Raw genomic sequence first — 1049584 nt, forward strand, 5'->3', positions numbered from 1 at the left:
CGATGAACACTGCTAGAGAAAACTGCAAACTCACCAGCGGACAGGAGACGATCAGAATAAATTGATACAATTATGTGTAGAGTAGGCTAAATGTACTTTCCCAGGACTTGAACAATGGAGCTACAGACTGAGAGCTAGGAGAAACAATTTTGTTACCTGAAGAACCGGATGATGTGCTCATCGACAAGAGGACCAATCATGTTAATGGAACTTGAATCTCAAAATAACGTAGACAAGTGGTAAACAAGAATTATAGGTCAGAGTCATAACCCCTGATAAGGTTGACCAATGGGTAAATTGTGGGACGGACTGAGAGACCCTAATAAAAAGTCATGACATGAGGGGAAAGAATCAGAACGGAGGGAGAACGGAGGGCGGAGAACGGAGAGGTGAAAGTTGATGATGTCAGGAGACGCTGTCCTAAGTGCTGAAACATGGGCTTGCTTCCTGTGAGCCCGACTCTACATTGATGACTGATGACCTGGGGACGAAGACTGACTTGTTGCTGATCTATCTTGGATAGGTAGCAATAACCTGACTGACTAATGAATGCTTTTTCTTTCTAGGTACCAACTGCGCTGTTTTAAAATGTTTTTCTCTTCTAGTTAGATTTTTTCCCCCAAATTAATGGTTTTGACTAAATTGTTTTCGCTTGAAGCCCCACATGCTGATGCCAATTCGAGGATAGGCAGGCTGACAAGGGTGACTTAGGGTGACTTAGAGTGACTGACTTGTATTGCTGAATTATTCGATTGCTCATAAATTGCTATGCTTTGTTTAACGTTGGTTGCATATTAATAGTGCAGAGAATGAGAAATGTCCTAGCTATCGTAAAGGAAAGTTTCAATTCTATTAAGGACACGGAGACGAGGATTATGCCTTATCTTTCTTCACTCTTTATTAACAGCAAGTTCAAAGTGCAACATAAAAAACTACAACACCCATGGTACACGTAGCCATGGCAACCAATGTCCAATCATAACAGTATCCGACAGTCCGTATACATATCCTTGCAAGCCGGTGTCCTTCCTCGGCTTCACTGCGACCGGAAGATGGTGTGTTCCTAGGTTGGTGCAGGTTCTGTACCTATGGAAAAAGAGAATAGTAAGATAGGGAGCCAAGACCTGCAAAGCATAGACAGGTACAGTAATTTATAATGGAGCGAAGTCCATTCTCCCCCTCAAGAATTCCCAATAGAATGTTTTTGTCAAACAATCCAGTTAGATTATGTGCACTGTAAACAATGATTTCACTTCAGTTTAATAAATGATGTATACCACCTCCAAACGTGCCCATTCGGTCTGGGTGGGTGACATGTCCATAATGTCGGGCGGGATAATCTTCGCCTCCGTGTCCCTAATAGAATTGAAACTTTCCTTTACGTTAGCTAGGAAATTTCTCATTCTATGTCAGGACCGGAGACGAGGATTATGCCTGTTCAAAGCTTACTCACCACCAGTGAGGCTGCCTTGTGGATCGGCTTAAAATAAAATCTTTTGAACGTAGACTCTGACGACCAGTCGGCCGCGTTCATGATGTCTTCCAGCCTTCCCCCTACCTGGACTGCTTTTGAGGCCATTGCCCCCCGAGTGGAGTGCGCTCCGAAGACCTGTACGTTGATGCCAGCTTTCACCAGAATCCATCTAACCCACCTAGCAATGGAGGGGGAAGAAACTGCTTTAAAGGGTTTCCTTAAGGAGATCAACAACTGACGTTCCCCCGGTGGTCGGAGTTCGGTCGTAATTTCCTCGTATGCCTTCAGACATCTTACTACACAGAGCTTGGGGGCCTGTCAAAAGCTGGATAAGTTACCAACCTTTTATTACATTTTGTTCTTCTGGAGACAGTGAACGTTACTCCTTCCGGAGAAAACACTCTGGCTGAAACATCCAGCGCCCTCACATCCGAGACTCGCTTGAGGCATAATAAAATAGCCAGTTTTGCTGACAACTCTTTGCGTGAAAGATATTTGTTATCCTGCCAAGTGGACAGCAGCCGCAATACCAGGTTAACGTCCCACAGTTCCGAATATCGGGGTTCAGGGGGACGGCTCAATCTGATACCCTTGAGTAACTTGCACACCCACGGGTGTTCCCCCACTGGACGATTGCCAATTGGGGGTGTCCCGCCGAAATCGCTGATCGTGCCGAGTTAATCGAGCAGTACGCTTGGCCGGCCTCCGCTAGTTCTGCCAAGAAATTTACAATGGGGGTCATTACAACATTGGCGGTAAAAGCCGCTTACCGCCGTGCAGAAGACCGTCAATGCACCGCCGTGGCCGCGGAAAACCGCCACAGCTATTATGACCCACATCTCAGAATCCGCCGAAATTCAGACACCCACACAAGTCCGCCACACCAAAGGTCAGTGATAAACTGGCGAAAACAAATCCTCCACCGTCACACCAACAGAAACACGCCCATGCTATTACGACCCACGAATCCACGCGGCGGTCTTTCAACCGCGGTATTCCATTGGCGGTACACACCGCCGCGCTCAAAATACACACACATCTCCAAAACACCGCCACATTGGACATTTCGAAATACACACAACTGATACACATACAAACACAATATAAAACACACACCCACATCACCCACAAACCCCTACGACCAAAAAATAGAGACGAAGGCGACAGAGAGAGCACAGCAATAGACAACCCCACCACACAGAGGCACACAACGCCATCACCCACACAACATCCACGCACAAAACACCACACACCACCACACTCATCACCACATACACCACCCCACACATCACCTACACCACCCCATGGCACGCCAAAGACACCCCAGGTTTTCGGAGGAGGAGCTCAGGGTCATGGTGGAGGAAATCGTACGGGTAGAGCCAAAGCTATTTGGCTCACAGGTGCAGCACACCTCTATAGCTAGGAAGATGGAGCTATGGCGAAGAATAGTCGACAGGGTGAACACAGTGGGACAGCACCCAAGAAATCGGTAGGACATCAGGAAGAGGTGGAACGACCTACGGGGGAAGGTGCGTTCTGTGGTCTCCAGGCACAACATCGCGGTACAGCGGACTGGCGGCGGACCCCCACCTCCTCCCCCACAACTAACAACATGGAAGGAGCAAGTCTTGACCATTAGGCATCCAGAGGGCCTCGGAGGAGTCGGTGGAGGAATGGACACTGGTAAGTCAAATCTTAACTATCATATCCACCACCCTACCTGCATGCTATCACACACCCCCACCCTCACCCCCTCCCCTATCACTCAAACTCCTCACTAATGTACTAATAACACAAACCACCCATCCCAACACCAAGCCCTGCATGCAACAACAAAGCATGGACACCCATCACTAAAGCATGCCCACTGCACATACCCATAACACCCCCTAACCATCATCACACAAGCCCACACACAGGAATGCTAGCACTGGGGTACACGCTCACCCACCCATTGCACACCATGAGACACACACATGCAATAATCATGCTTTTATACCCCTGCAGGACCACTACCTAATGTCACCAGACAGGAGGATCCAGACATCTCTACCCCACCCACAGAAGAGGCCCACAGTGATGACAGCAGCTCTGGCCAACTGGATCCAGATGACCAGCCCAGACCATTGTGGGCCTCGGGACAGTCGGTTCCCCTCGCACAGGCACAGCCCAACACTGACCTTCCACCCTCTGGTAACACCAGCACAGCACCCACCCAGCGGGCCCATACCTCCGTACCCAGGACACGTCAATCAGCTGTGTGTCCACCACTCCAGGGAACCCAGGATAACCCACCACCCCAACAACAACAGGGACCTGGGGGCAGTGGTAGTGGGCACACGGTCCAGGGGACGGAGGCACAGGAACACAGGGGAACTGGGAGGGCTGCTGTGCGACAGGGGGTGGACAGGCCTAGGGAGCCCACTATCCACGAGGCCCTCTCCTCCATCATGGGAGCATACCATCACTCCCAGGAGACGATGGCGACGGTCCTGGCCAAGTTTCAGGAGACCCAGCGCATGCAGGACGAACTGTATTGGGGGGTTCAGGGAGGAGCTCAGAACCATCAGCTCCGCCCTGGGCACCATCGTAGGGGTGCTGAAGGACATACAGAAGACCATGAGGGACACTGTGGCACTCCAAGGGGACCCTGACACTAGCCTGGACGATGAACTGCCCACCACCTCCGCCGGCGCTAGTGGACAGGACGCCCCGCCACAGGACCAGCACACCAGCACCCCTCCCCCTGCAGACGGACAACCACCCCGCAAGCGGTCCCTGAGATCCAGGAACAGGACAGAGCAAGATGGCAAGACCCCCACCAGGAAATGAGACCACCCTGATTGTCATCCCACTGTCCCACTTTGTTACCCTGTCCAGATTGGAACTGTTCCAGCTCCACTTCCTATGCCCATATGGGCAGTGCACCTGTGAGACTAATAGACTGGAGTCTGCCATGGACATTCCTCCACCATCACCCATCACCATTTTGCCACCCCCTCCAATAATTAGCACTTAAATAAACACCCTTGAACCACAAAACAATCTGGAGTCAGTCTGTGATTATGAAAATGTGTATTAACTATGACAATGGCCAAATCCGTTCAAAAATGTAATGTCAACATACCTATGTCACACATCACAAGTAATGGAAATGTACCACTCATGCTTCAAATTGACAGACAGGATAGAGGTAGAAGTGTGAAAGTAAATGTAATAGTCAAATAATTGTTCTCACCTGTGTGTCACTGGAAATATTGCTGTATGACAGAGTCCCTGTTATCAATGTCTTCTTCCTCTGCTTCCTCCTCATCACTGTCCACAGGCTCCACAGCTGCCACAACACCATCATCTAGACCATCCTCCTGCAGAAAAGGCACCTGGCGTCGCAAAGCAAGATTGTGAAGCATAGAGCAGGCGATGATGATCTGGCACACCTTCCTTGGTGAGTAGAATAGGGAACCACCTGTCATATGGAGGCACCTGAACCTTGCCTTCAGGAGGCCGAAGGTGCGTTCGATCACCCTCCTAGTCCGCCCATGGGCCTCATTGTAGCGTTCCTCTGCCCTGGTCCTGGGATTCCTCACTGGGGTCAATAGCCATGACAGGTTGGGGTAACCAGAGTCCCCTAATAGCCACACACGGTGCCTCTGGAGTTGAACCATCACATAAGGGATGCTGCTATTCCGCAGGATGTAGGCGTCATGCACTGAGCCAGGGAACATAGCATTTACCTGCGAGATGTACTGGTCTGCCAAACATACCATCTGTACATTCATCGAATGATAACTCTTCCGGTTCCTGTACACCTGTTCACTCCTGTGGGGGGGGACCAAAGCTACATGGGTCCCATCAATGGCACCTATGATGTTGGGGATGTCCCAAGGGCATAGAAGTCACCTTTCACTGTAGGCAAATCCTCCACCTGAGGGAAAACGATGTAGCTCCTCACGTGTTTCAGCAGGGCAGACAACACTCTGGACAATACGTTAGAAAACATAGGCTGGGACATCCCTGATGCCATGGCCACTGTTGTCTGAAATTACCCACTTGCTAGGAAATGGAGTACTGACAGCACCTGCACTTGAGGGGGGATACCTGTGGGATGGCGGATTGGTGACATCAGATCTGGCTCCAACTGGGTACACAGTTCCTGGATTGTGGCACGGTCAAACCTGTAGGTGATGATTAAATGTCGCTCCTCCATTGTCAACAGGTCCACCAGAGGTCGGTACACCGGAGGATTCCACCATCTCCTCACATGTCCCAGCTGACGGTGCTTAGGAAGGACAACAGCGACCACAGAGTCAACCAATTCTGAGGTATGTACCCACAGCTACACAGAACACAACACAAAATACACAAATCTTCCTGTATGTGTGTTGAGTCCAGGCCTAGGTATGTGTGACGCAGTTGTAAATGAAGCCATGTGGGTCCCTGAAATGGCGGATGCCTGACCTCTAAACTGGGACAACGGGATGTGAAGTAACTGCGCTGGCATTGTACACCGTCGCGGTAGGCGGTTGAAGACCGCAGCGCAATGCTGCATTGGTTAACATTGGACCCTATGGGCCCCAGGAGCCAATGACGAAGTGCGCCGGCGGTGATGATACGCACCGCCGCGGACGTGACCGCCGCGGACGTGACTGCCATTTTCTATCTGTTCAATCACTCGATACCTGATCTTCGACAGGAGAGGACCTACACTGCAAGTGCTGCTGTGACCTCGGTCTGGAAGAGACAATGGCACGTGCGTCTGGGGAAAGGGCCCCTGCCTTCACTGCACAGGAGTTGGAGAAGCTCGTGGACGGGGTCCACCCCCAGTACACGCTACTCTACGGTCCTCCAGACCAACAGGTGAGTACATAGGGTGCAAGTTGTATGGGCTATGCCTGGTTGGAGAGGGCTGGATGTAAGTAGGAAGGGGGCAGAGTAATGCGAGCATGAAGGACTGTGAATGCATGTGCCACATGGCAAGGGTAGGGATGTGGGCCACTCACTTCGACGGTGCAGTTGTTAATGACTTCTCTTCTTCCCCTGTACATTTCATGTAGGTCAGCACCCACCAGAAGAAGGATATTTGGCGTGCCATCGCCAAGGAAGTCCGGACCCTGGGGGTCCACCAGAGACGAAGCACCCACTGCCGTAAAAGATGGGAGGACATTCGCTGCTGGAGCAAGAAGACGGCGGAGGCTCAGCTGGGGATGGCCTCCCAACGTGGGAGGGGTACCCGTCGCACCATGACCCCCTGATGTTCCGGATCCTGGCGGTGGCCTACCCGGAGTTGGATGGGCGCATGAGGGCATCACAGCAGACACAAGGGGGTGAGTACACTCACAATTTCATGACTTTGCGCGCAGTGGAGGGGTCTGGGTGGGGGAGGAGGGCTGTGGGTTTCCCCAGGCCAGGGCGAGTTCCGTAGGCTAGGCCCCTCCGTAATGCAGGCAATGTGGCACTCCACCCCACCTCTGTAGAGTGCCAAAAACAGGTATACATGCCCCTGTGTCATCTATGTGGGCAGATGACACTCATAGGCAAGTAGGCCATATCCCAAGAACTGCATCTGTAGAGGCCAAGAGCACGGCGTAGTGCATGGGGCAGCTGTGTCTGTATTGTCTGCCAACGGTAGCGGTAAGCCATGCACTCAACCTGTCTTTCTTCTGTTTCCCCACCCCTTTTTGTGCTCTCCCTGTTCTTTTGTGCATCAGCATCATCAGGTGGAGGTACAGGGGCACCGGAGCACGAGGGGGCTGCGTCCCACATGGCCATGGAGGGCCACACCACGGACTCCGAATACACCAGTGGGACGGAGGGCGAGGGGAGCACCACGGCGGTCAGCGGATCAGCAAACAGCGACACGGACTCGTCCTCCGATGGGAGCTCCCTTGTGGTGGCGGCACCATCTGTGCCCCTCACTTCTACAGGTACAGCCGCCACCTCCCCTACCAGCACCGCCCTCCCAGCAGCCCCTCAGCCTCTGCCCCGTGCCCGCTCATTCAGTAGGGTGGGCATCACCTTCGCCCCAGGCTCCTCAGCCCCTGCCCCTGTCACCCCAGCTGCCCTCAGTGAGGAGGCCATTGACCTCCTCAGGTCACTCACTGTTGGGCAGTCTACCATTGTGAATGCCATCCAGGGTGTAGAAAGGGAGTTGCAACACACTAATGCATTCCTGGAGGACATTCATTCTGGTCAGGCTGCCCATCATCGAACCCTGCAATCTCTGGCCTCAGCACTGATGGCAGCCATTGTCCCTGTGTCTAGCCTCCACCTTCCAACTTCCTCCACCCAGACCCAATCCCCTGTACCCCAGCCTATCCCAGGCACACAATCAGACCAGCCTGCACACACCTCACCACACAAGGGCAGCTCAGGCAAACATAGGCACCACACATCCCACAGGCACTCACACAAGCATCACCCACATACAGACACAGCAACATCCACTGCCTCCACTGTGTCCCCCTCCTCCTCGTCTCCCTCCTCCCTCCCAGTCTCGTCTACACTCTCACCTGCATGCACTACCACAACAGCCACTAGGACTCGCACCAGAACACCCAGCACCACACCCCGCTCACCTGCACTCACCACCCCCACTACCATTTACACGCCCCCTGTGTCCTCACCCAGTGTGTCTGTGACGCCCCATCCCAAAGTACACAAACGCGGGCACACACACACCCAACATCCATCCACTTCACGGCAGCCTCCAGAACATGCACCTGCACCCAAATCACCAAAAGTTACACCTCCTACAACCACCTCCTCTTCCTCCACTCCCAGACCCCCTCCAGCTACCCGTCCCAGTGTTCGTCAGAAAATTTTCCTGAGCAACCTTGACCTCTGTCCCATCACCCCCCCCCTCCAATTCATAGGTCCCGTAGTAGCACCTCAGCCAAAAAGATTCCGGTACCAGTAGTGCCTGTTCGAGGTATGTGGAGTGCACCGGGCACCAGGGCAGCCAGTGTGACACGGAGCCAAAGCACTGCCAGTCCACCCCCTGTGAAGCACCAGAAGTTGGACAGTGCCCGACGGGAGAGGGGGAAGACACTTGCCGGCAAAGCCGCCCACAAGGGTCCCGGGCGGAGTGTCGAGTAAGCTGTGACTCCTCCCAAGGTGTTGAAGGGGCAGAAGAAGTCTCCAAAGTCTGGGAAGAGCAGCACGGCGGAGAAGGCCGCCATCCTCCCCGCTGCCCTAGACGACACCGCCAGCCCCATCGTCACTGGTCAGGAGACCACCGCCGGAGTCAGTGCCCATGACGGCAGCACTATCGTCACTGGTCAGGAGACCACCGCCAGAGTCAAGCCCAGGAGGGCAGCACTATCGTCACTGGTCAGGAGACCACCGCCAGAGTCAGTGCCCAGGAGGGCCCCGGCAGCCACAGCCCCACTGGGCAATGAGGGACCGCCATGGCACACACCGCAGCACAGGTCAGAGACAGCAAAGTCAAGCACCGCTGAACAGGGCAAAGACCGCCATGGCAAGCACCGCTGAACAGGTCAGAGACAGCAAAGGCAAGCACTGCTGAACAGGGCAAAGACCGCCATGGCAAGCACCGCTGAACAGGGCAAAGACCGCCAACTCAAGCACCGCTGAACAGGTCAGAGACAGCAAAGGCAAGCACCGCTGAACAGGGCAAAGACCGCCATGGCAAGCACCGCTGAACAGGGCAAAGACCGCCATGGCAAGCACCGCTGAACAGGTCAGAGACAGCAAAGGCAAGCACCGCTGAACAGGGCAAAGACCGCCATGGCAAGCACCGCTGAACAGGGCAAAGACCGCCAACTCAAGCACCGCTAGCACATGAGCGGCAGGGGCAGTGACGCAACAGGGACCGTCACGGGGTGAGTGATGCACTCTGGGCACCAGTCCCCCTCCAGAACAAGTGGAGACCTGCATCCACTCTGTCTGTCCTGCACAGGATGAGGCACTCTGGGCACCAGTCCCCCTCCAGAACCAGTGGAGACCTGCATCCACTCCATCTATCCTTGGCAGGATGAAGCACTCTGGGCACCAGTCCCCCTCCAGAACCAGTGGAGACCTGCATCCACTCCGTCTGTCCTGCACAGGATGAAGCACTCTGGGCACCAGTCCCCCTCCAGAACCAGTGGAGACTGTCATCCACTTGAGAGACTGTGGCTTTGCACTCCCCAGGATGGTACAGTGGGCAAACCACCCACTGTAGAGACTTGTGAGACTGTGCCTTTGCACTCCCCAGGATGATACAGTGGGGAAAACACCCACTGTAGAGACTTGTGAGACTGTGGCTTTGCACTCCCCAGGATACAGCAGTGGGCAAACCACCCACTGTAGAGACTTGTGAGACTGTGGCTTTGCACTCCCCAGGATACAGCAGTGGGCAAACCACCCACTGTAGAGACTTGTGAGACTGTGGCTTTGCACTCCCCAGGATGGTACAGTGGGCAAACCACCCACTGTAGAGACTTGTGAGACTGTGGCTTTGCACTCCCCAGGATACAGCAGTGGGCAAACCACCCACTGTAGAGACTTGTGAGACTGTGGCTTTGCACTCCCCAGGATACATCAATGGGCATGGAACCCCGTCGTGGATCTGGCGTGGTGCAGTCATCCGGCTGAGGTGCCCCCCCTTCCCTTCCCCCTGAGGTGCCTGTTGTATTTCTATCTGATGCCCCTGCAGTGTTCTCTCCGTTCCAGGACAGGTATTGTGTGTGGGCCTCGCCCATGCATTTGGGGCCCAGTGGTCCACGGACATTGAATTGTGCATACCTGTACTACTAATCGTGATGTATATATTTGGAATGTGTATATATTGATGTATATTTGAGCTAACTGTTTTTTGATGCATTACAATGGTTGAACTCATTTCCTTTTGTCTTGGCATTCTTCTGGGGGGTTTGGGAGTTGTTACTGTGATGTTCGAAAATGCATTGGTGTGTGTGTTGTAGTGGGTGAGGGTCGGGTTGGGGGTGTTCCATGTGTGTGTCCGTGACTTTTGCCTCCCTCCTCCCGTATGTCGTAGGTGCAGTACTCACCGTTGTCTTCGGCGACGCTGTTGCTGATGTTCGTAGAGGAGCAGGAAGACAAGTGCAGGGAGTATTTGGAGTCCCGGCTCCATGGTGCCCTCCTTCCTCCTTCAGGTGAGTGTTTTCCCATTGAAAAAGCTGTTTCCGCCGTGTTTTTATCCACGGTGAATCCGCCCAGAAAAGGTGGCGGATTGGCCTGTTGTAATACTGTGGGCAGTACTTTGTCTTCCGCCTGTCTGTTGGCGGTGACCGCCGCGCTGCTTGTCTGTACCGCCGTAGCGATCGGAGTTTTAAAGTGGCTGTCTATGTTGGCGGTTTCCGCCACGGTCATAATTCCCTTTTTTTTTCCACCGGCCTGTTTGCGGTATTACCGCCGCTTTAACACCGTCCGCCAGGGTTGTAATGACCCCCAATGTCTGTAATTTGGGCCCCCATGGGATCGATGTGTCTTCCCACACACCAACGAGCCCAGCGATTCCAGGACAATCTGTATCTTTTACAAGTGCTTGGGGCACAGGCCTGTTTGATAAACTTTTCAACCTGTTGCGAAAGTCTGTGCTCTGACCAACGAGACCTGAAATCCTCCAAGCCACCAGAGAGAGATGGCCCTGAAGGACCAGCGGATGAAAATGTCCCTCTGGATTCAAGAGTATGGACAGAAAGTTCGGTAGTAGAATCGGGAAGTCGCAAGAGAGCTCCAGAAGCACGGGAAACCACACCTGTGACCTCCAGAGGGGGGTGATAAGGATCACTGTCGTTCCCTGGCGACAAACCTGCGCAGTAACTCTCGGAATCAAGAGGAAGGGGGGAAACGTGTAACTCTGGTCCCGCCCCGAATCTTGAAGGAAAGCGTCCACCGCCGTCGCCCCGGGATCTGGGCGCCAACTGAAGTACTGCGGGAGATGGGAGTTCCATCTGGACGCAAAGAGATCCACTGCGCAGGGACCCCAGCGCTTCATGAGAGCGAGGAAAACCGCTCTGTCCAACCGCCAGTCGCTGGAATCCTCCAGGAATCTGGAGTTCCAGTCCACCATGGTGTTCTGGGATCCCGGAAGGTACTCCGGCGTCACCGATATCTGCCGCTGTAGGCAATAATGCCAGAAGTCCTTTGCCAACTCCGCTAGAGCCTTCGAGCGGGTGTCCCCCAAGCGGTTCACATATTGCACCGCCGAGATATTGTCCATCCGCAAAAGTATGCAGCATGAAACTCTGTCCCGCGTCAGGGACTTGATGGCGAATGAGTCCGCCAGGAGCTCTAGGCAGTTGATATGAAGATGGAGCTCCTGCTGGGTCCAACGTCCCCCAAAGGATACGTTCCCGCATCGAGCCCCCCAGCCATAGCGGCTGGCGGCCGACTCTATTACCAGGTCCGGCGAGGCCCCGAAGATCGCCCTGCCGTTCCAAGCCTCCATGTGATCCAACCACCATTGGATCTCCGTCCGCGCCTCCTAGGAGAGGGAGATCAGCTCGGAGTACGTGAGACCTCGTCGAAGGTGATGAGCCTTCAGACGCTGAAGGGCCCTGTAATGAAGTGGCCCTGGAAATATGGCCTGTACCGAGGAGGAGAGGAGACCCACTATCCTGGCCAATTGCCGGAGTGAGATCCTGTCGCGCCGTAAGACTTTCGACAGTTCCTTCTTGATTTTGGCTATTTTCGAGCCCAGGAGACTGAGAGTCGCCCGTCTGGGAATCGATGAGGAAACCCAGGAAGGTCATGGATTGGGCTGCCTGAAGGTCCGACTTCTGGGCGTTTATGACAAACCCCAAGTCCTGGAGGAGCTGCATAGTTATGTTCGCATTGGATACCAGTCGCGTGCGCGATTGGTCCATCAGCAGGATATCGTCAAGGTATATAATCAATCGGATCTCCCGCGATCAAAGGTACTCCACCACTGGTTTGAGCAGTTTCGTGAAGCACCAACGTGCTGACGACAGGCCGAACGGCAGGGGAGTGAACTCGAACATCCGATTCCTCCAGACGAATTGCAGAAATCGGCGATGAGGAGGGAAAATCGGAACCGTCAGGTAGGCGTCCTTGAGGTCGAGGCGAATCAGACAATCCCCTTGCAGTAGCAAGTCCCTGAGCATGTGGATGCCTTCCATTTTGAAGTGGCGGTAGACCACCCATTAGTTGAAGGCTCTGAGATTGATGATGGGCCGAAACCCTTTGTCCTTCTTCTCGACCAGAAGGAGGTTGCTCACAAACCCCCTGGGATGCCTGATAGATTCGCAAATAGCCTCCTTGCGCAGGAGATCCCACACCTCTGTGTCTATCAGTGCGGCATCTGGTTCCGAAAAGGCGAGTGGCCGAGGGAGAACTTCCTGCACAGGAGTCCCCCAGAACTCTATGTGGAACCCTGACACTGTCTGGAGAACCCAGGCGTCCGAAGTTAACTGGGCCCATTTGTGGGTGAACAGACGTAGCCTGCCCCTATCACCTGAGGGGAAGAAAGGATAACACTCACCGCTGGCACCTCCGGGGGCGTTCGCTCCACCGCGTGCACCTCTTCTGCCTTTGCCTCTACCCCGATTGGGGAAGAAGGCGCCTTGCCTTCCATCTCTCCAACCATTGTTTCTCGTTGGGTAGGAGTTGGGGCCTTGTTGAAACGAGCGGCCGGAGGAGCGACCCCTGCCTCTTCCGGCCCCTACAAAAACCTTCCCGGGAAAAATCTTTTTGATGGAGGTTTGCGCCTTATCCAGCGCTGAGAAAGTGGCAACAAACTTGGCCAATTCCTTTACAAAGGGTTCGCCGAATAGATTCCACTGGGCAATAGCCCTGCTTCTGAGCTGGAGAGTTCTCAGAGTTTAGGGTCGACCTTAATGAGAAGGGACCTTCTTCTCTCTGCAGAAAGTGCGCAATTCGCATTGCCCAATAAGCATACTGCCCTTTGGGCCCAACCCGCCACAATGTCTGTGGGTAGGGAAGAGTTGGTGCGTTTCGCGTGTTCAGCTAGTTGGATGATCTGGGTGAGGGGCCCTAGGACATCCAACAGCTTGTCCTGGCACCCTCGCCAGGAACGATCTATACCCTTTTTAGGGTCCTTTATGTATTTGGCAAAAAACTTGCACATTTTAGGGTCGATCTCCGGCGTAGCCGCCACCCTGTCAGGCAAGGTTGGGCATTCCGCTCTCAACCGGGCCCTGACCTCCTTATCAAGAGGCTGCCTGATCTTACTGGTGACGTAATCCGCCACCCGTTTCTCAGGACACCCCTCGGAGGACCTAGGATGGTAAATGTCCTCCGGTTGAAACATGTCCGTGTCGGTGCACTCAGCCTCCTGCGGGTCTGAAAGAGTAGAATTCGGACGCCACGGACGTCCTGAATCATGTTCCTCATCGGAGGAAGAGTCCTCTTCCGTGTCCCCGCCAACCCGCTTGGGTGACCCAAAGTCAGGGTCCGATATGTGGTGAGCCACCTCACCGGTCTCTCCGGGGTCAGAACACTCCCGGAAGGGTGGATGCTTGAGCGTGCGCGCACTCTTGTAGAAAACTTCAGTAAGGGTGTTGAGGCCTCCTTGGTTTCCCATGTCACGCTAGCGTACATTCTTGGGGCCAGCCGTACCCTTAAGGTCAGGCCCCGTCCCCCCACCGTACTCGTCCCCTTAAAAACATGATCTGAGAGTTTGGCCACGCTCTCCCTCAAGGGGCTCAAAGCCCTGGAAATGGCCTGCGTGAGGAGGACATCCACCTCAGGAGGCAGAGTCCGTTGAGAGGTTCCCTCCCCAGGGGACATGGTGGGGTACTTCTCGTGGTCCTGAGTGGACTGCATGGGGGTAGGCACAGAAGGGTCCAGACAGGAGGATTCTCCCTAAATTGTATAAATGGGAAGCCCCCCGCGCTCCTGTCAAGGAAAAAAGGGCAGAGACAAATGGCCCCGGGCGCGACGCGCTATCGCCGCATGTGCCCACTAATTATTTCAAAATCCACCGAAAACAGTTTCTGTGCGGGGGTTGGAGGGTTCTGGTGAGCAAAAGCCCACTGGAACCCTAGCGTGTCACTCAGCAGCGAAACGAGCGCAAACAGTGGCTCCAAACGATGTGAGAACGCGTAGGGTCCGGAGCGCGCGAAAGAGCGCCCTCTGGTGGACCCAACGTAGATTAAATGCAATCTGCGCTCAGGCGAAGAGAAAAACGCCTACCTCGCGATGTGGTTGCTAAGCAGCCACCAACAACACAGCGAAACGCTAAACACAGCAATCACAATGTTAACAAGCGAAAAAACGCAAGAACAACACTTTCTGAACTGAGAGCAGTAAGGGATAGCACTTAACTGACACGTGAGCATTGAAGAAAGAGAAAGGACACTGGCTTGCAAGGATATATATATGGACTGTCGGATAGTGTTATGATTGGACATTGGTTGCCTTGGCTACGTGTACCATGGGTGTTGTAGTTTTTATGTTGCACTTTGAACTTGCTGTTAATAAAGAGTGAAGAAAGATAAGGAATAATCCTCGCCTCCGGTCCTGACATAGAATTCATTACTTATGTTGCTAATAAAGATTGGTAATCGTGATCATTGTTGAATAATGGTTTTTCTGATTAGAATTGTAACGAATACGGAATAAAACAGAACTAACTTCTATGAGTGATGGTGGTTTCTTCTGATTAGATTGGTTCATAGATAATTATAGTTGATTTGGATTGAATTTTTGTAGCTCTCTTAACTCGCTATACTTGACTAGGATACCCTATGCGATCCAAAAGATTAATCGACCTATACGTGCCCCCTTGTAAGTTTACTTACTAAGGACAAGGCTCGCTAGCAACACTCAGTAGTAAAAAGTGACACAGTCCAATTATAGCCCACTCTGATCACCTGGGTCCTAAACACCGGGTTGCCCCCTAATAATGTTTGCAGTTTTATATAAAGCGAATTCCACCCGGAGGAACTGGGGGGCTTTACATGAGCACCAGTTATATTACAGAAAGTGTTATACATTTTAGGCCAGGGATAATTAAGGTATTGCCCGAGCAGCATAGGGTGTTTAGCCAACGCCGAGACTCGAGTGTGGTTCAACTCTTCCTCTTCTCCGGTCTTATCCTGAAAGATAAGCGGCATCACCCTAAATTGCAGGACACAAGAAAGGCAGTCACCACGTAATCCCACGATCGTACATCAGAGTAATAACGAAGCTCCCATTAACTCCCTAGTCCTTCACAGAAGGGCTGCGCCCTGAGACAAAAAGAGTTGGTTCGGACGACTGCAATGATGGACTCAGCAGCCAATCAGCACTTCCGAATTCTGACAGCCGCACTAGGATTGGTTAATATGCCACCAATAGTCCAATCCCATTTCAACTCAAATGTTAGCGGTACGGCGATACTGCCAGACTATATTAAACGTTGCGATTGGTTGTTTTGCAACCCGGAAGTACTAAAACTACATGTGAATGGTACCGCTTAAAAGATCAGCTACAGACGATGGACACGAGGCTTGATTCTCCGGCGGTCCGCGTAAGTAGCGGGCAGGTTGTTACTGTGCCATCTTTTTGGTTTCGAGTGCACTTACCACATTACCTCCCTTCCCCCCCCCCCCCCCCTTTACTGGCTTTCTTCTCGTCATGGGTTCTCATAACCATTCTAGTCCCGCCATCGTTACTGATAACGCACCCTATATCCAGTTGCCTCCAAACTTGCTATTTTTTCAGATTGCTTGTGTGTGACATTATAAAGCTTTAAATATACGTATGTGGCACTCTACTGCCAAGTTAGTGACATTTCAAGTAACGCTTTCTCGTGAGAAAAATCAAGCAGTGAACCCCTTGAAAAGAGAAACTTATCACCGTTACCTCTTTTGAGCAATGAAACTCTCTAAATAGGCATTGGAACTGCTGCAAAATCCCTGAAATGGAACGCCAGTAACTTACGTTAGGTTAGTAACGTTAACTTAGTTAATTGTCAGAGTGCAGCTCTTTCATCAGCATGAAATACTACCCATTTTCTTTACTCTCCATCTAGTTTCAGCAGCGGATGAATACAGGATATGTCTACATTAGCCCCACTGTTCACAGCATTTTTTATACTTTCGGTTTTGCACCAGCAAAGAAACTGGGGTCTTTTTTTGCAACTTTGTCACACAGGTTACCTTATGACCTGTCCTAAACACACATGTAATAAAGAACAAAAAGCATGTACCCAGCCTACCAAACTAAATCTGTCCTGTTAACAGCAATATGACATAACACTCCGCACTGGGATACCCTTGCAATGTTTAGAAGTCTGGGGCATTTATTTTGTGAGACGCAGATGGGTATTCAGATAATGCTGCGTGTTCAGATTTCCATTACAAGCACATTTTGAACGTTTGGACCAATCAGCTGAAATTACAATCTGAAACTAAATCAAACGATGTTGCAATAAGTTCGATTCTCCACCAGAAGAGCGTACTAAAGCAGCCAGGTAAACCAGCCTTGGGAATACTGTTTTTAGTACGCGTCATCAAAACACTGCACAGGTGCCTAACTTGGGGGTTTCAGCAGTTCGGCGTTTCCTGGAGCAAGAGGTAGAGATGAAGCTCGCAACCCCTAACAGGAGGGGCCATTTTGACCACCCATTTGATGGCGAGAAGAGTGAAGGCGCCTCGTGTGGATGCACTGAAGTGCTTATGGATCTGCACGAAGTGGGTCAGACTGTGTCCTGAATAATTAGGCCAGTCCCCAGTATCTTGCAAACATTACGATATGTCTTGTGCTACCATGGCAAATAACATGATTGGCACATTGAAATCATTTCAGTTCTTGGCATTTTATTGTAATAACACCAGCAGGGCCAGTGAGCGTTATCTGTTGTGCAAAGACAAATACTAAAGTAACTGAAGAAAGGCCTTGAGATTTAAGGTGGGAGAAAAGGGCACAAGGTTGGGGAATGCACGCTACAGGCAGAGGGAAAAGAATCCTCATTTTCGTGCAGCACAGAGAGTTTAAAATCAATGCACACATACCCATGTACCCTTGTGTTTTGCTTTCACTAATGACCGAGCTGACAAAAATCTCTGGAATGCACTTCTTAGTTTAAAGAAGACATTTATATTACTTCACCACGAGGTTCCTGAAAAAGGAGATTAGTAGGTCGGAGGCACATGTTTTAAAAATAGTCACAGCAATGAAAAGAAAATATATCAAAGTGATTCTCAACTGCAATTTACACAATAAATATAGCATAATTGCAAAGCAAAGAATAAAGGCAAAATTCATCACCGTAGGGCCTGCCAATGCTCTTCATCTTTCTCAAGCCAGCAAGTTGATGACCCCTGTTTAACTGCGAGAAAGAGATTTCCACCCTCACAGAAAATGTCAGGCATTTGACGTCCAATCCTCACTGAGGTCTCGGGAATTCTCCTCGCTGCTGCCCAGGGGCACCTTTTTATGGCTTAAATAATCATGGAAAAAAGACCCCTGAATGTCCTTCCCTCTCAGATGTAAATATTCAAAACATGCTGGCTACTGTAGGTTAGAGTTGGAAGAAACAACGTTGAAAATTGGCCAAGATTTCAAGGCCAACTTCTTCCCTGCATTAAGGAAAAAAACAAAATATGTGCTTCCTTATGCTATTGTGTTTGTTAAGAGAAAATACGAAAAACTCAAGCTTAGTTTACCATGTGGAAAAACACAGCTCATCTGCAATGTCTCAACTGCAATGTCTAATGCCACAATAAAGCCAATAGGCAGCTAAACTGAATACAAAACGTTATCTGCAACTGGTGAACATTGAACAACTAATATGCACAGTGGTGAAACAGTCAGTGGTCAAACCTACCTATTTTCACTACACCTTGGGAAGGAGAAAACATCAGTAACCAATCGTAGTCCTTTCTCCTGAAAGTAGTCCATCATCAATTTCAATGCCCCCTCTTTCTTCATGCATCAGGTGCCTCCAGCTCTGCTGTGTTCATCCTTCTTTAGAAGCTTCATTCCCTGCAAAGGAGAAACCCATATACCTCATCCGTTGAAGTACAAATGAAATCATCCAGTAGCAATAGAACCATACAAGAAAAAACATCATAATTATACCAGATAAGTAAATACCCCCTCCCCACTCCCAAGTAAATAAGCAGAAAATGTCATATGCCTTATGGATCTCACACTCTTAACGTCCATACCTTCAAGATAAGGGAGGGATAGAGAGCTCTCTAACTTGTGTGGGAATAATCCTCACCTCTGTCTCCTTAATAAAATTGAAACTTCCCATTACGAAAGCTAGGACATTTTATATCCTATGCCAGTACTGGAGGCGAGGATTATGCTAGTTCAAAGCTTACTTATGACCAGTGTAGCCATGTTAAATACAGATTTGAAGTAAAACGTCTTGAACAGAGTTGGCTGACCAGTTAGCAGCATTCAAAATATCTTCCAGCCTGGCACTCAAAGGAAAAGATCTGGAAGCCGTGGCTACTCTCGCTGAATGTGCACCAAAAACAGATGTGTCTATGTCAGTCTCCTCCATGACATACCACACCCACCTGGATATGGTGGGAGAAGACACCCCTTTAAATGGGTTACTTATTGAAATTAGAAGCCGACGTTCCCCAGCTGGGTGAGTATCATCCATCATGACCTCATTGGCCTTAATGCATCTGACCACACATAGTTTGAGCATTTTGTGAAGAACATGATAACAGACAACTCTGGAACTGCACTTTGCCCTTCTAGAAATGTGAAAAGTTACCCATTGCAGGGTGAATATCCTACCTGAAATATCCAGGGCTCTAGCATCGGACACCTGTTTACATGAGTAACGGGCATAACAACATGGCTAACTTACCTGATAATTGTTTCCTAGTATTGTATTTGTGTTGCGTTTAAAGAAAAAAGGTTGAAAACCTTGTTCTCATCCCAGAGTGTGGCATGTCTAGGTTCTGGTGGAAGAGACAACCTGATTCGCCTCATCAGTTTGCTGACTAGAGTAATGCTCTCCCGCTGGAGAACCGTCTGTGGGCAATGTCTCGCTGATATGGCAGTCCTAAAGGTGTTCACCGAGCTATAGGCTAACCCATCCGATGCCAAAGACGGTAGAAAATTCAAGATGTGAACCACATTGGACTCCACGAGATCCGTATCCCTTTGTACATGCCAACATAGCCATTGTGTTCAAGCGGATCTAAATCTTAGTTATTCCATTCACCAATGCCTTTGACAAAAGGTGCTCAGTTTCTACAGAGTCCTCTGATCATCCATAGACTCCTGTAATCCTCCCTGCCAGGAGTTGGAGTGATCCTTCCTGATTTATGTGATGGGGTTCCCCAGATTGTCCTGAAGAAGGTTCAGCCTGTGGGGTAGATGGATTGGAAAATCCCATGAAAGTTCCATCACTGGAAAACATACTTGAGATCTGCAGAACAGAGTTATGACCACCAGATCTTTCTTCTGTTGCCCGACTTGCGCAGACAGCCGCATTATTATGCTGAATGTGGGAAAGGCATATCCTTTCTCTACACTAGAGTCCTGAAGGAAGGCATCCGTAACCGCTGCTTGCACTTCCAGCCTCCAGCTGAAGTACTTGTCCACTTGGATTGTCCAGACAATAAGCAAACAAGTCCACTGTAAACAGCCCCTTGTGTTTCTCTATCACCCTGAGGTCCTCCAGATGCAGTTTCCTTGTGCTGAGATCCCGCAGGTACTGGGAATGTCAATCAGCCACATTGTTGGATTTCCCTGGGATGTGTTCCGCCATCACAGAAATGTGATGGTCCACACAATACTGCCAACACTTTCGCTAGCTCCACCAGCATATCAGATCAGGAACCTCCCAAGCGATTGATTTAGCGAACCACCAAGACGTTTTCCTGAGCATTTTTTATTTTAAATAAGCCAATTTTATTGATTTTGGGTTTAAGTAATCACAACAACCAACGTATTGCTGCCCAAATAGCTGCCTCCCCAATCAATCAATGTCTACATTGACTGTCTCCACTGTGAAGGACAAGCCGTCATAGTCCCACCACTTGACTCACACCTTGTCAAACTTCTCAGGACAGCCCCTGGAAACATATAGTGGCCCCTTCTGTTTGGCACCCCAGTCCATACCGGATCTCCAGAGCTCCAGGCTAAGTGCCTAGGGTAACTTCCAGTTCCTCCAGATGACCCTCTTGGTGGCCACCAGTGTTACCAAATCAACCAGCGTTCAGTCACCTCTCGTGCCAACAAGGTCCTGTAAAAGCCCCAAAAGAGTCAGCTTCGACGTAAGTGGTAACAGGTTTATCCAAAAATCTGGAGCGAATTCTACTAATATGTGCCCAATAAAGAGTAATCCAGGGGCAACTCCACGCCATGTGGAAGAAATCTGCCTCTGCGGCAGAGCATTCTAGGTTAGTTAGGGTCTGCTCGAAGGCCAACGTGCCAGTCGACACTGTCTTACATTCATGTGAATGTAAATATTGTAGTTGAGTAAGTCAGAGACGCACAGACATCACAAGCTCCTGAGGAGCCATAAATACCATCCGCCATTCCACAGCATCCAAGTCTCCATGCCAACTCTCCCACAGGAGCGAGTCCATAAGTTCAGGAGCATGTTAATCAAGGACCGATACAGCTGGGAAGTCCGCCCCTCTCCCCCTCTTTTTGTCCAAGCCGCTCATCAGTAGCTGAGCCTCCAGTGGGCTATATTCCAGTAAGTCCACAAGGTCTGTCATGTACCACCAAAGCGCATGTTTAACTGGAATTATGTATGGCACAGTCGGAAAAGGGCCTTCATGTCTTCAAAGGAGTGCATATCACCTGACCCAATATCGCCCAATGCTGTAATTCCAATCATATTCCACTGTCTTTTAACTGTGCTGTATGGTCTAGCTGACTCCCTCTCCACATCGTTGTCTGCTGTGTCAATTTGCTGTCCCACCCAGGGAATCTATTGTCAGCTCGTCTACAATAAAAATTGTCCTGGTGAGTTCGGAGATGTGTAGGAATGCGCCTCCCACACAAATAGTGCATCACCCCATTTAGACCAAGACTCTATAGTACAGGTTGCCATGTCAGGTTGCTTTACCCAGCAGTCATCCAGTCATTGACCACCAGGAACGGGGATGCCCAATAATACAGTTGAATATCCACTGCTCCTACACCACCGTTGTAAACTGATATGCGTCACTTGGCAAAAACAGTGAGCCGGGGTGGTCCCTCCCAGTGAAAGATCAAAGCTGAGTCATAACCTCCAGTGAACCATGTATTGGGAATATGGAGTGGGAAATTCTGCAGGGTGTATAAAAAGTATGGTAGTATCATATTTTTTTGAGTGCAATCCGGCCTAGGGCAATGAAAGGGAGGGTAGATCACGTAGCCAAGTGAGGTTTAGTCACCTGAAGAAGAGGGGAAAGGTTATGGGAATGTGTGAGCTTAGGCAGTATTGATATGTGAAATTCTACGTATTTAAACCTGAGGCGTTGGATCGGGATCTCTTGCCACCAACCCAGTATGGTGTTGCTGCCCAGTATAGGAACCAGAAGTGATTGCGTTCGATTCATCAGAAGCCCAGAGGCATCCCCAAAGAGGCCTATAATCTCCAACACAAGGGGGCCTGACACCTGATGGCAATTTAGAAACAGCAGGATGTTGTCGGTGTGTAAGGCAGTTCTGTCCTCCAGTGTGTCATTCCACCTCTAACCCTGCAGCAGGGCATCACAACAAATCACTTGAGCTAAGGTTTCAATAGCCATCGAGAAGAGGAAGGTAAACAGAGGACAACCCTGCCGAGTGCCACGTCTAATCTGGAATACCTGGGATAACACACCTTTAATAAGAACCTGCCCTGTGGGTTGTGTGTGTATAGTACACCGACCATGCGACAAAACCGTGCACCGAATCCCATGCCCAGTAACACCTCACTAAGGTAATCTCAATCTATGGTGTTGAATGCTTTTTCAAAGTCAACCAGCAAAAGAGTCATCTCCCCAACTATGTCACGGATGTGTACCAAAGCTGCATACCCTCAGTGCATACAGTTCCTCATGCTCCGGTTAGGCATGAAACCGCCCTGGTCAGATCAGTGCACTATGGACTGTAGAAAGTCTGTTTGCCAGAATCTTGGCATATATCTTTACATCTGCATTAATCAGGGAGATCGGGTGATAGGAGACGCCTTCCACAGTAGATTGATCGAGTTTAGGGATGACAATAGTGGCTAGATCAAGGTCTGGGGGAAGGAGCCTCTGTCCTCAGTCTCCCTAGAGCTACACCAAGTGAGGGACAAGGATGTCGTGGAGTTTGGAGTAGTACTCTAATGGAAAGCCATCTGATCCGGTGTCTTTCCAGACTTCAGATCACGAATGGCAACAAGGACTTCATCCTTCATACTGGGAGACTCCAAAGCTGCACTTTGGGTAGCATTGAGACAGGTAAGAGGGATATTGGACAAAATAGGTTGCAGTTTTGCAAAGGAGGACGCAGCCACTGGGCATACATGTCCTTGTAATAGTCTGAAACACATTTTGAAATGGCCATAGGGGTGGTCACCGGAGTTCTGGTCTTATGCTCAATTGAGGGAATGAGCCGAGAGGCGGTATCGCAGGTAACTAGCCTGTAAAGAAAGTGTTGCTTTTATCCCTACATTCATAAACCCTTTAAGTGGACGCACATCAACAATGTCAGACCTTATGGAAAGTCTGTTGTCGTAAGGACACCCAATCAATATCCAGCTGTCTACTTTGGGCTTTGGTGCATTGGCCGCTACTGCCATTTCCATGAATAGTATACAAAATTTGAGTTCCACCAGTTGGCAGTGGCAGTCCCTGTCTGCATGTTTAACATATGTTTTAGCCACCCCTCGGAGCATGGATTTAATTGCTGCCCATAGGGTGCTAGCTCTCTGGACCGTACCTACGTTGATATTAAGGCAGGTCTGTAGCTCCTTCTCCAGGTGGTCAAGAAAGCAGTCATTAGTAAGGAACCAGGCGTCAAGGTGCCATACAGGATGGTGACATTGCACCAGGACCCTCAGTTGGAGAAAAAAAGGAGGTCTCATATTCCCTGTGGTAATATCTGAATAGCAGCAGTAGTGGGAACATCTGTGGCAGGGAGGAATATGTGGTCAGTTCACGACAGGGCTTTTGTAGAGTCCTAGAAATGGGTATGTGCCCTTTTGTGGGGATGCCACAGCTGCTAAACATAGCATAGGCCCAAGGAGCTCATCCAAGAGCATCCCCTTTCCTGGGGATGCCACAGCTGCTAAACATTGCATAGGCCCAAGGAGCTCATCCAAGAAACTATCCTCCTTGACAGTCCAATGCACCTATGTGAGGGAGAACAGGAAACATCAACCGTGGTGGTGGAGGGGGGGCTGGAATGGTGTTAAAATACTCCCCGATCAGCAGTGTCCCATAGGGCAGCGCCGCAACCACTGTGGTGAGACCTTGAAAGGTCTGCCTTTTTAGGTGTGGAGGCGTGTACACACTCAAGATATTGTGAGGTTTTCCTTCCAGTGTGTCAACCACCCCAACATATCTGTCTTGGGTTTCATGGAGATCTTGGCCAATTACAAAGGGAAATGTTTGTGAAGTAAAATCACCACTCCTCTAGAACCATGTCCAAAACTAGAATGGTAAATGCAGTCGTACCCAAATCTGTGCAAGTAGGGACATTGAGTTCCCAAGTGGTGGGTCTCCTGTAATAGCGCCACACTTGGCTGGTGGCGTTTGAGGAACTTGCGGACCACGGTGATTCTTAATATGGTTTAGGAGATCATTGACGTTCCATACAAGGAGGCTAAAGGGAGCCATAGGTAGAGTATGTAGCATCTGATGTTAGTCAGTGAGCTAATTGCATAGGTTGTGACAATGCGAAAGGCATATACGGAAGCAATAAATACAAAAAATTAACTACATTAATAAAAACTATAAACTAAACCTCTCTCAGACACCTCCCCCCAACAGCAATCCCCCCTACCCACACTTCCACGTTAGAAGCATCTGCTGCCCAACACCCTTCAATAAAACGCTTCAAACACAGCACAGGGTGTTCGTAGTGGATTTACTCCTACGTAAGGATCTAAGCATCAGTAATTGGAGTATGCCCTGAGTCTTGGCAGAAGTGAAACAAGACAGATACAGGGACAGACAGTCATGTCCATTCTTCAATAGAGCCTCTGTTATCAGAAATCTGCCCCCCCTCTCCCCTCCCCCTTCCCGGATTGAGCCCGGGGCTGAGCTCGGCACCTAAGGAGCAGGGAGAATATTGTCATTGGTCTGCGAACGGCTCGGCTTCATAGCGGAGGAGTCTGGGAAGCGTCTCTGCAGGCCACGTTTCCCCTTAGATTTGTATTTCCTGCAGGTCTGGGAATGGGTAACGGCTGGAGCAGGCAGATATCAATTTGTCCCTGCTCCTCCATTTGGGGGGGGATAGATATCGTTGTAGGGACCTTTGCTCGGTGGCCAATTCCCACATGGTGTGTCAAAGAAATGGGAACAGGAGCCATGAAGAGCTTTGAGCAGTGCTGAGAAGAGTAACATGTATTGAAGAGGCATCACTCTAAGCTTCTGCTTAAGTGTCAAAGGACTTACATTGTTTCTGCATGGTTTTGGTGTAGTCCGGGAAAATCATAACCTGCTGGACTGAAAATGAATATTGCCTTGGCTGCCTGCCTATCGTAGGGCAGCATCTCGATTGCAGCATTTCAAAACTTTAGTAATGACTGGGTGAAGTGGTGCTGCAGGAGGGGGTTTCTGTGCCAGGGCCCAACACACCTGTTCAGCAATGAACCAAAGCGACAAGATCACCTCAGGGATCCAGGATTTGATCCATTTATCTGCCAGTGATTTTCAGTGTCCTTCGCCCTGGATTTAAGGGTCCGGACAGTAGATATGAGGGAGTTGACTTTAACCTTGTGGTCCGATGAACAGTCTTCGAGTCTGGATACTCGTCCATCCACCTCAGTGACCATTTCAGCCACATTGCAGAGCTTTTAACTTAGGAGCACAACATCAGATCCCCCCCCAGTGGGGCAGGTATTGTTATTGTCAGTCTTAAATTGGGCCACTGCACCAGAGATTTTCTCTTTCCCCATGATTATTGCGAGTAATCCGGTGCAGCCTTGGTTATCGACAATAGCGAGATCAGGTAGCCGCAGCGGGGCAGTACCGGAGCAAGCAGGCCGCAAGCATCCAGGCGCAGTGAGGGAGATTCACGGTGCTCAGCTCCCAGCTTGCTTGCATGGCAACTCCAGTCTGGGCAGCACGATCAGCCAAGGCGTCTGGGGGCAGTCACAGGGACGTGCCCCTCCGCCACAGTCCCCCCTCACCTCCACTAAGGCATTCAAGCACCTTCAAATCATTGGTCCAAGGGCTGGGTCAACGGTGATCTAATACTGTGGCCACATTGAAGCCAGTACAGTCCAGGAGAGATCAAGGGAGGCTGCTGCACCTCTCTGGCTCCCCAAGTGGCAGCCCACCACATGGCACGAGGGCAAGAGTAGTTGAAGTCTCCATTTGCCTGCAGACGCTGGCCTATGGCGTATGGGACCGCCAGCAAGGAGGAAGGAGAGAAGAAGGAAACACCAAGCCTCCTCTTCCTGTGGCCCAGCAGAGCTGCTGCGGTCAGCACCAGCAGCGCAGCAAGGATCTATTGCCTCAGCTTCTCAGTGTCCCGGAACTCGAACTAGGATAAAGTCCCTGCCATCATTCAGGGGCCCACCGTGGTGATGCAGCTGTATGGCGGAGGAGGTCTACGGAGGTTTTTCAAGACGCGTCCGCCACGTCTCACTTCCATCTTCAGCATTATGCAACAACTCACCTTTTTTCTTTCGTCCAGTAACAAACCCCGAATGAGCCTACCAGAAGCTCCAGGCAAATTATATATTTGCTAATTTCTTCGGATGGCCACTTTCCTTCTATGGACATATTTTCACATCTGGCTCCCCAGCCTGTTTTGCTGGCGTCTGATTCTGTTACGATGTCCGGGATGAAACTGAAGATTGTCCTCCCATTGGGAACCTCAATGTAGGTTGGCCACCATCTCCTCTCCTTCCGGGCGTCCTCTGACAAAGGAATGCACACTGAGTATTTCAGGCCTCTGTGCAGATGGAATGCCTTCAACCGTTGAAGTGCCCTGTGATGAAGAGGGCCTGGGAAAACTGCATGTGTCGACTATGCCAAAAAACCCACTAAGCTGGCCAGCTGTTAGAGGGTTGTGGTCTGGCGTGACAAAGTCTACCTGATTTTCGTGTCGAATCTTCACCAACTTTTTAAAAGGAAGTCTTTGAGTCTACTCTCTGACAAAACCCAGAAACTTTGTTCTTTGTGCGAGAACAAGTAAGGACTTCTCGTTGATCACGAAGCCCACCTGTCCCATCAAATTGACAGTCGTCTGAAGCTGACCTGATACCGCTCGCGGACACCAATTCATCAGCAGTGTCGTCCAGGGAAGCAATCCGACGAATGCCGCAGCTGTGGAGGAGCTCGACCTCCAGTTTGAGAACCTTGGTAAAGCACCAAGGTGCAGATGACGAACCAAATGGCAGTGTCTGAAATTCGAATGCCTGATGCTGCCACTGAAATTTCAGGAATCTGTGGTGCGGAGGAAAAATTAAGACCATCAGGTAAGCATCCTTGAGGTCCAATCTCACCAACCAGTCTCCTGGTCTCAATAAGTCTCTAGGTAGATGGATTACCTCCATCTTGAAGTGACTATACACTAGCCATTCGCTCAATTACCAGAGGTTTATGACCGGGTGATGCCCCCCCATCTTTTTTTTTTTTTTTTTTTTTTTTTTTTTTTAAAGAGGTTGCTCACAAAGCTGTTATGATGTTCGACCACAGGGACAATCGCCCCTTTGCTGAGCAGAGCTGATATCTCCTGATCGATGAGAACAGAGTCCTCTTGAGAGAATAAGAGAGGCTGAGGTCTGGATTGGCATCCCCAAGCGCTCTATATGAAACCCTTGGATCTTCTGAAGCACCCACGTGTCGGACATCGATTTTCTAGGAGCAGAGCCAATTGCCCTCCCACTCTTAGTTGGGAAGAAAGTAGAGTTCTCACTTTGAGAAGGTCCCTATGTGTCACGGTCGCCTCCTCTGGCCCCGCAGTTCCGCTGGAAGCATCTAAATGGAAAGAATCTGCCATACTTGGACTGATTTTGCCACTGTCCTGGGCAGGGAACCTCTCGGGGGCATTGGACCTGAAGCTGCTAGACAAGTGCCCCCTTGCACGACTGACCCCAACGAAAACCTTAGTTGAGAAAATCTTGTTGATAGAGCCCTGAGCCTTGTCCAGAGAATTAAGTGGCAACAAATTTGCCCAACTCCTTAATAAAGGGGTTGCCAAAAAGCCCACCTTATACTGTGGGTTCTAGCCTCCGACGTTGCCAACTCACCCAATTTCAGGTCAACTTTGAGCAGGGAGTTTGTATTGCCCACAAATATAACCGCTCTTTGCGCCCATCTGGAGAGGATTTCTGTGGATATTGGGCCTCCAGACTGCTTAGCCTCCTCTGCCATGGCCAGTCCCTGTGGCGCCAACAATATGTTTTAGCTAGCCCCAACAGTGCAGACCTGCTGAAGTGGGCGCCACGGTCACTGCACTAATAATATATAATAGGAAGGGAAAACCCTTCAATACAGACCAAGACACGAGTGTCAGGGCTCCAGGCTGCCTTCTGGGAGGACTTGTGAGGTTAAGGCTCCGCACGCTTGTGTTGGCTTTCCCACTGTGAAGGTAATTGAGAGCGTGGGGGCCGCAGAGTCGGAGAAGCATCCTAAACGCACTACTGCAATAGAATTATTGAAAGTCTGTGTCAGAATCACTGAAATGTGATCCAGCGGATGCCTGTAAGAGAAACGTTGGTTCACGGAATATGCCAAAAACACAATAAAGCATGTAGAAAAACCCAAACAGTAGGAAGAAAAGGAGCACTTAACGGAGTGAAGAAAGTGGGAGGGCGGTGAGGGGGGTAGTAACAGATGATGGACTATGTTCAGGAGAAAGGACTATGATTGGTTATTAATGTTTTCTTCTTTCAAAGGCTACATGGGAAAGGAAGTTTCTATTGTTGAACGTAAAAGCATTATCCTCGCCTCCCGTGCTGACAGAATTATCTGGCACCGAATGTTGCCTTGAAGTTAAGTTCAACTCCAAAGAAGCCAGTGAGACTTGGGCCACTCTAACAACCAGCAGAGTACCAGGCCGTAGATGCAGTACATGAGAAAAAGCAACACTGCCTGACTGCTACAACCAACAGCTTTATTTAGAGAGTACATTTCAAGGAATTAAACATTCAAAGGTAATCCTGTCTTTTTTTCCTCCAGAAGAGGGCGTGCTGTGCTGCCTATACAGAGGTTTTGGAGCCTTGTGTTCTAATTAGAAAGGCTCAGAGCAATAGGCACTGCTCTTTAGCATCTGTGTAGTAGTCCCCTCGACCCAGAGGACTAGTAAGCACCCACAAAGCTCTTGCTGAGCTAAAAATCAGCTCGCCATCTCGAGTGGGTGAGAGGAATTTTAGAGAACTGAGTTGTCATGTCGTTTTCTAGGGGAGAGGGCTTCAGTGCTTGCATCTGGGATGGATTCTCATTCTAAATAAAAATAAATGACTAAACTTCTGCTCCTTTGAAAGAAAGAATCGAGGATTTGCTCAAACCAGAGGGCTTTAAAAATATATCTTAATATCTGGTTCTGGAAATGGGTTCCCTCTATCACTGTTGATACTGCGGATGATACCCAATCACTGAATAAACTCTTGCAACAGTTTTTGTTTCTATGTTGGCATCTGCCCTAGCAACCGGTCAGGCCTCTGTATAGTCAAAAAATTAACAAAGTATTGCAGTTACATGTTCATGATTACAACATTGAGGCATCTGTATCAAATTCACCTGTATTTTTTTTTTAAATATTTTTTTATTAACATTTTATCATTCAGTAAACAGTATTATGTTTACAGCACCATCTTGTTTGCTTCGTGTTAGTGCATAACAGTGTTCATATCACTATCGTCTACATTGTTTGAATGTTCTACTTCATTAATTATTCAATAACCTTTATACTTTAAACGTATGCAAGAATAGAACATCAGTGGCGCTTCTTCTTGTATGGGTTGCCCAATTGGCCTAGTGTAGCAGTCATGTTTTTCTAGCTATTATACAACACCTTTAACTCGTTTCAAACATTAATTAACTTAAACTTAAACACGATGGCAAAGTAGGGTGTGGAGGCTGCTAATGCAGGGGGATGCCATTTCTTGGCTTTTCCAGTATGTATGGTGTCATTACTCATAGACTTGTCTGGTTTCAGGTGGGTGGGGCGTCTACCGGGTCCAGCCTGTCTGTTAATCAATGTCATGGGCTCTGTCCCCTGTTGCCCGCCTTTTGTTTAATCTCGGCCTTATCGTGTCTTCCCTTATCATGTCCTAGAGGGCGAGGCAACATTTCCTCCCTTCCTATGTTTATCCAGTCTCCACTCCTGTTGGAGTGTCTGCGTCCGCTGTTCTCAATATATTGTCCCAGCTTGTCATTGCTAATTCCCATTTCTGTGCTATAGGGTGGCGACGCAGTCCCCTCCCCTCCTCGCTCTTCAGGACCTGGAGTTCGGCTCTAGCCCATGTTGTAACGTCTTGTCTCCACCCAACCCTGGGGGGCCGAAACTGTGCCTTCCAGTTCTTTGTGATCTGTCTCCTATATAATACCAGTGCCAGATTCAGAAATCGGGTCTCCACTCTTCCCCACGGCAACCCATTCCCAAAGCCCATCAAACATCTGTCAGGGGTCGGAGTCAGGTTCATATTAAGGAGTCTCGATAGGTCGGACATCACCTCTTCCCACCCCAGTTGGATCTCTGGACAGGTCCATACCATGTGGTCAAAATTTGCGTCTACATTTTTACATCTGGGGCACACCCTAGGAACTCCCCCATAGATTACTGTTAGCCGATGTGGGGTGAGGTACGTTCTGTGGAGATAATTATATTGTATATATCTCAGGCGCGTACTGCGAGCGACGGACCGGGGGTAAGCCAAAGCTCTGTTCCATTCCGCATCTGACGGTTCCCTACCGACTGTCCTCCCCCATCTCTCTCTCAGTGGCCGCAGGGAATCTAGTGCATCCTCAACTTGAACTCGGTATAATTTAGATATCAGATGGGACTCCTCTCCTGATGTCAATAGGACTTCAACAAAGCCGACAACATCATCGCACCCCACCTCCGAGATGTCATCAACACATCTTTTTCCACCGCCACCTTCCCGGAGAACTGGAAGCACGCTGAACTGAACGCCCTCCTAAAGAAACCAACAGCAGACCCCACCGAACTCAAAAACTTCCGGCCCATCTCGCTCCTACCGTTCCCCGCCAAAGTGATCGAGAAAATCGTCAACGCTCAACTCACCACCGCCCTGGAAACCAACGACTCACTCGACCCCTCACAGTTCGGCTTCAGAGCTAACCACAGCACCGAGACCGCCCTCATCGCAGCCACGGACGACATCAGATCCCTGACCGACAAAGGAGAAACCGTGGCCCTCATACTCCTGGACCTCTCTGCAGCATTCGACACGGTCTGCCACCGCACCCTGATACGTCGCCTAAGCAACGCCGGCATCAGAGGCAAGGCCCTGGAATGGATCACCTCCTTCCTCTCCGGAAGAACTCAGAGAGTCCGCCTCCCCCCCTTCAGATCCACGGCTACGGAGATCATCTGCGGCGTCCCCCAGGGATCCTCCCTCAGCCCCACCCTCTTCAACATCTACATGACCCCCCTGGCGAACATCGCACGCAAACACGGACTCAACCTCATATCCTACGCAGACGACACCCAGCTCATCCTATCCCTCACCAACGACCCCACCTCAGCAAGAACCAGACTACACGAAGGCATGAAGGAAGTAGCGAACTGGATGACAGACAGCCGGCTTAAACTGAATACAGAGAAAACGGAGGTCCTCATCCTCGGCCCTACACCTACCGCCTGGGACGACTCCTGGTGGCCTCCTGCCCTAGGCAGCACTCCCCAACCCACCGACCACGCACGCAACCTCGGTTTCATCCTGGACTCTTCCCTCTCCATGACCAGACAGGTCAACTCGGTGACCTCAGCATGCTTCAACACCCTCCGCATGCTCCGCAAGATCTTCCGCTGGATCCCCACCGACACCAGGAAGACCGTCACCCACGCCCTCGTCACCAGTCGCTTGGACTATGGGAACGCTCTGTACGCCGGCATCACCATCAAGCTACAGAGGAAACTACAACGAATCCAGAACGCTGCTGCACGACTTATCCTGAACATACCCCGCCACAACCACTTCTCCGGACACCTGAGGAAACTCCACTGGCTCCCAGTCAACAAGAGGATAACCTTCAGACTCCTCACCCACGCACACAAAGCCCTGCACAACCGCGGACCAGAACTCCTCAACCACCGCATCTCCTTCTACACTCCTCCTCGCACCCTACGCTCGACCGGACAAGCCCTGGCAGCCGTACCACGCATTCGCAAAGCCACTGCCGGAGGCAGGTCCTTCTCTTACCTAGCAGCGAAGACCTGGAACTCCCTTCCCAGCCACCTTCGCGCCATACAAGACCACCTTCACTTCAGACGGCAGCTCAAGACCTGGCTCTTCGAGCATTGAACCCCCCCCCCCCCCCCCACAGCGCCTTGAGACCCTTACGGGTGAGTAGCGCGCTTTATAAATGCGACTGATTGATTGATTGATTGAGATGCAGCACCCTGTGGGTGGCTGGTTCCGCGTTGACCGTGATCCAGTGCGTTTTCAGCACATGTATCAGTTTATGATACATAAGGAACTGACCCGGGGAGACTCCACTGTCAACAAGATTAGTGAAAGATCTCAACACTCCCTCCTGAAACAGGTCTCCCACCGTTTCTATTCCTGCTCTCCTCCAGGTTCCGAGGCTCATGCCTCCCAGGTTCCTCTCACCAGCCTCGATCGTAAGTACCGCCAGGGGTAGGGCCGGAGAGTACGGGGGGGACAGTGCCATCCCTTTTCACGCACCTCTTCCAACATGCTGACGCCACTTTTGTCATCGGGCTGTGCATGTGGGGATTAAGCTTCCTATTTGTCATTCGAGCAGTGAACTGATTTATGTCCTCCACTACTCGGTCGGCGTACCTCTCCAGGTGACCCTTACCTGTGAGCCACCCGGCAACCCATTGCAGCTGGGATGCCAGGTAGTAGGCTTCAAAATCTGGTGCTCCTAGACCCCCCTTGTTAGTTGGCCTGCATAGTATCTGGAGCGAGGTGCGTCTACGGCCATCATCCCATATAAGTTCCCTGAGTAGGGTGTTAAGTTCACGAAACCACGCTGTTGGAATCAGAAGGGGCAGGTTAGCGAAGTAGTATAGAAGCCGGGGCAGCATTACCATTTTGGACAATGCTACTCTGGCCATTATCGTCAATTTCAGCGATCGCCAGAACCCCACCGAGGACTTCAGAGATCGTAGAGCTCTGCCCAGGTTACCCTCGCGCAAGTCTGCCCTGTCGTGAAACACCTGTATGCCCAAGTACTTAAAGGTTCGAGGGGCCCAAATCATATCCCCAGGGCATGTTGTCGGGCGTTCGCCGCCCGGAGCCATAGGGAACACGCATGTCTTGCTACGGTTGAGGCAAAGTCCAGATATGTTCCCATAGTTCTCCAGCACTCCCAGCGCCCATGGGAGATCCTTCTCTCCGTCCCTAAGGTAGACAAGTATATCGTCAGCATATAGCGAGATGATATGTTCTTGGTGTCCCCATTCCACTCCTCTACCCAAGCCCTCCCGCCGCATCTGGGACGCCAGCGGCTCGATGGCCAGGGCGAATAACAGAGGGGACAATGGGCAACCTTGTCTGGTTCCCCTGTGAATTGGGTAAGTTCCGGATACTGTTTTACCCGTTCTCACTCTTGCCAGCGGTGACGTGTACAACAAGTCCACCCATTTGACCCAATCTTCACCCATTCCCATACGGAGCATCACTGCTCTCAAGTAGTCCCATCTGATCGAGTCAAATGCCTTCTCAAAATCCACCGCGAGCAACACCCCTGCTGCAGGTTTCATGTCGCTAGGCATATTCAGGACCGCAAAGAGACGTCTCGGGTTTAAGGAGGTGCTGCGATTCAGGACGAAACCATTCTGGTCTACATGTACCAGAGTTGGTACAAGAGGGAGTAAACGGTTGGCCAAGATCTTGCTTAGTATTTTAAAATCACTGTTTAGCATTGACTGGGGGCGGAAGTCAGTCACCGAGGGTTGCCTAGATTTTGTCTTAGGGAGTGGGACTACCATTGCCTCTCTCATGGTGCACGGCATTATCCCATTCTGTAGCGATTCTGTATACATCTCTACCAACTGGGGGGTCAGTTGCTTCTCGAATTTTTTATAAAAGTCCATGGGGAGGCCGTCTGTTCCCGGGGTCTTCCCTGAGGCTAATTGAGCTATAGCTTCACTGACCTCCGCCACCGTCACTGGGCCCCCCAGCCTATCCCTGTCTCCGGCCATCAGGCTCGTTATAGGTATATGTTGCAGGTAATTATCAAAGACCTCCGTACTGATTTCCGCCGGTTTTCCATATAAAAAGGTGTAATATTCCTTGAATGCATCATTTACAGGGCCTGGTCTACTTCTGCATGACCCTTCCTTATCCAGCACATTTGAGATGGGCTCAGCATCTCCACCCGGCCTCACCAACCAGGCTAACATTTTCCCAGACCTACCCTCTTCAGATTGTAGGGAGGCAAAGTATTTTTGTGTGCTGTGGCATCTAAGTTGTTCTTCGATCTGGGAATGGTCTCTCTTTGCCTGAGTATATTTCTCATTTACTAGTGTGCCAGTCCCCTGAGTAAGTTCTCCCTCATGTATTATCTTCTCTAGCGTAGTCAGCTCCTTTTCAAGTGTGCGTCTCACTCCGGCCGATTGTCCAAGACAAAAACCCCTTGTCACCACCTTGAGGGCCTCCCATTCCGTAGATCTAGAGGTGGTGGATCCACTGTTAAATTGAATATGGTCAGTCAGATGCTGTCTCCGGGCGTCTCTATATGCTGGGTCCTCAAGTGCTGTAGGGGACAATCTCCAGGCCAGAATGGGGGGCCTAATCTCTGCTGCCCTCCATGTTACCAATAGGGGGCTGTGGTCGGACAGTGTACGGCCCAGATATTCTGAGTGAAACATCCCACGTGCAAGGTCTGCCGTACACGCCACCCTGTCGATTCTGGTGTGGAGTCGGTGAAGGCCCGAATAATATGAGTAATCCCTGTCGTGTAAGTGTTGTTCCCGCCATATATCCACTAGCCCCCAGTAGCTCATCCATTCACTAAGTTTCCCAGCTATCTTACTTGACATTGCACCCTGTAGTGGGGGGGAGGATCTATCCAAGTCTACATCTAATATACTATTGAAGTCCCCTCCAACCAAAAGCTCTCCTCTCCTCTGGCGGGTGAGGTGGCTCGATAATTTCGTCAAAAAGGGGATCTGGTCCTGATTTGGGGCATACATGCAGCACAGGACAATCGGTGTGCCGCATAGCTGTCCCTCCAGAATCACGAACCTCCCCTCACGATCTATGTTGGAAGCTTCTATCTCTAGGGGAACCCCTGCACGGATCCAGATCATTACTGCCCTTGCGTACACTGAGTACTCTGTTGCGAACACCCGCCCCCTCCACCTACGTCTCAATCTCTCAGGTTCACCAGCCGCCAGGTGGGTCTCCTGTAGCATTGCTACCTGTATATTCCTCCTTTTTAAATAAGCCAGTATTTTGTGTCGCTTGGCCGGTGACCCCATCCCTCTAACGTTCCACGTTAAGAAATTTTATTCTACCATGTTGGTGATTTTTAAATTTACATTGGCTACTCTTTGCTACTTTTACCGTCTGCTGTCCCCTGATCCTTAGTGAAGCACTGTTGTTACGCAACCATTCACCACCCCTTGCCATCCTAACTAGTAACTGCTTATCCCAACTCCCCCTCCCCAGGGCACCTCTCAAACAGTAGGCTGCCCAAAAACAGAAAAAACACCTGTGCAACAGTGCAGCATGTTTCATCTTTTAGTTGCAGTTCTCGCCAGTCCACCTGTACAGGCGAGATTCCAGTAGGGGGGTGGCCCTGCACGGAGGGGCCATTAGTGCACCATTTGCGCCCGCCCCGGGGTATCCGGTAAGCCTCTGGGCCTCAGAGGTCATCTGCAGTTTGTGGGGTCACTACCGGGGCCTGCACCGAGCTGCTCGAGCCCCCCGCCGATGACATCACAGTCTCGTCAGATTCACCGCCAGAGTCCTCCCGGGGGGTCCCCTCTCCGTTCACACGTGCCGCTGCCTCCAGTGCTGCTCTTCTGCCACTTTCTTTTTGGTTCCGGGATGGTGCCAAGCGTGGGCGACTTCGGGTCCGTCTTTCCCTGGGGGGCCGGCGCGGTCCACCCCCGGTCGGGCCCCCCCTCCCGAGCTGCTCTGTCTGGGTCCCATGAGTTTCCAGCCATTCCCATGCCTCCTCCGGGGATTGAAGAAATGTTGTTTTTCTGTCAAGCATTACTTTCAGCTTAGCCGGGTACAGCAACGAATATTGTATACTTTCGTCCCTTAGGGCCCTTTTGACTGCCATGTATGAGGCACGCTTACTCTGTACCTCTACTGTAAAGTCCGGGAACAGCGTGACTTCGCCATTTGCTACCTTAAATGGGCCCTCTTCTCGCGCCCTTTGTAGCAAGATGTCCCTGTCTCTATAGTGTAGTAATCTTGCGATCACCACTCGGGGGGCCTGCCCGGCGCCAGGGGCCTCGCAGGCACGCGGTGCGCTCTTTCCAGAGTGTTGAATGAAGTCTGCCAGCCAGGTGCCACCACTGTGCTCAACCATTTTTCCAGGAATTCTACCATATTTGATCCTTCTGCCCCCTCCGGGAGGCCCACCACTCATCAAATTCACCTGTAAATTGATGAAGGCCCCCTCAACACGGGATAGGATGCTTGTGCTGTGTTGGGTGCCTTACCCACATTGAGCCCGACATATGGCACAGATGATATATTTGTGCCACTGATGAAAAAATTGGAACATACCAGTCAATATTGTCAGTGGCAATCATCCCACCTTTTCCCAGATGTGTAGTTCTGTGACACACACTGGCAAGCTAAGAGTGAAAGACTTTAGTTGCTACTAGATGGCGGTCCTGGAAGTGCCATAAATTGTGAACTTATAATATACATCCTACTCTTCTCTATTGTACTCTTTACCCATCCCCCCCAGCCCCCGATGCCCATGTTGTTTGCACACTATGGGGTTGGTGGAAGAGGATTTCTGTGGTCTGGAGGGGGCAGTTGGAGAGGGTGGTGAAAGGGCAACCTCTTGGGCTACCACATCACCTGAGCATTTCCATATGTAACTTTGACATGAGCAGTTTGGCAGGCTGCACATTTAACAGCACTTTCGGTGAGTAATTAAAAATCTTCCCTCAGGTCTGCCACATAGGGCTATTCTTGATCTGCCCTTTCTTGAGGTTAGAAATACCAGTAGTTTCCAAGTTGTCCATAGTCATGGACTACTCCAATACATAGTGGGAATTATTTTAAATATTAACACTTGCAGATGGGAGCATGCTTGAGTAAAGGCCTCCAACTCAACTACTTGGACGCAACTGACATTGGTCAAGTGGACACCTGTGGTCTCATGTTAACATCCCTGCAAGGCTTTATAAGATATGCAGTAAAAGTAACACAATGGTGGGATTTACCTTCCTGGAGATGAGGTAAAAGGGACTCAAGTTTTAGAAGCGGGGTCCCATCCGGATCTAGAGAGAGAGATATGACCTGCTGACAGAAGTAGTGTTTTATGCTTGGTGATCCAGACATCTGACGTGTTTTTTTTAAATAAAACTTTTTTTTTTAATCGCAGGGATATTAAGGCATGTGGAACAGCTACACTGATATGGATCTAAATACAAAAGTGTCTAACTGTGCAGTTGCTGCTGTGGCCATGGCTCACACGGACGCAGCCCAGCGGCCACTGGATCAAAGGCAGTACTGTAATAAACCACCAGATGTTTTTTATTGTCATGGATTGGGATTATCACCACAAAGGTGACTTCCCCTTTTTCATGACAGAACAAAGGAAATGTTTTTTAATAATCTGGGAGACCGAAAGCAAGGGCTCGGGCCAGGGTTTCTTTTAACATAGTGAATGCTTGTTCTGCTTTGTTTCTGTCCGCATAGGCTCAGGCGTATGAAGTTTAGTAAGGTATTGAAAGGGTTTTGAGGTGTACTCTAAAATCCACTGTTGGCAGTACCTTGTTAGCCCTAGAACTGTTTGTATTTTGGCGACTATTGTATGGGCAAGGAACCCTGAGAATCACATCTATTCTAGATACTGACTAATGTTGCTGACCTCTCGACAGTCATGTGTTCCAGATAATGGACCTTTGGTAGACACACCTGTAACTTTTCTTGAGAACTAACAAATATTGTCTGTGTACTGGACTAATGCAGACTCGTCTCATGAACCTTATGCTATCAAAGTTCTTCTTGTGGACCAGATATAAGAGTGTGGCTCAGTATATCCCATAGGCTATCGTGTCCATGTGAATTGGGACTCCAAAATGCGAATGCAAAAACAAACTGGCTATCAGGATGCATAGGTGCATAAAAGAACACAGATCTACAGCAGTGAAATAGTTTACTGTAGTAGGATGCATATAAGAATTGTGGTAGGACTAGGGACAGTTTGGAAAGTGCAAAGAACTGCATTATCTGCTTTGAGATCTTGTGCAAAGCAATGATATCCATTTCCTGACTTTTTAACAGGTAAAATAGGAGTATTGCATTTACTGCTGGGGACGCTAATTCACTAGGCTATTTGGGGTGACATTAGAAGTCACATAGCCTCTCTGCTTCCCACTGAATTGGATTTTCAGAGTTCAACCAAATGTACACCAGTTGAGCAGATTGCATTTGTCCTACTTCATCTCGTGGGGGGTGGGCAAATGGAAGTTTATATCGGAAACAAAGTTACTTCCAATGCGTTGGGGGTCATTACAGGTGGAACTTGATCAGTTACATACATAAGGGCTAGAACTACACATCAATTTCCGCTGGGATATCAAGAAACTTCCCCTCTGCAGTACAGTGAGTAGTACACACAATTTAAAGAGGAGATCCCTTCATAATAGATTGGCAGAAGATTTCTGGTCAGAAATTTAGCATAAAGTGATTGTAACACGTTGGGTGAGGTGCATCATTATTTGCCATCCGTATTGCATTACTGAACTCTTAAGTAAGGGGCAGGACAAGGAAATCTGAGGCTTTCAGGTCAGAACAAATGACCTTCGTATTAACCAGGGCCCCACTGAGATGCACTGTTTTGTCCAAGACAAGGGTCTCTTCTAAAGGGAAGTGTTGGAGGGGGGGCATCCTTGTTATACCAATGACATTTACCCACATTTGTACAGAATCCTGTACCGTATATAACCTTTAAACCTATATATCAGTCCTGCCAAGCAACAGTGGTTACAGGCAGAGGTCTCCAAACTTTTTAATGCCGCGCCCCCCCAGTTGAAAAATAAAAATCATTGGGCCCCCCTCAGAATTTTTCACAATTATTTTATAAACATGGCAATGTTTAAATATGTCTAAACCTATTTAAACATTGCAGTTAAGTACTGTTACCTTTTTAAAACTGCAATAACATGCTTCTGCTTAAAACAAAGGCCTGTTATCTGTATAATATTTCTTTTGGCCAGAGTCTGGGGCCCCCCCTGGGATCACTTGAGGCCCCCCAGTTTGAAGACCCAGTTTGAAGACCTCTGGGTTAGACTAATGCATTTTAGTGCTGGTGTCCGCATTACTGCACTAAAAACATTAGTCACGCAGTTATAGTGCCCTCAACTACCCAAGATGCGCCCTCTGCGAGAGCTGCATTTATATAGCAGTTGCCCTGGCAGTGAGTTTGCTTTGCAAAGAGACATGGACTCACTTGTTTACTCCGGAGTGGCACCTGACTCGTAACACTTTCTACATATTTACATGATGGGACGAACTCTGGTGCTGCTGTGCATATGAGCGAGCGATTGGTATCGCCCAAAAGCCGAGCCTGAGTTTACACCACCTGTCTCTGACGATAAACAAATCCGGATGCGACGGAGAGCCACACATGGATCCGGAGCAGCGCCAGAGTCCGAGTGGGGACTGCAGTCCACGAACAGCCAAGCACACAAATGGCATCACGAATGATTGAGGAGCCTAGTGAGTGTGCTGTGCTCAGTGTGGCATGGAGTCTGCAGCCCCCAGCGCCATGACTGGCAGGCGTTCGTCACCATCACCGGATCATGTTTCTTTTCCCACCGACCTCTGCAGAACAATGTTTGTGTTCCACGCTGAGGCCGCTGAATGCAGGGACAGTCACTCAGGATGCAATAGCGCAGTCAAATGCCCAGTGCGAACAATCTCCCGTTGTGCTCAAAACTGCATTACAAACCAGGTGCAGATCGTGCAAAACATAGTAAAACCTGCCACGGATTGCTGGAGATAACTGAACAAAATGACAGTTTGTGGGTTGAATGATGCGCAGTTTCATTCTAGGCCTGTAACTGAGAGCAAACACGAATTGGCGCATTTTACTCTCAAGTTACTGGTGGTGAAAGGGTGGCTAGTGCTGCTGAGCATCTCATGTTTCCCACAACACAGAATACTTGAAACGCGGCACCATTTAGTCACTCTGTTTTTGAGTTTTCATAAAAGGCATAACATTATAATACTTCCTACCACAAGGGCAGATTCGTTTTTTCTTCTCTTTTAGGGACCGGGAAATTACCCGATTTGACCAGAATCTCAGTATTTTGAGCCACCGGCGGGACTCAGGATCTGGGGGAACCATAGCGAAGTTGGCATCCCTGACCATAACGCCAAGTCCTCTTCTCACAATTTCGTGTTACAAATACATCAGCAGTCACAGGGAGAGTAAAACAGAGAGAGAAAAAAAGCAGGGAGAAAAGTGGTGAGTAGGGATGAAAGCCACAAAGAGGAATGAGTGGGAAAAGCAGACAGATGAAGTGACAAGGTTGAGGAAAGCACTCGGGGCTCAATAAGGAGGGGGAAGAGCTAGAGGGAAGGAAGCAACGAATGCAGTAGGGTGAGATGGGAGGACACCGAGACAAAGGTGGAGGTGAAAGGGGAGGATATGTACACAAAAGGAAAGGGTGATATTGGCAGGGAGGGAGAGAGAGGAAAGCTAACAGAGGAAGGAGGAAAAGACAGCAGATGCCGAAAGATGAGGGAGCAATGAAGGAAAATGGGAGTAAAGACGAGTGAGAAGAGGGATCAAAGAGTGAGGGTAATGAAGCTGTGGGATAATATAAGATTGGGAAAGAGAGACAGTGAATGGAGAGTACTGGGCTTTAAAGTGAGTGAATGTGGGGACTTTATGCCTACACACAACTGTGACCCAAAGAATCCACGTTTTTCCACCCAACTTGTGATTTAGGATTGAGAGCCGCATTGAAGGGGTGTGTGTACTCCATCTCATCCTTGCCTATTCTGTACTTTGTTTCAGCACTTAAGGGAAGTGGCAGCTATTTTAAGGCTCTTTCTACATGTTTGACTCATGATAAATTGACAGTCAGTGTCACAAAAAAGGCATTCGAGGCACAATAAGAACATGGAAATGTTGTGCACTGGCAAAGTGAATACATGACTGCTCTGAATTTGTGATATTGATCTTTTTACATATTCATAGCTTGCTTTACTCATGTTAATTTGTGACTCAGTTTCACACATTTGGCAATGGAATGTCACTCATGCACACTGAATTCTGGAAATGTCACACGTTTGTGTATATATACTAATTCACACTGCATGGATGCACACAGCAAAACTCATTTAGAGGGATGAAAGGGTGGGTAGTGCTTTATTTTTTTTCCATGCTGTTCACTCACTACTAAAGACCTGTAACACTAGGGATAACTTTAGACTCAACTCAGTAATATTTCATTGAAGAAGGAAAAGAAAACAAGCATTTGCAATGAAATGGGTCTTGCTTTTGCTCAAGTTGGAGCTATTAGCGTTATAAACTCCTAACTGGACTTTTCTTGCCACTTAAATTGAAAGAAAAAAAAGCGTGATTGCGCTTCGCGGTAAATAAAAAGATAAAGTAGTGCAGAAACCAGCCTGAAAACATGGGGCCTCGTATGTTTTCAGTAGTTTACCAGTGCTGTGTAGGTGGGATAAACACCGGAAAAGGCATGACGTATGCATGCCTTTCACTAATGAAAGCAAGCGGATTCTAAAAGGCAAGCTCACAAGCCAAACAAACTGATAGGTGTGACATGGGCGTGGTTAAAAGCCCAAAGAGATATTGCAACAGGGATGTGTGCTCGATCCTAAAAAGGACAATACAGAAACAGGAGGAAAAATGCAGTGCACTCCATGAACTCATGATATTCCACAAGATTATTATTATTATTATTATTTTTAAACCAATGTGCTCTTGGTCTCGATTTAAGGCTGAAACGTGGTCCGCGATTATACCCTCCATTCATACCCATCACACGGAAGACAGTCAAAACGTAAAATTCTCACCATCCCCTTGTTATATGTGACTACTTTGTATCTATTGCTTACCTGTGTACTTAGTTGTGTTAAACGCATTCTCTGTATGGCTCCTTATTGTTTTCTGCTTTAGAGCTTTAGTATTTATGTATTCTAAGTTCCATGTGACATCGGTGCCCTCGGGTTCTGGAGCCTAGTGTGAAGGCATTTGGAGGTTGGCTCTGGACCTGTGAGGGTGTCTGTCTGTCGTGGATCCAACAATTAAACTTCAACTATTTAACTTACACAGGAGTGTGAGTGGAATCTCTTCCTTCCATTACTGCCCCTCTATACCACACCCCTTTAGTAATAAGCATTATTGAAATGTCCCTAATAGTCCATGTGCACCTGCTAAACCTGCCTTTTTCTTGTTTGAGTGGTGCTTAGCTCATACCAATATCAAATAGAGCATGACAGCCTACCCCGAATTCCCGATATAGAGGCTTAAAACAATCTTCTTTTTGTTTATCGTGGCACCTCCGATGTGGGAAGGAGAGTTACTGTTGCAGCCTTGCCCGTGCCAGCATAGCCATCCCAATGCTCAGCACCAGTCAGTCAAAGAATTTCACTGAACAGCAGCTCTGTCAGGAACCATCTTTATTGCCAAGTAGTTGCAAGGCAACGATTGTCCCCAGCGTCGAACAGTGTGCAAACAAGTTGGCTGGCAGGTCATTGCTTTTGAGGTGTATTTATGTACAAGTTCACGAAAACTTGACAATATGTCAGTCTACACCCCATTTAGAGTTAAAAATACAAGATTGAGTGTCTTAATCTGAGAAGGGCCGTCTCTGCATTTCTTTGGGTCAAACACTTACTTATCAGTAAAAGAGGCAGCCTGCCTTTCTTGAAATGCGTGGAAAGGGTCTGGACTGGGTTTGAGGAATGTTTTTCTTTCCAGTGCCTTACTTTCATTCGAGTTATCACGTATACGTTATTTCGGTAACTGTGCATAATCTGGTTTTGGACTTGCATATTTTCTCAACCTCAGCCCCTCCCATGCCCCCCACCCCCTCCCACACACACACCTGTTGGATTATACACTGCTCCCTTTAACCTCCTATTTCCAGGCACCCTCTCTCCAGATACCATCACCTGCCCTTACCCTTGCCGACACTATTTCCTGTAACCAGTTTCCATATGAACACACTTTAGGCCCATGTTTTTGGTTTCCACCGCACCAACCAATCTGCTCAGGCACCGCCCATGGATCCGCACCTTATTTCTGGGCTCTGATTTCATAACCATCTCTTCACAAAAACATATGACTAACCTCTGTTCACAGACACAGTTCAATAACAAACCGTTGTTTTAGACTTTGCTATCATAACTATCCCTCTCGCCATACTTTTGTAATATTGCACTCTTTGCTTGACTGTCCCATAACCAAGTCCTTCCCAGACAGGGGCTCAAAGCTTGATCCTGGTCACCAACCTCTAAGCCTTGTACATGGCCCTTATTGCCACACACAATCACCTTCACTTCACTTCATCTCACTTATAACCAAGACCGAATCAGAATGCAAATTCCGATAGTGCCATACGACATAATGACCCACTCTACAGACTCTGCTGCTAGGAACTGTTGTCATTCTCCATAGCGACTTTACTCCGCTTGAGTAAACCGGAGGTCTCTGACTACTTAACCCACGTACCACTCTTTTTCTGCAGTTGATTCCTGGAGTAAACTCCAAGAGGCGGCGTCTTGGTTTTGACTGGGGCCCTGGAGAGCTTCTGCTGTGTGAGACATGGTTTCCCAAGACAGGTGAGGTTGTGTGCAAGCACTTAATTCAAATTGTAGTCTGTATCTTAAAGGTCTTTCAAGTCACAATCCAGACCTGTCAAGAGAAATAAATGTAGAAGAAGCAAAATAGGATGAGCACATATTAAACTGTTAAGCTACAGGAACAATGGAATAAAACATAACACATTCTGAATCATCATAACTAATGGGTAGCAGGAAGACTGACATCCAGTTAATGAAACAAAATAAATTACTAAAAACACAGATGATTAGTTAAGCCTAAAACAGATGCTAGTTTAAAAACCAAGGGTTCCAGGGACGTTATAGTTGTGTTCTGAATTTACTCGCACAAAACCATAGAAATTCAGCAGTTATAGTATATTACTTCAAGTAACTATAACTCGCGCCCCAAGGTAACTATAACTCGCGCCCCCAGCCATGCAAAGTTTTTTCTAAAATACTTTGACTGCTAATGTTTCATTTATATATTTAATGATGTACTAGATGTAGTCATGAGTGCTGTAATATCTGGTGTAATTAGCAGTGCATGGTGAGGGTGCAAATTTATAGCTTCCTTAGAAGTATACTAGGTATTCCTAGTTAGGACCTAGTTGGTATATAAAAAGCATTTTTTTTTATTTTTTTTTTTTACTTGCCTACTATATCTTTGGCGTCGCTTGACGAACCTTCATGAAACCTTCCCAGAAAACTTGCCAGTTCGGTCAGCTGCTGCCTGGAAAGTTTCCAAGTGATCCATCCAAAGGGGCCGAGAAAAAGGAGGGATCCCAAGACAAGTTTTCCCTATTCATTTTTCCTAGGTTTTGAACAGCAATAGCACAAAAACTACTGAACGCAAATTACACCAAATTTAGCAGGAAGGTACGTCCTGGTCCAGAAAGTGAACTTTTTGGTGTTTTGATGTAAATCCGTTCAATATTTTTTAAGAAATTGAGGGGAAAACAATTGTATATTTAGGACATGAAGGATTCGCGACCCCCTCCCGATCTTGTGTAGAGATCTAATTGGCTGATAACAATTCAACACCAGAAGTTGTTGCAGTGTTGTCAGCCATCTTGGGCTCGGCATGCCCTGCTAATTACCCCAACAAATTACAGCACTCATGACATCTTTGATAACATCATTGATAAAGTCACTGTAATATCTGCAGTAAAATTATTGATCACATACCTGGTCATGGCAAGGGCACGAGTTATAGTTACCTTAGGGCCCAAGTTATAGTTACTTGAGGTAACTCTAACTATAACTGAATTTTTATGGTTTCGTACATTTAACATGTGAGTCCAACTAGAACGTCCCTGTAACCTTCTTTTTTTTTTTTTTTTTTTTGTGTGATTTTTTATATATATATATATATATTATTTTCATTCCACTAAAGTCAACTGTTGTACTACTTCATCGATCATAGACTGATCATTCCAGGCTAGCTGAAACTATAGCTAGTCAGGAGAGGATCTAGATAGGTGGCCCTAGCGTTTCTGCCCTACTTCTTTGTAAATAAGGCCTTTCAGAGTGCAACAACTTTCTCTCTTTACTTTAAAAATATTTTTTAAAATAAAAATTCAGGAGACAATGACAGTTTTACTAGATCAAATTCAGCACTAATGGGGGCTTGTGAAATTGATTTAGTCTGCTTAAAGCCAGTTAGATTGACTGAGAAAGCTAACACGTTTATCAAGTTTTATAATGGTACATTACCGAGCCGTATGTTAGTATGGGGCAAAGTTTTGCTTCTGTTTCTTTTAGCATTCGAATGTTGAGGGACTGGACACGTATTTACGCAATCTGGCCACTGCATTAGATTAAACCAATACTTATGTTTTCAGTTGGGATAAGTGACGTTTACTTCATAAAGACTCTGCTAACCTTACCCATAAATAATCCTATTTTCCTTGGTAGATATGTCATGACCCTTCCTAAAGCGCTTTATTCAGATTTTTTTCCGTCCCAAAAATAACTTTGTATTTTAGTGGTATTTACGATATGTTTTTGGGGGGGAATTTTAAATTGGCACTGGCTTCCAACAGGTAATGCAGCTTCACTGCAGTATGGTCAGGCTGAATGTGGCCATCCATAGAATTAAAAGCCCTATATGATTGTCTCAATTTTTGTGGCAATGAGCGTACCTTCTGCAGTGATGTCATATAGAGGTAGAAACCTGAGGAACCTAATAGGCACCCCTACTTCACACCCTGGTTAGGGAGAATTTTGGGAGGTACACATTTCCATTCTTACAAACAAATCATCATCAGTGTCCACGTATACATTTGTTGAACCCCTCTTAGATTGACTTACAAAAATATTGGCTCTGGTTGTCTTACAAACAATGAAAGGGGCTGCAGACCATTAGCAGGTTGTTTGTAGAGTAGCTCAAGTGACTAAGATATACATAATTAGAAAGCAATGTATGGGCAAACCCCCAAAAACCCTACAAACCCCATAACCTAAAAGGGATGGACATTATTTTGAAGGACGATCCAAAAATGTACCTTAACTTTGAACTCTTAAATGTAGCATGGAACTACACAATAGTGTTCTTCCCGTCTCATCTAGCAAAATCAAGCCATAGAAGGTGTTTTCAAATCAACAGTAACAGAACGTGCCTTGTATCACCAAGCTCTGTGTTTTAGGTTTTAAGCAAGTGGTAGACCTCAAAAATCCAGTTTTTTTATTTTTTTTTATTTTGTAATGTTCATAGTGTTTCAAATATTGAAGCACAATAGAAACTGGTGTAACAGTGGAGTTCAAATTGCAACCAAGTTTTTAGTGGCAACATAGGACAATGCAACAGATACGAATTGGCACTTTTCATTAGATAACGAGCAACAAAACAGACTGCACACGTCAAGTTCTGCGCACATAGATTTCAGGGGTGGATTTACTTATCACCAAGGTAATACAAATCCTATCACAGTAAGGTACTTGTTTTATGGCATATATTTTCGTAATGTTCCTTCTCTATGTGACTAGATTTTGTATTACAGAATGTATCCATAGTTGTTTGTATTCTGTGGAGCAAAAAGTTACTAGTATGTTGTACGTTTAATTATTTGAAAAATGTACTTACTCCTTGATATATGTCGGGTTTCTTTACTAAGTTTCTACATAGAATTCAGCGTACTTTTTTTTTTTTGTTTTTTTTTTGTAGTTCCATAATATACACATCATGGTGTTTATTGACTGTCTGTAACAGTTGATCATGGCAGTATTACTGTTTTGTTGACGTTGCAGTAGGAGCTCAAATAAGGACTTGGTGCACAATTGTACATTCTTCATTACACTTCCACCAGCATGCAAATAATCTCAATCATTATGGTTGGAGAATTTAGTTAAGTTTACCTGGTGGGGTCTTTTACTCCATTCGGTCCCTAATTGGATCAAAGGAGGCAAGATTGTATTTTTCTGTAATTCGTATAGCTTTTAATCACCTTACCCAGTCAGAGACTGTCCTCCTGCTCAGAGGAGACACAGTAGGTGCTGTTAGGCCGGTTGAATTATGTGACTGGGGTGGGTTCAAATGAGTGTTGGGATAATTGGCATCTGCTTATTTTCTTACACCTTTTTTAAAAACACATTTTTATTGTGTTTTTCAAACAGTACAAACACAGCCCTGACGGGTTCAACAGTGCAGTGAGGCACTGTTACAGGTGCATAGGAAGTAATGCAACTACCAAGTGCGGTAGACAACTTCAATTTTATCAAAGCAATGCAAAGCATATGAATTTTATAAAGACCTATCCAAATACGAACAATAAAGACCACACCTCCCATCACGTCACTGCACTTTTATGCCCCTGCCCCAATATTTCATAACAATGTGCCAGTCACATCCTAGCGTAATCAGATGGGTATACTCAGTCCGGTTGCACCCGGCCCTATATTATGTGAAAAGGAGAGGTCGTTATGGCTGTCCCTTGTCAGATACATCTCGCACTGGTGAACGAGAAGGGGTGTCCAATTCCGTTTTTTGAGACAATCGACTTAGTGGTCCCTAGCTTGGGCCCAGTATGTTGAACCATGACCACTTTTCACTTCTTGGAGTAACACTGCACTCTCAAATCCTGCCCACTGGATGAGTTCCTCCCTCCACTTTGTCAATCTAGGGCCCATAGCCGCTTTCCAATGCATAGTAATCTCCTGCTTTCCCAAAACCAGAGCTAAGTCTACAAACCTGGTGGTGATCTTAAGCCTAGTGGCACCACTTGCCTCCAGTTGTCAACCAGCAGGGGACAAGACCACACCATGTATAACATCTGTCCCATGTTCACCACACCTTGGGCAGGCTGCTTCAGTAGCTCAGAAGAGTCGGATGAGTTTACCGGGGGCGAGAAGTCCTGTGCAGGAAGTAAAAGCTAACAAATTTAAACCTGGCATTTCTGGACACCGTTTATGTACCCATAAGAATTTTGACCTAGTCCGCTTCAGTAATTGGGTGTGCAATGCCCTCTTCCATTTTTCACGCAGCTCTACCAAAGGTGTAGTAATGTCATGCCACCAGGCTCGGTATAAGGAAGTTACTGCCTTGAAACTGCCTGATGTGGTGCATAGTGCTTGGCAACACTGGTGATCAGCGATGGCTCCTCCGCTATGGTGGAGGAACGTCGCCCCCATGCGAGCCGCAGCAGCTGCAAGCCTTTAACAACGAAACAATAAAACTGTTTATTATTGTTTCATATGTTAAAAGGGCGTGGCCATTGGCGATGACAGACTCCCTTCAGTGCACATGTATGTTTGGCCAGCCAAACACACATGCGCACTGTTCTCTCTCCAGCCTGGTACTGTATTGCCAAGCTGGAAAGAGCTGCACAGGCTCTGTCTGCCTGGGAGCACCCTAGCTGGGCTCTACCAACCAATCCTAATGTTGCTCTGAGCAGCGTAAGGATTGGCTTCAGGGCAGACTGGGGGCCTGTTCCTGCAGTGACGAGGAAAAGAGGAGTGGTGCGGAGGGAGAACAGGTATGTGAGTGTTTTTTTTCTTCTTTTTTTTGTTCTCTTCCCCCCACCCCCAATGTGCACGCCACCTGCCCCTTCAAAGGGCAGCTAGCCACGACTGCTGGAGATGTGGGGTCTCCTCCGTGCCTGTACCCCAGTGGTTACCCACAGTAGCGACCACCACCCGATGTATTAAAAAGTTACCCCTCAATACATTAGAAGTGGTCAAGCAGTCATCATATGTTAATAACTCCCCATCTCTGTAGAGGTCTCCAACTCGGTTCACCCCATGGCACATCACTCTGATAGGCTCCTCAGTGCTTCTCCCTGAGCCTTATGCTCCAGTCCATGCAGTGGAAAGTCTGGAGCGGACGGCATGTTGACATGGGTGCGCTGAAGGGCCCATTGTCAGGAGTGTTTGACAACTTGCAGGTTTGTGGTATCCTCCGGCAGCGGTCACCTGGGAGTCAAGAGGATCTGGTATAGTACTTGGAGATTCAATAGTGTCCCCATTGCGTTGTCCCCAGGGTGCTGTTGCAAATAAATCCACTGGGTAAACCACTGGAGTTGGGCTGCCAGGTAGTAAACCTCAAATTCTGGGGTCGCCATTCCCCCCTCCACCATCTAACGTTGTAGCTTGGTCAGTGCTAATCTCTGTCTGCCTGTCCCTCGTATAAGTTCGATCTGCAGTGAGTTTTAATTCCCTTAAGGCCCGTCAGAGAATAATAGACGACCTAGAGAAGAAATGCAACAATTGGAGGAGCGCTACCATCTTTGCTACTGCAATTCCTCCTGCAACTGATAATGGCAAGATCTTCCAGAAATCTACATTAGTGCGGAACCCCGAACGGCAGCCCCTCCAGTAGGTCAACAGGATAATGGTATGCTCAGACCCCTAGGTATTTTAGATGTGTCCCTTCCCAAGTAAGTCCCCGCAGGTCACGAGGTGTCGGTGCCATCCAACTAAGCTGGAAGTGGTGAGATTTCTGCTGATTGTTGCACAAGTCAGAGGTTCTTCTAAAGCGCTCTAAAAGGGCAATTGCGCATGGTAGTCGTCATCTGCATCATGCAGAAACAGAAGCATGTAATCGGCATACAGGGCGGAGTAGTGCGAGATTCCCTTTACATCTAGTCCCTGATATGCCATACCAGATCATGCACAATTAGCCAGAGGCTCAACAGCATTTCCAAAATAATAGTAGGGAAAGTGGTCAGCCTTCCTGAGTTCCCTGTCCTACCTTATAAGCCTCTGTAATACACTTTCCACTTCGGACTTTGGCAGTTGGGGTTGAGTATAGGAGTCTTTGCTCCACTGGATAAAGCCAGGACCTACACCCATTTTCGCCAGTACTTGTCAAAGGAAGTCCCAGCAAAGACTATTGAATGTTTTTTCGATGTATATTCCCACAATGAACGCCCTGTGCTTATCTATTGTCTCTGTATTGAGAATTGCAAGGAGCTTACGAATGTTGTGCTCTGTGCTGTGCCCTGGAATGAATGCGGCCTGATCCACATGGATCAGTTCAGGCATCAAGGGGAGGAGACTGGTAGGTAGTTTTCTACTCAGAATTTTATAGTCTATATTGAGCAGGAACAAAGGGCGGTATGCCCTTACATCTTGAGGGGGGCGTCCCGGTTAAACAATGCGATCAGCAAGGCCTTGCTTGATAGTGGTGTTGGGCAACCACCTCATTTCCTGTGCCACAGCATATAGTTCAACCAGTTTTGATGCCAGGTATTCGATATAGGCTGCATAAAACTCGACCGGCAGGCTATCTGTCACTGGGACTTTGCCCAGTGCCATAGCCTTAACTACTGCCCTTACTTCCTGAAGCGTAATATGAACTCCAAGTGTCTCAATGTCTTCTGGTGTAACTGTCCGAAGCATCACAGGGTCTAAGAAGTCGGTTGAGGAGGTAGGGATGTATAGTGATGTTTATTATTCCTCAAATCTACTGTTTGTCCCCCAGTGTGTAGAGGCGTTTATCCAGTTCTGAGTCCACCTCTAGAATGATGGAGCCTCTGGCCGTGTGGTTGGTGAGCCAAGCCAGCGGGGGATGAGGGGGGTGGGAGGGGAGCTTCGGGTTTGTGCACCCCTTCAAGAATCCACCAATCCCAACCCCAACCCCCTGCCATCACAAGAATATCCAAGCAATTTGGTAGACTGGCGAATCCGCAAGCGGCGGGTGGGACCTCTCAAGGGCCGGATCTGCAATACAGTTATGATCATTCTCCCACCCACCCCTGTTTTTTTAATTTATTTTTTTTATACTTGTGTACGGTTCTAGAATACTGGACAGGTCTGCCAAAAATCCTCTCTGGAGTCAGTTAGGAGCATGTATTCCTGCTATCGCGTCAGGTCTCGGTACCCTAATCGTCCCAAAACTACTATGTATCTCCCGTTAGGGTCAAAATACTTTGCTTCTTTTTTGGAAGGGCACCCCAAGGTGGACTCGCAGTACGACCCCCCTAGCGGAGGCCGAGTGAGGTGGCATGCACCAGCTACAGCGCCGCCCTGCCTCATGCCACGCTACCTCACAGGGAACAAGGATAACTGATGCCAGTCTTGCCCCAGCGATATGTTAGCAACAGTTCAGGTATGGTATTCAGGTACAAATACAGATCAGTGGCATAGTTCTACAGTGACAGTGTCTGTTCTGGTAAATGATTTTTTTCCGAAGTGCCTGGGGTAGCCAAAGGCATAGAGTTCCCAGAGCTGCGGGAGGAGATTGAAGCGTGGTGAGAGTCCCCCCTCGGTGTCTTCCCCAAGCTCATTGAGGGTGGGGACGGGGGGTTTGGGTGGGGAGGGGGCAGTTGATGGGGGAGATCCAGTTATACTGTTAACCACCACCACTAGTTTTTGGCGTTCCTGCGGGCTTGGGAACGAGAAGAGGCTATCCTTGTCCGCCTATTCACTTTTTTCCTGGGAAACCTCCTATTGGGCTTGTGAGTGGTGGCCATAGAGCACTCTCCTTTTTGGATGAGACAGTCAGTCTATTCCCAGAGCATAGGAGGAGTGCTGAAAAAGTGCACCTCGCCTCCGTGGCTTATTTGTAGTCTGGCTGGAGACAGCATAGCATAGATTATGGCTAAGGATTTATGGATTTAGAGCATAAAGTTCTGGGTGAAGAAGTGACCAGGCAGCTGATTTTGCATAACAGTCTGGGGGGCAGTATTGGTGGTCCATGCAGGTTAGTAGATAGTTGAATAGTCCCACGGATCACCCGTTGGTTCAGGACCAGACCAGTTACTCCCTGCTTCTCAATACAGAGCGCTGTTTTTACAGGATTAGGTAGGTGCCTCATTTTGCCATTGTGGTGGGAAGATCAAGCCCTTCTCCAACCGTCTAGCATGTAGTGTGAAAGTAGGAACAGGGTATGGGGGGGGGGTGCCTCTCTGTAGGGAGAGGAGGCTACCCTGTGCTCTTACCTGGCTCTCTGTTACCTCCACAGCATCCAGTGGCAAAACTCACTACACCCAAATACACTTTAATAATAACTGTTTCCCCAAGCTCATCAATACACAGCCCTCATTATTACAAACTTCCTCTGGGCTCAGGACAAACAGCCAGGGCCCTGTGTATAACACTGTGTTTACATAAGTAAGGGGTTCACTGCTGTTCAAAATATCCTTCAAAACCCTCTATAAGATCACTAGTTCCCTAGTCGAAGGCTGGTTCAACACCTACTCTATCAACTTTGTAGAAATGCCAAACACCCACACACTGAAAGATCGGTGTGAAAGATCACCCACCACTTCACGTCGAAGACTGCCACCGTTGGACTTTGTCAAAGATGCCAGGAATCGCACCATCCACACTGGAGTCATTATTGACATCAGTAGAATTCCCATCTATGACGCTGAAGACTTAGCACCACTAAACTAAATATTCTTCTAGAGGCTCTGCAGCCAAGAAGTTCTGTTATTTTAGAAACTTTACAACCAAGAGCAGCTCTGAAAATCTTGCTGACTAGTGCCAGGTTTGCGTGACATCACAGAGGAAAAGATCATTACTCCTGTCAACTTCAAAAGTGTTAAACTGTTCTTGAAAAATACATGGCGCTGCAAGAAGATCCAGACTTCCTGAAAACTAAACCGGATTCAATCAGAGTAACCTGGATGAGAAGGTGGCCTGCTTTAACTCCGGAACATACACCTCCCCCAGAGTGGGAAATTACACGTCTAGATGTTACTGGAAGAAACGTGTGTGGTGCTGCACTTGCACAATTAAAAGTGTCAGCGAAACAGCATTCAAGGTACCAGAAAGATCTCAAAGGTATGCAGTGCTTTAATGATGACATGCCAAAACGTCGGCAACAGGACTTTATTAAATTGCTGCATGGAAGCTCACTAGTTTCTAACCATATTAATAGTGCTGCAGTTGTGTGGCTACTGGAAGCAGTCATTGCGTGTTTCTTTGCAGATCTTCCTAGCTTCATATTTCCACCTTAAAGCCATGAGGCACAGCTAAAATTATAATCTACCCTTTTCAGGGTCCACTTTGTTTGGGCAATACATGAAGGGAAAAATGTTAAAAATTAAAAACGAGGTGGAGACTTTGAAGACAGTGAGCCTTGATGAAAGAAAATAGTTCTTCAAACAGTTATTCAGGACAAAAAATAGTAGGTATTACCAAAGCAGGGTTCAGTCCCCTCTGGCCTTTACAACTCCAGTACCAACAGTACTCCCAAGTTCGGAGATACTCGCATCAGAGGAAATATTTGAAATAAAATTCATCATCTGGGAAGCTTTTCACCACAAGAGCAAGGCAGTGGTGGGGGATGTGGTCCCCTTCCAAATGTCATTTCTAGACTGCTCTCCAGAAGCAGCCTAGGTGTAAAGTGATGCCTCTCACAGAAGGTAGCAAAAATGACTGCTCCAAGCAAGGAGTACCCAAAACACTGGCACAATAATGTGTGAGATCTGTATCTGCCTTCTAAACCAATATTTAGGGCTGGCAAAAGGCAGATATCATGGAGCTTGTAGCAGACTAGTGCTAGCAAAATCATTGTTTAGATGACTTGAAACTTTCAAGAGCTCCGCAAAGTATAATGGCATGCTGGATATGGACCAAAGTGCAGACAGGCCAACTAAATGGAAACTGCAGATAAAATACGATCTGTTCTGTATGTGCTTAAACTAAAATAAAGAATCCTACAAGTGATTAAGATAAATAAAGTATTAGCATTGTGAAGGGAAGCACTCATACTGTTTTTGACATCCTTGGAATAACTTCTAAACTAAACAATCACTGAAAGTGTTTTTGCATGATCTTAGTCATGATAACTTAATGACACATTTACAGAATAGAACACATGCTAGAAATGTGCATATGACGCAAACACAGTTCACCTGTTGCATGTTCAATAATATGTTTTCAAATTGAAATAAAAGGGGTCTCCTCATTGGAAGATATGACTTTACGACGGGAAGATCCTCCGGTGAAAGAGGAGAGCCAACATGATGTAAGACACAGTGCTCAGAGTGAACTGTATGGTTGGAAACTGTTGTTATGTTTGTCACTGCAGGGTGCTTCAAGGATTCCCAAGCTACTTATTCTACCGAACCAACAAGCTGTTATGCGAGACAAGGAGTTACTATACATCAAATTGAAATCCATAATTTCCCTACAGGCTCACTAGAAATCCATTCACAAGCAGAAGCATTGTTAGCATGCAACCTATTAACAAGTCAGAGGACACCTAGGAGCCACATCTACATACTGGTGATAGGGGAGGAGGGGTGGTATATATATGACAGTGGATGTGTTTTTTTTGGAATCGTGCAGAAGGGGGGGTCAATTTGTGCAGCAGGGTTCATTAGATTGTGTCAAGAAAAGGGAGATTATGCAGCAAATGATGGATGTGGCAAATGCAGCAACTTCATAATTATGCTAAAAAAAATTTTTTAAAAAGCCACAGCCGCATAATCTCATAATTCCAGTGGCCATGCTTTGGGGTTAATTGTGTGATGCATGATGGTAAGTGTGTCTGAATATGCTATTAGTTTTGTGACATTATAAAAAAAAAAAAAGCGTTTGTCAACCTCGGTGGGAGATAATGGATAAGGCTAGGCACCATAGGTTTACCAAGCCATGCGCAGGATTTTCATTCCAATAGTGAGCCTGTCACCCCCTCATTGATTACACAGGCTGTACTACATTATGAAAAGTATGTTTTTTTGTCTTTCCCCAGCAGCCTGTATTGATATGACACCTAACGACTAGTGCCCCATGCTGAAGATTTCAGTCACAAAGCATTGAAAGGAGCAATATTATTTTAGCCACTGCAGACCGCAACCCTTACTAAACTGCAGACGTGGTATTTTCAGTTTTTGGGTCACATTTACGATTGATGTCTAGGGAGTATACTAAGTACTGAGCAATGTTGACTGAAAAAGAATCATTACTTTGCCTTTTACTGCTTCACCTGGCACCCGATAGTGATGCAAAGACACCAATTAAGAATACACTGGGTTTTCAGTCCTTTTTACCCTTTCTAACTCATGTAGTTTGAAAGTTTACTTTGTTTTTTTTCAACTGATAGATAAAAGGGAGGTGGAAACAAAGGGTACCGCAAAAGAAAAAGAGAAGTTATAGAAACACACTGGATGATGGGGAGGATGACAGCCACACTAAAAGCATCACAAGTCTTTTTGCGTTCCCCAAAACACTTGCTTTTATGCACATGTCCTGGTGCCAGCAAGCAGAAGCCAGTGTATCACTGTGAGAACTGTGATGGCCCTCAACTGTCCTACATCAAGACCCATCTGACGCTATAGCTAAAGGGGTTTAGACTTTCTTCTCAGCCTAAGAACTCTCATCGGTAAGGCACTGAGCAACAATTAGCAGCAAGTCCATATAGCCACTACTCCAGCACGGTTCTCCCACCTACCTAAACTGTATGCCACACAAGCTCTTCTTTTGAGCTATCTTCCAAATACATTGGTCAGGAGTTTAAGATTTAGCTATACAAAGGCTTACAAAAACATTATTAATAATGGAGCAAGACACACTGGCTTGGTTGATATGGGACAAAATGTAAGCAGAAATGACAACACGTTATGGCTTTCTGCGATAGTGAATTACAGCTTTTCGTTCCTATTCTTGCTTCTGTTCTCATCCAGTTTTTGCTGCTAATCTCATGCATAGTAAAGGGTTACTGCTTCTGTGCATCAAACTGAGAATAGCGGGAAATAAGTGTTGACAGAGGCCAGAAGACTAGCACTGGAGATTGAAGACAAGCACGAAGTTTCTACGCAAATTAGGTAGAAGTAGCCTCTTTTCGTGGTGTCTTTCAATGCAAGTGTCAAGCCACCTATATATTGTAGTTCAATTGGGTGCATGCAAAGCCCAAATATATGCACATCCAACCATGTTGATCTCAACAAAAACATAATGAGCCAGCAGTTGCCAACGTCTCCATAGTCCAAACCCTTTAGACTAGCTCTGAGTAAGTGATTCCGAATACAATAAATTGGAGTCAAACCATCAATAAATCCAACAATCTACACCACTCCTTTAAAAATAAATCTATATGTTCAATATTGATAAATATGGTGCTTGTAATAACACAAATACTGGAAGCCTCCAATTGAATAAAACACCCGGGACTCTAAAAGCCTTAATTCTGAAAAGGCAGACAGAGGCTACAGAATCAAACCGTGGTGGTTGAAGTAGTTTTCCCTGGGCTTCTGGTGTCTGCCCTACTATCTTTCTCAAGGTTGGAGGAAAAACAGTCACAGGCTTTTCGGAGAAGTAGAGTGGGGAACAAGAGCTCATAACTCAATCAACCAAAAGACACAATAACTTTATGCCCCGCCCTGATTGTCTTTTTATAAAGGCAAGTTCTTTCATCACACAACAAACCTAGGTATTAAACAAGCCAATTGGAGTAGTTCATACAAAGCTGTGACCCTAGTTGTGATCTCAGTATGCACTACACCTTTTCCAGTATTTCCTCCCCACCTGGGTAACCTTAGTAGCTGATGTAGTGGCGCAGCGTATTCGGCAGCTGTGGCTTTCCAGCAGAGTGCAGAAGGGTCCAACGGCAAGACAGTTGCAGCCTGTGAGTCAAATTATTGGTGTGGATGGTTATTCCGAAGTTGCGACCTCCCAGACCAGTGTTGGCAGTAGCAGCCCCATTCAGTCTCCAGAGCCGTCTGTTGAAACAATAACACTTGCAATGGTAACATGTTTGTGGCAGTACTTAGAAGGAAACACCCAGACCGGGACACCCACTCACAATACAGGCCACTGCTGGCTTCGCTCTCCTGCACTTTCTCTGGGTGTTCCTCATGCCGGAACACCTGTCTTCTCCTTCTAAACAGTATCTCTTCCCACAGGACCAGGCACACGTCCTCCCTCTCATCAGCAGGCAGGCTTCTATGTATGAGGCAGACCCACCGGTCCTTCAGCAGAAAGTGCAAACTTCAGGTGGTCTACCCTCACCTCTGGGAGAGTGGCTGTCTAGCAGACACTATGCCCTGGACATTCAGCAGTCCCTTGAGTAGTCTACAGAGCACTGACTCCTTTGATAGTGGTTTGGTTTGGATCCCACTATTCAACACATTATCCAGATGAGGGATGTGGATTTGGTACCCTTCCAAATGTAAATTCTGAAAGTTCAAAATAAACATCTAACTCGAGTTACCTTATTTAAAACATGCTGGTTTGTACCGGGTATGCTTTGATTAAATGGAATGTCCCCTAATGTAGGTTAAATCAGCACTATAAAAACCCCATGCATTGATCACTGAGTGAGAACATCTTGCCCCTGGACTCTGATCCAGATGGGCACAGCACCAGATTCCACTGCCTTCATTGAAGCTGCTACATTTCTGCAAAGCATTCTGTCTTCACTGACCGGTGCCAGGATTTTGTTCTCACAGAGACACAATTTCCTTTCTCATTTGCTCGAAATAGCTGGCAAGCTATTCCTTCATGCAACAAATCCTAACAAATAAGGTACACCCGGAGCATGCCAAAGTCTTTTAACAGTAAACCCCAAAATGTTGGTCCATTAATTGACGAAAATGATGAGATTCAGTAGTAAGGTGTGAAGTGTTTATTCCACAGATAAAAGGCAGCTGACACGTGTTTCGTCTATGACAACTTTTTCAAAGCTGCAAAATCAATATTGCAAACAAGCATTTCGTTCATAGATATAGCCAACACAACAGCAACATAAAATACCTGCACCCAAGTGTGCAATTGCTGGGAATAAGCACAAAATGGCATATAGAAGGCAAAAAGCCAACAGTTAGCTGGTTATTGTTAAATCAGGAGAGGTGCATGGTGAATGTACTACAAGGAATCGCCCATGTGAACAGCAAAAAAAGGTAAAAGGACGAACCAGTCCACAACGAAACACCAAAGGTGAATAGAGGCAAAAACACACGTTCTAGATGGTCCTAGAGAAATCAGTATTATATTGCCAAGGAGAAGACAAACCACACTAATTGGTATCTGTAGGGTCAAATGTAACCGCCAGGGGTAATGTGTGAAAATGTACCTCCACAAATGTGTTGTATGTGCATGGGTCCTAATTGGTAAACAGGAGCCCTTTCAGGCTGTAAACTGGACGTGATGACTAACTAGCTGGAGAGAGAAAAGGAGTCCTAAGTGAGAAGGTAGGTGAGGTATGCAGAAACAATAGGAATAACCTGAGAGTCAAGGGAGATGTGCGTACCTGATGAGTGTGGGAGATATAAGCTGCTTTGGGAAGCAGGCAATGTAGTATTGACACTGAAGCCGTAATACGTTACCGAGCTGTTCTATAAATAAAGTTAAAATTAGGTTAAATTTCCTTCCAAGTGATGCACCATGGATGGGGACAAGAATGATCATGCGTACTGTTGGCGGTGAAGGTCTAACAGGCACCACCTCTTCGGGATGCTCTAATAGCGTGCAGAATAGACAAGGAAATGGGACTAGTACAAAGAAGGTATCTAGTAAAGTAAAAGTTGTGCACTATATTTGAAGTGTATATCGTAGTGTATATTCGAAGTGTGTATTACCGATAAACATCCAGTCGTTAAAAGAGATGTGATGGGGGGGGGGGGGGAGGGGCTGAGAGGAGAGAAAAAAAGAATTAAAACAAAATGGTTATAAAATTAGAAATAAATGTAAAGTATGGAAAATGAAAGGCTCAGCTTACCCAAGTTGAAACTTATTATGGGTACAAGCCCAGAAAAAAAACAAAAAAGGGGGGGGGGGAGGAGAGAGAGGACCAAAACTAGTTCAATACGGGGTAGTAAAAAAAATGCATAGGTACCTCGAAGAGAGTAACTTAGAGAAAAAGGGGACATATGTAGTAAATGAGGAATACAGAGAAACATAGTGGAAACAAACAAGTGTGCCAAATTAATAGGAAATAACATTTCCAGAAGCATACAGAGAGGTCGATGTGAACTCAAGAGGTGGCATAAAAATGTGGGTACAGAAACTGAGAGTGATGCCAGTATGAAAGTAAATTAATTGTAAGTCAGTAAGTCAAAGTCCTTCTAAGCAACGTGGGAGAAGAGCAAAAATGTAAGAGTAGAACATCCATCCAGAGACAGACTGAAAGAAAGGCAAGAATAAGGTACGAAAAGGCATATATTGAATGAATCTTCAAAGGGGCATCCAATGTGTAAGATCATGAAGGTATATAATTTACCAGTATAGGTATGCTAGTAAAGATGTGAAAACCATTCCATGAGGGGAAAGCCCAAAGTAGTATGAATTCGCAAAACCGTAAATACACTTATGTGAAAGCTACACAACATCTCAAAAAGAGCCAATGGTAGCGACCACAATGCGCATGTTCATGAATCGTCAAAAAAACATGAAGCTCACAATCCAAATTTAGTCCCTACTCCCCAGCTCTAAGTTTGATGATCCAGTTGGTCTCTATTATGTGCAGTGCTCGAACTCGGTCACCTCCTCTTGGATGTTCTAACACCATTCCAGTTGCGTGAAACTTGAGTTGAGATAGCTTGTGCATTCTGTGTTCCATGTTGAAGTGAGTAGTGAGTGGATAGTTCGTTACTGTTCCTGATGGCATAGATGTGCTCTTGAATTCTTCCTTTAAGTGGTCTTATGGTACTTCCTATGTCTATACAGCGACAAATGAAGACAATGCAATAGACTGCAAATTTGGTCTTACAGTTAATGAAATAATTAATAGTATATTTAGTAGGACTGTTATACTGAAAGCATTTCAGTTTATCCAGGGCAGAAAGACACATATTGCAACACCCACATTTAAAAAAAAAACAAAAAAAAAAAACCTTAGGTTGTGGCAAAAGCCATCTCGATATGGTTTGTCTTCTATTCTGAGCCAAAAAACTAGGACATACTATATTACGTAGTATTCTGCCCCTGCTATATGTGATCAAGTGCTTGTTGGGAACAATATCTTTCAGAGATGGATCTACATGCCAATGTCTAAGAAGAAGTCAGTAGAGGACATGACTGGAACTGTGATATAGTGTGATAAGTGCCATCCTTGTTTTCCCCTTGGATGGTTTGGGCTTGTTCTTAACAAAGTGTGGTGTTGTACTCCAGAGATTCTCTGTTTAGCTTTGGTAATAAATGCGTCTGGGTAACCTCTAGGCAAAAGTCTTTCTTCCAGATTGTTGATTCCTCACTGCAGTTATGCTTTAGTTTAGTCATCTCACCATGGGGAATGCAGTGTACTTAGGACATAGAGTGTGAACTAGTAGTGTGAATGTGATTGCACACAGTGGGTTTTCTGAACAGTGTTGATAGAATCATGGGGTCCTTGCTGTAGAGGGTAAGGTCCAAGTATATTATCTGTTTCTGGATGAATTGATCTGTGAAAGAAATGGTATAGGAATTGTTCTTTGAAAAAGTGACAAATTCAGATAGTAATTTTATGCTACCCGTCCAGGTCAACAATATGTCTTCTGTTTCTCCCCCCCAGTACATCACATGGTTGAGTCTTGCCAGGCACTTAGACCAAATGTAAACTTTCTCTAACCACCCCATGTACAAGTTAGCAAAGGAAGGTGAAAATTTGGAACCCATTGCTAGGCCGTGGCGAAACCAGGTACCATTGTGAATGAAGACGTTATTGTCTAGTATCAACAAAATCATTTCAGTCATCATGTCAGTGTGTTCAAGTAGGGGCGCGTCTCTTAGGGAGAGAAAATAACGTATGGCTTTAATATCTGTAGTCTTGGGAATTGAAGTATAGTGTGAGACTATGTCTAGAGTCACAAACCAACAGTCCTGAGTTCAGGTGAATTCCATGAGTTGATTCAGTATGTTCTTAGTGTCCCAGACAAAAGAGGGAAGATTACATACATATGGCTGTAAGAATATATCAATGTATTCAGAGAGGCACTCAGTGGGGAACTGAAGCCAGAAATGATTGGCCTTCCTGGGGGAAAGGCTCCTTGTTTATGGATTTTGGTTAGAATAAAAATGCAAGGTGCCTTGGGTTGTGGAATGAACATGTATCTGAATTCTAGATCTGATAGGAGATGCATATCCCTCCATCCAGTGCTTCAAATGGGCCGGTACTGTCCGGTATTGAGTACCTGCACTTTTTTATTTTGAGAGGGTGAGTACCGGCACATCTCGAGAAAAATGTAATACTTTTAATTGGGGAGTACCGGCACTTCTCGAAAACAAGCAGGTACTCTGGCACAGAGTACCTGCACTTTAATATTTCCATTTCAAGCACTGCCTCCATCCCTTTAGTTTCTTTTCTAAAAGGCCAGTAATATCGTTCAAGTGGTTGTTGTTTAATCTAACCTATGCAGTTGTCAGAAAGTTGGCTGTCGATTTCCCCAATGTAATCATTCCTTTTCTTTATGACGATATTACCCCCTTTGTCTGCTTCTTTGACAATATCGGGGGCAGTGGACAGCTGATTTAGAGCCTTCCTTTCTTCGGAAGCGAAGTAGTCGTAGTGGTGACTGTTGCGAGACTTATCCATGTCCTCCCATGTATAAAAGTAATTTGTTACTAGTTTGTAGAATGTTTTGATGGCATAATCGGTTTGTGTTGGCAGGAAGAAAGGCGATTTGGGCTTTAAGCAGCTGTCAGAACTCAGATCGTTGGAAATACCCAAGTTAAGTAAGATTTATGTCGGGTGGGGTAGACAAGTCGACTATGTCCAAAGATAGTAGGATTTGAAGATCTTCTATATCCTTGATTGTTTTGTGACAAGAACCTGTCTGTGTAGTAGGTTGAGAAGTTAAGTATTGTTGTTTAGTAGCAAAGAATTGTTTAAATCTAAGTTTTAAGTATGAATTTAAATGTCAATATGCATCCGTGTAAAGTCTGGTTTAGACGTGGGACAAAACCCAAGTCCTTTAGAAAGTAGTTTTATTTTAGCTGAACTCGGATCAGAATCTGAAAGATTAACAATAGTGATGTCGTCAGACAAAATTTCCTTATTAGCATTCATGTAGTTACAGTAGACATCAAACAACTTGCATTGGTTGGTTTTTCTGGAACCTGGCACCTTATCTGGTAGTTATTTGCTCTCTTTTTGATGGGCCTGTTCCCCTCCTTTTCCTCTTCCGGTTCTCTTATAGGGGCTGGTTGTTTGTTGCAGTTTGCAATATTGTTCTACTTCCTTTAAAAAAGTTGAAGAAGAAGTGTGGTTAAGTAGGTCTGAGTTGCTGATGCTAGGGCCATCATCCTGATCACTTGTTATGCTGGAGACATCTGACTCTCTGTTAGAAATCAAGCTAGAGATCTGCTCAGTGTTGGTTACTGTCTGCTTAATTTGTATGTTGTCACATATATGTGCAAAAGTAAAGATCCTGCCGCTTCTGTAGTTATCATCCCTCTTTAATTTGTGTGACTTCTTATCTTTAAGATAAAGCTGGTGTTAAGCAAGAGCCTCCTGTAGTATTGGTTGTTTTGAGTGGCCTCTGCTAAATTCACGTTCTTAATCTCTTTCTCAAGTTTAGATATTTCCAGTAGGGTGGATTCCCTTTTTCTCTCAGCATGTCTAAAGATAATAGACATGCTTTAGATGAGTTATGTAATAACTGTTTGCATTCTAATCATCATTTCCAAGGTCATCAAAAATAGGAAAAATGATGATTCTAAGGCCTCTCGATACTTGTTTTATCTCTATATACTTTTTAAGAATAGTGGCATCTCGCCATTGTGACCACTCTTGTTTGTTTTAATCTCTCTAATATAGTGAATTTATGTTTTAATCCTTCATTTTTATTCATAGAAACCATATCAATATGAACAGTGGTTTTCCTGGAAAAGTTCCTCCAAAAGTTTCTCTGTCATCGTTGAAAGTAGTCATGATTGTCAGTATAAGTATACCCCTAATAGAAGGGAGTGCTAGTAAACCACAAAATATGCAATAAAACAAAGGTATGATGTTTCCTTGTGGACTGGTTCATCCTTTCAAGATTTTTGCTATCCACACAGGTGTCTCTTTGCACTCCATTCATGATGCACCTCTCATGATGTGACCGGAACCAGCTAACTTGGCTTTTTGCCTTTGTATATGCCGTTGTGTGTTTATTTTCACCAACTGCACATTTGAGTGCAGGTATTAAGTTGTTGTGTTGGATATGTTTGTTTGCAATATTGATTTTGCAGCCTAGAAAACGCTGTCATAGACGAAATATGTGTTGGCTGTCTTTTATCTGTGCAATAAATACTTGACACCTTACTACTGAATCTCATCGTTTTCATCAATTAATGAACCATCATTTTGGAGTTTACTGTTAAAAGACCGGCTTTGCTCTGTGAACATCTTGTATGTTACGGTTATTTGGGAGTCTCTCTCACATAAAATTGATACTATTGGGGTAGCATAGTGCCTGTTGAGCATACTGCATGTACCTTTCTGCATACTTTCCCTATCTTACGGGAAGTGCTGTAATTCCTATACCACTGATACCATTCAACAAATCCTGTTGTCCCAGGTATGTGCACCACCTTTAAAATGCAAGAAAATGCTTATTATTAATTCATCTGCTAAAACTAGCACAGCGCTTATAGATAGCACAGTGAGGACGTTAAGGGATGCAAATTGTAACAGCACGGGTTTTTACTTGCTGATTTCACTGTTCATGAAATGCTTAGCTGCTTCTGACTTTTCTTCTGTGATGTTACCAAACAATATTGTGGTGCTAAACTCAGTTTAAAAATAATTATTTTAAAATAAATGTTAAACTGCATATACCATTTCTAGTGATTCTTGAGTGTGCAACTCATTAATGACTGATCATATGGAGTGCCACTGAGGCCCTGTTTATACCCCAGAAAACACTGATCGACATCAGCAGATATGCTCAGTGGGTTATGTTGGGCTACAGTAACCTAAAATTCACTACTCGTGGTTAGTGCACAGAATGCAGTAATCCCTATCTACAGGCTCTTCACTCCTCCATCTCTCCTTGACTCATCCCAAACCTCACCTTACTACTATGATCTCCCAATTAACACTTCAGGATTCTTCCCTCTTGTATCCCTCCATTAGTCTATTCAATCGAGCTAACACTCACATGTCCACCGCTCAAATTAACCCCTATTTCTCTATACTAAAACTAATATTATACTTATATTTGGCTATACTAATCCACCACTAATTCTTTTGGGTTCCAGAGTAGCATTCTACTCACTGAAAAGCTCTTCGACGCCTCGTCAGGCGTAGTAAGAACTATATAAATACACTTACTTGGCCTCTTCAGCATCTAATGAGCGAAGAAAGACAGACATTACAGACTTAAGTCAGTAGCCAGAAACCAGTAAGGGCTGAAAGACCATGGTCCAGATGACTGTGCATTGGCGTATAATGATACTAACCCACCCAGTATGATCCGATTTTGATTCATTTTTCTAGTAAAGAACATTGTATGATTGTGACTCTAGCATGATTACTGGAATTGACTTAAACTTTGAAAGTTTATTTCAAACCCTTCATTCTGTCTTCCACTTATGTGCATTGTGGGCCTACATTTATGGGGCTTCCCTCTGTGCTCGTAGGTTTCTGCTTGAAAGCTCAGCACAGTACATATGTACAGTGTGAATGCGAATTTGGGGTCTTCCTCGAGCCTCTGCGGGTATGCTGTGCATAAACAGGTATGTTCCTAAATGTTAACTTGTAGGCTTCCCTGGGTGGCGTTGAATGCCCATCCTCATTGCAGGGACTATCCCTGCATTTACAGTTTGATTCTCTGCATATTTCCCTTCCAAATCCAAACCTGACTTTTCCACTAGTCATAGGTAGAAATGTTGCTCTACTGTTCTTTAGACTGAGCCTACCACAGCTTCTTTCTGTAACCCTCATCATTGATAAGTAGTTTATTTGTATGAATACTTGTGCAGGATATAATATCTTAGACGTTGCTATTACAGTCAACTGCTCTGTGTTCCAAACGAGTATAGCTATGCAGTGTTGTACCCTGGAAGCAGTGTTCTCCATGATGAATTCTCTTTTAAACACTTTGGACTTTGAGAGTGGGCCCATTGTTTTCTTTAATTTCTTGCTTCGCATTCACAGTGCTGGGTTAGGTGTTGAGGTGGGTGTATTGTAATCCTTAGCTTTCCAAATTAGGATTAATTGTTTTTTTGAGGAGCAAAAAAGTGCATTCCTTTCTCACTGAGGGCTTAAGTACATTTCGGTAAATAAGATAAATTATAAAATTGCTTCTTGATCTGAAACTGTTCTTCAAACAAGCAATTACTTGACAAAGCTGCTGGTTACTATATTTTTGTTGAATATCGTTATTTATTATTGGGAGCCTGAGTTTAAATATGCCTGTAGGGGATGTGGCCAGGAACCCGAGCAAGATGGCCGCACTCTAGCGCCTCTGCTGACCGGGAGTTAGTATGCTTCGACTATCTTTGCATTCTGCCCAAAGCAAGCGCCCTGAGCTATGTTGTCGAACAAGACATATATCACGAAGGCAAGTTCATTAACATATCAGGACTCCCAAATACAACGTGCAAGACCCCACTACTGGTATACACGTATTATCGTCAGCATGCAGCCTTGAAAGAGCATTACTCCTCCTTTTCGAGCGAACCGCTACGTGCCCTACAACTACTGCTAACAAGCCCCTTGCGAAAAGATCTAATAAGATTATACAATGACTCACAACATGATACTCACACAGTAGAAGACAAAGAACTGAATCAATGGAATGCCGTGCTAGACATTCCATTGACCAGGACTGTCAATTCTGTTGCACGTTAATAGCACAACTTACACCAAACTGTAATATGCGTAGCATTCATTTTAAGTATATACAGTAGATGTATTACACTCCCGTGAAATTAGCACACTATAGTTTGCCAGATGACACAGATTGCACTTGCTGCAAGACGCCTAATGCAGATTTTCCTCATCTGGGATGTGACCCCATTCAGCAATTCTGGTTCAGGTGGTGATGGCCTTGGAAGCCATGACTGCAGACACCTAGGCCCATATTTATACTTTTTAGTGCCGCATTTGCGTCAAAAAGCGGTGCAAATGCAGTGCTAAAAAAGTATAAATATGGGCACTAGTGTGTACACCCTAGTTCTGCTTACTCTGCAAGTCTCGACTACGCACCGCAAATCAGTGGCGAGTGCGATGATACTAGCTAAAAGACAAATAGCCATGCACTGGGGGAAAAGATCTGCACCACAATATAGGCATTCGTTGCTTGATATGTCCTATTGTAAAGAGCAACTAGAAACCTATGCTAAAGAAATCCCCAGGGTGACCAGATCTTGAGGAGCAAAAACCGGTACAGGACAGACCTAAAAGAAGGACTAAAGACTTTACTCTCACTTTTATATCTGGTCTGTCCCGTTTCTTCTTTTTTTTTTTTTGGCATAGCTTTGTGAATGTGTGCCTATACAGGTGTGTGTGTGTGTGTGTATATATATATATATATATACACACACCCACCCATTTAAAAGACTACGCATAAAATTAGCTATGGCTTGACCTCCCACCCTGCACCCCCAACCCGCCTCCACCCACCTCTCTCTGCTCCCCATTCCTCTCAAGGGACTGTGTTGCCTGACAGTAACAGATAATTTACTTTAATTATTTCATACTTTGTAGGCGTTTTTAACTTATGCTTCCCTAGGTGATCTGACCTTTGTCCCAAAAACCGGGACAATTATTTAAAGATCTGACCTTTGTCCCAAAAACCGGGACATTTGTTTAAAATTAAGAGAAGCGTCGGGACACCGGGACAGTTCTCTAAAAACCGGGACTGTCCGGGGAAATCCGGGACGTCTGGTCACCCTACCGATACCGTCACGCTCTAACGATATTTGGGATCTCCAGATGTCCTACTTAATGTCACAGTCCGTTGCGCCATAACCCTCTGAATCCCCCACGAGACTGACTTGTTTCACAGTTAGGATGGTTGTGTGGAACTGCTATTTTTTTTTTTTAACAGCTATCTATGATGAGTTACAATTTACACTGTACTACCTTTGTGTGGCAATTAATTACCAACTGACGTTGTATATTACTGTTGTCAAATAAAACCCAATTAAAAAAACTAAATGCCTGTAAACTGTTGAAGCCATTTTGCATGTATTTGGGTACTGCACGATTGTGGCTTCTATTGATTCATTGTTGCTCTGCTTTCTTAGTTTCTTTTTTACATTAACCTTCTATTGTCTTTCTTCTTTTTTACTTTTCAGAAATGGCTTCTCAGGGCCAAGGGTGCCCTTACCTTTATATCGTTCGAAAGGATGAGGACATATATTCCCCAATTCTGCGTAAACTCTTCAGTGAGTCACATGGGATCTTTGTTGCCCTTCAGAAGAACGAAGAAGAAACAGCTGGAAAGTCGCAGAAAAGCCAGTGAGTAGCTGGCGGATTCCGACATGTGCGTCGTAGCCTCTGCTGAACCGTGCCTTAACCTACCTTTTCTTGGCCCTGCATTGAAACCAGCAGTGCTTCACAAACATCAACAGCTAAGTCATGCAGTCACCCATTAGTTTTGCATCAGCAGTGAGTTTAGCACTGCATTACTACTTTTAGCATGGCTATGGACAGACTTTCCGTCTGTACCTCCTCTCTAAGCCCAACACTTCACATACATCCTTGGCACAGGTGTTCATTGACTTTAGCACTGCATTATCATCCTTTAATAGAGCGATGCAGTGTCTCCTCCACTACAACACTATCTTTAGCACAGTCTTGACTGGCTCCAGCTCAAGAGCTTTCTCACCATGCACAGCCTGTGTGCTATCCAGTAACTCCAGTACTGCTTCGCCTTAGTCATCTTTAGCATTGATCAGCCAGGTTGACTAGAGTGGGGGCGGGGAGGCGGAGGGGCGTCCTTTTTATTATCTGAGCCTGGTGGAGGGTATGCATAAGATAGCTCTTAAGTTAGGATCTTTTACCTTTTCATTGAACAATTAATTTCTTGATCTGTATGCAAACTGTGAGCACCTGCATTTTGTAGTTTTCAAAAGTACAAAATATTAATACCGTAAAGAAGGTGCAATGTGCGCCTACTACATTAATTTGTTAGACTGTTGATTTCTTAAATATTTCTAAACTAACAACAAGGTTGCTACCATGGCAATGAGACATGGAGTACCTGTCCTAGACATTTGTCAGGTGGCTGCGCATGCGTCCACTATATGTTCACAAAGGACTACTGTCTGGACAACTAGGATTGCCGAGGGGGGCACTCCGTCTGCTCAGTCCTGCAGGACTTTATGGTTTGAGCCAATACTCTGGCCCACCTCCGAATAGATATTGCATTAGTATCCATTCTAAAAGTGCGGGATCTGCGGTTCGATGGAGTTGCTACCAGAAAGTTTGATACCCAAGGTAAGTAACGTGTTCTTTCCATTGTTTTTGTGTCTCGGCAACCTGTGATTTAAAAAAAATATATATTTTTTTTGTTTCTTGGCAGATTAGTTCGAGTAAGTAAAAACTACCGTTCAGTCATCCGAGCCTGCATGGAAGAGATGTACAGCGTAGCTTGTAAGTACCCCAAATCTTTCATTGTACAATTGGCCACTTGAATAGTATCTGCATTCAACCTCTGAGTGACATGTATATTTGCATTTCCAATGCATGGCTTTTGTTCATGCAGAAATATTTAAGAAATCATTACTCCATTATTTGAAAAACAGCACAAATATGTAGCTGGTATACACACTGCCCAAACCTTCTTCTTCTTCTTTTTTTTTTTTTTTTTTTAAATTTTATTTTCTAGAATTATTTTTAAGCTCCTACTGGTGATTTTGGTCAACTTTTTAAAGTTCTCACATGTTCAGGGTAAACCACGGCCTGATTTGTGGACTCAGATGTTTGCTGATTTGGCTTAAAGTACTGTTTCACAGTCTTTTGGTGATCTCAACATTAGACTTTCAGTTTTTCTAAAATGAACTTTTTAAAACTGCTGTCTTCGAGTAGCATGTGATTCCCTGTCTTCTCTCCTTCTTGCACAAGAAGATAGACCTGTTGCCTTAAAGATTAATTCATACCTTAACTAAACCAACTCTCTGTCATAATGTTCCATCACAGAAACACCATATAAACAAACCTAAGTGCTGCCATAATATTTATATTAAGGTTTTTGGAAAAAAACAACTTTGTACTCCTCTGAAGGTTGAAGTCCATATCATATTTAAGGCCTGCAGCATTGGTCTGCAGCATTTTTAATAACCGTTTATGTTCTAAGGCCCTTCTGTGTTACTCATAAATCACACTGATATACTCTGTCTAGTCTAGCACCTGTTAATTTTGTCGCACTTACCAGCACTGGCTTCTGTTGTTCCTATGTTAGACGTTTTATATCTAACATAATGAAACTTACTCCTAATGGCCTTTAATTAACAAGATCACATTCTATATTTTTTTTTTTTTATAAGTTGACTGAAAAGTATTTCTATATTAGAGGAGCATATTTGTTTGCACTTTAAAATGTTTAAACTATTACAGTGCTATTGCTTAAGCACCAACAAGGTGGCAAATGTTTTTATTTCATACATATATTTTGTTTGCTAGGTTTAGTGAACAGCTTACACAAAGCTGACAATTTAACCAGGGACTTCTATGGCAATGTGTACTTTTTGACACTAAAAGCATATTTTGGTCAGTGTTTTATTTCTGTTTCAGCTTGATAAAAGATTTGCAAAACACCCCGAAAAAACTAAACGAGTTTTGATGGCACCAAAAGGGTTGTTGGCACACCAGACCCATTGACTTTGGTAAAGCTTGTTTATTTAGCAGATTAAGAATGTCCTTGATGGAACCTAGGAAGTCAGCAATAACTGACAGACGTCTCAAACACTAATTTGCTTTTAGTGTTTCAAATCAAATCAAATCATTAACATTTATAAAGCGCGCTACTCACCCGTGCGGGTCTCAAGGCGCTAGGGGAAAGGGGTTACTGCTGCTCGAAGAGCCAGGTCTTGAGGAGTCTCCTGAATACGGAGTGGTCCTGGGTGGTCCTGAGGATGGTGGGGAGGGAGTTCCAAGTCCTGGCCGCCAGGTAGGAGAAGGACCTCCCACCCGCCGTGGAGCGGCGGATGCGAGGGACGGCGGCGAGAGCGAGGCTGGTGGAGCGGAGACGACGGGTGGGAGCGTAGAAGCTGAGGCGGCGGTTGAGGTATTCTGGTCCCTTGTTGTGGAGGGCTTTGTGTGCGTGGGTGAGGAGACGGAAGGTGATCCTTCTGCTGACGGGAAGCCAGTGCAGGTGTCTCAGGTGGGCGGAGATGTGGCTGTTAAGGGGTATGTCGAGGATGAGACGGGCAGAGGCGTTTTGAATTCGTTGCAGACGTTTCTGGAGTTTTGCGGTGGTCCCAGCATAAAGGGTGTTGCTGTAGTCCATGCGGCTCGTGACGAGGGCGTGGGTCACGGTCTTCCTGGTGTCGGTGGGGATCCAGCGGAAGATCTTCCGGAGCATTCAGAGGGTGAGGAAGCAGGAGGAAGACACAGCGTTGACTTGTTTGGTCATGGTGAGAAGTGGGTCCAAGATGAAGCCGAGGTTGCGTGCGTGGTCTGAGGGGGTCGGTGCGGTGCCAAGGGCTGTGGCCCACCAGGAGTCGTCCCAGGCGGTCGGGGTGTTATAGAGGATGAGGACTTCCGTTTTGTCTGAGTTCAGTTTCAGACGGCTGAGTCTCATCCAATCTGCGACGTCCTTCATTCCATCTTGCAGGTTGGTCTTTGCGCTGGTGGGGTCCTTGGTGAGCGAGAGTATCAGTTGAGTGTCGTCGGCGTAGGAGGTGATGATGATGCTGTGCTTGCGTACGATGTCGGCGAGGGGGCTCATGTAGACATTGAAGAGTGTCGGGCTGAGTGAGGAGCCTTGTGGGACGCCGCAGATGATCTCGGTGGGGTCAGAGCGGAAAGGTGGGAGGTAGACTCTCTGAGAGCGGTTGGAGAGGAAGGAGGCGATCCAGTCCAGGGCCTGGCCTTGGATCCCGGTGGAGCGGAGGTGGGTTATTAGGGTGCGGTGACAGACTCTGTCGAAGGCAGCCGAGAGGTCGAGGAGGATGAGGGCGACTGTTTCACCGTTGTCCATCAGGGTTCTGATGTCGTCTGTGACTGAGATGATGGAGGTTTCAGTGCTGTGGTTGGCTCGGAATCCGGATTGAGAGGGGTTGAGAAGGTTGTTGTCTTCAAGGAAGTTGGTAAGCTGCTTGTTGACTGTCTTCTCTATGACTTTGGCAGGGAAGGGGAGGAGCGAGATGGGGCGGAAGTTCTTCAGGTCGCTTGGGTCAGCCGTAGGTTTCTTCAGTAGGGCGTTGACTTCAGCGTGTTTCCAGCTTTCGGGGAAGGTAGCAGACGAAAACGAGGAGTTGATGATGGCCTGGAGGTGCGGGGCGATGATGTCGTCAGCTTTATTGAAGATGAAGTGTGGGCAGGGGTCCGAGGGGGCACCTGAGTGGATTGAGTTCATGGTGGTTTTGGTCTCTTCTGTGTTGATGTGGGTCCAGGCGTTGAGGGTGATGGCTGGGGGTGTGGGTTCAGTGTTGGTCGGCTGGGTCTGGTGTCCGAAGCTGTCGTGTAGGTCGGTAATCTTACGATGGAAGAAGGTGGCGAGGGAGTTGCAAAGGTCTTGAGAGGGCGTGATGGCGTTGGGGTTGGAGAACTCTTTTACGATGCTGAAGAGTTCTCTGCTGTTGTGGCTGTTTTTGTCCAGTCTGTCTGTGAAGAAATTCCTTTTGGCTGCGCGGATCAGGTGGTGGTGTTCGCGGGTAGCGTTCTTAACGGCGGTCATGTTGTCTGCGGTGTGGTCCTTACGCCAGGCTTTTTCGAGGGCGCGACAGGTTTTCTTTGATTCCTTAAGGGTGTCAGAGAACCAGAGAGGTTTTTTGGTGTTGGACTGTCTTGGAAGGCGTCTGAGGGGAGCGAGGTTGTCAGCGCAGTTGGTGATCCAGTTCGTGAGGCTGAGGGCTGCGTCGTTGGGGTTGGCGGCGAAGGTGGGTTGGTTGTCGATAAGTGTGGAGAAAAGCTGTTCTTCGGGGATTTTGTTCCACTTTCGACGAGGGATGGGTTGAGTGCGGAGGTGGCGGGTCTCGCGTCGGAAGGTGAAGTGGACACAACTGTGGTCGGTCCAGTGTAGAGCGTAGGCGTGGCTGAAGGAAACATGTTTGCTGGCGGAGAAGATGGGGTCAAGCGTGTGTCCGGCGATGTGGGTGGGGGTGTTCACCAGTTGCTTGAGGCCGAGGTTGGCGAGGTTGTCGAGCAGGGCGGTGGTGTTGGGGTCGTTGTTCTGTTCCAGATGGAAGTTGAGGTCGCCGAGGAGGATGTAGTCTGGCGAGGGCGTGCGGGGAGATGAAGTCGGTGATGGAGTCGCTGAAGAGGGCGCGCGGTCCAGTGGGACGGTAGATGAGGGATCCTCTGAGGGTGGTCCTGGGGTCTGTGCGGATCTGGAAGTGCAGGTGCTCGGCGGCGAGGGGGGTGTCTTCGGTGGAGGTGGTGACGCTGATGGAGTCTTTGAAGACGATGGCGATTCCTCCTCCTACTTGGTTGGTGCGGTCTTTCCTGGAAATCTTGTAGCCTTCGGGGATGGTTATGGCGATGTCGGGGGCCGAGGAAGCGTTCATCCAGGTCTCAGTGATGAAGGCGACGTCTGGTGCGGTGGAGTCCAGGAGGTCCCAGAGTTCAACGGCGCGCTTGTGGATGGATCAAGCGTTGATCAGGATGCATTTGAGGTGGTTGATGGCGCGTGGGCTGGTGGTCGTGGTAGTTTCATGGTGGAAGGTAAGTTTGCAGGTGTGACATGCGAAGGGTCCGTGGGTCCGTTTCGGGTTAGCTTGGAAGCAGGTGTTGGAGCGTCCTGGGTTGAGGGCGTGGAGGGTGAAGGGGTCGTAGTGGTGCAGCGGGGTTTGGGAGTGCTGAGGACCAGGGGTCGTGGCGCTGGGCGCGGGCCAGGTGCGGACGGGCTTGCCTTTGGCGCGCCAGCGGCGCGGCCGCCATAAGAGTGTTTAGATTTTCTTGAAGTATTTAGTTTAGTTTAACAGATTTATAAAACGCATGGCTACCCTAAGGCCTCCTAGCGCTAAGAAGAGGTAACAACTCCGACACAGAAAATAAAATAATGTAAAAGCTATAAGAGAGTTAGGTAAAAAAAATAGGAAGGTCTTTAGCTTCTTTCGGAACAGTAGTTCCAAGGGTTCTTGCCGAAGTTCTAAGGGTAGGGAGTTCCAGAGGCGAGCTGCCTTGACGGAGAAGGAGTTACCTCCCCATGATGATCTTTTAAACCGTGATATATGAACTAGTTGGGTGGCGGGAGATCTCAGAGTTCTTGTAGGAATATAAGGTAAGATACTTTTTCTGAGAAAGTGGGGACCTATATTGTGAAGAGCTTTATGTATTATACATAGAGCCTTAAAGCAAATTCGCTGTTTTATTGGTAGCCAATGAAGGGAAGCTAAGGCTGATTGATGTTTAGGTATATTCAACAGTAGTCTTGCTGCCGTATTTTGTACAACTTGAAGTTTCTTCACTACATAATTAGGAGAGCTAAGGAAAAGGGAATTACCATAGTCCAGGTGAGGGAGTATCATAGCCTGGATAAGAATTCTTCTGGCTAAAGGGGGTAATAGATTGACAATTTTCCTTAGAGATCTAAGGAGGCCAAAACAGGATGAGGAGATCTTTTTAGCTTGCTGCTCCATTGTGAGGCGACTGTCTAGCCAAAAGCCTAGGCTCTTTATATGATCCTTAGGGGGCGGAAGGTTATTAAAAACTTCTGGATATAGTACTAAAATGTTCAAAGGAGCACCATTACGTACAATCATTACTTCGGATTTCCCGTCATTGAGTTTCAATTTAGACACATTCATCCATTTGCCAATCAAAGAGAAAGGTTAGTCAATCAAAGAGAAAGATTAGTCAAGGAAGAGTCTTTGGCATTAGAAAGGGATACTACTAATTGAGAATCGTCAGCATATGTGAAGATATTAAAGAGAGTAGGGCTCAAACAGGAGCCCTGTGGAACACTACAAGTGAGGGGAAGTATTTTAGACAAAAAAGAACGATCAGAGACTTGAAAGGTTCTACCTTTTAGAAATGAGGAAAGCCAAGTTAATGCTATGGCTTCTATCCCTATATTAGAGAGCCTATAAAGGAGGATATTGTGATCTACAGTATCAAAAGCGGCACTGAGTTCAAGTAAAATAATGGCTGCATGCCCTCCATGATCTAACAGTTGGCGGGTGGTTTCAGTGACTGCTAGTAGGGGCCGATTTTGTACTATATTGAGGTCTAAATCCCATTTGGGTGGAGTCCAAGAGTCTGTGATCCTCAAGAAAACATGTCAATGGCAATTTACTCTGGTCTGGCAGCACAGGAGTCTGCCATAAGATTCTTTCAGCAATAAATTTAGTTCCCATTTCATATGGCACTTTCTCTTAACTGTTCCTGTTCGCTTTTGGTCAGTTCGATACAATCGAGGTCCTGTTTGGGTGAGTTCTTAGTTTGGAGAGGGATAGGTGGGGTTTCGGGGGGAGAACTGTTTCCTGTATACTGAAATATTAATGTCCGTATTCCACCTCTCCCAGGCAATCCTGTGTTGCTCATTTGGAGTCAAGATCTTATGGTTGTAAACAAATGTCTGATTTCGGGGTAAGGAAGTGGATGTGGTTTCTTTGTTCACAAGCCTACTTTCTGTTACAATAAGAATGTTCTGCACATACTCTCACCGACTTCTCGCACAGACCTTTAAAGCTCACATTCTGGGTTTGGCTTAACCAAGATGGCTGACGGGACACACTCCTAAGAGGCTCCTACTGACCCTGATAAATCCTAAATAATCCTTGTCCTTGTCAGACCTTTTGTCACTCATCAGCCCCGCATGTATCACGCCACTCGTTTCCTGGCGAATCCTGAGTCCATGGACCCCGCCCCCGGTGACTGTGTACTAGGCTGGCGAAACTGGGCCTGCCTCCTGACGGGAGGGACTGCATAGGCCTGCATCATCAAGCCTGAGAGACACGTCTGGATGGGAGTTCCATGAGGACTCCTTGCTGGTCATTGCAGGAGTGGCGGCAGAAGAAAAGGTGAGAGGGGCAACTTTGCTGCCCCATCCTAGGGCCATGATCCTGTGGAACGATGGATTGGCAGAGATCCGGGCTGCGGTGCGGCTATGGACTGAGCCAAGGGTGTCTGACTGGACTCCTGTACGTCAACCCCGGGACCGCCTTGGGCTGCAGTCTGGGAAGAGACCTTTCTTTTTTTTTTGGCATGGGGGGGTGGCCGCTGGGAGGAGTTCTGTGGCAGTGCTCGCTCAACACACAGAACACCCACGCGGCACTGAGGATCAGGGAGGCTGCGGTGGGACGCTGGGCCTGATGGGCAGTGAGCGGCCTGACTGGCACCGTGCTCCTGGCCCTTCAGGCTCATGGAACGTGCGCACCTGGTACATGAAGTATAGTAGGTGAGCAGAATACGGCCCAGCGGGGGAGAGAAGGGTGCGGCTGCACCCTGTGAAAGAGCCTGGTGACTGGGGCAGGCCTCAGTTACTTCTCACCAGTGAAGCGCAGGGAGGGACACATAAAAGGATAGACAGAGCGGCCCTGAACTGCATCCACCTAGCAGGAGACTCCCTCCTCTCCTAATGACTTGGAGCAGAAAGATTAGACAGCATAGACTCAAGGGGTGAAAATCTGATGGCAGATTGTAAATAAATGCCCCCCCCCCCTTTTTGAGACTGACTTGGAGCAACGCTTGATGCTCTTTCTTTTTTAAGTGAGGACATACCTACTGCACACTACATAAACTTTACGCTTCCTGCCCAGTGGAGTTTGTCTTCTCCCTGTGCACCTGTAGGGCCTGGTGGTGCTATCTCAGAGTATTGGTCTGTGTACTCAGGGAGGTCAGTTAGTACAATACATGAAGGATACAAGCATGGGCAGACATAAGCAAGCATGCTCCTCCCAGGATGACATCTTGGACAATTATACAACCACAACACAGCACACCGTCAGACAGACATATGGCAGGACTACTCGAGGAGACTGAGGAGGAGCCTACAAGGGCAGAGCTGCTTGCTGCCATACATGGTTTGAGGGAAGCCTTAGAAGGAAAAATTGAACCCTTAGCAGTTGAAGTCAACCTATTGTGTACAGACATACGCAAGGTCTCTGAAAAAAGTAAGAGTAGCAGAAGATTCCATTGTGGAGTTGCAGACAGAGGTGACTGCTTTCCGGAAGCAGGTGGCAGCAACTATATCAAAGAATGGCAAACAGGAAGCGCTGGTGAAGGATGCGGAGGGGAGGTCCTACTGTAACATTGTGAGACTCCTGGGCTTCCCAGAAAGATCGGACGGGGGCATCCACTGAACAGTTTGTAGAGAACTCTATCTGCTCTACCCTGAAACCAACTGAATTGTCGCCCTTGTTCGCCATCAAAAAGGCCCACAGGGCATTAATGGCACCTTCCAGGCCTGGGGCTCTGCCGGCGAGCCATCATTGCCCGCCTACTGAATTATAAGGATAGAGATTGTATCTTGCGGGCAGCCAGAGAGACTGAACTGACTTTCTTCGAGAACCAGAAGATGTCCATACATCCTAATTACACCAACAAAGTACAGAACTTGCAGAAAGGCTGCCTCAAAGTGAAGGCCAAGCTAAGACCCATGGGTGTAAGATATATGCTGCTGTACCCTGCCAGGCTTCGTGTCATCTCTGGGGGTAAATCCCACTTTTTGTATACCCCCACAGGATGTCTTGTGCTGGCTGGAGAAATGGGGCAAAGTGCCCAGGGATGGGCCAATCCTTTGCGCTCGAGCCCTGGTGCCTCTGCTGGATCAAGCAACTCCAACTGGAGACGAGAGTGCAAGACTGCGACTCTGGATGATCTCCCTGCGACAGATGAGGAATCGCAAAGAGGGATGATGAGACAATGGAGATTGCTCCCTCCTCTCGAGTCTCATCGACGGATGAGGGTCGGATTTCCGAAAGGCATAAGGATATTTTTGAGACACTCATTTTGGTGGGTCTCTAGATGAACCGACCTAATTGGGGTTCCATGGCGTACACTATACATGGGAGGGCAGGCCTCGTTCCCCTGCTGGGGAAGCATGGACTTCTATTCTTAGAACAGATATGTCTGATTGCTCAATAGAATCACTTGAACTATATCCAAAACTTATGATCACTGACAATTGGGTGTAATGGTTTTGACATAAGATACCCTGTAGGGGTTTGGGAAGCGCCCTTCCACGTTTGTGGTAGGCAATGTTTGGGGTAACTGGGCTTAGGCTGGATGTCCTTACAGCGTACTATGTAATGGATTGGCACAGTTTTATTGGTTGTTTCACTGCATATCTGGGGGGAAGGAGGTGGGAGTTAGTTGCATTGGTTCTAAAACACTTGAAATTGCATTGTTGTGTGCCAATACAGTGTGTGTGGGGGTTTGAGAAGGTGAGGGTTTCCTACAAAATTTTTCCATCCTTCAAGGGGCTTTAGTTGAGGGAATAGACCCCCCTCTCTCTCGAGCAGAGTTATGAGCTTATGGTAGATCAACTAAAGGTTATAACTTGGAATGTGAGAGGGCTCAAACGGTACACTACGCGCTGTAAGATACTCATTTGCGAAGGCAAGGAGCACAGTTTGCATGCCTACAGGAGACACATCTGATGGAGGATGAAACCCAAAAGCTGGCCAGAAAAATGGCAGGGAAAACGGTTTACGCCCACATACTCCTCTTAAGCATGAGGAGCGACCATATGGGTGGCTCCTGGGGTACCATTCAGGCACACATATACAGTGAGGCCGATGTAGAGGGCCACTATCTACTTCTGCAGGTCACCCTGGATGGAATGCCTATAACGATCCTAAACACTTAAGTACCCAAAACTGATGATTACATGTTTTAGGACAGAATTTTGGACTTACTGGAGGTGGCAATGGGCACCTCTATACGTTTGGCTGGAGATTTTAACTGTATAATAGATGGCAATAGGGACTGATTTCCGCCTAAGCAGAGCACCACACCACTGATGGTAAGATCACTCAAGAGGGTAATGAGTTGTTTGAGGCTTCTAGACAGCTGGAGGGAGCTACATCCAGATGGGAAAGAATATACATGCCATTCCAAAACGCATGGAACATACAGCTGCTTAGATCGTTTTTTGTTGGGCAGATTGACACTTTCGCAAATGTCTGCAGTTAAGCACTTGGGCAGATTCGTATCCGGTCATGCTCCTCTTCTATTTGATCTGCAAAGGGGGCCCAGGAGAGATGAACGGCGCACCTCGCGCATGACACGGTTGTGTGTCGGAACAACGCAGGTCTTTAGCACGCCTGTCTTATGAACGCAGCCGAAACCATGAATATGTCTCTGCAACGCATTGTTTTACCACGCAAGTCATTACAACGACTTGCCTTGGGGAAAGCGCTGGACTTTGGAGTTGGAATAGTAAACTATACTATTCCAGTCAGCGCCACAGTAGGGAAAGTGTTGGATTTAAAGTCCAACATCAGTCCAACAACACTTTCCCTAAGGTCAATAGAACGACTTGAATGGTAAAGGAATGCGTTTTAAAGACGCATTCGAGGTTTAGGCCGCGTTGTAAAGGCACAACGTTACTCGAGCTGCATTGTTAAGGCTGTTTCCCGCATGACACTCCTTCCTTTTGGATCCTGCAGGCCGATCCTGCAGGCCGTGAGGCTCTGGCGTCGTCCCTACAGGAATACCTGTAGCTATATTGGGGCACTAGGCAGTTTAGAGAGGTGGAGTGGGAAGTGCTAAAGGCAGTAGTGAGGGGGACATGTATGGGGACAATCTGCAGAGTACGTCGCCAAATAGGAACTGAACTCAAAGCATTGGAAGAGAGACTGGGGACCCTGCAAAGAAAAGTAACACGTTCAGCCACTATGCACAAGGAAATATAACAGGCACATGTATGGGCTTTGCATATGCATGACAGGATGACTTTGAGGTCATATCAACAGACTACATAGGGAAGGGGACAAGTCTGGACATTTACTGGCGAGATAGAATCCCCACCTATCCTATACCCCAAAAACAAAGCAGGAGAAGACGTCACCAGAAGTGAGATCCTTGCTGTATTTGTTGCGCACCTCTGTTCAGTTTATTCAGCTGGTCCCCCTAACCCGGAACAAGAGTTGGAAGAATATTTGGGAGGTGTAGATCTCTCCACTCTGGGTTTCAAATGAATCAAGAATTTGAGGAGGAAGTAACGCTAGAGGAATTGAGGGAGGCCGTGAAAGCACTCAATAGGTAAAAAAATGTGGGGGGACAGTTTTCCTGTGGAGTTTTATCAGGCATATGGGGTGACACTCCTCCCCAAATGATTAGAAGTGTTTCAGGAAGCGAGGGAAAGAGGTATCCTACCTGCCACTATCTGCGAAGGGTTTGTAGGTTGCATCTTGCAACCGGGACGGGACAGGGCAGATCCTTCCTCCTAAAGGCCCCCCACCATGTTAAACACAGATGTTAAAATCCTTTGTAAGGTCCTAGCGTCCAGATTGAGAGGTGTGATTTGCGACTTGGTCTATGAAGACCAATGCAGATTTATACCTACTTGCAGCACTACATTCAATTTGAGACGAATCGCCCACATTTTGCATGAGACAATTGGTGAGGAGCAGGATTTGTCCCCAGTATCTTTAGACCTGGAGAAGGCTTTTGATACGACTGATTGGATTTAGTTGTTGAAAGTACTTAAGGGCACAGGATTTGGACCTAACTTTTGTGCTTGTGTATGCCTCCTTTATAACAAACCCTTCATACGCATAAGAGTAGGGGGCCAGCTCTCCGATGCATAGGGGGTGGGCAGGGAAACTAGACCGGGATGCCCCCAGTCACCACTCCTGTTCGCGATGGCAATTGAACCTCTAGCCCAATTGTTACGACGGGATATGGCATGCTATGGTATTCAGGATAGGACAAAAATTCATGTCTGGGCAGACGATGCCCTGGTTTGTCTGGGAACCCTGGAGGAGTTCCGATACTGATACAAGTGCTGGAAACATTTGGTAGATTCTCTAGGCTTAAAAGCAGTGCCCGGAAATTGCTATTCTTCCCCTCTTAGGGGCCCTGACTGGACAGTCTGCTGATCAGTTACCAGAGGTAGGGTTACACTGGGAAATTGAGGGCTTCCGCTACCTGGGTATATGGGTCACACACACCAGGGAGGCTACTACCGTCTTAAGGCAGAGAGGGTGGTGGGAGGTTTGAAGAACTCTGTCGGTTTTTGGAATAAACTCCTCCTTTCAATGATGGGCAGAGCAGCGGTGGCCATAATGTTCTTCCTGCCTCTGTGTCTGTATTTAGTTCAGAACACACTGTTTCCACTTGACTCTACTTTTTCACAGATTTGATGGGCTATTGAAGTCATTGATATGGGCAGGACGTCGCAAACAGGGTTTCCCTCCCCACAGTGTGGAGAAATCTGGAAGATGGGGGCTAGCTGTTCTGACAAGCAGCTTTATTGTTATGCAGCCCAATTACAGCATGCGGCTAGATGGCTGGCAAACACGGAAGAGTGGGAGAAAAGACTGTATGAGGGCCTACTGGGTGAGGATACCATACCACAGCTCCTGATGAAAGGGAGCAGAACACCATACCCAATGCCACATTCGATAAAAATCACAGCTGTGCTCTGGGAGTAGATGATCCGTAAGATTACAGGGAGTTGCCTTTGTAGGATCTGATGCCTTTTTGTGCCATCAATGACTGTATGTTGATGGAACAGTGGAGAAGCGGAGGTTGCCTATTAGCAGGAGAGAGATACTTGCCTGGGAGAACATTTCATATCCATCCAAGAGGCGCAGGAGACCTTTGAACTTGGGTCATGCCAGTTTCTGCATAATGCTGAATTAGAGAGTGCAGTGCAGGAAGTTTGGAGTTAACTTCTGAATGCCCCATGAGCCTCAGCGGTCCTGGGAGGGCTGGTAAGGTGGGGAGAGGGAAGGCACTTAATTTCACTGTTTTATACAGCGCTTAAAGATAACAGGCAGACTGCACCGTGTGTAGCATGTAGAGCGTGGGAGGAAGACTTAGGGAACAGCTCTGATTCTGGTTGGGGACAGGCCTTGGAACTGGTCCTCACCGTATCATGTAATAATAGGTTTAAACTCCTGCATTTTAACTATCTACGTTGCACCTATATCATATTACGTATGCTTAATAAGATAGACCCAGCTAGGAGGGCCAGATGCCAGCGATGTGGAGAAGGGGCTACTTTCCTGCACTTGGCGTGGGCATGTGATGATGTTCAGGCCTTCTGGAGAGAGATTGTCCCCAAACTAATGGCTGCTACAGAGCTAAAATTTACACCGTCTCCCGCGGTCTGCCTACTGGGAGTCCTACCTAGGCCTTAAGGGGTGGAAGTTACCTTATAAACTGACCCAACTGGCACTCTTGCTGGCTAAGAGAAGGATGGTCATTAGTTGGATGGGAACCAGGAGGCCACAGATGGAACACTGGATGAAATACTTGATGGAGTTGGGGGGTGGCAGAGGAACAGCAAATGCGATTAATGCACACAGATGACGGCGATACAACAGAAATGTTGGCTTGAGGTTTGCTGCACGAACGATTTACAGAAGGGTATGACTCCAGCTCAGGTCTCGTGGAGATGCAGAAGGGTGATGAATGCACATACCATTATTCGAATAATATTTGAGACGACCAAATGAGTAAGTGACTCCTCTTATCTATCAGGATCATCATTTTAGCCTGGCGATTTGGTTTATAGAATGATTTTCAAAAACTTCTATATGTTGTGTGCTGCGGAAGCGAAAAACTGACATTATTGTTGCAGTTGAATCCTGAAAGCTCAGAACTTTTAATACTTCACCCTCCTTTCTCACAGGAAACCTTGTCATGGCACTGTATTTTTTTTTTATTGCTTTGTAAGTGTTTTACATTTTGATATTTTGAGGTGAAAATCTGAAAATAAAATTGATGTTTAAAAAATAAAATAAAATAAAAAAGTCACATTCATTCAGAGACCTGCCGTTATCGTGAAAATGACGTAAGATAATTAGAGATTCAATGTTGTTATTGCCCTGAACACTCAAATGTTAGCTCTGACATGACAGTAATGTACTTGATGTTATCGCTTTGAAGAATAGAATAAAGTTGGTTATTAAAAAAAAATTCTTAGTTACGATAAAAAATTATTTGCAGTCCTACCATGCTTCATCTTGAAACTTGTCATTCATTTTTTTCATATATTATGGCCCACAAAAAAAAACACAGAGCAGGGAGATATATTCAAGCAATGGTTCGGGACTAAACTGCGTCCGAAGGCACCTATATGCCATTAAAGTTAGGTGTGTTGGTATATTCTTTAAGTTACCTGTAGGTACCAGTTCTTGTGGGTTTGAAGAAAGAATTGGCACCAAAAAATACCAATCACAGTGTTGCGTGGGACGTGCTGAACCTGTTTGGGGGACTCCATTTCCCAGACTGCTCTTGGCCCCTGGAGGCAGCCATTTTCCAGACCAGCTGCTCTCACGTGTGCCACTAACGAGCGCTATATAGCGCTATGAAGATCACCGCTGTGCTGGACACACCCGGGCAAAGCCCGTCCACGCCCAGAAGAGGCTGGGCTGGGCCACCCCTCTAAATTCTTATCTAGAAGTGTTTGAAGGCATTGGTTGTGGTAGCTTATTTTAGCAGGGGTAGCACTATTGGATAGATCACATAATTTGGGTTTACTCTCATACGATCTGCCCATGGGGAAAAAGAAGGCGGTTGAGGGTGGGCCAGGCATAGTGCAAAAGAAAACTCATAAGAACATGAAGAACGCAGGGGGTAATTGTGTGTTTGACAGGATTGACAACCTTTTGGTTGAGTGTGAGGAAATATTGACATCCCCTCCAGATAATGTTGCCTCGTGTGCACAGAGTGCACGTCCTCCAAACAAGAGAGCTACATGCAGGAAAATTCAGGATATGTTTAAAAAGCGGGAGTTGCAGGGTGTGGCACCTGAAGGAGAGACTGGGTCGGGCCTGGCCTCTGCTTGCATCGCGTCGCTCCAGCCTGATATGACGCGATCTGCTGATAGTGACATTGTGCTTTGCACTGTTACAGCCCTTTAAGTGCCTCCTTAGATCTGCATGATGATCCTGTAATAGAGATCCCAAAGGATGTTGGCAATACTGCTGCTTGTAATTTAACCAAGTCGCAGTGTGTCTCCCATATTCAAAATCTAAAAAAATGAGGTGGTGGAGCTACAGTCTGAAGGGAAGACCGTTCTGGAAAACGCTCATATTCCGGACTTTCGTTCCTCTGGTTTGCCTGCACCGCCTAGAACCTGCCTACCAACTCTTAATAAAAACCCTCTGTCTACTTGCTTTTCTGCTAACCCTAGTCCCGCCTCCTGTCCTGATTTGCGGCCAGCTATGGCCTGTCTGGGGGATTCGGGGTGGGGAAAGAAGCCAGAGTCAGTCCCCTCACGTTTTCCCATTTTCAACCCCCTTGGCATCTGGTGGGCGATACATCCAATTGTATAGCACACACAGCTGATAGAAGGCTTACAGCTGCTAATACTGTAATGATGGTTAATGTTGCTAAACTACACTCTGCTGCACGCTGGGAAGGAAGTGAATCTGTATTAAACAAGGCGATCCATTGGATGCAACATGTGAGAGGTTGCCATTCTAGATTCAAGATGATATAATCTGGGCAGCCAGGAGGACTGATCATGAGGCTCAGTAGGGCACGATTGAATTGACTCTCAGAGACCAGAGTATGGTGGACGAATTGGTGGCTCTAGACGCAAGAACTTACACTCCAAGGGTTTCTAACATCCAGTTTAAGTATCCCAGGCTTCTTTCCCACCCCAGCGTTCAACTTGCTTCTCGTCTGGGGAACAGCTCCTCTGGTTAAACAATGATTGACACAGCAAGTTTCTTGATCCTGAGTCAGACCCTTTTTCCCTCTGCAGCTGTTGTCTGCTTGTCCTCCTTCGGCTGGAGCCAGTTGAGATGGCTCTTTGACATGTTCTAGCATTCATGTCTTTAACACTTTGCCGGCATCTAGCTTCCATTCTACAACTGGTATGGTTTTTGTATCACACTTAACAAGCGGTTCTGCTTGCTCTAGTGTTCCAACTATTATTGATATTGATGCTACTAGTACATCGAGCAATGACCCTCCTCTGCAGGAAATCCAAAATGGTCAAGCTACCCAGGCCCTTAATTTATTTGTTTTACTATCAGCATATTATTCTGAGGGGGTGTGTCTTGTCACTTGGAATGTGGCATGTTCGAGGTCTAAGCGTTCTCTTCCTACCTGCACTCCATTTTTTTAATGGCTTTGACATCTACCTTTTCCGGGAGACTTGGGCCCTGGATCCGATTTTCTATTCTGGCTATTCAAACTTTTTTTTCTTCATTTCAGCACTCCCTAGTAAGAGGGGCAGACCCTCTGGGGGGTTTAGCCACCTGGGTCAAATTAACTTTCAATTGTAGAATTCAACCGCTTTCTATTGATTCTCCTGATATACTAGGCATTGTGCCGTGCTTTTGGCCAAATCAGGGAATAGTCATTATTAATGTCTATGCAAGAAGAGATTGGGGAGGGCTTGGCTTCTCGAACTCTTCTCACACTGGAAACATTTCTTAGGCAGTGTCTTTGGCATTACAACCTTATTGTGACAAAAGATTTTAACACCACCTTTGAATTTCTTGATTGGCACGACCTCCGCATCACCCATGAGGAAGACCAGGTGTGGTCTGTTCCCTCTCTGGATATTTCTCCTGTTAGCAAGTGGTTGCAGGCAGCTGTCCATCTAAAAGCCTTGACCATCGAATTCGGGGTTGGGGCCCTTAATGGAATGACTAGATCAGAAGTTGATGGTCATCATATGTATAATAGTCAATCACAAAAGCAGAATTGACTATTGTCTTGTTGATGTGAGATTGTATGCTCATGTTCTTGGATGTGAAGGTCCTCGAGAGAACAAAGTGACCACAACCCACTTTCATTCCAGATGCTTGCTCTTTGAAACCACTCACTTAAACCCAGTAAGTTTACCACTCTGCTGGGGGACCCTAGTATAACTAATTACAAACGCCACCTGAAATGGCACCAGATAGTAGGTCGCGGAGACATTTTACGTGCTGTGAATACTGTTTCTGATTCTCTGCTATCTGACATCAAGGCAGGAGCTGTAGTGAACAATAATCAGCTGGTATCATCTCATGTCGCTTGCTTCGAGAGTATTGCAGCACACATCTCTGTAAGTATCAAATCTGGAAGTGGAGGGGAGGAGCCAAAATGGCGGCCGAGAAGGACACCTAATTGAGCGCTCCGTCTCGGGCTCGCCGACATCATCCGAGGGGCACTCCCGGGGCGGTACCCTCCGCCCCCCTTCCCTTCTATCTGGGCCGGGAGAAGGCGGACGGCGCGGCCCCGGTCCCTGGGCGTGCCGCCCCGCTCCCTACTACACAGCGAGCCCCCAGTGCAGGCCTGGGGGCTACGCGCTGCACTCACCGGCCCCCAACTGAGGGACACCAACAGGAATGGTTCCTGCCTGAACGAAGGCGTGTGGTGCCGTTTTGAAGGAGGTGTGCCCGGCCGCGGTGGTGACATCAGGGGCAATCTGGGACCGGGGCCGTGGCCCCCCTGCCCGGCACATCTTGGAACCGGTGACGGGGGCGCAGTGCCTACGGGGGAGCCGGCGGGGGGAGTGAGGGAACAGTCCCCCCCCCCCCCCCCCCCCCCCCCTTTCTTGGTCCTACCTCTGGGGAGCTTTGCCTGCCTTCCACCTCCCCCTTACAAGCCTGTGGCTAAAACGGCACAAAGGGGGCAGACGCTTCGGACTACTGGGCGCCCTACAGTTGATGGCCGTCGGTGCACGCCGCTGCTGCCTGGCCTGTTCAGAGAGAACATAAGTGGCCACGTGAGCACGTGAAAGGCGAAGAGACACAAACGGTGAGGCGCGGGCGCACCATCAACGCAATCAGCCGCCCAGGTAACACTCAGCAGCGCTGCGCAGCACCTCAGAGGGTCCCCAAAAGTAAAGCAAGATGGCCGGGAAATTCAAATCTGCGAAAAGTCAAGACCGAAATGCACGTGGACCGGCACCTGGACCAACAGCTAATACCAACCTTACAGTCGCTGGAAAGCACACTCCAAGCCACGCTTAAACTCCCACTTGCTGAAAGTGTTTGAGGAGGCGTGGGCCAGCAAGACATTACCCCCAACACAGAGAGAGGCAATGATAGTGGTTCTTCCTAAACAAGGGCGCGACCCCACGGATGTTCAATCCTACAGACCACTCTCTCTGCTAAACCTAGATTGTAAAATATTAGGTAAAATATTGGCCAACAGGTTAGCCCCCTGCATGCACACTCTGATACATGAAGACCAAAACGGGTTCATCCCAAAACGTAACACCTTCCTAAATATCCGGAGGTTGCTGAGCGTCATGGGAGACACTCTCCCGAACGCATACGATGAAATGGTGCTCTCACTAGACATCGAGAAGGCATTTGACACACTAAAGTGGGACTTCTTATTCGCCACCATGCAGCAAATGGGTATCGGCCCTAATTACACACGCTGAGTACAGACACTATACACCAACCCACAGGCCAGGGTGAAGGCGGGCGGGGTTATATCAGGTAGTTTTCCGATCAACAGGGGCACACGGCAGGGCTGCCCCCTATCCCCCCCTGCTGTTCGCCATAGCAATGGAACCACTAGCTACGCAAATACGCACGATGAAGGAAAGGTGGGGGGGGATAATTAGAAACGGGCTTCACCATGCTATATCACTATACACAGACGACGCCTTAATATATGAACGGAGAGGAAAAGAGGTGCTGCCCTCAGTAATATCATTGCTGTCTGAGTACGGAGGGATATCGGGTCTAGTGGTAAACTGGGAAAAATCTTGCGTGTTCCCACTAACCAGTTGGCCCCTGCCGAAACAAGAAAATGCCCCAGCGGGACGCCTGAAGTGGTGCTTCGACACATTTAAATACCTAGGGGTCCATATATATATCATAAAACAGAGGACCTCAGGGACAGTAATCTGGGGAGAGCACTGGCCTCCATGAAGGGGTCGATGCGATTCTGGAATAAACTACCACTTTCACCTCTGGGCAAGGTGGCCATAGCAAACATGCTGATACTACCTAGGTTGCTATATTACTTTGCGGCACTGCCACTCATTGTCCCTAGGAGCTTCTTCCATAATTTGAATGCTGTCTTACTACAGCTCATATGTGGAGGGGGCAGGAAGCGGGTCGCACTCCCCATGTTGCAGCGCCCGGTTGACGTAGGTGGTCTGGGCCCCCCTAATTTTGAACTTTACTGTGCGGCCGCGCAGCTCCAGTGGATATTGAACTGGATCCACAGGCCTGAGTCGGTGGAGTCCGTCTGGCTGTCTGCTCGACTCCAGGGGGGCTCCCCTGCTCACATGGCTAACAAATAAAAAAACAAAAAGCGCAATCGACAACTCATTAATGGCAGTGGCTCACACATGCTGGGGGAGGTACGTTCAAAAAGGTCAAAAGGAACTCCCCTACCCGCCGCTCATCCCACTGGATCGGCTTCCCGGTTGGGCCGAGACTGGGTCGCACTCACCCGCAATCTGGTCGGAAGCGGGTATACACTCAGTGGGAGACTGCTTTGAGGAAGGCAAATTAATGTCGTTCGAATCTATGCAAGTCCTCACAGCAGTGAACCCGGGACAATTCTTGGCCTACCACGCCATATGCCACTCAATTAGAAAAACATGGGCGGCTGGAGAACTAGGGCCAGAGATCTCTCCCACACTACACCACATGTTGAATTACGACACCCAAGCAAAAGCAGTCTCGAACCTATCAAACTCCTGAGTAAGCCCCCTGAACCCAACTTGGAAAAGGCAAGGGAGAGGTGGAACGCCGTTTTACCGGACCCGATCTCACACGAAGAATGGTCAAAAGCCTTATACCACACCCGCGGGGTGTCAAGAAATCCCAGATTCCGCTACATGCAGTTCAACTACACACACCAATCATATTTAGCGCCAGCTAGGTTTAAACAAATGTTCCCTGGGTCGGACCCGGCCTTCCCTAGATGCAATGCCCCAGTGGCACAATTCTACCACATGATCTGGGACTGCCCTCTGGTACAAAAAGAATGGGCGGGGTGGTAAAAGTAATTGCAGAATTGACGGGACTTGAATTGGGAGTGGACCCCAAGTCCTGCCTGTTAGGTCTTAGGACGAGGGGATAAAAACACAAACGCCTACATAAGTTTGCAGACCTGGCCTATGTGATGTACAAAAGACTGATAGCCATGAACTGGAAAGCACCCAACGCGCCTGATCTGAAAGCTTGGCACACCCTCATGCTGTGTTGGTATCGGGTACTAAGGAAATTAGCGCGCGAGGGACAACAAGCAGGTTGTGAAGTATGGGGTACACTAGTATCTAAGCTGGAGGCAAGCAACGATGAGAAACCACCATGAGCCATGCAATAACACTAACACCCAGACAACTACTGTCATGCAGCTGGCCGTGACACAACACTTCAGCCGCGGACACAGCCAACTCCATTAACACCCCACATCCACCGACAATATATTAGCCACTGAACGCAGGAGAACCACACAGAACTCACACACTCGCACAACTACAACACACGTCACTAGCATCCCAACAGATCGGCACCCCCCTGACCACCACCAATAAGTTGCCCCCGGGAAGGACGTGGGGCCATTCTACACCAAGATATAACACCCACCAGCAAAAAGCAGCAGCCAAGAATACTGGATGTTGAAACTGGACCTAGATGTGTACAATTTGTTTAAGTTATGTGAAAGCAAAGGGTTTACTAGATCATCATCATCCTGTTAATGCAAATACATATGTGTAGTACAGTGATCTGTTTTGCAAAAGTCAATAAATTTTTTTTAAAAAAAATCAAATCTGGTAGTGGCAGACCCAAAGGCAAGAAACCTTGGTTAAATAAGGAACAACGGGTTTTAAGCAAATCATTGGTTAAAGCCATGAAATCAGGGAACATTCTTTCTATTTGTTTGATTAGGAAATCTTACAAGGGAGACATTTGCAAAGCCAAACGGGAACTAGATGAACGGTGGTGGGTATTATTAAAAGCTGCCTCGCTAGAGAAAGACAGTTTAAAGTTCTGGTCCTTGGTTGCATGTGGTTCCAACAAACGTCCATTGGAGATGGTAACAAATATTGCTGCAGCAAATTGGGAATAACACTTTAGACAACTGTATTTTGTTGACGCCTCCACTCCAGCGGGAGAGTACCATTGGGTTTCTCCTGTTCTTATGGGTCATTTGCAAAGTTCTGCCCCCTACTCAGTTGTTTACACTCTGATGTTGTGCACTCTCTTGACGCGGTAGGGCCCCTGGCCCTGATGGCGTTCCAGCTGACTTATTCATGACCCACATTGATATTTGGTCTGGCTATGTTCTTCTTATATCCAATGCAATTGCTGCCCGGGCTTCTATTCCGGGTTCGTGGAAAGGAGCCATTGTCCCGATCCAGCATGTAAAACCCACACTGAAAATCTCCCTTGTGTCCTGCTTATACAGTGCCTCACAGAAATTGGCTTACTCCTGCATGTAGGTTACTAGGTGTTTGTAGGCATTCCACTGCTCTTCGCATTCCCAAATCAGACTCCTGTCAGTTTTTAGCTGTTTCTGTCGCTAAATTCCGTGGAGCTATGTTGATCCTTACATTACAAATTTACTTACTGATACCAATACTGCCCCTTGATCGCATATCTGTATCTTCCTGTTGCAAATTATTTTATTGATGTATTTATTGTATGTGTTTCTGTGTTGTACTTTTATGGCCCTGGAGGCCGAAATAAAGTTTTTATGAAATATATTTCTAGTTTGCATTGATGGAGAGGATTTGCTTGTCATTGAATAGCATACCTCTTTTAGATTATTGATCTGTGAATGGGCATCGAATAGAAATACACGAGCTCAAAAACCTCTGGTGCTCTTTTAGTGTTCTTGTTGCCATGAGTGATTGACTTTTGTGGCTGACTGTGTGCCACGGTCCTTAGAACAACAAGTTTTGATTGTATTCGTAACCCAATTTAAGGTTACCAATCCAGAGAACATTTTCCGCACTTTATTTAGACTTGAGCGAACATAAAGTAGAAAACTCTACACCCAAAACCCGATAAGCAGAACATCCACCACATATGCCAATTTTTGCACAGTTATAAACTATTCCTGTGACAGAGTAGTGAGCACTTGTGCCGGATTGGGCAAGGCAAATGAGCTGAAATCCACCAGATATATAGCTTTGTGAGCATTCACAAAACGCGTGCGGATATGCCTTTTTTTTTCTTCTTGCATGTGCACTTCTAAACTAGCAGCTGATTTTACTACGGGTAAGCGCAGCAAGTAAATGTGAGGAAGTGCACAAGAACATCCTAGTTTCTTTCGGGTGTTTGAAGAGTAAGTTTTGCTCAAAAAATGTTCTTCTGTGTTGAGGAAAAATTAAAGCAAATCAGGTTTGTGAATTTTCGTAAGTATTTTCACCTAATTGAAAGATATGAAAATAGAAAATTGGCCTCACCTGAGCCTTTACTTCTGTAAATCAGGTAGGAATCTTTCAGTAGATGACAAGCAAACCCAAACGGGCATCCGATTGCTAAAAAATATGGTTTTATTTGGTATCTGATTTAACAAGAAATCTAAAGCATGTCTTAATATGGATTAGACAAACATATTGAATATATCAATCTGACAAATTTGCCTCTTGTACTCCTTATATGGTGTTTTTGTAGTCTGTAATATAAATCAGAATGTGCTCTAATTCATTTTGACAGTTTCTGTGATGTCAGTGTAGGAGATTTGCCCCTGCAGGATGGACTTACAAAATGGAAGTAGGAATGCATCACTGTCAGCCTTCTTTTAGGAGGGTGTGGCTTTCGGTATTTGTCAGTTGATTCATCTTCCTCTAACTATTTCTGTTTATGGACTTCGAGTTTACTTCATGCATCTGTTCTCCATGTAGCATACGCAGTTTATAATTGTGTGAATGTAAAATGTCTGGAGGGAGTCTGAAACTATCAAAACTTAAAACCTTGTACACTGTTGTGTGTTACAAGGCCCAACTCAAGCCAATTTTAAGCTCAGTATGTGTTGTTTTCTCAAGATATGCTAAAGTATTATCCCCTTTTCACTGAAACCGTAGGATTGGGACAATATTTTGGGGAACGAGGGAAAGTTTAAGTATCTTTGTTTTTTTTTCCTTTTTGTTCCAGTGTCGACCCGAGATCAAGCAATGAGCAGCCAGTACAGTAGCCAGGTAGGAAAGCTGAAACTTATTTCTGATAGAGACTTCTAGTCGCTGATCCTGTACCTTTTGAATATTCACCAGTTGTCAGACTGGATCCAGAAATGTTTCCATATTACTCTGCGCACTGGGAGGTTGTGCCATGCGGTTCTGCGCTGATACCATTCCACACTGGAAGGGACGTGAGGGGGCTATAGAGTCTCAGTTCTGTGCACTGATGTCAGTTCCTTTTTTACTGCACTACTAGCCCCTTCTGTACCCAGGACGTAATGGTTACGTCCTGAGGCAGAGTGCACGTGTGCCCAGGACGTAACCATTACGTCTTGGGCACAGAGCCCAGAGGGAGCGCTAGCGCGCCCTCTGTGGGATTCCCCACCCCCCCAAGGCAGGGATGGAAGGAGAAGACCTTCCCCTTCCACCCCTGCCCCCCAGCCCCCACTGTGACGTCAGCGCGCTGATTGTCACAGAAGGCCTCCTCCATCGCACTGGAAGCTTAGCTTCCAGCGCGATCGAAAGAGAAATGCAAAGCATTTCACTTCCGATCACGTGGAGGAGGCCCGGAGAGGCTTCAAAGGGAAGGAAATATATTTCCTTCCTTTTGAAGTCTCTCTGAGCATTTCAAACGCCGGATTGCAAAGCAATCCGGCTTTTGAAATGCCCACTAGACACCAGGGATGTTTTTTTAGAAAAAGGAAATTGACATAAGGGAGCGACCCCTTGGGCAAGGGTCGCTCGCAGGGGGGCTTTTTTTTTTAAAGGCCTTTTCTGCCCCCGCTGGGGGCAGAAACCTCTAGGCACCAGGGATAATTTTTCTTTTTTGTTTTGTTTTTGATTTTAGAGGTGGGGAGCGACCCCTTAGGCAAGGGTCGCTCCCATAGGGGGCAAATTATATTTGGGCCATTTCTGCCCCCCTCGGGGGTAGATTGGCCTATTTTTATGAGGCCAATCTGCCCCCAAGGGGGACAGAAACCACTAGACACCAGGGAGTTTTTTTTTTTCCCGTGAATTTCACGCAAGGGGCCCTACCCCTTAGGCAAGGGTCGTTCCCCTGGGGGGAAAATTAATTTTAGGCTATTTCTGCCCCCTTGGGGGGAAGATCAGCCTATTTTAATTAGGCCGATCTGCCCCCAAGGGGGGCAGAAACCACTAGGCACCGGGGATTTTTTTTTTTTTTTTTTTTTTTTTTTTTAGAGACGGGGAGCGACCCATTAGGCAAGGGTCGCTCCCCTGGGGGCCAAATTGCATTTAGACCATTTCTGCCCCCCTTGGGGGCAGATCGGCGGATTTTAGGTCAATCTGCCCCCAAGGGGGGCAGAAATAACTAGGCACCGGGGATTTATTTTTTTGCGCCAATGTCACACAAGGGGAACGACCCCGTAGGCAAGGGTCGCTCTCCAGGGGGTTTGGGGGGGGCAAATTTATTTTAGGCCATTTCTGCCGCCCCTGGGGGCAGAAACCTCTAGGCACCAGGGCAATTTTTTTTTGTTTTTATTTTTTCTTTGTTTGTTTTTTTAGAGATTGGGAGCGACCCATTAGGCAAGGGTCGCCCCCCTGGGGGGCAAATTGTATTTAGACCATTTCTGCCCCCCTTGGGTGCAGATCGGATTTTAGGTCAATCTGCCCCCAAGGGGGGGCAGACACAACTAGGCACCGGGGATCTTTTTTTTTTTTTTGCGCCAATGTCAAGCAGGGGGAACGACCCCGTAGGCAAGGGTTGCTCCCCAAGGGGGTTGGGGGGGCAAATTTATTTTAGGCCTTTTCTACCCCCCTTGGGGCCAGCTGAGCTAGAGGCCAAAATCCACAGGTAGGCACTTTGCAAAAAATACCTCTGTTTTCTGTGAAAAAATGTGATGTGTCCACGTTGTGTTTTGGGCCATTTCCTTTCGTGGGCGCTAGGCCTACCCACACAAGTGAGGTACCATTTTTATCGGGAGACTTGGGGGAGCGCTGGGTGGAAGGAAATTTGTGACTCCTCTCAGATTCCAGAACTTTCTCTTCACCGAAATGAGAGGAAAAAGTATTTTTTTGTCCTAATTTTGAGGTTTGCAAAGGATTCTGGGTAACAGAACCTGGTCAGAGCCCCACAAGTCGCCCCATCTTGGATTCCCCTAGGTTTCTAGTTTTAAAAAATGCGCTGGTTTGCTAGGTTTCCCCAGGTGCCGGCTGAGCTAGAGGCCAAAATCCACAGGTAGGTACTGTTTTCTGTGAAAAAATTTGATGTGTCCACGTTGTGTTTTGGGCCATTTCCTTTCGTGGGCGCTAGGCCTGTCCACACAAGTGAGGTACCATTTTTACCAGGAGACTTGGGGGAACGCTGGGTGGAAGGAAATTTGTGGCTCCTCTCAGATTCCAGAACTTTCTGTCACCGAAATGAGAGGAAAAAGTGTTTTTTTGGTCACATTTTGAGGTTTGCAAAAGATTCTGGGTAACAGAACCTGGTCAGAGCCCCACAAGTCACCCCATCTTGAATTCCCCTAGGTGTCTAGTTTTCAAGAATGCACTGGTTTGCTAGGTTTCCCCAGGTGCCGACTGAGCTAGAGGCCAAAATCCACAGGTAGGCACTTTGCAAAAAACACCTCAGTTTTCTGTGAAAAAATGTGATGTGTCCACGTTGTGTTTTGAGCCATTTCCTTTCGTGGGCGAAAGGCCTACCTACACAAGTGAGGTACCATTTTTATCGGGAGACTTGGGGGAATACAGAATAGCAAAACAAGTTTTATTGCCCCTTGTCTTTCTCTACATTTTTTCCTTCCAAATGTAAGGCAGTGTGTAAAAAAGACGTCTATTTGAGAAATGCCCTGTAATTCACATGCTAGTATGGGCACCCCGGAATTCAGAGATGTGCAAATAACCACTGCTTCTCAACACCTTATCTTGTGGCCATTTTGGAAATACAAAGGTTTTCTTGATACCTTTTTTTCACTTTTTATATTTCAGCAAATGAATTGCTGTATTCCCGGTATAGAATAAAAACCCATTGCAAGGTGCAGCTCATTTATTGGCTCTGGGTACCTAGAGTTCTTGATGAACCTACAAGCCCTATGTATCCCCGCAACAAGAAGAGTCCAGCTGATGTAACGGTATATTGCTTTAAAAAATCTGACATCGCAGGAAAAAGTTAGAGTAAAACGTGGAGAAAAATGGCTGTTTTTTTTCACCTCAATTTCAATATTTTTTTATTTCAGCTGTTATTTTCTGTAGGAAACACTTGTAGGATCTACACAAATGACACCTTGCTAAATTCAGAATTTTGTCTACCTTTCAGAAATGTTTAGTTTTCTGGGATCCAGCATTGGTTTCTCACCCATTTTGGTCACTAACTGGAAGGAGGCTGAAAGCACAATTTTTTTTACAAATGGGGTATGTCCCAGTAAAATGTCAAAATTGTATTGAAAAATTGGGTTTTCCAATTCACGTCTGCCTGTTCCTGAAAGCTGGTAAGATGGTGATCTTGCCACCACAAACCCTTTGTTAGTGCCATTTTCAGGGGAAAAAAACACAAGCTGCCTTCTGCAGCCCTTTTTTCCCATTTATTTGAAAAAAACAAAAATTTTCACTGTATTTTGGCTAATTTCTTGGTCGCCTTCAGGGGAATCCACAAAGTCTGGGTACCTCTAGAATCCCTAGGATGTTGGAAAAAAGGACGCAAATTTGGCGTGGGTAGCTTATGTGAACAAAAAGTTATGAGGGCCTAAGCGTGAACTGCCCTAAATAGCCAAAAAAAGGCTTGGCACAGGAGGGGGAAAAGGCCTGGCAGCGAAGGGGCTAGACGTGGGACTGGTGCTTTTTCTCATCTCTGAGACCCTTACCTCGATTTTTCCTTTCTCACATAATGTTTTTTTTCAAAGTGTAAGGTATGTCTCCCCCCTAATGCAACAGGTTTTAAACCCTATAAGGACAGTTAAAAGGAAATGTCTTTGTCAGATCCCACCAGGTATGCCTGGTGTCGAGCCATGACTTCAAGAGTTATGGAAACTGTGTGTTCACTAACATAAAGGTCATCAGGGAGCATGAGGTAAAAGTTACTCGCCGAGCACAAGATGTCGCATCGGGACCGTTCCAAGACTCGATCCTGGCCCGCTCCAGTTCCTGTGGTCGTCTGAGCTGCTGTAGAGGCCAGTTTTCATCACAGTTTATGTCCTGCGGCAAGCACAAAAAATACAAGAAATTGAAACGGAGTTCTGCTCCTTTGTGCCATTTTCACTCCCCTGACAAAGCATGTGGGCGGTGCCAACCATCTCGCTCCCACATTTGCGCTCACAGTCAGAAGACTTTGGAGCCAATTCCACAGCTTGTTTTGGCACCATCCGAGTTACCGGGGCCTTCTGCCACACCGCACGAGATTGAAGAGGTCCGTGCAGCTGTGCTCCAACTCCTTGGCTTTCTACTGACTCCCTCTGGTTTGCCTTCAGGCACCATGGAGCAGAGAGGCCTTTCAGGTGGGCTGCTGCCAGTGGGTTCGGCCTCAACTCCAGCTGGACCCTCTGTGCCACTTCTGTCCTCTGCGCCACTTCTGTCCTCTGCTTCAGTTCTGATGTCAGTCCATGGGTACGTCAACACTAACCTTGTCCCCCGAGGAGGCAGTTCGATTGCCCTCTCTGACGACGAAGCAATGGTGATCTGACTCAAACTTCAAAACGGCAGGCAACATTCATTGCAGTCCCTCTTCGGCATAGACTCTGATAAGGACGAAGATGATGAGTTTGCTCTGTTATATGCCCAAGGGCTAATGATATGAGGACCTGCAGGAAGTTGAGTGGTTAGATACCTTCTCAGAGACAGCTATTTTCTCTCCTCCTGGCCCAGCCATGGAAATATCTGTTTCTATGTTATGGTTATGCATAGGGCTGCTGAAGTCCGTGACCTCCAGCTTACCACCATAGAGGTGAAAACTAGAATGCTGCCAAAGGTCCTACAGCCTGGCCAGACTGCTTCTGAACCCCTCCTCCCTTTCACTGATGCCCTGAGAGATATGCTCCTAGGGACTTGGGCCAATCCATGTTCTGGCCCATATTTAACAGCCAAATAGACAAGTGCCATTGTCCTGTTCCAGGTGACCCAGCCTTTTTGTTGCAGAACCCTTCTCCTCGGAGCCTTTTGGTGCAGGGCTCCACCAGCCAGACACATGCTAACAATTTTCCTACCCCTCCCCCTGGTAGGAAGTCAAAGCAAGTGGAGACATTATGGAAACATCCCTTCTCATTGGCCAGGTTGGCCCTGCACATGATCAGTGCCTCCTGTTTGTTGGGCTGTTACACTCATGCCCTTTGGACTCTGTAGCACAAGTCCTCCTAGGTGTACTGGAAGACCTTAGCCCTGTCTTTCACAGGTGATTGAGGATGGTTCTGATGCGGCTAAGTTCACAATTTGTTGTTGCTTAGACACCATGGACGCCATTGGGCAAGCTAGAGGCACCAGTGTTGCATTTGTCTCCACACGTGTCTGCAATTGACAGGGTTCTTGGGCGACCATCAATCCTCCCTGTTGGACATGCCATTTGACGGCACTCACCTGTTTGGGGACAAGGCTGGCTCTGCTTTTGAGCAGTTTAAGAAGAGTAGGACTACTGCTTGCTCTCTGGGCCTCTCTGCTCAGTCTCGCCATCCACAACAATTGCACCATTCCTTTGGTGGTTTTGGCTAAGGCATCCCTTACTGCCAGCCGGTTGCCAAGTAGTTTTGCTGGAGAGGCTGATGTGCCACACAACACCTCCGGCTCAATCATCAGTTCACCCCCCCCCCCCCAAAAAAAAAGACTCCCCACCTGCCAAACCTCTTTAGTGTACCCATGCAAGGCCACAGCCACCTGGTGGGAGGCAGAATCTACTGATTCTACCCAGGTTGGAAGTCAAACACATTGAACAGATTGGTCCTGCAGATTGTTCACAAAGGTTATGCTTTACCCCTCTGTTTCCCTCCTGTGTCCTAACCTCGCACCTTTCATCATCCATCCAGCGACTGACGGAGCACCATCTCTTCATTGTGCAAAAGGACTTTAGGGAGGGTGCCAATGCCAGAAGTAGAACCTTCTGGTGCCCACGAAGGACAGAGGAGGTGTTGTTGATGTTGCTTTTGTCATCATCTTTGTCCATCCATTCATCCAGAAAACGTCAAGGATCATCAATATAAGTTTAAAAAAAAAAAAAAAAAAAAGCCAAACAGTTATAAAGTGACTAGTGCAACAGTCATGTAAGAATCACAATTCCTAAAACATCAGACTTACAAACATAAAAAGCCAAACAGTTATAAAGTGACTAGTGTAGCGGTCATGTAGATATAGTGCAAACAAGGAGACCACATATGGAAATCTAGTGCCAGCAATGCAAAATTCTATAAGATAAACTGAGCCTAAGATCTATCACTCAATGGACCTTAAGTGTGCTGTCATTTGCTAGATCAGTTTGCCCCTGTAGACTGTTTACACTGCCTGAGGGGTACCATCTGCATTCCTATCAACTACCGGTTTTGTATCAGTTCTTTAAAGATCCCACCTCATCTGAGGAACCTACTAAACAGACTTTGCTAGGTTTGATCAAGAGCCATATGGGTCGTAAACACATTTTATATGTAAATTGCACAAATCCCACAGGGTCTCATGCGCTTTGTAATTAAACTTCATCTGTGAGCAATGTTCTGGTGTAAGTTAACAATAAAACCTCCTGTAGAGGTCCACTGTGGCTCCCAACACAATCACGCAAGGCTAGGTAAGCCAGGGTTTATCTCCCCAGATAACGTGCACAGCAGATAGTTTAATGATAGGTATTTTTGGAGTCCTAATTTGTAGCCTCTAGACAGGATTGCAACGTAGACCTCGGTACAACACGTTACTTCACAGAACTAGATCTTAAATGGCAGACTCAATGTAAAATCCTTGATAGAGAGAAGCCAATCTGCTCTGCTATATCATATTTTAATAGACGTTAGGCCTCCGGATATTGCCTTACACCCAGGGACCTACCTAGAGGAGGAATCCACTTAGATCTTGGCTTGTTATAGCTAGATCAGAAAAATAAAAAATGTTCTTCTGTTTCCAAAATATTAGGACAGAAAGGGCGCTGCCCTAATGTGTCTCTATTCTTGTCCCACTTTGCTGTAAACACCTTATGTGGCAGCGTGTCATTTCTGAAACAAATGTAAAGGGTCATAGCCTTGATGAGAATTATTCTGTCAACCCCCTCAGGTTTCATGGGAATCCTGTTGGTCAGCTCTCCTTGGGCATTCCATTTGACTTGTGCATAGGTGCCTGTGTGTAGTTGAAGCAGCATTTGTGAAAGGTCTTCTGGTATGCCATACTGGTTTAGTATCTCCCATAGCAGTTACTAGGTACCAAATCGAAGGCATCCCTCGTATCCATGAAGGCTACATACAGATTATATTTTTTATTTTTTAGGGAAATGTACTTCCAAAGTTGTAAAATGAAACATCTGGCCAAGGATACTAATTTTTATCCCAGAAGAAAGCCTGATGTTCACTCATCCATCCCTGCAGCCGGGAGAGGGCTTGCCTGCAAAATATTTTCTAACTACTATCAATGAGACTAAAGGGCCTATAATTTGCAGGATTCTCTTTTGACCCCTTGTGAATTGAGACAATGATAGCCCCACACCACAACCTGGAGATTTCCTCACTGTTAGCTATGACATTGCTAAATGTGTCGAAATAAGGCTCTGAATGGAGTAAGTCTCCTGGGATGCCATCAGGGGCTGATGCTTTTTCTCTTTTCATATGTTTGAGAGTTGACTCATTTTCGTTAAGAGTAAAACCAATTGTAGACGTTTTGAGGCCAGTTGGTTGCATTCAGAGACGGATTAAGCTATGTTCATTGCCTAGGTGAGATCCTGTCTTAAAGTTGTCCTTAATATCATAGAGAGTAGAAAAATGTCATACCCATTGCTGTACCGGAACGTGAGAGTCAGTTTGAAATAGCCTCGACCTATTTCCGGTGGCAATTAATCTCCAAAAGCCTCTGAAATCCTTGGTTCACTCTGTGGTCAGATTTGTTACGCCCCTTTGCAGCTTTCAATCCATATTCCAAAGACAGGTGAAAAAGTTAACTAGCCACTTTTGACCATTTTTTTTTTTTAAATGACTTGGTTGAAAGTTCAGGTACTCCTTCCTCCTCGTCTTCTACGGGCAACAAAGATCAAAAGGGCTCGAAGAGTTCAAATTTCCGATTACAATTCCCAGCTATGATCACAGGCCGATTGTGATATATAACTTAAAGCAAAGTTTGTAAGGCATATACTGTAAGCGATTCGGTATTATGTGAGACTTTGCGTATGTATATATTTACCACAGCTGTAAGTCTGTACAGAGAGGTACTCTGAAGGTTTAGAATAACCTCCAATAAGTCAATCGATACAGAGTCTAAAACTTTAACCTTCTGCTGAATCGTAGTTTTTAACCAGATAAATAAACCCCCAAGGCTCTCACAGAGCTAGCATGGGTGGAATTAATGTGAAGTGAAAGATAGCCTGGTCTTTCCACTGGTTCAATGGACCAGGTTTCCTGTAGGAGGTAATATGATGATTATCCGTAATTTCCCCCCACTCTCAATCATTGCGCTTTGACTGGTGACCGGACAAGTTCAATGGCATTAGTTTAACTGGTACTCCCAACCTGACAATTGAAGTTTTAGACAAGGGAAGGTCTGTGCATTTGCCGTATGGGTTAACTGCCCTCTTTTGCGATCCCAGGGACCATCACCAGCTACACATGTACTTTACTGGTTATTTGAAACATTTAACTCCTCTGAAATTTAAGTTGGAGAATGGTTACCACCCGTTTTATGCCACAGGCCTGATAGACTATATCGGAAGCCGCTGATGAGCAGAATCTTTCTGCTCGAATCTCTCGAGCCTCATTAAACAGATCTGTGCCGTTCAGACTATCTGGGAGTGTATCGTAAGGTGCGTTCAGTTTTATGCAAATATTTGAACCATTAGTTACTGTTGTTCTGAGCATGAAGCCCATTCAGCCCTCAATTTTTTAATTGGCAACAAATCTTACACCAATATAGTCTGTACCGCTATACTATTTGTGTAACGTTTTACAGCAGTAGTGTCCTTCCGTATTACTGCTCTACATTTGCGAACATGCCGCAACTAGTGAATAATTTTGTTGGTTAATAATTCTCTACTTTCAAGACTTCTGGGCAACAAAACGCCCCTGGAGGCGCATAGAACTTTCTGGCAGACCGATACCGGACCCCTGATCCCGGAAAAGGGCCAAGGTGCCTGGGAATGCTAGGTATAATTAATCAGTTTCTATATCCTGCATAGACCTTACCTCTCTCCAGGCAGAATTAACAGCTTTTTTTGCTGTGACTGATGCCACTTGTTCTAGATGTAAAGGGCTGCCTTCTTTCATATTGTATGGGCTCATACTCCCCTTACATCTTACTGTGCAGGAGTTACCCGAGAGCTGAGGACACTAGTCAACATAGAGGTCCCTGTAGCACCAGCACACTAGTTTGCCACACACTTCCAAAACAAAAGTGTCTGTAAATTTCAAGATTTGGGCCTAATCCTGGCTAAGGGTGAGCTTACTCTGCACTGGAAAAACCCTCGAGGCCCGAGCCTCTTAGCATGGCACAGGGAATTGGGGAGATGGGCGGATGCAGAGGGCACCCTATCTCTACGGGAAGCACAGAGGGGAATAGGCCGGATGGAAACAGGCCAGGCCTGGGGAGTTATTATCAACAGTCTGAAGAACTCAGTCTTCTTCACAGCGAAGGTCACCAACAACCTTACCTGGCTGAGAAGATACACCCCAGATATCACCAACAGCTGATGCACGTGTAGTCACATGTAGCATCTAGAATTACTCTGTGCGGCCTTCCCTAGCCACTCAGACGACTAGTTGAGCTCGCAGTAGACTTCGCTGCTATAGGAGACATTAGACTCAATAAAAGCTACTAGTGGATTGAATGCTTCACTGGCTGAGGAAGGGAGTTGGGGGTTGAAGTTTGGCGGATGTTCTATAATCTGTTCATGAGTGGCATAACTATATGGAAGGGTGTCTTCCCATAGTTGATGCCGTTCCGCTGTGTTGATATATTAAAATCAATAAAGTCTATGTACAAAAGAAAGCTAGAGTTCTGAGCAGCAACTTTGGCACATTTATCATAAAGATTTCTTTGCCTAAATGCCACTAGCAACCTTCTCCCTATGTGCAAAGAACCGCGGAGCAATGTCTTTTCATTCAGGATCGACTGGTTGTCTGTTTTATCGGTCTTACAAAATTATCTGTGCTCATCTTAATTCCCTGGGAATACCTTGTGCTTCTGGGAAGTGGGGGCTTTTGTCCCATCTCTTATGATCACTGCCAGGTTGTTTAGTATTACCTCTGTTTACTATGGTATCCCAAGGGCGGTTCTCACTGCTGTGTTGGAAAAGTGATAACTTGTTCTAAGTATCACTAGCAAGGTGATTTTTGCTTCACGCTACTAGTAGGACTATTCCGTCCCTCCTTAGTAAGGTTAAATAATAATTTGCGCAGTTTATCTATTTTTCCAGTTAATATTTGTGCAAGCATGGTGATAGCATTTTTGTAACCCTACTATCTCTGCTTTCAGGTAATTTAGCTGTGCCTCGACCTCGCCACCCACCAGTTGTTGGTAATGGATAGCAAGTGCAGGGTCACTTTATACAGAAATAGCAGCGATCACAACACCCTCCGTTACTCCCAGGGGTTGGAATCTGTTCTTGCACTCCACATTAACCACTAAATTATTGTGCTAAATTATGAGGTCATTGGCCTTTCACCCTTCTTCCTGTCATGCATACTCAGTCAAACGTTTGCTTGTTATATCCTTAGCGCTGTCTTGGTGCACTTGTTGCACTAGACAATGAAACCTCACTTTTCCTTGTGAGTGATTTAGTTAAGTAAGTCTTAATATCCCCCTGTTTACCTTTTATTCTTTAGCATCTTACTCCCTTTCTCCTTAGTCCTTAACAGGACCTCCACTTCCTCAGTTAAGACCTCTATCTCATCTAATGTGCAATTTTCAGCTGCATGTTTGTCTTGCTTCTTGGGCTTTCCTAACTCAGCTGAGTTATCCTCTGCTTTTCACATCCCTGTATTTAATAGAGCTTCCCCTAATCCCCCATTCATCTACTATGAAAATTCTCGTTAGTCAGACTAATAGTTGCTTCGGGGATTAGATGAGCACTGCCAATAAATTACTCCTACATTAATCACTAGGCAAAAACCTTACTCTCCTTGTAAAGTCTAGTGGAGTTTGGCACAAAAAAAAGAATCACACATATAGGTGTATTGCCCGGCTCTTGACAGTCTTGGTTCTAAGAGGTTTATAGTTAATGTTTTGGTGTGTTCAACAGCATACAAAAAAGTTTTGCAGCGTGAATTGTTTTTGAATACACATGCTGTGCATTCTGACCTATTATAGGCACATTTCTAAAGCACATGGCTATCCTTAGGCATCCTAGCACTGGCCGCACACCATAGACTACACCACTTCACTCAGAGGGTTTTATTTGTCGAACAGTCAAGTTTTTAGAAGTTTCAGAAACTTCAGTTCATTTTCAATGAGTTGTATTTTATGGGAGATGTTGTTCCATAGCTTAGCCACATTGTAGCTGAAAGACCATACTCTACTTCTCGCTCTTCAAATAGATCCACCAACGCCCAATTTACTACGGTTCCAGCTAGAGGTTCTGCTTGGCGTGTAGAGTGAAATCATCAGTCGGAGAATTGAAGGGCCTTTATTTCTCCATGTGCTATGCATAGGGCTTTAAATTGAACCATCTGCTCGACAAGTAGCCAATGAAGGATGGCCAGGTCGTGTTTGGCAGAGTTGCGTCTGGGATCATCAAGCAAAACTCGGGCAACAGAGTTATGCACCACTAGCAGATTTTTTTATTACAGCTTTTGGTGCTCTCAGGCATAGCAAATTCTCGTATTCCAAGCGGGAAAGAATGAATGCCAAGACGACAAGCTTTCTAGAAAGGAGGGAGAGCAGGTGTAATATTTTGCAAACCATTCTGATAATGCTATAACAGCTGGCAGAGAGTTTGGTTGTCTGGACTTCCATACCTAATAATTTGTCCAGCCAAACTTCCCAGACTAGGGCGCAAGAGGTGTGCCCAAGCAATTCTGCCAACCTAAGTCCAGCTGGGGGGGTTATGTTGTTGCCTAGTATCATGAGCTCAGTTTTATCTCCATTCAGTTTGAGGCAGGGCTTTGCCATCCAATTTGCTATTCCCTCCAAACAAGGTCCCAATGAGGGAGGTGGGGGGGAGGGGGGATATCGCATCCAGGAATGAGGGAGAATACCAGTTGGGTGTCATCGGCATAAGGTACAGTAGAAATACTGTATTTCAGTACAATATCTGCCAAGGGGTACATGTGTATATTAAAAAGTCATACTCCATGACGAGCCCTGCCGTACTTGAAACACTTTAAAGGGAAAATATGCGATGAGCAGGATCTATCAAAGGCTTGAAAGGTCCTGACATTCAGGCATTCCACCATCTAGTGGTTGGGTCCGGAATTCTCCTGTAAAGTAGTAGTCCTTCTTCTCAGTTTGTTTATTTTTTTTGGGAGGGGGAGGGGGTATTGATTCTCCGACTAGTTGGCGTCTAATCCAGCCTCTCTTGATGTCATACTGTAGGAAGTTGGCTCTGTATGTGCTATTTCAAAGTAAGGAATAGCATGCACAGAGTCCAAGGGTTCCCCTTAGAGGTAAGATAGTGGCAAAAAGAGATAATACTAATGCTCTATTTTGTGGTAGTGTGGTCGAGCAGTAGGCTTATCCAAGGAGTAGTGTTAAGCATTTGTTGTACATACACATAGACAATAAATGAGGTACACACACTCAGAGACAAATCCAGCCAATAGGTTTTTATATAGAAAAATCTTTTCTTAGTTTATTTTAAGAACCACAGGTTCAAATTCTACATGTAATATCTCATTCGAAAGGTATTGCAGGTAAGTACTTTAGGAACTTCAAATCATCAAAATTGCATGTATACTTTTCAAGTTATTCACAAATAGCTGTTTTAAAAGTGGACACTTAGTGCAATTTTCACAGTTCCTAGGGGAGGTAAGTATTTGTTAGGTTAACCAGGTAAGTAAGACACTTACAGGGCTTAGTTCTTGGTCCAAGGTAGCCCACCGTTGGGGGTTCAGAGCAACCCCAAAGTCACCACACCAGCAGCTCAGGGCCGGTCAGGTGCAGAGTTCAAAGTGGTGCCCAAAACACATAGGCTAGAATGGAGAGAAGGGGGTGCCCCGGTTCCGGTCTGCTTGCAGGTAAGTACCCGCGTCTTCGGAGGGCAGACCAGGGGGGTTTTGTAGGGCACCGGGGGGGACACAAGCCCACACAGAAATTTCACCCTCAGCAGCGCGGGGGCGGCCGGGTGCAGTGTAGAAACAAGCGTCGGGTTTGTAATGGAAGTCAATGGGTGATCTAGGGATCTCTTCAGCGCTGCAGGCAGGCAAGGGGGGGGTTCCTCGGGGAAACCCCCACTTGGTCAAGGGAGAGGGACTCCTGGGGGTCACTCCTCCAGTGAAAGTCCGGTCCTTCAGGTCCTGGGGGCTGCGGGTGCAGGGTCTCTCCCAGGTGTCGGGACTTAGGATTCAAAGAGTCGCGGTCAGGGGAAGCCTCGGGATTCCCTCTGCAGGCGGCGCTGTGGGGGCTCAGGGGGGACAGGTTTTTGTACTCACAGTCTTAGAGTAGTCCTGGGGTCCCTCCTGAGGTGTTGGATCGCCCCCAGCCGAGTCGGGGTCGCCGGGTGCAGTGTTGCAAGTCTCACGCTTCTTGCGGGGAGCTTGCAGGGTTCTTTAAAGCTGCTGGAAACAAAGTTGCAGCTTTTCTTGGAGCAGGTCCGCTGTCCTCGGGAGTTTCTTGTCTTTTCGAAGCAGGGGCAGTCCTCAGAGGATGTCGAGGTCGCTGGTCCCTTTGGAAGGCGTCGCTGGAGCAGGATCTTTGGAAGGCAGGAGACAGGCCGGTGAGTTTCTGGAGCCAAGGCAGTTGTCGTCTTCTGGTCTTCCTCTGCAGGGGTTTTCAGCTAGGCAGTCCTTCTTCTTGTAGTTGCAGGAATCTAATTTTCTAGGGTTCAGGGTAGCCCTTAAATACTAAATTTAAGGGCGTGTTTAGGTCTGGGGGGTTAGTAGCCAATGGCTACTAGCCCTGAGGGTGGGTACACCCTCTTTGTGCCTCCTCCCAAGGGGAGGGGGTCACAATCCTAACCCTATTGGGGGAATCCTCCATCTGCAAGATGGAGGATTTCTAAAAGTTAGAGTCACTTCAGCTCAGGACACCTTAGGGGCTGTCCTGACTGGCCAGTGACTCCTCCTTGTTGCTTTCTTTGTTCCCTCCAGCCTTGCCGCCAAAAGTGGGGGCCGTGGCCGGAGGGGGCGGGCAACTCCACTAAGCTGGAGTGCCCTGCTGGGCTGTGACAAAGGGGTGAGCCTTTGAGGCTCACCGCCAGGTGTCACAGTTCCTGCCTGGGGGAGGTGTTAGCATCTCCACCCAGTGCAGGCTTTGTTACTGGCCTCAGAGTGACAAAGGCACTCTCCCCATGGGGCCAGCAACATGTCTCTGGTGTGGCAGGCTGCTGGAACTAGTCAGCCTACACAGACAGTCGGTTAAGTTTCGGGGGGCACCTCTAAGGTGCCCTCTGTGGTGTATTTTACAATAAAATGTACACTGGCATCAGTGTGCATTTATTGTGCTGAGAAGTTTGATACCAAACTTCCCAGTTTTCAGTGTAGCCATTATGGTGCTGTGGAGTTCGTGTTTGACAGACTCCCAGACCATATACTCTTATGGCTACCCTGCACTTACAATGTCTAAGGTTTTGTTTAGACACTGTAGGGGTACCATGCTCATGCACTGGTACCCTCACCTATGGTATAGTGCACCCTGCCTTAGGGCTGTAAGGCCTGCTAGAGGGGTGTCTTACCTATACTGCATAGGCAGTGAGAGGCTGGCATGGCACCCTGAGGGGAGTGCCATGTCGACTTACTCGTTTTGTCCTCACTAGCACACACAAGCTGGCAAGCAGTGTGTCTGTGCTGGGTGAGAGGTCTCCAGGGTGGCATAAGACATGCTGCAGCCCTTAGAGACCTTCCTTGGCATCAGGGCCCTTGGTACTAGAAGTACCAGTTACAAGGGACTTATCTGGATGCCAGGGTCTGCCAATTGTGGATACAAAAGTACAGGTTTAGGGAAAGAACACTGGTGCTGGGGCCTGGTTAGCAGGCCTCAGCACACTTTCAATTGTAAACATAGCATCAGCAAAGGCAAAAAGTCAGGGGGCAACCATGCCAAGGAGGCATTTCCTTACACATACTCTCTCCCTTGAAGCTTCTGCGCTTAGTCGCCATCTTCAGGTTCTCCCCCCCCAACCTCCCCCCATCCTTGGATCGGGTATCATCGCTGAAGGCTCTACTAGCATCAAAAAGAAGTAAGATTTAGTCTAGCGGTTATCTAGCGCTTGGCGTGAGGTTTAGGGTGGTGGCGTTGGGGTCATTGGTACTGGGAGGTGGAGCTTGTGCGAGGTTGGAGATCAGTTCTTTGGAGATCTTGTTCCATTTGCGGTAGGGGGTAGGATGTTGGTGGTGGTGGGTAGTGGGTTTCAGGAAGGAGAAATGGACGCAGTGGTGGTCAGTCCAGTGGAGTTCGGTGGTGTGAGTGCTGGGGGTGAAGATGGCGTCTGTATTGTAAACTAAAAATATATTAACAATACATTATTATTTAATAGTACACACTTTCAAAATGAAAATACTTTAAATATATTTTTTTTATAATTTTCAATGCCACCTTCGGCTGAGTGGGTGGGTGAGGTGACCAGCTGCTTGAGGCCGATGTTTGCAAGGTTGTCCAGCAGGGCTGTGGAGTTGCAGTCGTGGGTGCTTTCCAGGTGAAAGTTAAGGTCACCAAGGAGTAGGTAGTCTGTGGAGGTGAGGGCGTGGGAGCTGATAGTGTCGGCGATGATGTCAGAATGGGGGGGTGGTGGGGTCCTGGTGGTCTGTAGATGAGGGTTCCTCTTAGTGGTGTTGGCATTGATGTATACCTGAAAGTGTAGGTGCTCTGCGGTGTCTAGGGTGTCGTTGGTGTTGGTGGAGATTTTGATGGAGTTTCTGTGTATTATGTATTCTATTGTGGGATGGGGCGGATATACGCTGACAACTGTAAAGGGATTCTAGCTGACTTCTTATTGTGTTTTTTTTTGTTTTCTAAATGCCAATAAAAAGATAATTTAAAAAACAAAAGCACAATGTGGCATGCCCCTTTTCCAGAGCTAGATGTGGGCTGCTGGGAGATGTAGTCCCACTGAAGCGACAAAAGCAGCAGAGTCAGCTTCCTGCACTGTAGGTAGAACAAAGCGTTTAAATATGCAAGATGCGGCGTGTCCATCTACCTGGGCTAGATGTAAACTGCTGGGGGAACGTAGTCCCACCCTAAGGGCAAAGGTAGCAGGATTGGCGTACTGTGCCGCCGGTAGAACAAAGCGCCTAAAAGCATGCAATACTGCATGCCCCTCCTTCTGGGCTAGATGTGAGCAGCGGTCTTTGGTCTGGACTTTCAACGTCTTCCTCTGGAAGGAGAAATTCAGAATTCTCACCCTCGTCCTGGTCTTGTTTGCCTGTAATCCTGGAGACTGGATGGTGGCGTTAGACCTGCAGGGTTCATAAATTGACATACCTGTCGTGCCGGCCCATCAGCTTACCTGCAGTTCGTGGTAGGACAGAAGCATTTTCAATTCGCTCTGCTCCCCTTTGGATACATCACTCATCGGGTGTTCATTAATGTGATGGAGGTGGCAGCACATCTTCAACAATGAGGGATGTCAGTCTTCCCCTACTTTGATGCCTTGCTGTAGATGGTGGGCTCGCCCCAGGCAGTCATCAACCACCTCCATACCACGGCAAACCTGTCAATCCTGGGGTTCACTATCAACGAGTCAAATTCAAACCTGATTCTTTAGGCCCTCCCCTCCATCAGAGCCATTCTGGATATGGTTCTGTTTTATGCCCTTCCCCTGGGAAAGAGAGTCCAGAAAATTCAGGCTATGATCCAGATAGTCCATTCTCTGTCCTGGATTTCAGTGAGGTCTATTCTGAGGCTTCTGTGACTGATGACTTCCTCTGTCCTGCTAGTCGAGCATGCCAGGTGGCAGATGTTTGCACTGCAGTGGGATCTGAATCCCAGTGTGCCCAACATCAAGGAGTCCTCTCTGACCAAGTCCAGAATTCAGAGGCGATTGTGAAAGCTCTGCACTGGTGGATAGTGGACCACTATTGGGCAAACAGCAGACCCTTCTCCTTTCCCCACCCAGAGCTGACAGTGGTGACTGATATGTCACATCTGGGTTGGGTCTGCCACCTGGGATAGGTGTAGATCAGAGATCTCTGGCTCCATATCAGCCTTCTGGAGCAGAGGGCCATCCATGTGGTGCTGAAAGCCTTCCTTATGACCATCACACCACCAACATGTGGTACTGTAACAAACAGGGTGGAGTAACGGGCCCTGTGCCAGGAGCCTTTGCACCTCTGGAAATGGCTGGACAGTCAAGGATTCTTCCTGGTGGTGAATCACCTGACTGGCTCTTTGAACACCAGGGAGGACAAACTCCTCTATCTGGTCTAATGGATCACTAGTAGCAGTTACACCCTGAGGCTTTCGACCTCCCTCCGAAGGTAGTGGATGTCATCTTGGCAACCAGATGTGCCTTGACTAAGACAGTATACACCTGTCACTGGGAAAAGTTTATGGTTTTTGCAGCGCACACCAAATTGACCCTCTGCAGGCCCAATTTTCTGATGTCCTGTTTGACTTTTCCCTTGCCTTGCAAGGCATTGGGCATTGTTAAGATAATCTTTCGGCCATGCGATTGCCTGATCAGCCCTCTTTTTTTAAATAAACGGTTGTGATGAAGTACTTGAAAGTGCTGCAGCATCTGTTTCCCCCTTCTCTTTCTGTGATGCCTTAATGGAATCTCAATCTTGTCCTTATTTATTTTATGTGTACCCAATTCAAGCCTTTCGACAGCTGACCGATATGGCTCCTCACCTTCAAAACAGTGCTCCTAGTTGCCATCACCTCAGCACGGTGTATGAGGAGCTTCAGGCTCTGAGTGTTTATCCACCATTTGCGAACTAGGGCATTGGTTCTACTGAAAGTTGTGATGCTGTTCCACGTCTGTCAAACTATCGCCCTGCGGGCAGACTATACTCTGCCTCACCCCTCTAAAGAAGAGGAGGGACTCCATTACTTGGACCCCAAAAGAGCACTCGGCTTCTACATAGATCGTATCAGAGACCATTAGGTGGACAATCCCCTCTTTGTGGGGTTTTCCAGGGCTAAAAAATACACGGCTGCGCAGAAGCGTACAACTCCCATTGGCTCATGCTCTGCATTAAGATTTAATTACAACATAATAGGGCAACTCAATAATCCCACAGGAGACTGGGTACATACGTACAGAACACAAACTGTCTCCTGAAGGAGAAAATTCAACTTAGTTACATATTTAAGGGTATGTGGTAAAAGAAGCTGCTCCAAAATAAAGAATACTCAAAATGGTAAAACCGCATTAAATATATTGTGTAGAATACAGGAATGAAAGAAGGCGTATTTCTTTTTATAACATCACAAATTATTATTTATTGAATCATAATATATTCATATGAATGAGGTCAAGAAAAATTGCACTATCCCACTATCAAAACAAGATCACCAATGTTTTGCTATAGTCCAAATAGTGATCCGTGAGACCGAGGACCACCCAGCTGCTCTGTTCTCCTTTTGTGACAGTCCTTACAGGAATATTTTCTTGAGAAGAAATTTGAAAGTTCTCAGTAGAAATGATCAATTGTAAGGAAATGCCTCCTTGGCATGGTTACCCCCTGACTTTTTGCCTTTGCTGATGCTATGTTTTGAATTGAAAGTGTGCTGAGGCCTGCTAACCAGGCCCCAGCACCAGTGTTCTTTCCCTAACCTGTACTTTTGTTTTACACAATTGGCACACCCTGGCATCCAGGTAAGTCCCTTGTAACTGGTACCCCTGGTACCAAGGGCCCTGATGCCAGGGAAGGTCTCTAAGGGCTGCAGCATAGCTTATGCCACCCTGGGGACCCCTCACTCAGCACAGACACAATGCTTGCCAGCTTGTGTGTGCTGGTGAGAACAAAACGAGTAAGTCGACATGGCACTCCCCTCAGGGTGCCATGCCAACCTCACACTGCCTATGCAGTATAGATAAGTCACCCCTCTAGCAGGCCTTACAGCCCTAAGGCAGGGTGCGCTATACCATAGGTGAGGGGACCAGTGCATGAGCACTGTGCCCCTACAGTGTCTAAGCAAAACCTTAGACATTGTAAGTGCAGGGTAGCCATAAGAGTATATGGTCTGGGAGTCTGTCAAACACGAACTCCACAGCACCATAATGGCTACACTGAAAACTGGGGAGTTTGGTATTAAACTTCTCAGCACAATGAATGCACACTGATGCCAGTGTACATTTTATTGTAAACTACACCCCAGAGGGCACCTTAGAGGTGCCCCCTGAAACCTTAACCAACTACCTGTGTAGGCTGACTGGTTCTAGCAGCCTGCCACACTCGAGACATGTTGCTGGCCCCATGGGGAGACTGCCTTTGTCACTCTGAGGCCAGTAACAAAGCCTGCACTGGGTGGAGATGCTAACACCTCCCCCAGGCAGGAGCTGTAACACCTGGCGGTGAGCCTCAAAGGCTCACCCCCTTTGTTCCAGCACCGCAGGGCACTCCAGCTAGTGGAGTTGCCCGCCCCCTCCGGCCACGGCCCCACTTTTGGCAGCAAGGCCGGAGGAAATAATGAGAATAACAAGGAGGAGTCACTGGCTAGTCAGGACAGCCCCTAAGGTGTCCTGAGCTGAAGTGACTCTAACTTTTAGAAATCCTCCATCTTGCAGATGGAGGATTCCCCCAATAGGGATAGGAATGTGACCCCCCTCCCCTTGGGAGGAGGCACAAAGAGGGTGTACCCACCCTCAGGGCTAGTAGCCATTGGCTACTAACCGCCCAGACCTAAACATGCCCTTAAATTTAGTATTTAAGGGCTCCCCTGAACCTAAGAATTTAGATTCCTGCAACTTACCGAAGAAGACTGCTGAGCTGAAAACCCCTGCAGAAGAAGAAAGAAGACACCAACTGCATTGGCCCCAGTCCTACCGGCCTGTCTCCTGCCTTCTAAAGAAACCTGCTCCAGCGACGCTTTCTCAAGGACCAGCGACCTCTGAATCCTCAGAGGACTGCCCTGCTTCAAGAGGAACAAGAAACTCCAGAGGACAGCGGACCTGCTCCAAAAAGACTGCAACTTTGTTAGAGGAGCAGATTTAAAGACCCCTGCAATCCCCGCAAGAAGTGTGAGACTTGCAACACTGCACTCGGCGACCCCGACTCGACTGGTGGAGAACCAACACCTCAGGGAGGACCCTCCGGCGACTCCGAGACTGTGAGTAACCAAAGTTGTCCCCCCTGAACTCCCACAGCGACGCCTGCAGAGGGAATCCCCAGGCTCCCCCTGACCGCGACTGCCTGACTCTAAAATCCCGACGGCTGGAAAAGACCCTGCACCCTCAGCCCCCAGCACCTGAAGGATCGGAACTTCAGTGCAGGAGTGACCCCCAGGAGGCCCTCTCCCTTGCCCAGGGGGTGACTACCCCGAGGAGCCCCCCCCTTGCCTGCCTGCATCGCTGAAGAGACCCCTTGGTCTCCCATTGATTTACATTGGAAACCCGACGCTTGTTTCTACACTGCACCCAGCCGCCCCAGTGCTGCTGAGGGTGTACTTTTTGTGTGAACTTGTGTCCCCCCCGGTGCCCTACAAAACCCCCCTGGTCTGCCGTCCGAAGACGCGGGTACTTACCTGCTGGCAGACTGGAACCAGGGCACCCCCTTCTCTCCATTGAAGCCTATGCGTTTTGGGCACCGCTTTGAACTCTGCACCTGACCGGCCCTGAGCTGCTGGTGTGGTAACTTTGGGGTTGCTCTGAACCCCCAACGGTGGGCTACCTTGGACCCCAATCTTAACCCCGTAGGTGGTTTACTTACCTGCAAAACCTAACAATACTTTACCTCCCCCCAGGAACTGTGAAAATTGCACTGTGTCCACTTTTAAAACAGCCGATTGTGTTTTATGTGAAAAGTATATATGCTACTGTAATTATTCAAAGTTCCTAAAGTACTTACCTGCAATACCTTTCAAATGAGATATTACATGTAGAATTTGAACCTGTGGTTCTTAAAATAAACTAAGAAAATATATTTTCTATAACAAAACCTATTGACCTGGATTTGTCTCTGAGTGTGTGTTCCTCATTTATTGCCTGTGTGTATGTACAACAAATGCTTAACACTACTCCTTTGATAAGTCTACTGCTCGACCACACTACCACAAAATAGAGCATTAGTATTATCTCTTTTTGCCACTATCTTACCTCTAAGGGGAACCCTTGGACTCTGTGCATACTATTCCTTACTTTGAAATAGTGCATACAGAGCCAACTTCCTACATTGGTGGATCAGCGGTGGGGTACAAGACTTTGCATTTGCTGGACTACTCGGCCAATACCTGATCACACAACAAATTCCAAAAATTGTCATTAGAAATTGATTTTTGCAATTTGAGCTATTTTTCTAAATTCTTAAAAGACCTGCTAGGGCCTTGTGTTAGATCCTGTTTAGCATTTCTTTTAGAGTTTAAAAGTTTGTGAAAGTTTGAATTAGAACCTAGAACTAGTTTTAGATTCTTAAAAAGTATTCCAACTTTTAGAAGCATAATGTCTAGTACAGAGATGAATGTGGTGGAACTCGACACCACCCCTTACCTCCATCTTAAGATGAGGGAGCTAAGGTCACTCTGTAAAATAAAGAAAATAACAATGGGCCCCAGACCTTCCAAACTACAGCTCCAGGAGCTTTTTGCAGAATTTGAAAGAGCCAACCCCTCTGAGGATGACAACCCAGAGGATGATGATAGTGACTTGGAGGAGAATTCCCCCCTCCCAGTCCTAATTAGGGAGATCAGGGACCCTCAATCCCTGACTCCAAACATAATAGTCAGAGATGCTGCTTCCCTCACAGGAGGGGCCAGCACCTCTGGAATCACTGAGGATAGCCTCAGTGAAGATGACCTCCTGTTAGCCAGGATGGCCAAAAGATTGGCTTTGGAGAGACAGATCCTAGCCATAGAAAGGGAAAGAAAAGAGATGGGCCTAGGACCCATCAATGGTGGCAGCAACATAACTAGGGTCAGAGATTCTCCTGACATGTTGAAAATCCCTAAAGGGATTGTAACTAAATATGAAGATGGTGATGACATCACCAAGTGGTTCACAGCTTTTGAGAGGGCTTGTGTAACCAGAAAAGTGAACAAATCTCACTGGGGTGCTCTCCTTTGGGAAATGTTCACAGGAAAGTGTAGGGATAGACTCCTCACACTCTCTGGAAAAGATGCAGAATCTTATGACCTCATGAAGGGTACCCTGATTGAGGGCTTTGGATTCTCCACTGAGGAGTATAGGATTAGATTCAGGGGGGCTCAAATATCCTCGAGCCAGACCTGGGTTGACTTTGTAGACTACTCAGTAAAAACACTAGATGGTTGGATTCAAGGCAGTGGTGTAAGTAATTATGATGGGCTGTACAATTTATTTGTGAAAGAACACCTATTAAGTAATTGTTTCAATGATAAACTGCATCAGCATTTGGTAGACCTAGGACCAATTTCTCCCCAAGAATTGGGAAAGAAGGCGGACCATTGGGTCAAGACTAGGGTGTCCAAGACTTCCACAGGGGGTGACCAAAAGAAAGGGGTCACAAAACCTCCCCAGGGGAAGGGTGGTGAGACAGCCAAAAATAGTAAAGAGTCTTCTACAGGCCCCCAAAAACCTGCACAGGAGGGTGAGCCCAGAGCCTCTTCACAAAACAATTTTGGGTATAAGGGTAAAAACTTTGATCCCAAAAAGGCCTGGTGTCGTAGCTGTAATCAGCCTGGACACCAAACTGGAGACAAGGCCTGTCCCAAGAAAACAACCATTTCTAACTCCACTCCAGCTAACACTGGATTGGCTAGTCTCCAAGTGGGATCAACAGTGTGCCCAGAGCAAATCAGGTGTCACACTGAAGCTACATTAGTCTCTGAGGGTGGGGTGGATTTATTCACGCTGGCTGCCTGGCCTCCTAACATGCAAAAATACAGGCAGCAGCTCTTAATTAATGGGACAAGTGTAGAAGGCCTGAGGGATACAGGTGCCAGTGTCACCATGGTGACAGAGAAACTGGTTTCCCCTGGTCAATACCTGACTGGACAAACTTATCCAGTCACCAACGCTGACAATCAGACTAAAGTACATCCCATGGCTATGGTAACTTTAGAGTGGGGAGGGGTCAATGGCCTGAAACCGGTGGTGGTCTCCTCAAATATCCTAGTAGACTGTTTGCTTGGAAATGACCTGGAGTCCTCAGCATGGGCTGAGGTAGAACTCAAAACCCATGCAGCCATGCTGGGTATCCCTGAACTGGTGTGTGTCAAGACAAGGGCACAGTGCAAGGCACAGGGTGAAAAAGTAGAGCTGGAGTCTGGAAAAAGGGCCCAGCCTACCAAGAGAAAAGGAAAGTCAGCTGGGAAACCAGCTGCAACACAACAACAAAAAGAGAACCTCTCTTCTCAGGAAGAAGTTCTGCCCTCTGAGGGAACTGAGCCTATGGAGTTGGAACCTTATCAGGTTGAGCTCTTAGGCCCAGGGGGACCCTCAAGGGAGCAGTTGTGTAAGGGACAAGAAACCTGTCCCTCTCTTGAAGGCCTTAGGCATCAAGCTGCTGAAGAGTCCAATGGCAAGAAAACTGGAACACATAGGGTCTATTGGGAAGATGGACTCCTGTACACTGAGGCAAGAGATCCCAAACCTGGTGCCACTAGGAGAGTGGTAGTGCCTCAGGAGTTCAGAGAGTTTATTCTGACCTTAGCCCAGGATATTCCCCTTGCTGGGCATTTGGGACAAACCAAGACGTGGGAGAGGTTAGTCAACCACTTCTACTGGCCCAACATGTCCCAGAAAGTTAAGGAGTTTTGTGTCTCCTGTACCACCTGTCAAGCCAGTGGTAAGACAGGTGGACATCCAAAGGCCCCCCTCATTCCACTTCCAGTGGTGGGGGTCCCCTTTGAAAGAGTGGGTGTGGACATAGTGGGTCCACTTGAACCTCCCACAGCCTCAGGAAATATGTACATCCTAGTAGTAGTGGATCATGCTACTAGGTATCCTGAAGCTATTCCCCTTAGGTCGACTACTGCCCCTGCAGTAGCCAAGGCCCTCATTGGTATCTTTACCAGAGTGGGCTTCCCTAAGGAGGTGGTGTCTGACAGAGGTACCAACTTCATGTCAGCATACCTGAAACACATGTGGAATGAGTGTGAAGTGACTTATAAATTCACTACACCCTATCATCCACAAACTAATGGCCTTGTTGAGAAATTCAACAAGACATTAAAAGGCCTGATCATGGGGCTCCCAGAAAAACTCAAAAGGAGATGGGATGTCCTCCTGCCATGCCTGCTTTTCGCTTACAGAGAGGTGCCCCAGAAGGGAGTAGGGTTCTCACCCTTTGAACTTCTGTTTGGCCACCCTGCAAGGGGACTACTTGCTCTTGTTAAAGAAGGCTGGGAGAGACCTCTTCATGAGCCTAAACAAGACATAGTGGACTATGTACTTGGCCTTCGCTCAAGGATGGCAGAGTACATGGAAAAGGCAAGCAAAAACCTTGAGGCCAGCCAACAGCTCCAGAAGTTTTGGTATGACCAAAAGGCTGCAATGGTTGAATTTCAACCAGGGCAGAAAGTTTGGGTTTTGGAGCCTGTGGCTCCCAGGGCAGTTCAGGACAGATGGAGTGGCCCTTACCCAATCCTAGAGAAGAAGAATCAGGTCACCTACCTGGTGGACCTAGGCACTTGCAGGAGCCCCAAGAGGGTGATCCATGTGAACCGCCTAAAGCTCTTCCACGACAGGGCTGATGTGAATCTGTTGATGGTAACAGATGAGGACCAGGAAGCTGAGAGTGAGCCTCTCCCTGATCTCCTCTCATCAGACCCTAAAGATGGCTCAGTGGATGGAGTGATCTATTCAGACACCCTCTCTAGCCAACAGCAATCTGACTGTAGGAAGGTCCTGCAGCAGTTTGCTGAGCTCTTTTCCCTAACCCCTGGTCAGACACACCTGTGTACCCACGATGTGGACACAGGAGACAGCATGCCTGTCAAAAACAAAATATTCAGACAGTCTGACCAAGTTAAGGAAAGCATCAAGGTGGAAGTCCACAAGATGCTGGAATTGGGAGTAATTGAGCACTCTGACAGCCCCTGGGCTAGCCCAGTGGTCTTAGCCCCCAAACCTCACACCAAAGATGGAAAGAGAGAGATGAGGTTTTGTGTGGACTACAGAGGACTTAATTCTGTCACCAAGACAGATGCCCATCCCATTCCTAGAGCTGATGAGCTGATTGATAAATTAGGGGCTGCCAACTTCTTAAGTACCTTTGACTTAACAGCAGGGTACTGGCAAATCAAAATGGCCCCTGGAGCAAAAGAAAGGACCGCATTCTCCACACCTGATGGGCATTATCAGTTCACTGTTATGCCCTTTGGTTTAAAGAATGCCCCTGCCACCTTCCAAAGGTTGGTGAATCAAGTCCTTGCTGGCTTGGAGTCCTTCAGTGCAGCTTATCTTGACGATATTGCTGTCTTTAGCTCCAACTGGCAGGATCACCTGGTCCACCTGAAGAAGGTTTTGAAGGCTCTGCAATCAGCAGGCCTCTCTATCAAGGCATCCAAATGCCAGATAGGGCAGGGAACTGTGGTTTACTTGGGACACCTTGTAGGTGGAGGCCAAGTTCAGCCACTCCAGCCTAAGATCCAGACTATTCTGGACTGGGCAGCTCCAAAAACCCAGACTCAAGTCAGGGCATTCCTTGGCTTGACTGGGTACTATAGGAGGTTTGTGAAGGGATATGGATCCATTGTGACAGCCCTCACAGAACTCACCTCCAAGAAAATGCCCAAGAAGGTAAACTGGACTGTAGAATGCCAACAGGCCTTTGACACCCTGAAACAAGCAATGTGCACAGCACCAGTTCTAAAAGCTCCAGATTACTCCAAGCAGTTCATTGTGCAGACAGATGCCTCTGAACATGGGATAGGGGCTGTTTTGTCCCAAACAAATGAAGATGGCCTTGACCAGCCTGTTGCTTTCATTAGCAGGAGGTTACTCCCCAGGGAGCAGCGTTGGAGTGCCATTGAGAGGGGAGGCCTTTGCTGTGGTTTGGTCCCTGAAGAAGCTGAGACCATACCTCTTTGGTACTCACTTTGTAGTTCAAACTGACCACAGACCTCTCAGATGGCTGATGCAAATGAAAGGTGAAAATCCAAAACTGTTGAGGTGGTCCATCTCCCTACAGGGAATAGACTTTATAGTGGAACACAGACCTGGGACTGCCCATGCCAATGCAGATGGCCTTTCCAGGTTCTTCCACTTAGAAAATGAAGACTCTCTTGGGAAAGGTTAGTCTCATCCTCTTTCGTTTGGGGGGGGGGGGGGTTGTGTAAGGAAATGCCTCCTTGGCATGGTTACCCCCTGACATTTTGCCTTTGCTGATGCTATGTTTTGAATTGAAAGTGTGCTGAGGCCTGCTAACCAGGCCCCAGCACCAGTGTTCTTTCTCTAACCTGTACTTTTGTTTTACACAATTGGCACACCCTGGCATCCAGGTAAGTCCCTTGTAACTGGTACCCCTGGTACCAAGGGCCCTGATGCCAGGGAAGGTCTCTAAGGGCTGCAGCATAGCTTATGCCACCCTGGGGACCCCTCACTCAGCACAGACACACTGCTTGCCAGCTTGTGTGTGCTGGTGAGAACAAAACGAGTAAGTCGACATGGCACTCCCCTCAGGGTGCCATGCCAACCTCACACTGCCTATGCAGTATAGATAAGTCACCCCTCTAGCAGGCCTTACAGCCCTAAGGCAGGGTGCACTATACCATAGGTGAGGGGACCAGTGCATGAGCACTGTGCCCCTACAGTGTCTAAGCAAAACCTTAGACATTGTAAGTGCAGGGTAGCCATAAGAGTATATGGTCTGGGAGTCTGTCAAACACGAACTCCACAGCACCATAATGGCTACACTGAAAACTGGGGAGTTTGGTATCAAACTTCTCAGCACAATAAATGCACACTGATGCCAGTGTACATTTTATTGTAAACTACACCCCAGAGGGCACCTTAGAGGTGCCCCCTGAAACCTTAACCAACTACCTGTGTAGGCTGACTGGTTCTAGCAGCCTGCCACACTCGAGACATGTTGCTGGCCCCATGGGGAGAGTGCCTTTGTCACTCTGAGGCCAGTAACAAAGCTTGCACTGGGTGGAGATGCCAACACCTCCCCCAGGCAGGAGCTGTAACACCTGGCGGTGAGCCTCAAAGTCTCACCCCCTTTGTTCCAGCACCGCAGGGCACTCCAGCTAGTGGAGTTGCCCGCCCCCTCCGGCCACGGCCCCACTTTTGGCAGCAAGGCCGGAGGAAATAATGAGAATAACAAGGAGGAGTCACTGGCCAGTCAGGACAGCCCCTAAGGTGTTCTGAGCTGAAGTGACTCTAACTTTTAGAAATCCTCCATCTTGTAGATGGAGGATTCCCCCAATAGGGATAGGAATGTGACCCCCTCCCCTTGGGAGGAGGCACAAAGAGGGTGTACCCACCCTCAGGGCTAGTAGCCATTGGCTACTAACCCCCCAGACCTAAACACGCCCTTAAATTTAGTATTTAAGGGGTCCCCTGAACCTAAGAATTTAGATTCCTGCAACTTACCGAAGAAGAAGACTGCTGAGCTGAAAACCCCTGCAGAAGAAGAAAGAAGACACCAACTGCTTTGGCCCCAGTCCTACCGGCCTGTCTCCTGCCTTCTAAAGAAACCTGCTCCAGCGACGCTTTCTCAAGGACCAGCGACCTCTGAATCCTCAGAGGACTGCCCTGCTTCAAGAGGAACAAGAAACTCCCGAGGACAGCGGACCTGCTCCAAAAAGACTGCAACTTTGTTACAGAGGAGCAGATTTAAAGACCCCTGCAATCCCCGCAAGAAGCGTGAGACTTGCAACACTGCACCCGGCGACCCCGACTCGACTGGTGGAGAACCAACACCTCAGGGAGGACCCTCCGGCGACTCTGAGACTGTGAGTAACCAAAGTTGTCCCCCCTGAACCCCCACAGCGACGCCTGCAGAGGGAATCCCCAGGCTCCCCCTGACCGCGACTGCCCGACTCTAAAATCCCGACGGCTGGAAAAGACCCTGCACCCCCAGCACCTGAAGGATCGGAACTTCAGTGCTGGAGTGACCCCCCAGGAGGCCCTCTCCCTTGCCCAGGTGGTGGCTACCCCGAGGAGCCCCCCCCCCTTGCCTGCCTGCATCGCTGAAGAGACCCCTTGGTCTCCCATTGATTTACATTGGAAACCCGACGCTTGTTTCTACACTGCACCCGGCCGCCCCAGTGCCACTGAGGGTGTACTTTTTGTGTGAACTTGTGTCCCCCCCCCCCCACCGGTGCCCTACAAAACCCCCTGGTCTGCCCTCCGAAGACGCGGGTACTTACCTGCTGGCAGACTGGAACCGGGGCACCCCCTTCTCTCCATTGAAGCCTATGCGTTTTGGGCACCGCTTTGAACTCTGCACCTGACCGGCCCTGAGCTGCTGGTGTGGTAACTTTGGGGTTGCTCTGAACCCCCAACGGTGGGCTACCTTGGACCCCAATCTTAACCCTGTAGGTGGTTTACTTACCTGCAAAACCTAACAATACTTTACCTCCCCCAGGAACTGTGAAAATTGCACTGTGTCCACTTTTAAAACAGCCGATTGTGTTTTATGTGAAAAGTATATATGCTACTGTAATTATTCAAAGTTCCTAAAGTACGTACCTGCAATACCTTTCAAATGAGATATTACATGTAGAATTTGAACCTGTGGTTCTTAAAATAAACTAAGAAAAGATATTTTTCTATAACAAAACCTATTGGCCTGGATTTGTCTCTGAGTGTGTGTTCCTCATTTATTGCCTGTGTGTATGTACAACAAATGCTTAACACTACTCCTTTGATAAGTCTACTGCTCGACCACACTACCACAAAATAGAGCATTAGTATTATCTCTTTTTGCCACTATCTTACCTCTAAGGGGAACCCTTGGACTCTGTGCATACTATTCCTTACTTTGAAATAGTGCATATAGAGCCAACTTCCTACATCAATCCATCGACATATCGGTCTCCAGGCATCTAACAAGTACTTGAGACCATTCTCAGGACAGTGTTGAGCTTTTCATGTCTATAGAAGAGCCTTTGTTTACAGTGCAACAGTGAACAAATCCCAATGTAAGTAAGGGATTGGAACCCCTCTGTGTATTAGACTGCATTATAATCATTGCAAATAGGACCAGGGAGTAAGAATTCAAAGTTCACGTAGTCCACCAAATAGTTGATCCTCATGGGGATCAGACAACCGCCTGCAGTTTGGATTCACTCATGCAGGCAGTTGTCTGATCCCCACGTGAAGTAGCTACACTGGGGACTACCTGAACTTTGAACATTCATCTGTTGGTTCATTTGTAACTGAGGACTTTGTTTTACTCTTACTTCCTAGTACAAGAAATGTAAGTAACTTTTTCAATCAGTCTACATAGTCACTGTTGCACACATTTAATATATGTTTTTAGGAGACCTGAGAGCATATAGTGAGGCTGAGAATCTTACTAAAAGCATTTGCATAGGGATTACTCTGGGCTGAGGTTTCAGGATATGTTAGTCATGCTTTATTGTCTCATGTTTGTCAACAAGTACTGCTGCTATTTGCCTGACTGTGCATCTCGACTTTTGTGACTTGTCAGACTCTAAATAGTGTGGCATCAAAGGGGAAATCCCAGAATCATTAGGTGGGAGTGCTTGGAATGTTTAACAGGGCTGCTCTCAAATCTGCTTGCTTCTTAATGTCTCTGCCTTTTTCTCAGGTCTCCATTCTCTCGGCCATGGAATTGATCTGGAATTTGTGTGAGATTCTTTTCATCGAAGTAGCACCAGGTGAGAACTATGTAGAATTATGCAGCTAGAAAACCTTCAGGTATAACATTTTGTAAATCAGATGTATTTGGGATAACGGCCCACCTAGAGTAGTATTTGTAAGAATTGTTGAGGAGATTACCTCTTCTGTCCGGAGGTTACTCTTCCTCCTAAATTTAGAGTTGTCCTCTGTTGGATTTGACAGATGTACACCAAACCTTTCAAAATGTTTATTTTTTATTTTTATTAGTGGGATTGTTTCTTTATAGAGAAACATCAAAATAATGATTAACCACCACCACCATTATTATTATGATTATTATGAGTATGATGATTATTTATTATTATTATTACTACTACTATTACTATTATTATTATGATGATTGCTACTATTACTACTATTATGATGATTATGATTACTACTATTATTACTACTATTATTCCTATTACTGCTATTATTAATACTATGATTACTATTATGGTTATTACTAGGACTGTTATTATGATTACTATTATTGATGATTACTATTACGATTGTTTTTACGATTATTACTGTTACTACTATTATTATTAGTATTATTATTATTATTATTATGATTATGATTATGATTATGATTATTCTGTTCTGTCCCTCACAGCCAGGTAGTACCTGGTGGTGACACAGAAAAAGACGTTTTCCCTAAATAGGATGGATTGAACTCATCCAGACCAGTGCAATTTCATGCCGGGCCGTAGCACCCAACACTGTATCCAACACGTTAAGATGGTGCTTGCTCATTTAGGGGAACTCCGAGACCCGTGCATCCTCCTACTGTTGGGCTTTGAGAAAGCCTTTGATTCAATCAATTGGTCCTTCCTACATATGGTCCTTAAGGTTATGGATTTTGGTCCTCGATTCTTTAGATACACCCACCTCCTTTACTCAGAATCCTCAGCATGGGTGTTAGTAAAGTGAGTACTATGAGACACTTTTCCCATTCGTAGGCGAAACCGAGAGGGTTGCCCCTTATTCCCACTCCTTTTTGTTCTGGCCAATGAATGGCTTGCATGTTTGATGCGTTGTGATCCCTTGGGAGGGAGGAAGAAGGGAGGAGGTGGAGTGGCCCAACCTACCAAGCCAAACTTGCTCTCCTTGACAGCCTCCCGGGCCTTCATTAATGGGAACCCTGTTCCACATTCCGTCCCAGAAGTTACTAGATTAACACTTTTCTAAATGGGATTGGATTGGGATTACTACACTTGGAGACGTATGTCTAGGAGATCTAACTCAGACATGCCCTCTTTAAACATAAGTGCAAAATAGCGAATCTACCCAAATGGAATCCTCTGGAGGCTAAGCTCATGATAAGACACATGGGCAAAGGATGCATTTCGCAGATGTATCATAGTCTCAATATCAATGCCCTGGGCAAGTGTCTGTTTCTTAAACAGACTTGGGAGAAATGGGTTGGACTGCTTGACGATGTGGACTGTCACGAGGCCCGCATGGCCCCCAGTGAGCTGGCCATAGCCTCCTGATTCCGATTAATACAATTACACTACTTCCATGCCATCTCGCTGCCTATGGCTTGCTGGAAGACCTCTTACCAGACTTACTATTGCTGCATTTGTCCAGATGCAGATTTTTTACATATTGAGAATACCCTGATATTGCTAGATATTGGAAATGCATTTAAAGTGCATTAAAAAGAATATTGCGATATAATGTCGACCTGGCGACTAGGATGGCCGTTTCGGGTATCCTGGGGGAGATGAGGGGTGATCAAGCTCTGTTCGGCATGGCTTCCTTAGAGCCCAAGAGAGGCATTGCTCAAGGCTGGAGAAGACCCAAGCCCCTCTCTGTAAAGACATGGAGTAGGGGATGGACTGGTGCACATTAGGAGGAGTCCATATACTGAGCAAGGGACTGCCTCATTAAACATGGTAGAATTTTGGGGTAAATGGTTACACCACTATGGACTGGCCTCTGGATGGATTGATGGAGCTTGAGGGGGCAATACAATTCCACTCTGGTATGGTTCAGGCCCTGGGGGCTGTCATTGCTTTACCTTCATGGTTGTTTAATATCTTTGAAACTAATAAAAACGGTTTGTAAGGAAAGAAAAAAAAAAAGTAGGGTGGGCTATGTTATGTCATTCCTCTGACAGCCCCTACTCCGTTGGAGGAAGTAGTACGGGCTGTTGGAGGAAGATATCCATCAATAGAAATCTGGCAGTCCGTCCGACTCTAAATTAGGTGGGTGGGACCGATGGTTTGCAGAACAAGGTACTCTGTCAAATTTTCAATAAAGCACCAAGCTCTCCAAACTGTACATTGTAAATCAGGCCTTCTGTCATGTTTCTCATTTAGGTGGCCGGCAATATCCGGTCTCTTAAATTTGACCTGGTCCTATGTACAATAACAAGATCTATTTAGATAATACTTTAACTGTATTTTAGATGGTCTTACTTGGTTCTAGTACTGAATGCTGTCATTTTCTCTGTTATGCTTGAAGGTAACTGTTTCACTTCATGCTTACAGCTGGCTCACTTCTCCTACACCTTCTTGACTGGGTTCGCCTGCATGTGTGTGAAGTGGACAGTATGGCTCAAGAGGTTCTTAGTTCTGAAAGCCCGACGAAGCACGACAAATACTGGGATGTTGTAAGTTGTGTTCATTGGGAGCCAGTGGGAGCACAAGGCTGTTAATAGATCAATTAAAAAGCTCTCACTGCAGCCATTATTGACTTTAGCTGTGCTAGCTTCTTTCCTCTGTGAGAATGTCCTTTGTACCTTTTGGCAATAAGAATGTATTTAATGGCATCAATCCTGTACCCTCTTTTAGATTCTCTGATGGGCTTTCATGAAGCCCCTTGACTCTATAAAATGGTTTCTTGTTAATTTCAAGCATCTTCTTATGTGCTGATTCTCTGTAAGCATGGGGACCCCTAGAGGTGTATGATAGTCACATGTTTGTAAGCCTATACCTCCATCGCTGTGTTGGAAACCCATTTATAATTTGAGATACCCCTAAAGCTGGCCACCCATTTTGTAAGCCTTGAGATCCCTTTGTGTGTCCGCCACATATTTAAACCCTCAAAATCCATATAGTGAATGCTTTTCACCGTTCTGTAAACTTTGGTTCTCTGACTGGCTTGCAGCACACCTCTTTATGTGTTGGATTGCTCCAATATTTTACAGGTAACACATTTATAATTTTGAGCACCCCTTTCTGTTATGGTGGTCATACAGACAGTTTTCAGAGCCAGATTACTTTTTGTATCAATCACCTATAGTAGAACTCTTGACTACAATAGAGCTTAGCAAATCACCTGTTTGTAGGGATAGTTACCCACTGCGCTTGTGCCAGTCGCATATCCTTTAGGTGTAGACACCACAAAGCCTGGTGTTGGTCATGTGTTTGTAAGCAAAGCTACATTGTTAGCTGTATGATGGTCTTCTATTTGTAGGCCATACCATCTCCATTTCTGTGTGATTTTCATCCTTTTGTGATCCTGGCCAGTCCCTTAGCTGTATATCAGCCACTCATTTGTATTATAAGGATGTCCCCAGAGTGGCAAAATAGACCCCCCCGCTTCAGTGACTTTTTTTTCTTTTCTTATTACACAGGTAATCAGCTATGTGCTGCAGGGGCGGATGGATGAGGCACAGCAGATGCTGGCAAAGGAAGCTGCTGTTAATCTTTCCACCAGGGGCATGTGCCGTGTATTGGATGAACTGATGAAGAAGATGCCCATCTTTAATGTAAGCTGCAGCTATGAGCTAATGGAAATATGGTACCTTTTCTAAATGATTGTTGGCCTGCTTTCTGTCTGCTTATAAGCTGGAAGCCCATTTATAAAAGGAGATGTACTTCTGATGTTCCTCAGCCTGAAGGCTAAGGATAAGCTTTCAACTGCTGTAGCCGTTTGTGTAATAAACTCTTTTTTTCGTGTGATCGTGGAAGTGTGCTTTGTCCCCACTCTAAAATAGAATTAGAAGCCAAGTAAGTCCAAAGGTGTGACTGAAACCATGTGCAAAAGGGATATCCTTGCCCACATTTGTCCTCTTATCTACAGCAAAACTGTTACCTAGCATCTAACTTCAAGATTTTATATTTACCCCTTCTTGGTGATAATTATTTCACACTTTAACTCTGCTCTAAAGTCACCTATAAGTTTGCTGACCCGTTCTACTCTGTTTTATTCCCTATTTACTAAATTGTCAAGCTGATAAATCCCCTCTGTAACGTTCACACTATCTTGAAATGTACTCATCTATAGTATTTTTTTCCGTATCTACGATATCCGTAAACTAAAAACCCCGACTCCCTAGTGCTAGCTCATCTTTAGCCTACTATCAGACCTAAAATTCACTTCACTCTTCTGAATGTCTAGGTTTTTTTTTATTTTTTAACTGTTACTTATCTAGTTTCAGTCCTGTCCTCGGAATTTTGCAGTTAGTGGAAAACATTTTTTTACCCTCGATCCTTTGCCTATGTTGAAAATCTGTTTATCTTAATTTGTATCTAGTACAGTGCTCTACTGCCCTACACCTGAGGCTGGTCCACACAATAAATCTCCATCAGTTAACACCGAACGTGCTCAAAACCTTGCTGGACAAAGAAATCACTGCCAATGTTAACTGAAAGTCTCATATTGATTTTCTTTTTTGTTTTTTTTGTGTGTTTTTGGTTTTTTTTGTTTTTGTTTTTTTGGTAAACAGATTTTATTGGCATTTGCAATATTTCAACATAAAAATGCTTTGAGTCAACTTGCATGTAATCCTCTGTGCCACTGCTCCTTGCCTGAACTGTATCTTTGTCAAGTGCCATCGGTGTGTTTGCGTATTTATCTTCAGTTTTCCTAGCTGAGTACAAGGTTAACAGGCTTACTGATATATCTTTTCTGAAGTGCAATTTGTTTCTTGGTTCTTCTGAGTGGGGGGAGGGTTCACTGCTGGCTGGCAGCTACTGGCGAGGGCCCTGTGCGGCCATCCAGATTCGACCAATCCTTATCCTTCAGGTCATTCACCAAGCACTCCCAAGCTTGTGCTATGTCTGGTGACCCTCTACACTGCCTGGCTTCTCGTTTTAATACCATACTCTCATATTCCGCCCAGCACTCTAATTCCCTCTTCCAAAAAACCAGCCTAGGGCCAGCTGGGCATTTCCAGTTCCTCGTTATCTCCCTCTTTGCTAGTATGTATGCAAGGTCCGGTAGTCCACTAGAGGCTCTATTCTTGGGAGTGTGAGGGAACCAATGAAGAAGACAATGTCCAGGCGTGCAAGGGATATCCCGATGAAGAACCTTGGCCATGTGGGCTGTTACTTCCCTCCAATAGATGGTTAGGTTCGGACATGATCACATCATGTGTAGGAACTGTGTTGCTGCTTCTCTGGAACGTGGGCACTTGGCATTTACTACTTGAAAGTGTTCACAGAGCTGCCTAGGGGTAAGATAGGCCCTATGTAGCATGTAGAAGTTTATTAGTTTAAATCAGGCATTTCTAGATACCTTTGGCGCTCTCTCTAATATCTGCCCCCAGGACTTCTCTGGTGTCTGGATCCACAACTCTGTCTCCCATTTTATTCGCAGAGCCTCCAGGGAGTGCAATGCCCCTGCTCGGATTGCTACGTATATGCATGTTACTGCCCTGAAAGTACCCTTTGACGCTACTATGTAGTTGCTGACACCATGAGGCCATGGTTCCATTCACCCAGTGTGCCAATGCTTTTGAATGGTGAGGGTAATAGCACATTGTATCAGAAAATGGCCTTGTGGGAGGTCGTACTCCTGCTAGAACACCTCGAAGGGGAGAAGCTCCCCACCTCTGTACAAGTCCCCCAGTCATATAGCCCCAGCATCTACCCATTGGTATGTCAGTAGAGTAAAGGGATACCTCTTTCCGTTTTTTTTTTAGACATCTATTCCAGCATTTTCTTATGACTCGGACCTCAGAAGTGTCTATGTGAGTGTGTCCGGTGAATTTCAGTAGTGTCCCCACCAATTGAGGAAGATGTAGGACCGTTGAATTCAAATTACTGTTCAGTAGTCTACGCCCCGCTATCCACTGGGTCAGCCATTGCAGCTGAGCCGCCAGATAGTATGACTCAGTCTGGGACTGCCAGTCCCCCCCTCTGTCCTTTGTCTTTTCATGGTGGCAAGGGCCACTCGGCACCTCCCGGGCCTCCATGTGAATGCATTGATCAGGGAATCCAGCTCTCTGAAGATGCAGCAGGTATCCAAAGTGGTGGGACGGCAAAGTAGTATAGTAGCCTAGGTAGGGCCACCATCTTGAGCAATGCTATTCTCCCTGCCATTGACCAAGGAAGTGTGTTCCAGAAATCCAGACTAGTTTTCAGCGCTCTAGTGGCTTTGCCTATATTGCCCTCTATTGTGGTAGTTTTTGACTCCTAGGTAGGACCTGCAGCTAGGTTCCCAGGGTACATGTCCTAAGTCCTCAGGTAGGTCTCAGTCTGCTGTCGGTGAGGTAGAGTTGTGGTTTTTGCCAATTCACCCATAGCTCCGATAGCAAGTCAAAATTTTCTAGGAGTGTCCGGGCCCCCCTTAGGTCCGATGCTGTGTTTCGTAGGAACATGAGCAGATCATATACATATAGCGCTATGCGGTGGGAGGTATCACCGTACTGTAGTCCCTGATACCAATGAGCTGTCCGCGCTTGGGTGGCCAATGATTCCATTGCCAGTGCAAATAGCAAGGGCGAGAGGGGACACCCCTGGCGTGTGCTTCTCTCCACGCTATGTAATTCTGATATCTTGGTTCCAGTCTGTAGGCAGGCGCTGGGGTTTGTGTACAGTAGCTGCAACCATTTAATAAATACCTCCCCCAGTCCCATGTGCTTTAGTAGTACATACCGATATTTCCATACCAAGCTATCAAATGCCTTCTCTATATCAATGGCAAAGACAGCAGCAGTTTTTTTTTTCTGGGATGTCCTTGTCGAGGAGGTTGATAAATCAGTGGACATTCTGGGCTGTGTTACGTGTGGGGATAAACCATGCCTGCTCCATGTGGACTAGACGAGTCATGAAAGGCAGCAGTCTCATCACAAGGAACCGACTGAGGATTTTATAGTCCGTATTGAACATGGACAGCAACCTGTGGGCCATGCTGTTGTGCACCAGTTTGCCAGGTTCCAGCAGCTGGAGTATCCTCGCTTCTTTGGGCCTGTCCGGCAGGCACCCTTGGTCTCTCGCCGCTTTGTACAGTGTTGCAAGTTTGGGGGCCAGGTCGTCAGCGTATGTGGCAAAGAATTCTATGGGGAGTCCATCCGTGCCTGGGGTTTTCCCTCTTGCAAGGCCTTTTATGGCTGCTCGAATTTCCATAATTTCGATGTCCCCTCCCAATGTTTCCTTTTCCTCTCTGATGAGGCTCCAGTTTGGCAGTGGTTCTAGGAAGGCCCGTATGTCAGCCTCTCTGCTTTGTGTTAGGCTGGTGTATAGAGAGGTGTAGTATCTATACAAAATGTGGGTTGATCTCTTTCTGTTGGAATACCCTCTTCCCTGTTGAGGTGTTAATTTCCATGATGGGCGTCCCCCCTCTTCGAAGGGTTAGCCAGTCATGGCAGAAGTGTGCCTATTTTGTCCCTCTCGGCATACGCTCTTATCATATAGTTTTTGTGGTCAAAGAAACTGAGCCTTTCAGTGTGCTCTGCTACTCTCTCCCTAGCCACATATACCTCCCTTTACAGCTCAGGGTGACCTGGCTGCTGTTTTTCGAGTGTTCGTAACTCGCTCTCTGCAGCTTTGACTTCCCCTAGTAATGTCCTCCGGATTCCTACCGATTCAGCTATACAGCTACCTTGTATCACTACTTTGAAGGCATCCCATAAGATCTGGAGAGAAGATGCAGTGTCCTCATTCCCTGCAAAGTATTGTCTAATGTGTCTCCCTATCTGTTCCCGAAAGACAGGGTCTTCTAGTGATTCTGGCTTGAGCCGCCAAGTCGAAATATGTGGCTTGGCTCTCTCCCATGACAGCTGGAGAAGGACGGGATTGTGGTCAGATATTGTCCTCCCTATGTATTCCACTTCTGAACCTGGCCATGTACCTCCGGGGTGGAGAGAAATGCGTCTAATCGGATATGTAAGTCATGCATGTTTAAAAAGAAGGAATAGTCTCTGGTGTGTGGGTAGAGGCATCGCCACAAGTCCACCAAGCCCCACTCAGCCTGCCATGCTCGAAATGCATTGGCAGTTCTACAGACTAGGGAACTCCCAAACGGGGGATGTGATTTGTCCATGTCAGGATCGGCTACACTGTTGAAGTCACCTCCCATCAACACCGCGTGCATTAAGTGAGGGATCAGTGCTCCTGAGAAGTGCCCCAGGAATGCTCCCTGATCAGTATTTGATGTGTAAATGCTTATGAGAGCTATGTCCTGCCCCTCCAGGCGGCCGGTGATCACCATAAATCGGCCATTGGTATCTACGATTGCCCCTGTTTTCTGAAAGGGGTCTCCCGCCCTAACCCAGATGACCTCTCCACCTCCTCTGCAGATCCACTCCCTCAGAGGTAGTCGTGAGTTTCCTGCAACATTGCTGTGTTCCCCTCTCCTCTGTAGATAGAATACTTTGTACCGCTTAGTCATAGTGTGCATGCCTGTAATATTCCAGGACACAATCTTATAGTTCTGTGGTGCTCCTATCTTGGTCCACTTGTTATACAATTCCTGCTATACAGTGCCCTGCCGCATGTAGTTCGTATCTTTAATCTTCACTTGCCTGGTTTTTGTCTCTAGGGGTGTGGCGGCAGCATTCCCGTAACTGAACAACCCAATAACTTTCCAACTCCCATTCCCCAGGACAGGTGAAAAAAACAACCCTCCATCCAAACTAATACTTAATCGAATAACTCTCTTGTGATGTATGTGTGGTAAGGCCCAAGGCGGTGCAGGACCTCTCAGTCCCGGATCTCACCCATCCAGTCTCATGTGTCCTCTGAACCGCTTGTCTTGTCTCTTAAGGGCCACAAGGTGGCCTTCGCAGTCTCCATCTCTGCTTCACTAAGGAGCTTCAGATGATGTCCTCCGAGGTCCCCTGTGTTACCACTGGCAGTTCCACGCTCGGAGTCGTCAAGGATCCAGACTCCCCATTGGATTCTGAGTGTTGGACACCTTCCTCTGTTGCAGCAGACTGGGGGCTGGTCTCTCCTCCACTCAAGGATGCCACCGCTGTGGTGGCTCTCTGCCTCTCTTTGCATTTCCTCCAGCGATGGTGCTGCCTCTTTGCGGAGGGGTCCCCCAGGTCACCGTCAACGGTTCCGGGGTCTGCTCTCCTGGTGCCTCTGGTTGATGTCTGCCCTCTGTTGCCCATCCATCAATTCTCGCACCTCCTGCGGGGTCCAGAAGAAGAGTGCTTCCATTCCCTCCGCCACTCTTAGCGTGGCTGGGAAGATCATAGCGTAGGAGATGTTCAATGACCGCAGCTCTCTTTTTACCTCCAAGAAAATGGCCCGTTGTCTTTGCACCTCCTGTGAGAAATCCGGGAAGATACGGACCACACTGTTCTCCACCTTCAGCTCCCCCGAGCCTGCCTGAGGATATGGTCTCTCTAGTGTAGCAGTCTGGCCACAATCGGCTGCGGGAGGGCCCCCATAGGTGGCGTTCTGGTCAGCACCCTGTGAGCTCTCTCAAATGCATAGAAAGGGGATAGTCCCTCCAGCGCCACCTAGGTGCGGATCCAGTTCTCCAGATAGGAAGTCATGTCATTGCACTCAGCTTTTTCAGGCAGTTCGACTACCCAGGTATTGTTCCGGTGAGATCTGTTTTCTACATCTTCAGCGCAGACCGCACGGGCCTTCATTTGCTGTTCCAAGGTGGTTTGTCGGTCCCCAGCTGCAGAGAGTGCTGGCTTAATGTCTGTGAAGTCTCTCTCCGCCAGTCATCTTTGATCTTCACGTAGTATGCCCAGATCCATTGCCAGGGTGTCTATTTTGGAGTCTAGGGCCTCTCTGGAGGCCGTGATAGTTTGTAGAATGTTATGTAGAGACGGATTTGCAGTTGGTCCTTCTGTGGATACCGCATTTCCCGTCCCTTAGTTGTATTTCTCGCTGCTTCCCACCTGGAGCATGCTATCCGCAGTGTCCTTCCTGCTTGTTTTCCCCATGGTCATCAGTGGTTACAGGAGTCATCCAGGTCCAGTTCATGGCAGGAGGCAGCAAGGAGGGTCGTTTATCGTAGTAGCTCCACTCCCTCGTACCCCCATAGTCTTTATTCAGTGGTCTATATGTCTATGCTGAAGGCTTCTTCTGCCCTCAGCTGAAAAGCCCCAAAGTCACCCAGCGCTGTTCGATTGTAGCACAGACCGTAGGGGCTCCCACCCGCACTGCTGCCGCCCTGTCTCATGCAGGGTTATTAATCATTCTCAGCTCCAGGCAGCATCAGCCGGTTCAGTTGCATAGCTGGCTCCTGGTCCTTCACTGAACTTCCCTTTCCTAGTCTCAGAGTAAGGGCCAGCCACTCACTGGTCGGTGGCAGGTCTCGATCTCGTCCTCCTCTGGTTTCTGCCTGACCCGCTGGCTGGCTCCCCATCACCACCTCGAGGAATGTCAGCATGCGCTCCGGGTACCACAGCGAGGCTGGTCGCCACCCTCAGACCATGCCTCCAGCGCCGCATCCAGGGACCTGGGACAAGGCGGGAGATCTCTTCTGTTCACCAGCTCTCCTCTTTGCTCGGGCTCCTCACCTTGGCAATGGAAAAGGGGGAGGTAGAGGTCGCTGTCTCAGCCGCGAGCCGGCCTCAGTCCAGGCCCGCTCGTCACCTCTCTCTCAGGCCCGGTCTGCTTTGCCCCTCGCTCGTCCAGTTGGCGATCGGGGCAGCTGTGCCTCCTTCCACTGTGCTCCGTCGCAGGCACCGCTCCAGTGTGTCCGCGGCCGGGTCAGGCTCCGCGTCTGGTTGCAGTCGTCCAGATCAGGCTGCACCCGCCATCTTGGTTTCTACCGCGTCTGGCCCCTCGTTCTTGTCGGGTCTTCACTGCCAGTTCTCACGGCCCCCTGCTCCCTCACTTAGGGCCTTGTTGCCCCTGCTATCTTAAGGGGGTCAAAACTGCCCTGGCGGTAAGACATCAGGATGATCCCGGATGGGGGATTCTGGCGCCGGAGCTCTCTGCCTCTGCTCGCTACTCCACTGGCGCCAAGCCATGCCTCCAAAAGTCTCATATTGATGCTAGCTCGTGTAGCCAGCAACCATTTGCAGCAGAAGCTGCTGAAGTTCAAAATCAACATCTTCAAAGAGGTCAGTTTAAAGTCAAGAGATCTTCATCATGCAATCGCCATTGATGGCCATTAGTATTGGAATAATTTCTTCCTCTGTGTAGGGACCCTGAAACACTAATGTCCAAATGCAGATTTCTTTTACATATTACAGATCGAAGCCTAACATTACGACTGCTTATAATCTCTAAAGCCTTTCAAAAGTGAAGTGGCCCATTTTTGTTTTTTTTAATGCTCCAGAGTTTTTAAAACTTGTTTATTCCATTAATATTATTTATTAATAATCATTAAACTCAGAAAAGCTTAAAAAAACAAAAAAAAACAATTTGAAGTGTCCCTTTAAGACTCCAGTTTTCATCTGACGGGATGCCTAACGTTTTTTTTTTTTTTAGGTTTAAATCTGTTTGGTTGCAATGTAAGGCCAGCTACGTCTGCAGACCAGTTGACTGGTGTACAACATAGGGCAGAAACCGAAATAATACAACATAGGGCAGAAACAGAAATAAAGAAACCAAAGAACAGTGCCATGTGCTCAAGTGGAGCTCTCAAAAACCCCTTCCTTCCAAACAATCACCCACATCCTCAACAACACTCATATGTACCAATATCTGTCATGTTGTATTTCTAATGAGCTCAGCATTCAGAGTCTCATGTCCCCCCAAGAACGTGTGAAACATATAGGGAGTATAGGCTAAGTTGTTGTGTCTGGAGTTATAATACACAGCACTTGCAGGTATCTGGGGCATATGAGTTATTTAACCAAGTTGATGCATGAGCCCCAGGTTTTCTTAAAGAAGGCCCCTCTTGCCTCAAATATCAAAGAGATCTTATCCGAAACAGGGTCCAGAGTTGATGTTGTCTTGCTTCTTACTTCAGAACTTTCTCTTTGCCCCAAAGAGACAATCTGGCCTGTTGTGCTGTGACCCATACTATACTTCTGTGAGTGCAGCAGGAATGTAAGAGCATTGCGTAGTACCAGGATGCTGCATGCAGGGAACAGGGGAATATCTGTTTGGAATACTGTTATACTATGAAGTACAGTTGCCTGATATGGCTGGAGTTTTGAGCAGTGCCACAGGAAGTGTGTAAGGGTGCAAAGAGAGTTGCATTCCCTCCAACACACCAGGGACCTACTTGGGAGCCTGATGTGGATTTGGGCAGGTGTGTAGTAGAGAATGATTTTAATCATGGTCTCCTTACCGGCACACTAGTTGCTGCCATACGTGGAGGTGGAAAATATTCCCCCTACTGTTATCCCTTCCCCCCTCCCCATTCTTTATCTGAGAGTGTGCAGTCTAATTCCTTTTCCCATCATCTTTGGGCTGCTGTTCATGACAGCAGAATCGCTCTCATGAGTATCTTGTAGAGCTCAGAAGCCCAGAATTTGTCATTGGGCTTGGAGATGTGCCATTTCTCAAGTGGTGCAGCGGGCAGGCAGCAAAATATCGTATTGCTGGTTGTGCGCCCCAGTGGCATTTCTGCGTATAGCGCATGTGCCCTGTCTCCTGTAGGCCATAGTCCCCCTGCAATTGTTCAAATAACTATAGCCCCTGCTGGTCAAAGAGATCCCCTGCGTGCTTACAGTTCGTTTGCTGCCAAGTCAGGTAGTCATTGTCACCTCTAGCCTGGTGGTAGGTAGGGGTTTCCTATAATAGAGGTCATCCGAGAGGGTATTGTTTTCAGTCCTAATGAGAGCCAATCCATCCCAGGTGCCCATAGTGGCCTGCATTATTGGGGAGCTATATGCCCCCCATGGTTTGTCTCGGGTGCATTCAGCATACCTTGCACACATGAATGCCAGCTACTGACCGGTCTATAAAGCACCAATATTTCTCCAAATACTTATGGTGCCATTCCACCAAGTAGCGCAGTTTGAGTGGCTGTATAATAGTTTCCCAGCCCCCCACGTCTGTCAGGGCATGAGGTTGTCGTTTGGGCATTCTAGCTCCTCGGGTGACTGAAGAGTCAGCGCCAGGATCAGAGAATCTGTCAACGAAATGTTGAACAGACATGACTGGAATGCCCCCTGCTGCCCTTAGGCCTATGTGGTGTTAATATAATAAAACCTGTAGTGTGATAAGAACAGGCCTGAGGTGATGATATGTCTTTGAATTGGGGACTGACTCCTGAGCTCCTGGAGCGGCAATACGAGTTAGAATATCATGTACCAAATATGACCACCTCGAACAGGGCTCAAAGTGATAAGTGTAGAAGGGACTGATAAAAATATGCAGAACAGACAACTATGTCTTCTCAGAATGAAGCAGCTCATCGAAATATAAGAACGCCAAACTACAACTAAAAATAATATATATTAAATTAATAACGTGTCTGTGTAGAAGGCACAGGCTACAATCCTAATGCTAAAATAAGGGTGTGCAACTCAGGTGCTGAGGAGAATCCATAACACCCTTCCCTTGCTGGTACAGAAGTGTAGGGTCCAGGACCTAAAAGTAATAAAACATAAAACAGCAAGTGTAATGGAAAATACATACATACATAAGAGATAAAGTGCCCATGTTGACAAGCAGGCCAGGCAAAAGCATAATGCAGAATGAAAACAAGTCAATTTGAAGAAAAAAGTGCCGATTAGGAACCATTGGTATCCTGTATGAGATCATCAAACACATCAGTGGAGATGGAATCCAAGGGAAACCCCACTTCAGCAGGCGATAAAACTACCAAAGCCTCCTACAAAAGGTGGAAGGAGCACACATAACCTGTTGTCTCTGCCAAAGTCACGGGCAAGGGGGCAGTATTCCATTCTGTGCCAGATGTTGGGGCACCAGGAGCCCCTAGATCCACAAAGGGTGGCTCATAGAAGGCATCATGTAACAATTGCAATCTCATGGGACAACTCCGGCAGTTATCGAGAACGTCATCAGATTAATGTCCACTAAAAGTACATGTCGCAAAGCACATTCGAAAGGGTACCATAAGCAACAGAAGACAGGCTGCACATAGCAGAGAACAGGTCGAAATGACAATGATCAATTCTTGTCACGTTCCTCCAGTAGTGATGCTCGAAAGTACTGCATCATATGTTTACGACACGGTTGGGCTGATAGAAGCACCATCACTCCTCTTAGTTGAGATGAGGAACCCTTGCGAGATAACGCCAGTTAATGCTAAAACAATCGTGAAACCTCCGAAAACACTCAAAGTCCAGGAATGGCAGGAGGTATAACTCTAAACACGGTTTGTAAGGTGCTGACAATTCTAGAACCTCCAGTCTTAAAGTGTACAATCTTGGCGGTGTTATATGCATTAAGAATGTGACTGACCAATTCACCAAGAGTTTTTGAAAGTTTTTGTATTTAAAAGGGACTGTATCTTTGCAGACAACCTTGCCACTTGTAGTTCAGATGTTTCACAGACAGATGTGAGCGCCACTTGTTTTTTTAAACAAAAGTGGTTTTAGTCTGCTCAGCTTGTCGAAATTAACAGTGCAGTGGCAGTGTGAGGCCACAAATGTGCTACTTTTTTCTCTAATGCGTGGGAGGGAAAAGCACATATCTACAGCAGATCAGTGGAGATGGATTTGAGAAGCTGAAAGCGCATATGCAACATCTGCTCTCATCCCACAACAGCTTTGATCACTCCGCATCAAGTAACTCCCATTCGAAAGTAACAAACACTGGGCAAATCAAAGGGACAGGAACACTCTATAAGTATCAAGCTAAGTTCACCACAGACGCTTTGATGCGCAGTGTAATGCCGCCTGTTTGCAAATCATAGAATGGCTTACACAAATTTCACATTTGCTTCTGCTGAGAAAAACCTTCTTGTCGCCATTCAAGCATTTAAAATCAAAGGGAAACTCACACACCTCGTGGATGTAGCTGTTTCCTAACTGCTCAAAGCTGCCCACAGGAAAGTGTTTCAAACGTAAAGTGAATTGAAATGTCGATATTGGTAGGGAGATCACTCCATGTGTTAACACTCATGATGGTGTTTCAGCTACAGTAAAAGGCAATTTTTCTAATTTCTCAATATTAAGCATGATGTAACTAGCTGCCTTTCTAGCCATTATCTGTTGTTTATGTGTAAGGTTAAATGCGACAACTCCTTAGAGATAACGTGCTTCCAAGGCACGCAGACACTTTTCAGAACTTGTAAAGTACAACTCCACTGCATAATGGACCTAAACTATCTTTGTCAATGGTGTAAAAATTACACATCTTTTGTATAATTTGAATAGCCAAAGACACAATGTTTAGTGTGTAAGTGTGAGTGGACAATGTTCATTTCATTATTGTCAATGGCTAGAGCTTTTTCTAAATTTATCTTATCTATTTGCCTTAAATGTGCAGTAGCTTACATTTGTAAAAGCTTCCCGATTTCCAAAAATATTATAATAAATGCAAGTTCCCCCCCCCTCCAGATTTCATTATATATTGCATATAAGAAACTTTTAGTGTGTTTATCTGGGGCCACCTAACAAGAAATCTTACAAGTAAGTATCTCCAGAAAGGAATGAAAGTGGCTAATGGGGAGGACTGTAACCATTGTCGACATAATTTACCCACGCTGTATGTGGTGAAGGTACCCAAGTGCTGTGTGGTGATGTAACAACGGTCCGGTCTGTTCGCTCTTAAACCCCATGTAGAGTTGATAAAATGTGCATGACAACCTTTTGTGTCTACTGACCACAATAACCACCGTCTGGGACCTAAAAGTGATGAAATAAGGGTACCATTCTGAACCCAACCATTGAGCTGTTCCTCCGTGATGTTCAGTGTTTTGCCAACTTTCAAATTTCAACTACAGATGGAATACTGGGCACATTCCTTTCTTTTCCCTTTGCTAACCCAAGGCAAATTGTTTGCTGTACAGTGTCCTTTAGGAAAATAAGTTGCAACAGAATTAGGCAAGCTCTAAATAAAGCCTCCGTGCTTTGTACCCCAAACACTTTTTAGGTCAGTCAACCTTCTTCTAATATTCATAACCTTCTATAGCCAACTGGAAAACAAATTAATCTGAACAGATAAATTTAGTGTCAGTAATATTTCCTAGCTTTCAAATTCAATAATTTGAAATAATAGGACTCAGCATTTTTAACATGTCCAGAAAAATAAGTTAATTTCTCTTCATAAGTTTTCCAATGTTACCATTGGGGATAATTGAAAAGTACTAGCTTGGTGTAAATAATGTTGTCCATAATGATGGTAACTGAACATTTCTGCATAATTTGCTACATTTAATTATACAACTTGTATGATATTCAAGCTCAGAAAGCATACAATCAATTGTTTTTACATCCTAGTCATCAGAAAAAATCCCAGGTGTAATAATGTAATTCATATAAATTTTGAAAAAGTATGGAGTTTGAATCATTTAAGTAGGACCAAATATATAAAATGGGACTTTATCCGCAACAATTCCATCAGGAACTGGAACAGCATATATGGTCACAAGAGACAAAACTCTTCACACTTTTCACGAGGACAAGTAAGGCTTTAAACCCTCATCCACAAGTTTTAGAGTAGAGCGTTCAGGAAGATAGTAACCATGTATCAGCAAAATAAGACAATAACAAATCTAATCCATAGTAGAAAGTCAAACAGTGTTACTATGATCCACAGATGGTACCCTGGGCGAATCAAATAATTTAGTTTAAGCCGTTTAAAAATCTTGTGTATACCATGCGCTGGTGCTGAAGAATCTGAAGAGAAATCATCAATGTCGGCAAAGTAGCCAGGAGCAGTCTGTGATAAAACTAGAGCCAGTGCTGGTGAAAGATAACTGGTAAATGTATCCAAAGGTGGTTCATGATAAACAATGCCATCCGTTTGAGTTGCCTTTGAAAATTGCACATTAATATTTTGGACATTTCTTGTTGATGCAGTTGTGATAGGAATCAGCACAAGTTCATTCTCTGTCCTCCCCAACCTCTGAGAAACAGTTTCAGTGCTGCTCAAAGTTTGAAGAGGTAAAGGTAAGGTAATGAGAGGGGCAAGCAAACTACCCAGGAATACTCATGGTCTACTGTGTAGCATCTGCCACATAGTTCAATTTTACATGATGAATGAAGACAAAGCGGTTGTCTTTAGAATCGGGCAGCAATTGTATGATGACATATCTTGTACCGTGCATTCCAAGCCCAGAAACAGTGCTCGGTAGGATAGGACAAACTGTTTTTTTCACAGATATCTCTTCTCAAACTGGATCCTCAACTTTTAGAATTCAGCCTGTGGATGTTGTTTAATCCCTCATTCCCAAGGTGGTGGCATGTGCTGATGCATGCTCATCGTAGAACTGCAGTAATTCCTTCAAAACAGTGACACATCCATTTATGCCAAAAGATGTTTCTGCTGCCACCTCACCAGGACCATCAAGATCTGGGACATACATTGGGTTGCCGAACAGGATTTTGTAAGGGGTACGTCCTCCCAAAGACCTTCTAGGCAGATTATTTAATGCTCTTTGGACTCCGTACAACCTGAACCTAATACCCCAGCTGTATCAGTTTTCTCTCTCTCCACTGCTGAATGTCCCTCAGTATGGTAGGGTGAAGCATAATGCATCCCAACACCCATCGTTCCCATCATGTCTCCGTATGCCCTGGAGGCAAACATGTGCCCTGGTCCAAATGGAAGGCTGCGACTGCATAAGTCCCGATGAAGACTTGCAAATCTTTAATAACAATTCATGCATCAGCTGATCGTTCAGGCCACAACTGTAAGAATCTGGAGCAATAATCTACAGCAAGTAGAATGCATTTTTATGCACCTTCAGAACTTAAGGAACAGTGGTCCAGGTACACACACTACAAATGCTAACTTGATATTAAGAGTGGTGTCTGAAGCTGGTGTTAGATGGTGGAACCTTTAATTTGTTGAGATGTCACAGCTAAGGACATACTGCTTGGTCTGCTTGTATAGACCAGGCCACCAGAACGCTTTTGTAGCAAAGAGATGGTAGCTGCAACACCCTCATGAGCTGCTTTGATCAGTTCCGCTCTATGGTGTAGATTGGGGAATCACACAATCACCCAACCCTGGTATTGTTATGCAGGCAATGTTTTGGGCACTTAAATGGTAGGAATATTTGGTAGGATATTCTTTTGATAAGCATACCATCAGCCGAAGCATTCACGACAGCCAAGATGTTGTCATCCAACCTCGTATGAGAAGGAGTTATCACAGCAACAGAAGCCGTAGCACCTTCAGCTTTGGCCTCTTCATCAGCCAATGATTTTCCTACTACGTGATTTCCTACGCTTTGGTGGCCCAGTGCTTGTATTTTGTGAGACCGTGGCAGTTTATCTTTAAGACCTGCCACCTTCCCCTACAAAAATCCGTGTTTTTTTATGTTTCCTTTTGAATCTCTGAATCCATTAAGAAGCCAGTAGTATAAGTGTTCCTTAAAGGACTGGACACAATAATATGTATCTCACTTTATAAGTGTTGGTCATTCTGGATCTGTATGTTCCAGTGCCAAAATCAAAGCTTTAAGCTCTGCAAGTTGTGCTGTGCAGTCCCCTACGGACTGCGTGTAGGTCTTTTGGGGGATTGAACTCACCATCCTTCATTACTCCACAAATGGCTACGCAAGCCACAGAGTACTGGTGTTTAGTAAATACCTACAGCTGGTTCAGCAGAACCATTAGTATAAATGTAAATTCCGTACTGGTCAAGAGGCATTAGTGGGCATTGGGTACTCAATTTCTTACTGGAGAAATTGTTGGGTGTGTAGTTTCGGATCGAAAACATAATCATCATCAGTGGCAGTCAAAGAGGTAGCCCATTGTATCCAACATGGACGCAGTGCTTTTGCATTTGGAACATTAGCTTAGGTAACAGCCTCAAGGGCTGGTATTGGGGTAACTACAATAATGCGTTTTCCCTGGACTAGTGTTCTCTTCTTGATAACTGCCCTCTGAACTGTAGTCCGTATCATTTCTGTTGGTGCAAAACTAATTTCTGCATTGGAGTACAGGTGTGATATGTATGCTATGCGCACTGTGTCACCTTCATTGAATGTAACTTACCTGAATCTGATGGCATCCGGATGACCTGGATTACCCAGTTTGTTTAGTTTACACATGTTTGTAGATGTTTTGCTTCTAGCGGGTCAGTTTGTAGTGACCTGCAAATTTGTATATGTTGTGGTGTCCAGTGTTTACTTGAGCAATCAGGATGGATTAAGTCATAAAGTGGTTTGATGCGTTGTACATCATCTGGTATGTAAATTCTGCCAAAATTAAAGAAACCTAGCAAAAGATTGCAGTTTCTAGATGTTATTTGATGGTTGTAATTGGCCACATTTCTCTAGGAAATGTGGTGCCAATACTGATTAGGTGCCAGACTCTTCCCCTAATTTAAAAGCTCATATCCAAGGATCAATAGGCTGAGGAAAGCAATTTTAGTTTTCTTATAATTGAATTTGTAGCCATGGTTGGCAAATACCAAAACAATGCAGTCTATCCTGGCTAGGTGTGTGTTGAGGTCATCATCTGTGAGATAAATGTCATCTATGTAGGACAATGCCTGGCTTTCAGGCACTAGATTTTAGCAGAAAACCCTTTTGCAAATATCCAGGGTCATTTTGTATTTTTTTGCACACAATATATGGTTCATAACTGCTGTGCTATGTGAATTTTAAATGGTAAATGTGCATGTGTGACTATTTAAATGTCTGTAATCTAAGACTATTTTATTTGAACAGTCCGGCTTAGCTACGGGAATCAAAGGGTTATTCATTGGAGATAAGCAGGGTTTAATTACACCCTGGTACTCAAGTTGTGAGTATTTCCATCACTTCGGCTTTTGCATCATGTTTTATTGGATATTGAGGTTGTAACTGTGGATTGGACTGTATAGATAAGGTGAGTGCCTTTCACAACCCACATAGTTGTGGCACAGCGCTGGAGCCTGCCCAAGAGTCCAATCTGCATAATACTGAAAAGAGGAAACCCAATTACCCTACCTGACCTGGGTTATATAGCAAATGTCAACAAAAAAGTGGTCAGAAGGTAGGGATCAATTGCATCAATATTTTTAAATCACAGTGCTCAATAATTGTCTTTATGGATCAATTATTATCCAAAATTTATTGTAACTAATTATATGCAAGACAGACAATAACTTATTGGTGAATATCAACAGAATACAAATTTTTTTTTATAAAACATTACACACACAAAATCCAACACATGGAATTGAATTCACATTTTCATCTTAATTCAACTATGGTCAACATCTAGCTTCTCAAAGTCTTGTAGCTGACCATATCGTCAATAGAGGGTTATGCCCAATAACCTTTCTTTGTAACAAAATGGTGGTCACAATTTCAAAATTCCGATTGTAATCCACTCTGTTGCGATGATTGGAGGTTCATGCACAAGCAACTGGCAAATACCTCTATGTCTTTTAAGGTATTTTGTAGTGCAAATTGAGTGATTTTTTTTGCCAAGCTGACTCCAATTTAAGAACACAATCTCGCCAATATAAAAGTCCAATCTGCGGCATAGGCTTCTTTTACTGGATCAGGAACAAGAACTGAGAAAGAAAGCAAAATGGCATCTTCCCCTGATGGGAGCTTACGGACAAACTCTGGTGGGCAATTTCTTCTGGCAGTAAAATATCATAACTTAGTGTTAATCTTTCCCAGAAAATTACTTTGATTGTGCACTTCACGTCACCCTTAATTTGGATATTTCATTTGAACACCCTGTTGGGTAGGGTGACTCACCGGTCTGGTGTTCCAACTTCAAGATAGTTTTTAGTTGCTGTCACCTCCAGAAGCTCCTAAAGATTCTGGGGAATTGTCGTGACCTCTGGTGCACTGTCTAGCAGAGTCACTGTCCACGTCCTGTTCTTCGGTAGTGTACTCAATATATGTGGGCAAAAGAGCTGCAGTCTCCTTTTTAAATAGAGATTTTTGTTGAGAAAGTTTTTCTTCCTATTTTTATTGTGACGTCCGAAGAGCAATGCAAGTCCTTTTTCAGTTTTACATACTAGTTTCGGTTCTCTGATCGCTCACCTCTCTTGCTCCATTTGTTGGATGAGTCCTAAAAGGTACGAGAAGGGAGTGTATCAGTGTACTGATATGTCAGGAGGTTTTAAATTGTCACGATTTCTAAGATGGTTATCTTTTTAACGTTCAAGCTTGAACAAACTATGGACTAAGATAGGTACTACCTATTTAGCTGAGGAGGATTTTTCCCTAGCACCACGGATGTCTCTGGATAAGGTAGTTAGGGCACCTCTAGCATGCAAGAGTGAGGTACTCTGGCAATCTGTTAAAATGTGTGCCTGACCAACATTGGTAGCACCATGGCGTGCGGTTCATATTTTGGTAATAAGACTGCGTGTTTTAGGGTGGCACCACCACCAAGTGTAGGTGACTGAGTCGGTCCCACACCGTCTGGAAGCTATCTGCCTATTTCCTGCTAGCCTGCAATGCCTCTCCCAACCCTAGAAAGGAAAGGTGATTAGTGGCAACCTAAACATGACACTGACTTCTCAGGCAAGTCATGGTGCACAGATCATACCCCTTTAACTCAGTGACTCAGACTCGCACATGCTGTGGCAGAATAAAAGATGTGACATAGATTTTGTGCATTTATTGAAATAGTTGCATCTGATTATAAAAAGCATGAGCTGCAATAATTAGGCAGATGAACTATAATACAGTGATCATCATTATGATTAGTGTGAAGATAATAAACAACCCCACCACCTTTGGATGATCCTAAAAGCCTAATGGTTCTTACGTACACCCTATGTCTAAAATCTGAGAGCATAGTGGTAGTTAACCTTATGCCTATCCCATTCTAAGAGAAGGACACCCAACCCCATACCTGAAGTGGCTGCCAAGGGTCTGCCTGTTGTCTGAGTGGCAATCCTCTCAGGTGGCTGAAAATCAACGACAGGAACAGCAAAGCGGTCAATGAAATGATGTGCGTTGCAGGATGGTCATGATTGGAATGCCCTCTGCCCCCTTTAGGCCTATGTGGTGGTTATATAATAAAACCTTCACTGTTCTAAGAACATGCCTGATATGATAATATGTTTAGGAATTTGGGCCGGACTCCCGGCCTCATGGCGCGGCAATCAACAATGACAGCCTTGTGCAAGGCACAAAGTGAAATGTGTACAAGGGGCTGATAGAAATATGCAGCGCAACCAACTGTCTTTTCAGAATGAAGCAGCTGATTAAAATATAAAAACAAACTACAAGCTGGCTGTGCTAAAAATATAAAATAAATAAAAATGGGTCTATTTGTAAAAGTGACAGGCTACGGTCTAATGCTAAAATAAGGGTGTCTAACCCAGGCACTAAGGAGAATCCACAACAATGTGAAGGCCATGATTCATGAAGGGCCGCTTGGTACTTTCGGGAACATTGTCCCAGAACCTGCGATTTCTGCTTATTCACCCTCAATCCCGATATTTAACAAAATATGTCCAATTTGTGAAGTATGACTGGGAACAGGGTCAGTGAGTTAGTCACCACCAAAAGGACGTCCTCATCATAAGGTGCCATCTTATGCTCCATTTTCCCAAAAGTTATTCCTGTGAATTGGGCTTTTTTGCCTATTGTTTCAGTTAGGGGTTCCATATATAAGGTAAACAGAAGCTGGAACAGACAGCTGCACTGTTGTGCTCCCATCTGTATCTCAATGGGACCAGAGGTTGTTCTATTGGCTCTGACTCGGTCACTTGACTGATCTTAGCCGCTAAATACCCATTTCTGAAATGTGTGTCCTATTCCACTCCTCCTGAGGACTACCGGTGAAAGCCATTGTACCCTACTGTAAGAAAATGCCTCCTTGGCATGGTTACCCCCTGACTTTTTGCCTTTGCTGATGTGAAGTTTTGATTTGAAAGTGTGCTGAGGCCTGCTAACCAGGCCCCAGCACCAGTGTTCTTTCCCTAACCTGTACTTTTGTTTTCACAATTGGCACACCCTGGCATCCAGGTAAGTCCCTTGTAACTGGTACCCCTGGTACCAAGGGCCCTGATGCCAGGGAAGGTCTCTAAGGGCTGCAGCATGTCTTATTCCACCCTGGGGACCCCTCACTCAGCAAAGACACACTGCCTGCCAGCTTGTGTGTGCTGGTGAGGACAAAACGAGTAAGTTGACATGGCACTCCCCTCAGGGTGCCATGCCAACCTCACACTGCCTATGCAGTATAGATAAGTCACCCCTCTAGCAAGCCTTACAGCCCTAAGGCAAGGTGCACTATACCATAGGTGAGGGCACAAGTGCATGAGCACTGTGCCCCTACAGTGTCTAAGCAAAACCTTAGACATTGTAAGTGCAGGGTAGCCATAAGAGTATATGGTCTGGGAGTCTGTCTTGCACGAACTCCACAGCACCATAATGGCTACACTGAAAACTGTGAAGTTTGGTATCAAACTTCTCAGCACAATAAATGCACACTGATGCCAGTGTACATTTTATTGTAACATACACCCCAGAGGGCACCTTAGAGGTGCCCCCTGAAACCTTAACCGACTATCCGTGTAGGCTGACTGGTTTTAGCAGCCTGCCACACTAGAGACATGTTGCTGGCCACATGGGGAGAGTGCCTTTGTCACTCTGTGGCTAGTAACAAAGCCTGTACTGGGTGGAGGTGCTTCACACCTCCCCCTGCAGGAACTGTAACACCTGGCGGTGAGCCTCAAAGGCTCACCCCCTTTGTTACAGCACCCCAGGGCACTCCAGCTAGTGGAGTTGCCTGCCTCCTCCGGCCACGGCCCCACTTTTGGTGGCAAGGCCGGAGGAGATAATGAGAAAAACAAGGAGGGGTCACTGGCCAGTCAGGACAGCCCCTAAGGTGTCCTGAGCTGACTTTGACTTTTAGAAATCCTCCATCTTTCAGATGGAGGATTCCCCCAATAGGGATAGGAATGTGCCCCCCTCCCCTTGGGAGGAGGCACAAAGAGGGTGTACCCACCCTCAGGGCTAGTAGCCATTGGCTACTAACCCCCCAGACCTAAACACGCCCTTAAATTTAGTATTTAAGGGCTCCCCAGAACCTAGGAACTCAGATTCCTGCAACCTAAGAAGAAGAGGACTGCTGAGCTGAAAAACCCTGCAGAGAAGACGGAGACACCAACTCCTTGGGCCCCAGCTCTACCGGCCTGTCAAACTCCCCACCGCCCCCCCCCCCCCCCCCCCCCCCCCCCATGAAGACACTACTCCAGCGACGCTTTCCCCAGGGACCAGCGACCTCTGAATCCTCAGAGGACTGCCCTGCTCTAGAAGGACCAAGAACTCCCAAGGACAGCGGCTCTGTTCACCCAAGACTGCAACTTTGTTACAAAGGAGCAACTTTAAAACAACTTGCGTTTCCCACCAGAAGCGTGAGACTTGCTACTCTGCACCCGACGCCCCCGGCTCGACTTGTGGAGAACAATCACTTCAGGGAGGACTCCCCGGCGACTGCGAGACCGTGAGTAGCCAGAGTTGCCCCCCCTGAGCCCCCACAGCGACGCCTGCAGAGGGAATCCCGAGGCTCCCCCTGACCGCGACTGCTTGTTCCTCAGATCCCGATGCCTGGTAAAGACTCTGCACCCGCAGCCCCCAGGACCTGAAGGATCCGAACTCCAGTGCAGGAGTGACCCCCAGGAGGCCCTCTCCCTTGCCCAGGTAGTGGCTACCCCGAGGAGCCCCCCCCCCCCCCCCCCCCCTTGCCTGCCTGCATCGCTGAAGAGACCCCTTGGTCTCCCATTGATTCCTATTGAAAACCCGACGCATGTTTGCACGCTGCACCCGGCCGCCCCCGTGCTGCTGAGGGTGTACTTTCTGTGTGGACTTGTGTCCCCCCCCCAGTGCCCTACAAAACCCCCCTGGTCTGCCCTCTGAAGACGCGGGTACTTGCCTGCTGGCAGACTGGAACCGGGGCACCCCCTTCTCCATTGACGCCTATGCGTTTTGGGCACCACTTTGACCTCTGCACCTGACCGGCCCTGAGCTGCTGGTGTGGTAACTTTCGGGTTGCTCTGAACCCCCAACGGTGGGCTACCTTGGACCCAAACTTGAACCCCGTAGGTGGTTTACTTACCTACAAAAACTAACAAACTCTTACTCCCCCCAGGAACTGTTGAAAATTGCACTGTCTAGTTTTAAAATAGCTATATGTCATTTATGTGAAAACTGTATATGCTATTTTGCTAATTCAAAGTTCCTGCAATACCTTTCATTTGAAGTATTACATGTAAATCTTGAACCTGTGGTTTTTAAAATAAACTAAGAAAATATATTTTTCTATACAAAAACCTATTGGCCTGGAATTGTCTTAGAGTGTGTGTTCCTCATTTATTGCTTGTGTCTGCACAATAAATGCTTAACACTACTCCTTTGATAAGCCTACTGTTCGACCACACTACCACAAAATAGAGCATTAGTATTATCTCTTTTTGCCACTATCTTACCTTTAAGGGGAACCCTTGGACTCTGTGCATACTATTCCTTACTTTGAAATAGTGCATACAGAGCCAACTTCCTACACCTACTGAATGCCTTCTCTGAATTCAAGGGTAAGAGAAAGGCTGGTATTTGAGCTAGGGTCATTTTGGTCATAATTTGTAGTATGTGTTGTGTTGTCAGGGGCAACTTCTTTCAGGAGTTTACCTTGTCTGGCCAGGTCACACGAGGTCTTGCATTTAGGGGGCTAGTCGTTGGGCCAGGATGCTCATGAATAACTTTGTGTCGACAGTGAGGAGTGAAATTGTGTGGGCAGGCTGAAGGGTCCTTGACTGGTTTTGGGTATTGGTGTGATTACAGCTATGTGCACTGAGGGGGTTGGTGATCGAGTGTCTGCAAAGGAGTTGCAAACTTAGCCAGCATGGGAGCTAATAGGGGACAGGACATCTTGTAAAAGACCACTGTAAACCCATTGGGGGTCTGAGACCTTCCCAATATGGAGTTTGGAAATTCTAGTTATGACTTTCCCTACCATGATGTCTCTCACCAGTGTTGCAAATTGGTGGGGGTATGAGTATCTACATCGGTGCCTCATCCAAGTAAGTCCGTATACTCCCAGTGGAGGAAGGTTCTGTGGTGTAGAGAGTGGAATAATATACCTGGAAGGCCTAAGCTATCTCCTTAGAGATATGAACTGTGTCCCAGTGTGGGTGGTGATATGGATCATGTTGCCTCTGTTGTTTTTCCCTGCCTTTGCAAGCTAGCAGTTTACCTGCTTTGTCGCTCCTTGTGTAATAGCTGTGTTTAGTACGCAGTAGGTCATACTCTGTGGCCTCCAGTCTCAGGATTTATGCTGCTGCCTCGCTGAATTAAGCTGGCGCCAGACTCTCCAGCAGCCCGACTCTTTGGCGGGATTCCAGGCCACTCACGTTTCCTTCCAATTTCCTACGCTTTGCCTTCCTGTTTGTGTTCAGTGTAGGAGTCCCTCAACTGTTGCACACTGAAAGGGCAGAGGATTGACCCCTGGTCACATTTATGTCTTTGTTACAAATACTGTAAAAAGGAAAGATTTCATCCTTGCTTGATGATGGTTAGTTATGTTTACAGTACTTTAATGAACTTATATGGATAATTGTGTATATGTTTAGACAGCCACCATATTGGCTCTGATGTGTCTAACCCAATCTGAAATCTCTCCCTTTTTAGCCTGGTGGCACCCAAACCATAACCGAATTTGAGTTGAAGTGGCAACACTGGCATGAGGAGTGTGAACGGTATCTGCAGGATGGCACATTTGCCTCAAACAGTAACCTGGAGTCCATCTGCAAGGTGAGTGTCTTTTGCCCCAGCTCAGTGAGTGCAAGCACGGTACCAGTGGCATATGTTCTTGTCTTGTGCACATGAGGGGTAAGCACATGTCTTGTGACTTGTGGAGATGTCTGTATTTTCCTTTGTTTTATTTTAGTTTGTTACATTTTGTAGTTCTTTTTGTAGATCCTCTTGGGGAATGAGACAACTATACTGGAAAAGAAGGAGCTGTTAAGCACATGGTACCATTTATTGGTGTCACGGCTGTTGTATGCACATCCTACAGTGAAGCCCAGCGACCTACACTTCTATGCACAGGTATGCCCAGACGTTTAAGATCCTATTTGGAGAACTCCTGTTTCAACTCGTATGTAAGGTCAAACCTGTGTAGAACAGTGGCTCCGATGCTGCAGCGTTCCTTTCACTTTGAGCAATTTGACTCACATTCTCAACTTACTGTTTTCTGGTGTAGGTTCGTGTCCAGTTATTTACAGACTATTCTGGCTCCTGATCACATGCTTTGTGTGCTGTTGCTGCAGCTTCTTACTACTAAAGCTAAAGTGTTCATCACCTTGTGACCAACAACAATATTTCCTTTTTTGTACTACCTTTATTCTTCCCCTATTTTTTACTTTCATACTCATTATTATCTTCTGCAAAAAGTGCATTATTCCAATACTCTCTGAAACAGGGAAAATGTTTTATTTGAAAGTGCCAGAATTAAATTAATATATGCATTGTTCGTTTTATCTTCCCATTCATCTTTATCTTCCACAGTCCAGTCTGGATCTGTTTCTGGGGACTGACAGTGTGCCTGAGCCTCTCGACAGCATCCTTTTGGCCGCTTTTGAGTTTGACATCCACCAAATCATCAAAGAGTTCAGGTAGAGTTCTAATTTGCAGCTGGGATTGATGGGATACCATTGAGATGATGTAATAATGGGAAACATTGTGCCTCTTACCACAGCAGTTTGAATGCAGTTAGAGGTAAATACCTGAGATGCATCTGCAAGAAAATGTAAAGGACTACAGGTATAATGCATTAAACCATATTACAGATGTCTAGGAGATTGGCCTCTTTAGCTGAAGGACCTGATCTTGTACAGTTAAGAACGAATACCTCCTTCTTCAAAGTGTGCATGTATGATGGGATGTGCACAGACATGTGGCTAGTGCTCACTGTTTCAAGCCCACTGCCCACCTGAAATGAGAGGATAGGTCACGTGTGGCCGTTCAGTTGGAATTCCTCAAGTGCCTGGCATCTAACATAAGTGAGCAAAAGTAGGAAGCCACAAATGCCAGCGAAGCATTTCAAAATTTAAACGTATGATAAGGAGATCTTCATGATTTTAAACATTAGCATGTGTCCTCCCTCTTCATACCAATTCAGAGCTAAAGCATGTATTCGCCTCAGTTTTTCGCCCACCTCAGCAGAAAGGAACAGATGTCTCTGACAGCTCCCGGTCCTGGATCATTTTCCTCTTTGGCACTGATTGACGTGAAGAAAACTAGATGGGTGATTGTCTCCTCTCCAACCCCTGCTGCCAGTCCTACAACTCCTGCTCTGATACTAATCTTTCCCTCACCACTTGCACCTTCTCTCTTGGGCCCCAGTTTACCTCACTTTGATCAACCAGATATGGAAGGGTAGAAGTTGTAGGAGCATTAGTAGGCAATAGTTTCTGATGGAAAATTCAATTGCAGATTCCTCACTCCTTGAACTTTTGTGCTTATTTCATCACAATTCCATTTCTGCTCCAGAAATCTCCCCAGACATTTAACAGTTTCCTAATGTACTACCTTGACCCACCACGTGAGTTCCTTTTCCTAGGAACAGTTTCCAAAAAATGTTGATCTACAGTGTGAAATAGGGAAAAGTTGTGAGAATTTCAGTGGTGCCACTCTTGTGGCAAGCAGATGTCACACTCAGACTCGCACATGTTTTTGTGGTGCCTGGGCCCCAAGCATGACTCCAAGCCATGCAATAAATGCAGCCACATTCACACCAAGGTTATCAAAGAACGTGAGGAAAACCTTTCACGGTACAAGTCCAAGATGATCATTTAGATAATCTGGACAACCCTGGTCCAGCACCAAGTCCCACACCATCTTGCCTTTAATGGGAAAATCCTTGAGGCATGAGGCCCTCTAAGAGGGGGAACAAGGGACCTTTTGGGGCCTCTTGAAGATGTTCCATTCCAGGGTTAGATCGTATAGTTAGTGGCTACATTTTCAGACTCTGGCCTCAGCATCGACTTTGAAGATAGATTTAGTGGATGTCTGACCCCTACTCTGAATATGGAGGTTTCTAATGAGCACCCAGCCTTTCCAGCCCTTGGCACTGACCTTGGGCAGATTATGCCCTTTACGAGGTGATTCAGGTCTTCTTTCAGAGAAATTCCACGCCACCTCCCTCAGGTGTACTTCTGGGCCCTAAGTTGCCTTTAGGGCCCGAAACTGGGTGCCTGTCCAGCAGCTTCAACCCCAAGGATGGTTGTCCCCTTTGGGACTCCCCTTGATGCCGTCCTAATGCTGACCGAACCTGTCACTCTGCCAAAGGCTTTGCTAGTCACCATTTGTACCAGTGCCTCTTTTGGATCCATTGCGCACACTCTAATTTTCCAAAGACTAAGGCCATCCTAATCTGATCCACAATCAGAAAACAACAGTTGTTGGAGAATGTTTACAGACCTTTTCCTTCCGGCAATATTTAGCAGGCTTGTTGAGTTCTTTGGTGCAGACTCAAACCTTCTCAGATGTCAAATACTATCATGACAAAGATGACAGCAGTGAAGTGGTCTAAGCCCCACTGACTTTCAAACAACTGGCACAGATTCTGGCGATTATTTTGCTTTACAGGATGCTATTGGCTAGGACACTGCTCCTCTAGTGGATCTGCAGTTGTCTTCTGACCCCCACTCTGCTGGTTGCTTCATTCACCACAGTCCTGCACAAGGCCGCAGAGGTAGTTGAGCTAACATTGCTTGTAGAGGAGAGCAAGGCTATCTTGATCACTGACATTTTACAGCCTGCCTCGTTCACAATTAAACCGTTATTCTGTTTCAGGAAGGCATTGATAGACCTCATCTTTGTGATAAAGGCCAGTGTCTGCTCCGGTGGTGAACTGGCAGGATACAATTTGGCATCATCCAGCACCTGGTAACGCAAAGTTTTTGACACCTTACTATTATCTTGAGAGCTTTGTAGTCTTCTAATCAAAACTCAGACTTCTTCCCCCCTCCCCTTTCCAAAAAGGATTTGAAAAATATTAAAGCAATGAGAAAGAAGATCTTTACTTTATGGAGCCTTGCTCTTCACTGCACAAATGCATTTGACTCCTTGCCTATTATCCACATGGAAAATGGCACTGGTGGTCATACCAAACCTGCTTGAACAGACATCTGTGTAACCATTTTGTGGAGGTTCTGTTATGTGAAAAGGGTGCAGAGAAACAAATCTTGCTGACTGTATTGGATACATTTGACTCAGTGGAACGGCACATGGGCTCATCCATTGCCATATACCATTATGCTTTTATGTGCTCCATCTGAATCTCGAGTGGTTTCCAAGGAAATGTTATGGGTTTCACGGATGCTTGCCTTCAAAGCGACAAGTCTGACTCAGCTCTGGAACGTTTCAAGCAGAGCCTGGCTACAGCCATCTCCTTGGGTCTAGTGTTTAATGCACATCACTTCACTAGGAGTTATTCTGTGGTCTACCCTTTTGGAGGCATCAGCCCCTAGCAGGCTGTGTGGCAAAACTGGGGATGTTGTGGTGCCAGGTACCATTGTGGACAGCAGCAACAGTCCTCTTCCTCCAAGGCCTCCCCACAGAACTTTATTAACCTATCTTTTGAGGCACATGTGAGGTCTCTGGAAAAGAGTGTGGACCACCACTTGGCAAACGTGCAGTCCATCACAAAGAACCAATGGGTGCTGCTGATTGTAGAGCAGGACTATGCCCTTCCTTTTCAGGACTCGCTTCCTCCTTTTGCCTGCAGTCCCCTTGGAAGACCTTGATTGCATTTGCAGAAGTGGGATCTGGCTTCTCTTAGAAAAGGCACTGTGGAGTTGTTTACAATGAACAAGACCGGGTCTGCTTCCCATTCTTGAACTTTGCATAATGAATGCATTCCTGTGCAGTGAAAAGTGCAAATGGTGTGTGCTGAACATTCTGTTAGTTCCGAAGCTGCAAAACTAGATGGTTTTCCTAGACTTACAGGATACATATTTTCACATATTGATGCTTGAGTCACACAGTGAGGTACCTGCCCTTTGTAGTGGGGTCCTGTAGGAAGCTGTCTCTGTATATACAATCTCAAAGTGAGAGATAGTGTGCACAGAGTCCAGGGGTTCCCCTTAGAGGTTGATAGTGGCAATGGTAGATAATACTAATGCTCTATTTGTGGTAGTGTGGACGAGCAGTTAGACTTATCAGAGGGTATTGTTAAGCATTTGTTGTACACACCCAGGCAATAAATGAGAACACACACTCGGAGACTTAACTCCAGGCCAATAGGTTTTTTATATAGAAAAATATTATTTTCTTAATTTATTTTAGAACCACAAGATTCAGAATTCATGTAAGTAGATAAATTGTAAGGTACTTGGCATAGATAAATATAGAACTTTGAATGAAAACAGTAATGTACACAGTTTGGCATAAAATGGCAATAAGCTATTATAAAAGTGGACACAGTGCAAAATTCAACAGTTCCTGGGGGAGGTAAGTAATGGTTAGTTTGTCAGGTAATTAAAGCACTTACAAGTTCAGTCTCCGGGGCATAGGCAGCCCACCGTTGGGGGAGTTCAAGTCAACCCCAAACAGCCAGCACCAGCAGCACAGGGCCGGTCAGGTGGAGAGGCCAAAGAGGGGCCCAAATAACATAGGCACCTATGGAGACTAGGGGTGCTCCGGTTCCAGTCTGCTAGCAGGTAAGTACCTGCATCCTCAGGGAGCAGACCAGGGGGGTTTTAGAGAGCACTGGGGTGGTCCCAAAAAGGCACACAAAATACACCCTCAGCGGCACAGGGCGGCGGGTGCAGTGTGCAAACTAGGCGTCAGGTTTTGTGTTGAAATTAATGGAGGGACCCGGTGGGGTCACTCTGGCGATGCAGGCAGGGCACAGGGGGGCTTCTCGGGCCAGCCACCGACTGGGCAAGAAGGAGGGTTGCCTGCTGCTCACTCCTGCACTAGTAGTTGGTTCCTCTTGGGCCTGGGGGCTGCGGGTGCAGTGCTTCTTCCAGGCATCGGGTTCTTTATTACCGGGCAGTTGCGGTCAGGCGGATCCTCTGGATTCTGTCTGCAGGCGTCGCCATGGGGGTGCAGGGAGGTGGTCTCATGGTTGGCACGACGTGGTAGTCGGCTGGGGGTCCTCGCTGCAGTGTTGGTTTTTCTGGACACGGGCCGGGGGCGTCTGATGCAGAGTATTGGGGACTCACGCTTCAGGAGTGAGGTGGGAGTCCCTTTAAAGATGGTATCTGATCCAGACTTCAAGTTGCAGATTCCTTACCTTAGAATTTCCCCCAGGCGTCAGACTGGATCCGGAGATTTTTCTTTGAGCAATACCCTTGCGCGTCGGTAGGTGGCGTCTGTCAACTGCGTAGGCGTCGTGGTCACAGTGATGACGTCGGGAGTAGTACATAGATGCCGCCCTTGCGCAGTGACGTCAGTTCTTTTCTTTCCGCGCCGCGCGCTGATCCAGAGAGAGCTACCCTGGCTATTTTTGGGCCGAATTCGACCCTTTTGTCGAAGTTTTTTTGTGTACGACTTTGGTGTGTCGAGATGTACCCAAAGACCGGGTTCAAGCCCTGTGAGGACTGCCATCGGACGATGTCTGTGACGGATCCTCATCGCATTTGTCTGTGGTGCCACGAGCGTTACCACAACCCGAAGTTGTGCTCCGAGTGTCGGGCCATGCACCCGAAAGCTTTGAGGGAGCGGTCCCTAAAGCTAATGGCGGCCCGGCACTCGACTCCGCGTAGGTCCCAGTCTTGCTCGAGAGGAAGGTCTCGAGATCGGTCGCGGAGTCATCACCACTCCACTTCTTCGAAGTCCTCGGGTTAAGGTAAGAAGAAGAAGTCAAAGAAGTCCTGTCGCTCGGCCGACGCGTCGCGGAATGAGCGTCCACGCACTAGGCCTCCGTCCTCGGAGCCTGCGTCTGGGTCGACTCCGCGCTTCCCCGAGTTTCCCATAGCCGGAATGACCCCCGCCCAACTGAAAGAGTTTTACGAGGCAATGCGCCTCATCTTTGGGCGGGCCGACCCCGATACGGCGCCTTCGGGCCCAAAGGGTTCGGCTGAGGGTCCTTCGGGTTCCCACGCCTTCGGCCACCGAGGTCACCTCCGGATCCATGCGCGGATCCGTACCGACGCCGGTCGCACCTTCAAGACCTTTCCCGGTGCCGGGTCGTATGTCACCGCTCCCAACGTCGGTGGTGCCCACTATCGATGTCGACCCAATTCTTATCCCCGACGAGTCGGAGCGGCGTCGACCGACGCGCCATCCGCTTCGGTGGGCCCTATTCGCCCGAGGTTGAATTCGGACCCTGTAGGAAGTTGGCTCTGTATGTGCTATTTCAAAGTAAGGAATAGCATGCACAGAGTCCAAGGGTTCCCCTTAGAGATAAGATAGTGGCAAAAAGAGATAATACTAATGCTCTATTTTGTGGTAGTGTGGTCGAGCAGTAGGCTTATCAAAGGAGTAGTGTTAAGCATTTGTTGTACATACACACAGGCAATACATGAGGAACACACACTCAGAGACAAATCCAGCCAATAGGTTTTGTTATAGAAAAATATCTTTTCTTAGTTTATTTTAAGAACCACAGGTTCAAATTCTACATGGAATATCTCATTTGAAAGGTATTGCAGGTAAGTACTTTAGGAACTTTAAATCATTACATTAGCATGTATACTTTTTACATAAAACACAATAAGCTGTTTTAAAAGTGGACACAGTGCAATTTTCACAGTTCCTGGGGGAGGTAAAGTAATGTTAGTTTTAACAGGTAAGTAAGTCACTTACAGGTTTCAGTTTTTGGTCCAAGGTAGCCCACCGTTGGGGGTTCAGAGCAACCCCAAAGTTATCACACCAGCAGCTCAGGGCCGGTCAGATGCAAAGGTCAAAGAGGTGCCCAAAACACATAGGCTTCAATGGAGAGAAGGGGGTGCCCCGGTTCCAGTCTGCCAGCAGGTAAGTACCCGCGTCTTCGGAGGGCAGACCAGGGGGGTTTTGTAGGGCACCGGGGGGGACACAGGTCAGCACAAAAAGTACACCCTCAGCAGCGCGGGGGCGGCCGGGTGCAGTGTGCAAACACGCGTCGGGTTTATAATGGTTTCCTATGAGAGATCAAGGGATCTCTTCAGCGTTGTAGGCAGGCAAGGGGGGGGCTCCTCGGGGTAGCCACCACCCGGGCAAGGGAGAGGGCCTCCTGGGGGTCACTCCTGCACAGGAGTTCCGTTCCTTTAGGTGCTGGGGGCTGCGGGTGCAGGGTCTTTTCCAGCCGTCGGGAAATGGAGTTCAGGCAGTCGCGGTCAGGGGGAGCCTCGGGATTCCCTCTGCAGGCGTCGCTGTGGGGGCTCAGGGGGGACAACTTTGGTTACTCACAGTCTCGGAGTCGCCGGAGGGTCCTCCCTGAGGTGTTGGTTCTCCACCAGTCGAGTCTGGGTCGCCGGGTGCAGTGTTGCAAGTCTCACGCTTCTTGCGGGGAGTTGCAGGGGTCTTTAAATCTGCTCCTTGAAACAAAGTTGCAGTTCTTTTGGAGCAGTGCCGCTGTCCTCGGGAGTTTCTAGTCTTTCTTGAAGCGGGGCAGTCCTCAGAGGATTCAGAGGTCGCTGGTCCCTTGGAAAGCGTCGCTGGAGCAGGTTTCTTTGGAAGGCAGGAGACAGGCCGGTAAGTCTGGAGCCAAAGCAGTTGGTGTCTTCTGTTCTTACTCTGCAGGGGTTTTTCAGCTCAGCAGTCCTTCTTCTTCAGGTAAGTTGCAGGAATCTAAATTCTTAGGTTCAGGGAAGCCCTTAAATACTAAATTTAAGGGCGTGTTTAGGTCTGGGGGGTTAGTAGCCAATGGCTACTAGCCCTGAGGGTGGGTACACCCTCTTTGTGCCTCCTCCCAAGGGGAGGGGGTCACATCCCTAATCCTATTGGGGGAATCCTCCATCTGCAAGATGGAGGATTTCTAAAAGTTAGTCACCTCAGCTCAGGACACCTTAGGGGCTGTCCTGACTGGCCAGTGACTCCTCCTTGTTGTTTTCTTTGTTTCCTCCGGCCTTGCCGCCAAAAGTGGGGGCCGTGGCCGGAGGGGGCGGGCAACTCCACTAGCTGGAGTGTCCTGCGGTGCTGTGACAAAGGGGTGAGCCTTTGAGGCTCACCGCCAGGTGTTACAGCTCCTGCCTGGGGGAGGTGTTAGCATCTCCACCCAGTGCAGGCTTTGTTACTGGCCTCAGAGTGACAAAGGCACTCTCCCCATGGGGCCAGCAACATGTCTCTAGTGTGGCAGGCTGCTGGAACCAGTCAGCCTACACAGATAGTCGGTTAAGGGTTCAGGGGGCACCTCTAAGGTGCCCTCTGGGGTGTAGTTTACAATAAAATGTACACTGGCATCAGTGTGCATTTATTGTGCTGAGAAGTTTGATACCAAACTTCCCAGTTTTCAGTGTAGCCATTATGGTGCTGTGGAGTTCGTGTAAAACAGACTCCCAGACCATATACTCTTATGGCTACCCTGCACTTACAATGTCTAAGGTATTGTTTAGACACTGTAGGGGCACAGTGCTCATGCACTGGTGCCCTCACCTATGGTATAGTGCACCCTGCCTTAGGGTTGTAAGGCCTACTAGAGGGGTGACTTATCTATACCTGCATAGGCAGTGAGAGGCTGGCATGGCACCCTGAGGGGAGTGCCATGTCGACTTACTCGTTTTGTTCTCACCAGCACACACAAGCTGGCAAGCAGTGTGTCTGTGCTGAGTGAGGGGTCTCCAGGGTGGCATAAGACATGCTGCAGCCCTTAAAGACCTTCCTTGGCATCAGGGCCCTTGGTACCAGGGGTACCACTTACAAGGGACTTATCTGGATGCCAGGGTGTGCCAATTGTGGAATCAAAAGTACAGGTTAGGGAAAGAACACTGGTGCTGGGGCCTGGTTAGCAGGCCTCAGCACACTTTCAATTCAAAACATAGCATCAGCAAAGGCAAAAAGTCAGGGGGTAACCATGCCAAGGAGGCATTTCCTTACAGACCCTTTTTCATATGGGTACGAATACGGGGAGGAATTGGAGTGGTCCCTGGGCCCTTAAGAATACCAGGATGACCCTGCTATGGACTGGGCACAGGATTTGGGCAAAGCCAGTAGTCTGGATACTTCTCCTGATGCTGGCATGCTGCCTCCTCCTACCGTGGCTACGGCGGAGGGAGCTACTTACAGTATGGTGATCAGTAGGGCAGCTGAGGTCCTTGGCCTTGAGCTACCTACTGTGGAAGTCAGGTCTAATCTCCTGACAGAGGTGCTTCAGCCTGGGGCTTCTACTTCAGAACCCCTTCTCCCATTCAATGAGGCCCTCACTGATGTCCTTTTGGGTACGTGGTCCAAACCCAACACAGGGGCTCCTGTGAACAGGACTATCGCTCGCTGCCATCGGCCTGCGCCGAACCACCCAAAATTCCTGTCCCAACACCCTACGCCTGAGAGTCTTGTAATCCAGGCTTCCTCATCTTCTGGCGCGTTCCCTTCCTCACCCCCGAATAAGGAATCCAAAAGGCTGGAACAATTTGGCAAGAAGTTGTTTTCTTCCTCCAGCCTCGCACTGCGGTCTGTGAACACTGCATGTCTTTTGGGCGGTTATACCCACGCCCTGTGGCAGGTCCTGCCGCAGATACCGGAGGAGGCCCGTGCTATCATCTCACAAGCAGTGAAAGATAGGAGAGACGTGGCAAAGTTCACTATCTGTTGTGGGCTGGATACAACCGACTCTCTGGGCAGATCGGTTGCGACGACAGTGGCCTTACGGCGCCACGCCTGGTTACACACTTCTGGCTTCTCGGGGGATGTCCAACAGTCAATCATGGACATGCCCTTTGAAGGCACCCGTCTCTTTCCCTACCTAGACGACTGGCTGTTGAAGGCGCCATTGCCCCAGAAAGTTGTCTCCCACTTTCAGACTACGGCGAACCTCCTGCACCAGCTGGGGTTCACTATATACGTGCCGAAGTCACACCTGACTCCCTCTCAGATGCTCCCTTTCATCGAGCTGTTCTGGACACAGTGCAGTTTCGGGCTTATCCTCACGAAAACCGAGTCCAAGACATTCAGGCTATGATTCCGATCTTTCAGCCTCAGTCATGGGTTTCGGTGAGACTGACCCTGAGGCTGCTGGGCATCATGGCCTCCTGCATCCTGCTAGTAGCACATGCCAGATGGCCTATGTGGGCTCTGCAGTGGGACCTGAAGTTCCAGTGGGCGCAGCATCAGGGAAATCTCTCCAACATGGTCCAGATCTCGGAGGAGACTGCGAAAGACCTGCAGTGGTAGCTTTCGAATCCCGATTGGGTCAATGCCAAATCCCTCTCCCTTCCCCAACCAGATCTCTCTATAGTGACAGATGCGTCACTTCTGGGTTGGGGTGGCCACATGGGTGAGGCGGAGATCAGAGGCCTCTGGTCTCCAGCGGAGTCGGGACTCCACATAAATATGCTGGAGCTCTGGGCGATCAGGCTTGCGTTGCGTCCTACAGTGGGGGACTGCTATGTGGAAGGCTGGAGTTGTGGCTTCTATGGTCTAGTCAGGGATGAGAGCCTACCACCAACGGAATTCCTGACAAAGGCCAGACTACTTAAGTCAGTGGCCCTGGATTTAGCCAGTAACGACATTGCTTGACATTAGTGGTCCCAAGGATGGACTGCCCCAGAGTAGATGAAAGTCGGATGTTATGACCTTGGCCACGGCTGAGAGTACACCTATACGACCAGAGGAACTAAAGGGTATCCTCAGGAGGCCCATAGCAGATCGGAGGGGAAGATGTAAGTTCTCACTGCCTTTGCGAAGTTAGACAGCTAAACACCTTTACAGCACTTCTTACAGCGACTCGGATAGGAATACATGCTCCTGGCCATCTAGGGGCTCACTACACACCCGGGTGGATCACTGCTCAGATGGCAGTAACTCAATCACTGAATTGCACAAATGCTGAACCTGACAGTGTGCTTCAGGCGAGAGGGCAACTGTTAATTTCACTTATACTGTAATATATAGGCTAACAATGTAGTTGGGGTAAGATTATACTTGATTGTAAGATATATGCATGCTACATTTGTGCACCTTAATGCTTTGTATTCTGATGCGTCACATGAGCATATACATCCCAATACTCTTTACTCAACCAGGCTATTGCTTATTCTTTTATTAACCAAAAACTTCATAAAAATATTTTTTTAAACAAAAAACCTGGAGGTCTTTATCAAGAGCATGAGATTCCACAGTAGGTCAAGATCTTCCTGCTCTGCACAGTCTTCTTCTAGAAGTCTTGCCAGCAGATTATATCATGTTGCATGAGGTACTGGCAGAAGGAGCAGCAAAGCTTAATAAACCACTTGAGAAATCTGTCATTGGTGTCTGTCATGTTAGACACACTGTAGCTTAGAGCAGCACCAAACCCCCGTTGCCCTTAGTCCCAGGACTTTTAGAGGTAGGTTTTCATTCCAGCAGTGATTAAGGCAGTAACACTATGTCTACAAAAAAGCACAGACCACAGGAGAAAGATTCTGAATTTCTCAAGGTAGACCTAAAACCTGAATCGATCATTGTTAAGGCAGCGAGAAGTAAACGCCCTTCAGCCCTGAGTCAACTGCTCTTGAAACAAAAAATAAAAAATTCAACTCGACTCGGAAGAAGAGGTAAAGAACAGCACCAGCACATCTCAAGAATGCAAGTTCTGAAGCACCACTAGGAGTGTAACATGCAGAGATATGGAGTGGAATAAAGTCCTGCATGGCAGACCTACTGTGGAGCAAGACTTCCTAGAAATAGTTAAGTTCGATGGCATCTGTCGCTGTAGATACGCATGTTCTGCAATAGCTCGCCATCTGGTGTTGGGCCGGAGTGTTACAAGTTGTTTTTCTTCGAAGAAGTCTTTCGAGTCACGGGACCGAGTGACTCCTCCTTTTGTCTCCATTGCGCATGGGCGTCGACTCCATCTTCGATTGTTTTTTTTCCGCCATCGGGTTCGGACGTGTTCCTGTCGCTCCGAGTTTCGGAACGGACAAAATAGTTAATTTCGGAAGATTTTCGTCGGTATTGTTGCGTTCGGGATCGGCGTACTTAGATTCAACACCGCATCGAAGATCGAAGAGCTCCGGTGCCCTTCGGGGTAGTTTTTCGATCCTCCGTCGGGGCCTGGTCGGCCCGACCGCGTGCTGAGGAACGCCGATGGAACGGACCCCGTTCCGTTTCTGCCCCAAATGCCACAATAAATACCCCTACACAGACCAACACTTGGTCTGCAACCTGTGCCTGTCACCTGAGCACAGCGAAGACACCTGCGAGGCCTGTCGTGCGTTCCGGTCCCAAAAAACACTCCGAGACCGTCGAGCCAGAAGACTTCAAATGGCGTCCGCACCGACAGCCCGACGGGAGTTCGAGGAACAGGAGGAGGAAGGTACCTTCTCGATCCAAGACTCAGACTCCGAAGGATTCGACGATACACAAACCGTGAGTAAGACGTCGAAAAACACACAGAGAAACATTTACAAGGCCCAGGGGACGCCACTGCCACCAGGCCATGGCTCGACCCATAAATTCGGTGACCGACCGTCGGCACCGAAAAAGGCCAAAACAGTGCCGAGATCGTCCGACTCCGGTCGAGACACCGGCACGCAGACTTCTCGGGACCGAGAAAGTGCTGGAGACAAGCCTCGACACCGAGATACCGGTGTGGACACGGCTCGACGCCGAGACAGCGGCACCGAAACAGATCGACGCCGAGAGGTTTCGGCCCCGAAAAGGAAAAAAGTCACCTCGGAGCCGAAAAAACACGCAGACAAAGTTTCGACGCCGAAACAAACTGCAAGCGACCCAGCTTCAGGCTCTTATACAGAAGAGCACTCGCTAACCTCCCAAATGCAAAAGCATAGGTTTGAGGAAGAGCTACAAGCAACTGATGTGGACCATACGCAAAAGCGTATCTTCATTCAGCAGGGGACAGGAAAAATAAGCACCCTTCCCCCCATTAGGAGAAAGAGAAGGTTGGAGTTCCAGACGGAACAAGCACCACAACCAAAAGTGGTTAAAAGAATTACACCACCACCCTCTCCTCCGCCCGTGATTAACGTTTCACCAGCACAAACTCCATCTCACTCCCCAGCTCACACCACCATGAGCCAGGGTGACCAAGATCAGGACGCATGGGACCTATACGACGCCCCAGTGTCAGATAACAGCCCGGAGGCCTACCCTACAAAGCCATCTCCACCAGAAGACAGCACCGCGTACTCTCAGGTGGTGGCTAGAGCAGCACAATTTCATAACGTAAGCCTCCACTCAGAACAGGTCGAGGATGATTTCTTGTTCAACACAGTCTCCTCCACCCACAGCTCCTACCAAAGCCTGCCTATGCTCCCTGGTATGCTCCGGCACGCAAAAGACATATTTAAGGAGCCGGTCAAAAGTAGGGCAATCACACCACGGGTGGAAAAGAAGTATAAGCCGCCTCCTACGGACCCGGTTTTCATCACTACACAGCTGCCACCAGACTCTGTTGTTGTAGGAGCAGCTAGGAAAAGGGCCAACTCTCACACATCTGGAGATGCACCACCCCCAGATAAAGAAAGCCGCAAGTTCGATGCAGCTGGTAAAAGAGTCGCAGCACAAGCTGCAAACCAGTGGCGCATCGCGAACTCCCAGGCACTACTTGCGCGCTATGACAGAGCCCACTGGGACGAGATGCAACATCTCATTGAACATCTGCCCAAGGACTTCCAAAATAGGGCGAAACAAGTGGTTGAGGAGGGACAGACCATCTCCAACAACCAGATACGTTCCTCCATGGACGCTGCAGATACAGCTGCACGGACAATTAATACATCTGTAACTATCAGACGGCATGCATGGCTCCGAACGTCTGGATTTAAACCAGAGATTCAACAAGCAGTTCTCAATATGCCTTTTAATGAAAAAGAACTGTTCGGTCCAGAAGTGGACACAGCGATTGAGAAACTCAAAAAAGATACGGACACTGCCAAAGCCATGGGCGCACTCTACTCCCCGCAGAGCAGAGGGAATTACAGCACATTCCGTAAAACGCCCTTTCGAGGGGGGTTTCGGGGTCAAAGCACACAAGCCAGCACCTCACAAGCAACACCGTCCACTTACCAGGGACAGTATAGAGGAGGTTTTCGGGGACAATATAGAGGAGGGCAATTCCCTAGAAATAGAGGGAGATTTCAAAGCCCCAAAACCCCTACTACTAAACAATGACTCACATGTCACTCACCCCCTCCACACAACACCAGTGGGGGGAAGAATAGGTCATTATTACAAAGCATGGGAGGAAATCACTACAGACACTTGGGTTCTAGCAATTATCCAACATGGTTATTGCATAGAATTTCTACAATTCCCTCCAAACATACCACCAAAAGCACAAAATTTAACAACACACCATTCCAATCTCCTGGAGATAGAAGTGCAGGCACTATTGCAAAAGAATGCAATCGAATTAGTGCCAAACACACAAATAAACACAGGAGTTTACTCACTGTACTTTCTGATACCAAAGAAGGACAAAACGCTGAGACCAATCCTAGACCTCAGAGTAGTGAACACTTTCATCAAATCAGACCACTTCCACATGGTCACACTACAAGAAGTATTGCCATTGCTAAAACTACACAACTACATGGCAACTTTAGACCTCAAGGATGCTTATTTCCATATACCAATACACCCATCTCACAGGAAATACCTAAGGTTCGTATTCAAAGGAATACATTACCAATTCAAGGTACTGCCTTTCGGATTAACAACCGCACCAAGAGTCTTTACCAAATGTCTAGCGGTAGTCGCTGCACACATAAGAAGGCAGCAAATACATGTGTTCCCATATTTGGACGACTGGCTAATCAAGGCCCATTCGTTCATACAGTGCTCAAATCACACAAATCAGATCATACAAACCCTCTTCAAACTCGGGTTCACCGTCAATTTCACAAAATCCAAAATTCTGCCACGCAAGGTACAACAATACCTGGGAGCCATAATAGACACATCAAAGGGAGTAGCCACTCCAAGTCCACAAAGAATTCAAAATTTCAACACCATCATACAACGCATGTATCCAACACAAAAGATACAGGCAAAGATGGTATTACAACTCCTAGGCATGATGTCATCATGCATAGCCATTGTCCCAAACGCAAGACTGCACATGAGGCCCTTACAACAATGCCTAGCATCACAGTGGTCTCAAGCACAGGGTCACCTTCTAGATCTGGTGTTAATAGACCGCCAAACTTACCTCTCGCTTCTATGGTGGAACAACATAAATTTAAACAAGGGGCGGCCTTTCCAAGACCCAGTGCCACAATACGTAATAACAACAGATGCTTCCATGACAGGGTGGGGAGCACACCTCAATCAACACAGCATACAAGGACAATGGAACGTACATCAAACAAAACTGCATATCAATCACCTAGAACTGCTAGCAGTTTTTCAAGCACTAAAAGCTTTCCAACCAATAATAGTTCACAAATACATTCTCGTCAAAACAGACAACATGACAACAATGTATTATCTAAACAAGCAGGGAGGGACGCACTCCACGCAGTTAAGCCTGCTAGCACAAAAAATTTGGCATTGGGCAATTCACAACCAAATTCGCCTAATTGCACAGTTTATACCAGGGATACAAAATCAACTCGCAGACAATCTCTCTCGAGATCACCAACAGGTCCACGAATGGGAAATTCACCCCCAAATTCTGAACACTTATTTCAAACTCTGGGGAACACCTCAGATAGACTTGTTTGCGACAAGGGAGAACGCAAAATGCCAAAACTTCGCATCCAGGTACCCACACAAACAATCCCAAGGCAATGCCCTATGGATGAACTGGTCAGGGATATTTGCTTACGCTTTTCCTCCTCTCCCTCTCCTTCCTTACCTGGTAAACAAACTCAGTCAAAGCAAACTCAAACTCATATTGATAGCACCAACTTGGGCAAGGCAACCCTGGTACACAACGCTGCTAGACCTATCAGTGGTACCCTGCATCAAATTGCCCAACAGGCCAGATCTGTTGACACAGCACAACCAAAAGATCAGACACCCAGATCCAGCATCGCTGAATCTAGCAATCTGGCTCCTGAAATCCTAGAATTCGGGCACTTACAACTTACCCAAGAATGTATGGAAGTCATAAAACAAGCAAGAAGGCCATCCACCAGGCACTGCTATGCAAGTAAATGGAAGAGGTTTGTTTGCTACTGCCATATTAATCAAATACAACCATTACACACAACTCCAGAACATGTAGTGGGTTACTTGCTTCACTTACAAAAATCTAACCTGGCTTTCTCTTCCATTAAAATACACCTTGCAGCAATATCTGCATACCTGCAAACTACCTATTCAACTTCCCTATATAAAATACCAGTCATTAAAGCATTCATGGAGGGCCTTAGGAGAATTATACCACCAAGAACACCACCTGTTCCTTCATGGAACCTAAATGTTGTCCTAACTAGACTTATGGGTCCACCTTTTGAACCCATGCACTCCTGCGACATACAGTTCCTAACCTGGAAGGTGGCATTTCTCATCGCCATTACTTCCCTGAGAAGAGTAAGCGAGATTCAGGCGTTTACTATACAGGAACCTTTTATACAACTACACAAAAATAAAGTCGTCCTAAGGACCAATCCTAAATTTTTGCCAAAGGTTATTTCACCGTTCCATCTAAATCAAACAGTGGAACTTCCAGTGTTCTTTCCACAGCCAGATACCGTAGCTGAAAGGGCACTACATACATTAGATGTCAAAAGAGCATTAATGTATTACATTGACAGAACAAAAAACATCAGAAAGACTAAACAACTCTTTATTGCATTTCAAAAACCTCACGCAGGAAACCCAATTTCAAAACAAGGTATAGCCAGATGGATAGTTAAATGCATCCAAATCTGCTACCTTAAAGCTAAACGACAGCTGCCCATTACACCAAGGGCACACTCAACCAGAAAGAAAGGTGCTACCATGGCCTTTCTAGGAAACATCCCAATGCAAGAAATATGTAAGGCAGCCACATGGTCTACGCCTCACACATTCACCAAGCACTACTGTGTAGACGTGTTATCCGCACAACAAGCCACAGTAGGTCAAGCTGTATTAAGGACATTATTTCAGACTACTTCCACTCCTACAGGCTGATCCACCGCTTTTGGGGAAATAACTGCTTACTAGTCTATTGCAGAACATGCGTATCTACAGCGACAGATGCCATCGAACTGAAAATGTCACTTACCCAGTGTACATCTGTTCGTGGCATCAGTCGCAGTAGATTCGCATGTGCCCACCCGCCTCCCCGGGAGCCTGTAGCAGTTTGGAAGTTACCTTCAATTATTTATATATGTATCATCTCAACCTTAAATAGGTGCATACTTAGTCACTCCATTGCATGGGCACTATTACTACAATTCAACTCCTACCTCACCCTCTGCGGGGAAAAACAATCGAAGATGGAGTCGACGCCCATGCGCAATGGAGACAAAAGGAGGAGTCACTCGGTCCCGTGACTCGAAAGACTTCTTCGAAGAAAAACAACTTGTAACACTCCGGCCCAACACCAGATGGCGAGCTATTGCAGAACATGCGAATCTACTGCGACTGATGCCACGAACAGATGTACACTGGGTAAGTGACATTTTCATTACGGCTCTCTGGTATCGAATCGGGTAATCAGTGCAACAGTAGATTCAACTGAACTCTCTGCAACTGGATATTGCCATGACATCTTGCTTAGAGCAACTTTGTGGGTGAGACTTTCTCCTTGAAACCAGAAGCTCCGCTCTAGATAATCAACCTACCTTTCTCAGGTACAGCTGTCTTTGGTCAACAAAAGAAGAGAAATTGTTTTTTAAACAGTACAGACCAGAACAGTGCTTTTTGTTTCCAGAAGAGGATGTAACATACAAAAGGACCATACCAATAACAGTCAAAGACAACAGTACCAATGTAGATACCATGTCAAAAATGTGCAACCCTCTAAGGCTTCAAATTACGGAGGGAGGAATTTGTCATGAAACCTCAAGTGATATTTGTAGAAGAGTTGACGTCTATAACATCAGACAGATGGGTACTGAACATTATAAAAAGGGGCTACATCTGTTTTAAGACGGTTCCCCTGATGTCGGATTACCAGATTTGGACAAGAATCTCAAATTCTGTTGACCGAAAGGACATTTAAAAAGTCCCATCATAGCATGAAAACAAGCGTATACACCAGGTATTTTCTGGTCTCCAAGAGAGGTCAACCAATCCAATATCACCCAATATTAGACGTATGTTTTCTCAGAAAAATTCAGAATTCCGGCCCTTCACCAAATATTTCCTCCCATCAAAATTAATAATTGGCTATGTTCCACAGATCTACAAGATGCTAATTTTCCATTCCAGTTGCAAATCAACAAAGAGAATTCTTGAGATTCCTTGTAGTAAAAGATCAGTGCCAGGATGCTGTGCTTCCATTTGGACTAAAATAAACCCCAAGAACTTTCTCGAAGTGCAAGGCAGCTATTGCATTCCATCTCAGACAGAATATAATTTGCTTACCCATACTTCGATGACTGCCTCTAAAGGCAGATTTGTGAAAAGGGCAGCAAAAAAATTTGTCCTTGATTAAAAAGCTTAGAAAAACTAGCTTTAAATTTCAACCTAGAAAAATCAGTTCCATAACCATTCCAAAAACTAACATACTTGGGAGCAAAAATAGGCACAAAAAAGAGTGTATTCTTCATAAGAAAGCATCTCATCTATCCGCAATTCGTCAGGCTTCATCCTTTCCGAGTTCCATAGCATCTTGAACTTACATATCCTTGAATGTAAGATTGTTTGAGACCTCTCTTAACAGTGTCTTAGAGATCAGTGGTCTAAGAAGAGATATATATATATATATATAACACTGAAAGCCATACAGTCTTTTGCATGGTGGATAAAGGTCAGAATGTGTTAAAAAGAAGCATATTTTCTATGAAACACAGAAGCAAACCATAGTACGGGTGGAGGCCCCCATTCTTAATGACCTCACAATAAAAGGCCTTTGGACTGCCTAAGAGAAAACATTCTACATTCACCTTTTAGAGCCAAATGCAGTTTTTCTAGACCTCAATTTTCTGCCCTCTCTAGACTCAAATTTAGAATCAAACAATCCTTATACAAACCCAAGCAATATGGCTTTGGACATTAGCCACAGGATTCTCCCTAACAGCAATACACATCTCAGGAAGCCAAAACCTGCAGGTGCATTTTCTAAGCCAACACCACAAGAAACAAAATAAATGGTTCCTGAAAGCATCCTGAAATGGGTCACAGTAAACATCTTTTGATATTGGGGATTCCAAACATTCGACTTTTTCACAAGGGCAAAAAATGTCAATACTTCGTGTCCAGGGCACCAGAACACAACTCAGTGAGTAATGGCCTTTTAATCAACTTAATCAGGTGGTCAACACCATTCCACTTGATAAACACTATTTGGCTACGTTTTTTCTCAGGTCCAACTTATTCCAATAATAATTGTTAAACTGCGCAGATCCAACATCAAAATGATTGGTCAAGGGATTCATGGTATAGTTGGTTATAGTTTACTCCGCTAACTTTAACTTGCTCCCCATAGTACCTCACCCATGACATGTTAAATGACAGTATTGTTTAAGTAACTGATGACCTCTCAAGTGACCAAATTGATGCCCTCCGTGATAAGACTATTGTTGTATACAGCATAGAGTTACTGAGTGTACATGTGTGGGTTGATAGCATGCAACTAGTGTAAGCCATGAAGACAAATGTAATTGTGTGTTTTAAAATGTATATGATACACCATTTGCAAATCACTTAAGGCTGGAGTAGAAGTGCTCCATTTTAAGCAAGGTAAATGTTTGTACAACTGGTGTGAATGGCATTAGAATGTTTGAAAGTTGTTTGTGGCTTAAAGTCAAAGCCTTTTCTAAATCATGTCTGAAAAAGTTCAAAACTGCTGTTGAAAATAAATTAACCATTAGTGGATATCTAGATACTTGTCCCTGTTAAATAGCTGCAATACAGTGATATAGACAATTTCTGTACACTGTACTTGTTTATAAAACTTCATTAATGATTTTGAGTCATTGCAAATTATTGAATAATATGCAAGGTATAAGTGTCCCAGTTACAGGTGGTTACCTCATGCTATTGTTGTGAGCATCGCTTTAAGGTTGCATGCCATTATGCTCATCTCAGGAGTGTGTAGTTTACTAAACCACAGAGCCTCACAGAAGGTGTCTTCACAGTGGCAAATGTATACCTGTCATCCTCCTGACTTAAAATTGTGGGTCATGTGAACCTTTTAAGGGGATAATCCCATTAAGCTGTCCACTGATGTAGCGTGTTAAATTACTGCAAGTCCACAGCCCCTGCAGGGCAGTGTCACAGTGATAGAATTATGTCAGTGATGTAATCAATTATGTTATTTAACTTGTCATGAGTGATGTAATATGGAAGGTCGTATTGGGGTGAAAATTATCATTAGGGCTGTAAACTGATGATTTTCAGGATTTTTTATTTTTATAAGCTAGGATCGTATTAGCATATCCTCGCACACACATTCTCTCGCACTCTCTCCCTTCCCCCCCCTTTTTTTTATTTTTACAAAGTCAGTAGCTCTGCCTTAATTAAAATGGCACCCCTTATTCATCCATGTGTACCGACAGGAGTTTGGGCAGCAGGCTCTGCACCCAATGCGCCCCAGTTGCGCACAAGCCATGCACAGTGGGTGGGGGGGGGGGGGGCTTGTCTGCTTGCGGGGTTATATATGTGTTATAGTTAGGTGAAAATTTCACTGAGAATGTAACATTTTAAACAAAAAGTGAAATTCACTAGTTATAGTTAGCTCATGTAAGTATAACTCATGCCCTAATAGCTATAATGTGCGCTCCTGCCATGCACAGTGTTGTCAATAATGTAATTTCAAGTGTTGTAGTGATCTTATCTGTGACATCATAGATCATGTCATGAGTGATGTATTTTGTGGGGTAATGAGCAGTGCTTGACAATAGCATATCCAACCCCTCAGACAAGCCCCCACTGTGCATGGCTTGTGCGCAACCGGGGCTCATTGGGTGCAAGGTAAGGCAGAGCTACTGACTTTGTAAAGGAGCCAGAACACCAAAATATAAAAAGTGGGCTTACTGGTTTTATCAACGGGTCAGAATATAAACATATATAAAGCATATGTAATGTCTTTGACAGAAAATTACCAATATTTGTAATTAAATGTGTATTTCATTAATTCACACAGTGAAATGTTTAATAAAAGTGATTGTCGTTAAAATATTATAGTTTTATTTAAAACAGAATTTACATGTATTTAAGTCTTTAAAAGTTTCCAGATTACAAAATACAGCCATGGAACCAACCATAAGGGGGCTGTGCACTCCTACTGAAGAATATAGAACTCCAGCTAGGAGTGCTTTAAAAATAGTGTAAGCTCCCCTATGCTCAGGGATTTAATGACCCAGGAGACTGACATTTTCTTTTTAATTATTTTTTTTCTGTTGCCGGGCGGCTGTTTCACTCCCTGTAGCCCACCACAACATTAAACAAAAGGCTTAGTAGTGCCCCTCCCCATTCTAGGGGCACCACCAGGCTTAAAACATTAACAAATAAGCTCTCACAGGGCAATGTGGGGTGGTCCTTCAAGGAGCAGCAAATAATAAATGTGCTGCTGATTTATTATTCACGTGTCCCGTTTTTTTCCTTTTTTTTTTTTTCCCCCCCCCTCCTTTCCAGTTACCGGTTTGGTGGGGGGGGGGGGGGGGCAAGAGAAGTCCAGCCCCCACTCAGAGTCCGGGGACCCCATCCCCCTGGGGCTGTACTGTTTCATTAAGGGGAGCGGGGTACCTGACCAGGGTCCCCGAGCCTGTGAGGACCCCTCACCATGCACAGTTGTCCCATCAATAATTTTATTGCAAATGTTGCAGTGAGAATATGAAAGCTGGCATAAAACGTGTAATCAATGATATAATATGTGGCGTAATTAGCTGTGCAAGGGAAAGGCACGAGTTATAGTTACCTCTTAGTTACTTGAAAGAACTCTCGCTGCTGAATTTCTGGGGGTTTGTACAAGTAAATTCAGAACCTCACTAGAACATCACTGTAACCTTTGTTTTCTTCACTGAATTTCTATGTTTTTTTTTTTAACATATAGTAATTTTAATTGCCATGCAGTTTGGCCCCAAAGCCTGGCCTGCGACCCAGCCTGGAGGCCAACCCCCTATAAGCACCCAACCTTTCAGCGTGCACTGCCTTCTCACATGCGCAGTAGGGGTTGCCTGCAAGGGCTGGCATGCAGCCAGTCCCTGCGGCCAACCCAACCTAACTCACCGACCTGATGTTGTGCACGGCCCTATGCACGGTGGAAGTTAACCGCAACCTCTGTGGGTGTAAAAATAGGTGTGAGAGGCTGTATCTGGGGGTAAGAGTGGCTGTCAGAGTGTCTATCTGGGTGTGAGGGTGCGTACTTTAGTGGGTACGTCAGTATGTGTGCGGGTCTGTGAGTGAGTGCAGATCTGTGAGTCAGTGGGTGTGTGACAGTCTGAGTGTGTGTGTGCCCCCAACTGAGTGGGTGCATGAGGGTCTGACTGGGGCTATGAGTGAGTGCATGAGGGTCTGAGTGGGTGTGTAAGTGTCTGTCTGAGTCGGTGTGTGAGTGGGAGAATTGATAGAAAGAAAGTGAGGGAGAGATCGTTTTAGGCTTTGGTGTCTGATATACTTAGAATGAGTTATTTGTCTCCAATTTAAAAAAGTGTTGTTTTTTATTTTTGTTTTTTTAAATATAGTATATGTGTGTGTGTATATATATGTGTATATATATATATATATATATATATATATAATATATTTTAAATGGAAATGAGTCCTTGTGGACTCAAACCCCCGTAGCTTTGTGTGAAGGTCTGTGACCTTCACACTGAGCTACCGGGTTTTTTTTAATTTTCCTAGCCCTTTATGGACTTTCATTATTTTTTTAAACAAATAAAACTCCCTTTACGGGCTACCTGGCACTGCAGGGAAAGCCTTAAGGTTTCCCCGCAGTGCCAGGGCTTCAGCAAGTACGGAGCTGCTTTGACAGCAGCTCCATGCTTGCTGAAGCATTTCATCTATGTTCCCTGCACACGTGCAGAGGACAGACAAATCATCGGGTTTTGACAACTGGACCTTTAAAGCAATTCCCGCTGTCAGAATCCGAAGTGTTTGCTGTGGCTTGGCAGGAGCTGACCCTGGGGTTGGCAGTCCCCAGGGCCATCTGTGGCCACCGTCCAATGAGAATAGCCCCAGGGACCCCCCCCTTTTTTTTTTTTTTCTTTTCTTTTTTTTTACACTTTGTCCCGGGGGGTTGGTGGTCCCCGGGGCATGGGGGGGTACTTTCAACAATGCCCCAGGGGGGAGCGGGTCCCCGGGGTGAGAGGGCCGTGGACCCCCACATATTATAAATAGGGCCCCCCCTCCCCCAATATTATACAATAGAAGCCCGGGGGTTGATGGTCCCTGGGGCGTGTGGGCTTCCCCATATATAAAAATTGAAGCCCTGGGGAGGTGGCAGTCCCCAGGGCAGCGAGTGGTCGGTGGGCCCCCTGCATATAAAAAAATAAAAAGTGAAAGCTTTGTGGAGGTAGTGGTCTCGAACAAAATTTTTAATACCTCCGAAACCTGGCCGATCCGGGGGGCCTATTTAAAAAAAAAAAGGCGCAGGAGTCTGCGCTTTTTTTTTTCTTCTTTTTTTTTAAATTTGCAGCGAATATTGCAAACTCATGGTAAAAAAATAATTTAATAAGAGTTGTTTTCCTCTGGAGGGGGTCCCTCTGGGAGTCCCCCACCAGTGCTAAGGGGTCAGGGTGTCCTTTTATTTTATTTTTACTTTTTTTTCTGGGACTTGGCTCAAGTCGAGTCCCAAGATGGCTTCCAACACTTTCTGGTTTGAAGTGTTGGCAGCCAATCAGAGCTTTGCATTTCCCTGCACGAGCTTGTCTTTATTCACAAGTACCTCGCGGCCGGAGATATACAAATTAGAATTTTCCTACATTTCTCAATAACTACTGAACAGATTCACACCAAATAACCAAAAGCATGATCTGCGTACCAACAGCTAGCTTTCTGCCAAATTTGGTGTAATTCCGTCCAGTGGTTTGGCCTGTAGACAAGTCTAAAGAATCCTATGGAAATTAACATGGTAAACGCAACCTTTATTGAGTCCCTTTTTTATCTGCGGCTGCTTGACAGATCACCCCAAAACTTTCCATGCACAACAAGAATCACTGCAACACTTTAGTTGGGAAATTTTGTGAAGATTTGTCAAATGTTGCCAAAGATATAGGCAAGTCAAACGCTTTTCCTATCTGTCTATCTATGAGTGTGTATATGTATATATGTATGTGTATGTATATGTACAAAAGACTTTCTTTGATGTAGATTCCATAGAACCATCAGAACTAAAGAATTTCCGGCCCATCTCGCTGCTACCCTACCCCGCCAAAGTACCAGAGAAAGCAAGCAACGCACAACTACAGAATTTCATCGAGGCCAACAACTCCCTGGACAGTTCCCAGTCTGGCTTCCGCAGCACAGAGACAGCACTCCTGGCAGCCATCAATGACATCCAATTACTCCTAGACCATGGCCACACCGCAGCACTCATATTCCTCGACCTCCCAGCAGCTTTCGACGTGGTATCCCACAGCACTCTGTGCACCAGACTCCATGACACAGGAATCCGCAGAAGAGCCCTGGAATGGATCCACTCCTTCCTCTCCGGGAGGACGTAGAGGGTCAGACTCCTGCCCTACACCTCCAAACCCACAGGAGTCAACTGCGGAGTCCCCCAAGGATCCTCACTGAGTCCCACACTGTTCAATGTAAATATGGCTCCTCTTGCTGCCATCGTCAGAAGCCACGGTATGAACATTGTGTCATATGCCGATGACACACAACTCATCATTCCCCTCACTGAAGACCCGGACAAGGCCAATAGGAACTTTCACGCAGGAATGGAAGCCGTCGCTACTTGGACGACAGAAAGCTGCATTAAGCTCAACTCCGACAAGACGGAGCTCATCATCTTTGGAAACGCCACATCAGTTTGGGACGACTCATGGTGGCCTACACCCCCACGCCGACCGATCGCGCCCACAACTTAGAAATCACCGTCAACTCCTCCTTATCCATGACCTGCCAGGTAAACGGTCACCTCTTCCTGGCACACACTCTGCAAACTCCAGAAGATCTTCAGATGGATCCCAGCAGACTGTCGCAGGACAGTCACCCACACCTTAGTCACGAGCAAGCTCGACTACGGCAATGCCCTCTACACCAACACATCAACTAGGAACAACAAAAAACTTAAACTCATCCAAAACGCCGCCAGACTCACTGAGGACACATCTCCCAACACCTGAGGACCTTCCACTGGCTACCAGTCGAGAAGCGAATCACCTTCAAGCTTCTCACCCACACGTACATGCCATACACAACGCAGGATCAGCCTACCTGAACCACCGCGTCTCCTTCCACACCCCTGCCAGATCCCTCCGCTCTGCCCAGATGGCCTTGGCCACTGTCCCTCGCCTCTGAAAACAACTGCCGGAGGACGATCTTTTACTTCCACTGCAGCGAAGAGCTGGAACAACCTCCCCCTGCACCTCATACTAAACCCGTCACTCACCATCTTCAGGAAGAACCTCAAGACGTGGCTCTTTGGATAAAATTCCCCCCCCCCTAGTCCCCCACTCCCCCACGAGACCCTCATGGGTAAATAGCCGTACTTTACAAATACTGATTGATTGATTGATTGATTGATAGAAGAAAACTATACAACAAAGGTGTTTCGAGATCCACACACACAGCAGGGAATTATTCTAGTATTTATGACTTCAATGTAGAGCCAACTTTTCATACTTACTACAAAATGGGGAGGGGGGAGTTTAGGGAGTGTGAAGGAAGGGTTTATCCAAGGACATGCACCCACCCACAAAAGTGTAAGCATTTTTCATAAACTGCTCTTCTGAAGTTAATAGAGCCAAAAAGGACTGCAAACTGTGGTAAATGTACTCCAGCTCAGAACTTGAGTAAATCCAGCGCCACACATGGCCAACCACTAGTAATGGCATACCCTCATTGGAGGTAAGGACTTAAAATAGATCCCAATAGGAAATTATGTTGAAACTTTTATTTGTTTTGACTTATAAAAAAAAATATAGAGATAATAAGTAGTTATAATAGTTTAAATTATTTTCATAAATTTTTTTTACACGTCAAAAAAATGCATGCAACTTTATTACAAAAAAAAAATTACACTTTTTAAATGAATTTTGTACACAGGTTTTAGTAACTTTTAAGATATAACATTGTAACATGTAAATATTAACATAGGCATTAATTTTGTTCAATAAATTTAATGTTTAAAAGTACTAAAAAATAAGTTGAGTGCATTAACTTTTTTGTTCTACATTTAAAATTAATGTAAAAAATTAATTTACATTAAGATGTATCATAAAAACATTTGTAATGTTTTTTTAACGTAAAGATTTTTTTTCTCTGTACTTTACTATAGGGAGCTCTTTGCCCCAGTTTCAGAGACGTCCACCTGTGTGTGCAAAGTTACTAGTAATAACTTTTCACTCGTAAATTAGGCTCTGCACCTCAATTCGCTTTGTAGTAAATTTAAACTCTTAAATGGTGAGTAGCCAAAAGTGGTAAATTTACTACAAAGTGTAAAAGAAAATGTACACATATAGATTTACTTGCATGCATGCTTGCCTTGGTTAATAGATGCCTTGGTTAATAGACGCCTGTCCATCGAGGACAGGTGGAATGGTGGTTATATGTTTAGGGCGTAGGGCACAATTGTAGGGCAGACTTGCCTCCTAGACTGATATGGTGTAGGGCTGAGGTGACAGTGGAGTTATTTCTCACCCCTGAACTCCATCTGCACCCCTTTAACCTTGAAAAGTTGGTGTCTCTGACATATGTGCAGGTTTGAGTTGCCTAGAAGGTGTTAAGGGTGTACAGAAGGAGTATAATCAACTGTAGCAGAATTGTGTTTATATTTGGGAGACGGGCTGAGATAGCGGAGAACCCATTAATTTAATCTTCCAAAAGAAAGGAAATCCATGTCTTCCACTGAGGAAAGAACCTTGACATCATAAGCAGGAAAATGCTTCAGGCTTGGCATTCATATTCTGGAATAGACACCTTACAGCGTTATTATCTGTCCCCTCAGTCATTGAATCTAAAGTCAAGCTATACAGGTTCTTTATGGACAGCATTGGATATTTCTCAGAGAGACACAATGTTTGGGGAGTTCTTAAAGATGAGATGCTCCGTTTTTCAGCAAGTTTTGTAGTAAGACACAGTGTAGGGTTAGTTTTATTTAGAGCCATGGCATTGAGTGAGTTTTTACACACATGCTTTCTTAATGGCACTGTCTTGGATGAGTCACTGTTTTGGTTGACCTCTTTGAGAAGCATAGTTTTTAATTAATTTTTAGGTGATAGTATCTGATGAGCTGATAAGTTATTAAAGAGGATCAGCATTTAATACATTAGTTTTGTTAAATGTTGTTGGATATGTTTTTAGAGAAGCACCTTGTTTGATGTGTTCTTAGAAAATCAGTGTTGGACGATTTCTTAAAAAGGCATGGCGCTAGTTGAATGTGAGGAAGAGAGGAGTATTATGTGATATGGTTGTGCAACTGCACAGCGTAATACACTTGTCAACCCCTTTAGGACCCTTGGATTTCATCTGTCAAACCCTCAGCTTGACCCTGGGTAGCTGTGGCTCAGAGCAGTAAGGATTATACAGAGGAACAGGTGTAAACCATTTAAAAAGTGCCAAAACGAAGAAATTGACACACCACCCAAGAAATCCGGATCCAGTTTATAAAAATAAGCTTCATTTTATACAGATTGAGACACTAGAACAAAAAAGATCCACCAGAGGTTTCCAAAGATAGATTTTACAAGGAATTATAATGCAAACCAATTTCAATTGACTGTGACCAAGCAAATTGAACGAATTGGACACTTAGGAACTTTGCCAAGCACAACGTAGGTAAAGATCAATGCTGTCTGTTAAAAGTATTTGGGGCGACAAACTCCAACAGAGAACTAGTCAAGAGGACCAGCAAGATACTTAGAAACAGTTACCTCCACAGAAGGACTCCTCCAGCAGTTACAGACGTTGCAATGGATTCCTATGGATTGGTCCAGATGCAAGGAATGAAGGATGCTGAAGATACTCTAAAGATGCTGTGGCTGCTGCACGGTCGACTGATGTCTTCCTGTAGGGATTTCTGGGTCCACAAAGATTGTGAGGGGGGTCCAGTTTTCAGGGTCGATGTCCCACAAAGTCCTCTCTGGTCTGCCCGAAGTCCAAGTGCCACTGGACTACCAGTTGCCTGTTGTCACAGTCACAGGACAATCCTTCCTGGGTTGATACCTCGCCTGCTGAGGGTCTCAGCAACTGTGATACACTCTGGGGCTCAGCAAACGCGGTTGCAACTCTGTGCTTCGGGTCTTGGTCCTTGTTGCTGCACGGTGGTGGTGGTAGCGGCTTGAAGACTTTGGGCTACCAACTTGCCCCAGACTTAATCATCTGTTGTATCCCTGTGCTGTGAACAGGCGGCCAGTCGGCTGGCCTTTGGAGTCTCTTGGCATGATGGGGCTCTGGAGACAGGTCCTCCTGCAGCAGGACACAGCACCTCTTTTTGCTACCCAGCAGGTGCAGTCTTCAATGGTTCAGCCTCTCTTTACTGGTCCCTCTGTGCCACAGGGCAGTCCTTCAGTCCTTCTTCCAAGTCGGTCGAGATTTGAGGTCTGTGTGCCAAGGTGCCCTTTCTTTGTTCAGAGTGCCCTCAGCGGAGGATGTGGTTGGTAGCCATTTGCTACCCGGTCCTCTTCCACCTGGTGACCACTTCCTGTGGAGTTTGGCATCTAGCCATCACAGGGTGCCCTATTCTGCCCACTCCGAAGATGATCCGACCACTTTCTTGGTGTGGCTACCTAAGGGCTACACACCCCTGGGGAAACCAGTTTGGCAACCGATTTCCTCTCTGCACCCTGTGCAAGCCTGTCTACCTAAACGATGGGGCAGCCCTCCTCCCTAGTTTGACACTTCTGCCCTTCTATGGCGGCTTCCCCTTGAAGCCTGCCTTTTGGGGCTAATACCTAAGTGGCTTCCTGCAAGAGGGAGGGAACACCTCCCTGTTCTACAATCCATCATTGTTCTCCTTCCTGGGAGTCATGAGGGCAGAAAGTTGTCTTGTGGAACAGGCTCCATGTGTGCCCGGGATGGCACAAGATTTTTACAGGCAACAAAGTGGTAACTTTGTGAAAGCTGCCCACTGCAACAAGTTAAATAAATTTTGACTTGAGGTACAATTCCGGCTTAATGTAGTGAGTTGTTTGATACCTTGGAGTGACCACTTTGATTGCACCATTCAGGAGTTAGCACAGCTGAGGGGGTCAGCGTGGAATCTTGAACTCACCAATTGGACGACGAGTCTTTCCACAGTAAAAACTTTGATTTTGTGTGTTTACTGTCAGGACATGTATAATACATGTCCTGCCCCTGTCATACATAGCATCCTACCTTAGGACTTGGTAGGCCTGCCAGGTGGGTGACTTACAAAGATGTACAGGGGAAGTAGTGGCTTTGCCATCGTTTTAAATGGCACAGTCGAGCAAGCACTACAGTCAGCAGTGGTGGACTGGGGATCTAGTTTTACTTGTTGGGGGTGCCTCCAGTGTGGCACAACTAGTACTACAAGCCCTGGTGTACCAGTTTAACTTGCATGCCCTGGTTATCATATACTAAGGACACACAGGTAAGTTAGACATTTGCAATTGGGGTACAGCCAATTCAACATTCACTTTAGCATCAGGGCACTGGCACTGGGGCCTGATAAGCTGGCCTCAGTTCACTCTCAAAGTAAAAAAAAAAAAAAAAACTAGCAACATCTGTCGAAAAACGTGGGGATTACCATACAAAATGAGCAGTTTTTTTAGTCATTTCTAGCATCATATTTGAATGAGTTACTCGAAAGACAGAGTGTTCAGTGATTTCCTAGAGAGACACAGGTTGGGTGCGTTCTTTGAAAGCCATATGTTGATTTAGATATTGGGTACAGTGTTGGAGTTTTTACAGAGAAATTGTATTTTTTGGGGAGTCTTTAGCAAAGCAAAGCATTGGATAAGTACTTAGAAAGGTGGAGCCTTTAGAGTGTTTTAAAAAAGCACTGGGGTGGATGAGGTTTTAGCACAGTGTTGGATGGGTTCATTGAAATGTACAGGGACCAATCAGATGAGTTTGTCAATAGTGTTGGATGAGTTCTAAGAAAAGCACAGTATAGAGAAGTTATTGAAAGAACACAATGTTGCGTGAGGATTAATGTTTGTGTGCAGTATTGAAAAAATTCCTTAAAATGCATTGTTTTGGTTGATTTCTTAGGGTAGTGTTAAGTTGGTTCTTCAATAGGAACTGATTTCTCAAAATCATTTGAAATGCAGAGGCCTGGCAGCGATTTGCCTTTTCTTATTCACATTCTTTCTCTAGGCAACCCCACTGTTTTTAAAAAAGGGTTGCGTGTATAAAAGATGTGGCATTGTTAATAGAGAAAACATTAAGGTATTCAAGCCTTCTCTGACCAAGCAGAAAATGTGCAAATAATGTTAAAATGATGTGATAGAACATAAATGCTTCGGCCATTTAAGACGGAGCTATTCCAGAGGCTACTAGATGTGGTGTTGTATCTAAGCTGGTAACTTGGGTTTTAATCCCCATTACAACAAATGACTATAAATCATGTGATTCTGGACAAATCTCTTAATCTCCATGGGCCATATGTACGAACACGTTTTCCCATAGACAAAGAATGGGTAAAAACCTTTGCTACATCTGGCCCTAAATGCCTTATAAATGCAAAATATTTGTAAGTATTATAGCACTGGGAAATCTCCTAGTTGAAGTACAGCACTCTGTTCTTTTCTAGTTGTGTTTGCGCTGTATCAATCTTAAGAAACAGTAGTCCATCGCTATCACTGGGACATCACTTTCATGTTCCAGAGACCCTCACCCCTAAGGGTTGTGCTCCTCATGTTGTGGACGATACAATACCCACCAGGCCCCACCAGGGGGCACTTTGTGGGAGGTCCTTTCTCGTCTTTGGTCAGTCCAACCACAGACGTTTACCCTTGCCTTTTTAAACAGATGGATGGATGACCGATTGGGATGGGAAATAAAATTAACTTTGGATGTGCCAAGTAATTTTATTCCCAATGCTTTTTTCATATTAAGGTTAAAAAGAAGAAAGTGAACTCATGGAATATCAATGATCCCAGAGTTCTATAGTGTGGTCAACTTGTATTTTGATGTTAATGGCCAGGAGGGGTCAGTGGCAACTTTCAGGACCTTCAGTCACCCTAAGCTGCTTAGTCATCAAATGGGAGTAAAGGGTATTCCCACAGAACCTGAGCAAATGGGTTAGATTTATTTGTGCACTCTGTAGTTTCCTTTTTGGAACTGTTTGTAAATGCAACGTTAAAACAATTAAATAGCCATACAGACATGTAGGTATATATAAAAGAATCTTCTTTTCCCATATAGTGTTGATCGATAAGTGAACACCACCACCTAAAGCATGATACCATCGATCTGAGTAGTTTCTTGTGCTCTGGTTCGGAGAGGACCTGTCCTGCCAGTTTGGGCTGGATTGTTCTTACTGTAGCAGGGCAAGACTGATTTGCATATGTCTGGGTCCAAATTGAGGTGTCATGGTGAGAAAAAGGACGATGGATATTCTTCCCATCACATTTTCATCACACAGGGGTAGTGGTTAATTGTATCTCTTCTATCTTTCAAAGTGTAGCGTGTCTCCTTTATGCTATGTGTATTTGTAAAGCAAACTATTACCCGCAAGGGTATCTTTGTACTGAGTATGTGTGTGTACCAGGTCCTGCCTGTGGTAGGTTGGTTAATTGAAAAGCCAAGTCTTCAGGTTATTGTGGAATTCAAGAAGAGAGTAGGCTCAGGTGTGGAGTGGGTGTTCATTCCACACATTAGGAGTGATATAAGAGAACATCTGTCCTCTCTATCTGGCTCTGTGTATGTGTGAGGTGTGTGCGAGTAGGAGGCCTGTGGAGTGGAGGTGTGTAAGCAGCTGGTGGAAGGAGATGTGATTGTTCAGGTAGGTGGGGCCTGAGTTGTGTAGTGCCTTGAATGTGTGTAAGAAGTTAGAATTGAGCAGGGAACCAGTGTAGTTCCCGGAGTTCTACTCAGATAATCCTTAAAAGAAAAGGAGTTTACATGAATGGGAAACCCCTTGTAGCAGTTTTGAAGCTGGGGTATAAATGCGTAGAAATAGTTGCAGGAGGAGAATGTGTTTATTTCCTCATGGTTTTGGTTTAGCCCTTCATCTCTTGCTCAATCTGGAGTCTCCGCGATTAGCCTACACGCATCAATGCTCTCAGATATTACTGGCTGTGATACTCTGCCGGAGGTGTATAAGTCATACCCAGGCGTTCATACACTGAGACTTAATAGTACGCAGCCGCACTTTTGGATGAATTTTTACATGGAGTCGGGCAGTGATGGTCCATACATCTAATGCTGTCTGTTTCCTAGATTGTATAGATGCCATATTTGAGTGGCCAGGTGAGGAATCAAATGTTCATAATAATTCTCTGCAAACCGAATTAATATTTATGTATGTTTCTCCCCCACTGGTCACATCAAAAATGTATGTAAACACTGAATTAATAGGTGCCATCTTAGATGGGCAAATAATAATAATTTGAGCACCTTATCAAAATCACTATCTGTAAAGAAAAGCTGTATTTATGTACAAGTGTATGTTTTCAGGAATAAGTTGGCTCCAGCTTGAAGATGTCTGATATACAATCCTCTCAGTCTCCTCATTTTAAGGGGACAAGTAAAGAAATGTGGTTATAAGCCCTTTATTGAAGTAGTCTGTGTTATTTTGATGTTATCCCCTTATTGTGGATGATGTGTGGGCAGCAATATCTGTGATGCCTGGTATTTAGGGGTGCCATGTGTATTGATGGGCGCCAGTATTGTTTATTATCATGCAGGCCACTGCATGTGTAGACATCTTCGTGTAGTTGTTTTGTACAGGTAGGCAGGGTGTATTAATTAAGATTCGGATGGGTTGCCTAGTAAATTGGTATTACATTAATTATGGCCTGGATAGCAAAGACCATGGTATATTGTCGTTGAGGCCCTTCACACATTTTTATGGATCAATTCTATTTGTTATTGTAACACAGCTAGTTGCCTACAACCCATAGTGCAGGCAGAGATTGATAAGATAGCAGATGTTTAACACCGCTTTATGCCTACAACCAGAGGGCCTGCAGCATTGACAAATGTAATGAGAAAAAGAAAAACAAAGAATCTTAACACCCACCAATAGGTTCCCCCCTCCCCTATATTACAGCTATGTGGTCTAAGGTGAATCATATAGGTGTGTGAGCCTAATGAGAGAACTATAGGTCACCTGTAGCTATATGGTAGCATTATGGTGAGGTTACGTAGATGTGGGGCAGGAGGTGCAGTATCTTCGGTTAGGCAGGGCAGGTAAACTCACTAAATTCTAAACAGAGGACTTTGATAACTGGTGCCTATGTGCTAGAGTAATTGTGGCCCTGTTGGTCTGCCGATGTGGACAGCTTCTCCATCCCCTGTAGAAACCATAAGGGTGAGGGCCATCTGTTTCGTTATTTGGGAGCGGAGTGGTAAGGTTAAGGGGTTGCAGATGCCCAGGATGGTATATGTAGGGAATCTGGGAGTTTCGGTATTAAATGCTTGATCTGTGTCATCCAATATGTGTTCCCAGAACCGTTCTAGTTTTGAGCAGTGCCACATGAGGTGTAGCAGCGTGCCAGTATTCCTGCAGCCTCTCCAACATTCCTTGGATCTGGTCAGGATCCAAGATTGAAGCCAAGCAGGAGTAAAATACCAGTAAGAAGGTATTTTGTATGCCATTTCAATGCTACGAATAATGTGTCCTATAAAATATGTCTCCCCATTCTGTGTCAGTTCTCTGCACAATTCCGCCTCCCATCTAGATTAGTCTAATGTCTTAGCGGGGTGGGCCTATGTGCCCAAGAGTGCGTATATCTCAGAAATGTATGCGCTTGTTGTCCTTCTTAAGAAACCCCACGCCTCGAACGGTATGAGAGGTCTTGTGCATAAGTTTGAATGGTGGGCTCCAGCACCCAGAGGCGGAGCTGCAGGTATTGTAAACTATAAGCTTCTGCTAAGCCATACTCCATTTTGAGCTGGTCAAATGGTAGAATCCCTTGTGGGTCGAAGAGGCAGCCCACCCTTTTACCCCCACCCTCCTGCCAGCAGCAGAACTGGGCGGGACACATGCCTGGAGTGAAATCAGGATTGGCACAGATGGGGATCATCTGGGATGGAAAAGAGGTCAGCCCCAATTTGGTCGTTACTGCATCCTAGTCTCACAACACAAAGCTAAAGATGGTGGAGGAGTAGAGTCCCCATGGCCCGATGCCTGTGGGAAAGCTAAGGTTCCTTCCATATGTGGGACCCGGCAACTGTCTGGTCTGTGACCACCAGTGTTTCTCAGAGTGGCGGCTCCACTCCACCAGGAAGTGTAACTGGGCTGCTTGGAAGTATCGCCACAGGCATGGTACTGCCAGTCCCCTCTCCCATGTTGGGCGGTATATCAAATGTCTGGATAAGCAAGGTGGTCTCCCATCCCAGATGAATTTACAAATCATGTTTTGGAGGGTCTGCAGGATATTTTTCGGCAGAGTTAGGGGGAGCGTCTGAAAGAGGTATAAGATACGGGGGTAATCACTGTGATCTGGCTCATCCTAGAAAGGTGGAGGTGTTGCCATATATCTAAATCAGCTTAAACATAACATGTAAGGGAAGAGTAGTTCACTGTGAGAGTTTGTGGTATAGAGTGGGCCAGTCTGATCCCCAGTTAGGGAATATGGTCGGATGTCCACATAAATGGGATTCTAGATGGGAGACTGGCTTCATGAGAATGAGTCGGCGTAAGGTTTAGAATCTGGGATTTTTTCATGTTTACTTTGAGGCCTGAAATCAGCCCAAACCCATGAAGTCTGTTGAGACGGAAAGAGCGACCATTGGATTGGATCGGAGAGGGCCAGGATTACATCATCCGCATGTAAGCTAAAGAAATGTTGCCCAAAGTTTATCCCAGTGATTTTAGGTTTGGCTTGAATCTTTTGGGCTAACGGCTCCAATTACAGGGCGAAGAGGAGTGGGGCTAGGGGGCATCCCTGTCTTGTCCCGCGCCGTATTAGGAAGGGCTGTGAAGACACCCCTGTCCACTCGTACTGAAGCCCTAGGCGTACTGTATATGCTTTTGACCCAACTCCTGAATTTATTCCTAAAGCTTAAATGGGAAAGGGTCATGAAGAGGTAGGGCCAATGGACCCTGTCTAATGCCTTCTCTGCATCACTTGATAGCAGGAGCTCCTCTTTCTTGGATCTTATCTGATAAGTGTAAGATGTGCTTTGTGCTATCTCCACATGGTCGGGTGGCAATAAAGCCTACCTAGACTGGGTCAACTAAGCCGGGCATAGGAGGGGTTGAGACGATGGGCCAGAATGCAGGTGAAAAGTTTGGCTTCTCTGTTAAGTAAAGAGGTGGGTCTGTAAGACCCACAGGAGATCGGATCTTTGCCCTGTTTCGGGATCAAGGTAATGTTGGGCTCCCTGACTGACACCATGCTGGAAGCCATGTCGGCAAAGGAATTGAAGACTCTCATAAGGATGGGTGCCAGCTGAGGGCAAAAAGCCCTATAGAAGGGTGGGTAAAGGGCATCGGGCCTAGAGCTTTTCCGGTTTTTAATCCAGCTATGGCTGTCCAGAGCCTCTGCCTCAGAATGCGGCAGTGGGGTGAGATTGCACTCATCCAGATAAGTGGTAAAATCTATAGGATTATCTTCCGCAGCCCTATGAAAGGTATGGTAAAATTTCCGAAGGCAGCCACTATCTGAGAGTCTGTGTGTGCTTCTTTGGTCTGTGAAGACCGGATAACCGATATGGATGCAGCATGAGTAGTGCAGGAGCGTAATCTAAATGCCCTGTAAAGCGATTGCTCCCCAGGTAGAACTTATGCTTCAAGCGGGCCATGCCATGTTCAGCCCTGTCGAGATCGAGTCGCTTAAGTTGTAAGCACACACTCTCCAATTCCGTCCACACCCTGGGAGCCCCTGTGAGTTTGTGTATCTTTTCCCCATTCTAGAACTGTGTGTTCTAAGTGTTGTCTTTAATTTGTGTCCTACTCCGCAGCCCTCTTGGCCACACCCTCATATAGCTTTAATCTGTATCTCCATCTTTGTTTCTTGAAGAACAGGGGTGATTGTATGATCATTCCTCCTTGTAGTTTTTCAGAAACCAGCCATGTCCTATTGTTAGGTGTGTGTTTTTATTTTCTCCTCAAGATAGTCATCAATTTAGTTGTAGCGTGTTTACAAGGAATGGTTCTCCTGTGTTCATTGATTTGGACCTTTATAGGTCTTGTGGTCATGCTGATATATTTTAGTTGGCATAGGCATGTCATCAAGTAAATGCAGGTTCGATGGCATCTGTCGCTGTAGATACGCATGTTCTGCAATAGCTCGCCATCTGGTGTTGGGCCGGAGTGTTACAAGTTGTTTTTCTTCGAAGAAGTCTTTCGAGTCACGGGACCGAGTGACTCCTCCTTTTGTCTCCATTGCGCATGGGCGTCGACTCTATCCTCGATTGTTTTTTTTCCGCCATCGGGTTCGGACGTGTTCCTGTCGCTCCGAGTTTCGGAACGGAAAATTAGCTAATTTCGGAAGATTTTCGTCGGTATTGTTGCGTTCGGGATCGGCGTACTTACATTCAACACCGCATCGAAGATCGAACAGCTCCGGTGCCCTTCTGGGTAGTTTTTTCGATCCTCCGTCGGGGCCTGGTCGGCCCGACCGCGTGCTGAAGAACGCCGATGGAACGGACCCCGTTTCGTTTCTGCCCCAAATGCCACAATAAATACCCCTACACAGACCAACACTTGGTCTGCAACCTGTGCCTGTCACCTGAGCACAGCGAAGACACCTGCGAGGCCTGTCGTGCGTTCCGGTCCCGAAAAACACTCCGAGACCGTCGAGCCAGAAGACTTCAGATGGCGTCCGCACCGACAGCCCACCGGGAGTTCGAGGAACAGGAAGAGGAAGGTACCTTCTCGATCCAAGACTCCGACTCTGAAGGATTCGACGATACACAAACCGTGAGTAAGACGTCGAAAACCACACAGAGGAAGATTTACAAGGCCCAGGGGACGCCACTGCCACCAGGCCATGGCTCGACCCATAAATTCGGTGACCGACCGTCGGCACCGAAAAAGGCCCAAACAGTGCCGAGATCGTCCGACTCCGGTCGAGACACCGGCACGCAGCCTTCTCGGGACCGAGAAAGTGCTGGAGACAAGCCTCGACACCGAGATGCCGGTGTGGACACGGCTCGACGCCGAGACAGCGGCACAGAAACAGATCGACGCCGAGAGGTTTCGGCCCCGAAAAAGAAAAAAGTCACCCCGGAGCCGAAAAAACACGCAGACAAAGTTTCGATGCCGAAACAAACTGCAAGCGACCCAGCTTCAGGCTCTTATACAGAAGAGCACTCGCTAACCTCCCAAATGCAGAAGCATAGGTTTGAGGAAGAGCTACAAGCAACTGATGTGGACCATACGCAAAAGCGTATCTTCATTCAGCAGGGGACAGGAAAAATAAGCACCCTTCCCCCCATTAGGAGAAAGAGGAGGTTGGAGTTCCACACGGAACAAACACCACAACCAAAAGTGGTGAAAAGAGTTACACCACCACCCTCACCTCCGCCCGTGATTGACGTTTCACCAGCACAAACTCCATCACACTCCCCAGCTCACACCACCATGAGCCAGGGTGACCAAGATCAGGACGCATGGGACCTATACGACGCCCCAGTGTCAGATAACAGTCCGGAGGCATACCCTGCGAAGCCATCTCCACCAGAAGACAGCACCGCGTACTCTCAAGTGGTGGCTAGAGCAGCACAATTTCACCACGTAAGCCTCCACTCAGAACAGGTCGAGGATGATTTCTTATTCAACACACTCTCCTCCACCCACAGCTCATACCAAAGCCTGCCTATGCTCCCTGGTATGCTCCGCCACGCAAAAGACATCTTTAAGGAGCCGGTTAAAAGTAGGGCAATCACACCAAGGGTAGAAAAAAAGTATAAGCCGCCTCCTACGGACCCGGTTTTCATCACTACACAGCTGCCACCAGACTCTGTCGTTGTAGGAGCAGCTAGGAAAAGGGCCAACTCTCACACATCTGGAGATGCACCACCCCCAGATAAAGAAAGCCGCAAGTTTGATGCAGCTGGTAAAAGAGTCGCAGCACAAGCTGCAAACCAGTGGCGCATCGCGAACTCCCAGGCACTACTTGCGCGCTATGACAGAGCCCACTGGGACGAGATGCAACATCTCATTGAACATCTGCCCAAGGACTTACAAAATAGGGCAAAACAAGTGGTTGAGGAGGGACAGGCCATCTCCAACAACCAGATCCGCTCCTCCATGGACGCTGCAGATACAGCTGCACGGACAATTAATACATCTGTAACTATCAGAAGGCATGCATGGCTCCGAACGTCTGGATTTAAACCAGAGATTCAACAAGCAGTTCTCAATATGCCTTTTAATGAAAAAGAACTGTTCGGTCCAGAAGTGGACACAGCGATTGAGAAACTCAAAAAAGATACGGACACTGCCAAAGCCATGGGCGCACTCTACTCCCCGCAGAGCAGAGGGAATTACAGCTCATTCCGTAAAACGCCCTTTCGAGGGGGGTTTCGGGGTCAAAGCACACAAGCCAGCACCTCACAAGCCACACCGTCCAGTTACCAAGGACAGTATAGAGGAGGTTTTCGGGGACAATATAGAAGAGGGCAATTCCCTAGAAATAGAGGAAGATTCCAAAGCCCCAAAACCCCTACTACTAAACAGTGACTCACATGTCACTCACCCCCTCCACACAACACCAGTGGGGGGACGAATAGGTCATTATTACAGAGCATGGGAGAAAATCAGGTTCTAGCAATTATCCAACATGGTTATTGCATAGAATTTCTACAATTCCCTCCAAACATACCACCAAAAGCACAAAATTTAACAACACACCATTCCAATCTCCTGGAGATAGAAGTGCAGGCACTATTGCAAAAGAATGCAATCGAATTAGTGCCAAACACACAAATAAACACAGGAGTTTACTCACTGTACTTTCTGATACCAAAGAAGGACAAAACACTGAGACCAATCCTAGACCTCAGAGTAGTGAACACTTTCATCAAATCAGACCACTTCCACATGGTCACACTACAAGAAGTATTGCCATTGCTAAAGCTGCACGATTACATGGCAACTTTAGACCTCAAGGATGCTTATTTCCATATACCAATACACCCATCGCACAGGAAATACCTAAGGTTTGTATTCAAAGGAATACATTACCAATTCAAGGTACTGCCTTTCGGATTAACAACCGCACCAAGAGTCTTTACCAAATGTCTAGCGGTAGTCGCAGCACACATAAGAAGGCAGCAGATACATGTGTTCCCATATCTAGACGACTGGCTAATCAAGGCCCATTCGTTAATAGAGTGCTCAAATCACACAAATCATATCATACAAACCCTCTTCAAACTAGGGTTCACCGTCAATTTCACAAAATCCAAAATTCTGCCACGCAAGGTACAACAATACCTAGGAGCCATAATAGACACATCAAAAGGAGTAGCCACTCCAAGTCCACAAAGAATTCAAAATTTCAACACCATCATACAACGCATGTATCCAACACAAAAGATACAAGCAAAGATGGTATTACAACTCCTAGGCATAATGTCATCATGCATAGCCATTGTCCCAAACGCAAGACTGCACATGAGGCCCCTACAACAATGCCTAGCATCACAGTGGTCTCAAGCACAGGGTCACCTTCTAGATCTGGTGTTAATAGACCGCCAAACTTACCTCTCGCTTCTGTGGTGGAACAACATAAATTTAAACAAGGGGCGGCCTTTCCAAGACCCAGTGCCACAATACGTAATAACAACAGATGCTTCCATGACAGGGTGGGGAGCACACCTCGATCAACACAGCATACAAGGACAATGGAACGTACATCAAACAAAACTGCATATCAATCACCTAGAACTTCTAGCAGTTTTTCAAGCACTAAAAGCTTTCCAACCAATAATAGTTCACAAATACATTCTCGTCAAAACAGACAACATGACAACAATGTATTATCTAAACAAGCAGGGGGGGACGCACTCCACGCAGTTAAGCCTGCTAGCACAAAAAATTTGGCATTGGGCAATTCACAACCAAATTCGCCTAATTGCACAGTTTATACCAGGGATACAAAATCAACTCGCAGACAATCTCTCTCGAGATCACCAACAGGTCCACGAATGGGAAATTCACCCCCAAATTCTGAACACTTATTTCAAACTCTGGGGAACACCTCAGATAGACTTGTTTGCGACAAGGGAGAACGCAAAATGCCAAAACTTCGCATCCAGATACCCACACAAACAATCCCAAGGCAATGCCCTATGGATGAACTGGTCAGGGATATTTGCTTACGCTTTTCCTCCTCTCCCTCTCCTTCCTTACCTGGTAAACAAACTCAGTCAAAGCAAACTCAAACTCATATTGATAGCACCAACTTGGGCAAGGCAACGCTGGTACACAACGCTGCTAGACCTATTAGTGGTACCCTGCATCAAATTGCCCAACAGGCCAGATCTGTTGACACAGCACAACCAAAAGATCAGACACCCAGATCCAGCATCGCTGAATCTAGCAATCTGGCTCCTGAAATCCTAGAATTCGGGCACTTACAACTTACCCAAGAATGTATGGAAGTCATAAAACAAGCCAGAAGGCCATCCACCAGGCACTGCTATGCAAGTAAATGGAAGAGGTTTGTTTGCTACTGCCATATTAATCAAATACAACCATTACACACAACTCCAGAACAGGTAGTGGGTTACTTGCTTCACTTACAAAAATCTAACCTAGCTTTCTCTTCCATTAAGATTCACCTTGCAGCAATATCTGCATACCTGCAAACTACCTATTCAACTTCCCTATATAGGATACCAGTCATTAAAGCATTCATGGAGGGCCTTAGGAGAATTATACCACCAAGAACACCACCTGTTCCTTCATGGAACCTAAATGTTGTCCTAACTAGACTTATGGGTCCACCTTTTGAACCCATGCACTCCTGCGACATACAGTTCCTAACCTGGAAGGTGGCATTTCTCATCGCCATTACTTCCCTAAGAAGAGTAAGCGAGATTCAGGCGTTTACTATACAGGAACCTTGGATACAACTACACAAAAATAAAGTCGTCCTAAGAACCAATCCTAAATTTTTGCCAAAGGTTATTTCACCATTCCATCTAAATCAAACAGTGGAACTTCCAGTGTTCTTTCCACAGCCAGATACCGTAGCTGAAAGGGCACTACATACATTAGATGTCAAAAGAGCATTAATGTATTACATTGACAGAACAAAAAACATCAGAAAGACTAAACAACTCTTTATTGCATTTCAAAAACCTCACGCAGGAAACCCAATTTCAAAACAAGGTATAGCCAGATGGATAGTTAAATGCATCCAAATCTGCTACCTTAAAGCTAAACGACAGCTGCCCATTACACCAAGGGCACACTCAACCAGAAAGAAAGGTGCTACCATGGCCTTTCTAGGAAACATCCCAATGCAAGAAATATGTAAGGCAGCCACATGGTCTACGCCTCACACATTCACCAAGCACTACTGTGTAGACGTGTTATCCGCACAACAAGCCACAGTAGGTCAAGCCGTATTAAGGACATTATTTCAAAATACTTCCACTCCTACAGGCTGATCCACCGCTTTTGGGGAAATAACTGCTTACTAGTCTATGCAGAACATGCGTATCTACAGCGACAGATGCCATCGAACTGAAAATGTCACTTACCCAGTGTACATCTGTTCGTGGCATCAGTCGCAGTAGATTCGCATGTGCCCACCCGCCTCCCCGGGAGCCTGTAGCAGTTTAGAAGTTACCTTCAATTATTTATATATGTATCATCTCAACCTTAAATAGGTGCATACTTAGTCACTCCATTGCATGGGCACTATTACTCCAATTCAACTCCTACCTCACCCTCTGCGGGGAAAAACAATCGAGGATAGAGTCGACGCCCATGCGCAATGGAGACAAAAGGAGGAGTCACTCGGTCCCGTGACTCGAAAGACTTCTTCGAAGAAAAACAACTTGTAACACTCCGGCCCAACACCAGATGGCGAGCTATTGCAGAACATGCGAATCTACTGCGACTGATGCCACGAACAGATGTACACTGGGTAAGTGACATTTTCATTATTTGTGTCACAGTAAGGCATGGTTGAGCAAAATCAATTTTTTGCAAACCTAAACCATTCTTTGATTTGAATTTTCAGGCAGCAGATATTGCAACTACCGCTTGCAAAATGTCCTGTTATTTCCTGTAACCCCCCATCTGGTGGTAACTGATTCAGTTCTGATTTCTTATCTCATAGAGATTTCTAGCTGTAGATTCCTTACCTTACAATATTCTGCAGGCCTCAGGCTGAATCTGATAAATATTGATCAGTATCCTTGCACGCCATTAAGTAGTGTCAAACTGCTCCACGTTGGCGGAGTCCATGCTATATGTGACATGTGCAATGTTTTTATATAGGTGACACCCCAGCGTGCTTACATCACTTCTTTTCTTTCTGTGCCAACAGCGTGGCTCCGGAGAGCTACTAGGTCACATTTTGACCACTTTTTCAACATTTGTCCGCATTCTGTCACTAGTGTGCCAGGGATGCCCCCTAGAAGCCAGTCTGTTTTAAACCCTGTGGGACCTGTCACAGACAGACCATCTGGATTTCTGTGGTGCCCGAAGCCAGATCACAACACCAGGAGCTGTCCAGACTGCCGCACCATGTATCTGAAGGCGATTCAGAAGCAGGACATGAAGATCCTGACTCCTCGACATATGAAGACTCCACACCACTCCAGGTCCCAGTCACGTGGAAGGTCTTGAGCCCGCTATCGGAGTATTTCCCATCAGTTGTCGTTGCCATCGACGTTGTTGTCGGGTAAGTCTTGCATGCACAAAACTGTCTAAGGAGTCGAAGCACTCTTCAACCTCACTGCACTGGTACAGTGTCATCGGACGAGGTGCCGGAAGAATGCCAGAAGTAGGTTTCCACTTCTGCCCTCCACCAGCAGATCTGGAACCTGGGTCAGTTCTGCACCTTCCTTAAATTCCTGGAGCCTGGACGACCCCCGCCCAACATGAGGAGTTGTATGATTCTGTGCACCTCATATTTGGGCTTGCAGATACCTTTGGATCGCTTTCAGGCCCTACAGGTCTGAGAGATGCCCAGGCTGGCATTCTACTGGCTGGTTCACCCTAAGCACCAATGGGGCCCATGGTGCTGAGCCCATAGTCATTTCCAACAGAGAGCCAGGCCAGCTGCGTTCAATGTAGACCCTCGTGCCGCCCGCCTCCAAATGATTGGCAGATCTGAGAACTACCGCCTTTCTTTGACAGGGCCTTAGGGGATTCTAGCTGGGTTTTATCTAGGAACCTTACAGTTACCCTGGTCCTCATGAAGACCCTTAGGCCAAATTTGATGACAACTGGTATGAGGAGCTGGTGGATATCAGTGGCCTGGACACCTCGCCAGACATTGGCCTGGTCTCTTCTCCTAGTGTGGCTATGGAGAAAGGGGACTGCATTTTCTATGGTGTTAAGGAAGGCGGCTGACGTCCTCAATCTCCAGGTGCCCTCCATGGAGGTCAAAAACAATATCTTGATGGAGGTGCTTCAGGCTGGGGTATCACACACAGAACCTCTACTGACCGTCAATTAATCTTTCTCTGGTGTCCTGCTTGGGGCCAGCTCTCCGCTGCTATCGCTGCCTGAGGTCATCTGGTTTTTCGAGGGAGGTCCAGACATCCCTTATTGACCTGCCCTTCAGTGGCACTTGCCTGTTGGGCAACATAGCTGATTAAGCGCTTGAGTGCTTCAAGGATAGTAGGGTCACCATGGCCCATGCCAACTTCACTCCTTCTGTGGTTACCATAGCGGCTACCAGCCGCTTGCTTTCCAGCAGAGCCACCACTGCTCACAGGCTTCTCAGCCTTTTTGTGGCTACAAGTCCTGTGGGAACTAAGGCCAGAGCTCAACCCGGTCTGCCCCTCTCCTGCCCCAGCAGTCGCAGGCTCCAAAGCTCTTTAGTATGCCCTTGCAACTAAGTGGGCAACCTGTTGGAGGTAGGCTCCAGTCCCAGTGATAGACCATAACGTCAGACAAGTGGGCGCTCCAAATTGTCCGGTGGGGCTATGCCCTTCCACTCCTAGAAACCCCGCAGCCCCTGCGACCGTCCTCAGATTGGATGACTGAGTACCACCTCTCCTTGTTGTGCCAGGAAGTGCATATTCTTTCAGTCAAAGAAGCCAACAAGACGGTGTCAGCTGCTGAGGAAGGAGAAATTCAAGATGCTAACACTTTTTCAGGTCCTGGCTGTTGGACCTTGGAGGTTGGATGGTTATGTTGGACCTGCAAGACTCACATTTTCATATTCTCATGCTGCAAGCCCATCAGCATTACCTGTGGCCCATAGTGGCACAGGAGCATTTTCAGTTTACTGTGCTCCACTTTAGCCTCACCACTTCCCTTCAAGTGTTCACGAAAATGATGCCAGTAGTTGCAGAACATCTGTGTAAGCTAGTGGTCTCAGTCTTCCCCTACCTCGATGACTGGCTGCTGAAAGCAAGTCCACACCAGGGAATTGTTGCTTACTTCCATACTATGGTGAACCTTATGCACTCACTGGGGTTCACCATCAACATGCTGAAGTCACACCGGACTCCTTCTCAGACGCTCCTTTTCATCATAGGCATTCTGGACAGGGTGCAATTTTGCACCTCTCCTCCAGAGCGGAGAGTCCATGACTTTTGGGCTATGATCCCGATGTTTCAGCCTTCCTGGATTTTGTATACTGCTGGTAAAGCACACTCAATGGCATATGCAAACTCTGAAGTAACATCTAAAGTCCCAGTATGCAGAACACCACTAGAATCTCTGCAACCTGGTCCAGATTTCAAAAGAGACCGTGAAAGACCTATAATGGTGGCAAAAGGACCACAATTAGGTCAGCGGCAGTCCCCTCTTTCTTCCCAATCCAGAGCGGATAGTGTGATTGATGCATTGTATTTGGGATAGGGCAGCCATCTAGGAGAGGTGGAGATCAGCGACCTTTGGTCTCCGGTGGAGACTCAACTCCACATCAGGCTTCTGGAACTGAGGACAATTGACTTGGCATTGAAAGTTTTCCTGCCCTTCATCAAAGGGAAAGTGGTCCAGGTGTTCATGGACAACACCACTGCCATTTGGTACTACAACAAGCAGGGAGGACTAGGGTTGTGGGCCCTATGTATGCTAAGGTAAGGACCCTGCGGCTAGAAGTCTTTATCCAATGAACAAGTTCCATACCTCATGTAACGCCTTATTTGGAAGACCGTCTACCTGCAGATTCATTACTGATCCTCTCTGTTCTGTGAACTGGACTTTTCCAGCTAAAAAGGTCTTCTGCACACAGGTCGTGCAGCCTTCTTACGTGGATCTGTGCTTCTGAAGTAGAAATAGTTATGAAAAAAAATGATGTCTGCACTCTGGGATAATGTCTAGATAGGTATCGCGCATGTCACATCTGGCATTGACCCGTCGAAGTGAAGCTACAGTGCCACCTACCAGAGAGCAGGGGTTCTGTTCAAGATTTTCCATATCCAGTCTGATGCCTGGGGTATATTTTAAGGTAAGGAGTCTGTGGCTAGATAGTCTCCACCAGATAAGGCATTACCGAAGGTAAAAAGAATACTTGGTGGTCTTGGTCTGGTGTGTACCAGATAGTCTCTCAAGTTGCTTGAGTGTTTGAATGCAAAAATTGGTTTGGGTATTGCAAGGTTGCCAGTATTTAAGATATTACACTTCTTTATATTTATCTATTTGACACTGGTGTAAAGGTGGTAACAAAGGTGAATTTTTTTGATTGGGCCTTTGGGTTGGTTTCCAACAGTGATCCCCCATTATTTCTGTCTCTTTTCTTCGCTCTCTGAATGATTTTGTCTGGATTATCTTTTATCCTGAGGGTTAGATAAGCCTTATGCTTGATTATCTTTCTGAAATTTCACAGCAGGGCCCTCAGGCTTTCTTTTCGTAGTAGTCACTGAACATAATTACCGCTGCCCTACACTTGTCTGCACATTTTGATTGTGATAACTGTCGTCAGAAAGAGATCCTATAGCCTTTCTTTCTTCATTTACAATATTTTGATAGGCCCCTTTATTAGTAAGTTTGACTTTCTTTGGTAATGATTTTTCAAAAGTCTGTCTTTCACTGGAAATCATAGATAAGCGGGGTTGTTGAATGTAGATGGATTCCGTAGTCATGTGTGCATTCCTTGACTGTCAATGGGAATTTCCTTAAAAGAAAAGAGCATGCAGTCTTATTTTTCTGAACTAACAAGAGTTTGCACTGTAGCTTGAATGGGTCATCCTTGGGTTTGGTATCACCCACATTCCTCTGAGTACATTCTTTCTGTATCTGAAAGGGGTCTTTGGGAAGAAACATGTTGACCACTCCTTACAACTCCGGGTTCATTGGGGGTTCACTTTCCTGCTTTTAATCTTAACATGGATAACCATTAGAAATAAAATGATCCGGGACATCCTTAAGTTAATTTTGTTTCCTATCCCAATGTACACAGTATCCACCTGCTTAAAGGGCCAGGGGCAGACATCTGTGGTTGGACTGACCAATGACTTTGAGAAAGATCTGCAGCACAATGCCCCCTTATGGGGGCCCATTGGGTGTTGCACAACCTGATGATGAAGCATGCCACTTCAGTGGGTGAGAATGTGCTTCTTGAAAGGGATTACCTCAGTGAACTGGATAACCTACTAATGGAATCTTATTCAGTTAGGACCAACCCTTTCCTCTGAACTTCACAGCTATTTTCAAGTAAGGGAGGGCATGTGCTGACTGGAAATTCCTCTCACTCGCCTCTGTTTTCTGGCTCTGCACTATATAAATGCTAGCACATACATAGATGGTACATATTGCAGTATAAAATATATATGTTTGAAAAAAAATAAGTGGTGTCAATGTCTGAGCCTTGCAGTCATGCCAGATTTTTTGTAGTCTCGGGATATCGACTCTCCCCAGAGGCACTGCAACTGAGGTTTCCTAACAAACATTGTGTCAATTGAATTCTCTGGATCCTGTTTTTCTTTTCTAAGGTTTCCCCCACACAACTGGGACCTTTCTCTAGGTGGCCCAGCCTAGGGAAACCTGATAGTCTGTTCTAATGCATTTCATCTTCCTTTTCAGCCATGGCCGGTCTTAATTAGACCCTAAGGTCTCTCTTTAAACCCTGCAAAACATGCAGCCTTAAAAAGGTTAACACCTAAAGCAAGAAAAAACAATTCTTGTAAGTTAATATGTATTAAAGAAAGGAGAGCAAGGTGCAAAAACATCTAACTTCATTGACTTGCCTTCAAAGCTGAAATTTTAGAAAATTAAAATAATTCCTTGTGTTTCTGTAAGGGAAGGGTAAAATAATCTAGGATAAGAGAAGACAAATGTGAGTAAATATGAGAAAGAAATTAGGGTGGAACTAAATAAAAATAGACAAAAAAGAATATGACTCTGTCTTAATCTCCTTTTTCCCATAGTCTTTATACATTTCCCAGAGAAACTTGATCTCTAACCCTTCCAGGAGTTCACTTCTGTGTCTGCATAGCATATATCCTGGGATACAATGTTGTCCAAGTGTGTGGATGAATTGAACATGTCTTGCAATGTATAGTTAGTGTTGGCTTCACCGAGTGGTGTTGCTAAGACTGGAGTCATTTTCACAGTTTTTACTTTTATGAGCAAAGGTGGTGTCCACGCTGTATGGATGTGTTTCTTCTGCACGTTTGCCACTCTTCTCATAAGCTGTCATTGGTCACAACGGTAATCTTGTTGACTTTCACCACTTATACTAACCTAGAGAATTTATTGTTACATTTAATAGTCTTCCAGTCAATAGGCTTTTCACCCAATCCTCTTCATTTATCATATTCAATGTGTTTTTTCTCCACATTGTAGTATACTTTAGACCTGTGCTGTTAATTGACTACTGTGCTATGAATGTTGTCTTTGTTGGCTGCAGCATCCTTATTTGATTGGTTACTAATTTTATTACTCACCAAGGACAAACTTGAAGCAAATAATCTTCCCTTTAAAGTAACAAAGGCAGTTTCACTGGTTACATGTGCCATACCAATAGTTTTTCTAACTCCCGATTTGAGGATGTCCATGAGGGAATGGTTAATACATTGTACTAGCCCATTACATTGTAGATCACAGAGTATTGTGGTGATGTGGTTATAATTCTTTCATCCTTCATGTCATTTGAGCAAACTTGCACCCCATTATCGGTGACTGTTCCTGGGAAACCTAATCGGCTGAATACATATAACAAGAAATCCAAAACTTCCAGGATATTGGGATATTCAACAAACTTTACTTCATTAGTACACTCAAGTGTATACCCAATGTGTATGAAGTTGTGCTGAATTTTCGTAAATCAGGGCACTACACTATCCAACCAAAGAATAAAATAAAGTAATGCTCACTCAATTATTGATCCCATTTGGGGACAAGGGATATGTCCAGTATGATCTTGTTGAACTTTAAGAGACATATGAAGCAGTAAGCAATTTGACTATAGAATCTGGCACTTGGATTACTTTTGGCCTGGCCTGTATGTGAAATGTGGATGGATTGAGGAAGGTAGATAAAAACAGTCAGTTTTCACTGAAATACTTAAGATTTTCCTTCCATTACATTGACAGCATAGAAAAATAAATGTGGGTCCTATGAGGCCCAGATGTTAAATCCCTGGACGCGTGTGGAACAAATTAAGTATGTATTTATTTAATGGAGGTTTGATAAAGGGTGGATGAGATATTTTTCAAGCTATCACACATACTGCATACATATTTTTTTTACAGTGTAATTTCAAAGGACATGAATGAAATTAAATTGTGCTACTAAATATTGGGTTTTCTTTTCGTCATTTCATGACTGTTGCTAGGTCATTTGGCTAAAATGAATGAATGCATATTAATGAAAGGGATGAATTTGAAGAGAGATGACAAAGTATTTTCAGTGTAGGCAAGTCTTGTTGTAGCAATACTGTCTTTTCCACATGTCTGTCCACAGAGCAGGGTATGTCTGTAAATTAGCAGTCACTTAGTACAAACAGATACATAATTTGCTATGGTAGAATATTAAATAGAACCGCTTAGAGGAGAGTCTAGAGACAAACCTATTGCAGCAGCCCAATCTGCAGTCCGAGGGAGCTTCTAATATACCCGATATGACAGTCTCAGGGATTATCTCCTGGAATGTGGCAGGACTAAAATAAAAAAATGGGAAACTCTGACTGGCTAAGATTATTGACAGAAAACCTTTTTATTTGCGGTCAAGAGACCTGGCTTATAGAGCCTCCCCATATTAATGGTTAAACTACATATAGTGTTCCTGCAACTAAGTCCTCCGTGGGTAGAGCTAAGGGAGGTCTGGCTACTTTTGTATCAGTCATGGTAAAGGGGGTGGATGTGCGTGTTATAGACACATCCCCTTTTTTCTTGGTCCTATTCTTGAAACTAGCAGAGTTATTCGATGTGTTGTTGACTACTATAACAACACTTTTGACCTCTCAGATACTAGTGTGATCGATAACCTTGAGACGATGATACATAAGGGAATGAATACAAGCAAGAAGGATTTAAGAATAATATGGGTTGGTGATTTTAATGCTTATTTGTGTGAACCAGAGTTTTTAGACTGTTGTGGGCTTCTTGATAAATATGACTGTCCCATGCAGCACTTTAAACACTCTCCTTATGGGAACGCCCTTAATCTTGTGATAGCAGCCAATTCTTTGCTCTTTCCAACACCAGTAGTAGAGGGGGTACCGACGTTTATAAGGGGAGATGCCCATACCACAATTGATTTTATTATTTATTCTAGAGAACTCACCCCCTTTGGCTGGCAGTTTAGGGTGACGCTAACTGCCATAATCCTTTAACTATAGAAACAAGTCTGGGTTTGAACAGTGACTTAAGAGTAGAGGAACAACACCCAGATATGAGGTTTTCAGCTCGGAAAGGTCTGACCATTAAATGGGGAAAAGTAGATAGTAACAGGTTTTTTTAAAAGACTTAATGTTGAATAAATGGACAGATGTTATGGTAGCCCTGGGCGAAGATACGCCCCCCACGAAATCCTCTATGCCACCTCTTCCTTGACAAGGTACATGGCTGAAAAGCTGCAGTGTTCTAGTACCAATAAAGAAAGAGGACCTCAATGTTTTAATCATGCATGTACCTCCTCTCTAAAAAAATCTAAAGAAAATAACTAATCTCTTCCCCCAAGATTGACATGCCATCAAAATTGCAAGAAAGAGATATAAGGATGTACTTACTACTAGAAAGGCTGAACTGAGAGAGTCTGCCTGGGAGGAACTGATTGAAGCAAGTAAAAAACAGAGATACAACTGCCTTTTGGCGAGTGGTCCATTCCCCGCTACTGAATGATAAGGCCAAAATGACTATGGACACTGTCATTCCAGCACAAATTTGGGTGGATTATTTTTCAAAAACTTTTACTATAGAGAGTAATGTTTCTCAAGATGATATGAACTTTTTTATGACAATAAGAAATGCTTCGATTAGTGTGGCTTTTAGTAATACAATAAGTGTAGCTGATGTAAAACAGGCTATCCAAGATTGCCCCTCTTACAAAGCTCCTGGCCCAGACAGAATTCCAGCTGATTTATATAAAGTGCTTCCAGACTTTTGGGGGCCACTGCTCACTAATGTTTTAAGATCTGCCATGACAGGCCCATTAGTAGATACTTGGAGAGAGGCGATCATTGTCCCGATTTTTAAGAAGGGGGCTAGGGCAGACCCTCTATGCTATTGCCCAATCTCCCTTTTGGACAGCTCAGTTAAGATTCTAGGGTGAGTGATTTTAAATAAGCTGGAAAACTGGGCAATAGAGACAACGTGTTTGTCAGAGGTGCAATTCGGGTTTCGACCAGGGATGGGTACAGTCGAACAAACACTCAACTTGACTTTGGTAGTCCAAAAATACACAAAAGCTAAAAAGGGATGTGTACATTTAGCAATCATGGACTTGTCTTGTGCTTTCGACACAGTCAACAGAGCGAAATTGTGGACGGTTATGTTAAATATGGGGGTGGATAAAGACATAATTGTTTTACTCAGTAGACTCCACGCTTGCACCTCAGCGTGAGGTCGATATTCTCAGGAGGGGGATTTAACAGAGAAATTCCCTTCATTAAAGGGGGTCAGGCAGGGTTGTGTGCTGGCCCCCTTTCTTTTTCTTCTTTATATAAATGGGTTAGAGAAATTTCTTTGTGAAATGGGGAAGGATCTGCCAATTATCAATAACTCCCCAATTCCAGTACTTTTGTACGCGGATGACGCCGTACTTATCTCAAGGACAGCAAATGGTCTCCAAATTTTACTGAATGCTTTTAAAACATTTATGGGAAACCTCGGTCTTAAAATTAACAGATCAAAGTCATTTGTGATGAAGAGTGGGCCAAAGCTAGCAAAAAACAAAAAAAATATTTTGGAAGGGGAAGAAATACTTGAGGTACCATATTTTACGTATTTGGGGGTTCCCATTGATGTTGATTTTAATTGGATTTTTTTTTTGTAAATATAAGTCTAACACAATGCCAAAGATGCTGTTTTTAGATTTTCGAAAAAGTTGGAACATAAACCTGTAAAAGAGATGGTGACTGTTTTTATTAGTAAATGTGTCTCTATTGCGACATTTGGAGCAGGGGTCTTGGGTCATGCTGAATGCTCGAGCCTACAGGTTGCGGAAAATAAGTTCCTAAGGAGGTTATTAGCAGTTCCGCAATCGCCCTCAGTAACGTTTTATCACGAAGAAGTGGGCTTGAGAGGTATATCCGATCACATAAAGCTTCAACCTGTATTGTTATGGTTAAAAATCTGGTCAAAACCTGAAGCCCACTTATGTAGAATGGTAATTCAGGACTGCCTCTCATTATCACGATCGTTGGACATACCCTGGCTTAGATATGTCCATTCTTCTATTTTCTCCCTTGGAATAGGGGAGTTTTTCCTCAAGCCAGACCTTCTGACAAAGCTGGACATCAAGAGGGTAAAGGAAATATATTGGCAGCAAATATATGATTTAAAGCTAAACACAGGTATAGATAAAAATCAGGAGAGGAAGTAGTCACAGCAACTATATCCAATGTTATACTTGGTTACTACCTGTCTTGAGCGACAAAGGTTCTTACTCACCAGGCTACGCTTGAATATATTACATTACCTGGTAACATTTCCCACCCACGGAACTTGGTTCGAGAATCTTCCACCGTACTGCTGTGATGGAAAAACACCTCAAAGCACCTTGCATTTTATACTCTTCTGCACTTTTTATGATACCCCAAGAAAAAGGTTTTTACGCCCCATTTTTTTTGTCTAAAAGCATTAAAACTAGCCAGCTTGCCTTCTCGTATTTACACAATCTGGGAGACATAGAGACAACATAGGCTGTGCTAAATTATACATATGCTGCTTTTGGAATTCGAAATTTGTACTAATAATAGTATTTATTAATTTAATGCTAAGAAATTTGTATTTATTTATTGGATGTCTTTTATGGTCTATATGAACCAAATAAAGTATTAAAGAAGAAGAAGAATAGAACCGCTATGTCCAAAACTAGTTTTGCTTCACATTGAAGGCCAACTGACAGGTGACATTGGTAGAAAAGCATTTGGATTTGTCCAAATCAATACATACATCACACAATCTCACCCACTTGTCAGCTTCAAAATCCACGATGGACCATCGAGTACATTCTCAAGAGGGTTTATAATGCTTATGTACCCATATGTCAGGTGTCTGTTTTTCAATAACTTTTTTCTAACTTCTGCCGATGGTACAGGTTTGCCATTTATTATGACCAGATTACCTTAAATGCAAAGTTCATCAGCCCCGTTACAGAAAGCTCTTAGCCGACCTTGTACAGATTTGGAATGAGTGCATCATTGAACAAGATATTTTTTTACCACTTTCAAGATTTCGTCCTGATTGATCCATAATCTTTTTTGGTACAGTAGTAATGATGTCAGTTGCATTGTTTTCACTATTGGGAAGGTGACGCTGACTACCAACGGTTACATTTTTCTTTTCTGTTGTGAAATTAATTTCAAATCATTATTCCTGTAAGATATAGAATGGCTAAAATAGTTAATGGCTCAGACATGCAGTTCCTTTTCAATTCCTGCATACTTGCTTTCTGTTTGGCTCAATGTCCTGAAGGCAAAAGCAACTTCCACTCATTATCTTTGTGGCACTTTGGCAAGACTACACCCATGTCGCAGATATTTATGTCCATAGTAATAACACGTTTTGCCATGTCAAGCGGTTTAATGGGTTGTGGCATTAACAATGTCTCTCTATAAGATTCTAAAGCTTTTTGTTAGTGTTTACTCCATAAAAACTGTTTACACTGATTAATTCTCAGTGATTCTGTTATTTCTGCAAAGTTTTCTACAAACTTACTATAGTATTCACCCAAGCAGCAAAGAATAGCATTTTTTCTTTTGAGACTGGAGTAGGAGCATTCTTAATCACCTCTACAAAGTTCATATTAGGAACAGTGGCCTCTTTCCAAATAGTGTCCCAGGTAATTCCCCTGTTTTATTAACATTTTACATGTATGAGCGCAGTGTGTCAAGAACCTCAAAATAATAATTGTCACGTTCTTTGATGTCATTTTGGAAGCATAATTCTAAGTCTGAAAATCTGGAAGTTTGCCTTCTGGAAGAAGGGTGAGGCAGAAAGCACTTCAAATGGCATTTTCTTGAAGCAAAATATTTCAAAGGGTGTTTCTAAAGTGGTAATCTTGGAATCAGATGCAACTTTCATTATGTTTGAAGTGCAAAACTTGACATTGCTCATCTGCAAATTCAACAGTCTTGAAGACTGGGTAGGAGACAAAACCCAATTCTACAACCCCAAAGAGAAATGCTAGTTCGTTAGAATCTGCTGTGTGGTGCTGCAGCCAGAAAAACACATCAGTTGAATTTGGTGATGTACTGTGCCTACAAGAAACCCCCTTTTCAGATGAAATAAACGCTTCTGCTTACAGTAGGGTAATACGTTTGAGAACAGATCAGAAGGAGAACTGCAGACCCTGCCTTAAAAACTATTGGGAAGAGAGCAGCAAAGAGGATAGAACAGACTACACTTACATGTCTTATGCTGTTTTTTTTGTTGGTACTAGAGGGCCCATTTACAGAGTGTTGAATGCAGGAGAGAGGTGGTGATAAACTCTTCTGCATTATATAGGATGTGCTGCTGTCCTTTTTCACTACTTCAAGTTGTGATTATGGGGCTCAGATGTGAAAAGTGGGGTTGGGATGAGTGGCAGACATAGCTAATGTTTTCTTTTTCCTTTAGCATCACATCCAGCAATTGGTGGTTCGTGGCTCACCTAACTGACCTGCTGGATCACTGCCAGCTGCTCCAGTCCCACAACCTATAGTGAGTCTTCTTGATGTTTCTTGTTTTGACAGTGTTGGGTGTTTTTTCCTTGCTGCTAAACCCCTGTTATTTGGAGCTCTTGTGAGTACTGCATGTCTTTGAAAGAACTTGTGTGCCCTGACTCTCATATTCTCTCCTTGACACACACATATCGACCTCCCCTGAAGTAGAGTATTGCAAGACTATTGTAATCATGTCAAGAAAAGAGGACTGTACCAAGGCAATGTTTCTGTAACTACTCTTTACAAAAGTACAATTAAGAATATAGTCAGTGAACACATGAGTTCTACATTTTTGCCTCTAGCTAACACTGTTCTGTAATGAATCCTTTTATCCTGCATATCCACTTCAATTCAGGGTGTGTATTCCCTTTTCACCTCCAACCCATTGTTGAACTGCATGATTTGGCGATTGCCTGGGTTTGTGTTCTCTTTGTATCCCTACCTCTTCCCTTTGTCTAGCCTATCCTGATTTAGGTTGAAACCTATAATAACTGATAAAACTTCTCAGGAAGGAAAACAGTCTTTACCAGTGTAAACAAATAAAATCCAATAGACACAGCACAACTGTAAACCAACAACCATTCAAAGAAAGGAAAGTGAGAGAGAATTAGTTATTTTTATAATTTCTTTCTGGAGGGGTCAATACAATGTAACTTTGATGTAAAAGGTAGCAGTAAGAGACTAGTCTAAAGGTATTCTGCCTGAATTGTGTAGTTTCGGTTAACTGAAATATTATATCTTCTTCCTTTTTGTTTCCTCCAGTTTTGTGCGCTTGGATTAAAGATACGTGGTTTAGAAGTATGTTTCAGGTCTGATCTCATTATTGTATACGTTGTAGAAAGTCTTTGAATATTAATATCATACTTGATCTTTTGGCAGTACTTAATTCTTTCTCTGTTTGGTGAAATGGCTGGCTCATAAGTATATTGAGCAATATTCTCATTTACCCACAGATACAGAATGGGTAAAACCATTTGATACATCAGCCTCTCATTTTCTAATGAGTCAGTATTGATTGCGGGTTTGTTGTCAGATACCCCAGGCATTAAACATTAATTGCATGGTGTATTGACAGGTACCTGTGAGAAGAGTGCTTCACCATGCCATAGGATAGTGGTGAAAGCATGACACAAGACTTTCCATATACTAGCAAAATTCATAGCTGCATGATGTCCAATTGTTATGTGTCATACCTTCAGCTAATCCTGGATTTTTATCCAACTGTGCTTTACTGCTGGACATATTTAGAATGTTAATTGTAATATTGCAAGTCCCAGAATACAATGTAATGTCAGTTGAAAGGTCAGGATTGATGTATAGTGAGACACTTGCCTTTGGGCACTTGACAGCTATGAATGTCCACACAACAGCAGCACCACCTTCAAATAGTTGGGTAAAGAGTAAATAAAAGAAGTGGTGAGCTTGAGTAAAGTACTGAGATCCAGATGCGTTCGAGTGCAGGGCTACAACTTACTCTAGTGTAATTCAAAATATGAAAAGTTTTACAAGGTACTATGCAGTTGGCACGGTTGACCACACCTACATAGTCATAATATTCAAAATGGAGTAGGTGAGTGACCCTAAACTGTGTCCTGGAATTTGTTAATTAAGACATTTGAATATAGCTGTCTTACATTTTAATCCATGAATAGTCCTGTAAACTGAAGAGAGTCCTGACAGAGTGAGTGTGAGAGGTAAATAGAGGTGAGACATGGTAATGAGTTCAGTGTTTGTGAAAATGCAATTCATAAACTTTCTACGTTGAAACAGTCCGAAATAAATCCATTGAACCCACTGCCATTAGAAATGCACTATATACCATGCAATACTTCTCCTTTGAATTAAATATGTGCTTTATAACCATCACAGCAAGGAAACATATTTTGCAAACCTTGGAAAAACACAGTTTTTGCCTATATTGGAGGTTAGGCAGCTGAATGAACATTGATGAGCACTGATTTGAAAAGCTTTGGGAAACACTGAAAAAAAACACCATTGCATCCCACAAACCAAACGCTAAAAAATGAGATAGCCTGTCATTGTGGAGTTCTCCCTTTAATCAAGGTCTTTCTGTGTTACAGTTTTGGCTCCAACATGAGGGAGTTCCTGCTGCTGGAATACGCATCCGGTCTCTTCTCTCATCACAGGTAGTACCTCTCACTCAGCAAATGTTCCTCTCAGTTCTTTGTCCAGTTGCATGATGGAGTGAGTGCTTCTCTAACTACATCTTATGTCTCTCCACCTCATCCCCAATAGTTCTTAGGACATTTTGGTTCTGACGAGACTTGTGTAGAGTATGTCGGCAAGTATGCTATAGTGTCTACTGCTGATGCACCCTGCCTTCATTCCATAGCAGTTAATGATATAGCAGCACAGAAGGAGAAGTGTAGGATGCTGGACTTTGCTAAAAGGTCCCAAAAGAAAGTAGCTAGCATATGATGACTCTTCACAATCCTGGCACAAGAAGGGAGAGACTCTTCATTTCTGGTCTGTAACATTTACGCAGTACTTAGCCTATGTCAGAGAGCCACACATTCGAAGCACAGTCTACATCACATCAGCTTAAAACATTCTCATGCTTCGGTTGTGGCTCTGGAGCTGCCAGAGGACCAGTTTCATGGGATTGCACTTAGAGCACTAGTAAGCGTAGTCTTATCCTCATCCGAGTTTGTCTGCTGAACTCTGTTCAAGGTTTCAAGGATGTGTATGTGAGTAGGATGATTTCTACCACTCCTTCTCCCAGTATGAACAGAATGATTCCACTGCTGTTTTGGCCTGTGGGAAAGATGCTAGGCTTCAGTTTCTTTCTCCTGGATGGGGAAGTGTAGGCTGACCTTTACTATGGAGAATTGAGTAAGAAAGAGGTGCGTATTTCATTGTTCTTTAGCAGGCAGAGGAAGGTGGAATGGCGTCCTCTGCTCTCTGTGCCCGAACCCCATTAGAGCTCTCTTTTACCTGCTTGAGTGTGGCAGACGTTCAAAGAAAGGCAAGTTGTGTATCTTGCGGAAAACACTCCTGCATGCAGGAGTTACTGTAGTCCCTGCTTGCTTGGAAATTACAAATTTATTGGATCTGGTAGGTTGAATGACTCCCATCATTAACCTAAAGGATTGTTAGCAAGTTATTACTGGGAGTAAGGGGCACAGATGCAATAACGTCTGCAATACTTGCTGCACCAGCATCAAAAGAGAGCAGAGGAATTTATCAATGAAGGGCAGAATAATATGGCTAGCAATATTAGATTTTTTTTGTCAGACCTCAGTGAAGGTGTCCTTACAATGCCGGCTCTTAGTCGGTGCGGCTGGTAAAGGGCGTCCGTTTTACATCAGAGGTACAATTGCGAGTGCAAAATAGATCATTAGGTCAGTGGTTCCCAACCTGTGGTCCTGGGACCCCTGGAGGTCCGCGACCGCTTGGAAAATTCTGTAATATTAACAGATTAGGTCCCCAGCTTTCAATAATGACTCAGTTGGAGTCCCCGGATTTCATTATTGATTCAGTGGGGGGTCCCCGGGTTCCAGTATTGATAAAAGGGGTGGTCCAGAGAAGCCAGAAGGTTGGGAACCACTCCATTAGGTGACTCATCCCTTTTTAAGGGATGGGGTGACGAGCCTTCAGATGAAAAAACACGCTCCATGGCATCTTCGGGAACCTAGCTAAGGAGACGAAATTACTCATTTGAAAAACCTTTCATACAAAGTTACACAGAAAAGTGATTAGTATTTCAAATTTCAAGAACCTAGAGGCACTATAAAAAGAAACATATGTGGCTGCCTCACAAAACACAAATGGTGGTCCGCATACATATTATTCTGAGCGCTACTCTAAGTAGTGGTGGGGGTGAAGATGCCTTCTAGAAGGGAGGTAGGGGAGTGGACTTGCAAAAGGGATGTCAGAGCACAGAATGCTGAGCTTCTTTTCACACAGAGTGACAAAAAAATGTTAGATGGATAGTCGAACATACCGCCACATGGCACTCTATATGTTGTCAAAAAATACTCCATCAAAACGTAGTCAATCAGAAAGAAAGAAAACTTGCTTATATGTCAGGAAGAGGTGCAGACATTGTTGAGGCAGGGAGCCATAGAACAAATATGACAATGAGAAAGTTGGTAAGACTCCCTAATCGTATTGGTTCACAAAAAGAACAGACTACAGAGGCCAGTATAGTACATCAGATTGGAAAACAAGTGGATTTGAGCACTAAGGTTTTAGAAAAGGGTGTTAAAAGGTAGTATACCATTTATCATGCAAGGCAAATTAATTGCAAAGATTGACTTGAAGGGCGCTTATTGTCTTCAGAAATAGTGTTACTTACAAAAGCTGGTGTAATTCTTGCTTCACTTAGGATTTACTGTTAAAACGTAATCACATTTAGCATTAACCCAGATAAAATTGGTTGGTGGACCATTATAGCTACTTGAATGGTATAGGCAACCAGTACACAGGATAACTTTCTTGCTGCATACACCTGCCCTCTGCCTTACGTCACAATCTCTGAAAGTTGTTAGCAAGATGACAGAATTTCTAGGGGTCATGCCCTCATGCATCCAGCAAGTTACCAATGACCAATATGAAACCATGTCCATAGTGGTTATATAGTGGTTGCATAAGGAACATCCACAGGCTGATGGGTGACAAAGAAAGGCATAGGGAAACTGCCTTGTTGCTGGTAAATACCAGACTAGACTTGCTTGCAACTAGAGAAAACAAATGCCAAAACTATTAAAATGTATATTGTATTTGTTTAGCGCTTACTACCCCCCCACAGGGTGTTGAAGTGCCTTGCGATGAGCAGCACACTACCCAGGAACCCAGAGTTAGTGATCAGCCTATTAGTTATTGGGGTTAGTTTTGCATGCTCCAATGTATTCAATTCAGTTTCTTTGTGGTAGATTATTGACACAGATGTGATCATTAGAGGCTGCTATATAAAGAGTAATTGATTGCTTAAATTATAAGATAGTTATGGTTTCCAAAAAGAGTTTAAGACGATAGGCATTAAATAGTGGTGCACTTAAAAAAAAAAAAATAGGGGACTGGAGTAAGTAAAAGTTTGATAATATGTCATTTTTTTTCGTGCAGGATTTTTACCCAACTACTTCCCTGACAATCTGCTCCTTTCTACGCGTGCCTCTTAAGTGAAGGTGGTCACCTTCTTTCATATTGGCCCAATCCTCACTCTGCCTACTTTCTATGCTCTGCCTCAGCCTTCCAAGGAAGAGAGACCCCATTGTTTGTATTCTAAGAGAGCTGTCTCCTTCTATATTGATCGCACCAAAGACCATTGGGTGGATGATCAGTTCTTCATTGGGTTCACTGGAGTGAAGAACTGCAAGGCCATGCAGAAACGGACCATCTCCTGATGGATTATACTCTGCATAAAATTTGGCTATGCGCTGGTGACGGAGCAGTCCTCTGAGGGCTTGCAGGCTCACTCTACCAGGGCTGCCACTACTCTGCTAGTGCACAGGATATCAACCAAGCTGCCACGTGGCCAACCCTCCACATATTCACAAAGCACTACTGCTTGGACAGTCAGTTATATTGTGGTGGGTATTTCGCCTGTTTACCACAACTTTTTGGTCTAAGCCAGTTTCCAGCCCTGCTCCAGGGGACTGTTGCTTGGGTATCTATTCTAAACTGAGGAATATACAGCTAGAAGACTGTATCAGAAGAACAAGTTATTTACCTTCTGTAACCTTTTTTTATTTTTTTTATAGAGAATTCATCTAAGTGTAGATTCCTCACCAATCTTCCAAGCTCTGCGAATTGGCCTCCTCACCCAAAAGATCCCATTAGACACTACAAATTGATCAAAACATTAATATTGTTTTTTACGTGGCTCTGTGTTTTTGATGCAGAACTAGTTGAACGAAACTGATGTCAGCACACCAGGTTGGCACTATAAGGACACCACAATGTCACTTCTGACATGGAGCCAAGCGACCCCACCTACTGGCATAAACTAGTACTGTTAAAGATTTTCTAAAAATATTCTATGGTGATGAATCTGTAGTTGGATAGGTTAAACTGGAGAAATAGTTACTGGAGGTAAGTAACTTGTTCATTATTTGGGGGGTGGGGAGCTTGCCCGGCCCAAAGACGGCTGCCATTGAGGCAAGCTTCCCCGGCTGCACGATAACCCTGTACTGAATCTCCAATATTTGCAGCCCGTTCAACCCCCGGTGCTCCGTAAATGCAGCTCTGACATTGCAGCTGGAATTTCGCCAGACAGAGGTGATGGAAGCCTGATTGTCATACATCTATGCCTGCCTCTCCGCTTGAGTCGGTGGAGTGCTGTGGAGCTTGATTAAGCCCGACAAAGTTCTATGGAACCCAGGCGGGGCCTTGCCTTCATGTAACCGGGGCCTTGGGCACTGTGCGAGAGCCATGTGACAACGCAAACTTTGATGCAGGTTACGCCTCCTTCAGGCCCTGCTGGGCTGTCATCCACGATCTGCAGCGGCTGGGGCCTGGACCGCAGTGCTGGCACGGTGCGGTGTTGCAGGGACTGCCGCATGGTCGCTGCACCAGTGCGGACCTGAATGCTCTGCCGGGCATAGTGGTCTACCTGCTGGGTCGCCAGGGGTGACATAGGTGCCCTTCACTCTCCAGAAATGTATTGCTCCCACCATTGGGGCCTCCACAGCACATTTGGCTCCCTTGGTGTCAACCGTGGCTGCAGTGTTAGAGGCTGCTGGGTCCTTGTGCAGTTTTTATGTGGAGCTTGATCAGCTTTGAGGAGGGGAGCGTGAAGTACCCATTGCTTTGAGTATCACAGACATTTACTATTAGGCCCACTGGTGCTCCTAAGAACATTCTGGCCTGCTTTCACTGCATTAATTGAAACACAAAGTCCTGGGCACTAATGATAAGTGTGTGGTGCATCTGTGTCGGGTCATTCGAGGTACTGAAAAACTTTGCTGTGAATCTTCTTGGGCATGGAATACAGTGCGTAGCGCCATGTGACGCTGTTTCTCTCTCCCCCGACTGGTACTTTACGGCGACCGCAGTGCTTGTGTAGCCTGAGGGACAGCTGACCACAATGGGTAAAACAGAAAAAACACAGCCTAAGCTTCAATTTGAACAATGAAAGTCCCCCAGGCCTCATGAAAAGGGGCGCAGTGGCACTCGAGGCTGGTTCCAACACTCAGGGTTGGAGGTGAATCATGAGTTGCGTCAGATATTGACTGCCATGCAACACAGCCTCACTAAAATTGACTGCAAGATTGACGTCCTCCCCTTCTGGATGGATAGGATGTCAGAGCACTTGGACAAGCACATGGTCATGTTTGAACAGCATGTGTCATATGATAAAAAAAAAGTTACTGCATCAGTGTCCCAGAGGAAGATGGAGAACGTGCTCTCCTCCCTACGGTCCAAGGCGGACGATTTGGAAGCCAGATTACTTTGAAATAATCTCCGCATCGTAGACCTCACTGAATCTACAAACACCAGAAACATGGAAAGGGACATGGAACAACTACTCATTGTGTTTTTTTTTTTTTTTTTTTTTTTTTTTTTGGGGGGGCGTGAGACATTTTGGGGCATCTTTGTAGTGGCACGTGCCCACCACTTCCTCACGATTTACCAGGGTCAGTAAGACCTTTCCTGATCATCGCCAGACTGTTGAAATATAGGGATCAGGACACAGTGCTCCACTGGTCCCATGACCTACAGGTACACCGCCACGAGGGGGCTGAACTTTCCATTTTCCTGAATTTCAAGCAACAGGTACAGTAGTCAGAGAGGCAGCTTATTCAGACTAAGCACAAGGTACGAGAACTAAACTTGGAATATGCTATGCGTTACCTTGCTCGCGTGCGAGTGTCTATGGATGGGAAGGCCAAGACTTTCAGCGACTGTAAGCTTTTGCAACAGTTCATCAAGCAGCATGCAACCACGGCGGGTCAACTGCTTCAACTGAGATCTGAAGAAGGTAGACTGGAGACCCCATGGGACTTGGAAGAGCAGGACTAGTATCTCTACTGTCTCTTTGTGGTCCTGTGTTTCCTATTCTTTACTGCGATGTCTCTCCTCCGTAATGTTGGTTCATTATATTGTTTTGGCTTCGCAGGTGCAGGGAGAAAGTTTGTGTGATGTGTAGTCAGTTTGTGGTGATGGGCTTGGAGCCTGGCGGTTTCGTAGATATGCCGTTTGTAGAAAAGTACCCTCTTTTTGGCATGGTTAACCCCACATTTGCCATTTTGATCGTGCTCTCTCTCTCTCTCTCTAAATTTGGTTGCTTAGGACTTTGCACCCCCCCCCCACAATTGGCATACTGGGGACGCCATTTAGGTCCATAGCATATGATACCTAGGTACCCAGGGCATTTGGGCACCAGGGGTTCCCCATGGGCTGCAGCATGTATTGTGACACCATGCAAAATGTGTCTGTAGGCCTGCTGTTGCAGCCTGCGTGAAAAGGTTCTTGCACCCTTTCACTACAGGTCACTGCCCAGAGGGCAGGGTGCAGGTACCTGGGTGTGAGGGCACCCCTGCCTGAGCAAAGGTGCCGCTACGAACTCCAGCCCTATTACACTGGACTTCGTAAGTGAGGCGGGGGGAGCCATTTTACCCATGTACTGGACCTGTGTCCATGTACATAATGGTTACTCCGAACTTGGGCATGTTTGGTATCAAACATGTCAGAATCATACCCAAATACTGTTGCCAGTATTGATTTTATGATTCCATGCACTCTGGGCGCTCCTTAGAGGACCCCCAGCATTGCTCCTACCAGTCTTTTGGGCAGCCTGTGCTGCTGCCACCCCTCACAGGTTTCTGCCCTCCTGCTTCTTGGCCAGCTCAGGCAGAGGAAGGCAAAAAAACGGATTTCCTGTGTGAGAGGGAGGGATCACCCTCTCCCTTGGAAAATGGTGTTACATGGCTTGGGAGGGGTAGCCTCCCCAAGCCATTGGTATGCTTTGAAGGGCACATTTGGTACCCTCCTTTTATAAACTGTTTTGCACCAGTCCAGGGACCCCCGGTCCCTGCTCTGGTGCAAATCTGGGCACAGGAGAGGGGACTGACCACTCCCCTGTCTACTACCCCCCCCCCCCCCCACCAGGTGGTGCCCAAAACTTATCCAGGTGCCGACTTGATTCTGCCATTTTGAATCCAAGGTGAACAGAGGCCCCTGGGAGCATTGAGTTGCCAGGTCAGCTAGGTGACATCACACCTCCCCCCCCCCCTTGCTAGGTGACCAAACCCTCTTCCTGGGCAATGTAGGGTCTCCCTCTTGAGTGGGTCATCGACTTAATGTGCAAGATTTCAGCAGGACTCCTCTGCATCGTTTACTTCATCTTCTGGCAACTGGGACTGCAACTGAACCCTTCAGGAACTGACAGTCTGCAACAACTCCGCTCCGCAGCATTTTTTTTTCCGGTTCCTTCTAGCACCTGCAACATTTCCCCAGCTGTGCATCCTCTGAGGGCGACAAGTCTTCAGCCTGCACAGGAATTAAGAAGGAATCTCCCTTGGAGTGAAGGAGTCACTCCCCTGCATCTGCAGGCACCAACTGCAACAACGACCGGCTGCGTGTATCTTCTCTCCTCTGGAGCTGCGTGGATCCTGCATCACAGGTGGTGGTCTGGAGTGGTCCCCTTGGTCCTCTCTACCAGCTGTCCAATGTGGGAGACTGAAGCCCTTGCCTCTCCTTGCAGTACAGTACCCCTGTGCACTGTGACTCTTGCAGCTACCAGGGATTGTCCAAGGGATCTTCAGGCTCTGTGTAGCCTCAGCCCCCAGCACTTCTTCCTGCCTGTTGCTCCAGCGACGTGAGACACTTCTTCAGGTGTGATGAGTGGGCCTCACTGCGACTCCTTTGCCTGCTGCCCGTGGGTCGCCTTTGGGAGCTGTCTCCTCTTCTTGCGACTCTCCCAACAGCTGAGGGTCACCTCAGCGTCTCTTCTTTGGGTCGAGTCCCATGGACCTTGCTGGTCCTCTTCAGCCTTGCAAACCTTCTCGGACTCTTGCATTTGCTAAAGCTTGTTGGTGGTTTTCCAGCACAGCTTACAGACTGCATCTCGAGCGCTGACATGGGACATCAATTGCATCACTTCTGGAACTCGTCTTCGGCTCCTGTGCTGCACTGCTGACCTTCGTGCATTGTTGACCTGATCCTGCATCTACAGAAGGGTGAATAGTGGCTCCTGCCACAACCAGACACTCCAACTCAAACTGGTCCCCTTCCTTTGCAGGTCCTCCTCTGTCAAGATCCACCTTTGGGTTCTTCCAGTCTTGGTTGGGTCTTGCACAATCCTTTTCCAAAGTCCTCCTGTTGGTTTTGGGAGAAACCAGGTACTTACCTCTGTTTCTCTGATCGCTGTGGTATTCACCTGGTATTCACCTTTTTGTGGTTCCTAGTTCCTCCAGCTCCCTTCTACTGATTCCACTACCTTGGGTAGGGGAATGCCTTTCACATTCCACTTTTCTAGTATATGGTCTGGCCCTCCCCCAGAACCCTCACTATTTGTTATTGCTTTTACCAATGCTTATTGTTTTTAATGCTATTTACTGATTGCTAATGGGTGTATAATAGTATTTAATTGCCTTCAGTTTGGGGATTGACTCTTCAGTATTCTATTTTTGTTACCATAATGAAGTACCTTTTTTGCAACACCGTGTGGTTCTTTCATGTGTGTAAGTGCTGTGTGACTATAGTGGTATTGCATTAGCTTTGCATGTCTCCTAGATAAGTCTTGGCTGCTCATCCATAGCTACCTCTAGAGAGCCCTGGCTTCCTAGGCACTGCCTGCACTTCACTAATGGGGGAGACCTGGTATAAGGTGATAACACCGTAAGTGCTCACCACACAGCAGGCCATCTTCCTACACCAGTCTCCCCTGTGTTGGTCTGAACGATTGTCACTATGGCTGGGATATGGATCCTACTGCACTGTTCACACTGTTCAGAAACTTAATTGTATGATAAGTCATGTGCTGGTTGAACAGGCGAAGGTGAAATGCACTTTCAACCTGGAGTTGGCGTGTACTTTCAAACTGTAGTCTGGTTATAGCTGTTTCAGCAGACGCTATACTCACTCTGTAGTGAGTATAGCATCACACTTGTGTTGCAGGAGTGCTCGGTGGAACATCTGTCCTCGTGTGCACCACATGGTTTCTGTTGGGGATCTGTTTTTTGGGGCTGGGGTGGGTCGAGGGTGGGCAATGTGTCACTGTGCAGTTTGCAAGGGAGCACAGTGTAGGTGGGATTTCAGGTTTTTTCACAACCATTCATCATGCGCTGGTGAGTGCAGACCGTACTGAGTGATCCCCAATGTGCTTGGTCTGTGCAGTTTGAGAGGCAAGGTGCGACTGCTGTGGGCTTAGATATCCAGCACCCATTGCTGTTGAAATTTCTGATCACACAGAGGTGCATGTTTAGTGGCGAGCTTCATAGCGCATGCTTGCCGCTTGTTATTTTTGATCAGGCGCTACTCTGGTATTAGGATACAGGAAGTCTCTGTGTACCCTGGCGGTCACTTTATTATAGTGTGCTGTCACATGGGCCACTTTGCAACATTGCTAGAAGGGGGTTTATAGCCCAAATTATGAAGACTCAACTTTATCACGCTTTGCGCACTAAACTCCCCCAGTGTGGGTATTTGCCCCAGATCATGGGCAAAGGTTTCAGTTGCATTTTATGCCCCAATAGGGATCGCTCCCGGGGCCCGCCATGGAGGTCCTCAGCTATGGCCTGCGCTCCTAACGATATAGCTGACCAATGTGGGGTTGTAGATTTATGGTGGCATAGACTCAGCACAAGCATTCACACATGCCTAGATCACTGGCCTCTGGCATGGAGCCTAGTACCTTGCATCCACTGTGCTGCTGGTTCTAGAGCTGGACAGTTTGCGCCCCATGCGTTTACCTAGCAGTTTGCGCAGTACTCCCTTCTAATTTCTATATTTCGCGAGGAACTCTCATAAGCGATTGACAAATATTTCACTAACAACATGGTGTCATTCGAGAAGCTCCCCACTATCTTGGAAGCCTTTAAGGCCTATATCTGTGGGGTGGGGAGGGGTGGGGAGGTCATGATATTCAAGCATGCAGGAATCATCAGCTCAGTTTGTAGGCATCTGTTGCGGTTGGAGGCGGAACTTGCAAAATTAGGAAGATAGCATAGAGAGAAGCCTGTGCAGATATTTTGGGGATATCCAGGCCCAATTGGAGGAGTCTAATGAGGCAGCATTGAGCAAGGGTGCACATATGGGAAATATGCAATGGTGTATGGAGAGGGTGAGCGACCTAATGCGATGCTGGCAGCACTTGTTCGGCCAGGACATAAAGACAGTGCGGGATTGTCTGTCAATGATTAACACCTCGTGCTTCACAGTGAAGGATCGCTTTTGCTGCTATTATGAGATCCTATAGTCATTACGAGGGGCACTCAGCAGATTTGCCGCTGTTCTATGCTGTAGTGTTGGAGCCATTGACTTGTGAGCTGCATGAATATCACACACACTGTGGAAATTGCTTCCCACACTATAACATCATAGTGTCTACATACGCTGACGATATGCTTCTTCATATACAAAATCCAGAGCGTAACCATTCCTCAGTGCTCTGGGAGGTCGTGCTATTTGATGGGCACTCAGGGCTGTGGATCAATTGGGACAAATCCCTTATATTTCCTCTCACCCCCACCACAACACAAGTATCGCTGTAGTATCAACTGCAGTGGACAATGGACTCAGTGTGATTTCTGAGCATACAAGTCCATACAGACCCAGCTGTAGATCTGGTGGACAATTATGGTACGGCAGTGCAATGCCTCACAGAACCAGTTGAGCTTTGAATACGCTTACCCCGATCTCTGTGTGGCTGTATCGCCATCATGAAGATGGTAGTTCTACTGCGCTTCCTGTTCTTACTTGCTAATATCCCAATTAATTTGACAAGTATGGTTTTTCAGACCTTGCGGACACTTACGGTGCACTTGGCTTGGGACGGTGACCAGCCGCAAGTGTGCTGGAACATGCCTACCCTCCCCTATGCTGCGAGGGGCATGAATGCTCCAAACCTGGAGGCTTACTATAGAGCCACACAGTGCATGTTCAGCCATTACTGGATACATGGACCTGGAGATCTGCTCCACCTTTGGCTGGAACGCGATGCAGCTCTATTGCTCATTTTGCCCAGAAAGCTGTTTTATAGGCTAACGCACCGCTATCATACTGTTGGCCCTGTAAATACCGCACAATATTTGTGGAAGAAACTGGTGGAAATGCAGGGTGGGACTCTACTTTATTCCCCACAGATCCCACTGAAGTGGTGCACGTGGTTTTCCCTAGGGGATGAAAAGACAGCAGTAAAGGCACTTCAGAAGTTTAATTTGCACTGCATGTGCATTTCAGCAACACCCCCACCCCAGCCTCTCCGTAGTTGGGATCAGGTGAGCACACAGACTGATACGCCTACTGTCATAGCTCTGTTCCATTACTATAGGGCACTCCACATGATGTGAGGCTACTTAGAGAGACTTTGGCGGAACCACCAGAGTCGCCCACTTTGATGTATTTACTGAAGCATTGACGCTGCAGTGCGTAATAGCCAAGTTGTATACATGCTTACAGGAGGTGTACCAGCTGGGAGTCTGTCAGTATTGGCAGGAGGATTTAGACGTGACGGTTAGCTAGAAACAATGGACTTACTGCTGCTCTATTGTTCGGAATGTATCTCTGAACAGCCTACACTGGCTGATCCACTTCAGGTATCTTAATCGGGAGTACAGTACCCCAAATCAACTGCATCATTATAGACTGTGCGATGACTCCTGCTGCTCTCTTTGCAGGGTAGATGATGTAGCCTTCATGCATGTGGCCTGGTTTAGCTGTGGTGTGCAACACTTTTGGGCTGCAGTCTTGGTGTTTCTCTGCGATTTCACGGGCGAGACTATTGCATCAGCTCGCTTATTGGCAATGCTGGGTTATGAGAAAGGCATCTCAAAGACCTATAGACACCTAGTAGCCCTGAGCTTGTTTGTGAAGCACAGGATTGGGATGCACCGGGTGGAGGGTCTTCTTCCTACATTGCAGGAATGGCTGTTGGATATGACATATTGCAATGCTCAATCTGCCCTTTATCGTGATCTCATGCCGAACCGCAGCCGTCCTGAGGATATTTGGGAGACATACCAAATGTTTCCTACCGGACCTATTGATGAGGACGCATCTGAGGCAGGATCAAATGCAGTGGGGACATATGTTGTGTCACAGCCCTAACGATTGATGCCTTTTGACTGTATGGCTGTATGTGCTTCGTACCGTGTGTAGCTGCCCTGAGTGCCCTGAGTGATGTGATATTGCCATTTCGGTGTGTCTGCACGCTCTAAAGGAATCGGCTACTGTGAGCCCCCCTAGATTGGAGGATGCTGATGAGTTATCCATGTTTGAGCTGCTGTTGTATTTTGCTATGCGAAATGCCATGCACTATCGGACTTCACCCCGACTACTGAAATGCTACCAGAGCCTCTGTTAACATTTGTCAATGTTCTTTGCTAAAGATTACCATATCATGATGTGATGTATGGTTGTTGAAAATTAAAATAGAGTTTAAAAAAAATACTTGTTTGTTACCACCTAACTTCTCCACCAGGTCTTTAAATTACTACATCGTGTTGGAGCATTTTATAATGACAGCCCTGCACAATGTCATCCCTCTGCTCTGCACAGGAGACAATGTGGTAACCCTCAAACTCAGCAACCTATTTCCACATTCCCATTCATCTGGCAAGTCACTGATACCTCAGATTCTTGCTAAGTTGACAACACCACTCTTTTTAGATTCTACCCTTCAGAACACCGGCCCAATGGTGTTTACAAAATATCTAGCGGTGATCGCAGGACACCTTTGTTAGAGTGCCAGTTACATATTTCTTCATCTTGGCTAATAAAGAGCAGCAGCCGACAGTGCCTAGCGCACACACTCTGGTATCTGTGACATTCTTACCCAAGTTAGGGTTCAGAGTAAATCCCCAAAAGTCCCATCTTAATCTACAGCAGTTTCAGCCATTTCTCGGAGCAGTGCTAATCTCAGTTAAAGGCAGTCTACCCCAATAAACAGAGGGTGATTGCATTTCATATGCTGATGCCTCTTTTTTTAGGCAATACCCACATTAACTGTGGGAACAGTAATGAAACAGTTTGTGATGATGGTCACCTAAATAGTTACCATATGCACCTGCTTCAAGATTGTCTGGCCAGGCAATGGTCACAAGCGATTGGACAATCAGAAGTTCTAATATTGGAGGAGCCCAGAGCTCAGCGCAGACATTTATGTTGGAAAAATAAAAATTGTCATTGGGCAGGTCCTGTCTGGACCCACAGCTGCATGTGGCCATTACCACAGATGCATCACTCACATAATGGTGAGCACATTTGAACAACATGACTATTCAGGGTACCATAACCAAGAGCAGAGGAAAAACTGCATCAGTTTCTTGTAACTCACAACAATACAGTTGCCGCTCTAAGCATTTTACATGCTCATTCAAAAAAAACTGTTGTAGTCAAGATGGACAACATTGCCATGTATTATATCCAAAAAACAAGGAAATGCTCTTGTGAGCTGTCGCCCCTAGCCCAAAAGATCTGACAAGGGACCATTCTCAGTCAGTCAGCTCTTAGTAAAAATCTGCCGCAACTGGGCAACAAACTGCTAAGCTAGACACATCAATAAGTACATGAATGGGAGAGGAGTCTCCAGGTACTTCATCACTACTTCCAGTAATGGTGGAACGCCCGCATGGAACTGTTCAACACCGTAGAAAACACAAAAGGATGAAGCTTCGCCTCCAGGTATGCACCACCCAAAGTCCATGGAAAGTCCACTGTTGAGGTGGATATTTACTTGCAGCTTTTCTCCACTGCCTCTGTTCCCTTATGTAGTGAGGAAACTCCTGCAAATGTCTAACACTTCATTCTAGTGACACCAACATGCACAAGACCACCTGCTTTTCAGTTCCTCAAGAAATGCCAGTTCATCCTCACCAGAATCTTCCCATCAAGGTATATCTCCTAACACAACATCAGAGACAGCTGAGACATCCAACCTTCTAGGAACTAAACCTTGCAATTTGGCACCTGAGTTCATAGAGTTTGGGTATCTCGAACTTTGAGTGGTGTGTGCTAATCTTGCAGGAGGCATGCAAGCCTACTATCTGTTCGTGGTATGCAGCAAATTAGGAACACTTTGTACATTACTCTTGCCTGTGCTAAACCTCACTTGGAAATCCCATTTTAAAGTTCAATCAATCAGGATGTATATAGGGCAGCTAATCACCCAATAGGCTATCCAGGCACTTGCAACCCAACAGGCTCAGTCGATCATCCAGGCCTTTGAGGGGCCTCAGGAATTCCAGAAGTGAGGTGATGGTCTGGAGCTTTGGAGGGGAGGGGTTGTTACAGGCCTTTGCTGTGACGTCAGAGAAGTGTCCTTCACTTTTGCTTTGGTAGGTGCGGAGAGTGTGGGTGAGGGAAAGGGAGGCTGAGCATAATCTTCCCGACGGTTGGTTGAATTGCAGGCAGTGATTAATGCAAGAGGGTCCTTGGTTGTGTAGAGCCTTGTGGGTATGGGTCAACAGCTTGGCTTGGCATTTCTTCTGTGCGGGTATCCAGTGGAGTTTCCTGAGGTGGGATGTGATGTGGATACATTGCAGGAGGTCAAAGACTAGTATGGCAGTGGCTATTTGTATGGTTTGAAGTCTTTGTAGGACGTGTGCGGCAATTTCTGCTTACAGGGTGTTGCTTTAGTCCAGTCGGCTGGTGATGAGGGCATGTGTCGCTGTGCATCTCATATGCAGGGATAGCCATATAAAGATTTTTCGTAGCATGTGCAGGGTGAGGAAGCAGGCGGAGGAGTCACTGTTGATCTATGATTTTATGGTGAGTTTGTTCTCACTGATGATCCCGGGATTTCTGGCATGGTCAGTGGATGTGGGTCCAAGGTCGGATGTCCACCTGGAGTCATTTCATGGGTTCCATGGGTTGCTGTTGTTGCTGAATATCAGTACTTCCGTCTTATTTGTGTTCAGCTTCAAGCAGTTGTTTTTCATCCAGTCGGAGGCACTTGTCATGCATCTGTGGAGGTTGGTCCTGGTAGTGATTGGGTCATTGTTGAGAGGATAAGGTGGGTGTTGTCTGCATAGGATATTATGTTGAGAACCTGAGATGGAACGATGTAAGCATGTTAGGTTAGGTAGAAGTTGGGTATGTCAAGGTGCATATACACGTCTGCTATGCAGAGATAAAACTACTTTTGTACACAATGCTAAGAGTACATTCTACGTGAAAAGAAGCTACTGTGGCTTTTAGTGAACATACCACTGGCAGACATATGTAAAGTTAATACGTGGTCAATACCACGTATTTTTACCGATCTTTATTGTGTGATTTTTTTTAGGTCAACCAAGATGAGCAGTTTGGCCAAACGGTAATCTGAACTTGAATCCACACATCTGTCAGCCTCATATGCTCCCTTGCCACTGCTTTGGGGGTGTGCACTGCTTTGCAGAACACATCATCTACAGCAGTGGTTCCCAACCTGTGGTCCAGGAAGCCTCCCCAGGGGGTCCGCGACTGCTTAGAAAATTAAATATATTAAAGGATTAGGTCCCCAGCTTTCAGTAATGACTCTGTGGGGAGGGGGGGGGGGGCAGAATCCAATAAAGATTCAGTGGGGGTCCCCAGGCTCCAGTAATGATTAAGTGGGGGTCCACAGAAGTCAAAAGGTTGGGAACCACTGATCCTCAGCGTCACATGCTACAAGCAGAAAATTTTACTTACCCTGTAACTATTGGTTTGTAGCTTGTAGTGCTGAAAGTTCATATGCCTCGCCGGACTTGAGCAGATGCTTCAGATTATTATTTTCATTTGCACAGTGTACCTGTGTACTTGTACGGTAATCCATTAGAGGTGGGGCGGGGGGGCAGCAATCTGAGGTGTGGTCTTTGTAGTGGTGCATTGTGGGGTTTAGGGAAGAATCACAGCATAACTCAAAATTAAAAACTTCCTGAAAGAAAAACAGCTTGCATTGTGTGTGTCCTATGCTAGATAGCAGACGTGTGGAGAATGTGACTCTACAGCACAAAAACCTACAAACAGATATCTACACTGTACGTAACAGTTTCCTTTCGTTCCCATGACTGGGTGGCAGAGATCCAAACAATAGTAAGTAAGTCACAATAAGGTAATTTCATCCCCTACAGCTTTAGACAGGACATTCATGTTCCCCTTTGTTCTCTGCACTTTTTGGCATTGCAGTCAGTCTGTTTTCTGCAGTATTTGATGCTAGATTCACTTTTTTTTTTTCATTACAACCAATTACTGTACATGAATATTGTCCTTTCCCTTTCTTCTCTGTTTCACTGGTTGCTGTAGACAGACATCCTCCTTTTTTCTCACCAATCGTTGCAGTACATTTACATGCTCCTCTATTTTTCAGTCTGTGGCAGAATATTCAGGTTTGCCTTTTCTTGCAGTATGTGGCAGTTGGGGGTAGACTACTTTGATCACTGCCCAGAGTTGGGACGCGTGTGTCTGGAGTTGCACATTGAGCGAATCCCCCTGAATACTGAGAAGAAAGCACTGAAGGTGCTGAGAATCTGTGAACAGAGACAGATGATCGATCAAGGTAATTTTCCACTACTGATTTGTTTTGGGAGGGTAAGAAAATTGAAGTTTGAATTGCTGCCAGCATGCTGAGTGCAATGATGTAAAGCTAACCAGTTTTGCTCGCCCCCACAGTGCGAAGTATTTGTAAGATAATGGCCATGAGATCTGTCCGCAACAATCGCTTGGGATCTGCCCTGTCCTGGAGTATTCGTGCAAAGGATGCAGCCTTCGCAACTCTGATATCCGACAGGTAAGGGTATTGTTAACCTTCTGTTGTAGTGTAGGTGCGCCCCTTTGCTAGGCATCTTGTTATCACGTAGGAAAGGATGTTCGCTGCTTAGCATACGAGGACATTGGCAGGTGCCCCTATTTCAGTCCTTGTCTCTTTACATCCATCCTAGTATTAGATGGGATGACAATAGTTTCAGACAGATGACTCACTCACCCTTATGTTGTATAGGAAAAGCCTTGCTTTTAGCCACAGTAGGTGAGGTGGTGTGTTGATGTGAGTTAATAAAATTGTAGATCCCTATATACTATTCATGCTTTATTTGTTATCCTTTTTGCTACGGCTGCCATTTTAGAGTAGTGTGAATTACATGATCTGTCAATGATTGATCAGTAGAATCCAGGCAAGATTGTAAAACCACTTGGATCAAAACAGGTTTCATTTGATCTATGGGGACTGGTGAGGTATCACTTTCCTTACATATGATTTATTTATATTAAAGGGCTGCAGTGATTGTCATCAAGGCAATGGTATAGCTTACCATGATCTAACTGACGGTGGCAAATTATTTCACCACAGATTTAAATCTGCAGGATACCAGTCCTCAATCAGTCAACTTTTTTTATTACCCTGAGGGACTGTTTAGCCATTAAAGTGGGGACATAGCCCTTTTGATGCTGTATTTCGTTTACACAGAACTATGCCCTCCACTACAAAATTCTTTCCATAGAGGTTTGGCTTCTTTGAACATTTGAGTACCTTAATGTGTCTTCAAATTGGAATATACATTTTTTAAATTAAAAAAGAACATTTAAACTACGACTATGTTAATTTAAAGGTGACAAATGTGTGCAACAATTAGACATTATACTCATCACTAGTACAAAGTTACTTACAAACAGAATGTTTAAAAGCATTGTAGTGATCAGAACTCGCTCACTGCTGACATTAGCTAAGGTCATTGTAGGAAGCTGGCCTGGTGTGTGGTGGGTACCTATGGTACTAACACCTTATTCCAGGTATCCCCGCTTAGTGAGTGTAGGCAGCGTCTAGAAGCCAGGCTCTCTAGAGGTAGCTGTGGATGAGCAGCCAAGGCTTATCTAGGAGACATGCAAAGTATCTTGATGTCCTGGAGGACCAAAAGGCAAAAGTGCCCCTCAGGAAGGACCTGACTGCCAAGACAGTAGTGTGTGGTAACTGTGTGCCAAGATGCCCAAGTACTCCTCCTTCAGCTCTTCTCCTGGGCAGTGGTTCCTCTTGATTCCAGAAAGATTCTAACAGTCTGGGTTTTGGGTCTTCGTCTTATCTCCCGTTCTGCCTTTGAAGTTGTCAAACTTCAAAGCAAAGTCTCAAGTGTTTGCAAGATCCTTCCTTGGCCAGGCCCCAGACACACACCAGGGGGTTGGAGACTGCATTGTGTGAGGACAGGCACAGTCCTTTTAGGTGTAAGTGACCACTCCTTCCTCCACTCTAGCTCAGATGCCTCATCAAGATATGCAGGCTACACCCCAGCTCCCTTTGTGTCACTGTCTAGAGGAGAGATATGAACAGCCCAACTGTCAAACTGACCCAGACGGGGAATCCACAAACAGTCACAGAATAGTTTAAGTAAGAAAATACCTACTTTCAGAAAGTGGTGTTTTCAAACTCAATCTAAAAACCAACTTCACTAAAAGATTTATTTTTAAATTGTGAGTTCAGAGACCCCAAACTCCATATTTCTATCTGTTCTCAAGGGGAATCTGCGCTTTAAAGTTATTTAAAGGCAGCCCCTATGTTAACCTATGAGGAAGAAAGGCCTTGCAACAGTGAAACCCGAATTTAGCAGTATTTCACTGTTCGGACATCTAAAACACACCAGTACATGTCCTACCTTTTAAATACACTGCACCCTGCCTGCGGGGCTACCTAGGGCCTACCTTAGGGTGCCTTACATGTACCAAAACAGAAGGTTTGGACTTGGCAAGTGGGTACACTTTCCAGGTCAACTTAGCATTTTTAAAAATCGCTCCCTCTCTGTCTCTCTCTGTTTCTCTCTCTCCTTTCCCCCCTTCTTCCTCCAGTGGCAGGTCTGGGCCATGTTTACAGGGCTACTTATGTGGGTGGCACAATCGGTGTTGCAGGCCCTCTAGTATCATTTGATTTACAGGCCTTTGGCACCTCTGGTGCACTTGCACTTAAGCACTGATCAGCAGTAGTAAAGTGCGCAGAGGGTCCAGTAACCCATAAAAACAGGAGGTCAGCAAGCAAAAAGATAGGGAGACACGACACAAAGCTGCCAGGTCTAACACGTTACAATTCAGTTTGTTCTTTGGCCCTGGCCTAATACACCCACACTTGTTACAAGTTTGCACCAGTGGTTTGACCACATATGATTGAAGCAGGCACATGCAAACAGAATTAGTGCTGCTGACCTTTGGTCACAACCTGCCACCGGATTTTGCAACCAGAGCGATAGGCTCTGGGGACCGGCCTTATGGTCATTGCGTGGCCAGCGGCTATGCCATTCACACAGAGCTTGCTGGGTGCTACTGATGTCTGTGGGACACAGGGGTGAGCAGTATTTAGGAATTGGGTGGGTTATGGCTGTGTTGCCTTCCATTTGCAAATGTGAAAGCGTGTTTTAGTTTTAGGACCGTAAACATAAGTTTATATTGCAGAGGGGACAATCCCGCCTCTGTAGGTAAGGTCTACGTAATACATTGGAAAAGCCATTTTTGCATTGCTAATGATTTTTTCCCCGTTGACCAATCTGCATCAGGCTTTATAACACAAACCTACACAAGACCTTTTCAAAATGCTGATAAAGCAAAGGGGGCAAAGTTATAAGCGGGGGACAAAGTGATTTGACTAGAAGTTCCTTTGGGAAACATTCCCTGCAATAATGTAATAAAAAGGATGCATTTACCGCCGTTTTTGTATCCACTTTTACTCCCTATCAACGTTCATTAAGCCTCGACTGATGTTCATTTAGTATAAATCTAGGATGTATTTTGTCTGTACAACGTCCCAGGGCTACCCACAATAGCAGGTCATTTACCGTTCGTCTCTTCAGTGAAGATTCTATTTATGAAAAACTAGGATTAGAAGCAAGTAGCCTTTGCTTCTGCCTTCTTTCCTATTGCTCTTGAATGGACTGGGCTTGTAAATCGCCCGCACCTGTTTGCAGTGGTGAGACATGTAGTGTTCTGTGTGGCGAGTCTCGTTCGAATCAAGCTGCCGATTTTTCGTGGGACTTGATTTTGGCGTCTTAGAACAGGTGAAGCACAGTTAAACCTTTATAGGGAAAGTGTAGGGTCTGCTATGCTTCAGTCATGGTGCAGGCTGACACTCAAACTGCACTATGGCTAAGCATTGGCAAAACCAATATGTCTTGCCTGTGCAAGATCTAATGTTTGCCAATGTTTGTTAGCCATGTTACAAATGGCTGAAAGTAAAGATAAAAAGCTTTATGGCACACACATCACTGACTGCGTTATAGTATTTTTTTTTCTTTTTTCTTGCAGCTATGCTGCATTTAAGCCAGCACTGCTTTTATAACCTATGCTATAACATCCCTCCAGATGTATATTCTGGGGGCTGCAAGCGCATTCCTGACCTTTGCATGCGGCCCCCTGTTCAAAAGGTAATCATTTATTTACAAGTTAATCGGCGTGAAAGAAAGAAAGCAAGTAACTAGAGTGTCCTGCACAGTTAACGTTTAAAAAACGTTCTGCTACAAACAATTGAAATATGAAAAAGTCTTGTCACAAATTCCTAAAAAGTATTTTATTTACATGCAGAACTGTTTCATCTTAGTAGTACATCAGACTAAATCAGTGCAAGTATTGTTTTAAGGAATAGTTTTCAAACATGAATTTTGAAACGTTCATGTTTCCTCCCATCCTGACAAGGCCAATAGTGGACTAAGAGGCAAGTCCGTTATGGTGCAACCTTTGGATGGCCTGGGTTGCAATTCTACATAGATATCATTTTACTATAATCATATGTTGGAGAAGATTTCGTGCAGCGCACATCCTGAAATGTATGTATTGCAAGATCGTATTATATGTAATGATAAAGAACAACCATTGGCAAAGCCTATGGGATTTGCCTATGCGAAATCTGTTGTCTTTGTCAGTGTTCTTGTACATGTTGCATGCAGATGACTATAATGAAAATGTGAAGTACTGTAAAAAGCTGCAGACTTTGAGAATCAGGGTTGAATCTCAGTTGCGGCAGGGAAACGGGTCAGGGTGGCGCAATGGGGGGCTCTGAGTCAGAGTGAGTCTCTGCCTGCTCTCTCCCACCTGGCAATACAATGTCAGGTTGGAGAGAGCCTAGTGTGCATGTATGTTTGGCCAGTTCGAGACTGCTGGCCAAACATACATGCGCACTAAGGGGAAGTGCTGTGCACTCCCCCTCTTTCTGTCACGCCCCACCCCTTTTCAAGTAAAACCATAATAAACCTGGTTTATTATGGTTTTACTGTAAAAGTTTTGCAGCTTCTGGTGCTGGTGGTGGTGTGTGCGCGGGAGGAGGAGTTGGAGGGGTGGGGGGTGGTCTGATGCGACGCTTCTCCCCCATAGTGGAGGAGCCGCCCGTGTTGCTTCTTGCCATCGGCTCAACATCCTGTGATCCTGACCAAATCATATGATCTCCCCAGTGCCATAAAAAAATTTATTTGTGCAATATTACTGGTGCTCTTATAAAGCACTGAAATGCTTTAAAGAACTTTTAAGTGCTTTTATAAAAGCGGTTTGTACTGTGAATAAAGGTGATCCATACACTTTCAAGATGTGCCAGTGTCCCATCTGAGGAGAAGAGGAAGCCTGTGAGGGGAGAAAGGAAGGGTCAGGAAGCGTGGCAGTGAAGGATTCCTTGGTCGCACTGCGCCACAGCGAGCACTGGGACGGCAGAAGGTCGCTAGGGAGTGGGGAGATATCAACTATAGCTGGTTCCGAGTAGGGGTTGTAGTAAAATATAACTGTAATCAGTGTTCAGTGGGTTACCTAGAAGTTTTGGCCCTGTGCCACTGCACCTGTTGCACCATTTAAATCATGGTCCTAGTGCCTGCAAGGTAACTGCTCTCGTGACTGTTTGTTTACTAGTAAAAGATAGCAATGATCAGTGGATTTTCTAGAGCTTTTGTCCCCTTTACCTGCTGGACCACTCAAATCATGGCCTTAGTGACTGCAAGGTAACTGCACTTGTGACTGCTTGCTTAGCAGTAAAAGATACAAATAATCTGTGTTGAGTGGGTTTCCTAGAGCTTTTTGCTCCTGTGCCACTGCACCTGCTGCACCATTCAAGTCGTGGCCCTAATGCTTGCAAGTTAACTGCACCTGCGACTGCTTGTTTAGTAGGAAAATATAGGCACAGTTGCCGACGGAATACATAATTATTGTGTAGCTAAACAATCACAAAAACTTTCATAGAAGATGCAGTTAAACTTATCCAACTCTCCAAAACGAGTTGCCAGAGATGTCATAAATAGAGCACATGCTTTACACATCAAAGTGAAAACCAAACATTGTTAAATTGCGCAACAATGTGGCTGGCTCTTTCTTGTGAAAAGATCTTATCCTGTGCTTGACAGTGAATGGGCCATGAACCATGTAAATTTCCTAATAGTTCTCAAACATGATTTTAAAAACATACATGCTTCTACCCACCCTGACCCTGCCAATATCGAACTTCATGCCCCACAAATAAAAGGCAAATGTTTTGTGCAGCTGAAGAACAAGATACCTTTTGAGAATAGTTTTATCTAAAATAAAATAAAAAAGGTACAAGTAGGTCCCAAGGAGGAAGTGCACTGCCTTCCCTTTTCCTGGAAATACTGTCACTTTGAGATCAAGTAGCGGGTGATTAGCCGCGCTTTAGAAATCACTGATTGGTTGATTTGAAGTCCGTCAAGAGCAAAATAAACACCAGGCTCCCTCGAAGACCCAGCTTGACGTTTGACCTTGATCTTAGAATGCCAGCAAATGTGATGAGATTACAGGCCTGTTTATTACAGAAGAGGAAGTATACTGTAAACATGGTTTTAGCATGGGCAGGTACAAACTGAAGCTGGGGAGAATTAAGCAAATAAAGCCAGCAAATAGTAACCCAGAAGGACGTGAGTTATGAACCACAAAGCCAAGGGCGAGCAACAGGCATGATGTATTCCCATATAAACATTCTGAAACTCCCCAAGATGTTTTTAGCAAACCAGGCAGTTGTGCTGTCTGGTAGGCTGCGACCTAATAAAGGGCAGGCATCCCTTCCTGTTGATAATGAGGGTTGTACATGCATACATGCTGTTGCCGGGGTGGGGAGGTGGGAGACTAAGAAGGCAGAGTTTTTGGTTTCTCTTCAGATAGGCCTATATGATTTAAATTGCCAAGTTATACAGACTAAAGCTTGCCTGTGATCATAAACAGCTCAAAGCAGTGTGTGGACATTTTTTCACCTAATGAGATCAAAGAACTTCACACAGTTATTAGTACTGTTTCTGCATAAAGTTAAAGCTGCCTCTGATAGATTTCAATAGGTAATATAACAGGAATGCTTAATTGAGTGAAGAAAGTACAGAAACAGATTTGTAGGGAAAGGGAGGGAGATTGAGATATCGAGATTGATCATTGTATTCACCTCATGGTTCATGTGCGTGATTCATGGTTCGACTGCATGTTTAAGGACACTAGACTTGCAGATCTGGTAACATTTTCTGAGTTGTTTTTTATGTTTTTTTTGTTTCGTTGTGTTCAATTCAAATTCCGGTATATGCATTACGAATGAGTTTCTCCTAGTAGACTTTTTGTGGTCCGCTTGTTAGGATTATTTGTTTAAATTTTTTTATTTTTTAAACCACAGCTCGCGTCCATTTTATTGGTCTCGCCTACCAGACAGTGTTTGCTGTCTTTTGGCAAAAATATCTTTTGTTTGCTTAAAGTGGGGTTAGACCCAACCCATTGCCTACCATTGGTTGGCTTTTATTGTCACTGTAATTTGCTTGCTTTTATTCATTTGTGTGGCCTTATTTTCATTACTTGTGTTCTTCCACTGCTCACTTTTGAAGCAACTTTTTTTCTTTCTGGTTAAGCACTTCACAAGAGTGCAAGGGTTTTCCATGTTTCTTTCTCGTGTTCTGCTCTTAGCCCCCACAACGGCTGTGTTGCTCTGTCGCCTGTGTGCTATACCCCACCTCTCCATGTTGTTCTTCCCTGTGTTGCTTTCTCACCGATGCTTCCTCCTGACAGCTCCAGGTTCCTCGATCTACTCCATGTACTACTACTCCCCCTGCCCTCCAAGTTCCCTCTCTAACCTTTTTTTGCTTCCAACACCTGTGTCCACAGTGTTGCTCTGCCCCCAGTTTGCCTCATTTTTGATCTACGGCTTCCGTCTTACTTCCCCCACCGGTAACTCAAAAAAAAAAAAAAGCTTTTATGCTTTTTTTTTGTTTGTTTTTTTTGTTTTAAATATAACCGACCCAGCTCAGATTGATAATTCAAAAGAGAAAAAAGTACCAACATCATTTTGAAGTTGTATGCAAGTACCTTGTGTTCACTTTCAAAATGAGGTGGATGGATGCGTCATAGCACCTTTTTTGTTAAAAACATTGTTATAGCCAATATGTTCGAAAGCCGCACGACCTGTCAACTTTGCCAGTGCTTGTTTTGCATGTTTCCACTTCCCTTGGGTGCTCTGGAATGATTCTGCCTTTTTCATGTTTTTTTGCAGGTTTCTGAAAGATTACTGTGAGCGAGGAGTCTTCTCGGACCTTGACCTGATTGATAATCTGGGAGCAGCCATGCTGCTCAGTGACAGACTGACATTTCTTGGTGAGAAGCTTCTGAGAGGGAATGGCAAAAGTAAATAGACCTGGGGACCTAGTTTTGATTGAATTGTTTAACCCAAACCTCTTGATTCTTCAGGGAAGTACAGAGAGTTCCACCGCTTGTACAGTGATAAGCGTTTCCAGGAAGCTGCAAGACTGCTCTTGTCACTGATGACTGCTCGGATAGCCCCGTGTTCCTTTTGGGTGACCCTACTCTCAGATGCTCTCCCCCTCTTAGAACATAAGCAGGTGAGTGTGCAAATCTCGGCCACTCACCAATCAGTGTGTGTTGTATTTGCATTTGTAGTGGAAAAATATATGGTTCTTCCTGTCGATGCATGGGAAGGTTTTAAGATATCTTGTTACATCCGTGTTGTATCATGAGGACTAATGATGTAGTACTGATATTGAGTTTTGCAATAATTATCCTAACCATATTCTACACCAGGGGTCTTCAAACTGGGGGGCAGACCCCTATGTTTGGCACCATGTATTTGACTACATTTTTAAAACAGTACAGAACTTAACTGTAATGTTTAAATAAGTCTACACTTATTACCAATTTAATAGAATAATTGTGAAAAATTTGTAGGGGGCCCAATATGTTTTTTTTCATTGCGGAAGGGCGCAGCATTAAAATGTTTGAAGACCACTGTACTACACATCGACTTTTTTGCAAATGGTCTATCTATTTATTATAAGGACATAATTATTTAATGCTGTTTTTAAACTTGTTTCTATTAATAAAGGTAATCTTTTCAGTTGAACAAACGTATGAATTGATGCGATGTCTGGAGGACCTGACAGCGATGAAAAACAATGCAGCTGAACAGCCCCCTGAACTAAATCCCCAGGTAACAGGCATTTCACTGTGGTAAACCTTTCTTCGTTTGTAAGAGGAGTGGCCTGAGCCAAATAGGTGCTGTATGTATATTGGACACAGATTGTAAGGTTTTCTGAAAATTCTTTTTTTTCCTCTTGCAGGAGGACAACTATGAAACATCAAAAGTGGAAATGTTGAGACTGGCTCTTGCACGGAATCTTGCACGAGCGATTGTGAAGGAAGGGACTGTGGAGACTTGACATTAGAAGTGTACTCACTGTAAATAACTGATTGTTTTCTATTAAACATCTTGTTTTGCAAAAATGTTGGTGTTATGATTTGTGTTTCCCTCTTTCCGGCTCGAGTGTTAACTGGGCCTTTCATGTTTCTCATTTACTCTGTGATTAACACTTCTGGTACACTATTGGTTGCAGCATATGCTGCTGTATATAAACATACTCGGCTGCCTCTTGCTATCTGGTGTTGGGAGTGGACATTTGCAAGTTGTGTTCGAAGAAGTCTTTGGTCTCTATGTATCTTGTCTCATGTAGCCCACAGTGCACAGGACAAAGACTCAGATTTTCTTTCCCGCCATCAGTTTTGGATGTTTCAGCTCAAGCCTTGGGACTGTTGATGAGTTTTCCATTTTCAGCTCCAGTCGTCAAAGGGCACCTCTGCCTCAAAACAGTGACTTGTTATATATTTCCCTTGATCACTCAACACCTGTCATGTTAAGCCTTCAGAAGTGAAAGAAAATAACCTTCAGACAAGTGAGTGCTGTCCATTGTCCAGCAGGTATACTCCTTAAAGTACCACACCCCCAAATACAAAACTTGGACAGCGCACAGTCAGTCAAGACCTACAATCTACAGCTGTTGCAGGAGGTGGTACAAGCACTTCTAAGGCAAAGGTGCCATCAAAATAGTACAGCAATGACTGATTTTACTCTCAGGCCATTGAATTACTTTTTCAGAGTTTCAAGCCTGCAGGAGACCACATGGCAACTTTTGACCTCAAGAATTCCTACTTCCATACATCCAGTACATCACGACTACCTGCGCTTTGTAGTTGGTGAACAGCACTACCAGTACAGAATTCTGTCACAACAGCTCCAAGAGTGATTACAAAAGTGGCTAGTGGTGGTGCCTACACATCTCAGAAGAGATACCATTCAAGTCTTCACATCCTTGCACTACTGGCTGATAAAGAGCGGCAGCTGAGAGCAATGCCTAGCGCACACTCAGGTAGCAGTGTCTCTGTAAACAGACTAGGGTTCACGTCCATGCGAAAAAGTAAAATCTAGAGGCAAAGCAGCTAAAACTTTTAATACGAGCAGTGTTAAACTCTAATACAGGGACAGCCTACCCAAATAAAGAACGGGTAATGGCACCTCAAAGGGTTCTACCTCTTTTTCAAACATTGTGACCATTTATAGTGAGAATGGTAATTAAATTGTTGGAAATCATTGTAGGAAAGTACCATCTTTCTAGCATAGTTGCCCCTGCTTTTTTCCTGATGTCAGTATGTTTAGACTGTAGTTCACTGGGATCCTGCTTACCAGGACCACAGTGTCTGTGCTCTCTTTCCTTCTAAATGTGGCTCCCTGGTAACTTTCATGCCCCACAATTGGCATACAGGTGCACCCAGGTACGTCTCTACTATATAGTACTTTGGTACCCAGGGCATTGGTACACCAGAGGTCTCCCATAGGATGCAGTTTGTATTATGCCACCCATGGGAGCCCATGCAAACTGTCTGCAGGCCTTCCGTTGCAGCCTGTGTGAAATGATGCATGCACCCTTTCACCCCTGATCAAAGGCTTGCCTTACATCGGGGTCACTGCACTTCAGCACTGTAAGTTACCCCTTTGGTAGGCCCTTCAGCCCAGAGCAGGGTGCATGTCCCGAAGTGGTGAGAGTACTCCTGCATGACCAGAGTACCCCTACAAAAGCTAGACTCCATTCTCTGGGCTTCAGGGAAGCCATTTTAAGACATGTGGACACTAGTCAGTACGAGTAGTCCAGCTACGTAATGGTTTCTTCGAACCTAGGCATGTTTGGTATCAAACATGACGGAACCATGCAACAACACTGATTTCAGTGTTAGTTGCATGATACCATGTACTCTGAGAGTTACTTAGAAGATCCCCCAGATCTGCCTGTACAACCTTGCAGGGTCTGCTTGGCAGCCCAAGCGGCTGCAGAATCGCAGACACTGTACTGCCCTCCTACTGCTCATCCAGCTTGAGCATGTGAAGGCACAACAAAGAGTTTTCAGTGGGAGGGAGGTGTGACCTCCTCTCCTTTAGAACTAGGTGTCTGCACGGTGGTCAGGTGGGCTCTGCGTGCCACCAGACTGCTTTGAAGGGCACCCTTGGTCCTTGCTGTGGTGCAAAACCACACAAAGGACAGGGGCGTGTCCACCCTGCGGTCCAGGTCCTCCCCTAGGGAGGTGCAGGAACTCTACTAAGTGGCCGGTTGATTCTGCCATCTTGGAAACAAGATGTGCAGAGGCCCCTGGAGTAGATGACGTCCCTGACCCCCTCTGATAGGTGGGTCACTACAGAGAGTGGCCTACCCATTTTTAGGGTTACTTAAGGGCTCCCCCGTTGATGGGTCCTCATATTTGTCGAGCAAGACTCTACGAGGAACTCTCTGCAAAACATCCTCGTCTCCTGGCCTCTGGAACCACTGCTGGTCTGCTTTGGAACTGAAAGAAGTATACTTCTGGTGGTAGGGCTCCTATCGCAACATTGTTTCTCCCGATCTTGCAATAATTCTGCAACATCCAAGGCTGTGCATCCTCCAGGGTCACAAGGACTCTGCACCTGGAAGCACGAAGGAATCTCCCTTGGAGTGAAGGAGTCACTCCCCTACATCCACAGGCACCTTAAGACAATATCTACCACTGGCTGGTGGATCTGTGTCCTGCTTGTCTGCTGACCAACTTGGGTGAAGGTGGGCCCCTGCTACTGCCACAGGACTGTAACCCCTGAGCACTGCGACTGTTGCTCTTGCCAAGGCTTGTTGACTCTTCCTCTAGGAGATCTTCAAGCACAAGGAGGCCCAGCCTCCAGCACTCTCCAACTCAGAGATAATCCTCTGTTCTGTAGCTCCTGCAAAGTTGAACTTCTGTTTTGTTGTGCTGCTGAGGTCTCCTTGTGACTCCCTATATCAATTTCCTGTAAGTCACTTGTTGTGCTCCAACGGCTTCTGCTGGCCTCCCTCTGTCCGGCGACTGACATGGGGCAGATCTTAGGCAACTCCTAGGAGCTTCTGCAGCTCCTGGACTTCTTCCTTCACTAGCCTGCAGGAACTTCCACTCTAGGAGTGTGGGGCATTGCCACTTGCACCACCTGGGCACCTCTGAGTGTGCCGTACTCTGTCACCTTCCTTCTCAGGTCTTCCACAACCAGAATCCATCCTCTGGTTCCACAGGCCTGGTCCACGGGTCGTGACAGCAGCTGGACAACCGTGGCCTCCATTGACTTCAGCTAGGGTTTCTGGTGTCCGTTCACCCCTATGCACCTGGGCCCCTTGGTGTAGGTTCTCCGGGCTTCTATCCTATCCTTGGTTGGGGACACTCTCTAACCTTCCTCCTATTTTGGGGTTTCCTCAGGGTCCAGTGGCAAGGGTCCTGAAACTCATGATTTCCCACCGCAACTCCCCTGTGTTTGTCTATGGGACAACCTGGTAGGTAACCACTTTGCACCCGGTCGCTGGGGACGCTTGTTATACTTACCTCTGGTGTTTTCGTCCTTCCCCAGCCCCAAGCTACCTACCACACTTACCTTGGTTGGGTTCACTATTTCGCATTCCACTTAGTATATGGTTTGCCCCCCACCCTCATAGGGCCCCATACAATGTATGCTATATCTTCTAGTTATTTGGTGTATATACTGTGTGCAGATATCTCCCAATGGAGATATACCAATGCTAGTCTAGTAGTTAGTGCTGTAATAAAGAATCCTTTATTTTTGCAACACTTGTGTGGTTCTTTCTTTTGTGGGAATTACGGTCTAGCTACTGTAATATTGCAAGTGCTTTACATTCCTCCTGCTTTAGCTGCTCGCTCCAGCTACCCCTAGAGAGCTTTTGCTATCTGGACACCTAAACCCCATTACTAAGGGTTGCCTGGACTCAGTATAGGCTGCCACACCATAAGTGTACACCATAAACTGAACTAGCTTCCTACAATGATGGCTTCATAGAGAGCAGTACTGCTGCACGCAAGGCTGTACATGTTTCCATTATTAGCAGCCTCTCCGGGGGTGGAAAAATATGTAGCTTGGCAAACTATTTATGGATCCTCAACCATGGGTGACTATTACCATAGGAGCCTAACTCATGGGGTGGGGAGCATATCTTTTTTTCTTAAAATATTTTAATTTATTGGGTTTTTCCGAATATATAAACCGAAAAAACAAACACTGTGTCAAACATCACTTATACAGGACAATAAGTTATCACAGTATTGAGAAATCAATATTAACCACCCTGTTCATCTGCCATCTCCCTCATCCCACCCTCATTACCATGATCAAATTGGGAGCTGTGGACAGTTGTAAGCCATGAGTGGGCCCCATATACCCTTGGGCTGTGAGGACCATGACAACTCTCTAATTGGTCTCTACAGTACGTCAGATCTGTTAACCATTCTTTATACTTTGGTGCAGGGCATTTTCCCCAGTGAATGGCAACCTGATGTTTAGCTAATGAAAGTGCTGCCACCACAAATCAGTGGGAGGGCTGGAGCTGCTTGACCAAGCCCAATAGACACATTAGGAGGGTGCAATCTACTGGCTCTGGCACCATAGAGGATAGCGCAGTTGTTACAGGTACCCAGAATTGTTTAACCAGGCTGCATGCCCAAGCCAAAAGTAGAAAGTTTGCAGCTTGTACACTGCAGTGGGCATTGTCTCCTAGCCCATACCTAAAAAATCTTGTGGGGGTGTGGAAAATCTGTTGTAAGAATTTAAAATGGAAGATTTGTAAATTACAATTGTCAGTAGCCATATTCTCTTGTAGGGGATTTTCATGTATAGTCATAAGCACTGAATAGTCCCGCCCACATGTGGGGACCCTGGAGCAGTTCTTTAAAATATCTTCTAAAGTGGAGGTTTTCGCCTTTCTTTATTAAATGTCTTTACAAGCCTTCCTGAAGAGACAGGTAATGCAGCCTATAAATGTAGGCTACAATGGCCCAATTCTTCATCATGAAGTCAAAAAAGGGCTAATATGTAAAAAAAAAAAATTGTGCAATTTAAAATGTTTAGCAAACAGTATAAATCTCCTTCGCAAACCCCTTTTTTATGATGGAGATGAGGGAGGGCAGGGCAGAGTAGCCGTGTAACCTGCCATTATATGCTAAAATAGAAGCTGTCTTTAAGAACCTAGAGAGCACCAGTAACCCCTCAAGCTCAGCTGGTGGCAGTTGCGTCAGTTCTTTCATTTCTGACTCCTGCTGACAGAACCCTGACAGAAATAGGTGACAACATTAAAAAAAAAAAAGTAGTGAAAACGTGTGTTTCCTGGAGGAAAGCAATATGTATATGGTGTCTGTCCAGACATGCCAGTAGCTGGCGTACCTTACAAGGATTGTTATAGCCCCACACATTCCAGGGCACAAGGGAAATGCGTCTGGCTGGGTGCATCATATTAGTGTGTTGTAAGTAGTGTACAGATTGTTTGGCAGGTAGAATGGCAATGGCAGCCTGTGGCAGGCCCAACAGTCAATATGGTTGGCAACAGTAACATGACAGAAAACGGTACCCTCACCCACCTCCCACTTCAGCATTCCAGTCATGCTAAATGCTTTCCCATTCTGTGTAATCAAAATTAACCAAAGTATAAAAGAACAACCAACATAAGTCTTCATTAACAGGTAGGCCGTGCCCTGTAGTAAGTGGGGGCACCTTCTTTGGGGGCAGCTAGAGGACCAAGGTTCCACCCGATGGGCAGGGGTGGTCATGGGGCACGTTGAGTGCTGGCACTATAAACTTCTGAAATGTACGAGGCGTGCTGCCACACAAAGGCTTATTACAGGCTCAGGATTCTAATAATCAGTATAGTGCATAAACAATTTGGATTAGGGGTAACATATGGCAACGTTTCCACTAGTGTGGATCAAATCACTTTTACCTTTGTCCATAGATATCTGCATTCTACCCTAGTCTAGACAGTGGCATGTAAGAATAATACTTCACTTCCTGACAAAGTTAGCTATCATAAAGAAAGGAGATACTGAGTTTTTAGTAGTTGTATAGTTATTATTCACTTAATTCCTGTCATCGTCTCATTCAGAGTGTGGATTTTTTATGTTTGTGTGGAGAAAGTTTTAAGACGTCTACTGCTGCCTTGAGGTTGCAAAAGTCTTGGAGGTTCCTCGGTGATCAATCAGCAGCCTGGCTGGGTCGAGCATTGCATACGGTACCTCTGCTCTCTGCAGTTATTTTTTAATGGGAAGGAATTCTTTTCTGGCAGCCTGTAGGGTCGCACTGAAAACCGGGAAGAACGCAATGTTATGTCCTTGGTACTGGATGTCTCTCTTGTCCCGTGCAAGCCAAAGCACAGCATCGTGGTCACAGTAGTTCAATAGTTTATCAATGATCGGTCTTGGGGAGGGTGTTCTGGGGGTTGCCTACTCTACCACTAGTAAATGGGACAGGTGCTTGGCTCCAAAGATGTCTTTCAACATGGTATCCATGGCAGTTCTAGTTTGCCAGTATTCGTGGATTCCGGCACTCCCATTTATTCGTATGTTGGTTCAGCGTGAGTGTGCCTCCAAGTCTTTAGTTTTGGTTTCTCTGAACGCCAATACCCTCTCCATATCAAGACACTTCATGGTCAGAGAGGCAACCTCGTCCTCCGTTGTAGAAATATGTTGTTCCGTGGACGACAAATGTGCTGCTTGTTTGTCTAACTTTTCCTTTAGGCAGTCCACAGGAGTGTTGTTTCCAAGGCTGTTGCATTAGTGTGAGGGGTGTCTTGTTCTTGCTCTGCTGGAAGTTTGGGTGGATTTTTTTAGTTTTTCTGCACTTCAAAAGGTAATCATGCCTGTGCTTTATCTATCTTCCCCATTATGTGAGCCTCTGCCAGGAGCTATATCAAACAGGCCTGTTCTTCGTTAGTGGGCCTTGGCGTGAATGAAACAATGCTCTGTGTTACTGATAGGGATATAGGACATCAAACTGCAGGTAGTATGTATGGATGCCAGTATTTCATGGAGGGGGTTGAAGTAGATCAGGTACAAAAAAGCTTGTACTTAGGACTGGTACAGTACTGTCTATTGTGAATTTTGTTTCCCATGCATCATATGAAGGCTCGGGACAGCAGGGGCACATTTACAGGATACAGTTCTCCCACTTTTGGATTTATCTGGCTACAGAGGTAAGCTTGTCCCAGCACCTGATTACTGCTCGCCAACAGTAAATGTGCTGTAGTGGAGAGACGGTGGTTCAATACCGTAGTCATTCCTCGCTCCCACTTGTTCACTAGTTATCTGTGTGCAGCGAGAACAAGTGAAAAGCATCTCCCCGCTTAAAAGGTGGGTGCGTCCATAGAGCCCAGCCACCAGATCCCTTCTCGTTATCGCTCAGTGGTGCGACAATTCTCAGCAGACACACGGGGTTGGGTACAGTTCCTGCTGGCAGCGATGTTGTAGGCTGCTATATCTTGCCTCAGCTGTGGTTGCTCACGTGCTTCAGCCCACCCAGCTCGGGTACATGCCGCTACTGGTGTGCTCACCATGGTCTCTGGTGAGCCACCTTAATCGAAATCCTCTCCCCAAATACTACTATGCTGTGGGCCACCCAGGTCCAGGGGAGGTATTATTATGCAGCTGGGTGGGTGGCAGCGGAACTTAGTTGGCAGACTGCGGTGAACGACGTTTTGTTTCACCATGCCGCCATCTTGCTTTTTGCATGACACCTCACGATCTGCCACAGCACAGTCAGCCTCGCCGACAGCACAAAATCACCGCTTCAGAACAGCTCTGAGAAAAACCAACTATGTTACATATGAGGCACATTCAGAAATGGTGCACATCCTCAATATGTTTGCCACTTCAAAAAAAAAAAAAGGAAATGCACAAACTTTGCCTTCTGGTACCTATAGTCCATGGGCAATGTAAGGATGGATGAACTGGTTAGGGATATCTGCTTATGCTTTTCCCCCACTGCCTCTGATCCCATGCGTTGTAAGGAAACTGAGGCATTTATTCATGATGCTCATTCTTGTTGCACCAACTTGGGCAAGATAGCCATGCTATTTGATACTGCTGGCAATGTCTGGCCACCCACATGCAAAGCTACCACTCAGACACAACCTCCTTCCTCAGGAAGAGGGTCAGCTCAGACATCCAAACCTCAGGAAAATGAACCTAGCGATTTGGCACCTCAGATCCTGGTGTTTGGAAACCTCAAACTCACTAATAAGTGTATGCAGATCCTGCATGACTCGTGGAAGTCTACATGGACTTCCTGTGCGCAATGTAGAAACATTTTGTCAATTATGGTTTAGGAAACTGTTAGAACAGTTGCTCTATATCATATTTACGGTCCAACAAACACCTCAGAAACTGCTTCCACATCATCCAAACCTGGATGTCCAGCTCCTATTTAGATGTTGAGATTGGGTAACGTTTTACTCCCAGGAAGACAGCATTCCTGTTATTTCCCAAGAACAAGAAACACTACAACCCTGGCTCAGTGACATGAACCTTGATGGCTTCAAACGCAAACTTTGACCAGAAGGCAAGTCACTTGGTTTCACCTGAAATTCAAACTGTTCCAGAAACTACCTTCAGACCTGCTGTTCAAGCCCTCATACTCTTAATCTGGATAGTGGTAATAACATACTCCATGACCTCCCAGACTCCACCCCTTAAGAGCATCCTACTCACCGCATCACATTACATCCACCCGGGTGAAAGTCTATTGCCTGTCTATGGCCAGCCCGCACCATCTTCAAAAACAGCTACCGCCGTTTAAATGGCTATCACAATCAGCACCCCCACTTATCTTGGAGACAAGCTCACCATCTCTGGTGGTTCCCAGCAAGTGCAGCCAGGACATCACATGACTGCAGACTAAGAAGTGTGAAAAAGAAAAAAAACAAGACAGCAGGCCCTTTCCATCCAATCCGCAACAACATCCTCTTATCCATCAGGGCAGCCCCAGCTCTATTTCAGTTTAGGATAGAGTTACAAGTCTCTATAAAGAACATTACATCACATCACAGTGCATTAACCCCAACAACCCACCTTCCTCTCCTGTTTGTACATGGTCAAAGGTAAGCATACATTTAACTGTGTTCTGCTACTTTTCATAGAAATAGCATGCACATACATACTACTTTGACAGAACACACAACAGCTCTTTGTTGCTTCTGTAAAACTTCACTTAACTCTTTTTCAAATGGTGGCGTTGCCCGATGGAGTGGCAGGTGTATACAAACATGTTATGCTAAAGTTAAAGCTACACTGCTTGTAGTGGATAAGGTACAATTCATTTGAAAAAAGAGAACTACTATGGTCTTCTTAGAAAACCTTTCTCTAACAGTTGTAAAGCTCCTAAATGTTCAAAACCACATACATTCAGCAACACTTTTGCATAAGTATTCAAACCTGTCAAGAGGCTTTGGTTGGCCACTCTGTATTATGAACCGTGTTACAAAAATCTGCATCATCCTCTCGCTAGCTACTGCCTAGGAGAGAGACTGCTTTACAGTCTATGCAGAGCATGTGTATCTACAGTAGACAAGCTACAAATGAAGATGTTTTTTAGTCTACAACCAACTGTTTGTAGCTTGTAATTTATCTTCAAATAGCTTGTAGTGCTTTTAGCCCTCCCACTTCAACGAACTGTGATCCAAGATGTTGATCATTGCTTATTAGTCACAATGCACAGTAAATAATTTTATGTCTTGCTTGACTACTCACTTTCATTACGCAGCCACTGGAGAAAAACAGTCTGAGCAGTCTTTTTTTAATTGGGTCATTGTGGACTAAGAAAGGAGTCCAAAGATAGCTTGAGACTGAAGACTGAATAAAAACGTCTTGCAAACGTACTCAAGCTACTCATGCTATCAAATGTTTGGTGCAGAGTATGGAAATATTCAGCACTACAAGCTTACAGATGGTTACAGAGTAAGTAACATTTTCCTTCTTCTCCTTCAAGTGGTAAAGTTAACAATCCGAAATGGGAGACATTGGCGAGGTATGCGTCCATATGAAAGACTAGTCGTTCTGCTCTCAAATCCACACTATACACTCAAATTTCCCTTTTTCTCAATAATACACTGAATCAGGAGTCATTGACATAGACAGAATACCCAATTAAAACCTTGTCAGATCATAACCTGCTTAAATTAACATTCCGATTCAGAAAGTCCATTACTGGAGATGAGGCTAATAGCCTGCTGGCATGATGAGTCAAGTTAGATACCTTGCACAGCCCGATACCAGCAAGACAGGCCAATCAATGAAGAAAAACTAATAAGTGCAATGGCCACCCCCAATGATGATCTACAAGCTGGATTTCTGTGCTACATTCATACCTTTTGGAGTCACGAAAAAAGGCTTATTCCCTCTGTCCACTAAAGAAGCTTTAAAAATAGTGCTGTTACCAAAAAAGGCTCTGATGGAAATGGGCCCTTACTGCCTGTTATCCATTCTAAATCTGGATTACAAAATATTAGCAAACATCCTTGTGCTGAGGTTGGCAAATGTTTTACTTGACTTAATTCATCTTGGGCAATCTGGATTGGTACCTGGCTGAAACACTTCTCCAAACATTAGAAAGTTGTATTGTATAATAGATAATCCACTGTTGGGTAGGACTCTCTTAGTAATAGCCTCTATAAAAATGGAAAAGGCACTTGACTTTCTGAGGTGGGATTATGCATTCACAATATTAAGAGATGGGGTTTGGAGGCAAAATCACCCCATGGATAAAGTTGCTTTACGCCAGCCTACCTGCACAGGTTCAAAACTGCAAGATGATATCTGAGGCATGGAATGTACATAGTGTACCTAAGCAGGAGTGCCATCTCTTTCCCCTGCTATTCACACAGGCCATGGAAGGTCCAGTCAGGAGGCAATGGATGACGGGGGTATATTGTACTCCGATGACGTCTTTATCTCAAAGACTGAGGTGAGGACTTGCCCCGGCTTCTCAGGCAGCTAGATAGATTTGGAGCACTCTCTAAATCTCCAAACCTTCAACAGCTTCTCCCACCCCTTCCTAAAGCAACGTCTGCACAAAGCCAGCATCCAAAGTCGCACTTTGCTGGATTTGCCCCTTCCTGACAGACCACACCCAGTCGGTCTGCCTGGCCTCCTTCACCGATGAGGTTGATTGTGTCAGAGATGAAGTTCAACAGGGGATTCTCACTCATCCCCACTCTGTTCAACGCCTACATGACCCCTCTCGCTAGCATCACCTGCTCCCATGATTTCAGCATCATAACCCATGCTGAAGACACCCAGCTCCTTTACTCACAGATATTAAAACATCCTTTCACATCGTCTTCAATCATGCATCACACTTGACTGTCTTGCCACCCCTGCAGACTTTACTAAAATGTCCCATTCTCTCACATCTTTTACATACTTGGCTAGAAGCAGACAGTTGTGAGAGTTAAGTAGACCTGAAGGTGAGCCACTTGAAACATAAGATTTTTTTGGCCAACAGTTGTTTTTGCGTAGACCTAATATTTGAATTCAGGATTCTGTTTTTTGTTTAAAAGCAACTATTTTAGAGTGAGAGCATGCACACGGCGGGCACAGTAGTAGAGGAACATATACGTGAGAAGGACCTGTTCAATGAGATCTGCAGTTGCTTGGCATCGGATTGACCTTCTCATACTACTGCCAATGTCAAGTGCTTTTTTCAGAGATGGAATTTTACATGCCAATCAATGGTCTTGTGTGTGAGTGTGTGTGTGTATGTATATATATATATATATATATATATATATATATATATATATATATATATATATATATTTTGTTTACATTTTTTTTTTTTAAACATCTAATTGACTGGTCTTTTATTAGCTGTGGAATGAAAGTTTCTAAAGCAGTCTTTGGCCAGACTTTGTTTACAAACGTCTATTAGGATCTTGTGCATGTGTGAAGGAACTGTATTGGAAAACTACCAGATTATTTTCAAATTAAAACTATTTTCAGTTACCTTAATGAGAAGTTTGTAATGCATCAAATTCTTCCTCCTGGTCCCTATCAAGTGTTACATATGGAGTGAGATTGTTGAACACAATTTGACCCTCAACATCATAATACTGTAAATACATACATTAACTGCCTAAGTAAGCGTTGAATTTTCCAATTCAAACACTCCGTTTCATGGGTGGATGATCCCATTCTTGCAAAAGCAGTACTGGTAGTGCAGCACGTTTTGAGCTAGACATTGTGCACCAGAAAAAGATATGACACTCAATAATAATACAATTTGATGGCAAAATGCAAACTGGCAATTTGGATTCACGCTAAACCATGCGAATCACTTAATGTATCTAAAACTGGAGAAAACTGGTGGAGTACAACTGCTATGAATAGACAGGAAGTCTGCACAAGCGTATGAACCAGTGAAACAGATGAGGCCCCCGTGAATAAGCTTCAAAAAGTACGAGCATCAGGAAATCGGTTGTGCAAAAAATGTGATGAGCAAACACCAAATTGGCACAAGTATGTGAATCGCTTAAACCGATAAAGATGATGTAAACCAGCTACAAACGACCAAAGGGTGGTGCAGTGAAATGGGTATTTAGGTCGCAGTTCAGGATTTGGGTCGAGGTAGACGGGCTGTCCTGTGACCGCGTGCCAGCTGAAGGAAGGTGGGTGTGCCTCAGAGCTTCCGATGCGCGTAAGGGGACGGTGGGTGTTAAAAGCACACCAGGACTGAAAGCACGCGAGGAGCCACAGGTGTGGTAAAAGCATCGTAAATGGGGCGTGGATGTGGCATGAGGCTGAAGATGCTTACGTGCAAAGCGCGAAGACGATGGTTCATGCCGCCAGGGCTCAGACAATCTGAAGAGGACAGGCAACGAGAAAAATGAACAGTACAGTGAGGAATGTCCCCAGATGACGATGGAAAGCCACAGTGTCTCTTGAAGTGCGTACAGTACCTTAAGTAACTAGTAAAGGTGGCCTGAGTCGTACCTTCAGAAACGGGCATTGGCAAAGCAAATAGGTCTCGCCTGTGTGAGAACTCCTGGCTTTGATAATGTATTTTAGCCATGTGGCTAAACCAGTGTGGCTGCTGTTCAGCATGGCTAAAAGTTACTGCTTGTAAGTTTGTAGCAGCAAGGTTTACTGAACAGCTTAAAATACCGACTTGGTTGTATAGAGAAAGACTAAAACATACTGACAGCATGGAAGATTAGAACGCTTGAAGTGTTCTTGTATTGGGAAATGCCCTAGGACCAATAAATTAATAATGCTATCTGCACCGCCAATATTGATTATAGAACAATATCACCAAAGGACCTCTACTGCGTGGATGATGCTAAAATAAACATATATGTAACTGCCTGTTTTTTTTTTTTTTCTTGCTTTTCTTTCTTGCTTTTCCTAATCCAAGGCACATCCTGAAATGTTACTTCACAAGTAGCAAATGTATTAAAAATCAATTAAACGTGTTGATGATGGAAAGTAAACTAAGTGCACACATTGGACTAACTGTGTAGAAACTATTCTTGGCTGCCAATTTAAGAAAACTCAAACCGTAAGCTAACTATGTTCCTTTTTATACCAATTTTCCGATTTGTAACCACCTCCAGTCTATGTAAACTAGGCGAGCAAGTTCCTGCCATCCAACCAGAATGCTATACCCAACATCTATAAATTAACTGCTATTAATAACAATAATTCTAATAACAAAAATGACAATGGCCTGTTTCATACATATCGCTAAATAACAAAGTTATCCAAACCTCCACATCCGTGAGCGCATTCCTTTCTGCACCCCTGGATCAGCAATCCAAAAGGCTGAATCAACTTGGGAAGATGTTTTCTTCCTCCAGCCTGGCATTTTGGTCCATGAAAACCGCATGCCTTTTGGGCCATTACCCCCATACTTTATGGGAAACGGTTGCACAGGTGCTGCCACAGGTCCTGGAGGAGGCCCGGGCCATTCTCTCCCAAGCTGTTGCTGATAGGGAGAGATGCAGCGGAGTTCACAATACGATGTGGGCTGGATATGACCAACTCACTAAGCAGATCGGTTGTATCGTCGGGGGCTGGTGGAGGATGCCTGGCTTTTCGGGGGATGTCCAAGCCACCCTTATGGACATGCCCTTTGATGGCACCCGTCTCTTCGAAGACAAAGCAGACTCTGTGCTCAAGTGCTTTAAGGAGTCCCGGGCTACGGCCAGGTCCTTGGGCCTTTCTGCCCCCTCAGTCTGCTTTTCGCCCCTTTTGTCTCCCCTCCAACCGCCATGCCACGCATGCTGCCCAGCCTCTGCGTGGCTGGGGACATAGCATCCAATGTCCTCATGCATCAGGGAGCCAGCAGTCTAGCCAGTCCACCCCGCAGCGGCCTCCAAACCTTCCTACTTTGACGTTTCCCCACCAGGGACCTGTCGGAGGCAGGATTCGCCATCACCTGCCCCTTTAGCAGTCCATCACATCAGACAGGTGAGTTTTGCAAATAATCCAAAGGGGCTACTCTCTCCCCTTCAAGACTACCCCTACAGAGGATCACCTGCTTGTCTCCGCGAGGAGGTTACGGCGCTCTTGGCCAAAGGAGCCATAGAGAGGATCACTGTGCCAGAAGTAGGTTGTGGTTGTTATTCCTGCTACTTTCTGGTGCCCATAAAAGATAAGGCCTCCACCCTACCCTAGACCTCAATTTCTTCCTCAAGAAGAAGTTTGTGGCTGAAGTTTTATGTGCCCTGGACCCATGAGATTGGATGGTAGCGTTAGACTTGCAGGACGCCTGTTCCCGTCCTCCCTGCCCACAGATGTTACTTGCAGTTCATGGTAGGCCACAAGCATTTTCAGTTCACTGTGGTCCCCTTTGGCCTTACCAGTGACCATCAGCTGTTCACCAAGGTGATGGCGGTGGTCACAGCTCATCTGCGCAGGGTTTCAGTTTTCCCCTACCTCCATGACTGGCTGTTGAAGGCGGGTTCGCCCTAGGCTGTCGTCTCCCACCTCCAGACTATGGCAGACCTCCTGCATTCGCAAGGGTTCACTATAAATGTGCTGAAGGCACACCTGACTCCCTCTCAGATGCTCCCTTTCATGGGAGCTGTTCTGGACACATTGCAGTTTCAGGATTATCCTCCCGAGCGACGAGTCCAGGATATTCAGGTTTTGATACCAGTTTCAGTCTCTCTCCTGTATTTTAGTGAGAAAGACACTGAGGCTGCTGGGCCTCATGGCCTCCTGCATCCTGCTGGGGACAAGTGCCAGATGGCATATGTGGGCTCTGCAGTGGGGCCTGAAGTTCCAGTGGCCGCAGCAATAGGGGATATTTCTGACATGGTCCCTATATCTGAGGGGACTGCACAAGATCTGCAGTGGTGGCTCTTGAACTGCGATTGGGTCAGAGGCAGATCCTTCTCCAACCAGATCTGACAGTAGTGACAGATGCGTCGCTCCTGGGATGGGGCAGCCACATGGGCGAGGCGGAGATCATAGGTGCCTGGTCTTTAGCTGAGTCCGGCCTTCACATCAGTCTTTTGGAGCTCAGGGTGATCATACTGGCATTGAAAGCATTCCTTCTTTCTCTCAAAGGGAAAGTAGTGCAGGTGTTCGCAGACAACTCCACTGCAACAAGCAAGGTGGAGTGAGGTCGTGGACCCTCTGTCAGGAAGCTCTGCACCTCTGGACATGGCTGGAATTTCCCTGGTGGTTTGTAGGGAGCTAGGTTCTGGTTACAATCCCTCCCTCCCACTTTTTGCCTGGTTTTTAGATTCAATTAAGACTGAAGTGCTCTGGGTTTCTGCTAACCAGGTTCCCCAGTGCCATTGTTCCTTCCCTAAAACAATACACCTGGTCACTTGATCCCCAAATGACCAGGCATTTCAGCCCCCCTGTACGTTTCTAGTAAATGGTACCCCTGGTACCTAGGGCATGGGTACTGAAGAGGGCCCCTCAGAGCAGCAGCACAAGCTGTGCCATTCTGAGAGACCCAGCAATAACTTTATGCAGACTGCCATTGCAGGGTGTGTGACAAAGTGATCCCAAAATTGAAAACACGACATGGCACGCACTTGTGTGCCATGACCCCTAAAACACTGCTTCTAATATCTGTAAGTCACACCTACAGCAGGCCTTCAGCCCTAAGGCAGGGTGCATTATATTACAAGAGAGGCCATTATATGCATGAGTAATTATGCCCCTACTATGTCTTTGTTGATTCTTAGACATAGTAAGTGCACAGGGAAGCCATTTTAAATACATGTGCTGGACACTGGTCACTGCGAGTTCCCCAGATACATGATGGCTTCTTTGAACCTCAGGATGTTTGGCATCAAACATCTTATATTAATAAACCCTCACTGATTCCAGTGATAGATTTATTAACGCATGCACGCAGAGGGCACCTTAGAGGTGCCCCCTCAACAACCTACCAACTTCTGGCGAGCTCATTGATTGGTTCTGGCCATCCTGCCACCTACAGATGAGAATCTGACCTCCCAGGGGCAGAGTCCCCACTCCCGAGAGGTCAGAAACAAAAGCTGTGGTGTTACCAACCTCTCCCCACAAGATGACCTGCATTCCAAGGCAGGAGCTTCAAAGAAGATCACCACCTTTGGTATGCAGATCTGGCCTTCCTCAGAGGAAGATGCTTACCCCCCACTCCCACCCCAGGGCCTATCTGGCACCTGGACAGATGGGAAAATAAGGTATGCAGGAAGTATGGCAGACTTCCAGACTGGGAACACCCCTCGGGTCGCCAGCTTGAAATGGACACAACTTAGGAAATTCCGCCATCTTGCGTGTGGTGGAATTTAGAGACTCTGGACAGGGTGATGCCCACTCCCCACAGGAAGTGGTCATCTAGGGGGCATAGTGATCCCAAGGGTAAGTAGACCATTGGCTACTACCCTTCACTTCCCTTAACACCCCCTAAATTGAGTATTTAGGGGACCCCCTGATACCAGATCCTCAGATCTTCGCTGGACCCAAAAGAAGTGGGTAAGAAGCCTGCTAAACCTGAGAACCAAGGAGCACAATTCCCTTGGAGTAGAGGAGCTGTTCCCCTGCATTCGGCCCTGAGAGGACCGGGACTGCCAGACACCAAACGCCGGACATCACTACTGCACCTGAGTCATCCAGCCCACGTTGAAGTGGGCCAAATGTGTCAGAGTGATCCCCAGGCCCTTCAGAAAGGAAGCCCAACCTGTGCTCGCCCACTGTGAACTTCACAATGGTGTCTGCAAACTGTTCTGCAGACCGCCCCTGCTACCCATGTGAACAGGAGGCAAAGCCTTGGCACCCTAGGACACCTCTGCACCCATCCTCCCCAGACCTAGGAGAAGAGAACAAGGGTGTCCCCATGTCTCCCCACCTCATGAGACCTGAGATCACTTGTTTGCTTGGTCAGACTGGACCCCCACTCCACGCCTGCAGTGTCTCTGTGGGCCCCCTGCAACCATGAGGAACTCCAGTGCTGGAACCAATGCCAGAAAACACTACTGCACCCGCGCCCTACACCCCCAGGAGGAGTGGGCTGACAGTGTCCCCATGTGCCAGAGGACCTTAAAGGTTGAGCCCCCTTGTGGGTTTCCCTGGACGGTCAGTCCATCCCTGCATAGACTTTGTACCTGGACCAATCCACGTAGACTTGAATGGGACACCCAAAGCTGTAACCAAGGTGCACCAGAGCTCCCCAAGGTGACCTGTTGGTGTGGCCTTGGACCTTGCCCCAAACTCACCTTAAGTCCAGGAGATTGGTCCCATAAGTCGTTTGCCATCTTTGTTTTCCTCCATAGGATTGCATTGCAGCTTTCTGAAAAATGTAGTCTACTTTTGAAAACTATAAAAATTCATAACTCAAAAAGTACTCGCCTGATTCTGATGATCTTGGTTTCTAAATTTGTTAAAGTATGTGTTATTTTTTATAAATTGGTGTAGGATTTCTTTGTGTGTCTCCCTTACTGCATGCGTGTGTTTTACATGCTTAGCACTACCCTCTGATTTCCTAACTGCTCGAGCACACTACCCAAAAATAGAGCATTTGAGATGTAATTTGTGCCTCTGTTTAACCTCTGGGGATAGCTTGGACTCCTTGCACAGTATACCTCATTTTGGTCCACTGTATAAAGTACTTCCTACAGTTCAACACCTGGCGGGCTCTCTAAATGCCAGAGACGACAAACTCAGCCCACAATGCTTGGTCGATCATGATTGGCGTCTCCTTGCAGAAGGGGCACAGGGTCTCTTTCAGTAGTGGAGGAGAGCCTCGGTTAGATCTGTTTGTCTCTGCAGGAAATGTGCAATGTCAGCAGTTTTGCGTGTTGGAGTTTCGAAGATTGCACTCGCACGGCGATGCTTTTAGTTTCGAGTGGAGCGCAGGCCTCCTGTAACCTTTTGGCTATACTGCCTCTACCCAGAGTCCTCAAGAAAATCAAAAACCACCGGGCCCAAGTAATCTTTGTGGCCCCAGACTGGGCAGGAAGAGTTTGGTATCCCAAGCTATTGAACATAGCCATTGATCCTCCGATCAGACTGCCCCTTCTGGAGGATCTTCTGTCGCAGCTGCGGGAGGGTTCTCTACTCGAACCTGTCCTGTCTCCACCTTCTTGGGTGGAGATTGAGAGATGACAGTTGACATCTTTTGACTTTCCTCCCAAAGTATGTATTATCTTGGCAGCCAGGCATCCCTCCACCAAAATGGTGCACGCCTATTGTTGGCATACATTTGTGGCATGGCGCACGGACTACTCTTTTGACCTCCTCTCTGGCCCTCTTTACGAGGTCCTATTGTTTATACTTAATTTGGCCCAGTAGGGCTATGATTTGGACGAGACGAGCTCAAAGGTTATTTGTCTGCTATCTGCATTTCTGAGATTACCTGACCAACCCTCTTTGTTTAAGTATCCTATAGTTAGTAGGCTCCTTAAGGGTCTTACCCACATGTTTCCTTCATCACCATTCATCATGCCCAATTGGATTTGAATTTGGTTCTGAAATTTCTCATGTGTACTCCTTTTTAGGCTCTTCACAATTGTCCTCTCAGGCTTCTAACATTAAAAACAGCCTTCCTTGTGGCCACTACATCTGCCCACAAGGTGAGCGCGCTACAGGCATTGTCATCTAAGCCACCCTACCTTTCTGTCTATCCTGACAAATTGGTGCTTCGCACCAGGGCTTCCTTTTTGCCAAAAGTGGTCATGCCCTTTCATGTAGGCCAATCCATCACCTTCCTACTTTTTACGCACCCCACATCCTTCTAAGGAAGAGGAGAGACTTCACAGGAACTCATTGGTATGATCAAGGTAGAACACCAATGTTCTTTTTGGGTCCTGGCAGTGGAGTCGTCCCCCACACAACAAATGTGGCACAGGTTTAATCTCTTCCAGTAAGAACTCTCCAGTGAATGAATCACAAATGCAGATTATAGCCCACATAAGCACCAAGAGGCCCCACTAGTTGGCGACGTTTGTACTTTATAAATACACATGACAAGTCTTTGGTCCATACTCTCGGGAGTGGGCTAAAGACAAGGAGAGGCATGACCATGCATGCCAGGGACAAATGGTGACGAAGACTGTGGATAGACGATGTTGTTGGGAAACCTGTGGGCGAAATGAAGCCCACATATTAAACACATCACATTGGGACAGCGCAGTCGCTGTCTAGCAGAGACCTAAAATGTGGGCTACAATTTTAAAGCGTGTCCTTAGCTCTGTTGTGTCCGACAGCAGTGTGAAACTGAATGAACCAGGAGACAGGTTGCTCATGCAATGAATCCTTTAATAGAAGCACAACAGGTAACAGATCAGCGCAACTGGTCTTGTTACACTTTAAATTCACTTTAACATTCTCAGTGACATCGTAAGATTCCACGCTGGAAAAGGCCAGCCTGGAACCTTCCAGTCATCACAAATTGACTACCAAGGGTTCCCACGCTAACGTGCAGGTATAATTCATGTGAATGAATATATGAAAAATCTAATGTGTAATGACTTGCCACCTCGATTGTAGTGAGGCATGAACTTTATCCAAGCAGCAGACCCCAGCTCAAGTCATACAGGAAAAGGTCACCACTCTCTGCATGCCCATTCATCACTCTTATCACTCGTTGTAGGAAAGTACCTTCTTTTTGGCATGTTACCCCCAATTTCTGCCTGATGTCATTGTGTTTGACTGAGTTACTGGGATCCTGCTAACCAGGACCCCAGTGCTTATGCTCTCTCTCCTCTAAATTGTGTCACTGCATACTGGTAACCCAGTATTTCAGCACAAATTAGCATATTGGTCACCCCTTATAAGTCACTATTATATGGTACCTAGGTACCCAGGGCATTGGATTCCAGGGGATCCCTATGGGCTGCAGCATTTCTTTTGCCACCCATAGGGAGCCCATACAAAGGTTCTAAAGGACTGCCATTGCAGCCTGTGTAAAATGGTGCATGCACCCTTTCACAGCCATTTAAACTGCACCAGGTCACTTATAAGTCACCCATTTAACAAGCCTTCCAAACCTGAAAGCTGGGTGCAGAGTACCTGTGTGTGAGGGCACCCCTGCACTAGCAGAGGTGCCCCCAAGTCATCCAGGACCATTTTTCTGGACTTCGTGAGTGCAGGGACGCCATTTTATGCGTGCACTATACATAGGTCACTACCTATGTACAGCTTCACAATGGTAACTCCGAATGTGGCCATGTTTGGTCTCAAACATGTTGGAATCATACCCCAAGGCTTTTGCAAGCATTTGTTGTATGATGCCATGCACTCTGGGGGCTCCTTAAAGGACCCCCAGTACTGCCATTACAGCCTTCTGAGGTTTTCCAGGCAGGCCGAGCTGCTGCCACCTCACAGACAGGTTTCTGCCCTCCTGTTGCTTGAGCAGCTCAAGCCCAGGAAGGCAGAACAAAGGATTTCCTTTGGGAGAGGGATGTTACACCCTCTCCCCTTGGAAACAGGTGTTACAGGCATTGGAGGGTAGCCTCCCAGAGCCTCTGGAAATGCTTTAAAGGGCACAGATTGTGCCTTCCTTGCATAATCCAGTCTTCACCAGTTCAGGGACCCCCAGTCCCTACTCTGGCATGAAACTGGACAAAGGAAAGGGGAGTGACTACTCCCTTGTCCATCACCATCCCAGGGGTGGTACTCAGAGCTCCTCCAGAGTGTCCCTGGGTTTTGCCATCCATCTTGGATTCCAAGTTGGCAGGGCACCCAGGGAGCATCTGAGTGGCCAGTGCCAGCAGGTGACATCAGAGCCCTCCCCTGATAGGTGCTTACCTGTTAGCTGATCAATCCCCCTTCCAGGGCTATTTAGGGTCTCTCTCTTGTGTGGTTCTTCAGATTCGGATTGCAAGACTCCAGCAGGAATCCTCTGCATCCTTTACTTCACCTTCTTACCGATGGAACTGCATCTGGACCCTCCAGGAATTCTACAAACTGCAACAAAGAAGCAAAGACGACTTCTGCAACATTGTGTCTTCAGCTCCTGCCAGCAACTGCAACTGTTTCCAGGTCATGCATCCTCCGAGGGCTGCCTGTCTTCAGCCTGCACCAGGAGGACATAGGAATCTCCCTAGAAGTGAAGGAGTCACTTCCCTGCTTCAGCAGGCACCCCTCCGCAGCGACGACTGGTGGCTTGGGTCCCCTCTCCTGAAGAAGTGTGTGGAGGTGGACTGAAGTGGTCCTGATGGTCCAGATGTCCAACTGTCTAACTTTGTGGAGGTAAGAGCTTGCCTCCCCACGCAAGACAGTACCCCGTGCACCTCATGTTTTGCAGTTGCCAAGGCTTCCTTCCACAGTTCTTCGCACACCATGCAGCTCTGGCCCCACAGCACTCTATCCTGCGACGCACAGCTTCCTGCATGGTTCTCCAGTGGTGTGGAACCCTTTGATGTAGTGCTGTGTGGGCCTCCTTTTGCACCTCCTTTGTCACCGTGCTGTGGGACGTCTGTGCGCACTGCCTGGTCTTCTGAGGGCTCTCTGAATTGCTTAGAGCCCCCTGTGACTCCCACTCCTGGGTAGAGTCCACCAGGTCCCTCCTGGTCCCAGGCAGCGCCATTTTCCGCTAACCGTAAGCTTTGCGTGTGCCAAGGCTTGTTGGCAGAATCCAGTGACACAAACCAGACTGCAATCATCCATTCGGCATGGGACATCTTCTGCACCAACCAGGAATCTGCATCCGTCTTCTTGGGTGCAGTACTGACTGTTGTTCTTCACCGGTGGTTCTTCTTTTGCACCTTCATTTGGGTTAGCAGGGGCTGCTGTTCTTCCTGGACTCTTCTGTGCTTCTTGGACTTGGTCCCCTTCTTCCACAGGTCTTCAGGTCCAGGAATCCACTGTTGGTGTGTTGCAGTCTCTTCTGGTTCTTGCGTAATATTCTTTCTCGTGTTCTTGTGTGTTCTAGGGAAGTTACTGTGATTTACTCCTGCTTTCCTGGGCTCTGGGGTGGGTTCTATTACTTACCTTTGGTGTTTTCTAATACTCCCAGTGCCCCTCTACACACTACACTTGCCTAGGTGGGAAACTGACATTCGCATCTACTTTCTTAGTATATGGTTTGTGTGCTCCCAGGCCCATTTTTAACTATTGTGATTTTCACTATTTGCACTGTTGTCTAACTGTTTTTACAGCTATTTCTGCATACTAGTGTATATAATTTGTGTATCACTTACCTCCTAAGGGAGTATAGTCTCTATGGTATTTTTGGCATTTGTGTCACCAAAATAAAGTACCTTTATTTTTGTAACACTGAGTATTTTCTTTCATGTGTGTGAGTACTGTGTGACTACAGTGGTATTGCATGAGCTTTGCATGCCTCCTAGTTAGGCCTTGGCTGCTCATCCACACAACCCCTAGAGAGCCTGGCTTCTAGACACTGTCTACATTTCACTAATAAGGGATAACTGGACCTGGTATAAGGTGTTAAGTACCTTAGGTACCCAACACAAACCAGGCCAGCCCCCTACACTCGTCATCACGTTCCAGAGCGTGGCTGGAATGTGATGACGATGCATATAGTGGACACAATATATCCCCCCTGAACTAAAAAAACAAAAATACATACACCACCATGTTAATTTATAGCATACAAACAATACATAATATACTAAAGGGAAACAATGGCAAATTTGCAATTACAAATCAAAATTCATAACTTCATTAGATATGAAGAACCTCCATAGGAATTGAAGGTTCAAAGCTTAATTTTATTGAACTGTAAATATTTGAATAATTCAAAATAAGATTACCCAATGACATCCTTCCATGTGTGTGGAATACAAACAGGACAGCCCCCTCTCATTGAACAAACAACCTTTTCCCATCCGCCACTGGAGCTGGAACAATCCATTTCCTCCACTTCATCTTCCGACATCACAAACCTCTCTCCATCCACATCTATCAACCATTGTCTATGCTTTCTCTCACTTGATATACTCCTTAAATTCTTCTTTATCCCTACACACTTCTGACACTTAGAAGTTCTATTAAAATGCCATACCTTCCCATCACTCTATTTTGCAGGATTGTTAAACCACTCCAATACTTCAAAAGGATCCATGAATTTGGTGCAACCCCTTTTTCTCTTTTCATTGGATTCCTTACTTTGACAAAGTCCCAAGAACACAGCTTCAGCTCTTTTACTCTTTCATATCAGTGTTTTTAAACTAGATTTAGATGTATTTATGTTCTTTTTAACAACCTCCATTGAAAAAGTTCAGTCTCTCTTTCTCCTATCATGTTTGGCTATCTTTAGTAAACAGATCTCTTCCTTTCAAAATTTTAAAAGGTGAAAACCCTATCGCTGTAGGGTTGTGCAAGGAGCCCCCAACAGTTTTTTAACTTCCAATTTTGAAAACCCTTAACTGCCATCCGTATATTACTAATCAAAACTCTATTACAGTGTTTTACCACATCATTTCCTGCAGGATGATGAACAGAAATATGTGTCCATGCAGCGTTGTTCCTTGAGAAAAAATCTCTAAACAAACTTGAAAAAAACTGAGGACCATTATCAGTAAGAAGGGATTTGGGAATACCTTCCCTGAAGAACACTTCATCCATAAACCCTACAACTGCAGATGAATCAGCCCTCTCCATAACACTTACCTCAGGCCTTTTTGAAAACAAATCATATAACACAACCACATATTGAATAACACAATGCTGGTCCTGTACATTTCCCAAAGCCCATCAGGACATGATATAGGAGACAAAAGCAGTTTAAAGGTAACTAAACTCTTATCAGCATCAATGCACTCAACACACTTACATATAAATCTTTCCAATTCGGTGTCTACACCTGGCCACCAGTAATGCAACTTTACTCACTTCTTGCACTTAATGATGCCTAATTGCCCCTCATCACATTTCAAGAATCTTGTTCCTAAGAGACAAAGGTGGAATCACTCTAACTCCTCTTAATAGAAATTCATCATCTTCCATAACTCATCCTTTATGCATAGACATTTAATGCCCCAAATATGTAATTGAAGTCAGTGTAGATTTACTTTTATCTAAACTCAGCTGTAAGTAAGACCTTTGTCATTCAAGACTGATAACACCATCTTCGCCCTTTGTTCATGTTCATCGTGGTCTTATCCCACAATGGGGATATCATCTTGATTAAAAAAAAATAAAAAAAAATCCCCTTCCTGACTATAATTGGTACATTAAATGCTAGAACACAACTGAGCCGGATGCTGCACTACTTGGTGGTAGGCCAAAGTGAGATCTAGTGATGTAAACCGTTTGACACTCTTAGTTAATGTGAACATCTCACTAATTTTATGGAACAGAAATTTGTCAACAGTGATGTTCTGATTGAGATCACACAAATTAAAATATAGTCTGACATTGGCATGTCTCACTATGACTAAGGAGGCTAACAACCTTCTGCACACTTTGCTTTGTCTACTTTTCAGTTCATCCTTAACTTTATTACTGATGCAAAATGGAATATTCCTAACTTTGTGAGTGAATGGAATATAATTGTCATTTAAAGTTATTTTATGTTGGAACCCTTAAGGTTCACCCACTTCCCCAAAGAAAACATTGGGAAATTCTCTGCACATCCTTGTAAAAAAATAAATATATATATATATATATATATATATATATATATATTCATTTAACAGGATTCAATATAATTCCAAGATTCATCTGCTCTAGCCCACCCAAAACTGATAGTTCTTTCTAAGCAACATGAAGTTTCTCCTCAGTCTCTACCTCTAAATTCAAACTTAACCCTATACCCCACTATGGGTATTGGTTCTCCCATAAAGCTCTCGTGGTGCACATCCGTGGGAAGTATATGTTCTCCCAAAGTATCAATTCACTTATCTACCCACATAGATTTATAAGGGTAAAAAGAGAACCCGAATCAGCTGTGATGTCAACGAACACCCCGCCCAGTGTAATGGAACAAATCTGTTTAGACCTCCTAGGGCTTTATAATCCTAAAACATCAAACTCTAAGCTCAAAACACACCGTGAATCACTTCCATCCTCATTATTTGATAAAGAATCTGAATAATAATCAATAGATTTGACTGTAGTATCTGGTTTCTTCCTACGACAAACTTTGGCAAAATGTCCTGTAATGCCACAAAAGGAACATGTTTGTTTCCATGCTGGACAGCGTTTATCTTTAGCCAAATGTTCTTTGTTTGCACATCTATAACAACCCTTCCGATTGGACTACCAACTGCCTTCCTTTTTGTAGGTTCATGTCGAGCACCATCTCTGTTCGATCGTTCTCTTTGTACTAGGATTACCGGGCACAGCAACTTGGTCAATATGGAGAGAAAAGAACACATTTGCAAAGGCAGCTTTAGCACAATGCTTCAAAAGTTCAGCTTTTGTCGTAATGGCAGTGGGCTCTTTCAAAGTAGTGTCTCCATTGGCCCATAAGCTTTTCTGAACGTTACTCATTATTGTGCATTACGATTTCTTTCCTAATGAAGTCATCATGTAGACGGCCATACTCACAAAATACTGCAAGCATTTTAAGTTCGGCTACAAAATCCTCAATGGACCCTTGTTCTCCTTGCTTGTGTTGAAAGCAGTTGAAACAATCAAGATACAAACAGATGGGGTGAAGTGATTATCTCAATCTTAAATTGATTTTCAAAACACATCATTTTTACTCCCAGGTCTCAGTTTCTTTTCCATCTGTTCATATATTCTTAAACATTGCGGACCTAACGTTTGTAAAATAATCTTTTTCTTCCCCGAAGACGGTAATTCCTTCAACAGTAGAAATATAATTCAGGAAATGCGCCTTCCACTATGGCCATTTCACAATCGGTTCGCCTGGTGCTGATAGGAATGCTTGGGACGGTGTTGATGTGAAAGTTTGAACAAATATCGCCCTCCAGTGTATTACAAAGTGCTCACCTCAAGGTGCTAAAAAATGTACAAAATATAAATCGATTTTGTTGTGTATGTATCACAGCAGTCAGGGTAGAAATCTTTGAAGGTGAGCCACAAAGTATACAACGATGAAAGAATAGGGGTTTAGTCCATTCAATTATACATCTGTACATAAATAATGCGCAAAGATGGAGAGACGTAGGGCTCACGTAGATCCATTCTGTGACCTGTGATGCATAAATGATTCTGGACCGTGATCACGTCAAGCTTCCAAGTACATGCTGCCCTGTAAGGCTGCACATGTAACGGAAGGCTTGACATTGTTACATTTACGGTTGTCGCACACAGTGCTAAGGGTGCACAGGCGGGATGGGGTCTACATCGATATAAATCACACCCGTTCCGAGAGAGCGCCGACACACACGTTCTGCTTACAGTTAGTTTGTCAACAAAATTTGCTGCCTCCAAATGTTTTCAAAACTCAATAAACACGATGAATTGGACATTCTTAGCTCGATTGCTGTGCTCTGTAATGCTGGTACATTCCACTTGTTGCCACTCTGTAATTTGCCATGCTGATTGTAGAGAAGCATGAACTTCATTCAAGTAACAGATCCCACTTCCGGTCAGCAAGGAATACTGTCCCCACTCTGCTCACCCACTCATCATGCTATCACTCGTCACCACATTCCAGAGCGTGGCTGGAATGTGATGACGATACATATAATGGAATACAACATAATGCTGAAGAAATGTGGTTTTGCAAAAACAACTCTGGAGCCATGTAGCTTTACAAGTAACGCATAAAAACATTATAGTAAGAGGCAGAAAAACTATCAATTTCACACAGGAAATTTCAAGAACAAAAATCACTAGAGGAGAGGGAGGGGAGGGTGGTAAACGATACTAAAGGCAGCCCCCGACAGGGCTGTTATTTAGCTTCCTGTTCTCTTTGGTTTATTGATCTGAGGGGGGAATCCTATGACTGAGAAGGAAATGTTACCTAACTGTAATTTCTGTTCTTTTTCAAAGGAATTCTTCCTTCCACTTTCAAGTGTTTCGCAAGCATAGCCAAACAAGTAACTTGCATTCGGTAACACCATTTCTGGTGGATGCTCTATCTAACCATAGATTCCTCACCTTTCGAATACCCCCAGCCCCTAGATTGGATCTATATATTTTTCTCAGCAATTCCCTCACACAACAGTAGGTGGCATTTTGCAGTTCCACATCAATTCCATTCTGCCCAGCAAGTTACACTGGACCCACATACAACCACCATCCCTGCGCGGTGAACTCAGTACCTTTCTTGAGTCTGTTCACACTGTCGGACCTGGAGCAGATTGTGCATATCGCCAATCTGGGATTTTTTGGCAGAAAGAGTCCATTCCACAGAACAGGAGGTGGGTGTGTTGGAGGGCAATCTGTGGTTAGAGAAAGTTTTTTTTTTTTTTAAACAGATTTTATTGTTTTTTTAATTCAACAACATCCAACTATCAGGGATGGCCCAGTGTCTGTATACATACATCTTAAGTCACTGAGCATTTTTTTGCTAAGTTCTTCGGCGTGTGCTGTCATTATATAGTCACCAAGAATATGAATCATGTCGGAAGAAGCATATAACATTCTCTCTCATGCCCCTCTTAGTATGTCTAGTCTCAGTATACGTATGCATGAGGGAAACATTAATGGGTATATTTCTCGTATCAATGGACTAGGATACAATGATACTCCGTGCCATTCAACTACCCCTCGTGCCCTCGCCACCCACCTGCCCTCAACCCTGTACCATGGTTTCTTAATGCACCTAACCTTGTGTTGCATCATGGTGTCTCAGATTGCTCAAGTTTATAGGTCCCGTACAAGTTCTGATCTCGATTCTGCTTATTTCCTTCTTTTAGGAGAGTGTCGCTTCATGTTGTGAATGGTGTTGTATGTACAGTCTATTCTATGTGGGAAGTCCTAATTACTTCCTGCAATGTTGTGACAACTGCTCCCAAACATTTGTTAATTCTGGGATCCCCTTCCCCGATCAAGCTCCCTTTTAAGCACTAAGCTTTCATATTCTGCCCATCGCCTTAGTTCCCTCTTCCAGCTGTGGAAGTTGGGACCCGCCGAACTCGTCCAGTTTTTTGTCAGTTCTCTTTTGGCTAGTATGTTTGCAAGATCCTGGAATTTGCTAGTTGCCCTATTCTTGGGAGTGTGGGGGAACCAGTGCAGCAAACATTGGGCTGGTGTAAACACAGCTTTTTGCTTGATGATTTCGGCTACGTATGGGGTCACTGTGTTCCAGTAAGTGGTCAAGTGGGGGGCAGGACCACAGCATGTGTATAAATTCCGCCGCCTCTTCGCCACATCTGGGGCACTTCGCATCCATTACTTGTAAATGCTCACAGAGTCTTTTCAGGTTGATATGCCCTATGTATGACATTATGTATAAGTTGAAACCTAGCGTTTCTGGGGACCTTCAAGGCTCTCTCTAAGATCTGGTCCCAGGCCCCCTCTGGTATTGGGGTCCCCAGGTCCATCTCCCATTTATGTTGTAGGTCGTATAGTGGGCGCATCGCTCCTGTACGGATCACTCTATATAGGCCTGAAATGGCTTTTTGCGTGCCGCCGGAGGTCATTAGGTAGGTGCTGGGCCGGTGAGGGTGGGGCTTGACATTTTGCAAGTGCCAGTGGGCATCAATAGTGCGTATTAGTGCTCGATGCATCAGGAAGTGGCCCTGTGGCAGATCATGGTCCTGCCTAAAATCTTCAAACGGTAATAGGTTACCCTCACGATAAAGGCCCCCCTTCTGTAAGGCCCCTGCCTCCTCCCAGGTCGCCAGTCCCCTCCAGTCTCCTGCTCGAGGTAGCCACTGAAGCCATGTTATGGGTATCGAAGGTGTGTAAGGCGTAGTCGTATCTGTTCTATAGAGGCATCTTCTCCAACACCGGCGGAGGACCAGAGTCTCCGGAGCAAGTGCCTGCTCTGACCCAGTGAGATTAAAGAGCAGGCCCGCCAGTACTGAAACGGGGGCGATGTGTGCCCATCTACCGCTCTGGTCCTGCCCTCTGCCATCCACCGGGTCAGCCACTGCAGCTGGGCTGCTAGTTAGTAAGCCTCAAAGTTCGGGACCGCTAATCCCCCCCTCCGTTCGAGGTCGCCTCAAAGTGGTTAGGGCCACTCTGCGTCTCCCATCTCCCCATGTGAATGCCGGGGTACCAGTTACAAGGGACTTACCTGAGTGCCAGGGTTGTGCCAATGGTGGAGACAAAAGTACAGTTTAGGGAAAGAACACTGGTGCTGGGGCCTGGTTAGCAGGGTCCCAGCACACTTTCAAATCATAACTTGGCATCAGCAAAGGCAAAAAGATAGGGGGTAACCATGCCAAGGAGGCATTTCCTTACAGTAGTGCTAAGCATTTGTTGTACAAACACAATCAAATGAGGCACACGCTGAATGACTAACTCCAGGCCAATGTTTTTATGTATCAAAAATATACTTTGTTACTTTATTTCTAGAATGAAAAGGATCTTTGTTGCTGGTAAGTATAGTTTCAAAAATGTATTACTCTCAAGTATCAAATGCACTTTGTTTAGAATTCGCAAGTAAAACAGTTTACAGGTAAGTAATACTTTTCAATTTCAAAAGTGGACCCAGTGCAATTTCTCATATAAAGCAATGCAGTCCTAGGGGAGGAAAAGTAACAAAACAGTTTGCAGGTATGTACTTGACATACGATCCCAGTCTCCGGGGGTTAAGGCGTCCATAGGGCAAAGTTTAGAAAGACACAAAGGGGGCACCACCAGCAACACTGGGCCGGCCGGGTGCAGAGGTCAAAGTTGGTGTCGGACACCCAATGGAATCCTATGGAAAAAGGGGCGACTCAGAAACAAACACCTTGCAAGTAAGTATTTGCAACTTCAGGGCACAAATCTGGGGGGTTTAAATCAGCACTGGGGGGGCCACAGATCAGCACCAAACACACCCTTAGTGGCACAGGAGCGGCTGGGTGCAGAGTGCAAACACAGCGTCGGGCACCCAATGCTTTTCAATGATGGAACCCCGGGCGTCACAAAGATGCTGCAGGCTTGGTCCAGGGAGTTGACTGAAGAAAACCATCTGCTGGACAGGTAAGTAGAGAGCCCAGTGGATGTTGCTGGGCCGTCAGTTGGATTGCAGGGGTACCTTTGGGCATCAAGAAATCTTCAACGGATCTGGTCCCAGTCAGAGGGGTCCTCTGGATTTAGGCTGTAGGCATCGTCATGGTGGTCAGGAGGAGTAAACCCAGGGTGGACTCGAGGTCAGAATCACCTGGGAACTCTATCTGGTCTGATGGGTCACCAGGACTCAGGCTGTGGGTGTTTGGTGCAGAGTGTGCAGGAGTCCTATATCCGGGTCGGTTCTGGAGTCTTTCTTGGAAGTTTCTTTGTGGACAGGGCCGTTGTCCTCTGGAGATCTTGGTCCTTGGGTAGGCAAACAGTCCTCTGGGGGTTTGTAGAGGTTGCTGGCCCTGCAGGACGAGTTGTCTTCTTGTAGCATGAGCAGACAGGCCAGTAGGTCTGGGGCAAGTCATCTGTCGTCTGGAGGTTTCTTCTGCTGGTGTGGCTCTTCAGTCCATCTTTTTTTCAGTTGTCAGGAATCTGAAGAGCAGGGTTCAGGGGTGCCCCTAAATATATATTTAGGGGCATTACATGGGTCAGAGTGTAGTAGCTAATGGCTACTGTCCCTGGGGGTGGCTACACCCTTCATGTGCCCTCTCCCTTTGGGAGGGGGGCACACTCCTTACCCTATCGGTTCCCGTCCTCCAAACCAAGCTGGAGGATTCTGCCAGGAGAGGTTCACCTCTGCTCTGGGCACCCTAGGGGTGGTCATAGCTGGGGTGGGCATACCTCCTGATGTTTACTAATTTTCCCACTTAACCTGCCACCAAAAGTGGGGCTTGGTCCGGGGACCGGGCATCTCCGCTAGCTGGAGTGCCCTGGGGCAGTGTAAATGAGGCAGGAGCCTTTGAAGCTCACCGCCAAGTTTTGCAGTTCCTGCAGGGGGTAGAGCAGGCTTTGTTCCTGACCCCAGAGGCCCAAAGTCCTTCAACCATGGGGTCAGACACTTGACTCTTAGTAGCAGTCTGACAGACCGGTCAGCCTTACACTGAAGGGTTGGGTGAAATACAGAGGGCTTCTCTAAGATGCCCTCTGTGTGCATTTTTCAATAAATCCAACACTGGAATCAGTGTGGGTTTATTGAGTTGAGAAGTTTGATACCAGACTTCCCAGTCTTCCGCGAAGCTATCATGGAGCTGTGGAGTTCGTAATGACACACTCCAAGCCCATGTACTCAATATGGCCACATTGCAATGTCTAAGAATGGACTAAGACACTGTAGGGGCATATTGCTCATGCAGATATGCCCTCACCTGTGGTATAGTGCACCCTGCCGTAGGGCTGTAAGGCCTGCTAAAGGGGTGACTTACCTATGCCACAGTTGGTGGTGTGTGGGCATGGCACCCAGAGAGGGGTGCCATGTTGACATTACCTTTTTCTCCCCACCAGCATACACAAGCTGCAATGGCAGTGTGCATGTGTCTGGTGAGAGGTCCCTTAGGGTGGCATAATACCAGCTGAAGTCCTTGGGGACCCTCCCTGGCCACAGGGTCCTTGGTATCACTGGCACCTTTTACAAGGGCCTTAGCTGTGTGCCAGGGTTGTGCCAATTGTGGAAGCAAATGTACAATTTAGGGAAAGAACACAGGTGCTGGGGCCTGGTTAGCAGGATCCAGCACACACTCAGTCAAGTTAGCATCAGATATCAGGCAAAAAGTGTGTGGGGTAACCATGCCAAACACTACACTTGTCCCACAGACCTCTACAGAAGGCCAACAGGCATCCTCTCGGGCCTGCTCCTCATCCGCAGGCATCACAACAGCCCCGGATACCCCACATTTACGGCCCACAGTGGCACTGCGCTGCTTCAGCCTGTTCTAAGGTCTCCACAGAGCTAGAACCCTGGGTACCTGGCAGAGTCTGAAAAGACTCCTTAACTTAAGCTCCCTGCTTGGTCAGACTCAGAACTGGTTTCTCAATTTCCTGCTAGCCACTGACCAGGACCCATGCACGGCTGCAGCTCTTTTGCAGAGACAAAGGCTTTGTCTGATACACCGTGGCTGCCATCTTGGTCGCTTTGGTATGCCATAGTATTTCAGCTTACCTCTAGATCACCACCTTCCCTGGACCTCAGGGACACCAACAGATCTACTGCAGCCTCTCCGCCACCCTGTTCACTCGTTCTGAGGAGTGTGCCTCCTTACCCCTGTTGAAAAGATTCTTCCCTGATGTTTTCATGCACCCTTAAAATCACCTCACAGGTCCTTAGTGATGTCAAACTGCAGTAAGTTTTAATAATTGGATCACGTACGCCATCATCAACACTATGAGGGTTATTATGACCCCGGCGGTGAGTGGTAATGTGGCGGCAGTACTGCCAACAGGCTGGCGGTACATACCGGCACATTATGAGAATGGCGGGTTGGCTGCAGCCAACCCGCCACTTCTCCACTCAGTCCGCCAAGGCAGTAGCAGCCGCTGGAATAGAGATATCAATCTCCAGCCCAGCGGCTGCTATAGTACCGGTGGCGACATTTTGAGCCAGCCTACCACCATAGTTTTCGTGGCGTTAGCAACGCCACAAAAACCATGTCGGTAGGCTCTACCGTGATAGGGAATTCCTTCTGTGTCACTGATAGGTGGCTCACCCCCCCCAACACTCCCCTGACACCCACCACCCCCTTCCATCCATGCTCCCCCTCTTCTGATCCCCGCCTAAATGAACACACCCTCAGACACGCACACACCCATCCACTCACACTGGCATACACGCATTCATACATGCATACATCCAGTCATGCTCGCACACATTCGTGCACACATTCACACTGACATGCAGACACGCACTCACATTACCATTCTTACACGCATTCATACACCCATGCAAACAACACGACTCACACAGATGCATTCATGCACATACTCACACATCCATGCACACAACAGCCCCACCCCACCTCCCCTGTCGGAAGCCCAACTTACCTTCTTCCTGGTGGTCTTCTGGCAGGGAACGGGAAGGGGCGCTTCTACTGCCAGAAGCGTCCGCCAGGGCATATCACAGTTCATGATACGGCTGGCGGCGGTCTACTGGTGTGGCAGTGCTGGTTGCAACAGCGCCACCTTACCACCTTCAGCCAGTATGATCACTGCCAGATTTCCGCCCTTCTTGTGGCGGAAGTCCGCTTTGGTCATAATCTGGTGGACGGATGGTAGCTGCGGTGACGGTCGTTTGGTGGCCATGACTGCGGCGGTAGGCGGTTTTTACAGCCAAGGACATAATTAGGGCCTATATCCCCATTGAAATGTCATTGTTCCTAGTGGAAAAACTCCCTAAACCCCTCAATACACTGAGGTAAATTGCAACACAAGAAGTGAACGTAAAGCACTGGACCTTAAATGGACTCTCTTATGCTGCTGAAGACTGAGCTAATTATAGCGTTGCCATCAGGAATTAGAAGGGCCTTGTTCGCCCTACACTGCGCTCTTATTTCTGTAACAAAACTGACAATGCAGACAATTCAGCTCAATAAATCTTCAAGTGAAAATTTTCAAAGAACTTCATGCTTGTAGCAACTCAATAACTCACAGGAAACTTACACCAATAATTCTCTATTCTTTTCTGAGAAGATTGTGAAGGTTGTGAAATTCCACATTGATTTTGAGGCTCCGCCGTCACTTACATTCCTTGACTTTCTTTACTGCAGATCTGCCGATCCTAGCGGTGCTGCCTTACAGCTTTTAAACCATTAGCAGAATCGGACACTCTAGAATCTCTCCCCCTCTAATTTTATCGGACCCACCTTTGGACCCTCGCGCTCCCTGCTTTTTCCTGCTAATTTCTCATATTTTAGGTCCCCTCTTTATGACCCTAAGCAATAGCTAACTTTCGTTTCAACATCTGTATCTGAGGTTTGAAAGTATGCTTCAGTTCTACCTCTTCTAGAAAATCCTTCTGCAGGCAACAAAGATTCTTCCAACTATCACTCCATCTCTTTTACTCCTGCCTGCCAACCCCACTGAGAAAGAAGTTTACAGATAAATCTTGAACCACCTTAAATCCAACTCCGATTCTTTTCAGTCTGGCCAGCATACCTCTCTGCGGCTCTGTTCTCCACCACTGATGATCTTAGGATCAGTGCTTGAAATGGAAAAAATAAAGTGCAGGTACTCTGTGCCAGGGTACCTGCTTGTTTCTAAAAAGTGCAGGTAGTCCCCCATTCAAAGTATTATGTTTTTCTTGAGATACGCCGGTACTCTCCCTCTCAAAATAAAAAAGTGCTGGTACTCAGTACCGGCCCATTTAAAGCACTGCTTAGGAGGATTCTGCCCGAGGTGGCTCAGACGCCCTGGTCATACATGACCACTCTGCAGCATTCAGTGCTGTTTCTTGCTTCATCCTTGTCGCACAAAAATGCAGGACAGGCATCTGCAACCAAGACCTCAGATGGCTGTTTCTGTTAGTCTTCCGGACCCAAGTTGTTCCCCTCGCTCCCTTCTGCTCCTCTGATGTTCACATTTCTTGCGGAGCCCCGCACTGAGTACTCCTTAAGTCACACACCAAGTATGGCTACATCTCCCCTGTGCTATTGGGATTTTGAAGTCGTCTCTTTTAGGGACGGTCAAAGCATTGTCTCTACATCCAACGAGCTCGCCCACACCAAACGTTGCACATGTATGTTGTCCATTCTTACCTAGATCAAATATAACTGTCTGAAGTTTAATTACAATAAAACGGAAATTCTTATGTTTGGGAAACTTCCATATTTGGTAGCCATCTTATTCGGGGCCTGCCCGTGATCTGGCAATTTCGATATTCATGTAGGTTTTCTTATTGATCAAGATTTCTCAATGTTTCAGCTAGTTACCCCAGTTGCTGCCGCGATTTATCACGCTCGCAGTTCTGAGGGACGTTTTCAACGTCCTACAGCCCCCCAGAGGAAGGAGTGTTAAGTTCGGATCACTCCTTGGTTATGGAACTTCTTTTCCTACGTAGTGGCCAAAAACTGGAACCTTCTGCCACCTTCTCTTCTTCAGTTTACAAATCTTTCTCAGTCCAAAAATAAATGTAAAACATTGCCATCTCACCAGCCATTATTTGTCCATTCATTAGGGCCGGGATACCCTTGGGGTAGCAGTCACATTTTATGAAATCCTCTACACTGTGGTTTTAAAAAGTGCCTTCCAGAACCCCGCTTTCCTTTAATGTTTATCCTGTTTTCCAAATGAATACACGACAAGACGTGTAAGGGCTCCCGCACTTGCGCAGAGAGAGGCTACTGTGTGTCGATATCGACGAGAGTCCAGCACAGAGAACCTAGCTAGAGGCAAAGCCTGGCTCTCACTGGTGCGGTCTGTCACGGAAAGCAATACTTTTCTTTCTTTGAGGTCACTGCTGTGGGAGGCGGGCTTCGATGACATTTCATTCTGTGCTTTGGGAGGCTGTTCTCTGTCACTGGATGTTGAACAGTGGGAGGCGGGGTCACGCATCATTTGACAACAACAGGGGAGGCGGTGGTCCGTCACTGGCCGCACTAAGGGAGGTTGTGCTCTGTCACTGGAGGCACCTCTCAGCGATGCGGGATCTCGGTCATTGGATGCTATGCTACACAAGGAAAAGCTTGTTAGGCCGGTGTCCTGCTAAGGGAATTAGACTGTGAAGGGAGTTAGCGCTCTTTATCAAAAGATACCAGAGGGAGGCATGATTCCTGTCACTGGTCATACTACTATAGGAGGCATTGCTCTGTCACCGGACAAGGCTATGGACGGCAGTTCTCTGTGATTGGATTGGATACTTGTGAGAAAGACAGAGCTGTATATCACAGAGTCCAGTGTTAAGGGATTCAGGACTTGCTGTCAAAGGGGCGTTCTATTGCAGGAGCACTGCCTTGCCACTTGTACTCTGTAATTGGATTAAAAAAAAATATTTTTGTTGCCGTATATCACAGCTACAGAAACAGATTGAGAACATATATTCAACCCAAACCCTCCTGGGTGCTGGGGAGTACATTCACACGAACCCACTTTAATGAACATTTACAGACAGTGCAATAATCCTGCTAACAAAGGGGAAGAAATCCCCACATGAATCCCCATATAACTGCATTTTATTGTGCATCTGCACCGCTTTGTTTTTCCCACTATAGTAGACTGCGCCCTCTGAAACAAGATGGTGTGCGTCTAATCACTCCTCCCCACCCTCTGTCCATAGGGCCAACACCTTTGTGAACTTCTGAGGGCATCCCCTTGTCTGGCATATTGATTCCTCAGCTTGCCAACACCACTCAACTTTGAACATCCAGCTGTTCACTGACAGGACCATCAGGCCCTCGCCCCACCGTGTCGAGCAACAGCAAAAGCAGTGCTGCAAAGGAGGTGCTTGTTTCTGTCATGGGTTTCTTGTTCCCACATGCAGTGATCTCCCATCACCTCTGCAAGCTTCTGTTGAACGCCCATCCAGAAACCCTCCCCTTTTTGGTACTCCCAGATGGTGTGCAACAATGCGTACTTTTGGCCACACCCTCTCTGGCATCTGTCTTGCCTGTAGCCTCATGCAGGTGAATTACGCCTGGTTTAAAAAGCTTTTGCTGGATCAGCCGGAACCCCACTCTGATAGCCAAATCCCCAGGCTATCTACAAGCTGGTTCCCACACGTTATCCTAGATTCTAAGCAGGTCTCCTTCCTGTAGGAAGCTGACCTGATGTGTGCTGAGCACCTATGGTGTTATCAGCTTATAACTGGCCTAGGTATCCAAGGTAGCTGTGGATGAGCAGCCAATACATATCTAGGAGACATGCAAAGATTATGCAGTACTACTACAGCCACACAGCACTTACCCACCTGAAAGAGCCACACAGTGTTACAAAAAAAGGTACTATATTATGGTTATACAAATACTAAAATACTGTATAGGCAATACTCCAATAGGAGGTGAGTAAACACACTATTAGATACACGTTAGAAGTGAGGGATTAGCATAGAAAGTAATAGCAAATAGTAAAACCATAGAAAATAGTGAAGGCCCTGGGGGAACAAAACCATATACTTAATAAGTGGAATGTGAAAAGTCTGCCCCCCACCCAAGGTAGTGGAATCTGTAGAGGGAAGCTGGAGGAACTAGGAACCCCAACAGGTATGCACCAGAGTGCTCCCAGCGACCAGGAGAGAAGAGGTAAGCACCTGTTTTTTCCCCCAAATCCACAGGTAAAGTTTGGATAAGGACTGTGCAAGCCCCAAGCAAGACTGGAAGAAACCAAAGGTGGATCCTGACAGAAGAGGACCTGCAAAAGAAGGGGACTAAGTCCAGTTCAAGCTGGAGTGTCCGGTTGGGGCAGGAGCCACTACCCACCCTGCTGGAGATGCAGGACCAGGTCTATGGTGGAGACGAAGAGTCAGCTGTGCAGCACTGGAGCAGAAGAAAAGTTCCAATAGTGATACAGGCGATGTCCTACGATGGAAAAAAGAGTTTCAGTCAGCCAGTGGTGTTGGAGAACGACCAACCAGCCTTACCAAAGGGAAAAGTAACAGACGAAGAGTTGCAGAGCTGCCGGGGACAAGCAAGGTACAGGGGAACTCAACCCAAGGAGCAGAGTTCCAGGTGACCCTCAGCTGTTAGGAGACTCGGAAGACGAGGAGGCAGCCCCCACAGGCAACTTGCAGGCACAGGAGTCATAGTGAGGCCCACTCAGCACACCTGGAAAGGAGTCCCACGTCGCTGGAGCAGCGGGCTGGAGACTGTGCTTTGCAGGGAAGAGTACTGGAGGCTGCAGCTACATGGAGCCTGAAGATTCCTTGGAGGAGGAACAAACAAGCCTTTATTGATGTAAGAGTTGCGGTGCACAGGGGTAATGTCCTGCAAGGAGAGGCAAGGGCTCACTGTCTCCGAAGTTGGACAGCCGGTAAGGAGGACTGAGGGGCACCACTCCAGACCACCTGTGTTGCAGAATCTACACACTTTTGCAGGAGAGAAAATCCACGCAGCCGGACCTTGTTGCAGTTGGTGCCTGCGGATACAGGGGATTGACTCCTTCACTCCAAGGGAGATTCCTTCTTGCTTCTTGTGCAGACTGAAGACTCGTCACTCTCAGACCCAGGGAAATGTTGCAGTTGCTGGAAGGAGCTGAGAATGTTGCAAAGCAGAGTCGTCGCTGGAGTTGCAGATAGTAGGTTCCTGGAGGATCCTGTGGCAGTCTCCTTGGTCAGAAGACGAAGTAAAAAAATGCAGAGAGGTCCTGCTGGAAACTTGCATGTCAAATCTGGGGATCCACCCTGGAGGCAAAAAGTGGGGCTAACCATTCCAAAAAGAGGGTACATTCCTACACTTCCCATCCCTCCTTTAGCACTTGCAGTAGGCCCTGACTATTGGTGATAAGTGTAGACTATAACTAAGAGATGGGATGTCTGTGCAGGGGGGAGCCCACACCCTATATTCTAGCAGGCTTTTGTCCGCAATCTCATGAGATAAAGTGATCTTTTTACCCAGGATTGATTTAATTTGCAAATGTCAGGGGAATTGCCCCCAGCATGCTATATTGCCTCTGTAGGTCTTCAAAGGATGGCTACCCCCTGTGGCCTCTTAGGTCCTGTTGGAAGTAGGGTCGCTAGTTCGCAGAGGTATGCACCAAGTCCAAGTAGGGACCACAATCCTAGTCAGATACGCAGCCCTAAATTAACCTGTGCTCACTTTGGTAGTTGGGCACAGACCAGTCAGGCTTAATTTAAGAGGGAATGTGTGAAGTATTTGTACAACACTTAATTTCAGGGATGTGAAATTCCTATCTTCCGACGCCGGGACATATTGTTTGGGGTAAAGGGCAACAAGTTTTCAAGTTTATTTTGTCCTTGGGACAAGTAGGCCCAACCCCCTGCAGCACAAACCCTTTGGCTGCCAATATACAGCCAATATACAGAGAAGGGAACTGTCTGCAGTTGAGGTAATATGTTTTCAAAAGTTAATGCTGTTTTGTACTTGTATTTATGGTTCGTTAACAAAAAGCCTTCATTATAGGGTGAGTGCTGAAAATAAACGTTTTAAGTCACACTGCACTACTGACAGTGGATCCAGTAAAAAAAAAAAAAAGGTACACCCATGTGTGAAAAGTTTAACAATATGAGGATAAGTATAATGCTCCCAGAATGCTCTCTGGTTAGATGCAAATGTTTGCAGAAGGTTCTAAGCAAGAGTGATGATTATTTGCTTTCAAAATAAAATGTTCAGAAAAAAATGCAAGTAGGAAAAAAAAAGTTTTGTTGGGATAACAGGAGTTAGCTTAGCCTCTGGCTTGTAGACTCGTGCCCCCGTCACCTAGTGACTTTTAACCTACTTAGCTTGCTCTGTCTTAGCCCATTTCATTATTTATTTCTTCTAAGATGGCTGCCTTGTTTATAGTTAGGCCACTTGTTATGAGTTACATTATCAGTGTCACCGCGCCAAGGCGTCAAGATCAAGCACCAAAGACAAACAAACAGTAGGTGTTCACACTTAGGGATTTTCCCTCTCTATACTTTCGAGGGATTGTTGATATTAATTGCCGTCCCAAGCATGCCTGTTATCTATTGTTTAGGAATACACCTATGTCAGGGGACCTTGTAGATCTGAATAAATACATCACACTTTAGACAGATAATTAGAGGGATTCCGACCAGAGGGCATCGCCACCATCGCTGATACCGATGCTGCAGTCGTCTTGACGCTGACCCAGTCTTCGTGTCCCTGCGGAGTCTGAGATAGAGACCTCATTCCAAGGTAACGAGGGTTGGGGGCTCCTCTCATGGACATGGCATTGGCAGATTAGGTTTAACAAACCCAGCTCTCCTTTAGGTAAGAGGTTAGGCCTTTTTTACATTAGGGCATCTTACATCTCATATATCTTTTCTATGTATTGCAAAATGGTGGGGGTCTTCGTAACAATGACTCTCGTCTTCACAATACTGTTACTTGCTTTATTCATTATCCTAATCATTGCAGTCCATTCAACTTATCGCAAATTGCAGTTATGTTAAAAAAAAAGCTATTATAACTTTACTGCTTCTGTGTCATTGCCTGTGTTTGTATGAGACATAATATATCTGTGAGAAAAGGGTAATCTCAGTTTAACCACGACACTCCCTGAGATATCTTATTTTTGAGTCCATGCGTAAACGGCTGCCATAAATCAACTTTTACTATTGTGTTTCTGGTGAGGTGCTGCTAGTGAGCCGGTAAGGTTGGAATAACAGTTGCGACTTGTTGTAGGAAAGACGCAGTCGCCTACAAACAAAAGTACTGTCAACCTTAAACCAGCAGTTTTGCTCAGAGCAAGAGTCCAACTATGACACTTTGAACTTTAAGATGCTATTTCCTTGAGGCGTAATTTAGTAAAATGTGTTGATACACTAATGGAAAATCAGTGTAACCATTTTCAACAAGATTATAGGAAGCATGAAAATAAATAAGCTCTGGCAAAGCCAACTGACCCAACATTTTTTGTGAGCCTTTTGGTTTCGTCAATGTGTGTCTTGTATTGACATGGCTTTTGTAACACTTTCTTGTTGTGGGAGCTGCCAGGCCCTCACCATTGTAACAAAAACTGGCAAGACGAAAAAAACGTTTTGGGTCTCAAAAAGCACACATTGCCACTAGTGGCGTAATAAAGGCCCAGCAGCCCAGCTCTAGGGGGACCTCTTAGCAAGGCAACTGCCCTGAGTGAGTCTGGAGGGGGGTGGGGCCCTCCATGTTCTTTGCAGGGGAGGCCCCCTCCAGTTTCGTTACACCACTGGTTGCCACAGTAGTTCATGGCACTGAACAAAACTACTTTGTGTGCCAATATACTCCTTGTGGAAGAGCGGAATGCGATCAATCACAGTAAAGCCAGCCGATAGGGAAATAGAAGTTTAATAAAAACAAGATGTCTTTGTTAACGCTAGACCTAACTAGGGACCCAATTCTTAAAGAAAGTCACAAAAGCGTACCCCTGGTATATGTCTTTGAATCAGTGGCTTTCATGAATTCACAAGAACTTACAGAAGTAGACCAGGAAATCACACTCCTAAAAAATATTTGTGAACTATATTTTAGCACGAGCAAATAAGCATATGTAGATTTGCTCATGTGAAAATCTATTGAACATTTACAAGGTCACTTTCCCTCCAACTACTTTTTTCCCAACCCTGGAAGAACTTCTACTTCTGCTATTGTCAGGAGTAAATTTCCAACCTTTCTCATTATGGGGAAAAAATTAGAGAAGAGCTGGTGAAAATCCTTAAAACATGCAAGTTAGTAGGTTTGCAGACTCAAAGGCATTCCAGCCCTGGAACTATTGCTTACTGATTCCTCCAGCCCCAGTATGTAGATCTGTGGAAAGGTATCAAAATAAGGAATTTGTTATAATAGGGATTGAAAAGGCAAGTATTCAAGCCCTGCTACAGTAGTAGCCCTAGCATAATCAGAGAGGATATTATCAGAGCTCTTGCATAATGAGACTGCGGCCATAATTTGTCATCGCACTACATGGCACTAAAGGGACAAGTAGTTTTTTTTTTCAAAGACTGGTAGATTTAAGAAGCAACATGTCCCATGAACAAGTAGATATTTTATTAAATTCAACACCCCTGTAATTTACAGTAACACAGTGAACGGCACCACAAAAAGACTCCACACAAGTTTAGACAAATAGAGAATATTTATCTGAGTAAAACAAGACCAAAATGACAAAAATCCAATAAGTAGTTGAGATATGAATATTTAAAGATTAAATTTGGAAATGCTACTTAGAAGTCACTCACGGTCCAAAGGTTACTTGAGGTCACAAAGGACTGGTGCAAATCCACACTTCAGGCTGACTGCGATTGAGGGAAGGCCAGCTACAGAAACCATGCATGGTCCACTGAAACAGTACCTTTGATGGAGCAAAGCATTGACGTTGAGGGCACGATGCATCAGTATTTTTCACCAAGTTGAGTCACTGCGTTGCCATTTAATTCCACTAAAGTGAATGTGATGCATCGTCGTCGAGCAGCACAGACTGTGAATCCGCTGTCAGCGTGCAGCCTCTGTGTCGAGGGAGCGATGCGCCAGAATTTCTCCTGCGCTCAAGGTGATGCATCCTTTTTTGCAGAAATCAGCTCTAAAACCCACTTCTGAGGCCCAAGACTGGAGGGGACATCTCAGGCACGGGTAGGACTAACAGATGACACAGTCCAGCAGCAACAAGAGAGTTACAGGCAGCCTTTTATGTCCCTGAGACTGCGAAGAACGGGGGGAAAGCCAACAAGCCCTTGGAGAATCTTGGGTTTAAGGATGCAAAGAACAGGTCCAGTCCTTCTCACTTCAGGTAAGAAGCAGCAGACCAACACAGCAAAGCAAGTATCAAAGTAGCAGTCCCCCTTACAGCACAGCACATAGCAAGCAGTAGGCCAACACAGCAATGCAATTTCAGAGTGGCAGTCCTTCCTGGCAGTGTCTCCTTGGTTCCAGTAGAGTTCTGATTTGGTGGGGTTTGAGGTCCAGTTCTTATACCCAAATGTGCCTTTGAAGATCACAAGGTACCCTGACATTCCTTCTCTGGCTCCAAACACTACAGGGGGTTATGCAGCCCTATGTGCGGGAAGAGGCACTGCCCTATTTAAGTATAAGTAAGGAAGTGCTAAGCTCTGCCCCCTTCCCCATCAAGCCAGTTAATAGCCCATTAAGTCACACCTCCGCTTCCATTGTGTGTGATTGTTTGAGGGAATGCACAAAGCCCAGCTCGCATCAACCTCAGATGTGTATTCAGAGACTGGCAGAGGCACAGAATGGTTAAAGTAAGAAAATGTACACTTTCTAAAAGGGGATTTTTCAGACTTACAATTTAAAGTCCGACTTCACCATAAGTTGTGAGTCCAGAGACACCAACTCCAAATTTCTATCTTTTCTTAATTGGAAGTTACTCTTGGAACATGTTTTAAGGCAATCCCAATTGTAACCGAGGGGACAGATAGGCCTTGCAGCAGTGAAAAACAAATTTAGCAGTTTTTCATAACCACAACAAGTTAAATGTAAAAGTACACGTCCAACTTTCTCATCAGACTGTATCCTGTTCTTGGGGCTAACTAGAGCCTACCGTAGGGGTGACATATGTCATAAAAAGGATAGCTTGGGTTTGGCAAGTGGGTGCACTTGCCAGGTGGAAATGGCAGTTTAAAACTGCACCCACAGGCTCTGCAGTGGCAGGTCTGAGACATGTTTGAAAGGCTACTGTAGTGGGTGGCACAATCAGTGCTGCAAGCCAGTAGTAGCTTTTAATTTACAGGCTCTGGGCACATATGGCACACTTTAATAAGGACTTACAAGTAAATCAAATAAATATGCCAGCTGTGGACACACCAATATCACCTTGTTTTAAGCGGAGAGCACATGCACTTTAGCACTAGTTAGCAGTGGTAAAGTGGCTGGAACCCTAAAGCCAATAAAAACAAGGTCAGAAAACGAAGAGGAGGAAGGCAAAAAGTCTGCAGGATATGCTGCAGAAAGGACCATTACCAACATAACCCCCCTCCAGCATAAAGCCAGGGTAGACTAATCAATACCTTGATGGACTTCCCTGCTCAGGGCGAAGGAACATGGGATAATGGCCCACTACTACACAGGCAATTTTCAGTTCTATGACTCTGTGAACCCAGTTGGATCCCTCTGTTAGTACTCTCTGACCCATGGGGAACTTCTCTCCTCATCTGTGGACCCCATCTGTGCAGCACCTAACTTTAATTTGCTCACAGAGGTATCCTAGTAGGTAGACAGTACCACCAAGTCCAACAAAGTGATGTGGCCCAATCCACCCCTTGAGTCTGACTTCTGTACCCAGCCCAAGGAAAACTCTGCCCACAGGGACAGCAACTAACAGAGGCAACTGACAGATGTCTGTGTCAAGAGCCAGGCCACAAGCCATCCAGGTCTCTCTGACCTCTGAAGTTTCTCAGAATGGGTGGGAGGGGGGGCAGGTGCCTTGCATCATTTCGCTATTCTCCCTTCCACCAGTTCAGGGGTGAGTCCTTCCTCCACCGGCCCTCCATCTGGGAGTGGTGCCCTCAGAAAGCTGAACTGTCAGGGCACTTGTAGCAGCCACCCTGCCCAGTTCTCTCACCAGTTCAGGGCTGATATCCTGCAACCGATTCTCCAGCCCAGCGTCTCTACCTTTAGGCTGAGCATGTGCCTGGCAAGCTAGGACTTCCAGGGGAGTACACATAACCCAGACCCCTGCCCACCCCCAACCTCCAGCCCCACCACCCCAGGAAACACACTCTGCTTGTGTTGTGCAAGAGTCTGCCTGGCACATATCTCTCAACCCATGTCCATGTTACAGAGCATGGATCCCCCTCCAAAGCTAGATGTGGCCTCACCGGTGTCAGTCTTGGGCTACTCTGATCTCAGCGCTGGCAACCCCTGATCCTCGCACTGTGGACTGTTTCAACCTCTTACTCCTTCTTCTGGGCTTCTGTACCTTAGACTGTGGAGTGGTACTACCAGGAACCAGAACTGGTTGGACGCTTGTGACAGGCTGCTCTCCCCCAACCCCCCAAGTTCTCCTGACACTGGGATCCCTATCAGTGGATGGGCTCCTGGTACAGACCAGATCCCCCTGTTTGTGCCCATTCTGAGCGCAATACAAGCACTGGGGCTGGAAATAGGGAACCCTGGTCCTCTGCTCAACCTCACTCCTTTTCGTACTCTTGGAAATGACATGGCACCCTGTGCCCCCTCCAACAACACACACATACTACACTGGGACCTGCCTGGGTCACTGTGACCCTTCCTCTCACTCTGATGGAGAACACTGATGGAGAACACTTGAGCCACTCTCCTTAGGATCACTCCCCAATGCCATCGCACTCTGGTACTCACCCAGCGGTCTAACTCCTTTGCAATTTCTCTGGGGTAAGAGAACTTACAATCCACCAGGTGTTGGCATAGCTCTGGAAAACAGTGACTGAACATGTGCTCTCTAGCAATCAAATTCACCACACTATCCGTCCCCCAAGCATTCAGTCCCCTGCACAAATGACCCACAAAATCCTCCCACGACAGATGAGACCGTTTCTGACTGCCCCAGAGCCTCAACCTACACTCTTCAGGGGTGAGTCTATACTTATTTACCAGGAGTGCCTTCATGTGGGTATACCTCTTCCTGTAACTCCCTTCTAGGGCCGATACTGTATCCCTCCCACCCTCAGGAATAGGACTGTACATACCAGCTTCCCAATCATCCCCAGGGACCTTATGAACATCCAGAGCTACCTCATATACCTGGAACCACAGGTGTAGGTCATCGCCCTGCTTGAAGCTAGGCACCAAGGCCCATATTTATAATTTTTGATGATAATCAGCGCTAGGGCAGATTTGTGTCAAAAAGTTTACCGCCAGCTAACGCCATTCCAACGTGCCAACCAAGCGCCTTATTTATGGAATGACCTTAGCCGGCGCTGCGGCCTGGTTAGCGTAAAAATAAATGACGGTAACCAGGCAGCGGAGACGAAGGGAAGAATGGGGATTGTGCGCCAAAAAATGGTGCAAGTCAGGTTAAGAGTAAAAAATATTGGCTCTAACCTGACTAGCGCCATTTTTTGATGCACAACCTCCATGGAAATGCCCCCTGCCCAATGGCCATGCCCAGGGGACTTCTGGGCCATTGGGCACAGTAGCATGTAGGGGGGCCCAAGTTAGGCTCCCCTATGCCACTTAAAAAATATATATATATATATTTACCTGCACTCACCATGGATGGGTTCCTCCATCCATGGGTGTACTCCAGGGGTGGGTGAGGGTGGCAGGGGTTGTCCCTGGGTGCAGGGAAGGGCACCTGTGGACTGCTTCCATGGTCTCCCGCCATGGAAATGAGCCCACAGGTCCCTTAATGCCTGCCTTGACCCAGGCGTTAAAAAACGGCGCAAATCCAGCTGGGCGCCATGTTTTAAGGCCTGCCTCCTCCTGTGCATCATTTTGACGCCGGAGGATAAATAAGGCGCACATGCCTTAGAGTCATTTTTTGCATGGGAACGCCTACCTTGCATGTCATTAGCACAAGGTAGGTTTTCTTGTCCCAAAAATGCCTCAAACTCCATAACTTTGGTGCTAGACGGGTCTAGCGCCAAAGTATAAATATGGAGTTAAGTTTGTGCCGAATTTGCGTAAAATAAAAAAATGACGGAAATCTGGCGCAAAGAGAGTATAAATATGGGCCCAAGTGTCTGGGTTTGTGGACTATATCTTTAACACTGGACACAATAATTTTGCTGCCACCAATGGACTCTATTTGCTGTGCTTGTAAGTCCAGAACCTTCAAACTACGCTCATGGGCCAATTTCTTCTCCTCAAGAGCAAGTATTTCCCTGTTGAAGGCCCTCTCCACCTCCGTCATCCTCTCCCCAGCCAGGGTCCTGCCAGCCTCAGCTTTTTTCTCTTCTACGGCCAGCTGGAGCTGCAAGTCCCTGTCAGCCTGTCTGTCCTTGAACTCCCCAGGGGACAGGATTTGGGAGGTGACATTGCTCCCGACAACAGATCCAGCAATGGATTCCCTATCCATGGGATCCCCTCTCTACACTGGAGCCTCTGCCCAGTCATTTTTCTCTTCCTCCTTTTCAGGGCCACTGCCCTTTTGGGCCTCTGGTTTGGGATCCAGGAGAATACAGGGCGTCGGGTTCTTTAGGATTCTAAAGGGGTCCTCCTCCTCTTCAGAGTCCTCCCCACATTCCTCTGCTGTTGTCTTCCCCCAGATAACCGCCTCAAAAGCATCCAAGGCTCCCTGAAGATCCAGCCTTGTGGCTCACCTAGACATCTTCAGCCCCCTATGCAAAATTCTTTCAACTCACTCCTAATGTAATATGCCAGGAGATTGATATCCAGGACGGACCACATTCTGTTAAGGCACCGCTGATGCAACAAAAAGAGTCCCATTGCAAGATAAAGCAAGAATAAAATTTAGAAAAATGACCAATTCAGAGAAAAAGGAAAAAAAAAAACTCATAATGGTCTGAAATGTAGATAGTAGTGAACACCAAATTACTGCAAGGCACTGCACAAAGACAAGTCCTATCCTCACTGCTGATCACCACTGTTAAAAATCGGGTCCCTAATTAGCAGAGGTATGCACCCTGCCCCAGTAGGGACCACAATTCTAATAAGGATAAGTCAGATACACAACCTATATTAACCTGTGCTCACCCTCTGGTAGCTTGGCATAGAGCAGTCACGGATAACTTAAGAGGCAATGTGTAAAGTATTTGTGCAATACTTAATTTACAGTAACACAGTGAAAGACACCAGAAAACGACTCCACACCAGTTTAGAAAAATGAGAATATTTATCAGGGTATAACAAGACCAAAACAACAAAAACCCAATAAGTAGAAGTCAAGATATGAATTTTTAAAGACTAAGGCCCTCACTACGAACACAGCGGTCCATACCGCGCTGACGTTGGCGGTAAAAAGCGCCAACAGAGGAGCAGGCCGGACCGCCAAATAATGAACCAAACGAAAGACAGGCATCCAGAAAACCACCCACCGCCAGTAGAGGAGTCCCGACGACGACGGCAGAGTCCGCCCACAGGCCGACGGAAAGGCCCAACCCGCCCATCAAATAATGAACCACCAGTCCGCCGCCAGTTCCAGGGCGGGAACCACTGACACGCAAAGCCAGGCGGAAATGAACCAAATCCAATGAAACACTCACCGAGGCCCTCACAATGCGCAGAAGCAGACATGGATAGAGAGCTGCACATCATGCCAGCCCGGCTCCTTGCCATATACCTCCACGACGAGACCGCCGACGAAGACGACGACAGTAAGTACCGCAACCTACGAAACAAGGGAGGAAAGGGCACAGTTGCAAACCCACCCACTCCACCCACCCTGCAACGCCCCCCAACCCTTCAAAGCAGCACAAGTCATACACCCCACAGCAAGAGGTACTTACCCGACACAAGACAAATCCAACTTGACTATAGTACATACAAATGCCCCACACCCATAAACAATTAAACGAAAGACCAGGGTTCAACAGTGTGCCGCCAAAACACAGGCCACACAGAAATATTTTATTAAAGCTCACAGAGCCAAATACTCCAAACAGGGCCAATGGCCAGTCCGTACGGCTACAAGTGCCATGTGCCACAACGGACCCAACCTGACTCCCAAAAGCGCATGGTACTCTACCTAATGGGGCAACAAAGGGGCATCCAGGCAACTCACGGAACGGGGTAGGGGTGGTGGGGGTGGGCCTTGGACCTTCGTTTGGAAGGTGGAGGGGGGGTGGGCTTGTCCTTTGAAGGTGGGGGAGGAGGGTGTTTTGAGCGGGTGGAGCCAGATGGACTAGGCTCTGCCAGAGCCTTTTTTTTTCTCTGGGGAAGGGGTATGGGAATGTGAAGGGCGGACAGGGGTGGGCTGTGAAGTGGAAGGAGTAGAAAGGGCAAGGAGGTGAGCACGCTTAGGGACAAGACGGTGTGGGTCAGTGGGTTGGAAGAGGTCAGCACGGGAGAAGAAAAGTTTTTTCAGAGCAATTGGGGTGGTCCTGGATGAGGGCGTGGGAGTGGAGGCAGAGGCAGTGGATGTATGTGGTGTAGGAGTGCATGTAATGGGTGCAGGTGACTGGACAGTATGCTGTGGTGTGGTGGATGTGTGATGGGTGGGTGTCTTGCGTTTGTGTGTTTTTGGAGAGGGGTTGGACACAGTGGGAGAAGACAGGCAGCTAGTGTGGATATATGTTGTGTGGGTGTCTGCAAGTCTGGTGAGTGTGCTGCATGTGTCAACTACAGTAGTTGTGGTGAGTGCATGTGTGGTGTATGGGGTGCATGTATGGATGTCTGCTATTATGGTGAGTGCAGTAAGAGGAGCAGCAACAGTGACTGGAGGTGCAGTGCATGAGGGTGTGGATGTAGAGGGGACAGACAGGGAGGCGGAAGAGGTGGGAACACTGGGGGAAGTGGATATTGTGTGTGCATGTGGCTGGTGGCTGGTGGCTGTGTGAATGCTTGTGGTGGGAGGTGTGGTGCTTGTGTTTAGAAGTGTGCTTCTTGTGTGTTGATGTGCTTGACTAAATGTGTACTTTGGACGGGTGAAGGGAGTTGGGTGCTGGAAGGAGTAGAGGATGTTGGAGGGGGCACGGAATGGCCAGGGAACACCTGTAAATAGCTGAATGGCGGTACATAATGGCCAGACATACACCCACCCAGAAGACACACCCAACAGGCAGTACCGTTCATTATGCCCATGGCCATTCCCCTGACTACTGACCAGAACACTGCTCTACACCCATCCCCTAGACTACCTAAGAAGGCGACGTGTGGGAGACCTGACAAAGACACCCCTACACCCTTTGGGGACCATAATGTACATGGGCACAGTCAGAGTCCCTGCCTCTAAGCAGCATGAACCCTAATGCACACACAGACATCCTTCCAGACTGAAGTTTGTACATGAGTACTCACCTCCTTGTGACTGCTGTGCAGCTTTGAAGCACCCATCCAGGTCTGGGTACGCTACCGCCAGGATACGACGCATGAGGGGGGTCAGCGCCGGATGGGCACCCCTTCCACGTTGGGAGGACTTCCTCAGCTGGGCTTCACAGATCTTACGCGCCCAGCGCCGCAGGTCCTCCCACCTCTTTCTGCAGTGGGTGCTCTGCCGATTGTAGACCCCCAGGGTCCGCACCTCCTTGGCGATGGCATGCCAAAGTGCCCTCTTCTGGTGGGCGCTGACCTAAAAGGGTGACACAGATATGGAACACAGAGGTCAGGCACTTGCAGGATAGGTACAGCTGGCTAATTGTCCACTATGGGACGGACAGTACTCTCAGACTTACAGGCCATATGCACGTAGCATGCCATGCACCACTCCCCATACAGGCTCAGAGGTGCACACATATGTCCATTCAACACCATCCATTACACCCAAACAGTGCCCCCAAACCCAGACTCACCTGTATCTCTGGCCGTCCGTACAGTTTTGCGTACAGGGGCAGGACCCCGTCCACCAGCCTCTCCAGTTCCTCCTGGGTGAAGGCCGGGGCCCTTTCCCCTGCAACACGAGCCACATCCATTGCCAGAGGCAGGCCACAGCAGTACACACAGTGGAGTACCTGTCCGCACGAGATCAGAGAGTCAAGTGAATAATAGATGACGAAATTGCGTACGTACCGCGGCGGTGTGCACCGTCACCGCCGGCGGCATTCATGGTACGCCAGGATTCCCCATTGGCATCCATGTCAACCAATGATGGTGCGAATGGCGGTAAACACCGCCTTACACTGTGGCGTCAACGGCTAGCGGTATGAGGTCACGTCCACAACGAAAGGCCTGGATTACAGTGGGCAGACATTTTGGCAGTAACTACGCATCTATAAATAAAAACGAGCACAATGCAGGCCGTACTAGCCACACGAAGCACCTATGCATGTGACCATTCCGTAATATACCACACATGAAAAACACTGTTCCCTCATTGAGGTATAGATGTAGATCTGTCAAGAAGCAGTTAATGTTGAGTCACTACAATGAAATATGCAGTGCACAAATTCATGACAATGTGTGCCTATGTATGTGTGTTCATCGCACCTTTTTGAGACCCCTCGTAGGTACCGACCCTTGTGGCGGGGAAGGGCACCATAGGTGTACAGACCACTTGTGGATATGAGGACCATGGTGGAGCGTCAGATCATAATCAATTACAGACTCACACGTGCAACAATTCAGGAACTTTGTGCTTTACTGGATCCTGCACTAACTCCGGGAAATTGTAATCAGCATGCCATCCCTACTGAAGTGCAGGTCCTCTCTGCACTCCATTTCCTGGCCACGGGCTACTTTCAAGTGACAGTGGGCATGGGTGCTGGATTTTCACAACCAATGTTCAGCATGGTACTGACAAGATTTCTAAATGCATTTGTACGACACCTGCAGTCCTATGTGAGGTCTCCCCAAAGTACTGACCTCCCTGCCATCAAGTCTGAATTCTATGCCTTTGCCAACATACCCCATATGTGATAGGTGCCATTGATGGCACCCACATAACGATCATCCCCCCCAAGAGTAAGTGAACAGGTGTACAGAAACAGAAAGAACTTTCACTCCATGAACATCCAATTGGTATGTACTGCAGACCAGTACATCTCACATGTGAATGCCATGTTCCCAGGTTCAGTCCATGATTTCTTTGTGTTGAGGAACAGTAGTGTGCCACAGAGGATGGAACAACTCCAAGAGGACAGAGGGTGGATCATAGGTAAGTGTGTCTGTCACTAACTGACACAGCAGACAGACAGCCTGTCTGACTAAGGGGCTTCACAATGACTACTCTGTATTGTACCTTTTTCTAGGTGATTCTGGCTATCCAAACTTGCGTTGGCTCCTGACACCTGTGAGCAATCCTAGTACAGATGCAGAGAGGAATTACAATGAGGCCCATGGACATACTAGGAGGGTGATAGAGCACACAATAGGTCTCCTGAAGGCTCGGTGTCTACATATCTCTGGGGGTTCCCTTGCCTATGGGCCTGAAAAGGTGAGTAGAACAGTGGTGGCCTGCTGCATGCTGCACAACGTGGCAGTGAGACATTCTATCCTCCTCTTGGAAGTGGAGGGTGCTGTATGTCCTGACCAGTTACCTCAGAGAGGGGAGGAGAGTGATGGTGATGATGAGGAAGGGGAAGATGTCAATTCCAGGACTCAACTGATACAACTCTACTTCCAGTAACTGTGTGGGAATTTGGGCTGACATTGGGGTTTGTGACACATACTGTCAGTGTGCTCAGTCATATGGGGGGGGGGAGGGGGTTGATAATGATAGGTGAAACATGGTCCAGTTCTGCATGGTACAGATTGATATTTTCTGCATTTACTTAGGGCCCACATTTAGGCACACAGGACTCCCTTCATGCAAAGATTTGACAATAAAGTAGTTATCAGCCAGTTGCATCCATACTTCACTTTGTTCACAATTTAACACAGGGGACAGTGTTACAGGAGTGAAATGTGTTTTATTGGTTGCAGGGAGTGAATAGTGCTATTTACAGTGATGGCAAGTCGTAAGGGGTGGGTATCCTCAAAGCCAACATGGTGGCAGCCTTGTTGGTAGTATTGATGGGTCCATCTTTTCTTACATTAGTTCATATTGCCTCTTAGCAATGTGTGGTGGATGATTGAGTGGGATGGTTGCTGTACAAATTGTTGCTGAGTTACTTCTTGAAGGGGGCCTTGTTCTTTGCTGGGGTTCCAGTGCCATATCTTGGCCTGAGGGTCAGTTTGGGCGCCTGCTGTTGATCTTCAGGGGATGACATCGTAGGCCCTTGGGTTTCCTGTGAGAGAAGTTCCTGGGATGTTTCTGCTGATGGTGTAATTTCATGGTGGGTGTCCGGTGCTGTAGTGGGGGCCTCCTGTCCGGTGTGGGTCTCAGAGTGGGTTTGTACCAGCTGCAGCAGTGCTCCTGCTATGGTGGCCATTGTGGCGTTGTGCTGTTTCCACTGCTCCATGGCCTGTTGGTGGTGTTCCTGCTGCATCCTCTGACTGTGCTCCATGTCTGTTACAGCTGTATGAACGTTTGAGGTGAACAGAACTGGGCTATTTTGTGCTGGGGTTACTTTCAGTGGCCTTATAGGGTGCATTTGTGAGGTTGATGCTGCATTTAGCTTTGACTGTCGGGTTACATTGTGGTGGGGGGTGTCGTTCCATTGTGGGTACTTGCAGGGGTAGGTGGCTGTGCACAGGGGAAGGGATGTGGGCCTGTTAGTGGGTTTGTGGTCATGCGGGGTGGATTTAGTGGCTGTTGCCTGGGTGGGGTGTTGGTCCTGGTGGGTGGGGTGTGGTGGTGCATGCATTACAGGTATGGTGTATATGGGGTATATGTTGATGACTTACCTGAGTCCATTCCTCCAGTGAGTCCCTCAGGGTGCAGGATGGCCAGTACCTTTCCTCCCAGTCTGTGTATTCTAGTGGTGTTGATGGCAGTCCTCCCCCAGTCTTCTGGACTGCAATGTGGTGCCTTGATGCCATGCCCCTGACCTTCGCCCGCAGGTCGTTCCATCTCATCCGGATGTCATCCCGGGTGTGTGGATGGTGTCCCACTGCATTGACCCTGTTCACAATAGTCTGCCATAGCTTCATCTTCCTTGCGATGGGTGTGTGCTGTTCTGTGAAGCGTGGATGTTTGGGGGGTGACATGGTGAGTGTGGTGAATGGTGTTGGGGCTGGGAACGCGGTGAGGGTGCTCTTCTGTGGGTCGGTGTGCGTCTTGTGTATGGTGGCGTTCGGTGTCTGCCTCTGGTGCTCTCCGTCTTCTTGGCCTGGTTTCGTTGCAAAGGATTGTGGGGTATGTCTAGGGGTGTTTTATGGGGTTATGGATGTGTGTAAGGTGTGTGGGTTGCACGCTTATCCAATGTGTGTACTTCTTGCTGTTAAGTCCACTCGCCACCTGTGGTGGGCGGTACCGCCAATGGTCGTCTGGCCCCCACTGTCCACCAAGGTGATTTGTGCATCATTCTTTGGAGAGTGGGATGTGGGTTTGCTCGGCGGTGGCGAGGTGGGATTTCCGCCGACAGGGTCATGGCGGAAGTAGTGGTCTGGTGATTTTTGGCAGGGTTGGGATTTTCGTTCATTATATGGCGGGTTTCCATTCACCGCCAATGGCTGACTTCTGTTCACCGCCGCCACGGCCGTCGGCGGTGTTTCCCGCCGTGTTCATTATGATCGCCTAAATGTGAAAACGGTGCTTAGAAGTCATTAGCGGTCACGCTGACTGGGATGGAAGGTAGGCCAGCTACAGAACCCACACAGGATCTGCTGAAACAGTACCTTTGATGGAGCAAAGTGTCTATGTCGAGGGCACAATGCGTCAGTATTTTCCATGCAGTCGGGTCACTGCATTGTTGCCAGGCTCCACTGAAGTAAATGTGATGCATCGTCACTGGGGTCCAATACTTGTATTCAAATGTACCTTTGAAGATCACAAGGTCCCTGTTCATCCTTCCCTGGCTCCAGACACTCTACAGGGGGTTATGCAGCCTTTTGTGTGGGGTGAGGCACAGCCCTATTCAGATGTGAGGCAGTGCTAAGCTCCCCCCCCATCAAGCCAGTTAATGGGCCATTAGGGCCCATTAAGTCACATCTCAGGTACCATTGTGTGTGTGTGTGTCTAGAGGGAATGCACAAAGTATAGCTGTCAGTAACCCCAGATGTGTATTCAAAGACACAGAATGATTAACTTAAGAAAATGCCAACTTTCTAAAAGTCTCACTTAAAAATGCTCCTAGAGGAATTGTTTAGATATAATTTGTGTACATAAGACCCAGTCTTCAATTAATGAATAAGGCCACTCTGTACTGTTCAAATCCAATATATTAATCAATAGGATTCAGGAAGTTCAAAAAACGTACAACAAATTCAACAAATGTCCAGAGTTTATAATCATTTATGCTGAGCTATTCGTATTATGGGTCCCAAATTGCTTCTTTAGTGTTTTGCCCAATAACCTTTAAAATATTAATATGTTTTTGGTGATTGTTTGCAGTAGGCAGGAAGGGATTTTTTGTCGAGACATTTCTTTCCATTATGAACTTTTAGATTGATTCTAAGCATTATTACTATTTTAAATTTTAAATATAGCCCTTGTTGATGCAATATTATGTTCACGATTTTTTTGTGGAAAAACAGTAACAGCTTTCACTTTTTTATGTCTGTTTTTGTTTGTTTATTTTTTGGGAATTACAATATACCATGTTATGAATTCTTACTAGTTAAAGCACTTCCCCTTTACATCAGCGTGTAAAGGTGATTCCACACAGTCTTGGTTAATTGCTACAGAGGGTTTGCACAAAATATATTTGCAGAGATAACACTTGTATGCTCTGGTTGCAGGTATGTTCATTTTTCTAAAGACAGTTTCGAGAGGTCTGTAACATTGGCCTCCTCACTTTACGTAGGTTTACGGAAATATATGCAAACTGACTTTGCTCCAGCCCTACCATATTACAATGCACTCTAAGAACAGTAGTTTTGTTCTAAAATTATCGTACTTACCTTTATTTAAAAACAATTGTTAACAAATTACAGTAATAGCAGGCTTCCTAGGTATCTTTTTATATGTGCCCCAAACTTGCACGCATTTTAATAAAAGCATTCTACCTACTTAGTGAACTCCACCCAATAATGTCCGCTTTACAAAGCAATTAATTTACTGTCTACCAAAAGGGGCTCAGCCGATAATAGGTTTATTTGAAATATTGAATTATAATTACATTCAATCACAGATATAACGCAGTTATGCTGTGGTTGCAGGTACGAATAACGTACAGCCTTTTACACTGGCTGTTTTGCTATAAGTAGGTATGCAGAAGCAGAGAAATATTTCTTAAGTTACTTATTTAGATCCTGCCCTACTAGCCCTTTTATGGTAAAATTCAAACAAAGACGTTATTTAAATTTTATATGAAGGCTTTTATTAGCATTCTTTAGAAGCGTTTTAGAAATATTTACCAAAATTATATTTTCAGAAACCATCCTAGGCAGTATATAATAGCTTCCCAACACCTTACACTTTACAAAAATAACTATTTTCTGCGTTACGGACTCTACCCCAATATTAGTTTACTTTTAAAAATTACATTTCTTTACTTTCCATCTTAAACTGACAGGTTTATTTTAAAAACGGAATTGTACTTACCTTCATTTACTAACTTAGGGCCTGATTCTAACTTTGGAGGACGGTGTTAAACCGTCCCAAAAGTGGCGGATATACCACCTACCGTATTACGAGTTCTATAGGATATAATGGACTCGTAATACGGTAGGTGGTATATCCGTCACTTTTGGGACGGTTTAACACCGTCCTCCAAAGTTAGAATCAGGCCCTTAGTGTCTAAAAACTTTGAAAGTTAACAAAGAAGGATGCAGAATTCATATGGGATGAAACATGTGAAGAAAGCATGAAGAACATAAAAAAGGGACTTGAGTTGGCAACATCCTTGCAGTCCTTCAGTGAAAACCTATGAAGCCTAGTGACCACTGACGCTAGCCAGATTGGGTTGGGTGCAGTGCTCAGCCAGAGAGCAGTTAATGAGGTGGAAAGTGTTGCTTTTGCTTCATGGAAACTGAGAGGTGCAGAGTACCACAGCCTACCACGTCTGAAATGACAACATTCCTGAAGGAAGTGTTTTGTAGGGAGGGCTTTCCACATCAGCTGGTCTCAGACAATGGAGTGCAATTTCTGTCACAAGAAGTGACTACATTCCTGAAAGTAAATAACAGAGCACATATGGTCATCTTTATACCAGCCCCAAAGTAATTGACAGGTTGAGCGGGCCAATCGCTTAGTCAAAGAAACCATTCAGATGGCATTAAGGTCTTATATTCCCATTGAGGCAACCCTTAGATCTAGACTATGGTCGTATCGCACCACTCCATACAACACCACAGGTAGAACACCTTTCGAATTGCTCAGGCGCAATTACCAACACGCAATTACAACCATACTGGTTGGTGGCATGGAAGAAATGGGAAAAAGCAAACATGAAGGAAAAGGCGATCTAAATGAGAAAGTTAATAGACAAGCATCAAAAACGCATGCATAGCAACTATAATGCTAGAAATGCAGTCAAGGAGATGAATGTGCGTGCTGGTGATTTGGTGAGTGAGATATCGAAAGAAGAGAGTTAATATGAGCAAATACAGTGAACCAAGACAGGTTGTTACGACTAATGGCACAGCTGTCTTGTTGAATAATGGTCAATGGTGGAATGGATCAAATGTAGTTGGCATTAAATTACCAGAACAAGATAGGGGCCATGAAGTTGTTCATAATAGTTTGCCTGAATACAGCCAAAACCCTTCTAACATGTCTTCAACTACAGTTGTAACCAATTCAAAGGGTTCTGAAAAGGTTCAAGGATTACGTGTTGAACTAATTGTTGATAAAGGGGAATAGATGTAATGTCCTGTTAAAACACTGGAAAATTTATGTCATTGTTTAGCCCTATGTGTTTTCCCATTCCCTCTGTTCATCCTCGTGTGCCTGTGCACGTGGCATTCGCTGTGCGCGGTCATTGGAATGATGGGTCAAGGGGACCGTTGCAGAGGCATTCTGTGGAGAAAGAGGACAATAACTTTAAGCGATGGGACACTGCAGACAGACCCCCTGGGTTGTAATTGTTAGGTGGATGCTGTACAGGTTCTCTCTTTACAATTTTTAAAAACACTTGTTTTCTTCTATATTCCCACTAAGACCAGCTCCTTTAGTATAAGTGGTGATCCATATGCATCTACAGATTTCAACAGTAACTGATTCGGCTCCAGGCCTAACAGCTCTTTTACATTAACAGTTGCTTAGAGAACGGGAGATTTAAAAAAAAAAAATGTGGTCTTAAAATAATGTTTTTTAAAAAACAATTGTAGATGTAATATCATCTTTACTACTTTTTGGGGAAATATAGTAACAGTTTCCTTTCTTTTTTGTTGGTTTTTGTTTATTTTAATATAAATACGATTCATCATGTTTTCAATTCATAATTAAAGTGTTCTCCCTTAACACCAGCTTGCATAGGGGTTTTACGCAATGGTTGTTAATTTCAACAGAGAGTTTTCCCAAAATATATTTACACAGATAAGTCCTTTATGCTGAGGTTACAGGTATGACTATATTCAGGAAGACAGTAATGTGTGGCCTTTAATCTTGGATGCTTCACTATAGGTAGGTATAAGGTAGCAGAAACCTATTTCTTAATTTACTGCCTATGCCCCAGCCTTGCAAGCATTTTTACATTACAATGTATTTTAAAAACTGATGTTTTCTTGTAATACTAGTATTGTACTTTATTAATTATTAAAATTACTTTATTTAAAAGCAATATATATATTTTTTTGTAGTAGCACTTTTCTATGCAGGCTTTGTAGGTGTCTTCTTAGACGTGCCCCAACCCTGACAGCATTTAAAAATATAAAACAATTCCCACGTAATGAACTCCATCAAATATTACTGGCCTTTAAAAAGTAAGTTATTTACTGTCTATCTAAAACATACACAACACACGTGACGCACTATCCCCACCACAAAGGAAACACAACACCCAGTTATATAAAAATAAACTGTATTGCACAAAACATCATTAGATCAAACACAACATGTATTTTTAAAACCCTGCTACACAAGCAGTTGTCAGAACATTACTCAGGTACTATTACTCTGTGAAAACCAACAGTAGTCCTAATAAAACACATAGGTTACCGGTTGTCCTGCAACATAAATAGTAGTCAGGTTGACACTGTTACCAACAGTGCACTGAGCAAATGAGAAGTATTAGTATATATGTCGAGACATCATCAAGTAGGCACAATAAGAGAAAACACATAATGGGGGTTATTACAACTTTGGAGGAGGTGTTAATCCATCCCAAATGTGACGGATATACCACCAGCCGTATTACGAGTTCCATAGGATATAATGGACTCGTAATACGGCTGGTGGTATATCTGTCACTTTACCGTCACTTTTGGGACGGATTAACACCTCCTCCAAAGTTGTAATAACCCCCATAGTCTCCTAAAATGTTCCCTACATGGGTAAAATGTCATGGGAAGACAATTATGGAAAGACACATATCATCATCGGTGCCCCTAAAAGGGGCACTCTCATGGAGCACAGGTCAATAGACTCACCCAAAACCGGTAAGCCCGATCTGCTACCTACCCAGGCGCAAAACAAGAGAATGCTGGCAACACAGGGTCGTCCGTGCCCCAACTTGGGAGCTCTCACGCTCTGTTCCTGGCCCCTGGGGAGCGGTAGGTTAGTCGTTGGCAGGACTCTGGGGACTTCTGTCGAGGGTCGCTACCCCGGCCTGCTTATATGCCCCCAGCAATGAGTAGGGAATCCAGTGCAAACAGGGGACCTCCAATGAGGTTTCCTGCCCATCTGTGATCTGTGCTAATAGTAAGGGGGTGGGGGCCTCCGATGAGGCTTCTACCCTGCTGGCGATCTCCACAAACTACTTTGGGGGCAGTGAACAATAACTGGTAAAGGGTGGTCGGTGGCATGGGGGGCCCCCGATGAGGCTTTCGCCCCACCGGCGATGCCCACAGACTGGATGGGGAGCCTCCAATGAGCCTCTCGATGTGGTGCACGAGCCTCTCTGCAGCCCTCCGGGCAGCAGCAGTAAATTTGGTGAGGAACTGGCACCTGCTTGTACCCCGGGGGCACGCTGCTGTCCCCCGGGGTACCAACGACGAACACGCTTTGTGCTACTCATGATGTAACTTATCAGCCTGGGTCGCGGTGGTGAAGGTCGTTCTGCACACAACGAAGTGCTCAGGACGTGCTTCCAACTGAAAGGGGGCAAAGCGCTTCTTCCAATAAAAAGAATAAAGCGCTAAAAAGGCACTCCACACCACCGATCGGAAGCGCTCTGTCCAGCGTTGTGTAAAGTACTCAGAATGCGCTCTTTGCCACCATTAGTGAAGCGCTCTTTCTGCACTCCCTTCAGGGCACAAAAAGGTTGCAGGGGAACAGGGGGAACACATCTCAGCCCCTGGAGGGATTGCAGTCAGTGGCAGTTACTCTTAGTGCCCCAGCAGGTCACAGGTCAGCACAGCAGCAGCATCAGTCCAAGGCGGTTCTTGGTGAGTCCCTCCAGCAGCATTCGGTGTCCAATTTAGAAATCCAAAAATGTCTAAGGATGTGGGGGAAGCCCCCTGTATTTGTACTCATTTTGCACATCTGTTACAGTGGGGGGGGAGAGGAGGTTCCAACCAGTCCTAACTGGTTCTAGGAGTGTCTTCTCTCTCCTCCCGCTCAGGCTCCAGACATCAGTGGGGGTAAACGAGCCCTTTATGTGAGACCTGGGAACAGCCTTTACAAATGCAGGTGTTCCCCGCCTCTCCTTTTTTCAGCCCAGGAAGACCATTCAGTATGCAGATGCACCTCTGTGACACTTCCACTCTTCCTGTGTACAGGCTATCTGAAAGGTATGTACAAAGCCCAGCTGTCACTCTGCCCCAGACTTGGATTGGAGTCAAGCTGCAAAACACCAGTTATAAGCACAGAGAAATGCCCACTTTCTAAAAGTGGCATTTCTATAAGGGTAATAAAAAATACACCTACACCAGTAACCAGCATTTCTCACCACTATTACAACCATACCAAACATGCCTATGCTACCCCTAATAGATCAGACAATACCACCCCTATATAATGTAGGGCATTTCCAATGCAATCCTATGAAAGGCAGCACTCACAGCAGTGAGAAACCAAATAGGCTGTTGTCACTACTAGGACAGCCACACAATTAGGCACATGTTCTGCCTGCTACATCCATAGCACCCTGTCCATAGGGATAGCTAGGGCCTACCTTAGGGGTGACTTACATGTAGTAAAAGGGGAGTTCGAAGCCTGGCAAGTACATTTAGATGTCAGGTCCCTGTGGCAGTAAACTGCGCACGCAGGCCTGAGACAGGCTTGAAAGGCTACTTCTGTGGGTGGTGCAGGTGGTGCAAGCAGTGCTGCAGGCCCACTAGTAGCATTTAATTTACAGGCCCTTGGCATAGGGATATCAATGTACCAGGGACTTACAGGTAAACTAAAAATGGGTATAAGGAAGCTCATATTGTCCAACATCAATTGCTAAGCAAAACAATAAAGGCCATTTTAACCTTGCAAATGTGAGACCTATTGGCTTTCCCAATGGTTGTTTAAAGTTGATGATGGAATTCTCCGCTCTCTACAGGCACAGGTAACTTTAAATTCAATAGCAGTCTGCTGCCAGTAAGCAGCACTTCCTCAGTGCAAAAAAGAAAATGTGCACAAATATAAAGTGACTTATTCTAGAGCTCCATGTTGCATCAATGGGGATACTTTCTGATATGCATCTAAGTACAGGGATTTTTCTGTTTGTTTCTAATCATAATTAAATTTCACTCTAAGTGTCATACAAAAGGCAAAGAATATCACTCATAAGCACACAAACAGTAGTGATGTCACACACATGCAATCTGAATACTTCGCAGCTATACTGTCAATGCACCAATCCTTTGATTATATATAGTGATAATTTGATTACGTTCAAAAGAACGATCATCTCTGCTGGATTTTCTCCATTATGCCTAAATGCGCTTTCATCATCTTAACACTTGCTCCCCCACCCTTCTAATGCAAAAGGCACAAAAACAGCAATAGACAAAACACTTTATTTAACGTGCAGCAAAAACATATCCGACACATATTTACATTACAGCAACTTGTCACAAAGCAACAACCTAGAACTAAGTACATGTAACATTCATAAATATCAGACTAACGGATTTCTCAATTAAGAGGATTCAGCAGGTCAACAGGTTTGTCCTGTTTCCCCTGAACAGAAAAGAAGGACTAGAAAGCCCAGCTACAGTATCTCCAGCCAGTGTCTCCTCCTGTCTCCCACAGTGATGGCCGCTCAAGGCGCTTCTGACAATGCAAGCTGATCTATGAAAACCCCTCAGGGTCTCCATATCACACACTTCATCTGAGAAGTGAACTTAACTGCTAATTTCCCAACCCGAAATAGACCCCACCTTGCCTGCATCTATTTGCTGGAGAAGGAAGCATCACAACTCTGTACAAATGATGCTCTGGGTGAAAGTTTAATGGAAAGGTATGCCCAGGCAGTCTGCTTTCGGACAAAACTAGTGGTGTAAGGTGCATGTTTGGTTTGAAATCTGTCTGGCGTTTCAAGACCGGGTTATCTCTAAAATCTGCAGTCACGTCTCGTCCTCAGTCACGAGAGTTTCAAAATTCTGAAAAGTATTTGTGCAGTTGTTTGAACTGCTCTGTGTGAATAACCTTAACAGTTCAAAAACATTTGCATGCTGAACATGTGTGATCAGCCTTGAAAACAATGCTGTTGGGAGCAGAAACATGCCACGCCAATGGTAATACCTTGCATTCATAATATGGAGGTTACTTTTTCACACCTCCCATTCTTTTCGGGTTTTTTGTTTAGAGCATATGCCGTTTGGATTGTCAAGTCTATGCACACAGTATTCCAATAAAGGAAACTCCCTGACCACTAAGTGCTCTGGCTGTGAGAGTGGCAGAGAATCCCTTTTTAATAACTTAAAATGCTGATTGCCAGCATTTTTTCCAAGCCAACTGCAGCATGGTCGGTTTAGTGAGAAAAAGCCAGAACATTTTTGCGAATTGCTGGAGTACAGCTCAACAGAGCTCATACAGTGCATGTTGAGCTCCAATGGGAAGACGTTCTGAACTCCTTTATTTCAGTTTTCAATTGGCATAAACTAAAGATGAATATAGCATCTCCTCTCGCCTGGTCATCTGTCTACTTTCACTGTGCTTCCCATGATCCTTGACAGCTCGACAGCCCTAGCTGGGAGCTGCTGGGACTGGGATCCAATACACGAACAGCTTCACCAGAGGCTAGATTCTTGATAGCTATTAATTTCCTGGTATCACTAATCTGAATTTATGCACTAGAGAAGCTGAGCTCGATGGGGTTAATGAGCATTTTGTTTGGTCTTGGCAAGTCTTAAAATACTCTTAATACTAGTTCTTGTAGGTCCATGAAGAGTAATACAATTCACCGCAACGAGAGCCATTTCTACGTGCTAGACTGCCAACATTATTTGCAGGAGTATGGCAGAGCCAATGTATACATTTTTTTAGTTGTTGGAGCAAACCACAATATGTAGCTTACTCCTGAACATAACTGAATAAAATATCGTACAGGCCAAGATAAAGGATGATCTGGGCTGTTAATCACGGATGATGGATTAGATACCAGAACAAAGTAACTATGATGTTCACTCTGGAGTACAGAGGAAACGTCATCAATGTTCCTTGATTTAAACCTCGAGAATATTTGGAACAAATATCATCGCAGTAAACTGCATAAAACAATTTTCTACCTGACACTAGAGTTCGCCCCTAAAACGACAATAAGCACAACTCATAGCAACAGTACCTAGAGTGCACAGGCATGTTCATCAATGGAAGATTGTTAGAGGAAGAGTTAGCTTTAGCACAATCGAAACAGATTACAACATGGGGGTGGGAAGCGTGTGGGCAGTAAATAGTACGTGCAAAGAGTTTTGTACTCCTAAATGAAGAAAAACAAATTACAGTATCTGCAGCACATAATCCGAAGCGGCGGATTGGACCAATCTGTGGGAGGAGTGTACTGAAACACTGCCAGCATTCGTAAAGTGTGTTTGCACTTATACAGCTACACAGAGAAGGTTCACAGAATACCTGTGCCTCGGACAAGAATTTCAAACCGTACGTTTGCAATCAAGGAATCTATGACTTGTGACGCTTTTTAGGTACCCTATTAATTATGCGTCCCACAGCCGGAAGTTAATTGTTGGCACTGTCAATTAAAACAAGCTGGACACCAGTGCCACCCAGATTCGCACACTTTAAAAAGTGAGGAACGTTTGTTAACTTATTGGAGGAACACATTTTTTTTTACAGGTGAGATACATGGAGGATCGGGGCCTGGATGTGTTCCTCACAGTATTTATCTCCAGGTGTAATAATCCATGTTTTTGCAGTGTCTCAATAGATACGGATCAACTGTATTTCATCCTTTACTTGCTGAACACCACTCATTTATGTCACTAATTGATTTATTGATTTTTAGAGCACTCGTTCACCAACACGGGCATCCTGGCACTATAGAACAGGAAACGTGACGGTAGCCACACAATTAAGGACGGCCTTGCAGAAATAAATGTCGTAGATATCGTTTGCAGAATAGTGTCCTTCAGAGGAATTTGCAGTGGATGCCCTAATTAGAGCTGTGACACTTTAACTTGCCACTGATACTAAAACTGGGCAGTCAATCAATTGGGTTCATCTTTGTACAGAAATCTGTTGATGATTTAAATGATCAGTTTGTGTTGCAATCCACTCTTTGCATCATGCAAACTGGACAGACAATGCTAGTAGTTTACTTACATTTAATTAGTGAAAATATTTAGGGCACCAAAAAATGTAAGTGATTGTGATATGCAGACGATGAAGTGGTTAATTTGAAATATTACTCTTTTTGAAGCACAACGACAATCTTATTCTGAAACACAAATGTTCTGCCTGTTTCTTAAAATAAGTAAGGATTGAACTTAGTCACCGTCTTAAATGACCAATCACTCTTTTTGTAAATTAAAAACATGTCAATTTTAGGACCAGTGCATATTTTTCAATGAAAGGTAACGGAAATCTTGCTAAATAGCATAACAGATTAAACACTCACTGTCCCAGTTAACTGCATCAGACAACCACTGACAGTCTAAAAATGGTCAACTGTTATATCATCAATTAATGTAGAGCCACTCACTCACCATTCACTCCGGTACACTGGACCGTGAACAGGTTAGTTTTATATAGAAATAAATAAAATCTTGCCCTGAAAATACTGACATTGTGGATTTTCGAAGGAGACTTTGTTGGACGTTTACTTTAGCATGTAGGAACTCTTGCAATTTCAAGTGTAAGGACCAAGTGCATACTGCACCTTCCAATGAGTTTAAAATAATGAGTCTCTGCAACTGGCACATTGCATTCCAAACTAACACTAGGGGAAGCAATAGCAATGCCTGAGCCTGTATGTGACTCACCTGAATTTATGTTACATTTCTGTGAGAGACCCGTAGAGACTGTCGGGAGTCGTCTTCTATAAAACCACTCAAGTTCAGAACGTTTTGGCCACCTGAGTAAGTGTAAGAAGCAAAGGGCCTCATTACGAGTGTGGTGGTCTGAGGACAGCCACAATTGTGGTGACGGCTGGACCGCTGCACTCCAGGTAGTCCGACTGCCACATTACAACCCTGGGAGGCAGACCTGCCTAAAGACCGCCGACCCCGCCAGGAACATGGTTCCTGACGTGGTGATGGCGGCTGATTTGTACTCAGCCAGGATGGCGCTGAACATCACGCTGCCTGGCTGATTTTAACTCAGCTTTCCGCCAGTCTTTCCATGGAGAGGGCCCTGGCATGAAAAGGCTGGCGGAAAGGCTGTTTAGGGAGCCCGAGACCAATATCGTAGCACTGTTCCCGCCAGGCAGCCCGGCGGGAACCGCATACAGTGTTCCTGCCGGTCTACCCAGCAGGAACATTGTAATTTGTTGGCTGGCAGGGGGGACTTGGGGGTGGACAAGTCACCGGCATGACTGTGGCGCACTCCCCGTGAGATTGGCAGTCCCGCCTTGGGACTGTCAAACTCATAATGAGGCCATAAGTCAATACCAGTGGAGCGACGTAACTGTCCATACAAGACGGTTGGAAATTTAGAAGTAAAACATATCTTTGCATGAATACACCTGGTGTCCACTGCACATCTGAAAAAGCAAGACACCCCAAAACAATATATCAATATCATGGCATGGAATTTATAATGAAGTATATTCTGTAAAATAAGCTTTCATAGTTTAGACATTCCAAAATTATGGAAGAGAATAATAAACATTTCTTAGCAACATCCTATTGCGCTCAGGTCATGGGCTCGTTTTTCTTATCAAAGTCGTTTCCGTCTGCACTGAGAATTGTGGGGTTGATGTTTGCAGCGGTTACCACACCTAAAAGGGAAAGTATTACTCACACATATCAATCATATCTTACTGGCTTTTGCTCAGTGTGAGCGCACAAGTAATTGCTTTTAAATCAGTGGATTACTGATGTTTGTTAAGTACAGCAGTTCAAAGGTAGATTATTGGTTCTCAAATACTGAATCTTAAAACACGCTCAGCTCCTTTGCAATGAAGACGACTAGTCTATGAAATGCCATACTGGAATTCAACACCACCTTTCCCACTCTTCTTCGATGAACCATCCAAAGTAGTAAACGATCTTCAGTGACTGCTCTCAGAAACCTAGGCTCACTCCTGCCACACTGAACATGCATCACTGAGTCTGTCTGCTGCACCGGCATTGAAACTGGTCCTGGCTGCTAATACCACAGTAAGGGACAACATTATAATGGGCACTCAATGTTCATACTGTCACTTCTGTAGAATATCCACATAGGAAAGGTTACACTTGGTCTTATAAAAGAATTCAGCAAACCTCGCCTTAGTCAGAGTAACCCACTTCTAGCATATAACATGGTCTACAGTCTAGGAGTCCATCAAGACATTACATTTGCACAGGTGAAGCTCCTTTTTAAGAAGTGAAAGTTAAATGGGCTAAGCACATCTGTATCACTGCCAGACACTGCTGAGAACAATGAAAGACTGCATGAATGGGTGGACCGAAATGGGTGTCCTTGTGGGGTTTGGAGACCACATGGAAACCCAGATAAAGTGCTTAAAAAGTCACTATTGTGCTCTATACAAAGTTCACCCAGAGCATACTGGTCTTTGCTACAGCTACAAGCAAAGTGGTGAGGACATGTAAACAAAGCTACACAAGGCCCATTGCTTACAGCCTGGCGTGCTCTCCATTCTCAGTTTGTCACAGAGCTGCTGGGAACAGCTCAGACTTCCTTTCACTCCATAGACCCATTGCAGGACGAGCTTTTGTCTCAAAGTCTTTTCAGACTAGTGTTAGGTCAGAGCTTTCCCCATGTCTCTACAGGTGGAAACTGATCCACTTCCCCCACCTCGGTGTTGGGCTGATCTCCAAGAAAGAAGGTCAATTTGTATCGTAGTCTCACTTTCTCCTGCAGGGGGGAAGAAGAAACAGTGAAATCACACACTATAGGGCAGTGACACCTTGCATAGTATTTCAGCCTTCTCTGACCATGTGCACATGGCTCTGCACTCTAATTCACACTCAAAACTGATAACATACAGGCATATTTATGAGCCGCTTGCACCTCGATCGTGTCACTGTTTGTGATGCAATAGCAGCCCAAACCTTAAATTCATATCTGTGAGGCCACGTGTGGCTTTGAATGGCCTCATAGATATGGAGTAAGGCAGGGCAGCGCACATCGCTGCACTGCCTTACTCTGCACAAGGGAGGCATTCTATGGGAGCTGCAGTGGGTGTTCCCACGCAACACCCATGGATTTTGACGCATCCCCCATTTTACAAGAGCTTATAAACCTAGGGATGCGCCAAAACCTTATGCCTCCCCAGAGAAGGCACAGTGAGGAGAAATATCTTTATATCTCCACGTTTAAAGGCCTCTCAGGATTATGTTTGTGCAGGAAGGTGTTCCATGGTGCAAGGGTGCCTGCATTGGCACTAGGCTTCTAAAACAGCACCAGTGCAGTGGGAAATGACAGAAGAACGAGTTACTTACCTTCGGTAACGACTTTTCTGGTGGATACATTAGCTACCTGTGGATTCCTCACCTAATGAATACTCCCATGGCGCCAGCATTCGACGGAAATCTTCTTACTAGTCTCTGCACGTCGACGAGGACGTCACTCTAGCCCACGCGACGCCGTCTGACGTCATACAGGCAATAAGAGGTCCTCGACGACGTGCGGACGTCAGTACCAATCATTTTTTACGTGCATGAGAACAACCAGGCAATGCAATGAAAGAGCAAGGCAACATCCCATTATATTGTAAAAATACACAACATTGCATGAATAACTGTAAATCTTTTATATATATATATATATATATAAATAACTCTCTCTTTTAAAATATATACACACATCAAGTATATACACAAAGATATATACATATATACATATATATAAATATATTATATACACATCTATTGCACCCTCAAAGACCAAGAGGAGCGTACTCAAGGATTACTTGGTAAGACCAGAAAGGCAACGGGGAGGCGGGTGGGACCGTGAGGAATCCACAGGTAGCTAATGTATCCACCAGAAAAGTTGTTACCGAAGGTAAGTAACTCGTTCTTCTGATGGATACAACTACCTGTGGATTCCTCACCTAATGAATAGAGTCCCAAAGCAGTACCACGCCCGGCGGTGGGTGCCTAAATGGTCAAACCAAGAAATCCTGCAGCACTGACCGTGCAAAATGGCCGTCCCTTCTAACCTCAGAATCCAAACAGTAATGTTTTGCAAAAGTGTGAAGGGACGACCAAGTTGCGGCCTTGCAGATGTCGACCACAGGAACACCTCTGGCCAAGGCCGAAGTGGCCGACTTAGCTCTGGTGGAATGAGCTCTAATGCCCTCAGGAGGATCCTTCTTTGCCAAGGAGTAACATATTTTAATGCAAAGAACAACCCACCTGGATAGTGTTCTCTTGTGGACTGCCTTTCCTCTCCTCTTGCCCACGTATCCAATAAACAGCTGATCCTCCAGCCTGAAATCCTTTGTTCTATCAATAAAGAAGCTCAACGCTCTCTTTGGGTCCAGACGGTGCAGTCTTTCTTCCTCTTTGGAAGGATGAGGCTGAGGATAGAACGTGGACAAAGTAATTGCCTGAGCCAAATGGAAGGGTGAAACAACATTCGGGAGGAAAGCAGCTTTTGTCCTCAACACCACCTTATCCCCATAAAAAGTTGTATAAGGGGGCTTTACTGATAAGGCCTGCAACTCACTCACTCTCCTTGCTGATGTTATAGCTATCAGGAAGACTGTTTTTAAAACCAAATACCTTAAGGGGCAAGAATGCATAGGTTCAAAAGGGGACCCCATAAGGAAAGTCAGGACCAAGGACAAATCCCATTGCGGCATAACGAATGGCTTTGGAGGATATTTATTTAGAAGACCTTTCAAGAATCTGATAACAATAGGGGATTTAAATAAAGATGGTTGGTCTGGAAGACATATGAAGGCTGACAAGGCCGATAAATAACCCTTAATGGTAGCCACTGCACAACCTTTCTGCGCTAGAGACAGAGCAAAAGACAAAACGTCCGATAGATGAGCATGCAAAGGATCAATCTGCCTCTCTCCACACCACGCAACAAATTTAGACCATCTATTAGCGTAGATAGATTTAGTGGAGTGTCGCCTGGCCGCTAATATAACATCCACTACCTCAGGCGGGAGAGAGAAGGAACTCAGGTTGCCCCGTTCAATCTCCAGGCATGTAGGTGCAGACTCTGGAGGTTGGGGTGTAGAACCTGCCCCTGCGACTGCGAGAGGAGGTCTGCCCTGAAAGGGAGACGGAGCGGCGGGCACATTGAGAGTTGGAGAAGGTCGGAATACCATACCCTCCTTGGCCAATCCGGAGCTATTAGGATGACTAGAGCCCGGTCCTGGCGAATCTTCCTCAATACTCGAGGAATCAAGGGTATGGGAGGAAACGCGTAAAGCAACTGGCCGCACCAGGTTATTTGAAACGCGTCCCCCAACGCTCCCTGCATCGGATACTGAAGGCTGCAGAACAACGGACAATGCGCGTTCTCTCGAGTGGCGAACAGATCTACCCGAGGAAACCCCCACCTCTGGAAGATTAAACGGACTTGATCTGGATGGAGACGCCACTCGTGGTCTGCCGAGAAGTGGCGACTGAGACTGTCCGCACGCACGTTCAAAACTCCGGCCAGATGGTTTGCTATCAAGCAAATCTGATGGTCCTTTGCCCAGGACCATAGTCGAAGAGCTTCTCTGCAGAGAAGGTACGACCCCACTCCTCCCTGCTTGTTTATGTACCACATCGTGGTAGTATTGTCCGTTAGGACCTGTACCGACTGACCACGAAGGGAAGGGAGGAAGGCCTTGAGAGCCAGACGTACAGCCCGTAACTCTAACAGATTGATGTGAAACATCTGTTCCTCTGGAGACCAAAGACCTTTGATCTCCAGATCCCCCAGATGAGCTCCCCACCCTAGAGTGGAAGCATCCGTTATGACTGTGACCACTGGTGGCGACTGCTGGAACGGCTTTCCTTGTGAAAGATTGTTGCTTGCAATCCACCACTTCAAATCCACAGCAGCATCTCTGGAGATCTTGACAGTACCCTCTAGATCCCCTTTGTGTTGAGACCACTGCCTTCGGAGGCACCACTGAAGAGCCCTCATGTGCCAGCGAGCATGCGTGACCAACAGAATGCAGGAGGCAAAAAGACCGAGCAGACGAAGGACCTTGAGGACTGGAACTACCGCTCCATTTTGAAACATTGGAACCAAATCCTGAATATCTTGAATCCGCTGAGGCGGAGGAAAGGCCCGACCCAATGTTGTATCCAGTACTGCCCCTATGAACAGGAGGCGCTGAGAGGGCTCTAGGTGAGATTTGGGCTCGTTCACCGAAAAACCCAGGTCGAACAACAACTGGGTTGTTGACTGCAGATGATGCGACACAAGCTCCGGGGACTTGGCTTTGATCAACCAGTCGTCCAAGTAAGGGAATACTGCTATCCCCTTCCTTCTGAGTTCTGCCGCAACCACCGACATCACCTTCGTGAAGACTCGAGGTGCTGAAGTAAGACCAAACGGAAGGACCGCAAACTGATAGTGTTGCGATCCCACCACAAACCGGAGATACTTCCTGTGTGACTTGAGTATCGGGATATGAAAGTAAGCATCCTGCAAGTCGACAGACACCATCCAGTCTTCCATGTTCAACACCAAAAGCACCTGTGCTAGGGTCAGCATCTTGAACTTTTCCTGCTTGAGGAACCAATTCAAGATCCTCAGGTCCAGAATTGGTCTCAAACGACCATCCTTCTTGGGAATCAGGAAATACCTTGAGTAACATCCTCGACCCCTTTCCTGCTCCGGGACCAACTCCACCGCGCCCTTTGAAAGGAGGACTTGCACCTCCTGTTCTAGCAACAGGAGGTGTTCTTCTGAACAATAAGAAGGGCAGGGCGGGATGAGGGGCGGGAACTCCCGAAAGGGAAGGGTGTAGCCTTTTCCCACAACACTGAGAACCCAAGTGTCCGATGTAACAGTCTTCCATTTGGTGAGAAAATGCTGTAATCTTCCCCCTACAGGAGAGGAGTGAGTGGGAAATGGTGGAAGCCTAAGGCTGCTTCCCCTGCTGCACCCCGCCAGAGGATGAGGAAGAGGCAGAGTGCTGCTGAGAGGCTCCTCTGGTGCGGACCCTACCTCTCCCCCTGAAAGATCTATAGGGATGGGAAGAAGCAGGTTGCTGATATCTCCCCCGAAAGGAAGAGGAGGAAGAGCCACGCCCAAATCCACGAAACCTCCTGAAGAATCTGGAAGAGGCCGTGGAAGAAGGAGCTTGGAGCCCTAACGACTTAGCCGTGGCCCTGCTTTCCTTAAAGCGTTCCAAGGCCGAATCAGCCTTAGCTCCAAACAGTTTGTCCCCATCAAACGGGAGATCCAACAATGTGGACTGTACATCTGCAGAAAAGCCCGAGTTACAGAGCCAGGCCTGTCTCCTTGCCACCACAGTTGTGCCCATTGCCCTGGCTACCGAGTCGGTGGTATCCAGTCCCGTCTGGATAATTTGGGTCGCAGCAGCCTGGGCATTTGAGACAAGATCCAAAAGACCCTGGGGAAGCTCTGTAAACGAAGAGGAAATGTCATCCATCAGAGCATGAATATACCTCCCCAGGATACAGGTTGCATTGGTGGCTTTTAACGCCAGACTGCAGGACGAAAAAATCTTCTTCGACTGCGCCTCTAGCTTCTTTGAATCTCTGTCCCCAGGCACCGTCGGAAAAGAACCAGGCGCTGACTTGGACGAACAGGAGGCCTGCACCACCAAGCTCTCCGGCGTAGGGTGCCTAGATAGGAAACCAGGGTCAGTTGGAGCCGCCCGATACCTCCTGGCCACGGCTCTGTGAACTGCTGGGGAAGATGCCGGCCTCTTCCACACCTCTAACACCGGATCCAGCAGAGCATCATTAAATGGCAACAGAGGCTTCGCCGCGGCTGAGGCCGGATGTAGCACCTCTGTTAAAAGGTTTTGTTTTGCCTCCACCACCGGCAAAGGCAGGTCCAAAAAACTAGCTGCCTTCCGTACCACTGCATGAAAGGAAGCAGCCTCCTCAGTATATTCCCCCGGGGACGAAAGGTCCCACTCAGGGGAAGTGTCCAGCCCACTGGCCGACTCCAGTCCACGCAGCCCATCACCCGAGTCCTCTAGCTCTCCTTCCTCTAGGGCTCGTTGGTACTCCTGCTCTTCTAATACACGGAGAGCACGTCTCCTTGAATGAAGTCGTTGCTCAATACGCGGAGTCGACAATGCCTCCGCCGAAGTCGAAGATCGGCGCCGATCTTCAGAAGCCACCGACGCCGCGTCCGGCGCCACAGGTCACTTCGGCGCCGACGAAAGAGCAGCTGAAGCAGATGGACCCACCGGAGTCACAGGCCGAAATCCCGACGTCGACGGGATGGAAATCCCCGGGGTCAATCCTTCTGAAGCCACCGGAGCGGCCACCGGCGCCGAGACTGGCGCCGAGCCCACGTTCCCAAACGGGAGAAAGGGCATAAAGGGTGCCGGCCGAAGAGGCGCAGGATCACCCAAAGAAAAGGCCAAAGGCCCAGCCGGAGCACCCCCTGGAGCCATCTGTTGGAAGATGGCATACATCGCATTCAAGAATGCGGAACTATCGGCTCCAGGGGTGGGAAAAGCCGGATACTGAGGTGCCTGTCTCGGAGGCGACCCCGACGCCGGCCTCGGCGTCTGCGCCGGAGAAAACACTTGAGGCTCCAATACCTCAATCACCGACGCCTGTCCAGGTGAAGTTGGAGACGCCGGAGAGGGCAACGGCGTCGAAGGATGCGGCGTAACCGTGGGACTGATCTCCCATGTCCTTCGGCGCCGATCCGAAGACCTGGAACGAGTCTCCTTTGAATGACGCCGAGATTCTCTACGGCGCCGGGAGTCTCGATGACGCTGATGTCTTGGGGAAGAAGACTTCTTGTGATGTTTCTCCTTTGATTTTGCCATAAACAGCTTCGCCTCACGTTCCTTGAGGGCCTTTGGATTCATGTGCTGGCATGAATCACAAGTCGAGACGTCGTGGTCGGAGCTCAAACACCAAAGGCAATCGGAATGAGGATCCGTCACCGACATCTTGCCTCCACACTCACGACAAGGCTTAAATCCAGACTTTCTCTGCGACATTATTACCACAGAGAAAGACTACGCAGCAAGATATACACTGTAACCGCAAAAGTAACAGTTGCTCCCTCGAAGATAACCGTTTCTAATGCACGGAAAAAAGGGAACTGACGTCCACACGTCGTCGAGGACCTCTTATTGCCTGTATGACGTCAGACGGCGTCGCGTGGGCTAGAGTGACGTCCTCGTCGACGTGCAGAGACTAGTAAGAAGATTTCCGTCGAATGCTGGCGCCATGGGAGTATTCATTAGGTGAGGAATCCACAGGTAGTTGTATCCATCAGAAATGCGCTGTATGCCATAGAAACAGAGCATTACTGCTCTTTCCCTTTGACGCAGGGCAGCGCAGCAAGGGGTCTTGCTGTGTTGCCATGCGCCAAAAGTCCATAAATATGGGCCATTGTCTGGCACTCTGCAGTCAATGATAGTCTGAGAAACTATGTATCTGCATTATGTCATTATTAGTGTGTGTATGATATCTTGCAACACCAATGGTACCACTTAAGGCACAGTCCCTCCGGAGCTCAGTGAAGCATTCATTAATAAAAAATAAAAAAAAGTTACTTACAAGTACAGTGTGGTCCTCCAGTATTGATATCTTTAATAAATTCACATGCTTGAATCTTTTCTGTCATGGTGGGGGTCCCATGGTATTCAAAATATGCTATACAATATACATATATTAACAGAACAGAAAAAAACAATTAGCATCGTTAACCAATTCACTTTGTTATAATAGCCTCAAACCGCAGCCAATCAGAGGCTAGACCCTGAAACATTCTTCCCCTGCAGAGCTACTGCACCTCAGATTTTCAGCACAAGTGTAATAAGATATATCACTGCATCATAGAGGAAGTGAGCCAAAAAATGGGGAGGAGGGCGGAAGTATGTGAGTCTGAAAGATATCAATATTGGAGAACCACAGTGTACAGGTAACTAACTTGTTTTTTCTCCACTGTTGAATCTTTCATAGATTTATATGCTTGAATCAAAGTAGTGAGCAGTAAGTTTAGAACAAATGGTGGAGGATTAGGCGAGCCCACTCTCCAAAGAGGTACTAAGTAGATAAAAACTGAACCACCGGGGAAAATAGAGCAAAGTAAACCAAACAGTGGTGCTAGAGCAATAACAGTACATTATTTGAAAAAATATATCGCAATGAAATAATGAAAAACAATGTGTATCTTAATGAAAGAGGTAAAGCAAAACTGCCTGTGCAATCGCGGAATCTGCTTTCCAAGCCGCATCCAAACAATAGAGTTTGGCGAAAGTATATGGATTCGACCATGTTGCTGCCCTGCAAATGTGTGGAAGAGATACTCCTGCAAACAAGGCAGTGGATGTAGCCACCTTTCTGGTTGAATGTGCAGTGACTTTCATGGACATCGGTCTTCCTGCTTTTGCGTGGCTAAATGCAATTGCTGCTGACACCAAACAGGCTATGCTGCTTCTTGAGAGTGCATAACCCTTCCTGGGTGGAGTAAACGAGATGAGAAACTGACCTGATTTTCTGAAGACTTTTGTTCTGTGAATACGGAATTTAAAGCAACGTTTGATGTCCAGAGAATGAAGAGCCCTTTCTGCAGCAAAAGAAGGGTTCTTACAATTGGTAGAGAGAACAATAGGTTCATTTAAATGGAAAGAAGTTGGAACCTTAGGAATGATCTTAGGGTTTTATTCTTAACAACACCTTACAGGCTCATTGACTGTAAAGGCTTGGATTTCGCTGACTCTTCTGGCTGACGTGAGGTCTATAGTACTGCTGACTTCCATGAAACAAACTTCTTATCCGCTTTATGGATTGGCTCAAACAGTGCCTTCAAGTGCTGAACAAACCGTGTTCAGTTGCCAGGATGTTGCAGGAGGTCTTACCAGTTGAAAGGCTCTGACTAACCTCTTCATTAATTCTTCCGCAAGTCAAGCTGACCACAGCAATAATTCACCTGTTTTTCTGTGAAACTTGGAGATCGCTGCCAAATGAACTTTTATAGAGGAGTGCACCAAGCCTGACTTCCTAAAGTGATGAAGATATGGCAATAGGTGTTCTGGAGAAGAAAGAAACTGATGTGTATCATTTTTAATAAATCAGGAGTAGAATATCTTCCATTTCGCCACATAAGACATTTGTGGAAAAAGTCCTTCACTGTTCCAGGATCGACTTGCATTCTGGTGGTAGTCTCACAGTTCCAAATTCATTGTCGTGCAGTACCCAAATGAATTGAGAGATTGTATTTGGGGGTGCAAAACCTGGCTGTTGCTCATTGAAAGTAGGTTCTCCATTAGTGAAATTCGGATGTGTGAACACACAGACAGGACAAGGAGTTCAGTGTACCAATACTGTCTCAGCCATGTCAGGGCTATGAGAATGAGATGGCCTGGCTCCTTCTTCATCTTGCATATTAACCTGGGAATGAGAGGAAAGGGAGGAAACTCATAGGCAAACATTCTTGTTCATCGTATCTGAAGATAATTCTCCCAGGAGCCACTCTGAAGGAACCTGCTTGTGGACATTCTGCATTTTTTAGTTGAGTAGAGTTGTGAAAAGATCCAGACTTGGGGTACCCCACTTTTAGAATATGTGAGACAACTGTGTCTGATTTAGTTCCTATTTGTGGCATTGAGTTGTATTTCTGCTGAGGGAGTCTGCCCAGACGCCTGGTACATGTTCGACTTGCAGGGAGATGCCGTGAATCAGTAACCACTTCCACATAAGCTTGGCTTGTGAGGAGAGGCTTTTTGATCTTGTTTTCCTTTGTTTGGCTGCATCGAACATTGTGGTGGTATTGCCTATGCTGACCAGAACCGAGGAGCTGTGAATTCTGATCAGGAATGCTTGCAGACCCAGAAAAACAGCCCTGAGTTCTAGGAGACTGATGTGCATTTGAGCCTCTTGAACCAACCATTTTCCGCTGATCTACATCTCCTGAAGATGAGCCCCCTAACCTTCTAGGAACCATCCATTGTCATTATGAAGCATGTTTGAGTTGCCTCAAAAGAGAGACCCAAGGAAAGGTTTACATCCCTTTCCCACTATGACAAAGGTTTCTTCATTGGAGGGGTGCTGTCAATTATGTCGTCAAACGAACCACACACCTGTAGCCAATTTGCATCCATTTGTTCCTGCAATGGTCTCATGTGCAGAAGACAGTTTAGTAGCAATGAAGTGCATCACGATACCATTCCCAGCATTGATTTGAACACTCTTACTGAAACTGTCTTTCTTTTTCAAGGAAAGTGGCCATTTCCATTATCTTTTGAACTGGTTCTGCGATCCGGTATGCCTTGGCGATTGTGGTGTCCAGAATGGCTTCTAGAAAGACCAGAGAGCAGGATGGTGTCACAGAGGATTTTTCTGGGTTCAATTTCAGCTCCACAGACCGACAGAGCTGCTGACAAGCAAAGATGGAGTTTGTCGCAGAGAGAAATGTATTACCCTTGATCAACTAGTCGTCCAGGTAGGGGAATACCTGGTGTTCCGATCCTAGGAAGGCAGCCACTGCTGCCATGCACTTGGTGAAGACCCTGGGAGCTGATCTCAGGCCAAACGGAAGAACCTTGAATTGATAGTGGTACCATGCCACTTCGAACCTCAGAAATCGCTGATGCTTCACATAGATGGGAATGTGAATGTATGCGTCTAAGAGATCGATAGGCGTCATGAAATCTCCTTTGTTGACTAGCAATAGGATTTCTTGCAAAGACCGCATCATGAATAGTTGTTTCTTTATATATTTTTTCAGCTGTCACAGACCCTTGACTTGTCTCCATTTCCCAGACCTTTTGTTGATAGCTACGAAGTTCGAATAGAAACCCCTTGCAGTGTTGCTGCCAAAAGGGACTTCCTCTAGAGCTCTCTTTAAGAAAAGTAGAGCTGTCCCCTGCTTTAGGAGAGTGAGATATTGATGCTTTCTTTTGTGAGGGGGATGATTGGGAGTCTTTCGAATGAATTCCAGGGTGTGACTATGATGGACAATGTCCAACATCCATTTGTCTGAAGAGATGCTCTCCCATATATTGTAAAAGGCGGAGAGATAGTGGCTTAAGGGTTGATGTTGGAGTGGTGAGATGACATGAGCCTGAGAATTGTCACTGTCTTTTAGCGGTGCCCTGGGATTTTCCTGCAGCTGGGGATCGTCCTCGTGTTGGTTGTCTTGAGTATGCAGAAGTAGTGGAGGCTCTGTAAGATTGCTTTCCAGTGTATTGAGGTTGATATCCTGTAGGAAGCTGGCCTGGTGTGTGGTGAGCACCTATGGTGTTGTCACCTTATACCTAGTCCAGGTATCCCCTATGGAGGTGTAGACAGTGTCTAGGAAGCCAAAGCTCTCTATGGGTAGCTGTGGATGAGCACCTAAGACTTATTTAGGAGACATGCAAATCTTATGTAATACCACTACAGTCACACAGCACTTACACAAATGAGAAGAGTAGACATACTAATATATACACATTAGAAGTCAGTGTTTAGCATAGAAACCAATACCAAATAGTAAAAACAATAGCAAATAGTGAAGGCCCCGGGGAGACCAAACCACATACTAAGTTAGTGGAATGTTAAAGGCGGTCCCCCGCCCAAGGAAGTGGAATCTGTAGAGGGGAGCTGGAGGAACTAGGAACCCCAAAAGGTAAGTACCAGGGTGCCCCCAGCGTCAGGAAAGAAGAGGTAGGTACCTGATTTTTCTCCAGACCCACAGGAGAACTTTGGAAAATGACTGTGCAAGACCCAGACAAGACTGGAAGAAACCAAAGGTGGATCCTGGCAGAAGAGGACTTGCAAAAGAAGGGCACCAAATACAGTTCGAGTTGGAGTCTCCGGCTGTGGCAGGAGCCACTACCCACCCTTCTGTGGATGCAGGACCAGGTTGCCGGTGGATGAAGAAAGTCAGCAGTGCAACACAGAAGCAGAAGAGGAGTTCCAGAAGTGATGCAAGTGATGTCCAACGTCAGCGGTCGTGATGCAGTCAGTCAGTGGTGTTGTAAAACAACTAACAAGCTTCGGCAAATGCAAGAGTCGGAGAACATGGTTTTGCAAGGCTGAAGAGGGCCAACGCGGCCCAGGGGACTCGACCCAAGGGAGGGAGTCCGAGGCGATCCTCAGCAGCTGGGAGAGTCACAAGTAGAGGAGATAGCCTCCACAAGCAACCCACAGGCAGCAGGCACAGGAGTTGCAGTGAGGCCCACTCAGCACACCTGAAGAGGAGCCCCACGTCGCTGGAGTAGTAGGCAGGAGACTGTGCTTTGCAGGGAAGAGTGCTGGAGGCGGGGGCTATGCGGAGCCGGAAGATCCCTTGGAGGAGGAACAAACAAGCCTTGGTAGCTGCAAGAGTCGCTGTGCACAGGGGTATGTCCTGCAAGAAGAGGCGATGGCTTATGATCTCCCAGGTTGGAGAGCTGCTAGAAAGGACCAAGGGGACTACTCCAGACCAGCACCTGTGATAAAGGATCCATGCAGTTCCGGAGAAGAGAGGATCCACGCAGCTGGTTGTCGTTGCAGCTGGTGCCTGCGGATTCAAAGAAGTGACTCCTTCACTCCAAGAGAGATTCCTTCTTCCTAAAAGTGCAGGCTGAAGACTCGTCACCCTCAGAGGATGCACAGCCAGGGGAATGTTGCAGTTGCTGGAGGGAGCCAGAGAAACAATGTTGCAGAGCAGAGTTGTTGCTGGAGTTGCAGACTGTCAGTTCCTGGAGGGTCCAGTTGCAGTTCCGGTGGCCAGAAGATGAAGTAAATGATGCAGAGGAGTCCTGCTGGAATGTTGCATGTCGAATCTTAAGAGCCATCCAAGAGGGAGAACCTAAATAGCACAGGAAGGGGGGTTGGTCTGCTAGCAGGGTGACCACTGAACAGGAGGAGGCTGCCTGACCTGACCACTCAGATGCTCTCAGGGGCCTCTGCCCACCTTGGATTCAAGACGGCAGAATCAGGTGGCCATCTGGAGGATCTCTGAGCACCACCCCTGGGGGTGGTGATGGACAGGAGAGAGGTCACTTCCCTTTCCATTGTCCAGTTTTGCGCCAGAGCAGGGACCGATGGTCCCTGGACTGGTGTAAACCGGGTTATGCAAGGAGGGCACCAAATGTGCCCTTCAAGCATACCAGTGGCTGGGGGAGGCTATCCCTCCCAAGCCATTTAACACCTATTTCCAAGGGAGAGGGTGTTACCTAGCTCTCCCACATGAAATCCTTTGTTTTGCCTTCCTCTGCCAGAGCTGGTCAAGCAGCAGGAAGGGAGAAACTTGTATGAGGGTTGGCAGCGGCGCGGGCCGCTCGGAAAACCTCAGAAGTCTAGTAGGACCAATGCTGGGGTTCCTCTAAGGAGCTCCTAGAGTGCATGGAATCATGCAACCAATACTGACAACAGTGCTGGGGTATGATTCCGACATGTTTGATACCAAACATGCCCAGGTTTGGAGTTACCATTATGTAGCTGGACGACAGGTAGTAGTGACCTGTGTCCAGTACACGGGTAAAATGGCTTCCACGCACTCATGAAGTCCAGTGTAATGGGGCTGGAGCTCGTAGGGGCACCTCTGGTCATGCAGGGGTGCAGTCACACACATGTACCTGGGCCCTGCCCTCTGGACTAGGAGGGCCTGCCATAGGGGTGACTTACAGTGACCTGTAGTGAAAGGGTGCATGCATCTTTTCACGCAGGCTGCAATAGCAGGCCTGCAGACACATTTTGCACGGGCCCCCATGGGTGGCACAATACATGCTGCAGGCCATGGGGAACCCTGTTGGCGTAATACGACTGCACTTGCCATCTGCCTGAAAGCAGTTGATGAGGTGTCCATGGCAGTGTCTATAATTTCAGACTACACTCTAGCCCCTCCCTGCAAGATATCCCTTGCTTCCTTTTTCTTGTCATCTGGTAGAAACTCCAGTAGATGAGATAAATCAGATGATATTTGACAGTTGTGGCAACCAAGAATGGCCAGCGCATTTTATGCCCGGATGGAAGTAGCTTCCACTGCTGCAAACGTTAACCAATGTTGTCAAGTCTCCTGTCCTCCTTATCTGGTGGTGTTGAACAAGGGGTGAAAGGATTCCTGGATCTTCGCTCGGCATCTTGCACGACTACAGAAGCTAGTAGAAGATGACCTATTAAACAGACTGGTGCATCATCCGGAGCTTTATATTTTTTTTATCCAGCCCGGGAATAACTGCAGCGACGGATGTTGGGGTCTTCATAAGATTAAGCCCCTCTTCCTAAACATAGCTGATAATAGGAATACAGTGAATAGGTTTTTTGAGTCCCTGAAGTCATACAGAAAATGTTCTGCCTGCTTTGCCAGGAGAGGTTGATCAAGTCTTTCCAAAGCTCGTTCCAGTAATTTGTGAAAGCCTCCAAAGTCTACAGGAGGAAAGCTTTCTGGTGGAGGTGATGGTGATGGTGACGAAGGGACAATGTAATCATCCCATTCTTGATTTAGAGTAGCTGAGTCCTGAATGTGTCCCCTTTTTCAGGTTGAGCCTCAGCATCACTATCTATATAATCATCTCTGATGGTGATCGGAGGTTGTTGTGTTAATGCCCTCTGCTCTTGAGTGGGAACAGGTACTGGACTGCTGGATATGGGTGCCACGCTGGTAGCTCCTGCTGTGTATTTGCTTCAGGGAAGAGCTTATAGTAATCTTTAAGCATATGCCTCAAGTCTGTCACTAAAGAAATAAGCACTAAGATGGTGTCCTCTCCTGTGCCTCGGTGCACCTCATAAGGTTTATCATAAGGATAGTGTAGGGAGCTGGGTTCTGATTGCAGACCCCTCTGCCAACCACCTTCCCCCCCAGACACTTTTTGCCTGTTTTTTATATTCAACTTCGACTTAAGTGCACTGGGTTCCTGCTAACCAGTTCCCCAGTGCCCCTTCCCTAAAACAAAGACACTTGGTCACTTGATCCCCAAGTGATCAGGCCCTTCAGCCCCTAGTAAATGGTACCCCAAGTACCTACTGCATGGGTACTGAAGAGGGCCCCTCATAGCTGAAGCACACACCTTATGCAGACTGCCGTTGCATGCTGCGTGAGAAGGTGCTCCCAAAATTGAAAACACAACATGGCACACATCCTGTGTCCCATGTCCCCTAGCACCACATTAATTATATGTAAGTCACCCACTCTAGCAGGCCTTACAGCCCTAAGGCAGGGTGCATTATATTACAAGTGAGGGCATATATGCATGAGCAGATATGCCCCTACTATGCCTCTGTCGATTTTGAGACATAGTAAGTGCACAGGGAAGCCATTTTAAATGTATGTGCTGGGCACTGGTCACTACACGTTACCCAGCTACATTATGGCTTCTCTGAACCCTGGGATGTTTGGTATTAAACATCTCAGAATAATAAACCCTCAGTGATTCTAGTGATGAAATTATTAAGAAATGCACAACAGGGCATCTTAGAGGTGCCCCCTGAAAACCTACCAGCTACTAGTGTGTTGACTGACTGGTCGTGACCAGTTCAGCCACCACAGACACATTTCTGGACCCTCCAGTGCTCTCGAGGCCTGGAGACAAAATCCTGCCTTGGGCAGAGGTGTTACCTCCTCTCCCAGGCAGGATGGACATTCCAGGGTAGGGAGCTTCATAGGCCTTGCCGCCTTTGTAATGCAACCCAGGTCTCTCCAGATGGTGGAGATGACCAACCCCCTTGTCTTGACCCCACTTCTGGCGGCAGCACAGACAGAAAAATTAGTTGTTAGGAGGCGTGCCCAGTTCATGCCAGTCCCATCCCTAAGATGGACGAGCTGAAGTGGACACTACTTTTTAAATTCCTCCATTTTGTTTGGAAGGAATTAAGCCACTAGGGTTAGGGTTCTGCCCACTTCCCAGCAGAAGTTGTCATAAAAAGGGTGTAGTCACCCTGAAGGTGGTAAGCCTATTGCCTACCTCCTAGCACTTCCTGTAACGCCCCTAAATTGAGTATTTAGGTAGCATCCCTGAACCCTAGAACTCAGATTCCTCACGACCTAAGAAGAGCTGGACACTACAGCGTCGCACCAGCATAGAAGACTGCGGACACCAACTGACTCTGCCCCAGCCCTACGGGCTTGTCTTCAGCCCTCAACGATTCTGCATCCAAAGACGACCCGTCCTGCAGTCCAACGACCTCCAAAGCCCTGGGAGGGCTGCCTGTCTTCGACAAAGACCAAGATCTCTTGTGGACAGCAGACCTGTTCAGAAGAAACCAACTTTAAAGAAAAATAGTTCTACCATGAGGAACCACAAAACTGCACCCGGAACCACATCTGCACCCAATGCCCACAGCCAGAATGGCCTACTGGTCCTGTGAAGGTTCTCCAGCGATTCTAAGCCAGAGTCCACCGTTGGTTGGCCACTGCCGGACTCTGCCTCAAAGCCTGCAGCCTCAATCTCAAGACTTCCTCTGACCACGACCGCCCAGTAAGCGGTTTTCCAACTTCAGCCTCCGAGCCTGTAGCCTTTTTCCAAAACTGACCTCCTCCATTGACTTGCACTGGGTGCCCTACAGTGTTGGCACTCTGCACCCGGTGGCCCCCGTGCCACTGAGGGTGTAAGATTGGCACTGCCTTTTGCTCCCCGTGCTTGGCTTAACCCCAGGAGATCAACCTTTGACACCACTTTACTCACTTGAGAGCAACGCATCTTTGGTCAACCCCAGTCTCTATTGGTTAACATTGGGCACCCGATCCCGAATTTGACCTCTGCACCCGTCCACCCTTGTCCCACTGCGTGTGCACTCTTGGTCCTGATTTGAACCTGCCTGGTGTTGACCTAAAACCCCAGAGACTGGATTTGTAAGTCGAGTACTTCCCTGCAAAACTGCAATCCTATTTTCCTCCCATAGGTTAACATTGAAGAGAATGAAACCCGCACTCTTATTTAAAAACTGCTTAGCTTATAACTAAGTTCTTTGGTTCAAAGCATATATAAAAGCAAATGTTATTTTCCTAATTTGGTCTCAGATTTATTCTTTAAGTGTGTGTCAAATTTTTTGCCTCTGTGAGTATAACAAATGCTTAACACGACTTCTTGATAAGTCTAACTGCTTGCCCTCACTACCACAAATAGAGCATTAGACCTATCTATTTCTGCCTCTGCAGTGGGATCCACTCGACTCTCTGCACGGCGTACTTCATTTTAGTGCACCTTATAGAGAGCCAGCTTCCTAAAGACAGCTTTTTTGGAAGGTGTCATACCTGTGAGACTGAGCCTGCTGGCGAGCAGTGAACGAATAATCTTGTAGGTAGGTGGAAGTTTCTATATTAGGACCTTCCTCCTCATCTAACTCCTGGCACCTGTGACAGGCCATAGGCTGCACCGAAAAGTCCCTTGTCGCCTGCTTCCTCAGTGGCAAGAAGGCAGGATGGAGGAAATGAGGATCCTTTGCTTGGCAATGTCTGTTCTGGAACAAAAAACACAGTTCCTTTCTGCCTCGTCAACGACAAGTTGGGTGGTATGTATCTTATGGTAATTGTCACTGAACCTGGAATTGACACTGGGGACGTAAAAGTGTCTGTCGATGGGATGGCCGTCAACGAGGTGGTCGTCGTCACAGCCCTCGTCGTTGAAGCAGTTGTCGACGTTGTTGCAGTCGCCGTTGACACTGATGCTGGAAGTGAAAGAGACAGTACCAGCGATTATGTTTTCGTAGACGATGCTTTCGGGTGAACGGGTGAAATTTTCGCCGTCTGAGCTTTTTTGCAAGGAGTGATAGGCACCGAGAATGATGCAGAGGGTTTCTTGTGAGAAAAAACGGAGTCCTTAGAGACTGATTTTTCCCCTAATGTTTTAGCAGTTACCTTAGGTCTCTTGGGGGTCCTTATCACATAAGGTAGACTCATTTTTATGCTTATGCCCAGCTGGTGAGTGACTTGACACCTCTTCCTCATTAGAACCAGATTCTTATCCGGATTTCTTCTTTTGAAGCCATAAGAGGAGCCTGGCCTCTCTGTCTTTCAATGTTTTAGCAGAAAACTTTCTACAGTATTTGCAGTCCTTGTGTTTATGGTTTGCATAGAGTTCATTTTCATAAGGGTCCTCTGAAAAAAGTCTTGGCTTTTCACAAAATCTTCATGTTCTAAAAAGTCTTTTCTTGGATCCCTCTGACATGGTGCCCAAATACTGAAGTAAGAAAAACAGTACTTCAGAAGCTGTAGCATTAGAATGTTGAAGGCAAAGGTTAGGAGTTGAGAAATTGAAACAACTGAGCAGAACTCAGGGCGACTCCCTCATACGTTTGGTTAGAAAAAAAGAGGTATGGTGGCTCTGCAAGGGAAGAGTGGTCCAGGGTCTAGCCTCTGATTGGCTGGACTTTGGATCTATTTTAACAATGTGAATTATTTAACAACGTAAATGGCTTTTTAAAATTCTGCTAATGTTCTTACATTGTCCTGTTTATTTTGAATAATGTGAGACTGCCACCATGAAAACGGAGAAAATTCAAGCATGTGAATCCATGAAAGATTCAATACTGTAGAATATACAGTGGACGCCGGGGTACTCGCTGTCCTCAATGAAGAGGGCATCATAGGCAATGAACCAGCTGCCTAACAGAGAGCACATCACAGGCTGGGTCCTAGATGCTGAATACACATGGTATTGCATGCTGGGTGCCACTAGGCAGTCACATACGTCTTAAGGACATTGTAAGCTAGAAGCTACCTGCAGAACAGATAGAGAATTGAAGACTGGGTACTATCTACACAACACAAATATAGCATCCCAAGGGTGTGTACCAGCTGCATAACAGAGGACATCACAATCTTCATCAGCTACTGAATGCAGAGGGCATTACAGTTTGAAGTACAAAATAAGACATCACAGATTTTGCACTTGCTGCAGAACAAAGATGACAACACAGACTGGGCACAAAATGATAAACATAAAGGTCCTGTCAGAAATTATGTGCCAATAAAGGTACTCACCTTCAGTGGGTTTGCCAGCAGCATGACTTGGGTGATGGCTGCAGGAGGCTGGATGGGACTGAAAGCACACAATTGTGTTCCTGATGGCGGCTGAAGCTTCACCTTCATGGACTATGGAGTATGAATGAGTTAGTCAGATCCACGTCACATTTTATTAAATATACCTTTGAAACAATTCTTACCTGTAACCGTAGTGCTTAATCTATTCTCTCCCAGTTATAAATATTCTGCTTTGTCAAATTGATCGCTGAAACAAATTTATATTTTTCTGCAGTAATTCTAAAAGCAAAGAATGGCTGTGCTGCACGTGTAAAGCTGGATTCTACTGGATGAGTACCTCAGTTCAATTTTGTAGAGATGAGATAGAGATCCTAATTGCTTCTCCGTTATACACAGAATAATGGGTAAACTGAACATAAATCTGAAGAAAAAACTCAGGAATCTCAAATGGACTCATAGAGGCCATGCTCAACCAACAGACTGTGCTCCCCATGCGCCCTCAGGCTCTCCTTACCGTAACTGTTCCAGTCCAGACATATTGCAAAGCAGCACAGAGAGAGGAGAATGTTACTCAACATAGTAGCTCCTGTGTTCATAGTTCTTCCGACATTTACTTAGGAATCCTTCCATAGAACATTACCAGCATGTTACGATCCTCCCAGCTTACACTGCAGAAATCTGAGGCACTGAGTTGCTCCACCCACTCCCAAGCTCTGCTTTCCTTTCTCCCAGCTAGTTCCTGCATTCTTATCCTTCTCAGTACTATTTTAATGCCAAAATGGAGATTAAGGCTTGGGGTGGAAGCGCTGGAACACTACTGAAGAAATTAAGAACTAAGATAGCACCAGTTGCTTGGTAAGTAAAGAAAAAGTTACTTATCTACGGTAATGCTCTTCCTGGTGGCTACTCTATCAAACTGCAGTTTCCTCACTTTTAGAATCCCTCCAATTGACTAACTGGATCCAGAAGATTGTTCAGCATAGTCAAAAACAAATTGTTCATGTCAGTGTGCAGATCTCTATTTGGAACCTTTTAACATGGAAAAGGGTCCATTCCACAGAACAGGGAGACCAGAGAGTGGTGAGGAATCTGTGGTTATATAGAATATTCACCAGAAAGATTATTACCAAATGTAAGTAATTTGTTTTTCTGATGGCAGCTTCCTCTCCTTTAGCATGGAGAGTAATGAAGTACCTCCCAAGTGTTGGGTCTGTAGAACGGTTCAGAACAAAAATTCCTGCGAGAGTGAACAGCCAAAATGCCCTAGCTGTCAAGGCAGCATTGCTCTGTGAACATGTGCACTGATGCCTACATAGTAGCCTGACAAACATCCAGGATATGCTCTCCACATGCCAATGTGGTGGTAGCAGTCTTGGCCCTGGTGGAATGGAGGCTGCTTCTTTGCCATCGCCAAGCAGATCTTAATGCAAAGGACTATCTACCTGGACATCATCAGTTTCTGCACCTTTTGGCCTGTCTTTGCCATGGAGAGTCTCATAAAGAGCTGATTGTCGATCTGATTGTCTTTGGTATGAAGAATGTACAAGCGGAGTCCTCTCCTGGTGTCCAAATGATAGACTCTTTCCTCCTCTTTCAAGAGGTGAAGAACTTCGGAACAGTGATGTATTGCCCTACTTCAAAGGAAGTCATAACTTTTGGGTAAACGTCTGTTCTAGTCTTCAGCACCAGTTTGTCCAGAAAGTAGGTGGTGTAGGGCGGCTGGACTGAAAAGCTTAAAGCTCACTTACACGAGAGGCTAAGGACTGTGCCATGGCTCAAAAGGAGTAAACATAAGAAAAGTGAGGACCAAACTGAGGTCTGAATGTGGCATCACAAAAGGTTTAGGACAAAACGTGGACAAAAAATGTGTGGAAACACATCACAAAAGGTGATCTGAATAAAGGCAGTTGAGTCAGTAAACTCAAAAAGGTGGAAAATGACGACAACCTTCAACTGTACCCACGGTACTGCCTTGTTGTGCCAAAGACAGAACAAAAGTAACACTTCAAGCAATTTAGTTTGCAGCAAGTCCTTGCTACACCAAACCACAAATAGGTCCCAGCATTTAGTGCAAACAGAATTGTAGGACGTCTGGCTGCCAGGATGGCATCCACTTCAGGAGGTAGATTGAATGCACTCAACTGCCATTGTTTAATCTCCATGCATGGAGGTGTAAATTGTGCTGGGCCGGGTTTCCTGCTGCTATGACAGAAGGTCCTCCTGAAGTGGCAGAGGCTCATACTCAATTACCCCACACGCCTGATCCAATCTGGGGCCAATAGGAGGACTTGGACCGAGTCATTCTCCATCTTCTTCAGAACTCTGGCCAGGGGGGCGTACAGGAGTCCTGTTCTCCACACTAGGTGGAATGCGTCTTCGAAGGAAAGCCATCTTGGGAACTACAACACGCATATGTGTTGACAATGCACATTGTTAGCTGTGGCGAAGAGATCGAGCTTACTACTACAGGGGGTGATTGATAGCAACAAACTACTGCCTGAAGAACAGTAGTCCCCCATCTGGGAACAAGTAACGCAGGATGGGGCGAGGCAGAGAGATGACAGGATGTGGGATGAGGGCAGGATGGGCAAGCAGGAACAAACAGAGGGAGTAGGGAGAAAGTAACAGCATGGACAGCAGGAGGAGGAGAGAGGGGACGGGGTAAACAGCAATGGGAGGCAGGCGGTAGCAAGCCACATCACAGACAGCAGGAGGAGATAAACACATGCACTTTTACAGAGTGCAACAAACAAAATGAAAAACAAAAAGTACCTCCAGGAGCATGCGCCAGTGGCCGGACACTGTTTGCAGACAGAAAGCTGTACTTGGTCCATTCTCCATGGAATGGACGAACACACAACGAAAAGGGGAAAGCAGGAGGTGCTGACCAATGAGGGTGACATGGAAGCCAACCAATAATAAGTAATACTTAGGTTCTAAGCCCCTTTTAAGCTTTTTTTGTTTATTTACATGAGAATCTCAAGCGATAACGCACCTAAAGATCTTCTAGATCTAGTCTGGTGCCTGAGGATTTTGTAGTAGGTGGCATCAATTGGCTCTGCATCCGTCATCTGCGTTGTCCACACCAGTAAAGACACTGCAGGTCCTATATAGGTGCCACCCCGGAGTTGACGTCAGTTTCCTTTCACGACTTTCCACGCCAGAAGTGCAGAGCCAAGAAGAACATAGACCACTGGTGCGTCAAAATTAGGGCCCTGAAAGGGAGTCCCTGTACTAGAAATTATGTCACAGAGTGGTGAGGATGGGTGGGTCAGTAAGAAATCTGCAACTGGATATTGCCTCTACCAGATAAGGCATTACCAAAGGTAAGTAACTTGTCCATGTGATAAAAACATCTAGAGACAGATTCCTTACCTTAGAATAAATATCCAAGCAAACCCATCCCGGGGGGGGGGGGGTCTGTGAACCAAGATCACACTAGAAAGTCCTGCAGGACTGAACGGGCAAAGTACCTGTCTCTACGGACCAGACTGTCCAGACAGTAGTGATTGGTGAATATACGCAAGGACGCCCACGTTGCCGCCTGACAGATGTCGAGAGCTGGAACTCCGCGTGCTAACCTAGTGGTTGCAACTCTCTCTGGTAGAATGAGCACATAAACCTTTGGGTGGCTGCTTTTTGGCCAGTGCATAGCAGATTTAATACAGAGTAAGACTCCCATCAGGAAACCTGCAGAGCCCAACCTTTCTTCGCACCCACATAGCCGTCACGGAGTTGATCACCCACCCGGAACTCTTTTGTATGATCAAGGTGGAGCGTCAATGTTTTTATTGGGTCCTGGTGGTGGAGTCTCTCCTCTTCCTTTGGAGGATATGTGGGTGCGTAAAAAGTAGGCAAGGTAAGGGCGTGACCACTTTTGGCAAAAAGGAAGCCCTAGTTGTAGGAAAGTAGCATCATTATGACATAGTTATCCCCATGTTCTGCCTGGTGTCAGTGTGTTTAGACTGTAGTACACTGGGATCCTGCTAATCAGGATCCCAGTGTCTGTGCTCTCTCCTCTAAATTTGGTTGTTAGTAAACTTTTACACCCACAATTGGCATTCTGGTGCACCCATGTTAGTCCCTGGTATATGGTACTTAGGTACCAAGGGCATTGGTACACAGGGGTCTCTAATGGGCTACAGCATGTATTCTGCCACCTGTAGGAGCCCCTGCAAACTATGTCTGCAGTCCTGCCATTACAGCCTGCATAAAATGGTGCATGCACCATTCACTTCAGATGCCTTATATGGTGGTCACTGCATTTGGACACTGTAAGTCAACCCTCTAGTAGGTCCTCCAGCCCAAGGGCAGGGTGCATGTCCCTGAGTGTGCTCCTGCATGAGCAGGGGACTCCTACAAACCCCGGACTCCATTACCTGGACTTTTCAAGTGCAGAGAAGCCATCTTAAGTTAAGGTACGTATTAGACCCTCGTCAACACGAGTGGTCAAACTACATAATGGCTTCTCCGAACCTAGGCATGTTTGTATCAAGCATGTTGGAATCATGCAACTACACTGATTCCAATGCTAGTTGTATGATCCCATTTACTCTGGGGGTTTCCTAGAGGACCCTGCAGTTCTGCCTGTACAGTCTTGCGGGTTCTGGCTGCCAGCCCGCACTGCTGCTGACCCCAGACACTGTTCTGCCCTCCTGCTGATGAGCCTAACTCAAGCATGGGAAGGCAGAACAAAGGATTTCCTGCAAGAGAGAGGTGTGACCACCTCTCCCTTTGAAATAGGTGTCTCTGGGCTGGGGTGGCCTCTGACTGCCACCAGACTGCTTTGAAGGACACATCTGGTGCCCTCCTTGCATAATCTGGTTTACACCAGTTCCAAAATCACCCCCTGTCCAGTTCCTCCCCTAGAGAGGTGCACAGAGCTCTGCCAGGTGGCCCGGTTGATTCTGCCATCTTGGAAACAAGGTAGACAGAGGCCCCTGGGAGCACCTGACTGGTTAGGTCAGGTAAATGATGTTCCTAACCCCTTTTGATAGGTGGGTCTCTACAGAGAGTGACCAACCCCCTTTTAGGGTTACTTAAGGACTCCCCCAAGGGTGGGTCCTCAGATTAGTTGAGCAAGACACTACAAGGAACTCTCTGCAAGGCATCTTCTGCTCCTGCCCTCTGGAACTGCTGCTGGTCTGCTTTTGGAACTGGAACAGGACTGCATCCAGCTGGGAGGGCTCCCACTGCAGCATTGTTTCTCCAGCTCCTGCAAGATTTCTGCAACATCTGTGCATCCTCCAGGGTTACAAGGACTCTGTTTGCAACCAAGAAGCAAGAAGGAATCTCCTTTGTAGTGATGGACTCAATCCCCTGCATCCACAGGCACCTCAAGACGACAATGACCGGCTGGTGGATCCTGCTGTCCCATGGACAATGAAAAGTCTCTGGTCACAGGTGATGGTTCTGTGGTCCTCTTTGGGCCCTCCTTGTTTTCTGACCAACTTGGGAGATGGTGGGCCCTTGCTTCAGCCAGTGGAACAGAACCCCTATGGAATGCAACTGTTGTTATTGCCAAGGCTTGTTGGCTCTTTCTCCAGGAGATCTTCAAGGCTTGTTGGTGGTCCTGCTGGCCACTGACCCTCCTGCCATTCGGCGACCGACGTGGGACAGCTCGTGGGCGACTCCAAGGATCTCTTGCATCCCCTGGACTCTGCATCTGGACTTCTTCTTTCAGAGTTCTGCAGGACCTTCACCGCCAACAGGGTGGGCATTGCCTACCTGCACCTCCTGGACATCTCTGAGTGGTCTGGACACTGTCCCCTTCTTTTTCAGATTCTTCACGTCCGGAATCCACCTTTGGGTTCCACCGGCCTGGTCCATGGGTCGTGACAGCAGCTGGACAACCGAGGCTTCCACTGACTCCAGCAAGGGTTTCCTATGCCACTTAACCCCATGCACCTGGGCTCCCTGGTGTAGGTACTCCAGTCTCATGGGTATCCACGGGTGGGGGCACTTTTCAACCATTTTTGCTACCTGGTTTCTTTTGGGACACTGGGAAAGATCCTGAATCCATGAATCCATAAGGATTTCTGGTACTTATCACTGGTAATTACTTGCTCCCCCAGTCCCTGGGATTCTAACACACTTACCTTCATTGGGCATCTCTGTTCTTATACCTGTTCCTTAGTATACGGTTTGGCCCCCCCCATGGGGCCCCATTTATTCCTATGCTTTTGCTGCTTGTTACTAAGTGTATATTTTGTGAGTAGATATCTCCAAGTGGAGATATACCAACGTTAGAGTAGTCTTAGTGTTGTAATACAGAATACTTTACTTTTGCAACACCTGGTGTGGTTCTTTCTTGTGAACGGTTACTGTCTGACTATTGTGGTATTGCAAGCGCTTTCCACTCCTCCTGGATAAGCTTTAGCTGCTCACCACAGCTACCCCTACAGAGAGCTTTTGCTATCTGGACACCTAAACATTAACACTAAGGGTTGCCTGTACTCAGTGTAGGCTACAATACTATAGGTGTACACTGTAAACTGAGCCAGCCTCTTAAACTAGTGAAAAGCACCACTTTGTCAGGGTAGATGGAAAGGTAGGGTGGCTTAGATGACAACGCCTGCAGCTCACTCACCCTGCTTGAAGATGTAATGGCCACAAGGAAGGCTGTTTTTAAGGTGGGAAGCCTGAGAGGACACATCAGAAATGTCAAAACTAAATTCAAATCCAATTTAGGCATAATGATTGGAGATGGAAGAAACATATGAGTAAGGCCTTTAAGGACCTATTTACAATTAGAGACTTGTAAAAGGAAGGTTGATTAGGCAACTTTAAAAAGAAGAGATAGCAGATAAGTAACCTTTAAGAGTGCCCATAGCAGAGCCATGCTGGGCCAAAGAAGGTATAAACCAGAGAACCTCAGAAAGAGGGGCAGAAAGGGGGATAACAGAATTGTCTGTGCACCATGCTACTAATTTCTACCAGCGACAGGAGTATACCGTTTTGATGTAGGAACGCCTGGCTGACAAGATAACATTAAAACAGACGTAGGGCAGACTGTCAAAAGCTATCAACTGCTGCCGCTCAATCTCCATGGAGGAAGGTGGAGACTAGACAGGTTTGGGTGGAGAACCCTCCCCTGATGCCACGACAGAACATCCCCCTGAAGGGGCAGGCTGAACGGAAGATTGACGACCATGCTCAATAGCTCGGGATACTAGACTCTTCGTACCCAGTCCACAGCCACAAGAATTACTTGGGCCCGGTCGTTCTTGATCTTCTTGAGAACTCTGGGCTGCAATGTTATGGGAGGAAAAGCATACAGGAGGCCTGAGATCCACTCAAGACGAAAAGCATTGCCAAGCGATTGCTGCCTTGAAAACTCCAACATGCTATACTGCTGACATTACGCATTCTCTGCGGAGGCGAACAGATCTAACGAAGGCTCTTCCCACAGCTGAAAGAGATCTTGTGTCAACTCTGGATGGAAATGCCATTCATGATCGACTAAGTATTGTCGGCTGAGTTCTTCCGCTGTGAGGTTCAGAGAGCCGTCAGATGTTGAACCATCAGGGAAATTGCCTGATGTTCCAGCCACGTTCAGAGGCACAGAGCCTCTTGATAAAGGGTCCACCCCACTTCGCCCTGCTTGTTGCAGTACCACATGGGTGTGGTGTTGTCCATAAACACCTGCACAACCTTACTTTTGAGAGAGGGAAGAAATGCTTTCAATGCTAGTCTGATCGCCTTGGGCTCCAACAGTTTGATGAGGAATTTGGATTCTGCTGGAAACCAGAACCCTCTGATCTCCGCCTTTCCCAGGTGGCAGCCCCATCCCAGGAGTGACGCATCTGTAACTAGTGTCAGTTCTGGGTGGGGAAGAGAGAGGGACATGCCTCTGGTCCAATCACGGTTTGTTATCCACCACTGCAGATCTTGTGCTGTTCTCTCCGAAATGTGGACCATGTCAAAGAGATTCCCCTCATGCTGCCCTCACTGGAACTTCCGGTCCCACTGCTGACCGCATATGCCATCTGGCATGGGTCACCTGCAGGGAGCCATGAGGCCCAGCATCCTCAGACTCATTCTCACTGAAATCCAGGATACAAACTGAAACATTGGTATCACAGCCTGAATATCCTGGTCTCGCCGCTCAGGAGGTTAAGCCTGAAACTGCACTGTGTCCAGACAAGCTCAGATGAAAGGGAGCATCTTAGAGGGGGTCAGGTGTGACTTCAGCACATTTACTGTGAACTCCAGTGAATGCAGAAAGTCTGCTGTAGCCTGGAGGTGGGAGACTACAGCCTGGGGCGAGCCCACCTTTAACAGCCAGTCGTCAAGGTAAGGGAAGAATGAAACCCCTGATCTGCACAGAGGAGCTGCAACCACCACTATCACCTTGGTGAACACCCAAGGGGTGCTGGTAAGGGCACAAGGGAGCACAGTGAAGTGAATATGCTTGTGGCTCACCGTGAACCGCAAGTAATGTCTGTGGGCAGGCAAGATGGGGAAATGAGAGTCCTGCAAGTCCAATTCTACCATCCAGTCTCCTGGGTCAAGGGCAGATAAAACCTCAGCCAGTGCTTTCTGGGCACCAGAAAGTAGCGTAAATACCAACCACAACCTACGTCTGGCACAGGGACCCTCTCTATGACTCCCTTGGCCAAGAGCGCCATAACTACCTCTTGGAGAAGTGCCAAGTGATCCTCCATTGTGGCATGGATGGAGAGGCAGTCTCAAAGGGGAGGGAGTAGCCTCTTCGGACTATCTGCAAAACCCACCTGTGTGACGTGATTGACTGTCAGCAGAGGAGATGATGGCAGATCCTGCCTCCAACTAGTACCTAATGGGGAATCGTCAGACTAGGAAGGTTTGGAGGCAGGCTCCCTGATCCACGAGGATGGAGGATCCCACGTCCCCGCCACACAGAGGCTGGGCAGCATGCGTGCCACAGTGGCTGGATGGGAACGGACATGGCTGGGTGCCGCTTCCGTAACCACAAAAAGGGCAAAAAGAAGACTGAGGGGGACGAGGGGCTGCCACGAGGTCCAAGAACCTGGTCGTAGCACGAGAATCTTTGAAGCACTCGAACGCCAAGTCTGCCTTTTCTCAGAAGAGATGTGTGCCATCAAAGAGCATGTCCTTAAGATTGGTTTGGCCATTCCCAAAAAGCCAGAGATCCTGAACCAGGTGTGGCACCTCAAGGGCCACTGTTGATGAAACCGCTCCGCCCAGTGAGTCGATCGTGTCCAGTCCACATTGGACCATAAACTTTGCTATGTCTCTCCCATAAGCAACTGCTTCGGAAAGTACAGCTCGGCCACCTCCAGGATTTGTGGCAGCAATTGCGTAAACGTATCCCACAGTATGTGGACATAACAGCCCAAAACGCATGCAGTGTTCACAGATGGCAATGCCGGGCTAACAGAAGAAAACCTCCTCCCATGTGTTTCCAGTCTCTTGGATTCCGTAGCCTGGGGAGCAGAAGAGAATGCACCCTGGGAGGTGGAGGCTTGGAAAACCAAGCTCTCGGGGTGGGGTGTTGCGTCAGGAAACCTGGGTCACCTGGTACAGGGCGATGGCGGCGGGCAATAGTCCTATTCACAGGAGCCCCAGTGCTGGGTTTGGACCAAGTACCCAGTAGGACATCTGTAAGGGCTTCTTAAAGGGGAGAAGGGGGTCTCAGGAGGAAGCCCCTGGCTGAAGCACCTCTGTCAGGTGGTTAATCCTCACTACCACCAAAGGAAGTTCGAGGTACAGGACCTCGGCCGCTCTCCGCACCACCACAGAATATGAAGTTCCTCCTCTGTAGCCACAATAGGAGGAGAGAGCATGCCAGTATCTGGGGAGGTATCCAGTTCACTGGCTTTACCTAGGTCTGCATGCTAGTCCCTGAGGTCTTGGAGCTGGTATTCTAAAGGGTCCTGCACCCGTCTCATTCCTCGCTGTAACCTTGCCCATAGAAATAAGGTTCAGAATCTGCCATAGGGGGCAAGACACCTGCCGGCGCCGGAGTCAGCATTGTACGCCTCCCATCCGGCTCCGTGTCAGAGTAGGCAATGAGTATGTGAACGGCGCCACCCAGGGGCACAAGCGGCGCTGGGAGAGTCAACGTCGGAACCAGTGATGGGGCAGATGCAGTGGCATGACTGGCGCTGGTTCTGATCCAGGAATTGAACCATGGGAGACTCTCAGAGCCGAGGCCGAATTCACCGATGTGGAACCCGAAGGGGCCGCTTTTGACATCGCAGGGCCCAAGTACGAGTCAAAGGGGACGAACCACCCAAAAATTAGACGCATGCCTCATAAAACTCTTGGAGTTGGGAAGGGGCCACTCCGGCTCCCAGAAACTCAGGGAGATGCGGGGTCGACCCAGACACCTAAGATTGAGGCCTAGAGCAACGTCAGTTTCTTTCCCTTGTCTTGCCAGCCGACAGAGTGAAGTTGAAGAACCGTTGTTCTTCTTCGACGACTTCTTGTACCTCAACTTACCTGATTTTCCCAAGGACTTGGAGTGGGACATTGAAGAGCAGGGGCTCCGTGACCGATCCTGAGACATTCCTCTCGACCGAGACCAGGACTTATGCAGAGCTGAGTGCCAGGCCGCCAGTAGCTTTAGGAACAGCTCCCTCAAAGACTTTAGATTCATGGCCCACAGTTGGAGCATAACTTCGGGTCATGGTCATGCTCCAGATACCAAAGGCACACAGGGTGCGGATCCGTTACCGACATCACCCGATGACAGGGCCCACAGGGCTTGGACCTGGCCTGGGGGGACTGGTTTTATAGCAGAGCAGTAGCTTGGAAAGCACTGCCGGGTTCCTTGTAAATCCAACAGTTTTCAGACAACAATAAAAGTGACAAAATAATTCCGGTGATTAATGTACCTACTGGAGAGAGATCAGAGTTTTGTCCAGTGGCAGTTTTGACTCATCTAAGATAGCGCAGAGGGTTAATGTAGGAAGCTGGCCTGGTGTGTGGTGGGTACCTTATACCAGGTCCAGGTATCCCCTCTTAATGAAGTGTAGGCAGTGTCTAGAAGCCAGGCTCTCTACAGGTAGCTTTGGATGAGCAGCCAAGGCTTATCTAGGAGACATGCAAAGCTCATGCAATACCACTATAGTCGCACAGCACGTATACATATGAAAGAAAACACTTAGTTGTAGAAAAATAAAGATACTTTATTTTTGGAACACAATACCACAAAATACTAGAAGGGCAATCTTCCAATAGGAGGTAAGCAATACACTAAATATATACAGGAATATGCATTGAAAAGGTTAGAAAACAGTGCAAATAGCAATAACCAATAGAGACCCTGGAGGTAGCGCAAACCATATACTAAAAAAATGGAATGCGAACACAGGACCCCCAGCTAGGTAAATGGAATGTGTAGAGGGGAGCTGGGAGTTCTAGAAAACCACAGAGGTAAGCAACACAGTACCCCCCAAGCGACCAGGAAAGCAGGAGTAAATCACTGTTTTTTCCCCAAACCACCCAAAAGGAGAAAAGGAAGAAAAATAAGACACCCAGAGAAGACTGCAAGAAACCAGCAGTGGATTCCTGAAGAAGAGGACCTGTGGGGAGAGGGGACAAAGAGTGGAGTCCAGAAGGAGTAGGAGCTACTACCCACCCAGCTAAACTTGCAGGAGTTGGTCGACGGTGAGGAAGAACTGGTCAGCACTGCAGCCCTGGAGCCGGAGAAGAGTTCCTGATGGATGCAGAAGATGTCCCACACTGGAGTGAAGATTGCATATGGGTGTCTGTGCAGGAATTACACCAACAAGCCTTGGCAAAGGTAAACTTGCAGTTAGTGGAAAAGTGGTGCAACCTGGGACCAGCAAGGCCCAGGAGGACTCAACTCAGGAGGGGGAGTCACAGGGGACCCTCAGCATTGCAGAGAGTCCACAGGAGCAGAGGCAGCATCCACAGGAGTCCCACAGGACGGGGACACAGGAGTCGCAGAAGGAGCCCATGTAGCACTACAAAAGAGGAACCCACGCCGCCATGCAGAAGGCTGTGCTTTGCAGGAAGGAATGCTGGGGACTGGAGCTGCACATCAGCTGAAGATCCCCTAGAGGAGATGCCAACAAGCCTTGGCAGCTGCAAAAAAACACGGTGAACGAGGGTACTACCCTGCGTGGGAAGGCAAAGGCTTACCTCCACCAAAGTTGGATAGCTGGCAGAGAGGACCAAGAGCACTACTTCAGACCACCACCCATGATGCAGGATCCACGCAGCCGGTCGTCGTTTGCTGTGGGTGCCTGCGGTTGCAAGGGAGTGACTCCTTCACTCCAAGGGAGATTCCTTCTTCTTCTTGTACATGCTGAAGAGTTTCTGTCTTCTGAGGATGCACGGCTGGGGAAATGTTGCAAGGCTGGCAGGAGTTGTGGAAACAAAGTTGCAGAAGAGTCTTCTTCGTTGATTGCAGCGTTGTTGGTTCCTGGAGGGTCCAGTCGCAGTTCCAGTGGCCAGAGGTCGAACAGGAGGTTGCAGAGGAATCTTGCTGGAGTCTTGCAAGCCAAATCTGAGGACCCACCCAAGAGGGAGACCCTACATAGCCCTGAAAGGGGGATTGGTCACCTAACCAGGTAAGTAACTATCAAGAGGGGGCTCTGACGTCACCTGCCTGGACTGGCCACTCAGATGCTCTCAGAGTTCTCTGCCAACCTTGGAAACAAGATGGCAGAACCCAGTGACCATCTGGAGGAGCACTGAGCACCAACCCTGGTGTGGTGATGGACAGGGGAATGGTCACTCCCCTTTCCATTGTGCAGTTTTGTGCCAGAGCAGGGACTGGGGGCCCTTGAACCGTTGTGTACTGGTTTATGCACAGAGGGCACCTAATGTGCCCTTCAAAACGTACCAGTGGCTGGGGGAGTCTACCCCTCCCAAGCCAGTCACACCTATTTCCAAAGGGGGAGGGTGTTACCTCCCTCTCTCAAAGGAAATCATTTCTTCTGCCTTCCTGGGCTTGATCAGATCAAGCAGCACGAGGGCAGAAAGCTGTCTAAGGGGTGGCAGCAGCTTAGGCTGCCTGGAAAACCCCAGAAGACTGGTGGTAGCAATACCGGGGTCCGCTAACGAGCTCCCATAGTGCAAGGAATCATACTTCCAATACTTGCAACAGTATTTGGGTATGATTCCAACATGTTTGATACCAAACGTGCCCAGGTTTGGAGTTCCCATTATGTAGCTGGAAATAGGTAGTGACCTATGTCCAGTACATGTGTAAAATGGCAACCCCACACTCACAAAGTCCAGGAAAATGGATCTGGAGTTTGTGGGTGTACCTCTGCTAGTGCACGGGTGTCCTCACACACTGGTATCTGGCCCCTGCCCTTTGGGCTGAGAGCGACCTACTATAGGGGTGACTTACAGTGACCTGTAGTGAAAGTGGATGCATGCATCCTTTTCACGCAGACTGCAATGGCAGGCCTGCAGAACTCTTTGCATGGGCTCCCTATCGGTTGCAGAATAACTGCTGCAGCCCATAGGGATCCCCTGGTATCCCCAGTGCCCTGGGTACCTATGTACCATATACTAGGGACTTACATAGGTGGACCAGTATGCCAATTCTGGGATGAAAAAGGTACAGTTTACAGCAGAGAGCATTACTACTGGGGTGCTGGTTAGCAGGATCCCAGTAGACACAGTCAAACACACTGACAACAGAGAGAAAATGGGGGCAACCATGCCAATAAAGAGGGCACTTTCCTACAGTTAATGTGCCTACTGCAAAAACGTGAACTATGCAGATCACAAAATAGTATGTTATGTGCAATGCTCAGTGGGATATAGAGAGATTAGATGCAGTGTTAGAGGTTGATAGTGAGAGAATCACAGAAGAACACCAATTAGGACTGTTTTACCCTGGTGCACTACAAGGTCATCATTTACTATGCTTTAAAACATAATGAAGTTGACTATATAATGAAAAATGTGCTGTGGAATGCACAGTTTTTGCCATTTTTCCCAAATGGTCTTGGGGGTAGAACCCCCCAAGCCCAATTGTAGTGGTCAGGCTTGCTCGCTAATACAGGGTTTCCGGTGCTACGAAAAGGAAATTTCAACAGAAATCCTAAAATCCTAAAATAATCTTAAAATAGGCAGGTTTTCAACAATTTACGAAAATTCAAAAAGGAAGGGCACGTCTGGATTTTTAGAGGAGTTTTCCATATATGACCAAGGAATGAATCATCCGTCCGTAATTTATATTCCTTATTCTGTTTCCTCTGTGGTTTTATATATATATTTATATATAATGTCACTTACCCAGTGTACATCTGTTCGTGGCTTGTAGTGCCGCAGATTAACATGCTGTGCATATTCCGCCATCTAGTGTTGGGCTCGGAGTGTTACAAGTTGTTTTTCTTCGAAGAAATCTTTTTTCGAGTCACGGGATAGAGTGACTCCTCCTCCCGGTGATAGTGCGCATGGGCATCAACTCCTTTGTAAATGTACAACTAAATGTAATAAGTAAATAAGATGTCCATGCAAATGTAAATATATATACAGAAGTACAAATAAGTACTGCAACGACTACAGGCTTCCGGGGAGGAGGGAGGGTGCATGTGAATCTACAGCACAACATTCCACAAACAGATATACACTGGATAAGTGACATTTTCTGTTCGGTGGCATGTGTAGCTGCAGATACACATGCTGTGCAAAGACTAAAAAGCAGTCCTTCTCCCAATAAAGCGGTGGCTAGCCTGTAGGGGTTGAAGTGGTTTAAAATAATGTCTTAAGTACTGCTTGACCAACATTGGCCTGTTGCTTTGATAATACATCCACACAGTAATGTTTTGTGAATATATGTAGTGTGGACCATGTGGCAGCTTTGCATATGTTTGCCATTGGTTTGTTTCCTAAAAATGCTATGGAAGCACCTTTTTTCCTGGTGGAATGTGCTTTAGAAGTTATCAAAAGTTGCCTTTTTGCTTTAATGTAACATGTTTGAATACATCTCACAATCCATTTAGCTAATCCTTATTTTGAGATAGGATTACCTTTATGTGGTTGTTGGAAAGCAGCAAAAAACTGTTTAGCTTCTCTTGTTCTGTCAACGTAGTACATTAGAGCTCTTTTATGGTCAAGAGTGTTAAGAGCTCTTTTGGCAGTTGAGTCTGGCTGTGGAAAGAAGACTGAAGACTGGCAATTCCACTGATTGGTTAATGTGAAAAGGAAAAACTACCTTTGGCAAGAATTTTGGATTTGTCCTAAGTATAACTTTATGTTTGTGTATTTCGAAAAATGGTTCCTCTAGAGTAAATGCTTTTAGTTCACTCACTCTTCTCAATGAAGTAATTGCTACTAAGAAAGCAACTTTCTATGTGAGCAATTGAATATCACATGACTGCATGGGCTCGAATGGTGGTCCCATTAATCTTGTGAGTAGGAACTGGTGGCGTTCTTGGTGAAATAATGGGTTCAAGTCCTTCCATAAAGGCTTTTATGACAGGGACTCTGAAAAAAGAAGTATGCTGTATGGTTTGTAAGTACGCTGATATAGTCGTGAGATTAATCTTAATAGAGGAAAAAGCTAAATTTGCTTTTTGTAAACAAAGCAGGTAACATACAATATCTTGTATTGATGCTTTAAGTGGATTTATATTTTTGGGTTGACAGTATTTCCATACATTCTAATGGAAGTTGTAAATATCCAAACTCTATGACCTCAGGAGCCAAATCGCTAAGTTGAGTACTCTGGGATTGGGATGCCAGATTTGACCCTTGTTCTGTGTGTTAACAGATCTGGTCTGTTTGGAAGCTTGTGATGGGGCACTACTGACAGATCTAGAAGTGTTGTGTACCAGTGTTGGCGTGCTCACGTGGGAGCTATAAGTATCATGGTGAGACAGTTTGTTGACCAGAAATGGAATTCATGGTAGGGGGGAAAAGCGTAAGCAAATATCCCTGACCAGTTGATCCATAGAGCATTGCCCTTGGAGAGACGGCGTGGGTGTCTGGTTGCGAAGTTTTGGCATTTTGCATTTATGCTTGTTGTGGAAAGGTCTATGTCTGGTGTTCCCCACATTTGAAAGTACTGTTGAAGTACCTGTGAGTTAATTTCCCATTTGTGCATTTGTTGCTGCGTCCTGCTTAGCAGGTCTGATAAGTGGTTGTGTATCTCTGGGATGTATTCCGCTAGCAAGTATATCTGATTCTGAATTGCCCATTTCCATATTGTTTAGGCTAGAAGGGACAAATGGGATGAATGTGTTCCCCTCTGTTTCTTCAGATAATACATTGTTGTCATATTGTCTGTTTTTATTAAGACTGTTTTGTGCCTGATTTGAGGTTGAAAAGCTTTTAGGGTCAGGAGCACAGCTAACAATTCTACATGGTTTATGTGAGAAGTTAATTGCGTTGAGTTCCATTTGCCATGTATGGTAAGGTTATTGAGATGAGCTCCCCAACCTGTCATTGATGTATCTGTTATTATTATGGTCAGAGGCACTAGATTCTGAAATGACCGCCCTTTTATTAAGATGTTGAAATTCCACCATTGCAGAGATTTGTGAGTTTGGCGGTCTAACAACACTAGATCCTGTAATTGACTCTGCTTGAGACCACTGTTGTGAGAGACACTGTTGCAGTGTTCTCATGTTTAGTCTTGCATGCAGTACTATTGCTATGCATTATGCCATCATTCCCAATAGTTTCATGATACATCTTACTGTATAATTCTGATTGGGCTGTATTTATGATATGAGGAACTGAAAAGCCTGTATCCTTCGTGGATTTGGGTAGGCTAATGCTTTTTGAGTATTGAGAATTGCACCTGGGTAAGGTTGAACCTGTGCTGGTTGAAGATGAGATATTTGGTAAATGATCGTGAACCCTAATGTGTGTAGGGTATCTATTGTGCATTGAGTGTGTTGTTGACACTGTAGAATATTGCTTGATTTATTAGCCAATCGTCTCCCACAGGAGACGTGTGGGATTATGGGATGTTGTGGAAGTCATTGTTTTGGGGGAGTGGTGACACTCTTTGAGGTATTAAACTTTCCTCTGGCTCTAAAGTGTTGGCCTCAGTAAGAGCCTCTAAATGACCCTCTTGCATAATACTGCTGCGTTGGTTTGGGATGGGAAGTGGGTGCTTCTGTAGTTTGGGGTTTGAAACCTCCCCTAAACTGTTGTTTGCAAAAGGAACCCCGAAAAGGTGTGGTATACAGGGCTCCCTTGGCTTTTGCAGTGTCAGAATCCTTTCACAGTTTTTCTATAGTTGTATCTACTTCAGGTCCGAATAGATGTTCTTTATCGAAAGGCATGTTAAGCACTGCCTGCTGGATTTCTGGCTTAAACCCAGATGATCTGAGTCATGCATGTCTACGAATTGTTATGCTAGTGTTGATGCTTCTAGCTGCAGTATCCGCTGTGTCAAGGGCAGATCTAATTTGATTATTAGTGATTGCTTGTCCCTCTTCAACAATTTGTTGTGCTCTCTTCTGATGCTCTTTGGGTAAATATTGCAAGAAGTCTTGCACTTCATCCGAGTGTGCCCTGTCATACCTCGCTAACAGGGCTTGGGAATTGGCAATACACCATTGGTTAGCTGCTTGTGTAGCTACCCTTTTCCCCGCAGCATCGAACTTCCTACCTTACTTGTCAAGGAGGGCTGGGGGGGACGGGGGAGGTGACTACCAAGCAGCATTGGTAAACACTGGTAGTGTGGGTGGGTGGAGGATAATGTGTTAAAAGAAAACCCTCCTCTAGTGGTTCTGCATGCAACTGAACCCCATGGTATGCAGCTGCCCTAGATATGACCCGAGTGTAAACTGTACTATCCTCTGGTGATGAAGGTTTGGCAGGATAGAGATCTGGGTCATTTGACGGTACAGGATCTGGGTCATACAAATCCCAAGGGTCAACTGTATCGCCCTGTGAGTAGGTGTGGGACTGTGATGGTGAGGGTAGTGATGGTGAGGTAGTAGGTGGTGGAGAAAAAGAAAGCTGTGGCGAATGTGGTGGAGAGAGCTGTAGAGGCAATGCTTCTCTTTTCTCTTAAATATTTTTGCTGGGGGTGGAGCAGTGTCAAGAGTCTCTTGAAACACCAGCTTTCTTTTGGTCTGAGGAGGAGGTGAAGCAATAATTGTTCCTGTCTCCTTATGGATATGTGTCCTTCTCTGTCTACTGTCCATAACCTCCAAGACTGGCTGGATATCAGAGTCCTCAGATTGATATTCAGATGGTTTTAAGCCTTTAGAGGATTGTCAGTAATTGTTTTTGAAATGTGCTTTAGACAGCTCGAAAGTCCTGTCTCTTCTGTGTAGAAGGATTTTTTCGGTGCCGAAATGGCACTAAATATTTTTTGGGCCTGAAGACACCAGCTGGGATTTTGGCTTCGAAGTTGGACGTTGTATTTTCGACTCCAAAGAGTGTGGACGTCGGCTCGGCTCGCAGGTGGAGCTTTTTATCTGTTTGCTCGACTCTGGCACTGAAACAGGTGTGGCCTGTTGATAAGGTGACTTGGCCTTTTTCGGTGCCGAACCCGAGGGTCGGTCACCAACAGATTTCTTTCGGGTGGAACCATGGCTCTCCTGCAGTGGTGCACCCAAGGCCTTGGCAGTTTTCTTGGGAGTGGGCGTAGGGGCAGGTGTACTCACATGCTGAGCCGCTGTGATAGGTTGGCCGTCTTCATCTGATTCGACTTCGGAGTCGGTGTCCTAAATCGAAACAACCATCTGTGCTCACTCCTCCTCTAAGGTGTCGGTGGACTGTGTATATTTCGAAGCCATTTCGAGTCACGCAATGTCTTTTTCAACTTAAACGGCCGACAAGCCTCACAATCTTCCTCTCGATTTTCTGAAGAAGACATACCACGTGCTGATTAGTGTAAGGGAATTTCGCGTGGCATCAAGGCCAAAATCAGAATGTCATCCGGTCCATCAGGCTATGGCATGGTAGGCCTGAACAGGCCCAAGTAGGGCACAAGCGCCCGAAAGGGCGTTTTTTTGATCCCAACGGTATTATCAGATCGATTGCAGATGGAAACACAATCAAATTAATACCGACGGTAGAATAAAGTTAATATAAGGTTTCCGAATCGAAAGTCTTGGAGCGAGAGGAAAACACATCCGAACCCAATGGCAGAAAGAAAACAATCTAACAAAGGAGTCGCTGCCCATGCACACTATCACCGAGAGGAGGAGTCACTCGATCCTGTGACTCGAAAAAAGACTTCTTCGAAGAAAAATAACTTGTAACACTCCGAGCCCAACACTAGATGGTGGAATCTGCACAGCATGTGTATCTGCAGCTACACATGCCATCGAACATTCATATATATATTGGTTTAATTCTTTGTTATATATTGCTTAGCATCATATATACTATATAAATATCCTTTCTTATGCAGTGTTCTTTTAAGAGAGCGTTGACTACTGTCATTTTCCGAGTGGCTTACCTTTTCTCTCTCATTATGTCACCTAACACAATGCCTAAGCGTATCTAAAAAATGGGTAGTTATATGGGAAATACCACAATTGTTGACATGATATTAATGATATAGGCTGCTCCTTATCGAAGAGATAAGCTAATGTTACCCAGCAGGTTCAACCATTGCCTGAAGCCTTTGTCCTGTTGACCAAGTGGAAAATCCGGGTTATAGAGAATAGGGGTCTACGGTTATTGGTATGCAGCAACATCTAACCCTCCTGAGTATTGTGTTCCAGTATTGCAATGTGATGTGGTGAGGTATAGAAGGGACTCGCACAATATTTTCTTTCTACCTAGGTATAGAGTTTGTGACCTGAGAAAATGTAGCTAAATCTAATACCTCAGTTGTGCGGCTAGAATATAGCAATGCAAAAAACCCAAACCTCCACCATAGAGGAACAGTGTTTTCTTTTCACTCTGGGTACTTTGTTGCCTCAAGTGAAAAAGAGTAGTTGATTTTGGATCCCCTTAAGAGCTTTTGTGGGAAGTGCTAGAGGTAGTGTTGGTGCCAGATACCAGAGCCATGGAAGAAAATCCATTTTTATGTCTGATATGAGGCCGAACCAGGAGATTTATAGTTTGTCCCATTGATACAGGTCCTTAAAAAGGGTGTTAAATAGTGGGTGGATGTTGGCATTATAAAAATACTTATGTTCTAAGATCAAATTGACTCCTGAATTTTCCAGAGGTTCAGGTTACAAGGTGAAGCCATGGCTGAGCATCATTGCAGAGAGAGCAACAGATGCCACCAAGGCAGTGGAGCCCATAGAATTTGAGTAGTTACATTTGAAACCTGATGCTCTGGAGAGATGTTTGAAACCCTGGACCAAGAATAGCAATGTGTCTAGTGGGTCCACTATAAAGCTAATTATATTATTGGCAAAAAGGTGACAATTTATGCATTGCAGGTCCCACCTCCCTGATCTCTGGACTAGCATTGATCTTCTGGACAAAGGTTTGGCTAATGAGAGAAAATAAGGATGGGGACAAGGGTCATCCCTGTCTGTGACCCGGGTCAAAGTGACATATGGGGCATTGTTGTTAATTTTAATTTTTGTGAATGGGCTTCCAAAATTTGCTAAAATTGATTTTGTGATACTGGGACCCAATTTTATTTCTTATAATGTTTTATGCAGAAATCGCTAGTCCACCCAGTTGAAAGCCTTCTCTGTGTCAATTGAAAGAAGAATCATTTATTCCAAGCTTCCACTTCTCCATAATTCAAGGCAAAATGGATGTTGTACTTTGTCTATTTTTAATGAAGCTTGACTGTGTTGGAGAAAGTCCTTCGAAAAACGATTTTTGCATACATTTTGGCATCAGTATTGAGAAGAGCTACTTGTTGAGGTTATCAAGTAGTTTACAGAGCAACATAGGTTCTGATGCCATCTTTTGTGTCACTCCAAGGACTATCAAAAACTAAATGAAACCTTTTGACAGGGGCTCACTTCATTGTTTAACCAACTCTGCTACTTTAACTGGCATTACTGTTTTTTCCAATTGTTCCAATATATGTTGTTCTATCTTTTGGAATATTATACTTTCTAAATACTTGTCTTGTTGGCTCTTTTGTGATGCTTCTGCTCAGTACAGTTTGGAGTAAAAGTTAAATAATCATTGGCCCATATCTGCACTAGTGCTTATACCATCCTGTTTTATTTTAAGTGGCAGTATTTTCTGTTCTATCTTATTTAGACAGAACAAGGCATCTCTGTGTAGCATGGATTCCCATCTGATACCTGCTTTCTTAGTGTCCCAGGTGGCTGACCATGATGTATCCACCATCTATGGTGTCCTGGAAATAATGTTTCAGGGCTTCCCTTATGAAGCATCGTCGGGCTGGGACTCGGAATCCTATTTCATTCATACTCCTTTTTTGGATCGGTGTCTTAGATCTGTTGCTGCACATTCATATGACATTGTCACTTGGACATGACTGGATAATCCTGGCAGTCTCTATCCCATATGCAACTGCCTGGTAAAGAGCTGTATGTTGCATATGACAGAAATCTATTCTTCTGTTCCAATGCACGTTTGAATAGAATCTGAGATTTTCGTTGTTTATACAGCGTGCTTCCCAGACATCAGTAAGATCTAAGCTTTTTATTGTCCTTCACCAAAGAAGGAGGAGGTTGATTAGTTCTGTTTTCCTGGCCTGTGCAATCATGAACGGAGTCAAGTTTAGTATTAACATCTGTCCCCAGTACCTGGTTTTCCTCTAACAAGTATCACTCAGTCATCCCCGCCCCATTGGGTATCAGTGACTTTGAATTGAACTATCTTTTTGATTAGTATAGAGACCTCTTTCCTCTTAGTGGTGGCTTTGTGTTTGCTCGTAAACCATCTCTGTACTTAACAAACTAATGCAAAAAATAACTGTGAACAATGTTCACAATTGTTCTAGCCTCGTAACCAAATCTGTATAGGCTGAATTGCCATGTCATAGACACCTATGAACATGTGAGGGCAACTAGCCAGTAGTAGTCCTGAACCCAGAGTGTGGTATGTAGTTCACCCATAGCAAAGGTATTTTAATGTCAAATCTACGTTGTGTTATGAATTACTCAGTTTGCATTAGACTTGTTTATATAGCAATACTCTTAAGAACTAAAAGTCAGGAAGAACAACAATATGTGCTGGGTGTGGGATTTCAGCTAGGGCAAGAAGAGCTACAGAAGGGCAGAACACCCACGGTTATACATTTTTATATGGTGATCCGACTTCCTCTGAGGATGCTTTACATATCTCTTTGTCTCGGAGTTGCAGCACCTCTTTTCTATCATTTCTAGAATCTTGCCTCCACCATATCCCGCTTCTCACTGGGTCTTTGTCTGTGTCAACCTAAACAGGGCTTATTAGATTTAGAATTTGTATAGTATCTTCTTTTATCTGGACTGTGTGCTGTATTGCATTAGTGGTATAAATGAGGCATCGGTATGGGTTCTTCTCAATTCTAAGGTACGTTAGGACCTCTTTGAATCTACCTCCCCTACTGAGAGTTCACACTAAAATGTCCTAGAAAATAACTGTGTTGTTCCCCTCATATGGAATGCTGTCCATTCGTCTAGTGGTGGCACCATTTCTTCTTTTATGCAACAAAAAAAAGTGAACTCATTAATACATTCAGATGAAGGTCTTGCTGTTTCTGAAAGCGTGAACGAACAACTGAATGCACCTGTTAGAAAATGGGGCTACAAGTCTCAAATTATAACGGCAGTGGGTTGTTTCCTCTTCAGTGTATTTGAGGTTGGTTGTGCCTTGGTCGGTTGTAAAAAAACACATCCCTGACCTAAGATTTCTTGGTTGCTTTGTGCTTTTGAGATTTCATTTTCGTCTGCTTTATAACATGTTCCAGAGATCTTTGGTGTCGTATTTACTTTCTGCCTTAAAAATTTCCCCCAATTGTCACATATTTCTCACACAAATGCAGGCCCATGCCTTTTCAGGTGTAACTTTCCATTGCCCAGCTGCTCATCAAGGCCTGTAACTCATATTTGTCATTCGAAGATCCCTGCTCTGCCAGGACTGACTCTCAGCTCCTTCCAGCTGGTTCTCATCCTCCAAGTCAGCTGCCATGCCAAATTAGTTTTATGACCTGAACAGCTCCCAAGCCTCATATAAGTGCAAAACAAATCCCTATGTCCACATAATCTTCTAATTTTTGGTCTGGGTCTATCACGACCTCCACTTTAATTCCATCTACAAATCTCACTATATTGAAACCTTTTACTTTTGCTACATTCTCCACCCCACATAAGTCTCACTTGAAGCCTTTTCATCATACAAAAATTAGAAAAAGGAATGGGGTACACAGTAGCCACATTAGATGGACCCTGAAGTACTGCTGGAGACCTGGGTCAAACCACGGCTAAAGTATAGTCCCCCCTACATATTTCAACTGAAAGCTGAGTCTGTTCCCTTTACCTGATGACTGAATACAGGCCTCCTTTTCAGGTACAAGAGACAGGCACTTTTCGTGAAGATCCTCATCTCAAATTTGATCTTATATAACATAGGTGGTACAGGACTAGTTGTAACTACCTCTCTAGGGCCTGATTTAGACTTTGGCGGACTGATTACGTACCATCACTATGGCGGATTACTTTGATCCTGCAATGGCGTGGATACTTTGCCCACCAAATTTAGAGATGTCTGCTGGCCCAGAGGACATCTCTTCAGGCGGTTTGACCTATGGCTCCGTCAACATGATGGAGCTGTACATCAAACTTCAACTTCAACTTTATTTTTATTTTTAAAAACAAAATACAAAAGGGGGATTTTGTTTATCAAAAAAAAAAAGCAATGAACCTCTCGCCATGGGAATTTTCTCCCATGGCACGGGGGTCATTTTGCAGTTTTCACTGCCCCTTAGCACCAGATTTTACCTTCCAGTGACCAACAGGGAAAACCTGCCATTTGTCCACTCATTCAAAATAGGGCAGGTGGACAAATGAACAACCCTCCCACAGCCATTACTCTTTTGAGTTGGCAGAGGTGTGTGCTGGCGGCAGAGATGGAGTAGTCTCTGGTGTCTACATAATGAAGGTCCGCCTGGCTCTAAATGAGGAAGGAGGAACTTCAGTTTGGTCGACAGGGTACTCAGTCTCTGCCAAAGTCTAAATCGGGCCCTTTGTTCTGTAAGGCATCCCACTACAGTGAAGGGGCACAGATTGGGTTCCGTTTGTGAGATGTTTTGAATGTCCATTTTCTTGTGCCATTTGGAGTACTCTAAATGTGGAATCCTGAATTTTAAAGAGAAAAAGGAAGGCAAATGTTTCTAAAATTCTAATTGAATCCTGTTAAAAGGAAACTGTAATTGCTTTATACTATAGGGGAAAGGTCTAAAACTCATAAATGTTGAGAAAGATCCCATGATGAGAAATTAGCAACAAGCATATAAAACACCTATAACAATGGCAAAACACCCTACAAAAAGACCTGCACGGACATTTCAGAGCAAACAATCAAAGTAGCAGAGATTAATTAGGACAAAACTCTAAAACACATTAAGTCCCGATAATTGCTCGCTTGACTTAAAATCGCACAAGAGGCACCAACGCAAGCAGTAATGGTCAGTCACAACGTAGCTGTTATAAGGCAACTACACTGTCTAAAAATCAAATTAAGAGCCAAGTACAAACCTAAAGGAATAATATATGTAATTTTGAAAAACAAAGCTACACTTACTTCCACACTAAAATTAAATAAATGCCTGTTAACCCTGATGCTAAAAAGAAACAATGGAAGGGAGGCAAGTACTACATCGAACAGTCTGCAATGCACTCTGCCCCGTATGCAAATAAACACCACATTGGGTGTTATCTTTTATTCCTATGATGCCCGGAACTCCTGTTTCAGGCCCATAAGAATTGCAAGGTCTGTGATTTACCTAGGCACATGGTAGGTTTCATCCTAAAACCATGGTTGCTCAAATCGCCAAAATCTCTGGGGAGGAAATGAAGAATTACAAGGGGTATAAGACCAGAATGACCAATTTACCACAGTAATTCCTCATTTCTCAGAGGAACTTCAGGGTTCAACCAGTGATACCCAGTAATTCCATACTACCAGAGTCAGTAGTATAGGCACCTCTTGGGATAAGGAATTACTAACTCAAATCCAGGGCAAGGTAATGGGGCCCTAAGTATTAAGGTGTCTGTATGTCAACATGGTAAAATTCACAAGTAACAGAAGAAGAAAGAACTGATGGAACGCCTCATGTTTCAGTGCTCTTCAAATAACAAAATACAAATGCAACTTGCACTATTGTTTCTCTCTCACACACACACACACACACACACACACACTCACACTCACACTCACGTACACACACTTACTTTTGGCACTGCAGCTTGAAGAACAATGTTGGTAATCGGCAGAGGGGCTGTGTTCAGCATGGAAACCACCACCACCAGTACATCCGGCCGTCCCATGGGGCACTCACTGGCGAAGTGCAGCAAGATCCGTAAGCCGTTCTTGTCGTATGCTGTGACTGGAAGGGTGCTGCCTAGGATTGAGGAAAAGAAGAGAGGAGAAACACCTGTTCATCATGTACCCACAAACACCGTCCAGCAACATATAATGAAGAAGTCAGGATTAGCATCCAACACTATGTGTGAACAGTGGTGGTTATGGGTGTGAGCCTCACTCTTTGTAATGCATTGTCTACCTCACAGGAGAGGCAGAAAGGAAGAGCATATCTGACCGGTGGAACATAACTCAGCTCAAATACCTACTTGGTTTTATGGACTCCAGAGGGACATGGACGTTTCCCAGAGAAAAGTCACTGCCTTTCAAGGGACTATCCTGTTGTAAAGGTTGAAACAGGGGGCTCCCGGGTCCTTCTGGTCTTGATGTGCTAGCTGCACTGGGCATTGATGAGGTAATGTGTGTAACAGATGTCACTGAGCCTGGGGCAGCAAAGGTGGACAGAGGAACTCCTCCCTGGTACGTCGTCACCAAAGGCCTGGTTTGCAATGATGAGCTAAAAGAGAGGAAACTTCAATTAATAAGGATGTGTCTGTGAACACATGTGAATAAATACGTGCACCTACACACTGCCAAAGCTGTGCTGTCAGTAACAGAAAATTATTTCTTGGTATGGGGAAGATAATGTTCAAACAAATGTCAGTGAGATGAGCTAAAGCAAAATAACATGCAATTCACACCAGGGATCGTATTATGGTGGCTCTGCGCATAGCTGATGGCCGTTTTTTAGGTCATGCCTAGGGAGTGCATGCACTGTCTTTTCGAGACGTGCTGTGTTCAGTCTGTGGGCTTTGATCAAGTCCTTCTTTTGTAATTTGTAGTTTGTAGTGCTATTTGGAAATTCCTGCTTTTAATTGGTGACTTTTTTTTCTTTGGACCTCCTTTTGGTGATTGGTTTCCTCCCCTGCTCACTGCCCCTGTTACATGTCCTCTTCCACCTTTGTTTATTTAAGTTTTTGGGGCATTGTTTTTTTCTTATGGATCAGCTCATGTTTGAGTAGTAATGTTTTTAAAAAAAAAATATTTCGATTAAAACATGCTTGGATTACCTAGTTTCGGTAGTGTTGTTTTTTTTTCTTGTCATCCTCGTTTCGGTAATATGTTTTTTTTTTTTGCCTTCTGAGTCACACGCTTTTGCGATGGCATTTTGTCTTTTTTATTTTTGAGGCTTGTTTTGCCTTCCGACTAAAACGTACTTGGATTACCTCGTGTTTGAGTAGTTTTGCTTATTTAGGGTCTAGCCTGCGTTGCATGCGCTCACGTATCGCATCGAGACGCTTTAGGGTTTAGAAAAGGGCTCGGAGCCCTGTCGACGTCACGTCAATGTTTTTCATTGGTTCGTGGCCTTGCCTATTAAAATCTGCTTGCTTTCATTAGTCGAAGGCATACATACGTCAAGCCTTTTCTGGTGGCTAGCCCTCCTCGCATCGACCAAGTACAGAAAACATGCGAGTCTCGCTGTTTTCTGTCCGGCTCGTGGACTACTTTTTCTCTAATTTACTAGAGCGATTTCGCTTGGCAGAAGTCGAGCGCTTTACGTAGTTGATTGCACTTTTTCGGGTTACGTACATAAATGCACTTTTGCCGTTAGGTGAAAAGTCGGGTTAGGAGTTTACAACGCTATCAGCTCTAACATGAGCAAACGCGAGACCCGTTGCATTGCAAATGCTTGTTTGCCTCCCGACTAACACGCTTTTGCAATGGCATTTAGTTTTTGAGGCGTTGCTTGTCTGATTCATTTATGGATTGTTGTTGTTTTTCTCTTTCCTACTAAAGCACGCTTTAAGGAGGGCATTTCATTTTTGAGGCTTGGCCTGTTTTTTGATTTGAGTATTGTAGTGTTTTTCAAGCCTTCCAATTAAAAAGCAGTCATTTGCTGTTTTTTCCTCTGCAAACATTAGTAAATTATTTACAAACGGTGGTTCTTTGTTTATAGCTGTGTTTGAAAACTGATAAATTTTGTGCAGATATGTACGGTAAGTAATTACCTTACTTTAACAATTTTAAAATAAAACCCCTTTTCTTTGACTGTACTTTTGTTTAGAAAAGGCAGGTAGGATTTGGACTGTGTCAGTTATTTCTAAACTACTTTATCGAATGCACGCCCCTATAAGAGTAGCTGCTTCACAGTAACTAGTTGTTTTTAAGTTTGAAATGATTTTATGACTAACTGACTGAACCCCAGCCTTAGCAGCCTTCTAAAGAAAACACACTCAAATAAGGAAATTTACTTTTAACTTAAGTATGTAATTACCTAAGTTTGCTGAATGTAAAACCACACTCTTGTTGTTTGAGCATGCTTTGTTTAGAACATGGTGGTAGGGCTGGGATTGAGTCAGTTACTTCTAAAATACTTGTAGCTAATAAAATACCAGTTAGGTTGTGTTTAAGGATTGCCTTCCAATCAAAACAAGCTTTTGTGATGGCATTTTGTTTTTTAGACTGCCTCGGTTGACTGGATGACTGTTGTTATTTTTAGCCTTCCGATGAAAATGCAGTCATGTCATGTTTTTTTCTCTGCAAACAAACATTCTAAAGAACAAGTTACTTACCTTCGGTAACGTCTTATCTGGTAGAGACACTGACTAGCCGCAGAATTGTTACCTTAGGTCAACACCAGGCAGAAAATTGCCACAGGAGAAAACACCAACCATATAAAAGCCAAGATAATGGCAATGATTAGTCCAGCAGACTGAAAAAGTCGCTGAAAGAAAGGGCCCAAGGAAAAAAAGGGGTAATGTCACGGAGGGACAAAACCTATGTGAAAGAAAGCAGTCCAATATCATTCAATCAATCAGTGACTTCTAAAGTGCGGCTAATCACCCATAGGGTCTCAAGGTGCTGTTTGCGGGCGTGCTGCTCAATCAAAGAGCCAGGTCTTGAGGTCCTTCCTGAACTGCTTCAGTGATGTGGCCGGCCTGAGTTTGAGAGGTAGCGTGTTCCATGTCCAGGCTGCGAGGTAGGAGAAGGATCTTCCATCTGCTGTGCTTTTCAAGACCTTGGGAATGGCTGCAATGGTGAGCTAGGGAGTACGGATGTAGAAAAGTGGCATGGTTATCCCCCACGTTTTTCCAGATACTGAGTCTGACTTGACTGAAAGTGTGCTGGGATCCTGCTAACCAGGCCCTGGCACCAGTGTTCTTTCCAAACCCTGTACCATTGTTCCCATAATTGGCACACCCTGGCAAAGTTAAGCCCCTTGTAAAAGGTACCCATGGTACCAAGGGCCCAGTGGCCAGCGAAGGCCTCCAAGGGCTGCAGCATGTATTATGCCACCCTGGGGGAACCAAGCACACGCACACTGCCTTTGCAGCTTCTGTGTGCTGGTGTGGAGAAAAAGGTGAAGTCGACATTGTACCCCTCTCAGGGTGCCCTGCCCACAAACCACTGCCTGTGGCATAGGTATTTCACCCCTCTAAGAGGCCTTACAGCCTAAGGCAGGATACACTATACCACAGACAAGGGCATAGCTGCATGAGCAATATGCCCCTACAATGTTTAAGTCCATTCTTAGGTACTGTAAGTGCAGTGTGGCCATATAAAGTATATGGGCTGGGAGTTTGTCATTACAAACTCCAAAGCTCCATAATGGCTTCACTAAAGTCTGGGAAGTTTGGTATCCAACTTCCCAGCACAATAAACCCACACGTATGCCAGTTTATTGAGAAATGCACCCAGAGGTCATCTTAGAGATGCTCCCTGTATTTTAGACAAACTTCTAGTGCAGGACTGACCAGTCTGTGCCAGCCTGCCATTTCCATACAAGTTTATGACCACATGGGGTGAGAGCCCTTGTGCTCTCTGTGGTCAGAAACATATCCTGCACTGTGTGGAGGTGCTTCACACATCCCCTGCAGGAACTGTAACACCTGGCAGTGAGCCTCAAAAGCTCAGGCCTCTTTTTACAGTGCCCAAGGGCACTGCAGCTAGTGGAGATGCCCTCACCCGGCAAAGCCCTACTTTTGGCGGAAAGTCCGGTGGGAAAATTGGAGAAAACAAGGAGGAATGACCACTTCAGCTGGGACCCCCCCTAAGGTGTCCAGAGCTGAAGTGACTCCATCCTTGCAAAATCCTCCATCTTGGTTTGGAGGAAAGGGACCAATAGGGTTAGGTCTGTGTCCACCTCCCCAAAGAGAGTGAACACCGGAAGGGTGTAGTCACCCTCAGGGACAGTAGCCATTGGCCTCTGATCCCTGTAACGCCCCTAAATCCAGGATTTAAGGGCTCCCCTGAACCTAGCTCATCAGATTCCTGGCGACCTCAAGAAGAAGCAAGAAGAAAGGAATAAGGACTGCTAGGCCAACCCCCAGCAGAGAAGCCTGAGGACACCAACTGACTTGGACCCAGCCTCATAGGCCTGTCTCCAGCTTCTGAAGCCCTGTTAAAAGAAGGCGACACATCCTGCAGGACCAGCGACCTCTGAAAAGCCTCAAGAGGACTGCCTGAACCCCAGAGGGTCAAAACTCTATGACCTCAGGATGCGGGGCTACAGATAGATCAAATAGTGTTGTGTACCAGTGTTGACAATCCCACGTGGGAGTTATGAGTATCATAGTGAGGGGAGTGTGACAGATCTTGTTGACCAGAAATGGAATTAGTGGGAGAAGGGGGAAAAGTGTAAGCAAATATCCCTGACCAATTGATCCATAGAGCATTGCCTTTGGATCGAGGGTTTGGGTACCTGGATGCGAAGTTTGGGCATTTTGTGTTTTCGCTTGTTGCAAAAAGGTCTATGTTTGGCTTACCCCACATGTGAAAGTACTGTTGAATTACTTGTGGGTGAATCTCCCATTTGTGTATTTGTGGCTGCGTGCTGCTTAAGAAGTCCGCTAGCTGGTTGTGTATCCCTGGGATATACTCTGCTAATAGGTGAACGTGATTGTGAATTGCTCACTTCCAAATTATCTGTACTAGAAGGGACAATTGGGATGAGTGTGCCCCCCCCCACCCCCCTGTTTTTGCAGATAATACATTGTTGCATGTTGTCTGTCTTTATTAACACTGTTTTGTGTGTGATCTGTGGATGGAATGCTTTGAGTGCTAAGGACACTGCCAGCAATTCCAAGTGGTTTATGTGGTAAGTCTGCTAGATTGAGTCCCATTCTCCCTGTACAGTAAGATTGTTGGGATGGGCTCCCCAACCTGTCATTGATGCATCTGTGGTGATTATGGTCTGTGGCACAGGGTCCTGAAATGGCAGCCCTTTTGATAAGTTGGTGTGATTCCACCATTGCAGAGAATTGTAAGTCTGGTGGTCCAACAACACTAGATTGTGAAGTTGACCCTGTGCCTGAGACCATTGTTGTGAAATACACTGTTCTAGGAGTCTCATGTTTAGACGTGCATTGGGCACTATTCTTATGCACAATGCCATCATTCCCAATAGTTTCATAATAAACCTTACTGTGTAAGTTTGATTGTATTGTAGCTGAGATATGAGACTGTGGTACGCTTGAATCCTTTGTGGGTTTGGGTAAGCTAATGCTGACTAAGTGTTCAGAATTGCTCCCAGATATGGTTGTATTTGTGCTGGCTGAAGGTGAGACTTCTGGTAATTGATTGTGAACCCTAGACTGTGTAGGGTATCAATTGTGTATTGTGTGTGTTGCTGACAGGACTGAATGGTGCTGGCTTTTATGAGCCAGTCGTCCAGATAGAGAAAGACATATATATACTGTCTTCTGAGGTATGCTGCAACCACTGCTAGACATTTGGTAAATACCCTTGGTGCTGTTGTTACTCCAAAGGGTAGCACTTTGAATTGGTAGTGCTTGCCTGCTATCACAAACCTTAAGTAGTTGCGGTGTGCTGGATGTATGGGAATATGAAAGTAAGCACCTTTTAGATCTAAAGTTGTCATGTAGTCTTGTTTTTGTAGTAAAGGAATGACATCCTGAAGAATGACCATGTGAAAGTGCTCCGAGAGAATGTACTGGTTGAGGGGTCTGAGATCGAGGATTGGTCTGAGACTGCCATACTTTTTGGTTTGAGGAAGTATAGAGAATATACTCCTGTCCCTTGTTGAGTTATAGGTACTACCTCTATTGCACCTTTGAGAAGAAGTGATTGTACCTCTTGTTTTAACAGAACAAGGTGTTCTGGAGAAAGCCTGTGTGAGCGAGGGGGAATATTTGGTGGAGTGGAGATGAGTTCTAGGCAGTAACCATTGTGGATAATTGACAGTCCCCATTGATCTGATGTAATGTTGTGCCATTGATTGTAGAAATGTTGCAGTCTTCCTCCCACAGCACAGGAGATGTGTGCTGTGTGGGGATGCAGAGAAAGTCACTGCTTTGATGAGGTGGAGGCCTCTGATGTTTGGGGTTTAAAACCACCTCTGAATTGGGGCCTGTGAAAAGTACCCTGAACAGCACCCATCTATCTGTGTAGATTTATGTATATATATATATATGTATATATAGAGGTCTATATAAATATATATAGCGATCACTTTTGTCAACACGTGTGTGGTTTCCCTGGGGGCTGCGATAGGCCCCCAGGAAAACCACAACCACATATAAAAGTGATATATATATATATATATATATATATATATATATATATCTCTCTCTCTCTCTCTCTCTCTCTCTCTCTCTCTCTCTATATATATATATATATATATATATATATATAGTGTCACCCAGTGTACATCTGTTCGTGGCATGTGTAGCTGCAGATACACATGCTATGCATAGCTCTTCCGACATCTAGAGTTGGGCTCGGAGTGTTACAAGTTGTTTTTCTTCGAAGAAGTCTTTTCGGAGTCACAGGATCGAGTGACTCCTCCTCTCTGTTACAGTGCGCATGGGCATCGACTCCATTGTTAGATTGTTTTCCAGCAAAGGGTGAAGGAAAGAGTGATTGAGTATAAGAATATAAAGAGATGTCCATGCAAATGTAAATGTACCTACATATGTTCAAATGGTAAACTTTCAACTACTACAGGCTTCCGGGGAGAAGGGAGGGTGCATGTGAATCTGCAGCACTACATGCCACAAACAGATATACAACCACAAGAGTCCAGCAGACGTAACGGTATATTACTTTTGAAAATATGACATCGCAGGAAAAAGTTACTGAGTAAAACGTGGAGAAAAATTGCTGTTTTTTCACCTCAATTTCAATATTGTTTTATTTCAGCTGTTATTTTCTGTAGGAAAACCTTGTAGGATCTACAAAAATGACCCCTTGCTAAATTCTGAATTTTGTGTACTTTTCAGAATTTAGCTGTCCGGGATCTAGCATTGGTTTCACACCCATTTCTGTCACTAACTGGAAGGAGGCTAAAAGCACAAAAATAGTAAAAATGGGGTATGCCCCAGGAAAATGCCAAAATTGTGTTGAAAAATTTGGTTTTCTGATTCAAGTCAGCCTGTTCCTGAAAGCTGGTGATTTTAGCACTGCAAACACTTTGTTGATGCCATTTTCAGGGGGAAAAAACACATGCTTTCTTCTGCAGCCCTTTTTCACTTTTTTCTGAAAAAAACAAAATGTTAGCCGTATTTTGGCTAATTTCTTGGTCTCCTCCAGGGGAACCTACGAACTCTAGGTACCTTTAGAATCCCTAGGATGTTGGAAAAAAAGGCCCCAACTTGGTGTGGATAGCTTATGTGGACAAAAGGTTATGAAGGCTTAAGCGCAAACTACCCCAATTAGCCAAAAAAGGGCTCAGCATGGGGGGTGGGGAGTACAGCAGCTAAGGGGTTAAGGACCCCTTGCTGTATCTCAGGTTTAAATCCTGAGGACCGCAACCAAGCATGTCTCCTGATCATGACACTAGAATTTATACTCCTAGCTGCGGTGTCTGCTGCATCTAGGGCAGATCTAATTTGGTTGTTGGAAATAGTCTGTCCTACTGCAACTACCTGCTGTGCTCTTTTTTTGCTGTTTTGGTGGAATATATTGGAAGAACTCTTGCATCTCATCCCAATGGGCCCTGTTGTACCTGGCTAAAAGAGATTGAGAGTTGGCAATTCTCCACTGATTTGCAGCTTGAGTTGTCACTCTTTTGCCTGCTGCAGCCAATTTGCGGTTTTCTTTATCGGGTGAGGAGCATCTACGGTGGACTGACTATTTGCCCTCTTTCTTGCAGACAACAATGGAATCAGGTGGCATTTGTTGAGTTATCGAGAGTGGATCTGATGGTGCAGCTTTATATTTTTTGTCCACCCTTGGCGTGAGTACCCTCGCCTTTGCTGGTTCTCTAAAATTGTCATCAGCATGTTTTAGCATGCCTGGTAGCATTGGCAAACATTGGTACTGTTTTTGTGTAGAGGATAGTATGTTGAACAGAAAGTCATCCTCTTTGAGTTCAGAGTGCAGCTGCACATTGTGGTATGTGGCTGCTCTAGCAATAACCTGACAATAGGTCGGGGTGTCTTCAAGGAGATGGCCTAGTAGGTTACAGATTAGGGTCATTAGATGGGAAAGGGTCTGAATCATACACATTCCATGGACCTACAATATAAGTATTGTCACCCATATAATCCCCATGTGAAAAGACAGGAGACTGCATAGAATACTGTGTAGGTGAAGGTGGTGGTGGAGTATCAGGTGGTGGAGAAATGGGAAGCAAAGGAGAATGGGGTGAGATGGCTGATGTACTGCCTTTGGCTTCTCCTTGTGTTTAAATATTTTTGCAGGTGAAGGCCCAGCTTCCAAACTTTCTTGGAAAAACAGTTTCCTCTTGGTTATAGAAGAAGAGGCAATAATTTTCCTAGGATCCTTTAGGATTTGGAATTTCCGTTGTTTATGGTCCATCACCTCAAGAATGGGCCTAATGTCTGTTGACTCCTCTGCAGATGGAACATGTTTACTTCCCACAGTTATGTGCTCCGAAAGCTTGGTGGCTGACTGCTTTAATAGGGCCGAAATGTGGACTCTGAAACAGATGGGAGTTTTTTTCACCTCCGAAGAGGAGCTTGGATGCTTCGGCTCCAAGGTGGTATACAAACGGTTCAGTTCCGAAGTGGAAGTCTCCACTTTGCGACTCGATCCCAAAAGAGGTGTGGCAGTCTGTTCGGTTTAATACATTTTGGTCTTCTCCAACGCCGAACCCAAGGGCTGGTCGTCGAGATGTAACTTTCAGGTCCGACCATGGCCGGCAAGCAGTGGTGAACCCAAGACCATTTGTGCTGACTTTTTGGAATGTTTTTGTTGATGGGAAGTGGCTGGCATACTCACGTACTGTGCCGCAGAAATAACTTGGCTGTCCCCATCTGAGTCACGGTCAAAATCGGAGTCTGTGATGGAAAATGCAGTCTGCGCCTGTTCCTCAATAAAAAATGTCACACGTTTGTTTAGTCGACTTCGATGCCATCTCTAGCCGACGTGCTCTTCGATCTTGCAGAGTCTTCTTGGAGCAGAAGGATCGGCACACCTCTCAGGTTTCTTCCTTGTGATCCGGAGAGAGGGAGAGGTTACACACCGAGTGTTGGTCGATGTAGGAGAACTTGGCGTAGCACCGAGTGCAGAATCGAAACAGAGTCCGATCCATGAGCTTGTGATGCAGTAGACCCGAGAAGGGCGCGGGCGCCCGACAAGGCATTTAATCAATCCTAATGCTACAATCGGATCGAATGTACTATGGAAAACGCGTTTGAAACGATACCGACATTTGAAGGAAAGATAGAGAAGTTCAGATAGTACTGAACCGAGAACTACCAGAGCAAGAGGGAACACCTCCGAACCCGACGGCAGAAAGAAAACAATCTAACAAAGGACTCGAAGCCCATGCGCACTATCACTGAAAGGAGGAGTCACTTGATCTTGTGACTCCAAAAAGCTTCTTCGAAGAAAAACAACTTGTAACACTCTGAGCCCAACACTAGATGACGGACTTATGCAAAGCATGTGTATCTGCAGCTACACATGCCAATGAATATATATATATATATATATATATATATATATATATATATATATATATATATATATATATATATATAGATATATATTTATGTGTGTGTGAACCCCATCCAGGATCGGACAGAAAGGTCATAAGGATGACTACGTCCATGAAGACGTAAAAGACTGTGGCACATAGCCAGACAAAAAGCATGTGGGCCAGTGCACAAAGAGGATATAGCAGTTCATGAGGAAAGTAGAATATGGAATAGAAACTAGTGCCCTATAAGGGTGACATAATGTGCCCTCAGTAAGTAAGAAACTGAGTAAGGTCGTAATAATAAGAAGAGGGACACTTCACCGCTTTCCATCCAGTGAGAAAGGACATCCCTAAAAACATAGGTGGGTCCTATGAAAAAATGGGGGGAAACTGAATGTACTGGCAGAGACCTAACTTATACAAGGAACTATATAGTCGCAACTACCAAAAGAAGCGCCTAACATGGTCCCGGTAGGAAATAGTTAAAAATAAAAGTATGACTAAAAGCCTACACCAATTGCTCCGAAGAGCAGGGAAATGAAAACGACTCTCACAGAGGAAAGAACCCAGTAGAGTGCAAATGTCTACGGCGAAACACCCATAAGCAGAGACAAATGAAAATCCCCCTCTAAGAGGTATCAGACCCAAACAGGGACACAAAGAAATAATGGAACCTGTCCACGACAGGTGGAAACGCCGTGGAAACAGAACGCAACACCTGCAGGTGCAGGAAAACCATCTTGGGTGCTAGGCAGTTTGAACATAACAATAAGAAAAAGCACCTACAGCGAGCAGGAACAACACACCGAGTGTCATACTGGGAGGAAAGAAGCAATCTGCCCCTAGAGGCGGAGAGAAAAGCAACAGGGGAAGAAAAACTGACCCCAAACAAAGGAAGGAAACCAATACGGAGTGAGACCCTGTATCACCAGGAAGCTCTGACTGTGTGCCACCATGAGCATCTCTAAATTGGCGTAAAGCCGAGTCTGCATGCGCACCAAAAAGTGAGGTGCAATCAAAACGCATGTCGAGTAAAGTTGCCTGCATAGCCTCTGAAAAAATGAAGGGATGGAACCATGGCTGCCGACGCAGAGCCACTGAGGAGGCCATAACTATTCTAACAGAATCAGTGGTATCCATACCACATCAGACACTGGCCTTAGAAGCTCGCTGACCAAACCGTGCTAAGGGAACCAGAATATTTCGAGCCTCCTCAAGGTGAGAAGGCAAAATGTGATCAACAGAGTCCCACAAGACGTGGGAGAATCGAGCAAGGACACAAGAAGTGTTGATCGAACGCAGGGCAGAGCTAGAAGAAGCAAAAATATGCCTACCAGAAGCGTCAAGCTGCTTGGCCTCTTGTTTTGAAGGGACCTGAGTGAGACTCTGTGCCGCCAAAGCAGCTTGCATCACAAAGCTTTGAGTAGTCGGATACCGTCAGAGGCAAGAAGGATCCTCGGGGGCTGGTCTGTGTCTATGTGAAATACAGCGTTCCACCACGGGGGGAAGGGGCAGATACCTCCTGGGCCCAAATCCCCAAGAGGATATCGTAAAGAGTCTCACAATAAGGAAGGCTCTACTGGTCAGGATGTAGGACATCAATTAAAGGGTCCGTTGACAAGTCTACACTAGGAAGTGGTAAGTTCAACACCTCCGAAACACACTAACATATCTGCTAGAGCAGAACTTGCCTCTGTAGCCAACCCAGGGGGCTGGGGAGGAATCCAGGCCACTAATGTTGCCAAATTCAAATAACCAATCTGATTAAGTATTTGGAATGGTGTTGGAAGGGCAGGTCGATATTCCAAACCATGCCCCTCCGATGTGGGAACTGGAGGATGGGCTCCAGAAGACATAAGGTAAGAATCGAAGATAGCCAAATCCATTGGCGCCGCTCCTGGCGTCGGGATCGACTGACGTTTTGAGGGTGAGACCTCGATGTCGGAAGGTGCGTCGGTCGACTACGGTGAGACGACAATCGGAGCTTCAAGCGAGGTCGACAGCACCATCACCACTGGAGTCAGTAAAGCAGAACTCAACACAGACAATGGAGCCGGCAGAGAAGAGTCAGGGGCGTGAGGTGGAAGTCGTAAAAGGTGTGCACTGGTGCCAAACCAACTCCGAAGACAAAATCATGGGGCCCAAAGGGCACAGAGGGTGAATCCGCCAGTGAGGATACTGTCAGAGCACCCTCCACCTCCTTGGGGCAAGAAGACGCTCCGGGGAAGAGTCGCCCAGCTGGCCCTTTGGGCCCTGGTGCCAGGAAAGAACAGGAGACACACAGCAGACTCCTGCACGGACTCATCCTCAGAAGAACAAGAAGAGCGGCATGGAGTAGGTGAAAGCTGGAGAATGGTGTGACATCGATCGCGGACAACACTTACCTTGAGACGTTGATGGAGCCACATGCAAACGATTTCTGGAGCGTCTGCACAGACGGGTCTTGGATGAGAGGGACTACGAACGGGAGTCCTGGGAAGACTTCAACAACCACGCAGCTAGGAGCTGTATCTGCTGCTCCCTCAACGCTTTTGGCTTCAAATGTTGGAAGGCGTCGCAATCCTCAGAGTCGTGGTGGGTGCCTAAGCACTACATACAGACAGAATAGGGGTCCGTGATCGACATCTGTCGAGCACAGGACCCACAAGGCTTGAAGCCAGAAGGCATACACACTTTTCCAACTAATGGAAAACCGCCATAGAAAAAGAGGCCAAAAAATGGCCAGAGAAACCACTTCTACAGATCTGCATGGCAACACGGGGAAAAAAAAAACTGACGTCAGCGCATCGGAGGAGGGATTATATGGACTCTGACGACATTATATCCGGTGGACGATGCCGATACGGAGTCGCACGGCGTCCCCTACTGAAGCGCATCAGTACTGCTGAAAAGTTTTTTCGAATCCAGTCTGGCACCTGGGGAGAATTCTAAGGTAAGGAATGTTGGGGCTAGTTGTCGCTATCAGATATTATTTACAAAAGGTGGTCCTTTGTTAATAGCTGTGGTTATAGTGCCAAAAAAGTCCACAACATTCTATATCAGTACCTTTACTTTCTACTTACATGTATGCATAACCCCACTGACACCACTCATTATCCGTATTACATATCTCAATGTGTTTACTTGTGTCCATCACTGTGTAGATGTTTTCTACTTCAGTATAATATTTTATAATTTAATCTACAGTTTTAGTGGCGGTTTAAGTTAGAAGTTAACCATTCAATGCCTAAAGGAAAAGGCACCGCCAACACACCCAAAGAAAATCATAGCTGCCATGCTCTGGATAATATGCTGCATATCTAAACACTTATAAGGGCCAAAAGGCAAGACCTATTGACTATGCCATTGTTTTTAGCTGTGGGTGACTAAAGTTCAACATATAATTCAGAAATTGTCTGAGGTAATGTCTGAACAATCTACAAAACGCGTCAGAAACTGAAAGGTGAACCCTGCTCCAGACTTGTTCTGTTTAAAGGTTATGAATTAAGTAGGAGAATTTCAGAATTATATGTTTGAACTTTAGACACCACATATGATAGGCCATGAACCAGGCCCCCACATTTATTTAGGCCATTGGTACCACTCAGGGGGATGGGTTCTAACATGATTTTCTTTGCAAGGTATAAATGCCTAGAGATGGAAAATATGTGACAGCAAGTCATCACTCTTTGCCTTTTGTCTGACATTATTGGATAAGCAACCACAGCCAAAAACAAAAATATGGTTTTCATATTTTTGATAAACAGCATACACATTCATCATAACATGTGGAAAAATAAATCAAATTCCACCAGATTGGTTAAATTCAATATAATGTAAAAAGAATTATGATTATTAATTGTAATAATAATATAGTCCTTAAAATAATAACAATAAAACTTCATTGTATTCCTCATATATTGATATAGATTATATGCTTAATTTTCCCTTACAATTTCAAATAATAATAGTTGTCACATCTTACACAGGCAATTTAAGTCACACGTGAAAGTAAATACAATTTTATCATTAACATTTGTAGTCGTCATCTGCGTCTGTTTGATTTTCACAGGTAGGAAGCCTGCACTTGTCAGTGCACTAGAGGTCATTTTACACAGCAGACACATGTTGACAGTTTGCAGTTCCTAATGCAGTTACAAGCGAGTAGATCTAACACAACCTGAGGTGCTGGCTGCCCCTCCATCCAGTCCACTACCAGTTGCTCTGCTCCCTTGTGTTTTCCCAACTTCCACTCTATCCCAATTGGCCTAGGTGTCTGTGGTTCATTTAGAAGACATCTCTTGCTTTTAGCGGCATGATAATTCACATGTTCAACATGTTTCTTTAGACAAGGTGGAAGTTGATGACTGCTTATCTCACCCTCCTTTGCTCAGAATAGGTGATTTCTTAAGCATTCACGTGATGAACTCAAGATTTTGTTGCATGCAGCAAGCACGAGAATTGCTCCAATAAATCCATTAGTTCTTCAGAGAGCCCATTTGTCGGCAAGCTGCGAAAAATGTTTCCGATGTATGTCTGCTGGCAGGCAGGATTTTTAATGAACGTACTTTTCCTTTCCCGCAAATCCGCTTACTGTGTCATATCCAGTAAATGTATGGAGACCTATTATAGCTCGACAAACATTTTCACAAAGAGTTGAAGCCATTTTCCCAATGTCAAGGACTCACATGCGTATTTTAGTACAACATTTCAGAAACAATTCAGCCATGGTTCTGTCATGGAATCCCAAACACATAATAAACACATCAGTGTCATCCGATCTTATCATTACTCTCATAAGCAGCGTGTGCAGCATGCAGCAACAAACAACCATCTGCTTCTTTAGGTGTTCTGTTAAGGTCGGGCACTTCGTGGCTCCCTTCAGATGTGATTTTGTGGCATTTATCTTCACAGTGCACAAACAGTGGTTAATTCTAAAGTTTATCAAGTTTAGCAAAGTACTCTTGTTTCCTTCATTTGTTAACGAGAAATGCGATGAGAGTTGTTTTATTCCTTACGTGGCTTAGGAATTTTCTCCACTGCCTGACAATCTGGGAGGTGAGATACTCTGTAACTGATGCCCGAGTTCTTCCCCTCTGATTGTCCTTTTGATGTCCTTAATAGATGTCTCATTGTACATATCAAGCATAACATTGATTCTTTGACTCCTACTTCCTTCCAGCAAAGCCATGGAAAAGACAGACATAACCACCTCACCAAAGTTTGATTCCTCTCCCTTTTCTCTCTGAACAAGAACCATACCATCAATCAGCGTGGCTGAATTTCCAAGTATTTCCTCAGCAGGGGTAAAGATTTTTCTGCAAGTATGTAGCTAAAACAGCTCTGTTTGTCTTTCGCAACAGTCCTTCTGGAGTAGCTAAAGCCCATGGTAAAGGTCCTAAGGGATGAGAGAGTACATCCGCCATTTGAAGGTTCTGATTCTGTGCTGCCACAATGATTCGACCAAATAGTGCTTTGTCTGCTTTCATGATGATTGTCCTGCCACTGCTGTTCACTGCCTCCTTCTTGGACATGTTAATCAAGGTCTTTAGTTTGTTCATTTTCATTGGCTCATGAAACTTCTTAATAGATGGATTATTCTCAAGTCACTCAAGGTTGAAATCTGTATAGCAATGATCACCTATTTCATGTGCCTTTAATATGTCGGATACTATGTTCTGAGATGCCTTTTTTTTGCAGTGGAGAGATGAATAAGATCGTGTGGCCCAACAAATGGATTTATCCAGCTTTGAACCAGACTAACAGCTCTCATAACAGTATTTTCACCTTTTAAAAGTTGTGACTTATGTAGGTCTGCTGGAGTGACATCTGACCTGTTGTTATGAACCATTTCCCTTATCTGACCCAAAAATGCGCTTCTGTGTTCAGCCATCACATAATATCTTTTCACAGGGCCCACCTTGAGGTCAAACCTTGTTGTACCACCTGGAGTCTGTGTGTGTTTGTTGACTGTTACCTCTATCACTTGAGCGACCGGAATTTGTCCAAATGGATTAAGATCTGACAGTTGAACTGAAAAGCATCCGTTGATGAAGTTGTGGTGTATCTCTGGATGTTTCACTTCAAAGAGTGTCATTTCAGCATAGTATACAGGAAGATATCTAGCGTAGTTCATCTTGTCATACGCAAAACACCATGGGATCATAGAATCTATGGCGGTAAGATGTAAATGCCAATTTCCTTCTCAAGCAGCATACAGCAGAGCCAGCAAGACATTTTCAACAATATCCACATATGACATCCAAAATGCAGAGAGATCTCATGACGCAGATTTTCCAGGAATACATCCCAAAGCTGCCTTACTTCGGCAAAGGCATCATTCTGCAAGAGGTTGTCTAATCTCTGTTGGCATAGGTCTTTTGCAAAGTCATTAACATCCTCAATGAAGGAGTACACTACCTGAAAGTTCTCTTCGTAATTCTCCTCCACCCAGGGGATACATTCCAACCAAGCCAGTCTCAACATAGCTTCATACATGCACTTGTGTACTCGAACTACACAACTGTACATACAACCTTCTAGTACTGATGATATTGATCCTTCTGCTATCATGACTGCTTTAATGCAAAGGTCGCAAAGGTCAGCGTCTTGAAAGCGTTTTCCAAGAATGGACATGACATTGCAAATGGTGTGAAAGTTGCACATTCGAAGAATGATTCTGTTGTTCGTTGCTTCATGCTTCCACACAATTTCAGTTGCTTTTGCATAGAGAGCTATATCAATGACAACTACAATTTTCGCCAAATGCAGTGACCTTATCAGCTCTGACTGTTTCAAAATTTCAGAAACAGTTGTCAACTCAGTTGCAGGGGCATTAATGGTGGGCAAGTAGCCAATGGAATCCTGTGATACACTAATTAGGTCTCTAATACTGATGTTAAATCCTGTCCAACTTGTTATTATATGTGTGAGGTTTGCTTCTTGTATTAACTCAGATTATGTTCTTATTTTGTGCAAGCTTCAATTGGGGAGCATATTCAGACATGACTTTGGTACTAGTCATCAATGGCTGAGGACCAACTTGTTCACCAGAATACTGAACAATTCTTCAGTATTTGTGGTGGTCAATGTCCTTGGCTTTTGTTTCTCAATGCTTGGGAGAGGAGCTTTAAAAGGTTGTGGTCCAAACAACTTGGGCTGCACAGCTATACCGTCGATGAGTTGTTCCCTTACCAGTAACAGTCTCTTCCAGCCTATCAATGTTATCCTATGCTAAGTTAGTCAAGACATGAGGCTGAATGTCAGCTGGAAGAACAATTTGCTCCTTAAGGTAGCAGCAGGTTTCTGAAGACACAAGGCAGTATCATTTTCAGTTTTTTTTTTTGTTGTGAGTATGAAATCCCATGGCTAAATCTGTTTAGAGTGCGAATGATTTCAACATTGCCTGCTGGGTTTTTTATGGCGTATAGGAGCAACACTTGCTTGGGAGGGGGGGAGGGGAGGGGGGGGGGGGGGTCCTGTTGGCCATTTGTGACTGCATATATAATGTCCTGACTGAATGAGTGCATAAGTAAGGCGACCCTTTTGGATGGCTTTGTGTTTTCTGGATCTCCAGTCTGAAGTCCTAATTCGAACCGTTTAACATAATCAAGCACTGTAAATGATTTTTTATCAACGTTGGATGGATGATATGGCCATGGTGTTGATGTCAAGTTTGTTTTAATCATGGTTCTTATGTACAGTGATGTTTGTTTAATGATGTTATTCATGTCTGTTGCCTTAACCTTTAAAACTGATAATTCTTCATAGAAAACAGGCTCCTGCACTTCCTGTAGTAAAATACTTGGGGAACCGTGTTGCTTTCCACATGTCTCGCAACGTCTAACAATGGAATGTGATTCTTTACTTGAGCTGCCTCTAACACAAGTTTTCCATGATGAGAAGTCCTTCAGGCTTGTCAGTGTAACTGCATGTTATACATTTGACCATAAATGAATTATACACTGGGGATCAGAGGGACAGGATGTGCTTGTTTCAGTCTTCTTCATGATGCTGCATAGGTCATACACAACCAGTTCAGGAAAAATAAATTAATTAAATAATTTATACATTTTACTTGGTGTACTTAATATAATCATAATTACAATTATCAATATATATATAATCACATTTACTGTAATTGTTATTTTTGATAACATTCGGAAGAATAAAAATACAATTTATGAAACAAATTCCATTTACATCAAGGTATCTTAGGAGTGGAGTGGTAACTCACAAAAGGCAAAGAGTTATGACTTGCTATCACATTTTCTCTCTCTAGGCGTCCATACCTTGCCAATAAATCATATTAGAACCCATCCCCCCAAGTGGTACTCATAACATGGTTGGCTCAAGGCCTATGATAGAAAAAAATGCAAAAACAAGAAATGATGGACGGAATGCGGAACAAATCAAACATACCTCCAGTCACAGACCTGGGTTTAATCCATCAGTTTATTTGCCATGCCATTCCAGTTTGGACCCAGCCATATGCAAATCAGTCTGGACCCTGCTCCCCATGTAAAAAGTCCAGCCAGATACAAAAAAAGGTGCTCGTCTCCAGATAGAGCGGGTGCACACAATATCACAAAGGCACAGCAGAGCATATTACTTGTCACATGCATCTCACACACAGTTGCTCAAGCTCGCCGTACCTTTTGGCTTCTTCCAAGAGTTGCTGTCCCAGGACCTCGAGCTCATGCAGAGCACTTGTGACAGGGGCAGGTTTATGGGTTGTTTCTGTGGGTATGGCTCCAGTGGTGGATAAAATCTGAGCAGCTGGGAAGTTTGCGGGTGCTCCACACAGGTGCATTGACACTTGTGGAAGTGCTGGCTTTGGGCTTATGTTGCTGCTGCTTGCACTGAAGAAGCCCAGCTCACTTTGCTCATTCTGAGAGAAAAGGGGTTGAATAGGAAAAATGGGCTGAATTCCTTACACATGTCTGAACAAGACCAACACACTGCAATGACCACTAGAACCTACATACATAACAGATGTCAGACAGGTGGACTGGTGATAAGACAGAGGGATAGCCGTGTTTGCAACACTGAGCATCAAAATGCACAACTATAAATGACATCTGGATGTACCTGGAAGGCGGACCATTGGCTGCTTCCTGTGGGTTCCGTCACAGTCCCAGGTGCAGGGTCATTCAAACCTACAAACAGTGTAAGGATGAACATATAAGTTAGCTTGGAGAAGAACGAAGTTAACAATGTTTAAATACAGAAAAAGAGAGGCAGAGAGGCTTGCCTAAATATGTACAAGCAGCATAATGTAACAAGTGCGTTTATTCTTATCCATTTAGATCATTTCTAAGCAGACATTTCTTTATTACTGGAAGCTTTTGAATGGACTTTTTAAATCCAGTTAGTAGTAATAGTTTAATGTTAATTTTGGAGGACCCCCCATAAAACATACATAAAAATACATTTGATACAGTATTTCATCATTGCAATACAAAGGTTAAAACCAGGAAATAAAAGCAAGACTAATTCCATTAAATAAACAATGTAAAAACCTACAATTCTTCAATTAATCTACTTCTTACCCGCCAGGCAAGATACAGATATTTTGACTCAGCAAATACTATCAAGCTCAGTGCTATCAGCTCAGTAGTATCTGATCTTAAAATTCGGACACGTCAACATGGTGTCTCATGCCAACGAACGACAAAGTGGGATTTTCCAAGTCTTTCTTAAGTAATGGCAGGACGGGGAGAAGTGGTGAACATTTTATGGCCTTGAACTCTTCACATGTTAGGGGTGCCCTTCACCTCAGTGACTGCCTTGTTATTATTGTATATAATGTGCTATTGCATATGCAATGCCTCTGAAACGGTCTATATCCTATGTTCTGTCCACAAACATCAATAAATCTGTGTTATCAAAAAAGTAATGGCAGGACAGACAGAAGAACAGAAAGTGTGCTTCTGTCCTGATAAATGCCATAATTTGCAAGAGGGACACCGGTATGACCAATCAGTATGTGCTCACCGTTCACTGCAAAAGGTACTTACTGGTAAGACCCCATGTCACAAAAAATGATCTTGCTTGAGGGTGGTTCTATACAATCCAGAAACTGTACAAATCCTAGATTGTGTTTAAAATTAAGGAATCGTCCTGTCAGGCTTCACACTGATGACTTCACTAGCCACCTTTCATGCACAAACAAATAATATTCTGTTTATAACTGATAAAACATCACTGATCAACTCATGGTTATCCCAGGCTACATGCAGGTCCAACTTATACAAAAAAAGCACTTAACATGATAAAACCATAATATTTTAGGAGACGTATCTCAACTCTGAAAAATGATTCCTTATAGGATGAAAGTGATTTGTTGCACCAGAGTCTTAACCTATAGGTAACGGTTTAAGATTTACAACATGACTATATTTTAAAGGCCCAAACCCAAGCATAGGGGTGTAAGTAGGACGGTTGGGGGAATACTGAGAATTGATCTCATAAACCTATTTTCTACTTTTGCCAGATTTATGATATTATCCACACTTCAGATCTCGGCACCATATAGCATGGTGTCTAGCCCTCTTGCATGCTAAATCTCTAATACTGGTAATATCAGCCAAAATTTGATGTATTTATGTTTTTTCAAGACCACTGAGTCTCCGTGCTGCAATGTCATTTGGTTTTCAGTAATTTGGGGAAACTATGACAACTTAGTTGCTAAAAGCACCCCTAAACAAATCAAAATCCTAATGTGCTCCAATTCAGTGATCCCAGCTTCACCTTCCCTCTAACGGACCTATGTGGATGAAAAGCCATAAATTTGGATTTAGTAACATTTATTTCTAAACCATCCTGTTCACAGGAAAATATATTTATCAAATCTAGTAGACCCATAGGAGACTTAGAAATTAATAGTGTATCATCTGGAAAGAGTACAGCCATAACGTTCTGGCCAGTTAATTTGGGGGAACCATTACTGCAATCATGGAACATGTCAATCACCCCATTTATGTATAATTTACATAAAGAATAGACGAGTACACATCCCTGGCGGACCCCTTTCTCTATGTTAATACGGTCCGTCAGTTCTTTCATCCTGCCCCATCTAACTTGTTCGAAGTTATTACTATGAAGACGTATTATTAGGTCAAGTAAATAAGGCAGCATTTCCAAATCTTTAAGTACAGCCCATCTTTAAGTTCCACCTACGGTGTCAAATCAAAAGCTACCCTTAGCCAACAAACACTACACACAAGTGGCCCTTCCTGAGGGTAACTGTTTTCCACAGAATTAGACTAAAACTAAAGACCTAGTCGATAGTACAAATAGGTGTTCTGAATCCTGCTGGGAGGTTAAGACAGCACATGTTTTTACTCCATTCAATATTGGCCAGTACTTGCCTGCTAAGTATCTTTTGAGCATTATCAATCAGCCTTATAGGCCTATGATTGACAGGATTGTCCTTGTCCCACTTCTTCCAAATCGGTATGATTTCTGCACTTATTCATGATTCAGATATCTCAGCTCCCATAGTAATAGCATTGGATAAGGCATTCAAAAGGAACCCCCATACTACAAGCTCTGATCGATAAAAGTCACCTGGTATCCTATCTAATCCCAGAGCCTTCCCATCTTTCAAGGTCTTTATAGCTGCACAAGTCTCCGTCATAGCAAAAGAGACTTGAGAATTACGCCAAAACTTACTCAAAACATTCAAATGTGGTCCATACTCTCCTACACACACTATCCTGTTTTGAAAGGTATAAAGATCTTTCGAGCATTGTGTCCAGACATTTTGTGGGTTTTATGTGCAAGCAGGTGCCAAAAATATTTGCATGCATGGCCAGACTTGTTATAATAATAGGCCACTTAAGGCATCTTCTATTGTCAGAATAAAATACTGGAGAAGAACAGGGCATTATGGTCAGTATCGCTTCTATTTACTAAAAACCATACTGCATATTTGTCCACAGAGTAATATATAATCTATTTAACTTCCGGGGATTTTAAAAGTGTATGCAGCTCCCTGATCAGCTGTAGAACACATATTGCAAACCCAAAGGCCATGAGACAATGTTAAAGGTGCAATCTGAAGTGCTGCTTTTGCCCACTGTCTTAAAGGTGGTATTTGTTACACAGGAAGGCCCTGTCTCTAATCTTCTTCTCCAGTGAATGCTTAAATAATATACAGTGACTCAAAAGTTGCATTACAATCGCCTGCAAGGAGAAATGTGCAACCCACATTATTCTGCTCCATATAATCGGCCACAGCATGTATTGGTGACGACTCATGATTCTATTTTTTTATATGATTATATACATTAATTAATTTCACAGCAAATGGCCCGTTATGTGAATTAATATGTGATCCCAGTGGATCCGGGGATCGCGTATTTAAGCGCAGAAATTTACAAGCTAACATAGTTTTTACCCAAACTGCTAGGCCGCCAGAAGGGCGGCCAGACGCTGAGGGTCTGGTTTACATACTATAATTTATAAAACCTGATCTATGTATCAGTATCAGTATTACTTCCCATGTTTCTTGAGAAACAGAGATATGATAATAATTTATGAAGTCCTCACATTCAGCATCTCAACTTAGATTTCAGGACCGCCACATTCCAGGATACCAGTTGGATCCGAGCAAAAAATACCAGATGCCTGTCCAGTTAGATTAATGTCACCATGTAATCACCCCCTTCTGGATTAATATAGGAGTTAATTTCCAGACCCTGTACATGGTCGGCACCCAATCAAACTATCTGAGGTACATCTTCCATGGGTTGCAGAAGCATTTGCACGTCCCTGAAAAGCCACAGCCTCCCCATTTGTTAACTGGTGCCCTTTAAAACGTCAGTCTATCTAAATGAGATTCGAGCTCTGACTTCTGACCAATGAATTTTGAATATTAGCCCCCTTTATCTCAAGCCTGTAAATCACTATGCCTTCCATCAGACCTAGTAAGTGTTTGTCTTGCCTGAAGTGGATTCAATGTAAATTGGATCACTGAACCATATGGGGGTGTAGTACACTGATCCACGGCCACCAATGTCTTCACCAGTTCATCTTTAGGCAATGCAAGAACTATGTAATCATAACTCTCACTGGATGAGGAATCATGCTTAACAACTTAAAGGGCTGATTTTATCACTGAATTACAATGGTGTTATGTATTATCCAATGAATCCATTTATTCTTTAGCAATTCAATAGTCTCCCTAGCTCACTGGGATAATCTTGGGACACTGACCATACATAACTATTTGCAGTTATTTCTTGATATTGAGTCTTGCTTGCGCATGCTAACTATTTCCTCCTTTGGGTTGAGGTCATTCAGATTGGTCATATAATTGGTCTCCTTATATTTATAAAAGCTACCCACCAACGAGTGCTCTCACCTAAGCTTTCTTTGGCAAAGAAGTGCAAGTGATTGTTGTCTAAGCATCTCTTTGTGGGACTATGGGGCCTATACAAATCATTCTTTTCTACCTGACATCATCGTACTTAGCTATTACCATTCCCTGAATAGGGTGTAAATGCCTTTGGATAATCTATAAGTATCCCTTTTACCGCATTAACACCCTCTGTATCATTCCTGGGCCCATTTGAATGCATTTCCCAATTTTATTTTAAGGTGTTAAAAAGTGTTGAAAGTGTCAGAACACAACTGACCAATTTCCTCACTCATCTGATTAATTATTTCCACCACAGAATTCCCTTTGATGCGCTAGCAGGAGGATCTATGACTTCACCTTTGGTAGAAGCGCTCTTAGTCTGCTTGTCATTTATATGAGGGCCATATCTATTTGAACATATTATTTCAGTGTGTGCAGTACCCTACAGGCTGGATATAAGTGGATGATCCCTCATGTGCTGTTCGGCTGCGAAGGGCTGTGACTCTGCTTCCTTGCTCATTATTGGTCCTTGATTAGTGCCTAACTTGTTCCTCCTCATGAAAACTTTTGTAAACTTAGGGCTCGATGATAGACGTTTAAATGTTTTTACTTTTTCTAAAAAACGATTCTATCTCTTCAATAAGATTGTCTATTTCATCAATTGTACAATTCTCAGCAGCATGACAAGTTTTTTGTTATTTGCGCCTTCCCCTGGATTTTCTTGTGCTCTTCTTTTACCCATTAGAGACTCTCTCAGTAAACCATCTTAAAACAGCTTGCTCCCTCAGCAAATGTGCCGCTCTCACAATTGAGGAACGAATACCGGTAGTTAAAATCTCCTCAGCTGTTTGATATTGTTACATTTTGCCTCATACTTACCCTAGTAGTTTTAATCAATACACTTAATAAAACAACCACATGGGCAAGATTAGTGTTCAACTCGAAACTGCCTGCAGTTAATCTGAAAGCTAAACTGCGAGCTGTTAAGAGACTTAAAAATACTTCATTCAATATCCCAGAACAGAGCGACATTAGCATTAATGAAGTTTAAAAGACAAAGACCGTGTGCTTTAACAAATACCAGCACCGAGCCCAATAGACCAATAATTTAAAAATCCTGTTACTAAGCTGGTCTACACATTCTTAGCTCTTCAATAAGGGGCTAGGAGCAAGACATTAAATCCCACACCTAATTTAAAGATCTCTGACCTCAAGAATTGGTCAGATAACCAGTCTACATAAGGAATTAATCTTCATTCCCTAAGGACAGTAATGTCAGTAAGACTGAAGATTTATTTTCGAAAACCTTTCTGTTGAAGATCTGGAAAGCAGAATCTCTCAGTGCTTGTTTCCACGGGATCGGATCCCATCACTCAACTCTACCAATAGTAGCACACATTCCTATAACTTGGTTTATCTCCTTTACTGATAACTTTGCCAATTTTTTCACATGATTGGGCCTCTTTCCAGCAGATTTGGGAAGTCTTTGGGTATTCACTAGAAGACAGATGTTGAAAAAAATCATATTAAATGCAGACACTTGGGGCACAGTTTAGTATCTCTGCTCCAAACAGAGCAAAAGAGGGAATTTTACCTATGCAGGTGCACAGCAGTGGAGCCATAGAGTAGTTGCCATGCCCATACTCTTACTTAAATTTTGCTATAATCCCAGATGAGGTCATGATATCATCATCCAAGCTATCAAGATTTTCAGTCCAACTGAGATTCCCAGAGAAGGTTAAACCAAGATATTTATTTATATTAAGCTTCAGTCTCAACTTTATTTTTTTCCAGCAAGACACTATGAAAAATGTGGTTGTTTTTAACTAAATTCCAAGATTTTGTTTTTTCCACATTTATCATTAGATGATTAGGTCTATAAAAATCCTGAAGAGGTCCTAATTTTCTCTGCAGTCCAATCGCAAAGTAGTCCTTCTATAGTAGATTGTCGTTCAGTCGCAGTGTAGTCCATCAGTCGAAGCCAAAACACAACTGTGTCACAGGTGTTTATCAATATGCACACTTTTTTATAAGCAATCATTGTGGTCTCTCTCATCTATCTCAACTTGAGTCCATATAAGAGTTATTAATGCTTTAAAAACTAGCAACAGGCCTGGGAAAGTGTTCAAGCCAGTCAATTTCCTCCACAAACATAGTCTATCCACTACGTCAAAAAGATGCTCGGAAGTCGACAAAATTGTAGCAAAGTCTCTATTAAGTTCTTTTGACTTCTAAGCTAATGCAAAACAGTGGTCAGCAGTAGAATGACACAACAGAATCCACCTTGCACTATGTGAATTAAGTCATAATTTGATATCCAATCTTTTCAGATTTTGTAATATCATTTTTGAGTATACTTTGGTAATATATGTTAGTCTGATCAGCTTGTAGTTTGCTGGAATGTTGTCATCATCTTTCTTAAATTCCTGGATGTGGTGATGTCCTCTGCATTATCTCTGTAGTGTGGTGGAAGTCAACGATCCATCCACCAAAATTCCAGCGGAAAATGCTTCTAGTGCAAGTAGCATGCACAGAGTGCTGATGTCACAGTAAACAAAGTGAAAGGAGACAGCGTCCCAAATGTTGCTGCTCAAGTGGCATAACCTGGAAAGGGGACACTGAGACCACAATCCCTAAGCAGGGATCCACTGACACCAAAGATACATTTGCGGTACCATAGACATAACAGCCTTTCTGTCGTCTTGGGAAGCAGAAAGTGATTGTTTACACACATTCTGGTGGATGGGGCAGAAAGGCTGCAAGAAAGTCCACTAGACACTAGGGATCCAGGGGTTTATTGGCTGAAAATAAGGGGGTGGGGGCTGCCCACCCTGGCATTAGGCCATACCCCCAGCCTAAAAGGAGCAATACAATCTTTCTAGCAATCCAGGGGAGAGCAATTATTTTTGGCCTGCCAGACACTGGGCCCTGCCCTCACTTCATGATGGCCCCAGCAGTCTTTTTACCCTGCTCCAGGAGGGGGGAGGCAGAAAGGCTTCCTGACTCCAAGGGAAATAGTAAACAACGGTGAGGAGTGCCCTGCCCAGGCACCAGGCACCAGGCGGTGCTTTCACCCCACCCAGAACGATCCCAATAGTATTTCTGCCTCCTCCTTCCCCCCGGAATTAAGCCCAGCCACAGAAGCAGGGTATCATTTTTATCGGGAGAAGCATTGTAATGGTGTCTCTTAGGAATTTTGGGGATCCCTGCTGATACCAGAATTTTGGCTCACATAAATTAGAGAAAAATGCATTATTTAGCCAAAGTTTGAGGTTTACAGGGCATTCTAGCTAACAAAACAGTGGTATCCATGCAAGTAGTAGGTTTCCCAGGATGGCTGCTAAACCCAGGTCCGAATAGCGCTGCTGCTTACATAGCCATAATTGTTTGGGGCGATATTAATGACCAAAATTTGATTTCTCCATTTGGCGTTTTGTTTTGGGGCTTTCCCGTCACAGGTGCTAGACACACAAATTGGGTACCACTTTTATTGGGAGACGTGTGAGAACACAGAATAGTACAATATTTGTTACTGGAAACTGATTTTCCCTCCATTGTCGGCATCCATATGTAAACCAATGTGGAAGAAATAACATGTTTATCTTTATGCCCTTTCTATCACATGATAGTATGGGTAACAGCAAATTCAAAGTTGTACAAATCACCACTATTCCTAAACTCAGAATCCTGGACACATTTAAAATATGCATAGGTTTCCATCATGCACGTTTTCATTCATTAGATTTTGCCAAATTAGCTTATGTATAGTCAGTCCACAATGAACAATCATTACAAGCTGCAGCTCATTTGGTGGCTCTGACTACTGCATGTTATATGACAACCTACGAACACTAATTTTTGCCTGCAACTGGAAGGGTCTGACAAAAGCACCTGTACATTACTGTTGTGAATCAGCCATCATGGCAAAAAGTTTCATCTGAAAATATTTTCAGCTAATTTAAATTTTTCCTATTTTTTCATCATATTTGATATTAATGATTAGTTTCTTTGGGCAAACCAGAAGCACTCTGCACAAATGACACACTGCTGAATTCTGAATTTTGTCTCGTTTTCAGAAAACCATAGCTTTCCGGGATCAAACCTGTTTGCACTATAAACTGCAGGTGTGCTACAATCAGAAAAAATAGATATAATAGACTGTCACTTAGAAAAATGCAAAAACTGTGCAAACATTGTTTTCTTATATATCCACTAGCCCCAGAAAGCTGGGAAGATGGTGATAATAGCACAGCAAAAGTTCTATTGATGTCATTTAAACAAAATACGTATTCTTGCACATCATTTTTTCCCTATTTTTTCAAAGAAGCTCAACATTTTGCTATTGTTTGGGTATTTTATCGAGGACTAAACAGGCCCTGGGCATCTTTGGAAACCACAACATGTGGGGGAAAAAAGGATGCGTATTTGATCTGGGTACCTTTGGAGGAAATACAATTCTGACAGCTAAACACAAAGCAATGCAAAAATCAAATAAATGGATCAACACTGGGGTAGGAAAATCCTCAGCAGCCAAGGTGTTAAAGAGTGGACTTACAACAGTGTCCTTCAGTTACCCATTGAAAAATCGCCAATAATTGCCAACATCTCACTCCACAATTGATTTTATCACTACTGCAGGTGGATGGCCGGAGCCTGCTGCTCAGCTTAGTTTCACTGAAAGAATTGTGATCATTCATATTTTGAAGAGAATATATTAACTATAGCAGAGTCTATCATATATTTCAGGGTGGGTGCTTTGTTAGACAGTCAAAGTTTCATAGGGTGGGTACCCCAGGAATCCTATGAATTGTACAGTCCAATGATGCAGGATACACTCCATAGTTACAGTTGACTAGATTCTTGATCGAATACCTCTGACATTAAATCACAATTTTTACCAAACAACATGTGCTTTTCTCTTGGCTTGTCAGTTTGTAATAATTTTTGAGTTTTTTTTATTTGTCTCAGCTTATCTTTTCAGGATCATGTTTCACAATGCATTTTAAGTAGTTCACTTTTTAGGGACTGACGGACAAGTTACTTACCTTGCGTAACAAATTATCTGGTAGAGACATACTCTAGTTGCAGATGCCTTACCTTAGAATTTCCCCTAGGCGTCAGTTGGGATCCGAAGATTTTTATTCAAGCAGCACCCCAGCCTGTTGTTAGGTGCCGTTGGTTGACTCCACGCCTGTCGTTCGAGTCCTGGTCACCGGATATGACGTGGTAGATCGTATCTATAGGTCCACCCCTGAGCGCTGATGTCCGTTTCTTTTCACGACTTTCCATGCCAGAAGCGAAGAACCATGAAGAACACTGACCCTGGTGCACCAGAACTAGGGCCCTGAAAAAGATGTCCCTGTCCCTAGAAATAAGTTTGCAGAGTGGTGAAAATGGGTGGGTTGGTAAGGAATCCGCAACTAGAATATGTCTCTATCAGATAATTCTTGTTAATCTGATAGAGACTTCTAGTTGCAGATACCTTACTTTAGAATAGATATCCAAGCAATACCATCACCGGATGAGGGTCTGCGAACCAAGATCATACTACGAAGTCCTGAAAGACTGAAGGGGCAAAGCACCCGTCCCTTCAGATCTGACTGTCCAGGCAGTAGTGTTTGGTAAATGTGTGCAAGGACGCCCACGTTGCTTAAGAAATCTTCCAACAATGGGAGATTTAAACAAGGAGGGTTGGTCAGGCAATCTGAGGAAAGCCGAGATGGCAGACAAATAACCCTTAAGGGTGTCCAGAGCAGTGCCCTGCTGGCCCAGAGAAAGAACAAACAAAAGAACCTCAGAAAGAAGGGCGAGAGGGAGGGTCAACAGACTTTTCTGTACACCATGCCAGAAATGTATTCCATTGTATACAGTTTTGGTGGAGGGACGCCTGGCTGGCAAGATAACATTACAGACTTTGAGCGGAAGCTGTCAACCGCCGTTGCTCAATCTCCACGCAAGAAGGCGGAGACTGGACAGGTTCAGGTGGAGAACCATCCCCAGCTGCTGCAACAGAAGATCCTCCTGAAGGGGCAGTCTGATCAGAGGATCGATGGTCATGCTCAAGAGCTCGGGATAACATACCCTTTGTGTAGGAAGCTGGCCTGGTGTGTGGTCAACACCTATGCTGTTTACACCTTGTACTAGGTCCAGGCAACCCCTTAGTTAGTGAGACAGTATCTACGAAGCCAAGGCTCTCTAGTGGTAGCTGTGGTGAGCAGCCAAGACTTATCTAGGAGGAGTGTAAAGCACTTGCAATACCACAGCAGTCACACAGTAACTAATCACACATGAAAGGAACCACACAGTGTTAGAAAGCTAAAGGTACTTTATTACAGTAGCACTGAACTAGATTAATTATAGGCAGGCCCCCAACTGGAGGTAAGTACACACTATATTTATATTTACATAATAAGTATTAAGAATTAGCATGGAAAAACAACAAGCATTGGCAAGGAATAGTAGAAAAATAGCTAGGAGCCTACAGGGGTGTCAAACCATACACTAAAAGAGTGAAATATGAAGTTAGGTCCCCCACCTAAGGATGTGGAATAGTTGGAAGGGAGATGGGAGACCATGAGTCCCCCTTCCCCACCCTCCCATGAGTAACAAGGTAACCCCCAGTGACCAGGAGAGCAGAGGTAAGTTACCTGGTCTTCCCAAAGACTAACAAGGGGACTTGGAAAACAAAGATTGGAAGACCAGGATCGGTCCAGTGGAACCCAATGGTGTATGCCGGAAGAAGAGGACCTGCAAGAGAATGGGACAGAGTCCAGTCCACGAAGGAGTGTCCAGGTGGGGCAGGAGCCACTACCCACCCTGCTGTGGATAAAGATCCGGGTCGACGACGGAAGAGGAGCTCTTTAGAGTCATGCAGCTGATGTCCCATGCCGGTCGTCAGGTCGCGCATGATGAGTGGTCAGGAGGAGCACCAAAAAGCCTTGGCAAATGCAAATCTGGGCAGAAGAAGATTTGCAGTGAAGAAGAGGACCAGCAAGGTCCAGGGGACTCGACCCTCGGAGGGGAGTCCGTGCAGACCCTCAGCAGTCGGAAGAGCCAGCAGAAGCAGACCCAGCCCCCTCAGGTAACCTACTGGCAGCAGGCACAGTAAGTTGCAGCGAGGCGCAGCCAGCACACCTGGAAAGGAGTCCCTCATCGCTGGAGCAGCATAGGAGAGACTGTCCTTGCAAGGGTGAAGTGCTGGAGGCCAGGGCCACTAGGAGTCTGAAGATCCATTGGAGCAGGAGTCAACAAGTCTTGTTTGCTGCAAGAGTTGCGGTGCACAGGGGTACTGTCCTGCAAGGAGACACAAGGGCTCACCATCTCCCAAGATGGAGAGAGGGCAATGAGGACCAAGAGGACCACTCAGGACAATCACTTGTGTTGGAGGATCCAAGCAGTTCCTGTGGAGAGCAGATCCCAGCAGCTGGATGTTGCCTTAGGTGCCTGCGGATGAAGGGGAGTGACTCCTTCACTCCAAGTGAGATTCCTTTTTGCTTCTTTGGTGCAGCTGAAGTCTTGCCGGCCCCAGAAGATGCACAGCTGTGGAAATGTTGCAATTACTGGAATGAGCCGAAGAAACAATGTTGCAAGGCGAGGTCGTCTCGGGAGTTGCAGGCTTATTTGGTTACTGTGAAGTCCAGCAGCGGTTTTGGTGGCCAGGAGCAGAAGAGGTCGATGCAGAGGAGTCCTAGTGGAGTCTTGCATGCCGAATCTGGGGATCCACCCGCAAGGGAGTCCCTAAATAGCCCTAGCAGGGGGCTTGGTCACTTTGCAGGGTGACCACCTATCAGAGGGAGTCACTGACATCAGTCACCTGTCCTGACCAACCAGATGCTCCCAGGGGCCTCTGCATATCTTATTTCCAAGATAGCAGAATCAAGTGGCCCCCTGGAGGAGCTCTTGGCACCACCCCTGGGGTGGTGATGGGCAGAGGAGTAGCCAATCCCCTTTCCTTTGTGTAGTTTCGCACCAGAGCAGAGACCGGACGGTCCCTAGACTGGTGCGAACTGGATTATGCAAGGAGGGCACCAAATGTGACCTTCAGGGCAAGTCAGTGGTATGAGGAGGCTTCCCCTCTCGAGCCATATAACACCTATTTCCAAGGGAGAGGGTGTTGCCCCCTCTCCCACAGGAAATCCTTTGTTCCTTTGCTCGCAGACTCTGGACGACTAGTAGGAGCAATACTGGGGGGGTCCTCGAAGGACCCCCCAGAGTGCATGGATTCATGCCACCAATACTGGCATTAGTATTGGAGTATGATTCCGACATGTTTGATACCAAACATGCCTAGGTTCGGAGTTGCCATTATGTAGCTGGACCACCTATGGCCAGTACACGGGTAAAATGGCTTCCCCGCACTTACGAAGTCCAGTGCATTGGAACTGGAGTTCGTATGGGCACCTATGCTCATGCAGGAGTTGTCTCACACACGGGAACCTGCACCCTTCCCTCTGGGCTAGGAGAGCCTACCATAGGGGTGACTTACAGTTACCTGGTGAAGTGACCAGCAGTGAAAGGGTGCATGCACCTTTTGACACAGGCTGCAATGGCAGGCCTGCAGATACAGTTTTCATGGGCTCCCCTAGGTGGCATAATACATGCTGCAGCCCATGGGGCACCTCTGCGTACCTAAGTACCCCATACTAGGGACTTACAGGGGTACACCAGTATGCCAATTGTGGGGTGTAAAGGGTACCAAAGCAACCAAATTTAGAGGAGAGAGCACAAACAGTTTAAGCACACTGATAAACAGGCAAAAATTAACCATACCAAAAAGAGTGACTTTCCTACAAACACCTGCACCACTTTCCCTTTGAGAGAGGGAAGGAATGCTTTCAATGCAGGCCTGATCGCTTGGAGCTCCAAAAGATTGATGTGGAGTCCGGATTCCGCCAGAGACCAGAGATCTCTGATCTCCACCTCTCCCATGTGGCCGCCCCATCCTAGGAGTGACGAATCTGTCATGACAGTGAGATCTGGCTGGGGAAGGGAGAGGGATCTGCTGCTGTCACAATCCTGATTTGGAAGCCACCACTGCAGATTTTGCGCAGTTCCCTCCGAGATCTGGACCACGTTGGAGAGATTCCCCTAATGCTGCACCCACTGGAACCTCAGGTCCCACTGCAGAGCCCGCATATGCCATGCGGCATGTGTCACTAAAAGGATGCAGGAGGCCATGAGGTCCAACAGCCTCAGAGTCATTCTCACCGCAATCCAGGACAGAGGCTAAAACATCTGTATCATAGCCTGAATATCCTGGACTCGCTTTTCGGGAGGACAAGCCCAAAACTACACTGTGTCCAGAGCACCTCTGATGTAGGAGAGGGTCTGAGAGGGAGACAGGTGTGAATTTAGCACGTTTATAGGGAACCCCAGCGAATGCAGGAGGTTTGCAGTAGTCTGAAGGTGGGAGACAACAGTCTGGGGCGTGCTTGCCTTCAAGAGCCAGTCATCGAGGTAGGGGAAGAATGAAACCCCTAATCTGCGCAGATGAGCTGCAACCACTGCCATCACTTTTGCGGTGGTAAGGCCAAAAAGGAGCACGGTGAATTGAAAGTGCTCGTGAGCTACCACGAATTGCAAGTAATGTCTGTGGTCAGGCAGGGTGGGTATTTAGAAGAAGACGTCCTGCAAGTCCAACACTACCATCCAGTCTCCAGGGCCCAAGGCAGACAGGTCTTGAGCCAGGGGGAGCATTTTGAACTTCTCCTTCCTGAGAAAGAGATTGAGGGCCCTGAGGTCTGGGATAGGATGAAGGTCCTTGTCCTTCTCGGCACCAGAAAGTAGTGGGAATAACAACCACAACCTACTTCTGGCACAGGGATCATCTCTATGGCTCCCTTGGCCAAAAGAACAGCCAAATGATCCTCAGATAAACAGTTGTTAGACGGTGGCATGGTCTGTGGTGTAGTCTCGAAGGGGAGGGAGTAGCCCCTTTGGACTATTTGCACAACTGACCTACCCGTCGTACAGGATTCCCAGTGGGGTAGGTGATGGCTGATCCTGCCTCCTACTGGTCCGGGATGGGGCGGTTAACTAGGAGGGTTTGGAGGCTGTAGCAGGTGGGGAGGTGGACCAGGCAGACCTCTGGCTCCCTGACCCACGAGCCCGTGGGATTTCGCGCCCACAGCCAAGCAGTGGCTGAGTAGCATTCGGGGCTCGGTGGCTGGTAGGGAAGGGACGCAAGAGGGAGCTACTTCCATGGCTACAAAATGGGCAAAAAGTGGACTATGCTGGGCGAGGTGCTGCCACAAGGCCAAGGGACCGAACCATAGCCCGAGACTCCTTAGAACGGTCAAGCACCGAGTCCGCCTTATCTATGAAGAGACGGGTGCCATTGAAGGGCATGTCCATGAGAGACTGTTGGACATCCCCCAAAAAGCCAGACGTCCTGAACTAGGTGTGGCACTTTAAGGCCACCATCAATGCAACCAATCAACCCAGTGAGTCGGTTATTCCCAGTCCACAACGGACCGGGAACTTGGCCGCATCCCTCCGATCAGCAACAGCTTGGGAGATGATAGCCCGAGCCTCCTCCGGGACCTGCGGCAACACCTGTGCGACCGTATCCCATAGGGAATGGGTGTAGCGGCCCAAGAGGGATGTGGTGTTGGTGGACCGGAATGCCAGACTGGAGGAAAAAAACATCTTCTTCCCAAGCTGATCCAGTCTTTTTGATTCCCTATCCGGGGGTGCGGATGGGAATGCACCAGATGAGGAAGAAGCGTGGATGACAAGGCTCTCAGATGTAGGGTGTTGACACAGGAATTTAGGGTCGTTCAGCGCAGCTATGGCGGCAGCCGATTGTCCTTTTCATAAGAGCCCCTGTGCTAGGTCTGAACCAGATACCCAGAGGGACATCTGTGAGGGCTTCAATGAAAAGTATAAGGGGTTCCGGAGTGGAAGCCCCAGGCTGAAGCACCTCAGTCAGGAGGTTAGTCCTGACCGCTACAGAAGGAAGCTCGAGGCCGAGGACCTCAGCCACCCTGCTGATCACCATAGAATATGACACTGCCTCCGCCATAGCCACAGTAGGGGGAGAAAGCATGCCAGCGTCTGGAGACGTATCCAGACCACTAGCCTCACCCACTTCCTGTGCCCAGTTCAACTCAGGGTGGTCGAGCTGGCATTTCAGAGAGTCCAGCGACCCCTCTAAACCTTCCCCGTATTCATACCGTTAGTAAAAAAGGTCAGAATCCAACCTGGGGTGAGAAGACCCTATCGAAGACTGATCTGGCACCAAGTGATGCCGTTCCGGCTCCAGGTCATCAGGGAGATTCCTTCTTACTTCTTGTGCAGGCTGAAGTCTCGTCGCCCTCAGAGGGTGCACAGCCGGGGAAATGTTGCAGTTGCTGGAAGGAGCCGAAGAAACAATGTTGCAGAGCAGAGTCCTCACTGAAGTGGCAGATTGTTGGTTCCTGGAGGGTCCAGTTGCAGTCCCAGTGGCCAGAAGATGAAGTAAACAATGCTGAGGAACCCTGCTGGAATATTGCATGTCGAATCTGAGGACCCACCCAAAAGGGAGACCCTAAATAGCCCTGAAAGGATGTTTGGTCACCTGCACTGCACTGGAGCAAACCGGTTTATGCAAGTAGGCCACCAAATGTTCCCATCAAAGCAAAACGGTTGGCTTGGGGAGGCTACCCTTTTTCCAAAAGAGAGGGTGTTGCCTCCCGCTCCCACAGGAAATCCTTTGGTCTGCCTTCCCCTGCCTGAGCTAATCAGTCATGTAGCTGGGCACAGGTACAGTACACGGGTAAATTGGCTTCCCTGCACTTACAAAGTCCAGTGCAGTGGAACTGGAGTTCGTAAGGGCACCTCTGCTCATGCGAGGGTGCTCTCACACACAGGGACCTGCACCCTGCCCTCTGGGCTAGAAAGGCCTACCATAGGGATGACTTACAGTGACCTGTAGTGAAAGGGTGCATGCACCTTTTCACACATGCTCATGCAATACCACTACAGTCACACAGTACTTACACACAGGAAAGAAAACACTTGTTTGAACACAAATAAAGGTACCTTATTTTTGGAACACTGGTATCAGAAAATACAAGAGAGGCAACCGTCCAATAGGAGGTAAGTAAATATGCAATATATATACACTAATAAACAGTAAGAGGCATAAAAAGGTTAGAAAACAGTGTAAAATAGCAATATGCAATAGTGACCTTAGGGGGAGCCCAAACCATATACAAAGAAAGTAGAATGCGAACATAGTGCCACCACCTAGGTAAGTAAATTGTGTAGAGGGGAGCTAGGAGTGCTAGGAAACCACACAGGTAAGTAATGTAGTACCCCCCCCAGCAACCAGGAATGCAGGAGTAAAACACTTGATTTCCCCCAAACACACCCCAAAGGATGAAAAGAAGAAAAAAAGACACCCAGAACAGCCTGTAAGGAGCCAGCAGTGGAATACCGAAGATGGAGACCGGTCGAGAGAGGGGACCAAGTCCAGAAGTGTCTGTGGAGTCCAGGGGAGTAGGAGATACTACCCACCCAGAGGTACCTATTGGAGTTGGTCGACAAAGAAGGAAGACAGGTCAGCACTGCAGCACAATGCTGGAGAAGAGTTCCTGATGCGTGCAAAAAGTGTCCCACGCTGGAAGCTGGATTGCAGATCGGTGTCGGTAAAGGATTTCCACCAACAAGCCTTGGCAAAGGCAAAATCGCGGTTGGAGGAAAGGAGGTGCTGCTGGGGACCAGCAAGGTCCAGGAGGACTAGACCCAGGAAGGGGAGTCACAGGGGACCCTCTGCATCGTAGAAGGCCCACAGGAGCAGAGGCAGCACCCACAGATGTCCAATAGGACAAGGACACAGAAGTCACATAAGCAGCCCACGCAGCACCACAGAAGTTGCTCCCATGTCATCAGAAGACCACACAGAGGCCCAGGAGTTGCAGGAGTGCTGGGGGCTGGTGCTACACGTCGCCTGAAGTTCCCTTTGGAGGTGAAGCAAACAAGCCTTGGCAGCTGCAAAGGATGCGGTGCACGGGGGTACTGTTTTGCATGGAGTGTAAAGGAATTACCACCACCAAAGTGCGACAGTTGGTAGAGAGGACCAAGGTAGACTGTCCGGAGCACCACCCGTGATGCAGGACCCACGCAGCTCAGGATGAGGGGGGATCCACGCAGCCGGTGGTCGTTGCAGCTAGGTACCTGTAGTTACAGGGGAGTGATGCCTTCACCCCAAGGGAGATTCCTTCTTCTTCTTGTGCAGGCTGAAGAGTTGCAGTCTTCTGAGGATGCACAGCCGGGGAAATGTTGCAGAGCTGGCAGGAATGCTGGATATAATGTTGTAGAAGAGTCTTCCTCGTGGATCTGCAGCTTGTAGGTTCCTGGAGGGTCCAGTCGTGGTTCCGGAGGCCAGAAGTCAAAGCAGAGGTTGCAGAGGAGACCTGATAGAATCTCCCAAGCCGAATCTGAGGATCCACCCCAGAGGAAGACCCTATATAGCCCAAAGAGGGGGCTTAGTCACCTAACCAGGTAACTACCTATTATAGGGTGCCTCTGACGTCACCTGCCCGGCCTGGCCACTCAGATGATCCTAGAGTTCCCTGCCAACCTTGGAATCAAGATGGCAGAACCCAGGGACCGTCTGGAGGACCTCTGGGCACCCCCCCTGGAGTGGTGATGAACAGGGGAGTGGTCACTCCCCTTTCCATTGCTCAGTTTCATGTCAGAGCAGGGACTGGGGGTCCCTGAACCGGTGTGGACTGGTTTAGGCACAGAGGGCACCAAATGTGCCCTTCAAAGCAAAACCAGTTGCTTGGGGAGGCTACCCCTCCCAAGCCAGTCACACCTGTTTCCAAAGGGAGAGGGTGTTACCTCCCTCTCCCAAAGGAAATCTTTGTTCTGCCTTCCTGGGATTGATCAGATCAAGCAGCAGAAGGGCAGAAACCTGTCTGAAGGGTGACAGCAGTTGGGCTGCCCGTGAAAACCCTGTAAGACTGGTGGTAGCAATGCTGGGAGTCCTCTAAGGAGCCCCTAGAGTGCATGGGATAATACTTCCAATACTTGCAATAGTATTGGGGTATGATTCCGACATGTTTGATACCAAACATGACCAGGTTCGGAGTTACCATTATGTAGCTGGACATAGGTAGTGACCTATGTCCGGTACACATATAAAATGGTTTCCCCGCACTCACGAAGTCCAGTAAAATAGGGCTGGAGTTCGTGGGGGCACTTCTGCTAATGCAGGGGTGCCCTCACACACAGGTACCTACACCCAGCCCTCTGGGCTGAGAGGGTCTACCATAGGGGTGACTTGCAGTGGCCTGGAGTGAAACTGGGTGTGTGCACCCGATTCACGCAGAGTGCAATGGCAGGCCTGCAGAACCCTTTGCATGGGCTCTTTATGGTGGGCAGAATAACTGCTGCAGCCCATAGGGATCCCCTGGAACCCCAGTGCCCTGGGTACCTAGGCACCATATACTAGGGACTTTATATGGGGGCACCAGTATGCCAATTGTGGGAAGAAAAGGTTACCAGCAACCAAATTTAGAGGAGAGAGCACAGTCACTGGGGTTCTGGTTAGCAGGATCCCAGCAAACACACACACTGACAAGCAGGCCAAAAGTGGGTGTAACAAAGCTAGAAAGAGGTTACTTTCCTACAACCACACATCAGGCCAGATTCTTTCACCCCTTCCAGCCCAACAGCCCTCAGCCCATCATCTTTTCACAACACAACGCTTCCATGATAGACCAGGAGGTATCTGAACTCCTGAAGAAAAGGGCAGTTTTTTTCATGGCTCTACACTCTAAAGGCTTCCTCAGCAACTTATTTCTATTGGAGAAGTGAGATGAAGGTTGGAGCCAGGTCATCAAACTTCAAGAATTCAACAAGTGGCTTGTGTTCTGCCACTTCAAGATGGAGGGGATCCACCTCCTAAGGGACCTGCTGTGTCCACAGGACTGGATGACAGGCCTGGACCTAATGGATACCTATCTCCCGGTTCCCATCTACAATCCACACTGTAGCTTTCTTCAATTCCAGTGGCGGGCCAAGTGTTCGAATTCACAGCTCTCTCCTTTGGCCTGTCCTCCACACCATGGTGCTTCACCAAAATGGCCAAACCGAAACAACTGAGGGCAAAAGTCTATAGCCTTTCTTGACAACATCCTTTTGGTGAACCAATACCCCCAGAGGTTGTCAGACCACCTACAAACTGCAGTCTCTCTCCTAAAATCCCTAGTGTTCGTCATCAAGACAGAGAAATCCTACCCAGAGCTGACCCGGAGAATGATGCTCCTAGGAATCTCCTGTCGAGAAACCTTCTGACCAGCTGGTCTTCTTCCCGTGCAGGCCCTTAACAACTGTGAACTTTCTGAAGGTCCGTCACTGATTTTACTCCTGTAATTACAGCAGGGGGACCTTTACTGAGGGCTAGCTTCGTGTCTGTGGACCTACTGGATGCGATACTGGTGGGGATAAATCCTTCACGGCTAGCCTTTACAGCCCCGGCCTTGGTGACGCAAACATATTCAGGACATGCTTACTTTGTAAACTGTTTTCCCCAGAGGCCTCCTTTAGCGCGAGGTGATGAGTTATGGTTTTGTGGGGTGGGGCTGCTCTGGACGCCCTCCCTTGCCTATTTCTATACCCATCCAATTGTAGCCAGGTGGGACCCGCTTACACCTGTTTGGGTTTTGCCTTCCCTTGCAGCAGATCTCCCTACTGAGGCGGCCATGGTATCCCCCAGACCAGGAACTGGGCAGAGCTATTCAACGCTTATGTCTATACATAGAAATCCCCTATGAGAGAACGGGGAAGTGGGAGGACAGTGAGAAATCATTGCCCACCAGAAAGTAAGCAACGTGTCCCCCCTGATGGGTACTTCTAAATGCAGATTCCTCAGCATCAGAATAGATACTAAAGCAGTACCTCTCAAAGTGGAGGGTCTGTGGAGTGGGCTCAGACCAAAATGTTCCCCAGGACCAAAAGTGCGAAATGCCCTTCCTGTCAGACATGGATAATAAGGCAGCAGTGCGTCATCAAAGTATGCACAGATGCCCAGGCACCCCACATGTAAACATAGTCGTGGCAGATCTGGCCCTGGTTGCATGGGCCCTAAGTCCTTATGGAGGCTGCTTCTCGGCCAGTGCACAGCAAATCTTAAGGCAAAGGACTATCCACTTTGGCAGAGTCCTTTTCTGCACCTCTATACGTTTCTTTGCCCCAGACAATCAAACAGAGAGCTGACAGTCCATCAGATGGTCTTTGTTGTAATCAACATAAAAGCTTAATGCTCTTTTGGGTTCCAGACGAGATGAAGGAGCCTCTCTTCCTCTTTCCTGGGGTGAGGCAGGGTGAAGAACGTTGCAAGGGTGATAGATTGCCCAATGTGAAAAGGGGTCATGACTTTCCGCAAGAAGGGTGCCCTGGCCCTCAGCAGTTCTTATGGAAAAAGGTGGTGTAGGACAGTTGCCCTAAGGGAGCCTAGAGCTCATTCACACAATGAGCTGAAGTGACTGCAATGAGAAAGACAGTCTTTAATGTCAGAAAAAACTATGAGTAGCTGTGCATCGGCTCAAAGGGAGTACATATGAGAAATCCCATGACTAAATTAAGGTCCCACTGTGGCATTGCAAATGGTTTGGAACAAAGCATATGCATTAAACTTTTAAGAAAAAGAGGTGATTTAAACAAGGACAGATGGGTCCAGTAAACCCAGAAAAGACAAAAGGTCTGATAAATAACCTTTAATATTGCCCACTGCAATGCCTTTCTAGGCCAAAGACAAAACAAATTCCAAAATATCCGACAGCCTGGCTTGAAATGGTCTGTCCTGCAAACTCCCCACCAGGCCACAAATATGCCCAAGCCCCGTGGGAAGAAAGGCACCTGACAGCAAGGATGACATCTATAACTTAGGTTGGTAAATCAAACACTGTCAACTGCTGCCGTTCAATCTCCACACAAGAGGTGAAGGTTGCACATGTTTGTTTGAAGAACCTTGCCCTGCTTCTGCGACAGGGGATCCTCCAGAAGTAATAATCTGATCAGAGGGCAGACGCACATGCTCTGAGGACCATACGCTCCTGCCCTGTTTCCTAATTTTTGCCAGAAATCTGGGCAGAAGAGGCAGAGGCAAGAAGGCATACAGGAGTCCCATGTTTCACACCTGTCAAAATGCATTTCCCAAGGAGGACCTTCATGGGAAATCTAACGCAAACGTTTGGACACTGCCATTCTCATAGGCGGCAAAAAGATCTAGCCAGGGTTCTCCCCATTGTCAGAAGACAACCTGTGCCATCTCCGGATGTAGTCGCCATTTGTGATCAGCCAGGTAGGGCTCTCTGAGCTTGTCCGCCCTGGCGTTCAACAATGCTACCAGGTGGTTCACAATGAGGGAGATACTCTGACATTACAACAACTTTTAAAGGCATAGATCGTTTTGGCACAGGAGCCAGGACCCCACTCCGCTCTGCTTGTTGTAGTACCAAATGGCTGTGGTGTTTCCAAGAGAGCCCTTGATGGATGGTAATAAGGCCTTCAATGCCAGGTGAATGGCCTGCAACTCCAACAGATGGATATGAATATGGAATCAGATTTCCCCCGCAGACCAGAGCCATCTGATCGCCACGTCTCCCAGATGACCTCCCCAAACCAGCAGTGAAGCATCCGTCACCACTGTCAGCTCTAGAGGGAGCAGAGAGGAATCTGCTGCAGGTCAGGCTGTGGTAAAGCAGCCACCACTGCAGATCTTGTGCAGCCTCCTCACAAATGTGGATAACATATAATAGGTTTACTTGATGCTGAGTCCACTGATACTGCAGATACCACTGCAGAGCCAGAATATGCCACCTGCAAAGTTGATCGGCAGAATGCATGAGGTTAAGCCTCAGAGCTGCTCTCACCGAGATACAGGACGGAGGCTGAAACATCTGGATCATAGCCCGAATGTCTTTGACTCATTAAAATGGAGGAAAGGCCCTGAATTTCACGGTGTCAAAAACAGCTCCAAGAAATGGAAGTCTCTGCAAAGGAGTCAGGAGTGACTTTGGCTCGATGATCAAGAACCCCAAAAATATCAGGATGTTTGCGGTCGTCCAGAGGTGGTCTACGACTGACTGTAGCAAGCCCGCCTTCAACAGCTAGTTGTCATGGCATGGGGAAAAACTGGTATCCCCAACCTCTGAAAATTGGTGACATCCAACACTTTTCTGAACACCAGAGGGGCGCTGATAAAGCTGAAGGAGAGCACCGCAAAATAAAAATGTGCTTGCCCAACCTTGAACTACAGGTAACGTTAGTGGAACTGTAGGCAGGCACATGATAGTACATGTCCTGCAGGTACAAGGCTACCTTCTAGTCGCCCAGATCCAGGTCAGACACTGCCAGGGCCAGTGTCAACATTTCAGATTTGTCCTTCAGCAGGAAGGCATTCAGAGGGTGAAGATCTAAAATAGGACAAAGACCTCCGTCCATTTTCAACACGAAGAGACAGATGGTGTAACAACCCATTCCTATTTCTGAGTCAGGAACCATCTCAATTGCCCCTTTGAGCAGTACAGCTTGCATCTCCTACAGTAAGATGGACAGATGCTCCTCTGGGAGCTGCTCTGATGCTGGAGGAAGCTGCAGCGGGTCGGAAAAGAATGAAAGGGCATAGCCTTGGAGGACCCATATCTCGATGTGACGGATTGCTACTCTGGGAGAAAATGTTGCATCCTGCCACCCACAAAGCGGTTGGCGCCGCTAAGGGCCAAATAAGGCGATCTGAATGCTGATGCCAAAGGAGAAGGGAACTAGGAAGATCGATGTGCCCCTGCCTGCCTGATCCCTGATCCTACAAAAGGACTGGGATGTTTGCAATGGAGGCTTGCGCTGCCTTTAAACCAACCTTCTGGCGTAGCCTTGAAAAGACCGAACCTGGATGGGGCTGGACATCAGAGTCATCACCGGATCTCCCTCCAGTACCATCAGTACTGTTGTTGATGAAAGAGGGAATGACAAAATACTTGAAACCAGAATGGAAGTTGATACTGAAGTAGGTGGGGGCGTGGCCAAGCAAGCAATGGAGTCGGACACGTAGTCCGGAGCTCCTGCTGCAAAGTCCCGTACTGAGGGGCAAATATCCTGAATAGGGCGCTGACTCGGCCCCACAGGCGAGATCCTGAGCCCCCGGGGAACGCAGGGATCCTGAGGCACAGTCAGAGACGAGGGCGCACTTCAGAGAGGAGAGCACAAGAGGGCGGCACGGAGGTGCGAGGGAGGCCGCGCTGAGGTGGACGCGAGCCCAGGGCGGCAGCTCCCGTGACACTCGCCTTACCAGATAAAACAAGCTGAGCCTCCCAGATGGAGATCGGGGGGCCCACAAAGACCCAACAGAGGACCTTCAGGACCCTGGGACAGCGGTGAGTCCGGGAGCGGCTGTCATTTTGGAAACTTGGAAAGTGGTCGGAAGTAGATGTGCAAGCACCCGGGGGCCTGGAGGTGCCAGGGAAGAGCGGGACAGCCCTGAAGCAAGCAAGCACCAAGGACCACGGCTCCCGAAGATGCAGTGACGTGCTGGGAGGGGCACAGTACAGGAGGTTACACAGGCTTGCGTCGATAGCCAGAAGGTAACGGAGACAGAGGGGAGCCTGAAACTGGAAGGGAGGAGGATGCCGCCATTTTACACTGCAAGGCGCAAGCGGTAAAACAGACATGCAGTGTACCCTGGGGGTGCCAGAAAGAGGAGCGCCGCGACGAGCCACAGGCAAAGCTGCAAGGGATTTGAATTCTGGGAAACAGCCTAAAGCATACTACAGAAGTGGCGAAGAGAATGGTACCAGACAATGTGGGGGTAGCGGCGAGCTGGACAGCATGAGAAGCACATGCGGATGCCAACTCAGAGATGGCACCCAACACAGCGGAATACCCTACTGAATCACCGGGGGCACCAACGTGCTAGTGACAAGTTCACAGTCGTGGCTGATATCGCAGAAGAGAGGCCCGCTGAGGAGCTACTGGAGACTGTATACAGCGAGCTGGACCCGGAAGGAGAGCAAGAGAGCATGCTTGAAACACTGCGATTGAAACAGAACGAATAAACGGCGAGGTGGGGGAAGATTAATCCAGGCCACATTAGGGGCAAATCGAGCGGCTGGTCTTCCAGTGCGAGTCTGGGCAGCAGCAACTGGGCGGCCATGGAAGTGTAACATCTGGAACGGAGGCCCCGAAGGTGATCATCTACTCTTCCCCCTTCCAGGAGATCATGGGGAAACAACGGATTGGCAAGGACATGCCAACTGGGCCCCCCTCCAAGGGATGATATGAGGGAGACGGCTGAGGGGACGAGGCGCTAACGCAACACGCCACGGTGATTCTGGCGGCAATCAAAATGGAGGATGCCGAGAGTTGGTCTCGACGACACAACATCCATTTGGTGGGAGTCCCGGAGAAGACGGAAGGTCCATCACCAGAAACTTACATAGAGACATAGCTGAGCGATGTGGTGCTCTAGGGAACACCTCCCAAATTCTTCTCTGTAGAGCAGGCCCACAGGATCCCGGCGACTCCTACACCACCAGGGGCATACCCAAGACCGATAATAGTGCAATTAATGAGCTTCAGCAACAGAGATGTGATTCTCCAAGAGACAAGGAAAAGAGACCCCTGGAAAATTGAAGGAAAAGAGATAAACATCTACCCAGACTACACGAACATGGTGCAGAAACAAAGTGCAGCATTTACCGCAATCAAAAAGGTCCTCCGCCACAATGACATGAAATACGCACTGCTATATCCAGCAAAATTTCGGATCGAACACGAGAAAAAGACACATTTTCTAACATCGCCTCAGGAGGCCTGCGAATGGATAGAGACGCAGGGTCTTCGCCACGGAAATGGAGTCAGAGAGGAGAGCACCAAGACATGGACTACGAGTAAAAAGAAACGCAGGTGGTGAGGGCTTGGGCGGGGTCTGCCGCCGCCACCTCGACACAAGAACAAATCAAGGCTGCACAGATGAAGGCGCTCCAGGACCTCAGGCGGACAACCAGGATTCGGACGAGTGGCAGATGGAGGGAACTCGCTTCAGACGCCAGAGGAAGCGGTACAGAACAGTCAAGGCTGGGGACAGAATCGGAGGGGGAGCATCCCCCTAAGGTGACCCCAATGACAGCAGACCTGTTGGGCTAACAGATAACTCGAATCCTAATCAATGGTGCTAAAGGCATGGCTCAGCAGAATTGGGCGGAGAGGAGATGAGGAGGAGCGTCACTGCGGCCTCTCGTCCCTCTTTGGCTCCTTCCTTCCTCTACGCCCGACAGCAGACACTAAACAACGAACAGTGAAAGACAAACTATGATGATGGACTGGTCCATGCCTCAGAGAAACTTGCAACGGGGAACAAGCGCCCCCTTTCAGGGGTTCGGGCTAACACATGCCGTTAATTGGGGGGGGGGGGTTAGTTTTACAATCACAGCATGGTAAGGTAGGGAGCGGGGGAGTTAGGGGGTATGGTTAACAGTTCAGTTCAATCAAAGGGATGATGGGACATTAGACATCGCTACAAAGGTCACTGGGGATCTGAGGAGGGACAATCCTTTAGACAAGGACAGACTATTCTTGCTTAAACTATTACCATGGGCAACGAGAAACTGTCCCTCCTCACATGGAATGTGAATGGATTAGGGAATAAGCTCTAGGGGGGCTGGGTACACAAATCTCTCTCTAGATGTAAGTCAGATATAATATTCCTGCAAGAAACCCACCTCATGTATGCACAACATAAAGCCATGGAAAGGGGGAAATACAAGATAGTGGGACATACGCAGTTTACGTCTGGATCCAGGGGGACCATGGTGCTTATTTAAAAAGCTCTCCCATTTCACACCACCCGCACGTGGGTGGATCCATAAAGCTGTTACATAACAATACTAGGGAAGTACGTAAACATACCTATATTGTTAGTCAATGTATACTTACTCCCGGGACTACAGGGTGAGGTGCTCCAAACAATTGGCACCATACTTACAAACTCGCCATCTGCATTAATACTAATGGGAGGCGATTTCAATTTAGTGATGGATACAGGAGTAGATAAGTCTGAGAAAGGACGCCCAACCACGGAAAAACTGAGGGGTTAACACATGCAACGGGCCTGAGATTATATCTTTCTCACTGCAGATTTGCTGCTGAGAATCAAAGAGGCGGAGTATTTGGCCAGGGGGATTAGTGATCATGCCCCATTGCAGATGGCGGTATCTCAGGGACCCTAACCACCATGGAGTAGGTGGCAGATGCAAACATGGCGACTACAAAACGCGAAAGTGGTCAAAGACCTAGGGTACGCAACACAGCAATACTTCACTGAAAACAAGGGGTCGGTGCAAAGTCCGGTGACCCTGTGGGAAGCCTACAAAGCTACTATCAGAGGGGTGATCATAACGAAAGAAGTAGCGGAAAGACAGCAAAGCCAGAAAAGATTAGTAACACTAGAAAGCAAACTTATAACATTAGAGCAGAGATATGCAACACAACCGGTACAGGACATTAAAAAGGAGATGATACAAAAAAGGGAGGAATACAATATCGTGACCCGAGACGAAGTACAACAACAATACCTATAAAAGAGTAACCGTCTATATGAGGCTGGGAATAAAGCAGGTAAATTACAAGCATGGTTGGGCAAGAAGTAACTAAGGGCCAGATGTACGAAACGTTTTGCGACTCGCAAACGGCAAAATCTGCCGTTTGCGAGTCGCAAAACGCGTATCCCAATGCAGAAATGCATTTTGCGAGTTGTTACCGACTCGCAAAATGCATTTCAGACTCGCAAATAGGAAGGGGTGTTCCCTTCCTATTTGCGAGTCGCATTGGGATGCAATACCATTTGCGACTGCATATGCGGTCGCAAATGGCATCGCAGTTACCATCCACTTCAAGTGGATGGTAACCCAATCGCAAATTGGAAGGGGTCCCCATGGGACCCCTTCCAGTTTGGGACTGGACCCCAAAATATTTTTTCAGGGCAGGGAGTGGTCCAAGGGACCACTTCCTGCCCTGAAAAAACCCGAAACTAAAGGTTTCGGATTTTTTTGAAATGCAGCTCGTTTTCCCTTAGGGAAAACGGGCTACATTTCAAAAAAAAAAAAACTGCTTTATTGACAAGCAGGTCGCTAACATGGAGGCCTGCTGACGACAGCAGGCCTCCATGTTAGCGAGTGCCTATACTCGCAATGGGGCCGCAATTTGCGACCCACCTCATGAATATTCATGAGGTGGGTCATTGCGACCCCATTGCGAGTTGCAGTCGGTGTCTGAGACACCGTACTGCATAGCAATTTGCGACTTGCAAATTGTGAGTCGCAGGGACTCGCAATTTGCAAGTCGCAAATTGCTTTCTACGTACATCTGGCCCTAAGTGATTCCCTTATTAGAGAAATTCGGACAGCTCAAGGGGAATTAATAAATGTAAGGAAATGCCTTCCTTGGCATGGTTACCCCCTGACTTTTTGCCTTTTGGGGATGCCAGTTATGATTGAAAGTGTGCTGGGACCCTGCTAACCAGGCCCCAGCACCAGTGTTCTGTCCCTAAACTGTACCTTTGTTCCCACAATTGGCACAGCCCTGGCACACAGATAAGTCCCTTGTAAATGGTACCCCTGGTACCAAGGGTCCTGTGGCCAGGGAAGGTCTCTAAGGGCTGCAGCATGTCTTATGCCACCCTGGGGACCCCTCACTCAGCACATGCACACTGCCTCACAGCTTGTGTGTGTTGGTGGGGAGAAAATGACTAAGTCGACATGGCACTCCCCTCAGGGTGCCATGCCCACCTCTCACTGCCTGTGGCATAGGTAAGTCACCCCTCTAGCAGGCCTTACAGCCCTACGGCAGGGTGCACTATACTACAGGTGAGGGCATAAGTGCATGAGCACTATGCCCCTACAGTGTCTAAGCAAAACCTTAGACACTGTAAGTGCAGGGTAGCCATAAAGAGTATTTGGTCTGGAAGTCTGTCAATTACGAACTCCACAGTTCCATAATGGCTACACTGAAATCTGAGAAGTTTGGTATCAAACTTCTCAGCACAATAAATGCACACTGATTCCAGTGTGGGATTTACTGTAAAATACACCCAGAGGGCATCTTAGAGATGCCACCTGAATACCAGTCCGACTCCTAGTGCTAGGCTGACCAGTTTCTGCCAGACTGCCACAACCAGACGAGTTTCTGGCTACATGCCTTTTGTTACAACACCCCAGGGCATCCAAGCTAGTGGAGATGCCTGCCCCTTCAGCCACTGCCCCCACTTTTGGCGGCAATGCTGGAGGAGATAATAAGGAAAACAAGGAGGAGTCACCCACCAGTCAGGACAGCCCCTAAGGTGTCCTGAGCTGAGGTGACCCCTGCCTTTAGAAATCCTCCATCTTGAGATTGGAGGGTTCCCCAATAGGAATAGGAATGTGCCCCCCTTCCCTCAGGGAGGAGGCACAAAGAGGGCATAGCCACCCTCCAGGACAGTAGCCATTGGCTACTGCCCCCCAGACCTAAACACACCCCTAAATTTAGTATTTAGGGGCGACCCTGAACCCAGGAAATCAGATTCCTGCAACCTACAACAACAAGAAGGACTGCTGACCTGAAAGCCCTGCAGAGACGACGGAGACGACAACTGACTTGGCCCCAGCCCTACCGGCCTGTCTCCAGACTCAAAAAACCTGCACAGCGACACATCCGACAGGGACCAGTGACCTCTAAGGACTCCGAGGACTGCCCTGAACCTGAAGAACCAAGAAACCTCCGAGATCAACAGCACTGTTCAAAAACTGCAACAACTTTGCAACTTTAAAGCAACTTTTCCCGCTGGAAGCGTGAGACTTCACACTCTGCACCCGACGCCCCCTGCTTGAGCTCCAGAGAACCAACACCGCAGACAGGACTCCCAGGCAACTACGACGACTTGGGTACCCTGAGTCAACCCCCCCTGCCCCCTCACAGCGACGCCTGCAGAGAGGATCCAGAGGCACACCCTGACTGCGACAGCCTGGTAACAAGGAACCCGACCCCTGGACCAAGCACTGCACCTGCAGCCCCCAGGACCGAGAGGAACCACATTCCAGTGCAGAAGTGACCAGCAGGCGGCCCTCTTCCTAGCCCAGCAGTGGCTGGCCCGAGAAGCCCCCCTGTGCCCTGCCTGCATCGCTTAAGTGACCCCCGGGTCCCTCCATTGCTTTCAATGACAAACCAGACGCCTACTTTGTCCACTGCACCCGGCCGCCCCTGTGCTGCTGAGGTTGTGTTTTGTGGGCTTGTGTGTGTTTCCCCCAGTGGTCTACAAATGCCCCCTGGTCTGCTCCCCGAGGACGCAGGTACTTACCTGTAAGCAGACTACGACCTGAGCACCCCTGTTCTCCATAGGCGCCTATGTGTTTTGGGCCCTCCTTTGACCTCTGCACCTGACCGGCCCTGTGTTGCTGGTGCAGTGACTTTGGGGTTGCCTTGAACCCACAACGGTGGGCTGCCTATGCTGAGGAGACTGACAGTGTAAGTGCTTTACTTACCTGAAAAACCTAACCAAACTTACCTCCCTCAGGAACTGTTCATTTTTGCACTGGGTTCACTTTAAAAAAAGCTTATTGCCATTTTAACTAAAATTGTGTGTACTACTGCTTTGAATCAAAGTTCTATACTTACCTGTGTGAAGTACCTTGCATTTTATGTACTTACCTCAAATCTTGAATCTTGTGGTTCTAAAATAAATTAAGAAAATATATTTTTCTATATAAAAACTATTGACCTGGAGTTAAGTCTTTGAGTGTGTGTTCCTCATTTATTGCCTCTGTGTGTACAACAAATGCTTAACAGTACCCTCTGATAAGCCTACTGCTCGACCACACTACCACAAAATAGAGCATTAGTATTATCTAATTTTGTCACTATCAACCTCTAAGGGGAACCCTTGGACTCTGTGCACACTATATCTCACTTTGAGGTAGTATAAACAGAGCCAACTTCCTACAATAAGGGAACCCAAGGAAGTAATGGGAGAACTGGCAGCCCAAATGGAGGATTTTTACAAATCCCACGTAACCATCCCAGAAGCAGAAATAGATAGCTTTATAGCGGACTGCCCCATGACGCACTTATCCCCACAGCAAACTGCGGAATTAGAGGAGGAGGTTACAGAGGAAGAAATAATAGAAGCCATGGGACAATTACAGAGAGGGAAATCCCCAGGGCCCAATGGGTTCCCGTCAAGTTTTTTCAGAGGCTTGGTAGGGGGTTGATGCCACATTTGCATGCGGCCTTAAAATAAGCCTTTGAAACCGGAGAACTCCCTCTTGACATGAGAACAGCGACGATTATCCTTCTACCCAAGCCAAATAAGCCCAGAGACCGGGGAGACTCCTATCGCCCGATCTTGTTGTTAAATGTTCATGCTAAAATACTAGTAAAGACATTGGCGTTCAGACTTAGAACAGTAATGACGACCCTGGTCCACCCGGATCAAACTGTGTTTATACCCGGCCGCTTTACTGCCTTGAATCTCCGAAGGCTTCATAATAATCTGGCTTTGATAAAAAATTCGGCCAAAGGGAGAGCCATTCTCTCCCTAGATGCCAATAAGGCATTTGATTCAGTAGAATGGAGATACATGTTCGGCATATTGACTAAAATGGGATTCAGTCCGAAATTCCAGAGATGGATTGAGCTACTATATAATAGGCCCACCGCAAAAATGAAAGTAAACGGATACACCGCACCAGAATTTAGCCTCCATAGTGGGACCAGACAGGGATGTCCCTTATCGCCGATGCTTTTCACACTGGCGATTGAAGGCTTGGCCAATTGGATAAGAATGGACTCACTGATCAGAGGATGGCCCACTAATAGTGGCGAGGAAGAGCGGATATCGTTGTATGCAGACGACATCTTACTGTATTTGACTCGGACGCACTCCTCACGAGGCTGCCTGGGAGATATTTTTTGGGCCTTTGGGGAGGTATCAGGATTCACAATAAACTGGGGTAAATCATTACTATTCCCAGTGGATGCATGGGAGACACACTGAACAATGACACTGCCACTTAGGGTAGAGCTAGAAAAGTTCAAATATCTAGGCATCTGGGTCTCTGGCAGATGCCACCTCCACTACGATACCAATTTACACCCCTGCTGCAAAGGTTTGAAATAGAAGTCAGACGAGGCGGCACAACTAAGCATAGCGAATCACTGGCCTTTTGCTCCATGAGATGACCCAGCATTTCAAGGAGATAGGGAGCTGATGCACAAAAATAGTTACATGCATTGGCTATACGGAGGTTAGCTGAACCCTGCATTTAGCCCAGCAACAAAGACGGTTATACAAATATGGAAAGACTCACTAGAGAAATGGGATGGGCCACACGTTTGACCCCAAGGACACCTCTGTGGGAAGGATCTTGATTACCTGAGATAAATACCTTAACGGGATAAAGAGGCTGGAACAACAGTGGGATAACATATCTAGCTGACATATGGGATGCAAATAGGATGGCAACCTCTCCACAAATCAAAACAGAATATCAAATGTCAGACACACAATGGTTACATTATGCCCGCCTACAGGTAGCCCTGAAACACAGTATCTCCACAGAAGAGGAAACACAAGAAGCTGCCCCATTGAAATTAAGACTTCTGGAGGGCGAGATACAAAGGAAACTAATATCACAGACCTATGGCACAATTATGAGAAATACACAACCCTCACTATTCAATCTATGGGAGAGATGATAAGAGACTTTAAGGAGTTGGAGGAGGCAGACTGGGCAGAGGCGCTTATGTTCCCGGCCGAAGTAGCCATTCCAGCATCGCTCAAACTAATACAAATTAAAATACTACACATGGTATACTATACATGATGCTGAGTGTCTGCAGGGATGTGGGGGCATGGGCACATCCTACAACACTTTATGGAGTTGCCCCCGGATCACTAGATTCTGAAAGGACGTAGGGAAGACCCTGGAACGCGCAACAAGGACTAATATAGAAATGACACTGGAGACAGTGATTCTGGGGGTTGAGGCCAAACCGACCACACAAGGTATCAAAAACTACTGATCAATCTAGGCTGTATGATCGCAAAAAGGGACATAGACAGAAGGTGGGGTTCAGGGACGGCACCAGGTCATAACGAGTGGTGGGAGGGCATGGATAGATGTTGAATACTTGAAACGGAAATATACAGATAGGGGCAAAGAAAAGAAATATGAGAAGATATGGGGGAGGTGGGAGATGGGATAGGCCAACTCAGAACTTGAGGGACAACCACGGTCCTGGAATGTATTGTGACGGAAGGAGAGGTGACAGCCAGGACAACAAAGCAAAGATATACAGGGGTTCATGGAAAGAGGAGGGTGCAGGACTGGAACGCCATGTAATGTCAGACCACTACAGGACAGAGAGGGGGTAAATCTTATGATGAGAAATGTACCAAAGGGGGCTGGGGAGTTTTCCAGCTATTATTATAATTATGTAAGTCTATATGACTATTGTGTTATTTGAGGTGTAAGCAAAGTACTGTTACAGCCTGATGTATTGCACACAAAAATAACAAGATACTGAAGTTGGAGCGGAACCAAGGCAGGTGTTAGGGGCTTAGCTGATGCCGAGGACAGATTCGCCAACGGTAACCAAACTGGAGGCCCCTGCAGATCCTTGCAACCCAAAAGCATACAAGAGTGAGCTGGAAGATTGCTAAAACTATACAGCATGGCTTCCTCAAGGCCTCAATGTGCGGTGGTGTCACTGATTGACCTCAGAACTTGTATACATTGGGTTCAACTGAGGGATCGGCTCCTCAACCAGGAATTGGGAGCAAGACTGAGTGGCACCTTGACGCTCATGCGATTCTGTTTAGATAGGAAGCAACAGGTTGGGGGTCAGGGCTCACTTCAACATCCTACGTTTCATCTTCAATTTGTATTTTGACTTACTGGATGGCTTCAATCGCAAGCAAGGAAGACCTTTTGCAGGATTAGCCTTGAGCGCACAAGCCATAACTTCTTTCGATGTCTTACAACTTTGCTTCACGGTCCCGGATTTCTTTCAGGTGCATGAGAGCACACTGATCGCGCAACTTTGGATTGTACCCGACCCCAAGCACAGGTCTGTCAACGACATCAGTTTTCAACAGTAACAGTCTGGTTTGAACCTGTAATTTTAGGTGTGGGCAACATTCCCTTTAATAGGGAAATTTGATAAGAAAAATCATCAATACTGATGAAAGAGGGGAGAGTACCTCCAGTCCTAGATTTGAGGTGGGGAAAAGAGAAGAACTGACATCAGTATATTAAGCATGGTAAGGAAGACAAGATACTGTAAACTCTTCAAAGAAGCACATATGATGAGGAAGTACAATATACAATGGAAGATTCAGACAACGGAAAGGCCCAAATTAGATGGATAGTCTATTTATACAGTTATGCTGAAAATACATTGAGAATTCACAGTCTGACAATTGTACTATTATAACAATAGTTAAGAAACGGAGAAACAGATCATATTCTTTTCCTGAGTTCTTGTAAAGTGAACAGCTACCCAAAGGCATGCCATCGCTGCTCACGACAAAGGACGGAACCATAGAGTAAGGAGTTGGCAATTAGAGAGCCAGGTCTTCAAGACTTCGTGAAAAGAGAGATCATGCTCTAGAGGGTGCAAGCCCAGGGGCAGCGAATTCCAGAGACTAGGGGCCAGATGAAAGGTAGACTTGCCAGCCAACCAAGCCCTGTGGACCCTGGACACCTTCAGTAAATAGACAGAGGAAGAACAAAGAGTCCAAAACAGTGCCTTTGTTGTTAACAGCCCTGTGCATCATACAGAGGGACTTAAACATGAACATGGTGTGTCACTGGGAGCCAGTGTAAGTCTTGCAGGGCCTTGGAGGCAGACGTGTGTTTGGGGATATTCAGCAACATGCGTGCAACAGCATTTGCACCATCTGCAGCTTCCTGGCAAGATGGCACGGAGAACCAAGGAACAAAGCAGTCCCATAGTTGAGCCGAGCTAGTACCAGGGCATGCACAACTAACCATCTACCTGTGGCAGGAAGGAGATGGAAAACATTTTGCAGCATTTTTAGGGTACTCAAGAAGCTAGCCGCAAGCTTTGTGGCATGCTGATTCATAGTCAGCCCGACTTGAGCCATAAGCCAAGGCTCTTTACTGACTCTTTAGGACTAAGCAGACCACAGAAAAAGTCCCACAGAGGGCTTGAGATCGGGTAGCTGAAGTTGTTGCCCAGCAGCATAATCTCAGTTTTATCCTCGTTAAGCTTCAACTTGCATTTTGACATCCAGCAGATGACCTCCTGTAGACATGAAAATAGAGAAGATTGACCAGGAAGGGTGCCATGAGAGACTGACATGAACAGCTGCGTGTCATCCGCATGGGACACAAGCAACAGCACATAGTCCTGCACAATCTCAGACCGGGGGCGCATATAGATATTAAGTAAAGAGGGGCTCAAAGAAGGGCCCTGTGGCACCCCACAGCATGACAAGACGCTGGCAGAGAGGAAGGCCTGATCCTGGACCTGAATAAGGTGGTTCTGTAGAAAAGCCAGATAAAAGCTGTACCCATGATACCAACATCAGAGACCCTCTGTAAAATGATGGAATGGTCTACTGTGTCAAAGGCCGCACTAAGGTCAAGTAGGATAATAGCTGCTGAGGATTCCTGGTCTAGAATGGTTCTAAGCTTTTCTACCACAGCTAATAATGCTGTTTCTGTGCTGTGTAAAGGGAGGAAGCCCATCTGAGTAGGATGTAACAATGAATTAGATTCAAGAAAAGGCGAAAGGTGTTCGTTAACATGTTTCTCCAGAAGTTTGGAGACTCCAGGTAGAAAGGACATTGGACTAAAATTGGTCAGGTTGGGAGGATTTAAATTGGCCTTCTTAAGAAGCGGCTTGACTATTGCATGTTTCCAATGCTGGGGGGAACAAACCTTTGGGCTAGTGAGAAGGTAAGTACCTCAGTCAGAACGAGAACAATGGACACAACCCCTTGCCTCAGAATATGCATAGGTAAAGGGTCCAGTGGAGACTCACATTTTACTGCCCTTAGCAAGTCCTCAACCAGGTCAACAGAGAGGGGAGGAACGCCGGGAGGTGAACTCAGAGGGAGCCGCAGAAGAGTTCTCAAGGTCAGCCATTATAGTATTGGAATCATCTGGAAAAACTGAGTAGATATTCATAATTTTATCTTGAATAAAAGAGGCCAACTTGTTATAATGTTTGATGCCATTGAGTAGGGGGCGGGGTGGGGGCTGCAGAGGGCTCTATAATACTTTTCAAAATTCTCCAAACATGGAGAAAACATTTGACCCAAACAGAGAGACAACTCATTTATACAAGGCATATAAAGAGGCAAAATTAATTCAGACCCATCAGAAAAAGTAAAACAGCTCATACAAGTGAGACATTACCTAGTCAGTGAAAGATACACAGAGAGAGCAAGCTCATCCATACACAAACCACACAACATTACAGAGAGGCTAATCGTCTACTCAGAGAGAAGTAGACGTTTTATCCATACAGAAAGGGACAATTCATCCTACACAGTAGTTCATGAATGCACACAGAAAACATTCACATATAGAGAGAGACAACCCATCAACCCATCTATGCTGTACCAAACAACCCATCTATGCTGTTAAGCAGGCCATTCCTATAAAGAGAGACAGGAAACACCGTTCATCCACAGAGATACACAATTCAACACTACAAGGAGAAATATACAGTTTATTCATGGATAAACAGTACAGACTAAGGTAAGCAACATTACTCACAAATACACACAAAAGGATAAGGAGCTAATCCACACCAAGAAAAAGGCAGTCCTCCTCCATACACCCTAGATTAAGAGCTGCAACTCATGCAACCACAGCTGATTAAAGTACACTGCATCAAACCATTAGTCATCCATAAACAGCAGACAGGTACACAAACCTAACATATACATATCAGAGGAAGAAACCACTTACAAAGGCACAGCAGAGAGAGAGTAAAGGATAATTCAAAAACAAGAATGAATAATACACAGCTCAGCCACACACAAAAGGTAAAGTCATCACATGCGACCTGCAAGCAAGACGCTTCTAATTAATGCTCTGCAGTGACAGTCATATAGCTGATACATAAACATCCAGGACATAGCTCATCCACACTGAAAGACGCATGGCTCACCTGTAGATTAAAAACACACACACAGCCCACTTTTACAGAAAGAATGAAGCAAGGAAGAATTGACCATCTGTAGTGGAGCCATTTTTAATATAGCTTTATGCGCGTTTGCTTAATGTATTAGGCCTCTGTGCACTTTGCCCTAGATGCATTTTATTTAACTGCGCACTGTTATTTTATAATAACCAGTTTCACGGTCTTGTTTTATTTCATTCTATCACACTGTTTAGGTTACTTTAGCACTGTGTTCTCAAACAATACCTTCTTGCTCGCTCTGTGCTTCAGTCAAGGATACAGTCTGGTACATTGGCGATAGACGTGGTAGAAGTTTAGAGGGTCATTCCGACCCTGGCGGTACAAAACCAGGGTCGCGGATGACGGAAGCACCGTCAACAGGCTGGCGGTGCTTCCTGGGCCATTCTGACCGCGGCGGTAAAGCCGCGGTCAGAAAACCGGGGCCGGCGGTTTCCCGCCGGATTTCCCCCGGTTGCCCAAATCCGCCATGGCGGTTCTGACCCCCTTCCCGCCACCCTGTTTCTGGCAGTTTTTACCGCCAGGAACAGGATGGCGGGAACGGGTGTCCTGGGGCCCCTGCCATGCCTAACAGGGCCCCAGCCTGCTTTTCACTGTCTGCCTAGCAGACAGTGAAAAGCGTGACGGGTGCTACTGCACCCGTCGCACACCTGCAACACCGCCGGCTCCATTCGGAGCCGGCTTCAGTGTTGCATGCCCCTTTCCCGCTGGGCCGGCGGGCGCTAACTTGGCTAGTGCCCGCCGGCCCAGCGGGAAAGTTGAAATGGCCCCAGCGGTCTTTTGACCGCGGAGCGGCCATATGGCGGTTACCGCCACCCGCCGCGGTTAGAATGAGGGCCTTAGTCTCTAGGGTTCGTAGAAAGTACACATTCTTACGTAGGGACGTTTCTTAGAACATCGGCGTGTTAGTTATAAAAACACTTTCTAGTCCTAGTACACGTAAGAGGGAGATTCCGACCAGGAACCCACAACTAGATGCTGACTGCCCTGTTGCAGATGCTGATGCAGATTACAGGCCTTTGCTCAGGTGTGAGGGTTGATGTCCCCCCGGGGGAACCTGAAAGACAGGCTTAGAGCTTCATAGGCTGTGCTCAAAATATAACTTAGAGAGAACATAATTTAGTTGCACTAGGATAGCCTTATTCTTGTGTTTCACTCTCCTCGTTACTATTTCAATCCTACTTTGTTGTATAGTTCTGGTTATAGCAGCTCACGCTTTGTTATCTAAAATGCAGTTGTTTTATTAAACCAATCTTTAAAACTCAAACTGCCTCTGCCATTTATATATGAGACCGCACTGTGTATGAGAGAACCAGTTGTGACCTGAGTGACCACGACTTCCCTGGGAAGTACTAAGATGTCATGCGCTCGGCTGCCCAATCGTCTCATCCCTTCGGGAGAGATGAGGTACTGCTAGTTAGCTGGAGCAACAACTGGGTTTGGGGTGACAAGGGTCCTTCACCGTGGATCCGACTTAGTCCCCCACACTGCGAACGATCTTGCCGCCCAAAAATCCAGTATTCTCATTAGGATAATGAGAGCCTACGCGACATGCGCCGCCAACGTTTGGTCTGGCTCTAATTTTCGGGTCCACTGGATTATCTCGGTCTTATATAATATAATGATTCCTCAGTTCCTTTAAGCGGAGACGTCCGTGGCACTGAGGATTTCCACCACCGCCGTATAGGTAACCCTATTTACAGCGGGTGGTTGTTCAAGCTTGAACCTTAAAAGGATAAAAACTCTCATCTTGGTGTGCCTTCTCTGAACTCAGGACCATTTTTATAATGGCGAATCCCCAGGTTGTACAAATAGCTCTTAACATGAGACAACCACTCACAGCACATTTGCTAGCAAACGGGCTCACGGCCCAGGGTGGTCCAGTCACGTTTGTGGTGGACGCCCATGCAGCCTATAGAACAGAACTTTTTTACTCTTGGGTCATACTTCCAGCAGTTGATGGGAACACAAATACATTCCATACATACACAGTAGCGAACGCGCCTGGACAATACAGGGCGTACGCATACTTAGAGATACCTCTATCTTATCAAGAACATAATAATTGGCTTGATGGCGCTCTACCCCATACAATATTAGCAGTAAGATTAGGTCCACTAAGCAATGATGGTCCTACCTGGCCTTTATTAGCCACATATACACCACATCCTGCGGCTGCTAATATGGCAGTGGCTGAGGTTCGACGCTTATATACTGAACTTATAGCAATATATAGAGGATTAGTACAATTTGTGATGCAGACACTAAATACAAACCCAACGCGTGCTGCTCCAGCACAACCACATGCAGTAACACCAGGTATAAATCCGGTGACTGTACACTCTATCATGGGTAAAGTACCAGCAAAAAGAGATGAGACTCCATTTTGGTTGGTGCAGAACATTTATACATTGGAGGCAGTGTTTCCCCATACGGGACCTCAGGACAAACATAGAATACTAAATATGTGTTTACCTTTTGGGATGGTTCCCACAGTGGAACACTGTAATACATGGGGCACGGTATTTGCCGCTCTCTGTACAATGGCACACGGTACACCGACATTAGCAAACCTAACGAAAGTGCTTAAACAGATTCAGGATGAATATGTGGCTGCCCCGGCCTTACATTTACGAATGCTACTAATGGGCAATTTTGCCATGGTTTCTTCGATAATCCTAAGCAATCTTAAAGGGGAAGCAGTTGCACTTGCAGTGCGCATGCGTCTTCGTGACGTCCCGCAACAAGATCTGGAGCGGGAACTGCCTAAAATTATAGCGGAAACATATTCCAGTATCGGTCGAGATAGCCTGGGGGCTAGACCGCAAAAACCTGAGGGTAATAAGAAGCGCTGGGAGAAAAAGCAACAAACACCCATAAAAGAAAGGGGAGAATCTCCACGTACGGAGACCCCACAGAATAGGTATAATTTAAGAAATAGAGATAATATAAAAACGCCTGATAGATATCAATATACTGATACACGCCAATCTCGTTCCTTTCAGGACTCATCGGAAAAGAGAAATGAGAGAGGTGGGCGGTCAGAGCGGAGAACAGAGTACGTGAAACCGAGACAGGAATCACAACACTCTTTGGAGGTTTCTGCCAAGAAGGAAGAGAAACCGATACAACAAAAACAACAGTTTAAAAAGAAAAAGGTGGCGGCAGTTTCAGTCCGACATGCCACACAGGAAGAGGGTTCTCTTGAAGAACAAGACATGGGCACTAGCACTGCTAGACAGTGCGGCAGAGGTCACAATAGCTCGCCGGAATCTTCTAGAGCATCTGGAGGTGAAAGCAACTGATGCCTTCATACAAGTAGAAACAGCAGATATTCGTGTCTCCGAACCCGATAGGGTGTATACAGTGACTTTATAATTGGAAGGAGACATTGAGCGCACTATACACGCAATCTTTTGGGATCGTGTAGTTACGATATATGACATCTTGTTAGCCGAACAAGATTGCCCACCTGATTTTGTCCGCACCTGCCCAGTAGGGGAGGAGGTTATTAAACCTTCCTTCTCGCCACTTGTTCCAGGGGAACTCGCAGAGTCTTATTCGATTAAATGGGCTCTTGCACAAGCACTTGCCTTATATAGAAATCACGTAGGGTGGGATAGGGATTCTCCATATCAAGTAATTCCTATTAAAGGTGATCCTCAGCCACAACCGCAGTATCCAATAAAACATGAAGCAAGGGCACAGGTGAGGGAAATACTTACACAATTGGAATACCAGGGGGTAATTGAACCCTGTGTCTCACCGATGAATAATCCCCTATTGCCTGTAGCTAAACCAGACCATTCGTATAGAATAGTCTTAGACTACAGGCATTTGAACGGACATACCCGTACATATGCTATACAGAACTCGCATAGCGCTGCACTAATGAATAACATTGTGCGGAAAAAATATAAAACAACTTTTGATATCTCGAATGGATTCTTCTGCCAGAATATAGCTCCTGAAAGCCGAGATTTAACAAGCTTTAGCGCACTAGGCTCCCAGAAAAAATTCTGTAGTTTGCCTCAAGGGTATAAGAACAGCCCAGGACTGTTTGCGGCTCGTGTGACGGCTCTTCTACACGAGTTAGAACCTGAAGCGTTGTCATATGTGGATGATATATATCTCACGGATGACGAGTTGCTACAACATTTAAGACGGGTAGCCCGCATTGTTGTGGGGTTTGCCGAAATCGGCTACAAATTTAACTTAAAAAAATCTAAAATAGCCTTCCTCAGCGTCATATTCCTGGGATATGAGCTGTCGAATGAAGGTAAGAGCCTAGCGCCACAATTCTTAGAAAAGTGTGCACAATTGCAACCACCAAATACGATTAAGAAACTCCAATCATTGTTGGGCTTTCTAAATTTTGGCAGAACATACATTCCTGATTATGCTACACGCATAAAACCTTTATATGAATTGATATGTCCTGATTTTTCAAGCAAATTCTGGACAATTGAACATACACATACTCTTCGGGAGTTACAGGCAGATCTGTTAGCAGCGAAACATTTACACACACGGGACAATAAGACGCATTTGGTGATCAGGGTAATAGCTGGGGCCATTGGGTTTACTTATGTCACATTTAATGAGGGTGAGACAGTGCCGATATGATACAAGTCGCACTTGTATTCTGCTGCTGAACAACGATTTGCACCACTGAGAAAATTCTCACTGCTGTACAGATGGCTGTTATTAAAGAAAGACCTCTTGCCCAGGGGAAACGCATTATTGTCGTCTCTCCTATTCCGGCCCTCGAGGCTGTTACAAAAGCTAGCGTTCCGAACGCAAAAGCACTTCACCCGCGATGGATACAATGGGCTACGTCTTTAACAGCCACTGATGTAGACTACAACTTTGACCCAAAGTTACAAACTCAGGAATTTCTGCAATATGAAGTTGAATATCCAGTTCTAGCTGACAGGTTGCCTATTGATCAATATCAAGTAGTCATGTACACCGATGGCTCTGCGCAACCGGCGATTGGAACAAAACACCAATATTCTGCTGCATGTGCGGTAGGGAGCGGCTAAATGGAAGGGGAGAAATTCTGCCCCCAAAATACATATACGCAAACCTTAGGGGATTGTACAGCACAATTGGCTGAGCTAAAAGCTCCGCTGATGGCACTGGAACATACGGATCCGACGCGGTTCACACTGATTGTTTGTGATTTGTATTATTGCGTCCAGTCTTTTAATGAATACCTACATTACTGGTGCTTGAATGGGTTCAAAGATTCGAAAGGCAACACCATAAAACACAGACTACTCTGGGGGAAGGTAGCAGATCGGAAAGATACGCTACCCAATGTCCATGTTGTGCATACACTTGGACACCAGCGCGTTGGAATACACGTTGCTGGAAATACTTTAGCTGATGAAGCCGCAAAGTCGGCAGTGGCAGTTGCCACTGTAGCTGCAGTGACTCATTCGAGTTCCAAACCAGACACAGATATTATGGCTGCCAAAAAAGGTACGGTTGATGGCACGCCTTATCCTAAGGGATTTCCTAATAAATACCAATACTTTATGGGAGGTATGCTGAAGTTAAAATTCCAGGCGTAGGCGTACGTGACATCCCCAATAGAGATGTAAGACCACAATTGATTGAAGCTGCACATGAGGGAGTGGCATCTGTGCATGCTGGCATGGCAGCTACAATTTCGCTATTACAGGCCCGCTATTGATGGCCTGGTCTCTATAAAGAGTCCAAGCAGTATGTCCTTTGTTGTGACATCTGCCAACGAATTAAAGTTTCAACAGCTAAACACCTGCCGCAGACACCCCTCTTAATATCTAATAGACCATTACAATGTGTGTACTTGGATCATTGTGGTCCACTAACACCGGATAGTGCATATAAATATATCCTAGTTGCTGTTGATTCTTGCTCCAGATTTGTGTGGGTGTGGCCACAACGCTCGGCTGACGCTCGGACTGTTATTAAAGATTTGCGAGTCTTTGTCGGTACATATGCAGTTGCGGTGTTCCATTCGGACCAGGACCCTGCTTTTGCCTCAAGGGCATTCAGGGACACCATGGCTTCGTTAGGGGTCCAGCTACAGTACTTGTCTCCATTTCATCCCGAGGGAAATTCTGTCGTGGATCGATAAAACCACGAATTAAAGCAATCCTTAACAGCCAGAGTCTTAGGTACCGGTCGTAGTTGGCTAACGCACCTGTATGGAGTTCAGAGAGCACTAAATAAACTGACTAGAAGGTCCCTGGGGGGTCGTACTTCATATGAGTGCCTGTTCGGAACACGAATGTTTGTTCTGGATCTTGATGGTCCTGGTGTGGAGGCGGCGGAAACACCTTTTGACATAAATGATCGTGTCACTGTTTTACAGGAATTACAGCAGTTCCGTGAAGATAACTCTTCTAAAAGTGCCGCCTCCACAGGAATTAAGGATACGCCAGTAACACCTACCGGCTGGATTCCCAGGGTTGGGGATCTTGTGCGTGAAAAGGTTGCAGTGAAAAAAGAATTTGGCCCATCTTATCATGCACCAGTCCCTGTGTTGGGGATACACGGAACGAGAACTGTTATTCTACCACCGTTGCCAGGTGCCAAAGAAAATCGCTTTGTTTCTATTGACAATGTCAAGTTACAACATGTGGCCGATTCTGCACAGCAGACCAAGAGGAACGTCCAGTAGTTCCCGAATCCCACTCACTACTGGGGAAGACGTTCCGCTTCAAGTTATCTATACCAACACGGTTGCCTCTCCGAGCTTGGGGAGGGTGGATGATGATCTCGCATTAGTTTCACTGACAACAACCAACTTAGAAACATTTGATCAAGTCACCATGACTAATAACGTGACGGATGGTGCTATCTACAGTGTACCACCGCGAGAAAACACCAACTCCTCCATTGAATACGGCGACGCCTTTTGCTCAAACTGCTTCTGGTTACTTTGCCGAAAACAACAATGGTATATCTGACTCGTTTGCCTCTTCGACTCCTGAACTATCAGGTCCACGTAAGCTGATATGTTGGCTTAAGGATACGTATTTTGTTTTTCCATGGAACTATCTGTGGCTTTTATTGACTATGGTAGCATTTTTTCTTTGGGTTGGGTTTGTCATTACCTTTTTTCTGTTGATACATGGTCATTTTCTTCCTGAGAGATCAGCGGTTGAACAGGTGGAGGAGGTGTTGAAACCACATTTTTCATCACATAGGGTTCGAAGAGACTTGTCCTTTGTGAACATTTCTGCAGTGCCAATTCCGGATGGGATTGTGTGGGATAAAGTAATGTTTGATATATACGGTTCCACTGAAATAATTCAAATACCATATGTACTAAAGTTATCTATGAATGATATAGTAATACCAGGCATTGTATCTGATGATTGGGATGTGAAGACTGTTGATTCAATGATGACAGAATTACAATATTATACTGTCTATGAAAATGAAGACGTTTACCAGTTTAAAGAGAATTATGGTGACATGTTTTGCTATAATTATTATGGGCACCACTTCATTCACAAAGAAAGTAGTCCAAAAACAATATTTGACTATACGCAATGGGAACATTGCCCGACTCCCCCGCAAGGGAGTTCCAAAACTTATTTTGATAAATTTACGTATTTTTCTGGGCATCATCAAAAGAATGCTAAGTCATATTATTTTAGGTTAACACCGACTAAAGATAAACAAATGTTGTTGACCAACACGAAATTCATATATTCGGATTCCTTTGTTTTTCCGATTGTCAATTGAAAGTTATGAATATTGGTAAAAAAATGTTGATTTGAAAAGTGTTTGGGGAACAAAAAATTGGCAAACAAAGGGTAAAGAAACATGGTTTATAGCATGTCTCATTCCCGTTCAAATGATCTTTTAAAATGAAACAGTACAACAGACTAGCTGTTTAGGCTTAGCCACAATCAGAGAATTGAATATGCCTAGCATACCTGCCCCTGCAAAAATTAATAATTGGCAGAAATACACAAATGCCACTTTTAGTGAGCTTACTGAATGGGCCCAGAATGGTACATTTAACACTTCATTGACACGTCCAGACGGGTGGTTATTGTGGCCGATAGACACTAATGAGTGTCATCAACATTTTGTCACCTCCTCGGGGGGTTTCCGGACAAGTAGGTCAGACCCTTGCTATATATCACCAGAACATGCTGAAATAATTACTACATATAGTGTGGGAAAATTGTGCCAGCAATGGTTAAAGTCATCCTCGCTAGATGCAGTTAAGACACATCTCACTCTCCTGTCTAATAACACTGATTTACCAGATTTTTTGTCAGGCCCGAAGACGCCACGTAGGAAACGTTTTTTGTATGAGGTATACAATGAAATATGGAAACTTTGCCAACAAGAGGCTGCAGCCCAGTTAAGCCCAGTTAAGGCAGATAGATCAGGAAAATTTGAAAAAGGCATTAGCTGTTGTGGATAATGGAATTCACACCTTGTCCGACCGGATATATACAATTAACAACATTGTTTCTTCTGCTATAGACATTATACGATCTGATATGTCTTCTTTATATCATGGACAAAGTCAGACCAGGTCCATTATGCAGTTGGGTTGGACGCTTCAGACGTTGAAGGCGGGTCGCGTTCCGTGGCAGCATATCAGTGCCAGGGAAATATTTTTTTCCTTTAATTTAACGCGACAACAACAACTAATGGATAAGAAGGAGGCGACTTATGTCATGTTCAATATTGAAAAGTTACAAAGATTGCCTTTTACCGTGGCCGAGATCCCCTCTGCAGAGGGGTTAATATATGGGGTAATTAATCTGCCTATTTCTACGTTACAATTCACTTCTTGTTTGAAACATGTTCCGGTAGGCAGATATGAAAAGTTGTAAGATAGTTACATCCATGAGGTATGGGAGCTTCCCTTCTTGTACAAATGCGTAAACGGCATGAAAGAAGTATTTCTTAGCCGTAGTGAATGCGAGACTTCAGTCAGCCATTCGATGATTTGTAAGCAGCTGTCCTTGCATGGGGCGTGCAATGCCCTGTTGCGAACTTGGCTTGCTATCTGAAGGGAGTTCCAGTCCCCTTGATTAAACGCACATTCCAGGTGCTTTCAAACGGCAGCTACGTCCTCCTCAATAGTGATGACTGTTGCGGCATGCGGGCCGGAATAGTTTACGTTGTTTCGGTCACTAAAGTTGTTACTTACTGCAGGAGTGTTTCCCTCCCACTAAATTAATTTCGACAAGTTAAGTAGACTAAAGGCTTTATTGTTTCAGAAGCATGTGGCCCTTACTTCTGCACGCGAGACCTATGCGCTTCAGGTGGCAAGGTCATCGGCGGAAATACAGTCCCTGTTAAATACCAACTTTCCGAGCCACTTTGGTGAAATCGTGGGACGTATATTTAATACGTCCAGCACAGCTGGACTGGCAGATTTTTTCAAAGCAGTCGGTGTTGGTTTCGTTCACACCTTCTCTTCCATATTTGGTTTAATACCTTTGGCTATTCATTACATTTTCGGAAGCATTTTTGGGGGATTTCCGATAACTTTGACTTTGTTAGCCGGCATTTTACTATTGCTGTTGGTTTTTCGTAATGGCTGTCCCGCCGCAACAAGGAAAAATGAGGGCGCTCCCATCAGCGCAGCTGTGTCGTGAACGCATGATGCAGCACTTTAGAGCAACACTCCTGGAATATTTGGAGTGTGACTGGTCTCTGTCATTCCGACCGGTTTTGGATTGTGTGCAGCCCGTGTTTCGGTGCCATTGGTGCTCTTTTGAACATGCACTAGACGTCCGTCTCTCACAGCAACGCCCCCCAGTGGTTGATGCTGATCTGTTGATGTTCCTGATGAGGGCTCATTACCAGACATGCGTGCTGGGACTGCGTTTGCTTCAAGAGGCTACTTACGAGATACCCTTCCTGGAGGAAGTTGATATTGACTCGTTTACAGGCTCTACACTGGATGCCGCCTTGGTTGACACTGGGGCTTTGGAACACAACTGCTCCTTGGTAGTCTTTGGCGTGGATTTTCCGTTTTTTTCATCTGCCGAAGTGGAGACTCTCCTGCTTTCCATGACCACTGTTTGAATTGGATTTATTTTAAATTGACATTCTGATTTGAATTTGGCATTTTGCTACATGCTCATTTTTTTAATTTAGGATTAAGATGCTATGATGTCCTCTTGACTTGTTGAAATTTGTTAGGGTTTTAATTATATTTTAGCCTAGGGCATTTTTAGTTTAGACTTAAACCACTTTCTACAGACAAGGGGAGGGTGTAGTGTAGCCATTTTTAATATAGCTTTATGCACGTTTGCTTAATGTATTAGGCCTCTGTGCACTTTGCCCTAGATGCATTTTATTTAACCTCGCACTGTTATTTTATAATAACTAGTTTCACGGTCTTGTTTTATTTCATACTAACACTGTTTAGCTTACTTACTTTAGCACTGTGTTCTCAAACAATACATTCTTGCTCGCTCTGTGCTTCAATCAAGGATACAGTCTGGTACATTGTCGATAGACGTGGTAGAAGTTTAGTCTCTAGGGTTCGTAGAAAGTACACATTCTTAGAACATCGGCGTGTTAGTTATAAAAACACTTTCTAGTACGTAAGAGGAAGATTCTGACCAGGAACCCGCAACCAAATGCTGACTGCCCTGTTGCAGATGCTGATGCAGATTACAGGCCTTTGCTCAGGTATGAGGGTTGATGTCCTCCCGGGGGAACCTGAAAGGCAGGCTTAGAGCTTCATAGGCTGTGCTCAAAATATAACTTAGAGAGAACATAATTTAGTTGCACTATGATAGCCTTATTCTTGTGTTTCACTCTCCTCGTTACTATTTCAATTCTACTGTGTTGTATAGTTCTGGTTATAGCAGCTCACGCTTTGTTATCTAAAATGCAGTCGTTTTATTAAACCAATCTTTAAAACTCAAACTGCCTCTGTCATTTATATATGAGACCGCACTGTGTATGAGAGAACCGGTTGTGACCTGAGTGACCACGACTTCCCTGGGAAGTACTAAGATGTCATGCGCTCGGCTGCCCAATCGTCTCTTCCCTTCGGGAGAGATGAGGCACTGCTAGTTAGCCGGAGCAACAACTGGGTTTGGGGTGACAAGGGTTCTTCACCGTGGGTCAGACTTAGTCCCCCACACTGCGAACGATCTTGCCGCCCAACACTCCAGTAGTCTCATTAGGATAATGAGAGCCTATGCGACACATCCACATAGTACAAAACCACACTATCATTCATACAGGTCAGAAAAATAAACTGTTCATCCACAAAACGGAGAAACACACTGAACTCATGCATACGTGGAGAAAAAAACACATAGCTAATCTATACACAGAAGGGAAATATCCAGCTTACCCAACTCGCAAGAGGCACTGCTCATATAAGCAGGAAAGAGGCATTTTCCCCAGAAATACTAGAGAAAAAGGCAACTAATCTATAAAGCAGAAAAATATAGTCTGCTCACCGACACAGTAACAAAGACAGCCATCAATAGCAGGCAAACTAACATCGCATCCACACACAGCTCACCTTTACACGGAGTGTACCTAAGAGAAAGAACACATATCCCACACAAAGGCACACATATGTACGCGAACAAAAGTATGTACACACACACAAACACACAAAGATGGACTTACCTAAACACAGAAGTTCCTCATCCAGAAGTGATAAAGAGTTGCTTGCAGATCTACCCTGGCTGGCAGTACTCTCCTTCTGACTTGAGAGACTACTTCGAAGGTGCGCCGATGCAGCAGGAGGTGGTGGCAGGAAGGGGATCTCTGACTGAGGGGGTGCTGACAAGACCGACTGTTCTGGTGGAAGCACGGGCAAGGAAGAAACCTCCAATCCCACAAGGTCAATCAAAGCACTTGTTTGGTGGGAAGGCTGGCAATCTGTAGCACAAGAAGAAATACATGTAAACGGAATTCGTGCTCATTTGCACTCTGACCACAGAGGTTAAAAAACAGAGATAAGAGATTAAGAGAAAACGATTGTAAATTACCTGTAAAAACTTATTTCATACCGGGGTATCCGTCTCAGATTAAATATATCCCAGCCCTCGCCAAGGATAGCATAATAAAACATTCTACATCTTTTGAAAGTCTTCTGACTTTAGCAGGGCACTCCGACTATACTAGAGTTCACAGCCATGCTTATAACGAGGAGTTACATAATGGCTAGCAGCACGTGTGGCACCACAGTTACAATTTGCTGAAAACTGTGGGGCTAGGCAGGCTGGCTGTAAACCGATTAGATATTAATCTGAAAACAATACCAATACAGGAGAACTTGTGTTAAAGTTAAGTAGCATTTCTTTCTACACCATGGTATCCTTCTCAGATTCACACCCGTAAAATAGAAAAATAAAACATAACCTTCTTGGTTAACCCAGATATCCAACACAGTTCTCTTACACATCTATAACTGGTTTGGAGCCACACCTAAGTAGCCGGCCACGTTAGTAAGTACTCTTTTAAAACACTTTGTACATTTAAAAAATATAAAGGCCCCTGTAATCAGCTGCTCCTTGATCCCCCTAAGTGACTTACAACACTCACAAAGGTGTGGGGGGGGGGACAAGTCTCTTCCCAAGTAGGTAGAACCAAGACGATTGTACATGTATAAACAAACAGAAGATACCCGGGTCTGCAATTCATATTGCAGTGAATAGAATGTGTGTGCATATCACTTTAGCTCATGTCTCAATGAGAAAAAAATATAAGCCCAGTGACTCACCGTTGTGAGTTCTACAACAGTGTTTTTAAAGAAAGCAAACACCGGCCACAAACGTTACCTGATAGGGATGAGGTCTGGGGGAATAAGTGACTGGGAGTTTTCGCTGTTTGGAAACCACAGACGCTACGCAGCTGGATTGATGCTACGCTACCCCATTTCCACGCCGAGGAGCAACGCGCGGCAGCTGCAAATGCAGCAAATTGCGGCTCTTGCAAGCCGTGAAGAACTGCTGGTGACACTGGTGATGCCAGCAGGACAACGCGCGCCTTAAGCTGTAAGCGCGGCAAGCTGTGGGCAGAGCGAGCCGCAGCTCCCGGCACTCTCACCCCTGCTGGGGGTTGGTTCGCTGCCCTGCCGCAGGACCTACCTGCTCTCTACCTGCTCTACCAGCCCTCTGTCAGCCCCTTGATTCCCGCTTGCACACGCCGGTCTTTTCATCTTTGAAGGGTTGGGGCAGGCGCCCTTCCCCCGATCAGGCTGCCACGTTGTGCGCTGTGCTCCCGAGAGCTCCAGACACTTTTCCACCTGTGACTGACCGCCCTGGCCCGTTTGGCGAGAGTGGAGCTGCCAAACGCACAGGGAGGTCGCAAAGACGCTGCAGGAGCTGCAAAGAACAGAGAGAATGCCATTGGCGTGCCGGTAGTGGGCCGGCATGCCGTGCTGCAAGTCATGAGGCAGTCATCTAATCCACCTGGCTCATCATCCGGTTCCTGCATGGGTCGCGGGCCCCACAGCCGGCAGTAGGGATTGCGCAGGGAAGATAGCGTGTGGGCTATTCTAGCCCGGCAACCCATTTAAGTTCTGTTAGGTTTTGTTCATCTCCAGTTAGTTGCAGTGGGGAGCGGCGAGGAACTGCGTGAAGCCTTGCGCAGTGCAACGCCCCATGGTGCTGTGAGGAACCTCGGGGGGACATAGGACCCACACGGAGGCTTACGGTAACGCCATAGGCACTGGGAGAGCGTCATAGACTATCGTAGTGAAGGTCTCCACCTGATGCAAGTGGTAGAAACTCGCCTACCAGCAGCTTTCTCAGATCCTGTTTATCATCGCTACAAGGTACTGTTAGTTTTCTTAAACAGCATTCTAAATATTATTCCTTTCACCTGGCCATCCCCTTTGCCTTAATTATCTTCAGACGTCTTTACCATCTATTAGAACATTTTCTATTTCAAATACAATTGAAACATCCAACATAGCATCATGGGTTACAACGACTGCTAAAAAGCTGAGATCCGGCCGACTACTCCGGGGAGATCTTGTTCCAAAACAAAATCCAATCTTTTGCGCAATAAAGCCGCAGTCACTTCTGGCCTAAAATGCAGAAATCAATTCTTCTCTCTATAGGACAAAGAGAAGCCCCCCCTTATCCCCCAAAGCCTGGATCCCCAGACTGTAAGGTCACTTTGCCATCAGAAGAACCTTTTCCTTCTTGTCCTTGTCCCAAGGATCCAGTTTTCCCTCGCGTCTCGGCAGACCCAAACAGGAGCTCCCCCATGCCCTACACATCCTCCTTTCCTCCTTTATCCTCGAGACTCCGGCTTTTTGTTAAGCCTCTTCGCCTTCTTCAACTGTAACCCCTCCATTAATCCATGATTCCACCAGCCCAGCCCTTGTAAAGGAAATCTCATCTCCCGAATCTGGTATTGATGCTCTTTTTCCACGTGCTGGCCCGGAAAATCTCTTCGTGGATTTCACCCTCCCTGACCTGGATTTAGAACTCCTTAAAAGATGCGGGTCCTGCCAGGAAGCAAAATCACCCCCGCTTTTCCCTCCACCTCCATCCCCGGGTTTGCAGCTCTTCAGTAGCACACCCTCCTACCACTCTTCATTATGTTCTCATCTTTCAGCGACACCCAATCTGAGCCTTAAAGTTAATCCTTTAAATAGCAAACCTGACCAAAATGTTATGGTCTCTTCTTTGCTTTTAAGCTTGGAGCGTCTCTTGTCTTCTATTTTGAACCTTCTAGAAAAATTGGTTGGAGGATATGACTGCATTTTTGACTCCGTAACGGCCATACTAAAGGAAATGACTGTTGGCAATGGAGTTCCTGGATTATTCACGCTACATCATGATAACCATTCAGCACAGCTTAATACTCCTGCAAACAACGAAATACCCCTTGGTATTGACTTTTGCTCTCAGGCTGGTGCACCCCAGGTTGAACTACTTCCTATGAATCCCGCTCCCATTGAGAGCCCAGTCAACTCTATTAGATTTGTATTAAGTGACTTTTCATCAGAGAAAGGCCCGGATCCTGTCTGTCAAAACTCCGGGGCCGTCATGTTTCCAATCTTCAAAGCTCGACCAAAGCTAAACATCATGATCAGTGCTTTGAGTATTTTAGAGCACAATATACAAAAGGAAAAAAGCCAAAAGGTAAAAAAAAACAATCCGGAAATTTCTTTAAAAAGGTCAGAGAAAGATACGATTCTCCGAAGATCAATCTGGCTCGCAAGAACCTTTAAACCAGGAGATTCCAGTTCCATATCCCCATCCCACACCCAATGTCTCCAAACCAATGTCTGTACCTCATTGATCCATCAGCAACCCTGAAATGGTCGACGCAATTTTGGCCCATGATCAGACTATATCTCAACCAGTTAGGCCATCCTTAAATCCTTTTGTGCAATCATTTGGAGCTTCTTAAGGGCTCATGCCCGCTTAGGCTCAACCGCAACCCTCAAAAAGGGAACAGGAACGTCACACTGAGGACACCTTGACTTTAGACTTTATGCTCTTATTTGACAATGATCTTTTTTTAAACAGATCCCAACTATTAAAATGCTTTTCAGACATTGAACCACTTAGACTAATTGAAAGTAGTGATTTACACCTGGTCTCTCTGAAGGTCTCTGGTTTTGGTCCTAAGTCCAGAGTATCCTTTTTTCCAAATTGATTGTCAACAAAATTGTAAGCAACTTAGAGTCTCTCCCATGTAAAGGTATTGATGTGGTACCTGTCTTGAGCGAGACGGGTCTAAGGTTAACCAAGTGGGCTCCCCAGCTTCCCCATGGAGTGTGGAAACCTATCTCCCCAGCCATCCCCCTAGCTAATTCTGACACTAATTTCCATACTTATCAGGACGTAAAAATCTGCCTGGGGGTTCATGGCCGAGAAGTATTATTTAGGGATTTCCCAGTCTGTCCAACTCCCGATCCATTAATTAATCCCCACTCTTGGAACTGGTTACCAACATTGTTAAGTAATTCAGCCACAACTTCCCGGCTAACAGCTCCATCAATGTAGCAATGAGCTTACCCTTATATCTTGGAATGTGGCAGATGTAAAGGGGGAAAAATTTATGTTTTGGACTCCTTAAATCCTGACATAATTTGCCTCCAAGAAACTTGGTCCATTGGGGAGCTGCAGTCCAAAAATTACCATTCTTTCAGCTGCAAGGCCACCCTTCAAAGAGGGGTCACGCTAAGTGAGGGGTTGCATGTTTGTTGTCCAATAAGCTGCACTGGCAGTAGGAATGCTTTAAAGACCCCAGTAACCTGTTTTTAACCGTAACCTTACACAGCATTGGTGATGGAGTCAAGGTAAACTCCCTTGCATTGATAAACTCTTATGTCCCCTCTGGCGTCCCTTTCAATAATCTTTTAATTAAAATATTTCACTACATTAAGGAGCTCTGCGAAAGGGAGCCAGGAACCCATAACATTATGGTTGGGGATTTAAACTGTAAAATTTCTAACTTAGGGCTTTCATCCTTTCGGGATGAGGAAAAGGAGGAAGCATTCAGATTACCTCCCTGTATTCCCCCCATAAAATAAGGTCTGATAAGAGTGAGAAGCTCTTTCTTGAGCACCTGAAGAAGAATGATTGTATTGTTGTTAACAGTAGACTCCCATCTGATTCCCCAGCCCACCTTATGCATAAATAAATTGCCCTGGGGTGCTGCAATTTTGGATTACTTCGTATCAAGCTATCACTGTTTTTCCTTGTTAAAGGATATAGCAGTATTACAGACTACCCTCAGTGATCATAACATTTTGGTTGTCTCTCTTGACTTGAAGGTGCAATCTGCCGATCCATGGAGCCTAGCAGGGCAGCACCCCAGGCTTAATGTCAAAACGGGAAGAACACATTGGTCCCCCAGTAGTTTCAAGGGGCTTAACGGTATCCTAGAAAGTACCCCTGAATAATCTCAGTAGCTGGGCAGGAAAAGTAATGGAGAGGTTTACTGTTTTTATGCAACTGATTATTTTGATCCCCCACCAGAAGTCCCAGAGTAACCACATAGTAAAACCCTGCCCCTTACTTTTATTGAATACAGAAATGAATGCTCTCATTCGTAAACAGTATGGGGAATATACATCCACAAGGCAATCCCAGCTAGGCATTTTAAAAAGAAGGAGGGGGAGGTTAAGATGATGCCTAAAAAAGTATGCTACAGATAGATTCTGGGTTGCAGTAAGAGACACGGGGCCAGATGTAGGAAGCTGTTTGCATGGTGCAAACTGCGAAAATTGCAGTTTGCGCCATGCAAACAGCCTTCTGCGATGCACAGTCACAATTTGCGCATCGTTACCGACTCGCTAATTGTGAATGCGACTCGCAAATAGGAAGGGGTGTTCCCTTCCTATTTGCGACTCGCATCGGAATGCAGAATTGCTTTGTGACCGCGAATGCGGTCGCAAAGCAATTTGCAGTTACCACCAGTGTCACACTGGTGGTAACTCATTTGCAAAAGGGAAGGGGTCCCCATGGGACCCCTTCCCCTTTGTGAATGTTGCAGTTAATGTTTTTTCAGAGCAGGCAGTGGTCCAATGGACCACTGCCTACACTGAAAAAACGAAACCAAATGGTTTCGTTATTTTTTTTATTTTGCAACTCGTTTTCCTTTAAGGAAAACGGGCTGCAAAATAAAAATAAAAAACTGCTTTATTTAGTGCAGGGACTCGCTATGGGGTCGCAAAATGCGACCCATCTCATTAATATTTATGAGGTGGGTCTTTGCGACCCCATAGCGAGTCGCAGACGGTGTCTGAGACACCGTTCTGCATCAGGATTTGCGATTCTGAAATTGCGAGTCGCACCGACTCGCAATTTCAGAATCGCAAATCCTGACATTGCTACATCTGGCCCACAGTCTCTACCGGCCACACTAGGCGGTTTTGGTCATTGATCACAGTGGGGTGTGGTACGAGAACCAAGCACCTTTCAACGTCCATCAATAAATCGAGCTGGTTCGGCTTCCTATCTGACCCTTATGCCTTTAATGGGACCACTGTGGAATTCCCCCAAATCAGACTCAATTCCTCATATTCAAATCCCACTCTAAAAGAAATTGAGGCTGTTATAAGAGGAATGCGTAGCTCTGCCGAAATGGGTCCAGAGGAAGTACCTATACAGCTAATAAAACACAACATACCCCCGGTTGTAAAAAAAAAAATGTCCTGGTGTATCAATATTGCTACAAAGCCAGGAACGTCCATCCATTCTGGAAGGGTAGCATCATCGTCCTCCTGTATGAAAAAGGGAATTGAAGCTGCCCTGGGAATTACCGCCAGATTGCACTTTTGGATGCAGTCGGAATGTTTTTTGCCAAATGTTTGCTTTCACAGATTAATGATTGGGCAGAAAGGAATAAAATTATCCCCTTGGAACAGTCAGGCTTCAGGAGAAATCATGACACAATTGATAATATCTCAGTCCTACAAGTAATTAATGAGAAATATGTCTCTCTGAGAGGGGAAGTGATCCACGCAACCTTTGTAGACTTCTCCACAGTATTTGATAAGGTTTATCGTGTCTCGTTGTGGGAGAAGCTCTTAAGACTAGGCATGCCTGGTATTCTCCTTGACCTTGTGGTAGCCCTTCACTCTTCCACCTGGTGTAGAGTATTGCTAGGGGGTGAACGAGGCCTACTGCATGCCATTCCAACTAAAAACGGACTAAAACAAGGGTGTATGTTGGCCCCACTGCTATTTTCTCTGTGTATTTCAGACTTACCCACTCATTTAATTCAGTGTGAGGGTTTTGCCCCTAAATTAGGAGGTAGACCATTATGTTGTCTGCTCTATGCATAATCATATTAGATCGTACCCCAAAGAGGCTAAATAATAGTCTTCAAGCCCTCAAGCAATACACCAATGCCCACTTATTAAAGGTAAATTGCTCTAAAAGCAAAATCATATGCTTTCATGGGAATAAAAGATTTAAGTACAGCAATTTCTGCTGGACCTTGGGGGCCCAACAACTAGAAAGAGTAACCTCATACGTCTATTTGGGTAAAATTGTCTGTGGGAACCTTAAAGATGGAGAGCATATTGAGCACAACCAAAGGAAGGCTCAATCCCAAACTTATGGGCTGGACGCCATATATAGGGCAACGGGCAAAAGGCACTTTAAATATCTCCTAGAGGTTTATCAGGCAAAGATACCCCCGTCTTTACTCTACGGCATAGAGCACATTGAGGTTTCCAAATGGGTCTTTCTCGATAAACTCGAGGGACGTGTCTTGAGGAATCTCTTATCTGTAAACTCTGCCTTATCGGCACCAACATTAAGACTTGAGTTGGGCATGCGCAGTTCCTTCATTCAAGGTCTGGCCGCAGTAACTCGCTGGATGGTTAGCCTGATGACGTGCAGTGATGACTCTTTGCAGGCACTGCTAAAAAAATAAATATTAGCCGGCCATAGAGCAGAATATACCATCTGCAGGAATTTTCTATACGCCATAGATTTTCTGCAATTAGATACTTCTGTAACTTTTACTCTCTCTCCAGCATTGCTCAAATCCACACTCAGGAATGCAACTTGGGCGGCGAGTTTCCGTCAGGACAGCCAGGCTTGTGTACACAGGCAGAGTTTTCAGGTTATATCTGATACCTTAAGGGTTACACTGTCCTACCTCATCTTGAACATGCCCCATGCGGTGAGAAGATTCTGGCTCCTGCTGCGACAGGGGCTGCTTCCCATCAATACATTGCAGGCTAGATGGTTCGGTTCCTCTGTTAGTTGTAATCTTTGCCATAACGGCGCCCAAGACTTGAAACACGTTGTACTAATTTGTCCGGTCTTATCGCTTCATCGCCGCAGGTGTCTGCGCCTTATTTGTTTCACTTTTTCCTTTAATACCGCTTCTGAGTTATTACATTCCCTCCTTATTCCGCCAAATGAATTTACATAGCTGGCTTTGACAGTAACCCTACTTACCTACAGGATAGCTACACATTTGGCGGACCAACTACACAGTTCACTTGAAGCTCGCTTCCCAATCTACTTCTGTATCAGTGTTCAAAAAATCCAGAACACAACTTAGCATTCAGAGGAATTGGCACAGTGTTCTAGACTGTCACTGGGGCCTACCAACAACAACAGGGGCATTTAATAAGTCAAGACTCTTCCTGTCCTAGAAGAATGCATCATCAGCTGGCCAACCACAGACACTTAACATGCATATCGGCAAACATAGTGGGGGGGGGATCTATATCCCCACTGTTGATAAGGGATTCATATCTGCTATCCCACCTGCAGGCAACGTAACTGTGACAGTGCCACCTAAGGGGTCAGCTGTAAGTACAGAGATCACTCAGGGCACAATTTATATGTTGGCGGGAAGAGAACTAAATTGCAGCGGTGATGGAGTTCCCTCCCCGCCAACACAGTGGTCCACCCGCTCATATTAATTTTGGGCAGACCATCAGTTTGTCCAAAGTGGAGACTAATCTGTTTCTGCAGTGGACAAACTTCTCTGACGGCCCAGTGGAGTAAGATCCCTTGAAGCAATGGCCATATTACCACCTGTCCAATTTAGATGGGGGGACATGTAGCCATATTTTACAGTTTCTCACCGCTAGGCACAGCCTGGTGTGAGGGACAGTAGAATCATAATAATACACCCCCCCCCCCAAAAAAAAAACATAGGGGGAAGACTCCAATGGCAAGGGGAGTATTCTCTTTTTTCTGTACAAAAAGAAAATCCCCTTATAGAAAAAATAAATATTCTGTGCTACTGGCCTGTGTCCTGCTGACAAAGCCCCGTAGCAAAGAGTAAAATGCATTGGCAGGAACTGCTGTTGCAGCAGTTCCTGGCAATGCTTTAAAAATGATGGCCTGCTTGGTGGTCATTTATGAATTAGGCGGGCATCCCCTCCACTATGTGGACAGAGTAATTTATTTCCAACAGAATGCAAAAACTATTCATCTTCATCCTCTCACAGAACTTTATATATATAAGGATCAGCTGTATACTTCCTAATCTCTTTTTTGTCACCAATGTGAAACCACCAGTGTTCACACTACTGACATTGCAACATATCACTGAAAGTGGTGATATCTGGGATGATGTTGTAAAGAAGGGAAAGCAGGGATACAAAACTCACAATGAATCCCCCACCTTCACAAGTGATTGATACAGATTATAAAAAACTGCAGTACTGGGAGGAAGAGACAACACACGAATCACCAGATTTCAAGCATACAACCACAGAGAACCTCTTCGACAAATTAGGGAACACTCCTAAAAACTAAGGGGGTTATTACAACTTTGGAGGAGGTGTTAATCCGTCCAAAATGTGACGGATATACCACCAGCCGTATTACGAGTTCCATAGGATATAATGGACTCGTAATACGGCTGGTGGTATATCCATCACTTTACCGTCACTTTTGGGACGGATTAACACCTCCTCCAAAGTTGTAATAACCCCCTAAGTAAAGAATGATATCTGGTAAAGGTAGGAGGTATAAGCCAAAGCTTTCCAATACAATATAAAGCTATTGATACTGCCTTTGATCTGGGAAAATGAGCACAGTAAGACTGGAATTTCAGCGATTTAGTAAGAGAAGTACAAATACAATCCAGTGGTCAATAATATTTTCTGAGGTTTTGGTTTTGCTTGTAGTGAACCACGGTGTGTAAACAATACATAATCCTAAATGCAACTGTACTATGTAAACATCAAGGATTGTGCTACATCCAGATTATCTGATATTTCTCAGTAGGAGACACAGTCCTGGATGAAATACTAGAAGACAAGTACCCTACCGCAAATGAAACTGCAATAAAAGCTTCAGTTTAAAGTGAAGTACAATTCTGTACACCATCATATCTCTGCAAATCCTACTGCAATGCTTTTTTTGCATACAGACTATTTACCCATGGTATGTCATCAAACCAGATATTTGTCCAAGAAAAACTGTTCCAACTAAAAACAGCTCCAGAAGACTTGCAAACCAACAATGCTTAGGTGACAGAGAGAATATGGATGAATTCCTCTGTTCTCTAGGTGCTTCTGGGTCAGTATGTGAATGAAATTAGGTTATTAGTTGAGGAGGATAGGTAGCCATCTCAGCTAAAAACCACAATCCTTGTCAGGGTGAACCCTTAATGCCATCAAACTAATCTGAGCTCAATCCCCTGATAGCTATGACTTAAAGGCAATGTGTAAAGTATGTAGGCAGTACCAAAACAATAAGACTGTCAATGTGCAAAATAATAAAAATCCAAAAATGAATTCGAAAAATAGAGTACAATTTAATAAACAAAATGACACAAAATGACAAAAATCCAAAAGGGTAACCAGAGATATGATTTTTTTTAAAGTAAGTAGCTATAACACCAAGATGCACAAAGTGCCAATGATAGTCAAAGGCCATGGTAGAACAGAACCTATTTGATTAGACACTGACTGCGATGGTGCATCGGTCAGATACACTAACCAAGATTTAACTTTTGCCTTCAGTCATTTAAGTCCTAATCCACCCCAGAAGTACACTTCTAAAGCCTCCCCAGAGACTCACAGGGAGGCGGGCAAGCATCCAGGTCCAGTTGTCACTGCTCAGCTGGGCAGTTGCAGGAAATGCCTCTTAGAGCTTGTTGTATCCCTTCATCTTTAACAGGTCAGCCTTATGACCCTTGGAGTCCACTTCTTTGTCGTGGGTACGAGAGAGAGAGAGCAGGCTCATTCCTCCAAGGCTCTCCTCACTTTTCAGACAGCAGCTTCAGTCCTCTTCTGATCTTACTCAGGTACAGGCGTGTTCTGAAGTGGGTGCCTAGAGGTACTACATTTATGCTGGCCAGTGAATGGGAATGAACCTTGGTAATTCCCTAACCAATGAGGTAAATGTTCCTGGGGTTAACTCTTCCACTATGGGCATTTTCAAGATGGTCGAAGTCTTCGGCCACATTAAACATGGGCTCTGAGGGTTGGTGGCAAGCACTTGAGCGTACTAGGGTAACCCTAGTGTTCTACATCTAACAACAAAATCCAGTTTTAGGCAGGCCCTGTACCCACAACAACCTAAGAGACAAACGTCTGCTAGCACAAAGCTGAGTTTTCACCAACCAGACATGAAATACACAAGAACTGTTTTGGCCTCCGGCCTTCGGAATGCACCTCAAATGTTATATGTAAACGCAGCAGACCTGTCAAACTGACTGTGACAGATGGGCCATTCAGAGCAGCCTTATTAATGCCTACTAAAATGCTGATTACTGGCAGGCCAATGTGGGACAGCAAAATGCACATCACTTCACTGACCTTTTCTGGCCAGCATCCGTCCCTCCCTCCTGCGTGGCCACTGCTTCTGCTTCCTGACAGAGCCTGCCGGCTCTGTGTTCGAGGCCTGCCTCCACCCGCAGGCGCCCGCCTGAGCCTTATCCCTGGTGGCCATCTGTGTCTGTCAGGTCTGTCTGTCTTTTTCTCTTTTCATCTTTTTTCTGTATTTTGCAGTTTTCACTTTATCTGCTTTTTCTGTTTTTCTGCTAGTGCGCTTCAGTGCCACTGCTGCCCCCACAGCCCCACCCCCAAAGCGCTTTCCTGCCCTCCCCCCTCCCAGCGGACTAATCCCTACCCCCCCTTCCATTCTTAAGGGTGGCCGCTGCACAGTGAGGGGCGACTTCACTGACCTTTTCTGGCCAGCGTCCATCACTCTCTCCTGCATGACCACTGCTGCTGCTCTGGTCTTTCTATGGTAGGAATGCCAGAATTAGCTGTCTATAACACTTGAGTTATTAATAAAGTAGCATGTTTAATGGTCAAAAATATTAATCACACACCTATTGCTTTGGCAGAACTATTACTAGATATGTGAGGAACCAGAAAAGCTGCTTTACAAAATCGAGCTGCAATTGATTATTTGCTTCAAAAACACAAACATGGATGCTCAGAATTTGAAGGAATGTATTGTTTTAACCTATCAGATCATTCTAAGTCCATCCAGTCTCACATTGGAGCTTTGCATAACCTGGCCAAAGGAGTGAAACAAGATGTAGACAAAGGGTGGTGGGACTGGTTACCAGCATGGTTACCGGATTTTGGTCATCTTAGTTCTATTTTAAGTGAGATAATTAGGGTAATCTGTATTATAATAATTCTATGTTGCTGTGTACAATGCATTCCTAATCTAATATCCATGTTTTGATCCAAGAAAGATGATTTCAGACCAGTATGTTCTGAAAGTCAGAGGGTGGAGTGTGATGCTATTTAGATTTGTCCATCAACTTCATTTTGTGCAAGTGATTCCATTTTGTGCCCTGCTGATGATGCAGGGCTGCACGTGTTTTTCTTTACAAAACTTGTTTTTCTCTTCACCAGCGAAGAGTCAGACAGTGCTGGAATATATTATGTTGGATGCGAACTTGATAAGAGTTCACAAGGTTGAGACTGTTTTTATCAGAGGAATGTATGAATCTGACTCAGAACAAAAATTGGGAGCCTGGCCAGCATCTATAGGTGTTTTTGATGCAGATGAAGTACAGCAAGCGTTTAATTTCAGAACAGAGGGGAGGGGGTTTCGAGAAGCTTCTTCTTCTGGTGTTTTAAGGTATAAAAGACGGGGCGACTTGGCGTTCAGATAGGAGCTTGCCTATACAGCTGACACGCTACCCAGGATCTGATTTGTGGTCCGAATCGGGTCTCCTTCCTGTCTGATTTGTGGGCTCCCTCATTTGCGCTGGCGAGGATGATGACTTCAACTCAATTGGTGAAGTTTTTTAAATCTTGATTATTTAGCTCATGTATACATGCTCTGTTAATGTAGTGCACATTTCTTTTTTAAGTATTGACCACCTGATATATGCATTTGTCTTTGTATATACATATTCCGCTGCATTTGAGTTATATGCTTATTCTCATATTTATATGACTTTTATTTGATATTTGGGAAGTGTCTTAATATATTAATTATCTAGACTAAGAATGCTGCATTCTTTTGGCATTGTGGCCTCTTACTTTAAATGAAAGCAATACAAAGGGCTGGTGAGGGGGTTGTCAGGCTAGTTTTTTAGGCTTAGGGCTCAGGGTGTGGGGTCGGGGTGGTTTTAAGGGCCAGTAGGGATGTCGGGGTAGATTTAAGGCCAAGGGCAAGGTGCATTGCAGGGCAGGGGTGTCTGGTGTTAGTGCACAGGGAATTTACCACCCATATGTCTTTACTACATATGCTTTTACAACAAAATTTGTTGTAAAGGCATGCGTGATAAAGAAGCGGTTGTGGTTCCGACAATGTTGTTCAGGCATGTGTGGTTGTGTCATACAACCGTATATGGAAATATGTGCCCTGTAAGTCAGGAGAAACCATCCAGGATCGAGTGCCAGTAAAACGTGCACAAAGGTCGACATCTTGAACTTCTCCTTGCAGACAAAGAGGTTCAAGACCCTGAGGTACAAGGTGGGACAAAGATCACTATCCTTCTTTGGAACATGTCTCTCTAGATGGAAATGATCCAAGGGGCATACTGCTGAAAAGGTAGGGTAAATCCCTTTTCCATAATTTGAAAGATTTGAGTAACCATTATAATAGGGTCAATATATATTTCATGGACCGCCCTTACCAGGTTTCTTTGCCCTCTTTCTCACTATACAGGCTTACCATGGTCCTCTAGCCTCTTCTTACTCGACCTCCTTCTCAAAACATACGACATCAATTTGTCTCTGGTACTTTGGAATATTGAGCTATTTATCTGCATCATAGGTATGTTTTTTCGATTATCGGATCAGTTAATCCACCTTTTGTTCATTTTTCTGCACATAATACTAATGTTTCCAACGATGCATGTCTTCCCTTTCGTGGTTCAACATCTAGGACACACTTTTATCTCAACACATGGTTTTCCCTATACTTTATGGCATCACTAGAATACTGTAGGTGTGTGTGTTGTCTTTGTTTCCCTTTTAACTTTACTTGACTGTACTCTTCAAAAACAATAATTCTCATTCCCCAGCTCTGGTTTTTTCCCTTTGCACTCTATTTGTGATACACCTACTTCAGATCACATTTCTTTTTCTGACACTCTTTTGGTGACTTACATCCTAAATGAATATGGAGAGCAATAACGACATCTCTCTATTCGGGCCACGTTTTTTGGCTAACAATCGGGCTTCCCTACTTTTAATTTAATTCAAATAATTGTTTTCTTCATTGGTCACAAACACTTCTTTTCTCATTTAAATTGTTTTCCAGTAGTTGATATTCTATTTCCTTGTGTATATCCACAGCCTTGATAAAGTCTACCCAGACGAAACACGTGTCGGCTGTTGTCTATTTGGGCTGATGTTCATTTGAAAAGGATTTCTGTTGTCATCTCTTGACTCTGGCTCCAAGATGTTACCTTGGGCCACAGATTATTGTTTCATCTAAAGACATCACGAGGAATAAACTGGAACATTATAACCGCTTGGGATGTGCCGTGGTTTTTCTTCTTTTTAATTTGAAAGATTGACTGCTCTGAAAACTACTAGGTGTATGGAAAAAGGGAATACTGCACTCCCAAAAGTTTCAAAAGATTTGAAAAGGAAAAACTAGAGCTGCTTTCCTGCAGTGGCTGGTGGGGGATGTGAGAGAAGGAGGCAAAGGAGGAGGAGAATGAGTGTTTGGGTGGCTGGACATTATCTACCTTTTCTTCGGCCCCTGGTCTGACATAGGATGGGGTCATGGGTTTACTACTGAAAAAGAGCAGTTTGGCACTGGCAGAATTTAAGCCCTCTCAAAAAAGCCACATAGATACTGAAATTTTGGAAGTCTATCTTTTGGGGTTGCGGACTACGGGAACGAGTGATGGCAGAACCAGCCTTAAAACATTCTAAAGTTGACTTGACCTTCTTCCCAAATAGTTTGGTGCCTTCAAAGAAAAGGTCTATAACAGAGGATTGAAAATCAGAGAAAAACTGGGACGATGTCAGCCAGGCATGCCTGGCAAAAGTGATGGATGTTCCTGAAGACCTGCAAACAGACTTAGCCACATCGAGTCCTGGCTGGATTACTTGTCCAGACGCTGCCTAATGAGGTCTTGAAGGTGGACCTGAAGTTATTGGGGGGGAGTTAGGCATGAAAGTGCCCGCCATATCCCACAGTGTGTGCACACAACATCCTAGCAGGCATGTAGCATTCAGGGACTGGAGCACTAGACTTTCCCCGCAACAGTTTTCTTGGCACACTCATGTTTTTGATAACATATCCCTTAGGGCATTAGGGAAAGTGCCAAGGGACAGATCAGAGGACAATGAGGCTTGAATAACAAGGCTTTCTGAAGACGGGTGCTCGGATAAAAGTAAATGGCCACCTGAGACCAGTCTATACCACCTGGCAACTGACCTAATGATGGCTTGGGCCAAGAATGGCCTGGCCCATGTGGCTAATACAGGGTCTAGAAGATCAGCATTGAAGAGAAGAAGCAGTTCCAAGCTGTGGACCATGGGCTCTACTACTTCAGTCAAGGTGTTTGACTTAATTTCTACAATAAGCAGCAATAACTCCAGAATGTCTGTAGCCTTTCATATTATTGAATGGTACCAAGTTGCACGCAGGGAAGGGGCCCCACTGGTTCCAGGTTCAAAAAGCCTGGTTCTGGGGAGGTGTCAATGCCAGTGGCCTTGGCTAGGCCCTGAAACACCTGCAATGGCCCTTGGGAATCATCCTGATCTGAGTCTGTACCAAATAAATTGTACAGAGAGAGGTGCTCTCCGGTTTTCTTTTCCCTCCAGGAAGCGCTGTGCCTCCCTTCTGGACCTATGCACATGTTCCAGTGGCTGTGAGCCAGTAATGGGCTGCTCTGGAGTCAGTGTTGGCAGTAGGCATCATAATTACAGTGGCTTCAGTGGAACCACCACAGGATGAGATGGTCATGGAGAAACGGGCACTGCTATCAATTGTGGCTTCGTCTGGAGAGACAGAAAGGGGGCAAAAAGCAGCAGGTGAAATGCTGCTCTGAAGAGGAGCCTAAGGGTGGCCTTGGCAACTTACCTTGCTTATGCTTGCTGCTCTGACTCCTCTTCTATTTGTGTTCTTTTGTGGGAGGACCTTGTATCTGGAGACCTAAAGCAGGCCCTTGATCTAGGTCTGCCTTTGCTGTCCGTGACCTTGCCATAAAGAACTTCTCATCCCACTCTTTTATGGTCTTAAAGTGCATACACTGACACGACTTGCAGAACGTCTAGTTATGATCAGAGTCAAGGCACATGGCAAGTAGATATGTAATGGGCATTTGACCCTCATAATCCTGACAGGGTGTAAACCCTGACCACTCTGGAGGGGTCATAACAGCACTAAAGTTGTTTTAAAAGGTTTTTATGAGGAATAGTGAGCTCTGGAACTGCATCGAAAGGCATAGAAAAAAGGAAGCTGATGTTGGCACGGTGGGGGCACTATATAGCATCAGTGACGTCATAGGGATGTCTCTTCTGGCGTTGCAGGATCCTGGCGTCCCTTGCCTTTGGGGGAGAGCTATGTAGAAACTTTTACCGGACCAGTCTAGTGCATGGGGATATTAAAGAGGTGAGGATTCTGCAGCCAGAAGTATCCATCAGAAAGAACCTGTACTCAAATGAACTCAGGTGGTTCATCTGTAAGATGAACCACCCGAAATATGGTTAATTAAAAGGACAGAAGCCCTCACCCACCTCAGTAGCATGGTCCCTCATTTGATTGCTCTTTGCCAGGACTCCATTACTGCTAGTTTGGATGAACTACTTTACCTTCAAGCTCTTAATGAAAACCTTTTTGGGATCTATTTGTGCACAGTAGATGAGCTAGGTAGACAATGGGATCCAAAAGTGAAGAATTAAAATGACCTAGAGGTAAACCTAGAATACCTTTATTAGGTTCCTTATGGTAAGGTTAAAAACAAAGCTATTGGGGCATATAAAGCATAGTCAATGGTCCCCAAGCAGTGATGTCATAAATTATGTCATAAAACATGTCATGAGTGATGTCATATGTGAAGTCATAAGCAGTGCATGGTGGGGGCGCAAGTTATAGTTAGTGCACAACGTTACCAATGTCACAGAGAAATTTACCTAACTATAACATTGATCTAACCTTTGTTTTTTTTTCAGTGAGTTTCTAAGTTTTTTTTTTAATAATCGAAAACAGATATTTTTATTACAGCTGTTACATTAACCGTTGTTTTTTCAGCGAATATATATATATATATATATATATATATATATATATATATATATATATATATATATATGAACAAGTTACTTACCTTCTGTAACGCATTATCTGGTAAAGACTACATCTAGCTGCAGATTCCTTATTTTTAAATTTCCCCAGGCATCAGACTGGACCTGGAAGATTTTTGCATGAGCAGTACCCCTGTGCGCGGTTGGGTGGCTTTGTTTAGTTCCGCATGTCAGTGTCGATGCTGTGGGTTCCAGAAGTGAAACTGTAGTCACCTATCTAGACACCACCCAAGCACGTGGACGTTTGTTACTTTTTACGACTTTCCACACCAAGAGCCCAGAGCCATGAAGTACACTGACATAAGTATGTCCAAACTGGGGCCCTGAAAGGGATCATCTCTAACCCTAGAAATATGTCCGCAGAGCAGGGAGACAGGGGTGGCTCTGTAAGGAATCTGCAGCTAGATATAGGGTCTGATTTAGGTTTCTGCAGTCTAGTTATTCCGTCACAATGGTGATGGATATCCTGTCTGTCGAAATATAAATCCGATAGGAAATAATGGGATTTATATTTCGGTGGATGGGATATCCGTCACTGTAGTGATGGAGTAACCACACCACCTAAATCTAAACAAGGCCCACAGTCTCTACCAAATTATGCGAAGGTAAGTAACGTGTTAATCTCATAGAGACTTCAAGCTGCAAATTCCTTCCCTTTGAATACATACTTAAGCAATACCATCCCGGTGGTGGGCTGCGGACAAATTTACTAAACTTGGAAGTCCTGTAGGACCGAATGGGCAGAGTGCCCATCCCTGCAGACCGGACTGTCTAGGCAGTAGGTTTTGGAAATGCCACTCATGATCCGCTAGGCATCGACGGCTGAGTTAGACAGCCCTTGTGTTCAGAGAACCTGCCAGGTGTTGAACCACCAAGTTTGCCCTGCTGTTCAAGCTATATCCAGAGATGCAGGGCCTCTTGACAAAGTGTCCACGACCCCACTCCGCTTTGCTTGTTGAAGTACCACATGGGGGGGTGTTGTCTGTGAACACCTGCACTATCTTCCCCTTGACAGAAGGAAGAAATGCTTTCAGTGCTAGCCGGATGCCCTGAAGCTCTAGCAAGTTGATGTAGAGTCCGGATTCTGCTGAAGACCAGAGTCCTCTGATATGCACCTCTCTGAGATGGCCGCCCCATCACTGGATTGATGCATCTGTCACCACCGTGAAATCTGGTTGGGGTAGGGAGGACTCTGCCTTTGACCCAATCGCAGTTCGTTAGTCATCACTGAAGGTCTTTTGCAGTTCCCTCAGAGATCTGGACCATGTCGGAGAGATTCGCCTGATTCTGGCCATGTTGGAACTTCAGGTCCCACTGCAGAGCCTGCATTAGCCATCTGCCATGATTCACCAGCAGGATGCAAGAGGCCATAACACTCAGCAGCTTCAGAGTCATTCTCACCGAAATCCAGGACAGAGGCTGAAACATCAGTATCATAGCCTGAATATCCTGGCTTCACTGCTTAGGAGGATATGCCTGATACTGCACTGTATCCAGAACTGCTCTGATGAAAGAGCGTATCTGAGAGGGAGTCAGGTGTGAGTTTGGTACGTTTATAGTGATCCCTAGTGAATGCAGGAGGTCTGCGTAGTCTGGAGGTGGGAGAGTGAGGCAACCTTCAACAACCAGTAGTCAAGGTAGGGGAAGACTGACACCCCTAATCTCCGCAGATGAGCTACGACCACTTCCATCACCTTGGTGAACACCCGAGTGACACTGGTAAGGCCAAAGGGGAGCATGGTGAATTGAAAGTGCTCATGGCCTATCTTGAACCACAGGTAGCGTCTGTGGGCAGGGAGGATAGGGATGCATCCTGCAAGTCCAACGCTACCATCCAGTCTCTTTGGTCTACAGCAGATAAGACCTGAGCCAAAGTGAGCATCTTGAATTTCTCCTTTCTGAAGAAGAGATTGACGGGTCAGAGGCCTAGAATAGGTCATAGGCCCTTGTTCTTCTTGGGTCTCAGAAAGTAGCCACGAAAGGGGCGAATGGCAGACTGAGGACGGGGAGTCACTGCTTGGCTATAGCCCGTGAGTCCTTAAAGTGCTCCAGCGCCAAGTCTGCCTTCTCTCCAAAGAGAAACTAGATTCTGGAGAGGTATCCAGTCACTGGCAAATTCCAGCTCATCATACCAGTCCATACATGTTAGAGTGTCCAGCTGGCATTATAACGGGCCCAGTGACCCCTCTTATTCTTCCCCCTTGCCTGGCTATTCAGATAAATGCTCAGGGAACAACCTAGGATCAATGAGCCCTGTTGGTGCCAGGGTCAGCCATCAGCAACGCCGTTCCGACTCAGAGATTAGAATAGGGCTGCCACTTCAAATGGGTGCCAGGAGCATCAGGACCAGTGCTGGGGAAGGTCATGTTGGCATGACCAGCGTCAATGGGGATCGGAGATCGGATCATTGAACCTCATCAGAGCAGAGACTGGAGCAGTCGGTGTTGAACCCAGTGGGTCCTCCTTTGGCCTCGCAGGGCCCGAAGGCACTCAGGAAGGGTCGGCCCACGCAAATAAGCGGGACATAGCCTCGTAGAAATCCTTTCTCTGAGCTGGGGTCGCTCAGGATCCCAGAAAGGCAAGGAGGTGCAGAATCAGACCTGGCAGTGGCTCAGCTGAACCTTGCCTTGAACGCAGATGTTCTGAAGAAGTCGCGCAAGTCGATGCACGAGGAGAAGTCAAAATACTCTTTGACTTCTTGCGCTTTTTATGCCTGGAATTGGATGAAGAGAATTTGGGGCTCCTGGAGTGGTCCAGTGACCTTCTCCTTGATTGGGACCGAGACCCCTGAGGAGTCTCGCTAAACGTAGTTGACTGCTGGGCCACAAGCAGCTTTAGGGACCACTCCCCCAAAGCCTTCGGCGCCATGGCCCAGCAGTCCGAGCGTAACTGAGTGGTGGCTGGGCTCGAGACACCATAAACGGACCAGATGGGGGTCTGTAACCGACATAGCTCGTACAGGTGCCACATAGTTTGAAACCTGCCTTTCTAGAAGGGATATTGATGAATATGCAGTGCAATATGTGGTTGTTTTACTGTCTATCCAGGGAGTTGGGGACGTTGGACTGTTATGTATTCCCTTTTTTGGGGCGTGCACGTTTCTGGTTGCAGTGCAAATGAGGTACCAGGTCACTAGTTTCCATCAACTGGGATTTCTGGGATGGCTGACTGCAGGTGGGATGATGTGGCCTCCCTTAGGGATAGACCACAGTGCTTCATGGCTGAGTGTATAAAAGTTATAACGTGGAACGTCGGGATCAGAAGGGCTACTCCAAACGATAAAGAGTGCACTTGTTTCTAAAGCGTAACAAAGTGCAGATAGTCTGCCTACAGGAAACTCATCTAATGGATGGTGAATACCAGAAACTACAGGAGGAGTGGAGGGGCAACTGTTTTCTGCTACTTAGTCCTCCTGGGCTGGGGGGTGGCCATCTGGATTGTGCCAGAGGTCACATTTCGACATACTTACAGTGAGGCAGATGTAGATGGGTGCGCCCTCCTAACACAGGTACACTGGATGGGAAAGATATTATGATCCTGAATATGTACACCCCCAGTGTGGATGATAGGCATTTTTACGAAGAAAAAAACAAGACCTCCTGGAGGGCAGTATGGAGTCCCCCGTGATCTGGTCGGGGGATTTCAATTGCATTCTAGATGGATAGAAGGATTGTCACCCACTGAAACAGGGCACTAAGCCCCAGATGACTAGCTCCCTTGCCACAGTCATGCATGATCAGGGCCTCCTACATGGATGGCACATGCTGCACCCAGGGGGCGTGCGTACATATGCCATTCTCTGACACTCAATACTTATAGTCGCCTGGACCACGTGAGCGACTGGTCGCTGTGACGCATCTGGGGCTGTTCCTCTCAGACCATGCAGCTGTGCTCCTCCAATTGCGGTGGGGAGACGTTCTCCGCCGTGCCCAGAGTTGGCGCATGCCCCTTGAGCTCCTGATGGACATGGTGTGTCAGGACACGCTGTAACCTCCCTTACTGATTATCTAACTGCAAAATGGGGAACCATGGCTACTAGAGCTACTGAATGGGAGGCCCTCAAGGTGGTTATGAGAGTGGCATGTATTGGAACCTTACGTGGTGTACGGAGACAACTAGAGGCGGATCTCAAAGTACAGGAGAGGCACCTGGCAGACCTGCATGGGTTGGAGGCCTGCTCGGCGGAAACATATGCAGAGTTGCTGCAGGTGTGTTGGGCAGTGCAAAGGCTCTGGGACACAGTAGACAGGTGTACACATAAGGCGTATCAACAACGACTGCATAGGAAGGGGGGTAAATCCGGTGGGCTCCTGTCATGGATCCTCCTACGTTAACTGGAGCCTCCCCCATACTGACCTTCGAGCTCCCGATGTAGCCCTGATGACCAGCGCGTAGAACATATTGTATGCGCTTGTGGAGCATTTTAAGGTTGTGTATCAAGCCAGAGAGGTTGACCCAGCTGGGGTGATCGAGGAGTATCTTGCAAGGGTAGGGTTACCTCGCCTAGCGCCAGAATGTGTGCAAGAGTTGGTGGAGGAGATCTCCCTGGAGGAACTGGGTACGGCTATTGGTGCCCTGAATTGTCCAAAGCCCCCAGCAGGGATGGCTTCCCCAGGGGGTTCTATCAAGCGGATTCCACTGTGCTCAAGTAAAAACTGCTGGAGGTCCTGCTTGAGGCACGAACGAGGAGGATGGGATTGTATGCCTCATGTTGAAACCAGGGGGAGACCTGGCAGACCCGTCCTCGTATAGCCCACTCACAATGCTCAACTCAGATGTTAAAGGGGGGGGGGGGGGTCATTTGAGAGATGATGCATGAGGATCACAGCATAACATTTAATTTGCATAGACTCACACATGTGCTTGCACGAACCCATGGATAATGGCTGGGAGATGGCCCTTGTCGCCTTAGACCAAGAGAAAGCCTTTGATACGGTACAGTGGAGTTACCTGATGGCAGTACTGCACGGTATGGGGTTTGGGCCTATTTTTGTCATTCAATACAACTCCTGTACACTGGCCCCTTGGTCCGTATTAAGGTAGGCGGTGAACTCTTGGAGACATGATGGCCCGGCAGGGGGACCAGGCAGGGATTCTCTATCTCACCATTCCTTTTTGTGCTCACGACTGAACTCCTGGCCTTGCTGTTATGCAAGGTACTGGAGAATGGGGAATACAAATGGTTGGCTCCACACATCGTCTCATTGTATGCAGATGGCGTGCTGCTTTACGTTCACTCCCTCAGCAGGTCGGTACCAATATTGATGAGGCTACTGGTTGACTTTTGTGAGGTCTCCTGCCTCAGGGTCAATGTCCGAAAGTCACTGTTATTTCCCCTTGGAAGATTGGTGGGGGTACTGCATGACCAACTCTCAGATCTGGGACTCTGCTGAGAGACAGAAGGATTCCAATATCTCGGCATACAGGTCACACATACAGGTGCAGCTTATCGGCGTTTGAACATGGACAGAGGAGTAGGGGGTCTTGAAGGTTCAATTGGGTTTAGGAACAGATTCCTACTGTTGGTAATGTCAGGGTGACAGTAGCCAAGATACTCTTCCTCCCACGCTGTCTTCACCTAGTCCAGAATTCAATGCTTCCACTCGGGCCTTTGTTCTTTCGTAAATTAGTTTATTAATCTTGTTGTTCTGGGTCAGACGGCGCAGCAAGGTAACATTGTCAGTACTTAAGAGTGATATTGAGGACTAGCTCTCCTAGATATGCAATGTTATTATTTTGCTGTGCATCTACAGCATGATGCAAGGTGGCTCGTAGATCCTGATAAGTGGGAAAAAAGGTTGTTCAGGGATATGCTTGGGGATGACACCTTGGCGCACCTACTGATGCGAGGGAGTTGGTTGGAGCAACCCTTATTTGGTGAGGCATACAGCTGCGCTCTGGGAAATGGTGGTCAAAAAAGTACTTCCCAGGGCTCCCTTTGATAGGGAGTTGTGGCTCTGGGATCTTGCACCGTTTCGGGCAATCGATGCAGATATGTCTGTAGAACAATGGAGGGCAGGGGGCTGTCAGGTGGCAACTGACCTATATCCCAGTGAGGGTTTCCTTACCTTATCAGATGTGCAAGAGACCTTTGGTATAGGACCAGGTCATGTGTTTCATTACGCCAAGCTGGAAAGAATGGCAAAGGGGGTGTTGAGTGACTTCCTGGTGGCGCTGCAGCTCTCCCAGGTGCTTGGTGGTTTGCTCCAATAGAGGGGGGGGACAACACCTAATTACATTATTCTAAAATGCACTCAGGGGACATGCTGAAAAAACCCTATGTAGCACGACGAGGTTGAGAGACAGAGCAGGAAGAGCAAATAACAGATGATGATTGGGCACGTGCATGTGAGTTATTGAGAGCGGTATCCCGTAATAACAGATTCAACTTACCACAATTCAACTTCTCCCACCGCATTTATGTGACTCCCTGTCAACTGAATAGAATGGAACCCTTCAGGGCAGCCAGATGTATGCGATGTGGGGAAATGAGTGCCACCCTTTTCCATCTTCCCTGGACCTGCACTGAGGTTCAGAACTTTTGAAGGGAGGTGGTCCCCAGGATTGAGGAGGTCACCTGCGTAGTGATGCCCCTGACCCCAGCATCCTGCCTCTTGGGAGAGGTGGCAAGGCACAGGGGGTGTAAGATCCCTTATAAACGTACCTAGCTTGCATTCCTTCTAGCTCAGTGACATGTGGCCATTGGGAGGTTGGGAACCAGGGTACCGCTGGCCTTCTTATGGTTGGGGGACCTGCTTGAATGGGGTGTGGCTGAGGAACCCCATATGCACTTTTCCCGCACTGACGAGGAGGCTGCGGATGAGATAATGATGTGGGAGCTTCTGCTCAACATATTTAATGATATTGGGAACTCTGGCTTGGACACTGGTTCGGATAATGGAGTATGACTTCTACGTAATGTGTGTAATATTGTACAGGTGGTGTGGCAACCATTTGTGATATTGATGACCCTATATCTATAAAACCAGTTCAAGGGCTTGGATTATGCTATATTATGTCCACAGTGACGTCTCTTCTGTTACACAGTTTGACATGTAAGATGTTGCTCACCACTGAGAAATACTGCAATGTTGATATAGTGAATCTTCTTTCGTGTACTTGGGACTCGTGCACTGTGTGTTTTGTTGTGTCTAATGCGAAAACCAACAGAACAAAGATTTAAATGAAAAAATAGACCTGATGTTCCACTGCAGGGCCCATATATGCAATCTGAAGAATGGGACAAGGAGAATGCATCAGGCTAGAACCCCAAGATGCCGCAGAACAATCCTCATGGAAACAAGGGATGATCCTCAAACCTTAGGATCATAACTGGAATGCCATGGACTCGCTGCAGTAGTGAAAAGGCCTTGAATGCCACCGTATCCAGGATAGCACCTATGAAGGGTTGTCTCTGCATAGGGTTGAGGTGGGATTTCGATTTGCTTTTGGAAAACCCAGAATAAAGTCAGGATATTTTCCGTTGTTTGGTGGTAATCTGCGACTAACCGCTGCAAGCACGCCTTCAGTAACCAGTCATCGGGGCACAGAAATACACGTACCACTGACCTCCAAAGTTGAGATACGACCATCCCCTACTTGACCAATCAAGGAAGCCAAGGTAAGGCCTGAGAGCAGCATGGCAAGTTGAAAGTGTTCCAACTCCACTGTGAACTGCAGGTAGCATCTGTATGAACACAGGATGATAGTGCCAATAACACATACTATGCAAATGATGGTGACCATGCACAATTCATCTACTCTGGGGGCTACATCAAAATTCAATGAGCAGAGAGCCAGGCCAGCTGATAAAAACATTTTTGCCAAATGTGCAAATGTGTAAAAAAGCTCTGTCTCCCTGTCTGATGGGCTCGAGTGGAGGTAATTTGGATTCATCTTACTCATTGATGCCTGCACCATAAGACTTTCAGGCGTAAGGTGTTTTGTCAAACTATCAGAGTTGCCAAGGGCAGGTGAGTGTTGTCTGGCCACGGCTAGACTCAAAGGAGGACCCAAGCGTGGTTTTGGCTTAGTGACCATGAGGTGAGTGCTTCGTTAAATGGCAGTAGAGGGTCTGATGAAGAAGGCCTGGTTAGATTATTTCAGTCAGCAAATTGGCTTTGCTTTAAACCCCAGGCTTTTGTAAATCTAACACCTCTGCTTCTCTGCACCCTAAAACTGCAAAGGAGAAGCTTTCTTCTGTTGCTGGACCAGGTGATGAGTCCAGCTCGGTCTCAATGGAAAGGGAGGTCAGGGCTCGAAAAATCTACTCAACCACTCGCTATGGCGAGTCTTATTTGATCAGGTCGAGCTATTTTTAGGACTTACTCACCTCTTCTGGTAGTTGACAAAGAACAGGTGTTCTGCTCATTAGAAAAGTGGAGGGGCACTAAAAGATGCCTTTAAATCTTGTTCTTATGTCACATTTGCTTTGTGTTCACAGACAGATGTCAAAAGTCAGATTGTCCTACAATTAATTTTCCTTCTGACTGCAGAGTTCCAGGACTTTGTAAGATGAACTGTGTGACCTCCGTTTAGAATGTAAAATAAAAGGATATAGAATGTCAGGTTTTTCCTAACACACAATATTTAAATGACCAAGTCAACTGTGCAAACATTTCAAAATATATTTCAGTAGTTGTGAAAGCCCATTTTTTATACTTCTGTGTGATGAAAACATATTTTAATAGGATGAAAGCAAATAAGAATACTTTATGTGTTGATGTGCAAAGGATATGTTTTGTGAAACCCAATTTCCACAGATTGTGAATACACTATGTAGTTTTATCAGTAATGCTGAAAGTTAGTGGAGAGGTACTATGTGTAGATGACAATATGCTACCACATCATGGTTTAGTAATATATTTATTTAAATTGCGTGATAACAAACTGAGACACATTCCTGCCCTGATGGCAATGCTGTTAGTAAACTAAAATAAGTAATGTGTCCCCTATATGTGGGCTAGATTCTTGTGATGCACACAGCAAACTAAAGTCTATTTAATCAAACAAAAGAGTTCTTTTGTATTGCAGAAATGCTGAGCTCACATATTTGAAGTTGCAATCATGTGAGAATGAAGAAAAAGGCGACTCTGTAAACTATTTGTCTAGAATCACACAATTTCAGACCCGTTTACGGGTCAAGTACATTATAGTTAGGTCGAGTAGGTTATTTAAGTTACTTGACCTGCAGGTCTAGTAGCATTTTTATGATTTTTCGAGGCCTGGAGGCATCTAGCCCAGTGGCATTCTAAATACAGTCCTTCATCAGGATAACGATGGGGAGGAGACTATCCATCTCCTCCTCATCATCATCAGTTCATTGGGAATGTTTTATGGGCCCTGAACCGCATCAGATTCATAACCAAAAAGGACTCGCAAGCCTCTGGTAGTAGTAGCACCACAGAGGAAGCTGAAGAGCTGATTGAATGACCAGGAGGAGTGCAAAGAAAGAGAAAGGTGCAGCATGAAACAGGTCTGGTGCGGAGCTCTTATCAACTGTCAATAAAAAAATATAGCAATTGTTTGAAATCGCTATTATGTACCTCACTAAAATCTGGCAACAGGATAAGACGTCCATATTTTTTTATGGTCCTCAAATGTTCGAGGTTCCTTTTACCAACTGGAAATATAGTGAAGCCTACATATAGTAATGCTTCTTTGTTATTTTTTTCTTTGCCAGCAGTGTGAGAATGAAAATGTCACTTACCCAGTGTACATCTGTTCGTGGCATCAGTCGCAGTAGATTTGCATGTTCTGCAATAGCTCGCCATCTGGTGTTGGGCCGGAGTGTTACAAGTTGTTTTTCTTCGAAGAAGTCTTTCGAGTCACGGGACCGAGTGACTCCTCCTTTTGTCTCCATTGCGCATGGGCGTCGACTCCATCTTCGATTGTTTTTCCCCGCAGAGGGTGAGGTAGGAGTTGAATTGTAGTAATAGTGCCCATGCAATGGAGTGACTAAGTATGCACCTATTTAAGGTTGAGATGATACATATATAAATAATTGAAGGTAACTTCCAAACTGCTACAGGCTCCCGGGGAGGCGGGTGGGCACATGCGAATCTACTGCGACTGATGCCACGAACAGATGTACACTGGGTAAGTGACATTTTCAGTTCGATGGCATCTGTCGCTGTAGATACGCATGTTCTGCATAGACTAGTAAGCAGTTATTTCCCCAAAAGCGGTGGATCAGCCTGTAGGAGTGGAAGTAGTCTGAAATAATGTCCTTAATACAGCTTGACCTACTGTGGCTTGTTGTGCGGATAACACGTCTACACAGTAGTGCTTGGTGAATGTGTGAGGCGTAGACCATGTGGCTGCCTTACATATTTCTTGCATTGGGATGTTTCCTAGAAAGGCCATGGTAGCACCTTTCTTTCTGGTTGAGTGTGCCCTTGGTGTAATGGGCAGCTGTCGTTTAGCTTTAAGGTAGCAGATTTGGATGCATTTAACTATCCATCTGGCTATACCTTGTTTTGAAATTGGGTTTCCTGCATGAGGTTTTTGAAATGCAATAAAGAGTTGTTTAGTCTTTCTGATGTTCTTTGTTCTGTCAATGTAATACATCAATGCTCTTTTGACATCTAATGTATGTAGTGCCCTTTCAGCTACGGTATCTGGCTGTGGAAAGAACACTGGAAGTTCCACTGTTTGATTTAGATGGAACGGTGAAATAACCTTTGGCAAAAATTTAGGATTGGTCCTTAGGACGACTTTATTTTTGTGTAGTTGTATGAAAGGTTCCTGTATAGTAAACGCCTGAATCTCGCTTACTCTTCTCAGGGAAGTAATGGCGATGAGAAATGCCACCTTCCAGGTTAGGAACTGTATGTCGCAGGAGTGCATGGGTTCAAAAGGTGGACCCATAAGTCTAGTTAGGACAACATTTAGGTTCCATGAAGGAACAGGTAGTGTTCTTGGTGGTATAATTCTCCTAAGGCCCTCCATGAATGCTTTAATGACTGGTATTTTATATAGGGAAGTTGAATAGGTAGTCTGCAGGTATGCAGATATTGCTGCAAGGTGAATCTTAATGGAAGAGAAAGCTAGGTTAGATTTTTGTAAGTGAAGCAAGTAACCCACTACATGTTCTGGAGTTGTGTGTAATGGTTGTATTTGATTAATATGGCAGTAGCAAACAAACCTCTTCCATTTACTTGCATAGCAGTGCCTGGTGGATGGCCTTCTTGCTTGTTTTATGACTTCCATACATTCTTGGGTAAGTTGTAAGTGCCCGAACTCTAGGATTTCAGGAGCCAGATTGCTAGATTCAGCGATGCTGGATCTGGGTGTCTGATCTTTTGGTTGTGCTGTGTCAACAGATCTGGCCTGTTGGGCAATTTGATGCAGGGTACCACTGATAGGTCTAGCAGCGTTGTGTACCAGGGTTGCCTTGCCCAAGTTGGTGCTATCAATATGAGTTTGAGTTTGCTTTGACTGAGTTTGTTTACCAGGTAAGGAAGGAGAGGGAGAGGAGGAAAAGCGTAAGCAAATATCCCTGACCAGTTCATCCATAGGGCATTGCCTTGGGATTGTTTGTGTGGGTATCTGGATGCGAAGTTTTGGCATTTTGCGTTCTCCCTTGTCGCAAACAAGTCTATTTGAGGTGTTCCCCAGAGTTTGAAATAAGTGTTCAGAATTTGGGGGTGAATTTCCCATTCGTGGACCTGTTGGTGATCTCGAGAGAGATTGTCTGCGAGTTGATTTTGTATCCCTGGTATAAACTGTGCAATTAGGCGAATTTGGTTGTGAATTGCCCAATGCCAAATTTTTTGTGCTAGCAGGCTTAACTGCGTGGAGTGCGTCCCTCCCTGCTTGTTTAGATAATACATTGTTGTCATGTTGTCTGTTTTGACGAGAATGTATTTGTGAACTATTATTGGTTGGAAAGCTTTTAGTGCTTGAAAAACTGCTAGAAGTTCTAGGTGATTGATATGCAGTTTTGTTTGATGTACGTTCCATTGTCCTTGTATGCTGTGTTGATCGAGGTGTGCTCCCCACCCTGTCATGGAAGCATCTGTTGTCATTACGTATTGTGGCACTGGGTCTTGGAAAGGCCGCCCCTTGTTTAAATTTATGTTGTTCCACCACAGAAGCGAGAGGTAAGTTTGGCGGTCTATTAACACCAGATCTAGAAGGTGACCCTGTGCTTGAGACCACTGTGATGCTAGGCATTGTTGTAAGGGCCTCATGTGCAGTCTTGCGTTTGGGACAATGGCTATGCATGATGACATCATGCCTAGGAGTTGTAATACCATCTTTGCCTGTATCTTTTGTGTTGGATACATGCGTTGTATGATGGTGTTGAAATTTTGAATTCTTTGTGGACTTGGAGTGGCTACTCCTTTTGATGTGTCTATTATGGCTCCCAGGTATTGTTGTACCTTGCGTGGCAGAATTTTGGATTTTGTGAAATTGACGGTGAACCCTAGTTTGAAGAGGGTTTGTATGATATGATTTGTGTGATTTGAGCACTCTATTAACGAATGGGCCTTGATTAGCCAGTCGTCTAGATATGGGAACACATGTATTTGCTGCCTTCTTATGTGTGCTGCGACTACTGCTAGACATTTGGTAAAGACTCTTGGTGCGGTTGTTAATCCGAAAGGCAGTACCTTGAATTGGTAATGTATTCCTTTGAATACAAACCTTAGGTATTTCCTGTGCGATGGGTGTATTGGTATATGGAAATAAGCATCCTTGAGGTCTAAAGTTGCCATGTAGTCGTGCAGTTTTAGCAATGGCAATACTTCTTGTAGTGTGACCATGTGGAAGTGGTCTGATCTGATGAAAGTGTTCACTACTCTGAGGTCTAGGATTGGTCTCAGCGTTTTGTCCTTCTTTGGTATCAGAAAGTACAGTGAGTAAACTCCTGTGTTTATTTGTGTGTTTGGCACTAATTCGATTGCATTCTTTTGCAATAGTGCCTGCACTTCTATCTCCAGGAGATTGGAATGGTGTGTTGTTAAATTTTGTGCTTTTGGTGGTATGTTTGGAGGGAATTGTTGAAATTCTATGCAATAACCATGTTGGATAATTGCTAGAACCCAAGTGTCTGTAGTGATTTCCTCCCATGCTTTGTAATAATGACCTATTCTTCCCCCCACTGGTGTTGTGTGGAGGGGGTGAGTGACATGTGAGTCATTGTTTAGTAGTAGGGGTTTTGGGGCTTTGAAATCTCCCTCTATTTCTAGGGAATTGCCCTCCTCTATATTGTCCCCGAAAACCTCCTCTATACTGTCCCTGGTAAGTGGCCGGTGTTGCTTGTGAGGTGCTGGCTTGTGTGCTTTGACCCCGAAACCCCCCTCGAAAGGGCGTTTTACGGAATGTGCTGTAATTCCCTCTGCTCTGCGGGGAGTAGAGTGCGCCCATGGCTTTGGCAGTGTCCGTATCTTTTTTGAGTTTCTCAATCGCTGTGTCCACTTCTGGACCGAACAGTTCTTTTTCATTAAAAGGCATATTGAGAACTGCTTGTTGAATCTCTGGTTTAAATCCAGACGTTCGGAGCCATGCATGCCTTCTGATAGTTACAGATGTATTAATTGTCCGTGCAGCTGTATCTGCAGCGACCATGGAGGAACGTATCTGGTTGTTGGAGATGGTCTGTCCCTCCTCAACCACTTGTTTTGCCCTATTTTGGAAGTCCTTGGGCAGATGTTCAATGAGATGTTGCATCTCGTCCCAGTGGGCTCTGTCATAGCGCGCAAGTAGTGCCTGGGAGTTCGCGATGCGCCACTGGTTTGCAGCTTGTGCTGCGACTCTCTTACCAGCTGCATCGAACTTGCGGCTTTCCTTATCTGGGGGTGGTGCATCTCCAGATGTGTGAGAGTTGGCCCTTTTCCTAGCTGCTCCTACAACAACAGAGTCTGGTGGCAGCTGTGTAGTGATGAAAACCGGGTCCGTAGGAGGCGGCTTATACTTTTTTTCCACCCTTGGTGTGATTGCCCTACTTTTGACCGGCTCCTTAAATATGTCTTTTGCGTGCCGGAGCATACCAGGGAGCATAGGCAGGCTTTGGTAGGAGCTGTGGGTGGAGGAGAGTGTGTTGAACAAGAAATCATCCTCGACCTGTTCTGAGTGGAGGCTTACGTTGTGAAATTGTGCTGCTCTAGCCACCACCTGAGAGTACGCGGTGCTGTCTTCTGGTGGAGATGGCTTTGTAGGGTATGCCTCCGGGCTGTTATCTGACACTGGGGCGTCGTATAGGTCCCATGCGTCCTGATCTTGGTCACCCTGGCTCATGGTGGTGTGAGCTGGGGAGTGTGATGGAGTTTGTGCTGGTGAAACGTTAATCACGGGCGGAGGAGAGGGTGGTGGTGTAACTCTTTTCACCACTTTTGGTTGTGGTGCTTGTTCCGTCTGGAACTCCAACCTTCTCTTTCTCCTAATGGGGGGAAGGGTGCTTATTTTTCCTGTCCCCTGCTGAATGAAGATACGCTTTTGCGTATGGTCCACATCAGTTGCTTGTAGCTCTTCCTCAAACCTATGCTTTTGCATTTGGGAGGTTAGCGAGTGCTCTTCTGTATAAGAGCCTGAAGCTGGGTCGCTTGCAGTTTGTTTCGGCATCGAAACTTTGTCTGCGTGTTTTTTCGGCTCCGAGGTGACTTTTTTCCTTTTCGGGGCCGAAACCTCTCGGCGTCGATCTGTTTCGGTGCTGCTGTCTCGGCGTCGAGCCGTGTCCACACCGGCATCTCGGTGTCGAGGCTTGTTTCCAGCACTTTCTCGGTCCCGAGAAGGCTGCGTGCCGGTGTCTCGACCGGAGTCGGACGATCTCGGCACTGTTTGGGCCTTTTTCGGTGCCGACGGTCGGTCACCGAATTTATGGGTGGAGCCATGGCCTGGTGGCAGTGGCGTCCCCTGGGCCTTGTAAATGTTTCTTTGTGTGGTTTTCGACGTCTTACTCACGGTTTGTGTATCGTCGAATCCTTCGGAGTCTGAGTCTTGGATCGAGAAGGTACCTTCTTCTTCCTGTTCCTCGAACTCCCGTTGGGCTGTCGGTGCGGACACCATCTGAAGTCTTCTGGCTCGACGGTCTCGGAGTGTTTTTCGGGACCGGAACGCACAACAGGCCTCGCAGGTGTCTTCGCTGTGCTCAGGTGACAGGCACAGGTTGCAGACCAAGTGTTGGTCTGTGTAGGGGTATTTATTGTGGCATTTGGGGCAGAAACGGAACGGGGTCCGTTCCATCGGCGTTCTTCAGCACGTGGTCGGGCCGACCAGGCCCCGACGGAGGATCGAAAAACTACCCCGAAGGGCACCGGAGCTCTTCGATCTTCGATGCGGTGTGGAATCTAAGTACGCCGATCCCGAACGCAACAATACCGACGAAAATCTTCCGAAATTAGCTAATTTTCCGTTCCGAAACTCGGAGCGACAGGAACACGTCCGAACCCGATGGCGGAAAAAAAACAATCGAAGATGGAGTCGACGCCCATGCGCAATGGAGACAAAAGGAGGAGTCACTCGGTCCCGTGACTCGAAAGACTTCTTCGAAGAAAAACAACTTGTAACACTCCGGCCCAACACCAGATGGCGAGCTATTGCAGAACATGCGTATCTACAGCGACAGATGCCATCGAACATAGAGTTCGGATCTTTTTCCACATAGAAAACAAGTTTGGTATGGGTTACTTTTGGTAACGTGTTAGTTTGACCAGAGAGAGTGCATCCCATTCCATCTACATTCAAAAGTCTTTCATCAGTTTAGAAATGCCACATAAATAATTTCATAGCATTAGCAAACATTGCTTTCTACAAACTTCTTAAGTATACCGTTCCACATTCAAAGGTACAATACTGCCCCCACCCCCCCACCCCTTATCGTATTGTTTTATAGCAATTGCTACATCTTCTTTAAGTGTCTCAGTGGCTGCCCTCTGTTCTTTACTCAGGTTGCCAAGAGAAAAGTTAATATTGCTGTTTTCTAACGGCAGTAATTTCTTATCAACCATCTCACGGCACACATCTATACTGTCATGTGACATAACAGACATATACTTAGATTTAGGTGTTAACCGAATTCCACCAAGTGTGTCAATTTAAAAGCTTAAGATTCTAGAATTGAACAAATGCTACAACCCCATAGCTCTCTTCACTGAATTCATGTAGCATAATCAATCAATATCCCTTACTGAGGACATTTTTAGATTTATTTGATTTTTTCTTTTCTAAAGACAGCTGAATGCTTTTTCATTCGTTTTTAACTTTCTTATTAACAAAAACAAATCAATATCAAGTTTGGCATAATCAAAGCTAATCTCAGGACAAAAAGAAAAATCATAATAATTATTTTTCTGACACTGTAAGTCTATAGTTACTTACATAAATAAACGTTATACCAGATATTAGTCCTTCTTCCCTTGGCACTGTCCCTGACCAAATAGACTTTTGTACACCTTTTTGTTCCTGCTGCATCTTTCCCTACTTCATAGCTTTTTCATCCTTTTTCTTGTTTCAATTTTTATTGCTCTCTTTTTCGATCCATCTGTTCTCAGGAGGTAGAACGCATCTAACAAGTATCTTGTTTCTTGGACTCCACTGATATTCCAGGTTATTCCTCCATGTCCTGAGATCTGAACTGAATCTGGTTGTTAAGGCCACCTACCTGCAGTGCATGGCCATCTTCTTTTGGTCACTCCTCAATGAATAGTTTTTTCAAATGTCAGAACCCTGTCATTTTTATGATCTGTTCTGTTTCTCTTCTTCAGTTTTATTTCCTCCACATATTTGTCTTGTGTACTTTCTCATGTACATGGTATACTTAATCAGTAGCAATTTTCATGTCCATTTTAGGATATTTTTTCAAGATTTCCACAATGCTCTTCCATGTCTTTACCATAAATGAGAACCATTTTTCGAAAAGTGATTTTCGTAGTTTGGCACTATAGAAAAAAAATAAACCTTTTCAGCCCCTAATCACATTAATGTAATTTTGTAAGGCAGTAACTTCCCACTACTTGTTTACCTCCTCTTTGTTCAGTCTTTCTGTTTGTTGTAATTTCTGCCTCTTTGAATTTATTCCACATTGTGGTTGTGTTATTGGTATTTTAGATAGGTGGGAGTTAACCACTCTGACACCACCTTTCAGTTGGGCGGTAGTGTCACTCAACCAGCCCAAACCTCAGCCTTACTCCTTAAGTGCACAAAAAAGTGTATGCACACAAACACACACATATATATGTATATTTTTTACCCAGTGGCAGGCGCCATTGGGTACTTATAGTTAGGTCAGTGTTTCCCTGGCAAATTACATTTTTGTTTTAATAATAACTTTGGCACAGTTTGATAAATCTCCACAAAACTTTCTAAAAAGTTTCTCTTATTTGTTAGTTTGTCCACAGAAAGTTTAAAGGTGATCTGCCAAGCCGGGCCAGAGGAAAAAGGGGGTGTCACAAAACAAAACTTCTCGATGCATTTTCCACAGACATTTTTAGTCAGCGCTACCGGACAAACCGGACAAACTGAACAGAATTACATCAGATTTAGCAGGAAGCTATATCTTGGTGCAGAAAGCGTGCTTTGGTGTAAATCTGTTCTGTAGTTTGAGATTTAAGTTACAAAAATATTTGTATATCTAGAAGGCTGGATATGATGGGCTCTAGCGAAAGTCCCTTGAAACCAATTTTAAAAAATATAGCCTCTGATTGGCTCAGGTGTCTGTTTTGTTTACCCTTAGGCACTCCTGCTCCCACAGTAATAAAGCTCTGATTGGTTGCCTGCAGCATGAGGAAAAATGTTGCAGGCAGCCATTACAGGACTCTGGGACTTAGATGCCTGTCCTGAGTATAGTTTAAAAAAAAAAAAAAAAAGTGCAGGGTAGGGATATCCTGTCCACAGGCCCTTTGGAGAGGGCCCAAAATAACACATTTTTTTATACTCATGCCTTAAAATAATGACATGTGCCCCTGTCATGCACAGTGTTGTCATCAATGATGTAACTTCAGATATTGCAGTGATGTTATAAATGATGTCAACGAACATGTCATGAGTGATGTAATATGTGAAGTAATTAGCAGTGCATGGGAATGGCGCAAGTAATAGTTACTTTAGGACATGAGTTATGGTTACTTGAGATAACTATAACTGGTGAATGTCAGTGGTTTGTTAATTTAAAACTTCAACTGACAATTTCACTTAACTATAACCTCCCATTAGCCTTTTTTCAATGAATGTCAAAGATTTGTTTGAGTATCTACTATAACTGTCACTTTAACTTTTGTTCTTTTCAGTGAATTTCTAGAGATTTCCTTTAATGTAAGCCACTCTCACTATATAAAGAGAAGGCCTATAGATTTTGTTCAAGGAATCATTGCAATGTCTGTCTATAAACATTTAAATAAAGTATTTATAATCAAATCAACATTAAACAAGTGTCAGAGTCTTTCGTTTATACTCCTTAAGCCACATAATGAAACCATAAGACCAACCACAAAGGCTTCCTGCACTCCCAAGCTGAAGAGCAAAAGCTTCAGCTCTGGGAAGGCTTAAAAATTATCAACTTTTCCTGGGGTTCAGTTATACTGACCCCTGGAAAGATAGGGTTAATTATTTTTTGTTTACATATGTGTGGGGGTTGCTGCACTGCCTACAGAACCTCACATTATGGGACCCTCCTTGCTAGTAGTAGTCAATAATAAATGAGCAGCTCCGGCCACTCATTTATTATTCTATATTTTCTATTTTATTTATTTTTAACATTTTTGTGGGTGTCTCTGTCCCACCCAGGACACCCACAGTTCTTTTTTTTGTTGTGGGCTGTGTGGGTAGCTCCATTCAATGGGACCACTTTCCTTTTATTATTTTTCACTCAGGATGCCTACCTGGGGAACCCCACAGCATTTGTTTTAATTGGTGGCCATGGGCAGGGTCCCAGAGCCCCTGTAACCCTATGGCTCCCTACAAGTAGCCCAATTCAATGGGCCATGCAGTACCAGAACAACATTTTTCTTTAACAATGGGGTGCCCCAGTGCCCACCTGGAGCACCACACAACATTATCCACATTTGGGCTGCAGGGGAAGGCCTATGTCCCAGCAGCCCTATGGCTCTCCTGCCAGCACCCACCCCTGGTGTGGTGGGAGCCGACACTGGTCCCACCCATCAGGAGAATTTTTTTTACCCTCCTCCAGCCAGGCTGGAGCAATTATGTATTTCTCTGTGTGCTATGGTGCGAGCAGGGAGAAACATTTGTACTCCCAACAGCGGGAGCAGCTTTCTGCTCCCACTGGGTGAGACTACAGATAACTTCTACACCTGTGCTCTTGCGGACATGAAAAAGCAGGTTTCTGCTCCGACTGGGTGGACTACAGATAACCTCTATACCTGCACTCTTGAGGGAAAATGTCACAGAGTCAGTCCTAGTGGATGATATCCCTGGGACCAAAGCATAGCTCAGGGAGGTGGGCTGCATCTCCCTCCCCAATAAAGTGCACATGGCCCTGGGGGATGAGGTCTCTGTGGCATTCATAAGTCTCAAGGAGGGGAGCATGTTTACCCCCCTCCCCTTTGAAATGGGTCCCCAGGGCCTCAAAAATGGTTGGGGAGGGAGACAGCATGCCCCCTCCCCTTTAAAGTTGAAAGGCTCAGGAGGGTGGGGGCTGCACACTTACCTTCCTAACATTTTTAAATTTGGTGAGCCCCCAGGTTCAGCCCCCCCCACTAGGTCTAGGGTATTCTTACCCTGCCCCCTTATATGTTTATTTTTTCTGGGACAGGGGACTGAATCCGCGAGTTCCAAAATGGCTGACATCACATCTTTGTTGATGTAGTAGCAGCGAATCAGATCTCATCTTGAGATATATCAGGTCCACTGATCCTCCATGGCCTAAAATATCTATACATTTTGAACCTCCATTTCCAAAAACTACTGAAGGGATTTACTCCAATTCACAAAAGGGATGCTGTCCGAATGAAGATCTAGCTTTCTGATAAATTTGGAGGAATTCCATTCAGCAGTTTTAGCGTTACAGATGTTCAATTTTCATATGGGGAAAATGAGTTTTGGGAGTCCAACTTTTTCTCAGCCTCACTTGACAGGTCACCCCGAAACTTTCTAGAAAGGAGCTGAGGTGGATTAGACTTGCTTGAAAGGTTTGCTGGTGATTTATAAAACAGCAATAAAGTGATTTTTAAACAAAAATATACATTTTCAATGGAAACGTGGTCCTAACTAGGGATATATATCTCTTACCTAAATTTGCAATGCCACTGCTGATGCAGTACCTCCTGATGTTATCGTATATTATATGCAGAGTCAGCAATTTAAATGTACTGCAATGTAGTGGACTAGATGTAATGTTGCTAAAAGCAGCCTGATCAAATATAGACTAAAGAGGACAACAAGACATATCCTCGCCACTTAATGGAGAGAGAAAAAGATTATAAGATGAAATGTGCATGGCAAAATCACAGCAACCCTATCTCATGCATTGGGGCTACCAATCGGCTCTTATACTGTTAAATTGTTGTACATCTGAGTTGGAGCGGCACTGGGGCTATTAAACTGCCCTTGTATTGTCAAACTGTTGTACATCTGGGTTGGAGCAAATTTAAACTTTGACGGCTGAGTTCGGCAAAGTTTACATAGGTTCTCATAGACTTTAGATTTTCTAAACTTGCCAACATTTTGCATTAGCACAAACATTCTACCATGAATACTACTTTTGTAGAAAGAAGAATTTCCGGGCAAAATATTTTTGTAAAGGAAACCTACTACTAAAATGGATTTTGGTGTGATTTTATTCCAAAAGATTCTTCAATTTTCACATCACAGACTTTTCAACAATTGCAACCATTTGAAAACCTTTCACAAAGGATGTACAGAAAATATGTGCACAACTCTACTGGACATTCAATGTTCAGAACTGAACGAGCTTATGAATGTAAGCATGTGTAATGACCTGAACTTGGGAGAAAGCATATACTTCCTGGATAAAGAAAAGAATAAATAAAGAGAAGAGAGAAAATTAAGGGTGTGAGAATAGTGATGTCAAAGGGAAAAAGTAGTCAGGAATACTTGTAAAACAGAGGACAAATGAAAACAAAGGATATAGTACAAACCGTCAAGAACGTAATTAAAAGAATAAAAAAGTAATAACAGCAACAAGTAAATAGATTACGCACTGGGCATGAAATGGAGACAATAGAGAAAAAAAGAGACAAATTAATAGAAGACTTGAAAAAGGGACAGTACCTAAAGGTAAGTAGCTAGCTAATGGACCACAAAGGACGTCAATGGAAAGAAAATAGAGCAGGCAAAGAAGCCAGATGGAAGGGTGGAAAATCAAACAACATGTTAAAGAAAGCAAGCAGGAAGTAGAGAAAAGTGTCACCTTTCACAGGTCCTATGATTGGTGCTGGAATGTCAAACTCTCCGTTAATGACCTGGCCTTCTATCACTTTCTTGTACAAGTTGATGACACGAGACAAATTGTCGCTGGCTTGCAAAATATCCCCTAAAAACAGAAAATCAAGTAAAGATGGAGGCTTGATTTTCATCTGTCACACAACAATGGCTAATAAATTATGCATGCACACACAAACGACCTATCTGAGTTGCATGAAAGGAAGCAGGACATAATCATGTTGTTAGCATACTGTCCTTGGACAAGCAACCAGAGCTCTGGAAAGGGATCTCCATTTTACCTAAGCTGTCGTCGTTATCCTCTGTTTCACTGGCCATTTTGAATAATGTCAGTCTTTTGAGTTCACACCTTTCAAACAGCTCCTAAGGAGAAAATATAATGTCATTCTTATAAATTGCAGCGTACACGCCAAGGCAAAACAAACTGTAAATTACACAGTCAGAAAATTAAACACTTATTTTAAAATCCGTTGTAAGTAAAATCTGTAACTCTGAAATGAACCAGAAAGAAATTGGTGTCAACCAAGAAGCTAACAAAGAGATAAAAGTGGACTAAGAGACAAGGACATTTCTAGCAAGAAGCAGCTAATATTCCGTAAGCAAGGATCACATGACAAGTTATACAAACAATACAGTGCGCATTATACATCCTGAGATTTTAGCATGTCTGTTTATATTTTAGTGATACTGCCTCCATCCTCTCTTAATTGAAAAATGTCAGAAGAGCTGAAGAACCTTGTTGCTTTTACCGGATTTGTGCCACACAGAACTAAATACGCAGCAATCTCAAGAAGCTGAAATGTGACCACACAACTTTCATGTATGTCGCAATTCCACTATCCCATCAAGCTCTGCCCATACATTCATGTCAGGTAAAAGTGTGAATGAATCACAAATTGCTGCATTTGAAATACAGGTGTTTATTTTTATTCTCTATAACGCAAATACAAGTGTATTCACAGAGAACTGTCATCCAGCCTGTAGCTGTTTTGTACACAGGGATATTATCTTTCATGAGAAATATTAATTTACTCTACTAAATGTGCATATATTCTATTATATCATAATATATTCACTTACCCCCAATAATTTTCTTTTGTACAAATGCCGTCATTCTGCAACCAGGAAGGGGGGCAAATGATTCTTCATGTTATTTAGAAATCAAATTATCATATTTCATTGACTTCATTACCACAGTCCACTATTTGGCATTTCTCTGGAATTCCAATTTTATGATAAATTATTTTTGAGCTACACTATAACACCAGTTAACTATGATCATAACACTGAAAACTAGGTTTAAGTCTGCTAATAATAGGTTAGTTTGAGCTATTGTAATGCCTAGGCATCGTGTCAATGCAATTATGAAGACTGATTCAGGTTGAATTTTCTGGTTAATACGTGCATTCAACTTTGTCCAATATAAGTAGAGATGCTGGCATTCACAACCTAAATGAGTCTCAATGTTACCTACACCTGCTCACAATGAGTACAATGAGGACAAGCAGCTGTTGATTTCTAACCAGTTATCAGCATCTTATCAGGAGGCCACGGGCTCTTGGCCAAATCCATGGAGATGGAGACCTTTTACCTCTACTGTCCTGGGGCAGGCCCTACTAAGGCTCTGCAAATTGGGCCAAGCACAATTCTTTCTGCATCTGACCCTCAGCGGTATCGCAGGCGAGCAACCACAGGCTCCCCAGGAAGATTAGTGAAGGTGTTAGGCTCAAGAATCAATACCAATGCAGTGAAATAAAATCAACGTCTAGGCCAGTGTTTCTCTTTGTAGGAAAAGAAAAGTACTTTTATTACACAAAAACACAGAAGACCACTGCACTTTCAATTATGCACAAAGACCCGGTTCCTGGGTGCACAGCTTGGTGCTCTTAGGGGCCTCCACTGATTAGATTGTCACTTGGTTCTAGTGGGTCCCCCTCCTGTTCCTGTTACAGGGTCCATCCCTCCTATGAGACTCAGGGCACATCAGGTAAACTGGTGGCTGCAGCTCATACTTCACCCCACCCGTTGTATCTAGGTTAGCACACAGTTCCCCTCGGGCCTAGGCTAGATCAGTCTCTCACCAAGTTTGGGTTAACAGCTGCAGGCTGCACTCAGTACTCTTAGTACCTCACCAGTCCATGGTTGCAGTGCAGAGCCACGTTCAGTCTTCCGCAGCAGCAGGATCTTCACCAGCAGAGACCTGAGCTGCAGTAGTACGTGGCATTCCAGGAGAAGTGCAAGGCCATGTTCACTCTTCCTGCAGCAGTGCGATCTCACCAGTGGCAGGCAGGAGCCTCTTGGAAGTATGCTGCGGGCTTCTTCCGGTAGTACGGCGGCCACTCACCCATAGATGACTGTTCTTTGGTGCAGAATCACTAACCTCGGCACAAAGCACCTCGATGCAACAAACTTGAATCTTTGCAAGTCGCCCTCTACAGGTACCTCTATAGTCGCTCAGTTTTCGGCACTGGTTTCGACCCAATAACATACATCACAGTGTTGAAGTCACATAGTTCACTTACGGGGCACACGTCACAGCAGATGCCTATCCCTGCTTCAGTTGGGCCTACCACAAGGGCACACTATCCCAGGGGACTGGCAGCACCAAATGGGATATTTCATAATGATTGCATTACTTGACCTAGAAGTACTGCAAATTACTTTGGTGGTCTTGCTTCATGAGTCTCTACTGGACGGACCCTACATCTGTTCCTCCTGCAGGTTTGGTGCTTCCTTCCCTCACTCACAGGCAAGATATCTTGGCAACCAGGATAGTCAGAACCTCCTCCTTCCATCGGGCTCCAGAAAATGATCCCTCACTTCTGGGTGGTGGGGGTGACTGTCAGTGGGACACCAACCCCTGGCTGCTTCATAATCCCGAAATACCCTGGAGAGTACCCCCCCCTCCAAGTAGAAAAGACCACAATGATGATGGGTCTTCAGCTCCCATTTTTATACCGCTTTTGCAGACTGAGGATGTGTATTCCAGGTCTGCTTCTTGGAACCAGTTAGGGGCAGGTCCCCTTTCATGTGCCCTGGCCAGGCCACTTCAAAGGTCTGGCCTCTGTCTGCAAGGATGCTCTGCCCAGGAGAACAGTCTTCAGGTGGAGTACTCACCACAAAAATATTAAGAGATGGGAGCAGCCTGCACCTAGTTATTTATGACCCCCTTCACAGAGATCAGGAAGAGAGAAAAGAATCTGTGCCCCTTCATTGGACTCCTTTCCCTATAACCAGATACTGAACGCCTCACCCTATAGTCCCTCCAGCCACCAAATGGTAGCTGCAATCAGCGTCCTTTTCAGCCCAATGTACAAGGAAGCACAATGGCATTTCTACATAAAGTCTGTTTCCTCTTTCCTCACCAAAGTGAGCTACTCTCCTTCCCATCTAGGAGATGCCAGCAATGCACAAATGCTGTGTGGAGAAATGCAACCTCTCCCCCATCTTGTACTCTGGTACAGGTTGTCAGCTTCCAAAATAGAACTCACAGCACTTCTGCATGGCGCACTTCTGCATGGCAAACTACTGCTTCTAGCATACATGCATATGCACAATGCAGTGCATGGCATACCACTTATTCTAGCATACATCCACACGCACAATGCACTGCATGGCATACTAGTTTTTCTAGCATACATGCATGCTCAAAACACACAGAATATCACTTTTAGGATGCCAGGTTCATTGCAAACAGCACTACTTTAGATGAATGGGCCGGAAGGTGTGCATTGCTATCTAAAAGATAATAAACCTGCCAGTATTATTCACTAACATGGTATACTGCCGTCACTGCGCTCCGTGCATGAAAACCACGACAGGAATGGTAGTCCTCAATTCCTATGAGAGTGCTCAGAACTAGGTCAAGAACCTAGCATTGTCAATAGACAAGCCTAGGTCAATGCTGAAAACACAGACACAGAATTAGCGTGTGGCGTGCCCAAAATCAAAGGATGAGTATTACAGATGTGCAGCTCGGCACAGAGGGCAGAGGACACAAATGTACATCATGCAGGGGGCATTCCCGTCCCAAAGATGTTGCATGGTAAACTGCTGATTATGCTGTATTGATCTGGTTTTGTGACTCCTTCCATAATAAAGCAAACCTTTCTTTCATGTGTCACTGATATCTTGGGGGTTGATTTACAGTTTGGCAGACAAGGTACTCCGTCGCAAATGCAACAAAGTACCCTTGAACACGTACTGACGATCCGCCCGCCTCATTTAGAGGCAGGTGTATCATCAGCTTTCAGTGGACAGAGCTTCATCAAAAGAAGCATAGCTACAAAGGTCTGATAGAGTTGGGACCATCAGAGTAAAGCCATCACACTGACCCTCTACCAGTGTGATGGGTTTACTCTGATTTATTTTATTTCCTGTCCATTACTGCCTGGAAAAAAGCTGGCGGTGAGAGACTGGAAAATAATGACCCTCACACCTTGGAGAAAAAAACACCCATGGTGTGGGGTTTATTAGTTATTTGGTTCTGAAAAACTACAAGGGTAAATGTTGGTGGATAGCCATCAAAAACAATGGTGGTCACCCACCAAACTTTTTTTGTATTGCAAAGGAAATTGCTGTGATGTCAATGTAGAGAGATGACCATTGGGCCGCTGGTCATCTTTAAGTAGAACGTTCATCAGGGTAGCGACGTCAAGTCTTTCACCACCCTAGTGGACCGTACTCCGTCTACACCGGGCTAAATGTGGCCTACGGTTCCTTGCTGTTTCCATTTCTCTATTATAGTTGTCCGATACTCATGCTATTTCCTATTTCAAAAACATCTTTATAATATTGGGAAACATAATTTCTTAAAATAACGTTTTCCCAAGTCACTTTCCAATATCTATTTGAATTACTAATGACTGAAGTGAAACGATAAGTAAGGAATGAAAGCATCTAGAAAAATTGATAGTTTACGATACCTAAATGGTGCACATTATGACTATCGGATAAACAACAAAAGGGGGGGCAAAATGGGATATTTGGAGTGTAAACTCCTGGTCCAGTGCGTAAGGTTCCCAGTAATCAATAAATCAAAAAGGTTACGCACGGTTCCAAACGATATAGAGGGTTTCTTTCAAGAGGATGGTTCAATCAGTAGATGAAAACCGAAATTTTCGAAGCAAGAGCCCTCACTCACCTTTCGGTGACATGCTTCATCATTGGGCCCAGCTCCTCGTCAAGCCGGCGCTGCAATGCCTGACGGGCCCCACAAGGGGGCTCTTTGCCGGAGATCTTTTAAGAATCGTGTGAAGCCGGTCAGAAAAAACAAAGTGAAGGATTGGTATATGAAAAAAATATTAAAAATGACTAGAGGTACCTATTAATATTTTATTCTTCTGCTGATACCTCTGACATGGTTAAAAACCGATATGAGGGGAAATAGTGGAATAATGTCCACACACCTCATCAAAACCAGATAGGTATGGTTACTATGTCTCTTAATAAAGAATTTTCGAAAAAGAGACAGTGCCCACAGGATCCCCTGTGTCACTCAATGTAGTTGGTCAACATGTTTCTCGCTCTCTTCTCGTCAACAATCGATCTAATGCGATTCGTCAGGACCTAATTACATACCTAATCCTTATAAACCATGGATAATCCCAAAATTAAGGGAATCAAAACCCTCCAAAAACTAATGGTAGGGCCTCATCGGGGTAGTATCAGGCTTTAAAATCCACTCTGACTTTAAAAGACGACGGGCGCTACCGGGTCTCCTACGCCTGCTCCTTACCCCCGGGACTATTCATAACATGTGCTGGACAATAAGTATTCCTGTATACTTTACATTAGCTCCGTAGTTACTTTTTGGGAACATGTCCGACAGCAGTGTATCATTTTTTACCATGGTACCTGGATTAATTACTGTTTTCGTATTGTTAAGTGACCAGATTTTGGACATTTTCTCCACTATTTTCAAATGTATCTCCTTAAAGCAGAGGTGTGACAGAATTTCTACTTTCTTCGCGCTAATAGTTCATACTGCAAGATAGTTTTCATTGATGGCCTACCACAGTCTGAAGATCCAAAATAAAAATACTTAATATTCCCATTGGGGAAAGGGACAAGGGTATTATTATTTTTTTAACTAAAAACACTGTTCTCTTGCAACCTCTCTTCAAAATGTTTTGTCTCCCCCGCTACTAGCATGTCCTGACAAATTTTCCCTACTTGGTACCCTGCTCCTGGTTCAGGTCTTTCACTTCCAAACTCACCTCCTTTATATGGCCGGAGAGCGGCATCGCGTGGCTTTCAGCTCTGCACGGAAATCTCCTTATGAGGGCAGAATGGGGATACCAGACATTTACATTTACTATCTGGCGGCCCAGTTGGTACCAGTTAACGAGTGGTTCAATGGGGATGGGATGACCAGGCCTATCGCCTGGAACCCTGCCACCTGGGGCTCGATGGCCTACTGGGATGGCTACACAGTGGTCCAGCTCCCCAGGCCACCCCTGATTGTATGCCGGTGGCGGTGCGGTGTTGGAGGGCAGCTCTGCGGCTGACGGGCTAGGATCGGCGCTTTACTAGGATGACGCCCCTGTGGCAGGGCACATGGCTGCAGCAGGTGTCCCAGGTTGGTGGGCTTTAGACAATGGGATAACATTGGGATTATCTACCTGGGGATGTGTGCTGTGGCGACCGTTTGTTGTCCTTCCAGCAGCTGAAAGACCACTATGCTGTGGCCAATAACCAATTCTTTCGCTTCCTCCAGATGTGCCATGCCCTGCGGGTTTACCTGCCACATGGCTTGTCCCTTCCTGATCATAGCCCCCTCGAGGCAAAACTTCTCATGGGACGCCTGGGGAAGGATGCCATTACCCAAATCTATTGTTAGTTGCTTATCAATGCGCCGGATGGCCTCGTCAGGCTGCAGGTGAGATGGACAGCCTGGGTGGGAGATCTGGCGCCAGGCTGCAGGCGAGGTGGACAGCCTGGGTGGGAGATTTAGATGAGGATGATTGGAGGAAGGCGTACCTTGCACCTAGGGAACTGGCTATATCAGCAAGGTTGATGATGGTGCAGCTAAATTATTTACACATGACATCTCTCTCCACACTGCGCATGAGACTTGTGTGTTCGGCGACCCCTCCTGGCTGCCTGAGGTATGGTCATCTAGAGGCGCATCTACTGCACGTGGCCTGGGAGTGCCTCCCTTTTGGGTGGGCATGGAGCGGGAGATTTCTGAGGTTCTGGGGCACTGGATTGAGTTGACAGCCAGGGAGGCATTGTTTTGCCTTTTGGAAGAGTTGGGGGGCCAAGATCTGATCGAATATTTGTGGGGGTCGCGTACCTGGTGGCTGAAAGAGACATTGCACAGTTACGGAGTAGCCTGGTGGTGCCTTCGATCTCGAAATGGTGAGCAGGGGTTGATCGGTGCCCTCAACTACAAAAGCCGAATTATGAGGTACGTGGCTGCCCTAAGAAATATGAGACAATGTGGGGGAAATGGCGGGCCCACAATGGGTTGAATTTTTGAGCAGTGTAATTATGTTTTGCTTCAAGCAAAGGGGAGTGTTATCAATTGTCAACTGCAAGATTTGTACCTTAGTTAAAAGTGATACATAAGGGAGAGAGTATCCTGCGGTACCCATTACGAAAGCTTTTCTCTCTCCCCTTCCGCACCAAAAAAGTGTGATTCTTCATTTATTTTAGCCTACCACAGTCTCCCACAATCTAGGGTTCATTTATTTTCATGGCTGTCACTGTGGCTTGATTTATGCATTTTTCAGGGAATAACCTTTCTCACAGGAGTGACTGGCATCTGTATCGCCCCAAAAAGAAACGTTATATAACATTTTAATTTATCATAGTTTTTTGCGTTTGTATTGTGATTGACTACATAATAAACAATAGGTTGGACATTGTCACCATCACTTGATGAGGTGTATATGCTATGTTAAAGGCAGCATGAAATCACTTACACATCTCAGTACCTGGACTGTATTGACTAATTTGTTAACCAACACTGCTTTTGAATCCAATAGTGGAAAAAAGAATATAAAGAAAAATCGACCCACAATAGAGAGCCATTGTGGGTTGGCATTCGACGACTTAGGGGGTTGGCATAATTCCTCCTCTGGTCAATAACCAAAAGGAGAAAAAAATAGACAATGGACAAATTACAGACTCTGTCACTAGATGGCAGATTAAGGCACAGTGTGTTAACCAATAAAAGAGTCACGCTGAAAAATTTAACGTATATATCTGTTGCAAATTTGAAGAATCCTACGCTCCAAGGTATAGTCCACCTTTTTAAGAAAGACTCATATTCAATTTGACAATTGCCCGTAATGATTTTTGTTTCAATGTGGGTCATCTTATATCCTGATACATGCCCAAAATAGAAGTATAAGTCTCAAGTGAAGTACAATACCATTAAGTCATACAGGGCGATGTTAGATTGTCATTCTTTTATCTCTCGTCTGATGATGGCAGTGGTTTAGTGTATTTGCATGGCAATGGGCTTGATGTACATTGGAAAGGGTTCACGGTTCCACTTGTATTCTTGAAAGATGGCATAGTCTCATTACTATAACAGGTGTTTGGATTACAATAAAAAGATGACTATTGTTTAGAAACTATGGCGACAGCGCATTCATTCCAGTGTATTCCAGAAATCATCTTTTCAGCTTTTCAATGTCAATTATTACTGTTCAATAGAGAGGGCTTTACTCTGAATGGTACAGTCAGTACAATGAGATCAACAGTGTGTATGTCGCTGTGTTAGTACTTGCCATGTTCTTTTGCTGCTCTGTTCGTCTATCAGACTTCTATTTTCTTTTATTTTGACAGGAAAACAAACCTTTTCCTTAGCAGGTTTAACCTAATCAAATTCATGGATTAGTACATGGACGTATCCATCTTCTAGATCTATGGGACATCTTGAAGCCTTGCTTTTTCTTTTTTTTTTTAAACAAAGTTTTATTAAGTTTTCAATCAATACCATCAACTTTTGCTCGCCCTGAGCGGTACAACGGTCAGTAATTATTCACATATTATATTGTAGTTGTTGAGTAAAGGCAGACGGCACATAAATAGTGTCAATACAAGCGATGTAATGTAAGAATCACTACAGGCCTACCCATTATACACAGTCAACTGACCTGTCTCCTATGCCCACCTAGGCAGGGGTCATAGGCCCGCACATATGACCCCTTCGCAGTATAGCCCTCAATTGTGGATTCCCCACATATGGGTGCCCCAGGCATTCTGCTATGTGTAGTAGATAGGGAGGATTAGTTGGATTCAATTACTGGATCGTCTACGGGCAGAGGAGAGTGTTCAGGTGTAAATAGGTTAGATTCCTTTAGGCAGCCCACTAGATGATCCTAAGCTTTCGACAGCCCACCAGGTGATCCCAAGCTTTAATGACCATGTCCTAGGAGCCCGACGATAATCTCCTTAAGCTCCAGCACCATGCAGAAAGTGGTTGAGCATTATTCCTCATTTTACACTTTCCTTCTGTTTTTAATCTTGGTCCCGGTCTTATTCCATTGATTAATTAAATTGACTCGCTCCTATTAAGACTGGGAACCAATTTTAGCTTTCACTCTCCTGCCAGGATTAGCGCCTGACCGCAACACCAGGTCTTGTAGTGTCCGATACCACGGCTGCTACCTAAAAGATCTCCGGCAAAGAGCCCCCTTAAGGGGAGCCCGTCAGACATTGCAGCGCCGGTCTGACGAGGAGCTACCCGATGATGAAGCATGACATCCTCTCGGATGTGTGAGGGCTCTTGCTCCTGAACTTTAATGTTCCCCTAGTGATTATATTTTTCCATTTGGAACAGTGTACACCTTTTTTGTATGTTCAGTTATTTGGGAGACCGTACACTGGACCAACTAATCTCCCAGTCCCTCCCTTTGTTGATCCCAAGCTTTAGCCATCGACCCCCGAAACCCCTCTTTCCTCCTGGAAACTGGGTTCCTGGAACAGAACCTTGCTTTCAAATCCTGCCCATCGAAGAAGCTCTTCTTTCCATTTAATCAAACTTGGGCCTCTGGGCGCCATGGTGATTTCTCGCTTTGCCAGTATCATGGCGAGATCCACAAATCTGGTGGTATTTTTGAGGGAATCCCTCTAGTAGACATGCCAGTGAAGTGTGTGGGATGGACTTTAGGGTAACCATGTTACTGCATGCTACCACCTCCTCCACATACTCAGTTAATTCAGGGCCAGACCATACCATGTGGAGCATTTCAGCCCCTTGGGTTGTGCACCTGGGACAGGTCGCTATCGCAACTCGAAAGAGGCATGCGATCTTGCTGGGGGTGAGGTACTGTTGGTGTAAGAAATAAAAATGGATTAACTTAACACAAGTGTTCCTCAACACCTTGTTTGTATTGGTGAGTATCGAGGATGTCCAGTCTGTGCTGGAGATTGGAAATGCAATATCCTCTTCCCATTTTCTTGTTTTTCTCTCAAAGGTATGATTATATCAGTCTGTAAGGCTGGGGTGGGGGGTTCGGGGAGAGAGGGTGTTGGGCTAAGCCAATGCACCAATGGGTGCGCAGGGTTGCTGTCTGTAATGAGATTTGTGTTTTGACCGCTGACTTCACGTTGCACTTAGCCAAGCAGCACACCGTCACATTAGTGACCACCAACTTCGTTTTTGCCTATTGACTTTATTTTAGCATTAGCCACTGCCACGTTAGAGGTGCATATGTTAGAAATGCAGAGGCTGCAAGTATTTTTCCATGCTCATGTTATACAATGTGCTTTTTGCTCATGTTTTTATTCTGTGTGTCCTTTCTTACCAAGGGCTTAGGCTGAATGTACTAGGATGATGTTTATGGTACGGCAGGGAATGGTTTTGTTTTGAAAGAGGGCACCTTGGGATCTTGGCCAATTCCGATGTGTTATTTTCTTTTTCACAATTTCGACGTGTTCCTTTCAAAACTGACCGGAAGTAGCCAGCATTTTTGAATAACCAATTGCGGAGCGAGGTGGGGTTTTCTAGAAATCTCCTCTCTGGCTTGTTTAAGGTATATAAGAGACCCAGGATTGGCGGTGGGGAAATTCAGATACTTCAATCAGGATTGAGACGTCAATGCCTGACATCCCGTGAGGGCAGATCTCACTTTCTCCTTGCAGCCGATCTTAAGGGTATATGGCTTGAAGCTACTGAGAGAAAGATGAAGGAACAACTGTGCCCCATAGTGATACATTTTTACTAATTATTTGCTTTGCATTGTGTATGGATATATATAAAAACAGGTGTCTGTATCTTTGCATGTATATATTTGCTGTTTATAGATTGAAGATTCATGGAACATGTTTTCATCTTATTGCTGACCACATTTTAAACATTTTACTTTCGGTTGTACTGATCTTCCTTTACAAGCCTTGCAGAGTGATTTAATAAATGTCTTCTTTAGAGCCAGAGGTGCTTTCCAGAGATTCTTTTCAGTGTATGTGTATTTCAGCTCGATCAGCAGTAAAGCAAAACACTTTGGCATAGTCGGCAGGATAAAGGAAGGTTGGAGGTTGAGAGTGTACAATTTAAAAGTGAAAATATGTTTGGCAGCTGAAAATGCATGTGAAATTAAAATGCCTTATGATGTCTTGGCAAATGCGTTTTATTGTTTATCAGGACTTTTTGAATTTTGGGATGGGTGCCTGAGTAAAACAGAATTATTAAATGTTCTTGTATGTTTTATAAAGGTGCTTTTTTAACATTATGATGTCCCTTTTGTTCTTGACAGGAGGGGTCGGATACTCCTCTCTGCTTACAGGAAAATGAATGAGAGGTGTAAGCAGTTAGAATATGAAAATCAGAAATTAGAGAAACAACTTATTAACACAAAAAATACTGTAACTATGCTGTCTTGTCAGAATAAGTTATTACAAGATAAGGCTGATATCTACCAAGCCGTCGCAGGGACAGCTGATTTTTCAAACTCTAGTGATGCAAAGCATTAAAACAGTGGGGGCCAGGATGAGCCAGAGGAGCAGAACGTAGTTCGTGCTCAGCCAGTATATACAGAGATTAAAAAAAAGAGTAATCCACAGAATTTGGCAGGAGTTAAAATACATTCTTTAGAAGATTACACCCAGCAAGAAGTTAAGGATGTTAAAGATATATTGACAGAGCTTTTGCTCAGTAAAATGTGGATGATTAATTCAAACAAGTCACAGGGACCTCTCAAAATGTGACGTTTCTAGGGATTCAGTGGAATCAAGGAAATAGAGATGTGTAGCTACATGCGAAACAAAGGATTTTGCATTTTGTCACTCCCCACACTAAGCAAGAGACACAGTGATTCATGGGATTGTTTGATTTTTAGAGACAGTATGTCCCTCATTTGAGTCAAATCTTAACCCTTTGGTACAAAGTGACAAGAAAAAAACATGAGTTTGAATGGGGTGAACAGCAGCAGTGTGCGTGTGATTTGGCAAAAGAAGTAATTCAACAGGGTTTAGACTTGCGGCCAATGGAAGGAAGGAGACATTGAGTTGCATGTAACTGTCTAGGGACAATATGTAAATTGGAGCAGGTGGCAAAAGCAGGGACGAACAAGGGTGCCCCTGGAATTCCAGGCTAAAAAATTATCTGATGGGACTCTGAAAAACTGGAGAGAGCATTTAAATGAAGCCCTCCAGATTCTGAATAACAGATCATTAAAAATGCTGAAAAACTCCTGATACAACCACATGTGGTCACCAACACCATCATGTACTGGGAAATAAAACCTGGAGCTTCAGATCCTTACAGAGGCACACCAGAATCTGCATGGATCCATTTGGCGGAAGTTGTGTTTCACAGACCAAAGTCCTGCATGAGAATAATGCAGAGTACCATGGATGTTCTATCAACCTGTTTGATTGCAATTCTAATGGAACCAACTGCATGGCTTATTATCACCTGGTGACTGCTGCCAGTCACATTAAGCATGTTTAAATTGCCAGTTGGCTTTTCTCGTATGGGAACCTCACTTTCACCTACATTCCAGCAAACATTACATGATTAGCACTCATGATGTTTCCTTCTAACTCTACACATACTTGTCATCCTAGAGACACTATCCAATTAAGTGAAGACTGTGATTCAGACATTCAGTTATTATCCCAATCAGAATATATAAGTTTAAGTCTTTCTATTGTAGGTGTGTCTGGTTTAGCTGTTCATAATACCTGAATGATCAATATGTTAGCATGTCTAATGGTTAAAAAATATTATTTACATTTCTATTGCTTTCTATTGATTGCTCTTATTATTTCATTATGTTGCTGTGTACAACGCATACCTAATTTGTTTGTAATGTTTTAAAAGAATAAAATAAGTTGATTTTAGGACTATAGGGTACATGAGTCATTGGTCAAAAGGGTGGAGTGTAATGATATTTGTGTTTTGAAAAGTGACTCCACGTTGCACTTAGCCTATTAGCACACCGTCACATTAGTGACCACCAACTTAATTTTTGGCTATTGACTTTATTTTAGCATGAGCCACTGACAGGTTAGAGGTGCAGATGTTAGAAATGCAGAGGCCGCAAGTATTTTTCCATGCCCATGTTATACAATGTGCTTTTTGCTCATGCTTTTAATCTGCGTGTCTGCGTGTTCTTTCTCACCAAGGGCTTAGGCTGTTAAGAATGTACTAGAATTATGATTATGGTACGGCAGGGAACAGTTTTGTTTTGAGAGAGGGCACATTGGGATCTCGGGCAATTCCAAAATGTTCCTTTCAAAACTGATCTGAAGTAGCTGGCATTTTTTAATTACCAATTGCGGAGTGAGGTGGGGTTTTCTAGAAATCTCCTCTCTGGCTTGTTTAAGGTATATAAGAGACCAAGGATTGGTGGTGGGGAGATTCAGAGACCTCAATCAGGACTGAGACGTCAATGCCTGACCTCTCGTGAGGGCAGATCTCTCTTTCTCCTTGCAGCCGATCTTAGGGGTCTTCGGTTTGAAGCTACTGAGAGAAAGATGAAAAAGCAACTGTGCCACATGGTGATGAATTTTGACTAATTATTTGCTTTGCATTGTGTATGAATATATATATAAATAAATATAGCTATCAGTATCTTTGCATGTACATATTTGCTGTTTAGAGATTGAAGATTCTTGGTATATGTTTTCATCTTATTGTTCACCACATTTTAAACGTGCACTTTCGGTTGTACTGGCCTTCCTTTTCAAGCCTTGCAGAGTGATTTAATAAAGGTCTTCTTTCGACTAAGAGGTACATTCCAAAGATTTATTTAGTGTGTGTGTATTTCAGCTCGGTCAGCAGTAAAGAAAAACACTGTCACAGCACGATGTACAAGAAATTGGCCAATGGGTATGTCAAACCTATTAGAGAATTTGTCAAAGGACATAAGTTTCCCGTCTCGGTAGAGGTCTCCCACCCACATGACCCCATATTGGGATCAATCTGCAAGTCCTCCTAGCACAGTGCCAGCGGTTATTTGTTCTAGTCTTCTTAACAGGAGGTCTGGTGAGTAGAGCTCAGTCACCCAACTCATCATTGACCCCACCCAAAATGCAGGACACACCTAGACCAACCTGTAAAAACCGTCAACTCCTGGATTACCAACTGCGTCAATATCATTGCTCCCATCAAGACCAGTAGACACAGGAGATCCACCAAGCAGGCACAATGGTACACCCAAAAACTGAGAACAGCAAACGGCCACTGCAAGCAACTCGAAAGAAGATGGGACACAAGCAAGGACACCTCAGTCAGGACCACCCTCAAGACCTCCCTCAACCTCTACCACTGGCTTCAGAGAGAGAGAGAGAGAGAGAGAGAGAGAGAGAGAGAGAGAGAGAGAGAGAGAGAGAGACAAAGAGGAAAGCCCTAGCTGGCCTCATGGAGTCCTGTTCCAACCACAGCAAAAAACTCTTCAAAATTCTCAGAGTTTGCTAACCCCGCTGCCACGGAAAACAGCATCACTCCTTCCCATGAAATAGGCGACAGACTCACTGACCTTTTCCATAGCAAGCTCACCACCACCTATAAGAACTTCAAACCCCAACCTAAGCCCTCAGACTTCTTGACCTTCACGCACTCACTGAAATCAACACGGACCACTTATCACATATGACCAGCTCATCCTCCAGGACACCATCATGAACTCCGTTCACTCAGGAGCCCCCACGGATCCCTGCCCGCACCACATTTTCAACCTCGGAAGCCATAGGCTCAGCAGCAAATGCACCACCCTCTTCAACTCCTCAATTGCCACAGCCATTTCCCGAAGACTGGAAACATGCAGAAGTCAAACCACTTCTCAAGGAATCATCTGCTGACCTGAGTGAACTAAAAAAAATACTGCCCCATCTCCTTTCCCCACCAAAGTGTTGGAAAAAGCCATCAGCCGACAACTTACAAAATATCTAGAGCAGAACCTTCTACTAGACACCTCCCAATCTGGATTCCACGTCAACCACAGCACTGAGACTGCCTTGACTGCAGCCTCCCATGACATTAGAGCCCTCCTCGGCTGGGGAGAAACAGAGGCCCTGATACTCCTTGACTTCTCAGCAGCCTTAGACACCATACCTCATCACACCCTGATCAAAAGAGTGCATCACATCAGTATCCAACGAAACACCCTCAAGTAAATCGCCTCCTTCCTCACCGGAAGAACACAGAAAGTCCACCTACCTCCATTCACTTTGGAACCTAAGGGCATCATCTGCGGTGTCCCTCGAGGATCCTCCCTCAGCCCCACCCCCTTCAACACCTACAAGACCCCCTTGGCCACCATCAGCAGATCCCATGGACTTAACATCATATCCTAGGTGGACAACAGGCAGCTCACCCTCTTGTCTCCCAGACAATGGCGCTAACACCAGAAACAACTTCCAAAGGTGCCTGGGGAGTGTAGCCAACTGGATGAAGGACAAAACCCTGAAGCTCAAAACAGACAAAACAGAAGTGCTGATCTTCAGCAACAACACTATTGCTTGGAAAGACTCCTGGTGGCCCTCAGAACCAGGACCATCACCCAAACCGACATCCATGCCAGAAAGCTCAGCATAATCTTGGACAGCAAAGTGACCATGTTACAAGAAGCCTTCAAACGTCTCACCCTGAACACCAGACATACCATCACTCAAGAACTAATCACCAGCCAATTAGACTATAGCAACACACTACACGCTGGGATCACCACACACCTTCTGCAGAGACTCCAAGCCATACAGAACTCTGCTCCCAGACTCATCCTCTACCTCACCAGACAGACAGACCCAGGACACCCTGCTCTCAGAAAACTCCAGTGGCTCCCCATACAGATGAGATGCAAACTCAAGCTGATGATCCATGCCTACAAAGCACTCCACAACCAAGGACCAGCCTACATCAACCGTCGCTTGAACTTCCACCACCCTACCAGATATCTAAACTCTGCCACCCTCCCACTCGCCTGCACCCACTGAAGCAACAGCGGAGAATGCTCCTTCTATCTGGCGGTGAAATCCTTGAACGACATCCCTATCCATGTGTGGACGTCTACCTCTCTATTGGAATTCCAGAGGGCACTCAAGACTTGGCTGGTCGAATGAGTCGCCTAACCATCATGTCCCTCAATTGCCTGTATACCCTCTTGGGTGATTAGTTACACTATATAGATCCACTTGATTGATTGACTGGAGGAAAAATACTCTGAAAACTGCCCCCCATGGATTTCCAGACTACTAGAGTGGCTGCCCATTTTGCCATCAATAAGTGTCTACAATGCCATTGGTGCTCTGTGGCTTGGGACAGCTTTGACACAGAATTCTGTAGTAAGTCCACCATCTATCCCACTGGTGCTGAATAGGCTTTACATGCAAATAGACAACCTTATCATGGTCCCGTAGGAGGCAGAGATTCAAAACCTGATGGTGGTCCAATCACTGAAACTAACTATAATAGTTAAGGCAGAAATTATAAGTTGTGTTTTCATTTTCTTTCCCTCTACCTTGCACAAGTCATTTGAATACAACCTTATCCTGCGATTCCCGGTACAAGTTGGTTCCAAACTGTTCAGCAGACGCATGAGCTACTCATATATTGAAAGATGACATTATAGTGTCTCAGCTATAAAGTTTTCATCCTCTCTAGCTAAATGTTATTAGAGCACTAGAAGAAACTTCTGAACCCGATAGAGTGAAAAAACAATTCAAGGTGGAGTCTGTCCCGATGCATTGTGGGTTTCGACTAAGGCATTATGAGTCGCCTCAAAACTTCATCATCAAAGATGAAGGACTGGAAGGATGTGGACAAACAGCAGAAGTGTGCACAACATGTGGAGCTAGGGCAGCATATACTGCAAACCAAATTCTACTGAATGTTCATAAAGATTATAATTAGGACTCAGCGGCCTGAGGTGATGTTGCACCAAGCCAGAAGGCAAGCCAAAGGAGTCAAGGTCAGTGAAATTGTCCTTGTTTTTTTGCTAGATAATTGATTGTGCTTTCTATACTGTGAGTCACTTTGACTAAGTTCCTGTAGTACCCTTGTACGAGTGACAAAAATTCGACCAAAGTACTGCTGCCTGCTTTGGTAAACTGAATGCTTTTGCAAAGTGTCTGAATAATGGGCTGTGTTACTATCAGCTCGGGAAGCTTGTCCACATGTTTACCAAACAGGTACTCGTCATCACAGGGCATAGATAAAACGTTAGACTGTACTTCAGGTCTAACAGACATGCTGCAAAGCCATCTGTACCATCCCAGAATGCTCCCGTTGTCATGTGGTAAAAGGTACTGTTAGAAAATGAGCTATCAATAAGAATGCAAGCTGTCTTTCCTACAATAGCCTTTGCCTGGGCCCAGCAGTTATCTGGTAATCCTCGGGGGCAAAGTGATGGCCATCCTACTCCATTGAAGGCATGTCTACTGTTACTCATGTTACCTATCTGTGTCCACCACATGAGGAATGGCAGAAAAAATGATAAATGGCGCTTACGTGCATGGATAGAGCTCCCTTCATTTTGGGGTAATTTACTTTTTATAATGAAAAAACCAACTCCTGCTTTGAGAGTGTTTTTTTCACTGAACATAAACAAAAGTTGCAGTGAGCATCATTTGCTGTCAGGAAGCTGTGGAACACAAAAAATGGCAAAACAGTGCCAGACGTGCTGCAGGAATTGGGAGCCTACTGTGGACTTGATGGAAAACCTCATTATAATGGATGAAAAAAGCTTCTTTCCTGACAACAAACACTGGGATGTAGTATTGCCAGCATCACTGAAGACATTGTATACCCTAATAGCATCAATCCTCAGATACAAACTAATGGGTGCAAACAAAAAAGACAGGCTGACTTTTTTGCCTCAAGCCATTCACTAAGAATGGTAGATAAAGGAGCAGGGGGTTAGAGGGGTAACGCTGTGTCCCCTGCCTATGACACAGCCCTTAACCAGGTGAAAACACTATTTCTGACAGCACTATATTTAAAATATTACAGTGATGTAGTCTTATCCATTGACAAACACCTGGCAAAAATGGAGGGTGAAATACTGGGTCTGATAAAGGTTTCACACAGGGGTGTGCAATTCCCATAACCAGACGCCCAGGACATATTGTTTGGGGTCATGGATAATCTTTCATGTTTATTTTGTCTTTGGGACAGGTAGGCCCAATCCCCTGCAGCACAAACCCTTTGGCTGCCAGTTTACAGGGAAGGGAATGGTCTGCAGTTGATGTAACATCTGTGTCTATATGTTTATGCTGTTCAAACGTGTATTTGTGGTTTATTAATGCAAACCTTTTATTAAAAAAGGAAATCACTCTAAATAAACTTTGTAAGGTCACACTGCACTACTGACAATGGTTCCAGTAAACAAAAAGTGAGCACATGTTTGAAACGTTTAACAATATGAGGCTATGTATAATGCTCCCAGAATGCTCTCTGATTAGATACAAATGTTTGCAGAAGCTTGTAAGAAAGAGTTATGATTGTTTTCTTTCAAAATAACATGTTCCGAAAATAAATGCAAGTAGGAAGAAAACGCTTTGCTAAATTACTGTGAAATGTTAGGTACTATTCCTTTGAAGCATCATTTAATAAAATGTGTTGATGCAGGGCAGTATTTCCCAAAAATATTCATAATGGAAAACAGTGTAACCATTTTCAACAAGATTATGGGAATTATGAAAATAAACAAGCACTGGCAAAGCTAACAATCTGACACTAGTTGTTAGTCTTTTGGTTTTATCAATGCGTGTCTTGTTTCGACATTGATTTTGTAACACTTTATTGCTGTGGGACCCTCCAGGCCTTCACCATTATATCAAACATTGGCAAAAAGCAAAAAAGGTGTTTTGGTCTCAAAAAGCAGACATTGCTACAGTAGTTTCGAGCATTGAACAAAACTACTTTGTGTGCCAATATACTCCTTGTGGAAGAGCAGAAAGCTGTCACTCACAGTAAAGCCAGCAAGATAGATAGATAGAGAGGGAAATAGAATGTTAATAAAAACAAAAAGTCTTGCTTAACGCCAGACCTAATTAGGGGCTCAATTTTTAAAGAAAGTCACAGAAGTGCACCCATGGTATATGTCTTTGAATTAGTGGCTTTCATGAAACAAGAATTTACAGAAGTAGATCTGGAAATCAGACATCTAGAAAATATTTGTGATTTGTAATTTAGCAGAAGCAAATATGCATGTTTAGACTAGCTCATGTGAAAATCTACTGAGCGTTTACAAGTTCACTTTCCCTCCAACCACTTTTTTTTCCCAACCCTGGAACAAATTCTACTTCTGCCCTTGTCAGGAGTAAATTTCTAACTTTTCTCAGTATGGGAAAGGATTAGAGAAAGCTGGTGAAAATCCTTAAAATATGCAAGTTAGAGTAGGTTTGCACAAACTCAAAGGCATTCCATCCCCAGAACTATAGCTTACTGCTTCCTCCAGCCCCAGTATGTATATCTGCGGAAAGGTGGCAAAACAGGGAAATTGCTTTAGTAAGGCTTGAAATTGTTAGTATTCAAGCCCTACTATAGTATTAGCCCTGGCATAATCAAAAAGGCTGTTATCAGAGCCCTTACATAATTACATTGCTGCAGTAATTTGTTGCCGCACTACATAACACCAAAGGGACAAGTAGACTTCTTTTACAGGACAAGTAGATTTAAGAAGCAACGTGTCCCATAGACAAGTAGGAATCGCCAGTGGCAGGGCTAGCAAAAAGAAGGAAATAGTGAGTTTTTAAACTGTGTAGTGTCGGCACGGATGCATTTTAAGTGTCAGAGTGAATTTCAGGAAGTTAAGTGCAGACTGCATATATTCTCCAGTTAGGTGTCCCATTACATTCTTGAGGTAAAGACACGGTTTCCTGTGAGGGGAGATCCTACCAGCATGTTCCCCATTCCAAACTAAGGTGTGTATAACCTAGGCTGAAGACCTAGCTTGTGAAGAGGGTGCTGTGGCAGGATGCCCAGTTATAGTATTGCTATCCCTAGCTTTGGTAAGAATACAGACAATAATAATCATGCTATAAAGTGGCAACTTTAACCACTGACTGAAGCAACTTTTCTTGTGGGAAATATTTATCACAAGTTTACTGATTACACAGGTTTGGTTAAACTATGAGTGATCCAAGTGTATTTAATTAAAAATCTGATACCACTCCTTGGAAAGCATGAACTGTTCAATGGTAAGCAACATTTACCATTTACATTTTAAGTTCATGAAATGCAAAGGGACACCCTTTGCAACATTCTGATTTCAAATTCATCAAATGTAAACTTGTCCACCAATTGATTTAAAGTTCAAATAATGTAAATGGTTCCAACCTTTCCAAAATTTAGTTTAATAATAAAGCTTCTGACAAGGTGAAGCAAACTAAGGCCAACCTCCACAGTTGCTCAGGATTCCAAGTATCACTGTCACAAGGATATTGCCAGAGGGACACATTTCCTCCTCTGGCACGGAAGCAACACTATGTCACTGTCCCCTCTATTGTCACTTGTAGCACTATTTTCTGATACGTACATGGAGTCAGGAATGAGGGGTTTATGTGGAGATGGGGATTTGTTTCAAGGAAGGCACATAATGGAATCTACATTAAACAAATCGGTAAAGTTATGGAAGACAGTATAAAGTGGCCGGGCGTCAGAACTAATAACTATTAAATCAAGGGGTGAGACTTCCAGGTCATGAGTGGCAGCTTGGATTTATAAGCAATCCACTTCACAAGGGAAGGTGCCAGGCAATTTTATATGTTGTACTGGCTCCTTTGCTATCGGTATAGGTCATTCACTGTATTTCCATTCCTCACCTTGGTTGTTATGTTTCCCTTTTCGGTGTCCTGACCATTTTGCCTGAACTCTTACTCACCTTCAGATTACATTTGGTTTTGTGTGCTGACCGGTTGGCTGAAATCTGGCTTGCCACTGGATTACAATTTGGTATTGGTTGTTTTGTTTGTTCTTCCTCTTGCTCCATGATAGCAGCTTCATTATTTACCCAGCGTCTCACCATTGATGTTATCGGCTTCCTCTGACTTTGGCTTAGCCCTTCTTTTTGAAGCCAGTAAGCATTACCACTAATACCTTCTTTTCTAAGACAATTTCAATGTTTTTGACTCATAGTGACACTTCCTCTGTTTGTCCTACCTTCAGTGTACATGTAGCATTCACCTTTGAAAAAGCTATAGTGAATCCTCTGCAATGCAAGAGACATATGAGTGACAAGATTGCAGCAGTCTAGCTGTCTCTTTTCTCTCTCATTCCAATTCCCTCTCCCCTCCAGATTTTAATTCTGCTATTTATGTTCATTCACAAACGGCTGGAGTTACGAAGTTGGGGAGAACTTTAAACATGCTGTTTCTGCATTTTCACTTAAACGTCTGGCATTCTGTGTCGGGGAAGTCCTTTTATTCAAGGGATTGGATTGGTATAAAGATAGAGGGGTGAACTCTCTTTATAAACAAATCTCTTCTTCATATCACTGAGCCAGACATTACTATCGGTGGACTACTGGATAACCTTAAGGGATTATTTTTAGCTGGACAAAGTAAATATATTTTTAGGCCTTGCCCGTGACAGCGCATGCACTCTCCCTTGCAAGTGGCTTGCGTCCCGCCCACTGTTTACCATTAGCTAGCTTCTTTGTCACTCTTATTTGCTGCAGCGCAATCGATCACCGTGTGCTGGATTCACTTCCTCTTCATTTGTGTGGAGCATGAATCACATATTGATTTGTTTATCTTGATTACGGTCCTTTTGCTGCTGCCACTGTGATTCAGGTACTATTTTGTTTTTTTTGTTCTTGTAACTCTTGTGTTGCTTCTTCCCTCCCCCACCTTCCGTTGTCCGTGTTGCTTATTTCCTCCCACTCCCCACCCTTGCAATGACTGTGCTGCTTATTCCCTCTCTGCCCCCACCCACCCATTGTGCATGTTGCTTATTTCTGTCTCCTCCATCACCTTCGCATTGTCCGTGTTGCCACTCCCCACACACCCTAAGGAAAAACCAGCACTATGACATTGTCACAGCTGGCTGCAAGGGCACTTTTGTTTCTAACATTTAAACATTTAGTCATGCTGCTGTACAACATGGCTAAAAGACATTGGCAAAGCCAATAGCTCTTAAAGAGGTGAGACCTACTGGTTTTGCCAATGCTGGTCCTAAATGTAAATGTATGTCATCGAACGCCCCCTCCCCCAGATACTTGGGAATACAAGTGACCATGAACAGAGAGGTGTTTGTTCGCAAATAATTTATTAATACTAATTTGAAAGCTCTTAGAAAAGAGATATCATTAGAAGAATTTTGCATCATATCTTTTAGGCTGTGGTGAAATAATGAAAATGTCACTTACCCAGTGTACATCTGTTCGTGGCATCAGTCGCTGAGATTCACATGGTCTGCATAGCTCGCCATCTGGTGTTGGGTCGGAGTGTTACAAGTTGTTCTTCTTCGAAGAAGTGTTTTCGAGTCACTGTACCGAGTGACTCCTCCTTCTGTGCTCATTGCGCATGGGCGTCGACTCCATCTTCGATTGTTTTCCCCGCAGAGGGTGAGGTAGGAGTTGTACTATAGTAATAGTGCCCGCGCAATGAAATGTGTAAGTATGTACCTATTAAAGGTTTAAATAATATATATACAAATGTACAAAATTGAAGGTAACTTCTGAACTGCTACAGGCTTCCTGGGAGGTGGGTGGGCCCATGTGAATCTCAGCGACTGATGCCACGAACAGATGTACACTGGGTAAGTGACATTTTCAGTTCGATGGCATCTGTCGCTGTAGATACACATGGTCTGCATAGACTAGTAAGCAGTTATTTCCCCATAAGCGGTGGTTTAGCCTGTAGGAGTAGAAGTTGTCTGAAATAGAGTTCTTAATACAGCTTGACCTACTGCAGCTTGTTGTGCGGATAGCACATCTATACAGTAGTGTTTGGTGAATGTGTGAGGCGTAGACCATGTGGCTGCCTTACATATTTCATGCATTGGGATGTTTCCTAAAAAGGCCATTGAAGCACCTTTTTTCCTTGTTGAATGTGCCCTGGGAGTAATGGGCAGTTGTCTTTTTGCTTTAAGGTAGCAGATTTGGATGCTTTTAACAATCCATCTGGCTATACCTTGTTTTGATATTGGGTTACCTGCATGAGGTTTTTGGAATGCAATAAATAGCTGTTTAGTCTTTCTGATGTTCTTTGTTCTGTCAATGTAGTACATTAATGCTCTTTTGACATCTAATGTATGTAGTGCTCTTTCAGCCACAGAATCTGGCTGTGGGAAAACAACTGGTAGTTCTACCGTTTGATTTAGATGGAACGGTGAAATAACTTTTGGTAAAAATTTTGGATTAGGTCGTAGGACGACCTTATTTTTATGTATTTGTATAAAAGGTTCCTGTGTTGTGAACGCTTGAATTTCACTTACTCTTCTCAGAGATGTAATGGCGATGAGAAAGGCAACTTTCCAGGTTAGGAATTGTATTCCGCAAGAGTGCATGGGTTCGAAAGGTGGGCCCATGAGTCTTGTTAGGACCACGTTTAGGTTCCATGAAGGAACAGGTGGTGTTCTTGGTGGTATAATTCTTTTAAGACCTTCTATGAATGCTTTGATGACTGGTATCCTATACAAGGAAGTTGAATAGGTAGTCTGCAGGTATGCAGATATTGCTGCAAGGTGTATTTTAATAGAAGAGAAGGCTAGCTTTGCTTTTTGTAAATGGAGCAAGTAATTTACTATATGTTTTGGAGTTGCGTCTAGTGGTTGTATCTGATTATGATGGCAGTAACAAACAAATCTTTTCCACTTACTTGCGTAGCAGTGTCTAGTGGATGGCCTTCTGGCCTGCTTTATGACTTCCATACACTCTTGGCTAAGTTGTAAGTGTCCGAATTCTAGGATTTCAGGAGCCAGATTGCTAGATTCAGCGATGCTGGATCTGGGTGTCTGATCTGTTGGTTGTGTTGCGTTAACAGATCTGGTTTGTTCGGCAGTTTGATGTGGGGTACTACAGAAAGATCTAGCAGTGTTGTGTACCAGGGTTGTCTTGCCCACGTTGGTGCTATTAAAATGAGTTTGAGTTTGTTTTGACTCAATTTGTTTACTAGATACGGGAGGAGAGGGAGAGGAGGAAAAGCGTAAGCAAATATTCCTGACCAGTTCATCCATAGGGCATTGCCTTGGGATTGCTTGTGTGGGTATCTGGACGCGAAGTTTTGGCATTTTGCGTTCTCTTTTGTTGCAAATAAGTCTATTTGAGGTGTTCCCCAGAGTGTGAAGTAGGTGTTCAGAATTTGTGGGTGGATTTCCCATTCGTGGACTTGCTGGTGATCTCGAGAGAGATTGTCTGCCAGTTGATTCTGGATCCCTGGAATAAACTGTGCTATTAGGCGAATTTGATGGTGGATTGCCCACTTCCATATGTTTTGAGCTAATAAGCTTAACTGCGTTGAATGTGTTCCTCCTTGTTTGTTTAGATAATACATCGTTGTCATGTTGTCTGTTTTGACAAGGATGTATTTGTGGGTTATGATTGGTTAGAAAGCTTTTAGTGCTTGAAAAAACTGCTAATAATTCTAGATGATTTATATGCAGTTTCGTTTGATGTATGTTCCATTGTCCTCTTATGTTGTGTTGATTGAGATGTGCTCCCCACCCTGTCATGGAAGCATCTGTTGTTATTACGTACTGTGGCACTGGGTCTTGGAAAGGCCGCCCCTTGTTTAAATTTATGTTGTTCCACCACAGAAGCGAGAGGTAAGTTTGGCGGTCTATTAACACCAGATCTAGAAGGTGACCCTGTGCTTGAGACCACTGTGAGGCTAGGCACTGTTGTAAGGGCCTCATGTGCAGTCTTGCGTTTGGGACAATGGCTATGCATGAGGACATCATGCCTAGGAGCTGTAGTATTGTTCTTGCTTGTATGGTTTGATTTGGAGACATGTGTTGAATGACTCTGTTGAAATTGTGAATTCTTTGTGGAGTTGGCGTTGCTACTCCTTTCGTCGTGTCTATTATGGCTCCTAGATATTGCTGTACTTTGCTTGGCTGAATGTTGGATTTTGCAAAGTTGACGGTGAACCCTAGTTTGTAGAGGGTTTGTATGACTTGATTTGTGTGGTTTGAGCATTGTGTGAGCGAACTGGTTTTGATTAGCCAGTCGTCTAGATACGGGAATACATGTATTTGCTGCCTTCTGATGTGTGCAGCGACTACTGCTAGGCATTTTGTGAATACCCTTGGAGCGGTTGTTAAACCGAAAGGCAATACTTTGAATTGGTAATGTATTCCTTTGAATACAAACCTTAGATATTTTCTGTGAGATTGATGTATTGGTATATGGAAATATGCGTCCTTGAGGTCTAGGGTTGTCATGTAGTTGTGTTTTTTGAGCAATGGTAACACTTCTTGTAGTGTGACCATGTGAAAGTGGTCTGATTTGAAGAATGTGTTTACTACTCTGAGGTCTAGAATTGGTCTCAGTGTTTTGTCCTTTTTTTGGTATCAATAAGTACAGTGAATAAACTCCTGTGTTTATTTGTGTGCTTGGTACTAATTCTATTGCATTTTTTTGCAGTAGTGCTTGAACTTCTATCTCTAGAAGCTGTGAATGGTGTTTTGATATTGGTATGTCTGGAGGGAATTGCAGGAATTCTATGCAATAACCATGTTGGATAATTGCTAGGACCCATGTGTCTGTAGTTATTTCCTCCCATGCTTCGTAATATTGACCTATCCTTCCCCCCACTGGTGTTGTGTGGGGGGGGGTGAGTGACGTGTGAGTCACTGCTTGTTGGTAGTGGTTTTGGGGCTTTGAAATCTTCCTCTATTCCTAGGGAATTGCCCTCCTCTATACTGGCCCCGAAAGCCTCCCCTGTACTGTCCCTGGTAGGTGGACGGTGCGGACTGTGAGGTACTGGCTTGTGTGGCCTGACCCCGAAACCCTCCTCTAAAAGGTGTTTTGCGGAAGGTGGTATAAGATCCTCTGCTCTGCGGGGAGTAGAGTGCGCCCATGGCCTTGGCAGTGTCAGTGTCCTTTTTGAGCTTTTCTATGGCTGTGTCGACCTCCGGACCGAACAGAAGTTTTTCGTTTACTGGCATGTTAAGTACTGCCTGCTGAATTTCTGGCTTGAATCCAGACGTTCTGAGCCATGCGTGCCTACGGATGGTAACCGATGTATTAATGGTCCTTGCGGCTGTGTCTGCTGCATCCATAGAGGAGCGTATTTGATTGTTGGAAATGTTTTGACCCTCTTCAACAACCTGTTTTGCTCTCTTTTGTAGATCTTTTGGGAGATGTTCAATGAGATGCTGCATCTCATCCCAGTGGGCTCTGTCGTATCGCGCTAGCAGCGCTTGTGAGTTTGCGATGCGCCACTGGTTTGCTGCCTGGACAGCGACCCTATTCCCGGCTGCATCGAACTTTCTGCTTTCTTTATCTGGGGGAGGTGCATCCCCAGAAGTGTGTGAATTTGCCCGTTTTCTGGCAGCCCCTACCACCACAGAATCTGGTGGCAGCTGAGAGGTGATGAATACAGGGTCCGTAGGAGGCGCCTTATACTTTTTGTCCACTCTAGGCGTTACTGCCCTACTTTTAACTGGCTCCTTGAAGATCTCCTTTGCATGGCGTAGCATGCCTGGGAGCATAGGCAGGCTTTGGTAGGAGCTGTGGGTGGAGGAGAGGGTGTTAAATAAAAAGTCATCCTCTACTTGTTCAGAGTGTAGTTCCACATTATGGAACTGAGCTGCTCTAGCCACCACTTGTGAATAGGCTGTGCTGTCCTCAGGTGGTGATGGCCTAGTTGGGTATGTGTCTGGGCTGTTATCAGACACTGGTGCATCGTACAAGTCCCACGCGTCTTGATCTTGGTCGTCGTGGCTCATGGCGGTGTGAGCTGGCGAATGTGACGGGGTGTAAGTTGGCGAAGCCGGAGTTACATGTGGAGGCGAGGGAGGAGGTGTTACCGTCTTTGCTGTTTGTTGCTGAGGAGCCTCTCGTGCTACAAACTGAAGTGTTCTCTTTCTTTTGACAGGTGGAAGGGTACTGATCTTCCCTGTCCCCTGCTGAATAAAAATACGCTTTTGCGTGTGATCCACTTCAGTGGATTGCAGTTCTTGTTCGAATCTGTGTCTTTTCATTTGTGAAGACATAGAAAGTTCTTCAGTATAGGAGCCTGAAACTGGGTCTGTTGGTGCTTTTTTCGGCTCCGAAAACCCTGTTGTTTGTTTTTTCGGCTCCGAGGTAACCTTCCTTTTCTTTTGTGCTGAAAAATCTTGGCCTCTATGGTCTTCGGCGCCACTGTCTCGGCGTCGATCCGTGTCGACACCGAACTCTCGGTGTCGATGCTTCTCTTTAGCACTCTCTCGGTCCCGAGGAGGCTGCGTGCCGGTGTCTCGACCGGAGTTGGACGATCTCGACACTGAATGGGCCTTTTTCGGTGCCGATTGTTGGTCACCGTGAATTTGGGTTGAGCCATGGCCGGTTGGCAGTGGTGTCCCCTGGGCCTTTTTGCCTTTTTTAATTTCTGATCTCGACGTCTTACTCACAGTTTTTGTATTGTCGAGTTCGTCGGAGTCTGAATCCTGGATGGAAAAGGATTCCTCCTGTTCCTCTTCTGTCTCGAACTGTCGATGCTCCTTTGGCGTGGACGCCATCTGCAGTCTTCTCGCTCGACGGTCGCGCAGAGTTTTTCGGGACCGGAACGCCCGACAGGCCTCACAGGATTCTTCGCTGTGCTCGGGTGACAGGCACAGGTTACAGACCGAGTGTTGGTCCGTATAGGGATATTTGTTGTGGCATTCAGGGCAGAATCGAAACGGGGTCCGTTCCATCGGCGTTGTTCTCCACGCGGTCGGGCCGACTAGGCCCCGACGGTGTGCCGAAATCTACCCCGAAGGGCACCGAAGCGCTTCGATGTTCAATGCGTCGTCGTATGTGTTTATCTCGAACCGGATCGCAACGATACCGTCGAAAATCTTCCGTTTTCAGCTATCTTTCCGTTCCGAAACTCGGAGCGACAGGAACACGTCCGAACCCGATGGCGGAAAGAAAACAATCGAAGATGGAGTCGACGCCCATGCGCAATGAGCACAGAAGGAGGAGTCACTCGGTACAGTGACTCGAAAACACTTCTTCGAAGAAGAACAACTTGTAACACTCCGACCCAACACCAGATGGCGAGCTATGCAGACCATGTGTATCTACAGCGACAGATGCCATCGAACATATGATTTTGCTCCCAAATTTGTGTACATATACCCAAACATATCGTTTTGTGTCATCAAAATGTTTTGTACTAGTTTTGACTCAATACTTTGCACTCTGCTGTGTGATAGGAGTGCACCAAGGAGTGCAGTGTGGCTTCTCTACCAGACTGACAGAAGTAGTATTGTGCTTCACAACTAATTATAATAAACATGTGGCCCTCTGCACTACAGCATAAACCATCCCTCAGACTTGAATGGCATGCAGTGTGGTAAAAGGGATTTAGCAATATGTGGGTGGAGGTTAATAGCTAACATAAGAGTCTGTAAGGCTGTTGTAGCAATGACAACATGGAAGGGGATCTTTACCCTCCAGATACATCTGTGGACCAATGTACTATTGGATGACCTTAGGCATCTACACAAATTCAGAAAGTGGGACCTCACAGGCATCATGAAACTAGGATATATCGCCACAAGGCACTAAACTGTTTAAACAACTGTGTGAATATTTTAGCTGCATATGCGGTCTTTAAGTGCATGCAGGTCAGATACATCTTGCCAAATTATATATTCAGCAATGAGGAAATCCCCCTCCTTCTTAAAGCATATGATTCAAGTAGAGCCTCTGATCTAAAAGAAAAAAATGACCATGACATAATCAGTGGTCATTAAAAATGCAGTCACATTAGACAGGTAACACTCCACATGGGAAATGAACCTGGGCACAATGACTAACACAGATTGAGAGAAAGCCCTAATATACCAAAGAGAGGCTGCAAAAAAGGTTGGGGTTCTTCTTGTACAGTTTAAAAATCTGCAAATATACTACAAATGTACATCTTTATTAAAGATCGATTTACCATTTTCCACATCATTTTGCAATGTCCAAAAACATGGGTTGTCTTGAAGAAAGTGGCAGATCCGTTTTAATAGATTTTGGAAAGGCCACTAGCTAGATCACCCAAAGTTATTTATAAAACAAACACTGACAAAGGTCATATATGTACAGAAACTAAAACAAAGTTACTTGCCCTGTTTGCAAACAAACTAGAAACTGAAAGAAAAATGATAAACACTACATGCCTTATTTGGGAAGTTATCCATTTTTTTAAGCATTGTCAATCAGCATTATAATCAACCGAGTGAATTCAATGTGATAACCTCTTCTTATCCAGCTACCCTGGTATTCTGCCAAATATATATATATATATATATATATATATATATAAACAAAATTGTGATACAAGTGTATTGTTCAAAAATATTATCAACTATGGTGGGAGAGAATATAGAAATTAAGCATACCATTTTTTACATCTATAATACTGTTTTTGTTTTTAAGTATTGTTAGAACCTCTTTCAGAGAACCACAGGACATACAGGGACTATTGGGCCCAACTGCGGAGGTTGAGGCCGTTTACTTCTGATGTAATGGGGCCTGAACTATCTGGGTCAAGTATCTCTTCTGCACTTGACTCTCAAAATAGCGCAGTCTAAGCAGACCAAGGCTCTCAGGGGATGGAGGTGAATACAGATTAGTTGCCTCACATAAACGCTGCAGCCGCAATAAATCATTGTCCAGCCAAATACTCACTTTTATGAAAAACAAGAAGTATTTTATTTGTACCGCTATCCACACAAAGGAAACCTAGGACATTCACAATTACACAGTCCCTTCTGAGGTCGGCTCTAGCGTTTCTTTGGTGGTTTCCTTGGTTACTCCCCACTCACTTTTGGTAACATCCAGGGTAAGCCCCATTAATAATCGGAGTCTCAAAAGTCCACTTTGACTTTAATTTAAAATCAAAAGTGTGTCAGTACTAACTTAGCAGCAAGTTCCCTCATGGCCCAACAGGCTCAAAACTGGTCTCACCTACACCGACAGATAAGAAGCGTCTGGCGTTACTGAGTGTGGCCCATCTGTGGCCAGTCGCAGCAGCTGCAGCTGAGTTCAGGTGAGTCTGCCGCATGCGGCCCAGGTGGCTGCATTCAGAGGGTGAAGAGTCTCTCACTCGCAGTCCCAAAGCAGTTGGAGGTTCTCAGAGGCTCCTCCTAAGGTTTAAGTGTCCAGTTTGTCTCCCAGTGTGATTTGGCTGTAAACCTGTCTTGGGTTCCTCGCCTGGGAGTTGGTGCAGAGGTGCTCCCACCACATCCCCTGAAGGAGGTGGCAGATCAGGTCGTGGTTTTCGATGCTCCTGGTGACAACCACTGGTATATGGGGTTACCATATCTGATAGTACATGGGCTCCTGTCCAATCGGCATGGTGTAGTCCTTCCCGGCAGCCCCACTTGACACATGGGGTTGCCGCCCACTACTACACAAGGCTGCAGCCCTTACCGTAGGGCTGTCTTTTTCATGCTGAACCGTTCTGGCATACAGCACGTTGCTCAATTCACAACGGCCCTTCCTGGCATAGAGGGGTCGCCGACTCTGTCCTGCATACAGTCAACAATCTGATCGGTGCAGCAACCATTCCCGCACACCCCGCACACGGAGTCCACTCGAATGGGCACCTATTAGATCTTGCTCCCTCCAAAGACCTTCTCCTCCTCACATGGCACACTGGTCTTCAAAACCAGATAGGTGCTGGTGCTCCAAGGCAGGTGGGTCTTGATTTCCCTGGGTGATGTCCCTCAACTAGTTGGTAGACTAGCACTTGGCCCTCCATCTTGGTCACAGGCAGATGTCTTGAAGAGCTTCCATGCCTCACACAGCCCGTATGGCTGTTCAGCAGGTGACCATTTTTGGGATCTCAAACTCCTCCTTTTTATTGTCCATTTCCAGACACCAAATGTGAGTTAGAGTCTAAGGGCTTAATTTTGAGTGTGGCGGTCCAAGGACAGCCACACTGGCATTGATGGTCAGACCGCCACACTGCAGGTGGTCCGACTGCCCAATTACAACCCTGGCGGGCGGGACCAGCCACAGGACCACGTTCCCGTCTGGAACATGGTTTCCAACTGCATGACGGCGGTCAGTGTTGTACTCAGCCAGGGCGGTGCTTAACTCACTCCCGCCTGGCTGGTTACAACTCACAGCCAGCCTTTCCATGGCGGTCTGACCGGCATTGAAAGGCTGGCAGTAAGAGTGTGCTGGAGGGCCCCCTGCCCAGCACCATCAGAATGCGCACTGTCTGCTTTGCAGACAGTGTACACTCAGAGGGTGCCGGTCGGCCCCCTCTGTGGTACGAGATAGCACTCGGCTCCTTTAAGGGAGCCGAGTGCTATCTCATAGCACTGTCCCTGCCAGTCTGACTGGCAGTCCCAACCGACATCCTCCCTGCGAGTTTGGCGGTCCTACAGAGACTCCTAATGAGGCCCTTAGTCTTTGAAGTTTTATGTTGGATTCTGCTTCTTTTGAAGTGTCCACTCCCCTGCACGCTCTTCCTCTTGAAAAGCTGTCTGTCACAGCAGGAGTAAATCCAAAGCTGATGGTTCCACAGTACAGGCGATGGAAGTGACTAGAGTTCACACCTGGATGACAGCCAGGGTGATATGTGCATCAAAAGATTAGCCCAGAGCTCCCAGCCCTACTCTTTATGGCTCTCTTATTAACTCCATCTCCTTCCTGAGATGTGCCTCGGCCCCTTTGTTATGACCCCTCACTTACTAAATCAGAGCCCTTTCAAGTGTACAGGGGAAGCCTGTCTCTCCTTCCCCAGTGTTTGTTCCACCCAGCTAATAGGAATGTATCAATAAACCAATTTATCTAGGGGAATTACTATACCTCTTCATGTTTTCACCATGCTGGCCTGGGTCTCCCAGAATGGAACAGAGTCCTCCATGCAATGTACAATTTGCAGGCACACTTACACCTAGTGTATATATACAGCATACACACAATTCAAAGTGTTGTATCCTCTATGTACTTTACCACACGTAGGCACACATACATCCAGCACATACACTTACCATGCACGCACTGTGCAGCACTGTATCCTTTATGTATTGTGATATCTATAGGCCCACATACATTCAGCACACACATTTAACATGCACACACCACCTAGCACTATAGCCCTTGGGTACTGTACCACTCCGAGGTTCACACACAGCCAGCATATGCATTCAACATGAACACACTGCACAGCACTACATCCTTCCCGTATTGTACCATTCACAGGCACACAGACATCCATCATATGCATCCAGCATGCACACCCTGCACAGCTTTACATCCTTTGTGTATTTTAACATTCACAGGCACACATAAACCCAGCACATGCGTTTAACATGCATGCACTGCATAGTACTACATGATGCTTGTACTGTACCCTTCCCAGGCACACTTACACCCAGCACAGATACACAACTCATGCACTGCACAGCGAAACATGGCAAACTGATGCAGGGCAATCTGATGAGTTAAGCACACAGCAGCAGAACTTTAAAATGAGTGAGCCATTAGGCCTCACTCCAGTAACACAGGTTAAAAAAACATGTTTACTCCTACTGATCACTACACAATATGCTGCCACCACCGCACTTGTGATGCTTAACTCCTGGTGAAGGCAGAAGTCTCTCACCACTATGAAGGTAGCAGTTTGGGCACCCTCCCGGTCCAATAAGACCGCAATCCATCAGACAGGTCTATACCATGGCGCACAGGTAAGATCCGTGTTTGCCTATGACAACAAAAAACAACATTTGGGATCCAGACATTAGTACAGTTGGACAATCAGGGCAGGGGTGCACATCCAATACCATGCAGAGGATTTTTCCCTCCCAACAAATATCACTGTATATAATGTTGTTTTCTTTAATATAGTTGTAAATATATTGTTTTAAAAATGTATTTAATACATATTAGTCATATTATTCATACAAGATATTATATTTGTGTTTTATTTTATGCGGCATAGTTTCTAATACTTAATGTAATTTTTTTCTAAATTTCATTAGTAATTTTTACTTTAGTAGCAGGTTGTTGCGTTTGAGGGGATTAAGGAAGGAAGTTATGTAAAATGTACATTGTTTTGTATTCTTATATAATCTTTCATGTTCATTTAATTATTTCGACCTGACCTGATATGTGTGAAGGACACATAATTCGTTCCTATCACATTATATTTGTTTTTAAACATACCATATACCAGCCATAATAAAGTTGGATTGTAGCTGAGTAATAGAGGCGTTTTTAGATCACTTTCACTGCACTTTTTAGTATATTGTTCACGGATCCCTAATAGTTACCTGGACTTATGTGGAAACGACTCCCTTGGTTAGGGGAAGGAGGAGACTCCATGATGGTGCTATTAGCTACGAGCACACCGGAGTAATAATATACTTGTGGTTGAAAATAGCTGGTGAGGGTCTCCCAAAAGAAACTAGAGGGACTCCTTGGATAATACTGGGACAAGTGGTTACACTCCTGTTAATATTAAAAGATTGTTGGTTGGGACTCTGAGTGAAAACCTGATACTTCTACCTCTCCTGTATGATTCTGGCGTAACCTCAATGTGACATGAATGGGTATACAACTGAAAATTGTAATAAATGATTTAAGCGACCGAACTAAGTAAGGCTCCAAGATAAGGCTGCATTTGGAGCAGCAGTAAATGGGATTTTATTGCATTTACTGTAAATCCCAATTTGTGTAATAGGTTGATAGTGGTCTCTGTGTCCTGTAGACATTTCTGTTTGCTGGAACTCTTGATCAGCCAATCATCCAAGTTAGGGAAGACATGAATGTTTTCCCTTTTCAGACTTGGTGCCACTACAGCTAGACATTCGTTGAACACATTTGGGGCTGGTGTTACCCCAAATGGTAGCAGCTTGAACTGATGAAGTCCACTTACCAGAAACCGGAGGTACTGGCGATGTGGGGGGTGGATCAGTATATGAAAGTATGCGTCCTTTAGATCTAATGCTGTCATGAATTTGCCTTCCTGAAGTAGTTGTATTACATCCTGTAGTGTTACTATGTGGAGGTGTTCAGACAGAATGTGCAGATTGAGTGGGCTCAGGATTAATATAGGATGGAGCGTGCCATCCTTTTTGGGTTTTAGGAAGTATAGGGAGTGTACTCTTTCTTTGGTGTTTGAATAGGTCAGGTTCTAGGATCCTTTTTTGAGGTGTACCTTTACTTCTTCTTTCAGCAGGATAGGGTGATGAGGACTGAGGGTGTGTTTTGCATGGTCTGATATTTGGTGGCGGACTTTTCAGTTCTAGGCAATAGCCCTGACTAATAATGTCCAGCACTCACTGATCTGACGTTAACTCTGGCCACAACTGATGGAATTGTGGTAGCTTTCCCCCTGAAAGGTGTTGTGTGATCACGGGAATGGTTATAAGTCACTGTTTGGAGGTAGAGACTCACTTTGCGGGTGACCTGTACCAATTGTTGGTGGCATTGTTGCTGTTGACACTTCGGGGGTGTTGTTCTTTGAGACACCTCTTTCTTGGTATCTTCAAAAGGGCTGGTGTTTCTGTGATGTAGACTGCAAGGCTCCCATTGATTTTGAGGTCTCTGTGTCCTTCTTGATTTTCTTAAGTTGTGTAACGACGTTTGGACCAAAGAGGTGCTTGCCATCGAATGGGACATTTAAGATGTGTTTTTGCCCCTCTGGTTTAAATCATGAGATGCAAAGCCATGCATGTCTGCAAAGCATTACCCATCAATTAATCCATCTTGCAGCTGTGTCTGCGCTGTCTAGAGCACAGCAGATTGTTGTGTTGGATATTTGTATTCCCTTTGCAACTAAATATTCCCCTTTCTTTTTATATTGCTCAGGGAGGTGCTATAAGAGGTCTTCCATTTCATACCATTTAGCACTGTTGTAGCGTGATAACAGGCCCACTGAGTTTGTAATTCTCCAATGATTGGCATGACCTGTAGCAACCCTTCTGCCGGCTCTGTCAATACACTTACTTTCCTTGTCAGGCATGGTGCGTCCCCAGTGCTTTATAATGCAGCTCTTTTGTGCACTTTAGTTACCACCAGTGAGTAGGCAGTAGGGTGACCTCTGATGTAGAGATGGTCTGACTGTGAAGGTCTGTATTTCCTCTCGGATCTGAGTGTGAGTACCCTTGATTTCACTGGGTCGTTGAAAATTTTCTTGGAAACTTTCATCATTGAACCTATCGTTGGTATGTTCTGCACTGTGCGCTCTGTCCTGGATAGTGTTTCAATCAGGAAATCCGTCTCCTCTTTTGTACTATGCAGTAGTAATTTATGATACACTGCTGCCCGCTATATTACACTGTGATATGAAGAGGTGTCATCTGGTGGAGATGCCTTGGCTGGGATGTGTGGTTGTATGTTTGTATCTGGAAGTAGCATATCATAGTCATCCCCTGAGTCTGGGCTTTGTGGGGTTTGTCCCTTTGAATGTGAGTGGTAAGTCTCTCATGGTCAGGGCTGTCTACTTCCACGGCACCGTGAGTGGGTGAGGGCGACCTGGTGTGTGGTGACACTGGGCAGCTCTGTGACATGGGGTTTGTGGTTCTATGCTCAGTTGCCACCCTTTCTAGCAATTGCTGTGGAATATCAAATTCTTGACTTTGCCATCTGGAAACCTTCTCTTGCCTGCGGTCATCATAAGCCTGACAGTCGAAGTCCTGAAGGCCTTCAAAGACACTGCCTTCTTAGGGAAGCATTAAGCATATGTGATGTGTTTGCCTGCTTCTCAGTCGCCATTTTTGTTGCTGAGGAAGGTGCTTTTGTTTTCGGCATTTTAGGAACGGAGATCATAGATTAGATTTATGTGAATGTATACTTAGGCATTGAATATCATGATACTAGAATTTTTTAGGACATATCCTCAAGACCTGCAGGAATGTGGAAAGGTAGTTTTTAATCATTGGATGTATGTATGTATGAGAAGGAAGAAGTGTATGTAGTGAGTATGGAAGAGTGGGACGCTATTGTGGTTTAAAAAAACTGTAATCATGTTTACATTGTACTAAAAGTAGAGTTGTACCTATGAACTAATGTGAATATTAAGGAGAATAAATATAAATATTTGGACTCAATAATAAAGAGAATGAATCAAACAAAGTATATCATCTGAGCCTCGATGTGTATTCATGAGAGAAGTTTCCAGAATATTGAAAGAAAAAGGTAGACTGGGGTTCTTAATCCTCTTTGCAATGAGGTAGCCCTCTCCAGCTGCGGTGATGGCGCTTACATCGCCCTCAATGGTTTGGAGCTGTTGTGCTTCTTCTGGGGAGATCTTCGTGGTATGGGCCAGTCTGCAGTGCCACCTGCTTCAAATTCTTACGGTCCTTTTTATTCTTTCAATAGGTCGCATGCGGCGCAGTCTTGCTCTTCGTGCTCTACCGACTAACAGAGGTTGCACACGTTGTGGGCATTGGAGTAAGCGTATTCCGCCCCACACTGAGGGCACTTACGAAAAGGCTTGTCCTTTTTCCCCTAATTACCCAGAGAAGATCATTCTCGATGGGTTTTTGGAAGGCTATGGTGTCAAAGTCGGGTGAATTCTGTCCTTTCGATGGAATCTTATACGGTTCCAATGGCCGCGCAAGCTGTGTCTATGTTGTCACCAAGTTGCGATTCGTTTCAGCCTGTAGGCTTCCACAGGCCGCACGGACGATGAAGCTGCACAGAGCTAAGGTGCAGTCCTCCAGAGCCTGATGGCCGGAAAAACAAATCTAACGAAGGAGCTGCTGAACATGCGCATTACCTTGAGAAAGAGGAGAAATGGCAAACAGCCTTGACGGTAAAAGACTTCCTTGAGAAAAACAACTTGCAAAGTCCAGACCCAACACTAGAAGGCAGTAGTGGGTACAGCATGTATCTGCTAGCCAACTCATGCTACGAATACATAATCCTGGTCATCTGCTAATGTGTTCAAAATACACAATGAAGCTTTTACACTATGTTATTTCACCTACAACAAAGGATGTCATTTTACTATTCATTAAGTGCAGTGAGTCACACCTAATACAGAGAACTTCTGCTTTCTTTCCTACAAGTAGCGCATATTGACAATTACATTTCAAAACATAAACTCAGGATTTTAATATGTTGGAAATGTAGTCCTGTTTTACTATGTTACATGCTATGAGCTCTTCTCTCTTCATGTCGAATTAACCCATTTTCGTGACTCATTAACATGTAGGGAACTCTGACACCACATTTCCAGGGTATCAAGGTCGGATCAAACCAAAATATCAAAAAGAAATCAAAGACATACCAACAAACTGCTAAAGCTGTGTCCTCCAGCATAGATGGGTCAACCTGGTGTCTTAATGGAACATAGCAGCATCTCTCTACGTAAAATTGTTCTGCCTACTGTCCGTTCAGTATAACTCTTACTAAAAGAAGAAACATTACAGAAATCCAAAGTGTGGTCCTTCCAAACCAGCAACTTTTTAGTTTATGGTATATCCATTTTAAAAGGGAGGTCTTTAGATAACCATATTTAATTAAAAAGGCAATATTATTTCTCGTAAAGCGTTATGGGATCCTGTCACAGGCAGAGGTATTAATTCTTCCGGAATATCAATGACAATGCCTCAAGGGAGAAGAATGAATTTACACTGATGGTGGTAAAAGGTGACCGATTAGGAGATGGCAAATGAGAAACACTTGCTAAACAAAAGTGGCGCACATAAGTAGCACAGTGCTCACACTGAAAGGGAACACACTGACCGATCAGAGAAGGCGGCATTTACATTGGCGAAGATGAGAAGTTAAGGTTTAGCATATGAGACAATGTTGTTTAGTATGAGATATTGTGATTTAGTAAAGGTTTCTGCAAGAATGGAGGTCAGCTAAAGTGCTTACCGACACCCGCACTATACTCACCTTCATAAGCTCTTTGTCAGCCTCAGATGATTCCTCATTGTTATAATGAACAAGCATTTCCTGCAGAAGTTTGACATTGTTGGTCACTTCCTCCAGAGTGTGCATGCGCACTGTTACTTTCTGCATGCGGACCTCATCCTGCATTGCCCCAAGAAAAAAAGGAGGAAACAAGAATGAATATTGACAGTGTGGCGATACCCCACCACTCAGTGCATCAACCAGAGCAACCATTTATCAAACCAAAGTCATTTAATGAGCATGCAGAAACTGTAGTAAACAAGGAGCGATTTAGAATATGGCTGGCTAACTGCCAAATCACTAGGGTCGTGGTCGACCCACCATATTTAAAATCCCGCTGCTCTGGCACGACCTTCTAGGTGCAAACAATCCTCCTGACCTGGTGGGAGCATTGTCGACGAAAATATAACAGTAAGTGAATAGCCATGTCACGGCAGCACGTTCGGCCCTGTTTTAATTTTTAGAAACAAACTTCTGAAGTAGGGATTTTTTTCCTTAACAACAAAATGGAGAGCGAGATGTATGTTATGTTCCTGCCCGTGAATGTGTGGCTTGCCTGGTAGGCCAGGGTAACAATGTTCGTCAGAAGGCCTGCCCTAAAATTAGCACACTTTTGATGCACTGAAGCCAGCAGTGACCCTTAGATGGTTCCTCCGTCAGCAGATCTCCAAACTGTAAATGAGTGGCGAAAACCTGAAGTGGGGAGAATAGAACTTTACGGCAAATATCCCATTATCTCAAAATCACCCCCATCCCACCCATAATAACTCCAGGTGCATACTTTACTACCAGCTAATCAGGGCCGGCTTTAACATAATGTTGCCCGGTACACCAGTCCTTTTTGCCGCCCACCCCCATGATCTCCTTCCTCACCCCTCCATAGTCCATCTCTGACATACATTTCATTTTTTTGAAGAGCTACTCATAGTCCACTCACACTAAGTTTTGTGATCTGCGTGGTACATGTTCCTTGCAGAAGGCACATTGGCCCTCATTCGGACCTTGAGTCCCGCTCTCAAAATACCGGCGGGTATTTTGACTTTTCCCCTGGGCTGGCGGGCGGCCGCCGAAAGGCCGCCCGCCAGCCCAGGGGAAAACGACCTTCCCACCATGAAGCCGGCTCGTAATCGAGCCGGCGGAGTGGGAAGGTGCGACGGGTGCTACTGCACCCGTCGCGTATTTCACTGTCTGCTATGCAGACAGTGAAATACTAGCGGGGCCCTCTTACGGGGGCCCCTGCAGTGCCCATGCCATTGGCATGGGCACTGCAGGGGCCCCCAGGGGCCCAGCGACATCCCCTACCGCCATCCTGTTCCTGGCGGGCGAACCGCCAGGAACAGGATGGCGGTAGGGGGTGTCAGTGCGCCGCCATGGGGGATTCAAATGGGCAACGGAAAACCGGCGGGAGACCGCCGGTTTTCCATTTCTGACCGCGGCCAAAGCGCCGCGGTCAGAATGCCCAAGGGAGCACCGCCGGCCTGTCGGCGGTGCTCCCGCCCCCGTTGGCCCTGGCGGTGCAACACCGCCAGGGTCATAATGAGGGCCGTTGTCTCTCTGTCCTACTTTGTGATGAGTCAAAAGTGCCACTAGACACAATTCTGATCTCTCACCAGCAGAAAAATCAATCACCAGAATTATCTCAACATTTTTATTGCTGCCTGAAAATGATGGCCGAACAAGGAAAGTTAATTTGCTTCTAAACATATGTTATTTTTAAACACAGGGGCGGGGCTTGCCTGGCGTGATGATGGCCACCGCTTAGGTGAGCTCCTTCGGCCTCGCTTATAATCCTGCAGCATCCTGTGCCACAAGATCTCCTGACTCAGCCAAAAACACCGGCATGTGTAGGGCAGCCGGTTGAGTAACTGCTACTGCCACAATTTCACAACGAAAAGGTGCACGGAGCACTGCAAAAGTCCTGTGCCGCTCGTTGAGTGGATGGAGTTGGGGGGGGGCTAGCCGCGGGGCTCTCTGCAGTTTCTGGGGCCTGGACGGAGCCACACCTACACCCTTGAGTGATCCGTGATCCTGTGCCATATTGAAGGTGTGGGGTAGGAAGCTGGCTCTCTGTATAGTGCATTAAAACGAATTACACTGTGCAGAGAGTCCAGTGGATCCCCAATTGGTATTGCAGAGGCAAAAGAAGTTAGGACTAATGCTTTACTTGTGGTAGTGTGGGTGAGCAGTTAGGCTTATCAGAGGGTAGTGTTAAGCATTTGTTGTACTCACAGAGGCAATGAATGAGACACCACACACTCACATAATAAATTTGAGACCAATTTAGAAAAATGACGTTCCTTTTTAGGGTCGGGCGCGCAAAGCGTTTTGTCTCTGGTGTAATCTCTCTGTGGGCTTTTAACCACGCACATCAGTTTGGTTGGTTTGTGGGCTTGCATTTTAAATTCTGCTTGATTTAATTAGTGAAAAGCATGCATACGCCATGCTTTTTCCGGTGTTTAGCCCGCCTCGAGCACACCCGCCAACTACTGAAAACATACAAGGCTCCATGTTTTCAGTATGGTTTCTGGACTACTTTTTCTCTTTATTTCATAGGCAGCGCGATCTCGCTGGGCAGTCTTCAAGCGCTTTGCATGACATCGACCCTGTTACATGGGTATTTGCACTTTTGCCGGTTACATGGATAATTGCACTTTTGCTGGTTACATGGATAATTACACTTTTGCCGACACGTTTCACTACGAGCAAACTGTTTCCTTTTGTGTGTCTGCTTTGCACTCATTGCAGCCGTCGGCTTGCTTATGTGAAACTTTTACTTTTCATTTTCAGTTTATGTGGCAAGATAAGTTCAATTAGGAGTTTACAATGCTAATAGCTTTAACTCGAGCAAACACGAGACCCATAGCATTGCAAATGCTTGCTGTATATGTTTCAAACCCAAGAACTGCATCATCAGGTAAGCAGATTTACCAGCATAAATACTTTGCAGTTTCAAAAAACAAGACATTGCAATTAATCATTTTAGAAATGTTAACCTACGGGAGGAAAACAAAAATGCAGTTTTGCAGGTAAGTACAAGACTTAGATATCCAGTCTTCAGAGTTTTAGGTTGTCACCAGGCAAGGTTCAAATCAGTACCAAGAGTGCACCCACAAAAAAGCCTTGGGGGGGGGGGGGCGGGTGGAGAGATCAACTTTGGAGTCGGGTGCCCAATATTAACCAATGGAGACTGGTGGTAACCTAAGGTGCGCTGCTCAAGGTGATTAAAGCAATGTCAGGGATAGATCTCCTGGGGTTGAGGTAAGCACGGGGGGTCCCACAAGGCAGCACCAAACTCACACCCTCATTGGCAAAGTGGCGGCCGGGTGCAGAGTGCCAACACAGTGTTAGGTGTGCAATGCAAATCAATGGGGGAGATCAGTTTTGGGAAAAGGCTGCAGGCTCGGGCCAGGAAGCTGAACAAAGAAAACCCACAGCTGCCTAGGTAAGTTCTGATGCTAGGGGACATAGTGACACCGATGGTCCAGCTCCTCAAGGCCCAAGGGCTCCAGGTGCAAAAGTGTCCTTTGGCATTAGGATCAGCTTACCGGGCAGGTCGCAGTCAGGGGGAGTCTTTGGTATGAGACTGCAGGCTTTGAGGCAGAATCCGGTAGGGGTCAGCCCATGGTGGACTCAGTCTCAGAATTGCTGGGGAACCTTCACAGGACCGGTGGGCCACTTGGACTCGGGCTGTTGGCGGCAGGTTCAGAGATGGGTCCGGAGGCGGTTTTGCTGTTCCTCAGGGCAGAGTTCTTTTTCTTTTAAAGTTGGTTTCTTCTTGAACAGGTCCACTGTTCTCAGGAGATCATGATCTTTGTCAAAGGCAGACAGTCCTCCCAAAGCTTTGGATGTCACTGGGCTGCAGGACAGATTGTCTTTTGGCGCAGGATAGTCGCAGGCCACAGACAGGCCAGTAGGGCTGGGTCCAAGTCAGCTGGTCTTCGCAGCTGATGCGACTCTGTAGTGTCTGGCTCTTCTTAGGTCATCAGGAATCTGAGTTCTAGGGTTTAGGGTTGCCACCTAATACTGAATTTAGGGGTGTTAAAGGGGGTGCCAGGTGGTAGCCAGTGGGCTACTCACCTTTAAGGTGACTACACCCTTTTTCCGTTAGGAAGTGGGATTAACCGTAACCCTAGTGGTCTACATTCCTTCAAAACAAGATGGAGGAATTCAAAAGGTAGAATCCACTTCAGCTCGTCCACCATAGGGGTGGGACTGGCATAAAGTGGGCACATATATTAATCTGCCTAATTTTGTGGGGTCAGGAACTGGGTTCGGCCTTCTCTATCATTTGGAGAGGCCTGGGTCGCATTATAAAGGCGGCAAGGTCTTTGATGCTGTCTGCCCTGGAATGTCCATCCTGCCTGGACAAGGTGTTAGCACCTCTGCCCAAAGCAGGCCTTTGTTCTGAGCCCTCAAGAGTGTTGGCTCTCACCTCAGGAGGCCAGAACTCTGTCTAAGGTGGCTGCACTGATTTTGACCAGTCAGTGTCCATGCTAAGAGTTGGTAGGTTTTCAGGAGAAACCTCGAAGGTGCCCTCTGAGTACATGCATTAATAAATCCATTACTGGATTCAGTGTGAGTTTATTAATACAAGATGTTTGATACTAAACATCCCTGTCTTCAGTGAAGCCTTCATGAAGTTGGGGAATGACTAGTGTCGAGCAAATAAATAAAATGTCTTCCCTGTTCACTTACTCTGTCTGAGAATCGACAAAGACATAGCAGGGGCATGTCTGCTTGTGCAGGTAAGCCCTCACATGTAATATAATGCAAACTGCCTTTAGGGCTGCAAGGCCTGCTAGAGGGGTGACATATATATGGCATGCAGTGTAAAGAGGACAGGGTGCACAGACTGTGTGCCATATTGTGTTTTCATTTTAATTCTGCACTAAGACACGCAGCCTGTGAAGGCAGCACTGTGTGCACTTAGCGAGAGGGTCCCTGAGGGTGGCACAATTTGCACTGCAGCCCTTAGGGGCCTTCCTTTAGTACCCCATGCTCTAGGTACCCAGGGTAACATTTACTAGGAACTTACAGTGGTAGCTAAAGGTTTGCCAATTGGGAAAAAAGACTGAGCAGTTTTGGGGGGAAAAGATCTAGCACTGAGGACCTGTTTAGCAGGGAACCAGTGCACTCTCGGTCGAAATTGCACCAGAAACCAGGCAAAAAGTGTATGTGGGGAAGGGGGAGAGGGTGACCATGTTAAAAGAGGCCCTTTCCTACAAGGTGACAAGGGGGGAACTTTGTGCCAGGGCCACGGTCCCTGTGCGCTGCTCGTGCTCTTTCCCTTATTAAGCAGCAGGGCTTGTGGTGCAGCCCGGGGTCTGATTTCAACCCCTTCATAATGGTGGCATAGCGGTGCACTGGGAGTTCCCGGCGGCCGCACACTGGACTGGTGCATCAACCTTGGGTCTGTGCTACCTTCTGCGCCAGAGGGCAACTGCCCTCAGGATCTGTTGTCCTCATTACAAGTGTACCGACAGGCGCAGGGCCCACTGGAGGTGAAAGTGGACGCCATGATTGAGCACCGGTGATGCTGAAAGCTGCTAAGCCCCTGCGGGGAGTGATATCCTGTGCTGCCCATCTCGGAGGTGAGAGGTGTAGATTGCGAGTGACAGTCCTACGTGCTAATCGCTTAGTGTGGCTGTCAGCCTAATTGCAGATGTCGCACTACACTGGACTACTTCCCTTGGTCATTGCTGTGGTTGGGGGTCCTGGACTTTGTGTGGCCCGGCTAGGCCTTTGTTTGCTGCGCTACTCCTGGCATCTATTGCCTCCTGTTGGGGGCCCTTTTGTGATTGCTGACCCCCGGGCTTGCACTCTGTGTCCCCTGGTGTGTTGCCCCTGATGTGGGATGTGCTGCAACTCTACCTGCTACTGCTCTGCTTGGCCCTGTGCAGCGCCAATCCGGTCATCAATGCTCTCTACAGTGGTACCTGTGCAATTAACTACAATGGGCAAAATTCATAAGACACAGCCAAAGCTTCACTTCGACCTCCGTAAAAACCCTAAGCCTCGTGAGGAGGGTGCAGCAGCACCTAATATTGACGGTAAGATAGATGCCCTCAGCTTTCAGATGGACAGGATGTCAGAACGCATGGACAACATGCTGAGCCCCTGACATGTATCAGAGGCAGAGGATGATCAGGTCACTACATCTGCGCACCAGAAGCAACTGGAGAAGGCGCTCCTCACATTGCAGGCAAAAGCTAAGGATTTGGAGCCCTGCTCCCATAGAAATAACATCTGCATAACGGGCCTCGCAGAGTTCACAATTGAGGAGCAATTATTTATTGACCTACTGGGGCGGGAGACAGTCTCCAATTTCTTTGTAGTGGAGTGTGCCCACTGCTCCTTTGCAGCCCGCCCAGTTCCCTAGGCTAACCCTGCCGATCACTGCAAGACTGCTTAACTATAGAGATCTGGTTGCGGTGCTCCGCCGTTCCTGGGAATTGCAGGTGCTTCGTCATGAGGGAGACGAACTTTACATCTTCCCAGATTTCACACAGCAGGTTCAGAAGGTGCAAACGCAGTTCCTACCAGCTAATCGCAAATTGCTGGAACTGAACCTGGAGTATGGTATGCTTTATCCTGCACGGCTATGAGAGACGGTGGATGGGAAAGCTAAGATATTCAGTGATCCTAAGCTCTTGCAGAAATTCCTCAAGAAGCATGCTGCAAAAGGTGTCCACTGGTGCTCCCGAGGTCAGAAGAGTGTGAGCAGGAGGCCTCTCAGGACCTAGGGGCTGGACTAAGTCTTTTTATTCCTTGATTGTTTAATAATTGTAACATAGTTGCTTTTCTCTCTTCTTTCTGCAATGTTTTACAAAATGCCCTCTTTATCCTGCCTGATGGAGCTGGTTTGCTTGCTGTCTGGCTGGTCACAGATGGTGGTCTTGGAAGATTGTAGTTAAGTCAAGCTTTTGTGGGCCGTCCATGAGTGTGCATGATTTCTGTCCCAGTCGCTTGTTTATGGGCCCTGAGTGACTGTCATTGCACAGTCGGCAGTGTAGACCAGACGTGTGTTGCACGACTAGCTGAGTGATGGTGGAGTGTGCTGGAGTTTGGTTATTTTTAGTTTGGCACATGTTATACCTGTGATGTGGCCCCCTGCATATCTTCATAGTAGGGGTGCTCTGTGGGCACTCTCTGTCTCCATGTGTGCACCACATTGTTCCTCTTGGGGTTCTGTATTATTGGGTATTGAGCATGTATGAGGGGTACTCTTTTGCGGTGCTGTCTATTGGGGGCACAGAGTGGAAGGAGGGTGGCTGGGATCATAGCAACTGGTTATTTCACAATGGCGAGAGCTAATGGCATTGCATATTCCGTTGTGCGCTTGCTTGGCATGTGCAGTTTGCATGGGTAGGCTATGGCTGAAACTGCAACCAACATTGACACTAGCACTGGACACGCCTTGCTGCTGAATATTCTTGCTTGGAATTTCAGAGGATTGAAAGTTTGCAAGGTGGTAATGTACTTACAACAATATAACATTTATGTTGCAGTCTTAAAGGCAACATATTTGGTTCAGGGAAGCGGGCTACTCATGCAGTGTCCCATGAGGGGTGAATGCTACGCAGTGGGTTTCACTGTGCACGCGCGCTGGTTTGGGTCGGCCTAAATCTGGCATCAAGATTTGCATAGACCGGGGGTTTGGGACAGCTTTGTAGTTGTGCGTTGTTATAAAGAACATTTTGCTGTGCTCCTGGAGGGGGTATATGGCCCCAATTACGTCGGCCCGCAGTTCTATTACAATTTGCGCGCTAGGCTCAGCCAATGCAGTGATCTGCCTCAGTTATGGGTCGGTGACTTTAATTGTGTCCCATGCCCTAACCAGGATCGCTCCGGATTCCGCCCCAGAGGCCCTTGGCAGCGACCCTTGCTGTTATGGATATGGCTGAACAGTGCAGATTGCTCGATGTTTGGCGCTATAGGTTTCAACACAGACAAGGGGTATATCATTACTCCACGGTGCCTGACACACATATGCGCATTGACTATTGGCTCATATCTCTGAGCCTTGTGCCTCGGGTCCGGCGCTGTGAGCACCTGCCACAAACATACTCTGACCACTCTCCGGTGTTGCTGACTCTAGAACCGGACAGCACACAGTCCCCCCCCTACATTTGCCTAGCGGTTCCCGCACCACTCCTTACTAGATGCAACTTTCGTGAGGAACTTGCGCAAGCGATAGACAAGTACTTCTGCCTTAAAGTAGGGTCCGTCGACAAATTTGTCACCATCGAGGAGGCTTTTAAGTCCTGTATCGGGGGCGGGGGGAGGTCACCATCTTCAAAGATGCTGGTGTACAATGTCCAATCCGAGACAGCCGGTCACTGCTGGAGGCAGAACTAGCGGACCTGCAGCGTTCCCACAGGGAGGCTGGGGAGCAGCTTGTTGGGGGATACAAGAGCTAATTTGGATGAATATAACGATGTCGCTCAGAGCAAAGTCACCCACCTGGGTACATATGCGACGGCGCAGATTTAGGGTGAAGGCACGCGGTCGGGTGCGATGCGGGCGGTCCGTGTCCGGCCTTGCCATGAAGACAGTGCGGTGCTGGTTACTGGCGACGAGCAGGTGAAGCCACTCCATGCGACGAAACAGACGGCAGATCGGTTCAGCCGTCACTATACTGACATTTATACTTCGCGGATTGACCACGACAAGCAGGCCGTCATGGAATACCATAGCACCATGAAATGGTTAACAGTGGGACACAGGGAGCACCTCTTGGCGCCTCTTCAGCCTTCGGGCATGCCAAGCGGGAAAGCACCAGGAACTGGGGGCCGACAGCGGCCTTTTACAAGGCCTATCAGGATAGGCTCGTCCCGCTCTTAGTTACTCTGTTTGAGGAAATGGTGAAGGGTGGACACAGGCTCCCTACGATGCAGGAAGTGCTACTGGTCACCTTGCTTAAGCGGGCAAGCCAGCTGACTGCCTGTCATCTCATCGATCCCTGTCAATACTGAATACCAGTACTAAAATATTTGTGAACATTGTTGCGAACCGCCTGCCGCCTCTGCTCCCCGAGATCATCGGTCCCGAGCAGACTGGACTCATCCCGTGTACAATCTTAGACCTCTCTCAGCATTGACCCTGTCCTGCGCTGCCGCAGTTTTTTTGGATGCAAAAACCGCGTTCCACTCTGTTGCATGGGGCTTTATGTTTTCCGTGTTGCGTTGTGTGGGGGTTGTTTCCTGCACATGGTTTGGGTGTTCTGTATGGCGCCAAAGGCTCGCGTATGGGTCAATGCAGTAATATCAGGCACTAGTACCATTACGAGGGGCTACACATCAGGGTTGTCCCCGGTCCCCGCTCCTGTATGCGCTTGCTGTAGAGCCACTGGCTTGTGCCTACGAGAATACATGCTCGGCCAGGTGTGCGCTTCCAGCATTACAACCTGATTGTGTCCACCTCTGCAGATGCCATGCTTTTGTATGTCCGGGATCTGAACACAACCTCCCTCCGATACTTAGGAAGATAGTCTCAATCGGGGCCAATTCTGGGCTGGGCATTAACTGGAACAAATCCCGCGTTTTCCTCCTTACCCCAGCCATGGCGTGGGTGGAGATGGAGTACCCACGCCAGTGGATGGCAGACTCTCTGAGGTACCAGATGTGCCACTCCATGCGGACCCAGAGGTGGTAGGGAAGTACAGCGTTAAACTGAGGCTGCTGAATGTTGGATTTGTTTACCTCTTTCCCTTTGTGGTTGTGTCACCATCATGAAGATGGTGGTGCTACCCCGTTTTTGTTCCTGTGCACCAACATACTATTTTGTTACATTGTTCGTTCTTTTGGACTTTGCAAGCTCTTTTGGTGCATCTGGCATGGGCTTGGAATTGACAGCGGGTATGACGGGACACACTCACTCTCCCTCAGGCGAAGGGTGGGCTGAATGCCCCAGATTTGGAGGCTTAATACAGCACTGGATAATGCACGTTTGTGCATTACTGTCTGCATGGGCGGGGCATCTACTTTACCTTTTGGTTGGACCGGGATGCTGCCTACCCGCTGTCCTTACCCAGGACTTTACTTCATAGATGCCCTTGTTATCGCACTGTAGATCTTGGCACCACTCAAAGTTATGTTGAAGAAGTCTGCTGGTTCGCCAGCTGGGCCCCTGCTCTATTCCCATGAAATGCCGCTGGAGTGGTGTATGTAGTCCCCCGGGACAGGAGAGACGCGGTGGGTGCACTGCGGGGGCTCGGTATAAGCCGCTTGGGGGATTTTTTCGCAGATCGCCCCCTTCCGAGGTGGGAGAAGGTGAGTGATCAGTGTGAAGTGCCCTCTGTACTTGAGCAGTTTCACTATAATCGGGCCCGCCACACAAAGCGGGTCCTACTGGGTGAATCACTGGCAGAGCCTAAGGCGGTACCTGCCCTAACACTTGCTACAAGCGTTGTCCCTGCAGCTCGTGATCGCCAAGGTGTATGCATGCGCACAGGAGCCCTGGGGCCTGGAGTCAGGAAGGCGAGGCTGGACTGACAGGAAGAGTTTGACGAAGTAATCAGTGATAAACAATGGACTGCCTGCTTGAACAGCCGGCTTCAGCTGATGCACTTCAAATATTTGAACTGAGTCTATTACACTACGGCTCGGCTATTTCGATTTGGCCTGCGCACTAATTTCTGCTGCCCACGCAGGGGCGCTGCCAATGCTGGGTTCGTGCGTGTGGCTTGGCTCGGCACCGGTGTACAACGTTTGTGGCTCCAGGTGGCGGCGGCTCTGTGTGAGATTACAGGGAAAGCACTGTTGGGCTATGATAGGGATGTCCCGAGTTCCTGTCAGTGTCTTGTTGCCCTGGGGCTTTTACTAGCGGGCGCCCAATAGCGCTGAGCTGGATGAAGGGCCCGCTCCCAACTAATGCATATCATGAACTCTTGCCTATCGGAAGTCGCCTAGAGGTAATTGGGGACCGTACCGAGCATTTCTTGCGCGCACTGCACCTGGTGATGGCATAGGCATGGATGGCAGAGGAGCCGTGCCCTAACTATTGCAATGTGAAGCAGGAGAAATGCACCCGGGAGTGTGGCGTGCCCGATGCTGTGGTGTGCGATGCTACCTTGGGCCCAGGACCTGGTTGTTGTTTGCACCACTGTGTGGTGCTGATGGCGCTGCCAATATCTGCCTAGGCTTTTCAGTGTGGGGGTCGCGGTAGTTACAGTGACTACTGATTTTCTCATGTATGCTCTGCCTAACGCAGCCTGCTCTACCTTCACTCATGATGTGCACACTGCAACTTGTCTACTTACTTTACTCTTATGAGCTCGGTATCTCTCCAGTAAATGAATTCCTCTTGTTTTGCTGTCTGGTTGTTATAAAATGAAAATAAAGTAAAAACAAAAAGTTATTTTTAACTCCCCCCCCCTCACCAAAGACGCAGATGTATCGGTCTCCCCGCCCTAAGGCCGGCCTTTCTGCTAATTCGCACCCTGCCATGACTACACTTATTGCTGGCTCTCCTTGCTGTTTATATTACCCAAAATTGAAGTTATTTTTTTAACTTTAGAAGACTTCGACGGATTAGGCAACAGCAGACAACAGCAATATTTGCAAATGCTTCCCGTCTCTCCGTCCTCCTATCTGCTCCGAAAAAGACCGTCGATTGTGTTGAAGGAGAAAAGCCCTGTGAACTGATACTCCTATTTTGTTGTAGGAGTGGAAGTTCCTTTAGAGTCTTCGTTCTAGGGAGTAATTTAAGCAAGAACTCCCACTATCAGTGGCTCGGTCTGCCGAAGGATCTCGTGTCTGTTAAGTAGGCATTTTTCAAGTGGAGGAGTTCCAGCCTAAGGAGGAAAAGAACTAAGGAAAAATAGTAATAAAGGCAGAAAGCAGGAATGAAAAGGAACCTCAAAGAGTGAGAAAAAGAGCGAAGGAGTACCGGGTGTTGGATTAAAAATCATGAGGTGGAATCAAGACTAAGCAACCTCTGTATTCTGCACTCAGACTTTCTAAAGCGTAGACTGCAGGCTTCTAAACAACATTTTGGACACTGATATTTATTATATCACAAATTAGGCACAGCATATAGCTGCACCCTCAGGTCTTATGCCTGAAAACACCATACACAACCTCTGGCAGAACCTGAACCACTTCCTTTTGGAATAGGTTCTCCTAAGAGGATTTTCTAGCTTTTTCCTGAACTTCCAAGCTCTCTAGGCAAGGGATTTGAAACGTGAATTCTCTGGAACCACTTCTGTAATTTCAAGATGAGCAACGGAAGACAGGGATGGAGCACTCACACTTCCTTCCATGGATGTTAGGTCTCTTCTCTGGGAAATGGTCCCTTTGTAAGAGGTGTAGCAGAACTGGTGCGGCCAGGCTATACCCACAAGCATCACAGTGAACTCTGAGCTTAATCCTAGCCCAATGGAGAAATCTCACAATTATGGGAGCCGGAAACAAGGCCTACAGATATGCCCTTGTCAATCCGCTGCCAAGCTCTTCTTCAGCACAGTAAATTTCCTGCCACCCAAAACTTTAAATTATTGTGTTCAGTGTTTTGCCTAGTTGCAAAAAAATTATGAGGCAGCTACCTCAAGTGTCAAAGATGTGGTTCAGGAATTTTAGGTGGACCTCCTATTTCTGTACGAGTAGTAACACTTGTTTACACTGTTCTCTCTGATGTTTTTGATCCCTCAAAATGTGAGAGGTGATCAAGAACATGCCCTGTTGCAGAGCCAGTCACATAGAGCAGCAGCCAATAAGAAGAGGATGCTGACCATGAACACACTTGCCCTTAGCACCAAAAGAAAGGCCTTCAAAGCCTAGAACATGGCCTCAGTTCTAACATTTATCTGCACACCTAACTTCTACCACAAGGCACTGACAGAGAGTTCCATGCAAAGCGCCAAAGCAGAACAAACATGCTATCAGGAGTTAGCATGAGTGCTTCCACAACAACACAGAAGGTTCCTAGGATGATGAGAATAGGATAAATTTCAACTTTACTGCTCGACCACGCACAGATGCCTAGAATGAATGTACAGCTTGGCAATGGGGTACTAACCCAATGCAGCACACTTGCAGGACAAGTAAGCTCTTGACCCCCCCCCACATGCTCGCACTATTTTACTAGTTAAGAGGTGGTTGATCGCTTGACTGATGGCTGCATCTCCCACACAAACGAAAGCCCTACTGTGCAGGAGCCCAAAATTGATCCTATGTACCAAATATATCAGAAGAGGACCAGAGAAGATTATAGTTAATTCTCTGTGAACCAGTACTTGCAAAGGGTCTCCAAAGTCAGGTCTAGAGTACACTCTGCACCGCCCCTGGGCTCCACTCAAATGAGCCAGTGCAGTCCACCTTCTGCTGATGCAGAAAGACCATCTGTCCCTGCATCTTGGTCAAGATGCAAGGGATGGCATGGAGACCGAATGGAAGCATCCTGTACTGTTAGTTCTGGTTTCCCACCATGAACTGAAGATACTACCTATGCTTATGCAGGAAGGACATATAAAAGTAGGCCTCTTACAAGTTCGCTGAGCACATCCGGTAAACAGTCTGTCTAGCTGCCCAAACCCAGTCCAGAATTCAAATCTTAAACTTTTACAGAGGAAGGAAATGGTGGAGATTGTAAATATGTCAGAGAGAGTTGAGCAAGTCCCTTTTCTTTACACAGATGTTTCGGGCCTAGCATCCTTTCCTTCATGCTGGTGATGGCACTGGCTTAATTACTGTCAGAAGCGGCTTCGAGGGATCTCGTATCTGTTAAGTAGGCATTTTTCAAGTGAAGGAGTTCCAACCAAAGAGAAAAAGAACAACAGAAAAACAGAAGTGGTTTCAAGGCCTGGGCATACAGGAGCTACTGGCCCACAATCATGGTAGTAGGGTATGTTTACTGTAAGAAACTGGATTATTAACCCATTGGCAGCCAAGGACGTAACGGTTACGTCCTTGGTTGCGGCGCTGAGGCGCCAGGGACGTAACCGTTACGTCCTGGGACCGGCTCATGGGGGGAGCGCTAGCGCTCCCCCCATGAGCCTTGCCTCAACACCCCCACTGCAAGGATGGAAGGGGAATTGCTTATTTTTATAAGGCCAATCTGCCCCCAAGGGGGGCAGAAACCACTAGACACTAGAGATTTTTATTTTTTGGCACCAATTTCACGCAAGGGGAGCAACCCCTTAGGCAAGGGTCGTTCCCTATTTTAATTAGGCCGATCTGCCCCCAAGGGACACTGCCATGTAGAAAAATCCACAAGACCTAGACACATCTGAAAACTAAACATCTGGGTGATTCCAGGGTGGTGTGTTGTGGTGTGCTTCACATGCACCCGCACCATTTTTTTTTTAACTACAATGCCCTGCAAACCTCCAACTTTGCTGGAAATCACACATTTTTCGCACATTTTTGTGATGGAATCTTCCGGAATCTGCAGGAATCCACAAAATTCCTACCACCCAACAGGGGTTTTCTGCCCCCTGGCCGATCTGCCCCGAGGGGGGGCAGAAATGGCCAAAAACAATTTCGCTCCCCACACATAAATGAAAAAGAAAAATATATATATATATCCCCGGTGTCTAGGGGTTTTCTGCCCCCCCCACCCCTGGGGCAGATCGGCCTAATTATACTAGGGGCGGGCAGAAATGGCCTAAAAATTATTTGCCCCCTGGGGAGCGGCCCTTGCCCAAGGGGCTGCTCCCCTCGTGTCCATTTCACAAAAAAAAAAAAAAAAACCCTGGTGTTTAGTGGGCATTTCTGCTGCCCGATCGCACCATGATCGGGCAGCAGAAATGCTTGCAGAGACATGAAAGGAAAGGCCTTTCCTTACCTTTCATGGCTCTGCCGGCCCCCCTCCTCCCGAAAAGAAGAGAAATGCTTTTGCATTTCTCTTCCGCATCGCGCTGGAAGCATGGGAGGTGACATCTGATGAGGCCTGAGCAAAAACAGTTCTATGAATGTGGGAGTATTGAATTAAATTCTTTTTACCACTGGAAGTCAATGTAGGCTCTTTAGTTTAATTGAAATAGAAGGAACAGTTTCTTACCTGTAATTCCATTTTTCTTGTAGGGGAATTTCCATTGTAGTTATAAGCACTGAATAGTCCCACCTACGTGGCGGGGACCCCGGAGCACTTCTTCATAATATATATTCTTAAGTGGAGATGTTCACCTTTCTTTGAGAAGGCCTGCAGAGTCACTTACAAAAGATAATTACTGTGCATCCTATAGGGATAGGCTACAATAGCCCAAATCTTCATCTTTAATTAAAAAAGGGGCCTAGAGATTATATATGTTTATATAATTTGATGGTGGTTTACTAAAAACAGCATAAATGTCTTTCACCAACCCTTTTTTGGAGTAACAGAGATGAGGCAACCTAGAACAGTCTAGCCCCATAGGCTGCCATTATATGAGTGAAACTAGAGTCTGTGCCTTTGAGAACTCAGAGACCACCAGTATCCCATCATGCTGAGCAGGTGACAGTTGCTTCAGTTTTTTTTTTTTTTTTAAAGGCAGTGTGTGTGTGTGTGTGATGACACTTTAGAGAATCAGTGAAGTCTGTCCGATCCACCAGGAAGGAGGAAGGGTTGCTAATGACTATAATGGAAATTCCCCTACTAGAGAACTGGAGTTATAGGTAAGAAACTATTCCTTCTCTCGAAGGGGATTTCCAATTCTAGCCATAAGTACTGAATAGAGTAGACGCACATCCCTGCCTGAGGCAGTGAAGAGGACAAAAAACCAATGCAATTTCAAGCAAACAGACCTGTCCTACTTGAGCGCCTGCTTTACCATCTCAATCTAAGCAGCAGTGCTTGGTAAATGTGTGGACAGATCTCCAGGTGGCTGCTTTGCAAATCTCTGGGATAAGGATATTTCTTAATGAAGCAGCTGTGCTGCCTTACCCCTAGGAGTGTGCTTTAGGCTTATCCGATAGTGTTTTATCAATCTTTTGATAACATAAGAGGATGCAAGAAAAAATCCATTGAGAAATGGACTGTTTAGAAGAGACCAAACCAGTATGGACTGGAACATAGTTGATAAACAGTTTGTTCGACCTATGAATATCTTGGAATTTATCTAGGTAGAATTTTAAAACTCTTCTTACATCTAGGGATTGGAGAGATCTTTTCACCGGAGTAGACAAATTATGGAAAAATGTTGGAAGACATATAGTCTGATTATTGTGAAAATCCCAAATAACCTTTTGGGAGGAACTTTAGACGAGTTCTGATAACCACTTTGCTGGAGTGGAAGACTGTATATGGTTCGTAAGAACAGAGTGCCTGGATTTCGCTAACCCTGTGAGCCGATGTTTTTGCTACAAGGAAAGCTGTTTTCCAGGAAAGGTGTTGCAGGGATGCTTTGTGTAGATGTTCAAAAGGACCACACATTAGGCAAGAGAGTACAATATTAAGCTCCCATGGTGGCAACAGATGCCTAAATGGGAGGGAAAACCTTTTTCAAACCTTCTAGAAAATCCTTGATGACTGGGATTTAAAAAAAAGAGGTTTGTGAAGGACATTTTCCTGTAGGCAGTAAGGGTTGCTAGGTGAACCTTTATAGACGAGAATTGCAAGCCAGATTTTGCCAGATGAATTAAGTATGGCAGTATGATGTCTTCCTTGCAAGAAGTGGGGTCCACGTTCTTGGAGGAACACCAAATGCAGAAACTTTTCCATTTGAAGGAATATGCGGAATGGTTGGAAGGCCGCTTTGAGGATGTCCATGCATTCCTTTGGCAGATTCAAGTGTCCATACTGTACTACCTCAGGAGTCATGCTGCCAAATTCAAGGAGGAGAGATTGGAGTGTAGTATCTTGCCTCGGAACTTTGTCAGGTCTGTCCTGCATGGCAGCCTTGAGATGTGGATGGATAAACCGACAAAGAAGGTCCGTAGACCACCACTGACGTGGTCACTGCGGAGCAATTAAGATCATCTTGGCTCTCGAATAGGACAGCTGGATGAGAATTGCTGGTATTAGGGGAACCGGTGGAAAGGTGTAAAGAAATCTGCTGGGCCAATCGATTCATAGGGCATTCCCCTATGGATCCTGGAGGTGAAGCTTCTGCATTTTTTGTTTTCTGCAGTGCCAAACAGGTTAATGGAAGTTGTGCTGAGAGAGCTGCGGGAGCATTTTGCACACCTGGAAGATGCATAGCAGCGATTGTTAGATTCCTAGCTATGAGCCATTTCCATATTGCCACGGCTTCGTTTGATAGAGGTCTGGACCTTGTCCCTCCCTGTTGTTGAGGTTGTACATGTTGGTTGCATTGTCCGTCTGGACAAACACGGAGTTGGATTTGAACGACGGGTGAAACGCTTTCAGCACTAGATGGACTGCGAGTAATTCCAGAAGGTTGATATGGTATGTAGACTCCCTCTCTGACCACATGCCCTGAATTTGGAGGTGCTCCATGTAAGCCTCCCACAGCCTAGTAGTGGGTCATCCGTCACTATTGTTTGACGAAGAACCTCCTGATGAAAAGGCATCCCCCGAAGCAGGTTGTTTGGGGAGCATCACCATTTCTGTGACAGCTTTGAATGACAAGATAGTGTTATCCTGTCCTCTCAATTGGCCGGCTGCTGGTCCTACTGGTCCACTAGACATTCCTGTAAAGGTCGCATGTGGAGATGAGCATTCGGAGTGAGGAAGATGCAGGATGCCGTCGAGCTTAGGAGAGAGGATATTGTTCCCACTGTTGGACAGCAAGCCGTCATGAGAGTGACATTTCCGAAGGATCGATAAACGTCTCTCCTCCGAAGGATACACTCTTTCCTGTAATTTGTCGATGGCCGCTCTCAGGTCATGCAATGTCTGAACCGGGACCAAATATGACTTGAGGTTGACCCGGAGGCCTAATGTTTGAAGAAGACTGCAAGTCCAGTTGTAGTGAAGCTGAGCTTCTGGAGACGTGGATGCCTTGATCAGCCAATTGTCTTGGTAGGGGTAAACTAATATTTTGTATTTCCTCATGTGGGCAGACACCACTGCCATGAACTTCGAGAATTTTCTAGTTGCTAATTTGAGACTAAACGGAAGGACTTTGTACTGGTAGTGGTCTTGACCTACTACGAACCTCAAAAACTTGCAGTGCTTTCTGGCAATTGGAATGTGAAAGTATGCGTATTGAAGGTCGATGGAGCAGAGCCAATCCCCTTGGTGTAATTGGGGATACATTTTGTGTTAGGACAGCACCCGGAACTTTTCTCGCCAAATCGACTTGTTGGCTGATTTGAGGTCGAGAATGGGTCTGAATTTGTTCTTGTCTCTCTTTTTCACCAGGAAGTACCTGTACCTGTTCCTCATTGGTGGTGAGGGACAGGTTCCACCGCTTGTTTCTGTAAGAGTATGTTGACCTGTGACCATAATACAGGGAGTTGAAAACTGGACGGTCTTGGAGGGATGGACGGTGGAGGACTGGTGAATCTGAGACAATATCTATTTGATACAATATTCAGAACATAGATGTCTTTTGTTATTTTTTGCCACTCTGCCAAATGAGATGATATGCTGCCCCCCCACCGCAGTGGGTAACAGAAGAGGGGGAAGTAACGACTCGGAGTTTGAAAGCGGATTGTTGTTTTCCACCTTGAGTGGTCTACTGGGTGGATCTACCCATGGCTTGTTTCCTCTGCTACTGGTGGAAGGGGTGTTGATGCTGTTTTTGGGCGCCTCTTTGGTGTTGTCCTCACTCTGGGTAGAGTATCTTATGTGGTAAGGTCGGAAAGATTTACGTTGTTCTCTGGATCTTTCAAAGCTGACAGTTTTCAAGGTCTCCATCTCAGCCTTCATCCTCACCATCTCGTCATCGGTATGACTTCCGAAAAGAGTTGTGCCAGAGAATGGAAGATTTAAAATTGTCTGCTGAGCCTCTGGTTTCAGAGAGGTAAGAGGAAGCCATGCATGTCTTGGGAGAGCGACCCCATGGAACTATTCATGTGCTGCAAGGAGTGAGGAGTCAGCCGCTGCACTAATTATCAGGGCTGATACAAACAGCTCTCATTAAGTATTTCCTGGAAATCCTCTCTTTTATCACTTGGGAGATGGGCCACAAAATGTGCATTGGAGTCCCATTACACCGTGTCATACCTGCCTAACAGGGCATTAGAGCTTGCCACCTTCATTGAGGTTGCATCTGTAGTGCAGGCTTTTTGCCCAACTGAGTCAATTCTTCGTTTTTCTTTATCGAGAGGTACTGTGGAAGTAGCGGCATGATGTTTTTTGACCTCCACTACTATGACTGGGTCCAGTGTTGGATCTGTCCAAAGGATAGCCGGATCCTGTTCTGGAGGGCGGTACTTCTTCTGAAGCCTGGAATGGGGTAGCTTGACCGAGGCTGGCGTTAAAAACAATTCCATCTCTGGTTCTAACAAGCTGGTATTAAAGGTAACGGATGTCTGGATTGCTGACCTGAGTTGGAAGGTCTCAAAGATGACTGAAGTCAACAGTGTTGGGGTCGACATCGGGATATTTAATTTTGCAGCTCCTCTCACCAGGATGTCTTGAAATGTGGTAATGTTATCCACAGGTGATATACGTGGTGGTGGGGAGTCTGACAGTGTTGGAGAGTAACATCTGGTAGTGGAGGAAGAGGTGTCAAGGGTGTGTCTTCAACGAGATCTTCTGGAATTGTGGCGATGTTGTGAATGCCTAGTTGAAGGAGATGAGCGTCGAACTATGGTGATGGTTTCTAGAACAATGGCGTGATCTAAAGCGAGTTGTGGACCTCGGAACTACTCGTGCTGGAGGGAGAGGAAGTGATGGTGGTGGAGGTACAGTTTGAGGTGATGGAGGAGGTGGAGAAAGTTGAGGAGATGGTACTGGCAGCAGAGAGCCAGGTGCAGCTCTTCAGGGGAAGTATTTTCTCGAATACTCCGAGTTTAGAGAAGTATAGATGTGCCTTCTCTTCCATCTTGCCTCCTGGAGTCTTGAGGAGGTTGTAAAGCTCCTCGATGTCGACCGTTCTCTCTGCCTGGAAAGTCGACCTGCTTGTCGATGGTGATATCAGTATCGATCATGACGTGGATCTCATACAGAGTTTTGGCAGTGACCTGGTTGACAGTGAGTGTCGATGGCATCGGACTCTTCACCGTCGATAGATGTCTTGTTGCTCTCGACATCAGTGTCCCATGTCTTGATGGTGACCGACGGCATTTCCTCAACGGCTAGCCATGGATGAATGGCGAACACATAGAGGCCATACCTTTCCTCGAAGTTTAGGTCCTCAACGTCGATTGGGACCTTCACAGTTAGTTTTTCAGCTGTTTTTTGTCTGGGAGGCTCACCAGATACAGATGAAAGAGCTCTGATAGAGGTATGAGCCTCTCCTCGCTCTGAGGTCCCTCTTACAGACTGTGCCTCTTGCCTTCTCCTTTCCTCTGTTCCATGGAGGCAAATCTTTTCTCTGTCTTTGAGGATGCATCTGGAGAAGGTCCTGCAATGTTGACATGACCTGGAAGTGTGTCTGGTGGATAGAGGATGCCCACCTCATGAGGGTCTGTCTTGGCCTTCTTTCTTCCACAGGATGGACATTTATCAAAAAGAGAAGGCATTTTTCAGAGAAAACACCTTTAAGTTCTGTCAGGAAAAGAGAGAAAATGCTTGGTAAAGACCAAAAACGTTGAATAAAACAAATGTCACAAAATTACAGAAGTGAATTTTGAAGAAACAAGCCAAATTTTGGCCAAGCTCAATGCTCCAGGATCCTCTCAGCAGGAGCGGGAAAAAAGAACTGAAGCAACTGTCACCTGCTCAGCATGATGGGATATTGTTAATACCGTACAGAGAGTCTTTAGCAGACCAAAATGAGCAAAGGCAACATTTAAGAACCTGATGTCTAAACAAGAGCTTATTGTCAAATTTGACTCCTAGATTCTGGACTACGTCAGCTGGAGATAGATTCTTGACTACTTCAGCCAGAGATGGGCCGAGCTCCGAAGGCCACCAGGAATCGGTTCAGTGTTCTCTGTTTTTTCAAAATATCAGGAGTTCTGTTTTATCAGAGTTCAGCTTTAAATGCTTTTCATTCATCCATTCTGATATTAATAATTGACATCGCCTGAACAAAAGTGCAATAAAGTTCTGGTTGTTTGTAAAAGTGCTTATAAGTCGTATATCGTCCCGATAAGATATCCCTTTTGAAATCGAAGCCCTGAATCAGGGCTGCCAGAAGGGTCATATAGATTTTAAAGAACATAGGACTCAAAGATGACCCCTGTGGTATTCCACAGTCCAGTGAAGTCGGATCCAACGACACAAGGAACATGCACTAATTGAAACCTATTGGTGAAGAAACTGGAGATCTATGCAATGCCAGCCCGCCAATCCCTACATCTGCTAGCCTCTGTATTAGAATGGTGTGGGATATGGTATTGAATGCTGTTGACAGATCAAACAAAACAAGAGCAGCAGTTCCACAAAAAGCAACCTGCATTTCTCTCCTTACGAATTTAATTAACTATTGAGAAGCCATCTGGATTCGTCTCTGCGATGCTGGGGCCAGGGCAGGCTTTAAGACAGGTCTGAGTAAGAAAAAAAGGCATCAGAATTTAACTCTACAATGAGATAATAGATTTCATATTCGTGGATCTGGTGTTAATAAGGTAGAAGCTAAAAAGCTAATCTTACTTAGAGGCCAGCCACTTACGAACCCCTAGGGAACCTCTAGTAGCTGGGAAGAAAAATTAAGTGCAGTGAGGAAGCTCTTGTTCTGAGCAACAGAATTCAGCAAACTGGGTGGAGTGCGCTGGGCACAGTTCATGCATGGACGGGCTTGCCTTTGGCAAGTCCCCTGTATCCCTGTAGCTTGAACAGACGGCAGAATTATGGCCCTTGGATTCCATTTCTTTGTCCTGGGTATAAAACGGAGCAGGTCCAGAACTTCAGGGCTCCTCTCAGGTCACAGACAACATGTTCAGTCCTCTTCTGTTCTACCTCAGCTCCAGCAATATTCTAAAGTGTGTGCCTGGAGATGCTACATTCATGGCCAGCATGAGATAGTGGGTGTGAATGACTCCTGAGCATGCCCTAACAAATGGGTGTAAAAGTTCCAGTGGCCACCCCTACTCACTTTGGGCATTTTCAAGATGGTGAAAGTCTTCGGTCACACTAAACTAGCGTTCTAAGGGCTGAGTGTGTGAGTGGGGAATGTACTATGGTAATCCTAGTGTCCTCCCTCATCCCACACTCCAGTTTAAGGCAGCCAATGTACCCACAACAAAGCCAGAGACAGACATCTTGTAGGACAAAAGCAGGATTCTTCAGTAACCAGACAACGGCTCCACAAACATTTCTTTGGCATCCTCTTTCCTTCCTTTCAAGGGCATCCTACGTGTTACATTTTAAGCCCTGCAGACCTGTCAAGAAGCAGGGGTGTGGAATGTTATAAATTATCTACTTGTCAATGGGACAGGACACTTTATAAACCTACTTGTCCTGTAAAAAAAAAAAAACACTTGTCCCTTTGGTGCCATGCAGTGAGATGGCAAATTATGCCAGTGTTCTATTTATATCAGGGCTCTGATAATAGCCTCTCTGATGCTAGGAATCATATTATAGCAGGGGTTGGATTCTAGCAATGGCCTGATATTAGCACCGTTCCACAAATCTACATACTAGGGATGGAAGTAGCAGGAAGCTGTGCTTCCAGAGTTGGAAATCTCTTTGGAGTCTGTGCACACCTACAAACTTGCATGTTTAAGGGTTTTCACCAACTCTTCTCTAATCTTTTGCCACACTGTGAAAAGTTGACAATTTATTCCTGACAAGGGCAGAATTCAAACTTTTTTGAAGGTGGGGTAAAAAAAAGAGTTGCAGGGAAAGTAATCTTGGAATCGCTCAGGAGATTTTCACATGAGCAAATATACACATCCGTACTTGCTCCTGCTTGAATGCAGTTCAAACTTTTTCTAGGAGTATGGTTTCCAGACCTACTTCTATAAATTCTTGTGAATTAATGAAAGTCATAAATCTGCACTAATGCAAGGGTATATATACCATGAGAGCAACTGTGTGTCATTCTTTAAGAATTGGGCGCTTAATTAGGTCTGAAGTTATATGTAATTTTATTACAAACCTTTTGTCTTTATTAAAATTACATTTATCTTCATGTATGGTTAACTTCACTGTGACAGCATTCTGCTCTTTCACAAGGGGTGTAACAGCACACAAAATAGTTTCCGTAAGTGCCAAGGGCTACTATGGCACATGTGCTTTTTGTTGATGGCCTGCAGCTCCCGCAACAACAAAGTTTTACAGGCACCATTTCAAAACAAAACATTCATTGATAAATCCAAAAAGCTGGCAACCTACGCAAGACTATTGGTTTTTCCAATACTTATTTATTGTTGTGTTTTTCATAATCTTGCGGAAACTGGCTTTCCTTTAACACTATTTTTGGAAATACCAGCATGCATCAAACAAGTTTTACTAAATGACACTTTAAATAAATAGTACCTAATATTACACAATTTTTGTTTAGTTGCTCATTTCGTTGTGTATATTTTATTTTGAAAGCAAATAATCAATCTTGTTTTCAAGCTTCTGCAGTTATTTGCATCTAATCAAACAGCATTCTAGGAACATTATAAGTGGCCTCATAATGTTAAACTTTGCAGGCATGTCTACACATTTTTAAACTGGGACCACTGTCAGTGGGGCAAGCTGAGCTCGCAGAACTTCCTTGGAGCTCTCACCCAAATAATAAAAGCTTTGTATTAATAAACCATAAATACAAGTTGGAATAGGAAGAGTATATGGGTAAAAATCTTACTTTAACTACAGACAATGCTCATTCACACATTCATAATGTGGGACTGTGAACTGGCAGTCAAAGAGTTTGTGCTGCATGGGGATGGGCCAACTTGTCCTAAGGACAAAATAAACATGGAAGCTTGTTGCAGCTGACCTCAACAATATGTCCTCGTGGGCAATAGGAATTCCACATCCCTGAGCAGGATTTGACACTCGAGCAGGATTGGACACTGTAATGCCCAAAAGGATGCTTATAACTCTAATCCTTCTTCTCAGCTCAAAGGAGTCATCCCTACCCATTCAGGTCGACCTGTGAATTACAGTCACCTAGTGTAGTGGTTGGGAGGAATTTTACACCTTTGTCACACCATTTCAAAACTAATCTGGCTGGGGGAAGTTGGAAAGTAAATGCAAATTAGCTTCCATGAACTCTGGGCATGGAAAAGATACCTTTCTAAAGTTACTTATTAAAAGTTGTACTTCACAACTAAATTGGATTTTTAGTTACTACTAAAAACAGTTCTTTTCCTCACTAGTCCCATTCCTGAGATACAATATTAGGATTTTATTCTGTACTCTGGTTTTCTACATAGAACAGCTAGGCTGGCCACTGCTAAAAATAGCTGTTGGATACTAGTTACTATAAGAATAGGTTATTTTTACATTTCTATTTGTCCTACTTTTAAATACCATCCAAACTCCTTTATGGGCTCCAAGGCCTATATAAGGGTTATTTCGTATTTAAATGGGAAGTTTTGATATGTCAAAAGGGTTTATTTTGATAGGTTTACAGGGAGTGCAGAATTATTAGGCAAATTAGTATTTTGACCACATCATCCTCTTTATGCATGTTGTCTTACTCCAAGCTGTATAGGCTCGAAAGCCTACTACCAATTAAGCATATTAGGTGATGTGCATCTCTGTAATGAGAAGGGGTGTGGTCTAATGACATCAACACCCTATATCAGGTGTGCATAATTATTAGGCAACTTCCTTTCCTTTGGCAAAATGGGTCAAAAGAAGGACTTGACAGGCTCAGAAAAGTCAAAAATAGTGAGATATCTTGCAGAGGGATGCAGCACTCTTAAAATTGCAAAGCTTCTGAAGCGTGATCATCGAACAATCAAGCGTTTCATTCAAAATAGTCAACAGGGTCGCAAGAAGCGTGTGGAAAAACCAAGGCACAAAATAACTGCCCATGAACTGAGAAAAGTCAAGCGTGCAGCTGCCACGATGCCACTTGCCACCAGTTTGGCCATATTTCAGAGCTGCAACATCACTGGAGTGCCCAAAAGCACAAGGTGTGCAATACTCAGAGACATGGCCAAGGTAAGAAAGGCTGAAAGACGACCACCACTGAACAAGACACACAAGCTGAAACGTCAAGACTGGGCCAAGAAATATCTCAAGACTGATTTTTCTAAGGTTTTATGGACTGATGAAATGAGAGTGAGTCTTGATGGGCCAGATGGATGGGCCCGTGGCTGGATTGGTAAAAGGCAGAGAGCTCCAGTCCGACTCAGATGCCAGCAAGGTGGAGGTGGAGTACTGGTTTGGGCTGGTATCATCAAAGATGAGCTTGTGGGGCCTTTTCGGGTTGAGGATGGAGTCAAGCTCAACTCCCAGTCCTACTGCCAGTTCCTGGAAGACACCTTCTTCAAGCAGTGGTACAGGAAGAAGTCTGCATCCTTCAAGAAAAACATGATTTTCATGCAGGACAATGCTCCATCACACGCGTCCAAGTACTCCACAGCGTGGCTGGCAAGAAAGGGTATAAAAGAAGGAAATCTAATGACATGGCCTCCTTGTTCACCTGATCTGAACCCCATTGAGAACCTGTGGTCCATCATCAAATGTGAGATTTACAAGGAGGGAAAACAGTACACCTCTCTGAACAGTGTCTGGGAGGCTGTGGTTGCTGCTGCACGCAATGTTGATGGTGAACAGATCAAAACACTGACAGAATCCATGGATGGCAGGCTTTTGAGTGTCCTTGCAAAGAAAGGTGGCTATATTGGTCACTGATTTGTTTTTGTTTTGTTTTTGAATGTCAGAAATGTATATTTGTGAATGTTGAGATGTTATATTGGTTTCACTGGTAATAATAAATAATTGAAATGGGTATATATTTTTTTTTGTTAAGTTGCCTAATAATTATGCACAGTAATAGTCACCTGCACACACAGATATCCCCCTAACATAGCTAAAACTAAACACAAACTAAAAACTACTTCCAAATATATTCAGCTTTGATATTAATGAGTTTTTTGGGTTCATTGAGAACATGGTTGTTGTTCAATAATAAAATGAATCCTCAAAAATACAACTTGCCTAATAATTCTGCACTCCCTGTATTTGCAGCTTTTACACTGCTACAGTCAGGCTACAATGGTTGGCCAGAAGCCACATTTGCACTGTCACTGTAGTGGGTAGCACAATAGGTGCTGCAGTCCACTAGTTGCATTTAACTTCCAGGTCCTGGATCATTTGCACCATGCACTAGGGATTTATAAGCATATTAAATATACCAATTAGGAACATGACAATTCAACTATGTTGAAAGGGGGCAAAGAAACTTTAACACTGATTAGCAGGATTAAAGCCCACAGAGTTCTAAGGTCAGCCAAAGCATGGGATCCACGAAATGGCAAAAAAAATCCAGGGTGACCAACCAGAAAAGGTGTATTTTCTACATTTACTGCTGGTGTAATAGGGTTGTTTTACTAAGAGACCTGAAAACTGAGCGCCAAAATATTCCTTTAGCACTTGACTTGTTCAGCAGTTATTGAGGGAGGTGGCGCGGGGCTGAGAACTCAGTAAATACACATCATATAGCTCTTAAAAAATCATTGTTTCACCACAGGCTCTTTCAGCACCAATCTCTCCCTTGTTACCGCAGGGTCAATGTCGCTCGTGACTACTTGAAAACTCCCCTTCTTTGACAGTACTCCACTATGCAGTAGCCTCTGGGCTCTCTGTAGAAGCACCTCCATTTCACCATCGTGGTAGGGCTTACATCCAAGGCAAATCTGTAGTTCCTCCAGCAGAATGCTGCAGACTTCATAGGTGATGTCCCCTAACCTTGCTTGGAAGCTGGCTGTCAGATATCAGATACAAATCTGAGAAGCTTCTCTGTAATTCTGAGGAGCATCGCTTGGTACCAGCTTAGTAGTCAGCGTGGTATCCTGCAACAATGAGGTGGGGTTTCAGTCGTCCCCTTCTTATACTCTATTTCTAGACAGAGTTTGAGGATTCTTCAGGCATACTTTTTGTCTTCTCTTCTGTTGACAGCAGGGACAAGGGTTAGGGCTCAGAAATCCTGCTAATAGTGAACAAAAATACAGGCACAAAAGGAAGGGAAGCCTTTAATCTTTGCACCAGTCTGCCATTTGGAAGCAGTATCTCTTGGGGAATAAGGACATGGCAAAAGGCTATGCTTGCACTTGTAAGGAATTCTCGTTAGCCGGGCCTCCCACAGTACCAATCAATCTGACAGGGGTAATAACTGAGAGGAGCAAATGGGGAGGAAATGGCAAAATGCTATAATTGTTTCTAGTACTTTCAAACCCAACAGCCTGTCTCATCACAAAAAAGCTTCATGCATACTAGCAACATAGATCCTTGGTCTGGCAGGCAACTTCCAAACTCCATTTTGTACATCATCTTTACCGTGGAGACTACAAAAAGGATTTTACATGTCCAGGATATACACACTCCTAATACGTCATTCTATGCAAATACTGTGCCACACACATAATGTAGAATCATCACACGTGGGAATCTGTTTCCCCAAAGACTGAACCGACATGTTACATAGGTTAAGTCAGCAGACCACTCGCCCTCCGCTGGTAATAGGAAAATGCCTATCCCTTTCCTTATAGTTCAATGCTTCCACCTACTGTTAATGTATGGCAAACCTGCAAGCAGGCAGTTGTGATGCTCACTAATGAAGGTACGTAGGTCTGGGTCACAAATCATAACAGTGGACGTCAGTGCAAACACAGGATTATTGTGTGCGTAAAGGTAAAAAAAACAGGTTGTAAATAGCAAAAACTCATGGAAACCATGCAGGAGATTTTTTCATCCCAACAATTACACTTAAAAAGAGGAGCCTCTTCCGTTATACAAAGTTTCTTGGGATGGAGGCTGTGACGTGGTTGGAGGAGTATGTGGCAACTATGGAGATTAGGCAGGGTGTGGCCAAAATGATGGCCAGGGACGGTCGCTTGATAGCAAGCTCCGCCATACCACTTTTCTTCTGGCATCCTGTGGGGTATGGTACCCCCACCCCACCCCACCAGTTAAAATGATCCGGATACATTGCAGACACCTGATGGCGGTCTGTAGAGTCCGGGGGTCTGAGTGTGCACCTGATGCTCCTCCACTCTGGCCTGCAGCATTGGTGCAGCCCAGTGATGGCTCAGAGACTTGGGTCTCAATTGGATGGCATGCCTATCACTGTCTATGTGCCTTGGCAGGAGCGACTACACGGATCCACTGCGTCCCTCCTGCTCCTGAGCATGTAGAGAGGAGAGGCATGACACAAAGTTGGGGATTACAGCAACAAGTCTGCTCAACCCCGGAGGGCATATTTACTTATTGCAGTATGGAACCCGATTTGGGGGGGGGGTTGAGAAATTCCCTGTCTGCCCACTCATCTATATCCTGTGTGGCTATGGCCTCTCGACACCTCACGAGAAGACATGTTTTGTCCCCCTTTCTCCCACCCACACGGGCCTGTCAACATCTGGAACCTGCACTGGAGCTCCCCTTGGGACACATAACCTGGCAGGACTCTCTCTCCCCGATGTGCCATTCACTCATAACTGGCATTCTGGATCATACCCTCAGGTGAGAGGTTCCTGGCAGGTACAGACATGGATAGGTCCTTCCAACGCATGAGCTGATAGAGTCCTGCAAAGATAACCTGCCTGGAATACATGTCTACCCCTCCACCTAAGGTGCAGCTGGGTGGTAAATTACAGCACGCACAGGTGTGCAATATGATGAAACCGAAGGGTGGCATGGTACCTCCGGCAGCAGAGGAAGTGAGATGCAGGAGCCTGGCCAGCAAAGCATTGTAGTTTCACACTACTGTAGTAAAGAAACAACTCCAGGAACATTCTGTGACATTTGAAGAGATCCTTACAACTATTCTAGACACTGAATTATCTCTGGAATCTAAGCTAGAGGCCCTGACAATAGATCTTGGGCCTGTTGCAGGCAGATCAAAAAAAGTTAAAGTAGAGGTGTTGATTAAAATCAATCGACTGGCCACCCTATGTCTCACCGTGAAGCACATCCATTCACAAATACAGGTACTCCAGGACGAAGTTTGTTACCAGAAGCAGAAGGTTGATAATGCGGAGGGATGCTCATAACGCACTAATGTAACAATAGTAGACCCTTCCGGAGAGCACTGAGGTCCAGTGTATGGACAAGAAGTCCGCTGTGGGTGTCAAAAATCAACCTTTTTTCTCTCTGAAGCATGCCCACAGGGTCCCGAATAGGCCTCCCCGAAAACGCCTCCAAAGCCAGTTGTGGTACGTCTGTTTAATTACAGTGACAGAGACCACATTCTGCAAGTGGCCTGAGCGAAAGGCTCATAGCAGGTTGAGTACTGTAAAGTCAACATTCTTCAAGTTTGTACCTCTGAGGTCCAGAAGCAGACAGAATTTGTTTTTACAAAATCAAGAAGAGCCTTCAACAACTGAAATACTTTATGGTCCCTGCCAAGCTCAAGGTCATGCACAGGGATAGTACAATGTTTTTCATATGACCGGAGGAGGCTTGAACTTGGTTGGAGAGCAAGGGTAGCACAACATCCATGGAATCGAGGGGCAACAACAGCAACAACCACCATAGAAAGGGCGCTGGTGGTGGCAGAGGTGAAGTAGCGTATTTGCTTGACGTCTGCAAGCACAGAAGAGGAGTAAACTGACTATAATGACGCTGAACTTGCTGTGTCTGAATTGGTCCTTCGGGGTGGCCCTGAGTTGACTACGACAACTGCAGACTGTGTGCTCCTTAGTGGTTATTGATTTTCTAACTTTCTCCTGTCCACAGAGGGCAGAGGCACAGCATATAGGTTTTCTTCGCTGTACAGGAGTACTCGGGATGAACACTCCTACCCACTGTTGGAATTATGTTGCTGAAGAGCTACGCACCAGGCCCATCAATTATCCGGATCTCCAGGGCGACAGAGACCCGCTGCCAAGATCTTTACCGGCACGCGGAGGTCCCAGAGTGCCCCGGTAGGCGTTCACTGACTCCTGACCGCGCCGAGGGAGGGAGACGCTGCCGCTCTAGGGCCTGTGGTGTGGCTGGCAGAAGAGGTGCTGCCGTCTGTCCTGACGAAGGTGCATCGGACCTCCGAGACCTAGCTGGGGAGTGGAGCCTGATGACGTTGCACACTGAGGAGACCAGGGGCGACGAGTGGGGGGACCCTGGCTGCAGCGGGGCGCGACCAGTAGAGAGCGCGACGCTGCCTGCACCGACAAGGAGGCCCCGTGCCGCCTGAGAGGTGAGTCCGGCGGGGCTGCGCGAGCCGAGCAGGAGGGCCCCGCCTGCTGTAAGCCCTTGGTGCGCCCAGATGGGGTCTGGAGCCAGTGGCCAGGAGCTGATGGCCCCGCCAAGGGAACCCCAACATAGTGGGATCCGGCCGGGCTGGTGAGTGCAACTGAATTGGGGAGTCTAGATCACCACCTACGGGCTTTTCGGACCTTGGCCCAACTGAGTGGGACTATTGGTTCTGTCCCGTTGTTGTTCCTCTCTGGCACAGGATTGCTGGGGTAAGGCACCAATATTGGGCCTGCCCTTACCTCCACCCTCTGGTGCACTGTTGTGCCTGGTGGCCTGCCACCACTGTTACAGCCACTGAGATGGTCTGTCATGGGGAGTAGCGTCTAGAGGGGAGGTGAGGATTTCTGTCTTTTTCCTGGATCTGCTGTGGGCCACTACATTGATGACTTGAAGTATTGGTGAGCAGTGAGGAGCTGCTGTCCACACTGCTCTATGAACTTGTTGGCCAGTGTCCGCTGGGCGGCGCGGGGCCCCTGCACTAGATGGTACCCTTTTCTGTGACAAAAGTTGGGGTTTGAGGTTTCCTCGCGCCCGTGCTGGGACCCAGGTACCCTGTGGATTAGGCAATTGGGACAACACTATACTCTTTGTTTGCGACCTCATGGGGAAGGTGCGCCCTACAAAGACCGCACTAGATACGGCAGCGATGGGGGATGCCACTCGTCCATGCCGCCCTGGACTATGAACACTTTCTGCCATCTTGTATCCACACTTCATAAACATTCAGAACAGTTTGAGAAGATCCTCCATGCCATTCTTGACACCAAAACCTCCCTGGAGGCAAAAATTGATTCATTGTCTCTTGATGTGAGCATCTTCTGTGGGGACCACCGCAAACTGAAGCACAGGGTTGGTGAGACGGAATTAGCAATACTTGCCATTACCCCAATGGTCCACGACTTGCGATCTAAAATCTCGACCATGCAAGAAGAGATATACTCCCTGTACCGAAGGGTGGAGGCCACAGAGGGACGCTTGTGAAATAATATCCGGTTTAGCGGATTTCCTGAGAGATTGGAACTTCCTTGTGCTGAATTATTCCTGGAGGAATGGCTCATGAATGCTGTGCTGAAGGACAAAATACCTGCCCAGTTTTCAGTGGAAAGAGCACATCATGTACCGGGACGTCCTCCTAGGGCAGGAGCACCACCGCTCCCCCTCGGGATCTCATTCTTCAACTGTTTCGTACTAAGGGGCCCTGGAACTTTGAGAACGCCACCATTTCGGATTACCCGAATTTCACTACAGAGGTCCAGCGTAGGAGTGGCTCTTACAGGAAGGTCAAGCAACACTTACGAGAGCTCCAAATCAGGTATGCCCTCCTCTCCCTGCGAAGTTTAAAGTTATAGATGGCAAAAGCTCTCATATCTTCCACACCCTGGAGGATGTTTGGACCCGGCTGCATGCAGAGGGGTTTGCTGCCACCACCGGGACGGTGTAAGGAGAAGGAACATGGGTGACACCTAAACCCAGGCGCTTGAGACGTAGATCGCACGGCCAGACTGGGACCAGGTGGCAGCAGAGCAGGCAAGTGCAGTTGAGACGGTGGCGCTGCATCAGGCCAACTCTTTCACTGCCCTGCGGACTAACACTCCTGGCGACTCTGGCTCCGAAATTGGTGACTCTGAGTGCTGGGGTTCCCCATGTTACGCCCTGATCTGCTGATGACCTTATGTGATCCAACTTGATGCTGCTCGGATTTCTGCTGTGCCGCTCCATGTTACCGGACATGTGAACATCTGAGTAATACCCTGGCGCCTCTCCTATGTTTTTATGGCCCCATGCGAGGAGCCCTGATCTTTGTTATTATGCCACGCCCTACCACCATTCCTACTCAGACAGGCTCTTTTGCATATTTTTTCCTCCTGTTGTTGTGATATTGTTAATGTTCATTAGGCCGCCCATACTGGGGTTCCTGCCTGGGGGTGTCGGGGATGTTTTGGGCTGTTAGTTTGATTGTTATGTTTTGCTCTTGAACTTATTGCTGGATACAGTGCTATTACTCCATATACACAACTCATTTGCTCTTTGACACCTTTCTTTCGTATATAGGTTGCCAGATATGATGACCAACACAACTCTTATAGAGTGTGTCCCCACAATACCAAATTATAACATGGAATGTGTGAGGCATGGCATCCTCAACCAAACGCTATAGAGTTTATACATACCTTAGACGATGACATGTTCACGTGACCATGCTTCAGGAGACACACCTCACGGCTTCTGAACAGGACCATTTTCATGCTAGGTGGTGGGGTCAAACATATGGTACTACCACGTCAGCATACGCGTGGTGGGTGCTTATTTGGATAGACCCGGGTGTTCAATTTGCACTGACCACCAAGTGAGTGGTCACGGATGGCCGATATGTCAGCCTCTTAGATGGCGCTCCCCTCAGCCTGGTGGCGATATATGCATTGAATATCAATCAGGTGGGATTCTTCGATATCGTCACTCCTGCGCTCCTCAGAGATCCACTACATCCTGCACTATTGGGAGGGTGGTGAATAACTGTGTTCCAGACCTGCAACTTGATCGCTCTTATCCTCCTTCATCCACAGCCACGAGCACCCGTACAACTCGCCACTTAAGTCAATGGCGTACACGTATGCACCTACATGACGTATGGCGTATGAGTCATCCACACAATGGTGAGTACTCAATCCACTCGCCGGTTCACGACTTACATACCCGGATTGAACTCTTTTTATGTACCGATCAGATTGGCCCTTTCATGGTCAGATCGGAATATCTATCTTGATCATTTTCTGATCATTGTCCACTGCTCTTAACCTTGGATTGGGGCAAACAACGTCCCCCCCATACTTATCTGGCGACTCCAACCCGAGGCACTCTCCGATCCGCCCTTCTGTGATGCTCTGTCACAATGCCTTACTCATTATTTGGAAGCAAACGCTGGCTCTACCTCCTCCCATGCTCTGGAATGGGAAACTCACAAGGTAGTGGTTTGTGGCCATTGTATGGCAACCTCTTCGGGCATTCGACGGCAGTTGAGGAAGACCTTTTCACAATTGAACACAACTTACTGCAGTTAGAGACACGGGTTGCGAACCAGCTGGAGTCACTATCCCAACTTCATCAGCTATGTGAACGTCGTATTGAGGTGGACTCCACCTTGAGTCGCCATGATTTTTTGAAGCGGATGGCTATGCAACATGCCCACAGGGACCGCATGGGCAAACTACTTGCTTGGCTTCTCCTTGCGATTCGCCTTGCTGATGGCACTGTGGCTACTTCCCAATTAGCAATTAAGAATGCATTTCGCGATTATCAGAAATTATACGCGAAGCCTGTTCCTCACACCATAACTGCATTTTAGAGTTTTTGTCTTGGACATCTCTTCCCAGATTCTCTACCTCTCAACGAGATGCCCTTGAGGAGCCCCTCTAAGTAGATGAGATTTGTTTGGCCATATCCCAAATCACACGTAATAAAACCCTAGGCATGGGTGGTTTGCCGATTGTGTACTATGTTACCCTTTTCCTCTACCGTTACTCAGCACCTTTCTGAGGTGTTTCAGGAAGCACACGACCAAGGTTGACTCGACCAAGGCCCTGATAGTGGTCCGACCCAAACCTGGTCGCGATCCCACGGATGTCATGTCGTATCATCCCCTTTCACTATTGAATTTAGATTGTAAGATACTGGGTAAGATCTTGGTGAACCGCCTGCTTTCTGTCATTCATAAGCTAGTCCTCGCTGATCAATCGCACTTTATACCGGGCCATAGCACTTTCCTTAACATACGAAGCATGGTACGGCTCATTCTTAATATCCCAGCACATGCCTTTGCTCAGACAAGCCTTTGACACCCGAGGTTGGGACTTCCTCTTCTCGGCCCTCACGAACATGGGATTCGAGCCTCAGGTTCTGAGACTGGTTCGCACAATGTATGAGGAACCGCTGGCTAGGGTAAGAACAGGCCAGGTGATATTGGAAAGTTTTGCTATTCAAAGGGAAACCTATTGGGGTGTCCACTGTCGCAGCTTATTTTCACACTGGTTATGGAACCTCTTGCCTGCCATCTGCAAGACCGAGCCCTGGGGAGTTCTGGAATTGGGCTCTCATCATGTCATCTCCCTGTACGCAGATAATGTCCTAGTCTACCTTTGTGATGTGCAGGCTGCACTTCCTGACCTTATGCTACTCCTGGCGACGTTAAGTGACGCTTTGGGGCTATGGATCAACTGGACCAAATCATGCTTGTTTCCTCTGGTGCCGCACCCTTCCTCACATAGGGAGGTCATGACTAATATGTGCCTCCAATGGAGTTATGACTTCTTCAAGTATCTGGGAGTCAATATTTAACTGACAGGGTGGGACTTTCATAAAGGCATCCTGGATAAAGCGGTTGCTAGTATCCGCCGCTCCCTGCCAATTTGGCAGTTGTTGCCCTTGTCACCAATGGGTCATGTTGCAGTGTCCGAGATGCTGATACTACCCAGGTTGCTTCCATTCTTTGCGGCATTACCCGTAGTGATTCTGCAACCCTTCTTTCGGATGCTGGATGGTCTACTCCTTGAGCTTATATGGAGCGATGGCCACCGCGTAGTGGCTTTGACCAAACGTCAAAGATCAATGTCAGAGGGTGGGCTGGGAGTCCCCATTTTTTAACTTTATCACGCGGCAGCACAATTGCAGTGGCCAATGGCCTGGCTGTCCTCTGCCGCCTGCCCGGAATTGCCCTCAGTTTGGGCGACGCTGGAAGGTGTAAGTGTGTACACCTGGCTGTCGGATTTGGCCGGACCCTTTCAGCATGACTTACACCAGATGAGGGTGACTCACACATGCTGGCGTCGTTTTTTTCATCCTAAGGATCCCCGCACCCCATTCTCATTGGAAATTCCCATATGGGATTTACCTAAACTAAGGGGGACGGTCTGAGCTGTCGACCGACTTTGCTAAGAATGGCATACACTGCTTTAATATCCTAACGCGGAACATAAGGGGCATGGCCAATCATATTAAACAATATAAGGGTCACCTCTACCCAAGGCATGGCCGTACACACACTGCCTGACTGCAAGGGACAACCCTCACCCTGGGCAAATAGCAAAGCTCTGTAAGAGGTGAAGGGCCACAGTAGTGAGAACCACCTCTTCTAGATGTGCAGATCGCCCCTGGGGTTTCCTTCATGGTGCAACAATCCTCCATAGACCCATATGGCAGAAATGCAGTACTCAAGGGGTTATTAAGTGCTGTCTCTGGAGGTGCTTTGTGCCCCTAACATGAATCTATCTACCTTTCTGCACGTGCTCACATCCTCCCTTCTGACAAACACATTTGCCTAGTGCCTTGAGTTCCTGATACTGTCCTGGGCAGGTCCGCCCTATCTGTCTTGGAAACCTAAATGATTTCAACAACAAAACACCTGTAACAATGGGCGTCTCATGCTCAGGTATCCCACATATGGCGGACCATGCACCCAGTACTCAGGATTACACAACCTACACGCAAGAATAGATATTTTCTATTGTTGCTCAGAAGCAGGCACAAAGTTGGTGGAGGCCAAATAACTGGGACGTACGCCATTTGAACATAATTCCCTTTAGCAAACTCTTGGCTGTGGGGGTGGTGGGGTTGAAATGCCCAGCCATATCTATGCAGTGTCTCCCTAAAGAGGTGCTCCATGCCGCATTGTTTCATTCTTCATTGGCGCTAGATGTGGACAATTATTTCTGCAAGAATGTGGGTACAGCTTCTAAATTACTCCTCAAGGTGGAAGGCCTTCAAAGTGGTCCTTAGGTGGCTATGCATTTAATCAGTCTATTGGACAACCTACACTTACCGGCAATGATGCTGCTCCAACGCACAGAGCTGGATGCCCACTGGCAGTGGATGAGGTAAATTTAGCTATCCAAAAAGTAGCAAGGGGTAAGACCCCTGGTACAGGCAGATGTCCTGTGGAATTTTATGCCATATTAGGCCAACAATTAGCCCCTGGATTGTTACAGGTGTACGAGACTGCGCTAGCTGGTGGACGGCTTCCGGACACCATGAGGGAGGTAATACTCATGATTCTCCTTAAGCCTGGCAGGGACACATTGCTGGTAGGGTTTAATTGTCCATTATCTCTACTGAACCTCAGTTATAAGATTCTGGGGAAAATACTGGCTAATTGACTGGTTCCTAAAGCGCAAACACTAGTTGACCCTGACCAAAAGGTTTTTATTCCAGTGAGAAATACTTTCTTAAATTTGCATCGCCTGTTCATGATTATGGAATTGGTGTGCTCTTCTGCAACTCGCGAATCCATAGCATCATTGGATACAGAGAAAGTCTTTGACTTCCTGGGTGGATCTATCTTCTTACAGCACTCCGTAGGCTGGAGCTAGGACTGGTGATCTTATCTTGGATAAAACTCATTTATCCCACTCCGAAGGCAAGACTAAAAATGGGTAAAATGGTATTGAAAACCATACTGATAAACGAGGTAAATGCCAGGGATGCCCCTTATCTCCCATCATATTTGCCCTCACTATGGAGCCTTTGGCATACACGTTTGTCACTGAGGGCCCAGAGTGGGGAGTACAGGTGGAAGGGATATGGCAACACTGTGGCCCCTATATGCTGACAAAGACCTGATCTATCTCTATGAGCATGGAGACACTATAAGCCACCTGATCAACCTACCTGGGGAGTTTGGCAGTGTGTTCAGCCTTCAGATCAACTGGGACAAATCATGTCTGTTCCCCCTGTACGCCGTTACCCGAACACTGGCCATTGCCCCTCTCTCCTGGCAATTTGACACCCTTAAATACTTGGGGAACCATATATATCACAAAGAGGGCGAGTTGAGAACTGGTAACTTACAAAAGGCATTGACTGCCATGAGGACCTCAACCCCCTTCTGGTGAGGACTACCGTTATTTCCAATGAGGCAGATTGCGATTCCTAAGTTGCTAGTACTCCCCGTTTGCTATATTTTTTTTTGCCCAACCCAGTTGTAGAGAAGCTTTTTCAAGGAATTACAATCCCAACTGACTGTACTGATCTGAGGCACAAGTAGGTGCAGAACAGCCATCTCTAAATTGTATGCTTCCCTGGCATAGGGTGAATTGGGGGCATCCAATTATGAACATTACTCTATTGCTGCCAAGCTCCAGTGGCCAGCGTGTTGGTTGGATGTTGAGTGTGTCCAGGAACTAGGAAACTGTTTTCCTGACACACGGTTAAGAAACCTATTGGTGTGGTTACTGGAGTTGACTTAGACAGTACCCAACAACGAAGGGAATGCACTAATGTGGGTGGCTAGGCGGTGCTGGGCTTAAGATCTCAGTGCAATACATGCCCCAGGACAGAAGCTGTTTTGCTCATATGGGGACTGGTTTGCAGGCGGGATGCTCAAGACTGTTGAGGTTTTGATGGATGCCACCGGGCTGCCCCCTGGAAATTACCTCATATACTTTGCACTAACACATCAGCTTTATCTGACCTGGGGCAGGACTCAAGATGCACCTTTAACATCCCTCTAGCTGCAGACTCTACTCACAAAAGGACAGGCCAGAAGTGCAGTGAAGTGCCTTAGCAGTGCATTACAACAAAGCAGAGCGCCGCGTATCCATGCAGTGAAGAAACAATGGGAGGTAAATGTTGGACACGAATTGACTGATGTCCAAAGGGTGAAGTGCTAACTCACATTTAAGAGTATCTCACCCAATACACACCAAAAGTATTTGCAATTCAGCTATCTACAAAGCACCTATTTGACCCCTTAGCAGCTAGGTTGTACATTCCCTGGAGCAAACCACACTTGCCCGAGGTGTACCAGGGTGAACGCTGATTTTTACCAAATGGTGTGGCTCTGTCCAACTACAATAGGGAACTGGAAGACGGTGATGGCGCATATATCAGATGTTGTAGGTAGGCAGGTCTCCAGGAGTGGCAGCATATTGCTTGTTAGGACTGATGGAACGTATAAAAACTACCAAAAATATAATGAAAATGTCACTTACCCAGTGTACATCTGTTCGTGGCATCAGTCGCAGTAGATTCGCATGTTCTGCAATAGCTCGCCATCTGGTGTTGGGCCGGAGTGTTACAAGTTGTTTTTCTTCGAAGAAGTCTTTCGAGTCACGGGACCGAGTGACTCCTCCTTTTGTCTCCATTGCGCATGGGCGTCGACTCCATCTTCGATTGTTTTTCCCCCGCAGAGGGTGAGGTAGGAGTTGAATTGTAGTAATAGTGCCCATGCAATGGAGTGACTAAGTATGCACCTATTTAAGGTTGAGATGATACATATATAAATAATTGAAGGTAACTTCCAAACTGCTACAGGCTCCCGGGGAGGCGGGTGGGCACATGCGAATCTACTGCGACTGATGCCACGAACAGATGTACACTGGGTAAGTGACATTTTCAGCTCGATGGCATCTGTCGCTGTAGATACGCATGTTCTGCATAGACTAGTAAGCAGTTATCTCCCCAAAAGCGGTGGATCAGCCTGTAGGAGTGGAAGTAGTTTGAAATAATGTTCTTAATACGGCTTGACCTACTGTGGCTTGTTGTGCGGATAACACGTCTACACAGTAGTGCTTGGTGAATGTGTGAGGCGTAGACCATGTGGCTGCCTTACATATTTCTTGCATTGGGATGTTTCCTAGAAAGGCCATGGTAGCACCTTTCTTTCTGGTTGAGTGTGCCCTTGGTGTAATGGGCAGCTGTCGTTTAGCTTTAAGGTAGCAGATTTGGATGCATTTAACTATCCATCTGGCTATACCTTGTTTTGATATTGGGTTTCCTGCATGAGGTTTTTGAAATGCAATAAATAGTTGTTTAGTCTTTCTGATGTTTTTTGTTCTGTCAATGTAATACATCAATGCTCTTTTGACATCTAATGTATGTAGTGCCCTTTCAGCTACGGTATCTGGCTGTGGAAAGAACACTGGAAGTTCCACTGTTTGATTTAGATGGAACGGTGAAATAACCTTTGGCAAAAATTTAGGATTGGTCCTTAGGACGACCTTATTCTTGTGTAGTTGTATAAAAGGTTCCTGTATTGTAAACGCCTGAATCTCGCTTACTCTTCTTAGGGAAGTAATGGCGATGAGAAATGCCACCTTCCAGGTTAGGAACTGTATGTCGCAGGAGTGCATGGGTTCAAAAGGTGGACCCATAAGTCTAGTTAGGACAACATTTAGGTTCCATGAAGGAACAGGTGGTGTTCTTGGTGGTATAATTCTCCTAAGGCCCTCCATGAATGCTTTAATGACTGGTATGTTATATAGGGAAGTTGAATAGGTAGTCTGCAGGTATGCAGATATTGCTGCAAGGTGTATTTTAATGGAAGAGAAAGCCAGGTTAGATTTTTGTAAGTGAAGCAAGTAACCCACTACATGTTCTGTAGTTGTGTGTAATGGTTGTATTTGATTAATATGGCAGTAGCAAACAAACCTCTTCCATTTACTTGCATAGCAGTGCCTGGTGGATGGCCTTCTGGCTTGTTTTATGACTTCCATACATTCTTGGGTAAGTTGTAAGTGCCCGAATTCTAGGATTTCAGGAGCCAGATTGCTAGATTCAGCGATGCTGGATCTGGGTGTCTGATCTTTTGGTTGTGCTGTGTCAACAGATCTGGCCTGTTGGGCAATTTGATGCAGGGTACTACTGATAGGTCTAGTAGCGTTGTGTACCAGGGTTGCCTTGCCCAAGTTGGTGCTATCAATATGAGTTTGAGTTTGCTTTGACTGAGTTTGTTTACCAGGTAAGGAAGGAGAGGGAGAGGAGGAAAAGCGTAAGCAAATATCCCTGACCAGTTCATCCATAGGGCATTGCCTTGGGATTGTTCGTGTGGGTATCTGGATGCGAAGTTTTGGCATTTTGCGTTCTCCCTTGTCGCAAACAAGTCTATCTGAGGTGTTCCCCAGAGTTTGAAATAAGTGTTCAGAATTTGGGGGTGAATTTCCCATTCGTGGACCTGTTGGTGATCTCGAGAGAGATTGTCTGCGAGTTGATTTTGGATCCCTGGTATAAATTGTGCTATTAGGCGAATTTGGTTGTGAATTGCCCAACGCCAAATCTTTTGTGCTAGCAGGCTTAATTGCGTGGAGTGCGTCACCCCCTGCTTGTTTAGATAATACATTGTTGTCATGTTGTCTGTTTTGACGAGAATGTATTTGTGAACTATTATTGGTTGGAAAGCTTTTAGTGCTTGAAAAACTGCTAGAAGTTCTAGGTGATTTATATGCAGTTTTGTTTGATGTACGTTCCATTGTCCTTGTATGCTGTGTTGATTGAGGTGTGCTCCCCACCCTGTCATGGAAGCATCTGTTGTTATTACGTATTGTGGCACTGGGTCTTGGAAAGGCCGCCCTTTGTTTAAATTTATGTTGTTCCACCATAGAAGAGAGAGGTAAGTTTGGCGGTCTATTAACACCAGATCTAGAAGGTGACCCTGTGCTTGTGACCATTGTGATGCTAGGCACTGTTGTAAGGGCCTCATGTGCAGTCTTGCGTGAAGACATCATGCCTAGGAGTTGTAGTACCATCTTTGCGTGTATCCTTTGTGTTGGATACATGCGTTGTATGATGGTGTTGAAATTTCAAATTCTTTGTGGACTTGGAGTGGCTACTCCTTTTGATGTGTCTATTATGGCTCCCAGGTATTGTTGTACCTTGCGCGGCAGAATTTTGGATTTTGTGAAATTGACGGTGAACCCTAGTTTGAAGAGGGTTTGTATGATATGGTTTGTGTGATTTGAGCACTGTATTAACGAATGGGCCTTGATTAGCCAGTCGTCTAGATATGGGAACACATGTATTTGCTGCCTTCTTATGTGTGCAGCGACTACCGCTAGGCATTTGGTAAAGACTCTTGGTGCGGTTGTTAATCCGAAAGGCAGTACTTTGAATTGGTAATGTATTCCTTTGAATACAAACCTTAGGTATTTCCTGTGCGATGGGTGTATTGGTATATGGAAATAAGCATCCTTGAGGTCTAAAGTTGCCATGTAGTCGTGTAGTTTTAGCAATGGCAATACTTCTTGTAGTGTGACCATGTGAAAGTGGTCTGATTTGATGAAAGTGTTCACTACTCTGAGGTCTAGGATTGGTCTCAGCGTTTTGTCCTTCTTTGGTATCAGAAAGTACAGTGAGTAAACTCCTGTGTTTATTTGTGTGTTTGGCACTAATTCGATTGCATTCTTTTGCAATAGTGCCTGCACTTCTATCTCCAGGAGATTGGAATGGTGTGTTGTCAAATTTTGTGCTTTTGGTGGTATGTTTGGAGGGAATTGTAGAAATTCTATGCAATAACCATGTTGGATAATTGCTAGAACCCAAGTGTCTGTAGTGATTTCCTCCCATGCTTTGTAATAATGACTTATTCTTCCCCCCACTGGTGTTGTGTGGAGGGGGTGAGTGACATGTGAGTCACTGTTTAGTAGTAGTGGTTTTGGGGCTCTGAAATCTTCCTCTATTTCTAGGGAATTGCCCTCCTCTATATTGTCCCCGAAAACCTCCTCTATACTGTCCCTGGTAACTGGACGGTGTTGCTTGTGAGGTGCTGGCTTGTGTGCTTTGACCCCAAAACCCCCCTCGAAAGGGCGTTTTACGGAATGTGCTGTAATTCCCTCTGCTCTGCGGGGAGTAGAGTGCGCCCATGGCTTTGGCAGTGTCCGTATCTTTTTTGAGTTTCTCAATCGCTGTGTCCACTTCTGGACCGAACAGTTCTTTTTCATTAAAAGGCATATTGAGAACTGCTTGTTGAATCTCTGGTTTAAATCCAGACGTTCGGAGCCATGCATGCCTTCTGATAGTTACAGATGTAGTAATTGTCCGTGCAGCTGTATCTGCAGCGTCCATGGAGGAGCGGATCTGGTTGTTGGAAATGGTCTGTCCCTCCTCAACCACTTGTTTTGCCCTATTTTGTAAGTCCTTGGGCAGATGTTCAATGAGATGTTGCATCTCGTCCCAGTGGGCTCTGTCATAGCGCGCAAGTAGTGCCTGGGAGTTCGCGATGCGCCACTGGTTTGCAGCTTGTGCTGCGACTCTTTTACCAGCTGCATCGAACTTGCGGCTTTCTTTATCTGGGGGTGGTGCATCTCCAGATGTGTGGGAATTGGCCCTTTTCCTAGCTGCTCCTACAACGACAGAGTCTGGTGGCAGCTGTGTAGTGATGAAAACCGGGTCTGTAGGAGGCGCCTTATACTTTTTTTCCACCCTTGGTGTGATTGCCCTACTTTTGACCGGCTCCTTAAAGATTTCTTTCGCGTGCCGGAGCATACCAGGGAGCATAGGCAGGCTTTGGTATGAGCTGTGGGTGGAGGAGAGTGTGTTGAATAAAAAATCATCCTCGACCTGTTCTGAGTGGAGGCTTACGTTGTGAAATTGTGCTGCTCTAGCCACCACTTGAGAATACGCGGTGCTGTCTTCTGGTGGAGATGGCTTTGTAGGGTATGCCTCCGGACTGTTATCTGACACTGGGGCGTCGTATAGGTCCCATGCGTCTTGATCTTGGTCACCCTGGCTCATGGTGGTGTGAGCTGGGGAATGTGAAGGAGTTTGTGCTGGTGAGACGTTAATCACAGGTGGAGGAGAGGGTGGTGGGGTAACTCTTTTCACCACTTTTGGTTGTGGTGTTTGTTCAGTCTGGAACTCCAACCTTCTCTTTCTCCTAATGGGGGGAAGGGTGCTTATTTTTCCTGTCCCCTGCTGTATGAAGATACGCTTTTGCGTATGGTCCACATCAGTTGCTTGTAGCTCTTCCTCAAACCTATGCTTTTGCATCTGGGAGGTTAGCGAGTGCTCTTCTGTATAAGAGCCTGAAGCTGGGTCGCTTGCAGTTTGTTTCGGCATCGAAACCCTGTCTGCGTGTTTTTTCGGCTCCGAGGTGACTTTTTTCTTTTTCGGGGCCGAAACCTCTCGGCGTCGATCTTCTTCGGTGCCGCTGTCTCGGCGTCGAGCCGTGTCCACACCGGTATCTCGGTGTCGAGGCTTGTCTCCAGCACTTTCTCGGTCCCGAGAAGGCTGCGTGCCGGTGTCTCGACCGGAGTCGGACGACCTCGGCGCTGTTTGGGCCTTTTTCGGTGCCGACGGTCGGTCACCGAATTTATGGGTGGAGCCATGGCCGGATGGCAGTGGCGTCCCCTGGGCCTTGTAAATGTTTTTCTGTGTGGTTTTCGACGTCTTACTCACGGTTTGTGTATCGTCGAATCCTTCGGAGTCCGATTCTTGGATCGAGAAGGTACCTTCCTCTTCCTGCTCCTCGAACTCTCGGTGGGCTGTCGGCGCGGACGCCATCTGAAGTCTTCTGGCTCGACGGTCTCGGAGTGTCTTTCGGGACCGGAACGCACGACAGGCCTCACAGGTGTCTTCACTGTGCTCAGGTGACAGGCACAGGTTACAGACCAAGTGTTGGTCTGTATAGGGGTATTTATTGTGGCATTTGGGGCAGAAACGGAACGGGGTCCGTTCCATTGGCGTTCTTCAGCACGCGGTCGGGCCGACCAGGCCCCGACGGGGGATCGAAAAAACTACCCCGAAGGGCACCGGAGCTCTTCGATCTTCGATGCGGTGTGGAATCTAAGTACGCCGATCCCGAACGCAACAATACCGACGAAAATCTTCCGAAATTAACTAATTTTCCGTTCCGAAACTCGGAGCGACAGGAACACGTCCGAACCCGATGGCGGAAAAAAAACAAATCGAAGATGGAGTCGACGCCCATGCGCAATGGAGACAAAAGGAGGAGTCACTCGGTCCCGTGACTCGAAAGACTTCTTCGAAGAAAAACAACTTGTAACACTCCGGCCCAACACCAGATGGCGAGCTATTGCAGAACATGCGTATCTACAGCGACAGATGCCATCGAACATAGATTTATCGATCTACTCTTAATACATGCCAAATGGTGCATAGCCATGGCTTGGAAGTCCAACTTGGATCCTCCACTAGGGAGCTGGGTTAGACATCTGTGGAAGTAAAAGTACACTGAGATTGATGCACTGACAGGATACAGCTGTGTTAACACAAGATCTCCACAACCAGTAAATTGAGTAGGGTACCTGAGAAAGGAGGTAGCCACATCACACAAAAGGCCACCTTGAGCCACATATAGCGTGCTACAGAATCACTACCCAAGCAGGTTATACTTGCCGCAATACCATACTTAAATATTTTGGATTGTTGCTTGAGCCGATCCTATTGCACCACATGCGCCCCTTGCAAACTTATGCCTGACTGTGAGGGTAAGCTGTGCACTCCACACACCCTCACTCATTTATCAGGCCAGTGTTCCTTTCAGACTGTCAAATGTCGACATTCTTTACTAAGTTTGTGAAACCTCAGTGTTCTCATAGGCATTTGCCTAGATGTATTGCCTCACACCTTGTAATTAGATAATTGGCTGTTACATCTGTCCTGATCAGACATGTTGTAGTTTAATGACTGTCATGCATGTTAAAAAAATACTATGGGGGAAAAACTACGAATTATAGGCCTTCTTTATTGCTGAGAGGACACATGCATGTTTGGTAATTTAGGCCCAGTAATTTTAGTGGAGCAAATCTCCTCCCATCAATGATGTGGAGAAGGCTTCTTGATATGTGCCTAAGAGTAAGGCTGGTATATGATAAGACGGAGGCTAGTATATGAAGAGGCCACTAGGACTACTTAGCCTCGGATGAGGCAGCGGAAGCCAGGATTGTTTTTCCCCTAGAAGATTATCCTTTTCACCTGTATGAAGCAGTGATGCTTTAAGGGGTGCAGAATGAGCTAGAGTTCGAAAGGATGCCTAGGGCCTCTTAAGACTGGAAGGTTTTTCACTAGCAGGAAAAGCGAAGGACGTTTTAAAGGTAATCCTTGAAAGGCACTCAGCAATTCAGATATAATGGTGCCAGTCTTGTACAGTTAGAGGACCTAGTCCATAATGGAATTGAATACTTTCATTACATTGAATGGGAGGATGGTAACTTTGCCCTGGGCTTCTGGTTTCAGATCCAAGGACTATAACCTTTATGACCACCAGATGGACAGTCCTGATACTATTTCAATGAGGTGGGTGCGCATCATCAGTTTCTGTTCCTCTGCTTCCTTGCCCAGGCTGAGCAAGAATCGTTACTCTTTCTGGGTGCAGCATTCAAGGCAAAGCAGCTGAACCTGTGCTGAGATGTGGACCGTAGCTGCCCATGTTGATACTAGCATTGGCCAGCTGCAGGAGAGTCCACCCATCTGAAAGATCTTCTTCCAGTAAGTCTTCAGACACTTTGGGACTGATGTAGAGTTTGAAGGAGAGGGTATTCCATTACAACTGCAATGGAGTACCCTTTTTGCCAAACCCATGGTCCACTCGCCTGATTTACAGGTGGGTGGGCATTAAGTCCCTCATTATAACAATGGCAGTAAAAACTGCCTACCGCTGTGTTGAGGGCCGCAAACGTACCGTCACCGCGGCTACCATCCATCCGCCAAATTATGATCACTGCCGGACTTCCGCCAGAAGAAGGGTGGAAATCCAGCAGTGATCACACTGGCGGACGGTGGTAAGCTGGCGCTGCCACCACCAGCACCGCCATGCCAGTTGAACGCCGCCAGCCGTATCATTACCTGTGATACGGCCTGGCGGTGTTCTGCGTCAGCAGCGCTCCTCAACCAAGGTAAGTCGTGCTTCCAAAAGGGGGAGAGGGGTGGGAGGTGTTGTGTGGGTGTGTGTCTGGTTGTGTGCATGAATGTGTGTGTGTGAATGCGTCTGTGTGTGTTGTGTTGCTTCCGTGGTAGTATGCATCTGAGTGAATGCATGTAAGAATGGTGAAGTGAGTGCATGTCTGCATGTCAGTGTGATTCTGTGTAAGAATGTGTGCAAGCATGTCTGGAAGTATGCGCGTATGAATGCATGAATGCCAGTGTGAGTGACTAGGTGTATGCATGGTGCGTGTCTGCGGATGTGTGTGTATATGGGGTGTAAGGATCAGAGGGGTGGGGGGAGTTCGGATGGAGGGGGTTGGGAGGTGTCTGGTGAGTATTGCGGAGGGGGGGGAGCTGCGGCGATACTATGCCGGCCGTCGGGCTGGAGATTGACATCTCCGGCCCGGCAGCTGATACCGCCATGGCGGTATGAGTGAAGAAGTGGCTGGTTGGCTGCAGCCAACACGCCATTCTCATAATGTGGCAGAAGGTAATACCAGCCTGTTGGCTGTACTACCGCCACATTTCCACTCACCACTGGGGTCATAATGACCCCCTAAGTATATTAAGTATATCAGCACTAGAGCCTACTCCAGCTCTGACATACTCCTCCTATAGACTACAGGCCTTCGGAGGTTCACTCGACACCATCTGCCTGATTTAAAGTAGACGGTGCTAAATGTTTTTTTCTGCTGTTCAACTGGACGATGGACAGTGCAAAAAATAATGTCCCCCCTCCCAACACTATCTGAGTGACTTCCTGTGGTGTGGGGGGGGGGGGGGGGGACAGGGGGGGGTCTTTAGCTGTTGCTTTTTCTAAAAACAAAATCCAGTTTAAAAAAATGTTTGACAGGTGATCATCATGTTTGATGGAGTCGTCCGTCAAAATTTTAATACATTGACAGCAACCACTATAACTGCAGTTCCTGCCAATGACTAGGGATGTCCAAAAGGCGAGTGGACATCTCAGTGTGGAGCACGGGTACTTCATCAGGACGATGGAGTACTGTACTCCATCGTCCTGAAGAAGCTGATTGATATAGTACTCAGCACTCTAGAGCAGGCCCTTTGTTTCCTTGTCCATGTGGGAGGAAGTTGCTCATCCTCTAGGGAAACTGCCTTCATCACTAAAAACTGAGGAGTGACAGTCCCTGAAGAACAAGTTACTTACATTTGATTACTCTTTTTCTGAGGGATACAGTATCTATCTGTGGATTCCTCACCTTTTGAATATCCCCTCACCCCAGCTTTCGAAGGAAACATTTCTCCATAGCTCTCCACATCGTCGAGGGCATCACAATAGCACGGCTCCGCACGAGACTCCATCTGATGTCATCAGAGCCATAAGACGTCCTTGCCGGCATGCTGACATCAGTTTCACCCACTTTTTTTCATACCTTCGAGGCAGACAGGTGAACACCAACATCACAAGCACGACATGTGCGTTCTCAATTCAAAGATTTAAATACATTTACACATATAAATATATATTTATATACATCTCACATATATGCATATCAATTATATGCAAACAGATAATCTCTTGGCATATTCAGACAGGCAACTGGGAAGAGGGTGGGTGAAGAATCCACAGGTAGATACTGTATCCACAAGAAGAAGCGTTACCAAGATAAGTAACTTTATCTTCTGATGGATACATCTCCCTGTGGATTCCTCAACTTTTGAAAAGAGTCCTAAAACAGGCCCTCCCTCGGAGGAGGGTGCCTGTCTGCTATACCAAGAAATCCTGTAACACTGAATGGGCAAAATGACCATCCCATCTCACTTCTGAATCCAAATAGTAATGTTTTGCGAAAGTGTGGAGGAAAGCCCAAGTTGTTGCTTTGAAAATGTCAGTAACAGGTACACCTCTAGCCAAAGCAGAAGTAGAAGACTTAGCACTGGTGGAATGAGCTCTGATACCCTCAGGTGGCTCCTTCTTTGCCAATCTTTATGCAGAGGATGACCCACCTGGACAATGTGCTTTTGTGAACAGCTTTGCCCTTCATTTTGCCAACAAAGCGAATGAAAAGCTGATTGTCCACTCTCAGCTCCTGTGTTCTGTCCACATAGAAACTTAAAGCCCTTTTTGGGTCCAAGCGATGCAGCCTTTTCTTCTCCTTAGAAGGGTGAGGATGATAAAAAGTAGTAAGGGTGATAGACTGGCCTAGGTGAAAAGGAGTAACCACCTTTGGCAGGAAAGCCGCCCTGGTCCTGAGAACCACCTTGTCCGCATTTAACACAGTAAAAGGGGGTTTAACACTTAAGGCTTGTAACTCACTAACATGCCTAGCCGACGTGATAGCCACAAGAAAAACTGTCTTTATCGTAACGAGCCTCAACAGGCAACTATGTAAAGGTTCAAACGGTGTACCCATCAGGAACATTAGAACTAAATTAAGGTCACACTAGGCATAATGAACGGAGTGGGAGGGTACATATTAGTAAGCCCCTTAAGAAACCTTAACATTATAGGAGACTTAAACAGGAAAGGTTGATCTGGTAAACAAATAAAAGTTGACAGTGGAGACAAATAGCTTTTCGCTGTCACAACTGCACAACCTTGTTGGGCTGACGGGAGCAAACTTTAGAACATTCAATAACTGGTCTCTCAATGGGTCAATATGATGCTCTTCACATCATTTGGCAAACTTAGCCCACCTGCCAGCATAAACAGTTTTGGTGGAGTGTCGCCTGGCCGATAGAATAACATCCACCACATCAGCAGGAAGAGAGAAAGAACTCAGGTTGCCCTGTTCAATCTCCAGGCATGTAGGCGCAGGCTCTAGAGGTGGGCACAGTGAGAGTTGAAGAAGGTCTGTGTACACACCCTTTGTGGCCAATCGGGGATATTAATATGACTTGGGCCTGGTTGTGGTGAATCTTTCTCAGAACTCGAGGAATCAAGGGTATGGGGGGACGGGACGCGTAAAGTAAATGGCTGCTCCAGTCCAACTGAGACGCGACCCCAATGCTCCCTGCATCGGGTATTGGAGGCTGCAGAACAACGGGTAGTGCGCATTCTGCCGAGTGACAAACAGGTCTATCTGTGGGGGGCCCCCCATAACTGGAAGACTAGAAGTACCACCTCCAGATAGAGACGCCAATCATGGTCTGCTGGAAAGTGCCAACTGAGACTGTCACACGCATGTTCAAACCTCCAGCTAAATGGTTTACTACTATGCAAATCCGATGGTCCTGAGCCCAGGACCAGAGTCATAGAGCGTCTCTGCAGAGAAGATACAACCCTACTCCTCCCTGTTTGCTGATATACCACATTGCGGTAGTGTTGTCTGTCAAGACTTGTACCAACTGACCGCAAATGGAAGGAAGGCAGGCTTTGACAGCCAGACGTATCACCCGCAAGCCTAACAGATTGAATCATCTGTTACTCTGGAGACCAAAGCCCCTTTATCTCCAGGTCCTCCAGATGAGCTCCGCACCCTATAGTGGAGGCATCCGTGATCACTGTGGCCACCGGAGGTGGAGGGCAAAACAGCTTCCCTTGTGATAGATTGCAGTCGACATCCCATCACTGAAGATTGGCTGCAGTGTCTCTGGAGATCTTGACCGACTCCTTGAGATCTCTGTTGTGTTCAAACCTCTACTTGCAGAGGCATCAATGGAAGGCCCTTATGTGCCAGCGTGCATGGGTGACCAACAGGATACAGGAAGCGAACAGACCAAGCAGGTATAGGACCTTTAGGACTGGAATGACCGCTCCATCCTGGAACATCGGAATCAGAGCCTGAATGTCCTGGATCCTCTAAGGAGGAGGCTAGGCACGATTCACTGTGGGTCCAGTACTGCCCCTATGAACAAGACGCACTGAGAGGGCTTCAGGTGAGACTTGGGCACATTGATTGAAAAGCCCAGGCTGTACCACAGCTGAATTGTCAACTGCAAGTGATGTAGCACCATCTTTGGAGAAGTGGCTTTGAGCAGCCAGGTAAGGGAATACCGGTATTCCCCACCTTCTGAGATGTGCTGTGACCATTGCTATCATCTTTGTGAAGATACGAGGTGAGGAAGTCAGGCCAAATGGAAAGACAGCAAAACTGGTAGTGCTGTGAGCCGACTGAGAACTGGAGATCACTTCTGTGCGACTGCAAAATGGGGATGTGAAAATACGCATCCTGCAACTCGATGGAAACTATCCAGGTTTCTTTGTCCAGCGCAAGAAGAACCTGAGCTAGGGTCAACGTTTAATTTTTCCTGCCCGAGGAACAAATTCGAAATCCTTAGGTTTAAACGCCCATCCTCTTTGGGAATCAGAAAATATCTCGAATAACATCCCTGACCCCTTTGAAAGTAGGGTTTGGACTTCCTGCTGAAGCAAAAGCAGAAGTTCTTCTGAACAATAACTGTGTTGTGGTGGAAAGGGAGTGGGACACATCCATTTTCGACAATGCTCAACACCTAATTGTCCAGTGTTATGGACTTCCATTGTTGTTGAAAATGAATTAGCCTTCCTCCTACAGGTAAAGCATGCTCCAAGATGGTGTAACTTGGGCTGCTTTCCTGCGACACTGGCTGGGGAGGTGGAAGAGGACGAGGAGGAAGGCTGATGGGCTGCACCTTACTGTCTTGACCTGCCATTCCATCTGTAGGACCTATACAGGGGATTGGCTGACAGGGGATTGTTGCCTCCCACAAAAGGAGTAGCTCCATCCAAACCCCTGAAACCTTTGCAGCGGTCTGTAGCCTGAGGAGAGAGACTGTAGGCCCAACCGTTTAGCCGTCGCCTTGCTCTCTTAAATCGTTCCAGGGCTGAATCTGCTCTAGCCCCAAACAGCCTGGACCCATCAAAGTGCATAAAGGTATTCTGTACATCAGGGGAAAAACCAGAGCCCCTCAACCAGGCATTCCTTCTTGTGGCGACTGATGTTCACATCACCCTGGCTACAGAGTTGGCGGTATCCAGGCCCGACTGTATGACTTGCTTTGTTGCAGCCTGGCTGTCGTTTAACAGCTCAGAAAAATGCCCTTGCAAGTCCTCTGGCAGATTGGACAGGATTTATCTGGCTGAGTCCATTAGGGCATGGATATATCGACCCAGTAAACAAGTGGCATTCACTGACTTCAGCACCATACTACCAGACAAAAATGTATTCTTTGCAGCTTGTTCCATTCTCTTTGATTCCCTGCCAGCCAAAGACAATGGAAAAGATCCAGGGGCTGGCCTAGAAGAGCAGAAAACCTGCACCACCAAACTCTCTAGTGTTGGGTGGTGGCTCAAGAATGCAGGATCACCCGATGCAGTCTTATATCTCCTGGCGATCAATATCGACACTGCTGAGTCTACAATGGCTTCTACCAGATCTCCAACACTGATTCTGTCAAAGCTTTGTTAAACAGCAGTTAGGGCTCCAAGATGAAAACAGAAGAATGCAGAACCTCCATCAATAAATTGGATTTCATCTTGATGAAGGGAGAGATAAGTCCAACATATCTGGCGCCTTACGAATGACTGCATGGTACGTTGTCAGTTCAGGCGGAGGCAACCCCTGTGGGGACAATAACTCCCACTCTGGAGAAGTGTCTGAACTACTAGCCACCTCAATTCACTCAAAGTCCTGACTTGGGGAGATAACTTTGCCTTCTTCCAGGTCCGGATTCTGATGAAAGGCTAAATATTGTTCTTCCTCCAGCAGCCTCAGAGCTTCTCTCCTGGACCTGAGCCTCAACTCCAGTAATGGCGTTGGAAGAGCATAGACCGGCGTCACTGACTTGGATACTGGCGATACAGCACAAACTCGGACTGGAGTCAAGTGACGTGACGTCAGCTGAGACCTCTCCAATGTCTGTGCGGGTGCCACTGGCACTGATGATTCCTGCCGACGAGTTATCTTCCTCGTCGCTGGCAAAAGCCAGGGTAACTGGGCCATCAATAAGAAGAGCAGGAACGGCTGGTACGGCACCGGGAATCCTCCCAAGGAGAGAGACATTGGAACCCGAGGACCAGCCAGCGCACCTGAGGGAGTCATGGCCCCGCTGAAGATGCCATACATCGCATTCAAAAAATGGGGTTGGATCTGTCCCAGGAGCTCGGAAGGATGGAAATTCTCACTCCTGCTGTTGAGGCTGAGAAGGGCCTCACGTCAGTGGTATCACTTATGGCTCCGGATACAAAGGGGTCAATGACTGTGCTGGAGAACCTTCAGGTGACTTCAGAGAAAGCGAATGTTGCTGCAGAGTTGCATCTCTGGAGGATCAGCACCAAGGACTATGGCGCGGCCTCCTCTTATGTTCTTTCCTGGACGACCCCGAGCACCGAGATGGTGACTCCGAATGAGGCCGGGACCTATGACGACTCCTTTTTTATCTTTTCTTCGCTTTCGCCAAAAAGAACTATGCCTCTCTCTCTTTCAAGGCTTTGGGATTCATGCTCTGACACGACGAACACTCCCTGACGTCGTGGTCACAGCAAATAAAGTCCACATGCAGGTCAGCAACAGACATTTGACCTCCGCATTCTCTACATGGCTTAAAGACCGACTTCTTTGGAGGAGACATTGCTGCTAGCAGGACAATTTTTTTTTCCCCTTTGATACACTTTATAACCGACGGAGAAAAGAAGAACACTGTTACGTTTCAAAGGCACGGAAAAAGGGAACCGACGTCAGCATGCCGGAGTTACATGCGGAGCCGTGCTATTGTGACGTCCTTGTCGACGTGGAGAGCTATGGAGAAAAGTTTGTCGAAAGCTGGCGCATGGGGATACTCAAAAGGTAAGGAATCCACAGGCAGATGTATCCATCAGAAAATAATAATGGAAAGTCCGTAGGGACCCAACAGTTTGTGTCAAATGCTCTGAACATAGTAGGCTCGGAAGATGGCTTCAACCACACTTCCTGGGCTTATTTGAAGAAACAGGGCTCTTTGCCAAGAACTGGCATGGACTGGGTGTATTTGGCCAACGATCAAAAAATTCAATTTTTCTGCAATAGACCTATAATGCCTTGGCTATGACCATATAGTATCACATAGCTGAATATAGGTTCTCGTAATCTTGTGTACTAGTTGTGTCTTGTTCTCCCAGTTGGGACCTCTTGGGGTAAAGAATGTGGCATGTGGTTCCAGGGAGAAATTGTCTATACCACAAAAGAACACACAAAGGCAACAAAAAATGAAGGCACGACCAGTATCTGGCTGACAACTCATGGTGATGATGAGTCAGGGAAAATTGAGACAAAGATTAACCCTCCAACCTCCGAAGCTGCATTGTGGCTGCTCCAGGGAATGGGGGCACTGCACAGGAATCAGGGGTGCACAAGTGGGACTTTGGGCAGGGGAACTGTAAAGGGCTCCATCTGCAACTCTGCAGTCAGACAAGTAAGGTGTGTGAAGGAAGAATGGAGGACAGCAAGGCGGTGAATCTTTCAGCTGAATTAACCAGATGCCCTTTGGGGTTCAGCATGACCTCCAGCAGTGCCTGGTCCAAAGAACATAAAGAACTCGACCTCTCCAACAGAGAATCCTCTACCCTGTTATAGATGTTCAGTTGCTGGAGGCTGTGTCCTGACGAAATGGGCTGCTGGTGCCAGGCTGACTCTTGTGAGCCTAACTGCTATGCCAAAAAACCTGGTGCAAAGTCCTACACCTCCGGAAGTGAACCGGCAAGATAGGTAGTAGAGTCCACAACTCCTGAGTAAGCTGTAGCTCTGAAATCAGTCAGAACCTCCAACAAGACTGAGGCAGGTTTCCAGCAAAGCTACTTCAATAGGGTCCAGTTCACCTGCGTTTTTCAGTGTCCCTTTTGCTACAGGGTGGACTCTGTTCCTAAGCAATTGAGCAGGCCTGGGCCCTGCCATTTTGTTTACTTCTTGCACTTCTTTCTGCTTTCATTTCTAAACAGTGCTATCCTTCTCAAGTGTTACGTGCACATCACAAGAGCCAGTTCATCAGTGGAGAGCAGCGAAGACAGAGGAGAAGACATATACAGTTAATGCAGCTAAGACCATCCAAAGGGGAAGTTCTCTCATGTGCAAGTCTTTGGACTCTAAGAAGCAGAAGTAAAATATAGTCCTGAAATTGTGTCTAGAAAGGTAGAAGGGCTCAACCTAGCGATGCACAAGTCGGCAGCATCACGCCCTAAAAAAGAAATTGGCTTGACTCTTAGGGCCATATGTACGAAAGCTTTTTCCCATAGACACAGAATGGGTAAAATCCTTTGGTACATCTGGCCCTTAGTCCATTAATGGTCTGGGGTTCCTGCAACTGGACAATGGCATTGCTTAACTTGAAAGTTTCCACATAAGGGAAATAAGCACCTTCTCTTAAAATGCATTTAGATTACTCTTACCATGTTTTTCTTAATGTATTGCCCTTTACCCTTAACATATTTACATTACTTGATTTTAAACATATGATGTCCCTGGATGTGGTGGCAGCAATGTAGTGCCCCACGATATTGTGGACTAGATGCCCCAATTAATGTTCTGTTCCCGAGTGCTTCACAACCTTGCTTTTGACTGTAACAACAGGATCCAGCTGGAACAAATTGCCAGGAACGAAGAGGCAGATTGTCACAGGACCTGCTGCTTTAACTCTCTTGTAGATTATTAACACCACCTGCGTAGGTCTAGCGAGGCTCACCTCCACTTGGGCGGGCCACTAGGGGCTGCCATGCTACTTCACTGGCAGTGGTTGGTACCATGCCTGGCCGCTAAGACCCTGTATTTACCTATTACTAGTTCTTACTACTAATGTAATCCAGAAATGCATGTCAGGTAGTTCCTTTGGGATCTATTAGCGATGATAGCACACAGATTTCAAACAACCACTGGATCACTGTCTCCAAACATAAGACACTGGGGGTATGAGGGTCAGGTGTTGCAAATGCCCAATTACATGATATTCAAGAATAAAAACCAGTGTGTTTCATAAGCTACTCACACCAACAAAAAAAAAAACCCTCCTCAAGCTCAAAAGTATTGGGGAAAGGCCACTGGTTATGAATTCACTCAACAAGAGAAAATTCGTTTCTAATCCATATTGTTCAGCAGAAAAAAGGCAAATGGCAAGGACATAAATAAATGTAGGGATGAAGGAGTGTTGCATAAGATGCAGGTATGTATGCATGGCAATTGTGCACCTCCACTGTAACTGCTACAAAAGAGGTTTCTGATAGAGTCACTAGGTTGCAGGGTACCCACAAGATTAAGAATGGGAAATAGCCAGGGCATAAGAGTACCTGTTTAGGGGAAAACTTTGAAAGAAATGCTAGCTTCTTGAGATTGCCTGGACCACGGGTCTATGGAAGTACTGTCTGTTGACGGTATCCTAGGCTTCAATAGACTTGGAAGACCTTGGGAATACACATATTTAGTATGCACCTCTCTATGTAATCTGAAAAACTCCATCTTCTGATGTGCCTCTTACTGGAGATATCAGAGGGGTTTCTCTATGGTATTCAGTGAATGAGGGAAAGAACTCAAGGTCAAAACACTTGGCAGCATATCCTTCGAAATCAATGGTATTTCATACATTTCCGCCATTGTGTGCCTCAAAAGCAAATACTATGACTCATGGTATTCTTTTCTACAGCAATCTTCTTGACACCGAGTGTCTCTACATTGGCATTGACTTTGAGCTTTCGCTTGGCCTTGGGGGCTTTGACACCGACTGAAAATGGCATAAGCGACACAAACAGTTTTCAGGATCTCTCCTGAAACAGATCCAAGGTGAACACTCTGACAGCACTTAGTTGGAAACAGCAACTTCTCTACATTTCTCCTTCGGCAGAGAATTACCAGAATAGCACTCAGAGGTGGCTCTGCAAGTCTGCTAAATTGCAGGCAAATTACACATTTTTAATAGCCTTATTAAGTTCACTGGTGGATTAGGTACTCTATAGTTCATGGGTGCCACAGGCAATGGATGCAAGTGCATGCACTCACATCTTTTTCTGAATTTTTCTTGCACACAAAGGATCATACATTTCTTGCACACAAAGGATCATTTCAGATTGTAATGCATTTTGTGAAAGTATCAAAAAATAGAAAATCCCTCACAAATACAACAATACGATTGAATTGCCAGTGATAAAGCAGTTCCCACAGTAAAAGCAGGATTTGCCTGAAAAGTGAAGTGAACGTTTTTTTAATTGAAATATGTGCCACATATCTTCCACAATTTATTTTTTCAGTTTTTAGGAAAATTTAGAAGCTGACACCTCTGCTTTGACAATTTTAAAGTTTCTTGATTATCACAACATAAAAGAAAAGACAATTTGACTTTAAATAGCCATATGGCTATATGTGTGATCAAAAAAGAGAAGTTTTCTCTGCTGTATTATTTCCGGATTTCTCTTAAAGGTTGACACACTCAATGTTCACGGATATCAGTGAAGATAACATGATAGAGAATAATCAAACCACATCAAAGATGGAACATATGTCTCACTTTCACTCTACACAAGTATACAAGTCTCACAAAACCATGTTGAAAAAACACTGTTATTGGTATATTTCTTCAACTTGGTGAAAGATGAAGTGCAAAAACTGTACATAGGCTAAAGATACAAGACATTTTCTGAATGTTTATACAGGGAGTGCAGAATTATTAGGCAAGTTGTATTTTTGAGGATTAATTTTATTATTGAACAACAACCATGTTCTCAATGAACCCAAAAAACTCATTAATATCAAAACTGAATATTTTTGGAAGTAGTTTTTAGTTTGTTTTTAGTTTTAGCTATGTTAGGGGGATATCTGTGTGTGCAGGTGACTATCACTGTGCATAATTATTAGGCAACTTAACAAAAAAAAATATATACCCATTTCAATTATTTTTCATTACCAGTGAAACCAATATAACATCTCAACATTCACAAATATACATTTCTGACATTCAAAAACAAAACAAAAACAAATCAGTGACCAATATAGCCACCTTTCTTTGCAAGGACACTCAAAAGCCTGCCATCCATGGATTCTGTCAGTGTTTTGATCTGTTCACCATCAACATTGCGTGCAGCAGCAACCACAGCCTCCCAGACACTGTTCAGAGAGGTGTACTGTTTTCCCTCCTTGTAAATCTCACATTTGATGATGGACCACAGGTTCTCAATGGGGTTCAGATCAGGTGAACAAGGAGGCCATGTCATTAGATTTCCTTCTTTTATACCCTTTCTTGCCAGCCACGCTGTGGAGTACTTGGACGCGTGTGATGGAGCATTGTCCTGCATGAAAATCATGTTTTTCTTGAAGGATGCAGACTTCTTCCTGTACCACTGCTTGAAGAAGGTGTCTTCCAGGAACTGGCAGTAGGACTGGGAGTTGAGCTTGACTCCATCCTCAACCCGAAAAGGCCCCACAAGCTCATCTTTGATGATACCAGCCCAAACCAGTACTACACCTCCACCTTGCTGGCGTCTGAGTCGGACTGGAGCTCTCTGCCCTTTACCAATCCAGCCACGGGCCCATCCATCTGGCCCATCAAGACTCACTCTCATTTCATCAGTCCATAAAACCTTAGAAAAATCAGTCTTGAGATATTTCTTGGCCCAGTCTTGACGTTTCAGCTTGTGTGTCTTGTTCAGTGGTGGTCGTCTTTCAGCCTTTCTTACCTTGGCCATGTCTCTGAGTATTGCACACCTTGTGCTTTTGGGCACTCCAGTGATGTTGCAGCTCTGAAATATGGCCAAACTGGTGGCAAGTGGCATCGTGGCAGCTGCACGCTTGACTTTTCTCAGTTGATGGGCAGTTATTTTGCGCCTTGGTTTTTCCACACGCTTCTTGCGACCCTGTTGACTATTTTGAATGAAACGCTTGATTGTTCGATGATCACGCTTCAGAAGCTTTGCAATTTTAAGAGTGCTGCATCCCTCTGCAAGATATCTCACTATTTTTGACTTTTCTGAGCCTGTCAAGTCCTTCTTTTGACCCATTTTGCCAAAGGAAAGGAAGTTGCCTAATAATTATGCACACCTGATATAGGGTGTTGATGTCATTAGACCACACCCCTTCTCATTACAGAGATGCACATCACCTAATATGCTTAATTGGTAGTAGGCTTTCGAGCCTATACAGCTTGGAGTAAGACAACATGCATAAAGAGGATGATGTGGTCAAAATACTCATTTGCCTAATAATTCTGCACTCCCTGTAGACATAGCAGAGAAACAAGTTGTGTCAAAGACCCACATGTTGTATTAGGCATATTAAATCATGCAATCACCAAAGAATTACGTTATGATGGACTATAGGAATTCCCATTTTAGTGGGCTGCCCAGATTAGCTGTTATTGCTTCAACACATTCTGAACACTGTTGTCCCTGCACATTTTTGGGATACAGCGGTGCCACTGTATCTTGCGTTTTCAGGAAGGCTTTTCCACTGATTCAAGTGAAATCACAACTGGAGTTTAAGATATTGGCTTTGATCCATAAATGCAGCCTTGGGTTGCATCAGAGTAACTAACCGAGAAGATCACTTTGTTATCGCCGTAATTTCACACTCCGGTCGGGAGACCTTTTCCTGCTGATGGTTACACAAATTCATTATTAGTCTTATGGGAATCAGTGATTCTCCATGCTTCGTCCCAAATTGTGGAAGCAAAAACCTCTCTTTCTAAGAACAATTTTTTCATTACTGATCTTCAGGGAAAAAAATGAAATGATTGCTTTATTTAACACCTATTGCCACCTGCCCGGGCTCTGAGTTTCTTTCTTTTTTTTTTTTTTAGTTTCTTTATGACCAGGCATCTAGATACAGTTCAGTACTTGGCGTTTCATTTAGTTTATTTATTCACATAACACTTATATGTCGGAAACTTACGTTCCAAAGTGCCAATAGTAAACACATTGAATAAAAGCATGACACATTGAAGTAGTCATCTTAGATAAAATTCTAAAACAATAAAGAACTCAAGTATATGTATAGCAATCAATACAGCTTTAAATGGTGTAACATCAGAGATGTATTTCAATAAAATGAATAAAAATGAATTAAGAAGTAGATGAATGAAGACCGACCCTCTAGCAGGCCTTAGACACACAACTATGTTGACTAGCTACAACCTGGATTTACAGTACAAATCATTACCTAATGACTACATTTCAGAAGTGGATTAGCACTCCGCTTTTTTACTACTATCAGATTACTGTACTTGCTTCACCAAATCATGTCCTCAAAAGAGCACATTTTTCAGCCTGGATTAGTTTCAGTATGTTAATGAAGACGGGCACTATAAAGAATAGCCTGTAATGATACAGAATACCCAATCTCAATTCAAGATGATGTCATGGATCAAAGTTTGGAACTCGTTATACAAGAGGATTAGAAGACGTGTGTTCTCAAAGTGGATGTCTCCCTAAAATGACTACTGTCCGTCTGTCCATTCAAGAAGGAAGGATCTGTACAGCAGGCTGCTGGATGTTTGGATCTTGAAAGCAGAGGCCGTCTAATGAAACTAGCACTAAATGCCCTCACAGCACTGTGCCCCTGGGAGGTCAAGACTCTATTTTTAAGGATCATTAAACATAAGCATCTCTTGAGGCAAAGTCTTGCTTGTCAATGAAGCCAACCTGCGCCTTTGAAATTAACTGACAGTTCTCTTATTTGCCACTAAAGCCTGCATACCGTAAAGTCACCTGTTAAGCTACAATCTGGCAATGTTCTTTTCCCAGGGTCATCTGGTGCTCAATTTGTGCTAGGTTGCAGGATGTGCACCCACTGGGTTTGTTTGACTCATAGTACCCTGTAAGAGTAATATGTACTCAGTCTTGGGGTCTAAAGGAGTGTCCCCCACTTGAGGTTGGACTTTTTAAGGTCAATCAACTGTTACTTAGAGGGTCTCTTACCACTATGGTCCGAAAATTCTACTTGTGCATTCAAGAAAGTTGCAATTCACCAAGGTACTGAACGGCTGGTATGAAATATGTGTCTAGCAAGAATCTAGGGCAACCTAAATCCTGCAATACCTCCCCTCATAGTCCCTTTACTGAACTGGCCAAGTTCCACTAAGAGGATGCAACCCAAAACAAATATGAAGTGGCCTTCAATGAAAAAAAAAACAGCAATGGAAATCCATGGGTTTTTCTCAGTGGTCGCCAAACATAAAAAAAGACATTTCTTAACATCAAAAGCTCATGCAAAGGTCAATACGACAGAGAAAAGATAGTAACAGTAACACTGTCACATCAACAGGCAAACCACAGTCACAAAAAAAGGCTGTTAGCAGCTGTTTGAAAAGAGAAGTGAAGAACTTGCTTTAATGTGACAGCGTGAAATTCCACTTGAATTAAATTCCAGTTCTACTTTAATGAAATGTCAGCCTATGTGAAACTTCTCCTTTTAAAGAGGACATAATTATGAGATTTTTCAACATATCAGATAAAAAGATACGGAATAATAATCCCATTCTATTAGCAGACATATCCTGGTCACAAAAGGCCTTCAGTGTCTATTTCACAAGATAACATATACATAAATGAATACCATATCTAACCGATGTATCTTTAACCTAAAGCTCTGAACTCATAATTTTTAATGAAGCACAATCATGTTCAGGGAAAACAGATTAAGTGGTAGAGACCCCGAATTTAATATCACTGCTAAACAGAGGGGGGAAACAAATTGCATTATGGGATGTTGCTGTGGCTTGCAGCCTTATTGTGACTGTGTAAATTTTCTCTCTAATGAGGTTTTTACCTATTTAGCGCCATGTCTTCCTTTATTTCCTGGCTGGGATTAGCATGGAAGCAAAAAGCTAAACGCCGAATAGACCGATGGAAATTGATAAAGACCCTTAGTGGTTAGTGGCTGTCCATGGTATTGATCCTTCTCTTTAATGCTGTTTTTAAAGAATATTTTAGGCCAAATGAATGGAGAGGGAGTTTATTAGTACCAAATTCCAATAATGAGTACCCCAACAATTGTGGAGATTATGGATTTTATTACCCATGCTATGGCCCAGGCAAGCAATTTTTGAATAAATGCATGTTAATATTAGTGCTGCTAATATTTTCTACCATTAACTCATATGGGCTTTTGACAAAGTATGTCAAAAGTCCATATGGTTGAGTAATAGTAGGTCTCCTTGCCAGTTATGCTTTAGAAACAGGAGTCACACAACTTTCAAGTGCCTTTATTGACTTTGCTAAGGTGGTTGACTGCATTAAAAGTAGATTGCTTTGGCAAAAATTATGTCCCCTTAAAATTCCCACATAGATTAAAAAACATATTGGCAAAATTACATGTAAAATCTTGGGTGTAGATTACAAACAACTTTTTTCTCCTTTGTTCACTTGAAGACTTCAACCCATAAGGACATTAAACAAACTTGTGCTCTTGCTCTCCCTCTTTTTGCTATGTTTATCTGCACAATAAGTCTCCAGGTCGAGATGCAGGTGTATTCATAGCCCCCCTCCTATACAACCACCAGTGGTGAATGATTAGGCAGAAACTGGTGCATATATTGAGAGGTAGCAAATTTGTGCTGTATTCTCTCATAAAACAGATACAAGATCTAACCTGCTACATGTGTTATGTGTGTTTGAGCAGGAGTATGTATTCTTGGCAGGGTTAAATACTCTCCAAATATCAGGCAATCTCACATTTTCAATAAACTGTCAGGGCAGCCGTTATCCCTACTTTAAACCTCAAGTTTCGGGGGTACCTATCCAACGTTCCTTGTAATCATCAATACGCACGAGCATGTTTTACACACTCACATGACTGCCCCAAACAAGTTTTTGTCATCTGCATTTTGTGTTCATTTGGTGCACATATTTTTACAATACTCATTTCTTTACGTTCTGGTTTGCCATATATTAAGAGTTGCGTTATCTCCCTTCTACATCAGCCTTCATGCCCTGTGTTTTGAATGGGATTACGGGCGCTATCCATTTAGTCCCTCCCCTTGTATAAATTGAATAGGTAGGTGAGTACATTTGCCCCCTCATTTCATATGTACGCTCTCTGTGTCAGCTTCTGTAAAGTGTGTTTCTTAAAGGAAGGCTATGTTTATCCCATATTTCTTGAGTTACAAATGGACTTCATATTGTGTTGCTTAATTGTTCAAAACTGTGGCGTTCCACTTAGGTAACGTAACTTGGGGTCCATTGTGCAGTGTGGGTTACATTTCTCCGAGGTCTTTGATCTCGCGTCCATCGAGTCGCTAACCTGGATATGCTGGTGGTGTGACAGGCCAGCGACTCAATCTTACCCATAATCTCCAGAATGTGTGATGGATTTGATAGTTCCCACTACAAAATGCCCGCCAATCGCCTTCCAAAAAACAACATCTATCTGATGACCACCCACTAAATACACACCCATGGATGTGCACATAGTATTCCACCCACTTTGTCTCCAATGTTTTAAACTAGGAAATTCAACACATGTTCCAATATCATCAACTACTGTTCAATACGCTGAGGTATGGGAGCTCTCTCAGGGAAGACACACTCCCAAGCGATGTACTTTCTTCATCTGACCGAGGCATCCTTATGGTCAACTGACATCTGTCCTTGGGTTGCCACCACTTGCTCGAGATGCCAGTTAGCTTCCTTTAATCACCGTGCCTATCCCAACCCACACTTTTTGTGGGGTGCAGCAGAGGTGCGACTGTCCTTTTAAGATAACAAAGTTCGACCCGGTGCACTAGCATATATTTTATGTATATGGCTCAGATTTTTGATGCTCATTGGAAGGTTTTTAACTTCTGCACATTTCAAATGTAACCGAGGAGCATTCTTCTCACCTGTCCGTCTAATCGAGGGTCACAATGTTTTCTGGTATACTGCAGACCATCTCTGTCGCTGAAAACAAAATCCTAGCCCAGTGGGACCACCCGCAGCATCTGGTGGGTCCTTTCCACAGAGAAAGAGTTTGAAATTTCTAACAGTCCAAGCTCTTTCATACACCACTGATTCTGAAACAAGCCTGCAGTCAGGCCCTTTGCTCTTTCTTGAAAAAACAGAAAGTTTCTTCTGGACTTTCCCTATGAGTCTACCATTTTCTGTGACCTTTTATTGAATTTCTTCAAGTCTGTGCTGAGCTACTTGACCTCTATCGTGATGACACTGATTCTGTATTTCAATGTCAAACGGGACATATCAATGGCTTGCCATATTTGGGTAGAAATCACCTGTTACATCCATAGTGTTCCTCTCAACCAAATGATTTGCCACCACAGGGGCAGCACTTTAACCTTCGTATATTGCTCCATTTTGCTATGCTATGTCAATTTCACTTGAATATCTATTCCCATGATCTATTAGCATCATGCATTTCAGTGCTCAATATGCTGCAATGCAGTCTGTATTCTCCGGAGGGAGGGTGGAACTGTGCAGGGCAGCAAATTCAGTCAGGCGATATTTGTTCAGAGCACTCGTGCCTATCCCTGTCAGTACTGTGGGCATCAAACCCTAATTGTGGTCTTCATCAGTTCATAGTTATCCCTCCAGTTCACAAGATTTCCACCCGGTGCAGGTCCATCACACCCTCCTTGCCAAGGGGTCTCAGGTTCCTTTTTCAGCAGTTGCTTTTACTGGGACCAATGACCTGTGGTCCTTTCTGAAGTCTATCATTCAGGTCTCTAACCACTTATTTCCAACTTGAGGCCACTGGGTGGGAGGGAATGGGGTAAAGCAGTGCACTTACCCCTGTCACATTCTCCAGCAGGTGGTAATGTTCAGTCTAGTCTGTCCCCAGACCTTAGGTTCACAATCCTCTCTTTCCAGCCTCATCCATACCAAGTTCGTGGCCACAGTAGAGGATTCTGTCCCATAACATTCCTGCAGCATCAAGACCTTGGCACCAGGGCTGCTCGATCTACTGGGTCTCAGCCCCCACTGTGAAAGGGGCCTAGTCACAGTCCCTCTTCATATCTTCAGTCCAACTCAGGCGTCTGTCAGCCAGATTCAGTCCAGGTTGCCAGGGCTTGCAGATATTATCCTTGGTCCTCCAAGTCGACTCAACCTTGAGAGGCATCAGTTTCCAGTATGATCCTTGGCACTTCAGGCCAAACCGCAGATCCAGGTGAGGTGTTGGGGCCCACCACGACTTGCAATCCGCTGATCACAGTATCTTGAGTTGATGCTTTCAGGAATGTATAGCTGCCCATTGAGTTCCAGGATGTGTTTCTTCATTTCAGAGTATTGGGGATCAGTAGGTCCACATAGATCTGTTGTCTTATGTGGATTATTGGATAATATGCTGCAATGCCAAAACTCCTTTTTGCTCCTATCATGGAAATTTAACTTTATTCCTGGAGCACCTCCCATATACTCCTGCCCAAATAACTTGACCTCCCCCTTAGGCATCTTAGCAGATCCCTTTTCCATCATCTTATGCAATGCAACTAACTTCATAGTTTGCCCTTTGATGGAAACTTAACAACATTTGTTGTGCCTCCTTCTAAGATACCTCAACAGATCACTTCTATCTCTTTTACTGGCACCCCACCATTCCTCTTGCCCCTTACAAATCACATAGGAAGATGACCCACATTCTTAAGCTTCTTTCACAATCACTTCAGCAGGTCTTGCTTGTTCTCCTCATGTGACTGGCTGAATAGGTAATTTGATCAGCTTTATAGGGCACCTTACTAGGTCCACTTACCTCTTATGTGTAGCTGGCCAAGGTCGGACTGGGACAGAAAATAGGCCAGCGCATTAAAATAAAAGTGGCCCCTTTTTAGGGAATTAGAAAGCTAAAAAGCGGCCCATGTTTGCAAACTGGGGCAGTTTTTACTTTGTAAAGACACGCTGTATAAGTGTTTTGTAAAGTATGCAAGACTGCAAGGATTTGAGGTTGCTGCAGCTAATGATTGTTTTTAATATCAGGGAAATCAACAGTAAAAGGCGGATCAGCAGAGCAAAAAGGGTCCACAAACAGCCCAAAAACTGGCCCACACATTGACCTGTTAAACCAGCCCTTTGGGCCCGGCCCGACTGCCATAAAGGCCAGTCCGACCCCTTAGATGGACCACAACCTTCAAACGAACTTATCTTCACTTTGGCAGGTCCTTCCTGTCCTCTCAGATGGCTATGTGAATAAATTATTTATGCCACTTTAATGGCAACCTTCCTAAGTCCCTATTGCTTATCCAATAAACTCATCAGGCGAGTTTTTGTGTTCTTCATATGGCACATGCTCCAATTCCCTATGCACATGAATAGCTGACTCAGAGCCAGAAGCACGTACAATTTGCAACCATTATTTTTATGACCAGTGTGGTAATTTGCAAACCGAAATTAGTACTAATAGGCAGGTTCACAAATTAAAGATTTGTAGTAGTTCACAATTCGATCTACCATATGAATTTTACAAATGTAGGTTGCAAATTGCTTCAGCTTATCAATCACACCCTTCAAAGGGATAGAGGCTTGCTTGGGTCAGCAGACTACTACATCTACGATTGTTTTTTGATCAAAGCAATCTTTGTTTTGTGTGGTTTTTTTAATGCAGCCAATTACCCAGGGACTGCGTTTAAAAAGAAAAGTTTCCCATGGACTACTGCCTCCTCTTAAAAAAAATGTTTACATTCACAAAGAGGAAGCGGTCCGAAAGGGCTCATTTCCATTTATGAATGGGTTATCACTACATGTTTGTAGTCAGTGAAGTATTAATGTTCTATGACCAGAATTCAGCTATCGAATTGCAGTTTGGGTTCCATACATACAAAAATGCTTTTTTGCAGTCACAATAATGCCGATTATGCATACTGACCCATTTTGCGAATGTAAAAAAGCTTGGTACATCTGGCCCTAAAGTCTTTGTCTCTCAGGTGGACACTCAACCTGATCTCTTGTTTCCGTATATTTTGACCTTTATTGCAGGAATTATGTAACCTTTGATTCTACTTTGGGTAACTGAACTGCTTTAGCACAACCTGCATGTGATTCCATTGCACCTAGGTCAAATGGTGTATACATTGCTGGTTCTCACCTCCTTAACCATGGTTTTGATCAACTTGTTTGCCTCCAGCAGGTCATCAGGATTCTTGCTTTTCAACAGCATAGCTAAAAGCTGTAAAAACATAAGAGAAAGGACATTAGAAGAAGCTGCACAAGTCATATTAATGTTCACACATCTGGCGCTAGGTGTACCAAAAAGAAAATTAATCTAACTATAAAGGAAGTAAATGTTACTTATCTGTATACATTTTTCTATATTAGTGTCTCTCTCCCTCTCCATTCTCCAGGACTATTTTAAGGCATTAATTCCCACACTAAGCCAATATTGTATCCTCTGAGCAGATGTTTCATTGCTTCTATTTCCGCCATGGACAAAATTCACCAAGATCTGTAGGTCCAAGAACATGTTGTGCTCTGCCAATTGGAGCTGCTCAGCCAATCCTGCATGAATGACTTCTGCTAACGTAGCAGACTTTAGGTCACAGAGGGACAAGCAGGTATGCCTACGTTAATTTACCCAGATAGGTCAAACAGGCATTACAGTGGGAGAAAGGTCTCTTCTGCATGCCTTATGTATACTCTGGACACTTTTCACTATGCTGCAACATACACACCTGTTGGTCAGACCTTCACAACTTATCCACTGTGAAGACGTGAGTACTAATAGTTTTTACACCAGCAAGTTAAATTATCAATGCACATACTAACGTTTCACTAAAAGAGTTAATTTGAAATCAAGAGTTCATACGTGACCTGGCCCTGCCCTCTTGCCGTCCATTTTCCCCACTATCATGTGTTAGCTGACTTTCATACAGAGGGGCCTGTTTATGATGTGATGGGTGGTACTCCGTCCATCAAGGTGGCGGAGATCATTTCCTCCACCATCCTGACGGACTACTATCCTTCAGATTTATATATGACCACCAGTCCAGTGGTTTTCTCTGTACACTGATAGAACTGCCATTACGGCAGTTACTTTCACTGTCCAAAAAGTGGATGCTAACTGCCAGTTTTGAGAGCTGTTGACCAAACTTTTTAAAAGATTTTGCTTTTCAGAGGTTGTTGTCTTTCAGAAACAAACTCCCAAAGTGGAAGTATGTTTCTGAAAAACTAAAATTCTAATGGTGCCCCCCTACACCCTGAGACGTTTCTCCTGGTCCTTCCTCTGGTGGCCCCTACTCTGTCGGGCGATTGGAGGATATTTTCTGTCAACAAAGCTAATGGGTACTCTGTTTACAGAAAACTTAGGGTCCCCCATCTATAAATGAGGCGGGTGAACATACTGTATTCTGTAACATCTACTATGGAGTACGCTGTCCAAAAATAATCTAATGGAGGCCCCCTACACCACGAGATTTGTTCTCACCGGACTTGGGGAGTAATTTATTTTCTTTCCCTCATCGCCAGGTTTTTCCTGATGTGCCTGACAGAAGAAAAAAAAATACATTACACCACTTACTAAGTAGGGCGGGTGGAGTAATGTACTTTCTCTGGCGGCCCCTACTCAATTGGGCTGTTGGAGGACGTTTTATGTCAACAAAGCCAATAGGGGCTCTGTTGACAGAAAACTTAGGGCCTGATTTAGATATTGGCGGATGAGGTACTCCGTCACAACAGTGATGGATAGCCCGTCCGTCAAAACCTAAATTGCAAAGGATATACTGTGATTTAGATTTCAGCGGATGGGCTAACCTTCACCGTTGTGACAGAGTAACTAGTGCACCAATATCTAAATCAGACCCTTAGGGTCCGCCCATCTAAAAATGAGGGGGGCGGGCATAGTGTACTGTGTCACGTCTGCTATGGAGAACCTTGTCAATCAGAACCGAAATCTGGCCCATAGTCTCTTCGGAAAAAGTACTGAGAACAATCAAGTGTTCATCATGAAGGTGACTCACTTGTGCTATCTTTTATGTCCAGTCACCCTTCTCTCACACTTGTGGAACATTTTTATAGCAACCACAGTTGTTTGTGATTTCATATAAAAGCCATTTCATTGAATACTATTACTGAGAAACCATTTCACTAAAAAGTGTTTAATGGAAATCTGCAGGATGAATGCAATTTACCATTTCATAAACACCACTTCAGAGAATGCCTGTTTTTTATACATTGGCTTTTGCATGCTTATGTTGTGAGGTGTTAACGCAATGGTTGAAGGTCTTTCTTTCATAAACATTTTCATCTGAGGTATTTATTTCAGTGCTTTCCTTCAGGAGACATTACTTTGGATTTATATCATTTACATTGCCAAACATTAACTTTGGATGCTTTGAATTCATTGACCCCAAACCACCCCTAAACACCGTCCATCCCTGACCCCATCACAATCCATAAACACCATCCACCCCTACTCCCTAAAAGCCACTCACCACACCTAAACTCCACCCAGTCTGCCCCCTAAGCTACACCTAACCTTGAATCTGATAAATTCCTCACTACTCCTAAACACCCATTCCAGAATCCTAAAAGCCCTTTCTACATCTAAACCCTACCAGGACCACGCACCAATTTATCTGACACCAATGAAGACATAATTGCACCCTCATCCTAAACTCCAGTGCCTATATCCTCCTCAGAGACCCAACTCCCACCTGGAAGACAGCATCGGCCAGAACTCAGGGACATTACTCAAGGACCTCGGGAATCTTGGACCCACATACTCTGCCAGACAACTTTAGGACCAATGCTTCACCTCCTTTGACAATCTCTGTCGAAACGTCCACACCGATTACCTGGACAGAACATGACCTCACCAAGTTCAGCATTCCCGTCCGACACAACATCCAATTGATCATCGGCGGACCAGCATACTGAAACGGATCAGGGAGGAAGATTGGATCAGCACACTCACGTCACACCAGCCTGAGAGCATCAACAACCTACCCAAAACCAGCAATAACTTCAACAAGTGGATGACCACCTGAGCTGACACACTGAACCCAAACCCCTTCCCCCCAATCCCCTTCCCCCCAAAGCCCAGCAAAGCATAAAGAGCCAGTCCCCAAGCCAGTTGGTACATGGAGGAATTAAGGATGAATGCCACTACAAGCAACTGGAACGCGGATGGAGATTGAGTCAAGAAAACACAGACAGAAACTCGTTCAATTCTGACCTGAGACGCTGCAACATATGCAGACCACCAAATGCACTGTGCTTGCAAATTGCATCAACAACATCTCCAAGAGCATCAAAGAGATCCTCACGGCCATGAAAAAGTTCACTTCACTAGCAGCCACCTATAAAAGCATCACCCACTCACATGATCTCTGTATCAAGTCCTCCCATTTTTTCTGCAGCAAAATAACCTCAAAATACAGCAATTTTAAACCTCAACCAGACGTGAAAGACTGTGCAACTCAACTTCCTCTGATGACCAAGGACACAACCATGAGCACGTGGCCCTCCATGGACGAAACCACCATCACCACCAACGTGAAGTCAATCTGCTCCGCGTACCATCGGACCCTTGCCACCACCATACCTTTGCCAGACGACTCCAAACCATTAGTGAAACATTCATCCCTATCATGAACATCGCCATCTCCTCTGTCACCTTTCCAGAAACTTGAAAGCATGCCACATTCCTCTCCTGCTAAAGAAACTCTCAGCGGGCCCTTCGACGCTCAGCAACTACAGACCGTTCTTCTTGCTACTGTACCCGGACAAAGTTGTAGAGAAACTCATCAATAAACATCTCACCAGTCTTCTCAGCTACTACCAACACCTCAGCGTCACACAGTCAGGCTTCAGACCCAACCACAGCACTTTAACCCTTCGGGTGCCCAGGACGAGCTGGTCTCGCCCTTGGACACGGTTGCCTGGTGCTCTGGACGAGACCTGCTCGTCCTGCTATGGTTCCTCGGAGGGAGCGCTAGCGCGCCCCCAAGGGCCAAGCACCCCCGTCCCTTGGGCAGTGATGGAAGGGGAATCGCTTGGATACAACTACCTGTGGATTCCTCACCTTATGAATTCTCCCAGTGCACCAGCATTCGACGGAAAATCTTCTTCCCAGCTATCCACTTTGACGAGGACTTCACAATTGCACGGCTCCGCACGCAACTCCGTCTGACTTCACTGTGACAATAAGAGGTCCTCGCCGGCGTGCTGACGTCAGTTCCCTTTTTTCCGTGCCTTCGACGCTAAAGGTTTTCTCCTAGGTCTTGTTACTGTTTCGAAGGTGTTCCTTTTTGTCTCTAGTTATAATGTCTCCTCCTAGGAAGACTGGGTTTAAACCTTGTCGGGAGTGCAGGGGTCACATGTCGGCTACAGACCGTCACGATGATTGCCTTTGGTGCTTAAGTTCGGAGCATGACGTCGAGGAGTGTGTCCTGCCAAAGCATGAATCCGAAGGCACTGAAAGAGAGAGAAGCCAAACTCTATTTGGCTAAAGCGAAGAAAGGGCACAGGTCGTTCACGATCCAGGTCTCCATCTAGATGGCGTCATGCGACGTGGGAGGTTAGTCCGACGGTGACTCCACAGCCTCAAAGCCCTCAGGCTTCTCCGGCGCCATCGATCTTTGAGGTGGTTGCGCCTCAAGAGAGTCCTCGCTTTTCGCCTGGGGTGCAGGATTCTGATGCCCAGCCGGCGCAAGTGCTGCAGGAAGATCAGCGGTATCCTGCCTTCCCGGCTCCGGGAGCAGATCCGGCGGCATTTTTTAATGCCATGTTTGCCATACATGTTCATTGCTATGGCCCCTGCTGGTGCACCGGCTTGTCCCACAGGTCCTTTGGCATTTACATTGGGCTCCCCGGCCCCTTATAAGTCAGCACTGTTCATGCCCTTTTATCTGGCTGAGGGTGCCGGTGTGCCGATGACTTGGCCTCAAAGGCCTACGGCGCAGATGACATCGCCTTATAGACCTGCGCCGCCAATGACATCGTCTTATAGACCTGCGGCGCCGGTGATGTCGCCTCATACACAGTCGACGCCGATGACGGAGCCTCAGGTGTCCACGGCGCCGATGAGATCAGCTCCTGCGCCGGATGGATCCGGTTTGGATCGTAGTGTGTCTCCTTCTTCTGGTTAGCTAAAAAATCACATTTTTCTCACACATCTGTGTGGGATCGCTGCACCCAACGTTCCCCTCGGTCTCCTGGTAAAAATGATACCTCACTTGTGTAGGTGGGCCAAGTGCCTGTGGCAGGGAAGAGCCAAAAACATGTCGAAATTGAGGGGGAACCGAAGCGGGTCCAAAAGGGCAGTTGAAGGGGAAGATGGTGATTTTAGCACCGCAAACCCTTTGTTGATGCCATTTTCTGGGAAAAAAATCACACGCCTTCCTCTGCAGGCCTTTTTTCCCATTTTTTATTAAAAAAATGAAATTTTCGCTGTATTTTGGGTAATTTCTTGGTCTCCTTCAGGGGAACCCACAAACTCTGGGTACCTCTAGAATCCACAGGATGTTGGAAAAAAGGACGCAAATTTGGCATGGGTAGCTTATGTGGACATAAAGTAATGAGGGCCTAAGCGTGAACTGCCTCAAATAGCCAAAAAAAGGCCTGCCACCTGAAGGGGAAAAGGCCTGGCAGTGAAGGGGTTAACAGCCTTTATCACTACCACAGACATCTGCTTGATCCTGGACAGAGGAAACCTGACTGCCCTCATCCTCCTGGACCTCTCTGTGACATGAAACACTATCTCCCAACCATCCTTGATGATGACTAAGGGGGTCATTCTGACCCTGGCGGTAATTACCGCCATGGCGGAGGTCGGCGGTAGCACCGCCAACAGGCTGGCGGTGCACCGCTGGGCATTCTGACCGCGGCGGTTCAGCCGTGGCCAGAAACGGAAAGTCGGCGGTGTACCGCCGACTTCCCGCTGCCCTTGAGAATCCTCCATGGCGGCGGAGCGTGCTCCGCCGCCATGGGGATTCTGACACCCCCTACCGCCATCCGGTTCCTGGCGGGTCCTGGCTTCAGACCCAACCACAGCACTTTAACCCTTCCGGTGCCCAGGACGAGCTGGTCTCACCCTCGGACACGGTTGCCTGGTGCTCTGGACGAGACCTGCTCGTCCTGCTATGGTTCCTCGGAGGGAGCGCTAGCGCGCCCCCAAGGGCCAAGCACCCCCGTCCCTTGGGCAGTGATGGAAGGGGAATCGCTTGGATACAACTACCTGTGGTTTCCTCACCTTATGAATTCTCCCAGTGCACCAGCATTCGACGGAAAATCTTCTTCCCAGCTATCCACTTTGACGAGGACTTCACAATTGCACGGCTCCGCACGCAACTCCGTCTGACTTCACTGTGACAATAAGAGGTCCTCGCCGGCGTGCTGACGTCAGTTCCCTTTTTTCCGTGCCTTCGACGCTAAAGGTTTTCTCCTAGGTCTTGTTACTGTTTCGAAGGTGTTCCTTTTTGTCTCTAGTTATAATGTCTCCTCCTAGGAAGACTGGGTTTAAACCTTGTCGGGAGTGCAGGGGTCACATGTCGGCTACAGACCGTCACGATGATTGCCTTTGGTGCTTAAGTTCGGAGCATGACGTCGAGGAGTGTGTCCTGCCAAAGCATGAATCCGAAGGCACTGAAAGAGAGAGAAGCCAAACTCTATTTGGCTAAAGCGAAGAAAGGGCACAGGTCGTTCACGATCCAGGTCTCCATCTAGATGGCGTCATGCGACGTGGGAGGTTAGTCCGACGGTGACTCCACAGCCTCAAAGCCCTCAGGCTTCTCCGGCGCCATCGATCTTTGAGGTGGTTGCGCCTCAAGAGAGTCCTCGCTTTTCGCCTGGGGTGCAGGATTCTGATGCCCAGCCGGCGCAAGTGCTGCAGGAAGATCAGCGGTATCCTGCCTTCCCGGCTCCGGGAGCAGATCCGGCGGCATTTTTTAATGCCATGTTTGCCATACATGTTCATTGCTATGGCCCCTGCTGGTGCACCGGCTTGTCCCACAGGTCCTTTGGCATTTACATTGGGCTCCCCGGCCCCTTATAAGTCAGCACTGTTCATGCCCTTTTATCTGGCTGAGGGTGCCGGTGTGCCGATGACTTGGCCTCAAAGGCCTACGGCGCAGATGACATCGCCTTATAGACCTGCGCCGCCAATGACATCGTCTTATAGACCTGCGGCGCCGTTGATGTCGCCTCATACACAGTCGACGCCGATGACGGAGCCTCAGGTGTCCACGGCGCCGATGAGATCAGCTCCTGCGCCGGATGGATCCGGTTTGGATCGTAGTGTGTCTCCTTCTTCTGGTTAGCTAAAAAATCACATTTTTCTCACACATCTGTGTGGGATCGCTGCACCCAACGTTCCCCTCAGTCTCCTGGTAAAAATGATACCTCACTTGTGTAGGTGGGCCAAGTGCCTGTGGCAGGGAAGAGCCAAAAACATGTCGAAATTGAGGGGGAACCGAAGCGGGTCCAAAAGGGCAATTGAAGGGGAAGATGGTGATTTTAGCACCGCAAACCCTTTGTTGATGCCATTTTCTGGGAAAAAAATCACACGCCTTCCTCTGCAGGCCTTTTTCCCCATTTTTTATTAAAAAAATGAAATTTTTGCTGTATTTTGGGTAATTTCTTGGTCTCCTTCAGGGGAACCCACAAACTCTGGGTACCTCTAGAATCCACAGGATGTTGGAAAAAAGGACGCAAATTTGGCATGGGTAGCTTATGTGGACATAAAGTAATGAGGGCCTAAGCGTGAACTGCCTCAAATAGCCAAAAAAAGGCCTGCCACCTGAAGGGGAAAAGGCCTGGCAGTGAAGGGGTTAACAGCCTTTATCACTACCACAGACATCTGCATGATCCTGGACAGAGGAAACCTGACTGCCCTCATCCTCCTGGACCTCTCTGTGACATGAAACACTATCTCCCAACCATCCTTGATGATGACTAAGGGGGTCATTCTGACCCTGGCGGTAATTACCGCCATGGCGGAGGTCGGCGGTAGCACCGCCAACAGGCTGGCGGTGCACCGCTGGGCATTCTGACTGCGGCGGTTCAGCCGTGGCCAGAAACGGAAAGTCGGCGGTGTACCGCCGACTTCCCGCTGCCCTTGAGAATCCTCCATGGCGGCGGAGCGTGCTCCGCCGCCATGGGGATTCTGACACCCCCTACCGCCATCCGGTTCCTGGCGGGTCTCCCGCCAGGAACAGGATGGCGGTAGGGGGTGCCGCGGGGCCCCTGGGGGCCCCTGCAGTGCCCATGCCAATGGCATGGGCACTGCAGGGGCCCCAGTAAGAGGGCCCCACGAAGAATTTCAGTGTCTGCTTTGCAGACACTGAAATTCGCGACGGGTGCAACTGCACCCGTCGCACCTTCCCACTCCGCCGGCTCCATTCTGAGCCGGCGTCCTCGTGGGAAGGGTGTTTCCCGCTGGGCTGGCGGGCGGACTTTCGGCGGTCGCCCGCCAACCCAGTGGGAAAGCCAGAATGACCGCCGCGGTCTTTTGGCGGGAACCGCTTGGCGGGCGGTGACCGCCGTCCGCCGCGGTCAGAATCACCCCCTAAATGGCCTTGGAAGCAGATATCAGCCTTGCTAAAGTCCAGACTGCCATATCCCAAGTAAACTCGGGCAAGACCCCGGGACCCAACAGCCTACTGGCTGATTTTTTTTTTTAAACCAGGTCGACATCCTGGCTCCCCATTTGCTTCAGCTATACCTAACAACAAGAAAGGAAGGCATCCTCCCACCTGACTTGTGCAGAGCCACAATTGTGGTCATACAGAAAGCCGGGAAGCTACCTACTGCCTGCAGTTCTTACCAGATGATTTCCTTGATCAATATAGAAACAAAGGTTTTGGCCACCATCCTGGCCACTAGACTTAAAAGGGTTATTTCTCCTTTTGTCCACAAAGACCAGTCAGGCTTTATGCCAAAGCATTCCGCTAGAAGGAATCTTAGAAAGCTCCATAACAGGATGATGGAAGTCGAGCCGTAGACAAAATCCTCACGTACCTGTCTCCTTGGACGCCGGAAAAGCTTTTGATGTTGTACACTGGCCTTTCATGATACAAACTCTGAGGAGAATGGGGTCTGGACCACAGTTCGTGGACTGGGTTAGCCTACTCTACAAGAACCCCATAGTAGCCGTGCGGGTCAATGGAATGTTGATGTCAGAGTTCCCTATCACAAAAGGTACTCGTCAGGGCTGCCACCTATCTCCCCTCCTGTTTGTCTTGACTGTGGAGCCACTGGCGTGTGTGGTTCATGCACACGCGCACATCAAAGGTTTCCAAAAGAATGGTTGCCCGATCTCAGAAGAAAAGATCTCACTATACGTGTATGATATCCTGCTATATCTGACCAGACCGATGGAGTTGATCCCACCAGTCCTCTGAACCGTTGAGCATTAGGGGGTCCATTCTTGGTATACCTTAAGTTGGGACAAATCCAATCTTTCCCCTGTTGAAAGACATTTAGACTTGACTGATCTTCATGGGAGGCTCAGAGTGAATGTGAAGGGTTTCCAATACTTAGGGATCTATACCACAACTGAGGAGGAGAGATGACAGTGCTGGCCTAATTTCAGATGGATGCTGATCGTTGGAAGAAACTCCCCCTAATGATCTTAGGTAGGACAGTGATGTTTGTATCCGTCCTACAAAACACATATTACAAAATCACCAAAGACGATTTTGTCAGAATTGATGGAGAACTTAGGAAACTACTGTTGAGTGACGGACACCTTAGAATAGCTCTCCGAACAGTACAACTGAGAGATAGCGCTTCCGGATATCCAGGTTTACTACTGGGCAACCCATCTAATAGTAATAAATGACTGGGGCCATGTAGATGGCAATCACCCCACCTACGAACTAGAAAGGACACAATTTCAAACATGCCCCTACCATCATTATCTCTAAGGGGAAAGGAGTGAAAGGCCTACTACCATCTACCCAACTGACACTTGAAATGTGGTGCAGGGCTTGCAAATATCTGGGATGGACATTAAAGTTCACCCGGGAAACTCCACTATGGGTGGGACGATGCCTTAACGAAATAGGGAAACTGAAGGGTTTTGCAGCCTGCAACAATATCGGTATCTCCAAGGTAGGTGATCGTAGTGAAGGGGATACCCTGATCCCTTTTTAGCCCCTCCAGAGTTAATTTCAACTCCATGACAGGCAACACTATAAATACCTACAGCTTCCCCACGCCTGGAAAGTGGAAAACATCCCCGCAGACCTCCCAGAGTATGCACAGCTAGAGGGGAGGCTTCTAATGGGAGAGATCCAAGAGAAAGCAGTCTGCTACTTATATAAAACCATTAACAATAATATGCCTGATACACTATTGAAATTGAGGACCAAATTGGAAACCGTTGTTGGTGAATTAGAAGATTTAGATTGGGAAGCAGCGTTAATGTTCTCATGAGAATTAGCGATTAAATCTAGACTGCGACTCATCCAGCTCAAAATCCTACATAGTCCACCTCCACAAAATCGGCAGATCAGCTTCTCCAGAGTGCCTGCGATGTAGGGGGCCTGGAGAGGACTTCCTCTACGTATTATGGACATGCCCAGTTATTCGCTCATTCTGGTAAATATGTACACCTGGAACTAAGCACAATACTAGCAATGTCACTACCCGATGAGCCTAAGTATGTGCTATTAGTCATACCCAATGACTTAGACCTTCCACAGATGAAACTAATATTCTGTAATTTGGGCCTAGTGGCCGGAAAAAGGGACCTGGCCAAACACTGGGGAGCCCCTGATACACCTACCATGCCTAAATGGAAAAGGGGAATGGACCTCTATATGGCAGGGAAAAAGTAACATGTAAGAGCAGGGGGTGCCCACATAAGTTTCATAAAGTGTGGGTTTGTTGGATCACTCACTACGGACTGAATATACATGATGACACTGATGATGTGCCTCTATCCTAAAATCATTAATGTGAATAATTTGTTTTGTCATGCCTACCAATTTGTTGATACACCAATGTTCTTTGTCTCATTGTCCTCCTTCACTATTGTGGAAATATTTGATGCACTGCTTTCCTTCCGCTATGTTTCTTGGTTTGCATTGGGCACCCATTTATGCCCCTTTTGTTATGATGTACAAACCCCAATAAAAATGTTTAAAAACAAACATTGTCTCCCACCCCATCTTCATACGTCACTGTACCAGACTGGAATCTGAGGATCCGCAATCTGCCAGATCTGTTCCTTCCTGACTGGTCGGGCACAGGAAATTAGACTTGCATCTGACACCTAAGACACCCACAACCTCATCTGTGGAAAACAGCAGGGATCATCACTCAGCCAGGCCTTTTTCAACTATACATGATCCCACTGATAAACAGTATCCACACCCAAGACTTCAATATCCTCTCCTACACCTATGACATGTAGCTCATACTCTTCTTATCAGACAGGAACCCCAACACCCAAAACAAGTTCAACTCTTGTTGAAGTCAGCAACTTCATTTCTAGAGAGACACTCATTCAACAAAATAAAAGCAATAAACTCTGTTGAGCAGAGAGGCCAAAGAAGAAATCAATAAAAAAAAAGGAAGTAGAGGTTAGAAGATCAGCCCTGTGAATGTTTTTGAACAAGCTGTCTGCTGAGGCTACATCGGCTTCATCAAAGTGTGCTGTTCAGTCTCAGAACACAGGGCTCTCATTAATTGGGAATGACAGTGAAACAGACTGCTGAATTAAACACTGTGTATAGACCTTAAGAGTCCCCTGCTGAAGAATGCCAAGATGTCAAGGCACCTATTTTCTACATCAGACACCACAGTAACAGCCTTAGAGACTTTGAATCTAATAAACTTGACATGGAATAGAGTACACATGTTTGCCAATCTAAGACTCCTTGATTTGATTTCTTTGCCTTCTATATTGATCTCTTTAGTGGAAAAGGTGAAAACTCCAAAGCTGCTAATTCATCTCAGACTGGCATTGTACAAACACTGGATCAGCATTATGTTCTGCAAAATCAATGACATGTAGTTCAGCAAATAAAGACTGACGATTTTTCAGGTAACTCAACTCCTTTTGCCAAATAAATACAACATGCGAGTGAAATTCATGATGTTTCAAACTCTCTCATGGAGCATATGTCTTCCCCTCCTCAACTAACACCACATCAATCACCAAAATTACAGAAACCACTACCATAGAGAAAATTGAGAATAACAACATTTCCACTGCACTATCAAAGAGGAAAAGAAAACATTTATGAAACTAAATAAAAAATGGAAATGGACGTAAAACTTCAAAAGGAAAAAGCTTCTCTGGAAAAAAATAAAATCTGATATTTAAATTCAATTCAATAGCTGAGCAAAATGCAACAAATTGAAACACTACTCCAGCTGACTAAAAACCAAAAGTTACCAACAACAAGTCAAACAACGGCTTTAGACCACATCATTGACACTTAATCACTTAACAAATGTAGGTTTGCCAGCTTGCAAATACAACATTAATAAGCATTTAATTTTAAAAATCTCTCAGAGTATAACTGAGACCTGGTGCCAACTTACTGGTCATCAAATATAAAGACATAAGTCTGTACAAAGTCACATTCACTCCAGTACCGATTGCAGACGACTTTTCATTAGGCCCTACTTAGGCCTGAGCCAACCATGTTACCGGTACTACTTGGGTAATGGATTCTAATATGATTTATTGGCAAGGTATAGACGCCTAGAGATGGAAAATATGTGACAGCAAGTCATAACTCTTTGCCTTTTGTGAATTACCACTCCACTCCCAAGATACATGGATGTAAATGGAATTTTTTTCAACATTTTTATTATTGTGAATTTTACTATTAAAAATTACAATCACAGTAAATGTGATTTTATAAATTGATAATAATTATAATAGCAATTATGAGCATATTAAGTACAAGTAAAATTTATATATTTTTTAAATCAATTTATTTTTCCAGAGCTGGTGAAAAATGACTGTGCAGCTCATGAAGAAGACTGAAACAAGCACATCCTGTCCCTCTGATCCCCCAGCGTAAAATTAATTTATGGTCAAATGTCCAAGATGGAGTTACGCTGACAGGCCCGCAGGACTACTCGTCATGGAAAACCTTGTTAGCGCAGCTCTAGTAAGGAATCACATTTCACAGTTAGACATTGTGAAAAATGTGGAAAGCAACACGGTTCCTCAAGTAATTTACCACAGGAGTGAAGGAGATTGTTTACTATGAAGAGAGATTTACAGACTAATAAGCAAAAAGCTGCAGCAAGTCAGTGATGACGAGTGAGTGCACGGGGAAATGCTTAAACACAAGAACATCATTAAAGTCAAACGTGTATGCTGAAAAATGTATGTTTTGTGGAAAGATAAAATGCTACAGGGGAAAATCAATGTGTCAGAAATGAATCAAGGTACAAGAGCTTAGAGTTGACAAAAGGCTTAGAGAGTGTGCAACCATTCATTGTGATTCAAAGATCTTAGCGGTTTGTAGTGGGGACACAGTGGCTACAGAAGACTGTTATCATGCATCTTGTTTTAGGAACTAGACAAGGGTGAAAGCAAAGGAGGAAGATCACAAATCTAGCATTCAAACCGATCACTACAAAAATATATGCGATGAAGCATATGATAAACTATTTCAATACATTAGAATTGTGATTATTCCAAACAAAGAGGTTATAAGTGTGACAGCTCTCACTGAAAGGCTTGAAACTCACAAGACATATTACAAGAAAATTGGACTCAGAGTTCAGCAACAGTATCCACATATTCCCAGACAACCAAGGAAAATTACTGGCCCATCCCGATAGTGTCATGCTACAGGACGTTGCAGGAGAAAACCAGAGTTTGAAAAGAGAATTATCAGTTTTAAAGGTTAAGGCAACAGACATGAACAAGATCACTGATCAAATATTGCACATAAGAACAATGATTAAAACAAACTTGGCATCAATACCATGGCCATATCATCCATCAGACATTGATAACGATTCATTTAGAGTGGCTGATTTCCTTAAACGGTTCCTATTAATACTTCTGACTGGAGATCCAGAAAACACAAAGCCATCCAAAAGGGTTGCCTTACCTATGCCATCATTCAGTCAGGACATTATATATGCAGTCACAAATAACTAGCAGAAACTCGCAAGCAACTTTTTCTGCCATACGCCATAAAAACGCTGACAGGCAATGTTGAAAGCATTTGCACTCTAAACAGACTTGGTCATGGGATTTCATATTCACAACTGGAAGAAAATGATACCGCCTTATGTCTTCAGAAACTTGCTGCTACCTTAAATAAGCAAATGGTTCTTCCAGCCATCATTCAGCCTCATGTCTTCACTACCTTACCATGGGATAACATTGATAGGCTGGAAGAGACTATTATTGCTAAAGGGACAACTCATTGAGTCAACGGTATAACTGTGCAGCCCAAGTTGTGAGGACCACAACCTTTTAAAGCTCCTCTCCCAAGCACTGAGAAACAAAAGCAAAAAACATTGACCACCACAAATTACTAAAGAACTGTTTCATGTATGCTTCTGGTGAACGAGTTGGGCCTCAGCCATTGATGACAAGTACCAAAGCCATGCCAGAATGTGTTGCCCAACTGAAGCTTGCACAAAATAAGAACATAATCTCTGTTCTTACAAGACAAGAAGCGAGCCTCGCACAGATAATACCAAGTTGGACAGGATTTAACATCAGTACTAGATACCTAGTTAGAGTATCACAAAATTCCATTGGCTACTTGCCCACCATTAATGCCCCTGCAACCGAGTTGATAACTGTTTCTGAAATTTTGAAACAGTCAGAGCTGATAACTGCATTTGGCAAAAATTGTAGTGGTCAAGGATCAACCTCTCTATGCAAAAGCAACTTAGGTCGTGTGGAAGCATAAAGCAACGTACAACAGAACCATTCTTTCAATGGGCACCTTTCACCATTTGCAATGTCATGTTTGTTCTTGGAAAGCGCTTTCAAGACAGTGGCCTTCGCGATGTTTGCATTGAAGCAGGCATGATAGCAGAAGGATCAATATCATCAGTACTAGAAGGCTGTATGTATAATTGTGCAGTTCAAGTACACAAGTGCTTGTATGAAGATATGTTGAGACTGGTTTGTTTAGAATGTATCCCCTGGGTGGTGAAGAATTGGGAAGAGAACATTCAGGTAGTCTACTCTTTCACTGAGGATCTTAATGACTTTGCAAAAGACCTATGCCAACAGAGATTAGACAACCTCTTGCAGAATGCTGCCTTTGTTGAAGCAAAACAGCTTTGGGATGTATTACTGGAACATTTTCGTCAATGGCATTTACATCTTACCGCCATACACCCTATGACCCCATGGTGTTTTGTGTATGACAGGATGAACTACACAAGATATTTTCCTGTATACTATGCCGAAATGACATTACTTGCTGTGAAACATCCAGAGATGCACCAAAACTTCTGTCAGATGTTAATCCGGTTGGACGAATTCAGGTTGATCAAGCGATAGAGGTAACAAACAGTCAACAAAGACACACAGACTCCGGGTGGTATGACAAAGTTTAACCTCAAGATGGGTACTGTGAAAAGACATTATATGACGGCTGAACAGAGAAGTGCCTTTTTGGGTCAGAGAAGGGAAATGATTATTAACAACAGATCAGATCTTACTCACGCAGACTTACATAAGTCACAAATTGAAAAAGATGAAGATACTGTTACGAAAGCTGTTAGCCTGGTTCAAAGCTGGATAAACCCATTTGTTGGGTCACATGATTTCATTAGTCTCTCCACAGCAAAAAAGGCCTTTCAAGACATAGGGGGTTATTACAACTTTGGAGGAGGTGTTAATCCGTCCCAAATGTGACGGATATACCACCAGCCGTCTTACGAGTTCCATAGGATATAATGGACTCGTAATACGGCTGGTGGTATATCCGTCACTTTACCGTCACTTTTGGGACGGATTAACACCTCCTCCAAAGTTGTAATAACCCCCATAGTATCCGACATATTGAAGGCGCATGAAATGGGTGAACAGTGCTATACAGAATTAAAACTTGAACGACTTGAGAATAATCTACCTATAAAGAAGTTTCATGACCCAATGAAAATGGACAGACTAAAAACCTTTACTAATATGTCCAAGAAGAGGGCAGTGAACAGCAATGGCAGGACAATCACCATTAACCCCTTCGCTGCCAGGCCTTTTCCCCCACAGAGGCCAGGCCTTTTTTTGGCTATTTGGGGCAGTTTGCGCTTACGCCCTCATAACATTTTGTCCAAATAAGCTACCCACGCCAAATTTGCGACCTTTGTGGGTTCCCCTGAAGGAGACCAAGAAATTAGCCAAAATACAGCGAACATTCGTTTTAAAAAAGAAAATGGGGAAAAAGGGCTGCAGAAGAAGGCTTGTGTTTTTTTCCCCTGAAAACGGTATCAACAAAGGGTTTGCTGTGCTAAATCACCATCTTCCCAGCTTTCAGGAACAGGCAGACTTGAATCAGAAAACCCAATTTTTCAACACAATTTTGGCATTTTACTGGGACATATCCCATTTTTACTATTTTTTTGTGCTTTCAGCCTCCTTCCAGTTAGTGACAGAAATGGGTGTGAAACCAATGCTGGTTCCCAGACAGCTAAACATTTCTGAAAAGTAGACAAAATTCTGAATTCAGCAAGGGGTAATTTGTGTAGATCCTACAAGTGTTTCCTACAGAAAATAACAGCTGAAATAAAAAGATATTGAAATTGAGGTGAAAAAAACTGCCATTTTTCTCCACGTTTTACTCTAACTTTTTTCTGCGATGTCAGGTTTTTGAAAGCAATATACCGTTACTTCTACTGGAATCTTCTGGTTTCGGAGATATATAGGGCTTGTAGGTTCATCAAGAACCCTAGGTACCCAGAGCCAATAAATGAGCTGCACCTTGCAATGGGTTTTCATTCTATACCGGGTATACAGCAATTCAATTGATGAAATATAAAATATATATAAAAAGTGACAAATAGGTATCAAGAAAACCTTTGTATTTCCAAAATGGAAACAAGATAAGGTGATGAGAAGCAGTGGTTATTTGCACATCTCTGAATTCCGAGGTCCCCATACTAGCATGTGAATTACAGGGCATTTCTCAAATAGACATCTTTTTTACACACTGTCTTACATTTGGAAGGAAAAAATGTAGAGAAAGACAAGGGCAATAACACTTGTTTTGTAATTCTGTGTTCCCCCAAGTCTCCCGATACAAATGGTACCTCACTTGCGTGGGTAGGCCTAATGCTCGAGACAGGAAACACAACATGGACCCATCACATTTTTACATTGAAATCTGACATGTTTTTGCAAAGTGCCTAGCTGTGGATTTTGGCCTCTAGCTTAGCTGGCACCTACGGAAACCTACCAAACCTGTGCATTTTTGAAAACTAGACACCTAGGGCAATCCAAGATGGGGTGACTTGTGGGGCTCTCACCAGGTTCTGTTACCCAGAATCCTTTGCAAACCTCAAAATGTGGCCAAAAAAAACACATTTTTCCTCATTTCGGTGACAGAAAGTTCTGGAATCTGAGTGGAGCCACAAATGTCCTTCCACCCAGCGTTCCCCCAAGTCTACCGATAAAAATGGTACCTCACTTGTGTGGTTAGGCCTAGTGCTCGCAAAAGGAAATGCCCCAAAACACTATCGGGGGGGAGAGGAGTTGAGGAGTATTGTTGCTGCATGCTGCACAGGCTGCTAATGAGAATTATGAGGCAGTAATGATAAGATTAGATGACACAGATGTGTTCATTGTGTGTTTGGGATTCCATGACAGATTCATGGCTAAATTGTTTCTGAAATGTACTAAAATATGCATGTGTGTCCTTGACATTGGGAAAATAGCTTCAACTCTTGGTGAAAATGTTTGTTGAACTATGATAGGTCTCCCTACATTTACCAGATGTGACACAGTAAGTGCCTTTGCGGAAAAAGTAAGTGCATTCACAATCCTGTCTGCCAACAGACATACACAGGAAACATTTGTGCAGCTTGGAGATGAATGGTTTCTCTCTGAAGAACTAATGGACACATTGGAGTAATTCTTGTGCTTACTGTATGCAGTAAAATCTTTAGTTCATCATGTGAATGACTTGAGATATCACCTATTCTGCACAAAGAAGGGTAAGCTACACAGTCCTCAACTTCCACCTTGCAGTGACTGTGTTAGAACTGGAAGCTCTTGGAGTGGTATCCCCGTACTTTTGTCTTCTGACCTCCTGTTTTAGGATCCTGTGCTGTAATTTGTTTTTGCTGGTTTAAATACTGCAAACCAGTGCTAAAATGCAAATGCTCTCTGTCTAAATGATATTGGTAATTGGCTTATTCATGATTGGCATATTTGATTTACTAGTAAGTAGAGGTGGTCAGGGCCTGTAAAGCAAATGCTACTAGTGGGCCTGCAACACTGATTGTGCCACCTACGAGTAGCCCTGTAAACATGTCTCGGACCTGCCACTGCAGTGTCTGTGTGTTCAGTTTTTAACTGCCAGTTCAACCTGGCAAGTGTGCACACTCGCTAGACCCAAACCTTCCCTTTGACTACTTGTAAGTCACCCCTAAGGTAAGCCCAAGGTAAGCCCAAGGTAGCCCCATGGGCAAGCTGCAGTGTATTTAAAAGGTAGGACATGTACTGGTGTGTTTTACATGCCCTAATAGTGGAATACCTATTCAATATTGTAAGGCCTATCTCTCCCATAGGTTAACATGGGGATTGCCTAGAAATATCTTCTAAGTGTAATTTCCCATTGGGAGCAGATGGAGATGCAGTGTTTGGGGTCTCTGAAATCACATTTTAAAAATACATATTTTCGTGAATTTGGTTTTTAGATTGTGAGTTTGACAATGTCACTTTTAAAAAGTGGGCATTTTCTTGCTTTACAATCCTGTGCTTCTGCCTGGCTACTGAATACAGTTCTTGGTCAGACTGGCAGTTGGGCTGTTTGTGAATTCCCTCTAGACAGTGACACAAAGGGAGCTGAGGTGTGTCATGGATTTCCTGGGATAGAGTGGGAGGGAGGAGCTGACACCTACACTTGAAAGGACTATGCCTGTCCTCTCACAATACAGTCTCCAATCCCCTAGTGTGTGTCTGGGGCGGGGCAGGGCAGGGAAGAGGCAGGACCCTGTGCACTACAAAGACTATCCTTTGAAGTTTGCCTACTTCAAAGGCAGAAAGGGGTATAAGTATTAGACCCAAAACCCCAGACTTTTAGATTACTTCTGGATCAAGAGGAACGTCTGCCAAGGAGAAGAGTTTGATGTTTGAGGAGGACCTGCCACTCTGCCTGTTGCTTTGATATGCTGTCCTGCTGCTGCTGCTTCTGCCTTAACAGGGCAAGGACTGGACTTTTCTTTCTGAAATCCTGCTTGTGAAGTTTCTCCAAGGGCTTGGACTGAGCTTGCCCCCTGTTCTGAAGTCTCTGGGCCACAAAGGCTTCATCTGTCAGCACATGGGCTCACTTGCTGAGAGCCCTACCCTGCCAAGTGGTGCCACATCCAGTCCTTGGGCCCTTGAAAGGAGAAGCTGGTGAACGCAAGGTGAAAACCCATGCACCGGAGCACAGCGGCATACAAATTAATGCAGCACCTGTACCGTGGCTGAAAAATCGACACATTGCTGGTGAAATCGACGCATCGCCAATTCAGCACGGATTCATCACTGCTGTGCGTCCGGATTTTCCACGCATCGTCCCTGGATGTCAAATCTTCAACATCATCACAAGGACCCAAGGCTGCCTGCCCAGAAATTGACACATCCCTTCCCTGCAAGGAAAGAATCAACGCATCGCTTACCTGGCGGAGAAAGAATCGACGCACGGCCTCATGCAAGTAAGGAATCAAAGCATTGCTTGCTTTTCCGACGCACGCTCACCCCTGTGGCTTTATTTCTGACGCCTACCAGGTACTCAGTGTTAAAACATCACATCCATTGATTCTTATGGATTAAGACTCTTTTTTACTTTAAAATTTGACATCTTTACTTTTGTATGTTGGATTTTTGTTGTGTTGGTCTTATTTGATTTAGACAGATATTGGCTATTTTTCTAAACTGGCGTGGAGTTATTTTGTGGTATTTTCACTGTGTTACTGTGTGTGTTTGTACAAATACTGTATGTATTGCCTTTGAGATAAGACTGGCTGCTATGCCAAGCTACCAAGGGGATGAGCATAGGTTTATCTGAGCTGTGAATCTCCCTTAATCTGACTAGAGTGAGGGTCCCTTCTTGGACAGGGTGTGAACGGACTGCCACCTAGAGACCCCATACCTAACAGACTGTCTGAATAAGCATGCAGAATGTGCAAAATATCAAGCTGCTATATGCAAGAGACGTCTTCTGAATGATTCACAGACACCGAATCCAATTGGGAGAGGGTGGAAGTTGGAAAAACACGAGGAAGCAGAGCAACTGGTAGTGGACTTGATGGAGGGGGAACCAGCACCTCAGACTGTGTTAGATCTACTATCTTGCAACTGGATTAGGAACTGCAAACTGCCAACATGTGTTTCCTGTCTAAATATCATCAAGTGCACTGACGTGCAGACTTCCCGCCTGTCAAAAATCAAACAGACGCAGTGAATGATGACACCTATTCAGAATGAGAGGATGACGAATGTGGATGATAAAATTGTGTTTATGGTAACTCATGACATACATTGCCTACGTAAGATGTGACAACTATTATTTAAAATTATAAGTGGAAATTAAGCCTATGAGGAATACAATGAGGTTTATTGTTATTTTTTAAAACTATATTGTTATAATTACAATTAATAATCATAATTATTTAAAAATTGTATTGAATTTAACCAATCTGGTGGAATTATATTTATTGTTCCACATATTAAGATGAATTGTATACTATTTATCAAAAATATGAAAGCTATTTTTTTTTTCAGGTTGTTAATCCAATAATATCAGGCAAAAGGCAAAGAGTAATCACGTGTTATCACATATTTTCAATCTCCAGGAGTCCAGCCCTTGCAAAACAAATCATGTTAAAAACGCACCCTCCCCAACCCAGTAGACATCTGTTCGTGGCATGTAGTGCTGTAGATTCACATGCATTGCATAAGTCCACCATCCAGTGTTGGGATCAGAGTGTTACAAGATGTTTTTCTTCAAATAAGTTTTTTCCCTGACGCGCAGGATCGAGTTGTTGTGTAGCCATTTTAGTTATAGCTTCATACATGTTATTTTAGCATACTAGGCCTGCCGCTGTGCACTTTAACCTAGATATATTTTATTCAGCTCCGTTTTATTATTTTACCAATAGCCACATTTATAGTCTTGTTTTATTTTCTTTATCTGACAGTCGTAGACGAAATGCTTCCATTTAGCCGCATAACACTGTCTAGTTGTGGGTTTGTGTGCTTCCTTTAGAATATCCATACATTCAGATGGAAGTTGTAAGTAGCCAAACTCTATGACTTTAGGAGCCAAATCGCCAGTTTGAGTATGCTGGGATTTGAATGTGTGATTTAACCTCTCTTTTGAGTCAACAGGTCTGGCCTGTTTGGTAGTTTGTGATGTGGTACTACAGACAGATCCAACAGTGTTGTGTACCAATGTTGACGTGCCCAACTGAGAGCTATGAGTATCATGCTGAGTGAGGTTTGTTTTATCTTTTTGATCAGAAATGGAATTAGTGGGAGAGGTGGAAAAGGGTAATCAAATATCCCTGACCTATTGATCCACAGAGCATTGCCCTTGGATTGAGGGTGTGGGTACCTGGATGCAAAGTTTTGGCATTTTGCATTTTCTCTTATGGCGAAAAGATGTCTGGGGTTCCCCACATTTGGAAGTATTGATGAATCATCTGTGGGTGTATCTCCCATTTGTGTACTTGTTGCTGCATCCTGCTTAAGAGGTCCGCTAGTGGATTGTGTATCCCTGGAATATACTCTGCCAGTAATCGAATCTGATCGTGAATTGCCCATTTCCAAATTGTCTGTGCTAAACGGGACAATTGACATGAGTGTGCATGAGACCATTGTTGAGAAAGACACTGCTGTAGTGGTTGCGTGTGTAGTCTTGCATTGGGTACTATTGCTATGCATGAAGCCATCATTCCCAATAGTTTCATCACCAACTTTACTGTGTAAGTGTGGTTGCATTGTAGTTGAGTTATGAGATTGTGAAATGCTTGAATTCCGACTAGGTTTGGGTATGATTGTGTGTTGAGAATTGCTCCTACATACAGTTGTATTTGTGCTGGCTGCAGATGAGATTTTTGATAATTGGTTGTGAATCCTAGATTGTGTAGGATGTCTATGGTATACTGAGAATGTTGTTCACAGATTTGAGTTGTACTGGCTTTTATGAGCCAGTCATCCAGATTTGGGAATTCATGTATGTGTTGTCTTCTGAGGAATGCTGCAACAACCACTAGGCATTTGGTGAACACACTTGGTGCTGTTGTTACCCTGAATAGTAGCACTTTCAATTGGTAGTGCTTTCCTGCTATAACAAATCTTAGATATTTTCAATGTGCTGGATGTATGGGAATGTGGAAATAAGCATCTTTGAGTTCTAATGTAGTCCTGTAATCCTGTTTTCTTAGTAGGGGAATGATGTCTTGTAAAGTGACCATATGAAAGTGTTCTGAAAGGATGTATTGATTGAGGAGTTTGAGATCTAAGATTGCTCTGAGTGTACCATCTTTCTTTGGTATGAGGAAGTAGAGTGAATATACTCCGGATCCTTGTTGGGATATAGGTACCACCTCTATGGCACCTTTGAGTAGTAGAAATTGTACCTCCTAGTTTAATAATTTGAGATGTTCCGGAGTAAGTTTGTGTGAACAAGGGAGACTGTTTGGTGGAGTAGAGATAAGTTCTAGACAATAGCCATGTTGGATAATTGATAGAACCCATTGATCTGTAGTAAGGGTGTGCAGTCGTGGGTAAATATTTACCAGTCTTTCTCCCACAGGAGATGTATATCCTGTGGGGATGTGCAAGAAGTCAATGTTTTGTTGAGGTGGAGGAACCTCTTGGAGCGGCTGATTTACCTCTTCCTCTATAATTTGTTCCTCTGTAAGCGCCTCTAAATGAACCTTTGTTGTAGAAGTGTGGCCTTTGTTTTTGTTGTGATGTGGATGGTTCTGTGGTTGATGATCTGAAACCATCCCTAAACTATGGCTTACAAAAAGTTCCTCGAGAGGGTGTGGTGTTCAATGCACCCATAGATTTAGCTGTGTCCTTTTTGAGCTTGTCTATTGTAGTATCAACTTCTGGTCCAAATGAACAAGTTACTTACCTTCCGTAACGCTTTTTCTGGTGGATACACTAGCTACCTGTGGATTCCTCACTTTATGAATTCTCCCAATGCGCCAGCATTCGCCGGAAAATTTTCTTCCCAGCTCACCACGTCGACTAGGATGTCACAATTGCACGGCTCTGCACGCAACTCTGTCTGACGTCACTGTGGTAATAAGAGGTCCTCGCTGGCGTGCGGACGTCAGTTTCACCCTTTTTTACGTGCCTTTGAGGCGAACAGGTGAAAACCGACCTCACATATAAATACATACATATAACCATACTGATGAAACATAAGTACAACATTTATTTATATACAATTAATCAAAACATAAATACACTTATAATACAAAAGTCTTGGTATGACCACACAGGCAACGGGGAGGCGGGTGGGACTGTGAGGAATCCACAGGTAGCTAGTGTATCCACCAGAAAAAGCGTTACCGAAAGGTAAGTAACTTGTTCTTCTGATGGATACAACTACCTGTGGATTCCTCACCTTATGAATAGAGTCCCAAAGCAGTATCGCACTCGGTGGTGGGTGTCTGACTAGTCACACCAAGAAATCCTGCAACACAGAACGTGCAAAATGGCCATCCCTCCTGACTTCCCAATCCAAGCAGTAGTGCTTTGCAAAAGTATGAAGGGAAGCCCAATTTGCCGCTTTACAAATAGCTACCACTGGAACACCCACAGCCAAAGCTGAAGTGGCAGCCTTAGCCCTGGTAGAATGAGCTCTAATACCCTTAGGAGGAATCTTCTTTGCTAACGAATAACAGATCTTAATGCAAAGAATGACCCACCTGGATATGGTTCTTATATGGACAGCTCTGCCTTTCATCTTTCCCACATATCCAACGAAGAGTTGGTCATCCAACCGAAAGTCCTTTGTTCTCTCAATATAGAAACTGAGTGCCCTTCTGGCATACAAGCGATGGAATCTTTCTTCCTCTTTTGAAGGATGAGGAGGAGGGTAGAAAGATGAAAAGGTAATAGACTGCCCCATATGGAAAGGAGTGACAACTTTAGGAAGGAAAGCCGCCCTGGTTTTCAGCACCACTTTGTCAGCATAGAATGATGTAAAGGGAGGTTTGACACTAAGGGCCTGAAACTCACTCACACGCCTAGCAGACGTAATAGCTATAAGGAAAACTGTCTTAAAGACCAATAATCTTAAAGGACAAGAATGCATAGGTTCAAACGGTGAACCCATTAAAAAAGCCCAAACCAGATTTAAATCCCACTGGGGCATAAGAAACGGAGTGGGAGGAAATGTATTTGTTAAACCTTTCAAGAACCTAACAACTATAGGTGATTTGAACAAGGAAGGTTGATCCGGAAGGCAAAGAAAAGCTGACAGCGCCGACAAATAGCATTTGACAGTCGCAACTGCACAACTCTTCTGCGCTAAAGTTAAAGAAAACAACAGAACATCAGACAGATGGGCTCTCAAAGGATCAATTTGTTTCTCGCCACACCAAGGCACGAATTTTGCCCACCTGCCGGCATAAACAGTCTTAGTGGAGTGTCGCCTGGCCGATAAAATAACATCCACTACCTCTGGTGGGAGAGAGAAAGAACTCAGATTGCCCCGTTCAATCTCCAGGCATGTAGGTGCATGCTCTGGAGGTTGGGGTGTAGAATCTGCCCCTCCGACTGCGAGAGGAGATCTGCCCTGAGAGGGAGGCGGAGCGGAGGGCACAGTGAGAGTTGGAGAAGGTCCGTGTACCACACCCTTCTCGGCCAATCCAGAGCTATTAAAATGACTTGAGCCCGATCTTGGCGAATCTTCCTCAGAACCCGAGGAATCAAGGGTATGGGGGGAAACGCGTCTGGTCGTACCAAGACATCTGAAACGCGTCCCCCAAAGCTCCTTGCACCGGATACTGGAGGCTGCAGAATGACGCGCAGTGCACGTTCTCCCGAGTGGCAAATAGGTCTATCTGCGGAAAACCCCACATCCGAAAGATGTGAAGGGCCAGGTCCGAATGGAGACACCACTCGTGATCGGCCGAGAAATGCCAACTGAGACTGTTTGCACGTACGTTGAGAACTCCGACCTGATGATTTCCTACCAAGCAAATCCGATGATCCTGAGCACAGGACCAGAGCCACATAGCCTCTCTGCAGAGAAGGTACGACCCTACTCCTCCCTGCTTGTTGAAGTACCACATCGCGGTAGTGTTGTCTGTCAAGACTTGAACTGACTGACCGTGAAGGGACGAGAGGAAGGCCTTGAGAGCCAGACGTATCGCCTGCAATTCCAACAGATTGATATGAAAAGTCTGTTCCACTGGAGACCAAAGACCTTTGATCTCCAGGTACCCCAGATGAGCTCCCCACCCTGGAGTGGAAGCATCCGTTATGACCGTAGCCGCCCGAGGCGGTAGTGAAAACGGCCTTCCTTGGGAAAGGTTGCCGTCCACAGCCCACCATCGTAGATCCACTGCAACGTCTCTGGAGATCGTTATCGACTCCTCGAGATCCCCTTTGTGTTTAAACCACTGCCTGCGGAGGGACCACTGAAGAGCCCTCGTGCCAGCGTGCATGAGTGACCAACAGAATACAAGAAGCGAACAGACCGAGCAGGCGCAGGACCTTGAGGACTGGAACAACCGCTCCATTTTTAAACATTGGAATCAACGCCTGAATGTCCTGAATCCGCTGAGGCGGAGGATAGGCCCAATTCAATGTTGTATCCAGTACTGCCCCTATGAACAGGAGGCGCTGAGAGGGCTCCAGGTGAGACTTGGGCACGTTTACCAAAAAGCCCAGACTGAACAACAACTGAGTTGTCATTTGCAGGTGATGCAGCACGAGCTCTGGAGACTTGGGTTTGATCAACCAATCGTCCAGGTAAGCGAATACCGATATTCCCTTCCTCCTGAGACTTGCTGCAACCACCGCCATCATCTTCGTGAAGACTTGAGGTGCTGAAGTAAGACCAAAAGGAAGGACCGCAAACTGGTAGTGTTGCGACCCCACCACAAACCGGAGATACTTCCTATGCAACTTGAGCATAGGGATATGAAAGTAAGCATCCTGCAAGTCGACAGACACCGTCCAATCCTCTTTTTCAATGCCAGAAGCACCTGCGCCAGAGTCAGCATCTTGAATTTCTCCTGCTTGAGGAACCAATTCAAAATCCTCAGATCCAGGATAGGTCTCAATCGACCATCCTTCTTGGGGATCAGGAAATATCTTGAATAACAACCCTGACCCCTTTCCTACTCTGGAACCAACTCCACTGAGCCTTCTGATAACAAGATTCGAACCTCCTGCTGCAACAACAGGAGATGGTCTTCTGAACAAAATGAAGGATGGGGAGGGATGGGAGGAGAAAACTCCCGAAAAGGAAGGGCATATCCTTTCCTCACAATATTTAGAACCCAGGAGTCTGATGTGGCTAACTCCCACTCGCGGAGAAAAAGACGTAACCTTCCCCCTACAGGAGAAGTGTGACTCAAAATGGGTAGAAAACTAGGGCTACTTCTCTTGTTGTGTTCCCCCAGAGGAAGAGGATGATGCAGGGTGCTGCTGGGTGGCCCCTCTTGTCCGAACTCTGCCCGCCCTCTAAAGGATCTATATGGGAGGCTGGTAGGCTGTTGGATTGTGGACTGGGGTCTCCCACAATAAACGGCTCCGCGCCCAAACCCCCTGAACCTCCGAAAGGACCTGAAAGGGGTAGTAGTGGAAGCCTGCAGATCCAAAGACTTTGCTGTGGCCGTACTGTCCTTGAAGCACTCTAAGGCAGAGTCAGCTTTGGCTCCAAACAGCTTTTCTCAGTCGAACGTCAGGTCCAATAGAGTGGTTTGTACATCTGTAGAAAAGCCAGAAGACCTCAATCACGCATGCCTCCTGGTAGCGACTGAAGTACCCATCGCTCTGGCCACTGAGTCTGTAGTATCCAGGCCAGACTAGATAATCTGCATAGCCACAGCTTGAGCGTCTGACAGGAGCTCACCGAACTGCCCCTGCATATCCTGCGATAAGTTAGGAACGACAGCATTAGCCGTGTCCATCAGGGCATGCACATATCTACCTAACACACAGGTAGCATTTGCCGATTTCAGGGCCATACTGCAGGATGAAAAAGTCATGTTGGCTGACTGCTCCATTGTCTTGGACTCTCTGTCCGAAGGAGTAACAGGGAAGGAGCCTGGTGCAGAATGTGCCGAACATGAGGCCTGGACCACTAAACTCTCCGGAGTCAGATGCTTTGATAAAAATCCTGGATCTCCCGGAGCCACCCTGTACCGTCTTGCAACAGATTTGTTCACAGCTGGCGATGACACAGGCTTCTTCCAAACCTCCAATATAGGCTCCGTAAGAGCATCATGAAATGGAAGCAAGGGTTCTGCTGAAGCCAAAGAAGGATGCAGGACCTCGGTCAAAATGTTCGTTTTAACCTCAGCAGCCGGCAACGGAAGGTCCAAGAAATTTGCAGCCTTTCTGACCACAGAATAGAAGGAGGCCGCTTCCTCTGTATACTCCCCTGGAGATGAAAGATCCCACTCAGGGGAAGTATCCAGTCCACTGGCTGAGTCTAGTCCCTGATAATCCCCCAACGGCTCAGCAATCTCTCCTTCTTCCAGCAGCTGTCTTTGGTACTCCTGTTCTTCTAAGAGCCTCAGTGCTCTTCTCTGCGACCTCAACCTGGCCTCCAATCTTGGCGTCGACAGAGTTAGCTGACGTCGACGACACCGGCTTTAGGACCGATAGATGCGGACCAGGAGAAGAAGGAGACACACTACTATCCAATATCTAAACTGGACCCATCCGGCGCCGGAGCTGATCCCATCGGCGCCGTGGACACATGATGTTCCGTCACTGGCATCGACTGTCTATGAGGCTACGTCATTGGCGCCGCAGGCCTATAAGGCGATGTCTTCGGCGCCGTAGGCCTATGAGATGACATTATCAGCACCGAACCAGCACCCTCAGCCGGATAAAAAGGCATGAACGGTGCCGACTTATATGGAGCCGGAGAGCCCAATGAAAATGCCAAGGGACCTGTGGGACCAGCTGGTGCCCCAGCAGGGGCCACAGCATTAAACATGTTGAACATGGCATTCAAAAATGCCGCCGGATCCGCTCTTGGAGCAGGGAAGGCAATATACCGCTTGCGCCGGCTGGGCATCAGAATCCTGCACCCTAGACGAAAAGCGAGGAGTCTCTTGGGGTGCAACCACCTCGAAGAACGATGGCGCCGGAGAAGCCTGAGGGCTTTGAGGCTGTGGAGTCTACGTAGGGCTAACCTCCCACGTCGCACAACGCCATCTAGATGGAGACCTGGATCGTGAACGACCTCTAGCCGAACAACGCCGAGAGTCATGTTGGTGCCGCTTCCTATGCTTCTTCGAAGAGGTACATGAAGACGATCTCCGATGACTTCTGTGCCCTTTCTTCGCCTTAGCCAGAAAGAGTTTGGCTTCTCTCTCCTTCAGCTCTCTCCTACAACCCCTACTGCAGCACACCACACACAGGACCAATAGCATACCCACCCATGAGCAGGTGTTATGCTCCCTGCACCTATTAGCCTAAGGGAGCTATTAAGGGGTCATAGCAGCAGCTGGAGGGGTCTCACAGAGTGCTCTCTCACGATTCTTCAAAGCATTTCTAAATGCCATGCTGAGCAAAATACAGGAGCACATTAGATTCCCCAACACCCCACAGGAAGTACAACAAACAAAAATCAATTTTTTTCACATTGAACAATTCCCACGTCATAGGTGCCATTGATGGGACACATGTAGCTATCTGTCCACCATCGGCCACAGAGTATGTTTATCGCAACCGTAAAAACCATAATTCCATGAACATACAAGTGATTAGCGATGCCTCAAACATCATCACCGATCTTGTGGCCAGATGCCCAGGTAGCACACATGACTCCTACATCTTTCTCCACAGCAGGATTCACACAAGACTGCTAGCTGGGGAGTTTGGCGAAGGATATCTACTGGGTAAAGTAATAGATGACTATGTTGCATTGAAGAAATAGTGACTGCAGATTCCAACAGCACTCATTTTACCCTCTGTTCATTCCAGGAGACAGTGCCTACGAGGTGCACACCTACATACTGACGCCCTACCTGAACCCTGCAACGCCTGCAGAGAGGAGGTACAATGCTGCACACAGGGCAACCCGCAGTGTGGTGAAGTGGACGTTTGGTCTCCTGAAGAGCCGCTTCAGGTGCATCCATTAGAATGGAGGGGCACTACAGTACAGCCCAGAGACGACATGTAAAATAGTGGCCACATGTGCAATGTTGCACAACGTAGCAACGAGAAGGGGCATACCTGTTGAACCAAAGGAGCCGGACTCAGATGAAGATGGTGATCCCTTACCACCCCATCACCGAGTAGACAGGACCAGTGCAGCAGAGGGCAGGCAAAGATGTGCTGACACCATGCGCAACCATTTCTAATGTAAGTAATGACACCACTTCAATTTTATGTCTTTCTGTAGTAGGCAACTTTATTACCTGGACTTTAGGTAACATATGTGTCAATAGGACATAGCCATGAAGCATAGGCTACCATGTGCAAATAACAGTGTCACACTATTAGCATCATAGTATAACTGTACAGCTACATGTTATGGTAGTCCCCTGTAGGCCTTCACATTACTTCCTATGTCCACGCACTCCACTTGAGTGCTCAGTGGCCTCACTGGCACCTCTTGTAGCGGGTTCACTGGCAGTACTGTGTCTGGTACTACGACGCCTAGGGTCCATCACAAGGGCTGTAAGACTGCTGAGGCTAGAGAACTCCTCACTATCTCCATCACGCTGTTCGCTGTTCGTAGCACTGCGTGCTGTCTGCATTGCATCCAGGACATTGGTTATTTGCATTAATCCCTGTGCAACGTCCCGACTGCAGTGTGCCATCTCCACCTGTATGCCCACAGCACATCGTGACATCATGGCAGTTGAGCTAGCAAGCCGACTGACCGATCTGCAGAACCCATCAAATCTTCTCATAAATTGGTGATGGCGCCTACGGTGGCTAAGACGCTCCTGCTGAATCTCAGTGCAGAGGTCCCTAATGGCATTTGTCAAGTCCTTTGTGTTTTCTGCTGCTGTTTGCTGTCCCTCATGCAGTGACTCCAAATGCTTGTTCATTGGGCCAATGTTCTGATTGAATGACACCAACTGTCTGTGCATTGACCTCATGTGTTTGCATTGCAGGCGCTGCACCTTCAGCACGGAAGCTTCAAGTCCGCCAAAGATTGATGGGCCCTCTCTTTCTTCTGTGCACTGTATGCCTGCATCATGACGCCTCCTGAGGGGAGTTGACTGGCCCTGGGGCAGGGACTGCTGTGTTCCTATGGATCTATCCTCTGGGGGTGGTGTGGGGAGTTCTACCGGTATCTCATCTGAGTCCAGGTTGTACTCTGGGAGAGGTAACACCCTTCCCCTGCGTCTGGTTGGTGCAATACTGAGAGGCTCACTTGTGTTGGAGTCGGACTGTGGCTGTGTTTCAACATCCCCCACATTTCCGCCTTCTGCTGCAGCAGGGCCCGGGACATCTGCAACGACAATGTGCAGCATGTCATTTAATGGTATCTCACAATAAGTAGCACAATAGTAAATTTTCTATTTTGACACTGTGACTTGTGTGTGTTGTGTCTCTAGGTGGCTTACCACCAAGTTGTTTTTAATGTGTGTTTTTTTACCTCAGGGTTGTGGCCTCTCACTCCCATAAGGCATTGTTGTGTTGTATGTAAGATCTGGCATGGACTACTTATCACGCTGCATCAAGCTAGTAGCTATTTCTAGGGGACATCTGTACATGCACATATGAGGATACGCATCATTGCTGGCCTTACCTTTGCTAGTGTCCCTGAGGTGTCAATGTCAGTTACACCACTGACGGCTTCCGGTAGCAGTGTGGACTCCACCATGTCTTCCATTGGTGTGGACGGTGTCTGGATGGGTGGTCCTCCTCTGTTGCTCCTTGCCTTCTTTAGCCTGGTGGCTACCCTTTCTTTGGCACGGGAACGCAGGTCATACCATTTCTTGTGAATTTCCTCCACAGAGCGCTGAGCAACACCCGCTGCACAGATTTTTGTCTGGATTTCCAACCAGAGTTTCCTTTTCTCACTTTCAGGGACCTGTCGTGAGTTATTCACAAAGAGTTTGTCATGGTTCCTGACAACCTCCTCAGTGAACACCTCCAATTCCTGCTCACTGAATTTGAGCTTGTGCTTCCTGTCTCTCTTGTCCTTCACCTTCCCATCAGTGGCCATGTTGCAATTTGGTCCTGGCTGGATCACAAAGCTGGCTCCCTGGTGCTGGGCTGTGTCTCCCTGCCTGCTCCTGTGGGTGTGGCTTCTGGAACCAGCATGGACTGACTCACTTCCTGGTTGTGATGTCATCAGGCTGTTCCGGGTTGCCGTTTTCACAATTTGCGATTTTCAGATACTGAATCGCAAATGATTTGCGAATCGGTATTTGCTTCTCGCAAATTGCGTTTGCAAATTTTAAGAAATCGCAGCTACCGACTTGCACTTTTGATACATCCCATTTTGCATTTCTAAAATAGCGATTTCTTAAAATTTGCTATTTAAGAAATGCAAACCGGGAGCTTGATACATCTGGCCCAAGATCTAGGCCAAATTGGCTACCCTTTTATGTTAGCTGTCATGTCGCTCGGTCTCAGACGTCAGAGCACTGGATATTATGTGTAGCGTATTCACCCCAGACAGTGTTACTTTCCATATATCATGACGAACAAAATGTAATTCATGTGTGGTTTCTTATCCTTCCTTTCCAGATTCCCCAAAGTTGTGCGTAGTAGATTGTATTAAAAGCTACAAAACTATGACAGCTGATATCTGACCCCATGGCAAACTGCAACTTCTGATTGCTCCAAAAAAATAAAAACACACAAGGCGGTATCCTCTCCTACCATCCCTTGACCATGGGTTAGATAGGCTATGCATGAGGGTGGCATTGATATTAAAGCATTTGGTGCTCATTCCGACAGAGGAGCCATGGCCCAAAGGCGTATTCCCTGGGGGCTTGAGTGTAAAATATCCTCAATGTGGCGGACTGGTCCTCAGACTCGACCTTCAAGAGGTTCTACTTTAAACCAGTCCCCAGCATTGCATCACTGGTCGTGGACAAGCTTTAAACTAGCATAATCCTTGCCTCTGGACCGGACATGGAATTAAAAAATGTCTAGCTCTCAAAACGGAAAGTTTCAATTCTATTAAGGACACAGAGGTAAGGATTAGTCCTCCCAATGGTACATAAAGATACCCCAGAGACAGGAAAGCTTTTCTCTCAAAGGTGGGTAAATGCACACATTTCGTATGTCAAATGTACATTATGTTGAATCACTTGTTCATCCATGGTTTTATCCTTATGTTGTAGATTGACTGATAATAACTGATGCATGACTGACATTAGATTATTTCACATTTTGTTTCATCTCCTTCAGGATCGGATGGATCTAAACAGGATTGAGGAGAATGTTATCCAGTTTTTGTCGCAGGAAGAAAAAGGAGGCATCAACAGGGGCAGAGGACTATCAAGGGGTCCTTGAGTTTTGATTGGTCAGTTGTTTCTTGACTTTTTCCCTGGGTTTATGAGAAATGAAGTCTTTGTTGTTGATTGAGGTGGCTGCTGATAATAAAAAGTGAAGGAAGCACAGCATAATCATCGTCTCCATGCCCCCAATAGAACGAAAATGTTTGCTACAATAGCTAGGACATTTTTTATTATTATGTACATTCCACTTTACTGTACTAAGAAATGATGTATAGCTATCTGCGGGCAGAAACGTACCTTCCTAGTAAAGATCTTCATAGAACATTTTAAACACCCTCATAAATTTAGGGGGGATTTCAGTCTTACAACCATGATTGTCTATAACAGCCTTTATCCCTCTTGTTGTGTCTTTTTGCCTTAGACGACGTGCCAAAGATCTGCCAGTACTTTCCCTGCATTCATAGCCCTCTGATCAATAGTTTTGAAACTTAGCCACTACCTCCTTTCTGTAATGCTGATTGATTCTAGCTTTCACAACCACCATATTTTGCTGGAGTTCCCTGCTGCCATGTCCCTCAATTAAATAAATAGTCAAGATTGTCTCAAGGAGTGAGAGCTCCCCGAATATATCACAAATCTGGCTACGCTTCTGCTGGTAAAGACAATAGCTAAGGGTTTCACCCCTGATAAGTGCTATTAATTTAGCCCATATTAGATTGTCAGTGTAGTGCCCCTGTTTATTGCAAGAAAATCGATTAGCCATTTATATATATGCACAACATATTCTATATCCATCAGAAGCTTCCTGTCAAAGGTCCACTAAGCCTGTGGTTTGGCTAACCCCATAATTGGGAATTCAAACACCAGTGGGTTATAATCTGATAACACCCTATGGTATTTTTCAATTCCCACTTGCTTTGCAAGAGGTGAAGAAACCAGAAAATAATGCAAACAGATCAACTTATTTTGTAGAAAGGAAAAGAATGTATATCCAGGATCTGGAGCATTCAATTTGTCCCAGACATCAATTAGCCTGTGACTTTTAGCTAGCTGGAACTGCTTCGATCACCAACGGTTTCTTACCAGACTAGGATTGGCGGCCCCCATTGTTCCCCTGACTTCCAATTGAACATTAAGATCACCACAAAAAATAAGGGGGGGTAGGCCAGGTCGAAAGCTTTACATCCAACTGATCAATAATGACAGCCTCATCTAATTTAGCGCCATGGGCCGAACACAGGGTAAACTTCCCAGGGCCCACACAAAGTTCCAAAATCACCCATCTTCCTAGCTTATCTGTCAAGCTCCAGCATACTGAACAGCATTTATTATTAGCCATAATAGCTACCCCCCCGGATGTTAGCCCCCACCATGGTACAGCCATGTAACATATACCAAATCCCTTTAGAGATTTCCTTCCCCCTCCCCCCTGCCGAGGTGATATGCGTCTCCTGTATGCATACGATGTCAGGGTTCATTACTCTATGCCCAAGTGCCACTCTGCGCCTTTTAGATCTTGCGTTCAGGCCACAAACATTAAACGCGCATGCTATTTTGATACATTCTGTGGTCAGGTATGGGACTGTGTACCCAGCACTCCCATGAATTCCCTTTTGAATCTAATAACCATTCTTTTAAGGCTACAATCCTCATTACTGAAGAAAACCAGAAAGAAAAGAAAAATGCATCTTGCCCCATCCTTGCCACTCTCAAAGCTGTAAAAAACTCTAGTGCCCCAAGCCTCCACCACCCTCAGCCCCAGCATGCAAAATCTCTCCCCACTAGGCCTCCCCACCACCCTGAGCCTTCCCTCCCCCAGCCCCAAACCCCTCCGCCACCCAACAGGAGCAAATGGACCAAACAGGTCTCTAGATGGTCATGTGCCCTCCACCCATGAGTACTCCTGATTAATAGCCCTTGAGCTTAATATTAAAATATGTGCCTGCAAAGGTTTATCCTGATGATTGACATAAAGCAAATGCATAAGAAATCTAAATCAAAAATCAATCATCACCATCAGGTCCATATAACTTCAAGATACCCTGCCTTGACACCCTTCAGGATTTACACCAACACAAGAAACCCATCATTCCATCTCAACCACACCTAGGCCTGATCATCTTAAAAGCCCAGAGTTAGCCCTAGTGCTCAAGATACTCTTTTGCCTTATCCTCCGAGGTAAAAAAAATATTTTATCCAGCATGATCACTTTTAATCTAGCCACGTTCAGCAAAAACACTTGTGTCCCCTTACCCTGAAAGAGCTGTATCATCTGCCTTAATCACCATCGCCTATCAACATGGGTATCGTAAAAATCTGCCCTGACAAAAAATGCGCAACCTTCTGCAGTTTGTTTAGCATCTGGGCAGGCTTTTTCAGATACTGCTTTCCTAAGAAGAAAATTTCCCAAAAGTACTGAAATAGCCCTTGGCTTTCCCTGATCTTGTGTATGACGCAAATGTAAAGGAAACGTATGCGCTCTTTGGGCTTCCAGATCCCAGTCCCAGTTTGCCAACCCCAGAAAAGCATTCTTAAATAAGCCAACAATAAACCACCGGGTGTCGTGTACCTCAGTCTCTGCGGCTACGCCCAGCACTCTGAGGTTTCCAATGCATGTTAGTCAGTTGTGATTCATGCGCTTCTCCTACTTTCTTATGGTCAAAATCTCAGTCTCGAGAGTAGCTACCCTGCCCTACATTTCTGTTATTCTGAGCGAAAACTCAGAGCACGTTTTTGCGACCTTCCTTAAAGAGGCTTGGTGCTTCCTACTGGCATTCTGTGCTCTACAGCTGTCAGCTCTGGTTTCCTCCTGATGGGCCATAATTCTGTGATATATTGCCTCCAGAGTTGCAGGCTCAGGCTGGGCCACACCTCACTTCAAGACCACTTTAATCCCGTGGGTCCTGTTCAATGGATTCCTTTTCTTAATAGTTTGTAGGGGACCTTTTCCCCAGGTCACCTGAGAGGGCATCCTCTTTGCCGCTTAAGTCACCAAAGACGCTTGAAACACTGCCTTTTGACCCCCCTCCTCCCAATGCCCTGTTCAGGGGAATACGAGTCAGACCCAGACCAGTCATTCTGATCCGAAAATGAGAAGAAATGTTCCACAATTTCAATCTCAATTCCGGTATTAGTCAGGTGCCTTTACTCTAGTAAAGGGGGGTTGGTCAGTACCCAGTATTATGCTCTATTTTTGGGCCAGTATGTGGCAGCATATAGGGATTGTGATCACTGGCAGCACACATTATTTGACTTACGCTGAAATGCCTACTTTTTATGAACTGGTGCTGGGCTGTGAGACTAAGGGCTGCTTCTTGAGAATTCTGGAAGTAAGTGACTATAAAAAAAACTAACTAGAATTAATACTGTGAAAGGGGCATATAGGGTCTGTATATAAGTGAAGAAGAGATTTGGTATAACCAGGTTAATTATTATGCACATATATGGGGCTCTCCCGCCATACCTGCTATATTTCATGACAAAATGGGTAGAAGGCTTGAACTCATGGTATTTTAAGATTAGGAGACTTGTTTGATAGTGGCCAGCTGCATTCGTTTAGCGAGTTACAAGAATAATATGGTCTGACAAGAGAAAAATTCTTCAAGTACTTACAGGGTAGAGATTTTAATAATAAGTTTGCTAGGAACTAGGGGCCAGATGTAGGTAGGCTTTTGCACCTCGCAAACGGCGAAAAACGCCGTTTGCGAGGTGCAAAAGCCCTCAAGCGATGCAGAAACACATTTTGCGAGTCGGAACCGACTCGCAAAATGTGTTTCCGACTCGCAAATAGGAAGGGGTGTTCCCTTCCTATTTGCGACTCGCACCGCGATTTAAGTTGATTTGTGACCGCGAAAGCGGTCGCAAATCAACTCGCAGTTACCATCCACTTGAAGTGGATGGTAACTCATTCGCAAAGGGGAAGGGGTCCCTACGGGACCCCTTCCCCTTTGTGAATGCTCACAAAATTATTTTTTCAGAGCAGGCAGTGGTCCTATGGACCACTGCCTACTCTGAAAAAAAACGAAACAAAAGGTTTCGGTATTTTTTTCTATTTGCAGCTCGTTTTCCTTTAAGGAAAACGGGCTGCAAAGAGAAAAAAAAAACTGCTTTATTTAAAAGCAGTCACGAACATGGAGGTCTGCTGACTACAGCAGGCCTCCATGTTTGCGAGTGCCTATACTCGCTATGGGGCCGCAATTTGCGACCCACCTCATGAATATTCATGAGGTGGGTCATTGCGACCCCATAGCGAGTTGCAGTCGGTGTCTGAGACACCGTACTGCATACCAATTTGCGAGGTGCAAATTGCGAGTCGCATGGACTCGCACTTTGCACCTCGCAAATTGGCGTTTTGCTACATCTGGCCCTAGGTCTCGACTTCTTAGATTCCCATTATAGAAGCTGCCGACTTTAGAGCTAGAATTGGGTATATATACAGTTTATTATTCCAAGCTCTACCCGATGATCTTGAGACTCAGAACACTAAATGGGAAACTCAATTCGGTTTGGATGGACTGGTGCTCCAGTGTAGCTAGAGGGTGCTGAGATATTTCTTACCACAGGATTAAAGAGCCAGCATTTCAAGACATTCTTTGAGTTTTATTATACCCCTGCTAAGTTATTTAGATGGGGGCAGGAAACCAGACTCAATGATGCAGATCTGGGGAGGAGGTACTGCACCAAGGCACTTTGTGATTTTTTGTAATGGTGAGCTATATATTGTATTTTTGTCTACTGTATAATTTATAGTATCAGCTTGCATGTGGTTGGCAAATGCACTTAATTACATTGCACTGCACTAAAGTGTTTTATGATTATCTCTTGATATTAGCTACATGGGCTTTGATTTAATATGCATCTTGTGGGATAACCTGACGGTGGGGAAACTTGACTGACCCAATGATTTGCTCTATGTTTACTGCGCTGCGATATCTGGTATTCCGTTACTATGCAGCTGTGAACTATAGCACTCTGTTGGGTTCCATTGAGTCTCATGCCGATTGTAGAATTCTATGAGCACGAGGTTCGATGGAAGGAACGGAAGGGAGAACGGTTGGAGACCTGGATGGAGGCGGACGCTATTCGGTTGTACTGTCCTGTTTTTCCTGATAAATAAACTTACCAGAATAAAGGACTCCTCACTTGGTGACGAGTAGCACGGCAGGACAGTACGTATCCCTGTGTGCCTGTCCCAGCGTCGTGGACGATGCAGCTACCTCGTACGTTGCACAACTTAGGTGGAGGACTTCCTCGTCTGTTGGAGGGCGTGTTTTCTGCCACTTCGTCCCTGTTGTTTCCCTTTTCATGGATTTCCAGAGCCTATTGATGGTGGATTTTCTGAGCCGGTGGGCGGTAGCTGGTGTGCGCGCGCCAATCTCTTCACGCGCTTCACTCTCGCCTGCATGGGTGTGTCGCGTGCCCCTCGTCATTACACATTGCACGTCGTGTAGAGACTTGTTTATTGTCTCCACGGCAACGAGGACGAGTGGTGCAGAAGCTGCCTTGCACGGGCTAGGCTTCGGGCGCTTTGACAGCACCCATTGGTCGGACGTTAGGAGGCTCCAATTGTGAAGGAATTGACCAGTCCTGCCCCCAATACTACTGAAGAAGGGGGTATCAGCCTTACCTTCCTTGAGTGGTGGTGTTAAAGTTGGTGTTGTATTGGGGACGGGAGCCACGATTGAAGCGACTGCGTCCAGCTCGCGCTTTCGCTAGGTAGAAAGTGTCTCTGTTCTGGACTGTGTAGCCTCTTCCTGAGGAGTTGTAGTTCGTGAGAGGGCTGCGAGAGGCAAAGCGGCCGGACAGACGTCCTCGATTTCTGCCGGCTCTGCAAAAATGCGTTGATGGAAAACCTTGTTCATAGAGGTTTGAGCTTTGTCCAACGCCGTAAAGGTGTGGACAAACTTCCCCAGGTCTTTGACAAATTTGTCCCAAAGAGGAGGCCCTCTGCTAAAGGACCCTGTTCCGCTGTGGCTAACTGTCAGTTTGGGGTCTATACGCATCAAAATGGATTTTCTCCTTTCAGTGGAGAGGGCACAGTTCACATTCCCGAGCATGCATAATGCTCGTTGGGCCCAACCTGCCAAAATGTCTGTGTCAATGGTAGAGCCAGATTCCTTAGCCCACACAGCCAGATCCAGGATTTTAAAGAGGGGCCATGGTTAGGTCTAGGACTTTATCCTGGCACATTTTCCAGGACCTATTGATACCCTTTTTTGGATCTTTGGAAGACCTCTTAATGAAGGTGGCCAAATTGGGGTCTACGTCGGGTGCAAGGGACACTTTATTTGGAATATCTGGCCGGGGACACTCGGCCTTCAGTCTGTTTCGTACCTCTTTGTCCAGGGGTTTGCTGAGACGAGATAGAACGTAGACTGAGACCGTTGGGAGGGGAGTCCAGTCTGAGGATCTCAGAAGAAGTTCTTCTCATTTGGGAAATGCTAGTGGATGTCCAGCAATAGGAAAAAAATGCTCCAAATGTTCTAAAGTTGGTCACTTTGCCAGAGTGTGTACAGCTGTGAGTGGGACGGGGTCTCGCTCAAAAGACAAGGTTTTTAAACTCCTTAATGACAATTCAGGTGGTTTGGAATCTACAACTAGCGAGGATGATGAGCTTCTGACTGTCTCCGGTATGTCTAAATTAAGTGAAGGTAATGGTGAAGGTATATTTTACAATAAATATAAAAGGCCTTCATGCAAATTATTAATCAACGGATGTGAAGTTGTGGTTGTTGCTGATTCAGGTTCTCCTTATACTCTTTTGAGTGAGCAAAAGTGGAAGGAGTGTTTTAGCCATATGGAGCTTAGAAAGTCTCACATCATGCCAGTGGGGTATGGAGGAAAGCCGGTGGAGGTCTTGGGTGAATATGAAGTTGACTTTGGTTTCCAAGGAAATGTTGCTAAAGGTATAGTGTATGTGGCTGTTTGTTGGGTTGGGAAGATCAAAATAATTTAGGAATTTTATTGGATCCCAATAACTCTGAAAAAGTGATTTTAAGCAAGATTTATAAGCAAGTGTTGTCGGTAGGTTCTACATGAGTTGACACTTTTCCTGATGTTTTCAAGGAGGGGATTGGACTGTTCAAGGGTTTTGCGCACAAGATTAGTTTACCGGATAACGCTGTTCCTAAAATGCATGAAGTACGTAAGGTGCCTTTAGTGTTGAGAGCAGAACTTAAAAAGGAACTGGACAGATTGTGTGAACAGCACATAATTGAGAAAATTGAAGCGTCTGATTGGGTGGCTCCCATTGTGATCACTCTTAAGGCTAATGGCTCGCTACACATGTGGATTTGCGTGATCTCAATGAGCAAATTTGGGTGAATCGCCATCCTTTGCCTAACATTGTTGAAATGTTGTCTACGCTTGGCATTGCTAGTAAGTTCAGTTTGTTAGACATGGCCTCTGCCTATCATCAAATTAATTTACATCCTGACTCTAGACACTTGACGGCCTTTGTAACGCCTGAAGGATTGTTTCAATTCAGACGCATGCCGTTTGGCTTAGCGTCAGTTTCGGCTGTATTTCAACGAGTGGAGGACAGTTTGTTCAAGAATATGGAAGGTATTATTGCTTTCCAGAATGACATTTTGATTTTCGGGAAGGATCAGGAACAGCATGATGAATGAACAAAACAAGTGTTGTCTGTTTTAAGTGCTAAGGGAATCGTTCTTAGAGCGAACAAATGTAAGTTCAGTACCTCGTGCATTGATTAGGTTATAAAATATCAGAACGAGGGGTGGAACCGAAGGAGAGTTGGGTTAAAGTTATCGAGGATTTCCAATCACCATCTAATAAGTACCAAGTTAGATCCTTTATGGGTCTGCTTGAGTTTTATGCCAGGTTAATTCCCAATTGTGCCAGTAAAACTTATAATATCAGGAATCTTTTAAAAACAAATGTTAAATTTGATTGATGCAACAAGTGGGAGCAGGAGTGTGCAGCTATTAAAAAAGAAGTTACATTAGCCATTCCATTGAAAACATTTGACACCAAGGACGAGATTATCATTATGACTGATGCTAGCCAACTAGGCTTGGGGGCTGTTTTGCTACAACAAAGGAATGGCAAGGATGAAGTGATAGCTTTTGCCTCACGTAGTCTGAGGGGGGTTGAATCTACTTACTCGACAATAGAAAGAGAGGCACTCGCATGTTGGTGGTGAATTATACATTTCAAGGCCTATCTTTGGGGTGTGCATTTTACAGTCAGAATGGATCATAAACCTTTAGTGCAATTATTTTCTACTTCAGGTGCACATCGTGTTACTCCAAGAATTGCCAAGTGGCAATACAGATTGCAGATGTATGATTTCCATATGGAATATGTGCCGGGTGCGAGAAATTTGCTTGCTGATTGCCTTTCTCGTCTTCCTCACGTGAGAGTGAATGGTGAAGCGGGTGCGAATGAGTATGATATTTTGGTGTACTCACTTGAGTGTCAATTGGATGGTGCAGTGACGGAGAGTGAATGGAAGGAAGCGTGTGGAAGGGATGAGCAATTATAGGAGGTGATGGAGGGCATTTTGCTGGGGTGGACTATCTGCAAATCTTCACGATGTGAAGCATACCAGCAGGTCTTTGAGGAGTTGTCCGTAGTGAATAACGTTTTAATGCGTGCTGGCGATATGGTTGTGCCGGAAGGTATGAGGAACAAAGTATTACCCTTGGGGCATGAAGGACACACTGGGATGCGGGCGATGAAGAGAAGGATTAGGGATAATTTTTGGTGGCCTGGGTTGGATAAGGAGGTGGAACACTTTGTGAGAGACTGTTTGGCGTGCACAATTAGTGACAAGTCCCAAGTCACATTGCCCTTCCCTGTTGAGGCAACTGAGGTGCCCAATAAAGAGTGGAGTAAGATTGCTTTGGACTTGATTGGCCCTGTTAACCTGTCGGATACGCAGGTAAAGTATGGTATGGTGTTGATTGACTTTTATAGTTGTTGGCCTGAGTTTAAACTGGTTAAGGTTCCTAGTTCACAAGAAGTCATCGAATTCTTACAGTCTGTTTTTGACAGGGAAGGTATTCCTGATGAAATACTCACAGACAATGGAAGTCAGTTCACGTCTGCCCAATTTTCAAATTTTTTGGTGCACTTGGGAATTAGGCACGTCAAAACTTCTCTATATCATCCTAGGAGTAATGGACTGGTTGAATGCTTCAATAGGGTGATCAAAGAGAATATACAACTGGCTAAGGCCAGAGGTTTGAATTGCAAACTGGAATTGAGGAAATTGTTGTGGGCAGTTCAGACCACTCCAAATGCAGATACTGGTGTGTCCCCTTTTGTGTTATTGAGCGGAAGAGTTCCAGCAACCAAGTTGACAAGATAATGGATGGGTGAATTTGTGGTTAAGAAAGAATTGATTGAAGGGGTGAATAAGAAAAGGGAGGGTGCTAAAAAAAATATAAGGGGGGTCTAAGGAAGACAATTTGTGTTAAGGTGGGAGATTTTGTGAAGATCAAAAGTGCTTGTACTGTCCAGAAGGGTGAATCTAAGTTTTCTGGTCCTACAAGGGTCATCAAAATTTGCGGAAATGCAGTCAAATTGGAAGATGCCAATTGGTGGAATAAGGAGAAGTTATCCTTAGTTCGTGCGGTGGAACGTTTGAGTAAGTCATTGGAGTGAGACATAGAACCAAGGACGTGATACGGAAAACTTTGCATTGTGACACTGAGATGTGGGGTACGGCTTTGAGTAGATCAACTAAGGAGAAGCATGAAACAAAAGACAGTAAGCGAAGAACTTCGTGCAGGAACAAGATGCCTCCCAGGAAATACCGTGATTATGTACTTTTTGCATGATAGTTTTTTTGTAGTGTCATATGTTGATGCATAATTTGTCCTATTTTGTTTAGTGTTGTTAAGGGGAAAGATGTGTTGGGTTCCATTGAGTCTCGTGCCGGTTGTAGAATTCTATGGGCACGAGGTTCGATGGAAGGAACGGAAGGGAGAACCGTTGGAGACCTGGATGGAGGCGGTCGCTATTCGGTTGTACTGTCCTGTTTTTCCTGATAAATAAACTTACCAGAATAAAGGACTCCTCACACTCCCACACTTTAGCTACCCGTAGATGTGAGACTAATGTGATGTTCAATGTCTTAATGTCTGCATCCTTTTTTTTTTTTTATGGCTAATAGGTTATGATACTTAGCTCTGTAATGTTTTATTTGTTATTTGCACTTTTTCTATTTTGGATCTTGGTTCAATTTATTGCACTTATGCACTTTCTCTTTGTGTGTGAGGCTTGCCATCTAGCATTGTGATGAAGATTTCCAGCTGTTATGTTTATATGAAATGTGTTTATGTATTGCCTCTGGGTTATCTATATAAAATCAATAAACAAATCCCAAAAAAACACTTTAGGTGCACTCATTTCAATTCTGCCTTAACCTCTTTAAAGGCTCATGCATTTTGAGAATCTGAAATCCTGGCTTTTTCATTCAAAAGTGCAATGGATAAAATCACAAAACAACTTTTCACTCCTTGAAGACACGCCCACGTTCCAAAAAAAGTCATGCTTGGTTAACAATCAACAGTTACAAACAACTTTGTTTGCAAAAATATCTAGCTGACACCTATCTATCTTACTATAAACTAAGGTTAATACGGCTATCATTTGGATACTTTCCAGCACTGGACTTTTTTCCCAGGTGGGCACAGAGGCCAAGTGCATAGGAATACATGATATGTACATAGAACACAGACTTGTCTTTGCAAATTATATCTACTTCTCCAACTTTAATCATAGGCTCCTCTCAATTGGTTTAGCATTCAGAATTGTCACCACTCAATTATTTTCTGCTTAAAAGAAGACTATCCGCAAGTGGTGAGCAGAGTTATCAAATATATGAATTGTGTTGAAGCAATGTTAGCTAAATAAATCAGCATTACTCTGCCCTGTTGTGATATTAACATTGCCTCTTATAAAATTAATTGTAAGGGTTCATGTGGTTTGCTTCCTGCACAATGTCTTCTTTTGAGGTTGATTTCCTGCTATAAAACTGTCATCTCTACATGATCAATAGGCTCAGAATGTTTACTTACAAAGCAAATTTGTCCACTGATTTTTTTGGAACCCTCAAGGTATCATCAGTGTGTATGATTTAACACCCTCAGTGGCCAACGATATGCCCAAACATGGGTCTTGTGTTCAATGTGCCACTGGAGCCAAGCTGCACCGGTCTGAAGAGCCCCAATTAGGGTGAAACTGGTCTTGGGTTGCTTGTGTTTTGGTTCAAAGAGGACCTGGCCCTGTAACTTGGACTGGAATGTTCTTATTAGAGCAGGGCCACGAAGACTTACATATGGCTGGGTCCAAACTGTTAGCCAAAAGTATGATGGGTTGGAATGCTACCCCCACCTCCCCCACATGTCCCCGTGACTGCCAGTAGTTAGGACTTATTGCAAGAATTTTTCCCGTCACGTTTTGTGTGTATGAGCTAGCAATATCTACCTACTGCTTGGTGTCTAGGAGTCATTCTAATATTGAGTCTGTACACAATTCAGTCTGCGATATAGCCTTATCCCCCTTTCTTCTGCTAACTAGGCATCTCACTGGCCACTGTAACATCAAGTTATGTAGTAAGCTTCATAATTTGGTGCCTCTAGGTATCCCTGGTCAATGGGCCATTGCGCTTTATAAATAGCAACCCTCAAACCGCCTTTGCCCTACACCAGTTCAGTTATCACCCTTCGTAGGATTTTGAAAAAAGGCCCTAGTAGCTATCACTGTTAGTGCCATGAAAAGGTACAGTAATCAGGGTAGCACCAGCTCTTCAGCAAATATCACTCTACCAACTTGGGATAGTGGCCGCTTTGTCCAGAATCAGACAGACTGTTGTACTGCCCTGATTGTAGGTAAGTAATTTTATTATGTATAGTTAATAAAAAACTGTAGCACACAATAAAATAGTGTAGAATTCAAGGATACCACATCAGATATTATAACTTATACTGGGAACATAAGAACTTAAAAGAAAAAAACATGTTTATAATAGTGTATTATAAGAAAATAAGTTACTTACCGTTAACTGCATTTCTCTAGCATTGGTACCTTTCATAGATTCAAAAAACAACAGCAAGGGGGGCAGAGAGTGGGATATTCGGAGGATAGACTCCTGGTCCAGTGTGTGAAGTTCCCAATACTGTATAAACCAAAAATTGCACACACAGTTCCAAAAAGTGGAAAGTTGTATCTACCGGTTCTGCAGATCAGGAAAACCAAAAGGTTGTAAGCACGAGCCCTCACTCACCTTTCGGTGACATGCTTCATCATAGGGCTGTGCTCCTCGTCAGGCCGGCGCTGCAATGCCTGACGGGCCCCACACGGGGGCTCTTTGCCGGAGATCTTTTTGAGCGAAATGCGCACCGGTCAGAAATAGGAATCGAGGATTGGAGTAGAAAAGTTAAAAATGTCTAGAGGTACAAACCGTTGATATCTTTAATTAAATGTTAGTGCCTCTGACAAGATTAAAAACAAAGAATAGGGATACGGTAAAATAATGTCTACACTCCCCATAAAGTATAACAAAATTGTGCTAACTGTAGCCACCAACCCTTATACTAGAGAGTGGTGAAATAGACAAAATGAAGAAAACACAGGATCCCCTGTGCTACTCTACATTACAGTTCAACATGTTTCTCGCTATGCGATTCGTCAGGACCTCAAAGACGTACCTAATCCTTCAAATATATGGGCTGCCCATATTAGGGAAAGCAGAACCTAAAAGGTAGAAAGAGACATACATCAAATAAAAAAAGAGACAAATTTAACACAAGTGGCATGTACTCACTGTCTTTAAAAATACCACATCCACTCGTGACGAAACCCAAAGGTGCCATGCAATAAACATACAATGATCATAGGGAGGAGGCTACAGATTAATATCGCTGCCTCACTGCTTACCCTTCAAATAATAAATGTAGGGCCTCATCGGGGGACAAACATCGAGATGCGTAAAATCCTCTGTGGTCTATATAGGCATAGAGAAAATACACAGACTTCAAACCGTGTGTTAAATGAATACAAGAAGGTAATATATTGTATTGACTTCAATCTTTGTATTGACTACATTCTTTATCTACCCTCATAGAAACCCAATAGATGAGAATCGTTGGTACATGTGCATACAATCTATGACAGACAACACTTATTGTTTGATGGCTTTTTAATTCTATAATTATTGCGTTTTCAGTATACGTGTGTTTATATATTTTGTACCTCCCCTGGCTCAGCTAAGAAAGGATACCAGACCCCAGTAGAGGGCTCCCCGATTAAAACGCGTGTATTTATTGTGTGTGCTCAGGTCAGCGTACATATATTTAGAAGATTACCTTCTTGTATTCATTTAACACACGGTTTGAAGTCTGTGTATTTTCTCTATGCCTATATAGACCACAGAGGATTTTACGCATCTCGATGTTTGTCCCCGGATGAGGCCCTACATTTATTATTTGAAGGGTAAGCAGTGAGGCAGGGATATTAATCTGTAGCCTCCTCCCTATGATCATTGTATGTTTATTGCATGGCACCTTTGGGTTTCGTCACGAGTGGATGTGGTATTTTTAAAGACAGTGAGTACATGCCACTTGTGTTAAATTTGTCTCTTTTTTTATTTGATGTATGTCTCTTTCTACCTTTTAGGTTCTGCTTTCCCTAATATCGGCAGCCCATATATTTGAAGGATTAGGTACGTCTTTGAGGTCCTGACGAATCGCATAGCGAGAAACATGTTGACCTGTAATGTAGAGTAGCACAGGGGATCCTGTGTTTTCTTCATTTTGTCTATTTCACCACTCTCTAGTATAAGGGTTGGTGGCTACAGTTAGCACAATTTTGTTATACTTTATGGGGAGTGTAGACATTATTTTACCATATCCCTATTCTTTGTTTTTAATCTTGTCAGAGGCACTAACATTTAATTAAAGATATCAACGGTTTGTACCTCTAGACATTTTTAACTTTTCTACTCCAATCCTCGATTCCTATTTCTGACCGGTGCGCATTTCGCTCAAAAAGATCTCCGGCAAAGAGCCCCCGTGTGGGGCCCGTCAGGCATTGCAGCGCCGGCCTGACGAGGAGCACAGCCCTATGATGAAGCATGTCACCGAAAGGTGAGTGAGGGCTCGTGCTTACAACCTTTTGGTTTTCCTGATCTGCAGAACCGGTAGATACAACTTTCCACTTTTTGGAACTGTGTGTGCAATTTTTGGTTTATACCTTTCATAGATTCACATGCTTGAATTATTCCCCACCATCTAAGTGGGAGTTGCACGGTACTATAGAAAGCAGTAGTCAATGACATTCAGAACAGTTTATGTTAAAAAAAAAATTCACTTCAATTGCTTATCTTCACCATTTAATAAGAACCAAAGTCCAGCCAATCAGACAACAGCACCCTCTAGAACACTGCAGATTTTCTACTGCACGTCATGTGATTGGACCACCCTAAGCTCTGCTCAGTTTACTACAGTTTTGCTCCAGATATGAAGAAGAATTCACTTCAGGACAAGACTAACATCTATTTATTCTTATCCTGACTAAACAACCATGTCAGAGCCAGCAAAGAAATGGCTATTCAGACCATCTGAGGCGTGTGGGGGAAAGAAAAGGCTGCACTCAGAGGATCCACACAAGGAATGCATCTACTGTCCACATCCTGAACACAATGTAAAGGACTGTAAAATATGCTGCACTTTTTCCCGAAAGACACTTAAGGACATGGAGGGAAGCTTGCTAATGATTCAAGTATGTGAATCTATGAAAAATCCAATACTGGAGAAGGAAGATTTACAATGTTCGCTGTCAGTGGCATGGCTTGCAGCCAAACATGGCGGCTGCCTTTTGAACGAGCTCCGCAGCCCCGCCATGATCGCCCACACTATCCAGTAGTAATCTGCACAGCCCCTGCTCTATCTATCCTGAGGCAGATACAGCATATACCGGCCTCCAACCAACAGCAATTTCTGCCAAGAATTGGCCCCTGGTTCTAGCAGCCTATGCCATCCGAAGTCTGCAGGACAGCCTGAGTGAACGCACGCTCCTGGAGTGAAGCAAAGCCCGGGAGCTGTACAAGTGTGTGAAGACAACTTGACCTGGAGCCACGGTGGTTCACGACAGTGAGAGATCAGAGCCGCTCTGGGTCTTGACTCAACCCTCAATCTGGATGCCTTGGGGGGCAGAGGCCCCAGAGAAATGGATTGGTCTGTCCGCACGCACCCAGGGAGGCGTAAGGCCTGGGAACTCAATGAGATGTTGCCGGTGTGCAGTGCTGCTGCACACGATCGCCCTCTCCTCAGTCATGAGCCCCTGAAGCCTAGAGGAACTGCGTGGGGAGCAACAGGTGGCCGGCAGAGAGTTCAACCCGAGCTGGAAGTCTGGGTGGGTGAAGTTGGCCTGGTGGGCCCTGTCTAGGCCCTGACTACTGTGAAACGAACTGTGCCAGGGACAGGGATGGAGTGACGCACAAGGAAACAGCAATTGCTTCACTCCGTGCTTAAAGAGCTCAATCTTCAGGCAGTGAATAAAGTCTAACCACCAAAGAAGACAGGTGAGCAAAGGGAGGTGCCACATTCCGGGAACAGCTTCAGTGGCCAGATCCCTAGAGCTTTTCAAACGGGGCGCGACCAGGAAGCACACCTATTCAGCGATACAAGTGAAAGGGGCACAATGGTAGACTGAGAAGGGCCTCCCCTGCCCACCCCCATGACCCCCCTCCTCCCCAATACTCACCATTTTCAGTCTACAGCGACAGCGAGGACTATGAGACATAACCAAAAGGACCCCAGTCTGTCCCTTATGACTCCATAACCCAGGGAGCCGAGGCAGGACTAGCAGACCGCACAAAACCAATAGGCCGCAGATGGACAAGAGGACACCTGGCAACCTTCTGTCGCTCCTCCTTAATCTCCCCTCTGGCAAGCAGCGGCAATTAGCACCCACTACTCCTGACATTACCGGAGCCCCGCACCAACATTATTTCCCAAGCAAACCCTACCAACTAAACAAAATGAACAAACATGCTGTCCCCATGGCCTCTATGCATGATCCAGAGGCCCCACCCAAAGACTCTCCATTAGAGACCGCGAAGAACATCCCACAATCTACCCTCCCAGAAATAATGGCAACAATCTAAGGAGTGAAAAAACACGTTGGAACCAAAGATAGACTCTTTCGTGGTGGAAATGTCTCTACTGAAAGGTGATGCAAACAAGATTAATGATAACGTTAAGGACGCAGAAGTCGCAGTTGTGGAACTCACAGACTCCACTGCTAAACACCGTCAACAAGTTGATCGCCTAATGAAAGACAACACCCAAATGCATGCCAAGCTGGAAGACATGGAAGGCAGATCACGGAGAAACAATCTACGCCTGGTAGGGGTCCCCGAAAAGGCTGAGGGCCCCAGTGTTGATCTTAGTTGAACAACTCAGTCTTGAAATACTACAGCTTTGGGGTCTCTCCAAATTCTTTTCAGTTGAAAGGGCCCAGAAAACACAAGGACTGCCTCCCAGGCCGGGAGCTACCGCAAGGACACTTATAACTTGCATCTTCAACCATAGAAAGCGCAATGTTATCCTTCAGGTGAACTGCCAAGAACTGGCTCTAAAATACACAAACACTACCATTAGCTTTTACCCAGACTTAACCCTTCAGGTGCAGCAACAGAGGCGAAGCTTTGTGGAAGTGAAAAAAGAACTCCATGCCAGGGAACTAAAACACATTATGCTTTTCCTTGCCAAGGTACGAGTCATCGTGGAGGGTAAGACCTTACACTTTTTCACTCCTGAGGAGGCATGGGACTGGCTGGAGGGTTGGCGGCCAGCAACCCACAAACCCAGGCGCACAGGGCCTGGGGGAACTGACATACATGCAGAATGCAGCAAACACTGCAGTGAAGAGGACCTTGCAGAGGAGGGGGAGGAACTCCATTAAGATTGATAGCACCATGGTCCTGAGAGCAATGGGGCATAGAAAATCACTTAGAGTCTTGATATGCATGACTGTGTAATTTGGGATTGTTGCGGGCATTACCAGATACTCACGCTGTCCTGAGAGGGGGCCTACATATTCACACATCCTCGACAGAGGTGAACGGGCCGGGAATCTGAACGGACTGACCAGGTTTTACATCAGTTAAAAGTTACACTACCATGTTCAAAGGGGTGACAGGTGCCCAGCAAGTTGGGGGTGGGCAGTTCAGAGTCAACAAAGCAGGGTGGCAGGGGACAGATTTTTTGGGATAGTTTAGACATTAACACAGCAGGCATGCTCAGGTCTTTTAGTAGATGATCAAAGCGCATGACCCATACGTTTTGGGACTGTATAACAGCACACAATGCAGCAAACCCAGACACCCACGGATACACCTTGCTCCCTTAGGGTGATATTCTGGAATCTCAATGGCCTTGGGGATAAGTTGAAAATTGTGCTTGTAATGCAATACATTAAACAACAGAACTCTGATATAGTACTCCTGCAGGAGACCCACCTCCTCGGTAACTCCTGCAAAGCACTATCCAGAGCAGTTACAGGTTAACAGTCCACGCAGGCTTTACCTCTGACTCGAGGGGGGTAGGAATTCTCATCAAAAATATGACCCCATTCAGGCCACTTGAGACCTGGAGAGACCCACAAGGTAAATATGTAGTCCAATCAGGCTAGTGGGATGGCCTCGCTGTAAAGAAATGGCTCCCTGTTGCAGTTACCCCCCACTTTTTGCCTGATACTGATGCTGACTTGACTGAGAAGAGTGCTGGGACCCTGCTAACCAGGCCCCAGCACCAGTGTTCCTTCACCTAAAATGTACCATTGTATCCACAATTGGCACACCCTGGCATTCAGATAAGTCCCTTGTAACTGGTACTTCTAGTACCAAGGGCCCTGATGCCAAGGAAGGTCTCTAAGGGCTGCAGCATGTCTTATGCCACCCTAGAGACCCCTCACTCAGCACAGACACACTGCTTACAAGCCTGTGTGTGCTAGTGAGAACAAAATGAGTAAGTCGACATGGCACTCCCCTCAGGGTGCCATGCCAGCCTCTCACTGCCTATGCAGTATAGGTAAGACACCCCTCTAGCAGGCCTTACAGCCCTAAGGCAGGGTGCACTATACCATAGGTGAGGGTACCAGTGCATGAGCACTGTGCCCCTACAGTGTCTAAACAAAACCTTAGACATTGTAAGTGCAGGGTAGCCATAAGAGTATATGGTCTGGGAGTCTGTTTTACACGAACTCCACAGCACCATAATGGCTACACTGAAAACTGGGAAGTTTGGTATCAAACTTCTCAGCACAATAAATGCACACTGATGCCAGTGTACATTTTATTGCAAAACACACCCCAGAGGGCACCTTAGAGGTGCCCCCTGAAACTTAACCAACTAGCTGTGTAGGCTGACTGGTTCCAGCAGCCTGCCACCCTAGAGACATGTTGCTGGCCCCATGGGGAGAGTGCCTTTGTCACTCTGAGGCCAGTAACAAAGCCTGCACTGGGTGGAGATGCTAACACCTCCCCCAGGCAGGAGCTGTGACACCTGGCGGTGAGCCTCAAAGGCTCACCCCTTTGTCACAGCCCAGCAGGGCACTCCAGCTTAGTGGAGTTGCCCGCCCCCTCCGGCCACGGCCCCCACTTTTGGCGGCAAGGCTGGAGGGAACAAAGAAAGCAACAAGGAGGAGTCACTGGCCAGTCAGGACAGCCCCTAAGGTGTCCTGAGCTGAAGTGACTCTAACTTTTAGAAATCCTCCATCTTGCAGATGGAGGATTCCCCCAATAGGGTTAGGATTGTGACCTCCTCCCCTGGGGAGGAGGCACAAAGAGGGTGTACCCACCCTCAGGGCTAGTAGCCATTGGCTACTAACCCCCCAGACCTAAACACGCCCTTAAATTTAGTATTTAAGGGCTACCCTGAACCCTAGAAAATTAGATTCCTGCAACTACAAGAAGAAGGACTGCCCAGCTGAAAACCCCTGCAGCGGAAGACCAGAAGACGACAACTGCCTTGGCTCCAGAAACTCACCGGCCTGTCTCCTGCCTTCCAAAGATCCTGCTCCAGCAACGCCTTCCAAAGGGACCAGCGACCTCGACATCCTCTGAGGACTGCCCCCGCTTCGAAAAGACAAGAAACTCCCGAGGACAGCGGACCTGCTCCAAGAAAAGCTGCAACTTTGTTTCCAGCAGCTCTAAAGAACCCTGCAAGCTCCCCGCAAGAAGCGTGAGACTTGCAACACTGCACCCGGCGACCCCGACTCGGCTGGTGGCGATCCAACACCTCAGGAGGGACCCCAGGACTACTCTGATACTGTGAGTACCAAAACCTGTCCCCCCTGAGCCCCCACAGCGCCGCCTGCAGAGGGAATCCCGAGGCTTCCCCTGACCGCGACTCTTTGAACCTAAAGTCCCGACGCCTGGGAGAGACCCTGCACCCGCAGCCCCCAGGACCTGAAGGACCGGACTTTCACCGGAGAAGTGACCCCCAGGAGTCCCTCTCCCTTGCCCAAGTGGAGGTTTCCCCGAGGAATCCCCCCCTTGCCTGCCTGCAGCGCTGAAGAGATCCCGAGATCTCTCATAGACTAACATTGCGAACCCGACGCTTGTTTCTACACTGCACCCGGCCGCCCCCGCGCCGCTGAGGGTGAAATTTCTGTGTGGACTTGTGTCCCCCCCGGTGCCCTACAAAACCCCCCCTGGTCTGCCCTCCGAAGACGCGGGTACTTACCTGCAAGCAGACCGGAACCGGGGCACCCCCTTCTCTCCATTCTAGCCTATGCGTTTTGGGCACCACTTTGAACTCTGCACCTGACCGGCCCTGAGCTGCTGGTGTGGTGACTTTGGGGTTGCCCTGAACCCCCAACGGTGGGCTACCTTGGACCAAGAACTAAGCCCTGTAAGTGTCTTACTTACCTGGTTAACCTAACAAATACTTACCTCCCCTAGGAACTGTGAAAATTGCACCAAGTGTCCACTTTTAAAACAGCTATTTGTGAATAACTGGAAAAGTATACATGCAATTTTGATGATTTGAAGTTCCTAAAGTACTTACCTGCAATACCTTTCGAATGAGATATTACATGTAGAATTTGAACCTGTGGTTCTTAAAATAAACTAAGAAAAGATATTTTTCTATATAAAAACCTATTGGCTGGATTTGTCTCTGAGTGTGTGTACCTCATTTATTGTCGATGTGTATGTACAACAAATGCTTAACACTACTCCTTGGATAAGCCTACTGCTCGACCACACTACCACAAAATAGAGCATTAGTATTATCTATTTTTACCACTATTTTACCTCTAAGGGGAACCCTTGGACTCTGTGCATACTATTCCTTACTTTGAAATAGCACATACAGAGCCAACTTCCTACATTGGTGGATCAGCGGTGGGGTACAAGACTTTGCATTTGCTGGACTACTCAGCCAATACCTGATCACACGACAAATTCCAAAATTGTCATTAGAAATTGATTTTTGCAATTTGAAAAGTTTTCTAAATTCTTAAAAGACCTGCTAGGGCCTTGTGTTAGATCCTGTTTAGCATTTCTTTTAGAGTTTAAAAGTTTGTAAAAGTTTGAATTAGATTCTAGAACCAGTTGTAGATTCTTAAAAAGTATTCCAACTTTTAGAAGCAAAATGTCTAGCACAGATGTGACTGTGGTGGAACTCGACACCACACCTTACCTCCATCTTAAGATGAGGGAGCTAAGGTCACTCTGTAAAATAAAGAAAATAACAATGGGCCCCAAACCTACCAAAATACAGCTCCAGGAGCTTTTGGCAGAGTTTGAAAAGGCCAACCCCTCTGAGGGTGGCAACTCAGAGGAAGAGGATAGTGACTTGGAGGAAAATTCCCCCCTACCAGTCCTATCTAGGGAGAACAGGGTCCCTCAAACCCTGACTCCAAAAATAATAGTCAGAGATGCTGGTTCCCTCACAGGAGAGACCAACACCTCTGAAATCACTGAGGATAACTCCAGTGAAGATGACCCCCTGTTAGCCAGGATGGTCAAAAGATTGGCTTTGGAAAAGCAGCTCCTAGCCATAGAAAGGGAAAGAAAAGAGATGGGCCTAGGTCCCATCGATGGTGGCAGCAACTTAAATAGGGTCAGAGATTCTCCTGACATCCTAAAAATCCCCAAAGGGATTGTAACAAAATATGAAGATGGTGATGACATCACCAAATGGTTCACAGCTTTTGAGAGGGCTTGTGTAACCAGAAAAATAAACAGATCTCACTGGGGTGCTCTCCTTTGGGAAATGTTCACTGGAAAGTGTAGGGATAGACTCCTCACACTCTCTGGAAAAAATGCAGAATCTTATGACCTCATGAAGGGTACCCTGATTGAGGGCTTTGGATTCTCCACTGAGGAGTATAGAATTAGATTCAGGGGGGCTCAAAAATCCTCGAGCCAGACCTGGGTTGATTTTGTAGACTACTCAGTAAAAACACTAGATGGTTGGTTAACTGGAAATGAAGTGTGTGACTATGTTGGGGTTTATAATTTGTTTATGAAAGAACACATTCTAAGTAACTGCTTCAATGAAAAGTTGCATCAGTATCTGGTAGACCTAGGTCCAATTTCTCCCCAAGAATTGGGAAAGAAGGCAGACCACTGGGTCAAGACTAGGGTAACCAAAACTTCCACTGGGGGTGACCAAAAGAAAGGGGTTACAAAAACTCCCCAGGAGAAAGTGGGTGACACTAGAAACAAAGAAAAAGAGTCCTCTGTAGGCCCCCAAAAACCAGAACAGGTGGGTGGGCCCCAAGACACAACCCAAAACAAAGGTGGGTACCAGGGTAAGAACTGGGATGCCACTAAGGCATGGTGCCACAACTGTAAACAGTCTGGGCACCACACCAAGGACACTTCTTGTCCCAAAAACAAACCCCAGAACAAAATTCCAGGGGTAACCAGTGTAGCCATGGGAGATGACTCCTCAGATGAGGAGGTCTTCATAGCCTTCAACTGGAAACAGGGCCCAACAGGTGAGTTGGAGATTCCAGAGGGAAGTAGACACTTCCACCACCTACTGGTGAATGGAATCCCAACCACTGCCCTGAGAGACACTTGTGCCAGTCACACTATTGTGCATGACAGGCTGGTGCTCTCAAACCAGTACATCCCAGGTGAGACTGCCAGGGTAAGAGTTAGCCTAGACAGGGTCACTAAGAGGCCTGTGGCTTTAGTGCCCATAGAAGTGGGTGGCACTCTTAGCTGGAGAAGGGTAGTAGTCAGTACAGACCTCCCCCTTGATTGTCTCCTTGGAAATGACTACCCAGAGGTTAGTCAGAGCCCAAGAGGGGAACTGGTCCAGTGCCAGTCCTCTCCCAAGGATTCTGGAAGTCCTGCCTCTGCAGTAAATGCAAGCAGGCCCCAGAAGAAGAAGAAAAGAAAACAGAGTAGGAAGGGTGGACAACCTTTAGCCAAGGTTACAGCAAGCCAAGGAGATTCTGCTCCAGTAGGGGAGAACTCCAAAAATGGCCCTGATAAAGTCCAACCTGACCCACAAGAAGTCCTGGCTAGTCAGGCAACTGTTAAACCTGAGTGGGTGGCTCCTCAGCTAACAGAAGAAAGAGTGGAAGAAGGGTGTTTACTACAAGATGTGGTAACCCCCCACTCTAATACAGCAGACAGGCAACCTGAACCCAAAGAGGCCTGTAACTTAGCCCCTTCCCTTTTAGGTGAAGAGCTAAAGGTGTGGTTCTGGGCACTGACAGCTGTCAGTGGCCTCTGCTGGGTGTTAGCCTTTATGGCTGCACTATCCTTAGCATGGTGGTCTGACCCCATGCCAAATAGCAAGTTAGGCCCCCTGACCCTATTAGTCATGGTGGGGTTACTCCAGCTCTGGGTAACCTCTCTGGGTAAGCTAGGGGTAACCCTGGCCAAGATAAGGTTAGCAGAGGTGGATACCTCTAAGACCAAAATAGAAAGAATGGGTGGAGACATTGAAGAGGCAGACAAGAGGCAATTCAGACTAGGTCCTATCACTGTGGAAGTAGGTCAGTTCCCCAAAGGGAATGACCTGAACAGAAGGATGTAAGGCAGAGTAGGCCCTGCAACTAACCAGCCTATTTCTCCTACTCTTCCTCGCCTGACAGACTAGGAAGACTCTCCCAGCTTGGGCTGAGTCTCCTGGCCTGTGGGCTGGGGGGGGCTTGTGTAAAGAAATGGCTCCCTGTTGCAGTTACCCCCCACTTTTTGCCTGATACTGATGCTGACTTGACTGAGAAGAGTGCTGGGACCCTGCTAACCAGGCCCCAGCACCAGTGTTCCTTCACCTAAAATGTACCATTGTATCCACAATTGGCACACCCTGGCATTCAGATAAGTCCCTTGTAACTGGTACTTCTAGTACCAAGGGCCCTGATGCCAAGGAAGGTCTCTAAGGGCTGCAGCATGTCTTATGCCACCCTAGAGACCCCTCACTCAGCACAGACACACTGCTTACAAGCCTGTGTGTGCTAGTGAGAACAAAATGAGTAAGTCGACATGGCACTCCCCTCAGGGTGCCATGCCAGCCTCTCACTGCCTATGCAGTATAGGTAAGACACCCCTCTAGCAGGCCTTACAGCCCTAAGGCAGGGTGCACTATACCATAGGTGAGGGTACCAGTGCATGAGCACTGTGCCCCTACAGTGTCTAAACAAAACCTTAGACATTGTAAGTGCAGGGTAGCCATAAGAGTATATGGTCTGGGAGTCTGTTTTACACGAACTCCACAGCACCATAATGGCTACACTGAAAACTGGGAAGTTTGGTATCAAACTTCTCAGCACAATAAATGCACACTGATGCCAGTGTACATTTTATTGCAAAACACACCCCAGAGGGCACCTTAGAGGTGCCCCCTGAAACTTAACCAACTAGCTGTGTAGGCTGACTGGTTCCAGCAGCCTGCCACCCTAGAGACATGTTGCTGGCCCCATGGGGAGAGTGCCTTTGTCACTCTGAGGCCAGTAACAAAGCCTGCACTGGGTGGAGATGCTAACACCTCCCCCAGGCAGGAGCTGTGACACCTGGCGGTGAGCCTCAAAGGCTCACCCCTTTGTCACAGCCCAGCAGGGCACTCCAGCTTAGTGGAGTTGCCCGCCCCCTCCGGCCACGGCCCCCACTTTTGGCGGCAAGGCTGGAGGGAACAAAGAAAGCAACAAGGAGGAGTCACTGGCCAGTCAGGACAGCCCCTAAGGTGTCCTGAGCTGAAGTGACTCTAACTTTTAGAAATCCTCCATCTTGCAGATGGAGGATTCCCCCAATAGGGTTAGGATTGTGACCTCCTCCCCTGGGGAGGAGGCACAAAGAGGGTGTACCCACCCTCAGGGCTAGTAGCCATTGGCTACTAACCCCCCAGACCTAAACACGCCCTTAAATTTAGTATTTAAGGGCTACCCTGAACCCTAGAAAATTAGATTCCTGCAACTACAAGAAGAAGGACTGCCCAGCTGAAAACCCCTGCAGCGGAAGACCAGAAGACGACAACTGCCTTGGCTCCAGAAACTCACCGGCCTGTCTCCTGCCTTCCAAAGATCCTGCTCCAGCGACGCCTTCCAAAGGGACCAGCGACCTCGACATCCTCTGAGGACTGCCCCCGCTTCGAAAAGACAAGAAACTCCCGAGGACAGCGGACCTGCTCCAAGAAAAGCTGCAACTTTGTTTCCAGCAGCTCTAAAGAACCCTGCAAGCTCCCCGCAAGAAGCGTGAGACTTGCAACACTGCACCCGGCGACCCCGACTCGGCTGGTGGCGATCCAACACCTCAGGAGGGACCCCAGGACTACTCTGATACTGTGAGTACCAAAACCTGTCCCCCCTGAGCCCCCACAGCGCCGCCTGCAGAGGGAATCCCGAGGCTTCCCCTGACCGCGACTCTTTGAACCTAAAGTCCCGACGCCTGGGAGAGACCCTGCACCCGCAGCCCCCAGGACCTGAAGGACCGGACTTTCACCGGAGAAGTGACCCCCAGGAGTCCCTCTCCCTTGCCCAAGTGGAGGTTTCCCCGAGGAATCCCCCCCTTGCCTGCCTGCAGCGCTGAAGAGATCCCGGATCTCTCATAGACTAACATTGCGAACCCGACGCTTGTTTCTACACTGCACCCGGCCGCCCCCGCGCCGCTGAGGGTGAAATTTCTGTGTGGACTTGTGTCCCCCCCGGTGCCCTACAAAACCCCCCCTGGTCTGCCCTCCGAAGACGCGGGTACTTACCTGCAAGCAGACCGGAACCGGGGCACCCCCTTCTCTCCATTCTAGCCTATGCGTTTTGGGCACCACTTTGAACTCTGCACCTGACCGGCCCTGAGCTGCTGGTGTGGTGACTTTGGGGTTGCCCTGAACCCCCAACGGTGGGCTACCTTGGACCAAGAACTAAGCCCTGTAAGTGTCTTACTTACCTGGTTAACCTAACAAATACTTACCTCCCCTAGGAACTGTGAAAATTGCACCAAGTGTCCACTTTTAAAACAGCTATTTGTGAATAACTGGAAAAGTATACATGCAATTTTGATGATTTGAAGTTCCTAAAGTACTTACCTGCAATACCTTTCGAATGAGATATTACATGTAGAATTTGAACCTGTGGTTCTTAAAATAAACTAAGAAAATATATTTTTCTATATAAAAACCTATTGGCTGGATTTGTCTCTGAGTGTGTGTACCTCATTTATTGTCGATGTGTATGTACAACAAATGCTTAACACTACTCCTTGGATAAGCCTACTGCTCGACCACACTACCACAAAATAGAGCATTAGTATTATCTATTTTTACCACTATTTTACCTCTAAGGGGAACCCTTGGACTCTGTGCATACTATTCCTTACTTTGAAATAGCACATACAGAGCCAACTTCCTACACTCGCCATTATTGTATGTTCCACATATATATCCCACCACTACACCACGAACTAACCCTTCTGACATTGGGCGCCTTGTTAGCGCACCTGCCAATGGGAATGCTGATTCTAGGGGTGATTATAACACCATAACGTCTGAAGCAGAGGATAGATTCACACACGTGTCCCCCACAACGTCCACACTTGCAACATCTGTGGAAGCCTTTGGACTCGTGGACACCTAGCAGCAGTTCATCCTAGGGAGCGCTAATGCACGTTTCTATCAGGAGTCCATATTCGTGCCTCGCTCCTGGACTATACATTTATGCAGTGCGCACACATAACCCGAGTAGCCGAAATGAAACACCTGGCCCGGGGCATATGAGACCACTCCACGGTGTGGCTGGAACTCAGGAGGACCTCTGGAGGTTAACATAGGCCCAGCACCCATTAATCTACGGTATCTAAAGGACAGCATGATGATGACGACCTTAGACCAAAAAACAGATGCCTACTTTGTTGAAAATATCAGGTCAGTGGGTATGGAGGTCAGTGTCTGGGAGGCTTATAAAACCGTGCTCCGGGGCCAGGCATACTCCTTTATTGCACAAAAGAAGAAAGAAACGAGGGCTGCTCTAGAACGCCTGGAATGTGAAATAAAAATACTAGACCGTGACTACCCTGGGAAGGAGAACGTAGAGGCCACACATGCCCTTAGCATGAAACAAAAAGAGTATAGAGACTTGGCTGAGGAGGTAGTTTGCAAAGCCTACGTCATGGCACAAATGAGGCTCTATGATGTTGGAAACAGCCAGGAAGCTATTAGCGTGGTTCGAAAAAAGAGATCAGGCTTGGAACTGGGTACCGCAACGGACAACAGATGCAGGAGAGACCAAGACTACTGCAGACAATATAGAGGAAGATTTGCCACTTACTACTCTGAGCTCTACAGGGCATGAAGCACGAATCAGCTGCACAAGAGTCACGATTTCCTCAAAGACATGAAAAAATCCCTGTGTTCTCGGTAGAGCACAGACAGATGCTCAATAATCTTTTGCTGAGTGAGATTGCCCAGGCAACAGGTTCCCTCATCTCCGGGAAAGCTATGGGAGCAACTAAATTATATAAGGGCTTGGTGGGAAAGAATATCCCCCATCTGCTATCCATTTGGAAAGAGGCTAGAACCGCAGGACGGCTCTCCTCTGGCCAGCGCAAGCTACACTTCATAAAGAAAACAAATCTCCCAACCGCTGTAGTTCATACAGACGTATATCACTATTAAATGCCGAAATTAAGGTTTGGTAAAGCTACTATCTATTAGGCTCTAACAACTGATCACCACTCTGATCCACCCAGACCAATCGGGATTCATGCCCAACAGAGGTACCAAACTCAATCATAGATGACTTTTTGGTGTAGTGGCCAGTGCAGCTTATGACAGAATATCTACGACGGTTCTGCCAATGGGCGCCTCTATGGCTTTCGATACCCTAGAATGGGACTATATGTATGCAGTCCTAGAACGCTTTGGGGTTTAGTCCTGTCTTTCTGAGCTGGATCTGTCTCCTCTACAAAGAACCAATGGCCACAGTCAGGGTGACTGTGGTGACATCGCTAGCATGCCCCCTTTACTCACTAATATTTTGTCCTGGCCCCGAGCACCTGGCGCTATGCATCAGGAGTGATCCACTGATACAGGGTATCGACTGGGGAGGGAGCAGCGGAAACATCGGTCCTCCGAGACTGAAACCCTGGCATGGACTGGTGCATGCTTGTAGAAAATAATCTACCAAAGCAGGGGATGCCCCAAAAAATGGGAAAAGATATGGTCCCTATGGAGGGCCTTCAGGGGGGACATGTATGAAAGGGGAGAGCTTGAAACAAGCACTTATCCAACAGAGACATCTGACTGGGTCATGGATTACTGTATCCACAGTCCCAAAGCGTCAAAATTATTGACTTAATCTCAAGGGAACTGCATGTCATGCCTGTATTATTACTACTGCGCTCTTTTATTTCTTGTTTGTGTTGTCACTTTATGTTGAGAAGTAATAAAAAGAATTATAAAAATAAAATATGTTGAAAATGGAAAAATTCCAAGACTAGTGAGGTGGGAATCACCTGTTCTTGGTCAGTGTGCATCACTGGTTTAAGTAGGAAGAAGACTGAGTCGGTTCAATTTATTGTTATACAAGATTGCACGCTGAATTCTTTTATCAAAGTCATCACATATCTGAGACTAAGGTTCCCTTCACACAAGTGAAGTAGGGAATCAACTTCATATAAGGATTATATATGCCATCTGCTGTTAAGCTGTATTTCCCCGTTTGGACTCCTTTTTTTGTCAACAGGCATGAGAGTGGCACCACTGCGATAACAAACAATAGCGGCACCCTTGTCTTGTGCCTCTCACCATAAACCACAGTCCTAAATATATTTGCCCAGTTCATACCCGGGCAGGGATCTGTGTATAGCAATCTTACACAGATCTTCCTGAGCACCGCCCAAAGGGATGGCCAGCTTTATGTGTTAAATGCCTTTTGTACATCCAAAGAGGACACATATGGTATGGAGTTGTCTTTGCAGACGTTGTACATGACATGGAACAACTTTCTCCAGTTAAGGAAAGTGTATTGACTCAGTATAAAACGATTTTGGTCTGGATATTTAAACTCTAACACCATCTGCATTAGAGTAGTAGCTAGTAATTTCAAAAATATTGTCTAGTCTTGATTTAGGAGGGACAGTGGGTGATATGATCACACATCTAAGGAGTCCTGTTCTAGTCTGAGAAGAACTACTAGGCACTGCCTCTCTCATGGCATGGGAAAATATCTGATTTTGCTTCGTCATCACTTGTATATTTTTTTAGATGGGGGTCTCATTTAGATTTAAACACCGCATATAGTTTAGCTGGGATGCTGGAGCTCCCGGAGCGTTTCCCCTTGCCAGTTGGTCAATGGTCTTAAGTGGGACTTCTGACACCTGCATTTAGGTGCAGGTGATAGAGACATGTCAATAATATATAGGTATATGTATATCAGGACTGTTTCTATATCTGCAGTAGCTTTACATAAGGACTTGTAGTATCAAGTCGAAGCTTCATTGATGTCTATTATTGTGGTAATTATTTATCTTGCAGTGTGTGTACTGCATAAACGGGTGTCCGAGGGTTTTCTGATTTAAGGAGCCAGGACAACACCCTCCCTGTCCTGTCTTGTTCTGCATTCTGTTGGGTGGTGAATTCCTTGTAGTCATTATTCCCCAATGACTTAGCTAGCTTTGTGGGGGAGCATGGCCAGGCGAACCAAGATGGAGGATATGTAAGCTGAAAGCTCTGCCACCCGAGCCCTTTATCCTGATTACATTGCTCCCTGGAGACCTGCCGAGAGTGGCATTTCTCCACAGCACCGGACTGCAACAGCTCACATCGGCACGGCCTTGCTGCTAGGCCTAGCAGAAAGCCACTGCCAGAAGCCTCCTTGTGGTCCCTCCAGGGACGAGTCCTGGTCCTGTGTGTGTGTTGGGGTTGACGGGGTGGGAGGGGGCTCCCTGATCCAGCAGTATCTCGCTGGTCGAGATGCCTTGCACGCTCCACTTCTTCCCTTCCACCAGGGGCCTATGCACCGCCATCCTCAGAGCCGTGAAGATCACTGTACCTGGGCAGTTTCACTGGGTGCGACTACAGGGGCTGGCAGGCCCCTCCTCCCACTCTTGCCGCCCGAGGATGCACTCGACCATGCACCAGTAAAGCACACTCTTGCGGCGAACAGGTCAGTCCTCTCTCTGTTGCCAACATCTTGCGGCTCATTTGACCCTCTATGTTCCCAACAAGCTAACACTCTAAGAAAAATAAAAATCATTGGGCCCCCCTTCAGAATTTTTCACAATTATTTTAGAAAGATGGCAATGTTTAAATAGGTCTAAACCTATTTAAACATTGCAGTTAAGTACTGTTACCTTTTTAAAACTGCAATAACATGCTTCTGCTTAAAACAAAGGCATGTTATCTGTATAATATTTCTTTTGATCAGAGTTTGGCGCCCCCCTGGGATCACTTGAGGCCCCCCAAGGGGGGCCCGCCCCCCAGTTTGAAGACCTCTGCCATAGACAGTTTTTCTTACATTGCGCAGGGGGACTCTGCAAACTTCTTGGCCCCTCCCTAACACCTACTGGACCTGACTGGGTGTTGCTCCCTCATCTTTCTTCCCATGAGCCAGCTTGGGGAGCATTACTGGCGTGGACGTGGGGGGATGTACAAAGCCCACACATGCGACTTCTGCTCGGCTGCCGTTAACTCTCACGCCACCACCATCATTTGTGCAGTGAGGCGATACACCAGATCCGTAACAGGTAACTTCTGTTGTGGGCTACTCGTGCTGCGGATGTCCCTGCCACCCCCCCTCTCCCTTTCTTGTGAAGGGTGAGGGCCCACATACTAGAGGTGCCTCTTGACCTCAAGTCGGTCTGGTACTTCGCAGTCCACAATACTCCATAACCAAACATGGGCAAGTCACAGGCTGGGGATTCCACCTGCATGGCCCCTCCAACTGGGAGAGCCTCGACTATGGAGCCCCCTTCACCTGTTCTCACTTCGACTGGCTCGAGAGACAGCGCTGGCAAACTGGCCTTTATCAAGATAGATGCACTATCTGTCAACCTTACAATGCCCTGTGATACCCAATACCAGTTAGTAGAGCTCATCTCTCACACAGTTGATGCCTTCTGACCTGAAACCTCCCTTAACGGAAGTGCGCACTCCCCTCACTGACCTCCTAGACAGGGTGAGGATACTGCAGGACAGAGCAAAGGATGCTGAAATTCATGCCTGCAGGAGCAACCTCAGGACTGTGGGTCTTTCAAAGGGCATGCATGGTGGGTAAAGTCGCAAACCACTTACCTTGAAACCTGGATCAAAAGCTTCATGCCGCCACATAAACCTACCCCTTTTTATCTATTTGGAGGGCTCACAGAGTCTGAGGCGCTGTCCACACCCTGGCCAAGGACCCCGACCACTGGTTGCCAAGATTCTCCATTTTTAAGACTGGAACAAAATCCTATGGAAAGCCGGAGCACTTGCTTCGCTGGAAACTGAAAACCCCGGAATTCTGCTATTCCTTATGCAAATTATGTGAGGATGGCCTGCAATATTCCTTATGTTCAGTGCTTTAAATGAAAAAATAGAAGTACCAGAGTACCTGCTTGCTTCTGAGAAGTGCCGGTACTCTCCAATTAAAAGTATTACGTTTTTCTTGAGATATGCCGGTACTCTCCCAGTCAAAATAAAAAAGTGCCGGTACTCAGTACCGGAGAGTACCGGCCCATTTAAAGCACTGCTTATGTTTCCAGGACTAGCTCACAGGCATTGACGCGCACACCACCCACTTGTTTGAAAACCCAGTGAAGGAATGGGACTAGGCCGAACAGTGGGTACTCTTGGCTGGGTGATTGGCATCAGTTGACTGGGAACGACTCCAGCCTCGACTAAGACACTGCCACCCTTGAATCCACACTGCCCGTGAGATGAGCCAGCCTCAGCAGGCAGCAGAGGACCGACGTCCTGCACTGATCGGATTCCCTCCTGAGGCCTTCTCTTCCTCTTCTGGCCTCCTCTAAGGCTCTAGACCAGTGGTTCTTGACTTGTGATCCTGGGGCCCACAATGCCTACTCAGGGGGTTCGGGACTGCTTAGAAAATTAAATAGCATTAAGAGATTAAAAACTGTTTATAAATAAAGAAGTAAAATGAACAACTGAAAATTTCAAAATGTCCTGTAATTGTGAAGGAATTTGATATTGGACGCTAAAAATTAATTAGTATCATCAGATTGATTTGTTGGAGCAGAGCAAGTGCATCCAACAGAATATAGTAAGGACTCAATTGAATTTAGAAAAGCTCCATCTATTTTTGTGTATTGTTTTGCGATTCAAATCATCAAAAAAGCTTAGGCCAAGGGCCCTCACTCCCAATATTGACTTAGTGGGGTTCCCCGGATTCCAATAATGATTCAGGTGGGGGGGGCCGGGGTTCCGGTAATGATTAAGTGAGGGTCTACAGAAGTCAAAGGATTAATAACTACTGCTCCAGACCATCACTCTGGCTACTGCCTGTGGCTCAGCCTCCCCAACATTGTTGGTTTCTGGCCATATGACGTTTGGGTGGAAGTCGTTTTCTTACGTATTTATAAACTGGTTTATATTTGTTTATAGCTGAGGGGTGATGGTCGGCCTCTTTTTTCATTGCCTGACTGAACGGGGGCTATGGGACAGTGCTACACCTCGAGTGCACACTCCTCCAGGACTGCCAAACACAAATTTGCTCTAGTAGTTGCCTGAACATGTGGGGACCGCACACTCTGATCGCGGTCAATGTGTTTACGTTGAATGTTTGAGGCATGTGAGCTGCTGCTAAGCGCTATGCTTTCTTCACCTACCTTGAACACAGAAGCAGCCATATTGTAATGCTTCGAGAGACACATTTCCCTCATGCTGAACTGCAACGGTTGCAGTGGCGCTGGCAGGGACAGGTGTTTGCCACCGTTCAGCCTTCTCCCGAGGAGTCCTGATCTCGATACAGGTAGACATCCTATTCCTCTTACAGGAGTTTCTTCTCAACTTCCAAGGTTATGTGCTAGTACACAAAAGCTTACATGGTTCCACATCTTACAGAGTATAGACACACCCAACAGTGACCAGTCAGAGTTCTTTGATACAATCATTGCATGCATAGTGAACTGGGATGACTTTCCCTGAGTCCTGGGGATTGATTATAACTGTGTATTGGATGTCTCCTTTGACTGGTCCTTTCCCCTCTTACTGCAGGCCCCAGCGATACACACCGCTGATCATTTTGCTTTTTGGCTGCAGCAATGGAACCTATGAGACGTCAGGTGCCTGTGTCACCCACAGTCTAAGACCTACTCTTGCTAGTCTTCTCCATACAACTTCAAAGTCTACCTCAAGCGAATCCTATACTCCACATCACGCTGCCTGGCATTCCTAGATATACTCTACCTACGCCGAATGTCCTCTGATCACAATCACCTCTAGGCCTGCTTTTGCCACAGCATCTCCCACTCCTGTCTCAAGCTGGTGCATACAAACCTATCTCTTTGAGGACCCCCCTTTCTGATCACTGCCGTACACAGCCTTGGAGGATTGGTTTACACATAACGCTGATACAGCCTTCTCCAGCATGGTGGAATGGGAGGCATTCAGGGTGGTGGTACTGGCCACTTTATCAATATCTCAGTGGGCATACAGAGAACCATTATTACTGAACTTCAGTTTGTAGAGAGCTCATTGCTCCATCTTGAAATTGAGGTGGTTGGTCTGACAGCTAAACTCGGGCCCTGGATGCAGCCCATTCACATCATGCTCAGCTTCTTGGCAAACTGCACAATATAAATTACATGGCACATGCTGCAAAAGCCCATTCTGACCTGGGCAAGTCCGGGATTTTGCTGGCACGACTAAGCACACTGGCACCAACATCGTATTCTTTCTGCTTTCATACTTCCTTTCCAAACGTTTATGCACAGAAATTAGCGCTGGGCGGTACTTGTTTGGCACCGTTCTTTTAAATTGTTTATTCTCTCTGTCTGATGATGTGTTTCATCCATTCTTGTTAAAGCTTTTGAGCGGAATAAGTGAATTATGCAGGATTTGCCACAAGATATGTGAGGTATGTGTGGTTGGGCCAGGCGGGCTCATTGTGTTTCTTTTAAAACCTTACATTCTTCCTGCTGAAATCTGAACCTCTGTCAGTCTTATCAGTATCCTCTCAAAGCCAGCACCAATATTTGCTAGCTCAGGTCACCTATATTCCCTAAACCCTCTTGAACATGCCGTTTTAGGTTTTGCCTGAACAGTGCAAGCAGCGTCTTTATGAAACTTGTTAGATATGTTGCACAGCAGACCGCACTGCTGTGCAACATGTGTACAAAAACATTGACAACGCCAAAAGTAAGCGAAACCTATTAGCTTTGCTTATTTTAGCAATGGAGCCATTGGCTAATAGATTGTGCCACAGGAGAGGGCCTCAGGATCTATCTCACACACACACGCTGCTTTATCTCCGGGAAGTCTATACTGATCAAGCTCACGTAGCCCAGGGCCTACACAAGTTTCGTCAGGCTTCCGGACTGAAAGTCATCTAGGATAAGTCCTGTGAATTACCGCTATCGCTGCATCAGTCTAAATCACTAATGGATTGTGGTGAGGGCTTCCTTCCCAGGGAAGGTTCCATGTCTCAATATTGGGTAAAAAAGGATCTATCACACAGACCAGGACCTTCTACATGACAACATCATTAGAGCAGTTACAGGGCTCAAAGGTCAGGTAGCCTCTCTTCGTTATTGGTTGAGTTGCGCATTCGAAAATGGTCATGCTTCCACGGCTTTTATACTATTTTTGCAAATTTGCCTTTGCTTCTCCCCTGCTCATTCTTTCACACCCTGCGTGGGTTATTGGGCAAACTTATCGGGGCTAATAGCTGCTGTCAGGTTGCACTGGCAAAACTATGGCACCCGAACAATCAGGCAGACTTTGGAGCTCCAAGTTTTGAACATTTACTACTTAGCATTCCATCTTAAATGGATCACTAACTGGCTTGCTGAACTTCATTTGGCAGGCATGATTACATCAGTGGCACCCCTATGCCTAGAACCAGTACAGGTCATTTTCTCACCCCAGGGTAAATCTCAACCACCACAATCCCACCTACTCAGCGTGGCACATGCATTCTTTAATAGAGGTCGGAGACTTATAGCTTCAACCGTCCCTTAGCATCGGCCATTTCTCTTCTCGGATTCACACAGGATGGAACCATGTTGGCACCTCCTCTAATACGTCAGTGGACTGCAGCCAGACTGGCATCTATAGGGGACCTATTTCACAATGGGTCACTCCTCCCTTTCGCTGCGATTATATACCATTATAACATACTCCCGGGCCACTTCCTCATGTAAAATGCCCTGATGTTGGTGCTCAAACTGCACTGAGGAATGGCAGGGGAGGAACATCCTCAGCATGTGGTACTTCAGTGCCTACACATATTAGAGGAGGGTAGACATCGCATCCAATGCTTTGCCAGAAGCCTCAGTGAACCCACCTGGGTGCCCCTAACTGATCTGAAAGATAAAAGAGAATCAGAATTCAACAAGGTCTTCCCAGGGAAGGAATGGCAATGAATATTGGCATACCCTGGCAAATCGTCTAGAAATGCCTGATTAAGCTTATACAATTTTTTATCCTCCACAGAGCCTTCCCCACCCCGCTAAACTGAACGTGTGATTCTTTGACACACAGGCATTATGCCCCCAATGCAAAGCTGATGAAGCTACTCTACCCATCATGTCCCACCTTGACCACCTCACAGACAATGCTACCCTGCATAACTGGGAGGTTTGTAGACTAGGTATCTTTTGCTGATCCCAGAAACACTTCAGTTTCAATTTCTAGGCGCTGTCTTCATAGTAGCGAACTGACAAGTGACTACGCACTGGAAGTTGTCAGTGCCCCTACAGACAACTGCTTGGCATCAATCGGTTGTTGTGTGGGCCAGAGTCAAACATACTGTGCTAGTGCGAGAAGCAGCCAGGGGACTGCAAAAGTATCCCTTTGCGTAGGGATGGGAGGCGCTGCTCACAGACTTTCAAGATCTTGTTAGACATGACATGCAACCACCCTGAGAGTGCGCCTCTTACAGCATTACTCCAGTGCCGCCCACCGACAATAACCAAAGACAAGTTCCCTGCCGAATGAGGTCCCTTCATCACTGTGTACCCCACTGCCCTCATCATTATAACTGTGATTTTTACGTGGCTTACTGATATCTGCACACTCAAGCACATCACTGGACCGGAACCACTAACCTGCTGCCACTATGGAATCAAGTTCCTACTGCACTAACTTTATGTTTCGCCACAACTCCTAAAAGTTTCTTGGACTATTAATGATGATGTGCTATGTATTAGACTTCTGTACTACATGTTGAAAAACTCCTAATACTAAAAATTTTAAACAAGCATTGGCAAAGCCAATAGGTTGCGCCAATAACCTGTTGGTGTTGTCAATGCTTTTTTTAAAAAAGATGTTGAGCAGCAGCGCTGTGCAACATGGTTCAAAGTAAATAAAAACAAAGCGCAATGGTGCGGCCAGAGACTACTGTATGACTCTGAGGTTATGTAGTGAACATTTGCACAAATGTAAAACTGATAAGCCGTGTGCTCCATAAATGCACAAGTGCTGCATAAAGGGTAGGCATGTTGCTATGCTGTTAGTGGGTCATATATACACATGTGCTACCAAGCAGGTAGGCATGCACTACTTAAAGGTTCAATTGTGGCATACTATCTGGACCATGTGCTGCTTATAAGTATGCATAAGGGTGGCGTCACCATTAGGCATTGTGTTTTTGTATGCTGGTAGGATGTGTGTCCCCCATAGAGATGTGATTTTTTGCTCTGGAAACACACCTCATCTTGCATTTATTGTCATGTTTCCTTATTTTTTTTTTGTTCTTTTTTTTTAGTGTTTTGCCAACTCTGATAATTCTGATATTATCCAGTGGAGAGTGGCTATGGCAAGTTCATACTTTGCACCCAATTAAATCACCAAGGGCCAGCTGTATCAAGGTTTTTTGCATTCGCAAATAGTGCGAATGCAAAAAGCCAGTTCAGAATGTATGAAAGACATTCTGAACGCAATTTTAAGGAATCGCAAAAATAGCGATTCCTTAAAATTGCGACCCTATTTAGAGAGTCACAAATTGCGACTCTCTAAATAAGAAATCGCAAATAAGGATTCCTTATTTGCAATTTCTTAGCACATGTATGAAGCCATTCCTAAATGCGATTTGGGCATTTAGGAATCGCTATTTATCACCAGGTTGAACCTGGTGGTAACCATGTTCAAAATGCATTTTTAAAATGTACATGTAAAGCACACATGCCCTTTTGGCATGTACCTTACATGTCCCAAAAGAAAATTTTGGGGTGCAGCAGAGGGGGCCTCAGGCCCCCAGCACCCTGGGGATTTACATTTCCAAAATTGCGATTTCTTAACCAGAAATCGCAATTTTGGAAATGCAAACAATTCGCAGATATGGGCCAACAGGCCCATAGGTGCGATTGGGGACAGATTCTCTATTTGCAATTCGGTAATAGTATTTACGATTTTTAAGAAATAGCTATTACCGAATCGCAAAAATCATACATACCTTTTTGCATTTCTAAAATAGAGATTTCTTAAAAATCGCTATTTGAGAATCGCAAATCGGTTGCATGATACATCTGACCCCAGTTCCCTCCAGCTTATTGAGTGATCTTGGGCAGCATGGCAAGTACACCACAGCGAGGTGCTGGGCATCTCCCTTTGAATCTGAATATTTACCATACCTGACTGAATGCAGGGGAGGAGTGGTCATTAGTGCTGCAGGTGCAGTGGCACCGGGCCCATCGAACCCTGGCAACTGCTGTATTTTACTTCCCCAGCACCAGGCCATTTCCCTTGTTTGCAACGGGACATCTTGCGATGCTGATGAATAAATCTACCTTGCACAGGGGCCAAACCTGGCGAGCCGAGGGCAGAGATTGCAAGATAGATGTGCTTCCATTCACACGTGCCACTCCCCCCAGACCACCGACAGTACGCCCCTAAATTGCGAAGTGAGTGCACTTCGAAGGAGTGGCTGTACTTTTCACCTGGTTGAAACACCATCCGCAGATGTGTGCTTGGACCTGAGAATGGACATATTTTTAGTTCTTAATGAATACAAGTTAAGCAAATGATGTTTTGCTTTGTGTTGTTCTCCCCAAATTCATTTATTTTGTCATTTAGCAAAGTGCTCCATCCTTCAGCGTCTCAGTACTAGGTCTGCAGGTCAAGCCAGCCCGTGTTTCGGCTTGAGTTTTATTTATTTCTCAGAAATTTACACGTTCTGCCTCTGTGGGGTGCATATCCCAGAAGGGTGCAATGTTTGGCCAGATCAGTATAGCTATTTGGTAGATTTAGTGACTAGGCAGCTCCTGGCCCTCAGTGCAGTGCTTAGGGACAGAGCATCTCTGACCAGCCTTGATTTAGGGATGGGCGATGCAGATTTTTTGTATGGTCGGTCCCTATCAGAGCAAAACCAGTCTGATTTGCACATCTCAGACCTTGGTCTGTTGTGGCACCGAAGGCAAAAAACGACTTGATCTGGAATGTGGCCCACACGATTGCTAAGAACTGAGATTGTTGCAAGCAATCCAGTGATCACCTTTGTGATTTCTTTAGTCCAATGTTTTAAGTGCAACAGATATGGCCAGAAGTGAGGTCTCATGTTTGCTGTGCGGCAGGACTCAATCCACCCCTCACTGATGCTGAAATCAGTTGTGGTTCCTTGTGTTCCCATTCGCAGGTGACCTCACTTACCATTTGGAGTTGGACTGTTCCTGCTGGCGCAGGAACACACCTAATTTGCCTTTGAAAATCCCTTTTTATATCTCCATTGTTTTTCTTCAAAAAAGTGATGGAATGTACTGCTTCCTAAGTGGTTGCCAGTGTCAAGACTTTTGGAACACCTTTGTGGTTTCCTCATTGGTTGAGGTACACATGCAGTTGTCTGTATTAGGATGTATTATTGGTGTGTGTGTCTGCGGGCATATCATCATGTGGTTTTACCAAAAGACAAGTTTTTTTTAAAAACTATGAACTAGTTTGGTTGCATTACCAGTGCGCCTACAGCCTGAGATTATATCACTGGGCATTAGTGGTTGGAGGGACTTTGTAGAAGATTTAGGAAGTGTCGATTCAAGGAAATGCTACATACTACACAATTCTACCCCACACAATTCCACAACTAACAATTCAAATTCAACCCACATAATTCCACTCCACACCACATACATCTTACTCCACTCCAAACCAAAACACATAGGTAAAAGACATTGGCCCTCATTCTGACCCTGGCGGATACAATCCGCCAGGGCCAACGGGCGCGGGAGCACCGCCGACAGGCCGGCGGTGCCCCTAAGGGCATTCTGACCGCGGCGCTAACGCCGCGGTCAGACAGGGAAAACTGGCGGTCTCCCGCCAGTTTCCCGCTGCCCTGGGGAATCCTCCATGGCGGCGCAGCATGCTGCGCCGCCATGGGGATTCCGACCCCCTTCCCGCCGGCCTGGCTCTGGCGGTTCTTACCGCCAGAACCTGGCCGGCGGGAACGGGCGTCTTGGGGCCCCTGGGGGCCCCTGCAGTGCCCATGCCCACGGCATGGGCACTGCAGGGGCCCCCTAACAGGGCCCAACTAGGCTTTTCAGTGTCTGCGATGCAGACACTGAAAAGCGCGACGGGTGCTGCTGCACCCGTCGCACGCCTTCCACTCCGCCGGCTCGATTCCGAGCCGGCTTCCTTGTGGAAGGCGCATTCCCGCTGGGCCGGCGGGCGATCTGAATCAGAACGCCCGCCGGCCCAGCGGGAAAGTCAGAATACCCCTCGCGGTCTATTGACCTCGGGGCGGTATTCAGGCGGCTTCCGACGGGCGGGCGGCAACCGCCGCCCGCCTAGGTCGGAATGACCACCATTGTCACTTACAACCCGGATAGCTCTAACACTCGCAAATGCAAGATCTAATGGCATTGCCAATGCTTGTTTTCTTTATAAGAGATTTCGCAAGCACTGTGCAGGCGAAACCTAAAAACGGATCAGCTAGCTTTGTGTGTGCCAACCTAGTCCACCAGCTGCTGAGCTGCAGACTGGTCCTCTGATGTTTTGCTTTCCAGGTCCCGGATTTCCTGTCCTGTCTCAGGTCATTCTCATGTTAGAGTGTGCTTAATAATGTAATTGGTTTTAATGCATACACACCTCATTGCTATTTTAAAGACCTCACACTAATTCCATACCCCTGATGCTGGAGCTCCATTCTTCCTAAAATAATTATTGATGTTTTCACCAAAAATTGTTCTGATGGGTGCATCTAGGAAGACCTCAGTATACAAACGCCATGTGGGAGCATTGGGTGTGAACTATGTTTGCATAAGGTTTTAGGGGCATATAAACAAGCAAACATTAATGGTTTGCCAACCAGTGTTTCTCATAATTGCATATTTGCCTTCACTGTCTATATGGCAATGCTTTACTTTAAATGAAACTTGATGGGAAACCCAAATCAGTGATCCTGTGTGTACCCTGAATAGGTTGTGTGGATTTGTCCCCGCCCTCTTTTGTTTAGTTTGGTTAGTTCTATTGCTGTCATGTGGGCTTCTGGTAGACATGTGATGTGTACATGCCTGTGCATTGCATAAACATAAGACAGGTACCTTTTAATCATTGTGACAATCCGCTTTATGATCCATGTCAACATATTGCACCTATTAGGCAACATTCTGTTCGTATACCTCGCATGTGGATGTCACATATGCTAGTTTAGGTTCCCAATTTCCAAGCAGGACTATTGATAGATCTGCTACATCCCATTCAGTTATGGCATTGTATAAAATCTCAACCATTTTGTAATTGTATCCATCTCCCCTACCATGGCTGAAGCTTTTACTGTGCTTCAGACACAGTAACTCGTAAGTTGAACACTGCATATCATTCATTCTGGAACAACCCCTATGACCTCGTTAGTCGCAGAACCTCAAGTCAAAGTGCCACAGGAATACCTCAAGTGGGCCTGAAATGGACATCTTCCAATTACAGTACAGACACTGCTAAACCTTGACTTCCTCTGGTGAGACATCCTTATCACTGCAAAGGAATGTGAATGATAATTTGTAGAAAAAATCTCTGAGGAACGCGAAAAGCGAAGGAAAGAAGTTACCAATGTGCAGCGAAGGATGTGGAAAAAAAGGTAACTGATGTCAGAATGCCAGGGTGGACACCATATGGCTCAAGTAACGTACCATGGTTTCATCACCAGGATGTGTGCTACATGGCTCCTGTCACATCACTTTGGTCATTTTGACAATGAAATGGAGCCAGCACCCCCTACCAGTACATGAGAGCTATGGAAAGGTTTCCAGCTCCTGTCTGGTGCATTGGTATATTCAATAGGTGAGGAATCTGAAGGTAGAAGTATCCTTCAGAAACAGAAGATTCCACACGGACCTGAAAATCCGAAGATCAACTATTTTCACAGACTTACTGCACACATCATAAACAGCTCTACTGTTTACACAATTATGGACGAACACATTGGCAATAAGTTACTGAAATTATCAATGAAACAGATGATGTACTAGTAATGTTGACACGGTTCACTACCAGTTCTTTTCAGATGCAATCAAAGGATAAGCTGGTAATGACTGGATATAAAATGTATATATCCAAACCACCAATACTGAATATCTTTATACCACACCCTCGGGTGAGAGTTTACAGGTATCAGACGGATTTTCCTGGACGACTAATCCGTTAAAATATTTAAGGAGCTATATTACACCAAATCACACTAAAACTGTAAACACCAACTACAGGTGATACAAACCAATCTCTGTAAAAAGGCATAAGGGAGGACTAACATGGCTGGGCAGAATAGCTGCAATTAGGATTACAACTATGCCTAAAATGCTTTATTTATTTCAAACTATACCCCTACTGACATCTACACCCTCCATTAGAACGTTTCAAAAGGCAATTGATAATTGTATATGATAAGGGGAAAAAACAATGATAAGTTATCACTTGCTTCACTGGCACACAGGTAAGGATACCAGGGATATACAGAAAATATTTCAAGCATCGCAGCTTAGTGTTATTTCTGAAAGGAACCAGAAAATGTCTGCAAAACAATGGAGCTTTATAGAATAAATACTAGCAAGTATCACCATGTGGAAAGTATGCTAGCAGTGTGGGACAAACCGGCAAGAGGAAGAAGGCTGACCTCCCTCATATCTCCAATTACACCAGTAGTGAAAAACGCCAACTTCTCCCCTGTTGTGTCAGACACTCCAGTTGAAAGAAAAAAGTCCACAAAACAAACTGACAAGATCCTTGATGAAGTCTGGGCATGCTTTTTAATAAACCGCTCCCAAAAATTCAGAGAGCTATTGCGTCCTAAATACTTGCTTTCTCTACATTTATTTCAAATGAAATCTCATAAATGCTCACAAAATAATGCAAAGAACTCATAATAAGAAGACCACAGAAATACTGGAATTGAATTAATGGAGATGGGGTGAATTATACAGGGAGTGCAGAATTATTAGGCAAGTTGTATTTTTGAGGATTCATTTTATTATTGAACAACAACCATGTTCTCAATGAACCCAAAAAACTCATTAATATCAAAGCTGAATATTTTTGGAAGTAGTTTTTAGTTTGTTTTTAGTTTTAGCTATGTTAGGGGGATATCTGTGTGTGCAGGTGACTATTACTGTGCATAATTATTAGGCAACTTAACAAAAAAATATATATACCCATTTCAATTATTTATTATTACCAGTGAAACCAATATAACATCTCAACATTCACAAATATACATTTCTGACATTCAAAAACAAAACAAAAACAAATCAGTGACCAATATAGCCACCTTTCTTTGCAAGGACACTCAAAAGCCTGCCATCCATGGATTCTGTCAGTGTTTTGATCTGTTCACCATCAACATTGCGTGCAGCAGCAACCACAGCCTCCCAGACACTGTTCAGAGAGGTGTACGGTTTTCCCTCCTTGTAAATCTCACATTTGATGATGGACCACAGGTTCTCAATGGGGTTCAGATCAGGTGAACAAGGAGGCCATGTCATTAGATTTCCTTCTTTTATACCCTTTCTTGCCAGCCACGCTGTGGAGTACTTGGACGCGTGTGATGGAGCATTGTCCTGCATGAAAATCATGTTTTTCTTGAAGGATGCAGACTTCTTCCTGTACCACTGCTTGAAGAAGGTGTCTTCCAGGAACTGGCAGTAGGACTGGGAGTTGAGCTTGACTCCATCCTCAACCCGAAAAGGCCCCACAAGCTCATCTTTGATGATACCAGCCCAAACCAGTACTACACCTCCACCTTGCTGGCGTCTGAGTCGGACTGGAGCTCTCTGCCCTTTACCAATCCAGCCACGGGCCCATCCATCTGGCCCATCAAGACTCACTCTCATTTCATCAGTCCATAAAACCTTAGAAAAATCAGTCTTGAGATATTTCTTGGCCCAGTCTTGACGTTTCAGCTTGTGTGTCTTGTTCAGTGGTGGTCGTCTTTCAGCCTTTCTTACCTTGGCCATGTCTCTGAGTATTGCACACCTTGTGCTTTTGGGCACTCCAGTGATGTTGCAGCTCTGAAATATGGCCAAACTGGTGGCAAGTGGCATCGTGGCAGCTGCACGCTTGACTTTTCTCAGTTCATGGGCAGTTATTTTGCGCCTTGGTTTTTCCACACGCTTCTTGCGACCCTGTTGACTATTTTGAATGAAACGCTTGATTGTTCGATGATCACGCTTCAGAAGCTTTGCAATTTTAAGAGTGCTGCATCCCTCTGCAAGATATCTCACTATTTTTGACTTTTCTGAGCCTGTCAAGTCCTTCTTTTGACCCATTTTGCCAAAGGAAAGGAAGTTGCCTAATAATTATGCACACCTGATATAGGGTGTTGATGTCATTAGACCACACCCCTTCTCATTACAGAGATGCACATCACCTAATATGCTTAATTGGTAGTAGGCTTTCGAGCCTATACAGCTTGGAGTAAGACAACATGCATAAAGAGGATGATGTGGTCAAAATACTCATTTGCCTAATAATTCTGCACTCCCTGTACAAATACACTAAGCATTTTGTATTGGCAGATGGGAGGTTAGGAAGTTTCAAGATTTTTTTAAGTTTCCTTTTTATTTGCTACCCTTGTCCATTAGTCTATAAATAAGATGACAGCAGTCTATTCCTCACCACCCAGTGGAGGTTGGTGAGCTGTTCGCTGCTAAATCAATAAAGAGATCAAAACTATAAAATATTTTCTGATCTGTAGAGCTTTTGCAACATGTCTGCAGAATTGGAAAGGCTGTAAAACTTTTAGACAGAAGATCTTTGTAATAGCTATCTTCACTAAATTCACAACCACTGACTATATCCGCCCACATTGGCGATCCCTCAACAATTTTATAATGGAGAGAAAACATTATTTGAAAGTAAAAACAACATTTCTATATTTTTTATTTGCTAATATAAATGTATTCCATAAACATTAAAAAAATCATTAGAAAATTAAAAATGGATGTAAACAACATCAAAATTGTACTGTTACTTTACTGTGAAGGAGGGCCTTAAAAACACCAGTCAGCAGCACAATGACACTTGGTTCTCTAGTTCCTCCTGATGTCTAATGAAAGATGTAGGATTTAAAATCTACAACTCGGCTTCCCTTCCTGAGGCTCATTCTGGTATAGTTATAAATTTAATTTAATGAAGATATCGATGATGGTAAGCAGGTGTTACAGAGAAGTTAAGTTTCCTTTTCTATCATGGCATACTCTTCCGTAGTCATAAAAACTGAATAGAAGAGTAACTTCTTTCCTTACATGACGTGATGGGAGAGTTGTAATAAATGGAAAGGAGCCAATGGGCATATTTATATAATGCAAAGACTAGCACTTTTTTCCCTGGAGCGAGTACTTGCTGTCCCTGATGCAGCCTTTCTGATGCTGATCTAGGTCGCATGTTGTGGCCCTTTTTATCCCACTACTGGTCAGTACTGATTGCACAACTCACACACACAACAGAGAAAAACATTGTACCTAGTTTGGAGGTATGTGCTTTGGGGTCATATCCAAGAGAAAAAAAAACAATAGCTTAGTTTGTCAACCTAGCACTACCCTTGACTAACCATGTGGTAACATGCCACTGGAAGGCCCCTCTCTGGCCTACGGCTGCGGCAGGCAGCAATCACTGGTCGTTTGGGCCAACGCAGAGGACACTGTCCTGAGAGCCGAGCAGGCCAAAGGTCTCCAAAAGCAACCTCTTGCTATGCATTGGGATGCCACAGAACTAAACTTCCAAGCAGTGATCAAGGAACACCTTAAGCAGGATACTGCTTACTATATATCTGAAGCTATCCACTGTTGGAATCATATTGACTTAGCGTTACTACGACCTCATACAACATTCCACTTGGTTCGTTCTCTTGCTCTTGCACAGGATTGCTCTCCCACCGAAGTACACCAGCTGAGCGGTGCACTTCTCGTTCCTTTGCAGCTACATAGGCATTAGTAGAGGGCAGCTTGTTGCACAGCACTTGCTCCCCCATTATGTTAAATGCCCTGACACTACTTAGTCCTTACATGAATTACTGGATGTAATCACTTGCACAGCCTCCTGGTAATGTTTTACTACAGTTGTTTCTCTGTTACTTGCTGAACTCCACAGAGGCACTGAAAGCGCCAAATGGATGTTACTGTTACATGATGTACTGGATATGAGTCTCCTTAGTTGTCCTATATAACCGCCAGTACCCACGATTGCCCATGGCCCGAGTCCAGGTGGCCCACCAGTCCAGAGAAGGTCCCCAGGCGATTCTGACCTCGAGTTCACCCTGGGTTGACCCCTCCTGGGCAACACAACAATGCCACCAGCCTGCATCCAGAGGACCCCCTGATCGCGACTGGATCCGATGAAGATACCAGACGCCCATGGAGACACCTGCACCCGCAGCCCCTGGCCTTGGGGAATCCGACTAATGGTCCAGTAATGTCCAGCGGGCACCTCTCCTACTTGTCCAGCCTTTGGTTTTCTTAAGCCATCCCCTTGGACCCAGCCTGCAGCATCTTTTGTGACCCCCGGTGTCTCCCTATTGAAAAGAATTTGGCACCCAGCTCTCTGTTTGCCCTCTGCACCCAGCTGCCACTGTGCACTGAGGGTGTGTGCTTGCTGTGAACCTGTGCCCCTACCCCCCCGGTGCTGACTTATACCCCACAGGCGTGTGTCCTGGAACGGCAGGTACTTACCTGCAATCTCCTTTCTACCAGCACTCCCAGTCCTCATAGGATTCCATTGAAAACCCAACACCAACTTTGACCTCTACCCCCAGCGGCCCAGTGTTGCGGCTGGTGCACCACTGAGGTCAGCCTAAACTTTCACCTGTGGACTTCCTAAGACTGGAATCGTCAGTTGTGAACTTACTTGTTTACCGTGCTAACACTTCCCCCTCCCCCCCAGACCCTATTTACTCCTATGAGAAATTGCACTCAACTTTTGAAATTGAAAAGGGTTACTGGTATACTGCTTTACCTCCAAAAACTAAACAACGAACATTTGATACATATGCTTGATACCTATTTCCAACTGTACTTACCTGCAACAAAGACCTTCTGGTTCTAGTAATAAAGTAACAAAATATATTTTTGCTATATAAAACAATTGGCCTGGAGTTAGTCATTGAGTGTGTGCCTCATTTCTTTACTGTGTGTGTACAAGTGCTTTGCACTACCCTCTGATAAGCCAAACTGCTCGACCAAAAGAGAGCATTAGTATTATCTACTTTAGCCTCTGTTAAGCCTCTGGGTAACCCCTGGAATCTGTGTACACTATACCTCATTTTGGTATAGTATATACAGAGCCAGCTTCCTACAGCCACCACCCTCTCCAGCCAGAGTTTTTTCATTTTCCTTGTGATCTTTGTGTTCTCAAAGGAGGAGTTCGATATATGAGCTGCTGAACGTTAGTAATTCAGTAGAACATGAGTGTTATTTACCAAATATTTTTGTTAATCATGCTTGTATGTTATGGGTCCTATTTTGAACACGGACAAGTGCCCCACTTTGTCACCTTTCTCAAATCGCCATCATCCACAAAGAATCCATTCACCGCACCACCTCCACAGATGATGTTACCCCCATCAATGAACACCTCAACTTCCAACTCATAACGGATAACAAGCCTACCATCAGAGGCATTCTTGCCTACAGACCCCCAGGACCACGCCTCAGATTCTGCAACACCATCCTCGAATTCATCACTTCCCTAGTCATTGACACTGAACACTACATTTTCCTCGGAGACCTTGACTTTCAATTCGACAACCACAACACCACCAACTCAGTCAACCTCCCCAAAAGCATGAATAACATCAGCCTCACCCAGCTAGTCACTGACCCCACACACACCGCAGGACATATGCTGAACTCTATCTTCACTGCCAGCAATAGAGTCAAGTACAGCCATTCCACCGAGCTCAACTGGACCGACCTCGTAAGCAGTCCCTGTGCCACCAACAGACCGCTCAGCACCTCACACCGCAGTTGATAAAAAGTATCGGAGTCAACAAATTGACTCCCTCAACACCACCCACCCCAAAACCTCCACCAACCTTGATCAGGCCATCAAGAACTTCTCTGCCTGGATCTCGAACTGCGCTGTCACCCCCATCAAACTCACCAAACTCAAAAGATCCACCAAACATGGCAGCTGGTACACCCCAGAACTGAGAACTATAAAACACAAAAGCAAGCAACGCAAAAGGAATTGGCACACAGGCAAGGAGCCCACTGACCAGATCACCTTCAAGACATCGCTCAAGCACTAACTCCTGAAACAGACCAGAAAGAACACCCTAGCCAACCGCATCGAAGCCATCTCCAGCCACAGCAAATAACTCTTCAGCATTGTGATGAGTTCTCCAACCCTTCAGCATCTGAAAACACCATCCGCCCCTCCGAAGAACTCTGCGACACCCTGGCTGACTTCTTCCACGACAAGATCTCTACAATCTACAGAAACTTTGACCCTCCAACCCACCTCAGCCTACTTGATCCCACAGCTGCTACAACGACCACTAATCATCAGCAGGGACCAGCTCACCATGCAGAACACCACCAACATCATGCACTCCATCCCCTCGGGAGCACCCCTGCCCTAAACACATGTTCAACCTCTGCAGCACGAACATCAGTAACAAGCTCATAGCTATCTGCAACACTTCCATCACCACGGCCACCTTGCCAGAAGAGTGGAAATACACCAAAGTCAAACCCTTCCTCAAGAAGCCTTCTGCCGACCCCAACAAGCTCAAAAATTACCAGCCCATCTCCCTGCTCCCCTTTCCTACCAAAGTCCTGGAAAAGGCTATAAACTGCCAACTCACAGAATATCTCGAGAACCACAATCTTCTGGACGCATCCCAACATGGATTCCGCACGAACCACAGCACCAAAACTGCCCTGATCGTAGCCACTGATGACATCAGAGCCCTCCAAGACTGGGGAGAAGTGGCTGCCCTTATCCTCCTCGACCTCTTAGCGACTTTAGACATTGTGTCCCACTACACCCTGATCAAGAGACTTTAGCAGATTGGAATCCAAGAAGATGCGCTCAAATGGACTGCATCTTTCCTCAGACAGAGAATTTGCCTTCCACCATTCACCTCTGAGCCCAAGAACATACTCTGAGGCATCCCTCAAGGCTCTTCACTCAGCCCTACCCTGTTCACCATCTACATGATGCCCCCAGGCCAACATTGTTAAAAACTATGGACTGAACATTACCTCTTAAGCAGACAACACTCAGCTGATCCTCTCGTTAGCCGAAGCTTCATCCACCACGAGGACCAACTTTCACCTGTGTGTGACCAGCGCCACCAACTGGATGCAAAACAACGACCTCAAGCTCAATACGGTCAACAACGAAGTACTGATCTTCAGGAACACCACCTCCCTGTGGACTTCTAGTGGCCTGCTGCACTGGTCCCCACGGACGTCCGGAACCTCAGCATCATCCTGGACCACAAACTCACCCTGAGGAACGAGATCCATGCAGTCTCCTCCGCCTGCTTCCTCACCCTGCACAAGTTCAGTAAGATTTTCAAATGGATCCCAATCTTCACCAGATGCACAGTCACTCAAGCACTCGTCACCAGCCGCTTAGACTAGGGCATTGCGCTCTACGCAGGAATCAACACACACTTCCTCAAGAGGCTAGAGACCATCCAAAACCCAGTGGCCAGACTCGTCCATGACCTCCCCAAAAGGGCCCACATCACCCCTCACCTGAAGAAACTCCACTGGCTCCCCGCCCACAAGAGATTCTGATTCAAGATTCTGACTAACGCCTACAACGCCCTTCACAACAAAGGACCAGCCTATATCAAACAACATCTGAGCTTCCACCAGACTCCCGAGGTCAGCCTCCTGCGCTCCTTTCCTTGGCCATCCTGGCCAGACAAATCATAAAATTATTACATACAAATCATGAAATTATTCTCGGAGGCCTAAGGATTGACTCTTAACCCAGGCAAATCTGTGCTAGTCCTGTTGCATCCCACAAGGGACTGCTATGACTGGCAAGACAATTTCCCAATTTGTTGCAATAGTTTCCGATATCTGGGTATTACCGTTGCCCTGATGCCTGAGCTAACATGGTCCCTCAACAACACGCCACTCACCCGGAAGATTAAGGAAGACCTTAATAGGTGGCAAACCCTGCTCATTAATGTTCTGGGAAGAATAGTCCTGTATAAGATGATGATACTGCCCTGCCTTTTATACCTCCTTCAGAACTTTTCACATCAGTTTTCCAAACATTGGTTCAGCGAGATGGACTCGATGGCAAGGTAGTTCCTGTAGCATAACTCCCCTCCCCGGATAGCATTTTGCACCTGTCAATGCAAAATCTACGAGGGTGGAATCGAGATGTCTAATTTATATCTTTATTTTCTTGCCCCGCAACTATTGGTGATTAAAGACTGGTTGGGAGGGGGTAGTTAGACCCAGCGTACCAGCTTGAACTCCCGACCCTGGGATTCTCTAAACTCCTTGATCTGTTGTATGGGGCTCCCCTTCACAGGAAGATTCCCAAAGTGACAGGGATGGTGTTTGTGGGATGGAGAGCGGCTCAGCATGAAACGGGCTGGTGGGTATAACTTATCCAGCAAACCCATCCCTGTGGCAGGGAGCATAGCTCCGGGAGGTCTCCGCTCTAGAGGGGTTTCACAAATGGGACAACATTGGCGTTACACTTCTGGGGGACGTGTGGAGCGGCTCCTATATGCTATCATTTCAAGAGCTGCAGCAACAGTACTCTCTTGCAAATACACAATTCCAAAATATCTGCAACTTCGGCACACCTTGGGGGTCCACATTCAGAGTGGAACAGTCCTCCCCAAGTTTAGCCCGGTGGAAGCAAAGGCTCTCATGGGTGGCCAGGTCAGGGGCGGGGTGACCCAAATATACAGTTACTCTGCTCATCAACACAATGGAACCTCTTACGAGCCTTAGAGAGCAGTGGGAGGGCTGGCTGGGGCAGATGGAGAAGGAAGACTGGAGAGATGCCCTGATGGCCCAGAGGGCCCTAACCATATCCTCTCATCTCCTTTTAGTTCAGACATACTGTTTACACACCTCATACCTTACCCCTGACAGAATACAGAAGGCGGGTCTTCAGGCCCACTCAGACTGCCCACGCTGCTTACGACCCAATGCAGATTTTTTCCACATGGTGTGGTCCTGCCCATACACAGAGTTATCCGGAAGGTGGTGACTGCTGAACTCTCAACGGTTTTGACAGTGAAGGTGGAAATGGCTCAGTTACCAATCCTACGGGACTTTCTTGGGGGATGGGGAACACCACTTATGCCACCATAAATGTATTCATACAGTATACTATACAGTGTTTAAATCACACAGTATTAAGAGACGACTCGAGATGCGACAGATGCAGAACTGAGGCAGTAGATTTTCTCCAATTATAACAGACATTTCTAACCACACAGACGTAATAAATGATGATGATATTTAAGGAATTGACTAAAATGCTAAGTACTCCAATACAAACATTAACCAAGATTGCATTTCTAGGATATGTCATGGACATTCCTTGCAAAAAAAGCCTAAACTGTCTTAGTGATGCTTCTACCTAGAGGACAGACGGTTCTCAAATGGGGCAAAGGACCTTCTTCAGCCATAGATCAACAGATTCAATACCAACTATTTTACAGTGAGCATCCTTACAGCTACATGCAGCCAGACTCAGGGATACAGGGGGCCTCTACAGACATATCTGTCAGACTAACTAAGCAGATTGAACAGCAAGGAACAAACACTCTGGTGCAACCTAAATTGCACAAAGGAAAAGGTTTAATGAAAGGTGTGTTACAAAGACTTACCACAGGGAAACCGGTAATATTAACCCAAGCCATGGTTTATAATGACACATGGTGTTGGGGAAAGGCTCAGGCTATTTATGATATGTAAATGTGTGCTGGAGAGCTAAAATACTGTTGTGATGTTACAACTTGTTCTTTGTTGTGCTGCTGTGCTAGTTAAGTAATTGTAATCTTTCACCTAAATGATTAGGTTTAAAAAAAAAAACTTCAATATCATATAAGGCACAATTTGTTGTAAGGCTAAAAAAATATGTATGTGAGGCATTGGCCTTGCAAGCTGTGGATTAAGGCAGACGTTGTAATACATTAGCAACCAAGCTCTGGCAAAGAATGACATTTGAACTATAAGGAAGAATATTGTGCAGCTGGAGTGCTTTGAAAAACTCTATATTACATATTTTTTTAATTTGAATTTACATCTCAAGCACCACATACTTGCTGCTAGCGGTTAATTATGATATTGGGGATATTGAGAAAAACAAATCAGATATACTTTTTCCAGCTCATATCAAGGGTGAAAAGGATCCAAGGCCTATCTTTGTTGTACACTGGGAGGTGTTTGCATATTGTAGTTTGGTTTAAAACCAGCTAAAGCATGCAGATTCTTTTTTGGCACCCTGCCTGGCTGCAACTCAAAAGTCGCAATCTACTGGTGATATGAGTGAAAACTGTTAACCTCACACTAACAATCTACTACCACAACTGAGATTAGATATGTGCAAAGTAACCACACCAAATATGCAGTTTTGCAAAAACCATCACAGGATTCGTAAATTACATGATGCAGATCAAGATATCATAGTACAGTCTCCCACCTTGGATTTCTCCTCATCATCGAAAACTGGGTTCTTGGGGCGAGCTGGTGGGGATGGAATAAGGGTTCTGTCCACAGGCATCACAGGATCAGAGTGAACAATGCCTGAAAGATGAAATGGGAAAAGATAACAATAACGTGGTTAAAAATTGATCAGCTTATAGAATGTAAGGATATATAATCCAGAACTTCCAGTGAGGAAGGAGCCTGGGAGGATGGGGGGGGGAGGAGAGTTGATAAGAGACTCAACACGGGATGTGGTGTAGGCAACAGGCAGTTAAGAAAGGGAGAATCTGTTTAATAAATCTGTAGCCTTGAACGTCACAGACCCACCAAGAATATTACAAAATAACCACAGAAGAGATAGGTCTTGAATGTTCCAAGGAACCAATAAAATATCTCTGGGTTTGTCTTCCCTCAATCCATGAACAACTTCACTTTTAAAACATACCACAAACCATCAACACACTGTTTAGCCACCTATAGTGATGGGGAAGTAGAGATATCCTGTCTGGAGTGCATCAAGATTAACTTTATGTCACAGCTTCTTTACTTAGCCCAGACAGTTCCTCTAATATTACCGACTCCAACAATACGTACAAACCAAAACAAATTATCAGCCTTCTCGTGGCCCGGTAAAGGATCGTGCACTTCTAAAATCAACACTAATCAAATAAAAATACAGTTTTTTCTAGTCTAGTTCTTCTACATTAGTGGAACAAGATTACCCATAAAAGAATATCACATTATTTCCTTCCCTATGACACCAGCTGTGTTTTGAACCAAACTTTGCTTGTGGAGTGACAGATCCAGAATTTAGGTAATGGAATCCGAGTTCCCTACCCTGCTGAAAGACCCCTACAGCAATGGTGAAATACTCACTGAAAAGGCCCACGTCCAAGAATGTCATCTAGATCCAATTGATAACTTCAAGTTAATTTAGCTCCTACATTGTGATAATTATTAGACTGAATAGCTTGTTGGCTCCCACCAGACATGGATACATGCCAAATTGGGAAGCTAAAATAGGAAAAGAAGTCCTTTAAGAGGAATAAGATATAATATCGGAAAGGGCCTCCCAAGTCACCATGAGCAGAGAAATTTAACTCATACAACTCACAAGATGTACCTTACTCAAACTAGGCAAAATGCCATGTTTGGCTCCTCAGACGTGCTGGAAGAATTGAAGGGGAGAGGTACAATGTACTACATATTGTGAACTTGTCCCAGAATACAAACATTTTGGAAAAAGACAAGCCCCAAAACGGCACACATTCTGCAATAACCATTATTGCCAGACCCACTACTGATTTTATTGATCAGCAGAGGAGAAGTAGAACAACACCCCACATCAAACTTCTATTGGGAGATTCTTGATACACATGCTGACAACCACACTATCAGTCGCGCAATTTTGGAAACTTCGAAAGTCCTCCCTCACAAGTATTTGGTGAACTAAGCTATGGTCAATCTACACAAAGGAAAAAGCTGCCAACCACAATACATGACAGCCTGCAAAATTTGAAACCACTTGGGCACCTTTTTTAGGTGTCGCCTACAAGACAACACACATGCTACCTACTGATGTATTGCTTACAGCCCACACACTCCTTACCAATTGTTGGCTTTATTGTCACTCTCATTTGCTTGCTTATTATCCATCAGCTTGTGTTAGCCTTCCTTTTTAGGGTCGAGCCTGCGTTGCATGCGCTCGTGCATGCGTATCGCTGCGAGACGCTTTAGGGTTTAGAAAAGGGTTCGGAGCCCTGTCGATGTCACAGCAGTGTTTTTCATTGGTTCGTGGGCTTGCCTATTAAAATCTGCTTGCTTTCCTTAGTCGAAGGCATGCATACGTCATGCCTTTTCCGGTGGCTAGCCCTCCTCGAGCGCATCGACCCAGTACAGAAAACATGCGAGGCACGCTGTTTTCTGTCCGGCTCGTGGACTACTTTTTCTCTATTTTACTAGCGTGATTTCGCTTGGCAGAAGTCGAGCGCTTTACACAGTTAATTTCACTTTTTCGGGTAGGTACATAAATGCACTTTTGCTGATAGGTGAAAAGTCGGGTTAGGAGTTTACAACGCTATCAGCTCTAACATGAGCAAACGCGAGACCCGTTGCATTGCAAATGCTTGTTCTTCTTGCGTTTGTTTCCCCTCCTCCCCCAATGGACATACTACTCGTGTCTTTCCACTGCTAGTTTTCCAAGCACTTTTTTTTCCTTTTAAGCACTCCTTGAACGTTCAAGTGCTTTCCAGCTGTCTGTCCCATCTACTTCTTTGCCACCTCTACAGTTTTCAGTGCTCCTTTCTCTCACATGTATGGTTCTCCCCATCAGTTCGATGTTTCTCTTGCACACTAGTTTGCTTTTCTCCCACCTGCACCATCCTTGTTGCTTCCGCTCCCACTCACGCGCTCCCTTTTGCTTTCATCTCTGACCCATGCTCTCAGTGTTGCTTCTGCCTCTCTCATCCCTGTGTTACTTGCCCAACTCACGCCCTCTGTGGTACTTCCGCTCCACATCACCGCCTATGTTGCATCCATGGCTCCCACTCCTTCTGCCTCCAGTTTAAAAACAAAAAAAAACTTTTACACACTTTTTTCTTTTTAATAAACAATCCAAATCAGATCGATTACTAAAAAGAAAAAGAAAAAAAAAAAGCAGCTGTGTGGTGCACACAGACCTACAAAATGACTTGGCTGGCTGAATCAAAGGCTTTTTTTATTTCAATTCTTCAGCCCGCTCACAGCATCGGGAATGCTATGCAGGTTAGCTAAAAAAACATTGCCAAAGTCAACAGACCCCCAAAGACTAGACCTATAGTCTTTGCCAATGCTTTTTCCAAATGAAACACATTTCCTTGTTTTGAGCCCAGAGTCACTCCCATGTATTTAAGTGTTTGGAATGGCAACATGCACTTTTTCTAAAAATTGACTTACTTACAATGTAACTAGGAGATTGTATTGATATTTTTTATTCTAACTTGTTGTATTTGCTCATTTGATCAGCTAGTCAACTAAGCATGGCAATATAAAGATATTCTGATAAAGGTGGTCTATTGCTTCTACGGCCATACATTTGAAGAATGTACACAGTGCATACTTTAGAACAAAGGGTAGAATCACGTACCAATAATGTGACTTCCTCTTCACAAACTACTTGTGCTTTTTGCTATTGGACGGTGGACATACGTATCTTGAAGGTCTGCTGAACACATTCAGGGGGTCATGATGACCACGGCGGTCAGTGAAAATATGGCGGTAAGTACCGCCAACAGGCTGGCGGTACGTACCATCATATTATTACATTGGCGGGTTGGCTTCAATGTACCACTCCCACCGCCATGGCGGTGACAGCCGCCGGGTTGGAGAGATCTATCTCCAGCCTGGCGGCCGTCACTGTTCCACTCGCAGGATTGTGACCGCACCTACCGCCATGGTTTTCGTGGCTTCCTTACCGCCACGAAAACCATGACAGTAGGCACTATCAGTGACAGGGAATTCCTTCCCTGTCACCGATAGGGTCTCCCCCCTCACCTCTCCAATGCCCCCCACCCCCTCTACATTCACGCCCCCCTTCACACACACACATTACCACAAACATCCACGCATGCATACTTCCACTCACACACACCCGCACACACTTTCAAACATGCACGCACACACTCATTCACAAAACATAACATACACGCTCACACCTTCATACATGCACACTCGCATCCAACACGCAACACATACCCGCATACACGCACATACAAACATACACACACCCCCAACACAACACCTCCTACCCACCTCCCCTGTCGGAGCACCCTCTTATCTGTGTGCAGGGGGTCCTCCGGCAGGAGACGGGACGGGGCGCTGCTACCACTAGCAGCGTCCGCCAGCAGAACACTGCCAGGCCGTATTATTTCTCATAATACGGCTGGCGGCAGTCTACTGGCGTGGCACTGCTGGTGGCAGCAGCCCCATCTTACCGCCATCCGCCGGCATGGCCACAGCCGGATTTCAGAAAGATGGCAGAAATCCAGCTGTGGTCATATTATGGCGGACGGCTGTTAGCCGCGGTGACGGTCTTTTGGCGGCCGTCGCCGAGGCGGCAGGCGGTTTTTATCGCCAGTATCATAATGAGGGCCTCAGCCTCCTTTCCCACCCAAAAGGAAGATGTAATGAAGCATTAGCAAGCAAAATCTTTCTCTCTTGATCCATTTGTTGGTGAGATGAATATCTACAATATGTCCGAAATCTTTCCTGGGCCCCTTCTTCATTATGATTAAATGCTTTTTCCCCTTTGAAACCTGTGAAATCCACCAGTGAAATCCTTGATGGCGTACCCGTGCTAGATGTGGAAGTGTAGAACAGCAACAGTCCCAACCATCTAAAGGATCTGTCATGAGGTGGCAAAAGTGCTCTCCTACGACTGTGCTTCCATGGTAGGTAATCTTCTTCCTGATCCCACAGATGCTGGAGAGGAGGAGGAGATTCATCAACAGGCATCTGCACCCTAAGAGTTGGAGAAGCGGAAGGCCTTTTTCTTATAGGTGACACTGACATCCATCCACCCGAGGAACATGGCTTTCAGATCCTTTGAATGTCTGCTGGAGTAGGTGACATATGCTTATATATTCTCAGTGATGTTTGCGCCACTGAAGATTGTGTCAATGTCAAATTCGTCAACATCCACCTCCATGATATCGAATGATGTTCTGATGTCAAATGCCTCATCACTGATTGACACCCTGATGGCGAGTAATACGACTGCAAGATGTTTTGAATGCTTTGATGTTGATTTTCCTGATAGCAAATGCCAGTGCAGCTTCTACGTCAATATCGACCTAATCCCTCCTACAGTGACCAACCGATCAGGACCATACCTTTTGATGACATTGAGACCTTCAACATTGAATGGGTTGTGCAATGTCAGGAATGGCCAAATGAGGATTCCTTCTTTTTTGTGTTTTTCTGGAGTTCCTCTTGTTGCGTAGGCTCTCTTTATCCTAATGAGGCTGTTAGAGTTGGGCGGCAGCATCACTTGGATTGTGGGGGACTGAGTACAACCCCACACCATTTGACAACTGTAGGCCTAATCTGTTTCGGGCCAACTAGCAGCGCCTCATCTCTGCCCAAGGGCAGGGATGAATTTTGGCAACCGGGCACATCACCTAATGACTTCTCAGGGAAATCGTGGTGTATCAGATCTCATCCTTTTCTCTTAGTTACATTAGTCTCACACATGCAAAGACAAACAGAGGCAGGAAATGGTTCAATAAGGTTTATTGAATCAGCTGCGTCTTAGATAAAATTGCAATAATTTGCAATAAAATCTAGTAGAAGCAAAATGGTGACAAGAAAAGTGAAACACAGGAAAAGTCCCACCATACTGTCAACTATGCATAATATATGTGTTTCCTACCTACGCTATGTTAGAGCACAGCATGATAAGCCCTAATACACCCTTCAGGATTCCCCCCTGGGAAGACATCATCCCCCATACCTGAGCAAGGAAGCCTGAGGTTTATAGACACACCTTCCCCAGGTAGGCCAGGGAATCGGTAGTCTCAGCAAGCAGCTGTAGCAAAGTCAATCACCATGCAGTCATGGCCATATGGCTAGAATCTCCCTCTAATATGCATGGGACAGAGAAGTGTTTTTATAATAAAACAACTGGTGTTCTGGGAAAATGCCTCACGTAAGGATGTGTGTGGTTCTGTGAATGTTAGAGACGCAGTGTATCACTTTGTCGGCATCCCTATCTCGCTGCAGCCTTGAGGAAAGCACAAAGTAAGAAGAAAATCTTGCTAAGAAACGTAATGCTTTCCTAGGCGAAAGAACAACTAGATGAAGAAAAAAAACAGAACCCTGAATGTGGCCACTTCTGAAATAATAAAAAGGAAGCAGAATAAAATGTAACTGGGCTAAAGGGCACAAGAGGCAGTCCCAGTTGCTAAAATAACGTGCCTAAAGGCATCACTAAAATACAACACTCTCCTTGGATATCTCTCTGCAAGAGTCATTGCGAGCCATGGACTGCAACTCAGTGGAAGCAAACACTTCCCTGGAGGCCCTGTTATTCACCATTCTGATGTCTTCCAGTTTCCCTCTCAGCTAATTCTCTCTGACATTCCCTTTCTAGTTCCCTCTCCATCACTGAGCACACTCATGGACATTTTGAAGAAAAACTTACATTCCTTTGAGTGACAGACTACGTGGCACATCACACAGACCTGATGGTAATCAGTTGCGTTTCTTTCCCCTTCCACATAAAGGACATTTGATGAAGAGAGAAACAAACGAGTTACTTACCTTCGGTAACGACTTTTCTGGTGGATACATTAGCTACCTGTGGATTCCTCACCTAATGAATACTCCCATTGCGCCAGCATTTGATGGAAATCTTCTTCCTAGCTTCTGCACGTCGACGAGGACGTCACAATTGCCCACGCGACGCCGTCTGACGTCATACAGGCAATAAGAGGTCCTCGCCGACGTGCCGACGTCAGTACCAACATTTTTTACGTGCCTGAGAATAATAGGCCATTGAGATAAAAGAACAAATAACAATAATTAATGATATTCCAAATAAATACATCATTCTAAGAACTTAATTCTTCTTTTTTTTTTTTTGAAACAACTAAATAAATATATGAGCAATATATATACATATGAACATATATACAGAATATATACAAGTCCTCAAAACCAAGAGGAGCACACTCAAGAATTACTTGGTTAGACCAGACAGGCAACGGGGAGGCGGGTGGGACCGTGAGGAATCCACAGGTAGCTAATGTATCCACCAGAAAAGTCGTTACCGAAGGTAAGTAACTCGTTCTTCTGATGGATACAACTACCTGTGGATTCCTCACCTAATGAATAGAGTCCCAAAGCAGTCCCGCACTCGGTGGTGGGTGCCTGAATGGTCACACCAAGAAATCCTGCAGCACCGACCGTGCAAAATGGCCATCCCTTCTGACCTCAGAGTCCAAGCAGTAATGCTTCGCAAAAGTATGAAGGGACGACCAAGTTGCGGCCTTGCAGATGTCAACCACAGGAACACCCCTAGCCAAGGCCGAAGAGGCCGACTTAGCTCTGGTGGAATGAGCTCTTATGCCATCAGGGGGTTCTTTCTTTGCTAAAGAGTAACACATTTTAATGCAAAGAACAACCCACCTGGAGAGTGTTCTCTTGTGGACTGCCTTTCCTCTCCTCTTTCCCACGTACCCGATGAAGAGCTGATCCTCCAGCCTGAAATCCTTCCTTCTATCCATATAAAAGCTTAACGCCCTCCTTGGATCTAAGCGGTGAAGTCTCTCTTCTTCCTTTGAAGGATGAGGCAGAGGATAAAACGTGGAAAGAGTTATCGTCTGGGCCATATGAAAGGGTGAAACAACCTTCGGTAGGAAAGCAGCCTTGGTCCTCAACACCACCTTATCCCCATAAAAAGATGTATAAGGGGGTTTTACAGATAGAGCTTGCAACTCACTCACTCTCCTTGCAGAAGTAATTGCAACCAGAAAAAACGTCTTTAGGATCAATAATCTCATGGGGCAAGAATGCATAGGCTCAAAAGGGGACCCCATAAGAAAAGTTAGAACCAAGTTTAAATCCCACTGAGGCATAATGAAAGGAGTAGGAGGGAACTCAGGTTGCCCCGTTCAATCTCCAGGCATGAAGGTGCAGGCTCTGGAGGTGGGGGTGTAAAACCTGCCCCTGCGACTGCGAGAGGAGGTCTGCCCTGAGAGGGAGACGGAGCGGAGGGCATAGTGAGAGTTGGAGAAGGTCCGTGTACCATACCCTCCTCGGCCAATCCGGAGCTATTAAGATGACTTGGGCCCGGTCTTGGCGAATTTTCCTCAATACTCGAGGAATTAAGGGTATGGGAGGAAACGCGTAAAGCAACTGGTCGCACCAGGTCATCTGAAACACGTCCCCCAATGCTCCTTGTCCCGGATACTGGAGGCTGCAGAATAACGGGCAGTGCAAGTTCTCCCGAGTGGCAAACAGATCTATCCGAGGAAACCCCCACATCTGGAAGATTAGACGGACTTGATCCGGATGGAGACGCCACTCGTGATCAGCCGAGAAATGGCGACTGAGACTGTCCGCATGTACGTTCAAAACTCCGGCCAGATGATTTGCTACCAAGCCAATCTGATGGTCCTTTTCCCAGGACCATAGCCGAAGAGCTTCTCTGCAGAGAAGGTACGACCCTACCCCTCCCTGTTTGTTTATATACCACATCGCAGTAGTATTGTCCGTCAGGACCTGAACCGACTGACCGCGAAGGGATGGGAGGAAGGCCTTGAGAGCCAGACGTACAGCCCGTAACTCCAACAGATTTATATGAAACATCTGTTCTACTGGAGACCAAAGACCTTTGATCTCCAGGTCCCCCAGATGAGCTCCCCACCCTAGAGTGAAAGCATCCGTTATTACTGTGGCCACAGGTGGAGCTTGCGAGAACGGCCTTCCTCGAGAAAGATTGTCGTCCGCAATCCACCATTTCAAATCCATGGCAGCATCTCTGGAGATCCTTACCGAACCATCGAGATCTCCTTTGTGTTGAGACCACTGCCTTCGGAGGCACCACTGAAGAGCCCTCATGTGCCAGCGAGCATGCGTGACCAACAGTATGCAAGAAGCAAACAGACCGAGCAGACGTAGGACCTTGAGGACCGGAATAACCACTCCAATTCGAAACATTGGAACCAACGCCTGAATGTCCTGAATCCGCTGAGGCGGAGGAAAGGCTCGATTCAATGTTGTATCCAGTACTGCCCCTATGAACAGGAGGCGCTGAGAGTGCTCTAGGTGAGATTTGGGCCCGTTCACCGAAAAACCCAGGTCGAACAACAACTGGGTTGTCGACTGTAGGTGATGCAACACGAGCTCCGGAGACTTGGCTTTGATCAACCAGTCGTCCAGATAAGGAAATACTGCTACCCCCTTCCTTCTGAGCTCCGCTGCAACCACCGACATCACCTTTGTGAAGACTCGAGGTGCTGAAGTAAGACCAAACGGGAGGACCGCAAACTGATAGTGCTGCGACCCCACCACAAACCGGAGATACTTCCTGTGCGACTTGAGTATCCTGATCGGAAAGTAAGCATCCTGCAAGTCGACAGACACCATCCAATCTCCATTGTTCAGCGCCAAAAGCACCTGAGCTAGGGTCAGCATCTTGAACTTTTCCTGTTTGAGAAACCAATTCAAGATCCTCAGGTCCAGGATTTGCCTCAACCGACCATCCTTCTTGGGAATCAGGAAGTATCTCGAGTAACAACCTTGACCCCTTTCCTGCTCTGGACCCAACTCCACCGCGCCCTTTAAAAGGAGGAGTTGAACCTCCTGAGCTAGCAACAGGAGGTGTTCTTCTGAGCAATAAGATGGGCGGGGCGGGCGGGATTGGGGGCGGAAACTCCCGAAAGGGTAGGGTATAGCCTTTTCTCACAATGCTGGTAACCCAGGAGTCTGTTGTTATGACCTCCCACTTGTGGAGAAAATTCAGTAACCTCCCCCCTACAGGAGTGGAGTGAGAAGGAATTGGCGGAAGCCTAAGGCTGCTTCCCATGCTGCACCCCTCCAGAGGATGAGGAAGAGGCAGAGTGCTGCTGAGTTGCTCCCCTGGTACGGACCCTACCCCTCCCTCTGAAAGATCTATAGGAGAGAGCAGAGGTGGGTTGCTGGAATTTTCCTCGAAAGGAGGAGGAGGAACCACGACCAAATCCTCGAAACCTCCTAAAAAATCTGGAGGTAGTAGAAGAAGTGGCTTGCAAACCCAACGACTTGGCAGTGGCCCTACTCTCCTTGAACCTTTCTAAGGCCGAATCCACCTTGGCGCCGAAAAGCTTGTCACCATCAAAAGGAAGGTCTAATAGGGTTGATTGCACATCAGAGGCAAAACCAGAGCTACGAAGCCAGGCCTGCCTCCTCGTAGCCACAGCAGTGCCCATTGCTCTAGCAACCGAGTCAGATGTATCCAACCCAGATTGAATAACCTGGGTTGCAGCTGCCTGAGCATCAGAGACCAGGATCAATAATTCCTGAGGAACCTCTGTGTGCGTCTAATTAATCTCGTCCATCAGGGTGTAAATGTATCTCCCTAAGATGCATGTAGTATTGGTGGACTTCAAAGCCATGCTACAAGACGAGAAAACCTTATTGGATGACATGTCCATCTTTTTGGAGTCTCTATCCGAGGGTACAGCTGGAAAGGACCCAGGAGCAGATCGAGCTGAACACGAAGCCTGGACCACCAGGCTGTCAGGTGTTGGATGCCTGGAAAGAAAGCCTGGGTCAGCCGGTGCAACCCGATACCTCCGAGCCACAGATCTATTGACGGACGAAGAAGACACCGGCTTCTTCCAGACTTCCATAATGGGGTCCAGTAGTGCTTCATTGAAAGGCAAAAGTGGTTCTGCAGATGTAGAGGCAGGGTGCAACACTTCCGTCAAGATGTTCTGCTTGGCCTCAGTCACTGGCAAAGGGAGGTCCAGAAAATCAGCCGCCTTTCTAATAACTGAGTGAAAAGTAGCTGCCTCCTCTGTTTACTCCCCAGGTGATGACAACTCCCATTCAGGGGAGGTATCCAGACCACTAGCAGTGTCCAGTCCATGGAGACCCTCACGAGAGTCCTCAATCTCCCCTTCCTCCAAAGCTTGTCTCCGGTATTCCTGTTCTTCAAGGAGGCGAAGAGCAAGCCTCCTCGAATGCAGCCTCTCCTCTATCCTCGGCGTCGACATGGCGTCAGCGGACATCGAAGATTGACGCCGATCCTCGGATCCGTCAGACGCCGATCCTCGGATCCGTCAGACGCCGAGTCTAAAGGCACCATGGATTTCTTCGGCGCCGAACGTGGAGCCAGACGGAGTGAAGACTGCCCCAGAGTCGGAGGAGGTCTAGTCGGCGTCGCTGGCTGAGACGTCGAAGCCGCAGGAGCCAAAGCCGTAGGAGCCGAAGCCACCGGAGCCGATACCGGCGCCGAGCCCACGTTTCCCAGGGGAAGAAAGGGCATAAAGGGTGCCGGTCGAAGTGGAGCCGGAGCACCCATGTTGAAGGCCAAAGGGCCTGAAGGACCAGCCGGTCCACCACCTGGAGCCATCTGTTGGAAGATGGAGAACATTGCATTCAGGAATGCGGTACTATCAGCTCCAGGGGCCGGGAAAGCCGGGTACTGAGGTGCCTGGTTCGAAGGCGACATCAATGCCGGTCTCAACGTCTGCATAGATGGAGAAAACACCTAAGGCTGTGGAACCTCGAACACTGAAGGAGGATTGACCGATGACATGGGTGAAGTCGGTGAAGGTAACGGCATCGTCGGCTGGGGAGAAACAGTGGGACTAACTTCCCAAGTCTTCCGACGTCGAGTCGATGGTGACCTCGATCGAGACCTCTCCCTACTCGACCGGCGGCGAGATTATCGATGACGCCGAGAGTCCCGATGACGCCGATGTGACTTCGGTGACGACGACTTTCGGTGACGTCTCTTCTCCTTCTTTTTCGATTTCGCAAGAAAAAGTTTGGCCTCCCGTTCTTTCAGGGCCTTAGGATTCATATGTTGACAAGAATCGCACTTGTCAACATCGTGGTCGGAACTAAGACACCACAAACAGTCAGAATGTAGGTCCGTTACCGACATTTTGCCTCCACACTCTCGGCAGGGCTTGAATCCTGACTTTCTTTGCAACATTGTAATGTCTCAAAAGTAAAAACAGCCAAAAACACACTGTAACTGTCGATACAGCAACAGTAGCTCCCTCGAAGATAACCGTTTCGAATGGCATGGAAAAAAGGGAACTGACGTCGGCAAGTCGGCGAGGACCTCTTATTGCCTGTATGACGTCAGATGGTGTCGCGTGGGCAATTGTGACGTCCTCGTCGACGTGCAGAAGCTAGGAAGAAGATTTCCGTCGAATGCTGGCGCAATGGGAGTATTCATTAGGTGAGGAATCCACAGGTAGTTGTATCCATCAGAAATTTTAAATTAAAGGTAGTCTTGAAAAGATACAGAAAACTTTAAATTGCTTTGTACGAACAAAAACCATTGAATTAAGTTGTTTAAGAATTCTGACAGAAAAACAGCAGAGAATTAATTAAAACACAGACAGTGTTTCTAGGTCCCACTCTCATGAGCCAGAAAAATCTGAGATAGGCAATTACCAGTAGAAGGCATCACAGCAGTGGAAGCCTCTACGTTTGTTAAAGGATTAGGGTGCTCTTTAACTAATCTAATGCTAAGCCTCTGAGCCCACCGTTTTCCTTCACTGTAGACAGGTGTAGGCAGCAGTTACACTTGAGATGCTGTAATTGTAAGGAATTTTAATTTAGAATAGTCAAACACCTGGGGAAAAGACTGCCCTTTGATAGGCTATCGAGGGAGTTCTGTAGCTTTTAATATGATGGTGTTCGTTGAACTTATGAATGTTTTTTAAATAATTGTTGGTGATCGTCCTGGAGGCTGGCAGAAGTTGGCTCTACCCATTTCCCATTCTTTTTCTATTAGGAACCTCTGAATTACTTTTTATCACAAGCTCTACTTCTCTTCTCTGGTAGCAGTGGTACGTTTTTATAAGCTTTTAATGCTCAGAAAAATTATTCCTTTTTTCCTGAACCACCACATGAGATTGTGCTACAAGGGTTGATTATCTCGAGGCTAGAATACAAGAACTCTCTTTATCTTGGAATATCATCTTACCTTCTTCACAGCCAGGTCCTTGAATGTTCAATATAATCATCTCTCACATTCCTATTTCAGTAATTTGGAAATAAAATAACATTGCATTCCTTAGGTTACAGGACATGTAGTAAAATAAAAGGATGTCCCACCAAAACTAGCAGTACAATCCCTTTCAGCATACATTTTTCAATGGGTTGTCAGTCATACCTAATGAAACATGTACCAAACATTCCAATATTCCAAACATCAACCTTCACAATGGACCAGAAGAAATGGGAACACACACAACATAAAGACACGGCACAGTCCCATGCTATACATGGCAACAAGGAGGAGGGCAAGGTAAGAACACTTCGCCCACTTTTACAGCAAGATGAAGGAAGAAAAACCAGGATGGGAGAAACACAGAGCACAAGCAATTCTTTGAACAATTTCATCATATTTATGGTGGGTGTGGAATGCGGAGTAAGAAGATTCTTTGTGCCCAGTTCTTGCTGGCAGCTGGTTGCTGAAGATGGGAGTGGGTGTATGTTTGCAACAGTTATCTACTGTAGGTAATGTTTACTATGTTTGCATGTAACTTGCAAATAAGAAAGTAAATTGCAATTTTATTTCTACCAGAGTTCAACAGCGAGGTTATTACACGTGGTGTTTTGTAGTCACACCAGTACAGAAAAGATCATGTATTCATGGGGCCTATGCCACTGTAAAGTGCCTATGTAAGGAATAGTCGTTTGTGATTTCTGATACTTCGTATGCATGTGACGGAACAAAAGTGCATTTTTTTGTTGTAACAAGGATTTTGGGAGCAAGTTATGAGCGATTTTCGAGTTCTGCAATCAAAAGATGTCAAACTGCCTTTCTACTCACAATAATGTAGGTGGAGGCTGGAGGACCCATATCAAACACCTCAGATAGTAAGAGCCCCGGAAACCTAAGCTTTAGTTCCCTATTTTTTCCGGTAATATGAGTTGCTGGCAGAATTAGCAATTGCACATGCTGTGGCAACACGCTACTCCCATGTTTTCTCCTGAACTTTTCATCTGCTAAAAGAATGAAAAGAATATGAAAAGGGGGAAATATTTATTCTTGCCTTTAATGTGGTAACTGTAAAACTACGCGCTGAGGACTATAAAAATAAGAAATAACATAAGGGACCTGTAGAGCTGCTGAAAGCTGCCAGTGTAGGGGTGTGGCTTGTGTGGCTTAGAGCCAACGAAGACGGCCGCACATTAGGTTGGCTTTGACGCCGTGAAAAATACCATCCCCGTACGTCTACTTATCCAAGACCGCAGCCCTGGCAGGGAACCCTGAGGCTAGGGGAGCAGCAGTGGACGCTCGGGGCCCCGTAAATCTGAAATATACAGCCGCAATAGGAGCGGCTTAATAGGGCCCAAGAAGCATGTGGCAGAGCGGTGGTAGCCGCACAACAGGGACTGACAATTGAGAGTCTGGCAGCATGGGCAGGGGTGAAGCCCTCGGGACTCTCATTCCTCTCCGTTGTTGCGGGGGTGAGGTGGGGGCCAGCTTATCCTCCAGGCCCAGTGCTCCCGCCTAACTGAGGCCTCCTACGTCCCCGCTCCCCTGCATTCCATATTACCTGGGGCAACGGTGGCAGGCCGGGAATCAGGCAATTTACTCCGAGCCTGGCTTAGGATGCAGTGAAGAGTCGGGCCCGTGCAAGTTTAGCTGGCCCGGTTCCCGAGAGTGGGGCATGCTGGGAGCAGGGAGAAGACACTCAGCCTAGGGCTAAGTTTCCAGAAATCTCCTCAGTGGAGGAGCGACCCCTGAATCCTGTAGGCGGTGCTGGAGAATCTTTGTGGTGAGGGGTCCTGGGGTGAGAAGCAGTTGCAGGTTGCAAGAGAGTGCTGGGCCTCGGGGCGGATAGTATTTGTAACTGTGGCAAGGCCTTGTCCGATAGAAGGTGCAGCTGCACCCTTAGACTTCTGGGTGCTGTGAGACTGCCCCACTGGCGGGGAATTATATGGGAGGCAGGTTCTTTGTGGAGGCTGATGGGGGGGTTGGGGCCTGGATGCACATGTTTTATGTGGGACTTACGCATACCCTGTGTGCAATACTGACTGGCGATTCGTGGTGCCCTGAAGAGACTGACAACATTGGTGTGGTACTTGACTCAATAATCTGAGGGCAACTGAAGAGACCACCTTGGGGCAGATCTTTTCGTCATGTAGAGGGCCGTGGTGCGCACCCAATTCAACTCAACCAGATGAACAAATGTGAAGTGGCAATCCCCGCCCCGGCATCTGGAGTGGGTGTGTGGAATGGTTGTGTGTGGTGGTGGTGGTGGGGGGGGGGGGGGGGGGGGGGGGGTTGGGGGGGGGGCATGGATGCTTCGCACAAAAGAGGGGATGCGCCCAGCCGAGAGCCCTCACTGCAAGAAATAATGGCGGCCATAAAAGACCTGAAAGGCACGATAGAACCGAAACTGGACGCTGTCACAATACACTTTGCCCTCCTCCGAGCGGACTGTCAGAACAATGTCAGAGAAAGCTGAAACTAATATTGTCTCCCAATAAGCAGCCACGAAGTCCCTCGAAGAGAGGGTCAAGCGCCTTGTGAAGGAGCATGGAATTATGGCTGCCAAACTGGAGGACCAAGAAGGAAGGGCCAGATGCAATAACATCCAAATGATGGGGGGGGGGGGGGCGAAGAAAGCGGAAGGAGCAAGTGTGGAGCTCTTCCGTGAAGAGCTTATCACCAAGCACCTCAAACCAAAGAGCCTGTCCCACTTCTTTACACTCGAACGTGCGCACGGGGCACCAATCCCTCCGCCTAACCCAGACACACCACTGAGAACCATCATCGTAAGGTTGCTAAACCAGAGATCGTGACGTGATTCTACAGGCGGCCCTGGTGAAAGGTGATGTGCTTTTTGAAAATGCGACAATCCGTTTTTTTCTAGACTTCACGCTGTAGGTCCAACGGCAGCGGCACAGCTTCACAGAGGTAAAGAAAGCACTACGCGAGGCAGAACTGGAGTACACAATGCTTTTTCCAGCCAGGATTCTAGTCACTGTTGAGGACAGGACCTGGCACTCTGGGACGCCAGAGGAGACATGGGACTGGTTGGAAGACTGGCGAACCTCGAAGAACCGGAGAGAGGGTGACTTAAAAGAGAAATGACAATCCAGTGGCCTAGGCTCCTCGCAGGCGGAACACCAGGAGCGGGATGCAGGTCAGGGGTGACAGTGAGACATGAGTAACCTATGATTTCCCTGACTGTACACTGGCACCGAGGAACAGCTACAATAGTAGTGTGCAAGATATGGTGCACAATTGCCATCACTGGTTGCGTGGCAACAACACAGATGTTGTTATATTAAGGGATGTTCTGTTGGCTAATTGTTTCTTTTACAGGCATCTTCAAGCCATGTGTTCATTACGGAAATGTTGATGATGGGGCGACAGGCACTCTGCATTTTGGGGTGGTGGCCAGTTCGAAGTCTGCTTTGCAGGGTGCTGGTTGGGTGTGGGTGGGGGGGGGGGGGGGCACTGGGGTACTATATGCTTCAGTTTGAGTTAAGTATAACACTGTGGGGAGTACACCACACTGCAACACTTTAAAGGTGTTAACCTGGAATGTAAAAGGACTGGGTAGCAAGATCAAGAAGACTTTCTTGTACACACAGTCAAGAAATGAGGCACAAACTCAATGACTAACTCCAGGCCAATTGTTTTATATTGCAAAAATATACTTTGTTACTTTATGTCTAGAACCAGAAGGTCTCTGTTGCAGGAAAGTACAGTTGTCAATAGGTACCACGCATATGTATCCAATGTACTTTGTTTGGTTTTCGCAGATAAAGCAGTTTAGAAGTAAGTAATACTTTTCTTTTTCCAAACTTGAAACAGTGAAATTTTTCATAGGAGTCAATAGAGTCCTGAGGGGAAAGTGTTAGCACAGTTAACAGGTGAGAAACATGACTGGCGATTCCAGTCTTCCGGGGTTAGGATGCCCACAGGTCAGAGTTTAGGCTGACCCTAAAAGTGCACCACCAGCAACACCGGGGCGGCTGGGTGCAGAGGTCAAAGTTGATGTTGGGTTTATGATGGAATCCTATGAGGACTGGGGGTCCTTGGTAGAAAGCAGATTGCAGGTAAGTAGCCGTGGTTCCAGGGCACAGGCCTGAGGGGTTCAGGTCAGCACTGGGGGGCCAACAGGCTCACACCAAACACACACCCTCAGCGGCAGCCAGGTGCAGGGTGCAAACACAGAGCTGGGACGCTCAATGCTTTTGAATATGAGGGCCAACCCCGGGGTCACAAAAGATGCTGCAGGCTCAGTCCAGGGGGTCGCTTTTGGGAAACGTAAGGCTGGACAGGTAGGGGAGGTGCCTGCTGGATGTTGCTGGACCGTCGGTCAGATTCCCCAAGGCCAGGGGGCCGCGGGTGCAGGGTTTTCCTTGGGTGTCGGGTATCTTCGTCAGATCCGCTCGTGGTCAACAGAGTCCTCTGGATTCAGGCTGCAGGCGTCGTGTTGGCCAGGAGGGGTCAACCCAGGGTGAAGAGGTCAGAATCGCCTGGTGACCTTTTCTGGACTGAGGGGCCACATGGACTCAGGCTGTAGGCTTAGAGTGGGCAGGGCTTGCTGATCTAGGACAGTTTTGGAGTATTTTTTGGAGGTTTCTTCTGGACAGGGCCACTGTCCTCGGGAGTTCTTGGTCCCCTTCTGGGCAGGCAGTCCTCTGGGGATTTGTAGCAGTTGCTGGTCCTGCAGGATGTGTCGCGTTCTTGGAGCAGGGGTCTTGGAATCTACAGACAGGCCGGTAGGACTGAGACCAAATCAGTTGTCGTCTGTCGTCTTCACTGCGGGGGCTTGGTTTGGCAGTCCTTCTTCCTTATTTATTCTGGTGAGTAAGATTCAGGGGTACCCCCAAATACTAGGGTCAGAGGGCAGTAGGCAATGGCTACTGTAACTGAGGGTGGCTACACCCTCCCTGTGTCCCCTCCTCCAAGCCAAGATGGAGGATTCTGCAAGGGGGGGGGGGCACTTCAGCTCTGGACACCTTAGGGGTAGTCCCAGATGAAGTGGTCACTCCTCCTTGTTTTTCCTAATTTTCCAGCAGGACCTGCCATCAAAAGTGGGGCTTGGGGGTGTGGCATCTCCACTGCCTGGGGCACTGTAACAGGAGGCCTTTGAGGATCATAGCCAAGTCTTACAGTTACTGCAGGGTAGAGGTGTGAAGCACCTCCTCCCAGAGCAGGCTTTGATTCTGACCCCAGAGAGCACAAAGGCTCTCACCCCATGGAGTCAGAAACTCATCTGTTAGTGGCAGGCTGGCACAGACTGGTCAGCCTTACACTAAAGGGTTGGGCAAAACACATGGGGCATCTCTAAGATGCCCTCTGTGTGCATTGTACAATAAATCCAACACATGGTTGGATTTATTGAGAAATTAGGAACTCAAGCTTTTCTAACCTATTTTAACTAAAAAAGGTGAACAGCAACAACAACTATAAAATATTTAAACATGCATATACAAAATTGTTTTCACAGTTCTGGGGTAGTTTTACACTCTTCAATGAGGGTACATTGACTTCTTAGTACTGGATCATAATTTTTTCCCCAAAGGTGAGACCTTTGAGGAAATAACACATTAACTAACTGAATGCAAATCATACTCATGTAATACATTGCTAAGTTGCTATTTACCAAATAAAATGATAGTAAATGGAGCTAAAGATGCAGCATTAACTGTACTTGGACAGGTTTGGAACACAACTCCTGAACTATCATTACCAAGAATATCTTGTAGTTTTATACTCAGACTTTTTCTGAATTTGTCATAAGGCACAGTGTAGGTACATTATGTTTCTTCCTTTCAGTTGTCGTACATAAACATTCATAACAGATCACAAATAAGCAATGTCTCGTCTGGTCCTTTGTAAAGGATAAACGGTCAATATCAATGGGCAAGTAAGAGAGTAACAGTTCGGAACAGATCATCAATAAAAAGAGAGAACAATAAGAGGACAGGATTCAGGGAACTATGGTCAGTGATGAAGGGAAAGGAAAGACGATAAAGGACAGGAAGTCAATGAGGAGGGACAATTAAGATGACCCGCAGAGAGATTAATGTCAGACTACGGAGGTATAAATGATCAATTATAAAAATGGGGCATAAAAAGGGTTAACAGTATGAAGGGCTGGTCAAAGACAGAGGGGTCAATTTAAGGGAACCAAAGTTAGAGATAAGTGGTGAAAAACAGAAAGGTTAACTTTGTGAGGTAGATGGGCAATGATAGAGGGTGTTTACACAGAGATCAATGGGCAACAGCATAGAAATGCCTGACGGAAGATGGTCTCACCTTGTCTCTTCAGCATCTGATAGGCATCTTTTATTTTGGACTCCTCTGGCAAGGCCAGTGTCCAGCTGTAAAGTAGCTCCACCACTTTGGATTTCACCTTCTCAGAAACTCTGTCACCCAGGTACTATGAAAGAAAGGAAACAGCATGAGTGATCAAAGAAGACATGACTGTGGTGACCAACAAGACCAACTACAGAGAGGGGTGGGTAGCGGCAAGCCTTTCTGAGAAACACACATATAACATAGGCTTGACCAATGGTAAAATAGCCCTTGTAGAGTGCAGATGGTAGGAGAGCACACCCAACAGTGTTAGAAACAATTTCTCTTGTAGAGTGTAAATGGTAGGAGAACACACCAGACAGTGTTAGAAGCAAAAGTAGTCTGAGGGCCCTAGAGGGAACATCATTGCAGTAGTGGCCTAATCAATCCTTAGCCGTTTTACACTTAGATTTGCCGTTATTTTCATTCTTTCCGCATAAAACAAAATGTACCATTCATTTAAGTAGGGATGGCTTGCTACTCTATTCAGTGCTTATGACTATAAATGGAAATCACCTACGAGAGAAGGAATAGTTTCTTACCTGTAACTCCAGTTGATGGGTGGGGTGCCCCACAGTTGAAAGATGTTGTGGACGGCATCGTCGTGTAAGACCCACTCATGGTGTTCTTGTAGAATCCTGCTGAGAGTCTGCCTGCACATTTGGCACACCTGTAAGGTGAGTTGCGGTGATTGTTAGATCCCTGGCAATGACCCATTTCCAGATTGCCTGGGCCTCGTGTGATAGGGGCCTGGACCTCGTCCATCACTGCCTGTTGAGGTAGTGCATGGTGTTTGTATTGTCCATTTTAACAAGCAGGGAGTGGAATCTGAACGACGGTTGAAACACCTTTAGCACTAGATGGACTGCGCGTAGCTCCAGGAGATTGATATTGTATGTCGTCTCTCTTTCTGACCATTTGCTCTGGATTTGGAAGTGATCCATGTGGGCTTCCAATCCCAGCAGTGAGGCATCTGTCACTACTGTTTGATGGGGAACCTCCTGAAGAAAGGCATCCATTGAAGAAGGTTCTTTGGAGAACACCACCATTTCAGGGACAGCTTCGCATGACGGGATAGTATTATCCTGTATTCCCAATTGCCTGTTAGTTGGTCCCACTGGTCCTCAAAACATTTCTGCAGAATGGAGACTAGCAATTGTGTGAGAAGATACAGGAGGCCATCAAGCCAAGGAGAGAGGATACTGTTCTCACCGTTGGACGGGAAGCTGTCATGAGAGAGTGACACTTCTGAGAGATCGATAAACATCTATCCTCCAAAGGACACACTTTGGTCTATATTGTGTCGAAAGTGTCTCACAGATAATTTAAGGTTTGAACTGGACAGGTGCTGATTTTGTGATGGTGACATGAAGGCCTACCTTTTTAAGGAGACTGCAAGTCAAATTGTAGTGAAGCTGAGCTTCTTGAGATGTTGACACCTTGATTAGCCAATTATCTATGTATGGGTAGACAAATATTTTGTTTCCTGAGATGGGCAGCCACTACTGCCATGCAGTTGGGCGAAAGTTCTGGGTGCTGACTTGAGACCAAACGGAACTACTCAGTATTGATAGTGGTCTGGCCCCACTAGGAACCTTAAGAACTTGCGATGCCTTTTGGTGATTGGAATATATAAATATGCGTCTTGACAGTTGATGGAGCAAAGCCAATCCCCCTGGTGTAATTGGGAACAGATCTGGTGTAATGACAGCATCCGTAACATTTCTCGCCGATTCCACTTGGCTCTTTTGAGGTCGAGTATAGGACTGAATTTGTTCTTGTGTTTCTTTTTTGCCAGAAAGTACCTCAAATAAATGCCTGCCCTCGATGTTGTTGTTCCACCTCTTGCTCTTGAAAGAGGATACTGACGTCCAACCATAACAGCGGAAGTTGGAAACTGGATGGTTTCGGCGGGATGGACGGTGGAGAACTGGTGAACCTGAGAAAATATCCATTTTGTACAATATTCAGAACCCAGGCGTCTTTTGTTATGAGTGGGTAGCTGTCTTTTTTGACGCAACTGGTTACTTGCCTCCTAGACCAGGATGCTGGGTGGATCAAACCTTGGTCTGCCTCCTTTGGTATAGTGGGTAAGTTCGCTGGTGCTGATGATGTCCGCTACCTTGTTTGTGTTCCCATTGGGGGGTTTGAACACTAAGGCATTGGTAGGGTGGGAATGATTTTCTTTGCTCTCTGGGTCTTTCTAAGCCAACTGCCTTCAGAGTCTCCATTTCCACTTTCATTCTCCCATCTCATCATCAGTGTGGCTTCCGAATTGAGTGGTACCAGAGTATGGCAGATTTAATAATCTGCTTGCGGGAGGTAAGGCGAAGCCAAGAGTGTCTCTGGAGAGCGAGCCCGTGGCAGTACTCATATGACGCTAGTAGGGAAGAATTTGCAGCAGCACTAATTATTTGATTAGATTAGAAACCAGTAATCCCTCATTGAGGATTTACACTAAGACTTCCTGTTTCTCTCGTGTGAGATGGTCAACAAACCTTTGCATAGAGTGCCATAGAGCCTTGTCATACCTGCCTAAAAGGCGGTTGTTCTGGCCACTTTCATCGCAGTTGGCGTCGCACTGAAAACCTTCCAACCCACTGAGTCTAACCTCTGACTTTCTTTAGCAGGAGGAACTGTTGAAGTGGGAGTAGTGGCATGGTGTTTCTTTGCCGTTACTACAATGACAGAGTCTGGTGTCGGGTCTGTAGGGAGAAAGGCACGATCTTGCTCCAGAGGACAGTATTTTTTTTCTGAAGCCTAGATGGAGCTAGCTTGAAGAGGTCAAGAAAAGGTCCATAACTGGTTCTAATAGTCCTGGCACTAGTGGCAGCAAAGGTCTTGATGCCAACCTGTGTTGAAGGATTTCAAATATTATTGATGCCAATGGTGCTGGAGTTGACATCGCAATGTTAGGTTTTGCAGCTTCCCTCAGGAAGCCTTCCTGGAAAGTGGTGATATTATCCACCAGTGATATGCATAGAGGTGGGGAGTCTGAAAGAGTTGGAGAGTATCGTCCTGTAGAAGTGGATGATGTTTCCGTAGTGTGTCTGGACCGAGATCGTTGAGAATAGTCATGATGACAGGAGCGCATGGATGATGGAGTGCCTTGAGCTGTGATGGTGGCGCCTAGAATGATGGCAAGATCTAGACCGAGATGTGAGCCTGGGTGCGGGAACAACTGGTGCTGGTGGAGGCGGAGGGAGGCAGTGGAGGAGGAGGTGGTTGAGGAGACAGAGATGGCACTGGCGAAGGAGAACCTGGTGTGTCCCTTGAAGGGGAGTATGTTCTTGAATATTCCAAATCTGGAAGGGTATAAATGCACCTCCTCTTTCTTCTTGTCTCCTGTAGCCTTGAGGATGCCAAAGGGGTTCTCGCCGCTGACCGGTCTTGATGCTTCAACATCGACCTGCTTGTCGATGGTGATAGGCGTCGGTGCCTCGACATCGATTGTTGGCATCGTAGTGGATGGACTCTTCAACAGCAAATGAGGTCTCCAAGTAAACAGTGTTATTATCAACATCGACATCCGTGTCTTCATGGTGACCTGCGGCATTTCTTCAACGTCGAACCATTAATAGACGGCGAACAGGTAGGTGCCGTACCTCTCCTCGACTTCAATCCTCTCGATGTCGACCGGGACCGGTGGCGTTTTTCTGCCGTTGTCTTCTCTCCAGAGACGGATGACAGAGCCTTGGAAGAGGGCAGACCCTCTCCTCACTCTGAGGTCCCACCTTCAGACCGCATCTGTTGTCCTCTTTGCTCCTCAGTACCATGGAGGCAAATTTTCTCTCTGTATTTTAGGGTGCATCCTGAAAAGTTCCTACAGTGATGGCAAGACGCAGAAACATGATTCTCTGGGAGGCAGAGAATACACACCTCTTAAGGGTCTGCCTTGTCCTTTTTTCTCCCACAGGCTGGGCATTTGTCAAAACGAGAGGGCGTCTTTCAAAAAACCTCTAATTTCAGTCAGGAAAAGACAGAAAAGGCTTGGGAGAGACCAGAGACGTTGAGTGAAATAGTCGCCACAAAATTCAGTTGAAAAATTTGAAAGAGAAAGGCAAAAAAATATGTCCGAGCCCAATGCTCCGGAGGCCTGTGAGCAGGAGCCGGAAAAAAAAGAACTGTAGCAACTGCCACCTGCTCTGTCACCTGCTGAAGCACCCACCACCTTCTCAGCATGATGGGATACCGGTTCTTAAAGGCACAGTCTCTATTTTTAACACATATAATAACAGTCTATGGGGGCTACACAGCCCTGCTTTACTTCATCTCCCTATTCAGAAAGGGTTTATGGAAGACATCTATGCTGTTTTTACAAAAACATCATGAAATTATGTACATATATAATCTCATGGCCCCTTTTTAAAGTACAGGATGAAGAATTGGGCCATTGTAGCCTGTTCCTTTAGGCTGCATAATACATTTCTCTCTTAAGTGATTCTTCCAGAAGAAAGGTGAACATCTACACTTAAGAAGATATACTGTGAAAAACCGCACGTAGAGGGGACTATTCAGTGCTTATGACTATAAATGAAAATCCTCTACGAGAGAATGGGTAAACACGTTTGATAAACTAAGCTCTTAACTTTGAAAAGCTCTCACCTTCCCATTAAAATCAAAATTAAAATGTTTGAATATGTTCATTTGTGAAATAAGTACAATATCTTATAAGTTGTGTATTTGATGTCTATTTGTTTCTGTATTTTTGAGTCTGGTTTTGAGGATCAAATCTTAGAAATTGCTTTAGAGGGGGTCTCTGGTGTCCAGTAGTGACTCAGCGGAGTGTCAACAGAAATCAAGAGCTTAAGAACCACTGCTCTAAGTTATACCCATTTACTGTTGCAGTTAGATCCACAGCTTTTTTAAAGCAGGTTACTAAGATAATTCTTTCCGTCTTTAGATACTCACATCGACCTGCAGACGTCAGTGTCCAGCCAGACTGGTAGTGTCTGTTTCAAGTTTTTAGTACTGGCCCTCATATACCTGACCGCTGTACGTGGTCACTAGTGGAGGCAGTGAGAGGCAGGAAAGTGTTTAGCTCCCATGGACCAGTAGCACACATGTACGTGGTTCTGGCTCAAACCTTATGACACCTGAACCGTTTGTCATGTATGCCCTTAAGCACCACTTGCCACCATCAAAAGCATGTTGTCTGGTTTTCTAGGAGGGAAGGAGCCCAATCACCATTCCAACAGGGCACAGCCCGCCAGTTCCTCCAATACATCATCATGTTTGAAATGTACTCCTTCCTCCAGCCATTTCATCGGCCACTGCAGCTGAGCCGCAGTGTAATAGAGTTCTTAATGGGGCACGCTCAAACCCCTTCAGTATGTGGCACATGCAGCTTCGTCATTATAACCTTAAGTCCACCGAGCCCCATATCAAGGATAACAATGTCGTCCTGTATTCTTAAAAGAAGAGTTTCCTTAGTATTGTTGGGAAAGTAGTAAAAAGTATAATAACCGGGATAGGATCAGCATTTTGGAGATCATCACTCTACCCACCAGTAAAAGAGAGAGCTGTCTCCAACACAGAAAAGACTGACGTTTAGACACAACAGCTCTGCCCAAATGACCTTCCAAGAAGTCAGATTCAGCATGGTATGAATTTCCAGGTCTTAATGGTATCAACATTCCACTGCAGCAATATAACTGATAATGCCTGTACACTGTCTTCCGCCAGTGAAACCAAAGGAAATAAGCACAATTTGTCCCAAACAATTCTGAGCCCAGACAGGTGACCAAACTTGTCAAGTAATGGTATCAACTGTGGTACAAGATTTACCTTCGCTCAAAGGTAGATTACTGCATCATCCATATATGGTGAAAAAATATGATTAGCATTCCCCAGTAGCACCCCCTCCCTCCCAAGTTGGTCCCCTTGCTCTTAGCATACAGGCCTAGGGCTCCGTGGCCAGTTAAAAAATAACTTGATATAAAGGGCAACCCACTCTGGTACCCCTTTCTACACAGAAGGCATCCAAGATCACTGATCCTATGCAGACCTTGGCCATAAACGATGCACAGAGTAATGTTATATCTTTATATATCATATTTAGTTCAACAATTCTGTATTTATTGTGCCAAAGGTTAAAGGAATACATCCCTTTGTCCCCTTCACTTTATTGCATTTGGAACATTCTGACAGTTGTATTGCAGCCTGCCTTAGAATGCCTGCCTATGAACCAGAGTTTCCACAAAATGAGGAGGATAGAGATGAATATAAAATAACATTTACAAAATTAGATAATCATTTTGGGGACCAAATAAATACTGTCCTTTAACGTCATATTTTTCTGTCATATGCAAGGTAAACAGGAAAGCATAACAAACCATGTTGCTGTCCTCAGAGGTTTAAGTAATGTATGCAATTTTGGAGATCCAAATGATTCTCTTATGAGGGATCAACTTGTTTGTTGTACCAATAACCACAGAATACAGGAGAAATTGCTGCAGAAACAACCTGATTTAGATGAAGCTCAAGAAATTGCTAAATCCATAGAACATACTACAATTTGCTTAAGAAATTTGAACCCCCATCACTTCCGAACAGCTATCATCTATAAATGTAGAAAACTCTGAGTCAGAGTTTTACAAAATAAAAAATACTAATCTTCTGCACCAAAGAAACGAACATGAAAAGAATATATTAAAATATTACAGGTAGTAGTAACCACTTAGCCAATTAGGTAAATTGCCAAGCCAGATTGGCTACTTGAAGAAAATGTAATAAAAAAAGGTCACTTTGCCAGAGAATGTAGGGATTTGTCCAAAGTTGATAAAAGCAGCAAAAACAAATCACATGATGAAGATTCCCAAATTATAAGAAAAGTATTATTACAAGTCAATGAAGTAGGGCGGTGAACCAAATTAAATATCTAGAATGCAAAGTCTTCATTGACAGTAGTCCTGTTAACATGTATGCTGACTCATGCTCACCCTTTACACTCATTAATGTTTCAGACCTCAACGAAATATCAGACAACAGCATTAAATTACAAGTTTCTGATATTTCACCTGGTGGTTATATAATAAGGACCTCATTCCCCTTATAGGAACGATTAAAACATGTATAACATTCAAAAATATCTGTCTACAGTAGGCAAAGTGTATGTAGTAAAGGACAGATTCAACTTGTTGGGATGGCAGCACCAGAAAGAGCTTGGGATTAAATTAGATCCTAACAACACAGAACAGGAACCAATATATAATAGGTGACCAGATTTGTGATGAATTTCCAGAAATATTCAATGCTAAATTGGGTTTATTAAAAAATGTCAAACATAAAATTAAACCAAAAATAGATTCTAAACCTGTAGTGCATAACATCAGACCTATACCTCATCTAATAAAAGAACCGTTAGAGAAAGAACTCCTAAGGTTAAAGGAACTAGAAATAAAACAGCCTACTGAAAGTTCTGATTGGTTAGCTCCCGTTGTTATAGCAAAGAAAACCCATTGAGAAGGCATCAGATTGTGGGCAGATTTATGCAATCTTAATAAAAACATATGGATGAGGAGACACCCTTCATCTTGCATTCATAAGATGTAAAACACAATAGGAGAAGCTACATGCTTTTCTGTCTTCGACCTATCTAATGCATATCACCAGGTGGAGTTACACGCAGAGTCCAGATGGTTGACCACATTCACTACACCTATGGGCACCTTGATGTTCTGCAGAATGCCATTTGGACTGGCATCTGCTGCTGCAATCTTTCAAAAGATTATGCAGCACATATTAGAAGGGATACCCAAAACGTTATGTTTTCAAGATGATGTACTGATATATGGAGCTACAATGAGGAGCATAACATAAACGTAAGAATAGTACTAAACAAACTCAAAGAAGTTGGGCACACTTTAAGAAAAAAAAAGTCAAATTGACATTAGTGAAGCTGAATATTTTGGGCACACCATTTCCAAAGAAGGATTCAAGCAAAAAATATGCTTGCCAGAAGCTATTAAAAACGCTAATGTTCCAAAAAACAAGGACAAACTGAAATCCTTTTCTGGGACTGCCATAATTCATGCCCAAGTACATTAAAAACCTTTCTATTCTTACATACATTCTTAGAGACCTATTTAAGACCTATGTCCAGTACAAATGGACCAATGAACATCAGCTGTCTTTTGAAAATATTAAAAGAGCTATTCTATCTGCTCCATACTTGTGCGATGTTGAACCTAACAGGAAAACATTCTAACTTCTGACGCTAGCAATAGAGGTCTAGGACCAACTCTGTCCCAAATCATTGCAGGCAAGAAGAGGATTACTGCCTTTGCTTCATGTGCCCTAACAAAATCTGAAAATAATTATTCTGGTGTAGAAAAAGAAGCATTAGCATGCCTCTCGGCTGTGAAACATTTTACATTTTATTTGTGGGATATATGATTTGATACACGTACTGATCACGAACCTCTTGTTTACATGTTCACAACCAAAGGGTCATCCAATAGTACTCCCGGTATAGATAGGTGGATACTGGGATTAGAAAGTTTTTGTTTCAGTGTGGAATATGTCCCAGGTAATCAAAACAAGACAGTTGATTACTTCATCAAGAGCTCCCTTAGAAAAGAAAGAAGAATATGAAATGCCAGACTTTCCAATACCAGAAATTAACTCCCCTGCCATAACTTAGGAAGAGTGAATTTCCAGTATTACAAGTGATGAATCCATGAAAAAAATAAAGACATATTTCTTACAGGGTTGCCCAAAAAGCAGAAGTGAAGTAATGACGAGATATAAAGTTTTTGGGAAATCAGACACAAAATCAATATCAACAATAATTTTATACTCAGGAATGACAATCACACCTCCTACAGATGTAAGAGTTAAAAGTATAGATCTGGCACATGAAGAATACTTAGGTAGAGGCTTGACTAAATCGAGAGCTAGAGAACGCTATTGGTTCCCTAATATGGACTCTATGGTTAAAACAAAAGTCAAGGACTGCATTATTTGCGCAAAAAAGCGACAAATCCAAAGTAACCCACAAAGCACCTATCTCCCCAGGATCTGTACCTGACAAACCATGAGAGAAACTAGCCCTAGACATAACTGGTGCAATCAATCACACTGGGGCTACAAAAATGTTTGCTTTTGTTTTGGTTCACTACCATTCTCAATGGATAGTTACTAGGATGGTCCATCAAATCACAACAGATGCTCTTATTTTTTTTTTTAGAGACACATTTACCACAGAAGGCATACCATCATCTATTGTAACTGACAATGGAGTACCATTTACATCATTGGCTATGACAGGCTTTTTAACACATGTAGATATTATCCATCAAAAAACTGCACTATATTGTCCTTGTGAGAATGGTCTAGTAGAGAGAGTCAACAGAATGATAAAAGAATGCATGCAACTTGCAAACATAAACCACCTAAATGTGGAAAAGGCAATACAGGACAAGCTATGGGCCTACCACACCACCCCAAATTCTATTAATGGAGTATCACCTTTCACTGCTTTGAAAAAGGAAGAAGCCCAGTACTAAACTGTTTCCGACCTGGTTGGGAGGGGGGTACAGAGTTGAGCATAACACAACTCTTGCAAGAAACATTGTATGTAATTTAGCCAAATACGAAACATATTATGACATTATACATGGCGTAAAAAAAAAAATTGGAAGGCAGGAGATTGGGTATATGTTAAAACACTTGTGGGTAGAGGAGGTTATTTCTAACCCATGTGGATCATCCAAACTAAGTAAAATATAGCTATAATGGAAAATGGTCAATGTTGAAGCATGGACAGACTAGTCAAATATAATCCTCTTTGAATTCCCTCTATTTTGATACAACTAACAAATTTGACAAAATGGACTGAGACAGATTTGTGCACAAAAGAAATGTAAGATTACCAGTATGGCATTAAGATTACATTATAAATCCATGAAGTGTCTTTTCCTTCTATCCTGGATCAACGTGACCTTTTTTTAAAGATTTCTATATCTTTATCCTCCACCTCAAAGGAATAATGCCTATTGTGCTTTCCAGTTATCTTCTTTGTATAATGTGTTGGGGTGCTGGTGTGGGAGGGTAAAAATGTGTTATATCTTTATCACACTTAGTTCAACAATTCTGTATTTATTGTTCCAAAGGTTAAAGTGGTGCATTTGTTTGTCCCCTTTACTTTATTGTATTTGGGAGGGAGGGTCGGAAATATAGCTTTAGAGGTTTGGTTTGTCGTGAAATGTTGTTTTTTTATTGGATAATATGGTGATACACAAAAAAACAATATTTAAAGAGTTATTCTCCGTTTCTATTAGTTGTGGTGTACAACTTCTGAAGGGGGTGATGTCCTCCTAGATCTTGACAGGCGTGTTTTAATTACATCCTTCTTCTCTTGTTTCCTTTGTAGGGGTGCAACCAGGGAGTGTGGCTGACAGAGCCCTATAAAGGAGAAAGCAACAACAGAAAAACGGCGGTGAGTACATGAACTTCTTCCATTAGGTTACTTTACCTTCACCAAACACTAGTAGTGTGTAATGTGATGTTTTTGTCTTTTTCTTTTACAGGGCTGTCAGGGAGTATCCCGAGGTTCCATGTGAGTATGAAGCGGGGAAAAAAAAGAAACAGGAAAGAAAAGTCAGAAAATAACTCTGTATATCAAAAAGAAATGTTACCTCTTCTTGGCGGCGTGGGGTGAGGGGTTAGACTTGAGGGTATATCACCATGCTTCCCCGACTCAGTGATACCAAGCAGTCTGGAGTAGGTGCACTTTTCCCCACATGTGACTCCCTTTGTAGCACCCCTCCTCCCCTCTCCCAACTAACCCTGTCATAGACACTCACTGGCGTGGCCACAGCTCTCCTGAGCTGTGGTGGGATTTACCAGCGTCTCTGGTGTAGCTCTGCACTCTGCCTTAAACCACTCCTTGTGGCATACTCCTCCGGTTCTTTGGTAACACCAGGGTCTCGCTTCTCATTCTCCTGTGCTATGGCGTCTTCGTCATCCTTTTTGGCGCCTTCCTCTTCCTCCTTTCTGGTGTCATCTTCCCCCTGCTGCTCTCCAATTTTCTCCTCTCGCCTCTCCCTCCACATCTCTCCTCTCACATCGGTGCCCTTCCTTGTTGTCTTTCCTCTCTTTCTACGCTGTTCTTCTGGGTTTCCTGCTTTTGGGTCATCTGCTTCCGGGTCATGTGCTTACCCTTCCCCAGTCGTCACCACGATTGGTTCTACAGGTAAACTGCCCCCATGTCTTTCTCCCTGTTAGGATAAGTCCTTAGTTATTGTGGTTGTTCCTGAGTATCATGTTCTAATCTCTCAATTTCCTTCCTGCAGGAGCGGACGCTTAACTTGGATGGCGGACACTGCTTCCATGATGCAGGGAAGGAGTGGAGTTGGGTAGGTGTTTTTTCACAGGATCCCTCAGACCTTAACGCAAGGTGGGTTCCACGGAACTCACCCCACAAGTGACCGAATGCACACTGTGCCTTCCCCCCCATTGACTTTAATGGTATTCATTTGACAACGAAAAGTGCATCTATTTTTAAACACTTTAAAAATCCACAACACGGGTTGTATGTAAGATACTAAGGGGGTCATTCCGACCCTGGCGGCCACCACCGACCACGGGAGCACCGCCAACAGGCTGGCGGTGCTCCCACGAGCATTCTGACCGCGGCGGTTCAGCCGCGGTCAGAAGCGGCAAGTCGGCGGGCTCCCGCCGACTTACCGCTGCTCGGGGGAATCCTTCATGGCGGCGGAGCGCGCTCCGCCGCCATGAGGATTCTGACCCCCCCTACCGCCATCCTGTTCATGGCGGGAAAGCCGCCATGAACAGGATGGCGGTAGGGGGGGTCGCGGGGCCCCTGGGGGCCCCTGCCGTGCCCATGCCAATGGCATGGGCACGGCAGGGGCCCCCGTAAGAGGGCCCCGCAAAGTATTTCAGTGTCTGCCTTGCAGACACTGAAATACGCGACGGGTGCCACTGCACCCGTCGCACCTTCCCACTCCGCCGGCTCGATTACGAGCCGGCATCCTCGTGGGAAGGGAGTTTTTCCCTGGGCTGGCGGGCGGTCTTTTGGAGACCGCCCGCCAGCCCAGGGAAAAACTCATAATACCCTCCGCGGAGCGGTAAAATGGGGGCGGAATTCTGGCGGGCGGCCTCCGCCGCCCGCCAGAATCAGAATCACCCCCTAAGTTCGTTTTGGTGTCTAAATTAAGATAAAAATCTGCTTTATATTCTAAATTAGTTGTTGGATTTCTTTTGAGTCGTGCAATTGCTTATCATCCATGTTGGTGTTTTGAAATGCTTTACACATGTTCCTCTAAGTAGCCTAACTGCTATTTGCCACTCTACCAGGACTGAGCTAAGGTTTACTGATGTGAACCTGAGGTCTACTTCTGGGTAATGTGTTAGTATTACATAGTAAGACCCCCTCACCCCCGTCATACCACATAATACTGCCACCTTGCTACAGAGAGGCCATCAGGTTCACTCTCTAATCAGGGAAAATCCACAAGAGGGAAGGTAAGAGGTGAAGTCTTCCCACAATATAAAATACTTTCAGTCAGAGTGGAAGAGAAAGGCTTGATATAAGAATACTCGGTCCTAATCACTTCTTCATTTTCCCAAGAAAAAGGGGAAGGACAGTCAGGCAGGAGTCCCTGGTCTCAACAGCGTATTCATTTAACCAGCCTCCAACAGGACCCTGGATATCCTTTGCAGACCTGAACTAACAAGGACGAAATACAAAGTGCTTGTTAAGAAAACAGTCATCAAGTCATGGCGTGACAAAGAAAAGAGCTTCCCGGGGAAGGTCTGTAAAAAGAACAGGACCTAAAGCCTACTTAAGGGGAGCTATATCCAGTCTTGTCTGTGTAGTAAAATATTCATTTCTGTGACAAAACAAATAAAAATGTAAGTTGTGGGAAGAAAACATGTCACTAGTATACTGCGATTTTTCTGCGGTTAGTCATGAAACATTTGCATCTAACAAAGATCTTTTAAAATGCAATCTAAGTTTCTGAGTCCATATACTATTGAATACATTGCAAATCCAGTTACTGGGTGATTAAAATTTCCCCAGTCTATAAAACTTCTTTCAGTGTTCCATCTATCTTGTTGAAGCCTTTTTTTCTGTAAAAAAAAAAAAAACATCTTTCTTCTGATCCTATGCTGGTTCAGGTGAACACTAAATGAGAATGTGAGATATGTAAGGTTTTAGATGCAAGAACTATCAGAAAACAGTTGCATTATTTATTGGATGGGAAGACAGTTGGCCCGGAGGAGCGCTGCCTGGAATCAGCTTCTAATCATCATACCCTAAGTTTATTATTATGTGAATTTTATGCAAGACATTCTGAGAAACCAGGAGCTCTAACACCAGGACAGCAACCTTCTAGGAATATTGGCACCACCAGAAAGCATGACAGGACGTATGGCTTACTGCTTATAGCTCGGTGGGGGGATAACACTCGAAACCCACTCATTGCAAGTCCATTACAGAGAAGAACGACCAAAAAAAGGCACTGGAAATATGTGAAGGGAACAAGGGAGAGCACATGCACAAGAGGACGTCAATGAAAATCTCATCACAGAGAGATATTGATTACTATCATTGACTTCCATCAATCATTAGAAACCAAGATAAAGATAAATGGCATGGAAGAACGAGTTACTTACCTTCGGTAACGACTTTTCTGGTGGATACATTAGCTACCTGTGGATTCCTCACCTAATGAATACTCCCATGGCGCCAGCATTCAACGGAAATCTTCTTACTAGTCTCTGCACGTCGACGAGGACGTCACTCTAGCCCACGCGACGCCGTCTGACGTCATACAGGCAATAAGAGGTCCTCGACGACGTGCCGACATCAGTACCAATCATTTTTTACGTGCATGAGAACAACCAGGCAATGCAATGAAAGAGCAAGGCAACATCCCATAACATTGTAAAAATACACAACATTGCATGAATAACTGTAAATCTTTTATATATATATAACTCTCTCTTTTTAAAAATATATATACACATCAAGTATATACACAAAGATATATACATATATTCATATATAAATATATTATATACAACATCTATTGCACCCTCGAAGACCAAGAGGAGCGTACTCAAGGATTACTTGGTAAGACCAGAAAGGCAACGGGGAGGCGGGTGGGACCGTGAGGAATCCACAGGTAGCTAATGTATCCACCAGAAAAGTCGTTACCGAAGGTAAGTAACTCGTTCTTCTGATGGATACAACTACCTGTGGATTCCTCACCTAATGAATAGAGTCCCAAAGCAGTACCACGCCCGGCGGTGGGTGCCTAAATGGTCAAACCAAGAAATCCTGCAGCACTGACCGTGCAAAATGGCCGTCTCTTCTAACCTCAGAATCCAAACAGTAATGTTTTGCAAAAGTGTGAAGGGACGACCAAGTTGCGGCCTTGCAGATGTCGACCACAGGAACACCTCTGGCCAAGGCCGAACTGGCCGACTTAGCTCTGGTGGAATGAGCTCTAATGCCCTCAGGAGGATCCTTCTTTGCCAAGGAGTAACAGATTTTAATGCAAAGAACAACCCACCTGGATAGTGTTCTCTTGTGGACTGCCTTTCCTCTCCTCTTGCCCACGTATCCAATAAACAGCTGATCCTCCAGCCTGAAATCCTTTGTTCTATCAATAAAGAAGCTCAACGCCCTCTTTGGGTCCAGACGGTGCAGTCTTTCTTCCTCTTTGGAAGGATGAGGCGGAGGATAGAACGTGGACAAAGTAATTGCCTGAGCCAAATGGAAAGGTGAAACAACCTTCGGGAGGAAAGCAGCCTTGGTCCTCAACACCACCTTATCCCCATAAAAAGTTGTATAAGGGGGCTTTACTGATAAGGCCTGCAACTCACTCACTCTCCTTGCTGATGTTATAGCTATCAGGAAGACTGTTTTTAAAACCAAATACCTTACGGGGCAAGAATGCATAGGTTCAAAAGGGGACCCCATAAGGAAAGTCAGAACCAAGGACAAATCCCATTGCGGCATAACGAATGGCTTTGGAGGATATATATTTAGAAGACCTTTCAAGAATCTGATAACAATAGGGGATTTAAATAAAGATGGTTGGTCTGGAAGACATATGAAGGCTGACAAGGCCGATAAATAACCCTTAATGGTAGCCACTGCACAACCTTTCTGCGCTAGAGACAGAGCAAAAGACAAAACGTCCGATAGATGAGCATGCAAAGGATCAATCTGCCTCTCTCCACACCACGCAACAAATTTAGACCATCTATTAGCGTAGATAGATTTAGTGGAGTGTCGCCTGGCCGCTAATATAACATCCACTACCTCAGGCGGGAGAGAGAAGGAACTCAGGTTGCCCCGTTCAATCTCCAGGCATGTAGGTGCAGACTCTGGAGGTTGGGGTGTAAAACCTGCCCCTGCGACTGCGAGAGGAGGTCTGCCCTGAAAGGGAGACGGAGCGGAGGGCACATTGAGAGTTGGCGAAGGTCGGAGTACCATACCCTCCTTGGCCAATCCAGAGCTATTAGGATGACTAGAGCCCGGTCCTGGCGAATCTTCCTCAATACTCGAGGAATCGAGGGTATGGGAGGAAACGCGTAAAGCAACTGGCCGCACCAGGTTATTTGAAACGCGTCCCCCAACGCTCCCTGCATCGGATACTGGAGGCTGCAGAATAACGGACAATGCGCATTCTCTCGAGTGGCAAACAGATCTACCCGAGGAAACCCCCACCTCTGGAAGATTAAACGGACTTGATCTGGATGGAGACGCCACTCGTGGTCTGCCGAGAATTGGCGACTGAGACTGTCCGCACGCACGTTCAAGACTCCGGCCAGATGGTTTGCTATCAAGCAAATCTGATGGTCCTTTGCCCAGGACCATAGTCGAAGAGCTTCTCTGCAGAGAAGGTACGACCCCACTCCTCCCTGCTTGTTTATGTACCACATCGTGGTAGTATTGTCCGTTAGGACCTGTACCGACTGACCACGAAGGGAAGGGAGGAAGGCCTTGAGAGCCAGACGTACAGCCCGTAACTCTAACAGATTGATGTGAAACATCTGTTCCTCTGGAGACCAAAGGCCTTTGATCTCCAGATCCCCCAGATGAGCTCCCCACCCTAGAGTGGAAGCATCCGTTATGACTGTGGCCACTGGTGGCGACTGCTGGAACGGCTTTCCTTGTGAAAGATTGTTGCTTGCAATCCACCACTTCAAATCCACAGCAGCATCTCTGGAGATCTTGACAGTACTCTCTAGATCCCCTTTGTGTTGAGACCACTGCCTTCGGAGGCACCACTGAAGAGCCCTCATGTGCCAGCGAGCATGCGTGACCAACAGAATGCAGGAGGCAAACAGACCGAGCAGACGAAGGACCTTGAGGACTGGAACTACCGCTCCATTTCGAAACATTGGAACCAAATCCTGAATATCTTGAATCCGCTGAGGCGGAGGAAAGGCCCGACCCAATGTTGTATCCAGTACTGCCCCTATGAACAGGAGGCGCTGAGAGGGCTCTAGGTGAGATTTGGGCTCGTTCACCGAAAAACCCAGGTCGAACAACAACTGGGTTGTTGACTGCAGATGATGCGACACAAGCTCCGGGGACTTGGCTTTGATCAACCAGTCGTCCAAGTAAGGGAATACTGCTATCCCCTTCCTTCTGAGTTCTGCCGCAACCACCGACATCACCTTCGTGAAGACTCGAGGTGCTGAAGTAAGACCAAACGGAAGGACCGCAAACTGATAGTGCTGCGATCCCACCACAAACCGGAGATACTTCCTGTGTGACTTGAGTATCGGGATATGAAAGTAAGCATCCTGCAAGTCGACAGACACCATCCAGTCTTCCTTGTTCAACGCCAAAAGCACCTGTGCTAGGGTCAGCATCTTGAACTTTTCCTGCTTGAGGAACCAATTCAAGATCCTCAGGTCCAGGATTGGTCTCAAACGACCATCCTTCTTGGGAATCAGGAAATACCTTGAGTAACATCCTCGACCCCTTTCCTGCTCTGGGACCAACTCCACCGCGCCCTTTGAAAGGAGGGCTTGTACCTCCTGTTCTAGCAACAGGAGGTGTTCTTCTGAACAATAAGAAGGACGGGGCGGGATGAGGGGCGGGAACTCCCGAAAGGGAAGGGTGTAGCCTTTTCCCACAATACTGAGAACCCAAGTGTCCGTTGTAACAGTCTTCCATTTGGTGAGAAAATGCTGTAATCTTGTAATCTGTAAAGGAGAGGAGTGAGTGGGAAATGGTGGAAGCCTGAGGCTGCTTCCCCTGCTGCACCCCGCCAGAGGATGAGGAAGAGGCAGAGTGCTGCTGAGAGGCTCCTCTGGTGCGGACCCTACCTCTCCCCCTAAAAGATCTATAGGGATGGGAAGAGGCAGGTTGCTGATATCTTCCCCGAAAGGAAGAGGAGGAAGAGCCACGCCCAAATCTACGAAACCTCCTGAAAAATCTGGAAGAGGCCGTGGAAGAAGGAGCTTGGAGCCCTAACGACTTAGCCGTGGCCCTGCTCTCCTTAAAACGTTCCAAGGCCGAATCAGCCTTGGCTCCAAACAGTTTGTCCCCATCAAACGGGAGATCCAACAATGTGGACTGTACATCCGCAGAAAAGCCCGAGTTACGGAGCCAGGCCTGTCTCCTTGCCACCACAGTTGTGCCCATTGCTCTGGCTACCGAGTCGGTGGTATCCAGTCCCGTCTGGATAATCTGGGTCGCAGCAGCCTGGGCATTTGAAACAAGATCCAAAAGACCCTGGGGAAGCTCTGTAAATGATGAGGAAATGTCATCCATCAGAGCATGAATATACCTCCCCAGGATACAGGTTGCGTTGGTGGCCTTCAACGCCAGACTGCAGGACGAAAAAATCTTCTTGGACTGCGCCTCTAGTTTCTTTGAATCTCTGTCCCCAGGCACCGTCGGGAAAGAACCAGGCGCAGACTTAGATGAACAGGAGGCCTGCACCACCAAGCTCTCCGGCGTAGGGTGCCTAGACAGAAAACCAGGGTCAGTCGGAGCCGCCCGATACCTCCTGGCCACGGCTCTGTGAACTGCTGGGGAAGATGCCGGCCTCTTCCACACCTCTAACACCGGATCCAACAGAGCGTCATTAAATGGCAAAAGAGGCTCCGCCGCAGCTGAGGCCGGATGTAGCACCTCTGTTAGAAGGTTTTGTTTAGCCTCCACCACCGGCAAAGGCAGGTCCAAAAAACTAGCTGCCTTCCGTACCACTGCATGAAAGGAAGCAGCCTCCTCAGTGTATTCTCCCGGGGACGAAAGATCCCACTCAGGGGAAGTGTCCAGCCCACTGGCCGACTCCAGACCACGCAGCCCATCACCCGAGTCCTCTAGCTCTCCTTCCTCCAGGGCTCGTTGGTACTCCTGCTCCTCTAATACACGGAGAGCACGTCTCCTCGAATGAAGCCGTTGTTCAATACGCGGAGTCGACAATGCCTCCGCCGAAGTCGAAGATCGGCGCCGATCTTCAGAAGCCACCGACGCCGCGTCCGGCGCCACAGGTAACTTCGGCACCGACGAAAGAGCAGTTGAAGCAGATGGACCCACCGGAGTCACAGGCCGAAATCCCGACGTCGACGGGATGGAAATCCCCGGGGCCAATCCCTCTGAAGCCACCGGAGCGGCCACCGGCGCCGACACTGGCGCCGAGCCCACGTTCCCAAAAGGGAGAAAGGGCATAAAGGGTGCCGGCCGTAGAGGCGCAGGATCACCCAATGAAAAGGCCAAAGGCCCAGCCGGAGCACCCCCTGGAGCCATCTGTTGGAAGATGGCGTACATCGCATTCAAGAATGCAGAACTATCGGCTCCAGGGGTGGGAAAAGCCGGATACTGGGGTGCCTGTCTCGGAGGCGACCCCGACGCCGGCCTCGACGTCTGCAACGCCAGAGAAAACACCTGAGGCTCCAATACCTCAATCACCGACGCCTGTCCAGGTGAAGTTGGAGACGCCGGAGAGGGCAACGGCGTCGAAGGATGCGGCGTAACCGTGGGACTGATCTCCCATGTCCTTCGGCGCCGATCCGAAGACCTGGAACGAGTCTCCTTCGAATGACGCCGAGATTCTCTACGGCGCCGGGAGCCTCGATGACGCCGATGTCTTGGAGAAGAAGACTTCTTGTGATGCTTCTCCTTCGATTTCGCCATAAACAGCTTCGCCTCACGTTCCTTGAGGGCCTTTGGATTCATGTGCTGGCATGAATCACAAGTCGAGACGTCGTGGTCGGAGCTCAAACACCAAAGGCAATCGGAATGAGGATCCGTCACCGACATCTTGCCTCCACACTCACGACAAGGCTTGAATCCAGACTTTCTCTGCGACATTATTACCACAGCGAAAGACTACGCAGCAAAAATACACTGTAACCACAAGAGTAACAGTTGCTCCCTCGAAGATAACCGTTTCGAATGCACGGAAAAAAGGGAACTGACGTCGGCACGTCGTCGAGGACCTCTTATTGCCTGTATGACGTCAGACGGCGTCGCGTGGGCTAGAGTGACGTCCTCGTCGACGTGCAGAGACTAGTAAGAAGATTTCCGTCGAATGCTGGCGCCATGGGAGTATTCATTAGGTGAGGAATCCACAGGTAGTTGTATCCATCAGAAGGGTCTATTAATCACACTGGACATGCTAAAGTTGGTCTCAAAGTTGAATGGAGGAACAACTATCAGTAAAAAAAAAATGCCATCACAACTCTAAAAAGCAAAGAAATAGAAACAATCAAAAGAACACAATGTCAGCCATCTGAAGCAGAGATATGCTGAAGGACATTCCAAATGTGATAGTCTGGACAGTTGCTTTTTCCAGAAGCGATAAAGGCACCAGTATGGAAACAGTTTTGGAACAGTTATTTTTCAAAATTGTTCAACCTGAAATACTGTCCGCTATATTTTTGCAATCCAGTAAGCCATCACTGAGAACACTCTAAGGGGCCCTGACACAGAATTTGTAACGACAGAAAGAAGCATATAAAAGACTGGACCTCCTCCAATATGAAGGACATATAGAATTTCGACTATAGTAAACATTTGTAGAAGTATGCGAAAGAGTACAACTGTGATCTCCAGTTTAGGTATATGCTATTTTTGCATGAAAAGGTAGAAATAACTGATCAAAATCACTGCTGCTTTTATGAAGAATGTAAGAGGTTTAGCTGTGGGTGAAGATGGAAAGACAAGCAATCAAGCCCAGCCAAAAAGAAGAGGAAAAGGTGTATCATATCTGGGCAAGTTCATAGCTCCTAGGTTTCTTTGGAGGGGCCTAAAGTAGCTGGAGACACTTGTTCTGTTAAGGAGAAGAAAGTAGGAGACACTGGAGACCCCAGAGCTCACACTCCTGGGTACTTACTTAGTATGCACCTCACATGGAACAGTGATGAGAGTAGCTTAGGGCACTGACGTATAAGCCGTCATCAACACCCAGCACTGGATAGGTAGGGAAAGACGTAGGAGCCAGGGTTGAGGACAAGGATAGCAACCTTTCAGGGCAGTTAAGATCATTTCCACCCTCTCTCTTCCTACCTTTCCCACTACACGTACTGTGTGGTCTCCTAGAAAACACCGATGATGGGACACTAGGTAGTCGCCAATATTCATAACTAAAACCGGTGCTGCTTCCATGAGTTAATCACTTTATTTATACACTTTTAATCATTTGGTTTTGACTACTCTGATAAAATATGTAAACATTCAAACACCAGGGATATGACACATTTTGTTAACCCCTTTGAGACCTAATTGGAGGCGTGATTCTTCTGAGGTCTAGATATTTGTGCTTTAGTTATATTACTATTATTTCTGAAGAAATAGGCCAAAATACATAGAAGTGCCTGAAGGATGGCAGGACCAGCTTAAGTTTAATACATGCTTTCCTTCAAAAGGGAAGTCAGGCCAAGGCATCTTTGGCAGCGGTGCTAGTCATGGAACAGGATCATTTGTAATAGAGTCTTGCCACTTTTTCCACAAGTAATTGTTAGCGAGCTGATGGGACTGTTTCTCCATTAATGGATATCATGAAAACTATATGGTTCCTTCATACAATACATATATTAGAACTGGAGTTCTATGTAATACCTGCACAACAGCTAGCGCAGAAACCCGTTCAGTCATCTAGAGAGTGGCAGAAGTTAGACCCTGATTTAGAATACGGTGGAAGGGATACTCTGTTGCAAAGGTGATAGAGTATCGTTTCTGCTGTACTGAAGGTCCACCCACCTCATTTAGAGCGGGCGGACCTTCAGTATGTCAGCAGCGGAGACTACTCCATCTCCACCGCTGACATACTCCTCCGACGGCATGACAGAGTAACGGCTGTCAGAGAGTTTGCAATTTGACTGTCAGACCTATTTAGAGTTGGCAAACAAATGGCAAGTTTTTACTTTCACTTTACCACCATCCAAAACGTGGCTGTAAGTGAAAGTAAAAATATTTCAATGACCACCAAAAAGAAAACTTTGCTTTGGAATTTTCTATCTGAAATGGAATTTTCTATTTGAAATTAAACAAAGAAATTTAAATTATGCAGCACAAACAGCACACTTTCAATGCACTGACAGGAACCACATGATGGTGGTTACTGCCAATATAAGAGATGGACATCTCTTCATTTGGAGTCCCTCTACTCTGTCAGGGCAACGGAGTAAAGTATTTAGGCACTTAGGGGGTCATTCTGACCCTGGCGGTCATGGACCGCCAGGGCCAACGACCGCGGGAGCACCGCCAACAGGCTGGCGGTGCTCCCATGGGCATTCTGACCGCGGCGGTACCGCCGCGGTCAGAAACGGGAAACCGGCGGTGTCCCGCCGGTTTCCCGCTGCCCTGGGGAATCCTCCATGGCGGCGCTGCCATGGGGATTCCGACCCCCTTACCGCCAGCCTGGCTCTGGCGGTTTCGACCGCCAGAACCTGGCTGGCAGTAACGGGTGTCACGGGGCCCCTGGGGGCCCCTGCAGTGCCCATGCCACTGGCATGGGCACTGCAGGGGCCCCCTAACAGGGCCCCACCAAGATTTTCAGTGTCTGCCAAGCAGACACTGAAAATCGCGACGGGTGCAACTGCACCCATCGCACCCCTTCCACTCCGCCGGCTCCATTCGGAGCCGGCATCCTCATGGAAGGGGGTTTCCCGCTGGGCTGGCGAGCGGCCTTCTGGCGGTCGCCCGCCAGCCCAGCGGGAAACTCAGAATAACCGCGGTGGTCTTTTGACCGCGCAGCGGTATTCTGGCGGTTCCCGCTTGGCGGGCGGCTCCTGCCGCCCGCCAAGCTCAGAATGACCCCCTTAATTTCTTAAATAGAGGCGAAACGGGCTGGCAACAATTTGTTTCTGCACCCAACATGGTTTACACCATTTCTGTCATGCCGCGGCACTCGCCGCGGCCTCAGGTTGCCGCGGCGCGGCACATTAATTCTGCCGCGCCCGGCGCCCGGGTCGCGGTAGACGCCGCGGCGGACGCCCGGTTCGCGGGGGTTGCCGCGGCTCCGACGAGAGCCATGGAGGCTCCAGGGAGCCGGTCTGGGGGCCGCGGCGCTCGCCGCTTCCCTTCCTTCAAATTCTGCCATAAAGGAAGACGCGGCAGAGCCTGAAACCCCGAGGGGGTTTCAGGCATGGCCGCACACAGCGCATCATACGCTTAACATTTACTTTTCCTGCATGTCATTCCTGCCCACCACTTACCAATGTTCCTAGGACAAACCGAACCCTTACACTTGGGGTTCTTTATACTCACCTTTTTCTCTTCCCAGCATGCTTACCACTTCCTCTCTGCCCAGCATGCATTGTTAAACACACATACCTAATTCTTTATTGTTTTCTTTTTCCCAATCCAAGATGGTGGTGTTCTACTTCCTGTTTTCTATTTCCTGTCCAGGGGTATATAAGGGGATTCCAACTGCTTGTCCATTGCGTTGCAACACTCCTTGGTGGTAGTCACGCTCCGATTGATCTCCTCCTACGAATCCTGTCTATTCCTGTCCTGCCTTGTTTTCCAGTCTTCCTGATCCTTGGTCCTAACGCCCTGGTGTCCTCCTTTCATTTCAGGGAGTTCCTGTGGAGGTTTTTTACCTTACGAGGGTTTTTCCTCTGGGACTCCTTCTGGAGGGCACGGACTGTAGTGGTTTGCTCATACCAAACAGCACCGTGGCTACTGGAAGGGGTCGCCCCTACCTCGGCCAGAGCAGAACCAGCCGGAACAAGGGTCGTTCCCCTACGCCTCTCAGCCTCGACGGTAAGACCATTGAAAACCGCGACAGATTGCAACGCCAAAAATTCCAGTTGCAGTCCGGAACTATGGATAACCCAGTGGCAAACACGGAACCTACTAAACAGGACCTACTGGCGACGATACAACAACAGGCTCAAGAACTCCAGCAATTACGTACTGAGAATACTGTTTATCGACAAGCCTTTGCCTCCAGGACCACAGATGTCCCTGCAGTAGCCGCCTCTACACCTCGATTTTCCGGGGATCCCACCACATTAAAAGAATTCCTGGATGCCTTGACGGTGTACTTTGCCTTTCGCCCCTCGCAATTTGTACAAGATAAGACCAAAGTGGGGTATTTGGTTAGTGCCTTATCAGGACCAGCCTTGGCCTGGGCCACACCTCTAGTAACCAGAAACGATCCCTGTCTATCTAATTATTCCACCTTTATAACTACTTTTAAACAGATGTTTGAACGCCCTGGACTCGAGGCATCAGCAGAAGAGGCTCTTTGTGAAGTCCAACAAGGGAGTCAAGATGTATTACAATACATCACCCGTTTCAGACAATTAGCTGCAGAAACAACCTGGGTGGAACGTACCTTAGTGACACTCTTCCGTAGAGGTCTCAGAAAGGACATCAAAGATGAACTAGTACATTCTGCCAGGATAGAAAACCTCAAAGGATTGATGGACCAGGCACTAACGATAGAATATCGGTTGAATGAACGAAGAATGGAGAAAAAGAAGAGTCGTTTGCCTTCTCACTCAGTACCATCTCGTCCCTTCGCCCATCGTACCGAAGAAGTCCGTCCTGAATCTAAAGGAAATACTGAGGAAGAGCCCATGCAGATTGACACAGCTCGCGGGCCTCTATCCGCCAGTGAAAGGGAACATAGACGAAGGAAGGGGCTTTGCCTATATTGTGGTGCAGCTGGTCACCTAATTCGTGCCTGCCCCATTCGTCCAACCAAGCCCTTGGGAAACGCCAACTCCCGTCCCCAGTAAGAAGGGTGAGGACGGGATATCGTGATATACCTTCTATTTGCTCTTCCAGGGAGGAAGGAACTGCTCTTTTTCTCTTACCAGTTACCCTCCATTTAACTGATGGCCGCGAAGCAAGAACTTTGGCCTTATTGGACTGCGGAGCCAGTGGCCTCTATTTAGATGAAACCTGGGCCAAGGAACGACAGATAACACAAATACCCAAAGAAGTAACAGAACAGGTGCATACCGTTGATGGGTCACTCTTGGCCTCTGGACCTGTACAATACACCACCCCTACCTTCTGTTTACAGTTTGGTAAACATCAGGAAATTCTCTCATTTGACTTAATCTCATCACCACACCATGTCATGATCCTGGGAATCCCATGGCTTACACGGCACAATCCTTACATCAACTGGGAAACAAAAACCATTTCGTTATCCTCCCATTTTTGTCAACACCACTGCTATCCGGCCGGGGATTACTGGTCCCCAAAAAGTCTCTCAACAGCACCTTCTCAGGTGGGAGGATCCATTAATGTCCTACAGGGAGTTCCCAGACATTATCAGGACTATATCGATGTATTCCAGAAGCCAGAAAGACGTGAACTGCCACCCCACAGAGAATACGACTGTGCCATTCCTTTAGAACCAGACACCGTAGTTCCTTTTGGGCGGATGTACTCCCTCACAGAACCAGAGAAACAAGTTTTAAAGGAGTACCTAGATGAGAATCTACAAAGTGGGTTGATAACTCCCTCCTCTTCACCCGCCGGGGCTCCTCTTTTCTTTGTACCCAAGAAAACCAAAGGTCTGCGTCCCTGTATCGATTTCAGAGGGTTAAACAGGATCACTATCAAAGACCGGTATCCGTTACCCCTCATCAAGGACATCTTAGAAGCAGTCAGAGGAGCCAAGAGATTCACCAAACTGGATCTCCGAGGAGCCTATCATCTACTAAGAATCAGAGAAGGTGATGAGTGGAAGACCGCCTTTAGAACACCTTTTGGGCACTACGAATATAGAGTAATGCCCTTCGGACTCACTAATGCCCCGTCCATCTTTCAAAGATTCATGGATTCTATCTTTTCTGATCTTTTGCAACAAACCGTGGTAGTGTATCTTGATGATATCGTAATCTATTCGGTTCATCCAGAGGAACATTCCAAGCACGTTCGCCAAGTCTTAGAGAGACTCCGACGATATCATTTGTTCTGTAAGCCTGAAAAATGCGAGTTTGATCAGATAGAAGTAAAATACTTGGGATACTGTATAAACCAAACCGGAGTTGCCATGGACTCAGACAAAGTACAGGCTATATTGAATTGGCCATCTCCTTCTTCCATCAAGGAGACTCAATGTTTTCTGGGGCTAGCCATCTTCTACCGACAGTTCATAGCAGACTTCGCCCAGAGAACCAGTTTCATTACTCAAACCCTCAAAAAGGAACATCTGAAGAAAGGGTTTTGTTGGACACCAGGCGCTGAGTCAGCCTTTCAGGACTTAAAGAAAGCCTTTATTCAAGCCCCTATTCTTCGACACCCAGACACCAGCAAACAATTCATTGTTGTCACAGACGCCTCAGAAAGAGCCATTGGGGCTGCCTTGTTACAAAAACAAGACGATGATGACCTAGAACACCCTGTATTTTATCTCTCACACATTCTATCTGATTCTGAGCGAAACTATTCCGTGCTAGAACGCGAATTACTCGCCTTAAAGGTCGCGTGCACCGAATGGAGACACTTTTTGATGGGATCAAAGGAGCCCTTTGAAGCCCGGACCGATCACAGAAATCTACAGTGCTTAAGAAATTTCCAGTGCCAAAATAGCCGGCAGGCTCGATGGGCCTTCTTCTTCAGCCAATATGATTTCTATATCACCTACATCCCTGGTTCTCAGAACATCCTGGCGGATGCCCTGTCCCGACGTTATCCTGGGTGCGGTGATTCCGCGGTTCAAAATTTATTTGACAACAATAAAATCATAGGGGTAGCCCAGACTTTTTTAGATCAAGTCAAGTCCGAATATGCCCGTCTACACGAAACAGAACTAAAAAAGTTACGTCCACAGCTGCACATAGATCACGACTACTATTATCATGATAAGGCCCTGTTTTTACCCACTAAAACAGTGCAAATCGAAGCTTTACACATGTGCCATGATTCCCCTATTGCCGGTCATCGAGGAATGAAAGCGACTCAAGATCTTTTACTTCGCTCTTTCTGGTGGCCAACTCTCAAAGCTGACACTGAGGCATATGTGTTAACCTGTCCTACATGTGCTCAAGCCAAGACACCCCGAACCAGACCTGTGGGGTTACTCCGCCCATTACCTGTTCACCCAGGCCCATGGCATACCATATCCACCGATTTTATGTGCGCATTACCTTCCTCAATGGGAAGCCACGTCATAATGGTAACTGTGGACTCCTTCACCAAGATGGCCCACTTCACGGCCTTGAGAAAGTTACCTACGGCAAAGGAGTTAAGTCAGATCTTTACTCAAGAAATCTTCAGGCTACATGGGTTACCCCAAGTTATTATATCGGACAGGGGTCCTCAATATATCTCCCGTTTCTGGAATCAATTCTGCAAGACCTTGGGGATCCAGGTGGCCTTATCATCCGGGTTCCACCCTCAAACCAATGGACAAACGGAACGACTCAATCAGGGTCTCGAACAGTACTTACGTAGCTTCTGTAACGCTACACAAAGTAATTGGGCTTCCTATTTACCGCTTGCAGAATTTTCCTATAATAACTCTCTACACAGTGCCTCTAAAGTCTCTCCTTTCTATGGCTCTTATGGTTTCCATCCCAGGGCCTTCCCAACTCCCCTGAGAGACAACTCCAATCTTCCCGCCATCTCCTCCTTCGTTCGACAGCTACGGGGTATACAACGAATTATCCATTCCAGCCTTGTGTCCACCAAGTCCCGCATGAAGAAGATAGCAGATAGGAGACGCTGTGCGGCTCCTTTATATCACGTCCATGATAAGGTCTGGCTCTCCTCTAGATTCGTACCTCTCCGACTCACCCAAAACAAATTCAAACCCCGCTTTTATGGTCCCTTTCTCATTCTCAAGAAAATCAACCCAGTGTCTATGCGTCTTCGCCTAACCCGGACATGGAAGATCCACCCAGTATTCCATGTCTCACAACTGAAACCTTACCGTCCTGATCTTTTTCATAGGCAGTTGCCCTGTCCCCCTCCTCTGTTGGTTGACAATGTGCCTGAGTACGAAGTGCAGGAAGTCTGTGACTCTCGGTTTTTCCATGGTCACCTCCAATACCTTATTCATTGGAAGGGATACCCTTTGAGTGAGTGTTCCTGGGAGGATGCCTCATCAGTCCATGCCCCCCTTTTGATCCGCCGCTTTTTTCGGCTCTTCCCTCAAAAACCCGGGGCCTCGGGGGGGGGCATACTGTCATGCCGCGGCGCTCGCCGAGGCCGCGGGCTCAGGTTGCCGCGGCACGTTAATTCTGCCGCGGCCGGCGCCCGGGTCGCGGTAGACGCCGCGGCGGACGCCCGGTTCGCGGGGGTTGCCGCGGCTCCGACGAGAGCCATGGAGGCTCCAGGGAGCCGGTCTGGGGGCCGCGGCGCTCGCCGCTTCCTTCAAATTCTGCCATAAAGGCAGACGCGCCAGAGCCTGAAACCCCGAGGGGGTTTCAGGCATGGCCGCACACAGCGCATCATGCGCTTAACATTTACTTTTCCTGCATGTCATTCCTGCCCACCACTTACCAATGTTCCTAGGACAAACCGAACCCTTACACTTGGGGTTCTTTATACTCACCTTTTTCTCTTCCCAGCATGCTTACCACTTCCTCTCTGCCCAGCATGCATTGTTAAACACACATACCTAATTCTTTATTGTTTTCTTTTTCCCAATCCAAGATGGTGGTGTTCTACTTCCTGTTTTCTATTTCCTGTCCAGGGGTATATAAGGGGATTCCAACTGCTTGTCCATTGCGTTGCAACACTCCTTGGTGGTAGTCACGCTCCGATTGATCTCCTCCTACGAATCCTGTCTATTCCTGTCCTGCCTTGTTTTCCAGTCTTCCTGATCCTTGGTCCTAACGCCCTGGTGTCCTCCTTTCATTTCAAGGAGTTCCTGTGGAGGTTTTTTACCTTACGAGGGTTTTTCCTCTGGGACTCCTTCTGGAGGGCACGGACTGTAGTGGTTTGCTCATACCAAACAGCACCGTGGCTACTGGAAGGGGTCGCCCCTACCTCGGCCAGAGCAGAACCAGCCGGAACAAGGGTCGTTCCCCTACGCCTCTCAGCCTCGACGGTAAGACCATTGAAAACCGCGACAATTTCCTTCCTAAAGAGAATGAAGCAATAATTGCAGCACAAGACAAATCTTCAATTTCTTTAAGCCTGGCTTGCTTGCTTAAAAGAAGTGGACTGCTGGTACTAATTTAAAAACTCAACTGGAGAGCAGTGTCTGGCCCACATCAAACCAGACAAGTAACCTGAGTTCTCTGCACTGGCCGCAGAGGGAAAAAGCTACTTTCAAGCCCCAAAGAGAAGCCCCCCGCCCCCAACCTGGGAATGGAAGGAGTGAACAGAGAGTCTCCAAGTAATATGGAGAAGGAAATCACTGTGAACCGCTTTGAGGATTGCAGAGTTATCAAATCTGTCTTGACCATGCTCCAGTGGGTTCAGTCCAGCCTAAACTGCCAGTTCCTCCCTGAACACAAGCAACCCAAGACCGGTTTGGCCCTTATTAGGGCTCATCAGTCAGGTATAGCTTGGTTCCAGTGACAGTATGCATGGGACCCACCTCCGGGCAGGGTCCAGGTGGATCTGCATGTGGCTAGGTCCAAACTGAGGTGGCATGGTGTGCAAAATATTGATGGACTGGGAGACAGCCAAGTAATTATGAGTAGCAGAGATTAGCTCAAGCATTCCATCTATCACTTTTTGTTCTGCGTGGCAGCCTAAGTGGGACGGGTATGCCCAGACGTGGGCCCGTGTACACTTTGCCACTGGAACCAAGCTATACCAAATAAGGACATACCCAGTCTTGGGTAGCTTGTGTTCTGGTTCGGGGAGGACCTGGCTTGGCAATTAGGACTAGACATCCCAGTGGAATAGGGCGAAGACTAATTTGTGTATGGCTGGGTCCAAACTGAGGTGGCACGGTGTGCAAAATAACGATGGACTAAGTTACAGGCCAGAGTAATTACCAGTGGCTGAGATTAATTTAAGCATTCTATCGAACACTTTTTAGAATGCTTTAGGCAGGAAAATTCCAGCACTCTGAAGTTTGTAAACCTCCCCTCATAATATGACATTAACAATTACAACATATGATATTACAAGCTTGTACAGCCCAGTTAAGTGTAGGAGTATCATGGATGACCACTCACTACTGAACACAGTTGCAGCATTAATACAAGTGACACATTTACCGAAGGCAGACAGGAAACTACTCAAATCAAAAAGACTTTCAATAACAATAGGTTTCCATAGGAAAGAAGAAAATAGCAGGGGTGGGAATCTTTATTGTAATTTCCAGGTCAACAACAACCTAAAGACAGAGCAGGGAGATGGGTAGCCATTAGAGTTTCTCACAATGGAGAAGCCTTGGCGTAGGTCTCAATTTATTGCCCCAATCAAGGCTACTCATAGACTGGGAAAAGGGTCTCATAATATTTGGAAGTGAGTAGAAGTACAGTATGTTATCCAAAGACCTAAAAATCTGTCATTCCACGTGTCAGGTCAGTCTATATGTAAAAGACTGGGCATGAAACGGAAGAAGTGGGTAAGAATGTGGCGATTAAATGAATCATAACTATTCGAATCAGTGGCAATAGATAACATAAAAGAGTGCATCACCAACTACACAAGGGAAATAATTAAAATGAAACAAGTGCAGGTCCACGGGGCCATATAGAGTTAATTACATGATCTCACTACTGGATAAGAAATTCTATGAAATAGGTAATAAGCCAGCCAATGAAAGCCAAGCATGCACGCAGTTATACTGAGCAAGTGAGAAATAAAAGGGGGAAATAGCCAAAGATGAGTAGAAAGCAGGGTGCTTCCAAGATTTTTACAAATCAGGGAACGTATAGCCCCCAAAATAGATACGACTATCTAGATCGAGTAGTTTTACCACACATATCAAAGGCAGAACGGAAGAAGTTGGAGAAACCAATAAAGAAAGAGGAGATCTTGAACGCTAGAGGTCCCTCTGTCCAAAGCACCAGGAAGAGATCTTTTTACTGCACTGTTTTCAAAAATATTGTCAACTCAGTTGCTGCCACTTCTACACAAAGTGTAACAGGACATTTTAGAAGAAGGGAGGGTAACACAAACAATACTGGAGTCCGTGATCTTATTACACAGAAGTCAGGAAAACCCATAAATTGTTGCACCTCTTACTGACTTGTATCAACCTTCAATATTGATGTCAAAATAGTTACAAAAATGTCATTTCTCCACCTACAGAGAGTCCTGAAAAGAATTATACACCCAGGTCAGTCTAGTTTTATTTTGGGACAACAAGATAGTGACAATACGAAAGAAGCACACATCTTACAGAAATAGGAAACGGAGAAAATCAGAAGGTAGTCCTGGTCTCTTTGGCCACTGAAAAGTAGTTCACAAGGTACACTTGGGCTTTATGAGTGAAACACTGCATACAATAGGTATGTGTAAAAGGATGATGAAATAGATAATGGCAAAATACCACAATAAAATAAATCATCAGTAAAAATAAACAATATGTTCTCTGACTGGAAATCTATTGAAAGGAGAACGAAACAGGGGTGCCCCAGTCTCCACTTTTATTTGCACTCACTTTAGAATCTCTGGCATAGCATATTAGAAACAACAATGAGATCAATGTATGGATCAAATTAGAGGCTCATGAATACAAGCTGGCCATGTTAGCAAATTATAGTCTCCTTTCTTTTACTGATCCAAAAGCATCACTACCAGGCCTGAGAGAGGAATTTGAGGAATATCAACAAATATCAGGCTTTAATCTGGGGGATTAGCCATCACAGTTTCAAAAGTCATAATGCAAGAGTTGGGAAAGTTATGCCTCCTAAAATGGGCATAAAACTTGACTAGGTAACTGGGAGGGTAGATGTAGCAAAAAAAAGTATCAAGAATCAGAGAGGTAAACTTAGATGTCTGACCAAAGTAATGCACACTGGAAAATTAAGAAATTATTGATGTTAGGGCACATTACATCACTATCTTAACCAAAAATATTAAATATATCCCAGACATTGACACTCTGAATATACAAAGAGTATATTGTACACCGACAAGCTACATGTATGGACTTTGTTTGATAAGGAAAAATATTGAGGTTAAGCAACAACTAATGTACGCTTTCCAGTAAAAAAAAAAAAAAAAAAAAAAAGGAGTGTGGTGTCGCCCAAATTTAACCAGATACTAACCAGGCCTCCCATTTACATTATCTAGTAGACTGGATAAAAAGAGAACAGACAAAGCGTGGTGTACAGTGGATCAGTCCCTTGGTGGAGATTACCCACGGGAAGCGCTCTAGACGCTGAAACCAAACAGACACCCACATTTATATAGGCCATTCTTCATGTATGAGTTAATAAATGCATTGGCTCGGCCTAACCTCATTCCCTTCACTCAGCTATGAGGAAATAAAGAGTTTGTACCCAGGAAGAAGATACACACATTTTCATGTGGGGTGAGGATGTAAAATGTTGTACAATATGTTTTAGCAACAGAGAGATTAAGCCCTTTGAACAGAGAAAGAGTAAGTTTAGATTCACAGAACTTAAACAATATAGATATACACAAGTCCGAAACTGGGTTTAACAACGCCATGTTACAGATGGAGAAATAAGGGCATTGACCTCTTTAGAGGAACACCTTCTACATCAGGATGATCAGAAACATGTCAAATCACAAGTATGTAGACTTTTAACAGATACTCTGCAAAAAGAGAAAATCGCAATCCAAAAGGCCTAGAAAAAAGAGCTAGGCTTAGCACTAGATAAACAGTGGGACAACATACAAATAAGTGCTAATACTAGAACCAGGCAAGGGAGAGAGGGACACTTTATAGGTGGTACTATACACCAGACAACTTGAGGGCTAGGGGCCACACTGGAGACTAGAGATGGAGTGAATGTGAGGAAATTGTGGCACCGACTCAGACATTATGGACTTGTAAAAATGATGATAGTTTTGGGAAGAGATACTTCTAGAAAGTGTTGTGCATGTACCTGGTGGAATGCCAAAACTAATATTACATGGTAGCCCCTTCAAAGTTATCTATCTACTTTGTACCCATAAGGGCAAAAGGTCATCTTAAGTATTTGCTGCAAAGTAATCCATATTAAGACTTAGGGACTGCGATGACACCAAAAGTAACAATGTGGATTGCCATGATGTGGTCGATGCTAAGCATGAAAAAGAACTGTCTAAAAACTCATGCGAAAGAGCCCTTTGGTGAAAGTACAGTATGTTATCCACAGACCTAAAATTGTTTTTTACAATTTATTTATATATATTTTACTGACATGTACTGTATTATTCAGTTGCCTTCTTATTTATACATGCATGTTATTGTGATGGTTTTTATTAACTTAAACAATAAAGTTTCAAACGACACTTATAGTTGCAAACCTCATTGGAAAGAGAAAGACTTATGAAAGCGATTGGGTATGCTGTTGCTGCACTTGAGTAGAGACTTAAAAAAAATATTATGTCCAGTGAATATCATTACAGTGAGACGCAATGATTGTGGACACAAATGAGCAAAACTAGATGAATGTAATACACAATTAATATGGTTACTACATGTTGCAGGGGTATAGAGAGGGGAAAAAGGGATATGAGAAGTCAATGGGTGGGTACAGGTAACTGGGAGGGGGGGGGGGGGTTATAAAGTTTACAGTTCATTTTTTCCTTCCTATAAACAAAAAAGTGAACACATGCGTAGTTACATCTACAAACCTCACTGGAGTTTTCTCCAGGTCTGTAATCAGGGACAGATCTAGGAGATCCCATTCAACCTATTGTCTGCCCTTGCTGCATTAGTAAGGCCCTGTAGCTGGTAGTACTGCAATTACAGGCCCGGGGTCAGAATTACTGTATATTTAGATAACTTGATTTTTACAGCACAGGAAAGGGAGGCGCTATGCGCTCAGTTATGTCTACCATTGGATATCTTGGACTGTAAGTAGTTTTTTGTGAGCTCAGTGTTGGCAGCCCATCAGCGACCAAGTTCAAATATGGTTTCCATGAGGACAGAACTGAAGAGTATGCAGAAAGGATAATCCCTTGGAAGGGCAGTTGCTCGTTGCTGGGCTAATTAACTGTTGGTCTCTCCCTAAACACACTTTTGAAATCTACGAGTTGTTTTCAGGAAACTAGGATCTTCTTTTCTTGACAGAGACTTGGCTCTCGGACTCCTCTGGCCAGATATTGTTCTCTTTATACCGGATGGCTTTCATATTCAGCATATAGAGACAGGAGAGGCATGGGTGGGAGGGGGAGGGGGTGGAGGCTGGTTATAATGTACAGGGACACCTATTACTGTGTGTCCACGAAATCCTCTAACTTAGAGGCCATTAAGGGCCTTTCCTTTACTATCACCCTCAACAACTCCTCATTTTCCAGATTACTGGTGTATAGATCTCCCAACTATACATCTGATATTTTTATCTCCTTATTTTACCTAATTGGTCAGCTGTCGATTTTATGTTACAAGTATTTGTTACTGGGTGATTTTAACCTGCATACTAATGGCCCGAATTGTGCTCCGGGTACGTTTTTAGAGGGTTTTAATCTTACTCAACATGTGGCTGGCCCTACTCATAGGGTGGGGCACACTCTTGACTTGATTTCGTCCTCTTTCTTTGCATATACAGTTGGTCTCAACTCTTGTAGTTTTATGGTCTGATCATTCCCTCGTATTGTTCAAATTGCCTGTGTCTTGCTTGAGGAGCCGACAACCCGCTGTACATAAAATATCCAGACCCTGGAGACAAGTGTTCAAGCATTTGTTTTCTGAGGTTCTTCTGGAAATGCCAACCAAACTCACTGGGGAAGTCTGCGCAGATGCTGCCTCGGTTGATAATTGGCTTACTTCAGGGCTTGACCGCATTGCGCCTCGCAGACCAGTTTCTGAACTGGAGAGGTAGGCCAACAGCTCTGTGGTTTACAGATGCACTGAAAGCAGATAGATACCACTGTAAATATCTTGAGCGTAGGTGGAGGGAGGCCTATGACTCTGCTGCAAAGGCTGCATTTAAAACTGCCTTAAGTAATCTGCTCAGAGCAGTGCACAAAGCTCGTAAGGAGTTTATTTCATGTTCCATAAGTTCCACGGGCAATAAACCTTGTGAATTGTCCAAGGTGGCGAATTCCTTTCTGCGTACAGTCGCTGTGCAAAATGCATTGACCCCTTCTCACAAGCTGTGTGAAGGCTTATCTTTTTTCTCACAAGAAAATTCAATGCATTTATGAGACATTCCCCCCACAAGGAGCCACAGTGACACACAGGAATAGGGCGCCTCATCCAGGTCCTCTACTAGCTAAGTTTGACCCTCTCACTCTGGAGGATGTATCCACTACATTGGCCAACTGTAAATAGAGATCTCCTTTAGATCCACCCCACTCCCCCAACATCCTGCGTCAAGTCACTTCAATAACCACACCCTTCCTGCTTAGGCTGCTGAATGCATCACTTGAGGGTGCTACAGGGCCTCAGAGTTGGAAGCAGGCCATGCTGCTTCCACTACTGAAGAAGACTAATGCAGACTCTAAGTTGCTTAGCAACGTCCGTCCCATTTCCCAGCTACAATTAAAGTACTGGATAAATGGGTGAACCATCAAATTTCTGGTTTCGTGCATGTTAATAACCTTCGTCATGATTCCCAGTCAGGTTTCTGCACTAGTTACAGCACGGAATCGAGGCTGCTGACTTTATCAAGGAGAACCTGGACTAGGGTGCAGTAGCTATGGTGGTTCTACTTGATTTGTCAGTGGTCTTTAAGCTGGCTCTGTATATACTATGTCAAAGTGAGAGATAGTGTGCACAGAGTCCAGGGCTTCCCCTTAGAGGTTGATAGTGGCAATAATAGATACTGCTAATGCTCTATTTGTGGTAGTGTGGTTGAGCAGTTAGGCTTATCAGAGGGTAGTGTTAAGCATTTGTTGTACACACACAGGCAATAAATGGGAACACACACTCAAAGACTTAACTCCAGGCCAATAGGTTTTTAAGCAGAAAAATATTATTTTCTTAATTTATTTTAGAACCACATGATTCAGATTTCAAGTAAGTACATAAATTGTAAGGTACTTGGCAAAGGTATATATAGAACTTTGAATGAAAACAGTAATGTACACAGTTTAGCATAAAATGGCAATAAGCTATTTTAAAAGTGGATATTGCAAAATTCAACAGTTCCTGGGGGAGGTAAGTAGAAGTTAGTTTTTGAGGTAACTAAAGCACTTCCAAGTTCAGTCTCCAGGGCATAGGCAGCCCAGCGTTGGGGGTTCAAGTCAACCCCAAACACCCAGCACCAGCAACACAGGGTGCAGAGGTCAAAGAGGGGCCCAAATAACATAGGCGCCTATGGAGACTAGGGGTGCTACGGTTCCGGTCTCCGAGCAGGTAAGTACCTGCGTCCTCAGAGAGCAGGCCAGGGCGGTTTTGTAGAGCACTGGGGGGGTCCCAAACAGGCACACAAACTACACCCTCAGCGGCACAGGGGCGGCCGGGTGCAGTGTGCAATCAAGATGTCGGGTTTTATATTGGAATCAGTGGAAGGACCCTGTGATCACTCTGGGGACGCGCGCAGGGCACAGGGGGAGTTCTCGGGTCAGCCACTGACTGGGCAAAGATGAGGGCCACCTGCTGGTCATTCCTGCACCGGTAGTTGGTTCCTCTCGGGACTGGGGGCTGCGGGTACAGTGCTTCTTCCAGGTGTCGGGTTCTTTGTTACGGGGCAGTCGCGGTCAAGGGGGTCCTCTGGATTCGCTCTGCAGGTGTCGTTGTGGGGGTAAAGGGAGGTCGTCTCAGGGTAGACATGTCGTTAGAGTCACCTGGAGGTCCTCTCTGCGGTGTTGGTTTCTCTGGACATGGGCCAGGGGCATCGGGTGCAGAGTGGTGGGGACTCACGCTTCAGGAGTGAGATGAGAGTCCCTTTAAAGATGGTTTCTTCTTTGTTGCTTTGGACAGAATCGCTGTCCACGGAGTTTCTTGGTTCTTTGGATTTGCAGGGCGGTCCTCTGAGTCGTAAGAGGTCGCTGGGCCCGCTGAATGCGTCGCTGTTGCAGGTTCTTTGAATCTGGAATCACACTACCGGAGAGTTGTGAGGGAGATTAGAAACCTGTATTTGGTGGGAAACGTCCCATACTAGCTCCCTCTTCAAAAGACTAGTTACCACAAGAAAGTATGGGGTTCACCAATGATGTGGAGCTCACTCAATTCACGACAGATTATCTTTGGGCTCCTGGACCTCCCTGGGTTTAGAAAATGCGCGGTGTGGGTGCTGTGTCGGGTGAGGGAGGGAAGGGGGGATTTCCTTTTACGGACTAGGTGGTCTCACACACTATATAGTGTCATGCTTCATCATTTGACCACGTAGCCCCACCCAGGTAGGATAGTACGACCTGGGCGGACTCAACCTCGCCGTTAAAAGAACGGGAGGGAGTGCGTAAATATATTTTATCTGGAGATAATGGGATCCAGCTAAGCTACGGGGATATAAAAGCAACTAGGCAGTTACCAGTGTGTAGTCTACACTTTTAATAGTGGTAACTGCTGGTGCCACAAAAAATGGGGCGGGACACCACGGTGAGAACAAGAACTCACTGGGTCACCTAACTAAAAATTGGCCAACATGTTTCTGCCCTCTACTAAGAGCCGTGGAAGGTCTAGGGGCATTCTTCAGGGCCTAGGATCCCTAACCATCATGCAAGGTGCAGATGGATGAGCCTCCCCTCGTAAAAAGGGGGGGGAATATAATATATTGATAGAGCGGGCCTACCTGTAGCAAGGAACTACCTCGCAGAGGCCTGAAGGGATAGAGAACGTAAATTCATCAACACAACATAGCGAAACACACTATATACTAGAATTAAATATAAATATAAATATAAAATAGAAAGGGTGCCACAGCAAGCCAAAGTCATGCGGAGCACACAGTGAAAACACGGTTCTGTAGAGAAACCCCCTTACAAAAAGGGACAAAAAGGGAGAGGAGGGGAAAGGGTTTGGAGGGAGAGGTCATTTGTTGAGTGTGGCCCATGGGATGTCATCATTCAACCCGCTGGTGTCTGTATGTAATCTCCAGACCCAGCATTGCTCATAATAGAGTAGCTTCTGTGGCATATTCTTGGTTGTGGGTGGCAGTTGTTCTAATACCGTCCATTGCATGTCGCCTGCACTTACACTGTCTAAGAATTGGCTTAGACACTGTAGTGCTCATGCAGCTATGCCTTCACCTGTGGTACAGTGCAGCCTGCCTTAGGGCTGTAAGGCCTGCTAGAGGGGTGACTTACTTATGCCACAGCCAGTGGGTTGTGGGCATGGCACTCTGAGGGGAGTGCCATGTCGACTTAGTCTTTTTCTCCCCACCAGCACACACAAGCTGTGAGGCAGTGTGCATGTGCAGAGTGAGGGGACCCCAGGGTGGCATAATGCATGCTGCATCCCTTAGAGACCTTCCCTGGCCACAGGGCCCTTGGTACTAGGGGTACAATTTACAAGGGATGTATCTGTGTGCCAGGGCTGTGCCAATTGTGGAGACAAAGGTACAGTTTTAGGGAAAGTACACTGGTGCTGGGCCTCGGTTAGCAGGGTCCCAGCACACTTTCAATCAAAGCTGGCATCAACAAAAGGCAAAAAGATAGGGGGTAACCATGCCAACAGTGGCATTTTACTACACAACCACCCACACACACACACACACAAATGAAAGAGGATGAGACTAACCTTTCCCAAGAGAGTCTTCATTTTCTAAGTGGAAGAACCTGGAAAGGCCATCTGCATTGGCATGGGCAGTCATCGGTGTTCCACTACAAAGTCCATTCCCTGTAGGGATATGGACCACCTCAACAGTTTAGGGTTCTCTCCTTTCATCTGCATGAGCCATCTGAGAGGTCTGTTGTCAGTTTGAACTATAAAGTGAGTACCAAAAATGTATGGTCTCAACTTTTTCAGTGACCAAACCACAGCAAAGGCCTCCCTCTCAATGGCACTCCAACGCTGCTCCCTGGGGAATAACCTCCTGCTAATAGAAGCAACAGGCTGGTCAAGGCCATCATCATTGGTTTGGGATAGGACTGCTCCTATCCCATATTCAGCAGCATCTGTCTGCACAATGAATTGCTTAGAATAATCTGGAGCTTTCAAAACTGGTACTGAGCAGATAGCTTCTTTCAGGGTGTCAAAGGCCTTTTGACAGTCCAAGGTCCAGTTAACCTTCTTGGGCATCTTTTGGGGGGTAATTTCTGTGAGGGGAGTCACTATGGATCCATATCCCTACACAAACCTCCTATAGTATCCAGTCAAGCCAAGGAATGCCCTGACTTGAACTTCCCAGTCCAAAATTGTCTGGATCTTGGGTTGTAATGGCTGCACTTGGCCTCCACATACAAGGTGTCCCAAGTAAACCACTGTACCCTGCCCTATCTGACATTTAGATGCCTTGATAGAGAGGCCTGCTGCTTGCAGGGTCTGCAAGACCTTCTTCAGGTGGTCCAGGTGATCCTGCCAGTTGGAGCTAAAGACAGCAATATCATCTAGATATGCTGCACTAAAGGACTCCAAGCCAGCAAGGACTTGAGTCACCAACCTTTGGAAGGTGGCAGGGGCATTCTTTAAGCCAAAGGGCATAACAGTAAACGGGTAATGCCCATCAAGTGTTGAGAATGCTGTTTTCTCTTTTGCTCCAGGTGCCATCTTGATTTGCCAGTACCCTGCTGTCAAGTCAAAGGTACTTAAGAATTTGGCTGCACCTAATGTGTCAATTAGCTCATCTGCCCTTGGTATGGGGTAAGCATCTGTCTTGGTGACAGAGTTGGGCCCTCTGTAGTCCAGACAAAACCCCATCTCTCTCTTTCCATCCTTGGTGTGAGGTTTGGGGACCAAGACCACTGGGCTAGCCCAGGGACTGTCAGAGTGCTCTATCACTCCCAATTCCAGCATCCTGTGGACTTCCACCTTGATGCTTTCCTTCACTTGGTCAGACTGTCTGAATATTTTATTCTTGACAGGTAAACTGTCTCCTGTGTCCACATCATGGGTACACAGGTGTGTCTAACCAGGGGTCAAAGAAAAGAGCTCAGCAAACTGCTGTAGGACTTGCCTGCAGTCTGCTTGCTGTTGGCCAGAGAGGGTGTCTGAGTAGACAACTCTATCTACTGAATCATCTTTAGGGTCAGTTGAGAGGAGGTCAGGGAGAGGTTCACTCTCTGCTTCTTGATCCTCATCAGTAGCCATCAACATGGTTATGGCTGCCCTGTCATTGTAGAGTTTAAGGCAGTTAACATGGATCCCTCTAGGGTGTCCTACTAGTGCCCAGGTCCACTAGGTAAGTGACCTGACTCTTCTTTTCTGGCATTGAGTGCCCTGGGAGCCACAGGCTCCAAAACCCAGACTTTCTGCCCTGGCTGGAATTCAACCATTGCAGCCTTTTTGTCATACCACAACGTCTGGAGTTGTTGCCTAGCCTCAAGGTTTTTGCTTGCCTTTTCCATGTACTCTGCCATCCTGGAGCGGAGGCCTAGTACATAGTCCACTACATCTTGTTTAGACTCATGGAGAGGTCTCACCCAGCCTTCTTTTACAAGTGCCAGTGGTCCTCTTACAGAATGGCCAAACAGAAGCTCAAAGGGGGAAAACCCTACTTCCTTCTGTGGCACCATTGACCATTGGTTTGTGGATGGTATGGTGTGGTGAATTTGTAAGTCACCCCACACTCATTCCACATGTTTCAGGTAAGCTGACATGAAGTTGGTACCTCTGGCAGAAACCACCTTCTTAGGAAAACCCACTCTAGTAAAGATACCAATGAGTGCTTTGGCTACTGCAGGGGCAGTAGTAGACCTAAGGGTAATTGCCTCAGGGTACCTGGTAGCATGATCCACTACTACTAGTATATATTGGTTTCCTGATGCTGTGGGAGATTGAAGTGGACCCACTATGTCCACACCAACCCTCTCAAAGGGGACCCCCACCACTGGAAGTGGAATGAGGGGGGCTTTTGATGACCACCAGTCTTGCCACTTGTTTGACAGGTGACACAGGAGCTGCAAAACTCCCTTACCTTCTGGGACATATTGGGCCAATAGAAATGGTTGACTAATCTCTCCCACGTCTTGGTTTGTCCCAACTGCCCAGCAAGGGGAATGTCATGGGCTAGGGTGAGGATGAACTCTCTAAACTCCTGAGGCGCTACCACTCTCCTAGTGGCACCAGGTTTGGGATCTCTTGCCTCGGTGTAAAGGAGTCCATCCTCCCAATAAACCCTGTGGGATCCACTGACACTTCCTTTTTCTTGCTCAGATGCTTGCTGTCTTAGGCCTTCAAGAGTGGGACAAATGTTTTGCCCCTGGCACAGCTGTTCCCTTGAGGGTCCCCCTGGGCTCAAGAGCTCTACCTGATAAGGCTCCAGCTCCATGGACTCAGTTCCCTCTGGGTATAGGACATCTTCCTGGGAAGAGAGGTCCTGTTTCTTTTGCTATGTAGAGGCTGGTCCCCCAGTCCTCTTTCCTTTTCTCTTGGAAGGTTGGGCCGTTATTCCAGGCTCCAACACTTCTTTTTCACTCTTTGCTCTGCTCTGTGCTCTTGTGTTAACACATACCTGTTCAGGGATACCCAGCATGGCTACATGGGTCTTGAGCTCTAACTCAGCCCATGCTGATGACTCAAGATCATTCCCTAGCAAACACTCTACTGGAAGTGCAGAGGAGACTACCACCTGTTTCAGGCCAGTAACCCCTACCCATTCTAAAGTCACCATTCCATGGGATGGACTTTAGTTTCATTCTCAGCAATGGTGACTGGATAGGTCTGTCCAGTCAGATACTGTCCTGGGGAAACCAGTTTGTCTGTCACCATTGTGACACCTGAATCCCTCTGGGCTTCTACCTTATTCCCATTTATCAAAAGCTGCTGCCTGTATTTTTGCATGTTAGGCGGCCAGGCAGCTAGTGTGGCAAAATCAACCCCACCCTCCGAGACTAAAGTAGCTTGTGTGAACCCTGATTTGCTCTGGGCACACTGTTGATCCCACCTGGAGACTGGCTAATTCAGTGCTAACTGGAGTAGTAGTTTGAAGACCAGGCCTGTCCCAAGAAAAGTCCCACGTTTGGTGTCCATGCTGTCTACAGTTGTGACACCAGGCTTTCTTGAGATCAAAGTTTTTACCCTTGTACCCATTTGTGGACTGTGAAGAGGCTCGGCCCACCCTCCTGAGCAGGTTTTTGGGGCCCTTGAGAAGACTCTTTGTTTTTCTTGTTCTGGTTAGCAAGGTCCCAGCACACTTTCAATTAAAGCTGGCATCAACAAAAGCCAAAAAGTTAGGGTTAACCATGCCAACAAAGGCATGTTCCTACAGTCTCCTACACCATTCTCTTGCGTAGACTATGGAAAGTGGGTATTCAGTATCTGGCCTGGGCCTGGTTGAAATCGTATTTGGAGGTTCACATTCAGGGTTTTCCTTCCACCTTTTACTTCTTCTGCTAAACCGTTGAAGTGTGGGGTTCCTCAAGGCTCTGCTTTGAGTCCTACATTCTAACATCGATCTGGCCCAGCTGGCCAGTCTGGTTGAAGGTAGGGGCATAAGAATGGTCTCTTACATGGATGATACGCAGTTGAAGCTCTCTTTTTAGGAAATGGAATGTGGGGCACTGGCTGCGTTCAGGCGTTGTCTGAGAGATGGGGGGGGGAGGCTTGGATGAGTGCAAACTGCCTTAAACTCGGATAAAACCAAGATTGTTTTCTTTGGCACTAACTCATACCCGGATACTTCCAATTGGCTGCGAAGTCGGCCTCAGTGGTACGGACCTTGGGGGCAAAATCTGATGTTAATCTATCCATTGACCACCCTCCCCCAGGTCAAAGCTGTCTCTGCCAGCTGTTTCCTGATGCGGGATTAAATCCAGAAGATGATCTATTTGATCCCTGAGGATTGATGCAAATCTGTCATCCATGCTTTGATAACCTCAAGAATGGACTATGCTAATGGTCTATATATCTGGGCATTCCAGCCTATTTGCTTCATAGGCTATAGATTATCCAGAATGCTGCAGCCAGGCTGGTTTCGAAGCTTCCAGCTCACACATCGGGCACATCATTGCTGCACAGGTTGCACTGGCTGCCCATCATTAGCCACATCAAATTTAAAACTCTTACTTTTGTGTACAGGGGGTGTGTCTTACAACATCCTGGCTACCTGAGGAAAATACTTTTGCCCTACCAGCAGGAGAGATCGCTCAGGTCCAGTAGACAAAACTTGCTTTTGGTGCTGAGGATCATAAGAGCAAGGAGAGGCGGTTGTTTGTTTTCTTATTTGACCGCCAAACATTGGAATGCCCTTCCTGCGTATCTCCGTTTGGCACCTTCTGAATCAGTTTTTTGGGAACTTTTGTTTGATGAGTAGTTGCTCTCACACAGTTGCTGTTCTGCTGCCCTCGCGTCTTGATGCCGCTAGCGCCAGGACACCTTTTCGGAGGTAGCCACACGCTTTAGAAATGTTTTTGTATTATACTGTAAGCATACAAACATCCTTTAAAGCTTGTAGACTTGCAAAGACAAAAACAATATTCCTCTCTGGAATGGCTTGATGTATATATGGAGGAAGTACGTTTGTCAGAGGATTCCAGAAAAGAGATTATGGTCTGGATGGATCACATGCAATCATAGAACAGCAGAGACTTTTTTGTAGCCACATCAGATGTAGTCATCAAGTTGGAAGCCAGCTAGGTGATCAATTTGAGAATAGGTCTACCTGTGAAAAGACATTAGGAGGCAAGTTACATTTGTTCAACTTCAAATCACCTGATTTGCCACCCCCCTGGTTAGAACAGCGGTGTCTGGAGTGCTGGAGGAGTCAGGGGGCCCAGGACACCTCCTGGTGAGAATGGTGAATGCCCTCACTGCCAGATGAATGTCTCAGCTTTGATGCCAGTGAGGCATGCAGCCTCAGTATGAGGCGATGCGTCATTGAAAGGACACAGCACCAATATTCGAGATTTAGGAGGCCAGTGCTCACCTGGAGCAAACGGAGAGCTTCCCCTAGAGCCACAGGGTGACTACTGATTTGAAAGACAGGTTCACTAAAAAGGGAAAGCAGACACAGGGGAATCCCCATGAAGATCATCCAGATCACGAACCCTCACGGAGTGAAAACGAAGGCACATAAAGACAAGGAATGAGCACCTTGTAGGAAGCAAAGTCCAGAGGCTTGGACCAAGGGGCAACACAATCAGATTGATTTTAGGTACATGTTAGAGGGTGATAGAGGGACAAGAAGCCAAACCTTTTTTAGTCCCCCGGAGATAATAAAACACAATTATAGAGAAACGAGGGAGGTGTGACAGAGTTAACAGAGCCCCCATATTTGGAAGATATTTGTTGATCAAATACTTAAAGGGGGCTGGGATATTGGTCAGTGGAAAGCTGCCTTAACACTTGCCTGAAGTGACATAAATGACACACAAGTAGCATAAACAGGAAAAGCTGACTGGCTACTTAAATTCTGCCAAGAAGATAGCGACCAGGCCTAGAAGCAGGATCAAGCTGCTTATAATCACCCAACAATGGCACTGGCCAAATCATATCTCTTTGATCTCCTTGTTTAAATCAGAAATGCAAGCCAAACTACAAGAGGCTGTAGCTAAGGGGCTACAAAATCTGAGATCGGACCTGGTGCAAAGATGGAAAATCTTAAAACTGATGTTGAGAATGTTAGTGTCAGAGTAATGGAACTAGAAGCTAGATCACATGGAGACTATCAGAAATGGGCATGAGGAAATGCTGGCAGCCTGAGGACAACAAACAAACTTGCCATTATTAAAAATACAAAAGAAGAGCATCATGAAGGTATACATAGTACATTTTCCTGAGGCACAGACTAAGCCCATAATTACGATTTTGGCGCCTACCAAGCTCCCGTGGTCAGGTCACCGACAGTGTGGTGACCTCCCCATGGTCCCTATTATGTGTTTACTGCTACGTCATCGAGTGGAAACATAGTTTCCGCCGGCTGGCACTGCAGGAAATAGCCACAACATTGACGCCGGCTTGTAATCGAGCCAGCTGCAATGTTCCGGTGCGTAGGGTGCAACAGCACCCGTCGTGCTTTTTAAAAGCGCAACAGGGCTATCCATGGGGGCCCCCGTACTGCCAATGGGGCCCCCTGCATCCCGTCTCTGCCACCTTTTACATGTCAGTGGGACCATCATGCAAAAGCTGGCAGAGAGGGGACTTGTAATCCCCAGGGATTGCATGCAGCATAGCCCTGGTGGATTAGATCCACCGGCACCTCCAGCCCCTCCTGTGGAGGGAAGCTGGCAGTGCCGGCAGTCTGACTGTGGCGCTTTCACCATGGTCATAATGTGGCAGTCTGGCCACCGCCAAAGCGGTGGGACCACCACTTTGGCTGCGGTTTGACCGCCACTGAGAACCTGGCGGTCCTAGGACTGCCAGACTCCTAATGAGGGGCTAAATCTAGGACATGAAGGAAGATTAGAAAGACCAAGAAGCCACATGACAGAAGTCTTGAGAAGAGAAGAAAAGACAAAGGCGGGTGGGAAGGACTGATAAGAATGCAAGCCGTGGCAGCCAATTACATATCCAAGTGACGGTCTGACAAAAAACAGTTACGTTGGGAATCTGATGCCGAAGAGGGGGCTCGACAGACTGTTTGGTTAGAGGTTGCAGAAGTCAGGATGGAATAGATATTAGAATGCAAGGCTGAAAGGGACCATCTAAGGGTTATAAGCCTCCACCATCAAGGCACATACAAGCAGAAGTCACCAATCGGTAAGGTCTGACCTGCATAGGGAGGAGACTATCACCCTTATATCTGAGAGTAACGAAAGAGCACCTTTAGTGCTAAGTGAAATACAGTGTGTATGTTACATTTTTGTTTTTCATTATATGGGATAGAATGGAGAATGAAGAGATATGTGTTCCAAGGGAAGTCTACATCTTCACCCAGATCCGATATACTGGTGTAAATAGTCCTCATGCTCAAGTTCTGAATACAATGGAGGAATAGAACAGACGAGGGTAAGCATAATACATGCAGACAACAATGGTGTGGAAGGGAAGGGAGGAAATATGGCTTTGGAGGCTTGGTAGTTCGATGAATGGCATTGGTTTATTGATTACTAATGCAACAAAAAAAGAAATATCTGGATCGCTCAAACTGAAGGTACGCAATCGTAAACATGGTCTTCAGATGAGAAAGGTGAGAGTTAGGTCTTCCTAACAGTGTTGACAGACATGGAAGTCAAAATTCTTATCTTTCTTCCCAACAGGTCACAAAGACAAAGAACAGCCACCAGAGCCTTCAGGGAAAACAGGAAAACGGGACAGTGCAATAAGTTTAGAGTTTTCCCCTTTACTAACTAATTCCCGTCACCAGTTCACGTGTGATGTGTGATATTTTGACTTCTCCCTGTTTGCTTTCTCCTGCAGGGTGTTGTGAAAACCTGGAGAGGGTGACCTGGTTCGCGTAGGGAGCTCCTGTGGTAAGTATATACAAAAGAAAATAAACCAACTCGGTCAAATATTATAGTGATAACTAACCTTCTAATGCAACCGTTTCAATTATATCGGTGGATATTATTAATTTATATATTTGTGCCTCATTTTGTACTCGTTCAGTGCAACATTCCATTTTCCAGATAGAGGCTCCCCCGCTCAGCCCTGCGCACTCTCCTCCCTAACCACAGCCCTCCTGGATTGTGGAGGGTTGTAGCAGCGTTTCTGGCGGCGCCTCTACCTCCGCATCTTCCCAGACTTCAGCTGCCTTGTCCATTTCCTCAAGGTCGGCGTGCCTCTATCGTTCCCCCTCTTCTGGCCTCACAATGTCTGTGTCCACCCTTCTTGCTTTTTCCTCCAGTTCCCAGGGTTCGACATCGGCTTTCCTCTTTTTTTGACCTACTCCGCTGTTGTCGCCTTCGCTTTCTTTTTCTTTTCTTCCTCAAACTAATCATCAGTTTCTGTCTCCCCTCTTTCAACCCAATCAGCGTATCTTTTAAATTTGGTGGAGTCTCCCCTCTCTCACTGCTGAGAAAAGTCCGCTGTTACTTTCATGGGTTCTGTAGTCACCTCCCACTGCTGACTTGTTGTCCTTTTGGTTTGTAGGTCTCATTGTCCCTGTGATTAGGACGAACGTGGCACGCCTGCGACAGGTAAGGAGACAGATCGGGAGGGGGTCCCTTCACAAATGGCGTGAGTCATATTCCTTAATGTGAAGGGCTTCAGTGCACCCTTGAAATGCACATCAGTTTGGAAATGCCTTCTTTAGTAGCAAGGCCTAGGAGTTAGGTCTCTGAGACAAAACATGTGGGATGAAAATAATCCAGAAGCAAAAGACTATAACTATTTCTCCCATGTCCACAGATCACGTTCCCAAATTGATGATATTTTCCTCTGTAACAGCTTGGTTTCTTTGGTCGGGGAGGTGGAGATAGGTTTAACAGACATTTCTGATCTTGCCCCAGTACTGATGAACATGAAGACAGGGTTCCAGCAGATGTATACCTGAAATATGGCACCTCAACACTGCTTTTATTTGAGATCCAATACACAAGAAAGAAATTAGGAGCAGTCAGATGTTACTGAATCATTAATCGATCGCAAATGGGTTTGCAACCAGTATGATGTTGTTTACAATGAACTAAGGGTTTTAAAATAGAAATTTCTTAATTTTGCACACAAAGCTGATTAAATAGCAAATCACTATTTACAGATTGGTTTTACCGAACTGCAAAACGAACATCAGAAAGGGGGAATCAGTAATGATATGTAAGATGCATTTCTTCACACAGATTTTTTTTTAAAACAGCATTTTGCACGCGCAAAATACCATGGACTAGATCTTGTGGTTAAAAAAGAAATACTTGGAAGAAAGAATTACATTTTTTTTTAAATGATCCTAAACTTATTAATTTATGAATTAAAATTATTTCAAAATGTTAAACCAACTTAAAACCAATGTATATATACACACACACAAATATATTAAATATTTAACTACACATATAATATATATGTATAAAGTATAATACATTCCGTTACAACTTAAATTAACGATGTTAATGTAATATTAATATAAATTATTAAACAAAATGTATTTATGTTTCTAGATTTCAAAATAAATTAAAAATGCGTAATCATGTGTTATATGAATAGCTTTTATTTTCGATAACTCTGTGATTGTATAAACATGTAACAATATATAGAATATGAACTAGATATAGTTAATATCAGAGCAATATTAATGTATCATGCAAATACAATTTTGTTTTTACAAAGACACAAACAACATTTTGAATGCCTAATTCATGTAAAATGTTTTTTTTTTTTTTTTACATTTTTGGAATTTACTTATCAAAATATACTGTGAAGTAGTTGACTTCATGAAGTATATGATCCAATTTCCTAATTTATTGACAATATTTATAACACTCCTTTAAACTGTTTCTTCTCAGACCCAAACAGTTTTTCCTATAGTGCTACACTTAGATACACATTTTTACATTACCAGTCTGTCTAAATTGTCCAACACAAAAAGTAGTAGCTATTCCTATGAGAGTAGTTGGTGAGGTAGTTGTTCTTGTTCTTCTGAAAGAAGTACCTTGTTGTTGGGCGGTTACAATGGGAGTAAGAATAACTTATGTCACTGCATAGCTTGAGAATTATGTTGATGTTATTATAGATATAATGACTATTAGTGGAGTTGCTAATGTAACTGGATCCGAAGATGCTGTAGTTATACTTATTACTGTGTTATCCAAATAATACCAATTTTTCCCTCCTTTTCTTTTATGTCTACTTCTGCTATGTCTTGAGGTGAACTTAAAGTAGTTGTACCTTAAAGCAATTATAATATTAATTTAACTGAATTAAAATATTTTTATAACACTCCATAATTCATGCAGTCTTCATTGCATAATTTTGTGGTACAGAAATAACGCTGTACTGACTCACTGTCTCAGAAATATAGGGGGCCTCATGTACAAAGTAATTCTGAGGTTGCGAAGGTCAAATGGGAGCCTTTGCAACAGAAAACTGGCATTTAAAATTTTAGGAAAGCCAAATTGCATTTTGATAATACCGAATGGCAGTTTGCGTTTCAGAATAAAGTAAAAAAAGATCATATGTTTATAAATATATGCAATTAAGCAAACATGAAATAAATAATAATAAAATGTATTACGACATTTTCAACTCATACCAACAAAGTGGGTACAGGCAATGAGGTATCAACTACAGCAACACCAGAGGTAGATTGTGGCTGAAATGTGGACACAATTAGTTGCTCTACTGTTGTTGTTTCTGTGCTGCTTCCTCCAGCTGCTGAAGCTTGTCGTCTCCTTAAAGACAATCCTTTTTCAGTACAATACTGCACATCGCACCAGTGTTTTCTTTTTTCCTCGAAACCTCTGGTAGCAATACAGACTGTGTTAACTGTCCTGGATTTGTGTCCAGATCCTCTCCTTTGTTGCATCTGGGAATGAAAGGCAGAATTTTCCAAATAATTGTTCGTAATCCTGAACACACTCCTGAACTAATATTACAAATTCCCGGTGACTGAACTGTCTTTTTCTCTTCCTGCTGTTGTCTTGTCCCCCAGTTAGAGTCCGACTTGCCATTTTCTTACTCCAAAGACTCAGACATTCTTTTCACCTCTCCTTTGTTCACCTTTGTTCCCCAGTAAAAGTGGAAGCAAAAATAAGACATCATAATAAATCTTAAAGTCCAAATCGGTATTTTGAAAGACCAATATGAAGAAATCACTAAATTAAAGAACCCCTCATCAATACATAACACTTAACGATTCCTCAATAGTGAATGGTATTTTTGTACATCTGGCCCTTAGTCACCAAATACAAAAATACATTGACTTCAACTAGGGTGCTGTTGTGTCACTGTCAGAAGGCTGGGACGTATTTAGGGCCGTCCTGAGAGGCAACTGCATTGCACTGATGGCTGACAAAACATAAGATCAGAGCTCTAGAGAGAGAGGGGCTTGAAAAGGAATCAAGGTAGAAACATAATAAAAGCCAACAAAGTGTAGTAGGCTTCTTAAAAAGGTAACACCTCAGAGACAGGAGAAAAACTATTATAACAAAATTCACCAAGGCAACAGACCGCGATCCCACATTGGCTACACAACTCACAACAGCAAAAACGTCATATGTTGCACTATTAGAGCACCTTTGTCGCTTCAACTTAATGCTCACACGGCAAACGTCCACAGGGAGGGCGACAAATCTGGCCTCCTCCTGGCTTGGCTTATTCAACAAGATCACCGGATTAACCCAATCAGAGAGATAATAGCCCCTACAGGCAACACAGTCTACACACAGGAGATACTCCAATCCTTCTATGACTACTATTGAACAGTATACAGTGCCCCATCAGACTCTCTGGATGAGTGCTCTCTACATTTCCTAAACAGGATTGAGGTGCCCCGAATCCCCACCACTACCAGTCTTGCTCTTGATGCTAAAATAACCACAGAAGACAGTTCCAGTCAGTCTAAAGCCAGGATCGTGCCCGCAAACAAGGCGCCTGGATTAAACAGCCTACCCCTTGAGTATTATAGCACTTTTTGTAGTGCTCCCTGCACCTCCCCCCCCCCCGGCTGCAGTGTATGAAGCAGCGCTGACGGCAGGGAAACTCCCCCCTTCGTTGTTTGAATCCCTCATAGTCTTCCTATGCAAAACAGGCACAGACCCCATATAACTACCATCATATCACCAGATAGCCATCTTGGGTGTGGATTATAAAATACTCTGGAAAATCCTCGCTGATCATTACACTTGGTTCCTCCCGGAATTTATTCACATAGGATTAGAATGGATTTGTTTCAAGACGCAGCACATCACAAAATATCTGCTGTCTCTTTCATATACAAGATCACTTCCGGGGACAATTTATGCAAGCAGCATGTCTAATACTAGATCTGGAAAAGTCATTTGATACACTGATGTGGCCTTATCTTTTCCTTGTACTCGCTCGCCTGGGTGTAGGCCCAAGACTGCTGGCTTATACTAAAATACTTTACACTAAACTGACCTCTAGAGTACGACTGGGTTGCTGTGTCTCTGCCCCCTTCTCAGTGCACCGGGAGACCAGACAGGGGTGTCTTGTCGTCTCTGCTATTTGCTTTGCAATGGAACCCCTGGCCATGCACATGAGGAAAGAGCGTTGCGAATGGGGTATACCACTAGTAGATAGGACCCACTCATTGTCGTTATATGCTGATGACTTGCTCATATATTTCTGTGACATCACCTTCGATCACTCGCCGCAGCCACAGGACTACGAGTGAACTGGGAGAAATCGGCTATATCCTCCCTCAATCCTGCCCAACCGGCACGATCCATCTAACGGTAAGAAACTCCCTTTTGTTGGCAAGCGGCGGAGCTCCGCTACCTGGGGATTCGCTTATATCACACTCCACTTGACATGTGTGAAGGCAACATTTGTGCAGAGTTGCCAGGCATCAGGGCACAAATTCATTTCTGGCAGTCACTCCCTAAGGCTCCAATTGGACGGACAACAATGGCAAAAATGGTTCTATTACCTTGACTCCTTTATTACCTTGCCATTCTTCTAGTTATCCCACCGCGTCCATTCTTCAAGGAATCAGATACCTTACTAGGTAATTTTATCTGGGGAACCACATGACAATGAGTAGCTCTTTGGAAACTACAATTACCAGTAAACCAAGGAGGTCTGTACACTCCATCAATCGAGGCCTACTATTTAGCAACGTAACTGCAGTGGCTTTTTATGATGGACTGCTGGACGAAATATGGGCTAGACTAAAGTTATTCCAGATGAAGGCAGTGATCATCGCCTGCCGATGGTCAATATGCATTGCCTGGAAAAGATATAGAACTCTAATGTTCATTTTTGTAGTGTTAATTCTCCCCAATCAAGTAATATACTGGAACATCAAGCGCTTCAGATCCGTCTGAATTTCTGTTAAGAGGGGCAGGTGTTTGGCTTTGTAGAGATCCTGCACTATTGATATTAGTCCAACCCTACGGTTTATTTATGGAAGAGCAGTTATTTAAACAGGAATATGTCTCACAGATGCTCGGTTGGTTTCTTTTGCAACACCAGATTTAGGATCTCAGATTTCCTCATATTTATCTTGTAGCCAGCCACCTATTTGAATCCTCTAATTTGGCATACCACAGTTGAAAGGGAGGTTCTTGGTCTCCAGAGTTAGGTAGGACAATGTTGGCTGCATAATTGCTATTTTACGCTCTTCCGAACTAAAATTTATGCCTTTTTTTTTTTAGATTTTGTTTACATATTGTAAACAGAAACAACACAGTGGTGCACATCATATAGTGTTGTGCATATCCATTCAAAGGCGCCAAAAACATCCACTGTCTCCCCCACCCTCCTTCACGTAAACAGCCTGTTATTCGCAGATTGTTGAACATGTCAGACTGATGGTGTGATACTTGTAATGAAAAGTAGTGGGGATGGAGGCAACCCTGACGAGTACCACCCTCCTCCCCCGCTTATAAATCAAACAACCAGGATTTCTGTCCTCTCAGCAAAGTTGTAAATGTGGGGAGATAATTCACTATCAATAGTGATATGTATTGTGAACTTATTCCACCCTTATGCAAAAAGGGCAGTTCACCTGGGTGAAAGCTTTTTCATGTGCTTCTTTTGAGCCTTCTCCACCAGACGGATTATGCATCTAGTATCATCATGTAGCTGTCTCCTTTTCATGAAGCTGGACTGATCCGAGTGGATGAAATCCAACAGAATGTCTTCTACTCTTTTGACTACGATTCTTTTGAAATGCATTGTGTCAATCTTGACAAGGGCAATAGGCCTATGTGCAAAACTGAAGGACCTTACCAAGCTCATGAAGAACTATTACAGTAGCTTCTCCCATAGATGGTGTCACCATATTTGTCTCTATAAACGTGTTGGATAGTTTATCCTGTTTTGGGGTAATTTCAGACATAAACGTTCTATAAAATTCATTCATGTATCCATTGGGGCCAGGCCCTTTGGCATTCTTCAATATTTTGATAGCCAGATTAAGATCATTTTCTGTGATAGGGTCTTATAGGCTGTCTCCCTATTTTCTATTTATCCTAAGTCAGCTTTAGAAATATATGCTTCTGGCTGTATGTGATAGTGATTACCTACAGCATATAAAGAGCTATAACATTTCCTGCAGCATAGAAAAAGCTATAACATTTCCTAATATTGTTCAATTTATCTGCTTCCCCCAGTAAAATGCCTCCTGTTTTGGGACATGTGCCTACTTTATGACTAACGCTGTAAGAGTTACATTTTAAAAGAAGCATTGAAAATGCAGTTGTTTTTAAAAAAATCATTTTTACTAGGTTTTTCAAGAACATCAACTAGTTCCCAGTGCAGTGCACGATAAAGTTAGTAAATATTTTAATTTACAAATGAGAGGAACATTTGCTTTCTGACAACCTCAAATAGGCATGTTTAGTAACAGTGTCCTGCAAGAATCAATGATACTGTCAAGTAAATAATAGTGTTCTGTAATGGTGGAAAGATTAAACATAAATTGGAAAATAGGTTAATAGACCATGATAACCTAGATGGGAATGATCTCAGGGAGGGAACAGCAAGACACAAGGCCATATAGAGTGGGGGAGAATGAGGTGGGATGAGCACAGCGAGGAGGGCCTAAGGCGGGAAACCGCACCGGTACGTACCGCAAACTAGGTATTGTTCATGGATGCTGGCAGTGGTGGAAGTGACAAGGAGGGTCTGCGCGGATAGGGGGGACGGTCGTCATTTTTAGTATGCTGTAGGAATTGTGTTTATAGGGTCGCCCAGTGGGAAGATATGGGTTGTTTGTTTAGGTGTTGTACCCCTTCGTAGTGAAAGGCAGCTTCCTCCACCGTCACCCATTTATGTACTGCACCATAGCAGGCCTCTAATGGCGGGGCTGTAGAGGAATACCATTGTAGGGTGAGTGCATGTTTAGCAAGGAGGAACGCCAAAGAGGCGAAGCGGGTGCGCACTTCGTATTGTTTGTGGTGCTTGAAGATGCCCAACAAGCATGCTTCTTAGGTGTTAATATCAGGCAATTCCGTGACCTCTCGTATGATGTTGTGGACTGCCTTCCAGTAGTGTTGGAGGGGTGGGCAGAACCATAACATATGTCTGGTGCAGCTTGCTTGCACGTTGGGGAACTAGCAGTTTATTTGAGCTGGGGTAAGATGCGCTCTGTGTAGAAGAAAGAATTGTATGCTCTTAAAGTCAGAGTTTCGAGATACCTGCTGAGGGAAATTCTAGGGCTTGCATCCATTCTTTATCGTGCAGCACTCTTTCATACTCATCCTCCCATTTCTGCCAGAGCGAGTCTAGGGGGACTGCTGGCAAGTCTTAGATGGCTTTGTAAAGCCAAGTGATAAGGAGCCGGCTATTTCCCATTATAAATGTAGTCTGCAATACTGGGTAGGTGACAGGTTCTGTGTCTGTAGTATTCTGTAGTATTCCATAGGACACAACAGGTGCAGAATAACAGTCTGTGAAGAAGAAATTGGCCTGGTGGGATGTTATAGTCTGTCATCAGTTGCTTGAATGAAAAGAGATGTCCGTCTACAAACAGATCGCCTACAGTCTGGATTGATTGACCCGTCCAAGATGTCATGTCTTGTTGTGTGTAGGTGCTAGCTTTATAGGAAGCTTCTACAGAGTAGTTAGGTATGTAGCAGACTCACATACAGGCTTTAAACTTTACTATTACGCAGTGCAAGTGAGAACAATAATAATGGTGGAAAGGTGACTTAGATAAACCATAGACTGGTATGCATTGGGCGACCATGGGGAGGTTGCTCTTGGACTTAATCTAAATACAGGAGGACACATGGCTCAGCAATGCTTGCCACACTACACCAGTCACTACCACATTTCAGCTATGGGACAAACTTGTGAAGAAATTAAGCCTCACATACTTTGTTTCCCCTTACATCCCTATACATTTTAACCAAGCAAAGTATGGCGTGTATTTTACTTTCACATTGGAAGTAGCATCCGATGGCTGTGGCATATCAATTGATACGACATAAAAAGAAAACAATCAAGGGTCAGGATTTGGATCTAAGCCAACCATGGGATATTCCTATCGTAATAAAAGGTAAGATGTAGCAATTATTGAGGAGTACAGGGCACAGACTTTTAGGAAAGGTACAAGTGTGATTATAGATGGCTCGCAAGCACTCAACTATAAGCTGTGTAAAGTTGCTACAAACTTAAAGCAATACCTGGACTAGATACAACCTGAGGCACACCACGTTATACTTGCAAAGAAACACCACTAGCTATAGTATACAAAATGAAAGGGCATAGAACAATGCGCAGTGATGGTCTGTGTAATTGTAGTCTAGGGTGTAGGGATTCAGTTCTATATTTCATGATATTTTGTGCAAAGGCATCAATTACTCCCAAAAAGTAAATTTGCTATATGACTTGCCAGTCTGTTAACTACTTCACCATAGCATCATACATATGGTATGTTTGGATAATAACAAGCTCCATCTGCGTAACAAAGTAGAATTGTAAAATGACAACTTTAATGTGTCACATGTGTTTAGGTACCTGATTTTATTTACTTTAGAGTGTAGGGGCCCAATTTAATTTTTGGCAGAAAGGATATTCCGCCACAATAGCGACAGAGTACCATCACACAAACAATGCAGTTCCCTGCCACATTTCGTTGTGGGCAGACCTTCATGTTAATCACCCCAGAAACTACTCTATCTCCACCGTGATTAATCCACTCCAACGGCGCCTTCGAGAGCAAGGGCTGTCGGAGAAATTATTACATGTCTATCCACCCAATTTGGATGGGTGGACATGTAGTCATTTCTTACTGTTTATTACTGCCAGGTAAAGCCTGGCAGTAAGGAATAGTAAAAACATTTTAATGCTTGCCCCACAGTGGGAGAAGGTTCTCATGCCAAGGGGAGCATTACTTTTTTTTCTTTACAAAAAGAAAATACTGTTTCAGAATTTTCTTTTTGAAAAGAAAAAAGATTACCGTTTGTTACAGGGCTGCGTCCTTCCAAAGCAGCCCTATAACAAACAGTAAAATATACTGACACAAATCACCGTGACAGGGGTTCCTGCCAGTGCTTTTATAAATGACCGCCTGTTGGATATATTTTTACATAGTTTTTACCAATGTGAACTGTATTATATATTAACGATGAAATGTGTTTTACTGTAATTTTCTATTGTTAAGGCAAAAGGGAAGAACAAAAATGTTTACAAACCAGAATGTATGCCAGCACAACATTTAGTACCACCTGATAATTGGTAAGCAGGGGGTTGTAGACTGGTGCTTAACACTTTCCAGAGCGGCTCAAAAAAACGTTCACACAATTTAAAATAGAGTTCCAGATTGACATGAGGAACCATCTGCATTATGCGCAAAAAAAGATCCTAGGTGATGCAGCCCACTCCGAGAGAGGTTCCTTTTTTCTTGGTCTGCAATATAAGCCTGTCTGGCTGTATTTTTTACCCAGATGTACATGAACTCATTTTTAACAGGAATTCATGTATTTTAGATGAGGCAATGCAGTTCTAATTAACCAATATGACAACAACATAATATTCACATTCAGGAAAAAAATGATGCCTCTGATATGCATCTCTTACATATTTTCATGTTTACATTCAAAGACCGAGACATTTAGGGCTGTTGCCATGGAACAAAATTCTGCAAAAACGTTTTCCGAGGGCTGCACAACGCAGCAGGGAATATTCCAATTTGTAGGGCTATCAATCAAGATCCTACGATGCAGAACGGCACCATATGTACAGTGTGCTAGCCAAAGCTGCTGAAAGGGTTGTGGTGGTGAAGACAAAATTAAACTTACATGTTGGGAGTGCACCAACTTGGTTCCTTTCTGGGGGGAGGTTGCAAAAATTCTGAAAGATAACTTAGGCTACCCACCCATGTTTGACCCTGGATCAGATTGGAATTTGGTATGGCAAAGTGGGGACACTGCAAAAGTAGCTGTCGTCATGTGGAAGAAGAACTCACCCTTGATGAATACATCACACTCGAACAGAAAACAATGGAAAGATCAATTAGCAACTTGCACACAAGATTTGATTGAATCTGAAAGACAGGGTAGACTAATGGAATATGGTTGTGGGAAAACCTGGCGCCTTTGCAATAGATACTGTACTCAAATATTTTATATATGTCAAAAGATCACACTGAACGTTTCCTTACGAGAAAAAACAATGAATATATTGTTTAAAAAATTATAATCCTCTGTTGCATCTGGTTGCAGAAGGTATGCAACGTTTTTTAAGTATGATTCTACAGCTTGTCTCATCCCATTGCAGAAGTAGCACTGATCCATTTTAAGCAGAAAAAAATCAGGTAGGATGTCTTACATTTGTAATCTCTCCCTTTTTCATCCTTACCTAAAACAGGAGATTTAATTTGTCATTTTTCCTTTGTGGAGGGATGCTGCAAAAAAACATGCAAACAATGATGTTTCCCATAAGGATGAAAGATTCTCCTCTCTCGGGCATGCATTTCGTGTTCAACAGAAAGCTTACATGTAAGACAGGATTAGTCAATCAAGGATGATGCCATGTTCAGTAAAGATTTTACTGGCAAAGAAGGAGCAAGTCTTGAAAAACTGAAATGGCAGATTTAAAAGAGGGAGATCTATAGCTCCAACCAAGTCAGCACTGTGAAGACTTGTTTGGTGAGCAAGTGCTTAATAAATGCAAATAGATAGTGGAATAGTATGAAATGCAGTTGAATGATGGAGTTCGCTTTAAATGCCTGTTTCGGGAGGGTTTATCCCGTTGCAAAGCCCTAGGTCTTTGGAAGTGGTCACTTGTTCCACATTAGCAGGAGACAGGTTCTCAGCAATGTCATTTAAAGTTCAGCACAGAAAGGACAAGAACTTGTTAGACTAAACAGTGCACTACTGTTACATCACAGAAGTTACAAAGGGAGTCAGTACAATGCAGGTAATCTTTCCAGCCTTTACATTGCAAGACTTTACTTCGCAGGTAAGTTATTTTTAAGCGTCCTAACCTAAAAATATATATGTATGTGCTCAATGTGAAATTATTAAATAACTAAGTAATTTTTAGGAATTTAGAACTAAATCAAGGTTACATGAACACTAAACTCATCCAACTCATCCATGACCTAGGAACTACGCAGGCCACACACCAGACCCAATCTTCACCTTCAGCGACCGCATCAGGTACAGCCATACCACAGAACTCACTTGGACAGACCATTCCATCGTCCACTTTGACATCAACAGCTCACGGACCTCCTGCCCCCAAGTCTTCACAATAACCCCCACCGCAGTTGGAGCAAAATCTCAAAGGACACATGAATTAACGACCTCAATACCACCCACTCCATCTCCTCCAACAACCTAGACCAGAATGTCAAACTTCAACAACTGGATCACCAACTGCTCCAACAGTGTCACTCCCATCACCAAAAACACTAACAGACAGTCCACCAAGCAGCCTAGCCAGTACAATGAAGACCTCAGAACAGCTAAACGACACTGTAAACAACTGGAAAGGACAGCAAGGACATGAGCGACAAAATCATCTTCAAGACAGCCATCAACATCTACCAGAGACTGTTGAGAGAATCGAAAAAAAGGCCTTAGCTTTATGCATCAAATCAAGCTCCAATAACATCAAAGAACTCTTCAACTGAGTCAAAGAATTCTAAAACCCACTCAGGTGCAACAAACAACATCTTCAATCTAGTTGAAGCCAGAATCAGCCACATACTCACCACCTTATTCAGTACTTCAATTGCTTTGGCCATCTTCCCTGAGGACGGGAAACATGCAGAAGTCCATGCCCTAATAAAGAAACCATCAGCAGGGAGAGCTAAGATGGCCACCTAGGAGGATGAACCTTGTCACAGCTCCGGCGATCACTGGTGTCGGGCACCACAGCCTCAGTTCCACTGGTGATCGTGAGGTCATTTATTTGATGGAGCTGTGAACCTCCCCACCCCCGCCCACGAGACAAAGCCTGGGGGTTGGGGCCCATCTCATCAGCACACAGAATACAAGACATACAGCATGGACGCGGCAATCAGGCTTAGCGCAGGGACCATGAAAAAGGCTCTGTGTGGATTGCGGGGGGACAGCAGCCTGCCTGAAACGTCAGAGGCGGGAGCGCTACAGAGTGTGCCAAAGAAGTAAGTCTGGGCCACCGGCGTTGAACTGCAAGTAACACGACACCTCTGCGGTGGCTTTGAGAGATCTTAGGTGACAGGGGCTGCCCACAGCCCTGGCGACTGAAGGGAGGTGCCACATAGAGATCAGAAAACAAAGCACACTGAGGGGGGGCACCCTGCAACACACAGACAAGGAGGACCCGGGACAATGCAAAGCACAATCCTCAGCACAGACGCGGGCAGAAGCTCCCGGAGGGAGCGGCACTCCCAAATGAAGTAGGGGAGGAGCCGTACTGCACAAAAGCAGCGGCATTTCAGGCTGAATAGCCCCAGGGTACCTAAACATGTCACAGGTGGCACACAGAGGACCCATTACCTACATAGGCCCCGGGAGAACAAATGGGGGCCCAACCCCTCCTTCATGGTAAGTAAATCAAAGGCCCAAATACAGTAGCATGATTGTGCCTCCAGGGACAATGGAAACAACTAAGGAAAAGGATTCTCCAAACCACAAAAGAGAGAGGACTGCGAGTATGCACTCAGCTTGTCCCCTATCCGGCAAGGCAGCTGAACAGTGACAAGGCTATTGTGATGATTTTTCATCGGAGGGCGCCTCAGCGAAGACGGTGCTGCCCAACCAGAACTGCGTTGCCCTACCAATAATACATTGCTGCTTGGTTCCTCACATGCACTCTCAGAGCTGGCTCTGACCATCACTGGGGAGGTGACCCCGGAGGGGTGCTCCCTGTTGCAATAACTGCTGCAATGTATAGCCCCACCCTTTGCCCCGTTATGGTGGGCGTGCAGAGGGCCGGACTCACTCGCCCTCAACCCTGACCTCATCAGCACCCCACTGCCGAACATGAATGCTAAAAGGGGCCTGGGCACAACGTCTAAGACCCACTACCCTATTAAGGAGGGACTGGCCATAATGGCGCAGAGTGTTGACCCTGGCAAGGAGCCTAGAGTGGTCCTCGACTCTGGAGATCACAAACCTAATCCTGGGTGGCAAAAGGGCCATCATGAAGAAAATAGATGGGTTGGCCATCACAATTGCGCTGCTGCGCTAGGACACAGAGAAGATAAGGGGCCATTTGAAAGATTTGGAAACTAGGGCCCATGGTGCGAACGAGGTGCTGCGGGCACACAGTAGTCAACCAGCAGACCAAGAGAGGCAACTACAGGTGCAGGAGGCTAAACTGGTGGACTTGGAGGACATGTTGTAGTGCAAAATATTCTCATTCTCTGTTTGCCCGCGGAGATGGAAACCACCCAGTGGAACAGTTTCTTGAATCTTGACTTGTCACTGTTTTGCCTGGGTTGGGAGATGAGGGGGATTGCCAGTGGACAGGGCCCAAGGAACAGCGGGCAGCAGACCCAAATATGGGCCCTGCCACGCATGCTGACATCACGGATGCTACGATACAAGGACAAGGTGGGCATATTGGCAGCAGGGCTTTGTGGAGTACAATGGGAATAGAATTTCTTTCTACCCGGGCTACGGAGTGGCCACCCAGCGGAGACGGAGGTCGTTTATGGAAGTGAAGCCGAAACTCAGGGACTGAGGACCGGACTATGCACTACTGCCACCAGCTTGTCTTTGAATAGATTTCCAAGAAAGGAGACGTTTCTTTGGTAACACAGAGGACGCTATGCAGTTCATTGAAAATCATTGACTAGAGACCTAAAGGGTGTCACATAACTACTGAAATGCAGCTACGATTGCTGGGAGGGTGGGATCACTGATGCTAATATATTCAAGCCTGTGGGAGGGGTAGGAACACTTTACAGTGGTTTGAGAATGTCTTGTTAGCTGACTGAGGTTGGAGAGGAATGCATGTACAACATTGTTCTCCAACATGTGTGTGAGACCTGGGGGGAGACTACTATACTGTACTGGAGACTACACGGGGACCCTGCGGGGGTATTGCACCAGGAGAGGGGCGATTGAAAGCAGTTCGGTGGGGGAGGGGGGGGTGGGATGACACTGTGTGTCAATTGTGGATGCTGGGTTGGTGTTGGGGGGGGGGGGCGGGGGAGGGGATCACAAACAGGGGCTATGTACTTCAGATAACCAGAGAGAGAGGCTAGGGAGAATCTGGTCCTGCGTGAGGAAACATCATGCAAAAATAGTGATGTTACAAGAGACACAACTACGACCACCAGAACACAAGAAACTACGGGCTAAATGGGGGTAGATTATGGCACTCTAGTTTCATCTCCTAGGCAGGTGGGGTGCTGTTGTGGGTGGATGCTAGTGTTCCCCTCAGAGTGATGGCTGAACAAAAGGCAGCGGATGGCCAGTATGTAGGCGAAGAGGGCGAGATAGGAGGTAGACCCACAGTGCTACTGGCACGTATGCCCCAAACATTGACACGCCTGACTTTTTGAGACAGTAGTACAAACCCTAACACTTTAGGCCCACAACAATGGGCTCTTGAAGGGCGACTGCAATTGTGTACTTGTGATGCTATTAATTGTGTTTGACCAATGACTTTGTGTTTCACAACTGCGCATATTAGTTGCTCAATGTTCACCAGTAGCACATTGTGGGGGTCATTCTGACCCTGACGGGCGGCGGAGGCCGCCTGCCAGAGTTCCCCCCTCCAGAACACCGCTCCGCGGTCATAAGACCGCTGCGGTGATTCTGGCTTTTGCACTGGGCTGGCGGGCGGCCGCCAAAAGGCCGCCCGCCAGCCCAGTGCAAAAGAGCCTTCCCACGAGGACGCCGGCTCAGAATTGAGCCGGCGGAGTGGGAAGGTGCGACGGGTGCAGTGGCACCCGTCGCGTATTTCAGTGTCTGCAATGCAGACACTGAAATACAATGTGGGGCCCTCTTACGGGGGCCCCTGCAGTGCCCATGCCATTGGCATGGGCACTGCAGGGGCCCCCAGGGGCCCCACGACAACCCATACCGCCATCCTGTTCCTGGCGGGAGAACCTCCAGGAACAGGATGGCGTCATGGGTTGTCAGAATCCCCCATGGCGGCGCAGCAAGCTGCGCCGCCATGGAGGATTCTTTTGGGCAGCGGAAAACCAGCGGGAGACCGCCGGTTTTCCCTTTCTGACCGCGGCCAAACCGCCGCGGTCAGAATGCCCTGCGGGGCACCGCCAGCCTGTTGGCGGTGCTCCCGCCGACCCTGGCCCCGGCGGTAGTGAACCGCCGGGGTCAGAATCACCCCCTATATGTTTTGTTCAGTTTAGCTGCCTATTGGCTTTCACATGGCATTAGCCATTACATTCTGTATTCAGTTTAGCTGCCTATTGACTTTGACATGGCATTAGACATTACATTCTGTATTCAGTTTAGCTGCCTATTGGCTTTGACATGACATTAGCCATTACATTCTGCATTCAGTTTAGCTGCCTATTGGCTTTGACATGACATTAGACATTACATTTGATATTTAGGTTAGCTGCCTATTGGCTTTAACGTGGGGTTAGACATTGCAGTTGAGACATTGCAGATGAGCTGTGTTTTTCCAAGCTGTGTTTTTTTCACACCAGACCTTAGCTGATAAGAGCACGTAGATTTTGTGTTTACCTCGCAATCCAGTCTGAGAGCGAGGGAGCACAGGAGAATTGGCCACTCTCCAAGTTTCTTCGGTTTTCACACTGAGTTTGCTTTTAAGGATGACTCTGGACTACGGTGAGGTGGATTGAATCTGCTTGACTTCAGACAGGAGCTCGACGTCAGTTGCCTGTCTCCCGTTTGGGTAGAAAATCTCTTTCTCGCAGTTGACCGGAGTCATCAACTTGCAGACCCCAGAAAGATGAAGCTGAGCTATAGGCCATATGGTAATGAATTTTGACTTTTATGCTTTGCTTTGAAGTTATGCTATAATATAATCACATATATTTGCTGTGTACATTGCAACTGAGAAGTACTTTGATATGTTTTGCTTTCATTGCTGCGACCACTTTTGAACGTGTGCTTCCAATCTACTAATTTTGTCTCTCAGGAACCTTGCGGTGGGGATTTAATAACAATAAATGTCTTCTTTAAACTCAGAAGTGCATTCCAGAGCGCTTCTGTAAGCTCGGTTATGAGATAAGAGGGAAAGCAGAACAGTACTGGACATTTAGACAATTCCAGGCCTAACACCAGACCACTTGGCAGATCCTCCAGGGCCCTAACTTCAGGCTATGGACACATTCAATCTACTGATGTTCTGGAGAACACGGCATGGCATTATGAGGAATTACTCTTTCTATCTTCCCCCGCACGGGGCATTCTCTAGGATAGACTCCAGAACAAATTGAGCAATATTGGGTAACCCAATATTTGGACTGCATGCTATCAGACCGTGCTCTATCTGTGGTAGAGCTGTTAAATCAAATATATGTGGTACCAATTCCACAGTGGTGTCTACAGCAATGAGCGCTACTGGACCAAGTGTTCTGGGAGGAAATCAGGGAGGCAATACACAAGTACAGTGGAATCAGCTGGGATGCTCTGGGAGACATTCAAAGTGACTATACCGGGTAAATGCTTGGCCACAACATATGGGGTGCACAAATCCTGGGAGCACACAGTCATAACACTAGAACGAAGGATCGCTGACAGGCCCCACATACTGCATAGGTGTGGGAAACGCGACAGGGATTGCAGGAGCAAGTGGATGAGGCCCGGGACACCCTTGGGAAGCACAACTATAAAACGTAACAGAAATACAACACGAAAAGGGGGACTACCCTGGCAGACTATTAGCTTGGTTAGTTAATAGAGAAAGAGGGGGGAATGTGGTGGTATTAATCAAAGACGTAAATGGGGTGTCTTTGACCACTCACTGGGATGTTCCATCCCTTTTCGCGGAATTCTACAAGACACTATATACAAAAACGGGCCAAGATGATACAAGAGGCACAGCACCTATTCTTGATGTGGCATATATTCTCAAGGCAGATGAAGCTGCAAGAGCGACTCTGAATGCACCACTGGATTAGACGGACATAAGATGAGCCCTCAAACATTAACACAGGAAAGACACCGGGTACAGATGAGCTTAGTGTTGCATTTTACCAGACATACATGGATTTGCTATGGGAGCCACTGCTAGCTGTGTATACGGAAGCCTTTGAAAAGGGTGTGTTGCCGGGTGTTTTTTTAAGTGGCCAATAATAACACCAGAGAAGTGTATGATACAGGGAATGGATGCAGATAAGATTTTAGGTATAGATTGATAACATTCTCTATTCATATTGAATATTAGCTTGCTTTTAATGATCCCAAAGTCACCAGCCTGACACATAATTAAGAGGCGTCCCAAACACATCCCCCTTGAGCATTCCTCTACTGTTACACTATATCATCAGTGTTCTGCATGGCTAGTTTCTAACTGATGTAGATGCTTTCACGGCTTACATTTTGGGCATTGCAGCCTACGGCTGATTTCTTAGGCTAGACAGATTTCAGCAATTGAGTGTCCTGCAATACTACTGCCAATTAGGTTTGTCAGGTGTGGAACAGAGCATATTGGGCTGGGGAGAGGGTACGGGGGAGGACGATGTCACAAGTTAGGGAGGGTGGTAGAGTCTACTTGGAGTGGTTATAATAAAGGGAAGGATGTCTACGGCAATAAGAAAAATGTCATGCCTGAAACACTGTCTTCTGAAGTACTACTTACCTAGATTGTATATCACCTTGTTAGTATTGCAAACTGTATCCATTTTAATACTGCCAATAAAATGATTTTTAAATTAAAAAAAAGCATCCCAAGGCTTCACTACATGATAGCTGAAGAAAACCAATCGACCAATATGATTGATCACTGAGAGACACTGCTAGTGGTTACTATTATGTTCATGAAATTAGGGAAATCCCTATAGTCACAAAGACGTTTATAAACCATGTGAGCAAACATTTCCCCTAAACCAACACTGAATTCTAGTTAGCCAGATGGGTCATTTAGGAAAGGTTTAAAAGTAGTAAGGGCTTAGACCCATACCAGGAAAACAAACAGCTTGAGTAACCAGTGTTGCAATACATGTGCCAGAGTGTGGCAAACTGATTTGTTGGGGTAATAGAGTGAGTTCTTCCACCAGACAAACAGGCTTTTGAAGCAAAGCTTGTAAATTTGACAGCACCGACTCATATGTCTAATCATGTACAAGGCCATTTATACATAATATGCTTTTGACTGTGTAGTAATATTATCTTCGCCCCATACTACTACTGTTGCCTTACTAGTCCTTTTTGAGTAGTATGTATTTCAAAACATATATCGAATAAGTAGATGTGGAGGGAATAAGTAAACTACAAGAATAGGGAGAAAAGGTAGTGTGCGAGTGACCACAACTGGATGCTCAATCTTTATGGGCACTAAGGGCTAAAACAAGGATGGAAAATTATCCTGTTGCTTAGGGTGACTAGACCAACAGAGGTATTCATCCAATTCATGACCTATTGACCTGCTGTTTCTCTTACTTGTAGGGAATTTCTCTGTTACTTGCAATTTAAAAAGTTCCCCTTTGACAAAAAGAAGCAATAGGCTATAAAGTAAATTATCCCAAAAATCGATTTATAATACTTGCAGGATTGGAGAACATGAGTGAAGGAACACTGGAGCCTAAGAAGGAAGTTGCAAAATTGAATAAAGTGTAATAGGCAAAGACTAAAACTCAATTTCCCAAATGCAGACACATTCTCTTCCTAAAAGATTGCTTACTTGCGATCTGCTCACTTCCACTAGTTGCTGGTAAAGCACTTTAAAGAGCTGGAGAAACTTTGATGAATGCTCAATGATTTTGTCCATTTGGTCGAGAAGAAGCGGGCCATCTCCGGGCCGATTCGGGCCCGAGTGAGAGCACCGAGTTGGGGGCTGGCCCAGGGAGCTGCTGTGCCCTTGCCGCGACTCCGGGAGGAGTTCTTGGGCGGAGTCGGACCGGCCGGCCGGAAAGGGACCGGCGGCCTAATTCTGCGATCGAAGCCGCGGCCTTGAGTTGCACGGCGGGCCGCCGCGGGGCAGGAGCGGACGGCCCGGAAGCGGTCTGGACCCCGGCCGGGTCTCCCCGCTGCCTCGGAGGTGCTGGGGCGGCCGACAGGGGCCCGGGGGGCCTGCCCTGGGAAGCGGTAGGGCGGCGCTGCAGTGAGATGCGGGCACGGCCCCTGTGAACGCTGGGGCTGGCCCGTGAATACAAAGACGCCAGGGAGGCGGTGCGGCCTCGAAATTGAATTGAGCCGGGACCGGCTGCCATATCGACAAGAGGGGGCTACAGCCCTGAGTGTGGAGAGAGCGGCGGAGGGCCCAGCTGCCGGGGGACCCCGGCAGGCCCCTGGGGGCCACAGCAGAACCATTGAAGGCCGGTGAGGCGGATGAAAGAGCGCCCTGGCTTGGGGCAGGAGCCAATTCGCGAACGCGCTGGGCTGTGGTCCCTCGGAGCTTGGCTGGGGGCGAGGTGGGGCCGACCCCCAGGCAGGATTTAACCAGCGAGGGAGAGAAAAAGCTTAGAGAAGACGCCGAGTGAGGAGGCAAAACCCTACAAAAGAAGCAGAGGGCAGATTATCTAACGGGTGGAGCCCGCAGACCGCTCCAAGCACCCCGGAGCGCCGGCGGCCCCTACGTGAGTGGCACTGCGGATGGAGCCCGAGGGGTGAGTGAGTGAACCTGGTCAAGACGCAGATGCTGCCGCTGCAGGGGGAACAGTGAAGAAGTGGCTGAGATACCACGGGGAAGGGTGACCGAACCGAGACCACGACGCACTAAAGGGCCTGAGCGGAGGGGCGTAACCCTAGGCACGCAGTGCGCGGCAGAGCCAACAGGACCACCGGAGCTGAAAAGAGTGGCAGGTTGCCATGAACTGACAACCGGGGGCCCCGGCTCCGTAACCGGAAATCAGAGGCGACCGGTGGTGTGACTGGAACCTACTTGGGACCACCCGGGGGGCTACGGAGCGGCCTACTAAGACCAGGGAGCGGTGGCAAGGACGGAGAAGAACACACAATAACGTTTGGCCCATTGCTGGGGCCCCTGGGGTGCGACCCCTGATTCGTCCGATGTCCCCCAAGAGCCGTCACAAGAATAGAACCATGGACCCCGCGGTGCCGCCGGGGCACAAAGAAGCGGACGCACAGGACCATGCACAAGTTAAAGTACAGGACACCTTAGATAAAATACTAGGGGCGATAGAAGACACAAAGACAACATTACAACGGGACATCAACCAAGTCGCGGTTGAGGTGGGTCTACTGAGAGCGGATCACCATAAACTGGTAGACAGAGTTAAAGAAACGGAATCCACGTTGGCGGACATCGTACCGAAGCAAAAAGACCTGGCGGCTGAAGTGACTTCCCTTGCTGACAGAGTGGCACGACTTGAAAAGAAAGCTGAGGACGCGGAAGGCAGGAACAGGAGGAACAACGTACGCGTGGTGGGCCTCACTGAGGGGGCCGAGGGGACGAACATGATGGAATTTCTGGAGAAGTGGTTCAACACGACAGTTGCACCTGGGTGCCTGACTCCCTTTTACACGCTGGAGGGGGCGCATCGGGTGCCATCGAGGACTCTTGCCCCTGGTAGACCTCCCCGTGCTGTGAACGCCAAACTATTACACTATAGAGACAGAGACATCCTCTTGCAGAAGGCCAGAGAGTCCGGCCCGTTTAAAGTAGCGAACGGGGAGGTGACACTATTTCCGGACTTTACACTGGAGGTTCAGAACAAACGTGCATCGTTTCTGGCAGTCAAGAGGGCCCTAAGAGAGGAAAGGATCGAGTATTCGCTGCTCTATCCAGCCAGATTAAGAGTGATGTTGGAAGGGAAGACCACATTCCTCCAGTCTCCAGAGGAGGCATGGGAATGGCTAGAGTCACATGGGTCCCAAACGGGGCGATCGGCGCGAGGGGACCCGGTTGGGGGTGGGCCTCGCCGGGCCCCAAGGGGACGGAAAACCAGAGATCGCCCACGACTAACACCAACGCAAACACAGAAAGAATAGGGCAGGAAAGCGGCCCTGGAGGCGGCGGCCCGCGTGGGTGGAGAGGTGTCTCCCCAGGAGGGCTCCGAGGAGGAGTCGGACGACACACTGGTGTCCTCTGCCGGAGAGATGGGGTGCTCGGCTAGTGCCCCGAAGGTGACTCCGCAGACGGCTGACGAACTTGGCTAATCCAAAAGCCGCAAAAGGCCCTGGAGATACGGCACAACGTGAGAACAAGCGGCCCCTCCGGACCTGGCCGACCCCCTGATCAGAACCTCGCCTGCCTAGTCAGGCTGGCGAGTACTGCTGGCACACGTTTGAAAAAAGTTGCACTGTTGCACAGGTTACTGGGCAACCTACAGTTTGGGAGGCGCCCTGGGGTTTGGGAGTTCGGGAACACAGTTACAAGTTAAAATGGCAAAGTGGGTGGTGAAGCCCGACTATAGCAAAAGGCTGAATATGTGAAGGGGCAAATCCGAGCCCCGGGAGAGCTGGGGACACTTTTACCAGACTGATACACAGAGATGGCAGACTACAATCTCTTAACATGGAACGTCATGGGGATGGGTACGCCGGCTAAGAGACATAGAATTCTCTCCTACCTAAAGAGAAGGGGGGTACAGGTGGCAATGCTACAGGAGACCCATCTGGCATCAGGGGAGGGAGAAAAACTGATGCGCAGATAGAGGGGACAGGTGTTTGCCACAGAGTATTCGGCTTACGCAAGGGGTGTACTGATATGGATCAGAGTAGGGGTCCCGCTAACAGTAGACGCTTCCAACACAGACCGGGAGGGCAGATTTGTGCTACTGGAGGGGAGGCTACATGGTACCCCGATAGTCCTGAATTGCATCTACGCCCCTAACCAGGACCAGGTCTCCTTCATGACAGGTTTATCGAGCCACCTCACCCGCCAATGCACTGAAGAATTATTAATTGGGGGAGACTTCAATGCAGTACTTGACATAAACGCGGATAGGTCAACCCCGCCACTCCAAGGGGCAGTGGCAACAAAAACAGCCAAAAGACTGTGCGAATGGTTGAGCACCTGGGGGCTGATGTCTGGCGAGAGCAACACCCAAATGTTAGAGACTACTCGTATTACTCGGGCCTCCACCGGGTGCACACTAGAATTGATAGAGTGGTTTGCACAGCGGGTCTGATGAGTAACATGACACGCTCTGAATACCTTGCCCGCACTTTATCTGACCATAATCCCCTGTTGCTGACGTTAAGGGCATCGGAGGACAGACCCCCCCATACCATCCTGGAGATTTACCCCCGCAGCACTTGAGGATCAAGCATACAGAGAGGCCCTGCGCTGCCACCTGGCAGAACATATTGAGGTAAACAGTGGATCCACCCCTTCTAGGGCTACGGAATGGGAAACACTCAAGGTGGTGACGAGGGGCTTCTGCCTGGGGCAGTCGGTGGGGATGAAACGTGCACTCGGAAGGGAATTGGTTACCCTGGAGAAGGACATGCATGAGGGGGAACTGAGACGGGGTCTTGCAGCTCAGGAGAACGAGGAATATAACCGTGTCCGCAGAGAACAGTCCCGGATTGAGGAGCAGCTTAGGTGCCATAGCAGGCAAAAATATCTGGCATCCCTACAAGCGGTGGAGGGCAGATCGGGGAGACTGCTGGCGTGGCTGGTGCGCCCAGGTGGGTATAGCGAGCCCATTACGAGTGTACTAGATGGGGGGGGACACCGCAGACTCAGACCAGGCCCCATAAATGACGCATTTAGGGAATATTATACACAGCTATATGGGAGGCCTGGTGACCTGGGGCCAGAGGCCTTTGATAACTTTCTACAGCAAATCCCATTGCCAACACTGAACCCAGAAGAGAGAGAGAGCCTGGGGGGACCAGTGACAGCGGAGGAAATAGGCGAGGCCATAGCGCAATTAGCCCCCGGGAAGACCCCTGGTACAGACGGTCTCCCTATGGATTTTTATAACAAATATAAATCTCTATTGGCACCCCAACTTGTGGAACTGTACTCTGAGGCATTACACTGCGGGGAGTTGCCACGCACATTACGTGAGGCCTTGGTGGTGCCACTCCCCAAGACAAGCGCCAAGGAAGCATCAGTGACGGACTTTCGTCCTTTATCGATGCTAAACAGCGACTTTAAGATCCTTAGTAAGATCATGGCTGGCCGGTTGCTCCCTCTCATGACCACACTTGTGCATGCAGACCAGAACGGCTTTGTTCCTGGTCGTAACACCTCTGGTGTTGGGTCGGAGTGTTACAAGTTGTTTTTCTTCGAAGAAGTCTTTCGAGTCACGGGACCGAGGGACTCCTCCTCTTTGTCTCCATTGCGCATGGGCGTCGACTCCATCTTCGATTGTTTTCCCCGCAGAGGGTGAGGTAGGAGTTGTTTGTTAGTAATAGTGCCCATGCAATGGAGTGAATAAGTATGTACCTATTTAAGATTTAATATATTTACAAATGTACAAAGTTGAGGCTAACTTCCAAACGGCTACAGGCTCCCGGGGAGGTGGGTGGGCACATGTGAATCTTCAGCGACTGATGCCACGAACAGATGTACACTGGGTAAGTGACATTTTCAGTTCGATGGCATCTGTCGCTGTAGATACACATGTTGTGCATAGACTAGTAAGCAGTTATCTCCCCAAAAGCGGTGGCTCAGCCTGTAGGAGTGGAAGTAGTCTGAAATAAGGTTCTTAGTACGGCTTGACCTACTGTGGCTTGTTGTGCGGATAGCACGTCTACACAGTAGTGCTTGGTAAATGTGTGAGGCGTAGACCATGTGGCTGCCTTACATATTTCGTGCATTGGAATATTCCCCAGGAAGGCCATTGTAGCGCCTTTCTTTCTGGTTGAGTGTGCCCTTGGTGTAATGGGCAGTTGTCTTTTTGCTTTAAGGTAGCAGATTTGGATGCACTTAACTATCCATCTGGCTATACCCTGTTTCGATATTGGGTTTCCTGCGTGAGGTTTTTGAAATGCAATAAACAGTTGTTTAGTTTTTCTGATGTTTTTAGTTCTGTCGATGTAGTACATTAGTGCTCTCTTGACGTCTAATGTATGTAGTGCCCTTTCAGCTATGGAATCTGGCTGTGGGAAGAACACTGGTAGCTCTACCGTTTGATTTAGATGGAACGGTGAAATAACCTTTGGCAAAAATTTAGGATTGGTCCTCAGGACTACTTTATTTTTGTGTAGTTGGATAAAAGGTTCTTGTATTGTAAACGCCTGAATTTCACTTACTCTTCTTAGAGATGTGATGGCGATGAGAAATGCAACTTTCCAGGTTAGGAATTGTATTTCGCAAGAATGCATAGGTTCAAAGGGTGGACCCATGAGTCTTGTTAAGACGATGTTGAGGTTCCATGAAGGAACAGGTGGTGTCCTTGGTGGTATAATTCTTTTGAGGCCTTCCATAAACGCTTTAATGACAGGTATCCTAAATAGTGAAGTTGAATGGGTAATCTGCAGGTATGCAGATATTACTGCGAGGTGTATTTTAATGGAAGAGAAGGCCAGGTTCGATTTTTGTAAGTGTAGTAAGTAACCCACTACATCCTTTGGAGATGCGTGTAATGGTTGAATTTGATTCTGATGGCAGTAGCAAACAAACCTTTTCCATTTGCTTGCATAGCAGTGTCTAGTGGATGGTCTTCTAGCTTGCTTTATGACTTCCATACATTCTTGTGTGAGGTTTAAGTGTCCGAATTCTAGGATTTCAGGAGCCAGATTGCTAGATTCAGCGATGCTGGGTTTGGATGCCTGATCTGTTGTTTGTGTTGTGTTAACAGATCTGGCCTGTTGGGCAACTTGACGTGGGGTACTACTGATAGGTCTAGCAGTGTTGTGTACCATGGTTGCCTTGCCCATGTTGGTGCTATCAGTATGAGTTTGAGTTTGTTTTGACTCAATTTGTTTACTAGATATGGAAGGAGAGGGAGAGGGGGAAAAGCGTACGCAAATATCCCTGACCACTTCATCCATAGGGTATTGCCTTGAGACTGCCTGTGTGGGTATCTGGATGCAAAGTTTTGGCATTTTGCGTTCTCCTTTGTTGCAAATAAGTCTATTTGAGGTGTTCCCCAACGTTTGAAGTAAGTGTTTAGAATTTGGGGGTGAATTTCCCATTCGTGGACTTGTTGGTGATCTCGAGAGAGATTGTCTGCAAGTTGATTCTGGATCCCTGGAATAAACTGTGCTATTAGGCGAATGTGGTTGTGAATTGCCCATTGCCATATTTTTTGTGCCAGAAGGCACAGCTGTGTCGAGTGTGTCCCCCCCTATTTGTTTAGATAATACATTGTTGTCATGTTGTCCGTTTTGACAAGAATGTATTTGTGAGTTATGACTGGTTGAAATGCTTTTAATGCTTGGAAAACTGCTAGTAGTTCGAGGTGATTTATATGCAGCTTTCTCTGATGTACGTTCCATTGTCCTTGTATGCTGTGTTGATTGAGGTGTGCTCCCCACCCTGTCATGGAAGCATCTGTTGTTATCACGTATTGTGGCACTGGGTCTTGGAAAGGCCGCCCTTTGTTTAAATTTATATTGTTCCACCATAGAAGCGAGAGGTATGTTAGGCGGTCTATCAACACCAGATCTAGAAGCTGACCCTGTGCTTGTGACCATTGTGATGCTAGGCACTGTTGTAAGGGCCGCATGTGCAACCTTGCGTTTGGGACAATGGCTATGCATGAGGACATCATGCCTAGGAGTTGTAATATCATCTTCGCCTGTATTCTTTGTGTTGGATACATGCGTTGTATAATCTTTTGGAAATGTTGAACCCTTTGTGGACTTGGAGTGGCTATTCCCCTTGTTGTGTCTATTGTCGCTCCTAGGTATTGTTGTACTTTGCACTGCAGAATGTGTGATTTCGCATAGTTGATGGTGAAACCGAGTTTGTAGAGGGTTTGTATGACCTGATCTGTGTGGTGTGAGCACCTTGTCAGTGAGTCGGTCTTGATTAGCCAGTCGTCTAGATACGGGAATACGTGTATTTGCTGCCTTCTGATGTGTGCAGCCACTACTGCTAGGCATTTTGTGAAGACTCTTGGTGCAGTTGTTAAACCGAACGGCAATACTTTGAATTGGTAATGTATTCCTTTGAATACGAACCTTAGGTATTTTCTGTGCGACGGATGTATTGGTATGTGGAAATACGCATCCTTGAGATCTAAGGTTGTCATGTAATCTTGTTGCTTTAGCAATGGTAACACTTCCTGTAGCGTGACCATGTGAAAGTGTTCTGATTTGATGTATGTGTTTAGTGTTCTGAGGTCTAGGATTGGTCTCAGTGTTTTGTCCTTCTTTGGTATTAGAAAGTACAGTGAGTAAACTCCTGTATTTCTTTGTGCATCCGGTACCAGTTCTATGGCGTTCTTTTGCAGTAATGCTTGAACTTCTATTTCTAGGAGGTCCGAATGTTGTTTTGATATATTCTGTGTTCTTGGTGGTATGTTTGGAGGGATTTGTAGAAATTCTATGCAATAACCATGTTGGATAATTGCTAAGACCCAAGTGTCTGTTGTTATTTTCTCCCATGCTTGGTAATACTGACCTATTCTTCCCCCCACTGGTGTTGTGTGGAGGGGATGAGTGACGTGTGAGTCACTGTTTGGTTGTAGGTGTTTTGGGGCTTTGGAATCTTCCCCTGCTTCTAGGGAATTGTCCTCCTCTATATTGGCCCCGAAAGCCTCCCCTTTGGTACTGTCCCTGGTAGGTGGACGGTCTTGAATGTGAGGTACTGGCCTGTGTGGCTTGGCCCCGAAACCCCCCTCTAAAGGTTGTCTTGCGGAAGGTGTTGAAAGTGCCTCTGCTCTGCGGGGAGTAGAGCGCGCCCATGGCTTTTGCAGTGTCAGTGTCCTTTTTTAGCTTTTCAATTGCCGTGTCCACTTCAGGTCTGAACAATTGTTGCTCATTGAATGGCATATTGAGCACCGCCTGCTGTATCTCTGGTTTAAAACCAGATGTTCGTAGCCACGCGTGCCTTCGTATGGTTACTGCCGTGTTAATTGTTCTTGCCGCTGTGTCCGCTGCGTCCATAGAGGAGCGTATCTGGTTATTGGAGATGTTTTGGCCCTCCTCAACCTCTTGTTTCGCCCTCTTTTGTAGTTCTGTGGGTAGATGCTCAATGAGGTGTTGCATCTCGTCCCAGTGGGCTCTGTCATATCGCGCTAGGAGCGCTTGAGAGTTAGCGATGCGCCACTGGTTTGCAGCCTGTACTGCGACCCTTTTACCGGCTGCATCGAACTTGCGGCTCTCCTTATCCGGGGGTGGTGCATTGCCTGATGTGTGAGAGTTTGCTCTCTTGCGAGCTGCCCCTACCACAACCGAATCTGGCGGCAGTTGTGAGGTGATGAAAGCTGGGTCTGTGGGAGGTGCTTTATATTTCTTTTCCACCCTCGGTGTTATTGCCCTACTCTTGACAGGCTCTTTGAATATGTCCTTTGCGTGCCTTAGCATTCCTGGGAGCATAGGCAGGCTTTGGTAGGTGCTATGTGTGGAAGAGAGGGTGTTGAAGAGGAAGTCATCCTCGACAGGCTCCGAGTGTAGAGACACGTTATGGAACTCTGCTGCTCTAGCCACCACTTGTGAATATGCTGTGCTGTCTTCTGGTGGTGAGGGTTTTGTAGGATACGCCTCTGGACTGTTGTCTGACACTGGGGCGTCGTATAAGTCCCAAGCATCTTGGTCCTGGTCACCTTGGCTTAAGGTGGTGTGAGCCGGTGAATGTGACGGAGTCTGTGCCGGTGAAATGTGAACTACAGGTGGAGGAGAGGGTGGCGGAGTTACCTTCTTCACCAGTTTTGTTTGTGGTGCCAGTTCTTGTTAGAATTCAAGTCTCCTCTTCCTCCTAATAGGGGGAAGGGTGCTTATTTTCCCTATTCCGCTCTGTATAAAAATCCTTTTTTGAGTGTGGTCCACCTCGGTGGATTGTAATTCCTCTTCGAATCTATGCGTTCGCATTTGAGAGGCCAGTGATTGTTCCTCTGAATAGGAACCGGTAGTTGGCTCGGTTGCGGGTCGTTTTGGCACCGAAACTATGTCCACGCTCTTTTTCGGCTCCGAGACGATTTTTCTCTTTTTCGGAGTCGAACCCTCACGGCGTCGATCCTCCTCGGTGCCGCTGTCTCTGCGGCGAGCAGCTTCGGCTCCGCTTTCTCGGCGTCGATCTTTGCCGGCAGCACTATCTCGGTCCCGAGATGGCTGGGTGCCTGTGTCTCGACCCGAGTCGGACGATCTCTGCACTATTTCGGCCTTTTTCGGTGCCGATGGTCGGTCACCGCTTTTATGGGTTGAGCCATGGCCTGATGGCAGTGGCGTCCCCTGGGCCTTGTCAGTTTTCTTATGTGCTATCTTCGACGTCTTACTCACTGTTTCATGGTCGTCGAATTCGTCCGAGTCCGATTCATGGATCGAGAAGGCTTCTACTTCTTCTTGTTCCTCGAATTCTTGGTGTCCTGTCGGCGTGGACGCCATTTGCAGTCTTCTGGCTCGTCGGTCACGGAGCGTCTTTCGGGACCGGAACGCACGACAGGCCTCACAAGTTTCTTCCCTGTGCTCGGGCGACAGGCACAGGTTACAGACCGAATGTTGGTCTGTATATGGGTATTTGTTGTGGCATTTAGGACAGAATCGGAACGGGGTCCGTTCCATCAGCGTCGGTGTCACACGCGGTCGGGCTGACCAGGCCCCGACGGGGGATCGAAAACTACCCCGAAGGGCAACGGAGATGTTATCGTTTCGATGCGATGTCGATGCGATCTAACCCGATCCCGATCGCAACAATACCGACGTAATTTTCCGATTTTGAGCTAACTTTCCGTTCCGAAACCCGGAGCGAAAGGAACACGTCCGAACCCGATGGCGGAAAGAAAACAATCGAAGATGGAGTCGACGCCCATGCGCAATGGAGACAAAGAGGAGGAGTCCCTCGGTCCCGTGACTCGAAAGACTTCTTCGAAGAAAAACAACTTGTAACACTCCGACCCAACACAAGATGGCGGGCTATGCACAACATGTGTATCTACAGCGACAGATGCCATCAAACACTAGTTTACTTGAGGGATGGGACTAATGGACTTCCATGGGTTTTGGAGATCCTGGAAGACTTTGGAGCGTTATCTGGGCTCCGCCTCAATCGAGGAAAGACATTCGTATTTCCCATGCGGCCAGGAGGTGCACGCCCTGGAGCATGCCCAGTGGACATGAGCTGGGCCCCGCGGACCTTCAAATATCTGGTCATTCAAGTGTTCCACGAACTAAGGGACTTCCGGGATGGTAACCTTGGCAGGGCACTCCGATCCCTGCGGTCCTCGTTGGGTTCTGGCGCTCACTAAATGTAACAATAATGGCCAGAGTAGAGCTATCTAAAATGATTATGCTTCCTCGCCTGCTCTATTACTTCGCTAATTTACCACTACTGGTCCCTCGGCGTGGTTTCGCGAGTTGAACGCTTTGCTCAGGGAGTTAATATGGGATGATGGCCGTAGACGCGAGTTTCGCGAGTTGAACGCTTTGCTCAGGGAGTTAATATGGGATGATGGCCGTAGACGCACGCCATCGAAGACCACTTGCAGGCCGACTCATATGGGTGGACTGGGTGCCCCTGACTTTGAGGCATATTATTTAGCATCTCAACTACAATGGGTGGCTGGTTGGCTGGTGGGCAGGGGACATCTGGATTTGTGCACTGACCACGGCGAGATAGACACAGCTCGGATTGTAGCACGTATGGCAGGCAGGAAGATTCCCCCCTTAGGGGAAAATAAAATGACCAGTGTTGCAATGAAATGCTGGAAACAGTGCACGAGAAGGGTTGGAGTGGGCCCTCCATAATCCCCAGCTCTGCCGCTATCGGTCCTTGCACTGGACCCGGGAGGGAAAGGACAGGGGGGCCTGGGGCTGGGACCGTGGACGAGAGCAGGAGTAGTGACAGTGGGGGGGCTTTTCAACGAGGGGGTGCTGAGGAGCTTCACTGACCTATCGGGGGGGGGGGGGGGAGTGCCTCAGGGACTGTTTTTACTCCATAGGAGGTTGGTGCATACCTTGAAGGACCATTGGGATACGATTAATGTGGAGCCCACTATCCACGGAGTGTTACATCTCCTGATGACCTCAGGAGAGGAACCCCATTTGGTTGCTAAAATATACCGAGCCCAGATTGAGGCTGCATTAGACCCTCTGCACTCGCTGAGAGAAAGATGGGCGAGAACGATTGGGCGGGATATGTCTGAGGCAGAATGGAACAGAGCACTGGCTAGTCCCCGGACGATCTCACGCAACACGAGATTAAGATATATCCAATACAATTACCTACATAGGACATACCTCACTCCCCACCGACTGTTCCGTATATATGGGGGGACCCCCAGGACATGCCCCAGATGTAGTGACGGGGAAGCCGACTTTGACCACATGGTGTGGGGATGCCCGGTGCTCCAGGCTGGTTGGGGGAGATGATGGCGGTCCTGTCAGAATTATTTGAGGCGGAACTGCAGCCAACACCTGCTGTGTGTTTACTGGGCCTCAGGGCGGGGGCCCTGCAGGGGAAAATGAGGGGACGCTTCCTGGACCTGACTGTGGCTCTGTATAAAAGATTGATCACAAGGGGCTGGAAGGCCTCCAGTCACCCCTTGCTGGCTGAATGGAAAGGCGATGTTGCGAGATGGACCAGGGCTGAACTGCAGGTATTAAAAGCGGAGGAAGCCAAGGGAGTTCGCCAGACCCCCATTGCCCCGGAATGGGAGGACTTAGTGACAAGCTGGGATGACCTGATGAAGAGACAGATAGCTCCAGAGGGGGTAGGATGAGTTGGCCAATACGTCCAACAGACTTGGCCCTTGGGGAAGGCCCTTGGAACTAGAACTGGGGCATTGACGGACACACCAATAGGCCGCACCCAATGACAAAGGGAAGAGATTGACTGGACACAAATAGCAACATAACTACTGGAAGGGGGGGGAGAACGGATGGCTGGCCATCCCCGCTCATTGAAGTGCCCCGGCCGAGTCTCCCTCTAAAAGATGCGAAGGCCCACCCACATAAGCCATTAAATTTATATATAGTGTGAAGTTGAGTTAAGACTGTTATGAGGTCACATAATTCAAAATGGTAACAAGAAATTACAACCATTTAAAGTAGGAATGTTAATATATTAGAATCAGTGACTAACGAACACTAAATGGCAATCAAAATGACTAAGGAATTATGTAACAGAGTATCTGTAAAGTATAACAGTAACACGGATTGTTTGATTGATGTGTATGACAAAAACAAGATGTTACCGCAAATGGACCTGCATATGTAAGACAGCGAAAAGTTAATAAACATATATTTGAAAAAAAATATATATATCATTAGTACATACATGGCTGAGCTGGGTTATGTATATTACATAAGAAACCTGGATATTAGGGAATAACTGCATGAGGCCTAAAAGAAAGTGGGAGCTAGTTCCCTGATACCAAGCAATAAAGAGGTATAATCAGGTTAAGAAGTCGAAGAAGTGTCAATCACACAGCATTAAATCAACTTGAGTTCCTATCTAAATGACCAGTGCAGATTATCCAACACTTTTGGACTCCCTGCAGCAGCAGAAAATTTAAATTTCTTATCGTATCTACAACTGGTACACTTATTTCAACCCCAATACACAAAAACAATAATAACAATATCCTAGTGGGCTGAAACATTAGAGAAGAACTCTAGGAGCAGGTGAGCTTGTAACATTCATATAAAGTAAACACAAGTTTGTTGCAATGCTGAAATGTTATAGTGCTAGTTTAGTTAAGACATTCCTAAGAGTGAGTTGAGTGTGCTTGTGACAGAACTTAAAGTAAGACTGTGCTCATGACAGAACAAAGTGTTCTTGTTTGGGTATTGGTAATGAGTGTGCTTATGATATTCCTAACAGAGAATGTGCTTGTCTCAGTGCTATAAAAGAAGGGTACCATGCATGCTTTAAAAGGTTTGAAGAATATGACATGCTAGCACACTAACCTTTGGAGACACCACTTTTATTAACTCGTTCAAAAAGCGAAACTTTCCAACTTCGTTGTGAAACCTCCGTCCACAGTTTTTCATGCAGGCTTCAAGCACCTGCAGCAAAACAGAAGAGTTATAGTTAGCACCTACTCATCCTCTGCCCTTTATATTGATCCCACTCACTTGTATCAGAATGGACCTGATCAGAGAAGTAATACAATACCACCGCAACATTAGCATTCACAAACTGGGAGTGGGTAAGAAGGCTCATCTTGGACATTCAGAACATGCCCTGAAACCTCAAGGCTTTAATTGAGACACTGTGGCAGATCCAGATTCAGAGGATCCACTTGCTCTCTCCATATTTACCCTTCCCTCTCCTGTCACACAGAACAACAAAGAGTAGAACATTACAGCAACACTGGTTGTTAAGAGGTTGCAGAGGTTCATCCAAGACAGAGAGCTTTTGTTTCATGTGCTTTCACTTTTGCATTTAGACGTGGGAGGGTAAGAATACACTTTATAGTCTTCAAACATAAAAAGGTACAAAAGTAAAGAAGCAATAAAATAGATTATTTCCTCATCACTCGTGCCAAATTCCAATAAATCCATTATGAGGAGAAACTGTGTTTCCGCCCACTGGACCAGTGGGAAACTCATAATAGGGCCAGCAGGAAGGGGACCGCACTGGTGGTCTCCTGCACTGCAGGAGTTTGGCAGGGGGCCTTTTCCGGCCACGAAACTCCTAATGAGGGCCTGAGTGTCTATTTTGTCCTATGGATAACTATTCATTAAGTCACAGAAAACGGACTGAGCTGTGGAACCTAAGTGCATTCCAGCAATCAGAATGCTTTTGTTTTTACACCTGTCACATTGCTCCTTCGTGTCAGGAGGTAGTTGCTGTAGGAAAGTACCATCTTGCCTGGCATGTTACCCCCATTTTCACTGTATGTATGTTTGTTTTTGCCCATGTGTCACTGGGATCCTGACAGGCAAGACCCCAGTGCTCATAATGTATGCCCTGTATGTGTTCCCTGTGTGGTGCCTAACTGTATCACTGAGGCTCTGCTAACCAGAACCTCAGTGTTTATGCTCTCTCTTTGCTTTAAAATTGTCACTGCAGGCTAGTGACTAATTTTACCAATTCTCATTGGCGCACTGGAATACCCTTATAATTCCCTTGTATATGGTACCTAGGTACCCAGGGTATTGGGGTTCCAGGAGATCCCTATGGGCTGCAGCATTTCTTTTGCCACCCGTAGGGAGCTCAGACAATTCTTACACAGGACTGCCACTGCAGCCTGAGTGAAATAACGTCCACGTTATTCCACAACCATTTTTCACTGCACATAGGTAACTTATAAGTCACCTATATGTCTAACCCTCACTTGGTGAAGGTTAGGTGCCAAGTTACTTAGTGTGTGGGCACCCTGGCACTAGCCAAGGTGCCCCCCCATTGTTCAGGCCAAATTCCCCGGACTTTGTGAGTGCGGGGACACCATTACACGTGTGCACTACATATAGGTCGCTACCTATATGTAGCATCACAATGGTAACTCCGAACATGGCCATGTAACATGTCTAGGATCATGGAATTGTCACTCATGCATCCCCGGGTCTCTAGCACAGAACCCGGGTACTGCCAAACTGCCTTTCCGGTGTCTACACTGCAGCTGCTGCAAACCACCCAGACAGGATTCTGCCCCCCCTGGGGCATGGGCAGCCTGGTCCCAGGAAGGCAGAACAAAGGATTTCCTCTAAGAGAGGGTGTTACACCCTCTCCCTTTGGAAATAGGTGTGAAGGGTTGGGGACGAGTAGCCTCCCCCAGCCTCTGGAAATGCTTTGATGGGCACAGATGGTGCCCATCTTTGCATAAGCCAGTCTACACCAGTTCAGGGATCCTCCAGCCCTGCTCTGTCGCGAAACTGGACAAAGGAAAGGGGAGTGACCACTCCCCTGACCAGCACCTCCCAGGGGAGGTGCCCAGAGCTCCTCCAGTGTGTCCCAGACCTCTGCCATCTTGGATTCAGAGGTGTTGGGGCACAATGGACAGCTCTGAGTGGCCAGTGCCAGCAGGTGACGTCAGAGTCCCCTCCTGATAGGTGCTTACCTCTTTCAGTAGCCAAGCCTCCTTTCTCAGTAGCCAAACCTCCTTTTCTGGCTATTTAGGGTCTCTCCTCTGGGCTATTCCTCAGATAACGAATGCAAGAGCTCACCAGAGTTCCTCTGCACTTCCCTCTTCGACTTCTGCCAAGGATCGACCGCTGACTGCTCCAGGACGACTGCAAAACCTCAACAAAGTAGCAAGACAACTACCAGCAACATTGTAGCGCCTCATCCTGCCTGCTTTCTCAACTGTTTCCTGTGGTGCATGCTCAGAGCTGCCTGCCTTCACTGGAAGCCAAGAAGAAATCTCCTGTGGGTCGACGGAATCTTCCCCCTGCCAACGCAGGCACCAAACTTCTGCATCACCGGTCCCCTCTCATCCTGACGAACGTAGTCCCTGGAACACAGGAGCTGGGTCCAAGTGTCTCCCACAGTCCAGTGGCCCTTCTGTTCAAATTTGGTGGAGGTAAGTCCCTGCCTCCCCACGCCAGATAGCAAACCTGTGTACTGCATGATTTGCAGCTGCTCCGGCTTCTGTGCACTTTTCCAGGACTTCCTTTGTGCACAGCCTAGCCTGGGTCCCCAGCACTCCGTCCTGCATTGCCCAACTCACTGAGTTGGACTCCGACGTCGTGGGACCCTCCTTTGTGATTCTGAGTCAACCACTGTCCTCAGGTCTTCTAAGGCTATAGGTTCCTATTGTGTCTCATTTGAGATTATGGCATCATTATCATTTCCCTTGGTCATTGATCCCTATTGTATTGGAGTGTAATTTGTTGTACTAACACCGTTGGATCTTCATCAATCAAAAACCTTGAGTGATGTATATTAGAATGTACTTTCTTTGTATTCATTCTTGTAGTTGTTAGAACTGTATGACATTAGGATCATTAAGGTTTCTGTATGATAGTTTTTGTATTGTAAATTATGGATGTTTTAGCATGCTGTGGATGTGGGATGACTGAGTTAGGTGAATGTTATTTTTGTATTTGGTTTTATGCTTCTAACATTTTGTAAATGAATTAAATAAAATTGGATATTGTTGATATAATCCTTATTTTGCAATTTAGATTGACATTTAGCCCAAACCGTGCATTCAAGAGTTGTATTTTTATGTGACATACAAAATTATGTTTACTGACACATATAGTGATATGGGTTTTGAGGAATATCAATCCAGTTGTATTCTTTGTGGCTCTTAATTTAGATTCACTCTACAGTCTCTATTTCCCTGCCTGAGCTACGTTGATAAAGTCAGGGAACCCCTTTGGTGCTCTACCTCAGGTCTTCTAAGTGCCTGTTCCAGGACTTCTGCGGGTGCTGCCTGCTTCTGTCGGGGCTCTCTGAGTTGCTGAGCACCCCCTCTGTCTCCTCCTCCAAGGGGCGACATCCTGGTCCTTCCTGGTCCCCAGCAGCACCCAAAATCCTCAACCGCGACTCTTGCAGCTAGCAAGGCTTGTTTGCGGTATTTCTGCCTGAAAACACTTCTGCAACCTCCAGCACACCGTGGGACATCTTCTGACCAAAGGAGAATTTCCTGGCACCTTCCAATGTAGCAGAATCTTCGGCTTCTTCCACCCAGAGGCAGCCCTTTTGCACCTTCATCCGGGGTTTAATAGGCTCCTGCCCCCCCTGACACTTGTGTGACTCTGTACTTGGTCCCCTTCCTTTACAGGTCCTCAGGTCCAGGAATACGTCTTCTGTGCTTTGGTAGCAGTTGTGGTTCTTGCAGAATCCCCTATCACGACTATACTGTCTTTCTGGGGTAATAGGGTAACTTTACTCCTACTTTTCAGGGTCTTGGGGTGGGGTATTTTGGACACCTTAGTGTTTTCTCACAGTCCCAGCGACCCTCTACAACCTCCCATAGGCCTGGGGTCCATTCGTGATTCGCATTCAACTTTTGGAGTATATGGTTTGTGTTACCCCTAGGCCTATGTCTACCTACTGCATTCTATTGTGATTCTACATTGTTTGCACTACTTTTCTTACTGTTACTTACCTGTTTTGGGTTTGTGTACATATAATTTTTGTATATTACTTACCTCCTAAGTGAGGGTATCCTCTGAGATACTTTTGGCATATTGTCACTAAAATAAAGTACCTTTATTTTTAGTAAATCTGAGTATTGTGTTTTCTTATTATATTGAGCTATTTGATATAAGTGGTATAGTAGGAGCTTTGCAAGTCTCCTAGTTCAGCCTAAGCTGCTTTGCCATAGCTACCTCTAACAGCCTAAGCTGCTAGAAACACCTCTATTCTACTAATAAGGGATAACTGGACCTGGCACAAGGTGTAAGTACCACAAGGTACCCACTATAAGCCAGGCCAGCCTCCTAAAGTTGCCCACAAGCAAGCCTTTATTGCCATTTCTCTTAGCCCTACTCACTAGCCCTTTAATTAATTCCCTTAGGCACCTACCCTCACTTTATTTTCTTCCACTGTGTAAAATTAATGAACCAGACATTGGTTATTTACGATTATATACACTACTGAAGTGCCTGATGAGCCCAAGGGTGTTTATGAGGTAACTGGGAGGAAACCACTGAAAGTCAGAAATTTTTATCACCAAAATTATTTTGGCAGCACATTTTGTCTTCTTTAGCAGGCTAATAATATCAGTGCACAAAATGGAGGGCCATTGACCAGCAGGAAGCGGAGGCCTGTAACGAAGCTATACTGTAAGTGTGCATCAACTCATCACCTTAAAATTATACTTTTTGCTGCTCTGTCCTGATTATGCAGCTGTCTAAACTGGTCTAAACTGCCTTTGTCAATCTTCCTGTAAAAAAAGAGGCTATGCAGAAAGAAGGTGCTGGGTTCCATAAGTCTTAACATTTTCATCTCTCAGAGATAAAAGATGCCCGAACTCAGCCCTCTGGGGAGTGATGTGGACTACATTTCACCCAAGCACCCAGTGTCACATTGCATTCACAAATGGGAAAAGTCCTGTCTTTAGCTATCAAAATTAGCTATGGCTTTGTTTTCTAGCAAGGCATTTGATTAGATGCATAGACAATGAGGGGTGATAGTGTGTTGGTCTCCAGGTTAGTATTTGCCCAAACTATATTGAAACACAGCTGATCCTGGATTACAAGAAAGCTAAGCACCTATCCGTGGTGCCTACAGTTGGGCCTAGAATTATTTTTGTTCCTGCTCTCTGGTCTGTGTATCTCCAAAAGCTATCAGTGCTGTGCTGTGCTTTCTGCTTTAGGCTCTACTCCATGGCAAGACAGCAGCGACTGATGAATACCACCCAGATTAAAGGAAATAAATTATAATATCAGAGCTGGAAATGCGGTTCAAAGATAAAAGCCTACAGTTATGTCAATCATCTCCCAACTACTCTGAGCTAGGCAGGCATGACAATTTGTAGAACTGTGCTATTATAAAGAACAGAGGGCTTTAAACAGCCCAGCTAGCAAGAGTGTCCAACATAGTGTTGATATGCATAAAAACAATATCAATATACGGCATCAATATACGGCATGATATGTGCCAACATAACAATGAACTTGCTTTGCATTTGTCGATTCCACTCGACATGACCTACCCGTCAACTCCGAACCAGCAGTACGTGGTCAAGCAGGCCCTGTGACCCATGCCTTAAGCAACTGAATGACAGATCACAGGTGGGATGACACGCAGCCCATAGACAAACGTGTAAAATAGGAAAGACACATACACTACACGCAGTGATCACACGACCCCATGCCAGAATTCTGGACGTTATCTACTGGCCCACACTATGTCCATGCAAGGTCCGGACCCACCTGCACACTTTATCAGATAGTTGGATTTATGGCCGCGTGACTAGGCCCGGATTCCTTTTTTCAAAGAAGCTACTCAATCGTTTTATTTCAACTCAAGACAATGTATAAGACACTCAAAACTCTGTAACTATGAGAGACAGTCATCAAACCCAGACTCTGTACTGCGCTCTCCCGGCTGTTGCATTTAATTAAACAGACTGTCCCTGCCCTGCCAGACGCCTCTTGTCTTTCATTTAGTTAAGGTAAATCTGCATTCTGGTGAAAACTAAAGTCAGTGCAGGAAACAAAATCAGTAGCCAGTACCTTTCCTTTCCTTTTTAAAGAGTATTGCCTCAGGCAGGAGGGCCCACTCCTCTAGCAAGCACTTTGTACACTAAGGGCCAGATGTATCAAGTTTCCCAATAGTGATTACCGAACTGCGATTTGTTCATTAATATTCATGAGGTAGGTCGCAATTTGCGACCCATTGCGAATGGCTACAATCACAGGTTGGTGGCCTCCTGGGCTCAGCAGTTCGCAATGTCTGTGATTGCTTTTTTTTTTTAAATGCAGCGCGTTTTCCTTAAAGGAAAAGGGATGCGTTTAAAAAATAAAAATGAAAGGTTTTCTTTTCATTTTTTAAGAGTAGGCAGTGGTCCCTAAATGTTTTTGCATGCATTCACCCCTTCCCCTTTGCGAATGGGTTATCACCAATTTGAAATTGGTGGTAACTGTGATTCACGGTCACAAAACAATCATACATACCTCTGCGATGCCCTTGACACGCCCCTTCCTAATACCGAATTGGTATGTAGTCGCAAATCCAATTTGCGATTCGGTAAGAAGTCACCGAATTGCAAATTGGATTTGATTCATACCAAAATGCAGTTTTTGCAATCACAATGCAAACCTGTTTGATATATCCGGCCCCAGGTGCCGTACTCCTCCTTCAAAACAAGGACCTGGCTACCTCCTTTCCAGTAGGGCACTAGACTAGACTGTGAGCACACCTGTTTGCTAGTTGACAAAGCAGGATCACTTATCTCACTCCATCTGCGCATACTGCTAAGCTTTAAAACTCTCTGCTGGTAAGAATCCGCAAACTCATGACTGCCTAGCATTCAGAATTTCAGATTCTTATTCAGTCTACTTAACTCTACTAAATTCATATCACATTTTGGTGGTTCTAACTTGTCCTCTTACCCAGAGACAAAACAGATGTAATGACGGTACATTTTAAAGGTACAGGAAACACCCATCCTACCTGATAATTTATTTAAGGGTCAGTCCCTTTCCTTTTACAACCAACATTAGGGTTTATTCCCAGTTTGGGGACCAGACAAACATCTGGTTCATGCAGGGTAGGTATTATTCCCTAGCCCTGTGAGAATGTGTTAAGCAGACCCAATATAAGGCCCTCAAAGGATTTATGAAATAGTGCAGTAAGCCTACCTGGTATTTTATTTGTTTCAACCTATGTATTGCTGCCACAACTTCTTCTCTGCATATCAGTTTGTCAAGGTAAGCTATCTATTTAATGGCGAGATTAGAAATTTGGATGAGTGTCATATTCAGCCAAGAAGCTGGATGGACCTGTGTCTCCACGTGGCACTGGGACCTGCACTCTGTAATTGGACTGTGCTGCCTGACACCACTGAAAGCTGAAGAATGCAGCCTCTCACCGCCGCTCCAGTGCCCTTTTGTCTTGCTTTCCCGACACTCCTTCATGGCCCTGTGTTGGTGGGTGCTGCCTGTGGAGCAGGTAGTGGCTCAGAGAGGCACCTGGTGTTGTGCCAATGGGCACTTGCTGTAACCACGGGTAGAGGTCGTGGCCTTCCCTCACCAGTAGGCAGACTCTCACCCCTTTTCTATTCATTTCAAATTGCTTGTGTGGGCATGGGCTTCTGTGATACTGACCCTCACTGAAGACCTGTCTGAACTGAGGGGCTAAGCAGCCATTGTGAACTGCATTGCGTTGCCTCCCTACGTTCTCTCTGGTCCAACAGGCCCAACTGAGTCCACCCACTAATACTGCCATGACATTGCTGGCCTCTACCACATTGGCAGTAATACCTTAGCCCCTGGGGAATGTTCTAGAGTGCAGAGGTATCACCATGCATTTCTTCATTGCATCGTGGACATCACCGCGGACCACTGTAAAAGCTAGATGGACATACTGAAGGCAGGCTCTGAGACCCTCCTCCCTTGCCTCCTGTGGTTGCACTCTGATGGCGGGTTGTTCTTGGTGGCTGGTTGCGAGTTGTTTGGTCACAGCCTATGTGGACTGTTTATGGCATCAGCTGCTCATGCCTCTGACTGCAAGCCCTTCATGACTGCCAGTCCCTACATTAAACTCTCTGCCCATGCACACGGTGCACTAATCAGACTTACACAAGCAATAGGGGCTCAGTGGCTTGCTCCCAGTGTTGGAGAAAGATGCATCATCCACTAATTATCCACCCTCAGACAAAATGAACATGATATTACACGCCATAACAGACAATGGAGCCTAACGTTGAAGCCGTCACTGTCAACCTGGGGCTTCTGCGTGAGGATCTACATAAGCTGATAAAAAAAGATCAAGAACATTGAATTGTAAGAGACTTGGTTACTGGTTGAGGGAAGTGAAATCCTACTCAAGCAGCAACTACAATTTCTGAAAGGGTGAAATCACAAGCAACCCCAAAATAACCTGTGCTTAACCCTCTGGTAGCTTGGCACACAGCAGTAAGGCTTAACTTAGAAGAAGGCAATGTGTAAAGTATTTATGCACCACTTCAAACAGTAACAAAGTGAAATTACAACACAAGAAAAAACCCACACCAATTTAGAAAAACACAATCAAACTTCATAAATTATTTGAGAACCAAACAACAGAAATCCAATCAGTAGAACTGGAGATTTGCAATTTTAAAGATTTAAGCTATAATAGTGCCTAGAAGCACAAACTTCCAACTGTGGTTAGCTGATCATGCTAGACCAGGCCCAAGTCACAAGTTGAGGCTGGCCACTATGGAGCGCGGGTGGGTTACAGGGACCAAGTACCTTAAATCCTGGTTTGTGCAGCATTGTGAAATGCCAATGTCAAGGATGGCATCTCACAATGAGGCTCCTAGGAGCTACGGGGATGTGATAGTCCTGCTTCGCCATTAAAGGATGCCATCAACGAAGGCCTTGCAATGCGACATCCACCAAAGAGGATGCATTGGTTGCGCCGTGCGGTTCCGAAGAAGTTGCGGGGCTGCAAAGCTAAGTCCTACATCATCTTAAAGACTGCCATTAACGAGGGGCTTGGGATGCGAAGGCCTGTGGCAAGGATGTGAGACACAGCAGCGGTTCAGAGGAAGCTGCTGGCTGCGATGCAAGGTTCTGTGTTGGGGATGCTTCACACAATAGCGGTTTCAAAGCGGCTGCGAGGAGATGCATTATACTGCGTTGATTCTGCCCATATGACCACATCTGGGCTGGCAGAGCACATTTCGGCCCACTTCCAAGGGACCAGGGGTGGCACTACATGGAGGGGTAGTAACCTCAGCAGAGAGAGTCCAGGTGCTGGGTTCGAGGTGGCTTGAGCCTTTTCTATCTCTGAAGATCTAATCAGGAGGCCAGCCAAGTAGCCCCTGGAGTCACTCTGGTGGTCCTGGGTTCAAGATGCAGGTCCATACCTTTGCACACAGGCAGTAGGGCAGCAGAGTAGCTGTCCTTCTTGCAGAGAAGCACAGCTGTTCTTCTGGGCCTCCCACAGGTCTAGAGGTGTACTAAAGAGTTGGATCTGAAGGCTGTCTATTTATATCTCGACCGCAGAGAAACTGTGGCCCTGATCTTTCTCTACCTCTCTGCTGCATAACAGCAAAAAGCCTTCAAGTGGATTGCCTCTTCCCTTGCAGGTCACACACAGAGCATTCAGCTGCCTCCCTTCACCACTGAATCCAAGGACATCATATGCAGCGTACCCCCAAGGATCTTCCCTCAGCCCCACCCTGTTCAACACCTACATGACCTCCCTCACAGACGTCATCAGATCGCACAGACTCAACGTAATCTCCTACGCTGCCGACACTCAGCTAATCCTATCGCTCACCAAGGACTCCTCCAACGGCAAAACCAACTTCTGCAAGGCCATGACCAACTTAGCCAACTGGACAAGAGACAACTGCCTCAGATGCAACTCCCAGAAGACAGAAGTACTGATCTTTGGGAAGAGCACTGTTGCTTGAGACCAAAACTGGTGGCCAGAAGAACTCGGACCAACATCCACATCCACCGACCATGCACGCAACCTAGGCATCACCCTCAACAACAAAACAACCATTTAACAACAAGTAAATGCAGTTGGCTCCTAATGACTCCACACTCTTCGCATGCTCCATAAAATCTTCAGATGGATCCCAGTCAACACAGAAAAACCATCACCCAGGCCCTCGTCACCACCCGCCTTGCATATAGCAATGCTCTCTATGCAGTCATCTCCTCCCAGCTCCTCAAAATACTCCAGACCATACAGAATGTGGCAGCCAGACTTATCCTGGACCTCCCCAAACTAACGCACATCATCCAAAACTCAGACACCTGCATTGGCTCCCCATCAGGTAGAGATGCCAGTTCAAGATCCTCATGCACGCCTACAAAGCTCTACACAATCAAGGACCCTCCTACATCAACAGTTGACCGAACTTCCATCTACCTTCAAGACACCTGGCCTCCTCCTCTCTTGCCCTTGTGACACCCATCGCATTTGTCGTAGCTAGGGCCGCTCCTTCTCCTACATCGCCACCAAGACCTGAAACAACCTGCCTCTGAACAGCACCCACCCTGGCAAACTTCAGAAAGAAACTCAAGACCTGGCTGTTCCACGGAGGTTTGCCACCCTTGGCACCCAGATACCCCTAAGGTGACAGTGCTGCTCTTTACAAATGATGATTTATTGTTTGATACTTGGTGCCTACTTTGAAGTAGGAGAAGTTTCTAGAGGCTTCCAGCCCCAGGGGTGCTTGGAATTTCCTGCCTCCCTGACCTGGCCCCAGCTTGTCTGTGGACACAAAAGACCAAGGTCATAACTTTTGTAAGTGTGCTGAGCAGGGCTTTTGTGACGTGCAAGTGTGGTAAGTGTCAGCTCCTTGCCCTCATCAAGTCAGAGATGGCCCATCCTGCCAACACCTATTCCCCATTTTTCTCACTGCAGGCAGCCTTACACAGAGACAAACTGCCAGCTACACCTAGTCATGTGACCCAGGATATAGGTTGATGGCACCAAATGGTTGGGACAAGAAAATGCCAACTCTCTAAAAGTTGCTTTTTCAGAATTGTGACTTAAAATCTGACTTTACCATAAAAGAGGGTTTTAAATTAGAATTCTTTAGACACTAAACTCGGGATTCCTATCTGCTCCAACTAAAAGTTATCACTTATTAGATGTAATAAGTTATCCCAGTGTTATCCTATGGGAAAGTCAGACTTTGCAGTAATGAAAAACAAATGTAAGAGTTTTTCACTAGCCGGAAACGTAAAAGTACATTTCCAACTTTTTAAATACACTGCACCCTGCCCTATGGGCTGCTTAGGGCCTATCCTAGGGGTGACATTTAGTAACAAGCATTTGCGATGCAATAGGTCATGCATTTGCTTGCATTAGAACTACTGGCATTGTAAATTCATAACTGGACTTTTCTTGCCACATAAATTGGTCAACTCTGCCTCCTTATTTGGTGTTTTCCTGCCACATAATTCCAGTGGCCTCACATATAACTAAAGCAGTTCCATTTACCTTCTTTCTCTATCTGCAGCAAAAAAAGAAAATGTAACAGTAACAGTTCAATGGATAAAAAGAGTGGTCCAAAAGCCCCTAAAAGAATGTGATATGTACAAGTTTAGTAAAATCAAAAGGTCTTGGCTAACAGCAGATGAAAAAGGTGTCTTTTGAATATTGTGAGACCAGGCTCTAGTTTGTTAATTTACGCATGCTCTGTTCAGTACGAGTTGCTAAACACATGAACAGTTGCTGAGACTGTAAACACGAGGTAGAAGAGATGCCTCAGTTACATTCAGGTAGCTCAGAAAGACAGATTGTAGACCTTTCAGCCTGGCGCAGCAGTTTCCCATTCACAGACCATCTCCTAAAGTCAGCTCCTTTTATTTGTGCTTCAGCTTAAGCTGGAGAAGCTGAGGTTAAAACGTCTCCTAACATCAGTGAGTTTGACTTTTGACTCAGACACTGTGGGTGACTCGTAACCCACTACATCCTGTCTGACCTCCCACCCCAGAACCCTGTCTGAGTCAGTGTAGGGGTCTGCCTGCTGATGCTTGTTAAAGTGGGTCAGGCTTGGATCTTTCTGACTGCAGTGCTTCTAGAAAGGCAGCAGGACTATGGCAGACACAACAGGGGTAGAGCAGGGTGAGAGATGCAACAAAAGACAGACAGAAGAACTAAAGGGCTTTGTACTTCCCACGGCACAAGGAGTAAGTGTATAGGAGATCGAAGAGTGGGGCAGGGGATGTGCATGGGTATAAGTGTGACAGGGTGCATGTGGGTGGTCTCGGAGGAACAACTGGATGCATTTGTGAGTGCGTGTGATTATAAGAAATGGTTTTGTGCATGCAAATGGTGTGCTGGAGTAGGTTTCCTGGCAGCATGCCCAGGGCTCTTGCTCAGTTTGTGCAGCATATCCACAGTGGCTGGTGGGCATGTTAAGATGCATACAAGGCATGATGCCAGCTTCAATGCACATAGAAATAGAAATAGGTTGTGCCACAGTGGTGATGGTGAGAACTGCAAAAAGTGCTGGGACGGGCAGTTAGGATCTGGAACAGGGACAAACATGCAGGAAGTGTGCGCCTGAGCTGGTGATATGCAGGAAGTGTGTGCCTGGAGAAGACGTGCGTGGGCACATTTATGTGGTTAGGAAAGCAGCGCATCCATTACAGAACTGTTCTCCCCTAAGCAGAAATTGGTGGTGGGGTAAATACATATTCACTACATGTAGACAGATGCCTCATTTCTGGAGTCCTTACAGAGCTTAGCACCTCTGCTTGTCCACCTCACTTCTCTCCCCATGATTTGTAGAGCACCCACTTTCAACCGTAGTGAAAAGAAACCTGAGAGGAATTTTGAGCAAAAAAAGCAAACTAATGCCTTCAGAATAACAACAAGAGTAAATTAGAGCATACCAGAATAAGTTGAGGGTCAGGTCACAGCGTGAACAGCAGCTGGTCTGCATTTGCTACCATCCCCAGACCAAGAACTACTGGAAAAGGTCACAGAAACAACAAGCAACGGTGAAGGAAGAGAGATGGCCTCATCGTGACGTTAATAACGTCATCGCGCATGATGTGCAGCGGCCATCGTAAATTGGGGAAATATACATTAAATATTGCAACTAAAAAGATTTTCTCTACGCATCTGCAGCGCAGAAGGAAATCAATGAAAACATGGTTGTGTTCATGACTGTCTTTGCGCCGTGGCAGAAGGGTGCTGGGGGGGCAGGCGCCCCGAATAAAGCAGCCTCTAACATTTGACCTTGGTCTTTGAATGCACAGCACACGTAACCAGTGAAAAACACGATTTACAGCCCTGCTTACAGAAACGGACTGGAGCCACTGAAAACATCCAGCGCTCTGGTCAAATGTTCTTAGCCTAAGAAAAAAAGTAGTCCCTAAGCACATGCTACAGTGGCACATGTAGAAGGGTACAAGTACGGGGGGCCATGCTCCAGGGGAGTGTACAACTGAGAAAAATGTGGGACAAAGAGGAAGGATTTACCACTAGCAAGATAGGATTTTTTAAGGACACTGAAACAAACCAATGAAAAAGCAGAGAGCCCACAAAGAAGTATATACAAGAGGTCTTGAAAGCTCAACCAAAAAAGGAAGGTTTAGGCTTGCAAAATGTTTATTTTGCAAGGAAATTGCAGCTTACAATTGTACACACTGGCTGCAATGGCAGGCCTTATGCATGTTTAAAAGGTTAAGTGGGTGTCACAATGAATGCTGTAGGCCCACTAATAGCATATAAATTACTGGCCCTGGGCACAGGTAGTACCACTTTACTAGGGACTTACAAGTAAACTGAATATGCCAACTGGGTGTAAGCCAATTCCATCATGTTTAAAGGAGAAAGCACAAGCACTTCAGTACTGGTTAGCAGTGGTAAAGTGTGCTGAGTCATATGGCCAACAAGATCGAGATCAGCAAAAATGAAGGAGTGAGGCAAAGGTTTGGGGAAAGACCACCCTAAGGCTGACCGGTCTAACATAAATCTACATTATAGTAGATACATCCACTGATGTTAGATTTGCAGAGGCAGGTAGATGACATAATGGATTGTGTCAGACTTTCGGAGGGCAGGGCTGAAGATGTGGAGGACTGGTCCTGTTGCAGTAATATCCTCATTGTGGGTCTGCAGGACGGACCAATGCAGTAAGTGAAAGACTGGTTAGCAACGGAGATCGTACTGACTGGTCTGTCTACCATGCACACTGTGTAGTTCACTGTGATTTGGCTAAATGGCACTGTCATCAAAACCAGCTGCATGACAAGCAAAGCCATCACAACCAGTGTCTCCTTTTATCTTGCAGACAAACTCATCTTCTATGGTTGTTGGCACAACCACCAGGACATCATCAGACTAATAAGTGTAAAAAAAAATAAAAAAGACAAGGCGGCAAGGCTTTTCCAGCTATGCACCCAGGATCTTGACCAACATTCCCATATCTATCAAGGCTGCCCAAGTGTTTCTCCAATTTAGAAAAGAGTTGAAAACTCAACTCTTTAAAGAAGCATCTATAACTCACAATCTCTATTTTCACTTGTTGACTTTATGCTTGCCTTTGACTCTGTACAGTGCTACATTGCCTTTTGGCTAGGTTTGCGTTCTACAAATACCATATACATGTATACATAAATAAACGCCCTCCCCCAGGTACTCCGCCTAGATTGGTAGTGATCAAAATGTTGATCTGCAGCAGTGAAGATGCTATCCAGAGTGTGGGCAGATTGGTAGGGCACTTGATGACTGAAGGAGGCAAGACAATGAATTTTCTTAACACTACACTGGCTGTACAACATAGCCGTCTCCCATTCATGTGGGTCAAAGGGGAACTTGCAGAACTGGAGCTGAGGTACTCCCTGCTTCCTCTGGAAAACCTGAAAATCAATGCAAATTAGGGTACCTGAGACAGGACAGAACAATACTCCTCTACATCAAAATCCTCTGCTTATCTGCTCAATATTTATGGAGTCGCCCCAACAGACATTAATGAAAGATCCTGCAGAGTTCTCCAATGCGGAGTAATGTCCCCTCACTGGATCAAGCCCAAATGAAAGAAAAGCGGCAATAACTGCATATTCAGAGTTGCATGACCCTAACCATGGCAGCTCCCAAGCGACTTCTGCTTCCACAGATTCCGAAAAGGAGTCTGTGAATTCACTCAATAGTGTGGGCTCTGGAGGGCTCTTCTCAGTCACACCTCAAACAGCAGATGACCTTGTATGAAAATTTGCTTTATAATTCACTTGCAGATCTTTTTGAAATCCTGCTGTGTAAATGTCAAGTTACCCTTGTAAAGTGTTTGATTTTCTTATTGCACCAGCTCACTGCTCAAAATGGTTGTCCTCTTTCTCTGTGGTGTTGGTGAGATCCTCAATCCTGCTTCGGGTTGCTGAGTCAGACCAGGACCAGTATCAGTTATATTACTAGATCTAAAACCTTCCGTTTTATCAGGCACTAACATTGGGCACTAAGGGCTATTGTGCTTTTACCTGCCCAACGATCTATATCCTACAACATACAGGCTGGCTGTGAACCTCTAGCTTCATGGGTGTGGATGTGTCATCCCCTTCACCGGATCTTAACCATAACTGGAGAAACCATCAGTATTTTCAGTTGTAAGTTACAGTTTGGGAGAGTGGTAGTTAACCTTCAGCCCAGGTCTTGTGGAGTTGGGACAGTTAGAGAGGCAGGTTTCTTCATAAATATTAAATAGTACTAGTGGCATAGACTTGGGGTAAGCGGAGACAACATATTTTCAGCTAGCAATGTGTCAAATGAACGAGTTACTTACCTTCGGTAACGACTTTTCTGGTGGATACATAAGCTACCTGTGGATTCCTCACCTAATGAATACTCCCATTGCGCCAGCATTCAACGGAAATCTTCTTCCTAGCTTCTGCACGTCGACGAGGACGTCACATTTGCCCACTCGACGCAGTCTGACGTCATACAGGCAATAAGAGGTCCTCGCCGACGTGCCGACGTCAGTACCAACATTTTTTTCGTGCCTGAGAACAATAATCCATTGAGATGAAAGACAATAGCCATATTTAATGACATTGTAAACAACACATCATTGTGAGAAGATGGACTACTAATTTAATATATATATTTTTTTTAAAACAAGTAAATAAATATATAAACTATATATAAAAATATATATATATATATATATATATATATGGAAAATGTCACTTACCCAGTGTACATCTGTTCGTGGCATGAGTCGCTGCAGATTCACATGCTGTGCACAGTCCGCCGTCTGGTGTTGGGCTCGGAGTGTTACAAGTTGTTTTTCTTCGAAGAAGTCTTTTCGAGTCACGAGACAGAGGGACTCCTCCCCTTTCGGTTCCATTGCACATGGGCGTCGACTCCATCTTAGATTGTTTTCCCCGCAGAGGGTGAGGTAGGAGTTGTGTATATTAGTAATAGTGCGCCCATGCAATGGAATGAATACTTATGTACATAATAAAGGTTTAAAGTAATATATTTACAAATGTACAATTGTTTAAGATCTACTTCTAAACGGCTACAGGCTCCCGGGGAGGCGGGTGGGCGCATGTGAATCTGCAGCGACTCATGCCACGAACAGATGTACACTGGGTAAGTGACATTTTCCGTTCGATGGCATGTGTAGCTGCAGATACACATGCTGTGCATAGACTAGTAAGCAGTTATCTCCCCAAAAGCAGTGGTTCAGCCTGTAGGAGTTGAAGTAGTTTGAAATAATGTTCTTAGTACAGCCTGACCTACTGTGGCTTGTTGTGCAGTGAACACATCTACACAGTAGTGCTTGGTAAATGTATGAGGCGTAGACCAGGTTGCTGCCTTACATATTTCGTTCATTGGAATATTCCCTAGAAAGGCCATGGTAGCTCCTTTCTTTCTGGTTGAGTGTGCCTTTGGTGTAATAGGCAGCTCTCTTTTTGCTTTAAGATAGCAGGTTTGAATACACTTAACTATCCACCTAGCAATGCCTTGTTTTGAAATTGGATTTCCTGTATGAGGTTTTTGAAAGGCAATAAATAGTTGTTTTGTCTTCCCAATTTGTTTTGTTCTGTCAATGTAGTACATTAGTGCTCTCTTGATGTCTAATGTATGTAGTGCTCTTTCAGCTACCGAATCTGGCTCTGGGAAGAACACTGGTAATTCTACTGTTTGATTCAAGTGGAACGGTGAGATAACCTTTGGTAAGAATTTTGGATTTGTTCTTAGAACTATCTTATTCTTGTGTATTTGAATAAATGGTTCTTGTATGGTAAATGCCTGAATCTCACTCACTCTTCTTAGAGATGTGATGGCAATGAGAAATGCAACTTTCCACGTTAAGTATTGCATTTCACAAGAATGCATGGGTTCGAAAGGTGGACCCATGAGCCTTGTTAAGACAATGTTGAGGTTCCATGAAGGAACAGGTGGTGTCCTTGGTGGTATAATTCTCTTCCATAAACGCTTTAATGACAGGTATTCTAAATAGGGAAGTTGAATGAGTAGTCTGCAGGTAAGCAGATATTGCGGTGAGATGTATCTTTATGGAAGAGAAAGCTAGATTTGATTTTTGCAAACGTAGTAAATATCCTACTACATCTTTTGGAGATGCGTGCAATGGTTGAATTTGATTATCATGGCAGTAACAAACAAATCTTTTCCATTTATTTGCATAGCAGTGTCTAGTGGAAGGTTTTCTAGCTTGTTTTATGACCTCCATACACTCTTGTGTGAGGTCTAAGTGTCCAAATTCTAGGATTTCAGGAGCCAAATTGCTAGATTCAGCGATGCTGGGTTTGGATGCCTGATCTGTTGTTTGTGTTGTGTTAACAGATCTGGTCTGTTGGGTAGCTTGACATGAGGTACTACTGACAGGTCTAGTAGTGTTGTATACCAAGGTTGTCTTGCCCATGTTGGTGCTATTAGTATGAGTTTGAGTTTGTTTTGACTCAATCGGTTTCCTAGATATGGAAGGAGAGGGAGAGGGGGAAAAGCGTACGCAAATATCCCTGACCAATTCATCCATAGAGCATTGCCTTGGGATTGATGGTGTGGAAACCTGGATGCGAAGTTTTGGCATTTTGCGTTTTCTTTTGTTGCAAATAGATCTATTTGAGGTGTTCCCCAAATTTGAAAGTAAGTGTTCAGTATTTGGGGGTGAATTTCCCATTCGTGGACTTGTTGGTGATCCCGAGAGAGATTGTCTGCTAGCTGGTTCTGGATCCCTGGAATAAATTGTGCTATTAGGCGAATGTGGTTGTGGATTGCCCAATGCCATATTTTTTGTGTTAGGAGACACAACTGTGTCGAGTGTCCCCCCCCCTGTTTGTTTAAATAATACATTGTTGTCATGTTGTCTGTTTTGACAGAAATGTATTTGTGGGTTATCATGGGTTGAAATGCTTTCAACGCTAGAAATACTGCTAACAGTTCTAAGTGATTTATGTGAAACTTCCTTTGATGTATGTCCCATTGTCCTTGGATGCTGTGTTGATTGAGGTGTGCTCCCCACCCCGTCATGGAAGCATCCGTTGTTATGACGTATTGTGGCACTGGGTCTTGGAAAGGCCGCCCTTTGTTTAAATTTGTACTGTTCCACCATAGAAGCGAGATGTATGTTTGGCGGTCTATCAACACCAGATCTAGAAGTTGACCCTGTGCCTGTGACCATTGTGATGCTAGGCATTGTTGTAAGGGCCGCATGTGCAATCTTGCGTTTGGGACAATGGCTATGCATGAAGACATCATGCCTAGGAGTTTTAATACCATCTTTGCTTGTATCTTTTGTGTTGGATACATGGCCTGTATCACTTTGTGAAATGTTTGAACCCTTTGTGGACTTGGAGTGGCTATCCCTTCTGTTGTGTTGATTGTCGCTCCTAAGTATTGCTGTGTTTGACACGGCAAAAGGTGTGACTTTGCATAGTTGATGGAGAAACCCAGCTTGTGAAGGGTCTGTATGACATACTTTGTTTGACGTGAACATTTTGTTAGCGTGTTGGTCTTGATTAACCAGTCGTCTAAGTAAGGTAACACGTGTATCTGCTGCCTTCTGATATGTGCAGCTACTACTGCCAGGCATTTTGTAAAGACTCTTGGCGCAGTTGTTATTCCGAATGGCAACACTTTGAATTGGTAATGTATTCCTTTGAATACGAACCTTAGGTATTTCCTGTGGGAAGGATGTATCGGTATGTGGAAATACGCATCCTTTAGGTCTAATGTTGTCATGTAGTCTTGCTGTTTGAGCAGTGGGATTACGTCTTGTAATGTGACCATGTGAAAGTGGTCTGATTTGATGTAGGTATTTAGTGTTCTGAGATCCAGTATTGGCCTCAGAGTTTTGTCCTTCTTTGGTATTAGAAAATACAGTGAGTAAACTCCTGTGTTTTTCTGTAGGTTTGGTACTAACTCTATTGCGTCTTTTTGTAGTAATGCTTGAACTTCTAGTCCTAGAAGATCTATATGCTGTTTTGACATATTGTGTGTTTTCGGTGGGACGTTTGGAGGGAATTTGTGAAATTCTATGCAATAGCCATGTTGGATAATTGCTAAGACCCAAGTGTCTGTTGTTATTTCTTCCCAAGATTCGTAGAATTGGCTTAGTCTTCCCCCCACTGGTGTTGTGTGATGGGGTTGTGTGACTTGTGAGTCACTGTTTATTTTGAGGGGTTTTGGGACCTTGAAATTTTCCCCGACTTCTTGGGAATTAGCCTCCTCTATATTGTCCCCGAAAACCTCCCCTTTGATATTGACCCTGGTAGGTAGGTGGTCTTGTCTGTGAAGTGTTGGTTTCTGTGGGTTGCCCCCGAAACCCTCCCCTAAAAGGTGTCTTCCGAAATGTGCCTCTGCTCTGCGGGGAGTAGAGTGCGCCCATGGCTTTGGCTGTATCGGTGTCCTTTTTCAGTTTTTCAATGGCAGTGTCCACCTCCGGCCAAACAATTGCTTTTCATTAAACGGCATATTGAGCACAGCCTGTTGGATTTCGGGTTTGAACCCAGAAGTGCGCAGCCAAGCGTGCCTCCGTATTGTGACTGCAGAGTTTATTGTCCTTGCAGCTGTATCGGCTGCATCCATGGAAGACCGTATCTGATTGTTCGAGATACTTTGTCCCTCTTCCACCACTTGTTGCGCTCTTTTTTGGAACTCCTTGGGAAGGTGTTCGATGAGATGTTGCATTTCATCCCAATGAGCCCTGTCGTATCTTGCCAAGAGTGCTTGCGAGTTGGCGATACGCCACTGATTTGCTGCTTGTGCTACAACCCTTTTTCCCGCTGCATCAAACTTGCGGCTCTCCTTGTCTGGAGGTGGTGCGTCGCCTGATGTATGCGAGTTGGCTCTTTTACGAGCTGCCCCCACAACTACTGAGTCCGGTGTTAGTTGTGTTGTAAGAAATATTGGGTCTGTGGGGGGTGCCTTATATTTTTTCTCCACCCTTGGAGTTATGGCTCTGCCTTTAACTGGCTCCTGAAATATCTGTTTTGAGGGCCTTATACTGGCTATGGGTGGATGACAGGGTGTTAAAGAGAAAGTCATCCTCAATAGGTTCCGAATGTAGTGAGACATTGTGGAATTCGGCTGCCCTTGCGACCACCTGTGCATATGATGTACTGTCCTCAGGTGGTGACGGTTTAGTTGGATATGAGTCTGGACTATTGTCAGACACTGGGGCGTCGTAGAGGTCCCATTCATCGGGATCATCCTGGCTCATTGTGGTATGAGCTGGTGAGTGCGTTAGTGGTGGAGTTTGCGCCGGTGATGCATGTGTTGATTGTGGTGGAGAAGGTGGTGGTGTTACTTTCTTTACCACCTTTGCTTGTGGTTGCTTGTCCCCTTGTTGGAAAACAAGTTTTCTTTTCATCTTGATTGGGGGAAGAGTGGTTATCTTCCCTGTGTTTTTCGTGGATGTGAAGCCTCCTTTGAGTGTAGTCAGTTTCTACAGTTTGAAGTTCTTCACCAAATCTATGCAATTGGGTGTTTAGTCCTTGTTCCTCTGTATAGGAACTAATTTTCGGTTCCGAGGATTTTTTCGGTACCGAAACCGTTTCGGTAGGCTTTTTAGGCTCCGAAGAAGATTTCTTTGATTTTGGCGCGGTATCTCGGTGCCGAACATCTTCGGTGCCGCTGTCTCTGCGCCGAATTTTCTCGGAGCCGGTGTCTCGGCTCCGAGGTTGCTGTGTGGCGGTATCACGACCGGAGTCGGATGACTTCGACACCAGCATGCCCTTTTTCGGTGCCTTGGCTCGGTCACCTAGTTTTTGGGTTAAGCCATGGCCTGTTGGCAGTGGCGTCCCCTGGGCTTTTGTGGACTTTTCGTGAGTCCTAATTTTCGACGTCTTACTCACGGTTGTTATGTCTTCGGTGTCGGATTCCCCCGAATCCGACTCGGGGATGGAGAACGCTTCCTCTTCGTCCTCGAACCGATGTTGTCCTGTCGGCGTGGACGCCATTTGTAATCTTCTGGCTCTTCGGTCTCTGAGCGTCTTCCTCGACCGAAACGCTCGACAGGCTTCACACGTATCCTCCTTGTGCTCCGGGGACAGGCACAAGTTACAGACCAGATGTTGATCCGTATACGGATATTTGCTATGGCATTTAGGACAGAAGCGGAACGGGGTCCGTTCCATCAGTCTTGAAGTCGCACGCGGTTGGGCCGACCAGGCCCCGACCGGGGATCGAAATTACCCCAAAGGGCCACCGGAGCTCTTCAAGATTCGGTGTCGATTTGTTCTAACTAACCCGATACCGAACGAAACAATACCGACAATTTTTTCCGAGATTCTAACTAACTTTCCGACCCGAAACACGGAGCGAAAAGGAACACGTCCGAACCCGATGGCGGAAAAAAAACAATCTAAGATGGAGTCGACGCCTATGCGCAATGGAACCGAAAGGGGAGGAGTCCCTCGGTCTCGTGACTCGAAAAGACTTCTTCGAAGAAAAACAACTTGTAACACTCCGAGCCCAACACCAGACGGCGGACTGTGCACAGCATGTGTATCTGCAGCTACACATGCCATCGAACACATATATACATATACAAATATATACATAATCTATACCAATCCTCAAAGCCAAGAGGAGCACACTCAAGAATTACTTGGTTAGACCAAACAGGCAACGGGGAGGCGGGTGGGACCGTGAGGAATCCACAGGTAGCTTATGTATCCACCAGAAAAGTCGTTACCGAAGGTAAGTAACTCGTTCTTCTGATGGATACAACTACCTGTGGATTCCTCACCTAATGAATAGAGTCCCAAATCAGTACCGCGCTCGGTGGTGGGTGCCTGAAAGGTCAAACCAAGAAATCCTGCAGCACTGACCGTGCAAAATGGCCATCCCTTCTGACCTCAGAGTCCAAACAGTAATGTTTTGCAAAAGTGTGAAGGGACGACCAAATTGCGGCCTTGCAGATGTCGACCACTGAAACACCCCTGGCCAAGGCTGAAGTGGCCGACTTAGCTCTGGTGGAATGAGCTCTAATACCATCAGGAGGATCCTTCTTTGCCAAAGAGTAACACATTTTAATGCAAAGAACAACCCACCTGGAGAGTGTTCTCTTGTGGACTGCCTTTCCTCTCCTCTTTCCCACGTATCCGATGAAAAGCTGATCCTCCAGCCTGAAATCCTTCGTCCTGTCTATGTAGAAGCTTAACGCCCTCTTTGGGTCCAAGCGGTGTAGTCTCTCTTCTTCCTTTGAAGGATGAGGCGGAGGATAAAACGTGGACAGAGTAATTGTCTGTGCCAAATGAAAGGGTGAAACAACCTTCGGAAGGAAAGCAGCCTTGGTCCTCAACACCACCTTATCCCCATAAAAAGTTGTATAAGGGGGTTTTACCGATAAAGCCTGCAACTCACTCACTCTCCTTGCAGATGTTATAGCAACCAGGAAAACTGTTTTAAGAACTAACAATCTTAAGGGGCAAGAATGCATAGGCTCAAAAGGGGACCCCATACGGAAAGTTAGGACCAAGGACAAATCCCATTGAGGCATAACGAAAGGATTTGGAGGAAATTTATTCATAAGGCCCTTCAAGAATCTAAGTACTATAGGAGATTTAAATAATGAAGGCTGGTCTGGAAGACAAATAAAGGCTGACAAGGCAGACAAGTAACCCTTAACAGTAGCCACTGCACAACCCCCCTGTGCTAAAGACAAAGCAAAGGATAAAACATCCGACAAATGAGCACGTAAGGGATCAATCTGCCTCTCTCCACACCATACCACAAATTTAGACCACCTATTAGCGTAGATAGATTTAGTGGAGTGTCACCTGGCCACTAAGATAACATCCACTACATCAGGCGGGAGAGAAAAGGAACTCTGGTTGCCCCGTTCAATCCCCAGGCATGAAGGTGCAGGCTCTGGAGGTTGGGGTGTAAAACCTGCCCCTGCGACTGCGAGAGGAGGTCTGCCCTGAGAGGGAGACGGAGCGGAGGGCACATTGAGAGTTGAAGAAGGTCGGAATACCACAACCTCCTTGGCCAATCCGGAGCAATTAAGATTACTTGGGCCCGGTCTTGGCGTATTTTCCTCAACACTCGAGGAATCAAGGGTATGGGGGGGAAACGCATAAAGCAACTGGTCGCACCAGGTTCTCTGAAACGCGTCCCCCAACGCTACCTGCACCGGATACTGGAGGCTGCAGAATAACGGGCAGTGCGAGTTCTCCCGGGTGGCAAACAGATCTATCCGAGGAAACCCCCACATCTGGAAGATTAGACGGACTTGATCTGGATGGAGACGCCACTCGTGGTCGGCCGAGAAATGTCGACTGAGACTGTCCGCACGTACATTCAAGACTCCGGCCAGATGATTTGCTACCAAGCAAATCTGATGGTCCTTTGCCCAGGACCATAGCCGAAGAGCTTCTCTGCAGAGAAGGTACGGCCCCACTCCTCTCTGTTTGTTTATATACCACATCGCGGTAGTATTGTCCGTCAGGACCTGAACCGACTGACCGCGAAGGGATGGGAGGAAGGCCTTGAGAGCCAGACGTACAGCCCGTAACTCTAACAGATTGATATGAAACATCTGTTCCCCTGGAGACCAAAGCCCTTTGATCTCCAGGCCCCCAAATGAGCTCCCCAACTTGAGTGGAAGCATCCGTTATGACCGTGGTCACTGGTGGAGGCTGCATGAACGGCCTTCCCCGGGAAAGATTGTCGTCCGCAATCCACCACTTCAAATCCGTGGCAGCATCTCTGGAGATCTTGACAGAACCTTCGAGATCTCCTTTGTGTTGAGACCACTGCCTTTGGAGGCACCACTGAAGAGCCCTCATGTGCCAGCGAGCATGCGTGACCAACAGTATGCAGGAGGCAAACAGACCGAGCAGACGTAGGACCTTGAGGACTGGAATGACTGCTCCACTTTGAAACATTGGAACCAACGCCTGAATGTCTTGAATACGCTGAGGCGGAGGAAAGGCTCGATTCAATGTTGTATCCAGTACTGCCCCTATCAACAGGAGGCATTGAGAGGGCTCTAGGTGAGATTTGGGCACGTTCACCGAAAAGCCCAGGTCGAACAACAACTGGGTTGTCGACTGCAGATGATGCAACACAAGCTCCGGGGACTTGGCTTTGATCAACCAGTCGTCCAGGTAAGGAAATACTGCTATCCCCTTCCTTCTGAGCTCTGCCGCAACCACCGACATCACCTTCGTGAAGACTCGAGGTGCTGAAGTAAGACCAAACGGGAGGACCACAAACTGATAGTACTGCGACCCTACCACAAACCGGAGATACTTCCTGTGCGACTTGAGTATCGGGATATGAAAATAAGCATCCTGCAAGTCGACAGACACCATCCAATCTCCCTTGTTCAACGCCAAAAGCACCTGAGCTAGGGTCAGCATCTTGAACTTTTCCTGTTTGAGGAACCAATTCAACATCCTCAGGTCCAGGATTGGTCTCAACCGACCATCCTTCTTGGGAATCAGGAAGTACCTTGAATAACAACCTTGACCCTTTTCCTGCTCTGGAACCAACTCCACTGCGCCCTTTAAAAGGAGGACTTGAACCTCCTGTTCTAACAACAGGAGGTATTCTTCTGAACAATAAGAAGGGCGGGGCGGGATGGGGGGTGGAAACTCCCGAAAGGGAAGGGTGTAGCCTTTTCTCACAATGCTGGTAACCCAGGCGTCTGATGTGATAACCTCCCACTTGTGAAGAAAATACAGTAACCTTCCCCCTACAGGAGAGGAGTGAGTGGGAATTGGTGGAAGCCTAAGGCTGCTTCCCCTGCTGCACCCCTCCAGAGGAAGAGGAAGAGGCAGAGTGCTGCTGAGAGGCTCCCCTGGTACGGACCCTACCCCTCCCTCTAAAAGATCTTTAGGCGAGAGAAGAGGTCGGCTGTTGGAATTTCCCCCGAAAGGAGGAGGAGGATGAGCCACGACCAAATCCTCGAAACCTCCTAAAAAATCTGGAGGAGGCAGAAGAAGTGGCTTGTAGTCCTAACGACTTGGCCGAGGCCCTGCTCTCCTTAAACCTCTCCAAAGCCGAATCTGCTTTGGCACCAAAGAGCTTGTCCCCATCAAAAGGGAGTTGCGAAGCCAAGCCTGTCTTCTCGCAACCACAGCCGTGCCCATCGCTCTGGCCACTGAGTCAGTTGTATCCAACCCAGATTGGATAACCTGGGTTGCAGCAGCTTGAGCGTCTGACACGAGATTCAAAAGCCCTTGAGGAACCTCTGTATACGTAGATGTTATCTCGTCCATCAGAGCATAAATGTACCTCCCCAAAATACACGTAGCATTGGTGGGCTTTAACGCCATGCTACATGACGAGAACACTTTCTTTGATTGCATATCCATCTTTTTGGAGTCCCTGTCCGCCGGCACTGATGGAAAAGATCCAGGCGCAGATCTTGTCGAACAGGAAGCCTGGACCACCAAGCTTTCAGGCGTAGGGTGTCTGGAAAGAAAGCCAGGGTCAGTTGGTGCAGCCCGATACCTCCTGGCCACAGACCTATTGACAGCCGAGGAAGATACCGGCTTCTTCCAGACCTCCAACACAGGTTCCAGCAGCGCCTCGTTAAATGGCAAAAGAGGTTCTGCTGATGTAGAGGCCGGATGTAAAACCTCAGTCAGCAGATTTTGCTTCGCCTCAGTTACCGGCAAAGGCAGTTCCAGGAAGTTAGCTGCCTTCTTTATCACAGCATGAAAAGTGGCCGCCTCTTCAGTATACTCCCCTGGAGATGACAAGTCCCACTCAGGGGAAGTATCAAGGCCACTAGCTGTGTCCAGCCCATGAAGACCCTCGCCAGAGTCCTCAATCTCTCCTTCCTCCAGGACCTGCTGATACTCTTGTTCTTCCAAGAGACGGAGAGCACGTCTCCTCGAATGCATCCTCTCAATCCTCGGCGTCGATATGGCGTCAGCAGATGTCGAAGAACGACGCCGATCACCGGATCCGTCCGACGCCGGGTCAACAGGCGCCACAGGTAGCTTCGCGCCGAACCAGGAGTCGGATGAAGAGAAGACTGCCTCAGAGTCGCAGAAGGCCCAGACGGCGTCACTGGCCGAAACACCGAAGGCGATGGAGCCGAAACCTCCGTAGCCGAAGCCTCTGAAGCCACCGGAGCCGACACCGGCGCCGAGCCCACGTTCCCAAAGGGGAGAAAGGGCATGAAGGGTGCTGGTCGCAGCGGAGCCGGAGTACCCAAACTGAAAGCCAAAGGACCCGAAGGCCCAGCCGGTGCGCCACCTGGAGCCATCTGCTGAAAGATGGAAAACATTGCATTTAAAAATGCGGTATTATCGGCTCCAGGGGCCGGAAAAGCCGGATACTGGGGTGCCTGGATCGAAGGCGACACCGACGCCGGCCTCGACGTCTGCAACGTCGGTGAGAACATTTGAGGCTGTGGCACCTCAAATACTGAAGGCGGCTGGCCCGAAGACCCGGGCGAAGTCGGCGAGGCTGGAGAAGGCAACGGCGTCGATGGATGAGGAGTGACTGTGGGACTGACCTCCCAAGTCTTTCGACGCCGAGTCGATCTCGACCGAGACCTCTCCTTACTCGACCAGCGCCGTGATTCCCGACGGCGCCGGGAGTCTCGATGACGTCGATGAGACTTCGGCGAGGAGGATTTTCTATGGTGCCTCTTCTCCTTTCTCTTCGACTTCACCATAAAAAGTTTGGCCTCTCGCTCCTTCAGGGCTTTCAGATTCATGTGCTGACATGAATCACACCTGGCCACATCATGGTCGGAACTCAAACACCACAAACAGTCCGAATGTGGGTCAGTAACCGACATTTTGCCCCCACATTCTCGACAGGGCTTAAAACCAGACTTCCTCTGAGACATAGTAACCTCAGAGAAAAAACACACAGCCAAAAACACACTGTAACTGCCGAACAGCAACAGTAGCTCCCTCGAAGATAACCGTTTCGAATGGCACGGAAAAAAGGGAACTGACGTCGGCACGTCGCCGAGGACCTCTTATTGCCTGTCTGACGTCAGACGGCGTCGCGTGGGCAAATGTTACGTCCTCGTCGACGTGCAGAAGCTAGGAAGAAGATTTCCGTCGAATGCTGGCGCAATGGGAGTATTCATTAGGTGAGGAATCCACAGGTAGTTGTATACATCAGAATGTTGTTTTTACACTACCATTGGTTTCTCCTAACTTTAATGGCTGAAACTTTCTATGAAAGAAATGCACAGTATACAGATACACAGATTGTATTTATTCAGGAATATCACTTAACAGGTGTTAAAGGTACCAAACTGCAGAAAGGATGGAGAGGACAGTGCTTATACACTGGGTATTCTGCATCTGCAGAGGGGAAGTGCCGACTTGGGTCAGGCTTGGCTTTCCCTCCGTGCCTTGAGACACTACACTAGATAGAAAGGGTGATATACACTAGTTGCACATAGCCTCAACCACACAATGGCCTTTTGGGAAATATTTACTTCCTCAACACAGATCAGCCATTACTCTTGTCAAAGCTGTCTATAGCCTTGGTGAAATGAGCACACATCCCATGGATAATATTGGTGACTTTAACAGCATGATTGATGTAACTTATGACAGATTTTACCCTTGAATGTCACATACTCCTAACTAGTCACAATGCGGAAGCACTGGAACAGTGGCTTTTACATTGGTGACATCCAGATTTCTGGAGGACAGGGAATTCAGGTAGTAAGGTATACTCTTTTTATTCACTCCCACATGATCTCCACATCAGATCAGACAATATCTGTTCTAATACCTTGTTACAGCTGCTAGCATCGTTTTCTGAGTATATGGGGAAGGCAGTTTCTGACCATGACCCATTATTATTGAAACCGCATTGGGGTCAGTCCATCTTCCCAGTTCTGACCTGGAACCTCCATTCCACTACCCCTGAAGATTCAGAGCTACACTGGAGGTTTCTAGCAGGCATTTTACGTTGAGAAGCAAATGAGCAGGACCAAACAAGGGTTCCAGTCTCCTCAATGTGTCTCTACCCCAACACTATAGTGTATTCTCCAGTTTTTCTCAAAGATTACCTAAGCTCTATAGTCCCTTCCACCGATGCCACTGATGTGGCACATATGGGATTTCTCAGTGGTCTTAATTTGCCTAGTGTCCTTCTGGAACACAGGGAAGCCATGAATGAGCAAATTACAGACCAAGGGATCAAGGTGATATCCAGGAGCTTGCAAGTGGCAAGTCCCTCAGTTCAGATGTCCATTCTACTGAAATTTAAAAAACATATCCCAAGCTTCTGGTTCTTAAATTAGTGCAGCTGTATAAGACAACAGCGGAAGCTGGAATATTGCCTTCTACCATGAACAAGGCACTCATTGCTCCCTTCACCAAACAAGGGAAAGATGTAATGGATGTGTCATCCTACAGGCATCTTGTCATCTTGAATAAAGATTATAAGATATTTTGCACAATCCTAGCAAGGCTTCTCATAGTTCTGCCCAATTTCGTGTACCCAGACCATAATGGATTTATACCCAGTATCAGCACCTCTCTTAATATTTGAAGACTGTACCTTTTACTTAAGGTTGCCACAACAGCTTGACCGTACTCCCCATGTCTCACACCAGACTTGGAAAAAGCCTCTGATACTCTTGAATGGCATTATGTGTTCACTGTCCTTAGAAATTTGGGTTGGAATAGAGAATGCTTCAATGGATGAGTCTAACATATGCAAGGCCAGCAGCTAGGGTCAAGATAGGCACTCCTAAAGTTTCGGGCATTTGAACTAGGGCTTGAATGAAGAGATAAGGTTGATGTAGAATTCAGATTTAGGAATGAAGAACAACAAAAAGTCAAAACTAAAATATATAACAGGCCAGCATGTAAGAATCAAAACTACACCATATTCTCACGACTTTCTGAATTATTTTGGATTGATCCAGAAGGCAGCAGGACTATGCCAAGCATGTCCATTTATAATAGATTAATGGTGGACAGCATAGGCTCTTATGCTTAAGGCTACTGAAAAACAACGATGCTGCAAACTTTGCTCATCATTCGATAATGATTTAACCCACTGATTAAAAAAGATACACATTCGTACAGTTCCCTTTCAAAACCAATTATCCTTTCCTTTCATTGGAAAGATCTAACTTTAGATTCATCCAGTTTACCTTCATTCAACTGGATAGCGAAGTAAGTGCTGTATTGCGGGGGTGAGCAATGAAAAACAGATTTGCTCTTCCTCCAGCTGAAAATACAGAACAGCAGACTAATGTGCATCTCCTGAAATGGTCAACAACCTTGCATGGTTACTTCTCACCCTCTTGTAATCCAAAATGAAAATGCTGAAGTATGAGTGTGGAAGGGCTCCTAAAGGTACAAAAATACTACACCAATCCTCCCACCACACATAAAAACTTTTCCGGAGCCTCAATAATCACACCTAATTATTTTTACACAAACTCATAAAATCAACTTTAAGAGATGGGACTTGTGGCAGATAACCCTACTCTGCCGTCATGAAGAGAGATACTACCACTGCCTGAGGACAGGAGGGCGCCTGTGATTTCATAAATGGTATACCAAATGTTAATTTCACACTAGAAGACATCATTTTATCCAGGTGGATGGGGCGACGTTAGAACTGAGTGATAACCTTAGCCTTGTGTCACAATGGAAGGCACCTTGGTCATCCTGTCAGTGTGGAAAGGGTTCTCACTCCCCCAGCATTTACCACCCAGTAAAAGGTACTTAACCATCTGCCTCAAGGAGATGCAGTGGTAGCAAAGTTGTTGTAAAGGGTTCACCATGAACTCTGGACAGTAATTGTTCATGCTACTGTAAAACAGAATGACACTGTAACACCCATTAAAATGGGGAAAGGGTGCTTGTATTGACCCAAGTTATAAACCTTATCTCCTGTTACCCACGGAATCACTAAAGATGCTCTTATCGGTAACAAAGTCCAGAAAGTCAATATATTCACTTAAACATTTTAGCACAGAAAACTACATTACAACACTACTTTGGGAATATTTGATAGTAAATACCCTTTCAGATAAATAGTTCAAGGTATATGTTCTTCCGAACTAGTTACATCCAGTGATAACCTATGTCTACCTTACACCCACCAGCTAATGTAGGTCCAACCACTGGTGAATAAAGTGGGACAATTTGTATATTCCGAAGATGATGATATATCCAATGTCAGCATGAAGAGACAGTGATCAGTGCTTGTATGACGCTTGATCCCTCATGAGTACACAGTGACTGTATTCAATTGTGTGTTCCACAACACCTCTCCCTTTTGGTGTAGTGACTACAATCAATGGGTGTGCTCTGTGGGACTTCATCCCAAAAGACAGTGATGTGATCAGGGTGTGTTTTCTGCATGGCTGACCTGTTTTCCACCTTGAAAATAGTGAGCACATTAGAAGCTTGTGTATTCTTTCTTTCGTAAACAGATACTGGGTTCACTGTTTGCGCTATCAGTCATGTCCCCTAAACCAGGAGAGGGACAGGGGGCCTAGCCTGTATTCTGACATGCTTGAGACAGGAGCAGATTGTCGCTGTGATCAGCATTTGTGTTCTAGAAGCATGGTCTCCTTCCTGGACAAAAGTAACTGGCTCAATGGATGCATATAACCAGGCATGCTCAGGGATAATCTTCATCGCTCCAGGTAGGGGCTGGGGTCAATGATTGGATTCTATAAAATGTCTCTCTCTACAGCAGATAGAAGTTGACGTTAATGTGTGTGTACTGCTTGGCTCGCTCAATCCTTTGGCCCACCTGAGAAATTTAGAGTGCAGTGGATCACATGGTCTCTTGAACAGGCCACAAAGCTGTAAGTCCAGAACAGTCAATTATTCCTTTTGTCTCATCTCGGTGATGTAATACTTACCACCAGTGCCTGTACTGCCTCCCATTCCTGTGGGGACTGAATTTTGTGAGCAAGTAGGCGAACAGCTATCTGTGGACTGAGAAGAACAACATGTTAGATTGAGAAATCTTAAACAAATATTCTATGCCAGCTATACACCATCAGTGGAGTAGAGAAGAGATTAAGAGTGATATAAATGAACAGAGAAAGAGAGAAACAGAAATCAAAAGAGAAAGAGGAATATATAGAGGCAGCCTGACCCCAGAGAATGTTAAACCCAGACACACTGCTGAAACCCAAGTCACAGCTAACTGGACATGAGTGGATTTAAATGCACAATCTAGAGAAAGGTTTTGTGTGTAGGTGCAACTTACAACTGGATTTTTACCACCGACCATTACCGCCAAGATCTAAATTAGGCCCATGTTCATTTGTGATACTGCTAAACTGAGTCAGCCCGCTGGTTTCTGATAAATCTATACACCCAATGACCTCGTTGACTACTGAGAATACAAAAAAGCATGGTGAGCTTTAAATGCTGCCAATAGTTTAGACATGTCAAACTGACTGTAGATAAGGATATGAAAAAAAATATCTCATGTATATGCCCCCAGTGCAAACTGTGGATGACTTTTTTTTACATACCCTTCCAGTTCTGAGTTCATCTGGTCACAGAAGCCCATGATGTACTCCCAATCTTCCTGTCTGTTGCACGGATTTGTAGCCTTATCTTTCAAGAGGATGACAAAAAACACAAACACAAACATCAGTTATCTCAGAATCATATAGCAGGTAAGCTAGTCAACTCTATGTGTAAGGACCAAAGGTCAGAAAGACATAGCAAGCCGGCTTTGTACGGCTCAGTGTAGTATATAGTTCAAGTTGCAATCTCCTATACCCTCTGTTTGAAGGGCAACCTGCCCACCGGAGTACAAAATTATTAACAAACTACATTGTAGCTTTTAGCCAAGTGGAGCTTTCTTACCACTATAGAGGAGAAGGGCAATAATTTAGTTGCATTAGTAGTAACAAGAAATTAACCAAATAGACTGTGTAGTTTATGTATTCATTCTCTACTAAAGGGTGCTCCTATGGGTTCTACATGCATGGCACATTACCAGTGTAAGAATGACATACTCATTTTTATATTAAAATGTTTCATTTGCCATCATGAAATGGGGCATTCTCTATTCTCAAACACAAGAGGTGAACTCCTTATCACATGTTGGAATGAACAAAAGATGCCAGATCCGACAAACGAGAGGCTATGTCTCAAAGCCAGGGAAGTTCTGCCTTATGAAAAAACAATCTGTGTTAACAGAATAAATCCCCAGACCCAAAGTGTCCTTGCTATTAATTACGATAAAACATACATCATGATTCTTGTGCACTACAAAAATTATATATAACGTGAAAAGTTTCTCAAGAGCAAGAACAAACATGATTTCAAAGTCTGAGATAAATTTTCAGACGTCCACTGTCCAACATTATTTATAGTTACTTGTTGGCAAATCCACTTTTTTTTCAATGAGCTTGCATTGTTGCAACTCGAAGTCCTAAATAATTAAAATTATGAAGACATACTTATTTTTTGAAGAAATCCACATCTTACTTGGCGAGTTCGGTAGGTAATCTTTATTGTTTAGTTTAGGTTTCTCAAACGAGTAGCTCGTGAACTACCAGTAGCTCTCCAGGTTCCTGTGAGTAGCTCTCCTGTGCGCAGCTCAGCCAACTACTATATAGGCTTTTGCTTGGTTGAAATATTATATGAATGCCAAAATTAAAACTATTTGAAATGAAATGTGCTTATTTTCAGTACTCATAAGGTGCTGTTTGGAGAAAAATTGTTGAATTTTCAGTTTCAGTTGGAGCGCTTTATTATTCACATTACTACCTTAGGGCCATTGTTGCAGCTACGGTTATGTATTACCTAATTAGAGGCATTCCAATTGATAACACTTTTTTATTTTACTGCTGGCAACCCTGCCTGACAATCCTGGATGGAGTGGTCACTACCTCATCACTAATATTAGTCAGAATGAATTTCATTGAACATAAGTAGCTCTTGTTACTGAAAAGGATGGAGACCCCTGGTTTAGTTAATAAAACCCATAACAATCAACACATTATATAAAATTCTGTAAAATTATATCAAATAAATTATTACTCAAATCCAAACAAAAATGTGTCTATAGCCATGTTTATAAGGCTAAAGGGCAACAGGCCATTTTTTTCAACTGCTTCCAATTCCAAGGCAGTAGAGAGACAAACCTAACCACTGAACATTCTTTAAAAACACACAATTTACAAGACCCAAATAATACCTCGGAATAAAACAATACTAGTATTAACTCCTCAGACTAGGCTAAAATTTGACAAAAAGTAGCTGCCATAAATTTTATTCATATGGTGTCTTGAATGACTGGCCTTAAATAAATTAATGGAGATTTAATATTTGTCCAGCTAAGGGGCCAGCGCGTAGACCAAAAGTGCTTGCATGTGTGCTGGTCTAGCCAATAGTAAAAAAAAATCTTAAATAAGGGACCACATAAATACCTGCCAAAGTCCTGCTATAATACCCATGCGGCTACTCAACCAGACTAAAATTGTACGTGTTTCGTGTTTAATTGGGGATTGGCTGGATCATCTTATAATTGCCCCTCTACACACTCATACCACATGCAATAAAAACTTTTTAGCGGCATAACCCTGCTATTATACCCCAGTATCTTCTTGACCAGACTAAAATTTTGCAAGTTAAGAGATGCAGCCCTACTATAAAGTGCCTGTGCTTAAATTAGGAACAGTTTGTGCATGCAAAAGCAAAGCCTTAACCAATCTCATGTTTAATTGAGGATTGGCTGGATCAAGGTTTCTATTTACCGTCCCTCTATATGTTCTAATTCTACATGGGATAAAAGCTTTTTTTTTGCAGCATAACCCGGGACATATACAACTGGGGACATATGCAGATCAGATGTATACGGTCTCCTTGCTTATAACCACAGAGTCTACATGAAACATCGCCACAGTATCTCCATGGTGGTTGTTCAGCCAAAGTTGGGAACTGACTAAACAGAACAGACATCAGTTTTCTCTTCATATATGCCAGGAAAGCCAAAGACAAATATGCTGTACGTTTTAAGGTGTCATAATATTTGAGGACCATCCATGCATGGCAACGGCTGCTGAACGTGTTTTTATCAAACAAAAGAGAATGTTGTCATGCTGATTTGTTTAATAGCTTCCTGAAGGAGGCAAATGGCAGTTACATATCCCATAAATATCTTGCATTTGTATCCTGTAGTGCCTTTTGCAAAAATTGATTTTATGTCGACTTATAATCAGCAATTAATGTCGACCATACTGTGATGGATAATCAAGCTTGGTCTTTGTTTTGCTGGATTTTGCAACAGCATTTTATAAATGCGTACTTTTGCCAAAGAGTTTCATCCATCAGACCAAATTCCAAACGTACCTGCGCAGGTGATGCATTTTGGAGGAGCTGAAACACCTTCTTATAAGCAAGTACCTGTAATTTATTCAGTAAAGCCGCATCTTTCCCTTATAGGGCTGTACTTTCATAAGACAATGTAGGCTGTGTTTTTGCAGCCATTACAGCCAACAGTGGTTTGTATGATGATCCATTCAGCTTGTTTGCTAATATCCTGAAGGCGATAAACAAGGCTTGCCCCTTTTTTGCAACTACTCTTTCTGTGCCTGGAAATTAAATCTCCAATTGATGTAAATACCCAAGTATTTATAAGATTTAACCACCTCCAACTGGGACCTATCCAACCAGATTTTCAGAGAGCCAGCCAGCCTTTTGGCCCACTGACAGTTTTTTTGTTGAGTTTATTTCCAGTTTGTTTATTTTTACATAGTTCCTTAACTCGTTAAATGTTCTTTGCAATCCTACCTTTGTTAAATCATCAGTACAACGTTGTATGCATAATCGAGGTGCGTAAGTTGGAGGGAACCCAAGCATGGGGGATGGGAGTTAACATGATTCAGCACGGGTGTTAAATCTGCCATGAATAAATTGAAGAGATGAGGGGCCAAGACACACCCTTGTTTTAAACCCTTATTAGTTGGAATCTTTCTTAATATACGTGTGCCGTCACCCAGTTTTACACAGACCCCAGTGCCTGCATAAAGTTGCTCTATCCCTTGCAGTACTCTGTCCGGAACATTTCACTGCTGCAGCTTTCTCCATAGAATGCCCCAGTCAACACGGTCCAATGCTGCTCTTAAATCCACAAAACATAGGTTTAGTTCCTGTTGTTTCCTCTTGCATTTGTCCGCTAGCAATGAGATGGCTAATATATTAGTATTTGTACCCAGGCGTTTCCAAAAGCCAGTCAGATTTAATGGAATGAGGTGATTCGTATCTGACAACTCTAACAGGTCTTCTGGGAGAAGTGATGCATAGTACTTCACTTCTGCATCTATCAAGGCAATTAATCTGTAACTGCCAGGATTCTTACGACCTCCCCCCTTAAATATAGGGTTAATGATGGACCCACGCCAGCTATCCGTAAGTATATTTTGGTCGCATATCCTCAATTTTTCTCCCATTGATGGCACTCGTTCCAAAATATTTTAGGGCTGTGACCAGGGATTGACCATGACGATCCATTCGCTTAGACTGCAGATTCTACTGTGGCATCACATTCCAAATGGCGTTTGCTGGTGTCAAACCTTCGACTTCATCTGGAGTACAAATGAGGTTTGCATTAAACTCACCCGTTAATAAGATGTCACACGTGGGATCAGCTAACTAAGTCTGTTAGTGTTGAAAGTAACAGTTTATTCAATGCTTGTTTATTCTTAGCATTTGGATGCACATACAGATTCAACAGTTGAACTGGGTTTGGATTGTGTCTCTGCCAATCATTTAACTTAATTCGTTGTAACCCTGGATCTGGGGATTGTAGTTGCACTGTGTTGACCTTTAAAGCTGCCGATACATAAACAGCCAGCCCACCTTTTGGTCTTCCAAAATGTTCAGTTCTTTTTGATTCAAAAAAAGTGATGGACATAACCTTCCAGCAATAATTCTTTTGTTGCCCATATCTCCTGTAATGCTATGATATCAAACTGTTCCCATTCAGGGGAGATTTGCCCTCTTGCAGCAATGGTTTGGCAATGTTCTATGACAGAATGTGAACATTCAATTTTAGCTTCTCACTGCTTTTATTTGTGCCGGATATGGGTCAGTCATTCTGTGTGTCTACCCGTCCCCCACCGCCTCGTTGCTGCTCACAGAGCAGACGTCCTCCCCATCAGTGAACCGTTCCATAAGTGCACTCCAAGCAACCACATCAGCAAGCGCCTTCTCATCGCTACGTGTTATGTGCATGTGCTGCTCCTCCACCGCCCCCCACTCCAGTAGATCACGCAGCCAGTCAGCGACCGCACGGGTCCGCGCGCTCATCCAGCCAATCGCTACTCTACGCTTGGCTAGTGCTAAAGCCAACTGTACCATCCTGTAGACAATCCCTCTACCCCGCCGCCTGCGCACCACACCCAGGAGACACAACGGACCTCCAATTCAAGCTCAGTAACCTCAGTGATCGCCGCCGTCACCTCCTGCCAGAAAACATGTACAGCTGTACAGGACCATGCCATATGTAGGAAGGAAGCACCAAGTTTACCACATCGAGGACAACAGGCCCCTCTACCTGGGTCTATTTTATTTAGTTTCCTAGGAGTGATATATGGCCTGTGCACAAAGTTGAAATGCAGCAATTTAAACCTATGATTACATGAGACCGTTCGGACCAACGATAAGGCCGCATCCCAGTCAGCATCCTCAATAGGTATCCCCAAATCAGCTTCCCATGCCTTACGTCCCGTGCTAATTACAGACGGTTGATCCTCCCATAGTGCCCTGTAAAACCGAGCAATCAAGTGCGTCTCCTCGCACCAATTAAGAAGACCGTTCAAAATCGAGGAGGCCCTGGGGGCCAACGGGAAACCATCCCAGATCTCGCGGGTTACACTCTCAAGTTTGGCATATTGCAGAAACTGGCCAGGGCCCACCTCAAACAAATCCTGAGCCTCAGCAAATGAAAGAAATTCACCATTAGATTACAAATCACCGACCACCACACAACCACCGAATCGCCAGGCCTCCATTGACATTGTCCTTGTCATATCCCGAAATGGAGACAGATCCCATATCCTTAATTCCCTATCAAAGGGAGCCCGCCGGAGTACCTGCTTCACCACCTGTTCCCAAATCCTGGCAGTAGTCTTCCCCAGATAAGCCGCAGCGGGGTCTGATCTGCCCCCGGACATGAGAATGTGCGCCAAAGATCGGCCATCGCACAGACCAGTATACAATCTCTTTTCCCAATTATCAACCTCTGACAACCATTTTGCTGCACATTGTAGCTGCGCTGCATAATAATAATGTCTGATGTTGGGGATCGCAAGCTCCCCCCCCCCCCATCTAGGTCATTCTGCAGCACAGACAGCGCCACCCTGCTGCGCCTGCCCGCCCACACTAGGGAAATCAACAGGCTATCCAAGCGTCGAAAAAGCAGCGCAGGCAGCGGGTACAAGGAGTTCTGTACCAGATAAAGGCACCGGGGTAAAAACACCATCTTCGCTACTGAGGCCCGACCCATAACAGAGAGGGGCAACTTATTCCAAAAAGTAACCGAGTGCTCCAGTCCTGCCACTACCCGCTCAGTATTGTGAGAGTTATATACATCCACTGAGTTAGTGACCCAAATACCCAGGTACCGAAAACACTTCACCTCCCAGTGCAACCCCACTTCAGGGAGCCCAACCAGAGGAACTCCAACAAGAGACCCAAGAGGGAACAGAAGTGATTTTTTCATATTGATCTTGAGACCAGAAACAGCCCCAAATACCGCCATCCTCTGCAACAACTCCGGCACCGACACGCGAGGATCCCGCACATAGACCAATGCATCATCATCATCATACATAGAAATTACGTGTACGGTTCGACCCACCAGTATCCCCCATGTGTACCATCTCTTCCCGAAGCCAAATCGCCAAGGGCTCCACTGCTAGGGCAAACAGGAGAGGCGAGAGCGGGCACCCCTGCTGTGTACCCCTGCCAATCTCCCAGACAGCCGAGGTCTCTCCCCCTACAATCACACGCGCTGTTGGGGCAGTGTACAATAGTTAAACCCATGCACAAAAGCCAGAGCCAAAGCCCATGCCCTGCAACACCTCCAATAAATAGTCCCACTCCACTGTGTCAAACGCTTTCTCCAGGTCAAGCGACACCAGTGACAATTCCAACTCCTTTCCCTTAGTCTCATGTAGAACATGTGCAAAGCGACGCAGATTAAAGGACGTACTGCGACCCGGCATAAACCCACATTGGTCTTCATGCACCAGACACCGAATTACTCCTCTAAGTCGAGTGGCCAGGATCCTACAGAGTATCTTAACATCACAGTTCAACATGGTTAGCGGCCGACACGAAGAGGGGTCCGCGGCATCCCCCCCCCCCGGCTTGAGCAATAAACACACTATGCCTTGTCGCATGGTTTCCGGTAACCTGCCACACACCCGCGCCTCCTCAAATACTTCCAACAGTCTCTTCCCAAGTGTGGGGGAAAAAGCCTGATACAGCTCCACAGGAAACCGTCACCAACAGGGGATTTGGACCTTGCCAAAGCCTTCACTGCCTCTCCCACCTCCTCTGCAATGAGCAGGAGGTCAAGCGCATCCCTACTCTCTGGGTCCAACCTAGGCAATCGCAACCGCCGCAGAAACTGCTCCGCATCCCCTGCTGATGAATTAGTGCCAGCTCTAGATACCTTCTGAAAGTTGGATGCCAATTCCCGTAGAATGTCACCACACAGTGTTAAAAGCACTCCCTCGGTATCCCTTATGCCCAGTATTGGTGGAGCCTCCACCTCCCATTTCAGGATCCACACTAGGAGTTTGCCTGTTTTGTCGCCTTCGCAATGCAAACGCTGCCTATACCCTCTCAGAGTTGTTCTGCTTAGTGTGTCCCAACAGGTGTTCACCTCCTTGTACAACCTAAGCTCCTCCCGCCTAGCGGTGCTCAAGTCAGGAGGCAGCCGCTGTACCTCCCCCAATTTCACCTCTTAGGCCGTAAGATCCCGCTCCAGATGTCTTCGCACCCCACCCACCATGCTTATACATTCTCCCAGAATGACTGCCTTCATAGCCTCCATTCCAAGCCGCGGGATGCAGTCGTGTTTCAGTTTATGTCCAGATATTGTTTTATGGCGTCATCCACTCGTTCCCGACATCCCTGATCAGTCAGCAAATCCGAGGGCATGCGCCAACCTCGAGCCGAACGTGAGGCTGTCTCTCCCCACTGCAACTGGAGCCGAACCGGCGCGTGATCTGACAGAAACAGACCCAGATGAGTAACCTCCAGAACTTGTGAGCTGTCGAGACCACCCAACAGAAATCTGTTCAATCGAGAGTGTGTATCATGTGTCCTAGAATGACAGGTATATTCCCTACCGTCAGGGTGTTGTTCCCTCCAACCGTCCCAGTGACCCAAGTGCACCATCACACCTCTAAGGGATTGTACCATTAATGGTTTGGTTCCCAGCTTTGGCGGGCGGCGATCCAATTCCCCATTGATCACACAGTTATAGTCCCCCGCCCAGACCAAGGGCTTATCTACACTGTCCCCCAAAATCTCAGGTATTCTGGAGTAGAAGGAGGGATCGTCCGTGTTGGGTGCATATACATTAAGGATCACAATGGGTAGGCCATCCAACATGCCCTCCACCAAGACATAGCGACCCTCAACATCCACCTCGCTGTACACATGGATAAAGGGGACCCCGGGGTCCACCCAGACAGATACCCCCGTGCATATGAAGAAAAGAAGGATGAAAACATCTGCCTCTGCCACTTCTTGGGCAGTTTAAGCGCTTCCTCGTCTGCCATATGAGTCTCCTGGAGACAAGCAATATGTATCTTATGCCTACGAAGGAACGAATGCACCCAATAGCGTTTCGTGTAACTTTTCAGGCCCCGAACATTCCAAGTCAGCAAATTAATGAGTCGACCTATGGCAGTAGTAGTGGATGCTCCCACCTAACGGACACAACCCGCTGTATGCTACCCGCACAAAATGAAACAGAAAAAGACAGCCCGCACACCCCGCTCCAACACCCGTACTGCAGAATAAACTGTAAACATAAACATACCCCCCACCACACACGTCCCACCCCAGAAATACAGTAAAACAACTAGAACTAACCATACTGTAAGACCAACCCGTAGATGCTGCCAGGACCACAGCCTAAACCCCACCCTACCACAATAAATGGCCTACCATAACTGTGGAGTGACCTCTCCCCCCGGCATCAAACACAAAACACTCACCCCTGAACCTGAGACCCAAGCACCCACAACCCCGAGGGTCAGCCCCCACCCAGTCCTGCATCCCCCCTCAGGACCAACGAGAAACAACACACAACAGAATTAACAGTTAGGTCATCTCGGCATCCCCGCCCGCCTCCAAGTTCTGCTCCGAAGCTGTGCACCCATCCAGGTCAGCAGACACCACCGCCATTGTGCCGTCCCGCTGTATCTCCACCCTGTGGCAGGACTCTGCAAGGCGCCCAGAACCATGTGATCTCCAATCCGGTCTTTCTGAGCCAGGGGCCCGCCGGGCGGCACCTCTAGGCCCCTCTGGTCCAAGGGCTTTGTAGGGAAAGGAATTCATAAGCCTCAGATAAGCCTACAGGACCTGGCTGGCAACATTTCCGATGTCTGTATGGCTTCCTGTTTCAAGAATTTACAGAGTTAAATTCCTGCACCTCTATTGTGTTTGCCCTGTATCAATCGGGTTGTGGGGCTAGGTAGAATAGTTAACTTGTCATCTTACCTGTTTATTTACAGACTTCGAGGCATCCTGATATTTAATATTTATTTCCTGGTTGGCATTAAGCATGTCAAGGCACCACCCACCACAGAGTTCAATAAGACCCTTCTGTTTTATTATTATTTCATTACCTTTCTGTACCCATGGTTCTGTGAAATACAAATTTCTTTGTTCTAATTCAGTTCCTACTAGGCCACTTACCTGTGCTGTTACCTTCTCAAAGATCCAAAGTAAGCAAGAATCAACACTCTCACTCTCTCTCTCTCTCTTCCATACTTCCTTCCAATTTCATCTAAATGCCACTGTTTCAATTGTCAGAGCAGAGAGGGAGCAGCACTCTCATTGGAACCACAACCAACTTGAAGAGCTTGGCATCCATTAATAATTTGGTCCATATATAGTGGACCCAGTGGCCCTCATTCTGATTTTGGCGGGCGGCAGTCGCCGCCCGCCAAAATCTGGCCGCCAAAAGACCGCGGCGGCCATTCCTACTTTCCCACTGGGCTGGCGGGCTCCCTCCAAAAGAGCGCCCGCCGGCCCAGCGGGAAAGCCCCTGCAACATTGAAGCCGACTCCGAATGGAGCCGGCGGTGTTGCAGGGGTGCGACGGGTGCAGTTGTACCCGTCGCGGTTTTCACTGTCTGCAAAGCAGACAGTGAAAATCCTGCTGGGGCCCTGTTAGGGGGCCCCTGCACTGCCCATGCCAGTGGCATGGGCAGTGCAGGGGCCCCCAGGGGCCCCACGACACCCGTTCCCGCCATCCTGTTTCTGGCGGTGAAAACCGCCAGAAACAGGCTCGCGGGAAGGGGGTCGGAATCCCCATGGCGGCGCTGCAAGCAGCGCCGCCGTGGGGGATTCCCTTCCCGCCGGACCCGGCTGGGAGACCGCGGCTTTACAGCCGCGGTCAGAATGCCATGTGAAGCACCGCCAGCCTGTTGGCGGTGCTTCCGGCATCCTCCACCCTGGCGGTCATAGACCGCCAGGGTTGGAATGAGGGCAAGTATCTCTCTAAGCCTGATTACACCTTTGCCTCGTCCTTTCTTGTAACACACCTAAAAAATACATATTTTTTCAGCTTCAGTTTCCTTTTAGACACAGAAGGCTATATTCTAAAGTGAAATTGTGGTTTCATAGTATGCAAATGTGGATCTGACCTCAACCCTTTAGGGTGTATATACCCTAATAACGTCTCAAGATTTATATCTGCTCCCTGATGGAAGATTTTGTAGAAGGGATGTCAGAGGAATTACAGCCCATTTTACAGGTTAAACAATGTTCCTCCTGTGGCATTCTTTTAAAGTTGCTACAAAGTTGCATGATTTCATGTCTGATAAGCATGCTAGAACTAGAAAGCAAGCTGAAGGAAGCAGAAGTGTGATACAATTCTAAAAGTGCGCTTGTATATTTGAGGGAAGATAAATCATCAAACATGCAGGTGGGCTTTTTTTTTTTTTTTTAACATGGCAAATGATCTGTAAACCAGTGAATGGAGTGGAAAGTAGAAGGCAAAGAGACTCCAAAATCGGTTTCCCTTTTAGAAGATTCACTACTTAGTAAAACAAAAATGAAACAATTGAACAGATTGGCCACAAAAAATATTCAGTACGTTAAATATTATGAACAGCTATTCTTTCCTTACTCTCTTCAGAGGAGTACAAATTAATTGATACCCCAAATGTCTCACAAGGTGCAGAATACTATTCCTTGCTTAAAAATAGGGACATCATCAAAAAATTTGAATGGCTACACTGCAGTTTTACTGAGGTTTAGGGATTAAGAGCTATCCTGCTCCTATACTACGTTACATTTCTAACGAACCTGAGAAACAAGTTTTTGACTTGTGGTGGTGTAGAATATACTGGAAGATGGCGGTAAACATGCAACCGAAAGAAGTTGTTTGATATTTGGTTATTAATGTGTTAGCATTGTTGAAAATTAACTAAAAACAGGTGGTGTCATCCATGCTGTACTCTATGTAAACTAACAATGCCCTTCCACAATCAGCAATAATCTTGTAACTCTGGATAGGGTATAAGACTTCAGTCATGTAACCTATGGATTTTCTTTCCCAATCAACACAAAGAAAGTCACACTGAGGGCCTTATAATGACTTCGGCGAACACAAAAGCCTGTCCACTGATTCCCGATGGGTAGGTTGCCTCAAGTTTCCTGCTGGCCCAGCAGGCGGAAACTCAGTTTCCACCCGCTGGGCTAGCGGCAAACAGCCTACAGCATTGTCTCTGGCTCACAATAGAGCCAGCGGCAATGCTGTAGTGCATAGGGTTTACCAGCAGTCGATACAATGTTCACTGTTTGCAAAGCAGACAGTGAACATTGAGAAGGGGCTGGCCTGGGGGGCACCTGCACTGCCATGTAGTGGGGGGCAGTGCTACTGCCATGAAACCACTGGCGGAGAAGGGGTCGTAATCCCCTGTCGTTGTGTAGATTAATTCTGGCAGTCCGACCACGGCGCTACTGCCGCGGTCAGAATATGGCAGTCGGACCAATGCATTGGCAGTGGTTCGTCTGCCACCACAACCCTAGCGGTCATTAGACCACCAGGGTCGTAATGAGGCCCGAGTCTCTTACTGTTGTCCAGCTTTCAATGGATAATGATGCAACTGCTGTTAGATTTTTATAAAATTTAAATATGTTAAAGCAAAACATGTCAGTGAATCACTAGTAATATTTTTGTGGTATCTCTTTCATCAATTAAAATTAATCTACATTAACCTTCATCTACATTGTTGTCTAGAAGGAAACCAAATTCACATCGGAATGTACAGAATATAAACACATACAACAATGTCTGTAAATAAAACACTTGCAGACAACCTAATAGCTGCAAATTTCTTTTAATATGCAAATAAAAAGTCTGCATATGTGGTTTTTTTTTACTCCAAAGGGAAACAGGGTGGCAGAAGGGGCTTTAATATCTTTATGGAACACTTAAGTAATTTGTCACTGCTTTGTAGTTTCTTCAGGGAAATGAAGTTCCTCCTTCAGCAGTCAACACAATGTACTTTAAACCACTGTGCAAATTCACCAGCTCTCTCTCATTACTGTTGGCTCCTTCTCTTGGCATTCATGAAGGATACAAATTCTATGCCCACTAGGGTTACATAAGAACTCACTAGGTTGGGGGTATCAATTAGGGATTGCAAAATTTACTTTCCCTTGCTCTCGTTACTTCACATTTAGGGCTGGTGCTCCATTCACAATCCATTTCTTAGCTGTTTTTTCTATCGGGGTGTACCTCTATCTGCGTGTAAGTCCTTTTGGTTACCTTTTGGGCTTTATTGTAAACGAAGATCTGTGAATACTAGGCGACAACCAACCAAAAAAAAAAAAGTATGGCTGGGAGATTTTCTGTCAGCAGGGCAAACCTACACTGAGCAATGGTAAAGCTTAGATAAACTGCCCATACCCAGAAAGAGAATTCTTTACTTTTAAATAATAGTTTGTTGGGTTTATAAAACCTATGAATAAAAGCCTCATGTAAAAACACCTTATGAAATATAACAGAAAAATTGAGACCATTCACAATTTCAGAGTGTGCACATGGTGGAAAATTAGAAGATTTCCACATCACATACTGATAGACCCAGTGATTTCATCAATGAACAAAGTATTTTTTTGACTAATTACAGAGCAGAGGAGAAGTGTACCCTCTCCTCAATGTGATTATCACACAACCTGTGGAGACATTTACCAGTCAATCAATCAATCAATCATAGCATTTGTAAAGCGCACTACTCACCCGTGAGGGTCTCAAGGCGCTGAGGGTGGGTTGGGGGGGGATATTGCTACTGCTCTAACAGCCAGGTCTTGAGGTGTCTCCTGAAGGTTTGGCGGTCCAGTGTCTGTCGCAGGTGGATAGGAAGGGTGTTCCTCGTAATGGCAGCGAGGTGTGAGAAAAATTTGCCGCCAGCGGTCGTTCTATGGATGCGTGGAACGGTGTTGAGTGCAAGGTCAGCGGAGCGATACTGGTGGGTCGGGGTGTAGAAGGTGAGTCGTCTGTTGAGGTATTCTGGGCCGGTGTTGTGCAGTGCTTTGTAAGCGTGGATGAGGCACTTGAAAGTGATTCTCTTGTTGATGGGGAGCCAGTGTAGGTCTCTCTAGTGGGCTGTGATGTGGCTGTGGCGGGGGATGTCCAGGATGAGGCGTGCAGAGGCGTTCTGTTTGCGTTGCAGTTTTTTCGGGAATTTGGCCGTGGTTCCTGCGTAGAGGGCATTGCCGAAGTACAGTTTGCTGCTTACGAAGGCTTGAGTGACCATCCTTCTGGTTACAGTGGGGATCCTTCTGTAGGTCTTCCGAAGCATGGCGAGGGTGTTGAAGCAGGAGGAAGAGACGGCGTTGACTTGCTGGGTCACTGATAGCTATGAGTCCAGGATGAACCCCAGGTTGCGTGCGTGGTCGGTGGGTATCAGTGCGGTTTCCAGTGTGGCAGGCCACCAGGAGCCATCCCAGGCGGAGAAGGTGGAGCAGAGGATGAGGACCTTAGTCTTGTCAGAGATCAGTTTCAGGCAGCTGTTCTTCATCCATTCGGCAATGGCCTTCATTCCTTTGTGGAGGTTGGTTTTGGCAGTAGCGGGGTCCTTGGTGAGGGAGAGGATCAGCTGAGTGTCATCGTCATATGAGATGATGTTGAATTCGTGTGATTGGACGATGTTTTTGAGCGGTGTCATGTAAACGTTATGAGGGTCGGGCTGAAGGATAACCCTTGGGGTGGGCCGCAGCTGATCTTGGAAGCTTCAGAGCGGAATGGAGGGGGGAGGACTCTCTGGGTTCTGCCGGTGAGGAAGGAGGTGACCCAGTCCAGGGCTCTGCCACAGATCCCTGCGTCATTGAGGCGTGTGCATAGGGTGTGGTGGCAGATAGTGTCAAAGGCGGCCGAGAGGTCCAGGAGGATGAGGGCTGCGGTTTCGCCGTTGTCAAGTAGGGTCCTGATGTCATCGGTGGCAGCGATGAGGGCGGTTTCGGTGCTGTGGTTGCTACGGAATCCAGCTTGGGACAAGTCTAGAGTGTTGTTCTCCTCGAGGAAGCAGGTCAGTTGTCTGTTGACAATCTTCTCGATTACTTTTGCCAGGAAGGGGAGCATGGAGATGGGCCGGAAGTTCTTGAGGTCCTTTGGGTCCCCCTTGGGTTTCTTGAGGAGGGTGTTGTTCTCAGCATGTTTCCAGCTCTCCGGGAAGGTGGCGGTCTCGAAGGAGCTGTTGATGATCTTCCGGAGTTGGGGTGCGATGACAGAGCTCGCTTTGTTGAAGATGTGGTGAGGGCAGGGGTCGGATGGTGAGCTGGAGTGGATGGTGTTCATGATTTTGATGGTGTCGCCGTTGTTGATGTGGGTCCAGGACAGCAGGAGGTTGGTGTAGCTGGGGGACGGTGAGTCTGTGGTGTCGGTGGTTGACGGGGGGTCTGGGTATTGAAGCTGTCATGGATGTCTGCAATGCCCAGATACCAAGAAGTTTCACTGCATTTCCAATCAAATCCCAAAACACTAATAACCGCAGACAGAAAATCCAGAAGATATCCATTGGTCATGGTTCATTTAATCAACAAAATATTTCAGTATAAACCTAGAATCTAAAATCACTAGAAAATTATGGAAGGAACTCTTCAACCGTAAATAGTTTATGTTCTTGTCTTGACCAATATTAAAAAGAGCTTTTTCTGTACATCTTTAAACTGGCAAGCAGTAAAGGCTGGGTTTTCATAAACACTTTAGCCTAACTGAGGAGAGATATGTGCAAATTAACAGCCGCCGTCAATGTGTAAAGCCAGTTAAATTTATTTGCAGATCAGTAAAGATCGCCATAGGATTTGTTATGGTCTGATTTGGAGTTTGGCGACAGGATACTCTAGCAAACACAATGGAGCACCCTGTCCCCTAAATTACAGCTGATTGAGGACTCCCTAAAAATAGAGTTCCCATAGTCTAGATGTGATAGCACCTTATACTACCACTCCTCCTGTGGGGGTAGGCAACCAGCCCAGCAGTTTCCTGAAGGTTCTCAGTAGGCCAAAGCAACTTCAGAGCAGCTTTCCAGCCTGAGCCTCCATATTAAGTTTATTGTCAATTATAAGACCCACCAAACTTCATAACATTACTCTTACAAGTTTGGCTCCCAGTTCCGGTCATGGATACAGTTACTGCACACAGAACCAAGTTAGGTTGGTGAGAGAGGTGAGTGTGCTCAACCCCTTGGATCGTGAACCGATGGAAACTCCAGGGGTGCCCACTTTCGCCCCTGCTTTTCACGCTGGCCTTGGAGCCTCTTGCAATCCAAATTAGATAGTCCCTTTCGAACTGGGTAAAAAAAGGTGGGCAACACAACACATTACATCTGGTGTCGTTATGTGTTTACGACACGCTTGTTTACCTTAAATCCCCTAGAGAGTTGCTATCCCTATTATTACAATATCTAGATGCCTTGGGGAAATTACTGGCCTCCGAATCAATATTGATAAATCCCTGGACTTTCCACTGGGTGGGATGTCGAGGATGGACCCAATGATACTTCTGTTCCTCCCACTGTGCTGGGAAGCTGATAGGTTTATGTACTTGGGGGTTATGATAGCAGCCATGCAACAGAAACGTATACAATACAACATCAACAGAGTGACAGAGGGCCTCAAGGCCTTGATACAATTCTGAAACACACTTCCACTGTCAATGACTGAATGAAGTGCTCTGGCAAAAAATGGTTTTTCTGACCCACTGCTTATACACACTGCAACACTCGTTTGATTCACTCTCCAGGTTGACATTTCAGCAACTGCATTCATTGCTCACCACACTTACTTAGAAGGGTGGGAGATGTAGACTGGAACGGGAATGCGCACACCTGCCAATGCAGGAGGGGGGCCTCTCCCTACCGAACCTAGTAGCCCAACTGCAACACACTGCACACTGGTTCACAGAGGACGAGAACTGGGAGAAGTCAATACTGGCGGATGGAGGCAGAATAAACACGTTATCGGAGTTGTTACACTCTGGGGGCAGGACCATGGAAAGGCTGCCCTATCTTATCACATATACGGTGACCCTATGGGAAGACACAGTAAAAGGGGTGTTACGGAGAGCACCATTTGCTAGAGAATGTTCCTTCAGGGATCTACCCCCTTTCAGTACCCTGGCAGAGGCCACTTATACTAGAGCCTGGAGAGATGGGTGTGTGTGAAACACTGGGAGACCTTTAACCCACAGATACCTTTATCTCCTTCACTCTGGGGGAGGGACAATTTCTCCTGCACAGGAATAGTAAATATAATCAAAGGAATCTGGCCCGATTTACCCAATACTCTACCAATCTCAATGCTACTTCTGACTCTACTGGAGCTGTGAGAGACATGCCACTTAATCACGCATATGTGTAAAGCCCTGCTCACTGATAGACCGAAGCTTCAGTTCAGGTCAAAAACTGCATACGAAGAAGAGCTGGGGGAACAGATAGTTGACTCATGCTGGCATAGAGTGTGTACACTGATCCAAACGGTGTCTTGTAATGCCAGATTAAATTGGACCACTTTAATTATTTACATCGTACCTACAGTACACCACTATTACTTCATAAGACAGCCCCTCAAAGTCGGGAGTGTGCCACCAATGCCAAGAACATATAGCAATGTTTTTACATTAAGCTTGGCATTGTTCGCTGGTTAAAGCGTACTGGGAGGCGGTACCACAACACCTAGAGGAATCTTGTGGGATACATACAGACCACGACCCAATGGCTGGGCTACTGGGAGATGTACAATTTCCCAAGACAAGAAAGAGGGAGTATAGATTTACTCAGTTGACACTTCTCTTGGCCAAGCACACTGGGGATATCACTTGGTTAGGTCAACTGGGACCAAATGTGGAGCGTTGGAGGAGGGACGTGCTGGAATGGGCTGTGGCAGAAGAGGTCCATCTCAGATGAGTTAGAACAGATGCTAAAGCTAAAGAAGAAATACAAACCTGGGGCACATTAATAACTAACTTTGAAGTAAGGGACAGTCTACCATTGGGTAACACAGCAAATAAGAAGACATAAGAGAACAAGAGGGCACATTACTTCGCATATGGAAACAGAAATAAAGTAAAGACATTAAAAGTACATGTATGAAGTCTGAATATATATAGGTGGTCTCATGATGTGGATTATAGTAATGTATATGTTGATTGACTGAATGTAGCAAGGATCTCAATAGTTAATATTGTTGGTGTATGTTCATTAAGTGCTGTGTTTGGCTTGATGTACACTCAATAACTAATTAAAAAAAAACTGTATAAAATAATTACTCTTACAACAGTTGCTGGTCTTTATCACAACGCTGCACCATACAGTTAATGGATCATGACTAAGCAACAAGATATAATCTGCATGAAAAGGGCCATAGCCAAGGCCATGGGCATGAAACCCACTGACTGGAAGGCGTTACATATGATGATTTGCTCTAAAAAGGTTAAAAAATAACAGGGTTATCATCAATTGTTTTTTGTCCCAGAGCAAGTAGAACTCTGCCTTAAAGTCAGTACGAATGATTGCTCAAGTTTGTATACACAATAGTAGTACTCTCAACAAGTCTTCAGAAATTCTCAACCAACATAATTTAACAGCACTGCTGGTTCACTCTGCTGAAAGCACATTTTAGATTACAGAATCTGCTGTATCAAGGAGGATTATGTTTCAGAATTGCAGTGCTTATCCAGTTAGTGAGGACAATTACCAGTACAGTACTAGGATATTGTAAAACATAGACACTTTTAATTACACACTGTAGATCAGCACAAACTGTGTTATGTGGCTGTAACATCTACATTTAGCATTACCATCCACTAACCCATAAACATATTATGTCCACTATAGGAAAAAGGACAATAACAGGTAAAAAAACAAGAAAACATGCCTTGTAACCAGTACAAACTCCACAGTCAAATACCATAACTTAAAGTATGGTTATGGACGCGAAGAGGAGAGGTGGGAAGTTATCCAGAAGACCTTTAACATGCAAAAGGAATAATATCCCACTAAGTTCCCAAAAAAAGTTCCCCTCCACCTCCACATTGCAAGTGCTGTGATAAATGTATTTGAGTTGTACTGCAATAATACAGAGAAGCAAGTCATCATCCCAACAGGAAACGGCCATGGATACTGTCGAACTTCATCCTCTCTGGAGGGATTTACTGGCCCACTCTGAAAAAGATATGACTTCTCTTATGAGGACACCTTCAGTATCACTGGCAGCCTTATTGTCTCAAAGATTTCTAGACCAAACTTTTAACACCTCATAAGCAGCAGTTGTCTCATTTCATTTGTGGCACTGACGTCAGGGAAGAGCAGGAGCCTTCTATTTTCATATTGAACATTTTGCTTGTGAAGTTGCCTGCTTTAATATGGGGCCATTTAATATAATAGGGAAACCGTGTACTACCAAGGATCAAGGTTAATTACCTGATCACCATAGAAAATATTCCAAAGGCAATCAAACTAAACGTAGTGGAGAAAAAAAATACAACTCACAAAAACTTGTACAGGAAAAAGGAAATACAAAACCAATTTTAAATTTAATGATTGGATTAATCATATTCACAGACTCTTCATATGACAGTTCAAATAAGTAATGCGGTGCGACATGTGACGGCGCACTGCAAAAGTGATTGAGTGAAAAAAGGTGAATAAATATGTATAGTGCACAACACGCAATGAAATTAACAGGGAAAGATATTAAACAATCAACAGGACAAAAGATTGTGTATACGAAAATCCGAAATCACGTTATTACACAAAACTGTTAGTCCTTCCAATTAATGAACATATGATTGATAACAAGTCAACGTTTTGACCCTAAGAATAAGAAATAGGGAGGATCTTCACCAGGACAAATGTAGCTACCAGAAAAAGAAACGGAATTGTCATAAAAATGTAGAATACATGAGAGAGTAGATGAAATACTATGCAGAAGTAGCCGGCAGCTCACCTGGCCTGTCTTATACAGGGAGTGCAGAATTATTAGGCAAGTTGTATTTTTGAGGATTAATTTTATTATTGAACAACAACCATGTTCTCAATGAACCCAAAAAACTCATTAATATCAAAGCTGAATATTATTGGAAGTAGTTTTTAGTTTGTTTTTAGTTTTAGCTATGTTAGGGGGATATCTGTGTGTGCAGGTGACTATTACTGTGCATAATTATTAGGCAACTTAACAAAAAACAAATATATACCCATTTCAATTATTTATTATTACCAGTGAAACCAATATAACATCTCAACATTCACAAATATACATTTCTGACATTCAAAAACAAAACAAAAACAAATCAGTGACCAATATAGCCACCTTTCTTTGCAAGGACACTCAAAAGCCTGCCATCCATGGATTCTGTCAGTGTTTTGATCTGTTCACCATCAACATTGCGTGCAGCAGCAACCACAGCCTCCCAGACACTGTTCAGAGAGGTGTACTGTTTTCCCTCCTTGTAAATCTCACATTTGATGATGGACCACAGGTTCTCAATGGGGTTCAGATCAGGTGAACAAGGAGGCCATGTCATTAGATTTCCTTATTTTATACCCTTTCTTGCCAGCCACGCTGTGGAGTACTTGGACGCGTGTGATGGAGCATTGTTCTGCATGAAAATCATGTTTTTCTTGAAGTATGCAGACTTCTTCCTGTACCACTGCTTGAAGAAGGTGTCTTCCAGGAACTGGCAGTAGGACTGGGAGTTGAGCTTGACTCCATCCTCAACCCGAAAAGGCCCCACAAGCTCATCTTTGATGATACCAGCCCAAACCAGTACTCCACCTCCACCTTGCTGGCGTCTGAGTCGGACTGGAGCTCTCTGCCCTTTACCAATCCAGCCACGGGCCCATCCATCTGGCCCATCAAGACTCACTCTCATTTCATCAGTCCATAAAACCTTAGAAAAATCAGTCTTGAGATATTTCTTGGCCCAGTCTTGACGTTTCAGCTTGTGTGTCTTGTTCAGTGGTGGTCGTCTTTCAGCCTTTCTTACCTTGGCCATGTCTCTGAGTATTGCACACCTTGTGCTTTTGGGCACTCCAGTGATGTTGCAGCTCTGAAATATGGCCAAACTGGTGGCAAGTGGCATCGTGGCAGCTGCACGCTTGACTTTTCTCAGTTCATGGGCAGTTATTTTGCGCCTTGGTTTTTCCACACGCTTCTTGCGACCCTGTTGACTATTTTGAATGAAACGCTTGATTGTTCGATGATCACGCTTCAGAAGCTTTGCAATTTTAAGAGTGCTGCATCCCTCTGCAAGATATCTCACTATTTTTGACTTTTCTGAGCCTGTCAAGTCCTTCTTTTGACCCATTTTGCCAAAGGAAAGGAAGTTGCCTAATAATTATGCACACCTGATATAGGGTGTTGATGTCATTAGACCACACCCCTTCTCATTACAGAGATGCACATCACCTAATATGCTTAATTGGTAGTAGGCTTTCGAGCCTATACAGCTTGGAGTAAGACAACATGCATAAAGAGGATGATGTGGTCAAAATACTCATTTGCCTAATAATTCTGCACTCCCTGTAGCTGTATCTTTCAGAAGGGAAAATATGAGGAGAGTGTAATAAGGTCATCTGTACAGAAAAGCAAAAGAACGATTCATAAATCTAGGAGTGAGCAAGTGAACCCCAACTTGTGAGGGAATGTGTATAGGGCATGCATAGGCTTCCACAATCATATCCAAAGCAGCCCAAAGTCAAACACAAACTTTGCAGGACACTAATAACATAATTGTATTGGGATAGGCTACAACCATGCCAAGAATGCAAAAAAGCGTTCCTGTGATACTAGTGCCAATGCAGTGCACAAGTGTCATATGCAAAGAACAATATGGGAGCACTAGGTCCTACACAGGGACAACCAGTCTTATGGATAATTTCATGCATCAAGGAACAACTTGAGCTTCAAGTGGTAGGTTTAAGGCATGCCTAAAAATGCTAGTGAAACTAATCACCAAGGGCTCCGGACGTGCGTATCTCAAAATCATAAGGGCTAAACAATGTCACATCCCCATCAAGGTATGTGAAATGAATGAAACACAAAACATTCTTATAGACCGGAACACATGCAAAACACCCCAACTGGTGATCATAGCTACCAGAATAGATCTTTGACGCAATCACGGAAATATCAGACTTCCGTGAAAGCGGACAGCAAAGCCACAATCTGGAACTAACACAGCAGTGAGATGTAGCAACTGTCAAAATCACCCAAACAAAAACGGGCAAGTTGTGTGGCTTTAAGTGAAGACATACCTGTATGAACCCCCATCTTGTTGTGAATGCAGGGGAAAAAAACACAGTATCTGCACCCATGTGAGACAAAGCAGTTTGAATGGAAAGAAGTCTAAATGGACTGGGATATCGCCACCTGTGTGTGCCAAAGCAGTTAGAATGGAAAGCAGCCTTTGACTTTGACTATGCAAAGAGCAGGGGAATCATTTTAAAATGAGCGCAGAGTAATGGAACTAGAAAAAAAGACTCTGACGTCGGCCCTGAAAGAAAGGGTGCAGGGGCCATCATGAAATGTGCGCCAGCCCCCCAGCCCCCCAGAGTGCTCTGTATTCAAAGGAACAGAAAAAGATAAAATACCCACAACTGGATGTGGGACCCGAGGGAAAGGCGCTGGCACCATCTTGAAATACGCATCAGATCACACAAATTCGAGCGAAAAAAAGATATAAGAAGGGGCAGGACAGAATGCATTAGGGAAAGAAGCATTTAAGACAAAATGCATACCAGCTGGATACACCCACTGATATAATCCACTCGTAAAACAGTAAAGCACAATCACATTTAAGGACTGAAGTTTCAATTTGAGCAATAAGAAAAATGCAATGAGACAAAATGCATACCAGCTAAATATACCCCACAGTATGATTCAGTCATCGAGCCAATCAAAATAAGACACTGAAAAACTATAGATACTCAAACAGAAACACAATAAGGATGAGAACACAATAGGATGCTCGATTGTAGAGGAGTAAGAACATCCAAAATGAGCAAAATTAGATCGAGTACAATTGTATATGCTAAAGTACAATGTATCAAGATTTTCCATAAAGAACACACCACAGAAGTTCAGAAGTAAAGTGAAGTCAGTTGACACCATCATTCAAGTGTATTGAGTCCTTGGTCAATTGATTGAAGTCTTTCCATTCATTTATACCCCTGAAGTAATAGTTTGGCTTGATTATTCTCTCCCCTTGGGTTGCCTGATCATTGGTGCTCAGTGTGTCTTTGACTAGATGTTAGTGTTTGAGTATTGTTCTCCTAATGCCATTACTGGCTGCATTGAACATGCTAACAAAAATGAGATGTTCTTGGCTGGTAGAATTAATTCTAGGCACTAGCAAAGCCTCCTTTTTGGTATACCAAGCCCTTTTCTGTGCCTGTTTCAATAGTCAAGTAGGATAACCCCTATCTTTGAGGCCTGAAATCAACAGTTGAGAGTTCTGGAGAAAAATCCTACTTTCTGGTACAGTTTCTACATAACCTTAGGCATTGCCTATTAGACAAACTGCCACAGAGTGTTCTTGGGTGATGGCTAGAATACATCAATAGAGTGTTTTCCTCTGCGAGTTTCCTTACAAGGTAGTGAAAAGGGAATTATCATTAACCCTAATTATCAAATCCAAAAACACTATATTGGAAGAGTCACTTTGCATAGTAAACTGTCACAAATTAACTGAGTGTGGTCAGATCTCCCTCCCAGATCACAAAAAAGTAATCAATATAAAGCTATCACATGTGTATCTTTTGAGTACAGGGATTTAGGTCATTATTATAAAGATATATATGCTCATAGTTGTCCATAAAACGACTTGCCAGACCAGGAACAAATCTAGCCCCCGCTACACATTTTTTTTTAAATAAAAGGTTCCAGGAATTGGAAAAAATTTAAAGACAATGAAATCTTGGTCAGTTCCACTGTAAAATCTGTTGGGACTGCATGTAGGTGTTCCCTGTTGTGCAAAACGGTTGAAATAACCTGAAGTGTCTCATATTATGGGATATTGCTATAGAGAGCCTGAATGTCAAGGGTAACCAGGAGTGAGTGTGTGATGGTTAGGAAAACATGTTCTTTTTTGCCAGAGGCAAGAGTCAGAAAATGGAATATACAAATACTGTACTCCTCAGTCTGTCACCCAAAGTGAGTATAGAAATAGAATCACCATGACAAAACGCCTAGGGGTGCACTGCTACAAAGTGGTCCAGAGGACTGGAGACATGGTGATCACTTGAAAGTTGGGGCATTGCAGGAATCTTGAGAATGACCACGAATAGCTCTCTATAAATTGCTAGCAATAGTGCTGAGAGGGTCCACCATTGCCATGTGAATAACCATATGCCTCCACAAGAGTTCACAATGTTACATATGTTTGCAGTCTTAAGAAAAATGATCATAACTAGCTTCTTCACATACCTGAGACCCAGGAAACAAAAGTAGGTTTGCTTAACAAATAGAGATACACCACAGTGCTAATATCTGTCAAGAGGTCCAAAAGGACAACAGAATTGGGATCCTTACTGTAAGGGGAAAGTGCCATCCCATTCAACATACAGAACTGTCTTGATTGTGTGAGTTGATAGTGATCAAAGGTGACAAGTTGGCAACAGGACAAAAATAAGTCTGAGTTCATAGCTCCAAATCCGCTTTAATAAAAGTGGTATAAAGAGTGAATCCATTTGGATTTTCAGAAGGACCGCAGAAGTTATAGAAAGGCTTAAAACCCTAAACTAGAGTAATACAATTCATTGTTTGGAGCAGTTGTGGAGAACGCTTAACACCTGCAGAGGACAAACGTGATTTAACAGAAGGTCTATAAAATTCTTCTTTACAGAAAAATAACTGAAAATAACTCTCAGAAGAATGTACAGCATATACAGCATATTCGTAAAAATAATTTATTAGTCTTTCAGTTGATGACATTTTCCACAAAGCATATTACTGGTGGATAAGTAAAATCAGCTTTAAACAAGTCAAAATTTCTAGACCAAGACCATCCAGCTAAAAGAAGGTAATTCTACCGAACAAGTTGAGTTGAAGATGCTGTTAAATTGATCTACATAGCCATTACAATAATAAATAATACACTTGACTATGACAACACAATAAAGGGGTATTGTTAAATACATAGAAAATCATTTAGGAAGATTTGAGCTATGAACTTTGAACACAGGAAGCAGAGACTGTGGACGTGTGGAATATGCAGTGTTTTGCCGACATTTCAATTAAAACTTTTTTATTTATTTATGAAGTTCTAAAAAAATATATGGAAAATGTCACTTACCTAGTGTACATCTGTTCGTGGCATGTAGTGCTGCAGATTCACATGCTGTGTATATATTGCCATCTAGTTTTGGGCTCAGAGTGTTACAAGTTGTTTTTCTTCAACAAAGCTTTTTTCGAGTCACAAAGTCGAGTACTCCTCCTCTCGGTGATAGTGCGCACGGGCATCAAGTCCTTTATTAGATTGTTTTCCACAGAAGGGTGAAGTAAGGAGTGAAGAATTGTATACATTCAAATATATATACACACAGAGTAAAGAAAATGTCCTTGCAATGTATAAACATATCTACATAATAAAACATTACTACAACGGCTACAGGCTTCCGGGGAGGAGGGAGGGCGCATGTGAATCTGCAGCACTACGTGCCACGAACAGATGTACACTAGGTAAGTGACATTTTCCGTTCAAGGGCATGTGCAGTTGCAGATACACATGCTTGCATAGACTGAAAAGCAGTCTCTTACTAAATAAGCGGTGGCTAGCCTGTAGGAGTTGGAGTAGTTTTAAATAGTGTTTTAAGCACTGCCTGACCAACATTTGCTTGTGGTCGGGATAGTACACTCACACAGTAGTTTAGTAAATGTGTGTGGTGTGGACCATGTGGCTGCTTTACATATGTCTGCCATTGGTATATTCCCTAAAAATGCCATTGAAGCTCCTTTCTTTCTAGTAGAATGGGCTTTCGGAGTTACTAATAGTTGCCTTTTAGCTTTACTATAACAAGTTTGAATACACTTTACTAGCCATCTGGCTAATCCTTGTTGTAAAATAGGATTACCTTTATGAGGTTGTTGAAAGGCTACAAAAAGTTGTTTAGATTTTCTAAAGTCTTTTGTTCGGTCTATATAATACATGAGAGCTCTTTTGAGATTAAAAGTGTAGAAAGCTCTTTCAGTAACTGAATCTGGCTGTGGAAAGAAGACTGGCAATTCCACTGACTGATTGATGTGAAAAGGGGAAACCACTTTGTGTAGAAATTTTGGATTTGTTCTAAGTACTATTTTGTGCTTGTGAATTTGGAAGAATGATTCTTCTAAAGTGAATGCTTGAATTTCACTTACTCTCCTTAAAGAAGTAATTGCTACGCGGAAAGTGACTTTCCATGAGAGAAATTGAAGAGAGCAAGAATGCATGGGTTCAAATGGTGGACCCATAAGCCTTGTAAGCACAATGTTAAGATTCCAGGCAGGAGCTGGTGGAACCCTGGGTGGAATAACTCTTTTAAGACCTTCCATAAATGCTTTTATGACAGGAATTCTTATCAGAGAGGTATGCTGTCCGTTTTGGAAGTATGCCGATATTGCTGTTAAATTAATCCTAATAGATGACTATGCCAGATTTGCTTTTTGTATATGAAGCAAATAACAGAAAATATCCTGTACTGATGCTGTAGGTGGACTAATCTTTTTGGGTTGACAGTAATATACAAAATGTTTCCATTTAGCTGCTTATCACTGTCTAGTTGTAGGTTTACGCGCTTCTTTTAGAATGTCCAAACATTCTGGTGGAAGATGTAGATATCCAAATTCTATGACTTCAGGAACTAAATCGCCAGGTTGAGCATACTGGGATTGAGATGTCTGATTTGACCTTTGTTTTGAGTTAATAGGTCTGTTCTTTTTAGAAGCTTGAGATGTGGTACTACAGACAGATCCAACAGTATTGTGTACCAGTGTTGATGTGCCCACGTAGGAGCTATAAATATCATAGTGAGGTGGGTGTGACGGATCTTGTTGACTATAAATGAAGTAGGGGGAAAGCGTAAGCAAATATCCCTGACCATTTGATCCATAGAGCATTGCCCTTGGATTGAGGTTGTGGGTACCGGGAATGCAACGTTTTGGCATTTTGCGTTTTTGTTCGTTTTGCTAAAAGGTCTATGTCTGGTGTCTCCCACACGTGAAAATACTGTTGAATCACTTGTGGGTGAATCTCCCATTCGTGTTTTTCTTGCTGCACCCTGCTTAAGAGGTCCGCTAGTTGGTTGTGTATTCCTGGGAATACTCTGCCAATAGAAGAATGCGATTTTGAATTGCCCATTTCCAAATTGTCTGTGCTAGAAGGGACAATTGGGATGAGTGTCCCCCCCCCGTTTCTGAAGATAATACATTGTTGTCATGTTATCTGTTCTTATTAACACTGTCTTGTATGTGATCTGTGGCTTGAATGCTTTGAGTGCTAGGAACACTGCTAGAAATTCTAAGTGGTTTATGCGATAAGTCTGCTGTACTGAGTCCCATTCTCCCTGTATGGTAAGATTGTTGAGATGGGCTCCCCAATCCGTCATTGATGCATCTGTAGTGATTATGGTCTGTGGCACAGGGTCCTGAAATGGCCACCCTTTTGATAAGTTGGTGCGATTCCACCATTACAGAGAGTTGTAAGTCTGGCGGTCCAACAACACTAGATTGTGAAGTTGACCTTGTGCCAGAGACCACTATTGTGAGAGACACTGTTGTAGGGGGTCTCATGTTTAGACGTGCATTGGGTACTATTTCCAGACAGGCTGTCATCATTCCTAATAGCTTCATGATAAACTTTACTGTGTAAGTTTGACTGTATTTTAGTTGTGATATGACATTATGGAAAGCTGAGTGTTCCGAATTGCTCCCAGATATGTGTGCTGGTCGGAGATGAGATTTTTGGTAATTGATCATAAAACCTAGAGTGTGTAAGGTGTTGATTGTGTACTGTGTATACTGTTGACAAATTTGAACGGTGCTGGCTTTTATGAGCAAGTCGTCCGGATAAGGAGAAGACATGTATATGTTGTCTTCTGAGGTATGCTGCAACTACTGCAAGGGTCTTGGTGAATACCCTTGGTGCGTTGTAACTCCAAAGAGTAGGACTTTGAACTGGTAATGTTTGCCTGCTATCACAGACCTTAGATATTTGCGATGTGCTGGATGTGGAAGCAAGCATCTTTTAGATCTAATGCTGTCATGTATTCTTGTTTTTGTAGCAGGGGGAATGACATCCTGAAGAGTGACAATGTGGAAGTGCTCTGAGAGGATGTACTGATTTAGAAGTCTGAGATCCAGAATTGGTCTGAGAGTACCATCCTTTTTTGGTATAAGGAAGTATAGAGAATATACTCCTTTTCCCTGTTGTGCTGCAGGTACTACTTCTATTGCGCCTTTGAGTAGAAGTGATTGTACTTCTTGTTTTAATAAAATCAGATGTTCCTGAGTTAGTTTGTGTAAACGAGGTGGAATGTTTGGTGGAATGGAAGTGAGTTCTAGACAGTAACCATGTTGGATATTTGACAGAACCCACTAATCTGTTGCGATACTTTGCCATTGTAGATCGAAATTTACCAGTCTCCCCCCAACCCCCTCAGGAAATGTGTGCTGTGTGGGGATGGTGAGAAAGTCACTGTTTGCTTGATTGTGCGGAACCTCTAGAAGTGGAGGGTTTGCCTCTTCCTTTAGTGTTGGATCCTCTATAGGAACCTCTAAATAATCCTCTACTGTAGAATTGTGAGGATTGTTTTTGATGGGTGGTTGTGGTTTCGGAAGCCTGTGGTTTGAAACCCCCTCTAAATTGTTGTCTACGAACATTACCCCTGGTGGGTGTGATATACAAAGCCCCCATGGCCTTGGCTGTTTCTGAGTCTTTTTAAAGTTTGTCTATTACTGTATCTACCTCAGGGCCAAATAAATTCTGCTTATCAAAAGGCATATTTAAAACTGCCTGTTGTAACTCAGGTTTGATACCTGAACAACTTAACCAGGCATGTCTCCTGATAAGCACACTGGTGTTAACTGATCTGGCTGCTGTATCAGCCGTATCTATAGCTGACCTAATAGCATCATTGGATATTGCTTGCCCCTAATTAACTATGTGCTGTCCTATTTTTTGGTGTTCTGGAGGGAGATGTTGTAACAGCTCCTCCATTTCGTCCCAGTGTGCTCTGTCGTATCTAGCCAAAAGAGCTTGTGAATTGGCTATCCTCCAGTGATTTGCAGCTTGTGAGGCCACCCTTTTCCCAGCTGCATCAATTTTCCTGCTTTCTTTATCCAGAGGAGGGGCATCTCCTGTGGACTGACTGTTAGCCCTTTTTCTGGGTGCGCCAACTACAAATGAATCAGGGGGCAGTAGAGTTCTTATAAACACAGGGTCTGATGGTGCTGGTTTATATTTCTTGCCCACTCTAGGAGTAATAATCCTAGCTTTAACAAGCTCTTACAAAATATCAGACGCATATCTGAGCATGCGTGGTAGCATAAGAAGACATGCATACTGCCTATGCGTTGATGCCAATGTATCAAATAGAAAATCCTGCTCTATATGATCAGTATGCATCTGCACATTGTGGTTGGCTGCAGCTCTAGCTACTGCTTGGTTATATGCTGTAGTGTTCTCTGGTGGTGAAGGTCTGGCAGAATATAAGTAAGGGTCATCTGGTAAAATGGGATCCGAGTTGTATGTATCCCATGGGTCTATGTACTGTTGGTCATCACTAAGATCATCCCTATGTGGTGGAAGATGTATGTGGTGATAATTGTGCCTCATATGTGGGTGATGGTGGTGGAGGTGGAGTGGAAGGAAGAACAGGACAATGTGGTGGAGAGATCTGTTTATGCTTAGAAGCCTCTCCTTATTGTTTTTGCTTGAAGACCTTCTCTGGTGGAGGTACATCTTTTGAAGTGTCTAAGTTAGTTTTCTCTAAAAGGACACTGGCGGGAAGGCAATTATTCTTCCTGTGTCCTTCTGAATGAGTATCTTTCTTTCTTTGGTATCCATCACCTCTAAAATGGGTTGAATGTCTTTAGATTCCTGGGCATAAGTAGTTTCTTTACTACCCATGGCTTTCGACTCAGAAAGTTTACGTTTTGGTCGAACCAAAACCATCGGCTCTGAAGATGATATAATCCTTTTTCAGCTCCGAAGATACTGTAGATCTTTTCGTATCCGAAGATGTGCTGTCGGATTTTCGGCTCAACTCCGAGACTGGTGTTGGAGTCTGTTTGGTCGAAGCAGAGTGCACCTTAGTCTTAAATCTCGGTGCCGAACCCGAAGGTTGGTCATCCGGACTTTCTTTTCAAATACAACCATGGCCCGAAGGCAGCAGAAGATTGACGACTAGTGCTGGAGTCTTTTTAGTCATTTTTGTGTGGTGTGATGGGGCAGTTGTACTCACGTGCTGCAGGAACGTAGTGGCTGTCGTCATCTGAATGGTCATCGGAGCTTGGATCGAAAAGACTGCCCCCTGCCGAACTTCTTCTTGGACATGTTCTTCGCCGAAGATGTCTGGTGTGTCTTCTGTTGATTTCAACACCATCTCGAGACGATGAGCTCTCCGGTCCCGAAAGAGTCTTTTTAGATTGAAAAGATCTACAGGTGTCGCAATTGTCTTCCTGATGGTCTGGAGATAAACAAAGATTACACACAGAATGTTGATCGGTGTACAGGAATTTAGCGTGACACCGAGGACAGAACCGAAACAGAGTTCATTCCATCAGACTCACATTGAAGTAGGCTCTTAAAGGGCGTTGCCCTTGTAAGGGTGAGAAATTGGACCCCGACGGTCTAAATCGGATCGAGTACAGATAGAGAACAATGAAAAACGATTGAAAACAATACCAGCGATATTATAGAAGAGTAGAATAAGTATGAATTACCGAATCGAGATTCACCGGATCGAGAGGAAGACACGTTCGAACTCGATGGCGGAAAGAAAACAATCTAACAAAGGACTCGATGCCCATGCGTACTCTCACCGAGAGGAGGAGTCACTAGACCTTGTGACTTGAAAAAATGTTCTCCTAGGAAAAACAACTTGTAACACTTTGAGCCCAACACTAGATGGCAATGGCAATATATACACAACATGTGTACCTGCAGCTACACATGCCATCAAATATATATATATATATATATATATATATATATATATATAGAGTAACTAAAGGCCTGATTTAGATATTGGCGGATGGGTTACTACATCACAACGGTGACAGATATCCCGCCAGCCGAAATCTAAATCCAATTCTTTCCTATAAGATTTAGATTTCGGCAGATGGGATATCGGGCACAGTTGTGACAGAGTAACCCATCCGCCAAAATCTAAATCAGGCCACAAGTGTGTTTAAACCTGTGTGCCGGTGGTATCTTTGTACAAGAGGAAAGAAAATGGTTGTTGGAGTGTAAAACATGGAATGAGCAAGTCATATTGGATTATGCCATTAAGTTGTATTGTAGGTTCTAAAGAGACTAATACATTGCAGGAGTTGGTGGATGAAGTGCTTCACAAGAATAAATATTTGTATATCTGGCTGGTCCCATGTCTAGTAGGTTCATTCTGAGACATGTGCAAAATCCGAAGATAGGTGCCAAGAGTATTTGCACTAAATTTTAGAAGCTACGTCGAGGCTTAGTTGCATTCTGTGTCAGCAAGTTTTCCATTGCAGGTACTGTCTTAGAAATTTGTGGCTAGAAAACAATTAAAGAGGAGCAAAACTTGTTTTTAGATGTCCGCTGTAACTGTTGGTTGTTCCGCATTCCATCCTCGTAAACATGTAAAGCATATATATATATACACACACACACAAACACACACATATAAGTATACACACACACACACATAGAAGTAAATACCTAAGAACACAGTTTCAGGCTCGTGGTCACAAAGCATAACTGAGGGAATATGATGCTTGCACACTAAGAAGCAGAAACTCACAATACATGCCAATCACATATTTGTAGACATAAGAAATTAAATGATAGTCTGGGCAAGCCCATTTAATTTGGGGGAGAGGAGGAAAGACGGCAAGGTAGAGCAATACAGGGTCAGTTGTTACATTTCTCTGACATTGAAGAGGCCCAAAGTTGGCTTTTTACCTCCTACTCAAGAGCCCATTATCATCCTGCTGCACCCTCACTCTAGCACTACCGAGCTTCAGAGACCTCATCTGAATACAACATAAATTTGCTAACTGTATGCACCTTTGAAAAGTAGGAGATTGGCCACACAATCATCCTAACAGCTGTTTTTCACTGAGCTTGTTACAGTCGGCTTAGCAGCACTATAGCTATGCATATTCAAAGCATGACAGAAATGTGCACTAATTCTGGCTTGGTCATTCCAGGATGGTAAACCCGACACAACTGGGAGACTACAATTTTGTTACATTCTTTTTATTAATATTTGCAAAAATTCTACAAATGAGACACAACCAGGCAGACATGCCGTCACAATCACCCCATTCTGCATATCTGTATATTATATTGGTAAAGATATACCATGCAGTTAACCTCAATTCTAGCATCAACCATGCCATCATGGGTCCCCAGGCCACCTTGAAACTTAACAGGCTGTTGGATATTGGTCTATCTACTGTATTTTGTATTATTACCTGTAACCATTGCCTGACACCCACTCTCTGCTAGTATTAAGTACCCGACATCCCCCTCTCTGCTAGTATTACAATCCTTCATATCTCAAGTACTCCAGGGTGCCTATATTTTATTGATTTTCTGGTTACATCCTTTTGCTTTGTAAAGTGTGTTTTCCGCCTGCATATTCATGATCCAGTTCTCATGAATTAGGTACTTCGCAAGATTGTGAGTTGTAGCAGGTAGAACCGTGCCCTAATGGCCACCTCCACTGGATACTTATATACCACACCACAGTCCTCCTCTTCCAGCCTTCGCAGATCCTGTTCCTAAAGTTCCCTCAATTAATCCAGTGGGGATTGACAACTGTTAGTCAGCATTTTGTAGATGAAATAGCATGTTTGTGAAACAGGCCTCTAGCACCCTTTACTCCAATTGTGTTCTTCCGCAACTTCTTTTAGTTAATCGCTATATCTGTTGAGAGAATGCTGCACCTCTATGTATCGTAGAAATTGTCTGTGTGCTAGTTCATACCATTTCTGGAGTTCTGCAAAGAACACTATCTCACTTCCTGCCTGTATAGCCATTAACTTGATCATTCTCAGCCGGTCCCACGGAAGATGACCCTTGAAGTCCTTCAAGTCTGCAAGGAGGTCTGAACTTCATAGTGTTGTTTTGACTGTTTAGCTTTCCATCCAATCTTCTTAGTGGTCATCTTCAGAGACGGCAGGACCGGACTTGCTTACATATCCCCTCTCACCCACCGCTCATCCATCTGCCAGTAGGATCAGTTCCTGCTGGAAGACGAAGGCCCACTCATTTATCACAATTAACTAAGCTGCCCAGTAGAAAACGTGCTAAGTATGAAAGGCAGTACCCCCATCACATGGACCCCTTGCTAGTGTCTGTAGCTCTATCCTGGGCGTTCCACCATCCCATAAGAGCAGCCCTGTCACTTCCATCTCCCCACTTAAAACAACGTATTGAGGACCTCGTATGGCATATTTTGTACCATGTACAGTAACTTGGGGAATAAAACCATGTTACATAGGGCTGCTGTGCCCAATAGTGTAAAAAGCCTTCTACAGTGGGACACATATACTCCTCTTCGATTCTCCCCAAATCGCGCTGCTGGAATTCAGCTTTATCAGTTGTTACATACATCTGTAAATATGTAAACGCTTCCAGGGCCAATTTCAATGAAGATTCCCACCTCTGATCATTGCCATAACATAATTGGGTAGCACTCTACCATGTTTGATAGCAAAGAATGGTTAGACAGGATAACCTGACATGACTACATATGCTGGAGCACACTGGTCAGTCTTCTGTTGCAACCGATAAGCCATTGATTTGATCAGGACTGCAGCCTGTTCAGGAGCTGCCTTGCAGCATACTACAATTTCTCAAAGGGTCAAGAGTGCAGCCTCTCCTTGATATTCCTCATGTTCTTTTGACAAAGGTTCCTCCGATGCTACCTAGCCAGTGACCTGACTCTGGGGGGGGGGCACAGTTAAATGCCTGCTGCCCGCCTGAGACTGGAAAGTAGACAACTTTACTTCCCACAATCCTAGAGTACATCTGAAAACCACAGTAATGAGCCTCCCAGCAAGCTGACTTACAGCACAGCAAATTAAGCTGGGGTGGGGAAAATTAAGCTGGGGTGGGGCACATTAGAAAGTCATGCTTGACTCAAAGGGGACACTGAGTTAAAGAAGTCTATAACTGCCCTCAAAGGTTCCCGAGACTAAATATGAGCTAAGTGACCTGAACTATACTTAATCTGCAGTTCACATACTTATTTTCTTCCACTGCTGATTTGCTTCCATGACATTAAACAAATACTAAAAATAAAACAGACTTCTAAACCATTATTCTTTTTCTTCATCTTCCACATTTTGAAAAGTGTGTGTGTCCCGCATAGTCATTTAATTTAGCAATTTCAATTTCCAAATAAGCACACAAGAACGAATCGTCCTTCCACCTACCCACTTGAAAATCCTTTCTACATTTGTACAAAATTATTGTGGCCTTTACCCAGCAGGCAAAGAGTTACCCCCCAGAAATATGTAAAGATGTGGGGGAAATTGTGGGAATTTATCAGCTTATCCTAAGCTATGCACATCGGACAGAATCATGGGTATGGTGAATGAATATACATTGAATGCGATTTATGTTGAGTTAAGTTTCCCTTAATAAAAATCAATACAATTTGGTTTATAAAAAATAATATATTGTGGTATTGATACAGTATGAATTAGAAAGGGACATTAATTCAGTTGTTGAGATTTCGCAAATGAATGCACAAAATACAAAAGTAAATAGCATGTGTTGGGGACAGAAATCACATGTGCATGGTATTACAGGCAGCTCCATAATCTAATGGTACTTACAGAGGAAGACAATCACACTGCATGGTATAAGGGAACAGACTGAAAAGGCTTAGAAATCCAGTTAGAAAAGCCAGTCTTAAGGGCTTACAAGAAGACTAAGTGGTCAGATATCAAGCACAGAGTAAGAGAAAAGGAATGTCAGTATCTGGGTGACAAATATAAGAAAGACCACCCCTCCTGCCTTTGACATAAGATCCATGGAACAAAGGTTTTGTGAAAAGAAGTTTTTCTAAGAGTGCTTAGGGGATTTGCAGGAGCCCCTCTCTCTGCATAGGTAAAGACATTTAACACTGTGTACTGCACAGTGTGATATTTACACATTTTAAGAATATTGTGTATGGAAATGACTACCAGTGAAGCAAAGCAACAAAATGAGAAATGGGGGAAATCACAAGGAAGAGTGAAAATGAGACCTATTTCGATATGTTTTAATGTGTCCATGAGGTGTCTTGAGGAAAGTCCCAAGTAGGAGGAACTGCAGTACACTAATCTTGATGAAATCAATGCCTGGCCACAATACACCTGGAGGTGGAGACTTTAAAAAATAAAAATGTCCACAGGATACATCATTGATGGAAAAAGGTGACAAAAAGCTTGCTGACTTGTATGACTAGCAAAATGTTCTGCGAAACCTGGATTTCAGACTTAGGTAACATAAGCAGAAGTGGTACCCTGTCCCAAGTGATCACAGCTGTAGGTTATCAGGTATTCAGATTTCTTTTCTCCAAGCACACATAACAAATTAGGCATGTGTGCTAAGGAGTAGGCATTTCATGGTCTGATACCTAGAGTTTAGCTTTGTGTTGTGGTGGGCTATACAAACAAGCTCTCTAGTCAACACAGGACTATTGTTGATATTCTTGGTCATATATATTAACCCCTTTAGTAGTTGTGTCTGCCAATTGCCGACACACGCACACCCTTTCCGGTGCATCCTTTCAGCCACTGGCCAACACCAGGGAGGGCTTAAAATTATCCTCCGGTGCAAAGCAGGGGAGGATTCCATGGGAGGATTCCATTTTTATTTCCCCCAAGGGGAGAGATGCAGAATTGCTTCCACATCTCTCCCAGCTCCCACTTGCTGCCCATCTGTGACGTCACAAGCCCTCACCATCCCAGACTGAGAAAGCAGGTAAGGGCTGCTTCCACGTCAGTGGGCTTTTCTTTTTTATTGTTATTTTCATTGACCCCTCTCACTCCCCACCCAATGTTTGTGGCAGGCCTAACCTGAAAGGGGAGAGTCTTTCCTTTTCAGCAATGCCTCTCACACACTGATTTCACCTTGTGAATTGGGGCACGCCACGATCCTCGAGCAGGAATCCCACTAGGCCACCAGGAATGTGAAGTGGGGGTCACCTCAGGGGCATATATTTTTCCAAAATAAAAGGTGTTTTCTTCCCCTAGAGGGGATGACGAATGTAATTCATAATAAGATTATTATTTTTTTTATTACGTTGTCAAAGGGGTCAGCCCTCCTAGTACCAGACCGAGCACTCTGTGGGGGCAATTTTTTTTTTTTTTAATACACGTGAACAGCAATCAGCTCCAAGGGAAACCACACATGTATAAAAATATAAAGCAATATATATCATCCAGACAACGCTCGTTACAATCCTGCACCTAAGAGGAGTGGAGTACAAAACCAGACGAGCACTATGTGAGCAAGGCCGTCGGGTCGGCCGAAACGCGCCATGAAGGGTGATTAAATCCTGATCAAATAGCCATCATTGAGTGCCATCATTAATTTTGTTTGGACTACTGGGAAAAGAAAAAAAAATCGTATATATATATATATATATATATATATATATATATATATATATATATATATATATATTAAAAAATCACTTTTTTTAAATACATATGGACTGCCCCCAGGGAAACCACACATGTAAAAAATTTTTTAAAAAAATGTAATCTCATAATCTCTCTCAATAATATATATATATATCTATATATGTATATAGAAAATGTATACATGTGTGGCTCCACTGGGAGCCACACGTATTTTTTTTACTGAAAAAAACAAAGGTTACATGAATGTTATAGTTAGGTTTTCATTTTACTCGTACAAAACCATAGAAATTCAGCAGTAATATCAATCAATCAAAGAAATTTGTAGAGCGCGCTACTCACCCGCGAGGGTCTCAAGGCGCTGGGGGGGGGGGGGGGGGGGGGGGAGGAAGGGTCACTGGTCGAACAGCCATGTCTTGAGGTTCTTTCTGAAGACCAGTAGGTCTTTGGTTTTGCAAAGGTCGGTGGGGAGGGAGTTCCAGGTTTTGGGGGGAGGTAGGAGAAAGACCTGCCTCCTGTGGTGGTGCGCTGGGTGCGGGGACTGTGGCTAGGGCGAGGTCGGCTGATCGGAGGTTGCGTGTGGAAGTTTACTCTTTCATTGAGGTAGGTTGGGCCGGTGTTGTGGAGGGATTTGTGAGCGTGGATGAGGATCTTGAATATTATTCTCTTGTCTATGGGGAGCCAGTGAAGGGATTTGAGGTGTGGTCAGATTAGTTCGTGGCGGTGGAGGCCAAGGACGAGGCACGCGGCTGTGTTCTGGATTCTCTGGAGTTTGCGTTTGAATTTGAGTGTGGTGCCGGCATAGAGGGCGTTGCCGTAGTCCAGTCTGCTGCTGATGAGTGCGTGGGTGATTGTCTTTCTGGTTTCTGGGGAGATCCATTTGAAGGATTTTTTTTTTTAGAGTGGGGAGTGTGTGGAAGCAGGAGGAGGTTAGAGCATTGATTTGCTGTGTCATGGAGAGGGAGGGGTCGAGGATGATGCCGAGGTTGCGTGCATGGGTTGCGGGGGTGGGTGCGGGGCCTAGGGCAGTGGGCCACCAGGAGTCGTCCCATTTGGTTTTGTTGGGGCCGAAGATGATGATTTTGGTTTTGTTTGAGTTGAGCTTGAGGTGGTTGGTGGTCATCCAGTTGGCGGTGTCTAGGAGAGCGGCGTGTAGGTTGGTTTTGGCGGTGGTGGGGTTGCGGGTGAGGGAGAGGATGAGTTGGGTGTCATCTGCATAGGAGAGGATAGTGATTCCGTGTGCTCGGAGAATGTTGGCTAGGGAGATCATGTAGATGTTGAAGAGTGTGGGGCTGAGGGAGGACCCTTGGGGGACTCCGCAGGTTATCTTGGTAGTGTTGGAGTGGAAGGGAAGAAGGCGGACTCTCTGGGTTCGGTCGGTGAGGAAGGAGGTGAGCCAGTCTAAGGCTTTGTGGCGGATTCCTATGTTGTGGAGGCGTGTGCGGAGTGTGTGGTGGCAGACGGTGTCAAAAGCTGCGGAGAGGTCTAGGAGGATGAGTGTGACGGTCTCGCCTTTGTCGACTTTGGTCCTGATGTCGTCAGTGCATGCGATGAGGGCGGTTTCTGTGCTGTGGTTCTTGCGGAACCCAGATTGAGAGGGGTCAAGGGTGTTGGTTGCTTCGAGGAAGTGGGATAGGCGGGTGTTGACTAATTTCTCTGCAACCTTGGCGGGGAAAGGGAGATGGGGCGGTAGTTGGAGAGGATCTCCGGGTCGGCTTGTTTTTTTTTTTAGGAGAGCGGTAATTTCCGCGTGCTTCCAGGGGTCTGGGTAGGTGGCGGAGTCGAAAGAGGAGTTGATTATGTTGTAGAGTATGGGGGCGATGGTAGGGCTAGCTTTGTTGTAGATGCGGTATGGACAGGGGTCGGAGGGGGAACCGGAGTGGATGGAGTTCATTATTTTTTCGGTTTCTTCGTGTGTGGTAGGGGTCCATGTGGATAGTGTGGTGGGGGTGTTGAGTGGGGGTTGAGTTGGGTGAGTGAGGGGTATGTGTGGTGGGTGTGTGTGATATGAAGCTGTTGTGGATGTCCAGGATTTTGTGGAGGAAGTGGTTGGAAAGGGCGTCACATAGTGTGTGGGGTCTATGTTGCTGGCTTTGGGTTTGGCAAGTTCATTGATGATGGTGAAGAGTTCTTTGCTGTTTTGAGAGTTGTTGTCAAGGCGTGTCTTGTAGTGATCTCTTTTGGCGGTGCGTATGAGTTGGTGATGGGTGCGAATGGTGGTTTTGAGGGTGGAGAAGTTGGTTGAGGAGGGTTCTAGTCTCCATATTCTCTCAGCTTGGTGGCATTTGCGCTTGGAGTCTTGGAGTTCAGGGGTGAACCATGGGGCGTTCATGATGTTGCGGTGGTGATGTGTTTTCTGAGGGGGGCTAGTGTGTCTGCGCAGGTAGTGATCCATTTGGAGAGGTTGTGTGCTCCTGCATTGGGGTCGTTGGTGTGTGTGTGTGGGGGGGGGGGGGGGGTGTTATGGGCCAGTTGGGAGTTTAGTCGTTCTGTGGGGATCTTGTCCCACATGCGGTAGGGTGTGGTGTGTTGATGGCAGTGTGTGGGGGGTTTGGTGAAGGAGAAGTGGACGCAGCGGTGGTCAGTCCAGAGGAGTTCGGTGGTGTGGGTGTAGGCTATGTGTTGGCTTGAGGTGAAGATTGCAGCCAGCGTGTGTTTCTGCTGAGTGGGTGGGTGCGGTGACCAGTTGTTTGAGTCCGAGGTTGTTGAGGTTGTCTATGAAGGAGGTAGCGTTGTGGTCTTGTGGGTTTTCTAAGTGAAAGTTGAAATCACCGAGGATGATGTAGTCTGTGGAGGTGAGGGTGTACGGGTTGATGCTGTTGGCGATGGTGTCGCAGAAGGCGGGGCGTGGTCCAGGTGGTCTGTAGATTAGTGTACCTCTGAGGGTGGAGTTGTTGTTGATGTGGATGAGGAAGTGCATGTGTTCAGTGTTGCCGAAAGTGTCTTGGGAGCTGGTGGTGACTTTGATGGTGTCTCTGTGTAGGATGGCGATGCCACCGCCTGGCCTGTTGAGGCGGTCTTTGTGTTGGAGTTTGTATCCTTTGGGGGTGGCTATGACTATGTCGGGTTCTGAGGAGGGGTTGGTGCAGGTTTCCGTGAGGAAGGCGACGTCAGGTGAGTGTGAAGTGATGAGGTCCCAGAGTTCTATGGTATGTTTGTGAAGGGAGCGGATGTTGACGAGCAGGCAGTTCAGGTGGTTGTGGTGGGTGGCGTTGGTGTGGTGCGTGAAGGTGTTGTTGCGGGGTGTGTTCTGGTTGTGGGCAGGTGTGCTGCGGGGTTGGTTGGTGGGGGCAGGGTAGGTGAGTCTTGTGTTGGGGGTGTTGTGTTTGTTGAAGGTGGGGTCGCTATGGTTGGTGTGTGGTGTGAGGGATGGCGAGCAGGAGAAGTGGCAGGTGTGGCAGGTGAAGGGGCCATGAGTGTGTGTGGGGCTAGATGTGGTGCATGTGGGGCGGGGCCTGGGTTGAGAGAGTGGAGGGTGAGGGGGGAGTAGGTGTGTCTGAGAGGGCCAGGGGGACCGGCGCTGGGCGCAGTCTTGGCGCGGACGGGCGCAGACGGGGTTGCCTTTGGCGCGCCAGCGGCACGCCCGCGCCGCAGCTGCCATAAGAGGAGGGGAGGGGAGGGTGGGAGTGGCAGCTGGGAGGCGGGAGGGCCTGTCCAATGAGAGGGCTGGGGGCGGGGCCGCAGGGGACGCAGCGGCGGGAAAACGGCTAATGGAGAGGTGAGAAGGAGGGGGGAGGAGGGAGGGGACGCAGCGGCGGGGAAAACGGCTAAAGGAGAGGTGAGAAGGAGGGGGGAGGCGGGAGGGGTCGCAGGGGACGCATCGGCGGGGAAAACGGCTAATGGAGAGGTGAGAAGGAGGGGGGAGGCGGGAGGGGCCGCAGGGGAAGCAGCGGCGGGAAAACGGCTAACGAAGCGGAGAGAAGGAGGGGGGAGGCGGGAGGGGCCGCAGGGGACGCAGCGGCGGGGAAGACGGCTAATGGAGAGGTGAGAAGGAGGGGGGAGGCGGGAGGGCCGCAGGGGACGCAGCGGCGGGAATAAAGCAAAAAGGTGACGGGAGAGGAGGTGCCGCGGAAGGCGGAGCGGGGAGCGACCTACCTGCAAGCAGGGTCAAAGGTTGCAGGGTAATAAGGGTTCTTTCAAGTAGCTATAACTCACGCCCTAAGGTAACTATAACTTGCGCCCTTGCCATGCACAGTTTTCTTATCAATAATGATACTGCAAATGTTGCAGTGATAAAGAAGCCAAACAATATCTCATCAATGACATAATATGTGGAGTAATTAGCTGTTTATAGTTACCTTAGAGCGCAAGTTATTGTTATTGTTCAGGGTCTGAAATTGGGTGTGTGAGTCTTAAGGGGGTCTGAGTGGGTGCGCGAGTGTCCGAGTGGGTGTGTGAGTGGGCACATGAGCCTCTGAGTGTATGTATGAGTGTATGTATGAGTGAATTAATTACTGTATGAATGAGCATGGTTTTTCTTTCAAATTTTTCCATAATTGCAAATAAATCGCGGACTTTAGTGAAAAATGTCAGAATATCGCACGCTGTGACACAAAATTATATTAAACCTATAATTTGCCACTAAATCACACCTGTATGACACCCCTGGGGTCAGGGTACCTTCACCCTGAGCCCTTATGCCACTTACTTTCAATTGGTAGTTTCACTCCCAGGGACCGTGTCCCGTGGCCTCGTTCTAGGGCACGTCTGTGGACTTCCACTTTGCTTGTGGAGTTGAAGATAGATTTGGGCCTTACGCTCAAAATGGGGTTAGTGCAGAAACCTTGGAGTCCTACTGATCTACTCACATGGTCTGGGTAACCCCCATCTTCATACCGTACATGAGCAATGATCGTTTTTGCTATTGCAACGCATGCTGCATTTCAATGACAATTCTGCTGCATTGTCTCAGACCATCCAGCCGGGTGTCAAACTTTGCCCTGTTTTGGAACATTTGTCTGCCAGGTTTCCAGAGATTTGTACTCCTGGAAAAATTAAAGCTATTGCTAAGTCCTTGATCCTGTACAAAGAGCGGCTGCTGTTCAGGCATTACATTGCAAGCAAAAGAGCTTGCCTTGGGATCAAGCTGTACATGCAGTATGAGAGCTATACTGGCTATGTGTACAGCTTGAGAGTGTATACAGGGAAGGAGTCCACTCTAAACCCTGTAGGTTTCCCTCCCACGCTAGGAGTCACAGGAAAGATTGCATGAGAGCTTGTTTGGCCACTCCTTCACAAAGGTTATAACCTTTATGTGGACAATTTTCATACTGGAGTAGTGCTGCTCAGTGAGCTGTACAAATCTGGCACTGTGGTCTGCAGTACAGTTTGTTGTCACCACAAATGATTCCTGCAGGAGCTTGTTTTTAGGAAGCTCAAAAAATCCCACAGCACTGCGATGCATTCATACGAACTGCTCGCAGTCAAGTTCTTAGATAAGCATGATGTGTATATGCTCACTACAATTCATGATGAGAGCACTTCCCCCCGTCACAGTTTGGGGTCAGATGTCCGAAGTTTACAAGCCCACTTGTATACTTGATTACAACAAGTACATGGGTCGGAGTGGATAAGAACGACTAGGTTCTTCAGCCATACAAAGCGGGTTGTAAAACTCGCACTTGGTACAAGAAACTGTTAATCCACCAGATCCAGATGGCATTTACAATACGTATGTTGTTTATCGTCAGACAGCCACAGGAATACGCATGTCTTTCCTTGACTTTCAGCAGCGAATAGGCAGGAGAGTCATGTTTACTGTACCCAGTGTTCATCTCAGTCAGCCCTGTGTTTTCCTACTTGCTTTAGGTTGTATCATACTAAAGTGAAATACTGGGAAATCTACTTTGGTGGAGCTGTCGTTAGGTAAACCTTTCAATGGTTGTGCATGGATACCTACCGTTCATGGGGCACTACTTTGCAAGGCAAGCAGACGCAGAAATTGAGTTCCTCTACTTCAGGAAATCATGGACTTCCTTATGGCCTGCTTGACATCTTTATCCACAGTCTGAACATAGTAGGTGTTCTGTTCGCCACTCAACAAGTGCATTATAGTCCCACATTGCACATATTAGTAGACAGAACATATACCACGTTGTCACAGAGTACCATTTGCGGCAAAATGCTAAAGACTTGACTAGATTTTGAACTGCCGTTTGGCAGCTTATGAATACTACACAAGGACCACTCTGATTGCCCATGGTTATGTGTAATAAGTCAAATAAATGTCTGTGGATATTATTCACAAACATTTCTACTTGCTTTTAAAGTTTGCAAGCTCAATTAGTAACTTGTATCATAACCAATGTTATTGAAAAGGGCACAATACCTTGTATGAGGATTGGTTTTACATCTTTAGTATAAGTTGACAAAACAATCATCATGCAAGATATTGTGTCCTGTACCCTTTTTTAATATTGCTGGGTACAGTACAAGTTAGTAATTGAGTTTTCACTGTGTGAAAGCAAAAGTAGAAGTGTTGGTGAACGAGTCTCACAGGACATTAGTTTGGCTTATCACTTTTGGGAACTTAGGCAGTATTGCCAGGCATGTTTGCCTTAGTTTCAACAGTAGACATACTCACTCAGTTTGAGGAATGACACCTAGGGCATACTCTGACACCCCCAAATTGCATCCACAAACTGGAAGGAGTTAGATTTAGCACAGTGAGTGCGCTAAAGGTGTATGAAAGACATGTTTACCTGACACTCATGTGGTGGCATGGGAACCATTCATAAAGATTCACTTGAGACGTGTTCTGCAATGTTCAGAGAGGAGGAGACGATTACTGGACAGGTGGTAAAATGTAGTCAAACTGATTCCGTCCTGTGGGGTATGAATGTGATGGGCCCTTGCATGGCAGCGATATGTTGATGTGAGTGCACTGATCAGTTGGACTGGGCCTGTGGCTGGTAGAATGAAAGTTTTGTGTGTGGTGGGTAAAAGGCATGTGAATGGACCATAAATTAGTCGATGCCTTAATGTGGCTTTATGGCTTACCTTCAGAAGTCTTGGTTTCAATATTCAGATACTTTGATAAGTATTCGAGCTTCAAAGCCATAATTTCTGGAGGTCCTAAAACCAACAAGTTTAAGTGGTGGATGAACTTAAAAAAAATCAGTACCAAATTTATACCTGTATCAGTAAGATGGCTCTTACTAAGAACTCCTTTTTTTCCTCATTATGGGTAGCTGGGGATTTTGGGCCCTGGGTCAGCTGGCACCTAGGCAAACCTGCACATTTTTGTAGACTAGACAATCAGGAGAGTCCAGGGGTGCATGACTTGCGTGGCTCTTACACAGAAGCCCTTGCAAATATCAAGCTTTGGTAAGAAACATGCATTTTCATCACATTTCTTTGACAAAACTACATGGAGTCTGCATGGAGTCACAGGGTTCCTACCACCTACGTTCCCACACATCTCCCGACAAGAACAGTATCCCATTTCTGAGGATGGCCCAAGAGAAAGGGACACAAAAGGCCCTAAACAGCTATGATGGGAGATAAGCGATAGGGGTAGATGCAGCATTTGGGGTGGTGCTGTGGTGCCACCAATGCAAACCTATTAACCACATACATTTTTTAAAACTAGACAACCAAAGGAGTCCGGGGTTATGTGCCTTGTGTGGATCCCACAAGGTTTCCTTACTCACAATGCTCTACAAACCTCAAATTCTGACTGGAATCACACATTTACCTTCCATTTCTGTGATGGAAAGTTCCAGAATCCGCAGGAATCCACAAAATTCCTACCTATCTCCATTACCCCACTAGTGGCAATACAAATGCTGCCTCACTTGTGTGGCTGGGCCTAGTGCCTGCAACAGCAACGGCTCAAACCAAGATCAACGGGAGCCCTCGCCAGGGGACTCCCATTGACCTTGGTTTGATCCATTTCCTTCACTGGCACTGGGCGTACCTAATCAAGTGAGGTACCATTTTTATCTGGAGACTTGAGGGTATGCTGGGTGGAAGGAAGTTTGTGGCTCCCCGCAGATTCCAGAACTTTCCATCACAGAAATGTACTGGGGTCTGGTTAGCAGGCCTCAGTACACTTGCAGGTCAAAAGCAACAGCATTCAGCAGCAAAAAGTGGGTGGTTACCATCCAAAAAGGGGCAACATGACCCTCCCCACCCCCCAGACGAAAGGAGATGAGCACTAACCTCCCTTCCGGTAGCCCTCATCTTCTAAGTGGAATAACCTGGAAAGGCCATCTGCATTGGCATGGTAAGTCCCTGGTCTGTGCTCCACTACAAACTCCATCCCATGTAGGGAAATTGACCACCTCACCGATTTGGGGTTCTCTCCTCTCATCTGCATCAACAACCTGAGAGGCCTGTGGTCGGTTTGAATGTTGAAGTGAATCCCAAACAGGTAGGGTCTCTGCTTCTTCAGGGACCAAACCACAGCAAAGGATTCCCTCTCAATGGCAATCCAACGCTGTTCTATGAGGAGAAGTTGTCTTCTAAAATAAGCTACTTACTGATCCTGACCCTCAACATTGGTTTCTGACAACACTGCCTCAATCAAATGTTCATAAGTGCCTATCTGGACAATGAACTGTTTCCCATAGTCTGGTGCTTTAGGGACAGGTGCTGAGCACATGGCTGCTTTTAAGGTGTCAAAGGCCTTTTGATAACCTGTAATCCAAATGACCTCCTTTGCTGCTTCTTTGAGGTTAGCTCAGTAAAAGGGGCCACAATGGTAACATACCCTTTCACAAACATCCTATAAAAAGGCCCTGACTTGGGCCTGTGTCTTGAGAGGCTACCAATCCAGAATGGTCTTGATTTTGGGTTGAAAAGCTCTAACTTGGCCTCTACCTTCCAGGTGACCCAAGCAGACTACAGAACTCTGCTCCATCTGGCACTTACTGGCCTTGCTAGTGAGGACTGCCTGTTGCAGGGCCTGCAAGAGTTCTCTCAGGTGGACCAGGTGGTCCTCCAAGGTGGAGCTAAAACAACTATATCATCCAGATATGCTGCACTAAAGCCTTCTAACCTTGACAGAACTTGATTCACCAACCTTTGAAGAGTGGCGGGTGCAATCTTTAATCCAAAGGGCATCACCGTAAACTGAAAGTGGCCCTCTGTTGTGGGGAATGCAGATCCTTCCTTGGCTCCCTGGGTCAGACCAAATTGCCAGTACCCCAATGTCAAATCCAAAGTACTGAGAAACCTGACTGCCCCAAGCTGATCAATAAGCTCATCTGCTCATGGTATGGGGTGAGCATCTGTCTTAGTGTCTGCATTCAACCCTCTGGGATCCACACAAAATATCAGCTCAGGTTTCCCACCTTTTAAGTGAGGTTTGAGGACTAGGGCTACTGGGCTAGCCCAGGGACTGTCAGAGTTCAATCACCCCTAGCTCTAACATTTTCTTGACTTCAGTCGTCATGTATTCTTTGACTTGATCAGACAGTCTATAGAGTTTATTCTTGACAGGGCGGCTGCCACAAGTGTCCACATCATGGGTACACCAAGTTGTCTGACCAGGGGTCACATAATAGAGCTCTGCAAACTGACTGAGAACCTGTCTGTAGTCAGCCTGCTGTTGTGCAGTGAGCGTGTCAGAAGGTTCAACACCCTCCACTGTACCATCTTTGGGACTGGTTGACAAAAGATCAGGGAGAGGTTCACTCTCTTCCTCCTGCTCTGTCTGTGACCATGAGCATGGTGATGTCAGGCTTGTCATGGTATGCTTTAAGTGATTTACACAAATCACTCTGTGAGGATTCCTGGGGGTGCCTAGGTCAACCAAACAGGTGACTTTCCCATTCCTTTCCACAATGGGGAAGGGCCGGGTCCACTTGGCCTAGAGGGCCCTGGGAGCCATAGGCTCCAATACCCACACCATCTAACCAGTTTGATATTTAACAAAGGCTGCCTTTTGGTCATACCAGTGATTGGCAAGCTCCTGGCTGGCCTGCAAATTCTTGTTTGCCTTTTTCACCTACTCAGCCATGCGTGAGTGAAGGCCAAGCACATAGCCCACTATATCCTGTTTGGGTTGTTTGCGAGGCTTCTCCCATCCTTCTTTCACTAGCCTAAGAGGACCCCTTAAAGGGTGACCAAACAGAAGTTCAAAGGGGCTGACTCCAACCCCCTTCTGAGGAACATCCCTGTATTGAACAGGGGTGTGAAATGTAATAAAATATCTAATTGTCCATGGGACAGATTGCTTCTTAAATCTATTTATCCTGAAAAAAAACTACTTGTCCCTTTGGTGCCAGGTAGTGTGGCAACACATTATGGCAGCAATCTCATTATGCAAGAGCTCCGATAATATCCTCTATGACTATGCCAAAGCTACTACTATAGTAGGGCTTAAATACTTGCAATTTCAATTCTTATTATAGCAATTTCCTTATTTTGCCATGTTTCCACAGATCTACATATTGGGGCTGGAGGAAGCAGTAAGCCATAGTTTCAGGACAGGAATGCCCTTGAGTCTGCCAACCTACTAACTTGCATGGTTTAAGGATTTTCACCATCTTTTCTCTCATCTTTTCCCTTAATGAGAAAGGTTGAAAATGTACTCCAGACAGTGGCAGAAGTAGAAGTTCTTCCAGGGTTGGGGAAAAAAGTGGTTGGAGGGAAAGTGAACTTGTAAATACTCAATAGATTTTGACATGAGCAGATCTGCACATGCATATTTGCTCGTGCTAAAGTACAGTTCGCAAATATTTTGCTAGTAGTACAATTTCCTGGTCTACTTCTGTAAGTTCTTGTGAATTCATAAAAGCGACTAATTCAAAGACATATACCACGGGTGCACTTTTGTGACTTTCTTTAAGAATTGGGTCCCTAATTAGGGCTGGCATCAAAGACATTGGGGGTCATTCTGACCTTGGCGGACGGCGGAGGCCGTCCGCCAAGGTACCGCCGTCAGAACACCGCACCGCGGTCGAAAGACCGCGGCGGTGATTCTGACATTTGCCCTGGGCTGGCGGGCGGCCGCCAAAAGACCGCCCGCCAGCCCAGGGCAAATCAACCTTCCCACAAGGATGCCGGCTCAGAATTGAGCCGGCGGAGTGGGAAGGTGCGACGGGTGCAGTTGCACCCGTCGCGTATTTCAGTGTCTGCTGGGCAGACACTGAAATACTTTTTGGGGCCCTCTTACGGGGGCCTCTGCCGTGCCCATGCTGTTGGCATGGGCACGGCAGGGGCCCCCAGGGGCCCCGCTGCACCCCCTACCGCCATCCTGTTCATGGCGGGAGAGCCGCCATGAACAGGATGGCGGTAGGGGGTTTTCAGAATCCCCATGGCGGCGGAGCGCGCTCCGCCGCCATGGAGGATTCAGACGGGCAGCGGAAAGTCGGCGGTACACCGCCGACTTTCCGTTTCTGGCCGCGGCTGAACCGCCGCGGTCAGAATGCCCAGCGGTGCACCGCCAGCCTGTTGGCGGTGCTACCGCCGACCTCCGCCATGGCGGTAATTACCGCCATGGTCAGAATGACCACCATTATGTTTTTATTAAACTTCTATTTCTCTCTATATTGCCTGGCTTTACTGTGAGTGATCGCATTCTGCTCTTCTACAAGGAGCATATTGGCACACAAATTAATTTTTTTCAGTGCCAGGAACTACTGTGGCAATCAGTGGTGTAACGAAACTGGAGTGGGCCCCCCTGAAAAGAACATGGAGGTGCCCAACCCTATAGACTCACTCAGGGCAGGTGCTGTGATGAGGGAGCCCACTGGAGGGGGCTGCGGGTCTTTGTTAAGCCACTGGTGGCAATGTATGCTTTTTGAGACCAAAAACTTTTTTTTTTCTTTTTGCCAGTGTTTGTTACAACGGTGAGGGTCTGGCAGCTCCCACCACAATAAAGTGTTACAAAAGCCATGTCAAAACAAGACACACATTGACAAAACCAGAAGACTGACCACCAATTTCGGATTGGTTGGCTTTGCCAGTACTTGTTTATTGTCATGTGTCCCATAATGTTGTTGAAACTTGTTACACTGATTTTCTATTATGAATATTTTTGCTGAAACTAGCATGCATCATCACGTTATTAAATGATGCTTCAAAGAAATGGTACCTACAATTTCACAGTAATTTAACAGAACTTTTTTTTCTAGTTGCATTGTGTTTCTGAACATTTTACTTTGAAAGCAAAGAATCATCAGTCTGGCTTACAAGCTTCTGCAAACATCTGCATCTAATTAGAGAGCCTTATAAGTAGCCTCATATTGTTAAACTTTTCAAACGTGTGTGTACACTTTTTTTTTTACTTGAACCACTGTCAGTAGTGCGGTCTGAGATTATAACATTTAAGCGCTCACCCTAAAAATAAAGGCTTTCCATCAATGTCTCATAAATACAAGTCCAAACAGCATTAACATAGAAACACAAATATTACCACGACTGTAGACAGTTCCTCTTCCCTGTAAACTGGCATCCAAAGGGTTTGTGCTGCAGGGGGTTGGACCTACTTGTCCCAAGGACAAAATAAATATGAAAACTTGTCCTTTACCAAAACAATATGTCCTGGGAGTCTGGCTAAACAAATTCCACACCCATGGGTCTTGCGGGTCCTAGACCAAGCCTCAACAGTCAGTTTCCAATTATCTTGCCCAGGGAGTCCAGGTGCAGAGGTGCTCTAACTGTCCTTGGTGCTTACAGAATCTGTGGGCACTGTCAAAATTGCAGTACTTAACAAAAGCACACTTCAATGTGGACTCACACTCTATCCTCAGATAGCAGAGGCCTTTGGGGTCCCAGGAGCTGGATTCCACAGCTGAAACTTCGCCACCACGTCCACCGGCTTCAGGTGCACAGGTGGCCTTGCAGCTGTCAATCACAGGACTGGTCGTGCCAAGATGCTTTGCTGCTCATCTCAAAGTTGCCTCCTTCAGGATGCAGGAGCAGGGTCGTTACTGACGTCAGTCACTATGCTCTGGAGTCGGTGATGTCCGAGAAGCCATAAGTTACCTGGCTGGCGATAGACAAGCAAGTGCTTTTGCCTTGGCAGTGGCAAAAGTACTCCTTGGTTACTTTGTTGGCTTGAGGTCGCCCGGAAGGGGGCAACGGCTCGCAACTTGGTGAGAGCCTCACTACCACACCCAGGGGGGCAAGTCACCAACTGTCTTTAGACTCACTCAAGAGGGGCCCGATGGGTTGCACTTCTTGTGAGGCAGCACAAAGATTCTTCTGCAGACTGCAGGTGACTGGTTCCACCAGTCAGGTAAGACTGCTTTAGTTTCTGGCATCCACTGGAGTCCTACTTGCTGAGAGCAACAGGTTTTCACTACAGACACACGTCGATCCCACAGCAGCGGAGTCCTGTTGTTAGTGAGCGCGTCTTTTTTGTGCCTCTTCTCAGATTCAAAGTCAGAACTGAGATTCAGGTGCCAGGGAGCCCCTTAAATTCTGGTTTAGGGGGCGTTAAGAGTGTGAGGGACGGTGGCCAATGGGCTACTGGTCCCTGCGGCTATGTATGCTCCTGAAGTTACGACTTCCTGTAGGAGTATGTCACTTTTCTACCCAGAACCCACTATTTCTAAGGTTTGCCAACATAGCAGACTCTTTCCTCTGCTGTAAGGGCCTCCTAGCCCACTCTAAAGGTGTGGCTAGCCTTTTGGAGGTGTACGCCTCTTTAGTACCTAATTTTCCCGCATGGATAAAGCGGGGAGGGCTTTGTCCTTGAGTGGGGGAAAAAGATTACATATCAAGGGCAGTAAAAGCCTTTGAGGCTCACTGCCTTGATTACTGTAAACACTGGCCATCCTGAGAGGGAGGAGGTGTGACCTTCTTCCTGCCCTGGTCCTTTGTCTCCGTCCTGGGGGAAAGTGTTAGCATGACCAGCAGGAGGGCCGGCTCTTGTCATGGTGACAAATGCCTCAGGAGAGTCCACCAAGGCACGAGAAAGCTGGTATCTTCAACAGCATCCTCTAAGGACACCACCAGGGTACATGCTAGCTAATCCTGGACACGAGAATCGTGCTCAGGGTTAAAAAGCAAGGTGTTTGATACCAAACACACTGGAAATCGGATATGGAGCAGCCCATATTATCCTATGGACCATCGGTCACTTGTGGTAGCATTATGTTTTAAATGCTATCACAGCCTGCCAGCGCCAGACCTATTCACTTTGCGAACACTTGTTTTGATAGTGCTAATCAGACCTTTTTTTCTTCATGTGTGGTTCCTACAGGCCTGCCAAAGTTCTGCTTCAAAGCAACACCAAGGTCCTGCACTACCATTCCTGTACGCATATTTTGCAACTGGTAGGAGGACTCTTGTGTGTCAGTGAATGGATGCAAAGACCAGTGGGATCCCTTTTGGTACCCTGGGTAAACAAAGCACAAGATGAAGGTTAAGGTACAGCCTACTGAGACAGTGGGATTACACTGCTTGCATTCCTGAGGTATAGGGTATGGGCTTACATAATGTTGTGTAGGAAGATGGCAGCATTGCTGCCTTTTATATTTAATTGTGAAGTGTTAGCAAGTATCTAATAATTACATCTTCCTCAGCACTACCATTTGGGGAGAAAATAGGAAAGAGAGGCAAGTCAGTGGATTATGTTTAATAAAGAGATTCTAGGTATGGCCTTGACCCTTTGTCTGTAGCTGTGAGTAGCTGAATGCAACTGCAGAAGAATGATGATAATCTGGTGCAGTCTTCACGCATCAGTCAGCTTATATTTTTAATATTCCTACGATAAGCCAACATCAACACTACCTGCTATGAGAGCAATCAGGGCTGTGGCCCAGTAACACCTGCTTGCTCGATGGCCAACAAAAAGGAGGTTTGACAGCATGCAAGTAAAACATTGATATTATGAAGAACAGAAATGTGATTGTTGTCCTATTGAAGCCTGTTTAGATTTCACAAACTGCCCCCATGGACATTTTACAACTGTAAATAATAAAGAAGTGTTTGAGACAGAGATCAGCTTCAACATATAGGCATAACACAAAACATCTATTTCTAAAACCTAACATGTGGACTCCTAGTTTTGGAGATTAGCAAAGATCTGGTATGTTTTTTGTTAATTGTATGGGGTTTTATTATCTGTACAATAAAGTATTCATTCATTGGTATGGTCTTTATTAGTTATCAAAAGCTTGTTTATTGTGGGTCAGGTGGATTTATGGTAATACTGATTTTCAACCTTCAACAAGAAATTCTTATTATGCAGGGCAGTATCATTCTGTGTGCACCCAGGTAAACGAATTCGCAACTACATGAGGGTATTAGACAATGTACATAGGCGGCCTAACAAAATTAATTAGAGTGAACATAATATTTCACAAAGGAAATACAGTAATTATCTTGTAAGATGTAGATGTAACATTAGTAACTAAGAGATCAAGAACTCCAAGTACACTGATGACACTTTACACAAAAGAATGTGGTGCCCATGGGCTTTGAAGAGAGCAAAACTGCTACAACATACATTAAAAGGAGAGGGCAAAAAAATTACATGCATTTCTCAACTTGGGACAAACTATCAAAACCCCACTTATAAGCTAAAGGAATGTCATATATAAGCCCACTGCAAAAAACAGATGTCAGACAGGCGAAGAGAAACTTGCCAGCCCTACCACTCAGGCAACAATCTTCTGACACACTGCAATAACCAGACAAGAGCAGAACGACGCTCAGACCCACGCGTACAAGAGACCTCTGACATCTTGCTTCCACCAGGAAACTACTGACACCCTAAACAACAACCCCACTGACACATGGGATACTACGGACAAGTCAACTGACACCCTCTCCCACTCAAAGACCCCACTTACACCTTACTCCATACCACTAAGAACTCCCCACCAACCTAACTCAAGAATATTCGGAGGCAACCTTTACACAAACAAGGAAGAATGCACATCCTTCTCCTCGACACCCCAACCTCATAGTAAAAGCAGTCGCTGGCCATGGTCCTTAGCCGTATAATTACGCGAAGAACTACATGACAGTGTCTTATTCAAGACGCAGGACTGAAGAGCCCCAGTTCCTCACTTTGCACAAAACAGCAGAATTCACGGTGCTTGTTCCTTTCAGCCCCGCGCATCACAGAACTTCCCCTTTAGCAGCAGCTCCCAGTGACACAGAGAAGACGCCGGGGCGATCCGCACATAACTGATCGACTAAGACTGTCCCACCGGTCTAAAACATGGAGGGATGCCCTAAGAGTCTCCCGCACTCTAGACTCTGGGTGACATTTATCCCTCCATTCCGATTCACTCACTCAGCCAGGACTCCAGACTCTCCCCTTCCGCCTCCGCCATCTTTACCGGTCGTAGTCTCGAACAACGTCTCGCGAGAAGTAACGAACAACCAACAGCAGCGGTAGCTAGAAATGAACAGGAAGGGCGGGAACGGAGAGGTTACGATAAAACTCATATTCAACTCACTTTCAACAATAAATAGATAGCACCTCTTAATAAAACTCCAAAAACTGACAGTAAAGATCCCAGACCTTTGATGAAAGAAAGGACCCCCTCTGCATCCTAAATAAAATAGTGTCTGTTAAAAATCTCTAGAATGAAATGAAGTTTTTGAAAAAAAAACCTAAGACTAAAATAACGTAGTATATTTCCGTACTCCCAAACCCAATCTAAGTGATCTACTAAACATCCCTCAGCACAGATTGAAATAACTGGAGTATTTTAAGCAAGAAAGACAACAGAACGCGCGTCAAATAAGAGAAGTTACATGTTTGGAAAGAAACAGGGAAATTCAGGCTATTCTGTCACTGAGTAATGTATAAGTGGTAAGAATGTGATAGTGAGTTGAGCATAGAGAGCTTAAAAGGATATCGGAGGATTCTAAATTGAGACAAATGTGTAGATCATTGTAAAGGTAGCATACATTCATGCTGTATGGTTTGAAAGGGAAGTCAGTAGGTGGAGAAACAACTTCCCCCAAAATTACGTAAACTAGGAATTAATCATGGTGGAACAGGGAAAAGATAATAGAGTATGCAATGAAGGAGGGTCGAGTCTGTAACACCTTTTGGAATAGAAAGAAGTAGAGGTGACCAAAGGAGAGAAAATGTTGGGGGTTCTGTGGGCCCGTCTGACCTTGTTAGGTTTCTTATCTTTAATTTATAAGGGGATGCGTTAGAGGTTCGATGGACCTTTTGACTGTGCTTAGAGTAAATCCCACCATAAGACTCAATCTCAATACAAATCAATAACAATATCAATCAATAGTATCAATAATCATTGGAGTTGTGAATAACCACACCTTCTTGTAAAAGTTAGAATGTTTATTTCCCTATATTAACAATGCTAATATCACAAAACTTAGTCTTAGAATCAGATGATATACATACAGAAACAAGAGTGGTTGACAAAATCTTCTAAAGAATCTCAATTTAACTAATGTATGTATTGTTACGCACTCTAAAATTACAGTACAAATCAATAGCAAGAACAACCATGAAATAGAAATAACATACATTTAGATTCAGCAAAGAAACAACATAAACTATTGTTAATAATTAGCAAACATTTTCTGTGGGTCCCTAGCTAACCTTCTGATTAGAATATCCTGTTTGGGCTTCATGCAAAACAATTTTAGTCAACACAAATTTGGAAAAACATCTAGCAATGGCTCTATCAAAATTAGCTGTTGGTATCTAGAAACAAAAGACAAATTACATCAAACATTAACATTTGATTAATACCTCTCCTCAGTATGGATCGTCAAGCTGTGACTGTCTTAGTCTATTGGACATCTGTTCGATCAGCATCGGACCATGAAAGAGAATGGTTCAGAACAGGGGACTCTAACTATCCGAACCATTTGCAAAGCATAGTCTAAGGATCAACATTCAGCATAAAAAGTCTAAGCAATAAAGTTAAAGATAGAATTCTCTAAGTAAAGGATCAAATAAGAATGAGCACGGAAGTGAGAATGATCGAAATGGCGTCTCAGCAAAGGGTTTAGAAAAATTAGCGCTCCTCAGTCTGTGCAGTCGGGCTAAGTTAAAATCATTTAAAACTCTTCCAACGTTGCCATTGGTCAAAGAATCATACGTTTATATTTAGTCCAAAGAAAGTAGAACTTCAAATCTAAGATATAGTTAAACTGTCTTTCACATGTTGATGATTAGCTCCTCTTCTCCTGTTCCCATCGCCGGACTCGTCAGGTAACAATTTTGTAACTCTCTGTGCTTCAGTCAGTGCAGCCATTGTTAGCTCCTGGGAACATTGTTTACACACACACAGAACTTTACATTGTAACGAAACGAGGCCCAAGACCTCACTAACTTAAGGCCTACGATTAATAAAGCAAATACATAATAAGTATTCATTAATATAATCTAAACATGAGCACATCATTTAAGTTTAATAAGTAATTAATAAGGACACTTCATGATTACTGACGGCCACTCAAGTAGGCACATTTTCGAAGTCGTGCATTATTTTCTATATTCATTTATTTTCTATGCAGATTCAACATTCAGAATACATGAATATTTATTAGTAAAAATTCAGCGGTCACAGTACTAAAGAAAACATTTTTTAAATGTATTGTGAAGGTTAGTAGTAGCTGCTATGGGAGGAGGCCGGAATTTCAGGAAAGTGATATGGTTAGCACGAAAAAATGGTTGGAATGTATTAAGATTATTTGTGGAGAAGAGAAGAATTACATTAGCTATAATGCACTCTAAGAGCACAAATACTAATCTGTAGTTAGTATTGAAACAGTTATTTCCACATTTAAAATGCCACAAGCAGTGGGTCTAGATATGGCGGTTAGTGTGACAATATTGTATGCCCATAGGTGGTGGGCACAAACATAGCTTCCACTTTTTAATTTTGGTCATGCAAACAGTTATGTTAATTGTTAGACCAGGCATCTTTGGTGTGGTTTCCTGTATTTTTGACTGTGTGCTGGACTTCGTTTTTGCTGGTTTTGGTACTCGGGGCACCTTATCACTGCTGACCAGTGCTAAAGTGCAAGTGCTCACTGTGTAAATTGTGATTATGATTGGTTATCCCTGATTGGCATATTCAATTTACTAGTAAGTCTCTAGTAAAGTGCACTAGAGGGACCCTGGGCCTGTAAATCAAATGGTACTAGTGGGCCTGCAGCACTGATTGTGCCTCCCACATGAGTAGCCCTGTAAACACGTCTCAGACCTACCACTGCAATGTCTGTGTGTGCAGTTTTGCACTGACAAATCGACCTGGCAAGTGTACCCACTTGCTAGGCCCAAACCTTCCCTTTTGCTACATGTAAGTCACCCCTAAAGTAGGCCCTAGGTAGCCCCATGGGCAAGGTGCAGTGTATTTAAGAGGTAGGACATGTACTGGTGTGTGATTCGGTTTTCACTATTGCAAGGCCTATCTCTCCCATAGGTTAACATGGGGACTGCCTTTAAATGTCTTTTAAGTGCAGTTTCCTATTGGGAACAGATAGAGATGTGGAGTTTGGGTTCTCTGAACTCACAATTTAAAAATACATCTTTTGGTAGCGTTGGTTTTTAGATTGTCTGTTTGAAAATGCCACTTTTAGAAGGTGGGCATTTTCTTGCTTAACCATTCTGTGCCTCTGTCTGCCTGTGGGACCCACATCTGGGTAAGACTGACAGTTGGGCGTTTTGTGAATTCCCTCTAGACCAGGGATCTTCAAATTGGGGGGTGGCCTCGGGGGTCATCAAGTGATCCCAGCGGGGGTGCCAGGCTCTGGCCAAAGGAAGCATTATACTGATAAAAGTGTTTTGTTTTAGTGAGCGGCAGTAAACCACTCTATATTGGGCCAAGAATAACATCTTTTGTCATTTTTATTCTGGCTGGGAGAAGGTGCCAAAAGGGAAGGGATTTCAAATATTTTTCAAACCCCTTACCCCCACTTCTAATAATGACACTGAGGATACTTTTACACGTTATTAAAGCCTACATGATCAGAATATTATGTTTGCCAATCAAGTATTTGATTGCAATTTTAAATCAGTAACAGAACCTAATTGCAATGTTTAAATACGTCTAGAGCTATTTAAACATTGCCAGTTTAATAAAATAATTGTGAAAAATGTCAAAGGGGGCCCCAATTATTATTATTTTTTCACAGGGGCGGCATTAAATAGTTTGAAGATCACTGCTGTAGACAGTGACACAAGGGAGCTGAGGAGTGTCCTGCATATCCTGATGAGTCTCCTGGGCTAGAGTGGGGAGGGAGAAACTGACACCCGCACCTGAAAGGGCCATGTCTGTCTTCACACAATGCAGTCTCCAACTCCCTGGTGTGTGTCTGGGGACAGTCCTGGGCAAGGCAGGATCTTGTGAACAACAAAGACTTACCTTTGAAGTTTAACTACTTCAAAGGCAGAAATGAGTATAAGTAGTGGACCAAAAACCCCAGACATTTAGAACACTTCTGGATCAAGAGGAACCTCTGCCAAAGGAGAAGAGCTTGAGGAGGAGTACTGCCCTTTTGCTGTGTGTGCTTTGTTGGGTTGGCTTGCAGTTGCTGCTTCTGCCTTAAAGAGGACAAAGACTGGGCTTTGCTGTGTGACCTGCTTGTGAAGGTTCTCCAAGGGCTTAGACTCAGCTTGCCTCCTGTTAAGAAGTCTCAGGGACATCAAAGACTTCATCTGCCAGCACCTGAGCTCTCTTGCTGAGACCCCCTGACTTGCCCAGTAGTGCCCCATCCAGTCCCTGGGCCCCTGGAAGGAGAAGCTGACAGAACCAGAGTGAAAATCCACGTGCCGAGCAGCAGGAAAATCGATGCAGCGCCTGCACCGCGGCTGAAAAATGGACTCATCGCTGGTAAAATCAACACATTGCCAGGTCAGCACGTATTCATCACTGCCGTGCGTCCGGATTTTCCATGCATCGTCCCTGAGTGTCAAAATCTTCAACATCACCGCATGGACCCAAGGCTGCTGGTCCGGAAACCGACATATCGCTTACCCAGCAGAGATAGAATCAAAGCACGGCCTCACTTGTGAGTGAGGAATCAACAGATGTTTTCCTCATAGACTGATCCACCAATCCCAGTGTGCAAGTTAAGAGTTTATGACTGTGGGTTTGAAAAGTGCGCTGACTTCCTGTCACTCCTGATGACTAAAGACAGTGACAGATGGCAGAAACTAGATCCTTACCAGTGCAAAGGCTGTGGGTGCTCCAAGGGTATGTCGCAATCAAAAGCTGTCCCTGGGTGACCTGTCTAGTCAAGGCACTTCAGACTATATACATCAGCAGGTTTCACACTGATACAGAATAGTGTGTGGCTGACTGGGGGGCAGTCATCTGGGTTTGGACCATCACCTAAAGGCTCCCAGGCCAGGAAGAAACCTGCTCATTGTCAGACCTGAAAACAGAAACAACTTTAATGCTGAATCAGAACATTTGGACCCGGAACAGCGCAATTATGTTAATGAACAATACAATGAGGACAAGAGAACGGGCTGGGCCAGAAGGTTGGTACTATTTTTAATGTTGCTTTGTAACATTTTAATTTAAGTAAATAACTTAACCTGACCTGAGTGGAGCGCGCCATAGCAACCCATCTCTCCTGGGCCAGGCTCCCCTTTGCCTACTGACAGCACACTCCGCTGCTGCACCTTGCAGCTCATAGGAGCTAAAAATTATGAACGTCACTTCACCAAAATGCTAGGGGTAGTGGAAGTGACATCACACGCCCTTTGACCTCCACTTTTACTCACACACACACACATACTTACACATACACACAAATTCACACTTACACACACACTCTCACCCGAAAACAAGCACACAACATACATTTTAAAGCATTTTTACATACCTCAGCTGCCATAGAAGGGCATATCCCAGTACCCCATTTTTATTACACTAATAGTGAACAATATATTATTCACTACCATGATCGTAAAAATTGACAGAAAACAAAGAGAGTGGAGTCACAACCGACCTCTATAAGGATAGGCTTCCCCTGTCCTCCTGGCATTGATTTTGCCACCTTAGAGGCCAAGGGTCGCAAAGGCAGTGGCAGGGGTCGCAAATGGCACCCCTGGCATCCAGAAAATGACTTATATGCTAAAAATGTGCTATTAATGTGTGACAGTAGCATTTTAGTGTGGTGATGCGGACACCAGCACTAAAATGCGTCACACTAACTTCAGATGCATGGTATTTGGCAGGGCTCCACAGATACTTTCACTAAGGAAGAAGGTAAGAGGGAACATGAGTACTCAAGATATGAAAAAAGTGTAAGCTTTGTACCAATACACAAAAACGGGTGTGAGTTTGTGTTTTTCATCTGGTTTAAGGGCATATTTACACCTGTAAAGTGAATTATTGATGTGTTTGCAGACAGACCAATAATAAAGTTTACAGGGGTACATGTCTGTAAAGTTTATAGTTTACTTCAGTTACCTAGGGGGTGAGCACAGTAAACAGCTATTAGTATAGTTTAGCAACATCATACGACACTGGCTAGGTGATGTCCGAGTTAGAAGGTAGCGTCCAGGGCAGTGTTTCCTAAACTGTCCTTAAATTCTCTGGTTATCTTTTCATATTTGCGGATGCCTCAAAGACAGTGGTCAAATGTCAGAGTATGCTTTCTGACATATTGCTGCTTATTCCTTTAACATGCTGATTGGTGTTTACTTATCTTCCTCTGACTGCAAAGCGAGATTCGTTTTTAAAGTGAGTCATGTGACAATCGTGCTGCAGCACAGGGAGTGTGAATGGAACGGATGTAGGATTTCGTTTTTTTACAACACACAGCAAAATGTAAATACTCGTAAACGAACTGTATGCATTCAGCGGCGAGGAAAGCAAAAAAGAGGTAAATTCTTTTGTAATTCTAAATTCCAAACGCGCCTACACAGACAGCAAGAAAGGAGTCACAGAGGTTTCCGTCTAAAAACAGCCATGTCTTAAGCTGTTTCCTGAAAGTGAAATAGTTAATATGGCTACGCAGGCTTATCGAAAGTTTATTCCACAGACTAGGCCACGGACAGCTGAACGAGCTGCCTTTCTGCCCCACTAACTTAATTTGCGGTATTTTAGCCAGGCTAATCTCAGATGCTTTCAGACTTCTAGTGGAATGATATGGCTGTAGTTGAGAACTGATAAGGGGCAGGCCAGAATTATAAAGAGTGCTACGAGAGACATACAGGGCCTTAAACTAAATGCGCATCCCTGCAGGAACTTAACGTAAAGTCCGAAGCTGACTGAAGACCGAATGAGATCTAGGCAGATGGAATAGCAGCCAAGCAGCAGAATTTTTGATGATTTTCAATCTATTCCCAGCAATCGTGATAGTATCAAGAAACAGAATGTTGCAATAATCTAGGATCAAGATGATAGCCATAACCATCGACCTCTAAATCGAAGAGGAAAAACTCCAAATGATTTTTTCAGGCTTCTGAGCAAACCAAACAGCAAGATGTCACCAGCTTAATTTGTGGTTCAAACGCCAGTTTATTATCAACATAGATTCCCAAGTTCTTCATGACGGGTTTGGAACCGGTGGTTGTCCTAGTACCTCAGGCCACCAGTGTTACTCTCTTTGGGACCAGCATATGCCAATCTTGAGAAGAAGAGAGAACTCTGGGTAATTCCCTTGGCACTGTCCTAATCCTATGCTTAAAAACTTTGCTAGGGAAAAAAACTGAAGTTTGAAGTGAGCAAATCTAGAGTGTCGCTGGTGTTGCAGGATGCTTCTTAATGGAGCTGCTCTCCACCTAAACTTGGGAACTACTCAGAGTTCTCTCTTTTTTCAATAATTTATGCATCATTATATATATATATATATATATATATATATATATATATATATATATATATATATTAATTACCTAGTGACGCTTGTCACTAGGTAGTTATAGTTAGGGCCTGTTTCTATAGAAAAAGCAGTTTTTCACTTGTCTATGTCTTTGGCGCCGCTTGACGAATCTTCACATTGTTTTCCAAAACAATTTCACAGTCACGTCAGCTGAGGTCGGGGAAAAGGGGGGATCAAAAAAGGAGCGTTTCAAATGTCAGTTCCCATAGGGATTTTGAACAGCAATAGCGCCCAAACCACTGGACGGAATTACACCAAATTTGGCAGAAAGGTAGCTCATGGTCCAGAAAGAGCCCTTCTTGTTATTTGGTGTAAATCAGTTCAGTAGTTTTTGAGATAATTAAGAAAATCCAAATTTGTGTATATAGGGACATGAAGGATTCGCAGCCCCTCTCAATCTCGTGCAGAGATCTGATTGGCTGTCAACACTTCAGCAAGGAAGTGCTGGCAGCCATGTTGGAGCTCGGCTTCAGCCAAGTCCCTGAAAAAAAAGTTTTAATAAAAAAGAAAAGGGGCCAGGGTAGGGGCACCCTGATCCCTTAGCTTTGGTGCTGGGTTCCCAGAGAGACTCCCCTCAGAGCAAAAAGGCATTTAAAAAAAATAATTAGGCGGACATCGCAGCGGATCCATGGATTCGCCGAAAACCCCCCCAAAAAAACCAAGTACGGGCTCCCACGTTTTTTTCTATGAAGCCCCGAGGTGGGCCAGGCATTGACATTTTAATGCGTGGGGCCTCATTAAAATTATGCTGGTTAGGCTGGGCTCCAGGGAATGGGGTCCCTGGGGCTTAAATCAGCCGGGGGGGGGGGGTCACTTGGCTCCCCTCCCCCTCAAGAAATTAAATGTTTAGGCTGAGCCTCAGGGATGGGATCCCCAGGGCTAAGACCGGCCTGGGGTGCGCGTGGCCCTCCTCCCCCCCCAAAAATTATATCTTTAAGCTGGGCCCTGGGGGATGGGGTCCCCGGGGATGAGATCAGACTGGGGGACGTGCAGGGTTTGGTTGGTATAAGGGATGGCCTTTGGCCATGCACTGCTAAGTACCCCACAAACGACAGCACTTGTGACATCTATGATAACATCATTGATTATGTCACTGTAATTTCTGCAGTAAAATTATTGATCAGATAACTGCATGGCGGGGGCACGAGTTATAGTTACCGTAGGGCACGAGTTATAGTTATTTGAGATAACTATAACAGGTGAATGTCTATGGTTTGGTACATTTAAAATGTGAGCCTAACTATAACTTCCCTGTAACCATTTAAAAAAAAAGTTAATTTCTATGTTTTTTTAAAATTCTATTTCCTAACTATAACGTACCTGTAACCTTTGTTTTTTTCAGTGTATATATATATATATATATATATATAGTGTGTTTTTATTGCATAAAATGTAGTGATATAAAACCCAACTATTTAATTTGTTAAAGTACATATTTAACAAATGTATAATGTAATTTTACATAATGTTATATAATCCCTAACAAAAAACTATTTAAAATGGTCCAATATCATATTTAGGGTTTCTGGTAACATCATAACCAATGACGCCAAAACCATATTTATATTGTTTATGGTTATTCTAGGAACATAACTTGGAAAAGCTGTTAAATAATTCTGTCAGAGTATGGAGAGAACCGTGGATTAGGAAAGAAAGTCATCACAAGGGCTTGACTAATTATAACATGATAACCTTGAAAATGAATTCTAGACCCTTTATCTACATTGTTCTAAAGACATTTTGCTTTATTCTTATGAATTGGAGAGCAGTCTCCTTGCATGCGCGTGTGTTTGCATGCGCACACATGCACACACACACACACACTAACCTTAACTAACAGGAAATTTAACTTTCTCCTACAGTCAAAGCCACTAAACAGATTTTACACCAAACTTGGCGTAAATGTAGAACTTCACTCATAAGGCAGGCTTTTGTTGGTTTGGTTTGAATTAGTTCAGTAGTTTTTTAGATGTTAGTAGTTGAAAAGGATGCCTGGTAGGCTAACACTTTTGTGTATCGTATCAGTTGAAAAGGCATTTGTTGATTTACTTATAACACTGGCACTTTTTGATGAACAAGCATGAAATTTGGCAACCACTTAAATGTTGAGATAACTCCTGGTGTTTTTGTATTCCTGCAGATCCATAGGGAGGGAAGTTCAAAAAGGTGGAGGGAAAAATGGTAATTCGCTAGTAAGTTTGGCACTGTGAGAGGACTCTACACACAATTTAGCAGAAGTTTTAAAGAATTAGGGCCTGATTTAGATTTTGGCAGATGGGTTACTCCGTCACAACAGTGGTGGATAGCCCGTCTGCCGAAATCTAAATCCCATAGGATATAATGGGACTTAGATTTTGGCAGGTGGGATATCCGTCACCATTGTGACAGAGTAACCCGTCCGCCGAGTTCTAAATCAAATATCAAAAAATTGGTCCTCAGGGAGAAGTATATGCCTACACTTTCACGGCACTCTTAACTTTTTGTTCAGAGGCTATTTATAACCAAACATACCATCATTAAATCCATACAAATTACTTTTTATTTTTATCATCCAGACCAAATATTTCTTCAATTATAAAAAAACGTATACATTTTCAAACATAGGTGCTCCTAAAATGTAACGGCGCAGTGCAGTGACTAAAGTGATAATTAAAGTGCCATAGTGTTTTATACAATATTTACAAAAATGTGGTTAGAAATCTCCCTCTAGAAACTATTCCTACACAATATGCAAAAAGGACTGAAGTCCTCTGAAAGTGCTTCTGATACATGTTTCCCCTTAAAGTCATTTGTAACTCTTTGTAACGTTTCTGGTGGGAGGGCTGTTTTTCCTTCCACACATAAATATTACTATGGGACCAATTGATCAAGTTAATTTGGGGAAAGACTTCCTGGGAAAGCATTTTTTCCTGGTTCTGTATTTTCCTTTGTTTCCTTGATCAGTTTGACAGAATTGTTTTCTATATTACTCTAAGCAAGGTTGGGCACTTGCTAGGATTTGGAGTCCCCTTTGCTCCTATATCATTTAATTCCTTCACCAGGCTTTTCCCATTCTTAATGTCAAATCAGTCTTCCACAATTGCTTTCAGCAGGCATCAAATACATTTGCTTTTTTGGATGCATGTCTCTTAAAATCGACACACATTGGGACTCCGTTTACATTTGAAAAAAATAGATGTGTTCCCTACATCAGATCTCTAGTTTTATAGTGGTCAGCTATTGAATCATACACAAGAGACACATCCTAATTGTCCATCTGGAAGTGAGTTAGTTTTCTAAGCACATCTCTAGGCCCTATATCTGACCATAGTCGAGTGAACATACACTTTTGGCACCCAGGACTCTCTGTATGTGTGAAATCATTGTGCCAGTTCTCTGGGTAGATTTCTTCATCCCTGCTGCCGAAGGTTTAATATTCTCCAGTTTCTGGTCAACATTGACCTGTCACCTTGATTTGTTGTTGTCCATTAGTAAGCCTAAGCGTGAGATTTTTTGATCTTGGGTAGGTTGGGCTTCAACGAAAAACACTGCTTCTATTATTTCTATTTTTCTTCCCTCAGTCCAACACTTCTAATTAATTTCAATATCAAATTTGTATTTACAGTCAGTTTCAGTTCCAGTTAAGAATATCTTTGGGCATAATTTAGGTCCGCATGTACAAATATTTGGATTTGCGATTCCCTAATTGCGATTCCATGTGAAACGCAATAAGGGAATGGCAATTCGAAATGTAAAAAACTCCACTGAGTTCCTTTTGCGATTCCCAGTGGGAATCACAAAAATCACAGGGATGGTGGCCTGCTGGTGTCAGCAGACCATCATGTCTGTGATTGATTTTAAATAAAGCAATCTTTTTTTTTTATTTTTTTTTATGCAACCTGTTTTCCTTGAAGGAAAACAGGCTGTGTTTAAAAAGAAAGAAAATGAAGTGTTTCAGTTTCATTTTTAAAGAATAGGGAGTGGTCCGTGGAACCACTGCCTGCTCTTCAAAAACATTTTCACATGCATTCACAAAGGGGATGGGACCCCTTCCCCTTTGCGAATGGGTTAGCACCAATTTGAAATTGGTGCTAACTACGATTGTTTTGTGACCGCATTCACGGTCACAAAACAATCATGCATACCATTTAGATTTGGTATTAGGAAGGGACGGCCTGGACACGCCCCTTCTTAATATTGAATCGCAAGACCAAAATTGCGGTTCAGTAACAAGTTACCGAATCGCAGTTTGGGCTTTGTACATCCCCAAAAAGCATTTTTCTAGTCGTAAATGGGCTGATTCTGCGAATCGGCCCGTTTGCAACTAGAAAAATGCTTTGTACATGTGGCCCCTAGATCTTGGCGATCCCAACGGTGAAAGATATCCCATCCGACGCAACATAAATCCCATAGGCTATATTAGGATTTATATTTCAGCAGACATGAAAAATGTCACTGTTGTTATGGAGTAACCCGTCCACTAAAAACGAAATCAGTCCCTTTGTGGCTTTATGTTTTCAGACAGTATGACAGAATCTTCCACTTTAAGGAGGGTTGGTATTGATGTTTTTTTTAAATTACATTTTATGGGTTGTACATCAAAAAAATCAAAGATACATACATATCTGAGAGCAGTGACAAGTAAATAAAACACAAAAGAAAACTGAAACTACCCCCACCTCCTTCCGAACCTTTCCTTATCGTAGCATTGACGTATTCATACCTATGGGGGTCTAGCGATGTGAAGAATCAGCAATTGTACACTTCTGCTTCTACAGTCCTTTCTGTATCTCTGGAGTGTCTTTTTGGCCATCATCTCTCCTTCCATGTCTGGGGTTGTGCACTGAAACCTAGATTTTATGTCAGTTTCAAATATTGTACCTATCCCACCTCCCCATATTTTCTCATATTTCTTTTCTTTACCTCTGTCCCGGTATATTTCTCTTTCCATTATTCATCATCTGTCCATACCCTCCCACCATTCATTATAGCCTGCTGGTGTCCCTGATCCCTACTTTCTGGTAATGTCTCTTTTAGTGATCATGAGACCAAGGTTGATCAGTAGCTTTTGATACCTGGTTTGATTGGTTTGGCCCCATATTTCCAGGAGTACTGTTTCCGCTTTCAGTTTCAAAGTGTTCCCTGTGGCGTCCTCCAGGGCCTTTCCAGCTTCCCTCCAGAACCTAGCAATCTCAGGAAAGCTCCACAGGGTGTGATAAAATGTGCCAGTGTCCCCACAGCCCCACCGACAATTTACGTTCGTTGCCTTCCCTATCTTGTAAAGCAAGGATCTTGTATAGTACACCCGGTGCAATATTTTAAATTGTATCAGTTTAAGTGATGCCAGGATGGCTGCCTCTCCTGGGAACACAAGTGCTTTTGCCCAATCGGCCTCCTCAGATCCCCACAGTCCCTTCCCCACCTCTCCCATAGTGTGTTTAGTGAAGGTTGTGTATCTCTCATTATAGTACCGTATATCAATGAAATTAGTTTTCTAGTTATCTCACCCTCCAAAAGTCATAGCTTCAGTGGAGTGTCCTTCTGTGTTTCCATCTCTACGGGGATACTGTGGATCAGAGCCGCCCTCAGTCTGGCATATTGTAGCTATTGTGTATCAGGCATTTGGTATTCTGTTTTTAGGTGTGAAAATGGTACCACCTCATTTGCGTCCCATACTTCAGCCAGGAACGATATCCCTAAGGCATCAAAACCCCTAAACCCTTTCAGGGCATTCATCTTAGGTAGTTGTGTACCCTCCCATATAGGTGTCTGTGGAGTCAGACGGTTGGCCCACCCCATTTCTTTGGGATCTTTCCTCCATATTTGAATGACCTTTGTTGGGATGAATGCGGGTCTCAATTTACCCCCCCGTATAACCAATTTAAGTAGCTATTTTTGTGCATGGACCGCCTGTCTACCCAGAATCCCGGGTCCTCCCATGAAGCAAAAGCCCAACTGTTAACTATGCTTACTTGTGCCGCTTTGTAATATCTCTGAATATTAGGGAGGGCTATGCCCCACTCATATTTTGACCTCTGCAGTGTGAAAAGAGCGATTCTGGGCTGCCTGTGTGATGAGAGAAGTGTGCAGACCAGGAAGTCCACTCTGATGAAGAACGAGTCTGGATAGGGATAGGGAGATTTCTGCAGAATGTAAAGAAAACCTGCAAGAGCCACCATCTTACATAGTGCAGCTATTCCCATCAAAGAGACTGATGGAGGGATTGCCAATGTTTAACCCCTGTTTCAAACATTTTGAGAAGGGGGGACAGATTTGCATCATAGTAGAGGGAGGGTCGGCTTGTAACCCAAATACGTAGGTTCTTGAACCTATCTAGTTCTACCCTTAATGGCAATGTCAGCCTTTGGCCAGGCATCCATATGTCCACCGGGAATAGCAATGATTTACCCAAGTTAATTCCAAACCCAGAGACTTCATCAAATGCCCAGAAGATATCTCCATACTGTCCGACCGAAAAGGTACCTGAGTTAAATGTAGCTGAATATCGTCTGCGTACAATTAAATACGTTCCTCTTTGCCATTGTTAGTCAGCCATCCCCATATCAACACATCCATCCTAATCCAGTTGGCTAGGCCCTCAATCACCAGGGCAAAGAGCATCGGCGACAGAGGGCAGCCCTGTCTTGTCCCCCTATATAATCTAAATTCTCGCAAGAGATAGCCAGTGGCTCTCACTGTTGCGATGGGGTTGTTGTATAATAGCTCAATCCACCTCCGGAATTTTGGGCTAAAGCCCATTTTTCCCAGGATTCCAAACATGTACCTCCATTCCACGGAGTTGAATGCCTTATTAGCATCCAGGAAAAGTATGGCTCTCCTTTTGTTGGAGCTTGTTATCAAAGCCAAATTATTCTGAAGCCGACGGAGATTCAATGCAGTGGAGCTACCAGGTATAAACCCATTTTGATATGGAGGAACCAGGGTTGTCATTACTCTCCTGAATCTGATCGCCAGCACTTTAGCTAGGATTTTGACATCAGCATTTAATAACAAGATCGTGCAATAGGAACCACCCTGATCCCTGGACTGGCTCTGTTTGGTCAACAGGACAATCGTTGCCAACCTCAGATCTTTGGGGAGTTCCCCAGTTTCAAAGGATTTTAGTAAAGCTGCTTGCAAGTGTGGCATCAGTCACTTACAAAGTTTTCAAAAGAACTAAGTCAGGAACCCATTGGGCCCCGGGGTTTTCCACATCTGCAATTACCCCATCGCCTCCATAAATTCTGTCTTAGTGATGTCCTCCTCTAATTCAGTGCTCTGAAGGGGGGATAATTGTGCCATTGGACAGTCAGTGATGAAGCTGTCTACTTCCTCCTCTGGTATGGTTCTGCGGGATTCATAGAATTCCGAAAGTTGTGCAGCCAATTCATAACACCTTGGGGCTCCCTAATTATCTCCCCTTTAATTGTCCGTATTTCTCTGATAAATGAGTCACTTAGTTCTTTCTTGCCTCTCCAGGCTAATAGTTTGCCTGTCTTGTTACCTGCCTCGTATACAGGGAGTGCAGAATTATTAGGCAAGTTGTATTTTTGAGGATTAATTTTATTATTGAACAACAACCATGTTCTCAATGAACCCAAAAAACTCATTAATATCAAAGCTGAATATTTTTGGAAGTAGTTTTTAGTTTGTTTTTAGTTTTAGCTATGTTAGGGGGATATCTGTGTGTGCAGGTGACTATTACTGTGCATAATTATTAGGCAACTTAACAAAAAACAAATATATACCCATTTCAATTATTTATTATTACCAGTGAAACCAATATAACATCTCAACATTCACAAATATACATTTCTGACATTCAAAAACAAAACAAAAACAAATCAGTGACCAATATAGCCACCTTTCTTTGCAAGGACACTCAAAAGCCTGCCATCCATGGATTCTGTCAGTGTTTTGATCTGTTCACCATCAACATTGCGTGCAGCAGCAACCACAGCCTCCCAGACACTGTTCAGTGAGGTGTACTGTTTTCCCTCCTTGTAAATCTCACATTTGATGATGGACCACAGGTTCTCAATGGGGTTCAGATCAGGTGAACAAGGAGGCCATGTCATTAGATTTCCTTCTTTTATACCCTTTCTTGCCAGCCACGCTGTGGAGTACTTGGACGCGTGTGATGGAGCATTGTCCTGCATGAAAATCATGTTTTTCTTGAAGGATGCAGACTTCTTCCTGTACCACTGCTTGAAGAAGGTGTCTACCAGGAACTGGCAGTAGGACTGGGAGTTGAGCTTGACTCCATCCTCAACCCGAAAAGGCCCCACAAGCTCATCTTTGATGATACCAGCCCAAACCAGTACTCCACCTCCACCTTGCTGGCGTCTGAGTCGGACTGGAGCTCTCTGCCCTTTACCAATCCAGCCACGGGCCCATCCATCTGGCCCATCAAGACTCACTCTCATTTCATCAGTCCATAAAACCTTAGAAAATCAGTCTTGAGATATTTCTTGGCCCAGTCTTGACGTTTCAGCTTGTGTGTCTTGTTCAGTGGTGGTCGTCTTTCAGCCTTTCTTACCTTGGCCATGTCTCTGAGTATTGCACACCTTGTGCTTTTGGGCACTCCAGTGATGTTGCAGCTCTGAAATATGGCCAAACTGGTGGCAAGTGGCATCGTGGCAGCTGCACGCTTGACTTTTCTCAGTTCATGGGCAGTTATTTTGCGCCTTGGTTTTTCCACACGCTTCTTGCGACCCTGTTGACTATTTTGAATGAAACGCTTGATTGTTCGGTGATCACGCTTCAGAAGCTTTGCAATTTTAAGAGTGCTGCATCCCTCTGCAAGATATCTCACTATTTTTGACTTTTCTGAGCCTGTCAAGTCCTTCTTTTGACCCATTTTGCCAAAGGAAAGGAAGTTGCCTAATAATTATGCACACCTGATATAGGGTGTTGATGTCATTAGACCACACCCCTTCTCATTACAGAGATGCACATCACCTAATATGCTTAATTGGTAGTAGGCTTTCGAGCCTATACAGCTTGGAGTAAGACAACATGCATAAAGAGGATGATGTGGTCAAAATACTCATTTGCCTAATAATTCTGCACTCCCTGTAGGTGTTTACTTTTCAAAAGATATTGGCGTTTTACTTCGTCTTTAGCCACTACATTATATTCCTCCCTTTTTTTCACCATCTGGTTGTTTCCTGATCCGGTGACACTGCATATCTATGCTCTAACGCTATGACTTCATTTTCCAATGTGAGTAACCTTTTCTGTCTATTCCTTCTCTCTCCCACCTCCCCCGGTAGGGCCACCTCTCTAATGGTGGCCTTGGACGCCTCCCACAAGGTCACTGGGCTCTGTACTGAACCTGTCTTCTCCGTGAAATAATGTTAGAACGCGTGTCCTAAATCTTCCACCACTTTTGTATTTTGGAGTCGCCAGGTTTCCATCCTCCACCCACCCCCGGTGGTCGGGCTCCCCAGGTTATAGCCACCTGCAGCTGAGCATGATCACTAATTCCCTGGGCCAGGTATATTGCCTCTTTGATTCTATGTAATAGATCTGCAGTGGTGAAAAAGCAGTCTATTCTTGAGTGGGCATTGTGAGCAGCTGAATAATATGAATATTCTGTTTCCTGCCCATGCAAGATTCTCCACACATCACTTAGGTCCATATGTGAATCCTTCCAGTTTATCAGTGGATGGGTGACCTTTCTGCGATCTGCTGGTTCTGTCGAACCCCGAGTTCATTACTAGGTTAAAGTCTCCACCCATTAGTATATGAGCTGGTAGTGTTGCCATACGTATTGCACCTTTTTTTTGGAGCACCTCACCCTGTAACCCCCAGGTAGGTATACATTAGATAGTAAAACAGAGGTGTTATCATATTCCCCCAGTATTGATGGTCCACCCATGTGCGTGTAGTGTGAAATGGGAGGGATTTTCGAATAAGCACCATTACTCTCCTAGATCCCTACGTATATTGCACATGTCCCACTATCTTATATTTCCCCCTTTCCATGGCCCTATGTTACATATCCATGATATGGGTCTCTTGTAAGTAAATTATGTCATCTGATACCTAGTGAGTGCTTTGTATACTAGACCCAGTTGAGTTTGTGCCCCAGTCCGTTCACGTTCCAATTCAAGAGAGATAACTCCTCAGTAGACATCGTAGTGGTGTAACCGTCAATTGTCTTGCAATATATCGAAGGTTCACTCTCCATAGACGCCCCCCCATTGTCCATTGTACCATTGTAAGTTATCCCTTCAATCATTTGATTTAATCGAACAATCAACCCTACCCCCAACTCCCCCCTACCTTACCCTGCAGTGATTTTTTAATGAACCCCCCCCCAATTCACGGCATGTATCAAACTCCTCCCCTGCAGTAGATTTCTCTGAGGCATGACCAAGTGCCATAGCTGCGGAGACCCTTCCACTTGTCTGTGGTCAAGTTCCTCTGTCTTGACCCCACAAGAAAAGAGGGGAGGCCCTATCTAGAGACCCCATCCGTTGCCCATGTCCATTCCTGTTAGGCCATATCCATTTCAAAATTTATTAGATATCTGTTTATTTGTCAGCCCAGGAGGTTCACCATCATTGGGGTCACCTGAGGAAGCTGTTCCTCCTCCGATCCCGGCTCCGATCCTGACTGTTCAGTGCCACTTTCGACCATGTCTGGACCGAGCCTCGCCACCTGTTGTTTGTCTGAGTCCCTTTTTTACCCCTGCGATCTTGGAGCGTCTTCACTTGTGTAGCCTTGATTTGCTCCTGTGTCGGAGCAGCGGCAGACCCCTTTTGGGCTCTCAACGCCCTTTGTTTCCTCTTTCGCTTTGCCCATCTTGTGTTGCCCTCCTCTACGGTTCTGTTCTCGTGGTGAAGTCTGCGTGTCTCCAGCCATTCCCATGCCTCCTGTGGTGACGTTAAGAAGTGTGTTTTCCCCTCATGCTCAATCCAAAGTTTTGCTGGGTACATCAGTGCGTGTTTCAAGTTTATCTGTGCAGGACCTTCTTAACTGGGGCAAAGGCTTCCCTTTGGTCCTGGACCAGGTTTGTGTAGTCTCGATAGATATTTATCTTCTTTCCTTCAATTTTCCAAGGACCCCCTCTTCCTCGCCCCTGGAGGATCACATCTCGATCCCTGAAATTCATTAACCTCACAATTATCGGCCTCTGATATGCTCCCGGTGGTGGAGGGACTGCCAGGATCCTGTGGGCCTGCTCCAATGAGAAGAACTTGGAGGGCGTTCCTCTCAGCACGACATCACTCAGCCAAGTCTCTATATATATAGATCCAGTGATGGGCCTTCTACCCTCTCTGGGACCCCCACCAGATGGATATTATGTCTTCGAGACCTACTTTCAGCATCCTCCATCTTATTCGCATCATCTTCAGTTTGTTGTTCATGAGTGCCATCTTCTGGGTGAGCTCCCTCACCTCTGGGACCGTTTCCCCCAGCTTATCTTCTGTTTCTTTGACATGATCCTTTAATTTGCCATGGTCTTCTCGCAGAAGGCCCACCTCCCTGCGAGTGTTTTAGTCTGAGTCTCTAGGGCCAACTTGGATTCCTGTATGGCCGCTAAAATCGCTGTGGTATGCTGTGTTAGGGCCCCTTTCCCTCCTTCATTGTCTCGTGGGGCACCCTTGGGCATTTTCTGCTGGTGTTTCCTTGCCAGCCCATTGCTTCCCCATGTTCTCTTATCTCTGAATGGGCCCCACTGGTACTGCAGTGGGAGAGTGCAATTTGATCAGTTCAGCCAGGTGGAGGGGGGTGACAAGCTATCCCCAGGCTAGGGCCCCCCCCTTTGGTTCTGGTTCAGGTTCGTGTAGTCTCGATAGATATTTATCTTCTTTCCTTCAATTTTCCAAGGACCCCCTCTTCCTCGCCCCTGGAGGATCAAATCTCGATCCCTGAAATTCATTAACCTCACAATTATCGGCCTCTGATATGCTCCGGGTGGTGGAGGGACCACCAGGATCCTGTGGGCCTGCTCCACCGAGAAGAACTTGGAGGGCGTTCCTCTCAGCACGACATCACTCAGCCACGTCTCTATATATATAGATCCAGTGATGGGCCTTCCACCCTCTCCGAGACCCCCACCAGATGGATATTATGTCTTTGAGACCTACTTTCAGCATCCTCCATCTTATTCGCATCATCTCCAGTTCGTTGTTCATGAGTGCCATCTTCTGGGTGAGCTCCCTCACCTCTGGGACCGTTTCCCCCAGCTTATCTTCTGTTTCTTTGACGTGATCCTTTAATATGCCATGGTCTTCTCGCAGAAGGCCCACCTCCCCGCGAGTGTTGTAGTCTGAGTCTCTAGGGCCAACTTGGATTCCTGTATGGCCACTAAAATAGCAGTGGTATGCTGTGTTAGAGCCCCTTTCCCTCGTTCATTGTCTCATGGGGCACCCTCGGGCATTTTCTGCTGGTGTTTCCTTGCCAGCCCATTGCTTCCCCATGTTCTCTTACCTCTGAATGGGCCCCACCAGTTCTGCAGTGGGAGAGTGCAATTTGATCAGTTCAGCCAGGTGGAGGGGGGGCGACAAGCTGTCCCCAGGCTAGGGCCCCCCCCCTCGATGATACTTTGTACTTTCCATCCATACACACGTGCCAATGTCCACCAGCTTTGCCCTTGCCTCTTTGCCGCCAGCCAGTCTCCTCTGGGCCCCAGCGGCCACCCACCACCTCACCCAGGCAAGTCCTCACTCCCAGCAAGGAAAAGAAGGTCCAAGCCACCCCTCGCTCCCCATCCAGCCCCTGTTATGCCCGCCGGGTACTCCTCAATATTATTGCCCCGTGGGCCTTATACTGGGCGGGACCGGGGGGGGGGGGGTCCTGCCATGCCCGCACTTTTCACGCGTTGCTCTCCGTTCCCTTGCCGCCCTGTGAATGGGGGCAGGAGGGAAGACATCCATCTGTAGCCTCCATTGATACTGGGGTTTGGGGAGTAGCACGCACACTACCTCCCGGGCTTCTTTGGGCCTCCTGCCTGTCCTGGCGTCTCTCTGCCGGCCCACACCTGCAAGATGATGGCCGCCGCAGCCTTGCAACACCCAGCCGCGCTGTTGCCTCCTGTCCACCCGGGCCAGTTGCGCTTGCTGCCTCGGGTTTCCTCATCACCCGGGTGATGTCCTCCTGCCACCACGCCGCTTTGTCAAAGAGCCTTAAGCAGGCTCCTGCTCCCACCTCTGTCCTCGCCTGGTCCACCCAGTTGCCCGTACCACCGTCTGTTCCGCGGGCGCCTGGGACCCAGCGGGGGACCGAGATCACATCTATGGGCAGGGGGCGTTTCAGGATGTTTTACCCCCCTTTTTCAGGCGACGACAGCCGGAGCTCCGGACTACGTGTCCGACTCCATTGCCGGTTGGCCACGCCCCCATTGGTATTCTTTTTACTTTGAGTCCCAGTACATTGTGAGTGATACATGGTAGGATGCTATGCAAGTCAGTTATATCTGGATTAGAGAGAACTAGAACCAATATGCTACTCAGATCTGTCCATTTATTTTCTGTGATCTTGCTTCTCTGGTCCTACAAACTGTAGCACATCTGCCTTGACAGTTTCTTGTAGAAAGTGCTAGTATTCCTTTTCAATGTTACCTTCATTGACTATCCCCTAATGTGGACCACAGGTAACTCCTGTCACCATGTTGAAAGCTTAGCTGTAATTGAGGAAAGTCCTGAAGATGGACCTGTTATTTGATGACTGAACATTTCCACCATAAATTGTTCCATGAATGAAGTGACTATTTTGCACCCCAAATCCTTTGTATCTTTATACTATTATTATTATTATTATCATCATCATCACAGGTAGTGCGTAGGCCATAATAAAGTTGTCCCATTTCAATAAGGTTTTTTTTGTAACAATTTTCATATATATTTTCTGCTCGTGCTTAATAAGACTGATGAGATGATAAGGGATGGAATATGTGTGCTCTTTCATAGCAGTGCCACTATACCATTGTGCCAGGACTCTGGGTAAGCTTGATCTTGCATAAACGTTCTAAACACATCCTTTGGGGTAGTGTCTACTATTCTTTACAGCTAATGAAACACTCCTTAGATTGCATGTGTGGCCTCGTTTTTGTACAAACAACACAACCAGCCATTTGAGTCTTTTAACTTTACTCAGTACGCCTCCTTTCATGCTTGCTTTTCTTTCAGAGTCGTTTACACCCACGTCAAACCTCGTTGGTCCATGAGCTACCACCCTATGGCTGAACCATGCTTGGGTTTGAGCTTATATATATATATATATATATATATATATATATATATATATATATATTTATTTATATATATATAGCCTGACTACTATGCAACTATGTAATTATGTAAGAATGTAGGCATGTATGTATGTTCTTTACGTCATGAGAATATAGTGAGAACCTAGCACAAAAGCAATAGAGTTGTGTACCAAAAGGGGATGGGTTTGCAAGATAATTTGCCTTAACAAGAGGAGGTGCAAAGGAGAAGGGGATACTAGGAGAGCGAAATGGATTGTCAGCGGGGATAATCTTCATTTGCTGCTGTAAAAGTGCCAGAACACACAGTCCCTGTGTAACAGCATACTCTAGAATTATAAAATCAGTCAATGAAGAGTGAGGGAGTATTTTTACTGAATTAGATGTATTTGGACCACTAGCACATTCATTGAAATCTCACATACACATATATTGCCGTATATACCCATGCACATGTAAGCTTAATATCAACATATTCAACGGTCATACGTCCAGCTTTATAGTCCCAAGAATCACAATCACATCTCAGAAACAGCTTACTATGTCAGGCTTCAACCTCACACTTCCATTTACAGCAGAACGTTCCCATGCACCACCATAATGTACAAGGAACAGCTTAAGCGGTCCAAATTTAGCCTCGTGCGTCCATGTACAGCCTTTTTGCCAATGTCCTATCTTTTATGCCTATGAATCATAGTATGTCAAGACGAGGTCCACCATTCCAGATTCATCATTAGACGCGCATGTACAGTCTCATATGCCCAGTTTAAACTATCATACGGCATTAGATCATGACATCAACCCCCAAACCACCAGTATCTGCCATTACCATCTTAATAGGCCCACGTGCTACCTCATATGGTAATGTGTGGTCTCCTATTCATAGCCATGTATCAGACGGTTATTTAGCAATGTCAAAGGCTAGAAAAGCATCATGTGCCTATGATTAGCTTCTCAGGCTCCATACAATTCCTCACAGTGCCTTAATGAGCTTCACATGTCTAAGCTGTGCCTCACACAATGTTTTATGTACCTAGGGAAACCATGATATTTCAAGAATCATTCTTCATATGCCAAGGTAAAAACTTCACATATGCCCAAGAATCACCATCCTTTGCAGCGAAAAGATTGATCTGACTTAGATTAGCATTGCAAGCTCATGTACACACTTATATGTTCATAGATCGGACTTATCCTCATACACTGCTATCACATGCCTAGAAAGGCTTTATATGCCCAGGTTCAACATTACTTGTTAATGCAAAGCTTCATATTTGTAGGTTAAGCCGCGCATGTCCATGTACAACCTCAGATACCTATGTACTGCCTTGCATGCCCCTATACTGGTCTCATATGCTTAAAGCAACTCCCATGAATAGACTTGTGTGCCCATGTACTGCCTTGAGTGCCAATATATTGATATAATATGCCAAGAACTATCTTTTGTGCCTAGTGTGAGCCATCATACACATGATTTAACATTGTTATGGCCAGGCGTCATCTAAAAATGTACTCTCAAGAACCACCATTGTGTGTCCATGTTTACTTCATTATGCCTACATTCAACCATCATGTGCCCAGGTTTATCGATATCCATGTCATGATCAAGTGGCATCTTAGATGCCAAAGAACCACCTTTTTATTACTTTAACAATTTCTAAAGCTCACGTTCATTCCATCTTACATGCTAGTGTACAGCCTCATACTGTATATACATGTCCAATTTATTAGCATCATTACACTTCCTGAGTCTAGGTTTCGCTTTTTCTCCCTGTCTGTATTTTTATACACCCAATACTACCTCATATGCCTATGTGCCCTCATGGCTACCCAGGAGCAGCCTCAAGAAAAGGTTCAGACTCATATGCCCATGTAGAGCCACACACGCTTGCTCGCATGCACACAAATATACATATAAACCAGGCGCGGCTCATCCCCTGTGGCGGAGGAGCATCGCCCCTACCAGCAGCAGCAGCTGCAAACATTTAACAATAAAACAATAATAAACTATGTTTATAATAATTTTATTGTTAAAAGGGTGGGGCCATGAGGCATGACAGGGACGGAGGGAGAGTGCACAACACTCCCCTCAGCGCGGCTGTGTGTTTGGCCGGCCATCCCGGGCTGGCCAAACACACATGCGCACTGGGCTCTCTCCAACCCAGGACTTTTTTATGCTGGGTTAGAAAGAGCAGGCTGAGGCTCCCAGTCTGCCTCGGAGCTCCAAGGCAGGATGCTCCGGCCAATCCGAATGCTGCATTCATGCTGCCAGCAGCATGACAGCAGTGTTTGGATTTGCTGCAGGGCAGCAGTATTCGGATTTGCAGCAGAGCAGGCTGGGAGCCTGTGCCTGCAGTGGAGACTGAAGAGTGGAGCATTGGTGGCCGGGAATCTGGTAAGTGTTTTTTTTTTTTTTCCTCCAATTCCCCCATGCCAATCGTCGCCCTCCCTTTTCCTCGCCGCAAGCCACTCCTGATATAAACCCCTACATAAAGGGCTATCTGTGTCTGCTAAAACAACTAACTGAATTTCTTAAAGAGCAACAGTTGTTAATGAGTTTTGCTGAGCAATTTCTTCAAAGTCCACAAAAAAGGCGACCATAACAGTACAGCTTGCTAGAACAGGCAGAGGTCCATTATCGCTCTTTCTGCTCAGACCGTTCATAAACTGACAAATTCTTAGGCACCCATTCTTGAAAATATTTATGTTTACTGTTATCCCTCATTAAAAAATAAAACATCTTTATTTTGATGCTATTTAGGCCCTCATTACAACCCTGGCGGTTGGTGTAAAAGTGGAGGAAATACCACCAACAGGCTGGCAGTAATTACTGCCAAATTATGACCGTGGCAGATAGATCTCAGATAGACAGCCACTTTACCACACGGACCGCCAGGGCGGAAACAACTGGCACCACAGGGGTAGACGCCTACAGCCAGGCGGAAGTCAATGTTCCGCCCACCATATTAAGACCCTGCAATCCGCCACCTTTTCCGGGGCAGTACCAACGACATCAAAAGCCTGGCGGAAACTGAGCTCAGAAGGGAAAGGGCTCACCATTGGAGACACAGGGAACAACCACGCCGCCCTGGAGCCTGAGCTGCATGTCTTCCCCATGGTATTCTACGTGCTGCTCCGCCATGAACACCAACCCTGGTGAAGATGACAACGGTGAGTACAGCCGCCTAGCACACAAGGGTTGGGGTTGAAAAAGAGTGACACACACACACACACACACAACCCCCCCCAACACCATACACACAATCAGCTGTAGTACTAAAACATATTTACCCCGTACCTCGGATGAATAATGCAAAGACAAAACGATTTTGAAAAAGTGAATGTAATGAGAGCAACACCTGAAGGAAATAATTTAGGCAAGATAATAGATATATACATATGTACATAAAAAAGGACACAGCCCAGTCCACAATGTTCGTAGGCCACATGGCCATAGGCCAAATTCCAAGGACACACGTGGCACTAGCCTCAACATGGAGAGAACACTGCAGGGGCATCAGTTGGGATATAGGCAGGCATCTCAGGGGGACGGGAGACCAGGGGGCACCTCAGCCAGATGATGGAACAAGACCACTGGTCCTGGAGGGGGCAACATGCCCTGTGCTTGGTCCTGGGGAGTGATAGGCCACAGTCTCTCAAGTGGGTGACTTGCCCACATGCTCTGGAGGGGGCAACATGCCCTGTGTTTGGTCCTGGGGAGTGATAGGCCACAGTCTCTCAAGTGGGTGACTTGCCCACATGCTCTGGAGGGGGCAACATGCCCTGTGCTTGGTCCTGGGGAGTGCAAGGCCACAGTCTCTCAAGTGGGTGATTTGCCCACATGCTCTGGAGGGGGCCACATGCCCTGTGCATGGTCCTGGGGAGTGCAAGGCCACAGTCTCTCTAGTGGGTGTCTTCCCCACTGGTTCTGGAGGGGGCAACGTGCCCTGTGCTTGGTCCTGGCGAGTGCAATGCCACAGTCTCTCTAGTGGGTGAATACCCCACTGGTTCTGGAGGGGGCATTGTGCCCTGTGCTCTTGATCCTGGGGAGGCTGGGGTAGGTGGGTGTCTTACCCACTGGTTCTGGAGGGAGCATCGTGCCCTGTGCTCTTGATCCTGGGGAGGCTGGGGTAGGTGGGTGTGACCGGGTCGCTAGCGCCCCGGTTACCTATGTCGGCCCTGGGCCGACTAACCAATGCCCCGGGGGCCACCTCGTCGAAACCAAGTGACGGAGGACTGTGGAAACCCAGATATCCAACAAAATAAAGGAAGGACTTCAGACGTGCGCACGGGCGGCAGAAGAAACGGGAGGCGAAACCGAAGAGAGACCAAACCAAGAAGATCGAGACAAGAAGAGAAAAGAAGAATCCAAAGGGGAAACCGGACCCGACGTCGTGGGCACCAGAACCCCATAAAGGACCCCTCTCCCACAGGTACGTTCCTGCTTCAGCAAACGTTATAATACTCTCCTCGGGAGGGAGGAGGGCGCGGGCGGTGGGAAAAGAGAGACGGGAACAAGCACACCTGACCAAGCCGACACTAGTGGACAAAGAGAGAGACTCTTGGCTTGAGTTTTTTTTCTGTCTTTTTCCCTCTCTCTTTTTTTGGGGGGGGATTCTGCTGTGGTTGTAGCTCCTTTTCTGTTATTCGACTGATAGTAATTTCTTTTTCTCTCTCTCTTCTCCCTTTTTGGACTAACACACGACAGGAGGACTGTGAAGTCAACAGCCCTCCTGAATCAGACTGCTTACTATACTTTGGTGATCCAAAGGGAGCACCCCATGATTTGGTGATAGTCTGGGACATACAGTAGAAAGTACCCCAGCACCCCTCCCACCACACCGCACATCCCCTTCTAACTCTAACCTAGAAGCCCTCGAATACCTGACTTACCTTTCCTTTCTTTTTCTGTTATTCCCGCTCCTAACTCCAACTCCAGTGAGCTTTCCGCTTCCCCTTTGAGAACTGAGATCGCGCCATTGGAGAGAACTACCTGAAAGGAGAACAGAAGAACACATTAGAAGCTAAAGGAAGGGACCTGTGGGAGCCATATAATAAGAGCCCAGAAAGAGACTGAAAGTCAACAAGAAAGAGACTGAACAAGGCAATTATAAATAAGGGAAATAAAGGCCATACAATAGAAAAATGAGATCTCGCCTCTTATAGTTTCTGTGCGATTCTTCTGTCCAAAACGCTATACCCACACCTCCTACAGTGGGTGTCTTATCCACTGATTCTGGAGGGGGCATCGTGCCCTGTGCTCTTGATGCTGGGGACTGCAAGGTCACAGTCTCTCAGGTGGGTGTCATACCCACTGGATTTGTCTGGGGCAGGCCGCACAGCAGCCCATGAAGGCAGGATTACATACTGGCCGCCGGCGGTGACGGCTGCTCAATGGTGGTGGTGGTGGTGCTGCTGCTGGTGGGGGGAGGCTCCAGACCATCCCCTGCAGCCTGGGACGGCTGCCCACTGGAGGTGGTGGTGCTGCTTCTGCTGGTGGTGGGAGGCTCCAGCCCATCCCCTGCAGCCTCTGACGGCTTCACAACCATGGTTGGTGGTGGGGGCTCCGTCAGAGTTCCTGCCCCAGGCTCCATGCTCTTCCTGCCTGCTGGTGCTGGCTCCTTGGTTTTCCTGGCAGCAGCTGGGGCAGGCTCCTTGGTCTTCCTGGCAGCAGCTGGTGCTGGCTCCCTGGTCTTCCTGGCAGCAGCTGGGGCAGGGTCCTTAGTCTTCCTGGCAGCAGCTTGGGCAGGCTCTTTACCCTTGAGGCTGCCTGGTGCAGGTTCCTTCACCCTCAGGACATGTGCCCTGGATTCTTTCCCACCACAAGTGGGTGTGGTGACTACTGGGCTCGTGGACTGGGTGGCTGAGGTGCTTGGCTGGTTTTTGCCACCCTGGCCAGACATGCAGGACAGGGGGGGGAGGTAGGGAAGAGATCAATGGTGAATAGGAAACATTTTTTAGGGACATTGGGGCGGGAACAGGGAGAAGGTTTGGGAGTGGAGGAATAGAGAGTGGTTGCAGGAGGTGTCTGTTTGCTGATTTTGGGTGCAGGTGCATGGGCTGGATGCTGTTGTGAGGTGGATGTCTGTTGGGTGTCTGAGTGTTTGCGTTTGTGTACCTTGGGAGTGGGGGGCAGACACAGTGGGAGAGGACACTGTGCCTGGCTGTTGTGGAGGGGTCTTCCAGTGACGTGTGTTCTGCTAGATGTGGTGGTGATGCTGGTGGTGGATGATGATGTAGTGCATGCAGGTGTGAGTGTAGACGGAACTGGGAGGGAGGTGGAGGAGGAGGTGGAGGAGACAGTGGAAATAGTGGATGTTGGTATGTCTGCATCTGGATGGTGTTTGTGTGAGTGCCTGTGGGATGATGTGTGGTACTTGTGTTTGCCTGTGCCACTCTTGTGTGTTGTCTTATGTGCATGCTCTTTTGCCTGTGTGCTTGGGACAGGTTGGGGTTGAAGGGAATGGTTAGAGGAAGTTGGAGGGGGGAGGGTGGAAACAGGGACAATGGCTGCCATCAGAGAGGAGGCCAGAGCCTGGATCGATCTCTGTTGGGCCACTATGCCAGTGTGAATGCCCTCCAGGAATGCATTAGTCTGTTGCATCTGGGCTGCCAGCCCCTGGATGGCATTCACAATGGACTGCCCTACAGAGATGGATCTCAGGAGGTCAATAGCCTCCTCACTCAGGGCACACTGGGGCAGGGCCTGAGGTGCCTGGGGCGAAGGAGATGCCCACCCTCCTGGGTGACCGGGCACGGGCAACTTGATGAGGGGCTGCTGGGAGGGCTGTGCTGGTACGGGTGGTGGCAGATGTACCTGTAGCTGGGGTGGTCACAGAGGTGTCCGCCACCACCAGGGAGCTTCCATCGGAGGAGGTATCTGTGTCAGAACTGTCCCCTCCAGTCTCTGCCGTGGTGCTCCCCTCGCCCTCCGTCCCCCTGGTGCCCTCAGCGGTGGTGGACTCCGCCTCCAGGGTCCTGTGAGATGCAGCTCACTCCGTCACCAGTGCTTCTGCTCCTCCGCCAGATTATGCTAATGCACATAAGGACAGGGTGACAAAACAAAAAGGGGGGAAGAGACAAAGGATACACTTGGTCAATGGCTGCACCAACACCACCGTTGGTGTACACAGCACACTCACACACAGGGAACAGGCCTACGCACTATGCATTGCACTACCAGTGATATTGCTAGCCACTAAGGCATGGGGAGGGGCACACACCGGCAAATCCAGAACACCTGAGACACACGCAGCCTTGACCAGTAGTGGATGCCTACGAGCTAGGTAGCAGGATTATCCCTTCAGAACCCTTGCCACCAGGGGACCTACGCTAACATGTCAGGCCTGGCCTAGGGGCACCCACTGACACACATCCCCCACCCAGATACCACGCTACCATGCGTAAGTTGTAATGATGGGCACTGTACTCACCCCCCTGTGGCTGCTGTGATGCCCTCAAGTGCCCATCCAGCTCAGGATAGGCCACCACCAGTATCTGGGCCATCAGGTGGGTCAGGGCTCGATGGGCACCCCTTTCTCGTTTGGAGGCCATCCCCAGCAGGGCCTCCGCCGTCTTCCATGCCCAGGGTCTCAGGTCCTCCCACCATTTCCGACAGTGAGTGCTTCGCCTGCCATAGACCTCCAGGGTCTGCACATCCTTGGCGTTGGCACACCATATACCCTTCTTTTGATGGGTGCTAACCTGCAGAGGAAATACACACAGGAAAATAGTATTAGTCAGACAGTCCTGCCTGTTACACTTATGGCCCACCATACCCCTTCACATCACCATTTCCACACACATTGCCCAGCACACAACATGTACGCCACCCAGGGGACATCCACCCACCCCCCTTACACAAGGCCTTCACACACCACAACATGCATTCATGCCACATGCATCGTGCCCACAGTGTACTCACCTGTTGGTCTGGAGGCCCATACAGCAGTCCGTACTGGGGTAGGACCCCATCCACCAGTCTCTCCGACTCTCCTGAAGTGAAGGCAGGGGCCCTTTCCCCAATCACACAGGCCATGGTAGGTTCCAGACACAGGTCACAGCAGCACATGCAGTGTAGGTCTTCTCCTGTTGAAGGTCAGGTAGCAAGTGAGGGATCAGATAGAAAATGGCGGTTACGTAACCGCGGTGGTGCATACCGTCACCAACGGCGTACATCACTATTGGCCACTGCAACCCATAGGGCCCAATTATAACCAATGAGGAGTTGCACAGTGGTTCCCGACCGCCTCCTACAATGGCGTGCAACGTCAGTGGAATTACCTCACTTCCACCTGTCCCTCCATGCAGGACAGGCGGATGCCATTTCAGGGGAAGGGGGACAGTCCCTGGATAATTACTGCGTCACTGTTTAAATTTGGACATACAGGACAATTCTCACTGACCCATTACAAGTTGACAGCATGCATTGTACTGTTGTTGCCCCATTGTTCAGTTTGTGACCGGCTCCTCACTCTGTTTTCCCCCTTGATTGCTACCACTGCGGATGAATAGGAGATGGAGACATACCCCCGTGTACAGACCCCTGGTGGACTTGGCGTCAATGGAGAACAGGCACATCATCCTCACCTATAGACTGGACAGGGCCACAATCACAGAGCTGTGTGCCCAAATGGAGCCTGACCTGATATCTGCTATCCGTCACCCCACCAGGATCCCCCTCTTGTGCAAGTTTTATCAGTGCTCCATTTCTTGGCAACTGGTTCTTTCCAAGTGACAGTGGGCTTGGGAGCAGGAATATCACAGCCAATGTTCTCAAACGTGCTGACAAGAGTGTTGTCTGCCCTGATTAAACAGATGTGCAGCTACATTGTATTTCCCCAGGTGGAAGATTTGGCCACAGTGAAGGCAGACTTCTATGAAGTGGGACCAGTGCTTAATTTGCGCTTGATATTGCGGGTGCAGAGCACCCGCACTTATTTTTGAGGACCGGCTCTTATTCTTCTGCCTCAAACATTTTCTGCGAGCAAAAGACAATTAAAGAAAGACGGAGGAAGAGAAAAATGAAAAAGCGTCACAATGGGAGAAAGCAGAAAGCTGCAAGAGTGAGCTGAAGGGACGGGAGTGGCTTGAAATGGATTAAAGAGGTTCGAGATGGCCTCAGGATTAGGCTTCCTCAGTATTGCGTGTTCCCACATTTAATTGCAGGAGCCGTATGCTTAAGAGGAGGGCTTTGAGCACCGGCACGTTTTTATTTACAAATTAAGCACTGAGTGGGACATATCCCCAACTTAATTGATGCGATTGATGGAACACATATTGCATGTGTCCCCCCTCCAGTCAAAATGAACAGGTGTTCAGAAATCGTAAGAGTTTCCACTCCATGAATGTACAGATGGTGTGCTTGGCGGACCAGTACATCTCCCACGTCAATGCTAAGTATCCTTGGTCGGTGCATTATGCCTTTGTCCTGAGGAATAGCAGCATCCCAAATGTGATGGCCCAACTACAGAAGCACAGGGTGTGGCTAATAGATGAGCCCTGTTTCCCACCCAGTATATGTTGGTGTATGGGTATGGTGTGGGCCATATGGGATAGGGTTTGGCTAAATTTTGTCCCTCAATATTTGCAGGTGACTCTGGTTACCCCCACCTATCTTGGCTGCTGACCCCTGTGAGGAATGCCAGGACAAGGGCAGAAGAACGTTACAATGAGGCACATGGGCGAACCAGAAGGATCACTGAAAGAATCTTTGGCCTCCTGAAGGCCAGGTTCCGGTGCCTCCATCTAACAGGTGGATCCCTGTGCTACTCACCCAAGAAGGTCTGCCAGATAATAGTGGCATGCTGCATGGTGCACAACCTTGCCCTGAGACGGCATGTAACTTTTCTGCAGGAGGAGGAGGCTGGAGATGCCGGTGTGGCAGCAGTGGAACCTGTGGACAGTGAGGATGAGGAGGCAGAGGATGAGGATGAGGACAACAGAACAGCAGTGATCAGACAGTACTTCCAATGACACACAGGTAAGACGGTGTTACTTCACATTTCATTGTCATTATTTTGAATTTGTTTGGCACTGGCATGCTGTTATTTCCCACTTCTATGCCCACTTACTGTACCCTTTGGCAATTAATTTTACAGATGTTGGTGCCTCACAATAGTTCCTGGTGTGATCACTGCAGCCAGCTACAGGTCATTCATATGTGCTCATTTACTGTACAGTTGAATTGTAATGTTTGAACCTGGTTAAACGAATACATTCTTAAAAAATGTGACATACTCCATACATAAGGGTGTTTATTGAAGTGCTAAGATATTGAAGGGCAAGTGCAATGGGATGGGGTGATGATGGAGGAAATTCCAGGGTATCGTTCCAGTCTGTAGTACAGGTGCATTGTCCAAGGGGACATAGGAAGGGGAGCAATGGCAATTCAAGGTGGACAGGGTGACTGAGTGGGACACAAGGGGAACAATTAGGAGTCTCATTTCCTGGCACGGGTCTTGGCAATAGTCTCTGGCTTCTGCCTGGAACGCAGGGAACGTTTGCGGGGTGGTTCTCCTTCTGCAGGGGGAGGGGTGCTGGTGGCCTGTGAGTCCTGTGGCGGGGCCTCCTGTCCACTAGCGGCAGCGGAAGTGGAAGGCAGTTCAGATGACTGGCTAGTAGTAGGGGCCCGCTCTTGTGTGACTGCCTCCCTCATAATATTGGCCATGTCTGCCAGCACCCCTGCTATGGAGATCAGGGTGTTGTTGATGGCCTGCAAGTCTTCCCTGATCCCCTGGTACTGTCCCTCCTGCAGCCACCTGTTCTCCTGCACATTGTCCAGGATCTGGCCCATCGTGTCCTGGGAATGTTGGTATGCTCCCAGGATCTCTGCAAGTGCCTCCTGGAGAGTCGGTTCCCTGGGCCTGTCCTCCCCCTGGCGCACAGCAGTCCTCCCAGTTTCCCTGTTGGCCTGTGCCTCTGTCCCCTGAACCCTGTGCCCACTGCCACTGACCCCAGGTCCCCAATTGTCTTGGGTATGAGGTGTGCCCTGGGGTCCCTGTAGAGGTGGACACACTGCTGATTGACATGTTCTGGGGACAGAGGTGGGGGTATGCTGGGTGGGTGCTGTGGTGATGTTTCCAGATGGGGGAGGCTCTGTGGTGGTGTGTGACTGGGCCTGTATATCCGACTGTCCAGAGGTCCCTGATGGGCCAGGTAGGTCATCCAGTTCCAGGTGACCAGAGTTGCTGTCATCACTGTGGGCCTCTTCAGTTGGGGGACTGGATATTGCTGGCACCTCCTCTCCGCTGACATTGGCTGGGGTACCTGTGGGGATGTTAATGATGTGTTATTGTTTCTGTGTGTGACATATTGTGCATCAGTGGCTTGCCCTCTTTGGTTGTATTTGCCCTGGCAGCTTTCACTTGTCTACTTTGATATGTTATAGGTGTTCATGCAGGGCTGTGAGTGGTGTCCATGCATTGGTATGGCATACAGGGCTTGGCATTGGGATGAGTGAGATGTGATGGTGGAGTATGTGGGATGTAGTGGAGTGATGGGAGTGAGGGTGAGGGTATGTGATGGTATGCAGGAGGGGGTGATAATAGTAGAGAGTTAACTTACCAGAGTCCAGTCCTCCTTCGACTCCGGCCAGGCCCTCAGGATGCAGTATTGCCAAGACTTGCTCCTCCCATGCTGTGAGTTGTGGGGGAGGAGGTGGGGGTCCACCGCCAGTCCTTTGTACGGCTACCTGGTGTCTGGATACCACGGAACGCACCTTCCCCTGTAGGTCGTTCCACCTCTTCCTGATGTCATCCCTTGTTCTGGGGTGCTGTCCCACGGTGTTGACCCTGTCCACGATTCTCCACCATAGCTCCATCTTCCTAGCAGTCGATATCTGCTGCACCTGTGCTCCAAATAGCTGAGGCTCTACCCTGATGAGTTCCTCCACTATGGCCCTTAGCTCCTCCTCTGTGAATCGGGGGTGTCTTTGTGGTGCCATGGGTGTTGTGTGAGCTGTGTAGGTGAGAGTGTGTTGGGTAATGTGTTGGGATGTGTGATGTGGGGTACGTGAGTGATGTATAAGTGTGAGTAGTGTGTGGCTCTGGTTGTGTCTGTGGTCTTGCTGTCTCTCTGGTGGCAATTGTTTGTAGTCATAAAGGGTTGTGGGTGTGTGTTTTATAGTGGTGTGAGTGGATGGGTGTGGTGTGTGTATGGGTGTCAGGTGTGTGTTGTTTGAATTGTCCAATGTGGTGTTGTTTTGTTTGTGTGTGTGTATTTTGAGCGCCGCGGTATGTACCGCCAATGGTTTACCACCACTGAATGTCCGCCGTGGTGATTCGTGGGTCATAATGTGGTGGGCTTTGTTCTGTTGGCGTAACGGTGTGGGTTTGGATACCGCCACTTTATCACTGACCTTTGGTGTGGCGGAATTGTGTATGTGGCTGAATAGTGACAGATTGGTGTGTGTGTGTCATAATATGGTGAACGGATATCCGCCACGGCGGCGGTATGTTGGCAGCAGTCAGCATGGCGGTAAGTGGGATTTACCGCCAATGTCATAATGAGGGCCTTAGTCTTTTAGCCCATTGGAGATACACGTTACTTTAGGGAAACTGATGTTTAACCGTCATGTGATCTATCAGTACGTTTTTGTTCCTGTGTTTGAGATGTGTGTGTGTGTCCGTATATTTTTTATGTATGTGCTACAATTACGTTTAGTGCATGGTGTCTGAAGTTTGAATGTTTGATGTTAAGTTATAAAATGAAATGTGGGAGTAATTTATTAGAGGTCAAGGCCTGTATTTAGCTTACGTTTTTTTTAATAAAATGTTTTTAATTGTGATTAGAAAAAAACAGATCTACTGGACCTGTAATTGATCCCCACTATCATTACTATCATCAAAACCTACATTTACCAAAAACAGGTGTGTTATTCTAATAAACAATGAAGTGGGTGTCACATAGAGGTGCTCATTCATTTACAGAATTTTTATTACAAATCCTTACATACTTAAATAAAAATGGGACCATCACGCCCCAAAATCTTTTTATCTTTATTAAGACATCTTCTAGCTACATGAATAGGTTCTTCTTGCTCATACGTCTCAACCAGGCTTTGGGTGATGGTTCAGTCTCAGATCTGTGCTACCTGGTGATGTCTCTTCTGGCCAATAACATACCCTTGCCCACAAAGATTCCTTCCCCGTTGGAGCCATCAATTGGACTTGCCCAGAAGTAGTGGTGTGTGTCTGTCATACCCCTGCCCCCATCACATACTGACCTGTTACATTTAACAAAGGCAATCCTAGGACACTTATTCAACCATATGAAAATAACTGTATTAGATCTTAGTTGGTTCAGATATTACAAAGAGATTTTAATGAAGTAATTTCAAAACACATAGAGAAAGCAAGTTAGTATGGTAGTTTTATACAGTGATACCTGTCGAAGGGTATTTAGGGGTAGCCTAAAACATTTTTGTGTATGCTGCTGAGTTTTTTCACTGTAGTCACTAGGTTTAGCTCTCACCAACTAGTATGGTTCAGGGCTAAGTGCATGCTGAGGTATTTAATTTTTGAACCCCAGATATTGGTACACCCCATTGATAAATTGAGGGGTCTCCCCTCAGTGGAATCAGAGATGATTTGTTCCATTTCCCTCAGAGCCCAGCTGTCTGACCATAGGACTCCAACATGTTCATCAGTCTTAGGGCGTCATTACAAGGCTGACGGTCCAAGGCCCACCAGCCTCACAGTGACGGTCAGACTGCTGAAACTGTGGCAGTCTGACTGCCACATTACAACCCTGATGGGCAGAACGTGGTTCCCGATGCATCAATGGCAGCCGGAGTGGTAACCAGCTACGCGGGGCAGAACTCAGTGCCTCCTGGCTGATTACACCCCCACTTTCCACCACCCTTTCCATGGTGGTCAGCCTGCCAGGGAAAGGCTGTCGGAAAGCCAGTGCAGGGGTCCTGCCCAGCACCATCGGAATCTGCTTAGCAACTGAAATTAGGTCATGCATGAATTCGACCACCGTGTGATACTGTTTTGAGTATAAATATACATTTTCACATGTGGACACTGGGCTTATGAGTGGGTTGTGTTTTTATAAAAGTGTAGGCATACCTGGGGTAACTTGTTTGTACTTACAGGTGCTCAGTACAGATGCGGTCCTATGTAAGGTAGGACACTTTGTGGGTGACTCCCTGCACAGTGTCTTGTAGGGTGTATTACATTTTTGGTGACTAGGTACCCGAGGCCCTCATGAATGCACGAGACCCGGGTGGGCTTATAAGAATGGGCAGAAACATGTTGGCTTGAACGGTTGACACAAACCATTACTATAGCGACTTCACCGTATGTTTTTAACAATACCTGTGTTCCCCATTAATAATGGAATGACCAGGGGTAAACACAAGATATTTTTATAAGTCTGGATCCCGGTCTTTTTATCCAGTTAATATTTATCAAGAAGTCCCCTCTGCTCAAAGGAGTCAGATGGTTGAGTCCGCCCTGGTGGTACCGACCATACCAGGGTGGGGAGTAGAAACCAAGGATGAAGCATGACACTATTGTGTGAGGCTTCTACTTCCATGAAGGGAAATGACCTGAATATGGTCTTGTGAGCCCAGTACTTTACCTTAAAAGGTGTTAATGTATAATAGAAGTGGGAAGGTGTCTTCCCTGGAGCAGTCATTTTGTGGTGTTTTTGTTTGTGAATAGGGGTGTTATGACTGCGTGTGGATGCTCCCCTCCTCTCCAATTGTCGTGTTATGTGTACTTCATGCATCACACAGTCTAAGAGAACTGACCCATTCCGATAAGACCAAGTGTCAGTGAGGATCGGCTGCTCAGAAACCATGCATATCCAAATCTTTATTCATCACACCATTCAAATCCCCACACAGTATTGTCTAACTTTGCTGGAAGGCTCTCTCTTAATTTATTCAGGACACTTCAATTCACCAGTGGTGGAACATACACATAAGTCACGATCCAGGGGCGGACTCCCACTGTACTTGTCATTATAACAGTCCTACACTATAGCATTCCATGGGGGTCCATGGAGACTCATGAAACCACAAGTGGGAAGAACCAACATAGTAGTACTGATACCTATCTAGAGCCCGCACAAATCCAGCATGATACACTCTCTTGTATTCACTGCAGCTCAGCAATCCACATCTGGAACCCAGAAAATGCGTTTCCTGCAGCATTAAAACATCAGAGAATTATTGCTTGCTGTATTGAAAAAACACACCCCTCTTGATCTTATCCAATAAACCATTCAAGTACTAGGACAGATTAGGTAACCTTCTCTAATATGGGTGTACAGCATGTGGTCATCGGATTTACAAAATGTATCTATACTGAATCGCTGAATTGGCCAGTGCGGGTCTTGTATCCAAAGTTAACCGAGAACTAAGAAACCAACCCAATACCTCATCATCCTCTCATCCTACACGTTTTCCTAGAAGCATCAGTTGCCCCAACCGCAACACATAACTGTAAACAGTAAGACAAGAGTGAAGAGGGGATGCCGTTTGATTCATGATTTGAGCCAGTTAGCACTCCTTGAACTTTGAGACTCACAAGTCTCATTTGCACAGGCACCAACAAATTCCTCAGATTCCCCATGTCATCAGAATGTTTAGATTGGTGACTTAGCTGTCCTCCCCAGAGCGACTTTCGTAATTGAACGGGTCCGCTTTTTGGCTCTGTAGTTCTTTGCCATTCATGTTTCTGAGTTCTCAGAGCTATCACTACATTGCAGTGGAGGTGGCTTTGATGTGTTCCATCTTCGTGGGTCGAGGTGTGTCCCTGGAAACAAGGCTGTATGAGTTTAAGTGGTCGACCCTCAATTCAGGCTGACTTAGGGGTTTAAAAACAATAAGGTTAATCTAGAAAAATAATTTTTATTTTGCCAAGAAACATCGTATAGTCCAAATTCATTGCTCTGAGCTTTGTCGTAATTCATGTGAAAGTTCTTCACAGCTACTAAGTTTATTTAGTGTGGTCACAGAAAATCATTACTGAGACGTCATTTAAGAACACTTCTTACTTCGATCTGGCAGTCTCTGGACAGTGTCTCTGTCCATGTATTTCCACAATTTAATGATAGAGAGCTGGGGTGGTGTGCTGAGGGGGTTTGGGTTTGGGATGAGACCATTCCACCAATGGACAGTGAATAGTTTCAGTGACAAAACAGGTGGAAATGTATTTTGCAGCAATCTAGGATTCCAACAGTTTTTATATGTAGTGATCGGGAGGCCTTCTGTGTACGACCTCTGGAACACCAACTATGCAGAGATTGCTTTGACAGGCTCACTTTTCTGTGTCTTTCACTCTAGACTCAAGCACAAGGCTAGGGTCGGCAGTGTGTCTGACCATGGCTGACACTGCATTCTGGTGACATGCTCAGCAATGTTACGTTGGTCCTGACATAGGTGAGACACAGCAGATGCCTCCTGTCCCATTTTAGTCTTTAACAAGGCACAAGATTCCCATATGACCTGTAGAACAGTGTCCATGAATATCTGTTTTGGAGTTTGGAGCTGTGACTGAACTGAGGAGGTAGTGGGCTGGGCCCAAGAGTCCTGAGCAATGTTACCTGTAAGGCGCGCGCGCAAGCGCGCGCACTCCTTTCCTTCCCCCATCGCTCAGGCCCCTTCGGCAAGCATGCACGTTAATAAATAAGCCTTTTAGAGCGATATACGTGCTCCCCTAAGGCAGATAATGCTCATATTTGAATCTGGATTGAAGTCAATGAAAACAGCGTTTAAAGGCCGCAGGGAGTGTTTTAAACATCATTTGGCGTACTTTAGCATACAAGCGAGCAAGTGATATTTATGTTGAAAATTAATGGTTAATGAGCTAGGAAATGCTTCAGAACAGTAGGAAATGTGCTGTTATCAACTTTTCCATCATTGTCATACTTCATAGTTGTTTATATGCATTATCACTTTCTCAGCTTAAATAAGCCTTTTAGAGCGATAGTCGTGCTCTCCTATTGCAGAAAATGCTCATATTTGAATCTGGATTGAAGTCAATGAAAACAGCGTTTAAAGGCCGCGGGCAATGTTCCTCTGTTTTCTCTAACTGGGGTGTAGGTGGCACTTAACAGGTCATGTCCTTGGGGTGTGCAACCAGGTCACAAAACTGCCTTGATGCCCTATTGCATGTAGCAATGATATCCCTTTTTTGCTTTAGTGGCATGGAGAGGCGAATGCCAAAGATCTTGGCTAGTTATGCGCTGCGCGCGCGTGAATGGTCAATTTCTTGGCGCACGTATACTTGGCTGCAGCGCACAGAGACCGCACACTGCCGCACACAGTGAAAAAAAATTAGAGGGAACATTGGTCCTGAGAGTGGACTACAAGCTAATCCATTTTGGTCTGCACCTGAGCTCTAGCTTGCTAGCCCTTACTTAGCGTTTACTCGGGAGGATGTCTCTTAGGATATTTAATGTACTCAGGTGCACCACCTCTCTCCTCAAGATCTGTCCATCTTCATTGGTGTTGTGTGCTGTGGCACCTGTATTCCCAAGTGCAGGTGTCCATTCCTCTGTAGCGCAGAAGCATGATGCTGGTACCATTGTTCTTCCGGCCTAATCCGCTCTGTATTACTATAGTGGTCAAATGCCAATTTGTTGTGGTGCTCTAAATTACTGTCCCGTATTTAGTTTATATTTTGATCATTCTTGAGTATGTGTGTGTTGCACTTAATGCAAAAGTCTGGTTTTTGGTGACCTGACATGATGCTTGATGCTTTTGTGTGTTTAGTATATGCTATCTAAACTATATGTAGAATGTAAGTTGCAAGTCCAGTGTTTTGTAAACTGTACATGTTGCTAGGGGTGAGTGTCATGCATCAATCTGTTCGATTTCTCCACACAGAATATTCAAAATAAAAAGCCATCTTCAAATACCAAACACATCTATCAGCAGCCAAGTCATGTTTTAAAAGTTTATAATACAAAATATTTGCAGTGGCGATTACAATAGATATTTTCACTTCCAAAAGAAAAGGAGGCTGTGCTAACAACCAGCATAACCTAGATGCCTTCTAGACGAAATCTATACTGATTCTCCTCTATCCTTTTCCTGATGTTACTTTTACATGCGTGACCATAGTATAGTATCATTCACTTTTGACCTTTCTCTTTTTTTACATTATTAAAATTCAGGCACGTCTTTAATTATGCCCTAATCATTGAAGGCAGTTTAATATGAGGTGTTCTTTCCAAGCTTGTATAAAGTATGTTAGCTGTTGAATTTGAAATAATTATCGCTTTTCAGTATAAAAGGATTTAACCTGCATTGCTATATTGAGACATTGTATTTTCTTTGGCTTGCCTAGAAATAGTAGGTATTTCTTCACTGACACATTTTATACATATAATTTTACAGATGACGCACACAATACTGTATTTTCATATTTATTAGGTGACCAGGCAATAGAACAACATCATCACAGACATTTAGACACAGACATACCCAAGTATACCAAACAATATTTACAAAGGTTACTTGTATCTTTCAAATCTCTGATGTTACAGAGTTATCAGCAATCACAGAGAGTGGCTTCAGCAGAGAGTGCCTCACAGTGTATCAGATGTAGTAACAGAAATCGTGAACTGTAATGCCATTGACCAAAATACTAAACAAACTATTTCTAGTTGTAGATAACAATTTCTCTACAGTGCAGATTGAGTCCAGTAGTAAGAACAGGTGAGGCGAAGAGATCCAATGTTTCTGATTCTCCCTGTCTTCTCCCATTTCCATTCTCCCCAATTTACAGACTACCAGCATAGATACTCTTTACATGGTCCTCAGTGGGTTCAGGAAAGAATGGATACTAGTATTGCTCCTGCCGAGTTAGTGCAACATGACAGAATGCTTTGCTTATGTATCATTCCAGCCTGAATGAATGCTCCAAAAGTGACGCTGGCCCTCATTAAGAGTTTGGCGGTCATCTGACCGCCAAACTTGTGGTGGCGGTCTAATCACATTAAGAGTTGTGAGGTTTGGCGAAGCCAAACTGCCACAACGCCGCCAGTCTCACCGATCCGGTCAGACCGTTGCAGCCAGTGGTGAGCTTCTTCGGGCCGGCAGCAGGCCTAAGGCCGCTGGCCGTATTAGGAGGCAGCGAACCACCAGGCTTTTCGCATCGGTCTCCCCGCCACGAAAACCCTGTCGATAATGCACCCAGCGGCAGGAATCCCCATTCCTGTCGCTGGCACACCCACCCCCAGACGTCCACACACATGCAGACACCCCCACCCATCCACACACTTGCAAACACCCTCCACCCAACCACACATATCCATACAAGCACCCCACCCGCTCTCACACTGACACACACCCCCCTCACACTCACACATACACACTCCTCTCCTCAATCATTCACACCTCCATCCCCTCCGCATTCATGCACACCGCCACCCTCCGCAATCATGCACACCCCGCCCTCTCCATGCTCAAATAAATGCACACACCCCTCCTCATCCACACACTTGCACACACCCCTCATCTGCACACTTGCACAGACACCCCCACTCACTCGCAGACTTGCACACATGCACCCCCACTCGCATGCATCCCAATATACACACCTACTCACTCGCACCCCCTCCCCTCCGCATCCATGCAGACACATACCCCCAACTGCATGTATACATCCAGACACCCCCATTTGCACACATACATACACTCAGACACCCCATTTGCACACATACACACACTCAGACACCCCCATTAGCACACATACATGCATTCAGACAGATACTCACACCCCTCTGCATACAAACTCACACCCCAATACACTCCTTCTCCCCTCCGCTTTCATTCAGACACACACCCTCCACGCACACATACATACACACCTGCACTCATGCACACCCATACCGCTACACATACATGCACACACCACACACATTTACACAACACGCCCCGCCCCACCCCACCCCCTTTCGGACAGTCCACCTACCTGTCTCGGTGAAGCAGTCATCCGAGAGGGGATGGGTCTCAGGGTTTTCCACTGCACCGATGTTCAGGAAACCGCAGCGCCGTTTTACATATCGTAATACGGTGGGCAGAGTCCTGTTGTCGTGGCAGTGCTGGCGGTGGAAACGCCTCTCTTCCGCCGTCGGCCAGGTGGAAATCCGACTTGACTCTTAATATGCCGGTCTTCAGACCGCCAACACTGGCGGGCTTCTGGCGCCCGCAGCTTCAGCGGTCTTGTGAAAAGACCACTGAAGTCATAATGAAGGCCTCTGTCTGAACCCTTATACATAGTTACTAAGGGTCTAATTTAGAATTTGGCAGAGACGGTACTATCCTAAATGCAACAGAGTATCTTGCCCGCCAAACCCTCAGTCCACCTGCCTCATTTAGAGCTGGACAAACCTTAAGTATTCTCACAGAAAAAAAAACCTTTGGGTCCTGCAACTGAATGCTTCCTCGGACGGTGTAAGGGCCATCAGTGGAAGGCCATTACCCTGTCTGCCCTATTTAGAGAGAATGTGTATTGTATTTTCTTTCCAGTCCTGGAGGTGATGGAAAGTAACAAAACAATAATGACCGCGCACACTGGAAGAAAACTCCCAAGATTTGGTGGACCCTCCCACTTCAGGAGTTTGTTTTTGAAAAACATAAAAAGTCAACAGTTTTGTGTACATCAGTAAAATCTAACAAAAGGAACCACTGTAACGGCAGTTGTTTTGTATAGAGTTGCCCATTGGGCCGGGGGTCAACTCTAAGTTTGGTGAGCAGAGTACTCTTCGAATGGCAGAGATAATGTCCTACCCTATCCCAACAGGCACTCCTTTGCTGATTAATCTTCTTGAAGGACTGCCATTTAACAGATCGTGGGGGTCTCTTATGCACAGTGAAGGGGATCCTTTGGATGAGGCCCAGCCTTTTTGTGTTTTCCTGAAACATTCCTTCACTTTGGCTGGTGACAGCCAGGTGCAGAAAGTTCACACCTCTTTGTGTCTCTGTTGTGGGCACTCCAGACCAGAGACTACCCTGCTGTGAAAAGCATCACTCTACACAAAGACAATATCTGGTGAGTAGCCTGGAAAGGACACTTGAAAAAAGAACCACCTCAATCCAGTTCTGAACATGCAGACAGTGGCTACATATCTGCAGAATGCTTTTTACTGTACAAAAGTGTGACCCATTGAGGCCCTTGCTGTTTAATTTCCTATTTTTTTATGACTAAGCAAGGAAGTACTCAGTGGACTGCTGTGCAGCCAGAGCTGTTGTTTGCCTGTCAGCTTGCCAGTCGTGAGGGGAAATCACCCAAGTCTACCCTGTGTGAAGAGCTCATCAGCTACTCAGAAACACCTATATCCAAGCTTGCCTGCTGATTCAATGGAAGCAGAATGCCAACCCTGCAGCAAGTGTGACTGTCCGGGGAAGCGAGGTGAAGCGTGACCTCACTGGAGTGGGTCTGCAGAAGAAGAAGAATGCAGAGATTGATCTGAATGCCCCAGTTTCAGAAGGCCTCAGACGTTTTACTGACATTTCTAGTGGGTATTGTAAAGCTGCAGCATTACCTGAGCCACTGTGTCTGAATCATGAAGCTGCAGTGTGATCTGAGATACAGTACCAAAATAGTGAAGCTACAATGTGACCAGAGTTTCTGTGCTCAAGTTGTGAAGGGTGGCATGAACTGAGCCAACGCACGACCTAAGACCTCAACATGATTTGAGCGGTGGTCCCCTTCCGGCTATTGAGGACTGTGCCAGGCCTTACTTCCCATTTGAGCCTGGCATATGCGTGGCTGCATCAATCCGCAAACCATTAGTCTCATTAGGGCTACATCAAGCATCCTCTGGACGAGCCACGAGTGATCCAGTCCTTCCCCCAGCAGTTATCCACAGCAGTTGGGCCACTGCATCATCAGTGATGTGACTGCCAAGGGAGCCGAGAGCAACTGCCAGCTGTCACTCAGCTCGGAAGAGGCAGAATGGACAAGCAGAGGAGGAGCACGACAGCCACCTGAGAGCACCAACTGGTCACTGGCTGACAGACTCGTTGAGGGAGGAACAATGAACTGAAAGACTGAGAGCAATAGCAAGAATGTGGGGATAATCTGCAAATGAGCCTAATCACACTAGGTATTGACCTGGAGAAAGAAACCACCTGGTCTATATGGGAGACCAAGGCTAACAGGGAGAATATGCGCAGAAATATTTCAGCACTAGGCCACTTAATAGCATCATGTACATTTTCTTATGTGTAACATTCAGACCTAGTGTGTATTAAAGTAAAGTAAAGACCGCAAGCACCCCCACATTACCTCTATGAGAAGCTTGTATCTGCTTCCATCACTAACAAAGAGAGTCAAGTGTTGATGGGGTTGTTCTTCGCCCAGTCTCCAGAGCCATAGTCGGACAGGTCACAGGCCATCAGAGGCAAAGGATCTCAACACCCATGTTTGAGGCCCAGTAGCGGCTGCTTGGCCAGTTGCTCCAGAACAGGGTCTCCCAATTATCTTCATAGTTAGATTGCAGACGCACTATTTCTTTGGTATGCTTTGGATGTCACACAACAAATTGTTTTGACCTGATCAATGCCTCCCAGCTTAAGGTGATATTGGATATGTTTTTATTAATCTTGCATAATCCTAATATTAGTAGGGCCACTCCTCTTCGCAGTTCTTTTTTTTTTTCCTTAAACCTTATTGCCATTTCAGTCAAAAGTGAACTTTGTAAGTCGGTGACATAAAATACAAGCGCAGTAATACACAGTATAGTGGTATTATGCATCATGTATCCTGTAAATATTTACCCATTTCCGTCTCCTCCTCCCCTCATTAGTAACCCCAGTATCAATTAGTGGCAGTTTCCCTTCGAGGGTGGGGGAGCGTCACCACCCCCGCAACCTGCGAGCAGAGCAGGAAGAAATAGAATGGCAATGAAAAGATTTCATTGCCATTTTATTTCTTTCAATGCAGCGTGCACCAGTCCAGAGACATGCTAGGCGTGTCCTCTGCTGTTGGAAGCAGAGGTCGCAGAGGACTGCCTCTACTTCCGGCAGCAGAGGGCTGGAGAAGTGCCTGGACTGGATGTTTCAAAGTGTGCATGTCACTTTGGCCAGCTGCTTTGCGACGGGCAAAGTGACATGCACACTTTGAAGCTGTCCTAAGACAGCTGGGTGGGGACGAGGCACAGGCCTCCAGGGCCTGTAAGAGTGTCCAGTTAGGATGCTCCATCCAATCCAGGTGCTTCTTTCACGCTGGTTAACTGCATGAGAGCAGCGTCTGGATTGGTTAGGGGAGCTCTTCCTCTATCAGAGAGCAGAAGCACAGGGTAAGTAATTTTTTAAAATGTGTGATGCATGTGTGTTTGATGCATGTGTGTAATGTATGTAAATTTGTTGTGTTTCTAAGTGTAGTGTTTGTGTGTTTTAGTTAGTGTTATTTGGGCTTTTAATGGGATGGGAGGTTTACTTAAGGGTTTTGGAGGGAGGGGGGATTTTGTTATTTTTTTATTTTGCAAAATGGTGGGGCACTTCACTCGCACCACCACTTTAAAAGGGTACAACCCGCCGCTGGTATCAATACACATGCCCAACCGCCCTTGGTCCCAAGCTTGCCGGGTGGCAGCCACTACAGGAGTCCCCGATATTCGTTCCATTTCCCCCACAATTTGCTCCATTTGTGTGGACATCCTCTGTTTTCAAAAACTGCCTTTTCTGCCTGCATGCACCAGTCCATATCTCTCTTCCATTCTCTTCCATTCCCCTAATCGTGGTGCATTATCAATTCCCCAGAGCTTGACTATGTTCTGTTTGGCCACCATCAGACCCAGAGTAACTCACAGGCGGTCCAATGCAGGTAAGTTCTGTGTCTCCACAGACATTCAAAACGCCTCTGGGTCCAGCCAACGTCCACACACACTTTCCATACATGCCACCACTCTTGCCCAGTAGTTCTGCAACACTGGGTATTCCAAAATCATATAATAGAATATACCTATTTGTCCACATCATTTGGGGCAAGACTCCATGTCCAGTCCACCCATTTTCTGTAGTGCTACAGCTGCACAGTAACTTCTGTGAAGGATCTTCAGTTGTACAAGAAGGAGGTGTGTGCCTATAGCCACTTCCCATGGAGAGGCCAGGGCTTCAGGCCATGTGTAATCTTCTACACCACCCAGGTTCCTCTTCGCAATTCCTTGACACTTTGGGGGTGATTCTGACTATGGCGGACGGCGGAGGCCGTCCGCCATAGTACCGCCGCCAAATGACCGCACCGCGGTCAAAAGACCGCGGCGGCCATTCAGACATTTCCTCTGGGCCGGCGGGCGCTCTCCAAAAGAGCGCCCGCCGGCCCAGAGGAAATGCCCCTGCAACGAGGACGCCGGCTCAGAATTGAGCCGGCGTAGTTGCAGGGGTGCGACGGGTGCAGTTGCACCCGTCGCGTATTTCAGTGTCTGCAAGGCAGACACTGAAATACTTTGCGGGGCCCTCTTACGGGGGCCCCTGCCATGCCCATGCCATTGGCATGGGCATGGCAGGGGCCCCCAGGGGCCCCGCGGCACCCCCTACCGCCATCCTGTTCATGGCGGGTTTCCCGCCATGAACAGGATGGCGGTAGGGGCTGTCAGAATCCTCATGGCGGCGGAGCGCGCTCCGCCGCCATGAAGGATTCCCCCGAGCAGCGGTAAGTCGGCGGGAGCCCGCCGACTTGCCGCTTCTAACCGCGGCTGAACCGCCGCGGTCAGAATGCTCGTGGGAGCACCGCCAGCCTGTTGGCGGTGCTCCCGTGGTCGGTGGCCCTGGCGGCCACCGGCCGCCAGGGTCAGAATGACCCCCTTTGTCTTTAGCCCTTGAGTCATCCAGTATATATTTGCTTAATCTACTCTCAAACCCTGGAGAATGTCTGAATTGGATGGCTCATCTCCCAACTGGTGGGGGGACCAGACAGGGATAACCCTCCCCACTCATTTGCCCTTGCCATTGAGTCTCTGGTGGCACACCTCAGGGGGCGGGAGCAGTCTGAGATACAGATCTGGGATCTCCAACACATTTGGTCTTTTACAGATGCAGAACCGGAGACACATTCCCTTGTCCAGGTTATGTACACTACGAAGGCCGGGAGCAGGCATGTCACTTGGTTTTACAAAGCACTCCTGCTTCATTTGACCTGATCACTAAACTCCCTTAAAGAGAAATGGGAAGAGGGCACCAGCATGGCTATCCACAATTTGGAGTGGTCTCAGGCATCGCGAAATTTAAATTGATCCAATATTATATTCATCATAGAGAGTACCTCTTTCGGGGGGCAATTAACAACTTTGGTCCATCAACTACTGCTGTCTGCCCCTGCAGCTCCACCGCTCCATCTAACTTCCAACATATGCTTTGGTAATGTCCTACTTTGACACCATATTGGACTAACGCTGTCACCTTGGTCATCCCCCAGCCCCCCACCCGCCCCTCCCACTAAACCTATTGCCTTGTACTGGGTAACGATCACACTTGGCATCTATAAGTGCTTCAAAACAGATAAGGTTCTGCCTCATTTTCCCAACTGGCCCCCTCCCATTAGAAAGCAACAACCTACTCCCCTCCTTCATCGCAACCTGGCCAACGATCCTCTTTAAGTGATCTGGGGCAGAAAGTACAGCCGTACAATGGGAGGAATCCATGGGTCTCTACAGGCACCCCATTGCGTCCTCCAGAGATGCCATCCTGGAGGAAGCGATGGTGACCTTTACCAATGAGATGTGCTTTCACTCTCCCTACCCTAAGCCCAACCTAGCGCAGCCTTTCTTTCCAGAATGCACCCACACCCTCCCTGCCTATTTAATCTAGTCCTGGTCATTCAATTTCATCATCTCAGCCCTCAGCACTGCATTCCTCTCCATCCACTGCCTTCAAACTACGGCAAGCCCACTTGGGCCTCCAGCCTTACCTTTACCCTTCCCCACCCATTCTACAGGTTTATTCAACTGCCAACTTCCCTTAATGGCCATATATTCTGCTCTCTTATATGCTGTAAACAATATGAACATGATAATGCTTTATGGTTGTGTGATCCAGCAATACAAACTCTGGCTGTTTTGCATGTTATGGTTTATGTAAACTTTCAGTAAAACATGTTTTAAAAAAATAGTTGGGGGCACAAGAACAATTCAAATGGATTCTGATTATTGTATGAAATAATGTTTGATAACCAAAGATTAAGGCCCCAATTTAAGTTTTGGTGGACAAAATATTCTCAATTGGTCTGGGAGAGGACTTAACATCCGCCCGGCCAAAGACAGTCTGCCCGCCAAATTTAGAAAGCAGGATTTTAAGAAAATCCCAGAGCTGAATTTTCTTTTTGCAGATAAAAACAAATGTTCCCCTTCCGTGGGAATTCTCTCCCATGGCAAGGGGAGCATTGAGCAGTTTTGACTGCCCATTACCACCAGGATTTTCCTGGTGGTGACGGGCATTGAAACTGACCTCTATATCTGCCATGTAAATTACCTGCGTGGACATAGAGATCAAACTCCGATGTCCCTAACTCCGTCGGGCCATTGGAGGGATGTAACCACGGCAGAGATGGAGTAATCTCCTCTATGTTTACACCAACGGCCCGCCTGCTTTTACATTTAAATCATGAAGGCGGATACTCCATCGCTGTAATCTTACCGCCATAATATTATTCAAGCTCTAAGATCCTAGTTGGCCTTCATAGGCTTTATTGTGGATAATATTAACTACAGTTATTGATTGCACATTTATTTTGTTGTATTTTTACGAGAGTTTTCATAATCTATTTGATAAGATAAAAACAAACAGCATTGACTCCATAATAAAGATATTATTGCAAGATTTAATTGGAACAGGGGGCATCTTTACCATATAGTTGTGTATATGCACTTACACAATTGGAAACAGGGTATCCTAGGAAAAATATAGATGAAAACGTAGCTAAGAGGTTTATTACAGCATCACTGTCCACAGCCTATTGTAATACCTAAACAGGAGGACGAGAAGCTAAGCACACCATGACTCAAATGACAACATTTCTGGAGCATGTCAATATTTGTCATTAGTCCTGCAGACACATTCAGGGAAATAAAGCAGGGATGGAAAAAAGACCTGCTCCCACTGGACAATGAAGAATGGATGGTCACATTAATGGCATCACAGGAAAACGGCAGAACCCACGAGCTACCACATGGTTCAATCTAAATATGTACACTGAATTTAATATATTCCACATTGCCTGTAGTACACGGACAAAGGGGCCACCCCAACTGCCTAAAGTGTTTGGGGTAGGAGGGGGACTTCCTGCATACAGTTTGATCAAACAGCCATCAATCCCTTCTGGGATGGAAAGCAATAAACTGGAAGACAACCCTGGGTCTCTATATTGAATGTACTCCATATTTGGCACTATTAAACACAATAGAAGATAAGGGCATTACATGAGCCAAGAAAGCATTGGTGAAAGTTGATAGAGACAACCTTGCAGAAAAGTGGAGGGACACAGTGAGCACTATTGTTGATAGATGGAAGGTGGAACTAGATACTTGCTGCATACTGGAGTTTGCAGTGAATGATGCCTGGAAAAGATATAGCTAATGTATATGACATTAAGGGCGAGGGGAGGAGACTACAGACTGATTATGGCAGAAGGAGGGCCCTAGTGGAAGGTAATATGCTTAAATTAATTGATATCATGCAGAAATAGACATGGAAAAGCATGTGTTAACAGTCTCCAAGGCAAGTTAACCTGTTGTCTTTATGTATTGTGTTTTATATTTTTGTCAACTGCAAATAAAGAAAGTTATGGGAAAAAGGGAAGAGGGCTTAGAATAGGTGTTGAATGTAGAGTACCCAATAAGATTATATTTTAAGACAGGTATATGTTACGACTGATATCTATTCTTTTGGATCGGATCCAACAGGTAGCCATTTTTAACAAGCTTGATCTTAACCCCTTCACTGCCAGGCCTTTTCCCCCTCAGGTGCCAAGCCTGTTTTTTGGCTATTTGGGGCAGTTCGCGCTTAGGCCCTCATAACTTTTTTTCCACATAAGCTACCCACGCCAAATATGCGTCCTTTTTTTCCAACATCCTAGGGATTCTAGAGCTACCCAGACTTTGTGGGTTCCCCTGAAGGAGACTAAGAAATTACCCAAAATACAGCGAAAATGTCGTTTTTTTAAAACAAAATGGGAAAAAAGGATGCCGAAGAAGGCTTGTGGTATTTTGCCTGAAAATGGCATCAACAAAGGGTTTGCGGTGCTACAATCACCATCTTCCCAGCTTTCAGGAACAGGCAGACTTGAATCAGAAATCCCCATTTTTCAACACAATTTTGGCATTTTACTGAGACATACCCAATTTTTACTATTTTTTGTGCTTTCAGCCTCCTTCCAGTTAGTGACAGAAATGGGTGTAAAATCAATGCTGGATCCCAGAAAGCTAAACATTTCTGAAAAGTAGACAAAATTCTGAATTTAGCAAGGGGTAATGTGTGTAGATCCTACAAGTGTTTTCTACAGAAAATAACAGCTGAAATAAAAAAATATTGAAATTGAGGTGAAAAAAACAGCCATTTTTCTCCACGTTTTACGCTGTAACTTTTTCCTTCAATATCAGATTTTTGAAAGCTATATACTATTACGTCTGCTGGACTATTCTGGTTGCGGGATATATAGGGCTTGTAGGTTCATCAAGAACCCTAGGTACCCAGAGCCAATAAGTGAGCTGCACCTTGCAATGGGCTTTCATTCTATACCGGGTATACAGCAATTCATTTGCTGAAATATAAAAAGTGAAAAATAGGTATCAAGAAAACCTTTGTATTTCCAAAATGGGCACAAGATAATGTGATGAGAATCAGTGGGTATTTGCACATCTCTGAATTCTGGGGTGCCCATACTAGCATGTGAATTACAGGGCATTTCTCAAATAGACGACTTTTTTTATTCACTGTCTTACATTTGGAAGGAAAGAATGTAGAGAAAGACAAGGGGCAATAACACTTGTTTTTCTATTCTGCGTTTCCCCAAGTCTCCTGATAAAAATGGTACCTCACTTGCGTGGGTAGGCCTAATTCTCCCGACAGGAAACACAATTTTTACATTGAAATCTGACATGTTTTTTTCAAAGTGCCTAGCTGTAGATTTTGGCCTCTAGCTCAGCCGGCACCTAGGGAAACCTATCAAACCTGTGCATTTTTGAAAACTAGACACCTAGGGAATCCAAGATGGGGTGACTTGTGGGGCTCTGACCAGGTTCTGTTACCCAGAATCCTTTGCAAACCTCACAATTTGGCCAAAAAAAATGTTTTCCTCTCATTTTGGTGACAGAAAGTTCTGGAATCTGAGAGGAGCCACAAATGTCCTTCCACCCAGCAATTCCCCAAGTCTCCCGATAAAAACGGTACCTCACTTGGGTAGGTAGGCCTAGCGCCCGCGACAGGAAAAGCCCCAAAACACAATGTGGACACATCGCAATTTCCCAAAGAAAACAGAGTTGTGTTTTCAAAGTGCCTAGCTGTGGATTTTGGCCTCTAGTTCAGCCGGCACCTAGGGAAACCTACCAAACCTGCACATTTTTGAAAACTAGACATCTAGGGGAATCCAAGATAGGGTGACTTGTGGGGCTCTGACCAGGTTCTGTTACCCAGAATCCTTAGCAAATCTCAAAATTTGTCCAAAAAAACACTTTTTCCTCCCATTTCGGTGACAGAAAGTTCTGGATTCTGAGAGGAGCCACAAATTTCCTTCCACCCAGCGTTTCCCCAAGTCCCCAAGTCTCTCGATAAAAATGGTACCTCCCTTGTGTGGTTAGGCCTTGTGCTCGTGAAAGGAAATGCCCCAAAACACTATCTGGACACATCAAAATTATCAAATACAAAACTACCTGTTTTTGCGAGGCGGGGCACCTGCGTTTTTGCTACTGGGCTCTGCAGGCATCTAGGGAAACCTACCAAACGCAGACATTTCTGAAAACTAGACACAGAGGAAGCGGGTCCAAAAGGGCAGTTTGAAAAAAAAATACATTTTAGGCTGACAAGTGCAGCAGAATTTTTATCGGTATAGATGAGACAATGTTGGGTGGTAGGAATTTTGTGGATTCCTGCAGATTCCAGAAGGTTCCAGCACAAAAATGTGGGGAAAATGTGTGATTTCCAGCAAAGTTGGAGGTTTCGAGGGCACTGTGGATAAGAAAATGGTGCGGGGTGCATGGGAAGCACACCACCCTGGAATCAACCAGATGTTTAGTTTTCAGATGTGTCTGGGTCTTGTGGATTTTTCTACATGGCAGCGTCCCAAAGTCAAAAAAGTGCAGCCTTCACCATTCCAAGTAGGGCAATTTTGAGAGTTACCAAGCTCTCATGGCCCAAATGTAAAACCAAAACCCAAAATAATCTCTTGCTTGCCGTGGGATAAGATGTTTTAGTGTGCGGGGGAGAGCTGAAAGACTGTTACCCCCTTCAGTTGGGGTGGGGGCATAACCAGGACCATACTGTTTGGTAGCCACCACCCCACTATTTTTTTTTTTAAAATAATTTCGTGGCATCTAGTAAACTTCCTGCCCCCGGGGTGTGGATTGGGGGTAAATGCCCCATCTGCCCACTGGTGGGCAAAATAATTTTAGCTCCATTTATTTGGGGCGGGGGTATGGCCATACCCCCACCCTCTTATTTTGAAAAATAAATCTTCCCTGGTCTCTGGTGGGCTTTCTGCCCCCCTTGGGGACAGATGGGCCTTCCAAAAATAGGGGGGGCAGATATGGCCAACAGTGATGTACCCCCATGGGGAGCGACCCTTGCCCAAGGGGCTGCCCCCCAAACAAAACACACACATACACACACTAATCCCTGGTGTCTAGTGGTTTGGGGGGCAGATTGACATAACAAAAATAGGCCGATCTGCCCTCTGCCTAAATTCAATTTGCCCTTAGTCGCTCCCCATACATAAATCATAAAGTAAATTAAAAAATATATATATATCCCTGGTGTCTAGAAGTTTCTCCTCATCCCCGGGGGCAGATCTGCCTAATATAATTAGACTGGTCTGCCCTCGGGGGTGGCAGAAATGGCCTAAAAATAATTTTGCCCCCAGGGGAGCGACCTATGCCTAAGGGGTTGCTCCCCACATATAAAAAAAAATTAGCCCTGGTGTCTAGGGGTTTTCTGCCCCCAGTGGGGGCAGAAATGGCCAAAAAATATTCTTCCCCCCCTGGGAGCGGCCTTTGTCCAAGGGGCTGCTCCCTTTATGCGTAAGTATAAAACAAACAAAAATTCCTTGGTGCCTAGTGGTTTCTGCCCCCGCCTAATTATATTAGGCCGATCTGACCCCAGGGGGGCAGAAATGGGCAAAAAATAATTTGTCCCCCCCGGGAGAGACCCTTGCCTAAGGGGTCGCTACCCACATATTAAACAAAAAAAAAGATATATATATATCCCTGGTGTCGAGGGGTTTTCATTATATCAGGCCGATCGCCCCCGGGGGCGCAGAAATGGGCTAAAAATATTTTGTCCACAAATGGCCTAAAAATATTTTGTCCACCCGGGGAGCGGTCCTTGCCCAAGGGTCCGCTCCCCTCATGCATGAGTATAAAAAAAAAAATCCCTGGTGTCTGGTGGTTTCTGCCCCATGGGGGCAGAAATGGGCTAAAATAATTTGGCCCCCTGGGGAGTGGCCCTTGCCCACGAGGCCGCTCCCCTTATGTGTCAGTATGATATAAAAAAAACTCCTGGTGTCTAGTGGTTTCTGTCCCAAGGGGGGGGGACAGAAACGGCCTAAAAACAATTTGCCCCCCCAGGGAGTGACCCTTGCCTAAAGGATTACTCCCTACACATAAAAGAAAAAAATATATATCCCTGGTGTCTAGGGAATTTCTGTCCCCCTAGGGCAGATCGACCTAATTATATTAGGCTGATCTGCCCCCTGGGGGGGCAGAAATGGCCTAAAAATTATTTGGCCCCCTGGGGAGTGGCTCTTGCCCAAGGAGACACTCCCCTTGTCCATTTAAAAAAAAAAAAAAAAGTCCCTTTTGTCTAGTGGGAATTTCTGCTGCCCGATCGCATTGCGATCGGGCAGCAGAAATGCTTGCAGAGACATGAAAGGAAAGGCCTTTCCTTTCATCCCTCTGCTGGCCCCCTCCTCCCGAGTGGAAAAGAAATACTTTTGCATTTCCCTTCGGCATCGGGAGGTGACCTCTGATGAGGTCAGCACTCGATCGCGTGATGACGTCATCAGACGGCACTGGTGGGGTCAAGGGTGGAGGGGGAAGCGATTCCCCTTCCAGCCCTGACCTGGAGGGGTGGGGGGGCGGCCCTCGGGGGGAGCGCTAGCGCTTCCCCCGAGGGCCAGTAACCAGACATAATGGTTAAGTCCGTTGCAACTGAGAGGCATAGCCATGGACGTAACCATTACGTCTGAGAGAGCGTAGTTTTAATATCATATATTATAGACGTGAAATGCTTACATTTGACTAAAACATTCTTAGAATATATTAAATAAAGGTATAAGTTTTGCTCATATATGAACGCTAATGCTAAACTAAATAATAATCTTCAGTTATATGTAGTATTATGAGTTGAACTGCATTCATTAAAATCGTGTGTCTTAAGTTAGCATGAGTCGCGAACTAGCTGTGCAACTCTCATTTAAAATCTATTTTCCTGCTTTTCCTGTATGCGGACTCGCAAAAAGAACTATGACCCAGCTATTGTTCTCTTCTGTATTAAAAGGCAACATTAACAAAACTTCCCATCCGCATTCTAATAGCTTTTAGTATAAAGATATGTGCTTCGAAACAGTAATGGACACTCTCAAGGACAATGAGACGAGGGGAGAAGAACTCCTAACCCGAGACGTGTGCCAAGATGGTGAAGTAACCCCGGACGTACCACCTACGAAAATGCTGATTATAAAGACCAATTGGAAGATGAGAAAATATCTTGGAATGACAAATGCATTACTTAATGAATAATTTGATTGGTTACCAATGATGGGGTGTAGTTATTAACCAATAGAATTTTGGGGGAATGGGTTAAGAAAAGGGGATAAAAACTCATGACACGGAGGACGAAGTTCAGTTAGGAAGGGACGACATCAATTGCATCCAAAAACTCTGTCACTCTATTTGGTGATTTGAGACTTAGACAAAATATTACAGTCCATAGACTGCCCTATTACACTGTCCTCCATATGAGGAGAGTGACCCATGATTCTCTTTAGATAGATTGACGGTGAACCAACTAATGTCCTGAAGACGAAGACTGATCCTGCATGCTGACTTAGCTTGAGGAGGGTAAATATTATTGCTAACAGAATCTCTATGCTTTTTCTTTCTAGGTACCAACTGCTGTATGTTTAATTAAGTATCTTAGTTAGATGTTTTTCTAAATTGATGTTCTAAATTGTTTTCGCATGAAGCCCAAAATGCTAATGCTAATTTGAGGTTAGAAAAGGTATCCGATTGACTGACGAAACTGACGTGACTGACATGAAGCTATGCTGAACTGATATTCTGATGTTTATCATGCACTATGGTATAATCTCTGCTGTTATATCTATCCTATGATTCTGATTATCGCATTCTTGAAAGTTTATTATAATTGCCACTCTGTGATTATGGTTTTATGCTTCTTGGTTTTGAGATTAATACGTTTAATATTAGATTGTAATCAATAGGGAATAAATTCACAAAATCTTCCTTCAAGGTGTGGTTATTTAAGTCTGAGAATTAATAAATGCGCAGAAGATTCATTATTGGTTATTGTGAAATAAAATTGATGTTTGGAAATCTCGTCCTACGGAGACTCACCACTGGGTCAAAAGGTTCATCGACCTAAAACGAGTCCTGATGTGTATAAATTAGCATAGACGGACGCGTTAACAGTTTTGGTAGCAGAGTTCGGGTTTGGCCCTTTGGGGCCCTAGGACGGAGTTTTTGTGGTTACATTTTTTTTTTATTATGATGAAATTTGGCAAAACGATGAGTGGCTAGGTACACCATAGGCTCTCCTGGGATCTCGGAGCCTGCCTAAGATGAGTTGGGAATGTTCTTGGCGCCATGGTATGTGTGGTTAGGGTTTTGCGCTTGCTCAAAAGCTTATGCAACTTGCAGGAGATTGTGAAGATTGTGTGTTTAGGCCAAAGATAAGTGTTGTTTAGCAGGAGTGGGCGTACTCCACAGTATGAGAGTATGGAAGTCGGCGTACTTCACGTGAATGCAGCGCTTATTGTTTAAAAATGATCCACGTGGTTGGTCAAGGTACGGACCTGTTGAGGTCTAAGACTCCGGAGTAGGATGAAAAATATGGTTTATGTTGTAATCTGCGTGGTTTAATAGGTCAATCGGGTGTGGTTGACAAGTCAAGTTTGAGTCACAACGTATGTATGAAACCTTCAATGGAGATTTGACAAGCTCTAAAGTGCACTAGAGGGAGTCATTGACAAGTCGAGAGTAGGATTTGCGGGTCGAATTCTGCTTGCGTATGTGGGATCTGAGAAGGAGAGAGTAGCGGCCGAGTCTTCAAGTGAAATCTCTGTAAAGTTCTGAAGCGAATGCGTTATCCTTCCTGTAGTAAATCAGCAGATTTGTATTGTCATTTAAGGTGTCTGCAATAAATTGCATTAGTTTGTGTGGGATATGAGAAGTTAGTGAGGTGTGGATAAGCCGCAAGACTTTGTCAGCTGCAGTGTGTATGAGTGTGACGTCAGGGGTGCCGCGCTGGGATAGGTCAGATGTTGAGAGGGGTCGCGCACGAATTGGCTGCCGTCCGTGAGAGGCAATAGGGTGAGCAAAGGGCAGGTGAAGAGTGTCCTGGGAACTAAGCCGTTCCTGATTAAATTTAAATTTAAAATGAACTTTGTTAAGGCATTCAAAAGCGCTTTGAGGGGAGATGTATACATCGTTGCAACAGATGGGGAACCTACACCGCCCGAAGGTACTCCAGCTTATACTGTTATGGAGGAAAAGGGTGTTGCACCGTGTTTGTGGTTAAAACAATGGCGCAAGTTGACAGAAAAAGAAGGGTGTCTAGCATTTCCAGAACATGGAACGTTTAATCAAAGAGTTTTAGAAAACTTGAGGTGGATGCTAAGTACACAAAAACCACCCCCGAGACCAGCCCAATATGAGGCACTAGCGATCTGGGATTTAATGGCTCTTAAACACAGGCAGGAAAGGTTTCACAGGAGATTGACAAGAGCAGAAAAATCCTATGCAGAAGCAAGATGGGATAACGAGAATAAGATGTGGAGACGGGGAATCGTAGATGGGTTAAAGCTGTTTCCAGCGATAACACAGGGAGAAGAGACACAGGGAAAGAAAGCTACTTGCAAAACTAACAGAGATTTGGACAAAGTTAAGGAACACAAAAGGTCCTGGGAAGAAGAGGACGATTCAGAGGACGAGGAGTTTATGGATAGATTACTACATGACAGACCACCACCTTATGCGGTGAGTGATAATGTTCCGAGCCCTAGCTTGGATCCTGGGAACCAGACACAAGAAAAGGGAGTCACTGATACGGTACAGACTAGTGATACAGCTTCGATACAGAATGGTGACAGTGTACCTACTGCTCCAGACATACCGAAACAGTTGCAACCTCCACCGCAGATAAAAATAATTTATCCTGATGTTCCAGTGCTTGAGACTACTACGAACTTAGTGGTGCCGCCAGAGCCGATATATACAAAACCAAGATTGGTTCAGATTGAGTCAACCCCACAGTTAGTGTCACAACCGCCACAACTGATACCGGGGTATAACCCAGTAGCGGGTCCTCTAAAGGAACCTGCACCAGGATTATTAGAGCAGACCTATGGTGTTGAAGCTCCCAGAAGCCTGGGATCAGGTCAGACCCCTGCCGCAATATCACTACCTATCACTGTTGGTCCCCTCCACAAATAATGGCCCAGGGAGGACATGTTTTCGACCTGAGTCCAATAGGGGCACCTCTTGAGGCAATGCAACAAGCAGGGTTGGGAGTTTTGACTCCCCAAACTATGAGTACAAATACCTCATACACTCCAATGATACATACAGGGAACATTTCACTGCAGGGTTTTACAGTGCAGCAGTTAAATGAGTGGTTAGAGAAAACCTGTACATCACAAAAGACTACAGCAACTACGGTAACCGAAGTCAATCCCGAAAAAGAAAAACAAAATGAATACCTGAATCTGGTACAGTTAAGTGCAGAAGCTGCTGAGTTGGTGGAAGGAACCATGGGGGTAAACAGGTTAGAATCTTACACTGAGGCGGAATTGAGATACTTGTGCCCTAAGATTACTAAAGAAGTGGGAAAAATACACCAGAGATTAACAAATTTGGCAGACAGATACAATATAGATATTGGGAACACGAAACATTTGAAACGAAGTTACAGATTAGACTTTGACACAAAAGATTTCAAACACATGAGATCCGCAGGTATGAAGACACACTTGAAAGAATTGCTGCAGAGTGCGCAAATCTGGGGTGCATTAGAAAAGTAGGAAAACAGATGGGCAAAGAAAAAGGATAAAGGGAAGAGGGATAGTCCAGGATCTATTGAAACGGCGACAGCACCCGATCTGGATTCAGTAAAAATCTTGCCTATGAGAGAAACAGCTGGTGGTGTTTTAGTCCATGTGCCATGGTCCAGGGGAGATATTTTGTCCTTTACAAATGATTACCCTAGGTTGAGAGAGAAACCGATCGAGTGGTATCAGCAGACCGATAGATTCGTGAAGCTTGCAAAATGTCTCTGGGAGGACTTGAATACTTTGTTTGAGATTATTGTTCCACCAGATTTATGGCTTGAGTGCAAAAGAGGGGTGGATTGGCCCACAAAGGAACCGGCAAGGGACAAGGTGACAGGAGCACCTTCTGAAGAGGTGATGAAATATTATCATAAAGTAATTGAGTTTTTGAAACAAAAGGTGTCACCGAAGGTGACCGATTGGCAGAAAATCGACCGGACTTCGCAAGAAGTTAAGGAATCAATACATGCTTATTATGGGAGATTGTTAAAAGCATTTCAACATTACAGTGGTACTGAAACGATCGAGCCGAAAGACATGAATCATCTTGTGTTCAGATTTGTTGAAGGGCTGAGACCAGAGGTTGGTCAGATGATTAAGAATCATTTAGTTTGTTGGCAAGCTAAACCGATTGACGAGGTGTTGCAGTATGCGAAATACTGTAGTGATGAAATTGAGTTAAAGCAGAAAAAGCTAAAGGAAAAGGTGATGGTGATGCAGATAAGAGCTGCACAGGCTGGAATTCAGGGAAATGGTGTTCAACAAATTATGAATCAGCACCCGCAAATGAACGGAGGGTTTCAGGTACAGCCGAGAGGTAGAGGTCGAGGTTTTGTGAATCGAAATTCAGACATGAATAATGTTGTCATGCAAAATGATGGGCAAGTAATGAAGAGGATGTCACCATGTCACGCGTGCGGGGGCATGGGACATTGGAAGCGGGATTGTCCAAATATGGTGCATGATGGTACAGTTCAGCAGAGCATGAATGTTGGGACACAACAAAATCAACGAGGTCCAAGAATGAGACAGCAAAATCAGAATTATCAAAATAATTTGGCACAGATGTCAGGGGTACAACCCATACAGCAAATGCAGACGCCACGTTTCCAAACTGTGTCAGTACAACCAATACAACAGCAGATTCCTATGGTACCTAGACAGCAAATGCAGCTACCTCTAGCCCCGATGGGTCAGCAACAGGTGATGCTTCCTCAGCAGGTCACAGGTCAGGTGTCGAGTCAAAACAATACTGTACAGCAGTTCCCATTACGAGGTGAAAATGAGACGAATGACGATTGGTCAGATGACAGTTCAGACAGTGAAGAGTGTAGGCTTGCAGCCTCACTAGAAGTAGATCAGAGAGGCCCATATGTAGAAGGCAAGGTAATGGGCTATAAGGTTTCATTTTTGGTTGACACTGGAGCTACACGCTCTACAGTCCGTAGTGTGGAAGTACCAAGGTTACCTTTATCAGGACGCACCATACGAGTGGTTGGTGAGGCTAATCAGTATCTGACCAATCCAATTACCGATCCAGTACAGGTTGAAATTGGAAATTTTCAAGGCCTGCATAGGTTTGTTGTATGCGACTCAAGTCCAGTATCCCTACTGGGAAGGGACTTACTATGTAAAACTAAATGTTCAATTACCTGTTCCAACGATGGAATAGAAGTTCAGACAAACAGTGATGACGAAGGTGAAGAGGACCAGTTTATAGGAGGAGGGGAGATGAGCGAAGATTACCCCCTAATTACCTTATTCCCAGTGTTCACATTAATTGACTTACCTGCCGACCTACAAGGGTCCGTAACAGAAAAAGTGTGGGATTTGACAGGAAAGGAGGTTGGATTGATTAAAGGAATTAAACCAGTCAAGGTGCAGATAAAACCAAATGCCGTATTCCCACAAGTACCACAATACCACATGACTCAAGACGTGCTCATTGAGGTGACACAGATAATTGCAGATTTTCTCAGGCAAGGAGTTCTAAAGGAAGTTTTGAGCAGTCCATGCAACTCACCTATTATGGGTTTGAAAAAGCCCTGTGGGAAGATTCGGATTGTGCAGGATTTGAGAAAAATAAATGAAATTGTGATAAAATGCTGTCCTGTAGTTCCTAATCCAGCGGTAATAATGTTCCAAGTTCCTTGTGATGCTGAATGGTTTACCGTAGTAGACCTATCACAGGCATTTTTCTCAATACCACTGCATGAAGAAAGCCAATTTTTGTTCAGTTTTAAGTTCCTAGATAAGGTGTACAGTTGGTGCAGAATCCCTCAAGGGTTTTCCGAATCTCCATCTATCTTTAATCAGATCTTAAAGAAGGATTTGGAACCTCTTGTACTGCCTTTTAATTCAACTCTTGTGCAGTACATTGATGACTTGTTGATTGCATCCAAGACCAGAGACAGTTGCAAATATGATACCATTGCATTGTTGAACCATTTGGGAAGAAACGGGCATAAGGTGTCACCTAAGAAGCTGCAGTACTGTCAGAAAGAAGTAAAATATTTGGGACATTTAATTGAGAAAGGATCCCGAAGAATATCAAAAGAGAGAATAACAGCTGTCATACAAATGAATCCCCCGACAACAAAAAGAGATGTTAGGATGTTTTTGGGAATGGTGGGTTATTGCCGCCAATGGATACCCAATTTTTCAATCATTGCAAAGCCTTTGATAAAATTGACAGGGAAAGATGTCAAAGATGAGCCATATACAATCACTTTGACAAAAGAAGAACTTGAGTCATTTATGGAGCTGAAGGAATGCATGTGCAGGGCCCCAGTATTAAGGATGCCCGATTATGAAAAACCTTTTCTGTTGTTTTGTCATGAACGTGATGCTTGTTCTTTGTCTATTTTAACACAGGTCCACGGAGATGCAAATCGCCCTGTAGCATATTTTTCAGCTACTTTGGACCCTGTCGCAGCAGCCCTACCGAGTTGTTTGCGAGCAGTTGCAGCAGTTGGTCAAAGCCTTTCCCAATGTGAGGGCATAGTCATGGGATACCCTCTAACAGTTTTGGTTCCACATTCTGTTGAAATACTGTTGACAAGGACAAAAACACAGCACATGACAAATGCACGACTTACCAAATATGAGACGATTATTTTGGGGTCACCAAATGTCACATTTAAAAGATGCACAGTACTGAACCCGGCAACTCTGCTTCCCAATGAAAATACAGAAGTCAAAGAAGGGGAAGAATTTGAGCATGATTGTCTTGAGGTAACTGACCTCTGTACCAAACCTCGCCCAGACATACAGGACACCCAATTAAAAGAAAACGATTGCATTATGTTCGTAGATGGGTCCTGTTTAAGGGATTCAACTGTAACATTAAGAGCTGGCTATGCAGTATGTACAATGGCTGGCATAGTCGAAGCCTCCTGGCTTGAGAAAGTATTTTCAGCACAGGTGGCAGAATTAATAGCTCTTACAAAGGCCTGCCATGCTGCTGTAAATTTGAAAGTTACAATTTATACGGATAGCAGATATGGATTTGGAATTGTACATGATTTTGGTCAGATCTGGTCACAAAGGGGTTTCATGACCTCTTCCGGATCACCTGTGAAAAATGGAGAACAGATAAGAGATTTGTTACATGCGATTCAGTTACCTCTTGAAATTGCCGTGGTAAAATGTAGTGCTCACACCAGATCACAAGACTTTGTGTCAATGGGAAATGATTATGCAGATCAGGTAGCAAGATTTTGTGCATTAAATTGTATCTAATTCAAAGAGCAATGGGAATTGTTACCTCAGCCTGAAAATGACACAACTCTGAATCTAGCATTGCAAGTGGTTGATACTCTAGATGAGTTAAAAACATTACAGAACCGTGCTAACAAGGAAGAAAAACGCTCCTGGCAGAGAATGCAATGTACACAGAGAGCAGATGATATATGGATCTCAGATGATGGAAAATTAGTCTTACCTAATAGTCTTCTGTCACAATTCGCCCGATTATATCATGGGCAAGCACATTTAGGAAGAGACGCCATGATCAGATCTTTCAAAGTTGATTGGTTTAATCCAAAATTCAGACATGCTGCAGAAATCATTTGTCACAGGTGCATCATCTGTCAACAGATGAATGCTGGAAAAGGAACAGTGGTAAATTTGAGCCACATTGGAAGAGCTGGAGGTCCATTTAATAGAATACAAATGGATTTCATTGATATGCCTGTTTGTGGAGGATTGAATTACGTGTTGGTGATTGTGTGTGTTTTCAGTCACTGGATCGAGGCATACCCTACACGTAGAAATGACAGTCTCACAGTTGCAAAACTATTACTGAGGGAATTAATACCACGATTCGGGTTCCCGGTTTCTATAGAATCAGATAGGGGAAGACACTTCGACAATGAGGTGATCAAGCTTCTGTGTGCAGCACTCAACATCGTGCAGAAGTTACACTGTAGCTATCGCCCTGAAGCATCAGGACTAGTTGAACAGATGAATGGTACCTTAAAATCAAGAATAGCGAAAATGTGTGCAGCAACAAACATGAAGTGGCCAGATGCATTACCGCTAGTACTGATGTCCATGAGAAACACACCAGATAAGAAAACAGGATTGTCACCCCATGAAATCCTCATGGGTAGAGCAATGAGGTTACCAGCGGTACCTGCCAATGCACTAGTGAATATTACAGATGATATGGTGTTGGATTACTGCAAGAATTTAGCTGACGTGATACGCTCTTTCTCTCACCAGGTAGAAGCTAACACGTTACCACCAATCGGCGAACCAGGACACTCTCTGCAAGCTGGAGATTGGGTGGTTGTCAAGAAACACGTAAGAAAATCGTGTCTTGAGCCGCGTTGGAAAGGGCCATATCAAGTGATATTGACGACCACTACTGCTGTGAAATGTGCCGGGGTTCCCAACTGGATACATGCCAGTCACACAAAAAGGGTAACGTGTCCTGTTGAAGAGTAACTTGAAAATTCCGGTACAGCAACTTCAAGAGAAGAAGCCTCAGAGTCAGAGATCAGTCAAGAAAGATCTGAGTCTACAGAAGAGCCCGCTGAGAACAGCCGCGTCCCTCACACTATCAGAGAGATCGAGAGAGGTGACGGAGTGCCAATCTCAGTGGAGGCAACAGGAGAACAAAGACACGGAGAGGTTCTCCCAGAAGCAGACGAATACAATTCAGAACCTGAATACAGTATTGAACCAGAAGAAGAGCGAGACGGAGTAGCGACAAACACAGATCAGAACGAATCAAGCTATTCTGATCGAATTCCAAGCCTGCCGAGAGAAAACACCATATCACGAGAGGAGGGTGTTGTCCAGAGTCCTGAAGGTGATCACAGACACAAGACTCGCAAAGGTGATACATGGCCAGAAAGGTCACCCTTTAGAATAAGAGAATTAACAAACGAGTCAATAATAGAAGAAAGTGATACCTCACAGGTGAATGATCTGAGTGAAGGGGAACAACAAGGTGAACGAAGATTAAAAAGAAAGAGAATAGCAAATCGAAGGTACACAGGTCCTGAATGGGCATATGCTACAACCTCTGAATGACAACAAGAATTCTTAGCATTCTGCTTTGATCGAGAAGTGCCAGGCCAATACTACAGTACCTGAAGGAAAACATCAGGAAAACTTTGTGGAAAAAATATATTAAAAGGAAAGAGACTCTATAAACCTACCAGAAAGAGACAATCAAATCTGGATTTGACATCAAGAAAACCTGATTACGACAAGCTTCTAACCTGAATTGACAAAAAGGGTCCTGGAGTGAAAGAAGACGCTGTAAATACGCATAGAGAGTTTGCCATCTTAAGTTGATTGTTGATCTACTATTCTGATTCTATACAAACATGGCTTATAGTAACAAGGGAAGTAAAGTGTGTGGTTGGTTAGGACTTATGATAGGTGTTGTATGCGCAATAATGATTGTGGGAGTGATTGTGGGAATGCCATGGAGAGAGAGAAAGACTATTAATGCAACTTCAAAACCTGAAACTACCACTTCAACTAATAAATTATCACTGTGGGAGAAATTCGAACAAGATACTAAACATCTACATGAGGGAACTAATACAAAGGGGGAACTTTCTACTAATGTCTTCTATCGCTTATTGAACGAGTACGTGGAGTCTATGGATACGAAAGATTGTTATGTGTGTACTAAAATTCCTTCATCTGTGCAGGAGGGGGTCACTTATCATAGTCTCCCTCTTACTTATGGGATTAGTTGTAGTTTGTTACTAACGAGATTCTATAATCAAGAGCATGTACAATACTTTTATTCAAATCTAGACGTTGTGTTTTCTTTTGTGCCTGTAATTGAATTCCTAAATAAGCTAGCTAAAGAGCATGACATAAAATTAGTTAGAGGATTCTTTGAACCAACACTAACATTTGGAACCGCTTACGCACACCGCAACAATTTAACATGCTTACTGTCTCCTGTAGAGAAAAGCTTTTTAGATCACACAGATGATAGACGCAAAGCATTAAAGGAGAAACTAGAAAAAGGCTTAGAAAAACATACCTATGCAAATGATTACGCTTACACTGCTATTAAAACACAAGGCAAGTTAGCTATAGATGCACTACATGTAGGTAGGCTATGTATATACAGACCGAAATCTGATAATGACAATTTGTTTGTGGGTACGAGTGAATGTAGGCATGTGTTTTTGTTTCAGAGTAAATGGACCTTCATGTTAAATGGACAAGACCCAGCGATTCCTGGAATCTATTACATCTGTGGGTTGAATGCATATTATCGTCTCCCAAAGGGATGGTATTGGACATGTTATTTGGGAATAGTTTTCCCAAAAATATACCAGATTGATGACTTAAAACAAATACATAAGTCTTCTGAAATACAACATTCAAGACAAAAACGAGAATCAGTGGCTTCTGTCATTGGTGACATATTTGGAGCAATAATCCCATCAGTTGGGGTTATCCTAAATTCTATGAAAATTCAAAAGTTGTCCACTATTGTGGATAACATGCTGACAAACTTTACAGGAGCAATATTATTAATGGATACTGAACTTGCTGCAGAAAGAGCTATGACTCTTCAAAATCGGCTTGCTTTAGACATTCTTTTAGCTAAAAATGGAGGTGTGTGCAAAATGCTTAATGAGCGTCACTGTTGTACCTACATACCTGATAATAGTAAGAAAATTAGAAACATGCTTACTAACCTGACTAGAGATAGTACGGATTTGAAGGAACTGAAAGAACCTGGAGTTTGGGAAAAATTTGGAAAAGGAATTGCCCGGGTAGGAAACTGGTTTACCAGTATTTGGAATGGTGTTCTTGCAAAAATTATGATGGGCCTATTAATTGTTTTAATTTGTCTACTAGGATTATGGGGAGCATGTAAAATTAATGACAAAATTAGAAGAAATTTATCAAAAAGAGCCATACAAAATAAAGAAAGTGAAAGAGAGAAAATGTTCAATGAAATATGGGAAAGTTCACATAAAGGGCAAGATGTTGAAATGCGCATAATGCGCAGGGTGAAAAACTGAAAATGAAGAATTGTGTGATGCGTGCGTCATCAGAGGAGGGACTGAGAGAGCGTAGTTTTAATATCATATATTATAGACGTGAAATGCTTACATTTGACTAAAACATTCTTAGAATATATTAAATAAAGGTATAAGTTTTGCTCATATATGAACGCTAATGCTAAACTAAATAATAATCTTCAGTTATATGTAGTATTATGAGTTGAACTGCATTCATTAAAATCGTGTGTCTTAAGTTAGCATGAGTCGCGAACTAGCTGTGCAACTCTCATTTAAAATCTATTTTCCTGCTTTTCCTGTATGCGGACTCGCAAAAAGAACTATGACCCAGCTATTGTTCTCTTCTGTATTAAAAGGCAACATTAACAAAACTTCCCATCCGCATTCTAATAGCTTTTAGTATAAAGATATGTGCTTCGAAACAGTAATGGACACTCTCAAGGACAATGAGACGAGGGGAGAAGAACTCCTAACCCGAGACGTGTGCCAAGATGGTGAAGTAACCCCGGACGTACCACCTACGAAAATGCTGATTATAAAGACCAATTGGAAGATGAGAAAATATCTTGGAATGACAAATGCATTACTTAATGAATAATTTGATTGGTTACCAATGATGGGGTGTAGTTATTAACCAATAGAATTTTGGGGGAATGGGTTAAGAAAAGGGGATAAAAACTCATGACACGGAGGACGAAGTTCAGTTAGAAAGGGATGACATCGATTGCATCCAGAAACTCTGTCACTCTATTTGGTGATTTGAGACTTAGACAAAATATTACAGTCCATAGACTGCCCTATTACACTGTCCTCCATATGAGGAGAGTGACCCATGATTCTCTTTAGATAGATTGACGGTGAACCAACTAATGTCCTGAAGACGAAGACTGATCCTGCATGCTGACTTAGCTTGAGGAGGGTAAATATTATTGCTAACAGAATCTCTATGCTTTTTCTTTCTAGGTACCAACTGCTGTATGTTTAATTAAGTATCTTAGTTAGATGTTTTTCTAAATTGATGTTCTAAATTGTTTTCGCATGAGGCACATGCTAATGCTAATTTGAGGTTAGAAAAGGTATCCGATTGACTGACGAAACTGACGTGACTGACATGAAGCTATGCTGAACTGATATTCTGATGTTTATCATGCACTATGGTATAATCTCTGCTGTTATATCTATCCTATGATTCTGATTATCGCATTCTTGAAAGTTTATTATAATTGCCACTCTGTGATTATGGTTTTATGCTTCTTGGTTTTGAGATTAATACGTTTAATATTAGATTGTAATCAATAGGGAATAAATTCACAAAATCTTCCTTCAAGGTGTGGTTATTTAAGTCTGAGAATTAATAAATGCGCCGAAGATTCATTATTGGTTATTGTGAAATAAAATTGATGTTTGGAAATCTCGTCCTACGGAGACTCACCACTGGGTCAAAAGGTTAATCGACCTAAAACGAGTCCTGATGTGTATAAATTAGCATAGACGGACGCGTTAACACGTCCATGGCCAGCAAGGGGTTAAGGGAGCATATAATTTGGTTAAAGTCTGAAAGGGTGACAAATGGAAAACTGCACTGCACACTAAAGCCTGTTTACATGTCAAATTAAGCCTTTTGGGCTATGTAACATTCCTGCTGGTTTTCAGTTTTTTATTAATGAAGTGCAGAGAGGATGTTTTGGATGATTTTGTATTGTATATTTAGTTGATATCTTAAATTTACTCTAAGGGACCCAGTAACAAACTGCTTTTCCTCATATGTTTTGTATTACTACAGTTTGTACTACAAACAAACCACAAAATGCTATTCACACACCTACTTTTGGAGCTTACATCTCAGCCCCTCCTATCTTTTTATATTATCTCCGCACACGTTAAGTGTACAATCTAGTAATATGCAATAGTAAAAACAGTAAACTGTAATATCATGAACCACAGTAAAAAAATGATTTCCGTTTGTAGATATAAACATCTCTGTAGTGCTGGTTGAGTCTGGCATTAAGAACCAGTGAAGTGCAGAGTTCAGTGCTTTGTTTCCCACTGTCTTATCCAATTCTCCTTCCCTCCAACCTACTGCCAAGTGGCATAGATATTATTTCCATGGTCGACAGTGGATTCAGGGAAGTGTAGATACTAGTATCACTTCAGTTGGATAGGAATTGCCAGGTCAGTGCAACAGGGACAAATATATGTTCTTATCAAGTAGGCACTAACCTATGTTATTGTTTGATCCTGTGGGAGCAAGATGGTTCTCCAAGTCTCTGAATCCCAACTCCACAGCCTAACTCCCATGTGCATAAATGGTTCTTACAACTAAGGGCCCGAGAGCTCAGTAGGGGGAAATGAATGGGATGAGAGAGACTGAGAGAGGGAGAGGAATATGACAACCCACTCGTTCCTGATGATGGTAGTTCAATACATCGGGCTTGGTATTACGAGGTAGAGAGCCCTGGTTCTGAAAGTTGCTTTGACAAAACAAAAGAGCATACTTAATTAGTTACTTCCCCAGCATACAAACAATAAAGAACAATTGATTCCCTCTTCTTTACTATCCTGGTCCTAGGTTTTAACTATAGTAGCCACCTTCACTTCTCTCTTTCCTCAGTTATCTTGAGGAAGTGGTGTCTCTCTCGATATTGTGATGTGTACTTTTTGTATTTCCCCGAATAAAGGAAAAAACAAGATTAACTCTCTTTTTTGTGCACTCTTGATCTTTCATGTATGCAGCTAAGTGCTCAACCTTCTGATTGACTGATAAGTGTTGTATTTGCAGGTATTTCAGGTATTTGTTCTCACAATTAAGTGCTCTTGATACTCAATTACCTCAGGCGTTTTGTAGAACAAGCTTTTGTTTGTTTTGGGTTCTGTAGATCAACAGTTGGCGCCCGGTAACATTAATTAATAAATGCTTTTTAACCACAAACATTTGGCAACAACAGTTTGTGCGCAGCAACCAATTACAGTCTGAGTTTTGCAACAACAGCTTGTTCAATGACTCCAATAACTTCAAAATATTTTCAATCTATGAATATACAATTTGCAACAACTACTATTATTCTTTTAACCTGTAACTCTTTCTTTTGCAGGTTTGGCTTTCTTACCAGCCCGATCTACCTTTCCCAGCAAGGTAAGTACAAAAAAACAAAACAAGCTCTAGACCGTTACCACCCTCTATGTCCAATGCAAAGTTTGATTCCTTGGACCTCCTCTTTCAGTATCACTCAAGAACCTGAAGACGCTGAAGTGGAGAGGTGAGTGCATAAGAGAAGACCGATGACTGCTAATTCACCTGTGAGGCTTCAGAATAGCAAGCATGCAATAGCTTGCGGGCATGGCTTAATTAGCAGGCCAAGCCCAAGTTGTCACCCACATCCCAGCTCTCATTGGATGCGATGCCACAATTTGTGGCTTCTCGGGTGGGTGTGAACATAGTTGAGCCCAGAGTCTGGTTCCAGGTGCATGTGTAATTCAGTTACAGGACACTGAGGCCCTCATTATGGGGCTGGCGGTCCTTACTGCTGCCGGGCAGGCGGTAAAGACTGCCATATTACGACTTTGGTGGTTTGGCTGAAGCCAAACCTCTGAAACGCTGCCCGTACTGCCATGGCGGTCGGACCGCCGGGCCAGAGGTGAGCACCTCCGGCCCGCTGGCAGCCGTAATACTGCCATCGACAGACCCCCCACATATGACTACACACCTACATTCACGCACCCACGCATTTGCTTACATACACCCCCACACACTTGCACCCAAACACGCACTCAGATACAGCCATTCACTCGCACACACACACTCAGACACATACACTTACATGCACGCACTCAAACTGACACCCCTTCCCCCTCCGCACTCATACAAACATACATGCACTCACACACACAGCACTCCCCTCCCCCCTCGGCATACACGCACTCACAAGCGCACACACAGAGTCACCTCCTCGCCCCCACCGCATTCATACACACATGCGGACACCACACACATTCACACAACACCCCCACCCTCCCATCCCCCCCTTTCGGATGATCAACTTACCTGCTTTGGAGAGGTGGCCTTCTGGGTGGGGATGGGTCCTGGCGCTTTCCACCGCCGCCACCGCACCGGCATGCAAGAAATTGCCGTGTTGTATTACGGATTGTAATACGGTGGGCAGCGTCCTGTTGGTGTGGTGGTGCTGGCGGTGGAAAGCGCCTCTATTACGATGTCGGCCAGGCCGACGGTATCAGATTTCCACCCAATATCGGGTGGAAATCGGCACAACGCCATAATAGGGATATCTTCGGACCGCCAGCACTGATGGTCTTTTGGTGCCCGTGGCTTCCGCGGTCTTTCGAAAAAAGGCAGCCGAAGTCGTAATGAGCACCTGAATTTGGCCCTCAATGAGCATGTGAGCATTACTTATTCCTCTTTGGAGTTCTAAGGGTGTACTTGACTCCAATGAAGCTGTCATGTGGCAGCCCTGACAGTTCCCCCCTGGCTGTGTCTCACTGACTTTCTTGTTGAGTTACCCAAGATTCAAAACTGGACCTACATTCTAATTATTGTTGACCATTTGACTGAGATGGGACATTGTGGTGTATTGTCTGTGTGCCCTCTTTGAGTGAGTTAGCACAACATTTTCTACCTCATATCAGTAAATTACATATTGTGCTTCAGGTTTTGATTACAGATAGAGATTCACAGTTTATCTCAAAATTTTGTTCTGCATTGCGTAAAGAATTCTATATGGACGTTTTGTCTGTCCATTAGGGATAATTGTAAAATGGATGGATAGACAGAATGATTGAACCAGTGTGTTGGACAATATTTCCAACCAATATTGCAAGAAGATGATTCAATAAGATGCTATGGTTAGCTAAATTTACCTATGATAATGCTGACACTAAATTTCCCAGAACTCCACTGGACTCTTTCAAGACTTGTAATGGTGGTAGCCAACGTTGATTCATCACATATAGGTTCCTTATAGACAGTTCTGATACTCAATTGCTTCTGCCAGAATCTTGTTGCTAGGAGATTAGAATTTATCTCACTTGAGCATTGGGAAGTATTTTGTTCTGCCAGAAGTATTGTGGATAAACATTTGAGACTTAGGGCCTCATTACAAGTTTGGGGGTCGGACCACCGGACAGCAAATTATTACATTTCTGAAAATTAAACATTGTGATACCTCAGTGCTGGATGACTCTCTGCTCGCTATTCTCTTCCATAGGGCATGCCCGCTGGGGCAGGTGATGAGATGGCGGCATCCTCCGGTGTACAGACCCCTGGTGGACCTGTCGACAATGGAAGAAAGACACATCCTGGTCACATACAGACTTGATCATGCAACAATCCAGGAACTGTGTGCCCAGTTGGAGCCAGACCTGATGTCAGCTATCCGCCATCCCACAGGAATCTCCCCTCTAGTGCAGGTCCTGTCTGTACTCCATTTCCTGGCCAGTGGGTCTTTTCAAACAACAGTGGCCATGGCATCAGGGATGTCCCAGCCAATGTTCTCTAACGTGTTGTCCAGAGTGTTGTCTGCCCTGCTGAAACACTTGCGCAGCTACATCGTTTTCCCTCAGGTGGAGGATTTGCCCACAGTTAAAGGTGACTTCTACACCCTGGGACATATCCCCAACATCATTCGTGCAATTGATGGGACACATGTGGCATTTGTCCCCCCCCCCCGCAGGAATGAACAGGTGTACAGAAACCGGAAGAGCTACCATTCGATGAATGTGCAGATTCTGTGTTTGGCAGACCAGTACACCTCCCATGTCAATGCCAAGTATCCTGGCTCTGTGCATGACGCTTACATTTTGAGGAATAGCAGCATCCCTTATGTGATGGGGCAACTCCAGAGGCACCGTGTGAGGCTAATAGGTGAGTTCAAGGTCCCAATACAGTTGCCATAGGTGTCTGGGTATGGGGCTGTCCCTAAGGGTTAGTATGTGTCTTACAGTTGGCCCTCGGAATTTGCAGGTGACTCTGGTTACCCCAACCTGTCATGGCTACTGACCCCAGTGAGGAATCCCAGGACAACGGCAGAGGAATGCTACAATGAGGCACATGGGTGAACTAGGAGGATAATCGAGCGCACCTTCGGCCTTCTGAAGGCCAGATTCCGGTACCTCCATCTAACAGGTGGCTCCCTATACTACTCACCGAAGAAGGTGTGCCAGATAATCGTGGCCTGCTGTATGCTGCACAACCTGGCTTTGTGACGCCAGGTGCCTTTTCTGCAGGAGGATGGGCCTGATGTTGGTCTTGTGGCAGCTGTGGAGCCTGTGGACAGTGAAGAAGAGGAGGGAGAAGAGGAGGATATCGACAACTGAAACAACATAATCAGGCAATACTTCCAGTGAGAAACAGGTAAGAAGATGCCACTGCTTCCCACATCTCATTCTATTGTTGGAACTAGCATAAGTGTCATTTTCATTTAGTGTATGGACCCTGACTTGTCACTTTGACTTTCCATTTCACAGATTTGGGTCCCACTTTGTGCCCTCTGGTATGTTTACTGCTGGCCTACAGTTACATTGGTATGCAAACAAGTAAATTGACATTGCTATATTCCTTAGTTGTTGCAATTACACATTTGTAAAAGCACAGACTGACTCCAGATTGTTTTGTGATTGAAGTGTGTTTATTCCTGTGCAAATAAGTGGAGGGGGTTGTAAAATGGGCTGGGGGGATGGTGGAGGAATGCCCATGGCAGAGTCCAGTCTATTTGTTTCGCAGGTGCATTGTCCAAAGGGGCATAGGAAGTGGAGCAATGGCAGTTTAAGGATGGACAGGGTGATATAATGGAACAGAAGGGTGACATTCAGGGGGGCCTCATTTCCTGGCAGGGGTCTTGGCATTGTTCTCTGTCTTGTTCCTGGATCTCAGGGATTTGCGGGGTGGTTCTCCATCTGCAGGGGGTGGGGTGCTGATGTCCTGTTGTTCCTGTAGCGGTGCCTCCTGTCACTAGCGCCGGCGGAGGTGGAGGGCTGTACATCGTCCAGGCTAGTGTCAGGGGCCCCTTGTTGTGCCTGGTATTGGCGAGGTCTGCCAGCACCCCTGCAATGGTGACCAGGGTGTTGTTAATGGACTTCAAGTCCTCCCTGATCCCAAGGTAGTGTTCCTCCTGCAGCCGCTGGGTCTCCTGAAACTTGGCCAGTACCGTTGCCATTGTTTCCTAGGAATGATGGTAAGCTCCCATGATGTTGGAGAGTGCCTCGTGGAGAGTGGGTTCCCTGGGCCTGTCCTCCCCCTGTTGCACAGCAGTCCTCCCAGTTTCCCTGTTATCCTGTGCCTCTGTCCCCTGAACCGTGTGCCCACTGCCACTGCCCCCAGGCCCCTGATTTTCTTGGGTTGGTGGGTTTGCCTTGGTTCCCTGTAGTGGTGGACACACTGCTGATTGACGTGTCCTGGGGACAGAGGGATGGACCTGCTGGGTGGGTGCTGTGCTGGTGTTTCCTGAGGGGGGAGGCTCTGTGGGGCTTGTGCCAGTGTCAGGGGAACTGACTGCCCCGAGGTCCCTGATGGGCCAGGCTGGTCATCTTGATCCAGTTGTGCAGAGCTGCTGTCATCACTGTGGGCCTCTTCTGTGGGGGGACTGGATATGTCTGGCACCTCCTATCCGGTGACGTTGGGTAGAGGTCCTGTTGGGGCGTAAATGAATAGTTATTGTATCTGTGTGTGCCATTGTGTGCAATGGGTGAGTGACCCTCTACTCCAGTGCTTGCATTATTGGCTTGGTCCTTGTGTGATTGGAGATTTTGGGACATGAGTGAGTCTCTCTAAGGAACATGCTTGGGTGATGGGTGTCCATGCATTTGTGTTACATACAGGGCTTGGTTTTGGGATGTGTGGGTTGTGTCGGTGGGGTATCTGTGGGTTGTTGGGGTGATGGGTGTGAGGGTAAGGGTGGGAGTATGTGATGGCATGCAGGTAGGGTGGGGGGGATATAGTAGTAAAGATTTGCCTTACCAGAGTCCAGTCCTCCTGCTAATCCTGCGAGGCCCTCAGGATGCAGTATAGCCAAGACTTGCTCCTCCCATGTTGTTAGTTGTGGGGGTGGAGATGGGGGTCCACTGCCAGTCCTCTGTACAGCAATCTGGTGTCTGGAGACCACGGAACGCACCTTCCCCCGTAGGTCGTTCCACCTCTTCCTGATGTCATCCCGTGTTCTTGGATGCTGTCCCACTGCGTTTACCCTGTCGACGATTCTGCCCCATAGCTCCATCTTCCTTGCAATGGATGTCTGCTGCACCTGTGATCCGAATAACTGTGGCTCTACCTGGACAATTTCCTCCACCATGACCCTGAGCTCCTCCTCAGAGAACCTGGGGTGTCGTTGAGGTGCCATGATGTGGTGTGGGTGATGTGTGAGGTGGCATCTGTTGTGATGTGTGAGGGGATGTGTTGGTGTGTGTTGTTTGAGGTGCGTGGATGTTGTGTAAGTGATGGTGTTGTGTGTCTGTGGATGCTGGTGTTGTTTTTGGTAGTGTCTCTCTCTGGCATGGTTTCAAATTTCTGGTAGTAAGGGTTTGTGGGTGATGTGGGTGTGTGTTTTATAGTGGTGTGAGTTTGTGGGTGTGGTGTGTGTATGTGTGTCAGGTGTGTGTATTTCGAATTGTCCAATTTGGTTGTGTTTTGTATATGTGTGTGTATTTTGAGCGTGGCAGTGTGTACCGCCAATGGTTTACCGCGGTTGAATGACCGCCACGTTGATTCGTGGGTCGTGATAGTGTGGGCGTATTCCTGTTGGCGTGACGGTGGAGGTTTTGGTATCGCCAGTTTATCACTGATATTTGGTGTGGTGGACTTGTGTGGGTGTCTGTATTGTGGCGGATTCCGAGCTGTGGGTCGTAATACCTGTAGCCGAATTCCGCTGCTGCAACGGTATGTTGGCGGTCTTCTGCACGGCGGAAAGCGGGATTTACCGCCAGAGTTGTAATGAGGGCCTAAGTGTTATTTGATCACTTTACTAGTGATAATTCCCAGAAGTAAGTTCTGTGAACTAGATACACTACTTGTTGATGTGATATGGGGTAAAGGAAGACGTTGAGTAGCGCTATCCAAGCTCCAGCACCCAGTGAAAGACGTCGGCCTGGCAGTCCCTGATTCAAGACATACTATTTAGCAGAACATCTGCAATAGTTTACAAGGTGGGTCGCTTCTAGGACAGCCTGGTGGTTGATGCTGTCACTGCCTGAGCCCAAACAAACTAAGAGGGAACCCTATGGATTGTTGACAATGGCCAAACATTGCTGGCTGTGCTGCCTACAGAAAAGCTGAATAGAAGGACCCTGATCCCCTAGATATTTCATTGTAATATTTATCAGACTTCTCACATGGAAGCAAATGGGGAAGTTTGATGGGCTCGACGGTCATGGCTCTAGGTATTGATAAACTAGGAGATTTATTAAGAGCCAGGAAGTTGAGGCCCTTTGAGAACTTACAAACTGACTTTGGCCTCCAGCGGTACAGTTCCTACCCTATGGAGTGGTAATGGCAGCATTTAAGAGGAACATACATTAACCGCACCAGGGGTGCCACATCATGGTACCACCTCAAGTAAACATAAGGCTGGTTCGGGACTATAGAGCAGATATAACTGTTGCTTTGCATGCTCTGAGGAACAAATGGGCGAAGGACATGGGCACACCCACTGAGTACGCAGACTGGGTGAAAGTGTTGGATGGAGCCCCGAAGGTTTCCAGCAACACCTAGTGTAAGTTAATTAGTTTCTATTTTATCCACAGGGCATATCTTACCCCTAGTAAAATGAACAAATTATTCACAGAAACTGGAGCTGTGTGTCCCAGGTGATGTGTTGCGGGGGCAGACATGGTTCACATTGTGTGGAGCTGCACGCCCCTTGCTGCATACTGGACTGATGTTATTGTATTATTAACAATACCATAGACTTGAGCGTAGCGTTGACCCCACACCGAGGCTACTGGATCTATATCCCCGCACGTCTAACTATAAACTCACATCAAAATGTATCGACCTGGCCTGCTCCTCACTAAACGCCAAATTACACTTAAGTGGAAAACATCTAAAGGACTGCAGGTGGATAAATGAAGGAGCGAGCTTATTAGATGGGAGGAATATGAACGGATCATCCTCCTTAGGGAAGCTAAGAGAGGTAGGGACTCCCTGGAGGTTGCATGAGAGTGGTGGGACTGCTGGGAGTTAAGAAACTGACTGATGGTCCATCTGTAGGTAGACCCCCTGCTAAAATGAGTAAAACCATGTACGAGGGACACGACCACGGAGTGCTCTAAGCACTAAATAAATACCTCTGTTGAGCTTTCAGTCATACCATGGGCCAGCAAGGACATGGGGTAAAACTGAATGGAGAAAAAAGACAAATGTCGCTATGAACATCAGAAACATGTGGCGAGTGCAAGTATGAAAATTAAAGCGCACCAGAAGAGGCTGTTGTATTCCTGGTCTGACTCTAGGCTTGAAGCTCAAAGGCACTTGCCTTTATTGGGAGAATACTTTGCTTGCCAAGGAAAGTTGCACACAGGAATGTAGTGCATTTGAGCAACTGCTTTATTCCTTGCCAGCCCCATGCCTGGATGATTGCATTACTGCGCCCACAATACTTGAACTCTGACACACCTGTCTCCTTACATTTTGATCAACATCCCTGGGCTGTCTTAGGGTGTGGGGAAACTCGAAGATCAGAGCATACATACCCTGTTAGCTTCATGTATGTATCAGATGGGGTCACAGATGTTAGTGCCCCAGTGACTGATAGGGTTGCAAATGTACTTCTGACAAACCAGAGTCTTCCATCTGACTGAAAGGAGCCATGTCAGGGGGCATGGCTTACCACTTATGGCTCGATGGGGACAGGGGTGCAACACGCCAAAACCACTTACATTAAGTCCATTTCAGAGCTGGAAACAGTATCGGAGTGCACAGAGTCTACGCATTATCTGGAACGAGGATTTGCATGTGTGGGGAATGCACTATGCAACAGCACCTCCTATGGTGAACTAAAGTTAACTGTAGTCCCTGAACTCTTAGGTTTGGAGATCGTTGTGGCCAACTTGACATTTCGGGTATAATTTTTGTCTTTCACTGTATTCTTGCTAGGCCATTATACCACAATGTTGCTACAGACAAGACCTTGCCACTTGATCTCAGGCTTTCTGTTTACAAAGAACTATTGCTCCATGGAGAGTCTATTCAAGAAAAGTTGTGAATACAGATAAGTACTCTACGAATCAAGGAATGCAAACTTTTAACTATTGAACATGGTTCATATTTTTAAAGACCTTAGGAATTATTCCATTTAAACTTGGATTCTCTGGGTGAGGAACTGCGTCAACGTCTTCTGAAATAATGCTTTACACACTTAGGCCATCTCATGTAACATTACAAAAAGGGATCAATACACGTTTAAGGGGGGAGGGTGGAGGGCTTGAAAGACAGGGAAATGGAAGGTTACCAAACCCATCAGAATCTAGACCATTAACTTCCACACTGTAGAATCAGTTTTGGGGTTGGATGATGCACATTATTAGAAACTGGGTCTCTAGTTGGCAGATTTATTCACCCTGTCCAAGCAGGGACCACAATCCTAGTCAGGGTAAGTCAGATACACAGCCTAAATTAACTTGTGCTCATCTTCTGGTAGCTTGGCACAGAGCAGTCAGGCTTAACTTAAAAGGCAATGTGTAAAGCATCTGTGCAGCAGTCAATTACAGTAACACAGTGAAAGACACCACAAAAAGACTAAATACCAGTTTAGAAAAATTGATGATATTTATCAAACTAAAACAAGACCAAAATGACAACAATCCAATAAGTAGCTCCTGAGAGATGAAATTTTAAAGATTTAGGTGAAAATAGCACATTGGAACACAAATTGCCAACTGTGGTTATCTGGCCACGCTGGGCTGGGACAAAGTCACAAGTTCAGGCCAACCCACGAAGGATTGCGGAGGAGTCGCATCTGCTTACAAGTAAATTAAATATGCCAATTGTGGATAAGTCAATGTTACCATGTTTTATAGTACAGAGCACATGCACTTTAGCACTGGTCAGCAGTTGTAAAGTGCCCAAAATCCTAAAAGTCAGCAAAAAAGAGTCAGAAAAACAAGTAGGAGGAAGACAAAAAGTCTGGGGATGATCCTGCAGAAGGAGACATTTCCAACACACATCACAAAAGACCATCTCACCATCTCCCACAAGTGCATAGTTTCACTGGTGATTCACTGTTGCTACAGTTCACACCCAACCATTGTATGTTCTTCTGCTGAGCTTAAGGTACGGTATGCATGAAGGAGTCTTCTCTGTCTCGCCGATGTTCTCTTTCAGTGACCTTTTTTTCAGAGTAGCTTACACAACAATTCCAACATTCTCAGCATAACAGTCATCATATTCTGAAATTGTACTGTCTACTTGGTTTGACTTCACTGGTTGAATGTTATGATGACCACATGAACAGTGGCATCACAAGAATGGCAGCTGTGGATTAATCACATTGGTGGTGATGCAGGTATGTGTGAATATGTCTGTACACCCAAGAGGATGGCACATGTTCCATTTGACCACATTGAACCTTTGTCTTATTGTCCTGTAGGCGTATGCTGCTGTCGTTATCTCTCACTTTTGTTTCTTTTGTTTCTTTTGTGAGAAAACTAACCCTGAAGTGCAGGGACTGGTGTTAACAAAGTTACCTTTACTCGTGGTGATTGAAATATGCCATGAGAGCTTCGCTTGAGAGGACATCCTTGATTTTCCCAAATGCCTTGTTTTGTTTTGGTCCCATTCATCTGATTGTTCTGAATTCAACAGTTTCCTAGGGGGTCTGCAATTATGCAGGCTTTTGGATGATATAGCCACAATATGTGACAGTGTCTATACCTCTGGAATGCTAGTCGGTGTGTTCTGTATGCCTTTTAGTTTAATGAGGTGAGCTTTTACACTCTTCCTTGAGAATATCTATCCCGCAAATCTTGTTTTGGGCAACTCAAACTTGTTTTTGTGAATGTTAAGGCCATTTTATTGAATGGATCAGGATATCGACACTAACATTCAGGGCTCCACAGGCAATCTTGTATAGGGTTCTGAGACTCTTCTGCCTCCAAGGTTATACCAAAGTTCACATGACAATATTTTTGCAGACATATGTGTCGAGGATGTTGTGATGTATTGCCAGTCTTTGTGCAGTGGCACCATTCAAGTGTGAATGAAGCCGTTGATCGCTTAGGTCATGTGTCTACCTCCTAATGGCCTTTTTTAGGAGAACATTTTTAATGAATATGTCCTCTCGACTGGGCTATTCCAAATTTTTGTCTATCACAATGAGGGAGACCCATGGTGCGATACCGTGGCAATCTCCATTTTCAGATGTTCGGTATATGCATTCCTTTGGAAGTGCAGTGTTATACACTGGTGACTGAGTGTGTCGGGTCATTCATTGAAGTGCAATTTTACTGATTAAGACTTCAGGCATCCTAGGCCATCTTGGGCCTCCCATCTGTTGATGACAGTACCCAAGTGACGAGGCCCTTTATTCTCAGTCAGTTTTCCCAAAGGCATTCCATTCCACATTCAACTCCCACATCATACAATGTCCACTTTTTCCTGACTCTCTCATGCACCACTTGAGTACCTCCCCCATACCTCCACTCAACATCGCACCACTGGTGCACATAGTCAGATGGGCATCTCTCCCTACCCACTGTTTCATGCTCTGGGTGACCAGGCTTAATCTCAGTGAGCTTAACAGTACCTTGTCACCTTAATGCATCCACCTTATTTACATTTGAAAACGCTCTCTCTTGAATCACCACTGATCAGCCCATGTATGTACCTGCGCCACCTGGGGTGACTCATTGAGACAAATAAAAAATGATGGTTGGAATGCTCGATTTTATTTCAACCTCAGGTAATAAATCTGGGCCGCATTTCAATTTATCTTTAATGTTTGCTTACTATGTCACTACAGATAGGGCCTGACCTTATAATTGCTTTTGGCTGTGAGTAATGAAGGTCCAGCACACACGCTCCCAACTACGACAATACTCAAAGACAATGTGCTGTTCCTAACCAAAAAGACTAGGGTAACACCATTTGTGTACCATAGTGAGCAAGAGCCCTCACCCACCTAGAATGGTGGCATGCTTCATCATCGGGCTAGCTTCTCGTTAGGCCGGCACTGCAATACCCAACTCGCCCCAATATAGGGGCTCTTTACCCAAGATATTTTTCTCAATGTGCCGTTCAGAAATTGAATGGACTTGGTAACCTTCTGGTAACCTTCTGAAGCTCATCGCTAGCTAAATCTGTAGATTGGTGGAAATGAAATTTAAATTAACTAAGGTACCCCTCCATAAGCACTTTTATTCTGGATCTATGGCAATTCATCAGGACCAAATGAACCTAACATACATCTAGTTGGTCCCTAATCAAATCCATAAAGTGTACCCAACTCAGGTCCCTTGGGACTAGTGGGATCTTTGGCCACTTGTAGAGATACTATCTACCATTCGTGGACATTTCTAGGGTCCTACCCCATCTCCACAGCCCCAAGGTTCAGTCCTGATGAATTGCCGAAGATCTGTAGTGACTAAGTGGGCAACAAACATGTCGGCCATTTAGGTGAATATTGTGGAACATTACTTACTAGTATATTCCCATTTTGTTTTTAACCCTTAACAGGGATCCCCGAATAATAGTACTTACAGGGGCATACCTCAGTTAATTGAGTTAGGCAAATTGAGAAAACGATCTCCAGCAAAGAGCCCCAATATCATGGCCCGTTGGGCATTGCAGGCCCGGCCCAATGAGGAGCTAGCCTGTGATGAAGCATGCAACTCTTCTTGGTGGGTGAGGGCTATAGCTCCGACAAATGAAACACTCTTTCTGACCTATCAATCACTATGGTACGTGGTATGACAGATCAGACAGAATTGCTAGGTTACAGTAACTCTAAATGTGGGCATAAGCAAGCCTAGACATGTTTCATCTTTCTAGAGATTTTTCCGTGAGGTGTAGCTTGAGTTCCTGTGGCACAAAGTGCCTCTTTAGAAAGGCCCACTGAGAAAAGTAAAACAGAGATGGAATACTTCGATGTACCTGTACCACTGGGTATTAGTCTGGGCCACAGTAAAATCAGTTTTTGCTTACTATGGCACTACCGACAGGGACCAACCACATACAGAACAATGTTTACATGTTCCAAAAGCAACAGTTCGCCCGTGGTTTCACGTAGGCTAACGTCTGAGGGCGTATCATGCGCTCGCATCCTTGGGATGCTTTCTGTATGGAAGGAGGGTTGTCAAAATATGATTTGAGAGCTCCCAGAAAGGACACACAAAAGCGCACACACACGCAGTGTGCATACATCTCTCAGTGGCACGACAAACACGTGCATTGCCGCAGCCCATGTAGCTCCCCACCAACCTCCAGTCCGCATGACTACAAACGTAGGGCCGCATTACGAGACCTTGTAAAAGCAGTTACCACCCCCATTCGAATTTTCAGATTTTTTTAGGATACCTATGACCTTATTTATTTTCATTTCTTGATTTTGGCTGATGAAATCAGCTAAAATATCCATGTAAAAGTTTGTAGGTAAATGCAGAATTCTAGAGGAATCAGAACCGGACTTAGCAATTACTCAGTAATTCATCAGTTCGTATTGGACCTTCAGGGCCGAACTGGTAATAGGCTGCATTTCCCCAACCCGGAGTTACCAGGGTAGGGAAATACAGCCCCATTGTCCAGGCCTCTGGTGAAGGGGGCCTGAGTGGGTTGGCCACCGATACCTGGCACCAGCAACAATTTGCTGCTAAATTGGGATCCTGATACACCAACTAGATATGCCCTGTGCTGCCTGTGCTGAACCCACTGTGTGACTGAGGGAAGCTGCTGCATGTGCTGTGCCTGTTGTCTGAATTCAGTGATCTCTGTTGCTGCATGTGTGTGACGTGTGTTTGACGGAAGTTTGCATTATTGCTTGTGTGCTGTGCCTCTGCTATGAATAAAGGGGATGTTCCTGGCGCTGGGCAGGTTGTATCTGTTATGAGAAGCTTATACTGGCATGGCTGCTGGTTCTCCACCTGTTGGCTGTGTGCACGACGCTTACATTATACCTACCTGTGCTGCACCCCCACTGTGTGCATTAGAAAGCTGGCACTGCTGCTGTTAGCTCTGTACCTCTATATTCACAAGCCCCGAAGGCACAATTACACACAGAAAATATATAATGAAATGGCGGAAGGGTATCTGCCTTCATGACTCGGCAAAGTGTCTGGCAGTAAAGGAGATTTCCCGTGTGAGTTACAAAGCTTCTAATCCTGCAGAACCGCTCATTACCGCAGCTCATCAAACTAAATTTAATTAAAACCCCTCTGACTGAAGCTCAGAGACTCAGGTGAAAAACGAATTTACTCCGTCTCTCTGCTGCCATGAAGTGAATCAACAGTAAGTCCTACCTGTAGTACTTCCCTAATGGAGAGGCGCCATGGTGTGCTGCTGTCCATGCAGCAGAGCAAGGGGGGCCAACTTTCATGTGTCACTTCGGGGAACACACATGAGCATGACACCATAATCACAAACATCATGCAATGCTTTTGTTGCTGCTGCAGCCCTAACAGTTGTAAATGTAGTTATGTTGGTGGTTTGGATTGCTCCCCCAGGCCCAGCACAGAAAGCAAAATCTGTCGTTCTTAACGCAAATCAGTGCACTTCAACCACTGAGTACTATTGACCAGATCTTACTAATGGGCACTATGGACTACAACAATATTATCTGCATGTGGCTCCAGAGAAAGCACATGAACAGTTGCCAAGAGCACAGCACCAAGCAGCCAAAACATGCCGTAGTTGGAAGTCAAGGATAACATTGAAGATGCTGTCTACCACCCACAAAGCTTACTGAAACAACAGCCCCACATGATCCATCAGCAGCCAACCTTCACCGTATCCAACAACGCACTCTCAAACAAAAGAGACACGGTGGCAGATCACTGGGAATCTAAATCCCAACCTCTGAAATTCTTTGAACCCTACCCTGAGAGTGGACCCTAATCACCCCCATTTCAAAAAGCTGAAATCGGAGCTCTTCAAGATGGTGTTTAGCTAAAAACTCGTGCCCAGTTTAGAATAGTGAATATACTGGGCCACGGATTCGGTTGTAGTGTATCAGGACTACTGGAAGTGCTCCTGCCTATAGTTGGGTAGACTCCAGAAATATAGAATTTGTATTTAAAACTCTTTTATGCTCTGCAATAGCCATAAATGGATTTTAACTGTTATATACAACTCCTAAATAAACAGCATTGTCATGTGATGTATGTGAGTTGCCCAGCTTCTCCTCTTTAGCTCCCTTATACCATTGCATGCAAACTTCAATTCTTGAGCAGCATACTCCATATTTACCTGCTGTCAAAACTTCGGCAGTATGCAGGAACCTGTTTGACACTAGGGCTTAACAAAACCTTACAGCAAAGAGAGGAAGCCCAGGACAACTTGATGTTCCATCATATGTACAATCCTCTACCAGAGAGTTGGAAAATGGTGCCTGAAGGCCCTCCTCATTCTGCGCAAGATGGTGCCACAGACACTTCTGAGATGCCCCAGACGACCTACCCACATTTGACCATGCAAACCACCAAATTTCTAGCTGAAATGAAGACAACGCGCAATGAGCTCTGCTAGAGTTCTGTAGAGATGGATCTTATGCACACCCAGCTGTATCCTTTGACAGGCAGAATGAGGGAGGGCAAGCAGCAGAGTGGAGCTCCAGAGGACTCCAGTGCTCTGATGGAAGCTTATTGGAAGCTGTTTTTCTGCACCTTGCGAGCCTGGCAGGTAGGTTAATGTGAGCATTCCTGGTGTCCCACATGGTAATCAGAAGGGTCCAATGCAGCTGTTCATCAAAGATCTGATCAAAATGCTTATTGCAGAGGTGACTATTTCTAAAGTGTTCATGATCGAAAGATAACATTATGCTCTTGCCTCACTCTCACCTCTAGACTCTAATTCACTATTTATTGCCACCAAAATCCTCAATTATCACTTCTAGGAAAACATCGGTAGTGCTGCCAGAGCCATTCAGGGCATCATTTTAAACAAATTGAAGATCGTGAAGCAGGACGGACATTTGTGGAATGTTCATTGTGTACTTCTGGCAATCTTCGAAATCCAGTATTTCTTCAGAAACTGTTCACCACAGAAAGATGACATCAGTTGCACAGGCTGAGTTAGTTCCTAGCATATGCCTACTAAATCATCATTTGGTAGCAATGAATTGCGCATGGTCCAGTGCCCATGAGACACACATGAAGGACCCGGGGGCTCTAACAGCTCATTGTTTGAGAGGCAGATGGTAGGAGCTTCAGTTGTATTTTTATATGGCCTTTTCCGTCACTCTCTTTGCGGTGGATAGATGTTGCAGGTCCCTCTGTTTATGACCTAGTCCTTTGTGGTGGTGCACATCTAAGCTCCTAAGTTGAATGCTGCTGCTTTGGTTGCACAATCTCATGAAAAGACTTGGTTATTGCAATTTTTCTATTTTCGTTTCTGAAGACAACTAAGGTAACTAACTCGTTGAGTGTCACTTCAGTGTCTCATGTGCTCCTCTGTGGAAGGGACTTAGGCCCTCATTCTGACCTTGGCGGTCGGCGGAGAGGCGGCGGTCGGACCGCGAACAGACCGGCGGTATTAAAAATGGCATTCTGACCGCAGCGGTCACCGCCGCGACCGACCGCCACTTCCCCACTCCGACAGCCACGGCGGTCATGACCGACGGGCTGGAGTCTGCGCACTCCGGTCCGGCGGTCGACCCAAGACCGCCAACGGTATCATGACCCTGCTTACCGCCGCGGTTTCTGGCGTTCGGGAACCGCCATGCGAACCATGGCGGTAGGCACTATCGGGGCCAGGGAATTCCTTCCCTGGCACTGATAGGGGTCTCCCTCACCCCCCACTGCCCCCCCGAGTCCTCCCCCCACACCCTCCACCCCCCTGCCACCCCCCAGAGGTGGTACGAACCCCCTCCCCACCCCCACCCCGACATGCACATACACGCACCCCGACATGCACACACCCCCAACATGCACATATACACACCCCCTACACACACACATACACAACGGGGACACATACCCGCACACATACATGCCGACATGCGCACCCGCCGAACTACACACTTTGCCCATAGGCACAGCAGCACTCCCCGCCCGCATGCACGCACTCACACACCCCCTCTACACACTCACACGCACACCCCCATGCACGCACACATCACACAACACCCCCCCACCCCCTCCCCTCACGGACGATCAACTTACCTTGTGCGTTGGTCCTCCGGGAGGTGACAGGAGCCATGGGGAGGTGACCGCCAACAGAAGACCGCCAACAGAAGACCGCCACACAGAAATGTGGGTCGTAATTCTGTGGGCGGTGTTCTGCTGGCGTGGCGGTGGAGGTTGACCAGTCTCCACTTTCCCGCCGACCGCCAGTGTGGCTGCTGGCGGTTTTCCGGCGGAACGCTCCCAGCGGTCAGAATGCGCACAGCGGCATACCGCCGCGGTCGGCGGTCTTCACCGCGGCGGTAACTCGGCGGTCTTGCGAAAAGACCGCCAAGGTCAGAATGAGGGCCTTAGTCATTACTGCCCTGTTGGGAAGTGGCGGCTTGATTAGGGGCTCAATTTTTGGGTGTTGGGTACCAAATACATAGGCAGAACGGTTTTGTTCTGTTAGTGTGTTTATTACATTTGTTGGAGTGACGGGCAGCTTATTTTTAACCAGGTCACAATGTAAGAAACAGGCTATTCATTTGATTGACTAGTTGGGTGGGATTGACAACTCACCCTTTGCCATCTGGAGGGGCTCTTCCGTTTGCAATGCTAACTGGGGCAGGAATCTGACATATCTAGCTGGAATGTAGCAATCAAAATAACCTTGTACATTGCTTATATCAATAATCTGAAGATATTCGGCTGCTTCATGAGACCCATTTGATGGACTTAGACCATCAACGTTTTGTTGCAAGCTGGGGATCATCAAATTATTCCTCACATAGAAGGGGCTCTTGTGATTCTGATTGCCATGTGTAAATCATGCTCCTTTGGTCTTTCCACATGTGTTAGCTGCTCAGGGGATTGATATGTGGAGGCATGGGGTCGTCTTGATTCAAAACAGCTGACTATCTGTAACATACATGGCAGTTTTGATAGGTCACTGTTTTTGACATGCTTGTGCACCTACGTTTCGTTTCTATGTCATACCATAAACAGGCCAGGGTGATTTCAATCTAAGATGAAATAGCTCCTTCATCCGACTAGTCTATCTCCAAAACCCATGTCTAAATCTGCAGTGCAGTAGAAAGATTTCCTTTATCTCGTTGAACCCTGTGATGTGTGGTAAATACATAAAACTATCACACAAAGACATTTTACTTGGCTGCTTACAAGTCTCATCCAGTATAGATTATTTTCTTCTATCCAATGATGGCTCCTGACAGGTATTGGACTTTATGATACTCTATGCACTTGCTCTGGCTTAAATGAATTATGGGTAGACTTGTTAACCAGATGGTTTAAACCAGTGCTTTAAATGGAAAAATAGAAGTGCAGGTACTCTCTATCAGAGTACCTGCTTGTTTCTGAGAAGTGCCGGTACTCTCCAATTAAAAGTATTTCGTTTTTCTTGAGATATGCCGGTACTCTCCCTCTCAAAATAAAAAAGTGCCGGTACTCAGTACCGGAGAGTACCGGCCCATTTAAAGCACTGGTTTAAACCTTTCTCACTGTTGGACCTGGTCTTCCCCACCAGCGTGGTGGGTCATATCTAGCTGCATTTTGATGCCAATGAAATTCCAGAGTTTACAACAAATGTGTCTCTCGTTGCTGGAGAGACACTTCAAACAGATCCAACAAAGTCTGAAAGCATCCTCTGCAGCCTCAAGGTAGATTTGGAGGATTCTAGCAACCTTATAGGACGCAGAAAGAGCTGTTTGATGTGGAGGCAGACTGGGAGGTTACGTTTCTTTCCTGACCATCCCTTGTTTGTAAATATGTGCAGAGTCACCATCTAGACCTAATTGCACTGTAGGGAATGTGGTAGCCACACCCGTTTGCTCTTTTTATTAACACCTACATGTCCAGGTCAAGCCTATTACGACTAGTGAGGGAGATGTCTGACTCCAACAACTAAAATTCCATACCAGACCTGCAGACCAATGGAGGCAATGTGGCTCCACTGTGCATCTCGTATATACTGAATAAAGATACACACATTATAATCAAGCAGAGTATTTTCCCTGGATATCTTAGATGCAGTTTTTTACAAAACTGCACTTGAGAACTAGCTACTACGCTTCCCAAAGTGTACAAGGTGCCATTCTTCGCAAACAAGGCAGGTACCCTATGCTGTGTCAATTGTGTAGGCCATTATCTATTTTAAATGTGGACACTAAGGGTAAACAAATAATGCCTTGGTTTGTCTATTATGATTAGGCTTGGTTTCCACGGGGTAGGTCCATGACTTGTGATATATGAAGATGTTTTGTCACAATGAGCAGATGCAGTGCTGTGAGCACCCACTCATTACCATTCTTGAATCCAAAAAACACTATTTTACTCACTTTTAATGGCTACATTTTGACAGGAGGCTGTTGAAGGACTTTAGTCCAAATTTCATAAAATGAAAGTGAATCCTTCACACAAATACTAGGGCAAGGCTTTGGGTCAATAATGTCCTTAATTCCCCATTCGGGGTGCAGCGTGGTGTTGAGCATTGCACCTTATCTCTATTGTTCTTTGCAATGGCATTAGAGGTCCTGGTCCTGAAATATCACCGCACTGGCATCATGGAGTGTGAAATGGAGCCTTTCACTTTCACGTTTGAGAGTGATTTTTTTTTTTAATATATCACCAATCCTGGCTTCAGGCTGCGTCTGTCATAATATTATAATGAACTTTTCTAGTTACCGCATAGATATTTGGGAAGACAACAGATGAGTATGGGCATTTGCTCCACACCCTCTCACTATTGGCCCTCATGAAACCTTCAGATACACCTCCAGTACGATATTCTTTCGTAGTATCTAAATCTGCGGCCCCGGGCCCTCTGTTTCCTACAGTGCAGCTGTGCTAGACAGATGTTCTTCATGGTGAACTCACCTGAGGTGGGTAGATGGCGTTCCTAGCATCTAGGGGTATACAGACGTTGCCGGCTATGTAATCAATCCAGTCTTATACAGAGGCAGAGACTGGAACGAATGGTTATCAGTACTATCGGGTGTGCATTGGAATACTTTAAACTGAAAGCAAACATGAAATCCGGTTGGATGTGAGCACCACGGAGACCAACAAACGCATTGTTAACTGAATTACATACCAATGCTGCTGCCGCTTCTCTTGTGGCCTATTCTTTATTCCTTGCTTCAGGAACCTGGGTCCTGATCTAAAAGGGGCCTGTAACGTAACTGTGCGTTTACTGATGATCGTGTGTAATATGTAAACACCAGAAACGCTCTCTCGTTGAATACAAGCTCCCTATTAATACATGGCAAGTTTCCGACTAGGAGTCATCTCACCCCTTTCTCCGGTCAGGTTTTACTGCCTTCATGCGGCCCAGTCCCTCATCTGATGTATGCTCGTCTATCAAGTTGGGGGACAGTCTTAAAGCCACAGGAGCCCCGAATGGGGTGGGCGCTGAAGTAGTTATTCTACGTCGTCTTGGTAAAAATACAGAAGCACAGCTGAGGTCCATAAATCTGGTGCCAGCGCAGCCTGGGAGGCGCTTCTCACTGAGTAACACACTCCTTGGGCGAAAGAGCTGGCTGTTTGGAAGGAGCAGGAGGATTGTCACTGCGGTCTGGAGTGTCCTATGCAGCATCCAAAAGATACCTGGATATCCTATAGGAATTACTTGCAAGCACGGATCTAGATGCTGGTAGTTCTGGTCAGTGCTTAATTTGTAAATAAAAACATGCCGGTGCCCAAAGCCTTCCACTTAAACACGCGGTTGCTGCAATTAAATGTGGGAACACGGAAAATGGAGGCAGCTATTCCTGAAGCCATCTCGGGCCTCTTCAGTCCTTTCAAAGCCACTCCTTGCCCCTTCAGTTCAATCTTGCAGCTTTCTCCCATTGTTTCGCTTTTTCGTTTTTCTCTGCCTCCGACTTTCCCATATGTGTATTTTGCTCGCAGTAAATGCTTGAGGTACAAAAATAAGAGCCGGCCCTCAAAATTAAGTGCCGGGGCTCCGCACCGGAAACGACAAGCACAAATTAAGCACAGGTTCTGATGCAGATAAAGATGACACACTGGAGGGCTTGTGAACTGAAATTCTACGCTTCACTGAAAGCATTTGTTGCCTTTATCGCATCTTTGGATGTTCACTGATGCGATGACCTGGCTCAATGGATTGGCAAAATCTGGCTGCTTCTGTGTTACACTTTCTCAATATTTAACACTCTTGTGATATACCATGGTTGTGGTCTTTTTTGAGCAGTTAACAAGAAATTGAGAATGTACATTTAAATAAATAAATATATTACTTTAAGCCACTCTCGGGTAATCTCAAAGCGCAGAGGGAACAGGAGAGATTTGGAAAGAAGGACCGGGTACGAGAAAACGAGCGACGAGCGTCCCTACTTCGTCAACCACTTCACCAGCAATTCCATTCTTCCCAGCACACTGTGGTAACATAGCCACTAAAAGTTGCTACATTGTAACTGATGTGAAAATGTTTAAACTTCTTGATCGTCACCATGACCTCTTGGTTCTGAATCTGGAGAAATGAAAGCATGGACTAAATGGTGCGCTGAACATTGTCTCTAACAGTCAAAAACACATCTCTAGCAATATGGCAACGATTAATATTTAGGAGATTTTCAATTTGGCTCCTTTATTCCCAAAATTATTTGCTCTCCTGCTACTACTTTTTGAAGATTTCCTTAATATTAAAACTAGAGAAGGAGGTTAAATTCACACCCATACCAACATTACTGGAATTATAAGGTTTGTTTCTTTAGCTAAACTAAAATCTTTAAGAGTAGCTGGAAAAACATCCTCATCCTGGTTTAGTAACCATGGCATTGTTAATAAAACTTAAAGCGCCAGTGGGAGTTTCCACAAACACAGTCCACATATTTGGAGATGGAAAATGTCCCTTGCTTAGCTCAGTAGAGCATGCGCCTGCTCTATGTTCCAGGGGCGGCTCCTCCGTTAGGGCGGAGGAGCATCGCCCCCCGGCCAGCAGCAGCAGGAACTGCAAAAATTTAGAAATAAAACGATATTGAATGCTGTTTACTGTTGTTTTATTTTTAAAGGGGCAGGGCCATGGGAGTGACGAGCAGTGAGGGGAGTGCACAGAGCACTACCCTTAGTGCGCATGTATGTTTGGCCAGCCGCAACTGCTATGTTCCCTGTTAATACTGAAAAAGTCGATGTAGATGTGTACAATGATACATTCCTAAATAAAAATGAAATTTCATCACTATTATCAAATCCACCCATCCTGAACTCTCCATCAACCCCCACTCACAAATACATGGTCAGGCAGGCTGTGAGATCTAAGCCTGAGGTTACTGATTGACAGGTCACAGGTGGGCCGGCACATAGCTGGTAGACAAACGTGCAAACAGGAAACTCAATCCCACAGATAAGCGCAGTGACACCACAATGGGTCAAGAAGATTGGCCTCAATAAAGCACACATGGCCGGAGGGGGGCGCACATTCCCAAAATACCATAAAGTCAGATGCCACATGAAGTCAGGAACACTCACCCAATCAGAACACAGCACACACAGTAACACCCATCAATCACGCACCCCTCATGCCGGACATTTAGACATGTTACCCGCTGGCCCTCATTGTGTCCACACAAGGTTGAGGTCCACCTGCGTTTGTTATCAGGGACCTTATTTACGACTCCAGGAAACAGCCCACATTCTTTACCTAAAAAGAAGGAATGCTAAAATTGTTTTATGATGCCCAGAGAAAATGTATAAAACACTGCTCAGATCAATTGTACTTTGAGACAGTCCTCAGACCCAGTTTCTCTGTTTTCCCAGCCGTAGTGTTTGATTAAACCACTGTTACTGTTTTGCCAAATGCCTCGTCTTCTGTTTTTTAAGGTAAATTCACATTTAAGCAACATTCCTCTGCAGCATGTCAGTTTTTTATTTTTTTGCATTAGCAACCATGACAACCATCCGTGTTCACTAAGGACTGTTTTTGAAATAGTTTGAGACCCAGAGTAGGGCCTGCGGGAGGCAGTAAGTCTATCCATCCTTTTCTGATAGTGACTACTGTAATATCACTAGGCTGAGAAGAACTAGTGGTGGTGGTGGTAGTAAAAGATTGTAGTAGATAGAGCAGGCTTTTTTTTACCAGGTGTCTTTCGTGGGAGAATTGCCTCTGATGAGAACGGTCTGTGAGTTTCTTCCAGCTGGGTTTTTTACTTAATCCATGTGGGGCATGGATGGCACATGTGTGAAACAGAAACAGAAACAGAAAAAGAGTGAGGTGCAGACTGGATGAAGACAGGAATCCATTTTGGAATCACTGTGGGAGATAGCCTACAAGATGGAGGATGGAAAGAGATAGGGATGTGTGAAGAATTAAGTCTTGTATTGTTGAAATGTATATTTCTTCTTAAGCGGCAAGTTTTCAGGACAGCAACAGTGCCTCTAACTGACTCTAAATTTTCAAAATCAAACATTCCCTCACCAGAAATAAGCTCTGAACATTCTACTCTTAAAGCAAAACAACATTGAATACAACACATCTCACACCTACAATATTTACAAAAAGCAAATTTATTACATGCATATACTAAATACATGCAGGTATGTAACTGTAATATTACTTTAATATAGGATGATAACAACATTATGTAACATAGTAACTCATTCTTTTTTTCGGTCAGAATATGTTATCCTGACTTCTTCACTTGAAGATTTAACACCACCAGTTACAGGCTTGGCAACAACTGCAGACTTGGCATCTGTACCATACTCACTTTTATTAAATTCTTTTGTGGCTAGACAATAGACCAATCTCTTCACATTCCATTTCTACCACCCTCTTAGATCACAGTATTACCCAAAACCTTTCTAATTCTTTTTACATTTGAAAACACAGATTCTCCTTTTCTCACAGTTGTACCCAACCTGACACAAACCCAATCTTCTTTCTTAAACTGATGGGAATTCTAATCAACTTAGGTTTGTGTCTCCGACAATGAATTTCTTTCTTAGGTCTCACATTCTCAACATCTTCCTGCATCATATCCTGTATCTACTTATTTCTTCATTCACCATAGACGTGCAACAGTTGGTGGTTTCTTTCCATGCAAAAGCATTAAAGGAGATTCACTAGTAGTAGAATGTGGTGTGGACCTGTAAATCCACAACATGCTTCTGAAACCTTTCTTCCACTCCAGATTACTCTTGGTGGTCAAAAGCAACCCCTCTCACACCAAGACTCTATAAAAAAATCTCTCTGCCAACTCATTTTCTCTTGGATGAAATAACATGATCTTATGATGCTGTATATTGTAGGACTTGAAAGACTCCAACATCTTCTTTGAAACAAACTGGGGACCATTACCAGTGACAATTTCTTGTGGACACCCCTCTCAAGCAACAGCATCTGAACAAAAATTAATCAAATTATCAGTTTTCACTTAATTTAGTATGCAAACCTCAGGCCACTTGTAAAACTAGTTAACAATTACTAAAGCACTCGTGTCCCTTAGTCCACCACGGCCAAATGCAAGCATCCCATATGTCCATACCAAGTTGCTTCCAAGAGCTATTGGGATTCTCAGTTGACACTATGGGACACACTCTAACCATACAGACCTTGCCATTTTTAATATAGTTATCATATTTTTCTGACATATCTCTGAATGTCCCTGTCCATATTCAGCCACCAAAAATGCATGCATGCCTTACGTTTCATAGCAGAAATGTCTCTGTGTCATTCATCAAGTCCATGAGCCTACCACGAACAGTCTCTAGCACCACCAAACTCTCACTCTATACATAATCTCATTCACTAATGATAACATCCAGTGTTCCCTCTCACTGCCATTTGATGATACCAATGGCAACCATGAAAGACAATCTGCCTTGATATTCTTTGCCTCTGGCACAAACTTCACATGAAATGAATATTCTTGAAGTCTAAACAAGGACCTTGCTATATGTTAAGTGGCTTTCCCTCCACCTTCTGTTGTAAAAACATCCACAAGGGTAAGACGTCAAGATGGCAGTCACACTTTAGAAGTGCTCTTGACCTCTCTGTCATTCGTCCATCTTAACAGCCCAGATCCACGATATCAGGAGACCTGCTGGTTGGCTAACAACAGGGCCCTGGAGGTGCCGCCAAATAAAGAAACACCGGCCTCCGGGGCCAGGACATGGCCGGGCCTGGTAAGAAAATGTCAGTGGTAGTGAGGAGCTCCAGTTAGGGCCGTGCCCACCTGAGCAGCGGGAGAGCAGGCCTGTGCCTAGGGCCCTGCTTTCATCGACCCAGGATCCCAGGTTGTGCCTCCTGCCTCCCTGAGTGGCGGCAGCCCCAATGTGGGTGCGCGGTGGCACACGGGCCTTTGGCCGTGGACCCCGCTTCGGAGGACACAAGGGGCTTGGGCTCCTCTCCAGGCCTGGGCTTGCCTCCACGGCAGGCCAGGGGTAGCACCGCCCTACATGTGTTTGTGTCTCCAGGTGTGCAGACTGTATCGAAGGGGCCTGTGCCCGGGCTCCCTGCTCGGCTGCAACGCTCCCGATCCCACTGGTGGGTGCCAGTCAGACGGTAGAGTCCGGCGGGCCCGGGTGGCGAGGAGAGTCAAGGGTCATGGCGCAAAGCTGCGAGAAGTACTGAGGCTCTAGCAGAACGCAGGCTGTGGTGGTGACTGAGGCCTCGGTGGGACCGCTGATGAGGTGCGAGATGTGAGCAGAGCATTGGTTTTGGGCCTTACCCTGGGATCAAGTCCTTGGAGACACAGGGGTGCATGCCCCTCACTCTCCTTTCTTCCATCGCAGACTCACCCAGGGTCAAAGACACCTATCAGCAGATGAGTTGAGGGGTGACCGCTGGATGTTCGTCGCTGCCCTGAATATCTGATGGCGATGCAGGTCTAAACAGGACACATCCACCAGTTCTCCAAGAGCCCTGAGCACCATCACTAAAAGAGACTGCCATCCTTAGACCCTTTCTTGTAGGTTGATGCATTTGCCAGTCAGGAGCATACCTTCCTGTGGATTGTTAGGCCTGGTCTGCTCCCACGATCCCCCTTGGGAGCGGGCAATGTCGAGAGACCAAACAGGAGTAAACAGAGCAGATGACCAAGCGCCTGTTTGTGGGGACTGCTGATATTTTTGGCATAAGTGCGGCGGTGGCCTCGCCTCATCTCAACACCGCTCTCTGTGGGCATCATCCTTAAGAGTTTCTACATCTAGCACTCCCCTACCCCCCTTTTGGAGACAAGGGTCCGGAATGACCTTGAGGCATATGAAGTCAACCATATTCTGGCATACAGCAACTATGGGTAAAGACAAGGCAGCCAGCTCTTCTGTGGCCCAGACGAAAATTGATCAGTACACCACTGCCCCGCCAGTGGAGTCGGGAGCCAGTCCTCAACTGACTGGGGATCTAGACACAATTTTGCAAACGATTCAATCATCACGAGAGGCAGTTGAGAACAAAACAGGAGAAGTCAGAGTGGATGATGCGCTACTGTGTCAGGATCTCCACAAAGCCACGGCCCAAATCACGGCAGCTGAATCTCGCCTCTCTGAGTTTTAAGATGAGGTGAAAACCCTTAAGACTCAAGTGACGACTCTTATGACACGTGCTTCTGAACTGCAACGCCGGGCCAAAGATGCGGAGAACCTCTCAAGACGCAACAATATCCACATTATTGGCATCACCGAAAATGAAGAGGACCAGCAGATGGTGGAATTCCTTGAAGACTGGATCCGATCGTGGATGCCCACGAAGTCCCACTTATCGCAGTGGTTCGCAATCGAGAGGGCCCACCATGCACTGGTGGTGAGGTCTCCCCCGGAAGCCCCTCCTAGGCCAGTGACAGCTTTAGAGACAGAGGGCCAGATGTATCAAGCATTTTTGCGGTTGCAAATGGATCAATTGGGTCGTTTGTGATCGTAAAAATGCATTTTGGTATGTATGAATACCAATTTGCAATTCAGTAACTTGTTACCGAATTACAATTTGGAATTACGACTACCTACCAATTCAGTATGAGGAAGGGGCATGTCACGGGCGTCCCTTCCTAATACCAAATCGCAGAGATATGTAGGAATGCTTTGTGACCGAAATGCGGTCACAAAACATTCGCATTTTACAACCTATTTCAAGTAGGTGGTAACCCATTTGCAAATGGGAAGGGGTCCTTTAAGGAAAATGGGCTGCATAAAAAAAAAAAGATTGCTTTATTTAAAAGCAATCACAGACATTGTGGTCTGCTGAGCCCAGCAGGGCACCATTCCTGTTATTGTAGACATTCCTAATGGGTCGCAAATTGCGACCTACCTCATGAATATTAATAAGGTAGGTCGATTTGCAAGCCTTTGGGAATCGCTAAGTGAAACTCCCAGAGTTTCATACATTCAAATAGCGATTACCTAGTTGCGATTTGCAGAAAATCGCAATTAGGTAATCGCTATCCAGATCAATTATACATCTGGCCCAGAGACGCAGTCCTTCAGGAAGTCCGAACTCAAATGGATCTGCGGTGTAAAGAGGCCAAGGTCCTCCAACAGCAACATAGGTCCTATTTGGACATCAAGCAGAAACTAAGGGCAATGGGGGTGCCACATCGTCCCCTCTTTCCAGCCCGGCTTAGAGTAACCTACAATGGGAAAACGTGGTTCCTTAAGTCACCACCTTCGGCCTGGACATGGTTCACCGAGGAGCGGTAGTTCGCCCAATGGAGTCGGCGCAGGCTGCCCCTAGCCATCTGAAGGATGACCTCACGCTGCAAAGGAAACATAAACATTTTCAGAGGAGGGGGGCATGGCAAAGGATTGGATCAGCATCCCCAAGGATGGAGCGCCTGGGCCTGCCAACTAATATAGGTGGGGCTGATGGAACTGCTGAGATGGCAGCGCTGACCCTACAGACCAGGATACCCTCTGACAAACCCAATCTCAATGTGACGAACTCGAGCAGCGCGACCTACTTGTCCCAAAGCCCCGTCATTTAATATTGAACTCGGTGACACCACCATGACCTGTTATATTATATTTGATGATCTGGTGCTGATTAAAAGAGTCCTGTACTAAGGAGGGGTCACCCATGACCCGAAAGCTTATCTTATTCCCTTTTCCTTTTTATAGGATTGTGCTTATATGGGTGACAGATGCTTCTGGGAGGAAGTATGGGGATGAGTGGGAGTTGGGGTGAGGGAAAGTAAATTGTTCAGTAGATTTCTGTTTTTTTTGTGTTAGTATATGTTCAACCCACTTATCTTGACAGACGTAATTGCGCACACACACCTATGGCTAGCAGATTTGGTATGAGGCTACACATGCCGGGCAAGGGCCCAACAGATCGAGCACCAGGTGATGCCATGGCTTACTTCGTGGACCCCCATCTGGTGGTGGGTCCCCTAGCTTCCTTCCTGGGATGATGCTACTATTTCAGATTTTGTCTTGGAACGTGAATGGTCTCCTCGATAAAATAAAACGTGCAGTTTTCTCTTTTGTTCATCACTATAGCCATGACATAATGATGCTGCAGGAGACACACCTGGTGGGACAGTGCTGCCCTTTCTTGAACTGATGTGGGTATTATCGTTCTGGCTTTCATAAAGATTCTAGGGGTGTAGCAATCCTGCTGCGGCGCTCCCTGCCAGTAGCGGTCGAGAAGCTGATCAGAGGCATCCAAGGGCGGTACATCGCTCTCGTGGGTACGATACAGGGCCGTCCAATAAATTTGATGAATGTTTACGCTCCTCCGGGGATGGTACAGTGCTGCTTAAGGGAATTGGCAAAGATGTTGTTAGAGCTTCCTTACAGACAGACACCGATAGGGGGTGACTTTCATCCAGTCATTGATACTGAAAGTTGGCGTGGGGTCCCCCCCACGCCAACGACCCCTACACAGGAGCACACAACCTCTCCAAATGGATCACCACCTGTGCAGACACACTAGCCCCCCTCAGAAAACACATCGCCACCTGCAACATCAAGAACGCCCCATGGTTCACCCCCGAACTCCAAGACTCCAAGCGCAAATGCCGTCAAGCTGAGAAAATATGGCAACTAGAACCCTCTACAACCAACTTCTCCACCCTCAAAACCACCATTCGCACCCATCACCAACTCATACGCACCACCAAAAGAGATCACTACAAGACACACCTTGACAACAACTCTCAAAACAGCAAAGAACTCTTTACCATCATTAATGAACTTGCCAAACCCAAAGGCAGCAACATAGACCCCTCACACACACAGCCCCTATGTGACGCCCTCTCCAACCACTTCCACCACAAAATCCTGGACATCCACAACAGCTTCATACCACACTCACCACCTGGGCCCCCACCACACACAAAGAAACCGAAAAAACCATGAACTCCATCCACTCTGGATCCCCCTCTGACCCCTGTCCACATCGCATCTACAACAAAGCCAGCCCAACCATCGCCCCCATACTCTGCAACATAATCAACTCCTCTATCGACTCCGCCACCTACCCAGGCCCCTGGAAGCACGCGGAAATCACCGCTCTCCTAAAAAAAAAACAAGCCGACCTGGAGATCCTCTCCAACTACCGCCCCATCTCCCTCCTCCCTTTCCCCGCCAAGGTTGCAGAGAAACTAGTCAACGCCCGCCTATCCCACTTCCTCGAAGCAAACAACACTCTTGACCCCTCACAATCCGGGTTCCGCAAGAACCACAGCACGGAAACCGCCCTCATCGCATGCACTGACGACATCAGGACCAAAGGCGAGACCGTCGCACTCATCCTCCTAGACCTCTCCGCAGCCTTTGACACCGTCTGCCACCACACACTCCGCACACGCCTCCACAACATAGGAATTCACCACAAAGCCTTAGACTGGCTCACCTCCTTCCTCACCGACCGGACCCAGAGAGTCCGCCTTCCACCTTTCCACTCCACCACTACCAAGATCATCTGCGGAGTCCCCCAAGGGTCCTCCCTCAGCCCCACACTCTTCAACATCTACATGATCCCCCTAGCCAACATCCTCAGAGCACACGGAATCACTATCCTCTACTACGCAGATGACACCCAACTCATCCTCTCCCTCACCCGCAACCCCACCACTGCCAAAACCACGCTGCTCTCCTCGACTCCGCCAACTGGATGACCACTAACCACCTCAAGCTCAACTCCAACAAAACTGAGATCATCATCTTCGGCCCCAACAAAACCACATGGGACGACTCCTGGTGGCTCACCACCCTAAGCCCCGCACCCACCCCCGCAAACCACGCACGCAACCTCGGCATCATCCTGGACTCCTCCCTCTCCATGACACAGCAAATCAATGCTCTAACTTCCTCCTGCTTCCACACACTCCGCACTCTAAAAAAATTCCTCAAATGGATTCCCCCAGAGACCAGGAAGACAGTCACCCATGCACTCATCAGCAGCTGACTAGACTACGGTAACGCCCTCTACGCCGGCACCACACTCAAACTCAAACGCAAACTCCAGAGAATCCAGAACACAGCTGCACGCCTCGTCCTTGGCCTCCCCTACCACACCTCAAATCCCTTCACTGGCTCCCCATGGACAAGAGAATCACATTCAAGATCCTCATCCACGCACACAAATCCCTCCACAACACTGGCCCAACCTACCTCAACGAAAGAGTGAACTTCCACACTCCCACACCCAACCTCCGATCAGCCGACCTCGCCCTAGCCACAGTCCCCCGCATCCAACGCACCACCACAGGAGGCAGGTCCTTCTCCTACCTCGCCCCCAAAACCTGGAACTCCCTCCCCACCAACCTTCGCAAAATCAAAGACCTCCTGGTCTTCAGAAAGAACCTCAAGACATGGTTGTTCGAACAGTGACCCTACCTGCCCCCCCCCCTTGATCCACCCCTCCCAGCGCCTTGAGACCCTCACGGGTGAGTAGCGCGCTCTATAATTTATTTTTGGATTGATTGATTGATACATCAGGTCCACCATCTGCTTCTCGGTGCGCAGCAGCAAAGCACCTAACAGACTGGCTCACGTCCTTGGAATTGAGTGATGTATGGAGAAAGTGGCACCAGTGGGCCTGACAATTTACTCACACGTGAGCAGCTCACCACATGCTATCTAGAATAGATCTTATCCTTACTCCCACGGGAGAAAGCAGTGTTTTTGATGATGTTTGAATTCCTCCAACAGGAATCTCCAACCACGCCACTCTCCTGGCACGCATAGGGTCTGCTAGCACGGGGATCCATCCCATGTGGTGACTTAACACTTGGCATCTCCAAAGTAAAGACTGTATTCACTACTTACAAACTGAACTGCAGACGTACTTTAACATTAACAATGGTTCCATCTCATCACCCGGACTCTCTGGGTGGCCAGTAAAGCAATTATCAGGGGTTTCGCTAAAGGTTTGTGGGTTCGCAAGAGAGAGCGCGTGTCCCACATTGTGCAATTAGGGGCTTAGGCCCTTCAGCTCAAGGCGGAGTTGATGAGGTACCTCAATGAGGCACACTCCCTTCACCTGGTCTAATCCAGGACGAAGTACGCAACCAGTCCATGGAGGCAGCTAAACATCTATGCAGGACGTCCACTTCTCAGGTCTATGGTTGGGGGGACAAAAACGGGAAATTGCTCTACTAGCTGGTGTCTTATCACCAGCCGTCCAGGTTTATTATTGAAATTGAGGATTTGAGGGGCCACATGGTACATACCCTCCCCGAAATATCAGAGGTGTTTGCTGAATACTTTATACAGCCTCTCCCACAGTTGACCCCAAATACTCGACCCTGTTTCCTAATGACATTACTCTTTCCAGGCTGCCTCAAGCTGAGACAGAAACACTAGATGAACCTATTTCAGCCACAGAAATTCAGAGGGCTATCACGGCTTTGGCCCCTGGGAAAACCCTAGGACCGGATGGCCTTCCAGCCAAATACTATATCAAATTCCATGAGCAGTTGGCACCCAGACTTCTGGCCCTATATGGAGAGGTGGATGGTGTGGCTGCATTTCCCCCAGGGATGGACACGGCTGCTATAGTGGTGATTCCTAAGACCCAGCCCCCATCCCGGATATTTGCAGACTATTGTCCCATCTCACTAATAAATAGTGATGCTAAAATTGTTGCCACTATCGTGGCTGCCCATCTCAAGAGGGTCTTGCCTCTACTGGTACACTCTGATCAGTGTGGGTTTATGGAAACCACAGCACATGTCACTGCATCTGCCGACTTCAGGTGGCCCTGGCTCACTGTCACCTGCTGTCTGAGAATCTTGCCTTGTTCTTTGTGGACTTCCAGAAGGCATTCAACTTGGTTGACTGGGGCTACCTGCAATTGGTGCTGGGATGAGTTGGGTTGGGTCCACGGTTTTGAATGCTGGTGCAGGCATTAAACTTTAGCCCTGAGGCCCGAGTGCAGATTAATGGAGCCCTGTTCCAAGCCTTTTCCATACGTTGTGGCACACACCAGGGCAGCACTTTCTCCCCCCCTCCTCTTCACCCTGGTGATGGAACCACTCGCACACTTGGCCAGGACAGATCCCCTAATTAGAGGATGGCGATGGAGCAGTGATCATGATGACCACAAAGCACTATACGCAGACAACGTTTTGGTCTAAATGGCTAACCCTGGGCCTTCGAGTGAACTCTCTGAAATCTGTAATTGTGCCCCTGTCTCAATCACATGACTGCTTTGCCTGGCAGGGCAAAGTGCCCATCAGGCGACTAAGTTTTAAACACTTGGGGATATGGGTGGCACTACTCCCTGACTTGGCATGGGCCCTAAATCTGAGGCCATTAACACAACGTGCAACGGCAGACCTGATGAGATGGCACTCCCACCCTTTAAACGTTCTAGGCCGCATAGCACTCCTTAAAATGATGATCCTCAAGCGGTTTCTATACGTCTTACAAAACCTACAATTTCCACTGGCATGCCCCTGGTTCCACACCCTCAACAAGACCATAATGTCCTTTCTGTGGAAGGGAACCAGGCATCGCATTGCGTTGCAACATTGTCAGGGGGCCCCTATGACAGTGGGTTGGGCATGACCAATCTTTACCTGTACTATTTGGTGACCCAGCTCTTTTTTTATACATGATTGGTTTGTGGGGGGATTGTCAGATCTAGCACATAAACTGGAGGTTAAAGCTCTGGATTTCCCTAAGGTGCTAGACATTCTGTATGGATCACCAATTCCAAGGGAGGTGGCTCCAGGGACCAGAATGGTGTTTCTTGCATGGCAGGCAGCTCTCAGACAGACTCGATAGGTGGCCACACTGACGGCCAAACCCTTTTATGGAGAGGCACTTGGTTTAGAGAGACAGCAGCGCTGCAGGGGTCCCACAGTTGCAATCATCTGAGAATCTCACATCTGAGAGATGTATGGCGAGGCACTCATTTATGCTCCTTTATGGAGCTGCAAATTACTTATCAGCTAACACATTCACAATCATATAAATATTTGCAGCTTCACCCCCGCACTCCAGGTGCACCTTACAGACACTGGCCCTCTGCCGGAACATAGCCCACTGAAGGCTAAACTACTCATGGGAGCGATAGGGAAAGGGGGAGAATCCCAGATATATAAAATGTTGATCAATAAAGCCATATGAGACCTAACCCATGTAAGGGCGAGATGGGAGGGATGGCTCTTACCACTAGAGGAAGAACACTGGTGGGATGCCTTAATGGCCCCACGACTTATCACCATATCCTCCCGCCTGCGACTCATACAAACATATTACCTGCATGGAGTATATCTATCCCTTGTAAGACTACATTGAGCGGGGCTTCTAATAAACCCCGCCTGCCTCAAATGTGGTACAGCACCAGCAGACTTCTATCACATGTTCTCCTGTGAAGCACTATTGGACTATATTACTGAAGGAACTTTCAGATCTCCTAGGTTGGGAAGTCCAATTGTCTCCTTTACCTGTGATATTGGGGGTCATGGAGGGTATGGGGGTACCAGAATGGATCGGCTCTTCCTGGGCACTGCCCTCATGGTGGCCAAGAGAGACATTGCAGTGGGTTGGATGGCCGCTGTTCCACCAACTCCCTCAAAGTGGAGGAGGGGAGTGGACTGGTGTGCCAGATAAGAGAGGCCAGTCTATGAGGCATGGGGCTGCCCCCGCAAATATGACAAGATCTGGGGGAAATGGCTGGGCGAAGTATTTTAAATGACTTTTTTAAGAGAGGCCTTTGCAAATATTCTTTCTGTGCTAATGGATTGCTTTTGTGTACGTCTGCCCAAGATCAAAGTTCTGTCATAAAATATGTTTATATAGATGTGGTAATGCGATTGGTGTGTCAGCTGACAATGGTTGTATTTACTGCTTTAAGCCAATAAAAATTGTTTATCAAAAAACAAAATCCACAAGTAGCTTGTGGTCAGTTCTCAATTCAAATCTTGTTCCCCATAAATAAGATCTGAAATATTGAGCTCCCCACTAACATGCTAATGCCTCCTTCTCGATCACCAAGTATTTACTTTCAGCTCCCATTAACGTTATAGATGTCAATGTTACAATCTCTTTGTTCCCTCATGCAGTTGTGATAACACTGCAACTAGTCTATACACACTAATATCCATCAGTAAAAGTGTTTTGGATCATACCGTTTTAAATATTGGAGATCTGGAAATACCTTTTGACACTAATAACTGACCTCTCACACTCTTCAGGCCATGCATATTTCTGCGCTTTCTTCCAAAGTAATCTAATTGGCCCGCTCATAAAAGAAAAATGATTCACACATTCTGCATAATATTTTGACAGTCCAGAAATACTTCAACTGTTCCTTATTTTCTAGACTCAGTGCACAACAAATGGTTTCTAATTGTTTCAATTTTGGCTTAATATCATCATTTCATATGACATGCCTAAGTGCTCAAATTACCTCAAACTCAAATTATATTTGTCCACACCAATTGTCAGGACAACATCAGGTAACCTTTCCAGGTTTCATTTCAGGATTTTGTCATAGTCCATCTTGTCCTTTTCATAAATCAGTATATCATCCTGGAACACAGTGATGCCATTTATACCCACTAACACTGTCTGGATGCCCCTCTGAAAAACCACAGAGGCTGATGCAAACCTGAAAGGCATTCTCAAAGAGCTAAATTCTCTCTGCAGAGTTACAAATGACATCAAAGGACTACTAACAGAATGTAAAATAAGATGGTGATATACAAATCCAATGTTGAAAAACATTTACCTTCCTTCATAGTGCTTAATATTTGATTTATGTTTGGCAGCAGATGACAGTATAGCTAGATACAATTGTTTAAGGCACATATGTCAACACACATATGGATATTTGCATTTTGTTTTAGTGCCAAAACAATTGGGGTAAGCCATTTTGATGATTCAAAAGGCTCAATGACATATTCATCACATAGTTTCTCCAGTTCCACCTTTAATGCTTCCTTCATGAATAATGCAAATCCCATCACTTTGTGGACCTTTGGTATGGTGCTTTCATTGAGAATTATGCAATGTGTCAATGGCTTTCATTTACCTAGTTTGTCTTGTAATACCTCAGGAAAGTAAATTTTCCATTTGTCTACTTCTGCTATAACAATAACTATGACTTGTTCGGGGTGATTACGATTTAATCTTGTCTTCAATTTCTTTTGTTCCTTCTAGCCCAAAGGTAACCTACCCTTTTCCACCACATATACTTTTCCTGTGGCTGTTTTGCTTTTGAAATTTATGTATGAATCAAAATAACACAAAATTAGTAATTTGTTACCACTAAATTCCACTGGATTCACAGTATTTTTCTTATCTACTCCAGAAAAATGGAGATAAGTATCCCTGTCAGGAACTGTAAAACAACACAGTGAAATGACACCTCTTGGGAAATGTTACGTGGAAGTGGTGAAAGGAAAAGGCTGTTCCTGCCTTTCAGAATGAAATCTGCCTCCCTGTCTCTATTCACAGGAGCCTGCTCCGTCTCAAAGGACCTCAGGAATGCTCTGGGTTCTTCTTCTAAATCACATTGTTGTAGTCTATGCAGTAACACGTGTTGCCTTATGAGTAGAATGTTCAAAGCTTAGTTCTTATGAGGAATGTTTGGATAGGAAGAATAAGGCTCAGCTGGAGAGCTGTCACTGTCAGGGGGCCCGATATCTTCCAGTTTAGGAATAAATATATTTGACAACACTTCAAGATTGATTTCTTCACTGGCAATAAGATTGTTACAGGACCCCATCCATCAATGTACGTGTTATAATAGTCACATATTTAATATCTTTAATATGACAGACAGTGTGCACAATGGAGGATATCTCCAGCATCAAACCAATTGTGAGTTATTCTCTGCTGTTTTTACAAGCGATTATAGTGATATAAAACTGTTGGTTGACCAGTGTGACTCACATTTTCCAAATAACTTGTCCATGTTTTAATGGAAAACAAAAGCAGAAAACAACTGCGAGCTAGCTATCAGCTAAGTTATGGAGACAAGTTGTGTATAACATCAATGGATATGAGCAATGTATTAAAAGTAATCAGTTACTTTTTTGGAAATCATCATACTGACTTTAAACTTTGCATTTTGTTCAATGGTGTGTTGAGTGTGTGCATTCAGGAATGCGTCATTAGAAACCGATCGTCAGCACAATGGCATTTAAATGTGAATTCTTTTACTCAAAGAGATTATTGGCAGTGTTTTAGAAGAACATTGAGGAGTATGGTGCACAATCATTTCTGCGCGTGGCCCTTTCTCAGAGTAACCACTACATTCATTCCTTGGTCACGGTGCAGGAGCCATTGTGAAATGTAAATGTAAATGTGTTTGCATTTGCAATTAATTAAATTAGTGGAACTTACAGAAAATGACCAAGTTATTTCTTGCATGCTCTCAATGAAATCTTATTGTCCTCATCCTGCAGGTTATCGTTAGTTAAATAGGAAGTGTTTTATATCCTACAGGAAATAAAAGTCACAAGTGGGAACTTTTCATAGAAATAAAAACAGGACAATTGAAGAAAGAGTTATTATCACCACAATATATTGCCAATTACTGATCATCAAGAAACAGTGTACAGCTGCAAAACTTATTCCTGACAGCGGTTACATTTATTGTGTTACTTTTTGTTTGGTCATGGAATATACTAGAGCATTACAATGTTTGTACAATGCTTGGGATAACCCTCTTGTTGTCGGAAGAATTGACAGATGCTTGTAAAACATATTCAGAATCACACACAAGAGTACGGGGTTCACTTTATATTGAGGAACTACTGACAGGGGAAGTATCCCTTGAAATTCCTAGAACTTATTAGATAGGTTAATAGTGCTAAATACTGTGGAGGGTCATGTGTTGATAGCTTTAAGGTTGGGGGGATGTTTCCTTTACGGACTAGGTGGTCTCACACACTATATAGTGTCATGCTTCATCATATGACCACCTAGCCCCACCCAGGTAGGACAATGCCACCTGGGTGGACTCAACCTCACTGTTAAAGGAACAGGAGGGAGTGCGTACATTATAACTGTTCTGGAAAATGTGGGATCCAGCTAAGCTAGGGTATACATAAAAACACCTAGACAGTCACCTTGTGTGAGAGTACACTTTTAATAGTGGTGTCTGCTGGTGTGATTAAAAACACACATTGGGACACCTCTGTGAGAACAATGACTCACTGGGTCACCTATCTAAAAATGGCCAACATGTTTCTGCCCTCTATAATGAGCCAGGGAAAGTCTTGGGGCATTCATCAGGGCCTTGGATCCCTAAACCTTATGCAATGTAAGGGAAAACTACTCCACTCAAAGGGAGTGAGTGTGAAAAGGTGAGAAAAAGAGGTAAGAGGCCCACCTTAAGCAAGGAAATACCTTGTGGAGGCCTGAGGAAACAAAGCACACATATAATTTTTTATGTGAAACACAACACTACACAGCACAGCACACGAAAACATGACATAGCAGGCAAAAGTCATGCAATGCACACGTGTTAGAAATGTATCCAAAGAGGAGGGAGAGCGTCTTACCCTATACCTGAAGGCTACTAGCCCCAGGATTCCAGGAGGGGGAGTGTCCCCTTATTGTCACACACTAAGGAGAAGAGGATAGATAAACAGGGTACGGCAGTAAGAACATGAAAAGTATGGAGAACTTCAATATAAAGTGAACCCCGTACTCTTGTGTGTGATTTTGGTTCTATTTATAGGGAGACAAGTACGGTTGTGTTCCTTCTGATTTTTTTTCAAAAACTTCTTCTCTCCCTGACTCTCTATATGTGTTATGATGAAACATATTCAGAAGCCATTGGGGGTGATGTTTTTGTTCTAAAGGGGAAATCAGTACTCCTAAAACATAATTTAAGAACAGAAGGCAGGAAGATTTTAAGAAATGTACCCCTTTCTGATAGACTTGGTAAGGGTGATATGTAATGAGATAAAAACAACATATATGAAAGAGCAATTAAAGTACTTGATGAACAACATAGCAAGAAATTAAATGTCGTGGTGGAGAGACATAAGATCTTTTCTAGAAGTCAATTATCAGGGGAAACCATTGAACAATATGTAGATTGTTTATGTGTGTTAGCTGCACAAATTTGTGTGTTAGCTGAGATGAAATAGTGAGAGGGTAGCTAATAAGCCACTCCAGTTCTAGTAAGCTCAAAATTCAGGAAAAATCGTTAAGTGTAAATGAACCCACTCTAAAAAAGCCAATTGCAATTGCAAAACAATGAAAAACACATCATTTTATTTAAGGGTGTCAAATCCTGATAACAAGAATATTTTATCAGAAGTACATTGTTGTCAGTCAAAACACCAAGAAGTAAATGTAGTTAGTAATAATAGAAATATACAGGATGAAAAATTTAGCTGGTGCTTATTGGATCTGCCCCTTTTGCAGGGTTATCCCCAAACTTTTTGCCATCTTCCTCCTATTTTTTCTGAACTTTTGCTTGTAGGCTTCAGGACTCTGAGCACTTTACCACTGCTAACCAGTGCTAAAGTACATATGCTCTCTGTCTAAATTGTATTGATGATTGGTTTCTCTATGATTGGCATATTTGTTTTAATGGTGCACCAGGTGTACCAGGGGCCTGTAAATCAAATGCTACTAGTGAGCCTGCAGCACTGATTGTGCCACCCACATGAGCAGCCCTGCAAACATGTCTCATGCCTGCATTGCAGTGCCTGTGTGTGCAGTTGTAAACTCCCATGTTGAACTGGTAAGTGCACCCACTTGCCAGGCTCATACCTCCCTTTTATTACCTGTACATCACCCCAAAAGTAGGCCAAAGGCTGCCCCATGGGCAGGGTGCAGTGTATTTAAATGGGAGGACATGTACTGGTGTGTTTTACATGTCCTGATATTGAAATACTACTAATTTTATCTTTCACTATTGCAAAACCCATCTTACCCATAGGGTAACATAGTGATTGCCTTGAAATATCTTTTAAGTGCAATTTCCAAATGGGAGCAGATAGAGATGTGGAGTTTGGGGTCTCTGAATTCACAATTTAAAACTGCATCTTTTGATGAAGTTGATTTTTGAATTGTAAGTTTCAAAATGCCACTTCTAGAAAGTGGGCATTTTCTTGATTAACCATTCTGTGCCTCTGCCTGTCTGCTGAATACATGTCAGGATAACAGTTGGGCTGTTTGTGCATTCACAGTCACACAAAGGGAGCTGAGGTGTGCCCTGCATATCCTGATGGCCCATCACCAGGCTAATGGGTCTTCCTGAGCTAGAGTGGTGGGAGGAGCTGACACTTGCACCTGAATAGATCTGTGCCTGTCCTCACACACAGCAGTTTCCAACCCCCTGGAGTGTGTCTGGAGCCAGGGCACAGAAAGGCAGGGTCTTGTGCACTACAAAGACTTATCCTTGAAGTTTGCCTACTTCAAAGACAGAAATGGGCATAAGTACTGCACCTCTGACACCACATTATTAGAACCCTTCTGGATTGAGGAAATTCTGACCGAAAGAAATCCTGGATGCTGTAGAAGGGGCTGCCTCTCTGCCTGCTGCTAAGTTGTGCTGGCCTGCTGCTTGCTGCTTCTGTTCTGGAAGTGAAAGGAGTGGACTTGGCTTTCTACATCCTGCTTTGAAAGGTTCTCCAAGGGCTTGGACTGAGCTTGCCTCCGGCTAAAAAGTCTCAGGGACATCAAAGACTTCATCTGCCAGTATTTGGGCTCTTCTGCTGAGAGTCGTAACTTGCCAAGTGGTGCCAACTCCAGTCCTTGGTCCCTTAGAAGTGCAAGCTGGTGATCTGAAGGAGAAAATCCATGCATCAACATGCCGTGCCAAAAGAATCAACTCAGTGCCTGTCTTGCGGCTGAAGAATCAATGCATCGCTTCTCCCACAGCTGGAGCATCAATGCAGCGCCTGTCTCACGGGGGCAGGGTCGACACAGCACCTGTTTCACCGTGGTCCCAACAACACAGCACATCTGGATTTTCGTTCCTGGGTGCCAGTTTTTCATCAGCCCCGCACCGCAGTAAGGAACTGAGGCCGCGTATCTGGAAATCGAAGCATCGCCTTCGCTGCGGGGAACGAATCAATGCATCACCTCCCCTGCCGGTAAGGCACTGATGCATCGTCTCATCTGCAAGGAAAGAATCGAATCATCACCTACCCTGCACAGTAAGAAACCAACGCATCACTTTGCTTTTTCCGGCGCCTAACCTTTCCTGTGGCCTGCATCATCTTTCTTTTTGATGCATCAAAGGTACTTTGTGCTAAAGAGATACATCCATTGATTCCTATCGATTAAAACTTGCCTAAACTTTTAAAAAGAGATATTTGAACTTGTGTGTGTTGGATTTTCATTGTTTTATTCTGGTTTTACTCAGCTAGATATTGGCTATTTTTCTAAACTGGTGTGAAGTCCTTTTGCAGTGTTTTCACTGTGTTACTGTGTGTGCATGTGTGTACAAATATGTTACACATTGCCTCTGAGATAAACCAGTCTGATCATGCCAAGCTACCAAGGGGTGAGCAGGGGTTATCTTAGCTGCGTGACTCGCTTAACCTGACTAGAGTAAGGGTCTTTACATGGACAGGGTGAAAAGAAGCTTTAGCCACAGTAAAGAAAATCACAGGGATACCAGTACTGGATGACCCTGGGGTAGCAGTGTTGGGACTATGACTCAGGAGCTGAGAGGGGAAATACTAATGCAATGGTGCCTGATCTACCAGTTACTGCTAATAGCGTGTATGACTATCACCAAATATTGGAAATAAATAGTGAACATCGAATTGACATCCATGGTGCCAGAACATCTGGGACACTAGGGGCCCTGGAAAACATGATTGGCTAGGTAGATAAGGACAGGTGCAACTTCATGACAACTTGGCGCCCAGCGCTGTCATTCATGGAGACTGCAAGAAACACCATGGCATGCCCTCCTAGGCTGCGTGCCTTAAACTTTTTTGGTTGATCTCACCTGGGGTTCCTGCTTTTGACTATTGACACTAAGGGCCAGATTCACAAAGGTACTTACAGGTGGTAAAGTTACGAGTGTGTAGTCTCCACACTCGCTGTGGAATCGCCGCATGGCTCACTCTGTGCACCATGTGGAGATTCTGCCCCGACTGTGGCGATTCTGCCATTAGTGCTTACATAAATTTACTACACATAAGTACCTTCATTATTTGGGCCTTAAGTTGTAGAAAGCAGTGACACAGCTTAGTGTACTAGATGACATCTAAATATTAAACTACTATCCAACTTGAGACAACTGCATGCTCACCACTAAGTGCCTGGGGGCATGGGGGTGAGGGTGGGGAAGTTATTTCTGTATTTTTGTTCACTTTTATGTGTGGTTGTTATGAACCCCATGCTGTTTGTTACCTGCTGAAACTCTAATAAAATGCATTTAAGAGCCCTTTGTTCTTGGGATCAGGGAGACACACAATTGCATCCCAACTATTAGAGAAAACCTTAGCGGAGTGGACTGTGGTGGGCACACATCCTTTCAGCGCTGCTGGAGAGACCTCCCTATCCCATCAGGATGACTGCCTATGTCCTCCACCTGCTGCTAGACTGCATGCATGGACGCTCGGATTTAACAAGGCCCAAACAGTGAAAAGACATTGCCAGTTACTAGCAACCATAAAACATTAGTTATCAGAGACTAAAGGTAGGTCCTTGTAGGAAAGAGAGACTTGGGCAGACCCCTGAGTTGGAAGATGACAAAGGGTCAGCCCCCGCTATTATTTGCACTCAGAACCATGTCTCCCTGGCACAGCAATTTGTTGACTGTACATCCAGCTGACCGATTTCCAAAAGTAATCATATTTCATATGTAATTTAGCTGTGTTGCATAAACTACTTTTCTTTTAAGACCAAGAACTGATTGGTCAGAAGTGTTACTCATGCTGTGTTGAGTTCTTAGTCTCTTGCCTATACCACCACCCTGAGTAAGCATTGGACTGCTACTTTGCTGGTCAAGTGCTAACAGGGTGTACTTGGTGTTCAGTTTCGGGCCCAACCAAGATTACCCCATGACAAAAAGTAAAAGTCTCCAACTGCCAAAATTGGGGCACAGTATCCCATGAATGCCATTTGGCCCCCAAAACAGTTCCTACAAGATGGCTAGAAGCCCTTTCAAAAATTGAGCAAACAACAAGAACACAGAGAATATTGCTTCACTCAATTTACATTGTCATGACAAAACTTTCAGCCAAATAAAGACTCCTGGGACATGTGATCAGATTTCTTACCCAGAGGTTCATAGACCCAGTGATGTATGCCTCTCACAGTTTTCAGCTGTTCAATATTACTGTTGTGATGCAGTTGAAAAGATTTTTGAATTCAACCTTAATAACTACTGATCTTTCGGTGGATTAACGGAATTGTACCAATGTAGTTTAGTCCACAATCAATGAAGGTAGGACATTTACTGGTGTCTACAATTTACAGTAAATATGGGAATGCATCCAAATCCATGGGTGTTGCGCGGGGACACCCATGCACCACCCATGGACTGCCTCCATGGGGCAGAGAAACTCAAGACAGCAATTTGTGCTGCGTTGCATTACTCTGGATTTATCAAGCCAGTCAGGGCCACTCAAGGTGGCCTTGCGTGGCTTGATAAATTGCATTTTAAGAGTTTCATTGTTTTTTTGCCCCGTTATCTGATGCGAAAGCGATGCAACCCTTTGATAATTTTACCTCACAGCATGCAAGGGGCACATTCTCCAAGATTCAGGAGTGAGTCAATTACTAGTTGTAAACCGGTATGTGCTTTACTACAATACTACCTGGCATATGCATGAGTAAGTAGTATGTTAGCAAATAGACATCCATGCTTTGTCAATCATATGGTTCAGAGAATAAAAAAGAAGAAAAAAATGGGAAAGTTTTTTTGAGAAAGGGACATTACTTTCTGGTTGTAAAATTCTTTATGTAGGGCTAAGCTGAGTCTATCCAGGTACTGAACCAGTGGCAACCACAAGAAAAACATATGCATGTAAACTTACACTAGGCCTACCCAAAAAAAGTGAGGCGCCATTTCATCAGAAGACTGGGCGGGGCGACGGGGGTGACGAGCATGAGCACTCCCCCTCACTGCGCATGTATGTTTGGCCGGCCGTCTCGGACCGGCCAAACACACATGCGCAGAAGGGTCTCTCCAGCCAAGCAACACAGTTGCTGTGATGGAGAGAGCCTGCACAGGCTCACAGTCTGCCTGGGAGCGCCCTGGCTGGGCGCACTCAGCCAATCCTGATGCTGCTCTGTGCAATGTCAGGAATGGCCGCAGGGCAGGCTGGGAGCCTGTGCTGAAGCGAGACGAAGAGCAGAGGAAAAGCGCAGCACAGGAGCGGAGGTAAGTGTTTTTTAAATATTTTATTTTTAATGTTATGTGCCCACCCCCACAAACCCCTCCCCCGCATGCGCTGCCCTGCCCCCTCTGCGACCCGTGAGCCGCGACTGATGCTGCGTGGAAGAAAGTTTGTAGCTCTCCTCAGATTCCAGTACTTTCCATCACAGAAATGTGAGGTAAATGTGTTTTTTAATCAAAGTTTAAGGTTTGCCAGGGATTCAGGGTGAAACATCCTGGCGAGAGCCATGCAAGACACCCCATCCTGGATTCCCGTAGGTGTCTTGTTTTCAATAATGTACAGGTTTGCTAGATTACTCTAGGTGCCGGCTGAGCTAGAGTCCAAAATCCACAGCTAGGCACATTGCAAAAAACTAGTCAGTTTTCAGTGGAAAAATGTGATGTGTCCAAGATGCATTTTGGGCCATTTTCTGTCACGGCACTAGGCCTTCCCACACAAGTGAGGTACCATTTCATCAGAAGACTCAGGAAAATGTTGGGTGGAAGGAAGTGTGTGGTTCTGTGTAGATTCCAGAACTTTCCATCACAGAAATGTGAGGAAAATATGTTTTTTTAGTCAAAGCTTGAGGTTTGCAAGGGATTCTGGGTAAAACCAACTGGTGAGATTCAGGCAAGTCACCTCATCCTCGATTCCCCTAGGTGTCTAGTTTTAAAAAATCTACAGGGTAGCTAGGTTTCCCTAGGTGCCGGATGAGGTAGGGCCCCAAAACCCCACTACCCACTTTCCAAAGAACAGGTCAATTTTGCAAAGAAATATTTTATGTATCCATATAGCGTTTTTAATGGTTTCATGTCGCGGGCACTAGGACTACCCACACAAGTGAGGTACCATTTTTTGGGAGACTCAGGGGAACACAGAATAGTAGAACAAGTGTTATTATCAATTGTATTTCTCTGCATTTTTATCTTCCAAATGTAAGACAATGTGTAGGAAAGAAGTAAGTTTGAGAAATATCCTCTAATTCACATGCTAGTATGGATACCCACAAATTCAGAGATGTGCAAATAACCCTTGCTTCTAAACTCAATTTCTTGTGCCCATTTCAGAAATGCATAGGTTTCCTTGATGCCTACTTTTCCCTATTTATATTTTAGCATATGAATTGCTCTATACCCGGTACACAACCAAAAACCATTGCAAGGTGTAGCTTAGTTATTGGCTCTGGGTACCTCGAGTTCTTGGAAAACCCACAAATCCTATAACAACCAAAAGGGTCTAGTAGATGTAATGTTAAATAGCTTTTCTGAATCGGCCATCGTGATGAGAAGTTATAAATGAAAACATTGTTACAAATGCCTGTTTTTTCCTACTAATTTTCAATATTTTTTTATTTCAACACTTGGTTTCTTTGCAAAACCCTTGAGGGATCATCTGAATTAAGGATTGTGTCCAGTTTTCAAAAATGTATAGCTCTCCAGGATGCACCATATGTTTCACACCCGTTTCTACCACAAACTGGCAGGAGGTTGAAAGCACAAAAAATAGGTAAAATGGGCTGTGTCCCAGTAAAATGCCAAAACCGTGTAAGAAAATGTTTTTTTCTGAATTAAGTCAATCTGTTCTTAAAAGCTGGGAAGATGGTGGTTTAGCACCGCAAACCGTTTGTTGATGCCATTTGCAGGAAAAAAACAGACACTTTCTTCTGCAGCACTTTTTTCACATTTCCCCCAACAAAACAAAATATAGCTATATTTTGGCCAATTTCTTGGTGCCGTCAAGAGGAATCCGCAAACCTTGGGTACTTTTAGAATCCCTATGATGTTGGAAAAAAAGGATGCAAATTTGGCATGGATAGCTAATGTGGACCAAAAGTTGTGGGGAGCCTATGTGTGAACTACCCCAAATAGCCCCAAAAAAACAGGCTGAGCACAGGAGGGGAGAAAGGCCTGGCAGCGAAGAGGATAAGATACTGCACATAGCATACTTTACCGGGACTAGGCTGCTCTATGTGGGGAAGATTGACAGGTGCCTGCGGGGCTGTAGCCAGACGTGTATATTGATTCATACCATATGGGTTTCTCAGAACCTGCGACCCTTCTGGGAACAAGTGGGAAGAGTGATTTTCCAGGTGGTGGAATAGGACATCGATCTTACACCAGCACTGATATCCCTGGGGTTATCAGGCGAGCAGCCACAAGCAGTACTTTCTGCATTACTATTCTGCAACACAGCCCTTGATTGTGGCTAAGAAAGAGGTTATGAGGTTTTGGGTTTGTTATTTGGGTTTGTTTGTGTCTTCTTTATGGATTATAACTTTTTGCACTGATTGTGGCTAAGAAAGATGTTATTAGGCTTTGGGTTTGTTCACTGGTCCCGAGCCAGGACAAATGGGTCAAGAATAAGGACTGGCGCATGAGGACAGATGAGACATTATATACAGCCTGTGGAAGCTCAAATAAAGCTGAGGAAGTCTGGGGACAAAGGAGGAAATACAGTGGAATGGACTGAAGCCATAGACGTTCGTGGCCAGACTACAATTTCATGGACATATGAACTGAGGGTTGAGGAAATGTCAAGGCACCCAGGGGCGGGTGCAGCTGCTTCCAGTATTGAATTTCTAGGCCCAGTGCTGTGCCATAGACTGCCTACCCTGATTGAAGTTAAGTGCTACTGCCTGAGGTTGCTGCAATTATGTCGGATCATATGTTCTCTTTTTTTGCTATGCAAGGTTTCGACATATATATTTAAATAAAAATATTTGGGAAAAAATATGTTGAAAGTAATGATGACAACGAATTGTAAGGACAATTTTAGCTCTGGAACAAAATTACAAACTCAAAGTTAATGTGGAAGTTGAAAGGCACACATTTTCAGCCAGGAGAAAGCACTGAGAAATGTGTTGCAGTTCTATGAATATTGGCCGGCTCGTGTAAATTCAGGGAATTACATGAGGAGATAATAAAGGATCAGTTTGTGAACCAAACAAATAATCTCAGGATGCCAAATAATCTTTTGACTGTGAAGGAACCATCATTGGACAAAGCCATTTCAATAGACAAAATAATTCAAAATACTTCCAAATATGTAAATTTACTATTTGCATTGGTAGAAATGCTATTAACACAGGAGCGAGAAGTTGGAAGGATGACTATGCTGTAAAAGAAAGTTGGAGGTCAGGAGAACAGATGTTGTCTTTCTGGTGGATGAATAGCATTCACCGTATCATGTCGGAAGATGACAATCAGGTGTTTCAAGTGCAAGAGGATTGGCAATTTTCCTAGTGTATGCAAAATGATCAACAATATGCAAGAAGGTGGTGAAGATTGAAGTGAGATCCAATGCTACCTTCACTACTGAGCTCTCCATAAACTAATTGGCATTAAACTGTAATTGCATTGACATATAGTAAGAGTACATGTTCTGCTGGCTCACACCTTCCAGCTCCTGCAACAGATTAATTATTTATTATTTTGTTCTGTTCCGGTTCCTTCCCCAGACCAGCTTAATGAGAAGCTTATCCAGTTCCTGAAAAACAGACATTGGTAGGAGATATGATATAATCTGAGATCAGAAAACGATTCAGACATCTGAAAAGCAAAGTTCCTTCTAATTATTTTTCTTTATGTGCATCATTAGAGTGTGAGCACACTTTTCCTGGCTATGAATAAAGGCGAGTATATGTGTGAAAAATTCCAGTAAGCTCCTACCACATCTAAGGAGTCCAGGTGGGAGAAGGGTAAAGAAGGTAAACCTTTTACATCTTTTCTGCCAGTGCCAGAGAGCTCACATATGTCTTTTGCTGCTTCTAACAGTGAGTCCAGCTCAAATTGGACCCTCACTTTTGGGGAAATAAACTGATCAACAAATAGTTCTTAATATACCTTTATAACCCACTGCCAAGGAGTGAGCGGAGCTAGCCACCATGTCGTGAACAGCCGGCAGAGCAAGCTCCCTGTTAGAGTGGCGGCTGCAGTGAAATAAATTTGGGGGGCAACGCAGAAGAGAAAAAGAAGGGGAAAAAAATAAAATAGCACTTACCTGGAGGCCGCCACTTTGGTGCTCTTCTGTTCCTCTACTCCTCTCAACTCCCAGCACTCCATGCACAGGATCCCAGACTACCTACACCGACCCAGACTCTGCTCTTGTTCTGGTAATACCGAGCATGAGAGAAGCGCCGGGATTGGTCTGGAGAGCTCATGCCAAGTGCACATGTCGCTTTGGCAATCCTAAAACGGCTGACCAACCCAACATGCACACTTGCATCAGTGCCTACCACTCCTCCTCCTTGCTGCTGCTGCTGTCCATTAGGATAGCCCGACGCTCTAGACTCGGCTCAGCAAGGAAAATTAAATGATAATATGCTGTTTTATTATCATTTTATTTTACATGCTTTCACTGCTGAGAGAGCAGTGGGGCGACCCTCCTCCGCTTTAACAGAGGAGCTGCCGCTGCCCCATCAGCCTGTGAGCCCCCAGTCTCCTCCAGCCAGCACACCCAGAGTTAGACGCCAGACTGAGGAGCCCCCCAACCTGTTGACACCCTAGTGGGGGTCACGGGTGAGGAGACAGGTTAATTGGACCACGGGAATCTGAGGAGGTTGTGTGTGGGAGGCTCCCTTGAAGCAGCAAGATGGGGACTCCATAGCTGGACGGAGGCCATGGCTCTTGTTTGCGCTGTGCCCATGGCGGTTGGAGGTCAGGTAGGAGGATCAGTCATGGCACCCTCTGGAATGCTTTCTGTGGGAGTGTTCCCCACCTCCCATTGCCCTGACCGGAGATGGGTACTCGGGTATGCGCTGCAATGACTTTTAGGGCTACCGGAGCCTCCCGAGCCACAGAGAACGGAGTATGGCGGCTGCCTGGGAGAACACTGATTTGCCTGCTGGCTCTGGGGATATAGGAGGCGCTGAGGATTTCGTTACCTGGCCTGGTGAGTGATCTGTATACCCCTGCTGTTGGACCTTGTGGGGAACAGCTGAAGATGACTGGAGCCCCCACTATAGACTGCTGCCTGCTGCCTACTTCTTGATCTACCATGTGGTGAGCTGGGGCTCCTGAGGTGCTACACTTTGCCCTGTCTGTAAGGAGGGCTTCTGACCTGCTGCGCAACTACTACTGCTGTGCTCTGAGGGGCTTGTTTGTTGGGACCCGCTCTCCCCCTGTCATTTTGGATTATTGGTGGAGCCCTGGCTCGGACCTGGGGGGCTTGTTGGCTGGGGGTTGTTCCTACAGCCTGCAGGGCCCACCCTGACTAGTGTGCCTTTTGTCATATGGTGATGCAGATTGTCTCCCCTGCTTTAAATCTAGTGGTAACCCTGGTTTCCACCGACCGCATTGTGCCCCCAACACTACTACCATGGTTGCGGCCTGACTATGCAGCACCGCCGGGGCCTGTTGCTGGTGACTTTGGTTACTGACCTCGGTCGAGCATTGCTCTCCCTTGTCTGCCTCCATCATGGATCGCACTCCGAGGTCTAAGGATGATGCTCGGCAAGCTCCCCCACAAGAGAGGATCAAGCAGGGCACTGAGGGCGGGGATGTATCCCACATCGACAGCAAATTTTACAAACTACCGGCCCCAATTGATGCCATTGGAGAATGACTAGAGGATAAGATTGACTCTATCACGGTCGAGCTGGACCTCATTCAGGAAGACTCTAACAAAATGGCGGGTGCTAATGAGTTAAGAGTTTGGCAAACTATTTATTAAGCAGTACTTGGGAGTAATAAGATATGAATTTAAGAATTTTATGAGAATGTTATGACTAATGAATTATGTTGGTAATCTGTATTAGATGTTGTGACAGGTAAGTGTTAATGGAGACCAGAAGGCGTAGTAGGTTGTGACATGTGATCTTTTTAGTTTAATTTTCTGTAGACTTTCTTTCTAGAACGTATGTCTCTGTCTCTTCTTTCTTAGGTTTTCTTTTTTCTTCATTGCTGGGTAGTCTTGGTAGGGCTTCTTCAGGGTCCTCCTAATGGGGCTTCTTTCCTTCAGGCACCCATCACAGACTCCGAACAACGACGACACCCGAAGGGAGAGAAATAGGAAGCCGTATTTCAGAAGGTAAGTAAGTAACTTACAGTCCTATTCTCCTGTCTTGTTTTCTTTTCCTCTTCTACCATCTAACTCCTCCTTACTTTCCCTTTTTGCTTTCCCCTTGTTGTTAGTGACGTTCTTTTTTTTTCTCTCTCTCCTTAAGCGACTCTCCGTCTTTTCCTTTTTATCTCTGGGTTCAATACTCACCTTGTATGGTATATATATATAAGTTTGTATTTTTCTGAGGTTAGTATGTACTGCTCCTTCACCAGTGCCTTCCTGGGTTTTATTTGTGCGTCTTTTCTTTTGGTTCTTTCTTTCCTTTTCTCCCCCCCACCCCTTTTCCCCAATTATTTATCCTGTGCACTCAGGGTTTATAAGTGTGTTTCCCCTTCTTTCCTCCCCATTCCCCAGTATACACCCTGTACCTGCTCTGGCCACGTTCTTCCTAGAACGTGGCTGGCTCCAGCGCTTCCTCTCCCTCTGTTGTCTTCTGTTTGCACTGCCGCGTCTCATCGCGACCCCGATATAACTCTGCTTTTTGAGCCAGCGTCTCCACGTCTCCTGGGGATGCCGCTTCTACTTGCCTCTGTTGTCCTTGCTGCAAGTTTCTCCCTCGGTCTCGGCCTCCTCCTTCCTTATTTTTACCGAACTCCTCTGTTGTGCTGACGCTCTCTGTTTCGCGGCTTGGGACACTTTAAAAGCGCCCGCCTCTTCTTCAGCCACTGGCCATCGCGGAGTACCCCCGGGGTACTCCTCTCCCGGCCCGGGCCCTGGCACCCTGTCTCAGTCACTTTCCCTAGTGAATGGCTGTTCGAGCCACTTAGCAGATGGATAATGAGACAAAAAGTCTGCATTGTTTAGAAGGGGCCCAGGGGGACGTTGAATCTGAAACTAAAAAGATTGGAGTGATAAGAACCACCGTAAAATGCGTGAATTTGTTTCTTTGTGTTTGGAAAGCCAGGCAAAAGGGGCGTGGTCTGTAAGGAGGGTGAAGGTCCTTCCAAGGAGATAGTATCGGAGGGATTCCACGGTCCAATTAATTGCAAGGCATTCCTTCTCGACAGTTGCTTAATGTAGTTCTCGGGGTAAGAGTTTTCTACTAATGTAGACAATGGGATGATGATGTCCGTCTTCCCCTTCTTGCGATAACATCGCTCCTACTCCCTGATCCGAAGCATCAGTTTGTACGTAGAAGGGTTTGTGGAAGTCTGGACAATGCAGAATCGGTTCCGTATTCAATAAGGATTTTAAGTGATGGAACCGCTGACTCTCTAAATCAGTCAACTGGGATATGTGATTGGGGCGTTTCTTTTCTAGCAGGGCAGTAAGAGGGGCAGCAAGATCAGAAAACTGGGGAATGAACCTCCTGTAGTAGCCTACCATTCCCAGGAAGGCTCTAGCATCTTTTTTTGTCTTTGGGACAGGGATTTGAGTAATGGCTTCTACCTTCTCTATTTGTGGCCTAAGGGTTCCGTTCTCTATCACATAGCCTAAATATTTAATAGTATTCTTTGCCAAGTTACACTTTTCGGGGTTGGCTGTCAACCCGGCCTGTCGAAGAGCTTCTAATATATGCGACAAGTGTTTCAGATGGTCTTCCCAAGACTCACTATATATGATGATATCATCTAAATAGGCTGCGGAGTAGGCTTGAAAGGGTCGCAGTACAACATCAATCAACCTTTGGAACGTGGTGGGAGTTCCATGAAGGCCAAAGGGCAACACAGTGAACTGGTACAGCCCTGAGGGAGTTGCAAAGGCTGTTTTTATCTTGTCATTCGGGGCTAGGGGAATCTCCCAGTAGCCTTTTGTTAAATCAAGAGTGGTTAGATATTTTGCCCATCCTAATCGCTCTAGGAGATCATCTATCTGAGGCATGGGATAAGTATCGAAGTGGGACCGGGAATTGACCTGTCAGAAGTCTATACAGAATCGGATAGACCCATCTGGTTTTGGGACAAGGACTATAGGAGAACACCATGGGCTAGATGATGGTTCAATGATCCCTGCGCTTAACATTGCTGTAACCTCCTTTTCTACCATCTGCTTCCTGGCTTCGGGTAGGCGATAGGGTCTTTGTCGGGAAATCCGTCCATCTATAGTACGAATGTGAGCTTGCAGGAGATGGGTCCTGTCGGGGGTTTTTGAGAATACTGTATGATGTTGTTAGACTACTTCTTCTAGTTGAGAACATTGAGAAGGAGTAAGATTAGTACCAAAATGGTGCATACTGTCTTGTTCAGGGGTAGAGGGCGTAGGATACATAGGGATATCTGTCTCAGAAGAGGTAGTAATATACAGGTTTCATCTTTGATCATCTTTCTTGTGCCATAACTTTAGGAGATTAATGTGATATGTCTGGCTTTTTCCCAATCCCTCAGGTATTTCTATTCAATATTTTACTGGAGTTTTTTTCTCCAGTACTGTAAATGGTCCTTGCCACTGGGCCAGTAATTTATTTTCTGTAGTTGGTAGAAGAACCAACACTTTCTGTCCTATCGTTAACTCATGGACTCTACTGTTCCTATCGTAATGAGTTTTCTGCTTCGCTTGAGCTTCTTGTAACTGGTTATGGACATCTTCCCATATGGTATGTAAGTGGTTTTTTAGCTCACTAGTATATGTGAGTACGTCTTTTGCTTCTTCCTCTGTTTCTTCCCATTGTTCAGCCAGCATTTCTAGCATGGTTCATGGTTGTCTTCCAAAGAAGAGTTCAAAGGCGCTATGCCCCGTGGAGGATTGTGTGTGTATTCTTATAGCATATAATACCCAGGATAACTTTCTATCCCAATTTCTACCAGATTCGCTGATGACTTTCCGTAGGAGAGATTTGATAGTTTTATTGTAGCGCTCATTGTAGCGCTCTACCAACCCATCTGTCTGAGGGTGATACACTGATGTCCTTATTTGTTGGAGCCCAAAAGTATGACATATCTCTAACATTAACCTGGACATAAAAGGAGTTCCCTGGTCTGTCAGGAGTTCTTTCAGGAAGCCCACTCGGGAAACAAACTCAATCATGGCTTGTGCCACAGTCTTAGTAGTCATACTTGCCAAAGGAATGGCTTCTGGGTATCTGGTTGCATAGTCTACCAAGACTAACAGATATTGGTGACCTTTAGAGGAGGGTATCAGGGGTCCTACCAGGTCCATGCCTACACAGTGAAAGGGGTTTCTATGATTAGTAATGGATGGAGAGGAGGTTTAGGATCTCTAGAAGGATTTACTAACTGACACTTTGGAGATTGCTGGCAATGTCTTCTTACATCACCATATATTCCAGGCCAATAAAACCTCTTAGTTATATTTTCTTCTGTCTTATCTCTGCCCATATGACCTTCTCCTGTATCACCGTGTGCTAGGTGAAGGACTTGGTCTCTGTAACTGTGGTGAACTAACAAATGGGGTTTTTATTTCCCGAGTACGGTGCGGTAGAACAAATAATTCTGAATTTGAAAAGTAGGGCCTACCGTCTGGGGCTCTATTGTTAGAGCAGCATGCCAGGCGTTTTTTAAAGTGGGGTCTTCTCGCTGAGCCTGCCGGAATTGTCCGGCGATGGAAAAAATCAGTTTTGCGGGGTCGGAAGTAAGGTCATCACTGTTATTGCTGTCCCTATGATATGCCTTCTTTTGTTCTCCTTTTTGGGATCTAGTTAAGCGATTCCTTGTAGCAGGGTCGGCGTTACCCTCCTCCAAAATGATACCCCAGGGCATGTAGGAAGGTGCCCCGGGGGTGCTTCGCAACACCAGGAATTCACGTCATCGGATGTCCACCCAGACATCTGATTAAAAAACCTGACAGGCATGGAAGAAGGTGCGTCGTCGTCACCTGGAGGAGCAGAGGAGGAAAACCCAACCGTTTGGGAGGAGCACGAGTGTCGGATGCCGGAGGACAGCACAACGGTACGTGCCTGCATGCTAAATCCTTCGGGTAATACTGGTAGGGGGATTATTAGGTCTCTTTTGTTTTGTTGGTTTATTTTTTCTTTTTCCTCCTTCTTTCCTTACGTTTCTTCCACGGATACTGGGCTGTACCAAAGCACAAATAACACGTGCTGGGTGAATACGGGCACATATCTACATCGTATTTAGTGACTGAGGCCACGTAGGGTCCTGATCTCAGAACGTTTGTTTTGTTTTGAGAGCACTTATTTTCTTTTTTTTCTTTTTTTTGTACACACCGGGCTCGGTCTTCACTTGCTTGGTGGTGTATTTCCCATAGCCCCTACCACTTAAACATAAAAGGTCAGAAAAGAAGACCACTTACCTTTGTTTTTGGGTTCTTTCTCTTCTTGAGTTCCCTGACGACGGGGCTCCTTGGTAATGGACCAACCTGCATGAGAAAAAGAAAAGAGAAGGAGAGACTGCAGAAGAAACATTAGAAGCGAGGAACAAAGAAAGACACAAACAAGTCGAGCCAAAAGAGAGACAGAAGAAGAGACATTAGAAGAGAGGAGACAAGAAAGACACACAAAACGAGCACAAAGGACTATAGTAATAGCGTATTTTAAATAAAAAATATCATACTGCCTATTTAGTGCGATTGTCTTCCATTATAGGGTAGTAAGAACCTCTACAATGGTGTCAGAAGGGGGATAGTGACAGCACAAACCTTGGGAAGACCATCCAAAACGACATTGAAATGGAAGCTAAACCAACTCTTGAAGACATGATACAAAGATTGGCAGAAGGACAGCGCCTCCTCCAGTTTGTATGGGAGGAACAACAAAGAGAAGCTAAAACCGATAGAGAGACACTTCAGATCGCCCTTAAGAGTCAGGCTACGATAATAGCCAAAAACCTGCTAGGACATGAGACTGCGTTACAGAAGTTAACGGATACTATTGCTGCAACTCAGGTACACCACAGGGTACCCAGTTCGGTTCTGCAAAAATTCCAAGCTGGCGAAGACCCGGACGCGTTCTTCACAAAATTTGAGCGTGTCGCCACTTCTGCTACCTGGCAGGAGGACAGATGGGGCCAGTATGTTGCTCCCCTTTTAACCAGCACCTTACAAGCTGCCTATCAGGCTACAAACCCTGGAGGCACTACCCCATATCCTGAGATCAAGAAGGGAATACTAGAACGAGTTGGATATGACACAGAATATTATCGGATCAAGTTCCGGAAAACCAAATGGAGTCCCATGGAGAATCCTCTGGCTCTCTACTTCCGAATACAAGACCTTGGTTTAAAGTGGCTAACACCTAATAGCCCCAATAGAGATTAAATAATCAGAATTATTCTGTTAGAACAATTCCTAGAAGCTCTACCATTGTCAACCCAAAACTGGATCAAACAACATCCCAAGGTGGATACCACCACCGCAATAGACCTAGCCTGCGCTCATCATCAGGCTCCTGAGTGTAAGGCAGGAATACAAAAGGGACAAACAATGGGACACCGCCCCTCCGTTCCACCTTACTGACCAAAACCAGTTAAAACCCTTGAAGAACTACCACAACCTAAAAACCTAGAGAAAAACCCTAATCAGCTACCTCACTGTTACAATTGCGCCGAATGGGGCCATATCGCGCGCAATTGCCCCCACAAAATGGATAACCCAGAACCCATGGAAATTGGGCCCACACGGGGAAGAGTCTTTTATACAGGAAAAGTTACACCCGATATGTGAAAGACCTATGTGTCAATGGATGAACCACCTGGGTGTTGATTGACTCGGGTTGTAGCCAATCAGTCATCAGAGCTAATCTAGTAAGCAGAGCGGTATCCCCAATACAAGATTATGGCCCTCATTCCAACCCTGGCGGTCGGTGATAAAGCGGCAGTAATACCACCAACAGGGCGATGGTAAAAAAAACTGGAATCATGACCACGGCGGAAACCGCCAACACAAACAGCCACTTTAACACTCTGACCGCCACAGCAGTAGCAACAAACACCACGGCGGTAACCGCCAACAGCCAGGCAGAGGACAATGTACTGCCCACTGCATTACAACACGCCCATTCGCCAGCTTTTCTGGGGCAGTACCAACGCCATCAAAAGCATGGCGAAAACAGAACACAGAAGGGAAACTATTCACCTCTCGACACTCAAGGAAGAACCAGAACGCCATGGAGCCCGAACTGCAGGTGTTCCCCATGCTGGTCTACCTTCTCATACACCAGGAGCATGAATGCCGGCGAAGACGACCACGGTGAGTACTGCACCTAGCACACAGGGTGGGGGGAGGAAAAAAAGAGTGACACACACATGCAACACGCAACACCTCCACCCCCACCCTCACTCACAACACGATACACACAAACACATGCAACAGCATTACATATACACCCCGTAACCCTCAGGAATAACGCAGGGACAAAAGGAATGGAGTAAAATGAGTGTAATATTAGTAATTTTGAGAAATACATTCATAAAGAAATAAACAGCATGTACAATATATGCAAAATATTCAAAAGGAGGGACAATGCCCACTCCCAAATGTCCGTGGCCCACTGGGCCAAAACACATAGGGCAAGGCCACACTTGACCCCTTCCTCAATACGGAGAGAACACTGCAGGGGCATCAGGTCGAAAACACACAGGCACCTCAGGGGGATGGGGGATGGGGGTCACCTCAGCCGGAAGATGTTATAACGCCACTGGCCTGGAGGGGGCTCCATGCCCACTGCTTGGTCCTGGGGAGTGCAAGGCCACAGATTCTCAAGTGGGTGGTTTGCCCACTGCTTTCTCCTGGGGAGTGCAAGGCCACAGTCTCTCAAGTGGGTGGTTTGTCCACTTCTTGGTCCTGAGGAGTGCAACGCCACAGTCTCTCAAGTGGGTGGTTTTCCCACTGCTTGGTCCTGGGAGTGCAAGGCCACAGTCTCTCAAGTGGGTGGACTGCCCACTGCTTGGTCCTGGGGAGTGCGAGGCCACAGTCTCTCAAGTGGGTGATTTGCCCACTGCCTGCTCCTGGGGACTGTAAAGCCACAGTCTCTCAAGTGGGTGGTCTGCCCACTGCTTGGTCCTGAGAAGTGCAAGGCCACAGTCTCCCAAGTGGGTGGTATGCCCACTGCTTGGTACTGGGGAGTGCAAAGACACAGGGGGTGGTTCTAACCCTGGCGGTCGGTGATAAAGCGGCGGCCAACCCGCCAACAGGCCGGCGGTCCAAAAAATGGAATTCTGACCCTGGCGGGAACCGCCAACACAGCCCGCCACTTTAACACTCCGACCGCCACGGCGGTAGAGACAAACAGGTTGGCTGTCACCGCCAACAGACAGGCGGGAGACAATGTACCGCCCACCCTATCACAACTCACCAATCCGCCACCTTTTCCGGGGCGGTAGACCCGCCGATAAAAACACGGCGGAAACAGACCACGAACGGGAAAACGCTCACCTCTACGCACTTCACGAGGACGGAGGACAGCATGGAACCCGAATTAAACATCCTACCTGCTCTCGTCTACCTGCTCATCTACCACGAGTACGAACGCCGGCGCAGACGACAACGGTGAGTACTGCACCTACGACACAGGGGAGGGGGGAGGAGGAAAGGTTACGGCACACACATATGCGACCCCCACCCCCCCCAAACTATGTACACACCAATGCAGAGCAACAAGTCACAGTGACACCACCCAACCCCCCCGGAAAAATGCAAAGACATAATTAAATAGATAAACAAAATTTATGTAAAAAATAGCCTCTGATAAGTCATGGTCAAATAGCAATAAAAATAATAAAAAAGAAAAAAAATATTTTGTGCAATCGATACACCGAGGCAATTAGTCCTGCACATTTAACGAAATTCCAAGTGTCCTTGGGCCAAAGTGTATCAACACAAGGGCAAAGCCCACACAGGAGACCTGAGTCCGTTGGAGAGAACACTGCTGGGGCATCTGATGATAAAACTACAGGCACCTCAGGGGGAAGGGAAGGGGGGGCACCACAGCCACATGAGTCCACGACGCCAGATCCACGAAGGGGCCACCATGCCCACTGTGCCATCCTGGGGAGTGCAAAGCCACAGTCTCTCAATGTCTCTACAGTGGGTGGGTTGCCCACTCTGCCATCCTGGGGAGTGCAAAGCCACAGTCTCTCAATGTCTCTACAGTGGGTGGGTTGCCCACTGTGCCATCCTGGGGAGTGCATAGCCACAGTCTCTCAATGTCTCTACAGTGGGTGGGTTGCCCACTGTGCCATCCTGGGGAGTGCAAAGCCACAGTCCATCAGGTGGATTACAGAGACCACTGGTCATGGAGGAGGCATGGTGGGCACAGTGAACCGTGAACAGTAGCTCGACACAGAACCGGCACTGTCATTGTGCCAGCGGTGCTTGACACGGCGGTGCCCAGCGGAGCGGTGCTTGACAGGAAGGGCCCAGCGGAGCGGTGCTTGAGACGGCGGGGCCCAGCGGAGCGGTGCTTGAGACGGCGGTGCCCAGCGGAGCGGTGCTTGACAGGAAGGGCCCAGCGGAGCGGTGCTTGACAGGAAGGGCCCAGCGGAGCGGTGCTTGACAGGAAGGGCCCAGCGGAGCGGTGCTTGAGACGGCGGGGCCCAGCGGAGCGGTGCTTGACAGGAAGGGCCCAGCGGAGCGGTGCTTGACAGGAAGGGCCCAGCGGAGCGGTGCTTGAGACGGCGGGGCCCAGCGGAGCGGTGCTTGACAGGAAGGGCCCAGCGGAGCGGTGCTTGAGACGGCGGTGCCCAGCGGAGCGGTGCTTGACAGGAAGGGCCCAGCGGAGCGGTGCTTGAGACGGCGGTGCCCAGCGGAGCGGTGCTTGACAGGAAGGGCCCAGCGGAGCAGTGCTTGAGACGGCGGGGCCCAGCGGAGCGGTGCTTGACAGGAAGGGCCCAGCGGAGCGGTGCTTGAGACGGCGGGGCCCAGCGGAGCGGTGCTTGACAGGAAGGGCCCAGCGGAGCGGTGCTTGAGACGGCGGGGCCCAGCGGAGCGGTGCTTGACAGGAAGGGCCCAGCGGAGCGGTGCTTGACAGGAAGGGCCCAGCGGAGCGGTGCTTGACAGGAAGGGCCCAGCGGAGCGGTGCTTGAGACGGCGGGGCCCAGCGGAGCGGTGCTTGAGACGGCGGTGCCCAGCGGAGCGGTGCTTGACAGGAAGGGCCCAGCGGAGCGGTGCTTGAGACGGTGGTGCCCAGCGGAGCGGTGCTTGACAGGAAGGGCCCAGCGGAGCGGTGCTTGACAGGAAGGGCCCAGCGGAGCAGTGCTTGACAGGAAGGGCCCAGCGGAGCGGTGCTTGACAGGAAGGGCCCAGCGGAGCGGTGCTTGACAGGAAGGGCCCAGCGGAGCGGTGCTTGACAGGAAGGGCCCAGCGGAGCGGTGCTTGAGACGGCGGTGCCCAGCGGAGCGGTGCTTGACAGGAAGGGCCCAGCGGAGCGGTGCTTGAGACGGCGGGGCCCAGCGGAGCGGTGCTTGACAGGAAGGGCCCAGCGAAGCGGTGCTTGACAGGAAGGGCCCAGCGGAGCGGTGCTTGACAGGAAGGGCCCAGCGGAGCGGTGCTTGAGACGGCGGGGCCCTGTTCAGCGGTGCTCTTCTGCACGGCGGGGCCCTGTTCAGCGGTGCTCTTCTGCATGGCGGGGCCCTGTTCAGCGGTGCTCTTCTGCACGGCAGGGCCCTGTTCAGCGGTGCTCTTCTGCACGGCGGGCCCTGTTCAGCGGTGCTCTTCTGCACGGCGGGGCCCTGTTCAGCGGTGCTCTTCTGCACGGCGGTCCCTCTTCAACGGTGCTCTTCTGCACGGCGGGGCCCTGTTCAGCGGTGCTCTTCTCCATGGCGGGGCCCTGTTCAGCGGTGCTCTTCTGCACGGCGGGGCCCTGTTCAGCGGTGCTCTTCTGCACGGCGGGGCCCTGTTCAGCGGTGCTCTTCTGCACGGCGGGGCCCTGTTCAGCGGTGCTCTTCTGCACAGCGGGGCCCTGTTCAGTGGTGCTCTTCTGCACGGCGGTCCCTCTTCAGCGGTGCTCTTCTGCATGGCGGGGCCCTGTTCAGCGGTGCTCTTCTGCACGGCGGGGCCCTGTTCAGCGGTGCTCTTCTGCACGGCGGTCCCTGTTCAGCGGTGCTTGTCCAGTAATTCAAGGGAGCCAGACCTAGCCTGGACTCCCTGCTCAGTCGCCCTCCGACCGTGCAGTTGCTGGACCCTTCGGTGACGGAGTCCTGGGCCCTTGGGTGTCCTCCCTTACACCCGGGATAGGGCTTGTGGGGCCCTCCTGCTCCGCGCTCCTGCTGGCTGACTTCTCCGCCCTGCTGCCCTTTCGCTCCTTAGATGAGGCTCTCTGGCCCTTGCCTCCCCTGGATGTTGTGGCAGGTGAAGTGGCCGAACTTTGGTCCTTGGGGGCAGCCGTGTCAGTCTTCTCACGGCGGCCCTTGAGTTTCCGTGTCCTCTTGCCAGGGGGGGGCTGGCTGTCCCCTTGCTGCTGACAGATGTGTCACTGCTGCCAAAGGGTGGACTCCAGAACCCATGCACTACAGTGACACTTGAAGCTGGGCTGGTGGTGGCTGAGGTGCTCTTGGGACTCTTAGCAGATGGAGGGGGTGGGTCAGGGGAGGGAAAGAGGTTAAGATTGGAGAGGTAAACTTTTTTAGGACCAAGGTAAAGGGTGGGAGTAGTGGTTATGGGAGTGGAGGAAGAGGAGGTGGTTGTAGGAGAGTCAGGTGTGCTGTCTTTGGGTGCAGGTGATTGTGACGTAGGCTGTCGTGAGGTGGATGGCTGTTGGGTGGGTGGCTGCCTGCGTTTGTGTGTCTTGGAAGAGGGGGTGACAGACACAGTGGGAGAGGACACAGGGGACGTGTAAATGGCAGTGGGGGTGGTGACTGCACGTGTGCGGACTGTACTGGAGGGTGTGGTGGTGATGGAAGCACTGGCTGATGGTGGTGTGCATGCAGGTGTGAGTGTAGACGTCACAGGGAGGGAGGAGGGAGACGAGGAGGAGGGGGACACAGAGGTGGTAGTGACTGTTGGCATGTCTGCATCTGGATGTTGCTTGGGTGAATGCTTGTGTGATCTGTGGTGCTTGTGTCTGGATTAGCTGCCCTTGGGTGTTGAGGTGTGTGCAGGCTGGTCTGATGGTGTGGATGGGATAGGCTGAGGAACAGGAGACAGAGACAGGGTGGAGGCAGTTAGAAGAGGGAGGCTGGAAACAGGGACAATGGCTGCCGTCAGTGCTGAGGCCAGAGCATTGAACGATCGTTGATGGGCAGCCTGACCCGAATGAATGCCCTCCAGGTAGGCATTGCTCCGATGCACCTCCCTTTCTACCCCCTGGATGGCATTCAAAAGGGTAGTCTGCCCAACAATGATGGTCTGAAGGAGGTCAATGACCTCCTCACTGAGGGCAGCAGGGGTAACAGGGGCAGGGCCTGAGGTGCCTGGGGCGAAGGAGATGCCCGCCTTCTTGGGCGAGCGGGCACGGAGCGAAGGCTGAGGGGCTGCTGGGAGGGCGGGGCTGGTGCGCTGGGTGGCTGTACCTGTAGAGGCGGGGGGCCCGGATGTTGCCGCCACCGCTAGGGAGCTCCCATCCGAGGACGTGTCGGTGTCGCTGGTGTCACTACCGGTCCCCGTTGTGGTGCTCCCCTCGCCCTCCGTATCACTGGTGCCCTCGGTGTCTGTACCACGGCCCACCGGGGCCTTGTGAGTTGCAGCTCCCTCGTGCTCCGATGCCAATTCTCCTCCGCCTGATGATGCTAATGCACACATGCACAAGAAGATTAAGAAAAAGGGTGGGGGGAGAAAAAATAAAACAGGTTGAGTGCATGCAATGTCAACACCGTTGGCGGAGAGGACAGACACAGGAGCCTCATGCACTACGCTGCGCAATCGGGGTATACTACTCAGTACTTGTGACCAGGCCTACAGGTCTATGCACAACAAATACACACATGGATGATGCAGGACCATGGATAGCTGTACTTGGCACCCTACAGAGGTGGGGGGCGGGGCACTGGGCCATGCCTAAAGGAGAGGACTACACTACAGAAAGCGCCCTGGCCTAATGTCACCCACAACCCTCCTCCCCCACCTAGACGCCTCCACTGCGCATAAAGATAGCAGAATGTGCTGATACTCACCCCCTTGTGTCTGCTGTGATGTCTTCAAGCGCCCATCCAAATCAGGGTAGGGCACCGCCAGGATCCGGGACATCAGGGGGGTCAGGGTACGACTGGCACCCCTCCTAGGTTGGGAGGCCATCCCCAGCAGTGACTCGGCGGTCTTCCTGGTTCCGCGGCGGATGTCCTCCCACCTCTTGCGGCAGTGGGTGCCCCGTCTGATGTGGACCCCCAGGGCCCGGACTTCCTTGGCGATGGCACGCCAAATGTCGACTTTCTGATGGGCGCTGACCTATTTGACATGTACAGGGTGGGAAAGGAAATATCATAATTTATCTGCATGTTAGATGTGATTGCCCCCCCTCCCCAACTTTGCCATGTGGCACATGCTCTCATCTGTCGTGCCTTGCACTCCTCATTCGCTCCCCACCCCACCATCTTACATCCACCCCACTCAACACAGGCATAGCCCATTCAATGTGCACCCAGTGTACTTACCTGTTGGTCTGGAGGACCATAGAGTAACGCATACTGGGGGAGGACCCCATCCACAAGTGTCTCCAACTCTTCAGACGTGAAGGCAGGGGCCCTTTCCCCAGTCGCAGCAGCCATTGTCTCTTCCGGACCGAGGTCACAGCAGCACTTGCAGTATAGGTCCTCTCCTGTGGATGATCAGGTCTCGAGTGATTAATCAGATAGAAAATGGCGGTCAAGCCCGCGGCGGTGCGTACCGCGGCGGTGCGTACCGCGACCGCCGGCGCACATCCTCATTGGCTCCTGAAACCCATAGGCTTCAATGTTAACCAATACGGCTTCGTACAGTGGTCTTCGACCGCCTACCGCCACGGTGTGCCACGCCAGCGCATTGACCTCACATCCCATTGTCCCACTTCACAGGTCAGGCAGCCGCCATTTCAAGGGCCCACATGGCTTAATTTCAACTGTGTCACACAGGCCTAGGCCTTGCATAGCCACACATACACGCCTTTCAATACATAGATAACCGTGTGCTATGCAAGCTGTGGTGAACGTACCTGTGATTTGCTTGACTCCATACTCCATGTTGTCCTTCCTAGGCACCGTCCGCTGGGACTTGCGAGGAGAAGGATGAATCCTCGCGTGTACCGACCGCTGGTGGACCTGTCGACAATGGAAGAATGCCATATCATACTACGTTACCGACTTGACAGAGCCACTATACATGAACTGTGTGCCCAGCTGGAGCCAGCCCTGATGTCCCCCATCCGCCAACCCACAGGAATTCCCCCTCTAGTGCAGGTTCTGTCAGTCCTCCATTTTTTGGCAAGTGGCTCATTCCAGACAACAGTGGCCATGTCATCTGGGATGTCTCAGCCTATGTTTTCAAAGATTTTGTCCAGAGTGTTGTCTGCCCTGATAAAACACATGCGGAGCTACATTGTTTTCCCTGAGGAGGGTGATTTGGCCACTGTGAAGGGTGATTTCTATGCCCTTGGACATATCCCCAACATCATTGGTGCCATTGATGGGACCCATGTGGCTTTAGTACCCCCAAAAGACGATGAGCAGGTGTACAGAAACAGGAAAAATTACCATTCTATGAATGTGCAGGTGGTCTGTTTGGCTGACCAGTACATCTCCCATGTAAATGCCAAGTTCCCTGGGTCAGTGCATGACGCGTATGTTTTGCGTAATAGCAGCATCCCTTATGTGATGGAACAGCTACAGAGACAACGTGTGTGGCTAATTGGTGACCCTGGTTACCCCAACCTGTCCTGGCTACTGACCCCAGTGAGGAATCCCCGGACCAGGGCAGAGGAACGGTACAATGAGGCCCATGGGCGAACTAGGAGGATCATAGAAAGAACCTTCGGCCTTCTGAAGGCCAGGTTTAGGTGCCTGCATATGAAAGGTGGATCCCTGATGTACTCACCAAAGAAGGTGTGCCAGATCATCGTGGCCTGCTGTATGCTGCACAATCTAGCATTGCGACGGCAGGTGCCTTTCCTGCAGGAGGATGGTCCAGATGGTGGTGTTGTAGCAGCTGTGGTGCCTGTGGAGAGTGAAGAGGAGGAAGACGACGGGGACGACACAGACAACAGGGACACAGTTATACAACAGTATTTTCAGTAGCACACAGGTAAGAATCACCCACGCCATTTAACATTTACTTAAAGCCTCCTGCATCTCTACTTTGTGTATTTCCCCCCAGTTCTTTTTAACTGATTTTTGATTTTCCCTTCCCTTTTCAGTGCTGTATGACCCACTGCGTGACTTCTGCTTGGTTAGCCCATGGACTAAAGCTTATTGACATCGGTATGTTGTCATCACAAATTGACTGAACATTATTGAACAGTAATGTGTAATACATTTGTAAAGAATACAGGCTGACTCCTGAATAATTTCAGTGCAATGATTGATTTATTTTTAGTGCTAGATATTGGTACATGATATTAAAACGGTGATGGGTGATGGTGGAGTAATGTCCATGGCAGAGTCCAGTTCTCAGTTTCACAGGTGCATTGTCCATATGCCTGTGGAAGGATGGAGCAGGGGCAGTTCAAGGTTGGACAGGGTGACAATGTGGGACAGTGGGATGACATCAGGGGGTATCTTATGCTGGCGGGTGTCTTGGCATCCTACTCTGTCTTCCTGTGAGATCTCAGGTTCCGCTTGCGGGGTGGTTGTTCTTCAGCAGGAGGTGGGGTTCTGGTGGCCTGTCGTTGTGGTGGGGCTTCCTGTCCACTAGCGCCGGCGGAGGTGGTAGGCTGTTCCTGGTCCTGGCTAGTGACAGGGGCCCTTTATGGTGCCACATGGTCCCGCAATGTGGTTTCTATCCGGTTGAGGGCCTGGACTATGGTCCCCATAGCGGTACCGATGTTCCTGAGTTCATTGCTGAACCCCATGTAGCGTTCCTCCTGCTGTGCCTGGATCTCCGTGAACCTGGCCAGTACCGTCGCCATCGTCTCCTGGGAGTGGTGGTATGCTCCCATGATGGTGGTGAGGGCCTCTTGGAGAGTGGGTTCCCTGGGCCTGTCCTCCCCCCCCTGTCGCACTGCAGCCCTCCCAGTTGCCCTGTTTCCCCGGGCCTCTGTCCCCTGGACGGTGTGCCCACTACCACTGCCCCCAGGTCCCTGTTGTTGTTGGGGTGTTGGGTCAGCCTGGGTGCCCTGTAGTGGCGGACACACCGCTGATTGACGCGTCCTGGAGACAGAGGCATTGGCCCGCTGGGTGGGAGCTGTGCTGATATTCCCAGAGGGGGTTGGGTCTGCTGTGGCCTGTGTCTGTGTGTGGGGAACCGACTGTCCAGAGGTCCCCGATGGTCTGGGCTGGTCATCAGGTTCTAGGTCGACAGAGCTGCTGTCCTCACTGGGGGCCTGTTCTGGGGGTGGGATGGACAAATCTGGACTCTCCGTGGCGGTGTGTTGGCGTTCGGGCCCTGCAGGGGTAAAAGAGTATGGTGATTGCTTTTGTGTGTGCCATGGCGTGCATTTTGTGAGTGCCCTTGTCCACCAGTGCTGGCATTCCCTTGTGGGAGGTGTTGTGAGGGTGGTTGGGGGGGGTGGATGGGTATGTGCAGTGGTCATGCATTGGTGATGGATGTCTATGGTTTGTGTTGGCATTAGGGGTTGGTGTTGTTTAGGGTGGGTTGTGCTGGTGAGACATTGGCAGGGAGGATGTGTGCTGGGGGGTTGGGGGTGAGGGTGGGGGTGTGGCTTGGCATGCTGGGGGGGGGTGAAGTAGTTGAGAATCGACTTACCAGAGTCCATTCCTCCGGGTACTCCAGCGAGGCCATCAGGATGCAGGATGTTTACTACCTCTTGCTCCCATGCTGTGAATTGGAGTGGAGTGGGTGGGGTCCGCCGCCAGTCTTCTGCACAGCGATGTTGTGTCTTGACACCATCGAGCGCACCTTCCCCCGTAGGTCGTTCCATCGCTTTCGGATGTCTTCCCGATTTCTGGGATGCTGTCCCACAGCGTTGACCCTGTCTACGATCCTTTGCCATAGCTCTGCCTTCCTGGCTATTGTGGTGTGTTGCACCTGTGTGCCGAAGAGCTGGGGCTCTACCCGGATTATCTCCTCCACCATGACCCTGAGTTCTTGGTCCGAGAACCTGGGGTGTCTTTGGGGTGCCATGGGGTGGTGTGGATGAGGTGTGGGGTGGTGTTTGTGGTTATGTGCGTGGTGATGTGTGGTGATGTGTGCGTAGATGTGGTGTGGGTGATGATGTTGGGTTCCTGTGTGTGTTGTGCTTTGCGTTCCCTGTGCTCTCTCTCAGTGTATTGCGCCTTGTCTCTGAATTTCTGGTTGTAGGGGTTTGTGGGTGATGTGGGTGTGTGTTTTATAGTTAATTGGGTGTGTGGGAGTGTTGTGTGTATGTGTATCAGGTGTGTGTATTTCAAATTGTCCAATGTGGCTGTGTTTTGTATGTGTGTGTGTATTTTGACCGCGGCGGTGTGTACCGCCAATAGAATACTGCGGTTAAAAGACCGCCGCGTGGATTCGTGGGTCAGAATGGCATGGGCATGTTTGTGTTGGCATGGCGGTGGAGGTTTGGTCATCTCCAGTTTATCGCTGCCCACTGATGAGGCGGGCTTCCATGGATGTCGGGTTTTTGGCGGTTTCACAGTTGGAGGTCAGAATGACCGTGGCGGTTTACCGCGGCCGCTGCGGTAGAATGGCGGACTTCTGACCGGCGGTAAGGCCTTTTACCGCCGAGGTCAGAATGACCCCCACAGTCTCTCAAGTGGGTGGTTTGCCCACTGCTTGCTCCTGGGGAGTGCAAAGCCACGGTCTCTCAAGTGGGTGCCAGTTTGCCACTGGTTCTGGAGGGGGCCTTGTGCCCAGTGTGCTTCATCCTGGCAAGGAGGGGCTGAGTGGATGGCTTCTTCCACTGGTTCTGAAGGAGGGCTATGTGCCCAGTGTGCTTCATCCTGGCAAGGAGGGGCTAAGTGAATGGCTTCTTCCACTGGTTCTGGAGGGGGCCCGGTGCCCAGTGTGCTTCATCCTGGATGGGGCAAGGTCACAGTCTCTCACCTGTGAGTCACACCGAGAGGTGTTGCAGGGGCCAGGACACACTGCAGTCCATGTAGTCACCACTACACACTGCTCTCCGGTGGCGACGGCTGCTCAGTGGATGCCAGTTGCGCTGCAGGTAGTGGTGCAGACAGTGGTGGTGGTAGCCTCCATGCCTTCACCTGCAGCCTCGGACGGCTGCTCACTGGGGCTGCTGCTGCTAGCAGCGGGGCAGGTGTCGGTGCAGGCGGCGGTGCAGGTGGCGGTGCTGGCGGCGGTGCAGGTGGTGGTGCTGCCCGCGGTGCAGGTGGCGGTGCTGACAGTGGTGGTGGTAACCTCCAGGCCTTCACCTGCAGCCTCGGACAGCTGAAGTGCCATGGCTGGTGTTCTGTGCCCTTTCCTGCCCCTGGCAGATGGTGGTGCTTCCTTGCTTCTGCCAGCTGGAGTCTTTGACTTGCCCTTGCTGGCTGGTTCTGCCTCCTTCCCCTTGCTGGCTGGTGTCCCCTTCTTGCCCTTGCCAGGTGGCGGACCTTTCTTGGCCTTGGCAGGTTTTGCTGGCACACTGGCTGGGCTGATTGGTGCCTCCTTGGTGCCTCTCACAGCTGCAGAAACCACAGTGGCCCTGGACTGAGTGGCTGAGGTGCTGGGCTGGGTTCTGGACACCCTGGCCCGAAGTGAAGGACGGGCGGGAGGGGTCGGGAATAGGTCAATGTTGGCGAGGAAAAGTTTTTTAGGGACACTGAGAGGGAGTGGTTGTAAAAGGTGTCCGTCTGCTGTGTTTGGGTGCAGGTGCATGGGCTGGATGCTGTCGTGAGGTGGATGGCTGTTGGGTGTCTGTGTGCTTGGGTTTGTGTACTTTGGGAGGAGGGGTCACAGACTCAGTGGGAGAGGACACAGGGGACGTGTGCATGGATGTGGGGGTGGTGACTGCCAGTGAGGGGCGTGTAGTGATAGGCATGCTGGTGATGGAGGTAGTGGATGAGGATGTAGTGCATGCAGGTGTGAGTGGAGACGCTACTGGGAGGGAGGTGGACGAGGAGGAGGAGGGGGACACAGTGGAGGTAGTGGATGTTGGTATGTGTGCGCATGGGGATGGTGCTTGTGTGAGTGCCTGTGAGATGAAGTGTGGTGCTTGTGTTTGCCTGAACCACTTCTGTGTGTTGATTTGGGTGATTGCTGGTCTGAAGGTGTGCTTGAGATAGGCTGGGGTTGAGGGGATTGGGACTGGGTAGAGGAAGTTGTAGGGGGGAGGCTGGAGACGGGGACAATGGCTGCCATCAGTGCGAAGGACAGAGCCTGGAATGCTCTCTGTTGGGCCGCCATGCCAGAGTGAATGCCCTTCAGGTATGCATTTGTTTGATGCAAATGCCCTGTTACACCCTGGGTGGCATTCTGTATGGTTGACTGCCCAACAGAGAGGGATCTCAGGAGGTCAATAGCCTCCTCACTGAGGGCAGCAGGGCTGACTGGGGCAGGGCCTGAGGTGCCTGGGGCGAAGGAGATGCCCACCCTTCTGGGTGAGCGGGCACGGGAAACACACTGAGGGGCTGCTGGGAGGGCGGTGCTGGTATGGGGGTGGCAGCTGTACCTGGGCACAGAGGTGTCGGCCACCGCCAGGGAGCTTCCATCGGGAGAGGAGTCGCTTTCGGTAGTGTCCCCTCCTGTCTCCGTCGTGGTGCTCCCCTCGCCCTCCATCCCACTGGTGCCCTCACCGTCAGTGGATTCCAGGCCCACGTGGGATGCAGCTCCTTCCATCGCTGGTGCCTTTGCTCCTCCGTCAGATGATGCTAATGCACACAAGGACAGGGTGACAAAACAAAAAGGGGGGAGAGACAGAGGATACACTTGGTCAATGCCAGCAACAACACTACTGCTGGCGTACACAACAACAGCCCTATGCACTAGGCCATGCAATACCAGTTACAATGCTAGTCACAAGCCCATGGGGTACAATGCCTAATGCCATTAGCTGCACACCTGAAACCCACAGGACCCTGCTCAGTAGTAGGTGCCCACTAATACTATTGGGGTTGGAGTGCATCTGAGCCTGCACATCATTGAACATACCCTGCCTTGTTCGCCCTGGTCTAGGGGCACCCACAGCCCACATACCCCACCCAGGTAATACCTTAACGTGCGCAAACTCATGAATCTGAATCTGTACTCACCCCCTTGTGGCTGCTGTGAATAGGCCACCACCAGGATGTGGAACAACAGGGGGGTCAGGGTACGACGGGCACCCCTTCCTCGTTGGGAGGCCAGCCCCAGCTGGGCCTCCACCGTCTTCCTTGCTCAGCGGCGCAGGTCCTCCCACTGTTTGCGGCAGTGGGTGCTCCGCCTGTCAAAGACCCCCAGGGTCCACACCTCCTTTGCGATGGCACGCCAAATACCCTTTTTCTGATGGGCACTGACCTGCATTAAAAAAATACAACAGAAAAGGGATTAGTCATACCGTCCGGACTGTCATACTCATGGCCCACCATATCCCTCCCATCCCCTTACGCACATACATGGACCACCATACATGCAGCACTCTGCCCAGGACCCCTCAGCCCCCCCCCCCCCACACGGGGCTTACACACAGAGAAAGCCATACATTTTAATTGTCCACGCATCATGCTCATAGTGTACTCACCTGTTTGTCTGGAGGACCATAGAGTAAAGTGTACTGGGGTAGGATCCCATCCACCAGTCTCTCCAACTCCTCCAAAGTGAAGGCGGGAGCCCTTTCCCCAGACACTCAAGCCATTGTCACTTCCAGACACAGGTCACAGCAGCACTTGCAGTGTAGGTCCTCTCCTGTTGAAGGTCAGGTAGCAAGTGAGTGAACAGATAGAAAATGGCGGTCATGTCCGCGGCGGTGCGTACCGTCACCGCCGGGGTACATCGCCATTGGCTACTGGAACCCATAGGGCCCAATGATAACCAATGCGATGTTGCGCGGTGGTCATCAACCGCCGACTGCAACAGAACACAACCCCAGCGGAATTACCTCATTTCCACTTGTCTCTCCTCACAGGTCAGGCAGCTGCCATTTCAGGGGGGCACAGGCCATGGCACCGAACTACGTCACAGCAGACATTGGCACATCAACTGACTCTCAAGTTCACATACTGTTTCTGTAAAGGAAGAAATGCATATTACTTTTTACATATGTGTGAGTATGACCTTCTGCTCACCGTTTTTCACCCAAGAGTTCAACCGCTGAGGATGAATAGGAGATGGAGACATCCCCCCGTGTACAGACCCCTGGTGGACCTGGCGACAATGGAGGACAGGCACATTATCCTGACCTACAGACTTGATAGGGCCACAATCCAAGAACTGTGTGCCCAATTGGAGCCAGACCTGATCTCAGCTATCCGCCAGCCCACAGGTATCCCCCCTCTAGTGCAGGTCCTGTCAGTGCTTTATTTCCTGCCAAGTGGTTCCTTCCAAGCGACAGTGGCCATGGCATCAGGGATGTCTTAGCCAATGTTCTCAGATGTGCTGACCAGAATGTTGTCTGTCCTGCTGAAACACATGTGCAGCTACATCGTATTCCCCCAGGTGGAGGATTTGGCCACAGTGAAGGCTGACTTTTATGCCCTGGGACATATCCCCAACATCATTGGTACCATTGATGGTACACGTATTGCATTTGTTCCCTTCCCCCCCCGGAGAAATGAAGAAGTGTTCAGAAATAGGAAAAGCTTTCACTCTCTGAATGTGCAGATGGTGTGTTTGGCGGACCAGTACATCTCCCATGTCAATGCCAAGTATCCTGGCTCTGTGCATGTTGCCTTTATCTTGATGAATAGCAGCATTCCATATGTGATGTCACAACTCCAGAGGCACCGGGTGTGGCTAGTAGGTGAGCCCATGGTCCCCACCCAGTTGATGTAGGTATATGGGTGTGGGTTTGGCCCTAAGGGTGAGTGTGTGGCTAACAGGTATTCTTCGAATATTTGCAGGTGACTCTGGTTCCCTAACCTCTCATAGCTACTGACTCCAGTGAGGAATGCCAGGACAAGCGCAGAGGAACGTTACAATGAGGCACATGGGCAAACAAGGAGGATCATTGAGAGAACCCTTGGCCTCCTGAAATCCAGATTCCGGTGCCTCCATCTGACAGGTGGATGCCTGTACTACTCACCCAAGAAGGTCTGCCAGATCATCGTTGCATGTTGCATGCTGCACAACCTGGCCTTGAGACGCCAGGTGCCTTTTCTGCAGGAGGATGAGCCTGGAGATGGTTGTGTGGCAGCGGTGGAGCCTGTGGAGAGTGACGAAGAGGAGGCAGAGAAAGAAGATGTGGACAACAGTAGTGCACTCATTCAACAGTACTTCCAGTGACACACAGGTAAGACACTATGGGGGTCATTCTGACCCTGGCGGTCATGGACCGCCAGGGCCAACGACCGCGGAAGCACCGCCAACAGGCTGGCGGTGCTTCTGGGGCCATTCTGACCGTGGCGGTACAGCCGCGGTCAGAAAAGGGAAACCGGCGGTTTCTCGCCGGTTTCCTGCGGCCCCAGAGAATCCTCCACGGCAGCGCTGCAAGCAGCACCGCCATGGGGATTCCGACCCCCTTCCCGCCATCCTGTTTCTGGCGGTTTTCGCCACAAGAAACAGGATGGCGGGAACGGGTGTCATGGGGCCCCTGGGCATGGGCATGGGCACTGCCCCTGGCCCCTGGCATGGGCACTGCAGGGGCCCCCTAACAGGGCCCCACATTGATTTTCAGTGTCTGCTTGGCAGACACTGAAAATCACGACGGGTGCAACTGCACCCGTCGCACACCTGTCGCGGTTCTCAACGGTCTTACCCTCGCAGCGGAGAGGCGTAGGGGAACGGTCCTTGTTCCGACGGGTTCTGCTCTGGCCGAGGTAGGGGCGACCCCTTCCGGTAGCCACGGTGCTGTTTGGTATGAGCGAACCACTACAGTCCGTGCCCTCCAGAAGGAGTCCCAGAGGAAAAACCCCAGTAGGGTAAAAAACCTCCACAGGAACTCCCTGAAACGAAAGGAGGACACCAGGGTATTAGGACCGCAGTTCAGGAAGGCAGGAAAACAAAGCAAATCAGGAACAGACAGGATTCGCAGAAGGATATCAAATAGGAGCGTGACTATCACCAAGGAGTGTTGCAACGCAATGAACAGGCAGTTGGAATCCCCTTAAATACCCCTGGACAGGAAACAGGAAACAGGAAGTAGAACACCGCCATCTTGGATTGGGGAAAAGAAAAGAGTAATGAATTAGGTATGTGTGTTAGACAATGCATGCTGGGTAGAGAGGAAGTGGTAAGCATGCTGGGAAGAGAAAAAAGGCAAGTATAAAGAACCCCCAGTGTAAGGGTTCGGTTTGTCCTAGGAACATCGGTAAGTGGTGGTGGGCAGGTGAATACATGCAAGAGAAATAAATGTTAAGCGCATAATGCGCTGTGTGCGGCCATGCCTGAAACCCCCTCGGGGTTTCAGGCTCTGCCGCGTCTGCCTTTAAGGCAGAACTTGAAAAAGGGGGAGCGGCGAGCGCCGTGACCCCCAGACCGGCTCCCTGGAGCCTTTATGGCCCTCGCCGGAGCCGCGGCGACCCCCGCGACCTGGGTGTCTGCCTCGGCGTCTACCGCGGCCCGGGCGTCGGCCGCGGCAAAATTAACGTGCCGCGCCGCGGCAACCTGAGCCCGCGGCCGCAGCGAGCGCTGCGGTGTAACAGTATGCCCCCTCCCCGAGGCCCCGGGTTTGTGAGGGAAGAGCCGAAAAAAGCGGCGGATTAAAAGAGGAGCATGGACTGAAGAGGCATCCTCCCAGGAACACTCACTCAAAGGGTACCCCTTCCAATGAATAAGGTATTGGAGGCGCCCATGGAAAAATCGAGAGTCACAGACCTCCTGCACTTCGTATTCAGGCACATTGTCAACCAACAAAGGAGGGGGACAGGGCAACTGCCTATGAAAGAGATCAGGACGGTAAGGTTTCAGTTGCGAGACATGGAATACTGGGTGGATCTTCCATGTCCGAGGTAGGCGAAGACGCATGGACACTGGGTTGATCTTCTTGAGAATGAGAAAGGGACCATAAAAGCGGGGCTTGAATTTGTTTTGGGTGAGTCGGAGAGGTAGGAATCTAGAGGAGAGCCAGACCTTATCATGGACTTGATATAGAGGAGCCGCACAGCGTCTCCTATCTGCTATTGTCTTCATGCGGGACTTGGTGGACACAAGGTTAGAATGGATAATTCGCTGTATACCCCGTAGCTGTTGAACGAAAGAGGAGATGGCGGGAAGGTTGGAGTTGTCTCTCAGGGGAGTTGGGAAGGCCCTGGGATGGAAACCATAGGAGCCATAGAAAGGAGAGACTTTAGAGGCACTGTGTAGAGAGTTATTATAGGAGAATTCGGCAAGCGGTAAGTAGGGAGCCCAATTACTTTGTGTAGCGTTACAGAAGCTACGTAAGTACTGCTCGAGACCCTGATTGAGTCGTTCTGTTTGTCCATTGGTTTGAGGGTGGAACCCGGATGACAAAGCCACCTGGATCCCCAAGATCTTGCAGAATTGGTTCCAGAAACGGGAGATATATTGGGGACCTCTGTCTGATATAATAACTTGGGGTAGCCCATGTAGCCTGAAAATTTCTTGAGTAAAGACCTGACTTAACTCCTTTGCCGTGGGTAACTTTCTCAAGGCCGTGAAGTGGGCCATCTTGGTGAAGGAGTCCACAGTTACCATTATGACGTGGTTTCCCATTGAGGAAGGTAAGGCGCACATAAAATCGGTGGATATGGTAAGCCATGGGCCTGGGGGAACAGGTAATGGGCGGAGTAAGCCCACAGGTCTGGTTCGGGGTGTCTTGGCTTGAGCACATGTAGGACAGGATAACACATATGCCTCAGTGTCAGCCTTGAGAGTTGGCCACCAGAAAGAGCGAAGCAAAAGATCTTGAGTCGCTTTCACTCCTCGATGACCCGCAATAGGAGAATCATGGCACATGTGTAAGGCTTCGATTTGCACTGTTTTAGTGGGTAAAAACAGGGCCTTATCATGATAATAGTAGTCATGATCTATGTGCAGCTGTGGACGTAACCTCTTTAGTTCTGTTTCGTGTAGACGGGCATATTCAGACTTAACTTGATCTAAAAAGGTCTGTGCTACCCCTATGATTTTATTGTTGTCGAATAAGTTTTAAACCGCGGAATCACCGCACCCAGGATAACGTCGGGACAGGGCATCCGCCAGGATGTTCTGAGAACCAGGGATGTAGGTGATATAGAAATCATACTGGCTGAAGAAGAAGGCCCATCGAGCTTGCCGGCTATTTTGGCACTGGAAATTTCTTAAACACTGTAGATTTCTATGATCGGTCCGGGCTTCGAAGGGCTCCTTTGATCCCATCAAAAAGTGTCTCCATTCAGTGCACGCGACCTTTATGGCGAGTAATTCGCGTTCTAGCACGGAATAGTTTCGCTCAGAATCAGATAGAATGTGGGATAGATAGAATACAGGGTGTTCTAGGTCATCATCGTCTTGTCTTTGTAACAAGGCAGCCCCAATGGCTCTTTCTGAGGCGTCTGTGACAACAATTAATTGTTTGCTAGTGTCTGGGTGTCGAAGAATAGGGGCTTGACTAAAGGCTTTCTTTAAGTCCTGAAAAGCTGACTCAGCGCCTGGTGTCCAACAAAAACCTTTCTTTAGGTGTTCCTTTTTGAGGGTTTGAGTAATGAAGCTGGTTCTCTGGGCAAAGTCTGCTATGAACTGCCGGTAGAAGTTGGCTAGTCCCAGAAAACATTGAGTCTCCTTGATGGAAGAAGGAGATGGCCAGTTCAATATAGCCTGTACTTTGTCTGAGTCCATGGCAATTCCGGTTTGGTCTATACAGTATCCCAAATATTTCACTTCTATCTGATCAAATTCGCATTTTTCAGGCTTACAGAACAAATGATGTTGTCGGAGTCTTTCTAAGACTTGGCGGACGTGTTTGGAATGTTCCTCTGGATGAACCGAATAAATTAGGATATCGTCAAGATACACTACCACTGTTTGTTGCAAAAGATCAGAAAAGATAGAATCCATGAATCTTTGAAAGATGGACGGGGCATTAGTGAGTCCGAAGGGCATTACTCTATATTCGTAGTGACCAAAAGGTGTTCTAAAGGCGGTCTTCCACTCTTCACCTTCTCTGACTCTTAGCAGATGATAGGCTCCTCGGAGATCCAGCTTAGTGAACCTCTTGGCTCCTCTGACTGCTTCTAAGATGTCTTTGATGAGGGGTAGCGGATACCGGTCTTTGATAGTGATCCTGTTTAACCCTCTGAAGTCGATACAGGGACGCAGGTCTTTGGTTTTCTTTGGTACAAAGAAAAGAGGAGCCCCGGCGGGTGAAGAGGAGGGAGTTATTAACCCACTTTGTAGATTCTCATCTAGGTACTCCTTCAGAATTTGTTTCTCTGGTTCGGTGAGGGAGTACATCCGCCCAAAAGGAACTACAGTGTCTGGCTCTAAAGAAATGGCACAGTCGTATTCTCTGTGGGGTGGCAATTCAGGTCTTTCTGGCTTCTGGAATACATCGATATAGTCCTAATACTGTCTGGGAACTCCCTGTAGAACATTAATGGATCCTCCCACCTGGGCAGGTGCTGTTGAGAGACTTTTTGGGGACCAATAATCCCCGGCCGGATAGCAATGGTGTTGACAAAAATGGGAGGATAACGAAATGGTTTTTGTTTCCCAGTTGATGTAAGGATTGTGCCGTGTAAGCCATGGAATTCCCAGGATCATGACATGGTGTGGTGATGAGATTAAGTCAAACGAGAGAATTTCCTGATGTTTACCGAACTGTAAACAGAAAGTAGGGGTGGTGTATTGTACCGGTCCAGAGGCCAAGAGTGACCCATCAACAGTATGTACCTGTTCTGGTATTTCTTTGGGTATTTGTGTTATTTGTTGTTCTTTGGCCCAGGTTTCATCTAAATATAGGCCACTGGCTCCGCAATCCAATAAAGCCAAAGTTCTTGCTTCGCGGCCATCAGTTAAATGGAGGATAACTGGTAAGAGAAAAAGAGCAGTTCCTTCCTCCCTGGAAGAGCAAATAGAAGGTATATCACGATATCCCGTCCTCACCCTTCTTACTGGGGACGGGAGTTGGCGTTTCCCAAGGGCTTGGTTGGACGAATGGGGCAGGCGCGAATTAGGTGACCAGCTGCACCACAATATAGGCAAAGCCCCTTCCTTCGTCTATGTTCCCTTTCGCTGGCGGATAGAGGTCCGCGAGCTGTGTCAATCTGCATGGGCTCTTCCTCGGTATTCCCTTTGGATTCAGGGCGGGCTTCCTCGGAACGATGGGCGAAGGGACGAGATGGTACTGAGTGAAAAGGCAAACGACTCTTCTTTTTCTCCATTCGTCGTTCATTTAACCGATACTCTATAGTTAGTGCTTGGTCCATCAACCCTTTGAGGTTTTCTATCCTGGCAGAATGTACTAGTTCATCTTTGATGTCCTCTCTTAGACCTCTACGGAAGAGTGTCACCAAGGTACGTTCCACCCAGGTTGTTTCTGCAGCTAATTGTCTGAAACGAGTGATGTATTGTAATACATCCTGACTCCCTTGTTGGACTTCGCAAAGAGCCTCTTCTGCTGACGCCTCGAGTCCAGGGCGTTCAAACATCTGTTTAAAAGTAGTGATAAAGGTGGAATAATTAGATAGACAGGGATCGTTTCTGGTTACTAGAGGTGTGGCCCAGGCCAAGGCTGGTCCTGATAAGGCACTAATCAAATACCCCACCTTGGTCTTATCTTGTACAAATTGCGAGGGGCGAAAGGCAAAGTACACCGTTAAGGCATCCAGGAATTCTTTTAATGTGGTGGGATCCCCGGAAAATCGAGGTGTAGAGGCGGCTACTGCAGGGACATCTGTGGTCCTGGAGGCAAAGGTTTGTCGATAAACAGTATTCTCAGTACGTAATTGCTGGAGTTCTTGAGCCTGTTGTTGTATCGTCACCAGCAGGTCCTGGTTAGTAGGTTCCGTGTTTACCACTGGGTTATCCATAGTTCCGGACTGCAACAGGAATTGTGGGCGTTGCAATCTGTCGCGGTTCTCAACGGTCTTACCCTCGCAGCGGAGAGGCGTAGGGGAACGGTCCTTGTTCCGACGGGTTCTGCTCTGGCCGAGGTAGGGGCGACCCCTTCCGGTAGCCACGGTGCTGTTTGGTATGAGCGAACCACTACAGTCCGTGCCCTCCAGAAGGAGTCCCAGAGGAAAAACCCCAGTAGGGTAAAAAACCTCCACAGGAACTCCCTGAAACGAAAGGAGGACACCAGGGTATTAGGACCGCAGTTCAGGAAGGCAGGAAAACAAAGCAAATCAGGAACAGACAGGATTCGCAGAAGGATATCAAATAGGAGCGTGACTATCACCAAGGAGTGTTGCAACGCAATGAACAGGCAGTTGGAATCCCCTTAAATACCCCTGGACAGGAAACAGGAAACAGGAAGTAGAACACCGCCATCTTGGATTGGGGAAAAGAAAAGAGTAATGAATTAGGTATGTGTGTTAGACAATGCATGCTGGGTAGAGAGGAAGTGGTAAGCATGCTGGGAAGAGAAAAAAGGCAAGTATAAAGAACCCCCAGTGTAAGGGTTCGGTTTGTCCTAGGAACATCGGTAAGTGGTGGTGGGCAGGTGAATACATGCAAGAGAAATAAATGTTAAACGCATAATGCGCTGTGTGCGGCCATGCCTGAAACCCCCTCGGGGTTTCAGGCTCTGCCGCGTCTGCCTTTAAGGCAGAACTTGAAAAAGGGGGAGCGGCGAGCGCCGTGACCCCCAGACCGGCTCCCTGGAGCCTTTATGGCCCTCGCCGGAGCCGCGGCGACCCCCGCGACCTGGGTGTCTGCCTCGGCGTCTACCGCGGCCCGGGCGTCGGCCGCGGCAAAATTAACGTGCCGCGCCGCGGCAACCTGAGCCCGCGGCCGCAGCGAGCGCTGCGGTGTAACAACACCAGCAACTCCGCCGGCTCCATTCGGAGCCGGCATCCTCGTTGCTGGTGCTTTCCCGCTGGGCGGGCGGGCGGGCGGCCTTTTGGCGGTCGCCCGCCAGCCCAGCGGGAAAGCCAGAATGACCGCTGCGGTCTTTTGACCGCGGTGCGGTCTTCTGGCGGCGGAACTTTGGCGGGCGGACTCCGCCACCTGCCAAAGTTGGAATGACCCCCTATAACTTCACTTTCCATTGCAGTTTTGTGTTGGACATTGTACATGGCAGCCTGATTTCCCTATTTCTATGGCCACTTACTGTACCCTTTGGCATCTCTATTTTCAGATCTCTGAGCCCCACTCTGGCTCCTGGTGTGTTTACTGCTGCCCACTACAGTCATACCTATGTAAATATTACAGTGCATTTGAATTGCAATGTTTACAGTTTGTGAAACTAATACATTTGTCATAGAATTCACAGACTCCATACTTGAATCTGTTCAAACGGTGTTTATTTATGTGCTAATAGGTGTAGGGGGTATTGCAATGGGCTGGGTTGCTAATGGAGGAAAGTCCAGGGTAGAGTCCATTCAATTTGTATCACAGGTGCATTGTCCAAAGGGGCATAGGAAGTGGAGCAATGGCAGTTGAAGGTGGACAGGGTGACAGAGTGGGACAGAAGGGTGACATAGGAGAGTCCTATTTCCTGGCAGGGGTCTTGGCAATATTCTCTGGCTTCTGCCTGGATCGCAGGGACCTTTTGCGGGGTGGTTCTCCTTCTGCAGGGGGTGGGGTGCTGGTGGCCTGTTGTTCCTGTGGCGGACATGGAAGGCTGTTCTTCGGTGTGGCTAGTGTCAGGGGTCTGTTGGTGTGCCACTGCCTCCCTCATGGTTTTGGCCATGTCAGCCAGCACCCCTGCAATGGTGACCAGGGTGTTGTGGATGTCTTTCAGGTCCTCCCTGATCTCCAGGTACTGTCCCTCCTGCAGCCGCTGGGTCTCCTGCAACTTGTTCAGTATCTGGCCCATGGTCTCCTGGGAATGGTGGTATGCTCCCAGGATCCCTGCAAGTGCCTCGTGAAGAGTGGGTTCCCTGGGCCTGTCCTCCCCCTGTCGCACAGCAGTCCTCCCAGCTTCCCTGTTGTCCTGTGCCTCTGTCCCCTGAACCGTGTGCCCACTGCCACTGACCCCAGGTCCCTGATTGTCCTGTGTTGGTGGGGTTGCCTGGGGTCCCTGTAGTAGTGGACACACTGCTGATTGACGTGTCCTGGTGACAGAGGTATGGGCCCGCTGGGTAGGTGCTGTGCTGGTGTTTCCTAAGGGGGGAGACTCTGTGGTCGGATGGGACTGTGGCTGGGTCACCGACTGTCCAGAGGTCCCTGATGGGCCAGGTTGGTCATCCTGATCCAGGCGTGCAGAGCTGCTGTCATTACTGTGGGCCTCTTCAGGGGGGGGACTGGATGTGGCTGGCACCTCCTCTCCGGTGATGTTGATTGGGGGTCCTGGGGGTTGATGTAAATGTAGTGGTATTGTATCTGCATGTGCCATCTTGTGCATGTATATGTTTCCCTCTATGGTTGTTATTAGCAAATCAAATCAAATCAAATCATTAACATTTATAAAGCGCGCTACTCACCCGTGCGGGTCTCAAGGCGCTAGGGGGGAAAGGGGGGGTTATCGCTGCTCGAACAGCCAAGTCTTTAGGAGTCTCCGGAAAGCGGAGTGGTCCTGGGTGGTCCTGAGGCTGGTGGGGAGGGAGTTCCAGGTCTTGGCCGCCAGGAAGGAGAAAGATCTCCCACCCGCCGTGGAGCGGCGGGTGCGAGGGACGGCAGCAAGTGCGAGGCCAGCGGAGCGGAGGGGGCGGGTGGGGACGTAGAAGCTGAGGCGTCTGTTGAGGTATTCCGGTCCCTTGTTGTGGAGGGCTTTGTGTGCGTGGGTGAGAAGACGGAAGGTGATCCTTTTGCTGACTGGGAGCCAATGCAGGTGTCTCAGGTGTGCGGAGATGTGGCTGTTGCGGGGTACGTCGAGGATGAGGCGGGCCGAGGCGTTTTGGATGCGTTGCAGGCGGTTTTGGAGTTTGGCGGTGGTCCCGGCGTAGAGGGTGTTGCCGTAGTCCAGGCGACTCGTGACAAGGGCGTGGGTCACGGTTTTTCTGGTGTCGGCGGGGATCCAGCGGAAGATCTTGCGGAGCATGCGGAGAGTGAGGAAGCAGGCGGAGGACACGGCGTTGACTTGCTTGGTCATGGTGAGAAGAGGGTCCAAGATGAAGCCGAGGTTGCGGGCGTGGTCTGCGGGGGTCGGTGCGGTGCCGAGGGCCGTGGGCCACCAGGAGTCGTCCCAGGCGGACGGGGTGTTGCCGAGGATGAGGACTTCCGTTTTTTCAGAGTTCAGCTTTAGGCGGCTGAGCCTCATCCAATCTGCGACGTCCTTCATACCCTCTTGTAGGTTGGTCTTGGCGCTGGCGGGGTCCTTGGTGAGGGAGAGTACAAGTTGGGTGTCGTCGGCGTAGGAGGTGATGATGATGTTGTGCTTGCGTACGATGTCGGCGAGGGGGCTCATGTAGACATTGAAGAGTGTCGGGCTGAGCGATGAGCCTTGAGGTACGCCGCAGATGATCTTGGTGGGTTCTGAGCGAAACGGAGGGAGGTAAACTCTTTGGGAGCGGTTAGCTTGTGTGCAAGGCAGCTTTGGCTTGTGTGAGTTGTGCTTGGTTTGGCGAAGTGATTGTCACTAGTGTGCATGCTGTGGTGATGGGTGTCCATGCAGGTCTGTGATGGAGGTCCATGCATTGGTGTTGCATGCAGGGGTTGGTATTGGGATGGGTGGTTTGTGATGGTGTGGTATATGTGAGGTGGTGAGGGTAGGGGTTGTTGTTTGTAATGGCATGCAGGTAGGGTGGGGGATAAAGTAGTGAAGATTTGACTTACCAGACTCCAGTCCTCCTGCTACTCCTGCGAGGCCCTCAGGATGCATGATCGCCAAGATTTGCTCCTCCCATGTTGTTAGTTGTGGGGGAGTAGGTGGGGGTCCACCGCCAGTCCTCTGTACAGCTACCTGGTGTCCTGCTACCACGGAACGCACCTTCCCCCATAGGTCGTTCCACCTCTTCCTGATGTCATCCCTTGTTCTTGGGTGCTGTCCCACGGCATTGACCCTGTCCACGACTCTCCGCCATAGCTCCATCTTCCTTGCAATAGATGTCTGCTGCACCTGTGATCCAAATAGCTGTGGCTCTACCCGGATGATTTCCTCCACCATGACCCTTAGCTCCTCCTCTGAGAACCTGGGGTGTCTTTGTGGTGCCATGGGTGTAGTGTGAGTCGTATGTGTGAGAGTGTGTGGGGTGATGTGTTGGGGTGTGTGCTGTGAGATGCGAGGATGGTGTTTTGTGGCTCAGATTCAGTGGGTGCTCCTGGCTTGTCTCTCTCTCACTTGCCAAAATGTTTGGTTCGTAAAGGGTTGTGGGTATTGTGGGTGGGTGTTTTATAGTGTTGTGGGTGTGTGGGTGTGGTGTGTGTATATGTGTCAGGTGTGTGTAGTTTGAATTGTCTAATGTGGTGCTGTTTTGTTAGTGTGTGTGTGTATTTTGAGTGCTGCGGTATGTACCACCAATGGTTTACCGCGGTTGAATGTCCACTGCAGTGATTCGTGGGTCATGATGCTGTGGATGTTGTTCTGTTGGCGTAGCGTTGTGGGTTTTGGTACCGCCACTTTACCACTGACCTTTGGGCTGGCGGACTTGTGTAGGTGTCTGTATAGTGGCGGACTTCTATGTGTGGGTCATAATATCCGTAGCGGTATACCGCCGCAGTCACGGTATGTTGGCGACAGTTAGCATGGCGGTAAGCAGCACTTACCGACAATGTTGTAATGGGGGCCTATGTGTCTATTTGTTGTATTCACGGTGACCACAAGCAATATCCACTACTCCCTGTGTCAATTGATTGGAATGGACAGAAAGAGACTATCCGGATGGGGGTTACTGCCCATCTCGTGGAGAAAGTCATTATAGGAACAGATTTCAGTAATTTCCCCGAACTACTGGATAGTATCCAAGAAAAAAAAGAAGTGGAGTCATGGTGGGAGGAGGCTTCTTTTTCCCACACGGACATTTCCCCGGGGAAAGATAAGCCTATACTGAGCAGAACAGTAAAACGAGAAGGAAGAAAGCTATATCACTTACAGAATCAATCTCCTAACCCTGATAATTCTGAGAAAATGGTGTTAGCTTCTATACCCCCTTTCCGTATAAGTCAACGTGAAGAGCCAACTCTGATACATGCCTGGGAGGCTGCTGTAACAGAGAAAACCAGACAGGTGGGTCCGTACTTTCTGATCTAAAAAGGTTTATTGTATAGGGTAACCAAACATTGTAATCAGGAACGAGTACAGTTAGTGGTACCTCAACCTTTTCGCATACAAACATTACATATGGCCCATAGTCAGATGGGGGGTGGCCATTTCGGGAGAGAGAAAACAGAAGAGTACCTATTGCTTCGGTTTTATTGGCCTGGGGTCTTTTAAGTCATACGCCGGTTCTGTCAACAGTGCTCCCATTGCCAACTTGTAAATCCTGGGCCACAAAAGAAAGCACCTCTGTTTCCCTTACCCATTATCGATGTTCCATTTTCCAGGGTTGGAATGGATTTAATAGGACCCCTCGTTCCTTCCTCCTGGGGTTATATGTATATCCTTGTGCTGGTAGACTTCGCGACACGGTATCCTGAGGCCATACCCCTCACAAGCATGACCACCAACAGCGTAGCACATGCTATGATAGTTTTTGTTTTCCAGGTCGGTTTTGCCAAAGAATTACTCACGGACAAAGGCACTCCATTCATGTCCTGTTTAATGTAACAAATCTGCCAAATATTAGGTGTAACCCAGATTCGGACATCTGTTTATCATCCCAAAAGAGATGGACTCATGGAAAGGCACAACCGCACTCTTAAAATTCTGTTGAAAAAACCCATAAATGATTCAGGAAAAGACTGGGACAAGAAGCTACCCTTAGTCCTCTATGCTATAAGAACTCACGTACAGTCCTCTACTGTCACAGTCCCTTTGAATTAGTATTCGGTTGACAACCAAGAACCCTGTTAGACATGGCCACAGAAAAATGGGAGGAAGAGGAAAGTGAGGATAAAGACCTGTTTGAATATGGCCAACAGTTAAAGGATCATTTACATACAGTGTGGGAGGATGTCAGGATTCATCTTGAGTGGGCCCAAGATAAACCAAAAAAATATTACGATAGAAATACTGCTCTTAGACAACTACAACCGGGTGACAAAGTCTTAATTCTATTACCAAGCTCTGAAAACAAGTTATTAGCCAAATGGCAAGGACCTTTCAAGGCTGTTGAAGCCGTAATTCCCATTACATACAAACTTATATTATCTGAGAACCCAAAAAGAACCCAGATCTATCATATTATCCTGTTAAAAAAATGGAAGGAAGGCGATGAAATACCCGGACCACGGAGAGTAGGGTTCCTTATTAACAATAGCAAAACCTTAGAAATCAACATATACCCACAGTCCAGCGACTCTTCAACAACTCTTCCCTCCATGAATCCTAATCTTCTTCCCGCCTAACAAAAACAATTGTTTGGTATGTTGAACAAACATAAGAATCTTCTTTCGATCACACCTGGGAGAACACCACTGATTCAACACCATATTAGGACCCAGGGAGATAAAATTGTCCGACTTCACCCTTACCGAATCCCAGAAGCATGAAAAAATTTGGTAGAACAAGAAGTCCAAAATATGTTACAACTAGGAATCATAGAACACTCCATCAGCCCTTGGTGCTCCCCAGTCGTTCTGGTTCCTAAACCCAATGGGTCAATCAGCTTTGCATTGACTTTCGACAAGTCAACAAGATATCCCAATTCAATACCTATACCATTCCTAGGGTGGATGAATTGTTGGAGAAACTGGGCAAAGCAAAATATATGCCCACATTAGATCTCACCAAGGGTTATTGGCAGATTCCCCTATGTCCCCTGGATAAAGAAAAAACTGCGTTCTCCACACCATCGGGATTGAACCATTTTACTGTTCTCCCGTTTTGGTTGCATGGGGCCCCAGCAACATTTCAGAGACTAATGGATCGACTGTTACAATCACATACCCTGTATGCAGCTGCATACCTCGATGATATTGTAATTTTTAGTGAATCATGAGGTGACCATATCCATCATCTAGGCAAGGTATTCCATAGTCTAAAAGAAGCAGGGCTTACTGCTAATCTGGAAAAATGTAAAATGGCAGGCAATAATATCGCTTACCTCTGGTATCATATGGGGAACAGCCAAATCAGACCTCAAATGAATAAAGTAGAGGCAATATTGAGCGTACCCACCCCGACTTCTAAAAAAGAGATACGGTCCTTTTTGGGACTATTAGGGTATTACAGACGATTTATCCCAAACTACTCTATATAAGCTGCCCCCTTAATAGACCTCTTAAAGAAAGAGAGACCGTCCAGGATAAAAAAACTAACCTATATACAACAACAGAGTTATGAAACCCTCAAGCAATGTCTAACCACCGAACCTGTGTTACACTGCCCTGATTTTGAGAGACAATTCTTCTTACAAACTGATGCCTCCGATATTGCATAGGAGCCATCTTATATCAAAAAGATGAACATGACAACAACTACCCTATTGTCTTTATCAGTAGAAAGTCATTAACGCGAGAACAATGATATCGGGTAAAGGGAATGCCTGGCCATCAAGTGGACTATAGAAGCCCTGCAGTACTACCTTTTGGGTCACCCTTGTATTCTACAGACTGATCACGCACCCCTTACCTGGTTGTCACGTCATAAAGACACCAACCTGAGAATCCTACGATGGTTCATGGAACTACAACCTTTTGTATACCAGGTTCAACATCTTCCAGGTCGTCAGTTGGTTACCGCTGACTAACTTTCAAGACATCCTATTGGACAAAGTCTCGAGCAGCCTTTTACAAGGAGAAGGATGTGTAGCAGGGTCGGCGCTACCCTGCTCCAATACGATACCCAGGGACACGTAGGACGGTGCACCAGAGGCGCTTCGCAATACCAGGAAGTCACGTCATCGGACGTCCACATCAACATCCGATTCAAAAACCCGGCAGGCATGGAAGAAGGAGGAGCACAGGAGGAAAACTCGACCGTTTGGGAGGAGCGCGAGTGTCAGACGCCAGAGGAGAGCACAACGGAAACACTGTTGGCTGAGAGAACTCCTGAAGAGGGACCGTCGCGGAGAGACCCGACGAGCTCCAGAGCCAGCCACGTCCCTGTAGGGACATGGCTCACGCAGGTACGTGCCTGCATGCCAAATCCCTCGAGGTATTACTGGTAGAGGGATTATTAGGTCCCTTCTGTTTTGTTGGTTTATTTTTTCCTTTTCCTCCTTCTTTCTTTGCGTTTCTTCCACGGATACTGGGCTGCACCAAAGCACAAATAACACATGGTGGGTGAATACAGGCACATATCTACATCATATTTAGTGACTGAGGCCACGTAGTGTCCTGATCTCAGAACGTTTGTTTTGTTTTGAGAGCACCTATTTTCTTTTTTTCTTTTTTTGTACACACCAGGCTCGGTCTTCACTCGTTTGGTGGTGTATTTCCCGCAACCCCTACCCCTTAAACATAAAAGGTCAGAAAAGAAGGCCATTTACTGTTGTTTTTGGGTTCTTTCTCTTCTTTGGTTCCCTGACGGCAGGGCTCCTTTGTAACGGACCAACCTGCAAGAGAAAAAGAAAAGAGAAGGAGAGACGGCAAAAGAAACATTAGAACATTAGAAGTGAGGAACCAGGAAAGATACACACAAGTCGAGCCAAAAGAGAGACAGAAGAAGAGACATTAGAAGAGGGGAGACAAGAAAGACACACAAAATGAGCACAAAGGACTATAGTAATAACTGATATTAAATAAAAATATCATACCGCCGATTTAGTGCGATTGTCTTCCATTACCAGGTAGGAAGAACCCCTACAGTCTTGATTTTCGATTTCCGACGTAGAAAAAGGGCCTCCTTCCACCATGAATCTGTCTGGTGAGTGGATTGGAGGCTATCTAATAGTTCGGGGAATGAGGTATAGTCTGTGCCTTATATAAGTTCTTCGACTAGATCCGGGATAACGCCTACCACCATAGACTCTTCCTTTCCTCGCCAATTGATTCGTATGATAGCAACTGGATATTTTCGGCTATCCCCATGTACACAGGTGATCAGGACTTGTTCACTCTTGATCCACTGATCTGGCTTTACATACTTTTGGTTGATAACACTTTGACTGAATCCAGAGTCTATTAAAGTCTGTCTTCTTTCTTGATTGACTAGGAGAAAAGTGGAATACTGAGCCATGGTATGGCCTAACCATAATACCCTCCTGTAAGGAAATGCCTCCTTGGCATGGTTACCCCCTAACCTTTTACCTTTGCTGATGCTAAGTTATGATTGAAAGTGTGATGGGATCCTACTAACCAGGCCCCAGCACCAGTGTTCTTTCCCTAAACTGTACCTTTGTCTCCACAATTGGCACAACCCTGGCACTCAGGTAATTCCCTTGTAACTGGTACCCCTGGTACCAAGGGCCCTGCTGCCAGGGAAGGTCTCTAAGGGCTGCAGCATGTCTTATGCCACCCTAGGGACCACTCACTCATCACATGCATACTGCCTCACAGCTTGTGTGTGCTGGTGGGAAGAAGATGACTAAGTCAACATGGCACTCCCCTCAGAGTGCCATGCCAACCTCACACTGCCTGTGGCATAGGTAAGTCACCCCTCTAGCAGGCCTTACAGCCCTAAGGCAGGGTGCACTATACCACAGGTGAGGGCATATGTGCATGAGCCCTATTCCCCTACAGTGTCTAAGCAAACCCTTAGACATTGTAAGAGCAGGGTAGCCATAAGAGTATATGGTCTGGGAGTTTGTCAAACACGAACTCCACAGTTCCACAATGGCTACACTGAAAACTGGGAAGTGTGGTATCAAACTTCTCAGCACAATAAATGCACACTGATGCCAGGGTGCAATTTATTGTAAAATACACCCAGAGGGCATCTTAGAGATGCCCCCTGAATACCTACCCGACTTCTAGTGTAGGCTGACCAGTTCCTGCCAGCCTGCCACACACCAGACATGTTGCTGGCCACATGGGGAGAGTGCCTTTGTCACTCTGTGGCCAGGAACAAAGCCTGCACTGGGTGGAGGTGCTTCTCACCTCCCCCTGCAGGAACTGTAACACCTGGCGGTGAGCCTCAAAGGCTCACCCCTTTTGTTACAGCACCCCAGGGCATCCCAGCTAGTGGAAATGCCCGGCCCTACGGCCACTGCCCCCACTTTTGGCGGCAAGGCTGGAGGAGATAATGAGAAAAACAAGGAGGAATCACCCACCAGTCAGGACAGCCCCTAAGGTGTCCTGAGCTGAGGTGACCCCTGCCTTGAGAAATCCTCCATCTTGAGTTTGGAGGATTCTCCCATTAGGATTAGGGATGTGCCGCCCTCCCCACAGGGCTACTGCCCTCCCAGACCTAAACATACCCCTAAATTCAGTATTTAGGGGCTCCCCAGATCCCAGGAAATCAGATTCCTGCAACCTGAAGAAAGAAGAAGGACTGCTGACCTACAAGCCTGCAGAGAAGGAGGAAGACGACAACTGATTTGGCCCCAGCCCTACCGGCCTGTCCCCAACTTCGAAAACCTGCTCCAGCGACGCATCCGACAGGGACCAGCGACCTCTGAAGCCTCAGAGGACTGCCCTGGACTACAGGACCAAGAAACTCCTGTGAACAAAACCAGCTACTTCTTTGCAACAAAGAAGCAACTTCCCAGGACTTCACATTTACCGCCGGAAGCGTGAGACTCTACACTCTGCACCCGACCGCCCGGCTCGACCTGCAGAAAACCAACACCTCAGGGAGGACTCCCCGGGCGACTGCGAGCCTGTGAGTAACCAGAGACGACCCCCTGAGCCCTCACAGCGACGCCTGTAGAGAGAATCCAGAGGCTCCCCCTGACCGCGACTGCCTGTAACAAGGGACCCGACGCCTGGAACCAACACTGCACCCGCAGCCCCCAAGACCTGAAGGAACAGAACTTCGATGCAGGAGTGACCCCCCAGGCGACCCTCTGCCTTGCCCAGGTGGTGGCTGTCCCGAGAAGCCCCCCTTGTGCCTGCCTGCACCGCTAGAGTGACCCCCGGGTCCCTCCATTGAAACCTATACAAAACACGACGCCTACTTTGCACACTGCACCCGGCCGCCCCTTTGCCGCTGAGAGTGTGTTTTGTGTGCCTACTTGTGTCCCCCCCCAGTGCTCTACAAAACCCCCCTGGTCTGCCCCCCGAGGACGCAGGTACTTACCTGCTGGCAGACTGGAACCGGAGCACCCCTGTTCCCCATAGGCGCCTATGTGTTTTGGGCACCTCTTTGACCTCTGCACCTGACCGGCCCTGAGCTGGTGTGGTAACTTTGGGGTTGCCTTGAACCCCCAACGGTGGGCTGCCTATGCCCCAGGACTGAGACTTTTAAGTGTTTTACTTACCTCCTAATATAACCTTTACTTACCTCCCCCAGGAACTGTTGATTTTTGCAGTGTCCACTTTGAAAATAGCTTATTGCCATTTTTACAAAGACTGTACATGATATTGTTTTCATTCAATGTTCCTAAAGTATCTAAGTGAAGTACCTTACATTTAAAGTGTTTAATGTAAATCTTGAAACTGTGGTTCTTAAAATAAACTAAGAAAAGATATTTTTCAATATAAAAACCTATTGGCCTAGAGTAAGTCTTTGAGTGTGTGTTCCTCATTTATTGCCTGTGTGTGTACAACAAATGCTTAACACTACCCTCTGATAAGCCTACTGCTCGACCACACTACCACAAAATAGAGCATTAGAATTATCTACTTTTGCCACTATCTTACCTCTAAGGGGAACCCTTGGACTCTGTGCACACTATTTCTTACTTTGAAATAGTATATACAGAGTCAACTTCCTACACCTCCCTTTTGTCATTCCAATCTCCATAAGTTCACCCTGATTTTTCCTTTGGGGACAGTATCAGGCTATGTGTCCCCATTCTGCACAATTGAAACATTGAGTAGTGGTCAGTTGTTCTTTCAAGGGAGCACGATTAAGTGACGGTCTTTCTATATTTAATCCTACTACTGGTTTGGTTGGAACGGATTGAGGGTTTATTGATTTCTGGGAAGGAGATCTAGCGGGCCTCATACTGGTGCCCTGGAAATTGGGAACGTGATGATAGGCACAGGCTAATTCAACAGCGGTGGTATTATTCAACCCCAGGTGTTGTCTAATCCAGTTCCTTGTGGAGGTCGGTAGTGCTTCGAGATATTGTTCCACAATTATTGCCTCAAACATGTCTTCCTTGGTAGTTTCCGCAGGTTTCAACCATTTGTTGGCTTCATGATGTACCCTGTAATACAATGTTCGGGGATTTTCCTGATTTGCCCATTTAGTATCTCTAAATATGAGACGATAACTTTCCTGGTCTAGCTCAACCCGTTCTAGGATGGCCTTCTTTATATCTTCATATGGGGTTATACCCCCAGGGTTGACGGCTTGATATGCAGCCGGCAACAGTCTGGTGAGGAGTGGAGCAATATATTGACCCCACCTTTCCATAGGCCAATTAGCTGAACTGGCTACCCGTTCGAAATTGGTAAAAAATGCATCCAGATCATCCTGTTCCTGGTATTTCTGTAACACCGTGCTGGGTACATTTGGATGCACTCTGGTAGTAATGATTGTTTCGGTTAGTTTACCTAGGGACGTCTCATGTACTAACTGATTGTTGGCAATAATTGTTGCTTGACTTTTCAACGCGTTCTGTAAGGCTTCGCACTCTTCTTTTGCCTCCTTCAGTTGTTCTTCCCAGACCAATTTCAAGTGTCTTTGGCCCTCTGCTAGCTGGGCAATCATATCAGCCAACGTGGGTTTTTCCTCCATTGCACTTTCCTGTCTTCCAGTCTTTCCTTCAAAATCCCACTTCTGGCACCACTTGTGACAGGTAAGTGTTAATGGAGACCAGAAGGCGTAGTAGGTTGTGACATGTGATCTTTTTATTTTTATTTTCTGTAGACTTTCTTTCTAGAATGTATGTCTCTGTTTGTCTCTTGCTTCTCAGGTTTTCTTTTTTCTTTATTGCTGGGTAGTCTTGGTAGGGCTTCTTCAGGGTCTTCCTAACAGGGCTTCTTTCCTTCAGGCACCCATCACGGACTCCAACCAACGACGACACCCTAAGGGAGAGAAATAAGAAGCCGTATTTCAGAAGGTAAGTAAGTAACTTACAGTCCCATTCTCCTGTCTTGTTTTATTTTCCTCTTCTACCATCTAACTCCTCTTAACTTTCCCTTTTAGCTCTCCCTGTGTTGTTAGTGACGTTCTTTTTTTCTCTCTCTGCTTCAGCGGCTCTTCATCTTTTCCTTTTTATCTCTGGGTTCAATACTCTCCTTGTATGGTATATATATATATATATATATATATATATATATATATATATATGTTTGTATTATTCTAAGGTTAGTGCGTGCTTCTCCTTTACCCGTGCCTTCCTGGGTTTTATTTGTGCGTCTTTTCTTTTGGTTCTTTCTTTCCTTTTCTCCCCCCCCTTTTCCCCAATTATTTATCCCGTGCACTCAGGGTTTATAAGTGTGTTTCCCCTTCTTTCCTCCCCATTCCCCAGTATACACCTTGTACCTGCTCTGGCCACGTTCTTCCTAGAACGTGGCAGGCTCCAGCGCTTCCTCTTCCTCTGTCATCTTCTGTTCGGCACTGCCGCGTCTCATTGCGTTCTCGATATAACTCTTCTTTTCGAGCCAGCACCTCCGCGTCTCCTGGGGATGCCACTTCCGCTTGCCTCTGTTGTCCTTGCTGCGAGTTCCTCCCTCGGTCTCTGCCTCCTCCTTCCTTTTCGTTACCGAACTCCTCCGTTGACGCTCTCTGTTTCGCGGCATGGGACGCTTGAAAAATGCCCCGCCTCCTATTCTTCAGCTGCCGGCCATCGCGTAGTACCCCCGGGTACTCCTCTTCCGGCCCGGGCCCTGGCGCCCTATCACAGATGTATGTCCCTCTTTTGAAAATGAATAAAAAGAAAAAAAAGAAAATGTCAGGGAGGAGGTCTGCCTTGGATGCCTCAATCTAAAACTTAGCCCCCGAGGCCCAAAATATGGACCATCGCCATACAGAAATGGACCCTACACCCAGCAGCTAGCTGCCAGGCTGGATGATCAGGAGTGGAGGGCCTGCTGCAATAACATTAGAATTGTTGGGCTGTGGAGAAATTAGAGGGCAACTTCATGCTTGGTTTCCTGGAGGACCGGCTCTAAGTGGTTGTGGCCCCAAAGGGCCTATCTAAGTTCTACGCCTTGGAACGGGCACACAGGGTTCCTGCCCAACCGCCTAAGCTGGGGCCCTATCCCCCCTGTGGTGGCCCACCTCTTTCATTTCAGCAGCAGGGATTTCCTCCTTTAGCAGGCCCACAATCATGGCCCCTTCATGCTAAGGCCTCCCGCTATCCTGATTTTACCCTCCAGATCCAAATTCAGAGGGCCTTGTTCGCTATGGTGAAGATGAGGCTTTGCAAGCTGGGGTTTCTCTACTCCTAGCTAGTCTCGACCCGCATGAGAATACAGGCAGAGGGCAAGATTCATTTTTTCACTGACCCTGCCGCAGCATGGGACTGGCTGGAACTTTATTATAAACTGACGATGTAACCGGTGCCCGTGGACCATTATTGTCTGCCACGCCAGAGGCACCAGAGTTCCTATCGAAGGGGGATGAACCGGCCTACCAGACAGCAGGTGGCTGAGGAGCCAACGAAGGTGGCGGATACTGCAGCCTTCCTTAGATCTGGTGGGAGAGAGACAGTCTCCCGCAGTGGGTCTGCTTCGAGCTCGGCAGGCTCAACAGTACCTGGACTGGAGGATGTGGTGTAATGGTGTGGAACAGCGATGCGCTAAATAATTTACCAGGACACGAGTACTCGTTTTAGAAGGCACAACTGAGCCGGAGGTCGAGGTCTGCTGCGTTCTACGCGTGGCGTCCTCAGTGACCTCACCTCCGTCCCAGTCCTGTATTTGTTGCTTTTCCGCCCGTGACCCAGGGTCATACCAATCTATTATTTACAACGGGGTTTGCCTTGGCAACACCCCTCTTCATTGCCTCACTTGGTAGTGGCCGCGCTCCCGTTACCTCATGGGCGCAACACTACATCCCTTCCAAAATTACCCAACAAATAAACAACTACAATAAGACTAAATTAAAGGCAAAGTCTATGGTGTGTTAGCTTCATTAGATTATACCAGGAAATCACGCAACTTCGTTGAGGGTGCGGGGTTACTTCTCAGGTGATATCTTGATTGGCATGTTCTTCCGTTAGATGATCCTGTGTCACTGGGGTTAGTGCCGGAGTCACTATCATGTCTTTCACATACATTTTCCGTGTCGTTTGGGGTTGGGTTGGTCAGATTGTGCTCAGGCTCCTCGTCCTCCTCAGATCCATCCGCCTCTGTTGCCGGGGTATTATGTTCTAGACTCTCTTGGAGCTTGAAACCTCTTGAACCAGGATATGTTCCGTGCAACTTGTTCGGACCCTCTTTTTGCCACTACCAGTGATCCCTGGCGATTGGTAACTATCCCTGGTTTGTCCTCGAAGGGTAGACAAAATTTGCTCCCTGGGAACGGGTCTCTGATGAGTACAGAGTCTCCTACTTGAATATCCGAAGGACGCGCTTTCCTGTGGTGGCTCACCATGTCATTCGACCGTTTCCTTTTGGTGTATTATTTTCTTTCATTGACAGGAGCAGGCTTCCATGATTCATGATGCAGTACAACGTCGGTCACTACTCTACCCATTGACAGGTGGCCCGGAGCTACTCCAGTGGTAGAGTGGGGTGTCATTCGGTAATCACGGAGAAAAGAGTAGACAGCTCTTTCCGGTGCTTCGTTCTTGTGCAGTGCATTTCGAACTACTTTATTTAATGTCCTCATAAATCTTTCGACCTCCCCGTTGGCTTTTTGGCCATCTGGGTGTGATCTTTCTGTGCTTGATACAAAGTGATCGTAAGTATTCTCCAAACTCACTTCCCTGAAATGGCGGTCCGTTGTCAGTTTTAACTTCTCTTACTAAGCCATGAGTGGAAAACATCTTCTCCATCTTCGAGATTATTTCAGACGCTGTCAAGGTTCAGACTACTTCCACTTCTGGGTAACGAGAATAGTCATTAATCATGACCATCAGATGATCTCCATTAGGCAGACTTCCAAAGTCAAGGCTGGTAGATACCCACGGCTTGTGAGGTCGTTCCTCAGTCTCTATCGGGACTGGCACATTGGGCATTTCAGTCGTTTGGCACCAGTGGCATGAACGTATTAACTCCTCTACTTTCTCATCCATCCTTGGGAACCATACCTTTGTCCTCAATCTGCTTTTGGTTTTCACCATTCCCTGGTGTCCAGCGTGTGCGAGCTGAATTACTCTATTCATGAGATTGGAGGGGATCACTAACCTGTGACCTCGGAGAAGGCATCCGTCTTCACTGATAGTCAGCTATTGCTGCACTCGGTGCAGCACTTCCATGACCCTTCTCGCTTCAGGAGTTAGAGATTGCCACTGTTTCAGTCCGGCGCACCAGTTGTTGTTCTTCTTCGCATGTATCGCTCTCTGGAGATTATCGTCCATTTCCGTGGCCTGTCTTATAGTGCCCATCAAGATGGGTAGCGGTCGAGATCTCTCTGCTACGCATTTGATGTACTCCTCTGTTTCAAGGGCTTCACTTTCCTCTCTCGGGGTGGCAGGTCTGGAGTGTCTTGAGAGATAATCCGCCGGGTTGTTTACTCCTGGGCGATATTCTACTTTGCAACTGGAGCATCCATTTTTCAATGCGTGGAGGTGGTTTGGACGCAGTGCCTTGAAAGAGTGGTATTAGTGGTTTGTGGTCCGTGGTGACTACGAATGGGTGCCCGTACACATATAGGTGGAAATGTTTACACCCCCAGTGGATGGCAATTGCTTCTCACTCAATCTGAGAATACCTTTTCTCAGTATCCATCAGCGAGCGGCTTGCGTATGCAACCGGGGCACAGTCCTCCGCATGAACTTTTTGGAGGAGCATGGCTCCTAGCCCCGTCGGGCTGGCATCTACTGCAATGGAGGTTTCCCGCTGGGGATCAAAGTATCTTAGGGTCGTATCTGCTGACAGCGCTTCTTTCGTTGCTTGAAAAGCCTATTCTTGTTCAGGGCCCCAGGACCAGATCGATGAAGCCTTGGAGAGGTCTCTCAAAGGTTGTGTTAGTGACGTGAGGTTCTTTATGAAGCGACCGCAGTAGTTCACCATCCCCAGAAAGCTTCGAACTCCAGTTACTGTCATCGGGGGTGAGCGTTTTTGATGTCTGTCACCTTTCCGGGATCAGGGGCAATGCCGCTTGATGAAAAAGTGTATCCTAATAATTCTATTGTTTCTTTTAAGAATTCACATTTTTCCTTGTGCAAGGTGAGGCCTGACTCGTGGATGCGCTGGAGGATTCTTTTGAGATTGTCATGATGTTCCTGAATGGTTTTTGCAAAAACTAGGATGTCGTAGCTGACATTTATGACACCCTTCAAGTCTCTCAGCAAATCTTGTATCGTATTTTGGAAAACTTCTGCTGCACTTGAGATTCCAAAATGTAGGTGGTCATTACAACCCTGGTGGTCAGTGTTAAAGCGGCGGTAAAACCGCCAACAGGCTGGCGGAAAAAAAAATTGAATCACGATCATGGTGGAAACCGCCAACAAAGACAGCCACTTTAACACTCCGACTGCCAAGGCGGTAGAAACAAACACTGCAGCGGTAACCGCCAACAGACAGGCGGAAGACAATGTACCGCCCACAGTATTACAACATGCCAATCCGCCACCTTTTCCGGGGTGGATTCACCGTAAACAAAAACACTGCGGAAACAGGACTTGGAAGGGAAAACTCCATATTCTCCCTGCCTTTGACTTCCTGCTCCTCTACCAGGAGCACGAGCGCCGGCGACGAAGACCACGGTGAGTACTGCACCAACGACACAGGGGAGGGGGGAGGGAAAAGAGAGTGACAACACACGCAACAACCCCACCCTCACCCTCACCCACCACAACACACATACTAATACATGTTGATACATTACAGTTACAACCCCCAATCCCCCCCTAAGAATGTGAAGACAAAAGGAAATGATTGTAACCATTGTAATCTATTAAAATCCAGTACTCAAAAATATATATCAACTATAAACAAATATATACACCAAGAATAGAAGTCCAGGTATTGCACCATTTAAGTCTGTGGACCACTGGGCCCAAAATGCATGAGCGAGGCCCACACTCAATACCTGGTCAAAACGGACGCCAGATCCACGAGGGAGCTCCATGCCCACTGCTGTATCCTGGGGAGTGCAAAGGCACAGTCTCTCAAGTCTTTCCAGTGGGTAGGTTTCCCACTGGTTTATCCTGGGGAGTGCAAAGCCACAGTCTCTCAAGTCTTTCCAGTGGGTGGTTTGCCCACTGCTTTATCCTGGGGAGTGCAAAGCCACAGTCTCTCAAGTCTTTCCAGTGGGTGGTTTGCCCACTGCTTTATCCTGGGGAGTGCAAAGCCACAGTCTCTCAAGTCTTTCCAGTGGGTGGGTTGCTCACTGCTTTATCCTGGGGAGTGCAAAGCCACAGTCTCTCAAGTCTCTCCAGTGGGTGGGTTGGCCACTGCTTTATCCTGGGGAGTGCAAAGCCACAGTCTCTCAAGTCTTTCCAGTGGGTGGTTTGCCCACTGCTGCATCCTGGGGAGTGCAAAGCCACAGTCTCTCAAGTGGATAACAGTCTCCACTGGTTCTGGAGGGGGCTTTGTGCCCAGAGTGCTTCATCCTGCCAAGGACTGAGGTAGTGGATGCCTTTCTCCACTGGTTCTGGAGGGGGCTTTGTGCCCAGAGTGCTTCATCCTGCCAAGGACAGAGGTAGTGGATGTGAATCTCCCCTGGTTCTGGAGGGGGCTTTGTGCTCAGAGTGTTTCATCCTGCCAAGGACAGAGGTAGTGGATGTGAATCTCCACTGGTTCTGGAGGGGGCTTTGTGCCCAGAGTGCTTCATCCTGCCAAGGACAGAGGTAGTGTATGTGAATCTCCACTGGTTCTGGAGGGGGCTTTGTGCCCAGAGTGCTTCATCCTGCCAAGGACTGAGGTAGTGGATGTGAATCTCCACTGGTTCTGGAGGGGGCTTTGTGCCCAGAGTGCTTCATCCTGCTCGTGGCGGCCTCAGTAGCGGCGGTGCTTGCGGCGCTCATGGGCCTTTGGTGCTGGTGAGTGGCTCAGTGAGCATGCTGCTGGCGGCGGTGTCCTTGGCAGCGGTGCTGGTGGCGGCGGTGTCCTTGGCAGCGGTGCTGCTGGCGGCGGTATCCTGGGCAGCGGTGCTGGTGTCGGCGGTGTCCTTGACAGCGGTGCTGGTGGCGGTGGTGTCCTTGGCAGCGGTGCTGGTGGCGGCGGTGTCCTGGGCAGCGGTTCTGGTGGCGGTGGTGTCCTTGGTTGTGCCGTGCAGGTTGGCGGCGACTTCCCTTTCTTTCTATGCCCCTTCCCCACCTTGGATGGTGGCACAGCTTTCTTCCCACTCCCAACTGTAGTCCTGGGAGGGCCCTTGGTGGCAGGTGTTTTACCCTTCTCCCTCCGGGCAGTGGCGAACTTCTTATGCTTCTGAGGTGGGGGACTGTCCGTGGTCTGGCTCCTTGACACACTGGCTGCCCTGCTGCTTGGCGCACTCCAAAAGCCGGTTACTGCTGGCACCACTGTTCCCGCTGATGTGGTGGCTTAGGTGCTGGGTTGGGACCTGGAAAGGCGTGCCCAAGGAGACTGAAGGGGTGGGGGAGGTGAGAGGACGAGGTCAAGGTTGGACAGGAAAAGTTTTTTAGACACACTGGGACGGGTAGATGGAGGGGGTTTGGGAGTGGAGGAAGAGGTAGTGGTTGTAGGAGGTGTACGTTTGCTGATTTTGGGTGAAGGTTGTAGGAGGCTGGACTGGCTTGTAGTGAGTACCAAGGGGTACTTGCACCTTGCACCAGGCCCAGTTATCCCTTATTAGTGTATAGGGTGTCTAGCAGCTTAGGCTGATAGATAATGGTAGCTTAGCAGAGCAGCTTAGGCTGAACTAGGAGACGTGTGAAGCTACTACAGTACCACTTAGTGTCATATGCACAATATCATAAGAAAACACAATACACAGTTATACTAAAAATAAAGGTACTTTATTTTTATGACAATATGCCAAAGTATCTTAGAGTGTACCCTCAGTGAGAGGATAGGAAATATACACAAGATATATATACACAATAGCAAAAATATGCAGTATAGTCTTAGAAAACAGTGCAAACAATGTATAGTTACAATAGGATGCAATGGGGAAACATAGGGATAGGGGCAACACAAACCATATACTCCAGAAGTGGAATGCGAACCACGAATGGACCCCAAACCTATGTGACCTTGTAGAGGGTCGCTGGGACTATTAGAAAATAGTGAGAGTTAGCAAAATAACCCACCCCAAGACCCTGAAAAGTGAGTGCAAAGTGCACCAAAGTTCCCCTAAGGACAAAATAGTCGTGTTAGAGGGAGAATGCAAGGAAAACACAAATCAGTAATGCAACAACGATGGATTCCTGTCTGAAGGTACCTGTGGAACAAGGGGACCAAGTCCAAAAGTCACAAGCAGCTCGGAGATGGGCAGATGCCCAAGAAATGCCAGCGGTTGGTGCAAAGAAGCTCTTACTAGGCTGAAGAACTGTGAATACTGCAGGAACGACAAGGGCTAGAGACTTCCTCTTTGGAGGATGGATCCCCCACGCCTTGGAGAGTCGTGCAGAAGTGTTTTCCCGCCGGATGGACGCCAACAAGCCTTGCTACACGCAAATCGTGCGTTTGGCGTTTTTGGACGCTGCTGGGGCCCAGGAGGGACCAGGAGGTCGCAAATTGGACCTGCAGAGAGAGGGGACGTCGAGCAAGACAAGGAGCCCTCACTGAAGCAGGTAGCACCCGGAGAAGTGCCAGAAACAGGCACTACGAGGATGCGTGAAACGGTGCTCGCCGAAGTTGCACAAAGGAGTCCCACGTCGCCGGAGACCAACTTAGAAAGTCGTGCAATGCAGGTTAGAGTGCCGTGGACCCAGGCTTGGCTGTGCACGAAGGATTTCCGCCGGAAGTGCACAGGGGCCGGAGAAGCTTGCAAAGTCGCGGTTCCCAGCAATGCAGCCCAGCGAGGTGAGGCAAGGACTTACCTCCACCAAACTTGGGCTGAAGAGTCACTGGCCTGTGGGGGTCACTTGGACAGCGTCGCTGGATTCGAGGGACCTCGCTCGTCGTGCTGAGAGGAGACCCAAGGGACCGGTAATGCAGCTTTTTGGTGCCTGCGGTTGCAGGGGGAAGATTCCGTCGACCCACGGGAGATTTCTTCGGAGCTTCTGGTGCAGAGAGGAGGCAGACTACCCCCACAGCATGCACAAGCAGGAAAACAGTCGAGAAGGCGGCAGGATCAGCGTTACAGAGTTGCAGTAGTCGTCTTTGCTACTATGTTGCAGGTTTGCAGGCTTCCAGCGCGGTCAGCGGTCGATTCCTTATCAGAAGGTGAAGAGGGAGATGCAGAGGAACTCGGCTGAGCTCATGCATTCGTTATCTAAAGTTTCCCCAGAGACAGAGACCCTAAATAGCCAGAAAAGAGGGTTTGGCTACCTAGGAGAGAGGAAAGGCTACTAACACCTGAAGGAGCCTATCAGCAGGAGTCTCTGACGTCACCTGGTGGCACTGGCCACTCAGAGCAGTCCAGTGTGCCAGCAGCACCTCTGTTTCCAAGATGGCAGAGGTCTGGAGCACACTGGAGGAGCTCTGGACACCTCCCAGGGGAGGTGCAGGTCAGGGGAGTGGTCACTCCCCTTTCCTTTGTCCAGTTTCGCGCCAGAGCAGGGGCTAAGGGGTCCCTGAACCGGTGTAGACTGGCTTATGCAGAATTGGGCACATCTGTGCCCAACAAAGCATTTCCAGAGGCTGGGGGAGGCTACTCCTCCCCTGCCTTCACACCATTTTCCAAAGGGAGAGGGTGTCACACCCTCTCTCAGAGGAAGTTCTTTGTTCTGCCATCCTGGGCCAGGCCTGGCTGGACCCCAGGAGGGCAGCTGCCTGTCTGAGGGGTTGGCAGCAGCAGCAGCTGCAGAGAAACCCCAGGAAGGGCAGTCTGGCAGTACCAGGGTCTGTGCTACAGACCACTGGGATCATGGAATTGTACCAACAATGCCAGGTTGGCATAGAGGGGGCAATTCCATGATCATAGACATGTTACATGGCCATATTCGGAGTTACCATGGTGAAGCTACATATAGGTAGTGACCTATATGTAGTGCACGCGTGTAATGGTGTCCCCGCACTCACAAAGTTCAGTGAATTGGCTCTGAACAATGTGGGGGCACCTTGGCTAGTGCCAGGGTGCCCTCACACTAAGTAACTTTGCACCTAACCTTTACCAGGTAAAGGTTAGACATATAGGTGACTTATAAGTTACTTAAGTGCAGTGTAAAATGGCTGTGAAATAACGTGGACGTTATTTCACTCAGGCTGCAGTGGCAGGCCTGTGTAAGAATTGTCTGAGCTCCCTATGGGTGGCAAAAGAAATGCTGCAGCCCATAGGGATCTCCTGGAACCCCAATACCCTGGGTACCTCAGTACCATATACTAGGGAATTATAAGGGTGTTCCAGTAAGCCAATGTAAATTGGTAAAAATGGTCACTAGCCTGTCAGTGACAATTTTGAAAGAAATGAGAGAGCATAACCACTGAGGTTCTGGTTAGCAGAGCCTCAGTGAGACAGTTAGGCACCACACAGGGAACATATACATGCACACCTATGAGCACTGGGGCCCTGTGTGACAGGGTCCCAGTGACACATACATATAGGCCACAAACCTATGAGCACTGGGGTCCTGACCAGCAGGATCCCAGTGACACATAACAACCATACTGAAAACATAGTGTTTTCACTATGAGCACTGAGGCCTGGCCATCAGGATCCCAGTGAGACAGTGAAAACAGTGACAAACACCCTGACATACACTCACAAACAGGCCAAAAGTGGGGGTAACAAGGCTAGAAAGAGGCTACCTTCTCACACAACCCCCCCCCAAACGAAGGACAATAAGGCTAACCTTGGCCAGTTGAGACTTTATTGTCTACGTGGTGATAAGTAGAGAGTAGCTCTGCAATAGACTGATTACTCCCTTTATCATCCACTATATGGTTACTTCCCTGTGGGGATGTAAACCACCCTGTTTGAAGTTTTTTAGCTAAGCAACAATGTGAAGATGTATTTTCAGAGTTTCTATCAGTAAGTTTTAGTTTAGAGCAGTGGGAATTGTCCACTGAACCTATTTGTAGTGATGGAAATGCCAGACAGGGATGCTGTCTCAGAAAAGCCATAGCTGGGCAAAAACTTTGTCCATCTGGCTGGAAGAGAGAACAGGGATGCTGTTTCTCTTGAGTTGGAGCAGGGCAGGGATGCTGTCCTATCAGCTCCACACTAGGGCAGGGATGCTGTCCTAAGTGTTGTGAGGCAGTGCAGAGTTTCTGCACTAAAGTTTCTCTGGGAGGGTTGGAGGGATGCTCCATGTTAACTAAAATGGTGCTCTTTTTCTCACCAATGTTAGTTATCCCACAGAGAGGTACTTCCACCTCAGGGAGTCCAGCTTTGCTAGCTGATGATTCCCTTGGAACAGGTGCCACCCCAGGAGAGGTTTCTCCCACCACAGGAATAGTATCCTGAATGGTAGGGTGGTTAGGGGATACTGTGATACCCTTTTTACCTGTTGATGGAGAGGGATCCTGAGTTTTCAGGCCTTCTCTCCTTTGCTTTTTCATTTCACTTGAAATGAGAGGGAACAATTCCTCAGGGATGCCCAGCATGGCTGCATGGGCATAAAACTCTACATCAGCCCAACCTGAGGCCTCTAGGTCATTACCTAAGAGACAGTCTACAGGTAAGCTAGGTGATACCACCACCTGCTTAGGGCCAGTAACTCCACCCCAACTAAACTGAATTATAGCTAAGGGAAGAAACTTAGTGGAGTTATGGACATCAATAATCTTATACTGTTGTCCAATGATGTGTTGTTCAGGAGGCACTAGGTTTTCAGTCACCAAAGTGAAACTGGCACCTGTGTCCCTGTAGGCCAAGGCCTCAACACCATTTATTGAAACTGTCTGCCTGTACTTATCCATTGTAAGGGGACAAGCAGCCAGTGTGGCAAGGCCAATGCCACTAGGTGTGACAGAAATTGTCTTGGGACTGATGACATCAGTTTCCACTATGGACCCATAAGTGAACCCAACTACACCCTTTGCTTGACTGTTGCCAGCAGTCCCACCACTAGTACCACTACTGCTAGGGGCACTAGAGCTTGATGTATTAGTGGTGGTAGGCTCAGGGGGTTTACCTGGACAGGACTTATCCCCTGGCCTATGGCCTCTGTTTTTACACACAAAGCACCAAGGCTTTTTAATGTGTGCAGGTTGGGAAGAAGAGGAAGAATTTGTTTTATCCCCACCCTCTGAAGAGTGTTTAAGATTTGAAGTGGGATCTTTGGTTTTACCCTTATCCCCATGCTTATCTTGAGATTTTTCACCATCTTTCTTCTTATTGCCATCTTTGTCACCCCCTGTATGAACTTTTCTGTTCACCCTTGTTCTGACCCATTTGTCTGCCTTCTTTCCCAATTCTTGGGGAGAGGTCAGATCAGAGTCTACCAGGTACTGGTGCAACAAATCAGACACACAATTATTAAGTATATGCTCTCTCAGGATTGTGTTATACAGGCTTTCATAATCAGTAACTTTACTGCCATGTAACCACCCCTCCAAGGCCTTCACTGAATGGTCAATGAAATCAACCCAGTCTTGTGAAGACTCCTTTTTGGTCTCTCTGAACTTTATCCTGTACTGTTCAGTGGTTAAGCCATAACCATCCAGGAGTGCATTCTTAAGAACTGTAAAATTATTGGCATCATTTTCTTTCACTGTAAGGAGCCTATCCCTACCTTTTCCACTAAATGATAGCCATAGGATAGCAGCCCACTGCTTTTGAGGGACATCCTGTACAGCACAGGCCCTCTCAAGTGCAGCAAACCACTTGTTAATGTCATCCCCCTCCTTATAAGGGGGAACTATCTTGTGCAGATTCCTGGAATCATACTCTTTTGTAGGATGACTATGGGGAATACTGCTGCTGCCACCATGGGTATCTAAACCCAACTTCTGTCTTTCCCTCTCTATTTCTAAAGACTGTCTATCCAAATCCAGCTGTTGCTTCTTGAGCTTCAGTCTGGTTTGTTCCACTCTCAATCTATTGAGCTCCCTTTCTAACAATCTGTCATCAGGGTGGGTGGGAGGGACATTTCTAGATACAGAGGTATGATGGGAATGAACAGAAGGAGACCTGTCCCTTACAAGGGGCACCCTAACAGCTTGGCTACCAGCATAATGTGAGAGCACATCATCAGTATGATGTGATTCAACCTCTGTACCAACTATGCTAGACTGTCTAGTAATGGGCAGGCTGAGAAGTTTCTTTCCTGAACCTTTTCCTGGGGGAGTCCCTGGATCAGATTGAGAACCATTAGCTACTTTTTCTACAGATTGGGCACTTATGGCCTTATCCTGTACTCTAAGCATATTAATTAACAGTTCTAAGGAAGGATTCTTCCCTACACTCAAACCTCTCTCTATGCAGAGACTCCTTGCTCCTTTCCAGCTAAGGTGATCATATGCAAGTTTGGACAGTTCAACATTTTTGCCTGTGCCAGACATTTTTTTAGAGAGAGCTAAAGTGATAGAAAAAGAGAAAAAAGTTTTCAGAACTTTGGAAAGACAGAAAAAACTTTTTAAACTTTTAAGAACTTTTTGAAAGTTTTAGGAGTACTTTTCAGCACTTAGAAAAGAGTGAAAAGAGGAAATGCAAAACTTTTTGGCTATGTGTATATACACTGACCTTGTTTTGTATATTTTTCTCTTATGAAAAGTACAATGACAAGAGTGGTAAGCAGTCTCAAGCACTTATCCCACCACTGCACAACCAATGTAGGAGGCTGGACTGGCTTGTAGTGAGTACCAAGGGGTACTTGCACCTTGCACCAGGCCCAGTTATCCCTTATTAGTGTATAGGGTGTCTAGCAGCTTAGGCTGATAGATAATGGTAGCTTAGCAGAGCAGCTTAGGCTGAACTAGGAGACGTGTGAAGCTACTACAGTACCACTTAGTGTCATATGCACAATATCATAAGAAAACACAATACACAGTTATACTAAAAATAAAGGTACTTTATTTTTATGACAATATGCCAAAGTATCTTAGAGTGTACCCTCAGTGAGAGGATAGGAAATATACACAAGATATATATACACAATAGCAAAAATATGCAGTATAGTCTTAGAAAACAGTGCAAACAATGTATAGTTACAATAGGATGCAATGGGGAAACATAGGGATAGGGGCAACACAAACCATATACTCCAGAAGTGGAATGCGAACCACGAATGGACCCCAAACCTATGTGACCTTGTAGAGGGTCGCTGGGACTATTAGAAAATAGTGAGAGTTAGCAAAATAACCCACCCCAAGACCCTGAAAAGTGAGTGCAAAGTGCACCAAAGTTCCCCTAAGGACAAAATAGTCGTGTTAGAGGGAGAATGCAAGGAAAACACAAATCAGTAATGCAACAACGATGGATTCCTGTCTGAAGGTACCTGTGGAACAAGGGGACCAAGTCCAAAAGTCACAAGCAGCTCGGAGATGGGCAGATGCCCAAGAAATGCCAGCGGTTGGTGCAAAGAAGCTCTTACTAGGCTGAAGAACTGTGAATACTGCAGGAACGACAAGGGCTAGAGACTTCCTCTTTGGAGGATGGATCCCCCACGCCTTGGAGAGTCGTGCAGAAGTGTTTTCCCGCCGGATGGACGCCAACAAGCCTTGCTACACGCAAATCGTGCGTTTGGCGTTTTTGGACGCTGCTGGGGCCCAGGAGGGACCAGGAGGTCGCAAATTGGACCTGCAGAGAGAGGGGACGTCGAGCAAGACAAGGAGCCCTCACTGAAGCAGGTAGCACCCGGAGAAGTGCCAGAAACAGGCACTACGAGGATGCGTGAAACGGTGCTCGCCGAAGTTGCACAAAGGAGTCCCACGTCGCCGGAGACCAACTTAGAAAGTCGTGCAATGCAGGTTAGAGTGCCGTGGACCCAGGCTTGGCTGTGCACGAAGGATTTCCGCCGGAAGTGCACAGGGGCCGGAGAAGCTTGCAAAGTCGCGGTTCCCAGCAATGCAGCCCAGCGAGGTGAGGCAAGGACTTACCTCCACCAAACTTGGGCTGAAGAGTCACTGGCCTGTGGGGGTCACTTGGACAGCGTCGCTGGATTCGAGGGACCTCGCTCGTCGTGCTGAGAGGAGACCCAAGGGACCGGTAATGCAGCTTTTTGGTGCCTGCGGTTGCAGGGGGAAGATTCCGTCGACCCACGGGAGATTTCTTCGGAGCTTCTGGTGCAGAGAGGAGGCAGACTACCCCCACAGCATGCACAAGCAGGAAAACAGTCGAGAAGGCGGCAGGATCAGCGTTACAGAGTTGCAGTAGTCGTCTTTGCTACTATGTTGCAGGTTTGCAGGCTTCCAGCGCGGTCAGCGGTCGATTCCTTATCAGAAGGTGAAGAGGGAGATGCAGAGGAACTCGGCTGAGCTCATGCATTCGTTATCTAAAGTTTCCCCAGAGACAGAGACCCTAAATAGCCAGAAAAGAGGGTTTGGCTACCTAGGAGAGAGGAAAGGCTACTAACACCTGAAGGAGCCTATCAGCAGGAGTCTCTGACGTCACCTGGTGGCACTGGCCACTCAGAGCAGTCCAGTGTGCCAGCAGCACCTCTGTTTCCAAGATGGCAGAGGTCTGGAGCACACTGGAGGAGCTCTGGACACCTCCCAGGGGAGGTGCAGGTCAGGGGAGTGGTCACTCCCCTTTCCTTTGTCCAGTTTCGCGCCAGAGCAGGGGCTAAGGGGTCCCTGAACCGGTGTAGACTGGCTTATGCAGAATTGGGCACATCTGTGCCCAACAAAGCATTTCCAGAGGCTGGGGGAGGCTACTCCTCCCCTGCCTTCACACCATTTTCCAAAGGGAGAGGGTGTCACACCCTCTCTCAGAGGAAGTTCTTTGTTCTGCCATCCTGGGCCAGGCCTGGCTGGACCCCAGGAGGGCAGCTGCCTGTCTGAGGGGTTGGCAGCAGCAGCAGCTGCAGAGAAACCCCAGGAAGGGCAGTCTGGCAGTACCAGGGTCTGTGCTACAGACCACTGGGATCATGGAATTGTACCAACAATGCCAGGTTGGCATAGAGGGGGCAATTCCATGATCATAGACATGTTACATGGCCATATTCGGAGTTACCATGGTGAAGCTACATATAGGTAGTGACCTATATGTAGTGCACGCGTGTAATGGTGTCCCCGCACTCACAAAGTTCAGTGAATTGGCTCTGAACAATGTGGGGGCACCTTGGCTAGTGCCAGGGTGCCCTCACACTAAGTAACTTTGCACCTAACCTTTACCAGGTAAAGGTTAGACATATAGGTGACTTATAAGTTACTTAAGTGCAGTGTAAAATGGCTGTGAAATAACGTGGACGTTATTTCACTCAGGCTGCAGTGGCAGGCCTGTGTAAGAATTGTCTGAGCTCCCTATGGGTGGCAAAAGAAATGCTGCAGCCCATAGGGATCTCCTGGAACCCCAATACCCTGGGTACCTCAGTACCATATACTAGGGAATTATAAGGGTGTTCCAGTAAGCCAATGTAAATTGGTAAAAATGGTCACTAGCCTGTCAGTGACAATTTTGAAAGAAATGAGAGAGCATAACCACTGAGGTTCTGGTTAGCAGAGCCTCAGTGAGACAGTTAGGCACCACACAGGGAACATATACATGCACACCTATGAGCACTGGGGCCCTGTGTGACAGGGTCCCAGTGACACATACATATAGGCCACAAACCTATGAGCACTGGGGTCCTGACCAGCAGGATCCCAGTGACACATAACAACCATACTGAAAACATAGTGTTTTCACTATGAGCACTGAGGCCTGGCCATCAGGATCCCAGTGAGACAGTGAAAACAGTGACAAACACCCTGACATACACTCACAAACAGGCCAAAAGTGGGGGTAACAAGGCTAGAAAGAGGCTACCTTCTCACACAACCCCCCCCCAAACGAAGGACAATAAGGCTAACCTTGGCCAGTTGAGACTTTATTGTCTACGTGGTGATAAGTAGAGAGTAGCTCTGCAATAGACTGATTACTCCCTTTATCATCCACTATATGGTTACTTCCCTGTGGGGATGTAAACCACCCTGTTTGAAGTTTTTTAGCTAAGCAACAATGTGAAGATGTATTTTCAGAGTTTCTATCAGTAAGTTTTAGTTTAGAGCAGTGGGAATTGTCCACTGAACCTATTTGTAGTGATGGAAATGCCAGACAGGGATGCTGTCTCAGAAAAGCCATAGCTGGGCAAAAACTTTGTCCATCTGGCTGGAAGAGAGAACAGGGATGCTGTTTCTCTTGAGTTGGAGCAGGGCAGGGATGCTGTCCTATCAGCTCCACACTAGGGCAGGGATGCTGTCCTAAGTGTTGTGAGGCAGTGCAGAGTTTCTGCACTAAAGTTTCTCTGGGAGGGTTGGAGGGATGCTCCATGTTAACTAAAATGGTGCTCTTTTTCTCACCAATGTTAGTTATCCCACAGAGAGGTACTTCCACCTCAGGGAGTCCAGCTTTGCTAGCTGATGATTCCCTTGGAACAGGTGCCACCCCAGGAGAGGTTTCTCCCACCACAGGAATAGTATCCTGAATGGTAGGGTGGTTAGGGGATACTGTGATACCCTTTTTACCTGTTGATGGAGAGGGATCCTGAGTTTTCAGGCCTTCTCTCCTTTGCTTTTTCATTTCACTTGAAATGAGAGGGAACAATTCCTCAGGGATGCCCAGCATGGCTGCATGGGCATAAAACTCTACATCAGCCCAACCTGAGGCCTCTAGGTCATTACCTAAGAGACAGTCTACAGGTAAGCTAGGTGATACCACCACCTGCTTAGGGCCAGTAACTCCACCCCAACTAAACTGAATTATAGCTAAGGGAAGAAACTTAGTGGAGTTATGGACATCAATAATCTTATACTGTTGTCCAATGATGTGTTGTTCAGGAGGCACTAGGTTTTCAGTCACCAAAGTGAAACTGGCACCTGTGTCCCTGTAGGCCAAGGCCTCAACACCATTTATTGAAACTGTCTGCCTGTACTTATCCATTGTAAGGGGACAAGCAGCCAGTGTGGCAAGGCCAATGCCACTAGGTGTGACAGAAATTGTCTTGGGACTGATGACATCAGTTTCCACTATGGACCCATAAGTGAACCCAACTACACCCTTTGCTTGACTGTTGCCAGCAGTCCCACCACTAGTACCACTACTGCTAGGGGCACTAGAGCTTGATGTATTAGTGGTGGTAGGCTCAGGGGGTTTACCTGGACAGGACTTATCCCCTGGCCTATGGCCTCTGTTTTTACACACAAAGCACCAAGGCTTTTTAATGTGTGCAGGTTGGGAAGAAGAGGAAGAATTTGTTTTATCCCCACCCTCTGAAGAGTGTTTAAGATTTGAAGTGGGATCTTTGGTTTTACCCTTATCCCCATGCTTATCTTGAGATTTTTCACCATCTTTCTTCTTATTGCCATCTTTGTCACCCCCTGTATGAACTTTTCTGTTCACCCTTGTTCTGACCCATTTGTCTGCCTTCTTTCCCAATTCTTGGGGAGAGGTCAGATCAGAGTCTACCAGGTACTGGTGCAACAAATCAGACACACAATTATTAAGTATATGCTCTCTCAGGATTGTGTTATACAGGCTTTCATAATCAGTAACTTTACTGCCATGTAACCACCCCTCCAAGGCCTTCACTGAATGGTCAATGAAATCAACCCAGTCTTGTGAAGACTCCTTTTTGGTCTCTCTGAACTTTATCCTGTACTGTTCAGTGGTTAAGCCATAACCATCCAGGAGTGCATTCTTAAGAACTGTAAAATTATTGGCATCATTTTCTTTCACTGTAAGGAGCCTATCCCTACCTTTTCCACTAAATGATAGCCATAGGATAGCAGCCCACTGCTTTTGAGGGACATCCTGTACAGCACAGGCCCTCTCAAGTGCAGCAAACCACTTGTTAATGTCATCCCCCTCCTTATAAGGGGGAACTATCTTGTGCAGATTCCTGGAATCATACTCTTTTGTAGGATGACTATGGGGAATACTGCTGCTGCCACCATGGGTATCTAAACCCAACTTCTGTCTTTCCCTCTCTATTTCTAAAGACTGTCTATCCAAATCCAGCTGTTGCTTCTTGAGCTTCAGTCTGGTTTGTTCCACTCTCAATCTATTGAGCTCCCTTTCTAACAATCTGTCATCAGGGTGGGTGGGAGGGACATTTCTAGATACAGAGGTATGATGGGAATGAACAGAAGGAGACCTGTCCCTTACAAGGGGCACCCTAACAGCTTGGCTACCAGCATAATGTGAGAGCACATCATCAGTATGATGTGATTCAACCTCTGTACCAACTATGCTAGACTGTCTAGTAATGGGCAGGCTGAGAAGTTTCTTTCCTGAACCTTTTCCTGGGGGAGTCCCTGGATCAGATTGAGAACCATTAGCTACTTTTTCTACAGATTGGGCACTTATGGCCTTATCCTGTACTCTAAGCATATTAATTAACAGTTCTAAGGAAGGATTCTTCCCTACACTCAAACCTCTCTCTATGCAGAGACTCCTTGCTCCTTTCCAGCTAAGGTGATCATATGCAAGTTTGGACAGTTCAACATTTTTGCCTGTGCCAGACATTTTTTTAGAGAGAGCTAAAGTGATAGAAAAAGAGAAAAAAGTTTTCAGAACTTTGGAAAGACAGAAAAAACTTTTTAAACTTTTAAGAACTTTTTGAAAGTTTTAGGAGTACTTTTCAGCACTTAGAAAAGAGTGAAAAGAGGAAATGCAAAACTTTTTGGCTATGTGTATATACACTGACCTTGTTTTGTATATTTTTCTCTTATGAAAAGTACAATGACAAGAGTGGTAAGCAGTCTCAAGCACTTATCCCACCACTGCACAACCAATGTAGGAGGCTGGACTGGCTTGTAGTGAGTACCAAGGGGTACTTGCACCTTGCACCAGGCCCAGTTATCCCTTATTAGTGTATAGGGTGTCTAGCAGCTTAGGCTGATAGATAATGGTAGCTTAGCAGAGCAGCTTAGGCTGAACTAGGAGACGTGTGAAGCTACTACAGTACCACTTAGTGTCATATGCACAATATCATAAGAAAACACAATACACAGTTATACTAAAAATAAAGGTACTTTATTTTTATGACAATATGCCAAAGTATCTTAGAGTGTACCCTCAGTGAGAGGATAGGAAATATACACAAGATATATATACACAATAGCAAAAATATGCAGTATAGTCTTAGAAAACAGTGCAAACAATGTATAGTTACAATAGGATGCAATGGGGAAACATAGGGATAGGGGCAACACAAACCATATACTCCAGAAGTGGAATGCGAACCACGAATGGACCCCAAACCTATGTGACCTTGTAGAGGGTCGCTGGGACTATTAGAAAATAGTGAGAGTTAGCAAAATAACCCACCCCAAGACCCTGAAAAGTGAGTGCAAAGTGCACCAAAGTTCCCCTAAGGACAAAATAGTCGTGTTAGAGGGAGAATGCAAGGAAAACACAAATCAGTAATGCAACAACGATGGATTCCTGTCTGAAGGTACCTGTGGAACAAGGGGACCAAGTCCAAAAGTCACAAGCAGCTCGGAGATGGGCAGATGCCCAAGAAATGCCAGCGGTTGGTGCAAAGAAGCTCTTACTAGGCTGAAGAACTGTGAATACTGCAGGAACGACAAGGGCTAGAGACTTCCTCTTTGGAGGATGGATCCCCCACGCCTTGGAGAGTCGTGCAGAAGTGTTTTCCCGCCGGATGGACGCCAACAAGCCTTGCTACACGCAAATCGTGCGTTTGGCGTTTTTGGACGCTGCTGGGGCCCAGGAGGGACCAGGAGGTCGCAAATTGGACCTGCAGAGAGAGGGGACGTCGAGCAAGACAAGGAGCCCTCACTGAAGCAGGTAGCACCCGGAGAAGTGCCAGAAACAGGCACTACGAGGATGCGTGAAACGGTGCTCGCCGAAGTTGCACAAAGGAGTCCCACGTCGCCGGAGACCAACTTAGAAAGTCGTGCAATGCAGGTTAGAGTGCCGTGGACCCAGGCTTGGCTGTGCACGAAGGATTTCCGCCGGAAGTGCACAGGGGCCGGAGAAGCTTGCAAAGTCGCGGTTCCCAGCAATGCAGCCCAGCGAGGTGAGGCAAGGACTTACCTCCACCAAACTTGGGCTGAAGAGTCACTGGCCTGTGGGGGTCACTTGGACAGCGTCGCTGGATTCGAGGGACCTCGCTCGTCGTGCTGAGAGGAGACCCAAGGGACCGGTAATGCAGCTTTTTGGTGCCTGCGGTTGCAGGGGGAAGATTCCGTCGACCCACGGGAGATTTCTTCGGAGCTTCTGGTGCAGAGAGGAGGCAGACTACCCCCACAGCATGCACAAGCAGGAAAACAGTCGAGAAGGCGGCAGGATCAGCGTTACAGAGTTGCAGTAGTCGTCTTTGCTACTATGTTGCAGGTTTGCAGGCTTCCAGCGCGGTCAGCGGTCGATTCCTTATCAGAAGGTGAAGAGGGAGATGCAGAGGAACTCGGCTGAGCTCATGCATTCGTTATCTAAAGTTTCCCCAGAGACAGAGACCCTAAATAGCCAGAAAAGAGGGTTTGGCTACCTAGGAGAGAGGAAAGGCTACTAACACCTGAAGGAGCCTATCAGCAGGAGTCTCTGACGTCACCTGGTGGCACTGGCCACTCAGAGCAGTCCAGTGTGCCAGCAGCACCTCTGTTTCCAAGATGGCAGAGGTCTGGAGCACACTGGAGGAGCTCTGGACACCTCCCAGGGGAGGTGCAGGTCAGGGGAGTGGTCACTCCCCTTTCCTTTGTCCAGTTTCGCGCCAGAGCAGGGGCTAAGGGGTCCCTGAACCGGTGTAGACTGGCTTATGCAGAATTGGGCACATCTGTGCCCAACAAAGCATTTCCAGAGGCTGGGGGAGGCTACTCCTCCCCTGCCTTCACACCATTTTCCAAAGGGAGAGGGTGTCACACCCTCTCTCAGAGGAAGTTCTTTGTTCTGCCATCCTGGGCCAGGCCTGGCTGGACCCCAGGAGGGCAGCTGCCTGTCTGAGGGGTTGGCAGCAGCAGCAGCTGCAGAGAAACCCCAGGAAGGGCAGTCTGGCAGTACCAGGGTCTGTGCTACAGACCACTGGGATCATGGAATTGTACCAACAATGCCAGGTTGGCATAGAGGGGGCAATTCCATGATCATAGACATGTTACATGGCCATATTCGGAGTTACCATGGTGAAGCTACATATAGGTAGTGACCTATATGTAGTGCACGCGTGTAATGGTGTCCCCGCACTCACAAAGTTCAGTGAATTGGCTCTGAACAATGTGGGGGCACCTTGGCTAGTGCCAGGGTGCCCTCACACTAAGTAACTTTGCACCTAACCTTTACCAGGTAAAGGTTAGACATATAGGTGACTTATAAGTTACTTAAGTGCAGTGTAAAATGGCTGTGAAATAACGTGGACGTTATTTCACTCAGGCTGCAGTGGCAGGCCTGTGTAAGAATTGTCTGAGCTCCCTATGGGTGGCAAAAGAAATGCTGCAGCCCATAGGGATCTCCTGGAACCCCAATACCCTGGGTACCTCAGTACCATATACTAGGGAATTATAAGGGTGTTCCAGTAAGCCAATGTAAATTGGTAAAAATGGTCACTAGCCTGTCAGTGACAATTTTGAAAGAAATGAGAGAGCATAACCACTGAGGTTCTGGTTAGCAGAGCCTCAGTGAGACAGTTAGGCACCACACAGGGAACATATACATGCACACCTATGAGCACTGGGGCCCTGTGTGACAGGGTCCCAGTGACACATACATATAGGCCACAAACCTATGAGCACTGGGGTCCTGACCAGCAGGATCCCAGTGACACATAACAACCATACTGAAAACATAGTGTTTTCACTATGAGCACTGAGGCCTGGCCATCAGGATCCCAGTGAGACAGTGAAAACAGTGACAAACACCCTGACATACACTCACAAACAGGCCAAAAGTGGGGGTAACAAGGCTAGAAAGAGGCTACCTTCTCACAAAGGTGCATGGGCTGGAGGCTCTCATGAGGTGGATGGCTGTTGGGTGGGTGTGTGGCTGCGTTTGTGTACCTTGGGAGGTGGGCTCACAGACACACTGGGAGAGGACACAGGGGATGTGTGAATGGTAGTGGGGGTGGTGAGTGCATGTGAGCGGGGTGTGGTGATGGGCGAGCTGGTGATGGAGGCAGTGGCTGAGGATGTAGTGCATGCAGGTGTGAGTGTACACGAGACAAGGAGAGAGGAGGAGGACATGGAGGAGGGGGACACAGTGGAGGCAGTGGCTGTTGGTATGTCTGCATGAGTATGATGCTTGTGTGAGTGCCTGTGGGATGTGTGGTGCTTATGCTTGCCAGAGCTTCCCTTGTGTGTTGAGGTGTGTCCATGCTGGTCTGATGGTGTGCTTGGGATAGGCTGAGGTACAGGGGTTTGGGTCTGGGTGGAGGAAGTTGGAGGGGGAGGCTGGACACAGGGACAATGGCTGCCATCAGTGCTGAGGCCAGAGTCTGAAAAGCTTGCTGTTAGGCTGCCTGGCCAGAATGAATGCCCTGCAGGTATGCATTGGTCTGTTGCAACTGCCTCTCTAAACCCTGGATGGCATTCAGAATGGTAGACTGCCCAACAGTGAGGGATCTGAGGAGGTCAATGGCCTCCTCACTGAGGGCAGCAGGGCTGACAGGGGCAGGGGCTGAGGTGCCTGCGGCGAAGGAGATGCCCATCCTCCTGGGTGAGCAGCCACGGGGCACACGCTTTGGGGCTGCTGGGAGGGCAGTGCTTGTAGGGGAGGAGGCGGCTGTACCTATAGATGCGGGGGCACAGAGGGGCCCGCCACCGCAAGGGAGCTCACATCAAAGGAGGAGTCCGTGTCGCTGGTCTCAGCTCCTGTCCCCGCTGTGGAGCTCCCCTCGCCCTCCATCCCACTGGTGGCTTCAGACTCAGTTGTCTTGCCCTCCAGGGCCATGTGGCATGCAGCTCCCTCCTGCTCCGGTGCCACTGCTCCCCCGCCTGATGATGCTATTATATTGTATTGTATTGTATTGTAATCGTATTTATATAGCGCTTACTACCCCTGACGAGGTGTCAAAGCGCTTTTCGGTGAGTAGCACGCTACTCTGGAACCCAATAAGAATTAGTGATGGATTAGTATTGGGAAATAATGAGTACAGTTTTAGTATTATTATGAGTTAATTTGAGCCGCGGATATGAGAATTTGTTAGTTAGATTGACTGGAGTAATGGAGGGGTGGAGGAGGAAAGAAATCCAGAAGTGTCAATTGGGAGTATATCCTTAATTTACTCAACCCAAAGGCTTGGGATGAGTAAAGGGCGATGGAGGAGGGAAGAGTATGTGGAAGGGTTAGGGAGAGCATAGTAGCAGGGTGAGATAAATGCGGGAGAATTTAGTAGGGTTGTGTGGGAGGTCACGGTAGAAGAGTGAGGTTTGCTGAGTTAGATGTGGAAGCGGAGGGAAGAGCTTAGGCAGAGTTATTTAGGAGATGTAAGTAGTAGAAAGGATTTGGGATGAGTCAGAGTGAGAATGGAGGATAGTTTGATAGAGACATGACATATGATGATGGGTAGAAAAGTGTGATAAGATGAGAGCAGAAATTCATAGATATCTAGTATAACAACCCACCCAGGAGCCATGCAATCACCCACGAACATGCCAAGCACAGAAACAACATATACACATATATACATACATATATATATATACATACACACATACAAACACACATGAATACACACACATGCACATACAACACATAATTAGAACCATGGGTAAAATATACTTAGTCAAACAGGTTTAAAGAGTGTGTGTGTATTTTATTGTTATGACATAGTAGCGATACATTTTTTCTAAATAACTATACATAACTAGAAATATACACATAATCTGAAAAAAATATTTATCAACATAGGCATATGCAGTCCATAGTTGTTTGAATATGGTGGTTATGAAGGAAAGAGCCAACTCTTGAGTAGTTTTCTGAAGACAAGAAAGTTATCTGTGGCTCTTATAGTTGGGGGTAATGAATTCCATAGTTTGGCTGCTTGAACGGAGAAGGATGTACCACCTATAGTCTTTTTCTTGTATGGTGGTGTTGTAAGGCGGGGTGCCAATCTTGAGCGGAGGTTTCTTTGTTGGATGTATTTGGTTATTTTGTTTCTGATAAAAAGCGGTCCTGTTCCATGTATAGCTTTGTGGGTGATACAAAGCAGCTTGAAAGTGCATCTTCTGGCAACGGGTAACCAGTGTAGTGCTCTCAAGGCACGGGAGATGTGGGCTTGCGGCTTTACATGTAATAGTAGCCTGGCTGTAGAATTCTGGATACGTTGTAGTTTTTTCATAACAGATAGAGATGATCCATGGTAGAGGCCATTGGCATAATCCAGTTTGGATAGTACAAGTGAGATAGTAGCTTGCACCTTGTGTGGAAATCCGAGGTGGGGGAAGATGCGTCGTAAAGTCTTCAAGGTGATGAAGCTTGTTCGTGCTAATTTGTCCACTTGGGCATTCATAGTTAACTTGGAATCCATGGTGATTCCTAGGTTTTTAACTTCCTTGGATAATTGAGGAGGTGGTCCGTGACCGTCAGGCCAGACGCACAGAGGGTCATACTTTTTCCAGTCACCACATATGAGTATTTCTGTTTTGGAGGTATTTAGTTTGAGATGGCTCCAGGTCATCCACTGATCAACGGCTCTGAGACAACTGAAGATTTGTGAGTTTTCAATGTTTTTTGGGACATTCGAATTTAAGTAGTATTTGTGTGCCATCTGCATTGCACACAAGAACAGGGAGACCAAAAAAGGGGGGGAAGACAGAAGAAAGACATGTTGAGTGCATGCAATATCGCTACCGTTGGCGGACACTACAGACACAGAAGACCTCTGCACTACGCCGTGCACTTAGAGTTCCCTAAATATTCACAGGGACATGGGGTTCAAGGCCTATGCCCGATTGATGCACACATGGATGTCACACGAGCCTCACTAGGTGTAGTTGCCTCTGAACACTGGTGGGGTGGGGTGGGGTGCCACATGGCCTGCCTTAGGAAGGGACCTTGCCTACTAAACTCGCCCTGGCCTAGGGGAACCCACAGCCCACCTCCCCCACCCAGACACCTCGTAATGCGCGCAGATTCAGCTGAATGAGAGTGTATTCACCCCCTTGTGGCTGCTGTGATGCTCTCAAGCGTCATCCAACTCCAGATACGCCACCGCCAGGATCCGGAACATCAGGGGGGTCATGGTGCGACGGGCACCCCTCCCACGTTGAGAGGCCATCCCCAGCTGGGCTTCCACCGTCTTCCTGCTCCAGTGGCGAATGTCCTCCAATCTTTTCCGGCAGTGGGTGCTCCGTTTGTGGTGGACCCCCAGAGTGCGGATTTCCTTGGCGATGGCACACCAAATATCCTTCTTCTGGTGGGCGCTGACCTACAGGAATGGTACAGGGGAAAAGGAGGAGATATAACCGTCCGGACCGTCACAGTCATTGGCCCACGTTCCCACCCTTGCCCTGACGCACATGCACTCACCAATGTTTTATGCACGCCTTATTCTCCCCCCCCCATCTTCCATCCACAGCACTACACACAGGCATTGCCCATACAGCATGCTCACAGTGTACTTGCCTGTTTGTCTGGAGGACCGTAGAGTAGCGTGTACTGGGAGAGGACCCCATCCACTAGTTTCTCCAACTCCTCCGTGGTGAAGGCAGGGGCCCTTTCCCCAGACACATGAGCCATTGTCTCTTCCAGACTGAGGTCACAGCAGCACTTGCAGTGTAGGTCCTCTCCTGTCGAAGATCAGGTATCAAGTGAGTGAACAGACAGAAAATGGCGGTCACGTCCGCGGCGGTGCGTACCATCACCGCCGGCGTACATCGTCATTGGCTCCTGGGACCCATAGGGTCCAATGTTAACCAATGCAGGATTAAGCCGCGGTCTTCGACCGCCTACCGCAACGGTTTACAACGCCAGCACAGTTACCTCATATCCCCTTGTCCCACATTACAGGTCAGGCAGCCGCCATTTCAGGGGGCCACATGGCATTAATTTTAAATGCATCACACATATCTGGGCCTTGCATACACATTACAACAGTTACATAGCGGATTGAAAAATGTGTGCAATAAAGTTGTGTTTTCGTACCTCAGTGTTGGCTGACCCTCTGCGCGCTGTTCTCGTCCATAGGGCACATCTGCAGGGGTAGGTGAGGAGATGGCGGCATCCTCCGGTGTACAGACCGCTGGTGGACCTGTCGACAATGGAAGAGCGATATGTAATTGCCACCTACAGACTGGACTGTGCCACAATCCTGAAACTGTGTGCCCAGTTGGATCCGGAGCTGATGTCAGCCAGGTGCTGTCAGTACTCCATTTCCTGGCAAGTGGGTCATTTCAAACAACAGTGGCCATTGCATCCGGGATGTCCCAGCCTATGTTCTCCAACGTGTTGTCCAGAGTGTTGTCTGCCCTGCTGAATCACATGCGCAGCTACATCGTGTTCCCTCAGGTGGAGGATTTGCCTACAGTGAAAGGTGACTTCTATGCCCTGGGACATATCCCCAACATCATAGGTGCCATTGATGGTACACATGTGGCCTTGGTCCCCCCGCAGGAGTGAACAGGTGTACAGAAACAGGAAGAGATACCATTCAATGAATGTGCAGATGGTGTGTTTGGCCGACCAGTACATCTCCCATGTGAACGCCACGTTTCCTGGCTCAGTTCATGACGCTTACATTCTGAGGAATAGCAGCATCCCTTAAGTGATGGGCAACTCCAGAGGCACCGTGTGTGGCTATTAGGTGAGGACATGGACCCTATACAGTGTGAATTGTTGTCTGGGTCTGGGGTTGTCCCTAAGGGTTAGTGTGTGTCTTAACAGTTGTCCCTCGACATTTGCAGGTGACTCTGGCTACCCCAACCTGTCATGGCTACTGACCCCAGTGAGGAATCCCAGGACAAGGGCAGAGGAACGCTACAATGAGGCCCAGGGGCGAACTAGGACGACAGGTGCCTTTTCTGCAGGAGGATGGTCCAGATGGAGGTCTTGTGGCAGCTGTGGAGCCTGTGGACAGTGAAGACGAGGAAGCAGAAGAAGAGGACATCGACAACAGAAACACGGTGATTCATCAATACTTCCAGTGAGACACAGGTAAGAAGACATCACTGCCTGCTACATCTGATACACTTGTTCTACCGCTCATCTGTCTGTCACTTTCACACAGTGTATGAACCCTGAGTTGTCACTTTCCCTTTCGATTTCACAGATGTGGGTCCCACTGTGTGACATCTGCTTTGTTTCCTCATGGACTAGCGCTGTGTGACATAGGTATATTGACAATACAATGGATATTGCATTTTTCCTCAGTTATTGCAAATACACATTTTCAAAAGCACAGACTGACTCCAGATAGTTTTGTGATTTAAGGGTGTTCATTTAAGTGCTAAATAGTGGAGGGGGTTGTAAAATGGTCAGGGTGATGGTGGAGGAATGTCCATGGCAGAGTCCAGTCTATTAGTCTCACAGGTGCATTGTCCAAAGGGGCATAGGAAGTGGAGCTGGGGCAGTTGATGGATGGACAAGGTGACAAAGTTGGACAAAAAGATGACAATCTGGGTGGTCTCATTTCTTGGCGGGGGTCTTGGCATTGTTCTCTGTCTTTGTCCTGGATCTCAGGGACCGCTTGAGGGGTGGTTCTCCATCTGCAAGGGGTGGGGTGCTGGTGTCATGATACTATGGTGGTGCCTCCTGTCCACTAGCGCTGGCGGAGGTGGTGGGCAGTTCATCATCCAGGCTAGTGTCAGGGGCCCCTTCTTGTGCCACAGTGTCCCTCCTGGTGTTGACAAGTTCCTTCAGCACCCCTACAATGGTGCCCAGGGTGGAATTGATGGCTTTGAGTTCCTCCCTGAACCCCAAATACTGTTCCTCCTGCAGCCGCAGGGTCTCCTGAAACTTGGCCATTACCATTGCCATCGTCTCCTGGGAATGGTGGTAGGCTCCCATGAGGTTGGAGAGGGCCTCGTGGAGAGTGGGTTCCCTGGGCTTGTCCTCCCCCTGTCGCACAGCAGCCCTCCCAGTTCCCCTGTGTTCCTGGGCCTCTGTCCCCTGAACCGTGTGCCCACTGCCACTGCCTCCAGGTCCCTGCTGTTGTTGGGGTGGGTGGTTAGCCTGGGTTCCCTGTAGTGGTGGACACACTGCTGCTTGATGTGTCCTGGGGACAGAGGTATGGGCCCGCTGGGTGGGTGCTGTGCTGGTGTTTCCAGAGGGGGAGGCTCTGTTGTGGCTTGTGCCAGTGTGAGGGGAACCGACTGTCCTGAGGTCCCAGATGGGCCGGGCTGGTCATCTAGATCCAGTTGGACAGAGCTGCTGTCATCACTGTGGGCTTCTTCTGTGGGGGGAGTGGACATGTCTGGAACCTCCTGTCCGGTGACGTTGGGTAGGGGTCCTGCAGGGGTGTAAAGGCATAATTATTGCATCTGTGTGTGCCATGGTGTGCAATGGGTGGGTGACCCTGTACCCCAGTGCTTGCATTCTTGTGTAGGACCTTGTGTGATAATTGGTTTGGGGTCTGTGTGGGTATGTGTAGTGGCCATGCATTGGTGATGGGTGTCCATGCTTTGTTGTTGCATGCAGGGCTTGGTGTTGGGATGGGTGGGTTGTGAGAGTGGGACATATGTGAGGAGTTGGAGTGATGGGGGTGAGGGTGGGGGTATGTGATAGCATGCAGGTAGGTTGGGGGATGAAGTAGTGAAAGATTTGCCTTACCAGAGTCCATTCCTCCTGGTACTCGTGCGAGGCCCTCAGGATGCAGTATAGCCAAGACCTGCTCCTCCCATGTTGTTAGTTGTGGGGGAGGAGGTGGGGGTCTGCCGCCAGTCCTCTGCACCGCGATGTGGTGTCTTGAGACCAAGGAACGTACCTTCCCCCGTAGGTCGTTCCACCTCTTCCTGATGCCATCTCTAGTTCTTGGGTGCTGTCTCACTGCGTTGACCCTGTCCACGATTCTGCGCCATAGCTCCATCTTCCTAGCTATGGTGGTGTGCTGCAGCTGTGATCCGAATATCTGTGGCTCTACCCGGATGATTTCCTCCACCATAACCCTGAGCTCCTCCTCAGAAAACCTGGGGTGTCTTTGGGGTGCCATGGGGTGGTGTGGGTGATGTGTGAGGTGGTGTGTGTTGTGATGTGTGAGGGGATGTGTTTGTGTGTGTTGTGTGAGGTGCGTGAATGTTGTATGAGTGATGGTATTGAGTGCCTGTAGATGCTAGTTTGTTGATGGTGGTGTCTCTCTCTGGCCTTCTGTCACAATTGTGGTCATAGGGGTTTGTGGGTGATGTGGGTGTGTGTTTTATATTGTATTGAGTGTGTGGGAGTGGTGTGTGTATGTGTATCAGGTGTGTGTATTTTGATTTGTCCAATGTGGTAGTGTTTTGTAAATGTGTGTGTATTTTGAGCGCGGCGGTGTGTACCGCCAATGGAATACCGCGGTTGAAAGACCGCAGCGTGGATTCGTGGGTCGTGATAGTTTGGGCGTATTCCTGTTGGCGTGACGGTTTTGTTATCGCCAGTTTATCACTGACCTTTGGTGTGGCGGACTTGTGTGGGTGTCTGAATTTTGGCAGATTCTGAGCTGTGGGTCGTAATAGCTGTGGCGGTATTCCGCTGCCGCTGCGGTGTGTTGGCGGTCTTCTGCACGGCGGTAAGCGGCATTTACCGCCAATGTTGTAATGAGGGCCTTAGTCTCTTGTAGCGGCGAAGTCCAACATGGGTGGAGAAGGTTGTAATATACCTAGACTTCTCTGCTAGGACTAGCTGGTGGTATCCTGACCTGAGGTCTAGTTTTGAAAAACATCTTGCCTCACTTAGTTCTCCTATTAGGTCGTCAATGGTAGGTGTGATGTGTTGTTCTCTCTTTATGGCCACATTAGGCAGTCTCATATCGACACAGATCCTAACTTTTCCAGGTTGTTTGGGTTTCTTAGCTACCACAATCGGAGATACCCATGGTGTAGGGCCATCCACTTTCTCGATGATCCCTGCAGATTCCAATTTGCATAGTTCCCTCTCCACTAGTGGTCTGAGGTGAAACGCTATCCTTCGATGTCTTAAAGCCACTGGTTGGACTGACTTGTCAATGCGTAGTGTGATTTCTTTATTCTTTAGACACCCTATGCCTTCAAAGACATGTGCATACGATTCTAAAATGTCACTAAGGGATTCCATGTATATCTCAAAGGTGAAGGTCACAATACCCAGGGCTTCCGCAGTGTGGCATCGTAGTAGAGTTTGCTGTCCTTCTTCTGCTACATGTATGTATGCCTCTGTCTCCTGGGATCCATGAGCCACAGTAGCACAGAACTTCCCTTTCATCGTCAGTGGTCGCACTTGACCATACGCGAACACTCTGACTTGTGTTGGTGTTAGGGGTGGAGATGGGTTTAACGTTTGGTACGTCGCCTGTGCCATGATGTTGATGGACGCTCCAGTGTCCACTATGACTTGTACTGGGCATCCGGCCACTTGTTTTTGGCACTTGGGCAACCTTTCATGTCGACCTGTGGCCGTACTGATGGTGAAGAGTGAGTGGACTATTTGTATTCCTTCCTCATCATCATCCATATCACTGCCTCTTGGTTGTGCTTCTATAGCAGTGTTTACTGTGGTTTGGGCATTTTGTTGCTCTGCATACTTTAACAAAATGGTTGAATTTTCCACACCCTATGCATTTCTTTCCTTTGGCGGGACAGTTAACAAGGGGGTGGTTCATTCCTCTGCATCTCCCACGTGTTTTCTTTGTGGGGGCTTTTGCATCTTTGGCTTGGAGGAGGCCACCATCATTGCTGCCACCTGTTCTGTCTTGATTGGGGTATGAAGAGCAGCTTCCATATGGGACGCTCTCGCCTTTAACAGTTCTTTGGTTCTCCCCATTGTGAGAAAGTCTTGTAAGGACCGCCCTGACTCTTCAAGTATACGTTCTCTTAGTTTAGATGATGCACAGCCCTGAATGATTTGACCTCTGATCTTGTAATTTTCATTATGGAACGCGCACGTGGCCGCGAGCTCTTTTAACCTCAGATAGAACATGTCGATGGATTCGTCGGTATTTTGTCGAGCTTGTCGAAATATGAATCTCTCATAGTCAACGTTGACCATGGGTGCAAAATACGTCCGGAGCGCTGCAATGAGTGTTAAGTGCGTCTTTTGTTCCGCTTCATTTATTGTTCTCGATATGCGGTATATGTCTTTTCCCCCTAGGTGCACCACCATTGCCCTCTTTTGCTCATCTTCGGTTTTTGTGGCTTCAAAATAGAACATCAGCCGCTCCACCCACTTATTCCATCGTGACGCCTGTGTGGACGGGGCCCCTTCTACTATAAACGGTTCAATGGGGGGTACCGTGTTCATCTTGTGGTCTTTGAAAGGTTAGTGTCTGTGTCAGTTAGTTATTTTTTCTTTAGGGTGATGTCACCTTAGAAACATTCTGTATGCCTTCCTCCTTGTTTTTGAAGAGGAGAAAAAAAAAACAGCTTGCAGTGTTTCTTCAATGAGGCCAGGGTACTGTTTCTCATTGGGGTGCTGTCTCTTTAAGGACAGCCTGGGGGCGAGGCTTGGGGGTGTGTCCTTTTTTGTTACTCACTGTTTAACATGCAGGTGGACACGTGACTGAGGGCCAGCAGGCTTACCGGCATGCACGCGTCACGTGTTGTGTCCTTCTTTCTTTTTTTTTTGGGATCTCTGCGGGGATGCAGCAGCCGCAATCCGATCTCTTCCAGCGGCAGTACGCGGCCGCCTCACCACATGGAGGTGGGTGTGGCAGAGGCACGAGCACCGTGTGCCGCGACAGCACAGATCGATCGCTGTCTCACCGGGCAGGTAGGTGGTGCCCACCCTCGTCGCCAGTGTGGTGTACTGGCGTGGAACAGCGCCGCGCGCTAAATAATTTACCAGGACACGAGTACTGGTTTTAGAAGGCACGACTGAGCCGGAGGTTGAGGTCTGCTGTGTTGTATGCGTGGCGTCCTCAGTGACCTCACCTCCATCCCAGTCCTGTATTTATTGCTTTTCCGCCCATGACCCAGGATCATACCAATCTATTATTTACAACAGGGGTTGCCTTGGCAACACCCCTCTTCATTGCCTCACTTGGTAGTGGCCGCGCTCCCGTTACCTCACGGGCACAACACTACAGAGGATACCATCCGGGGGCAGTCACTCCAGGCGACGCAGATTACATTATTTGAGCCTTTCTTGGATGGCGGCTGTTTTCGAGAGGCGTAAGCCCTGATTGTGGTACTGTAGTGGGGCAGCTGCATTATATTCTCATGTGTTCCATTGTGCATATCTGTTTGGCTGGAGGGGAGCTGGGCGCGTGCGCGGAGTCTGTGCTACGTGTGGCTTTTTTCTTTACTGTTTTGCAACCTGTTTGATTTCTAGGCTGGCTGGTCTCTTTCCCCTACTGAACTTTCCGATACAGACCTATTTGTCTCTCGTTAATGGCCCTTGTTTGTAAGCATCTTACCTTACTCGGACAGGATGTGCCAATATCAGAGTCCGGGGTAAGAGTTTGAGGTGTTTTATTGTTTTTCCTTGATTATTTTGCTTGTTCTCTTTTTTGGTAGTGGGTGTGCGGTGGGTGTGACTGCATTGTGTGGCATGCAGTTCCACTGTGTGGCTGGCATGGGGTCCTGTGGCGCACTGAGCTGCATGAGTGCCAGCTTGGATAGTTGACAGATCCGATTGATCACCTGAAATGTCCATACCCTCCAAGCATTATAATGTCCTGGCCTATTTAAAATGGACAGGGGCGCAGGTGGCGTTTCTACAAGAGACATATCTTGTGGATTCTGAGGGCGGGGCTCTCCACAAGAGGGGGAGAGGGCATCTGTACTGCTCTGCGTTTGCGAGGGGGACCCTTACCTGGATCAGACCAAGGGTGCTCTTCCTATTGCTTAAGGTGGTCAATGAGCTGTGCTGGTGCTGGGTTGGTTAGACACCTTGCTTAATGTTTACACCCCAAACACAGACCAACTTTCCTTTTTGAATGCTTGACGCCCCTTCTGATGACAGCACTCCCTTACTTGAGGAAAATGGGTGGAGACTTCAACTGCATGGTGGATCTCACTGTAGACAAGTCTCACCTCCCACTATACTTAGCGTCTGCGCATAAATTGGCGAGAGCTTTTTGGGCATGGGCACTGCAGTTGGGCCTTACTGATTGCTGGAGGATGTGGAACCTCAGGGTCCAGGCTTACTCTTTCTGATCTGGCTTACATGCCTTTGAGGTGCGTCTGGATGGGGTGCTCTGTTGCGATGCAACATACGAGAGGGTGGTGGCTGCCGAGTATTTGGCAAGAACTTATTCCAACCACTGACCCTTGCTATGCACTTTCAGGTGTTCGCCTCACAGATCCTGTATTCCTACTTGACGGTTGGACCCAGTCCTGTTTGATGACCCGGTTTTCTGGGCCTCACTTGGTGAGATGATCACTCATTTTTGGCTGGAAAATGCAGGATCGGCGTCGTCGGTGGGGGTTGAATGAGAGGCCCTAAAGGTGGTTGTGCAGGGTTACTGTATCTCCAGTAATATAGGGGTGTGTAACCAACTGCACATGGAGATTAGGCAGCATGAAGCCGTCCTCAGTGGGCTTCCCCCAGAGCTAGAAGACACGTCAAAGGACAAGGAATGGCAAGGAACGGTTACTCAATGAAAGGAAGAAACTGTTGGCTATGGTAGAGCCCATGGGGCAATATGACAACAGGGCTTATATCACCAGAGCCCTTGCGGAGAGGGAAAAAATGAGTTTACGCAGGAGGACATTAATACTCCAGTCATGGACTTCTACCATTTGTTATACTTCGTGGACACCGAGGTTAGTGAGTCAGACATTCTGCAATACAGATTGCATTGCAGATTCCTCTACTTCAGTCCTAGACCCTGCTGTGACAGAACGAATGGGTACAGGAGGTGTAGGGTGCAATTAAGGAGATGGCTCGGGGCAAAGTACCTGGGTCGGATGGGCTTCCCATAGAATTCTATGCTGCTTATTTTCCTGCCCTTGTCCCTAATCTAGTGTAAGTTTTTGATGGAGCTAAGAAGCAGATACTGCTCCTGCCCTCTCTGTGGGAGGCCATGATTGTATATCTACACAAGAAGGACAAGGACCCTGTGTTTGTTGATTCCTACTGCCCCCTTTCTATGCTTAACGCGGATTATGAAATCCTAAGTAAAATACTGGTGAACCGGAATTTGCTGCATGTTAGGAATCTGATACACCCTGATCAGACAGGTTTCATACCTACCGGGAGCACCATGCCTAGGATATAGGTCTCGGCTCTTTTAAGGGAGCTCAGACCAATATCCCAACACTCCAGCACCCTCAGAATGCGCATTACCTGCAAAGCAGACAGTGCGCATTCCAACAGTGCTGGGCAGAGGGGAATGGGCAGTGCAGGGGCTCCCCTGTAATCCCCCATCACTGGCTTTCCACAAGCCTTTTCATGGCAAGGTCCCCGCCATGGAAAGGCTGGTGAAAAGAGGGGTTGTAATCAGCCAGGCAGCACTGAGTTTAGCACCACCCTGGCTGGTTACAAGCCTGACTGCCGTCATGCTCTCAGGAACCATGTTCCCAGCGGGGACAGTGGTCCCTTGACATGTCCGTCCGCCAGGGTTGTTATTGGGTGGTCAGACTGCCAAAGTTGCAGCGGTCTGGCCGTCAACGCAAGTGTGGCAGTCCTCGGACCGCCACACTTGTAAAGTGCTCATTCCTGCCTGTAGGCAATTGATGATGAGCTGGAAATCTGGTAGGGGCCCTGACCTGTATAGTTGTGGGAAGGAGCTGTCCAAAGTGGGTGGATTGGGAGAGGGAGGTACTCCAGAGAGAGGATTGCAGAGGAGCACGAGTGGTCCTGATTGTGCCTGCCTGGGATGGGATTTTAGTGCCTTGCCCAAGAACAGATACCCAGGGACAGATTTCAGCTGAAGAGGTGTCTTTCTATGTTTGGTAATATAGCATTGTTTACTTGAAAACTGCAATACAAATATTTACAAAATAAACCCACTACCAGGGATTAAATCTCCTGCTTAAGCCAGCTTCCTCATTTATGGCCCAAGCAGTAGGCACGGTCTAACAAAGGATGCAAGTGTGAGGGCATTTAACACATAGAATAGCATTAGACAGAAAGGCTATAATGCCATTAGAAAATTCTGCGCTCTGATGATACAATTTTCTAAATTAAGCAGGGAGAAAGAGAAAAAAGAACATTGGAATTTTGAAGAAGAAAGACATTATCAACCATTATTGGCCCTCTAGCACTCTGTTATCTGTAATAGGGTTGCCAACATTCCCATGTTCTATTGTTTCTTATGCATGCTGCACTCAGCTCTCTTCTGGGCAATCATGCTGAAATTACTGGAAATGAAAATCGATTGTGGTCAACCCCGTGTATGGACTATGTAGAGAGAGAACTCTGTGGAACAATTTAGTAATAAGCAAACATATTTATTAAATGTTTAGCACAGTTAAGTAATGGTGTTTCTGGAGTACCCTCTCACTGTTCGTGTGTCACTGGATGAGTTATTTATTCATAAGCATTTCCCAGAAGATCATATAGGCACTTATATACAATTTAAAATCTCTTGAAGGAAGTGGAGTCCTTAGTAACTGAGTTTGTTGGCTTTAAGCTCATTAAAGAAAAAGTGGAGAAGAGTGAAATAGGGAGAGGATTGACTATTGCCAGAAGGGCAATGGGATCTGTGCTGTGGATTCATTTCTTAGAGATCTAATGCAGGGTATGTATTGTTATAACAACCATGATTATGAGAAAGTGAAGAAAAAGCAAACTCATCTGGGAAATAGCTACTTGTTGCGCACAACTACCCAAAAAAAGGTTCCCAGTGCTAGGTAAGGTGATTTCTAAGCTTGCTGGCAGAAAAGCCAAGTCTAAAAGCCCTACAAAATATCAGACAGATGATTGACCTCTGTGCACAGATGGCATAGTTTGTTTCCCCACCCACCTCATTTCTGACGGGCAAAGTGAGGAACCGATAACTGTAGCGCAGTCTCTGTGCGGGAAGTGTAAGGATGCGTTTTATATGAATCCAGGGCTTTATTGTAAAATGATAATGCTATGACAGCTGCGTTCCTATGATCTTCTGTAGACCCACAAAGAAGTTTGCTTCATTCTAATGTGAGTTGAATATGTGGAACAGCCAGACTCCATTGGCAGAGAGAAATAGCAAAGAGCAGAGTTGGATGTGGAAAGACGATTTACTTTTTGAAGACAAATCTTAGTGCTGAGTTATCTTTCAGTGTAATTTACATTAAGCTAAGTATGTGAGAGAACATATACCCCAATATACAACACTACAATCTACCACAATATACACCACTCTAATCTACCACAATCTACCCCACTCCAATTCAATCTACCCCATTCCAGTCTGCCCCAATCTACCCACTCCACTCCGAACTAACCCACTCCACTCCTTTCTACATTGATCTACCCCAATCCACCCCACTCGAACTTACCCCACTTCAGTCTACCCCAATCTACCACACTCAACTCTACCCTGCTCCACTTTATCCTATTTCACTCCAACCTACCCCACTCCACCCCGCTGTAATCTACCCCACCACACTATACACCAATCCAATCGACCCTACCCACTCAAATCTAAAGCACTCCAGACCAACCTACCCCAATCTACCCTCCTCCACTCCAGTCTACCCTACTCCAATCCACTTCAATCTATCCCATTCTACTCCACCCCAAACTATTCCACTCCACTGCACCCCAATCTACCCAACTCCTCTCCAGTCTACTCCACTTCAGTCAATTTACCCCAGCCTACCTCACTCAAATCTATCCTACTCCAATCTACCCCACTCCACTTCAATCTAACCCAATCCACACCACTCCAATCTACCACAATCCAACCCACTCCACTCGAATCTACCTGACTCCACTCCAGCATACTGGCTTCTACTTCAATCTGCCCCACTCCACCCCAAACTACCCCACTCCAATCTACCTCACTCCATTGTAGATTATCCCACTCCACTCTAATCTCCACTCCACTGCAATCTAACCCACAGCACTCTAATCTACCCCACTCCAATCTATTACAATTTACTCCACTCCAATGTACCACAATCCACTCCACTCCACTTCAATCTCCATTCCACACCAACCTATCCCATACCACTCCAATCTACCCCGCTCTACCCCAATCTACCCCACTCCCCTATCTACCCCACTCCTCTCCACTCCAATCTACTCCACTCCATTCTACCCAATCTACCACACTCCACTCTACCCTAATCTACCCCACTCAACTTCACTCCACTCTACCACACTCCACTCAAATGTACCACACTCCACTCCATTCTAACCCACTCCACCTAATCCACTCTACCACAATCTTCCTCACTTCATTCCACTCTACTCCACTTCACTGCAATCTCCATTCCACACCAACCTATTCCACTCCACTCCAATCTACCCCACTCCACTCTACCCCACCCCACCCCAATCTGCCCTACTCCAATCTACCCCACTCCAATCTACCCCACTCCACTCCAATCTATCCCACTCCACTCTACCCCAATCTACCACATTCCACTCTACCCTAATCTACCCCACTCAACTCCATCCCAATCTATCCCACTCCAATACACCACACTCCACTCAAATTTACCCCACTCCATTCTAATCCACTCCACTCCGATCTACTACAGCCTACTCCACTCCAATCTACCACAATCCACACCACTCCACTCCACTGTACCCCACTTCACTCCAATCTCCACATCACTCCAATCTACCCCACTCCAGGGCACCCAATCCACCCAATTTACCCCACTCCAAACGACCTCATTCCACTCCTCTCCAATCTACCCTCCCCACACTAATCTACCATAATTCACTCCACTCCAATCTACCCCACTCTACTCCAATCCAGTCTATCCTGATCTACTCCAACCCAATCTACCCCTATTTATCCACTCTAATCCACCAAAATTCACTCCATTCTATCCCAATCTACCCACTCAACTCCAGTATACCCCACCCTATTCAATCTACACCATCCCACAACATTCTACCACACTCCACCCCAATCTATTTCAATCAGCCTCAATCTACACAATCCAACCAACCCCATTCAAATCAATCATGCCATTCTACTCCAATCCAATCTACTCCACTCCAATCTATCCCACCCCATCCTACTCAACCCGAATCTACCCAAATCTACCCCACTCCAATCTACTCCAATGCAATCTACCCCACTCCACCCTAATCTATTTCAATCAACCCCAATCTACCCAATCCAATCTACCCCATTCAAATCTACCATGGCAGTCTACCCCACTCTCCCACTTCAATCTACCCTAGTCCAACCTACTCCACTCCAGTCTACCCCACCCTACCCCACTCCACCTCATCCCACTCTACTCCAATCTACCCTACTCCAATCTACTCCAATGCAACCTACCCCAAGCTCTCTACCTTCAGTCTACCCCACGCTGCCCTAATCTACCCCATTCTATCCCATCTACCCCATTCCACTTTAGCCCATTCTACTCTACCCCAGTCTACCCCTCTCCAATTTACCCCATCCCACGCCACTAACGTTTAGGCATGCTGAACGGCAGCCACACTGGTGTACAAAATGGCTAAAATGCATTGCCAAAGCCAATAGCTCTCACATAGGTGAGACATCATCTTTGCCATGTATGAGGTGCAGTGTCTAAAAAAGAATCACAGGCATAATGTGTCATATCATGTATATTTAGAAAAGACATAGCGCCAGATGTAATAAGGTTTTTAGCTTTCACAAACCCTCCAATGTCCTAAATCAGATAGTATGTGACACACTTGAACAGTATTTTCTACAGTACTAGACCCTTGCAATGAGTCAGAAAAGCTTTTCTTCAAATCGCCAAATTGGTTTAGAAATGGATACCAATTCTACATTTGGAAAGGGTGTGTTATGAGCATCCCTTCTAAATAACGAATCGGAACCCTATATATTAATAGTTTGCGACTGTAATTTCTATTGCAAACCATTGATGAGTTACAGACTTCCTAGTTGGAGCAGTAACTGATTAGCAAAAGGAAAGAGGGTCCACTTTGGACCCCTTCGCTTTGGGAATCGGGCCAGCTTTAAAGGGAATAGGCAGTGGTCCGGGGACAACTGCCAATAACTAAGGTTTTACAAAATGGAAAAGCTTTTTACTAAGCAGTCACGTTTTGCCTATTAAACTCAGACAGCTTTAAAAAACAGAAAAATGCCATCTTGAAAAACATTTACAAGGATGGTTGTCTTCATGTCCCTTGAAGCTGGCCATTCGAAGGGACTCACAATTTATGACCTGGCTCTTGAACATTAATTAGGCAGGTCATTCTGTGGCCCCCTTCAAATTCTTATTTTGAAAACTAACTTATCAGTAGACCAGTTGGTTCGCACAAATTAAGTTAGTGGTCGCAAAAAGTCAGTACACAGAACGAGACTGCTTTTGCAACCATGTATTTAGTACGTCTGGCCCATAGTCCTTATATTTAGGGACATGTGGAAATTTGGGACATATTTGGTCCTTTTTCTTAGGGATATTTCATGCATAGTTAGAAAACATTTTGTTCCATTTTAGGGATATTTCATTTACACGTTACAATATTTGGTCCTAATGTTTTGGAATATTTCATGCATATTTAGACAATAGTTGTCTCCTATCTTCGGGTACTGATTTGTTCTAAAATCAAAGAGGAATTTCCACTAATTTATGTGCAATATTTGGTCTTAGGCTAAGTGGGATGTTACATGCATATTTGAGCTTCACTTAGGTTTAGGGCTTTAAGCACATGCATATTGGAATGCATAGTTCTGCAAGTTTTTTTTATATATTTTAGGGATATTCCAACAATAGTTCAACACTGCTGAACCCTAGGGCGTTGAGGTGCTTTTAAATCATATTTACCAATATGTAATCTTGCTGTTTTGTTTTACCAACATTATTGCCTAAATATTTGGGGGCCAATTGCTTCTAATAGTTCAAGCACATTTCATGTATATTTGAGCAAACTTTGGACATAATGTGTTGGTAATATTTTGTCAATTTCTGGGCTATATTAGGTCATGACATTTCAGGTCCACTTTATTCATATTGGGGAACAATTTGTCCTAACGTTTTTGAGACATTCAATACATTTTTATAGCAATACATGATCCTAATGTTACAAACTCCCAAGGAGTATCTGTAACACTTGGATTTTGTGAAAGATGAAAATAAAATGGAAAACCCTTTAGTCATGGAAAATGCTTACAATTGCAAAGTAAAACTTAGCATAGGTAAATCTGACGTGTGAAAACAAATTGTGATTGAAAGCTATTTTGAAGGAGGCAAAACCCAGGAAATGCTCTCTTCACTCTCTCTGAAATAGCGCTGCTTACATTTATAATCAAGTTGGTTAACCTGGAAGCATTGAAAATACTGAAAAAGTCACATCGATTTATGGAGCGCTTTTTTAATCAGACAACATGGTCATTAAATATGTTTCTGGTTGTTAACAGACTTCTGAATTAACTCTACATAGGAAAAAGACACGCCGGTTTTATATTATGTAATGCTTACACCACAGACCAGGTGTGGAGTAATTAAAAACCTGACAGATTGATACGAAAACACGAGTGCTGTTTATTAGAATTCGACGCTCACCTCTTTGTTAGTCTGCAACATTATAAGGCGATGTGAAGATCTACAGTGTATCCTAATGATAAAATACGTGTTCTTCTATACAGAACTCGGCAAAATTCATATTCACTAGGTACTCTGATATTTGGTCTATTGAAGTTAGACACGAAACAATTTGCCCACGATCACACAACTTGGATAGGTGGGATTTCAACCTACATTATGTCATTGGATTTTAGCCGCTTGAACGTTTCTTCTCCCATGTAGCTCTCCCATGCAGTCATTAATGCCAGCTTCCAGCCTTTTACATTCAATGCACAAGTAGGGGCCATTTTTAAAATGCACAGAATTATGGAATCTGGGTAAACACGCTATGTGTTAAGTGATCCCCGGTTGGTATTAATGAGATTGAAAACGCATATCAATTGGGAAATGTCACATTTTCGAAATTTGCCCAAAGAAGGTTCCACATTTTAACAGCAACTGTTAATTTAATAGGACTTATTCTGATTTTTCCCAAGATAATCTTTCTACTTTTTATTGGTCAGTAAGTAATTATTTCTTTGTTGAACATAATGTATTAAAAACAATACACACAAGCTTAAATTTCCAGGAGAATTCTTAAAATGACTGTAGTTTGTTATTACACCTGGTCTTGGGGGTACTTCACTTCTGAAAGACAAAACAACTTACACATTGGGTGAACATTGTCAGGTAAGAAGGATCAACCCGTTGGTCTCACACACCACACACACCACACACACACACACTTACTTTCTCGCTCTCTTTTGCTGAAAGCTCTGTCCCCTCTCCCTGCTCAAATAACTGCGCCCTTCTAATCTGAATATCCTCCTGCACACCACCAGCCCCTCGTTGCTTTCACGCTAACTTTATCCTTATGTCCGAGAACAGTCATTTAGAATTCTGTTAACCACTTTACCTCACTAATGCTGCTGGAAGAATTTCAATACGTGTTATTCTTCCTCCTAAAGACATGCTTATGTCTTGCATGACACTATATTGAGGTAATTAATATCGACCTACAATAATATTGCACCTTCTGCATCATAAGGTAATATATTTACTATTCTTAACTCCATCCATGTTTCCTGGGGGCCTTAGGAGCAGGTAAGAATGTGTAGAATTAAGAATAGTGATTGTACACTTACTTTGCAATGTGGTGGCAGGTCCATGTAATTGCCAGCAGGTCCATGTAATGGATATAATATTATTGCCATGTGGTATATAGCATGTGATACATGTGCCCATTTCCTGATGCCCCTGTCATATCTCACTTTGACAAGTCTTACCTCATAAATATTTAATTAAAAATACTCTGCCGAAAGAACTCACCTCTAATCTTTTTATGCCCCAGGTGCATTTGCCACTCCAATGTCTTCCTTCCTTCCTCCCCTTTTTCAACATTATTCTGATGTTGAATCCTCGGACCTGCCTCATCCAGGACTTTAAAAGCAGATTATGCTCTTCCTATAAGTTTAGGAGTCTCTTGCAGACTTTCAGTGTCACCCTTATACACAGTCATCTTCCCTGTTTCTTACCTTCAGCTCTCCTACTTTTGTCAAGCACATTTAAACACACCTGGAAACCAAACCCTTTAGCCCTTTGATGAGGTTTGTTTTTCAGACCAAGATATGGAAACATATCCCTGCCCCCGTTTATGGCAGCAGGGACTTTTGTGGGGGAGGTGTGCATAATGCAGTATGATTGGGTAAGTTATGTTTTTATATTAAATGCAGTAGTATATGAGGCACTGCTAACTGTAACTTCATGGCGCTTTAGAATCGGACAAAGAGGAAAGAGTTGCAGAGGTCATTAAAGATAAAAGCCCACGCTTCTTATCAATTAAATTCATTTGGCACAATTTCAAGTAGCGTTACACTTGGATAGTTAATGACAAGGAAACTGCTGTGAATTTAGTGGGGAGGCTATGGTATTCCTCAACAGGTCAGTGCTTCCAAATGGCCATTCTAGCTGAAGCAAAGTGTGTTACATGTTAGGCTTTCAACATATATGCACCTCTGAAGACTGATAGAGCTAGGACAGTCAAGTCTTATGTAATCCTCCTGCTTTTCCTGTAAGCCAGTTCAGCTCTGCAAACCAAGATCTGAAGACGACTGTGATTAGGCGAACACATACTGTACTGCAAAGAACATCTGACTGACTCAGAGAAGCCCAGCTTTGGGATAATAATAAGGTCTGGACGACAGTGCTGCAAGAAGACAGGCACATTGTTTTGAGGCAGCATGGATGACCATTCTTAAGGCTGCAACGTGAGATCCAATCGCTTACATGGTTACACAAAGTTGTTAAGTGCTGCCATCCCTTTGGATTCTGAACGTTGCTAAGACTACTAGTCTTCAGGCAACCCTGTTCCCTTAGAGGTTCTCTACACTGGCCGTGTCTTTGAGGACCACCCCATTCTCAGCTTCAGGTTGCCCATAAGTTTACTGACTGCATCCCTGATTTCTTTTGACCGCAATCCATAGACAACCGGGCAAAGCAGTTGGGCTATTGTCCATGCAACAAAGTTGATTGATTCAATGGCTTCGTAAGTGCTCAGTTTCATGATTTGCTTATGAGGAAGCTGCAAGAAGACAAGCATTAGAAGGAATGGAGCGAAAAACATGGAGAGATGGACGACCTGGAACAAAATGGTGCTTATTGCTCTCTTGTTGGATAGTGTGATCAGCCCTGCCTTTTTCCCTTCCCGGTATACCATCACATAACAAAAGACAATGACAATGGTGCTGAGCGAAAGCCAAATGGCACTCAGAACTATCCAGAGTGTCTTCATGAGTAGCAGATCACTGTCAAGGGAGTATCCTTCGCACAACTGAAGGCTGCCCCCAACTAGTTTTGATGAGGCCGCAGAAGACGCCCAGCTGAGAAACACAATTAGAGGCACTCCCAAGGAGATGGTGGTCAACACAGCCAAGGCCAGCAGCACACTCTGGAGGTGACACATGGTCTGGTAACGGAACGGAAAGCAGATCGCCAAGTAACAGTCAACACACATGGCCGACAAGCAGTTGTACTCCATGAAAACCACCCAGTGATGAAGTAAATGATAGACAGAGCAGAGCATGGGGGAAATCTCGCCTGTAAAGAAGGTAAGAAACAGGGCCACGGCGCTGATGAGGTGCTGTAGCAACTGGCACACCAGTATGATCACCAGGAAAAGTCGCTTGCCATCCTGACGTAAACTGGGATTCCTAATGACAAGGCACACTGCAAGAAAGGCCATCACAAAGGACGCAAGTCCAGCAACTATTGTAACCGGAATGTGAACCGTGTAGAACATGGAGTCCGTGATGTTCATCCTAGAAGCAGGCATGCTTTCGCTCATCCGAGGGCTTCGCTCTGTCCCCACTCAACACAACCTTCAGTTGGAAAGGATGGAATATAAGAGAGCAGGAAGAAATACACAGCCTTTGTGGTGCACATTGGTAAAGAACCCTTTTTTGCTAAGCTACAGACAGTGCCAGCAAACAACACTGGATTCATATATCCGCTAAACTGCTTCTTAGTTCTTTAAAGCCAATTAGCAAAGGAAAAAACTGGGTAATGTAACTGTATAATGATGACAGAGTGATATGGCAGAAGCAACCTAATTCCTTCGTTGTGCAGATAACGAGGCAGTCAATTAGCGAGGAGCCAAGATATGAACAACAAGCTTCTGTTCATTCTGACCATCTGAAGCAGCAGATGGGTTCACTGTACCAAGTTGATTATTGTATGGTCCACGAATTATGCACAACCAATGTTTTCTGACAGTTTGGGACAATGCACATGTGGCGGACTGCAGGATAATTCTGCGATGGGTGTGTGTCAAGTGCAGAGCATCGTTAAAGCGCATCTGCCATTGCTGCCTGCTCGGCCACGCCCCCATCAACTACCTTGTTATGTAAAACAAATGTTGGTTCTATTATCTCGAAGCATTTCTCCTACTACAAACTTGAAAACCTAATTAACAACCAGTTTCACTTGACCTTCCTTAATCTAGTACATGATACTCTTTCTTCTTCACATTGTTTGCTTAATTATTTAGTTTTTGCAACTTTATCTCTTTTGATCGGATTTCTCTTAGCATTACCAAAAGTTCCTTCTGGTATACCAAGTCAGTGCCATGGTTCAAAGACAAACTTAGGGTTTGATTAAGCGTTTGGTTGATGGGTTTTCAGTCACAAACATGATGGATAGCTCATCCGTCTTATTAAAATTACATTATTTCCTAATACAGACAAAGTACCCATCCTCCAGACTTTAAATTGGGCACTTCATAAGTAAAAAAAACAGTAAAAAGAGCCAAATGCATATGGTGCTCAAAAAATCTGAATTTAAAACGATATGTTAGAATGCAAATAATTAATCTGTCTCATCATCATAACAACTACTCTTTTTCCAGTAATGCATAGAAGGATTTTTTTAAAGCTTGAGCAAACATACTTCTTATTAACTAACTGCAGAATCATTCCCTCCATCTTAAATGTTTTGTAATCAACTGGGTGCCGTCTTCACTGAAAACAATTGTGCATGTTTTTGTTTCTGTAGCCAACTACAATGGGCATCAACTACTAACATTTCCCAGGACTTTTATTCCTTACCTCACTGGTCTGATTTATATCTTATTATTCAACACATTTTTATTGAGTTTTAATTTAGTTTGATAACAAAAAAAGTGATAATGAACCCACCGACCATCCTCTTGAACCCCGTGCTTTTGCAGCACATTGCTTCTATCAAAACACAAGAAGCATAACCCAGCAGGAAGACCAGGCCAACCTTTCCTTTTGATTTATAATGGAGCAGATTCTTCTGAACTGGCCATCTCTTACATCTCACAGTTTCATTGGAGGGATAATTTGAAGCAGTGCTTAATTTGTAAATAAAAAGGTGCCGGTGCCCAAAGCCCTCCTCTTAAACATGCAGCTGCTGCAATTAAATGTGTGAACATGGAATACTGAGGCGGCGGAATCCTGAAGCCAGCCCGGGCCTCTTCAATCCATATAAAGCCACTCCCTGCCCCTTCTGCTCACTCTTGCAGCTTTCTACTTTCTCCCTTTGTGACGCTTTTTCGTTTTTCCCTTCACCCGTCTTTCCCATATGTGTCGTTTGCTCTTAGCAAATGCTTGAGGCCGAAGAATAAGCCCCGGCCCTCAAAAAGAAGTGCCGGTGCTTAGCACCGGAAACAACAAGCACAAATTAAGCACTGATTTGAAGGTCCCCACAAAGTCCTTGGGCAAAAGAGCAGTCTAGCGTTCTTTTGCCCCAATAAAATGTAGCAGAAGGCTCATTTTTTTACTGAATAATTTCCCTGGAATTTCCCTTTGATCTTAGGGGAAATCTACTTCATTCAGGGCCGGCTTTAGAGCTGGTGGTGCCCAGTGCAACAGCCTTATTCCCCCCCCCCCCACCACCACCTCTGATTCCCTTGCTACTGCCTGGCAAAAGTGCCCCTCATCGCTCCATAGACCCTCTCACATACATTTCATTTGTTTTAAAGTGCTGGTAGGGGGTGGCTTTACTAATCCACTCAGCTATCCATATAAAACACAGATCTCTTCTTTGCAGCAGGCATATTAACCCTCTGCGCTTCTTTATGGCGAATCAAAACTGCCACTGGACAAAACGCCCATCTTTCTCTCTAGCAAGAATATTAGTCACAAGAGTTATCTTGGCATTTGAATTGCTTTCTGAAGGCTGGACACACAAGCAACTTTTCATCAGGTGCGTTTAAATCGTGAGTTTCGTAAACACCCCTGAAGTCAGTGCCCCCAATCCAGGCCAGCACCCAGTGCGGCCGCACCACTCGCACCGCCCTTCCTAATACACCATAATCTATGGCACCAATCTAACTTAATTATTTGTTCAGCTTCTGGTTTTTTTTGCAGACCTTTAGTTGTATTGGGTATCTTGGCCGACAACCAACAAAATGGTATGAACTTATGCAGTCATCCTATTGCCCTTTTATGTTCTATTTCTTTCAGGGTGTTTTGCTGCAAAGTGATAATCTAGATGCATTGCCACATGATATGAATCCCCCCTCTCCACAGTTCCTTGAACAGGAGTCTGAAATGGTGTTATCAAAAGCATGATCTCTTAGTGGGGAATAATGCCATCCAAGAATTCTACTCTCATCTAAATCAGCGACCCCTCTAGATGTACACTGTATAGGATCCACCCATTCCACAACTGTGATGCCTAATTCCCTCTCCCAAGCATTTTGGAAATCCCATTTAGGGTTTTTTTCTGCCACCCTCAGGACCTGGCAAAATGTTGATATTGTCTTTATCTATGGTTTCCGAAAGCTTTTAAAAAGCTGTAAAATCACGTGAGGCTCCCTTCCTGACAGAGTGATAGAGAGAGCGTCCACTTTCTATTATGCCAAAGTCTTTGTTTGATTTGTTTGAAGGGTTTAATTACACTTTTACTTAAAAGCCTCTCAACCTTATGTATCAATTAATACATCATTACCTAAACCCTCTAGATTTATACCAAGACAAAAATCTAAATTTCCAAAGACTGGGTTAAATGGGACGGATAGCTTTGTGTTTCTTTAAACCGATAGCCTCCCAAGTTTTTAATGTTATGTTGAAGACCCTAGAGCCAGCTACCATTCGTGCTCTAGCCTGCTTTCCTTGCCATTGAAGTTCCCAATGTGAACGGCCTGCCAATACATGGTCCTGAAAACACTGACACTCTGGGCCAGATGTATCAAAGATTTTTGCACTCGCAAACGGTGCGAATTGCAAAATTTGTCCGTTTGCGAATGCAAAAACGTGGTCTGCGATGCATGAAAGGCATTCGCAGACCAAAAATAAGAAATCGCAAAAATTGAAATTTTTTGCGTTGCGACCTGTTTTTGCGAGTCGCATTTTGCGATTCTGTATTTCAAGTAGGAAAGTGTGAGGCGCAAAATGCGAATCACAAAACCCAAGTTGCAATTCGATGCATCAAAAAAATCGCAAATTGCGATTTTTGGCAGAATGGCATTTTGCACATGCAAAATACCACTACGTGAAACCAGGTGGTAACCAGGTGCAACCTATATAAAGAGGCCCAGAATGCCTCAGACTCTTTTCCACAATGGCTGCACTCTACGTCATGGCGAGTAGGATGAGGATCCTGGCAGGTTTGAGGAGAGGGAGGAGGAGACAGGAGCGCATTTTCAGGGTGCGCATTACACTTTTTGACCAGACTGAGGAGGAAATATTTGAGAGGTATAGGTTGAGCTCTGCCATGATACTTGATCTGATAGCTGAGCTACAACCCATACTGCAGCGCAGAACACATAGGACTCATAGCATCCCCACCCATGTGCAGGTATTATGCTCCCTCCACCTACTCGCCTCAGGGAGTTAACAAGGGGTCATAGCAGCAGCTGGTGGGGTCTCACAGAGTTCCCTCTCTAGATTTTTCAATACATTTATTAACGCCATGCTGAGCAGAATACACCAGTACATCAGATTCCCCCACACCCCACAGGAAATACAGCAGACAAAAATAGATTTCTACCAGATAGCACAGTTCCCCCACGTCCTAGGTGCCATAGATGGGATACATGTTGCAATCTGTCCACCATCAGCCACAGAGTATGTGTACCGCAACCGTAAATACCAAAATTTAGTGAATATACAGGTGATATGCAATGCCTCCTACATCATAACTGATCTCGAGGCCAGGTACCCAGGGAGCACCCATGATTCATACATCTTTCGCCACAGCGGGATTCACACAAGACTGCTAGCTGGGGAGTTTTGTGAAATATATCTACTAGGTATTGTCCCTCTGTACACTGGCGCATTGATGGCGTGCTGATGTCAGATGGCTCAGTTACTCAATATATGTCCCTCTGTACACTGGCGCGTTGATGGCGTGCTGATGTCAGATGGCTCAGTTACTCAATATACCCTCTGTCCCTTCCAGGAGACAGTGCCTACGCAGTGCGCACCTACATGATGACGCCCTACCTAAATCCTGCAACACCAGCAGAGCGGAGATACAATTCAGCACACAGGGCAACCCGCAACGTGGTGGAGCGCACCTTTGGCCTGCTGAAGAGTCGCTTCCGGTGCCTCCACAAAACCGGAGGGGCACTACAGTACAGCCCAGAGACAACATGTAGAATAGTGGCTACTTGTGCAATCTTGCACAATATAGCTACCACCAGGGGCATACCTGTGGAAATATCGGAGCCAGACTCAGATGAGGATGATGATCCCATACCACCCCTACAGCCAGCAGACAGGACCAGTGCAGCAGAGGGAAGGCAAAGGCATGCTGACATCACACATAACCAGTTCAGATGTGAGTATGAAAACACAAATCCACTGACAAATGTACCTGTAGTGAGTAAATTTATTACCTTAATGTCAGGTAATATAAGTCCAATGAATACCAACAAAAGTAATTGTGAAAAAAAACAATAGCAGTTCACAGTAAAGCACTGTTCCTTCTTAGTGTCCTCATTCCAGACATACATACAGTCCCCTGTGGCCACTACAGTCACTTCTTTCGGCCACACACGCCACTCAAGTGCGCAGTTGCCTCACTGGCACCTCGATTGTCTGCCTCTGTGGCAGTGCTGTGCCTGGCACTGTGAAGTCTGGTGTCCATTGCGGGCACAGCTAGGCTGCTGAGGTTGGATATGTCCTCCGTGTCCCCCAGTCCAAGCTCGCTAAGTGTGGCTGACCGGTTTCCCATTATATTGTCTATCACATTAGTGATCTGTACAAGTCCTTGGGCCACAACCCTGCTGCTGTGTGCTGCCTCAACCTGTGCAGCCACTGCACGACGCGATATTAGGGAGGTGGAATTAGCCAGCCTAGTCACAGAGCGACAAAATCCTTCAAACATGCTCATGAAGCGTCGCTCCTGCCTGCGGTGGCTTACCCTGTCATGGCTCAGCTCCTGACATAGTTCCCTCACAGCAGTAGGGAGCTCCCTTGCGTCCTGCGAAGCCTAGACCTGTTCCTCATGCAGCTATTCAATGTTGGCATTCAGGCACTCCAGCTGGCGAGGCAGGCCCCCCATGTTTGCATTATGTTGCTGCATCTGCCTTTGTAATGCTGTGATCTTTTTATTTTGCAGGCGCTGCTGCTGCAACATAGCCGATTCCAGGCCACCAAATAAGGATGTTCCCTCACCTGCCTCATAATCCTGTGCACCTGCATATGTAGGCATCCTGCGGGGTGCTGTGGTCTGCTGCGAACGGGGCTCCTGCATCTGGGTGCATCTGCCAGTTGGGGATGGTGTTTGTGAGCCTTCCTGCTGCTCATCAGAGTCCAGATTCCGTTCTGTCAGTGGCAGTGCCCTAGGCCCTAGGTTCTGAGACTCACTCGTATTGGAGTCTGAAGCAGGATGGGTGTCTGTCTCCCCTGCACTGGCACATGCTGTGGTTGCTGGGCCTGGCCCACCTGCAACAACAATATGCAGCATGTCAGTTATGTTTGTTACAATTGAGGTCACACAATGGTAATAAAGGTACAGGTACTTCTCTTCATTGTGTTGTGGGTGTTGTGTTCTTCTGTGTGTCGCTCTGCCTCCTACATTGTATGTGCTACTTTCAGCTCTGGGTTGTGGACAACCACTCCCATAAGGCATTGTTGTGCTGCTTCTAAGATGTGGAATGGACTACTTCTCACAATGTTTTACATTACTTGCTAATTCCTAAGGGGCTTTTGTGCTTACACATATGGGGTTACAATTCAATATTGCACTTACCTTTGCTGGTACTTGGTGTGTCGGAGGTGTCAATCTCAGTGACCCCACTGACTGCTTCCTAGAGGAGTGTGGACTCCACTAGGTCTTCTATCGGGGTGGAGGGTGTCTCTGTGGGTGGTCCGCGTCCTGTGCTCCTGGCCTCGTGCAGTCGTCTTGCCACCCTCTCCTTGGCACGGGGACCGCAGGTCGTACCACCTCTTCTTGATTTCTTCAACAGAGCGCTGTGCCACTTCAACAGCGCAGATCTTTGTCTGGATATCTGCCCAGAGTCTGCGTTTTTCACTCTCAGGCACCTGGAGTGAGCTTTTGGCAAACAACCGGTCATGGCTCCTGACCACCTCCTCTGTGAGCACCTCCAGCTCTTGCTCACTGAACTTCAGCTTGCGCTTCCTTTCTCCCTTCTCCTTTCCCTAAGAAGAGGTGTCCATGGTTGTTCTGCTGTGCTGCCTTCTTCAGAGACTCGCTCAGTGTGGCTGGGCTGACTCTCTCTGAGTGCTGGTTTGGGTGTGGCACCTGCAAACTGCCTGGGATGACTCACTTCCTGCTTGTGATGTCATCAGGCTCCTCCAGGTGTGCGTTCTTGCAATATGCGATTTTCAATTACCGAATCGCAATTTGAAAAAATGCAAATTGCGATTCGGTATTTGGGCCTCGCAAACCATAAATAGCGATTTTTAAGAAATCGCTAATTCCGAATCGCAATTATGATACATGGCCTATTGCAAGTCGGAAATAGCGATTTCTTAAAAATCGCTATTTGCGATTCGCAAGGCCATTTCATGATACATCTGGCCCTCTGAGTCTTCTCTAGATCATTCTCACATATATCTCAGCTGCAGTGGCGTAACAAAACTTACGGGGGCCACCCTGCAAAGTACCTGGAGGGAGCCCCCTCCACCCTGGACTCAGGGGCCTGCCGCTGGTGCCCAGTGTTCTGTGCTGAGGGGGGCCCCTGGAGATCGCCCCCCACCCACCTCTGCCACCATGGGAGCTGCGGGGCTTTGTTACGCCACTGCTCATCTGGGCAGCTCTATGGTAGCATAGCAAATCTGTAATTCCCCTTCCTCCTCCCTCCACTTTTTTTGGGAGGGAAAGCTTTGTTGGAGGTCTGCTCTCATCCTTTGTCTCGTCCAATAAAACTAAATGCATTGCTTTTGGAGTTTTTCAACATGCCTCTCAGCACATGCACTGGCAGGAATTGGAAAAGGAAAATGATCTTCAGAAGAAGTGTCATTTTAATAGATATAATACAACCCATCAACCACCAGCGCACTTTGTGCCATCTCTGTAGATCGTTCATGTTGCTATCGAGTAAGGTTCAGTACTTCTGAGTAAATAGCTTCTGGCATGGGCAACGCCGGGGTAGATGGAACTACCCACCAATGCTACCCCCTTTCCCTCAGTATTTTAACCAACAATGGGGGTGGCCCAATCAATATGGCCCCCCTACTCAATACCAAGCACCCTTCCTGCAGCACCCTGCCCAATGGTCCTTTCCCGATCCACCACCTCCTTTTTTAGACAGAGGCCACGGGAGGGGAAAAGGGAGAAGGAAAGAGGTTCAGTGGCGCCCAAAAGGGGACACCACGGAGAACCTAACGCTCAGAGAAGCCACCCCAGGGACGAGCAAGACGCAATAAAAGACCATTCAGACAATAAGATCAACATCATAAACTTGAGCAATTGGACATTGAGCGAGCTCGAAACCCAAGCATTAAATAAAGGCTTAAATTTTGTACCCACACCACAAATCGATCTGTTCAAAACTAGAACAGAACTAGCGGGTTTGTTCCGCAAGATTTGCCTTAAGACCTTCTTTATAGGCAAAGAATTTGAGGCACCTGAACAGAACACAGGACTACGTCCTAAATCCGTCTTCTGTCCATCAGCGGGACAAATGCCACCTGAGGTTTTGGCATTCGAGAAGTCAGTGTCCCTTAAGATCAATGGACTCACAAAGACATCAAACAGAGTATTTTACAACATGAGTAAGGAGGAGCTCAAGGCCCTGACCTGTCTGACATCTGACCCCAGCATCATTATAAAACCAGCCGACAAAGGCGGAGCAATGGTGATTCTACCACAAAAGATGTACAGAGAAGAGTGTGAGCGGCTATTGGGTAACGTTAAACATTATAAACGTCTTGCCCGGGACTCCACTCCTGATATCCAAGAAGAAATTTCCTTCCTAGTGGCTAAAGATATGGAGAATGACTGGCTCACTGAACACGAGGCAGCCTTTCTAATACAGGCCAACCCAAAGATCCCTTACTTCTACATCATGCCTAAGGTACACAAAGAAAGGATTCCCCCTCCAGGCAGACCTATAGTGTCCGGGATCGGCTCAGCATTAGAGCCCTTGTCTAAGTTTGTGGATTTCTTTTTACAACCACTAGTGAAAAGCATCCCTACCTACCTCAAGGATACCACTGATGTTCTGTTACTACTGGAATCAATATCTTTTGACAAGACTAAAGAACTCCTGATTACTCTAGATGTGGAATCCCTATATACTAACATCCCCCAGGAGGCCACACTGGAAGTGATCAGTAATCTGCTAGAAGCTAATAGGGGTGAATCTAAACCCCCCCGAATTCATACTGGACCCGCGCATCTTGCACTCATGAGGAACTATTTCAAATTCGAAGAAAGTTTCTTCTTACAAACACAAGGTACATCTATGGGCAGCACGTTTGCCCCCAGTCTGGCATGCCTCTATGTCGACAATTTCGAGAGACGTGTGGTCCTCCACGATGACAACCCGTACCAAGACCAGATAAAACTGTGGAAGCGGTACATAGACGACATTTTGCTGGTCTGGACGGGAACTAAGGAAGAGGCCCTTTCTTTTGCTATCTGGCTCAATGGGGCTAACCCCTTCCTGACCTTCACCATGACCATAGGTGAAAACAAACTACCTTTCCTCGACCTTCTCATTTTTGAACACGAAGGTGGCTTGGCTACAGAGGTATACTACAAACCAACGGACCGTAACAAGGACCGTAACAATCTGCTGCAATTCCAGAGTTTTCATCCACGAGCTCTGAAGGATAACCTCTCAGTAGGACAATTTCTACGACTAAGACGGAACTGCTCGACTATAGCGGAATACTGCAAACATGCTGACAAACTAGCCACCAAATTATAAGCAAAGGATTATCCCACACACCTGGTCAACAGGGCTCGCAAGAGAGCACGCAACAACAACAGGGACCAGTTGCTGCAGCCCCGGGCAGTGAAACCAGACCTAGAAAAGATTGTGTGTGTCACTACCTTTAGCCCTCTATCCAACAGGATTCAGAAGATCATTAAAGAGGATTGGAAGATCCTCACATCAGGTGGTTTACCATTCCAGAAGCCACTACATGCATATAAGAGAGCATCCAACATACGTAACCTAGTGGTTCACACAAGACCTAAGGAAAGACCTCACGCCAGACAGACTACGCTCTGGCATCTACCACCCCCAGCAGGCCACTACCCTTCTGGCAATTGCAGCGTGTGTCGTCTAACCCTTAAATCCACTACCATTAACCTAGACCTCAAAACCCCATGGGTGCAAAAATCTCTCACGAACTGCAATAGCAAGAATATGATTTACTTGATCAAATGTCCCTGCCAACTCAAATACGTGGGTATGACTACCAGAAAGGTCTGTACTAGAATCTGGGAACACAGGAGCACGATCCGGTGTAAACGCGATGCCACCAAATTGACCAGTCACTTCCTTCTGAAGAACCACTCCCCGGATGACCTGTCCTGGACGGTCCTCGGGCAACTGCCCCCCACAGCCCTCAACATGTCACAGAAACTGTTTCCGGCTGAACAACGCTGGGTGTGGAGGTTGCGCACAGACACTGTTGGTCTGAATGATGAAATACCCTGGTTCTCTCTTCACAAATAGGCCCATGCCATTTGCCTACTAGACCAAGCCGATCTTCCTACCATCCTTGTCTTCTCCCTCTGTTCTGGCCCTCCATGCCTTTTCTGTTCCCTCCACATCTAATTCTTCTGCCCTTCTCACCCCCTTTCCTTTCCCCTCTCCCCCTCCAACCTCTCCCTTTTTTTCCCCCTTCCTCTTGCTATGCCCTTCCTCCCTCAGCTTTTCTTCCATTCCCCTTCGCCTTTTTATCCTTGCTCTTTCTTCTCCTCCCTTCTCTCTTTTCCCCCCTTTTTTTCTTTTTTTCTTGCCCCCCTAAACCCCCCCGCCCCCTCCTCCCTCCGCCCCTTCTTATTTCTTTCTTACCCCTCTCTCCCTCTTTCCTTTCCCTTTTTCCCCCCTCTCCCGTTCTTCATTTTTGAGCCCCAACCCCCACCCCCTCCTCCCTCTGCCCCTTCTTATTTCTTTCTTCCACCTCTCTCCCTCTTTTCTTTCCCTTTTTTCCCCCCTCTCCCGTTCTTCATTTTTTGAGCCCTCGGGCCGCCGGGCAACTCTGTTTCCCGGCGGTCCCGTGGACACTGGGGAACTACGTTTCCCGGCGTCCCTCGCGGGGCCTACGTCACTTCCTGGCACTGGCCCCCCGGGAAGCGCAATGATGACGAGCCGGTTGAGCCTACACGGAAGCTCCTCTTCCGGCCCCTATGTCTAATTACTGATCGGACCACGGGCTGCGGCGGTGATTTCCTCCACCTGTTATCACTGTACCTTGGCGGTTCCTACTATATTAACCCGTCTCTCCCAGACCACTTTATCCAAGCGGTCCAGGGAGGGGACGGTTTAGGCGCACAGTGAGCGCCTCCTTTGATGCAGTGAGTGATACGGCAACACGTGGACAACACAGATAAGATTCTCCTGCGCTTCCAGCTTCCTCATTCTTTTCTTTTTCTCTTCTCGTCTTTTTTCTGTTTCCTCTCCTGTTTCTTTTTCTTTTTTCTTTCTTCTCCCCCTCTTCCTCCTCCCCCCGCCTTTTCTTTCCCTCCTTGACGCTCTATAGGTAATGCGCTTTTGTTTTACTACAACCCTAGCAGGTGGTCTCTCACTACTAAGCCTCGCCTTTGAACTCCAGAGGCTGGTCATACTTTTGGTGTTTTTATTTTTATGTTCTTCTCCTTCTCCCCCTACTTTTGAACCTTAGTGTCTGACTATAAGGGGACACTCCCTCTCCTGGACACCAGAGGCCAGTAGCCTCTAGGGACAGGGTAAGAATTTCCTACTTACCATCTTAGCAATACTGTCCACTACTTAGATGTGATTATTGTCCATAAATTATATGTGATGAATGTATTTTGCACTCAGTAATTCTGTTCGTTGCATGATTATTTGCCTCACGTGTGCTGTGGTTTGCTGTGTCACAATGCAACTCTCATTGTCGGTCTGTTTTATACCCTATAGGCCCCCTCCAGGTAGTTTCCTGACAAGGTAGGCCCCCTTCTTTAATTTTTACTCACCGTACTGTATTTTTCACATACTCCTAGTGTGAGTAGTAGGGATCCTTCGCCCTGATGAATGCCCCGAGACTTTCCAGAGCTCACTACTGAGGGCAGAAACATGTTGGCTTCTATTTCCTAGATAGGTGACCCTGTGAGTCCTTGTTTTCACAGAGGTGTCCCAATCTCTATTTTTAACCACACCAAACAGAACCCTTTATTAAATACTTATACAGGTATCTGTTTAGGTGTTTTTATTCCTTAGATTAGCTGGATCCCTTCATTTCCAGACCCAGAATTAATTTACGCACTCCCTCCTGTTCCTTTAACAGTGAGGTTGAGTCTGCCCAGGTGGCACTGTCCTACCTGGGTGGGGCTAGGTGGTCATATGATGAAGCATGACACTATATAGTGTGTGAGACCACCTAGTCCGTTAAGGACCCCCCCCCCCTTGTTCTCCAGACCCTCTGCAGCTCCACATCACATTGATACCCCGCCTCCAATAGAGGACCACAAGGAATCTGGTGGCACAACTGGTGCACCATAGATCTGCCCCTCGTTGTAATAAAAGAACCCCGTACTCCTTTTTGTGTTTTTGCAGTTATTTTGGGAGCTGAGTACGGCTGTGTCCCCCCCCCTTTCTCCCACACACTCTCTCGTTGTGTACTGATGTGCTGGTCTTAACACAGATTCACATGTCTGAGAACAATTAAATGGTTGCTCTAAGTAAAATGGGAGTGTGCCCCAATCTGCTAGCTTTGCGCAGAGTTTATTGCGGTCACCACTATCAAAAGCGGCAGAGCAGTCCACAAAGCACGCAAATAGAGTCAGACGAGAAGAAAGATAAGAGCTATAGGCCAAATATGACAGGGCGACAATATTGTTGATGATAAAGGAATGCTGTCTGAATCCAGTTTCATGAAAATGATGTGTTAGCGTCAGTCACCCAAGCCTTAAGCTCATGGAATAGGATTTTCATGTAGGTTTTAGCCTCTACATCGAATAGTGCTATTAAGCAATAATTTCCTGGGTGGCGTTAATCTGCTTTTTATGAATCGAATGGAGAATGGATCCCTTCTAGGACTGCGGAAATTCTGCTGATTGAAAATAGTCTGCAATCAAGGGGGTAAGGAAGTCAGTGCAGAAGTCCATATCGGAATTAAAAAGTGCACTCGGTAGCCCATTGGGACTTGGGGGCCAGTTAGTTCTCATGGCCTTGATGGGTATATAGACAGAATCTCGTTTAAATAACTCAGACCCTGTTTTCCCTTCTTCAGTATCTGGGTCTGGTTCTTGGCACATATAAACCCATTGTTGTGACAGACCAAATAATCGGGATCTGCATGTAACTTCTGTATATATTACACCCATTTCCCTCTTACAGCAGATTTATTATTTAGTGTATTGATGTGTGCAATGGGCTTTCTTTTTATTATTCATCTGCCGTAAAGCCTAACGGTTGGTTGTATCTTTACTGTTTCTTCTAGTGGCGGCATCATAGCAAGGTATGTCCTGAATTTCTTAAGGGGCGATGGCTTCTTTGGACATCCAGATTTCAAAATGCTAAATCAGTAATTAGAGCTCCCATCGCGATACAGATTTCCGGAGCACACAAGTTTTATTGTCATTTGCTTCTCCCAGATCTTAAATAGATCCAAGCTTGTCTTGTCCGACTTTAGTCGCCTGACCAGCATGTTTTTTTCAGTCATGTGTTCCAGACTAATTTATTTATAGGTTGCACATGTGGAATTCCAGGTCAAACTGTATTATGGCTGGAGAACGATGACTTTCTGTGCGTTCCATTACAATACAGGATTTGCATTTGTCCAGTAGCAATGCACTTGCAAAGGTGTAATCTGGTGTAGTAATGCCTCGGAATGAATGTATAGGTTTCTTGGCAATTTTATTGCCGGCTTGATTGTAGTGTAAGGAGGTAAGTTCATGGGTTTTTAACCAAGCTAGTATGTCTGCCACTGAGGAGGGAATATAGATGTGGTAGGATTCTGCTGTACTGTCTAAATTATGTATGTTAAAGTCACCTGTTATTATAATCTCATGTGTGGGAAATCCGCAGACTAGGTCAGTAAGCGCAAAAGAGAAAGATGAAATAACGGTGTTGTACTATTTCTGTTGGTGTTGAGGAACACACTGATTAACAGAATTGCGTTGACCCTCTTGTTGAGTTTAAACCCCTTAATTATAGGTGCCAGAAGTGATGGACAATCAGTGTCAACGAAGGCGTGTCAAGATTAGCAGCTATGGCTATTTAGATTGCAAGCCATCTGACTGACAACAGAAGTAATTTGTTTTGGTTGCCAGTTTGTGTAAACCATGAAAGCCTGCTATATAAACTGGTGACAGCGCCCATTTTTCCTGCAAGCAGAAGAGATCAGTGTCCTTAATACATTTTAATGCCTCACCTTGAGCTAGCATCTGCCTTAGGCCTGCTACATTTCAGGAAATCATGGTTACAAAGAGCAGTCCCTGCGTGCAAGCTTCTGTCAGAGGTACTAGGATAACTTCATAGGCTTGTGTAAGGAAATGCCTCCTTGGCATGGTTACCCCCTAACTTTTTGCCTTTGCTGATGCTAAGTTATGATTTGAAAGTGTGCTGGGACCCTGCTAACCAGGCCCCACCACCAGTGTTCTTTCCCTAAACTGTACCTTTGTCTCCACAACTGCCACAACCCTGGCACTCAGGTAAGTCCCTTGTAACTGGTGCCCCTGGTACCAAGGGCCCTGATGCCAGGGAAGGTATCTAAGGGCTGCAGCATGTCTTATGCCACCATGGGGACCCCTCACTCAGCACATGCACACTGCCTCACAGCTTGTGTGGGCTGGTGGAGAGAAAATGACTACGTCGACATGGCAATCCCTTCAGAGTGCCATGCCAACCTCACACTGCCTGTGGCATAGGTAAGTCACCCCTCTAGCAGGCCTTACAGCCCTAAGGCAGGGTGCACTATACCACAGATGAAGGAATATGTGCATGAGCACCATGCCCCTACATTGTCAAAAGCAAAACCTTAGACACTGTAAGTGCAGGGTAGCCATAAGAGTATATAGTCTGGGAGTTTGTCAAACACGAACTCCACAGTTCCATAATGGCTACACTGAAAACTGGGAAGTTTAGTATCAAACTTCTCAGCACAATAAATGCACACTGATGCCAGTGTGCAATTTATAGTAAAATACACCCAGAGGGCATCTTAGAGATGCCCCCTGAATACCTACCCGACTTCTAGTGTAGGCTGACCAGTTTCTGCCAACCTGCCACACACCAGACATGTTGCTGGCTACATGGGGAGAGTGCCTTTGTCAATCTGTGGCCAGGAACAAAGCCTGCACTGGGTGGAGGTGCTTCTCACCTCCCCCTGCAGGATCTGTAACACCTGGCGGTGAGCCTCAAGGGCTCACCCCTTTTGTTACAACGCCCCAGGGCATTCCAGCTAGTGGTGATGCCCGCCCCTCCGGCCACTGCCCCCACTTTTGGCGGCAAGGCTGGAGGACATAATGAGAAAAACAAGGAGGAGTCACCCACCAGTCAGGACAGCTCCCAATGTGTCCTGAGCTGAGGTGACCCCTGCCTTGAGAAATCCTCCATCTTGAGTTTAGAGGATTCCTCCAATAGGATTAGGGATGTGCCCCCCTCCCCAGAGGGAGGCGGCACAAAGAGGGTGTAGCCACCCTGAAGGACAGTAGCCATTGGCTACTGCCCTCCCAGACCTAAACACACCCCTAAATTCAGTATTTAGGGGCTCCCCAGATCCCAGGATATCTGATTCCTGCAACCTGAAGAAAGAAGAAGGACTGCTGACCTACAAGCCTGCAGAGAAGGAGGAAGACGACAACTGCTTTGGCCCCAGCCCTACCAGCTTGTCTCCAACTTCGAAAACCTGCTCCAGCGACGCATCCAACAGGGACCAGCGACCTCTGAAGCCTCAGAGGACTGCCCTGGACTAAAGGACCAAGAAACTCCCGTGAACAGCAGCCCTGTTCAAAACCAGCTACTTCTTTGCAACAAAGAAGCAACTTTCAAAGACTGCTCATTTCCAGCCAGAAGCGTGAGACTTCACATTCTGCACCCGACGCCCCCGGCTTGAGAATCAGAAAACAAACACCTCAGGGAGGACTCCCCGGTGACTGCGAGCCCGTGAGTAACCAGAGACGACCCCCCTGAGCCCCCATAGGAACACCTGCAGAGAGAATCCAGAGGCTCCCCCTGACCGCGACTGCCTGTAACAAGGGACCCGACGCCTGGAACCAACACTGCACCCGCAGCCCCCAGGACCTGAAGGAACCGAACTTTATTGCAGGAGTGACCCCCAGCCAACCCTCTGCCTAGCCCAGGTGGTGGCTGTCCCGAGAAGCCCCCCCGTGCCTGCCTGCACTGGTAGAGTGACCCCTGGGTCCCTCCATTATTTCCTACCTGAAACCCGACGCCTGCTTTGCACACTGCACCCGGACGCCCCTGTGCCGCTGAGGGTGTATTTTGTGCGCCTACTTGTCCCCCCCCCAGTGCTCTACAAGCTACAAGGTACTTACCTGCTGGTAGACTGGAACCATAGGTGCCTATGTGTTTTGGGCACCTCTATGACCTCTGCAACTGACCGGCCCTGAGCTGCTGGTGTGGTAACTTTGGGGTTGCCTTGAACCCCCAACGGTGGGCTGCCTATGCCCCAGAACTGAGACTTGTAAGTGTTTTACTTACCTCCTAATCTAACCTTTGCTTACCTCCCCCAGGAACTGTTGATTTTTGCACTGTGTCCACTTTGAAAATAGCTTATTGCCATTTTTACAAAGACTATGGCCCTCATTCTGACCCTGGCGGTCTTTGACCGCCAGGGCGGAGGACCGCGGGAGCACCGCCGACAAGCCGGCGGTGCTCCAATGGGGATTCCGACCGCGGCGGTAAAGCCGCGGTCGGACCGGCACCACTGGCGGGGTCCCGCCAGTGTACCGCGGCCCCATTGAATCCTCCGCGGCGGCGCAGCTTGCTGCACCGCCGCGGGGATTCCGACCCCCCCTACCGCCATCCAGATCCCGGCGGTCGGACCGCCGAGATCCGGATGGCGGTAGGGGGGGTCGCGGGGCCCCTGGGGGCCCCTGCAGTGCCCATGCCACTGGCATGGGCATTGCAGGGGCCCCCGTAAGAGGGCCCCTACATGTATTTCACTGTCTGCTGCGCAGACAGTGAAATACGCGACGGGTGCAACTGCACCCGTCGCACAGCTTCCACTCCGCCGGCTCGATTCCGAGCCGGCTTCATCGTGGAAGCCTCTTTCCCGCTGGGCTGGCTGGCGGTCTGAAGGAGACCGCCCGCCAGCCCAGCGGGAAAGTCAGAATTACTGCCGCGGTCTTTCGACCGCGGAACGGTAACTTGACGGCGGGACTTTGGCGGGCGGCCTCCGCCGCCCGCCAAGGTCAGAATGAGGGCCTATATGTAATATTGCTTTTATTTAAAGTTCCTAAAGTATCTAAGTGAAGTACCTTACATTTAAAGTGTGCACTGTAAATCTTGAACCTGTGGTTCTTCAAATAAACTAAGAAAATATATTTTTCAATATAAAAACCTATTGGCCTGGAGTAAGTCTTTGAGTGCGTGTTCCTCATTTATTGCCTGGGTGTGTACAACAAATGCTTAACACTACCCTCTGATAAGCCTACTGCTCGACCGCACTACCACAAAACAGAGCATTAGAATTATCTAATTTTGCCACTATCTTACCTCTAAGGGGAACCCTTGGATTCTGTGCACACTGTTTCTTACTTTGAAAATAGTATATACAGAGCCACCTTCCTACAGTGGTGGATCAGCGTGGGGTCTAAGTCTGCATTTGCTGGACTACTCCGCCAATACCTGATCACATGACTAAATTCCAAACATTGTCATTAGAAACTGATTTTTGCAATTTGAGCTATTTTTCTAAATGTTTAAAAGTCCTGCTAGGGCCTTGTGTAAGTCCCTGTTAGCATTTCTTTTAGAGTTTAACAGGTTTGTAAAAGTTTGGATTAAGTTGTAGAAATAGTTTTAGATTCCTAAAAAGTATCCCAACTTTTAGAAAAATAATGTCTAGCACAGAAGAGATGGTGGTGGAACTCAACCTCACCCCTTACCTGCATCTAGGGATGTCAGAGTTAAGGACTCTCTGTAAGCTAAAAAATATAAAGACTGGGTCAAACCCTACCAAAGTCAAGCTCCAGGAGCTTTTGGCAGAGTTTGCAAGAGACCACTCTCTGAGGATAATCCTACAGAGGGCAAAACTAGTCACCTGGAGGATAATTCCCTCCCCCCTGTCCTAGTTAGGAATGCCAGGCTCCCTCAAACCCTGACTCCACAAGTGTTAGTCAGAGATACTGGTTCTTCCACAGGGGAGTCCAGTAACTCTGGAAGCATTGAGGGCAGCCTCAATGAAGATGACCTCCTGTTAGCCAGGATGGTCAAAAGATTGGCTTTGGAGAGACAGCTCCTAGCCATAGAGAGGGAAAGACAAGAGATGGGTTTAGCTTCCATCAATGGTGGCAGCAACATACATAGGGTCAGAGAAAGTAATGACATGTTACAAATCCCCAAAGGGATTGTAACAAAATATGAAGATGGTGATAACATCACCAAATGGTTCACAGCTTTTGAGAGGGCTTGTGCAACCAAAAAAGTAAACAGATCTCACTGGGGTGCTCTCCTCTAGGAAATGTTCACTGGAAAGTGTAGGGTTAGACTCCTCACACTCTCTGGTAAAGATGCAGAATCCTATGACCTTATGAAGGCTACCCTGATTGAGGGCTTTGGATTCTCAACTGAGGAGTATAGGATTAGGTTCAGGGGGCTCAAAAATCCTCGAGCCAGACCTGGGTTGATTTTGTTGACTTCTCAGTCAAAACACTAGATGGTTGGATTAATGGCAGTGGTGTAAGTGATTATGAAGGGCTGTATAATTTGTTTATGAAGGAACACCTTTTAAGTAATTGTTTCAATGATAAACTGCATCAGCATCTGGTAGGCCTAGGTCCAATTTCTCCCCAAGAATTTGGAAAGAAGGCAGGCCACTGGGTCAAGACAAGGGTACCAAGACTTCCACAGGGGGTGACCAAAAGAAAGGGGTCACAAAGCCTCCCCAGGGGAAGAGTGTTGAGACATCCAATGGAAAAAGTAAAGAGTCTTCTACAGGGCCCCAAAAACCTGCACAGGAGGGTGGGTCCAAAGCCTCTTCACAATCCTCATTTGGGTACGAGGGTAAAAACTTTGATCCCAAAAAGGCCTGGTGTCGCAGCTGTAGCCAGCATGGACACCAAACTGGAGACAAGGCCTGTCCCAAGAAAGGTTCCACTTCAACTATTACTCCAGTTAGCACTGGAATAGCCATCTCCAGGTGGGATCAACAGTGTGCCCAGAGCAAATCAGGGCCCACACTGAAGCTACATTAGTCTCTGAGGGTGGGGTGGACTTAGCCACACTAGCTGCCTGGCTTCCTAACATGCAAAAATACAGGCAGCAGCTCTTTATTAATGGGACTAGAGTAGAGGCCCTGAGGGATACAGGTACCAGTGTCACTATGGTGACAGACACACTGGTTTCCCTAGTACAATACCTGACTGGACAAACCTATCCAGTCACCAATGCTGACAATCAGACTAAAGTACATCCCATGGCTATGGTAACTTTAGAATGGGGAGGGGTCACTGGCCTGAAACAGGTGGTAGTCTCTTCTGCTATACTAGTAGAATATCTGCTTGGAAATGATCTGGAGTCCTCAGCATGGGCTGAGGTAGAACTCAAAACCCATGCAGCCATGCTGGGTATCCCTGAACTGGTGTGTGCCAAGACTAGGGCACAGTGCAGAGCTCAGGGTGAAAAAGAAGTGTTGGAGCCTGGGATAATGGCCCAACCTTCCAAGAGAAAAGGAAAGAAGACTGGGGAACCAGCTTCAGCACAGAAAAAGAAACAGAACCTCTATTCTCAGGAAGAAGTTCTATCCCCTGAGGGAACTGAGCCTATGGAGTTAGAACCTTATCAGGTTGAGCTCTTGGGCCCAGGGGGACTCTCAAGGGAACAACTGTGCAAACGGTAAGAAACTTGTGCCTCTCTTGAAGGCCTAAGGCAGCAAGCTGCTGAACATTAAAAAGGAATTGTCAGTGGAACACACAGGGTCTATTGGGAAGATGGACTCCTTTACACTGAGGCAAGAGTTCCCAAACCTGGTGCCACTAGGAGAATGGAAGTGCCTCAGGAGTTTAGGGAGTTAATTCTGACCTTAGCCCATGACATTCCCCTTGCTGGGCATTTGGGAGAAACCAAGACATGGGAGAGGTTAGTCAACCATTTCTATTGGCCCAATATGTCCCAGAAAGTAAAGGAGTTTTGTGCCTCCTGTACCACCTGTCAAGCCAGTGGTAAGACAGGTGGCCATTCAAAGGCCCCCCTCATTCCACTTCCAGTGGGAGTGGATATAGTGGGTCCACTTGAGCCTCCCACAGCCTCAGGGAATCAGTATATCCTAGTAGTAGTGGATCATGCTACTAGATACCCTGAGGCAATTCCCCTTAGGTCCACTACTGCCCCTGCAGTAGCCAAAGCACTCATTGGTATTTTTACCAGAGTGGGATTTCCTAAGGTGGTGGTTTCTGACAGAGGTACCAACTTCATGTCAGCTTACCTGAAACTTATATGGAATGAGTGTGGGGTGACTTACAAATTCACCACACCATACCTTCCACAAACCAATGGTCTTGTTGAGAGATTTAACAAGACATTGAAGGGCATGATCATGGGGCTCCCTGAAAAACTCAAAAGGAGATGGAATGTCTTCCTGCCATGCCTGCTTTTCGCCTACAGAGAGGTGCCTCAGAAGGGAGTAGGGTTTTCCCCCTTTGAACTTCTGTTTGGCCATCCTGTTAGGGGACCACTAGCTCTTGTGAAAGAAGGCTGGGAGAGACTTCTCCATGAGCCTAAGCAAGATATAGTGGACTATGTACCAGGCCTACGTTCCAGGCTGACAGAGTACATGGAAAAGGCAAGTAAAAACCTTGAGGCTAGCCAACAACTCCAGAAGATGTGGTATGACCAAAAGGCTGCTATGGTTGAGTTTCAGCCAGGGTAGAAATTCTGGGTTCTGGAGCCTGTGGCTCCCAGGGCACTTCAGGACAAATGGAGTGGCCCTTACCCAGTTCTAGAGAAAAAGAGTCAGGTCACCTACCTGGTGAACCTAGGCACTAGCAGGACCCCCAAGAGGGTGATCCATGTTAACCGCCTATAACTCTTCCATGACAGGGCAGATATAAACATGTTAATGGTTACAGATGAGGACCAGGATGCAGAGAGTGAACCTCTCCCTGATCTCCTTTCCACTGACCCTAAAGATGGCACAGTAGATGGAGTGATCTATTCAGACACCCTCTCTGGCCAACAGCAAGCTGACTGCAGGCAAGTCCTCCAGCAGTTTGATGAGATCTTTTCCCTAACCCCTGGTCAGACATACCTGTGTACCCATGATGTGGACACAGGAGGCAGCATGCCTGTCGAAAACAAAATCTTCAGACAGTCTGACCAAGTTAGGGAAAGCATCAAAGTGAAAGTCCACAAGATGCTGGAATTGGGAGGGAGTGAGCACTCTGACAGTCCCTGGGCTAGCCCAGTGGTCTTGGTCCCCAAACCTCACACAAAAGATGGCAAGAGAGAGAGAAGGTTCTGAGTGGACTACAGAGGGCTTAATTCTGTCACCAAGACAGATGCTCACCCCATTCCAAGGGCAGATGAGCTGATTGATAAATTGGGTGCTGGCAAGTACCTGAGTACCTTTGACTTGACAGCAGGGTACTGGCAAATAGGAATGGCACCAGGAGCAAAAGAGAAAACAGCATTCTCTACACCTGTTGGGCACTACCAGTTTACAGTGATGCCCTTTGGCTTAAAGAATACCCCTGCCACCTTCCAAAGGTTGGTGAATCAAGTCCTTGCTGGCTTGGAGTCTTTTAGTGCAGCTTATCTTGATGACATTGCTGTCTTTATCTCCAGCTGGCAGAATCACCTGGCCCACCTGAAGAAGGTTTTGCAGGCCCTGCAAGCAGCAGGCCTCTCTATCAAGGCATCTAAATGTCGGATAGGGCAGGGTACTGTGGTTTACTTGAGACACCTTGTAGGTGGAGGCCAAGTTCAGCCACTCCAACCCAAGATCCAGACCATTCTGGACTGGGTAGCTCCAAAAACCCAGACTCAAGTCAGGGCATTCCTTGGCTTGACTGGTTACTATAGGAGGTTTGTGAAGGATTATGGATCAATAGTGACACCCCTCACAGAACTTACCTCCAAGAAAATGCTCAAGAAAGTTAACTGGACCATGGACTGTCAAAAGGCCTTTGACACCCTGAAGCAAGCAATGTGCACAGCACCAGTTTTGAAAGCTCCAGATTACTCTAAGCAGTTCATTGTGCAGACAGATGCATCTGAACCTGGGTTAGGAGCAGTCCTACCCCAAACAAATGATGATGGCCTTGACCAACCTGTTGCTTTTATTAGTAGGAGGTTACGCCCCAGGGAGCAGCGTTGGAGTGCCATTGAGAGGGAGGCCTTTGCTGTGGTCTGGTCCCTGAAGAAGTTGAGACCATACCTTTTTGGTACTCACTTCATAGTTCAAACTGACCACAGACCGCTCAGATGGCTAATGCAAATGAAAGGAGAAAACCCTAAACTGTTGAGGTGGTCCATATCCCTATAGGGAAATGGACTTTATAGTGGAACACAGACCTGGGGCTGGCCATGCCAATGCAGATGGCCTTTCCAGGTTCTTCCACTCAGAAAGTGAAGACGCTCTTGGGAAAGGTTAGTCTCATCCTCTTTTGTTTGGGGGGGGGGGGGCTGTGTAAGGAAATGCATCCTTGGCACGGTTACCCCCTAAGTTTTTGCCTTTGCTGATGCTAAGTTATGATTTGAAAGTGTGCTGGGACCCTGCTAACCAGGCCCCAGCACCAGTGTTCTTTCCCTAAACTCAGTGCTTTAAATAGGCCGGTATTCTCTGGTACTGAGCACCAGCACTTTTTTATTTTGAGGGTGAGAGTACCGGCATATCTCAAGAAAAACGTAATACTTTTAATTGGAGAGTACCGGTACTTCTCAGAAACAAGCAGGTACTCTGGTACAGAGTACCTGCACTTCTATTGTTCCATTTAAAGCACAGCCTAAACTGTACCTTTGTCTCCACAATTGGCACAACCCTGGCACTCAGGTAAGTCCCTTGTAACTGGCACCCCTGGTACCAAGGGCCCTGATGCCAGGGAAGGTCTCTAAGGGCTGCAGCATGTCTTATGCCACCCTGGGGACCCCTCACTCAGCACATGCACACTGCCTCACAGCTTGTGTGTGCTGGTGGAGAGAAACTGACTAAGTCGACATGGCACTCCCCTCAGAGTGCCATGCCAAACTCACACTGCCTTTGGCATAGGTAAATCACCCCTCTAGCAGGCCTTACAGCCCTAAGACAGGGTGCACTATACCACAGGTGAGGGCATATGTGTATGAGCACTATGACCCTACATTGTCTAAAGCAAAACCTTAGACATTGTAAGTGAAGGGTAGCCATAAGAGTATATGGTCTGGGAGTTTGTCAAACACGAACTCCACAGTTCCATAATGGCTACACTGAAAACTGGGAAGTTTGGCATCAACAACTCTTTAACTACAGGAACTTTTCATGTAGACCTGAAAAAGGCATACATACGACCGTTATTAAAGAAAGCAAACCTAGACCCGCAAGACCACAACAACTACAGACCTATCACAAATGGATCTTTCCTGGGCAAATTGATAGAAAGAGCAGCATTCGCCCAGATGTCACAATTCATTGAAGACAATTCTATACTTTCAGACTTCCAAACTGGATTCGCCCAGGAAGAGGCACTGAATCGGCACTCATAGCAATCTGGGATGATCTTAAAAACACAGTCGACGGCAATGGAGTTGCTGCACTACTTCTCTCAGACCCCCGGCTGCCTTTCATACGGTTGGCCATAACACCCTAATTCAAAGACTCCATGAAGCCGGCATGCAAGGGAGTGCTCTTGACTGGATTACTTCCTATCTTCAAAAAAGATCTAATACCATCTACTCGCCACCCCTTCTCGTCCAAACCCTACCTCACAAAAGCAGGGGTCCCCCAAGGATCTATCATCTCACCTTTGCTTTTCAACATCTACATGATATCATTACCAGAACTGAACAATGATTTCCATCTCACATTCTACAACTATGTAGATGACATACAAATACTACTTAAATTAGAATGCCCCAAAAAACATAGAAAAATCAGAAATCTTCAGTTGCCGCAGAGCCGTTGATCAGTGGATGACCTGGAGCCATCTCAAACTAAATACCTCCAAAACAGAAATACTAATTTGTAGTGACTGGAAAAGTTATGACCCTCTGTGCATCTGGCCTGATGATCTCGGACCACCTCCTCAATTATCCAAGGAAGTTAAAAACCTTGGAATCACCATGGATTCCAAGTTAACTATGAATGACCAAGTGGACAAATTAGCACAAACAAGCTTCACCACCTTGAAGACTCTACAACACATCTTCCCCCACCTCGGATTTCCACACAAGGTGCAAGCTACTATCTCGCTTGTACTATCCAAACTGGATTACGCCAATGGTCTCTACCATGGAGCATCTCTATCTATTATGAAAAAACTACAACGTATTCAGAAGTCCTCAGCCAGGCTACTATTATATGTAAAGCCACAAGCCCACATCTCCCCCGCCTTGAGAGCACTACACTGGTTACCCACTGCCAGAAGATGCACTTTCAAGCTGCTTTGTATCACCCACAAAGCTATACATGGAACGGGACCGCTTTTTATCAGAAACAAAATAACCAAATACATCCAACAAAGAAACCTCCGCTCAAGATTGGCATCCCGCCTTAGAACACCACCATACAAGAAAAATACTATAGGTGGTACACCCTTCTCCGTTCAAGCAGCCAAACTATGGAATTCATTACCCCCAACTATAAGAGCCACAGATAACTTTCTTGTATTCAGAAAACTACTCAAGAGTTGGCTCTTTCCTTCCTAACCACCATATTCAAACAACTATGGACTGCATATGCCTATGTTGATAAATATTTTTTCTGATTATGTGTCTACTTCTAGTTATGTATAGTTCTTTAGAAAATATGTATTGCTACTATGCCATAACAATAAAATACTCACACACTCTTTAAACCTGTTTGACTAAGTATACTTACGCATGGTTCTAATTATGTATTGTATGTACATATATGTGTGTGTATTCATGTGTGTATGTATACATATATATATATATATATATATATATATATATATATATATGTATGTTGTTCTGTGCTTGGCATGTTCGTGGGTCATTGCATGGCTCCTGGGTGGGTTGTTATACTAGATATCTATGAATCCCTGCTCTCATCTTATCACACTTATCTACCCATCATCATATGTCATGTCTCTATCAATCTATCCTCCATTCCCACTCTGACTCATCCCAAATCCATTCTACTACTTTCATCTCCTAAATAACTCTGCCTAAGCGCTTCCCTCCGCTTCCACATCTAACTCACCAAACCTCATGAGGGATATACTCCCAATTAACACTTCTGGATTTCTTTCCTCCTCCACCCCTCCATTACTCCAGTCAATCTAACTAACAAACTCGCATATCCGCTGCTCAAGTTAACTCATAAAAATACTACAACTGTACTCATATTTCCCAACACTAGTCCATCACTAATTCTTGTTGGGTTCCGGAGTAGCGTGCTACTCGCCAAAAAGCGATTCGACGCCTCTTCAGGGGAAGTAAGCGCTATATAAATACTATTACAATACAATACAATACAATACAATACAATACAATACAATACATGTTGCTGGCCACATGGGGAGAGTGCCTTTGTCACTCTGTGGCCAGGAACAAAGCAGGTACTGGGTGGAGGTGATTCTCACCTCCCCCTGCAGAACTGTAACACCTGGCGGCACCCCTTTTGTTACAGCGCCCCAGGGCATCCCAGCTAGTGGAGATGCCCGCCCCTCTGGCCACTGTCCCCACTTTTGGCGGCAAGGCTGGAGGAGATAATGAGAAAAACAAGGAGGAGTCAGGACAGCCCCTAAGGTGTCCTGAGATAAGGTGACCTCTGCCTTTAGAAATCCTCCATCTTGAGTTTGGAGGATTCCCCCAATAGGATTAGGGATGTGCCCCCCTCCCCACAGGGAGGAGGCACAAAGAGGGTATAGCCACCCTAAAGGACAGTAGCCATTGGCTACTGCCCTCCCAGACCTAAACACACCCCTAAATTCAGTATTTAGGGGCTCCCCAGATCCCAGGAAATCAGATTCCTGCAACCTGAAGAAACAAGAAGGACTGCTGACCTACAAGCCTGCAGAGAAGGAGGGAGACGACAACTGCTTTGGCCCCAGCCCTACCGACCTGTCCCCAACTTCAAAAACCTGCTCCAGCGACGCATCCGACAGGGACTAGCGACCTCTGAAGCCTCAGAGGACTGCCCTGGACTAAATGACCAAGAAACTCCGGTGAACAGCGGCCCTGTTCAAAACCAGCTACTTCTTTGCAACAAAGAAGCAACTTTCAAAGACTGCACGTTTCCTGCCGGAAGCGTGAGACTTCACACTCTGCACCCGACGCCCCTGGCTCGAGATGCAGAAAACAAACACCTCAGGGAGGACTCCCTGGCGACTGCAAGCCCATGAGTAACCAGAGACGACCCCCTTGAGCCCCCACAGCAACGCCTGCAGAGAGAATCCAGAGGCTACCCCTGACCGCGACTGCTTGTAACAAGGGACCCGACGCCTGGAACCAACACTGTATCCGCAACTCCCAGGACCTGAAGGAACCGAACTTCAACGCAGGAGTGACCCGCAGGAGACCCTCCGCCTAACCCAGGTGGTGGCTGTCCCGAGAAGCCCCCCTCTGTGCCTGCCTGCACCGCTAGAGTGACCCCCCCGGGTCCCTCCATTATTTCCTACCTGAAACCTGACGCCTGCTTTGCACACTGCACCCGGCCGCCCCTGTGCCGCTGAGGGTGTATTTTGTGTGCCTACTTGTGTCCCCCCAGTGCTATACAAAACCCCCCTGGTCTGCCCCCTGAGGGAGCAGGTACTTACCTGCTGGCAGACTGGAACCAGAGCACCCCTGTTCTCCATAGGTGCCTATGTGTTTTGGGCACCTCTTTGACTTCTGCATCTGACTGGCCCTGAGCTGCTGGTGTGGTAACTTTGGGGTTGCCTTGAACCCCCAACAGTAGGCTGCCTATGCCCCAGAACTGAGACTTGTAAGTATTTTACTTACCTCCTAATCTAACCTTTACTTACCTCCCCCAGGAACTGTTGATTTTTGCACTGTGTCCACTTTGAAAATAGCTTATTGCCATTTTTACAAAGACTGTATGTGATAGTGCTTTTATTCAAAGTATCTAAGTGAAGTACCTTACATTTAAAGTGTTTACTGTAAATCTTGAATCTGTGGTTCTTAAAATCAACTAAGAAAATATATTTTTCAATATAAAAACCTATTGGCCTGGAGTAAATCTTTGAGTGTGTGTTCCTCATTTATTGCTTGGGTGTGTACAACACATGCTTAACACTACCCTCTGATAAGCCTACTGCTAGACCACACTACAACAAAATATAGCATTAGAATTATCTAATTTTGACACTATCTTACCTCCAAGGGGAACCCTTGGACTCTGTGCACACTGTTTCTTACTTTGAAATAGTATATACAGAGCCAACTTCATACAGCTTGGTAGAAAGCAATGCTGTGCTTCAGCCCCAAACTGCACCTGTCTTTGTATTTGATTAGGTTTGGACTGTGCCTTTTGCCTGCTGTTTCTTGTTTGAGCAGACCTGGATCCTGGAGATGCTCGTCCAATTTAAGTTTGCTGCACCATTTGCACCCTTTAAGATCCTTGAAGTCAGTTTGCTTTTCGGTGAAAAGCAATCACTGTTCAAAATGTGGGAGTGTATTACTAGTTCTATGGTTCATATTTCAATGCCCCATTGTGCAAAAGTGTGTATTTCAGTAAGAACTTGGGTTGCATTTGATGGGGTTCTCCAAGTTACTATTGTAGATTCAATGTTTGCTAATAAAGGAAGTCTGTCAAATTGGACTCTAAGAATATCATTAGTTTGGTATTGAGTCAGAGACGGAATGTGTTGCAGAAGACAAAGGGTACGAATGGTCTGTGAACACAACACAGTGTTACTGACATTAGATTGGCATAGAAAACGCCCTTGTATACAAGGCTGGAGGCTGTGAGTTGAAAGCCTGGAGGATCCTGTATTTCGGCACACCATTGGTGAGACTATTCCGGAATACTTCTCCAATATTGTGGATACAGCTACCTTGTCACTATTTGAATGGGGAGACTTTAAGATGGGAATTAGAGGTCCATGTATTGCTGAAGTAAGTGGTGCACTCTTGTGAAAGAGATTTACAGTTCAATATACGTACTGATCACAAACCCCTCATATACATGTTTACCTGCAAAGACTAATCCAACAGCACTCCCTGTATAGGCAGATGGGTACTAGGTTAAGAAAGCTTTTGTTTCAAAGTAGAACATGTTCCAGATAACCAAAACACAGTTGCAGACTTCCTATCCAGAGCCCTATTGGACCAGGAAGAAGAATATGAAACCCTGTAGTTTCATGTCCTAGAAATTAAATTCCCAGCTATAACTTCTAAAAAAAATTGAATAAAAGTATCATATAAGACGAAACCATGAATCAATTTAAAACATACATATTTCAAGGCTGGCTCAAATCTAGCAAAGAAGTAAATTAAGAGATCAAAGGATTTTCAGAAGTCAGACATGAGATACAGCAATTAGAAACTTATGCTTGGGAATGACAAAATCATACCTCCCATAGGTATAAGAAATAAAGTCATAGATCTTCCATACGAAGGCAATTTAGGGAGGAGATTAACTAAATCAAGAGGTAGAGAAAGTTATTAATTCCCTAACATGGATCTTTTGGTTGAGCTAAAGGTGAACTGTTGTACTATTTGTGCCAATAGCGACAAGTGTTATAAAGATGAGAGGAATCGGGGTTCTGAAGATTCAGCCTTTATTATATGTCTCCTCTCTTCACCATCACTCTTCTTTCACTTGACAGAACAGAATCCCCAATCCTCTAACATTCTAAGGCAGGCAGCATTTCCAACTATGGGAATGCACCATCATAAACTATACCACAATTTAAGAAGCACAGATTCTCCCAAACGAAGCATTATAGATACAAGGATATATTTTCCCATGTTATAATCTTAATGCCGTACCAGTGGAATATGTGGTCTTTTACTTATGGTAGTTGTTTTGTTCAAATGTCTTTTATCGGGATTGGTGTTGGATATAATTTTCCCATGTTATAATCTTTATGCCACACGGTGGAATCGGTCATCTTTTACTTATGGTCGTTGTTTTGTTCAAGTCACCTTTATTGGAATTGGTGTTGGTTTTGCTGTTTGTGTTTCTAGCTAGTGGGGTTTACTTAGCCAGTCTGTCCATTATTGGTACGTTATGTCTGGTCTCAACAATACACACTGGTTCAAAAAACTTTGAATCATGGTCCTTTCTTACAACTGTGGCTGAACGTCACTCATAAGTGCACCGGATCTGT

General features: G+C 46.2%; 3 protein-coding genes across 5 annotated transcripts; 1 reads left to right on the top strand and 2 right to left on the bottom strand.

Moving 5' to 3' along the window:
• The first annotated feature begins 15841 nt into the window (after positions 1–15841).
• Positions 15842–231220, top strand: NUP85 (nucleoporin 85). Its single transcript, XM_069200126.1, has 19 exons — positions 15842–15932; positions 43607–43700; positions 67272–67434; positions 68501–68571; positions 91284–91327; positions 121369–121438; positions 123938–124059; positions 125026–125160; positions 148218–148340; positions 148506–148637; positions 149097–149203; positions 203334–203417; positions 205501–205566; positions 221908–222059; positions 222173–222290; positions 229977–230077; positions 230171–230322; positions 230823–230927; positions 231058–231220. Exons 1-19 carry the CDS (start codon positions 15900–15902, stop codon positions 231154–231156), a joined length of 1971 nt encoding a protein of 656 aa, XP_069056227.1. The 5' UTR covers positions 15842–15899; the 3' UTR covers positions 231157–231220.
• A 61446-nt stretch (positions 231221–292666) lies between these two features.
• On the bottom strand, positions 292667–818162 carry GGA3 (golgi associated, gamma adaptin ear containing, ARF binding protein 3). 3 transcript variants are annotated; one of them, XM_069200128.1, is made up of 17 exons: positions 818090–818162; positions 765829–765913; positions 765205–765280; positions 733784–733882; positions 655222–655345; positions 636217–636320; positions 551874–551954; positions 486016–486153; positions 447907–447988; positions 447594–447716; positions 408748–409002; positions 360645–360712; positions 360209–360444; positions 341938–342185; positions 341539–341708; positions 316304–316414; positions 292667–298141 (listed from the first exon to the last, which is right to left on the bottom strand). In XM_069200128.1, the coding sequence occupies exons 1-17, from the start codon at positions 818127–818129 to the stop codon at positions 298031–298033; spliced, it is 2151 nt and encodes a 716-aa protein (XP_069056229.1). In that variant the 5' UTR covers positions 818130–818162; the 3' UTR covers positions 292667–298030. The 3 variants fall into 3 exon arrangements, with proteins under 3 accessions (XP_069056229.1, XP_069056230.1, XP_069056231.1); XM_069200129.1 differs by lacking the exons at positions 733784–733882; positions 765205–765280; positions 765829–765913; positions 818090–818162 and adding an exon at positions 720534–720651; XM_069200130.1 differs by lacking the exons at positions 733784–733882; positions 765205–765280; positions 765829–765913; positions 818090–818162 and adding an exon at positions 712113–712131.
• Positions 818163–1019219: 201057 nt separating this feature from the next.
• LOC138247001 (olfactory receptor 51E1-like) lies at positions 1019220–1020167 on the bottom strand. The gene has a single exon (XM_069201750.1). The coding sequence runs from the start codon at positions 1020165–1020167 to the stop codon at positions 1019220–1019222; it is 948 nt and encodes a 315-aa protein (XP_069057851.1).
• Between the last annotated feature and the right edge of the window lie 29417 nt (positions 1020168–1049584).

This window comes from Pleurodeles waltl, chromosome 7, assembly GCF_031143425.1.
Source record: "Pleurodeles waltl isolate 20211129_DDA chromosome 7, aPleWal1.hap1.20221129, whole genome shotgun sequence".
Classification (NCBI taxonomy): domain Eukaryota; kingdom Metazoa; phylum Chordata; class Amphibia; order Caudata; family Salamandridae; genus Pleurodeles; species Pleurodeles waltl.

Excerpts from the sequence above, each read along its gene's own strand:
- NUP85 (XM_069200126.1), top strand. The coding sequence starts at position 15,900 with ATGGACACGAGGCTTGATTCTCCGGCGGTCCGC. Across the intron at positions 205,567-221,907 it reads GGTCTCTTCTCTCATCACAG|TATGTGGCAGTTGGGGGTAG; the intron begins GTAGTACCTCTC and ends CTTTTCTTGCAG. Across the intron at positions 230,078-230,170 it reads TGACAGACTGACATTTCTTG|GGAAGTACAGAGAGTTCCAC; the intron begins GTGAGAAGCTTC and ends TTGATTCTTCAG.
- GGA3 (XM_069200128.1), bottom strand. The coding sequence starts at position 818,129 with ATGGCGGAGGCGGAAGGGGAGAGTCTGGAGTCCTGGCTGA. Across the intron at positions 551,955-636,216 it reads ATGATGAGGAGAAATCCAAG|CTTTTAGCTATGCTGTTGAA; the intron begins GTGGGAGACTGT and ends ATGTTTTTACAG. Across the intron at positions 342,186-360,208 it reads CTCTTGGAAGAAGCCAAAAG|CTCATCATTGCAAACCAGGC; the intron begins GTACGGCGAGCT and ends CCTCTCTTTTAG.
- LOC138247001 (XM_069201750.1), bottom strand. The coding sequence starts at position 1,020,167 with ATGCCTGCTTCTAGGATGAACATCACGGACTCCATGTTCTACACGGTT.